Source organism: Scyliorhinus canicula, chromosome 4, assembly GCF_902713615.1.
Source record: "Scyliorhinus canicula chromosome 4, sScyCan1.1, whole genome shotgun sequence".
In the NCBI taxonomy this organism is placed as follows: Eukaryota; Metazoa; Chordata; class Chondrichthyes; order Carcharhiniformes; family Scyliorhinidae; genus Scyliorhinus; species Scyliorhinus canicula.
This window is the reverse complement of record NC_052149.1, coordinates 140,907,248-142,060,680: the sequence shown is the minus strand read 5'-3', so window position 1 is coordinate 142,060,680 and position 1,153,433 is coordinate 140,907,248. Positions and strand designations below refer to the sequence as shown.

Sequence of the window (1,153,433 nt, the reverse complement as noted above, 5' to 3'; positions counted from 1 at the left end):
ATCTTTTAAAGTCCTACCTTATCTCATCCACCATAGAACATAGAACGATACAGCGCAGTACAGGCCCTTCGGCCCTCGATGTTGCACCGACATGGGAAGTCAAAAACTAAAGGCCATCTAACCTACACTATGCCATTATCATCCATATGCTTATCCAATAAACTTTTAAATGCCCTCAATGTTGGCGAGTTCACTACTGTTGCAGGTAGGGAATTCCACGGCCTCACCACTCTTTGCGTAAAAAACCTACCTCTGACCTCTGTCCTATATCTATTACCCCTCAATTTAAGGCTATGTCCCCCTTGTGCTAGCCACCTCCATCTGCGGGAGAAGGCTCTCACTGTCCACCCTATCTAACCCTCTGATCATTTTGTATGCCTCTATTAAGTCACCTCTTAACCTTCTTCTCTCTAACGAAAACAACCTCAAGTCCATCAGCCTTTCCTCATAAGATTTTCCCTCCATACCTGGCAACATCCTGGTAAATCTCCTCTGCACCCGTTCCAAAGCTTCCACGTCCTTCCTATAATGAGGCGACCAGAACTGTACGCAATACTCCAAATGCGGCCGAACCAGAGTTTTGTACAGCTGCAACATGACCTCATGGCTCCGGAACTCAATCCCTCTACCAATAAAGGCCAACACACCATAGGCCTTCTTCACAACCCTATCAACCTGGGTGGCAGCTTTCAGGGATCTATGTACATGGACACCGAGATCCCTCTGCTCATCCACACTGCTAAGAATTTTACCATTAGCCAAATATTCCGCATTCCTGTTATTCTTTCCAAAGTGAATCACCTCACACTTCTCTACATTAAACTCCATTTGCCACCTCTCAGCCCAGCTCTGCAGCTTATCTATGTCCCTCTGTAACCTGCAACATCCTTCCACACTGTCTACAACTCCACCGACTTTAGTGTCGTCTGCAAATTTACTCACCCATCCTTCTGCGCCCTCCTCTAGGTCATTTATAAAATGACAACAGCAACGGCCCCAGAACAGATCCTTGTGGTACGCCACTCGTAACTGAACTCCATTCTGAACATTTCCCATCAACCACCACCCTCTGTCTTCTTTCAACTAGCCAATTTCTGATCCACATCTCTAAATCACCCTCAATCCCCAGCCTCCGTATTTTCTGCAATAGACGACCGTGGGGAACCTTATCAAATGCTTTACTGAAATCCATATACACCACATCAACTGCTCTACCCTCGTCTACCTGTTCAGTCACCTTCTCAAAGAACTCGATAAGGTTTGTGAGGCATGACCTACCCTTCACAAAACCATGCTGACTATCCCTAATCATATTATTTCTATCTAGATGATTATAAATCGTATCTCTTATAATCCTCTACAAGACTTTACCCACAACAGATGTGAGGCTCACCGGCCTATAGTTACCGGGGTTATCTCTACTCCCCTTCTTGAACAAAGGGACCACATTTGCTATCCTCCAGTCCTCTGGCACTATTCCTGTAGCCAACGATGACATAAAAATCAAAGCCAAAGGCTCAGCAATCTCTTCCCTGGCTTCCCAGAGAATCCTAGGATAAATCCCATCAGGTCCCGGGGACTTATCTATTTTCACCTTGTCCAGAATTGCCAACACTTCTTCCCTATGCACCTCAATGCCATCTATTCTAATAGCCTGGGTCTCAGCATTCTCCTCCACAACATTATCTTTTTCCTGAGTGAATACTGACGAAAAGTATTCATTTAGTATCTCGCTTATCTCCTCAGCCTCCACACACAACTTCCCACCACTGTCCTTGACTGGCCCTACTCATACCCTAGTCATTCTTTTATTCCTGACATACCTATAGAAAGCTTTTGGGTTTTCCTTGATCCTACCTGCCAAAGACTTCTCATGTCCCCTCCTTGCTCGTCTTAGCTCTCTCTTTAGATCCTTCCTCGCTTCCTTGTAACTATCAAGCGCCCCAACTGAAACTTCACGCCTCATCTTCACATAGGCCTCCTTCTTCCTCTTAACAAGAGATTCCACTTCTTTGGTAAACCACGGTTCCCTCGCTCGACCCCTTCCTCCCTGCCTGACTGGTACGTACTTATCAAGAACATGCAATAGCTGTTAGGTCTTTGTTAGGTTCCACTTATGTAGCATCATCCACTCTCCCTGGATTCCCAAATACCTAAACCTATCCCTAGCTATCCTGATTGGTAGCCTCCCCTAAGCTGGCTCTCTGACCCAACTCATTCGCCAGGAACGCATCACTTTTCCTATGTTTAATTTATAACCTGAGAAGGCCCCAAACCTTTCGAAAAGGCTCATAATCCTCCCCCGGCTCTCCAGTGGGTCTGACACATGTCGTATCAGGTTGTCTGTGTATAGCAATACCCAGTGCTCCCTACTCCCCCTCCTAACCCCCTGCCATTCTACTGACCCCCTAAAGGCCATCGCCAAGGGCTCTATCATTAGTGCAAACAATAGCAGCGACAGCCGGAACCCCTGCCTCATTCCCCTGTGCAAACTGAAACTCGGTGAGCTCATCCCATTGGTCCATACGCCCGCCATCGAGGCCAAGTACAGCAGGTGCACCCATGCCACTGTCGGCATTCCCTTAAATACCCCGCTCACTATCACATATCTCCCACTCGGGTCCCCCACTTCCTTTGCACTTACAAACCCCATCTTTTTGCTCAGCAGAATGACCACTACCTGTGACTTGGAGTCAAACCCCAAGTGGAATACCTGACCCACCTATCGTTCTCTCAGCCCAACCTGATCCCTCACCCAGAGGTGTGTTTCCTGTGTAAAGACCACCCCCGCGTTCAAGCTTCTTAGGTGCGCAAATACCCGAGCTCTCTTCGCCAGCCCATTGAGCCCCATCACGTTCCACGTTATAAGCCTTAACAGAGGCTTACACCTCCATTCGCCTCTACTGTCACTATCCTCCTCTATCGGCTCCTCCTGTTAATCCCCACCCCTTCCCCCCACCCTCTCCTCTTTGGTCGGTGCAACAAGCTCCTTGTGGACCTCACCTTCCCCTCTGAAAGGAGGACACATCCAATACCACAGGTCGCCTCCTCCAAAAATAAACACCGCCAAAGGCAGAAGGTTTGGGAACAGCTGTCCCCTGACAAACTTATTATCCCTGCAACAAATAGTCAACCCAACAAAAACACTCCACCTAGGAAGAAAAGAACCTTCCTCCCACCCTCCAACCACCACACTACCCGTATCCACCAAACTCCATTATGCCAGCTCCTCCGTCTCCCATTAACGTTCAGTGCTCCCCCAGTTTGTGCCCTTTAATGATCTCATCGATCACCTCTGGGGTTTCAGCGTAATACTCCCGCCCTTGGTAAGTCACCCACAGGTTTGCAGGGTAGAGCACCCTGAACTTAATCTGTCATTGATAAAGCACCGCCTTGACCCTGTTGAATCCAGCACGCCTTTTTGCAAGTCCCACTCCAATGTCCTTGTATATTCGGGCGTTGTTCCCCTCCCATTCACAGTTCCGTTTCTCCCTGGCCCACTGCAAAATTTTTTCTTTTCCAAAAATTTGTGGAGTCTTACGATCACGCCCGTGACTTCTGCCTTCGAGACCATTGCGCTCTATCCCCCTCTGGCCCCTTGTCCAGCACTCCCTCTGCCACCCGCCCTGCCAGCATCCTTGAAACGTATCTCGTGGCATTCGTGTCTTCCACTCTTTCAGGCAGGCTGACGATACGCAGGTTCTGCCTTCTAGACCTGTTCTCCTGCACTTCCACCTTCACTCTTAACGACTTGTAAAAGTCCCCCAGGAGCGCCATCTCCACCTCCAATACCACTATCTGACCACTGTGGTCCGACATCACCCTCTCCATCTCCCGGATCTGCGACCCCTGTGCCTCCAAGCACTTCATAACCCTTTCCATCGAGCCTTTCACAGGTGCCACCACCCTTCGATCACCTTCGATCGGTCCTCCTGCATCTCCTTTCTTTGTTGATGAAATGCTTCCCTAAAAAATGCTATCAATTGCTCCATCTGGGGTTTTGAACCTGCACTGGCCCTTCCCCCTCCGCCATTTTTTCAATAACTGCTGCGCCACAGGTCTCTTCCAGTTCCTTGTCCAGGTCTTTCAACTACTTCTGCTGGGTCTGGTGACATGCTAACATGCCACACCCCAGGGGAACGTCTCCTCCAACCTTCAACTGCACTTTCCTTTCGATATGTCTCTCGCTTTCAGGTAAAAAGAGCTTGGTTCTACTCCTTCGAGCAGGAGCTGCTCTGTATGTGACCACTCACTCCATGGCCGCCACCGGAAGTTCACACTGGCCTTTTCTTGAATATAAATATGACTATGCTCTTTGAAAAATTATTTAAAATTGCTTTCACTGGGGTTACTGTCAAACTGTACTCTTCTGAGAAAAGTTTAGAAAAATTGTTTTTAAGTAATCGATTTATTGATATATGTTATAAAGAATGGCCTTTGTGACATAACGTGTAACTTGGTTCAACTAAATTGGATGCATTCTCAATTTTAAAAATGATTTTGAGGAATAAGAGAGACTGAAAAACATTGAGGAGGAGGATTTGTGAGATATGGGCCGGGATTCTCCCCTACCCGGCGGGGCGGAGGATCCCGGCAGGATGGAGTGGCGTGAACCACTCCAACTTCGGGCCGCCCCAAATGTGCTGATTTCTCCGCACCCTTAGGGGCCAAGCCTAACCTTGAGGGGCTAGGCCCGCACCGGAGTGGTTGGCGCCCCGCCGGCTGGCGGGAAAGGCCTTTGGCACCACGCCAGCCGGGGCCGAAGGGACTTCGCCGGACGGCGGAAGTCCGCACATGCGCCGGAGCGTCAGCGGCTGCTGACGTCATCCCTGCACATGCGCAGGGGGCGGGGGGTCACTTCTGTGTCCGCCATTGTGAAGACTATGATGAACGCAGGAGGAAAAGAGTGGCCCCACGGCACAGGCCCGCCGGCCGATCGGTGGGCCCCGATCGCGGGCCAGGCCACCGTGGGGGCACCCCCCAGGGCCAGATTACCCCGCGCCCCCCCCCCCCCCCCCCAGGACCCCGGAGCCCGCCCGCGCCACCAGTCCCACCAGTAAGGGAGGTGTTTTGATTCACGCCGGAGGGAGAGGCATTACAGCAGCGGGACTTCGGCCAGGGGGGGGCCCGCCGGCAGGCGCGGCGTGATTCCCACCCCCACCAAATCTCTGGTGCCAGAGACTTCGGGAGACAGCGGGGGTGGGATTCACGCCGCCCCCCTGCCGATTCTCCGACCCAGCGAGGGGTCGGAGAATCCAGCCCATGGTGAGAAGGGATTGCAGGATGTGACAAATAATTGAGACAGTGAGAATCATTTGAAAGACAAAGAGAAAAGAGATTGAAGATATGAAAGAAAGGATGAACGATATGGGGGGGGGGGAACGGGGTAAGAAACTGAAGCTGATGGTGAGAAGTGATTGGGATTCATGGGAACAAGAAGCTGAGGAACATGTCGAGAAGGGATTGAAGTATGCGGTCGGAAGGCAGGGTCAATCTATGAAAAGACCTAATGGCTTTTTCCTGTTTCTAAAAATGTTTATATTCTTATGTAGTGATGCCTCAGGCTCCTGACCTGGCTCAGCAAATCCCACTGCATGCCAGCAAGAAAACTGTCTTTACTTTGTTCAAAAACAAAATAAACTCTCCCGATCGCTTGAATGTGGAGCACACTTTTGAATAGCAGAAATCTCTCAGGGTTAGATTTTCAACCTGCCACTTACTATTAAACTGGTGAAGCCGACCAACTCACTGAGGTACAAAACTGCCCGATTTCTATTAAAATTGGTGCAAATGGAAACAAGGCACTCATAAATATGGTCAGTAGTTCCATCCTGCTGGTTTTATTGTTTGAGTAGCAAGTCGAAAATGTATCTTTAAGTTTGGGGTGTCACTTAATCAGCGAGATCTTGATCATTCCTTTTGTTTTGGAGGCAAGGGCAGGTACTCAAATTGATAGCAGTGATAAATCAGGATCCCTTATATATCAGGACAATCTATGCAAATTTATATCTGCAATTAAACATGATCACCAGTGAGTTTGTGTCTCTAATTCTACTCTTGGATTCCACTAACTTGCAATTTCTGACATATATAGTATGAACTGCAATTTTTTTGATCCAACATTAGTTACTTTTCATGTTATTTATTGTAAGCATAGAAACAGAAACGTGCTAAAACAAAATGCAGGGAGAGCATGTAGGTTGAATGATCTGTTCTAATTTTTTTGGAAGTACAGGACTATTTTCTGTTTGATTGTCATAGAAAGCCTTTCATTTAAATGGCAGAGAAGCCGTCTCCCTTTTCTACTCTGGGTCTGGGTATGCTTCTAGTCTTGCACCATGGTTGACTCTCTAAACAGCCGAGTAATCCAGTCAGTGCAACTAGGGATGGGCCACAATGCTGGTGCCCACATCCCGTGGCTTAATAAAATAATGACAAATTCTTCTACCAAAACGATAAAAAACTAAATGGTAAAAGGTCGCAAAGGCAAATTTAGCATCTTGTCACATCTTAATATGCTTTGTACCATGGGCGGCACGGTAACACAGTGGTTAGCACTGTTGCTTCACAGCACCAAGGCCCCAGGTTCGATCCCATCTTGGTTCACTGTTTGTTCAGAGTCTGTACGTTCTCCCCGTGTCTGTGTGGGTTTCCTCCAGGTGCTCCAGTTTCCTCCCACAGTCCAAAGATGTGCAGATTAGGTGGATTGGCCATGATAAATTGCCCTTAGTGACCAAAAAGTGGGATTACTGGATTAGGGGGATAAAGTGGAGGTGTGGGGTTAAGTGGGACACTCTTTCCAAGGGCCGGTGCAGACTCAATGGGCTGAACGGCCTCCTTCTGCACTGTAAATTCTATTAAACAAAAATGGCAAAAGGCCACAAAGGCAAAGATACCATCGAAACACATCGTAATGTCCTTTATAGAAAATTAATAGCAACCTCTTTTGCTTTTGTGGGCAATCAACAACTTGAATTTCTACGTCATCTAAAAAATCCTCCCAGGTCACCTCACAGAGGCGTAATCATAAATAAGTGGAAATGGAATCAAAGACCAAAAGCCAAACCCACCCCCAAAAACAGTAAACATTTTTGCAGAGGAAGGCCTTGCCAACTGCAGTAAGATAAATGATTTTATAAATGGCTTGATAATCTGTTTCTGGTGATGTTGGTTGAAGAGTGAATGCAGGCCAGGGTACCCAGAGAATCCTTTCCAATTTATTTTTGTACAGGGCCTTGGCATCTTTAGTATCCACTGGAGGCAGATGGAGCTGCCTCATCTAAAGAATGCCATCTCTAATAATGAAACACTTCTTCAGTTGTGCCAGCCCAGATTGGAGGTTATTGAAATCTGAAAGCCTTGGGGCGAGATTCTCCGCACTCCCGACGGTGCGGAGAATAGCGTGGCTCGTAAAATTTTACGGCCACGCTGTTCCGACGCCCTCCCGCTATTCTCCCCCCCCCCACGCCCAACTCCCGACACGAATCGCTGCCGCCGTTTTTTTACGGCCGGCAGCGATTCACAGCTGATAGATGGGCCGAGTTCCCAGCCCTTTACGGCTGTTTTTACGAACGGCAAACACATCTGGTCTGGCCGTTCGTAAAAACGGCCGTAAACACTCGCATTTTATAACCATGGCACCGATTGGCACGGCAGTACCACGGCCGTGCCAAGGGTGCCGTGGGCCCGTGATCGGTGGGCACCGATCGCGGGCAGCGGGCCCGATGCCCGCGCACTATTTCTCCTTCCGCCGCCCGCAGTATCCATTCGCGGGGCGGCTGAGGGGCAACCCGGCCCGCACATGCGCGGGTTTCGCGCAAATGCGCGATGACGTCATCCGCGCATGCACGGGTTGGAGTCTTCCAATCCGCGCATGCGCGGCTGACGTCATATGACGCGTCAGCCGGCGCTAACTCTGGCAAGCGGGCTTAATGAAATTCGTTAAGCCCGTGATGCCGGAGCTTACGGCGTCGGGCTGCTAGCCCCGACCGGGGACCAGAATCGGTTCCCGGTCGGGAAGGGGGGGGGGCTGGCGTCAAACCCGCCCGGGTTTGACGCCAGCCTTACGATTTCTCCCCATATGGGAGAATCTCGCCCTTGGTACTTTCATAAAATAATGAAGCTCCAAGGTTCACTATTTAAAACAACAGAATTTTTCTACCAAAAATCAAAAAACATGAATAAGCAAGTAAAAGTAAAATGAAGTCGCCAGATGACCATAGGTAAGGGGAGAGCTGACTGGTGATGATTTTACTTGAGGATCACCACACCCCAGGCACGGGGCAAAGTTGAAAAGGCAGGGGGCGGAATTCTCCGCTCCCGGGAAAAATCGGGAGGGCCGTCGCGAACTCGGCCGAGTTTCACGAGGGCCTCGGAGGCCGCTCCTCGCCCCCTATTCTCCCCTCCCGGCGGGGCTAGGAGCGGCGCTCCGTAAATCTCGGCCGCGGGGGCGTCGCGCCGAGAATGACGCAGCCGGCGTGCCTAATGACGTCAGCCACGCATGCGCAGGTTGGCCGGCTCCAACCTGTGCATGCGCGGCTGACGTCACGACAGCCATCTTTCCCCTCAGCCGCGGCTTGATCTTGCGGGGCGGCGGAGGGGAAATAGTGCGTCCGATTGAGACTCCCGAGCACAGTCGTAGTGCTCTTTCCCCTGTACTCCCCCCCACAAGCCCCAAACGGGCATATCTCACCCGTTTCACGACGGCAGCGACCAGGTGTGGTCGCCGTGAAAAACTATGAGCGGCGATTCTTCCGAGCGGGGGGTGGGGGGGGGGAATCGGGGGGGGGCGCCAGGGGGGCGTGAATTTTGTCAGGGGGCCCTCCCACGATTCTCCCACGCCGCGTGGGGAGCGGAGAATCGCACCCAGGGTCTTCATGAATAACCTCAGCAGGTACAGGAATTGAACCCACGCTGCTGCCCATCATGAACTAGCTGTCCAGCCAACTGAGCTAAAACAGTTCTCAACAGTGAGCAACAACACCGTATCTTAACTAGTCTGATACATGAAAGAAAACAGAAGTACTATGAGTACATTTACTTATCTCAACCAAAGTTAACTGAAATTTCCCTCTGCACCCATTTGGCTTGCATCCTCCGAGAACTCAATTCTGATACTTACCAGAACTTGGAAGATTGATCACTTTGTCTGAGTACTGTTTCAAAGATTTGTATAGAAGGGTTGAGATTTTTGGGACTACTGCTCAATTCTGGCAAGGCTGTCCCTTCAAATCTCCTCCAACCATTCCACATTTGTAGACTTACCATTCGACACTGGCATCACTTGCATCTTAAATGTAGCCACCTAAAGTCAACCTGCCTGGTTGTAACTCTGAAATCTTGCACCGAGGATCTCTCTCTCTCTTACTGAAGTGCAACTCACTGTTTGTTGAAACCTTCAGCTATCAGCCTGCAGGAGTTCAACTGAATTCTGCCTGAAAGAAAAGTTCCCTGCAGCCACTTGTTTGTGAATGAATTGCTTGAAAGACAGATAGATAGAGGCAATCTATTAACCCCTATAATTAACTTCTTGTTTATCCCTTTGCTTGACCATTGTTTACTTTCCAGGCCACTTGATCACATAGGGTTAGCACTGCTGTCTCACAGTTCCAGGGACCCGGGCTCAATTCCGGCCTCAGGTGACTGTGTGGAGTTTGCACTTTCTCTGGGCCTGCGTGGATTTCCTCTGGGTACTCCGGTTTCCTCCCACAGTCCAAAGAAGGGCAGGTTGCGTGGATTGGCCAGGCTAAATTGCCCTCAGTGTCCAAAGGTTAGGTGGGGTTACTGGCTTTCGGGGATAGAGTGGGCTTAAATAGGGTGGGCTGGAGTAGGGTGCTCTTTCCAAGGGCCCGTGCAGACTCGATAGGCCAAATGGTCTCCTTCTGCACTGTAGGGATTCTATGAAATAATCTGTTACTGAAAGCAAACTGCTTCTTTATAAAATATAATCATTCAGTGAAACCTAATTCACAAAGGGACCATCAGCCCCCAAAATAAAATATAGCTTTTGTTCTTGAGAGGACAGGCTGCCCACTCTTAGTCACTATGCAGTGTTCCCAGTTGTAAGTGCATATGCCTGTATATTGGGTGAAGACATGGTGGATTCAGTTACAACAATGTGTACATTCAAAAATAAATAAATAAATTGTAATGCCATTGCACTTCCATGACCCAAAGCTGTCCCAAAGTGTGTGACAGCTGATTAAATCCTTGTTCTCATTGTAATATGGAAAAAGCAACTGTCAATTTGCAGCCAGCGAGGCCCCCACATAACAGTCGGATCTGACCCGATAATCTGCTTTAAATGATAACTGCGGGATCAACATTGGCCAGAAAACAGGAAGAACTCTCTCACTTTTCAAATCGTGCCAAAGAATCATTTACATCCGCAGCAGTGGGCAAACAGGGACTGAGTTTCCCGTCCTTTCTGAAAGATAGCACCTTGGACAATACAGCATTCCCTCAGGACTGCACTTCAATCTATATTATGTGCTCATGGACTGAATAATACAAGGGTGCGCTGGGTGCAGGATGTGGATGGCATGCAGCCCCCTTCCCCGGAAACCATGTCAGCGTACAGCCAGCTCCACGGCCATAAAGTGCTAATGAGGACTAATAAGGGGCTTCCACTCCTCATTGTGGTTGGAGTCCCACTCTCTGAAGCTGCTGGGAAATCCGATTGACTGGCAGCTCCGTCGGTCCCAGTGGCAGCAGAATGGTTACTGTTGGGACTGCTGGTGAAGACAGGCCCTCAGGGCCTTTGATTAAATCCAGGGAGTTTGGCAAGGTTAGGGAGGGGCTAGTGGGTGGGTGAGGAGGAAGGGAGTTATCTAAGGTGTGTTTAAGTGAGGGGCTGGATAAGAAGGAAGAGGGAGTTCAACCAGAGTCAGCTGCCCCCCCCCCGGAGCGGAAAAGGGCAGCTTCCGAAGGACGAAACCCCGTTCTTTCCCACCCTTTAATTACTTTAAGTAGAAGAATGGGCTTCCTGCTCTCACCCTGCTTCCCTCACCAAACATCTTGTGGGGTGGGCAGTGTATCATCAGGGTCAACTGTCTTGATAAAAAGCCAAATTGATCGAGAACTATTCATTTAAATATGGTGGGTGGGCTGCTGATTTCAGAAACTGCCTGCCCCCAGCTCCCCCCCACCCGTATCATGGGGGTGAGCTCGGCTATGGGTGGGAAGGTGATGGGATGGGTTGCACCCCATTTTACCTGCCCATCCCATGTCAGTGGCATGTAAAATTCAACCCTATGACTCTGGAGTGAGAATCGACCTCACCATCTGCTGACTCAGAAACTATCCACTGTGCCAAGCTGGCCTGCATGAGCCTGTCCCCTCAGGTATGACCATGGCTAAGTTGAGCAAACCTGACTTGTCTCTGCAAAGTTGTCGCTGCTTTCAGGAAAGGACAGTAAGAAGTCTTACAACACCAGGTTAAAGTCCAACAGGTTTGTTTCAAACACGAGCTTTCGGAGCACGGCTCCTTCTTCAGATTCACCTGAAGAAGGAGCCGTGCTCCGAAAGCTCGTGTTTGAAACAAACCTGTTGGACTTTAACCTGGTGTTGTAAGACTTCTTACTGTGCTCACCCCAGTCCAACGCCGGCATCTCCACATTCAGGAAAGGAGACATTGCTGAGGGAAGAAAAGGTGTGGAATTTCAAGCCAAACTCCTACCTCGTACAGTTATCTCTGTGTTTATTAACTACATAAATACATACCTTATACTTTGATCATAACCTGAAATCTGGTCGCCGTACTACAGTATAAATGAGACACTGCTACTCGCACCATTTGAAGAACAGACATGCAGCTCCATAGGGGATTTCCAAGGCTGTTCAGGAGGCAACTATGACATGCTGGCAAATGCAAATATAAAATAGCAGCACAAGCCGCTCTCGCAGGCCATTAACAGGTTGAACTCACCGACACAGGCCAACAATGCAGTCTTTCTTGGCTGACTAGCATAGACCTGCTCTCGGCATTAGTAATGAGTAGATGATGTTAGCAATTTCGGTTTTTAAGTAACTGTTTCTGCACAAGCCTGTACGCACTTGATTGTCGCCCTGTTGTCGCCAATGCTGCAGAATGCACCACGCTGATGGCACAGCCACCTCAGTTCATTAACCTAGCGACATGTCATTTGAAATAAGCTAACATTTAAGCTAATGAACTGTGGTGGCCCCTTCTAGCAGCGATGTACACCCTTTGATTTCATGGGTTACATTTAATGGCGGAAATTTGGAAGATCAAAGGCCAAGGGTTAATTCGCCCAGACTAAATAGGATATTCCACATAGATCTGGGATAATGGCCTTGCCTTTCAGTCCTGGAGATATAGTTCAGAGGAAAGTAAATAGAAAGATAATTGAAAAATAAACATTATACAGGACAAGCCAAAACATAAATATATAAAACTCACTTAAACTGGAGCAGTTTCAGCTTTTAGTTGAGATTAAGTTCCGATTTAATTTATTGCATTGGAGAACCAAATTACTTCCTTGTGGTCCCCCAGTTTTGCTTTGTTACATCGGCAGACACCGTTGCTATTAGAAACAAATGGTTTTGTGCTGTTTAGTGAGTTTAAAGGAGCGCAAGTAGGCTTTTTTACACGTAGTGTTCTCCCAGCTGAGAACCATGCTATTAAATTCACAGGGAATTGTTTGAGCTGAGTGTTCAGGTCCCAATGGAAGTGTGTACACTAGAAGCAGGTGGGCACAGAATGTTGCACCGTTGGCCAGCTTACAGATTTTATGTCGTTGTCCTGCCCCAGAGGTGGCACGGTAAGGGCATCAGGGCTATCCTCCAGCGAGCAGCAAGGAACCAATTTATGCACTTTAAAGGCCAAGTAAGGCTAATTGTTAGGTGCCATCCTGAGGCATTGAGGGACAGGCCAGTTGCCTGGAAGTGGATCCCGGTGGGAGACTAGTGGGGACCAGCATTCCAGGCAGAATGTGAGGCCTTCTTACAATGGTGGTGTGGCTGATGAGTCACACGAGCACTTTAGTTTAAGTTTCAACAATTTGCAGAGAGGACACCTCTTTCTTGAGGTGCCCTCTCCCTTATTTGTCCTAAAGGGCAGCCTGCTGCTTCCACAGTGCTGCAAGGCCTCATAGTTTTGAGAGCCCATCCCCCACCCTACCCTCTTTAATTGGCTGGCAAGCCCACCCTCTGGCCACTCATTGGCCATGTTCGCTGCTTGGTGGTGTTTACCCCAGGCTTCTGACCTTCAATTGACCCTGGTGTTGGGATCCTGAAGTCCCCAGGGAAAATTCTATTCATAGGCTCTTGATGTTGAGGTTTGGAGCCATTAATGTAAAACAAAAACCTGATACAATGCCCAATTTAAAATATGCACAAGAGATTCAATCAGCCATCTTGGGAGTTTATCCACAGTGGGTGGCTTCCATGTGAAAATGTAATTGGCATTCAAATGTTACTGAGCAGGGTCCTGCCACTGAACTATCAATCAGGGGTCAGGAAAAGGACATGGGGGTTAGTTTTGGGTGATGACCCCACATGTGGTCCCCAGGTCTGCATGGGATTTTCAAAGCTCCAGACAATCTAGGATAGGGTAGGTGAGCTCCCAATGCAGCAGGACCAATGGGAGGCTCTCCACTGCTCAGAGATCAACGTCCCCATTGGTCGAGTTGGGAACTGCCAATGTGAGGATGCAGCCAGTGAGGGACAGGTATGGTTTATAGTTGCCCCACCGCCTGGCCATGATCTTGAATGGGTGACTCGTCCAAGGATGGCTATTGGTCACAGCTATGGAGGAGGGGGTAGGGCTGCTCCTCCATTGATCCATCATTCCATTCCTCCCACACCATTCCACTCCTCCCCTCCCCCATCTCACACTCTGAGCCCACCATGTTGGGTTGGCTAACATACACTGACTGCATTGCCAACTGGAAATTCCAGCAAGCAGCCCTTTGCAAAATGGCTCGGGGTTGGGATCGTGGTAGAGAATGGGGGCCAAGGCTGGTAGTCCCAAATTATACAGCCACCTGGCCTCCATCCAAGCCAGGGCATGGGGTTGGTGAGAGGTAATTGGCGGTGTAGTTCGGACAAACCATGTAGCAATCTGTCTGTACGGGCCAGTTAACAAGACCTGCAATATCACTCTTCCTTTAACCGTGGGAAACTGGCTCAGAGTGTGACCCACATTGAAAGTGGGGATTGGTTGGGGGAGGGTATGGGGGACAATGTGACAACAGAGCCACTGAGCACCTGATTACTGGCTAACTCATAGAACATAGAACATAGAACATAGAACGATACAGCGCAGTACAGGCCCTTCGGCCCTCGATGTTGCACCGACATGGAAAAAAACCTAAAGGCCATCTAACCTACACTATGCCCTTATCATCCATATGTTTATCCAATAAATTTTTTAATGCCCTCAATGTTGGCGAGTTCACTACTGTTGCAGGTAGGGCATTCCACGGCCTCACCACTCTTTGCGTAAAAAACCCACCTCTGACCTCTGTCCTATATCTATTACCCCTCAATTTAAGGCTATGTCCCCTCGTGCTAGCCACCTCCATCCGCGGGAGAAGGCTCTCGCTGTCCACCCTATCTAACCCTCTGATCATTTTGTATGCCTCTATTAAGTCACCTCTTAACCTTCTTCTCTCTAACGAAAACAACCTCAAGTCCATCAGCCTTTCCTCATAAGATTTTCCCTCCATACCAGGCAACATCCTGGTAAATCTCCTCTGCACCCGTTCCAAAGCTTCCACGTCCTTCCTATAATGAGGCGACCAGAACTGTACGCAATACTCCAAATGCGGCCGTACTAGAGTTTTGTACAACTGCAACATGACCTCATGGCTCCGGAACTCAATCCCTCTACCAATAAAGGCCAACACACCATAGGCCTTCTTCACAACCCTATCAACCTGGGTGGCAACTTTCAGGGATCTATGTACATGGACACCGAGATCCCTCTGCTCATCCACACTACCAAGAATTTTACCATTAGCCAAATATTCCGCATTCCTGTTATTCTTTCCAAAGTGAATCACCTCATACTTCTCCACATTAAACTCCATTTGCCACCTCTCAGCCCAGGTCTGCAGCTTATCTATGTCCCTCTGTAACCTGCAACATCCTTCCGCACTGTCTACAACTCCACCGACTTTAGTGTCGTCTGCAAATTTACTCACCCATCCTTCTGCGCCCTCCTCTAGGTCATTTATAAAAATGACAAACAGCAACGGCCCCAGAACAGATCCTTGTGGTACGCCACTCGTAACTGAACTCCATTCTGAACATTTCCCATCAACTACCACTCTCTGTCTTCTTTCAACTAGCCAATTTCTGATCCACATCTCTAAATCACCCTCAATCCCCAGCCTCCGTATCTTCTGCAATAGCCGACCGTGGGGAACCTTATCAAACGCTTTACTGAAATCCATATACACCACATCAACTGCTCTACCCTCGTCTACCTGTTCAGTCACCTTCTCAAAGAACTCGATAAGGTTTGTGAGGCATGACCTACCCTTCACAAAACCATGCTGACTATCCCTAATTATATTATTCCTATCTAGATGATTATAAATCGTATCTTTTATAATCCTCTCCAAGACTTTACCCACCACAGACGTTAGGCTCACCGGCCTATAGTTACCGGGGTTATCTCTACTCCCCTTCTTGAAAAAAGGGACCACATTTGCTATCCTCCAGTCCTCTGGCACTATTCCTGTAGCCAATGATGACCTAAAAATCAAAGCCAAAGGCTCAGCAATCTCTTCCCTGGCTTCCCAGAGAATCCTAGGATAAATCCCATCCGGCCCCGGGGACTTATCTATTTTCACCTTGTCCAGAATTGCCAACACTTCTTCCCTACGCACCTCAATGCCATCTATTCTAATAGCCTGGGTCTCAGCATTCTCCTCCACAATATTATCTTTTCCTTGAGTGAATACTGACGAAAAGTATTCATTTAGTATCTCGCTTATCTCCTCAGCCTCCACACACAACTTCCCACCACTATCCTTGACTGGCCCTACTCTTACCCTAGTCATTCTTTTATTCCTTACATACCTATAGAAAGCTTTTGGGTTTTCCTTGATCCTACCTGCCAAAGACTTCTCATGTCCCCTCCTTGCTCATCTCAGCTCTCTCTTTAGATCCTTCCTCGCTTCCTTGTAACTATCAAGCGCCCCAACTGAAACTTCAAGCCTCATCTTCACATAGGCCTCCTTCTTCCTCTTAACAAGAGATTCCACTTCTTTGGTAAACCACGGTTCCCTCGCTCGACCCCTTCCTCCCTGCCTGACTGGTACGTACTTATCAAGAACATGCAATAGCTGTTCCTTGAACAAGCTCCACATATCCAGTGTGCCCAACCCTTGCAGCCTACTTCTCCAACCAACACATCCTAAGTCATGTCTAATGGCATCCTAATTGCCCTTCCCCCAGCTATAACTCTTGCCCTGCGGGGTATACTTATCCCTTTCCATCACTAACGTAAAGGTCACCGAATTGTGGTCACTGTTTCCAAAGTGCTCACCTACCTCCAGATCTAACATCTGGCCTGGTTCATTACCCAAAACCAAATCCAATGTGGCCTCGCCTCTTGTTGGCCTGTCAACATATTGTGTCAGGAAACCCTCCTGCACACATTGTACAAAGAACGACCCATCTAATGTACTCGAACTATATCTTTTCCAGTCAATATTTGGAAAGTTAAAGTCTCCCATAACAACTACCCTGTTACTTTCGCTCTTTTCCAGAATCATCTTCGCCATCCTTTCCTCTACATCCCTAGAACTATTAGGTGGCCTATAGAAAACTCCCAACAGGGTGACCTCTCCTTTCCTGTTTCTAACCTCAGCCCATACTACCTCAGAAGAAGAGTCCCCATCTAGCATCCTTTCCGCCACCGTAATACTGTCCTTGACTAGCAGCGCCACACCTCCCCCTCTTTTGCCCCCTTCTCTGAGCTTACTAAAACACCTAAACCCCGGAACCTGCAACAACCATTCCTGTCCCTGCTCTATCCATGTCTCTGAAATGGCCACAACGTCGAAGTCCCAGGTACCAACCCATGCTGCCAGTTCCCCTACCTTATTTCGTATACTCCTGGCATTGAAGTAGACACACTTCAAACCACCTACCTGAACACTGGCACCCTCCTGTGAAGTCAAATCTGTGCTCCTGACCTCTATACTCTCAATCTCCCGTACCCCAAAACTACAATCCAGGTTCCCATGCCCCTGCTGAATTAGTTTAAACCCCCCCAAAAAGCACTAACAAATCTCCCCCCCAGGATATTGGTGCCCCTCAGGTTCAGATGTAGACCATCCTGTCTATAGAGATCCCACCTTCCCCAGAAAGAGCCCCAGTTATCCAGAAATCTGAATCCCTCCCGCCTGCACCATCCCTGTAGCCACGTGTTTAATTGCCATCATGGGTGATGACATTGCATCAAATGTACTCAGGGTGAGGTGAATATTCTCCCCATTTAAAGCTCGCCGACCCAGATCCTCATGCAATGGATATATGTGTGGGATTTTGGATGCACAGTAACGAGCGCTTGATTCATTGCCTCTCCTTCTTACTTAGGCCGGAAAATCATTCGGGCCGGCAAATTCATGAAAGCCAGTCCCACCTTGACTGCAATGACCAATACATAAAATCAGCCCTCCAGTCCCTTAAACCACAAACATCTTAAAGAAAACCACTGTCTATAAGTAGAAGAGATCTAGCATATAATCACAGTTAGTATTAATACTCTTATTATGGTCATGAGTACTTTGCACTGAGTGTGTGTCAGTGTTAAATCACACAGTGTGGTGAGACAATAATGATTAAGTTGGAAGAGTATTCTATAGATTCTCCTCCTTTTTCCCTTTAACAACTCTTTTTCTAAGCAGCCTTCAGAAATGTTTGGCAGTCCTTTTTTTTAATTTATAAACATGTGTATGGTCATTAATAAATACATTCAGGGATTTCAGGAGAAACTCTTTATCCAGAGAGATGTCATATTGTGAAAATTGCTGTCATGTGGAGTAGTGGAAGCAAGTTGTATAGATGGGATTAAGGGGAAGCTAGATAAATGGATTAAGGAGGCAAATGAAAGGGGTAGAATATATGCAGACAGGATTAGAAGAGGTAAAAGAACAAAATGATGTGTGCATGATCTCAGGATGTCCCATAGCACTTTACAGTTAATGATGTAGCATAGGAGGAGGTCCATGTGGCATTGAGCAGTTGGACTACATGGTCTGTTTCTGTGTTGTAAATCCCATGTAAACCAGCAAGGCAGTGATGAGTATCTGTCTGCAAGAAAGGAAGATAAAAGAGAATGACTTGCAGTTGTATCACATTGCTCACGGCCTTAGCACATCCTGAAGTGCTTTACAGCAAATGCAGCACTTTTGAAGTATTGTCACTGTTACAATGTAGGAAATTCAGCAACCAATTTGCAGACAGCAAGATCTGACAAACAAGAGTGATAATCGTAGTATAATCTGTTTCTGTGGCATTGGTCAAAGGATAAATATCGGCCTGACCATTAGTGGGGGAGGGCAGAATTGTCCTGCTCTGCTTTGAATCATGCCTTCTGCATCAACCTGAAAGGGCTGATAAAATTTCACAGTCAGTTTGAGGGTGAGAAATATAGGTCTGAAACTAGTGATCTAAACTCAAATGAAGGTAATTACAAGGGTATAAAGTCAGAGTTGGCTAATGTAGACTCAGAAAGTAGATTAAAAAGATAAGATAGTGAAGTAGTGGCTGATATTTAAGGAGCTATTTCACAACTCTCAGCAAAGATATATTCCATTGTTAAACAAAGCCTCTACAAAAGAGATTTACCATCCATGGCAAACTAAGTAAGTTAAAAATGCCATTAATTATTACCGGGATCCCTGGAGGGGCACCCTATTACAGGGGGTCCTTGGAGCCCACCTATTACAAGGGCCCCTAAGTGGGGTTCCCCTATTACAGGGGTCCCTGGGGGTCTCCTATTACAGCGATCCCTGGAGGGTCACCCTATTACAGGGGGTCCTTGGAGCCCACCTATTACAAGGGCCCCTAAGTGGGGTTCCCCTATTACAGGGGTCCCTGGGGGTCCCCTATTACAAGGGTCCCTCGGGGAGGAGTCCCCCTATTACAGGGGTCCCTGTGGGGATCTCCTGAATGCAGCGGTCCCTGGAGGGGTCCCTCTATTACAGCGGTCCCTGGGGGGTGGGGGCGGGCTGGTAGAGGAGGTGAGGGTAGGCAGTGTATTGTTGGGGGGTTGGCCCTTGGATGGTCCCTACCAGCTTGGCCATGGTGTAGTGACATCGCGGTGGGCCAAATAGGCAACCTTGGCCTCTGCAAGGTCCAACACACCACGGCCACTTTGGTAGAGTCCACAAATGATCCGCGCCCACGTGATTCTCAGCCATGGGGACGAGAGAAGACCAGAGCTAAGGGTGCTGGGTCCGCTAAATGGATGCAAATGGGTCAATAAGATCCATTTGCGTTTTATTATAGGCTGCTGCTGGCCTCGTTTCCACTGCCATTGGGGGTTCAGAGCATCACGATCGGGTCAACCGGCATCGACCCCGATTTTGCCCTAACATCCAATTCTCCGTCCCATCGGGGAACGTGATCCCGAAATCCTGGGATGGAAAATCCTGCCCAGGGTCTTCTTTTTGAGGCAGAGATGAGAAGTTTCTTCTCTCAGAGGGTCATTAGACTTTGGAATTCTCTTCCACGGAGAGCAGTTGAGACTGCAATGTTCAAGGCTGAGTTAGACAGAGTTTTGATCGACAAGGGAGTCAAGGGTTATGGGGGCAGTGAGAAAATTAGTGCAGAAAATTAAATGGAAAATTTATTATCTAAGGTGTGAGGGTAGATGTGGAGAAAGGAGGTTGAATTTTTGTTTTAACAAAATGGAAGATAATTGGGTCAGGTTTCCAACTTCTAAAAAAAATAATGGGAAGAATGCAAATGATGTGGCTGTTCATTTTCTACTGTCTTAATATTTTGGTGACACCAGCTTCACTCAAATGTATTTACTTCATAAATTCAGTGAGAGCACAGTAACATCTAAATGACTAGTTTAAATAATTGATGCAAGTGGTGTAATATCTCCCTCCCCTCTCACAAAATGCACAGATGGCAGCCATAACGAACATGCTGCAATTTGCATTTTGTAAATGAAAATTAGCAGAATAGTGTCGATAAAATATTCATTCTGCTCCTCCCCCTGTATTTTTTTTAGGGAATTTTAGTTCTCCCATGTATCTGATCTCCGAGCCACATTTGCTCCAGCAACCTCTGCTTTGTACCAGCTTTCTCCCTCGTTCCCTACTACCCCTGTCCTGAAAGCATTTACTTATTGTGGCAACCAATGTGCCACACTCAAGTGGTCATTCCACATGAACTGACTTAGGTAAGTATTAGCAGGCATTTGGTAAGCAGCAACATCCCAACTAAGCACAATGCTTTCTTCATTTGATGTCTTCCCTTATTTCCTGTCAAGTATGTGGCTCAGCCACTAGCCCTGGTGCTTCTGAATCAAAGGTTCTGGGTTCAACAACCACTGCAGGACTTGAGTCCAAAACACAAAGCTGATCCTTCAGTGCAGTACATAGAACATAGAACATACAGTGCAGAAGGAGGCCATTCGGCCCATCAAGTCTGCACCGACCCACTTAAGCTCTCACTTCCACCCACACCCATATCCCAATAACCCAATCTAACCAATTTTGGACACGAAGACAATTTTAGCATGTCCAATCCGCCTAACCTGCACGTCTTTGGACTGTGGGAGGAAACCGGAGAACCCGGAAGAAACTCACACACACACGGGGAGATCGTTGAGACTCCACACAGACAGTGACCCAGGGGGAATCGCATCTGAGACCCTGGCGCTGTGATGCCACAGTGCTAGCCACTCGTGCTTCCGTACTGCCCAGTACTAAGAGAGAGCACTGAAAGGTTAAACAAAAGCCCTATATGGCTGTTCAGGTGGATGTAAAAGAGCTCATGGCATTATTTTTAAGAAGGGCAGGTGAGTTATCCCCAGTGTTCTGACCACATTTATCCCTCAATCAACATAACAGAAAACAGATTATCTGGTCATTACCACATTGCTGTTTGTGGGATCTTGCTGTGTGCAAATTGACTGCCATGTTTCCTACATCACAACAGTGGCCACGTTTCAAAAGTACTTCATTGGCTGCAAAGGACATCGAGCCATCTGCTGGTTGTGAAAATTGCTATTGTATTGTGTACTGGACTTTACAAGATTTAAAAATAAATAAATTTAGAGTACCCAATTCATTTTTCCAATTAAGGGTCAATTTATTGTGGCCAATCCACCTACTCTGCACATCTTTGGGTCGTGGGGGCGAAACCCACGCAAACACGGGGAGAATGTGTAAACTCTGCACGGACAGTGACCAAGTGCCAGGATCGAACCTGGGACCTCGGTGACGTGAGGCAGCTGTGCTGACCACTGCGCCACCATGCTGCCCTGCTGGACTTTACAAGATGACGGTGTTTTAAAATGCCGCTTTTAACTGAAGGTAAAATTGGGCATTCCGTAAGCTCCCCAGTTTGGAGACATGACTTTGTGATCTGGTTGACACAGGGTGAAACTCAAATAGAAACATACTGTAATTAAGGGACAGTTTTCACACCTGTACACAGTGACTGAAAGAAAAGGGACTACTTCAATGTGAGACACAGGGAGAAAGAGAAAACATCTGCTGCTGTGTAGAAGGACAAAGCAACCGCTGCCTTGGAGAAGCAGATTGTCATTAAGGTTTCGTTTTCTGTCTTCCGGGGAGTGGTAATGACCTGGAACTCACTGCCCACGAGGGTGGTGATGCAGAGATGATCAATGATTTCAAATGGTAAACTGGGATGGGCATTTGAGGAAATAGCCTTACAGTACTGGGGCAGCAGGGTAGCATGGTGGTTAGCATAAATGCTTCACAGCTCCAGGGTCCCAGGTTCGATTCCCGGCTGGGTCACTGTCTGTGTGGAGTCTGCACGTCCTCCCCCTGTGTGCGTGGGTTTCCTCCGGGTGCTCCGGTTTCCTCCCACAGTCCAAAGATGTGCGGGTTAGGTGGATTGGCCATGCTAAATTGCCCGTAGTGTCCTAATAAATGTAAGGTTAAGGGGGGGGGGGGGTTGTTGGGTTACGGGTATAGGGTGGATACGTGGGTTTGAGTAGGGTGATCATGGCTCGGCACAACATTGAGGGCCGAAGGGCCTGTTCTGTGCTGTACTGTTCTATGTTCTATGTTCTATGTTCTATGTACTACAGGTATAGAGCACGGAAACAGGATTGACTGGATTGCTGCACGGAGAGTTGGAATAGACTTGATGGGTTTAATGGCCTCCTTCTCGGCCTTAAATGACACTATGATGCTGATGCTAATTTCAGCACTTTTTTAAGGAGCTAGCTATGAGCTAGAGCAGGAGATAATGTTCTGAGCCTTAATTTTAACACGGTGCGAATGGTGGGAGGGGGTGACACCCTGTGGGTTGGTATATTTCGAGTTTAACAAGGTTATGTGAGAGCGCGAGTAAAAGAGTGTAGGCTATCAAAGGTAAATGGTTGGATGGAAGAGAATGAAGAAATTGTACTTGTTTTGATCTGTCAACAAAGAACTTCCTTTTGTCGATTCAAAGTATCACTCAAGACAATTCTCTTCCTCCCTCACCATCTTTAAATGAAAAATCAAATTGAAGCCACTCAATCTCTTTCATACACCACCTTTTGGGTTAAATTGCTGCAAGGCATAAATCATGGCGATGTCAAAAGAAAAACAGCAACACACAAGGAATGCAATGTGCCTAAATTACATTACAAAAAAAAAAATTATGTTTCAAGTCCCTCCATAAAGAGAATGATGGATGGGGTGAAATGAATATGGCAGAAGTTCTGTAAAACAAAGAATTAGCTGTGTGGGACCGGAGGTTAAATTAGACGATAAACTGACACTGTGATAAACTGGGACTGTGGAGTGTAAAGCCAAAGTACTCAAAGCGCAGTGCTCAACAAAACTTTACCCAGCGGAGAGAGAGAGAGAAAAAAGTCTTCAGCACTGCTGTAAGAGTCATTCTTCAATAAAGAGCAGCTGGAGTGTGTCTGGGGACTCTTTAAATGTCCATGCTTATTGAGCTTCGGGCCCCAATTATATTGCTTTCTAGGCTCAAACTTTACTTCTGGCATTGGTCATGACCTAATTTGCAGGTGGCACAGGCAGGGTGGAAAGATCATTGCCAGGCACCTGCAACAACTCTTTATTTTTAATGATTTTTCTTTTTAAAAAGAGTGCCTCAGTGCCCAAGGGGGGTTTATTGTGCCAACCAGATTCAGGGTGGCCTGGTAGCATTAACCAGTCTCGTAGAATCGTACAGCCACCAAGGATGCCAGTTGGCCCAGAATGCCCGTACCCACTCCTTGATGGATCAATCTAATTAGTCCCAATGGCCGGCACTTTTCGGGTGGCCTTGCAATGTTCTCCCTTTCAGGTGTTAATCCAGCTCCCTTGGTGAATCTGTTCCTCCACCCTTTCAGCACATTCTGGGTCACAACAATTTGGCGAGTAGAAAAAGAATTCTCCTTTTAGGCTGGATTTTTTATGTTTGAAGCAAACTTAGTGCCACAGTGCAAGCTAAGGTACCGTGTGTTGTACTTCCTCCCCCACTCATGTGAAGTCACATCACATCACAATTGTATTCTTCCTGCAGTAAAATAACTCACAGTCAGACTGAAGACCCCAAAGGGGTAAAAGTTGGAAATGAATTCCATATTGATGTCAAAAAGAAACTTCAAATTTGGAGTATAGAAGGTGAAATTTTCCCTTTATTTTCCCTGTGGCTGTTCCACTCTCCTGTACTATGGAGCAGGTAGGAGGGGAAGATCCATTATTCCAAGAAAGTTACATTTTGTTTACAAATGGCTTGAGCAACACTCCATCCTGCACAGAGCTCTGATGCAAATAAATGGCACAGGCCTCAGTATCACCAGTCTCGATTTCTGCTGTATGCTGAATTGGCTGGTCCCAGCTAGGCCTAAGGCATTAGAAATCAATGCCCCATTGGGTACAGAAGAGGGATGAAAACATCCAGTGCTCGCACTCCCATTGGGCATCCCGTGAAACTTTGAAACTTATTCCCGTGAAATAAAAAGTGCACGTATGGATATCAGGGTCAGGCCTGGGTTTCAATGAGCCCATGGCTAAATAGGGTGAATAGGCTAACACCACACAGATGAGGAATAGGTGGGGTATCAGAAAGATTTTGATTCTCATGAAGCCATGACCTTGAAAGGAGTCAGTGGGCGGGATTCTCTGATCCTGAGGCTAAGTGTTGACGCCGTCGGAAACGCCGTCCCGTTTCTCGACGGTGTCAACACGGCCTCAGGATCAGCAATTCTGGCCCTGCACGGGGGCCAGCATGGCACTGGAGCGGTTCACAGTTCACTGTTCAGCTGCTGATCCCGGTGTGAACTGGGCGCCGTGGGATCCACGCATGCGCAGTGGCACCGGCACCAACGTGCGCATGCGCAGTGGTTCCCTTCTCCGCGCCGGCCCCGACCCAACATGGCGTAGGGCTAAAGGGGCCGGCGCGGCAGAAAGGAGGCCCCCAGCTGGAGAGGCCGGCCCACCGATTGGTGGGCCCCGATCGCGGGCCAGGCCACAAAGGAGGCCCCCCGGGGTCGATCCCCCCCCCCCCCACCCCCCCACAGGCCGCCCCCAGTCCCTTCCACGCTGAGGTCCCGCCGACTGAGAGCAGATTGGAACGGCGCCGGTGGGACTCAGGCTTTTTGTAACGGCTGCTCGACCCCATCCCGGGCGAAGAATCGGCGGGGAGGGGGCGCTGTGTAGAGCAGCCCCTGACTGCTGACCACGCCGACGCCAATGGCGCCGATTCTCCGCTAGAATCGCGTCCCGGCGTCAGATCAGCATGGCGCGATTCGTGCCGGTCTCCATCCCGGCCCCGGGCTGAGAGAATCCCGCCCAGTGTTTTTGCAGAAGAAGAGGGTTTGGGGAATTGGAAAGCAAGAAGCCAGTGGCATTATAACACCCTGAGGCAACACACTCTTCAAATAGCCTGACTTCGAGGTTGGACGAGGAAAAAAAACCGTGGAACCCTCTTTCTTTAGCTTCTGGTTGGTATTGGATAACTTAACTGCCTGCCTCTCATACAGCCATTACAACACAGCAGTAGGCCATTGGGCCCATCGAGTCTATGCCAGTTCTCCTGTGGACCAATCCAATCAGCCCTATTCCCCCAGTGGTTCTGCAGATTTATTTACATGAAGTCTCCTTCCAATTTATTTTTGAAATCATTGATCATCATTTCTTACACTGTCCTCATGGGCAGCAAATCCCAGATTCTTAACACTCGCTGTGTAAAATGTTCTTCCTCGCATTCTCACTGTTTTATTTGCGCAAACCTTTAAATCTGTTTCCAGTAGTCTTTGTCCCAAAAGCTAATGGGAACACCTTTGCTTGGCCTAGTTTATGTAACCTAATACACCTCTATCAAATATTGCCTTCAACTCTTTTGCTGCAAGAAAAATTATTCTAGTTTCTCCACCTAACCTTGTCGCAAAATTCCCTCATCCCGGAATCATTCTGGTAAATCACCTTTGCATCCGCTCCAGGATCTTCCCATCCTTCCTGAAGTGTTGCGACCAAAACTGGGAATAATTGGTGAGATTCTCTGTCCACCATGCGGCGTGCTTCTTGGCGGCACACCCTTACCAATGATGAGATCTTCTGGTCCCGCTGCTGTCAATGGGATTTCCCATTGAATCCACGCCACGCCACTGGGAAACCTACGGCATGGGTGCACCATTGACCGGAGCGGAAGATCCCACCAGTGAACAGCTGGAAGATCTCGCCCAATATTCTAGTTGCAGACTCATCAGAGCTTTATAAAATCCAACATCACCTTCCTGCTTTTGTACTAAATATATCTCTTTATGAAGACCAAGATCGCATATACATTGCTAATTACTCTTTGAATATGCTCTGCCATCTTCATTGACTGACGCACATGAACTCTCAGGCCCCTCTGTCCCCACACACTCTTTAAAACTGTGCTATTAAGTCTGTATTACCCTCCCTATCCCCTCTGCCAAGATACATCATCTTACACTTCTCTGTATTATATTCCATCTGCCACATTTTCCTCCATTCTGGTAGCCTATCTGCATATTGTTGCAGGCAATTAGTATCATTCTCATTGTTTGCCACACCTCCAGGTTTGGTATTATCAGCGAATTTACTTTGCATTCCAATAGCTAAGTCAGTCATTTATATATATCAAATATTGTCCATTCCGGTGGCGGCAGTGTGCTGAGTGGGTGCACATCAGGTGGCGCTCCTCCTAAACGAACCCAAAAGAGGCAATTTCTCGAGACTTTCGGCTTAAAAAGCCCACCGAAACCCAGCCAAAGGCGAAAGACTCATGAAAGGAATATGCCTGGAAATAATAATAAATCGAAAGGGACGGCGGGATGTAAGGAGCAGCAGCGAAGGAAAAGGGCAGGAGCTGCGGGCGCGCAGGCAGACGGCCCCACGAGACGAGGCGGGGTTTCAGGCGAACCAGGAAGGGGAGAAGTTGGCGAACTGAACAGTGGAGCAGGAACAGGATGCGGTGACCAATTCCACCCCCCCCCCCCTCCCCCCATTCTCCCCGCCCTCATAGGGGGAATCATGGAGAAGCGTGCTGAAAAGGGAGCTAAACGTCAGAAAGGAGGCGATCAGGACGAAGTTCCACATGATGATGAAGGAGGTGATGTCGAAGGCGACAAACAAAATGCAGCGAACCATCGAAGGCCTGGCAAAGAAGGTGAAGGCGCAGGAGAAAACAATCCTGGAGTTGGAGAAGGCTGCCTCGGACCAGAGCGACAGGATGGCAGAACAGTAGGTCTGCCAAAGGGGATAGAGGGCAGAGACCCAACGGGCTACATCGCCCAAATGCTGAGCAAGCTAGTGGGGAGGGAGGGCTTTCCAAACCCCCCAGAAATGGACAGGGCGGACAGGTCGCTTCAACCCAGGCCCAAAGCCGGGGAACAGCCCAGAGCGTTTATCGCAAAGCTGCACCGGTTCCAGGATCGGGAAACGATCTTAAGGTGGGCCCGTCAGACGAAATTGTGCACGTGGGAAGGGAATAACATAAGGGTCTACCAGGACATTGGAGCAGATCTGCCAAAAAAGAGGGCCGAGTTCAATAGAGCAAAATCAACACTCTACAAAAGTGGGGTGCGATTTGGGTTGTTATTTCCAGTCAGACTCTGGGTAACATTCAAGGAAAAGGAACTGTATTTTAACACCACAACGGTGGCTGACAAATTTATGAAATCAAAGAAATTGGAGGAGGAACAATCGCAACAACAAGGAAAGCTGCAGGGGCAGAAAAAAAGATTCGGAACAAAGACCGGAGGACAGACTGCAAATATAGACAATAATATCACGAACTGTATGTTTTTGTTTTACGCGAGACTGTGCTGCCTCATTTTTGGGCTTGTCTCTTCTCTCAATGTGATGGGGGGAGCACAGCAAGGGGAGCGAGAGTGAGAAAAGCAGACAGGAGGGCGAGATAAGAGGCGGGATTCTCCGACTCCCCACCGGGTCAGAGATTTGCCGGGGGTCGGCGTGAATCCCGCCCCTGCCAGCTGCCGGATTCTCCGGCCCCCAAAAATTCCCACTGACGTGAATCGCACAGCCCGCCTCGGAGAATGGCGGGGACCGGCACAACGCAAATTCTCTCAGCCGGACGGCCGAAGTCCTGCCAAACGTGACCACGGGTCACGCCGGCGTGAATTAAATGACCTACTTAATGGCGTCAACCAGTTCTGATGGTTGACGCCGGCCAGCGCGGAGATAGGTCTCGGCGAGGGGTGGCCGCAGGAGAAGTGAGGGCGTGGCCGCAATTGGTGGGGAGGGGGTGTGTGTGTGGAGTGGGGGTGTGTGTATGCGGTGTGTCTGTGTGTGGAGTGGGTGTGTGTGTGTGTGTGTGTGTGGAGTGGGGGGGGTGTGTGGAATCGGGGGGGTGTGGAGTGGGGGTGTGTGTGTGTTGAGTGGGGGGGGTGTGTGGAGTGGGGGTGTGTGTGTGTGTTGAGTGGGGGGGTGTGTGTGGAGTGGGGGGTGTGTGTGGAGTGGGGGGTGGTGTGGAGTGGGGGTGTGTGTGGAGTGGGGCGGTGCATGTGTTGAGTGGGGTGGTGTGTGTGTGGAGTGGGGGTGTATGTGTGGAGTGGGGGTGTGTGTGTGGAGTGGGTGTGTGTGTGTGGAGTTGGGGGTGTGTGGAGTGGGGGGGGTGCATGTGTGGAGCGGGGTGGTGTGTGTGTGGAGTGGGGGTGTGTGTGTGGAGTGGGGGTGTGTGTGTGGAATCGGGGGGGTGTGGAGTGGGGGTGTGTGTGTGTTGAGTGGGGGGGGTGTGTGTGGAGTGGGGGTGTGTGTGTGTGTTGAGTGGGGGGGTGTGTGTGGAGTGGGGGGTGTGTGTGGAGTGGGCGGGGGGGTGGTGTGGAGTGGGGGGGTGTGTGGAGTGGGGCGGTGCGTGTGTTGAGTGGGGTGGTGTGTGTGTGGAGTGGGGGTGTGTGTGTGGAGTGGGGGTGTGTGTGTGGAGTGGGGGTGTGTGTGTGGAGTTGGGGGTGTGTGTGGAGTGGGGGGGATGCATGTGTGGAGTGGGGTGGTGTGTGTGTGGAGTGGGGGTGTGTGTGTGGAGTGGGGGTGTGTGTGTGGAGTGAGGGTGTGTGTGTGGAGTCGGCGGGTGGGGTGTGTGGAGTGGGGTGTGTGTCTGGAGTGGGGTGTGTGTGTGTGGAGTGGGAGGGGTGTGTGTGGAGTGGGGGTGTGTGTGTGGAGTGGGGTGTGTGTGTGTGGAGTGGGCGGGGTGTGTGTGGAGTGGGGGGGTGTGTGTGGAGTGGGGTGTGTGTGTGTGGAGTGGGCGGGGTGTGTGTGTGGAGTGGGGGTGTGTGTGTGGAGTGGGGTGTGTGTGTGTGGAGTGGGCGGGGTGTGTGTGTGGAGTGGGGAGGTGTGTGTAGAGTGGGGGATGTGTGGAGTGGGTGTGTGTGTGTGTGGAGTGGGCGGGGAGTGTGTGTGGAGTGGGGGGGGGTGTATAGAGTGGGGGGGTGTGGAGTGGGTGTGTGTGTGTGGAGTGGAGGGGGTGGAGTGCGGGGTTGTGGAGTGGGATGGGTGTGTGTAGAGTGGGGGGTGCGTGTAGAGTGGGGGGTGTGTGTGTGGAGTGGAGGGGGTGGAGTGAGAGGTTGTGGAGTGGGCGTGTGTGTGGAGTGGAGGGGGTGGAGTGCGGGGTTGTGGAGTGCGGGTGTGTGTGTGGAGTGGGGGGTGTGTGGAGAGGGTGTATGTGTGTGGAGTGGGGGGTGTGTGTGGAGTGGGGGGGGTGGAGTGGGGGGTTGTGTGGAGTGGGGTTGTGTGGAGTGGGGGGGGGAGTGGAGGGGTGATGGGGAGGGAGGTGGAGAGGAGAGGGCGAGTGCCAGGGAGAGGGGAGGGTCGTGGGCGAGTGCTGGGGAGGGGATGGACGAGTGCCGGGGAAGGGGAGGGGGCTGGGTGAGTCCAGGGAGGGGGAAGGGGGGTGGGTGAGTGCCGGGGAGGGGGGAGGGCGAGTGCCGGGGAGGGCGAGTGTCGGGGAGGGGTGTGGGCAAGTGCCGCGGAGGGGGGTGGGTGGTGGGCAAGTGCCGGGGAGGGGGGTGGACGAGTGCCAGGGAGGGGGGTGGGCGAATGCCGGGGAGGGGGGTGGGCGAGTGCCAGGGAGGGGGGAGGGCGAGTGCTGGGGAGGGGGGAGGGCGAGTGCCAGGGAGGGGTGTGGGCGAGTGCCGGGGAGGGGTTGGGTGGTGGGCAAGTGCCGGGGAGGGGGTGGGCGAGTGCCGGGGAGGGGGGAGAGCGAGTGCCGGGGAGGGGGGAGGGCGAGTGCCGGGGAGGGGGTTGGGTGGTGGGCAAGTGCCGGGGAGGGGGGTGGGCGAGTGCCGGGGGGGGGTGTGGGCGAGTGCCGGGGAGGGGGTTGGGTGGTGGGCAAGTGCCGGGGAGGGGGGTGGGTGAGTGCTGGGGAGGGGGGAGAGCGAGTGCTGGGGAGGGGTGTGGGCGAGTGCCGGGGAGGGGGATGGGTGGTGGGCAAGTGCCGGTGAGGGGGGTGCGCGAGTGCCGGGGAGGGGGGAGGGCGAGTGCCGGGGAGGGGGGTGGACGAGTGCCAGGGAGGGGGGTGGGCGAATGCCGGGGAGGGGGGGTGGGCAAGTGCCAGGGAGAGGGGAGGGTGAGTGCCAGGGAGGAGGGGGCGTGTGCCGGGGAGAAGGTGGGGGGGGGGGGGGGGGGGTTGAGGAGCTTCCAACAGTCGTGACCATGCAGCCCATGGCACCTGGCTGCAGGGGGGGGCGGGGGGTTGTTCGGGCAATGATGACATGTCGTCGTTCCCACCCCCCCCGCAGGCCGTTATGTTTTCTGATCAGCCAGCGATGTTGGCAACCGTGGCGGCAGCCGCAATTCTACATGTTGCCCTGGGGGAGGAGGAGGAGCGTGCCACGGAGGCGGCGGAGGCTGCCGCAGAGAAGCATGCCGCAGAGGGGCAGGTTGCAGCTGCCCAGGCTGGAGGGCCTTCCATCCTACAGGACGAGGAGAAGGAGGAGGAGGAGGAGGAGGTGGTGCCACGGGGACAGAGACGCCCGAGGAGGCCCCGTGTGTACTGGCCCCGCGCATCGTACCAGGACCTCACGGACCGGACATGCAGGAGGAGACTCCGGATGGGCCAGCAAACCGTCGCTCATATCTGCCAGCTGATGGCACACCTGGCACCGCGTGGCACTGGTTGAGGACAAGGTTACGTCAAGGTTACGGTGGCCCTAAACTTTTATGACACGTGGTCATTCCAGGCGCCGAGTGGGGACCTGTCCAGCATCGCGCAGTGACAGACGCCCTATATGCCATTGCAGACCGCTACATCCAGTTCCCTATGGATCGGGCCAGCCAGGATGCCCGGACAGCGGGCTTCGCTGCTGTGGCCAGGTTTCCCATGGTCCAGGGTGTGATCGATGGGATGTACGTCGCCGTGCGGTGACCTGCCGATAACAGAGCTGTGTTCACCAATAGGAAGGGGACCTATTCCATGAACATTCAGGTGGTCTGTGACCACCCCATGATGGTCTTGTACGTCTGCACCCGGTACCCGGGCAGTGTACATGACTCATTCGTATTGGCGCAATCTTTCATCCCCGGCATGTTCGAGTAATGTCCCCCCAGCTGAGGGGCTGGTTGCTGAGCGACAGGGGTTACTGCTACAACGATGCCCATACAGCGACCAGGGGTGTGATAGAGAGGGTGCCTTGGGCTGCTGAAGATGCGTTTCAGGTGCCTGGATGGCTCTGGAGGGGCACTCCAGTACTCGCCAGATGGTGTCGGCCGCATCGTTGTGGTCTGCTGCGTCCTGCACAACATAGCCCAGGAGAGGGGCGATGTGCTGCAGGCAGAGGAGGGGAAAGGGAGGAGCAGCAAGAAGAAGACCTCCCCAGATGAGGACAATCCAGGGCGGCCACGAGACAGGGAGAGACCTGGCCCCTCCGGCATGCGACACCCCCAGGACGCAAATGGCCCCTAGTCTATTCCGGCCGGAGAATTTGCGCCGTTTTGGGGGGCCCGATGCCGGAGTGATTCACACCGTTTTTGGCGCCGGGTTCCGGCATCGCGCTGATTATCGGAGAATCCTGCCCAAGGAGTGGAAGGAGGAGGGTAAAGTACTGGGAGGGGAGCCACCGTACTAGCGAGGAGGGCCAACACGGAAGAGCTGAAAGGAAGGAGGGCCACGGTACACCTCTCAGGGTAGAGGGAGCGCCTGGTACAAAGGGGGGGGGGGGGAGAACACTGGGGGGAGGGGTACAGAGGGACATGGGCTGGGTCGTAGGGGTCAGGGGGGTAGCGCAGAACAAAAGGGAAGGAACGGGAAGGTTGAGGTAGAGAAACAGAGCGGACACAGGACACAGCGGGCATGAAGCAGGGCAAGGAACCAAGATGGCACCGCAAACAGCCACTTGGGAGGGCATCAGGGTGAATGGAGACTCTGGAGTGCAGGGGCACATCCACATGGCGTACACATAGTTGGGTGCCTCCTGGACAAAGGGAAACCCCAGAGTGCTGGGGCCCAACCTCATGGTGAGAGTGGTGACTGCGGCCATTTTGGACGGACGCTAACAAAGGGAAACCTCGGAGTGCAGGTAAGTATGGCTCATCCTGCAGGACCGGGGGGGTCAGAAAGCCCCCAACAAGATTGTTACCTGGAACGTAAAGGGACTAAATGGCCCAGTGAAAAGATCCAGAGTCTCCGCTCACCTAAGAAGCCTGAAAGCAGACATAATCTATCTACAAGAGACACACCTTAGGACAGGGGTGGGCAAACTACGCCCCACGGGCCGCATGCGGCCCGCCAAAGGTCTTTATGCGGCCCACCAAGGTCAAGTCATTAAAAAAAAAATTAAAAAACTTTTTTTTTTAAATAAGGTTAATTGGGGGGGGGGGGGGGGGGGTGGCGGCTGTTGGGTTACTGGTATAGGGTGGATACGTTGACTTGAGTAGGGTGATCATTGCTCGGCACAACATCGAGGGCCAAAGGGCCTGTTCTATGTTCTATGTTCTATATGAGGCGCCCAGAATCATAACCGGGTGAAGCGCCATTTTTGAAAAGTAGAGAAAAAGAGGGCTAAAGGCAGGATGCCGCCGGGGGAAGCGCTGAGGTATATGCCGCACGCTAATTGGTTACAACCGGGACTATTAATTAATATACTATGATGCCCTTTAAAATTGTGAATTTCTGAATGTGGCCCTTGCACGGAAAAGTTTGCCCACCCCTGCCTTAGGAGAAGGACCGACTGCTGCTAAGGAAGGGCTGGGTAGGACAGACATACCATTCACGTTACGGGGCGAGAGCTAGGGGAGTAGCAATATTAATCAACAAGAGGACGAGGTTTAGAGAAACCAAGACAGTTACGGATCCAGGGGGACGGTACGTCATGGTCAGCGGTGTCCTGGAAGGGGCACCGGTGGTGCTGGTAAACGTGTACACTCCCAACTGGGACGACACAGGATTCATAATGAACACCATGGCGGAAATCCCTGACATTGGCACACACCGGCAGATTAGGGGGTGGGGCGGCGGGGGGTGAGGGGGGGGGGGGGGTGGCGGGGGGGGGGGGGGGCGACTTCAACTGCATACAGGACCCACTGACCGACTGATCAAACCCCAGAACGGGGAAAAAGTCTGGCATGGCCAGGGAACTCGGAGCTTTTATGGAGCAAATGGAAGGGGGTGGACCCATGGAGGTTCCTATACCCAGGAGAAAAGGAATACTTCTCACAAGTGCACGAGGTGTACACCCGCATCAACTTCTTTGCAGTGGGGAAATCGGTGCTTCCAAGGATCACGGGAGCGGAATATTCCGCGATTATTATCTCCGACCACGCTCCACATTACATTGTCATGAGGTTGGAGACAGACCGTGCCCAGCGCCCCACATGGAGGCTGGACACTGAGTTGGCCGACAAGGCCTTCTGCCAAAAAGCATCGGGGGCCATAGGCGATTACGTTAGTAACAACCAAAACAGGGAGATCTCACCCTCCACATTTTGGGAGGCATTGAAGGCCGTGATTAGAGGAGAGGTCATAGCCTACAAGGCAAGCAGAGATAGGGAAGAGAGAGTGGCCAGGCAACAACTGGTGGAGTCCATCCTGGAAGTTGACAGAAAATACTCCGAAGCCCCGACCATAGAGTTGCTGACGGAGAGGAAAAAGCTGCAAATGGGCTTTAACCTGCTATCCGCCAGGAGAGCAGTGTACAAACTCCGCCAAACACAGGGGATCCACTGTGAACACCCAGACAAGGCTGGTCGACTATTGGCTCACCAGCTGAGAAAGCAGGCAGCCACGAGGGAAATAGTGCATGTTAAGGATAGCAAAGGCAGACTGGTAACTGAGGTAAATCGGGCATTCGAGACCTTCTACCGGAAACTGTACACCTCCGAGCCCCCCGACGGGGATGTGGGAATGAAACAGTTCCTAGACAGATTGGAACTACCAGTTGTGGGGGAAGACAGACGGGGGGAGCTGGAAGCACCAATAGATCTGGATGAAATCATGGAGAGCATCAGCTCCATGCAGGCGGGGAAGGCGCCGGGAACCCATCTACACGAAATTTGCACCAGTCCTGGCCCCACACCTAAGGGACATGTTCGCCGTCTCACTGGCAAGGGGCACCCTGCCTCCCACGCTAACACAGGCCACAATTTCACTGATACCCAAAAGAGATAAAGACCCGACAGAATGTGGATCATATAGACCCATTTCACTGCTGAATGTGGATGCAAAAATATTCGCAAAGGTCCTGGCCAAAAGGCTGGAGGGCTGCGTATGGAAGGTGATCGCAGAGGACCAAACAGGCTTTATCAAGGGAAAACAGCTAACAGCGAACATCAGGCGGCTGCTGACCGTAATAATGACCCCGCCCCCCCGGGAGAGAACACAGAGGTGATCGTCTCCCTGGATGCAGAAAAGGCCTTTGACAGAGTCGAATGGAGCTACCTCCTTGAGTTACTGGAACGGTTTGGACTAGGAGTGGGGTTCACCGCCTGGGTGAGGCTCCTGTACAATGTTCCCAAAACGAGCATCCCAACTAACACCACCAGCTCTAAATACATTCAGCCACAAAGAGGAACAAGGCAGGGTTGCCCCTGTCCCCACTGTTATGGGCCAGGATTTAGAGAACCCCAAATTATATCATGGAGTTCACCTGACCCATAACTTTAAATAGATTTTGGTAATGGGGAGCACAAGGACCCACTTTACAGGTGTGGTGCAACAGAGAACAAAAAATGTATTTTTTTTTAACAAAAAACAATGTTTATTCTGTGAATCCCATTAACATTTTTAAACACACACAGTAAACATCTTAGAAACCATCAACTAAAATACTCCCGCCAAAGAATACAATACTCTATGAGTAACCCTTAATCTTTCCTTATAACATCCATAAGACAAATGCCCTCTTCAACACCGAGATCAGATTTAAATTCTCTACTGAGAGCAGTCATCACTTTGAACTCACCCCAATGAACACTCTTGAACTTGTAGAGATATCCATGCACATCTGCTGGCTTTCACTTCAGCTCTTCACTCTCAAAACGGAACCAAGACTCACAGACACACACTAGCTTTTGTTCAAAGTGAAAATAAAAGCCGACAGACAGCCCAGTTCCACCCAAACACTGACATAACTGAAGCTATTTGACTAACACCCATATCTTAAAGGTATACCCACCACATGTATTTCATAAACACCCATTTCTTAAAGGTACTCTCACACGACACCTCCCCCCAAGAAAAAAAATAAACCATCAACTTCAAGATGGTTTCATTTTCCACCTTTTTACTTTCCTTTAAGAAATATTGACAGTGAATATGTTTTTTTAACAAAACAAAACACATTTATAATAACATAGTCCATTTTAGTTCTTCTTCCTCCACCGGACCTGCTTCTTTTCATCACATTCGTGACATAGCATCGGCGATCACGTTTTCTTGTCCTACAACATGTATTATTTTTAAATGAAATGGCTGTAACAATAAACTCCATCAAAACAGTCTTGCATTGACTGCCTGAAAAGTGGGTAGAAGTTCATCACTGTATTGCCGGTAGGGTACAGAAAGGAGGTGTTGGAGCTGTAGAAGGAGGTGTAGAAAGGAGAACTTAGGGGCTGGTTTAGCACAGGGCTAAATTGCTGGTTTTGAAAGCAGGCTAAGGCAGGCCAGCAGCATTGGTCAATTCCGTTACCATCCTCCCTGAACAGGCGCCGGAATGTGGCGACTAGGAGTGTTTCACAGTCACTTCATTTTGAAGCCTATTTGTGACAATAAGCGATTTTCATTTCATTTCATTGTTATCCTGGAATCACTCCAAAAATGTCAATGGATTATGACCAGTGTATATAATTGTGTCAGACGGATTGCTGGTCACATAAATGTGAAAATGTTGCAAAGTCAGCACCAAGCTCAAAGTCTCCTTCGCAATCGTTGAATACTTCTTCTGGTGAGAATTCAACTTCTTTGAAAAATAACCAATAGGCCACTCTAGTCTTTCATCATCATCTTGTAGAAGCGCCGCACCTACGACCAGATCACTCACATCAACAGCCACTTTGAATGGTTTGGTATAATTTGGGATGGTGAACAGAGGAGCAGTGGTTAACACAGCCTTCAGGCAGTCAAATGCCTGTTGACACTCTGCTGTCCACTTAAATTTCCTCCACTTCTTTAGCAAATCCAGCAGTGGAGCAACCACACTGCTAAAGCTCAGCACAAACTTGCAGTAGAATCCACTCATGCCAAGAAATCACATTATTTCCCTTCATGTCGAAGGTATTGGAAACTCCCCAATAACTTTTGTTTTCACATCCCGTAGGACCATTCGACCCTGTCCGATTGTATGGCCAAGGAAAGTCACTTGGGCTTTTCCAAATTAACTTTTGGCTAGGTTTATCACCAAACCCGCCTCCTGAAGTCGATCGAATAACTCCATCAGATGTTTTAAATGTCAATGTGCACCGCACAATTAGGTAATCCTGAAACAACTTTGTTAGTTAACCATTGAAATGTGGCTGGGGCTGATTGTCCCACCTTCGCAATGCAATCCCCTAAACGTGGGATAGGATAAGAGTCCTTTCTTGTAACTGCATTAACCTTTCTATAGTCCACACACAACCGTTGAGTACCGTCCAGTTTTTGTACCATCACTATGGGTGAGCTCCATTGGTTTCAACCCACTTCAATTGTGCCATTTAAAAAAAAGAAAATTTTTATTGGAATTTTTTGAAAAATATATATCAACAAAACAATAATAACAATAATAATAAACACCCCCCGGCACCCGTAACAACGCATATAACAAACCCCCCCACCCCTCCCAACCCCAATGAACAGCAAATTAAATTAACAATAACCAAATTAACTTAAACACTATCCCCCTAAAACCACCCCCCCTTTCCCCCCCTCCCCCCCGGGTTGCTGCTGCTGCGGACCTAGTACCTTATCGTTGAGCCAGAAAGACGAGGAAAGGCTGCCACCTCCTAAAGAACCCTTGTACCGACCCCCTCAGGGCGAACTTGACCCTCTCCAACTTAATGAATCCCGCCATGTCACTAATCCAGGTCTCCACACATGGAGGTCTCGCATCTTTCCACTGCAGCAAGATCCTCCGCCGGGCTACTAGGGACGCAAAGGCCAAGACATCGGCCTCTTTCGCCTCCTGCACTCCCAGCTCCACACCAACCCCAAATATCGCGAGTCCCCAGCCTGGCTTGACCCTGGATCCCACCACCCTCGACACCGTCCCCGCCACCCCTTCCAGAACTCCTCCAGTGCCGGGCATGCCCAGAACATATGGGCATGGTTCGCTGGACTCCCCAAACACCTGACGCACCTAGAACATAGAACATAGAACAGTACAGCACAGAACAGGCCCTTCGGCCCTCGATGTTGTGCCGAGCAATGATCACCCTACTCAAACCCACGTATCCGCCCTATACCCGTAACCCAACAACCCCCCCACTTAACCTTACTTTTAAATTGACACTACGGCAATTTAGCATGGCCAATCCACCTAATCTGCACATCTTTGGACTGTGGGAGGAAACCGGAACGCCCGGAGGAAACCCACGCACACATGGGGAGGACGTGCAGACTCCGCACAGACAGTGATCCAGCCGGGAACCGAACCTGGGACCCTGGAGCTGTGAAGCATTCATGCTAACCACCATGCTACCTGTCTTCGCCCCCAAAGAACCTACTCATCCTAGATCTGGACATGTGGGCCCAGGTGCAGCACCTTGAACTGGATGAGGCTAAGCCTCGCACATGAGGAGGAGGAGTTCACCCTCTCCAGGGCGTCCGCCCATGTCCCCTCCTCAATCTGCTCCCCCAGCTCCACCTCCCACTTAGCCTTCAGCTCCTCTACCGACGCCTCCCCCACCTCCTGGATTACCTGGTAGATGCCAACACCTTCCCATCCCCGACCCACACCCCCAAAAGCACCCTATCTCTCACCCCCCGCGGGGGCAGCAAAGGGAACCCCTCCACCTGTCACCTAGCAAACGCCTTGACCTGAAGGTACCTGAACATATTCCCCGGGGGAGCTCAAACTTCTCCTCCAGTTCACCAAGGCTCGCGAACCTCTCGTCGATAAACAGGTCTCCCAACTTCCTAATGCCCGCCCTGTGCCACCCCAGGAACCCGCCATCCATGTTCCCTGGGACAAACCGGTGGTTCCCCCGCAGCGGGGCCTCCACCGAGCCCCACACTTCCCCCCTGTGTCGCCTCCACTGCCCCCAAAATTGGAGGGTAGCCGCCACCCCAGGCTCATAGTGTACCTCGTTGGAGGGAGCGGCAGCGGCGCCGTTACCAGTGCCTTCAGGCTCGTGCCTCTACAGGACGCCATCTCCATCCGTTTCCATGCTGCCCCCTCCCCATCCATTACCCACTTACGTACCATCGAGACGTTAGCCGCCCAGTAGTACCCAGAGAGGTTGGGCAGCGCCGGCCCCCCCTCTATCCCTGCCCCGCTCCAAAAAGACCCTCCTTACACTCGGAGACCCGTGCGCCCAAACAAATCCCAGAATGCTGCTCTTCACCCTCCTAAAAAAGGCCCTCGGAACGAAAATGGGGAGGCACTGAAACAAAAACAAAAACCTCGGGAGCACCGTCATTTTAACGGACTATACTCTACCCGCCAACGACAACGGCAGCATGTCCCACCTTTTAAACTCCTCCTCCATCTGCTCCACCAACCTAGTAAAATTGAGCTTGTGCAGAGTCCCCCAGCTCCTAGCCACCTGAACCCCCAGGTACCTAAAACTCCTCACTGCCCTCTTTAGCGGGAGCCTACCAATCCCCTCCTCCTGATCTCCCGGGTGTACGACAAACAGCTCACTCTTGCCCAGGTTCAATTTATATCCCGAGAAACTCCCGAACTCAGCAAGAATCTCTATCACCTCCGGCATTCCCCCCATCGGGTCTGCTACATACAACAGCAAGTCGTCCGCATACAGCGACACTCGGTGCTCCTCCCCACCTCGCACCAAACCCCTCCACCTCCTCGACTCCCTGAGAGCCATGGCAAGAGGCTCAATTGCCAGCGCAAGAAGCAAGGGGGACAGGGGGCACCCCTGCCTCGTCCCACGGTGGAGCCTGAAGTACTCGGACCTCCTCCCATTTGTCGCTACACTCGCCATCGGGGCCTCATACAGCAACCTCACCCATTTAATAAACCCCACCCCAAACCCGAACCTCTCCAACACCTCCCACAAGTACCCCCACTCAACCCTGTCAAAGGCCTTCTCTGCATCTAATGCCACCACAATCTCCGCCTCTCCTTCTGCTGCCGGCATCATTATCACATTTAGCAGCCTTCGCACGTTAGTGTTCAGCTGCCTCCCCTTCACAAAATCTGTCTGATCTTCATGTATCACCCCCGGCACACAGTCCTCTATTCTAGTGGCCAAGATCTTCGCCAGCAACTTGGCGTCTACATTCAGCAGTGAAATCGGCCTGTATGATCCGCACTGCAAGGGGTCCTTATCACGCTTCAGGATCAGGGAGATGAGCGCCCGAGACATCGTCGGGGGCAGAACGCCCCCCCCCCCCTCCCATGCCTCGTTGAAGGTCCTAACCAACAGGGGGTCCAGCAGGTCCGCATATTTCTTATAAAATTGAACCGGGAACCCATCCGGTCCCGGCGCCTTCCCCGACTGCATGTGGCCAATCCCACTGACCAGCTCCTCCAGCTCGATCGGCGCCCCCAGTCCCTCCACCTGCTCCTCCTGCACCCTTGGAAATCGGAGTCTGTCCAAAAAACTCTCCATTCCCCCTCCCACCGCTGGTGGCTCTGACCTGTACAGTTCCCTATAGAAGTCTCAAAAGCCTCATTGACCTATGACTCCTCCCGCACCACATTCCCATCTCTATCCTTCACTTCACCAATCTCCCTAGCCGCGTCCCGCTAGAAGCTGGTGCGCCAGCAACCTGCTCGCCTTCTCTCCATACTCATAGACCGCTCCCTGCGCCTTCCTCCACTGTGTCTCCGCCTTTCTGGTGGTCAGTAAATCAAACTTAGCCTGCAGGCTACGCCGCTCCCCCAGCAATCCCTCCTCCGGGACCTCCGCGTACCTCCTATCTACACTCAGCAGCTCCCCCACCAGTCTCTCCCTCTCCCTCCTCTTCCCCCTCTCCCTACGGGCTCGGATGGAAATCAGCTCCCCACTAATCACTGCCTTCAGAGCCTCCCACACCATCCCCACCTGGACCTCCCCAGTATCATTGACCTCGAGGTACCTCTCGATACATCCCCGAACCCTCCTACACACCTCCTCATCAGCCAACAACCCCACGTCCAGACGCCAAAGCGGGCGCTGGTCCCACACCTCCCCCATCTCCAGATCCACCCAATGCGGAGCATGTTCCGAAATCGCAATAGTCGAATACTCGGCCTCCTCCACCCTCGGGACCAGTCCCCTGCTCAGAACAAAGAAACCAATGCAGGAATAAACTCTGTGCACATGGGAGAAAAAAGAGTACTCCCGAGCCCTCGGCCTCCCGAACCTCCAGGGATCCACTCCTCCCATCTGGTCCATAAACCCCCTCAACACCTTGGCCGCCGCCGGCCTCCTGCCTGTCCTTGAACTAGAACGATCCAGTAGGGGATCCAGCACCGTATTGAAGCCCCCTCCCATGATCAAGCCCCCCCACCTCCAGGCCAGGAATGCGGCCCAACATATGCCTCATGAAACCAGCATCATCCCAATTTGGGGTGTACACATTAACCAACACCACCCTCTCCCCCTGCAGCTTAGCGCTCACCATCACATATCTGCCGCCACTATCAGCCACAACCTCAGACGCCTCAAACGCCACCCTCTTCCCCACCAGGATCGCCACCCCCCGGTTCTTCGAGTCAAGCCCTGAGTGGAAAACCTGCCCCACCCACCCCTTCCTCAGACGGACCTGGTCCGCCACCTTTAGGTGGGTCTCCTGGAGCATGGCCACGTCCGCCTTCAACCCCTTCAGATGCGAATACACCCGGGCCCGCTTAACCGGCCCATTCAACCCCCTCACGTTCCACGTAATCAGCCGGATCAGGGGGCACCCCGCCCCCCTCCCCCGTCGACTAGCCATAGCCCATCGACTGCTCGTCCCTGGCCATCACCCATTCGGCCCGTTTCCCATGGCGATAGAACCGCCCCCCCACCCCCCCGACCCGCACCAACTCCTCCCTGGCCAATCCAGCAGCAACCCGGTATTCCCCCCCCCCCCCCCCCCCCCCCCCCCCCAAGGCTAGGACCCCTCCTAGCCGCGACTCTCCCTCCACTGTCCTCCCGTGAGCCAGCTGACTTTTGCTGACCCCGGCAGCTCCTGCTCTAACTCCAACCCCTCCCGATATGAGGTCCCCCCTCCTCCCCTGCATCAGCTCCTGGACATCGCTTCAGCACGGGAAACCCGGTCTAATAACCACGCCCCTCGCCACCAGCTCCACCCCCTCGTCCCGCAGCGCGGGAAACCAGAGAAAAGCCCGCGCTTCCACACTACCCCACCCCACCAACGCAGCTCCCAAACCGCAGTCCCAACCCAACCACCAACTCCGTACAAACAAAGACACAGATCAACCACAAACCCCAGTACCCCCCTTAGAACACAAAACCATAACCCACATTGTCCGAAAGCGGGAGAAAAAACAGAAACAAACAGAATAACCCGTTACAGCATAAACAATGATACATGAATAGAATAGAAGAACTCCCACAGCCCCCAATCTCTAGTTCAAGTCCAGCTTTTCAGCCTGCACAAAGGCCCACACTTCCTCCGGGGACTCAAAGTAGTGATGCCGGTCCTTGTAGGTGACCCGCAACTTCACCTGCTTTCCATGGAGCACCGTCTTCGTCCGGTTAAACCCGGCTCTCCTTTTGGCCACTTCCAGTCCTGGTAGATATAGAACATAGAACATAGAACAGTACAGCACAGAACAGGCCCTTCGGCCCTCGATGTTGTGCCGAGCAATGATCACCCTACTTAAACCCACATACCCGTAACCCAACAATCCCCCATTAACCTTACACTACGGGCAATTTAGCATGGCCAATCCACCTAACCTGCACATCTTTGGACTGTGGGAGGAAACCGGAGCACCCGGAGGAAACCCACGCACACACGGGGAGGACGTGCAGACTCCACACAGACAGTGACCCAGCCGGGAATCGAACCTGGGACCCTGGAGCTGTGAAGCATTGATGCTAACCACCATGCTACCGTGAGGCCCATATGCACTACCGAATTCTCCCACTTACTACTCCTCACCTTCTTGGCCCACCGGAGAACACACTCCCGGTCACTGAACCGATGGAACCGCACCAGCACCGCCCGCGGGGGTTCATTCGCCTTAGGCCGCCTGGCCAGTACTCTGTGGGCCCCTTCCAGCTCCAGGGGCAGATGGAAGGATCCTGCCCCCACCAGCGAGTTCAGCATCACGGCCACATAGGCCGGCAGGCCCGACCCATCCAGCCCTTCCTCGAGGCCCAGGATCCGCAGGTTCTTCCTCCGTGACCGAAGCTCCATCTCCTCGAACCGATCTTGCCACTTTTTATGAAGCGCCTCGTGTATCTCTACCTTCCCCACGAAGGCCGTAACCTCCTCCTCGCGCTCAGAGGCCTGCTGCTGCAACTCGAGTATCGCTGCACCCTGGGTTGTCTGGGTCTCCAGCAGCTTACTCGTCGTCACCTTCAGGGATTCCAACAACTCCCCTTTCAGCTCCGTGAAATAGCGCAGAAGGGCCACCTGCTGCTCCTCAGCCCACTGCCTCCACTCCTCAGGGGCTCCACCGGCCGCCATTTTGTCCACCTTCCCCCGCTTTTCCAGGGGAGCTGCTGCCGTTTTTCTCCTCGCCCCACTTCAAGGCCGTACCATAAATCCCGGGGTGTTTTGCTCCAGACCCCTTTATCCACTGGGAATCGTCGAATCAGCGCCATTTGGGGCCCTTAAAAGAGCCCACAAGTCCTTTTAAAGCAGGAGCTGCCGAACGTGCGACTTAGCTCCGCATAGCTGCAACCGGAAGTCAGCCAATTGTGCCATTTTTAAGCATACTCTCAATTTCTTTGTTAACCTGTGTCAATTTTAAAGGGTTAAGTCTATATGGGTGTTGTTTAATTGGAATAGCATTTCCCACATCTACATCATGTATAGCCATTTTAGTACTTCCCAATTTATCTCCACAAACTTGCCCATGTGATATCAATAACTCTTTCAGGTCAGTCCATTTTTCCTCTGGAAGGTAACTCAACAATTTATCCCATTTTTTAAGAACACCCTGTTTTCCAATTTAATTTGAGGTATGTCAAATTTCAAGTCATCTGGATTTAGTTCATCACTTTGAGTTAGAATCATGAATACCTCCTCCTTTTTCTCTCCTTCCCTTTCAAAGTACCTTTTAAGCATATTCACATGACATACTCGGTGAGTATTCCTTCTATCTGGCATTCTTACCACATAATTCATCTCACTTAATTTCCTCTCAATCTGATAAGGTTCACAAAACCTTGCTTTTAAAGGTTCACCTACCACTGGCAACAATACTAAAATGTTATCTCCACTGGCAAAACTACCCATTTCATCACACTGTGCAACTTTTAAATGTTATCTAGCCAATTCACCTGCTCTATTTAATCATTTCCTAACATTTGACACGTAATCCAATAATGTAAGTTCCGATTTCTCACTCACCAATTTTTCCTTAATCAATTTAAGTGGTCCTCTTACCTCATGACCAAAAATCAGTTCAAAGGGACTGAATTTGGTTGACTCATTAGGTGCATCCCTAATTGCAAACAGTACAAATGGAATTCCTTTATACCAATCTTCTGGATAATCGTGACAATAAACCCTCAACATTGTCTTTAGTTTCTGATGCCACTTTTCCAATGCTCCCTGCGATTCTGGATGGTAAGCAGTTGATTTAAATTGTTTTATTCCTAAGCTATCCATAACTTCTTTGAATAACCTTGAGGTAAAATTTAATCCTTGATCCAATTGTATTATTGTGGGTAGTCAATATCTGTTAAAGAATTTAAGTAACTCCTCCACAATATTTTTAGCTGTGATATTGCATACAGCAATGGTTTCTGGAAACCTAGTAGACACATCCATTATAGTCAAACAATATTGATTCCCACTTTTTGTTTGAGGAAGCGGTCCTACGCAATCAATTAAGACTCTTGTAATAGGTTCCTCAAATGCTGGAATGGGTATTAAGGGCACTGGTTTTATCACTGCTTGAGATCACTTGCCATGTGTGACATGATTGACAAAATTTCACTACATATTTATGTAGTCCAGGACAATAAAAATGTTTTTGTATTTTAGCTTGAATTTTCCTTACTCCCAAATGACCTCCCACTGGTACCTCATGTGCTACTCGCAACATCTTCTTTCTACACCCTACCAGCAATACCACTTGATGAACTTCTACCCACTTTTCATCCGTCTGTATATGTAAAGGTCTCCATTTTCTCATCAAGAAATCATTTTTACAGTAATAACAGATTCTCAGATTCCTCTTCCGTGTATGCTTTCTGATACATCCGTTTTATTTCTGTACCTTTCTGTTGTAACTCCACCAATTTTCCTGAACTAAAAATATCCGCCTCATCCTCCACCTGTTTGTGTTCTTTTTCAATCATCTGATCAAAAATCGTTTCTGATAATTGAACTTCAACTTTATCTTCACTCTTCGATTTCTCTTCTTGTCTTAACCTCTGACTTTGCAACCTTGTTGCTACATAATCCGGAAAAATCCCAGGATATTCAACACTTCAGTTGTCTGATTTTCCACTGGCTTATCAACCACAGTAGGCATAACTCCCACCTGTGATCCAGCTATATCATTATCCAAGATAAACTGTATTCCTGGACAAGATAGTTTCTCTGTTACTCCTACGACCACTTCACCACACTTCACTGGACTTTCCAACCTTACCTTATATAATGGAACACTACTCTTCTCACCCTGAGTTCCACATATTCCCACCTTTTCTGGCAATATTCTTCCCAAACTACATAACTCCTCATCTCTTATCATTAAAGATTGACTAAATCCCGTATCTCTTAAAATTGTGACTTCTTTACCTGCTCCCTTTGATACACGAGTAAACTTTACCCACACAAGTAAATTCTTTAAAGAGATCTGGCACCTTCTTAGCAATCATATCTTGCTCAGGCTGTACAATCTTTTGTTCCTCCTTCGCTTCACTTGGGCTTTCCTTTGTCACTTTACCAACAAACCCCACTGTCTTATCCTGTTTTACCACATTAGCCTTTACAGTGCTTTTCTTCAACCAACAACACTGTGACTTTACATGGACTACTTTATTGCAGTGAAAACATTTGAAACTTTTCATGTCTCTTCCACCCTCCTGGATTTCCTTTTTAATCTGAGGTACACTCTCCTTATTATCTCCCATCAGATCACCTTTACCTTTACCACTTGAGTATTTCTCATGTCCCCAGTTTCTATCCCTCACAGGCTGAAACCAAGCTTTGATTTATGAACTATTTCATAATCATCTGCCATTTCTGCTGCTAATCTCACAGTTTTAACCCTCTGTTCTTCCACATGAGTTCTCACTACATCCGGAATTGAATTTTTAAACTCCTCCAAAAGTATAATTTCTCTGAGAGCTTCATACGTTTGGTCTATTTTCAAAGCCCTTATCCACCCATCAAAATTACTGTTTGATCCTTTCAAAGTCCATGTATGTTTGGCCAGGTTCTTTCCTTAAATTTCTAAACCTTTGTCTGTAGGCTTCAGGCACTAGTTCAAATGCACCTAAGATGGGGTTTTTCACATCCTCATATGTCCCAGATACCTCCTCCGATAGTGATGCAAACACTTCACTAGCCCTACCTACCAGCTTTGTTTGAATCAGTAATACACACATGTCCGGAGGCCATTTCATTTGTTTACCACCTTCTCAGACGAAATGAAAAAGGCTTCTACCTCCTTCTCATCAAAACTTGGCTATGCTTGCACATATTTAAATAGATCCCCACCAAGCCTTTGACCATGACGCTCTTTCTTTTTATCCTCATCACTATCTTCCAACTGTACGTTTCCCTTTCGATCCACCAATATTAACCGACTGTCATGTTTCATGGCCATTTTCTGAAGTTCAAACTCTCCCTCTTTTTCTGTTTCCTCTCTCTTTTTCTTTTTGTTCTGCTGGAGCTATTCTTTCTTTTTTTTTCTTTTTTTTCTCTCCTTTCCTTTTTCCCTGATCTGTATCTCCCTTTCTCTTTCTTTTTCTCTCATTGAGTATTCAAGCTGCTTTAATTCTTTTTCATGTTCAAGTTGCTTGATTTGTAACTGAATTTTTGCTATTTCTAATGAGTCAGACTGTATCTCAGGAAATTTTAAATGCTCAGCTAGCACTGTAAATACCTCTTTTTTTCGCGTTTTGTGAGGGCATGGTTTTTTTTTTCTTTTATTTTAATTTAGAGTACCCAATTCATTTTTTTCCAATTAAGGGGCAATTTAGCATGGCCAATCCACCTAACCTGCAAATCTTTGGGTTGTGGGGGTGAAACCCATGCAGACATGGTGAGAATGTGCAAACTCCACACGGACAGTGACCCAGGGCCGGGATTCGAACCCGGGTCCTCTGCGCCGCAGTCCCAGTGCTATCCACTGTGCCACATGCCGACCTTTGTCAGGTAATGTTAACTGCAATGTTTTTGCCAAATCTAAAAGCCTGTTTTTAGTCTCTGTCCGTAAGGTACTGAGTGTGACCACCTCCACCCCCAGAAACTTCAGAGCCTCTGAAAGAGCCATTGTCCACAACACATTCCCTACTTAAACTGGAATACCATGCCTGAAAAGCAACCACAATATGCTCACTCCTCACTGTCTTTAAGTTCACAAAGCCAACTGAATAGATAGACTTTTATCCCGGACGAGCCCCTATTTGTTTTGGGCCAGGGTTTAGAGAACCTCAAAGTGTATCATGGAGTTCACCTGACCCATAACTTTGAATAGATTTTGGTTATGGGGAGCACAAGGGCCCACTTTACAGGTGTGGTTCAACAGAGAGCTAAAAGTATTTTTTAAACAAAAAACAATGTTTATTCTGTGAATCCCATTAACATTTTTAAACACACACAGTAAACATCTTAGAAACCATCAACTAAAATACTCCCTCCAAAGAATACAATACTCTATAAGTAACCCTTAATCTTTCCTTACAACATCCATAAGACAAATACCCTCTTTAACACCGAGATCAGGTTTAAATTATCGACTGAGAACAGTTATCACTTTGAAATGACCCAAATGAACACTCTTGAACTTGTAGAGATATCCATGCACATCTGCTGGCTTTCACTGCAGCTCTTCACTCTCAAAACCAAACCAAAACTCACACACACCAGCTGTTGTTCAAAGCAAAAGTAAAAGCAGACAGACAGCCCAGCTCCACCCACACTCTGACATCACTGAAGCTATTTGACAAACACTCATTTCTTAAAGGTACACCCACTACAGCTATTTGATAAACACCCATTTCTTAAAGGTACTCTCACATGACACCACTCTAGTTCCCGCTAACAATCGAACCCTTGGCGATAGCCCTGCGAGATGGGAAAAGCTGGAAGGGAGTCCAGAGAGGAGACAGAGAGCACAGAGTTTCACTCGATGCAGTTGATCTGTTCCTCTATGTCTTGAAGCCACAGGAGGGCCTGAAGGCAATACTGCAGACCATGATAGAGTTTGGAAACTTTTTGGGCTACGAACGTAACCTGGGCAAAAGTGAGGCATTCCCAGTGAACCCAAATGGGGGAGGGGCAGAACTGGAGGGGGGCCCATTTAAAATGGCCCAGAACAGATTCCATTACCTGGGGATCCAGATAGCCAGAGACTGAACACTGATCCACAAGTGGAACCTGACCAGCCTGGTGGAGAAAGTAAAAAAGGACCTACAAATGTCGGGCTTGATGTGAAGATAGATGTGTAACCAAAGGGCTGCGCAACCCGGGGCGGGCGGGGAGAGGAAGGAAGATGGAAGGAAATGTGGAAAGACCACAAAAAGAAGAGAAGAGGAGGGAGGGGGTAACCCCCGCCCCTGAAAATAAAAGCAAAGCACATCTGAAGCCAACTGATGGAAGGGGGGGGGAAGGGACAGGGGGAGCATGCAAAGGGGGATGGGAGGACGGGAGGGGGGGGGGGGACCATAGACTGACCCAGAGGGCGGCAAAATGTATATAGGACCAATTAAAAGAAACGCAAAATCAACTTTTTTTTTAATAGAACAGAACAGCACAGAACAGGCCCTTCGGCCCTCGATGTTGTGCCGAGCAATGAGCACCCTACCCAAACCCACGTAACCACCCTATACCCGTAACCCAACAACCCCTTAACCTTACGTTTTAAGACACTATGGCCAATTTAGCATGGCCAATCCACCTAACCCGCACATCTTTGGACTGTGGGAGGAAACCGGAGCACCCGGAGGAAACCCACGCAGACATGGGGAGGACGTGCAGACTCCGCACCGACAGTAACCCAGCCGGGAATCGAACCTGGGACGCTGGAGCTGTGAAGCATTTATGCAAACCACCATGCTACCGTGCTGCCCTACTTCTTCTGTACAATAAAGTAAATTAACGCGGGTCAGAAAAATTTTATGTATTTTTTATAAATATGAAAAATGCCAATAAAAGAGATTTTTTAAAAAATATACATATATATATATATATCAAAAATACAGCGATCCTAGCACTCACTGTTGGGCAACACTGCTGTCTACCATCCTCCTGGCTGAAAAACAACCATTTACTGTGACTCGCTGTTTTTTGTCCTTATTCCAATGTATTATTTGAGCTGACACTGACACTCCTATCCCATGAACCTAAATTTTGTTTACAGGAATGCGGAATATTTGGCTAATGGTAAAATTCTTGGTAGTGTGGATGAGCAGAGGGATCTTGGTGTCCATGTACATAGATCCCTGAAAGTTGCCACCCAGGTTGATAGGGTTGTGAAGAAGGCCTATGGTGTGTTGGCCTTTATTGGTAGAGGGATTGAGTTCCGGAGCCATGAGGTCATGTTGCAGTTGTACAAAACTCTGGTACGGCCGCATTTGGAGTATTGCGTACAGTTCTGGTCGCCTCATTATAGGAAGGACGTGGAAGCTTTGGAACGGGTGCAGAGGAGATTTACCAGGATGTTGCCTGGTATGGAGGGAAAATCTTATGAGGAAAGGCTGATGGACTTGAGGTTGTTTTCGTTAGAAGAAGAAGGTTAAGAGGTGACTTAATACAGGCATACAAAATGATCAGAGGGTTAGATAGGGTGGACAGTGAGAGCCTTCTCCCGCGGATGGAGGTTGCTAGCACGAGGGGACATAGCCTTAAATTGAGGGGTAATAGATATAGGACAGAGGTCAGAGGTAGGGTTTTTACGCGAAGAGTGGTGAGGCCGTGGAATGCCCTACCTGCAACAGTAGTGAACTTGCCAACATTGAGGGCATTTAAAAGTTTATTGGATAAGCATATGGATGATAATGGCATAGTGTAGGTTAGATGGCCTTTAGTTTTTGACTTCCCATGTCGGTGCAACATCGTGGGCCGAAGGGCCTGTACTGCGCTGTATCGTTCTATGTTCTATGTTCTATATGATACTTTGTGCAATGTTTTCTTAAAGCCAACATATAGTCAACATCCACCGCATTCCCTTCATCAACATTCTTTGTTACATCATCAATCAGATTAGTCAAGCATGATCTGCCATTTCCGAATCTGCGCTGGCTCTGCTCAGTTAATTCAATCCTCTCCAAGTGCCTATTGATTTTCTTTCCAAGATCTTTGTTTCTAAAAGCTTACCCACCCCTGATGGTCACCCAATTGGCCTGCAGTGACGCAAAATGTCCTTATGTCCTTACTTAAACAAAGCTTTCCTCACACTGTGTACCCTTTATCTAACAAAACTATAGCTTTATTTATAAACAATGCACTTCTGATCCATTGTACTTGACATTATCTAAATCCAGGACAATAGAAGTGACCAGTTGTATACAGTAATCTGTTGGATTCCTGACAGGATGGAGGTAGAGTGACATTTTTTGACCATTTTAGACAAATGTAAGTAGAAAATATGATTAAGACCATAAGACCATAAGACATAGGAGTGGAAGTAAGGCCATTCGGCCCATCGAGTCCACTCCACCATTCAATCATGGTTGATTTCAACTCCATTTACCCGCTCTCTCCCCATAGCCCTTAATTCCTCGAGAAATCAAGAATTTATCAATTTCTGTCTTAAAGACACTCAATGTCCCGGCCTCCACCGCCCTCTGTGGCAATGAATTCCACAGACCTACCACTCTCTGGCTGAAAAAATTTCTCCTCATCTCTGTTCTAAAGTGACTCCCTTTTATTCTAAGGCTGTGCCCCCGCGTCCTAGTCTCCCCTGCTAATGGAAACAACTTCCCTACGTCCATCCTATCCAAGCCATTCATTATCTTGTATGTTTCTATTAGATCTCCCCTCAACCTCCTAAACTCCAATGAATATAATCCCACGATCCTCAGACGTTCATCGTGGAGTCTGTGTGGGTAGAATTGAGGAACCACAAAGGCAAAAAAACCATAATGGGAGTTATGTACAGACCGCCTAACAGTGGTCAGGACCAGGGGCGCAACATGTACCGGGAAATAGAAAAGGCATGTCAGAAAGGCAAGGTCACAGTGATCATGGGGGACTTCAATATGCAGGTGGATTGGGTAAATAATGTAGCCAGTGGATCCAAAGAAAAGGAATTCATGGAATGCTTACAAGATGGCTTTTTGGAACAGCTTGTCATGGAGCCCACAAGGGAGCAGGCTATTCTGGACCTAGTGCTATGTAATGAACCAGACTTTATTAAAGATCTTAAAGTAAGGGAACACTTAGGAAGCAGCGATCATAATATGGTTGAGTTCAGTCTGCAGTTTGAAAGAGAGAAGGCAAAATCGGATGTAATGGTGTTACAGTTAAATAAAGGTAATTACGAGGGCATGAGAGAGGAACTGGTGAAAATCAACTGGAAGCAGACCCTAGCAGGGAAGACAGTAGAGCAAAAATGGCAGGAGTTTGTATGCATAATTGAGGACACTGTACAGAGGTTCATCCCCAAGAAAGAAAGATTATCCAGGGAGGGATTAGACAGCCATGGCTGACAAAGGAGGTCAGGAAATGTATCAAAGAAAAAGAGAGATCCTATAAAGTGGCCAAAAGCACCGGGAAATCAGAAGATTGGGAAGGCTACAAAAACAAACAGAGGTTAACAAAGAGACAAATAAGGAAGGAGAGGATCAAATATGAAGGCAGGCTAGCCAGTAATATAAGAAATGATAGTAAAAGTTTCTTTCAATACATAAGAAACAAACGTCAGGCCAAAGTAGACATTGGGCCAATTCAAACTGATTCTGGAAGGCTAGTGATGGGAGATGAGGAAATGGCTGGAGAACTTAATAAGTACTTTGCGTCTGTCTTCACAGTGGAAGACGTTAGTAATATCCCAAAATTATAAAGGGTCAGGGGGCTGAGTTGAGTATGGTTGCCATTACAAAAGAGATGGTGCTAAAAAAGCTAAAAGGTCTTAAATTGACAAATCTCCTGGCCCCGATGGGCTACATCCTAGAGTTCTGAGGGAGGTGGCTGAAGAAATAGCGGAAGCGTTGGTTGAGATCTTTCAAAAATCACTGGAGTCAGGGAAAGTCCCGGACGATTGGAAGATCGCTGTTGTAACCCCCTTGTTCAAGAAAGGATCAAGACAAAAGATGGAAAATTATAGGCCAATTAGCCTAACCTCGGTTGTTGGTAAAATTCTAGAATCGATCGTTAAGGATGAGATTTCTAATTTCTTGGAAGAGCAGGGTCGGATTAGAACAAGTCAACATGGATTTAGTAAGGGGAGGTCGTGCCTGACGAACCTGTTAGAATTCTTTGAGGAGGTGACAAGTAGGTTAGACCAGGGAAACCCAGTGGATGTGGTCTATCTGGATTTCCAAAAGGCCTTTGATAAGGTGCCACACAGGAGGTTGCTGAGTAAGGTGAGGGCCCATGGTGTTCAAGGTGAGCTACTGGCATGGGTTGAGGATTGGCTGTCTGACAGAAGGCAGAGAGTTGGGATAAAAGGTTCTTTTTCGGAATGGCAGCCGGTGACCAGCGGTGTCCCACAGGGTTCAGTGTTGGGGCCGCAGCTGTTCACCATATATATTAATGATCTGGATGAAGGGACTGGGGGCATTCTAGCGAAGTTTGCTGATGATACGAAGTTAGGTGGTCAGGCAGGTAGTGCTGAGGAAGTGGGGAGGCTGCAGAAGGATCTAGACAGTTTGGGAGAGTGGTGCAGGAAATGGCTGATGCATTTCAACGTGAGAAAATGTGAAGTCTTGCACTTTGGAAAAAAGAATCCAAGCATAGACTACTTTCTAAACGGTGAGAAAATTCATAATGCCAAAGTACAAAGGGATCTGGGAGTGCTAGTCGAGGATTCCCTAAAGGTAAACATGCAGGTTGAATCCGTGATTAAGAAAGCGAATGCTATGTTGTCATTTATCTCAAGAGGGTTGGAATATAAAAGCAGCGATGTGCTACTGAGCCTTTATAAGGCTCTGGTTAGGCCCCATTTGGAGTACTGTGTCCAGTTTTGGGCCCCACATCTCAGGAAGGACATACTGGCACTGGAGCGTGTCCAGCGGAGATTCACACGGATGATCCCTGGAATGGCGGGTCTAGCATATGAGGAACGGCTGGCGTTCCTGGGATTGTATTCATTGGAGTTCAGAAGGTTAAGGGGAGATCTAATAGAAACTTACAAGATAATACATGGCTTAGAAAGGATGGACGCAAAAGAAACTGTTTCCGTTAGGCGAGGAGTCGAGGACCCGTGGGCACAGCCTTAGAATTAGAGGGGGTAAATTCAAAACAGAAATGCGGAGACATTTCTTCAGCCAGAGAGTGGTGGGCCTGTGGAATTCATTGCCGCAGAGTGCAGTGGAGGCCGGGACGCTAAATGGCTTCAAGGCAGAGATAGATAAATTCTTGATGTCGCGAGGAATTAAGGGCTATGGGGAGAATGCTGGGAGGTGGAGTTGAAATGCCCATCAGCCATGATTGAATGGCGGAGTGGACTCGATGGGCCGAATGGCCTTACTTCCACTCCTATGTCTTATGGTCTTATGGTCTTATGTTAGGCCTACCATTCCTGGGATCATCCGTGTGAATCTCCGCTGGACCCGCTCCAGTGCCAGTATGTCCTTCCTGAGGTATGGGGCCCAAAATTGCTCACAGTATTAATGGCAAGTGAGATTGTGGCCGCGATCTATTGGCTTTGTCATGCCCCATTTGGGTTGCGTCAAGGCCTTTAAATCTGGCGAGAGGCCTCCCACTGGATTTAATGGCCTCATTATGCCTTGCGAGGTCTAACGAGATCTCGCTAGGCGTCGCAATCAGGATCCCACCCATTGTGGGCAGGATCCAGTTTTGCATATTCAAGTGTGCTCTCAGGCTCACTTGAATATCTTCGCATTGGATTTACCCAAGGTGCGAGGTCTGACGCCAGCACTGCGGAGACCCCAAGTGAATGTCATTTAGCACTGGTCGACACCAATGTGGACCAGGCGCACCAACACTCGGGAGAGAGGGGGCGTCTCTCAGGTGATCGAAGGCCCCTGGTTGGTCGGACTCTGGGTAGGGTGGTAACCTGGCACCCTATGTCACCTGAGAACCCTGGCAGTGCCAACCGGATGCCACCCTCATTGCCAGAGTACTCAGGTGGCACTGCCTACCTAACAGATGCAGGTGGCATCTTGCCCAGGGCAGGGATCGGGCCCGGGGTATCCTGTCCTTATGAGGTGAGGTACGGGGGAGGGGGGGGTGGGGCTCGATGACCTTCTTATGGGTGATTGGGGCATTGGGGGGGCCCTGATGCTGCGTGAGGGGTCTGGAGATTGGGGTGTCATTTAAAAATGGCACCCTGATCTCTTCTTGCACTGGCTAGCGGGCTTTGTTCGTGCAGGAAATGGGACTGAGAGCCACCTTGGCGGAGTGTTCCTCACCGAGGCAGAGACATGAAGCAGAGTCCTGTTTAACTAATAACTGAAAATGGTCAGATAAATGTACAACCAAATGTAACTTTCAGTGTAACTCCCGGGATTTCTATTTCCAGTGTCCAAGAGATGAATCTCTAATTCCTGGAGACTCCAGGGCAACTCTGGAGGGTTGAAGTGGGCCAAGGGCTGTTCAGAAATGAGTGAAGGATGCTCATTATAATAAACAAATTCAAGACAGTGCTTGGCAAATGATGTGTGGCGAGTGCTGAAAGCATGAGGCACTGAAGGGTGATTTATAGCCAGATCGGAGCTGGATATTAAACTGTTAGCTCTGAATCAAGGATTCTGCATAACAGGAGCAAATTAGATGGATTTTAGTACAATCAAATTTCCTGCTGAGATTAGCCCTGTGACTAGATCAGGTCTGTATTTACCTGAAGTCAACTAAACATATTTCTAACATGAAGTTAGGTCAGTCTCGGGAGGTTCCAGTTTTAAAACAAACAATCTGAGCCCTTCGCTTACACCAGGCATTGGGAGAATGCTGCTTGTAGTACATAATGGTGGGCTTATTTCACAAAGAGCTGTCAGTTCGGAGATCAGCACTTGATGTAATCTGTCTTAACCCAACAACTCAGTGCAAATGTGACACCCAATTGTGAATAATTAACCTCAGTTCAATGCAATGGTAATGGCAGCACTTGAATAAACAAACACTGTAAGAGTCTGCAGGCTGGCAAGACATGATGCCTTGACACTGATTTGATGTGCTCGATTTTCTTAAAAGCCTCCCCGATTGCTATGTTTGTCAGTTAGTTGCGTTTCCAATCCCAGTGCACTCTTCCCAGAGACTGGATGTTACCTCCATACCCCCCACTCCCCAAACTCTATTTTCTGAGCTTGTGTTTCTTCTACTGTGATAATATCAGTAAATAGCCCTTTGTCAAAATGCACCAAGAAAACTACTAAAGGCAGTGAAATTATTGCAGCATTCTGTTGAATGGCAAAGAGAATCCATGTAACTCCATTTGTTTCTGGATAGGATGGGTATAAAGGGATACAGCACTTTGGTGGTATGGCTAGCAGATCTTGCAGCACCTTAAGAGGTGTGCTACTATTGGGGCAGAGGACTCGCTGCCCATTGGCTCTGGCTGGTCATGTGCCTCTCTGCCAATTGGCTGACGAGAGGCTGGTGGCTCCTCCCACGGGGAGGGGTATAAGTACCATCGCACCTGACAGTCGGCCATTCTGTGTAAGTCGACTGCAGGGTTAACATCTAGCTCATTAAAGCCAAAGTTTTGGACTCACTCTACAGCTTGTGTCTGAATTGATGGTATATCAGGCACTATGAAGTGCTGAGGGTATTGGCTAAGGGTGGTATCATGACCGGTACAGGCTTGGAGGGACAAAGGGCCTGTTCCGGTGCTGTATTGTTCTTTGCTTGTTTCAAACACATTTTCTGATATTTGCCCCCCAATCCCTTGCCAAATTTGTCCAGTTGACTCTTCCATGTTCATATGAAAACTGTGCTCATGCTATAAATGTCCAAGAACCAAGCTTCATGTGTTTGCACAGCTCAATTGACCCACTGAGCAGTCACATAATTGGCAAGTCCAATTTTTTAACAAGAAAGTGAGGCAGGAATGGAAAATTACTTTTGAATTTCTGCATGTCTACGCACATTTTTAAATACTGCCTTCAACTGTAGCATTGCGTCTCAATGCCTCTCCGTTGAAACCAGTATTAAATGAATTGGTGCTCCCGAAGTAGGACTTCACACAATGTGAATACATCCAGGCAGCTTGAGGACAAAGGCAAGTATTCCCTGTGGAATTTTTTTCACAGTAAAAGTGACCTCCCTTGCCCAAATTCCCAATATGCATTGCTGATGTGCAAAACCCTGTCTTAATGTGTCAATTTATAATGTGCCCCAGCTATTATCTATTGAAATTAGTCAGTGAGTCACAGCATTTCATTCTGAAAGTAAGGAAAAAGCCTCGGGGTCTCTTTCAATTTTAAGTGTCCATATTCACACAGCAGCTGCCACGCCTGAAGGTGGTACAGTGATAGGGCATTTACCACGGTCACGTAAGACTAAGCCACAAAAAGCAATCGCAGACACTGTACATGGATATTGGGAGGGAACATACCTGCAGGATGAGCTCCACAAAATGAGGACCACAATTGCATAAAAACCTTTTAAAGGCAAATTTTATGAATAATATAACCATCTCTTTGCAATACGAGTTGTATACTGGATGCTCATGAGTACATCGTTGGGCAGCACGGTGGCACAGTGGATTAGCCCTGTTGCCTCACGCCGCCGAGGTCCCAGGTTCGATCCTGGCTCTGGGTCACTGTCCGTGTGGAGTTTGCACATTCTCCCCGTGTTTGCGTGGGTTTCGCCCCCACAAACCAAAAGATGTGCACAGTAGGTGGATTGACCACGCTAAATTGCCCCTCAATTAAAAAAAAATGAATTGGGTACTCTAAATTTATTTTTTAAAATATGAGTACATCGTGATGACGTGTACGGAGGAAATGACGTTTTGGTAGCGCAAGAGTTCTCCCAAGCATGTGCAGACATGTAGGGCGCGATTTAACCAGAAAGAAATCCATGTCTGGTAGTGAGTGTGTTTAGTGGGGTGTTTTCCGGTGGTCGCAGTGTTGAGAAACGTCCCACTATTTTTTTGACCTTGTGGAGTTTCTCTCCGCCAAGGCCATACTTAGAGTCATTTCCTGCTGGCAAGCCCAGCCGGAAAGGCTCCTCGCAGATCAGGTGCTCTTCCCCTCTGTGTTTGTTTGTCTTATGTGAGTGTGTGGGTATAGAGGATGGGGGAAAGTTAAAGTGGGGGGGGGGAGGGGGGATTTGGAATTAGATGATAGTTAACCAATTGTATTTGCTGCATATTTCATTATAGTTCTTGTTACAAATAAAAAGATGTTTTGTTTAAATTTACAAATCTGGTGACTGTGATGATTGGGCAGCCAAGGGCCAAAAACTTTGGGTATTTTTCTAAGAATTATTGGTTAATTCACGGTAGCATGGTGGTTAGCATCAATGCTTCACAGCTCCAGGGTCCCAGGTTCGATTCCCGGCTGGGTCACTGTCTGTGTGGAGTCTGCACGTCCTCCCCGTGTGTGCGTGGGTTTCCTCCGGGTGCTCCGGTTTCCTCCCACAGTCCAAAGATGTGCGGGTTAGGTGGATTGGCCATGCTAAATTGCCCGTAGTGTAAGGTTAATGGGGGGATTGTTGGGTTACGGGGTTACGTGGGTTTAAGTGGGGTGATCATGGCTCGGCACAACATTGAGGGCTGAAGGGCCTGTTCTGTGCTGTACTGTTCTATGTTCTATGTTCTAATTGTGTTGCGATTCTGGGTCAAGGGTGAGCTGGAATTGACCACACCCTAGCCCAAGGTGTCGTAAGATAATTTGGGGGCTCTGGCTTCTTAGGAATGGTGGACAGCGCAGTTTAGGTTACAGTATAAATTAAAAAGAGACACCAGGTTTGTAGCAATATAACAGGATGCCCTGGAAGCTGCTGAGATTTTTCTTCGGATGACGACTTGTCTTTGGTTTATTTTAAAGGGCTTCGCAAAGACAAGCTAGTCTTGATGAATTAAAAATAGAGATACCAACTCTTTTGTTACCTTACTGTAGTGTGTTTGGTAGCACTATTGTATGTAACATGCTTTACTCAGTCCAGTTGCTGCAGAAGCTTTCTGCAGCTTGATGCAGGCTCAAAGTCGTCCAGAGGTATTGAAAGGTTTATTGAGCAACAGAATTTAACAACTGCGTGAGTTCTTACTTTAAGATCGATACCAGTAGAAAGGTTACAACGTTTATATACAGTAGCTATGTCTGACCACACTAGTAGCCCTGAGCTAGATCTATGCTCCTGCTCTCGTCACAGTCTAATCACCAAGAGAGGCAGAGAGCCGCTTGCGTCTGGCTTTTATACCCACCAGTGCTGCCCCCTGATGATCTTTCAATTTCCCATTAACCCCTTATGTACATACCCATGTAAAGATCACTACACCAACTAAAGCTAAGAAGGCAGTGATAACTGAAGAGATTGCTCAATATTTAAATCTGAAAGTGATGATAGAAACACAACCTGGGTCATGGCAACCATCAGTAGAATTAACTAGAATCCAGTTACAAATGGGGGTACGGTGGCACAGTGGTTAGCACAGTTGCTTCACAGCTTCAGGGTCTCAGGTTCAATTCCCGGCTTGGGTCATTGTCTGTGTGGAGTTTGTACTTTCTCCCCGTGTCTGTGTGTGTTTCCTCCCACAGTCCAAAGGTGCACAAGTTAGGTGGATTTGCTATGCTAAATTGCCCTTAGTGTCCAAAAAAAAGGTTGCGTGGGTTGCTGGGTTGGGGGAATGGGGTGGAGGTGTGGGCTTAGGTGGTGTTGAAATCTACCATGCGGTTTAAGTGTAGTTTTGTATACAATTTTAACTCAGTAGAAATTTAAGCTACATTTCTCGGCTGCGAAATGAAATCTTTTATTGTGTCTATTGATTACTATTGAGTGTTTGAAATCTTCTTGTGGTTACAAATCAAATATTCTCAGTGAAGCCCCTGCCAGCAGAAGACTTTAAGAGATATAATTAACTTAGTGGTTTACAAACATATTGAATTTTCAAAATACAGTGACAGTTTCTTGCTCAAAACAAAACACCTTGCGCAGACTTTAAGAGTTAGAGTGGAAATATGAAAATATACGAATTAAGGATAACGAGTAGTTAGGTAAAAGGTATTTCCTAGATGGAAAATGGCTGCCCAGACCTCTATCTTTAAGGAAAATGTTATCAGTCCGACTCCATCTGTCCCTACCCTTGTACTGTGCTGATTGGCTTGGATGAGTCTCAAATCTATTTGATTGGATGGTTAGTTGTCAATCATCAATGTGCAACATAGCTATGAATATGTTGCATCTTTGAATGTTTATTGTGCGTTGGAATGTGATTTACACTTTTAATCAGCTCTGGTTTCTACTGTTTTTTTGCTGACTGCTATACTTTTTCAAGTATGGCAGATTCATTTTATTCTGTTAACTTATTGTGGCCTTCATTCAATTGTTTCATTCACTTCGAGTTAGACCATAGATGTTTCAAATGTTTCTTTCATTACTGCAAGCTGTCCAATTTATAATCTGAAATTATGTTTGCAGTCTTATGATGGAGTTCATTTTAAAAAGTGAATTTTGACATGGGATTTTGTATTTACATTAAAATGGCTAAATCAATGACCCTTTTACCGATCAGAAATAGCTGGTTCCCTTCAGGTGGGGTACTCTTTTCAGGGGCCGGTGCAGACTTGACTGGCCAAATGACCTCCTTCTGCACTGTAAATTCTATGATGCTATGAAATGAAACAATTAGAAATGCAGCAAAAAGGAAAATAAAGGAAGACGAAAATGAAGAGGTTGGAATTAGAGAAAGAGGAAAAAGCAAAACAATAATAATAATCACTTATTGTCACGAGTAGGCTTCAACGAAGTTACTGTGAAAAGCCACTAGTCGCCTTATTCCGGCACCTGTTCAGGGAGGCTGGTACGGGAATTGAACCGGTGCTGCTGCCTCGTTCTGCATTACAGCCAGCTATTTAGCCCAGTGTGCAAAACTAGCCAATAAAGAGAGAAAGGAAAAAGCATTAGAGAGAGAGTTCCAGTTTAAGGCACTGAAAATTAAAAGGCAGCTGCCTGGAATGAGAGGGGAGCTTAATCCTAGACTAGAATTCAGTGGTGAAATGTTTAAATTTACACAGGTCCTCCCAAAATTTGAAGAGAAAGATGTAGAAACTTTTTTAGCGCATTTGAGAAAATAGCAACCCTAAATAGCAATTTTGTTGGATGCCAACAAAAAAGTGGACATGCCCCATGCAGAGTAAATTGACAGGGCGGGCACAGGTGGTTTATGCTCTCCTGTCAGAGGGCTTATCTAGGGGGCTGGTTTAGCTCACTCAGCTAAATCGCTGGCTTTTAAAGCTGACCAAGCAGGCCAGCAGCACGGTTCGATTCCCGTACCAGCCGCGCCGGAATGGGGAATGGCTTGCCTGTTTTGCTGCTGGCCATGCTGGGAGCTGCCGCTGCTTTACCCAAGAAAGTACATCGCTCTTTACCAGGCCAGTAGCCTCCTTGGTACTGGAAGGGGCCATGATGGAGAAATGGAGGTCCAGCTCTCACAAAGGTACAAGCCCATTCTGGAAAACACGGGTGAAAAGCGAGGCAACTGGTCTATTATTGACCCCCAATATCTGTGTACCAATGTCCACGACAATTAAAAGATTAAAAATTCCATCCTGCTCCCAACGGGCCCCTTGGAAGCTTAAACATCTGTTCAGTGATGGCAAGCGGGTTTCCTATTCCCGAACTCCTTTCAAAATTACAACAATTTCTGGGGGTGGCAAGATCCAGTCCTGCCCTTCGGGAACGCAATCTTCAAATTGCGCCTGTACCCATTCCCACCCCCACCAGCAATTGAAAATCCAGCCTTGGGTAGCTGCCTTCTATGTAAGGGAAGGCAGTGGCCTAGTGGTATTGTCACTGGATGAGTAATCCAGAGATCCAGGTTAATGTTCTGGGAACCCTGGTTCGAATGCCACAACAGCAGGTCATGACATTTGTATTCAATACAAAATCTGGATGACCATGAAACCATTGTCAATTGTCATAAAAACCCATCTGGTTCACTCATGTTCTTTGGTGAAGGAAATCTGTTTTCCTTACCTGGTATGGCCTACATGTGATTCCAGACTGGGGCGGCAGGGTGGCACAGTGGTTATCACTGCTACCTCACAGCGCCAGGGACCCAGTTTTGATTCTCAACATGCGTCACTGTGCGGAGTCTGCACGTTCTCTTCATGTCTGTGTGGATTTTCTCCGGGTGCTCCGGTTTCGTCCCAAAAGTCCCAAACGACGTGCGGTTAGGTGAATTGGACATTCTGAATTCACGCTCCGTGTACCCGAACAGGTGCCTGAGTGTGGCGACTAGGGGATTTTTACACTAACTTAATTGCAGTGTTAATGTAAGCGGGCTGGTTTAGCTCACAGGGCTAAATCGCGCTTTTAAAGCAGACCAAGCAGGCCAGCAGCACGGTTCGATTCCCGTACCAGCCTCCCCGGACAGGCGCCGGAATGTGGCGACTAGGGGCTTTTCACAGTAACTTCATTGAAGCCTACTCGTGACAATAAGCGATTTTCAATTTTCAATTTCATCTAAGAATTATGAAGAGGTAAAAAAAGGGTTATTCGAGGTGCATATGAATTAGTTCCCAGAGCATATAGGCAAAAGTTTTGGAATTTAAGGAGATAGCTGGGACAGATAATTCGAAAAGGTTAAGCAGCACAATTTGAAATGAAATGAAAATGAAAATTGCTTATTGTCACGAGTAGGCTTCAATGAAGTTACTGTGAAAAGCCCCTAGTCGCCACATTCCAGCGCCTGTCCGGGGAGGCTGGTACGGGAATCGAACCGTGCTGCTGGCCTGCTTGGTCTGCTTTAAAACCCAGCGATTTAGCCCAGTGAGCTAAACCAGCCCCTGGTTATAATAGATGGGTGCGAGCATTAGAAGTTGCAACTACCTATGAGGCTCTGAGAGAGGTCATTCTCTTAGAAGAATTTAGGAATTCCCTACCTTCTGTGATAAGAACCCATGTTGAAGGCAAAAGGGGCGCAATTCTCCGCACTTACGACGGTGCAGAGAATAGCGGGGGTCGTAAATTTTTACGGCCACGCTAGTCCGATGCCCTCCCGCTATTCTCCCCCCCCCCCCCACGCCCAACTCCCGACATGAATCGCTGCCGCCGTTTTTTTACGGCGAGCAGCGATTCACAGCTGGCCAATGGGCCGAATTCCAAGCCCTTTACGGCCGTTTTTACGAACGGCAAACACACCTGGTCTGGTCGTTCGTAAAAACGGCCGTAAAGTCCCAATCTTGGCAACCATGGCACCGATTGGCACTGCAGTACCACGGCCGTGCCAAGGGTGCCATGGGCCCGCGGGTCCGATTCCCGCGCACTCTTTGTCCTTCCGCCGCCCCGCTGTATCAATTCGCAGGGCGGCTGAGGGGCATCCCGGCCCGCGCATGCGCGGGTTTCGCGCAAATGCGCGATGACGTCATCCGCGCATGCGCGGGTTGGAGTCTTCCAATCCGCGCATGCGCGGCTGACGTCATGCGACGCGTCAGCCGTCGCAAGCTCTGGCAAGCGGGCTTAACGAAATTCGTTAAGCCCGCGATGCCGGAGTTCACGGCCGCGGCATACTAGCCCCGACCGGGGACCAGAATCGGTTCCCGGTCGGGGAGGGGGAGGCTGGCGTCAAACCCGCCCGGTTTTGACGCCGGCCTTACGATTTCTCCCTGTCTGGGAGAATCGCGCCCAAGGTTTTTGACTGCTGGGCAAGCTGCAATAATGGTGGAGATTATGAGCTGATCTATAAATTTAAACCTTTGTTCCATTACCCCCATAATGTTGAAAGGATAGGAACTGTGAGAGTGTTGCAACTTCACGAGGACCAAGGGGAAACCATAATTAATCTTTGATCTCCCCGTGGGACTCGTGTAGTACGAGATTCCGAGATAGGGGACGGAGACCAACCCACCTGGGGCTCGTTATGAACAAAGATAAAAGCTGGCCCAAAGCAGGGCCTGGTGTGGTTCATTCTCTTGGCAAGGACTGTACTGGGAGTAATATGCTGCCTTGGTTAGAACTAAGTAAATAGTTAAAAAAAGCTATGTTCATTCACCGCCAGCTTCCTCGGAGTTACTAAACTGACGAGTATTAAAGGAAACCGTAAACTTGCGCGTGCCTCCGTCTAATCGTTGGACGTTTGCTGTGCGGAAAGAAACATCGGATCAATTTAAGATGCTGTTATTCGGAAAGTTGAGAGCCATTGATGCAGGTCTGGAAGACAGGAACATTTATGGGAAGTGCATGAGGTATTTGTTCCAGGCCAATGCAATTTTGAGGGAAGACCAACAAAAAGTCCTCATCCTGACTGCATGCGGGGCCCAGACGTTTGGGACCATAAAGAGTCCGACGTACCCAGCTGCACGGACTTCATCGTGCCAGGGTCCCGGGTTCGATTCCAAGCTTGGGTCATTATCTGTACGGAGTCTGCACGTTCTCCCTGTGTCTGTGTGGGTTTCCTCTGGGTACTCAGGTTTCCTCCCACAAGTTCATAAAGTCTTGCTGTTAGGTAATTTGGACATTCTAATGCTCCCTCCATGTACTCAAACAGGCGCCGGAATGTGGCGACTAGGGGCTTTCACAATCACTTTATTGCAGTGTTAATGTAAGCCTACTTGTGACAATAAAGATTATTATTATTATAAATGGATTTGCTTTTCCCTCTAGAGAGTTCAATGAAAGCTAAGGTATTAGTGAATGGGATAAGTGGCAATTATATCACAGTTTCATTGTATAAAGTACAATTGAAATGTGATTTAGCATCATGTCCAGTAGTTGTTGGGGTGGTTAGGAAAATTCCTGTGGATGGATTAGACTTACTTTTGGGCAATGATTTGGCAGGAATGAAGGTTGTAGCTTCACCCATAATTAAATAGAGTCTGAGGGAAGTATGGGAGATCAATGGCAGGGCATGTGGGAACTAAGGATACTCATTGGGCACCAAATGACACAAAGAAAGAAATGTTGAAAGACATTAATCACATATTAAATTACATTGGTAGCGAATCTGATTCTGCTGATACTGATTAAATTATCTCTACGAAAATGATTCCTCACAGAAGTTTGTCAAAGATAAAATCTAGTAGAGAACCAGATTCTGAGAACTCCAAGACTGACGATGATCCCCTAAGAAAGAGGAATCTGAATCTAATGGTAACGGTGATGAAGATTCAGAAGAAAGTTCTAAATCCAATTTGGGTTTTGATTATGAAGAAATGATAAACAGCTGCTACCAGATAGACCTGTCACCAAATGATCTTGAGCAGATGGCAAATAATTCTTCCAAAGCTAGGGCAGCATGGTGGCCTAGTGGTTAGCACAACCGCCTCACGGCGCTGAGGTCCCAGGTTCGATCCCGGCTCTGGGTCACTGTCCGTGTGGAGTTTGCATATTCTCCCCGTGTCTGCGTGGGTTTCGCCCCCACAACCCAAAAATGTGCAGAGTAGGTGGATTGGCCACGCTAAATTGCCCCTTAATTGGAAAAAATAATTGGGTAATCTAAATTTATTAAAAAATTTAAAAAAATTTCTTCCAAAGCTAGGAAAGAAGACAGCAAATCGGAAGAAGAAACCAAATTGGCTTTTCTAAAAGTAATTTGTTCCAGCTTCTTGCAGGAAATCCATTGCCATTCACTTCAGGTGCAAATATTTTCCAGAATATGCCTATTTTGAAGGAAAATATACACAGTAGCATGGGATTCAGGATGAGGACAGCAATGGCTTTGAAATAACACCCAGCCATCGGTGATTAACCCACATACTTTTAAAGGTTCACAGTGCCTCTTCAAGGTTAAAGAAGCAAATCGCAAAGTCAATGAAATAATTAGTGGATCAATTCATTTTGAAAATGGAGAGGGGATGGTGAAGTGATTCTGCAATCACATCGGTTGTTGAAAAACAGAAAGTTCACGGAACTAATAAGGTGCATGATTCTGATAATGATGTGAAAAATAGTTGCAGGCAACCACCAATTAAAGGAACAATGTCTGTTCAATTCGACACACCCACAATGGACACTCATAGCTACACGCTTCACCTTTGTATATCTGAAAGTAAAGAAGGAAAATCAAAATCTGGAAAGCACAAATTGTATATAAGTCCATATTAGTAAATGGAGATAAAAGCTGTGACTACAAAGACTTTGAAGGAGAAGTAAAAGCTGTAAAACAAAGAATGGTGCCAACTGACTCTGTGAAGATTGAACCCTGAGCTTCACTTGTCGCTGAAAGTAACTGCAGAGGAAAAGAGAGAATGTAAAACTATTGTTTATTGATGTTGTTTTATGACTGTATCAAGGTACAGTGAAAATTATTATTCTGGAGGCATTGAAGAGTGTTTATTGATTAAAAATGAACCAAATATTTTCCTCAGTATTGACAATACTTGCTGGTAGTTTGGCTACAGAAGATCCTGGAAATGTTCATAAACATCCATTGGACAATCAGGAAAGACTGTTTGCATTACACGGAAATAGAAAGAGGCAGAAACACGGAAGGAACTGATTCAGGGGGTCCTCTCCAATTTGGATAGTCAGAAACCTGACAAAGGGAAACGCGTTCCCTTTCACTTTGAAGAGAGTGAAAACAAGGCATTGTTTGAAGATATCAGAGGGAGTTCTAATACCAAAGATGCAAACCTATCAGCAGAAGAACAGAGAGAAGATTAATTGAAGATATTGAAAGACTATAGACAGAGTTGTAGGGAAACACGAGGCGGTAACTACTCATGATGTAGGCATTAGAAAGTCTGAACCAATAAAGCCACGCCGTCACGACTAAAACCACAGAGACTGGCTCAGTTAGGGACTGAAATACTGTTCATGTTGGAGGTGTTGCAGAAACAAGCGAAAACACTGTCGTCCACCGAACACCAAGGTGAGTTTAGGAGATTGAAGGCCATGTTAGTGGGCTAACCAGTACTGGCCGCCCCGGACTTGCCCAGATCATTAAAATGGCCACAGATGCCAGTGACCTGGGAGTAGGGGCAGTGCTATTACCCTTCAGCATATATCTGACATGATAATAAACAAAGTTTAGTTTATACAGACCATAATCCGCTTGCGTTTACAGAGAGGTTTAAACCCGAAACACAAGATTATTCCGTTAGAGTATTATTACAACAGTTTGATGTTAAAATTATACACATTCCCGGAAAGGATAATGTGATTGCAGATCCTTTGTCACAGGTTTAAGAGTTGACTTGTTACCAATGTAGAGGCAGGAAAGAGAACTTATATAATGGGGATGAATGGATGGACATGCGTTTGTGATTTGTGTCTTGCATACCTCATAATGAAATGTCCGGGCCCTGATATTTTATTCCTTTTAGGGGGGAGGTATGTAAGGGTCCTTCCTGTCGATCCCCTTATTTCCCCTTTATTTTTGTTGTTATAATTTTTGATCCATGGATGCTTAATGTACATGTACCTTTAAGTTGAGCAGGGGAAGAAGGGAATTCAAAAGTTAGAACATAGTACACTCTGCTAGCTTTGGATAGCAGAACTCGAACTCTGTGGCATCGAAGAGATGGGTTAGGACTCAGTTCGATTGGTTAGCTGGTGGCCATTGAATTGGCGGATAACACAAAGCTGGGAAGTATTGTAAACTGTGAAGAGGACAGTGCAGCTCTTCAAATGGACATAGACAAGTTGGTGGAGTGGGCAGATAGGTGGCAGATGGAGTTCAGTGCAGAGAAATGTGAGGTGATGCATTCTGCTAGGAAGAAAATGGAGAGACAATATAAAATAAAAGGGTAAAATTCTTAAAGTGGTGCAGGAGCAGAAGATGTACTTGTACATTGATCATTAAAGTTAACAGGACAGGTGGAGATGGCAGTTAATAAAGCATATAGTATTCTGGGCTTTATTAATAGGGGTGAAGAGTACAAGAGCAAGAGGTTATGCTGAACTGATACAAGACATTAGTTAGATCGCAATTGGAGTATTGTATACAGTTTTGGATGCCACACTATAGGAAGGATGTGAAAGCATTGGAATGAATGCAGAAGAGGTTTACAAGAATGGTTCCAGGGATGAGAACCTTCAATTATGAGGATAGATTGGAGAGGTTAGGACTGTCCTCCTTGGAGAGAAGGAGGCGAAGAAGCGATTTGGTAGAGATGTTCAAAATCATGAGGGGGCTGGACCGAGGATCAAGAACGAGAGGGCACAGAGTTAAAGTGATTTTTATAAAAGCAAATGAGATGTGAGAATTGTTTTTCACACAGCAAGTGGTTAGGGTCTAGAATCCACTCTCTGGATGTGCAGTGGAGGCAAGTTCAATGGAGGCATTCAAGAGGGCATTAGATGATTATCTGCATAGAAACAATACGCAGGGATCCAGGGAAAAGTCAGGACAGTGGCACAAAGTCATGATGCTCATGTGGAAAGCTGGTGCAGGCATAATGGGCTGAATGGCGTCCTTCTGCACCGTATCAACTTGGTGATTCGGAGAACTTAGTTGTTTCAACAATGATAGACCTCCCAACAGTTTACTGTGGTCCACCCCTTCCTAAGATGTGTGACCTGTAGAATCAAAACCTGAGTCTAAGAACTTGTGGAACGGATGAACTAATAACAACAATGTTGTTCACATTTGCTGAGTTATTAACAAACTTTCCTGTTGCTGCTGCTCTCCCTCACCACCACCCACAGCCCCCTTCTCCGTCCCCTACATTTCCTGCCATTCCACCCCAGAGACAAACCCCGTTGGCTGACTTCCCCTTTCTGGTTCATTTTCAAGGCATCCTGTCTTCTCTCTTTCACCCAGAACCTTGGGAACCCCCAGCTTAATTATAACCCATGTCTCCTACAACCAGCAAAGTACATACACCCATTCTCCCTTTCCCTCCCCGCTCCCAACAAAAAGAGTTTTAAAGCTCTCCTGCACCCTTCCAGAAGCCTCAAGCATTTCCAACCTGATTATTCCCCAGTGCCGCAGACAACCCCAATCCCCTTCCTCCATGGAAGATCACTATTTGGTCAGCCAAACCAACCTCCCGTTCCTTCACACTCCCAAATACACACTGAATATTTTCAGCCCAGCCTACCTCACCTCAAAGATTTTCTGTGCCTATAACACCTTCCCATTCCTAGTTTAGAAAGTTACTTGCCGGGTGGATGAGTGGCAGACCCGGAAGCCCGTGAAATTGCGAGAAAAGGCTTGTGCAATATTTTGTTGGAATGAATTGGATAAGCGCCACCGACAATTAGGAAACTTACTTAGGGGATTAAAGGTGTTATTGGCCGGAATTTTCTGTTGCCCAGGTGATGTTGTGCAGACGAGCAAGCTGTTTTTACCGTTTTGCCATCCAAGGGCAGGATAAAAGGTGGCTGGAGCAGACTGGGTTGTTAGGAGGTTCTGGGAGTTTGGTGAGCAGCCAAATTGGCCGCTTGGCAGTAATTAACACTTATCACCCCTTTAAAAATTCCTGACGTTCCTGAACTGTTTATTGAACAATGAGATAGTAAGTACCTGAACTTCACATTCTGCATGTATTCTGTATGTCTGTTATCTGTAAGAAAACTATTCACAGCACCCTATGCTGCTCTTGTTTGGCCCTTGTTCTGCACAGTAACCAATCTCTATTTGTTGATCTACCACTGTCAATGTACTCTGTCGATTATTCTTTTGTCTACTATGTACATACTGTGTACGTTCCCTTGGCCGCAGAAAAATACTTTTCACTGTACTTCGGTACATGTGACAATAAATATCAATCAATCAATCAATTCATACTGAGACCAGTGGTGAACTACTGCAGTAGTGAATTTTGTGAAGGAGCAGGGCAAACTGAACAACAGCTTCTAGGTTTCTGCATTTAACAATGATGTGGAATTGCAAGCAGTTGATGTCTTACTTAATATATAATAATATTGGGATAATATAATAATAATATAGCTTCATTGTTGTTCTTCCTTTCAATGTTATAGAGTTTGGGGGGGGTGCGGCATTATCGGGAATGCAAATTAAACAATGTTTGATTGTGATGCTTCTGTCACTTTCCTCCACAATTCGGGCTGACCCCCGGACTCTTTGCCTGTCTCCAGGTAACCCCCCCTCCCAGTTGCACCCACTCATCCTCAGGCCGTGGCCATGTCCTGGGAGCTGTTTCCCATCCCCTGGGTGTTCGGATGTTGGCTGCTGTGTTTGTGGTGTTGACTTCGACACAGTGTCCAGGCATTAAGGTGCGATCGGAATGCTTGGCAGTGATTCCCACATGCCACATGGCCCGTCTTCCCATGGCACCCACTTGGCATGTGTCAAGTGCTCACTTAACCACGATTGCCAATTCCCTATTAGCGATTGCCTTCAGCCGCACAGCCACAGGCCTCAGTAGATGTTTGGAGTTATGGGTAATCAGTGGGGCAGATAGGCAGGGACAAGGATTGCCCCCGGAATGGCATTGGGATCCAGTGTATGGCATGGTGGTTCTGTAAATGTTTACCCTCCCAGTTGCTCCCGCAGCGCCTCCCCCCCACACCCTCCTATGGCACCCACCCCTACGGAGGGTCTATACCCCGCGCCATGCCCTGGGGTGGCAAGGCCAGCGCCCCCGGTCTCTTTGCCTGTGAGCAATGATTGCTGCTTCCCTCCTCGGCTCCCCACAGAAGCCCTTCCGTCAGGTTCATATTTTTAAAAAGGAGTACTTATCGGCGCCCGTGTGAGCACTTGCTGGGGAGGCCGGGAATGACAGGAGACCGTTGGATGATGTGTGGCTCTCATTAATTGTATGAAAATGGGTTAAGTGGTGATAATTGGTTTCTCGCCATGCTACGGTGAGATTCACCTATGGGAGCGGGCAGTTGCATCACAAACTGTTTGGCACCTGGCACGGCTCCTGTTTTTGGCCTCTTATGCTATTCACCGGCCTCGTTATGCTTGAGCGCGAGTGTCACGAGGCAGGAAGATCATGCCCAGCGTTAACGTTTTGGGTCTGCATTACTCTTCTGCAGAATTGAAGAGAGGTAAAAATGTGATGTGTTATATAGTTGGTGGAGGTGGAGAAGAATAGAAAGTCAGAGATAGGCTGGAGCTAAGGAGAGATTGACAAAGATATCATGGACACAAGGCAAAGGGAGTGTTAGTAGAGGAACCTCCTACATCTATTCCCAATACTCCCAAAAGTTCTGTTTCAATCTTTTCAAACACCTTTGACAACATTGAAATTGTACTAATCAACTGCACAATGACGTTTGCTGTTACTGTTAAAATGATACAGTCTCCATACTTGTCCTTCTCAACCTTTCTGCGTCCTTCAACGTGGTCAATCACACACCCTGCTCCAATACAGCTCCTTGTTGTCCAACTTGGTCGAAATACCTTGGCTCGGTTCCATCCCTACTATCAGACCGCAACCAGAACATCGTTCTCTACCCCTGCACTGTCAGTTTGATTCCATCCTTGCTGCTTATCCTTCTGCTTAGCTGCCTTTTCGTGGCATCATCTGCGGTCATGAGATTAACTTTCACAGATATACTGATGATCCAAGTCTGCAGCACCACACACCCCACAGCACGTCTTTTACTTCTGAGCTGGTTGTTTGGTTGTCTGACATCCAGTCCTGGATGACCTATGATTTCCTAATGGGGAAACCAAAGCCATTCCACAGAGTTACTGCCGCTCTCATCCACCAGAACGATGCCGGAAGCGCAGGAAGACATTTCTGGGTCATTGTCATTACTTTAGTTTTCTTTTGTTGCTGTGTGGAATTGTTGGTCAATTGTATGTCAGCGTGAATGAGCTGCCATTCTGTATGACATTTAAAAGTCACCTGTTAACTTGTAATCAAATGCAGTTTGATAAATTAATGCAGGCCGTCACCCTTGTTGTGCTTTGCGTGCGTCTATGTGGAAATGAAAGGCAACGTTCTGTGTCCCCATTCCTTTCGCCCAAACACAAACCATGCACGAAGCATCCCGAAGGGAATTGTGAAGAGATCATAAATTATGCAGACTTATCGCTACGTGACCATTTTTGCAGCTGAAACATTCAAGCTGTCCTTTGGCAATCCTGTTGTCCCCTTGGGGGGGGGGTCCAGTCCTTCAGGATTTGCCCTGGAGTCCCCATGAATTAAAGATTGGTCTCTAGGACAGTGCTGGGAATCATAGAAGCAAATCAGAGGGGCAATAAAAAAGTTATGACAGAATCGTCACAGTGCAAAAGGAGACCATCTGGCCCTTCGAGTCTGCACTGGCTCGAATATATAAATTATAAGTTGTGTTATTGAAAAACGTTTGTTAATTAGTTTTTAAAATCAGACATGGGGAAGAAAAGATTGATGAACAGCCACCCAATCAGGTAATGAAGGGTTTATTCATTCCCTCATTGGTTGGATGGATATGTCGGATGGCTAATGGCAGAAGCAGAGGGGTGTGGCTGTAGAAGCAGGAGGTCATGAGGTCATGTGATTAAACTTAATTCCAGAAATGGCAACTATGATCCACCACTTCTGCCCTTAAACATTGGTTTGGACACTATTTCCTGTGGGTGTGGAGTTCCCACATCTGCTTCCCAGCATCAGTCCTGTTTCCCAAGGTCTCCCCCCTCCAACTCGGTTTGCCATTCACATTTGGAGCCTGTGCAGTTTCCTTCGACTCAGGCCATGCAACGTTCATCTGGGGCATTTAGATTATCATTTTTATTATTCACAGGAGACAATTCCCATCTTCCTCATTGACATTTGACAAGGTGCCGCATAAGAGGCAGGTGCATAAAATAAAAGCCCATGGAATTGGAGGAAGTGTGTTAGCATGGATTGAAAACTGGCTGTCACATAGAAAACAGTGAGTTGGAATAAGTGGGTCCTTTTCAATGTGGAAAGATGTAACTGTGGAGTACCGCAGGGATCAGTTATTGGCCTCCAATTGTTCACTATTTACATTAATGACCTGGAGGAAGGGACAGAATGTAAGGATTCCAGTTTTGCCGGTGATACAAAAAGGTGGGAGGGCATGCTGTGATGAGGATATTGTGATTCTACAATGGGACATAGATAGATTGGGAGACTGGGTGAAAACCTGGCAAATGGAGTTAAATTTGGGAAACTGTCAGGTCAAGCATTTCAATAGGAGTAATCAAAAGGCAGATTATTATCTAAATGGAGAGAGACTGCAGGTGAGTGAAGTACAGAGGGATCTGGGTGTACGAGTGCATGAATCACAAAAAGCTAGCAGGCAGGTCCAACAAATAGTTAAGAAGGCAAACGGCATTTTGGCCTTTGTTGCAAAGGGGTTGGAGTTTATAAGTAGGGACGTTTTGTTGTAATTGGTCAGGGTGTTGGTGAGGCGTTACCTGGAATACTGTGTACAGTTTTGTTCCCTTACTTAAAAAAAGGATATAGTAACATTGGAGGCAGTCCAAAAGAGATTCACCAGGCTAATTCCTGGGGTGAGAGGGTTGTCCTGTGAAGAGAGACTAAATAGACTGGGTTTGTGTTCCTTGGCATTTAGAATAGTGAGAGGTGATCTTATTCAAACATACAAGATCCTGAGGGGGCTTGACAGGGTAGATGGTGAGATGTTTTCGCTTGTGGGAGAGTCTCAAACAAGGGGACATGGCTACAAGATAAAGGGTCGGTCATTTAAAACTAAGGTGCTGAGAAATTTCTTCTCGCAGAGGGTGGTGAATCTCTGGAACTCTGCCCCAGAGTGTGGTGAAGGCTGGATCATTGGAAGTATTTAAAGTGGAGGTAGATAAATATTTATAATATAATCTTTATTAATGTCGCAAGTAGGCTTACATTAACACTGCAATAAAGTTACTGTGAAAATCCCCTAATCCTCACACTCCGACACCTGTTTGGGTACACTGAGGGAGAATTCAGTGTCCAATTCACCTAACAAGCACATCTTTTGGGACTTGATGGATCGAGGAACAGAGGGCTATGGGGAAATGGCACAGAAAAGGAGTTGAGTCTGGCACAGATCAGCCATGATGGTATTGAATGGCGGGTCAGGCTCGAAGCGTTTAGTGGCCTACTCCTACTTCTTGTGTTCTGTGTTCAAGTATGCCAGTTGACTCTCCAGGGATCGATTTTCATCTTGTTACCACATCTGTAAACAGACTAAAGGCTGCAACAAGGAAACGCTGACTTATTGCTGGAGATCCATTTTCCAGATGGACTTCGATTCAGTACACCAGCCAGAAACAGGTGGGGTCCTAATAAACAAATATAGAAAATGCTGGATAATCTCAGCAGGTCTGTCAGTATCTGTGGAGAGAGAACGGAGCTAACAACTGGATGAGTTGTTGAGTTGTTGTCAAAGCTAGACGGCAATGGAAATAGGATTAGATGTATACTATTGTGTGTGTGTGTGTGTGGGGGGGGGGGGGGGGGGGGGGAGAGCAGTGGGACTGGATAAAGGGCCAGCAATAGGTGGAGGTTGACCAACATGTTGTAGGCAAAAAGACAAAGGAAATGTAAATGGTGGTGAAAATGACTGAGGAGGGTGCTGATACAGTACTAACACATTGAGAGATCAGAATGTGTTAATCGCAGAACAGGGTTAAGTAGTGTGTCAAAGGATGACTTGGAACAGGGAATAGATGACCCTAGTGGGGTGGGGTGGGGAGAGGGGAGACAACGGTGAGGGGAAAATGGATTGATGGAAGAAATTTAAATAAATTGATAGAAATAAAAATGGGGTGAAGGTGGAGGAGAGAGTTCACAGTCTGGTCATTGAACTCAATGCTGAGTCCAGAAGGCTATAACATGCTCAACTGGAAGACAAGGAGCTGTTCCTCCAGTTTGGGTTGGGTTTCACTGGAACATTGCAGCAGGCCAAGGACAGACATGTGAACATGTGAGCAGGACGGTGAGTTGGAATGGTACGTGACAGGAAGGTCTGGGTCCTGCTTGCGGACGGACCAAAAGTGTTCTGTGAAGTGGTCACCCAATCTGCATTTAGTCTTTCCAATGTGGAGTAGAGAGCATTGGAAGCAGTGAACGCAATAGACCAAGTTGAAGGGTGTATACGTGAAGCACTGCCTCACCTGAAATAAGTGTTTAGGCACTCGGATGGTGATCAAGGAGGAGGCAAAGTGGCAGGTGTTGCACCTTCTGCGATTGCATGGGAAGGAGCCATGGGAAGTGGGTGAGGCATCGGGAGTGATGGAGGACTGGACCAGGGTATCCAGAAGGAATGGTCCCCTGTGAAATGCTGATGGGGGGAGTGAGGGGAAGATGTATTTGGTAGTAATATCATACTGGAGTTGACAGAACTGGTGGAGGATGATTCTTTGAATGCGGAGGCTGGTGCAGTGATAAGTGAGGACAAGGGGGACCCTATCCTGATTTTGGGAAGGAGGGGAAGGGATGAAAGCAAATGTGCGGGAGATGGGTCAGACATGGACACGGTCCTAATAAATATGTACAATTAGGGGGTCAACTGATGTCAGGACCCCGCAAATCCATTTTCAACTGCACACATACCACAGGCAATGCAGGGCCATGAGGCAGCTACTTCCAATGGTATTTAAAAGGATACTCACCTGCCCTCAGCTAAACACTGCAGAAGTTTGGAAGACATTCTCCACTTCTAAAATTCCTGTTGTAGCTCTGTAACCTTCTGAACTCTTTGACCTTTGCACACTTTCTGCTGGTCAACAGAGGGCACTGCAGTCTTTGAGTTAATGACTGGTCTATATAAGTCTCTCATTACAGATTGGTCAAATCACCAGGGGCAACTAGATAGATGTCGATAGATGGATAAACAGAAAGGAGCTGTATAAATGAAAATTTAGATGGATTATGAAGTGATTGATTCATGTGCTTAATTTTCACTATCCTTCAAACTTAGCTCTTTGATCGAAATTTTGGTAATTTACTTATGAGTTTCAATGTCAAATTTTGCTTGGTAATGCTCCTTGGGATGTTTCACTATGATGTTGGTGTTATTGCTTCAGCCTGTAATATAAATGCCCCACATTGATTCCATTCTGAATCAATAGTATTGGTGGTTGTGTTTGTATTGTTCTGCCCTCTCAAGCTGCTCATTGCACTTCATACCAAAGGAGAAGTGATTGATCTTTGGGTCATCTGTAGTGTTGAACATTGAGTGCTCATAACAGCAAGAGACAGTTGATAATCAAACTGGACTTTCACCTTAGGCCCAGCCCAGAATGGGGGGATGAAAGTTGCCTCTCTTTGCTGACCGTGAGGTCCTCTACGGCATGGGTTTGGCAGCCTGATCCAGTTATTATACATGGGACAACAGCACAGAGCTGTCCCAGACTCAACCTCAATTGACAATTAATGTTGCCCAGAGAGGCTACATGGAGAATCATACAGGTACAATAAGAGGCATTTTTTCAGAGGTCTGAGGAGGAGGCACATTTTTGGGCCCAAGTATGTTTGCTTAACTTTAGGAGTGCTCAATGCTGACCTGGGCGACTGAAGTGGGAAATACGCTACTCAGCTGCATTAACAAAGTTCACAAAAGAAAAAAAACATTATTGCCAATGAGTCACAAGTAACTAGCTGGCCTGTACTCATTGGAGTTTAGAAAGTGAGAGGCCATCTTATTGAGACACATGGGATTCTCAGGGGGCTTGACAGGGTAGACGCTGAGAGATTGTTTCCCCTTGTGGGAGAGTCCAGGACCAGAGTGCACAATCACAGAGTAAGGGGCCACACACTTAAGGCCAGATGGGGAAGAATTTCTTCTCTCAGAGGTTAGTGAATCTGTGGAATTCTTTACCACAGCCAGCTGCAGAGGGTGGGTGATTAAGTATGTTCAAGTCACCTGCAAAGATGGAACACACTCCCACTCTCTCTCGCGGGGAGAGTCCAGACGATCAAAATGAACGTATTGCCCAGGTTCCTCTTCCTGTTTAGATCCATTCCGATCTACATCCCCAAGGCCTTCTTCAAAGTGCTGGACAAACTTATCATGGCGTTCGTATGGGGGGGGGGGGGGGGGGGGGTAAAAATGCTAGGATCCCAAAGAAGGTCCTACAAAAAACAAAATCCAGGGGGGGGGGGGGGGGGCTAGCTCTCCCGAATCTACAATTCTACCACTGGGCGGCAACAGCCGAGCGAGTAAGGGGATGGATCCAGGAGCCAGAAGCTGAGTGGGTGCGTGCGGAGGAGGCCTCCTGCATGGGAACCTCCCTCCGGGCCCTCGCCACAGCAGCACTCCCATCCCCACCCAAAAAACACTCCAGCAGCCCAGTGGTGACAGCCACCCTCCAATCCTGGAACCAACTGCGGCAGCAATTTGGCCTGACCAAAATGTCGGACAAGGCTCCCATCTGCAACAACCATAGGTTCACACCAGCACTGACTGACGCCACCTTCAAAAGGTGGAGGCAGGACGAGGGGACACTGACAATCAGGGACCTATACACGGACGACAGGATCGCAACACTGGACGAACTGACAGAGAAATTTTGGCTAGCTGGGGGGAACGAGCTGCGGTACCTCCAGCTCAAAAACTTCCTACGAGAGGAGACAAGGACGTACCCACAACCGCCACGACAGACACTACTGGAAGACCTACTGGACGCAAGTATCCTAGAGAAAGGGAACTGTAGCGACTTGTATGACCGACTGGTAGAAAGGGACGACACCGTACTGGACGTAACAAGAAGGAAATGGGAGGACGACCTGGGTATGGAGATAGGGTGGGGACTCTGGAGCGAAGCACTACATAGGGTCAACTCCACCTCCACGTGCGCAAGGCTCAGCCTGACGCAACTAAAAGTGGTACATAGAGCCCACTTAACAAGAAACCGTATGAGCAGGTTCTTCCCGGAGGTGGAGGACAGATGCGAACGGTGCCAAAGAGGCCCGGCCAACCACGCCCACATGTTCTGGTCTTGCCCCAGACTTGTGGAGTACTGGACACCCTTCTTCGAGTCTATGTCCAAAGTGGTGGGGGTGAGGGTGGAGCCATGCCCGATAGTGGCGGTCTTCGGGGTTTCAGACCAGCCAGATCTATTCCTGGGGAGGAGGGCGGACGCCCTTGCCTTTGCCTCCCTGATCGCCCGCCGTAGAATCCTGTTTGGCTGGCGGTCAGCAGCACCACCCAGAGCTGCAGACTGGCTGTCCGACCTCTCGGAATCTCTCCAAATGGAGAAAATCAAATTCGCCATCCGAGGGTCAGACAACGGCTTCCACAGAACGTGGGAGCCATTCATGCAACTGTTCCGGGACCTGTTTGTGGCCAACGAACAAGAGGAAGAATAGTCGGGTGGCCAAGAATCAGGGGTAAATGGATGGGAATCGGGGGAAGGTTGCGGGGGGGGGGGGGGGGGGGGGGGGGCGGAAGGGGAGGGGGGGCTACGGGTTCGTTATGGGGGTTTGACGGCAAGCTAAGGCCCAAAACCAAACTGTAAATAAATGCCAATAAACATGTGCCTCGGCCATATTGGGGAATGTAAAATATGTATGCCGGCTAAAGGGGGGAGGCCACAGTTATTATTACGAAGATGCTTACCTGTAAATATATATGTTAATTTTTGCGTATTCTTTTTTTTTCTCTCTCTCTAACAATTTGTAATTTGTTCAATATAAAACATGAAAACTGAATAAAAAACATTTATTAAAAAAAAGTATGTTCAAGTCTCAGATAGACAGATTTTTAATCAGTAAGGGAATCAAGGGTTATGGGGATAGGATGGGAAAGTGGAGTTGAGAATTATAAAATAAGATTAGTCATGATCTCATAGAATTATAGAATCATAGAATTTACAATGCAGAAGGAGGCCATTTGGCCCATCAAGTCTGCACCGGCTCTTGGAAAGAGCACCCCACCTAACCTAAGGGCAATTAAGCATGTCCAATCCACCTAACGTGCATATCTTTCGACTGTGGGAGGAAACCCTCGCAGAACATGGGGAGAACGTGCAGTCCGCATAGACAGCGACCCAAGCCGGGAATCGAACCTGGGACCCTGGAGCTGTGGAGCAACTGTGCTGTACACTGTGCTACTGTGCTGTTCACTCATTAAATAATGGAACAGACTCGATGGGCCGAATGGCCTACTTCTGCACCTAAATTTTAAGGTCTAGCTTTTTATTCATCTGTCTCTATTTCTTTTCCTGAATATCCACCTATTTTTCTTTCTCTCACACACCCTTCCTTTCTTGCCCAACGTGTCAAAATAAACCGAGTGACAGATTAATCTCAAGAATGTAGGAAGCTGTAATATTTCGGGAGCATTTGGTGAACTATTGCCCTTGAGACTGTAAACAATGTGTACTGTGCCCTGTCCCAGGCTGCTGGTTGGGCGTTGTGAAATAGCCACAACTTTTTACAGAGGCCTGTTGTGGATTTGACTGCCATAGATATCAAGTGCACTCAAATGTTTATGAAGTATTTTCCACACACATTGCCCAGGAGCTTCAATTTAAAAAAAAGCGCCCATGCTAATTATTTCAAATCATAATGTTCATTAATCATTCGCAAGAGAAGTGCTGTGAACTCATTTTGGAGACTATTTCTCCCCCTAATATGACAGTTCCTCTCTTGTACTTTGAACATTACTAATGAAAAAGGGTGCTCGGTGTAATCTATAGTCCATCAACTAGTGAGAAGGATGCAGAAGATCAAATCTGCAGGGAAATTACAGAGAGATGCAAACATTATGGAGCAGTTTTAATGGGAGACTTTAATTACCCAAATGTAGACTGGGACAGTGGTAATGTAAAGTGTGGAGAGAGGATAAAGTTCCTAAATTGTGTTCAGGAAAGTTTTCCACAGCAGTGTGTGTCGAGTTCAACAAAAAGGATGCACTGTTGGACTTGGTTCTTGGGCCAAATAGATCAATTGGCAGTGGGGGAACATTTAGGAGACAGTGATCATTATATCATAACGTTTAAGATGATGATAGAAAAGGAAAACAGGCAATCCAGGGTAAAAAGTAATTAACTGTGGGAGAACCAACTTCAATTGCGCAAGACGAGAGCAAGGCCAGTGAGTCTGGGATGAAAGGTTGGCGGGAAATCTATAGCTGAACAATGGGCAAACTTCAAAAAAGAAATTATTTGAGCACAGTCTCAAACTGGAACTGTAGTGCGAATAAATCCAAAGCTTTCTGGATGAAAAAGGAGATAGAAATTAAGACAAAAAAGAAGTGGTGTGTAACAGGTGTCAGGTGGAAATAGAGTTGGGAACCAAGAGGAATACAGAAGGGTCGGGGGGAGGTGATAAAGCACATTAGAGAAGCAAAGTGGAATTATGAGATAAGACTGGCAGCCAACATAAAGGGGAATCCCAAAGTTTTCCAAAGGTGTATAAATAGTAAAAGGGTATAAAAGGAGGAGTAGGGCTAAAGGAACTTAACCATGGAGGCTGGGGACATGGCTGATGTATTAAATGAATACTTTAAATCTGTCTTTGTAGTCGTGTTACCCAGGGGTTGATATTGGGGGACCCTTGCTTTTCCTGATATATATTAATGATTTAGATCTTGAAGTGCAGGGAACAATTTCAAAGTTTGCGGATAACTGGGAAGTATTATGAACTGTGAAGAGGACAATGGAAACTTCAAAAGTTAGTGGAGTGGGCAGATAGGTGGCAGAAATAATAAATAAATAATAATCACTTATTGTCACAAGTAGGCTTCAATGAAGTTACTGTGAAAAGCCCCTAGTCACCACATTCCTGTTCGGGGAGGCCTGTATGGGAATTGAACTCACTCTGCTGGTCTTGTTCTGCATTACAAGTTAGCTGTTTAGTCCACTGTGCTAAACCAGCCGCTGAAGTGGTAGAATAAGTTCATTGGAGAGAAATGTGAGGTGATGCATTTTTGGCAGGAAGGAATATAAAATATTCCAGGGGCTGGTTTAGCTCACCAGGCTAAATCGCTGGCTTTTAAAGCAGACCAAGCAGGCCAGCAGCACGGTTCGATTCCCGTACCAGCCTCCCTGGACAGGCGCCGGAATGTGGCGACTAGGGGCTTTTCACAGTAACTTCATTGAAGCCTACTCGTGACAATAAGCGATTTTCATTTTCATTTCAAAATAAAGGGTAAAATTCTTAAAGGGGTGCAGGAGCAGAAGGACCTAAGCGTATGTGTGCATAGATCATTGAAGGTGGAATGACAGGTTGGGAGAGCAGTTAATAACGCATACAGTATTCTGGGCTGTATTAATAGGGGCATAGAGTACAAGAACAAGAAGGTTATGCTGTATTTATACAGTATAGTGGTTAGATCTCAACTGGAATACTGTGTGCAATTCCTGGCATTGCACTACAGGAAGGGTGTGAAAGCATTGGAATGAATGCAGAAGAGGTTAACAAGAATGATGCCAGGAATGAGAAACTTCAGTTATGAGGTTGGATTGGAGAGGTACAGCTACCATTGGTACGGAGAAGGAAATGGGACATAGACAGGAGGTCAGAGATTAGGAACACAGATTAATTAACATTGGTAATCCTGAATCAGCTATGTTTGCAGTTCAATACCTGCTTCCTTCCTCAACCCCCCTTTATTCTATGTTCTATAGTGTAGAGGGACTTTAGAGGGGTTTCACAGGGCGGTGCAACATCGTGGGCCGAAGGGCCTGTACTGCGCTGTAATGTTCTATGTTAGTCCAGGGTCACCACCCTTCACCAAGGCGAATACTAAAGTTTTCTGGGCAAGAGGTGGGTCCTGAACTGTGCAGATAATGAAGACTCATTACATGCTGATACATTTTGTAGAGCAAGGTGGGTGCTAATGTTGCTTTGTTTTACTACAAAACTTTATTTTGTCCACCAGCTTTCTCCCCTCCCTTCATCAGTTTAGGAATTCTTAAATGACCTGTGAATCTGATTCTGAAGGTGCCCTCACTTACCCTCTTTTTGTGACTATCCTTAATGTGCAAGTTTAGATAGTGGACATCAGTAGAACATCTATCCATGGGGTGCTCAGCAGGAGAGCCAAATGCTGCCCGAACCTACTACTCACATACCCTTCATTCTGGTGAGGCTTGCTGAATACTCAATCCATGTTGGGGCCCTGGCTGACTTTAATTTTCCTCAATGGATACCTTTCCTCCTTCCTGGTGCCTCACCCAAAGAGCTAGTGCTCCTGAGTCTGCAAATACAAGGGCTAAACCAGAATAATTTAAAATACATTGCGTAACAAATTGGGGGAGGTGTGGTACAAGGGTCTGACACACATAGGATTAACATAGGACTGAGTATAGTATCATCCACACTGCGATGTGGGACCACATGACTCACACCTGGGGTTAGTCCAGTGATGGTCAGAAGTGTTTGCATAAGCAAGCATGGAGTATATACGTTATATACATACGTATATACATAGATCTTGTGGTTAATAAATGCATACAGTAAACCTACTTACGACCAAAGGAACAGTATCTACCACCCCACAACAGTGATTCATTGAATTCGTACAGTGTAGAAGGAGGCCATTCGGCCCATCAACTCTGTACCAACCCTCTGAAAGAGCACCTTACCTCGGCCAACTCCCTTGCCCTATCCCCCTAAGCCCATAGCCCCACCTAACCCACACATCTTTGGACTCTAAAGGACAATTTAGAATGGCCAATACACCTAGGACGTGAATCTCTAAGCCCCGCGCAAGGCCGGAGAATCGCCGCAACTGCGTCACGCCGCACTGGCGCTGGCTTGCGATTCTCTGAGGAGCAGAGAATCAGCGCCACTTGCGCTGCTGCGGCGATGGTCACGGGCCGCTGTCCACGGCCAGGCCGCCGATTCTCCGGCCCAGACGGGCCGAGCAGCCGTGCGGAAACGGCAGAGTCCTGCCGGCACCATTCACCCCTGGTCGCTGCCGGTGGGAACTCTGCACGAAGGGTCGGGGGAGTGGCCTGTGAGGGTTGGGGGGGGGGTTCCGACCCTGGGGGGGGGGGGGGTCCTCCGATGGGGTCTTCCCCGCGATCGGGGCCCACCGATCGGCAGGCCGGCCTCTTCCCCGCCTCCGGGCCTACTTTGTTGCACAGCCGGCCCCTGAACCCCACGCCATGTTGCGTAGGGGCCGGTGCGCCGAAGAAGTCCCCCGCGCATGCGCGGGGTGGCACGTCCCAACTGTGCATCCGCGGGTTGGCACGGTGCCCATGTGGTGCCAGGAAGGGAGGCTGGAGCGGCGTTCACGACGGCACGAACCCTTGGTTTCCATTTTGGAGAATCTCGCCCCTAATCTGCACAACTTTGGACTTTGGGGAGAAAGTGAAACTCCACACAAGCAGTGACCCAAGGTTGGTATTGAACCCAGATACCTAGCACTATAGGCAGCAGTGCTAACGACTGTGCCACTCCAAAGGATTGTAAAGAATCTCATGGCACTTCGCTGAAGAAAAACAGGGAGTTCCCCAGGTGTTAGGATGGCATGCATCCCTCAACCAACAGCACCAAAAATGAGTGAACTGGTCATTCACTTCATTGCTTTTGTGTTACCTTGCTGAGTAGCAATTGTGATAGACACCCTGAGGATTTGGAAGGCACTGTGGAAATGAAATGTCTTTATTTTCTGGTATTATATGAAACTAGCTGACAGAAATTATGTTGTGCATTATAATCATACAGATGCACAACGCATATAGAATTCCGATACTAAAACAGGCCATTCAGCACAACTGGTCTATGCCAGCATTTATGCTTCATTCAAACCTGCTCCCACTCCCTCCATCTAATCCATCCCCATATCCTTCTGTTCCTTTTGGCTTCCCTGTAAATGCATCAATGTTATTTGCTTCAACAACTCCATGTGGAACATTACTTTCATTGCTTTTCCACGTGTCTACTTCAACATTTATTTAAGCTACCAGAGTAATTTTACATAAACTCAAGCATTTGTATGATCATGTCACATGGCATGACTTCTGTGATAATGTATCTGAACGTAGGGAGATCTGAAGGGCTTCTCTACTAATTGTTCTTCATTATTGTAAAACTCGAATGCATTATCTATTCAACTCCATGTGTGTGATTTTAGAGAGGTGATCCATATAGTCTTATAACAATGCCAAGGGAAACTGGCACAAGAGTTTTATGAAAAGAGAACATGTTATTGGAGTTAACCAATTAGTAGAGATAATGATCTGAGTAATGAAGGAACACAATGTAGAAGTTCTCACTTAGGCTGCTTCATTAAGTTCTGTTTGTGGTCTCTATATAATAGGTGACTAACGAGCTTAATTTTATCTGGGAGCGCACTAGTTAATGGTTTCATATAAAATTGCTCAGGGTGCTGCTTCGTGCTCATTGTTAATGCAACTGTTTTAAATGGGTTACCAGTTGGCACCAATGTGTACGAATGCGGGCCGGTTTGGCTCACTTGACTTGACAGATGGTTTGTGATGCAAAGCATAGGCCAGCAGGGTGGGTTCAATTCCCATACTGGCTGAGGTTATTCATGAAGGACCCGCCTTCGACTTCCGGTGGCCGTGATGAAGTAGGAAGCCACACATTTGGGAGCTCCCATTTTAAACGGACTTTTCGGCTCTTTTTAAAGCCCAAAACGGAAATTTTTCGACGTCTTCCGGTGGGGGAAGGTGTGCTGAACGACTTTCCCCGCAGTCCATGACTCGAACTCGGAGTGGAAAGGGGGAAAAAGCAGCAGCAGCTCCCCAAAAAAAACAGGGGAAGGGATCCAAGGTGGCCGCCGGCAGAGCTCCAGAGGAGTGGAAACAGTGGGCCCAGGAGCAACTAGCTGCTCTCCTGCGCTGCTTCACAGACTTCAAGGCTGAGGTACTGAGCTCTCTGCAGGAAACAAACAGAAGGCTGTCGGAGATTCAGACCACCCAGGGTGCTGCCATCAAGGAGTTGCAGACGCAGGCCACTGAACGAGAGGAGGAGGCCGTGGTCCTCGTGAGTAAGGTGGAGGGGCACGAAGCACTCCACAAGAAGTGGCAGGAACGCTTCGAGGAGCTTGATCACCGCATGAGGCGGAAAAACCTGCGGATCTTGGGCCTTGCGGAGGGGCTGGAGGGGTCGGACCTGACAACCTATGTGGCTATAATGCTGAACTCGCTAGTGGGGGCCGGTTCTTTCCATCTGCCCTTGGAGCTGGAGGGAGCACACAGAGTACTGGCCAGGAGGCCTAAGGACAATGAACCCCCGCGTGCGGTGCTGGTGCGGTTCCACCGGTTCAGTGATCGGGAGTGTGTGCTGCGCTGGGCCAAGAAGGTGAAGAGCAGCAAGTGGGAGAATGGGGTAGTACAGATCTACCAGGATTGGAGTGCGGAGGTGGCTAAGCGGCGGTCCGGATTTAATCGGACGAAGGAGGTGCTTTACAGGCAAAAGATAAAGTTCGGAATGTTGCAGCCCGCGCGCCTGTGGGTAACTTATTCGGACCGGCATTATTATTTTGATTCCCCGGAGGAGGCGTGGGCCTTCGTGCAGACGGAGAAACTGGACTTGAACTAGGGGTTTGGGGTTGCGGGGTCGGTTGTAATATTTTAGCGCTGGATTCTGCTGTTGCTATGTTCCTTTTTTTTTTGTACTTTTGCAATTTTGATATGGTTATTTATGGGGGTGTTGTTCTGTTATGTCTTTTGCTGTGGGGCATTGTTTGAGTTGTGTATCTTGCGGGGAGGGTCGGGGGGGTTTGTTGTATTCTATGTCGGGTTGGGGGTATGGAGTGGGGCTGTGTTTTGGGAGCTGCGTCAGAAGGGTGTGGTGGGGCAGTGCAAAAGCGCGGGCTTTCCTCTGGTTTCCCGCGCTACGGGGCTGGGGGGCGGAGACGGTGACGGGGAGGCGGGGCCTTAACTGGTTCTTCCCCGCGCTGGAACGGTGCCTGGAGGAGGGATAGATTGGGGGATGATCCCACTTTGGGAGGGGTCGGGTTATTGGCGGGTGTTTCTGGTGTCAGCAGAAGTTAACTGACCCATGGAAGTACAATGGAGGACGGTTCGCGGCTGGGAATGTTCCTAGCCTGGGGGGGAAGGGAGTGGGGGAAAGGGGAATACCGGGTTGCTGCTGGTAGGGTCAGGAAGCAGCTGGTGGGGGCTGGGGGGGCAGAGGAGAGGTGTTGTTGCTGTGGGGACTGGGTCGGGCAGGGGGTGCTGGCCTGGGGCGGGCAGTCGACGGGTTATGGCTAGCCAACGGGGGAGGGGGGCGGGACGCCCTCTGATCCGGTTGGTCACCTGGAATGCGAGAGGGTTGAATGGGCCGGTGAAGAGGTCGAGGGTACTGGCTCACCTGAAGGGGCTAAAGGCAGATGTGGCAATGCTTCAGGAGACCCACCTGAAGGTGGCGGACCAGGTCCGCCTGAGGAAGGGATGGGTGAGGCAGGTTTTCCACTCTGGGTTGGATGTGAAGAACCGGGGAGTGGCGATTCTGGTGGGGAAAAATGTGTTGTTTGAGGCATCGGAGGTGGTAGCGGATAAGGGGGGTAGGTATGTTATGGTTAGGGGCAGGCTATAAGGAGAGAAGGTGGTACTGGCTAGTGTGTATGGCCCAAATTGGGACGATGCGGGCTTTATGAGGCGTATGTTGGGACGGGTCCCGGATCTGGAGGCGGGAGGTCTGATCATGGGGGGGGACTTTAATACGGTGTTGGATCCTTCACTGGATCGGTCCAGCTCTAGGACGGGTAGGAGGCCGGCGGCGGCCAAGGTACTGAGAGGGTTTATGGACCAGATGGGAGAGGTGGATCCATGGAGGTTTGTGAGGCCGAGGGCACGCGAGTACTCTTTCTTCTCCCACGTACATAGGGTCTACTCTCGGATAGATTTCTTCGTGGTGAGTAGGGAACTGATTCCGAGAGTGGAGGAGGCCGAGTATTCGGCTATTGCAATCTCTGACCATGCTCCGCATTGGATAGAGTTGGAGATGGGAGAGGTGCGGGACCAACGTCCGTTGTGGCGGTTGGATGTGGGGTTGTTGGCGGAGGAGGAGGTGTGTAGGAGGGTCCAGGCAAGTATTGAGGGGTACCTCGAGGTGAATGATATGGGGGAGGTTCAGGTGGGGATGGTCTGGGAAGCCCTGAAGGCAGTGATTCGTGGGGAGCTGATATCCATCCGGGCACACAGGGAGAGGAGCGAGAGGAGTGAGAGGGATAGACTGGTGGGAAAGATGCTGGAGGTGGACAGGAGGTATGCAGAGGCACCAGAGGAGGGACTGTTGGGGGAGAGGTGCAGCCTGCAGGCTAAATTTGATTTGCTGACCACTAGAAAGGCGGAGGCACAGTGGAGGAAGGCACAAGGGGCAGTGTACGAACATGGTGAAAAGGCGAGTAGGATGCTGGCTCATCAGCTCCGCAAGCGGGATGCGGCTAAGGAAATTGCTGGAGTGAGAGACAGGAGTGGGAATGTGGTGCGGAAGGGGGTAGAGGTGAATGAGGTCTTCAAGGACTTTTACGGGGAACTGTACCGGTCGGAGCCAACGGGGGAGAGGAGGAGAATGGAGAGGTTCCTTGACAGGCTTTCTTTCCTGAAGGTGCAGGAGGAGAAGGTGGAGGGGCTGGGTGCGCTGATTGAGCTGGAGGAGCTAGTTAAGGGGATCGGGCAGATGCAGTCAGGGAAGGCACCGGGGCCGGATGGGTTCCCGGTGGAATTTTATAAAAAGTTTGTGGACCTAGTGGGCCCCTTGCTGGTGCGGACACTCAATGAAGCGTGGGAAGGGGGACTTTGCCCCCGACGATGTCGCGGGCGCTGATCTCGTTAATTTTAAAGAGGGACAAGGACCCCCAGCAGTGTGGTTCATACAGGCCCATATCTCTCCTCAATGTAGATGCCAAGGTGCTGGCAAAAATCCTGGCCACCAGGATAGAGGACTGTGTGCCAGGGGTTGTGCACGAGGACCAGACAGGTTTTGTGAAGGGAAGGCAGCTGAACACGAATGTGCGGAGATTGTTGAATGTCATCATGATGCCGGCGATTGAGGGGGAGGCAGAGGTAGTGGTGGCGCTGGATGCGGAGAAGGCATTCGATAGAGTGGAGTGGGGGTACCTATGGGAGGTGTTGGGGAGGTTTGGATTTGGTGAAGGGTTCATTAGATGGGTAAGGCTGCAATATGAGGCCCCAATGGCGTGCGTGGCCACGAATAGGAGGAGGTCGGAGTACTTCCGGCTTTACCGAGGGACCAGGCAGGGTTGCCCCCTGTCCCCCTTGTTGTTTGCATTGGCAATCGAGCCGCTGGTGATGGCGTTGAGGGATTCAGAGAGGTGGAGAGGCTTGGTGCGAGGTGGAGAGGAACATAGGGTGTCGTTGTATGCCGATGACCTGTTACTGTATGTGGCGGACCCGGTGGGAGGGATGCCGGGAGTGATGGAGTTGCTGGCTGAGTTTGGGACCTTTTCAGGTTATAAATTAAATTTAGGCAAGAGCGAGGTGTTTGTGGTGCACCCTGGAGACCAGGAGGAAGGAATTGGTAGGCTCCTGCTGAGGCGGGCAGGGGAGAGCTTTAGGTACCTGGGGGTGCAGGTGGCCAGGGACTGGGGGACTCTTCACAAGCATAACTTCACCAGACTTGTAGATCAGATGGAGGAGGAGTTCAAGAGGTGGGACATGCTGCCATTATCGTTGGCGGGGAGGGTACAGTCCGTCAAAATGACGGTGCTTCCGAGGTTCTTGTTCCTCTTTCAGTGCCTGCCCATCTTTATCCCCAGGGCCTTCTTTAGGAGAGTGACTAGCAGTATTTTGAGCTTTGTGTGGGCACATGGGACTCCGAGAGTGAAGAGGGTTTTCCTGGAGCGAGGGAGGGATAGAGGCGGGTTGGCGCTGCCCAACCTCCTGGGGTACTATTGGGCAGCCAATGTGTCAATGGTGCGTAAATGGGTGATGGAGGGGGGAAGGGCGGCATGGAAAAGAATGGAGATGGCGTCATGTAGAGGTACGAGCCTGGGTGCCATGGTAACGGCACTGTTGCCGCTCTCCCCTAAGAGGTTTACCACTAGCCCGGTGGTGGCGGCGACCCTAAGAATCTGGGGACAGTGGAGACGGCATCGGGAGGAAACAGGGGGCTCGATGGAGGCTCCACTGGGTGGCAACCATCGGTTCATCCCGGGGAACAAGGATGGGGGATTTAGCGGGTGGCAAAGGGCGTGCATCAGCAAATTGAGGGACCTGTTTATTGGCGGGAGGTTTGCGGGCCTGGGGGAACTGGAAGATAAATTTGGCCTTCCCCAAGGGAACATGTTCAGATACTTGCAGGTAAAGGCGTTTGCTAGGCGACAGGTAGAGGGATTCCCTCTGCTGCCGTCGCGGGGGACGATGGACAGAGTGCTTTCGGGGGTGTGGGTCGGAGAGGGGAAGGTGCCTGACATCTATAAGGTAATGCAGGAGGTGGAGGAGTCGTCAGTGGAGGAGCTGAAGGCTAAATGGGAGGAGGAACTTGGGGAGCAGATAGAGGACGGGACTTGGGCGGATGCCTTGGAGAGAGTCAACTCTTCCTCCTCATGTGCGAGGCTTAGTCTCATCCAATTTAAGGTGCTGCACGGGCCCACATGTCCGGGACTAGGATGAGTAGGTTCTTTGGGGGTGAGGACAGGTGCACCAGATGTTCGGGGAGTCCAGCGAACCACGCCCATATGTTCTGGGCATGCCCAGCACTGGAAGAATTCTGGAAGGGGGTGGCGGGGACGGTGTCGAGGGTGGTTGGATCCAGGGTCAAACCAGGGTGGGGACTCGCGATTTTTAGAGTTGCGGTAGAGCCGGGAGTGCAGGAGGCGAAAGAGGCCGGTGTCCTGGCCTTTGCGTCCCTAGTAGCCCGACGAAGGATTCTGCTACAGTGGAAGGATGCAAGGCCCCCAAGTGTGGAGACCTGGATCAGTGACATGGCGGGATTTATAAAATTAGAAAGGGTCAAATTTGCCCTGAGAGGATCAATACAAGGGTTCTATAAACGATGGCAGCCTTTTCTGGACTTCCTGGCTCAAAGATAGGTATCTTGGTCAATAGCAGCAGCAACCCGGGGGTGGGGGGGGGGGGGGGGGGGGGGGGGTATGGGGGGGGTGTTCCTTATTGTAGTGTCTATTCTGTAACTTTATATTGTGTTAATTTGCATTGTTGTTAAAATGCTGTGTTGTTCATGGAGGTGGGGCGAATGTTTATGATTGTTAATATTATTGTTATTTTTGGTATTTTACTATGGTGCGTTATTGTTGTATAAATTCAAAATTTTTCAATAAAAATTATTTAAAAAAAAAAAATGAAGGACCCGCCTTCACAACCTTGCCCATCACTTGAGGTGTGGTGATGCTCAGGTTAAATCACCACCAGTCAACTATCCCCCTCAAAGGGGAAAACATCGTCTGGGACTATGGTTACTTTATGACTTTTTACCAGTGGGCCTTCAAACACGATCAACCCTCAATCCGTCCTGGTATGTGCTTTGAAATGATGACCAAATTTTCTCCTGTCGTGGGAGAAAGATGTAGGGCAGGATTTTGTGCCTGCGCCCGGGGTGGTTGTAGGGGTGCGACACACTAAACATGCCACCTCCAACCTGTGCGCTGTTTTCCCAGCCCTGTCTCACCCTGATCCCAAAAGTGAGATGGGGAATGGGCAGGGTTTCCCGCCTGCACACGACAGGTGGCCAATTCACCTTGTTAAGAACAACCTGAGGCCAACTGAAGGAGGCCTACTGGAAATTTCCCAGGTTTCCAGAGGCAGCAGGAGATAGTTCAGCTGCATGGGGGTAACTCCATGCGGCAGACCTGGGGGAGGTGGCAGACGGAGCTCCAGAGAGGCTCAGAGAGCCACTACCCCACTCTCCCTGCCACCTGCCTGGGTGAAGCAGCTGACGCAGGCACCCCTGTTAAAAGCCCTCCTCCATCACTTTGGAGGCCTGGCTGATAAAGGTAATTTTTTGTTGAACCTTGAAAAAGTTGGAGAAAGGGCACCTCCACTTTGAGGCACCCTCTCCCTCACCTACCTGCCACAGTGCCCTGCTTCTGCTTTCACACTGAAAGGCCTCTGATTGGTCCTCCAGCTCCAAGAGTCTGCCCACCATCCTTAATTGGATAATATGCTCACCAGCTGGCCATCAATTAGCTGCTCCAAGAAAAATCACATTGCAGGGAGGTTTTCTAGTGCTGTTGGGGAGGGTTAAACTAAATTGACAGGGGTCTTGGATCCTGAGAGAGGGTTCAGCAGGGATTGGTGCACAGCCAAAATTCAAAAAGACATCTATGTGAGTCAGGAGGCATAGAATATCTGGACCAGTTAAATCACAAGGGAGTTTGGCAAGGTTGGATGGTAATTATTTTAATGCAAGGAGTCTGACGAATAAGGCAGATGAGTTGAGGGCACAATTTAAAACATGGTGCATGATGTAATTACTGTTACTGAGACATGGTTGAGCGAGGGGCAGTATTTACAGCTCAATATTGCACAATACAGAATCTTCAGGCAATATAGGGAAGGAGGTAAAGGAAGGGGGGGTTGTCAATATTTTGATCAGGGAATCAATTACAGCAGTAAGGAGGCTCAATATCTCAAGACGTCTCTTCAACTGAAGCCATAAGGGTAGAACTTACAAACTGAAAAAAGCAATCACTTTTCTGCAAGTGTTCTATGCCCCCTAACTGTCCGAGAGAAATAGAAGAGCAGATGTTGGAACAATTTACAGGTTGATACTTTAACTGTTTGACCACAGTATGAACAACATCTCTTGACCATCTAGTCCTGGGTGGGACTTGAAGACGGATCTTTCAGCTCACAGGCAGCAACACAACCATTGCCCGACAAGACCTCCTGTAGATTGAAGTAGGAAGTTAAAAATGGACATTATTGACTAAGCTACTGGGCAAACCATGGCAGATGGAACTCAATGCGGAGAAATGACCCTTGGGTCCAAGAGGGGTAATTAACAATGTTTTCTTTAAGAGTTATGGAGGAGCTAAGGATGTCCATGGATTGAAATTATCAAAAGCAAGTAGTCTAAGTTTTGAAAAGACGATTAGAATATTAACAAAAATGAAGATGTAATGCCTTGGGCAGACACCACCTGGAGTACAGGTATTGTGTTCAGTTTGGCACACTGGTCGTCCATGAAAGAAATAGTGGAATGGGTCACCAGGTTCACCAGAATGATATTGACCTCAAAGGGTTACATTTGGAGGGAAGAAGGCTGAGACAGCACGTACCTCCTGGATACAAAGATTAATTGACTTGTGTAAGATTATTAAAGGTTTTGATAGGATCGAGAGAAATAAACAATTTCCTCAGTTTGGGGAGTTCAATGGAGAGTGCGATGGAAATTAAAATTAAAGCAATTCTTCAAAGATATTTGGAACTCTTCTTCCAAAAAACCGCTGCTGCTTGGAGTCAATAGGAAATCTAAATACTGATATTTTTAGCCTTTCGTTAGGCATGAAGGAAAATGGAACCAAGACAGGTAAATAGGCTTGGCGTACAGATGGAAAGGAAATGTGCGAACAGGCTTGTGGGGCTGAATGGCCTCCGCCCATTCCCATGTCCCTATTCCACTGGCAGACTCAGATGCTTGCTGGAGCACTGTGAGAATCAGCTGGCCAACCTGTGTGTGGCCTGGTGGGAAGCAGTGAGTTAGTGGTAGTGCGGGGCTGAGGGCGCTGATTGTGGACTGGCAGCAACCTGCAGTGCCATTGTGGAGACAAGAGGCGCATTACTGCACACCTGGGCCCCACGCTAAGATCAGTGAGAGAAAACAAAACCTGAATCTGTTCTCTGGTGGCTTCCAATTATCTCCAGATCATAAGGTCAAAGTGTACAATGTCAAAGTGATGGAAAACTATCTCTGTTCTACATCACCACTATTCCTGAGCTGAGCGAGCACCACAAGCCAGATGACAATTAAAGACATAGAGCTGACATAAAAAAGTGTACAGGCCAAACTAAATGAACTTGCCTTTTAAACTGATGAATGTTCAACAGTTGGCTTTTCGTTGAGCGTTAGCAGGTGCCTGTGTTGGAATGTGTCGTGTTTCAGTGTCGGTCTTTCCTTGCTCACAGCCAATACTGAACATGCCTCGAATAGAAGCATAATGCACTTTATAGAGGTGTGCTCAGCAGCTGCCATAGAAATCAAGCTTCGTTAATGTTGATACGGTACCACGTCAAACAACTTGCTCGGGAACAAGGCTGTATCTTGCATCTGTTTTATAACTTCGTATAGCTACTCTTACAAAGGGAACATTCATATCACGTACACTGATTAGCACTTTGAGACTCATTTTGCTCTTTTCCAGATTAAAGGAATTAACTGCCTTTACCTTTGTAGAAAATTAACAAATGGAATTCAAATGAACAGCAGGCCACAGTTCAAAATCTGTTTATTTTATGAAATATGAATCAGTTGATGGTTAAGGCAGAGACCCTAAACTCTTTTTAAGAAGTACCTGGATCTGCACCTTAGTGCAGTAAACTGCAGAGCTATGGGCTGTGTGGAGGACGATGAGATTGGTAGCGCACTGCGTATTGTTGGGTCGGCATTGAAAAGATGGGCCAAATGGGGCAGCACAGTAGCATAGTGTTTAGCACAAATGCTTCACAGCTCCAGGGTCCCAGGTTCGATTCCTGGCTTGGGTCACTGTCTGTGCGGAGTTTGCACATCCTCCCCGTGTGTGCGTGGGTTTCCCCCGGGTGCTCCGGTTTCCTCCCACAGTCCAAAGATGTGCAGGTTAGGTGGATTGGCCATGCTAAATTGCCCGTAGTGTCCTTAAAAGTAGGGTTGAAGGTATGGGGGGTTGTTGGGTTACGGGTATAGGGTGGATACGTGGGTTTGAGTAGGGTGATCATTGCTCGGCACAACATCGAGGGCCGAAGGGCATGTTCTGTGCTGTACTGTTCTATTCTAGCTCACAATGTAAAGCCAGTGAATCAGGATGCTGCAGTACTAATGGCTGGTTCACACTTCTTCAACACCTCCAATGCCAGTTAAATTACTTAAGATGCAAGTCAGCAGTTGGAGAATACACAGAACAGTGAGGATTGAGCAAAGAGTTTGCCAATTAGGCCTGATGTTATTGTTATTCAAAAACCTAGACCACTTGTTGTCAGTTCAAATACAACCATGGTATTTGGAATCCAGTTTCAAACACAATTGAAAATAAAGGGTAATATCAGTAAAAAGTGGCACCAATCTGTGTGATTATCGCAGAAATATTTTTAGCAAAGGAAACCTAACTGCTGTTATCCTGTCTGGCCTTTTCACAGTAACTTCATTGCAATGCAAGCCTACTTGTGACAATAAAGATTATTATTATATGTAACTCTGGACCCACATTACTTGGTGTCTATTACCTCAACTGTGTAAAAGGTGAAAAACAATTTTAAAAGTGTCCTCGCAAGTTACTCTCTTCCTTTACTCATTTTTGGCATATGGATGTTGTTATGGGAGGAAGATATTAGAAACTTAGCTCCAGTAATGGGTTTGAAGATGTAGTTGGTAATTTTGGGGTTAAACAGACTGATGGAAAAGCTGCTAGCACAGAGTCAGAGGGATATGCCCACACCTGGCCTCAGTTACATTGTCTCATTCAGACTTAAACTCGTTAGTGAGAATACATAGGATGCCCCTGTTCAGCCAGGGTGATTCACTCAAGAACTATTGTCCTTCGGGACACACTTGTTTGATCAGCCATTAGCCCATTACTGAGTCTGATGGCCTCTTTTGTCCCTAAATGGGAGGTTACATATCAATAGCATGCCTCTGTTCTTTTTGTATAAATGGGAGTGGGAAATCAAACAGCCAAGATAACGATAATGTGTTCAAGTCTGTCCACCCAGGAGAGAACCTTTGTTTGAGGGACTGGGCGAAGCTCAGAGTGAAAGAGAAAGAATACTGAGGCAAAATACTCCGACCCCGGGGGGGGGGGTGCCCCCGCGGTGGCCTGGCCCGCGACCGGGGCCCACCAATCGATGGGCAGGCCAGTGCTGTGGGGGCACTCTTTTTCTTCCGCCGCCGCCACGGCCTCCACCATGGCGGAGGCGGAAGAGAATCCCCCCTTCCGCGCATATGTCAGCGGCTGCTGATGCACCGGCGCTTGCGCAAACTGCCAAAGGCCTTTCGGCCAGCCCCGACGCCGGGCGGCATAGCGCCAAAGACCGTTGGCGCCGGTTTTGGCGCCAGTCGGCGTCGCGCCAACCACTCTGGCGCGGGCCTAGCCCCCAAAGGTGCGGAGAATTCCCCACCTTTCGGATGGCCCGATGCCGGAGTGGTTGGCGCCACTCCGCTAAGCCGGGACCCCCACCCCGCCGGGTAGGGGAAAATCCCGGCCCTGTTTTGAACAGGTGGAAGAGAAGGATTTGAAAAGCCACCAAAAGAGGTCATAAAAGCAGTCCCAGAGACAGACTTTTGAAAAGGGTTCTGAAGGAACTTCACTAACAGCAGGAAAAAAAAAAATGCTCCTTTGCCTACCTGTGTAAGTGGAATGAGAGCTGTATGTTTTTTTGAAGTGCTGTTTAATAAGAACTCATGTGTTAGGGTTAAGAAACTTCATGTAAACTGTTATTTCTCGGGTTGAAGTTTAAAAGTTTAAATATTGATTTTTTTTGTTTTTGTTTTAATAAAGGACGAAGGTGTATCTCCAGGAAGGAGCTACTTCCTACATCTAGATAGACTGGAGGGTTAGAACAAGCAAGAATAGGAATGCCAATATATTGGGTATCCAAGGACTGATGATAGGTTGAGGGGTATCCTGAGGAAGGGGCTACCTCCTAGGTGTGAATAGACTGGTGGGTTAGCACCAGCAAGAACAGGTTGGTGATATGTTGATTGTCTAAGGCCAGATGACAGGACCAGGATGTGTGGTTGGTGAGGGACCACCCCTATTCTATGGAAGGTGGGGTGCTCCCCACGGACGGTGGCGGTGAAGATCGGGCTATGATCGGGAGGAGAGGGGAGAAGATGGTCAGGGAGTGAATATAACAATTGCTCTGACATTGAACAAAACGCGACTCCTGACGTCTTCAGGAGTTCTTCCACAGACCCCAAGAGGCCGACATCAAACCCAATGAGATAACCAATGAACCGGAACAGCAGACCGAGAGATCTGCGGTGCGGCAACCGAAGAGGAAAGATACGAATTGGACCCCTCCGGAAGGCCGCTGCCCTAGACACGAAATGTATGCTCAAGCTGTCAGGAGTCGCGTCAATGCCAGATTCATCAGTCGAATTCACAAGACAGCCCTGAACATCACCCAAGCACAATGCAATGCCATCCATGCACTCAATAGCAACCGCAACATCGTCATCAAACCAGCAGACAAGGGAGGGGCCACTGTCATACTGAACAGAACGGACTACTGCAAAGAAATGTACTAACAACTCAACAGCCAGGAAGACTACAGACAGTTACCCGCACATCCGACCAAGGAACACACCAGCCAACTCAACAGACTGATCAGGACCTTGGATCCAGGCATACAGAGTACCCTACGTGCTCTCATCCTACATACTGCCCACGTTGGAGATCTCTACTGCCTTCCGACAATGCACAAGGCCAACATACCAGGCCGTCCTGTCGTATCAGGCAATGGGACCCTGTGTGTGAACCTCTCTGGCTATAACGAGGGCATCTTGAAACCTATCATACAAGGAACGCCCAGCTTATGTCGCGATACGACGGACCTCTTATAGAAACGCAGTACCCATGGAACATTTGAACATCTTGGCATTCTACACCAGCATCCCCCATGACGACGGCATTGCTGCAACAGCCTCAGTACTCAACACCGAGAACTGCTAATCTCCAGCAGCAATTCAGCAACTCATCCGCTTCATTCTGGATCTTTACCTTCGACAACAAGTTCTTCATTCAGACACACAGAACAAACATCGGGACCAAATTTGCATCTCAATATGCCAACATCTTCATGCAAAGTTTGAACAAGACCTCCTCACCGCAACTGACCTTCAACCGACGTTATACGCCAGATACATCAATGATATTTTATTCCTTTGGACCCACAGTGAAAGAATCACTGAAACGACTGCACAATGACATCGATAATTTCCATCCCACTATCAGACTCACCAAGGACTACTCTTCAGAATCGGTTGTATTCTTGGACACTCATCTCCATCAAAGACGGTCACCTCAGCACTCTGCTTTACTGCAAGCCCGCGGATAACCTCACGATGCTCCACTTCTCCAGCTTCCACCCTGAACACATTAAAGAAGTCATCCCCTATGGACAAGCCCTCCATATACACAGGATCTACTCAGCCAAGAAGGAGCATAACAGACATCTACAGACGCTGAAAGATGCCCTTGTATGAACGGGATATGGCGCTCGAATCATCGATTGACAGTTCCAACGCACCACAGCAAAAAACCGCACCGATCTCCTCAGAAGACAAACACCGGGCACAATTGACAGAGTACCATTCGTCGACCAGTACTTCCCTGGAGCGGAGAAACTACGACATCTTCTTTGCAGCCTTCAATACGTCATTGATAAAGAAGAACATCTTGCCAAGGTCATCCGTACACCCCACTACTTGCCTTCAAACAACATCGCAACCTCAAACAGACCATTATTTGCAACAACCTACCCAGCCTTCAGAACAGCGACCACAACACTACACAACCCTGCCATGGCAATCTCTGCAAGATGTGCCAGATCATCCACATGGGTATCACCATTACACGTGAGAACATCACCCACTAAGTACGTGTTACATACTCGTGCAACTCGGCCAACATTGTCTACCTCCTACATTGCAAGAAAGGGTGTCCCGAAGCGTGGTGCATTGATGAGACCATGTAGACGCTGCAACAACGAATGAACGGACATCGTGCAACAATCGCCAAGCAGAAATGTTCTCTTCCAGTCGGGAACACTTCAGCAGTCAAGGGCATTCAGCCTCTGATCTTCGGGTAAGCGTTCTCCAAGGCGGCCTTCAGGACGCGTGGCAATGCAGAATCGCTGAGCTGAAACTTGTAGTATGAGTACGGCCTCAACCTTGGATTCATGTTGCATTATATTCACCCCCCACCATCTGGCCTGGGCTGGGGAAATCCTACCAACTGTCCTGGCTTGAGACAATTCACACCTCTTTAACCTGGGATTATCCCTCTCTCCAGTCGCTCTGTCTGGACCTGTAAAGACCTAATTACCTGCAAAGACTCGCATTCAAAGTATCGTCTTGCACCTTTGACTTTGTCTATATGTATGTTTCTGGAACCCACCTCTTCATTCACCTGAGGAAGGAGCTGTGTTCCAAAAGCTAGTGATTCGAAACAAACCTGTTGGACTTTAACCTGGTTTTGTAAAACCTCTTACTACACTTGAAAATGTACTTGTTCTGTTGTTTATTGCCGTCAAAAAGGGCCAATTATATTTATGTTCAGGTTCAGGTGAAATGTGTTTGGTGATAACTAATCAGTCCAAATTGAGCCTGAAAATATCTGTTGAATGTTGGACACACTTGTATCATTGCTGCTAAAGTGGTTCCTGCATCACTGGAATTTTGATGCCCTCATTCCTTGTTGTCCAGTGTCCGTGCATCCTATTCATAGGTGGCGACATCTTTACTGATGAGTTTCTGCCATAGAGAGAAATCCTGTGCAAGTTCTCCCACGTCTCAGTTTGATGTTGAAATTCCTCAGTGAGACCCTCAGGACTTTCCCTTTTTAGGAATCTGTGAACATTTCCTTCAATTAGTTCACTGTAGAATAGCTTTTTTGGCAAACGCTCATCCAGCAGACTGTCAACATATGCTGTACATTTACCTGAGCTCTCTCTAGGAGAATGTGGAAGCTACGCCTTCCGATCTGGGACAACACAGTATTCAAAATCATATCTTGCCATCTGATTTTGAGCCATCTCTGCACATGAGCCGTATGAAAGTGATGTAATTTGTTTGTCTGGAGTAAACTGTCCACCTCTCACAAGCACACCAGAGAGTGGGAAGCACCATCACTCTGTATACCTTCACTTTTGTTGAGACACCAATTCCTCTTCACTATCAGGCAGTCTTTTGTAGCTCTCCAAGAACAACACTGGTCTTAGCTATTCTGGCATTGGCCTCATCGTCAGTGTGAACATCTCTGGAGATAGTGCCGCCAAAGTGGGTAACTTTACCAACTGTTTCAAGCCTTTAACCATTGACTGTAATAATCAGTTTTGTGGTGAATGTAACATGATAATTCATGCTGTATCTTTGTAAGTGCAGTAGCGTTATCCGACCACCAGGGGGAGTAACTCTGGGAATGCTCAGGAGTTTGTACAGGGCTCCACCCTTGGCTCCGCCCATGACTCCTCCCCCTTGTGCTGCTGTATAAATACCCTTGTCCAGAGTCAGCCTGCAGTTCACCGAGAGTTCATCAACGGGTAACAGGCTGGCTCTGTAGTAAGTAGATTAAAACCACTGTTCATATCGGAAAGCACGTGTCTGGTGAATTGATGGTTCCATCAAGTTTCACATCCGACTTTTGCAGAGCAGGTAAGCACATGACTCCAGTGTTTTTGGTGGAGGAGCTGAGATCGATGTTATTACCTGCAGATAAGAACCAGTCCATGCTCTGTAACATTTCTTGTTCTGAACAGGCATTTTGAAAGTGTTTAATTGATTGTAAAGTGCTTTGGGAAATTGTGAACGGCACCATACAAATACAAACATATCTTTCTTTAAACATTGCATGAACAGTTCAGGTGATAATTTTCAGACCAAACCATTGACGGTGATTCAGACATCTGCAAATCAAAGATTTGTTGCATCAGCAAGTCCACTTAACCTGACATAATGCTGGTGCTTCATACTTTCTGTTATCAGAAACACAATATTCAGGGAGTAAGTGGGCCAGTGATTCAATCTGCTTTCCACACGGAGCAACAATACAACAATGGTGCTGTGGACACAATGCTGCTGGGCACTCTCACCCACAATGGGCAGCTCGAACACACCCTTGCTGTACGATTTTCTAGCGGTGAGGAAAAGTGCAGCGCAGGGTGAGGCACAAGCCACAGGTCATGAAGGGGGGAGTAGGCCGATATTTTGCCGCTCTCCCCTTCATAATTTGTTGTCTGTTCCAGGCAGGGTACTGTGATGACTTATCCCAAATTTGTGAATGTGTGTTCACAACAGAGAGCCACGTCGGCTGAGCTCATACATGGGAAATGCATGGACATGAGGCTCCCTGTCTTGTAGAACTGGGACTTGTAGAAAAATCTAGTTTCTGTATCTGAATTGTGTGCATAAAAAGGAAGAGCATTTACCGTATTGTACTAAAGTCCGGAAGAAGGACGAAGGCTGATTGCCGCATGTTTATTTAAAACATTCGGTCACTACTTGTTATCCCGCTTTATGTTTAATGTTACCCAATTGGGAACCTTGGAACAGCCACTGTAGGTCAGGAATTCCTCGCTGAAGTGGTAAAGTGATGAGGTACCTCCAAAATGACTGCTCCTCGACTGTCTCTCTCTTTTAAATTCTTTAATGGGATGGATTGCAAGGCCAGCATTTTTTGTCCCGTAACCACTCAGATTTTATTTTGAAAATACGTCCTCAAGATGTATTTAAAAAGTCAACAGGCAGAACTTAATGCCATCACTACCCCCCCCCCCCCCCCCCCCCCCCGGGCCACCCCACCACCACCAGGAGTGTACGAGGTGGAAATCCTATTGCCTTCTTGCCTCCATCTGATTAAGTCCAGGACGGGAAGGTTTGTGGGGAGTCTTTCCACTCAGAGGCCAATCTAGTCATTGAGTGGCCTCTTTTTGCTGCTGCTGGTATTGACTTGCCACCCAGAAACCCCTACCCCTGTCGATTCCTGGGGATTTGGCCTCGTGTTCCCAGACACATAATACCCAATTGAGCGATCTGGCTTTGGGAAAAGTTGGCGTGCACACAAGATGTCAGCCCTCTGCTCTTGCTGTTGACCCCTCTCCCCCACCCCACTCAGGCATGCCAGGCCTCCCCGAGAATCCCATTCTAACCTGTCTCCAGGTGATCCACTGGCAATCCGCTGGGTATGTACTACTGCAATTCCAGTAATGGCCGCTGCTCCCAGTCAAGGTGCTCATACTGCCGAGCTATTGTCCTCTGAAGAGTTTTTTAAACATTCTTTCATGGGATGTTGGCATCACAGGCAATGCCACTATTTGTTGCTGAACCTAAATTGCCCTTGAGCTGCACCATCTTCATATGGGCCCTGGACACAGCAGTACAGCAATTAAATGGCTACAGGGGAGACAGGAACCCTGGTGACAATGTTCCCACTGTCAATGAGGAACTTTATTCCATTGGGGCTCCCAGAGATGGGATTGGTGGAGGTGCCACCAGAGTCTCTACTGCATGACAGGCCACCTATTGCCCACATTAAATTCCACCCAACATCTCAATGAAAATTGCAGCAAAACTATAGAAACCTGAAGACAATAGAGGGGACATTGTTCAAGGCTTGGTTTTTCTAGACAGGTTTGGGTACATTCAGGGAGTCAAATTCCCTAAAGGTGATGCCAGGTTGGAATCCAGACAATATCCTGCCCTCTTCCAGTTTTCAGTAGTGCAGGATCGAGGAGAAGTTGGGAACACCCTATGCAATTGACGGTAAGTAATTAAAATAATGAAATCAGTCACTGAGTCATTCCGCAAATCTTTCATAGCTGGAATTAACCAGGTAAATTTCCTTCATACCCTTTCAAAGATCTTTAAGTGCTTCATAATGTGCAGCAACCAGAACTACTCCAGTTGTGGCCTAACCAGGGCCGGGATTCTCCGCCGGGCTGACTCTCCGTTATGCCAGCGCCATGGGATTTCCCGACGACGTGGGGCTGCCCCACAATGGGACACCCCACTGACCGTCTGGCAGAACGGAGAAACCCGCCGGCCGGTCGGGGCAGGAATGTGGCACGGCGGGGCGAAGAATCCTGCCCCAGATCTTTCACTTTGGAAGTTGTACTTTAAATTGTTTCTTGCTTCATTTCTAATTTAAACCTTATGATACGATGGTCACTTTTTCCTGATTGTTCCTCATCAGCACCCAATCATCTGGCATCTTATTACCCATCACCAGAGTGAGCAATACTTCCTTTTATATTCAACTAGGAAGGTATGATCAAGGAAGTTCTTTTTAACGCATTTCAGAAATGTCTCCCCTTCTTACCCTTTATTCCAACATTATCCCAATCCATATTTATGCATGATGTGGAGATGCCAGCGTTGGACTGGGGTGAGCACAGTAAGAAGTCTTACAACACCAGGTTAGAGCTTCAAACAACAGCGCAACCTCAAACAAACCATTGTTTGCAGCAAACTACCCAGCCTTCAGAACAGCGACCACAACACCACACAATCCTTCCAGGGCAATCTCTGCAAGACGTGCCAGATCATCGACATGGATACCACCATTACACGTGAGAACACCACCCACCAGGTACATGGTACATACTCGTGCGACTCTGCCAATGTTGTCTACCTCATACGCTGCAGGAAAGGATGTCCCGAAGCATGGTAAATTGGCGAGACCATGCAGACATTGCGACAACGAATGAACGGGCATCGCGCGACAATCACCAGGCAGGAATGTTCCCTTCCAGTTGGGGAACACTTCAGCAGTCAAGGGCATTCAGCCTCTGATCTCCGGGTAAGCGTTCTCCAAGGCGACTTTCAGGACACGTGACAATGCAAAATTGCCGAGCAAGCTTATAGCTAAGTTCCGCACGCATGAGTGCAGCCTCAACCGGGATCTTGGATTCATGTCGCATTACATTCACCCCCCACCATCTGGCCTGGACTTGCAAAATCCTCCCAACTGTCCTGGCTTGAGACAATTCACACCTCTTTAACCTGGGATTACCCCTATCTCTGGATCTGTAAGATTTGATTACCCGCAAATGCTCGCATTCCAAGCATTGTCTGGCATCTTTGACTTTGTCTATATATATGTTTCTGGAACCTACCTCTTCATTCACCTGAAGAAGGAGCAGTGCTCCGAAAGCTCATGTTTGAAACAAACCTGTTGGACTTTAATCTGGTGTTGTAAGACTTCTTACCATATTTATGCAATTAGTCCCCAATATCACCACTCCATAGTTTTTACACATCTCCGTGAATTCCCTGCAGAGTTGCTCCTCTATCTCACTCTATCAGTGTTCGGAGGCTGAGAGAAGACTGACATTAGTATGATAATACCTTTCTTGCTTTTCATCTCTGATCAAATGGAGTGGTGATTATCTCCTTCCCTTCTCAAGGACATCCTTTCTTTGCAACACTGCAATGTTTTCCTGAATCAGTAGAGCCATCCCACCTTCCTTCCCCATCTCTTCTGAACACTTTGTATCCTTGAACATTAAGGGCAGGATTCTCCGACCCCCCCTGCTGGGTCGGAGAATTGCCCGGGGGGGGGTGTGAATCATGCCCCCGCCGTCGGCCGAGTTCTCCGGCACCGGAGATTCGGCGGGGGTGGGAATCACGCCGCGCCGGTTGGTGGCCGCTCGCTGTGGCCTCCCCAGCGATTCTCCAGCCCGCGATGGGCCGAAGTCCCGCTGGTTCTTTGCCAGTTCCGCCGGCGTAAATTGGACTAGGTCCCTTACCGGCGAGACCTGGCAGCGTGGGCGGGCTCCGGGGTCCTGGGGGGGGGGGGGGGGCGCAAGGCGATCTGGCCCCGGGGGGTGCCCCCACAGTGGCCTGACCCGCGATAGGGGCCCACCGATCTGCGGGCGGGCCTGTGCCGTGGGGGCACTCTTTTCCTACGTGTCGGCTGTGTCAGCCCCCTCTGCGCATGCGCGGACACGTGGCGGCTGGCTGGCGCGGCGCCAAAGGTCTTCCATGCCAGACGTCGGGGCGCAAACCACTCTGGCGCCGGCCTAGCCCCTGAAGGTGCGGAGGATTCCGCACCTTTGGGGCGGGCCGACGCCGGAGTGCTTCACGCCACTCCGTCCCGCCGGGACCCCCCACCCCGCCGGGTACGGGAGAATCCCGCCCTAAGTGTCCAGTCCTCACCATTTTTAAGCCACATTTCAAATATTGTCCATATTATTTGCACTTGAAGCCTTAATATCATTCCGAACAAGCGAGTCCGTCTATTTCCCTCAGTAATGTAGCAGCACTAGTATCAGTCCGTGATATTTCAGCTTCTGTCCTTGTGGAAACTCTGCACTATTTTATATAAGAATTTTTGCTTTCTAAAAAAATCAATTTCAGACATTTGTCAAGCTCTACCAGGTCAGACACGTAACAGTTCAGTGCAGAGTAAAACGTACTGCTCGCTGTGTGACAGCTCCAAATCTCTACTGGTTAGATGTGATAGTTTTACAATTATCCACATCTAGAAATGTTGTCAGTCAGAATGGACGGAAATCTCTCAGGAACTGCTGTGAAATTGACCAATTTGGGCACAGCAAGCCTCCATGAAAAGAAATGAGATGAAATGATCAAGTTTGTTTTGGTTGAGTGATTAAGTTAGCCAGGGCACGAGGAGAACTTCCTACACTCTTCCTCGAGAATTGACTCCTAATTCCACTTCTGAAAGGTTTGGCTCTAACTTTTAGGTGGCGCTTCCAAGTCCGAGGCCCCCCAGGTAGTTGAAGTGGTTTCTCCCTGTCCATCCTTTAATGCATTGAAACAAGAGATCTTGAGGTGCGGAAGCTCCAGGTTCAAGTCCCGGCCCAGATATGTTGGCCATGGAAGGAGCATTTTGTTAACAGCCCATGATTATAATGTGTGTGAAGATATGCTGAAAGAAAATATTGAAAACTAGATCACATCATCTCTTCATCTCCAAAATTCAAGAAAATACAGCCTTAATTTGTGTAATTTCTCCATGTAGCTTAAGTCTTGGAGACCAAGGCCAGGCTTTTACTGGGTGTTTGTAGCCCCATCCTCCAGCCGGAATGTCGGGGTCAATCCTGCCTTGCCTGGTCATGAAATTCCCAACTCATTTATGTTCCTCATGCGACTAATTGTCGGCAGCTGGGACTTCAATCTTTTTTCTGCATCAGGTCCCACCCCCAGGGCTGCTGACCAGTTTGAAGGCCATCAGTTCTTCATTCCCAGCAGCCCACCAGGAGTGGTGGCCACCGCTAAGACTGCAGCAGGCCCAGACCAGCAATGGAGAGGGCCCTGGAATTGAGGTGAATTTAAATGACTTGCTGAAGCCTGTCAGGCAGGCCCTGGTGAGAAGAGAGGAGGGTGGGGGTCAGTTCTGAGCACATGGAAGGGCCTTTCAGTGAGGGCATCCCCACATGCTAGACAGGGAGGGGAAGGGGGAGAGAGGAGGATGGGGGCCAGATGGTGCCCACTCAGGAGGGACCACCCTGCCCTCCTGAGCTCACAAGGTGGCCACCAGGGTAAAATTGATATTTCTTCACATGGCAAAGTGCCTTACGGCTGCTGGTAAAATACCAGCAATGGAGGGAATGCAATGGGCATGGCAGCCACATTCAAGTTGCCTCGACCCTCCCCCCAGTCTTCCACCTTGCTCCATGAGGCTCTGTAAAATCCTTGCCTAGATATCATTCTAGTAGATTTAGGCTGCACTTTATCCAAGGCTACCAAATACTTCTTAAGGTGCGGTAACCAGAACTACCCCTGGTAACACCAGGTGCAGTTGAGCCAAGGCTTTGTATTGCAGAAGCATGGCTTCTACCTTCTTGTTTTCCCATCCTCCAGATATAAAGAGCAGCATTCCATGAGCCATTTTGATTATTTTCTCTACCTGATAACAACATTTTAATAATCCATGTACCTGCATCATCAAATTTCTTGTGAGCTCCATTGTTCCCAGCCTTTCACTTTTTAGCCTGGACGTTATTCTGTCTAAATTGTAGGTCTAAATTGGATGACCTTACATTTGTCTATATTAACATTCACGTGCTGCCGTTTTGCCCATTCACTTAATCCAACAATGTGGAATGATAGAAAGTTGGCAACACGTACAGAGGCCGTTTGGCCCATCATATCTGCATTGGCTGAAAAATAAGCCACCTAGCCTAATCCAACTTTCCAGCATTTTGTCTGTCTGCCTCTACTACCCTTTCAGATAGCAGGTTTCAGACACCCACAATATTCTGGGTGAAAGATCTTTCCTCACCTCCGCTCTAATTTATTTTCCAATCACTTTACATCTATGCCCTCTGGTCACTGACCTCTCTGCAGGATAAATGGGCTCTTCCCATCCACTATATCAAGGCCTTGTGCAATGTTGTACATCTCAATCCAACCACCCCCTCACAGCCTCCTCTGGTCCAAGGAGAACAAACGCACCCCACCCAATCTTTCCTCAAAGCAGCAATTTTCCAGTCCAAGAAAAAATATCTCCAAATTGTTTACGCTTCCATCTACACTGCGTGCGACGCGGCCTATATTTGTGTCATCAGCTAATTTGGACGTGGACTTTTCTAGTTGAGGCCCTAACACAGACACCACTTAGCTATATCCTATCAATCAGACCTATTTTCTGTCTCCTTGTGATCAGCCAATGTTTGAACCAAGTCAATAATTTGTCTTCAATTCCATGAGTTTCACATTTGGCTAAAAATTTCTGACAAGGAACTTAATAATAATAATTTTTATTATTGTCACAAGTAGACTTACATTAACACTGCAATGAAGTTACTTTGAAAATCAATCAAATGCCTTCTGCAAGTCCATATAAATTACATACATTGACATTGCCCTGCCCACTGCTTTATCACTCCGTGTCACTTCAATTGAGTGATGATGCCTGTTAGCAGCCAAGTATCCATAAATAAATCTTTGTGCCTCAGGATTTGGGATGAGCTATCATGGAACAACTGGATCCTCTTGAATTGTGACCCAGGGAAAAAGAGACACTTCTTGAAGCAGTGTGTGAAAATTGGAATCTTTGTTCCACACAAACTAGCTGATGGATATAGCCGGTGGTCAAGTGTTGCTTTATGATGCAAACGAATGCCAACAGTTGCTTTGGGTTTTCACGGTACAGGGCTAGAAATTGCACAGCAGGCTAGGTGCAAAGCATGATACTGTTTCCCCGTTGCTGCCCATCTGGTTTAGCTCACTGGGCTAAATCACTGGCTTTTAAAGCAGACCAAGCAGGCCAGCAGCTCGGTTCGATTCCCGTACCAGCCTCCCCGGACAGGTGGCGGAATGTGGTGACTAGGGGCTTTTCACAGTAACTTCATTGAAGCCTACTCATGACAATAAGCGATTTTCATTTTCAATTTTTCATTTCATGACATTCTACCACATATGTTACATCAGCTGTGATTTCCAAAGTGGCCATCCTTCTCCTTTATCCTCTATCCCTTTCATCTTCCCATTTCCCTGCCGTCTCTCCACCACCTCCTTCCCCTTCATTCCTTTTCACTGATAGACACCACTATCCCACTTCTATCTTTTCCGTTTCCCACAACTTGAAAGTGGGTTAGCTCCCTCTTCAGCTTTTAATGTCTCCTGGGCCATTGGTCTGATTCTACTAACCTTTTTTTGTTAAAGTGGACAAAATTTGAAATCCCAGCTACTTATACAGAGAATAAAACCACAAGTTTCCACAGTTTTAAACAAATAGAAGATCTTTTTCTACGTAAAAGTCAGCAATGCAACTATCTAATGTCCGGAGTTAACATGAGACAAACTTGAATTAACAGGCAAACTATGGTCGTACACCAGAAACTGCATATTAAATGGCAGACACAACCAAGACAAGTCCCCTGAATTTTTTCAGCAACACACCCAGAGATCAGTCATCATTGTGAGTCACATAAATTCTTTAAAACTTCCTCACAAGGACTTTTAGCTATGTTCCTTCAAACAGCTGATCTGGTCCCCAGCCACCAAACTCTCCTCAAACTGGATTCCACGGGTATAACTTAACCCAAAAGGGTTCGAGTAAAATCAAATTCTATTCAAGGTTTCTCTCCGATCTGCTCCTAGGTGCAGAATTCTTTGCCTTAATTTCCAGTTCAGCTGACCTCCTATAGAGAATGCATTCCCCCCTGTGTTGGTCAGACTATGGTCGCAGCTTCTCAGCCACACTGCACTCACTAACTGCTTCTGAGCATCCTTGAGTCTTAGCTGCCCTGAGCAAATTCTGTTCTTGTGTTTCCCTGAGCCTCAACCCATTGCAGCATGGAGCTACCAATGGCTGAGCCCCAGTTCCTTAAGCAGCAAAGTTAACGGCGGCACTTCAACTGCACACGGTCGATGGTCCTGTTTGTCTGCTCCCTACAGGCTGCTGTTCAGGCTGCTGCCCCTTGAACTCATCAATTTGACCTGTTAATGTTTCCCAACACAGTTCCACCACTGCCCTGAGGTAGAATCGGATGTCTCAACCATTGGTATATACTGTACCTGAAATGTTACAATCAACAGTCAACTAATGGTCACTTACAAAAACACAGACAAAAAAAATCTTTAAAAAATTATTTCCTCATACAGAGCTCCCATGGTGTATCTTTTCTCAAATACCTCAGTGGCTTTTTCCCCTTACTATTTTGTAAGCTCCCACACTCCAAGATATTTGCGTGCCTCCAATTCCGGCCTCTTCTGCATTCCTGTTTTTTTTTGCTTCAACATTGCTGGTGATGTTCTCAGGTGCCTCGGCCCTAATCTCCCATGATGGGTTCTCAGCAGCAGGATGGATGAGCCACGCAAAATGCTGTAGACATCGGCGGGATCAGAATACCCCTCCGGCGGGGCCAACGCAACCGGAAAACTCGCTATGTTGGGGGGGCGGGGGATTCTTTTTCTACTGTTTACAATTAAATTCTCATTTATAGTTGTAATAGAGAGCTGATGTGATCTCTTCCAATTCCTTTGTGCCAATTGAATGGACTATAGTTCTTAACAATAGCGAGATGAGTAGCCGCTAATGTTGCCAACTCTGGTTGGAGGCATCGCGAGATATGACCATGTGACAGTCTGACCACGTGGTATCCAGCTTACAGAGGAATCTGACTTTGTGATTTCTGATCATGTAACATTTGATCCCATGACTTTGACAGCTGTCATTGTATTTATCATATAACAGTTGAGGCCCCGTACTGTGAGTTGTGGTTTGATGCCAGCAGGTGGTCTGCGACAAGTTAAAGAAGAAGGGGGCCTTTTGTGAATCATGGAATCTACAGTGCAGAAGGAAGCCATTCAGTCCATCGAGTTTTCACCGGCCCTTGTTAAGAGCACCCCATCCAAGCCCACACCTCCACCCTATCCCTGTAACCCAGTAACCCCACCCAACCTTTTTGGACACAAAGGGCAATTTAGCATGGCCAATCCACCTAACCGACACATCTTTGGACTGTGGGAGGAAACCGGAGCACCCAGATGAAACCCACGCAGACACGGGGAGAACGTGCAGACTCCGCACAGACAGTGACACCAGCCAAGAATCGAACCTGGGACCCTGGAGCGGTGAAGCAACTGTGCTAACCACTGTGCTACCATGTTGCTCACAGGTAAAGGGAGAAAACCAAGGGCAAGGAGGAAACAAATTCAAAAGGAGGAGGGGAGCTTTTCACAGGGAGAAAACCAGAGGTGGGGAAAATAATAATTCACTGAAAATACTTCGATAACTAAGAGTGACAGTGGTACCCATTCAAATTTTCCTCATGAGCTACAGTAATACAAAAAGTCACTGATATTCAGTGAGCAAGAGTAAGTATAAATCCCCAATACCCTACCTGTCATGAGCCATAATTCCACATGTTTACTCGGGTTCCATTCCAGCACCATACAAGCTCAGGCTGTCTGGGTGATGCCATTTCTAATCAGCCCCGTCTCTCTTGCTATCAAGCTTTCAACATGTCAAGTGAGCTTTGTGCAATGAAAAATGTATTTTCTGGGCCCGGATAGCTCAGTCGGTAGAGCATCAGACTTTTAACCTGCGTTCTAGAGTTCAAGTCCCTATTCAGGTATACATTTAGAAGTGGCTCATTGGCCAAGGGGTACGATTATTACTTTGGGTGCAAGCGATCCCGTGTCCAAATCCCAGTTTTGCCCTACTTTTCCAGCATAATCCAATGCATGCCATCATTTAACGAGGAATAATGTGCTTTCATTAGTTGCGTCTACAGCACATGGAGCACAGAAAGGGGGGCATGCACCAACCGACTTAAAATGCAAGCAAAATGCCACATGCTAGATTTGTCACCATGTGCAGGGCATTTCCAATCTTGGATGTGTTCTGAGGGAGCAGTGGAAGAAACAGAGCTGACTTTTTCCACAATTGAACCTTTTGAGCTGCCAGGCCACTTCTGACGCACTATCCAGCCTAATCAGCAGGTAGTCTGAATGGCTGCCAGTGTAAGAGAGACCAGAAAATAATTCCTCGCACCCTGTAACAGGTTAATGCTCTGTCTCACTCAGATTGCAGTCCCCCCCCCCCCCCCCCCCCCGCCCAACCCACCCCAGTCCCCTCCCCCTTTTTTTCACCAGGCAGCTGCCAGTGAGGGTTTTATAATGCGGCAGCTGTTCTGAATTAATTGAAACTGTGGAGCAGTCTCACACAACCCATTCAAGAGCTCAGTTTTTGCGGGGCTCATTTGTTCAAGTGTTTATTTGATGTTTACCCTCGTGAACTGCGCACTAAATAATCAAACTGCGAAACCGTTTCACAGGGCTGCTACCACAGTGACAGTTTAGAACTTTGCCCATGCACTCTGAAATGCTATCTGGATGCTGTAGCTCCATAATGCTCACATTTCTTTTTTCAATCTCTGTTTTTGGACTTATAAAAGGTAAAGCATGTTGGTGCATAGAAGGGAGTTCTATGCCGAGTTGTGCCTAGTCCCACATCCCCGTTATTAGTCCGTAACCCTATAAGTTTCTCATCTTGCAATACCTGTACACCACCCCGCTTTTTATACTGTCCATGGAATCAGGTTTTTTTAAGGAGGCCAAAAATTGTCCTCATCTCTCCACTAAATCTTTTGGATCCATAATATCTAATTATTAGCCCAGATTGACAGAACCATGTTTCTCCGTCTACCCTCCCCAAGCATCTCATCATCTTGAAATCCTCTATTCGACCGCCTCCATTGTTCCCTCTGAGCCGCATGGTCATGCAAAAGACAAGTCCGTTAATTTGCTGCCCAATTATGCAAAGGAACATAGAAGGCCCACTCATTTATTCAGATCAGTCGTGCAGTACAAATGAAGGTACGTTGATCACCTGTTAACCTCCTCTGTTCCAAGGAGAACAATCCTACCTTTTCCTCATAACTGACGTTTCTGGTGACATCTTGGGACATGACCTCTGCCCCTTTAAATCTTTTGTATCTTTCCTGAAGTGTGGTACCCGCAATGAATCATAGAATTCTTAAAGTGCAGAAGGAAGCCATGCGGTTCATCAAGTCTGCACCAACCCTCCAAAAGAGCACACTACGTAGGCCCATTCCCCCGCCGATCGCATCCAATTCGTTTAACCTAACTGCACATCCCTGGACACAAAGGGGCATTTACGAATGACCAATCCACCTAACCTGCACATCTTTGGACTGTGGGAGGAAACCGGTGAACCCGGAGGAAACCCACGCAGTCACAGGAAGAACATGCAAACTTCACACAGACAAGCCCGAAATCAAACCCGAGTTCCTGGCATTGTGAGGCAGCAATGCCACCCACTGTGTCACCATGCCATTGAGGCTGATTCAGTGTTTTATAATATTTTAGCATGAACTCTTCAGTTTTATATTTGATTTATATTTGTAATAGGGGAGATGGTAGTGTAGTGGTGTTGTCACTGGACTAATAATCCAAGGACACAGGCTAGTGCTCTGGAGCCATGGGTTCAAATCCCACCACGGCAGCTGGTGGAGTTTACAAGTTAATAAAACTGGGTTTGAAAATTAACCTCAGTAATGGTGACCATGAAGCTATTGTTGATCATTGTAAAAACCCATCTAGTTAATGCCCTTGAGTGAAGAAAATGTGCTATCCTTACCTGCTTTGGCCTACACATGACTCTTAGATGGCCAAGTGAGCCATTCAGCTCAACGGCAATTAGGGACAGGTAAGAAATACTGGCCTTGCTGGTCACGCCCACATCCCTTGAATGAATTAAATGTAAGCCTTCTGCCTTTTCAATCCAATTTGCCACCTTTAAGGATGTGTCTATATGGACACCAAAGTCTCTCTGTTCAGCTACACTTTTCAAAATTGTGCCATTTATAATAAATGGCCTTTCCATATTACTCCTTCCAAAGTATAGCGCTTCACACCTGTCGATATTGAACTCCATGCTTCTGCATAATTCACCATCCTATATCATTCTTTATTTAAAAATGGAGGGTGACAGAATGCAGAAAATTACAGACCATTTAGCTTAACATCTGTCACAGGGCAAATGTCGGAAGGTATCATTAAAAATGTTAAGGCAGGGCAGTTACAAGTATTCAAGGCAATCAGGCAGAGTCAACATGGTTTTATGAAAGGGAAATCATGTATATGCAATTTGTTGGAGTTCTTTGTATGTGCTATGGTATAGGGGAACCAGTATCATATTGGCATGGATTGAAAATTCACTAGCTAGCAGGAAACAGAGGGTAGGCATAAATGGGTAATTTTCTGATTAGCAAGATGTAATGAGTGGTGTGCCACAAGGATCAGTACTGGGGCCTCAAATTTTTACATTTTATATAATTGACTTGGATGAAGGGACCAGTGGTTTGGTTGCAAAATTTGCTGCTGATAGAAAGATAGGTAGGAAAGTAAATTATGAAGGGGTATGATGTCACCATAGTCCCATGTGACCATAGACAGCTTTCCCCTTTGAGGGGGAGAGGTGATTTAACCTGAGGATCACTACACCTCAGGCGAGGGACAAGGTTGAGAAGGCGGAACCTTCATGAGTAACCTCAGCCATACATACCGGAAGGGAGCATAAGGCGGCTTCAAAAAGACACAGATAAGTTAAGTGAATGGACAAAGATCTGGAAATTGAATTTTTTTCCCTTTATTCAAGGGGTGTGGGGGTCTCTGGCTGGACCAGCATTTACTGCCTTCCTGAGGGAATTTAAGAGTCAACCACATTGTTATGGGTCCGGAGTCACATGTAGGCCAGACGAGGTAAGGATGACAGATCTCGTTCCCTGAGGGAACCAGATGAATTTTCACAACAATCAGATTTTTTTGATATGAATTCAAATTCCACCATTTGCCCTGGTGGGATTCGAACCCAGGTCCCCAGAGCATTATCCTGTGTCGCTGGATTATTAATCCAGTGACAATACTACTATGCCACTGCCTCGCCTATATTGTGGGCAAGTGTTAAATTGCCCATTTTGCAGGAAGAATAAAAAATAAGCATTTTAACCCGCTTCGGGAAGGTTCAACTAATTCAGCGGGGGGTCGGGAACCTGAATTGTAGCTCCAGGATAAAGGAGGGTGAAAGTAGGGAGGTCACGAGTAAGGTTTCAAGGTTGCAGGAGTGTACCGGCAGGCAGGAAGGTGGTTTAAAGTATGTCTACTTCAACACCAGGAGCATCCAGAATAAGGTGGGTGAACTTGCAGCATGGATTGGTACCTGGGACTTCGATGTTGTGGCCATTTCGGAGACATGGATAGAGCAGGGACAGGAATGGTTGTTGCAGGTTCCGGGGCTTAGATATTTCAGTAAACCCAGGGGAGGTGGTAAAAGTGGGGAAGGGGTGGCATTGTTAGTCAAGGACAGTATTACGGTGGCAGAAAGGACGTTTGATGAGGACTCTTCTACTGAGGTAGTATGGGCTGAGGTTAGAAACGGGAAAGGAGAGGTCAACCTGTTGGGGGTTTTCTATAGGCCTCCGAAAAGTTCCAGAGATGGAGAGGAAAGGATTGCAAAGATGATTCTGCAAAGGAGCGAAAGTAACAGGGTACTTGTTATGGGGGACTTTAACTTTCCAAATATTGACTGTTCAAGTACTTTAGATGGGTCTGTTTTGTCCAACGTGTGCAGGAGGGTTTCCTGACACAGTATGTAGATAGGCCAACAAGAGGTGAGGCCACATGGGTTTGGTACTGGGTAATGAACCAGGCCAGGTGTTAGATTTGGAGGTAGGTGAGCACTTTGGTGATAGTGACCACAATTCAGTTACGTTTACTTTAGTGATGGAAAGGGATAGGTATATACCGCAGGGCAAGAGTTATAGCTGTGGGAAAGGCAATTATGACTTGATGAGGCAAGACTTTGGATGCATAGGATGGGGAAGGAAACAGCAGGGGATGGACACAATTTAAATGTGGAGCTTGTTCAAGGAACAGCTACTGCGTGTCCTTGGTAAGTATGTACCTGTCAGTCAGGGAGGAACTGGTCGAGCGAGGGAACCGTGGTTTACTAAAGTAATTGAATCACTTGTCAAGAGGAGGAAGGAGGCTTATGTAAAGATGAGATGTGAAGGTACAGTTAGGGCGCTCGAGAGTTACAAGTTAGCGCGGAAGGACCTAAAGAGAGAGCTAAGAAGAGCCAGGAGGGGACATGAGAAGTCTTTGGCAGGTAGGCACCCTAAAGCTTTCTATAGGCATGTCAGGAATAAAAGAATGACTGGGTAGGAGTAGGGCCAGTCAAGGACAGTAGTGGGAAGTTGTGCGTGCAGTCCGAGGAGATAGGAGAGGTGCTAAATGAATATTTTCCATCAGTATTCACACAGGAAAAAGGCAATGTTGTCGAGGAGAATACTGAGATACAGGCTATTAGACTAGAAGGGCTTGAGGTTCATAAGGAGAAGGTGTTAGCAATTCTGGAAAGTGTGAAAATAAATAAGTCCCCTGGGCCGGATGGGATTTATCCTAGGATTCTCTGGGAAGCTAGGGAGGAGATTGCTGAGCCTTTGGCTTTGATCTTTATGTCGTCATTGTCTATGGGAATAGTGCCAGAAGACTGGAGGATGAAATGAAAAATGAAATGAAAATCGCTTATTGTCATGAGTAGGCTTCAATGAAGTTACTGTGAAAAGCCCCTAGTCGCCACATTCCGGCGCCTGTCCGGGGAGGCTGGTACGGGAATCAAACCATGCTGCTGGCCTGCTTGGTCTGCTTTAAAAGCCAGCGATTTAGCCTGGTGAGTTAAACCAGCCCCTATAGCAAATGTTGTCCCCTTGTTCAAGAAGGGGACTAGAGACAACCCCGGTAACTATAGACCAGTGAGCCTTACTTCTGTTGTGGGCAAAGTCTTGGAAAGGTTTATAAGAGATAGGATTTCTAATCATCTAGAAAGGAATAATTTAATTAGGGATAGTCAACAAGGTTTTGTGAAGGGTAGGTCGTGCCTCACAAACCTTATTGAGTTCTTTGAGAAGGTGACCAAACAAGTGGACGAGGGTAAAGCAGTTGTTGTGGTGTATATGGATTTCAGTAAAGCGTTTGATAAGGTTCCCCACGGTAGGCTATTGCAGAAAATACGGAGGCATGGGATTCAAGGTGATTTAGCAGTTTGGATCAGAAATTGGCTAGCTGTAAGAAGACAGAGGGTGGTGGTTGTTGGGAAATGTTCAGCCTGGAGTTCAATTACTAGTGGTGTACCACAAGGATCTGTTTTGGGGCCACTGCTGTTTGTCATTTTTATAAATGACCTGGAAGGATGGGTGAGTAAATTTGCAGATGACACTAAAACCGGTGGAGTTGTGGACAGTGCGGAAGGATGTTGCAGGTTACAGAGGGACATAGATAAGCTGCAGAGCTGGGCTGAGAACTGGCAAATGGAGTTTAATACAGAAAAGTGTGAGGTGATTCATTTTGGAAGGAGTAACAGGAATACAGAGTACTGGGCTAATGGTAAGATTCCTGGTAGTGTGGATGAGCAGAGAGATCTCGGTGTCCATGTACATAGATCCCTGAAAGTTGCCACCCAGGTTGATAGGGTTGTTAAGTAGGTCTATGGTGCGTTAGCTTTTATTGGTAGCAGTGGCGTGCAGAGGGGGGGGGGGCCGACGGTGCGCTGGCCCCGGGCATCGATTGGATGGGGGCAGCAGCGTGAAGAGAACGGAGCACGCACCGCGGTTGGCCAGAGCGACCCTGCGCACCGCGGGCTGCCGGAGCGCGCCTGCGCACCGCGGTCGGCCAGAGCGCGCCTGCGCACCGCGGTCGGCCGGAGCGCGCCTGCGCACCGCGGTTGCTGCTGGTGAAGAGGCGGCTTTGCACTCGGTGGCTGGAGCGTGAACAAAAAGAGCGCGAATTCTCCCCAATCGACGGCAATCAATGCCACCATGGGTGAGTTTTATTTATTCTTTATCTTTATCTTTTGATCCATTTTTAAACTCTTCTCTGTACCCTCTCTATAGTTGTCAACTTACTAAACTGTCGTGCCCAGAATTTGACATTTGGGCCAGGGGCACCCATTTGGGACAGAACCAGTATTTTATGAAGATTCATCATGGCCTCTTAACTTTTGCCCTCTTACCCTTTATACTTAAAGCCCAGGGTCCTATAAATGGGAAATTCTCAGAGACAGGGGCAGCACGGTAGCATGGTGGTTAGCATAAATGCTTCACAGCTCCAGGGTCCCAGGTTCGGTTCCCGGCTGGGTCACTGTCTGTGCGGAGTCTGCACGTCCTCCCCGTGTGTGCGTGGGTTTCCTCCGGGTGCTCCGGTTTCCTCCCACAGTCCAAAGATGTGCGGGTTTGGTGGATTGGCCATGCTAAATTGCCCGTAGTGTCCTAAAAAAGTAAGGTATTGGGGGGGGGGGGGGGGGGTTGTTGGGTTACGGGTATAGGGTGGATACGTGGGTTTGAGTAGGGTGATCATTGCTCGGCACAACATCGAGGGCTGAAGGGCCTGTTCTGTGCTGTACTGGTCTATGTTCCATGTTCTACTTGACTGCAAGCTGCTGGAGCTCGGATCTTGAACAGAGCTTTATATCTGGATTTGGGGACCCTTTATGCACTGGCATAATGCACAAACAGGCCCCACATGACCAGGGTTTTGTGAAGAAGAAGGGATCTGGAAATGTGTCGACTGTGAAAATTATATTTGTGGAAATTGGGTGAAGTAATGCCGGTGTTTGATGAGACTTGGTGCTAAAGCTTTAGAGAAATGAAGATGGAATTTGATTTGAAGAAGTTCAACGTTTTGAAGGATATTGTGGCTGAAATGAATGCGATACGCGCTGAATGGGCTGACTGAGAAATGTGTGAGATATGTCTTTAAATCTGCTATGTGTAATTTATCGGTCATATTATTGCAATTTTCCTGTTAATTCATGTTTAATTTACGTTGATTTTGGTGTGATTGCTAATATAAAAGTGAAGTCTTGTATATTGGTCTTAGTTGGGTTGTTTGTAGTTTGTTTCCACAAGGGTCATAACAGTATTTCCATGACGTTGCTGCTCTTATCCTTCTCCATGGGGGTTGCAGAGGAGGGAGGCACAACTTTCGAGACATAACATCTCACCCATTGCTGCAAAGCAAAATGACTGAAGAAGAGAACAATATCCCTAGAATCCCAGCGCTAAGGGGAAATTGACTAACTCTTACAGCGCAATTTAACCTCAGGCAGCCGTCCTATACCTTAGAGATGACCTAGAGGCAGCTTGGGGCCTGTCGTGAAGGTGAGTGAGTGCCTTTAAATTTGCTTACCTTTCACCGGGAGCAGGGTTTGAGGGAATATCAGGTAAGCTCTTTGTTTCTTTTTCTTCTTCTTGTTTTTTTTTTAAATTTAGAGGTGATGTCAGGGAAGGCAGTACAATGCTCCTCCTGCAGAATGTTTGAGGTGAGGGACGCCGTCAGTGTCCCTGCTGATTTCATCTGTGGGAAGTGCACCCAACTCCAGCTCTTCAAAAACCGTGTTAGGGACCTGGAGCTTGAGCTGGATGAACTTCGGATCATTCGGGAGGCAGAGGGGGTCATAGATAGGAGCTTCAGGGAAGTAGTTACACCAAAGACTGGAGATAGATGGGTAACTGTAAGAGGGACTGGGAAGAAGCAGTCAGTGCAGGGACCCCCTGCGGTCGTTCCCCTGAGTAACAAGTATACCGTTTTGGATACTTGTGGGGGGACGACTTACCAGGGGTAAGCCATGGGGTACGGGCCTCTGGCACGGAGTCTGTCCCTGTTGCTCAGAAGGGAAGGGGGGAAAGGAGTAGAACATTAGTAATTGGGGACTCAATAGTCAGGGGCACAAATAGGAGATTTTGTGGGAGCGAGAGAGACTCACGTTTGGTATGTTGCCTCCCAGGTGCAAGGGTACATGATGTCTCGGATCGTGTTTTCCGGGTCCTTAAGGGGGAGGGGTAGCAGCCCCAAGTCGTAGTCCACATTGGCACTAACGACATAGGTAGGAAAGGGGACAAGGATGTCAGGCAGGCCTTTAGGGAGCTAGGATGGAAGCTCAGAGCGAGAACAAACAGAGTTGTTATCTCTGGGTTGTTGCCCGTGCCACGTGATAGTGAGATGAGGAATAGGGAGAGAGAGCAATTAAACACGTGGCTACAGGGATGGTGCAGGTGGGAGGGATTCAGATTTCTGGATAACTGGGGCTCTTTCTGGGGAAGCTGGGACCTCAATAGACAGGATGGTCTACATCTGAACCTGAGGGGCACCAATATCCTGGGGGGGGAGATTTGTTAGCGCTCTTTGGGGGGGTTTAAACTAATTCAGCAGGGGCATGGGAACCTGGATTGTAGTTTTGGGGTACGGGAGATTGAGAGTATAGAGGTCAGGAGCACAGATTTGACTTCGCAGGAGGGTGCCAGTGTTCAGGTAGGTGGTTTGAAGTGTGTCTACTTCAATGCCAGGAGAATACGAAATAAGGTAGGGGAACTGGCAGAATGGGTTGGTACCTGGGACTTCGATGTTGTGGCCATTTCAGAGATATGGATAGAGCAGGGACAGGAATGGTTGTTGCAGGTTCCGGGGTTTAGGTGTTTTAGTAAGGCCAGAGAAGGGGGCAAAAGAGGGGGAGGTGTGGCGCTGCTTGTCAAGGACAGTATTACAGCGGTGGAAAGGATGCTAGATGGGGACTCTTCTTCCGAGGTAGTATGAGCTGAGGTTAGAAACAGGAAAGGAGAGGTCACCCTGTTGGGAGTTTCTATTGGCCACCTAATAGTTCTAGGGATGTAGAGGAAAGGATGGCGAAGATGATTCTGGAAAAGAGTGAAAGTAACAGGGTAGTTGTTATGGGAGACTTTAACTTTCCAAATATTGACTGGAAAAGATATAGTTCGAGTACATTAGATGGGTCGTTCTTTGTACAATGTGTGCAGGAGGGTTTCCTGACACAATATGTTGACAGGCCAACAAGAGGCGAGGCCACATTGGATTTGGTTTTGGGTAATGAACCAGGCCAGGTGTTAGATCTGGAGATAGGTGAGCACTTTGGAAACAGTGACCACAATTCGGTGACCTTTACGTTAGTGATGGAAAGGGATAAGTATACCCCGCAGGGCAAGAGTTATAGCTGGGGGAAGGGCAATTATGATGCCATTAGACATGACTTAGGATGTGTAGGTTGGAGAAGTAGGCTGCAAGGGTTGGGCACACTGGATATGTGGAGCTTGTTCAAGGAACAGCTATTGCATGTTCTTGATAAGTACGTACCAGTCAGGCAGGGAGAAAGGGGTCGAGCGAGGGAACCGTGGTTTACCAAAGAAGTGGAATCTCTTGTTAAGAGGAAGAAGGAGGCCTATGTGAAGATGAGGCATGAAGTTTCAGTTGGGGTGCTTGATAGTTACAAGGAAACGAGGAAGGATCTAAAGAGAGAGCTAAGACGAGCAAGGAGGGGACATGAGAAGTCTTTGGCAGGTAGGATCAAGGAAAACCCAAAAGCTTTCTATAGGTATGTCAGGAATAAAAGAATGACTAGGGTAAGAGTAGGGCCAGTCAAGGACAGTGGTGGGAAGTTGTGTGTGGAGGCTGATGAGATAAGCGAGATACTAAATGAATACTTTTCGTCAGTATTCACTCAAGAAAAAGATAATATTGTGGAGGAGAATGCTGAGACCCAGGCTATTAGAATAGATGGCATTGAGGTGCGTAGGGAAGAAGTGTTGGCAATTCTGGACAAGGTGAAAATAGATAAGTCCCCGGGGCCTGATGGGATTTATCCTAGGATTCTCTGGGAAGCCAGATTGCTGAGCCTTTGGCTTTGATTTTTAGGTCATCATTGGCTACAGGAATAGTGCCAGAGGACTGGAGGATAGCAAATGTGGTCCCTTTGTTCAAGAAGGGGAGTAGAGATAACCCCGGTAACTATAGGCCGGTGAGCCTAACATCTGTGGTGGGTAAAGTCTTGGAGAGGATTATAAAAGATACAATTTATAATCATCTAGATAGGAATAATATGATTAGGGATAGTCAGCATGGTTTTGTGAAGGGTAGGTCATGCCTCACAAACCTTATCGAGTTCTTTGAGAAGGTGACTGAATAGGTAGACGAGGGTAGAGCAGTTGATGTGGTGTATATGGATTTCAGTAAAGCGTTTGATAATGTTCCCCACGGTCGGCTATTGCAGAAAATACGGAGGATGGGGATTGAGGGTGATTTAGAGATGTGGATCAGAAATTGGCTAGTTGAAAGAAGACAGAGAGTGGTAGTTGATGGGAAATGTTCAGAATGGAGTTCAGTTACGAGTGGCGTACCACAAGGATCTGTTCTGGGGCCGTTGCTGTTTGTCATTTTTATAAATGACCTAGAGGAGGGCGCAGAAGGATGGGTGAGTAAATTTGCAGACGACACTAAAGTCGGTGGAGTTGTAGACAGTGCGGAAGGATGTTGCAGGTTACAGAGGGTCATAGATAAGCTGCAGAGCTGGGCTGAGAGGTGGCAAATGGAGTTTACTTTGGAGAAGTGTGAGGTGATTCACTTTGGAAAGAATAACAGGAATGCGGAATATTTGGCTAATGGTAAAATTCTTGGTAGTGTGGATGAGCAGAGGGATCTCGGTGTCCATGTACATAGATCCCTGAAAGTTGCCACCCAGGTTGATAGGGTTGTGAAGAAGGCCTATGGTGTGTTGGCCTTTATTGGTAGAGGGATTGAGTTCCGGAGCCATGAGGTCATGTTGCAGTTGTACAAAACTCTAGTACGGCCGCATTTGGAGTATTGCGCACAGTTCTGGTCGCCTCATTATAGGAAGGACGTGGAAGCTTTGGAATGGGTGCAGAAGAGATTGACCAGGATGTTGCCTGGTATGGAGGGAAAATCTTATAAGGAAAGGCTGATGGACTTGAGGTTGTTTTCGTTAGAGAGAAGAAGGTTAAGAGGTGACTTAATAGAGGCATACAAAATGATCAGAGGGTTAGATAGGGTGGACAGCGAGAGCCTTCTCCCGCGGATGGAGGTGGCTAGCACGAGGGGACATAGCCTTAAATTGAGGGGTAATAGATATAGGACAGAGGTCAGAGGTGGGTTTTTTACGCAAAGAGTGGTGAGGCCGTGGAATGCCCTACCTGCAACAGTAGTGAACTCGCCAACATTGAGGGCATTTAAAAGTTTATTGGATAAGCATATGGATGATAAGGGCATAGTGTAGGTTAGATGGCCTTTAGTTTTTTTCCATGTCGGTGCAACATCGAGGGCCGAAGGGCCTGTACTGCGCTGTATCGTTCTATGTTCTAAAGATAAAGAGGTCAGTGAATAGCTCTAGAACGGGTGCAACTACGTTTTCTATAGGTTTTTTGGTGATATTTAATGAAATATTTACGTGGGGCTTTGGGGCATACAATCAAGATTTGCCCCGGGCATCACCAGACCTCTGCACGCCACTGATTGGTAGAGGGATTGAGTTTCGGAGCCATGAGGTCTTGTTGCAGCTGTACAAAACTCTGGTACGGCCGCATTTGGAGTATTGCGTGCAGTTCTGGTCGCCGCATTATAGGAAGGATGTGGAAGCATTGGAAAGGGTGCAGAGGAGATTTACCAGGATGTTGCCTGGTATGGAGGGAAGATCTTATGAGGAAAGGCTGAGGGACTTAAGGCTGTTTTCGTTAGAGAGAAGAAGGTTGAGAGGTGACTTAATTGAGGCATACAAGATGATCAGAGGATTAGATAGGGTGGACAGTGAGAGCCTTTTTCCTAGGATAGTGATGGCTAGCACGAGGGGACATAGCTTTAAATTGAGGGGAGATAGATATAGGACAGATGTCAGAGGTAGGTTCTTTATTCAGAGAGTCGTAAGGGCGTGGAATGCCCTGCCTGCAACAGTAGTGGACTCGCCAACATTAAGGGCATTTAAATGGTCATTGGATAAACATATGGATGATAAAGGAATAGTGTAGAGGGACTTTAGAGGGGTTTCACAGGTCAGCGCCTGTGCCTGTACTGCGCTGTAATGTTCTATGTTCTATGTAGATTGCAGAGTCTGAGGTACAGAGGGATCTATTTATCATTGGGCATGAGTCAGAAAAGGCTACTGTACATGTACAGCAAGTGATTCAGAAACCTCATAGAATGTTATTGTTTATTGCGAGGGGAATTGATTACAAAGGTCGGGAGATTATACTTCATTTGTACAGGGCATTGGTGAGACCATATCTGGAGTACTGTGTTCAGTATTGGTCTCCTTATTTAAGGAGGGTGTAAATGCGTTAGAAGTAGTTCAAAGAAGGTTTACTGGACTATTTCCTGGAATGGATGGTTTGTACTGTGAGAAAGGCTGGACAGGCTATGCTCAGGGGTATTGACTGGACGGATGTGAAGAGGAGGGAATAACTCAAACTATGGGTCATTGTCAAAAATATGGGGTTGCCCATTTAAGACGGAGATGAGGAGAAATGTATTTTTCCCTCAGAGGGCAGTGAGTCTTTGGAACTCTCTTCTTCAAAAGGTGGTGAAGTAGAATCTTTGAGTCTTTTTAAGGCAGAGGTAGATAGATTCTGATAAACAACAGGGTGAAAAGTTATCAGGGGTAGGTGGAGGTCACAATGAAATCAGCCATGATCTTATTGAATGGCATAGCAGGCTGAATGGTCTATTCCTGCTCCTAATTCATATCCATGTTCATATGTATCCTGCAGCATATAAAAATCTTCACCACGAACCACTATATTGCCAAGTTTCAAATCCTCCACATTTTTTTATATTGCTTCCTTTAACTAAGTCTAGGACCTGGGTTTTGATCACCGAGGCAGGTAGTGGGAGTTGGGAAAATTCCTGGCTCTGCACACCGCCTTGGGAGAAAATGTCCGCAAAGACAGGGGGCTGGATTCTCCGATTCAGCGGCTAAGTGCAGGCTCGAATGGAGAATTCGCGGGCGTTTTATGATGCCAAAATTGTCGCCAAGCACTCACCGATTTCGGGACCGATGAGGGGATGGCAGCAGCACCGGGTGATACTGTCAGCTCCCGTGCCGAAAACGGCTGGAGGATGGCCGGGTCCCTGGCCGCACATACGCACGGCAACGACCTGCAGCTGTTGCTCCATACAACATGGCGTCGGCACGCACGGACCCGACCCTCCATCTGCGACTCCACAGGACACCCCCTGACCACCCCCCACCAGTCCCCGCAGCCCTCGTGGAAGCCCCCCCCCCCCCGGCCAGCGGCACAGATCCCGGCCGCCATTTCGGGTTCCCGACCACTGAGACCGCATGTGTCCCGCGCAGTCGGAAACTTGGCCCATCAGGGGTGGAGCATTGCGGGATTAGCCTTCCGATGATGCGTCAACGTCGTTGCAGTGGCGCACAGTGAGCGACGTGATGACGCCGCTTCAGAGTGGATGGAGATTTGCTGACTGGCATCAAACCAGCGCTGGCCCCGATTTGGGCATCGAAGCATATTCTCTGCCCGATTGTTGATTACGATATCGACATCGGGCAACGGAAAATCCTGCCCAGGATCTTTGGTGCTGGGAATGGGTTGAATTTGGACCTGTCAACCTAGCAAAGATATCAGAGGCAGCTATACGACTGCTGGTTATGAAGGCCGGCTGCTTAAAAGGTCCGCATCTGTGCTGTGGGACTTCATACCAGTTATAATGAAAGAAGGCCATGGAGTCCTCTCGCTCCTTCATCCCTTCACCACACACCCCATCTGCCATACATGCCACCTCATGCCCCAATACCAGGCTATGTCTGCCCCACCCAGTGCCAGGATACTGTCAATAAACCCAATGTATATAACCAGTGAAGCCTATACTGTCATTTCATCCATTATTTTCCACAATGCTTTTAAAAAAGCCCTTTTACCACAGGGCAATAAAAGTGTTAATCATCCAGAACCTTTAAAGTATCGATGATGTGGAGATGCCTGCATTGGATTGGGGTGAGCACAGTAAGACGTCTTACAACACCAGGTTAAAGTCCAACAGGTTTGTTTCAAATCACTAGCTTTCGGAGCACTGCTCCTTCTTCACCTGAGGAAGGAGCAGTGCTCCGAAAGGTAGTGTTTGAAACAAACATGTTGGACTTTAACCTGGTGTTGTAAGACTTCTTACTTTAAAGTATCAATAACAGAAACTGCAAGCACCTGACACCTGTTAACCTTGAGTGAAAATAAAATTGTGCAATTGACATTAGTATTCCAATGAATTTGCAAGAATTCAAGAGATGAGAATACTGAAAGAGGCTTGACTGAGAGCCCAGAAATGTTGGACGGGATTCTCTCAGCCCGGGGCCAGGCCGGAGAATCCCCCCGAACAGCACGACTCGCGACACGCCGCCCCAATGCCAGCATGGTTGGCGCGGTGCCGGTCGGAGGTCGCTCTACACGGCCCCCCCATCGGCTGATTCTCAGCCCGGGATGGCCGAGCGGACGTTGTAAAAAACCCGAGACCCGCCGCCGACGTTCACACCTGTTCTCAGCCGGCAGGAACTCAGCGTGAAAGGGTCGGGGTCAGCCTGTGGGGGGGTGGGGGGAGGTGGGTCCGACCCCGGAGGGGGGGGCCTGGCCCGCGATCAGGGCCCACCAATCGGTGAGCCGGCCGCTCTGACTGGGGGCCTCCTTCCTTCCATGCCGGCCCCTGTAGCCCTGCGCCATGTTGCGTTGGGGGCGGCGTACTGAAGGGAGCCACTGTGCATGCGCGCATTGGCACCGGTGCCACTGCGCTTGTTCACACCAGGATCAGCATCTGGATTGGCGTGGTTCACTCCTGTACCCGTGCTGGTCCCTAGAATTGCTGATTGACGGCGTCAACACTTAGCCTCAGGATCACAGAATCCCGCCCCTATTATTCTGTTGAAACACCTGAGCCTCAGAGAAAACATTGCTTGTTTGACACCTTTGTTTCTCTGACCTCTGCTGTTAATTGCACAATGAAAAGGAGCGGCGATTATCATGTCACATGTTTACGGTAACATAAAACACAACTTTGCAGTTCTCACAATAGTTTCCGCTCCCGATACCAAACCCTCCCGATGCTTACGAGAGAAGAAGATTCCGGACCATATCCCAGGTTACAATAACTATTGATACTTAAAAACAATTTTTCCATTGGTTCTTTTGCTAATCTTAAATCTGTACCATTTGGCTGTCAGCCATGCTGCTGGTGGAAATAGTTACTCAGTTACTCTGTTACATTTTATTCATGGAGAGTTTGATGGTGTAGTGGACCATTAGTCCCTAGACTAATAAACCACAGGCCTAAGCTACTAGTTTTGGGGTACTGTTTCAGATCCCACCATGACGGCTTTAAACTAAAAAAAATTATGAAACTGAACTTGATAGCTAGTCTCCGTAATGGTGCCATGAACCTATCTAATATTGTCAAAAATCATCTGATTTTCTAATGTTGTTTAGGAAGGAAATATGGCCCACATGTGACTTCAGATCTATAACAATGTTGTTGACTTCTAACTGTCCTCTGAAATGGCCGAGCAAGCCATTCAGTTCAAGGGTAATAATAATAATAATAATCACTTATTGTCACAAGTAGGCTTCAATGAAGTTACTGTGAAAGCCGCTCGTCACCACATTCCGGCACCTGTTTGGGGAGGCTGGTTCTGCATTACAAGCCAGCGATTTAGCCCACTGTGCTAACCAGCCCCTAATTAGGGATGATAATTCAGGATGGCAACAAATGATCGCCTCACCAGCGACACTCACATCCCACGCAGGGGTAAAAGAAAATTTTGAACACCCAACCATAAACATCTGGACTCTACCTATGACCTGAAAGCATTGGCTTTCAGGATCTCGCTGTGTGAAGGAATCAGTGAATTAGATGCCCTGCCCCACGTTGTTTTCTAATTCATTGTTTCATGGGATGTAGGCACCACTGGCAAAACCATCCCTAATTGCTCTTGAATTAACAGCACGGTAGCACAGTAGTTAGCACAGTTGCTTCACAGCTCCATGGTCCCAGGTTTGATTCCCGGCTTGGGTCACTGTGCGGCATCTGCACATTCTCCCCGTGTCTGCGGGGTTTCCTCCGGGTGCTCCGGTTTCCTCTCACAGTCCAAAGATATGCTGGTTAGGTGGATTGGCCATGCTAAATTGCCGTTAGTGTCCAAAAAGGTTACATTTGGTTACGGGGATACGATGGAGGTGTGGGCTTGAGTAAGGTGATCTTTCCAAGGGCCGGTGCAGATTCGATGGGTTGAATGGCCTCCTTCTGCACTGTAAATTCGATGATTCTACAAACATCTCTGCTGGGCCATTTCAGAGGGCAGTTCAGAGTCAACCGCACTTCTGTGGGTCTGGAGTCACATGTAGGCCAGGACAGGTTAAAGACGGCAGATCTTCTTCCTTGAAGGCTGGAACAGATGGTAATTAATGGCCTTTCGCTCGCTTTCAATTCCATATTTTATGAATTGAACTTAAATTCCACCAGCTGCCATGGTGGGATTCGAACCTGTTTCCTCAGAGCATTAGCCTGGACCTCTGAATTATGAGTCTACACCACCACCACGACACCACCATCTCACCCTACAGCGTGACAAACGACATAACCGAGCACTGCAGGCCTTCTTTCCATCTGTCATCACTTTTATATTAAGCAGGATATAAACGTGTGCTCAGCTGGTTGGAGAATGAAGGATATAATCAACCCACCAAATAGGTGTGCAAAATCAAGACTGTTTCGGACCATCAATTTTGTAATTGATGCCATATTTTCATTCGAATATTCCAGCAAACCACAGAACAGGAGGGGCAAGTATTATTATGGCTTTCTAATTATAACAAATTAATTTTCTCACCAGGTGTGAAGCTCTTATTTGTTACTTTGATAAAGTTTTGTAAATCTGATTACCAGTGAGCACAGTGAAATTTCTACCCTTTTGCTACATTGGAGTCCCACAGGTCTCGTTTTTATTCCTTCAGAAATAGAGAAACAATTCTGCCACAAGATTATTTCCACAGCAACACGCTTCCTTTTTCTGTACGTTTTCCAAGCGCTATTTTAGACTTCAGTTCAACTCAAAGATGTGCAATACATCTGCCAACTAGCATCGATGCAATTTTACCCAAAGAGGCGCAACATGTAATTTTGGTCTATTTTTCCATGTCAAGTAATTTTAAAATAAAATACGCTGGGTAATCTCAGGCCTTCTTTCCACCATTAACAACATGTTTGTGGCTTACTTACTGCAGCATGGATTGCGGGGGATTGGTGGAGGGTATGCCAAAGACGGCATCAATTTAATATTGCTGTGTATGCAAAGTTTCACCGGAGTTAGTGGACCATGGGGGTAGAGGGGGAGGGGGGGGGGGGGGGGTCAGGAATCTACCTCCCACCGAGCCTCAAACCACATCTCCTTTGTGGGTGGTGTTGTTTTGTTCTTGCCTTCCAACTCAGCTGGAAAAGCCGCAAGCTAAATACCACAAATACCACTAACCTGACTCGTAATCGGGCCTGATATGGATTTGGTGATTAAACCCAAGGTTTGTTTAATAGGTTCCTTGCGTATTTGTCATTTAAAAAAAAAACATATTCTTGCTAGACCTGATCCTGCCAGGAAATAGGACTTGCAAGTATCCAGCCCTACCTCCTACTCTGGAGCATTGACTGCCCTACTTAAACGGTGAAGGTCGGTAGAGCTTATCCACACAGGAGGTGTGGAGGAGGGAATTCTGAGGGGGGGAGGGGGGGGGGTTGTAGGGTGTGGAGAATTACAGTGAAGCTCTGAAGACAATAGCATTCCGAGATTTCAGATCCACTCAGTGATGTGCCGGGCAGTTAGAGTGGTAAAATTGACTGTCGTGTTCACACCCAGTCCTGTTTCTATGTCTGGATTTTGCTTTCATCAAACTTCCACACATGGACAGAGTTTCCAGGGAGGGGGAGGGGTGGGGGGGGAAGCGAATGGCAGATGGAACCCTATCTGGTTCTGCCCTTGCCTAGTCCTGGCTGCTGACTACAAGTGTCCTCACTGTCATTCCAGTTGCCAATTTGTACCTTTGGCACAGCTTGTCCTAGTCTGCAGGCTTGGTAATAAACAAGCCGTCAGAGGAGCACGCACCCAACTGGCGAGGGTTACCCCACTCACAGGGTTGCCAGCTTAACAAGTTTGGTTAACCAATTATATATGCCAATTGGAAAGAAAATTAAATTATTACCCAATTTCGATGACTCTTCCCAGGCAAACCGCTCTTTGTCCTCTGTGTGATTATTTTGTAACTGATAAAACAAAGGGCACAAAATTGTTTTTCAACCCTGTTTTTTTTTAATGTCCGAAGATTTCTCCCCTGGATTGCCCCCAGCAGTGTCTTAAAGGTGGACCTTTTAATCCCTGGAGACTCCAGGGCAATCCTGGAGGGTTGGCAACCCCAGCCATCCCATCTAGTCTGGTCGAAAGGGGATATGACAAATCTGTATTGCAACAGTTAGTAAGGGGATTCCAGTTGGATCAGTGCTCAGTTTACAAGCTGTTAAATCTCTTTTGTTGTGGCAAATCTCTGATCTGTTGACGTCTTTAGAAGTGAATGTCAGACAAACTCAATTCAGTGCTAAATTGTTCAAAGGATTGTAGAGTTGGATTCTAATATTAGTCAGCGGTGTTTGATACCCTTTACAAAACCACAAACTCATCAGTGAAGGGGAGAACCAGTCCCTCTCACATTCTAGCCGGTACAATTAATTGATTGTGCACAGGACTTCAAAAGCAGATCCTTGTTATAATGCAAAGACAGAAAGTGGATTAGCTTTCACCACATAACCTTGTGTCCAGCCCTTAAAAAACAAGGAAGATAATGGAGGTGAATAATAACCATAGATTCAAGATCCAGTCAGTGACAAGCCAGACCGTATATATAACATTTCAAAGCTGGGCAGTTTAACAGTAAAACTGAACACCGAGGGCAGAATTCTCCTCTATGGGTCTGAGTCCCATGGCAGGATACAGAAACACAGAGGGCGAAATTCTCCGCACCCGTGGAAAGTCGCAAAACCGTCGTAAAAATCGGGACCGTTTTACGACGGTCGCGAAGGCTTCATTTCCCGACGGATTCACTTCCTGGAAATGGGCTAGTAGCGCGGCCGCGTCAATTACGTGCGTGATGACGACGGAACGCGACGACGACACGAACACGCCCATGTGACGCCGCCCGACGCCGTAAAAAGGCGCGGGCGACCACAGAATCTGTCGGGCAGGATGTCGGAGCCGAGGAGAGCTGCTCCTCGCTTTGTAGATGCTGACGTCGAGGCGCTGCTCGATGCCGTGGAACAGAGGAGGGGCATCATCCGCCCGCGGAGAGGGCATCGCCAACCTGCCAGCGCGGTACGCCAGGCCTGGCGTGACGTGGCTGCTGCCGTCAGTGCTGTGGGGCAGACCCTTCGCTCAGCAGAGCAATGTAGGAAGAAGCTACACGACCTCACCAGGTCTGCCAGGGTAAGTGCCATGAGGGTGCCCCCTAGTCACAACCATCCCTCCCCCTTAACTTAAGCACCCCCCCCCCCCCCCCCCCGTGCCCGGGGGGGGGGGGGGGGGGGGGGGGGGGAGAGGGATTGGGGCAGAGTTATTTGAGGGTGGTTCACAAAGTTGTCGCAGACCCAGCGCTCTGGCCCCGAGGAGAGATGCAATCGTCTGATGACAACTTGCCCCCCCCAAACTGTGCCAGTATCTGAACGGACTGCTGATACCTACCGTTTTGTAATGATCTACCTATGTTCCCTCCCCCAACAGGCCAAGGCCGCTCATAACCACCGTGAGCGGCACAAGACTGGAGGGGGTTCACCCAACCTGCACCCCCTCAGCACCTTTGAACAGAGGGCACTGGACCTTGTTGGGGGGTCTGCCACCCGCGATATCGCGCAATGCGAGGTTGGCGGAACTGCAGCAAGTGAGACAACCCTCCCTGACAAACACTCACCCCTCCCCCATCCTCTGTCCCTTCACACACCCTGCCCACTGGGACACCTCCCCCATCCTCTGTCCCTTCACAAACCCTGCCCACTGGGACACCTCCCCCATCCTCTGTCCCTTCACACACCCTGCCCACTGGGACCGTCCAGCGGCCTGCCGAGCAAATCGAAATAACCCGTCTCATTCTCTTCCCTAGGACGTGATGCCGAACGACCAGGGCCGTCTGCCTCCAGACGGAGACAGGAATCTGCCGCCACCTCACCCGGGGCCTCACAACAGAGGGTGCCCGATCAGCGGGCAGCCCTATCCGCCCCAACCCAATCTGCGGACCAGGACGCACAGAGGGTTCGAAGTCCACCACCACCACCAGAAATGGCCAGGTTCAACCCTCCTGTCGCTGAGCAGCCCCACACCATGGACGAGGCCCTAAACATTGAGAGCGTCGGGCTTGCGGCACTGCTTTCTCCCACCACATCCATCATCCCAGAGACACACACCCCGGCGGGCCTATTTAGTGATGAGTCTCCTGGGGCATAGTCTGGTTGGCACATCACAGCTGAGCAGGTACAGCAGGTGGAGGTCGGAGCAACAGAGGGCCCGGACTCGCGGAGGCCAGACCAGGCCCAGGATGCAGCTGGCTCCCAGACGTTTTCAGATTTCCTGGAGTTTCTCAACCCACCCGCACAGCCGATGCCTCAGGAAACCTAGGGAAACAATGGCGGGAGGAGGGCAGCCTTCCTGGCTCTGCAGACGCTGTTAGAGGAGTCGAACCGCGTCCAAGAGCAGGGAGTGGTGCCGCTCATGGCAGAGACCCAGTCCGACACCGCACGGGTGGCATCCGCGGTGGAGGCAATGGGTCAGGTTATGCAAGACGTTGGGGTTAATGTGCACGCGTCATCCTCGGCCCTGGACAGGGTTGCCCTCTCACAGGCAGCAATGTGCCAGAGCCAAACCGACATTGCCGGCGCCCTGCGGGCCATGGCACAGTCCCAGCAGTCGATAGCACAGTCGCAGCAGTCGGTCGCGGAGACCATCAACCGCCTGACACATGTGCTGGATGGCGTCGTGCACACACAGGTTGAGATCGCACAGTCCCTGGCGGGAATGTCTAACTCCCTGGACTCCGTCTCTGCAAACCTTCGGATCCTGGTGGATACCGTTGCAGGCCTCCAGGACTGGCAGCGCCAGGTGTCGGTGGTGCGACGGGGAACCTCCCCGCTCGCACCTCTGTCCCAAAGTGAGGCCCGGGGGCCACCGGGCTCCCCGAGGGAGGAGGAGGTTTCGGGGCCCGTCCCATTAACTCCATCACGGGACGTCCCGGAATTCTCGGCCTCCCCCCGTCCCATCCCTGGTGCATCGGGTGGGCAGCAGGCAGAGCAGGGTGGCACAATGTCACCCGAGACGCCCGCAGAGCAGCCTGGCCCATCAAGGCCGGGTCGCCCCAGGAAACGCTTGGCCAAGGAGAAACGAGTCGAGGGGGGCGATTCGCAGCAATCCTCCTCCACTCCTGCTGTATCATCTGGGGATTCACTTAGACGTAGTGGTAGGGCCCGTAAGGCAACTAAGATAGACACTGAGTAAGTTGGCACGGGTGAAGGGCACAGTTTAGTTGTAGGGGCTAGGGCACCTGTAAATAATTGTTAATATTAAACGCACTGTTCCACCTTACTTGTAATACCGTGTGATTGTTCCACAGCCACAGGAATCGTGATGGTGACCGAGTGTCGCTGGGGGTGACGGGTGGTGAAACCTTGGTGCCGGGTGTGCAGTCCCTGCCCCTACCCCCCTCCCACAGCTAGCCCACGTGGGCACGTGATGGAGTGTCAGTGACGAACTCAGCGGCCACCAAGGTGGATGGTTCAGCTATTGCCATGGGTCAGACTCTCTCTAACGATTCTGAGCTCACAGCTCTTCGCAGAGCGGGCTGTCATCATTCCACATGGCACTGATCACACCCGCTGACACAGCCATCAATATTGTGCCATTCCGTCTGTACCCAGTGATAAGCGTCATGTCGAAGTGGAGCAGTGTACACTGAGGGGGGGGGGGGGGGGGTTGTGGTGGTGGCAGTTGTGTGGTGACCCTCTGCATGACTAGCGATGCAGGTGGTGGTTTGATGTTCATCGGGGACGTCACATGCGATGCGTGAACCGTGCTGCCACCAGGGTGTCGCGTGCCCGCCGTCCTTGCCGGGTCCGTCGTGCCGCCTCCTGGACATCACCAGCACCTGGGTCGTGTCTGCGTTCTGCGCCCGCCACTCCGCCAGCCTCCTCCTCCTCCTCCTCCTCCTCCTCCTCCTCCTCCTCCTCCTCTGTGCTGGCACCACTGCCACTAGCTTCTCCCTCCGCCTCCTGCAACAGGTCATCTCCCCTCTGCATCGCGATGTTGTGCAGCGCACAGCAGACCACTACAATGCGAGCGACCCTGTCGGCCTGGTACTGCAGGGCCCCTCCGGAGCGGTCCAGGCACCTGAATCTCATCTTCATGAGGCCAAGGCAGCGCTCCACCACACCCCTGGTTGCTGCATGGGCCTCGTTGTATCGTGTTTCCGCATTGGTCTGAGGCCTCCGTATAGGCGTCATCAACCAAGACCTCAGCGGATAACCCCTGTCACCTAGCAACCAGCCCCTCAGCCGGGGGGGGGACGTCCCTCAAACATCGCAGGGATAAACGACTGCGCTAGTATGTAGGAGTCATGCACACTCCCTGGGAACCTTGCACAGACGTTCATGAACCTCATGTGGGGGTCGCATACCACCTGGACATTAATGGAGTATGTCCCCCTCCTGTTTGTGAACACTTCCTTGTCCACAGCAGGCGGGCGCATGGGGACGTGAACACAGTCGATTGACCCCTGAACCCTCGGTATCCCGGCCACACTGGCAAATCCACGGGCACGTGAGTCTTGACTTGCTTGGTCCTCGGGAAAGGTGATGTAGCGGTCCGCGATGGCATAGAGGGCGTCGGTCACATCCCGGATGCACCTGTGCACCGATGACTGGGAGATCCCAGAGACGTCCCCGCTCGGAGACTGGAAGGAGCCGGTAGCATAGAAGTTCAGAGCGACCGTCACCTTGATGGCTACCGGGATCGCGTGTCCTCCCCCCGTTCCACGTGGGGCGAGGTGCGACAGGAGTTCGCAGATATGTATCACCGTCTGCCTACTCAGCCGGAGTCTTCTCCTGCAGGTGATGTCCGGCATTGTTAGGAAAGAGACCCGGACACGGTACACCCTCGGCTTTGGTCGTCGCCTCTGGTGCCGTGGCTGCACCCTCACTCTCTCCTCTTCCTCTTCCTCCTCCTCCTCCTCCTCCTCCTCCCCCCCCCCATGCTGCTCGACGACTGGCAACTCCTCGGCCCTTCCCTCTGCTGCTGCAGCTGGCCCTGCAGCCACTGCGGGTTGTGGGTGTGGATGCTGCTGCATCTCCAAATCCTGTAGAGCGGCCCCAACCACTGCCCAGAACATAGCCGTTCTGTTCCCATACATCGTGCTTACCTACAGAAGGGTGGTAGGAGGCAGAGAAACGGGACATGTTAGACGGACGTTAGTCGACACCTCGGCAGCCGCCAGCCATGGGATACCAGTGTGTCCCGGTGGCCTGGTCGCGCTGCTGACACGCGGGCAGCCTAACCCCTGGTCACTTTCTGCATCCAACGGCCAGTAAACTATGGCCTCCTCACGGGTGCGTCAGTGGCCTGTGTCCGGAAGCCACAGGGGAACCAGCGGCCGTGTCCTCGTCACCGGCACACCATGGCATGCTGGCAGACATTTTGTTACGGGGTTGGACGGCTCACTCTCTACCTAACCCCCCCCCCCTCCGTCGCCCCCCACTGCCTCCCCTGTAGCCCCCACTACCTCCCCCGTCTCCCCCACTGCCTCCCCCGTCTCCCCCACTGCCTCCCCCGTCTCCCCCACTGCCTCCCCCATCTCCCCCACTGCCTCCCCCGTCTCCCCCACTGCCTCCCCGTCTCCCCCACTGCCTCCCCCGTCTCCCCCACTGCCTCCCCCGTCGCCCCCACTGCCTCCCCCGTCTCCCCCACTGCCTCCCCCGTCGCCCCACACTCCCCCCGCTCTGGACCCCCTCCCGTTCCCAGGGATGCCTTCCCCGTTGTGGCCAGACTCGAGTGGTGCGCTGAGCGGTGCGCTGAGCGGTGCGCAGAGTGGTGCCCTGACCTCCTCCAAGCAGTCGTCAGCCAGGCCGACTGGTTGACGAATTTAAAAAGCAGGTGTGTTTCACGACGTCCAAACAGGGCGCCATGACGTCGGGACTTCGGCCCATCCGGGCCGGTGAATAGCGGGGGGGGGCTATCAGTGGCGATTCTGGTCGTGTCAGGGGCGGGAAGGAGGCGTTTGTCGGGAATCGCGACTCCGACATTTTGCGGGGTTCGGAGAATAGTGGGAGGGCGTCGGAACAGCGTCGCCGTAAAAATTTCCGACGCCCGCTATTCTCCGAACCGTCGTGAGTCCGGAGAATCTCGCCCAGAGTGCTTCCTGTTAAAGAGGCGGGCAGAAAACCACGACATATTTTCTCTCTCAAACCTCATTAATTATGCAACCAGGCGTGTTGCACCAGTGATGGGGTAGGCCTGATGGCGCATAGCCTACTGTTGTATCCAGGCGCCCTATTGTGCAATGTCACTGACCTGGTATTGAAGAAAGAAAATGGATCTTCAGAAAATGAAGATGGATCTCTGGGAACACTCTGAGGCTGGAAGATGGACCTCCTTGATGATACTGAATCTGGAAGGTCCACCTGTGGATACTCCATACACACACTGCTGTGGTGTTCCAGGGTCCAGGGTTGCTGGTGGTCTCCATTCCAACCTCCTGAGGTAGCCCCAAGTATTGTTCAGACAAGTCTCGATGTCTGCAAATCACGTTGTTCCAGACATGTTTGCCACTGGCCTATTTTCCCACGAGTATCACAGCAAATCGGACTGATGCACTATCAATTATGATGAAACAAGAGTAGAGAAATCAAGGCTTTATTGAGCAGAGATGTGTTGCCTCCTACAGCTGCTGCCAAAATGGCTGCAGCTCGGTGAGCACACACATTTATACTCCGCCTACTGGGCGGAGCCAGCAGGCAGGGATCTACCCCCGTACCTGTAGTACAGGAGCCTTCCGTATTACTTCGTAGCATGGTGGTTAGCATCAATGCTTCACAGCTCCAGGGTCCCAGGTTCGATTCCCGGCTGGGTCACTGTCTGTGTGGAGTCTGCACGTCCTCCCTGTGTGTGCGTGGGTTTCCTCCGGGTGCTCCGGTTTCCTCCCACAGTCCAAAGATGTGCGGGTTAGGTGGATTGGCCATGCTAAATTGCCCGTAGTGTAAGGTTAATGGGGGGATTGTTGGGTTACGGGTATACGGGTTACGTGGGTTTAAGTAGGGTGATCATTGCTCGGCACAACATCGAGGGCCGAAGGGCCTGTTCTGTGCTGTACTGTTCTATGTATATATGTGCAATATATACAAAAACTATTTACATGTATGACTGTATGACACATTTTAAAATGTGCATTTCGGGATAAGTTCACAAACTCAGCCGGTCGGGTGCCTTGATCCTCCGTTGCGAGTGCTGCAGTCCTGGTGGTGATGCAGGCGCCGGCTTGGTCGCCGGCTTGGTCGCCGGTGACTCCGGGACCATGTAGACCTCATCTTCATCCCTGGGTGGACTGTCCTAGAGCGGGTCTGTGGTGAGGTGTGCTGGGGGTAGGATGGGTGGTGCCAGGGCAGTTGGGAGGGGGGGGGACCCAGCTGGTGCCAGGTCCCGGAGGGAGACTGTGTCTTGGCGGCCGTTGGGATATGCCACATAGGCGTACTGCAGGTTTGCATGGAGTAGCTGTACCCTGTGCCAGCGGGAGACCGGAAGACTTTTAGACCATAGGGCCAGCAGGACAGCCTTCCAGACCATCCCATTCTCCCTCTCCACCTGCCCGTTTCCCCTGGGGTTGTAGCTGGTCATCCTGCTCGAGGCAATGTCCTTGCTGAGCAGGAATTGACACAGCTCATCACTCATAAAGGAGGATCCCCGGTCGCTGTGGATGTAAGCGGGGAAATCGAACAGAGTGTAGATGCTATTGAGGGCTTTGATGACTGTGACGGACGTCATATCGGGGTATGGAATGGCGAAGGAGAATCAGGAGTATTCATCGACCACGTTCAGGAAATACGTGTTTCGGTCGGAGGAGGGGAGGGACCCTTTGAAGTCCGTGCTGAGGTGTTCAAAGGGACGGGAGGCCTTCACTCGGTGCTCTCGGTCTGGCCGGTAGAAGTGCGGTTTGCACTCCGCGCAGACTTAGCAGTCTTTGGTGACCGCCCTGACCTCCGCAATGGAGTAGGGTAGGTTGCGGGTCTTTATGAAGTGTAAGAACCGCTGACCCCTGGGTCACAGAGACCATCGTGTAGGGCCTGGAGTCGGTCCACTTGTGCACTGGCACATGTACCTCAGGATAGGGCATCGGGGGGGCTCGTTGAGCTTACCGGGGCGATACAAAATCTCATAATTTTAGGTGGAGAGCTCGATCCTCCACCTCAAGATTTTAGAATTTTTGATCTTCCCCCGCTGTGTGTTATTGAACATGAAGGCCACCGACGGTTGGTCAGCGAGGAGAGTGAATCTCCTGCCGGCCAGGTAATGCCTCCAATGCCGCACCGCTTCAACGATGGATTGGGCCTCCTTTTCGACGGCGGAGTGCCGAATTTCGGAGGCATGGAGGGTGCGGGAAAATAATGCCACGGGTCTGCCTGGTTGAGGGTGGCGGCCAGAGCGACGTCTGATGCATTGCTCTTGACTTGAAAGGGGAGGGTCTCGTCAACCGCGTGCATCACAGCCTTGGCGATGTCGGCCTTGATATGGTCGAAGGCTTGGTGAGCCTCGGCCATGAGGGGGAAAACTGTGGAGTGAATGAGTGGGCGGGCCTTGTCCGCATAGTTAGGGACCCACTAGGCATAGTATGAGAAGAACCCCAGGCACCGTTTGAGAGACTTGGGGCAGTGGGGGAGGAGGGGGTTCCATGAGGGGGTGCATGCGTTCGGGTTCGGGCCCTAGAACTCCATTTTCCACAACATAGCCAAGGATGGCTAAGCGGTTGGTGCGGAACACGCACTTCTCCTTGTTATACGTTAGGTTCAGGAGTTTGGCGGTTTGGAGAAATTTGAAAAGGTTAGCGTCGTGGTCCTGCTGGTCGTGGCCGCAGATGGTGATGCCATCCAGGTACAGGAAGGTGTCTCGCAGTCCGTACCAGTCAACCATTCGGTCCATCTCCCGTTGGAAGACCGCGGCCCCGTTAGTGACGCCGAAGGGAACCCTAAGGAAGTGGTAAAGCGGCCGTCTGCTTCGAACGCAGTGTATGGGCGGTCCGCCTTGTGTGGGGGAGCTGGTGGTAGGCAGATTTCAGGTTCACTGTAGAGAAGACCCGGTACTGTGCAATCTGATTGACCATATCAGATATGCGTGGGAGGGGGTGCGCGTCGAGCGCATGTAGCGATTAATGGTCTGACTGTAGTCAATGACCATCCTGTGTTTCTCCCCAGTCTTTACAACTACCACCTGGGCTCTCCAGGGGCTGTTGCTGGCCTCGATGATGCCTTCCCACAGTAACTGCTGGACCTCTGACCTGATGAAGGTCCTGTCCTGGGCACTGAACCGTCTGTTCCTGGTGGCGGTGGGTTTGCAATCCGGGGTGAGGTTTGCAAACAGTGAAGGTGGGTTGACCTTACGGGTCGTGAGGCTGCATACAATAAGGGGTGGTAGGGGTCCGCCGAATTTCAGGGTTAGACTTTGGAGATTGCACTGGAGGTCCAGGCCGAGTAGCAAGGCAGCACAGAGGTTGGGAAGGACGTAGAGCCGGAAGTTGCTGAACTCTACGCCCTGAACGGTGAGGGTGGCGGTGCAGTACCCCTAGGGAGGCTAGGGAGATTCGTTGGGTAATGGGGTGTACCGCGAGGGAGCAGCGCCTTACCGTATCGGGGTGGATGAAGCTCTCCGTGCTCCCGGAGTCGAGAAGGCAAGGTGTCTTGTGGCCATCAAATTTCACCGTCATTGTCGTGGTTGCGAAGTTGTGTGGCCGGGACTGGTCGAGCGTGATGGAGGCGAGCTGCGGCTTGTGTTGGTGGGCCCCGGGCTGGTCGGCGGTGGTTGCGGGCGGTGAGTGGCCCGATGAGGTGCCCGACGAGCAGGGGTACTAAGGCGCCGTCCAAAATGGCCCTGAAGATGGCGGCGCCCAAGGGCCGCACTAGGTCTGATGGGGGGGAAGATGGCGGTACCCACAGGCCACACGTAGGTTGCGGGGGTGAAAATGGTGGCGCCCATGGGTCGTACGTGGGGGGTGCAGGAACAATGGGGCTGGTTACAGCGGCGATCGACCGGGCCTGGCACACTGCAGCAAAATATCCTTTCTTCCCGCAGGCCTTGCAGAGTGCACTCCGCGTCGGGCAGCGCTGCCGGGGGTGTTTTGTCTGCCTGTAGAAATAGCACTAGGGCCCCCTAGGGTTGCTGGCTGCCATGCGGCGCAGGCTTGGGGTTGGCTGGGGGCAGTCACTGGTGGGGTCCACGATGTCCAGGAGAGTGTCGCCGTGTGATCGGTGACGTACAGCCTTTCTGGAGAAAGATGGAGAGGAGAAAATAACAGGTTATTCCCTGGGGCTGACAAGATCAAAACTGAAACCAAACTCAACCATTGGAGTTCTGAAAATCATTCCAGTGGGAACAGATCCAATCACCACCTGTTACCAGGCAGAGCGCATCCTTTTGGGCCAATTAATTGGCCACCAGGCAAATCAATCAAAACGAGTCCCAATCAACCTCTGTCATTGGTGCCAGTCAGTCTACAACTCCAGTTTAAACCAGCACAGACTACACAGACACAGACACAGTGATCTTTCTTGCTCTCCTGCTGCTGAAATCCTCTGCTTGAATTACAGCACAGGCTACTTGCCTTAAAGACACATGTCCATTAATCATCCATGAATCAAAAATATAATGGCAAAAATAAAAGAAAGAGGAAATAAGGGAATAAATGGGATAAACAGGACGGACCTTTGCACAAGTGTCTTCTTGGCTTTATAATTTCTCATCTCTTCATAAACATTTTCTAGATCTTGGATTCCTGAACTAAGGTCATCCTTCTCTATAGTGCTAATACCATCACTAGTTAACACAGCTACCTCTCCACCTTTTAGTCGCTTCCTGTCATTCTTAAATGTCATGTAACTTTCAATATTCAGCTCCCAATCTATGTCATCCTGCAGCCATGTCTTGATAATGGATATCAGATCGTACTTATTTAGTTCTACTCGCACTAGCAGTTCATCTGTTTTGTTTCAAATGCTGCGTGCATTCAGATACAGAGGGCGCGATTCTCCGATACAGCGCGGCATCGGGAAAGCCGTCGTGAACTCGGCCGAGTTTCACAACGGCGTCGGAGGCCGCTCCTCGCCCCCTATTCTCCCCACCCCACCCCCCCCACCCTTCCTCCACCTGAGGAAGGAGCAGTGCTCCAAAAGCTCGTGTTTGAAACAAACATGTTGGACTTTAACCTGGTGTTGTAAGACTTCCTACTGTGCTCACCCCAGTCCAACGCCGGCATCTCCACATCATGTTTACTTCATGGCAGAGTCACATGACTATGGCAAGTTAGGCAGAACATTTAGTCAGATTACATTTCCAAAACCCAAACAGACACAGCTCCTAGTTTGTACCCTTAATCGTATATTTATAAATAGTCCCAAGAGACAAGAAGGACTTAAAGTTAACCTATAAAACTATAAAAACTACTCTAGACTCACAGAACTGTAACTGACATCCTACAACACCAATCAAGTGTGCTCTTTGTCCTGGATGGTGTTGAACATCTGGAGTGTTGTTGGAGCTGCACTCATTCAAGAAGTGGAGCGTATTCCACCACACTCCTGATTGGTTCCTTGTAGATGATGGACAGGCTTTGGGGAGTGAGGAGGTGAGTTAATCGCCTCAGAATTCCCAGCCTCTGACCTGCTGTTGTAGCCTGATTGAAGATTTTTGGATTTGAATAAAGTGGTTGGACTGAGTCAGCAAATTGTCTCGATCCTCAACTGATGTTCGGGCTATGGTAGGAAGTCAACTCCTCCTATTTCAATTCCTTTTGGCTTCTGCATGTCGGAGACAGACTGATCCAGAGGCTTGATTGATTTGGGATTTCTCATGAGCAGACCTTTCTACTGCCATCTTAAAGTTTCTATATTCTAACTTCACAGAAATACATAATAGACTTGGCTTACCGGATTTACACAACCAAACATTGTTTGAAATGGAAGATATCGTCACATATTCAAGAGGCTTACAGTATAACTAATTCATTATTTATAAGTCGAACAGTGATGTGAAGAACAACAATGGAACAATTACTATCAGTACTAGACATAATCACAGTGGTCTGTACAGAAAATCCTTCCTGGTTAATTACCCTCAGAGAAACATCTTTGGATGCAGTGTAGAAGTCTTTGCGGTCACATCAGTTGGCTTTGTCTTTTCGAAAAGATTGTGTATCATGTGTGTCGAATTGCACCAAATAGTCTCATCTCCCCGAGCAAGGTACAAAAGAGAATTTTTTTCATGATTAAAGTCACAATTTTGAAAAATGCAAATATTGTTTCAGAATGCAGCTAGGTGTCACAATTGATATTTCCATCATTTGCTTTGAAGACAACTTTAGACAACAGTTATGTTGACAACATGCATATATTTGCATGCATTTAAAGATTAATACGTTACATTACAGGGAACCGACGGCACAGAAACAGGCCACTTGGCTCAACTGCTTGTGACTATAATCCACGTTCTAGCTAATCCATCTAACCGTATCACTATAATCTTCCATTCCTTGCTCCCAAATATTCTTATCTAGCTGCCCCTTAAAGGCGTCTATAGTATTAGCCTCAACCATTCAATGTGGTAGCTGTATCTCATGCAAAAAGGTCCCTCTGAAATTTGTTATTGCATTTATAGTGATGGTTTTATATTAATATTTCCCTCATTGTTGGTCTCCTGCCCAAATGGAAACATCTTCTTTACATCTATCCTGTCAAACTCTTTCATAATATTGAAGAACACTAGCCAACCACCTTTTGCAGTTATCACTCTCCTCAAGAAAGCAGTCCCTGTTCAGTCAGGCTGTATGTAGATGTGAGTCACACCAGAGACTCAGCCTAAGCCTGTGCACAGAAACACAACCATCAGCAAATTGGCAAGTTAGAAGTAGCATGTACTCCGTGTAAATACTCAAACGTGCCAACGGAGAGGGAGGAAGATAGGAATTCTAAAAGGCAGGTGAGCCAATGAACGCTGAAGAGTAAGGGGTGAAGTCTGGATGGTGCACGCCCAGATAAAGGGAAGAAGGAGGTCAGAAAGCTAAGGTGGGGCAGGGGTAGCAGGGAGTTTGAAAGCTAGCAGAAAGAGTAATTGTATGAATGTGGGTAAATAGTGCTTCAAATCTTTTTTTCTTAAGTTACTCTATTCCAAACACAAGCAATAACATCAATTCTACATCCACTCAAAGCCAAATTTACAGTTTGTACATTTTCTCCCTTTTAATCTCCTCCTCCCCTTACAATGAAATATTGTCAAATATTGTCTGAAAGGCCTCTGCACAACCTCGAAACACTCTTCCTACCCCCTTAAGACAAATTTCATCTTCTCCGAACGGAGAAACATATAGATCCCCCAGACAAGCCGCAATCTCTGGTGGTGTACCGGACCTCCAGTTCAAAAGAATCCGTCGCCGGGCAAACAGAGAGGCAAAGGCCACGACATCGGCCCCATTCCCCTCCAGCAGCCTCGACAGTTCCGAAACCCCAAAGATCACCATAAGGCCAGGCTTCATCTCAACCCCTACAACCCTCGATTGTGTCCCGAAAACCACCCTCCAGTAGCTCTCCAACTCTTCACACCCCCAGAACATATGAGCGTGATTCACATCCATCTGTTTCTCCCGGGAAAAAAACACTCATCCAAGCCCGAGTCATGTGGATCCTGTGCACCACTTTAAATTGTGGCAGACTCATTCTTGTTGCACAGGAGGAGGTTGAATTTACTCGCTGCATCACCTCACACCAGAGTCTCCATCCTATCTCTCGTCACAACCCCTTCTCTGACTTCCGCTTGATCCTTTTCACTAATGCCTTGCCCTGCTCTTCCAACCACCCATATATATCCCAATCCTACCCTCCCCCACCTCATCTGGGAGTAGCATTCCCTCCAGTAGCGTGTACTCCAGTAATTGGGGGAAGGAAAGCAGCTCCTTTCGAGCAAAGTCCTGAACCTGCCAGTACCTGAACTCACTACCCCTTGGTACCTCAAACCTCGCCCAGAGTTCGTCCAGCACCGTAAACCTCCCCTCAGAGAACAAAACCCTGACCCGCTCCAACCCTTACTCCCTCCATCACCTGTACATCCCATCCATCTCCCCCCAGCGCAAACCTACGGTTCCCACGCAGCACCAACATGTGGCCCAATTTAAAGCGCCTCCTCAACTGATTTCAGATCTAAATAGTCGACTCCATCACCGGACTTCCCGTATACTTTCTCGAAGCCAGCGGCAATGGAGCCACCACCAGAGCCCTCAAACTTAAGCCCTTACATGACTCCTCCTCCAGCCTGATCCATTCTGCCTCCTCCCCGCCTCCCCCCCCCAATCACCTCACTTTCTCCACGTTTGCTGCCCAATAATAGTGCATCAGGTTCAGGAACGCCAGCCCCCCTCTTTGCCTCTGCTTTTGCAGCAGAGCCCTCTTCAACTTCGGCACCTTCCCCGCCCACACAAATTCCAAAATTTTGCCTCCGGGAAAAGTCTTTAGGGAGAAAAATCGGGAGGGATTGAAATGCAAACAGAAACCTTGGCAACACGTTCATCTTCACCACCTGCACCCTCACAGCGCCAGGGACCCGTGTTCAATTCCAACCTTGGGTGACTATCTGTGTGGAGATTGCACTTTCTCCCTGTGTCTGCGTGGGTTTCCTCCATAGTCCAAAGATGTGCTGGTTAGGTGTATTGGTCATGCTAAATTGCTCCTTCAGGGTGGGGTTGCATGAGTAGGCTGATAGACTGGGCCTGTGGGGTGGTCTTTCAAAGGGTCGATGCAAACTTGATGGGCCGAATGGCCTCCTTCTGCACTGTAGTATTCTATGATTCCCCGGCAATGTTAAGTGCAATGTATCCCACATTTTAAGATCCCCTTGAGCTCCTCCACCAACCCCGTCAGGTTTCACCGATGCATTGTGGTCCACTCAAGTGATGCCTGGATCCCCAGATTTCGAAACTGCTCCCTTGCCACCTTAAATGGAAGTGTCCCAGGTTCGCCACCCCACCCCGCAGCATTCACCGGGAACACCTCACTTTTCCCCACGTTTAATTTGTAGCCCAAAAAGGCCACAAACCTCGCCAACAAACAACAACAGATTGACCACATACAGCGATACCCGATGCTCCCTGCCCCCTCTCACAATCCCACACCATTCAGCCTAGGCCCAGAGTGCCATCGTCAAGGGCTCAATCAGCAATGCAAGTAACAACAGTGACAGAGGGCGCCCCTGTCTCATCCCCCTATACAACCCGAAATACCCCGAGCTCATCCCGTTCGTTCGTATACTGACCATGGGAAACACTTACAGCAGTCGAACCCACACCACAAATCTCAGCCCAAATCCAAACCTACCCAAAATCGCAAACAGATAAGTCCACTCTACCCATCAAGTGCCGGATCCATAGACACTACCACCTCTGTCTCTCTCCCCCTGACGGCATCATAACTACATTCAGCAGTCTCCCAATAGTACTAGAGAGCTGGCTCCCCTTCAAAAACCCATTTAGTCCTCCGAGACCACTCCCAGCACACACCCCTCCAGTCCACATGCCAACACCTTTGCCAGGACTTTTACGTCCATATTTAGCAGTGAAATGGGCCTGCAGGAGCCACACTCCAATGGGTCCTTCTGCTTTTTCAGGATCAACAAAATCTATGCCTGTGCCAAAGTAGCTGTCAGCTCCCCCTTTTTCCACTGTCTAACTAAACATGCCCAACAGGTCGGGGGCCAGCTCCGTCGCTTGCTGCTTATAAAAATCCACTGGAAACCTTTCCGGACCCGGCGCCTTCCCCACCTGCATCCTACTAATACACGCCATCGCCTCCTTTAACCCCAACGACTCTTCCAGCGCTTGCCTCTTACCCTCCTCCAAGCCCGTCCAGAAACAGCCCCGCATCTGCCTCCTCCCCCACCGGCACGGCCCTGTATAACCCCTCATAAAAAGCCTTAAACACCTCGTTTATCCTCCCCGGTCTGACACCAGATACCCACTCTCCGCCCTAACCTGAAGAATTTCCCTTGACGATGCCTGACACCCCAGCTGATGAGCCAACATACGACTCACCTTCTCCGCATACTCCTATTGGACCCCACTTGACCTCCGCAGCTGACCCACCGCCTTCCTGTCATCGACGGGTCAAACTGCCCCTGCAACTTCTTTCTTTCTGCCAACAGCTCCTTCGTGGGGGCTGCCAAATACTTCCTGCCCACCTCAACTATCTCGTCCAATAACCGTCAGGGCTCCTCCCTCCTCTTCCTATTCCTATGGGCTTTGAATGAAATAATTGCCTCCTGGACTACCGCTTTCAAAGCCTCCCAAAAATTAGCCACTGATACCTCCCCATTCTGGTTAAGCTCAACATAGTTCTTAATCACCACTCTCACAATCCCACAGAACTCCTTATCGGCCAAAAGCCGCGAATCCAACCTAGACCCTAGCCTCTGTACCTGTCCTGAAGTAGGTCTCACATCCAATGTGAGCATGGTTTAAAATCACTATTCCTACATATTCCGGCTCACTCCAAAAAAATTGATCCTGGAATAAACCCTGTATCTGTGAGATGAAGGAATACTCCCTCTCTCCACAGAGCCACCATCCCTATCCTCTCCATAAACCCTCCCAACTCTCGCATTATTCTTGATCCCCCCATCGACTTCGGGCTCAACGTGCCCTGTCCAATCTCGGCTCCATTACGCAATTGAAATCTCCCCCCATGATCAGCTGGTGAGAGTCCAAATTGCCCCGAACAACCTCTTCACAAATCCGGTCTCATCCCAATTGGGCCCGTACACATTCACCAACAGGCGTCCCCACTAGCACCCCGCTCACTATCACATACCTCCCTCCCCCCACCAGGTCCCGCACCTCCCTGGCCCCCCCTAAATCCTGCTTTCTTGTGCAACCCCCTTGACTTTGAATCAAACCCCAAGTGAAACACTTGGCCCACCCATCCCTTCCTCAACCTCATCTGATCTTTCACACGGAGATGCATCTCCTGCAAGTTAATCACCTCCGTTCTCAAACACTTCAGGTGGGCGAACATCCGGGACCTTTTAACTAGCCCATTTCGCCCGTGGCATTCCATGCCATAATGCTCACCAGGGGCTACTGCCTCCCTCCCCCCTAGTGTCCGCCATCATCCCCCCCCAGCCTTCACCCCCCCCCCACATCCCCATTCGGAATCGGGCCCAACCAAGATGGCCCCCCACCCCATCCATGTCCAGCCTCATACTCCGTGGGTGAAATTCTCCGACCCTCCGCGTCAGAATCGTGCCCGACACGGGGGCAGAGAATAGCAGTTCATGCCAGAACTGCGGTGCTTCCACAATTCTCCGTGGACCTGCCAGGCGCGCATTGAAAGCAGCCCCGCGATGATTCTCCACGCTCGACGGGCCAAGTGCCTGCCGAGTCCCGCCGGCGTGGTTCACATGTGATCCCACCCAGCGGGACCTCGGCGTTCTGGCTGCGGGGGGGGGGGGGGGGGGGGGGGGGTCAGACTCCTATGTTCCTCCGCGCCTGGCTCCTGGAGGGCTCCTCCATGTTGCGCGGGGTCGACGTGAAGACGCATGCGCAGCCGCGCGGGAGTAACTGCAGGGCCCCGCCGGCAGCCAAAGCTGCGGGACACACGACGGGGCCCTGCTAGCCCCCTTGAAGATGGAGAATCACCCCGGACCTTCGGGGAAAAAGTCCGGAGTGATTCTCGCCCGTTTTCTGGCAGGCTTGGGGTCTCAGTCCCCAGAAGGGAGAATCCCACCCCCTAGCTGCCATGTAGCCTCCCCTTTCCCTCCCCGAGCCACCCCCCCACCCCTACCCCCCTTCCCCCCAACAGACTGACCACCCACCGCAGCAACCCCCCCAACTTCACTTCCGTTCACTAGCAGCTCCTGCTGGCATGCGACTCCCATCCGAAGGCCCTCTCCAACGACCCACCATCCCCCCTCACAACCTGCGCTGAATTTTTGTACACACTTACAAAAGTGCAACAAGCACAAAACTTCAGGAAAAAAATACCAAAAGTGCCAACACATCCAGAAAAGAATCCCCAAAATACAAAAATTACAAAATAAACAACAATCTCCCAAAAATTGGGGGGTGGAGGGGGGGGGGGGGGGGGGGAGGAACTGCTAATCCCTCCCTTACAACTTTTCAACTTTTCCCAATTGGCAAACAGTAACAAAACCCAAACTTTCATGGAGATAACTCCGCCACCCAAAGTAACCCTTCAACTCTCCCCCCCCCCCCCCCCCCCCCCCCCCCCCGCTTATGCTCCTTGATAAAGTCATTCACCTCCTCAGGTGTCCCAAAATAATATTCCCGGTCCTCATATGTTACCCACAGTCTGGCCAGGTCCAGCATCCCAAACTGGATCTTGGCGCCGATACAGCACTGCCTTGGCCTTGTTTAACCTCACCCATCTCCTGGCCAGCTCGCTCCAATGTCCTAGTAGATCCTAATTCGGTTTCCTTCCCATTCAGACTACTAGCCTACCCTGGCCCACCTCTTTTCCTTGTCTTGGAACTTATGCATTTGCACAATCACTGCCCTTGGCGGCTCCCTTGCTCTCAGCTTCTGCCTCAGGATCCTATGGGCCCGATCTACCTCCAGGGCCTTGTCCAACATCTTCTCCTCCACCAACCTGGCCAACATCCTCATGATGTAGCCCGTTGCACTAAATCCCTCCACACCCTCCGGCAGACCAATAATCAACAGATTTTGCCGCCTGGACTAACTTTCCTTGTCTTTCACCTTCACCTGTAACAACTTGCACAGAATCCCCCAGGATCGCCATCTCTGCCACTAATGACATAAGACTCTGGTCAGACACACCTTCTCCACCTCCTAGGTCATTACACCGTGTCTCGAGGCATTTCCCCACCTGTTCCAGGGTCCCGCGAAGAGGTGCTACTGCCCCCTCAATCACCTTTGACCAGTCATTTTGCATTTCCTTTTGTTGCAGCTTAAATTCCTCCTTGATGAATCTCCTCAATTGCTCCATTTCCAGTTTTCCAACCGTGACGACCCTTCCACCTCCTCATTTTTGTATTTGCTGCTGCGCCACGAGCCAGCTCCAATTCTTTCACCAGACCTTTCACAGTCTTCTGTCGGATTTGGTAGCCTGTAAACATGCCCATCCAGTGGATAACTTCTCCCCTGCACTCTTCGCACCACTTTTCCGCGCAGCTACCCAAAGGGCCAAAACCAATGCCTGCAAGCAGGAGCCGCCCTCTGGACGGCCACTCACTCCATGGTCACCACTGGAAGTCCTAAAGAGTGCTTCAAATCTGCATCATTATTCAGGATGCATTTTTCAAAATTTGTTCATGGGATGTGGACGTCGCTGGCTGGGCCAGCATTTGTTGCCCATCCCGAATTGCTCTTGAACTGCGTAGCTTGCCTGGCCATTTCAGAGGGCAGTTAAGAGAAAACCATATAATAATAATAATAATAAACTTTATTATGAAAATCGCTTATTGTCACGAGTAGGCTTCAATGAAGTTACTGTGAAAAGCCCCTAGTCGCCACATTCCGGCGCCTGTCCGGGGAGGCTGGTACGGGAATCGAACCGTGCTGCTGGCCTGCTTGGTCTGCTTTAAAAGCGCGATTTAGCCCTGTGAGCTAAACCAGCCCGCTTACATTAACACTGCAATTAAGATAGTGTAAAAATCCCCTAGTCGCCACACTCAGGCACATGTTCGGGTACACGGAGCGTGAATTCAGAATGTCCAATTCACCTAACAGCACGTCGTTTGGGACTTTTGGGACGAAACCGGAGCACCCGGAGAAAATCCACACAGACATGAAGAGAACGTGCAGACTCCGCACAGTGACGCATGTTGAGAATCAAAACTGGGTCCCTGGCGCTGTGAGGTAGCAGTGATAACCACTGTGCCACCCTGCCGCCCCAGTCTGGAATCACATGTAGGCCATACCAGGTAAGGACAACAGATTTCCTTCACCAAAGAACATTAGTGAACCAGATGGGTTTTTATGACAATTGACAATGGTTTCATGGTCATCCAGATTTTGTATTGAATACAAATGTCATGACCTGCTGTTGTGGCATTCGAACCAGGGTTCCCAGAACATTAACCTGGATCTCTGGATTACTCATCCAGTGACAATACCACTTAGCCACTGCCTTCCCTTACATAGAAGGCAGCTACCCAAGGCTGGATTTTCAATTGCTGGTGGGGGTGGGAATGGGTACAGGCGCAATTTGAAGATTGCGTTCCCGAAGGGCAGGACTGGATCTTGCCACCCCCAGAAATTGTTGTAATTTTGAAAGGAGTTCGGGAATAGGAAACCCGCTTGCCATCACTGAACAGATGTTTAAGCTTCCAAGGGGCCCGTTGGGAGCAGGATGGAATTTTTAATCTTTTAATTGTCGTGGACATTGGTACACAGATATTGGGGGTCAATAATAGACCAGTTGCCTCGCTTTTCACCCGTGTTTTCCAGAATGGGCTTGTACCTTTGTGAGAGCTGGACCTCCATTTCTCCATCATGGCCCCTTCCAGTACCAAGGAGGCTACTGGCCTGGTAAAGAGCGATGTACTTTCTTGGGTAAAGCAGCGGCAGCTCCCAGCATGGCCAGCAGCAAAACAGGCAAACCATTCCCCACCTCCTGGAGATGTTGCCCATCCCTGACCAATTCGGCCATTTGGATGTAAAAACGAGAGTGTCCCGAGAGTGAAGTGGAGTGAGGCCCTGGAATTCATCCAGGTGGCATGTTTCTGCCCTGCCTTGAAAATGCAGCTTTGTTTGAAATGAGCAGCTTTTTTTCAACTGAAACTTGAATTCCTCTACCAGGCAGAGTGCACATGATCCGATGTTTCCATTTTAAATTATTTAAGAGACATGAGACGGAATTCTCTAATAATGGGGCTATGTTCCCACGCTGGCGTGAAAACCAGCGCCGACGACTCCGGCGTCAACGGCCCCCGAAAGTGAGGAATTCTCACCTTCCTCGGGGGCTAGGTTCGCGGCGGAGTGGTCCCCGCAACTCCAGCCGGCGCGAAACGGCTGCCGAGTTCGCGCATGCGCAGAAGGGCCGGCGTATTTCCACGCATGCGTGGAATGGCCGCCGTATTTTGACGCAGCGCAGAACGGCCGGCGTATTGTCGTGCATGCGCGGGGGTTCCCTACTCCACGCTGGCCCCCGGGCAATATGCCGGAGCCCGACAGGGGCCCGGCGTGGAGTAAAGTAGGCCAACAGGGAACCAGCTCGCCCGCCGATCGGTAGGACCTGATCGCGGGCCAGGCCACCATGCCCCCCCCGGGGTCGGATCCCCCCCCCCCCCCCTTCCAGGACGACCCCCCGCACACTCACCTTCCAGGTCTGCTGTGTGGGAGGTGAGTAATCCTCACCGGCGGGACTCGCCAAACTTGTCGGCCACTCAGTCCATTGGGGCCCGGAGAATCACCGTGGGGCCGCTGTCAATGGCTCCCGACCGGCACGGCGGGAATCCAGTGGGCCCCCGAAAAACGGCGACGGAGAATGGGGCAGCCAGGGTCGGGGCAGCGGGGATTCTCCGACCCGGCGCCATGTCGGAGAATCCTGGCCTGGATGTGAGCATAACCCGCACTGAAAGTATTTAAATTAATTATGGGTTGGTTTGTAACACTTTCTATACATTGCATTATACATGCTACATATACATATGCTACACAGTAAAATGTATCACTTGTTAATAGCTGGGAGTACACTGGAGCTATTTGTGGCAAACTGAGATGATTGGAGGATCTGCCTTCCAGGAAGTCTTCCAGCTGCCAGTTAGGACCCCAACTGCAGATTTGCAGATTGACACCATGACGTAGCACTGGTGCAATGCAGGTTGTCTTAATGTCTCTAGATGTACCCCTCTCAGTCTCTTCCTCAGGCTAAGGAGGCCAATTCAATGACTTCCAGCCACAATTCTTCTCGCTGTCAAAGTGGAGAGACTTTCACAAAAAAATATGGCTTAACATTAAGAAAGAAATTAATGAGCATGTTCACGTGCTCAAGTCTGGGCACTGGATTCGGGGGCAATATATTAGCATCCTTTGATTGCCTTGCCTGATTTATTGGCTTGTGAGTTGACAATTGCATACCGGGAAGCTGTGGGGGTCAGTTAAACATGAGGCATAATATTATAACCACCACTTATTGAAAAGAATGTAGATCCTGATGCGACAGGCATTACATCAGCTTCCATCCCAAGAGCATTATATTCCAAGCTGCAAGGCCTGAAGCCAAATCTCGTGTCAAATCTCAGCTCTGGAGAACCCACTCTATTCGTTTCCATTAGGCTTATCCATGATGATCACCAATAATCTTGTTGATGTGAGTTATTCATGCTCAGAGTGGAATTAGGGAATGACATTATTGGCAGTATTTGGGATTATAGTCCAAAATTGAACTGGTGCCCTCTATCTATAGATGAATTTCTGCTAATGAACACCAACTGCAGCCTCACCCACTATATTAGGCAACCGATCAAGACAGAAGTCCTCGCATTGCTGAAGGACTGTAAAAATATCCATCAGGCTTTACTCAATGGGACTTTTTCCATGGAATTTTAAATTGATTTAATTTGTTGGTTTCTTTTAGAAAGAGAAGTCAGACCCAGCATGCACCTGCCACGGCTGATCTCTAAATTAGCACATTATCTGTCTCAAGTTTATTTTTGGCGGGTTAAAATTAAGTCCGTGCTCTCATTGTAATGGCAGCGATCAGGCTACCCTGGAGAGCGTTGGTCACTATGCCATCGACAGGGTCTTCTAGCCCTCGAGAGGATGCAACGTTGGTAAGTGAAAACAGCGGCCGGGAATTGAATTGCGGGAGAAAGACTGAGGAAATACTCTTGGAGAAGGGAAAATTTCTAGTTGATCCGAAGGAAATTCAGAAAATTAAGCAAGATCTGTCCAGATAAAACAAAATCAAAGTGCAGAAATCAGGAATGAACCAGAACAATTTAATACAGTGGATAAAAGAATGCGGCGAACAAGTGTTCAGGGAACGAAACAGTGGAAATAGTTTGAAAGAACAATTTAAGAAAATAACATGTACTAAAGAACTCTGGTATTAATCATGCCCTCGAAACACTTGCAAATCCTATTACAGGCAACAAATTACTTTTAAAATGTTGTTTCTCACACAAGGGGTGGAATTTAATTCCAACCCCAGGAAAGGTCTGGGAGGTGGGCTTTGTAGAATCGGGAGAGCAGTGGTTGGGGGAGGGGATGGTGGGGGGAAGTGAGGGTGTGGAGTGCCCGTTGTCTTCCTGTTCCCTTGCAATTGATCACGGGCAGAGAAGGTCGAGCGCAGCCATCCTGCCCACAAGTAGCCAACTGATGTTCACGGAAGGACCTTATTTCACTATTGTCCCTATCCCAACCAATCATCAATTCACTAACCCAGTAAAAGCTGGTGGCCCCCTTGAGCTCTGCAGTAGGCTGGGGGTTTGGGGGGTCTCCTAATCAGGCATCCTGTGATCAAATGAGGGCTCCCAAGTGGCATGGTTACCGCCTCATAAAATCTTCTCCATGGCATGAGTGACTGGCCTCAGTCAGCCCCAGATACCTGCCTCCATTCTGGGGCCTCCTCCGTGGTTGCTGGCATTTCTCTGCTGCAATCCCAGCAGTTGTCACAGCTCCCAGTGGCGCTGCTGGGACTAACAAGCAGCCAGACTTCTGAGGTGGGACCTCCATCCTCAAAGGGGAGGAAACTCTGGCAACTGTTAGTTAATTATCTGATGGGCATGCAATTGCAATGGAGCTTTTGAAAACTCCCAAGCCAGGTTACTCCTAACTTTCCGGATGGTGGATGGGGGACACTCTCACCACCATTCAATTCAGCCCAAGATCTTACCAACAAAAATGAGATGCGTGTCCGGTCAATCTACTTTTGGTTGATGACTATTGAGGGATGAATGCCAACCAGAGTTAATGAAGGACCACCATCTTTTTCCCAAGGTAGGTCTACTGAATCCAACAGGTACAGGAAGGGAGGGGGGGGGGGGTGTGGTGGATAAGCAATCATGGAGTGACTGTCCAGGAGTATTCAATGTAAAGGCATGACAGCAATGAGATCTCAGCATGATGCAGTCTGAGTAAAAACGGTACCTCAGTTACCCTGATTCGGAGGGTAAATGTGCCTCTAACGTTCCTGAGTCTCATGCTCGTCAAACTAACTGGCCATCAGAGTTAACCCTTAACAATGTCAGCTGTCCACGTTCTCAAGTCAAGGATATGGGTGAAAACTCATGTTTGAAAATTAAAGGTTGGGTGCAAGGGATGAAGAGGTAATGTGTAAGCATAATTGCTGGACCCCCATTAACCCTCAAGGTATGCTTAGGTGTCCAGTTGACTCTGCCCATAAGGGATGGGTGACCATTGGAAAAAGCCTGTCAGAACACCCAGTGGTGTATGGATTGAGGGAGGGGACAACTAGACGCAAGGTCACAGGTGACTCTGAAGGGTTGAGGACATTGATGGGGCTGGTCAAGCGGTTAAGTGGAAAGGGCAGCAGACATGTGAGTGAGCGTTAGCCATCGGATAAGGTGTAAGAATGGCTGCTTCCCAGACCAGGAGAAGAGGGTGAGGGGAGGATCTGAACAGGCTGGGATACCAAACTGTCTCTCCCTCTCTCTTTCTCACTCTCTCTCACTGTCTCTCATCCCTCGCACCTTTCTGAGAGATGGCAGGATGGAGCCAATGGAGCTGAACATTCTGCTCATAACAGCGCTGGAGGAGCACAGATGCCAGCAGCAACAAGCGGCCGCACGCAGGGAGAACCCAACATCAGGAGACCAGGGGGCTGCAGGGCGGGGTCAAGGGCCAGACGCAGCCAAAGCTGAACAGCAGGCTCAAAGATAAAGAAAGAGACGAGGGTGTCCTTCATGGAGCTGGCGGACAAAATGTGTCGTCAGAGACTCCGCCTCAATCGGGAGATACTGTAGCACGTGTGCGGCATTCTAGCCAACTTGGTGTTACGTGGAGGGGGAGGAGGGCACCCGCTACCTGAGGCTGTGAAGGTGATGGCAGCCCTAACCTCTACACCACGGGATCGTTCCAGAGTTTAACGGGTGACCTGTATAACATTGAGCAGTCATCCGCCCACAAATGCATCAATGAGGCCACAGATACACTTTATGGCAAGGTATCAGACCAGGCACTTCAGGATGAGAGGGCTGGGAAATTCAAGACCAAAGTTGGTCTGCACAGGTGCAGGGGCCATCGATGGCATTCATGTAGCTCTATGTACCCATGGCATCAGGGAGTCTCATTTATTAACAGGAAAGGGTTCTAACTCCCTTAATGTTCAGATGGTCTGTGGCTACCAGATGAAGATTATGCACATGTGTGCACGTTTTCCATGGAGCGTGCATGATAACTTCATCGCTGACAATTCTCAATTCCCCGGGGTATTTGAGGGTCACCCCAGGCTGCAGGAATGGCTTATTGAAGACAAGGAATACCCGCTAATGTCTTGGCTGATGACGCCAGTGCGGGGGGCTGAGACCGATGCAGAGGTCCATTACAACGAGGCTCACAGTTATAATAATCTTTATTGTCACAAGTAGGCTTACATTAACACTGCAATGAAGCCACTGTAAAAAGCCCAAAGTTGCCGTCTTCTGGCGCCTGTTCGGGTACACTGAGGGAGAATTCAAAATGTCCAAACCATCCAACAGCATGTCCTTCGGCATCCGTGGGAGGAAACCGGAGCACCAGGAGGAAACCCATAAGGCCAAGAGAGAACGCACGGACTCCAGACAGACAGTGATCCAAGCCTGGAATTGAACCCGGGACCCTGGAGCTGCGAAGCAACAGCGCCACCCACAATCCCATCTGGTCTGTGATTGAGCAGTGCATCAGGCTGCTTCAGGCTTCCGCATTTGCAAGGTGGGGCCCTGCAGTACAGTCCCAACAGGATCTCCCGTCATGGTCTGCTGTGCACCACATAACTTGATGAAGCAGTAGGGCAACGTCCTTGATGACCAGGAGAGGCGGAATGGCTCCTCTAATGAGGAGGAAGTCCAGGTGGGAATGGAGGGATAGGCCGCAGGATGGAGGCCATGCAGGGGCGAGGGTTCATTTGGGCAGGTGGATCAGGGATGTCCTCAGCACTTCACGCTTCGCACAATAGGACCATCATGTTGTCCGACAGCTCTATAACCGCACCCCCTCCCAAAGTGCCTCGTGACCCCTCCACGACTAAGGGAGGAAATCTGCATGAAAACCAAATCTTCAGGATGCTGGGCGTGGGGAATCCTTGGGCTGGATTCTACAATTCTGGGGCTTTGTCCCCACGCCGGAGTGGGAGCGATGGCATTTTACGCCATAAGAAATGGTGTAAAACAGCCACCGATTCCCCATTTTGCTGGGGGCTAACAGAACGGCAGCATAGAGCACCTGGCTGCCGTTACAGGCTGGAGCATTGCTGGGTTCGTACTGTGGTGGCGCTGGACTGAGTCCGCAGCCGCCACGCCGAGTTCCTGACGGATGAGACTACACGTGTCCCACGCCGTCGGGAACTCGGCCGGTCGGGTTGGAGCATTCGGGGGTGGGCCTCAGGCATGTCCTGAGGCCATCAATACATTGCGTGGCGTACTCTGTGAGTGCACCGCTTTGGAGGGAGCTGAGCATCATGAAAGCGGCGTCGCCCCGATTTGTTTGGAAACTTTGATTGTCTGGCCAATCGCCGAACCCGATTTCGGCGTCGGCGACCAGAGAATTCAGCCCCTTGTGTCTGCTAAGCCTGTCAATCTAGCAGGGTAATGATGACTCGCAGTGAGGGAAGCTCTGATGCTCCTCAGCTTTTGTTTATGTCAGACTCCTGTCTGACTCCCCGCTTCATGTGAAAGTGAGGTTCAGGCCTCAATCCCTCTGTCCTGCAGCATTCAAGGGGAATTGTGGTGAGAGTATAGGATTCACTGATTAATGTCAGAGTCTGCTCAGGCTGTATGTTACTCTTAGTTTGAGTGGGCCTAACCGTTTCCCTTACAGGGAGGGCCTGTGGAAAAAGCTGTGTCCATATGGGGTGTAGATCCAAGTGGGGGGAGGGGCAAAAAGAGTGAGGCGTTAAGGTTGTGAACACGAAGAGGTTTTAATACGGTGACAAATGCAACCCCAACTATCTGTGCCTAACTTCACCCATGTTCACTGATGCGACCATCAATTCACGTGAAACAGAGAGTAGATGTAAACTGTGGCTTTAATCGACGAGAACAGTGCCTGCCTGCGACTGCTCTGCGACTGAGAGCCACCTTCAGGGCTGCTGCCCTTTATACCTCCCCTCAAGGGACGGAGCCAGGGGCGGAGCCCACAAGGGAACCAACATGATATATTCTGTGTAATATCGTACAATGGTCCATAGGTGGAGCCCACATGGGCAACAGCGTGATACAATGAGATACATGGTGAATGGTTAATACACTACGTTCACCACATTCACCCCCTGTTAAAATATTGAAGTCCGGCAGAGGTGAAGTGTTAACAGGTTCAGCCTGTCTGGCACCCTGATCGTGTGCTGTGATCGCCAAAGCTCTGGTATCACAGATGGCCCGCGTGTCAAACTCATCGGTGCGGGTGTGGGTGGTGAACTCGCCAGTACGGGCATGGACGTGGACTCTGGGAGCTTCGTTCCTGTGGGCCGGTGAAGGGGGGGGGGGGGCAGGAGGGGGTGCGGGGGCCATGTAGGCTGGTCGGCCTATGTTGGAGGGGTAAGTTGGGGTAGCGATGGTCGTGGAACCTGCGGGTGCCAAGTCCCAGAGGGAAACCATATCCTGTTGGCCGTTATATGTATGCGTACTGGGGGCTGGTGTGAAGGAGCTGGACCCTCTCGACCAGGGGGTCAGACGTATGGCTCCGGACATGTTTGCGGAGTAGGACGGGCCCCGGTGTCTTCAGCCAGGACGGAAGCGAGACCCCGGAGGTGCATTTCCTGGGGAAACAAACAGGCGGTCATGAGGGGTCTTGTTCGTGGCCGTGCAAAGGAGGGACCTAATGGAGTGGAGCGCGTCGGGGAGGACCTCCTGCCAGTGGGAAACTGGAAAATTCCTAGACTATAGGGCCAGGAGTACGGCCTTCCAGACCATCGCATTCTCCCTCTCCACCTGCCAGTTTCCCCGAGGGTTATAACTTGTAGTCCTGCTCGAGGCGATACCCTTACCGAGCAGGTACTGATGCAGTTCGTCACTCATAAATGATGAGCCAGGTCACTATGGACATAAGTGGGGAAACCGAACAAGGTGAAGACACTATGCAGGGCCTTAATGACGGTGGCCGGGGTCGCGTCGGGGCAAGCGATTGCAAAGGGGAAGTGAGAGAACTCGTCAACGACGTTGAGGAAATACGTGTTGTGGTTGGTAGAAGGGAGTCGATACTGAGGTGCTCCAAGGGCCGGGATGCCTTCACCAGGTGGGCCTTATCCGGTCGTTAGAAGTGCGGCTTACACTCTGCGCAGATTTGGCAATCCCTGGTCATGGCCCTGACCTCCTCAGTGGAGTAGGGCAGGTTGCGGGCCTTGATGTAGTGGAGAAGCCGGGTGACCCCCGGGTGGCAGAGGTCGTTGTGGATGGCCCGGAATCGGTCACCTTGCGCGCTGGCGCACGTGCCCCGGGACAGGGCATCTGGGGGCTCGTTGAGCTTCCCAGGTCGATACACAATATCGTAATTATAGGTGGAGAGTTCGATCCTCCACCTCAAGATCTTATCGTTCTTGATCTTGCCCCGCTGTGTATTATCAAACATGAAGGCTACCGACCATTTGTCGGTGATGAGAGTAAACCTTCTACCAGCGAGGTAGTGCCTCCAGTGCCGCACAGCTTCCATGCTAATAAAAAGACTTTATAAAGTAGCCCAGCTGAGAGATATGTTTCCATCTTGATGGTGATGTACTTTTAATTGAAAGTTTAAAAAAATATTTTTAACTTGTTACTTTCCTACCTCTGAACAGCAAATGAATCCTATGTATTTACCATTTGAAGTGTCTGCATGGAAAAAGCTTCCTTTTTCGACCGAGGAGTGTCGAATTTCAGAGGCGTTGTGGATACGGGAAAAAAATGCTACGGGCCTGGCTGCCTGGTTAAGGGAGGCGACGAGGGCGACTTCTGACGCATCGCTCTCCATCTGGAATGGGACAGACTCGTCCACCGGGCGCATCGCGGCTTTGGCAACATCTGCCTTGATGCAGCTGAAAGCCTGGTGGGCCTCAGCTGCCAGTGGGAAGATGGTGGCCTTGATCAGTGGGCGGGCTTTGTCCGCATATTTCAGGACCCACTGGGCGTAATAGGAAAAGAACCCGAGGCATGTATTCAGGGCCTTGGGGCAGTGGGGGAGGGGGAGTTGCAGGAGGGGGCGCATGTGATCGGGGTGGGGTCCTGGGACTCCGTTTTCCACGACATAGCCAAGGATGGCTAGTCTGGTTGTGTGGAAAACACATTTCTCCTTGTTGCAAGTGAGGTTGAGGGCTTGGGCGGTTTGGAGAAATTTCTAGAGGTCGGCGTCGTGGTCCTGCTGGTCGTGGCCGCAGATGGTGACGTTGTCCAAGTACAGAAATGTGGCCCGCAGCCTCTACTGGTCCACCATTCGGTCCATCATTCTTTGGAAGACCGAGACCCCGTTTGTGACACCGAAGGGGACCCGGAGGAAGTGGAAGAGGCGGCCGTCTGCCTCAAAGGCAGTGTAGTGCCGGTCCTCCAGGCGGATTGGGAGCTGGTGGTATGCGGACTTCAGATCCACCATGGAGAACACCCGGTAGTGTGCGATCTGATTCACCATGTCCGCTATCCGGGGAATGGGGTACGCATCGAGTTGCGTGTACCGGTTTATTGTTTGGCTGTAGTCTACAACCATCCGGTTCTTTCCTCCGGTCCTGATGACCACCACCTGAGCTCTCCAGGGGCTATTGCTGGCCTCAATGATCCCTTCCCGCAAGAGTCACTGGGCTTCGGACCTGATAAAAGTCCTGTCCTGGATACTGTACCGCCTGCTCCTGGTGGTGACTGGCTTACAGTTGCCGATGAGATTTGCAAAGAGCGGGGGAGGATTGACCTTCAGGGTCGCGAGGCTACATACGGTGAGTGGGGGTAGGGGCCCGGCGAACTTCAGGATTATGCTCCTGAGGTTGCACTGGAAATCCAGTCCCAACAGGAGAGGCCAGAGATCGGGGAGTACGGGAGTATAGTTTAAAATCGGCGTACTCGGCGCCCTGTATCGCGAGGTTTCCAACAGTGTACCCCTGGATCTGCACTGAGTGCGATCCGGAAGCGAGGGAGATTGTTTGAAATGCGGGGAAGATTTGGAGCGAGCAGCGCCTTGCCGTGTCTGGGTGAATGAAGCTCTCCGTGCTCCCGGAGTCAAACAGACAAGGCGTTTCGTGTCCATTGACTCGGATGGTCATCATGGATTTCCGGAGGTGTTTTGGTCATGACTGGTCGAGGGTGACCGCACCGAGTTGCGGGTTGCCGGCGTGGTCGGAGGTGATGGGGTGGTCCCAAGATGGCTGCCCCCCGTCGGTCGCACGTGTCGGGCAGCGTTGCAGATGGTGACCAAGATGGCGGCCCCCATCGGCCGCACGTGTCGGGCGGCGACGAAGATAGCATCCAAGATGGCGGCCCCCAAGAGTCACACATGGCTGGCCGCGTGAGAGACGGTGGCCAAGATTGCCTCGGGGTTGGGCGGGCAGCCGCACGGCACAGGCCTGGGGTACTCTCTGGTTGGGGGTCCAGAGGGGGTCACATGATCAGACGGGAACGCGTTGAGGCTTTGGAACGCTACTTCTAGGGAGGTGGCTAGTTTTACCGTCTCTTCCAGGTCGAGGGCACCTTTCTCAAGCAGGCGTAGTTGGACCTGACTCCAGCCACGTAGGCGTCCCGGACGGCGAGTTCCATATGTTGAGAGGCCGTAACGGCCTGGTAGTTGCAGCTTCGCACAAGGACTTTGAGGTCGCGTAGGTACTCCTCCAGCGAATCCCTGGGGCGTTGGCGGCGAGTGGTGAGGAGATGCCTCGTGTACTTTTCGTTCACTGGCCTTACGTATAGGCGCTTCAGCATCGTGAGGGCGTCTGCATATGTGGAGGCTTCCTCGAGTTGTACAGAGATTCGATGGCTCACCCAGGCGTGGGGGAGGCTCAGCTTCTGATCGTCGGAGACAGAAGGCCAGGAGCAGGAGGCGGGCGAGGTAGGCCTCAAAACAGCGGAGCCAGTGCGAAAAAATCCTTTTGGCCTCCGCGGCCTGTGGGTCGAGTTCCAGTTGGTCAGGTTTGAGGACCGATTCCATTGTGGTGTTGTAGTCGATTAAATTGATGCGCCCATCAATTCATGCGAAACAGAGAGTAGATGTAAACTGTGGTTTTAATCGACGAGAACAGTGCCTGCCTGCGACTGCTCTGCTAGTGAGAGCTGCCTACAGGGCTGCTGCTCTTTATACCTCCCCTCAAAGGGCGGAGCCAGAGGTGGAGCCCACAAGGGAACCAACATGATATATTCTATGTAATATCGTACAGTGGTCCATAGGTGGAGCCCACATGGGCAACAACGTGATACAGTGAGATACATGGCGAATGGTTAATACAATACGTTCACCACAGTCCAGATGGGGCGAAGACCTATCCAAGTGGGGGGAGGGTCAAAAAGAGTGAGGCATTAAGGTTGTGACAACAAAGAGGTTTTAATAACGTGACAAAACCCCAATTATCTGTGCCTAACTTCACCCATGTTCACTCTGTGCCGCTACAACTCCTTCCTCTTGCAAACTCTCTCACCCCATCTCAGTGTATCCCAGGATACACTGTGGAAATGGAGGCAGCCTGCTGCTTTCCATGCCAGGCAGGCATCCTCTGGAGGGACAAGACCTGTAGGGCCCGCTCTACTTTTGGGTGGTACTGAATGTACCATGTCATACTGTCTATCCACAGCCCCTGAGTTGCGCTGGTATCAGGAAGGGGGGATTCAGAAGGGCTGGTCACTCCCAGGCTCTTCTGGATGGAAGGCCCCAAGAGGTGTTCCAGCACTTCCTCCTCCCTCCGAGTGCTCATCGAACCCTGGGTTACTCCATGGGATGGAGGGGCAGCTAAAGTGAACTCCAGAAGTCCCAGTGCCATCTGCCACTGCTAGTCCAGCCCCAGATACTGGGGCTGTTTAGCACAGGGCTAAATCGCTGGCTTTGAAAGCAGACCAAGGCATGCCAGCAGCGCGAGTTCAATTCCCGTACCAGCCTCCCTGAACAGGCGCCGGAATGTGGCGACTAGGGGCTTTTTACAGTAACTTCATTTGAAGCCTACTTGTGACAATAAGCGATTTTCATTTTCATTTGATTTCCTGGAGTCTAGCCAGTGTCTGCACCGTGGTGTGGAATCACTCTGCCATGGCGCTTAGGGATGGAGCCAGTGCTGTGGGTCTGGAGTCACACATAGGCCAGAGCAGGTAAGAGTCACTCCTCATGATTCTGAAGCCTTGTTCCAGGCTTTCCATTGCAGACGCTACCCTTGCAGTGTTGGCCTGAGTACCACACATCCCCGCAAAAATCTCCTGCGACAGAAGACATTGGGATTCCGCCATTCAGCCTTGCATTTGCAGGACTGTTGCTGATGCCCCTTCATTGTATTCCCTGCTCTGCCTTTGCATATTCAGCAGCTGAGGATGAACATGTCCAGAGGCACGGCACTTGGCTGGGGCACAGCTGATTTCAGGAGCCAGAAGCCCACTGACTTTCCACGGGATGCTCCTGTCTCCATCTAATGTGCATTAGAAATAGCGTGGTGCTCACCAGAAAGTGGCCCAAAGTTCTGTATGCTAAGTTTGTCCACCGAGGTATGTGTCTCTGCGATGGTGGATGGTGCGGGTGATAGATGTAACGCATCATCCATGTCCTCCTCCTCTGGGGTCCTGACGAGGTTGCCGTGGAGGCACTGCTAATTGATGACCGAGGCTCATCGGATCAGACGCTTTGCACATTAGGCACCTAATTGCAATCCAGTCTACACTGATAGGGCCAGTGGGATTCGTACCAATTTTCCTGCTGAAAATGCAAGGCAAGGGACATGGTTTTAGTACATGGCCTAATGGTTTGGATAATAAAAACCCATGCGACACTGGTTATCTGGATGAAAGTGCAGTCACTCCTCACTTTTCTCTTGTAGGTGAACCTTGGTATCTGTGCAGAGCCGCTCCTGAGCCTTCCCTGTGATTTACATGACCGTCTTCTTCAAGGGAGTTAAGATCCTTAGTTTGGGCATTCCACCACTCATCTCTCTCTTTGCAGTTGTGGACAATTTTCTCCTGCAGGTGCACAAAAGGGGATAATGTAAGCCGGACGCCTGGCAGGTCAGATGTCAGTGAAACCTGGCATTGCACCTAAGCAGAGAGAGGTTCAGATGAGGAGTGTCAGGGAGGGTTTCCGGATGATGATGGGAGGTTAGGTCATGGAAACCTGCAAGGTGGCACCAAGTCGGTTCAAGGTGACATTCCATGAATTCACAGGAGGGTGGAGTGCCAAGGGGAGATAGGGGACACTTGTCCTTGCAGATCGTAGTAGGTCAGTCATCTTTTACCGAAATTGCAGACCCATCCTCTTGGTCAGGCTGCTGCCATTGCTCAGTGCTGCCTTGTCTCCCAGCCAGGATTGGTGATATTGCCGGAGGGCCTCCTGTCAATCTGTGGGTAGGTTGTGCCCCAACTCTCCTGCATCGCATCCAGCCCTCTAGTGAGGGACCACTCCTGAAATCTGGATGCTTGCCTCCAACCTGCCATCCTCCTGGTTTGAATGTGGTCAAGTTCTGTGGAGCAGTTTAAATGCAATGCCCCTTGATTGAAGTGCTCAGATGATCCTGAGGCGGGTGAATCAGACGCTTTGCACATTAGGCACCTAATTGCAATCCAGTCTACACTGATAGGGCCAGTGGGATTCGTACCAATTTTCCTGCTGAAAATGACTGTTTGCCATTTTTTTGGAAAGTTCCGTCCCATATCTACCTGAATGATCCGATATTCTCACCAAATGCCTCTATTCTTTCTTTATCTAATGGTACAAAGGTATGGGCAGCATGGTAGCACAGTGGGTAGCACTGTTGCTTCACAGCTCGAAGGTCCCTGGTTCGATTCCCGGCTTATAGAACATAGAACAGTACAGCAGTACAGTGATTAGGTCATTTGGACATTCAAAATTCACCCTCTGTGCCCCGAACAGGAGTGTGACGACCAGGGGCTTTTCCCAGTGACTTCATTGCGGTATTAATGTAAGCCGACTTGTGACAACAAAGATTATTTATTTTATTTCTTTTTTACATACAAATGTACGCTAAATTCGTCCAGAAGGTTTGTTTCCATATCCTGCATGACAACATCATCCTAAATTCATCCCCTGGATGATGAAGTGCTCAAGTTCCCCCAACATGCTGCTCATATCCTAATTGTGAAACTCGTATTTGAATCAAGCAGCAACTTGCCCAACCCTGTCAATACCATTCATCACTGGGCCAAATGGCCTTGACCATTCCCTCACCAGGCCGATGGACATTATCCAGCTCCTAATGGGTTGCACACAGCTGACGGCGCCCGAGTCTGTGGGAGAAAAGATTCAATCCGAGCCAAATTTACAGCTATCCTAATTATTAAATGTCGTCATCTGACAAGGCATAAATTTTTGAAACCAACAGAAAAATTAAAATTTTCGTCTGGTTTGCAGGGCCAGCTGTTACAGAGCTGAATTAATTACTGAAATGTGTCTTATTCCTATGTTTCAGGCACAGTACATCATAATTATGTGTTTTGATCAGTTCTGGATGAAGTGTTCACTTCACGACATGTAGCCTTAGGAACAGAGTTAAATAAACAGTATGAATCTCTTTTGGAAACAAGAAAAAAATGGAAATGTACATCTGCTGGTGGGCTTCGCTTCAAGGCTCTATGGCTTCTCCTGAGCGGGGTATCCTGGTGTCTTCCTATGAGCTAACTTTGCTGAGAGGTCAGAGGTCAGAGCTACCACACCCCAGTTCTGTGCCGTGTTTGCATTAAAGAACAAGGGGAGCACGGTAGCATGGTGGTTAGCATCAATGCTTCACAGCTCCAGGGTCCCAGGTTCGATTCCCGACTGGGTCACTGTCTGTGCGGAGTCTGCACGTCCTCCCCGTGTGTGCGTGGGTTTCCTCCGGGTGCTCCGGTTTCCTCCCACAGTCCAAAGATGTGCGGGTTAGGTGGATTGGCCAGGCTAAATTGCCCTTAGTGTCCTAAAAAAAATAATGTTAATGGAGGTTGTTGGGTTACTGGTATAGGGTGGATACGTGGGCTTGAGTAGGGTGATCATTGCTCGGCACATTGAGGGCCGAAGGGCCTGTTCTGTGCTGTACTATTCTAATTCTAATTCTAATTCGAACCGTCCTTCGATTCTCATTTCCTCTTCCTGGCAAAACGCTCGGCATTAACTCCGGTGTAGAATCCCGCCCGCACTCTCCAAGTGATCGTGAAAGCAGGTATTGGGATTGTAAAGTCCGCCCAAGTGGCAGTTGGGTTCCTGGCCCACTACATAGCCCCCATTTCACCAAGGACCATTAGTTTAAAATTCCTCACAATATTCCAGTGAGTGAGTGGTCAATCCGAGGAACAAGCTCCCCAGGGAGACAGTTGAAGCTGATGGCCTGAATACATTCCAGTACAAATTAGACAACATTTCCTTCAGAAAAGAACATTTTGGGGTATAGAATATTAATAGGATGAGACATGATGAGGAGTATGGGTCGCATCAGAGGAAAAATATGACTTTATGCCTTTGTTCAAAAAGCTCTCTGCCATTGTTGTTTTCCTCATATCACAGGCTGGTTCTGTTACAGACTGATGGATAGCGATTAATTGCTGTGATTAATCAATGACTCCATTATCATTGTATCCTGTCCCTGTCAGAATGGTAGAAGGTGTTGCTCTATTCTCATCAAACATTCCGACTGATGTACCATCAATAACGACAGAAGATGAGTTGAGAATGAAACTGTGGCTTTAATTAGCTTAAAGATACCTGCTGGCAACCGGCCCCAGACAGAAGGCAGGGCCGGGGGTTGGCCACCTTTATACCTGAGCCCGAGGGGAGGGGCCACAGGCGGGGCCAGCAGGGGCAAGCCCAGGCATGTTACATACAGCAGGTATAATACAATACAGTGGTTTACCACACCTACCTTCCTATGTTCCTACTGCATAACAGAGTCGCACTACATGCCAACATATTATTTACCTTTTCAATGTACAATCACTTTTTCACTATGTTGCAACTGTTTCTTTATTTTGTTTATATTAATTAATGGAGGCCGGTTGTGGGGTAACCCTGTGTGTGGAGTCTGTCTCGTGATGGTAACATGGGACATCAAGGTGATAGAAAAACCCAGGCCGAAGATGTCTAAAGAACTGGAGTGATGGCTCAAAGGCAAAACTTGATGGTCAATTTAGTCAACTTACAAACTTACCAGAAATAGCATAGTTTGCTAAATCTATTTAACTGTGCAGGAGAACTGGCCACGAACTGTGAGGAAGATAAACCCCCTCTGTGTTGTTAGACGCAATAAAGATACCAGCCTGGGGATTGGTAATAGTGTTACGAGATAACAAAGCAAAGTTACGTTGGCTCCACTCCTACAAGCTTGGCCTTGTGAGAGGCCCTAGATGTAAGAACAGGGGAAAGACAATGTCGTATTTGAAGACCAATTGAATGGGCTAAAAACAGGTATTACCTTATATGGCACAGGGTCAGAGGAAAGAAAGATACAAAGAAAGAATTCAAAGAAACATCTTTGCTGTAATGGGTTAGAGTGATTTGGTCAGTCACTCAGAAGTGGTGAATGGAGAGTTCGTCGGAGGATTGACCACAGAGACAGACTTCGGTGTGCAGTGAAGGTAAGCAACCAGTATTATCAAGCGGATGAACGATTGTTTAGTGGTTCAATAGAGGTGTCTCACATTTGCTGGAACCTCATCCAAATTGCTGTGTGTCTTTGATATCCAGATTAGAGGCATAGGAACCTTTATACCGGGGCGTGGGTCTTACAGTACAGAGCAGAAATACCAAGGGTTAATTTGTGATCTGTGATGAATTAACTGATCACAGTCAGGGCTGTAGTTGTAAGTATTGACATGGTATTGGAAAAATATTGAGGCTTTAGAAAAAGTGCAACACAGGCTGACTAGGATTAACACAGACTGACTGATTAATCAGGGGCTGGATTCTCCGACCCCCGCCGGGTCAGAGAATCGCCGGGGACCAGCGTGAATCTCGCCCCCGCTGAATATCCGGTGCCAGAGAATTCGGCGGCCGGCGGGGGCGGGATTCACGCCGGCACCCGGCGATTCTCCGACCCAGCTCGTGGTCAGAGAATCCAGCCCCATATGCAGACTAGACCAGTTAACGACTGAAGATTTCCTTCCCTGAGGAACGTTAGTGAATCAGATGAGTTTTTATAACAATCGCCAATGGTTTCCTGGTCATCACTAAACTTTCAATTCAAGCCCCCCGGCGATTCTCCGGCCCGCGATGGGCCGAAGACCTGCTGCTGTTATGCCGGCCCCGCCGGTGTGAATTCAACAAGGTATTTACCGATGGGACCAGGTGGCGCGGGCGGGCTCCGGGGTCCTGGGGGGGTGGGGGGGGGGCGCGGGGTGATCTGGCCCCGGGGGGTGCCCCCACGATGGCCTGGCCCGCGATCGGGGCCCACTCTTTTCCTTCCGCGTCGGGCATCAGCCTCATGCGCGGACTTCCGCCGGCCAGTGGAGTCTCTTCGGCCCCGGCTGGCATGGCGCCAAAGACCTTTCCCGCCGGCCGGCGGTGCGCCAACCACTCCGATGCAGGCCTAGCCCCTCAAGGTTAGGGCTTGGCCCCTAAGGGTGCGGAGGATTCCATACCTTTGGGGCGGCCCGATGCCGGAGTGGTTCACGCCACTCCAACCCACCGGAACCCCCTGCCCAGCCGGTAGGGGAGAATCCATTCCCAGGTCTTTTCATTGTCCAAATCCTCAGATTGCTGAGCGCTATACATTCATAGAACTATAGTACCATAGAAATGAAATGGCACAGAAGGGGGCCATTCATAGAATCTACAGTACAGAAGGAGGCCATTCGGCCCATCGAGTCTGCACCGGCTCTTGGAAAGAGCACCTTACCCAGGCCCACATCTCCACCCTATCCCCATAACCCAGTAACCCCACCCAACACTAAGGGCAATTTTGGACACTAAGGGCAATTTATCATGGCCAATCCACCTAACCTGCACATCTTTGGACTGTGGGAGGAAACCGGAGCACCCGGAGGAAACCCACGCACACACGGGGAGCATGTGCAAACTCCGCACAGACAGTGACCCAAGCCGGGAATCGAACCTGTGACCCTGGAGCTGTGAAGCATTTGTGCTAAACACTATGCTACCGTGCTGCCCCATTTGGCCCATCTTTTCAATGCCGACCCAACAATACCCAGTGCGTTACCAATCTCATTGTGCTCCACACAGCCCATAGCTCTGCAGTTTACTGCACTAAGGTGCAGATCCAGGTACTTCTTAAAAAGAGTTTAGGGTCTCTGCCTTAGCCGTCAACTCGTGGTGAATTCCAGACACCCAGCACCCTCTGTGTCAAAAAACCTCATGTCCCCTCTAATCCTTTTGCCACTTGGCTTGAATCTATGACCCCCTGGCTTTTGAACTCTCTGCCAAGGGAAACAGGTTCATCTTGTCTACTGTATCTCTACCCCTCACAATTTTGTGGACCTCAATCATGGGGGCAGCACGGTAGCATAGTGGTTAGCACAGTGCTTCACCGATCCAGGGTGCCAGGTTCGATTCCCGGCTTGTGTCACTGTCTGTGCAGACTTTGCACATTCTCCCCGTGTCTGCATGGGTTTCCTCCGGGTGCTCCGGTTTCCTCCCACAGTCCAAAGATGTGCAGGTTAGGTGGATTGGCCATGCTTAAATGCCCTTAGGTGGGGTTACTGGTTTACGAGGATAGCGTGGAGGTGTGGGCTTAAGTGGGGGTGCTCTTTCCAAGAACAGGTGCAGACTCGATGGGCTGCATTGTAAATTCTATGATCTCTGTCACTCCTCATCCTACTCTGTTCCAAGGAAAGCAACACCAACCCCTCCAATCTCTTCTCTAAGCAACAATTCTCCAGCCCAGCCAACATTCTAGTAAATCTTCTCTGTACTCTCTCCAGTGATTAGGGAATACCTGGAGTTGACAACACAAGTCAGATCAACCTCCGTTACAAAAGCCCTTTTCAATGCAAAGATCTTCGGCGGGATTCTCCATTCTTGAGACTAAGTATTGACGCAGGTGCCGCACCTGGACCGATTCAAGTACTGCTCAGGGGCTAGCATGGTGCCACGTGCAACACAATCCATTCCAATGAGAAATGGTACCGGAATTGTCGGTTTTGTGATTGACACTCAGGCGGCTGACAAGCTGCTGTTGCATATACACACTTCACCATCCACCCACTCCATCCCAGCTAACAAAATGGCAGCGGGGAGAGCAACACCCCATTGCATGGAGGCCGAGCTGGAGATCCTCCTGGACGTGGTGGAGGAGAGTCGTGCCCGGGAGCAGGTGGCAGAGATGGTCCACGCCGTGAGTAACACCGTCCTGACTGGCGGGCAGTGCCATATAAAACTGCACAATCTCCTCAGGGTGGCCAGTGTGAGTAGGCAACACATGTGCCCTTGGCACTAACCCACATCTCACACACACATAACTTGACCACCACAGCACCCCACCAGCCATCATGGTCATGTGCCCTGGTCACTGAGGCCACAGCTATCCAACCCCTGGGCTGCATGTGTTTGACTGTCTAACGCTGTCATTTTCTGTTTCCTCCCTCCAGGATCACTGGACGGCAGCACTCAAACCAAGGCTCAGGACACCCCGGAGCTCGGGTGCGATGTTGACACAGATTTCTCATCGCCCACTGTCTCCAACACTCTCCACCATCCCAGAGACTATCACCCCGGTTGGGCACGTTAGTGAAGAGGCTCCTGGGACACTATCTGGTGCGCACCACACAGCTGATCTGGTACGTCAGGTGGAGGTAGGAGCACCTGAGGGGGCGGACGGTCAGAGGGCAGGCCAACCCCAGGAACTAGCTGCCGTCCACACGGGTTTCGGACTTCAGTAATGGACAGTCCCATCAATCATGGAGATGCAGTCGCAGAGCCAGGAACTATGGGTGGGATTCTCCCAACGGGAGGACAAGTGCCGACGCCAGAGTAAAAACCGGAGTGTTTTACTCCGGCGTCGGCACCCGTTCCCAGACCCATATTCTCCCCCCTCCGCGGGGCTAGCAGGGGCGTCGCGTGATTTACGGGGGCGGGGCCTCGGCACGGCGTCAGAGGCCCGGCGCCGCATAAAAGACGCTGGGCCTTGGGTCCCGCGCATGCGCAGTTGTGCCGGCGCCAACTAACGCATGCGCGGTGGGCGTCCTCCACCAGGCTGCCCCGCACAAACATGGCGGATGGATCCAGGCTCGCTGGCGGAAGAAAGGAGGCCCACCGACAGAGAGGCCGGTCCACCGATCGGTTGGTCCTGATCGCGTACCAGGCCACTCCGGAGGCCCTCCCTCGGGAATGGAGCCCCTCCCCCCCCCACAGGCCGCCGCCCCCCCGAAGCCTTCACGACGAGTACCCGCCAGCAGCGACCAGGTATGGACGGCGCCGGCTGGACTAGGCCGTTTACGTGCGGCCGCTTGGCCCAACCGGGTCGGAGAATTGCCGCTCGCCGTTTGTGGCAATTCTCTGAGCTGCCCGGCGCAATTCGCGTGGCGCTGGTTTCGGGGGGGGGTGGGAGAATCACGTGCGGGGGTCGAGGTGGCGTGGCGCGATTCACGCAGCGCCCCAGCGATTCTTCCACCCGGCGGGGGAGGAGAGAATACCGCCCTACATGAGGGGTTGTCGGAGAGCTTCCAGCACCTGCAGGTGCAATTGGAGAAGTCCAACGCATGCAGGAACAGGAAGTGGTGCAGTCCATACGCGCCACCCAGGCCAACATCGCATGGGTGGTGTCATGGTGGAGGCATTGGGGGAGACATTTTTAGCTATGGATCAGCATGTACAAGGCCTGGGGCATTCTGTGCAGGCAGTGACCGAGGCCCAGGACAGGTATGCCATCTCACAGGCAGCCATGAACATCGCAACGGCGCTCCTGAGAGAGGCCTAGTCACAGCAGGCTATAGCTGGGAAAGTCGGCGGCATTGCCTAGGCGCTGGCCGACAAGGCGTAGACACAGAGGGAGGTGGTCCAGTCCCAGCGGGAGATGGCGCAGTCACTGGCTGATGTGACACAAACCCAGAAGGCGGTGGCACAGTCAGTGGATGATGTGGCGCAGTCCCTGTGCTCCCTGTGCTTCATGGCCGTGAGCAGGCAGACACTGGTTGAGACCAGAGTGGACCTCCACAACTGGCAGTGCCAGGTGGAGGGGGAGCCTCGGGATAGCTCAATCCGCACCCCCGGCCCATGTAGAATCCCGGGGACCATCGAGTGATGAGGAGGTGATGGGTCCCGTGCCGGTGGCTCCCACAGGGGAGGTGCAGGAACGCTGCAGCACCTCGGACTGCCCCCCACGCCCCCCTCCTGTTCCTGGTGCATCTGGTGGGCAGCGGTCAGAACAGGGTGGCACCACACCACCTAGGACACACGAGCAGCATCCAGGCCCAGTCACCCCAGAAGACGGCCGCCAACGGGGACCCAGGTCACAAGGTGGGAATCACAGCAGAAAGACCAGTGCTGCCCTTAAAAATGGCCCCGATCCACGAGTAGTCTTCCTGCACTTGCGAGATGAAGCTTGTCAGTGCAGGAAATGACTAAAGTGTAGCCTTGACAGGTAGTTCCTCACTGATGCCAAAAAAAACCCAGCAAAGTGCCACTGAATAGTGAGGGCTTTCTCGGCGCTAGAGGCAATGAGAAACACCCCACTAAACGCCCCCGAAACCGGACGTAGAAACTTTTTGTTGAATCGCACACAACGTTTTGAGTCTGATATGACTCTTCCTCTGAACTTCCTTGAAATTATGTTGTTGGGTTGTGAGTCACTGTAGCCGAGTGAGCACAGGGTAAACGGGGCTTCATGTCATCTAGGATTCAGGACACGGCGCCGAGGTCCCAGGTTCGATCCCGGCTCTGGGTCACTGTTCGTGTGGAATTTGCACATTCTCCCCGTGTTTGCGTGGGTTTCGCCCCCACAACCCAAAGATGTGCAGGATAGGTGGATTGAACACGATAAATTGCCCCTTAATTGGAAAAAAAATTAATTGGGCACACTAAATTTTTTTTTTTTTTAATCTAGGATTCAGGAAGGCAGCAGAGCTTTGGATGACCTCAAGCTTACAATGGGTGAAAAGTGGGAGACTGGCCAGGCAACCATTGGTGTATTCCAATTTAAAACTTAAAGACATGGATAAGTGGTTCAGTTGCAGCCAAGCTGAAGCAGGAGAAAAGACAGGTGATGGTACAATAATGGAAGCGAGTAATAGAGGTTATCTGGGATCAGAAACACAGGCCAGGATCAAATGGGATGTAAATGTCACTACAGTCCCAGAGGCCTATACACTGCTCTTCCCCTTTGGGAGGGAGCTGACTGCTGGTGATTTAACCTAAGGGTCACCACCCCTCAGGTAAGGGGCAAGGTTGAGAAGGTGGAGCCTTCATGAATACCCTCAGCCAGTACGGGAATTGAACCCACGCTGTTGGCGTCACTCCGCATCATGAAACAGCCATCCAGCCAACTGAGCTAACGGACCCTGTGTGAATAGGGATACCATGGTTGCAGAAAGGCTGGTTCAGCCTCATTATAGGGCCAGGGAGAGAGATGGATGGGGAAAGGAGGGCCCACAGCACGGAGGTCTATTATGGTGCCTCTTGTGCTGCATAGATCAGAGGTGGAACCTTGAACTCTGTGACCTGCATGGGTTGGTAGTACACTGCCTACTGGTACGTTTATGCAGCACACACTGACTCTCCTGTGCAATTGGCCAGGTTGAGCAGGGACACCAACCAAGCTGACTTCATATAAATAAGGCCGATATTATGAAATCGGTCGACGGTTCCAGATTTTGTTGCATGCTTTCATGAGATGAATGTAGTCTTGTATATTGAGTATTCAGGATGTATTTGAGCCAGTTCCTAAATGTACTGTAAACTGTTTTTCTTCTGCACTTGTGTTGCATTTGGACAAGCAGCACCGTAGCAAACAGAGATGGTATCCAAACATAACCTGTCTGTGAAGCATTTTTAAACAGCTCATGTGTAGCGTGGCATTTTTGTCCGTAATGGAGAAATTTGGCTCCCGGCAAGTAATGTATACAGTTTGAGCTTCTTCATTACTAAACTCAAAAACCTCTTTCATTAGTATCAACTCTATATATAGTTTTCAGCAATATGATTCCAAGAGTGAGGATTTTTTTTAATACCAGCTTTTACTTTTTCAAAATTTCTTCCTGCATCGCCTGAATGTCTGGCCGAGAGGGTACAAGGTGTAGGGAGAGGGTAGAGGTGTAAAGAGATTGAGGTGGGTGTGGGGGAGACGGTTTCACAAGCACCAATAGGTTAGTACCAGTGAAGAAGGGCCCTTGACATTCAGAATGATCAGGTTGGCCCCCTCGCTATGACTGGTGGAGCGAGCTCAGTGAAATTATAAGCAGAATGTTCCTCAGAGGAGAATGAGTTATGGGATCGAAGAAGGCTTTGGTAAATCTGGTAGGCCCACATTCAGTACAGTGAAAACTCTGAAGCTGTCATATTTCCCTGACCTTTGACATATTGGTCTGCTGCCAGGTCTGTGGGATCTCCAAATTCTGGGAAAATGCTGGGTTAGCGTTGCTACCTCATAGCGCCAGGGACCCAGGTTCAATTCCGGCCTTGGCTGACTATCTATGTGGAGTTTGTACATTCTCCCCTTGTCTGTGTGGGTTTCCTCCGAGTGCTCCAGTTTCCTCTCTCAATCCAAAGATGTGCAGGTTAGGTTACAGGGTTATGGGGATAGGACAGGGTGGATAGGGAAGTAGACCCATGTAGGGTGCTCTATCAGAAGGTCGCTGCAGACTCGATGGGCCGAATGGCCTCCTTCTGCACTGTGGGATTCTATGATTGGCGAGCAGGGCCCAGACAAGTTATCATTTTTGGAGTGGTGTGGACATTTCATGAGATTGGAAGATATAGAGGTCCATAATGGTTCTGCAGGACATTGAGACAAGAAGTGGAAACATAGAAACATAGAAATAGAAGCAGGAGGAGGCCCTTCCAGCCTGCTCCGCCATTCAGTATGATCATGGCTGATCTTCTATTTTAACACCATACTCCTTCACTCTCCCCATATCCCTTGAGAACAGCAATTAACTTCTGTTACAGAGAGGTTTCCAAACCTGCAAGTGTGAGGGGGATAGTGTTGACTTCAAGAGAACATGGAGCTGCTGGTGGAATGAGTGGGCACTTGGTAGATTAAATTTAACTCTGTGTATAAGGATACACTTTCTGGGGATAGGGTACAGTTCTAAAGGTGGTGCAGGAACACAGAGACCTGGAGGTATGTGTGTTCAAATCATTGAAGTGTGCCAGGCCAGCTTGAGAGAGAGGCTAAAGCGACATACTAGATCTCATATTTTATTCATAGACACATCGCATAAAAAAACAAAGAGGTTCTGGTGAATCTTTACTGGACTGGCCTTACTTGGCGTGTTGTGGCCAATTCTGGGAAGTGCATTTCAGGCAGGATGTGAAGACTTTAGAAAGAGTGCAGGAAAGATTCAAGAGAATGGTTCCAGTGATTAGGAACTTCAGTTACATGGACAGATTGGAGAAACTGCAAGTTGGTTTTTCTTAGAGAAAAGTGTCATGACACAGTCCTAGCATGGCGGTATTATTAATATTTAAAGACATGTCCAACCCACCCCACCACAAGATTCATTGTGCTCCCTCACAGATGTATGTGTAATGAGCTGAATGGTGCAAGATCACCCGTGGTCAGCCATTGCCCCACAACCCTCCCACACACCCCGCCCCCAGTAGAAATCATTCTGACTTCCATGATCATCACCAAATGTAGAAACCAGAATGGAAGATTCCCTTCCCTGACACGACATTGATGTGAGGTCACATCATACAGCAGTCATCTTGACTCCCTGCTAACGATATAGCAGAAAATTGTAAGAACCTTTCAAAGACATCCTTCGAGATGCAGACGAATTCCATCGAAGAGAGGGAGCAAAGGGTCCAATAGGCAAAGCCATCAACCACTTCAGCCAGATAAGCAGCTAAGTAACTTCCTACAATATCTTGAAAGAGAAACAAAGGGCGAAATTCTCCGACCCCCACGACGGGTCGGAGAATAGCGGGAGGGCCTTCCCGACATTTTTCCCGCCCTCCCGCTATTCTCCCCCCCCCCCCCCCCCGCCCAACTCCCGACACGAATCGCTGCCGCCGTTTTTTTACGGCCGGCAGCGATTCACAGCTGTTCGATGGGCCGAAGTCCCAGCCCTTTACGCTGTTTTTACGAACGGCAAACAGACCTGGTCTGGCCGTTCATAAAAACGGCGGGAACAACTCGCTTTTTATAACCATGGCACCGATTGGCACGGCAGTACCACGGCCGTGCCAAGGGTGCCATGGGCCCGCGATCGGTGGGCACCGATCGCGGGCAGCGGGCCCGATGCCCGTGCATTATTTGTCCATCCGCCGCCCCGCAGTATCCATTCGCGGGGCGGCTGAGGGGCATCCCGGCCCGCGCAAATACGCGATTACGTCATCCGCGCATGCGCGGGTTGGAGTCTTCCAATCCGCGCATGCGCGGCTGACGTCATATGACGCGTCAGCCGGCGCTAACTCCGGCAAGCGGGCTTAACGAAATTCGTTAAGCCCGTGATGCCGGAGCTTGCGGCGTCGGGCTGCTAGCCCCGACCGGGGACCAGAATCGGTTCCCGGTCAGGAAGGGGCGCGCTGGTGTCAAACCCGCCCGGGTTTGACGCCAGCCTTACGATTTCTCCCGTTTTGGCAGAATCGCGCCCAAAGCCTCTCTCATTTAATATCTCCCATCATCAAGCTTACATGTGGAAACAGCCTCCAAGCAGATCTACTCTGGGAACCATCACAACTTCTGAGAAATCTCTGCATTTCTGAAACGGTCACTTCAGCTAAAGTAGCATCCTGACTATAAAACATCAGGCCTACACTGAAATAGAGACTGAGTTAAATTCCATTTTTATAATTATGGTTTTACCTTCAACCTAGTAACTTCAATCTTTATACTCAACCACAATCTGAATCCACATGGCCTGGCACATGGCCCCCCCAGTGCCATCAAGCCAGAGGATCAATCCTGGTTCAATATAAAGTGCAGGAGGGCATGCCAGGAGCAACACCAGGCATACCTAAAAATAGGTGTCCACCTGGTGAAGCCACAACATAGGACTACTTGTGTACCAAACAGCATAACCTGCAAGTAATAGAAAGCTAAGCGATTCCACACTGAATGCATCATATCTAAGCTCTGCAGTCCTGCCACATCCAGCCGTGAATGGTGGTGGACAATTAAACGACTCACTGGCGGAGGAGAAGTCTCCACAAATATCCCTATCCTCAATGATGGAGGAGCCCAGCACATCATTGCAGAAGACAAGGGTGAAGCATTTGCAGCTATCTTCCAGAAGTGCCGAGTGGATGATCCATCTCGGTCTCTTCCGGAGGTCCCCAGCAACACAGATGTCAGTCTTCAGCCAATACAATTCACTCCATGTGACATCAAGAAACGACTGAAAGCAATAGATACTGTAAGCTATGGGCCTTGAAATATTCCAGCAATAGTATTGAAGATTTGTGCTCCAGAACTTGCCATATCCCTAGCCAAGCTGTTCCAGTACAGCTACAACACTAGCATCTACCCGGCAATGTGGAAAATTGCCCAGGTGTGTCCTGTACACAAGTAATAGGACAAATCCAACCCAGCTAATTACCGCCCTATCAGTCTACTCTCCATCTTCATCAAAGAGATGCAAGGAGTCATCAACAGTTCTATCAAGCGGCACTTACTCAGCAATAACCTGCTCAGGGACATTAAGTTTGGGTTCCACCAGGCTCACTCAGCTCCTGACTTAATTACAGCCTTGGTTTAAACATGAGCAAAAGAGCTGAATGCCAGAGGTGAGAGTGACTGCCCCTGACATCAAGACAGCATTTGACCGAGTGTGACATCATGGAGCCCCAGCTAAACTGGAGTCAATGGGAATTAAGAAGAAATCTCTCCGCTGGTTGGAGTCATACCTGGCACAAAGGAAAATGGTTGTGGTGTTGGTGGTCAATCATCTCAGCTACATGACATCAATACAGGAGTTCCTCTGAGTAGTGTCCTAGGCCCAACCATCTTCAGCTGCTTCAACAATGACCTCCCTTCCATCATAAGGTCAGAAGTGGGAATATTCGCAGGTGACTGCACCATGTTCAGCACCATTTGTCACTCCTCAGATAATGAATCAGGCCATGTCCAAATGCAACAACATCTGGACAATATCCAGGCTTGGGCTGACAAGTGGCACGTTACATTCACACCACAAAAACGCCAGGCAATGATCATCTTCTACACTACAAGAGAGGATCTAATTATCAGCCTTTGACATTCAATGGCATTACCATTGCTGAATCCCCCACAATCAACACCCTGGGGGTCACTATTGATCAGAAACTGAACTGGATGAGCCATGTCAATACTGTGTCTACCAGGGCAGGTCAAAGGCGAGGAATTCTATGGGAAGTAACTCACCTCCTGACCCCCCCCCAAAGCCTGTCCACCATCTACAAGAAACAAGCCCGTAGTGTAAGGGAATACTCTCCACTTGCCTGGATGAGTACAGCTCCAAGAACACTCAAGATTGCTACGCCTTCCGCAAACATTCAATCCCTTCACCACCAATGAATAGTGGCAGCCATGTGCACCATCTACAAGATGTACTGCAATAACTCGCTAAGGTTCCTTAGGCAGCACCTTACAAACCAACAACCACTAGCATCCAGAAGAACAAGAGCAACAGGTACCTGGGAACCCCACCAACTGGAGGTTCCCCATTAAGTCACATACCATCCCGACTTGGAAATATATCGCCACTCCTTCAGATCAGAACTCAGCTCCTCTCTCTCTCACTTTCTCAGAGCTTCTCCAAACTCACTGCCTCTCTGAGCTTCACCCAGCTATGACCTTATCACCCCAAGATTTTTAAAAAATCTCTGCAGGTTGCAAAGCACATGAACTCCCCAGGGACTTCCCCGGGCAAACTACTGTGCATTAACCTAGACTGAAAAACACATTTCCTTATCAATTTCGCCTTCTGTTTCCTAGAAGTAAAACAATATCATTTTTAAAACACACTATACCCCCAGATGTTTAACCCTTAAATTGACCAATACTTAGAATTCAATATTCCTAAAGTCTTCCAGTTGTCACAATACATCCAGATATAGAACATAGAATAGTACAGCACAGAACAGGCCCTTCCGCCCTCGATGTTGTGCCGAGCAATGATCACCCTACTCAAACCCACGTATCCACCCTATACCCGTAACCCAACAACCCCCCCCCCCCGTAACCTTACTTTTCAGGACACTACGGGCAATTTAGCATGGCCAATCCACCTAACCCGCACATCTTTGGACTGTGGGAGGAAACCGGAGCACCCGGAGGAAACCCACGCACACACGGGGAGGACGTGCAGACTCCGCACAGACAGTGACCCAGCCGGGAATCAAACCTGGGGCCTTGATCACAAGCAATAAAAGGTGACACCTTAAAATTGTCTGTGACAGCAGATTGAGAAAGCATTTGCTGAAAGTGCTTAAACCCTGAGTAGTCTGGGCAGGATGGACAGGAAAAAACTTCTCCTGTTGGTGGAATGATCAAGAACTAGAAGACACCAATTTAAGGGTGAGTGTTAAAGTCTGAGAACACGCACTAACTGATTCAAAAGCAGCTTCTTCTCCACTGATACCAGATTCCGAAACAGCCCTCTTATGGTCTGATTTGATCTCTTCACACATCTTCTCTACTAAGTTGTACTACACTCTTGTTTGCTACATCTGATGCCTGTGTCTATGTACATTGTGTATTTATGTTTGCCCTATGTATTTTCTTTTCATGTACGGAATGATCTATCTGAACTGTATGCAGAACAATACTTTTCACTGCACCTCGGTACACGTGACAATGAACAAATTCAAGTAATCAATGGCAACGTAAGGAAAAAGATCTTTAAGTAACAAGTGGTTACTATCTGGAATGCCCTGCCTGAGAGTGAGGTAAAAGCAGATTCAATTGTGCCTTTCAAAAAATTGCTGGCATATGAGGGAGTGGGATGAGCTGAGTTAGTCTTGCTGAGTGTTGGCATAGACATACCAGGTCATAGGGCCACCCCTAACTGTAACTGTTGTATAATTCTATTCTGTAATAAGTCAGGTAGCCAGTAACTACAGCCTCCTGAAAAGCTTGGAAGAAGTGAAGCCTAACAGATGATGTACAAACACCATCTCAGCGAGGCAAATAAAGAACTGTGAATGAAAATAAAGCAGTTAACCAAGGCCATGAATAGATCATGGAAAATTTGCTCCAAAATAAGACAGAACTTATGCAGGAAAGGTGAAAGAGAAAACATTAAAAAGAAATAGAAGACAGGACAAGATGTCTGGTATGGTCCCATCCCCATTCCTTCCTCACTCGCAAAGGAAACTGAAATGGATGTACATATTGTTTGGGCTGGATTTTCATGCCAGATGCTCGGCATATGAGTCGGGCCTTTCCCCAACTTCCAGAATTCACATCCGACTTCTGACTGATTTTGCCTGGGATTTTTGTGCTTTCAGGCAGGGTTCTGTTCGAAGTACAATTTGATTGCTGTAATGCAGTAAGAGAGGAGTGTAAATGTGGAGATAAACTGGTTAGAAGGCCTACGTCAGTTCTCAAAGACAACAACCCACCTCTCAATTTCATTTTTAGACCCCTAAACCTCACCCTCAATGCCTCAACCACCCGCTGCCTCCTCCATGCCCCTTCAGATCCCCGTGCCCCTCAGGTCCCCGGGCCCACTCCATGCTGCCTCAAATCTGCCATGTCCCTTCAGATCCTTCATACCTGCTAAGGTCCTCATGCTCACTCCAAGCCCCTTCAGATCCTTCCATGCCACCTCAGATCCCCCATGTTCTATTTACTTCCCATGCCCATACATGCCAACTCATACAAACCCATATCAGTGGTCCCTTGTACTCTCCATGCAACCTCATGAATCCCACCCACCCCCATGACCCCTTCTCGCCCCATGCCAATTCCATGCCTACTCATGGTGCTCACCTACCACTGTTTGTCCTTAGACCCTCAATGGCAACTCACCCTGTATCCACAATAGGCATACCTCAAGAGCCATGTTGAGATGAAATAAAATTCAAAATAACTATTACAGACTTCATTTACATAGAACATAGAACGATACAGCGCAGTACAGGCCCTTCGGCCCTCGATGTTGCACCGACATGGAAAAAAAATCTAAAGGCCATCTAACCTACACTATGCCCTTATCATCCATATGCTTATCCAATAAATTTTTAAATGCCCTCAATGTTGGCGAGTTCACTACTGTTGCAGGTAGGGCATTCCACGGCCTCACCACTCTTTGCGTAAAAAACCCACCTCTGACCTCTGTCCTATATCTATTACCCCTCAATTTAAGGCTATGTCCCCTCATGCTAGCCACCTCCATCCGCGGGAGAAGGCTCTCGCTGTCCACCCTATCTAACCCTCTGATCATTTTGTATGCCTCTATTAAGTCACCTCTTAACCTTCTTCTCTCTAACGAAAACAACCTCAAGTCCATCAGCCTTTCCTCATACGATTTTCCCTCCATACCAGGCAACATCCTGGTAAATCTCCCCTGCACCCGTTCCAAAGCTTCCACGTCCTTCCTATAATGAGGCGACCAGAACTGTACGCAATACTCCAAATGCGGCCGTACTAGAGTTTTGTACAACTGCAACATGACCTCATGGCTCCGGAACTCAATCCCTCTACCAATAAAGGCCAACACACCATAGGCCTTCTTCACAACCCTATCAACCTGGGTGGCAACTTTCAGGGATCTATGTACATGGACACCGAGATCCCTCTGCTCATCCACACTGCCAAGAATTTTACCATTAGCCAAATATTCCACATTTCTGTTATTCTTTCCAAAGTGAATCACCTCACACTTCTCCACATTAAACTCCATTTGCCACCTCTCAGCCCAGCTCTGCAGCTTATCTATGTCCCTCTGTAACCTGCAACATCCTTCCGCACTGTCTACAACTCCACCGACTTTAGTGTCGTCTGCAAATTTACTCACCCATCCTTCTGCGCCCTCCTCTAGGTCATTTATAAAAATGACAAACAGCAACGGCCCCAGAACAGATCCTTGTGGTACGCCACTCGTAACTGAACTCCATTCTGAACACTCCCATCAACTACCACTCTCTGTCTTCTTTCAACTAGCCAATTTCTGATCCACATCTCTAAATCACCCTCAATCCCCAGCCTTCGTATTTTCTGCAATAGCCGACCGTGGGGAACCTTATCAAACGCTTTACTGAAATCCATATACACCACATCAACTGCTCTACCCTCGTCTACCTGTTCAGTCACCTTCTCAAAGAACTCGATAAGGTTTGTGAGGCATGACCTACCCTTCACAAAACCATGCTGACTGTCCCTAATCATATTATTCCTATCTAGATGATTATAAATCGTATCTTTTATAATCCTCTCCAAGACTTTACCCACCACAGACGTTAGGCTCACCGGCCTATAGTTACCGGGGTTATCTCTACTCCCCTTCTTGAACAAAGGGACCACATTTGCTATCCTCCAGTCCTCTGGCACTATTCCTGTAGCCAATGATGACCTAAAAATCAAAGCCAAAGGCTCAGCAATCTCTTCCCTGGCTTCCCAGAGAATCCTAGGATAAATCCCATCCGGCCCCGGGGACTTATCTATTTTCACCTTGTCCAGAATTGCCAACACTTCTTCCCTACTCACCTCAATGCCATCTATTCTAATAGCCTGGGTCTCAGCATTCTCCTCCACAATATTATCTTTCCCATTCCCATTCCCATTCATACAAATCCATTTAATACATTTAAATTCCCTCAGGTATTTAAGGTGCTTAATTCCTTATGAAACAAGCATTCATAGTCATAACCCCAAATCAAAGGTAGCTAATCCTTTCATTTGTCTTGAGTTGTCAATCAAACCATGAACATACAACCCCACTGTGATGATAGGTTGTGGAATGCAGCCAAACATTAATATTGCTCCAACAATCAACAAATAGCAATTGATACAGATTTTATTCAACTCACAGACACAGGCAGGCAGTTTTCTTTCAATCTTTGGTGCAGTCCATTTAAATAACTTGACAGCTGACACTTCTGCAGACTGTCCGACCCTTCAAGAACTTTAATGGCCTCTCTTACGATTTGCAATTCCCACACTGTGAGATAATGCTCTTCTTGTAGTGCAAATAGGGTGTGTTTGAACACATTGCATCTTTTCCTTGGTGGAGAGACTTGAATGTTCCATTGATCCTGAGAGTAATGCAGTCAGGAATCTTAAGCTCCTGGGAGGATCACCTGTGACAGTAAGGTTGAAGGGGAGGAACCAGATAAATCGCAATCTACAAGTCCTCAACGACGGATCAAGCGGAAAATACTCCTACGGTATCGACAGCTGCAATGGTGGACGAAGGCTGGAGCAGTAGGGAGGCCCCCAGTCATTGACATTTCCTTGCCACTGGTCCTTGTCAAGGACCATGTATCTGCTGATGTGCAATTGCATATCCACATTAAAAGATGTCCTGCACCAGGCATCTACCTAAAGGAAACCAACACCCTCCCCACACAAACAAGCCCTTTGGAAATCGGCAAGAGGTGACAGGAACAGGACCATGAGATCCTGAGCTTTGGACTGGTACATAGGCGGTGAAGTTTAATTCAGTTATCTCGCTCTTGGAATAGGAGCAGGAGAGTGTTTCGACAGCTTTCTTCACGACAGAGGATCCACTCTGTTTACCCCGCCTATGAAAAGGGCTAGAAAAGGTGCCCAAAAACGAGTCTGTTTTGCCCCCAACTTGGCTGGAAAACTGCATCCAGCAGGCTTATCTACCTGCGAACAGAAAATCAAAGTTAAACTCAATCTCGGAATCTGCATTCTATAAACCCTCGTGGACAATGAGCAAAACAACCGACAGGAACGGAGAACTGCCCAGTTGCCTGTGAACTCAGGCACTTCAACATTGATATCGCTGCCCTGCAACAGACCCGAAGAGCAGACAAAGTGCAGCTCAGGGAAGATGGCGGTGGTCACACCTTCTTCTGGAGAGAAAAACCTGAGGATCAGCCCAGGTCGCATGAATTGGTTTTGCGGAGATCCAACATTATATCCAATCTGCGAGGTCCTCCTTCGGACGCCTAAGGACAAGAGTGAATGGACGACTGTGACATTCAATATCCTCATGTATAAGTCAGTCGTCCTCCCAACTCTTTAATACGGCTCAGAAACTTGAACTACATACAGACTCCACCTCATCGCGCTGATGGGTCATCTGGGGCCAAAGGGGGACACCCATACGACCTGTGGCCCTAAGTCCACAGTGGGCAGTCAGCGGCATGTGCAGCTGCATGGCTGCCCTGCCCGTCTACCCCGACCCTTCAGCCCACCTCCTGCCCCCCCCCCCCCCCCCGATACTCCCCCCGGCCCTGGCAAAAGCCCCCTGGCCAACGGCAGGACTGTCAGCAAACAATGGCGATGTTGGACATTTTCCGTAGCCCCTCTCTCTCCCTCAGCAGTCACTGCACCTGTTTCATGATTTTTAAAAGGACAAGTGATCCTCGCTGTCGGGAATTTGCCCCATGGAGGTGGAGAATGGCGGAGGCCCCAGAGAATACTGGATCAGGCCCGCTAATGATATGCCAAGGCTGTTTACTGCATGTGTGGAGTGGCATTGAATGTCTGCATTGACGCCACTGCCGAGGCACCGGAGAATTGCGATTTGGCATGAAACCGGCGGCCACCACGATTTTGGTGCCAAAATTGATTCTCTGCCCTATTGCGTTTCCCAATTCCAGTGTCAGCCGACGGAGAATCCCGCTCAGGATCTATCAGAATTCGGGATGAGACTTCAGGATTTAAAGCTGTCTTGTGGAAATAGTCAGTGTTTTTTTTTATAAATTTAGAGTACCCAATTAATTTTTTCCAATTAAGGGGCAATTTAGCGTGGCCAATCCACCTAGCCTGCACATCTTTTGGGTTGTGGGGGCGAAACCCACGCAAACACGGGGAGAATGTGCAAACTCCACACGGGCAGTGACCCAGAGCCGGGATCGAACCTGGGACCTCGGCGCCGTGAGACAGCAGGGCTAACCCACTGCGCCACCGTGCTGCCCGGAAATACAGTAGTCAGTGTTGATGAGCCTGACATATTTTGAATTTTGAGGTTTACTTAATTATCTTACAGCTCTCTTCAGATCAGGAAATTTTGATCCTATCAATATTGATGCTGGTCCAGGCTAGCCTTTCTGTTGTTGAGGTAATAGATTCCAGTTTGGCGATATCTGGCTGGCTGGCTGAGTTTGCAGTTTATTGGGTACTTCCGTTGACAACACCTCCTGTCTGGGTGTTCCTGACAGGACAGTATTTTTATTAATATTCACATCTCCAAAGTGGCTATCTGAGTGTTTATGTGTGTGGATTAAATATGGATGTCATTTTCTCTCAGTCGTTCTCAACTTTACATTCATCAAGGTGAGGTTTCCAGAACTGGGACATATAAGTAATGTGTCTGAACCACAATTTCAGAACAGCAATCTGCTGATGTGTCCCAATGTCATATCCATTTCCCACACCAACCCATTCATAAGAACATAACATAAGAACTTAAGAAATAGGAGTAGGAGTAGGCCATTCTGCCCCTTGAACCTGCTGAACCATTCAATATGATCATGGTTGATCTCATCTCGGTCTCATTTCCACCTTCCTGCCCACTCCCCATAACCCTTCATATGGCTACTAATGAAAAATCTATTTATCACCTCCTTAAATTTGTTTAGTGTTTCGGCGTTCAGTGCACTCGAGGGTAGAGAATTTCACAGGTGCATGACTCTTTGAGTGAAGTAATTCCTCCTCATTTCTGTTTTAAATCTACCACCCCTCAGCCTAAAACCATATCCTCTCGTTCTAGAATATCCAACAAGGAGAACATCTGCTCTACATCTACCCTGTCAATCCCCTTTAACATCTTACATACCTCAATTAGATCTCCTCTCTTTCTACTAAACTCCAATGAGTATAGGCCTAAACTATTCAATCAATCTTAAGATAAGTCCTTCATCTCTGGAATCAGTGAACCTTCTTTGAACCTTCTCTCATGCACTTCCTCAAGTAAGGGGATCAAAACTGTGCGCAGTACTCCAGATGTGGTCTCACCAATGCCCTATACAGTTGCAGCAGCACTCAGCACTTCCCTACTTTGATACTCCATTCTATTACCAACTTAGTGCCAATCAATACTGAGTTATGGGCCGTTATGTGGCCTGTTTGCCTCCATAAAAAATAAGGTGGGAGTGCGCAAGTGCATTTTGCATATTTTACTATGTCTGTTTTACAGATCGCAACTGGTGGGAGAGAGTTGGAGACTTCCAGCCAACAACTATAGGCTATTTCAACACTTCGGAGAGCTAGGATCTTGGTTTCATTGCTATTTACATTACGGCAACCTGGGCTTCACCTTCATCCAGCTGCAGACAATATTGAATCTGTAAATAGAAAAGGTTCTTGGCTCTGTGGTTGCTATACTGAGTTGTATAGTTTAGGATGTTTCCTGGATTTGATCCTTCTTCTACGCTGGGTTTGGTCATTTAAACCTGTGCCGAAGCTAGGATTCTCCATAGAACCATAGAAATGTTACATTGCAGAAAGAGGCTGGGAGACATCACCATGGCGCCATTTAGTAATAATAATAATCTTTATTATTGTCATTATTCTCTCAAGTAGGCTTACATTAACATTGCAATGAAGTTACTGGGAAAATCCCCTAGTCGTCACATTCCGGCGCCTGTTCGGTACACAGAGGGAGAATTCAGAATGTCCAAATTACCTAACAGCACGCCTTTTGGGACTTGTGGGTTGGAAACCGGAGCACCCGGAGGAATCCCACGCAGACAAGGGAGAACGTGCAGACTCCACAGAGACAGTGACCCATGTCGAGAATCGAACCCAGCGCTCTGGCGCTGTGAAGCAACACTGCTAACCACTATGCTACTGTTGATTTTTGGAAAATCCCATCCAATGTCTTTCGCCAGTGCTTAACCCAACACTCACTTGGCTGGGGATTTAGGTGTTGGAAGCTTCTTTTTTTGTGCACAGTCAGAGCTTGAGGAACGATACTGCTTTGTGAGCCAGTATCTGGGGAAACTGTGGAAAAATACAAATATAGAATAACAGGGTTTTACTGAATAAGTGGAAATCATCTGTTGTTCCTTAGGTCAGCAATGCAAGGGCAGCACGGTGGCGCAGTGGGTTAGCACTGCTGCCTCACGGCGCCGAGGGCCCAGGTTCGATCCTGGCTCTGGGTCACTGTCCGTGTGGAGTTTGCACATTCTCCCTGTGTTTGTGTGGGTTTCGCCCCCACAACCCAAAGATGTGCAGGCTAGGTGGATTGGCCACACTTAATTGCCCCTTAATTGGAAAAATGAATTGGGTATTCAAAATTTATTTTAAAAAAGGTCAGCAATGCAGAAGTCAGGGAATAAATGCACACCTGGTAGAAACCCAACGGATTTGCACAACACATTCCTGATGGCAGTTAATTGGAATGTTCTTTTAACACAGGCCTTTCTTTAATGTGCTGTCTGGCCCGTTCCCAAAAAAATATGGTACAGCGAGGGCCAACTGGTATGTGCTTCTGACATCATCTCCTTAGGGGTGGTAACTATCTTTCTCCAAACAGAGAGCTGCAGCTGAATATTTATGGGCAATGAACTGAAAAAAATATATACACTTTGAGGAAACTGTTGGTACTTTTTGGATAATGATCAGACAGGTACTGGATGTCCTGGAAATCCAAGAAAATCTTAATTGTGAATATTATAAAGAAAATGAGACTAAAGACCACAACATTAACAAGGTTCTTTCAGTCGCATTCTTGGAATAAACATAATATTTCAGGTGTCATTAGCGGGGATTCTTAAGTGGTATAAAATTTTTACATACTATTCGGTAGGTTAATTGCATTCCATTTTCTGATGACAAATTTAAATAAAATGGCATTTTAAAAATATTTTGCATGATATAATTTAACACTTATAAGGCTAGTGGATCCAGGCAATTTCCAGCCTCCAGGGGTCATACATTTTCAGTTGAAGTTCTCAATTCGCACACTGTGATGCTACAACAACACCAAGGCCAGGATTTATTGGAAACACGCTAAGTGCATTAGCGTCTGTCCCACCACCGGTCGCAATGGATGGGTTTTTGTGGCTTGTAGTGCACTTCAGATGGCATTAATCAATCATCCACAGGTACATGCTGTTTTGTTGGTGGGCGGCATCCGATTCGCCCACTCTGCCATGACCTCAGTGCCATAACCCCTCTCCAAGTGGCAAGGCTTCCCAGGGCCTGACCAACCTGGCATCTGGACACCATGGCATTGCAGGCCTGGCACCCTGGTAGTGACACCCAGACACCCTGGCAATGCCAGTGTGGCACTGCCAGGGTGGCTGGGTAGCACTGCCAGGGTGACCCGGTGGCACTTTCAGGGACCAGGTGGCCCTGCCAGGGTTACAGGTTAGCAGTGCCAAGGTTCCCAGGTGCCAGAGGGAGGTGCCAGGGTACTGCCCTGCCCTGTCCCCGACCAGAGACACACACTACAGTGAGACCTCGTTATAGAGCAGTCTCGGGGGTCACAATCTGGTGAGAACAGCGCACCATCTGGTCCACAGCAGGCGGAGGCAGTGGCATCAGAGGTAGCTGGCACTTGGAGAGCTGCTGGAGGTCACAATTCTGAAATTCTGATAACTAGCTTCCGGACTGGATCCTAATCAATTGCTGGAGCTGCAAAGACCAGCACGGGAATGTCAGGAAGGGAGTCAGCTGCACTTCTCAGGCTCCAATGCGCAATTGAGTAGTCCGCCCACCTTCAGTCTGCGTTGATACTGCCGTCATGCCAATGCACCAAGGTCAATACTGGCAGGATGGTAGCTGCCATGGAGACCTTGGTCTTGGACATCGGCCCTGTACTGCTGCAGGAGCTGCACTCCATCGCTGCAGCCATTGGTGAAATCCTTCTATGTCAACACGGGAAAGCTGCAGGGCCATTTGATCTCATTCTAGCTGTCCTTTCTCCTCAAGGAGTCAGCCAGGGGCCCATGGGCCCTCATAGAGAGGAGGACCCGCAGCTCGAAACCCCAGGGCCATCCACCCAGATGAGTCTGAGAGGGTCCGGCTGAAACCCAAATCCCCTACTCTTGTAACCCCATCAGCTCCAGTTCTGCAGGTTGAGGAGGGTGCACCTGCCCCACAGCAGGACACCCAAAGCAGACTGAGGCATTTCAGGTCTTGGCCCTCCAGAGGACGCCTGCTAAGGTTGTTATAGACAACAAGGTGTAGCTGTCAACCAGCTACCTCCAGCTCCACTGTGGGTGTTGGGGGAGAACTAAGATGTGGTGGAAAGGAAGAGCAGCACGGTGGCATTGTGGATAGCGCAATTGCTTCACAGCTCCAGGGTCCCAGGTTCGATTCCCGGCTTGGGTCACTGTCTGTGCAGAGTCTGCACATCCTCCCCGTGTGTGCGTGGGTTTCCTCCGGGTGCTCCGGTTTCCTCCCACAGTCCAAAGATATGCAGGTTCGGTGGATTGGCCATGATAAATTGCCCTTAGTGTCCAAAATTGCCCTTAGTGTTGGGTGGGGTTACTGGGTTATGGGGATAGGGTGGAGGTGTTGACCTCGGGTAGGGTGCTCTTTCCAAGAGCCGGTTCAGACTCGATGGGCCGAGTGGCCTCCTTCTGCATTGTAAATTCCATGATAAATTCCATGAAAAACATATAGTTGTACACCTTGGGCACGGGTGTTAACCACATGTACGTAATTTTAACAAATGGAAATAGACTTGCCATCATTTTACATCTCCTTTTCTCAATGCCTCGTTATGATGAGCTGTGTTATCGTCAATCATGTGCGATACCTTGGTTCTTACCCACTTATAGCAATTGTCTCTATCTTGGGCCTCTCTTCTGTGCACTGTGTCCACCTCACCACAGTGAGTATCCCATTCAAACTTAGTTCTCCAAATCAGTAATGTCTGGACCTTCATGTGTCCTTGTGGAATGGATCACATTATCAAGGCTCAAAGGGCCCCATTATGTGCATCTTTGGCTCTGCACTATTGAGGCAGAGGTGTGACCCTATCTTGTCTATATTCTTGAAAGGCGAAGATGTAGTGTGGAAGGGGAGCATTACTGATGTGTGGAAAGGCTCATGTACCATCCAACTCCATCTGCTCACTGTTTTACGGCAGAGTTTTGATGATATAAGCCTGTATTCAAGCTTATGTGCCAGTTATGGAAACTAACCTCTGAGTCACGAACAAAGTGCAGGTCGCCAGCTGCACATGGTTTAAATACTGTTGAGAGAAACGTTGTTTCAATTGCACGCTGAAGTGAGCTCCTAATCCAGCGTGGAGAGATGATTCCGGCAAGCAGGTCGCTAACGATGTTTGGGGACATTCAGCAGCAGTGAACGCGAGACGACATTGACAACTGAAATGCACCATCGCTTCATCGCTTCACATCATGGTAAAACTGGTTTAGCATACTGGGCTAAATAGCTGGCTTTTAAAGCAGATTACGGCAGGCCAGCAGCACGGGTTCAATTCCTGTGCCAGCCTCCCGGAATGTGGCAACTAGGGGCTTTTCACAGTAACTTCATTTGAAGCCTACTTGTGACAATAAGTTCATTTCATTTCATTTTTATTTTTGCGAGATCTCACTCTTGTGTCCGCCGTGACACCCGTCACAATCAGGAGTGGAAAATCCTGAACCAAGTCTCACTATCACACAACTTTTTAAATACGGGGAATAGCTTTGTGACTGGAATATTAATCCAATAATACCAAAGTATGCCCTTTCAGTGCAACATAAAATACTAAAAGGAGCAGAAATACTTTGATTCTCCCCATTTTTTCTATTACTCAATTCATTTCAATCCTACCTTTATAAAGAGCAGACTTCTTGTAATGCTTGGCAGGGTAGTTTAGGAATGTCATACTGTGCTCTATAATGAGAGGGAAATTGTGTTGATCAGTTAGCTTTTTTCTTTAAAGCATATAATGGGACATCTCTGAGGAATGCTGTCTACAGCCAGAGTGATGCTGTGTTTAAATGGCCTGCCTCTTTAAGGCCACAACTGTGGGTGGAGGCAAAACCTGACCTGTGTAAATATCCTCTCTGAGGAAGTGGTCCAAATAAGCGTCGACTGGGATCAATTAGGGGCTGATTGCTCTTTCTGATGGACATTTGTCTGTTTAAAATACTCCAAAGTATTAATGTCACTGAAGGTTTAACAGTCTCCTGTTGCTGTGGGTCTGCAACTGTTTGTAAATCCTCAAAGTCCTGACAGTTAGGAAAGATCCGATTAGAAAGGTGAGCAAGAAATTAGTTCCTCCCTTCAAATAGAATTTCAAGTGCAGGAACAGGCCATTCGGTCCATCTGGTCTGTGGTGGTTTTAATGCTACACCATTCGAAAATCCTCCTGTCTCTCTTTCTCTCACCCTATGTTGGCTCTTCAGCTGTGATTTTTTTTTTTTGCGAATGATATTTGAGCTAATCACAAACAAAGCAATGTACGCTTTGAATATCTGACACCTTCAGTATAAATGCGATACTTTGAGGTACTACTAAGTATTGTCGCTTCGTATAGTTGACAGTGGGCAGAACCAATGAGGCCGTATTGTCAAGCCAAAAGATGAAGGGTGGAGACCCCTTCACCTTCCTAATTCCCCACAATTAAGTCCAAGTTGGGGAGAGTCAAGGGCAGCCTCCATCCTGAAGGCTAATTGAGGCCTTTAAGTGTCCACTTTAGGGCCTCGTCCCAATGTCATTGATATTCAACCATCAGCAGGCTGGGACTACACCATGTGGGCAACTCTGGTGGGTATCCCTGCAGAGTAGTTAAGGTGGTCTTTCCTTCTCAAGATCCTGTACCAAGAGGGATCCTCCAACGACAAGGAAGATATCCTTAGGAAGTCACGTACCCCTTCCCTTCACAACGGCCTAACCCCCATCCTCAATACTCCTCGCCGAAGCCTCCTTCTCCTAGAAAGCCTATGCCACTCACCTTGGTCGAGGAGGTCCAGTGAAGTTCCTCAGCCTTGGACCTATTGCAGTACCTGCAGTGGCCACCTCCTCCTGGTGTTGCTGCCAGTGCTGGAGAACTTCCAGATTCTGATTGTCCGGCAGCTCTTAAACATGGGAGATTCCCCCCTGCACAAAAAGGTGCAGTGAATAATTGCCTTGGTGGAGCAGGGAACCCGGATAGCAGTCAGTGGGCTGCCTAATTGGGATATAATCCTAATGGAGCTCTTGGAATTGGCCGCAAAGGGGTTGCGCTGGCTCCCCAGACACCCAGGAATTTGAGTTCGTTGAATGCAGAAGAAAGAATTACTGTTAAGGTGCAGCCACTTGTAAGAAAAAGAACACAGCAGAGCCTCACAGGCAACAATGAGATAATAACCAGATAAATATTGGCCCGAGCACAAGGCTCCTTCCCTGTTCTAGAACTAGTGCCAGGTGATCTTTTGCATCAACCACTGAAGAGATAGGGGTTTGCGGTTTCATACTAACTCAAAAGGCAGTGCGGCACTCCCTCATTACTGCATTATCCAACCTACAGTATGCGCTCAAGTCTGTGAAATGGGCTTAACCCCATGATTGTCAAACTTGGGGAAGTGTTTTACCCCTGAGCATGGCGAACATGATTACTGCGAGTGTTAGAGCTGACCCTGGGTTTTGTCAGCTGCGAGAGGAGACCTTCTCTGGGTGCATTGAACGAGGTGGGCGGATAAGGTCCATGGGGCTGATTTAGCTCAGTGGGCTGGACAGCTGATTTGTAATGCAGAACAACGCCAGCAGCATGGGTTCAATTCCCGTACCAGCTGAGAATTCTGCACCTTGTTCCTGGTCTTCCGATGGCTGGAGGTATTAAGAGAGTGCTTTGCATATGTCTATAAATAAAACAGCCCACATCATGGGCGATGTGAATCACGAAGGAACTAACAGTAGTTTGGAGGGGGGGCGAGCTTTCCAACTTCAGAGCCGCTGGCAGTGTGAGTCAAAACCGGCCATCGGGAAGTATCTGTTGCACACGCATACCCTGTGTGTATCCTGGATCCGGGGCTTTTCACAGTAACTTCATTGCAATGTTCATGTAAGCCTACTTGTGACAATAAAGATTATTTATTTATATTAAGGGTTTGGAAACAGAAGTGACTACCTTGCATGAGTGTCGGACCAGGAGGAGGGTTTACAGAATTTGGAATATTGGTGATGTTCCAAGGGTTGGGGAGCACGGGAAGGTGGTGTAAGGGCTTGTGAGGAATACATTCCAGCAGGTAGTCTGGACGTCCAAGAGGACTGAGAAATGTCCCTGATAACGTTGAGGGATCTATGAGAAAATTGCTCTCAAATTCTCCTTTCAGATTATGAAGCATTCCAGGCGAACAGTCTTTTCCCCAGCGCCTCCCTGCCTTCTTTTAGCCTACAAAGCATCCCCATGACTTCTCCTTCATCAGTGAGGTGCTGCTTCTTAAATTCTTGCCTCAAAGCACTAAGTGCTTGTTGACTTGAACACTTAACATAAATTTCCATAAACAAACAAAAATTGCCTCTCAAAAGGATAAAAGGCTCAACATTTGTACAGCTTCCAAATTCGAATACTAAACAAAACTTATCTTTTAACCCTCAAAAATGGTTCACTCAAGAGAGTATTTTATGAATTTGGACAATCGTGAAGTACATGCTTCAAATTTGAAATTCTAAGCTTCCTCTTTCAATCCCTTCACGGTCTTTCCCGTTTCTGTACCCCTCTCCAGTTCTATAATAGCATCAAAATACACCCTCTCCCCCTTAAGGACCCCTCGCTGAAAGATATTTGTTTGACAAACTTTTGGTCACCTGCCCTCGTTACCTCCTCCATTACCTGGGGTGGAATTTTCCATTCTCTCCCCAGCCACTCCCTCCCTGGGCGTGTTTCCCAGCGCTGGAGGCAGCTTATCAAAGGTAGCCAGTGGGATCTTCCAGTCCTGCCGATATCTATGTCTTTTCGTGTGGCTTGCCTGTCCCGCTGCTGGGGAACCCTCCATGTGGTGGGGGGCTACCTTTGGCGGGATCCCAAGATCCCACAGGTGGGAAGGCTGGAAAGTTCTGCCCTTTCATTACAGCTCCATATAGCACCTTGAAACCGTTGCTTTTCAAATGTAAGGTGTCGTTCAGTGGCTTTCCATGATTTACATTAACACGGTCTTCAGCTAGGGCGACTAGGTGGCTAAGTGGTTAGCACTGCTGCCTCACAGTGCTGAGGACCCGATCCGATGCCGGCCCTGGGTCACTGTCCGTGTGGAGTTTGCACATTCTTCCCCTGTCTGCTTGGGTCTCACTCCCACAACCCAAAAAGATGTGCCGGGTGGGTGGATTAGCCACACTAAATGGCCCCTTAATTGGGAAAAAAAAATTGTTTTTTTTTAATAAATTGGATAATTTATAAAAAAAACAGTCTTCAGCTGTCTTGAGCACAAACTATCCGTGTAATTTTCTAGGGGCAGTGCCTGAAACTGTATGAAGTAGTTGACCCATCATTGTAGATGAAGATTTGCCAACTCAAAAAATGCATCTGTCTAAGTAAGCTGTAAGTATATTACTGGCACGGTGGCACAATGGTTAGCACTGCTGCCTCACAGTGCCAGGGAGCTGGGCTCAATTCCAGCCTTGGGTGACTGTCTGTGCGGAGTTTGCATATTCTCCCAATATATGTGTGGGTTTCCTCCGGGTGCTCCGGTTTCCTCCCACAGTCCAAAGATGTGCGGGTTAGATGAGGTTACGGGGATAGTGCCGGGGAGTGGGCCCAGGCAGAGTGGTCTTCTGGTGGGTTGCTGCAGGCTCGATGGGCCAAATAGCCTCCTTCTGCACTGTATGGACTCTGTGGATTCTATGAACTCAGCACTGTTAACCCAAGCAAGCTCTGGCAGAATTCCGCAGCTTGTCTTTTGGGGAAATAAACAAAACAGAATCCTAGAATTGCTGCAGCACAGGAGGCCATTCAACCCATCGTATCTGCACCAGCCCTATGACTGAGCAAAGTGCCGAGTGCCATTCCCCCGCCTTTTACTCATAACCCTCCATATTCTTCCATTTCAGATAATAATGCAATTCCCTCCTGAATGCCTTGATTGAACCAACCTCCGCCACACTCTCAGGCAGCGCATTCCAGACCTCAATGCGTGAAATAGTTTCTCCTCATGTCTCTATTGCTTCTTTTGCCGATTACATCAAATTTTGTCAATTATCTTAAATTACCTTAAAAACAAAATGTGCATCGAAAGAAAAATCAAAAGGATATCATAGTCGATAATGACTTTACTTAGTGAAGCTTTTTTTTGAAAAAAAATGAAGTGAATGCTGGAAATTTAAAAACGGAATAAGACAAATGCTTGGATTACACAATGCATGTTTGTTAGTATCTGAGAGATGTGTTAATGTTTCAGGTGAGAACCTTTATCGGGTCTGGAATAATTAATGGTATAATATAATTTCCAATTCTCGTCCCACACCTAGAGGAGCAGTAAGGCTGGCCTTGGTCTGTGCCATAGATAATATTTATTTTAATTAAAAACAAATTTTAAAAATAAATTTAGAGTACCCAATTATATTTTTCCAATTAAGGGGCAATTTAGTGTAGCCAATCCACCGAACCTGCATATCTTTGGGGTATGATCCATTGTTAATAATTCCTTGAACATGGTCATTTGTTTGTCGCTGGGGGCTTATAGCTGGAGGGGCGCCACTCCACAGCATGCGTGGCTGACCAGGGACGAAACCCTACCCAGCGGGGCGGTGGGGGAGTCCCGGCGTAGCAAAGTGGCGAATACTACTCCCGCGTCGGGCCTCCCCAAAGGTGTGGAATTCTCCGCACCTTTAGGGGCTAGGCCTGCGCCAAGTGGTTCCCGCTCCGCTCACTGCCTTTGGCGCGACGCCGCCCGGCGACGGGGCTGGCCGAAAGGCCTTCGTCAGTCGGCGTGAGTCCGCGCATGCGCCGGAGCATCAGCGGCCGCTGACGTCACCACCGGCGCATGCGCGGTGGAGGGGGTCTCTTCCGCCTCCGCCATGGTGGAGGCCATGGCGGCAGCGGAAGAAAAAGAGTGCCCCCACGGCACAGGCCCACCCGCTGATCGTTGGGCCCCTATCGCGGGCCAGGCCACTGTGGGGGCACCTCCCGGGGTCCGATCACCCTACCCCCTCCCAGGACCCCGGGGGCCCGCTCCCGCCGCCTGCTCCCGCCGGTACAGAGGTGGTTTAAACCACGTCGGCGGGAGAGGCGTGACAGCGGCGGGACTTCGGCCCATCGCGGGCCGGAGAATCGTCGCGGGGGGCCCGCCGTTCAGCGGGGCGCGATTCCCACTCCCGCCGATTCCCGGGTGGCGGAGAATTCCGGCCACGGTGGGGGCGGGATTTACGCCGGCCCCGGGCGATTGCCCGACCCTGCGGGGGGGGGGGGTCAGAGAATTCCGTCCCAGAAGTCTCTCCTGCTCTTACCGCCAGTCACTAGTGCGCTGGAAGGTTTTTGCAGGTTGGCACTCGCCTGTTTGACCATGTTTTAAATGCACTTTCCTTGGTCAACAAGTTCTGGGGTGGGACTCAAACCTGGAGGTTCTGACTCAGCTTAGGGATGCTGCCCACTGTGCCACAAGACCTCCTGATATTAGTTAGAAGGGACAGGTTAATGGAGCAAATAGTTGTGTAGTCCCTGCTCAGTTAGGATGAAGTCTCTCGGGACAATGTCATTGCGTCATTATCATGTCCCTGAGTATCATCACTATGATATCACGACATAATGGGCGGAATTTAATGGTTGCAGTGATGGCCCATTCACTGGTTGGTGACTCAACATGATTTAATCCCAACTGGACAGGATGTCTTTGGGGCTTCCAACAGCTTCTACAGTGGAATGTCTCCTGTCCCATTTCAGAGAGTTGACGTGAAAGGAGAACTGGTCGTTCTCCAGTACCGGCATGTCACTGGGAGCAGTGTCTATTGCAGGCATTGAAGTAGGCCTGAGGCTGAGGATCATCGATGGAGCCCTGGAATGCAAGTGAGTGGGGCAGGATTGCAAGGGCCAGCCAGGGAGGAATGAGAGTCAGGGTAAAGGGCTGAGGTGTGTCTTCCTGGTGGGTCCCTCGGTTGGGCACAGGATGCCCAAGAAGGAGGGGTACACCACCAGGCTGGTGGCATACCTACTAGCTTGTCCCCATGGTGGGGCCTCTGCCTACTGCTGGTTGAATGACCTCTGGATGGAAAGGCTGTACTTAAATTGGAGGCTTGTTTGGGGGGGGGGGGGGGGGGGGGGGTTCGATGGATTAGCCATGCTAAATTGCCCCATGGTGTTTAAAAGGTTAGGTGGGGTTATTGCGTTATGGGAATAGGGTAGGGGCATGGGCCTAGGTAGGGGGTTGATGCAGACACGATGAGTTGCATGGCTTCCTTCTACACTGAAATGAAATGAAATGAAAATCGCATATTGTCACGAGTAGGCTTCAATGAAGTTACTGTGAAAAGCCCTATAGTCGCCACATTCCGGCGCCTGTCCGGGGAGGCTGGTACGGGAATCGAACCGTGCTGCAGGCCTGCTTTGGTCTGCTTTAAAAGCCAGCGATTTAGCCTGATGAACTAAACCAGCTGTAGTGATTCTATGAATCTATGAATCCATTCTGTGGCCCCCTCTCCAGACTGGGGCAAACTTTAGCCCAATTTTATTGTAACCTCACTCAGCATTATCTTTGAGAGCTCTCTTGTTGATCTTGCACTCACCATTACGCCCTGGGACTGCAAATGGAAATGATCCCAAACAGTGCTGCTGGTAGGGAGTGAGTTAAACTATTAATAAATTGCGATGCAAATGCAGCATGATTTCAGCAATCCAACCGAGTCACAACAGCTGCACGGTTGCATTGAATTAAGCACAATGTGAGAAATGCACTTCACCTGTCCACCCAGATCTCCGATCAGTGACTCTACTCCGAGCATTTGTCATCTCAAACAAGCTTTGATGGAGCTTGTTAAGGCTTTGTTAATGATCTTACCGCCCCATATGTCCTGTTGTTACTGACAAACTATGTCCAACTGCAGGAGAGAAATGTGCTAATGAACCTCCAACTCAGCTGGACTTTCAAACATGCAAAAAACGCAACCGAGAGAAAGTCTGCAAACTAAACTTTGTGCGTTATTCCATTCGACCAGATGTCACTATGCTCAGATATGTATCATGCTGAACATCGTGATTTCTACATTTGGAAGGATTCAGTTACAAACCCATGACTCTCTCTACAGATCCTTTTCAAAATGATAAAAGAAACTGCACCAAAGACTTTCCTTTAATGAACTTTTCCAAGAATATTAATACCTTCATTTTTTTTTCTTGAAAACAACTAGATAAAGATACAGGAGAATACAATAAACAGCATTGCAATGGACACAAAAGGGAGACATTCTTCGTCAGAAGTCGTGTGGAAAAGCAAAGTAAAAAAAGCCTCCATTTATTCATAAAGCACTTGAAAAGGAACTCGAGAATCAAAACACCTCTGCCTCATGAATAATACTCCATCTGTATAAAATATGCATGTGTGTGGATTGTGTGGTCCTCTGAGTATTTTTACAGAAACTCTTTTCCTCCCCCGTTTCTCCACTTCTAAAAGGTGTAGAGCGCGATTACAGCAGGAGAGTGATCAGGTGTAGGAATCCGGAAAACCATACCTCCACCCCCTGCCCCGCATCTGCTCCTTGCCTTAACCCAGAGTTGCAAGCGGAGGCCATCTTCACCACCCCAACGGAGTCAAGTTTAGGTCAGCTGGCTCGACACAGACTGGGGTATAAGAACAGTGCAGCTTCCTGTTCAGCCTGGCTTAGGGACATTCTGGACAGTGTCCCACCATTATCATGGACAGAATTGTGTGCACCATTGTGAGGAAGCTTCAAATCTTTGATCGTGAGACATTGCCAAATTCTTAAAATAGAATTGCCTTTGAAACATCAGCTCATTAAAAAAATAAAATAACTGTAATGTATAGTTTGCCTAAATCTCTTTAACTAAAGGTATCTTTTTCAGTGACACTGATTGATGTAAGGAGCCATGAACAATCATTGCAAAATGATCTTTGAATCCATCTAATGTTTATGCATGGTGACAAAAAAAGGCTTTAAGAGTAAATGGCCTGTAATAGCCATTCTGTCACAGCTGCTACCTTTAACAATGACAGGGTCTCGAAGAAGGATAACAGGCAAGCAAATGTTTTCGTCCTTCTAGTACAGAGATCTGCACAATCTGGCTGGGTTTTTTAAAAATGCATTCTTGGACTAGACATCACTGGCGAGGCCAGCATTTATCGCCCATCCCTAATTGCCCTTGAGAAGATGCTGGCGAGCTGCTTTCTCAAACCATGTAGTGCAAGCACACCCACAGTGCTATGCCGGAGGGAGTTCTGGGGTATTGACTGAAGCAAAAGTGAAGGAGGAACGGCGATGTATTTCCAAGTTAGGGTGGCGTGTGACGAAGACGGGTATTTGCGGCTGTTGGTGTTCCTATGCACCTGCTGCCCATGTCCTTCGAGGAGTTCGAAGTCATGAGTTTGGAAGGTGCTGTCAAAGAGGAGTTCCAGGGTTGGCGTAATAAGTATGTGTAAAATGCGTTGCCTGTCATTATTTCAATTCTGTGACTGTGCGGCATTGGCGAGACAGGTGCTTAACGATGTCCCTCCGCTCTGGTTTTAGCTGCAACAATTTACTCTATAAAGAAAGAAGTTGCAATTATATTGTGCCTCAGAATATCTCAAAAAGTTTTCCAACCAAGGAAGCAGTTTGTAAGTGCAGTTATTGTTGTAATGTAGGAATAGGGAGACGTGAGAAAGGCCATTACGATATTTTCCAAATGGAGGTACGGTTATCTTACAACAAGTGACTGGTTTGGGAACTGGGAGGGCAGCAATATCATGGAACTGCCTGATCTTGGAGGCTGCTTTCTCCTCACTGTGCCAGCATTTTAGCCCAGGATCATGGCAGTGCTCATGGTCCGGCCTACCCTTTACCGAATCATGGAATCATCGAATGATTACAGCACAGAAGGAAGCCATTCAACCTCTCAGATCCATGCCTGTACTCTATAAGAGCAACTTAGCTAGTCTCACTCCCTGTCCTTTCCCTGCAGCCCTCTAAATGTTTTCCCTCAGGAGCTTATCTAATTCCCTTTTGAAAACCATGATTGAATCTGCTTCCATTGTGTGTTGTTCTGGTTGCCTCACTATAGGAAGAATGTGATTGCATTGGAGAGGGGCAGAGGAGATTCACGAGGATGTTGCCTGGGATGGAGCATTTAGATTATGAAGGGGAGGCAGTGTGCAATGGTATTGTCACTGGACTAGTAATCCAGAGACCCAGGGCAAGATCTGGGAGCCCCGGGTTCGATTTCCACCGGCAGATGGTGAAATTTGAATTCAATAAAATATCTGGAATTAAAAGCAACTAATGATAAAACCATGAAACCATTGTTGATTGTTGGAAAAATCCAAATCTATCTGTTTCACTAATGTCTTTAGGGAAGGAAATCTGCCATTCTTACCAGGTCTAGCCTGCATTTGACCCCAGATCCACAACAATGTGGTTGACTCTCAAATGGCTTCTGAAACACGAGGCAATTAGGGAGAGGTTATAAATGCTAGCCCAGCCAGCGCCGGCATGTCCTGTAAAATGAAAAAAAAAGGCTGTGGAGGGAGGTTGGATAGGCTCGGGTTGTTTTCTTTAGAGCAGAGGAGGCTGAGGGTGTATAAGATTATGAGGGATATAGACAGGTTAGATAGGAAGCAATTGTTCCTATTAGTTGGAGGGTCAATAACAAGGGGGTGTAATTTTAAGGTGAGGGGCAGGAGGTTTAGAGGAGATCTGATGCAAACAATTTTCACCCAGAGGGTGGTGGGAGTCTGGAGTGCACTACCTGGGAGGGTAAGGAGAGGAGGGAAACCCCACAACCTTTAAAAAGTACATGGGTGAGCATTTGAAATGTCATAACATTCAAGGCTATGGACCAAGTGCTGGAAAGTGGGATTAGTAGATTTAGAGGGGTTTTATCGGTGCAGACTCGATGGGCCGATGGGCCTCTTCTGTACTGGATGACTCTACGACACCACCCTGACATTCATTGCATTCCAAATCTTAACACTTCCTGCATATAAAAGATTTTCTTCATGTTGCCTTGACTGTTGTTAATCACTTTAAATCAGTATTGTCTGGTTTTTCATTCTTCTGCCAAGGGGAACAGTTTTCCCCACTTACTCTGCCCAGACCCCTCATGATTTTGAACACCACTATCAAATGTTTTCTCCACGATGTTGGGTTGTAGCAATATCACAGGCTACTATATTTTTGAATATACATCTTACCCTCAATGATTCACTGCATTCTGTGTTTGAGAGGTCTGATGACCCCAATGGACTAGGTGATGCTGTCTAGGCCATCATTTATTACCCATCCCTAGTTGCCCTTGAGAAGATGCTGGGGAGCTGCTTTCTTGACCATGTGGTGTAGAAACACCCACAATTCTGTTAGGGAGGGAGATCCCGGATTGTGACCCATGTGAAAGATAATTAAGTATAGCCCAAGGAACAGACGAGGATGTCAGTGTTTAAACATTTGAGAGAAACAGCATTAATCACATGACGACAGTGAGTTGCGGTCTGAACATCGACCTGAAACCTTAACTTTCTTTCCACAAATGTTGCTGCCCTGCTGCATATTTGAGGCTCCTTCATTACATGTTTTTAAGGTAAAGATAGATAGTTTTTTGAAGAATAAAGGGATTAAGGGTTATGGTGTTCGGGCCGGAAAGTGGAGCTGAGTCCACAAAAGATCAGCCATGATCTAATTGAATGGCGGAGCAGGCTCAAGGGGCCTACTCCTGCTCCTAGTTCTTATGTTCTTATTTCCCGCATTTGCTGTTCTGTCAAAGATTTCTAACATTCTCGGTGTGTTGCGTCTATACTGACGGCAGTGGGACTTGTAGCTTACCATCGTGTTGGATGGTGCTGAGTAAGTCGTTATTTATAACTGTGGATTTTCATTGTTTGGAATTTGGGAGCCAGAAATACCCGGTAACAATGTGCTCTTGTTTCTGAACAGGAAAGGGTGCGCCATCATTAACCGCCTGCCTGAACAGAAAGTATACACATCACCTAGGAAACTTGATTTAACTCCACCAATAGGCTGAGAGCTGCCCTCAGCTCTACCATGGCATAGTGTTGAGAACGGATGCTCACGTCCTTGTATTTATTGCACATGGGAGAGATGGTTCTGCACCTTGTAGAGATTGATTAAGTGATTCGAGGGCAGTCTGGGGATCAACTCTGGATATAAAGTCTTTAGTTATAACAAGAGGCCTTTGACCCAGCCACTGCTCTCCAGCCCCGACAGCATGGCTGGTGTGAAAGGTACAGGACATTTCTTAATGTGGACAGTAGAGGGCTCTAGTCTGGAGGAACTCAGACTGTTTTTCTTCGAGGCGAGAAGGCTGAGAGGAGATTCACAGCAGCGTTCAAAATCATGAAGGTTCCAGTCAGAGTTAGTTGAAAGAAATGGTTCTGACCGGTCAGAAACTAGAGGACAGCAATTTAAGGAGAATTGGCAAAAGAATCAACAGCGACACGAGGAAAAAGGTTTGTACGCAAAGGGTTGTCAGGCTCTGGAATGAACTGCCCGAAAACGTGGCGGAAGCATAATTCAATTGTGTCTTACAAAAGCACCCAAAGAGGACAAAGCTTGCAGAGTTACGTGGAAAAGGCAAGAGAACGTTACTAGCTAATCTGGTTTTGCAGAGAGCCAGCATGGACTTGATGGGCCAAATGGTCATCTTCTGTGCTCTAACCATTCTGCAAATCCAGATTTGAAAGGAATACCTCGGATGGTTGCAGCAGCTGGCCAATTTACTGTGCGAATGGTGTTAGCTGTGGCCTCCTGGTAGCACTAAACCAGAAGGTTGTGGGTTGATTCCTCAATCCCAAAATGTGAGCACATAATCTTGGATAACATTTTAGTGCAGTACTGAGTGAGTGCTGCACTGTCAGAGGTGTGGACATTCAGAGGAACTATTAAACTCAGTCCCCATCTTCACTCTCTACGACATGAAAGGCTCTATTTGAAAACTGGCAGGGTATTATCATGTCCAACAAAAAATCCATTAACAAAAATGACAAAAAAATAGTTCACTTTGTTATTTATCCCATTGCTATGCATATGTTGGGTTCCATGTTTTCCACAATATGACAATGACCACATTTCACACAATAAAACAAAGCATTCATCATTGGCTGTGTTTATTTGTGCCACAACAGCAGGGGCATCACGGGATCAGTGATAGCTGGCAGCATTAAAACAAACAAGTTGGCTTGACACAGACTAACAATATTGTTCAATAAGAAGTCTTACAACAACAGGTTTATTTGGAATCACGAGCTTTCGGAGCTCATCAGGTGAGTGCATATAGTTTAAGTTACCCAGTTTTAGGCCTGTGCAGTCCTTAACAAAGTTTTTGAATATTCTGCCTATCATTTAGCTTCTGTTCCCTCTTTCAAACATGCTTCTGCCTATTCAGTAAATGACAAAATTACATAATCAGGACATTTCAGTAAATGAGATTCTCATCTCCCGCCAACCACAAAGATGCCAGAAGCAGTTGCTCATGGGCTGGCAGCTGCAGTGTGGGCCGAGTGTCCAGGTGTGACAGTTCCTAATGCCTTTGCAATCAGAGGCAGGAGTCACGTGGCTATGGCTCCTTTGTGCTTTTTAAATGTTACTTTCAAAAATGTTAGTAAGCCCCAATCAATAGAAATAAGAACAGAAAATGTTGGAAATTGTCGGCAGATCATTCAGCATCAGTGAAGAGTTAATGGGCGTAATTTTCCTTTTTTTCTTCTCAGTGCTGGACCAGGCGAGAAACCCAGCGTACAGCTTGCCAGCTGCACAGCCTTTCTCACCATATTGTCCAGCACTTAGAGGAAATAATCCTGGAGGCATAACCACACCATCCTGCTGGCAGGGCCTGACAAAGCCATCAACATCAGGGTCGGAATTCTCCAACCCCCCGCAGGGTCAGGGAATCGCCCGGGGCCACTTGGGATTCGGAGGGAGCGGGAATCGCGCCCGCCGATCAGCGTGCCCCCCCCCGTGCCGATCGCGGGCCCCCCGCGGCGATTCTCCGGCCCGTGATGGGCCGAAGTCCCGCCGCTGTCAGGCCTCTCCCGCCGGCGTGGTTTAAACCCCCTCTGTGCCGGCGGGATTGGTGGCGCGAGCGGGCCCCCGGGGCCCTGGGGGGGGGCGCGGGGCGATCGGACCCCGGGGAGTGCCCCCATGGTGACCTGGCCCGCGATCGGGGCGCACCGATCAGCGGGCGGGCCAGTGCCGTGGGGGCACTCTTTTTCTTCCGCGCCCGCCATGGCCTCCACCATGGCGGAGGCGGAAGAGACCCCCTCCACCACGCATGCGCCGGTGGTGACGTCAGCGGCCGCTGACGCTCCGGCTCATGCACGGACTCACGCCAACCGGCGAGGGCCTTTCGGCCAGCCCCGGCGCCAGCCGGCGTGGCGCCAAAGGCCGTTGGCGCCAGTTGGTGGAGCGGGAGCCATTCCGGCGTGGGCCGAGCCCCTAAAAGTGCGGACAATTCCGCACCTTTGGGGAGGCACGACGCCGGAGTGGTTCTTGCCATTCCGCTAAGCCGGGACCCCCCGCCCCGCCGGGGAGGGGAGAATTTCGCCCCAGGTTTCAGAATGCAGGGGCGGAATTCTCCGTAGTTTCGGAAATCGCATTTGGCAATTGGGAGGAGAATGATCCCCATGAGGAAATCGGGGCCGGTGCAGGTTTGATGCCCATTCCAAAATGCCGTAATTCTGACGCGAGCCGTGCGCCATTTCAGCGCGGTTGGCGCGTCACCAGCTGCCCCCCACCCCCAATGGGGCGAGTTCCCGACAGCATGGGTTACGTGTGGTCTCAGGAGGCGTGCCGGCTGCTGACTGTGTCCAGCCTACCACACTCGGCCAGGGGGGGCTTTCGCCAGGGCTGGGGGGACTGGTGGGGGTGGCCTCGCGCTGGCCAGGTGGTGGGCTGTGGGGTGGCGGTTGGCAGGTTAGGTTTCGCGCACGGCCGGCGCCATGTTGTGCGGCGTGACCGGAGCAAGTCATCAGCCGTGTGCAAGCGCAGCCCGAGACCCAGCTATTCTCCGGCCGTTTTCAGCGCTATCCGCGGCACTTGGCGCTGTTGCTAGTTCCTCACTGGTACTGGAATCGGTGAGGGGTCGGCACCACATTTCCTGTCGTGAAAGGCCACACATACTACACTGGAATCAGCACTTAGTCTCCAGAACGGAGAATCCAGCCCCAGAGATTTTGAGCCCACAGTGAACACGAGTGCCTAATCCCGGCCAATATTTCAGCTCGATGATCATTCATCAGGGCAGCACGGTAGCATTGTGGATAGCACAATCGCTTCACAGCTCCAGGGTCCCAGGTTCGATTCCGTCTTGGGTCACTGCCTGTGCGGAGTCTGCACATCCTCCCCGTGTGTGTGTGGGTTTCCTCCGGGTGTTCCGGTTTCCTCCCACAGTCCAAAGATGTGCAGGTTAGGTAGATTGGCCATGATAAATTGCCCTTAGTGTCCAAATTTGCCCTTAGTGTTGGGTGGGGTTACTGGGTTATGGGAATAGGGTGGAGGTGTTGACCTTGGGTAGGGTGCTCTTTCCAAGAGCCAGTGCAGACTCGATGGGCCGAATGGCCTCCTTCTGCACTGTAAATTCTATGATCTATGATCAGAACACAAGATGCTGCTAAAGATATCAGGGGAAAGAGTATATGAACCGTATTCCAAGTTTATACTTGATGAGTTACCTTCTGTACGGGGCAAGGCACTGAGGGAACCAAAGTAACATTTCCTTCGATGTCAATGGAAAACAGGTAGCTGACAGCATAGACTTCTGGTGAACTATGTTGCTCTCACAGGATGTAAGGTTGACCTTGGCTAGTTTCCTGATATGAGTTTAACCTGTTGTCTAAGGAATTCGATTCGGATTTATTTTTTGTTTACAATATGGTGGGTACAAGGCACACGTGGCCTGACAGACAATTTGCTTTGTGTCTTTGTTGCTGTAGCAACTGAAAGGAAGAACAACTGCATCCTCCTCTCATCGGGAAAGGGTTCTCTATAATAACATCCATCTACAGATTCGTTGTTGTTAAGAAACAATGGGAATGTGAGAGTCCAGGAAGACTGCATGCTGCCCCAGACAGGATGACTTGCACATGTGCACTCGTGCTTCTATTGTCTGCAATAGGAGAGGAAAATTCTGGAACAAGCCCTCTGGCCATTTCCCCCTCCACACCACCATCCCCGCCCCTGCCACTCCATTGAAGATCAATTCTTAAGTTCCTTATGTTCGGTCTTTGAATATACTTCCTCCTCAGCGTAGATTTGTCACTGAGATCTGCCCATTTTAATTTCCTTTCCTTCAGTTTTTGTTCCAGAATTTACTGTCTCATGCCAGGCGTGGATATGGTATCCATATGGGTTTCGATGCCGTGTCCCAGTGGCACACTTCCTGTGCCAGTCTATGAGTGAGCAGGATTATCCGTCAAGTAAAAGAGAGAAAATTAAGAGCTCTGTTAATGCCATCAGGAAACGAGCAATTATCCCTTTTGACTTTTTGGCAAAGGCTGATATGAATTGTGAATGCCGAAGTGCTCATCTTCCCGTGCTTGCTGTCTCTTGCCAGTGTGTCAGAGCGCTCATTGTTTCTTTGTTCCTGAGGATGCAGGGATGCCAGTGTCTATAATTATTGCATATCCACTTGTCCAGTGACGGAAATTTATATTGGACGCCATGTCCCGGTATTTTTACAGAGTGTCCGTTTCAGTGATAAAACTGGCATGTAGCTCTCCAGATTCTCCGTGTACAGTGTTTTATGGGGCATGATTTTTGCTGTCATTCTGGCGGAGCCTGATAGAGCCACAACGCCGGCTTCACAGAGAAGATGGTGCCCCCATCTGCGTCTGAAACAAACTCCCCTCCCTCCCCACTCCCCCACAGGCACGGGGAACAATCACACCCTCACACGTATCGAGGTAACCCTCTCCCCCCACCGCGAGTATTCTCAGGTTGGCACTTCCAGGTTGGCACTGCCAGGTTGACAGTGTGAGGGCACTGCCTGGGCATTTCCTCTCTCCTTCCCCCTCCCTCTGCACCAGGGGCTATAGTTACCTTTGCGCTCCCAGCGGCTTCCCCTCGATTGCTTCAGGCTTTTAAAAACCTGTGTAAACCTCGCCAACGTGACGTCACATTGGCGAGGTATGAATATTCAGTAAGTAGGGAGCACATTATGGAGAAGCCCTGCAATGATATTTAAATATATTGAAATGAAGTTCCTGCCCAGAACGTTGCATCACAGGCGAGGGGCGCGTAAAAACGGGAAACAAGATCTCGCCAACGAGAATCTCGTTTCCCAACTCCCGTGAGATTTTAGGCCCGCGTTGATGTTTACGCTGACAGTTAATGTGAACTCAAAATGCCACCCAGTATTACAGCAGCTTTCTTAGTCACATGGCTTTACAGCCAATGAAGTACTTTTGAAGTGTGGTGATTGATGTTATCATGTAGGAAATATGACAATCAATTCACACACAGCCAGCTCCCACAAACAGCAATGTGATAATGGCCAGCTACTATTTTTGTCAATGGTGTTAGGTGAGGGGTAAATATCGGCCAGGGCACCAGGAAGAATGCCCTTGCTCTTCTTCAGAATCGTGCCATGCGATCAAGCCAGGCCTCAGTTTCACGTTCTGTCCAAAAGATGGCACCCCCAGCACCACACTCAGTACTGGACGGGAAGGTCAGCTCAAATCAAGTCTCTGAACCGCTGGCCTTCATATTCAGATGGAAGATTGCTAACCAAGACTGGCACTTAACATCAAATCAGGTGATGCGTAGTTAAAGCTTTCACTGTCCAGCCACTTTGCGGCTGCTAACTGTCATCAGGTGAATATGCAGCTCTTTAAAAGGCTGCTGCCGCCCTTCTTTCCTTTGGCCTCAGCATTCGACCCCCATGTTAATGGTCTGGTCCATTCATGGGCCAATGTGCAGAAGGGAGTTCACACAGAGCAGAACAAAATCCACGAACAAGTCCAGAATAGCTGGGGGGGGGGGGGGGGGTGATGTGCCATCAATTGGACTCGAGTCGTGAAGAAGTTCCATATATCAGGCTTTAATCAACTAGTTGTGTGCCCGACAGTCGACTTACAGAGAAAGGCCGACTGCCGGGTCCTACGGGTTCTTATACCCCGCCTCGTAGGCGGGACTACTTGCCTCTCGGCCAATGGGTGAGCAGTCACATGACTAGCCTCAACCAATCAGCAGAGAGACACATGACCTGAGCCAATGGGCAGCGAATGCTCTGCACCAATGGCAGATAGGTACCGTAAACCTCCAAGTCATACCACCACATTACCCCTTGTGGAGAAAGAAGCCGGGGGGGGGGCTGTTGGACTGGTGGTATGACTAGAGAGAATGAGGTGTACCAAGGTAAATGGTGGCTGCCCACTGGCTTGCGACGACTGTGCGGATACAATGAACAGCAATGAACAGTACACAAATAGAAAAAAAACAAACAAATGTGCAACTTGTACATTGGAACTCTGAATGACACGAGGAGTCCGATAAAAGTCCAGTGGAACATCAGATTGACGCAATCAGTCTGTCGGGCACCCTCGATGTTCTGCTGGACCATCGCAGCGGTGCCGGTGACGTCGGGCCGGTGGCCGTCCTTGATTCCGGAAGCGGCGGTTGTGATCCTGTGTCCGTACCCCTGGTTGGTGCTAGCGAAGCTCTGGCCGGGGGAGGGGGTTCCTGTGCACTGGGTGCGGGGGCGCCAGGGGGGGGTGATACTGGGCGGAGGGTGTTGATGTGGGGGGTTGGGGCCGCACGCCGGCGGGTGCCAGGTCTCGAAGGGAGACCGTGTCCTGCCGACCGTCGGGATACTCCACGTACGCCTACTGCGGGTTAGCGTGGAGTAACTGGACTCGTTCCACCAACGGGTCGGACTTGTGCACCCGCACGTGCTTCCGGAGCAAGATGGGCCCGGGTGTGGCCAGCTAGGTCAGGAGTGGGGATCCTGCGGACGACTTCCTATGGAAAACAAGAAGACGTTCATGAGGCGTTTGGTTTGTGGTAGTGCAGAGGAGAGACCAAATTGAATGGAGGGCGTCGGGGTTGACCTCTTGCCAGTGGGAGATAGGGAGATCTCTGGACCGTAGGGCCAGTAGGACAGTCTTCCAGACTGTGCCATTCTCCCGCTCGACCTGCCCGTTACCCCGAGGGTTATAACTGGTCGTCCTGCTAGAGGCAATGCCCCTGCTGAGCAGGAATTGACGCAGTTCATCGCTCATGAAGGAGGACCCCCGGTCGCTGTGGATGTACATGGGGTAACCAAACAGGGAGAAAATGGAGAGGAGGGCCTTGATGACGGTTGCCGTGGTCATGTCGGGGCAGGGGATGGCGAAAGGGAAGCGGGAGTACTCGTCAATCACACTTAAGAAGTAGGCGTTGCGGTTGTTGGAGGGGAGGGGACCCTTGAAGTCCATACTAAGACGTTCAAAAGGGTGGGACGCCTTTACCAGATGCGCTTTCTCTGGGCGGTAGAAGTGCGGTTTGCACTCTGCGCAAATGTGGCAATCCCTGGTCATGGTCCTGACCTCCTCGATGGAGTAGGGCAGGTTGCGGGTCTTGATAAGGTGATAGAAGCGGGTTACCCCTGGATGGCAGAGGTCCGCGTGGAGGGTGCGGAGGCGGTCAATCTGCGCACTGGTGCAGGTACAGCGGGACAGGGCATCAGGAGGCTCGTTGAGCTTCCCAGGACAATACAAGATATCGTAGTTGTACGTGGACAACTTGATCCGCCATCGCAAGATCTTGTCGTTCTTGATCTTGCCCCTCTGTGCATTGTCAAACATGAAGGCCACTGACCGCTGGTCTGTGAGGAGAGTGAACCTCCTGCCAGCCAGATAGTGCCTCCAGTATCGCACAGCTTCAACTATGGCCTGTGCCTCCTTTTCCACCGAGGAATGGCGGAGTTCGAAAGCGTGGAGGGTCCGGGAGAAGAAGGCCACGGGTCTGTCCGCTTGGTTGAGGGTGGCCACCAGAACTACATCGGACGCGTCGCTCTCGACCTGGAATGGGAGGGACACGTCGATAGCATGCATCGTGGCCTTTGCGATATCCACTTTGATGTGGCTAAAGGCCTGGCGGGCCTCCATCGACAGTGGAAAAGTGTTGGATTGGATGAAGGGGCGGGCTTTGTCTGCGTAGTTCAGTACCCACTGGGCGTAATAAGAGAAGAAGCCCAGACAGCGTTTAAGGGATTTCAGGGAGTTGGGGAGAGGGAGTTCCATCAGGGGGTGCATGCGTTCGGGATCGGGGCCTATCACTCCGTTACGCACTACGTAGCCAAGGATGGCTAGACGGTCGGTGCTAAACACGCACTTATCCTTATTATATGTAAGGTTAAGGAGTTTTGCGGTACAGAGGAATTTTTGGAGGTTGATGTCATGGTCCTGCTGGTCGTGGCCGCAGATGGTGATGTTATCAAGATACGGGAAGGTCGCCCGTAAACCGTATTGGTCAACCATTCAGTCCATCTCCCTTTGGAAGACCGAGACCCCATTTATGACACCGAATGGAACCCTTAGAAAGTGATAGAGGCGCCCATCTGCCTCGAATGCGGTGTACTTGCGGTCACCCACGCGGATGGGAAGCTGGTGATAGGCGGACTTAAGATCCACCGTGGAGAAGACTTAGTACTTCGCGATCCTGTTAACCAGGTCGGAAATACGAGGGATAGAGTACGCGTCCAGCTGCGTAAACCTGTTGATGGTCTGACTGTAGTCAATGACCATTCGGTTTTTCTCCCCAGTCCGAACTACCAGCACTTGGGCTCGCCAGGGACTGTTGCTGGCCTCGATGACTCCTTCCTTCAATAGCCTCTGGACCTCGGACCTGATGAATGTCCGGTCCTGGGCACTGTATCGTCTGCTCCTGGTGGCGACTGGTTTGCAATCCGGGGTGAGGTTCGCAAATAAGGAAGGGGGGGGGGGTCCACTTTGAGGGACGCGAGGCTGCAGACAGTAAGGGAAGGAATAGGGCCGCCGAATTTGAAAGTCAAGCTCTGCAGGTTGTACTGGAAATCCAGTCCTAAGAGTGCCGGTGCGCAGAGGCGGGGGAGGACGAGGAGTTTGTAATTTTAAAAACCCTCCCCTGGACCGTGAGATCCGCTATGCAGCACCCGGTGATGTGGACAGAGTGCGAACCTGAGGCTAGGGCTATCTTATGCTTGACCGGGTGAACGGGGAGCGCGCAGCGTCTTACCGTATCGGGGTGGACAAAACTCTCTGTGCTCCCGGAGTCTAGTAGGCAGTTTGTTTCGTGTCCATTGAGAAGGATCTGTGTCGTCGCTGTGGAGAGCGTGCGTGGTCGCGACTGGTCGAGAGTCACTACAGCGAGTCGTGGCAGGAGGTCTGGGTCATCTTCATTTGCAGAGTAGTCACCGGTGGGGTCTTCTGTATTGGTCCTAAACGGCAGCGCCCGTTGGCCACACGTGGAGTCGGGGCCCCAAGATGGCGGCGCCCAAGACCCACACTTGGAGTCGGGGCCCCAAGATGGCTGCGCCCGGGACCCACGCATGTCATCCGTGACCCAACATGGCGGCGCCCGTGGGTCACTCCTGGTGGCTAGAGGCAGGGGCAAAGAGGTCCGTGGGTCGCTCGTGGTGGCCGGGAGTGGGGGCAGAGAGGCCTGTGTGCCACGCGGGGCCCTGGAGGAGCGCAGGGGGGGCTGTTCCGCGCAGCGACCGACTTTGATTAACAGGCCACTGAATAGTGACCTTTCTTACCGCAGCTCTTACGTACCACGGAGCGGGCCGGACAGCGCGGGCGGGGGTGCTTGGCCAGGCCACAGAAGTAACAGCGGGGCCCCGTGAGCTTATCGGGGCGCCCCGCAGCGCAGGCCTGGGGGGGGTCGGTGTCGGCGGGGGACAGGGGGGTTGCGTGCCGCGTTGCCCAAGGGGCTGCCACGCGGCAGGGGGCATATGCGCGGGTGTTTCGGTCGGCAACCTCCAGAGAGGATGCGAGGGTCCGTGCCTCAGCAAGGCTTAAAGTGTCCTTTTCTAATAGTCGCTGGCGTATTGCAGAAGGTTGCATGCCTGCAACAAAGGCATCCCGAATTAACAGTTCCGTATGTTCTGCCACAGTAACTTGCGGGCAGGCGCAGTTTCTCTCCAAGACAAAGAAGGCCCGATAAAATTCATCAAGGGACTCACCGGGGAACTGCTGCCTTGTAGCCAGGAGATGCCGTGCGTAGACCTGGTGAACAGGCCTGAGAAAATGTCCTTTCAGAAGGTCCATGGCCGCGTCATAGTCTTGTTCATCCTAAATCATCGAGTAGACGGCGGTGCCCACGCATGAGTGGAGGATGTGGAGTTTCTGCTCCTTGGTGGGCTGGCTGTCTGTGGTGGAGAGGTAGCTGTTGAAGCACACCAGCCAATGTTTAAAAGTTGCTGACGCGTTTGTAGCGTGCGGGCTGATGCGGAGGCAGTCTGGTTTGATCCGAAGCTCCATTTCAAACTTCTAGTTGATTAAATTGATGTCCCATCAATTGGACTCGAGTCGTGAAGAAGTTCCACATATCAGGCTTTTATCAACTAGTTGTGTGCCCGGCAGTCAACTTACAGAGAAAGGTCGACTGCCGGGTCCTACGGGTTCTTATACCCCGCCTCGTAGGCAGGACTACTTGCCTCTCGGCCAATGGGTGAGCAGTCACATGACTAGTCAGCAGAGAGGCACATGACCAACCTGAGCCAATGGGCAGCGAGTGCTCTGCACCAATGGCAGATAGGTACCGTAAACCTCCTAGTCATACCACCACAGGGGGGAAATGGCCATGTAATTGTGGAGGGGGTGGGGGGGGGGGAATGGCCATGCAATAGTTGGGGGGGGGGGGGAAATGGCCATGCAATTGTGGAATCATCCTCAAAGCAATATTCCTCTCTGCTCCCTTCCCTTCCTAATTGCATGTTATAATATTAATTCCCCTGCTGATATGATTAACGGGGACTTGGCAGCCAGCCTTTCATAGAATCTTAGAATTTACACTGACGAAGGAGGCCATTCAGCCCATCAAGTCTGCACCAGCCCTTGCAAAGAGCACCCCACTTAAGCCCATGCCTCCAACCTATCCCTGTAACGCAGTACACCTAACCTTTTTGGATACTAACGGCAATTTAGCATGGCCAATCCACCTCACCTGCACAACTTGGGACTGTTGGAGGAAACCGGAGCACCCGGAGGAAACACACGTGAACATGGGGAGAACGTGCAGACTCCTCACAGACAGTGACCCGAGCCAGGAATCGAACCTGGGACCGTGGAGCTGTGAAGCAACTGTGCTAACCACTGTACTACCGTGCTGCCCCTGCTACTGTGCTGCCCCTTATTACTCTCACATGTCTTATTACTCTCATATGACCTTTGACTGAATCCGCACTTTACGTTCCACCATGAAGATGATTCAAGCTATCTGGTACATGGTGTGGAGTTTGCCAGTCATTCTCTTCTACTCCATGTTTCTCAAATGTCAGTGGTTTCTTGTGCTCTGTGCTTCCTGCGATCAATAGCCATTGGGCGGCATGGTAGCAAAGCGATTCGCACTGTTGCTTCACAGTGACAGGGTCCCAGGTTTGATTCCTGGCTTAGGTCACTGTCTGCATGTTCTCCCTGTGTCTGTGTGGGTTTCCTCCGGGTGCTTCAGTTTCCTCCCACAAGTCCTGAAAGACGTGCTGTTAGGTGAATTGGACATACTGAATTCTCCTTCAATGTACCTGAACAAGCGCTGGAGTGTGGCGACTGGGGAATTTTCACAGTAACTTCATTGCAGTGTTAATGTAAGCCTACTTGTGACAATAATAACGATTATATTGGAATATATGATCACGATATCTGAAAGCAGTCACTTGGGCAGTACAAAACTTGAATATTGCTGAGAAGAGAAACAAGTTGTTGAAGCTTTTTGTCGTCTTCTCATCAGGGCAAACACAAGAATGCCAAGTTTCAAACGATCACGCCCAATTTATACTCGAGGAGAAAAGGCTGCTGATCGGCTTGCAAGTTGACTTTGGTTGGCCCACATATTGCGATGGAGAAAGAAATGGAATTAGACTCCCCAAACTCCTGAGTAATTCAGAAACGTTGCAAGGCTTGAACATATTCCTTTCATTTGCAGAGACATGTGTATGAAGGGAGCTACATTATGAGCGTGAATAATTATCTTAAATTGGTTAGTGTAGCAATGAACACACTCAGGATTGTTCAACAGGTGCAGCCCAATTGTGGAATCACATCTAACAGCAGACGAGATGAGAGCAAGAAGAACAGGCCTCTCTTTTCAGCAATATTCAATTTCTGAAAGCATCAGTCAGACCTTAAAATGGCACTATGCAATGGTATAATTATTGGGTTAAAAGCTCCAGTAAATTAATAGGAAAAAGGAATTTCACACAACTACATTAAGCATTTGGACACTAATATTTGTCCCGTGGGATTTTGCGGCAAAGTGAGCATAAAGAGTAGATTCACCAAGATGATACCAGGGATAGGCAACTATAGTTATGAGGTGCGTCTTCAGATCCTGGATTGCAATAGAAAAGCTTGAGAGGAGATTTTAAAGTACAAAGCACAGGATTAGGCCCTTCAGCCATCCAAGCCTGTACCGGTCATGATACCAACCTTTGCCAAACCTCTCTGCACTTCCTAGTGCCGTATCCCTCTGTACCCATCCTATCCATGCGTTTGTCAAGATACCTTTTGAACGCCGTTAATGTATCTGCTTCCACAACCTCCCCTGGCAACGTGTTCCAGGCACTCACCACCCTCGGCGTAAAAAAACTGCCTCGCACATCTCCTCTAAACTTTGCCCCACGGACCTTAAACTTATGCTTCCTGGTGACTGACCCATCCACCTGGGAAAGATGCCTGCCCATGCACTCTATCCATGCCCCTCATAAAGCCCCTTCATAGAGTTATTTTTACAATTATGGAGGATTTTGAGAGAGTGAACAGGGAAAGAATTGGTGATGGGGGGTGGAGGGGGTCATTAATCAAGCCAGAGAGAGATTATGAGCAAGAGTGTTGGTGGTTTGTGAAATCTTTGCACCAAGAAATGCTTGATACAGAGAGACACAGACATTTGAAATGAGCTCTGCACAGAGTGATTAAGTTTGGATATTGCTCCAAGCAGGGGGAAAATGGCCTTGATCTGAATCCTTCCATGGTTGTATGATAAGCTTGTTTAAAATAAGAGCTCTTGCCAACTTGATGACACCATGATGTGCCGCTTAAATAGCGATTGCTGCCTTCTAAACAGACTGGATAACATCAACTGGAGTTAGCTGAGTTCAGCCCAGTGCAGGAGTCTTCAATGGCAGCAACATGGAGTCAGACAGCAAAGCAGCAAACGGCTAGGGTCAGGCTACAATGTTGCTAGTTCTGACAAAGGCACTGCCGAGGAAGTGTGAGCCTGTTTACTCTTCGCAGACACTGACAGACATGCACAGTCCCATCGGTTTTTATTTCAGATTTTCTAACTTTAATTATGCTCATCAATTGGTCCCTTTAGTGCATGGGCCACAGTGAAGGCATTTTGTTTCAGAGGATAACAGAGCCCTTTTAAGCCCTGGACATACTTAATTTGTAAACAGATGCAAAAATAGACTCAGACCTATTTAAGTAACAGTAGAAACATTTTGATTTTTGCTGATTTACATCTGTATTTTAAGCCGGTCGCGATTTGCAAGCTAATTGCTTTGATGCATAACCTATATTGGGATTTTCCTTTTAATTAGGACGCAAATGGATTTTTATTTATTCATGCACATTTTTACAGACAGTTCAGGAATTCTTGTCAATGCAGAAATTTATATTTATCTCAAAAAATTATCGCTGTCAGGATTCTAAATCCAGGGTTATATGTAAAGGATTTTTCAACAGCGTTGAACTGGAATTTTAAATTGGTGAAAGAATATTAATTGTCTGCACTTTGGGCAGAGTGGGGAATATTCTATCTGGAACTTTCTAAGACAGATTTTTTTTACAAAAAATGCATTTTAGCCGTTGACATAATGTTCAAATCAGGAACAATTTGCTCTTTTGTCAAAAGAATAACGCAAGGTGATATGCTGAGCTTGAAAAAAAAATGTTGTTGCCTGCAACTTTTCACTGCAAGGTCACCGAGACTGTCCTACTTTCACAATCAGTGTTTTTGCCAAAAATGAAAAGTTGCTATGTAGAGAAATGTGTGATGGAAAAAAGAGAGAACTATTTGACAATTCAATCAGCTGCATGCAGTTCCTCGTCATTTAGCCACAATTAGAAGTGGAGGGGGAACGAAGGCTGCTTTGCCTTTCAGGCCATGTGCCTCTTTTGAAAGTAATCCTTTCCCTTCAGGGACTTTACTTTTATTTTTATTTTGGTACCCGTCTTTCAACTTGAGCTGTTTACTTTTAGAGGCTGACCAGCGTTGATCCATGCCGGGCACAGCCAGTTGGCTGTGATTTTTGTTTCCCTCTTCGTTGGCATATATCCTCCTTGCGATGCAGTGACCACGAGTATTCGGAATATCATTTCAGCTGACAGATTCGAGGAGGACAAGGTGAAGCATACAGAATAATGTCTTACTGTGTCCATTGCATGCAACGGAGCAATCGGCGTATTTTATTTTGATAGAGTTACCACATCCGCCCATAGCTGGGACTTTAGAAAGCCATTTCATAGATTCTGAAATTCACCACTTCTGTTTCACCAATTTCTCTGACAACTGACTTCCTGCTCCAATTCTTTGATTCAATTCTAGGACTTCTCATTTTCGTTTGGGTTTTGAAATGTCCGATTGGCACCTCAGGCTCTCTGTAGTGATGTGACCATGTCTCGGAGGCAGACATCTTAGGATCAGCTCAATAAAGCCTCTCACAAAAAGACACATTAACTGCTGTCCTTATACCTGCAGCAATTTTGGTTTTATGCAGATTCAGTGGTTCTGTTCCTTGCACTCCCTGTTTATTGAAGGATCATCACTGCTCAGTGCTTCCCTAACCTTTACCCATTGTGATCACATTTTGAGTCTTCAAAATTGTTGCGATCCCAGGGCTTGAGCCAGATAAGAGAGGGGGTGAAGGTCGGGGGAGTGGGGGGAGGTTGTGAGTGTAGGAGGCTGTTTAAACTGGCTTTTTGGAACATAAACATAGAAAATAGGAGCACAAGGAGGCCATGCTTCAAGCCTGCTCCACCATTCATTATGATCATGGCTGATCATCCAACTCAATAGTCTGATCTCGTCCTATCCCCATATCCTTTGTTCTCTGATGGACCATCAATTCCCAGGAGTCGAGTTGTAGAAGAGAACAGTGGTTTTAATAAGCTAAGAAGTATGCCAGCCTGCTGCTGCTCCCGCACTGAGAGCTGGCCACAGATCTGCCAGTTATATACAACCCCCAAGGGGCGGAGCCACAGGCAGAACCAACAGAAGCATCAACATAACAACAGTAAGTAACAGTGAATAAGAACAACAGTGAACATATATCCCTAGTGGATAACAGTAGGATGAATAACGAATAACGGTAAATATATATATAGTAGCAATACGTGGTTCACCACAAACTCCTTCTCCCCAAGTGCGATGTCCAACTGCTTCTCGAAAATGGTGTTTGGGACATTATCCAGGATAGTAGGGGCCGAGGTCAGGCCAAACCCCAGGCTGCCGATCTTTGGAGTCTTGGAGGAGCTGGGGCTGCTGGAGGGAAAGGGGGCCGATATGATGACCTCTCTGATTGCCTGGTGAAGGATCCTTTTGAATTGGAGGTCGGATACACCACTGGAGGTCTAGGGCTTGTCTGGGGACGTTGTACGACTTTATCCAGTTGGAGAAGATTAAGTTTGTTCTAAGGGGATCAAAAGAGGGCTTCAAAGTGCGTTGTAGGCCTTTCATGACTTTATTTGAGGAACTCTTTGTTACGGAGAGGGGGGAGGGATTAAAAGAGAAAGCAATGTACAAACTGTTAATGTTTTGGTGGACTGTTTTCTGTTGATACTGTGTATGTTTGGAATAAAATATTTTATTTTAAAATAGAGCTGCTCAAAACAATGCTGGTCTTGACAGAGTAAATAAAAAGAGACTGCGCTGGATTCTCCGCAGCCCCTCACCAAAATTGCGTTTGGCGCGTGGCGGAGAATCAACTTTCCCGACAAAAACGGGCCCGACGCCGGTCCGGCAATTTTCCGCCCCCGAATATCCGCGCATTTGCAAATGACTCTGCCCAGCTGGGGGGCCATTGCCAGAGGCCCGGCCAGCGATACGCCACTCCCGACCGGCCGAGTTCCTGACGGCGTGGAACTAGCATGGTATGTCTGGTCAGGATGCTCGCGTGGCGGCTGCAGACTCAGGCAACAGGGGGGGGGGGGGGGGCCTTATGAGCAACCGGGGGAGAGATCGGGCAGGACGGATCCTCAGGTGAGCTGCCGATCAGGGGGGGCCTACATCTTTCAGATGCCTTCGTGGTCCGAATCCGCCGCCACCTCCACTGGAGGCCGCAACAGTGCGCATGCGCGGATCCGAAACCAGAAGTGCCGGGGCCCGTATCCGCAGCCAAAGCTGCATGAAGCACTCCGGGTCCCTGCTAGCCCCCTGTAAGTAAGTGAATCGGATTGTATATTTTTCAGGAAACTCGGGAGTGCAACGCCTGCATTTTTACGCCGGCGTGGAGACATAGCCCCATTTTGGGGGAATCCTGCCCACTATTTCCACTAGCAGGAGCAAGATAATTAGCAGGAGGAGATAAAGATTTTTGTCAAATGCATTAATTTGGAATCAGTGCCTGAAGAGGTGGTGGAAGCAGATTCAATAGTCATTTTCAAAATTACTTGAAAAGGAGACATTTACAGGACCTGAAGGAGCAAAGAAATGGGACTATTTGGACAGCTCTTTCCAAGAGCAGGCAGAGGGATGATGGGCAGAATGGCTACACCTTCATCTTTCTAATTCTATGAAAACTGCTGTTACACTTTGAGAGACTCACGCACCTGTATCTATTCCCATGCTTTTTGTGAGTCTTCCTAAATTGTACATTTGGCTTACAATTCAGTTTCTGATTTTAGAAACCAACCATTTTGGTCTTGTGCTGCAGGAGGTTAACCACAAGAAGTAATGAGGTTATGTTTTCAATAGTCTGTGAGGGCAGGTTTGGGTGCAAGCGAGGATAGCATTCCTGGCTGGCATCATTGGACTTCCGATGCTTCTGGAATGCGGTGCGATTTTCAATAGGGGGGGGGGGGGGGGGGGGGGGGTGGAGCTGTCAACCCACGCGCCTCCAATTAGCTGTTTGTTGCATTTGTTGTCGAGCTCATTAACAAGGTTTTGAACAGCAGTTTTGGATTTTCCATCAGGAGGCAGGGGGAAAAGGCAATATCTGGGACATGTCAGCGTATAGCTGTCATGAACACAGTTGGGAGATGTGAATGCCAACAAATGCATTGGGTCAAGATATTTGAGAAACCAAGATTTATATTCTGCTGTTCGACCAGTGTCTCAGAATTACTATGGCTATAGCTGAGAGGCTTGCATGTTGGAACATCAAGAGGGATGTGGGGCGTTTGGCATCATTTGGGCATCAGGATTTGGCATTGGAAACCCTGGTGAAAACCAATGAATGGTGGGTGAGGGAGTGGAAATGGGAGCAGGCAGTTGTGACATTGAACGGAATCATGAGGAGGACCTTCAGTAGAGGCATCGTCCTGGTCAGGAGGAGGCTGGGGAAGCACTGCAAGTGGCCTCAAAGGGAAGGAGACTACCAAGACATTACCATCCAAGAGTTAGCAAGAGATAGGGTGCCGGTGCTGTGGGACACTGCTTCTATCCTGATGAATAGTCACGGATGTGTGTCATCTGGTCCACAACAACCTGATGCTGTGAACCCATCTTTGAATGTCCAGCAGCTCTGTAACCCAGAGAAAGGTGCCTTGCCAGCTTGAACTGTCAAGGTGCCTTTAGTCATGAAGACTCATAGACGCTATGTCTCTTCAGGCCAGCATTCAGACTTTGTGGATGGTTACTGGGTGAAATTAGGATTATCTTGCGATCAGGTGACTCCTGATGTTTGCTACCCAGTCACAGGTACACTAAAGCACTACAAATAGAGCCATCCATAAACGTGAACCTGCCACCTCTTGAAACAAATCATTGCCATGTTGAAGATGCGCTTCCATTGCCTTGACCAATCAGAGAGTGCAATCCAGTGAAGGCTAGCCAGGGTGTCTAGTATTGGCGACACCTGCAGCGAACTGCTCAAAATGACCAGATGAAAAGGTCTGGAGCTGGAGGGGTAGAGCTGGAACACCACTCTTTTCCTCTTCCTCGGAGAAAGAGCTGGAGGTCCGGGAGCACCTGGAATGCTACTCTTTCTTGGAGGGAAAAAGAAGAAGAGGAAATGGAAGGCAAATGCAATGCCCCAAAGCTGCCCGGTGCCCAGGTATTGGAAGAAAACAGTGTTTATGATGACCGACAGCCTAGCATGACTGCCAAGATCACTCTAATTCAGTCATGCTTCACTTGAGTGGCACCTGGCTTTTATGACAGACCATTCTGTAACTCACCTTCCACCAGAGAGAGAAATCATTTAGCAAGAACATGCTTCCATCACCACCTAAATAGATTGAGAATGAGGTCACCATCACTAACAGTGTCCCACAATGCAGACCATGGAACCACTGAGCCCCCATCAGCCCCTGCTGCACCACTACCACCACCATTACACTCCCCCCACCCTAAATCCTAAGCTCGTCTCTTTTCATATCATGTTCTGCTTGTAGGCATAATGAACAATGCAATAAGTCAACATTTAATAGACATAAAAGCTCAGAAAACATGCTCTAAGTGATGTATCCATATGGTACATTGAACAATGTGGCATCTTTGCTCTCCTGTCCACTTCTACACTTGTTGCTGAGGAGCAACCTGATCCCTTGTCTCTGCCCATCATTGAGATGCCAGTAGACGCAGATCAAAGTAAGCAGACTCCACAGAATCTATTAGAAGCTGAGCTGTAAGTATGGGGCTAACGTTCCAAGTCTGCATGACTCTTTGTCAAAGCTCTGACATTCTCTCTCAACACATGCTGTCAGACCTGCTGAGATGGTCCAGCATTTTCTGTTTTTGTTTCAGATTCCAGCATCTGCAGTAATTTGCTTTTATCTGTAATGGGGCCGGATTCTCCAGTATGGAGAGGTGCTGTCGCCGGTGGAGAATCGTAGGAACTGCACGCTCCCACGAAGTGCGGCGGCCAGAAGAAAATTCATGTGATGGAAATGGGCCAACCATCTCTACATGCCTGTCTACCTGCAGCCCACCAGATTCCCAGCCCTACAGCCGCCTGATTCTCTGGGCTTGGGATTCAGAGCCTGACAAACTGGAGCAGCTTTTAAGCGCTCCACTCACCACAGACTGTCATTCCAGCCAAGACCAGCTAAAAGACCAGCTCCAAGGCCATACTGAACAAGGCCTGGAATGAGGTGGCAAAGGCGGTGAGTGCTGCCAGTCTCATCAAAAGGACTGACACACAATGCCAGAAAATGAGTGACCTTCTCAGAACAGCTTGGGTGTTCTTCCAGCTCTGTATAGCTGGCATCACTCCCATCCCTCACTTCTCACATCCTCCCCAATCCAGAGGCCAACAACACACACCTGCCTGCATCTCCCTTACAACCCACCTTCCACGAATCCAATACACATGTATAGCCCTCTTTGGCCAGGAACCTTGCACATACATGGCACCAGCTATAAACCCCGCCAAAAAACCTGTGTCCCAGTGTCTCACTCTGTCCTTCCTGTGTCCCCAATGATAAAGTGGCCCATTATCAACAGAAGTACCAGAGGATGGGAAGGGGCATCCCAGATATTTGGGTCCACACTCCTTCTGAGGCAAGGGCCTGGCAACTCGCAGGGTAGGCTAAGGAGAGGACAATGGCTACAATATAGTTCGGCATGCAGCAAACAAGTGAAAGTCCAATGCAACGCAGTTGTCCCTGTAGCAAATGAGTCACCCTAAATAGGGCAGCATGGTAGCATAGTGGTTAGCACAATTGCTTCACAGCTCCAGGGTCCCAGGTTCGATTCCTGGCTTGGGTCACTGTCTGTGTGGAGTCTGCACGTTCTCCCCATGTCTGCGTGGATTTCCTCCACGTGCTCCGGTTTCCTTCCACAGCCCAAAGATGTGCAGGTTAGGTGGATTGGCCAAGCTAAATTGTCCTTAGTGTCCAAAATTGCCCTTAGTGTTGGGTGGGGTGACTGGGTTATGGGGTAGGGTGTTGGGTAGGGTGCTCTTTCCAAGAGCCGGTGCAGACTCGATGGGTCGAATGGCCTCTTTCTGCACTGTAAATTCAATGATTCTATAATTCTACCCCTCTCTCGCAGGCCAGCCCTTGCCAAGATCTCACTTTCAGCTTGCAGGATCACCATCAGATGAGGCTGGGCTGTCTGGGGTCACTGCCCCCCCCCCCCCCCCCACCCCCCCTCACCCCCACCATCCAGGCCCTCAGAATACCCCAGAACATGACTCCGAGAAGACAATGACGTCTTGCCACCTGAACCATCCACCATCACGGAGACCATCACTTTGGTGGCTAATGACAATGCCATATGATGGTGCTGCCTCCAGGCTCACTCCGGCTCACCTCTGTACCATGGAGTAGCCCGGGGGCCAGCGAGCATCCCGAGGGAGGAGGAAATGATGGGGCTCATGCCGATGGTACAATTCAGCCCTTCCAAATCCCCCCCCCCCCGCCTTCTGACACTGGTGCACCTCATGGGAAGTGGGCAGAACAGGCTGACAGTTGACCACCTGTGACACTGGAAAGTCGGTTGGGTCCAACAAGGCCCAGGCCCTCCAGTGTACATTCGCCAAGGTCATCACAGAGCAAGATAAGCAACAGGTGCCATCACTCTGATATGCTATTCTGGATAATACTAGAAGAAGCAGTCGGCCAAAAAAGAGTAGAAAGATAGATGACACTTAAGAGGGGGAATGGCAATAATATTGTAAATCTTACCATTAAACAGGTCCAGGTATGCGCTCCCCAGAAAGCCGCAATAGTTTCAAATGTTTGCTGACCTCTTTGCTCCCTATCAATTGCCATGGTGCTTGAGATACTTACACTAAATACTTACATCAATTAATTCCCATGTGATTACTGGCTGAGAGACCAGGAGCATTGTGGAGGTGTGTGGAATCGGGCTTCTAGCTGTTACTGATATCAAATCCCTGTGAAATGTTGTTTTACATGACGCCGCTGGCAGAGGACATGTAGCTCATTACCGATAGGGGACCGGAGCATCAGGATAAGATTGGCGTCTTGCGGTGATCCCATTTTTCTGGCCACACTCTATTCTCCGCCGGATCGGAAATCCCGGACGGGATTCTCTCAGCAGGGCTGGAGAATTGCCGCGACTGGCGCGAATCGCTCTGTCCGGAACGCGATTCCCCACAGAGCGGAGAATTGGCGCTATTGGGGCCAGCGTGGTCAGTGCACTGCCGTTCGGGGGCTGCTCCACGCGCCCCTCCCCCCCGCCGATTCTTGGCCCGGCCGTAACCAAAATCCCGAGTCCCGCCGGCGCTCTTCTAACCTGCTCCTAGCCGGCGGGACCACGGCGTGGGAGGATCCGGGGGCGCATGTTGAGGGAGGAGGGGGTTACGACCCCAGGGAGGGCCTCCGTTGTGGCCTGGTCCGCGATCGAGGCCCACGATTGGCGGGCCGGCCTCTCGGGCTGGGGGCCTCCTTTCTTCCGCGGAGGCCCCTGTAGCCCTACGCCATGTTGCGTCGGAGCTGGCGCGGAGAAGGGAGCCACTGCGCATGCGCGCTTTGGCGCCAGTGCAACTGCACATGCGCGGATCCTGTGGTGCCCAGTTGACACCGGGATCAGCAGCTAGAGTGGCGAGGGTCGTTCCAGTGCCATGTTGGCCCCCTGTAGGGGCCAGAATTTCTGATCCTGAGGCCATGTTGATGCCGTCGGGAAACGCGATGGCGTTTTCGACTGCGTCAACACTTAGCCTCAGGATCAGAGAATCCCTCCCTCCACTACTGGCATCGGGCAGCGGAGAATCCAACCAATGAGTGCATACATTTTGGCTAGAGTTCTACTGTTTTTGCGATTCACTTTTCCCGCCGTCAGTGCATTTCCCAGTGGGGTGGAGTGGTTACAATGGAAAATCAGATTGACTGGCGGCGGGAAGGTGGAATCCCCCTGCCAGCGAACTGCATGCCCCCAAGAAATAAGTGGGGCTAGATTCTCCAATTCTGGTGCTATGTCCCCACGCCGGCGTGGGAACCGTAGCGTTTTACGCCAGAAACGGCCACCGATTACCCATTTTGCCGGGGGCAAGCAGCAAGGCAGCATAGAGCACCCGGCTGTACCTGCCGACATGCCCCGGAGAATTGCCAGGTCTTTGGCCGCACCGTGCCACATGGCGCAGGCCTCTAGCGGCCCCGGCCTGCTAAATAGTGTCCCCCCTTGGGCTGGCTCCCGCACCCCAGATCACTCACCATCGTACCCCCAGCCCCAAATAAAGTCCCACCCTGCCCGTGGATCGGCTCTTCCCCTACTGTGGCGGCGCTGGACTGAGTCTACCAAATTCTCGGTGGATGGGACCAGGAGAGACGCACGCCGCCGGGAACTTGGTCGGTTGGGGGTGGAGCATCGGGGGTGGGGGGAGGGGGGGGGGACTCGTTTGTAATTGCACGGATAGTTTTAAACTCTTGCACCATAATGGGTCGAATGCTCCCAACCCACCAGCGAAGAATCTGGTGAGAGCCAAGTAGTAGGAAACCTGCCAGCATAAAGTTACGTTGCAATTCTCGCCATGGCGGGGTTATCTTTCCACAAGAGACTTCGAGGTCAGTCCAGCAAAGCCTTTCTGCCACAGTGCTGCACTGCTCCTAATGCACTGCTCACCACTCTGCTGGGGTAGACGGGTTCCTGCCCACCATCTTCATGCTCACCTGGCCTTCATGGACAGCATCTGGAGCCATGGAACCTCCTGTGTCACCATCTCAGTTCAGTTACTGCACCTGGAGTTGCGGAGTACAGGAGTCAACAATTTTGAGATCTGGAGAAATGTTTTCACTTAATGGGCTGTGAACCTTTGGAGTTCACTACCCAAGGCCATTGCGAATGCTCAGCCATTGAGTACTTGCAAGTTAGAGACTGACAGCTTTCTGGATATGAGATGAATCAGAGGATTTGGGGATATTGGAGAAAGGAGCAGTCGATCATCCGTTATGTTACAGGATGATTGAGCAGGATGGAGTGACTGAATGGCCTACTCTTGCTCCTATTTGGTGGCACAGTGGTTAGCACTGCTGCCTCACAGCGATCTGATCACGGGTTCAATTCCGTCTTTGGGTAACTGTGTGGAGTTTGCACGTTCTCCCTGTGTCTGCGTGGGTTTCTTCCTCCCAAAGTCCAGCGATGTGCAGGATAGGTGGATTAGCCATGCTAAACTGCCTATTTGTGTCCAAGCATGTGCAGGTTATGTGGGGTTATGGGGTTGCAGAGGAGTGGACCGAGTAGAGTACTTTTTCAGAGAGTTGGTGCAGATTCGATGGGCCAGATGGCCTTTGTAATATATTACACGGGACCTACAGGGCTGAGAATGATTATCCTCCCCGTGGTTTTCACAGAGTACGAGCTCCCCTGCTGTGGTGAGGGGAACTCTATTTAGCATAGTACTAAAGATCGGTCAGTGAAGCACTGACCATGAAGAGAGTCGGTAGGGATCTATCATATTTGTAAATAAATCAAAGTTCTTTATTTTATTTGGTGTGGACTTCCCGTGTCCTTATTGAAGTCTCCATCTGCACTGTCGGGATTCTATGTTCTATGATTATGTTCTTATTAGTCTTAAAACATCAACCTATATCAATAAAACTTATTTGTCACAGCAAAATATCTCAAGATGCTTCATGGGAATGTTATCAAACAAAATTTGACATAGGTTTAAGTGAGCACCTTCGTGAAGATGCAGTCTTAAAAGGCAAATAGGATTTAGAAAGGAATTCAAGGATGCATGACCAACGCATAGAACAAAGAACATACAGTGCAGAAGGAGGCCATTCGGCCCATCGAGTCTGCACCGACCCATTTAAGACCTCACTACCACCCTATCTCCGTAACCCAATAACCCCTCCTAACATTTTTGGTCACTAAGGGCAATTTATCATGGCCAATCCACCTAACCTGCACGTCTTTGGACTGTGGGAGGAAACGGGGGCACCCGGAGGAAACCCACGCAGACACGAGGAGAACGTGCAGACTCCGAACAGACAGTGATCCAGCGAAGAATCGAACCTGGGACCCTGGCGCTGTGAAGCCACAGTGCTATCCACTTGTGCTACCGTGCTGCCCTAGGCAGTGATGACGTAACCATAAACAATGCTACACTGACCATCAGCGGTGCGCCAGAGACCAGAATTGGAGGAGCACAGGGATATCAGACATCTGGGGGAGGCTAAAAAGATAGAGGTGGGACAAGTCCGAATGGCCTCCTTCTGCACAGTAGGGATTCTATGTTCTGTGAATCTGCAGGAAGAAAAGGCACAGTTGAACATGAGGCGAGCTGAGGCAGTGGTGGAGATGGGGGGGGGGGCAGGGGAGAAGCTGAGGGGCAACATTACCGAGGTGGAAGGTAGGTGGTGAGAGAAATGGATACACATAACATGCCAACTTTACCCCCACAGGCTATTTATTATCAGCTCTGACTCACAGTCATTGTTGGATTTTGGATACGCATCCTTCTTGTTGGCTTTGTTGATGCTTCAAACAGGACTTGAATGGACACCAAAGGGATATAAATCAACAGCCACAGCTGTAGCCTGTAGGCGGGAATCGTGGAAAGTGGGTGGAGAGCAAAGATAATAAAAGAGAACAGTTTTGTATTTCATCAATAGTCATCAGAGTATACAGTTTAAAGTGGAAAGCCTGTGCCCCGAAGCAGTGTGTTAGAACCTGATGCAGGCAGAGGAGACTGGGGAGGCCTCTGACTATCAAATAGCACGCGGCAATGTTGATGACTAAGTGGCCTGCCAAGATTTTTAAACAAACTGAGTCAGAGGAGAGGATGTGAAGATTGTCTGTATCCACTCAGTGGCCTGAGACATGGGGTCAGGATGTCTGACATGAGAAAGTCGACAATATGAGAGACAAGGGTGCAACTAGTTTGGCACTCCATAAACAGGGAGACAGCAACGAGCCTGAATGAGATACCGGAATGAGGTAGGTTGGCAGTTAAAGGGTATGGATTACACTTTTGTTGGACCTTAGATTTGAAGTACACAGTGAAATAACACTGCTGGATCACTGAGGATTCACACCGAGCAAATATAAGAGTTGTGCGTTAATGTGAAGCTGATGTCTCATGGGGGAAGAAGTACAGATACAGATCTTTCTCTCCGGTGTCAGAATTTTCAATTCCTCTTCATAATAAGGTTGATAGTGGAACGTGCGGGGTTAGATTCTCCGCTGTCGGGATTCTTCGTGCGCCGGCAGCGCACCCACACCTGGGGATTTCACGACGGCGTGGGTTTGCCCACAATGGGAAATCCCATTGGCCAGCTGGCAGGATGGGGAATCCCGCTGCCAGCCAGGGCAGGCCGCACCAAAAAGCTGGTGGGGTGGGACGGCAAACCCCGCCCATGGCCTTCTACAGATCTCTGAAGAGTCATATGGACTCGAAACGTTAACTACGTTTCTCTCTCCACAGATGCTGCCAAACCAGTTTTCCCAGCACTTTTTGTTTCTATTTCAGATTTCCGGCATCCACGGTATTTTGTTTTTATTTTTATTTATTGATTTTTTTTTTTTAATTTGGCTCGAGGGATGACTTTCAATAGATCGCAGCGAGATAGTTGCTTTGCTACGTACGAAACCCTGAGCCAGAATCAGGTCGTCTCCGAATATTTTAGCACCAGATTCCTCACGAACATGTTGTGCATTTAGAGGAAAGAGGCGGTGCCCATCCGGCCGCGCTCCTGCCCTGAATTGAGTGGCACTCCGCACCGACCGGAATCGGCTATCCCAGGCCAACCAGTCATCCGCAGCGCTCGGGTATCGTTACATTTTGGCGGGATTCTGACTAAGAGGCGTTCAGTCAGAATCCCACAGATGGTAGCTTCGCACCATTGGCTCCTCAGCCAAGCACATACACCAAATGTCTGAACCTGCGGTTCCTCTCGTACTGAACAGGATTACTATTGCAACAACACATTTTCATCATCAGCAGGGTTAAATTAACCTGTCTCACGATGGTCTAAACCCAGCTCACGTTCCCTATTAGTGGGTGAACAATCCAACACTTGTGAATTCTGCTTCACAATGATAGGAAGAGCCGACATCGAAGGATCAAAGAGTGACGTCGGTATGAACGCTTGGCCGCCACAAGCCAGTGTATGTTGTTTTTATTTGAGTCTCTGCTGGCTCTCTGGGAACAGTCCAGTCAGTCCCATTCCTCCTGCCCAATCCTCGTAGCCCTGCAAGTTTATTGACTCAGCTTGCATCACCCCCATAGGCGGCGCGTTCCAGGTCATTAACACTTGCTGCGTAAAATGTTTCTTCCTCACATCCTTCTGCATCTCTTGCCCAAAATCTTGAACCTGTGCCCCTTAGTCCTTATACCATTAGCAAATGGGAGCAGCTTTACCCCTGTCTATCTTGTTCCTTTCTAGCAAATCTCCCCTCAGTCCCCTTTGCTCCATGAGAACAATCCCAGTTTTTCCAACCTAACCTTGGAACTGAACCTCTGCCCCCTCCCATCACCTTCCCAGGAATCATTCAGGTAAATCTCCACTGCACCCCACCAATGACCCTCACATCTTTCCTGAAGTGCGAAGGTCAGAACTGGACCCAAACGCTAGTCGGGGCCAGACCAGAGCTTTATAAAGGTTCATCATCAGCCCCCTGCTTTTTTACTCAATGGCTCTATTCATGAAGCCCAAAATCCTGCACGCTTTGCTAACCGCTCCCTCAATTTGCCCTGCCACCTTCAAAGATCGATGCACAAGCACCAACAAGTCTCCCTGTTCCTCCACACTCTTTAGAACTGCGTCCTTTTGCCCATTGATTCGGGACAGGACGTGAACGGTAGATCCCGGGAGAGGCCGCTCCCTGGATTCTTGACAGTCATGATGCGCCGTGAGATCTAACGAGATCTCGTGAGACATCACGATCTGGAACCAGTCTACAATGGGCGAGACCCGGCCCTGCAGAGTTAAGTGAGCTTAAGAGCTGACTTAGCTATGCCGCCGCTGGATCTAACCGGCACCCAGCATTTATCAGCATCACCGAGGAGGCCCCAGCCGGCGCTGGTTAACACTGGTTCCCGCAAATGGGGACCAGGCGAAACGGCACTAGCAGGGGGTCTCGCAGGCGATTGGACGCCCCCGGGTGGTTGGCCTCTGGACAGGCTGGCACTCGGGCATTTCTGGGTGCCACCTGAGCACCTCGGCACTGCCAACCCAGCACCCTGGCAATGTCACCTGTGCACCCTGGCAGTGCCACTTGGGTGCCACCCTTACACTTCCACGGTGCCCAGGTGGCACAACCAGGCTGGCAGGGGCACTGCCAGGATGCCTGGCTGGCAATGCCAAGATGCTAAGCCGGAATTTTTCCCATGCCAGAGATCTGGCATGGGAGTGCCCTGCCGGTATGTGGTGGGGGTGGTGGAAGGGGTACTCAAGAAACCCCCAACAGGTGAGTTGGGGCATTGCAGCGATCTGGGGGTCATGTCGGGGAAATCAGGGTCTCTTCCTGCACTGAGGTGCTCTGCCCGCTGGAGTTCCTCAATACAGGAAATAACGCTCCTCAGTACAGGAAATTATGCTGAAACAGGCATTTTCAAACCCAGGGTGGCGACTCGCAGATGGATCGAGGGCAAGTGTCGGGGCCATACGTTGTGGTGCTCCCAATCGCAAGGCTATGCTTTGCAGCATTCCTGATCGCAGGAAGTAGTGCCCAAAGGCGTGACCGGCTTTTTAAAATGCCGGCTGCAACCGGATTTCAGAATGCCGGCTGTTCCATACATGTGTGCCCACTCAGCAGTGCATAGGCCCGGAGCCCAGTTGGGTAGACCGCCTCCTCCTGACATCAGCGGCAGGAGAAGATTTTTTTTTTAATGGCTGGAGTCTTCCTGCCTGGTGCGGCTGCAGAGAGGTCACGTGATCCGTACACTGGCATCACGTGCTCTGGGAGCGAGAGGGATTCCTCCATTTTACAGTGGCCAGCAGTGCTGGTGTGAACTCCATGGCTACTGGTGAACAACCCATGAAGATGAAGCTGAAAACAGGAACAAAGCAGCATAAAGATGATTTCTTCAGGTTTGGGTTTATTAATTATGCCACTGCAAATCAGGATGCAAACTTCATGTGTGTTATCTGCAGGGAAGCACTGGCAAATGAGAGATTAAAACCTTCAAAACTTCAAAAACATTTGAAGACCAAACATGGCCAGTTTGAGGACAAGCCTCTTGATTTTGTTAAATGGCTGCAGCGTGATCTTAAATCATCAGCTGAAGTCATTATCATAAATGTCACATTGAATAACAAAGCAAGTGAGATCATGAGGACCAAGCAGGCCCACCTGTCACAGGCTGGTTTAGCTCACTCGGCTAAATCGCTGGCTGTTAAAGCAGGCCAGCAGCACGGTTCGATTCCCGTACCAGCCTCCCCGGACAGGCGCCGGAATGTGGCGACTAGGGGCTTTTCACAGTAACTTCATTGAAGCCTACTCGTGACAATAAGCGATTTTCATTTTAAAGGTAAGTGAAAATGGTGGGTCGTGAAGTTCAGGCGGCGTAGGTCATGAAGATCGTCCGGTGTGGGACATAAAGGTCGGCCGGCGTGGGTCCCAAAGGATGGCTGGTTGGTAAAAATGGGTCCCAGGCAAAGAAGTTTGAAAAACACTGCGCTAAAGTGTGGTCTCAGGGGGCAAGCATCGGGAATGACCCCGCTAACCCTACCCAGGAGGGCACTGTTTTATTTTAGTTAAATTGCATCTTAAACTGCAGCTCTTTATTCCATCTGCCGAGGGGGATTGAATTCAGGTATCTGCAGTTTAGGGACTTTGCGCGAAAGGTCTGGAGGGGGTTCCCTAGTTTGCCGGGATACACCCAGCCTGAGCTAAGCCTGTACAGAGGTACCTAAACCACTCACCCTGGTCACAAAGGTCAGCAGCTGCCCACCCCCTGTGCCGCACGCAGCCAACTGCATAACACTTTGCACATTCTGTGCCCCCCCACCCCCTCCCTCCCCCAGGAGACGGCGACGCACAATTGTGGAGAGGGAGAGAAGACCAGAGGGGATTGCCGGACCTGCGGCTCCTCTACGTTGCAGAGCAACGGGCACTGAAACTGGTCGGTGGGCTCGGCAAGAGGGCAGTCGCCGAGGCGGAGGTCAGCATCGGGCAAGCAAGTGAGCCCATGCTGAGTTACCTTGTCACAATGGCGCTCTTAGCATAACCCCCACCACGTCCACACACCTCAATACCACCACAATATCCCATCACCCCCACACCATATCACAACCCCCATACCATCCCCACACCACACCATTACCCCACACCACCTCAATACCACCCCGCTATCCCATCACCCCCACACATCACAACCCCCACACCACCCCCACGCCACACCATTACCCCACACCACCTCAATACCACCCCACTATCCCATCACTCCCACACCACATCACAACCCCCACACCATCCCCACACCACACCATTGCCCTACACCACCTCAATACCACCCCGCTATCCCATCACCCCCACACAACATCACAACCCCCACACCACCCCCACACCACACCATTACCCCACACCACCTCAATACCACCCCACTATCCCATCACTCCCACACCACATCACAACCCCCACACCATCCCCACACCACACCATTACCCCACACCACCTCAATACCACCCCACTATCCCATCACCCCCACACCACATCACAACCCCACACCACCCTCCACCCTACCCCATTACCCCACAACACCTCAATACCACCCCACTATCCCAGCACCCCCACACCACATCACAACCCCCACACCACCCAATTTCCCCCACACCACCTCAACATCACCCAACTATCCCACCACCCCACACTACCCCATTTACCCCCGCACCCCCCACATCATTCCACCATCCTCACATACCTACTGCACCCACATCACCCCCACACCACACCACTATCCCACCACCCCCACATCCCCACCCCACCACCCTCCCACACCCACCACTCCCCCACCACCCCACGTGAGTCATGTGTGATTTTTTAGGGTTACCTGGTGACGAGGTGGGCCTTTCCCGTCCCCAACCATAATCCAAAGAACATACCAGCGAAGAGGCGGCAATCACAGCAACACAAGACCCCAGACGCCAATCCGCAACCCGGGGAAGAAACCGACTTTCCATTACAGCCGTCTCCAATACCCTCCACCATCGCAGAGACGCACACCTCAGTTGGGCACTTTAGTGAAGAGTCTCCTGGGGCACTCTCTGATGCACACCACACACGTGCAGTTGTATGCCAGGTGGACGTAAGAACTCCCGAGAGAGCGGATGGTCTGAGGGCAGCCCAACCCCTGGGACTAGCTGCTGTCCAGACGGGTCTTGGGCTTCTCAAAGGGGCGGTTCCATTGATGATGGAGATGCAGTCACAGAGTTGGGGACTACATGAGGGGTTGTCAGCAAACATCCAGTTCCTGCAGGTGCAGTTGGAGGAGTTCAACTGCCTGCAGGGGCAGGAGGCGGTGCCGACCATGCTTGCCACCCAGGCCAACACTGCACGGGTGGTAGCCTTGGGGATGATGTTATCGGCCATGGGTCATGATGTCCAAGGCCTGGGGCACTCTTTGCGGGCGGTGGTCGAGGCATACGGCAGGGCTGGCCTGTCATAGGCATCTATGCACCAGAGCCACTGGGACATTGCAGCAGCGCTCCAGAGCTTAGACCAATCACAACGAGGTACAGCTGCAGTTGCCGAGGGCATTCGGCAGGCGCTGGCTGACCTGAGTCAGTCCCAGAGGGACCTGGCACAGTCCCGAAGAGACCTGGCACAGTCCCAGAGGGAGGTGGCACAGTCCCAGAGGGAGGTGGCCCAGTTCCTGTGCTCAATGGCCATGAACATGGAGATCCTGGTCAAGATGAGAGCGGGCCTCCAGGACTGGCAGCGCCAGGTGGCAGGGCAGACCCCAGAGCTTGCTCTGGCCGCACCTCCATCTCAAGGAGTAACCCGGGGGCCATTGGGCACCCTGAGGGAGGAGGAGGAGGTGATGGGGCCATGACAATGACCCCCACAGAGGAGCTGCCAGAACTCCACAGCGCCTTGGACTCACCCCCTCCGGTCCCTGGCACATCCGATGTCCAGTGGGAAGGATAGGCTGGTACCAGTGCACCTGGGACACCAGGTAAGGCCAGAATGTTAGATGCCAATTAAGTTGGCTTGGGCGCAGCACACAGGGTAGTGTTACCGGCTAGGGCAGAGATTGTACAAAAATGTTCACCTTTACACAATAAGCACCTTTGCACAAACGTTTTAAGCTGCCTTCGTGTTCTGTCTGAAGGATGTGGGCGATGGGATGGGCTGGGGGTGGGAGCAAGATGGGCAGCCATTGGAGGTGGGCACGGGCTGGAGCTCCGAATTCAGCCATCGCTCACTGCTTTGGTACCCGGTCCCAAGCCCTCTCCACCCCAACCTCCCTGCTGCAACGCGGCACCCACTCTGCCACCTCAAGTGTTCAGTGGGAGCATCTGATGGAATGGTCAGCCCGCTTGCAGGGATCACCCCAGGTGGAAGGTGGACTATCGTGGGCAGGAGTCAGACATTGTCGAATGATGCTGAGCACCAGAGCTCATCGCAGAGTGGGTTGTCATCATCCTCCATCCCATGGACCAGACCTGCTTTTACTGCCAATCCAGAGCCCTCACCTCATAGTGAGGCAGGTAGGAATCATGGAGGGGGTTTCCGAACGGTTGGTGGTGCATGGAGGATGATCATGAGAGGAGTGGTCGGCTGGGGGAAGGGGGGTTGTGGGGGTGGGACGGGATGTTCGTGCCACAGGCCAGGCACCCTAGTCGGCGACCTGGAGGTAATTAGAAGTCCTCTGTGCGCCGGTCCTGGCACACATATTTTGCGGCCTCCTGTGCCTGCCCAGGCCCCATTCTCTGCCCATCCTGATGCTCACCCGCATCCTCCTCGTCGAATGAGGCCTAGCATTCTTCCTCCTCCAGCATGTCGACCCTCTGCTGCGTGATGTTGTGGAGGACGCAGCAGGCCACCACGATGTGGGAGACTCTCCTAGCGCGATACTGGAGGGCTCCCCCAGAGCAGTACCATTCGATCACGGCCCTGGTCATGCACGCTGCCTGGGTATAAGGCACAGATGTGCATGATGTACATCTCATGGTTGCACACCAGCTATACGTTCATCAAGCGGGACCCCTTTTCAATTTGTGAAGACCCGCCACTCATGCGCCGGTGATTGTAGGGATACATGCAACCCGTCAATCATCCCTGGATCTGTGTCATCCCGGCGATGGCAGAGAACCCCACTGTCTGGCCATCCTGGCATAGCACAGCATGGATGCACCTGTCCACCGAGGTCTGCGAGATCCCTGACAGGTTTCCACTTGGCTCCTGGTAGGAACACGTGGCAAAAATGTTCAGGGCAACTGTCACCTTGACGGCCACCAAGAGTGGCTGTGTTCCCCTATATCCCTGTAGTTCCAGGTGTAACATGATTCGGCAGATATGCCATATGGTCCCACTGCTCATCCGGAGTCTATGATGACATGTCCAGTCCAGCAGATCCTCGGATGACAGGCGCTGCCGGTAGACAGGAGGCATGACACAGCGCCACCTTCCCACCTCCTCCTCGGTCTGTTGAGCAGCTGGCTCTCCATCCTCACCGGCTGGCTCCTGTTCCTCTGGGGCAGGCTCCACTGCTACAGGGTCCTCCCCAAGCAGCTCCTGCTCATACAGCCTCAGTGCATCCCCCAGGGCCGCCGCGGCCAGGATGATGGCAACCATTCCTGGTTGAATTCTGAAGTACATTGTCTGCAGAGGGTGAAAGGCAGACATGTGAGTATGGTGTGTGTCCCCCCGTGTTCAGCCAGGTCCAACAAGCTATACAGTGGCCCCGGCAATGCAGGCCCTGCCCCCACATGTCCCTCTGCCCAACTCCCACCTCTCCCATCCCTGCACCCACCATTGCCCGTTCCCCCGGCACTCTGCACTCCGCATCCCTGGCCCCTTTGGTGCCCAGCTCGGGGCCCTCAGGCCCCAGCACCTGTCCCTGCCGTCAGAGGATTCTGGTGACTGGAGATACCCATGTCCCCGTCCGGTGGCCTTCTGTCGGGGCTACCGTGGGTGCTCCCCTTGGCTGGGCTACATGAAGCCCCACTGGCGGAAGACGTCCAATCGTGTGTGGGTGGAGGGAGAGATTGGAGGTGCGAGGGGTGGGTGCATCCATATCATCTGCGCTACCGCGGACTACGGTGGGCGGGCAGTGGGGTGCGCAGCAAGATGGATGCCTTGCAGGCTGCGGCAATGGCGGTCCGTGCCTGGATACCACCCCGGTTCAGGTGGTCACCCCCAGACTCAACCCCTGGTCATCTCATCACCCTCCACTACACCCTCCCCCAGCCTTAGCAGATGCCCCACCCCCACCCCCTAGTTCGCCATGCCAGCGGCAGGACCAGCAGACCACGATCACGCCTCTGGGAACATGTCCCACCTCCTCTCTCACTCAGCAGTTCTTCCCGCTTTTTAAAACCACAAGGGAAACCTGTCACCGGTAATCCCTCCTGGCGGAGGCGGAGCATCGCAGAAGCCCTGAGGAATACTGTACCGGGTCAGGCCCATGAAGGAAATGAAATGGAGTTTCCTGTACGTGGGGAGAAAAATGCATTGACGCTGCTGTCGAGACACCGGAGCATGGAATTCTGCCGGGCTCCCGGCACCGGCCCCGATTTGTGGCTTGCACGCGATTCTCCGCTGAATCACGCTTCGCGATTCCGGCGTCACTGGACAGCGAATCCCGACGAACATTTCAAATGTATACCTTCTACAGAATTACCAATTTGTGGCATATGGCCTCTTCTCAGTGGAAAAGGGGGGAATTTGGGAATGTGAAAGGGGCACTTGGGAACAGGGAGTTGCAACTTTGCTCACTTTTCCAAAATGAGGGCATTTCAGGTTATACACTAGTGCTTAATCACTGACTGACTGAGTCTGCAGTAGATGAACCTTGACTAAAGTTAATTTTTTTTCCATTTACAAGATGTGGACGTCACTCGTTAGGCCACCATTTATTGCCCATCCCTAGTTGCCCTTCAGAAGGTGGTGGTGAGTTGCCTTCTTGAACCGCTGTAGTCCATGTGGTGTAGGCACACCAGCAGTGCTGTTACGGAAGTTATTCCAGGGTTTTGAGCCAGCGACAATGAAGGGAACGGCGATATATTTTCAAGCCAGGATGGTGAGTGAGTGAGCTGGAGGGGAATCCCCAGGTGGTGGTGTTCCGAGGTATCTGCTCGATGGTAATGTGGGTTTGGAAGGTACTTTCCTAAGGAGTCTTGGTGAGTTACTGCAGTGCGTCCTGTCGATGGTACACATGGCTGCCACTGTTCGTTCGTGATGGAGAGAGTGAATGTTTGTTGAAGGAGGAGCAATCAAGCGTTGCTTTGTCCTGCATGGTGTTGAGCTTCTTGGGTGTTTGTTGGAGCTGTACTCATCTCGGCAAGTGGAGATTATCCCATCACACTCCTGACTTGTGCCTTGTAGATAATGGACAGGTTTTGGGGAGTCAGGAGGTGAGTTACTCGCCACATGATTCCTAGCCTCTGACCTGCTCTGATAACAACAGTGTTTATATGGTTAGTCCAGTTCAGTTTCTGGCCATTGGTAACCCCCAGGATGTTGATGATGGGGGGAGGGCAGGATTCAGCAATGGTAATGCTACAGGCCAATGAGGGAAAATAACTTTCCAGAACTCAAGCTGGAAGTATGGCTTTAGGAACATACAAGGAACTACAAATCCATAGTTTCAGAAGTACTTCTTTCTAAATATTCTTAAGTATTTTTACCTGCACTCAGCATTTGACACATTTATTCAGCATCCAAGGTCAATACTTGGAGAATGTTTCAGAGTGAGGTTCCACATATTACAGGGCTTGTGCCTATGGGACAGCTAGTTAGGGGGGGAGGGGCGGGGGGGGGGGGGGGGGGTCAAGCCATTCTCTAAGACTTAACCCAACACTGCAGTGCAGTAACAAGAGTGTATTTCAGGTCATGAACAGCTGGCATTAAATTAAGGTCCTGCCTATTTGTGATGCTAGACAAAAATGATTCAGAAGAATGGGGATCTTTCCTCGTGTTTTACATTCATCCCTCACCCAAAAACAGAAAGATTGTTCGCCTCTGCAGTTGTGGCACTTGGCAGTGTCCAAAATGGCTGCTGAATTTTGCATGGAAATTGTCATTATTTATTCACTTTGAGACAAAGTGCTTTATAAACGCAAACTTTCCTTTCAGCTCTGCAATCCAAAATAGCAATAGCAGAGGGATGAATAACCTGTTTAGTCATAGAATCTACAGTGCAGAAGGAGGCCATTCGGCCCATCGAGTCTGCACCGGCTCTTGGAAAGAGCACCCTACCCAAGATTAACACCTCCACCCTATCCCCATAACCCAGTAACCCCACCCAACACTAAGGGCAATTTTGGACACTAAGGGCAATTTATCATGGCCAATCCACCTAACCTGCACATCTTTGGACTGTGGGAGGAAACCGGAGCACCCGGAGGAAACCCACGCACACACGGGGAGGATGTGCAGACTCCGCACAGACAGTGACCCAAGCCGGAATCGAACCTGGGACCCTGGAGCTGTGAAGCATTTGTGCTATCCACAATGCTACCGTATGACATTTCTCTGGCCTTTCCTTCAGCAGAGCCATTTAACGTAAAATGCCTCCCGTGGAATAACAGCCAGTGAGTATTGTCTGAGGATTTTGTCTAGTAGTATCTCGCATACACTCTCGGAAAGTTAGAGGTTAAACATTAATATACAAGGCATTTCCTTCGGATATTTTTGGAAACAAAAGTAGCCACAAAGAAAGAAATGCTCAGTGTAATTATTGCTGCTGCCAAAGATCGAGAACATTAAGTTCAGGGAAGGGAGGAAGTCATGATGGCAGAACACTCCTTTTGTTAAACAGTTACGGCTAAAATTACAGGAGTGCTCCATTTTATATATCAAGGAGTTAAAAGCTGTACATTGTCAGAGCTGTCAGTGAATTGACTCTTTGATGTACTCAGAATGGCAGAACATTTACAGATAAAAGACTGGCAGGAATCACCCTTTAGCCACAGTCAGTAATACAAGACTACAGAAGCAACTCAGCACTTCCAGCCTCTCATTTCAAGCTGAGGATTTTTTTCTTTCACCTCCCCCCTCCCTGTTTGTTTTAAGTAAAAGACCACAAATGGTGTCAAAAATATAGGTATTGAAGAAGGACCTCAAGTTTGTTGCCCCTAGTAACAGAGCGAGACATCACTGTCTATAGCTACACTTGTCATTGAGTGTATAAAACAATGAAGATGAAACCAATGGCTCTGCGGTGCTATAGATACCAATTTGAGAGTTAGTTGCTGAGATCAATTCTGGATTATACTGTTTGCTCTGTGCTGCTCTTTAGCCAGGCCAAGTAGGGACTTGTGCAAATGCTAATTCGGTTTGACGTTGCAGAACACCTAATTGGTCAATCAACATATGAAGGCTTCAAGATACCAGTCATATCATCATGGAACCATAGAATCCCTACAATACAGAGGAGGCCATTCGGCCCATTGAATCTTAACTGACCCTCCAAAAGAACACTGCCCTTAGATCCACTCCCCCACCCTATCCCCGAAACCCCATTACTGAATCTGCAGATTCCTGGATGCTAAAGAGCAATTCACCTAATCTGCATATTTTTGGATTGTGGGAGGAAACCTGAGCACCGGGAGGAAACCCACGCAGTCATGGGGAGAACATGCAAAAGGCTGGAATTGAAACCGGGTCCCTGGTGCTGCGTGGCAGCAGTGCTAATCACTGTGCCCCCATGCCGCCCAGTCAATAGCCAGTGTTCCAGTAGATAACATCAAAATCAACTGCTACTCACTAACTCACATATTTATAGCTCAGCTGAATGGATGGTAATGTGGAGTTAGCAGTAAAACTCTGTACTGTTCTAATTTGCCCTGAGTAGCACATGCTAGTTTAATATTGACAAATCTCCAACTGTCCCGGAGTCTCTTCACTAATATTAAAAATTGCAATTGGTGTTTGACTACTAGAGAGCAGAGCACACCTGTGTAAAGTTCAATTTTGCCTGCCCATGCAGCAACATGAAGACAGCAAAAAAAACTCAAAAAAATAACTTGAAAAACTCAGCAGGCCTAGCAGTATCTGTGAAGAGCGAAACAGAGGTTTTGAGTCAGTTTGACACTTCTTCAGAAGAGGGGTAGAAATGTGATGGATTTTATACTGTTGGCGAAGAGGTGGAGCAAAGTGGAAGGTCAAGGATAGGTGAGAGCTCAGGAAAGATTTGTCAAAGACGTCATGGGAACAAGACAACAGGGGTGTTAATGGTAGCGTTAAAGACTAAAGCAGGTATTAATACTGGCACAAAGGTGTGGTAAACCACTGTTGCACCTATATTCGGTGATGTATGGTAGGACCTGTACTGCAGGTACGTCGGTAGTCCCTGCCTGCTGGCTCCGCCCAGTAGACGGAGTATAAATGTGTGTGTCCTCCATGCTGCAGCCATTTCGCCAGCTGCTGTGGGGGGCCACACATCTTAGTGCAATAAAGCCTCAGTTGTATCCAACTCTCGTCTTTGTGCAATATATGGTGCATCAAAAGGTAAAATAGCAGAATGTGTTCATAGCAGGATAAAGGTCAGCACTATGAAAGCAAAACATAATAACAAGATTGCCGAGTGGGGGAGGGAGGGAAGCAAGACTTTAAAGAAGATCAAAATGGAGGACGTAGTTCATGTTCTGAAGTTACTTGATGACATGGGTAAGAAACCAGTATATGGCATTGTAACTTATGATTGGAAATTGATTGGAATTATTTATCAGAAATAGACTTCAAAGAGGAAAGTAGATTTGATATGTCTTCACATCGTCAAAGTGTTCAGTATGGTGAATATGGAGGAACTCGTTTCACTTGTAGAGGTGAGCCCAGAGCAAAGGACAATAAATATAAAATAATCACCAAATGATAAATAAGAAATTTAGGAGGAATTTCTTTCCACAGAATGGTGAGAATGTACTGACAGCGTGGGATTTGCAGCTCCCTCTGTGGCATGTTTCTTGGCGGTGGGAGGCAGCCCACCATTAGCCGGTGGTGGGATTTTCCAGTCCTGCGCTATCAAGGGGATTTCCCATAGAATCCACCTCACACCGCCGGGAAACCCATGGCTGGGGTGCGCCATCAGTGGGACCGCATGTTCCCGCCGGCATGAACAGCTGGAAGATCTCCCATGTAGTGGGCGGCACAGTGGTTAGCACTGCTGCCTCACAGCGCCAGGACCCAAGTTCAATTCCGGCCCTGGGTGACTATCTGTGTGGAGTTTGCACATTTTCCTGCGTCTATGTGGGTTTCCTCCGGGTGCTCCATTTTTATCCCACATTACAAAGAACTGCAGGTTAGGAGGATTGGCCGTGCTAAATTGCCCCTTAGTGTCCAGGGATGTGCAGGTTTGGTAGGGTTATGGGGTTTCAGGAATAGGGCAGGGGAGTGGGCCTAGGTAAGGTGCTCTTTCATAGGGTCTGTGCAGACCCGGTGAGCCAAATAGCCTCCTACTGCAGTGTAGGAATTCTCTGTTCTATAATAAAAATAGATGCATTTAAGCTGAGGCTTGATACGTATACAAGGGAGAGAGGAACATTGGGATATAAGGGGCAGGGTAGGAAGAGGAAATTGGATTGGGAGTTGGCTCTTGCGGAGTGTAAACCTTGATTTAGGCCAGTTGGGCTAAAAGGCCTATTTTTGCACTTTAGATTCTATTCAATGTGAAATATTTTGAGTCTCATAAAAAGTAGCACCATCATCAAAAAGTCTTAAATAAAGAGTAAATGGTAGCACCGTAGCAAAAATTATCAGGCAGTAAACCACAATGAGATTATAGAACATTGTGTGCTCATTGATGGCCACAGGAAGATGCCTGCACTGCCAGGAATGTTGAGTATTAGGAGGGGATGGCTGCCAGTGACTTGAAGTCAATGTTATCCCTGGAGTGGAAGAGTAAAAGTTTCTTCTAAGGACACACCTCAGCACTGCTTCAAGGGGAGGCAGCAAGTCTGAGAGAAAATAACCTTAGTCTGTATGTACTCAGTACGACTGAAAAGACAACTATGGTTTTACTATCTCTTAGGTGTTAGGCACTGGCATCTAAATTTCAAACAACTTGCATTGCAGTTTGGCCTTATAATCTGTGCCCACACTCTCTCTTTTATGACTGATGCAACTTGCTTCAGATTGAGGTAACTGTCACTTTAAGAAACCTCTGCATCTATTCCAAGGTTACAGATAGTGAATGGTGTCTTCTTCACAGATGTGATCCCTCAACTGCCAGAACTCTGTGGCTCCTCCGCACCAGACCAGCCCAGCCAAATAACATGCAGCTGGAATTCCAATCCAGTCCGCTCCACGGCAAGGTCAGGTCCCAGCCTGTGGTTGTCAGACGAGAGCTTCCCTGGGGAAAATGCCGAGATATCGATGCCAGTGCGGAAGGATGTCGAGGATAATGTCTTGGAACACTGCAGTGAGGACAATGGTGATTCCCATGACCGTTCTGCCAGCACTTTTATCTGGTGTAGCATTGATTGGCTGGAGTATATCCAGTTGTGTAAGGGCTGTAAGTAGGCTGTATAGAACATTCGCCCCACCCCTGACATTTGTAATCCCAAAGAAATGTTCGCCATTGTCTGGACTAAAAGCGACAGACGGCCTCTCCATTTTATCCAGCTGTGGTTTCCTCTTTCAAATATAGAAAAGGCTCTTGAAAGTGAGCACGAGAGTGTCAGAGCAGAGTGCAAAACCCAGAGCGCACACAAAAAAGGTTGGGCCATTGGACCACTGTCAGCACCTTCAGTAGAGGAGATGTAAAGGAAAGAACTAAACATCTACAATGGAGCCAAAGGCTAAATTGGGGGTGGCTAGGCTGGGAAGTGGGATTAAGGTCACAGTCAGATCAGTCCGGGAGTTATCCGGAAAACAGTAAGCAGAAATCAGAGGGGTGAGTCAGCTGAAGTGCGGAGGCAAAATTGGCACGGCCCTTGTGAGAGCTTGGATTCATTTAAAATTGAGGCTGAAACTCTAGTGCTGCTCTGTGTGAGTGCTGGGCTATCGGAGGTGCAAACCATCAGATGAAATGAAATAAAATTCGCTTATTGTCACAGGTAGGCTTCAAATGAAGTTACTGTGAAAGGCCCCTAGTCGCCACATTGTGGCGCCTGTTCGGGGAGGCTGGTACGGGAATTGAACTGTGCTGCTGGCTGGCCTGCCTTGGTCTGCTTTCAAAGCAAGCGATTTAACCCTGTGCCAAATGTTGTACCAAGGCCATGCCTGTTTTCTCAGAGAAGATGAAAGAAAATCTATCATGCCGTTCTCCCTGGTATCATAGTCGATAGTTATCGCTCAAAACATCACAGAATAAAAGATTATCCTTCCATTATTAATTTGCTGCTTTGGAGCTGACTGTGAGCAAATGGGCTGCCCCATTTCCTACATTATAAAGGAGAGGTACAAGGCAGCTCATATTTCTACATGTTCGATCAAAGAGCAGACCATAGGACTTTTAAAGACCACTCAGGTGGATCTCTGCAGAACACACGGAAAGGGCTTTCCTCCTGAACACAATTTGCTGTACTCTTCACAATCTGGCTATGCAAAGAGGTGAACCCACCCCATAAGGACCAGGGGATTTAGTGTCAGCATCATGACCGATAGGATGGTGGTAACATGAAATTGTCCATGAGTGAATATGTGTCCCCCGAAACGGAAGCCTGATATCACGAAGAGAGTCGCTGTTCAAGGACATGATGCCTTGATGAGAGTTTGATAGTGGAGGGAGCTGGAAGAGGATGCACCCTGGCAGGGCAGATGAAATTATTCATCTGGTTCCTGCACTGCATTGCACTTTGCGGGCAGTTGCCAGTCACGCTAACCTCCTGGGCGATGGTCTCCCAGGCCAGAAAGGTGAGGTTGGTGTGATTACTTGAGCCATCCCTTAGGTAGAAGACATGCCTCTGCACCGAGACAACTCGAATCAAGGTCTCAAGGGCATGATGTTTGAATTGGGGTGCAGACTTCATGAGGCTCCTCGTCTTTTGCCTCCAGGTTGCGAACATCCTCTGTGTAAACAGATGGATTCTGCCATTCTTGCCCTGTCTGGCCTACATGCGACTCCAGACCCACAATGCGGTTGACTCTGAACTACCTCTCGAGGGCAATTAGGGATGGGCAATAAATACTGGCACAGCATGTGATGCCCATGTCCCATGAACTACTAAATTTTAAAAATGTTTTTCAAAACACACACACATAGATGGACACACACACACACACACACACACACATATATACATATACACACATGCACACACTCAGAGACACACATGCACGCATGCACAGACAGACACAAGTACACACTTACACACAGGTACGTACACATACAGACACAAAGACACACATGGACGCAGACACATGTACAGGTGTGCACACATACACCGACACACACACATAGAGACACATGCATGCACACACAGGCATACACACAGGTTCACACATAAACTGACAAATGCATACACACATATGAGGACACACAGGCACACACACATCCAGACACGCACACACAGAAACACAAATAGCCACACACATACACAGACACACACAGGTGCACACACTTGCAAACACACACAGCCACACATAAACACGCACATAGTCACATATAGATATATACAGCTAAGCATATGATACACACAGATATGCAAACACACACAAACATACATACCTCATCCTCCATTTCACTGGCCCTACACTCATCCCTAGAGCATCTCAACAACAAGGACTCCTACATCAGACTCCTATTTATTGACTACAGCTCCGCCTTCAACACCATAATCCCAGCCAAGCTCATATCAAAGCCTCAAAACCTATGGCGTGGTTCCTTACTTTGCAACTGGATACTCGGCTTTCTGCCCCACAGACCACAATCAGTAAGAATGAACCACACCTCCTCCACAATAGTCCTCAATACCGGGGCCCCGTAAGGCTGCGTACTTAGCCCCATACTATACTCCCTGTACACACACGACTGCGTGGCAAAATTTGGTTCCAACTCCATCTACAAGTTTGCTGACGAAAGGACCATAGTGGGCCGGATCTCGAATAACGACGAGTCAGAATACAGGAGGGAGATAGAGAACCTAGTGGAGTGGTGCAGCGACAACAATCTCTCCCTCAATGCCAGCAAAACTAAAGAGCTGGTCATCGACTTCAGAAAGCGAAGTACTGTACACACCCCTGTCAGCATCAACAGGGCCGAGGTGGAGATGGTTAGTAGTTTCAAATTCCTAGGGGTGCACGTCACCAAAAATCTGTCCTGGTCCACTCACGTCGATGCTATCACCAAGAAAGCACAACAGCGCCTATATTTCATCAGGAAACTAAGGAAATTCAGCAGGTCCACATTAAATCTTATCAACTTTTACAGATGCACCATAGAAAGCATCCTATCTGGCTGCATCACAGCCTGGTATGGCAACTGTTCGGCCCAGGACCGCAAGAAACTTCAGAGAGTCGTGAACGCAGCCCAGTCCATCACATGAACCTTCTTCCCATCCATTGACTCCATCTATACCTCACGTTGCCTGGGGAAAGCGGGCAGCATAATCAAAGACCCCTCCCACCCAGCTGACTCACTCTTCCAACTTCTTCCATTGAGCAGGAGATACACCCCTGTATGCTTCACCCGACGCCGGTATTATGTAGTTACATTGTGTACCTTGTGTTGCCCTATTATGTATATTCTTTTATTTTATTTTATTTTCATTTACTTAATGATCGGTTGAGCTGCTCGCAGAAAAATAGTTTTCACTGTACCTCGGTACACATGTCAATAAAGAAATCCAGAAATCCTCACACGCTCACAGAATACACTCTCCCCCCACACACAGTAACTTCATTGCAGTGTTAATGTAAGCTTACTTGTGACAATAAAGATTATTATTATTACATATGCACACACTCACACTAACCATCTCCCTCTCTCTCTCGCACACACACAGACACATACATCCACAGACACGTTTACACACAGATACACACTGCCCGGCGACCGGAGAATCCCGCCCAACATCAGTGGACTTCTCCATTGTCCGCATTGCGCCTTGGCCTTCTAGCGACGGGCAGGATGGAAGAATCCAGCCCATAGACACAAACACAGAGACACACAGAGAGACACACACAATACAAACATACATCTCTCAGTACTGGAAGGAGGGTGATATATGAAGGGGCAGGAGAAAGACTGATGGCTGTTAAAGAAATAAAACAAACCTAAACATTTGTCAGAACTTTAAATCAACACACACATCAAACCAACACAAGAGAAAACCCACTCATGCAATCTCATTCTAATAATCTCTGTATATTGTAAGCACTTCCTTTTTTAAATCAATTTGCATAACTGAATGACCCCCCCTTCCGCCCTGTTCAAAGGTGCCTCCGAGACAAATCTCTTCATGGTTCAATAGCTTGGAGTGTTACACACCCAAGCACAATTTCCTGTTTACGGTTGGAACTCAGAGCCTGACACACCCTCAGATAATTTACTTTGTTCCGTTTTATTATATTAAGTATAAATGCATCTAAAATCAGATTTAAAAGCGTATTAAGGGGATGGGGATGACAGAGTGTAGTGTGGTTTAGAAAGTCCCGGCTTCTGAACTTAGCTGAGGTCAACCAGGAGAGGTGGTTGTGGCACATGCATTTTGGAGTAATCGATCATTCATGCTTCATTGCAATTGAGTGATTCCCATCAAAACTGCCCCGGGGCACTCTCAGATGTTGGGTGAGGATGGGATCAGCCTCAGCTGCGATTGTCCTAATGGTCGACTTAACTGGTGCCTAACTTTCTAACCTTGGGCGGCATTCTCCCCTACCCGGCGGGGCGGGGGGTACCGGCGTAGCGGAGTGGCGCCAATCACTCCAGCGTCGGGCTTCCCCAAAGGTGCGAAATTCTCCGCACCTTTGGCGGCTAGGCCCGTGCCGGAGCAGTTGGCACCACGCCGACTGGCGCCAAAACCGGCACCAGCGGCTTTTCAGGCCCGCCGCCCGGCGCCGGGGCTGGCCGAAAGGCCTTCGCCGGTTCGAGCATGCGCCGGTGGTAACGTCAGCGGCGCACTGGGGGATTCTCTTCTAACTCCGCCATGGCGGAGGCCGTGGCGGCGGCGGAGGAGAAAGAGTGCCCCCACAGCACTGGTCCGCCCGGCGATCGGTGGGCCCCGATCGCGGGCCTGGCCACCGTGGGGGCGCCCCCCGGGGTCCGATCGCCCTGCGCCCCCTCACCAGGACTCTGGGGGCCCGCTCGCACCACCGATCCAGCCGCCACCAGAGGTGGTTTAAACCTCGGCGGCGGGAGAGGCCTCCCAGCGGCGGGACTTCGGCCCATCGCGGGCTGGAGAATCGCCGCAGGGGCCTCGCCGATCGGCGCGGACATCACGCCGATCGGCGTGGAATGATTCCCGACCCCGCTAATTCCCGGGTGGCGGGGAATTTCTGCCACGGTGGGGGCGGGATTTCCGGCGGCCCTGGGCGATTATCCGACCCTGCTGGGGGTCGGAGAATTTCGCCCCTCATGTGCCTTCTAGGTGGTTTCCCAGGCGGTACATCGAATGTGGAGGCGGCCTGCTGTGCATCTGGCCCTGTGACCTGGGTCCACTTTGGCGGCCATGCTCTGGAGCGACCGAGCTCAGATGGGCCAAGCAGTCTTCCGGGTGTCACAGGTGGCATGGTGCCACAATGTTCTACCCGCTGCCCATCGGATGTGCCAGGGACAGGTGGGGGGGGATTCGGAGGCACTGCATGTTCCAACAGCCTCGCTGTGGGAGTCACCGGCACAGGCCCGATCACCCCCTCATCCCTCGGGGTACCCGATGACCCCGGGCTACTCCTTGGGACGGTGGTGCGGCTGGAGCGAGCTCCGGCCTCTCCGCCGTCACCTAGTGCTGCCAGTCCTGGAGGTCCACTCTTAGCTCAACCAAAGTCTCCATGCTCACGGCCGTGGAGCACAGGGACCTTGCCACATCCCTCCAACACTGTGCCACATTCCCCTGGGACCGGGACACATCACTCAGGTTCCGTAGCAGGTTTCACTCTGTCTGGCTTAGATCATCCAGTGCCAGGCCAATGCTCTCGATGACCATAGCCATGGCCCGTTGTGACTGGGACTTCTCCATGGCATCCAGCAGTATCTTGAGCTCTGCATCTGTGTATCTCGGGGCAGCTCTCCAGGGTGGCCTCTTCTTGGCTGGAATGAGAGTGTGGAGTATGCAGCTCCAGCCTGTAAGGTTCTCCAGTGCCAATCCGGACACCTGCGAATCCGACGGCGGTGTCTGTTGCAGTTGCACTAGTTCCACTGCTGCGAGTGCTGGCCCATTACCTTGTCCTCACAACTCTGGCAGTCGCACCCCCACCGCGATCGTGGAACAACCGCCATTCAGCACCTGCGTCAGTGCTTAGTCTCTGAAATGGAGTATCCTGCCCCATGACCTCTGCCATCTAGAAAGACAAGGGCACAAGGCACATGGGAACACCACTGCCTGCATGTTCCCCTCCAAGCTCCTCATCATCCTCATTTGCGACTCTGCCACTGTTCATTCACTGTCGCTGGGGCAAAATCCTGGAACTCCCTCCCTAACAGGACTGTGGGATTACCTGCACCATATCAACTGCAGCTCTTCAAGAAGGTGGTGGTGACAAGGGCAATTAAGGATGGGTAATAAATGCCAGCAATGCCCACTTCCGGTGATTGAATAAAGTAAAAACCCGGCTCAGAAACCAGAACATTACCCACAGTGCCACAGCTGACAGAGAGCGAAAGGCAGAACATCAGAAAAGAAATAGATTTCACCTGGCTATTGCTCACTAGAGGACAGCCTTGATGCCTCATTGAGCTGATGGTTATTCAGTTGAGCATTTCGTGGGAGGAAACCGGAGCACCCGGAGGAAACACACGCAGACACGGGAGAACGTGCAGACCTCGCACAGACAACGACCCAAGCCGGGAATCGAACCTAGGACCCTGGAGCTGTGAAGCTACAGCACTAACCATCACCGTGCCACCATCACCCCACCCAGAATAGAACCACACTCAGAATAGAACCTCACCCAGAGTAGAACCTCACCCAGAATAGAACCTCACCCAGAATAGCACCTCACCCAGAATAGCACCTCACCCAGAATAGAACCACACTCAGAATAGAACCTCACCCAGAATAGAACCACACTCAGAATAGAACCTCACCCAGAGTAGAACCACACCCAGAACAGAACCACACTCAGACTAGAACCTCACCCAGAATAGAACCTCACCCAGAATAGAAACCCATCCAATGTAAAACCCCATTGTAGAACCCAAGCCAGTGTAGAACTCCACCCAGTGTAGAACCTCACCCAGAATAGAACCTCACCCAGCGTGGAACCCCACCCAGTGTAGAACCCCAACCTGTGTAAAAATATACCCAGTGTAGAACTCACCCATTGTAGAACCTCACCCAGAGTAGAACCCTACTAGTGTAGAACCTCACCCAGAGTAGATCCCTACCCAGTGTAGAACCCTATCCAGTGTAGAACCTCAGCCAGAGTAGAACCTCACCAATTGTAGAACCTCAGCCAGAATAGACCCTCACCCAGAGTAGATCCTAACCCAGTGTAGAGCCCCACCCAGAGTAGAACCTCAGCCAGAATAGATCCCCACCCATTGTAGAACCCCACCCAGAGTAGAACCTCAGCCAGAATAGACCCTCACCCAGAGTAGATCCTAACCCAGTGTAGAGCCCCACCCAGAGTAGAACCTCAGCCAGAATAGATCCCCACCCATTGTAGAACCCCACCCAGAGTAGAACCTCAGCCAGAATAGATCCCTACCCAGTGTAGAACCTCACCCAGAGTAGAACCTCACCCAGAGTAGAACCTCACCCAGAGAGCCATGCCACTTGTTAGAAACCTTGGTTGTTAGAAACCTACATTCTTGAACCTCAATCAGCATACAACTCTAGGATTTCTGTGCTGCATATTTAAGGTAACAATGGTAAAGATGAAAAATAGCCTCATTAATTCAATGATCACAAGTTTTGTTGATTTGGATGCCTTTCAATCTTCCAGATACCATCTCACTATTACAACATTGTGTTCTTCCTTCAGTGAATCCAATGCAGTTGCCTGGCTTCAATCCATTTCAATTAAATCCAGCCTTGGATGAGATACATCTGTTCTGAACCTATGTTGTATTATCCCGCTGCCACAAACTATCTCAGAATGTTATGTCGGGTTTACTTCCTCAGTTTCATCAATTAGCTCAGTAGTGGCGATGTGTTACGTTTCATTCAGGAAGTCTTTGTTGCTGTGTAACATGCACTTTTACATGCATGTCGTAATCTGGAGCTATGGATAGTGATGGTAGAGGCTCCAACATTCTTTCCATCACATGCCAAATCAGGAATCTCTCCCATTCTTCCACCTGCCATTGGTATATCTTGAAAGAATTTATAGTTTGCTACTGTTTGGCCGCATTATGAATGGATCTCCCCTGGCCATTGTTTCATCAGTGTCTGTCTCTGTGAGAGGCTTTATTAACTGAATGGAAATGGCAGCATACAGTGCTTGCCTCATGGTCGTGTCACATGACTATGGCAAGCTAGGTAGCACAGTTGGTAAGGTTGTATTTTCAGGACCCAAACCAGCTATCAAGTTGTGGAGTGGCACTCGAACCCAGAGCTTCTGACCCAGAGGTAGAGATGATACCCACTGCAGCAAAGGCCAATTACTTTGGTGGCAAACACATACATTTTCATGTATGTTTTTTTCATACATAAGTTCCAACAAGGATAGTTATTTTGAACTCACCGGGCATGTGTGAAACTGGTGTAGCCACCTGGGGTGGCCACGTCCCGTTTACAAAATGGATACTTGCAGAGAGTAAAGGGAAAATTGGACAATGCTAAGAAAACAAGCAGGTGCAAGGTTTGTCTTTGGATTGGAGTTTGCAGCTCCCAGACAAAACCGATACTACAAGCTATTAGCATAGTAATGAACTATCTCCGGGGACAAAAGAGAAACATTTAAGCAAAAGGTAGCAGAGCAGACTCCCGAGCGCCAGTGGAGACTAAAACAAAGGCAGGTCAACGGTCACCTAGGGCCCGCCCAGCGATCAAGCAACCACCCCTTTATTGGAGAAAATCAATACAGATAATTAGGACATGGTCCAATTAATTGGAGCCAAGTTCAAGGACCGCCCAAAAGGGCGCGAAGCCCCTTTGGGGTATAAAAAGGAGCCCCCAAGACAGATCGCCCTCGTCTTAGAACATAGAACAGTACAGCACAGAACAGGCCCTACGTCCCTCAATGTTGTGCCGAGCCATGATCACCCTACTCAAACCCACGCATCCACCCTATACCCGTAACCCAACAACCCCCCCCTTAACCTTACTTTTATTAGGACACTACGGGCAATTTAGCATGGCCAATCCACCTAACCCGCACATCTTTGGACTGTGGGAGGAAACCGGAGCACCCGGAGGAAACCCACGCACACAGGGGGAGGACGTGCACACTCCACACAGACAGTGACCCAGCCGGGAATCGAACCTGGGACCCTGGAGCTGTGAAGCATTTATGCTAACCACCATGCTACCCTGCTGCCCCTCATGAAGATGAGTCTTCTTCATCTTCATCTTGGCCAAGCACCAGACAAGTAAGTCTGAAGTCAACGCACGCTACGAGATAGGCGTTCCTAGCTACTATTCTATACCAGTTCGATGCCAGCAGCCTCAGAATCGGACAATGGCCATTGTTCCTCTGACTGAGTGGGCACCCGAAGCTAAGTATAGGCTTTTAGTAGTAGTTGTAGTTTAGTGAGTAGAGTTTGTGCCTGAGTATAATTGACTGTGTGTGTAAATAAATGCGCATTGATTTCAAACTTACTAACTGATGTATCGAGTCTTTGATCAGTATTCGGTTTTGAACCTTGTGGCGGTATCGGAAAGATACCTGGCGACTCTTGAGCAAGCATAATTAAAACAGAGCAAATTAAGGAGAGAGCATAACAAGCAACACTGGCTTTGCAGCTTATTACTTTTCCATTTGTCCAATCTGCAATGTTGGGTTTGCACTCTAGTAATAAGTTGAATGTGACTCCCACTTCCCTATTCCAGTTTGAACATTCCCAGTTCCACCACAACAAAAGGCACACTGTCTATCCTTCACTGGGTCGAGGAAGAAGCTGATTTCAACCCAATGAGGGATGAGCAGGAGCGGAATAGCTCGCGCATGTGGGTGTAGGATTTTCACTTTGTGCTTTGAAAGGCCAAGCGGAACATTCAGAAATGTACCAACAAGGCAGAGGGAGGAAATAAGACAAGGAATGTCTTGGATCGAAGGCTGGAGGTGAGAGGCGAGAAGCTGCCTCTTGAATCCTGTCCAGACCTGTGAGACAGATGTGGAAGTAATTCAAATGCTGTTGTTTGTTGGGGCGGGGGGGGGGGGGGGGGGGGGGAAGAACTTAAAAAATTTACGATCGGCAGTCTGGTTGGAGGAGATTTACAAAAAAAAAACATTTGCAGCAGCAGAATCTTATTATAGGATCACCTTCCACCTCATTGCTCCCTCCCTCTGTTCCCAAGCTTGGCACAACACTTCACCAGATGACAGTATCCCTGTAACGACACTCAGAGAGCAGTAAATAATACATATCAGGCTCGTTACACAACAGGAAGCAGCTAAATGGATGCATGCACCACTCCGCAAAACTGGCAGTTAATGAAGAGAGAACAAAATCGAGTTATCCGCAATTCTCCAGCGCCCTGTTTAAAATTTTATATCTTTTAAATTGAGAAAGCAAGTGAAAGGCCGAAGTCGGCAGTTCAGGATGCCCTTAAAGCTGCAGGGAAGACAAGCTGATGTTGCGATTTAAAGTGCTTGCCCCCATTATTTTTTATTCTAAGCGACTTTTGTTTTCAAAGAAAACTTCGGCCTGAAGAGAAGTTGAGCTGCAGATGCATTTTTTGTTTTCAAGGAGCCTGTCGGAGACTTTCCCAGCCAAGGTCTGAGCACTGAATGTTCAGGGGTTATGTGTTGACCTCATATCTTCACCCCTCTTTCCTGGGTCTATGATTGGCAGGAACTAGGGTCAAAGGGAAGAGGTCAAGGCTGTAAGTGTAGTATCCACGTATTTCCAGGGCATTTGTTTCTGATCCCTGTCAGAAACAGGCCAACCATCTTGAAAAGTAATCAAGCCAGAGGTGGGGGGGGGGGGGGAGACATTTTTTTTTTGCATAAGGAAGGATGTTCTGTTTCCCCTTCAGTCTCCAAGGGGCAGGCTAAAATGTACTGTTTTACTAGCACCAGTGGAACCTAGCTACCTCATCCAAATTAATGTTCTGAATGTGCTCGCCTTTATGAGGAGCAGATTGGTTATCACAGCCAAATCCCGTTCACTCTCGACTGATATCCACACTCTCAGAGCTTCCAGCAGGTGTTCACTGAATAAGACTCAAGAATGGGATCTACAATAGAATCTTTCAGAATCCCTGCCCCCGCCTCCGTAGCCCATAGATATTGAGGTGGGTTGCAGTGCCATAACCAGCACCACCCTGGCTGGGGTCAAGGGACTAGGCCCAGACCGAACCATATGCTGAACTTGCATTTTCCTAGTCTGTATATGTCTTAATACCATTCTAGGCTGTGTGGTTACTCACAATACCACTCGGGGGGAGACTGAGGCTGCTCATTTACTGAAAGTGCTGTCGCTTCACAATGGTTCAGACAGCGCTTGCTTCTGTAATGAAAGCAAAATACTGCGGATGGTGGAAATCTGAAATGAAAACAGAAAATGCTGGAAAAAGATCAGCAAGCCTGGCAGCGTCTGTGGAGAAAGAAGCAGAGTTATCGCTTTTTGTCCAATATAAATGACTCTTCTTTGGAACTGTTCCCCAGAAGGGTCATTTTGGTCTTGAAACATTTAAATCTGTTTTTCTCTCCACAGATGTTGGCAGGCCGACAGAATTTTCCCCAGCACTTTCTGTTTCTAACCACCTGCTTGTTTCCAGTGTATAATTAATATACATTGATATACATCACATTTAACCACCACATCATTTAATTATGATGTATTTACAACTACAATTCCATTACCTTCCATGCTTGACAAATATACCTGTTTACCAAATATTGTAACTTGCAACTATTGCACCATTCGAATGATAGTTCAGGGTGCAGGAGTGACACTAGTGCCTTTGTATTACATGCTCACAGCATGTTTCCTGCTCGCAATGAATTTCAAAAACCCATGGTGGTATAAAATACTTCCTGCCGTTGTAGGAGTGCGTTTTTTTTTTGGCCTCCTTTTTTTGAGTTCTGACCTGGTTTTCATTCTAAGTGGGCCGCAGTCATCCTTCACGTGTGAGTCTAAACAAGGAGGCTCGGCCAGCTATTCAGCTGTAGGGGGTGGAGAGAGGGTTGCACAGAAGCAGGATGCAACCCTTCCTTTGCCCACTGTTTAAATGCTCACCTCTAGCAGGTGTCACTGAATTATGGAGGGAAACATAGTTTCATACTCAGTCTGGCAGTCTCACATTAGATGTGATAGCCCTACATACAACCCCCTCCCCTCACCACCAGCTCAAATTGGTTAACTTGGCAGGAGCTTGGCATTCAAATGGAACCTCTGGTCTCAGTGGCTCAGCCAAATGTTACATTTACCTGTTGACCTCCGGGGAAGTGAGATATTGAAGGTGGTTTTGAAACACTTAACAACTTTGAAGATTCCTTCTTCATACAACTGTGACACCATTATCAATGTCCCTTCAAGCCAAACCTTCAGGAAGACCTGTGGCGCCTGATTACACAAAGTGCGCTTGGTTCACTAAGACAGGGCCCAATGCTTCATTCAGTTTGAAATGATAGCGGAAATATAAACTGGGTGTTTGAGATGTTTTATGAGAGATTGCTTAGCTCAGAGCCACCTGGGGAGGATCGGGAGATGCAGGAATTCCTGGATGGTTTGGAATACCCGAGGTCGGGGGTGTCATAATATCCACTCATGTATATAATGAGATGCAGACAGGCAGTGATTGACACACAGGATGACCAATAAACACACAACACAGAACAACCAATCACCAGACAGGACACCACCACTATAAAGCCCAAGGGGCATGAAGACTCTCCCTCTCTCAGGACCCAGATACTGAGACAGTCAGAGTGCACAAGCTAGAGAGCACTATTACCATGTGGTAGCTAGTAAGTCTGGTCAAGCCAGTAAGAGGTCATCAGTTAGATTAATAGAGTGTCAACCCACAGCTGAACACGTACAGCAGTCCACTAGTTAAATAAAACGGTGTTGAATCATCTCCTGTGTCAGACGTCTGTTTCAAGCTTCACTGCATCCAGTTGCAGTCAGCGTCGAACCAACCTGCCTAACACATCATGGTACCAGAGTGCTATTAATCCTAACGAACCTCCCTTGAGTGAATCTGCAACGACCAGCAAGCAGCCATCCAGCGAAATGGAAAACATCCAGCCTCCCCTGCATCTCCGGCAACCTCGCCGCCAATTGGAAAATGTTCAAGCAAAATTTCCTCCTGTTTATCGAGACCTTGAGGCAGCATCGGATGCCAGGAAGATCGCGCTATTCCTGTCGACTGCGGGGGATCACGCCATCCATATCTACAACTCGCTTACGTTTGCCGATGGCGAAGACAAGACAAAGTTCAAGACAGTCCTGCTAAAATTCGACAGCCACTGCGACATTGAGGTGAATGAGAGCTTTGAACGGTACATCTTCCAACAGAGGCTTCAGGGTAAGGATGAACCTTTTCAGTCCTTCCTGACCCATCTCCGCATCCTAGCGCAGTCATGTAATTATGACTCGATGGCTGATTCCATGATCTGGGATCAGATCATTTTCGGGGTCCACTCCAACTCCCTGCGGCAGCAGCTCCTCAAAATCAAACAGTTGACACTCTCTGTCGCTATTGAGACGTGCGTTGTCCATGAGCATGCCAAGAATCGTTACTCCCACATCAGGGCAGCAGAAACTGCAAAACTGGTCTCCCACGAGGCAGAGAGGGTGCAGGCCATTGCAAAATTGTAAGGCCTGAGCATCGAGGAGAGTGGCCATTTCCCGCGCTTTTCCCAGGTCCCTACACATGCGCACCACAGGTTGTGGGAGACTTCCTGCCACGACCGGGTGGACGACGAGGCCGAAAACCCTAATGCACAGGTGCGTACGTCGGCCTACCGCACTGCGCATGCACGATGGCGCACGGAACGCGCTGACGTCAGCGTCATGACGTGTCCGAATTGTGGCTCCGCCCATTTAAAGTGGCAATGTCCAGGAAAAGGACGGCGATGTCTACAGTGTGGAAGCCTGGCCATTATGCGGCCTGCTGCAGGTCCGCTCCAGCAATCCCAGACACGGCGCAGAAGTGTCCGCTCGGTACAACAAGGCATGCAGTATTCTGATCCCGACAGCCCAACAGACCCCGATGCTGACTGCCTTGAGTCTCCATATCAGGTGGGCATCGTAACCACACGCGAGCTGGTCTCCACCGCACCTGCAAACCGCCTTTCGATCCTCAGTGTGGATCCCGACGACGAGTGGTGTGCTGTCCTCACAGTCAACCAGGCTCACATCCAATTTAAACTGGACACCGGCGCATCTGCGAACCTCATATCACAGTCAGACCTCAACAGCATCCGTGCCCAACCAGGCATTCTTCCACCAGCCTGCCAGCTCCTTGACTACAATGGCAATGCCATAGCTGCCAGTGGATCGTGTCAGCTAGGCGTCTCACAAGGCAATCAAGGCAACATTACAATTCGAGATCGTCCAGCCTGACAGGGCGTCCCTGCTCAGTGCTCGCGCCTGCAAGCTCCTGAATCTGGTCCAGCGCGTCCATGCCATGTCCTCGACACCGGCGACTGCCTCGCCCGATGTGAATCTCCAGGCCGCGATAGACGACATTCTCACGCAATACCACAACGTGTTTGATGGAATGGCACACTCCCATATCGCTACAAGATATTGCTCAAGCCGAACGACACCCCAGTGATCCATGCACCACGCCGGGTGCTGGCTCCTCTCAAGGATTGTCTGAAAAAGCAGCTACAAGACCTCCAAGACCAGGGCATCATCTCAAAGGTCACGGAACCAACAGACTGGGTCAGCTCCATGGTCTGCATAAAAAAAACCTCTGGTGAACTCCGCATTTGCATTGATCCCAAAGACCTGAACCGCAACATCATGCGAGAGCACTACCGGATCCCGAAGCGTGAAGAGTTAACCAGTGAGATGGCTCATGCCAAATTCTTTACCAAGCTGGATCCTCCCGTGGTTTCTGGCAAATACAGCTGGATGCGTCCAGTCAGAAGCTGTGCATTTTCAACACTCCATTCGGCCACTATTGCTACAACCGCATGCCTTTCGGTATCATATCAGCTTCCGAAGTATTTCATCGCATTATGGAGCAAATGATGGAGGGCATCGAGGGGGTGCGAGTCTATGTGGACGACGTGATTATCTGGTCCACAATGCCCGAGGATCACATTGCTCGCCTCTGTAGTCACCTGAGTTAGCCACTTCCCCACACAAAATGGAGAAACACAAAGACAGCAGGTAAAATTGGACAATACTAGTGAAACAAGCAGTTTTGCAGAGTTCCTGTGTATTCTGCCTGCAAAGAAAGCAGACAGCACCGAAACCAGCAGTTTGCATATTAATGAGCGATCCCGGGAACAATGGATACAACGATTAGCTACATTTGGGACATTCTATAGCAGGTCAGACTTCTCGGCGCCAACGGGAGTCTGAAACAAAGGAGACAAACAAGCCAGGGAGAACCGCCCAGTGATCGAGAAACGGCCCCAGTATTGGGGAATTCAAACCAATCGATTGGTATGGGATCCAATCGATTGAAAGTACGCTCGGGGTCCGCCCAAAAGGCCCTGGGACCTATAAAAGGCAGGTCCCAAGTTCAGTTCACTCTCTTAGCCGGCCCTCCCAGCAGAACACCTTAGCAGCTCTCGAAGAACTTGACCGTAAGAAGGAGAGGCCTGGCCAATTGCTGCACCACCAAGTAAGTGTCATACAATGCACGCTACGAGATAGACACTCCTGACCCCTTAGTCCATACCAGCTGGAAGCCTGCAGATCCAGTACAGAGCAAGAGGCCATTGTTCCCTGATCCAGCGGGTTCCTTATCCAGATAAGTATTGGCCTATTAGTGGTAGGAATAGTTTAGTCTTTTAGTATTATATGCATGAGTTGCGAATAACTGTGTATTAATAAACGTGTCTTGTTTTGAACCTTACTAATTGATGTATTGAATCATTGATCTGAACTTGAACTTGAACCTCGTGGTGGTATCATAAGGATACCTGGCGACTCTAGAGCTAAGTAATAAAACAGCCAATTGCATGCAAAGCGCACTCACCAGAACGAGCAACACCTCAAACAGGTCTTCCAACGGATTCATGAAAACGGCCTCCAGCTCAACAGGGCCAAATGCTCAATTGGTCGGTCCGCTATCAAGTTTCTGGGTGACCACATTTCACAGCAGGGTGTGCAACCTGACGCCAACAAGTTGCTGGTGATCAGCGCCATGAGGAGGACAAGAAGGCGGTCCTCCGCTTCCTCGGGATGGTAAATTTTCTCAGGAAATTCATTCGCAATATGGCATCCCACACCACGGCCCTCCGGCATCTCGTAAAGAAGTCAACAGTGTTCCAGTGGCTGCCCGCATATGAAAAGGAGTGGCTTGAGCTGAAGGCGAAGCTCCCCACAGCCCCAGTACTGGCATTCTTTGACCCAACCAAGGACACCAAGATATCTACTGACGCAAGCCAGGACGGCATTGGGGCGGTGCTCCTCCAGCGGGATGACTCCTCGTCCTGGGCTCCAGTGGCATACGCCTCCAGGGCCATGACACCGACTGAGCAACGGCATGCCCAGATCGAAACGGAGTGCTTGGGTCTCCTGTCAGGAATAGTCAAGTTTCATGACTACGTATACGGCCTGCCGAAGTTCACGGTGGAAACAGACCACAGGCCTTTAGTCCACATAATCCAGAAGGATTTAAATGACATGACACCTCGGCTACAGCGAATTTTTCTTCGTCTCCGCCGATATGACTTCGAACTCGTCTACACACCGGGTAAGGAGCTGATCATCGCGGAATCCCTATCCCGATCCATCACCACGCCGTGTGAACAGGGCGACTTCATCAGCCACATAGAGGCACAGGTGTAGTTGTGTGCCAGCAACCTCCCAGCCACTGATGGACGAGTGGTCCAAATACGTGAAGAAACTGCCAAAGATCCTCTGCTGCAGCGCGTGATGCAACACATCGCCCATGGCTGGCAAAAGGGGCAATGTCCCCAGCTCTTTAACGTTAAGGACAAGTTAACGGTTGTTGAGGGAATCTTTCTTAAACTAGATAGGATTGTCATTCCTCAAAGCATGCAAGCTATGGTGCTTGGACAGATCCATGAGGGTCACCTTGGGGTCGCAAAATGTCGACGCAGAGCTCAGGAGGTGGTTTATTAGCTGGGCATCAACCAGGACATTGCCGACACTGTCCTCAACTGCACAACCTGCCAGATGCTTCAACCGGCTCAGCCCAAGGAAGTGGTGAAACTGTCGGACCTCACGTCCAAGTCAGTCATCAAAGCCTGCAAAGAGACATTTGCCAGGCACGGGGTACCACTCACAGTAATGAGTGACAACGGTCCATGTTTTTGCAGCCAGGAGTGGTCCGACTTTGCACGATCCTACAACTTCAGTCACATCACCTACAGTCCCCATTACCTGCAATCAAACAAGAAGGCTGAAAAAGGGGTCCATATTGTCAAGCGGTTGTTGTGCAAGGCTGCAGATTCAGCCTCCGATTTCAACTTGGCGCTGCTGGCATACAGGGCAACCCCTCTGTCGATTAGTTTGTCTCCGGCACAGCTGCTCATGAACCACAACCTGAGGACGACTGTTCCAGCAATCCATATTCCAGACCTTGACCACCTCACGGTGCTGCAAAAAGTGGAGCGATCCAGGGACCACCAGAAGATCACGTATGATGCCCATACCACGGACCTGCCTGCGCTGGCTCCAGCAGATGTTGTTTGCGTCCAGTTGCCTGAGGGAGGTTGGTCAGCCCCAGCTGTTGTTGGCAGGAAGGCCGCCCCAAGGTCTTTCATTGTTCAAATGGCTGACGGCTCTATTCTCCAGCGCAACAGGAGGGCGCTGCGAAGAGTTCCCCGCCCACCACCTGACCGCATTGTTCCGCCGATTATCATGCTTCCTCCGGAGGTCTCCTGGCACGAGGCCACCGATCTGCCAGCGATCCCGCCTGTCCATGAGACCACCGCAATGGCAGCCATCCCGCCTGTCCATGAGACCACCGCAATGACAGCCATCCCGCCTGTCAATGAGGCCCACCGCAATGGCAGCCATCCCGCCTGTCCATGAGACCCACCGCAATGGCAGCCATCCCGCCTGTCCATGAGACCCACCGCAATGGCAGCCATCCCGCCTGTCCATGAGACCACCGCAATGGCAGCCATCCCGCCTGTCCATGAGACCACCGCAATGGCAGCCATCCCGCCTGTCCATGAGACCCACCGCAATGGCAGCCATCCCGCCTGTCCATGAGACCCACCGCAATGGCAGCCATCCCGCCTGTCCATGAGACCACCGCAATGGCAGCCATCCCGCCTGTCCATGAGACCACCGCAATGGCAGCCATCCCGCCTGTCCATGAGGCCACCGCAATGGCAGCCATCCCGCCTGTCCATGAGACCACCGCAATGGCAGCCATCCCGCCTGTCCAAGTGCCGCCGTCTCCTGCTCCACCTCTGCGGCGATCGACAAGAATTCGTCGCCCTCCTCAACAACTGAATCTGTCGACTTTACTCTTGTAAATTTTGTTGTTTGCTCTGTATCTGCACGATAGACACCTTCCCATGTACATATGTTCATTAACTCACCACTTGTACATAGTCAGGCATGTATATACCTCCACTTTGCAAAATTTATTTTATAAAAGGGGAGAGGTCATAATGTCCACTTGTATATATAATGAGATGCAGACAGGCAGTGATTGACACACAGGATGACCAATGAACACACAACACAAAACCACCAATCACCAGACAGGACACCACCACTATAAAGCCCACAGAGCATTAAGACTCTCTCTCTCTCAGGACCCAGCTACTGAGACAGTCAGAGTGCACAAGCTAGTGAGCACTATCACCATGCGATAGCTAGTAAGTCTGGTCAAGCCAGTAAGAGGTCATCAGTTGGATTAGTAGAGTGTCAACCCACAGCTGAACATGTACAGCAGTCCACTAGTTAAATAAAACGGTGTTGAATCATCTCCTGTGTCAGACGTCTGTTTCAAGCTTCACTGCATCCAGTTGCAGTCAGCGTTGAACCAACCTGCCTAACACATCATGGTACCAGAGTGCTATTAATCCTCACAAACCTCCCTTGAGTGAATCTGCAGTCCACTAGTTAAATAAAGCAGTGTTGGATCACCTCCTGTGTCAGACATCTCCTGTTTGTTTCTAGCTTCACTGCATCCAGTTGCAGTCAACGTCGAATCAACCTGCCTAACACATCAGGGGGAGGAGGATAGGGCCATATTAGATGGGGCGATAGCAGAGCAGGAGATAAAAATGCGATTGGGAGGATGCAGTCAGGGAAGATATCAGGGCCAGATGGGTTTCCGGTGGAATATTACAAGAAATTTGAGGATAAGTTGGTGCCGCTGATGGTGGAGATATTTGAGTAGGCGATAGGGAAGGGGGTGTTACCACAGACTTTGGGGCAGGCATCGATCTCCCTGTTGCTCAAGAAGGATAAGGACCCGACAGAATGTTGGTCACATGGGCCCATATCACTTTGAATGTGGACGCAAATGTACTGTCGGGTAGGTTGGAGGAGTGCCTCCCGAAGGTGATGGGAGAAGGTCAGACGGGGTTTGTGAAGGGGAGACAGCTCTTTGCAAACATTAGGAGGGTATTGAATGTGGTTATGGTGCCGGCGGGGGGGGAGAGGGAGACAGAGTTGGTTGTGGCATTGGACACCGAGAAGGCGCCAATGCCTTTGACCGAGTAGAGTGGGGGTATTAGTTGGCGGTTCTGGAGCGGTTTGGGATTTGTGGGATTTGGCCACGCTTTGTAGATCGGGTGAGGCAGGGCAGCACGATGGCACAGTGGTTAGCATTGCTGCCTCACAGCGCCGAGGTCCCAGTTTTGTTCCCGGTTCTGGGTCACCGTCTGTGTGGAGTTCGCACATTCTCCCTGTCTTTGCATGGGTTTCGCCCCCACAAACCAAAGATGTGCAGGGTAGGTGGATTGGCCACACTAAATTGCCCCTTAATTGGAAAAAATGAATTGGGTACTCTAAATTTCTTTAAAAACAGATTGGGTAAGGCTGATGGTGAGGGAGCTGAGGGTGAGCATCCGCACAAATAATACAAATTCAGGATATTTTGCTCTGCACCGAGGGACCAGGCAGGGATGTCCTGTCTCCCCTGTTGTTCGCGCTTGCGATTGAACTGTTGACCATCGCGTTGAGGAGTTCAGAGGTGTGGAAAGGGATAGCGCGGGGCTTATAGAGCATGGGGTAACTTTGTATGCGGATGACTTGCTGTTGTATGTATCAAACCAAGTGTGTCGATGGGGGGAATATTGGAGCTGCTTCGAGTGTTTGGGTCTTTTTCGGGATATAAACTAAACTTAGATAAAAGTGAATATGTTGAGACCACTCCGTAGGGTAGGGACTCAATTTAGATATCTGGGGGTGCAGGTGACACGGGATTGTGGGGGAGGCTCCATAGGTATAACAACTAGTCTGGTGGGGCGGGTGAAAGCTGATCTGACAAGGTGGAATGGTCTCCCTCTGTCGCTGACAGGTCAGGTACAGGCAATTAAAATGAATGTGTTGCCACGATTATTGTTTATTTTTCAGTGCCTGCCGATCTTCCTGCCAAAGGCATTTTTCAAGGAGATTGAAAAGATGTTTACATTGTTTATATTGAGGGGGGAAGGTGGCCAGGATTAGGGAGTTCCTGTTGCAGAGAGGATGGCAGTCAGGGGGGTTGGGTCTCCCGAATTTACTGTATTATTACTGGGCGGCGAAGGCAGAGAAGTTAAGGAGCTGGGTTGGAGGCAGGGGGTGGGGGGTGGGGGGGGGGGGGGGGACTCCCAGTTGGTTAGAATGGAGAGGAGTCTGTGTAAGGGGTCAGGGCTGAGGGTGTTGGCAACAGCGCCACTCCCGATGGCCCTGGGGAAATACTCAGGGAGTCCGGTAGTAGCAGTGACTTTGAAAATCTGGAGGCAGTTGCGCCAACATTTTAGGTTGGAGGCGGGGTCAAGGGAAATGCCAATTTGGGGGAGTCACAGATTTGAGCCAGGGAAGTGGGATGGGAGTTTTCGGAGATGGGAGGAGAAGGGAGTCAAGGCATTAAAGGATTTGTTTCTAGGGGGCCAGCTTGCGGCATTGAAGGAGCTGGGGCCGAAATAAGGATTGTGGAAGGGGGAAATGTTTCGGCATATGCAGGTCCGAGATTTCGCTGAGAAAGAGAATCAGAGTTTTCAGATGGCACGGCCTCCACACTGGTGGAGGAGGTGCTGTCGGGCATGGGAAATGGAGAAGGGGATGGTGTCGCCGATTTATGGGCCGATTCTGGGAGAAGAGGATATGTTATGGTTCGTGGGAAGTTGGAGGGGATAAAGACAAAATGGGAGGAAGAGTTAGGAGAGGGCATGGAGGAGGGGTTGTGGTGTGAGGTGCTCCGGAGGATAAATGCCTCAACTTCATGTGCAAGATTGGGGCTAATCCAGCTGAAGGTGGTGTTTTGGGCGCACTTCACAAAGGCGAGGGTGAGCCAACTCTTTCAGGGGTTAGAGGATGTTTGTGAATGTTGTGGGGGGTGGGGCGCAAACCACATTCATAGGTTTTGGTCCTATCCAGAGCTGGAGGGATTGCAGCACAGTGGCGCAGTGGTTAGCACTGCTGTCTCACGGCGCCAAGGTCCCAAGGTTCGATCCTGGCTCTTGAAGGTGTGATGAGCATGCCAGGATGAAAACATTGTGCACACTGCCTGGATACCAGGCGCAGACATGCATCATGTGCATCTGGTGGTCACACACCATCGAGTGGAAACCCTTCCAGTTGATGAATGGCATCCCCTCATGCACCGGTGCCTGTAGGGGGACATGTGTGGTGTCGATCACCCCCTGGAGCATGCCTGCAATGGTGGCAAACCCTGCTGTCTGGGCAACCTGGCAGGTTCGGTCCACACTGAAGTTGATATATTGTGCCACCCAGGCATATAAGGAGGCATTAGTGACGGCGTGGATTCACCTGTGAATGGGCGTTTGCGAGATCCCAGACAGGTCCCCACTCGCCGCCTGGAAGGACCCTGTGGCATAAAGGTTCAGAGTGACCATCACCTTGATGACCAATGAGAGTGGGTGTCCTCTCCCATACCCCTGTGGTTCCAGGTGGACCACCATCCAGCAGAGAAGTCGCATGGTCTTCATGCTCAACCGTAGTCATCGGCAAAGAACCCAGTCTGGCAGGTCCTCAAAGGACAGGCACTGCCGATACACTCTGGCCTACAGCGGCATCTCCTTCCCAACTCCTCCTCGGTGTGTTTAATGGTCAGCTCAGCCTCACCAGTTGGCTCCTGCTCCTCTAGGACAGGCTCTTCTTCTGCAAGGTCCTCCCCGAGCAGTTGTGCTCGTACAGCATCTTGCGTCCGTCAGGGCTGCTGTGATGAGGCAGATGTCAGCCATTCCTGTCTGGACTATGAAATCCATTGTCTGCAGGGGGTAAAGCACAGACATGTTAGCATGGTGAGTACTCCCATGCCCATCCAGGTCCAACGAGCTACACGCTGGCCCTGGCCTGCACGGCAGCCTCTGCCCCTGCAAATCCGCCTCCCCCCTCACACCCCCGGCAGTACCCCCCGACACTCTACCTTCCGCAACCTGGAGGGGGGTGGGGGGGGGCTCTGCACTCCCCCTGCTCCCCCTGCAGTGGGTCAGCACCTCGGATGGGTGCACTGAGGACTGCCAACACCTGGTGGGCCTCTGGTTGGGCTGGACCATGCCCATCCCGTTGATGGGTCGGCTAAGGTCTGGGGGGGGGGGGGGGGGGGGGGGGGGGGGGCTGGGAAGGCACCCATATGGCTGATGGCGCTCTGCACATTTACATGACACAGTGGGCAGTCGGTGGGCAGTCGCTCGCACACCTCCTCCTGTGCTAACAGCCCACATCCAACCTCCATTGCAGTTGGGGGCGTGGTCTGACACCTCAATTGCTGAATATTCAGCATCCACCACCTCAGCCAGCAGCATTTTGTCCAACACAAAGAAGTCTACCCGGGAATAGACCTTTTGGACATGGGAGTAGATCGAAAACTCCTTACTCCTCAGACTCCCAAATCACTGATCCACCCCCCTTCCCCCCCACCCCCCCCCCCCCCCCCCTCCCTCCCATTCCCATGGCCATTCCCTCTAACTTCCCACGAACCATAACATATCTAACCCCCGCCCCGGGTCCGCCTCTATCTTCCCCACCTCGAATGCCACCTGTTTAGACCAGGATTGCCACCCCCCTCGGTTTAAAGTCTCATCCCAAATGAAACACCTGCCCAACCCATCCGTCCCTTCCTCAACCTAATCTGATTCCCCACCTTCAAATATGTCTCCTATAACATGTCCACGTCCGCTTTCAGTTGCCTGGTCAGGAGCCCCCCCCCCCATCAATCATACCCTCTCCTAGGCCAGTCTTCGGCCCATGTCCCACACCTCCCTTGGCCCGCCCTCGAGCAGCCATGGTCAACAACATTCCTTCTGTTCCAACTTGAAAGTCCCCTCCCCATCAGCAATCTAGTCCCCTCCCCTCCCCCTCCTACTTCCCTCCCCCACTTCGGTCTTCAGCTCACACCCTACTTTGCTTCCGTGAACCAGCCCTCCCAGCTAGGCTGGCAGCTCCCGCCCATGGCGCCTCACATCTTACTCCCCACTGCATTGATGCCATTGTCGAAGCAACGGTGAACTGCGATTTGGCAGGAAATCAGCGCTCGCCGCGATTTCGGCGTTGGAACCGATTCTCCGCCCAATTGCCTATCCCGATTCCGGTGTCGTCGACGGAGAATCCCGCCCAGTAGCATTTAAATTGGCACAAGATAAAACAACAGGCGTAAGTTAACAACAAAAGCTTTTTTCAAGATAAGTGGTACACTTTCGACACATAAAAAGCCATCACTTAAAAACATGCCTTCCACCGACTGGTGAGGTCATAGTTAATGCGTATTAATCATGTATGCATAAAGCTAGAAGACTTTAACGAGACAATAACCACTCTTTTTACGACATCTCAGATCTGAATCTCAGATTTAAATATAATGATCGATCTAACATTGATATTGATATTGATTTAGAGGGCAGCACGTTGACGCAGTGGTTAGCACTGGGATTACGGGCACTGAGGACCCGGGTTCAAACCCTGGCCCTGGGTTAGTGGCCATGTGGAATTTGCACATTCTCCCTGTGTCTGAGTGGGTTTCACCCCCACAACCCAAAAGATGTGCAGGGTTGGTGGATTGGCCATGCTAAATTGCCCCTTAATTGAAAAAAAATAATTGGGTACTCTAAATTTACTTAAAAAAAGATATTGATCGAGCATCAATTGCTATTTACACAAGAGACATTCAAACCTCTGCTGCCTTTTGTGTGAAGAATTGTTTCCGAATGTTATTCCTCAAAGATGGATTCTCCGATCCTGTGGCTATATCCGCAGGATCCGTCTGGTCTTACGACCAGAAAGTCGGCGCCGGCCCCGCACCGATCCTCCGTCTGGTGGGGTGCTCGTAGCCACGCAGCGTAAAGCCCAGCTTTACATCCGGATACGGCCGGAGAATGGCCGGATCCGTGGCTGCGTATGCGCACGGCACACGGCCTGCGGCGGTCGCGCCGTGCAACATTGCGTCAGCCGCACGAGGACCCGGCCTGCCAAAAACTGTCCCCCCTGTGACTAGCCTCGTCACCCCCGGACCACCCCCCACCAGTGCCCCAGCCCCGCCTCAGCCCTCTCTGCCAGCGGAACACTTCCCTCCACCGACTGGTGGCGCTGGACTCAGTCCGCAGCAGCCAAGCAAGGTCCCACGCCATTGGAGACTCGGCCTATTGGGGGCGGTGCATCGGGAGAGGGCCTCAGGACGATTCCGGCATAAACAGGGATTCTCCAGCCGATCGCCGAATGCAATGTCAGCGATCGGAGAATCCAGTCCCTGGTTCTAACTTTTAAATTATATTCCCTAATCTTCGACTCCCCAAAATTAATTAATCATTTACCTGATAACATTTTTCAAAAAATATTTTGTGGGGCATGGGCATCACTGGTTAGGCCAACATTTATTGCCCATTCCTAATTGCCCTTGAGAAGGTTGTGATGAGTTGCCTTCTTAAAACGCTGCTGTCCCTGAGGTGTAGGTACACCCAAAGTGCTGTTAGGGAGAGGGTCCCAGGATTTTGCCCCAGTGACAAACCCATAACTGACTACACTTCCAAAGTATTTCATTGACGGCAAAGCACTTTGCATTGTCCTAATGTCATAAAATGCTGGTCATTAATTTACTGTTTGGGATCTATCATATGCAGAAATGTTTCATGTTTGTCTCCAACACAAGATTGCATCTCAAGTAATTCACAGTATGTGAAATGCTTTGAGCTTTGATAATGCAAGTCTTTCTTATGAAACAGAAGATTTGACTATTGAACTATCCAATTAACTGTGTTCATTAAAGTAATAACTACTAGATATTTTTTCCCATATCTCAAGTTCAGTAGCTTCTGGAGATCAAATTCCACATTCATTTGCAAATAATTTATTACCTCAGTGACTTCAGGTTTTCCTGGCTCCCAGTTAACCAACTCCTTTACTGACAGGTCTAAAGCTGTTATCTCACCCTTGCAATCTGTCTCCTCCTTGCAGCCTCACCCCTCTCCAGAGCAGACTCTCTCTCCCCTCTGCATCCCCTCTCCCTCACAATCCTTCTCCTTTGCAGTTCCTTTCCCCTGTAGCTGTTGCGTTCTGTGGTCTTGCCATTGCAGTGATGCGCACAGAACAGCTAGTTGTTGAACTCGAACGTTGATTTATTGATGAACACGTGGAAAGTTAACAAACAGATAACTATACAGATAAAGTGACTAAATGAGTTCAGTGAACCCTACTGGAGCTGCTCCATGTGTGGCTGTCATGTTGTACATCTTACTACCAACAGGCAAGCCTTTCACGTCACGTGAACGATGTCTATCAGCTGGTTGGAGGTTGCATTACTAGCAAAGTGCAAAACTATTCACAGCCATATCACCACATCCCCCTCCCTTTGGAGATGTTAACATTTCTTTGCAAAAAATATAATTTGATTTATCCTTCACATATGTCATAAATGTGTATGCAGATTCATCTGTGTTTCATTTAACATGGTATGTCTGATGAATGTGTCCCTGGCGCACATCTCATTAGTGTATTTTCAACAGGAATACCCCGTTGATCATCAGGGTTCTTATCAGCTTCCCTTTGTCCCTTTTGTTTCTGAAAGATCGGTTTCCGTGCCGATCTTTTTTGCCTTAACCTTTTGATGCACTGCGTCTTGAAGACCAGTATTCTTACAGGCCATCAATGACTTCAGATTACTGAAATTGCAGGACTGGGCCTTCAGCCTCAAGTCGGTTACAAAGCTAGCAAAAGATTTGCCTGGCTTCTGGGTAGGCGCACGAAATATGTATCTTTCAAATGTCTCATTTGTTTTCGGAGAGCAATGCCGATCGAAGTACTTCATCACCTCAGCATAGCTCTTGCTTTCCTCTTCGCTATCAAAAGCGAAGGTATTGTCGATTTTGATTGCTTGAGGACATGCTACCGTGAGCAGCAACACAATGCTCCTCTCCTCAGGCTGTGCCAGCAGGCCAAAGATGGAAACATAGAGTTTAAAAAGGCGCCAGTTTCATCTAGGTTACCCGAGAGTTGAAGCTGGTAGGATGCCTTTAAACCTTCCATCTCGTATTTCACCGTTGTTTGTTGCGTTGAGTTGCAAATAGCCATAGTTCACCAGGTCAGCGTAAGAATCTCTCTTTTTCATTCTTCGGCCTACTTTGCCTTGTCGCTTCTGTTGCTATCTTTAAATGCTGTCACTCCTGGTACCATGTTGTGTTCTGTGGATTGCCGTTGCAATGATCCGCACAGAGCAGCGAGTTGTTTAACGAGAACGATGATTTTTTTGATGAACACGTGGAAAGTTAACAAAAAGATAACTATGCAGACAAAATGTCTAAATGAGTTCAGTGAACTCTCCTGGAGCTACTCTATGTGCGACTGTCCTGTTGTACACCTTACTACCAACTGGCGAGTCTTTCACATCACGTGATTTCAGCTGGTTGGATGTTACATTACTAACTATGTACAAAACTAATCACAAGCATATCACCACAGCAGCCTCTCCCGATCATCATCTCTCCCCTCTTCCCCCCCCCTCCCCCTGCTCACAGCCTACCCCCTCGTCATTGTAGATCTCTCACCTCCACTGCTCAGTCTGATACGGTGGCACTCACCTTCCCAATGTTCGCGGCCCCACCAATCGTAGGCTCAGTCGTATCTCACTAGTGAGCCTATCAGTGCCAAACGTGGGAGAGAACCAGCCTGTAATTGGAGGAACATCTCACAGATTGTGTCATTTCCAAATGCGGGGGTGACTCACCTCTCAATGGCAGTCCCAGTCATGGAGATTTTGGAAGAATTTCACAGGACACATTCACCTGTCACTCCCATGTATTTTGAACCCTGATCCTCACACGTCCAAAATAATTAGAATCATGGCATCATACAGCAGAGCTGGAGGACATTCAGCCCATCATCCCTGTGTCCTTCTTTGAAAGAGCTATTCAATTAATTCCTGTCTGTTGCTCTTTCCCTGTCGTCCTGCACATTTTAATTTCAATCACTTATCCAAATCTTTTGTTTTTTTATAATTTTAGAGTACCCAATTCATTTTTTCGAATTAAGGGGCAGTTTAGCGTGGCCAATCCACCTACCTTGCACATCTTTGGGTTGTGGGGGCGAAACCCACGCAAATACGGGGAGAATGTGCAAACTCCATACGGACAGTGACCCAGAGCCGGGATCGAACCTGGGACCTCAGCGCCGTGAGGCAGCAGTGCTAATCATTGCACCACTGTGCTGCCCTTCCAAATCCTTTGTGAAGGTTGCAACTGAATCTGTTTCCACCACCCTTTCAAGTGTTGCATTCCATATTATAATGATTCTACCTTTCCTCCCTGTCTTGCCTTAAATCCATGTTTTCTGGTTACTGTCCCTCCCGCCAGTGGAAAGAGTTTTGCCTATTTACTGTGTCAAAATGCTTCATAATTTTCAATACCACTATTAAATCTCCCTGCAATGTCAGAACAACATACTGCAGATGCTGGAAATCTGAAATAAAAACAGAAAATGCCGGGAATACTCAGCAGGTCTGGCAACATCAGTGGAGAAAGGTTTCAGGCCGATGGCCCTTCATCAGAATTGGTGAACTGGGGTCTGACGAAGGGTTATCGATCTGAAAAATTAACTGTTTCTTTCTCTACTAGGTCCTGTCAGACCTGTTGATTACTTGCAGAATTTCCTGTTGGGCGAATAATCCCAGTTTCTCTGGTCACATCGCATCACTCAAATTCTTCATGCCTGCAGTCATACCAGTAAATGTGCCCTGTACCCTCTCCGAGGCCCTGACACTGTTCCTAAAATCTGACAATCAGAATAGTTTACTTGAGGCCAAATCAGTGTTTTACAAATGGTCAAAGGTCTTTATGGGCTGAGTCGTGTAGAAGCATCGGTGATCTTGTTGGCAGCCTCCTATCCGGAAGATCCACTGAACTGTAAAACAGTCAGGCAGTGGGGAGTCTAGAGGTGGGCCTTCCCCCGGACTCGCCAACTGAGAGCCTTGGCCAATCGGAGGCTCGAGGAACACCACAGGCCACAGGGAAGTGATATGGCTGGGTGTGGGGGGAGGGGGGGCGGGGGGGGGGGGGGGCAGGTGTGTTGTGAAGATTAAAGTGACAGAGGTTTCATATGTTTCAGGTGTGAAATGCTTTACTGGTGGACATTTTAAAGGACCTGCCTGAGATGGGGCCAGTCCAGCCAGAGTCCCCTGCCCCCAGCCAGTGCCAGAGCCGGTGCCCCCCCCCCCCCCTCCCGCACCGACGTGGAGAGCAGCCCGAACACCAGCCCTTCGTCCGAGACGCAGGACACCCCAGAGCTCGGGTCGGAGGAGGACACGGACTTTCCGTCACCGGTGTCTCCAACACCCTCCACCATCCCAGAGACTATCACCTCGGTTAGGCACATAAGTAAAGAGGCTCCTGGGGTACTCTCTGGAGCGCACCACACAGTTGGTCCGGTACAGCAGGTGGAGGGAGGTAGGAGCAGCCGAGGAGCCGGACGGTTAGAGGGCAGGAACCAGCTGCCGTTCAGACGGGACCCGGGCTCCTGGAACATTCAGTCCCAGCCACAGTGCTGGTGCATCCCCAGGGACCACAAGTGGGGATGTCGGCAGGCATCCAGCACTGCGGGCTCATCCGCGTGCAGGAGCAGGGATGGTGCCGGTCATACGTGCCACCCAGGCCGACACCGCACGGATGGCGTCCATGGTGGAGGCATTGGAGGCGATAGTTTCAGCTATGGATCAGCGGGTCGAAGGCCTGGGGCATTCTGTGCGGCGGTGGCTGAGGCCCAGGCTAGGGCTGCCCTTTCATAGGCAACCATGTGGCAATGCCACCTGGAGAAGGGTTGGAGCTGGAACAGCGCAGCACCTCGGACCCTCCCCCCCCCCCCCGCCCTCCCCCCCTCCTGTCCCTGGTTCATCTGGTGGGCAGCGGGCAGAATAGGGGCCACCACGCCACCCGGCTGGGCCCATCTAGGCCAGATCGCCCCAGGAGACGTGCGCCAATGGGGACCCTCGTCACAGGGCAGGAGTCACAGCAGCAGCGCTCCTCAACAAGGCCCAGTCACAGCAGGCCATGGCTGGGAACGTTGGCGACAATGCCCAGGCGCTGTGTGTGGCACAGACACTGGGCGAGGTGACCCGGACCCAGACCCAGATGGAGGTGGCCCAAACCCAGATGGAGGTGGCCCAGTCCCTGGCTGATGTGGCACAGACCCACAGAGTGGTGGCACAGTCACAGTGTGATGCGGCGCAGTCCCAGATGGAGATGGTCCATTACCTGTGCTCCATGGCCGCAAAGGTGCAGTCCCTGGTCGAGACCAGAGTGGGGCTCCAGGACTGTCAGTGCCAGGTATTGGGGAGCCTTAGGGGTGGCTCTGCTTGCACCCCTGACCCATGGAGTAGCCCGGGGGCCATCGGGCACCCCAAGGGAGGAGAAGGTGTTGGGGCCCGTCTCGCAGGGTTGGTGTCGGAACGGCGCAGCACCTCAGACTCCCCCCCCCCCCCCCCCCCGTCCCTGGTGCATTTGGTGGGCAGTGGGCAGAACGGGGGGGCACCACGCTACCCGGGCCACCCCAGTAGCAGTTGGGTCCATCTAGGTTGGGTCGCCCCAGGAGCCACGCACCAATGGGGATCCTCGCCGCAGGGCAGGAGTCACAGCAGGCCGACTCCACTCCTGCTGTACCGTCTGGGAAATCACCTAGGCATCGTGTTAAAGCCTGTACGGCTAGAAAGTTAGGTTGGCACGGGCGCCGGGCATAGTTCAGTCATAGGGGTTAGGGCTCAGACTGTATATATATTCCCCACAATAAACACCTGTTAACACTGTTGAAACCTGCCTCGGTGCTCTGTCTGATGGGTGTGGGTGTGAGCTGGTCCGGGCTGGCTGGGGGGGCGGAGGGTGGGGTGGCGGGGACCAGGGAAGGCCCTGTGGGGGGACCATGCTTTCCCCCCCACCCTCCACCATTCCCCGACCCCTCCACCATTCCCCGACCGTCCCCAGCACCATCACCCCTGGATTCAATGGGACTGTGTGATGGACTGGCCAGCTCGCATGCAGGGATCACCCAGGTGGAAGTTGCTACTGTAGGCATGTGTCAGATTTTGTCATACGATGTGGCACACCAGAGCTCATCGCAGAGAGGGTTGTCATCATCCTCCATCCCATGGAGCAGACCCGCTATTACTGTCAACCCAGGGCCAACACCCGTCGCGCGCAGGTATGTATAACGGAGGGGGTGCGCAAGCGGGCGTTTTGCCGGCGTGTGAGGTGAGGGGGCGTGGGTCTGGGATGTGCTGTCCATGCCCCTGGCTAGCCCCCAGCCCCTCTCCAACCCCTCCCTCCTAGTTGGTGAACCTGGAGGCGATCAGAGCGTCCCGTGCACATTGGCCCTGGCGACAACGTCATGCGGCCTCCCGTGCCTGCTTGGGCCCCATGTCCTGCTCATTGTCCCCCTCCCCCACATCCTCCTCATCGGACGAAGCCTGCCCTTCCTCCTCATCCTCCTTTTCAGCACATCGCCCCTCTGCTGCGCGATGTAGTGGAGGATGCAGCAGGCCACCACGATGCGTGTGCCAGTCTCAGTATCATACTGGAGGGCCCCCCCAAAGCGGTCCAGGTATCGGAAGTACATATTCAGGATGCCGAACTTGATCACAATTCTGGTCGCTGAATGGGCGTCATTGTAGTGGGTCTCCGCAGCGGGCTGTGGCTTCTGGATGGGTATCATCAGCCACGGCCGCAGCGAGTAACCCCTGCCATCCAGGAGCCAACCCCTCAGCTGAAGGGAGGTGCCCCTCGAACATGTCAGGAATCACCGAGTGTGCCAGGATGAAGGAGTCGTGTACTCTGCCCGGGTTTCGGGCGTCGAGGTGCACGATGTGTAGCTGATGGTCACAGACCAGCTGGATGTTCATTGAGTGGAACTTCTTTAGATTTAGTTTAGAGCGGCCTGTTATCCGCAGGTGCCTGTAGGGCGATATGCATCCTTTCTATCGCCACCTGAACCCAGAACATCCCGGCGATTCCGGCGAACTTCACTGCCCAGGCAGCCTGGTGGGCTGGGTCCACATGGAACTGGGTGTATCGAGGCGCCTGGGCATATGGGGTGTCCGTGATGGTGCAGATGCACCTGTGTGCCAAGGCCTGTGAGATCTCGGACAGGTCCCCACTCGGCAACTGGAAGGATCCCGTGGCATATACATTCAGGGAGACCGTCACCTTGGCGTTCACCGTGAGTGGGTGTCCTGCTGGCAGATGTGCCTCACTGTCTCTCTGCTCAGCCGGAGTCTCCGACGGCATGCCTGGTCCGGCAGGTCCTCGAATGACAGGCGGTGCCGGTACACACGAGGCCTCATGCGGCACCGCTTTGGCACCTCCTCCTCCTCGGCCTGTTGGATGGCCAGCCCTCCAGCCTGTGTGGCCGCCACGTGCCCCTCTGCAGCCTGCTCCTCTGCAGCCTGTTCCTCTGCAGCCCGGCCCTCTGCAGCCTGCTCCTCTGCAGCCCGGCCCTCTGCAGCCCGGCCCTCTGCAGCCCGGCCCTTCTGCAGCCCGGCCCTCTGCAGCCTGCTCCTCTGCAGCCCGGCCCTCTGCAGCCCGGTCCTCTGCAGCCCGGTCCTCTGCAGCCCGGCCCTCTGCAGCCCGGCCCTCTGCAGCCCGGCCCTCTGCAGCCCGGCCCTTCTGCAGCCCGGCCTTCTGCAGCCTGCTCCTCTGCAGCCCGGCCCTCTGCAGCCCGGTCCTCTGCAGCCCGGTCCTCTGCAGCCCGGTCTTCTGCAGCCCGGCCCTCTGCAGCCCGGCCCTCTGCAGCCCGGCCCTCTGCAGCCCGGTCCTCCGCAGCCCGGTCCTCCGCAGCCCGGCCCTCCGCTGCCCGGCCCTCCGCAGCCCGGCCCTCCGCAGCCCGGTCCTCTGCAGCCCGGCCCTCTGCAGCCCGGTCCTCTGCAGCCCGGCCCTCTGCAGCCCGGCCCTCTGCAGCCTGCTCCTCTGCAGCCCGATCCTCTGCAGCCCGATCCTCTGCAGCCCGGTCCTCTGCAGCCCGGTCCTCCGCAGCCCGGTCCTCCGCAGCCCGGCCCTCCGCAGCCCGGCCCTCTGCAGCCCGGTCCTCTGCAGCCCGGCCCTCTGCAGCCCGGCCCTCTGCAGCCCGGCCCTCTGCAGCCCGGCCCTTCTGCAGCCCGGCCCTCTGCAGCCTGCTCCTCTGCAGCCCGGCCCTCTGCAGCCCGGTCCTCTGCAGCCCGGTCCTCTGCAGCCCGGTCCTCTGCAGCCCGGCCCTCTGCAGCCCGGCCCTCTGCAGCCCGGCCCTCTGCAGCCCGGTCCTCCGCAGCCCGGTCCTCCGCAGCCCGGCCCTCCGCTGCCCGGCCCTCCGCAGCCCGGCCCTCCGCAGCCCGGTCCTCTGCAGCCCGGCCCTCTGCAGCCCGGTCCTCTGCAGCCCGGCCCTCTGCAGCCCGGCCCTCTGCAGCCTGCTCCTCTGCAGCCCGATCCTCTGCAGCCCGATCCTCTGCAGCCCGGTCCTCTGCAGCCCGGTCCTCCGCAGCCCGGTCCTCCGCAGCCCGGCCCTCCGCAGCCCGGCCCTCTGCAGCCCGGTCCTCTGCAGCCCGGCCCTCTGCAGCCCGGCCCTCTGCAGCCCGGTCCTCTGCAGCCCGGTCCTCTGCAGCCTGTTCCTCTGCAGCCCGACCCTCTGCAGCCCGGCCCTCTGCAGCCCGGTCCTCTGCAGCCTGTTCCTCTGCAGCCCGCCCCTCTGCAGCCCGGTCCTCTGCAACCCCGTCCTCTGCAGCCCTGCCCTCTGCAGCCTGCTCCTCTGCAGCCCGGCCCTCTGCAGCCCGGCCCTCTGCAGCCCGGCCCTCTGCAGCCCGGCCCTCTGCAACCCGGCCCTCTGCAGCCCGGTCCTCTGCAGCCCGGTCCTCTGCAGCCCCGTCCTCTGCAGCCTGCTCCTCTGCAGCCCGGCCCTCTGCAGCCCGGCCCTCTGCAGCCCGGCCCTCTGCAGCCCGGCCCTCTGCAACCCGGCCCTCTGCAGCCCGGTCCTCTGCAGCCCCGTCCTCTGCAGCCTGCTCCTCTGCAGCCCGGCCCTCTGCAACCCGGCCCTCTGCAGCCCGGTCCTCTGCAGCCCCGTCCTCTGCAGCCCGGCCCTCGGCAGCCCGGCCCTCTGCAGCCCGGCCCTCTGCAACCCGGCCCTCTGCAGCCCGGTCCTCTGCAGCCCGGCCCTCTGCAGCCCGGTCCTCTGCAGCCCGGCCCTCTGCAGCCCGGCCCTCTGCAACCCGGCCCTCTGCAGCCCGGTCCTCTGCAGCCCGGCCCTCTGCAGCCCGGTCCTCTGCAGCCCGGCCCTCTGCAGCCCGGCCCTCTGCTGGCCGTTCCTCTGCTGCAACATCCCCTCCTCTCCGAGTGGCCCCCGCTCACGCAACCACAGGGCACCTCGCAGAGCTGCGACCATCGCCACGGCAGCCAGCATTGCTGGGTGAATGCCAAATGCAGGGGGTGAAAGGCCAATATGTTAGCATGGCGCATACTCCCGTGCCCAACCAGGTTCCATGGGCTACACGGTGGCCCCGGTTGGCATTGCGGGCCCTGCCCACTCATGTCCCTCCAGCACCTCTGCCCCATCGGTGTCCAGCACCGTGGGGACTCCCGGTCCTGGTGCCCATCCCTGCTGCCAGGGGCACCGTTGGCTGGCACTGCCCTCATTGGGGGCTGCGTTGGTTGTTGCCCTGGGTGGTCCGCCGGTGGGTGGCGGCTGGTTGGGCATTTGTAGGTGGGAGGGGCACGTTTTGGTGGGGAGGGGGGTGGAGTGAGGGGATGGGCGCATCCATACGGCCAGTGTCACTGTCTAGAACCAGGGGCCAAGGTGGGTGAGCAGAGAGATGGCTGCCATGATGGCGGTCAGTGCCTGGGCACCACCCCAGTCCTGTGTCGGGGGGGGGACCCCGGCTGTCCGGCCTGTTCCTCCCCCTCCCACTCCCCTCCCCCGGCCCTGGCCAGCAGCCCGCAGTCATTCCACGCCATTTCCTACCTCCTCTCTCTCGCTCAGCAGCCACAACGCCAGGTTCATGACTTTTGAGATCACAAGTGAATGACGCCGCTGGGAACTCGACCCATCGGAGGCAGTGAATCCAGGAGGCCCCGGAGAATAGGGTGTCAGATCCCTTAATGATATGCCTACTGTACTTTTACCCCGCGTGGCGAGCAATGCATTTACACCATTTTGGGGATGCCAGAGCATCTCGATTTGACATCAAACCGGCGCCTATCGCGATTCCGGCGCTGGAAGCTATTCTGCGTCCAATCGCGGTTTGCGATTTCGCCGTCGGCAAACGGAGAATCCCACCCATTGTTCCTCAGTCTCCAAATCTAGAGCTGTTCGTTGTTTCAAAATTTGTTGAAGTAGGATACAAGGGATTCAGATTTGTAAAATGTTAATCTGCTATTGCTGCACTTCGAATGAGTTAGCTGACAGAGAGACCTGTGTAGGAAATCTCAATGTGCTTGGTCCCTCTATAAGAACATTTCACAAGCCATTGTCTACACTTAGTTCTATCCTAAAGGGCTAATAGGTGAGTACTTATCCCTACATTAAAGGGTTGAGGTATGAATACACCCCACCAATCCATTGTACTTACCTTTAGACTCACTTTGCCCTCAGACCCTTTGTTCATCTCCCTTGTTTTGTCAATTTTGCTGCAGGCGTGGGCATCTATCTCTGGAATCCAAGTCACCTCTGTTGTTAAAAGCCTACTAAATCGTGATATTCTGTGTACTCCTGGAACACGACGGTGTTGATTACTTGCTTGCTGTCTCTTTCATGCTGCAATAAAAAATATGACAATAGGGGGGCGGCTCAATAATAAATAAGAGATATTATGAGATCAGCTGTAATTGGGCCTCTATCAAAAATAAGTGGAGCACTCAGGAAAATATGACATGGGCATAAAGTAACAACAAAGGAAGGAACAGCGTGACATGGTAGTGTAAAGACAGGCTACCTATCCAGGGGCCGTAGACACAGTGATGATGGGCAGAAACCCTAATTATCAAAAATCACAGAGATTTGTGCCTGTATTTCAAATGTATGAAAATGGACAGTCAATCTGTTACACAAACAATTCTCTGGGAGAGCCATGCCAATTTAAATATATTAGAGGCAATTTTTCTTTGGCTGCAAAGTTGAAGCACACTGGACAAGTTTTCCGAAGAGATCGATGTTCCATGTCCATAAATTGATGCCACGTACAACAAATACTCGTGTGCATTGAACATTAAAGTACACTTGGCCCAACTATCTTCAGCTGCTTTATTAATGATCTTCCCTCCAGTGTAAAGCCAGAAGTTGATGCTGTTACAGTGTTCAGCTTAATTTGTAACTCCTTAGATAATGAAGGAATCCAGGTAGCAAGACATGGGCAACACCCGAACTTGGGTGATGAAGGATAATGAGCATTCATAAGACAATATGACATAGAAGCAGAATTAGACCATTTGGCCCTTCGAGTCTGCTCCGCCATTCAATCACGGCTGATACGTTTCTCATCCCCATCCTCCTGCTTTCTCCCCATAACCCCTGATCCCCTTATTAGTCAAGAACCTATCTATCTTTGTCTTAAAGACACTCAGTGACTTGGCCTCCAAGCATTCTGCGGTAAAGAGTTCCACAGATTTGCCACCCTTTGTCTGAAGAAATTCCTCCTCATCTCTGTTTTAGAGGATTGTCCCTTCAGTCTCGAGTTCTAGTTTCTCCTACTAGTGGAAACATCCTCTCCACATTCACTCTATTCAGGCCTCACAGAATCCTATAAGTTTCAAAGAGATCCTTACAAACTCCATCGAGTACAGACCCAGTGTCCTCAACCACTCCTCAAAGACCTTTAATCTGGGGATCATTCTTGTGGACCCTCTCCAAGGGCAGCACATGCTTCCTTAGATACGGGGCCCAAAACTGCTTATAATATTCCAAACGGGGTCTGACCAGAACCTTATACAGCCTCAGCAGTATGTCCCTGGTCTTGTTTCTAGTCCTCATGACATGAATGCTAACATTGCATTTGTCTTCCTAACTGCCAACTGAACCTGCATGTTAACCTTAAGAAACTCTTGAACTAGGACTCCTAAGTCCCTCTGTGCTTTTGATTTCCAAAGCCTTTTTCCATTTAGAAAATATTCTATGCCTCTATTCTTCCTACAAAAAACCTCACACTTTTCTGCATTATATTCCATCTGCCACTTCTTTGCCCACTCTCCTAGCCTGTCCAAGTCCTTCTGCGGCCTCTCTGCTTCCTCAACACAACCTGTCCCTCGACATAGGCTGGACTCTCCACTGGCAGGATTTCCTGACCGTGTGGGGTTGCTGACAATAGGAAATCCCCATTAGCCGGCTGGTGGGATGGAGAATCCCACCCCATATCTTGTATCATCTGCAAACTTTGCAACAATGCCCTCAGTTTCTTATTCCAGATCATTAATGTATATTGTGAATAGCTGTGGTCCCAACACTGACCCCTGCGGGACACCACTAGTCACCGCTGCCGCCTGAAAAGGACACCTTTAACCCCACTCTCTACCTTCTGCCAGTCAACCAATCCTTAATTTGCCAGTAGCTTGCCGCTAATGCCATGGGCTCTTATCTTATAGAGCCTTATTAATGCCATATAAGCATCCGACAATGACCCTCTCCAGAAAGAAAGAGCCAACTCCCCTTGACATCTAGTGGCATTACAATCATTGCTGTTTGACCGTGACAGAAAATGCTGTCCTTGTCCTGCTTGGAGGCTGCCTTTCTTGCTGAAGCCATGAACAAATTTCAGTCACAAAGCAAAAGAACACCTTGAGCCTCCCTGAAGTTGAGGTAACAGCATCGTTCACAGAAGGGGCTGGTTTAGCGCAGGGCTAAATCGCTGGCTTTTAAAGCAGACCAAGGCAGGCCAGCAGCACGGTTCAATTCCCACACCAGCCTCCCCGAACAGGTGCCGGAATGTGGCGACTAGGGGCTTTTCACAGTAACTTCATTTGAATCCTACTTGCGACAATAAGCAATTTTCATTTCATTTTCATTTTTTTCATTTCAAGAGTCTCAGTGGATGTAGCCTCCTGCTGAGAGCTTTTCTCCATTTCCTTCTCCTTCATCGAACAGCTTATTGAGCGCTGGTCTCTGTTGACCTCTCTCACCAGTCATATTCAATTCCAGGTCACCCGTGCCCGGGAGCAAGTTTTCCTCCAAACAGAGGGTATTGCAGTTGGAGTCCGTGACGGTCGTGGGTTTATCTGCCGTTTTTATATGTGGAAAATTCTTATTCTGTCCCACTCAGGTTTCCATCCTTACTTTATTTTCTGATATATGAATAACTGTCTTCGTGCCATTTTCTGCTTTTGCCTTGAAGTGGAAAATTTTAATCAACTTTGCTTCCAATTTTAACATCTTACCTTCACATGTTCCATCTCGAACTCTTCCTTAACTTCTCTGTCTTCATTGCTTGGCACGGTAGCACAATGGTTAGCACTGTTGCTTCACAGTGCCAGGAACCTGGGTTCGATTCCCGGCTATCTGTGCGGAGTCTGCACGTTCTCCCCTTGTCTGCGTGGGTTCCCTCTGGGTGCTCCAGTTTCCTCCCACAAGTCCCGAAAACTTACTTGGTAGGTGAATTTGACATTCTGAATTCACCCTCAATGTACCCGAACAGGTGCCGGAGTGTGGCGACTAGGGGATTTTATATAGAACAGTACAGCACAGAACAGGCCCTTCAGCCCTCGATGTTGTGCCGAGCAATGATCACCCTACTCAAACCCACGTATCCAACCTATACCAGTAACCCAACAACCCCCCCCCCCCTTAACCTTACCTTTTAGGACACTACGGGCAATTTAGCATGGCCAATCCACCTAACCCGCACATCTTTGGACTGTGGGAGGAAACCGGAGCACCCGGAGGAAACCCACGCACACACGGGGAGGACATGCAGACTCCGCACAGACAGTGACCCAGCCGGGAATCGAACCTGGGACCCTGGAGCTGTGATGCATTTATGCTAACCACCATGCTACCGTGCTGCCCCTATTTTCACAATAACTTCATTGTAGTGTTAATGTCAGCCTACTTGTCACACTAATAAAGGTTATCATTATTATTCCTCAGGATAGACTATCTGCAAATAGCACGGTGGAACACTTGTTAGCACTGTTGCTTCACAGCAGCAGGGATCCGGGTTCAATTCCCGGCTTGGGTCACTGCCTGTGTGGAGTTTTCACGTTCTCCCAGTGTTTGCATGAGTTTCCTCCGGGTGCTCCAGTTTCCTCCCACAGTCCAAAGATGTACAGGTTAGGTTGATTGGCCATGATAAAATTGCCTCTTAATGTCCAACAACGTGCAGGTTAGATGGGTTACAAGGATAGGGTGGGGAAATGGGCCTAGATGGAGTGCCCGTTCGGAGGGTCTATGCAGACTCGATGGGTCGAATGGCTTCCTCCTGCACTGTGGAAATTCTATGGATTCTATGAAACCCATTGGCTCTCAGAGCTAACTTGATTATACTTCGTCATACCCCTCACATCTCATTGGAACATACAAGAGTCTGAAGGGGCTTGACAGGGTAGATACAGATGTTGTTTTCCCTTGAACAGCAAATCTAAAACATGAGGGGCACAGTCTGAGAATAAGGGGTTGATCATTTAAGGATTAAGATGAGAAGAAATTTCTTCTCTCAAAGGGTTGTGAATCTTTGGAATTCTCAAGCCCAGAGGGTTGCGGATGCGCCATCGTTGTGTAGGCATACCTCTGGGATAGACATATTATACCAATCTGAGGGTATCAAGGGATTCGGAAGTGGATGGGCAAGTGGAGGCAAAAGGTCATATTGAATGGTGGAGCAGACTTGCGGATTCTATGTTCTACTCCTTTTTTCTTATGTTCTCCTGCTCCCTGTCTCTGTGCTTCAATGGTGGAGGGTGTTGGAGACAGCTGTGACGGAAAGTCAGTGTCATCCTCCGAGCCGAGCTCTGGGGTGTCCTGGATCTCGGGCGGAGGGCTGGTGTCTGAGCTGCTCTCCCCGCCAGTGCTTGGCTGTCTGGGGGGCACCCGCTCTGGCACGCCAGGAATAACTTGTCTTTCAGCCAGGTCCCGGTCTCCTGGAACATCCTGTCCCAGGCACAGTGCAGGTCAGAGAGCCAGGGACTACAAGAGAGGATGACGGCGAGCATTCAGCACCTGCAGGCGCAGGTAGAGGAGTCCATCCGCATGCAGGAGCAGAGGGTGGTGGAAGTTAGGCGTGCCACCCAGGCCAACACCGCTCGGGGGGGCGTCCGCGATGGAGGCATTGGGGGCGACGGTTTTGGCCAAGGATCAGCGTGTCTAAGGCCTGTGGTATTCTGTGCAGGCAGTGGCCGAGGCCCAAACCAGGGCTGCCTTGTCACAGGCAACCATGTGCCAGAGCCACCTGGACATTGTAGCGGCACTGCTCAGCATAGCCGAGTCACAGCAGGCCATGGCTGGGAACATCGGCAGCATTCCCCAGGCGCAGGCCACCATTGCGCAGACACTGGGTGAGGTGCCCAGTCCCAGAGGGAGGTGGCCCAGTCCCATAGGGTGATGGCCCAGTCCCAGAGGGAGATAGCCCAGTCTCAGAGGGAGGTAGCCCTGTCCCAGAGGGAGGTGGCCCAGTCCCAGAGGGTGATGGCCCAGTCCCCGAGGGCGGTGGCCCTGTCCCAGAGGGAGGTGGCCCAGTCCCAGAGGGAGGTGGCCCAGTCCCAGAGGGAGATGGCCCAGTCCCAGAGGGAGATGGCCCAGTCCCAGAGGGTGATGTCCCAGTCCCAGAGGGAGGTGGCCAAGTCCCAGAGGGAGGTGGCCCAGTCCCAGAGGGAGGAGGCCCAGTCCCAGAGGGAGGTGGCCCAGTCCCAGAGGGTGATGGCCCAGTCCCAGAGGTAGGTGGCCCAGTCCCAGAGGGATGTGGCCCAGTCCCAGAGGGAGGTGGCTCAGTCCCAGAGGGTGATGGCCCAGTCCCAGAGGGAGATAGCCCAGTCCCAGAGGGAGGTAGCCCAGTCCCAGAGGGAGGTGGCCCAGTCCCAGAGGGAGATGGCCCAGTCCCAGAGGGTGATGTCCCAGTCCCAGAGGGAGGGGGCCCAGTCCCAGAGGGTGATGGCCCAGTCAGAGGGAGATGGCCCAGTCCCAGAGGATGATGGCCCAGTCCCAGAGGGAGGTGGCCCAGTCCCAGAGGAAGGTGGCCCAGTCCCAGAGGGAGATGGCCCAGTCCCAGAGGGAGGTGGCCCAGTCCCAGCGGGAGATGGCCCAGTCCCAGAGGGTGATGGCCCAATCCCAGAGGGAGGTGGCCCAGTCCCAGAGGGAGATGGCCCAGTCCCAGAGGGAGATGGCCCAGTCCCCGAGGGTGATGGCCCAGTCCCAGAGGGAGGTGGCCCAGTCCCAGAGGGAGGTGGCCCAGTCAGAGAGCGAGGTGGCCGAATCCCAGAGGGAGGTGGCCCAGTCCCAGAGGGAGGTGGCCCACACCCAGAGGAAGGTGGCCCTGTCCCAGAGGGAGGTGGCCCAGTCCCAGAGGAGGTGGCCCAGTCCCAGAGGGAGATGGCCCAGTCCCAGAGGGAGGTGGCTCAGTCCCAGAGGGAGATGGCCCAGTCCCAGGGGGTGATGTCCCAGTCCCAGAGGGAGGTGGCCCAGTCCCAGAGGGAGGTGGCCCAGTCCCAGAGGGAGGAGACCCAGTCCCAAAGGGAGGTGGCCCAGTCCCAGAGGGTGATGGCCCAGTCCCAGAGGGAGATAGCCCAGTCCCAGAGGGAGGTGGCCCAGTCCCAGAGGGAGGTGGCCCAGTCCCAGAGGGAGGAGGCCCAGTCCCAAAGGGAGGTGGCCCAGTCCCAGAGGGTGATGGCCCAGTCCCAGAGGGAGATAGCCTAGTCCCAGAGGGAGGTGGCCCAGTCCCAGAGGGAGGTGGCCCAGTCCCAGAGGGAGGTGGCCCAATCCCAGAGGGAGATGGCCCAGTCCCAGAGGGAGGTGGCCCAGTCCCAGAGGGTGATGTCCCAGTCCCAGAGGGAGGTGGCCCAGTCCCAGAGGGTGATGGCCCAGTCCCAGAGGGAGATAGCCCAATCAGTCCCAAAGGGAGGTAGCCCAGTCCCAGAGGGAGGTGGCCCAGTCCCAGAGGGAGATGGCCCAGTCCCAGAGGGTGATGGCCCAGTCCCAGAGGGAGATAGCCCAATCAGTCCCAAAGGGAGGTAGCCCAGTCCCAGAGGGAGGTGGCCCAGTCCCAGAGGGAGATGGCCCAGTCCCAGAGGGAGGTGGTCCAGATCCAGAGGGAGATGGCCCAGTCACAGAGGGAGGTGGCCCAGTCCCAAAGGGAGGTGGCCCAGTCCCAGAGGGAGGTGGCCAGTCCCAGTGGGAGGTGGCCCAGTCCCAGAGGGTGATGGCCCAGTCCCAGTGGGAGATGGCCCAGTCCCAGAGGGAGATGGCCCAGTCCCAGAGGGAGGTGGCCCAGTCCGAGAGGGAGATGGCCCAGTCCCAGAGGGAGGTATTCCAGTCACTGGCTGATGGGGCACAGGCCTCCAGGGTGGTGGCACAGTCACAGCCTGATGTGGCGCAGTCCCAGGTGGAGATGGTCCACTCTCTGTGCTCCATGGCCGTGAGCAGGCAGACCCTGGTCGAGACCAGACCTGAGTGAGCTCCAGGTGGCGGGGAAGCCTCAGGGTATGGTCGCAGCCCCATCCCATGGAGTAGCTGGGGGGGCCATCAGGCATCCTGAGGGAGGAGGAGGTGATGGGACCCGTGCCGGTGACTCCCGCAGAGGAGGTGCCAGAACACGGCAGTACCTCGGACTCCTCCTCTCCCTTCCCTGGTTTATGTGGTGGGTAGCGGGCAGAACAAGGTCGGGCCCATCCAGACTGAGTCGCCCCAGGAGAGGCGCACCAATGGGGACCCTTGTCGCAGGGCAGGAGTCACAGCAGGCCACCTCTACTTCTGCTGTGCTATCTGGGGAACCACCTCGGCGTAGTTTTTGGGCCCTTAAGGCCAGAAAGATAGACACCAGTTAGGTTGTCATGGGTGCAGGGGCTAAGTTAAAGTGGCTAAGACACAGACTGTATTTGTTCAAACTCAACAGCTGTTCCCACTGTTACAACCTGCCTCGGTATCTGTCTGAGGGGTGTGTGGGGTGGGCTGATCAGGGCTAGCGGGAGGAGGGGGTCCAGTACCTGCACTTTGGGAAGACCATGCTCCCCACCCTCCCACCCCCACGGGCCCCGACCGACCCCAGCACCCCCACCCCAGGGATTTGACAGGACCGTGGAATGGACTGGCTAGCTATCATGTAGGGATCACCCAAGTGCTACCGTGGACATGAGTCAGATTTTTTCATACAATGTGGAGCAGCAGAGCTCATCGCAGAGCGGGTTGTCATCATCCTCCATCCCATGGACCCGTATCGCTGTTAGTGCCAACCCAGGACCACAAACTCCTGGCGCCGCATGTATGTATAACGGAGGGGGGTGCAAGCCGACGGTTTGGTGGGGTGGGAAGTGAGGGGGTGTGGGTCCGGGATGTGGTGGCCGTGCCTCTGGCCAGAAGCCCCCCTTCACCCCTTCCCTCCTAGTCGGTGTACCTGGAGGCGATCAGAGTGTCCCTCTCCTGCATCCTCCTCATTGGGCGAGGCCTGCCCTTCCTCCTCATCCTCTTTCTCACATCGCCCCGCTGCTGCGCGATGTTGTGAAGGATTAAGCAGACCATGACGATGCGGGCAACCCTCTCAGCTTCGTACTCGGAGCTCCTCCAGAGCGGTCCAGGCATCTGAAGTGCATCTTCAGGAGACCGAAACACCATTCGATCACAATCCTGGTCACTGCATGGGCGTTGTTGTAGCGGGTGTCCACGTCGGTCTGTGACCTCCGGATAGGTGTCATCAGCCACAACCACAGCGGGTAACCCCTGTCACCCAGGAGCCAACCCCTCGAACATGTCAGGGACCGTTAAGTGCGCCTGGATGAAGGAATCATGCACACTGTCTGGGTATCGGGTGCAGAGGTGTACGATGCGCAGCTGATGGTCACAGACCACCTGGTCGTTCATTGAGTGGTACCCCTTCTAGTTTGTGTACATCGGCCTGTTATCCTCCCGTGTCCGGAGGGCAACATACATCCGGTCTATCACCCCCTGGACCCGGGCATTCCAGCTATGGCGATGAACCCCGCTCCCTGGGCACCCTGATATGGGTTCAGTCCACAGGGAAATAGATGTGCTGATCCACCTGGGTATATAGGGCCTCCATGATGGCAGAGATGCACCTGTGCACTGAGGTCTGTGAGATCCCGGACAGGTCCCCACTCGGCGACTGGGAGGACCCTGTCGCTCAGACGTTCATGGCGACCATTACCTTAACGCTCACCGGGAGCGGGTGTCCTCCCCATATCCCCGCGGTGCCAGGTGTGCCATCATCTGGCAGATGTGTTGCACTGTCGCTCTGCGCATCTGGAGTCTTCGATGGCATCTCCAAGCCGACAGGTCCTCAAATGACAGGCGGCGCCGGTACACACGAGGCCTCATGCGGCGTCTCCTTAGCACCTCCTCCTCCTCGGCCTGTTGGCTGGCTGGCCCTCCAACCTGTGCAGCCGCCACCTGCCCCTCTGCAGTCCTTCCTCTGCAGCTCGCTCCTCTGCTGGCCGCTTTGTTGCTGCCCGCTCCGCAGCTTCAGCTTCCCCTCTCCTCTCCGGGCGACTCCTGCGCACGCAGCCGCAGGGTATCCCGCAGATCTGCAACCATCACCAGGGCAGACAGCATTGCTCGTTAAACGCCAAACGCTATCGTCTACAGGGGGGGTGAAACAAGTTAGCATGGTACATACTCCCGTGCCCAACCATGTTCCATGGGCTACACGGTGGTACAGGTTGGCAGTGTGGGCTCTGCCCCCTCATGTCCCTCCCCCACCCACTCCCCCCTGTCTTGTTGGTGTCCGGCACCATCGGTGCCCCCGGTCCTAGCGCCCGTCCCTGCTGTCGGGATACCGTTGGCTGGCATTGCCCTCGTTGGTGGCTGCCGTGGGTGTGGACCTGGGTGGTCCCCCGGTGAGTGCCGGCTGGTTGGGTGGGGTCTTTCGGGGCTGCGGAAGGGTGGGGGGGGGGGCGATGACACTGTGGCGGGGTGGTGGGCAGGTGGTGGCGGTAGGTGCACCCATACGGCCGGTATCATCGTGTAACCAGGGGCCGGTGTGGGTGGTCAGTGGATGGGCAGCAAGATGGTCGCCATAATGGGGACCCTTCCCTGTGGCGGAATCCTACCAAATCCCCTCCGTGTGAGAGGAACACTCCTAAAACAGAAATGAGGAGTAAGGGATCAGTTGGAGCTGCTTTCAGGCTTCCGAACATGAACGCTGCGAATGCCTGGGATCTGGCAACAGAAATCCCATGTTGTCTTTTTTTTTGACAGCACTTCATCTCAAGGCTGCAGGCAACAAAAAAAAACGGAATGCATTTACTAAGCTGGTGGAATCATGGTGATGATACTTACACCATTTGCTGATAATGATGTGCATGGCTGTTTCAGCTGTCTAGATCTGCATTTTAATGTTTTTTTATGACAGTTCCTCACAGTGAGCTAAAAAGGGCCATTTAGACCTGTCAGCTGCTGACGAGCATTACCTTTTAACATTTACATCCCTGTTAGCAGGCTATGTCAGGGAGTTAGCCTGGGGACTCCACTGACAAATCAGCCCTCAGCGCACCCCAAGGTTTCCCAAAGACTCTTTCATGCAAACCGTAAGAGGATTCAAAACACTGAGATTATTTTTGTGTTGTCTTCCCTTGAATTAAAACATGACTTCAAGTGGGGATCGTGCCCTTACCCAGCCTTCCAGACATTCCCCTGTTTCCCAAAACTGACGACCTGCCTTATTCTGGAGTTGACGTCTGCATTTGAATTTTGCTTTGCCAAAGGTGCCTTTTCATTCACTGCTGGAGGTTCAAGCTGAGATATCCAGAGGGATTTTTTTACAGAAAGTGGGCTGGCAGACAGGGGCCAACCCTACATATGAACATAGGAACTAAGAGCAGGAGTAGGCCACTCGGCCCCTCCAGCCTGCTCTGCCATTCAATATGATCATGGCTGATCTGATTGTAACTTCAACTCCACATTCCCACTTACACCTGGTAACCTTTCACCCCATGCTACCTCAGTCTTAAAAATATTCAGAGAATCTGCTTCCACTTCCTTTTGAGGGTGCACATTCCCTCTGAACAAAAAGAGTTCCTCCTCATCTCTGTCTTAATTTGGCGACCCTTTCGTTTTAAGTGGTGATCCCGAATTCTGGATTCTCCCAGAAGAGGAAACATCCTCTCCACATCCACCCTGTCGAGACCCTTCAGGATCTTATATGTTTCACTTAAGTTGTCTCTTAACCTTCTAAACTCGAGCAGATACAAGCTTAGCCTGTCCAACCTTGCACTTCAGGAACCTCATCTAGCGTTCCTCACTGATTTGTCCTGCAGTCTCCAGGAATTATAGAGTCACCTCAATAAGTGGTCAACACTGTGAGGGAAAATCTAAGAATGAGCCGAGCCCACAGCGTTTTCTCACATCCCAATCAAAGACAGAAAACATGGACTAGCGTGACTTTTTCGGAGAGAAGCTGGTCTGCAGCAGTTGCTCGAGACAGGTTCGCGAGCACATCAGTCAATTTTCCAATGGAAAAGAAACACACCCTGATTTCTAATAGACTTGTGAGCTTTTTGCATGATGCTGGCATAGACTATTTTCCCCTCCCAGGGGACCATACACCAAGGGAGCTGACGTTAAATTAACTGCATGGTGATGAGGGAGATGGTGAGGTAGGGTGGGTGAGGGTGTAGAGATACAAGAAGGGGAGCGAGTGGAATGAAGGACTCCCATGTGGAGGACTGCGAACCTAAAGTAATTGTGCAAGCAACTAGAAGTTAGGCTCATCATGCCATCGACATCAATGTGAGTATTATGTTACTATAGCAGTCGTTAAGAAAGAAATTAAGCAAGTGTGTAATTATTCAGCATCTCTAGGACATCTTAAACTGCTGCACAACCAACAAATTGCTTTTCGAATGTTGCAAATGTGAATAGCAAGGTCTCACAAACAGCAGTAAGAGCCATGACTGTTGTTGGTGGTGTTAGCTAATTAACCACCAATCACAGCTATAAATTATCTAGTCATTTGCACTGAATAAGGGAATGCATAAATTCACTGACAACAGTGTCACAAAGGCTGGCAGAAGTGGAAGCTAATAGCTGGCCAGTGTAATAGATGATGCAGCTGGTCATCGCCCTCATTGGAAACTACTTTTAGGACAAATGTTGGCGCAACTGAAATCACTTCATAACAAGTGACTTACAGACATGTTGTCTGGAGACAGTAGGAATAGTGAACTGAAGGAAATTGACAGTGCTTGATATATCATCGCCTGCCTCCCTCCCAAGCAGGTTAGATTTGTTAGTACTGCATATTTCCCATATAGCCGGGTGTTTGACGATAAATGAGAAATCCATTACCATCTTTAAGAGGCTCAGAATTGAGTTATCTGACCCAGACCTTCTCAAAGGGTTTCTGTCTGTCCAATATATAGCTCTCATGCTCTTCCTGAAGGGGAACATCCCACTGACCTAAGGCTAGAGATAACCAATCAGGAAGTCACAACCTAGCGGGTCTTTACCTTGAGGTAGGGGAGAGATAATCCCTTAGTGTCTGTTTATGTGTCTGTATCTGTATGTGTTCACCTGAATGTAGGTGTGTGTCTGTATGTGTGTGTTTGCATGTGTGTGTCTCTATGTGTTGTTTTGTGAGCTTGTATGTCTGTATTTATGCGTGTGTCTGTATGTGTGTGTGTGTTTGTATGTGTGTGTGTGACTGTCTGTGTGTATCTGTATGTGTTCACCTGAATGTAGGTGTGTGTCTGTATGTGTGTGTTTGTATGTGTGTGTCTCTATGTGTTGTTTTGTGTGCTTGTATGTCTGTGTTTATGCGTGTGTCTGTATGCGTGTATGTGTGTGTGTCTGTATGCGTCTGGAGGTGTGTGTAAAATGTGTGTGTCTCCGTATGTGTGTGTGTTTATGTGCATCCATGTGTGTTTGTGTGTGGCTGCATGTGTGTGTGTCTGTATGTGTGTGTCTGTATGTGTGAGTGTGTGTGTCAGTATGCGTGTCTGTATGTGTGTTTGTCTGTAGGTGTGTGTCTGCCCGTGTCTGTAGGTGTGTGGATGTGTTTGTGTGTCTGTCTGTCTGTATGGGTGCAATCTAACAGCCACGTTGGGCCCGGCATGCATCATTGCGAGCCGGTTAGATTGTGGGAGAGGCCGGAATCAGGATCAATCCTGGGCGCCGATCCGGTTTTCAATCTAACCAGCCTGCTCCTGTTGCCAGGTTCCGAATCCTGACAAGGTGTGGCGAGGTTCCAATTAACACTAAGTGAGGGCAATCTCCATATCATTAACAGGGCGGACGCCTATCTAATGGCCTCCCAAGATCTAACTGACTCCCCAGTGGGGGTCATGCGGATACTCATTAGCACACCTATTTAAAAACTGGAGCTGGCAAAATATCTGTCATGGGGATCGGAGGAGGTGAGGAGCCATCTTCGAAGTCGGGCATATACCTGTAAAACTGTAGAACTGGTGTCCCAGTGCTTGGAGAGGGGGAATTGTGGGGGAGGCTCATGGCCTGCAGATCCCACAGGCCACCTCCCAGATTGTGTATACCCATAACAGAGGCAACCTCAGCAATCCCAGGGCAGAGCCCTAACCGTGGTAATATGGTGAAGGTCACTTTAACTCCCTCTGACTATGAGCAGCCTCTGGCCGCACTGCTGAAGGCTATTGCCAGTAGGGAATTGGCATTGTTAGTTATATGAGCACTTCCCAGCTCTTGAGTGGAACCCCGTGGGTACACGTGCCATGTCGCAGGCGAATGCTAGTGCCTTGCGCCACAATCAAACTGTGGGCCTGGACACTTTGCCTGAACACTGGACGCATCAACACCACAGAGGCAGCAGCTAACAATCAAACGCCCAAGAGCTGGGCTTCAGCACTGGGGATATCCCCACGGGCAGAGGCTGAGTATGTACGGATCGGGGAGGGAATCTGAGCGCAGTCCAAGTAATGTTCCCGGCAGAGGTCTGAGGTTCAGGGTCTGGGGTCAAGTGCATGGGGCCCCTACTGTGGCCGGGGGTGGGTGTGCAGGGCAGGGTGCCCCAGCACAACCAGCTCCTTGGATAACACCCTGAGAGAAGGCGGGGAACGTATGGGTTGCGGAAGACTGGAGGAATTTGAGGGTCCCTGGGTGGAAACCACAACTGATTGTCGGTCTCTCATCCTCTCCAATCCTCACAGATATCACATTATGGATGGTATTGTGGATCCCGCAGCAGCTTTCCTCCCGGTGCTGGTGGTAGTCCAGGCAGCCATGTACCGGAGAAGGCGGCGGCAGCAGCATCAATGTAGGCTCGAAGCGGCAGCCCATGTGAATGAACCCTCCCCACACCCTGAGGACCCAGCCACCCATCAGGCCGGGGAGGGACCGAGAGGGGGAGGCCAATGACGGCCCATGGTGTACAGGCATCTTGGTCATTTGAGGAGATATCGGACAGCATGTGTCGCAGGAGGCTCCGTCTCAAGGGGACGGTGCAGCATCTGTGCCGTGTCCTTGCGCACTTGGCATCACATGGAGCAAGTGGATTCCAATGCCCTATGGCCTATGATGCCCTTGGTAGGCATTCTCTGAAATGCCTGGGGCTGGTAGGCCACGGCTGCCTTACCGGTGGCACATGGTGCGCCATGCCACTCATTTCCCCCCACTGACCCCGAGGCCCACCGTTGTCATGAGTGGGGAGAGACACGGCAGAGCTGGAGACTGCATTACCTCCTTGTTGGGAGGCCCGAGGCCGACCTCTGGTGCTCCCTCCTCCTGAATGGTGGCAGTAGGGCACTTGGGGCCACTTTGGGATGGAGAGGGGCAGCTGGAGTGAGCTGCAGAGGCCCATGCATCATCTGGCTCTGCCAGTCCTGGTGGCTCCCCATTGTCTGCACCATGGTGTTGACGCCCTCAGCAATGCCCCTCTGTGACCAGGCCAAGCACTGCAGTGCCTCAGCAATCTCCATCTCCATCTGGGGCACGTTCCTCAGTGACCAGGCCAAGCACTGCAGTGCCTCGGTAATGTCCACCTGCACCTGGGACATGCTCCGCAGCACCTCGGCAAGGTCCACATGCTTCTGGGACACGCCGCCCAGTGACTGGGGCATGATGTCGAGGCACTCAGCCCAGGCCATCACTGACTGAGCCACACCTTGGACACCACCACTCATGATGTTGACATCGTGCTGAAGGCCCTCCACTGCGGTCGCCAACCGAGCTGGCACCTTCTCCTGCGCCCGCCGACTTTGGGGCTACTCCAATTGGCTATGGACCCGCTGGAGTGTTGTTGACATCCCCTCCTGAATATCACAGCCGCACCCTAGCATCTGCATCAGCTCCGGGATAACCTTTTCCAGAGGTCCGGTACCTGACTGGGAGCCAACTGCGATCCGACTGTGCTGTCTTCCCTTGATATTCCTGCCTTCACCTGATGTGCATTGGCTTCAGTGCGGTGCCTCCCAAAGTGAGCCCCAGATGTCTGTCCACTGATCAGGTGTGTGTCACTGCGCTGATTGGAGGTGGGGTGACATCAGTGTTGCCTGACAGTGGCAAACGTGGAGCTCTCCTCCGAGGTGTTCTCTTTGAAGGCTGGGGTGGGGGTGTGGGGGTGTGGGGGGTTGGGGAGGGGGGGGGGGGGTGAACCCCAGATGGGCTAGCACCATCCGATAGAGATCCTGCAGAAGAATGGACATGTGGTCAGTAGTGAGGGGGGAGGATCATTATGTTTGACATGAACAACTCACTTGTGGCAGGTCATCTGGGTGAAGGGGCGGTGGATCCTCACCTTTGCAGCAGAGGCCCACCCTGTTATTGGTGACTTCTCTATCCTCGGTCACCCCTGTGACCTCTAGGGCCTGTTTCTCACAGGGGGTGGGACCTTTCCCACCTGTTATAAGCCAGCTTCCCCTGAAGGGACAGAGAGAGGGTATTGTGAGCCACACACTTCATGCATCGATGGGGTGGGGGGCTGGGGGTCTATGGTGGGAGACAGGACAGGGCACCACTGCTGAGCATGGGTGGGTCGTGCTGGTGCGTGCCAGAATGTGCCAGGGCACAGGGGCGGTGTTATGCTGCGGCGGGGGGGAGGGGGAGGGATGCTGTACATCGCTAGCCACCGGTTCGTTGTGGGGGGTGTGGAAGCATGTCCGGGGCGTGGCACTCAGGGTGTCAATGCCAACTCACCCGTGTGGCCCGGTGGAGGCTGTTGAACTATTTAAGTCACTGGATCCCTCGTACCACACCCGAGATCACGGCCGCTGCCACTACGATCCAAGCAAATTAGCTGGTGGGGCAGCCGTTGCTGCCGTGAAACCTGTGGGGGACTATTACCTGCTCTAATTGATGTTAGATACCGGTTGTGGTCTCGCTGGGTCAGCCGTGAGGAAGCACCCAGCAAGTCACGCTTGCTACCGCATTTAGTTACATCGTGCCCTATGTGTCTGTGTCTACCTGTGTGCCTGTCTGTGTATGTTTGTGTGTGACTGTATGAGTGTGTGTGTGTATCTGTGTGTATATGTCTATATATTTGTGTGTATGTCACTCTATGTGTGTGTGTGTTTTTATGCACATGTGTGCGTTTGCGCATCTGTCAGTATGTGTGTGCATGTCTGTGTGTGTGCCTTTGTGTGTGTCTATATGTATGTATTTGCTTCCCCATCACCACCAGGAAACCCTCCCAACCGCAAACCTCCCCAATGCAATCCCTGTCCATGCAGTGCCCCATGGCAGGAGGGTGATACCTGAATTCACTGCTAAGTGAATGCTAATGTATGCTAATTGGGTTCCAAACCTTTCATGGTGGGAACCCCATTAGGTCATTGCTGGGGGGGGGGGGGGGGGGGGGACAATCTCAATGGGAAATCCCACCGGCGTAGAAGCCATTTTGGGACTTCTGTAGGATTCTCCGTCCCCTCCGATCTACCCATTCACAGAAAACAGAGGTTGAAAAACCCCCATCATCTCCAAATTGGTCCTATTCTTTCCCAGAATCGCAAAACAACCTGGAACGTCTTCCAACTCATTTCCCGCTCATACAGACTTTCAAAATAATGTTGAAGTTATCAAATCACTAAGTAATGAGAGAACCTCTCATAATTTCTCCAATTCTTGGCAGGCCTCTCGTACAAGGGCCTTTGCCCTCTGGGGGCACAGTCCTAATTTACTTCTGCCACCTTTCTCCAACAGAAACATGGGGCTGAATTTTGCCAGTGAGGATCAAACTCTACTGCGATGGTCAAAACCAGAAGCCAACCCCACTCCAGTGGATGGTGGGACCTTGCATGACATTTTTCCAATTAACTTGTCGCCATCTTCCAATCCCCTCTCTCCCGCAAGAGCTGCCCAGCTCAATCAGAGAGCCAACAACTTCAGCAGTGCCACCATAGCAGTGTTCAGTGCTGAGGCCGCAGCAGTTGACGTTACCTCAATCACAGGGTTCCTTCGATGGACCCATGGCCAGACAAGCCCTGTGATTGGGAGATGGGTGAATGGGCTTATTCTAGCTGAGGTGACTTAGCCACGGACACATTCATTGATTCCCTCGGTGGGCTTTTGAGTACCCAACAAGGAGGCCCTCCCCACTTCCTGGGAATCCTCTGTAAAGCTTTCAGAGTTTACCTGGCCATGTCAGCACATGGCAACGGGCCTTCCTGATGTTGGCTAAATGTCCATGAGAAGGGGGGCAGCAGGCAGCTTTTAATTGGGCACTTAAGTGGCTACATTTATGGCTCGTTAGGCAGCCATTCCACTGAGGTACCCCGCTGGCAATATGCCATGGCAGCATAAAGACATCGGGCTCCCCTACTGGTACTTTCCTCCACCATATTGCCAGCCATCCCCTCCTAGCCCATCGCCAAAGGGCTGAAGAAATGGATCCTCTGCTATTTTTGTGCACTGTTGAAACCTGCAGGATATTTGGATCACGCTAATCCAATGCAGGTGACGCATTTCGCATTTTCCTTCAACCCAAAGCAAGAGAAGGAAATCCGATAGCCAATGATGGCGAGGGAGTCACCATCTTTCCCCAGCTGCTGCCATTGTGCAGTACTTGACCAAGCAAATTCAGCAGAACAATTATAAATGAGCCACTTGCAAATGATTTATGGTAATGAGACTTGTGTGCAATTTATCTTACAAGTCTCTTCAGCAGCATCTTTGAAATGTGCTTCGTCTGATTTCATCATTGACGTGATGCTTGTTGAGGTGTCCCATGTTGTTGCGTGTAATGATGCACTGGTATTTTCTGCAGCATGGGAAGCTAACATGCATTGTCTTATCGAAGTAAGAAGGTATGGCATGCCAAGAATTGCAGCTGAATGGCCCAAGGCTACTGGTGAGCCCTGGACACAGATATTCTATTCAGTGACTGGGCTCTTAATTCGGTAAATTGCTGGTGACACAAAGATACCTGGACGAATCGAATCAAAGTCATTATGAAAGAAACAAAAGGCTGGATTTCAAGAGCACCTTTCACAACCTCAGGGCGTCCTAAAGTGCCCTATAGCCAATGAAGTGCCTATGTAGTCACTGCCATCATGCAGGAGCCAATTCATACCTAGCAAGCTCCCACAACCACCAATGTGATAATGACCTGCTTTTTGTGATGGCGACTGAGAGATACATTTAAGACAGATCTGATGAAGGGTCAACATGCTGAATGAGATGAGACAGTCCAAAGAATGCAGATTAGGTGGATTGGCCACGATCGATGCACGGGGTTATAGGGATAAGGCAGAGGAGTGGGTCCAGGTGGAGTGCTCTTTCAAAGTGTTGGTGCAGGTGATAGGCCAAATGGCCTCCTTCTGCATGGTAAGAATTCTATGGATTCTATGGATAAGAGTCAAAATTATAACCTGGGTGATATCTTGGACGAGTGTCAGGTAAATACAGGAATAATCCTTTCCCATTATCTAAAGGTCACTGAAGATCTCAATGCCATTATATTGCTTGGAGCAGTGAGTAGCACTCTCATTTCTGTGCCAGAAGGTCATGGCTTCAATCTCGTTCCAGAGGCTTGAAACACATTTCCAATGCAGTCCTCTGGGCAAGCTGCAGTCCAAGCCTTTCTGATGAGATATTAAAGTCATGCCCTGTCTATCCTCTCAGATGGATGCCAAAGATTCTGTGGCACTGTTCGAAGAAGATCAGGGGAGCTCTGCCTGTGTCCTGTTGAATACTGACCCCTTACTTAAATATATGCAAAAATAAGTTAACTTACAAATATTGTAAATCATGGTGTGTAAATTAATCTGGCATATAAGGCAATCTCGTTTTTCCATCTCCATACTCGGCATATAAATTGACCCCCCCACCCCCCCCTTTTCAGCCACAGCATGCTACGCTCGCACTGATAGACAGCCTCAGTTGTTCACCCCAAAGATCCATGAGTTACTGTCCAATACCTCCAAACTGGGTATAAGGGATCAAGCAGGTGATATGGGCCGATGTGCATTCCAATTACACCATCGAAGAACAGCCATGGAAGTACGCTTAAGTTAGCACCCTCGGGAGAGGTGGCGAGAGAATTGGAATAAAGAAATGGCGAGGGGAATGGGGAAACCTTAGATCAGCTGAGGGCATCAGACACAGGACGATATCTGTGTTGTGTAGATGCACAGAATTTTAAGGCACACACATTCTCAGGTGACATTTTAAAATGGTGACCACCCACATCCACAATGGTTCACTCAGCGTATAGGTCAACCCCCCACCCCCGACTTTTAGGAGGGATTTCTGTGAGGCTTCAAACCTCAACTTAAAGACTGACAGCTACGGTAATTAACTTGCTTATTGTGGGATCTTGCTGTGTGCAAATTGATTTCTACGAACCTCAGAAATAACTGACATGTTGTAGCGTGCTGTGGAATGTTCTGAGGGCCTGAAAGATGTTATATAAGTGGAGGTTTTTCCTTTTTATGCTTGTTTTCATTGTTCCAGGCATTCGATTCCATTATAAAGAATTCTGCTAAGCCTTTTCCCAACGCTCGATATTACTCAGTGCACACATTCTATTCAATATAGAGTTTCCCACTTCAGATTGAAGTTCTCAGCATTTTGTTCATCAACTGAACAACTAGTCAACGGATGCAGAATTTTAACAGCCGACGTGCATTCTAATTATGCCATGGAAGAGCAGTCACGGAATTACGCTCAAGTTAGCAGCCTCGGGAGAGGTGGCGAGAGAATTGGAATAAAGAAATGGCGAGGGGAATGGGGAAACCTTAGATCAGCTGAGGGCATCAGACACAGGACGATTGGGTGAGAAGGGACTGTGCTTCTAACAGACACCTCACCTCATTTCAACAGAAGGAAACAAACAAGTCAAAATGTTCAAATCCCAGTGAAAGTCAGTAATACTGGCACCAGTGTATACCGGGGTTCCATTTTAAGGCATGCAAGACCAGTCCGGGCGGGTCCACTGGTGTCCTTCATTTCCTGGTTTCTCCCTGCACCTTCAGTACTATCCAATAAATCCAGTATGCTCCCTGTTGGTCATGTGATACTTCCCCTCCAGGTTCTCGTTTCATTCCCAGGTCCCGGGCCCAGGCACTGAGAAATCTGCACCTTCACCTTGTCTAGTTTTTTTCGCTCTAATGTAAAAAACGAGATAGAGGCAACTAGAAAAGGCGTAAAAATGATTTGCTTGAGCAAGAATTTACCTATCAGGGAATATTAAACTGGAAACGATGAGTCTATGAATGACCTGATGAGAAATCTTTTAAGATTATTTTGTTGGGATACATGTAGATAAAATGTTTCCGCGTGTGAGAGCAGTCCAGGACCAGGGACAAAGGCATACGATTGCATTGTGGCATTGACACTGGACTAATAACCCAGGGACCCAGGGCAATGCTCTGGGGACATGCGACCAAATCCCACCATGGCAGATGGTAAAATTTGAATTCAATAAAAATCTGGAATTTAGAAAAGTTGAAAGATGACCATTGCTGTAAAAAGCCATCTGGTTCACTCAATCCTGTTAGAAAGGAAATCAGCCATCCTTACCTGGCCTGGCCTACATGTGACTCCAAATACCCTCTGAAATGACTAAGTGACCCATTTAGTTCAAGGGCAATTAGGGATGGGCAACAAACTCTGGGCCCAGTCAGCGGCACCCATATCCCATGACTGAATAAAATAAATAAATGTGAGGTAGTCGCTAATAAATGCAATAGGGAATTGAGGTGAAACTTCCGTATCCAGAATGTATTTAGAATGAGGAATTCAATTTGCCGACAAGTAGTTGGGATAAATAGTATAGATACTTTTAAGAGGAAGCTAGTTAAATACACCTATTCAGAAACCTTGATGCAAAGCAAATTTCTTTGCAAAGCAGGCAGATATTCATCAGCACTCCACTTTCCCAACCTTGCATATATTAGACAAAATCATCCCTGTCACTGTGGATTATATGTTTAAAACGGCAGTAACTCAAGGCTTGCAGCAGAGGAAGCTATTGTTGAAATAAACACAATATCAATACTGTTCTTTCCCTGGCCACCCCCTCTATTTACTGTAGTGAAGTAAATTTGTTTAAGATTGTTTTCAAAGATAATCTCTCCCCATCTCCTCCTGTAAATTTTTGCCTGCTGAATCCCATCCTGACCTGCAGTATCCTGCCCAAGTGACCATGCTCCAGGTGAGCATTCATTAGCTATTTGACTTTGGGTGGCATCACTGCAGCAGCCCCATTTTGTCCTAATGCTTTGGTGGGAGTGCAATGTTATTGACAAACGATCAGCCAGAGTTGGAGCTCTGGCAGATTTTCCCACCACCCTCCCTAATCTAAGGGTGAGGCCAATTATAACATTCCAGTCTCGAGCCTCTCACTCACCCTCCACCTCCCCACTGCTCCCCTCACTCCCTGTCTGCGATCAGTAATCTTGTTCTCTGGTTGAACAGCTCAGAGACACACACGAAAAAGCTGACCTGTCCGGGGTACTAAAGGTGGCAGAGCAAGGTGGTGGGATGGTGTGTGTCAAGGGCCTTCCTTTGGCCTTGAATGCTATTGCCTCATTTGGAGACAAAATTTAAATGGAACAAACCTAGCCAAAGCCGATAATCCTCACCAAAAAATAGCAGGAATTACGACATGCTTCACCGGCTTAATTGATGCTCCCCAGTGAGGAGTAGGATTTTTTTTGTGTGTGTGTCACATTAACTCTTTGCTTTGTACTGTCACACAATGGTCAGTCCACTGATGGGCCTCTCACTGCAGATGGTTAGCCCCAGCAATCTGCCATACCTGGGGTGTTGTGGCAGCGCGCTGGACCCTGCTGTGAAGGACCCTTGTCTGCTTCTGTAGCAGCAGCTGTTCTGTGATAACAATATTATTCTCCTGATCCATTGGGAGCACCTTGAGCATCGTTAATCAAAGTGCCACGCTGTTTACTACCACTGATGCATTCATGCTGCATCATCAATCATACAAACAGCATTGTGTGCACTTGAGGACCAGGGAAGAAATTGAGACACAACAGAATTTTTTTTTGTTGAAAAAACACAGGACCATTGCAATTATAGAAGGGTCTTTGACCCCATCATTCAAAAAGTTGGTCACATACTGGTACTTTATGTTAACGATTCTACCACTATTCTTCTCTTTATTGTGGATTTTTCTGTTCATCAAGGTGAGGGATATGAATGCCGGGGAACCAAACTCTTCGGGGTTTGTTTTGGGCACACAGCGTCAGCATGAAGCAGGTAAAGCCTGGTTTTGCAGGCTGTGATTCCTCCACTCCCTTCGGCACCTAGCAAGGTACATGAACACAGAGGGCAGTGGTGCAGCCCGTACTTCTGCGCTGCAACATCTTCTCTGTAATTTCAACCAACAAAGTGAATTCACGTAGCGCCTTTAACGTAGTGGAAGCATCCCAACCTGCTACACGGGGGGGGGGGGGGGGGGGGGGGGGGGGGGAGTGATCAGGCACAATAGGTAAACCAAGCCCGATAAAAGGGTATTTAGACTTAAATGAAAGGGAAAATGCTGGAAAATCTCAGCAGGTCTGGCAGCATCTGTAGGGAGAGAAAAGAGCTAACGTTTCGAGTCCGATGACTCTTTGTCAAAGCTAACAGACAGAGAATGGGAAATATTTATACTGTGGAGTGAGAATGAAAGATGAGTCATAGCCACAGAAACCCAGGGAAACTGGGTGCTAATAGCCACAGAAACCAAGGGGAAAGAGTGCCAATGGCAGTCCCCAGAGAGGACAAAAGATGTGAAAGGTCAAACAGCAGGGAAACTAACATCAGAGGATGAACTGTAGGCGTGGGGGAAGGGGAAGGGTCTTCTGCTCCCATGCCCACATGTCTGTTCTTGGCCTGCTGCAATGTTCCAGTGAAGCGCAACGCAAACTGGAGGAACAACATCTCATCTTCCGGTTAGGCACGCTACAGCCTTCTGGCCTGAACATCGAATTCAACAACTTCAGATGATCAGCCCCACCTTGACCCATTTGTTTTCATTTCATTTTAACTGTCTTTTACCATTTCTTTCCTTCTTAATATACGTTTAATTTCCCCTCCCCCCAATCTTATCCACCTTTCCTGCACCTTTCTCCTCTTTGCTTCCCCCTTCCCCCACACCTACAGTTCATCCTCTGATGTTAGTTTCCCTGCTGTTTGACCTTTCACATCTTTTGTTCTCTCTGGGGACTGCCATTGGCACTCTTTCCCCTTGGTTTCTGTGGCCATTAGCACCCAGTTTCCCTGGGTTTTTGTGGCTATGACTCATCTTTCATTCTCACTCCACAGTTTCAATATTTCCCACTCTCTCTGTCTGTTAGCTTTGACAAAGAGTCATCGGACTCGAAACATTAGCTCTTTTCTCCCCCTACAGATGCTGCCAGACTTGCTGAGATTTTCCAGCATTTTCCCTTTCCTTTCAGATTCCAGCATCCGCAGTAATTTTCTTTTATTTAGACTTAAAGCTTGCCCAAAGAAACAGGCTTTAAAGAACACATTAGAGAAGGAGAGAAAGAGCTGGAGAGGTTTAAGAAAGGAATTAGAGAGCTTGAGGCACAGCTACTCATGGCAGTCTCAGCAATGGTCATCCTGTGGCACATCTTGAATAGACGTAGGAGCCGTTTGATACAACTGAGTGGTTTGCTAGGCCATTTCAGAGAACAGTTTAGAGTCAACCACATTGCTGTGGGCCTGGAGTCACGTGTAGGCCAGGCCAAGGATGGCAGATTGCCTTCCCTGAAGGACATTAGTGAACCATCCTGAATAATAATATTGCCACTTTAATGCCGAACTCAAGAAATCTTACACAACTAAATGAGCCCACTGAGAACTATCATATCAACTGTGTGCCAATGAGGCTTTAATTCAATGGGTCTAGTCTTGGTTTTGAAGAAGATGCCATCTAATATACATGACCTGACTCCAAGGGCTGCATGGTAGTACAGTGGTTAGCTCTGTTGCTTCACAGCACCAGGGGCCTGGGTTTCATTCCTGGCTTGGGTCACTATCTGTGCGGAGTCTGCACGTTCTCCCCGTGTCTGTGTGGGTTTCCTCCGGGTGCTCCGGTTTCCTCCCACAAGTCTCGAAAGATATGTTTGTTAGGTGAATTGGACGTTCTGAATTCTCCCTCAGTGTACCCGAACAGGCGCCGGCGTGTGGCGACTAGGGGATTTTTACAGTAACTTCATTGCAATGTTAATGGAAGCCCATTTGTGACACTAATAAAGATTAAAAAGATGAAAAAGTGTCTCAGTTCATTATTATTAAATAAGGAATAATGACACATTGTTCAAAGGTGGTACCTCACAATCATGTGGGTCACATGAAACCATCTTCTGCTCCATGTACATTTATTTCTCAATGTAAGTCCCACATTCTTCTTCTTCAGTAGCATGTCCTCAGGGGACATTGATGAGTTTTTTTGGCTCAGCGTTATTTTTGGTATGATACTATGGTGGGTTTGCCGATGCTTTCTGCAGACTCAAGGCTAACCAGGAATTTCTTCTGTTCTTGCCACCTCCCACTGGTGGGTGTTGGAAGGATTCACAAGTTTATACTCAAACTTTTTGTCCACATTATGAACACATTGACCGTCGCCATCAAGTCCTGGAGTGGGATTTGAACTGGGAACTTCTGCTGCCGCAGAGGCAGTGATGCTTACCCACTGTGCCACAAGGTTGTCTCCACTTCACATTAAAGATTGAATTAAAAGGATGAACTTGGATTGAGTTAGATTAGGGAGTAAAACAGATTGACAAGGAAGTCAAGAGTTATGGTGGGCAGACAGGAAAGAGGAGTTGAGACCACAACCAAATCAGGCATTACCCTTTTGAATGGTAGAGCAGGCTCGAAGGGCCAAATGGCCTACTCCTGATCCTAAGTCCTGTGTCCTTATGGATAGACAAGCTCTGTCACGAAACAGCACCTCCCCATCATTTCAGATGCGACCCAATCTCTGTGAAGAATGGGATGTGCGTGGACAACACACGCTTGTCTTCTAATGAGAATGCTGGGCTTGCAAGAGTGCATTTATATGGCAAGGTTAGGCCAGGTGCACAACATCTTCCCCCTCATACCGACCTGAAAATTGTCTGAAAATTCGCAGTGTAGAATTTACGTTGCGTGATATCAAAATGCTGGTATTGTGCACCTGAGATTTAAATAAATTCAAGTTTATGGTAAAATGGGAGACAAAAGAATTCACTGGGCGCCTTGCAAACTGTCTGTACATCGATATTGCATGGTGTAATTTCAAGAGCATTCACTCATTTTACTCACCATATCCATTGCCTAATCTACAGGTTGAACTGAAAATAATTTGCATAATATACCAGTTTAAGGTACTTGCCACTGGAATAGTCCTGTCACTAAGCCTTCAGAGCAGTGAATAGAGCATTAATATCAAACACTTCTTTACAGACTGTGTCAACACTGCAGTTCACTCCCCCAACCCACACAATGCAGTTCCTGACCTACTAAAATTAAACTATGTAAAAAAAAAAATTGGTTAATGGGCCTTTAAGGGAGATGAATCTTTATGAGGGAAGTGTTTGACAAGCCTTTGTGCTGTTTGGAAAGGCGGGAGAGAAGAGCTTTGCGTAATTCTTTTCTTCGCACCCTCCGCCAGCCCCTTTCTCTCTCTCTCTCTCTCTCTCTGTCACTTGCTGAGGCTGTGAAGTTTGTGTTTGTTTACCAGTCCGTGGGCAGCAGAACATTAGAAGCTTTTCCTCATGTGTGAACTTACAATGTCAGCTTACATTCATGCAGTACCATTAACATAGTAAGATCCAACATCTGCAGGAGTGTGTGTAACCAGGCGAAGAATGACACAGAGCCGAGAAAGGAAACATTAGGTCAGGCGACCAAAGGCTTGGTGAGAGGTTGGTTTTTAACGAGGATTTTAAGGGAGAAGCGAAGGAGAGATGAAAGACCTTGGGCCTAGACAGTTGAAGGCAGGGCTAGCGCTATGCAGATGAGGGATAGAAAAGGCTGGGGCAATTGTGGGATTCAAACATTAGAATAAACCTTGATCATTTGTTGGCCAATTTAACTGTAAGCTTGGAGATCAGCTCAGAGCTGAACCTGATTCTATCCTCACTAGATACCGACAAGAATCAGCAACCATAACGAACCACTGAGCACTGAGCTTTGATATTTTAGTCGACCACGAAGGGAATCCAAACTGAGTTGTGGAAAGAAATAAAGTTTTATTACAATAACAATTATTTACATGGCATGAATGATCCCAGCCGGGTCTCTCGTCTATGTCGGTATCCAAACTAGCCGACTTTATACAAAAGTTTAGCTCCATGTGGTTTAGGGTTCCACGCCCCCTCTAACAGGGAAACTCGTATTCAGTGAGACTCATGGGGAGTTTAATCATTGCCACTTTGTAAGTCCCATGCAGGTTAAGACAGATCTCCTATTAACACATTCTGCTATTTTACCTACTATCAGCACCTTCTTTCTTCCATAATCCTGCCATTAACACTCCCTTTGTCTTGCGCCCATGACATCTTTGTCAATCTCTCCTTAACTTTGACCTATAACTGACCTTGCATTTTGCCCATCTCCTTCATCCCCATTCCAACAATAAAATTCATGACATTTATATCCCTCTTAAACTCTGAAGAAGAGTCATATGGACTCGAAACGTTAAATATGTTTCTCTCTCCACAGATGCTGCCGGACCTACTGGTTTTTTCCAGGACTTTCTGGTTTTTTAGCCATAGCTAACCATTCCCTTCTCTGGCTTTTGGACACTAAGGCCAAGAACAGCAACCTAATTTTCCTCCTGACTGAAATCAGCAAGCTCAGCACGGAGCTGGACTGGGTGAATCTGGGGACTGCCTGCTTTGTATGTGACTTAAGAATAAAGAAGGAAAGAACTTTCATTATTGATGCATCACCCTTTTATTACCTCAGGACATCCCAAAATGCTTTACAGCCCAAGAAGCGCTTCGGAAGCATAGTAAGTGCTGCAATGTAGGAAATATGACAATCACTGGGTACTCCCGCAAACACAAAGGCGATCATGACCAGGTCGCCTGTTTCCCGATTGGTTGAAAACTCCCTTCCTCGTCTTCGAAATAGTGCTGTTTGAAAAAGCAGGGAATATATAATAAATGATAGAAGCTCACGCATTAGAAACGTTGGGCAGAATTTACCAGCCGTTCACGCCGACGGGATATTCTGCTGCCACCGATGGCACATGGGTTTCCCGTCAAAGAGGGGTGCAGTCAACGGGAAATCCCATTGACAATGGCGGGACCAGAAAACCCTGCTGGCGGGCTGCCTCCATGTCCAAACAACACGCAGCGGTTGCTCGGTAAATCCCGCCCATTAACTGTGTTTCTCCCTCCGCAGATGCTTCCAGACATGCTGAGTGTTTACACCATTGTCTCTCTTTATTTGCCTTGATTTTTACATCTCACCCGAAAGACAGTGACCTCTGACAGTGCGGCACTGCCTCAGTGCCGCTTTGGAGCATTGGCCTCAATTAGAGTCACAGAGATTTTACAGCACGGAAAGAGGCCCTTCTGCCCAAAATGTCCGCACTGGCCATCAAGTACCTACCTACTCAAATCCAATTTTCCAGCCTTGTATGCTCTGGCATTTCAAGTACTCATCGAAACATTTCTTAAATGTTGTAAGGGTTCCCACCTCTACCACCCTTTTCAGGCAGCGAGTTCCAGATTTCCACCACCCTCAGGGTGAAAAAGCTTTTCCTCACATATCCTCTAAACCCCCTGCCCCTTACCTTAATTCTATGTCCCCTGGTTATTGGCCGTTCCACTAAGGGGAAGAGTCCCTTCCTGTCCACCCTATCTATGCCCCTCATAATTTTATACACCTCCATTAGGCCCCTCTTTCACCTTCTCTGCTCGAAGGAAAACATCCCCAGCCTATCCAGCCTCCCTTCATAGCTGAAACATTCCAGCCCAAGCAGCATCCTGGTGAATCTCCTCTCCACCCTCTCTAGTGCAATCGCATCCTTCCTACAGTGTGGCGATCAGAATGGCACACAGCACTCCAGCTGTACCCTAATGAGCGTTTTATACAGTTCCATCATAACCTCCCTGCTTTTATTTTCTATGCCTCAGCTAATAAAGGCAAGTATCCCATATCTCTTCTTCACCACCTTATCTACACGTCCTGCTATCTCATCCTGGATTATGTGCTCAAGTCTCCAGAGTGCCGCTTGAACCTGTGAACCTTTTTCTGAGAAGTTAAAGCACAACCAGTGAGCCAAGGCGGACAAGTTGATGCACTGATACACTCCTGTGAGTCGGTATAATTGATGCATTTCTATCATCACATTTGTGGGTTCAGGAATGTTATGGACCAGGATTTAGAGAAGCCCAAAGTGTATCATGGAGTTCATCTGACCCACAACTTTTAATAGATTGTGGTATGGGGAGCACACGGCCCACTCTACAGGTGTGGTACAGCAGAAATCGAAAAGTACTTTTTAAAGCAAAACAATGTTTATTCAATGAACTCAAGTTAACCTTTTTAAAACATGTAGTGAACATCTTAGCAACCATCAATTCAAATACATCCCCCATAGAATACAACACTAAGTAATCCTTAATAAATCCCCAAACAATATCCAGAAGACAAAAGAAACACCTTTTAACAGAAGCATATCAGGTTTAAATTCACTACTGAAATAAATTCTAAATCTGAATTCACCAAATGATCAAGAGATAGTCTTTTGATGGCAGAGAGATCAACAGTACACCTGCTTTGTCTGGCTGCAGCTCCAATACTAAAACGAAACCGAAAAAACAGATACACCCAAGTTTTTCTCAAAGTGAAAATAAAAAGCGGAGTCTGAGCTCAGCTCCACCCACACTCTGACATCACTGCAGTAACATGAACAGCCAAACATTTCTTAAAGTGACATTTTCATGACAAGGAATAACATGGGGAAATGTTCGTCAAAAGCTTTTCCACTAGGTATTGTCCCTTTAATTGCTTGCATGTTTTTTTTGTTCGTTCATTTTATACATTTAGAGTACCCAATACATGTTTTCCAATTAAGGGGCAATTTAGAGTGGCCAAACCACCTACCCTGTACATCTTTGGGTTGTGGGGGTGAAACCCATGCAAACACGGGGAGAATGTGCAAACTCCACACGGACAGTGACCCAGAGCCGGGATCGAACCTGGGACCTCAGCGCTGCTAGGCAGCAGTGCTAACCACTGCACCACCGTGCTGCCCACTAATTGCTTGCATGGTTAAAGGCTTAAAAACTTTTCTTTAAAGTTGGAGCACCTTTGTCCATACTTTGCTGGATCTGGGCATTTTTTATGCACCCTGTTAGAAATATTTCCTCACCCATCAGCTTAAAAAGTTTTTGCACTGAAAACTTTGAAGGATTTGAGCTGATAATAGTGTGACAATGTCAATGAGTCATCTGGGAATTAGTGAGGGATGTGGCCAACAATCTATCTCCTTAACCAATCAGACTTCAGGAATGAAGAAAAAACAGAGGAACGACAAAGAAAACTATAGTGAATTAGAGTCAAATTGGATGCAGATAAACAAATAATGGGAGGAAAAAAAGGTTGAATTAAAAGAGACAGAAATTTAAAGTAATTTTAAAAATTTAAAGTTTTAAAATCCCTAACAAGAATTTATACCTGAAGTAATGATAATCCACAATTTCAACTGTTCCCTTTCTGGGCCAGAAAGATTGAATGGCATTGTCGAAACAACTTGACCTTCAAGATGTCCTTACACTGTTAAGTGGCAGTTATTCCTGGCTGGGTCACTGTCTGTGTGGAGTCCGCACATTCTCCCTGTGTCTGCGTAGGTTTCCTCCGGGTGCTCCAATTTCCACCCACTAGTCCTAGATTCTCTAATCCCGCGGCAGAGTGTCCACGCCATCGTAAACGCCGTCACATTTTACAATGGCGTGAACGGGCCGACCCCACGACTAATTCTGGCCCGCAAAAGGGGCCAGCACGGCACTGGACCAGTTCACGCCGCTACAGCTGCCGATCCCGGTGCCAATTGTGCGCCGCGGGATCCATGCATTTGCAGTGGCGCCGGCGCCAACGCGTGCATGCGCAGTGCCTTCCTTCAACGCGCCGGCCCCGACGTAACATGGCTCAGGACTGCAGGGGCCTGCGTGGAAGAAACGAGGCCCACAGCCAGAGAGGCCGGCCCGCCGATCGGTGGGCCCCGATCGCAGGCCAGGCCACATCGGAGGCCTCCCCCGGGGTCGGACCTCCCTCCTCCAAACAGGCCGCCCCCCGACCCTTCCACGCCGAGTTCCCGCCGGCTGAGAGCAGGTGCGGACGGCGCCAGCGGGTCTCAGCGTTTTCACGATGGCCGTTCGGCCCATTACGGGCCGAGAATCGGCAGGCCGGCTGCATAGTGCGACCCCCGACCGGCGCCGCACCAACCACGCCGCGCCAATAGCTCCGATTCTCCACCCGGGACAGCTTGCCGCGATTCGCACCGGTCGCGGTTATTCTCCGGCCCGGCCCCAGGCTGAGAGAATCCCGCCCTTGCTGTTAGGTGGACATTCTGAATTCTCCCTCTGTTTACCCGAACAGGCGTCGGAATGTGGCGAATAGGGACTTTTCACGGTAACGTCTTTGCAGTAAGCCTACTTGTAACAATAAAGATTATTATTATTATGGTCCTTGCAATGAGTTAAATTCATATTTACTGTGTAACTCAACCGGGAGGGTAACCATGAGGCAGCAGTTCCATGAGGCTAACATTAAAGTAACGCAAAGTAGTCTGCAACCTGCGTAAATTCATACCTCACAGCATATCTCTTTCTCACGCCGAAGTGCTAGGTTACTTGCACATTAAGAATGATATGCATATTTCACTCACTGCTACTTTGCCAGGAACTTCTGGTCTAAAGTTTGTTCACCTTTTGTCTGTTTATTTCTTTTTTACAAAAATGAGCCTCCTCCCAATTTGGTCTTATAACAGAAATTCTATCAGGTGTGGGTTTCTTATCTTCCGACATGAGTTGAGACGATGATTGACAGATCAGAATGTGAACAGATCAAGGGAGTGAAGAGAGGTTGCTTTAAATGGAGCTGAGCAGACTGTTAATTTCAAATTCTCCCAATGCTAAATGGATCTAAATGACAATTGTTTACTGCAGTCACTCATTCAGGTGAGTGTCACAGTGTCAGGAGCAGTGCTGGTGGGAGAACACACCTTTATTGTAAGTGTATCTCACTCTTCAATGCTCATTACAGGATCAGACTTTAACCGATAACACAACTCACATTCCTGACTGAATAATTTAGAACATAGAACATAGAACAGTACAGCACAGAACAGGCCCTTCGGCCCTCAATGTTGTGCCGAGCAATGATCACCCCACTTAAACCCACGTAACCCGTATACCCGTAACCCAACAATCCCCCCATTAACCTTACACTACGGGCAATTTAGCATGGCCAATCCACCTAACCCGCACATCTTTGGACTGTGGATTTTGATTCTGGACATTTCTTTTCCGACCTTTTAGAATGTACTTTCTCCCCACATAAATCAATGTATCGGTGCAGCATTCAGAGTCAAGTTGCCTCGGAAATTCAGCGCATGGACAGGGCTGTGCTTAGTTGGCTGACCTCACTGGGATGAGTGTGACTAATTTCAGTAATCTCTGGGCTGGAGATGCTGAGGGGATTTTTATGGCCTTTCATGGAATATGGGCATTGCTAGGAAGGCTGGCATTTATTGTCAATCGTTATTTTACCTTGAAATGGTGATGGTGAACCACTCTCTTGAACCGCTAGAGTCCCTGTGGTGTAGATACACCCACGGCGCTGGGGGTGGGGGGCACGAGTTCTAGGAGTTTGAGCCAGTGACAGTGAAGGAATGGTGATATAACTCCAAATCAGGATGGTGAGTGGCTTGCAGGGAAACTTGCTGGTCGTGGTGTCTGCTGCCCTGGTCCTTCTACAGTAGATGTCATGGATTTGGAAGGTGCTGTCTCAGGAGCCTTGGTGAGTTCTTGCAGTACCTTCTGTAGATGGGATACACTGCTGCTACTGTGTGTCAGTGGTGGAGAGAGTGAATGCTTATGGTTAGGGTGCCGATCAAATGACCGGTGTTGTCCTGGATGGTGTTGAGCTTCTTGAGTGTTGTTGGAGCTGCACTCATTCAGGCAAGTGGAGAGTACTCCATTACACTCCTGACTTGTGCCTCGTAGATGGTGGACAGGCTTTGGGGATTCAGGATGTTGAAAGTGGGGTATTCGGTGATGGTAATGCTATTAAATGTCAAGGGGCAATGGGTGGATTCTCTCTTGTTGGAGATGGCCATTGCCTGATACTTGTGCAGCGAGAATGTTACTTGTCATTTGTCAGTACAAGCTGTATGTTGTCCCACATTTGATGTGGACTTCTTTAGTAAATGAGGATTTGGGAATTATGCAGAACATTTTGCAATCGTCAACGAACATGCCACCTCTAACCTTATGGTGGAGGGTGGAGATTGAGTCAGACTCTCTGCTCCTGATCACTGGTGTTTGCCTGGTGGGAAATGTGTGCTCATGGCCTTGGTGAGGAGAGACTTGAGGAATGAAAAAAGCATCAGGTGATCTAATCGCCATCTGATGCTCAGTGTCTAGTCCGAATGACAAAGAGCAATGTGCTTTACAGACTGGAAGCCAAATTCACTGGAACCCGGAATGGACTGTAACACAGTATGGGCTGAAAGACGGAATGGACTGTGAGCCAGGTAGCAGTGGCTCAGCCATTTATCAGCACCATAGGGATAGACTATGTGTGAACTGAAGGGAAATGACAGAATGAGCACAGTTCTGGGAACTGAAACATTTTTAACTTGCACTCACCCTGCGCAGGCCCCCCCCCCCTCCCCCCCACATCTACCCCCACCCACACATACAGAGTTCTTGTGGCAATCCCTGACAGGTCAGGTACAGGTCTGAATATGGACTGTGATCCCATTGCATGAGCCTCCGTGTTATAAAATGGACAGATCTGATGAATGGCCTGTTCAGTATCCCCCTGCTCCATCATTTCTTTTCAATGCCTTTATTACTCAGCAGCAAGTTGAAGTGCTCAAAATTGTGCCAACAGTTGAATAAGCTGTCAAGTCATTGCTAAGCAGCAGAAAGCTGACCAGTGCAGGTAAAATACACCTTTGATGTTGGTGAGAACCTTGTACGCAGGAGTGGGGAAGTGTCCCTAAGCCTGAGTGCTCAACAGCCATACGTTTCCCAGGCTTAGGCACGTCCGGTGTATCTCTGATAGAGACAGTATGTGCATGCCATCTCACGCCAACACTTACTGCCCATTAGACTGGGTTAAAGGCTTTTTATTTGGTGATGAACATCTATGTATATCCGGGGCGAAACCGACCCCCGAGAATCGCCTGGGACCGCTGAAAATCCGGCTCCCGCCGTGGCATAGATGCTCCGCCACCCGGGAAGTGGCAGGGGCGGGAATCACGCCACTCCGATCGGCGAGGCCCCTGCGGCGATTCTCCGGCCCGCGATGGGCCGAAGTCCTGCTGCTGGGAGGCCTCTCCCGCCGCCGAGGTTTGAACCACCTCTGGTGGCGATGGGTTCGGTGGCGCAAGCGGGCCCCCGGGGTCCTGGGGGGGGCGGGGGCGATCGGACCCCGGGGGGTGCCCCCACGGTGGCCAGGCCCGCGATCGGGGCCCCCCACTCAGACTCCGGGCCAGTGCCCTGGGTGCACTCTTTCTCTTCCGCGGCCGCCACGGCCTCCGCCATGGCGGAAGCGGAAGAGAAACCCACATCGCGCATGCACCGGTGGTGACGTCAGCGGCAGCTGGCCGCTGACGTCACCGCCGGCGCATGCGCCGACCGGCGAAAGCCTTTCGGCCAGCCCCGCTGCCGGGGGCGCCGGTTTTTTGCGCCAGTCTTCTGGTGCCAACCGCTCCTGCGCGGAGCTAGCCCCCAAAGGTGCAGAGAATTCCCCACCTTTGGGGAGGCCCGACCCCAGAGTGGTTGGCGCCACTCCCCTATGCCCGTACCCCCCGTCACGCCGGGTAGGGGAGAATCCCGCCCCAGGACACTCAAAATAAATAGAGACAAATTTGTATTCCAGCCTCAACTCCCAATCCGATACAGGGAGGGGAGAAACACCAAAGAGAGACGGACTGTGGCCTTCCAGAAACTGATTAGAATGATACTGAGGTTGAATGGGTTAAACTTATAGAACCCTACAGTGCAGAAGGAGGCCATTCGGTGCATCGATACTACACCGACCCACCAAAAGAACACTCTACCTAGGCCCACTCCCCACCCTATCCCCGTAACCCTGAAGTGAGTCACAGCCGTAATTTATCATTGGCCAATCCACCGAACCTGCGCATCTTTGGACTGTCGGAGGAAAACAGAGCACCCGGAGAAAATCCACGACGACATGTGCATACTCCACACAACCTATCAACCAAGACCAGAATTGAACACAGGTCCCTGGTGCTGTGAGGCAGCAGTGCTAACCACTGTGCCACCGTTTTGCCCCCTGTGAATATAGGTTGCACAGACCGGGATTGTCTTCCCTTTGGAATGTAAGATTGAGGTGTTTATGATTAAAAGATATGGGGCAGGATTCTCGAATAATGGGGCTATGTCCCCCGCTGGCGTTAAAAGCGGCACCAACCACTCCGGCGTCAATGGTCTCTGATAATGGGGAATGCTCCCCTTCCTATGGGACTAGTTTAGCGCCGGAGTGGTCCCTCAGCTCCAGCCGGCGCGGAACGGCCCGTGTGATTTTGCGCATGCGTGGAACGGCCGGTGTGATTCTGCGCATGCACGGAATGGCTGGCGTATTTGTGCGCATGCGCACTATGGCCGGCATATTTCCGCGGATGCACGAGGGGTTCCTTTCTCCACACCGGCCCCCGGGCAATATGGCGGAGCCCTACAGGGGCCCAGCATGGAGTAAAGTAGGCCCCCACGGAACCAACCTGCCCACCAATCAGTGGGTCCCGATCGCAGGCCAGGCCATCGTGACCCCGTCCTCCCCTCCCCACCCCACCCCCGGATCAGATCCCCCCGCCACCCCGTCCAGGATGGCCCCCGCAGACTCACCTTCCAGGTTCCGCCATTTGGCCCATCGAGTCTGCACCGGCCCCTACAAAGAGCACCCCACTGAAGCCCACGTATCTATCCTACCCCCGTAACCCAGTAACCCCACTTAACATTTTTTGTACACTCAGGGCAATTTAGCATTGTCAACCCACCTAACCAGCACATCTTTGGGCTGTGGGAGGAAACTGGAGCGCCCGGCGGAAACACATGCAGACACGGGGAGAATGTGCAGACAGTGATCCAGCCGGGAATCGAACCTGGGATCCTGGAACTGTGAAGCAATTGTGCTAACCACTATGCTAACGTGCTGCCCCTTTTAATTTAAAATTTAACCAGCCTTTCTTGAGTTAAACAATGAGGGAGTTTATTAGTAAACAAAATATAAGTAGAAAATAATAAAACACAGCACACATAATAATTTATATAATAATCTTTATTATTGCCGCAATTAGGCTTGCATTAACACTGTAATGAAGTGACTGAAAATCCCGTGGTCGCCACATTCCGACGTCTGTTTGGGTACACAGAGGGAGAATACAGAATGTCCAAATTACATAACAACACGTCTTTCTGGACTTGTGGGATGAAACCGGAGCACCTGGAGGAAACCCACGCGGGCACAGTGCAGACTCCGCACAGACAGTGACCCAAGTCAGGAATCAAAGCTGACCCTGGCACTGTGAGGCAACAATGCTAACCACTGTGCTACCGTGCCGCCCATACACACAGATTAGAAATGAGAAGTGAGTCTAAAAATAAAAGTTAAAAAGATATATGAATCAGTCTTTGGCTTGTCTGTGAGGAGTAATTGGTGAAACATTACAATGGTGAAGTTGGCCGATTCCAGTCGTGGCAGTTGAGCAGTTGGTTTAGAGATTCTTGGTTCTACAGGTTCGCTGAGAAGAATTGTCATTTTTCCATTTCAACTCTGGCTTTGCTGACTTACGACTTGCTTCCAGAAATCAGAGAGAGAGGAAGTATTTTTACCTGCAAGCATTGGTCAATGTTTTTCACTGTAACCCTCACAGCAGACACTAACACAGTATGGCTTCTATGTTCTATGTTCTCAAGCTGGAACATAAGACTAACACAGAGAGAACAGGTTTGCTGTTGTCCTGTGTGTTCCTGGATGAGGAAAAACACAGACATGTCTGGGCTATAACTTACGAGAGGTGGTCTCTGCTGAGATGGCAATCAGCTTCCATTATCTCCACAGGAGATTACAGTCCATTTTTTTTTTGCATTGCATCTCTTTCTTTGAGATGTCTCTGAAAAAGCAAGCGTCATTCTGTTGTCACTCTCAGGACTGGATATAATCCACATAGGATTTCCAGCAAGTGGTTACTTTGCAATCTCAGCCAGTTTTTGCTTGAATGTACTTTTTTAAAAAAACACGTCTTACTGAAAAGTTCAATATATCTGTACGTATGGTACCTATGAACTGTTGTCATGACAATAGCTGTGATGTCGGAACAGGCTGGAGGGGCTGAATAGTCTGTTCCTCTGTTATGTTCTATCAGAGAAGACACTGACAGCAGTTAGGGGGCAACTCCTGGGATAACAGAAGAGAGGACAAGTAGATCAATTGGATGGACAGAAACTGTATGGGTGCCCCCACCCCATCATCCCCCACAACTCAGCCTCCACCACACCAATACCGCAACCCGCGTGCCGCCATAACACCCCCCTCCCCACCAGGCCGCCATCCCCCGGTGAGGCATCACGCGTCCAACCCAAGGGCAATGCCCACAACAGCCCCTAAAGGGGGCACCGGGCGGGGGCCGCTGAGAGTACCACTGGCATTGGCAGCACCAGCCGATGGTACTCCTGGCAGCAGGGGTGGGTGCCATGGCCAGAGGCCCCCACGATGCCGGGCACCGACAGGGCCAGGGGTATGAAGATGGGGAAGAGTGGGGAGCTGTGGGGGCATGCAAGGGCAGGGTCCGCTGTGCCAAGCGGGGCCACTATGTAGCCCATTGGACCTGGTTGGGCACAGGGGTTCACACCATGCTAACATGTCAGCCTTTCACCCCCTGCAGGCAATGGATGTTGGAATTGTGGGGAGCGGGGAAGAGGGATTGTGGTGGAAAGGGGGTATGGAGGTACTGTGGTGGAGGCCGAGGTGCCAAGGAGACGCCACATGACGCCTCGTGCGTACCGGCAGCGCCTGTCATTCGAAGACCTGTGTACAAGGCATGCCATCGCAGACTCCGGCTGAGCAAGGGGGCAGTGTGACATATCTACTGGATCATGGTGCACCTGGCACCATGGGAGTATGGGGGACAACCTCTCCCAGTGACCGTCAAGGTGGCAGTCATTCTAAACTTCTACGCCACAGGGTCTTTCTCGGAGCCGAGTGGGGACCTGTCCCTGATCTCAGAGTGCTCGGTGCACAGGTGCATCCGCGCTGCCATGGAGGCCCTATAAGCTTAGTCAGCACAATACATTGATCGTAATGAGGACCGAGCCCACCATGATGCCTGGGCAGCGGGTTTTGCCACCATCGCCGAGATGCCCCGGGTCCAGGGAGTGATCGCACGATGCTTGTGGCCTCACGAGGACCTGCAGATGACCGGCCAGTCGACACAAACCGAAAGTGGTTCCACTCGATGAACCTGCAGCTGGGTTGTGACCATCAGATGCTCATCATGCACGTCTGCACCTGATACCCTTGCGGTGTGCACAATGCCTTCATCCTGGCACACGCGACGGGTCCTGGCCTCTTTGAAGTGCCCCCCCAGCTAAGGAGTTGGCTCCTGGGTGACAGGGTCATGACTGTTGATGCCTATCCGGTGGCCACAGAGGCGGAGACCCACTACAACGATACTCATGCAGTGACCAGGGGCATGATCAAGCAGCGTTTCGGCATCCTGAAGATGTGGTACAGGCACCTGGTCTGCTTTGGAGGCTCCCTCCAGTATAACGCTGGGAGGGGCTCCCACATCATGGCAGCCTGCTGCATCCTCCTCAACATCGCGCAGCAGAGGGATGATGTGCTGGAGGAGGAGGAGGATGAACGCCAGTCCCTGTCCAAGGCAGAGGTTGCGAGGGAAGGTGAGGATGGGCAGATCATGGGGACCGGGCAGGCATGGGAGGCCACACAATGTGCGCCAGGGCCAATGTGCACGAGACTCTCTGATCGCCTCCAGGTTCACCAACTAGGGGGACTAGCCAGGGGCACAGACATCGCATCCCATCCTCACACCACCCCCAACCCCCCCCAAGGCCATGCTCTCCTATGAACACCCTCCCTGTGCAACCCCCTCCCTTTGCAACCTTTGCCATGATTCCTACCTGCCTCACTACGGGGCCGGGGCCGGGGCCTGGGTTGGCAGTAACAGTGGGTCTGACCCATGGGATGGAGGGTGATGACAACACTCTCTGCAATGAGCTCTGGTGCTCCGCATCATTCGGCAATGTCTGACTATGGGAGCACGTTCCCCCATCCGCCTGGGTTATCCCTGCACGCAAGCTGACCATTCCATCAGACGGTCCCATCGAATCCCTGGCGTGGCAGAGGTGGGGGGGGGGGTGCGCGAGGGGGGGGGGGGCCTTATGTTGGTGCCCTAGCCCCTAATGCACCTGTATACAGTGCCTTGCACCCGTGCCAGCTTAAATGGTGTCTCCTTTTCTGGCCTTTACGGGCCCTAAAGCTACGCCTAGGTGGATCCCCATGTGGTACATCAGGAGTGGAGGCTGCCTACTGCGATTCTCACCCTGTGACCTGGGTCCCATTGTGGGGCGACAGGGCCTGGATGGGCCCAGCTTCTGCCCAGGTGTGTCAGGTGGCGTGGTGCTCCCCTGATGTGCCCACTGCCCATGCAATGCGCCAGGGACAGAAGCGGGAAGGGGTCCGAGATGCTGCGTTGTTCCGGCACCTCCCATGCAGGAGTCACCAGCACAGGCCCCATGACCTCCTCCTCCCACGGGCTGCCCATGGCTCCCGGGATACTACATGGGACAGGGGTGTGAGCGGAATGAACCCCGAGGCTCCCCACCACCTGACGCTGCCAGTCCTGGAGGCCCGCTCTCGCCTCGACTGGGGTCTGCATGCTCGCAGCCGTGGAGCACAGGGAGTGGATCACCTCTGTCTGGGACTGCGCCACATCACCCACCTTCTGGGCCTGTGCCATATCGGCCAGTGACTGCGCCATCTCCCTCTGGGACTCGGCCACCACCCTCTGTGTCTGTGCCACGTCAACCAGCGCCTGCGCAATTCGGCGACATGCTCAGTCATGGTCTGCTGTGACTGTGCCATGCTCTGGACCGCCACTGCAATGTGATAGCCCTGGTACATGGCTGCCTGTGATAGGGCAGCCCTGTCCTGGGCCTTGACCACTGCATGCACAGATTGCCCCAGGTCTTGAATATCTTGACCCATGGCCGAGACTTTCACCCCCAAGGCCTCCAACGCGGACGCCACCTGTGTGGTGTTGCCTGGGTGGCACGCATGGTTGGCTCCTCCTCCTGCTCCTGTAAACGGTTGGACTCCTCTAACTGCGCCTGCAGGTGCTGGATGCACGCCGACAGCCCCTCATGTAGTCCCTGGCTCTGCAGCTGCTTCTCCACAATTGATGGGACTGTCCATTCCCGAAGGCCGAAACCTGTCCAGACAGCAGCTCGTCCCTGGGGTCGGCTGGCCTTCCGACTGTCCTCCCATGGGGGTTCCTACTTCCACCTGCTGTACCATTGCACGTGTGTGGTGTGCACCAAATGGTGCCCCAGGAACCTCTTCACTGAAGTGCCCAGCCGAGGCGAGTGTCTCTCGGACGGTGGAGTGTGTTTGAGACAGCTGTGATGGAAAGCCGGTGTCTTCCCCAGACTCGAGCTCCAGGATACCATGGGATGCGGATCAATGGCTCCCATCCGTGTCGGTCTTGCTGCTTGCCACCTGGGGATGTGGCCGTGGGTGGGGTCACCAGAAGGGCCCGCACCGTCACCAGCAGCTCCTGCAAGACACAAGACACGATGCATGATTACATCGTGGGCCCAGGGGAGAGTGGGGGTGTTGGGTGTGTGTGGGGATGGGGGATGGGGGGGAGGGGGGGGTTTGTGGGAAGGGGGAAGAGGTGTTGTGGTGGAAAGGGGCTATGGCGGTGGTTGTGATGGAGGGCAGGTGGGTGGGGAGGGGTGTTGATGGTGGAACAGGAGTTTGGATTGTGGTGGGTGTGGGGGCACTGGGGGGGAGGGGGGGGGGTGATCCACCTGCCAAGGGGGCCCACAACTCAGCAGGGTCTCACTTCCTCAACTTGTGCTGACTGCCGCCCTGGCGGCTGCTCTTTCTTCGGGCCCTCTGACCACGTCCAGTACCCTCTGTTCTGCTGCGATGAGGTGTTGCAGGTCTGGAGGTCCCCCTCCAGTCTTCTCCCTCACTCAGTGGTTGTGTGCGGCCTTCTCCTGGGGTGGGGAGGAACAAACAGAAAATGCACAGTATTAGATAGTCGTACGCATGCAGCCCAAGGGATGGGTGGCTTCAATGGCCAGGGCACCCAGAAATGGTGGCTGATATGGGTGCAGGCATGTGATGCAGGTGAGGGTTTCGGCCTGCCTCAAGGTGCGGGGGGGGCAGGGGGGGGGGACCAGGCCAGTTCTCGTGGTGTTGCCCATGGAGGATGAGGAGGAGCCGACCATGTATGCCAATCAGGCCAATACCGCACGGGTGGCGCCCACGGCACTGATGACCTCAATCACCTGTATCCAGGCCCGAAGAACGGCAGCGGCTGGCAGCCTTCTTCCCATCCTGGCTACAGGTCTCCTGCCTCTACTCCACACCGTCCACCAAGGTCTCCAGTTCAGCATCTGTAAATAGAACATAGAACAGTACAGCACAGAACAGGCCCTTCGGCCCTCGATGTTGTGCCGTGCAATGATCACCCTACTCAAGCCCACGTATCCACCCTATACCCGTAACCCAACAATCCCCCCATTAACCTTACACTACAGGCAATTTAGCATGGCCAATCCACCTAACCCGCACATCTTTGGACTGTGGGAGGAAACCGGAGCACCCGGAGGAAACCCACGCACACACGGGGAGGACGTGCAGACTCCACACACTCTCGTCTTGCTGCCATCTTGTTGTCTGGGATGGTGTGTGTGGGGAGTGAAGTGTGTATACGTGGCTGCAATTGTCAGCCTCCTTGAGTGCCAATCCTGTAACTGACGAATCAGACACCGTTTCTCACTAGAATCGATCAAGTTCCACGTGGTGCTGGTGCCAGCTCCTTAATGGTCGTTGAATCGGTCCAGGTGCGGTGCCGGTTTTGCTGTCCTATAAGTCCTCGAATCCTGCCCCGGCGGCAACACTTAATCTGTGGAACAGAGAATCCAGGGCAGCATGGTGGCGCAGTGATTAGAACTACCGCCTCATGGTGCGACGTCCCGGGTTCGAATCCCGGCCCCGGGTCACTTTGTGGAGTTTGCACATTCTCCCCGTGCCTGCGTGGGTCTCACCTCTACAACCCAAAGACGTCCAGGGTAGGTTAATTGGCCACGCTAAAATTGCCCCTAAGTTGGAAAAAAATAATTGGATACTCTAAAATTATAAAAAAGGAACGGAGAATCCGGCCCCTTGAGTTTCCGGTTATTGTAAAAAGCGGAGATGGGCAGTTTTGATTTTTTTTTTAAGCTGCGTGTTATTTAGGTGTAGAATGTTCACTGTGGGATTTTAAAAAGGCAGGAGATAGGGGTGAGATTCTCCGGTCCCTCAGCCGCATGTTTCTCAACGGCACGCTGTTCGTTGAAGACAGGATTCTCTTTTTCCGCCACTTGTCAATGGTGATTCCCATTGAAGCCACCCCATGTCACGGGCGGGGTTCTAATGCCGGCGGGAATAGAGAATTGAAGCGGGTGTGAAATCAGAGCAGAATTCCATAGATAGCTTTTTCATTGAGTCAACACAGATACAATGGGCCAAATGATAGCGTTCCATGCGGTATCATATCTATCATTCAAAAACCCCATTAAGTAGTGGTGGCTATTGGGTTTAGTACTTGTAACATTCTATTAATTGTATTGCATGTCTAATGTAGGATATTGTTGTAAAGTTATGATTTATATTGAAAACTACTTATTTATCTATTGGGCTGAAATCACTTGTTGGGTTTAAAAAGACTTGCACAGCAGTTTTTAATTTGCTTAAACTTTTGCATAACTGTACCCGACAGAACAACCCATCAGGCACAATCACCTTTGAGTAATGTCCATCTCTAGACTCATTCATAAAACATCCATGATGTGCAGATGCCGGCATTGGACTGGGGTGAGCACGGTTGTTATGGGCCAGGGTTTAGAGAACCCCAAAGTGTATCATGGAGTTCACCTGACCCACAACTTTTACTAGATTGTGGTTATGGGGAGCACACGGGCCTACCTTACAGGTGTGATGCACCAGAGATCCACAGTTCTTTTAAATTAAAACAATGTTTATTTATGAAACCAGTTAACAATTTATAAACCCACAGTAAACATCTTAATAACTATCAACACCAATCCTTGAAGGCCGCCTTGGAGAACACTTACCCGAAGATCAGAGGCTGAACGCCCTTGACTGCTGAAGTGTTCCCCGACTGGAAGGGAACATTCCTGCCTGGCGATTGTCTCGCGATGCCCGTTCTTCCATTGTCAAAGCATCTGTATGGTTTTGCCAATGTACCATGCTTCTGGACATCCTTTCCTGCAGCGTATGAGGTCGACAATGTTGGCCGAGTTGCACGAGTATGTACCATGTACCTGGTGGGTGGTGTTCTCACGTGTAATGGTGGTACATCGACATAGGTGCCACCATTACACGTGTGAACACCACCCACCAGGTACATGGTACTTACTCAAGCGACTCGGCCAACATTGTCTACCTCATACGCTGCAGGAAAGGATTTCAGAAGTGTGGTATATTGGCGAGACCATGCAGACCCTGCGACAACAGATGAACGAACATCACGCGGCAATCGCCAGGCAGGAATGTTCCCTTCCAGTCGGGGAACACTTCAGCAGTCACGGGCATTCAGCTTTTGATCTTCAGGTAAACGTTCTCCAAGGCGGCTTTCAGGGCACACGACAACGCGGAATCGCCGAGAAGAAACTTGTAGCCAAGTTGCGCACACATGAGTACGGCCTCAACTGGGACCCTGGATTCATGTCGCATTACATTCACCCCCCCCCCCACCCCCCCCCCCCCCCCCCCCCCACCCCCCCCCCCACCATCTGGCCTGGACTGGGGAAATCCTACCAACTGTCCTGGCTTGAGACAATTCACAGCTCCTTAACTGGGATTATCCCTCTCTCCAGCTGCTCCATCTGGACCTGTAAAGACTTAATTATCTGCAAAGACTCACATTCAAATCATCATCTTGCATCATTGACTTTGTCTATATATGTTTCTGGAACCCACCTCTTCATTCACCTGAGGAAGGAGCTGTGCTCTGAAAGCTAGTGATTCGAAACAAACCTCTTGGACTTTAACCTGGTATTGTAAAACATTCAGACAGCGCTTGTGTATTCAGCTGGGTGGGTGTGGGACAAGGAATTAGACATTGAGCACTTTGGGCAATGGACCATGGCTGAGCAGGGAACTATTCTAGCCACAATCAAATTATTTTGAAACCATGGACCTGGAATCAACTTGCTGTGAACATATTTGGGTAACTGGTCAGTTGATGAGAAGTGATCATGTGAAGAGCAAACTAACGTTCTATGTTTCTCAGAAACCATTCTCCAGGCAAGTCAGACCAGAAGAGCCCTCTCTCTCTCTAGCTCTCTCTGCCCATCCACCTTGAAAACTTGAACCCTGCTTGATGTTTAAACAGCTGTATGTCACAGTCAGCACTGAGAAGCCAACGCAGCCGCTCCAGGAAAACAAATAGAACATCCATAAATCGTCCCACTGCAGAGTTTGGAAAGAATACTGAACACAGTCTGAATCCATCCAAGGTACCAATCTACCAAATCTGTACATAATCGGCTTTTTTGGAATTTTATGCCACTTAATCTAATCCCCCAGGCGTGTGTGTTTACAACTCTTAAATGCACACATGTGAGAGAGTCAGAGAGTATTTCTTTCATGTAGATTAGGTATTAAGTACGATAAATACTACTCTTTTTATTTTAAAAGCTTCCATGAACATCAGTCTGTATGTGTCTTTTGAAGTCACCGCATTTAAACAGTTAAACATCCCCTAAATTGGCAAGTGTATTCTGCTGCAGTCAGTTAAGGAGTGGAAATTGTGGGGAGGCGTTCTACCACTTCTGACCCGATGGTAAAAATATCTACAAATGATTCGTGCCCTTTCTGTGATCAAAGATTTCACATAACATTAAAGTGTTGGACATTAATCATCTGGGAAGTATTCTAGGTTTACAGGGCAGTGTAGGTAGCCATGGAGACCAAGTCAGAAATTATTCCTGGTAACAAAACTGACTGAATTGGTTCAACAAACTAGCCATGGAAACATATTTATTTCAATATAGATTATACAAATTGTAATATAATTTACCACATAGATTCCGACTAGAAGGGAAAACACCCAACACCATTCCAATGGCACAGGGGGAACAGTCTGAGCACATCATTTAAATATACATTTGGTTCGCAAAATATGCAAAGACCTTGTGACATAATGGATAGGTAGTACCTCTGCCTCTGAGCCAGTCGTCTGGGTTTAAGGCCCACCCATCAAGGACTAGATGGCCAAGAAAGGAATGTTCATAACTTGGCCAAAATGTTGACCATCAACCTGTAAATCCTCCCAACACACATCATTGGCATGAGAGACTCCTGGTCAGCCATGCGATAGAAAGTGCTATATCTCTGAGTTTGCTGTAAAGAGTACGGCGGTGCCACACACTTGGATTCTTTTTGACACAATGAGAGGTTTTTTTCAGAGATGTTGCTCATGCAATCTAAGATGGAGAACTGAAGCCACTTTCTCCTGACGTCATTACATGTCACGTGATGCTTCACAGCAGGGATGTATTCTTTGTTACATCACACCCCTCCCCTTTATTTCTTTAATACAACAACAACTGCTTTCCATTTTTACAAGAGACCCACTTCTGCGTTATCTCTATACATATATATAAAACTCAATAAGACAGTCTCTCAGGCAGACGTCCATTCCTTTTGGGTTGTATTCAATGTTCAGGAAACTGGTTACTTGAGACCTTGGAAGTTTCTTCAGTAAATGGTACTTCCTGGCAAGTTACTCCAGTATCTGTCACTGTAGGTATTGGAAATGCCTCAGAAACAGGATTTTTTTTCTTTATAAATTCAGAGTCTCCAATTCATTTTTTCCAATTAAGGGACACTTTTGCATGGCCAATCCACCTACCCTGCACACCTTTGGGTTGTGGGGGTGAAACCCACGCAGACACGGGGAGAATGTGCAAACTCCACACGGACAGTGACCCAGAGCCGGGATCGAACCTGGGACCTCGGCGCTGTCAGGCAGCAGTGCTATCCACTGCGCCACCGTGCAGCCCCCTCAGAAGCAGGATTTGAATGTTTCTGTATGCTTGGTCTCTGTTCTGAAGTATGGCTGTCTAGATTTTCCACAGAAATCCTCCTTGAGAAGTTTTAATGATCCTGCTTCATGAAGCTAGTAGCTGGTCAGTATGACGTCGCCAAACGCCTTCATCATTCGGCTGTACAGTGTATGACTTTGGACTTGTCTTTGCTAGGATAACAGCAGGTACCCATGTCTGGTCGGTGGTGTAGCATCTTCCGGCTAGCACAACCTCTCCTTGAGTGAATAATCGCTTTTTAGAGTTTTGTTCCCTCCTAGCTATCTGTGCTTCTTGTTGTCATTTGACAATCTCTGAGGTATCAAAAAATCAAACTGTGTTCTCAGTTTCCTTTTGAACAACAGAATTGCTGATAAACTCTGTGTTGTTGCGTGTGCGGTGTTCCACTAAGACATTAGGAATTTGTTCGCTGAGGTCTGTATTTGACGATGAATGTCTGACAGCGTTCCTTTTTGGACCATGTCCATCACCTTCACCGTCACTGGATCAGTTCTTGCTTGACTTGTAACGGCGATTTCGACAAAGCATCAGCATTTACATATTTCTCCAATTTATGAGATTGGATATGTGTGCGCCGATAATATCAAGGGCCACCTTTGTAACCACAAGCTGCTCAAGAAGGATTACCTTTAAACGGCCCAAAGATTGTTATCAGTAGTTGCTGATTCGTCGAAAAAGTGAAATGACATCCATAAAGGGAGCGGTTGAACCTTCTTACCCCGAAAATAATTCACAAAGCCTCTTTTTCTCGCTAAACATGATTTGTTTCTGCGTCTCTGCAGCAGTAAGATTTTGTGAAGGAAACGTTATCAGTCATTCTTCTCCTGAAGGCATGATGTGCAGCAACCCCATAGAATGACGCATTGCAAGCAAGTTTTAATTCCTGCTTGGGATTGTAGTGAACCAACAGCTATGATTTCTTGAAGGCATTGTTTAACTTGTTGTATGCATGTCCACATTCTTCTGACCAATGTCATACCTGTTTGGCACATAACAATGTGTGCAAAGGCTTCAATGGTGCTGCTAAATTTACCATAATAATTGATTAATCCAGAAATTACCTCAATTGTTTCTTTTAATTCATTCCTGGATGTGGCTACCATCATCTGGCCCAGCATTTATTGTCCATCCCTAATTGTCCTTGAAGGGGCAGTTAAGAGTCAACCACCATTGTTGTGGATCTGGAACACATGTAGGCCAGACCAGGTAAGGGTGGCAGATTTCCTTCCCAAAGGATATCAGGGAACCAAATGGGTTTTTATGACAATCAACAATGGTTTAATGATCATCATTAGACCTTTAATTCCAGATTGCTTTTTGACTGAATTCAAATTTCATCATTTGTCGTGATGGGATTGAAACCTGGGTCCACAGAGATTTACCCATGGTCTCTGGTTTACTAGTCCAGTGACAATACCATTCCGCCACTGCCTCCCCTGTTGTGTCGTATTTTGAGGAAGTAATGCTTCTAAGATTCTAAGATTGCTATCATCTTCTTTGGTTCCTTGTGTAAGTCATCTTCATCGATGATGCACCCCAAGTAATTTATGGATATCTTGAAAATGTCACAGTTTTCCTTTTTAACTCTGGTTATGGTTTTGTAGACATTTTGTAGACAAAGATGACTGACATATCGTTTTTGACTTATAGCACATTTAACCAGAAAGGTGGATAATGGGGAACCTGTGGATATGGTATATCCAGACTTCCAGAAGGCGTTTGATATAGTGCCGGATAAAAGACTGATCCTGAAGGTGACATTGCAGTGGGTAGAGTACTAGACTAAACTGAGGATTGGCTGACTGACAGAAAGCAGAGGTTCGGGATAAATGGGTCCTTCTCTGGTTGGAGAACTGTAACTAGTGGGGTGCCACAGTGGTCAGTCCTCCTCATCTGTTCACAATCTACATAAATGATCCGCAAGTAAGGACAGATTGTATTACAGCAGAATTTATGGATTATACCAAAATAGGTGGGAAAGCATGCAGTGAAGAGGAATAAAGATTTTACAGACGGATATAGATAGGCTGGGAGATTGGGCCAAAATTTGGCAGATGGAGTTTAATATGATAAGTGAGAGGTTATCCATTTTGGCTGGAAAAAATAGAAAGACAAATTATTATCTAAATGGAAAGCAGATTCAAGAAGCATCTGGGCAGAGGAATCTGGGTGCCTTTGTTCATGAATCGCAAAAAGTCGGTATGCAGGTTTAGCATGTAATTAAAAAGGCAAATGGAATGTTCGTGTTTATTGCAAAAGGACTGGAGTATAAAAGTAGAGAAGTGTTGTTGCAATTGTATAGGGTGTTGGTGAGACCACATCTGGAGTATTGTGTGCAGTTTTTATCTCCTTATTTGAGGAAGGATGTGGTGGCATTGGAGGCAGTTCAGAGGAGGTTCACCAGATTGATTCCGGGGATGAAAGGATTGATATAAGAGGAGAGATTAAATAGTTTGGGCTTATACTCGCTGGAGTTTAGAAGGATGAAAACGGATCTGATTGAGGTGTACAAAGTGCTAAAAGGGATTGATAAAGTAAAGTAGATCAAATGTTCCCCCTTTGTGGGGAAACCCAAAACGAGAGGTCACAGAGATAGGTTGAGAGGCGGTAGATTTAGAACTGAGATGAGGAGGAACTACTTCTCGCAGAGGGTGGTGAATTTGTGCAAATCGCTGCCCCATAATCCGGTGCAATCTGAGTCATTAAATGGTTTCAAAATAGGGCTGGATTCTCCACCCCGCCGTGCCACATTTCGCCCCTGACCCGCCGGTGGGATTCACCATTACCCCAGCTGGTTAATGGGGTTTTCCATTGTGGGGCAGCCCCACCCTGTCGGGAAACCCCCGGGCGCCGGCAAAACGATGAATCCTGCCGGCGGAGAATCCTGCCCATATTTTTGATAAATAATAGGTTAAAGGGATATGAGCAACAGGTGGGGAAGCGAATATGAGACCAGGAAGAGATCAGCCATAATCTGATTGAATGGTGGAACGGGCTTGAAGAGCTAAATTGTCTACTTCTGCTCCTAGTTCCTATGTTCCTATGTAAGAGAATAATTAGTCAATGGAGTTGACATTAGGACAAGTGGACTAAATGCTTGGACAAAGGGATTTATTTGGAGGAATCTCTTAATGCTGAAGAGAGAGGCAGGATGGTTTCGGTAGGACAGAGCTGAAGATCTAGGCTGCTGAAAACCCGGCCACCAATGGTGGGGGGAAGGAAGGGGAGGTGGAATGAACAATAAACCAATGTGCAGAACAAAGGCTTCAGCTGCAGCTGGCCTTTTCCCAAAGTGGCCTCAATCTTTTCCTCTTCAGTAGGTCTTCCGATCACTTGGAATGAGGCTAGCAAGTCTACTCTGCTGATTCCCTGTAAATCCAGTCATGATATCAGCTTCATTCCTGTATGGAAAACATCAGTGGTGGTTCAGCATTTGTTCCAAGTAAGCGGACTAATGCCCAGGGCATTCCACATGGAATGACAAATAGTTTTAACTTCATTGTCTTAACCACTTTGGACCGAGGGTCGCAGACTATCCTGACCTGGAAAAGATTTTAAACAGAAAACATTCTTAGACAAGATGCAGAATGTTCATCTCTGTGCCTCTACTGCTTTCTTTCAGACCCATGGCAGCTTCTCTGATCCATGACTCATCTTCCACTTCCCTTTATTTCTCAGCAAATAATGACAAGCCCTATTGTATTTATCCTATACACCTCACAATTACAAAATTAGAGTTTCTCGGCCTAGTCAACCCTTTGAGTCACATAACATCCCCCAGCAACCGCAGCCCCCCCCCCCCCCACCCCCCCCCCCCCAACCCCGGCGCCTCTGTTCAGTCTCCCACACATATTGGCGTTATTTTTCTTACATCCTTCTTCACCATCTGCATGTTCTTGGCAGCCTTTTATCTTCTTTGGCCAGCATTCTAATTCTAGATGAGAGAGCCTGCAAATTCCACTCATTTTTCAACAATTTCAATCTCACATTTCGTTCAACTTCCTATGATCAAAATTCAAAGCTGTTACAGCAGCTATGGGAACCAACCGTACATCAGGGCCGGGATTCTCCGAGCCCGCGCCGGGTCAGAGAATCACCGGGGGCGCGGAAAATTCCCACCACGCCGCTTCGGCGCCAATCGCGCCCGCACGGTTGTCATGGCGCTGGTCGGGGGCTGTTGGAATAGGCCCCTGTGGTGATTCTCCGCGCTCGACCGGCCGAACTCCCGCCGGCATGGTTTACATCTGGTACCATCCGTTGGGAGCTCGGACCTGCGGATGGGGGCGGGGAAAATCTGACTCCAGGGGGGGCCTCAGTGGTGGCCAGGCCCGCAATCGGGGGCCATCGATCGGCGGGCCATCGTGATGTGGGGCGGACCTACCTTACTCCGCGTGGGCCCGTCGTGTCGGCACCACCCATGCCAAAGTGGGCCGCCGCGCGCAAGCGCGGACCCGCATGCAGCCACTGCACGTATGTGTGACCGCGCGGTCTGGAAAGCAGGGCCCCGCCAGCAGCCAGAGCTGCGGGACGCATGCCGGGGTCCTGCTAGCCCCCTGGAAAATGGGGAATCACTCCTGATGTTCAAGAAAAAAGTCCAGCGTGATTCTCACCCGTTTTCCGGCGGACTTGGGGACTTAATCCCCCAAAGGGAGAATCCCGCCCCAGATCTATCAGGAAATTTACCGAGTTTAATGTTTATAGTTCAAGCAGGTCTGCGCTTGCTACTCTTACCAAAGACAAATCGTAGATTGGCTAAGTTTGTCGTACTCAATGTTACGTGTTCAAATCCTGTTTCAGGGCATGAACGTGTAACTTCATTGGACATTTCAAGCAATGTTGAGGGAATGTTGCGTTGCTGGATTAAATGTTGAAGCATTGTCCCATCTGCCCATCGAGAGGGAGGTGACAGATCAAAGATTTCCTTTGAGAAAAGGCAGAAGTTTCGCCTGAGAAGTCTTTTGTCAACATTCCACCCTCAGCATACACTATCAAAACCAGATCAAATGATGACTTATCTCCTTTGCTGTTTATGGGATCTTACTGTGCACTTTTTACTGCCTTGTCAGCTTATACAAGCTGAGTGGTTGTGAAGTGGTTTTGAGACATCCTGATGAATGCAGGTCCAATCCATCAATTTAAAACTCATGAGCAGTCATATCAAAGTCCTTGCAAATGTGCCCGAAATTGGACTGGTCTGAGGGGTATCCTGCTGACGATACTTGACCATTTTCACACTACATAGCTACCCAAATTGTTCTTCAGCTTGGAATGGTCAACTGTTGTGGTAGTATTCCATAATGTACGCCGCCCGGAGATTTTCCAATAGCACTTTGTGCTGTGCAGTCGTCCTCCATTAGGGATGGGTTTCTCCATTGCCCCAGCTGAATGTTCCTCAGCAGTGTGCCGTTTGCTGGTGGTGGCATTCTCTGTTCCCGCTGCTTGTCAATGTGACTTCCCATTGAAGACACCCCACGCCGTTGGGAAAGCCGCAGGCAGGGGTGCGCTGCCGGTGGGAACAGAGGGTGGGATTCTCTGACCCCGGGACAGGGTCGGAGAATCGCCGCGTTCGATGCGAATCGTGCCACGCTGCCCCGACGCCGGGATGCGATTCTCTGCAGAGCAGAGCATTGGCGCCATTGGCGCTGGCACGGTTGGCACGGCGCCGGCCGGTGGCCATTCTCGCAATTCTCCACCCGGGATGGGCCGAGCAGCCATTGCGAAAAACTCGAGTCCCGTTGGTGGCATTCTAACCTGGTCTTACCCTGCGGGACCAGGACCTCGGCGTGGAAGGGATGGGGGTGGCCTGTGGGGGGGGGGAGGCGAGGTCTGAAACCAGGGGGGGCCTCTGGTGTGGCCTGGCCCGCGATCGGGCCCACCAATCGGCGGGCCGGCCTTTTGGGCTGGGGGCCTGATTTGTTCCATGCCGGCCCCTGTAGCCCTACGCAATGTTGCATCGGGGCCAGCGCGGAGAAGGGAGAAACCGCTCATGTGCGGAAATCGCGCCGGTCCCACCGTGCATGCGCGGTCCGGCGGCGCTCATCTGCCAGTGTCACTGGGATCGGCAGCTGGAGTGGCGTGGGTCACTCCAGTGCTGTGCTGGCCCCCTGTAGGGGTCAGAATTGCTGATCCTGAGGCCATGTTGATGCCGTCGAGAAACGCGACGGCGTTTACGACGGCGTCAAATCTTAGCCTCAGGGTCAGAGAATTCCGCCCCCAGAATACCAGATTGGGACATTCCAGCCTTGATTGGTCAGATTGTGGGCCTTCCAGTTGCAGGCATTAGGATTCCTCATTCTGTGAGACCACGCTGCATCGGCATGTTGTCAAAGGTTTTTGGGGTTAAAATGTCTATCATACAGCTAAATTGTGAACAGTAATGGCCCACTCCAGACCATATGGGTTGTTGGACTTTTGGGAATGATGCTAAATCCAAATTTGTAAGTGTTATTGACATAATTTTTAAAAATACAATGTTACGATCTCCATATCTGGACTTTGTCTTTATTGAGATAGTCCATTTAGGGAAAATGTCCAGAGACTCTACTGAACATTCAGATGAGCAAAGCACCAGTTGGAGGTAACTTCCTGAGGTTTGTAAGAGAACACAGAAACAAGAATACTTTACATAGGTAAAAGCAAAATACCACGGATGCCGGGAATCTGCAATAAAAACAAAATATTCTGGAATAACTCAGCAGGTTGGGCAGCATCTGCAAAGAGAAAAACAGAGTTAACATTTTGAGTCCATATGACTCTTCTTCAGAGCTGAAGAGAGGGAGAAATGTGATGGGTTTTGATGGATATTTTGGGTCACGCCCATGTTGGCTGAGTGGATTGCCGTACAACATGTTTTGACAGGTCAGATAGTTCTGGGTTGGATTACTGGCCCGCTGATGTCAACTGGGTCCTGGGCTAGGGTGGTTCTGTTGGCCTCAGTACCCTAGACTAGGCAGGGACAAAAAGCAAACCAGCCAGTTCTTGATAACTGTCCAGTGATCACAACTGGGAAATGGGTGTTTGTATGCTAAGGAAGGGCAAGAGGGGAGAATTTCTATTTAAAGTTCTTTTATTTTCTTGTTACCTTCCACAATTATATTAAATTCTAAATAGAAAATGCCAATCTGATTGTTAGGCGAGCTATTCTTGCTGTTTCTATACATGCGGCTTAATTGCATGCCAGTAGGTTACACAGCATGGAGTTCAAGAGCAGTCTAAATTAAACTAAAAATGTTATCATACATTTACATATGTTTGGACACTATTGAGATTTCATCTGTGCAGCAAGTCAAAACAAATTGAAACATTAAGGTCTCTCAGTGTAATTTGCTTAGCAACATGTAACAGTCCATAATGAACAATAGGTAAGTTGCATGCATTATCATATTGATGATAAATGTGTTTTAAAACATTTTGTGCCTGTGATTGTAGAGGATACAACACAGGCCTCTGATTGGTTTAGGAAGATAGGTCAAAGGTGATTGAGTATGGCAGCAAGAACCAGAACCAAACTGAAGTCACTGGGTGTCAAAGGGAGAGATTCCAGTGACTGGTGCCGTACCTGATTCAACGGAAGATCCTTGTGGGTGTTTGAAGCTAATCATCACAGCTCAAGGAAATAACAGCAACAAATCCATAGTGAATTGTCCTCAACTGAACTATTTTTACCGTATTTAATTATGACCTCCTCGTCGTTGTAAATAGAGTCCCCAGATTTTATCTCCTGGGTTGAGTGTGTGGAGAGGAGAATTTCCAACTCTGCAAACCCGACCTTTAGAAATAGCCGCCCAAAGATGGGATTTTTGTCTTGGGGGTTGGTGGGCTGGATAGGGTTTCGGGAATGCTACCCAAGAACCTATACGGAGGTTGCTGGATGCAGAAGACATGCTTTTGTGCCCTGGCACTGTGCTGAAATGTTTTAAAAGAATAAAATGAAAAGCATCCTGCCAGTCTTCACCCTTCGCCACCACCCACACACTTTCCAAGCTCTACCCGTGCCAACCTTCACCATCGTATGCTGCCACCCACCCCCATTGCACCTCATAACCATTATTCCTACCCATACCACTCTACTCACCTCCATGGCCCTTCATACCCCCATATCCCCACATCCCCATGGTCCTTTATAGCCCCTATGTCAACTCATGCCAACCCATGCCCAACCCACCACCCTTTGTCCTTAATTCCTCAATGCCAACTCACTTAATATCCTTTGGCAGCTCACTGACAGCTTTGATAATTTTGACAGCTCATTGATACCTTGTCAGTTCTTTGACAGCCTGACTGTTCCTTGACAATTTGACAGTTCCAATGAATTTATGTGTGAAAAGTAAATAATCATGTTTCACTTTTAACAGTCCCAAAGGGTGCCTTACCTCTCCTAAAGGGTCCAGTGACTCTATCCAAATGGGCACTTACCTCTCCAAAGGGGTACCCTGGCAATCAATAGGAATCCACCAAGCTCAGACTCTTCTTACCTGGTCTAACTGGAACGTTTTGCACTTCATACACCTGGCTTACCAAAATCCCACTTCAGTGGAGGTATCTGGTTACTCAAGTGGCCAGCTGCTACCCTAAACTACACATATGCAAACACCGGCCCAACTCCACTCCTGCCCCATGAAAATGGAACATGCTGGCCGGGATTCTCCAATCCCGCGGCCAAGTTCTGACACTGACGTGAAAAGGAAAGTCCAGAGTGATTCGCGCCCGTTTTCCCGCGGGCGAAGGGACATAGCCCCATTTTCAGAGAATTCCGTCCATAATTTCTCCATGGATTTGACAGGAGTCAGATCTTGCCTTTAAAGCAGTATCAAGAGATCTCTCTTTCTCAAAGAACAGCTCTACAAAGCAAGTATTTCTATGTGCCATTGGTAGTTACAGTTGATTGAGAGCTGAGATGGTGTCTTCCCTTGTTGTTTAAGTGGGAATAAAAATAGCAATTAAGGGGCATTGTATTTAGTTTGTTGAGTAGTCTTGTTTGCGGGGTAATTGTAAGTTATTTTTGAGTGCGATATTAAAGATTTTAATACTGTTTTTGTAATACGTTTGAGGAGCTAGGCACTAGATTAAACAATAGAACCTCCAAGGTTGTACTCTGTAGATTATATCTGTGCAAATTGGCGTAGCGTGCACACAATTACAGATTACGTGACTGAAAGAGTGGTGTGGGGAAAATGTATTTCAGTTCGTGGCACACTGGCATCAGTACTGTGGAAAATGGGGGCTATATTATTGGGACCGCGTATATCTGAACCATGCTGGGACCAGTGTTCTTGCAAATCGCATACATAGGGAAGTAGAGAGGGCTTTAAACTAGATGGGACGTGTTCTGTAGAGGGGATATGGAGGCTGACAAAGCAAAAGGATGTGACAGCATTACAAGGCAGCTATTTAAATAATGATACCTAGAGTGTGACAGGAAGGGACAGAGTATACAAACATAAAAAAACAGCAACAAGTAGGGTCAAAAAAGGAAAAAATGGCAACAAGGCAAAATTAATTGATCTTTACTTATATGCTCAGAGCATTCAGCACAAAATAAATCAATTAACAACACAAATGGAGGTTAATGGGTATTATCTTATAGCCATTTCAGAGACAAGGTTACAAGGAGATCAAAACTGGGAACTAGGGGCGGGATTCTCCCTTCTGATGTCAGAGTGTTGACTCCGTCCTAAAAACGGGAGAATTTGACAATGCCATCATCGGACCGCTAAGTGTAACGATCCTCTGCCCGACAGGAGCCCAGCATGGCACTGGAAGAACTCACGCTGCTCCAGCTGCCGATACCGGTGTCAAACAGGCGCCGAGGGATTGCGCATGCACGGTAGCTTCCTTCTCCGTGCCGGCCCCGACACAATATGGCGTAGGGCTGCAGGGGCCGGAACGCAGTAAAAGACTCCCCCACCAGGTGAAGCCGACCCGTCGATTGGTAGGCCTCGATCACGGGCCAGGCCATGGTGGAGGCCCACCCCGGTGTTGGATCCCCCCTCCCACCCCACTCCACCACGCTGCTCCCCGCAGGATGGACACCGAGGTCCCGCCGGGTAAGACCACATGTGAACGGCGCCAACGGGATTCGGGCTTTCTTGGTGGCCACTCGGCCCATCCCAGGGCGGAGAATCGCCAGGGGGACCGCTAGAGCGGCCCCTGACCGGCGTTGCGCCGGCGCCAATGGCGCCAATTCTCCAGTCACCGGAGAATCGGCGGACTGCCGTCGGGGCGGCATCACGCCCGGCCCCGCAATTCTTCGACCCGGCCCCGTGGTGAGAGAATCCTGCCCTAAACATTCCGGAGTGTATGACTTTTCATAAAGACAGACAGGAAGGAAAGGACAGGTGGGGTAGTTTTGTTAGTGTGAGATGGAATAAGTACAATGGAAAGAAATGACCTTAGGTGGAAGATATACAATGTTTCGTGGTTAGAAATAACAAGGAGAAAAAGACACTGATGGGAGTAGTCTATTAGTCCCCAAACAAAAGCTATACTGCAGGATCAGGAGATAATGAAGGCATGCAAAAAAGGCCGTCCTTTAATCATAGATTACTTTAATCTTCATGTGGACTTGGGAGATTCAAATTGGAAGAGGTAGCCATGAGGAAGAATTCATGGAGTGTATTAGGGACAGTTTTCGAGAACAATGTTGTTGATCTAACCAGGGATCAGGCTATTTTGGGATTTGGTAATGTGTAATGAGGCAGATTTAATAACAAATCTCAGTGTAAAAGATCCTTAGGGTGCAGTGACCATAACATTGCATTCAACCTGAGAGGGAGAAACTTGGCTCAGAAACAACTGTGCTGCAATTAAATAAGGATAATTACAAAGGAATGAGGACAGAGTTGGCTGGAGTGGACTGGGAAAGGGGTTTAGCAGGAAAGATGGTTGATCATCAATGGCAGGTGTTTCTAAAAATAGTTCATGACCCACAACAAAAATATATCCCAATGAGGAAGAAGGATTCTAGGAAGGGGATAACTCAACTGTCGTTCACAAAGGAACTGAAGGATAGCATTAAACAGAAAGTAAAAAATGATAATGTGGCAAAGATTAATGGTAAGACAGTGGATTGGGAAAGTTTTAAAAACCAACAAAAGATGACCAGAAAATAATAACGAGGGGGAAGTTAAACGATGGGGGTAAACAAGCAAGTAATATAAAAATGGACAGGAAGAGTTTCTTAAATATATAAAAAGGAAGAGAGATGCCAAAGTGAACATTTGCCCCTAGAGAATGAGACTGAGGAAATAATAATAGGGAACCAGGAATTGGGAGAGAAGTTACTTTGCATCAGTCTTCATGATGGAAGACACTAACAACATTCCAAAAATAAATAATATACGACAGAAGATGGGCAGGAAATAAATACAATAACAATCTCTAGGGGAAAAATACTATGGAAATGAATGGGGCTCAAGGCCGATAGGTCCCCTGGACCTGATAGATTGTACACAGGATTTTAAAGGAAGTAGCTACAGCGATAGTGTATACACTGGTAGTAAATTTCTAAGAATCCTTAACTTCTGGACAAGTCCCAGAGGATTGGGAAACTGCTAAAGTTGCACCTTTATTCAAAAAAGGAGAGAGACAAAAAACAAGTACCCATCGGTCAATTAGCTTAACATCTGTCATTGGGAAAATGTTAGAATTCATTATAATGGATGCAATCGAAGAGCATTTAGAAATGCATAATAATACTAAGCAGTGTTAACATGGCTTCATGAAGAGAAAACCATGCACACAACTTTATTAGGATTCTTTGAGGTGGTAATGAATGGGGAAGATGAAGGGGAAACAGTCGTTGCAATATACCTGAATTTCCAAAAGTATTTAATAATGTATCACACAAAAGGCTACTTAATAAGATAAGAGCTCATGGTGTTGGGGTAGTATATAAGCATGGGTAGACCATTGGCTAACTGATAGAAGACAGAGTTGGGCTAAGAGGAGCATTTTCAGGATGTCAACCTGTACTTAGTGGGGTGCAACAGAGATCTGCGTTGGGGCCGCAATCATTTACAATATGTATTAATAACCTTGAACAATGTTCTATTGCCAAATTTGCGGAAGACACAAAAATAGGTGTGAAGACAAGTGGCGAGGATGACACAGAGTGTATAGAGGGAAATAAACTGGTTAAGTGAGTGGGTAAAAACATAGCAGATGGAATGTAATGTAGGATATGTAGTTGTGCACTTTGGTAGGGAGAATAAAGGAGCTGAATATTATTATTGAAATAGAGAAAGACTGCAGAAAGCTGCAGAACAGAGGGATTAGGGGGTCCTTCTGCCTAAATCACAGGGGGTGGTTTAGCACAGGGCTAAAGAGCTGGCTTTCAAAGCAGACCAAGGCAGACCAGCAGAACGGTTCAATTCCCGTACCAGCCTCCCCGAACAGGCACCAGAATGTGGCGACTAGGGGCTTTTCACAGTAACTTCACATGAAGCCTACTTGTGACAATAAGCGATTTTCATTTCATTTCAAATCACAAAAAGCTAGCATGCACTTTCAGTCGGTAATTGGGAAGGCAAATGGAATGTTGGCCTTTATTTCAAAGAGAATGGAGTATAAAAATAGGAAAGTCCAGCTAAAACTATACAAGTCACTAATACGACCACATCTGGATTACTGTGAACAGCTTTAGTCCCCACATCTGAGGAAATATATATTGGCATTAGGGGCAGTCAATAGAAGGTTCACTAGTTTAATCCTGGGTATTTATTTATGAGGAGAGCCATGATTGGAGATGCCGGCATTGGACTGGAGTGGGTACAATAAGAAGTCTTACAGCACCAGATTAAAGTCCAACAGGTTTGTTTCAAATCACTAGCTTTCAGAGCGCAGCTCCTTCCTCAGATGAATGTCGAGGTGGGTTCCAGAAACACATATGTGGACAAAGTCAAAGATGAAACTTGATGTCAGTGTCTAATGCGCGATCTTCTCAGAGATCCTCTCCTGTTTGTATTGTAACAAATTTAAATAAACGGAAAAAAGAGAATATTTGTGCATCAACAAATTCAGTTATTGTTTGGCTGTGGGATGCAATGGCATACCCGTGGGAAATAAGGATTTGGGATTCACTGCTGTCTCTCTGTGAAATAGTGCCTTCCCTCCCATCGTCCCGCAACACAACAAAAAAGAAAGAACGATGAAGTCAGAGGTTTGTTGCAAACCACAGGAGCTGGCGGTAACCCCTCAACACAAAGAGGAAGACATGGGGAACCTACATGATCCCATTTTAGTTGCCAGTCTTCCCTTCCAAGGAAAGAGAGTTTTAGTGATCCTGTTGGGATTCAACTTGAACCTAGGGCCAAAGGAAGGATCTAATCCAGATTGAATTAATAAAATCTCCCATTGTTTTGACGATACTGTAGCTATTTTGCACAAACATTTTGGCATCTTTGCTGCGGAATTTAACTTCTTTCAGGTTTATTTTGAAAAATTTGAAATGAAATTTCTGGAACTTCCTGTAAAATCTGACATATATTTGGAGCGCTCTTGTGTGGGCGTAATGATGAAGGATCTGAAACACATTCTTTGTGGATCCAACGAAAGCAGAGATCATCGCCCATTATCCTCTAATTACCTCACAAAAATGTTCATGTGCATTCCTGTATATTTTCTCCTTAAACTGTGAGGATTGCTTACACTTTTGGAGAAGTTTGCTTTGCAGAATGAGCCATAGAATCATCAAATACAACAGTGCAGAAGGAGGCCATTTGGCCCATCGAGTCTGCACTGATCCTCTGAAAGATCACCCTACCTCGACCCCTATCCTCATAACGCAATCGCCCCACCTAACCTTTTGGAAACAAAAGGCCAATTTAGCATGACCAATTCACCTAACCTGCGCATCTTTGGACTCTGGGAGGAAACCGGAGAACCCAGAGGAAAACCAACCGGATACGGGGAGAACATACAAACACCATAAAGACAGTGACCCATGGCTGGAATTGAACCTTGGTCCCGGGTGCTGTGATGTGACAGTGCTAACCACTCTGCCACCTTGTACCACCGACACAATCTAACTGTGTGAGTGAACTGAATTATCACCAGGACATATAGGTTAACTTTCTGCTTTAGTGCGGGTTGGGGGAGCGTATGATATGGCAAACTGACAGGAGCAAGAAGTGTCGATTTAAGTTTCTACGATGGTTGCCATTCCTGGAAGGGAAATATCTCTTTAAATTTTTCAGACTATTAGTATTCCCAGTATGAAGGATATTGCAAAGACAGCATTTAAAAGGACAATTCAAAAACTATTTGTTTATTGGTTGGGGCTAGTTGTTGGGGGGGGGGGGGGGGGGGGGGGGGGAGTGGGGGGGAGTGGCGGGAGAGAAATTGGTCAGATTGTAAACAGATGTGAACATCAAACATGACTTTACCACAGACGGAATTCTAAGTTGTAAAAAACAGATTTTCCAACTAGTGGGATCGCATAGAAGTCAACAACATTCAGTAAACAATTTCTTCTTTAAATGGCAGCTCAACCAAAATTATAAGGACTGCGCCGTTCAAAAGTGAAATTTCGCCAACCACTTTGGTACATTGCCGGTGTTTCTGTGATTCATCGCAAACACAAGGGGCGGGATTCTCTGTCCAGCGACACTGGAATCGTGAATACGATTGGGCGGAGAATTCGGCGTTAGCCAAAAATCAAGACTAGCCCCGGGTGCCATGTTAACACCCCTCGTCGTGAATGTGTTCTACACCACACATCAGTGTGGGCATGCAAATGGTACAGTAAACGTCATTGGCACATCATTAACGGGCCCAACCCAGCATTATCCGGGCCTTCCACGACACTCCGTGTCTGCCAGGGGGAATTACAGATGGTTTACTTGTGGTATTTCAAATCCGGGCACACAGTTGCTGAGGGAGAGAGAGGGGGCATGAAAAGTGCCCAATATTACTTTAGTATGCTGACAGTTGTGCTCTGCCAGGGCCGGGGAGTGTAGTGGGGGTCGCCCAGGAGTTGGGGCATAGGATCAGGCTGCATGGGCACGGACCGCCATTGCCGCAGCTTGCATTAACCAAACCTGAATAGCTCCAGGACTGGCACCGCTTTCGTCCATTTCACTCTTGACTCAGTTTCGGAATCAGCACTTAGTTTCCCACCCGGAGAACTCCATCCAAGATTCTGGAACAATGCGGCTGCTATTGGAATTTGTTGATGGAATGAGATTTGGCGATGCCACCGAGGACCGGCCGTTCTTGTTTGGAAGATGTGCTTTGCTGGAAGGTGGCAAGGCCTATGAGGAGTTGGTCTGTTTGAATTACACTTTCTTGGGGGCCGACAAAGATTCAATGGGTCCACAGGAAATGCTTGTGAAGGAACTTTGTGTTCTGGATGATATCATCGGTGGCAAAAGCGGCCCCAAACTTTCAGCCCAGTGAGACATAATCTGAGTTTGTGGTAATGGTACAGCTGAAGCACAAATTGCGTTGATGACTGATGAGCCGTTATGGACTGCATGGCCTCAAAGTTTGCCCCCTGGTCTGGTTCAGGACAGCCAGCAGTTTGTTGCTGTAACATTGTCCTTGTTTTCTCTGGGCAAGTGAAGGGAAGATGGGATGAACCTGGAAATTAGCCAGCTTTTTGGTCCCTGGTCACCCATCCAATGACTAACTTCCAGAAGCAATGATTTTAACCTGATACGCTAAAAGCGAGCAGCTTTTGCAGAAACTGAGATGGTTAACCTGCAGCGATTTTGCAGACTGATGAAGTAGATGCCAAAAGCAGGCTTCGACCTGGTATTTCCATGCAAGCCAGATTACCATTATATCTATAGGGCACTACTGGCACTGTGACCAGTGCCTGAGCAGGGAAGCTACTGCAGTGATGCAGATCGGAAGCTCTCCAGGAAATGGAAAAGGCCCTTTAGAAGTGCAAAAACCTTTCTTCATTCTGACTGGATTTGCAGGTATATTCCTCCTGGACCTCCACAAGGAATAGTAGCACTGTGGTGATGTCACTGGACAAGTTACCCAAGGGTCTGGACTAATGCTCTGGAAAGATGGCAGCCGATGGTATTTAAATTCCATTAATTAAAAGATCACCGGCAACTCGGCTCAGTAACACTGATCATGAAACTAACGAATAATTGCAAAATGCCATCTGGTTCAGTAATGTCCTTTCGGGAGGAAATCGATGCCTTTATTTGGTCTGGATGACATGTGACTCCAGGAGTTGGTTCTCTGATCCCCGAGCCTCGTGTTTCTCAGTGGTGCGCTGTTTGCTGGTGGTGGGATTCTCTACTCCCGGCGCTTGTCAATGGGGTATCACATTGAAGCCACCCCATGCCGCTGGGAAACCTATGGGCAGGGGTGCTCTGCCAGTGGAGACAGAGAATCCCGATGGCTGGAGAAATCCGGTACAGATCCACAGCTGTGTAAATACACCATGAAATGGCCAAGAAAGTCATTCAGTTGTATCAGGGCACTGCAGAAAAATTGCAACGACGGGTCTACCTACACTGCATGGACCATTGCAGTTCAAGAAGACAATTCGTCTCCGCCCTCTTAAGAACAATAGGGATGGAGGAAGAATTCTATACTCGAGCACTGATGCTTTGGGAGAAAATGCAGGTCAGTGAGAAAAAGGATGATGGGACAATGGTGGCTTGACGCAAGTTAAGATTTTTTCTTTAAATTCCAATTAAGGGCAATTTAGCGTGGCCAAACCACCTACCCTGAACAACCCACGCAGACATGGGGAGAATGTGCAAACTCCACACAGACAGTGACCCCGGGCTGGGATCGCGCCGGGATTCGTGGTGCCATGAAGCAGTAGAGCTAACCACTGCATCACCATGCTACCCTGATGCAAGTTTAGATATGTGTTGCAGAGTTTTTGATGACCTCAAGTTGACAGAGCATCCATGGTCGAATAGTTTGCTGACACTTCACACACGGTTCCTGAAGCTCTCCACTGTTGGGGCCTTTTCAAGAATCACGTCTGGACCTGTTGCCATACCGGACAGGGATTGATTGTCACAATTAATCAACATTTCCATCATTATTGCGGCACTTGGCATTGAAATAAGGTCGAACTGTCAAACCTGCCAATGCCTTCCAATTCCTGGGAGGCAGAAAGTGAACTAGATGAACTGGGATCCTTTTTTATCCATTCCTGTGAAGTCATATGGACACTAAATAGTTTCTCTCTCCACAGATGCTGCCAGAACTGATGGGTTTTTCTACAATTTGTTGCTTTTATTCTTATGAAGAATGTCCAATTTGGAAGATAGTGTGAATTATGAATCAGCACCTTCAGCAGCGAAGGAGAGACAAGACCTTTCACGTTACACTATTAATGCCCCAACAGCATTGCTCAACAGAAGTCATTGGTTTGGTCCAATGTCCAGAATCATGAAAAGATACCCTTAAAATCTGTGGGCAGCATGGTAGCACAGTGGTTAGCACAGTTGCTTCACAGCTCCAGGGTCCCAGGTTTGATTCCCAGCTGGGTCACTGTCTGTGCAGAGTCTGCACATTCTCCCCATGTCTGTGTGGGTTGCCACTGGGTGCTCCGGTTTCCTCCCACAGTCCAAAGATGTGCAGGTTAGGTGGATTGGCCATGCTAAATTGCCCTTAGTGCACAAAAAATGTTAAGTTAATGTTACTGGGTTATGGGGATAGGGTAGATAATTGGGGTTCAGTAGGGTGCTCTTTGTAAGGGCTGGTGCAGACTCGATGGGTCGAATGGCCTCCTTCTGCACTGTAAATTCTATGATTCTATGATTTTAAAAGCCTTTCTGGCGATCATCTAAGAGATTGCATTCAGACTTGGCGGGTTGAAAGATATTTTGTCAGGATTTCAATTGATGGGAGATGTTGTCAATTTGCACTGGAGACACCAATAATGTTGCTCTTTTTAACTGGATACTGATATGACATTTATTAATGATGATATTGCTTTTCACAGTCGCCAGGTATCGAATGATATCACCACAAGGTTTAGCTGGATATCGATCAAAGACCCAACAATCAGTTAGTTTGTTCAAGATCAATGATGATTTATTTACACACAAGAATTACTTTGACATGCAACATAAACACTACAAGCTAAATTACACCTAACACTACAACAACCTGTACTTAACTTCAGGCACCCGGCTTTATGCCGAGGAAGGTCTTTGTCCGGATCTTGCATGGCTGGCTCTGGAGAAGTGACTTTGTTTCTCTTGGGCTCATCCGTCTGGTAGCGATCGTTGGTCTCGAACTTGCTTCTGGTCATGGTGCTGCAATTGGTTTTGGGCACAAGCTGGGGCCAAGAGACTGCCGGTGCGCCGGGGCCAAAAGAGACCAAACACATGGCAGTGTCTCTTTTTAACCTGCGGGGGTTTCGCGCTCTTTTGGGCGGTCCTTAGCTTTGGACCCAATAATTCGGCAGGCTTCGATTACTGCCTTTGATTTTAGCCAATAAAGGGGCGGGTGCCTTAATGGCTGGGTGTGTCCTGAGCGGTCATTGACCTTGACTGTTTGGGCTTCCTGGGTGAAGGGAGTGGCGCTGATAAGTCTGGATCTGTATCTGATTCCTAAGTATAAGTCTTTTGTTCTGGGGAAATGGGCCATTAGAATGCAAATCGGCTGGGGGTTTCCATAGTGTCTGGTTATCTAGTGGCCAATATACACTTAAGCTCTGAGTTCATCTGGATCCTGCATTGGCCATATTTCCCGTGATTCTTTGCAAATGGCCATGTTTCCCTTTGTAAGTGGCCATTCCAGATGGCGACAGAGATTTTTCAGAATTCTGCAAGCATGCAAACTTTAACATGGGATTAGTGATGTGGTTAACCAAAGACTTGCTTTTAAAACTGTATTGAAGCATTACCACACGGAAATGCAGATGCTGTTTCAGAGATCTGATGGCTGAATAAGTCTGAGGCTAATTCTACAAGTTCAGGGTTGCTGTTTTCCTCTGATCCTTCATCAAAAGGTGAGTTAACAATTTCTGTTTATCGGACATTTTAATATTGTACAGATAGATTCAGTTTTAGCTTCACAGGCCTTGAGAGGAGAAGAATATAGATAGATATTTTTAAAATAGGCTTTTTCAATGAATGTATGAACCAGTAATAAATAATGGACTCAAAAATCCATGCGTTCATGTTGTAAATACATCTGTTATCAGCCATGACTCACTGATTGAAGTCTCACCTCTGATTCTCAAGGTCGTGGTTCAAGTCCCACGGCAGTGCGATGAGGGGAAAAAAAATCTCAAGCACAATATTGAAACAAAGCTACCCACAGTTGCCCAGTGGGTAACTGTTGGAGGGGCTGTCTTTAGGCATCCCTCCTCTCCCCTTTCAGATGGGAGTGAAAGATTCTCCCGATACTCTTTCAAAAAAGAGCAGGGGTTCCTCTCCACGATCTTGGCTAATATTTATCCCTCTGTTGATGTCACTCAAATGGATTATTTTGTTTCTGTTTGCAGAGCCTGGCTGTGCACAAATTAACACCAACATTTCTGAAACAGGGGTGACTGCATTTCAGAAAGTATTTAATTGATTGTAAAAGAAGCGATGACATATTTCGGGTGGTGAGAGGTGATATATAGAACATAGAACATAGAACAGTACAGCACAGAACAGGCCCTTCGGCCCTCGATGTTGTGCCGAGCAATGATCACCCTACTTGAACCCACGTAACCCGTATACCCGTAACCCAACAATTCCCCCATTAACCTTACACTACGGGCAATTTAGCATGGCCAATCCACCTAACCCGCACATCTTTGGACTGTGGGATATATGCAAGTTGTTTCTTTCAACCCTTTGTGTTCTTCAGGAGAGGAGAAGCTGGAGAGATGTCAGATTGTCCATGACTGCTCCTGCAAACATTACCACGATTATGAATATTCCCATGCGGGTTGAGATGGCCATCAGCAGAGGATAGAAATCAGTATCAGCCAAATCAAAGAAGGGGAGACAGAGGCCTGAATCCTCACTCCTGAGTCAGAAACGCCTAGTTTCTGGCTCCAAAAGCCTGACCCAGGACATTTTTTCCAGGGGGTCATGTTCTCTGGAATCTGTGATGGATGACCCTGGAAACAGGGACTGCCGGGTGCAAATGGGGATTGGGAAGGCCTGCCTCAGTGCTCCGACACCGGGGGGTGGGGGGGGGGGGGGGGTGGCAGGAGTCCCTGGTTCCACAGCCACGTGTTTCTCGGCTGCATGCCATTGGCTACATTCGATCTTCTTGGCTGGATTCTATCTTCCCACCGTTTGTCATTGGGACTTCCCGTTGAAACCATTCCACGACACCGGGAAACCCATGGGCTGGGTTGCCCTGCCGACAGGAAAAGTGAATCACAGCGGCTGAAGAATCCAGGCCTACGTCGAAGATTTTTGAAAAAGAATACAACAAACATCTCAAACATCTCTCCAGCCCTCACACAGCCTCACTCACTCCCCTATGTCCCATCCATACCAATCCATGTCACCGCATGACCTCTGTCCACCCCCACAGTATTTAGAGCCCCTATGCCAACCTTTGCCCCTTTACCTACACCCCAGGGCTTTTTATTGCCCTATGCTAACCTAATGCCAATTCATGCCAACCTGCGCCCTCCACTCGTCACTAGGGTGACCAACCTGTGTAACCCTCGAGAACATTCACTGGGACAGTGAAAGAGATTTTTCTTTAATTTTCTTTGAAAATTTCTCTTCACCAGACCTAAAAATTCTGAAAATGGGGGAAAGGCTGCCTGGCTGATAGCCAGCTATCATTCAATTGGGTAATGAGTTGTTTCGCTTTACAATTGGCCGAGGAAGGCAGTGCGTCACAAGGATGGATATGTTGGCCGACAAATGGTTGCAACGTGGGGCAGGTCATGTGACGAAACCTCCAGGAATTCATTGAGTCACAGTTGGCAACACTACTCATCACCCTTTGCTCCTCAGCCTATCATGCCAACTCACCAAGTATTCACCATGGGAAGATCTCAGGACCAATGCTGAGATTTAAGACGTTCTTAAGTGTCTATTGAAGAATTCACTATTTCACAAAGAAATACACTAATTGATTAAAGCAAAACATTCACTACATTTAACTTCCTTCAATTCCTTACATAATAAGCACTGGAATTCATAATCCCATAGAGTTGATGGACACTTGAAGCTCTCAATCAAACTGTGAACTGAGGGACACCCCACTGTGCTAATGGAATGTTGTAAAATCAGTTGTGCAGCCCTAAACCAGTAATATCCCACAGGCTTATGTCAAAAGACAGAGTGAAATTTCAAGAAATGATATTCATTTTTAAAAAGCTTTTTCAGATATATAAATGACAGGAGTTTTATATTCTGTTGCTTCTGACGGCTCCTTTTAAGTTATTTTTGACAGTTCCAATGAGATTATGCACTCTTCATGAACATTCATGTCAACTTTTTAACAATACCAAGGGGCACTTCCTCTCTCCCAAAGGCCACATGACTTCCTCCAAAGATGTCCCTGGGCAATATCCATATCCCTATCTCTCCAAAGGTGTACCCCATGTCAATTCAATGTCAATTCATGCCAGCTCATACCAACATGCCAATAACCGTGACCCCTTATAGACCCCAAGCCAGTACCCGCAAGGGCAGACCTCAGGAGCCATACCGAGATGAAAAACAATAATGATTTTTAACATTTATTACTGTATTCATGAAACCTTTTAAATCCCCTCAAATATTTGGCCTCATGTAAAAACAAGCAGACTTGTATTCATTACCCCACATCAAAGACAACTAATCCTCTTTGAGCTACCAATCAAAATGTGAACTTCCTCTGCTGAGATAATAACAGGATGTGGAAAGCAACCAAGCTTAAACACTAACATAATGATAGACCTTAGAGTATTGTCAAGAATGACCTATAAGGGCCCTTCCTGTTGATTCCTTTTTCCCCCTTTCTTTATTTTGCTGTTATCATTTTCCATAGATGCTTAATACACATATCTTTAAGTTGAGCAGGGGAAATGTGGAACTTGAAAGTTACAACAGAATACGCTGTGGAGACAAAAACCTTTTGGCACCCGAGAGATCAGTGGGACGCGGTTCAATTGGTTGTCTGATGGCCAATGAATTGATCAAAAGGCCATATTCTGCCCAGTAACAGGCGGTGATTGGGTCCTGCCTGGGTACGATGATTTTCAGAGAGCCAGGGAAAAGGCAGTTGAGTCCTGCACACTCAGAGAAAAGGAGCTGTGCGAGTCACGCTCTCTCCCCCTTGTGTTTTCTCCAGTAAAGCTGTATAACTGCTCTATTTCTGAAACTGCAGAGACATGAATGAATCTACAGTGAAAACCATTACAGACTAGAAATCCTAGGTTGAAGGAAGAAAAACTGCATAGCTGTACACAGAATCTGCATGAATTTACAGTGAAAACCTTGAACTGAAAGCTAGATTCTAGAGAGGAAAGGTGTGCTCTTAAAGAACCATCTGAAACAAAGATTTTTGTCCCTTCTACTTATTATTTTACCTTCCTCTTCTCCCCTCTGTGTTTGTCTGTCTTGTGTATGTGTGTGTGTGTGTAGAGGGCTGGAAAAGTTTAAGTGTGTGTGGAGGGGGAGGTGTTAGGTGTTAACCTGTTGCATTTGCTGCATATTTAATTAGAATTATTGTTATCAATAAACGTAATTGTGTTTAAATTTACAAACCTCGTGACTGTAGTTACTGAGCAGCTAAAGACCAAACACAGGTGTTTTTCTAAGCAATATTTATTCATTTCGATTGTGTTGCAACTCTGGGTCAGGTGAGGCTGGAATTCACCGCTCACTAGCCCAGGGCATTGTAATAATAATGATTAGAATATGTTATTTTATTTTTTTCACTGACACCGGCAGGCATTTTTCTATTCCACAAAGGGCTCAGGAGTTGCGGTTTCCCATGGCACATGTGCCACCTGACCCCCACCTCCACCACGACATCACCCTCACACCCACCACCACCCGCGCACTACCCTCACCCCCACATGGCCCCACACCCCTGCTCCACCAACACCACCACCCACACACCCCCTCTCCCTCCCCAACACACCCCCTCCTCCCCACTCCCCAAAACACCGCCACAGCCCCAAGTACTCCACGTCTCGCGATGCAATCATGCGTCTTGTCTTGTGTGTCTTGCAGGAGCTGCTGGTGATGGGGTGGACCCTTCTGATGTGCCCCGACCCCCCCAACCCCCACCCCAGCCGTAGCCAGAGCCCCTGGTGCCGAGCAGCGATGTTACACCGACACGGACGGGAGGCATCGACACATATTGGAGGACACCCTGGAGCTTAGGTCTGGGGATGACACTGATTTCCCGTCACAGGTGTCTCCAATATCCTCCAACATCCCAGAGACATTAATCTCGGTTGGGTACTTTAGTGAAGAGGCTCCTGGGACAGTATCTTGTGAGCACCACACGCATTCGCTGGTGCAGCAGATGGAGGTAGGTGGCTGGATTCACCATTCCTGAGACTGAGCGTTGGATTCGCCGATTGCCAACGCCAAGATCGCATTTGGTGATTGGCCGGAGGATCCGTTTTTATGCCGAAATCGGGAAAACGCCGTTTTTTGAATGCTCCGCCCCCTCAAAAATAGCATTATCACTGAGTACGGCGCAAACATTGCAGGTTGCCATCATGCGCATGCGCGGCCATGGACCCACCAATTCTCTGTCTGTATCTGCAGATAAAGGGCTTTACGTGGCACGGCTGCCACCTTCTCCGGCATCTGGCCACCTGTCCTGCCAGCAGCACTGCGAGGCTAGCTTCTGCAAGGCCCACAATATTATCCATGATGTGATATCTGTAAGGAATTGGAGAGGGGCAGACAATCAGCTATGGCTTCCACCCTGGACCCATGGGTCCTCCAGGCCTCCCCACTCTCACATCCCCTGCCATCCCTCAGGGTGCTATCCAACATGCCCTACGGACGCACCCCTGGCCGCAGCAGTGGCACGTTGGCACCAGACACCAGACACCAGACCCCATACACCTGCTGGAAACGTTACCTGGACCAGGTGGCGGTTCCCTCCCCGATTCACCCCTCTGGTCGCAGGTATGTCCCCAGTACTGTAGCCTGGCTGTTGGGTGTTATAATGTTGGCTGCTGCCTCTGTAGTGTTGTTGCCTCCAGAGTTCAGGAAGAGTTTCTCGCAGTCTGATTGGGATGCTAGGCAGTAACAGCTGCCTGCTGCATGGCACATGTACCCATGGGGATCCACGTGGGAGCTGTGAAGTTCTCACATTACTAGAATTGGCAATTCACCATCAGCAATAGCCTCCACCTGTGTACCTGCGGCCACCAGTCAGTTGGAGGTAAAGTGACCTTCACCATATTACCACGGACGGGGCTCTGTCACGGGGGTGTTTGGTGGGACAGACAGGCAGCAGTTGGAGTTCCTCTCGTTATGGGTATGCACGATCCGGTGAGTGGCATGGCGGATCCACATCCACTGATGGCAGCCCACGCCTGACTGAGCACTTTCCCCCCACGCACCCGTGCAGCGGGGAAGTGGCCCCAGTGTCCCGGGGCTCACTGCCCGATTTCCAAGATAGCTACTCACCTCCTCGGATCCCCACAATAGCCATTCTGCAGGCTTCACGATTCTAAAAGGTGGACTAAACGGTTCCTGCGTGATTGCTCGCTGGGGAGATGGTTAGATCATGGGTGGCCATTCAATAAGAGGTCCTTCCCGTTAATGGTATGGAGTTTGGGCTTAATTGGTGATCATTGGTTTCTCGCCAACCCTCTGTCACATATTGTAGTACTCTGTTTATACAGCAACCAGAACAAGACTTAGGCCTTTGGACAAACCAGGGACTCAGCTTTTGTGCAGGGCTGAGGAAAATGTATATCTCCTGAGGCCTATTCAACGTCCAAAGAAAAAATACACCAAAAAACACAACAGACCATGAATTTGTAATGATAACGGTCAGAATAAGGGAGTCGAATGGAATGTTTAATCGTACAGATTCAGAGATCTTGCTCAGTGCAAAGACTCATTTCTGGAGCGGCAGACAATGGAATACTGGTAAATGTTGACTTATGAAGTACTCGGACTATGGAAATCTCCTGCCGGGCAAGGTCATCCAATTCAAGGGAATAACATTAGCCAGGTATTCTGCAGTTTTGCTCTGTTTCATTTGGGTGGGGAGGAAAATTGTTGAATTGGCCTTCTGGCAGATTAAATGGATCAGATCTGAGTGGAGGACATTAAAGTCACTGCTCATACATTGAGGAAAGGGCAAGTGTGGAACCAGTCTTTTCCTGAACAAACCGGTTCTTATATCCTTAAGAACAATTCCCTTATCTTTCCCCAATGAATGACAACTGCTTTAAGCTCAACGCAAACTGGAGGAACATCTCATCTTCATGTTAGGCACACTACAGCCTTCTGGTCTCAACATCGAATTCAACAACTTCAGATGATTAGCTCTACCCCACCTCGACCCATTTGTTTTCATCCCATTTCATTTTAACTGTCTTTCACGATTTCTTTCTTTCTTGTCTTTCTTAATATATATTTACCGTCCCTCCCCCCATCTTATCCACCTTTCCTTACTCTTTCTCCTCTTTGCTTCCCCTTCCCCTGTCCCCGCATCTACACTTCATTAGGGCAGCACGGTAACATTGTGGATAGCACAATCGCTTCACAGCTCCAGGGTCCCAGGTTCGATTCCGGCTTGGGTCATTGTCTGTGCGGAGTCTGCACATCCTCCCCGTGTGTGCGTGGGCTTCCTCCGGGTACTCCGGTTTCCTCCCACAGTCCAAAGATGTGCAGGTTAGATGGATTGGCCATGATAAATTGCCCTTAGTGTCCAAAATTGCCCTTAGTGTTGGGTGGGGTTACTGGGTTATGGGGATAGGGTGGAGGTGTTGACCTTGGGTCGGGTGCTCTTTCCAAGAGCTGGTGCAGACTCGATGGGCTGAATGGCCTCCTTCTGCACTGTAAATTCTATGAAATATCCTCTGATGTTAGTTTCCCTGCTGTTTGACCTTTCACATCTTTTGTCCTCTCTGGGGACTGCCATTAACACTCTTTCCCCTTTGTTTCTGTGGCCATTAGCACCCAGTTTCCCTGGGTTTCTGTGGCTATGACTCATCTTTCATTCTCACTCCACAGTATAAATATTTCCCACTTTCTCTGTCTGTTAGCTTTGACAAAGAGTCATCAGACTCAAAACATTAGCTCTTTTCTCTCCCTACAGATGCTGCCAGACCTGCTGAGATTGTCCAGCATTTTCTCTTTCAAGTGACAACTGCTTTCACTAACAAAGTAAACACCACACTTAACTATAGCAGGATGACAACATGAAAACAAGACACAGCTTGTTGTTCACAAGAAACCACAAGCCTTTTCTCATTGCATCACACATGGCATGAGGAGGCCATTTGGCCCATTGTGCCCATTCTTTGAAAGAACTATCCAATCAGTCCCACATTTCTGCTCATCCTCATAACACTGCTTTTTTTTATTTTCAAGCCTATATCCAAAACTCATTTAAGAGTTACTATTGAATCTGCTTCCATTGCCTTTTCAGGCACGGCGTCCCAGATCAATTCTCTCCGTTCTTTTTGCCAATTATGTTAAATCATTCGGCCCGTTCTTACAGCAAAGACTTTGTGAAACTCCAGGACGTAGTGGAGGAAATGCTGGTACAGATTCCTACACAGAGCCTAGAGGGATCTAGAATGTGAGAACTGACTATCATCCTTGCTTGTTCTAAACTTTGGACTTTTATTCCAAATTAAATTTTTTTTTAAAAATAGTGACATGTCAAATGATAGAAGGAAAGGAACAAACTTAAATAATGTTGTGCCTCAAAATCTGTGGAATGTCCCTCAGCGCTTTTGCAGTCAATGAATCACTATTTGAATACCAATCACAGTTATTATGTAAGACAGTAAATATGGGTGGCAATTTTCATTCAGAAAGTTCTGTCATGGGAATTAAGAGGAATGGAATTAAGGGGAGGATAGCAAACTGGATCGGGGGGGAGGGGACAGGGATTGGGAGCTAAAGACAGATTTTCAAGTGTGATTAGAGGTGGAATTGGCTTCTGCTCTCTGTGGATATCAACGATGCGGATACTGGCCCAGAGAGCGAGGTGTCAAAATTTGCATTTGAACCAAAATAGGAGGTATGGGCAATTCTTTCAAAGACATTGAAAAATGGAGTAATGGGCGAAAAAGCAATGAATGGGCATCCATTTAAATTTGAGGTAACACATCGAGTAATTTTGAGGTGACACGTTGAGGGGCTGTTTAGCTCACAGGGCTAATTGCTGGCTTTGAAAGCAGACCAAAGCAAGCCAGTTGCACGGTTCGATTCCCATACCAGCCTCCCCGAACAGGTGCCAGAATGTGGCGACTATGGGCTTTTCACAGTAACTTAATTTGAAGCCTACTCGTGACAATAAGCGATTTTCATTTTTTCACATATTGGTGAAAAAGTGCCTGCAGAGGAGTGACTGTACTCTGAATGGTAGTAAGCGCTAGGCTGTGGAAGAATAAAGCCATTTGGAGCTTCCAGGACATTAAAGAAACTGCCTCAGGTTGACTTAAAAGAAAGTGGAAGCAATTCCAGTTTTTATTAAAAGATGCACAGAATTTAAAATCCACAAGTTAATGCTGATTTTTATAAAACCTTAAAAGGACCATGGGTGGAATTCTCCATTTGGAGACCGGGGGGGCGGGATCCTCCGTCAGCCGACGACGAAATCGGTCGGAGAATAGACTCCGACACCAAAATTGCGGCAGGCGGAAGTTTGACGTCAAATCGTGATCCTCGGCACTGCAAAAATGGTGTGAATGCGCCACGCAGCGTTTAAACTGCAATTGCATATCAATAGTGGACTCACCCGCGATTCACTGCATCCAATGTGCAAAGTTCTTGATGGCGCATTCCACGTCTGCTCTCAAAACCTATGACCCTGGCTGAGAGAGACAGAGATGAAGACATGGAGGCAAGCGACAGTGGGCTGCCGGCCCGGATATTGGCCGTGCTGCTGTGGCTGATGCCACCTATCTGGAGGCCACAGACCGACGCAGAGACCCGCCATAATGCCGGCTAGCTCCGCCCACAGGGAGCAGTATAAATATTCATAAGTTTCCCTGAGATGCCATTCTACAGCTGCAGCCGAAGGAAAAGCATCTCACTGTAATAAAGCCTCTCTTGTACCGAATCGAGTCTTTGTGTGCAATTGTTAGCGCCACAGCCTGTTCCGGTGATGCCTGCAGAGGAGGTGCCGGAACATGCAGCACCTTGGATTCCACCCTCCTGTACCATCTGGGGAACCACCTAGGTGTAGCGTTAGGGCCCATAAGGTCAGAAAGTTCGACACCAGTTAAGTTGGCATGGGTGCAGGTAACAGTGTAGTCTTCGGGGCTAGGACACAGATTTGTCCATATTTGTTCACCATAAACACCTGTTACCACCGTTACAACCTGCCTCGGTGCTCTGTTGGATGGGTGTGAGGGGGGACTGGTCAAGGGCACGGACACCGCATCCCAACCGCACAACCCTTCACTTCCCACCCTGTGAAACCCCTCGCTTGCTGTTATACATACCTGCAGCGCTACGAGGTTTGGGACCCTGGGTTGGCAGTAGCAGCGGGCCTGATGACAACTGCTCTGCTGTGAGAACTGGTGCTCAACATCGTATGACAACATCTGACCCCTGTCCACTGTTGCACCCTCCACCTGGATGACCCTGCATGCGGGCTGGTCATTCCATCGCAAGGTCGCACCAAATCCCTGGGGTGGGGGAGGTTTGGGGGCGGGGGGTAGGATGATGGGGAGCACGGTCCACCCAGAGTGCCTGCACCATTCCCCCGCTCCCCCCACCCCGGCCAGCCTAGAGCAGCCCACCCTCCTGCTGGAGGTGATACCCTTGCTGAGCAGGAACTGACACAGCTCATCACTCATGAATGAGGATCCCCTGTCACTGTGGATATAGTCGGGGAAACCGAACAGAGCGAATATGGAATCAAGGGCCTTGAAGACGGTGGCAGGCGTCATATCCGGGCACGGGATGGCGAAGGGGAATTCATCGACCATACTAAGGATGTAGGTGTTGCGGTCGGTGGAGGGGAGGGGACTTTGAAATCCCCGCTGAGGCGTTCAAAGGGGCGGGACGCTTTCACAAGGCGCGCGCGGTCAGGCCGGTAGAAGAGCGGCTTCCACTCCGCACAGACCGGGCAGTCTCTGGTGACTGTCCGTACTTCCTTGACGGAGTAGGGCAGATTGCGGGGTTTTACCAGATGGTACAACCGAGTGACCCCCGGATGGCAAAGGCTCTCGTGCAAGGCAAGGATCTGGTTCACTTGTGCGCTGGCACATGTACCTCAGGAGAGGGCGTCTGGGAGTTCGTTGAGCTTGCCGGGGCGATACAAGATCTCGTAATTATAGGTGGAGAGCTCGATTCTCCACCGCAAGAATTTGTCGATTTTGATCTTGCCCCACTGCGTGTTGTTAAACATGAAGGCTACCGACCGTTGGTCAGTGAGGAGAGTGAACCTCCTGCCGGCCAGGTAATGCCTCCAGTGCCACACCGCTTCAACGATTGCCTGGGCCCCCTTCTCAACAGAGGATGTTGGATTTCGGAGGCATGGAGGGTGCGGGAAAAGAATGCCACGGGTCTGCCTGCCTGGTTTAGGGTGGCGGCAAGGGCGACATCTGAAGCGTCGCTCTCTACTTGGAAGGGAAGTATCTCGTCTGCTGTCTGCTGCGTGCATCCCGGCCTTGGCTATGTCTGAGCGAATACGGACGAAGGCCTGTTGTGTCTCGGCCGTGAGGGGAAATTGTGTGGACTGGATCAGTGGGTGGGCCTTGTCCGCGTATTGTGGGACCCACTGGGCGCAGTAAGAAAAGAACCCCAGGCATCGTTTGAGAGCCTTGGGGCAGTGGGGAAGGGGAAGCTCCATGAAGGGGCGAATGCGGTCGGGATCGGGCCCCAGTAGTCCGTTTTGGACTATGTAGCCGAGGATGGCTAAGCAGTCTGTGCTGAACACGAACTTCTCCTTGTTATAAGTGAGGTTGAGGAGAGATGCGGTGTGGGTTGGCGTCATGGTCCTGCTGGTCGTGGCCGCAGATGGTGACATTGTCTAAGTACGGAAACGTGGCCCGCAGTCCGTACCGGTCAACCATTCGGTCCATTTCTCGCTGAAGTACCGAGACCCCGTTCGTGACGCCAAAGGAAACCCGAAGAAATTGATACAGTCGACCGTCCGCCTCGAAGGCAGTGTAGGGACGGTCCGATTTACGGATGGGGAGCTGGTGGTAGGCGGATTTCAGGTCAATTGTTGAGAAGACCCGGTACTGTGCAAGCTGATTGACCATATCAGATATGCGAGGGAGGGAGTACGCGTCTAGCTGCGTGTACCGGTTGATGGTCTGGCTGTAGTCCACGACCATCCTGTGTTTCTCCCCAGTTTTAACCACCACCACTTGGGCTCTCCAGGGGCTGTTGCTGGTCTCGATAATACCCTCCTGAAGCAGCCGCTGGACCTCGGACCTGATGAAGGTCTTGTCCTGGGTGCTGTACCGTCTGCTCCGGGTGGCGACGGGCTTGCAATCTGCAGTCAAATTGGCAAAGAGGGAGGGAGGGTCAACCTTGAGGGTCGTGAGGCCGCAAACGGTGAGGGGAGGTCAGGGTCCACCGAATTTGAGGGTGAGGCTCTGGAGGTTACATTGGAAGTCCAGGCCAGGGAGATCCGATGGTTGGCGGGATGGACCACGTGGGAGCAGCGCCTTACCGTGTCCGGATGGATGAAACTGTCCGTGCTCCCGGAGTCGATGAGACAGGAGGTTGCATGGCCGTTGACAAGCACCGTCGTAGAAGCGGTGGCCAGGTTGCGAGGGCGGGATTGGTCGAGCGTCATGGAGGCGAGTAGCGGGCGATCGACCAAAGAGTCCGACGAGTCCGATGAGTAGCGGCAGCGACCCGGGTCCCATGGTCCCGTTCCGAGGGAAGAACAAAATGGCGGCGTCTGGAGTACCTATGGGGAAGAAGATGGTGGCGCCCTTGCAGCGCACGTTGCGGGGGCGGGGAAAGATGGTGTCGACAATGGAATGCACATGGAGTTGGAGGATGACGATGGCGGCGCCCATGGTGCGCACATGGCGGGGGCGGCGAAAGATGGAGGCGCCCACTGATCGCACGTGGAGTCGGGGAAGGAAGATGGCAGCGACCACTGATCGCATGTGGCCCCGGGGGCAGCGGACAGGAGGGCCCATTGCGCGATCGGCTGAGGTAAGGGGGGGGGTTTGGGCGCGATAGCGGCAACTGCACGGGACTGACACACCGCTGCAAAGTGGCCTTTCTTGCCACAGGATTTACAGGTCGCGGTGCGGGCCGGGCAGCGCTGGTGGGGGTGCTTCTGCTGACCGCAGAAGTAGCAGCGGGGACCCCCAGGGAGCGCGGTGCGGCGAGCAGCACAGGCATACTGCGCGGGAGCGGCCCCAGTCGGGGGGGTCGGTTGCGGGGTCCACGAGGGGTAGGATGGGTGGGCCGCCCGGCTGGCGGGGTAGGATTGCACATTACAGGAAGCGGCCATCATTGAGGGCGCTAAGATCTTTGTTGGCCCAAGATCGAGAGCGGCCCCTTTCAGCAGTCGTTGCCGGATGGGGTACGATGCAATACCCATTACAAATGCATCCCGCATGAGTAGATTTGACTGTTCCGTGGCCGGGACGGCCTGGCAGTCGCAGTCCCGTACTAGAGGGATAAGGGCCCGCCAGAAGTCCTCAATCGACTCACCCGGTTGCTGAACGCGAGTGGAGAGTACATGTCTCACATGTCGACTGAGCGTAATTCTCTTTGAGCAGTTCCATGGCCCGGTAGGTAGGTGCATCCTTAATCAGCGGGAACAGGCTGGAGCTCAACCTTGAGTATAGGAGTTGTACCTTCTGAGCCTCCGATGGTGCAGGGTCCGCTGAGGTGATGTAGGCCTCGAAAACAGCCAGCCAGTGGTTAAAGTATTTCCTGGCATGTGGCGATTGCAGATCCAGCTGCAGGCGATCAGGCTTAATTCTGATGTCCAAGATGTTGGAAAATCTCACTAATAAATTGTGGTGCTAACAATTGCACACAAAGACTCGATTCGGTACAAGAGAGGCTTTATTACAGTGAGATGCTATTCCTTCGGCTGCAGCTGTAGAATGGCATCTCAGGGAAACTTATGAATATTTATACTGCTCCCTGTGGGCGGAGACATCCCCTAATGCAAACACACACATATATACAGTGGTAGATCACCATACAGGCCCCATCACCTCCTCCTCCCTCAGGGTGCCCGATAGCCCGGGGCTACTCCATGGGATGGGGGTGCAAGAGGAGCCATCCCCTAAGGCTCCCCCTCCACCTGGCACTTCCAGTCCTGGAGGTCCACTCTGGTCTCAGCCAGGGTCCGCACGCTCATGGCTATGGAGAACAGGGAGTTGACCATCATCGTTAGGGATTGAGCCACATCACCCTGTAACTGTGCCATCTCCCTCTGGGACTGGGCCACCTCCCTTTGTGTCTGCACCGTGTCAGCCAGTGCCTGGGCAATGCCGCTGACGTTCCTAGCCATAGCCCACTGTGACTGGGCCATGCTGAGGAGCGCCACTGCAATGTCCAGGTGGCTCTGGCACATGGCTGCCTGTGAGAGGGCAGCCTTGTCCTGGGCCTCAGCCAGTGCCTACATAGAATTCCCCAGGGCGTGGACACGATCCAAAGCTGAAAACATCGCCCCAATGCTTCCACCACGGACGCCACCCATGTGGCGTTGGCCTGGGTGGCAGGTATGGTCGACATCACCTCCTCCTCCTGCAGGCAGTTGGACTCCTCCACCTGTGCCCGCAGGTGCTGGATGCTCGCCAACATCAGCTGTGTGGTGCACACCAGATAGTGTCCCAAGAGCCTCTTCACTACAGTGCCCAACCGAGGTGAATGTCTCTGGGATGGTGGAGGGTGTTGGACACAGTTTTGACCTAAAATCAGTGCCACCCTTCTACCCGAGCTCTGGGGTGCCGTGAATCTCAGGTGGAGGGCTGGTGTCCGGGCTGCTCTCCCCGTCGTTGCTCGGCAGTCCGGGGGGCACCAGCTCTGGCACGAGCTGGGGGTGGGGCCACCATCTGGGCCCGCCCCATCTCCAGCAGGACCTGCAAGACACAAGACGACATGTATGGTCAGACAGCGGGCCGGGGGTGAGTGGGGATAGTGTGTGTGGGGTGGGGGGGGGGGGGGGGGGGGGGGAGTTGGTGGTGTAGGGTGAGAGTGTTGAGGGGGTGAGAGTGGTGAGGGGGTGAGTGTGGAGTGGGGGTGAGGGCTGTGGGGGTGATGGAATGGTCTCGACACGGGAACCGCCACTCAGCAGGGTTTCACTTCCTCACTCGTGACCGCACTCCACCCCTTTCCTCTCAGCCGCCTCCATGTTCAGGTTTGCTGGTTCCTCTCCGGTCTTCTCCTGCTCCCAGCGGTTGAGCACAGGCTTCTGCTGGGGAGAGGGGGGGAAACACATACAACAAAACTTTTAAACGGTCCAACACATGCAGCCCAGTGGGTGGGTAGTTGGTGGCTTCACATGGGTGCTGGCATGTGGGGCAGGGTGAGGATCTGGCCATCCCCCGGGGGGAGGAGGGGGTGGGGTATGGGTATGTGGAGGGGGGGGAGGGGCGAGGTTAGTGCCAGGGGCACAGTGTTGGCAACTCACCCTGGCCGCCCTGAGGAGGTCATGCAAATTTTCCTGCACTGGATGCCGGTCCGGAAGACGTCCATGGTGCTGACTGACTCTGCCACCTGTGCCCAGGCACGGTGCCTGGTGGCCTTCCTCCCGGGCGGGGGGTAAAGGGTCATCCACCACTCCTCCACCCTGTTCAGGAGGGCCTCCAGTTCCGCGTCAGTGAACCGTGGTGCTGCTCTCCTTACAGCCATCTTGTTGGTTGGAATGGTGTGTGTGTGTGTGTGTGTGGGGGGAGAGTCGTTTATGTGCGGCTGCGGCTTGTCAGACTCCTGGGTGTCAATCGCGGACCCGGCAACTCTGTCACCGTTTTTAGTGGAATGGAATGTATTCCACGTGGCGCTGGTGGGCGCCCATTAGTGGTACTGGAACCTGTGCAGGTGTGGCACTGGTTTCTCTGTCATGAAAGTCCACATGTCCTCCGCTGCTGTCAACACTGTCTCAGAAATGGAGAATCCAGCCCTCTGTTCTCCCCTCTGAGTGCTAATCAGGATGCGATTGCTAATCCTTATGCATGCAAATTTATGCATGACGAGGACCGCAAGGGATTCCCGAGGGAATCCTGCTATCGGGCCGCCATTTTGTGTGGGCGGACCAATAGTGAGGTCCCGCAGCTGGCCACCCCCCTCCCATATCATAATTCAGCCCCCCACCCCTCAGTAGAGTAATTCAGCCCCCTACCCCAGGATTTTGGGTCCTTCCCTACCCCCCTCCCCCGGTACGGGGCTGACCCAACTCACCCCCATTGCCACAGGTACACCCAAAATAAAGAGACCCCCACAGAGACTCCTTAAGAAAAAGACCCTCCACAAGCAGCTCCTAATCAAGGAGACCCCACCCCACTGACTCCCCCAGAAAAGTGACCCCTGTCAGGAAGCCCCCCTTCCCCCCAGAAGAGAGAGCCCTGTCAGGAAGCCCCAAAGAAGGCAGACCCTGTCAGGAAGTCCCCCTAGAAGAGGACCCCAGTCTGGAATTGCTGCTTTAACACTCACCTGGGCAATACACCTGCTGGGTCAGGCACAGGAAGTAGCACCTGTCAATTCCTGGAAAGAGAAATACTGTCATCGCCCTTTACAGTTGAATAACTCTCAAGTGGTCTAATGACAATGTTTATAAACATGATTGACAGCTCCTGGACCATTTCAAACAGTGTTAAGTGCTGTCAGTTTCTAGGTGACCACTTCAAAATCACTCAACCATGAAGGGAGACGTTTTCCACAATGCTAACAGCTGGGGTATGTGGAAGCTGCCAATCACAGCCCAGTAAAATCAATTTCAAAGAGAAATGAATGAATGTCTTGCAGCCCAAAGATCTGAGGGTGTTTAAACCCAGCTGAATGTTTGTTTATTTCCAGGAATTGACAAGAGCTGCTTCTTGTGGCTGAGCCCGCAGGTGTATTGCCCAGGTGAGTGTTGGAGCAGTGATTTCTTTCACTGCCTTTGTCTGGACTGCCCTCTAGTTTCCAAACAGGGATCCCTCTTCTGGGGGGGCCTCCTGACAGGGGTCTCTTTTCTCAGGGGCTTCCTGGCAGGGTTCTCTTTTCTGGGAGGTCTGTGGTCTCCTTATTTAGGGATTTCTGTGGGGGGGGTCTCTTTATTCATCGGGGTCTCTGTGGAGGTGGTATCTTTATTTATTCCCTTTAAGAGTTATCATCCTGGTCCACCAAGATGTCCACTGTGTCAGGGCCACATTTGTCAGGACCAGTAGTAATTCTCGGCGATTCTAGCCCAGAGATTCAGAGAATGATGCAAGACCAGAGAGTTAGGTTTCCGGCCTGCTACATGGATGCAAACCTCGATCTTGATGTCAATGAGGGCCAGAGCATTGAAAATGAATTGCGTTTTCTTCACCATAAGACCATAAGACATAGGAGCAGAATTAGGCCACTCAGCCCATCGAATCTGCTCTGCCATTCAATCATGGCTGATATTTTCTCATCCCCATTCTCCTGCCTTCTCCCCATAAACCCTGGTCCCCTTATTAATCATGAACCTATCTATCTCTGTCTTAAAGACACTCAGTGAATTGGCCTCCACAGCCTTCTGCGGCAAAGAGTTCCACAGATTCACCACCCTCTAGCTGAAGAAATTCTTCCTCATCTCTGTTTTAAAGGATCGTCCCTTTAGTCTGAGATGGTGTCCCAAGGTTCTAGTTTTTCCTACAAGTGGAAACATCCTCTCCACATCCACTGTATCCAGGCCTCGCAGTATCTTGTATGTTTCAATAAGATCCCCTCTCATCCGTCTGAACTCCAACATGTACAGACCCAGAGTCCTCAAACGACAAGTACTTAATTCCAGGGATCATTCTTGTGAACCTCCTATGGACCCTTTCAAGGCCAGCACATCGTTCCTTAGATACGGGGCCCAAAACTGCACACAATACTCCAAATGGGGTCTGACCAGAGCCTTATACAGCCTCAGAAGCACATCCCTGGTCTTGTACTCTCGCCCTCTTGACATGAATGCTAACATTGCATTTGCCATCTGAACTGCCGACTGAACCTGCACATTAACCTTAAGAGAATCGTGAACAAGGACTCCCAAGTCCCTTTGTGCTTCTGATTTCCAAGGCATTTCCCCATTTAGAAAATAGTTTATGCCTAAATTCCTCCTTCCAAAGTGCATAACCTCACACTTTTCCACAGTGTAATTCATTTGCCACTTCATTGCCCTCTCACCTAGATTGTCCAAGTCCTTCTGCGGTCCCCTTGCTTCCTCAATACTACCTGTCCCTCTACAGATCTTTGTATCATCTGCAAACTTAGCAACAGTGCCTTCAGTCCTTCTTCCAGATCATTAATGTGTATTGTGAAAAGTTGTGGTCCCAGCACCGACCCCTGAGGCACACCATTAGTCACCGGCTGCCATCCTGAAAAAGACCCCTTTATCCCCACTCTCTGCCTTCTGCCAGTCAGCCAATCCTCTATCCATGCCAGGATCTTACCCTTAACACCATGGGCCTTTAACTTATTTAACAGTCTCCTATGCGGCACCTTGTCAAAGGCCTTCTGGAAATCTAAATAAATCATGTCCACTAGTTCTCCTTTGTCTAACGTCCTTGTTACCTCCTCAAAGAACTCCAACAGATTTGCTAGACATGACCTCCCTTTGACAAAGCCGTGCTGACTCAGTCCTATTTTACCATGCACTTCCAAGTACTTTGCAATCTCATCTTTAATAACAGACTCGAAAATCTTACCAATGACCGAAGTCAGGTTAATTGGCTTATAATTTCCCGTCTTCTGCCTCCCTCCCTTCTTTCCCTTCAGTTGTTCAGCGGTAGCAACAAGAGGAGTAACCAGGGGGCTGTCAGGAAGGTAAGTGTCCCGCTTTAAAAACTTACCTTTCAGGAGAAGCGGCCTTCAGTTTTTCAGCGAGAGCAGTAACCAGGGGGCTGTCGGGAAGGTAAGTTTCACGTTTTAAAAACTTACCTTTCAGGAGAAGCGCCCTTCAGTTTTTCAGCGAGAGCAGTAACAGGGGGCTGTCGGGAAGGTAAGTTTCATGTTTTAAAAACTTACCTTACAGGAGAAGCGGCCTTTGCTTTTTTTAATTAACTGTTTTTTCGGACTTTTTTTTGTTTCAGAGCAGCAGGAAACCGGAAGTCGGCCGTGGGGATTTCTGGGAAGGTGTGTACTACCTGTATATAAGTTGGGCGGTTGCTAAACCCGAGACACGACACTTGTAGTGTCCCCCACCCTTCCACCTCCTCTAACCTAAGGGGTTGAGTGACTATCAGGTAAGATCTTCCTTTCTTTTTCCTGTTTTATCTGGAGGGGAAGGCAGGGAAGGCAGTGCAATGTTCCTCCTGCAGAATGTTTGAGGTGAGGGACACCATCAATGTCCCTGCTGATTTCACCTGTGGGAAGTGCACCCATCTCCAGCTCCTCAGAAACTGTGTTAGGGAACAGGAGCTGGAGTTGCATTGCTGCCTCACGGCGCTGAGGTCCCAGGTTCGATCCTGGCTCTGGGTCACTGTCCGTGTGGAGTTTGCACTCCCTGTGTCTGCCTGGGTTTCGCCCCCACAACCCAAAGATGTGCAAGGTAGGTGGATTGGCAACGCTAAATTGCCCCTTAATTGGATAAACTTAATTGGGTACTCTAAATTAATTTTTTTAAAAGGGAGACTTATTCTTAATCTGTGTCTGCTAGTTCTTGTCTCCCTCATGAGTGGACACACCCTCCCATCAATTCCCCTCGGATCTAATATGTTTCAATAAGATGACCTCTCATTCATCTGAATTCAATGGGCCTAACCTGTTCAACCATTCTTCATAAGATAGGCCCATCATCCCAGGATTGAGCCAAGTGAACTCATTAGAAATGAACCCAAATGAAGTTGTTAGAAAATTTCAGACTACGGAGTGGCATGTGAGAATTGTTTAAAATTTTAAAACTATGAGAGAGGTAGTTCGAAGCACATTAATTCCAGTACTTGACAGGCCAAGAACAAAGGGTCATGGGGATGGAGTTTCTGGCTCCACCCACTGCCAGGATCATCCAGTCCCTCTGCTGTGGCGCTGTAAATAAAGTTAGTTCAATCATGGCTGCGGTTGAGCTTGTTTTAGTCCTACTCAGTGTAATGGTGATGAAAATAAGTTGGAATTTTTTTCTTCCATGTATTTGAGAAATTAAGGACTGAAGGACATTGAGCCACATTTTTTTGGAACTTCTGAAGTTAGTTAAAGTTTGAGTGTGTTGAAAGATTGCTCCATTCCATCAGGTGAGTCAGCACAGTGCATGGCACTGACGGCATATTTGGGGACAATGGGGGACTTCAGCCCCAATAAAGAGGACCGGTGTTATCATGAATGAAGATTACACGTTTGGCTGAAAGTGAAGGGGCCAGATGCGTTTGAGGTTGTGACCAACCAATGTTGCCCACGAGACCCAGTACTATGGATTATCCTGAAATTAATGAGATTCTGGACTCGTGTTACCACACAACCAAGAATAAGAGTTGCATTCCATGAAAAGAAGCAGTTGCCAAATGAGACCGTTGCAGATTACATTCTCGAATTAAGGAAACTCTCAATGCTGTCGATTTGGCGCAAACATGGAAATGAAACTTCGAGGCACATTTGTAGGAGGCCTAAGGAACAATAGAATCCAGCCCAACTTGAACCTAATTTACCTTCAATTAAGTGTTTACTGTACACACTATTGAGCGAAATGAAATGTCTTGGAGCAGCAGTTTCTAATTTTCAGTTGGGACGCCTTCCGAAAACGGATACCTCACATGTCAGGATCCAACTGTCATGAACACAGTGGGAGCCATGAATGCTAATGGATGCAATGGTCAACATATTTAGGAAACTGAATATTCTGTCTCGTGGCTCAGCCTTTAGTACAGGGTTGTAATCTCAGATGCAGATTATATTTGTGATCAGAAGAACCAAAGAGGAACCTGAGTGTTGTAAACTCGTGGACAGCAGAGGTTGGTCGAAGGAGCCCTTGTAAATAAACAGCGGCAATCGAAAGAGTGGAAACAGAAGCTGGCTACTCTAACAGTCGACAGAGTAGTGAGAAGGGGCCTCAGCAGATGCATCCTCCTGGTCAGGAGAAGGTCAGAGGAGGACAGTGAAGGGCCTGAAGAGGAAGAAGGTGCTCGTCATTGGTTGTACTGCCCAAGAGTCAGTTGCAAGTGACAGAGTCAATGCCTGCCTAGCCGGCTGGTCTCAGCCAGTTTCTCTCGTCCACAACTGATGTCACAAGTTCCCATGGCAATCCCCTACCTGTAGTTGTCATGGTCACATTTGGGTAATTCCAGCAGTAAATCACTGACCTGAGTGGTATCTGGCACTTGACAGTTCATCATGCCATCAGGCAGGTCATGGATGCCCTATTCTGGCAGGTGGGGGACTATAACCCTTTTGGGGCAGATGGACCAGCGGTGACCATAAGGTTTTGGTCTTTGTCACTGCCCATGGATGTCCTTAGGTTCTGGAGGCCATTGATTATTCCTAAATAAACATTCAGGCGTGCCAGACCGCCCAATCAGATTCCTAAACAGAAAATACTACCACTCGGTGAATGTCTAGCTGGTCAGTGACCACAGATAATGAACCCAGCTGGTCTTTTTTTGGCTCTTAAGTATCTGTAATGATTCCTTTGTTCTTTGAGAATCCTCTAGTGTTGCAGTTCATCAAGCCAACTTCCAGACTCCATGGATGACAGCTGGGGGATAAGGGTTCTCCTCTGTCGAGAAAGTTCCTGACACGTGTCTGGCATCCAATGCTACAACCAAAGTCATCAACTAACATGAAACCACATCACACAGACTATTGGCTTCTTGAAGATACACTTCCATTGCCTTCACCAGTCAGTTTGTGATGTTGTACGAAGTAAATAATGGGATGATGGGAAAACTGGTCAACTACTGGGTACAATGTAAGAAAAGCTGACTTTGCATGACCTAAAGCCTGAATAAGATCAGAGAAGGTCAAGCTGATCCGAAATGCCTGGGCTCCGCAAATTCTTATAAGATTAACTCGTCATAACCCAAAGCAGTCTAAATAGAATAAGATAGGGTCAGAACAAGTCTTCTCCGATTCTTAAACATTCCATCCAAGGACAAAATAATGATCTGAGTGACGGGACAGAGTCCTGAAAGGTCAGCAAGGTGACGCCTGTTTTATGATATTGCTTATGTTTGTACTTCTGATCGAATTCCTGACCAAGCTGTAGTCACGTAATCCTGATTCTGATAATGTATAAATGCTGAGCTGATTCTCTGTGAAAGCGCGGACTTGAGTAGGAATCTGCAGAGACACTCCGTGCTCTTCGACCTCAACTTTCAGCCATAAACTGCAGTCTGTTTGTAAATAAAGTCTTGTTTAGTTTTCTTAACGAGCGTTGTTGAATCTTTCTACCACAGTCCAGAAGCGGGAAAAATATTGACTTCTACAAGTTAGTATCTTCCAGTTTGAGCTAGCCAGGATGTCTTGTATTGTGGTTGTTTGCTGCGCACACAAATCATACTTATAAAAAGAAAACTGGAGCTCAATGAAGAGCTTACCGGAATACCATTCTTCCTTGGAGGAGGATGGAGAGGAAGAAGAGTGAAGGAAGAGGGGTGAGAAGGAAAAGGTCCAGAATGCCCGGTACTCAGTATTGGAGAAAGGCTACCTAGCCCATTCCAGGGCTCACAGAGGCAACTGCCAGACTGGCATGGTGGCAAGAACCACACTAATTCAGTAACGCTTCTCTTAAACACTTCTTAAGCTCTTATGACAGACCATGCAAAACTCACTTTCCTCCAGAGAGAGAAATTATCCAGTGAGCACACAGCTGAATAATCCCATCACCATCTAAACAGATTGACAATAGGGTCTCCACCAATGCTGACCCACATTACTGAGCATGGCATCACATCAAATCAACACCCCCTTCCCCAGCATTACCTCTAAATCCCTTTTAACACCAAGCAATAATAATACACTATTCTGACCAAACGCAGGAGCAATTATTAATAAAGGAAAACAATAATGAACAAAAATCCAAGTGCCTTTTGGCTCCTGCACGGGGTCTGCACTTGCATCATTGCAGGGCCAGCTCTGCACAGGGATATGCTTCATGGATGATGCCTCGGTTGTGGGGCCAAGGAGGTGAAAGATTATGGGCGGGATTCTCCGTTCCCCGATGCCGATTCTGTAATCGGTGATCAGGTGGAGAATCCCTTTTTACGACTGAATCGGGGGACTATGCCGCATGCCATTGGAACGTTAGCTAAAGGCCCTCCCCAATGCTCCGCCCTGGATAGGCCGGGTTCACAACGGCACGGGGCATGTGTACGCTCAGTTTTTGGAAACCGGGCGTGGCGGCTGCGGACTGTGTCCAGCGTCGTCACAGTTGCGGGGGGGGGGGGGGGGGGGGAATCGTGCCGCTGGCTAGGAGTGGCTTTGGGGAGGGCTGGGGGACTGGTGGGGGGTGGTCCAGGGGTGGCGAAGGGGGTGTCCTTGGGGGCATTATCTGGCAGAACGGGTCCACGTGTGGCTGGCGCCATGTTGTACGGCACGACCACTATAGGTCGGCGTCGTGCGCGTGGGCGGGCAAGGACCCGGCAATTCTCCAGCCATTTATTTTGTTAGGCCATGTGTTTTACATGGTGCAACTGCTAGCCCCTCATCGGTCGGAGGGCTGGTGCTGGAGCCTTGCCGATTTTTTCATCGTAGAACTAGACACTTTCTCCGGACATAGCCTCAAAATCGGAGAATCCAGTTGTGGTGAATTATAAACCTAGTAATTCACACTGTGTTCCATTATATGTATTGTGTCCTTGTGGGCTCTGTATACGAGCCTTTGCGCAGCTCTGCCCATAGGGGGAGATGAGGAGTTTGTACTGGGCTCCACCCTTGGCTCCGCCCATGGCTCCGCCAATGGCTCCTCCCACTAACCGGAAGTATAAAGCTCTGCAGTCGCGAGCCTGCTGCCAGTTCATCTCGTCGCAGGCAGGCTCTGTTGTAAGATTATTAAAACCTCTGTTCACTTCCAATCACATGTCTTGTGAATTGATGGTCGCATCACCAGCCCAGTGTCTGTGCCCCCTGGGGGATGACACCTCATCAGTCTCTTAGTCTGCCACAGCCCTTTCATGATGCCCTTATGTGCCAGGTGGGGTCACCAATTGGGATGCAGTTGGTACCCAAGCATCTCTGCGCCATCAGCAGTACTGAGCGGCCAATGCTACAGAGAGTCTCACTATTTCTGTGCATGCCCGCACTCTGTTCTTGCACCCACTCAGAGTGATGCTGCATATGGCCCTCCAACAGGTTGGTTATTCTCTCAATGGAGGGACTCCTGTTCAAAAATCATCAAGTAGTAGAAGCGCTGCATGGACTGCTCCATTGTCTGCCCATGGCTCCACAATGCCCCAGGGATCTTTAACATTCGGGAACTCATCTGCCTCTGACGCTGCAGGAAGACCCTCCTTGCGTGTGCTACCTGACATCCAGCATCTTCTCTCTCCGAGGGGACTGTCCACAGCTGACTCTCCCTCACCCTCCTCCTCCTGGTCACTCATAACGTACGGTTCATCAAGTGCTTCCTGTCCTAATCTTGATGGAGTCCCAGGCAAGGTGCGTGTCTCTTCACTGGTGACAGGTGCGGAGCAATGAAGTGATGGTGCTGCCTCAGCAACACTTCTTTCCACTGAAGGATGGGTAGTGTTGGAGCAAGAATGTTGCTCCTCCTCCATGAGTGGCCCTTTGGGAAAGACAAGACGACGGTGATGAGAACATGCTATACTGTGCAGCTGCCTGAGAATACCCAACCCAATACATGACAGCAGTTGTATCATCCCAAGGTGCATTGGCAAGAGTCACCTCCATGACCTTCACCGGTAGATTGACCCTGCCCTTCACAAACTCGTGTCTCTCCATCATCCATGGCAACGCATAGGTGGCACCTTCACGATCTCCATCAGGGTCAGCATGTGGAGCTGTGGCACACCGCCTCCAGTCCGACGTATCTCTCTGGAATTATGTGCTCTCTTATCCTGAAGGATGAGCAGAGGGTAATGCATGAGAAGGCTGCTCTCCCTCACCTATTCCAGCAAAACATTCACATGAGATGGTTCATTCCTCAGTGATGCTCCCTATTCAACTGGGCTCCATGTGTGAGGGTTGCTGACGTCTCAGTGATGCAACTGGCCAGTTAATCTGACAATGTTAAGGGGGAACTATGGACATTCAGTTTCCTCAGCTTGTGTGCAGCTGGTTTATTCGGACCTCGAGGCCTATCACCCAGATGTCACTTGTCAGATCACTGAATCTTTTTCCACATTGGATCCATGTCATTCAGGTCACTTTTCTGCTGTCACCACCTCTATCCTGGCTCTCTTGGTGTCTCCGAGTTCATTTCTTCTTCCAGATAAAGGTCTTTATGGTGTCTGCCACTACATCCATGAGACCCTCACGGGAAGCATCCCGAAAACTTTGGTGCCATCCATGGATGCATTGCCCATGTCAGCACTGGCATTTGAGATGCCTGCTGTGCACATCTGCCTAACACCCATCATTTTTACTGCTTGCCTTTTCCAAAGGCTGTCTGGATTGATGCCCCAACACCAACCTGCCCCAGTGCTGTTGATAGAGCATTGGGCTTGTCCCAGGGCCAGACAGGCCCTTAGTTTATGAAAACCACATTGTTTCTCTGAAGCTGGTACAACGCAGTCAGAACCCAGAAATAATCAGGGTGTTAGGTTCCCCTGAAGACACACAGCCTACCCCAAACCCCCCCGCCCCCCCCTCCCCCCCCCCCCCCCCGTGCCCCCCCCCCCCCCCCCTCACCAGCTCCTTGCCTCTGCCTGGTCCTGCTGCACTACATAAAGACCAACCCCTTCTTTCACCCCCTGTCGCAAGATTCATTGTGGGTCCTACAATGTCTGATCCTCTCGGTCTGTACCCATCCTTCACTTTTGCTCTCAATCCAGTATTTGCCCTTCTCCTTGTTGAAAAAGTTAAATTCTTTTTGCTGTGAGTCTATTCCATTCTGCAGCTCGCACTATTTCCCTATTATAGTGAAGGAGTTACAGCATCAAATATCCCCAGGTCAGGTGCAGGACATTCAGCTGTTTTTGCAAAATATGCTCTGCTCCCAAAAGTGTGCTTGAGCCACAAACACACCGGCTTTCAATGTTTGTAAAGCTTAATAACACAAACCAGCAATCCTTATGAGCGCTCATAGTGAAACTGCTGCTTACCACATCGCGTAAGCCCATGTCCCCTAAGAGCTGGAGCTAGGCTGAGTAAACTCATTCTGTATAGGGACCCTACAGTATAGGGTTGAGGACCTTTCATCCATTATGTTGGAGCAGATTCAGCCTGGTGGCAAAGGTGAAAGGTCACTGGACGAGGCTCACCTCCAGTGGTTGCATTGTTTCAGATTATTGATGATGTTTTGCTGTTCTTTTCTGACCTTGATCCAAGCTGCACGATTAATCAGCCCATCAGCTTTTGCAATATGACCAGTTGCAGGATGTGGAAGTGATTTTAAAGGGTGAAGTGCTCACACTGTAGCTCTCGCATTGAATGGTGTGACTAATAGGCCCCACTTGGCTTCACGGTTCTATTTCAGATCCTTGGACGGAAACCAGGGTGTCAATAAAAGATTTAAAAGTATGTATGAGAAACTGAGCAAGGCAAGCAGTCAGAAGTGGAAGAATATATGGAAAAGGAATCACAAAATGTGCAGATTGATCCAATTTAAGATTCTTCATAGTGCGTGTTGGACGCCAGCCAAGTTATGTTACTTGGACTCGGGGGGGAAATGAGTGCTGCGATAGCATAAATCAATTGATTCAAGTAATTCACATCTTATGGAATTGGAATATGGAATACATTTCATTTTTTTTCTGGTGGAGAGTCTAGAAGGGGAAAAAGGTGGTAATTAAGGATCTTGCTGCTGCTCAAAATCTCCATTACAAACACACAGAGCGAAAGAAAGCCTAGCAATTGTATTACGTGTGAGTATGTCTCCCAGAAACCCATGAAACACTTCATACATAATCAATTCCTTTGAAGTAACAACTGTTATGTAGGTAATTGTGACAGCCATTTTGCACATATGGGGGGCGATTCTCCGATATTGAGGCCAAATGTTTGCGCCGTCGTGAACGCTGTCACGTTTCACGTTAGCACGAACAGGGCACGACCTACTCTGGCCCCCACAGGAGGCCAGCATGGCGCTGGAGAGGTTCACGCCGCTCCAGCCTCCTTACGCAGTGCCGAAGAGGTGGCCCGCCAACCCGCGCATGCGCAGTTGGGGCAGTTCAATCCTGCACATGCGCAGTTGGGCTGCGCCATCCTGCGCATGTACGGGGAACTTCTTACTAGGGCTGGCCCCGACCGAACATGGGGTCGGTGTTCAGGGGCCAGCCGTACCAGGAAGTAGGCACGGGGGGGAGGGGGAGAGGCCGGCCCGCCGATCGGTGGGCCCCGATCGCTGGCCAGACCCCATCGGAGGCCCCCCCTGGAGAAGGGGCCCCCCCCCCCCCCCTCACAGGCTCCCCTTCCCCCCCCCCCCCCCCGAGCATTCCTGCAGAGTTCCCGCTGGCAGCAACCATGGGTGAACAGCGCCGGCGGGACTCTGTCGTGTTGGAGTGGCCGCTCGGCCCATCCGGGCCTGAATCGGTGGCCACGTCATTGGCCAAGCCAGCAGTATATTGTCCATCCCTCATTACTCCTGAGATAGTCGCGATGGGCCGCCTTACTTGAACTGCTGGTAAAAATCCCACGGTTCATTAGCTAGGAAGTCCCAGGTTTCAACTCGGTGACGGTGAAGGAACAGCGCAAATTTCCAAGTCAGGATGGTGTCCAACTCTGAGGCCAGCTTGGAGGCAGTAGTGCTCCCATGCATCTGCAGCCCTTGTCTTTCCAGGTGGTAGAGGTCAATGGTTTAGCAGGTGCTTCCTGAACGATCCTTGCTGAGTTGCTGCAGTAGATGGTAAGCACGGCTGCCACGCTATGCCAATGGTGGAGGGAATGAATGTTTTAGGTGGTAGATAAGGTTTCAATCAAGTGGGCGGCTTTGTCCTGGCTGCTTGCAAAATGAAGAGGTGAACCTATCAGGATGATTGAGTGAGCCAGGAAAAGAGAAGGCAGAGTGGAAACCCCATAGAGGTCTTCAAAATTGTTCAGATGTTCGAGAGGGAGAATGTGATGAAACTGTTTCCACTTGTGGGTCAGTACGGAACAATGGGAATATGGGAATATAGCTACAAGATAGCCACTAGCAGGTCAAATAAGGAATCTTGGATGAATTTCTTTGTACATAGTAATGGTACTCTGGAACTGACTGCCATATCGGGTGTTTATGGGAGTTAACATTGATTCATTTCAGGAAAGGTTTAAAGTACATGAGGGGGAAAAGGCCTTCGATGAATTTGGTAGCAGGGGAGTATGGGAAGGGAAATTAGAGTTGGAGGAAGCTTACAAACATGCATCCAAACAAGAAACAGTAGACCATTCAGCCTCTCGAGCCTGTTCCGCCATTTAATAAGATCATGGCTTGGCTGCCACTTGAGAACGAGCATGACCAACTGGGCCGAATGTATCTGTGCTGTTCTTATCCAATTCCATGAATGACCACATGCTGTATTACATGATAATAGCTTTGGCTAAAATAAAGTAAGAACACCACTTGGAGATAGCAAAAGGAATGATCCCGAGCAGCAAAACAATATGACTTCATAGTTCATGCAGGAATCGGCAATGGTCAGCAATTTAAAGAGTTCTTGTGAATAAAAATTCAGACAAAGAAAAAATTGCAAGCATGAATTTAAAAAGGGGTGATTTTCAACTAAAATCTAAAGTGCGAAGCTGGAATTATGGACAGTCCGACCATTATAGAAGCTGCGTGATTTTCTTCCCCACTGAGGAGAAAGGGACAGTTTTTATAACAGCCAACCCGCAAGGTTGGCTTTATAACTGGACATCACATTGGAAATCTGCACTTGCTGTATTTCCATCACTTCTTACATTTATAATATTTATTATTTTAACTCGGGCTGTGCAGAGGAGATGGAAACACTGCGCAGTACTGGAAGAGGACCGAGGGATGTGGTCAAAGCCGGATCTAGGAAACCTTTGGAAGACTGAAAAGAGAATGAACAAGAAGGAAAGGGTTCAGGACGGGCAAGATTGTTTCCTGGGACTTGGAAAAACCGAAAGGCAAAGTGAGCAGCAAGGTAAAGCGAGGCTGTTTACTTGCTCTGGGCATACAGAATTGATTGACACAAGGAGGACGTTAATCATAGAATCATCGAATTTACAGTGCAGAAGGAGGCCATTCGGCCCATCGAGTCTGCACCGGCCCTTGGAAAGGGCACCCTACCTAAGCCCATGCCTCCGCTCTATCCCTGTAACCCAGTAATCAAGCTCAGGCTAAGCTAGAACTCAGAGAGATGGGCTTGCTATCTTTTCCCCTGCCTCCCCTTTAGGCAGCGATGAATGTGTGAGACAGTCCACCCTCCATGCCCTATTGTGGAAAGCATTTAAAGCTGTGTTAGGTTAATAATACCGAATTAACATTCAGGTTAAGCGATGTCAAAACAGAAATTACAATAATGTGCTTGTGCTCATAAATGGTTTAACACCTGCATTAAAATAGTGCAGAGAGGAATGCGTGATGGGCACGTTAAGAGAATGGACAATAATTTTCAACCTTATTACTGCATCCTGTCAGTTGCCTCTGGTGCCAGCTGTGTTTCAGCAGTAAGCACACTTGCGTTCCTGGCAGAAGGTTAGGTGTAGGTTCAAGTCATCCTGTCGTGCGTTATGCAGAATATTCTAGTCTGAGTGCGATACTGAGGAAGTGCTGCTGAGTGAAGATGGCTCCTCTCAGATGAGAAGTCAAAGCTAACAAGACAGGTTGTGTATGAAAGACCTCAAGGCAATAATTGGAAGAGTAGCAGTGCTCTGACTAATATTTACCCCTCCGTCAACACCGGGTGTGAAAGCAAAGGCATGCTCCTGTTTTGTGTCCCTCTATAGATTGCCAAAGGGTGAAGTCCAACTTCCAGTTGAACATTTACATTTTGGTACGGCTGTAATTTGTCTCCATCTAAAAGATAGCGGCTTGTTAAATGGATCTTTAAGCAAAGACAAAGGTTACGCCATACTTTGGGAGCTTGAACAAGTTTGACCGAGTTTCCGTCACTCTGACAATGTTACCTGGATAGCCAAAGTGAAAGCAATTTAATGACACGATCACTCATGCATTTTAATTTCCCCAAATTGAAAACAGAATCTAAATGTAATGCAGGCCCTATTACATGAGATTGTAAGCAATCATTTCCAGATGTGGCGAACTGTGAGTTACTAATCTTTTTGTGTGTAGCTATTTCCTGTGGATTTTTCCCAACAGCTTGGATTCCGTTCAGCTGGAGGAATATTAGAAAAAAAAGTTTTGGTTGAGGAGGGAAAAAGTGCAATGTTTGGTGGGGTGAGACAGAAAGAGGCCCTTCGGCCTATCGTGTCTGCGCCGGCCATCAAGCACCGATCTATTCAAATCCCATTTTCCAGTACCTGGTCCATAGCCTTGTATGCTATGGCGTTTCAAATGCTCATCTAAATGCTTCTTCAATGTTCCAAGTGCTCCCCGCCTCTACCTCCCCTTCAGGCAGTGACTTCCAGAATCTCACAACCCTCTGGTTATTGACCCCTCAACTAGGGGAAAAGTTTCTTCCTATCTATGCTCTTCAGAATTTTTCACACCTTAATCAGGTCCCTCTCAGCCTTCTCTGCTCGCAGGGAAACAACCTCAGCCTCACCAGCCACTCTTCATAGCTGAAACTCTCCAGCCCAGGTAACATCCTGGTCAATCTCCATCTGCACCCTCACTAATGCAATCACATCCTTCCTATAGTGTGGTGACCAGAACTGTACATAGTACAGCTGTGGCCTAACAAGCATTTTATACAGGTCCACCATAACCTCTTTTCTCTTATATTCTATGCCTCAGCTAATAAAGGCAAGTATCCCACATGCTTTCCTAACCACTTTACCTCCCAGTCCTGCTTCCTTCAGGGTCCTATGGACATGCACTCCAAGATCCCTCTGGTCCTCTGTTCTTCCTAATGTCCTATAATTCATTGTGTATCCCCTTTCCCTGTGAGTCCTCCCAAAATGCATCAGATCACACTTTTCAGGGTTAAATTCCATTCCCCATTGTCCTTTTCCCACTGTCCTGCCCATCTGACCAACCCACCTGTAACATTGTGTAATCTAAGGCTTTCCTCCTCGCTATTTACCACACCACTCATTTTTCTGTCATCTGTGAACTTAAGGATCATACCTCCTACATTCACGTCGAGTTCATTAACGTACACTACAAACAGCAAGGCACCCAGCACTGATCCCTGTGGTACACCACTGGGCACAGGCTTCCAATCACTAAGTCAATTTTGGATCCCATTTGCCAAATTTCTTTGGATCCCATGAGTTTTTACCTTCTTGATCAGTCTCCCACACAGTACCGTATCAAAAGCCTTGAGACTCAATCTCTTACAACACTGTTGCAAAGAAAGGCTTAGCAACAAATTCCTGTTTACCCCCCACACCGCCATGCACAAATTGCTCCCATGCCCCATTTTATAATGCAGGGCTGAATTTGTCTCATTTACATCATTTACAAGAAGAGGGTGAAATTTGAGTGGAAAGTAAAATTGACAGCCGACACTCCATTGCCCAAATTTGTACTTGAGGCCAATTCTGCTCCTCTCTGAAAGTCCGCAATCTGCCTATAGCCGTATACCCTCTTTTTTTGATACTGGTGTTTTCTGTTAGTACACGGCAAAATAAACCATCAGCTAAGAACCGCACTTAATCTCTCACATGGCACGGCCTTTAGGCAAGTGCTTGTGAAATTAATGGGGTAATAGGCCAAAGCCATGAAACACACAACACATGGGGCTGGTATTATACTAATTTGAATCAGAGCCCACAAAACAATTCTACCTCCTTCCTTGCCCTTATTCTCCTCTGTGCAGGTTGGTCAGTATTTAGATACCTCTCTGAGACGGGGTCTGCTTCACAGGGAATGAGGGAAAAGATTGATCTGGACGGTGCAGGCGCGATGAGCCAAAGGACTTCTGCACAATAACAATTCTGTGGACGGGATTCAATTTGCTATATAGATGCTGGAGAAGGTGTGGATGGCTGCACAGGTAATAGGCATGATTTATTTGTAAATGTTTTCATCAACTGCTCTCTGTTAAACAATCCCTTCTCTCTTTGTTGACCAGGTGCCACACTGCAGTTGTATGAGAGCGGGTTTGAACTTGAGCTTGCAGCATCGTAGACTAGAGTCATACCACAGTCTGTGCACCGCTCAAATGAACTGAGCTCTTTTCACATCCACCTCTTCTGTCACCAGCGTCCCAGACACCAGTTAAATAAGCACCGAGTGCTCAATCACCAAATGTGAAAGCTGCTGGATTGGCATGGAATCTCCAATGAGTTCACTAACATCTGCAGCTTCTGTCCTGGTCTCAATCCGGCCTACTTTTGACTCCAGCTCTACACCAACATGGTTGATTCTTAATGCCCTCAGAACAGCTCGGGATGGATAGACATTGCAGCCTTGCCAGCATTTTCCCACAACCCAAGAGCAAATGTGCATTAAAGAAAAAACAAAGGGAATATTCATCAGCCAGCCAATGATTTGAAGTTAAAGCGGGACTTACTTTAGGATTCACAGCAAACAGTAAACTTGCTCTGGAAACTCAGTCTCTTAAAAAGAGCCTCCAAGAACTACAACAAACTGAACTCATGACAAAACCTCCAGAAAACTCTCCTGATTAAAGGTGGGGTATTCCTCCAGTAAAATGCAGCAAGTGGAGGATAATTACACAAACAAAATTATGGATGTAACCATCAATCGCAGTCACTAGGCCGGATTGGCGGGATTGGTGGAGAAAGTATCCAGTCATCTCCATTCTGCCCAAAAAACGCATGTTAAAGAGATGAAAAAAGAAGCCATCGAAAGGACACCAGTAGATGCCAAAAGGTCATCTGGACTCAAAACGTTAGCTCTTTTCTCTCCCTACAGATGCTGCCAGACCTGCTGAGATTTCCCAGCATTTTCTCTTTGGTTTCAGATTCCAGCATCCACAGGAATTTGCTTTCAGCCCTTATTTTGAAACATTTGTGACTATATCACCCCTTGCCTGTACCCTCCATCCCACACTGACCTCACATTGTAATCTTACACTTACCACCTCGATTGAATTTAGGTTACTTAACCTGAAAAAAACCTATGAATAGTGCGTGGTAACAAAACAAAAATGAAAGCATTTTTTTTCCATACTGTCGTGGTTTTGGCACCAGGCTAGGAAAACAAAGGTCATGAGTTCAGCTTCATGAGTTAGAACGTAGTCGTGGTTATGTTACTGAATTATTAATCAAGGGGACATTGTGTAAAATCCCACCATTCTGGAAATAAAAATCTGGGATCAGTAAAAGTGACCGTGGAGCTGTTGGATTGTCGCGAAAACCGAACAACACTTTCAGGAAGAAAACTGGCTGTCCTGTCGTGTGCTCTATATGTAACTCTGTCTGCACACTGAGGTGATTAACTCTGAACTGGCTTCCAAGGGGGCTGGTTTAGCTCAGTGGGTTAGACTGCTGGTTTGTGATGCAGAATAAGGCCAGCAGCGCGGGTTCAATTCCCGTGTCAGCTGAGAATTCTGAATTCTCCCTCAGTGTACCCGAACAGGCGCCGCAATGTGGTGACTAGGGGCTTTTCACAGTAACTTTATTGCAGTGTTAATCTAAGCCTACTTGTGACATAAAGATTATTTATGTGACTCAGCAAAACACTCAGTTATAGGCAATAAGGAATGGGCAATAAATGCCAACCATTCCCACAACCTGTGAATGAAGATTAAAGCAGTCCAATGTGCCCCACTCAAGTGTTCATAGGGGCTGGTTTAGCACAGGGCTAAAGAGCGGCTTTTAAAGCCGATCAAGGCAGGCCAGCAGCACGGTTCAATTCCCGTACCAGCCTCCCCATAATGGCGCCTGAATATGGTGACGAGGGGCTTTTCACAGTAACTTCATTTGAAGCCTAGTTGTGACAATAAGCGATTTTCATTTCATTTCATTTTTTCATTTCAAAACCCCACTGATGCTAATTTAATTCAAAAGCTCAGGGGATTCTCCAGTCCCCCAGCTGTGTGTTTCTCGGAGCTGCACTATTTGCTGTCGGTGGGATTCTCTCATCCCGCTAAATTTCAATGGGATTTTCCTTTCAAGCCACCGCACGTCATCGGGAAACCCGCTGGCGGGGTTGCGCTGCCAATGGGAAAAGAGAATCCCAATGACAGGAGAATTCCAGCCCAGGTTATTCGTGGGCTGGCATCAGAAAAGCTGAGCGTTGCAACTGCTCAATTACTGTAAAAAAAACCCATCCAGCTGGTTCCCTAATACCTTCCCATGGTTGCAACACGGAAGGAAACCTTTCGGCCCATTATGTCTCCTCCCACTCTCTGAAGGAGCAATTCACCGAGTGCCATTCCCTCGCCTTCCCCTCATAACCCTACACATTCTTCTTTGTCATCTAATAATCTAATCCCCTCGCTAATGCCTTGATTGAATCTGCCTCCACCAGACTCTCAGGAAGTTAAGGGCGGCACGGGAGCACTGTGGTTAGCACTGTTGCTTCACAGCTCCAGCTTCCCAGGTTCGATTCCCGGCTTGGGTCACTGTCTGTGCAGGGTCTGCGCGTTCTCCCCGTGTCTGCGTGGGTTTCCTCCGGATGCTCCGGTTTCCTTCCATATGTCCCGAAAGACGTGCTGTTAGGTGAATTAGGCATTCTGAATTCTCCCTCTGTGTAAGCGAACAGGTGCCGGAATGTGGCGACTCGGGGCTTTCCACAGTAACTTCATTGCAGTGTTAATGAAAGCCTACTTGTGACAATAAAGATTATTAAATTTAAAAGAAAATGGATTCCCCAGCCACTCTCTGCATGAAAATATTTCTCCTCATGTCACCATTGCTTCTTTTCCAATGACCTTAAATCTGTGTCCTCTTGTTTGCGACCTTTCTGCCGTTGGGGGCAATTTTTCCCTCTACTTTATCCAGACACCACATGATTTTGTATACCTCTGCCAAATCTCCCCCGACCCAGTCAAATCTGATTAGGACAGTCCTACAAGGCCAATGGTCTCTCTCTGCTGCCTTCTCGGGGATCTGCTGGGAGGAGCAATAAATGTATTGTTGACCATATCCTGGATACTGAATTCAAATACCTATAGGGGCAACAAATGATGCATCATTTCTTGCTGTATCTCTTTAGCTTATCACCCTCTCCCTTGATTCTGACATGAATATATTATGCCCCCCCCCCCCCCCCCCCCCCCCCGCGCCATCTGCCCCTCACCCTCCACCCTCAGCCCCAATGGCGATTTTGAATTATTTTTCTTTTCCTTCCTTTTTACAACCTTTCTGTTATTTCTCTGTATTGATTAAGTTATGTTTATTTTCAATGCTGGAGAAAGGTTGAAAAGGGCCAGCAATCAGCTACAAACAGTGTGAATAACACCGGCCCAAAGAAGCCTCCCGTGAATATGATTAAGGTAATTGGAATGCATAGAAATAAAATAACTGCCTGGTTTGATTCAACAAGACACCACAATTAATTCTGCTTAAGTCAAGCAAGGTTTAGTAAATTCAATATTACAATTTCCTGTCACAATCCCTATAGCTTTGTAAATTGCATGTATAAAGCACAGAGAGACTCTTACACAGGGAGTGCATACGCCTTCCATCTCTTGCACTGCAGTAATGATTATCAATCCATGTGGTCAAATGATTTGGCCTGGAATCAATGAATTAATTCGAGGCCAGTAATTTATCAAACTGTGGCCACTTGTTCAATTAAAGGTTTGTTGACACTGAGGAGGAGGGGAATGGGAGGGTGGCCCTGTAATAGAAAGAGAACATTTTCTCTTGTGTTTATGTACTCAGTGCCCTGCTGTCAAAATGATAGCAACCCGCATCGTTGAAATTCATGATTTCGGAAAATTTGATTGTTAGGTAAAGGCAGATGTTGATCGACATTCTGCTCCTCCAAACCCTTCCACCTTGAGAGGGTCAGTTGTTGTTGAAATGGTTTGACGAGTTGCAAAACCAAAAGCTCAGAATGTGCACAAAACCCAGTGACAGGCCTGGCTAAGCTGGTCAGGGGCAGTGTGGTACTGAGTCATGCAAGGACTGGTTTTATACCCCGGGATGTGTTGAATTAGTCAATTTTAACTGAGGGAGAAGCAGCAGGCGCTATATTGGTATCAGGGCAGCGCAGTAGCACAGTGGTTAGCACTGTTGCTTCACAGCGCCAGTGTCTCAGGTTTGATTCTCGGCTTGGGTCACTGTCTGTGCAGAGTCTGCATGTTTTCCTTGTGTCTACATAGGTTTCCTCCGGGCGCTCCGGTTTCCTCCCACATGTCCTGAAAGACGTGCTGTTAGGTAATTTGGACATTCTGAATTCTCCCTCTGTGACCCGAATAGGCACCAGAATGGGACAACTAGGGGCTTTTCACAGTAACTTCATTGCAGTGTTAATGTAAGCCTACTTGTGACAATAAAGATCACTATTATTATTATAAATACCACCCACTTAGGGGGTGTGGAAGAATGAGCTAGGGTTGATCATCATGTAAGTGGTGCAGGCTAAAAGAAAAAATGGTGCAGGAAGGGATGTGGGAGATATGAAAGGGCATGGAGGGAGCATGGAGGGGGCAAAGTGGATGGATGAGAGGTGAGGCCTAGAGAGCCTAACAACCATGATTAAAACTGGGCCCATTTCCCAGTAAATGGAGGTAGGCCTTCTGACCTGCTGACCTCGCCATCTTTGCACCCATTCTCATCACAGGCCTGCCTCGAAAGGCAGCAAAGTCTTGACTCCATCCCATGCATACCTCCCGAAATGAGAATAGGTGGGTGGGCTCCTCCAGACCTGATCACAGGATCAGGACATTTCTAGACTCCCAATCCCGTGTCCTTGACAAAGATTCTGCTCAATATGTTACAATATATTACAGCACGGTAGCATGGTGGTTAGCATAAATGCTTCACAGCTCCAGGGTCCCAGGTTCAGTTCCCGGCTGGGTCACTGTCTGTGCGGAGTCTGCACGTCCTCCCCGTGTGTGCGTGGGTTTCCTCCGGGTGCTCCGGTTTCCTCCCACAGTCCAAAGATGTGCGGGTGAGGTAGATTGGCCATGCTAAATTGCCCGTAGTGTCCTAAAAAGTAAGGTTAAGGGGGGGTGGGGTTGTTGGGTTACGGGTATAGGGTGGTTACGTGGGTTTGAGTAGGGTGATCATTGCTCGGCACAACATCGAGGGCCGAAGGGCCTGTTCTGTGCTGCACTGTTCTATGTTCTAAGTTCTATGCTACTTCACCGAAAGTGGTGCAAGGGAGATAGGGGAAGAGGTGGCGTTGAAGAAGGCCAGAGTCTGAAGGAAGGATGTGGAGCAGAATAAAGTGAAAGAGAGTTTCAGAAATATGGAGGCTGAGCTGTAGAGGGGTTTATAGGATTTTAAATGCAATCGCCTCCTGGAGCTACAATCATACTAACTCTTACATCTAAATGCCTGCAGGAGCAGTGGCCATTTGTGGTACTGCAGCGAGGCAAAAGGAGGTGGCATTGAACAATGTACCGCAACATTCAGGCAAGTCCAGGATCTGCCTGAAAGACCCTGAAAAGAAGGAAGGATATATGGTGGACATGCTGGACGGGTTAGGGTGGGGGAAGGTGGACTTATCATAGAATTTACAGTACAGAAGGAGGCCATTCGGCCCATCGAGTCTGCATCAGCTCTTGGAAAGAGCACCCGATCCAAGGTCAACACCTCCACCTTATCCCCATAACCCAGTAACCCCACCCAACACTAAGGGCAATTTTGGACACTAAGGACAATTTATCATGGCCAATCCACCTAACCTGCACATCTTTGGACTGTGGGAGGAAACCGGGGCACCCGGAGGAAACCCACGCACACACGGGGAGGATGTGCAGACTCCACACAGACAGTGATCCAAACCGGAATCGAACCTGGGACCCTGGAGCTGTGAAGCAATTGTGCTATCCACAAGGCTACCGTGCATGGGGAGGCACAACTGCGGAGAGAGATCTTTGATTGACACTGGGACTGGCAACAGGGACCAACCTCCCCTTTAACCAACCAACAGCCCGGAGGGTTACACTTGCCAGGCTGCAGGTTGGGTGCTGGTCTCTCCTGCCATCAGAGTGGTGCGGAGAGGCCCTTGATTGGACAATAATTGTCCACTTAAGCCTTTCAATTGGGCAACAGTCAAATAGCCCATCCGATACCTCCCCATCACTCATAAAATCGTGATGGGAACTGGTCACCCAACAGGGCATGCCACCAATGGTGCCTCGAGTCCACCCGTCTGCCTGACCAAAAAATTCTGCCCTTTATCACTGAACAGGGCAGCACAGTGGCTCAGTGGTTAGCACTGCTTCCTCACAGCTCAGGTTCAATTCCAGCCTTGGGTGACTGTGTAAAGTTTTCACTTTTTCCCTGTGTATGCGTGGGTTTCCTTCGGGTGCTCTGGTTTCCTCCCACAGTCCAAAGACGTGCAGATTAGGTGGATTGGCCATGATAAATTAGATAGGATTATTGGGTTACAAGGATAAAGTGGAAGTGTAGTCTTAAGTAGGCAGCTCTTCAAAGGGCTGGTGTAGACTCGATGGGCCGATAGGCCTCCTACTGCACTGTAAATTTTATGATTCAATGATAATTATATGATATTTGATTGGAAGTCCAACAAACCTTTTGCCACGTCTGACATTTCTAGAAATACTGAACAAAAATGTCCAGAAAAAGAAGCAAAGACAATTTCCACCCTAAATCTCAATTTTTATTTAAGTATGAATTGTAACAGTTTGCAAAATCTGAAGATTCGTGACAGAAATTCATCCGAGGAATCGTAATCTAAGCCAAAAGTTCACAGACAGACACCAAATAAAAACAGGACAAATTATAATTCAAATTCAGGATTGCTTGCCTTTAACATACACATTGAATAACAAAGCCTTGATCACACTGTGAATGCCAGAAACAAGTACTGCTCTTCCATTCTATTTTCGCAGGTTGTTAACTCACATAAACTAAATGGTTTAGCTAAATGATCCATTTCCCTGTGAGGACAAAGGGTGCATGAAGCTATCGTGCACAAGTATACACACAGCAGTCAGATGAAGCTCTGATGCTCATTGTGTTGCGCTGTGCAATTGGCCCTACCCTTGCTATAATGGCAATGCACGACAGGAAACAGGTTAAAGTCATCTTTTTTGATTAGTCGACAACACAAAAAAAATCTCCTTTTGAAATCTCAAGCAATTTTTGTGTTGTAATCACCTTGTTTTGTGAAATGTGCTGTGGTTGGGGCCTGGTAAACTGCACAAAGCCTGCAAAACAGGAAGTACCCGGGCCGATTGTTTCGACCTCATAGAAGAAAGTATGCAGGGTCAGAGTAAGCTAAAGTGTTCAGAAAGCTGTGTGATCGGGAGTAGACAGGCTATTTTGTAGTCATTCAATGAATTGTTAGCACATGTTGATTTGACAGGGGCGTCTAGAGTTGACATCTCTGGATGGATGTATTCCTGGAGGTGACATCACATGACACCCTACCATTAGTCACCCAATGTGTCCCTCCTGGTGACATCCTACCTTCCCACATATGGCCAGTCAGAAAGCAAATATACTCTTTATTACCTGTATAGTATGTGTATACAGGCACTTGCTTGAGTAAAGAAAAGTTCAGTAGTTAAATGGAGTTTTCCCCCATGTCAAATAGTGCTATTACTAATAACCAAAGCTTTCAATTACTTTATTTTGAAAAGACACAATTTTTATCAACCCCTATGAAATTTCTCCTGGGATTTCTCTCCACGCTGTCCTGGAGATTAGACCCCAACTCCTGGAGACTCCAGGGCAAGGTTGAAGTGGTGGCAACTGCAGCTGCCACTGCTATTCGTAAACTGGGTTATTGAGAGATGTTCCCACTTTAGTGAAAAAGTCTCACTACATTCAAGCAGAGTAACCCTAGAGTCTTAGTCTGTAGCATTAATTTGCCACTGCTTCCATTGGTTTGTGTCGAGTAAGAGAATCTCACCCAGGGCACCAGGGACAGAGTTTATGCAGTGGGGAGAGGTCGGGGGTGGGGAAGGGGAGGGGTTACAATTAACTTCAACATTCCCAAGGTGGACAAAAGCAATTTGGCTCCTTGCTCCTCATCACAATAGTAACCATTGCAAAAAAGTATGCACATGGTGCTGAACTGGGTGACAATTAGGTCAGCTGTGATGCCCACTGTGGTCAAATAGCCTACCAATTCCTATTGCTGAGACTCAGATATGAACTGTGACCATTTGGCTGGAGGGCAACAGGTCAATGTTTTTAGAACAGGAGTGGGAACCGAAGTGTGGAAAAGAGTAACAAACACATATAACTCACAACCTTTAAGGCCCTCCAATTCATCCCCACCACTCCCCGCCAATGGACGCCCACCCAGCCACCACCACCAATCTGATTAAGTTGTAATCCTCTCCTGAATGTATCTGGGTCAGTTCCTCTAAATCAGAACTTTCTGGCTGACAAAAAGAAAAATATCAAAATGTAAATGTTTTATTCCTCTGTGTCAGCAGAGTTTTAACATAAGTGTGGAACGGTGCATATGACTCTGCTTTGCCCCATCTCCAACACAATCCATCACATGGACACTGCACAATTGTAAATTATACTAAATCCATTTAAAATGAGCCGGAATAGCCTTCATTTCTCACAGAAACTTTCAAAAGTGGTTACTTGTGCCCTCCACACGGGTTGTGCTGCATTATAGCCTGTATAATGTGTCACATTCTATTTCAAATTCTTTTTGTGAAGGTTAACTTTTCAAAATGGCGTTTGTGTCACATGACGTTGTCATGGAATTATCGTCCGTGCAATCTCCCTTTATTGAGCTGATACCTTAAAACATTGGATCAGAACTCTTTTTTTCTGCTTTCTCAAATTCCATCCTAATTCTATATGGCATAAGCAAATGGTGCAGAACTTGCACCTTTCCCAACATTGAATCAGGAAGATTTCCGGAACAGCATACATGTACATTGTGCCAGATTGGGTCAGGTCACAGAGCAAGGGAGCCCAGAGAGAGGCATACTGTTTGGAAAAAAGCTTTTTCCTCACAGAGAACTTTCTGCGTAATTAGAAATATCGCCTTTTCCTGGCATATTCATCAATGGGTTATATTTGTATTTGTTATGGAAAAGAAATACCTGAAATGCTGTTTGCCCTTACGTAAATCTGCAATGTCACTCAAAGCCTGTGTGACCTGACATTAAAAGCTTTGCCTGAAAGTCCTTTTTTGCTGTTTCGTCGCATCTTGCGAAGTGATTTAATTTGTGCTGGCTTTAATTTGTGTCAAGTAATTGTCAACTGGAAAAGGTAGTAATTGGAGGTATTGAACTGCTCGGACATTTGCTGCAAAGATGTCCAGCGGTTTTAAAATTAAAAGTGAACTGCAGTGCTGGAAACCTGAAGTGCAAATGTTGGAAGTCTACCCCTTCAGATTTAGCATGTTCCTTCGATATGCCCTCCGTGGAATGTGAATCCTATTTTTCCAGTCCCTGACTGACTTGGTTGACCCTGTGAGATCGCTGCGTTCCTCAAATTCTGGTCTCTTGTGTGTCTCTAATTTCCATTACTGGGGACTATGCCTTCAGCTGCCAAATGCCCAGAATTCTGAAATTCTCGCCCTAAACCCCTCTGACTCCTTCCCGCTCTCTTCTGGTGCAGACTCGATGGGCTGAATGGCCTCCTTCTGCACTGTAGGGACTCTATGAAGTGATATTAGTGCTCCTGTGCAGCCCTTGGGATGTTTTATTCCATTAAAGGTGCTATATAAATGCTATTTGTTGCTTTTATTGTCACACTGTATTTTGAGCATTCAAAACCACATCCTCAGTTAAATAAAATGCTTTGTGGTGTTTTTCAAGAGGATGAAAGGGCTAAATTGTGAGAACAGATTGCATAGGATACATTTGTATTGGCTCTAGAATAGAGGATTAAGGGGGCGATCTGATTAAATTGTTTCTGGCGATTAAATTAGTTGATAGGACAGATAGAGATAAACTATTCCCCCTGGTGGGGGGGAGGGGGGCCCAGAAAAGGGTTCATAACCTTGAAATTAGGGGTGGCGTCAGGAAATATTTTTTCACACAAAGCATAGTGGAAATCTGGAGCTCTGCCTTCCAAAAGGTTGCGAAGCTCAGGATCAATTGGAAATTTTGACACTGAGCTTGGTGGGTTGTTGCTCGACGTGGGTATTGTGGATTACGGAAGCAAGTCTAGTAAATGGAGTTAAAAGACGGATCGGTTATAATTTGACCAAATGGCAGAATAAGCTAAAGTGGGCAAACAGCCTCCTTCTGTATTTATGTTTCTTTCTCAGAGGGGTTGTTGGCTGCAGTTCAAAGGTCAATCCCGAAGTCAGGGATAAACTAGACGGTAATGACCCCATTGACATGTTCAGGTTACTTCATAAACAGAGAGAGAAACTCCAATCCGGAGGTTGGATTATACCATCCTAATCACCTCCATCGTTTCACCAATTGTGCAATAAGCAAAATTACTTGGAAGCGCCAGTTTGCTGGTCTTTCCTTTTGCAAACTTGTTGTGCAGACACTGATGACTGTTATGTGCCTCATAATTAGCATCTGCTGACATCGTTGAAGAGTTAACAATTGTGATGTAAGCATTGAAAGCTTATAGTGAGCTGCCTTCGGGAATAAAGGAGAAAATAGTCTTTAGATGAAGTAACTATTTTTTTGGTAAACTGAATTTAGAATTTAAATTCTTATGAAAATGATGGGCATGAAAATGCAACTGCTCCGTCAAACCTCTTGACATTCCTGAGGGCCGCAACTACTAATTGAAACAGGATCCTGAGGTGGTTTAATAGGGTAGCTGCTGAGATGATGTCAGAGGGGCATTAATCTTTGGAATTCACTTCCACAGAGAGCAGTGAAGACTGGGTCATTAAATATATTCACGGCTGAAATAGACAGATTTTTGGTTGGCTAGGGAGTTAAGGGGTAATGGTGACATGTAAAAAAGTTATTTAGACCACAATCAGGTCAGCCATTATCTTATTGATTGGCAGAACAGGCAGGAGAGCTGGGCTGAATGGCCTACTTCTGGCGTAGGGGAGTGGCGCCAACCACTCCCGGGTCGGGCCTCCCCAAAGGTGGGGATATCTCCCCACCTTTGGGGACTAGCCCTGCGCTGGAGCGGCAAAAAACCGGCGCCAGCGGCCTTTCAGGCCCGCCGCCCGGCAGCGGGGCTGGCCGAAAGGCTTTCGCCGGTCGGCGCATGCGCCGGCAGTGACGTCAGTGGCCAGCTGCCGCTGACGTCACCACCGGTGCATGCGCGATGTGGGTTTCTCTTCCGCTTCCGCCATGGCGGAAGCCGTGGCGGCGGCGGAGGAGAAAGAGTGCACCCAGGGCACTGGCCCGGAGTCTGAGCGGGGGGCCCCAATCGGGGGCCTGGCCACCATGGGGGCACCCCCCGGGGTCCGATCGCCCCGCGCCCCCCCCCCAGGACCCCGGGGGCCCGGTCGCGGCGCTGATCCCGCCGCCACCAGAGGTGGTTCAAACCTTGGCGGCGGGAGAGGCCTCCCAGCGGCGGGACTTCGGCCCATTCGGGCCGGAGAATCGGCGCAGGGGCCTCGCCGATCGGAGTGGCGTGATTCCCGCCCCCGCCAATTCCCGGGTGGCGGAGAATTTCTGCCACGGCGGGGGCAGGATTTTCGACGGCCCCAGGCAATTCTCCAACCCTGCTGGGGGTCCGGGAATTTCGCCCCTTATTTCTTAGATCTTGGGAGGGATTCTCCCATTCATGGCAGTGGGATTTTCCCGTCTCGTTGCAGTGAATGGGAGGTTTGGCTGAGGGCCGTATTCTCTGTCCTCGCTAGCAGTGGTAGCAGGCCGTCCTGCAGTGGAAAATCTTAGCCCTTATGACTAAACAGTTTCTTTCCCTCTCCACCTTACACACTGCCATGTAATCCCCTTGGAAAGCAGAACAAATTGTGAAAAGCTCCAGGCCAAGAAGCAACAAGGTGCTGTGGAAATTTCTTCTTTGCCCTCCCAGATGATTGAATCCAGTCCAGGAGATTACATGGACCATACCTATATTTGTTGTTAATTCAAGTACCTACTATAAAACGTGATATCTGCTCCAGCCATGAACCAGCCCAGTTCCCTCAAGAAGGCAAATCTACCACACCTGTCGGCAATGTGTTCCAGAGGTTCTCTGGGGAAAGTAGAACCACTTAACCTCTAATCTATTCATTGTGCAAATGCATGTCCCACCTTATTCTGTCAAGCTCAAATAATCGATCAATAGACAATCAGGCCTTTGCAATATTTTATAAAACTCTATCAGATTGCCACTAAATCAACACTGCTCAATAATAAATAGCTGAGTAACTAAGGTAAGAACAACAGGATGATAAAATTGGCATGTCTTAGAATATTTACAATTGTGTACTTTTGAATTTCCATTGTGTACTGCTATGGGCCAGGGTTTAAAGAACTCTAAAGTATATCATGGAGATCACCTGACCCACGGCTTTTACTAGATTGTGGTATGGGGAGCACACAGCCCACTCTACAGGTGTGGTGCAGCAGAAAACTAAAAGTATTTTTTAAAGCAAAACAATGTTTATTCTATGAACTCAGTTAACCTTTTTAAAACACACAGTGAACATCTTAACAGCCATCAATTCAAATACAACCCCCCAAAGAATACAACATTCTAAGTAATCCTTAAACTTTCCTTTTAACATCCATAAGACAAAAACCCTTTTTACAGAAGCATATCAGGTTTAAATTCTCTACTGAGAGCAGTTATCACTCTGAATTCACCAAATGACCTAGAAATTGTCTTTAGATGACAGAGAGATCAAAATTACACCTTATTCGGCTGGCTGCAGCTCCAACACTAAAACAAAACTAAAAAACACAGACACACCCAAAGGTTTTCCTCAAAGTGAAACTAAAAAGCAGAGCCAGAGCTCAGCTCCACCCACACTCTGACATCACTGCAGCCACTTGAGCAGACAAACATTTCTTAAAGTGACATTCCCATGACAGTGCTAATTAAAAAATCTCATCTGGGCTGCATAGTCTTGTAAAATGAAAGCAAAGACACTACCACAATTTGATCTAAACTCTCACCCCTGAGTCAGAAGGACATGGATTTGAGCCCTGCTCCTGGCATTGGGCCCACAATCTGGGGTGAAATTTCAATTTAACACTGAGTAAATGCTGCATTTTGGGGGCTAAGATGTCAAACCGAGGTCTCATCCCGCCACTTTAGCGGGGGATATGAAAGGTATAAAGGCGCTATTGGAAGAACAGAGCAGTTAATCCCCAGTTTCTTGGTCAATATTTACTCTTCAATCAACATCACGAAAGACAGATTCTTCCTTCAGGTTCCATAGCACTAAGAGAGCATTGGCGACAATGAGCTTCCACTTGGTCGGTCCATGATTATGCTTGGCAAAGTCCTGCAATGTTTTTCCAATGCCTTCTGCAGTCTGGTTGATCAGGAAACTCTCCCCCTCTTACTGCCTGTCTTCAGGTGTATTGGAAAGATTTATAGGCTCATAGTTAACCTGTTCGGCCACGTTATGAATGCACTGAAATGGAACTTGAACATGGAGCTTCTGGCCCAGAGGTAGGAACAGTACCTGATAGGCTGCAGGGTCTCCTGCTGTGCAGTAAAACTCTTTGACTCTACTCACTGTGCCATAAGACCTCCAAAAGATAGATGATTTGGTTTGTTATCTCATTGTTGTTTATGGGATCTGACTTTGCACAAGTTAGCTAACACATGTTATGTGTACACAGAACACTTCACAAATAATTCACTAACTGGAATGTCCGGCAATGAAAGGTGCTCCATCAATGCACGTTCTTTCTTATAAAAAAGATCCTAAAATTAAAATGGCTTCTCAGGCCAAAGCAATATGGATTGTTAATTCATGGTTGATTTACCATGGCCTGTACACACATAAATATACATAAATATTTAAAGCTAACAAGACAAGTTTAATTATACAATATATATTGAACATCAGGAATCATTTTCAGACTTCTGCTCCCACTGGGGTGCCTCATTCACTGTCAAAATCTATTGGAATTTCAACAGCTCACGGCACAGGATTTCCGGACCATTCAGACGATCTTACGAATTGCGCACTCCAAAGTGCAATATGTGATAAGAGTGTGCAAAGTTCTCTCATGCCAATGAATCTTCGGAAAACTATTCCTTGGATATGTCTTTGTGGGGAAAAAAAAAGCAAATCTCAGGGAAGATCAGTAAAATCAGTCAACCAGCCTCAGGTTAGGTCTCTTGGTCAGGTTGACCCAAGCCAATCCCCAAGCCCTTTGACCTTGACCTCAGTCCTGAACCATTGCAATCGCTGAGCCAGATCGTCTGGTGGGTGAGGGGTGTTGACCTCTGTTGAGCCTCGGACATCTTTGTGAAGCTAACCATTAAAAACAGAGCCTTTGTGAACAATTTAGCAAGAGATTACAAAATAGAATATCACCTTGAAATATCCTGTGCAGACAGCATTTTGGGCTTGCAACCTCCACTCGGCCATAGTTCATGACTGAACAAGAATTGTGAAGTGGAATTGTACATTCTTAAAAAAATCTTCTTAAAAATTCTCTCTTTCTGACACTTCGGGAAACTCCCAAGCTTCCCAGCCAGAAGAAATAATCTTTCCTGTTTCACCTTTATCGAAATACCAATAATTTAAAAACTTTTATTTAACCTCTGCTTTCTCTGCTCGAGGGCACATGATCCCAGCATCTCGGGTTTCTCCTTGTACGTACCATAATTTCTAAGCACCGTGCTCTTAACCATGTCCAGCATGACTGACTGGCTGAGAATTTCCTCAGAGCTGTGGGGCTGTTCTGTCAACCGCTACTTCACTGGAAGTGCAACAGGCAAACCCCCCCATGTTCAGGGGACATGGACTTTGCAAGCTGGGCCATTATTTGTACCCATCACTAATTGCCCCTGAACTGAGTGGCTTGTTGGGCCATTTCAGACGGCATTTAAGAGTCAACCAGATTGCCGTGGGTGACAACGACAGATTTACTTCTGTAAAGGTGCATTAGTAAACCAGATGGGTTTACGCCAATTGGTACGGTCATCAGTAGACTTATTTCCAGTTTCTTTTTATTGAATTCAAATTTCACCATTTGCCGTAGTGGGATTCAAACCCAGGTCCTCAGAGCATTGCCTTCGGTCTTTGGATTACTCGTGTGGTGACGATACCACTGTGCCACCATCTCCCCTCCCCAGCTGAAGGCGACATTGGATAACTTCTCCACTCTTTTTCACAGTGTTAGAGATACAACTCTTATCAGGAGGTGGAGCTATCCCAAAACCTCAAGGAAGCAAAACACATGCTTGGAAACTACCCCATTGTGTCATGGTGGGAGTCAGGAGATGTCCATGTGGCGAATATTCAGATGAAGTCCAGCTTCCCCGTCTCTCCATCTGTCAGTCTATTGGGATTATTCCTCCCCCCAAGCCCCACCCCCCACCAAGCAAACAATCTCTTGAGATGATTACGCGGCGGAGCGGAGGACAAGACCCGAGTAGTTATACCACCCTAGAATATCAACTCCCTGCATCAACATCTATTTTGAGCGACCAAGATATTTTTCAACCCTCACTGTCAAACATTTCAATTGTTGTGCTTTCGAAACATGCTTTAACAATTAAACTGGAACAAAAAAGCCACACAATGTACAGAACTAATGGTATTAATTGATAGAAATATGCTCAGTCAAAGACATATGCTTTAAGTTCTCCATGCCAAAACAAACATGTTAGATTGTGCCGGCGATAATGCATATTGGCCTTTGGTGACTAGAATCAATGCAGGTTTTGTTTCTGGAGAGGGTGGGGGAAGGGGGATTGGGCTGAGGGTGGAGATTATTCCCAACAGGCAGGGGCCCCCGACACAACAGAATACTTGTCCCCAAGCTCCAACTGAAGATAAGCGGTGGAATTCTCCGTTTCAGAAGCTAAGTGCTAGATTGTCCGAGTGCCGACGCCGAAGTCGCATTCGTTGATTCGACGGAGAATCCGTTTCGACTCCGAAACCAGGGGCGGTGCTGGTTTTTTTAGATGCTCCGTCCCTCCAAAACAGCGTCATCGGTGAGTACGCTACACGCCTTTAGGACGGCCTCATGATGTCACCTGAGGCCCTCCCTCAATTCTCCGCCCCCAATAGGCCGACTTCCCGATGGCGTGGGACACATGTACTCACAGTTTTCGGGGACCTTGCGTGGCGGCTGCGGACTGCTCCCAGCGCCACCAGAGTCGGGGGCGGGGGAGCTTTACGTGGCGCGGCTGCTAGTCTCCCACCGGGCGGAGCATTGGTCAGGGGGCGGCGCCAACTTTTTGAACGTAAGACTAGACACTTGCTCCGGACATAGCCTCAAAATCGGAGAATCCAGCCCTACGTGCAGACGCCTGGACTGGATCAGTGGACGTTTCCGAAAATTAAATTGGTGCCGGTCCTGGTGCAATTCAGAATCCATTATTGGGCTATTACCGGCGCCACATGGAACTTGATTGATTCCAATGAAAAATGGAGTCCAATTCACCAGGGTTGGGTTTGCCACTGGAGAGGCTGACATGCTGCAGCCACATTAGCTCTCCACTCTCCACACACACTCACCCAGCCAACAAGATGTCAGTTTGGAGAGTGGCACCCCCGTTTGCAGACGTCGAGCTGGAGACCCTGCTGGACGACGTGGAGGAGAGACGGGCCATTCTGTTACCTGGTGGGGGAAGGAGGCTACAACGCACTGAAAACACCGGGTCTGGGTGCAGGTGGCAGAGGCCGTGAGTGCCATGGGCCTCACTGCCCGGACCAGCTAGCAGTGCCAGAAAAAACCGAACAACCTCCTCAGTGCGGCCAGGGTAAGTAGGCAGCACAGTGTCCCTGGCACCAACCCCCGTTCCAAACCCACCCCCACCCACCCAGAGTGCAGCCCAACCCGGGCCACCACAGGTATGCTTACTCCCCACCCTGCACCACATGCCAGCACACATACCAGCCGCCATGGCCAAGTGCCCTGGCCATGAAGGCCATCAGCATCCCACCTGCTGCGCTGCCAGCATCTGTGACTCCCAAACTGTGTATTGCCTGCCCCCCCCCCCCCCCCCTCCTCCTCCCACCATCCCCCCCACCCCACCCCAGTCACTGGACCTGGATCTCAGAGAGGGCAGATGCCGAGGTAGAAGTCGGCATCGGTCAACCAAGGGAGACCCTGCTTCGGTGTGGTTTCCCATACCAAGTAAGGCACAACCCCCAACTCCCCACATCACACCCCCCCACCCCTCACCACCTCACCACCACACCCTCACCACCCCCTCACCACCCCCTCACCATCCCTACACCACCCCTTTACCAACCCCACACCACCCCCACACCACTCCCTCACCACTCCCTCACCATCCCTACACCACCCCATCATCACCCCCTCACCACGTCCTCACCACCTCCTCACCACCCCCTCAACACCCCCTCACCACCCCTTCATCATCCCTCACCACCCCCTCACCACCCCCTCACCAACCCCACACCACCTCCTCACTACCCCCACACCACCTCCACACCACCCCCTCACCACCCCCTCATCACCCCCCTCACCTCACCACCCCCACACCACCCCCTCACCACCCCCACACCACCCCCTCACGACCATCCTCGCACCACGCCCACAGCACCACTCACCACCCGCTCACCAACCCCTCGCCAACCCCTCAACACCCCCAGACCACCCCCTCATCACCCACTCAACAGACCCTTACCACCCACTCACCACCCCATGCCACCCCCTTACCGCCCCCTCACCACCTCCTACCATGCCTGAACACTCTCCCACCAACCCCAACACCACCCCCTTACCATCTTCACACCACACCTTCAGTATCCCCACTCCAATCCCTCACCACCCCCTTACCACCCCACCACCCATTCACCACTCTCACGCCACCCCTTTACCGCCCCCTCACCAACTCCTACCACCCCCTCACCACCCCCCTCACCACTCCCTCAAAACCCCACAACACCCCTTCACCACCCGCATGCCACCCCTTTACCACCCCCTCACCACCTTCTACCACACCCCCACCACCCCCTCACCAGTCCCCCTCACCACCCCCTCATCACCCCCTCACCAGACCCTTACTATCCCCTCACCACTCGCACACCATCACCTCACCATCCCCACATAACCCCCTCAGCATGCCTCATTACCACCCACCACCCAACCCGCGATCCAGCTTTGCAGCATGTCTTGTGTCTTGCAGGATCACCCAACGATGATGCGACCCTACTGGTGTCCCTGTCCCCGACAATCCCAAGCAGATTCCAATGAAGAGGAGCTGATGGATACCGAAGAGACCCCCCAAACGCCATCCCAAGACACCATGGAGCACCGGTCTGGGGACAGCTTACTGTCACAGCTGTCTCCAATACACTCCACCATCCGAGAGACACTCACCTCAGTTGGACATGTTAGTGAAGAGGCTCCTGGAGCACCATCTGGTGCACACCATATATGTGGGCGGTCAGAGGTTGGCCCGAACCCAGGGATTAGCTGCCGTCCAGACGGGTTTCAGTTTCTGGAAAATGTGGTCCCATCGATAATGGAGATGCAGACAAAGAGCCAGGGGCTACATGAGGGGATGTCAGCAACCATCCGGCGCCTGCATGTGCATTTGGGGGAGTCCAACCGTCTGCCAGGGCAGAAGACAGAACCGACAATGTGTGCCACCCAAGCCAACACAGAATGGGTGGCGCATACATGGAGGCCTTGGGCGTGATGGTATCGGCCATAGGTTAGGATGTCCAAGGCCTGGGACACTCTGTGCGGGCAATGGCCAAGCACAGAAAGGGCTGTTCTGTCCCAGGATGCTATGTCCTAGGGCCACCTTGAATTTTCATCAGCACTCCAGTGTCCAATCAAAACGGGTTACGGCTGAGAGCGTCGTTGGCATTGCCTGGGCGCTGGCTGATATACTCCATTCACGGAAGTGGGTGGTACATTCACTGAGTGATGTGGTACCGTCCGAGAGGCAGGTGGTTCAGTCCCTGTGCTCCCTGGTTGCCAGCATGGAGTCCCATGTTGAGACAAGAGTGGGCCTCCAGGACTGGCAGCACCAGGTGGCGGAGGAGCCCCAGGAGTTCACTCCGGTTGCACCTCCATCCCACACCATTTGGCACCCCGAGGGCAGTGGATGTAATGGGGCATGTGTCGGTAATTCCCGCAGGGGACTTGCTGGAATACACAGCGCCTCGGACTGCCCCCTCCTGCCCTCTTTGTGTCCCTGGTGCATCCGAGTGGACTGAGGACAGAACAAGCAGGCACCATGCCGGGCCCATCCAGGCCGGGTCGCTCCAGAGGGCGGCAGCCAAAGGGGACACAAGTCACAGGGCGGGATTCGCAGCAGGCCACCTCCACTCCTAATGTACAGCCTGGGGATTCACCTAGACGTAGCATTCGGGCCTGTAGGGATAGAAAGGTAGAAACCAGTTAAGATGACACACCTGCAGCACATAGGATAGCCTTGGGTGGTCGGGCACACACCGTTATAGAGATGTTCACATATTCTTTGTAAAATAAACACCTGTGCACAAAAGTTCCAACCTGCCTCAGAGCTCTGTGAACAGGGTGTGAGGGCTGGGCTGGGCTGGCTGCAGAGGGGGCGTTGGGGAGGGTGGTGTGGAAAGGTGGGCGGTCCATGGTGGTGGTCACGGTGTGGGGCCCCCACATTGGGCCCTCCACATCACTCTGGTACCCCGCCCCTCTTCCTCTCCTTTGTCCAACCACCCCCCCCCCCGACATCCCATCCCCGCACCCCCCCCGCACCGGAGTGCACCTCAAAAGTGTCAGGAACCACCGAGTGTGCCAGGATGTAGACATCATGCACACTGCCCGGGTATCGGCCGCAGACGTGCATGATGTGCAGCTCATGGTCACACACCAGCTGCACATTCATCGAGTGGAACCCTTTTCGTTTATGAAGACCAGCCTGTCATGAACCGGTGCTCATAGGGGGACATTCATCCCGTCGATAACCCCCTGGACCCGGGGAATCCTGCCGTTGGTGGTGAACCCAGTTGCCTGGGCATCCTGGTGGGCTCGGTCCACATTGCATTTTACGTATTGTGCCAACTGGGCATATAGGGGCTTCGTGACAGTGTGGTTGCACCTGTGCATCGAGTTCGGTTAGATCCCAGACCAGTCTCCACTTGGCGCCTGGATACACCCCATGGTGTAAACGTTCAGGGAGATGGTCACTGTGACGGCCACCTAGAGCGGATGTCCTCTCCCACATCCACTCCCACCTCCCACACCCACTCACACTGTGCCAGGTGTGACATGATCCGGAAAATATGTTGCACTGCCGCCCCTGCTCACCCAGAGTATTCAAAGGCATGCCCAGACCAGCAGATCTTCGAATGATAAGCCTACTGGTACACACGAGGCCTCATGCGGCGCCTCCTTCCCAACTCCTCCTCGACCTCTTGGGTGGCCGGCTTTGCAACCCCACTGGCTGGCTCCTGTTCCTTAGAGTCAGGCTCCACTGCTTCAGGGTCCGCCCCAAGCAGCTCCAGCTTGTACAGCCTCAGTGCATCCCTCAGGGCTGTGGTGGCAAAAATGAAGACCACCCATTCTGGTTGGATTCCAAAATCCATTGTCGGTAAGTAGTGAAAGGCAGACATGTTAGCATGGTGCGTACTCCATGCTCAACCAGGTCCACCGAGCTGCACTGCAGCCCCAGGCCCCTGCATGTTCCCCTATTTCCCACTCATACCCCATCCTCACACCCACCCCCAGCCGTTCCCCCTCCCGTTCTGCCCTGCGCACTGCCCCCCGGCCTCATCGATGCCTGGCACCTTGGGGGCCTCTAACCCCGACATCCATCCGTGTTGGCAGTGGTACTAGTGGCTGTTGCTACCCATGCCAGTGGTACACTCTGCGGCCCCTGTCTGCCCCCCTCTTTTAGGGGTTACCATGTTGCCCTTGTGTGGGCTGCATGATGTGCTCAGCGGGGTGTGCAGCAAGATGGCTGCCTTGCAGGCTACACCAGTGTCAGTCCGTGCCTGGACACGGCGGTCCCTTGAGGTCACACCGACCACATGTCCCATCCCCGATTCTTCCCCCGGCCCAGGCAGATGCCCCCCCACACCAGCCAGCCATGTCAGCGGCAGGACCAACAGCCCACGTTCGCGCCTCTGGGAACATGTTTTACCTCTTCTCTCTCTCTCCCTCAGCAGCCACGGAGTCTGATTCCCAATTTTTAAACCCACAAGTAAAATCCACCATCAGCAATTTCTCCTGGTGGAGGAGGGAGCGTCCCGGGAGCCAAGAGAATACTGGGTCGGGCCTGAGAATGATATGCCAACTTTGTTTCCTGTACTTGCAGAGTAAAATGCACTCACGCAGCTATTGAGGCACCAGAGCATGGCATGCTGTCCGGCCACGATTTCCGCCACACACGTGATTCTCTGTCCAATCGTGTTTCGCAATACCGGCATCTCTGGGCAGAGGGTCCCGCCCTGATCTCTACATTTGCTCTTATGCTGCATGTACAGTCCAAAGATTAAAGCAGAGTGCAGGGAAATCTCAGCAGGTCTGGTAGTCTCTGTGGGGAGAGAAACTGGATTAACGTTTTGAGTCCAATAAGAGTGACTCGTCTTCGGAGCTCAGAGTCCAGAGGCTTGTCCCATTGGGTGCTGAGTTGGGTCAATGTAGCAGGGCCATTGGTGGAGATATTGCAGTTGGTCTCAGTGCCTCTGAGCTGGGGGGGTTTGTAGAGTGAGAATCAGTCTCAGCTACATCAGTAATCTCGCTATCACTCCAGCTGAATGTGAGGGCAAAGCAGTCTGGAGCTGCAATGGGAGCCCCAGTGCTCCCTTTTTAACAGCTAGGCCCCCTTCCAAAAGGTGTCTGAGGGGGGCTCACCCTCAAATGAACACCCAGACACAGCTCACTGGGTTTCGGTTGCAACAAAAAAGGTAGCCCAAGGTAAGTCCGCATGGATTGGGGTGGGCAGAGACGGGGAACTGTGGGTAAGGCTTAAGAGAGATGGGAAAGTGGGCTGAGCCTGTGGCTGAGTAGGATCAATCTATTGTAGCAGGGTCCAGAATAACATTCCCACATCACCCGATCCCTGGGGTGGCCTTCTTTTCTCAACTGTTTGAAACCTACACAGAGTGTGATGAGTGTCAGGAACGAGCTGCCAGAGGCAGTAGTAGAGGCAGGTTCAATTTTGTCTTTTAAAAAGCATTTAGACAGTTATATGGGTAAGATGGGTGTGGGCCAAATGCGGGCAATTGGGACTAGCTTAGTGGTAAAAACTGGGCAGCATGGACAAGTTGGGCCGAACGGCCTGTCTTCACTCTGTAAACCTCTATGACTCTGTGACTGACTGTTATTGTCAGAGTCCCTACCCAACAATTCAATGAGTGCGTTACCACACAACAAACAGACACAAGACAATCAGGAGACAAATAGCTGAATGGACATCACATTCACTAACTAATATAGAAAGCAGAGAAGAGAGGTAAAGGATAGTTATTCAGATTGGATTTGGTAAAGTCACAGAGTCCATTTACAACACAGAAGGAAGCCATGGAGAGTTGTGTCCCACTAGGATCACTGTGTCCACTGTTAGTCATAATTTATATTCATGATCTGGACTTGGGAATAAGTTAATTAACATCACATTGTGCAGATAATAGCAAACTGGGGGTAGTGAGATACAGTTTAACACAAAGGTAGAATACTGGATAATACAAAAAGGCATGAGAAAACCCACGGACTGGACAGTTACATAGCAAATTAACCTTACCATTGATAAACGTGAGGGTATGCACTTTGGTAGGAAAAACATGAACATTCCTTACATCTTAGAAAATGAGAGACTGAATGAAATAGAAGAGTAAAGGTATCCTAGGGATTTAGCTGAACATATTATTATAAGCAGCACTGCAGGTGAGCAAAGTAATTAAATATGTTAACAAAACAGGAGCTAAGCGGCCTTTACTATGGGGTTGGAAGCTCATCCCGGGGATCAAATTATGCATCAGGTCAGGTTCATTCTCAGTTGCCAGGGAAGGGGAATGGCAGATATTTGGGGTGATCGGGCTAAGACATGAAAGAAACTTGAGCACATCTAAAGCTCTGCGGCCATTGTCCTAACTTGGGCCAAGTCCTGTTCCTCTCTCACCCCTGTGCTGGCTGTCCCACACTAAATCCCAGTCAAGCAATAGCCTGATTTCAAAATTCTCATCCTTGTTTTCAAATCTCTTCATGGGCTTGCCCCTCCCTATCTCTATAATCTCCTCCAACACTCCCACCCTCTGAGGGACCCGCACTCCTTCAATTCTGGCCTCTTGTACATTCCTTATTATGAATTGCTCCACCATTGGTGGCTGTGCCTTCCGTTGCCTAGGCCCCAAGCTCTGGGATTCCCTTCTTCACAACCCCATCTCTCTCATTTGCTCTCCTCCATTTAAAAAAAAATATTTTTATTCTCCTTTTTCACATTTTCGTTGCTATCCTCCTTTAAGACACCTCTTCGAACTTGCTTCCTCAACCAAGTTTTCAGCCATCAGACCTAATGATGAGCCATCAATTGCACATGAGACGAGTTGCTGTACAAAAGTTAGGCTTTAATAAGCTTGAACTTAGCCCTGCGGTTGACTACAATAAAATGGACGACCGCCGGGCGTTCCGACTATTTATACCTCGGTATGGAGGCGTGGTTAACTCGGCCTCTCGACCAATCGGAGAGCTGTCACATGACTGGTCTCAACCAATCGGTCGAGAGGCACATGACCGACCAGGGCCAATGGTAAGCCGGTGTTCTGCACCAATGGCAGACAGCTATGCAAATCATATCACCACACCTAATATCCCCTTATGTGGTAATCGTGCGTTATTTTACATTGCCTCTGTCAAGCATCCTGGGATGCTGCCATTACATTAAAGATGCTATCTGAATGTGAGTTGTTGTTGTTATACAGATCCATTTACATCTGAGGATATTCCCTCAGGTATTCCTCTGCCCACACAGCAGGGTGTGTTTTCCCGGAAGATGTCAATTAGACAACTAAGGCAGAATTCAGAAAGAGGTTGAGACATTAGTCTCTGCTGCTCGACAATGGATAAGCAAGAAGCTGGAAATCGCCGCGATTCCTGTCTACCATTTTCGGCCCAGAATAGTACCTGTTTTTAATTCTTAGAATGGGAAAGGACAATTTGATTATATCACTAAAATTCCAATTGCACTCAAGCTTTCTTCTTCATTGGAAACCTACTGTGTGCAAAATGAACTGCATTTGTTCTTTCAATAGGATCTGGCATCACTTAAGGCCAACATTTATTGCTCATCCCATGAACTTAGCTTAGCTAACAGAACATCTACACCTGAAGTGTTAACCCATCTCTTCACTTTTCAGATATTGTGATATTTCAAACCTTTTCTGTTCTTATTTCCGACACTTCCAAGATATGGGGACAGTGGGAAAAGGGGTTGGTGCAAATCACTCTTACTAGTGCCCTGATTTTACACTTGGCTCAATTTTACCCACAGCCTGGATTTGTGTTCAGTTGTGTGCATTCCCCTACCAAATCAACTCCTTGGTTTTCTGTTAAACTTTCTGTTATCAGAATATTCATCAGCTCCACCTCTGAAAAGGTGAGAAAAGTGAGTTGCGACATGAGTGAGTTTGAATGTCCAGTTAGCGTATCAAGGGAAAAGGTGGGAGAATGTTAAATCCCCAGGTCACTGGAGGCCATATGGTATTGCATAGCACCCATGCCCATAAACCAGAAGCTCCTGGTTCAAGTCGCAATCCAGGACTTGACGGTCAAGGAAGACGTGTTCATAATCCGTAGAATCCCGACAGTGCAGAAGGAGGCCATTTTGCCCATTGAGTCAAAACCAACCCTCTGAAAGAGAGTCCTAATTAGGCCCAATATTCTGCCCTAACCACCGCCTATCCCCATAACCCCACCTAACCTTTGGACACTAAGGGCCAATTTATCATGCCCAATCCACCTAACCTGCACATCTTTGAACTATGGGAGGAAATCAGAGTGCCCAGAGGAAACCCACGCAGACATGGGGAGAGGGTGCAAACTCCATGCCGTTACCTGAGGTCAGAATTGAACCCGTGTCCCTGGCACTGTGAGGCAGCAGTGTTAAGCCCTGTGCAACCCTGCCTCCCCGTGTGCTCAATAGGTGGAAAATCAACCTGCAACTCCTTCCACAAATGGCAATGAAATTAAATGAAAATGGCTTATTGTCACGAGTAGGCTTTAATGAAGTTACTGTGAAAACCCCCTAGTGGCCACATTCCGGTGCCTGTCCGGGGAGGCTGGTACAGGAATCGAACAGTGCTGCTGGCCTGCTTGGTCTGCTTTAAAAGCCAGCGATTTAGCCCAGTGAGCTAAACCAGCCCGGGTGACGGGTGAGCGAGATTCCTGGGAAGCCATGTGATGGAAAGAACATTGGAGCCTTTACGGTCACGATCCACACCTCCAGGCTGCAACATTCATGTTAAAGGTACATATTGTCGTGGCAACCTGGACTCCTGCATGAACTGTAACACACCCTAACCACACTATCATATACCCTGATATTGAGTGGGTACTGCCAAATTTTGGGTTTGTGAGAACTCCACGAAACGCAAAGGTGAGCCTGAACATAAGGATCCACCCAGAGGGGAGCTGGTGCCATTAATCCAAGGAGTTGGGAGGGGACAGTGGTCTTGTGGTAATGTCATTGGATGAGTAACCCTGAAACCCAGGATAATGCTCTGGGAACACAGGTTCACACCAACCATCTGGTGGAATTTAAATTCAATTAATGAAATCTGGAATAGAAAAGTCTTAATCATGGGGACTGTGAAACTACTGTGAAATGTTGTAAAAACCCATCTGGTTTGCTAATGTCCTTCAGGGAAGGAAATCTGCTGTCCTTTACCTGGTCTGGCTTCCAAGTGACTCCAGACCCACAGCAATGTGGTTAACTCTTAAATGCCCTCTGAAATGGTTTGGATGGGGGCAATTAGGGATTGCCAGCAATGCCATATCCCAACAATTAATACATTTTTAAAAACGGGATCTCCATAGCAAACATGGAGGGTGAGATTTTCTGGACATTCACGCCGACCACTCCGAGTGGTGGAGGATGCGAACAATGGGAAACCCAGCCGGCAACCAACATCAGGCTGCCTCCACCATCGCAAATCACGCCGCAGTGGAGGGACGGGGGAGGAGGGTGCGTAAAATCCCGCCTCACATTTCAACAGAGGGCAGGTCTTAACTCATCCTACAGTTTCCATGATCTTTTGCGACGAGGAAAGCTTCTATTTTATTATGGTGGATAGCGGAGGTTAACTGTGGTCGGTTCGTCATCATTTCATTCAATGTGCTTGGCAGTTTCATATAGCGAGTGACTGGTAAAAGGAACACCACCTTCATGGACTAACTGCTTGCCAAACATTTTCTCAGATGTTTACAAATGTATGACAGACAACAACATAAATCAAACTGTATCATTGCAACACTTTCTGTCCTTCTGATACAAAATAAAATTGGTTTTTGGCCCAACATTTGTTTGCAAAACCAACAGCCCTTTAAGCTAAAGCCTGAACATACTGCTGGATTGTTTTTTTTTAAGACTGCTGGTATTTTTAGCAGCAATTCATATTCAAGTTCGAAGAAAGTGCCTTTGACACTTTGCCAATGGAGTAAGACATGGAACGTTCCACATTTGTCAAACTAGTTGAGGTTGAGTTACTTTTAGGCTTTGGCAAACAAAGTGGCTCAGCAGAACATGAGTGAACTCCTTGCTCTGACTCCGATTCAGCACTACTTCATGGGATCCATGGCTGGTCCAACAAAAGCGACACATTCTGCGGAACTGAAAAGAACCAGGACCCTGACTATGGGAATCCTTCCAGCTCTAGCACTTGGCTTAATCCCTTCTGTTCATGAGGATCCTGTTGGGAAAAACTAGTCTGGTCTCAACTGGAGTCTCGCTCTCAGGTACCGTGCCCTGAGGTGGAATTGGCGACCATGGATTTCCATGTGTTGGATCTGGAGTCACATTTAGGCCTGGCCGGATTTCCTGCCTTCTCTTAAGGACATGAGTGAACCAGATGGGTTTTTGCAACCACTGATGATAGTTTCATGGTCACCGTCACTGAGACTATCTTTATATTCCAGATATTATCAATTGAATTTAAATGCCATCAGCTGCCATGGCAGGATTTGCTTGGTAAGGTCGTGCATTTGCTTGGCATTGCCACCTGCAGGTTCTGGTTGACCAGGAACTTTCCCACTCTTATAACCTGCTTGGCCACCTAATGAACATACCATCCTTGACCATTAAGTGCTGGAGTGGGTCATGAACCCAGAGCTTCTGACCACAAGGCAGAGACGCTACCCACTGCAGGACAAGACCCTCAACTAGAATGGCAATATCAATTCTGGCCAACACTTTTAAGGAGGGTTGTGAAGGCTTTAGCAAGTGTGTAGACAAGTTCCACAAGGATGATTCCACGGATGAGGAACTTCAGCTATATGAATAGAAATCTGTTCTGCTTGGTCAAGAGAAGATTTGTAGAGGCATCGCTGTCTATGCCAGGGTTTATTGCCCATCTGCGAGAAGATGGTGGCGAGCTGCCTTCTTGCACCATTGCAGTTCATTGCAGTGCAAGAACACCTGCAGTGCTGTTAGGGTGGGGAAGGTGGGAGGGGCGTGCCAAGATTTTCCCCCAGCGACAGTGAAGGAAGAAGGAATGGCAGCATAGTTTTTAGGTGCTCAAAATGAAGGGGGGTTTGGACATAGATGGCCTCCAATGATGGAAGTGCTGAGAGCCATAGGTCATTTTTTAAAGGTGATTGGCAAAAGAACTAAAGGTAATAGGACTTGTTTTATGCCGTCAGTGGCTAGCATCTGCAATTCACTGCCTGAGAGTGTGGCGGAGGCAGATTGAATCATGGCTTTCAAAAGGGATTTGGATAATTACCTCAAGAGAAAGATTTGCAGGGTTGTTGAGAAAAGGTGGATGGGGGAGGTGGGAGGGGTGGTGTAGGATGGTGCTAACCAAGATGATGTTGCAGACAGCAAGCAGGGGCATGGTGGGTCAAATGGCCTCCTTCTGTGATGTAGCCATCCCATGATTCTTTCCATTCTTCAAGGCCACACAACAAAAGTGACTCTGAGACCACCATTAATTGCAGAAACATTGGCAGTATACTTCAGTGAGGACGTCCTGGTGTAAGGAATTCTCATTGTGTCATGTGGGGATTGGTGGAAAGTGGGCGGGGGCAATGCTGGTTTGAGGTGAGATATAGGGTTGGTTTAGATTGGGGTTTGGGTTGGCTGAGCTTAATATTTGTTGAAGCTGTGATGTGTTGACAAGTGTGACAGTCAAGGAGTGAACCAGGACAACCTCCCCAAACATTTCCTCTGGCTTTGTGTTGAAAAAAACTCTACGATGGATCAAGCTTAATCGGCCACATATCAGCAACAAACAAACAGCAAGTGAAAAATTGTCCTCTTATGATTAACAAAAGCTGACAGAAAATGCAATGATAGCAGGCAGCCCCTGAGTAATTTAGGATGCCCTCTAATTATATTCTGGATAAAGATACAAGCTGCTCCTAAACAGTGGTATTGACAATACACTGTGGTATTGTCGTGAAAAAGCAGAATGTTAAAAGAAGGACTGTTTGAATTCACACACTGACTGTGGCCCATGGTGGTGATGGTCAAGTTGGCTCCTGCAGATTGTTGCTCTTGTGTTCCACATCTTTTAAGGCTAAATTTCCATTGAGATCTGTCCAAACCCCTGGGAAATGGATTTAATTCTCTGGCCGCCACTTTGCAGATTTTCAGAGAATGCCTGTGGAAATCCAACTCCGTTACTCACATGAGGAACGTTGTTCATTCAAAACTTGCACTCCTGATACTCTGCACACTCTCAGTGCAACTGGTTTTAACCTCTTCTCACCATCTTATGTGGTTTTTAAAAAAATATTGTTTATTCCCCTCCTTTTTCACATTTTCTCCCAAATTTACACCCACCAACAATAAACAATAATCAGTAACAAATATGTCAATCCCCATATCAATAACAACAATCCCACCCTCCCACCAAACCCCAAACATTAGCCCGCATGTTCACACAAACAAATGACAAAAAGGAATTAGGGATCACCCATAGCCACCATTAACATACACAGCCCCCCTCCCCCCAACCCTCCCACCCACCCACCCCAACTAATGTACGATGTTATCCAGTTCTTGAAAGTGCATAATGAATAATGCCCATGAATTGTAGAACCCCTCCATCCTTCCCCTCAGTTCAAACTTAACCTTCTCAAGAGTCAAGAATTCCAACAGGTTCCCCCCGCCACGCCAGGGCACAGGGTGGAGAGGCTGCTCTCCAACCTATCAGGATCTGCCTTCGGGCGATCAACGAGGCGAAGGTACCCATTTCCAACCCCGGCTGGTCCGACACCCCGAATATGGCCTCCCGGGGGATCCGGGTCCAGTTTCACGTGCACCACCTTGGAAATTACCCTAAAAACCTCCTTCCAGTAATCCTCTAGCTTTGGACAGGGCCAAAACATATGAACGTGATTAGCGCTCCCCACCACCCCCCCCCCCCCCCTCCCCCCCCCGGCAATGTTCACACGCATCTTCTACACCTTCAAAGAATCGGCTCATCCTCGCCCTTGTGAGGTGTACTCTATATACCACCTTCAGCTGTATCAGCCCCAACCTTGCACACAAGGTGGAGACGTTCACTCTCCGAAGCACCTCACACCAGAACCCCGCTTCCATATCCTCTCCCAACTCTTCCTCCCACTTTCCTTTAATCCCTTCCAGTGGTGCCTTCTCCTCCTCCAAAATAGCTCCGTAAACCGCCAACACTACCCCCTTCTCCAGTCCCCCTGTCGTCAGCACCTCCACCAGCAATGTGGAGGCCGGCTCCACCGGAAACCTCTGTATACACCATGTTATACGTTGTTATGTTATTTGAATGCGATGTAGGAGCGACATTGTCATGGATAGGTGTGACAATGTACATCCCGAATGCCACAGCACTCACCACTGCACTCCAATCTGTGTACCAAAGCGACAATGTATTGTTCTGCAGCACATGGTGAGATCTGAGAACTACATTCCACATCAGCTGTGTAAAATGGCACAATTATTCCGAACTTCTGAGAATTATTGTGATATGAGGCACATGTACCCTCAAGGAAGCATGTCTTCCACAACTGTCAAGCACTGCTGTCTCAACCGAATATGATAATTTGTCTCATAACTTGTGGTAAATCTACAAGCAGCCGATGTTAAGAATCAGACTTGTATACCAAGGCCGGATTCTCCGTTGCGAGTCCATCCCTCTCCTGCTGCTAGCGAGGAGGGAGCATTTGACCACAGAATCCTGCTGCGCTGAACGGACGGAGAATCCCCTCCTTAGCCTCCGAGTTAACATGATCTGTAGATATTCTTATCTTCAAGTCAGGAATCCACATTGTTGTATTACCAATCCTTATATGATTGGTACACTGAAGAGAAGAACATAGCAAGAATCATAAGATGCAAGTTTCGATGCCGATGATCTATATCACACCCTGAATGGAGGAAATGATCCCACCGCAATATGAAAGGAATTGTAGCGATATACTGCGTTGTGCAGTATATTTCTACAATTAACACAGGCACTAACTCAGCAACAGGCATGGCACCATGTGTGTGGAGACAGTAACATAATCTTATTTTATTTGATTCACAAGGAGGCTTACATTAACACTGCAATGATGTTACTGTGAAAATCCACTAGTCGCCACTCTCTGACACCTGTTCGGGTACACAGAGGGAGAATTCAGAATGTCCAATTCACCTAACAAGCACATCTTTGGACTTGGTGAGGGGAAACCGGAGCACCCTAAGGAAACCCACGCAGACACGGGGAGAACGTGCAGACTCCGCCCAGACAGTGACCCAAGCCAGGAATACAACCCGGGGTCCTGGCTCTTGTCATTATACGCAAACATGCAACCAATGAACGCACAGAATAGGACACAACCAATGGGCAGTCAGGACACTCAGAGGTTGCATCACCACAAGGGGGTATGACATAAACACTATATGAGGCACTCACACCCTGCCTCTTTCCACAGACAGACATCTAGAGAGTTAGGCAGGGTTGATCAGCAGCATCACACCCCAGCATGTGGCTTACAATTAGACTGAATTACTACAGTTAGATTAGCAGAGAGTCAAACTCATTTGAGAACTGTGTTAATAGTTCAATAAACACGTTGAACTCTTTTCACAGTCTAGGAGCATCTTTTAGTTAAGACTGCATCAAGTAGCAGCCTGTGTTATCCGAAGCAGCATAACATAACATGATAGCAGGAGTGACTGTTCAATCTATTTAGTTCAACTCAGCAAGATCCATACCAACCAGCTACTGAATACAGGCACAATGGACAAGATTCAGGCTCCTCATCAGCTCAGGACCACCGGCAATCTTAGTGCCAACTGGCCATCATTTACATAGAATTTACAGTGCAGAAGGAGGCCATTCGGCCCATCGGGTCTGCACCGGCTCTTGGAAAGGGCACCCTACCCAAGATCAACACCTCCACCCTATCCCCATAACCCAGTAACCCCACCCAACACTAAGGGCAATTTTGGACACTAAGGGCAATTTATCATGGCCAATCCACCTAACCCGCACATCTTTGGACTGTGGGAGGAAACCGGAGCACCCGGCGGAAACCCACGCACACACGGGGAGGATGTGCAGACTCCGAACAGACAGTGACCCAAGCCGGAATCGAACCTGGGACCCTGGCGCTGTGAAGCATTTGTGCTATCCACAATGCTACCGTGCTGCCCATGATTTCATGCAAGCAGAAATTTCAACTACACGTGGAAGCATCCGACCTCAATGGTGCGACCGATGCTCGGAAGATAGTTCTTCTACTCACCACTGCGGATGACCATGCAATAGAGATCTTCAACTCCTTTCACTTTTCCGAAGGGCAGGACAAAACGAAGTACCAAACCATCCTGGAAAAATTTGACAGCCACAGCAAGGTGGACACCAACAAAATCTTCAGGCAAAGGATGCAAGGTAAAGACGAATCCTTCAACTCCTATCTAACTAACCTTAGGCTGCTAGCGCAATCCTGCAACTTTGGTGATATCACTGATTCCATGAACAGAGACCAAATCGTTTTTGGAGTCCACTCTGATCCTCTGCGAGAGCAATTGTTGAAAATCAAGCACATGACCCTGCCAGTCGTGACTGAAACGTGTACTGTGCATGAGCACTCTAAAAATCGCTATTCACAGTACAAAACGGCAGAAAGTGAAAAACAAGCCTCCACGAGGTGTAGAGTGTTCAGGCCATCTCCCGGATGCAGCGCCTCCACATAGGCTAAAGCGGCCAATTCGCGCACTCTTCCCGGGGCCCGACACATGCGCAATGTGATCGGGAACAGGAAGCGGCCGAAAAGCGGACTGCGCAGGTGCAGACGTCCGAGAATCGCACTGCGCATGCGCAACGATGCACTGAACGTCATGATGCCGACGTCATGACGTGTGCGAACTGCGGCCCCAAACATTTTTTAAAAACTGCCCTGCAAGAGGCAAATGTTGTTTCAACTGTGGGAAACCAAACCACTATGCAGCCCTGTGCAGATCTGCGCCACCAGTCAGGAGCCAGCGCTCCCAATTCCGACAGCGGCGCATCAGAAGTGTGCAGCACCGAATGCATGACTCTGATCCAGGCAGCGCGATGGATCCAGATGATGAATACCTGGACAACACTTACCAAGTGGGCATTATTTTTTTTTAATTTTACAGTACCCAATTATTTTTTTTTCCAATTAAGGGACAATTTAGCGTGGCCAATCCACCTAACCTGCACATCTTTGGGTTGTGGGGGCGAAACCCACGCAAACACAGGGAGAATGTGCAAACTCCACACGGACAGTGACCCAGAGCCGGGATCGAACCTGGGACCTCGGCTCCATGAGGCAGCAGGGCTAACCCACTGCACCACCATGCTGCCTCCGAGTGGGCATTATTACAAAGTGCGAATACACCACATCAGGCACATCGCGAGTCCAATCAATCCTGGCCGTGGATTCCGAGTACGAATAGCATGCAGTGATGAAGGTCAACCACAGCCCCATCCAGTTCAAACTGGACACAGGTGCCTCCGCCAACCTGATTTCGCAGGTGGAGTTCAAGAGAATCAGGAAGGCCCCCCACAATCATTCCAGCTGCCTGCAAACTCCTGGACTACAATGGAAACACAGTCAAGGCACTGGGGTCCTGCCATCTGCAGGTGTCCAGCCAACACATACAAGCAACTTTACTCTTCAAGATTGTTAAACCAGACAGGGCGGCCCTGCTAGGTGCGCACGTCTGCAAGCAACTGAACCTCATTCAAAGGGTCGACACCACAAAGCTGTCCCATTCGGATTTTCAGGCCAGCATCGATGACATCCTAACCCAGTACCCAGATGTATTTAGCGGGACGGGCACAAGAGTCTACTGCGGCCTGATGCCAAGCCAGTGGTCCACGCACCGCGATGAGTCCCTGCTCCACTGAGAGAGAACCTGAAGGCAGAGCTCACGAGTCTACAACAAAAAGGCATCATCTCCAAGGTCACTGAACCAACCGACTGGGTCAGCTCGATGGTGAGCGTAAAGAAGCCTTTGGGGGACCTACGCATCTGCATTGACCCCAAGGATCTAAACAAAAACATTCGGGAACTTTACCCCATCCCGAAGAGGGAAGAAATCACGAGTGAGATGGCACACGTGCGCTTCTTCACAAAATTGGATGCATCCCAAGGATTTTGGCAAATCCAACTTGAAGAATCCAGCAGAAGGCTCTGCACCTTCAACACGCCTTTTGGCAGATTCTGCTACAATCGAATGCCATTTGGCATCATCTCGGCATCAGAGATTTTCCATCGCATCATGGAACAGATGATGGAGGGAATAGAAGGGGTTCGTGTTTACGTTGACGATATCATAATCTGGTCCACAACCCCAGAGGAACATGTGTCGCGACTCAAAAAAGTATTCCGATGCATACATAAACATGGCCTCAAGCTAAACAGGTCGAAGTGCTGTTTCGGGACATCCATGCTGAAGTTCCTGGGCGATCAGATTCGCAACACGGTGTGCGCCCGGACACAGACAAAATTAAAGCCATCGAGGCAATGAATGTCCCCGAGGACAAGGTGGCAGTACTGCGCATCCTGGAAATGGTCAATTTCCTTGGCAGGTTCATCCCAAATTTTGCTGCACACACCACGGCCCTACGCAGCCTGATGAAAAACTCAACCGCCTTTGAGTGGAAGGCGGAGCACCGAACAGAGTGGCTGGAGTTGAAAGCCAAGCTCATCAGTGCACCCGTCCTTGCATTCTTTGACCCAGACCGAGACACCAAGATATTCACAGATGCGAGTAAGGGTGGCATTGGGGTGATGCTGCTTCAAAGGGATGACACATAATCCTGGGTACCAGTAGCATACACGTCACGGGCAATGACACCCACTGAGACCAGATAAGCGCATATTGTGAAGGAGTGTTTAGGTCTTCTCACTGGCATCCTCAAATTTCATGATTATGTCCACGGCTTGCCAACATTTACTGTTGAGACGGATCATAGGCCTCTGGTCCACATCATCCGAAAGGACCTGAACGACATTGAGCCTCGTTTGCAGAGAATTCTGCTCACACTCCGGAGGTATGGGGCGGAATTCTCCGCAAGGCCCGATGCCATCGTGAAACCCGGAGAGGTTCACGACAGTGTCGGAGGCCGCTCCTGGCCCCCTATTCTCCACCACCTCCCCCCCCGGGGGGCTAGGAGGGCCGTGCCGTAAATCTTGGCCGCGGACCTTGTCGCTGGCGTCAAGGCCCGGCGCGCCAAGAATGACACGGCCGGCGCGCCTAGTGATGTCAGCCGCGCATGCGCAGGTTGGCCGGCTCCAGCCCGCGCATGCGCGGCTGACGTCACGACGGCTCAAACCCACGCATGCGCAGTTGCCGTCTTCCCCTCCGCTGCCCCGCAAGACGTGGCGGCTTGATCTTGCGGGGCAGCGGAGGGGAAAGAGTGCGTTCCATTGAGGCGCCAGTCTGCCGATTGGTGGGCACCAATCGCGGGCCAGTCCCCTCCCGAGCACGGTCGTGGTGCTCACTCCCCTCTCCGTTCCCCACAAGCCACAAAACAGCTGCTGGCGCCATGTTCATGCCGGCAGCGACCAGGTGTGGTTGCCGCCGGCGTGAACCGGTTGGGAACGGCCGGCCGCTCGGCCCATCCGGGTCGGAGAATTGCGGTTCGCCGTGAAAAACGGCAGCCCGCGATTCTCCAAGCGGCGTGTCGCAAAATGCGACACGCCATTTTGGGGGGATGGGAGAATCGCGGGGGGTGCAAGAGCGACCCTCCCACGATTCTCTCACCCGGCGTGGGAGCGGAGAATCGCGCCCATGATTTCAATTTGGTGTACACACCTGGCAAGGAGCTCATCATCGCCGATGCATTGTCTCGCTCCGTCAACTCACCCAGTGAACCACTGAGATCATCCAGCACATTGGATTGCAGGTACAACTGTGTGCAAGCACTCTCCCGGCAACAGATGGGAAGATTGTTCTCATCCGAGAAGTAACGTCCAAAGACCCCCTATTGTAGCGAGTCATCCACAACCTCAGCAATGGCTGGCAGAAAGGGCAATGCCCGCAATTCTACAACGTCAAGGACGACCTGACGCTGATCGACGGCATCCTGCTCAAGCTGGACAGGGTAGTCAACTCGCTACGTCTCCGGAGCATGGTGCTGCGGCAGATTCATGAGGGACACCTGGGCGTAGAAAAGTGCAGACGCACGTGCCCGGCCAACTGTCAACTGGCCCGGCATCAACCAGGACATCACGGACATGGTCCTGAACTGCGAAACCTGTCAGAGGTTCCAACCAGCACAGAGCAAGGAGACGCTCCAACCATATGACCTGGAGACCTCTCCATGGTCCAAGGTTGGCATTGACCTATTCCACGCAAATGGCCGCGACTATATCTTAATAATCGATTACTTTTCGAACTATCCTGAGGTGCTGAAGCTGCCAGACCTCACCTCATGGACTGTCATCAAAGCGAGTAACGAGACATTCTCATGGCATGGCATCCCGAACACTGTCATGAGCGACAATGGCCCGTGCTTCCACAGTCGAGAATGGTCCACATTTGGCAAGAGCTGCAATTTCAGGCATGTCACCTCCAGTTCGCACTATCCGCAGTCCAATGGCACAGTCGAAAAAGGGATGCACATCGTTAAGCAGCTCGTCCACAAGGCCTCGGAATCCACTTCCAACATACACCTTGCACTACTTGCGTACCCGGTGACTCCTTGTTCACTGGCATGTCGCCATCTCAATAGCTGATGAACAGGGACCTGCAGACGACGCTGATGTGTTGGGTAAGCTGGGTCTACGAGGACTGTGTTTACTGCAGTAATGAAAGAGACAGACTTCCAACACTTGAAGAAATGCAACTCGATTTTATTGAACACTTAACTATAATACATGCTTTAACTGTGGGTTGACACTATGCTGACTTGACTGGAGACCTGAGGCTAACCTGACCAGACTAACTGACTACCACATGGTGTTTGTTCTAGTTGCTGCTCACGAGCTCTGACTGTCTCAGAGGCTGGATCCCGAGAGTGTGGGAAAACTAGTGCCCTCTGGCTTTATAGTGGTAGTGTCCTGTCTGGTGATTGGCTGCTGTGTTCTGTGTGCTCACTGGTCATCCTGTGTGTCAATCACTGCCTGTCTGCACACCATCATATACCTGGATGTGTATTATGACAGATGCTTCCAACCATACACCTGCCCAACCTTGATCACCTCCCTGTGCTGCAGAAGATGCAGCAGCTTCACAACAGCCAGAAGCAGGGCTATGACGCACATGCCACCGATCTGGATGTGCTATCCCTGGCAGACACGGTCAGAATCAAGATACCGGATGGTGGGTGGTCTGCTCCGGCTGTTGTTGTTCGACAGGCCGCGCCCAGATCCTATATCATACGTATGGCTGATGGCTCCATTGTGTGAAGGAATCGAAGGGCACTGCGAAAAGTTGCTTGCCCACAACCACTTTCCCCTCCATTTCCACATGTCGAATTGCCACCACCAGACACCTCGAACCACGAGGCATGAGTCATGCCTCCCACTCGCCTGTCAAGACACCGTCATCCCCTCCACCACCTCTCCTGCGGTCGACGAGGATCAGACGCAAGCCTCAGAGACTGGACTTATGAGCATTTGTTTTGTTTGTTCTGTATTCCTCAGTCAGTCACATTAGACAGACACATTCACATGTATATACAGCTTTAAAAAAAGGGGGGTGATGTCATGATATGCAAACATGCAACCAATGAATAGGACACAACCAATGGGCAGTCAGGACACTCAGAGGTGGCATCACCACGAGGGGGCATGGCATAAACACTATAAAGGAACGAGGCACTCACACCCTGCCTCTTTCCACAGACAGACATCTAGAGAGTTAGGCAGGGTTGATCAGCAGCATCACACCCCAGCACGTGGCTTAGAGCAAGCTGGTACAGTTAGACTGAGTTACTACAGTTAGATTAGCAGAGTGTCAAACTCATTTGAGAACTGTGTCAATAGTTCAATAAACACATTGAATTCATTTCAGAGTCTGGAGCATCCTTTAGTTAAGACTGCATCAAGTAGCAGCCTGTGTTATCTGAAGCAGCATAACACAACAGTGCTATGAAGCAGAAGTGATAACCATTGTGCTACCGTGCCGCCCCATTGACTGCAGACTGGCATCAGTGGAAATCCAAGAGCAGGGCATAGTCTACCATGATGATTGACTGGCATGGACTGGACAGGAAGGAGGGTAGGACGCAGAGGGTCACACACTGGCACTGTCGGAGCAGTGCATTCTGCTGAGAATCATTTAGTCCTTTTTGCCTCTCATTAAAACATCCTGGGCTGTAGTATTTTCTTTAACCATTCTATCGCATGCCGAATTGTCCCTCGAGATATTCGGCTAGGTAGATTGCATGTATCCCTTGATAAATAAGCATCAGGCATTTGAGGATGATTCAATAGATGGGGTTGGTGGGGGGGAGAAGGGGGCCTTGTGATACCTGGGGTCCACACGCTGAAATGCAGCAAGTAAAAGAATCAGTTGTCAGGGTAATAAACGGAAAAGAAAAGAAGCTATATTTCAGAAACACTGTTTAATATTTACCAGATGAGATTTATGTGTAATGTTACAGGAATGTGAGACACAGTTTCTAGCTCCATAAATCCCCAGGAATACGTATCCCGTATTTGCACTTCCTCCTAATCAATCCTGGGGGATACAAAATGGTGTGTGTTGACAGGAGGTGCCAGTTAGGTCAAATGTTAACCGAGAGGCAGGGGGACTTACATAATTAGCAGTGTGAAGAGCAATAAACAGTGCCGGTAATAAGAATGCTTTCTTCAGAATTCTCGACGTCGTTGGTATTTGGAATTTCCTTCAGCATTATTCTGTGGAATTCTGAGCAAAGGGAAATATTTGGTTATTATTAATGTAACCTTTGGAGGTTAATTTATCCAATCTGTTCAGTTAATTTTAGTTCCAATCTTTATGAACTTTCTAGAATATTCCTCATTAGTCTCTGGATTCGCATTCAAGTGAGTGAAAGCCTAAAATGTCACAAATGTACTTAGTTTTATGAAAACTATTTTCAGGATTTTTTTATCCAGAGAGCCCCAGAGTTTGATGGGGATCTGCACTGAATTAGCTGATGCCCGTCTGTGGATGAATAGGGGCTACAGTCAGCCCCAGTGTCCTGGGATAGGGTGGAGGTAAACAGCGGGAGTGTCTGGTAGGGTCAGCCCTCCTGTATTTCAGCCAACTGGGTATTTTTCTGAATTGAGCACCAATTCTTCCCATGGAAGGAGCCACAGCCAAGACTGGTCATGGCCTTACCCACGGGACCCGGCCTGGTGTCACTTTGTTCTTCCAGCACCAGGGAGCCCTGACAACAGACGTAACAATAGGGCGGCACCGTAGCACAGTGGTAGCACTGTCGCTTCACAGCGCCAGGGTCCCAGGTTCGATTCCCGACTTGGGTCACTGTCTGTGCGGAGTCTGCACGTTCTCCTCGTGTCTCCATGGGTTTCCTCCGGGAGCTCCGGTTTCCTCCCAGTCCAAAGATGTGCAGGTTAGGTGGATTGGCCATCATAAATTGCCCTTAGTGTCCAAAAGGGTTGCGGGAGTGGGGCGGAGGAATGGGCTTAACTGGGGTGCTCTTTCCAAGGGCCCATGCAGACTTGATGGGCTGAATGGCCTCCATCAGCACTGTAAATTCTAAGTCTATGCTTATGTCTAACTGCCTCCCTTACTGTGTCCCTAAGCACAGGCTGGAAGCCAAAGCAGAGACTTTCTAGGGACGTGGTGGCTCAGTTTACTACACCATGCAGGCAGCACCCTTTTCCCACCTGAAGACCACAAAATCATCTCTGCACCATCATTGCAGAAAATGTCTAATACACAGGCACATCAGCGCACACAGATGCCCATAAAGCTGTACATCCAAATACGTGGGCATTCCTACACATTTCCATACACGTATAGGGGGCTGGATTCTCCGATTCTGGGGCTATGCCCCCATGCCGGCATGCCACATGGCGGAGGCCGCTCATGGACCCAGTCCACAAAATAGTGCCCCCCCCCCTTTGTCCTCCTCGCGAGCCCCGGACCACCCCTCACAGTGCCCGCAGCCCCGAATAATGTCCCCCTCGCCCGCGGATCGGCCTTCCCCTGACTCTGGCGGCGATGGACTGAGTCTGCAGCCGCCACACCAAGTTCCTGATGGATGAGACCACGAGAGACCCACACCGTTAGGAACTTGGCCAGTCGGGGGCGGAGCATCGGGGGGGGGCGGGCCTCAGGCAATGTCCTGAGGCTGTTGATACGAGGCGTGGCGCACTCCCAGAGCGCACCGGCTTGGTGGGGGCACAGCATCGCCAAAGCAGAGCCGCCCCCGATTTGGTCAGAAACTTGGATTCTCAGGCCATTTGCCGAACGCGATTTTTGCGTTGGCGACCAGAGAATCCAGCCCACGTTCTCTCATACAAACACATACAAATGTAAACATAGCATAAACACACATATGTGCACATACATACACAGGCATGCACACACACAGATACATAGACCATATATTTACATATACCTTCCCATGGACATATGTATATCGATGTTGGAGACAGGAGGAGGTCACTTTTTCATTGTACCTGCGCTAATACCAGTTTCCCTATCTATATTAATCACCCTTCTCTGCTCTTTACCCTACTTTTCAAGATTGTTCTTCTGGCGTATATTTAATTACTTCTTAGCTGATTAATTCCGTTTCTGTGGCGTCTCCTGGTATAGCTCCCAGCTTTCTGATAACCCTTTGTGAGGGTTTGAGTCATTGTTCCACCAACTCAAGCAGCGATGTGTCCATTTAATGTCTGACAGTGTGTGGATTGTGTTAGTCCATGTAGATGTCCCTGATATTCATGCACGTCTGCACTGCCTTGAACATAGACTACAGCAGACTCACATGAATCGATTTTTAGCAATCGCTCCAGCAGAGCAACTATAAAAAAATCCCTTTCACTAGCTGTTAAACACGCTACGACATCCTCAGATCGTAAAGTTACTATAGAACAGCAAGTTATTCATTGTTTATAGTTTGGATATCTGTTATCATTGTTGTGGGTCACGGATGGGATTGATCACGGTCTTGATTTATAAATACTGCTGGAAACAAGGCTGTTGGTAAACACAATATTTTATTGACCATTATACAATGTCAAATACAGACTTAGCTTGAGGCTCTACATAGAACAATCTCCCTCCATGCTCTGTTGTCATGTGATCTTATGTCACTGATGATATATTTAATACATAATATTAGCCCTTTATCCTACAGGATGATGCAAGCCAAGAGTGTGCCTCAGGACCCTCTCTCAGAAAGGCCCAGTTCACTGGCCACCATTTAATGAGCCAACATTGAACAATTTACGTATCAGCATATTTATCAATAATCCCTTTATATGGTCAATTGAAATCCTTTCAAGCTGTGTCCTCCATCTTGAAACCTTATCCTATCGTAAGGTCATCAGCAACTTTGACAAATCACAATTGCATTTAATATCCAGATCATGAGTGTGGAATCTGAGCCGAAGCCACTGGGTCCCGTGAAACTTTGTTCAATGCTTTCTCTCCCATTCCACACACTCCACTATCTCACCTCACGGCCTTTATGCAAGACCCTTTGCTATTTTGCTGACCAACTATTTTGTGATCAAGTCCTTTGCTCACCCTGTATAGCTTTTGACTTATAACAAGAACCTTCCATGTGGGACTATATGGAAGAAATTATATGAGAGATTCATTACATGGAAGAAATTATGTAAAAGAATTTATGTAAGAGATCCTTTATCCATTTGACCTGTTACAGGGCCTGGGAGAGGGTGCAGGTGCAACTGGTACAAAACGCTGGGGCACTGGGACTGACAGTGAGAACCAGGCTTGTTGCTGTAAACATAGTTCTTGGCGCACAGACTGAGCAGCCAGAGCTTCAAACAAGCTTCCAAAAAAATCAGAACTAACAGTCCTGATTTATTTAAGCCATTCAACCATGAAGCTGCCTGAAGGCCTCTTCTTTATAAAAAAAAAGCCTGTCAGTTGCTGAGAGCGATAACTGTCTTCAGGACGATGATTGGAGGAAAAGCAGGCATGGAAAAGACAAAGCTGGTCCTCCAATCTTAGCTCTTGCATCTCCCACTCGTGTATTGGCCTCCAACATTCTTCTGATAGCCTTCACTGAATATAGGTCACTTATATTTTGAAATCAATTGCTGCAAGATTTATGCATTTGATTTCTAGAAAAATAAAAGGAAATAGGTTATCAGAGAAAGAAAGATGTGCTTTTAGAGATGGGAAGGGGAGAGGGGGTGGTGGGGGTCGAGAGAGAAAGAGCCAAAGCGAGGATTGGAAATAAAGCCTCAGTCTAATATCACATTGACCATGGTGAGCTAGAGGTGGAGGGAGATTAATACAGAAATGTATCAAGGGATGGGCGGCAAAGCAGCAAAGATTTCTTGTGCCCTCAGATTGTGTGGGTGTCCTTTGGAGAGAGGATGGGTTAAAACAGCTGGAATGAAAAATAGTCTTAAAGAACAAAGAGCAAAGAGCAGTACAGCACAGGAACAGGCCCTTCGGCCCTCCAAGCCTGTACCAGTCATGAAACCAGCCTTGGCCAAAACCCTCAGCACTTCCTTAAAGAACAAAGAACAATACAGCACAAACAAAAAACAATACAGCACAAAGTCTGTTTACGTTTTCAATGTAGACATGAAATGGGGTAAATAATCACATTTGTGAACTTAAAAATACATTTTAATAAAACTAATATTCTTGAAAGACCAAGACCAGGGAAATCCACAGAACAGCAGTTCTGTTGGTGTAAGTAATTATTTGTACACCTGTTATAAATCATTAGGGTTTTCAGCAGCATCAAGCGCACAGACCTAAAAGGTTTTACTCTGCTCTTTTTAGCGAGGATTCATGTAACAAAACATGGGCACTGTCCATCTGCCCACAATTGATACATTAAATAAAACAACTGTGCGTCATTCCTAATAGTCTCTTTTTTTAAGTTGCAGAATTTTTACCTGGACATTTTTTTACATTTTGGATTGGATTGGATTGGATTTGTTTATTGTCACGTGTACCGAGGTACAGTGAAAAGTATTTTTCTGCAAGGGATCCTTGATTATGCTGCCCGCTTTCCCCCGGCAGCGGGAGGTGTAGATGGAGTCCATGGATGGGAGGCAGGTTTGTGTGATGGACTGGGCGGTATTCACGACTCTCTGAAGTTCCTTGCGGTCCTGGGCCGAGCAGTTGCCATACCAGGCTGTGATGCAGCCCGATAGGATGCTTTCTATAGTACATCTGTAAAAGTTGGTAAGGGTTAATGTGGACATGCCGAATTTCCTTAGTTTCCTGAGGAGGTATAGGCGCTGTTGTGCTTTCTTGGTGGTAGCGTCGACATGAGAGGACCAGAACAGATTTTTGGTGACGTGCACCCCTAGGAATTTGAAACTGCTAACCATCTCAACCTCGGCCCCGTTGATGCTGACAGGGGTGTGTACAGTACTTTGCTTCCTGAAGTCGATGACCAGCTCTTTAGTTTTGCTGGCATTGAGGGAGAGATTGTTGTCATTACATCACTCCACTAGGTTCTCTATCTCCCTCCTGTATTCGGACTCGTCGTTATTCGAGATCCGGCTCACTATGGTCGTATCGTCAGCAAATTTGTAGATGGAGATTTTATATCCTAACACATTAGAAAAGCTTCTGCTCTACAATATTAATTTGTTTGGCAAAGTTAAAATGATGCACTCCCCAATAGCAAGACAACATTTGCGACAGGCGCTGGAATGTGGCGACTAGGGGCTTTTCACAGTAACTTCATTGAAGCCTACTCGTGACAATAAGCGATTTTCATTTCATTTTCATTTTTCATAATGGCATTCCTTAGAAAGAAAGGGCAGCACAGTAGCATAGTGGTTAGCACAGGTGCTTCACAGCTCCAGGATCCCAGGTTCAATCCCTGGCTTGGGTCACTAACTGTGCGGAATCTGCACGTTCTCCCCGTGTGTGCGTGGGTTTCCTCCGGGTGCTCCAGTTTCCTCCCACAGTCCAAAGATGTGCAGGTTAGGTGGATTGGCCATGTTAAATTGCCCCTTAGTGTCCGAAATTGTCCTTAGTGTTGGGTGGGGTTACTGGGTTATGGGGATAGGGTGGAGGTGTGGGCTTGGGTAGGGTGCTCTTTCCAAGAGCCAGTGCAGACTCGCTGGGCCGAATGGCCTCCTTCTGCATAGTAAATTCTATGATTCTAACCTCGGCTTTTAATTGTTGAATTTTTTAACCTTAGTTCCTTTTGCCTTTTCTGATGAACTATTTCTAACAGTATTGAGCAAGGAATATAGTTGTTCCTTCAAACTTTGAGTCTGTTCAAAACCCACATATCCTGACTGCTCTTTACATTTCAATCCAATCACCATCCCGCAGTAAAAATACTGACAGAATGCTTTCTTTTAGTGCATTTCTTTCTGAGGAGACCAATCTATCAGTGAAGCAGACCCCACAACACATTCAGGATATCTTACAGAACGCTGGTTACTGGGACCTACTTAATCTGAGCAGCAGATTTCTTCACCTTTATCAAAACTGCATCCCAGCCCAGCAAAGCTCACCTTGGACACACATAAGGGTGAGAGTGGGACTTGGTCAGAGCCATAACTGCCCCCTCATGGGCAATTAGGAAAGGGTAATAAATGCTGGCCCAGCCAGCGACGCCCATGTCCCATGAACAAGTAATTGGGCAGCAGGGTAGCACAAGTGGATAGCACTGTGGCTTCACAGCGCCAGGTTCCCAGGTTCGATTCCCCGCTGGGTCACTGTCTGTGCGGAGTCTGCACGTTCTCCCCGTGTCTGCGTGGGTTTCCTCCGGGTGTTCCGGTTTCCTCCCACAGTCCAAAGACGTGCAGGTTAGGTGGATTGGCCATGATAAATTGCCCTTAAGTGTCCAAAAGGGTTGGGAGGGGTTATTGGGTTACGGGGAAAGGGTGGAATTGAGGTCTTAAGTGGGTCGGTGCGGACTCGATGAGCCGAATGGCCTCCTTCTGCACTGTATGTTCTATGCATAACACAGGAGGAATTATTTTAGCTTCCCATTGTACCACACACTCATATTAACTTCTACTGAATAGGAAGCGGAAGGTATAACGGGGGACTCGCAGCACAACTGTCTCCAAATGCTGCACACTCTTCCCTGAACCTTTACACTGAGTGCAGTCCCTACACCAGGGACCCTGCGGGAGCCATCTCTCAGAAAAGAACAACACTGTCAAGTATTGCAATTACAAAACTCAAAGGCCAAATAGGTACGTTTTCAATAGAGTTGTGCTGGGATGATTACTGTGATTATTTGTTTCATCATTAGTTAAATTGTCGCTGTCGGTGGAAAGGAATGAATTTCAAGGATTGCACCCCGTTACTGCCTTTCAGTTGAGATGCTGGTGTGTTCATATTGAACAAAACTCTCACCACATAAGGGATCACTGTTGTAATAGTGAGCCCTAAGGAAGTGTGATTATACCCAGAGTAAATCATGGAAATATTCTTTGGCGATCACTCACTAACAAGCATGATTGTCCACCTAAGAAACTCCGTGCTACTGGTCATGGGCTGTGTGGGTCCTTGCGTGGCTGATGAGCCCCATCTTAGAGATGCACACGTGGCAGTTGTTTCCGGGAAGTAGGATTGGTCCTTGGACTCTAAATCGCCCTCTCAGGCTCCTTTTCTGGGCCTCCTCTTGCCATCTGGTTCCCAGAACGAATTGTGCCCCTTCAATCAGGAGGTTCCCCCAAGTAGGTTTCTTTTGAGCAGGGGTCCTCCAGGCTTTGACGTCTATGTTGCATTTATTGTGATAAGCCTTCAGGGTGTCTTTGAAGCGCTTTCTTTGTCCTCTTGTTCGACCTGGGAAGTCTTCTTTGACCTGGGCAAAGAAGATTTGCTTTGGCAGTCGGGGCTCTGACCTCCTAAGCATATGGCCAGCCCAGCGGAGTTGGTTTCGGATGATCACGGCCTCGATGCTGGTGCTCTTGGCTCCTTCGAGGATATTGATGATAGTGCCCATGTCTCTCAGCTGATGAGGAGAATTTGTCTCAAACAGCATTGATTGTACCTCTCCAGGGCCTTCAGGTGGCGTCTGTTGTTGTCCAGATTTCTGAGCCATATAGAAGAGTTGGGAGGATAACTGCCTAGTGCATGAAGATCTTGGTATCAGCATGGATGTTGCGGTTGTCAAAGACTCTTAGATGTCTGAAGGAGGTGCTCGTAGATTGGATGCGATGTTGGATCTCCGCATCGATGTCAGCCTTAAAGGATATGGCACCCCAGATATGGGAAATGTTCCAAGTTTTGTAGGATTTCTCCATTGATTTTGATAGAGGGAGAGACCGGATCTTGTCCTGTGGTGCGGACATGTCAACCACAGATTGGAGATTCTCCTCTGAGCGAGTGGGGATGACGTCATTTGCATACTGAAGTTGTCAGTGTCATTTGCTTCTTGGATTTCAGCCAGTTGAGGGTGAAAAGTTTTCCGTCCATCCTGGAGATGATGTCCACTCCACTGGGAGGTTTGTTCTTGACAAAGTGAAGAATTGTGGCGATGAAGATGGAGAAAAGGGCCAGTGTGGCGAGGACACATCCCTGCTTGACTCCAGTTTTGACCTTGAAGGTTTCTGTGTTAGTTCTGTCAGTGAGGACTGTCACCGACATCTTGTCGTGGAGGAGTCGGAAGATGTTGATGAATTTCTCTGGGCAGTCAGCCTTTGACAGCATTTCCCAATTGACTGAGTCAAAAGCCTTGGTCAGATCGATGAAGGCCATGTAGAGTGATTGATGTTTCTCCTGGCATTTCTCTCGAAGTTGTCGAGCAGTGAAAATAATGTCCGCTGTTTGACGATTTGGTGGGAAGCCACACTGGCCTTCTGGAAGGATTTCTTCAGAGACTGGGAGAAGGCAGCTAGCAAGAATTCAGGCGATGGTCTTTTCAGCAATGGAGAGTAAGGACATTCCTCGCTAATTCCCACAGTCTGCTTTGTCTCCTTTCTTGAAAATGATGGTGATGACTGCATTCCTGAGGACAGCAGGAATTTCTTTTTTGTCCCAGAGAAATCATGGAAATTGTTGTGTACTGTCAAAAAATACGTCCATCTGGTCCATTAATGCAATCCCCACTGCTTTCATCCAGTGAAGGCTGTCTGACATAATCTGTTGAATATATTCAAGTTCTTCCTTTCATGATTTGATTCTTGTGATTTGCTTGCTGAGCTGATTTTCCAATCTGTCTGTTCCTCTATCCCTCACACTGATTGATTTACAAAAATGGTCTCGTGTTCCACTTCATTTTATGTATGAAAAACAAGTGAACAGGTTATAATGCACAAACAGATATGCAAATGTGATTAACATGCCGAGGGTTTTCTTTCGTAGCTCGAATGCTATCTTCCTTCGAAGTTGGTCATTCCTGTTGTATCCAATCCACTGGGACAGTTATTGAGTCAAAGACAAGACTGCGCATTCAGTGCTCAAGTTAGTTGTTGCTCCAGCTCCTCCAAGCACACGTTCCGCCTCTCCCAATCTTGCCGCTCCACCAGAGACAGAATCTATGATTGGAGGAGCAGCAAAGGCAGGGAAACCTCTTACAGGAGGAACTGGAGCAGTTATTCTGGCCATTCCCATGAGTTACCATGTTAGAGGCTTTCAGCCTCTCTGACAATTTGGGTTTTTAAAAAATAATTATTATTGAAAATTTTTTTATTTATATAACAACAACGAACCGCAATAAAATACCAACAATTACAATAATGATAGCAGTCATAAACATTCGCCCATCCTCAATGAACAACAAAACATATTAACAACAACTTAAATTAGCACAATGTTAAGTTAAGTAACCATAGAAAAAATAGAAACAATAACAATAAAGAACCCCCCCCACCCCCCGGGTTGCTGCTGCTTTTGACCAAGATACCTATCTCTGAGCCAGAAAGTCCAGAAAAGGCTGCCACCATTTATAGAACCCTTGTATTGATCCTCTCAGGGCAAATTTGACCCTTTCCAATTTTATAAATCCCGCCATGTTACTGATCCAGGTCTCCACACTTGGGGGCCTCACATCTTTCCACTGCATCAGGATCCTCCGCCGGGCTACTAGGAACGCAAAGGCCAGGACACCGGCCTCTTTCGCCTCCTGCACTCCCGGCTCCGCCGCAACTCCAAAAATCGCAAGTCCCCACCCTGGTTTGACCCTGGATCCAACCACCCTTGACACCGTCCCCGCCACCCCCTTCCAGAATTCTTCCAGTGCCGGGCATACCCAGAACATATGGGCATGATTCGCTGGACTCCCCGAACACCTGGTGCACCTGTCCTCACCCCCAAAGAACCTACTCATCCTAGTCCCGGACATGTGGGCCCGGTGCAGCACCTTGAATTGGATGAGACTAAGCCTCGCACATGAAAAGGAAGAGTTGACTCTCTCCAAGGCATCCGCCCAAGTTCCGTCCTCTATCTGCTCCCCTAGTTCCCCCTCCCATTTTGCCTTCAGCTCCTCCACTGACAACTCCTCCACCTCCTGCATTACCTTATAAATGTCAGACACCTTCCCCTCTCCGACCCACACCCCCGAAAGCACCCTGTCCATCGCCCCCCGCGAGGACAGCAAAGGGAATTCCTCTACCTGTCGCCTAGCAAACGCCTTTACCTGCAAGTATCTGAACATGTTCCCTTGGGGGAGCCCAAATTTATCTTCCAGTTCCCCCAGGCCCGCAAACCTCCCACCAATAAACAGGACCCTCAGTTTACTGATGCCCACCCTATGCCACCCCCTAAATCCCCCATCAGTGTTCCCTGGGATGAACCGATGATTTCCACCTAATGGAGCCTCCATCAAGCCCCCTGTTTCCCCCCTATGCCGTCTCCACTGTCCCCAGATTCTTAGGGTTGCCGCCACCACCGGGCTTGTGGTATACCTCTTGGGAGAGAGCGGCAACGGCGCCGTTACCAAGGCACCCAGGCTCGTACCTCTGCAAGACGCCATCTCCATTCTTTTCCACGCCGCCAACCCCCCCCGCCCCTCCATCACCCATTTACGCACCATTGACATATTGGTCGCCCGAAAGTACCCCAAACGGTTGGGCAGCGCCAGCCCGCCTCTATCCCTCCCTCGCTCCAGGAAAACCCTCTTCACTCTCGGAATCCCATGTGCCCACACAAAGCTCAAAATACTGCTAGTCACCCTCCTAAAGAAGGCCCTGGAGATGAAGATGGGCAGGCACTGAAAGAGGAACAAGAACCTCGGAAGCACCGTCATTTTGACGGACTGCACCCTCCCCGCCAACGACAATGGCAGTATGTCCCACTTCTTGAACTCCTCCTCCATCTGATCCAAAAGCCTGGTGAAATTATGCTTGTGAAGAGTCCCCCAGTCCCTGGCCACCTGCACCCCCAGGTACCTAAAACTCTCCCCTGCCCTCCTAAGCGGGAGCCTACCAATTCCCTCCTCCTGGTCCCTAGGGTGCACCACAAACACCTCGCTCTTGCCTAGATTTAGTTTATAGCCTGAAAAGGTCCCAAACTCAGCTAGCAGCTCCATCACCCCCGGCATCCCTCCCACTGGGTCCGCCACATACAGTAGCAGGTCATCGGCATACAACGACACCCTATGTTCCTCCCCACCCCACACCAAACCCCTCCACCTCCCTGAATCCCTCAACGCCATCGCCAGCGGTTCGATTGCCAATGCAAACAACAAGGGGGACAGGCGGCAACCCTGCCTGGTCCCACGGTAAAGCCGGAAGTACTCCGATCTCCTCCCATTCGTGGCCACGCACGCCATCGGGCCTCATATAGCAGCCTCACCCATCTAATAAACCCTTCACCAAATCCAAACCTCCCCAACACCTCCCATAAGTACCCCCACTCCACTCTATCGAAGGCCTTCTCCGCATCCAGCGCCACCACTATCTCAGCCTCCCCCTCAATCGCCGGCATCATGATGACATTCAACAACCTCCGCACATTCGTGTTCAGCTGCCTTACCTTAACAAAACCTGTCTGGTCCTCGTGTACAACCCCTGGCACACAGTCCTCTATCCTGGTGCTCTCTGACAATTTGTGACAGCAACTTCTGGAAGAAGAAGAAGCAGAAAGTTAATGAACAGGGGGAGGCCTCTGCCAGTGACAGGGCGAGAGCAGGCCCCGGTGGAAGCAGGGCCCAAGGAGAGCATACACCAGGGGGGAGAAGGTCCTAGGGGGAAGCAGGCCACGGGAGGGCGGCACGGTAGTGCACTGGTTAGCACAGTTGCTTCACAGTTCCAGGATCCCAGGTTCGATTCCCAGCTTGGGTCACTGTCTTTGCAGAATCTGCATGTTCCCCCCGTGTCTGTGTGGGTTTCCTCCGGGTGTTCAGTTTTCTTCCCACAGTCCAGTGGTGCACAGGCTAGGTGGATTGGCCATGCTAAATTGCCCTTAGTGTCCAAAAAAGGTTAGGTGGGGTTATTGGGTTACGGGGATAGGGTAGAGGTGTGGGCTTGGGTAGGTCCTCTTTCCAAGGGCCGGTGCAGACTTGATGGGCCAAATGGCCTCCTTCTGCACTGTAAATTCTATGATTCTATGAGGGGGCAGGCCTCGGGAAAGCAGACTCCGGGAGGAGCAAGCTCCATGGAGAGCAAAGTCAGGACGATCAGTCCAAGGGTGGAGAAAGGCCGGGGGGAGCAGGTCCCGGGGGGGGGGGGGGGGGGTGTAATGGGGAGCACGCCCCATGGCAAGAAGCCCCGGGGGGAGCAGGCCACGGAGGCAGCAGGCCCAAGGGGACCGATGGGGAGCAGGCCCCTTGTGGAGGAGGCCCCGGGAAGTGCAGGCCCCAGTGGGGGGAGAAGGCCCCAGGGAAGCAGGCCCAGGGGCAGCTGTAACTTCGCCTCGTGTCAGGCCAGACCTGGGTGTTGTCCACTTCCGCAGCACGAGCCGCTCCCAAAGAACCGGAACTTCACTTCTGGTGATTCTGAGTTACCTTGTGCAAAGTGAGTGAGTGTATTAGTGTGTCCAGGGAGGGCAGAGGGCGCTGAGGCTGCGGCAAGTGAATGAGACTATCGCCTTTTCTCCTTGCCTCACTTTCTCCCTCCGTCCCTCCCCCCGACAACTCTCGTTCAATGGAATAATGTGAACTGTTGCATGGAGACAGGTCTTTGTTTTCTATGCAGGGCAGGTAATCGAAATAGAACAAAACCGGAAATGTTTTCTTGCAATCCGGGATGAAAGTATTAAATCTTTACCCAGAATTTAAATTTGCAGTCACCGTGTACATGTGGCGCAATGTGCATAATATGTTAATGAGGCAGTCACTAAAATCAGTCTTATTATCTGCAGTGTAATAATAATTCATGGAATGTTTTCCTGTCACATTAACAATATTGCACAATGCTGATAAACTAAAACCCTCTGATTTGTTTAAATGTCATGGTGGGATCACCTATCGGACACGCACAAACTAACACATTCCATCTTTGCTGGTCTTAGCATTAAGGATCCATGCTGCATATATATCACAATATTTGTAAGCAGATGCCACCAATGAGGGCTACCATTTTACTGGGAACTTTCTGTGATTGCCTGGTTGGTGAATCATGAAAGGGGAAATGATAGTATGCATGATTGTGGGGGAGAGTTAAAGGTCAGGGAGAGGAGAAGGTACCCGGAAACAGGAATCCCACCAGGGCCCATTATTTCTCACCCTCTGCCCTGATCAATAACATGCTGAAAGAAGACAGGGAATATTTTCTACAAAGGCCTGTTCATTAGGGCTGTTTCTATTCATTTCTTGCTGCATAAATACTCTGACTGCCTGCTGTCGGCTCTATGCACCATTATTTTATCCGTCTTTGGTGCAGGTTGTAGTTTCTGCCGTACAAGGTTCATTTGCTATTGCCCTTGTTAAATACAAGCATTTGAGGAAACACTTTCTATTCACATTCCACAGCTGTAGGAGACCTCAGGGAGCTTCATAGCCAAGGACCTGCTTTTGAGGTGAAATCACTGACGTAATGCAGGTGATGCGGTAATAAATTTGTGCACAGCGAGATCCCACAGAAAACGATCGTTGATCTGTCCATCGTCCCAGTGCCCCTCCAAGTGGTGTCTGTGACCATAGTCTTCCAAATCTCCAAATCATCGTAACACAGCTGATCATTAGAAATGTGGTTGTCAACTGTTCAAAGTGAGCGAGTGTGTTAGTGTTTCCAGTGAAGGAAGAGGGAGCCGAAGCTCAGGGCCGGCTCAAGGCACCGGCAACTCGGGCTGTTGCCCGGGGCGCCATGTGCTCAGGGACGCCAGAGACTCGGGTCCCGCGCATGCGCAGTTGGGCCGGTGCCAACCAGCGCATGCGCGGTGGCCGCCCGCCCCCAGGGCGGCCCCCCGGCTCGGTCCGCCCCCCCGCTCGGTCCCACCTGCCCCGCCCTCGGGTCCGCCCCCCCGCCCCGCCCTCGGGTCCGCCCCCCCCGCCCTCGGGTCCGCCCCCCGCCCCCCCGCGTGTCCGCCCCCCTCGGGTCCGCCCCTCCTCGGCACCGCCCCCCCCTCGGGTCCGCCCCTCCTCGCCCCCGCCCCTCCTCGCCCCCACCCCCCCGCCCCCCCCTCGGCCCCCCCGCCCCCCCTCGGCCCCCACTCGCCCCCCCCCGGCCCCGCCCCCCCGCCCCCCGGGCCCCCCGACCCCGCCCTGGCCCTGCCCCCCCGGCCCCGCCTCCCCCCCCCCGGCCCCGGCCCCCGCCCCCCCCCGGCCCCCCCCCCCCCCCCCCGGCCCCTCCCCCCCCCCCCCAAGGGCGCCGAAGTTCAGCTTGCCCGGGGCGCCAGCAACCCTAGAGCCGGCGCTGCCGAAGCTGCAGCAAGTGAATAAGACTATCACTTCTCCTCCTCCCCTCACTCTCTCCCTCCCTCCCACTGACAACTCTCCAATAATAGGCTCCACCGACAGTTCATGGATGTTTGTACTGAATGAGATGTTGACCCGTGAACCCCATTCATGCTGTTCATAGAGTTCTGGAATCATAGAATCCCTGCAGAGCAGAAGGAACCCACTCAGTCCATCGCGTCTGCACATATCCTCTGAAAGAGAACAATACCTAGGCCCATGCCCCCAACCTATCCCGATGACCCAGTAACCTCACCTAACCTTTAGACACTAAGGGGCAATTTAGCAGGACCAATGCACTTAACATGTGTGGTAAACCACTGAACATACATTACATGTATTATGGTACACTGCCATTGTACGACAGTTATTACGGTAAATCCCAGCCTGCTGGCTCCACCCAGCAGGCTCTGTATTAAAGTGTACGCTCTCCTGCACTGCCCTCATTCTTGGGTCCAGCTACAGCAGGCTTTACATCTAGCACAATAAAGCCACAATAGTTCACCATTCGTCTCGTGGTCATTGATGGTATATCAATTTATTGTGCTAGAATTTTGAAGAAGAACATCTTACTCAAGCCGGGTCGCCTGGAGCTGAATCCACACACAGCCGACGCCACAGCGACTTTCGAGCACTGGCTAGCCTGCTTTGAAGGCTATCTCGGAGCATCCACTAAAGTCATATCAGACCCATAGAAGCTCCAAATACTCTACGCACGGGTGAGCCCACAAGTCTTCCTCCTCATTCAGGACGCTCCCATCTACACGGAGGCAATAGAACAACTGAAAGGACAGTATATCAGGACTGTAAATCAGGTGTTCGCCACGAGACGGCAACTCCTGGGGCAGTCTCAGGAAGATTTCCTGCACGCTTTGCAGATACTTGGCAGAAACTGTAATTGCCAGGCGGTATCGGCAGTCCAACACACGGAGCTGCTGATCAGGGACGCCTATGTCACAGGCATTAAGTCCAACTACATCTGCCAGCGATTATTAGAAGGGGGTACACTCGGCCTCACAGAGACTGTACAGCTCACTAACTCCTTAGAAGTGGCCTCCCACAACCTGGAGTCCTACACCCCCAACCGCGCGGCACTCCCGTGGGCGTCGTGGGCCCCGCCATCATCCGACCCGGGTGCACCGCCCGCCTGCGCCGCGTGGCAGCCAGCTAACTCCGGAGGACCCAAATGCTACTTTTGCAGCCAGAACAAACACCCCAGACAACGCTACCCAGCACAGAGCACGACCTGCAACGGGTGTGGCAAGAAGGGCCACTTCGTCACCATTTTCCAGGCCGGATTGGTCGCTGCCGTTTCTAGGCCCAACATCGGTACCGCAACATCCCCCATGTGCGATCCAGGGGTGCCACCATCATCTCCGCTGCCCGCCACATGCGGCCCGTGGGCACCGCCATCTTGGATGTCGCTCGCCATGTGCGCCCCGTGGGCACTGCCATCTTCAGCGCCATCTTGGAACGCACCCCAGGACCACTGCTTGCCTGGCTGTAGGCTGGCTGCCAATACCTCCACCACCGCCGACAAGCCCTTCCACCACCTTCCGCAGTTCGCCTCCATAACCCTCGACCAGTCTCGGCCCTGCAACCTCGCAAACGCTACAACAGATCAATGGGCATGAGACGACCTGCCTCTTTGATTCAGGGAGCACAGAGAGTTTCATCTATGGTACAGTAGGACGCTGCTCCCTCCCGGTTCTCCCTGTGACCCAGAAAATCTCCCTGGCCTCCGGATCCCATTCCGTACAGATCCGGGGGTACTGCGTCGCGACCCTCTCGGTACAGGGCGTAGAGTACAGTAACTTCAGACTCTACGTCCTCCCCCATCTCTGCGCTGCTCTGCTACTAGGTCTTGATTTCCAGTGCCACCTCCAGAGCCTCACCCTAAAGTTCGGCGGACTCCTGCCCCCCCTCACTGTCTGTGGCCTCACGACCCTTAAGGTCGATCCACCCTCACTCTTCGCGAACCTCACCCTGGACTGTAAGCCAGTCGCCACGAGGAGCAGACGGTACAGTGCCCAGGACAGGACCTTTATCAGGTCGGAGGTCCAACGTCTTCTGCGGGAGGGGGTCATTGAGGCCAGTAACAACCCCTGGAGAGCTCAAGTGTCCCTTAAACCGGGGACAAGCACCGGATGGTCATCGACAACAGTCAGACGATCAACCGGAACACGCTGCTCAATGCGTACCCCATTCCCCGCATTTCTGACATGGTCAACCAGATGGCGCAGTATCGAGTCTTCACCACCGTTGACTTAAAATCCGCGTACCACCAGTTCCCCATCCGCCCGGAGGACCGCCAATATACTGCATTCGAAGCAGATGGCTGCCTCTACCATTTCCTTAGGGTTCCCTTCGGTGTCACCAATGGGGTCTCGGTCTTCCAGCGAGTGATGGACCGAATGGTTGACCAGTACGGGCTTCGGGCCACATTCCCGTATCTGGATAATGTCACCATCTGCGGCCACAACCAGCAGGACCACGACGCGAATCTCCAGAAATTCCTCCACACCGTTAAACTCCTTAACCGTACCTATAATAAGGAGAAATGCGTTTTCCGCACAACCCCCCTAGCCATCCTTGGCTACCTTGTGGAAATTGGAGTTCTAGGGCCTGACCCCGACCGCATGCGTCCCCTCCTGGAAATCCCCCTCCCTCACTGTCCCAAGGCCCTGAAGTGATGCCTGGGATTCTTCTGATATTACGCCCAGTGGGTCCCTAATTATGCGGATAAGGCCCGCCCACTCATCAAGTCTACCATTTTCCCCCTGACGGCTGAGGCCCACCGGGGCTTCAACCACATCAAGGTGGACATTGCCAAAGCCACGATGCACACAGTCGACGAGTCCCTCCAATTTCAGGTGGAGAGCGATGCATCGCACATGGCTCTGGCCGCCACCCTCAACCAGGCGGGCAGACCCATGGGTTTCTTCTCCCGTACCCTCCATGCCTCCGAAATTCGGCACTCCTCTGTCGAAAAGGAAGCCCAAGCCATTGTGGAAGCGGTGCGACATTGGAGGCATTACCTGGTGATGTGACCATCAATTCACTCGAGACAAGAGTAGAAGTAAACCGTGGCTCTAATCAACTTAGAACAGTGCCTGCCTGCGACTGATCCAATACTGAGAACCGCCTACAGGTCTTTATACCTCCCTTCAAGAGGAGGAGCCATGGGCGGAGCCCATACATGCCCCAACATGTTCTCCTGTGGATAATGCCATACAATGGCCCATAGGAGGAGCCCACAAGGGCAACAGCATAGCACAGATACAAATACAAGGGCAACAGCACAGATACAAATACAATAGTGGATTATTGGCATAATACATTCACCACACCTGGCCAGCAGGCGATTCACTCTCCTCACTGACCAACGGTCGATTGCCTTCATGTTTAGTAACACACAGCGGGGCAAGATTAAGAACAACAAGATCTTGAGGTGGAGGATCGAACTCTCCACCTATAATTACGAGATCTTGTATCGTCCTGGGAAGCTCAATGAGCCCCCAGATGCCCTGTCCTGTGGTACATGTGCCAGTGCACAAGTAGACTGACTTCGGGGCCTCCACAATGACCTCAGTCACCCGGGGGTCACCCGGCTCTTCCACTTTATCAAGGCCCACAACCTGCCTTACTCCATTGAGGAGGTCAGGACCGTGACCAGGGACTGCCAGGTCTGCACGGAGTGCAAACCGCACTTCTACCGGCCAGACAGAGCGCACCTGCTGAAGGCTTCCCGCCCCTTTGAGCACCTCAGCATCGATTTCAAAAGGCCCCTCCCCTCCACTGACCGCAACGTGTACTTCCTCGACATCATCGATGAGTACTCCCGTTTCCCTTTCGCTATCCCATGCCCTGACATGACTTCTGCCACTGTCATCAAGGCCCTACACAGTCTCTTCACCTTGTTCAGTTTCCCCGCCTACATCCATAGCGATCGGGGTTCCTCCTTCATGAGCGATGAGCTGCGTCAGTTCCTGCTCAGCAAAGGCATCACCTCGAGCAGAACGACCAGCTACAACCCCCGGGGAAGCGGGACGGTGGAGAGGCAGAACGCGACGGTCTGGAAGGCCGTCTTGCTGGCCCTTCGGTCTAGGAGTCTCCCAGTCTCCCACTGGCAGGAGGCCCTCCCCAATTCGCTCCACTCCATCCGGTCGCTCCTGTGCACTGCTATCAATGAGACCCCTCATGAACGTGTGTTTGCCTTCCCAGGGAGTCCACCTCCGGGGTCTCGCTCCCAACCTGGCTGACAGTTCCTGGGCCCATCCTCCTCCGGAAGCATGCGAGGACCCATAAATCAGACCCTCTTGTCGAAAAAGTCCTCCTCCTCCATGCAAACTTACAGTACGCCTATGTGCACACCATGACGGGCGACAGGACACTGTCTCCTTCCGGGACCTGGCATCCTCTGGTTCCCCATCCACTATCACTATCGCCCCCGACCTGGTACCGTCTCCCCCCACTCCGCTGGCGACCACCGCCACCCACGCCACAGCGGCGCCCGTTCCCCCACCGGCTCATCTACTGGGTGAAGAAGAAGAGGACAACACGCTTCCGGAGTCACAGGTACTCACATCGGCGCCCACACCACAGCCAGGGCTGAGGTGATCGAGGCGGAAGGCCAAAGCCCCCGACAGACTCGACCTGTAACTTTGCTGCACCCCCGCTGGACTCTTTTTTAAACAGGGGGTGAATGTGGTAAACCACTGAACATACATCACATGTATTATGGTACACTGCCATTGTACTCCAGTTATTACGGTAAATCCCAGCCTGCTGGCTCCACCCAACAGGCTCTGTATAAAAGTGTACGCTTTCCTGCACAGCCCCCATTCTTGGGTCCAGCTACTGGAGGCTTTACATCTTGCACAATAAAGCCTCAATAGTTCACCATTCGTCTCGTAGTCATTGATGGTATATCAACCTGCACACTTTGGAATGTGGGAGGAAACCCACGCAGACACGGGGAGAAAATGCAAACATGTTTTACTGATAAGAGTTTTGTGCGCTGACCAAATTTGACTATGTAAAAGAGAAGTATGAGGTGCTTTCCCATTGCTCTCCTCCTGTGTGTTAGAAGGCAACACAAAACCTTCTTCTCAGAAGAACCTTTAGTTGGCAGCAGTCAGTTCCTCCGAGAACCTCCCCCTTCATCACATTAAAACCTGTTGGATCGACTGTCATCCAGCACTCGTAACCCTAAGCACAAAACCCTTTCAGGGGCTACTAGCCAAGCAGCCAGGCTTGGGTTCGCAAAAGCACAGGGTCCAGCACAACCTGGGGTCATTCAGCTACCCCTACTACCCCAAGCATTGAGCTAAATGGCCAGATAAGCTATTTTGGTGATCTTGGTGGAGGGGTAAATGTTGACCTGGACATCAGGGAACTCACTGGCTCTTCTTTGAAAAGTATCATGGAAAAATGTACATCCACCTGGGAGGATAGAATCCACAGAATAGAAAACTAGAATATTGCAAAACAGAAAGAGACCATTCGAGCATTATGCCTGCACTGACCCTTTGAAAGACCAATCCAATTAGCCCTGTTCCTCCTCCATGGCCCGATAGGTTTTTCCTTTTCAAATATATCCCTAATTTTCCTACCTGGGATGAGGTGGCGGCAGCTGTCAGTTTCGGCATTGTGACCAGGAGGACTGGCCTTGAGTACTGGAAAAAGGTCAACGATCTACAGCGGGCAGGACGAGTGAGTGGACACCAACGCCTCCTCCCGCCCCCAAGGGAACATCCACCCCCCCCGAACCCACCAGATGACCCCAGCCCTCCCCCCTCAGCCCCACCCAACTCCCCTTCACACGCCTTCTCCCACCACCGTGAACCACGCGTGTGGCTAACGATGCCCTCTCTGTGTCCCGGCAGGAAAAGCTATCCCACAATTGGCGGGAGAGGGCCTAGAGTGATGGTGGGATGCTGGACACCACCTTTGAGGAGCGGGTCCTGGAGGTGACTGGTGTGGCCGATGGCTCCCCCTGGAGGACCTGTCAAACATGAGTATTGATTGCCTTACTGACTGACCCATCCTTCCAACTGACCACATGTCCACTCTCCTGCAGGTCCTCCAGACAACAGTGCCGGCCCATCCCGGCGGCCTCCTCACCTGACCCGAGGAGAACACCTCGGAGGAGAGCTCCGAGGATGCAGCTATTATGGCCGCGGCACAGTTGTCATCCCCACCCTCCACCAATGCAGATACACACACCTCGGTGGGAAATGTTAGTGGTCAGGCTTCCGGGACACAATCTGGTGAGCACCACACTGCTGCTGATGTACATCAGGTGGAGGCAGGAACCCCCGGGCCAGATAGCAGTCGGAGGTCTGCTGGATCCCAGGATCCAGCTGGGTCCCAGCCTAATGCTGAGCCTCTGGAACAGGATTACCTGGAGCTGAGGGAGACGATAGGGAATGGCTGGGACGTTCAGAGGGAGATGTCAGCATTGCTTCAGCAGATCCATAGCCACTTGGAGAAGTCCCAGAGGCTACAGGTGCAGGAAATGGCGCCGGCAATGAGTTCCACTGAGGGCAACACTTTTAGGGTGGCGACTGCACTGGAAAGCCTGGTGCACAACACCGGCACCATGAGTGAGGGTATCCAAGGCATTGCGCAGTCGGTGATGGCCATGGCTGCGAGCCTTGGCAGAATAACTGCCTCACTGCGGCTGTCACCCAGTGCAAGGCGGACCTTGATGATGTTTTGCAGGATATATCCTGCCCTCAGTTGGGCATGGCTGGGGCACTATGGAGTGTTTCCCAGTCACTGAGGAGCATTGCTGAGGGCGTCGACACGATGGTGCAGACCATGGGGAACCGCCAGGGCTGGCAGAGCCAGATGGTCCAGGGACAGCTGGGGCTTGAACTAGCTGCCCGTCCCTCCCAAGGTTCTCCACAGGGCACTAAGGGCACCAATCGGGAGGAGGGGGGGCATCGAAGGCCGCAGGACAAGGTAGGCAGCTGGCAGCCACCACCTTAGCCGTGCATCCTGGGGAAACAGCTGGATGTAGTGGTAGAGCAAGGAGAGCCAGGCACGTTGAGGATCACTGAGGGTGCCGGGGTAGGTAGGGGGTGGGTTGGGGAGGAATTGGGGAGTGGGGGGGAGGCACCTTAAACATCTTTCTGCACAATCATTATAACGCTTCTGTCACTTTCTTCCGCATCGCGGACGGATCTCCAGACCCTTTGCCCATCTCTCCAAGCATCCCCACCACCTCCCCGAGATGCTCACCCACCCTCCGGCCATGGACATGACCCCGTAGCTGTGTTCCACCCTCTGGGTATTCGGATGTCGTAGCAGTGGTGTTATCTCCCGCAGTGTTCAAGCACAGTGTCCAGGTGTGATTGGGATGCTAGGCAATGACCCCTGCATGCTACATGGCCCGCCCACCCACAGGAAAATACTTGGTATCTGAAGTGCTCACTTAACCACGATTGCCAATTCCCTATTCAGCCTTCAACTGCGCAGCCAGAGGCCTCATCAGTCGTTGGGGTTATGGACGACCGGTGGGGAAGATGGGCAGGGACAAGGGTTGTCGCCAGAACGGGTAAACACAATCCCAGGGTTGGCATGGTGGTGCCACGAGCAGTTGGTCCCCCGGTTGTCCCCCCAGCGCCACCCCCCATGGTGCCCCACCTCTGCGGAGGGTCTCCCACCCTCACCGAGCACTGGGGGGCAAGCCCAGTATCCCCGGTCTCTTTGTCTGTGAGCAAAGATGGCTACTCCCCTCCTCAGCTCCCCACAGAAGCTCTTCCGCTAGGTCACGTTTTTCAAAAGGAGTACCGATCGGTGCCAGCGTGAGCATCTGTTGAGAGGCCGCTGATATGGGATCGCTCTCGTTAATTGTATGGACATGGGGCTTAAGTGGTGATAATTGGTTTCTCGCCACTCTAAGGCGAGATCCCAATTTCACCTATGAGAGCAGACCAGTTGCATCGCAAACGGTTTGATGCCTGGCTCGGATCCTGGATTCTCCGCCATCGGGATGCTCCATTTTGCTGGCAGCCCGGGGGTTTCCCGACAGCGTGGGGCTGCCTCACAATGGGAAACCCCATTGACCAGCCAGTGTAATGGAGAATCTCGACGGCGTGCCGCACCAGAAATCAGGCGCGGCGGGACGGAGAATCCAGCCCCTTGTTTTTGGTTTCTCCTGTTATTCACCGGCATCAATATGCTTGAACGAGAGCGCAACGAGGCCAGAGAATAGCGTCCGGTTTCTCCCTATATATCAAAGGGTGGTGTTGTGAGGCAGCTGGGCTAACTAGGGAGTCGGGTGCGATTCCAGCCTTGGGTCACTGTCTGTGTGGAGTTTGTACGTTTCTCCCCCATGTTTGCATGGGTTTCCTCCGGGTGCTCCGGTTTCCTCCCAAAGTCTAAATATGTAAAGGTTAGGTAGGGTTATGGGGACAGGGTAGGGAATGTGACTGGGTAAGGTGCTCTTTCAGAGGGTCAGTGCAGACTTGATGGACTGAATGGCCTTCTTCATCACTGTAGGGATTCTATGGATTTCTGTTAAATCTATCATGTTCAAACTCTTATTCAAAAGAGCAGACCTCTGACAGTACAGTGCTCCCTCGAAATGTTTTGACTTTCTCAAAGGCCCTGGAGTAGGGGTTGAACCCACAACCTTCTGGTTCAGAGGCAAGAGTCCTGCCGCTGAACTAGGATTGTCACTGCCAGGCCTGTAGATTCTTATTACTTTGGTGGGAGCCAGTGCCTTTCTTATTTTCCCCTCCCTCCTTCAGATGTCTCCTCTCCAGCCAGGGATTCTATAACTTCACGAAACATCACAGAGAGCGAAAGTCATCAGTAATTAAGATCCTGACAAACCAGCGAACAAGACAAGGACACAAAACTGAGATTGGTTCCTTTGTCACTCGGTAAAGGGATCACGGGAGTGGGGAGATAGAACAGGGTTCCCCAGCCCAGAGCAGCAACGGACCATCTGCTCTGTGTCATTGAATTAAATCAGCTCAAGGCTTTGCTGGAAACACAAAGTTAAAGGAACAGGAGCAGTCTCTGAGGAAAGCTACATAAAAGGTTAGTATGCAGGTACGGCAAGTAATTAGGAAAGCTAATAGAATGTTGTTATTTATTGTGAGGGGAATTGATTGTGGTTATGCTTGAGTTACACAGAGCACTGGTGAGTCCATATCTGGAGTACTGTGCACAGTATTGGTCTCTTTAGTTAAAGAAAGATGTGACTGCATTGGAAGCTGTTCAGAGAAGGTTTAGTAGACTAATACCAGGAATGGGTGGGTTGCCTTATGAGGAAAGGTTGGAGAGGTTAGGCTTGTATATGCTGGAGTTTAGAAGAGTCAGAGGTGACTTGATTGAAACATTTAAGATCCTGAGGGGTATTGAGAGGGTGGAGAGGATATTTCCCCTTGTGGGAGAACCTTGAACTAGGGGTCACTGTCTAAAAATAAGGAGTCGCCCATTTATACAGAAATGAGGAGGATATTTTTCTTTCAGAGAGTATTTGAAACTCACTTCGTCAAAAAGCAGTGGAAGCAGTCTTTGAATATTTTTAAGGCAGAGGCAGGTAAATTCTTGATTAACAAAGGGGTGAAAGGTTATCGGGGGTAGGCAGGAGGTTACAATCAAATCAGCCATGAACTTATTAAACGGAGGAGCAGGCTCTAGGGGCCGAGTGGCCTACTCCTGCTCCTAATTCTTATGTTCATATGTAAAGCGTAAAGGATCGTGGTGTGAATTGAGAGGTATTGAATTGCAGCCTAAATCAACAATCCTGTTTACCAACCAGTAACAAGGCACTGTTTTATATTTAGAGTAACAGTGACAGTTTCAAAGCTTAACAGATTGGGATATTTATACTGGCTGCACTTTGCAAGATAGCTAAATGATTAGCAGATTAATATTTGGAATGAGAAGAATGAGGTTGTGGTGGGTCTAACATTACATTTAACTCAGAAATCTATCTCGACTAACCCATGCAACAGAAAAAAAAGGTCTTGAACAGAAATGGACAAGAAACATTTTTGGCAGTGTTTATATTGAGGTCGGAATATCCATCTTTGGAGATTTATCTAGCATGGGTCTCTGACTGCATGGATTTCATACGTTTTTGTGGGGTGGGGTGAGCTGTTGATGTGTTATTAACTTTGTGCTTGTCAAGGCGAGGGGCATTATTGGTCAGACGTTCCCAGGGTGGGAGTTTGCAGTCCCGATTCAGGATCTGACAAGAGTCGGACGGGAGAAAACAATGGCAGCTGAAGTGCAGATCTGGAAGATCCACTCTCATTTCCACCTCCAGCTAGATTCAGCAGTGGGGGAGACGGGTGGGGGGGGGGGGGTGTCTGCCACTCCGCATGCTGCTGGGGTGAAGGGACAGAAAGGGGGTGACTGAGGATGAGTGGGTGAAGGGTGTAAGTGGGTGCAAAGAGGGAGTAAGGGGATGAGGGGATGAAGAGGGGATGAGGGGGGTGAAGAGGGGATGAGGGGAGTGAAGAAGAGATGAGGGAGGGTGACCGGACGAGAAGAGGGTTTGAAGTGGTGAGTGGAGATGTAAAAGAGTGAAGAGGAGGTCAGGGGTGCAGAGATGATGTGGGAAGGTGAGGGGTGAAAGAGGTGATGAGCAGTGAGGGGATAACGGTGGTGAAATGGGAGTGAGGAGGCAAAGAGGTTAGGGGAGTGAAGATATATTAGGATGAGGTGGGTGTAAGGAGTGAAGAGAGTGAGGGTTATAAGGAAGGGTGAAGGGGTAAGGGGATGAGAATAGTGAGGGTGGTGAGGAGGTTAGTGATGTAATGTTAGTGATGTAGTGATGTGTGCATGTTTGTGTGTATGGGGGGTGGGGTGGTTACAGGGACACAGAGGGGGATATTGAAGTGCATTTCAGGAACTGCAGGATTTCCTGTCTTATTTAAGCTCACAGAGTTAATCTCCTGATACCCTTCCTCAACAAAATATATAAGCCCAAACTTTTCACAATGCTTCCTGTTTCCCTTCTCGGCTAAAGGCCGTCAGTCCCAGTGATTGGCATCAGACTTTTGTAATAAGAGAGAGTATAGGATATACTCAACCAGCTTGAGTTTGCAAAACTTAAAACAAAATGACTACTGTTCGATGTAATTTCCCAACTGGGCAGCACTTTCTGAACAATCCCGAGTGCGCCAACAGCTATACTAAACCAATTTAATCGGTCAAGCTTGTAATGTGGCTCATTTATACTTGCTAGAAGCAACACACATTCATACTCATGGACCCATTCTCTGCAAACAAAAGAAACATGTTCAAGCCTTGCATCTTTTTTGAATTACCTGTGAATTTGGGGAGCCTCTAGGTGACGGTGCCTTCTCAATGACAATGCCTTGGCCAGCCAGAGACAACTTCCAACCAATCAGCACAGTATAAATTATGGGGATCATTTTAAATTTGGCAGTCTTGTGTTTGTCCTGATTAATGCATAATGAAAAGCTTTGTCAAATGCCTCTCTTATTGCAATATGTTTTTGTATAATGTCATGGTGCCCTTCGCTAGTGCATTGTGTATCGATATTTGGAATTGGAATTAAGTTATCTGAAGTTCCGTTACTGTTTGGTCTGACTTGCTGAAGATCTGTATGGCTTGACAGCTGCATGCCGTGTGCTAAAATGGCTCATGAATACAAACCACATGTTTTGAAGTCCTGCTGTCTTTTCTGCTTTGTTACCAACATAACAAAAACAAAACTGCTTCATCAGGGAAATATTTAATTCATTCAAGTGGAAGCTGGATAAATACATGAGGGAGTAAACAATTGAAGTTTATGTTGATGGAATTACATGAAGAGCGGTGAGAGGAGCACGAACCAGCACAGACCAGTCGGGCCAAATGGCCAGTCTTTGTACTTTCAGTTCTATGTAATTCTATGTCAATCAATAGGATATGCGTCAGTTTGCAGTGCAATAACTTCATATTTTGCATACGTACAAGTGCATTGTTTTGCGGAATATTTCTTTGCCATTGCTGTTAGATTTTAAATAGAAGATTCTATGGGCGGAATATTCTGCCCCCCCCCCCCCCTCCAACACGCCCCGCCCATGCGACGTGTTTTGCAGCGTCAGAGGTGGCCCGTCATTGGCCAGTGGCAGGATCTCCTCTGCCGCTGTCGGTGGGATTTCCCGTTATTCGCACCCACTGCCACCAGAGAACATGCATCAGGGAGTCACTGTCGGCAGGACTGGATGATCCCACAAAACAGCTGGAATATCCCGCCCGTTTCTATCACCTTGGGTTAAAATCCAATTTTCCTGCTCTAACTTCTAACCTCCTCCTCCTCTTGACACCCTCATTATTTATTTTCTGTGGTAATCTGTAAAATTTAAAGCCCCAGCTTCACGTCACTTCATTACTGCGCAAGTCTGGAGAGGTCAGGGGAATGGTGCAGGGAGAGAAGTTGGTCTTGCCCCACACGGTCAATTGTGAAATCTCAGGAATTGTCCTACCGACCCGTAACCATGGAATCTCCAGGGTATCACCCAGCAGGAAAGAGGAAATGCCTGTGCTCAAATTTAGGAAACAGCTTTGGGGAAATTCCTCTCTAACCCGTGACAACAATCCAGCCTCCAAGAGGTGGTCGCCCTCACGAATCCACATGATCACAGTTGAGTTGCTCTTCGCTCCCATGACTGGTGTCATGGTTTCTCGAGTTTCCTTCAGAAGGATTCCAATGAACACCACATGTTTCGGGAGTTTATGATCTATCTCAGATTATCTCCTATTATTTTCAAGCCCTGCTTAAGTCCTTAGCTATTCCCTTGGGCTTCTCAATTGAAAAGAAACAGAATGGACAAGCTCCTTCTGATTTGTGACGCTTGTAAATGGAGTTTTAACTGCTCAAATTGCTCATTTAACACCTAGGGAATTCCTATTGACCTTGAAGGACAGAAGGAATCTCCTAATAATCTGTTGAGTACAAGAGTAGTGCTTGGCTATACAGAAGTTGATAGGGCCTGGTACATCCCAGGTTTGCTGATCTTGACTCTACAATGGGGTTCTTGACTCTACAATGGGGATCAATAAAAGAACAACTGGAAAAGGATTCTCACTCCTGATCAACCTGCTGTGATCCCTGGACACGGCAATTTGCACATGTACGGATACAAGTCAAGTAGAGGAATATGATCAGGGTCAGTTAGGATGCATCTCCGAGGAGCATAAACCACTGACACTTGTAGAGACTAGCCTCTTGGGTGAAGTATTCAGTGGGTGATGGCGGTAGAACACTCGCCCTCTAACAAGTTAGAGAGGGAGGGAGAAACAGCCAAAGCTCATGTCCCCTGGATGGCTGAGTTCCAGATTCTACTACGCAGTTGAACTCGAACGGAAACTATGAATCCCATGGACAGTTTCTGAACCAACCAACATGCTATTTTCAGTAGCTGCACTTTCCCTGGCTTCATACGGATTCTGGCAGGCCAACAAAGGAGGATGTCTCTCTTGCAAGTTCAGTACACTCTCACATTAGCTCCATCAACCTGCCCAGGATATCGCTATTTCAGATTTGGATGCAGTTCAAACACTGAGAATTAACTCACGGGCTTAAACTGAGCAGAGCCCTGACTTACCTTTTGACAGAGAAGGACTGGGGAGAGAGAAGCTTCTTCTGTCAGAGCCAATGTTGCTTCATACCGTCATCTGTTAAATTTTGTGTGTGTAAGTTTTTTTTCACCTGAGGAACTACTTCATGATCGACTGCCAAATATCAGAAAATGTTGTTAGAGTGGAAACATCGATTGAAAGAAGCTCAGCACTGGTGAAAAAAAAGTGGAACTAGTCAACCGATCAGTATTTTGACCCCAGCTGCTTGTAGCAGTAACTCAGTGCTGATGGTAAAGCGATGTGAGCTATAATGACACAAACTAAGCTGAGTGACAGAACAAATAGACGATGACCTCTTTGGCTCTTGGGGCAAGATGGTGCAGAGATTCAATAAGGTGCATGCCACATTACAGAGAGATGCTGTAGATCTTTCTTGTAAGATGAGAGTCTTTGGGCTGGATTTTCCACACACCCTCACAGCACGTTTACCGGCGGGGGAGGCAGCTCGCCATTGGCCACTGGCAGGACCTCCCGGTCCCGCCAAAGTCTGCAACATTTTGCGTGGCTCCCCCATCCCACCGCCCACCACAGGGGAGTGGGTGGTGGCTTTTAGCGGAACTTCCCGCTGGCGTGAAGGGCTGGAACATTCCGCACTTTATATTCCAGTGAAAGGATTCATTAAAAGTAAAGGCACTAAAATATCAGGCTGAATTCCGTGTCTGCATGGGTCTCGCCCCCACAACCCAAAGAGGTGCAGGGCAGGTGGATTGGCCACGCTAAATTGCCCTGCGTAATTGAAATTTGTTTAAAAAGTAACAGGCTGAATTAGAACATAGAACATAGAACACTACAGCGCAGTACGGGCCCTTCGGCCCTCGATGTTGCACCGACCTGTGAAACTGTGAATTAAAGGAGCAATATATATCAAGCAGAGGACATCAAAATGGCGGGGGCAAGATTATGCAGAAAATGAGCCTACTTCAAGTCACTGACAGGTAGACTCTTGGAGGGTGACAGGGGTGACTGTGCCCCGAAGTAAACGTTAGGATGGATCTTTCCTCAGGTTCATTGTTGACTGCTGGTCACTTCCTGCAAAGTTTTGAAATAAATATGTGTTTCCGTTTTAAAAGCTGAAGGAAACATGGAACGAGAAAAGGCGCTTGAATCCAAGAAAGCTCATCCTGTGAACCCAATATGAACATTCGGCCCTATCTAGAGTTCCACCTCTTTCATGTACTCTGGTCCCTGAAGGCCCCTTCTGGACATGAAGCAAACATTTCCAACTCCATAGTAGGCACCCTCCCTAGTAAACACAGCAACCCAGTGTGCGGAAACTTCTGTCCCCTCCAACACTGGCAGCATGGTTGAGAATCCTCCTGTCCCCCCTGAGATGATGCCCGTTAGTGTCGGGGGACAGTAGATCCCGCTCAACATCTCAACAACCAGGCTTCAATCTCCCCAGGGAACAGGTGGACAATGCAGAATGGTCGAGGTGGTCACCTGATGTACCAGTGGCGCCTCACAATCTCGCCTGGCTGTGGTTGTGGAAACCCTGACCATACCATGAGGCACACAATGACGTCTTACCCCCAACTCAAGTTTGAGGGCAACATCTTATCGTTACATTTGGTCTCCAGCAGGGCACTTGGCTGGTTACGGAACTTGACATTAAAACTATGATGAAATCTTCTGCTCCTAAAAACAAATGAAAGAAGAAGAACCAAAAGTACTCAAGTAAACTGCAGAATACTTCATGCCTGTATTATTCAATCGCTATTGGCTGCCCTCCATAGCTGTTGGCCCCTATCCTATCATTCTGGTGGTGATGGCAACTTCTAAAATAAAGGGGTGACTATGTGCACACTAGATTCAGATATCACTGTAAATAGACTAAAAAGACAAAAGACCAATATAAAGCCAGCAATAGTTAGGAGGAGGAAGCATCACTTAATCTCACGCTCGCTATCACCAGCTCAGATACTTGCACTGTGAAAACTTTAGAGAATAGGGATCAGCATGTGTTGAATCACTGGGCATGAGTGGGCTGCAGCTGGGCCAGGAGGGAAAGGGTGGCTCGTCTGCCAGTGCACCAGAGGGAAAAGTTGCTCACAGGCTCTGCAGGGATATCGGATGAAGAGTGCGATGGAGCAGCAAATGATGATGCACAGTGCAATGGATCGGATTGGATTGGATTTGTTTATTGTCACGTGTACCAAGGTACAGTGAAAATAATTTTTCTGCGAGCAGCTCAAACAGATCATTAAGTACATGAAAAGAAAAGGAAATAAAAGAAAGTACATAATAGGGCAACACAAGGTACACAATGTGACAACATAAGCACCGGCATCGGGTGAAGCATGAAGCATGTGAATCAGATCAGTCCAAAAGAGGGTCGTTTTGGAGTGTGGTAACAGAGAGGAAGGAGCCGTTTTTGAGTCTGTTCGTGCGTGTTCTCAGACTTCTGCATCCCCTGCCCGATGCAAGAAGTTGGAAGAGTGAGTAAGCCAGGTGGGAGGGGTCTTTGACTATGCTGCCCGCTTTCCCCAGGCAGCGGGAGGTGTAGATGGAGTCAATGGATGGGAGGCAGGTTCATGTGATGGACTGGGCTATGTTCACAACTCTCTGAAGTTTCTTGCAGTCTTGGGCCGAGCAGTTGCCATACCAGGCTGTGATGCAGCCAGATAGGATGCTTTCTATGGTGCATCTGTAAAAGTTGGTCAGAGTTAATGTGGACATGCCGAATTTCCTTAGTTTCCTGAGGAAGTAAAGGTGCTGTTGTGCTTTCTTGGTGGTAGTGTCGACGTGGGTGGACCAGTACAGATTTTTAGAGTTGTGTACCCCAGGGAATTTGAAACTGCGAACCATCTCCACTGCCTTGCAGTAGCAGTACTGCAAGGCAGTGTCTCTTCACTGCCATGGAGCATGGAGGAGTCTGGCTCCAGCATAACATGTACAGGGCACCAGGCAGAGCACTGAGCCCATCCTTTCCACCATGGGCACTGCTCTGGCAGCACTGCCAAACAAACCCATGATGGAGTGTCGTCTAGTTGCTGTCTCTGCTTGCACTACAGCTCAGTCTGGAGCCTCCCAATGTCTCAGTGCTGCCCATGGAAACTCAGGCACAGGTCTTGAGATCATTGGTTGTTGCCATGCAGGCTCAGGCTGCTGAAATCATATCTGTGGATGTTCAAAATAACACTCCGACTCTCGGGACAGCCCAGAATGTGTGTTCTAATGGATTTACTAGGATTTCTAAGATGGCAGTGACACTTTTAAAAAATTAACGTTTATGGATTTGGGCTTCGCTGCTGGGCGATCATTTATTGCCCACCCCTAATTACCCATGAGAATGTAGTGGTGAGCTGCCTTCAAGAACCACTGCAGTCCATGTACTGTAGGCACATCCACTGTGCTATTAGGAGGGAGTTTCAGGATTTTGACCCAGCGAAGGAGCGGCGATATATTTCCAAGTCAGGATGGTGAGTGACTTGGGAGAGGAATTTCCAGGTGGTGGGGTTCCCAGATATCTGCTGCTCCTGTGATTCTAGATGGTAGTGGTCGAGGATTTAAAAGGTGCTGCCTAAGGAGCCTGAACATGTTCCTGCAGTACATTATGTCAATGGTACACACTGCTGCTCCTGTGCATCAGAGGTGAAGGGAATGAATATTTGTGGATGGGGTGCCAATCAAGTGGGGCTGCCTTGCTCTGGATGGTGTTGAGCTTCTTGAGTGTTGTTGGAGCTGTACTCATCCAGATAAGTGGAGAGTATTCCATCACATTCCTGACTTGTGCCTTGAAGATGGTGGACAGGCTTTGGGCAGTCAGGAACTGAGTTACTTGCCACAGAATCCCTCGTCTTTGACCTGCTCTTGTAGCCCCAGGAATGATATGGCTAGTCCAGTTCAGTTTTTGGTCAATGGTAACCCCCAGGATGTTGATAGTGGGGGATTCAGTGATGCCAATGACATTGAATGTCAAGGAGCAATGGTTAGATTCTGTCTCCTTGGAGATTGTGGAGCACGAACGTGCTGTCTTCTTTCATGCTTCCATCACTGCCACCCTGTCAGTGCTCTTGTGGGTGCCGCTCAGCCAGTCAACCCAGACTGTCTCTGTCAAGATGGTGTAGTCTGAAGATAGTCCCTCAAGGCTCAGAGTTGCTTGAGGGTGTCCTGCAAGGCCATCTGCGGCCTCCCCTAGTGACAGTCAGCAGCCTTCCAACATGCCCAAGGGTTGGACTGTTTGGGAGCATTAGGCCTGGAAAAGACAGAAACTGAGGGAATGCATTATTATCCATTATCATTTGTGTCTTTGGATGTGTCATTGAATAATATTCTTTTTTTAAGGTTTCTATCTGTAATTTTCTTTGCTGGATGTTGCCTAAGGGATCATTGTGATGGGTAGTGGTGCGACAGTGGGGAATAGTGGGTCCATATTGAGATGGAGAAGTTGGTTTCATGGCAGTGAAGCTTCACAATCCTCTGTCTCATACTGTGTCCGGTTACGTAGGGTTCTTGATAGTTCTTCCCTGCCTGCTGCTGCTCCCCCCCCCCCCCCCCCCCCCCCCCCCCGCCCCCCGCCGCCCCCCACCTATTCTTCTTCCCATTGTTCCTTCTCCCCCATTCTTCCTCATCCTCTTCCACTCCTTCTCCCCCTCTCCTCCCTCTCTTTCTCTTCTCAAAGTGGTATTCAGACCTCTTGAGGAATGGTTATTTACTCAGGATCAATGTGGGGGTGGCAAGCTTGTGCGATGCGTTGGGCTGAGTTCACCACACTCTGCAGTTTCTTCCAATCTTGAGGCGAGCAATTGCCATCCCAGGCTGTGATGCAGCCGGACAGGATGCTCTCCATGGCACATCTGTATAAGTTTGTGAGAGTCAATGTGGACATGCCGAATTTCTTTAGCTTCCGTAGGAAGTAGAGACGTAATATCCTCAGGATAGGAGCCATCCAGCCTCTTTGCACTTATTATTCAGAGTGACACGCAAATCTGATGTCTGGACATGCGTCGCTCAAATTGGGAACTTCCAATCTACCCCACATGATTCCAACATGCTGCATAGGCACTATTTCAGGCAAGCCTCATCATGCAAGCCACGTTGAAAGCCACTGGCAGCAGAACACAAGGAAACTACCTTCAAAACCTTTTCATTTAAATTTTATCATTATTGGCTTGGCCGCTGCTAATGGCAACAACAATGGCTCAAGTCCTGGAGAAGTTGCAGGCCTGGGCTTTGAACTTTGTGCTGCCTCAGTCAGGCTGTAGCACTCAAAGAGTTACGGCAGATCCTAGCACATATTACTGCAAAGTAGTTAGGATCCCGTAGAAATCACACACAGTTTTGCGGGCTGATTTACAACACCGACCAGCTGAAATCACTGGAATCTACTTTTCCTAGGCTGACAACAACCCCCGTGATCTGAAATCTTACATGACAGTGAACAAATGAAAAAAAAAACTAATTTTGTTTTAGTTCAGTACTGAAAGGTAAGAACCTCGTACATTAGACCATGAAATGGCCAGCACAAGTTTGTATATTATTCGAAGTGCGGCTGCAAAAATGGCTGGGTTCTTGAAAATGTGTTTGCCGTCGGCATAGTCAGAATCACCGCACAGAAGGATGCCATTCGACCCATCTTCTTGTGCTAGCTCCTCAACTGAAACCCTCTTCTTAAATTTGTCATGTTTTTAATTCTTACTTTGCAATAATATGTATTTATAAATCTCCTTTAATCCAGCAATATGTCTCAAACAATCACAGGAACATAGAACAGAGAACAGTACAGCACAGTACAGGCCCTTCGGCCCACAATGTTGTGCCGATCACATATCCTAATCTAAGATCAACCTAACCTACACCCCTTCAATTTACTGCTGTCTATGTGCCTGTCCAAGAGTCGCTTTAATGTCCCCAATGACTCTGATTCCACCACCTCTGCTGGCAGAACATTCCACACACCCACCACTCTCTGTGTAAAGAACCAACCTCTGACATCTCCCCAATCACATTCCTCCAATCACCTTAAAATGATGTCCCCTCGTGACAGCCATTTCCACCCTGGGGAAAAGTCTCTGGCTATCCACTCTATCCATGCCTCTCATCACCTTGTACACATCTATCAAGTCACCTCTCTACCTTCTTTGCTTCAGTGAAAAAAGCCCTAGCTCCCTCAACCTTTCTTCAAGACATGCCCTCCAGTCCAGGCAGCATCCTGGTAAATCTCCGCTGTACCCTCTCCAAAGCATCCACATCCTTCCTATAATGAGGCGACCAGAACAGGACACAATATTCCAAGTGTGGTCTAACTAGAGTTTTATAAAGCTGCAGCAAAACCTCGCAGCTCTTAAACTCAATCCCCCTGTTAATGAAAGCCAACACACCATATGCCTTCTTAACAACCCTATCAACCTGGCTGGCAACTTTGAGAGATCTATGTATGTGGACCCCAAGATCCCTCTGTTCCTCCACACTTCCAAGAATCCTGCCTTTAACCCTGTATTCAGCATTCAAATTTGACCTTCCAAAATGAATCACTTCACATTTATCAAGGTTGAATTCCATCTGCCACTTCTCAGCCCAGCTCTGCATCCTGTCAATGTCCTGTTGTAACCGGCAACAGCCCTCGATACCATCTACAACTCCACCAACCTTCGTGTCATCGACAAACTTACTAACCCACCCTTCCACTTCCTCATCCAAGTCATTAATAAAAACCACAAAGAGCAGAGGTCCCAGAACAGACCCTTGCGAGACACCACTGGTCACCGACCTCCAGGCGGAATACTTTCCATCCACTACCATTCGCTGTCTTCTTTCGGCCAGCCAATTCTCTATCCAGACAGCCAAATTTCCCTGTATCCCATGCCCCCTAACTTTCTGAATGAGCCTCCCATGGGAAACCTTATCAAATGCCTTACTGAAATCCATATACACCACATCCACTGCCCGACCTTCATCAATGTGTCTCGTCACATCCTCAAAGAATTCAATGAAGTTTGTGAGGCATAACCTACCCCTCACAAAGCCATGCTGACTATCTTTAATCAAACTATGTTTTTCTAAATAATCATAAATCCTATCTCTCAGAATATTTTCCAATATTTTGCTCACCACAGACGTAAGACTGATGGGTCTGTAATTCCCAGGGATTTCCCTATTCCCTTTCTTGAATAGGGGAACAACATTCGCCTCCCTCTAATCATCCGGTACTACTCCAGTGGAGAGTAAGGACACAAAGATCATCGCCAATGGCACAGCAATCTCCTCCCTCTCACTTCCCGTAGTAACCTTGGGTATATCCCGTCAGGCCCAGGGGACTTATCTATCCTGATGCTTTTCAAAATTTCCAGCACATCCTCCTTCTTAGTTTCAACCTGTTCAAGTCTATTAACCTGGTTCACACTGTTCTCATGAGCAACAAGGTCCCTCTATCTTGTGAATACAGAAGCAAAGTGTTCATTTAGGGCGTCCCCCAACTCTTCAGACTCTAGGCACAAGTTCCCTCCACTATCCCTGATCAGCTCTATTCTCAGTCTGATCATCCTCTTATTTCTCACATAAGTGTAGAACGCCTTGGGGTTTTCACTTATCCTTCCCAGCAGCACTTTTTCATGGCCCTTCTAGCTCTCCTCAGTCCATTTTTGAGTTCCTTCCTGGCTACCTTGTAACCCTTTAGAGCCAAGACAAATCCTTGCTTTCTCAACCTTACGTAAGCTTCCTTCTTCCTCTTGACTAGAAGCTCCACTTCTCTTGTCATCCAAGGCTCCTTCACCTTACCATTCCTTCCTCGTCTCAGTGGGACAAAACAATTCAGTACCACTCGCAGCAAGTGCTTCTTAAACAATCCCCACATTACTGTTGTGCATTTCCCCAAGAACAATTGTTCCCACTTTATGCTCCTCAGCACCTGTCTAATAGCAGTAAAATTTCTCCGCCCCCAATTAAATACCTTCCAATACCGAGTGTTCCTATCCCTCTCCATGCCAATCGTAAAGATCAAGGAGTTGTGGTCACTGTCACCGAAATGATCTCCCACCGAGGCATCTGACACCTGGCCTGGTTCGTTGCCGAGCACCAAGTCCAATATGGCCTCCCCCTAGTCCGCCTATCTACTTATTGAGTCAGGAATCCTTCCTGTACGCACCTGACAAAATCTGCTCCATCCAAACCATTTGCACTAAGGAGGTTCCAGTCAATATTAGGGAAGTTGAAGTCACCCATGACAACAACTCTGTTCTGCACTTTTCCAAGATCTGCCGCCCAATCTGTTCCTCTGTCTCTCTGCTGCTATGCGGGGGGGGGGGGGGGGGGGGGGGTCTATAGAAAACTTCCAATAAAGTGACTGCTCCTTTCTTGTTTCAGACTTCCACCCATACTGAACGTTCTCAGACACTGTGCCAAAGGAAACATTGACGAAATGCTTGCTCGAAGGGGCTATGTGGAAAGAGCGGGAGGCGTGGGACTGATTGGGTAGCCCTTTCAAAGAGCAAGCAGAGACACGACAAGCTAAACGGCCTTCTTCTGTACGGTATGACTCCATGAACAAATTTGTTAACATGCTGTTAGCAAATCCTTTACAAACACAAGAAGCTGTACAACAAATTCTAACATTTCATGTTTAGAAAGTTACTTCCTTAAATTTCCAGTCAATTTTTAAAAAACATTGTGACTTTAAGCAAACATACAGCCTGCAAAAAAAAACATGTTCACTTTATTAAAAACAGTCAGAAGGATGAATGCATCTGACTGTTGTCACTTTGAAGTTTTGTCTCCCAAGAAGGGCTCTGGTGTTTATTTAAACTGTACGACTGGAATATCAGTGTGGAAATCTAATTATCTCGAATCTGAACATAAACTTGAATGATTCTTTGTAAGATATATGCTGTAGCACCAGCTTGGGGGAAAATTCCTCAGCGACGTTGCAGCACGGGTCTTGGCTCTGATGTCCCACTCCAGCTCGCGGAAGATGATATGGGAAGATGCAGGTTGTCTGCTCTCCCAGCGACTCGGTCAGCTCGATGCCATGGAGTGGGGACCGAGTCTGATTTACCAGGGCAGTCTCAGGTCCAAAGCGGATTGCTCATGCCCAGCTAGCTGTGTTGGCAGCGGTGCTGCCCGGGCTTGCTTGGGCACAGAGAGGGCAGGGTAGACTGTGATGCCTACAATGGGCAAAGGGGCAGGCTATGTCTCACTGTTTGATCTAAAGTGTGGGCTTTTTTTGGTTGAGTTGGCAGAGGGCTGTTGGCACCTTTGCGAACGGGCCTGGCAAGATTCAGCAGCTCAGGAAAGAAGAAAATTAAGAGAGTGAGGAAATCTCAAGTACATCTAACCGGGGCAGCTACAGTATCAAAGCATTTGCTTGATGAGTAGATGAGGCATATTTATTGAATGATTCACACTCCTGATTTGCTGTACACAGCTGCTGGATCCCTTATACCCTTCTATTTTCTGATCTCGAAGCAGACCCAGCTGTTTTTATATGTATATATATAGTTTTTTTAAAGTACTTTGTTGTTTCATTTATTTGTAAATCTTCTGTTCATAATTTTGGATACACAACATTACATTACCAATTAGCTTTTGCTGTGAATTGAAATGTCTTTCATTAAATTTCAATAATATCTAATGGTGCATTGTAAATTTAATTAATAGAAATAAATATATGATTGATTCTAGAGACATGAGCATCAATCAGTTTGTCCAAGTGATGAATAAATAAATTAGAAACTGCTGCTATCGAACAAAAGAGTAAGACGCTGCTCTCCGTCCTTCTTTAACTACTTGAACGCCAGCTTTGCCAACTTCGGAAATAGAAGCAAAAAAAGGTACGAGAAAAGACTTCTGCACGCAGCAAGTGGTTAAGGTCTGAATTCACTGCGGAGAGTGTGGTGGAGGTGGGTTCAATTGAAGCATTGGAAAGGGAATTGGCCCATGGCCTGCAGATAGGAAGAATGGGTTACGGGGAGAAAGGGGGAGAGAGTGCTGAATTTTCTAACCCCCCCATGATGGGTTCCCCCAGCTGTGGAGGTGAACAGCGCAAGACGCCACCAGCGAAACCAGAAGTTCCCATTGGCGGGTAGGGTCGGAAAATTCAGCCCAGTGGCATTCATGATTTGCTTATTCGGAGAACTGGTGCAGACACAACGGGCTGTGCGGCTTCCTTCTGCGCTGTAGCAATTTGATGATTTCCTGTCATTTGTTTAAAGCTATTGCTGTAGTGCTTCAGTAGGCCTCAGCATTGCTGGAACTGAGACGGTGAAATGCAGCCAATGTTCCCGTTCCCGGTAGATAGATGTCCATAGCCTCCTGACTGGAAAGTGTATGACTGGGATTCATCGATGAGGATTAGACTTGTCTGCAAACTCTTTCACAGTCGAAGAGCCTGCCTCCACTGTCACTTACTGGCCCAGTAGGTGAGGAACTGGAGCGGTGCTGCCATCCTTGCAGCTTCACCCCACTAACATCAGGGTAGGAGGTGGCTGAAGACTGAGGGAGAGCAAGTCTCAGAATCAATAGATGCATTCATGAAAATCCAAAATAAGCACACAAGGGTGGAAGAAGTATTAGGTTCGGCTGACAAGATTAGAGAAAGTTGGATGGGAGAAAGTTCATATGGAGCATATCCACCCAGATAGAAGCGTCGGGTTGCATAGCCAATTTGTTTGCTGAAAATTCTACTTATCACCTCATGTAATATATATAAATGACTTTGTAATATATATCAATGACTTGGAAGAAAACGTAGCGGGTCTGATTAGCAAGTTTGCGGATGATACTAAGATTGCAGGAGTTGCAGATCGTGATGAAGATTGTCAGAGAATATGACAGGATATAGATAGGCTGCAAAATTGGGCAGAGGAGCATAGAGACACAGAGGGATCTGGGCGTGCTGGTCCACAGGTGGCAAAAGTGGCAGCACAGGTGAAAATGGTGGTAAAGAAAGCATATGGCATGCTTGCCTTAATTGGACGGGGTATCGAGTATAAAAGCTCGAAAATTATGTTACAATTATATAGAACGTTGGTTAGGCCACATTTGGAATATGTGGCGGGATTCTCTCAGCCCGACGCCGAGCCGAAGAATCCCTGCGACCGACGCAAAGAGCGCCACGTCTGCGGCGAATCACCGCAATTTGCACTGGCTTGGTCCTTTCTGGTGAAGCGCCAGTCGGGGGCCACTCTGCGTGCCCCCCCGCTGATTCTCAGCCTGTGTTGGGCAGAGCGGCTGTTACAAAAAACCCGAGTCCGGCCGGCGCTGTTCTAAACTGCTCTCAGCCTGCGGGATCTCGCCGTGGATTGGTCCGGGGGCGGCCTGTGGGGGGTTGGGGGGGGGGGGGGGGGGGAAGGGGGGGATCAACCTGGGGGGGGGGGGGCCTCCGTTGTGGCCTGGTCTGCAATCGGGGCCTACCAACCGGCAGGCCAGCCTCTCAGGCTGGGGGCCTCCTTTCTTCCGCGCCGGCCCCGACGCAACATGGCGTAAGGCTAAAGGGGCCGGGGTGGAAGAAAGGAGGGAGCCACCGCGCATGCGCGCGTTGGCGCCGGTGCCATTGGGCATGCGTGGACCCCACGGCGCCCAATTGATGCCGGGATCAGCAGCTGGAGCGGCATGGGTCGCTCCAGTGCCGTGCTGGTCCCCTGTAGGGGCCAGAATTGCTGATCCTGAGGCCATATTGACACCGTCGAGAAACGCGACGGTGTCAACACTTAGCCTCAGGATCAGAGAATCCCACCACGGTGTCCAATTCTGGTTACCGCACTATCAGAAGGGCATGGAGGTTTAGGGGCGAGTACAGAAAAGGTTTATCAGGATGTTGCCTGGGATAGAGGGTATTAGCTTTGAGGAGAAATGCAATGAACTGGGATTGTTCTCCCTAGAGAGATGGAGGCTGAGAGGCAACCTGATAGATGTTTATAAAATTATTAGGGGTATAGATAGGGTGAACAGTTGGAGGCTTTTTCCCAGGGCGGAAATGGCAATTACAAGGGGGCACAAGTTCAAGGAGAGGGGGACAGGTTCAGTGGAGATGCGTGGAGGAAGTTTTTACACAGAGGGTGGTGGTGGCTTGGAATGCACTGCCGAATGAGGTGGTTGAGGCAGATACATTAACGACCTTTAAGACTTATCTGGATAGGCACATGAACAGATGGGGTATAGCAGGATACAGGCAGTTGGTCCAGATAGGACACATAATCAGTGCAGGCTTGGAGGGCCAAAAGACCTGTTCCTGTACTGTATTGTTCTTTGGTCTTTATTCATGCATCTACTATGAGTCTCTGTCATGTGCCGGGAGTGTTTGAGTTCTAAAGAAGGTAGAGTGGTGTAGATTCTACGTCAGTCAGAAAAAAATGAATAATGTAGTCAAATGGAAGTTAAGATTCAAGCTGAGAATGAAACACAAACTTGATTTTGTTCTGGTTACTCGATGGATGCGCACAATCTCCAGACGAGCACTTGAAGGCTTGGGAAATTATTCTGTTTTTACTGAGAGAGTAATGCTGGGAAAGTTAAAACTCAATAAAGCAACTGACCGTGTGGATTTGTACCTAGATGTGAAGGTAATGGCTGGAACTCTCCGACAGTTGGGATTGGCTGTTCCTGCCAGCAGTGCAACCCTGCCGTGGGTTTCCCGGCATCAATGAGAAATCCCATTGGCAAGCGGCGGGAGCAGAGTATCCCGCCTTCAGTGAATGATGCGTTGCCGAGAAACACGGGGAATTCCCTCCCATGTGTTCAAAGATCAGCAGAATTGGGCTCAACACTCAATTCTTCAACTGTTTGTGAGTTAGCTGGGCTGGTATACCCCCAATATCTTGCATTCCAAATGCAAATTTCCCTCAGGGTTCAGAACAAATAGCCCATTGGCTCTGAACATTGGAAATTATGATTCACTTCGGCATATACAATTCAAACTCATTTCTTCCAAGAACTCTATCACTTCTGAACTCCTCACATCACCCGGCTTTTCTTCTAGTATTGGCTGTGACTCAATCCTCTGATTCAGGAGGTTGTCGGCTCCTAGCCCACTCCAGGCATTTGAGCACAAAGTTTAGGCAAAAAGTCCAATGCAGAACTGAGGGAACTCTGCATTATACACAGATTCACAGAATTTACAGTGCAGAAGGAGGCTATTCGGCCCATTGAGTCTGCACCAGCCCTTGGAAAGAGCACCCTACCTAAGCCCACGTCTCCACCCTATCCTCACACTTCCACCCTATCTCTGTAACCCCACCTTACCTTCCCTTTTTTGGACACTAAGGGCAATTTAGCATAGCCAATCCACCTACCCCTGCACACCTTTGGACTGTGGGAGGAAACCGGAGTACCCAGAGGAAATCCACGCAGACACGGGGAGAAAATGCAGACTCCGCACAGACAGTGACCCAAGCCAGGAATCGAACCTGGGACCCTGGTGCTGTGAAGCCATTGTGCTAACCACTATACTACCATGCTGCTTAGGTTGACTGCTCAGATTGACTGCTCAGGTGAGATGTTAAACCAAGGTCCAGTCCGCCTCTCTGGTGGACATAACAGACCCCAGGTTGCTATATTGAAGAAGAGCAGGGGGGGATCCTCCTAGGTCAACATGTATGTCCAAACAATATTGCTAACAGCAGTCAATCTGATCCTTAACACAATCCTTAACACACTGTATGTAGAATATCTCTGTAAAATGGAGCAAGTTAGTCACTTGTAATATGGAGGTGAAAAAACACCATGAGGACATTAATAGTACAGCACAGAAAGAGGCCATTCGGCCCATCAGTCTGTTGCTGTTTCGAAGAGCAATCCAGTCAGACTCCCTCTCCCCGTATCCCTCCATTCTTTTCTCTTTCAATTAGTTATCCAGACCACTTTGAAAGTTGGTATTGAACCTGCTTCTTCTTGTGAACACTTCACACCAGATGTATTCAAAAATATCCTTGTGGTTGGCATGCTGTGTCCAGTTCTCCAAGTGAGGCACTCGAGATTTTAAACATATTTTAAAAAGATACCAGGACTGATATCTCTTCTGAAAGACAAAGAGCAAGCACATTATTCTCTGGAGAGAGAATGAGGGGTGTTCTGATAATGAGGGATTGATATGGTAGGGGTCAAGAAAGTATTTTTGTTTGCTGGAGACCTAACTAGAGTCATAGACATAAGGGGACCAGATTTTCCGGTCCCCCAGCCACGTGTTTTTCAACCATGCTCCATTTGTTGGCAATAAGATTCTATCCTCCCACCGCTTATCAATGGGATTTCCCATTGAAACTACCCCATGCCACCGTGAAACCCGCTGAGGGGGCTGCACTGCCAGCAGGAAAAATCAATCCTGATGACCGAAGAATTCTGGCCCAAGATATTTACTATTAGATCCAATAATAGAGCTCTGGGCCGGGATTCTCCCCTACCCAGCGGAGCGGGGGGTCCCGGCGTAGCGGAATGGCGCCAACCACTCCGGCATCGGGCCTCCCCAAAGGTGCGGAATTCTAGGGGCTAGGCCGCGCCGGAGCGCTTGGCGCCACGCCGACTGGCGGCAAAACCGGTGCCAAAGGACTTTGACACCCGCCGCCCGGTGTCGGGGCTGGCCGAAAGGCCTTCGCCGGTTCGCGCATGCGCTGGTGCGTCAGACGTCACCACCGGCGCATGCACGGTAGGGGGTTTTCTTCCGCCTCTGCCATGGTGGAGGCCATGGCAGCAGTGAAAGAAAAAGAGTGCCCCCACAGCACTGGCCCGCCCGCCGAACGGTGGGCCCCGATCGCGGGCCAGGCCACCGTGGGGGCACCCCCCGGGTCCGATCGCCCCCCGCGCCCCCCCAGGACCCCGGGGGTCCGCTCGCGCCAGCAATCCCGCCGCCACCAGAGGTGGTTGCAACCACGTCGGTGGGATTGGCCTGTCAGCGGCGGGACTTCGGCCCATCGTGGGCCGGAGAATCGCCGCGGGGGGCACGCCAATCGGCGGGGCGCGATTCCCGCTCCCGCCAATTCTCGGGTGGCGGGGAATTCCGGCCACGGCAGGGGCAGAGGGATCTGGTGTCCTGGTGCATTAATGACAAAAGGCTAGTATAGAGGTAGAGCAAGTAATTAGGAAAGCTAATAAAATGTCATCATTTGTTGCAAGGGGTATTGATTTTAAAAAATAGATTTAGAGTACCCAATTTTTTTCTTTTTCAATTAAGGGGCAATTTAAGCATGACCCCAATCTATCTATCCTGCACATCTTTGATTCATGGGAGTGAGACGCATGCAGACACGGGAAAATGTGCAAGCTCCACATGGACAGTGATCCGGGGGCCGGGATCAAACCCGGGTCGTCGGCGCCGTGCGGCATCTGTGCTAACCACTGTGCCACCATGCCGCCCTAAGGGGAATTGTATATAAAGGTAGAGAGGTTATGCTTCAATTATACAGGACATGGGTGAGACCATGGGCTGGATTCTTCGGCCGTGCCCACCTCCATGGATGGTTAACCCTAACCCTAGGGTGGGAATTTCCACTCGCCGGGCATTTGCGGCCGAAGAATCCACATCTGGAGTATTGTGTGCAGTATTTACCATCTTATTTTGTGAAAGATGTAAATGTGTTGGAAGCAGTTCAGAGAAGGTTTATGTAACTAATACAAGGAATGGGAGAGTTGTCTTATGAGGAAAGACTGGACAGGTTAGGCTTGTATTCACTGAGGTTTAGAGGAGTAGGAGGCTGGGACAGCACGTGGCACAGAACTACGGCACTGAGGACCCGGGTTCGAATTCCGGCCCTGGGTCACTTTCCATGTGGCGTTTGCACACTCTCCACGTGTCTGTGTGGGTTTCACCCCCACAACCCAAAGATTTGCAGGTTAGGTGGATTGACCACGCTACATTACCCCTTAATTGGAAAAGAATATAATCGGGTACTCTAAATTTTAAAAAAAGGAAGAGTAGGAGACTACTTGATTGAAACCTTTAAGATATACAGTAGAGGGGTGTTGACAGGGTGGATGTGGAGAGGATGTTTCCTCTTGTGGAAGAATATAGAGCTAGGAATCACTGTTAGGGGCCACCCATTTAAGACAGATGAGAAGAATCATTTTCTGTCAGACGGTCTTTGAAATACTCATCCTAAAAACGCAGTGGCAGCAATGAGCAGAACTCTCTAGCCACGCCCACACGGTGACCAGAAATTCCCGCCCGTGCCAATGGACCTTTACATGGTCTGCGTCCCGCCCATGGTGCATTTGTGGTAGTCGGGGTGGAAGAATCTGGCCCATAAACATTTTTAGGATTTAGAATTTTGAGACAGATGCAAGTAGATTCTTGATAAGCAATGAGGTGAAAGGTTATTGGAAAAGGCAGGAGGTTACAATCACATCAGCCATGATCTTATTCAATGGCAGAGCAGGCTCAAGGGGCTGAATGGCCTACTCCTGCTCTTAATTGAAATGTTCATATAAAGAATTCAGGAGAAAGCTATTTACCCAGAGCATGGTTAGAATGTGGAACTCGCTACCAAAAGAAGTCTAGGCAACAGCAGAGACCTATTTGTGAGGAAGTTAGATAAACACATATGAGAGGACGGAATAGACGGCTATGCTGAGAGCATTTGATCCTGGGTGGCACAGTACCACAGTAGTTAGCACTATTGCTTCACAGCACCAGGGTCCCAGGTTTGATTCCTGCTTGGGTCACTGTCTGTGCGGAGTCTGCAGGTTCTCCCCGTGTCTGCGTGGGTTTCCTCCGGGTGCTCCTGACACTAATAAAGATTATTATTAAGAAGAGAGAGTGGAGGAGGCGCGTATGGTGCAGAAACACTGACATGGGCCCATTCGTCTACAATGGCCTGTTTCGATCCTGTACATTCTGTGAGTAATATGTCATGTGATTCACAATGCTGTATTCTGCTGCTGATGTGCATCTGCATTTACAATTAAGGTCACAGTTCTTGTAAACTTGACCTCACTGCTCAAGCTTATTTGTTGTGTGATCATTGGCACCTCACGAATTGAAGCATGCCTGTTAGATTGTTGTTTCAATGTAGAGCAGAGACTAATTTTACATCTGGAACTGGGCGTTTTACAGCTGGGTGTGGGTGCAAAATAAAGTTCTGAGCTGGTCACCTAACTCCCTGTTGTGTGGCTCACAGGTAGGTGTGTGAAGCATGTGTAGCTGCTAATTCACCATATCTTAACACCACTTCACAGGCCCAAGTTGTCCACACCATTGCCTCAGGGAAATATTTAGAAGTAAATTGATTGTTGCTGTTGGGGGAGATGCCGGCTCATTTGAAGGTGAGGACAGCAGCAGGAAAAGGCTAATTTTCTCCCTGGATTTGCATATTTGCTGTGATTTGCTGGTGTTTTTCACAAGTGTGATATTTGAATTGTAATAAACGCATTTTTAGGGAGAGAGAGAGAGAAAAAATAACAGATATGAGACAATGGATTTAAGACTGTGGGTTCTTAGTCTGTCTTCTAATCTTGAGTTCAGAGGACATTTTCATACAGCTTAAACTTCATGTCCATTTACAAAACACACGCAATGATATTTGATCTCCCCATTAAATTACAGACTTGTGACTCAGTTTCAGGTATCCATTATTCAACATATATTTAATTGAAATTTAACGTTTTAGAATTCCTGTATTTCCATACCTTGTAATACCTTAATCTGTGCGAAAGTCACACTCAAATTCTCTACAGTTAGGTGAATGCTCCAGAAAGTATACAGATCTCTTTCATTACCAATATTTTATTACTCTCTTGCTTCTGGCAGAGGCCATCACTAAATATAATCCTGTGCTTGTTGACTCAGGGTCGATACAGTCTGAAGATTGCTGCCAATGTGCTATTTTGCAAGATTACGAGCAAGTATCAAACCGTTATTGTTACAGAGGCACGAACAGCCCGTTTACAATGAATGGGGAATACTGTCTGTTAAATAGCTGAGGAAGAAATTTAATATGAGCCCGTTAAATGTTTGTTTTGATATTGCACGCAGAAATTATTAGACTGTGCTTATGATCTACACATCTAGTATTCAGGCTCAAGCACTTAACAAATAGTCACATCATCAATTATATGGAATCCCACCTTGCATTTTTCGTGATTCAAATGGACCAAATCAAATGCCCAATGGATGATTTCATTTCCTGATTTTTTTTATTCCAGTTAAAGTTCCATTTTATGGAATTCTAATGGAGCAAATCACTCCTCATGTTATGTATATGAAAGGACTAAGCACTTCCAATTGTATAAAATTAGAATTTCACATAGTATGAAGTTCCAACCTGCAATCCCGCATTGGACTTTTCCCACTGGAGCTTGGGATGTTTAATAGGGATGTTGAGAGTTTTGATAGAGTGAGTGGGGGAATACCATTTCCTCATGTTGGAGAGGCAGTGATGAGAGGATACCTGTTTGTATTTCTTACGAATATGATGCAGGGAGAGGTCAGGAGAAGAGTTTTTTATTCTGAACATTGTTGGAGAATAGAACGTTTTGCCTAAGGGAATAGTTGAGACTGACACCATTGGATCTTTTAAGGAAGATTGCCTAAACGTGTGAAGCTGAGGGAGCTATAGGGTCACATGGAGCGGGCAGTGCAATTGGGATTAGACTTGGATTGCTGTTGCCTGATGCAAACACCTTTTATGCTGCATTCCCATTGTCTAGAATTACAATACAAGACAAAATTGGTCCAAAATATGAACCTTTCACAGTATCCTACGCTTCTAGCTGATGTACAACATTGAAATGTGTAGTCAGTGGCGAAACATAGATGTTCAATGTGTTGAGTGCTTATTTATGAAAACTCCAAGCCCTCAGTTCAGCATGTCTGTTGCCTTTTATAAATTAAAGCCGTCAAATACGATATAAGAGATAGTGAAAACAAAGTAGTTGAATGTCCATCATATCCTTTAAGTGTATTGGAAGCAATTCGGAGAAGGTTTACCAGACTAATATCTGGATTTGTGAAGTGTCTTATGAGGAATGGTTGGACAGGTGAGGCTTGTATCCGCTGGAGTTCAGAAGAATCAGAGATTACTTGGTTGAAACCTGTAAGATCCTGAGGGGTTTTGACAAGGGGGACATGGAGAGGATGTTTCCTGTTTCCTCTTGTGGGAGTATCGAGAACTAGTGGTCGCTGTTTAAAACTAAGAAGTCGCCCATTTAAGACTGAGATGAGGAGAAATATTTCTCTTCAAGGGTCGTGCGCTTTTTAAACTCTCTTCCTCAAAGGACGGTGGAAGCAGAATCTCTGGGCGGAATTTTCTGGCCCTTCCTGCAAGTGGGATCTTCCAGCCGAAAGCAACTCCCCATGGTTGGTTACCCAGCAACAGGATGGGCAAGCCACGCAAAAGACCATGGACATTGGTGGGACGAGAAGATCCTGCCAGCGGCCGATGGCGCTTTGACTATTTTTAAGGCAGAGGTAGATAGCTTCTTGATAAGCAAAAGGGTGAAAGGTTATCGGAGGTAGGCAGGAATGTGGAATTGAGGTTACAATCAGATCAGCCATGATCTTATTGAATGGTGGAGCAGGCTCAAGGGGCTGAATGGCCTACTCCTGCTCCTAATTCAGATGTTCATATACAAATGAGGAACAACTCAAAACTGATGAGTTACAACGTCCCCATTGACTGATTATTCAACACTTTTCCACTACAAACTTCAGTTCATGCCACAGGGAATTATATACTTTTAAAAACATTGATTCAGTTTGCAACATCTTGACTGTGAGCCAGGAACTTGTAAGTTCAAGACCCAGGACTTGGCCGCATAACCTAAGCTGACATTGGGGTCGTGCTGAAAGAGCGCAGCATTTCCACTGGTCCTAGCTTTCAGAGGGAGATCAAGCTGACTTCTGGCGGTTCAGGTAGTTAATCAGGAAGAGCACAATGTTCAGCTAGCTTTTCTTCCTGATGGAACATCATTAAGAACAGATTAACTGGTCATAAATCTCATTGCATTTTGGGAGAACAGGCTGTGCCTATACAACAGCAGTGGCTAGATTTCAAAGTCATTTATGTTTATGACATGCTTGCAATTGTTTCTGAGAGATATAAAGAGGTTCCACAGAAAGACAAACCTCTCCTATTTTCTATGTTTCTGCTCAAGACTTGTTATTTTGCATTTATGGGATTTTGGCATCGCTGGCAAGGTCGTCATTTATTGTCTATCCCTCACTGGCCTTGAACTGAGTGGTTTGCTAGGCCATTTCAGAGGGGCAGTCTGGAATCACATGTCGGCCAGACCAGGTAAGGATGGTTATGTCCTTGCCTCGTGGGCTGGTGCTAAATCGCTGGCTTTGAAAGCAGGCCAGCAGCACGGTTCGATTCCCGTACCAGCCTCGCCGGAATGTGGCGACTAGGGGCTTTTCACAGTAACTTCATTGAAGCCTACTCGTGACAATAAGTGATTTTCATTTCATTAGTGAACCAGATGGATTTTTATGACAATTGATGATAATTTTGTGGTCGCCATTATAAGAAATAGGTTTCACTTGCCATGGTGGCATTTGAACCCAAATCCCCAGAGCATTAGCCTGGGCTTCCGAATTACTAATCCAGTGACATTGTCACAACACCACCATCTCCCCCTTTGTGAGTGCATTGTTATACTCAGCAAGCCCTAATCTGTCCTCCTTTCTTGGGCTCATTGTGTTCCTGTGAAGTGCTTCTAAAGGTACTACACAAATGCAAGTTGTTGTTGTACATGTCTGGGATATCTCATACTTTAATAATAATCTTTATTAGTGTCACAAGTAGGCTTACATTAACACTGCAATGACGTTACTGTGAAAATCCCCTAGTCGCCACACTCCGGTGCCTGTTCATGTACACTGAGGGAGAATTCAGAATGTCCAATTTACCGAACAAGCACATCTTTTGGGACCCAGGATTTGGTGCCCAGGAACTCTTTCGATTTCCGGCTTGGGTCACTGTCTGTGCTATCGTGCTGCCCGACACCTGCCAGAAAGTGCCATGTGCAAGTTATTTTTATGGAATAAACTAAACTTCAAAACCTTCCATGGTGTAACTGGCAATTGATATTTGGCATGAAAAATGTTGCACAAGAAATCCTAACCACAATTGGGGCTAATTTGTGTCATTGTATTTTGCTTTATGTCCTTTCCATTCCATTCTGGCACGAGCAACAAATGGGTAATTTCACAAGTTAGAGTGACATAGAATGTACAGCACAGAAACAGAATACTCGGTGCAAGGGGGGCAGCCAAATGTCGCCAAAGGTACTAAATAATCAAGGGGCAAAAGGGGGGAAGGAAACAAATACAATAACAATCACGAGAGAAAAGGTATGAGGGAAACTAATGGAGCCGTAGGCCTATATGTCCCCTGGACCTGATGGGTTGCATCCATGGAGGTGCTGGAGGTATTAGAGCAGATCAAGATAGATAAATTCCCAGGACCTGATGGAATGTATCCCAGGATGTTGTGGGAGGCTAGGGAGGAAATTACCGGCACCCCAGTTGAGATATTTGAATCATCAACAGCCACAGAAGAGTTGCCTGTAGATTGGTGGGTAGCAAATGTTGTGCCCTTGTTTAAGAAGGGCTGTAGGGATAGGCCTGGGTACTACAGACCAGTGAGCCTGACCCACTACTTCTGTAGTGGGTAAGTTGTGAGAAGATATTCTGAGGGACAGGATCTACAGGCATTTAGACAGGCAAGGGCTAATTAGGGAAAGTCAGCATGGCTTTGTAAAGGGAAAGTTATGTCTCATAAATTTGATTGAGTTTTTTGAAGGGGTAACCAAGAAGGTAGATGAGGGTAGTGCAGTCGACATTGTCTGCATGGACTTTAACAAGGCCTTTGACAAGGTATCACATGGTAGGTTGTTGCAAAAGGTTAAATCTCATGGAATCCAGGATGAGGTATCCAATTGGATACAAAATTGGCTTGGCGACCAAAGCCAAAGGGTGGTTACGTAGGGTTGTTTTACAAACTAGAGGCCTGTGACCAGCGGTGTGCCTCAGGGATCGATGCTGGGTCCCCTGTTATTTGTTGTATATATAATGATTTGGATGAGAGTGTAGGAAGCATGGTTATTAAGTTTGCAGATGACACCAGGATCGATGGCATAGTGGGCACTGAAGAAGGTTATATAAGATTGCAACAGGAACTTGACCAATTGGGCCAGTGGGCTGATGAGTGGCAGATGGGGTTTAATTTGGATAAATGTGAGGTGACGCATTTTGGTAGATCAAATCAGGGCAGGACCTACTGGGTTAATGACAGGGATTTGGGGACAGTTACAGAACAAAGAGATCTAGGGGTACAGGTTTATTCCTCCTTGAAGGTGGAGTCACAGGTGGACAGGGTGGTGAAGAAGGCATTCAGCATACTAAGTTTTATTGGTCAGAATATTGAATATAGGAATTGGGATGTCTTGTTGAAGTTGTACAAGACATTGGTAAGATCACACATGGAATACTGTGTTCAATTCTGGTTACCCTATTGTAGGACGGATAAGGGGGCAGCATGGTGGCAGAATTGGTAGCACTGCAGCCTCATGCCGCCGAGGTCCCAGGTTCAATCCCGGCTCTGGGTCACTGTCCATGTGGAATTTGGACATTCTCCCCATGTTTGCATGGGTTTCACCCCCACAACCCAAAGATGAGAGTAGTGAGGTACTGAGGAGGGTATCAAGGTCGCAGGAGTGTACCGGCAGACAGGAAGGTGGGTTGAAGTGTGTCTACTTCAATGCAAGCAGCATTGGTAGGTGTAATAAGGTATAATGTAAGGTGAATAAGGTAGGTGAACTTGGAGCGTGGATTGGTACTTGGGACTACGATGTTGTGGCCATTACGGAGACATGGTTAGAACAGGGACAGGAATGGTTGTTGGTAGTTCCGGGGTATAGATGTTTCAGTAAGTGTAGGGAAGGTGGTAAAAGAGGTGGAAGAGTAGCATTGCTAATCAAGGACAGTTTAACGGCTGCAGAAAGGCAGTTTGAAGGGGATCTGCCTACTGAGGTAATATAGGCTGAAGTTAGAAATAGGAAAGGAGTGGTCACATTGTTAGGAGTTTTCTATAGGCCCCCAAATAATAACAGAGATCTGGAAGACGAAATTGCAAAACAGATTATGGATAGATGAGGAGGTCTCAGGGTAGTTGTCATGGGTGACCTTAACTTTCCAAATATTGATTGGAACCTCTATAGGTCAAACAGTTTGGATGGGGCAGTTTTTGTACAGTGTGTGCAGGAAGTTTTCCTGACACAATATGTGAATAGGCCGACAAGAGGTGGGGCCACATTGGATTTGGTACTGGGTAATGAACCGGGCCAAGTGTTAGATTTGTTTGTGGGAGAGTACTTTGGAGCTAGTGACCACAATTCATTGTCTTTCACTATTGCAATGGAGAGGGATAGGGCCAAACGGCAGGGCAAGGTTTATGATTGGGGGAGGGGTAATTATGATGCGATTAGGCAAGAATTAGGGAGCATAAGATGGGAACAGAAACTGTCAGGGAAAGGCACAAATGAAAAGTGGAGCTTGTTTAAGGAACAAATACTGCATGTCCTTAATAGGTATGTCCCTGTCAGACAGGGAGGAAATAGCTGTGTGAGGGAACCATGGTTCACAAAAGAGGTTGAATGTCTTGTCAAGAGGAAAAAGGAAGAGTATGTAAGGAAGAGAAAACAAGGTTCAGTTGGGTCACTTGAGGGTTACAAGGTAGCAAGAAATGAGCTAAAAAAAAGGGCTTAGGAGATCTAGGAGGGGGCATGAGAAGTCCTTGGCAGGTCGGATCAAGGAAAACCCCAAGGCTTTTTACTCTTATGTGAGAAATAAAAGAATGACCAGGGTGAGGTTAGGGCCGATCAAGGACAATAGCAGGAACTTGTGCATGGAGTCAGAAGAGATAGGAGAGGCATTGAATGAGTACTTTTCTTCAGTGTTCACCAAGGAGAGGGGCCATGTTTTTGAGGATGAGAGTGTGATACAGGCGGGTAGGCTGGAGGAGGTAGATGTTCTGAGGGAGGATGTATTAGCAATTTTGAAAAACCTTAGGGTTGACAAGTCCCCTGGGTCGGATGCGATATATCCTAGGATTCTTTGGGAGGCAAGGGATGAGATTGCAGGGCCTTTGGCTTTGATCTTTGGGTCCTCACTGTCCACGGGGATAGTGCCAGAGGATTGGAGCGCGGCGAATGTTGTTCCTCTGTTCAAGGGGGGGGACAATTACCCTGTTCAATTACCCTGGTAATTATAGGCCAGTTAGTCTTTCTTCAGTGGTCGGTAAGTTAATGGAAAAGGTCCTGAAGGATAGGATTTATGACAATTTGGAAAGATGCAGCTTAATCCGGGATAGTCAACATGGATTTGTGAAGGGTAAATCTTACCTCACAAATTTGATTGAATTCTTTGAAGAGGTAACTAAGTGTGTCGATGAAGGTAGAGCAGTTGATGCCGTACACATGGATTTTAGTAAGGAGTTTGATAAGGGTCCCCATGGTCGGCTCATGAAGAAAGTAAGGAGGTGTGGGATAGAGGGAAATTTAGCCAATTGGATAAGTAACTGGCTATCACATAGAAGACAGAGGGTGGTGGTGGATGGTAAATTTTTAGACTGGAGACCAGTTACCAGCGGTGTACCACAGGGATCAGTGTTGGGTCCTCTGCTATTTGTGATTTTTATCAATGACTTGGAGGAGGGGGCTGTAGGGTGGGTCAGTAAATTTGCTGATGACACCAAGATTGGTGGAGTAGTGGATGTGTAGGCCGTTGTTGAGACATTGATAGGATGCAGAGCTGGGCCGAAAAATGGCAGATGGAGTTTAACCCTGATAAGTGCGAGGTGATTCATTTTGGTAGGAAAAATTTGAATGCGGATTACAGGGTCAATGGCAGGGTTATGAGAAATGTGGAGGAACAGAGAGATCTTGGGGTTCATGTCCACAGATCTCTGAAGGTTGCCACTCAAGTGGATAGAGCCATGAAGAAGGCCTATAGTGTGTTAGCATTTATTAACAGGGGGCTTGAGTTTAAGAGCCACGGGGTTATGCTGCAACAATACATGACCCTGGTGAGACCACATTTGGAATATTGTGTGCAGTTCTGGTCATCCTATTATAGGAAAGATGTGGAAGCATTGGAAAGGGTGCAAACGAGATTTACCCAGGATGCTGCCTGGTTTGGAGGGTAGGTCTTATGAGGAAAGACAGAGAACTAGGGATTTTCTCTTTGGAGCGGAGGGGGACTTAGTAGAGGTTTATAAGATGATGAGGGCAATAGATAGAGTGGACGTTCAGAGACTATTTCCTCGGGGTGGATGTAGCTGTTACAGGGGGCATAACTATAAGGTTCGGGGTGGGAGATATAGGAGGAATATCCGAGGTAGGTTCTTTACTAAGAGAGTGGTTAGGGTGTGGAATGGACTGCCTTCTGTGATAGTGGAGTCGGACACTTTAGGAACTTTCAAGCGGTTATTGGATAGGCACATGGAGCACACCACAATGACAGGGAGTGGAATAGCTTGATCTTGGTTTCGGACAAAGCTCGGCACAACATTGAGGGCCGAAGGGCCTGTTTTGTGCTGTACTGTCCTATGTTCTATGTTCTAGAACATAGGGTAGGTGGATTGGCCGTGCTAAATTGCCCCTTAATTGGAAAAATGAATTGGGTACTCTAAAATTTAAAAAACAAATTATCAGAAGGATATTGTTAAACTGGAAAGAGTGCAGAGGAGATTTATGAGGTTTCTACCAGAACTTGATGGTTTGAGTTTTAAGGAGAGGCTGATAGGCTGGGACTTTTTTCCCTGGAACGTAGGAGGCTTAGGAGTGATCTTATGGTGGTCTATAAAATAATGAGGAGCATAGATAAGGTAGATAGTCAACATCTTTTCCCTAAGATAGAGGAGTCTAGAACTAGACGGCATAGGTTTAAGGGGAGAGGGGAGAGATACAAAAGAGACCAGAAGGGACATTTTTCACACAGAGGGTGGTGAGCATCTGGAATGGGCTACCAGAGGCAGTGATAGAGGCAGGTCCAATTTTATCTTTTAAACAGCAGTTGGACAGTTACATCGGCAAGGTGGGTATAGAGGGATATGAGCTAAATGCGGGCAAGTGGGACTATCTTAGTCGTAGAAACTGGGCAGCATGGACAAGCTGGGCCGAAGAGAGTGTTTCCAAGCTCTAAACATCTATGACTATGACTCTAACTAGCTACAGAGATGGATGCACAGTTAGCAACCTTCCAAGAATCCTTAAGTTCTGGAAAAGTCTCAGAGGATAGGAAACGTGTCAATGCAACACCCTTATTCAAAAGGAAAGGAGAAAAAGAACAGGTAACTAAAGGACTGTCAGTTTAACATTATCATTGGCAAATAATAGAATCCATCATAAAGGATGTGATAGGGGACGGCATGTGGCGCAGTGGTTAGCACTGAGACTGCGGCACTGAGGACCCGGGTTCGAAACACGGGCCTGGGTCACTGTCCGTGTGGAGTTTGCACATACTCCCCATGTCTGCGTAGGTTTCACCCCTCAACCCAAAGATGTGCAGGTTAGATGGATTGGTCACGCTAAATTGCTCCTTAATTGGAAAAAAATTATTGGGTACTCTGAATTTATTTTTTTTTAAATAAAGGATGTAATAGCAAAAAATTTAGAAATGCGTAATACAATCAAGCAGAGTCAAACATGGCTTCATGAAAGGGAAATCATGGGCGAAAATCTCCGCGGACCGGCGTGACGCCCATTTCCGGCGGGAAAAAGCGGTGTGCATGACTCCGGCGTCCGGGCCTTCTTTTCAGCCGGCAATCTCCGTTCCCGGAAGGGCCAGCAGCGGACTGACGCGATAGGCGTCAGTTTCTCCAGCTGCGGAAGTGGCGAGTCCCGGCGTTTGTGTGGTGGGGAGAGAGAGAGACCCAGTGGGGTGGGGGGAGAAGAGCGACCCGGCATGATTGTGGGGGGGGGGAGGAGAAGAGCGACCCGGCATGGGGGGGGGGGGAGAAGAGCGACCCGGCATGGGGGGGGGGAGGAGAAGAGCGACCCGGCATGGGGGGGGGGGGGAAGAAGAGCGACCCGGCATGGGAGGGGGGGGAGAAGAGCGACCCGGCATGGGGGGGGGGGAGGAGAAGAGCGACCCGGCATGGGGGGGGGGGGGGGGAGAAGAGCGACCCGGCATGGGGGGGGGGGGGAAGAAGAGCGACCCGGCATGGGAGGGGGGGGAGAAGAGCGACCCGGCATGGGGGGGGGGGGGAGAAGAGCGACCCGGCATGGGGGGGGGGGGGTTTGGGGGCAGCGGTGTGCAGAGAGGGGGGGCGACGGATGCCCGGGGCCAACGCACCGTCGCCCCCACTCTGCACGCCGCTGCCCCTACCCCAACCCCCTCCCCTCACCACCCCTACCCCCTTCACCACCCCTACCCCACTCCAACGCCGCACCCCCCCCACTAACGCCGCACCCCCCCCCCACTAACGCCGCACCCCCCCCCCACTAACGGAGGAAGGAAGGGGGGGAGGAGGAAGGAAGGGGGGAGGAGGAAGGAGGGGGGGGAGGAAGGAAGGGGGGGAGGAGGAGAGAGGGGGGGGTGTGTGGGGTACCGGCGTTGAGGGGGGGGACCCGGCGATGAGGGGGGGTTGCGGCGTTGAGGGTGGGGGGTTGCGGCATTGCGAGAGATGGGGGGGCGGCGTTGGAGGGGGGTAGGGGTGGTGGGGAGGGGGGTAGGGGTGGTGGGGAGGGGGGTAGGGGCGTTGGAGGGAGGTAGGGGTGGTGAGGGGAGGTGGTTGGGGTAGGGGGTAGCGGCGTACAGAGGGGGGGGGCGACGGTGCGTTGGCCCCGGGCATCCGTCGCCCCCCCTCTGCACGCCGCTGCCCCCAAACCCCCCCCGATGCCGCAACCCACCCCCCCCGATGCCACAACCCCCCCGATGCCGCAACCCCCCCCCCCGATGCCACAACCCACCCCCCCGATGCCGCAACCCACCCCCCCCGATGCCGCAAACCCCCCCCCGATGCCGCAACCCACCCCCCCCCCCCCCTATGCCGCAACCCACCCCCCCCGACACTGAACGGCGTCAACCATCATCAATGGTTGACGACATTTTAAAGCAACTGTGATTTTCGCCGACGTGACCCGTGGCCACGTCGGCGGGACTTCGGCCCATCCGGGCCGGAGATTTGTGGACACTAAAAAAAAAATGAAATCCCGCCGGCGCCAGCTGTTTTCAGAGGCTGCCGGCGGGATTTGCACAACGCCGGTTTTTGGCCGGTGGGAGATTTAAAAACCCTGCGGGAGCGGAAATAACGCCGCTGCCCGCCGATTCTCCGACCCTGCGTGGGGTCGGAGAATCCCGCCCCATGTCTGACAAATTCACTGAAGTTCCAGGGGATATTCACAGTGACTTCACTGCAATGTTAATGTACTTCTTGTGACAATAAAATATTATTACTATTCTTTGAGGTGGTAATAAGCAGGATAGATAAAGGGAAACCAGTAGATATACTATACTTGGATTTTTAAAAGCTTTCAATAAGGTTTCATAGAAAAGGCTACTTAAGAAGATATGAGCCCATGGTGTTGGGGGTAGTATATTAACATGGATCGAGGATTGGCTAACTGATAGAAGACAGAAGGTTGAGCAAAGAGGGGCATTCTCCTCTTTGCCCCTCGTGAACATGGCGCGGCAGGTAAGTGTGTGGCCTAGGGGGGTGGATCAGGGATCGAGCACCATGACCGTGCTCGGGAGGGGACTGGCCCGCGATCGGTGCCCACCGATCGTCGGGCCCGCGTATCAAGGGGACGCACTCTATCCCCTCCGCCGCCCCGCAAGATCAAGCCGCCACGTCTTGCGGGGCGGCTGAGGGGAAAGACGGCAACCATGCATGCACGGGTTTGAGCTGTCCAACCCGCGCATGCACGGCTGACGTTATTAGGCGCCGCCGCCGCGTCATTCTTGGCGCGCCGGGCCTTGAAGCCAGGGACAAGGCCCGGACGCCGAGTTTCCCGGTACGGCCCGCCTATCCCCCCGGGTAGGGGAGAATAGGGGGCCGGGAGAGGCTTCCGACGCCATCGTGAACCTCTCCAGGTTTCACCATGGCGTCTGGCCTTGCGGAGAATTCCGCCCCCAAAATCTTCAGTGTCTTGACAGGGTAAATGCTGAGAGGATGTTTTCCTTGTGGGAGAGTCTAGAGCATAATCTCAGAATAAGGAGTCACAAATTTAAGACAGAGATGAGGAGGGATTTCTTCTCTCAGAGAGTAGTGAATCAGTAGAATTCTTTATCACAGAGAGCTGTAAAGGCTGGATTGTTAAGTATATTCAAGGCTGAGATAGACAGATTTTTAATTAGTAAGAGAATCAAGGGGTATGGGAATAGGGCGGGAAGGTTAAATTGAGGATTATACCAGATCAGACCATGTAATCTTATTGAATGGTGGAGCAACCTTGATGGGCCAAATTAGCTACTTCTGCTCTTATGTCTTGTGGTCCCCACAAGACTTGTCCTGCTCCTTTTCAACAAACTCCACAGACAGAAACAATTTCTTTCTCCCTCATGTGTTTACCTAGCTTCCCCTTAGCCATATATTTGCCATTTTCTTCCATACTTCCTCAGCACAGTGCATTCCACAGTCTGACCAATCTCTGGTGAAAGAGATTTCTCCTTCTTTCCTGACTGAATGTATTGTCGACCATGTTACATTCAGGGGCCCTAGTTTTGGACCCCCACCATCGCCCACCCACAAACTGATCACAAAAGGGTAATCTGTCATCAGAAGCGTGCAGATGCTTTGATCCAAACATAACAGAAGTCGTGAAACCCGTAGGCTTTCAAGAAGAACTTTAGACAGCTGCATTGGTTATTTAAGGCATCTCAAATTCTTTCATACAGTTCTGTTTGTGTAAATGGTATCTTGTGGGTTTGGCCTGTCAGAGAACAATATCAAATAGGGTTGTTTATGTGATTGAACGTTAGAGCAAAGGGAGAAAAGAAAAGGGAGTAATCCAACAAACAGTTTACACTTTTATTGAAATGTTGCATTATTCAGTTGGATAAAAGTCTCAAAATAAAAAAAAAACTTACTCTGTTTATTAGTTCGGAGCTTGGCATAGAAGGTGGTATAAATAGCACAAATGAACATGCACAGATTATGCACACGGGTATATTTATACAGTAACCTTGAATCCTGACTCACAAGTGCTATTACGCTAAAGTTAAGGTCACCCACTCTTATTCAATGCTCCAGAGCAAAGGGTTGGGTAGAATACACAAGGGGGTACAAACCAGCAAAAACACCCCTAATGTCATATTGTAATTACCATGCAGCGCACATCGAGCTTTCGAAAGTTTGCTTTCATCCTCCACTTCTTCATTGGCATCTCCCTCACCTCCACCATGGCCACCCCCCCTCCCCCTCACCCCAATACACAGCACATCATTAATAGTTGATACTCCTTCCCACATTCTTTGAATTGTCACAACTTCAGCGTCCCACTGTGCTATCAGGCGCAGCACTGCAGGTATATCACTCAAAGTAAACATCTGGGATTTAAAAGGTTTAGCAAACTTCAGCAGACACTCTTGGTTAATCTATTTTTCAGAGCAGCATGGAAAAATACTCTGCAGCAGGAGTCGTATTTACAATGGTGCCATTTCCATTTCAGTGAAGCGGGAAGCAATCACTAAAGCTAACAGGTTCCTCGCTACATCAGGCTGTGACCCATCCTTTTGCCCATTACTCCCTGCATACGTGAATCCCAACTTACAACTGCTTCTCCTCTTCAATGGAGCTGGCGATGGTAGAGCCTTCAGAAAGGAAGGTGAAAACAATGATTTTTTTAATAAAATAAAGCAGAGCTCCAGTGTTTACAAATTAACAATAAATTAGCTAAAGTCGGGATAGGTCAGATTATGAATTTGGTTCCAAGGTTGCTTGTTAAGTTTACCTCGCATTTCAAGTGGCGTCGTCTGAGCAAGAATATACAGGCAAGGACAACTCCCATGGAAATGTGACTAGCTGATAATTTACTCTCATCAGAATCATTGCAATGTCCTATGAAATAGCTGGCACTGCAATAAAATAAAGGAATATTCGGAAAAGCAGATTGAGTCTCTCCTTCCTTCGGCACAATGTCATTTTACGCAGAGTTGAAAACACAAAAGGAAAGATCCTTCCCCCTCAGCTTCTGAAAAATAGACATTGTGCTGGATTCTCCACACCCCAACACCAAAATCAAGTCCGGCGTCGGGGCAGAGAATCCAGTTTCATGCATGGAATCGGGACCGGCGCCTGTTCCTCGATTCTTTGGCGTATCCCCCACCTTGAGGCATTACTTGAGGCCCGCCCCGCTATTCTCCGTCCCGGATCGGCCGAAGCCCTGACAGCGTATTTCTTTTTTTTTAATAAATGTTTTTTATTCAGTTTTCATGTTTTATATTGAACAAATTACAAATTGTTAGAGAGAGAAAAAAAAACACGCAAAAATTAACATATATATTTACAGGTGAGCATCTTCGTAGTAATAACTGTGGCCTCCCCCTCTTTGCCGGCATACATATTTTACATTCCCCAACATGTTTATTGGCATTTATTTAGTTTGGTTTTGGGCCTTAGCTAGCCATCAAACCCCCGTAACGAGCCCGTAGCCCCCCCCCCCCTCCCCGCCGGCTACCTTCCCCCGACTATTCTTCCTCTTGTACGTTGGCCACAAACAGGTCCCGGAACAATTGCATGAATGGCTCCCACGTTCTGTGGAAGCCGTCGTCCGACCCTCGGATGGCGAATTTGATTTTCTCCATTTGGAGAGAATCCGAGAGGTCGGACAGCCAGTCTGCAGCTCTGGGCGGTGCTGCTGACCGCCAGCCAAACAGGATTCTACGGCGGGCGATCAGGGAGGCAAAGGCAAGGGCGTCCGCCCTCCTCCCCAGGAATAGATCTGGCTGGTCTGAAACCCCGAAGACCGCCACTATCGGGCATGGCTCCACCCTCACCCCCACCACTTTGGACATAGCCTCGAAGAAGGCTGTCCAGTACTCCACAAGTCTGGGGCAAGACCAGAACATGTGGGCGTGGTTGGCCGGGCCTCTTTGGCACCGCTCACATCTGTCCTCCACCTCCGGGAAGAACCTACTCATACGGTTTCTCGTTAAGTGGGCTCTATGTACCACTTTTAGTTGCGTCAGGCTGAGCCTTGCGCACGTGGAGGTGGAGTTGACCCTATGCAGTGCTTCGCTCCAGAGTCCCCACTCTATCTCCATCCCCAGGTCGTCCTCCCATTTCCTTCTTGTTGCATCCAGTACGGTGTCGTCCCTATCTACCAGTCGGCCATACATGTCACTACAGTTCCCTTTCTCTAGGATACTTGCGTCCAGTAGGTCTTCCAGTAGTGTCTGTCGTGGCGGTTGTGGGTACGTCCTTGTCTCCTTTCGTAGGAAGTTTTTAAGCTGCAGGTACCGTAGCTCGTTCCCCCCAGCTAGCTGAAATTTCTCTGTCAGTTCGTCCAGTGTTGCGATCCTGTCGTCCGTGTATAGGTCCCTGACTGTCAGTGTCCCCCCGTCCTGTCTCCACCTTTTGAAGGTGGCGTCAGTCAGTGCTGGTTTGAACCTATGGTTGTTGCAGATGGGAGCCTTGTCCGACATTTTGTTCAGGCCAAATTGCTGCCGCAGTTGGTTCCAGGATTGGAGGGTGGCTGTCACCACTGGGCTGCTGGAGTGTTTTTTGGGTGGGGATGGGAGTGCTGCCGTGGCGAGGGCCCGGAGGGAGGTCCCCATGCAGGAGGCCTCCTCCGCACGCACCCACTCGACTTCTGGCTCCTGGATCCATCCCCTTACTCGCTCGGCTGTTGCCGCCCAGTGGTAGAATTGTAGATTCGGGAGGGCTAGCCCCCCGCTGGATTTTGTTTTCTGTAGGGCCTTCTTTGGGATCCTAGCATTTTTACCCCCCCATACGAACGCCATGATAAGTTTGTCCAGCGCTATGAAGAAGGCCTTGGGGATGTAGATCGGAATGGATCTAAACAGGAAGAGGAACCTGGGCAATACGTTCATTTTGATCGTCTGGACTCTTCCTGCGAGGGAGAGTGGGAGTGTGTTCCATCTTTGCAGGTCCTTTTTTACTTCCTCCGCCAGGCTGGTGAGGTTCCATTTGTGGATCCCTTTCCAGTCATGGGCTATTTGGATCCCCAGGTAGCGGAATTTATGTCGGGCTTGTTTGAACGGCAGCCCCTTTAGTGCTGCCCCCCCCCCCCCCCACCTTGCTGGTGTACTGGGAAGATCTCGCTTTTGCTCATGTTGAGTTTGTAGCCCGAGAAGGCTCCAAACTCTTTCAGGAGCGCGATGATTCCGTCCATGCTACTTTGTGGGTCCGAGATGTAGAGGAGCAGATCGTCTGCATAGAGTGAGACTCTGTGCTCTCTGCCTCCCCTTCGGATCCCCCTCCAATTTTTTGCTGCCCTGAGCGCAATTGCTAGCGGTTCGATTGCTAGAGCGAACAGCAGTGGGGACAGTGGGCATCCTTGTCTGGTGCCCCTGTGCAGCTGGAAGTATTGGGTGTTGGTATTGTTGGTCCGTACACTCGCCATGGGGGCGTTGTATAGGAGTTTTACCCACGCGGTGAACCCTGTTCCAAGCCCGAACCGCTCCAGTACCTCTATGAGGTATTTCCATTCGACTCTGTCGAATGCCTTTTCTGCGTCCAGGGAGACGATCAACAGCGTATTTCTAATATGGTCCCAGCCATTCGGGAAAGACGTGCTTGTTAGGTCAGGGCTGTGCCAATTGAAGGGCAGGGGGGGCCTCATACGGGACCGGGGTATTTTTGAGCGGGAGCTCAGGGTCGGGCGCATGGCCAATCGGAGGCACTATTTCCGCGGTCCCGCTGGAGGCCGCCTCCATGTGCATGCGCGGCCTCTGACCCGGAAATGCAGGGGGCCGTATCTGCAGCTGGAGCTGCGAGCTTCACGACGGGTCCCTGCTAGCCCCCTGTAGGGCTGTGAATATGTGGCCTTTTGACGCCAGTTTTTCTGGCGTAAAAGACCACAGTTTTCACGACGGCATGGGGACATAGTCCCTGAAACGGAGAATCCTGCCCATTGTCCGACATTCAGGTGTGGGTGCTGCATCAGAATTAGAAGGCGTGACATTTGTATCCCTTGATTCAAACATCGGCCACCACCTGTATACTGATTATATTAGTAAGTGTGGACAATTCTTCATGCTCACAGAGGAGGCAAGATTGTGGAGGCTGAACACAAGGAATCGGGCAATCAAAGCAGGAATTTCCAAATCCTACAGAAGACCTTGTAGAATAAGAAACTAGAAATGTGTTCTTGGCACCAATCAAAACTTTTGAGGCTAAAGGAGATGCAAAAGATTGTAGAATACAAAAATCAATGTGATCCACAGCTGAAGATTATAGAGATAAATATGGGCCCAATTGATCGAATACTCCATGTGGCATGGTGCATGTCCTTGTCATGGAGCTACGGCAAGCCAACAACCAAGGTTAAATCGTTAAAATTATGAAAATGTGCAAGTATAATTGAGTTTCCTCCATTACCTTAGAAGCACTTTTAGGTTGTCCTCACAGAATCACAGAATTGTTCAGTTGTAGAGGAGGCCATTCGGCCCATTGTGTCAGCACTGGCTCTCCAGATGAGCAGCATGGCTCAGTGCCATCCCACGCCATTTCCCCATACTCCTGTTTATTGTAATCATCAAATGCCCTCTTGAACGTCTCAATTAAGCCTGCTTCCACCACACCTCCAGGCAGTACATTCCAGACCTGAGCCACTCGCTGTGCGAAAATGTTTTTCTTCACATCACATTGGCTTCTTTTGCAAATCGTTTTAAATTTCTGCCCTCTTGTTCTTGATCTTTTTACGAGCGGTACAGTTTCTCCCTGTGTACTGTGTCCAGCCCCCTCATGATTTTGAACATCTCTATCAAATCTCCTCTTAGCCTCTTTCTCTCCAAGGAAAACAGTCCCAAGAGAATGAGGAGGTCGATACGGAACTCAGGGAGAGACTGTGAGGTTCCTGAGAAAACTGTCAAAGGGAGTGGCAAGATATTGGAGATGTTGGCAGGCTTAAAAGTGGAAAAACCTCCAGGTCCAGATGAATTTCTCCCAGGGTCATTTAGGAGGCGAAGGAGGAGATTGCAGGGGCTCTGATCCAACTTTCTTATTCCTCTCTGGCCATGGGGGATGTGCGAGAGGACTGAAGAACAGCTAATGTGGTCCCACTGTTTAAGAAAGGTTGTAGAGATAAGCCAGTGAACTAAGGACCAGTGAATCTTATGTCAGTGGTAGGAAAACTATTAGAGAAAATTCTGATGGAGAGAATCTATCGCCACTTGGAGAGGCAAGGTTTGATCAGTTATACTCAGCATGGCTTTGTCAGAAGGAGGTCATGCTAAACAAATTTGATTGAATTTTTTGAACATGTCACCAGGTATGTAGATGAGGATAGTGCACTTGATGTAGTTTACATGGATTTCAGCAATGCCTTTGACAAAGTCCCACATGGGAGACTTATAAAGAAGGCAAATGGGATACATGATAACTTGACAAGGTGGATTAAAAATTAGCTGTAGGAGACAGAGGATGATGACAGACGGCTGCTTTAGTGGCTGGAAATCAGTGTCCAGTGGTGTATCACATGAATCTGTGCTGGGTCTTCTTCCCCACAGCTACTAGACTCCTCAATTACTCCCCCTTGGACTGATCTGTTCCTTGTAAGAACACTATTCACAATGCCCTATGCTGCTCTTGCTCATGTATTTGCTTTGTTTGGCCCCTTGTTCTGCAATGTAACCAATCACTGTTTGCCGATGTGCAATTTGTCAATGTTCCCTGTTGATTATTCATTTTGTCTACTATATACGTACTGTGTACGTTCCCTCGGCCGCAGAAAAATACTTTTCACTGTACTTCGGTACATGTGACAATAAATCAAATCAAATCAAATCCCCTATTGTTTATCATTTAAATAAATGACATAGGTGACTATGTGGGTGGTAGGATCCGTACATTTGCAGATGACACAGAGATTAGCTGGTTGGTTAACAGTGAGATTGAGTGTCTTAGGTTACAGGAAGATATAGACGGGATGGTCAAATGGGCAGAAAAGTGGCAGATCGAATTTAACCCTGAAAAATGTGAGGTGATACATTTTGGAAGGAGTATGTGACAAATATTCAATGAATCACCTGACACTGAGAAGTTCCAAGGAACAAAGGGGCCTTGGAGTGTTTGTCCATAGATCTCTGAAGGCAGAAGAGCAGGTTAAGAGGGTGGTGAAAATGGCATATGGGACACTGGCCTTTATTAAGCAACGCATCAATCAAGGGCAGCACGATAGGTAGCACAGTGGTTAACACTGTTGCTTCACAGCGCCCGGGTCCCAGATTCAATTCCCGATTTGGGTCACTGTCTGTGCGGAGTCTGCACGTTGTCCCCGAGTCTGCGTGGGCTTCTTCCTGCCGCTCCGGTTTCCTCCCACAAGTCCCGAAAGGTGTGCTTGTTAGGTGAATTGGACATTCTGAATTCTCCCTCAGTCTACCTGAACAGGTGCTGGAGTGTGGTGACTAGGGGATTTTCACAGTAACTTCATTGCAGTGTTAATGTGAAAAATGAAATGAAAATGAAATGAAAATCGCTTATTGTCACGAGTAGGCTTCAATGAAGTTACTGTGAAAAGCCCCTAGTCGTCACATTCCGGCGCCTGTCCGGGGAGGCTGGTACGGGAATCGAACCGTGCTGCTGGCCTGCTTGGTCTGCTTTAAAAGCCAGCGATTTAGCCCAGTGAGCTAAACCAGCCCCTAATGTAAGCCTAGTTGTAACACTAATAAAGATTATTATTATCATTATTATTATCATAGATTACAAAAGCAAGGAAGTCATGTTGGGGTTAGATAGAACATTGGTGAGGCCACAGCTGGAATACTGTGTGCAGTTCTGGTCGCCACATTATTGGAAGTGATTGCACTGGAGCAGGTGCTGAGGAGATTCACCAGGATGTGGCCTGGGATGGAACATTTAAGTTATGAAAAGAGGTTGGACAGACTTGGGGTGTTTTTGCTGGAGCAGAGAAGACTGAGGGGCGACCTGATCGAGGTGTTCAAGATTATGAGGGCGATGGACAGGGTGGGTAGGGAGCAGCTGTGTACATTAGTTGAAGGGTTAGTTACGAGGGGACACAAGTTCAAGGTGAGGGGCAGGAGGGTTAGGGGGAATTTGAGGGAAAACCTTTTTACCCAGAGGGTGGTGACGATCTGGAATGCACTGGCTGGGAGGGTGGTAGAGGCGGGTTGCCTTACATTCTTTAAAAAGTACCTGGACAAGCACTTGGCGTGTCATAACATTCAAGGCTATGGGCCAAGTGCTGGCAAATGGAATTAGGTAGACAGGTCAGGTGATACTTCATTCGTAAGTGCGGGCTCGATAAGTTGAAGGGCCGCTTCTGCACTGTACTATTCTGTGATTCTGTGATTCTCTCCAATCTATCCTCATAACTTGGACAGCGTGGTAGCACAATGGTTAGCACAGTGGCTTCCCAGCTCCAGGGTCCCAGGTTCAATTCCCAGCTTGGGTCACTGTCTGTGCGGAGTCTGCACGTTCTCCCCACGCCTGCGTGGGTTCTGTCCGGGTGCTCCGGTTTTCTCCCACAGTACAAAGATGTGCAGGTTAGGTGGATTGGCTATGCTAAGTTGCCCTTAGTGTCCAAAAAAGGTGAGGTGGAGTTATGGGGTTACAGTGGAGGTGTGGGGATGGGGGTGGAGGTATGGGCTTAGGTAGGGTGCTCTTTCCGAGGGCCGGTGCAGACTCGATGGGCCGAATGGCCTCCTTCTGCACTGTAAGTTCTATAACTGAAGTTTCTCATTCTTGGATCCATTCTTGTAAACCACTCTATCTAGTGCGTTCATATCCTACCCATAATATGAGGCCCAGAACTGTACACAATACTCCAGCTGAGGTCTAACTAATGACTTGTATAAGTGCAGCATAACCTTCTTGCTCTTGTACACTCCTATTAATGAAGTGCAGAATACAATGTGCTTTACTAACTGCTCTCTCCAGCCGTCCTGTGAACTTAGTTTGATTACAAGTGAAATGTAATTTCTTCCCTAATTTGCATAATTGAAAGATAGCTTTATAAAGAAAGATAAATGATCCTTTCGTACCTTTCCATGTCTGGCCCCTTTCCTCTATCTCTGGGAATGTAAAATGACACAGTGAACAAGCTTACCCTCTATAAACAAAGCTTAATTCATTTATTTGAGTTGTGTATCCATGTCTCCATGACGCTATACTCCAGAACAATATGACAAGAATAACTGTTGGCTAACCAATCTATTTAGTCATACAGCAACTGATTATAACTCAGGGTAGTCAGTCACATAATAACCTTCAAAACTGGCTTTTCTGATCACCCTTCACGCAGTGATCTGAAAGCTGAATTCCAATTTGTGTTTTCCACTTTGGATCTTCTCCACAGCCTCTACTCATGCTTATCGCACAGACGAGATTTTGGCCGACATGCCATTCTACACACGGGGCACTCAAACAATGAGGTCTGTCCACAGACAATGAGCACAGTAAGAAGTCTTACAACACCAGGTTAAAGTCCAACATGTCTGTTTCAAACACTAGCTTTCGGAGCACTGCTCCTTCATCAGACAATGAGATTGGATTAGGGTAGAAAACAAGCATGGGCATTACGATGCACGCTTAACCCAAGCCCATTCGTATTGAAGCACCAAATACTTTGTGCTGACTTTATAATCTGCCTGCTAATTCGAATGACAGAGGCGTGCAACCGAGCACTGAGTTCACTGCTGAGTGACTGCATCAAGCTGGCCTGCACTTGCTTACAACCAGCTTAAAAGGGAAGATGCCTTCTGGCTGCAGTAGATGTTGGAACTCGTAATAGGACATGACCTGCGCAGAAATAAGGGCAGAAATAGTTCAACAAACCAAAGAATGTGCTTCAAGGTTCTTCAGTGCAGCACTAGATGCTTTTGGGTAGAAGATGGACTGGAGGAGATAGATCTTCCTCTTTCAGGATGTCCTCTGCCCCTTTGCCTCAGGAGGCCAGGTGGCCCTCTTCCCTCAGGGGGCCCTCTTGCCTCAGGAGGTCAGGAGGCCATCTTGCCTCAAGAGACCCTCTTTCTTCAGGAGGCTCACTTCCCTCAGGAGGCCAAGAGGCCCTCTTCCATTAGGAGTATAGGACTTCCTCTTCGCTCAGAAGGCCAGGAGGCCCTCTTGCCTCAGGAGGCCAGGAAGCCATCTTCCCTCAGGAGGCCCTTTTCCCTCAGAAGGCCGAGGCCCTCTTCCCTCAGGAGGCCAGGAGGCCCTCTTGCCTCAGGAGGCCAGGAAGCCATCTTCCCTCAGGAGGCCCTTTTCCCTCAGAAGGCCGAGGCCCTCTTCCCTCAGGAGGCCAGGAGGCCCTCTTGCCTCAGGAGGCCAGGAAGCCATCTTCCCTCAGGAGGCCCTTTTCCCTCAGAAGGCCAAGGCCCTCTTCCCTCAGGAGGCCAGGACTCCCTCTTCCCTCAGAAGGCCAGGAGGCCCTCTTCCCTGAGGAGGAGCTCTTCCCACAGGAAGCCAGAAGGTTCACTTCCCTCAGGAGGCCAGAATGATATCCTCCCTCAGGAAGCAGGAGGAACTCTTCCCCCAGGAGGCAGGAGGTCTTCTTACCTCAGGAGGCTCCCTTCCCTCGAAAAACCAGGTGGTCCTCCAGGTAGACACTATAAAGGCAGTGGGAAGCAGGTTGTCAATGCCAGAATTCTGAACTCAAGGAAGTGGATGCAGTGCCGCACAAAGTTCAATGAGCTCAGATGAATGGTAAAGATCAAAGGCGGCATCTGCAAATACAACACATGATGTTCTGTTCTTTGTGGATGAGGATGGCTTCAAAATGCAATGTCTCTCAAAGAACATCAAGCTATGATTTAAACAGAGCTTACTTTATTAACACTAATCCTAACTAGGTTCAAACCAATGTTCTGAGACACAAATATTGCAAAATACACTAAGACTATTATTCTATCTGCACAGCTTCTGAAAACACGGCTTCTCTCTATTCCGCCTAATCACCTACACCCAGCATCAAGGTATCACGTGATTCACGTGGCTGCTCTTGATCTCCGTCTAGTGGTTGGAAGCATTCACATCAAATTGTTAACCCATACAATATACATATTGGCACATCTCCCTTTTTTGAAGTTGTTTGGAGACATTTACAAATGTATTTACATGACTAGATTGCTGTGTAAACCTTACATTGTTTGAATATTATTGTCTAGAAGTTAACAATTTTTTTAATGTTCACAGATTGCGTCTGCCCGGTTTCTTTCTTGGACGTGTGGACCCTCTGAGTTCTGTTTGTTCCACTGCTGCTGCCATTGTAATCACTGCTGGAACGCCGTCTTGTTTATGTGCTTTTGGTTTGAGTAGCTCTGTGTCTATTGTGATATGTGGAACTGTAGGTAGAGACGACTTCACCTTCAGAAGCGCTCTGCAGTTCCTTCTTAGGATTGAACTCTCTTCTGTTATATGATGTATGAATGTGGAGGTGCCTGGCGAATTACACGTGCCATGCTCCCCGTCTATCGGGAAGTTGTACCCATTGTCATGGAAATGTCACTTTAAGAAATGTTTGTCTTCTCAAGTGGCTGCAGTTATGTCATTGTGTGGGTGGAGCTGGGCTCTGGCTCTGCTTTTTACTTTCGTTTTGAGCTGGAAGCTGTTTTCGGCTCTGAGATTTAGTTTAATTTTCAGTTGGAGAGCTCAATTCAAGCACAGGAAGTGTATTTTGGCCTCTCTCTCTGCATGCTAAAGAATGTCTCCAGATCACTTGATGATTTTAAAGTCATACCTGTTTCTGTAAACCTGCTGGGCGGAATTCTCCGCAAGGCCCGACGCCGTCGTGAAACCTGGAGAGGTTCACGACGGCGTCGGAAGCCTCTCCCGGCCCCCTATTCTCCCCTACCCGGGGGGATAGGCGGGCCGTACTGGGAAACCCGGCGGCCGGGCCTTGTCCCTGGCTTCAAGGCCCGGCATGCCACGAATAACGCGGCGGCGCCGCCTAATGACGTCAGCCGCACATGCGCAGTTGCCGTCTTTCCCCTCAGCCGCCCCGCAAGACGTGGCGGCTTTATCTTGCAGGTCGGCAGAGGGGAAAGAGTGCGACCCCTTGAGACGCCAGCCCGACGATCGGTGGGCACCGATCGCGGGCCAGTCCCCTCCAGAGCACGGTCGCGGTGCTTGATCCCCGATCCGCCCCCCCCCTAGGCCCCACATAGAACAGTACAGCACAGAACAGGCCCTTCGGCCCTCAATGTTGTGCTGAGCCATGATCACCCTACTCAAACCCACGTATCCACCCTATACCCGTAACCCAACAACCCCCCACTTAACCTTACTTTTTATTAGGACACTACGGGCAATTTAGCCGCCGGGTTTCCCGGTACGGCCCGCCTATCCCCCCGGGTAGGGGAGAATAGTGGGCCGGGGGAGGCTTCCGACGCCGTCATGAACCTCTCCAGGTTTCACGACGGCGTCGGGCCTTGCGGAGAATTCCGCCCAGCAGGTTTGCATTCCTTACAGAAACAGGTATGACTTTAAAATCATCAAGTGATCTGGAGACATTCTTTAGCATGCAGAGAGAGAAGCTAAAATACACTTCCTGTGCTTGAATTGAGCTCTCCAACTGAAAATTAAACTTACCTGGTGCGCCATGTTCACGGCGGCAGCGGCCAGGTGTGGTTGCCACCGTCGTGAACAGGTCGGGAACGGCAGGCCGCTCGACCCATCCGGGTCGGAGAATCGCGGGCCCGTGTTTCTCCGAGCGGTGTGTCGGAAAACCGGACACACCATTTTGGGGGGGGTGGGAGAATAATGGGAGGTGCGGGAACGCACCTCCCGCTATTCTCCCACCCATCGTGGTTGTGGAGAATTGCGGTCACTGTCTTTGTTAAAAAGGGTCTTTGACTTATGGATGTTGCTAGGAAAGTTACTAAGTGTTATGTCATGTGAGAGTAGCTTTAAGAAATGGGTGTTTATTACTGCTGTGATGTCAGAGTGTGGGTGGAGCTAGACTGTCTGTCTGCTTTTACTTTTGCTTTGGGCTCGCAGCTAAGGGTGTGTTTAGTTTTGTTTTAGATTTGGAGAAGCTGCAGTCACGGCAAGATGTGTATGAATCTCAACAAGTTAAATAATGTTAATTTGGTGATTTCAAAGTGGTAACTGCTCACAGTAGAGAAGATAAACCTGATGTATTTCTGTAAAAAGGGTTTTTTTGTCTTATGGATGTTGCATGGAAAGATTAAGAGTTACTTAAAGAGTACTGTATTCTTTGGGGAATTTGTTGGTGTTGATCGTTGTTAAGATGTTTAGTGTGGGTTTAGAAAGTGTTAACTGGTTTCATAAATAAACATTGCTTTAATTTAAAAGTACTTTAACACTCTGTTGCACCACACCTGTGAGGTAGTGCTCCCCATAACCACAATCTATTAAAAGTTGTGGGTTAGTTGAACTCCATGATACACTTTGGGGTTCTCTCAGCCCTGGCTCATAACAGTTACCTACAGAGTATTGTATCTATGGGGATTATCAGTGTTGGTAGTTGATAAGATGTTTCTAAAATGTTAACTGGATTCATAGAATAAACATTGTTTTTGTTTCAAAATACTTTAGATCTCTGTTGCATCACACTTGTAAAGTGGGCCCTTGTGCTCCCCACAACCAAAATCTATTAAAAGTTGTGTGTCAGGTGAATTCCATGATATACTTTAGTGTTCTCTAAACCCTGGCCCATAATACCATACAGTATCCCCTTGCTCTAGCTCCGCTAGACTTTTCGCTGATCTGTCAGAATAACATTGCTGTTTTCGTCTATTCTGCTTGATCTTTTGTATTGCATTGTTATTGTCAGGATTCACTGTAGTTTGGCACGGTAATGTGGTGCGCATTTTACGATTCATCAACAGTTGTGCTGGTGAGTGTCCCGTTTCAAGTGGTGTTGCTCTGTAGCTTAAGAAAGCTACGTTTGCATCACTTTTGGAACCCCAAGTTTTTTTTTAAAGTTTCTTGGCTATATATACCCCTTTCCCAACCTTTCCATTGGATTGTGGATGAAGTGGGATGGAGGTGACGTGTTGAAAGTCGTATTGTTTGGAGAGCTCTGTCTATTCGCTGCTGGCAAAACACGGACCACACTGTCACTCATGTCGGTGATTGGGATGCCATACCCCATGAATATTTCCTTAGTAGCCTGGATGACTGCCTTCAAATTGGAGTTGGGTAGCTTGATTACCCCCGGATCGCTCGAAAAATAGTCTATGACTAACAAATATTCATGGCTTCGGAAGAAAAGCATATCAATGCCTACCATGGAATTGTAATAATTTTCATGCTTCGTAAGTGTCTCCTTCTGTTAAAGGGACTGATTCTTCTGACATGTATCGCACTGTGCCACGAGGTTACCAATGTCATCTTTGATTCCTGGCCAATACACGGATTCACAAGCCCTTCTTTTACATTTTTCTATCCCCAGATGGCCTTCATACACTTTGCTGAGGATCATGTTTTTAAAGAAGTCGGAATAACAATACAATTTTGCCTGAGCAAGAATCCATTTACACTGCTGAGTTCCGCTTGTATGCTTCTGTAGTTGGAACACATCCCTTTGGGCCAACCATCCCACATGGACTTCAGCCCACATTGGATTGTTTCATCTTTCAAAGTGTCTTCTTTAATGAGCTTTGACTTTTCATCAGAGGCAGATAGACTTTCTTCAACGAGGGTTGCTTGAGCATCAATGATCTGGATGATGACTGTCGTCGCTGGATTATCAGTTGTATGCGATAGTGCATCAGCTACAACTATCTCTTTTCCTGGCATTTAGACTAGCTCGAAATTGTACCTTTGAAGTTTTATAACCGTTCTTTGTAGTCACGGAGACATGCCATTCAAGTTTCTTTTATAATGGCAATGAGAGGACGATGATCAGTTTCCACTGTGAATGTGGGTAACCCATGCACGTAGTTACGGAATTTGTCCATACCCATGAGTAGATCCAAATACTCCTTTTCAATTTGCGCATAGTGCTGCTCGGTTGGTGTCATCGCTCTCGAAGCATAAGGAACTGGTTGCCATAGCCCTTCACTTGACTGCTGTAACAGCACTGCGCCTATGCCTTTTCTGGCATTTGTTGAAATCTTCAGTTACTTTGGGGATCAAAGAAGGATAGAACAGGTGCTGTGGTGAGTGCTCTCTTCAGGTCAGAACACTCTCTGTTGTGTTCCTCAGGCAAAGTGAAATTCACATTTTTCTGATAATGTTTCTTAGTGCCGTGGTGCGTGATGCCAAATTGGGTATGAACTTGCCCAAAAAGTTGACAACACCCACCGATCATAATACAGCCTTTTTGTATTTTGGACATGACATCCTGGTGATGGCTGCAATCTTTTCAGAGTCTGGCTGGACTCCTTGAGCTGACATTTGATCATGCAAGAAAATTAATATGGAGATGCAAAATTAGCATTTGGTTCTGTTCAGTTTGAGACCAAACTTTTCAATTTGCTTCATGATTTGCAGAAGTCGTGCGATATGTTCCTCTTCATTTGATGACCAAATATGATGTCGTCAATGTACACTCATACGCCTGCAATACCTTCGACGATCTGCTCCAGAGCCTGATGAAACATTTCGGAAGCCGAAATGATCCTTAAAGGCATTCTATTGAAGCAGTACCTCCCGTAAGATGTGTTGAACGTGCAGAGTTTTGTTACTCGCTTCGTCTAGCTTTAGATGCCAAAAACCTCAGGATGCGCCTAGCTTGGTGAAGATCTTGGCATCTGACATCTCACCCGTGATTTCCTCTCTTTTAGGAATCGGGTGGTATTCCTGCTTGATTTAGATCCTTGGGATCTATACAGATTCTCAGGTCACCGTTGCCCTTATTCACTCAGACCAAAGAACTGACCCAGTCAGTTGGTCTTCCATTTTGGTGATTATCCCCAACTGCTGCATGTGCTTAAGTTCTGGTTTTAGATGTTCCCTCAAAGGAGCTGATACCCTCCTAGGTGGATGACTGACTGGTATGGCATTCGCTTTTAGCTGGATTTTATATCCAAATGGTAGTGTTCCCATACCATGAAAGACATGAGGACATTTCTGAATTATGGCCTCAAGCTGATCATTGCAAATGAATGAAATCCTGACCAAGCTGTAAATGGGTTTCACAAGTTGCAGAATCTCACAAGCCTTAACACCCAGTAGCAAAGATCGCTTTGGCTCAACTATTTCAAATTTAATTGGAACCTTTTTCTCTTTGACCTCTACTGTGAGGTAGCAAGTGCCCATTGCGGTAATCACATTCCCATTGTAATCCCGAAGCTGACAGTCATTTTCGTCAATTACTGGTGTAATTACTGGTGTAGTTTCTTATTTGGCTAGGTCTGTCTGATTAATGAGATTACCTTTTGCTCCAGTGTCCAATTTGATTTTAATTGTGGCTCCATTTATTATTAATGGAATCGTCCAATCATCATTATTTTGTACGGCTGATATTTGTTTTAAAATGTCCGAAACGGAAGTTTCCTGTTGCACGTTCTCTACTCTTATGACAAGAATCTTAAAAATCAAATTCATCTTCCATTGAGTCAAGATCAATTGTTAGATTAACATGTTTGTTAATGTTTATTTCTTGTGCAGCTCTTCCCTTGTTCATTGTATTGAGCTTCTTCAACAGTTGCAAATTTATTCCTGATCTACACTGAGATGCATAGTGATTCCATTTATGGCACTTTGGCACAAGTTTTTCCAAACGCAGGGCATTTTTTATATCTGGCGGGCATTGCCACACTGTTTACACATCATGACATTCGTGATGTCATGCACAAAATGGCTGCCGTCTGGAGCACATCTTTTTTTGCACTAATACCTAACTAACAGTCATAGCTTTATCCCCTCCCCCCCCCCCCCTATTGTCCCCCTTTCCTATTTACCCCCTACATTCCCCTTCCCTGACTCTGTGGTTCCCCACCACCGCCAGACACTCTCTCCGCGCTGGGAAATGCGCCAGGCATCCCTTTATTTTCAAACTCCCTGGCGCTTGCTTTCCCCTCTCGTGTGCTGGCCCCCATCCAAGGGTTGATCTTACCCCTTCCTTATACCCGATCGATTGCTGTCCCTTCCTTTTCCTCTTCCCAATTTCCTGCACTCCACTGCCCTTGCCCCTTCCTTCCTCTGAGCTGGTACTGTTGCTTACAGCGAGGCAGTACTGACCCACGTAAACATTACTTTTCTTTCTCCTTTCTCTCTCTTTATCTTCATCATCGCTGCCTTGTCTGCTTTTTGTCATTCATCTGCGCGAACTCATCCGCCTCCACCGGGGTGTTAAATTAATGTTCCTTGTTTTGGAATGTCACCCAGAGCCTGGCTGGGAATGGCATCCCAAATTTTATTCCGCTTTTGTACATGGCCGATTTCTCTTGGTGGAACTCAACCCTGCGCTTTGCCAGGTCGACCCCAATTTCTTAGTACACCTGTATTCTGTGTCCCAACTGTTCGCCTTTGTTTGCCAAGACCAACGCAGGATTGGCTTCCGATGCCGGTATCTGTGTAGTTTGCCGATTATCTCTGTTTACTGCTCCCCGGCCTTGGGCTTCCTCCGGAGTGACCTGTGTGCCCTGTCGCTATCAGGCAGCTTGGAGAAGCTGTCCCTTCCGACTAAATTGCCCAGCATCTGGGCTAGATAGTCTATCGGGTCCCTGCCCTCGATCCTCTCTGGCAGGCCCACAATTTGTATGTTTTGGAGCCGAGATCAGTTTTCCTCATCCTCGACTTTGCCCTTCAGACTCCTCTGAGTTGCCACCAACCTTTATTTCGGCCTCCAGAGCAGCAATCCTTATTTTTTTTAATTTAGAGGACCCAATTTTTTTTTTTTTCCAATTAAGGGGCAATTTAGCGTGGCCAATCAACCTAACCTGCACATCTTTGAATTGTGGGGGCGAAACCCATGCAGACACGGGGAGAATGTGCAAACTTCACGGGGACAGTGACCCAGGGCCGGGATTCAAACCCAGGTCCTCAGCGCCGTAGTCCCAGTGCTAACTTCTGCACCACAGCCGCCCCTAGAACAACAATCCTGTCGCTCTGGCCAGTTGACGCCTTTTCAAGTTCCTGGATTGTCTTCCCCATAGCTGCCGGCTTTTCCCACTCCATCAATTGCCGTCTGCATGGCAACCAGCGCCTCCGTCACCACCACCTTAACCGTCACCGGGACCTCCACTTTGATTGTCTCGCTCATCGCTGCCAATTCCTTAGAAGGGAATACCTTCCATCCATCTCCAGTTACGGGGGGGGGGGGGGGGGGGGGGGGGGGGGGGGCTGCATTGTCTGGGTCGTCGGTCTCCCTCTCTCAGGGGTGGCCGGGGACCCCTCGCGTTATGGGTCGGTTGGCTCGATCGTTCACTGTTTCTGCCTTTCTCCCCCACTTTTTTCTTCACTGCGGCCCCTTGTGCTCCAACCTGCTGGCATATTGCACCTTTCCTCTTCTTCCTTTCCTGTTACGTGCAGAATGAGTCTGAATTTTCGGGCTTTGTTTGTCCAAAAGTGCCTATTTTATTGTATTCTGCAGGAGAGGCCATCTGATGTGCGACTGCTCAGGCAGCATCCCCGTCACCGCAAGTCATGTGGTTGATTCTCAACTTCCCTCTGAAAAAGCCCAGCAAGCCACTCGGATCAAGGGCAATTAGGGATGATCAACAAACGTTAGCCTTGCCAGCAATGCCCACATCCCATGAAAGAATTAGGAAATGCACAACGATGTTTAGTTGACTTTTGAATTAAATTAATTTGGAGCATGAAGTTAGATTCGAATAGTCCTCCCCTGGTGACATTTATTTCCCTCTTGTGACTAACAGTGACTAAGGGGTGGAAAGGTGTGGGACTGCTGTCCAACAAGGATTTGGGTTTTTTCTCGGTGGAACTATAATCGAGTTAAAGAACTGACAAAACAGAAAGATGTGCTAGCTGCGTCCCCCTTTCCAGCTCCTCTTGACCCTTCCTCTGCTCTTCCTCCCAAGCTGCTCCCCTATCCTTGAGGACGATGACTACACTATCATGATGCTAAGGTTGTAAAGGAAATAGGAATACCACCACGATTTGGCACAGATGATTACTGGAAGATTCCGCCACAGCAGTCCAGGCAACAGAAACATCAGCCGGAATTATCCAGTTATTGTGGTTCACTTTTCCCTCTGGCAGCATATCCCCGCCAGTGGGTTTCGCAGGAGTGTGGGGTAGTTACAATGGGAAATCCCATTGACGAGAGGTGGGAAGATAAAATCCCGCCACCAGCGAATGGTGCGCGGCCGAGAAACACAGCTGGTGGACTGAACACTCCCACCCATTACCACAGCGCCAGAATTAACCATGTAGCATGGCTACCATCATACGCTAGCTGGCCACATGTGGTTGTATTGTAGAGCAGAGTCATGAGCCCGGTGTAGAGTGGATACCCTTACCATCCAGGAGCCAACCTTTGCCTTAACGTTGGAACGGTGAACTGGCACAGAATCGAGGCTTCACCGCAGCTACCAGAATCGCTGGCATTCACCAGATGTGCTGAGAATGGCCATACACCAACAGCATATTCAGAGTGTGAAACCTTGTCTGGCTGCTCTACATCTCCGTATTTAGACACGGTTCCCACCAAACTATGTTCAGTTAATGGCATCTGCAGCATGGGGAAGGCCAAATTCCAGGCAGATGCACAGTTTGCCCTGCTTCTGACAGGCCCAAGAGAATGCATACATTTCTGTCTCTGGGGGAAATGCCATCTGTCCCCTCTTTTACTCAGCAGTGGACAGCAAACTGGGAGATATTAGATGTGCTATCTGCTCCAACCTGGAAGGATTCTGATGTGAAGAAATCATGATCCCAGACACAGTCACTGGCAGTGCTGTCCTTGCCCTGCTTTGAGCCTCCAAGTCATATCCAAGAGGTGACAGAACTCTGTGACCACCTGATTTGTGAAATACAGAAAACTTGCAGAGGTAAGAAAAGTTCACCTGGAAACCCAAGGAGGATAAGGCCTCCTGTTGAGAGTCCTCCTCTGTCTCACTCTCTTCTGTGCTGCCTCAGCTCCATCTCCCTCTCATGCTACAGGCCATGGGAGATGGTAACAAAAGCCCACAGCCAGGAACATGTGTCCTGACCAGAACCCTTGCAGCCAGAACTAAGGCCTTTTCCATGGGCAGCACCACTCCCACGTCACCAACTTTAACCACTCTCCAAACCACCAAGTACTTCCAGAAACTCAAATCAAGCCAATAGAAACCAATCAACAACTAACGAGTAAGAGATTGAATAATAATAATAATCGCTTATTGTCACAAGTAGGCTTCAATGAAGTTACTGTGAAAAGCTAGGGGCAGGGGCTGGTTTAGCACAGTGGGCTTAACAGCTGGTTCGTAATGAAGAGATTGAATATGATCTCAAATTAGTGTTACACGCGCTGACCGACATCACAACCTGACTACTCTGCATACTTGCGATGTATGCTCTTAATGCGTGTGCTAATTACCTCACCAAAATGACATTTGTCACTTAGCGCAGATACCATTTTCGTAACAAACCGGCAACCACAGTACTGAAACAGCAGGCCCAAAGGAGCATAATCTTGTGGCCAATTTGTTCGTAGAGGGCATCGGGTCCAAACCAGCCATTTGCAGTTTCTGGGAGGTTCATATGGATCCCCATCGGAGGAGCCCTAACAGTGTTTCTCCAGTCCAGGAACTTTGAGGTGAATTGGACCCTCCTAATTGGATCCCTATGGGAGATCAACTCTCTGAGGGAAGTTAGAGAGAGGATGTGAGACCTCTTTGGTCTGTATATGTTCAGCATTTCGGGAGACATGCCATACCCCCAATGCTGAGAGAGTTGGAATGTAAACAATATCAAGATACATTGAGACTTAGTTTGGAGTGATCCTTTTAATGATTTCAATGACATTTCAGCTTGGCAATCTAATAATAATGGCTGCCTGGCAGCCACCAGAATACTTGTTCTGACAACACCACAGATAAACAGGAAAGATTGTCGAAGCAGGTTTGCAGAGCTTTACAATTGGCTTAAGCCTTTGACAGACACGCTCACAGGTCAGAGACAGAGAAGGTCAGAGATAGAGTTACAAAATTATTGCTACAATTTTCCCATCCAGGCAGAGAAACATTGAAGAATCACCCTTAATATTACAGTTCTATGCCCTTTCCCTTTTTTATTAATTTGTCAGCTATCGGAACCGGTTCAGAGAAAGATTCGATAAATTATTAAATTTAAAATCACAGCAGGAAGGTTTCCCCCAGTGTCTGTGTTTCACAGAATCATAAACATAGTAAGAAAAGTTTCTCCTGGTGCCTGTGGTTTTCCAAATCTATTCTTTGATGAGATGTGGACATCATTGGCAAGGCCAGCATTTGTTGCCCATCCCTATTTTCCCTTGAACTAAATGAATTGCTAGACCATTACAGGGGGCAGTTAAAAATTAACCACACTGCTGTGGGTCTGGAGTCACAGACAGGCCAGACCAGGCAGGGATGACAGATTTCCTTCCCTAAAGGACACAAGTGAAGCAGGTCGGTTTTTATAACAATTGATGATAGTTGTCGTAACACTAGCTTTATAATTCGAGATTTTGTTATTTGAATGTAAATACCACCAGCTGCCATGGTGGGATTTGAACCCATATCTCAGAGGATGAGCTTGAGCCTCTGGAATGCTAATCCAGTGACATTGCTGCTGCGCCCTCACATCCATCCAAGAAGTTTCAAAGTCCGATGGGCAATTCCCCTGCTTCACAGGACCCTCCGCATGTTTCTGAAACTTCCTGGATGCAGGTGAAGGCACAACATTTAGAAAGGTATGTGGGACTTCTTAAATAGTTACCGAGGAAACGTTAAACTGAAAAATCCTCATCTAACTTCCAGATAACTCCAGAAGTGAACCTCCAAATCACCTCTCTTACTTACCCCTCAAACACCCAAACTACTTCCCCTGACCCTCTGCTATCCATTGAGCCAACACGACGAGCACCTTCTGACCAAACCTGACTGACCCTAAACTGACCCGACTACCACTCCTGAACACAATGGCCGGGATTCTCCAATCCCGCGGCCAAGTTCTGACGCCGGCGTCAAAAGCGGCGCGAGCCACTCCGGCGTCAACGGGCCTCCAGGCCCAGGTATTCACCCCTTCCGAGGGGGCTAGTACGGCGCCGGAGAGGTGTCCGCTGTTCTGGCGCTCGAAAGCCGTTGCATCACGGCCAGCCCGAGTCCACGCATGCGCGTGGGTTCCCGTCTCCGCGCCAGTTCCCGGGCAATATGGCAGAGCCCTACAGGGGGCCCGCGTTGAGGAACATAGGCTCCACAAGGAACTTGCCCGCCTGCCGATTGGTAGGCCCCAATCGTGGGCCAGGCCACTGTGGAAGCTCCTCCCTGGGTCGGATATCCCCGCTCCCCCCACCAGGACGGCCTCCGCAGCTAGAACTCGGAGGTCACGCCGGTTGGGACCATACGTAACCCATGCCGGCAGGACTCCGTCGAACTCGGCGAGCACTCGGCCCGTCGAGGCGCGGAGAATCGCTGGGGGGGGCGCTTTCAACAACCTCCGGCAGAGCGGTGGCGATCCCGCGGGCGCCCGAGAATTGGCGGCGGACAATCAGTGGGCCGGTGTCAGAGCAGCGTGGTGCGATTCGCGCGTCCGCAACGGCGATTTTCCAACCCGGCGGGGGATCAGAGAATCCCGGCCATTAACTCCCAACCATCCGGCCACAAAAACAGATCAATGGATGAAATGGAAATAAATTGGTAGAAATAAAAATGGGGTGAAGGTGGAGGAGAGGGTTCACAGTCTGAAGTTGTTGAATTCAATGTTAAGTCCGGAAGACTTTTAACGTGCCTCATCGGAAGATGAGATGCTGTTCCTCCAGTTAGCATTGGGCTTCACTGGAACATTGTTCCATTTTTATTTCTATCAATCTATTTTAATTTCTTCCATTAATCTGTATTTCATTCACCATTGTTCCCCCTCCGCCCCATTCCGCTTCGGTCAACTGTTCCTAGTATCTCTTTGACACACTGTTCACCTTTGTTCTGCCAGTCATACATTCCAATCTCTTAATGCGCCACTACCAGCACCCTTCTTAGCCTTAATCATCTCATTTACTTTCCTTTTGTCTTCTGTTCTCGACATCTTTGTCACTCTCCACGTTTCGCTGGCCCGCTATCCAGCCCCACCACTCAACGCCCCCCCCCCCCCCCGCAACTACAGTATAAATATGACCCCATTTCCAGTTCTCTCTATCTATGACAGAGTCAACCAGACTCGAAACGTTAGCTCCCTTTTCTCTCCACAGATGCTGTCAGACCTGCTGAGATTGTCCAGTATTTACTGTTTTTGTTTCAGATTCCAGCATCCACTGTAATTTGCTCCTGTCCTGACTACCCCATCACCCAACTAGTACCCAACCTGTCGAACCCCTGGCCCACTAACTAACTGCCCACCTCAACCACCTCATGAAATGAAATGAAAATCGCTTATTGTCCCGAGTAGGCTTCAATGAAGTTACTGTGAAAAGCCCCTAGTCGCCACATTCCAGCGCCTGTTCTGCTTTCAAAGCCAGCGATTTAGCCCAGTGTGCTAAACAGCCCCTAATCATCACTTCACCCTCCTGCACCACATCACCCTACCCTTCTACCATGCTATCCACCTACCATCTCATCCATCTGACTCCCCACCCACTTACCTCAGCCACCTTCCCACCCTATCACCCTACCCGTTTATTCATTCATCCACTAGTAGTGGGGGCATGGAATGCACTGCCTGTGGAAGTAGTTGAGTCGGAAACGTTAGGGAACTTCAAGCGGCTATTGGATAGGTACATGGATTAGGGTAGAATAATGGAGTGTAGATTAATTTCTTCTTAAGGGCAGCACGGTAGCATTGTGGATAGCACAATTGCTTCACAGCTCCAGGGTCCCAAGTTCGATTTCGACTTGGGTCACTGTCTGTGCGGAGTCTGCACATCCTCCCCATGTGTGCGTGGGTTTCCTCCGGACGTTCCGGTTTCCTCCCACAGTCCAAAGATGTGCAGGTTGGGTGGATTGGCCATGATAAATTGCCCTTAGTGTCCAAAATTCTATGATTAACCTAGGATAAAGTTCGGCACAACATCGTGGGCCGAAGGGCCTGTTCTGTGCTGTATTTCTCTCTCTCTCTCACTCACACATTCATTAACATTCAAACTGGACCTTTTACCCACCATAGGACAGCTGGTGCCTTAAAAAGAGGACATGTCCTGTCTTCTCCCTAACACAACAGCGCTGTGATGGATGCTGCGACCCACACTTCTGGAGAAACTGGGCTCAGAAGATCCAGCAAGAAATGCGGAGCAGCATCGGAACGGGCAAAAGTTCCAGCAGAGTGGCAATCCACCGATGATTACTGCTCCGTTGGGGATCTGGGCCTATATGTTGCTCCTCCTCTGTCCATTCCCAATGTGTCAAAACCAAGCTTTCCTTGATCCAGAGAATAACTGGAAAAAGATATTTCACAGGCACTAGTCGCAGCAATTAGCAAGGATAATGTGTGCGTTTGCAATCAGACCCTGCCAGATCTCAACAGTCAGTATGTAACTGTGTGACCCTCGGAACACCACCTTTCTGATCTTAGCATGTGTTATGAATCCTCCAGCAATTAAGTATATCCAGAAAATGCTGGAAAAACAGCATCTGTGAAGCAAGAAATAGAGTCCATATGGCCCTAGGGCTCGGAAGCAGAGTCACATGGACAGGAACATAGAGTGTTTCACACTGCGGAGGAAACCACATCTTCCATCTCTGATCTCATAAATTATGAACCAGAGGATTTGATGCCATATCCCGTGCCAGGGCGGACATGATGGCTTGGGTCCTGCCATCACATCTGGGTGCCACATTGAAAAAACACCCAACGTTGAAGGACCTCCTGAAAAAGAAGATGGATCTCCTGAGCACTCTGAGTCTGGGAGGTGGAACTCCTCGATAACACCGAATCTGGAAGATAGGCCTGTAGGCGCTCCCCCCTCCCCCCCCCCCCCCCCCCCCCCCCCCCCCCCCCCCCCCCCCCCCCCCCCCCCCCCCCCCCCCCCCCCCCCCCCCCCCCACCCACAGGGTTCCAGGGCCTAGGGTTGCTGGCAGCCTCCGCCCCGAACTCCAGTGGCAGCCCCAAACAGGAGATTTACCAGGATGTTCCCTGAATGGAGAGTAGGTCATACGAGGAAAGGTTGAGGGTGCTAGGCCTTTTCTCATTAGAACGGAGAAGGATGAGGGGCGACTTGATAGAGGTTTATAAGATGATTAGGGGAATAGATAGAGTAGACAGTCAGAGACTTTTTCCCTGGGTGGAACACACCATTACAAGGGGACATAAATTTAAGATAAATGGTGGAAGATATAGAGTGGATGTCAGAGGTAGGTTCTTTACCCAGAGAGTAGTGGGGGCATGGAATGCACTGCCTGTGGAAGTAGTTGAGTCGGAAAAGTTAGGGACCTTCAAGCGGCTATTGGATAGGTACATGGATTAGGGTAGAATAATGGAGTGTAGATTAATTTCTTCTTAAGGGCAGCACGGTAGCATTGTGGATAGCACAATTGCGTCACAGCTCCAGGGTCCCAAGTTCGATTTCGACTTGGGTCGCTGTCTGTGTGGAGTCTGCACATCCTCCCCGTGACTGCGTGGATTTCCTCCGGGTACTCCGGTTTCCTCCCACAGTCCAAAGATGTGCAGGTTGGGTGGATTGGCCATGAAAAATTGTCCAAAATTCTATGATTAACCTAGGACAAAAGTTCGGCGCAACATCTATCTCTAAGTAAGTCCCAACTTCTGCATGCCATGTTATTCCAGATGTGTTCTGGACCAGTGTGTTTTCCTGCCGGTGCCACGGAGGATCGGGCGTGGGCAGTAGGCTCTGGCAGGGCCTTCATCAGCATCCCATTAGCAGGCTGCAAATCAGTGTCACACTGGCCTCCAGTGCATTTCCTGATCTGCCATGGAGGGCACCAGTGGAAGATACCACAGGAAATTCACGTTGGCATGATACCGATATTTGAATTCCTGCCAAATTCTCCCCCCTCGCCTTTGCCCACTATTGAACCCGTCAGCAAGGCCATGGGCGAATTCTGTCCATTAACTCAGTTTCTGTCTCCACAGACACTGCAAGATCTGTTGAGTCTCTATGAGCCCTCCTTCCCTCCCAACCTCCCTTCCTCCCTTTCTCCCTTACTTCTCCAGGTGGATTCTTGCATTTAAAAGCTGCCAGAGGGCAGCACGGTGGCCTAGTGGTTAGCACAACCGCCTCACGGCGCTGAGGTCCCAGGTTCGATCCCGGCTCTGGGTCACTGTCCGTGTGGAGTTTACACATTCTCCCCGTGTCTGCGTGGGTTTCGCCCCCACAACCCAAAAATGTGCAGAGTAGGCCACGCTAAATTGCCCCTTAATTGGAAAAAATAATTGGGTAATCTAAATTTATTTAAAAAAAAATAAAAGCTGCCAGGTAGATTAAACTTCTTGGATAAAAACACTGTGGATGCTGAAATCTGGAACAAAAACTTCTTCCAATTACCATGACCAATAACTGGCTGCAGCTGGTCCCAGGTCATAGCCCCCATTCACTCAATGCGGGCCTATCCACATTACAGAGACAATTTGTGTAGGGGATGGCAGATCAGGAACCCAGCAACAAACTGTTGGCGCAGCAGGAGGGGAGTCTCACACATTGGACTGCACTGGGTGTAAACCCTCCGGCCGGGAGTGAAAGGAAAGTACACTGCACGTTCTAACCACGTAACATTGCACTTGTTGAAGCAGAATTGGAGACAATGGTACCTCTGATGCATTGCAAATCTGGTGAAAGTGGCTTTTAAAGATACAAGTCAAAACTTCAAAACAGGCAGATCGAGGTTTAGGAGGCAAATCCGGGCTTGAATTGCTTAAGGACCGGAATGCATTGCTGCATTCTAGTTTACTTAAACTGTGGAATATAAATTGGCATTAGTCTGTACTGAGGTTCAATCCTTGGCACATCTGTTGTTGTCTGCACCTATCCACACCTTCATTTAATTTGTGATCCGTGGCAATACACTTGATGAGCCATCTGTTCCCACATCCATTCACTTTCTGTTTCTTTTTTATTACACAATCCCAGTTGTTTATTAGAGTGTTTCATACAATATTTATCACACAGTGACTGCAGTTAGCACTCTTTAGTTATGTTTAAACAATAGAAAGCAATATTCCAATCTGCTGGAATTAAGGCATTACTGCAGTAAATGCTTTCACTTACTACCCTGAAGGGAATGCTGGAAGCTCCAAACTATGGCTCCTGGTTGCAATAAGTAAGGCAATCAGTACAGTTTAATACTCAGGGTCAGCGTAAGAGTATTACACTAGATGAACCTTCAACCTTATTCATCCACCCCCCACAATTAACTTTTGTGAGTGAATATCGTGCATTGGTATGAATAAAAGTTCTGCATTTATAATTCCAGACTTATTTTACATGAGAAAGCAGAATATAGGATACTGTTTGTCTGTTCTCATTGTTCTACACTTTTCACAGGCTATTTACTCAAAGAAATGCACATTATGATGTGTATTATTGCACACATAGTGTAATACAGTGTGTTTCTGCAATTTGCACCATCAATAATCATCACGATAGAGTGAAATCAATTAAATTATTTGATATTATTTACTGCTTCGCAGTTTTGGAATAGTCATTAAGATGCACAAATTGACTTCCGGTTGCGGCTATGACCAGCTAAGTCGCACGTTTGGTGGCTCCTGCTACAAAGGTGTTTTCGGGCCGATTGGAGGGCCCCAACGGCGCTGTAAGGACAAATCCCGGTGGGGGAAGGCTCCCTGAGGAGAACCAGACCAACTTTATGGTCGGTACCCGGAGTGGGGTGGTAAAGAAAGCAACAGCAGCTCCCCAAAAAAAGCGGGGGAAGAAGACCAAAATGGCGGCCGGTGGCGCACCCGAGGAATGGAGGAAATGGGCGGAGGAGCAGCAGGCCGCTCTCCTGCGCTTCTTTACGGAGCTGAAAATGGAGCTCTTGGAGTCAATGAATGCGACGACCACCAGGCTGATGGGAGCCCAGGCGACCCAAGAGGCGTCGATTCGGGAGCTGCAGCAGGAGATGACTGTGAGGGAGGAGGAGGCCACGGTCCTCGTGGGAAAGGTAGAGGTGCACGAGGCACTCCACCTGAAATGGCAGAGCCGTTTTGAGGAGCTGGATACCCGAATGAGGCGGAAGAACCTGAGGATCTTGGGTCTGGCAGAAGGCCTGGAGGGATCAGACCTCCCGGGATACGTAGCAGAAATGCTGAGCTCCCTGATGGGGGCAGGGGCCGTCCCTTCGCCCCTGGAGCTGGAAGAAGCCTACAGGGTCATGGCTAGGAAGCCAAGAGCAAATGAGCCCCCGAGGGCGGTGCTGGTGCGGTTCCAGCGACTCAGCGATCGTGAGAGAGTGCTGGAGTGGGCCAAGAGGGAAAGGAGCAGCAAGTGGGAGAATTCGACGGTGAGGGTCTACCAGGACTGGAGTGCGGAGGTGGCTAAGCGGCGGGCCCGGTACAACCGGACGAAGGCGGTGCTACATGCAAAACGGATCAGGTTCGGAATGCTGCAGCCAGCGCGCTTGTGGGTCACCTACAGGAACCAACACCACTATTTTGAGTCCCCAGAGGAGGCGTGGGCCTTTGTACAGGAAGAGAAACTGGACTCGAATTAGACCCAGGGGATACTTGGCGGCCGTAGCCGCTCGGGTACTTTCAGCTGAACAAGCGGTTTTTTTTATCGGCTGGGTCGGAACTGTGCAACTCTTATTGGAACGGTTTCCTTTTTTTTCTTCTTTCTTTGTTTGGATCTTGAACTCTTGCTTTGGGTTTTTCTTCTGATGTTTTTTCCCCCCTTTGCCAACTTCCCTTAGTTATTGTTATTGTGGTTATTCATGGTTATTGATGGTTATTTATGCTGTTTGGTAGAGGGCGACTGTTAAGTACATTGTTATTTGTTATCTATCTGTTATTTATAATGTTAAGTTGGGGAGGCAGGACGGGGGGGAGAGCAGATCGGGGATATGGGCTCCTAGGGGGGGTTCTTTACAGGCATGGACGGGGACGGGGGTGGAACTGAAGACGGCAGGGTGGGGTGTGGCAGGGCGAAAGCGCGGGCTTTCCTCTGTTTTCCCGCGCGCGGGGCAGAGGAGGGGGGAGGGGAGGAGTGCGGGGCGTGGCTAGCAATGGCGACCTTTCCCGCGTTGGAGCGGGGCCATGGAGACGGGGCAAGGGGGGGGAGGCCCCCCCCCCCCCCCCCCCCCCCCCCCCCGAGCCGGGGGGAGTCGGAGTGTGGCAGGAGCAGCCGGGTCAGCGTGAACCAGCTGACTTACGGGAGTACGATGGAGGGTACATCGCGGCTAGGAGGGGTCCTAGCCTGGGGGGGGGGGGGGGGGGGAGGGGGGTTAGGGAGGGACACCGGGTTGCTGCTGGAAAGACCAGAAACGAGAAGTGGAGGACTGGAGAGGTGGGGGGAGGGGGCCATCGCCATGGGGAGCGGGTCAGAAGGGGAGGGTCGACCCGGGGCGAGCAGGGAACAGGACATGGCTAATCGGCAGGGGAAGGGGGCGGGTCGTCCCGCGACCCGGCTGATCACTTGGAACGTGAGGGGGCTGAATGGGCCGGTCAAGAGATCAAGGGTATTCTCACACCTGAAGGGACTGAAGGCTGATGTAGCAATGTTACAGGAGACCCATTTGAAGGTAGTGGACCAGGTTCGCCTGAGAAGGGGGTGGGTGGGACAGGTGTTCCACTCTGGATTGGACGCAAAGAACCGGGGGGTGGCGATTCTGGTGGGAAAGAGGGTGTCGTTCGTGGCGGAGGAGGTGGTGGCGGATAAGGAGGGTAGGTATGTGATGGTGAAGGGTAAGCTGCAGGGGGAGAAAGTGGTGATGGTCAACGTATATGCCCCGAACTGGGATGACGCGGGTTTTATGAGGCGCCTATTGGGCCTCATTCCGGGACTGGAGGCAGGGGGCTTGATCATGGGGGGGGGACTTTAACACAGTGCTGGACCCCGGGCTAGACAGATCGAGCTCAAGGACCAATAGGAGGCCGGCAGCGGCAGAAGTGCTGAGGGGGTACATGGAGCAGATGGGAGGAGTAGACCCATGGAGGTTTGGTAGGCCGAGGGTGAGGGAGTATTCCTTTTTCTCCCACGTCCATAGAGTGTACTCCAGAATCGATTTCTTCGTGTTGAGCAGGGGGCTGATCCCGAGGGTACGGGAAGCTGAGTACTCGGCCATTGCGATCTCTGATCATGCACCACATTGGGTGGATGTGGAAATGGGGGAGGCGCGGGACCAGCGCCCGCTGTGGCGGCTGGATGTGGGGCTGTTAGCGGACGACGAGGTGTGTAAAAGGGTCCGGAAGAGCATTGAGAGCTATCTGGACTTGAATGACACGGGTGAGGTGCAGGTGGGGATGGTCTGGGAGGCCCTGAAGGCAGTGATCAGGGGAGAGCTGATCTCCATAAGGGCACACAGAGAAAGAAAGGAGAGGCAGGAGAGGGAGAGGCTGGTGGGGGAGCTATTGGAAGTGGATAGGAGATATGCGGAGGCACCAGAGGAGGGGCTGCTGGGAGAACTGCGCAGCCTGCAGGTCAAGTTCGACCTGCTGACCACCAGGAAGGCAGAGACGCAGTGGAGAAGGGCACAGGGCGCGGTCTATGAGTATGGGGAAAAGGCGAGCAGGATGCTGGCACACCAGCTTCGCAAACGAGATGCGGCTAGGGAGATTGGGGGAGTGAAGGAGAGGGGCGGGAAGGTAGTGCAGAAGGGGCAAGAAGTGAATGGGGTCTTTAGGGATTTTTACAAGGAGTTGTATCGGTCTGAGCCGCCGACGAGGAGAGGGGGAATGGAGGACTTCCTAAACAAATTGAGGTTCCCAAGGGTCCAGGAGGGGCTGGTAGAAGGGCTGGGGGCGCCAATAGGGCTAGAGGAGCTAGTCAAGGGAATAGGTCAGATGCAAGCGGGGAAGGCGCCGGGGCCAGATGGGTTCCCGGTGGAATTCTATAAGAAAAATGTGGACTTGGTGGGACCGGTACTGGTACGAGCCTTTAATGAGGCCCGAGAGGGGGGGGTTCTGCCCCCGACAATGTCGCAGGCTCTGATCTCCCTGATATTGAAGCGGGATAAAGACCCCGTGCAGTGCGGGTCCTACAGGCCTATCTCGCTTCTGAACATGGATGCCAAGCTGCTGGCAAAGATCCTGGCAGCTAGAATAGAGGATTGTGTGCCAGGGGTAATCCATGAGGACCAGACGGGGTTCGTGAAGGGGCGGCAGCTCAACACGAACGTGCGGAGATTGCTGAATGTAATTATGATGCCGGCAGTGGAGGGGGAGGCTGAGATAGTGGTAGCGCTGGACGCGGAGAAGGCATTCGATAGGGTGGAGTGGGAGTACCTGTGGGAGACGTTGGAACGGTTTGGGTTTGGGGAAGGGTTTATTAAGTGGGTGAAGTTGCTCTACTCGGCCCCGACGGCGAGTGTAGTGACAAACGGGAGGAGGTCGGAGTATTTCGGGCTCCACCGAGGGACCAGGCAGGGATGTCCCCTATCCCCCCTACTTTTCGCACTGGCGATTGAACCGTTGGCGATGGCACTGAGGGGTTCAGGGGGGTGGAGAGGACTGACTAGGGGAGGGGAGGAACATCGAGTATCGCTGTATGCGGATGATCTACTGCTGTACGTGGCAGACCCAGAAGGGGGAATGCCGGAGATAATGGAAGTATTAGCAGAGTTTGGGGACTTTTCGGGGTACAAACTAAATTTGGGCAAAAGCGAGGTTTTTGTGATACACCCGGGGGACCAGGGAGAGGGTATTGGGAGACTCCCCTTCAAGCGAGCAGGAAAGAGCTTTAGGTACTTAGGGGTGCAGGTGGCAAGGAACTGGGGGACCCTCCACAAGTTGAACTTTTCCAGGCTGGTGGAACAGATGGAGGAGGAATTTAAGAGGTGGGACATGGTACCGTTGTCGCTGGCGGGGAGGGTGCAGTCAATCAAAATGACGGTCCTCCCAAGGTTCTTGTTTTTATTTCAGTGCTTACCCATCTTCCTCCCTAGGGCCTTCTTCAAAAAGGTGACGAGTAGCGTCATGAGCTACGTGTGGGCGCATGGCACCCCAAGGGTGAGGAGGGTCTTTTTGGAGCGGAGTAGGGACAGTGGAGGGCTGGCACTACCCAATCTCTCGGGGTACTACTGGGCGGCAAATGTGTCAATGGTGCGCAAGTGGATGATGGAAGGGGAGGGGGCAGCTTGGAAACGAATGGAGAGGGCGTCCTGTGGCAACACAAGCCTGGGGGCCCTAGTAACGGCACCATGGCCGCTCCCCCCCATGAGGTACACCACGAGCCCGGTGGTGGCGGCCACCCTCAAGATATGGGGGCAGTGGAGGCGACACAGGGGGGAAATGGGAGGTCTGTTGGCGGCGCCAATAAGAGGGAACCATAGATTTATCCCGGGGAACATCGACGGGGGATTTCAGAGCTGGTACAGGGTGGGCATACGGCAGCTGAAGGACCTGTTTATAGATGGGAGGTTTGCGAGCCTGGGAGGGCTGGAGGAGAAGTTTGAGCTCCCCCCGGGAAACATGTTCAGATATTTACAAGTGAAGGCATTTGCTAGGCGGCAGGTGGAGGGGTTTCCCCTGCTCCCCAGTAAGGGGGCGAGTGATAGGGTGCTCTCGGGGGTCTGGGTCGGAGGGGGGAAGATATCAGACATCTACAAGATAATGCAGGAGGCGGAAGAAGCATCAGGGGAGGAGCTGAAAGCCAAGTGGGAAGGGGAGCTGGGAGAGCAGATAGAAGACGGGACGTGGGCGGATGCACTGGAGAAGGTCAATTCTTCCTCCTCGTGTGCGAGGCTGAGCCTCATTCAATTTAAGGTGCTGCATAGAGCTCACATGACGGGGACAAGGATGAGCCGGTTCTTTGGGGGTGAGGACAGGTGTGTCAGATGTCTGGGAAGCCCAGCGAACCATGTGCATATGTTCTGGGCATGTCCGGTGCTGGAAGGGTTCTGGAAGGGGGTGGCAAGGACGGTGTCGAAGGTGGTGGGGTCCAGGGTCAAACCAGGATGGGGGTTTGCGATCTTTGGGGTCGGGGTAGAACCGGGGGTACAGGAGGCTAGGGAGGCCGGAATACTGGCCTTTGCGTCCCTAGTGGCTCGACGAAGGATATTGATTCAATGGAAGGACGCGAGGCCTCCAAGCATTGAAACTTGGATTAACGATATGGCTAGCTATATTCAGCTAGAAAGGATCAAATTTGCCCTGAGAGGGTCGGTACAGGGATTCTCCAGGCGGTGGCAACCTTTCCTTGACTTTTTAGATCAGAGATAGACGTTCGGGGTCGTGGCAGCAGCAACCCGGGGGGGGGGGGGAGGGGAGGGAGGGGGGGGGGGAGGGGAGGGAGGGGGGGGGGGAGGGGAGGGAGGGGGGGGGAGGGAGGGGGGGGGGCAGCAAGGGTCGTGGGGGGACATGCACGACTGTAACGCGGGCAAGTCTGCTCGCTGCTCATGTCTGAAACTGTAGGCTGCCTTGTTTGTTAAGTTGTTGCCGGGGGGGGGCGGGGGGGGGGGGGGGAGGGGGAGGACTGGTGCGCGCGAGAGGGCGGGCGAGGGAGGGATATTTGCCTAGAGGGATTGTGTTGTAAATAATTTAAAAATTAGTAGGGGTAAATGTTTGTATGGAAAAACTCTTTCAATAAAAATTATTTTAAAAAAAGATGCACAAATTAGTAAAACTTGTTTAAACAGAATGAGGACTATAACAATTTGCGAAAGACTGTAATGTGGAAGTCTATATGTCTGTTGGTGTATCTGAAAGTGATCAAAACCTTTCATTGCCACTGGTGAAGTCTGCTTTGTTTACTAATGTAGTTTCATGAATAGTTCTTTCTGTCTTCCCACAGTCCGAATATGTGCAGGTTAGGTGGATTGGCCATGCTAAATTGCCCCTTCGTGTCCGATAATTAGCTGGAGTTACGGGGATAGGGTGAGGGAGTGGGCCTAGGTAGGGTGCTCTTTCGGACGGTCAGTGCAGACATGATGGGCCAAATGGCCTCCTTCTGCACTGTAAGGAGTCTATGATGTTATTTTAAGGGTGAAATAGGATAAACCAAGGCCCTTCCTGCCCTTGGAGGTGAATGTGAAAGATTGCATGACACTAATTCACAGAGCAGAGGAGTTGCTGGCTATCCGGCCCAAAATTTCTCTCTCAATCAACCCTTAAAACAAATGAACTGTCCATTACAATGATGCAATTTAGGGGATCCTTCTCTGTGTTTCAAAAGCACTCAGTTGCCTTTCAGGTGATTTGGGACATTGTGAAAGGTGATTTAAGTCATTCCTTCTCTGATGGAGAATGACCAGCCACATAGGAACACAAGCAAGAGCTGAGGAGGAAACGGGGCCTAGTTAGGGAAGAGGCTGTTGTTTAGCAGCTAGGCATTTCTGAACAAGCCTCAAACCCTAGAGTCAAAGACACAGGAAGACGGATACCTGGCAGTTGAAGAAAATCTGGCAATTCAGGCACGAGGGTGTGAGGCAATTGGTGAAGTGTGTGAAGAAAACAACCATGGAGAAGATTACGTACATAGCCCAATCAGGAGAACTACTGGAAAAAGTCCCCTGGCAGCTGTAGAGATTGACAGATGTTGCAGAGAGTAGGCCCCAGCTGTTCTGCATTAACTATGGAAGCAATCATGGGAGCTGATGTCGGGTATTTTGCTGTTATGTGGAGGATCTTCTCTTCAGTTTGTCATACCTTTAGGAAAGTCTTACTTAATGGGCGGCTTGGCATCGTGAATCGAACAGGATGGCATCACTGTTGCTGAATTCATGCCTTATGTCATGCAATAATTGTCGAAAGATAGGTGTGTACCTAACAGCTGATGCTGTCACAGAAATACAGTGATGTAGTGCTAATGTATACAATTCTCTCTACCAATTAACCAGCACCATCTGGAACTGAGGGGCACACAGCGACGATACACCGGCAACCACTGCCAGCGAAAGCAAGAAGCACAACTGTCCGGGGACCCAGCATTAACATCCGAGAAACCTTCAGCTACTCAAGGTTGCATGTCAACAACACCCGAGGAGGTCGATTTTGGACAAGGCCACCATCATTCTGAGGCCCTCGGACGTCCTTTGAATCTGGCGGGGGAGCTGCAGGTGTAGAAAGTTTGCCTGCTTGCCTGCTCTTGAGCCTCAGAAGCCAGCTGGGAAGCTGGTAGAGGGTCAGAGGTGGGTCAGTAGGGGTAGCACGGTGGCGCAGTGGTTAGCATTGTTGCCTACGGCGCTGAGGACCCGGGTTCGAATCCCGGCCCTGGGTCACTGTCCGTGTGGAGTTTGCACATTCTCCCCGTGTCTGCGTGGGTTTCGCCCCCACAACCCAAAAATGTGCAGGATAGGCAGATTGGCCACTCTAAATTGCCCCTTAATTGGAAAAAATAATTGGGTACTCTAAATTTAAAAAAACAAAAAAAAAAAAAAAAAAAAGAGGTGGGTCAGTAAGGTGGCGGCGTAGGGGTGATTGATTTGCCGTACCGAGGCAGGGTGAGAGTGGTTAAGAGTATTTTTGTGAAGTCAGGAGTGGGAACACGGTTGATCCTTGGTGTTCTACTTCAAAAAAATATGATCTTATAAATGTTTCTAGCTCTTGTAACCTGAACAGGGTTTAGACCATTAGGTTCCCCATGGCCTCACCATAATACCGATGAGGGGGCAGGGCTTAACCCTTAACTGGAGGCTCGGCGGACATAAAAACCCGACCCAAGTCGGGCGCGGGAAATCGTTCGGGGAGTGGTGAATTTAAGTAGCCAATGTATATTAAACCTTTTGTTCGACATCCAATATCGCTCCCTTGTGGTCGCTTGCCTGGATCCTTACACAGGCGACGAGGATCAAGTGGAGCTGCAGGGGTCACCATTTCCTCCAAACTCAGCCCACTTTGCAAAGGCCTAGGGAGTCCTCCAGCCAGGCAACAGGTATGCTGCACACAGTGAAGATGGAGGTGTTTGACCCGGATATGGGTGATTGGAACGAGTACATCAAACGGATGCAGTATTTTTTTCATTTAAATGCAATCATTGGGATCAAAAGGCAGAAGGTTACCTTCCTCATGGTTTGCAGGGCCGCCACACAATGCATCATAAAGAGCTTAACCTACCGAGATGCATCTAATGCATTGTCCTTCATGGAACTGGTCACATTGGTGGGCGAGGATTTTAATCTAAAACCGCCCATTATAGTAAGTCGTTTTTGATTCCACACCACCACCCAACACCAAGAGGAATCGGTGTCCAAATTCCTGGCCCACTTGCCAAATTCTGTAACTTTGGTGCGGCGCTATCCGAAACACTAAAGGACCGGTTGGTCTGTGGTATCCGGGACGCAGCCACCCAGAACAGGTTGTTTGCCGAGACCCACTTAGATTTACAGGAGGCTGCCGAAATAGCTTTATCAAGGGAAAGTGCAGAGCAAGGGGTGCAATAATTACTGCAGATGGTGGTGAACAATGAATTAAAAAGAAACTGAAATTGGGACCAAAGCAGAATAAAGATGATTTCTTGAGGTTTGGAATTGTTAATTTTGCCAATACAAGTCAGGATGATTTGAGTCATTCTTTGAGTCATCCGCAGTACTTCCATCGGACTCTCTGTAATCATGGGTGAAGCTACAACCTTCACTCCTGCCAGATCATGGCCCAAAAGTAAATCTACTCCATTCACTGGGAATTCCTGAACCACTCCGATAACCACTGGACCTGATAATAAATTACATCCAATTGTATTTTATACAATGGAACTGGGATACAATCTCCACCTATCCCATTCACTAATACCTCAGTTTCCATGGAGCTTCTGGAGGGAAAACCAAATCTTTCTCCAGTAAGAGAATTTGAGTAGGTTTTGTGTCCCTTAAGATAGTCATGGATTTGGCTACATCAGTTGAGAAAAATGGGTGATCTTCCCCTTAGACAAAAACTCAGCATATCTCTCATCTATTTCATTCCTCACACCTTCTTCAAGGCAGTGTTTACCTCAAGTCTCCTAAGTCCAGTTAAAGCTATAGTCTGCCCGGTAGTATTCTGCACTCGTGTCTGACAAATCTGGAGGTCGTGTCTGACAAATCTGTTACAGTTCTTTGAGGAGGTTACAAGGAAGTTAGACAAAGGAGAACCAGTGGACGTGATTTATTTAGATTTCCAGAAGGCCTTTGACAAGGTGCCGCATAGGAGACTTTTAAATACGTTAAAAGCCCATGGTGTTAAGGGTAAGAGCCTGGCATGGATAGAGGACTGGCTGACTGGCAGAAGGCAGAGAGTGGGGATAAAGGGGTCTTTTTCAAGATGGCAGCCGGTGACTACTGGTGTGCCTCAGGGGTCTGTGCTGGGACGACTACTTTTCACAATATACATTAATGACCTGGAAGAAGGAACTGAAGGCACTGTTGCTAAGTTTGCAGATAATATAAAGATCTGTAGAGGGACAGGTAGTATTGAGGATGCAGACAAGCTAGGAGAGTGGGCAATGAAGTGGCAAATGAATGGGCTGGTTTAGCACACTGGGTTAAATTGTTGGCTTTGAAAGCAGACCAAGGCAGGTCAGCTGCATGGTTCAATTCCCGTACCAGCCTCCCCGAACAGGCGCCGGAATGTGGTGACAAGGGGCTTTTCACAGTAACTTCATTGAAGCCTACTCGTGACAATAAGCGATTTTCATTTTTCATTTCAAATGAAATACAATGTGGAAAAGTGTGAGGTTATGCACTTTGGAAGGAGGAATTTTGGCATAGATTATTTTCTAAAGGGGGAAATGCTTCGCAAAGCAGAAGCACAAAGGGACTTGAGAGTCCTTGTTCACGATTCTCTTAAGGTTAATGTGCAGTTTCAGTCGGCAGTTAAGAAGGCAAATGCAATGTTAGCATTCATGTCAAGAGGAGTAGAATACAAGACCAGGGATGTACTTCTGAGGCTGTATAAGGCTCTGGTCAGACCCCATTTGGAGTATTGTGAGCAGTTTTGGGCCCAGTATCTAAGGAAGGATGTGCTGCCCTTGGAAAGGGTCCAGAGGAGGTTCAAAAGAATGCTCCCTGGAATGAAAAACTTGTCGTATGAGGAACGTTTGAGGATTCTGGGTCTGTACTCATTGGAGTTTAGAAGGATGAGAGGGGATCTTATTGAAACTTACAAGATACTGCGAGGCCTGGATAGATTGAATGTGGAGAGGATGTTTCCACTTGTAGGAAAAACTAGAACCAGAGGGCACCATCTCAGGCTAAAGGGACGATCCTTTAAAACAGAGATGAGGAGGAATTTCTTCAGCCAGAGGGTGGTGAATCTTGGCACTCTTCACCGCAGAAGGCTGTGGAGGCCAATTCACTGAATGTCTTGAAGACAGATAGGTTCATGATTAATAAGGGTTCAGGGGTTATGGGAGAAGGGAGGAGAATGAGGATGAGAAAATATCAGCCATGATTGAATGGCGGAGCAGACTCGATGGGCCGAATGGCCTAATTCTTCTCCTATGTCTTATGGTCTTATAAGTGAATTAACCAATAATTCTTATAAAAATACCTGAAGTCTTTGGCTCTTGGCTGCCCACTAATTACAGTCACCAGATTTGTAAATGTAAACACAATTACTGTTTATTTATAACAGGAATTACATTGAAATATGCAGCAAATACAACTGGTTAACTATTAGCTAATACCTAATTTCCACTTTGACTTGCCCCCACCCTCCACACACACAAAAAAAAGACAAACACAGAGGGGTGGAAAGGGATAAAAATCATAAGTGAAAGAAAGAAAGAGTCTTTGTTCTTAGCAGATCTTTCTTCACAGCAAGCTTACAGATTAAAGTCTTTGGTTTACAGTCTGCAATGATCTTCATTTTATATTCATTCATTCAGGTTCTCTGTAGTTTAGAAATAAATTACTCACGGCTTTTTCTGGAGAGACACATTATTTATTTTTCAACTTTGCTTTAAGTTCGAGGTTTGCATTCACACTTCTGTAGTTTCAGTAAAACAGCACTCTTTAGGCCTCTATTGAAATATAGCAACCGCAGCAGGCCTTCTGGACTTTGCTTGACTGCCGTGCTGGTTCTCCTGTCAATAGATTCACCCAGATTCTCTGTCAGTTCAGGAACTCAGCCTTTCTGGAGAAACGTGGAGAGGCTATTTGCCTTTCTGCTGTCAGGAGTCAAACTGTAACCTTGAAATACTCTGCATAGCATACCACTGGGATCAGATGCAGTCACCACCTGTTATAGGGCAGAGCACAGCCTTTTGGGCAAAATCATTGGCCACCAGCCAAATAATCAAACCGATTCCCAACCCACCTCTCTCTTTTGTGCCGTCAAGTTTGCAGCTTCTATTCAAACCAGCACAGCCTGGATTCTTCTGTTTGATTCAAAGATACAGGCTGCTTACCTTAAAGTGACATGTCCATCAATCGTCCGTGGATCAAAAATGTGATAACAAAAATAAAAGGGAAAGTAAGGGAATAAACAGGGAATAAAGCGGAAGGACCCTGACAAGTTGGAAAGAGTTGTGGGGGGGGGGGGGCATGTGATAGGCCAACTAGCTCTCTGGGTGTTTAAGAAGCTGTTTTCTTTACGACCAAAATCAGAAAATGAATCAGAAAGATGCCAAAGTGGCAAGATCCCTGTGTGGGTTTCGTTCTCTCTCTCCACCATCTTGCAAGCCCAAACCCTGTCAGTTGTTTGATTATCCATGTGTCGCAGGCAGAGATTTTAAAGAACACAACCCAGTAGCTGCTGTCTCCAGAAGAACAGATAAATCATCTGCTGCATCTATGAACTACCTGGACATCAAAACCAGAAAGACCCCCGAGCCCAGCCTGCAAATACCCAAGTCACCAACCTGCAAGAACCATATCACTTAACTCTATACTGGACTTTAAAATGATCCATTAATCTTTCTTCACACTCTGTAATCTAGTTTTGTACGTGTGGACATGTGTGTATGTGAGTGCGCGCGCATGTGTGCGTGCATGTGTGCATGCTACGCGCGCATACATGTGTGTGCGTGTGCATGTGTGCATGTGTTTGTGAGTGCATGTGTGCTAGCATTTATACATTGGCCGGAATTCTCTGGCTGTTATGATTCACTTTTCCCACCAGCAGCGGACCACCTTCCGCAGGTTTCCTAGTATCATGGGGTAGCTTCAATGAGAAATCCCATTGATAATCAGCGGGAGTATGGAATCCCACCGCCAGTGAATGGCACGGCCGAGAAACACACGGCTGGGGGACCGGAGAATCCAGCCCAAATTATTTTTAATTACAATATAGTAAATACAATAAATATGACCTTTTTCTTCTTACAAACTCAAGGAAATGTCTACAGTCATGGAATAGTAAACAACTAACGCATTCACTGAATTTGCAAGCATATTGGGCGGGATTCACCGATCCTGGGACTAAGTGTTGACTCTGTATGGCCCCCTAGGATTAGTGATCCTGTGCTGCACAGGGGGCCAGCATGGCACTGGAGAGCCTCACGCTGCTCCAGCTGCCAATACAGGTGTGAGCACGGCCGGCGCGAGTTCGTGCATGCGCGTAGGTTGCCGGTCCCTTCGCAACATGGCGGAGATCTACAGGGGCCCGGCGCAGAGGAACAGAGGCCCCCAATGGGATAAGCCCGCCCGCCAATTGAACCCGGCAGGAACCCGGCCCAATGCGTGGGGAGAATCGGCAGGGGTCCGTTACCTGCGCCGCGCCAATGGCGCCGGCTCCATTGGCGCCAATTCCCCAGTCATCCAGTATCGGAGCGGTGTCGCATCAATCGCGCCCCCCACCTCCCTCCCCAGCGATTCTCCGACCCGGCGTGGGGTCGGACAATCCCGGCCATTGTTTTTTTTTAGACTGAAGTTGCAGTCAAGCGAGGAATGGGAAAAGCGTGGCTATTCCTCACCTGATTGTAACATACAAAAAGGGGCAACATATTTGACTTTAAAACAACTCCCATTTCTTCCATTGTTAAAGTGCTCGTGCATCAACTGCGTTGATCCAAAATTTCTCCCCCAAATCCACTGAGACCACTACACAACCTCTCGATATCCTGTGAATTCTGAAGCTTTGAAGAAATGTGAGATAGTTTGCAGGATTACATTACCTGGGACAACTGCATCTGCAGGATCTACTGACTATTCTTTATTGTGGAGGGCATGATGGCCTAGTCCGCCTCTGACCTTATGAGGCGCAACCACATACAACGTATTTGGGGATGTGGAAAGTAATTTGGCTAAGCTTGGTGCAGGCTCCCAGGATGATGCTACAGTCCCCCCATTGGCATTACAATGGCCAATTTTCTCTTAAATTATTTTGCTATTTTTGGCTACATGCCTCTCTCTCTGCAAATCCAGTCCCTGGGATTTATTCCTCTTTGTTTGAAGACTAATACCAATCTGAAATTGGCGTCTTTTTTTCCGAATCTCACATTGCAACTTCAGGTAAAATTGCAGGGAGATAATGGGAATCAAGATGCCTGGGTAATGGAAATTTGAGAATTTGAATACAGGCTTTCTTTAAATTCTGGAAATCAAAAACTGCCTTTGGTTAAAATGATCAAATGTCCTTCAGGATGGAGAAGGATGTTCATTGCCGGCCTAACTGTGACTCAAGTCCCATAGTGATTTAAGACAAAGGTTCACCTCTACCTTTTCAGGGCAACTAGAGATTTGCAAAAATATTGGCCTTGATAGGCATGCCCTCATGTTAAGAAAATCACCTTTACCTGTGACTAAATTATAGCCACTGAATAATCCATACCATTACTTATCCATACCCTTAATTCTTCATATCATCTTCATCCATACCTTAACTATCCATACCCTAAAATATCCATATTCCTAACCACCCACACCCTTAACTACAAATGCCATTACATATTCATATCCATGGCAGTCCTGTATATTTTGATAGGATCATCTCTAAAGATGCATCCTTTCTAGGTGCATGAGTCCTGAAACTTGTGAGATCTTGCTCTGCCAACACAAGTGTATTTTATGAAGAACTCTGAGGGAAATTTTAACTTGACAGAATGTGTAGGCTGGGTAGGGGCAGTCAGGAACCCAGCTGGAACCTACTAATTTCTGCTTTTTAGCTGCCACGCATTCAGCTGTCTGTGAGAAACCCCCTTGGAAGAGTTGGGTTGCCAATTTAAATATGTCAAAGGTTCATGTGAGCTGGGGTTTTCAACATGAACTGCGGGTGCATGGGTTTCCCAGGCTTCCTGGAACTTGCCAGTGAAAGGGAAGCGGAAGCACAACACCACTTGAGAGGGCGGTACAAATGTCAGACAATATAAAATCCCCTGAAAGTACTCAAATCTATCTGTGTCCTTGCCTACGTGTTTGCTTACAAGACTTCTGCTTTCACTACTTTGGAGGTCATTTCTACTACTTTGTAATGCAGTATGTATTGCCTCCTGCAAGCTGCACTGTTGCGTTCATCCCCTCCCGCTTGTGAATCTACTGTTTAGTGATGACATGGCAGTGGTTGCTGCCATTCCTGTTACTATTGTTCTTGCTCCTCATCTTGTTCCTCACCTGAGATCCGCGGTAAAGCTGTATAAATGGCACCCAAGCTGAATTGATGCTTGACAGATCAGCTATCCAAACGGCGAAAGGGCTCCTTTTGAGGGATCCGGAGGCGATTTCTTTTCAGAATTTCAGAATCAGCTAGCCCACCAATGCATCGCTCAGGTGGCATGTTTGCCAGGTTGGCATTTTAATACACTGCCACCAATGAGGCCAATCTGAATGAGCGGGCACTCACGCTTGCAGCTTTGTCTGGTCTCCCATGGATCCAGGGAGTGATTGCTTGCGCACATGCGGCTGCAGATCATCCTGAAGTCTTCATCAACTATAAACGGCTTCCACTCCATCAATATATACCACATGTACAATCACAGAAAGATTATCATCTTGTGCTTATGGGATTTCCAGACAGCTTCCATGATGCTTTCATCCTGCACCAGTCTACCCTCCCTGAGCCCATTGGGATCTCCAAACAGTGGCTACTTGAAGACACCCCGCTGAATTCATGGCTGATCACACCTGTCAGGACCCCAGAGGCCCAGGCGTGATACAACCAAAGTCACATGCCCATGAAAAATGACACCGAGCAAACAATTAGAATGTTGAAAATGTGCTTCAGATCCCTGGACAGATCCGGGGCACGCTTCTCTATGCACCAGTCTTCATATCAAGATTGAAAGAGGTGAGCTGCACTCTCCAGTGAGGCTTAGAGCAGCCAGAGTAAATGTATGATGAGTTTGGAGGAGGTGGAACAGTTGAATGCAGGAGGAGGAGCTGGAATGTGGTATGACAGGGGGCTAGCTGATCGACATTGCTGATCGAGATGGCCTTGTTTTGTCCATTTGGTTAAATTGAACCAGTGCACTCATCTGACATCCATGTTTTGAACTCACTTGCCACCCACCCTCCCCTGCAAAGCAGTCCCACAGTCAACAAAGCACCCTTGTCCCAGACACCCATTTCTCACCTTGACGTCTTATCTTATCATTCATCACAAAGTGGGAAGGTCACTTGTGAGGTGACAGGATGAAATGGGAGATACGGAAGATGATACGAACAAATCATTTGCACACGAATGCCAAACATGAACAGGAAGGTAACAATCTGACATTGTGTAATACACCCATGAGTGTTCTCTTGTGCAACTACGAACCTTTACCCTTCCTTGATCTATTCGTTTTTCATGGCATTTTTCATGGTGTAATCCCTGCGGTTTCAGTATCGGGAGAGAAGGCTGCTCACACCCTTGCTTTGAGATGTTCTTACCCGACATCCTCTGGGTCTTGGGAGTCGATAAGGAGCAGCCCCACCTGCACCAATGCAGGAGATGGTGCAGCGTGTGGGACACTGCCTGTGCTGGGACGTTGCAATGGCTGACAGGTGGAGGCTCCTTGAACAGAGTCCCCGACTTCCAGCTTTATCATTCGTCACTCACCCTGGTAACAACACTCTGAAGAGCACTTTGCTGCACATCAGTGGGACAATGAAGGGCCATGGTAACCTTTTCAGCAATCCTGTTTGAGATAGCATTCAAGTGTGTGAGCCATTGGTGAGGGCCAGTATGCGTTCATTTCCTTATCACATATCGTACCCCTTGCACTTTCCGTAGGTTAATGTATCATTGCATTGGCCTGTGATATGATATTTTGCATGCCTGAGTAGAGCTCGGAGAGTGTGTGTCCCCATCCCAGCCATGACTCTCCACTGTTATCTCCCCCTCGCTTGTGCTATATGAGACACTGTGTGGAAATTCAACTGCCTGTTTTGCCAATACCTCCAAGGTGCGTATATGCCTGAGCTGATGCACGGTCTGCATAAGTGCAATGGGCAGAACAGGGTGTCATGGCAATGCCTGCGTCACTGGTAAGTTGACAAGGGGCAGCAGGGTAGCATGGTGGTTAGCATAAATGCTTCACAGCTCCAGGGTCCCAGGTTTGATTCCCGGCTGGGTCACTATCTGTGTGGAGTCTGCACATCCTCCCCCTGTGTGCGTGGGTTTCCTCCGGGTGCTCCGGTTTCCTCCCACAGTCCAAAGATGTGCGGGTTAGGTGGATTGGCCATGCTAAATTGCCCGTAGTGTCCTAATAAAAGTAAGGTTAAGGGGAGGGTTGTTGGGTTACGGGTATAGGGTGGATACGTGGGTTTGAGTAGGGTGATCATGGCTCGGCACAACATTGAGGGCCGAAGGGCCTGTTCTGTGCTGTACTGTTCTATGTTCTATGTTCTATGTTCTATTCCAGCTCCAGGCCCTCCAGAGGACATCCGTCAAGGGCATCAAAGGCCACAAGGCACGGAAGGCAGCAGGATGCCTCCATCTATGATATGCATCCTGGGGCACGACCAGACCATGAATGATCAAGAGGAGGAGCACTGAGTGGGCACTGGGGTGGCGGGGAGCATTGGGGTCATTATCTGTAGCTGGGGGAATGTAAATCTGCCACATTAAAACTATCCATTCAAACAACTCACACCTGATACATGTGAAGCCTCTGTCACGTTAATCTTCTCAGTGGGCCTGCCCACACCCAGGCACACAGCCGTTCCCACCCCCCACCCACAGTGGGCCAATATCAAAAGCCTCCGATGCAGACTCCGTCATAAGTATGGATGTGAGCCGGCTTTCAGCAGAAAAACAGGAGTCTGACAGAACCAGAACCTGAAGAGCATCAGAGCTTTCCTCACAGCGAATGGCCATCACTCTCCTTGCCTTGTATGGTGATCTGCTGACAGTGTCAACACAGCCCCATCATTATAGAGAACATAGAACATAGAACATTACAGCGCAGTACGGGCCCTTCGGCCCTCGATGTTGCGCCGACCTGTGAAACCATCTGAAGCCTATCTGACCTACACTATTCCATTTTCATCCATGTGTCTATCCAGTGACCACTTAAATGCCCTTAAAGTTGGCGAGTCTACTGCTGTTGCAGGCAGGGCGTTCCACACCCCTACTACTCTCTGCGTAAAGAAACTGCCTCTGACATCTGTCCTATATCTACCACCCCTCAATTTAAAGCTATGTCCCATCGTGTTGGTCATCTCCATCCGAGGAAAAAGACTCTCACTGTCCACCCTATCTAACCCTCTGACTATGTTATATGTCTCTATTAAGTCACCTCTCAGCCTTCTCCTCTCTAACGAAAACAACCTCAAGTCCCTGAGCCTTTCCTCGTAAGACCTTCCCTCCATACCAGGCAACATCCTAGTAAATCTCCTCTGAACCCTTTCCAAAGCTTCCACATCCTTCCTATAATGTGGTGACCAGAACTGCACGCAGTACTCCAGGAGCGGCCGCACCAGAGTTATGTACAGCTGCAGCATGACCTTGTGGCTCCGAAACTCAATCCCCCTACTGATAAAGGCTAGCACACCATATGCTTTCTTAACAGCCCTATTAACCTGGGTGGCAACTTTCAGGGATTTATGTACCTGGATGCCGAGATCTCTCTGTTCATCTACACTACCAAGAATCTTGCCATTAGCCCAGTACTCTGCATTCCTGTTACTCCTTCCAAAGTGAACCACCTCATACTTTTCCGCATTAAACTCCATCTGCCACCTCTCAGCCCAGCTCTGCAGCTTATCTATGTCCCTCTGTATCCTATAACATCCTTCAGCACTATCCACAACTCCACCGACCTTCGTGTCATCTGCAAATTTACTAACCCATCCATCTACACCCTCTTCCAGGTCATTTATAAAAATGACAAACAGCAGTGGCCCCAAAACAGATCCTTGCGGTACACCACTAGTAACTAAACTCCAGGATGAACATTTGCCATCAACCACCACTCTCTGTCTTCTTTCAGCTAGCCAATTACTGATCCAAATCGCTAAATCACCTTCAATCCCATACTTCCTTATTTTCTGCAATAGCCTACCGTGGGGAACCTTATCAAACGCCTTACTGAAATCCATATACACCACATCAACCGCTTTACCCTCATCCACCTGTTTGGTCACCTTCTCAAAAAACTCAATAAGGTTTGTGAGGCATGACCTACCCTTCACAAAACCGTGTTGACTATCGCTAATCAACTTGTTCTTTTCAAGATGATTATAAACCCTATCTCTTATAACCTTTTCCAACATTTTACCCACAACGCCCTGGAGTGATGTTAGATAGACCCTTAGATGGTCGAACAAGGTGGTTAGGAAAGGGGTAGTGTGATGTGGGGGTGGGGAGGAACGGGTGCCTCCCTGGTCCTCCTTGCATGTCAGATCCTTGCGCCACCTGTCCTCCACCCTTGGGCTCATCCTCAAGCTTGTCCTTCAAGCCTTCCTGGTCCTCCTTCTCTTCAAATGAGGCTGTATGTTCCTCCTTCTGCTTGTCCAGCATGTTGTCCCACTGCTGTACCAGAATGTGGAGGGCACAGCAAACCACCACAAAGCGGGAGACCCTCTGGGGGGGGGGAGGGGGGGGTGCGTGCACTGCAGGGTAGCACCAGAGAGTCAAGGCATGGGAACCACATCTTAAGCAGCCCATTGTTCAACGATAGCACGGGTGACAGCATGGGCCTCATTATATTGGGTCTCTGCCTCGGTCTCAGGCCTCCACACTGGAGCATAAGCCATGACCTCAGCGGGTATCCCTTGTCCCCCACGAATCAACACGTCATTCTAAGGTAGTCTTTGAAGATACCAGGGATCTCCGAGTGCCTCAGGATGTAGCTGTCATGCACATTCCCAGGACAACAGGTACTCATGATCCTGAGGCGGTAGTAGCACACGATCTGAACATTCAGGGAATGGAACCCCTTATTATAGGACACTCCCTGACGCCCTGGTGCTTGCAGGGTGGCATGCGTGCTATCGATGGTCACGTGAACCTGGGGAATCCAACGATGGCAGTGAATCCTGCAGCCCGGGCTGGTGTCTGGTCCAGGTCGAAGGTGATATAGTCAAATACCCGGGCAGAAAGAGCATCTGTCACCCTCCCCGGATGCACCTGGGGAGGGAAGATAGGGATATGCCACACAGGTCTCCGTTCGAACCCTGTAATGACATGGTGGTGTAGAAATTTAGAAATGCAGTGGCCTTCATGGCCACCAGGCACGGGTATCCTCTTTGTCAATGGGGTACCATGTCCATGAGAGTATTACACAGGTGCGCACTGTCTCTCTGTTGAGACACAGTCTTCTGTGACATATGCTGTTCATTAGCTCATTGAAGGACCAACGACTCCTGGATACCTTGGCATTTCGGTGGACTCCCCTTCTGGCCTCCTCCTTAGCCTGATGGCAGCTGGGTCTTGAGGGTGTGTCATACCCCCCTGCACATGTGGGCGCCTCCAGCCTGCATTGGTCTTGCTGTCTTTGGCATCTGCCCACCTCGGCCGCAACAAGCACAAGGCCAGCCTCCGCAGAATCAACACCGACTATCTGGAAGGAACTGGAGAAGGAGAGAGACTGACAATCAGTTAAGTCTTTCATCCCAGGACACTAGTATTTCCCAAGCTTCCCCACCCTTACCATGATAGTCCTGCCTTCTCTCAGAGTGCCATCCAGTGAGCCAGTTGAGCTGGCAAACTTCGCTCTGCACACTCATTCCCATCCAGATCAGGAGTCCCGAGATACCAGATCGCTGCCGGGAACATTAGGGAGGATGTGCTCAGCTGTCCTCCGCTCAACCAGACACTTACCTTTGGCCAAGGGAGGATCCTCAGTGGTAAAGCCCTGCTCTTTAGTATTTGATTGTTAACAGCAGACTCTATGGTGCTGACACTCCGAGAGTACAGGCACACTGTTCAGGCATCAAAGTTTGCTGGACATGCTGTGCACTAATCATCCTCTGAGACATGGCACTTGTTCCTTTGAGGAGGCACTTGAGAGTTGAGGAGCATGAAGTGCTATTATGGCCAACAAGGCTAATCTCTCTTTTGAAATAGCCTTCTGCTCGGTACAGCAGCACAGTGGTTAGCACCGTTACTTCACAGCTCCAAGTTCCCAGGTTCGATTCCCGGCTTGGGTCACTGTCTGAGCGGAGTCTGCATGTTCTCTGTGTTTGCGTGGGTTTCTTCCGGGTGCTCCGGTTTCCTCCCGCAGGCGAAAGATATGCAGGTTAGGTGGATTGGCTATGCTAAATTGCCCTTAGTGTCCAAAAAGGTTGGGTGGGGTTACTGGGTAACAGGGATAGGGTGGAGGAGTGGTCTTAAGTGGAGTGCTCTTTCCAAGGGTTGGTGCGGACTCGATGGGCTGAACGGCCTCCTTCTGCACTGTAAATTCTATGATATGGATGATATCTATGCTGTGACGCTGGAGGCTGTTCTCAGTCAAAGGGAGTGAAATTAACTTTCATGAGAGAAGCTACAGCAGGCCTCTGTCCTGGAAGGGTTGGTGGGACAGACAGGCTGACGCTGTGGTTACCCCTGTTATGGGTCTCCACAAAATTTAAAAATGGCTTGAAGACCCCATCGATGCAAAACCCTTTCCCCTACTGGCCCAGAGGTGACCAGTGACCTGACTCCTCCCGCCCCCCCCGAACAACCCCAACCCCCGAAGGCCCCCACCCACCTCCCGAGCTCTGATGCACTTGAGCTCCATACCAGTAAATGGAAAGGGCGACACACCTCCTCACTTCCCCTTGATCACCATTGCGCCAGCGTCCCGTTTTCACCGTGAGTACAAAACAACAGCTGCATGACTTTCCTGGGGAGTCGGGTGACTCCCAGGAGCCACTTCATTCGACTTCAGTCTCATTAATGAGATTGAAATGATAGCAAATTAGGCTTAATGATCTTCTTGCCATGTTTGGGCAGGATCCAGAACTCACCATCGGGAGTGGGCTGGGTGAATTCCAAAATGTTTTGTGCCCGGCGAAATCTCAATTTTGGCTTCTGCCGCTATTCTCCCCCGTGCAATGGATCGGTGCCGGGCGCAATGGGGTAGGGAAATCATGCCCCAACTCAGCAAGAGTAAGTGATCTACACTATGAAGTTGTGTGATATTTAATTCTTTTTTTAAAATAAATTTAGAGTGCCCAATTATTTATTTCCAATTAAGAGGCAATTTAGCATGGCCAATCCACCTACCCTGCACATCATTGGGTTGTGGGGGTGAAACCCACGCAGACATGGGGAGAATGTGCAAACTCCACACGGACAGTGACCCCTTGAAATTGCGCCCCAATAAAAGCTATTTGATGAATGCCCTGATTTTGAGACGAACAATGGCTAGGTTACCAAAAAGAACTCCCTGACCTCGATCAAATAGGACCACTGGATTTCCAACAGCCATCTGAACCACTAAAGAGGGCAGGAGAGGCCTCATCTCAACTGAAGGAAAGTAACTTTGACACTGCAAACTTCACTGTACTGGAATTTGTGTCTGATTGCTGAAAATAAGGAAATTCCTGGAGACAAAATTCATTGGACTGCATATAGGATTACCGTGAAGTCAAAAAGGAACTATTCTCTGGTAATGGGACTCCAATGATTTTGGGAAGGAGGTTAACATCATGTTTAAATGCCAATAAGACACAAAAGCTCCTCCAACGCAGTGTGAAGCAACCGTTCTAAGGTCCCATTCAAAAATAAAGAATGTAAATTTTACAGGAAATAACAGATGTCAAGGAATGAGTTAAAGGCTGTAATCTAACCATAGAGTTCAAATGACATTTATTAATGACTCAAGCTTTCCTCCCACAGCTCATGACATCATCCAAACCCTGATTTGATTTCAGAATTCCAGCTCACTGCCAAGTTAGCCATTATTTCATATTTATTCAAGGAGCACACTTCATGAAGAAGCATTATTTGTTGTTATGGTACTATTTATGAGTATCGTTGAGTGTTGAAGTACTGACCTGGGGTGGGAGAGCGAAGGTTACATTCCCAACTCCCATCAGTGCATGGTTAGAGCCAAGCTGAGTGAGGAAACACTGATCAGAGGCTACAGTAGTTCCCAGCAAAGGAACGAGAAATTCCAGAGGATTGGAAATAAAGTTGATTCATCCCATTTCTGTTTGCTGGATCTTGCAATTTAAAAAAAAAAAATTCTTCTGTTTGTCGGATGGTTACATATATTGCCCACCCAATTTGAGGGCATCTCATGGCTTCCTCCCAATTATTTGTACAATGCCATCTCATAACGCATTAAAAAGGCAACCATGCAATGTGAGAATGGAGTCACTGAGACGCCAGAATGGGTTGTTTATAGAGTCATAGAGCCATAGATGTTTCCAGCATGGAAACAGGCCCTTCAGCCCAGCTTGTCCATGCCGCCCAGTTTCTATCACTAAGCTAGTCCCACTTGCCCGCATTTGGCCCATATCCCTCTGCACTGAGTGCTGAGCTTGTGGCATTTGAGTGCTACAGTGAGAGTTTGGTGACTGAGGGAGTATAAGGGTTCATTTTTATTTAAAGTCTAGTATTTCTTTTATTTAGTTAATTAACTTAAAAGTTGCTGTTTGGTCTATAAGAGGGTGAATTTTGAATCATCTTTAAACAAGGTTCTACTTGGACTTACTTGCAGCTGGAGCTTGTTAATTAGTTAATTGCATTAGGCCAGTTTTCAGAAGCTAGAGTCACAGTATAAATAGGAGCTAGTTACAGTGCAGACTTTGTTTGCACTGAGTGCTGAGCTTGTGGCACTTGAGTGCTACAGTGAGAGTTTGGTGACTGAGGGAGTGCTGAGCTTGTGGCATTTGAGTGCTACAGTGAGAGTTTGGTGACTGAGGGAGTGCTGAGCTTGTGGCATTTGAATGCTACAGTGAGAGTTTGGTGACTGAGGGAGTGCTGAGCTTGTGGCATTTGAGTGCTACAGTGAGAGTTTGGTGACTGAGGGAGTTAGGTGAGGAGGGAGTACGGTGTTCCTTACATTTCATTTCCTATATTTATCAAAGAGCGTGAAGGGAGCCAGGAGTTTAGAGTACAGCTGACTGGAAGTAGAGTCGGAGGGCGGAGGTCCAGTTGGTCCGCGGGGCAGTTAATTTTGTAAAGTAAGAGGGGATGGAGGCTAGGGCAGTTGCATGCTCCTCCTGTAGGATGTGGGTGGTGAGGGATACCACTGGTGTCCCCGCTGACTATACCTGCGGGAAGTGCACCCAACTCCAGCTCCTCAGAGACCGTGTTAAGGTACTGGAGCTGGAGCTGGATGAACTTCGGATCATCCGGGAGGCAGAGGGGGTTATAGAGAAGAGTTACAGGGAGGTAGCCACACCAAAGGTACTGGACAAGAGTAGCTGGGTTACAGTCAGGGGAAAGAAAACTAACAGGCAGACAGTGCAGGGATCCCTCGTGGCCGTTCCCCTTCAAAACAAGTATACCGTTTTGGATGCTGTTGGGGGGGATGACCTTCCGGGGGAAGGCCCCAGCGGCCAGGTCTCTGGCACTGAGTCTGGCTCTGGGGCTCAGAAGGGAAGGGGGGAGCATAGAAAAGCAATAGTAATAGGAGATTCAATGGTTAGGGGAATAGATAGGAGATTCTGTGGTCGCGAGCGAGACTCCCGAAAGGTATGTTGCCTCCCGGGTGCCAGGGCCAGGGATGTCTCTGATCGTGTCTTCAGGATCCTGAAGGGGGAGGGTGAGCAGCCAGAAGTCGTGGTGCACATTGGTACCAACGATGTAGGTAGGAAAAAGGGTGTGGAGGTAATAAACAAGTTTAGGGAGTTAGGCTGGAAGTTAAAGGCCAGGACAGACAGAGTTGTCATCTCTGGTTTGTTGCCGGTGCCACGTGATAGCGAGGCTAGGAATAGGGAGAGAGTGCAGTTGAACACGTGGCTGCAGGAATGGTGTAGGAGGGAGGGCTTCAGGTATTTGGATAATTGGAGCGCATTCTGGGGAAGGTGGGACCTGTACAAGCAGGACGGGTTGCATCTGAACCAGAGGGGCACCAATATCCTGGGGGGGAGGTTTTCTAGTACTCTTCGGGAGGGTTTAAACTAATTTGGCAGGGGAATGGGAACCGGATCTGTAGTCCAGCAACTAAGGTAGACGATAGTCAGGACGCCAAAGCACATAGTGATGCAGTGGGGAAGGTAACAATGACAAAGGAGAGTACTTGCAGGCAAGGAGATGGGTTGAAGTGTGTATACTTTAATGCAAGAAGCATCAGGAATAAGGTGGGTGAACTTAAGGCATGGATCTGTACTTGGGACTACGATGTGGTGGCCATCACAGAAACTTGGATAGAAGAGGGGCAGAAATGGTTGTTGGAGGTCCCTGGTTATAGATGTTTCAACAAGATTAGGGAGGATGGTAAAAGAGGTGGGGGGGTGGCATTGTTAATTAGAGATAGTATAACAGCTGCAGAAAGGCAGTTTGAGGGGGATGTGCCTACTGAGGTAATATGGGTTGAAGTTAGAAATAGGAAAGGAGCAGTCACCTTGTTGGGAGTTTTCTATAGGCCCCCCAATAGCAGCAGAGATGTGGAGGAACAGATTGGGAAACAGATTTTGGAAAGGTGCAGAAGTCACAGGGTAGTAGTCATGGGCGACTTCAACTTCCCAAACATTGAGTGGAAACTCTTTAGATCAAATAGTTTGGATGGGGTAGTGTTTGTGCAGTGTGTCCAGGAAGCTTTTCTAACACAGTATGTAGATTGTCCGGCCAGCGGGGAGGCCATATTGGATTTAGTACTTGGTAATGAACCAGGGCAGGTGATAGATTTGTTAGTGGGGGAGCATTTTGGAGGTAGTGACCACAATTCTGTGACTTTCACTTTAGTAACGGAGAGGGATAGGTGCGAGCAACAGGGCAAGGTTTATAATTGGGGGAAGGGTAAATACAATGCTGTCAGACAAGAATTGAAGTGCAGAAGTTGGGAACATAGGCTGTCAGGGAAGGACACAAGTGAAATGTGGAACTTGTTCAAGGAACAGGTACTGCGTGTCTTTGATATGTATGTCCCTGTCAGGCAGGGAAGAGATGGTCGAGTGAGGAAACCATGGTTGACAAGAGAGGTTGAATGTCTTGTTAAGAGGAAGAAGGAGACTTATGTAAGGCTGAAGAAACAAGGTTCAGACAGGGCGCTGGAGGGATACAAGATAGCCAGGAGGGAACTGAAGAAAGGGATTAGGAGAGCTAAGAGAGGGCATGAAAAATCTTTGGCGGGTAGGATCAAGGAAAACCCCAAGGCCTTTTACACATATGTGAGAAATATGAGAATTACTAGAGCGAGGGTAGGTCCGATTAAGGACAGTAGCGGGAGATTGTGTATTGAGTCTGAAGAGATAGGAGAGGTCTTGAACAAGTATTTTTCTTCAGTATTTACAAACGAGAGGGGCCATATTGTTGGAGAGGACAGCGTGAAGCAGACTGATAAGCTTGAGGAGATACTTGTCAGGAAGGAAGATGTGTTGCGCGTTTTGAAAAACTTGAGGATAGACAAGTCCCCCGGGCCTGACGGGATATATCCAAGGATTCTATGGGAAGCAAGAAATGAAATTGCAGAGCCGTTGGCAATGATCTTTTCGTCCTCGCTGTCAACAGGGGTGGTACCAGAGGATTGGAGAGTGGCGAATGTTGTGCCCCTGTTCAAAAAAGGGAATAGGGATAACCCTGGGAATTACAGGCCAGTTAGTCTTACTTCGGTGGTAGGCAAAGTAATGGAAAGGGTACTGAGGGATAGGATTTCTGAGCATCTGGAAAGGCATTGCTTGATTAGGGATAGTCAGCACGGATTTGTGAGGAGTAGGTCTTGCCTTACAAGTCTTATTGAATTCTTTGAGGAGGTGACCAAGCATGTGGATGAAGGTAAAGCAGTGGATGTAGTGTACATGGATTTTAGTAAGGCATTTGATAAGGTTCCCCATGGTAGGCTTATGCAGAAAGTAAGGAGGCATGGGATAGTGGGAAATTTGGCCAGTTGGATAACAAACTGGCTAACCGATAGAAGACAGAGAGTTGTGGTGGATGGCAAATATTCAGCCTGGAGCCCAGTTATCAGTGGCGTACCGCAGGGATCAGTTCTGGGTCCTCTGCTGTTTGTGATTTTCATTAACGACTTGGATGAGGGAGTTGAAGGGTGGGTCAGTAAATTTGCAGATGATACGAAGATTGGTGGAGTTGTGGATAGTGAGGAGGGCTGTTGTCGGCTTCAAAGAGACATAGATAGAATGCAGAGCTGGGCTGAGAAGTGGCAGATGGAGTTTAACCCTGACAAGTGTGAGGTTGTCCATTTTGGAAGGACACATCTGAATGCGGAATACAGGGTTAATGGTAGGGTTCTTGGCAATGTGGAGGAGCAGAGAGATCTTGGGGTCTATGTTCATAGTTCTTTGAAAGTTGCCACTCAAGTGGATAGAGCTGTGAAGAAGGCATATGGTGTGCTAGCGTTCATTAGCAGAGGGATTGAATTTAAGAGCCGTGAGGTGATGATGCAGCTGTACAAAACCTTGGTAAGGCCACATTTGGAGTACTGTGTGCAGTTCTGGTCACCTCATTTTAGGAAGGATGTGGAAGCTTTGGAAAAGGTGCAAAGGAGATTTACCAGGATGTTGCCTGGAATGGAGAGTAGGTCATACGAGGAAAGGTTGAGGGTGCTAGGCCTTTTCTCATTAGAACGGAGAAGGATGAGGGGCGACTTGATAGAGGTTTATAAGATGATCAGGGGAATAGATAGAGTAGACAGTCAGAGACTTTTTTCCCGGGTGGAACACACCATTACAAGGGGACATAAATTTAAGATAAATGGTGGAAGATATAGAGGGGATGTCAGAGGTAGGTTCTTTACCCAGAGAGTAGTGGGGGCATGGAATGCACTGCCTGTGGTAGTAGTTGAGTCGGAAAATTTATGGACCTTCAAGTGGCTATTGGATAGGTACTTGGATTAGGGTAGAATAAGGGAGTGTAGGTTAACTTCTTAAGGGCAGCACGGTAGCATTGTGGATAGCATAATTGCTTCACAGCTCCAGGGTCCCAAGTTCGATTTCGACTTGGGTCACTGTCTGTGTGGAGTCTGCACATCCTCCCCGTGACTGCGTGGGTTTCCTCCGGGTACTCCGGTTTCCTCCCACAGTCCAAAGATGTGCAGGTTGGGTGGATTGGCCATGAAAAATTGTCCAAAATTCTATGATTAACCTAGGACAAAAGTTCGGCGCAACGTCGTGGGCCGAAGGGCCTGTTCTGTGCTGCATTTCTCTATATCTCTATACCCACCCTGTCCATGTAACTGTCTAACTGCATTTTAAAAGAAAAATCGTACCCGCCTCTACCACTGCCTCTGGCAGCCCGTTCCAGATACTCACCGCCTTCTGTGTGAAGACATTTCCCTTCTGCACTCTTTGTATCTCTCCCCTCTCACCTTAAACCTATGCCCTCTAACTCTAGACTCCTCAACTTTGGGGAAAAGATGACGACTATCTACCTATCTATGCTCCTTATTATTTTATAAACCTCTATAAGATCACCCCTAAGTCTCCTACGCTTCAGAGAAAAATATCCCAGCCTCTCCTTATAACTCAGACCATCAGGTCCTGGTAGCATCCTCGTAAATCTCTTCTGCACTCTTTCTAGTTTAACAATATCCTTCCTATAATAGGGTGACCAAAATGGAACACAGTATTCCATGTGTGGTCTTACCAATGTCTTGTACAATTTTAAGAAGACGTCCCAATCCCTGTATTCAATATACTGACCAATAAAACCTGGCATGCTGAATGCCTTCTTCACCACGACTCCACCTTCAAGGAGCTATGAACCTGTACTCCTAGATCTCTTTGTTCTGTAACTCTCCCCAACTCCCTACCATTAACTGAGTAGGTCCTGCCCTGATTTGATCTGCCAAAATGCATCACTTCACATTTATCCAAATACCCAAAGGATGTTATGTGGTGAATTATAAACACTAATAATCCACACTGTATTGTACAACATGTGTTGAGCCTGTACCTTGTACTAGATCATGTGTAGTTGCGCGGCTCTACCCATAGGGGGAGATGAGGAGCTTGTACTTGGCTCCGCCCATGGCTCCGCCCATGGCTCCTCCCCCTAGTGGACAGCCTTGGGCTTATTGAAGCCCCACCTTTGAACAATTAAATGCCTCATCCTCACCCACCACTACTTTACTACTTTACCCATGGTGGGGACACATATGACAGGTAGATAGCTCAGCAACTTGTAATGGACAAGCCAGTGTTGGATCAGGAAGGATCTCCTTTGGGGGTCCCCTGTAATCCCCAAGGTCATTCCCCACTTTGACCCTCCCCTACGGCCTCCCTTTCCCCTCACCCTCATTTAGCCCAACCTCCAGAACCTCCTCTTTTGCTGGGACAACCTTTTTAGTTGATATATTTCTTCACACCAATTGGGCATCTCTGGCAAGGCCAGCATTTGTTGCCCATCCCTAATTGCTCTTGTGGCAAATGGAGTATTTTAGGAAAATCGGATTATAAATGTATTGGGCAATTTAAGGGTTAAAAGCCTGGGATTAGAGTGTTATTGACTGCAAAGGTCCTGTTAGAAAAAAATTGTTCTGTTTTGCAGGTCCTGGGAGCTTTTAGCAGCCAGAAGGTGAAATTGACACAGGAATGTGTTTTCCAGTCTGGACTAATGGACTGTGGTTTGACAATCCTGGCGAGTTAAGTCAGTTTGTTGTTCAGCTTGGGGAGATGATGTCAGTGCTGGACGGATCTGAGATAGAGGGAGATATTTTGAGCAAGCTTTTGAAGAGATCTGGGCAGGATTCTCCATTGCCCGATGCCGAAATCGGAAATTGCGATTGGGCGGTGAATGGCTCCCGATGGCGAAATCGCGGCTGGCGCCGGTTTAATGCCAGGTCGCAATGCTCCGCCCCCCTCCAAATCATCAATATCGAGATGAGCGCCGCGCGCAGTCGCAATCCCATTTGAATATCATTATCAGGCCTACCCATGATGCTCCGCCTCCGATGGGCCAAGTTCCTGACGCCGCGGGCCACATGTGTTCTCAGTAGTCCTGAGCCTGGTGTGGTGGCTGCAGAGAGAGGGAGAGGGTGTGCAGACAGTGTCCAGCACCGCTGTACTCCACTGAGAGCCGTGCCGCTGGCTGGGGGGCTTCTGCCAGAGCTGGCGGCAGTAGTGGGGGGTGGCCAGGAGGTGGGCTGTGGGGCTGGGGTGGATGAGTACGCAGTCCAGCACAACTGGATATTCAATCAGAGTCTGAAGGGGTTCTAACAAAAGCCAGAATCTGTCATGTAAAGCAAGTATAACCTCATACCCTGCTGCTTTTAAGCTGGATTGAAAGCTGAATGTTTATTTTCTTGTTTTTTAAAGAGGAATTGAATAGTAGTGTTAAGGAATAATTGTAAACTGTTCTTTTCAGGTGTGAAGTTAAAAAGATTAATATTAATAAAGTTTTGCTTTAAAATACAAAATCCCTGTTTTTTTTCATGCTATCAGTCCGGGAGCGAATCATTCTTTCCACACAATCTTTCAAATAGACTAAAATATTGGAGTTTCGATCCAGTATCCTAGTCACTGTAGGGATCTGGGATCATAATACCCCTAAACTGAGTGACTTGCTCAGCCATTTCAGAGGGCAATTAAGAGGATAAGAGTCAGCCATGCTGCTGTGGATCTGTGGGGATTTGAGGAAGTGAGAGAGGCATTGTGGCATTGGTTAGCACTGCTGCCTCAAAGCACTCGAGACCCAGGTTCAATTCCAACCTTGGGTGACTGGTGTGGAGTTTGCATATTCTCCCCATGTCTGTGTGGATTTGCTCCGGGCGCTCTAGTTTCCTCTCAGAGTCCAAAGATGTGGTGGCTCGGTGGATCGGCCACGCTAAATTGTCCCTTACTGTGCAGGTGAACTGACGTTACAGGGATAGTACGTTGGAATGGGCCTGGCTGGGGATCTCTTTCAGAGAGTTGATGCAGACTCAATGGACCAAATGGCCTCCTTCTGCATTGTAGGGATTCTGTGAGGTGAATCAGTAGAATTCCAGGTGTGGGCTGGTGCGAGGAGTGTCGTGCAGGAAAAAGCTAGGGCAGTCAGAGAATGGCGGAAATGGCAGGCCATTCATCTCTTCTCGGCAAATGAGGACATTAAACCTCTGTCACCACTGTATTCAGATCCTGGGTTTCACATTCTTACTGCTGAAAGCCTTGGATTCCATCAGCCGCCCCTCTCTCATCAATGGTTAGCCTCTTCCAGGAGACAGCAAGTTTCCTGAGCATCAGGAAGATTCAGAGAATCGGGACAGAGCTGGAGATGGGGGGTGGACGCGGGTTGGTGGTGGGAGTAGGGGTGCGGGGGGGGGGGGGGGGGCAGCCATGCCACGTCTTCCTTGCACTTGTTTACTTGTACATGCTACGGCAGCAAAGTTTGGATGCAATCATTCCGACCCCTGCCTGTGATGCCTTCATATCGGAACCCTTCCATTTCCAGGGGCAGATTGGCATTGCAACTACAGTCTGTGATTGGTCAGGAAACCTGGAAACAGGATATTAATACCATGGTTCAATTAACGTGCCACAGCAAAGTCGGGTTGGTTAAGAAATGGATTCCAGCCTCGCTGTCAGCACCCATCCCCTTCCCCACCCCTCCTGTTGCGACAGGGTCTATTTCCATAAATCCCTGTCCAAATCTCTGCGTTCAATTTGTTTCTGAAGAATAATTTAATCAGATGCAGTATTGAGGAGAGGTTTGCGTTGTATAGTATTACAGTATTGTTGCTCTTCTGGTCACCTGGTTTAATTATGTCTCCTTTTTTGGCTCCATGACATTTTGTTCTTGCTTGATATTGTAGGTGTGACTACTTTGAGACATCCAGTCATCATGAAAGGTGCTATATAAATGTAATACTTTCTTTCTCTTTATAATGCTCCTGCAAACCGCCTTGGGACATTTTACTGCATAAAAGATGGAATATAATTGTGGGTTATTGCTGCTGCTGCTTTGACACTGAAGATAATCAGACCAAGAGTACCCAGTCTCACCAACGCCAGAACAATCCTCAAGAAAACTCAAGGGGCTGGATTCTCCAATGCTGCGGCTATGTCCGCAGGATCCGTCTGCTTACGACCAGAAAGTCGGCGTTGCCCCCGCACTGATCCTCCGCCCGTTGGGGGGCAAGCAGCCATGCAGCATAAAGCCCCAGCGGATAAGGCCACAGAAGGGGCGGGTCCATGGCCGCGCATGCGCACGACAGTCACCTGCGGCAGCCGCGCTGAACAGCCCCCCTGTAAACCCCCTCGCCACCCCCGGACCATCCCCCCACCACTCCCCCCAGCCCCCCCCCCCCCTCCCCCCAGCCAGCGGAACGGCTGCCCCCTACTGTGGCAGCTGCCACGCGAGGTCCCCAAAATTTATGAGCGCACGTGTCCCACGCCGTCGGGGACTCGGCCCATCGGGGGAGGGCCTCAGGTGATGTCCTTAGGCCTTCCCCACATCGTGCGGCGTACTCCTCGAGTATGCCATTTTTGAGGGGGCGGTGCATTGTAAAAATGGTGCCGCCCCCGTTTTCACCAGAAAAGTGGATTCTCCGGCCGATAGCTGAACGCGATTTCGGCGTCGGCGATCGGAGAATCCAGTTCAAGAAGTTTGAGTCCATCCAGGACAAAGCAGCCCGTTTTATTGGCACCCATCGATCACCTTCAACTTTCACTCTCTCCACCACTGGCATACAGTGGCAGCAGTGTGTTCCATTGACAAGATGCAGTGCAAAAATGTATAAAATATCCTTTGTCAGCAAATCCGGGACATCTACCACCTAGAAGGTCAAGGGCAGCAGAAGCATGGGTTTATCTGCACCACAGGGACCACAACAGTTCCAGAGGTGGCCTGAATTCTCACTGCAGTAGAGCTGAGAATATGAATGAGGCATCCTGAAATATGTGCTACTGTTTAGTCACTGTCTCAGTCACAAAGTGCTTGCTTGATGTACAAGGCAAGAGAAACAAAGTAGCGACATGGGCTATAAATCCCCATTGGCATTAAAGGTAATGGCCATAGAAAATTATGTTTAAGAGAGTTCAAAACTAAGTAGAAATTGGCAATTATGGATGGGAAACACTTGCTGACCTAGCCAGTGACATGACATTCACATTCATGAACAAACAAGAAGTAAGCACCAATTTGTTACAGCCAGATGTTTGACACTGGTGCTTCCCAGCAGCCAGTGTTCAACAAATCTGCCATGTTTACTCTGGCATTGCCTTCCGCTGCATGGAGCCAGCCAACTTGCAACCCGCCAAACTCAATGGAAAAGCAGCTTCCATTCACTCCAGACACCAACAACCCCAGTTTTAGGTGACCCTTGTCCAGGAGTATAACTAGCACAACCTGAAAGCGATTTTAGGCATCACCTTTTGGGTGGCAAATTGGTAGAGCAGATTCTAGAATGGGCGCTGAACTGGTGGATGAACAGCTTTGGTTGCTTACTATCTTAATTGGAGACAGAAATTGCCGAACCTGCCCTTTCCCCTCCCCAATAAGACCAGCAAATGTATGGGAGATTGTCCAAACATGGAAAGAGAGCTTCTCTGACACTGAAGAGTTAAACTTTTTGCCATTGACATACTTTAAAAGTTTTCTTTTTGTACTATTGGCCGCCAAGCAAACTGGAGCAGGTCGGGAGCCAAGCAGGTACTCGTTCTGGCTTCGGAATTAACTGTGCAGCTATTTTGGAGCCAACCACAATAACAGGTTGGCTCTGACACATTTTTCGATGGGTGGCCTGAATTCTCACTGCAGTAGAGCTGAGAATATGAATGAGGCATCCTGAAATATGTGCTACTGTTTAGTCACTGTCTCAGTCACAAAGTGCTTGCTTGATGTACAAGGCAAGAGAAACAAAGTAGCGACATGGGCTATAAATCCCCATTGGCATTAAAGGTAATGGCCATAGAAAATTATGTTTAAGAGAGTTCAAAACTGAGTAGAAATTGGCGATGTTGGTGATCACCACTGCTCTTAGCTTTCCATCCATCCTATAATATTAACACTAATAAAACTTCCAAGTTTAGGACTTGTTATCAACCAAGCCTGAGAAAAAAACTATAGTTTCCTGAAGGAGGAAATGACAATGACTGGGAGTGTTCTTACTCACATGCACATTGGGGCTAGGACAGAACTGCAATATCTATAAATGTACAAGCAACACAGGTAGAAGTTATCCATCAAACTCAGAGAATGAGTGTAAGGGCAATGTCTTGATTTGTCATATGATTTAGGTTTCGAGTTATTGTCACATCTACCTAGGTATAGGAAAAAGTATCGTTGTTCGTAGCCCAGACAGATCATTACATACATGAAAAACATAGGATATGCGATAGATACACGATGTAAATACATAGACATAGACATTGGGTGAAGCATTCAGAATATATAATAATAATAATTCCTTATTGTCACAAGTAGGCTTCAATGAAGTTACTGTGAAAAGCCCCTAGTCACCACATTCCAGCGCCTGTTCGGGGAGGCCGGTATGGGAACTGAACCATGCTACTGGCATTGTTCTGCATTACAAGCCAGCTGTTTAGCCCACTGTGCTAAACCAGCCCCTATATTATAACCCCAATGGAGATCAACAATCTAAAAAACCAAATTTGCTGAGTGACACCCCCAACGAGAAAAAAAGGACAACATTTTGCTTTTAATAACTTTTATTTAGTAATAATAATAATAATCTTTATTGTCAAAAGTAGGCTTACGTTAATACTGCAATGAAGTTACTGTGAAAAGCCCCGAGTCGCCTCATTCGGGCGCCTGTTCGGATACATGGAGAGAGAATTCAGAATGCCCAAATTACCTAATAGCACGTCTTTCAGGGCTTGTGGGAGGAAATTGGAGCACCCGAAGGAAACCCACACAGACATGGGGAGAGCGTGCAGACTCCACATTGTGAGAACGACTTCAACAATTGAACCCAGATCAATATCAATCAAACATGAATTGGCAGGCAAGGTGTGGTCTATATGTTATAAATTACATGTTAAGTAGCACTTTCAACAAAGGCAGACCTTGTGGATTAACTAAACAGCCCACTCAGCATGTGTGGCACCAATTTCAACCTGGCTGACTCTGATATACCCCCAGAATTCCAATTGCTTTTCTTCGAAAGTTTAGCCGTCGATCTTCATCGGATTGCAGCTCCCAAACAACCTGACTTCAACGGTTACAATCATCAACAAAAGGGTGGACTTTGTCAGAATCGTCTCAGCTCTGCTCATGCTTTTGATGCCATTGATCCACCAGTGTTACTTTTATCTAAACCATCAGTGACTATCCTGTGCTCCCTATGGCTGGGTTTGGGTCATTAAGTTGCTTTAAGTAGGACAGCACAGTGGCACAGTGGTTAGCACTGCTGCCTCATGGCACCGAGGTCCCAGGTTCGATCCCGGCTCTGGGACACTGTCCGTGTGGAGTTTGCACATTCTCCCCGTGTTTGCGTGCGTTTTCACCCCACAACCCAAAGATGTGCAGGATAGGTGGATTGGCCACGCTAAATTGTCCATTAATTGGAAAAAATTAATTGGACACTAAAAATTTTTTTTTTAATTACTTTGAGTAACAGAAGCAGCTACAGCAACCTTGTATTTGCGTTTTGCCGACTCCTGGATCCAGCCATCATTTTCTTCAGCATGCTTGTTGGGTGATATGAGTTCAGATTTCTGTGCCTTTTACATGGGTTCAACCAGTTTCAGTTTCCCCAGAAACCTGAAGTTTCAATTTCAGTTTCTTTGAAATCTGAAGTTTCAGTTTCCATTTCAGTTAAGATCTGACTCAAAAAATATAAGCTTTGAAACCAGTATACAGCGCATCCAACAGAGCATTTACCAAGTCATCTATTCATCCAATATCTTGCACATAGACCCCCATTTAATGAAAGCAAGGGGAATCCGATGAGTAAACAAAAGGAGACGTTTATTTGGAGGAACAACTATTTATACGAGGCACGGTTATACCTCACCGGGTCCACTCTCTGTGTTGATCAGTTCCTGACTGGAGACATTTTATATAACATTTGTTATCAGCCCCATAGATAGCAGTGTGTTCCATGAGGGTTATTACACCCCTCCACCCAAAGTCCAAAGACCCCAAAGGGCAACGATGTGGACGATGAAGACGAGGAGCAGAAGAAGATGTCCAAAACACTGACGATGAGGAAGGAGCAGGAGAAACCGACGCATTCCCGGGAGGCAGCGGCTGACCCAGATGCTTTGACTTAGGCACATCGCTGCCAGATGGTGGGACCGAGCCGACTGGCATATACCTAGCCAAAGAACACCACTTGCGGCTGGAACATCTGGGCAGACAACCATCCAAAGGAGGCTGAACTACGACACATGAGTCAGAGAACCCAGAGGTATATGTCTCCAAATTGAAATCAAGTGACCAGACATCAGGATTTCTGTATCACCAGGTATAAAAGACGAGGGGCTGCATTCTCCGCAGCCCGACGTCAAAATCAAGTTCGCCGATCGGGCGGAGAATGGATTTTTGCACGGAAATCGAGGCCGCCGCCACTTTGATGCCAGTCCACCATAAACCGCCACCCCTCCCCCAAACTGGCATCACCGTGACACGTGCCATGTGCCATGTGCCATTTCAATGATGTTGACGCATCATGGCCAGCTCACGCGATGCTCCATTCCCTATGGGCCGAGTTCCCGACGACGCGGGACGCGTGTGGTCCCAACCGCGTGGGGACCAGCGTGACGATTGCGGACTGTGTCCAGCGCCACGACACTCGGCTGGGATTCATGCTACGTGCCGGGGGGGGGGGACTTCTGGAAATGCTGGGGGCACTGGTGGAGTGTGGGCAGGGGGTAGGCTGTGGGGCCGCGGTTGGTGGGTTGGGGTCATGCACGGTCGGCGCCAAGTTGTATGGCACGACCTGTGCAGGTGACAGCCGTGCGCATGCCTTGCCAGAGACCTGACCATTCTCTGGATGTTTCCGGCGCAGGCAGTGGAGGTTTCAGTCGGTGCTGGTTCTAGAATCGGTGAAGGTTGCATGCCGATATTCAGGTCATAAAAGGCCACACATGCTCCACTGGCGCCAGCACTTAGCCGCTGAAACGTAGACTCCAGCCCGACGTAATCGGATGCACAGGCCGCAAACCCGGAAAAACTGGCAGGACCGGAGTGGAGAGCCCCCCCTCCCCCAGATGATCCTCCCGAGTGGCATCCTCCGGGCATGGAGGTGATCCAGGTGACGCTTCATGAGCTGACCTCGAACATGAACCCGGTATGAAATGGGACTGGATTGATGGACGACTAACCCCGGGAGAAACAAGGGTCACCAAAGTTACAAGCGTAAACCACTTAGTCAGGTGCGAGATGTCGAAGAAGGCGACGCCTCATTGGGCAACGCCCTTGTAAATCTTGTGTATGGTGCACCTTTGCACCAATGTCGGGGAGCAATAAGCTCAACCGAGTCCGGAGTTGGCAACCCATCAACATGTTGGACGGGGCCACCCCAGTGACAGCTTAAGGCGTAGTTCTATACGAGAACAGGAAATGTGCCAGCCTGGTTTCCATCAAACCTGTGGTTTGTTTCTTAAGGCCTTGCTTCACCGTCTGCATGCGCACTCCGCCAGTCTATTTGGCGTCGGGTGATAAGGAGCAGTGCGGACATGGCAAATGCCATTTGCTTTCATGGAATCATAGAATCATAGAATTTACAGTGTAGAAGGAGGCCATTCGGCCTATCGAGTCTGCACCAGCCCTTGGAAAAAGCACCCTACCTAAGCCCACGCCTCCACCCTATCCCAGTAACGCCGTAACCCCACCTAACCTTTTTTGGACACTTAAGGACAATTTATCATGGCCAATCCACCTAACCTGCACATCTTTGGACTGTGGGAGGAAACCAGAGCACCCAGAGGAAACCCACGCAGACACGGGGGGAATATGCAGACTCCGCACAGACCCAGGCAGGAATCGAACCTGAGACCCTGGAGCTGTGACACAAATGTGCAAACCACTGTGTTATCATGCTGCCCATGAATGCAGCGGACTCCTCACTTGTTAACGAGGCTCCGTTGGTGGTAACGAGTACCTCCGATATGCCGTGGGCTGAAAAAGAGATGCGCAAACGCTCGATGATTGCGCGGGAGGTGATGAACGTCATTTTGTGGACCTCCAGCCACTTCGATTGCACATCCAGCGAGGTGAGAAACATGGATCTTAAAAACGGGCCAGCGAAATCGGCATGAATGCGAACACTGATACGTCCTGGCCACTCCCACAGGTGCAGGTGCACCGCTGCCAGAAGCTTCTAATATTCCTGACAAACGTTGGGCCGGCACCTCAAGGTCCACGTCAAGGCCCGGCCACCAAACGTACCCCTGCCCAGCATTTTCATCTCGAAGATACCCGGATGTCCCGCGTTCAGGTCCTTCAGAACCACAGGTTGCCCTTTTGCAGGGACGACGACACTCGTGCCTCACAGGAGGATACCTTTCTCGATGGTCTCTCCCCGATATCTTGATGGAAAAGGCCTTTACTTCTACTGGAAGCTGTCCACCGTAAAACACCAAATGTCGCACCTTAACCAGCATCAGGTCGGTCTGCGTCCACTTGCGAATTCAGGCAGCCGTCAAGGGCAGAGTGTCATGAAATTTAGGAACGTAACAATCTCATTAGCTATGAGCAGATTCACTGAAGCCCCCAGCAGTGGAACACGACTAAACATGTCTGCTTTTGATATCAGCACTCGGAACACTGCTCCTTCCTCAGGTGAGCTGCTCACCCCAGTCCAACGCCGCATCTCCACATTAGCACTCAGAAGTATACTGCTACGCAGTCAAAAGCAGAGCCCACCTCTAGATACAGGCAGACACGATCGGTGGCACTGTCTTATCTTCGCAAAACAGGCCAAGCAGTGCCTTATGATTAATAATTATGAATAAATGGTGGCCGTAAATATACTGATGAAAATGTTTGACTCCAGGGTGGCACGGTGTTGCAGTGGTTAGCACTGCTGCTCACGGCGCTGAGGACCCGGGTTCGATCCCGGTCCAGGGTCATGTCCATGTGGAGTTTGCACATTCTCCCCATGTCTACATGGGTCTCACCCCCACAACCAAAAGATGTGCAGGTTAGGTGGATTGGCCACACTAAATTGCCCCTTAATTGGAAAAATAATTGGTTATCCAAATTTACAAAATAAAATTTGACTCCGAACACGACCGCCAGGCCTTCTTACTCTATGTGTGCCTAGTTACGCTCCACAGCCGCCAACGTCCTGAAGTCAAAAGCTATTGGACGGTCACGGCTATTACCCATCCAATGGGAGAGGACGGCACCAATGCACTATGGCGATACATCCCACATCAGATACAAGGGCCGAGTTGCGTTGAAATGGGTCAGCACCCTCGACAAAACCAACTGTTGCTTCACCAATCAGAAACCAGCAGCCCATTCTTCGCCCCAAACTCAGGGTTAGCGGTTCTCTAGAAGAAAATGAGGGGAGATCAGGAACATTGCCAAGTTCGGAATAAAATAGCTGTAATAATTGATCAGCCCTTAAGAAAGAGTGGCATTCAGTACCGGCACGTGACACGGGTGCCATCTTGATCATCTGTACTTTGTCAGTGACTGGGTGCAGGTCATCCTGGTCGACACGGTCACCTACATACACCACCTCCTTAGCATTGAAGGCACATTTTGCCTTATGCAGACAGACACCATACTCCAAAAATCTCTGTAACACCGCTTCAAGGATTCTCATCATGCTGCCAGTGGCTTTGTTGAGCCCAAGTCCACACTTCTCACAAGGGGCGGAGTGGGAAACTTCTGAATCCGGAGAGGGTGTGCAACGTGGCTCAGGGTCTCAAGGCCTCGGGCCCGTAACATCTCGGTTGTCCTTTATAGCTGCAGGAGGGCGCGGACCCGGACAACATTCACCCCCATTCCCTAGAGTTCCTGTACACCCCGAATGGCACTCTCCTCCGAAAGAGAAATTTGCAGACCCTTTTGGAATGTTACGGAACTCTCAACTCGAAGCTTCTTTTGGGTTTCAAGGTTTTCAATACTGCAAACCAAGCGGTCGCTGAGCATACCTGCCAATACAGTGCCGTACTCGCATTATTCGGCGATTTTTCACAAATGCTAAACATACTTGGTAATGGACTCCCCGTCTGACTTTTCCGCCATATTGAACATGTATCTTTGCACAATGATGGTCAGAGTTGGGTTAAAATGGTTTCCCACGGGGCAGCACGGTGGCCTAGTGGTTAGCACAACCGCCTCACGGCGCTGAGGTCCCAGGTTCGATCCCGGCTCTGGGTCACTGTCCGTGTGGAGTTTGCACATTCTCCCCGTGTCTGCGTGGGTTTCGCCCCCACAACCCAAAAATGTGCAGAGTAGGTGGATTGGCCACGCTAAATTGCCCCTTAATTGGAAAAAATAATTGGGTAATCTAAATTTATTTTTTTTTAAAAATGGTTTCCCACCAATGCGATTGCTGGTCAAATGCGAGTATATCGGGTGCAACTGGAAACCTATGCCGCCTAATTACTCCGAACGTGTGCGCCCCTCAGGTCATCAATGGAATCACTGTCTGTCATTCACTTTTGGTAATGTTTGCTATGAAAAGTAATGTAGGCGTACCAATCCCAGGATTCTATAGCAGGGTCAAAAGCATCCAATTGATCAAAGACGTAGTGAAGCACTTAATGCCATACTCACAGGGAGGCGTCTCAGTCGGCTGAGTTTCACATCGACAATTCCAGTTTAACCCTTGTCGCCAGTTTAAGAAAGGTGAGGGGAGTCCGACAAGTAATGTTTATTGATAAGAACTATTTCCATGAGGCCCGGTTATACCTCAGCGGCTTCTCTCTCTGTGTTGATTGGTTCATGACTGGCAGGCCTTTTATACAACATAGTTATCAGCCCTGTAGTTAATGGGGGAGTTCATACTCTTTGAGCCACACCGGGAAAACAATCAAACCCGCCCCATGTGTTTCCATGCAGGTTATTACACCCATAAACAATGGATATAATAGAACCAAAGGAAGGAAAATAACTTGCATTTATGCAGCATCTATCACTTGCACAGGATGTCCCCAGATGTTTTTCAGGCCGCGAACTACTCTAGGCACCGAGGTTGTTTCCACGGGCTGGAGAATCTAGAACACAGGGTGGCACAGTTTCACGATAAAAGACTGATTAGAGGTTTGTAAATCTCTAGAATTATTTACCCCAAATTAAGTTGAGCTGCAGGATCAGCCATGATTGTATTGAATGGTGGAGTCAGCTCAGTGGGCTGAATGGTCTACTTCTACTCTTATTTCTTATGCTGAAGTTTTGTAATCTTGAAAACACAGCAGTCAATTTCTCCTCAGCAAGGTTCCTTTTTTCCCTTTCTTCTTCACAGCAGGGTCCCACAAACAACAATGAAATAAATGGTCAAATCATCTGGTTTTAGGGATGTTGGTTGAGGGAGAAATATTGTGCAGGAGGCCAGTAACCACAAGAACATCCGACCCAATACCGTAGGCTAACATAATAAAATCTTACCACTCCCAGAACAGACTACGTTAGGATGCAGCTATAGCAGAACTGTACTTTCTGACTGGAGTTCACAAAGCAGCAGTGCTTAATGAGGTTTCATTCGGCCAAAAAAGGTCTTGGGTGGCTCATGAAGGCTCAAGAACATATGAAATAGGACAGGAATTGGCCTATGACCCTTCATGCTTGCTTTGCCATTCAATGAGATCGCACTGATCTTCAATCTCAAATCCACTTGCCTGCCTTTTTTCTTCTCGATTTCTTCCAAGTCCCAAATCAATCTCAGCCTTGGAAATCCCAACAACTTGGCATCAATCGCCCTCTGGGATTAAAAAAAATCCCAAGACTCAGGACCCTCTGTGTGAAGAAATTACTCCTCAGTCACCTACTCAAAGTCTGTAACCCCTAGTTCTAGACTCTACAGCCAGAGGAAACAGCCTTTGAGAATCTACCCTGTCATCCCTCTAAACCCCAACATTTCATAGTTTCTCCACTGTAGTAGAATGGGTTAATTCTAACTGTTTAATATGCATAGACTGTGCGTATTACCACAGGAAGTTATGTGATAGCACATGATTTTCTCTCTCTTGTGCAGTCTTGTGGGAAGATGTAGCCAGAACAATAAGATGGGTTTCAATAAAGCTTGTGTTTGATTTACCTCTGCCGACTCATATATATAATATCAAGAATATTAAATGGTGGCAGCGAGTGAAAGAACAGCCATGGCTTAGCTTTTCCCAATATTGCAAAGCTTCAAGAAAGTTGCGGGCCCCGTCCAAGCAGATGTATAGCTGAAATATTGGATATTTGTTCGGTATCAAACCATGTCGGGCCTTGCTGCAGACGTGAGAACTGAGCAGGTCAGCACGTTGTTATATGCAATGGGTGACTGTGCAAGCGATATCATTGTCAGACAAGAGCAAGCCAGGAGTTTCCACCCCCTCCCAACTTGACTGACCTCCAGTGATTCATGGGCATGGCAAACCAAGTTGGAAGGTTTCTGCCCAACCTGGCTGTCAGCAGAAACCTACCACTTCAGCTGACAATACTTAATGCTGAGTGGAAGTGAAACAGGGGTCTTTTGAGAGAATTAAATCTATGCTGATATCACCTGACATTGTAGCTCACTACACCCTAGAGGTTTGCACTATCCTTGCTGCAGATGCACCTTATACAGATTGGGAGCTGTACTCTTTCAGAAACAGACTGATGGAAAGCAGAGACCAGTTTACAATGCATTCTGTTCACTGACAGATACTGAATAGATATGGAATGATAAAGAAAGAACGGGCTTGTGAAAAGTCCAAGATAGAACCCAACCAGAAGTTAGTGACACTCTTAAGTTCTGAGTTACCAAAAGCGCCTCCATGTGTACAATGATTTAAACCAAAGGTGATGAGTTTTGATGTAAAGGCAGAGTATGTTCCGGGAACGCAGCATACCATGACAGATGCTTTGTATCCCAATGGCAAGGCCTGAACAAGATTATGTAGCCCTTATTGAAGAGGTAGAAACCTTTGCACCACCAATAACCACAACTCTACCAGCAATAACTCTGCGACTGAATGAAATCAGAGCAGAAATCTAATGAAGAATATGCGGAGGTCAAAGAACACTGCATCCAAGATGGCCAGCACAAGCCCATTCTCAGACAATACTACCAACAGAGAGAACACCCGAGTGTAATTGACCATCTACTCATCTATGATTAGAGGGCTCATTTTGAGAGTTCTGGGATCCGGCATACGACAACAATTACAGCAAGGGCATTTGACCATCACAAAATGTTAACCAGAGCAAGATACTCTGTTTGGTGGCCAGGTCTCTCGATATCATTGGAGACAGTAATATCAAGCTGTATTACTTGTGTTAGTCATCATCAGGAGATAAGAGAACCATTGCTGTCACCTTCTTTTCCATCAAAGCCATGGGAACATCTTAGGATGGACTTCTCCGAACATAGAGATAAAATGTCCTTGACTTTAGTAAACTACGCAAGTTGGATAGAAGTCACCAACTGCAGTGTTACACTTCTAAAGCAGAGATTACATCACTGGAAGAGAATTTTGCATTGAATCCTAGACCTTGCAATCTCAGACAATGAACTACCGTACACCAATTAATAATTCATTGTTTTTTATTTGGATTTCCACACTGGCTCCTGTTCTGCTATAGGTATCTGCTATACCTTCTGGCCCATTGGCACAACCCATCTATATCCCTTTGCAGGCTTTCAGAGTTAAGTGAGCTTAAAACTTGACTCTGCCGTCGCTAGATCTAATTGGCCTCGCAGAGGAAGCCCGAGCTGGGCGCCGTTCAGCACTGGTTCCCACACACAGAGACCAGGCAGAACGGCATTTGAGGGTGTCTCCCAGGCAATCAGAGACCCCCGGGTGGCTGGTGGCTGGATAGGGTGGCATCCTGGCACTGCTGATGTCACCTGGGCACCTTTGCATTCATACGTTGGCAGTGCCACCTTGGCACACTGGCAGTGCAACCCGGGTGCCAGCCTGGAATTGCCAGGGTGCTCGGGTGGCACTGTCAGGATGGCAGAGGCTGGTAATGCCAAGGTGCCAGGGTGGCATTTTGCCTGTGCCAGGGAATGGGCCAAGGAATGCCCTGCCTCTAGTTTTAAATGGCGCCCCGATCCTTTCCTGCACTGAGGAGTGGGGTGTTGCCCGCTGATCCTTCCAAAAAAGAGTGCCGTTAGATAGCGGGGTATCGCTGGAAAAGATCCCGCTAATACCGCCCAGAACTGACTCTGTTTGGTTAGATCGCACTTGCAGATAGTAAATTGCTCAGGCCCCAGCACTCATTTTTGCAGCATTCCACTAATTATTGCCTGTCAACCTGAAAATTACAGGTGCGATTCCCCCTCAGCTGACACCGAAATTGGGAATCACCATTGGGCGAAGAATTGGTTCCAACGGCGAAATTTAGGCGGCCCCCAATTTGACTGCAAAACGCAATACTCGTCGCCTCGACAGCGGCGTCAATGTGGTCCGAACGCAAGAACAGGAAACACCGTTTGCATATTATTAGTGTGCCTGACCCAGATTTCTCCGAGGCTTCCGTGATTCTCCACCTCCAAGGTGACCAAGGTGACCTCCAACGGAACTGCATCAGGGACTGACGCCAGGGCTGGGCACCAACGGGGCCAGGGGTGCAGAGATGGGGGGCAGATCCCACAGTGCCAACCGGGGCCACCATGTACCCCGGTGGATCTGGTTGGGCATGAGGGTACGCACCATGCTGACATGTCGGCCTTTCACAAGCTGCAGACAATGGATATTGGAATTCAACCAGCAATGGTGGACTTCCTCCTAGTCGCCGCAGCCCGGGGGAATGCCCTCTGGCTCTATGAGCTGCCGCTGCTCGAGGAGGAGATGCTGCAACAGTGAAGCATGCAACGGAGCCTGCCCCAGAGGAACAGGAGCCAGCCGTCCTGGAAGGAGAGCCGACTGCCCAACAAGCCGAGGAGCAGGAGCTGCAAAGGAGGTGCCGCAAGAGGCCTCGTGTGTACCGGCAAGCGCCTGTCATTCGAGGACCTGCCGGACCGGCCATGCCTTTCAAGACTCCAGCTGAGCAGAGAGACAGTGCGATATAACTGCCAGATCCTGGCGCACCTGGCACCGGGGAGAATGGGGGAGGACACCCACTCCCAGTGACCGTCAAGGTGACCTTTTACACCATGGGGTCCTTCCAGGTGCTGAGTGGGGACCTGTCCCGGATCTCACAGACCTCAGTGAACAGGTGCATCTGCGTCGACATGGAGGCCCTATATGCCCAGTCGGCAAAATACATCCATTCCAATCTGGACCAAGCCCACCAGGATGCCCGGCAGCAGGGTCCAACGTCATCGACGGGATGCCCCAGGTCCAGGGGGTGATCGATGGGATGCATGTCCTCCCTACGGGCTCCTGTAGATGACAGGCTGCTCTACACAAAGTGACAGAGATTCCACTCGATGAACGTGCAGCTGATATCAGGTGCGCAACCCCTCCCCCCTCCCTCCCCCCCCCCCCACGCGGGTGTTGGTTCCTGGGTGACAGGGGTTATCCGTTGCAGTCGTGGCTGTTGATGCCTATCCAGAGGCTGCAGACCAATGCCAAGACCCAGTACAACGACGCTCATGCACAACCAGAAGAGTGATTGAGCAGTGCTTCGGCCTCCTGATGATGCAATTCAGGTGCCTGGACCGGTGCCCTCCAGTGTGACGCTGAGAGGGTCATCCACATTGTGGTGACCTGTTGCGTCCTCCACAACATTGCGCAGCAGAGGGGTGACGTGCTGGAGGAGAAGGATGAATGGCAGTCCTCCTCTAACTAGGAGGATGCGGGGGATGGGCGAGGTTGGACAGGATACGTGGTCCAGGCCGGCTCGGGAGGCCTCACGATGTGTGCACCGAGGCCAACGCGCACAGGACGCTCTGATCGCCTTCAGATTCATCAACTGTGGAGGAGGGGGGCCTAAACTAGCCAGGGGCATCTCATCCCCTCCCATCCCCCCCCATCCACTCCCTCCCCCGGCCACCACTTTGCATGATACATACCTGCCACACTATGGGGTGTGGGCCCTGGGTTGGCAGTAACACCAGGTCTGGTCCATGGGATGGAGGATGACGGCAACCCGCTCTGCGATGGGCTCTGGTACTCCGTATCATTTGATAACGTCTGACTCCTGCCCATGGTAACACTTTCCACTGTCTACCTGGGTGATTCCTGCATGCGAGCTGGCCATTCCATCACACAGTCCAATTGGATCCATGGGGTGACGGTGGTGAGGACGGTCGGTTGTGGGGGTGGGGGAAAGCCCAGCTCACACACAACTTCTGAACTTCTGCCAACACCCCCCCCCCCCCCCCCCCCCCCCCGCACCGCATCTTGGCCAGCCTAGAACAGCCCACCCCTCACATGCATCTGCATCTGACAGAGCACCGAGGCAGGTTGTAACAGTGCTAACGGGTTTTTAATGTGCCCAATTATTTACAGATACATGTCCTAGCCCCTATAACTAAACTGTGCCCTGCACCCATGCCAACTTAACTACTGTCTAACACTCTGGCCTTACGGGCCCTAACACCCTAACACTACATCTAGATGAATCCCCAGACGGTACATCAGGAGTGGAGGCAGCCTGCTGTGATTCCCACCCTGCTACCTGGGTCCCTATTGGCAGGAATATTCTGGGGCAACCCGTCCTGCTCAGTGTCCCAGGTGGCTTGGTGCCACCCTGTTCTGCCCGCTGCCCACCAGATGCGCCAGGGACAGAAGTTGGAGGGTGTCCAAGGTGCTGCGGTGTTCCGGCACCTCCCCTGCGGGTGTCACCGGCAAGGGCTCCATCACCTTCGCCTCTCTCAGGGTGCCTGATGGCCCCGGGCTACTCCATGGGATGGAGGTGCGAGCGGAGTTATCCCCCGAGGCTCCCCTGCCACCTGGCACTGCCAGTCCTGGGGACCCGCTCTGGTCTCATCCAGAGTCTGCATGCTTGGGGCCATGGAGCAGAGGAAGTGGACCATCGCCGTCTCGGACTGCGCCACATCACCCATTGACTGTGCCACCACCTTCTGGGTCTGTGTCACACCAGCCAGTGACTGTGCCATCTATCTCTGGGACTGGACCACCTCCCTCTGTGTCGGCGCCACATCGGCCAGGGCCTAGGCAATGCCACCGACATTCCCATCCATGGCCTCCTGTGGCTGGGCCATTCTCAGGATCGTCACTGCAATTCCCAGGTGGCTCTCGCACATGGCTGCCTGTGAGGTGGCAACCTGTCCTCGGCATTGGACAGCGCCTGCACAGAGCGCCCCGGGCCTTGGACATGCTGATCCATAGCCAAAACCCTAATCCCCAATGTCCCCACCATGTACATTACCCGTGCGGTGTTGGCCTGGGTGACACGCATGGACAGCACCACCTCCTGGTCCTGCAGGAGGTGCGGTTGGTCTCCTCCACCTGCACCTGCAGGCACTGGATGCTCACCTGACAACCCATCATGTCATCCCTGGTTCTGCAACTGTAATCAATGGGACAGTCCGTTCCAGAATCCCAAAACCGATCTGGACAGCAGCTAGTTCCTGGGGTCAGCTTGCCCTCCCGCCGCCCACCCACCTGCTCGGGAGTTCCTACTTCCACCTGCTGTACCGGAGCAGCTATGTGGTGCGCAGATAGTGCCCAAGGAGCCTCTTCACTAAAGTGCCCAACCGAGGTGAGTGTCTCTGGGATGGTGGAGGGTGTTGGACACAGCTGTGACAGAAAATCCGTATCATCCCTGGACTTGAGCTCCCGGGTGTCTTGGGTCTCAGGTCCATGGCACGTGTCCAAGCTGCTCTCCTCATCACTGCTTGGCACCCGGCGCTCCATCTGTGGCACTCGCTGGAGGTGGGGGACACCAGATCGACCCACCCCATCACCAGCAGGTACTGCAGGACACAAGACAAGATGCATGAGTAGACCGTGGGCCGGGAGGGATTGGGGATGGTGCGGGTGAGGATGAGTCTGGGGGTGAGGGTGAGGGTGAACATAGGGCTGGGAACGATGGTGATGGTCATGTGAGGGTGAGAATGATGGTAGGGGTGATAGTGGTGTGGGGGTGATGTTGGTGGGGGGAGGGGGTTGAGACACGTGACAAGGGGAATCACAACTCAGCGGGGACTCACTTCCTCACCTATGGCCAATCTCTGCCCAAGCAACCCCCTTTCTTCAAGGCCGTCAACCACGTCCAGGGCCTTCTGCTCAGCCATGGTGAGGGGCCGCAGGTCCAGTGGTCCCCATCTAGTTTGGGGGGGGATACCTGTGTGTGGGATGGGGTGAGTGCCCGGGACACAGTGTTGCCTACTCACCCTGGTCGTCCTGAGGAAATCGTGCAGTCGCTTCCCGGACTGCTGGCTCGTCCTGACAATGTTGCCAGTGGCGCTCACTGCCTCTGCCACCTGCGCCCAGGCATGGTGAATGCTGGCGGGTGGCAGCCTCCTTCCCAGACAGAGTCATTGGCCTCTCCTCCAACGCGTCGAGGAGGGTCTCCAGCTCGGGGTCTGTAAATCATGGAGCTCCTCTCCTCGCTGCCACCTTGTTGGCTGAGGCAGTGTGTGCGGGGAGTGAAGTGCGTATATGCGGCTGCAGCATGTTAGCCTCCTAAGTGTCAATCACAAATCCAGCGAATGTCGCACCGTTTCTCATTAGAATAGATTGTGTTCCACATGGCGCCGGTGCTGGCTCCTTAACAGTCGCTGAATCGGTCCAGGTGCCGTGCCTGGTTTGCTATCGTGGAACTCCACGAATCCTGCGCCGGCTTAGTCTCAGGAATGGAGAATCCAGACCTACATAATTGTTCCTGCGATATTTTACATGCCCTCTGACCAATTCTCTGTCCACGCTGATATACCAACCTCAACCCCATGAGCCCTTCTTTTGTGCAACAATTTTTTGTGTGGCACCTTATCAAATGCCTTCGGATAGTCTAAATGTACTGGTTCCCTATATCTGCTAGTTCCATCCTCAAAAAGCTGTATAGATTTTTCAGTCTTGATTTCGTTTCTATGTAATGGTTTTCTAAGCATCTAAGATCCATTTCCTTAAAAATAGATTCCAGCATTTTTCCAACAACTGATGTTATGCCTGTGGTTCTGGTTTTTTTCCCACCACTTCCTTTCTTGAATGTTACAATCGTGACCTTCCAATCCACAGGGGCCCTTTGTGAATCTAGGGAACTTTAGTCAATCTTAACGAGTGCAGCCATCTCTTTTAGAACCCTAAAAAGAAATCCTCCAGAGGATTTGCTGATTTTCAATTCTATTAATTTCTCTAATACATTTTCTTTATTCATATTAATTACTTTAAGGCCCGCTGTCTGGTATTTCTGATATGTCTTTTGTGCCTACTGTGTGAAAACAAGTACAAAACTTTGTTTAACATCTCTGCCATTTTCTTATTCCCCATTATAATTTGTCCTGTCTCATCCTCTAAAGGGCTCACACTCACTTTCACAACTCTCCTCTGATTACATACTTGTAGAAACTCTTATATTCTGTTTTCATTTTTCTTGCTAATTTGCTCTCATTCTGTTTTCCCATTTGTTATCCATTTTTTGGTCATCCTTTGCTAAAATCTAAAATGTTTACAACTCTTTTTCGTCATATTATAAGCCTCTTCTTTCAATATGATATTATCCTTAACCTATTTAGCTATCCATGATGGATCACTTTACCCATGGTGTTACTACTTCTCAATAAGATGTGTATTTGTTAAGAATTATGTCATATTTATTTAACAATTTTCCATTGCCTTTCTGTCTTCATACCTCTTAATCTAATTTCCAGATCTGCATTTGTCAGCTTGCATCTCATGGGTGGAATTCTCCATTTCTGCGGCCAAGTGCCGTTGCCGGCATGGGACCCGGGATGTTTCATGACCGGCAAATCGGTGCAAACCATTCATCGATTCCGGTGCCGGTGCAGGACTAGCCATATGAAACCCCTGCGGATCGCGCATAAAATGGCCGGAGAATAGAACAGTACAGCACAGAACAGGCCCTATGGCCAGGTTCCGGGCAGTGCATGCGCATTGCTGACGACGTGCAGCGATCGTGCCATGCAACATGGCGCCGGCCATGTGCGGACCCAACCTGCAAACTGCAGCCACACAGCCCACCTCCTGGCCACCCCCAGGCCATCCCCCACCTGGCCCCCCAGCCCTTGCTGTAGCCCACCCCCAGGCCAGCGGCACGGATCTCGGCCTAGTGTGGAGGCCCTGGGCACAGTCCAGAGCCGCCATGCCGGGCTCACAATTTTTGTGAAGACACATGTCTGCGCCATTGGGACCTCGGCCTATGGGGGACGGAGCATCACGAGTAGGCCTGCCGATGAGGTGCCAATGGCATTGTGACTGTGCGCAGCACGCAACACTATGATGCCGGTTCGGAGAGAGCGGAGACTCGCAAGCCAGCATCAAACCAGCGCCAGTCCCGATTCTGGTGTCAGGAGGGATTCTCCGCCTGATCGCCGATTACCGTATCGGCGTCGGGCAACGTAAAATCCTGCCCCATACATTTCTAATTAAAACTGAAGTCTAAAAACATGGCCGGGATTCTCCCCTACCCGGCGGGGCAGGGGGTCCCGGCATGATGGAGTGGCGTGAACCACTCCAGCGTTGGGCCGCCCCAAAGGTGCGGACAATCACATTGAAGGGCTAGGCCCGTGCCGGAGCGGTTGGCGCTCCGCCAGCCGAGGCCGAAGGGACTTTGCCGGTCGGCGGAAGTCCGCGCATGCGCCAGAGCGTCAGCGGCAGCTGACATCGGGCGGAATTCTACAACCCCCCGCAGGGTCGGGGAATCGCCCAGTGCCGGCGTAAATCCCGCCCCTGCCGTGGCCGGAATTCTCCACCACCCGGGAATCGGCGGGAGCGGGAATCGTGCCGCGCCAATCAGCGGGCCCCCGACGCCGATCGGCGTGCCCCCCGCAGCGATTCTCGGGCCCGCGATGGGCCAAAGTCCCGCCGCTGACAGGCTTCTCCCGCCGGCGGGAATTGGAGCACCTCTGGTGCCTGCGGGATTGGCGGCACGAGCGGGCCCCCGGGGTCCTGGAAGGGCGGGGCGATCGGACCCCGGGGGGTGCCCCCACGGTGGCCTGGCCCGCGATTGGGGCCCACCGATCGGCGGGCGGACCAGTGCCATGGGGGCACTCTTTTACTTCCGCTGCCGCGACGGACTCCACTGTGGCGGAGGCGGAAGAGAACCCCCCTAGCCCGCATGAGCCGGTGGTGACGTCAGCGACCGCAGACGCACCGGTGCATGCGCGAACCAGCAAAGGCCTTTCGGCCAGCCACGACGGCGGGCAGCGGGGGTCAAAGGCCGTTGGTGCCGGAGAATTCCGCACCTTTGGGGAGGCCCGACGCCAGAGTGGTTGGCGCCACTACGCTACGCTGGGACCCCCTGCCCCGCCGGGTAGAGGATAATCCCAGCCATCATCCCCGCGCATGCACAGGGGATGGGGTCACTTCCACCTCTGCCATGGTGAAGACCATGGGGAAGGCGGAAGGAAAAGAGTGCCCCCACGGCACAGGCCCGCCCATCGATCGGTGGGTGCCGATCGCAGGCCAGGCCACCGTGGGGGCACTCCCCGGGACCAGATCATCCCCCCCCCCCCCCAGGACCCTGGAGCCCGCCCGCGCCGCCTGCTCCCGCCGGTAAGGTAGGTGGTTTGATCCACGCCGGCGGGAGAGGGTTGACAGCGGCAGAACTTTGGCGCATCGCGGGACGGAGAATCACCGGAGGGGGGCCCACCAACCGGCGCGGCGCGATTCCCGCCCCCACCAAATCTCTGGTGGCGGAGAATTCGTGACACGGCGGGGGCGGGATTGACGATGGCCCCCGACGATTCTTTTTTCTGTTTGATAGCTTCATTTAAGTTTAATACTCTAGTTTAGGGCTGCACATTGCTCGTGAATGCACTGTGAAATTCAATCATATTATGATCATTCTTTCCCATACAATCACTTATTGTGAGTTTAACCCAATCTTATTAAACAAGGCAAGATCTAAAATAGTTTCATCCCTGATTATTTCCATTACACATTGTTCCAGGAAACTGTCTAGAATGTGTTCTAAAGGCTTGATTTTACAGAATTCTTTCTAAAATCCTTACAGTTCATAAGTAAACCATTTGGCACATCGAGTCTGCACAGGCCTCTGAAAAAGTACCCCACCAAACCTGCACATCTTTAGACAGTGGGAGGAAGCCAGAGCACCCAGAGGAAAGCCACGTGGACCACGGGGAAAAGTGCAAACTCAACACAGGCAGTTACATAAGGCCAGAATTGAACCTGGGACCCTGGCACTGTGAAGCAGCAGTGCTCACCACTGTGTCATTGTGCCACTGTGCTGCCCATTTACCCTTCAATCTGCTTTTGTCAATTTTCTTTAATAGCCTTTATTGTCACAAATAGGCTTACATTAACACTGCAATAAAGTTACTGTGACAATCCCCTAGTCGGCACATTCCACCGCCTGTTTGGGTACACAGAGGGAGAATTCGGAATGATCAAATTACCTAACAGCACATCTTTTGGGACTTGAAGGAGGAAACCGGAGCACCCAGAGGAAACCCACGCAGACACAGGGAGAACATGCAGACTCCGCAGAGGTGGTGATCCAAGCAGGAATCGAACCTGGGACCCTGGCACTGTGAAGCAATAGTGTTAGCCACTGTACTACCGTGCTACCTACTGTACTACCGTGCTACCCACTGTTTGTGAGATCCAGGTGAAGATTAAATTCTCCTATATTTATTGATTTGCGTTTTAAATGTTTCTCTTGTTTCTCGATTAATACTCTGTCGAGCAATATTACTCGGGGGCCTATAACCTTCACCCACCACTGATTTATTCCTCTTCCTATGTCTTATCTTCACCATACTGTTTCTACTTCCTACGCATCTGGCCAAGATCCTTACTCACTGCAGTCATGCATTATTATCATGCTATTTCCCCATCCTTTTCACTGTTTCAGTGTTGTATAGCCAATGTAACGTTTTATAATATAATTTTGTTTGTCTTTTCGAATCGTCAGCTACCCCAGAATATTTTGTTCCCTGGAAGGTCAATCGAAGCTGAACAATATTGGGCGCTGGGCTGGACACATGTTAAAGTCACTATTGCATTAATACTTTATTGTGTAGGTCCCTTACAGGGAGAAACAGGTTGAGTAACAATCAGCAAATCCTGCCAACGTAGACCAATGACTGAGAGAAATTGCTCATCCAACCATGTGTTCGAAAGAAAATTGAAGTTGCCACCTTCACTGTTCAGAGCTCCAGACTCCAACATGCATATAAAAGTGTATTTTTCCACAGCAACTCAGATTCTGGTGGGGGGGGGGGGGGGGGGGGGGGGGGGGGGGGGCAGTAGTGGGCAGCCAGTGTGGATCAGGTTAGTTTCAACAGCTTGGGTTTTGATGCCGATTCTGGCCGGGATGGATTTCGGGATTCGCCCCAATGCCCTACCCTTGGTGGAGACCAAGGCGTTCTGAGTCAGACCTGCTTTCAGGCCGGGAATTCAAGGAGAAGGAGGTGGTCTTACGGATTATATCACAGACGTTAGCTATCTAGAGTTTAATTGAGAAGACAACTGAAGCCCAGCAATGGCAAATTTTATGTGCTCTCTGCCAGTAAATTTTGCAAAGTTCTGTGCTGCTTACATTCTGAAACAATATATTACACTGACCACTGAAAGTGAAGAATGAGTCCTTTGCCATTGCATCAGGGTTTGGGGATGATCCTTTAGCAATATGTATGGGTCTTTGGAAATGGGAGCCATGTTCTCCTCGGCAAAATCTGGTACATCGGAAATGGGGGGGGGGGTACACACGTCAACTACACAATTACTCTTGACTTGTTGAAGATGTCACTGCACTAATTGGTAACATATTTCCCTTTGCAGTCATTTATAGGAGGAGCGGAGCAAGATTGCCAAAATAAACAAGCCAAAGATTCTTTCATTAATCTGCTGAAACTTTATGCACAGTCAGTATTTGCATACAGAAGCCAAATCACAAATATGCAAGTATAGACTAAGCAAAAAATGGAAAATAAAAGCGCTGTTACAACAACAGACATTAAAAGCAGATGAAAAACACGCCCTGTTTGAGATTAAGCATGGAACCGTCTCAGGTTTACAAGACTGTTTTTCAATTAAACATGAATAGGATACTTTTGAATCTCAGAGTATTGTCGAGGTAAACTAAACGATTGACCAAATTATTCCAACAAACGGTTATGTTACAAGAAAATAGATTGGAAGAATTGATGACCTAGCACGCCAAATAAAAGAGGCAGGCTCGGGGCATGAAATAAGAACAGGCAACACTATAGATACAGATCAGCATCTCAACAGAAAAAAGATGGGCTCGGTTTTGGCTAAAGATTCTTCATCGGAACAACTTTTTAGTTCTGACAAAGGCTGGTCCACCCAATATAGTAACGTATTTTCTCTCTGTTCAAATGCTGATGGATTGTTCTGCACTTCGAGTCTTTGCTAACCTTATTTAGCTTTTAAAAGGGCAAAATTCAATAACACCTGAAAACAGGGGAGAGATCGCAATTCATGATTAACTAGTATCCATTGTTACCTGTTCAGGCAAAAGGCAAACTTTGCACTCATTTAGAACATAGAACAGTACAGCACAGAACAGGCCCTTCGGCCCTCGATGTTGTGCCGAGCAATGATCACCCTACTCAAACCCACGTATCCACTCTATACCTGTAACCCAACAACCCCCCCCCCCCCCCCCCCCCCTTAACCTTACTTTTTAGGACACTACGGGCAATTTAGCATGGCCAATCCACCTAACCCGCACATCTTTGGACTGCGGGAGGAAACTGGAGCACCCGGAGGAAACCCACGCACACACGGGGAGGACGTGCAGACTCCACACAGACAGTGACCCAGCCGGGAATCGAACCTAGGACCCTGGAGCTGTGAAGCATTTATGCTAACCACCATGCTACCGTGCTGCCTTTTTGAATGATTGCATCCAGTGTACATCCAGTGCTTGCCGTATACCTGACTGCACGCTGAGCAGGGGTCACGGCATCGTGAGAGGTGGCAGGAGTTCAAGCTAAGCGTTGCTACTTAAAACCAGCCACAACCTCCTAAAGGCGGGCTGCATTTTGTTTGCATCGTAAGACATAGGAGGATAAGCAGGCTATTCGGCCCATCGAGTCTGCTCCGCCATTCAATGAGATCATGACTGACCTGATATGATAATCCACAATTCCACTCTCCCACCTTATCCACATGCCCTTTGATTCCCTTACTGATTAAAAATCTGTCCATCTCAGCCTTGAACATACTCAATGATCCCGGCTCTACCACCCTTTGTGGTAAAGAATTCCACACATTCACTATCCTTTGAAAGAAGAAATTCCTCCTCATTTTTGTCTTAAATGGACAACCCCTTACTCTGTGATTTTGCCCTCTGGTCCTAGACTCTCCCACAAGGGGAAACAACCTCTCAGCATCTACCCTGTCATAGAGTTAGAGAGGGATCGCGGTTTGCAGCGCAGAAAAGGCCCTTTGTTCCATTGCATCTGCACCCGTCAAAAACAACCTATCCTAGTCCTATTTTCCAGCACTTAAGCCATAGCTTTGTATACCTTGGCACGTAACCTGTCAGGCCTCCTAAGAATCCTATATAAGAACATAAGAACTAGGAGCAGGAGTAGGCCATCTGGCCCCTCGAGCCTGCTCCGCCATTCAATTAGATCATGGCTGATCTTTTGTGGACTCAGCTCCACTTTCCGGCCCGAACACCATAACCCTTAATCCCTTTATTCTTCAAAAAACTATCTATCTTTACCTTAAAAACATAATGTCTCAATAAGATTGCCTCTCATTCGTCAAAACTTCAGCGGGTGCCAGAAGTTATTTCTGTTTGATCTGGGAACAAACAAGAAAGGGAATAACATGGCAGGAGCAAGGCCAATGTTTTCTGCCACCGCACTGCAACCCTTGGTGGAGGAGGTGGACAGGAGTAAAGAGGCCCATTATACACTTGGGGTAAGACTCCGGTCAATCTCCAAGAAAGTTGTGCAAATGGATAGTTGTGCGGGTCAAGGTAGCCCTGAGACATTTGACAAAGTGCCATGTAATAGGCTTGCCAACAAAGGTGAAGGCCATAGAAAGAAATGGACAAGAAGCTTGCTGAGTGACAGGAAGCAGTGCAGGGGTGAGTGGTTGTTTTACAGACTGGAGGATAGTGGTGTCCCCCAGGAGTTGGTCCTCGGACCACTGCTTTTCTTGATATAGTAAGAAGTCTTACAACACCAGGTTAAAGTCCAACAGGTTTGTTTCAAACACGAGCTTTCGGAGCACTGCTCCTTCCTCAGGTGAATGAAAAGGTATACCTCTTCATTCACCTGCGGAAGGAGCAGTGCTCCGAAAGTTCGTGTTTGAAACCAACCTGTTGGACTTTAACCTGGTGTTGTAAGACTTCTTACTGTGCCCACCCCAGTCCAACGCCGGCATCTCCACATCATTTCTTGATGTATGCAAATGAAATTGTTATGGGTGTATAAGGCACAATTTCAAAATTTGCAAATGACACAAAATTTGGAATGTTTGTGAACTGTGAAGAGAATAGTGATAGACTTCAAGAGGACAGAGGCTTGTGAAATGGGTGGATAGATGCCAGATGAAATTTAATACAGAGAAGTATGAAGTGGTATATTTTGGTAGGAAGACAGAAGAGGCAATGAGACAATATGGACTAAAGGGTGCAATTCTCAAGGGGGTGCAGGAACAGAAAGACCTTGGGCAGCACCGTGGCATAGTGGTTAGCACTGCTTCCTCAAAGCACCAGGGACCCAGGTTTGATTCCGGCCTCAGGTGACTGTGTGGAGTTTGCACTTTCTCCCGTGTCTGCGTGGGTTTCTTCTGAGTGCCTGACTTCCTCCCACAGTCCAAAATGTGCAGGTTAGGTGGATTGGCCATGCTAAATTGCCCCTTAGTGTCCGGGGATGTACAGGTTAGGTGGGGTTACGGGGTTAAGGTGGGGGAGTGGGCCTCTTTCTTTCAGTGGGTCGGTGCAGACCCGATGGGCCAAATAGTCTCCTTCTGCACTATTGAGATTCTGGGCGGGATTCTCTCAGCCCCTCGACGCCGGTGCCAGGTGGCGGTCGGGGGCCGCTCTACACGGCTGGCCCGCTGATTCTCAGCCCGCAATGGGCCGAGCGGCCAACGTGAAAATGCTGAGTCCCGTCGACGCCGTCCACACCTCCTCTCAGCCGGCGGGACCTCGGTGTGGAAGGGTCGGGAAGACAGCCTGTGGGGGGGGGGGGGGGGGTCCGACCCCGGGGGGGCTTCCGATGTGGCCTGGCCCGCGATCCGGGCCCACCGATCTGCAGGCTGGCCTCCCTGGCTGGGGGCCTCGTTTCTTCTGCGTTGTCCCCTTTAACCCTACGCCATGTTGCGTCAGGGCCGGCACGTTGAAGGAATCCACTGTGCATGCCCGCATTGGCGCCGGCTCCACTGCGCATGTGCAGATCCCACAGCGCCCAGTTCACGCTGGGATCAGCAGCTGGAGCGGTGTGAACTGCTCCAGTGCCATGCTGGCCCCTTTTGCGGGCCAGAATTAGTGTCGGGTCGGCCCGTTCACGCCATCATGAAACGCGATGGCGTGGATACTCTGCCGCGGGATTATAGAATCCTGCCCCCTATGATTCCATATGTGCACAAGTTGTAGAAAGTGATAGGACATGGTCAGGAAGTAGTTCTAAAGGTATGTAGGATCTTGGGCTTTATAAATAATAACCTTTTTATATTGCCACAAGTGTAAAGTTACTGTGAAAAGCCCCTAGTCGCCACATTCCGTCGCCTGTTCTGGTAAACTGGTACAGGAACTGAACCCGCGTTGCTGGCCTTGTTCTGCATTATAAAGCAGCTATCTAGCCCACTGAGCTAAATCAGCATTGACAAATCTTGATAAAACATTGGTTCAGCCTCACCTGGAATATTGTGCCCTACTCTGGACACTGCATTTCAGGAAGGATGTGAAGGCATCAGCGAGGGAGCAGGAAAAAAGAGTTACAAAAATGGTTTCAGGGTAGAAAGACTTATTTATGTGAATGTATTGGAGAAGCTGATGATGTTCTCCTTGGAGAAGGGAAGGTTGAGAGAAGATCTGATAAAGGTGTTCAAAATTCTGAGGGGCCGACAGTAGATAGAGGGATATTGTCCACTTCAATGGAAGAGTCAAGAACCAGGGAACACAGGTTGACAAAAGAAGTAATAGCAACAGGAGGAATTGTTGTATCATGCAGGAGGTGGTTATTATCTGGAATCTCCATTCCAGTTTTTTCAAATTTCTTTAGTGGGCATCGCTGGTTGAGTCAGCATTTGTTGCCCATCCCGAATTTCCCTTGAACCGAGTGGCTGGCTAGGTCATTTCGGAGGGCATTTAAGAGCCAACCACATTGCTGTGGGTCTGGAGTCACATGTAGGCCAGACCAGGTAAGGATGGCAGATTTCCTTCCCTAAAGGACATTAGTGAACTAGATGGGTTTTTACAATAATGTATGATAGTTTTCATGGTCACTATTATTGAGGGTAGCTTTATATTCCGGATTTTATTTATGGAATTTAAATCCCACCGGCTGCCATGCTGAGATTTGAACCTATGACCCCAGAGACAGTGCTCTCCATCATTGGAGCAGCCATGACCGAGGCCATGGCCTACAGTAGGGCTGAAAGGGTGACAATGGGTGAGATTTACCAGGCAACCCGCCACGTGCTTCGTGGTGGGCGGGAGGTGGTTCACGATAGCCGGAGGTGGAATTTTCTGATCCCACCGTTGTCAATGGGGTTTCTCATTGAATACACCCCTTGCCACTGTGAAACCCGTGGCAGGGTTGTGGCATAGGTGGGACCGGAAGATCCCGCCAGCGAGAACGGCCGGAAAGTTCCGGACAAATACTTCCCACCTAATCTTCCTTCTCACTTCCCACTTCACCCCTCATCCCACATTCTCGTCTGATCCTTTCAGATACCCCAGAGCTGCCACCTGGCCAGGAGCATGACGTACAAGAGGATGGGAACAGAGTGAATAAGGAAGAAACACTGTCGCTCAACCTCATGCTTATGCACACTGGCACGCTTTACCCTTCAAAGCATAGCTTAGAGACGGGATCTGCACATGGTGAGTCACCGGCGTGAGTGACCTGTAATCATGGCGGGGGGGAAGCTTGCGGCCAGTGTCGTATGGGGGAATCCAGCCCCAACCTTGCCCACGGCTTTGCATGCGGCTTGCAGTCCATCCTTTCCAGAGCAAATGTGGTGGGCAACTCCATTAATACACCTGTGTATCCAACAATGATGTAACATCTGATGGCCAATGTTTCAGCTTCCAATGTGGAAACCACAGAAGACGACCAAAGTCTGAATGCTGGAGCGGAAGCTCAGACTATGAAATGCCAGGTTTATACTGCTGCCACCTTGGCTGGGGATCACAGTGCTCAAAGGGGCACGCAGGGAAGCCATAGCAGTTCAGCAATCTATATCCCAGGGGTTTACTTCCATTCTTGACGTGCTGCCCCATGGGAGCAACAGTGCCTTCGTGGAGCATGAACCCTTTCATATTGATAGCATTCATGCTTCACCAATGCTCCTCTCTATCAGTCCCTTTGTTCTTGCCTGTCCGCCAAGCAGCCTAGATTGCTTCACCCCATGCTGAGATGGTGCTGCAGTCTCCCCTAGTATAAATCAACAGCCTTCCACCAGCCATACCGCAGTTACTGGGGCTGTGCCACATAGGAGCATTTCACCAGCCAAAGGCACGTGGAGGGCAGGAATGAGGAGATCATACAAGAGGGATTGGTTGACTTTTGTTTGGAATATTGGCGGGTCTGTTTGATAAAATTGGTTTTGGGGTGTTTTTTTACTTCAGCAGTCTGGCCAAAGGAACACTATGATGGTCAGTAACACAAAGATAAAGTTTGGAAACCTAACATTTCCTGCATTCTATAGTTACTTAGTAAGTATTAATTGGTGTTCCACAGCCACTAAATTATTTTGAATTATAGTTACCACCTCAGGAAGCACATCTAATCAATGAACTATTTTCGCACTGGATAAAGGCTGGCCAGGATATTTGCAAGAACTCCCCTATTCTTCTTTGAAGTAGTGTCCTGGGATCTTTAATGATCCCCTGAGAGGGCAGGAGGGGCTTCAGTTTAACATCCTATTTGAAAGACAGCACCTTCGACGGTGCAGCACTCCACCTGTACTCTGCTGGTGTGTCCGCCTGGATATGCTCAAGTCCCAAGAGGGGGGTTTGAACTGCCAACATTTGGATTGAAAAGCCACTGTGTGATAGGTATGACATCTTGGCTTCCTTAGTGGAGAGTACAGTGTGCTAACTCGCTGCATCATCCAATCCCACTACCCCAGTATCATTACTTCTGACGAGCTGATGCTTTCTTGAACGGATTCACTGGGGACATTGTACAGATTGCTCATCTCACTGAAATACTTTGCTTTTTCATCCACTAATAATGTTAGCATAAGTGGTCAAAAAAGCTTTGAATTTAGGAAATTGCTTTTATAGAGCGGATTGCTGTGATAAGTGCTTGGCTATTTACCTCGTGCCCAGATGGTTATGAGTTCAAGTCTCTCACCCTCCCTACGGCAGGTTACATGGGAGTAAGGATAAGTGTATTTGATTTACATTTTTCGCTCTGGGTTGGAACAGCTGAGCTCCAGGGTTCCCCAACCACAATGATGAGATTATTACAGTTCTTTTGCTGCTGAAAATAGAGACATGTCAAAGCTTTCAAGCTTGCACTCATCAGGGCTCCTTACAAGAATACCAGTAGAGGGGGGAAATAACAATTTATACCGTATGAGACAAGAGTGCTTATTGCTTGGCAAGTAGACTCTAACTTTCACATGCAACTTACTTGTGCCGTACAGCATCCTTATGTCCTACCCAGACATGCGCAGCAGTAAGCGTGACAAAGGGATGGGAATAGTCTTCCCTGCTGAAGATGACAATATCAACAAAATGCACGCCATTCTTCATGATGGATCCAAATTCGTACCAATTGGATATACCGCTCGAAATGACTGAGCAGCCTTGCTCAAAAGAAAGCTGAAAGATTGCTTGGTGGGCATGTGTAAGGGCGATGAGCTGCCATGTGACATATATAACAGGATTCGTGCTCATAGCTCGCTGCATCAGCATATGTATGGGATGCCCAAGACACGCAAAAGTGATGTCTCTTTAAACCCTATCTTATTTATCACTGGTTATGCAGAGCATGCATTGGCCAAATGAATGGGGAAATTGGTCCAACCAGCTTTGAGTAAGTTTTCTCGGTAGATAGTGAAGGATTCCTTCACATTTGGGAAGACCATACAGGACTTGCACATCGATACTAATTTCCAATACGTGAATGATGCATTTGTTATATTTAAATCTACAGCTGCATGTAAGAATTTCCTTACATGTTATATGAGGCCCCGATGGCGAGCATGGCCACAAATAGGAGGAGGTCGGAGTATTTTTGGTTATACCGAGGGACGAGGCAAGGGTGTCCCTTGTACCCCCTGCTTTTTGCGCTGGCAATTGAACTCCTGGCCATGGCGCTGAGGGAGTCGAGGAACTGGAGGGGGCTGGTGCGGGGTGGGGAGGAGCACTGTGTGTCGCTCTATGCGGATGACCTATTGTTGTATGAGGCGTACCCGGTGGGGGGAATGCCGGAGGTGATGAGGATTCTCCGGGAATTTGGGGATTTCTCGGGGTACAAGCTCAACTTGGGGAAGAGCGAGCTGTTCGTTGTACACCCGGGGGACCAGGAGGGGGGGATTGGTAGGCTCCCACTAAAAAGGGCGGAGAGGAGCTTCAGGTACTTGGGGGTCCAGGTGGCCAGGAGCTGGGGGGCCTTGCATAAGCTTAACCTCACAAGGCTGGTGGAGCAAATGGAGGAGGAGTTCAAGAGATGGGACATGTTGCCGCTGTCTCTGGCGGGTAGGGTGCAATCAGTCAAGATGACGGTGCTCCCAAGGTTTCTGTTCCTGTTCCAGTACCTCCCCATCCTTATCCCGAAGGCCTTCAGGCGGGTCAACAGCAGCATTACGGGGTTTGTGTGGGCGCACGGAACCCCGAGGGTGAGAAGGGTGTTCCTGGAGCGGGGCAGGGATAGGGGTGGGCTGGCGCTACCCAACCTCTGTGGGTATTATTGGGCTGCCAACGCAGCGATGGTGCATAAGTGGGTAATGGACGGGAAAGGGGCAGCATGGAAGAGGATGGAGATGGCGGCTTGTGTGGACACGAGCCTGGAGGCGCTGGTAACGGCGCCGCTGCTGCTCCCTCCAACGAGGTATACCCCGAGCCCAGTGGTGGCGGCTACCCTCAAAATTTGGGGGCAATGGAGATGGCACGGGGGGAGGTGGGGGCCTCGATGGGGTCCCCGATACAGGGGAACCACCGGTTTGTCCCGGGGAGAATTGATGGCGGATTCCTGAGTTGGCACAGGGCAGGCGTTAGGAGGTTGAGGGACCTGTTTGTAGACAGGAAGTTTGCGAGCCTGGGTGAGCTGGAAGGGAAGTTCGGGCTCCCCCGGGGAACACCTTTAGGTACATGCAGGTAAGGGCATTTGTCAGGCGGCAGGTGGTGGAGTTCCCTCTGTTGCCGCCGTGGGGGGGTCCAGGACAGGGTGCTCTCGGGGGTGTGGGTTGGAGAGGGGAGGATCTCGGCAACGTACCAAGTGATGCAGGAGGTAGACGAGGCCTCGGTGGGGGAGCTGAAGGGTAAATGGGAGGAGGAGCTAGGTGAGGAGATTGAGGAGGGGATGTGAGCGGACGTCCTAGGAAGGGTGAACTCCTCCTCTTCTTGTGCGAGGCTTAGCCTCATACAGTTTAAGGTGCTGCATAGGGCTCACATGACCGGGACAAGGATGAGCCGGTTCTTTGGGAGCGAGGACAGGTGTATTTGGTGCTCAGGGAGCCCAGTAAACCATGCCCTTATGTTCTGGGCATGCCCAGCGCTGGGGGAATTTTGGAAGGGCGTAGTAAGGACGGTGTCAAGGGTGGTAGGATCCAGGGTCAAACCGGGCTGGGGGCTCGCAATATTTGGGGTTGCAGAGGAGCCGGGAGTGCAGGAGGCGAAAGAGGCCGGCATTCTGGCGGAGGATTCTTCTTCAGTGGAAGGATGCGAGGCCCCCAAGCATGGAGGCCTGGATTAATGATATGGCGGGGTTTATTAAATTGGAGAGGGTGAAATTTTCCCTAAGGGGATCAGTGCAGGGGTTCTTCAGGAGGTGGCAACCATTCCTAGATCTCCTGGCAGAATGGTAGAAAAAGGCCAGCAGCAGCAGCAACCCGGGGGGCAGGGGTCTCTTTGTTTTGGGCTGAAGGGACGTGTATATACTATATATGTTCTTTGCTAATGACGGGCGTTAATTTATTTCTTCTTTTTTGTATACATGGGGAGGGGGGGGGGGGGTCTGTTCTTCCTGTTCTTAGTATTTTCTGTTGTTGATATTTTGTGAAAAACTGAATAAAAATTATTTTTTAAAAAAATAATTTCCTTACACACCTTAAAGGTCTCCATCTTGCGTTAAAATTTACCTTTGAAATGGAGCACTGAAATTAGCTCCCTTCCCTTGACGTCTAGTTGGGAAATCTGCCAGTGAGTTCACTACTACCGTCTCCTGCAAGCCCACCTTCACTGGTCAGTAGATGTGTTCAAATTCCTCCTGTTCCACGCTATAATGTTGACCTCATTGGCAACCTCCATTGAGGCCCAAACCATTTGCTCACTATGCAAGCTTGATGCTGAAATAGATATATCTCAGCCAGCCTGCAGGATAATGGCTACCCTGATCAGATCATTCCCAGCTGTATGTCACACAGACTCGTGAATGAGCCTATGGCCACCACTCTCAGTCCTGAACTTTGACCTGCCAACCTCAAACTACCCTGGGAGGGTAAGGAATCTCAAAAATCTATGCAACAGGTGAAGCTAGCTGTTTCACAGTGTTGCTATGCGGTAGCAACACGAGTGGTATTTGCCACTAACAGGATGCTGCCATCAAGCCAAAATGACATTGTGCCTATTACACAAATGAGTAATGTGGTATATGCATTTCAGTGCCGATGTGATACCAGATATATAGTCCCAAAGACTGGTAGCTGTACCAAACAGCATGTTGTTTCTGCAGTCAGCCGGGTAAGGTACAAACCGTATCCAAACAGCCCTTGCTTGCAAAACTCAAAACAGAGTGTCCAACATTAGATGTGATTCCGCGATTGGACAACATTTGCTAAATAATCTTCAGTAAACTAAAAATTACACTGAAAATCAATTTAAGGTTGTCAGTCAAGCTCACAGTTCTCGAAGCTACATATATTAATGCACAGGGCACTGCTCTTTGCAGACAGGAAGAACATGCGCACACATTGTGCCTGTTTCAGAAAAACAGAATAAGTGACAGCCATTCGCTGATTCATTCCTCAGAGCAATGTCTTGACCAATCAGGGTCAAACTGCCTGGTTTAAATTTCAAACAGCAGTCAACTGTCAGTCACATGATGCATGGCAACATCACTACCAGTCAGAGTCTACTTGCCAACCAATCAGCACTCCCATTTCATACAGTAGAAATTGTTTTTCCCTTATACTGGTATTCTTGAAGAGTGTGCTGATGAGTTCAAAACGAAAAGCTTCAACATGTATCTATTTTGAACAGTACATAAGTTATGGGCTATTAAATGACTACTTCTTTTATTCTTATAAATAAAATGTATCTTAAAGCACAAGGACTTTCCAGCAGCTAACATGTGGGAAGCCTACAATGTGACACTAGATTGTATTGCATTTGGTGCAGAGTGATAACAGTTCCAGTCATGGGAGAACCAAAGTGACATTGAGGTGCCCTGCCTTGGTGCCTGAGCATAATGGTGTTCATGTCCGGCTTTTCTTAAAGGGACAAACCAGCAGCGCTTCAACACACGTTAGGTAGATGAACTTCCTATCGTTCTGAAGTGATGGAGATTAACCCATTTTGGACTTGTGTCTCTCATCCCTGGTTTGACTCATCCCCAGTTTTGCCAATTCTTGGGTTTGCCACTAGATGGAGCACCATCTTAAAAAGGCGATTTCCACTTTCAGTACAAAGGCAAAACATTGCGAATGTTAGAAATTGGAAACAAAAACAAAAATAAAAGTGCTGGAAAGACTCAGCAAGGTCAGGCAGCATCTGTAAAGAGAGAAACTACCCAAATTCAGGGTCTGAGCCTGTTCTCAAATATAACCAAACGTCTGCTCCCCGATAACTGTAACCGATGTCCCGGTAACGGCCTTGATCTTCAAAGGTTTCCCGTTCATAGAACAGTACAGCACAGAACAGGCCCTTCATGTTGTGCCGAGCCATGATTACCCTACTCAAACCCACCCTATACCCGTAACCCAACAACCCCCCCCCTCCCCCCCCCTCCCCCCCCCCCCCCCCCCCCCTCCCCCCCCCCCCCCCCCCCCCCCCCCCCCCCCCCCCCCCCCGCTCCTCCTCAGAGTTCTTTTCCACTTGGTTCCTTGGGGTTGGGTATTGCTGCTACTGATTTCTTTTGGCATTGGTGGACTTTGCCTCGAGTGGCAATAGGCCTGGATGTGGCCTCTTCGGTTCCAATGAAAACAGACAAATTCATGACAGCAGCAAGCTTCCTGGGAGTGATCCCCGTCACATCAAAAGCAATCCACCTCTGTCTTGGGCTGACAACCCATTCTTTTCCCAGGTCTCTGACTTCAATCCGGTCCTGAGGACCGTGTCTGGTTCTCTACTGAGGGGCTGGTTTAGCATAGTGGGCTAAACAGCTGACTTGTAATGCAGAACAATTCCAGCAGCGTGGGTTCAATTCCTGTACCGGCCTCCCTGAACAGGTGCCGGAATGTGGGAGCAAGGGCTTTTCACCTCATTGAAGCCTACTTGTGACAATAAGCGATTATTATTATTACTACGCCTGCTAATCTCACCGCACACCTCATGGTCGTACCACCCCTCAACTGATTCACTTCCCCTTCCAGCTAACGTGGGAGCTCAGATGCGCCTTTCTCAGAGCACTCCGCCACCTGGGCTATCTCGTTCGCGTTGTCTAACGTGATTTTAGTTTCAGCCAGGAGTTTTTCTCTAAATGCTGAGGCAGTTAAGTCAGCAAACCATACATTCGGGCAGCGAACTCACAATGTTCGGCCATTTGGCGGAGTCTGGTTACGAACGCAGAGATTTTTTTTTTTTATAAATGTTTTTATTCAGTTTTCATATTTTATATTGAACAAATTACAAATTGTTAGGAGAGAAAAAAAAAAACAAACACGCAAAAATTAACATACATATTTACAGGTAAGCATCTTCGTAGTAGTAACTGCGCCCCCCCCCCCCCCCCCCCCCCCCCCCCCCTCAACATGTTTATTTAGTTTGGTTTTGGGCCTTAGCTAGCCATCGAACCCCCGTAACAAACCTGTAGCCCCCCCCCCCCCCCCCCCTCCCGCTACCTTCCCCCGACTATTCTTCCTCTTGTACATTGGCCACAAATAGGTCCCGGAACAGTTGCATGAATGGCTCCCACGTTCTGTGGAAGCCGTCGTCCGACCCTCGGATGGCAAATTTGATTTTCTCCATTTGGAGAGATTCCGAGAGGTCGGACAGCCAGTCCGCAGCTCTGGGCGGTGCTGCTGACCGCCAGCCAAACAGGATTCTACGGCGGGCGATCAGGGAGGCAAAGGCAAGGGCGTCCGCCCTCCTCCCCAGGAATAGATCTGGCTGTTCTGAAACCCCGAAGACCGCCACTATCGGGCATGGCTCCACCCTCACTCCCACCACTTTGGACATAACCTCGAAGAAGGCTGTCCAGTACTCCACGAGTCTGGGGCAAGACCAGAACATGTGGGCGTGGTTGGCCGGGCCTCTTTGGCACCGTTCACATCTGTCTTCCACCTCCGGGAAGAACCTACTCATACGGGTTCTTGTTAAGTGGGCTCTATGTACCACTTTTAGTTGCGTCAGGCTGAGCCTTGCGCATGTGGAGGTGGAGTTGACCCTAGGCAGTGCTTCGCTCCAGAGTCCCCACCCTATCTCCATCCCCAGGTCGTCCTCCCATTTCCTCCTTGTTGCGTCCAGTACGGTGTCGTCCCTATCTACCAGTCGGTCATACATGTCACTACAGTTCCCTTTCTCTAGGATACTTGCGTCCAGTAGGTCTTCCAGTAGTGTCCGTCGTGGCGGTTGTGGGTACGTCCTCGTCTCCTTTCGTAGGAAGTTTTTGAGCTGCAGGTACCGTAGCTCGTTCCCCCCAGCTAGCTGAAATTTCTCTGTCAGTTCGTCCAGTGTTGCGATCCTGTCGTCCGTGTATAGGTCCCTGACTGTCAGTGTCCCCCCGTCCTGCCTCCACCTTTTGAAGGTGGCGTCAGTCAGTGCTGGTGTTAACCTATGGTTGTTGCAGATGGGAGCCCTGTTCGACATTTTGGTCAGGCCAAGTTGCTGCCGCAGTTGGTTCCAGGATTGGAGGGTGGCTGTCACCACTGGGCTGCTGGAGTGTTTTTTGGGTGGGGATGGGAGTGCTGCCGTGGCGAGGGCCCGGAGGGAGGTTCCCATGCAGGAGGCCTCCTCCGCACGCACCCACTCAGCTTCTGGCTCCTGGATCCATCCCCTTACTCGCTCGGCTGTTGCTGCCCAGTGGTAGAATTGTAGATTCGGGAGGGCTAACCCTCCCCTGGTTTTTGTTTTTTGTAAGACCTTCTTTGGGATCCTAGCATTTTTACCCCCCCATATGAACGCCATGATGAGTTTGTCCAGCGCTTTGAAAAAGGCCTTGGGGATGTAGATCGGAATGGATCTAAACAGGAAGAGGAACCTGGGCAGTACGTTCATTTTGATCGTCTGAACTCTCCCCGCGAGGGAGAGCGGGAGTGTGTTCCATCTTTGCAGGTCCTTTTTAACTTCCTCCGTCAGGCTGGTGAGGTTCCATTTGTGGATCCCTTTCCAGTCATGGGCTATTTGGATCCCCAGGTAGCGGAATTTATGTCGGGCTTGTTTGAACGGCAGCCCCTTTAGTGCTGCCCCCCCCCCCCCCCTTGCGGGTGTACTGGGAAGATCTCACTTTTGCTCATGTTGAGTTTGTAGCCCGAGAAGGCTCCAAACTCTTTCAGGAGCGCGATGATTCCGTCCATGCTGCTTTGTGGGTCCGAGATATAGAGGAGCAGATCATCCGCATAGAGTGAGACTCTGTGCTCTCTACCTCCCCTTCGGATCCCCCTCCAATTTTTTGCTGCCCTGAGCGCGATTGCTAGCGGTTCAATTGCTAGTGCGAACAGCAGCGGGGACAGTGGGCATCCTTGTCTGGTGCCCCTGTGCAGCTGGAAGTATTGGGAGTTGGTATTGTTGGTCTGTACACTCGCCATGGGAGCGTTGTACAGGAGCTTTACCCAAGCGGTGAACCCTGTTCCAAGCCCGAACCGCTCCAGTACCTCTATGAGGTATTTCCACTCGACTCTGTCGAAGGCCTTTTCTGCGTCCAGGGAGACGATCACCTCTTGTGTTCTCTCCCCGGAGGGGGTCATTATCACGTTCAGCAGGCGCCTGATGTTCGCGGTCAGCTGTCTACCTTTGACAAAGCCCGTCTGGTCCTCTGTGACCACCTCAGGTACACAGTCTTCTAGCCTTTTGGCTAGGATTTTGGCCAGTATTTGGCGTCTGCATTCAGCAGAGATATGGGTCTGTATGACCCACATTCCGTTGGGTCTTTGTCTTTCTTAGGTATCAGCGAGATTGAGGCCTGTGCTAACGTGGGTGGCAACGTGCCCCTAGCTAGCGAGTCTGTGAACATCTCCCGCAGGTGCGGGGCCAGCGCTGTCGCAAATTTTTTGTAGAAGTCCGCCGGGAATCCGTCCGGTCCCGGCGCCTTCCCCGCCTGCATGGAGCTAATGCTCTCCATGATCTCTCCCAGTGCTAGTGGTGCTTCCAGATCCCGTTTTCTGCCCTCTCCCACAACTGGTATGTCCAGTCCGTCAAGAAACCAGTTCATCCCAGCCTTCCCCGTTGGGGGCTCTGAGGTGTACAGCTCTTGGTAGAAGGCCTTGAAGGTTTTGTTAATCCTCTCTGGTTCTGTTTCCAACGTGCCTCTGGTATCTCTGATTTGCGCAATTTCTCTGCTGGCTGCCTGCTTTCTCAGCTGGTGGGCCAACAGGCGGCTGGCTTTGTCTCCGTGTTCGTATAGGGCCCCGCGTGCCTGGCGGAGTTGGTGTACTGCTTTCCTGGTGGAGAGCAGGTCAAAGTTCCTTTGTAATTCTTTTCTCTCCGCCAGGAGTTCTACAGTCGGGGCCTCGGAGTATTTATGGTCTACCTCCAGTATGGAGTCGACCAGCTTCTGCCTAGCCACCCTTTCCTCCCTATCTCTTTGCGCTTTGTAGGCTATGATTTCCCCTCTTAGTACGGCCTTAAGCGCTTCCCAGAACGTGGAGGGTGAGACCTCCCCGTTTTGGTTGATCTCCGTGTACTCCGCTATGGCCTGCGCTATCCTTTCGCTGAAGGCCTTGTCAGCTAGTAAGGCACCGTCCAACCTCCATTTGGGGCGCTGGGCCCTCGAACGCAGAGATGGACTCTTCTGGGTCCCTAACAGCAGAGTTGAATTTGTACCACTGCAGGATGATCGAGGGCCCGAGGTTAAAATGTTCCTTGACCAATGTGACTAACTGGTCGAAGGTTTTTGAGAGTAATGTTCCGAGTGGGCAGCCTCAGACAGCCCATTCTTTTCCCAGTTCTCTGACTTCTCTGTCAAAGGTAGACAGCTAACATCGAATATCAGGCGCCTGCTGGACGTAATAATGAGCCCATCCAGGGAGAGAACACCGGGGGGGGGGGGGGGGGGGGGTAATGAGCTAAGGTACATGCAGGTCAAAACCTCTCACGTAGGGAAACAAGAACGTACCCACGACCTCCGCAACAATCGCTGCAAGAAGACTTCCTCGACATGGATAGACTAGGGAGAGGGAACTGTGGCGACCTGTATGGACGACTACTGGGAAGGGCAGGCACACCATTGAGCGAGACAAGGGAAAAGTAGGAGGAAGACCTAGGGTTTGAAATAGGGTGGAGCTCTAGAGCGAAGCACTGTGCAGGGTCAACTCCACCTCCAAATGCTCAAGGCTAAACCTAATGCAGCTAAAAGTGGTATACAGAGCACATTTAACCAGAATCCGAATAAGCAGGTTCTTCCCAGAGGTGGAGGACAAATGCGAATGGTGCCAAGGAGACTTGGCCCACATGTTCTAGGCCTGCCCCAGACTTGCTGGGTTCTGGACAGCCTTCTTCAAGGCTATGTCCAAGTTGGTGGGGATGAAGGTGGAGCCATGACAGAAAGTGGCAGTCTTCAGGGTATGAGAGCAGCCAGATCTCTTCACGAGGAGGAGGGCCGACGCCCTTGCCTTTGCCTCCCTAATCGCTCGGCTTGCGATCAGCAGCACCACCCAGAGCTTCAGACTGACTGCCGACCTACCGTAATTTCTCACGGTGGAGAAAACTAAATTCGCCATCCGGGGGTTAGAAGAGGGCTTCCAGTTGTTCCAAGACTGTTCCAAGAGGGAGGGAGAGGGAAGCCACAACACAACCACAAATGCATATGAAAGGGATGGGGAGGGGAGGGGTGGGAATAAAATGGCATGGAGACCAATCATGCCCAACAAACAACATAATACACGGCGTCATGCCAATCAGACAGAAGCAGGGCATAAACACTGATGCATTGATACACACACATTGACTACTTTGTCGTGGGGAAATCGGTGCTGCCAGAAATAGAGCAGAATACTCCGGGATAGTCATCTCTGACCACGCTGCACACTACCTGGGTGTGAGTTGGAGATGGGCCGTTCCCACGCCCTACATGGAGATGGGACATGGACCGCTTGGCCGGCAAGGTCTTCCGCCAGAAAACATCACAGATGATAGGTGAGTACATTACTAACAAACAGAACGGGGAAGTCTCACCTTCACATTCTGGGAGGCACTGAAGGCGGTGATTAGGGGGGAGATTAAAGCCTACAAGGCTAGTAGAGATAGGGTAGAGAGGGTGGCTGGGTAGCAACTCCATCCTGGAGGTCGTCAGAAGATACTCTGAGGTCCAGACCGTAGAGCATCTGACGGAGAGGAAGAAGCTACAAGTGGACTTTAACTGTTATTCACCAGGAAAGCAGTGCACCAACTCCGCCAGACAACAGGGGAGCTTCTATAATCACAGAGAGAAGGCTAGCTATCTGCTGGCCCACCAGCTGAGAAAGCAGGCAGCTACGAGGGAAATAGCCCAGGTAAAGGACAGCAGAGGCGGACTGGTAGCCAAACCAAAAAATGTCAATTCCATGCAGGCAAAAAGGCGGCAGGATCCAATGGGTTCCCGGCGACCTTCAATAAAAGATTTACACCGGCTCTGGCCTCTCACCTTTGGGAGATACTCACAGACTTTCTAACAAGGGGCACCCTGCCTCCGACACTATAGTCCACCAGTCCACTATATCGCTGATACCCAAGAAAGACAAAGACCCACGGAATGCGGATCTTACAGACCCATTTCACTGCTGAACATGGATGCGAAAATACTCGCAAAGGTCCTGGCCAAGAGACTGGAGAACTGTGTACTAGAGGTGGTCTCAGAGGACCAGACGGGCCTTATCAAGGGTAGCCAGCTAACTGCGAACATCGGACGGCTGCTGAATGTGATACTGATCCCATCCAGGGAGAGAACATCAGAGGTGATGGTCTCCCCTGATGCAGAAAAAGGCCTTTGACTGAGTTGAATGGAAGTACCTCCTCGAGGTACTGGAGTAGTTTGGGCTAGGGACAAGGTTCACCTCATGGGTGAAACTCCTGTACAATGCCCCCTGAAGTGCTATCAATTGCACGTAAAGACTCGAATAGGTACAAGAGAGGCTTTATTACCGTGAGATGTTTATCCTTTGACTGCACCTGGTAGACTGGCAGCTCAGGAGATTTCAGACATATTTATACTGCTCCTTGTGGGTGGAGCTAGCCGGCAGGGGCTACCGACAAACCTGTAATACAGATACTGCTGTACATCCCCTAATACAGGCACACACATATACACAGTGGTGGATCACCACATTCACCCCCTGTTAAAAATGAGTCCGGCGGGGGTGACGTGGAACTATATACATAATCTGTGAATTATTTACAGAGGGGAGGGGAAAAAAATTAAGCGTCCATCTTGCAACCCGGTGCCCATCAGAGGTTAAGTCTGTCCGGTGATCTGACGGCTCGTTGGGAGCGACGCAACAGTGGTGGCGACGTCTGTACAGGCGGTGTCGGCGTTATCGGTGCTGGCGGTGTTGGTGCTGGCCAATGGCTGGATGATTCCGGGAGCGTGCCGAAATCTTCCATGTCCTCAAGTGTGGGCAGGTGAATGAGGGATGGACCTGGTGGGGCTGATGCTGGGAGCGCCGGGGGAGGGGAGGGTGGCGCGTGGGTGGGGAGGTGTGTGGGAGTGGGATCGGCACCCGAGGGAGCCAGGTCCCTGAGCGAGACTGTATCCTGGCAGCCGTCGGGGAACTCCACGTAGGCATACTGGGGGTTTGCGTGGAGCAGGCGTACCCTGTCCACCAGTGGGTCCGCCTTGTGGAGTCTGACATGCCTACGCAGTAGGACTGGCCCTGGAGCTGCGAGCCAAGTCGGGAGCGACACCCCAGATGTAGACTTCCTAGAGAAGGTAAAAACACGTTCATGGGGTGTGTTATTAGTAGCGATGCACAGCAATGACCGAATTGGGTGGAGTGCATCCGGGAGGACCTGCTGCCAGCGAGTGGCTGGGAGGTTTCTGGACCATAGGGCCAGCTGGACGGCCCTCCAAACCGTCCCGTTCTCCCTCTTTACCTGCCCGTTTCCCCGGGGGTTGTAGCTGGTCGTCCTGCTGGAGGCGATACCCCTGCTGAGCAGGAACTGACACAGCTCATCGCTCATGAATGAGGATCCCTTGTCACTGTGGATATAGTCGGGGAAACCGAACAGAGCGAATATGGAATCGAGGGCCTTAATGACGGTGGCAGACGTCATATCCGGGCATGGGATGGCAAAGGGGAACCTGGAGAATTCATCGACCACACTAAGGATGTAGGTGTTGCGGTCGGTGGAGGGGCGGGGCCCTTTGAAATCCACGCTGAGGCGTTCAAAGGGGCGGGACGCTTTCACCAGGCGCACGCGGTCTGGCCGGTAGAAGTGTGGCTTGCACTCCGCACAGGCCTGGCAGTCTCTGGTGACTGTCCATACTTCCTCGACGGAGTAGGGCATATTGCGGGCTTTGACGAGGTGGTACAACCAAGTGACCCCCAGATGGCAAAGGCTATCGTGCAGGGCACGGAGCTGGTTCACTTGTGTGCTGGCACATGTACCTCGGGAGAGGGCATCTGGGGGCTCGTTGAGCTTGCCGGGGCGATACAAGATCTCGTAATTATAGGTGGAGAGCTCGATTCTCCACCGCAAGATTTTATCGTTTTTAATCTTGCCCCGCTGCGTGTTCTTAAACATGAAGGCTACCGACCGTTGGTCAGTGAGGAGAGTGAATCTCCTGCCGGCTAGGTAATGCCTCCAGTGCCGCACCATCTCAACGATAGCCTGGGCCTCCTTTTCAACAGAGGAATGTCGAATTTCGGAGGCATGGAGGGTGCGGGAAAAGAATGCCACGGGTCTGCCTGCCTGGTTTAGAGTGGCGGCAAGGGCGACATCTGAAGCGTCGCTCTCTACTTGGAAGGGCAGTGTCTCATCTACTGAGTTCATCCCGGCCTTGGCTATGTCTGAGCGAATACGGGCGAAGGCATGAGGGGTTTGCGTGGACTGGATCAGTGGGCGGGCCTTGTCCGCGTATTGTGGGACCCACTGGGCGTAGTAAGAAAAAAACTCCAGGCATCGTTTGAGAGCCTTGGGGCAGTGGGGGAGGGGGAGCTCCCTGAGGGGGTGCATGCGGTCGGGATCAGGCCCTAGGAGTCCATTTTGGACTACGTAGCCGAGGATGGCTAAGCGGTCTGTGCTGAATACGCAATTCCCCTTGTTATAAGTGAGGTTGAGGAGAGATGCGGTGTGCAGAAATTTGGCACGGTTGACGTCGTGGTCCTGCTGGTCGTGGCCGAAAATGGTGACAGTGTCTAAGTACGGAAACGTGGTGCGCAGTCCGTACCGGTCAACCATTCGGTCCATTTCTCTTTGAAATACCGAGACCCCGTTAGTGACGCCGAAGGGAACCTGAAGAAATTGATAGAGGTGACTGTCTGCTTCGAAGGCAGTGTATGGACTGTCCGATTTACGGATGGGGAGCTGGTGGTAGATGGATTTCAGGTCAATCGTTGAGAAGACCCGGCGAGCAGCGGGCGATCGTCCGAGGAGTCTGACGAGGAGCGGCAGCGACCCGGGACCCGGGTCCCGTGGTCCAGTCCCGAGGGGATTACAAAATGGCGGCGTCCGGAGTACCTGTGGGGGAGAAGATGGCGGCGTCCATGCAGCGCACGTTGCGGGGGCGGGGCAAGATGGTGGCGACCATGGAGCGCACGTTGTGGGGGCGGGGCAAGATGGCGGCGCCCACTGGCCGCACGTGGACCTGGGGGGAAGATGGCGGCGCCCATGGTGCGCACATTGCGGGGGCGGCGCAAGATGGTAGCACCCACGAGCCGCACGTGGCCCCGGGAGCAGAGGACGGCAGCCCCCATTGCGTGATCGGCTGAGGAAAGGGGTAGAGGTCAGGGCCTGCGCGGGCCTGACACACCGCTGTGAAATGGCCTTTCTTGCCACAGGATTTACAGGTCGTGGCGCGGGCCGGGCAGCGCTGGTGGGGGTGCTTCTGTTGGCCGCAGAAGTAGCAGCGGGGACCCCCAGAGTGTGGTGTGGCGAGCAGCGCAGGCATGTTCCGCGGAAGCAGCCCCAGTCGGGGGGGGGGGGGGTCTGTTGCGGAGTCCACGGGTGTAGGACAGGTGGGCCGCGTGATGGGCGGGTCAGGACTGCACGTTACGGGAGGCAACCATCATGGACAGCGCTAAAGTCTTTGTTGCCGCTAGATCGAGCGCAGCCCCTTCCAGCAGTCGTTGCCGGATGGGGTCCGATGCAATCCCCGTCACAAATGCATCCCGCATGAGGAGATTGGAATGTTCCACGGCCGTGATGGCCTGGCACTCGCAGTCCCGTACTAGAGGGATAAGGGCCCGCCAGAAGTCCTCAATCGACTCACCCGGCAGTTAGATGCGAGTAGCGAGTACATGCCTCGCAAACAGAGTGTTCGTCGACTGGACGTAATTTCTTTGAGAAGTTCCATGGCGCGTGCGTAGTTCGGCGCGTCCTGTATCAGCGGGAACACGCTGGGGCTCAACTTTGAGTAGAGGAGTTGAATTTTCTGAGCCTCCGACGGTGCAGGGTCCGCTGAGGTGATGTAGGCCTCGAAGCAAGCCAGCCAGTGGTTAAAGTCTTTTCTGGCGTTTGGTGATTGCGGATCCAGCTGCAAGCGATTGGGTTTTATTCTGATGTCCATGATGCGGAAAATCTTACGGTAATAAATTGATGCACTATCAATTGCACGTAAAGACTCGAATTGGTACAAGAGAGGCTTTATTGCCGTGAGATGTTCATCCTTCGACTGCAGCTGGTAGAATGGCAGCTCACGAGATCTCATACATATTTATACGGCTCCCTGTGGGCAGAGCTAGCCGAGAGGGGCTACCGACAAACCTGTAATACAGGTACTGCTGTACATCCCCTAATACAGGCACACACAAATACATAGTGGTGTATCACCACACCCCTAATTCGAGCGTTTGGACCAACACCACCAGTTCTGAATCCTTCCACCTGCACAGAGGCACAAGGCAGAGATGCCGGCTGACCCCACTCCTGTTCGCCCTGCCAATTGAACCCTTGGCGATCGCCCTGGAGACGCGAGAGGCTGGAAGGGGATTCGAAGAGGAGGCAGAGAGCCCAGAGTTACACTCTGTGTGGATGACCTGTTCCTCTATATTTCAGACCCGCAGGCCGGCATGACAGAAATCCTGGAAGAGTTTGGGGTCTTCTCGGGCTACAAACTCAAACTGAGCAAAAGTGAGGTTTTCCCAGGGAACCTGAACGGGGGAGGGGCAGAGCTGGAAGATCTCACATTTAAAATAGCCTGAAACAAATTCCGCTAGCTGGGGATGCAGATAGTCCACGATTGGACATAGTTCCACAAGTGGAATCTGCCCTGTCTGGCGCTGGAAGTTAAAATGGACCTGCAGAGATGGGATGCTCTCCGTGTTCCCTGGTGGGGAGGGTGCAGACGATCAAGATGAATGTACTGCCAAGGTTCCTCTTCCTGTTTAGATCCACACCGAACTTCATCCCCAAGGCCTTTTTCCAAAGAATAGATAAAATGACAATTATGTTTGTATGGGAGGGGGGAAGAATCCAAGATTCCCTCAGTCAACACTGCAGATGAGAAGAAATATGGGAGCTTTGGCCCCCCCGAACTTCCAATACTATCACCGAGTAGCCACAGCTGAGAGAGTGAGGGGATGGGTAAGGGAACCTAACATGGAATGGTTGAGGCTGGAGAAGTCTTCCTGCACGGGAACGATCCTCTGAGCCCTTGCCACAACCGCACTCCCATCCCCGCAATACAAATCCAGTCCAGTAGTAGTAGCAACACTAAGAACCTGGAACAGATGAGACAACACTTCTGTCTAACCGAGGTATCCACCATGAACCCATCTCCAGCAACCACAGGTTTCCACCAGCCGTACTAGACGTCACCTTTAAGAGATGAAGTCAGGACGGGTGGATGTTAGCGATTAGGGAACATATACATGGGAGGATAGACTCGTAACCTTAGCAGGAACTACCGAATGGACCGGAACTCCGACATTTACAAGTCAAATCTTTCTCCGCAAGGAGATGACAACATTCCCTAGATCCCGAGAGACGAGAGACACAATGTTGGAGGAGCTACTGGATACAGACAGTCTGAGAAAAGGGAAGTGCGGGGACATATACGGACAACTTTTAGAAAGTGCGAGATCACCACTGGACGGCAGAAGTGGGAGGAAGAACTAGGGACGGAGATAGGATGGGGACTCTGGGGCGAAGCATTACGTAGGGCCAACTCCACCTCCTCCATGCAATGCTAAGCCTCATGCAATTTAAAGTGGCGCATAGAACACACCTGACCAGAACCCAAATGATCAGGTTCTTCCCAGAGGTGGAGGACAATGTGAATGGTGCCAGGGAGGCCCGGCCAACGGAGCCCACATGTTCTGGGCCTCCTCCAGACTTGTCAAGTTCTGGGCAGCCTTCTTCAAGGTGATGTCCAAGGTTGTGCGGTGCGGGTGGAGCTGTGCCCGAGAGTGGCGGTCTTTGGGGTATCGGACCAGCCAGAACCTCATATGGGGAAGAGTGCTGTCACCTTTGCCTTTGCTTCCCTAATCGCTCGCCAGAAAACCCTGCTCAGCTGGTGATCAGCAACACCACCCATGGCTGCAGACTGGCTGGGTGACCAATCGGAATTTCTCCATCTGGAGAAGATCAAGTACACTTGATCTTGGGGCAGCACGGTAGCACAGTGGATAGCGTTGCGGCTTCACAGCGCCAGGGTCCCAGGTTCGATTCCCCACTGGGTCACTGTTCTCTCCGTGTCTGCGTGGGTTTCCTCCGGGTGTTCCACTTTCCTCCCACAGTCCAAAGATGCGCAGATTAGGTGGATTGGCCATGCTAAATTACCCCTTAGTGTCCAAAAGGGGCTTTTCACAGTAACTTCATTGAAGCCTACTCGTGACAATAAGCGATTTTCATTTTCATTTCAAAAGATTAAGAGGGGTTATTGGATTACGGGGATAGGCTTGAGTGGGTCGGTGCAGACTCGATGGGCCAAATGGCCTCCTTCTGCACTGTATGTTCTATGTTGCTCGCCATCTGAGGGTCAGACAATGGTTTCCACAAAGCGTGGGCCCATTCATCAGCCTGTTCCAGGACCTGTTTGAAGCCAACAATGGATAGAACGAGGGGAGGGAGGACACATGGAAACCACCACGGCCACAGAAAGCAGACAGGAACAAAGGAGGTGGGGGAAATGGGGCAGAGACCCAAGGAAATTCCAGGAGTAAATCCAGTGAGAGGCCGGCACGGGGGCCAGAGGGCCCCCCCCACAAAGCTAGAAGAGCAAAACGAGCGGCAAATAAACCATCTCCAGCGGAGGAAAGGGCCTAAGATAGGGCCCAAAACTAATAGAAAATGGGAGGGGGGTAGCAGGGGTGGGGGGAAGCAAAGGTGGTGGGGAATAGGGGGTGCCAAAAAGGAACAGCATGTAAATTGTAAATAATTACCGTTTCAGTCATCTCCTGTACAGTGTTAAAATGGAAATATCAATAAAAACATTTATTTAAAAAAAACTGTGGAATTCCCTCAGTGTCTCTTTCCTCCTTTAAGATGCTTCTGCCTCCCAGCTTCTGGTCACTTGTCTGTGTCAGTATCAATATTTGCCTGTTAGTGCACGGTGAAGTGCCTTGGGAGAATGTCCTAGACCAGAGGCATTGTAAATACAAGTTGTTTTTGCTACAACAGGACCAAGAAGCACATTAAACATGTTTCCGTTATTATCACAAATACTACTTTTCAGCTAATAATAAAATATATTATTTACGCTCTTCATCTTCCCTTTCTTTTGCAGTCCACATGCCTTTAAAGTGTAAACATTTAACATCCGATTCGTATTTTCTGATCGTTTATCGGTGGTTCCATCCTTGGCTCTTCATCTAGGCTTCTCTAAGGTGACTCTCTGATATTCAACCTTGACTTGTTCCCCCAGCCAATGTTGCCCACAAGGCTTTTAGGCAGCTCAATAGTGGACACCGACGGGCACCATCGAATAGAGATTGCAGCACTTCAGTAAATGAGGCCTACTTTTCCCTGAACGGTTTCCTCTCCCTATCCTGGACATAATGATTCCTATTGCGTGACAGCCCTTTGGGTGTCGGGACTCCTCTACTACTTGGCATGCCAAGTAAAGGGTGTTGTATTTTTATGATATAAAGCACTCCTAAGGGATTGTGCAAACATGTTATGGGTCCACTTATTTGTTGAGACAAGGCACATGGAAACATTTGTACAGAAGTGTAACACTTGATGAGACCAGAGCTGCAGAGCTGTGCGCATGTACTCTGCTGAAAGCAAAAGTCAAACTAAAACTGGATCACATGACACACTTCCTTTCTAGTGATGTCATACTGCAATCCCTGAAAGAAATATTCAAACAAAGGGGAGGACCAATATGGCCCTGCTATTCAAAACAAGTGTTCAGTAGACATTGATCAGGAATAGGGATCGTGCCTAAACTTTCCCCTTCCTACCCCTGAGGCTTCAGAGCAAATTGAGGCCCGACTGTTATCCGAGTGAAGATCACTTAATTCAACAAGCCTCGGGTGGAGGAGACCCCCGGCACCCTCTGGTCTGTACGGCTCAATTCATTTACAACAAAATCATTGGGGGAACATGGGGTTGCTTGCACTGAGGCCTTTAACACTTCAGTCAAAATCGGACGGAGTGACCCGTGCCGTGTTTGCATTTGTGCCTGCCAGAAGCAAAATCCAGAACCCAAAGGGTTAATGGGATGGAGCCTGGATTTAGCCAAGCAGCCTGTGCCTTTCAGAAGGAGAAAGGAAACAGAGAGAAGGGGGGAAAAAACCTTTTGTGCCACCCATGTTTCTTTCGTCTAGCCCACCAGGAGGCTTTTATGTTCACTGGCTCCGATTCTGGGAAATTACTGCCTCACTCACTTTGATGGTATCAATAACAATTTGCAAACACTGACTAAAGTAGTTGGTAATTTATTTGTAGAACACTAAGACCTCAGGTTTTGTTGTTGCTGAAAGCATTCCACCTTGATTTCTGTTGTTTGTTAACAGGCTGATTTCCCTCCGGGCTGCTTCCATCTGTGTTCGTCTTGTTCTCTACCCAGCGTCTCTTTCTTCCTCACTTTATTTTTACCGTGGCCTCCCTCCCCTGACTCTCGGGGGTTTCCATCAGCTCCTGCTTTCTACTGGCTATAAGGAGTACGCCACTGCCATCAATCACTCAGCAGTGTTAGAACCCCTCAGTGTTTGATCCATCCCCCTTGGGAGCACCCACCTCCCCTCAAAAAAATATATTTACAGGGCAGTTTGTAAAAGATGTTTTTTTTTATCTCTTTCTCTCTCTAAAGTAAGTCCTCTGGCACATCATCTTCAGATTTCCCCTAAGACTGTCCAAACAACATGAAACACAGGCCAAAGACGCAAATGAACTGCTTCTGAATATTGTACACCTCAGAATCAAACTAAAGAAGTTTATACCTTTATAGAACAGACTTTTGTCGGATAGACACAGATCAAATATCTCCTCTAAGCTCTGTGGGGAAATAAAGAAGCAATAGGGCCTGATAGAATTGCATTTTGTATTTCCCTAGCTGTTGGTAGTTTTCATTCTCCTCAGTTTTTGCAAATCTGGTGGAAGCGTGACGATTGGCATCCCAGATGCTGGAGGGGATGGGGAGAGTGACGGGGGGTTGACTCATTGTGGGGGCAAGAATTTAAGCTGGAACCCGACTGCCGTTTGCTGGAGGGAGACCGCAGGGTGCATCCTATACACCCACCTTCACCCCTCCCACCAAAAACCCCCTTCTCCCATATCAATTAGCTATCCTGGGTGCTCGCCCCTTTACACCATCTGGAATACCTTTAGCTGGGGGAATAAATAATCAACTTCTTTGTTATCTTTTGCTTTCATTTGCCATTGTCGGTTGTGAGTCTTACGGTTCTACTTGTGTTTGGCTGCAGTCGCAAATCTCCTAATGGCCGCTAAATCCCACAAGAGGTCAAAAATGGGATTTGCACCGGCGAGATTTCAGAATGAGGTTTCCCCCTCCCCCCCGGCCACCACCGCCGCTAACATAATCAGGTTCATGCCCAAAAAGGGCGTGAGCCTGATTTGCATAAATTAACGTAACCTTAGCGGACTTGACACCATGACTTCTGCCCCATCATAGCTACCCACTCAGCCAGAAAAATGTCATGCCAGTGTGAATCACTACTGGTTTCAAACATGACCACCACATCCCACTCCCTGGCCTATACACACCCACACCCTCCCTCCAACTCACTCCCTCCCTCCCACTCACTCCCTCCATCTCACTCCCTCACTCCAACTCACACCCCCACCCACTCACTCCCTCCCTCCCACTTCCTCCCTCCCTCCCACTCACTCCCTCCCTCCCACTCCCTCCCTCCCTCCCGCTCCCTCCCTCCCACTCACTCCCTCCCTCCCACTCCCTCCCTCCCACTCACTCCCTCCCTCCCACCCGCTCCCTCCCTCCCACTCACTTCCTCCCTCCCACTCACTCCCGCCCTCCCTCCCACCCACTCCCTCCCTCCCTCCCACCCACTCCCTCCTTCCCATTTACTCCCTCCTTTCCACTTACTCCCTCTCACCCACTCACTCCCTCCCTCCACTCCCTCCCTCCCTCCCACTCCCTCCCTCCCTCCCACTCACTCACTCCCACCCTCCCACTCACTCCCTCCCATTCACTCCCTCCCTCCCACTCACTTCCTCCCTCCCACTCACTTCCTCCCTCCCACTCCCTCCCTCCCTCCCAATCCCTCCCTCCCACTCCCTCACTCCCTCCCACTTACACCCTCCCACTCACTCCCTCCCTCCCACTCACTCCCTCCTGCCCTCCCGCTCCCTCCCTCCCACTCACTTCCTCCCTCCCACTCACTCCCGCCCTCCCTCCCACTCACTCACTCCTTCCCATTTACTCCCTCCTTCCCACTTACTCCCTCTCACCCACTCACTCCCTCCCTCCCACTCCCTCCCTCCCTCCCACTCACTCCCTCCCTCCCTCCCACTCACTTCCTCCCTCCCACTCACTTCCTCCCTCCCACTCCCACCCTCCCTCCCAATCCCTCCCTCACACTCCCTCCCACTTACTCCCTCCCACTCACTCCCTGCCTCCCACTCCCTCACTCCCACCCCTTACACCCTCCCACTCACTCCCTCCCTCCCACTCCCTCCCTCCGACTCACTCCCTCTCTCCTACTCACTCCCTCCCTCCCACTCACTCCTTCCCTCCCACTCACTCCCTCCCACTCACTGCCTCCCAGTCCCTCCCTCCCACTCACTCCCTCCCAGTTCCTCCTTCCCACTCACTGTCTCCCTCCCACTCCCTCCCTCCCACTGATTCCCTCCCACGGACTCCCTCCCTCCCTCCCATTCCCTCCCTCCCACTGATTCCCTCCCTCCCACACTCCCTCCCACTCACTCCCTCCCTCCCACTCCCTCCCTCCCACTCCCTCCCTCCCACCCACTCACTCCCTCCCACCGACTCCCTCCCACCCTCCCACCCACTCCCTCCCTCCCTCCCACCCACTCACTCCCTCCCTCCGAATCCCTCCCTCCCACTCCCTCTCTCCCTCCCACCCACTCCCCCCTCCCTCCCACCCACTCACTCCCTCCCTCCCTCCCACCCACTCACTCCCTCCCTCCCACTCCCTCTCTCCCTCCCACCCACTCCCTCCCTCCCTCCCTCCCTCCCACCCACTCCCTCCCTCCCACCCACTCCCTCCCTCCCTCCGACTCCCTCCCTCCCACTCCCTCTCTCCCTCCCACCCACTCCCTCCCTCCCACTCCCTGCCTCCCTCCCACTCACTCCCTCCCTCCCACTCACTCCCTCTCTCCCACCCTCCCACTCCCTGCCTCCCTCCCACTCACTCCCTCCCTCCCACTCACTCCCTCCCTCCCCTCCCTCCCTCCTTCCCACCCACTCACTCCCTCACTCCCACTCCCTCCCTCCCACTCCCTCCCTCCCTTCCACCCATTCACTCCCTCCCTCCCTCCCACCCATTCACTCCCTCCCTCCGACTCCCTCCCTCCCATCCCTCCCTCACTCCCTCCCACTCACTCCCTCCTACTCACTCCCTCCCTCCCACTCCCTGCCTCCCTCCCACTCACTCCCTCCCTCCCACTCACTCCCTCTCTCCCACTCACTCCCTCCCTCCCACTCACTCCTACTCACTCCCTCCCACTCACTCCTACTCACTCCCTCCCTCCCACTCCCTGCCTCCCTCCCACTCACTCCCTCCCTCCCCTCACTCCCTCCTTCCCACTCCCTGCCTCCCTCCCACTCACTCCCTCCCTCCACTCACTCCCTCTCTCCCACTCACTCCCTCCCTCCCCACTCACTCCCTCCCTCCCACTCACTCCCTCCCTCCCACTCACTCCCTCTCTCCCACTCACTCCCTCCGACTCACTCCCTCCCTCCCGCTCTCTGGCCTACACACACTCACTTCCTCCCATCTAATCTCTGGCCTGCACAGACTCGGCCTCTGGCCAGACGCCTACCTCCCATTCCCTGCCCTGTACATTTCCACATTTTCTGCATTGTGTGGATGGCCTTGTTTGTCCCATTCTCTGGATGATCGGTTGAAACATTGAGCTCCCTGAACTGTACAGTTTCCCTCCCTCCCTCTCTCCGGCCTCTGCAGACTCACACCCTCCCTCCCACTGCCTGTGCTGTACTGACGCCCTCCCTCCCTACCCTGGACAGACTCCCTCCTTCCCTTCAGTCTCTGGACTGTACAGACTCCCTCTAACCAACTCGCTGTTGTGTACAGACTCACTCCCACAATCCCACTCCCTGACCTGTACACACTTACTCCCTCCCTCCCACTCGCTGGCCTGTCAAGACTCACTCCCTTGCTTCCACTCCCTGGCATGTACAGACTCACTCAAACAATCCCAGCCTATTCCAGGGTCACAGCCTCCCTCCAACTGGTTTTCAAACATGAAAACCTGTCGGAATGACCACACTGGAAACACACATAGCTCCCGGGTGATGAGGGACATGCCCAGGCTGGGGAGCTCCATTGCGGGGATACCCCCTTACCAATTATCCACCAGGGTGGGTTATCCTTCTGCATGTGGCGTGGGAGAGGGAGAGTCCCTTTGTCCGTGAGGGGTGGGATGTTGTCCGTGGGGGATCTCAGCGTCCATGAGGGGGTGGGGAAGGGCTGCCTTTTATTTAAATTAGGGATTGGGGCACCCTTTGAACAGGGCATCCCGACCTGGGGATCCGTGGCGTTGGCGGCTTTCTGAGGCTGTGCCCCTCCAGCTGACCTTTGAAATTGCACAGAGTGGGCCTCCGGTGACGGGGATGTGCTGAGTGGTCACACATCAGCTGGTCCTCCTTCGTAAAACAGAATAATAGGCACCTTTATCCGAATTTAGCCCCAGAAATTGGACTAAAGCATCCCCTCACCCTAAACAACAAGATATATAGCAGGGACACCAAACACTGCAGCAAAGGACGAGAACGGCGAGCCAGCGAATCAGCAGATCTGAAAGTGAGCCCCCCCCCCCACACACACACACACATGATGGATGGAAGACGTTCCTCATCAGGGAACTGAAGGAGATGAGAGCGATATTAAGGCCAAAATAAAGGCAGCAGACAAGGTGGCTTCGGCGCTGGCCACCATGCAGGTGGCAATCGACAAGATGGGAAAGAGATTGAATGCCCAGGGGAGCACAATAAAGGAGCTGGAGAAAGCCTTGATGGACCAGAGTCACCGAATTGTCACCCTGGAGGCCGAAATTAAGAGGTTGGTGGCGACCCAGGAAAGCCTGAAAGGAAAGAAAAACGGCCGAGGCAGCCGATCAGAATAGTGGGCCTACCAGAGGGAATCAAGGGCAGGGATCCGACTGGGATCCGACTGACGATGTGGCCCAAATGCTGAGCAACGCAGTGGGGAGAGATAGCCTCTTCAAGCCGTCGGAGATTTCCAGGGCTCAAAGGTCTCTCCGACCAAAACCCAAGGCGGGGGAGCAGCCAAGAGTGGTCATAGCTAAACTACAAAGTACAAATACCAGGACTGGGAAAGGATCCTTCACTGGGCCAGACAAATGAAGGCTTAGAATTGGGAAGGACACAGAATCAGAGGGGCAAACCTGGCAAAGCGCAGGGCAGAACTTAATTAGGCAAAATTGGCCTTGTACAAAAACAAAAGTAAATTTGGGCGATGTACCCAGCCAGGCTCTGGGTAACATACCAGGACAGGGAACATTACTGCCCCTGCAGAAACGGATGAGTTTGTCCAAAAGACAATCTAGACAGACAGCAATGGAGTCAGCGATAAGGAAGGCACAGAGAAGGCAGAGAAAAACCAACGGCCAATTTTGCGCAGGACTGCATTGTCTCCTTATGACACAAGGGAACCACTTTGTAGAATAGAGGGGGTGAGTGCAGTAGAGCGCAGGAGAGGGTGAGGAGGAGGTAGAGGGGACACCAGCAAAGCAGGCATAGAAGGGGGTCACTTCACTAGCGGGAAAGCCAGCGCCAGGAGGTATGAGTGAGGGTGGGGTCCGCGCGCATCTCCCACCAAGGAGAGAGTGTTTGGCAGAGGAGGGATGGGAGGGACACTACACCAAGGGGGGGGGGGGGGGAAACAGAAGGGGGGGGGCAAGGTGGTAGCAAGAGGGGGGAGGGAAACAAATCTGCAGGGGGAATCAAATAACAGAGGGGAGGGGTAAGGGCTCTAGACTGGCTTCAGCAGGTCACTCTCGGAAACGTGGAACAAGACGGCACCACAAGTAGCCACTTTGGAGGGTCCTTGTTCAAAGGGAAATCACAGAGTGCAGAGGCACACCTACATGGCGTTCACGCAGTTGGCGGCCATGTTGGGTGGCCCCTGGACAAAGGGAGACCCTTGGGCGCAGAGGCCCGGCCTCATAATGGGCCATTTCGGATAGCCTCCCAGGAACTTCAGAGAGTCGTGAATACCGCCCAGTCCATCACACAAACCTGCCTCCCATCCACTGACTCAATTTAAACCTCCCGCTGCCTGGGGAAAGCAGGCAGCATAATCAAAGACCCCTCCCACCCGGCTTACTCACTCTTCCAACTTCTTCCATCGGGCAGGAGATACAGAAGTCTGAAATGCTTCACAGCTCCAGGGTCCCAGGTTCGGTTCCCGGCTGGGTCACTGTCTGTGCGGAGTCTGCACGTCCTCCCCGTGTGTGCGTGGGTTTCCTCCGGGTGCTCCGGTTTCCTCCCACAGTCCAAAGATGTGCGGGTTAGGTGGATTGGCCATGCTAAATTGCCCGTAGTGTCCTAAAAAGTAAGGTTGGGGGGGGGGGGTTGTTGGGTTACGGGTATAGGGTAAATATGTGGGTTTGAGTAGGGTGATCACTGCTCGGCACAACATTGAGGGCCGAAGGGCCTGTTCTGTGCTGTCCTGTTCTATGTTCTACGTTCTATGTTAACACGCACGAACAGACTCAAAAACAGCTTCTTCCCCGCTGTTACCAGACTCCTAAATGACCCTCTTATGGACTGACCTTATTAACAGGCGTCGGAATGTGGCAACTAGGGGCTTTTCACAGTAACTTCATTTGAAGCGTACTTGTGGCAATAAGCAATTTTCATTTCATTTCATTTAAACACTACACTCCTGTCTGCTTCAACCGATGTTGGTGCTTATATAGTTACATTGAATACCTTGTGTTGCCCTATCATGTATTTTCGTTTATTCCCTTTTCTTCCCATGTACTTAATGATCTGTTGAGCTGCTCACAGAAAAATACTTTTCACTGTACCTCGGTACACGCGACAATAAAAAAATCCAATCCAATCCAAGAGAGGCACAATAGGTAGAAGGACCGACTGTGGGTAAGAAAGGGATGGTGAGACAGATGTACCATTCATGTTACGGGACAAGATACCAAGGGAAATGTCTTTACTATTGTACCCGATGCACGTAATCATGTTTATTGTACAGTGTATAAAATTAAAAACTTCAGTAAAAACATTTTTTTTTTTAATTAAATTGCAGTGTTGTCCAATACGACGAGAGAAGCTGTGCTGACTATGAGATACACGTTGGTTTTCTCGCATGAGCCAACACTACGTGCATTTAAAGGACTAGCCTAGTCGCCACACTCAGTCACCTGTTTGGGTACACTGAGGCAGAATTCAGAATGTCCAATTCACCTAACAAGCAAGTCTTTTGTGACTTGTGGGAGGAAACCGATCCTCCCTCTTCTTCCCACCCCTCCTCTGCCACAGTGACCTGTGGGTAGCATGGTGGTTAGCATAAATGCTTCACAGCTCCAGGGTCCCAGGTTCGATTCCCGGCTGGGTCACTGTCTGTGCGGAGTCTGCACGTCCTCCCCGTGTGTGTGTGGGTTTCCTCCGGGTGCTCCGGTTTCCTCCCACAGTCCAAAGATGTGCGGGTTAGGTGGATTGGCCATGCTAAATTGCCCGTAGTGTCCTAAAAAGTAAGGTTAAGGGGGGGTTTGTTGGGTTACGGGTGGATACGTGGGTTTGAGTAGGGTGATCATGGCTCGGCACAACATTGAGGGCCGAAGGGCCTGTTCTGTGCTGTACTGTTCTATTCTATCTATCTATCTAACCGGAGCACCTGGAGGAAACTCACACAGACACGGGGAGAATGTGCAGACTCTGCACAGACAGTGACCCGAGCCGGGAATCGAACCCAGGTACCTGGAGCTGTGAAGCAACAGTGCTAACCACTGTGCTACCGTGCCGTCCATTTACCCGACAATTTGTTTCTTAATTCTAAAAGTCTTCTGCTTAAACTACTAAATTCCAAGTTTTATCCTGCTCATAATTTAACGTTTGGTGTCCTGGGAACTTTCTGGTAAATATATACTGCTCACCTTCAAAGGCCAATGTATCTTTCCAAAGATGTGGGGTGGGATTCTCCCACCCCCTGCCGGGTCGGAGAATCGCCGGCGGGGAGTGGCGTGAATCCCGCTCCCGCCCCTGCCGGCTGCCGAATTCTCCGGCGCCGGCGGGGGCGGGAATCGTGCCGTTCTTTTCGGAGATGCTGGCAGCGGACCCCCGGCAATTCTCTGGCCCGCGATGGGCCGGGTGGCCGCCCATTTTAGGCTGGTCCCGCCGGTGTATGTTACGACAGGTACTTTCCGGCTGGACCTGGCTCCGCGGACGGTCTCCAGGGTCCTTGGGGGGATACAGGGGGATCTGGTCCCAGGGGGGTTGCCTCCACGGTGGCCTGGCCCGCAATCGGCGCCCACCATTCTGCAGGCAGGCCTGTGCTGTGGGAGCACTCTATTCTTCATGATGGGTGGCACGGAGATGAACCCCTCCTGCGCATGCGCTGGGATGACGCCAGCACACGCTGGTGCTCCCGTGCATGTGCCAACTTGCGTCGGCCGGCAGAGGCCCTCCGGCTCCGGTTGCCGTAGGGCCAAGCCCCTTCCGTGCCGGCCCCTGAAGGTTCACGCCACTCCTTTGCGCCGGAGTTGCCCGCCCCGCCAGTTTCCGAAGAATCCCGCCCATGGACTGGGATTCTCCGAACCTCCGTGCCGCAATCGCGATTCTCCGACGACGCGGCACCGGTTGGGGGCCACTGAAAGAGGCCCCCGCGGCGATTCTCCGCCGGCAACTTGCCGAGTTCCCGTCGGTGTGGTTCACTCAAGGCTCCACCCGGCGGGAGCTTCGAGTGGCGGCTGCAGACTCAGTCCGCGGCTGCCCTGGTGGGGGGGGGCGGGGGGGATCCGTCACCGGGTGGGGCCTCCAGGATGGCCAGGGTCGCGATCTGGGGCCACCGATCCGCAGGTGTGCAAAATCTGGGAGGGGGGGCTATATTGTAGGGGCCGGTCCGCGATGTGAGTTCGCCATGTTGCGCAGGGCCACCACAGGCCGCCGCTGCACACATGCGCAGACCCCGGCCGGATATGCAGGGTCCCGTACCAGCAGTCAGAGCTGTGAGGACTACTCTGGGGCCTTGCTAGCCCCCTCTAGATGAGGGAAACACAGTTGATGCCATTTAAATGGACTTCCAAAAGACATCTGATAAAGTGTCACATAATAGACTTGGCAGTAAAGATGAAGTCCATGGAATAAAAGACAAAGTGGTAGCATGGATGAGATAGAAAGGAATTATGTCTATTGGCGGAAGGGACAAGAACCTGAGGATGCCAATTTGAAATGTTTGGCAAAAGAATCAAAGGCAAAATAATGTCAAAGGTTTTAAATCAGCAAGTAGTTCCAATACGGAAGGGGCCACCTGAAATGGTAGTGGACAAAGATTCAGTTATGGGGAAAGGATGGGGAGTGGGGCTAACTCTCTGACAGAGAGCTATAAGGAGCTCAACAGGCTGAATGGCCTCCTTCTGTGCTGTAACCATTTTATGGTTCGATATTAGGGCCTCCACTGGTACTAGCTGTTTGACTTTCGAAAAGCAGGTCTATCTTTTTTAAGGTCCAAAATAGAGGAGCTGAAAGTTAAATGGGTTGAAATCCATTCGGCACAGCTTTGCTTAATCCATCAACAGGGCCTGATTAACTGGCAGTGTGTGCTACAGGAACTTTAGATCCTCAGATTATTCTGTGGAGTGGGTGAAGGGGGGGGGGGGGGTAATCAATGCTGCAGGGATCATGTAGGTTTGTGCACTGTCTTTCAACTTCTGGGACCTGCATTGAAATATAGAGCAGGCTGACGGAACAGATGCTTCTTATCTCCATTGGCTTTTGAAGGTCAGAAGTGCCAAGAGCTTGGACAGTCTCAGATTAGTTCCTGGTAGGTGGCGGAGAGAGGGGGGACACATCACAGAAATTGAGACACGGTTTGACTCGGAGAGTTTATACGGATACACAGTGAAAAGTAAATAAACACTGCAGAAAGAGTCTGCATTTCTGTGCTGGCTATCACAAAACACTTCAGAGAGTCATTTCTGCACAGAGAAGGCCATTACGGCCATTTAGGCCATGATCTGTAGAGTAACCCAGTCTGCCCTATTCCCCTATTCTATCATGGTAGCCCTGTTAAGTTTATTTCCTTCAACTTCCTGTCCAGAGGGCAGCACGGTGGCCTAGTGGTTAGCACAACCGCCTCACGGCGCTGAGGTCCCAGGTTCGATCCCGGCTCTGGGTCACTGTCCGTGTGGAGTTTGCACATTCTCCCCGTGTCTGCGTGGGTTTCGCCCCCACAACCCAAAAATGTGAAGAGTAGGTGGATTGGCCATGCTAAATTGCCCCTTAATAGAAAAAAATAATTGGGTAATCTAAATTTTAAAAAAATAAAAAAAAAATAAAAATAAAAAATAAAAAAAAAAACTTCCTGTCCAGTAGGCTTTTGAGATCATTATCTGTTGATTGCTAATTCAAAGCCACTGAGGTATATTCGAAGTGTAGTTGCTGTTTCAGTGTAAGAAACGCAGCATCCAAAATGCGCAGAGCAAGATCCAACAAACAGCAAGATGATAGCGACCAGGTGACATGTTTTAGCCATGTTACTCGAGGGATAAATATTGGCCAGGACATTGGGATAGTTTCCCCTGCTTTTCCTTAGGTCGTCTTTTACATCTCCCAAGATTTGGTTTCAGACAAAACCTCTGACAGTGCAGAACTCCCTCTGCAGTGGGACTGTCAGCATGGATCCTGTGCTCAAGTTACAAGGATTTGAAATGTTTGATTCAGAAGTTGCTGTGTTACCAATTGACTCATCAATTAAAAATTACTCAAAGCTAAATCCATCCAAACTTCTGAGGACTTATCTGTGGACTAGAATACAATCTGACAGGATTTCCAGTAGCGACCATGGATTGAGCGGTCACACATTTGGCGGCTCCTGCTTGTGGCGGTTTTTTCGGTCCTTTTCCCCGTTTGCTGAGCAAATGTTTTGGTGGACAAGTGTGTCGAAAAGTGTGGTTGAGGAAAGTTAAACTCCACTAGTGGTGTTGGTGTATGGATCCAAGGACCAGAAGTGGGTCGAGAAGGAAGGAGCTTTTGGAGCAAGAAATTCTTTGTGCGTCACAGGTGAAGATGGCGGCGGGTAAAGGTCAGCCCCAGCAGCCCAATGGTCGATGGAGCAGTTGGTGGACTTCAGCCAGCAGAGGAGGTAAGCCCAGGAGGACCTGGCCAAGGCGGTGGAACCACTGAAAGCAGGAATCGATCCGGTGGAGCAGAAGCTGGAGACTCAGGGCCAGGCGATTCAGAAAGTGGAGGAGGCAGTGGGGGAGAATGAGGAACAGCTTACCTCATTTGCGGCCAAGATAAGGATGATGCGAGAGACACAGAAGCGGCTAAAGGAGAAAGTGGAGGATCTGGAGAAACGTTCCCGGAGACAAAACTTAAGAATCGTGGGGAAGCCCGAGGACATTGAGGGAACGGATGCTGGCTCATATGTGGTCAAGATGTTGGAGTAGTTGATGGGGGAGGGGGCTTCCAACCGGATCCTGGAGGTTGACCGGGCGCATAGGGTGCTGATGAGGAAGCCACAGGCGAACGAGCTGCCGAGGGCGATGGTGGTGCGGCTCCACCGATTCCTCGACAAAGAAAAGATTTTGCAGTGGGCCAGGCAGACGAGTAGGTGTACCTGGGAAGGCAATAAGCTCCGGGTAGACCAGGACTTGGGCACGGAACTGATGAAGAGGAGAGCCGGGTTTAATTGAGTGAAGGCTGCCTTCTTTAAGAAAGGGGTGAAATTTGGGATGCTATACACGGCCCGCATCTGGGTGACTTACAACGGTCAAGAGCATTATTTTGAGACACCAGAGTAGGCAATGGAGTCTCTAAGAAACAATGGACTGGCAGGAGGGAGGACATTGAACTGTGGAGGAAATGTGAGAAGATGTTGGTTCTCTCTGCCTTTTCACTTTAATGCTTTTGGTATGTTGGTTAGCGGAGAACCTCTCTTCTTTGAGATAGACGTAGGACATACAGTGCAGAAGGAGGCCATTCAGAGATGTTTTGTTTGTTTCTCTGGCGGGATGATTGGGGAACATGGAGGGTGAGTGCACCTTTTTCCTATTCCATTCTTGTTTGCACTATGGAGGTGGAAGCGAGCGGGAAAGGGGATTCAGTGAGAGGGGGTAGGAGGTTTGGCACCATGGGCGGGGGTTTCCAGGCTAGCAGGGTGGGCTAGTTAACAGGAGCACAGTGGGGGGTGTTCAGGTGGTTAGTGTGACATACGGGGAGGGAGTGTTTAGCGAGGGAGGGGGAGCTGCTGACAAAGGTGTGGCGACAGTGGCGTAGAAAGAAAGGAGGTGGTGGCGGTGGACATCCGAGGGTGGGCCTGGAAGGTCATGTGACAAAGGCCTGGGACTGGTCCAATAAGGGGTATGGTTGATAGGCAGTGGAGGGGGAATGAGGTGCCCCCCAATCAGATTGGTCACATTGAACATGAGAGGACTGAATGGGTCAGTCAAACAGTCATGCGTGTTCGTGCATCTGAGGGGCTTGAAGGCGGTCATGGCCTTCTTGCAAGAAATGCACTTGAAGGTTATCATAATATCCACTCGTGTGTATCATGAGATGCAGACAGGCAGTGATTGACACACAAGATAACCAATGAACACACACAACACAGAACAACCAATCACCAGACATGCCCACAGGCAATAAGGCTCTCCTCTCTCACAGGACACGGCTAGGGAGCTAGTCGCAGTGCACAGGCCAATGAACATCAGCACCATGTGATAGAGAGCTAGTCTGGTCAAGCCAGTAGGAGGTTATCAGGTTAATAGAGTAAGAACCCACAGCAGATTATGTACAGCAATCAACAGGTTCAATAAAACAGTGTCGGAGCCTGTTTCTCGTTTTACTGCATCCAGTTGCAGTCAATGTTAGACCAACACAGATAACACATCATGGTACCAGAGAGCTATTAACTCTAACAAACCTACCTCGAGTGAATGAGCAACGAGCAGCACACAGCCATCCAGCGGCATGGAAAAGATCCAACCTCCTCCGCAACTCCGGATCTCCGGCAACCTCGGCGCCAACTGGAAAGTCTTCAAACAGAAGTTCCTCCTTTATATCGAGGCCTCCGACCTCGAGGCAGCATTGAATTCCCGAAAGATCGCTCTATTCCTGTCGACTGCGGGGGACCACGCCATCCACATCTATAACTCGCTCACGGGAGCAGCTCCTCAAAATCAAACAGTTGACCATGTCTGTCGCCATCGAAACGTGCGTTGTCCATGAGCATGCCAGGAATCGTTACTCCCGCATCGGGGCGGCAGAAAATGCAAAACTAGTCACCCACGAGGCAGAGAGGGTACAGGCCATCGCAAAAATGCAAGGCCTGAGCATCGAGGAGAGTGGCCGTTTCGCGCGCTTTTCCCGGGTCTCTACGCATGCGCGCCACGACCGGGTGGACGACGAGGCCAACAACCCCGACGCACATGTGCGAATGTCGGCCAACCGCACTGCGCTTTCGCAATGGCGCACGGAACGCGTTGACGTCAGCGTCATGATGTGTCCAAATTATGGCTCCGCCCATTTAAAGTAGCAATGGCCAACCAAAGGAAGGCGATGTCTACAGTGTGGAAAGCCTGGGCATTACGCAGACTTATGCAGGTCCGCTCCACCGACCAACGGCCAGCGATCCCAGCTGCAGCGCAGTCGTGTCCGCTGCGTATAACAAAGCATGCAGGATTCGGATCCCGACAGCCCAACGGACCCCAACGTCTCCATTAGTCTCCATACCGGGTGGGCATAATCGCCACGTGCGAGCTGGCCTCCACCGTGCCTGCAAACCGCCTTTCAATCCTCACTGTGGATCCTGATGACGAGTGCTGTGCTGTCGTCACGGTTAACCAGTCTCGCAGCCGATTGAAATTGGACACTGGCGCATCTGCAAACCTCATATCACAGTCGGACCTCGACAGCAGCCGAGACCAACCTAGCATTATTCCACCAGCCTGCCAGCTCCTTGACTACAATGCACTTGAAGGTTGTCATAATTGCCACTCATGTATATCATGAGATGCAGACAGGCAGTGATTGGCACACAGGATAACCAATGAACACACACAACACAGAACAACCAATCACCAGACAGGACGCCATCACTATACAGCCCACAGGCATCAAGGCTCTCCCTCTCTCACAGGACGCGGCTAGGGAGATAGTCGCAGTGCACAGGCCAATGAACATCATCACCATGTGATAGAGAGCTAGTCTGGTCAAGCCAGTAGGAGGTTATCAGTTAGGTTAATAGAGTGTCAACACACAGCAGATTATGTACAGCAATCAACAGGTTCAATAAAATAGTGTTGGACCATCTCCTGTGTCAGAACCCTGTTTCTCGCTTTACTGCATCTAGTTGCAGTCGATGTTAGACCAACACAGATAACACATCAAAGGTTAGGGATCAAACTAGTCAAAGAAAAGGGTGGGTAGGGCAGGATTAGATATGAAGTTGTGGGGTGGCGTTGCTGATAAACAAACGTGGCATTTGAGGTGGAGAATATTGTGGCAGATTGAGAGCGAGGTTCGTGATGGTGATAGGGAAGCTGGAGAGGATGCCAGTAGTATTGGTGAATGCCTATGCCCCAAACTGGGATGATGTTGATTCATACAGGTGCTGGGGAAGATCCCGGATCTGGACTTGCACTGGTTGATCATGGGAGGGAGGGCGGCATTTAACACGGTCACTAAACCAGGTTTGGACCGGTTGAGCCCCCGGTCAGGGCGGTTGCGAAGGACCTGAAGGGGTTCATGGGGCGTTTGGGGGTGGCGGATCCCTGGCAGTTTGGGAGGCCGAGGGCGAAGGAATTTTCGTACTTCTCCCATGTGCACAGGGTGTACTCGCGGATCAATTACTTTGTGTTGGACAAGATGCTGCTGGCGGGGGTGGTCGACTCGGGGTGCTCGCCGCACTGGGTGGACTTGCAAGTGGACGGGGGGGGGGGGGGGGGGACCACCGCCTGCAGTGGAGGCTGGATGTAGAGTTGCTCGCGGACGGAGGAGGTGTGCGAGCGGGTGGGGGACACCATCCGGGGGTATGTGGAACTTAACGTTACATGTGATGTGGGAGGCGCTTAAGGCAGTGGTCAGAGGGGAGTTTATATCAATAGGGAGAAGGAAGGACAAGCAGAGATGGTAAGACACTGGTGGGCAAGATCCTGTGGGTAGATAGGAGGTACTTGAAGGTCCCGGATGCAGTGTTGTTGAAGGAGTGACAAAAGCTTCAGATGGAGTTCAGGTTGGTGTCCACGGGGAAGGCACTGGGGCAGTTACAGAGGGCCAGAGGGGCAGTGTATGAATATGGGGAGAAGGCGAGTAGGATGCTGGCCCACCAACTTAGGAAGCAGGAGGCAGAGAGGGAGATCGGAAGGGTGAAGGACAGGAGACGAAGAGTGGTACTGGACCATGTGGGTGTGAATGGGATATTTGAGGAGTTTCCTAAGAGGCTTTATGAAGCAGAGCCGCCGACCGGGGGGAGGGAATGCAGTGATTCCTGAAAGGGTTGGAGTTTCCCAATGTGGAGGAGGACCTGGTGGAGGGGCTGGGGACCTCCACCAGACTGGTGGAGGTGATAGAGGATATGGGGGTGTGGGGGTATGGGGGTGATGCAGGTAGGGAAGGCCCCGAGCCCGGATGGATTCCCTGTAGAATTTTATAAGAATTTTTCTGGGGATTTGGGCCCTCTGCTGGTAAGGGTACATAACGAGGCAAGGGATAAGGGGGAACTCCCCCCTACGTTATCACAGGCTTCTATATCCTTAATATTAAAGAGGGATAAAGTTCCGGAGCAGCCCAATATCATTGCTAAATGTGGACGCCAAACTACTGGCAAAGGTCGTGGCCTCATGGATTGAGGACTGTGTGATGGGGATGGTAGGGGAAGACGAGACAAGGTTTATAAAGGGGAGACATCTGTGGGTGAATGTCAGGAGATTAATGAATATGATAATAATGTCCCTGGAGGGACAGGATGTGGAAATGGCAGTTGCAATGGATGCAGAGAAGGCATTCGATCGGATGGGAAATGTTGGGACGGTTTGGGTTCAGGCAGGGGTTTGTGGACTGGGTCCGTCAGTTCTATAGAGCGGCGATGGCGAGTGTATGGACAAATCGGATGAGTTTGTGGTACTTCGAGCTAATGGGGCAAGACATGGGTGCCCACTCTCCCCATTGCTTTTTGCCTTGGCAATAGAGCCATTGGCAAAGGCACTTAGAGCGTCAAGGATTTGGAAAGGGATAGTGTGGGGGGCAGGGGCGGTGTGGAAGCTGCACGGGCTCTCTGTTGCTTTATATCTAAGACCCACTGAGAGGCATCGGGGGAATTATGAATATCCTAGAGGAGTTTGGCCGGTTTTCCATAAACATGGAGAAGAGTGAGATCTTCCCGATCGAGGCCACGGGGCAGGAGAGGAGGTTGGACAAGCTGCCGTTTAGGGTGGTGGGCGTGGAGCTTTAGATATTTGGGATTCCAGGTGGTGCCCCCAGTATGAGAACAACTGCATAAGTTGAATCTGGCGCGGGTGGTGGAACAGATGAGGGGGATTTCAGGATGTGTGATGTGCTCCCGCTATCACTGACGGGCCGGGTGCAGACAGTGAAAATGACAGTGCTCCCGAGGTTCTTATTTATTTTCCAGAACCTCCCGATCGTCATCCCAAAATCATTTTTCAGGAAAGTTAATGCTTTGATCTTGGGGTTTGTATGGGCGGGCAAATCCCCACGGGTAAAGAAGGTGCTGTTGGAACGGGGGCATGGGTGATGGTGGGCTGGCATTGCCAAACATAATGAAGTATTACCGGGTAACGAATATAGCCATGGTTAGGAAGTGGGTAGTGGGGAGGGGTTGGCGTGGGAGCAGATGGAGGCGGCCTCTTGGAGGTGTACAACTTTAGGGGCATTGTTGACGGCGCCTCTGCCATTCTCACCGACCAGGTACTCCACCAGCTCGGTGGTGGTGGCTGCCCTGTGGGTGTGGGGACAGTGGCGGCAGCATTTGAGGCTGGAAGGTGCCTTGGTGTGGGCACCGATTTGCGGTAATCAAAGATTTGCACCGGAGGTAGGGTGGTGTTTAGATGTGGGGTTTCGGGGGTGGGGACAGGCAAGAATCGAGCCACCGAAGCCAGGGGTGTGGGTGAGCGACCTGGTGGAGTTCCTAAGACTGGAAAAATTAAGTTCGCCTTAAGACCGTTGGTTGATGGATTTGCCCTGAGATGGAAGCCGTTCATCGATTTCTTCTTTTTTTTATAAATATTTTTAATTGGGTTTTGTACATGTTATAAATACAGATCATACACCTTGCAAAGCAAAACACATAGGGCGGAATTCTCCGCAAGGCCCGACGCCATGGTGAAACCTGGAGAGGTTCACGACGGCGTCAGAAGCCTCTCCCGGTCCCCTGTTCTCCCCTACACGGGGGGGGGGGGGGGGGGGGGGGGGGGGGGGGGGGGGGGGGGGGGGGATAGGCGGGCTGTACTGGGAAACTCGGCGGCTGGGCCTTGTCCCTGGCTTCAAGGCCCGGCGCGCCAAGAATGACGCCGCGGCGGCGCCTAATGACGTCAGCCGCGCATGCGCGGGTTGGACAGCTCAAACCTGCGCATGCGCGGTTGCCATCTTTCCCCTCAGCCACCCCGCAAGCCGTGGCGGCTTGATCTTGCTGGGCAGCGGAGGGGAAAGAGTGCGTCCCCTTGAGACGTCGGCCCAACGATCGGTGGGCACCGATCGTGGGCCAGTCCCCTCCCGAGCACGGTCGTGGTGCTCGATCCCCGATCCGCCCCCCCCAGGCCTCACACTTACCTGGCGCGCCATGTTCACGATGGCAGTGACCAGGTGTGGTTGCCGCCATCGTGAACAGGTCGGGAACGGCAGGCCGCTCAACCCATCTAGGTCGGAGAATCGCGGGCCGCTGTTTTTCACGAGCGTCGTGTCGGAAAACCGGACACGCCATTTTGTGGGGGGTGGGAAAATAGCGGGAGGTGCAGGAGCGGACCTCCCACTATTCTTCCACCCATCATAGTTGCGGAGAATCGCGGCCATAGGCTCTAGGAAATATAACCGGACGGGAGGGTCTTTCCTCCCCTCTCTTCTATTCTCTACTTTTTATAGTGTGGTAGTCACCACCGATGTATATATTGTATATAGAGGATGTTGTTATAGGTGCTTTACGCCATCTTGCCTTCCTCACGACACGTGCAGCCCCAGGGCGCCGCCACCTTGCCTTCCCCACGACACGTGCGGCTCGTGGGCGCTTCCATCTTGCCCAACTCGGGACCCCTGCCCGTCGGGCACCTCATCAGGCCGCTCATCACCTGCAACCACCGACCACCAGCCGTGTCTCGCCTCGGTCACGATTGACCAGTCTCGACCACACAACCTCGCGACTGCTTCAACTAAAGTGAAGGTCAACGGACATGAGATCTCCTGCCTGCTGCACTCCGGGAGCACTGAAAGCTTCATTCACCCTGATACGGTAAGGCACTGCTCCCTCGCGGTACACCTTGCCAATCAGAGAATCCCCCATGGCCTCCGAATCCCACTCCGTGGCAATTGGGGTACTGCATCGCCACTCTCACTGTCCAGGGCATGGAGTTCAGTGGCTTCCGCCTCTGCGTCCTCCCCAACCTCTGCGCTGCGTTGCTACTCGGCCTGGACTTCCAGAGCAACCTCCAAAGCCTAACCCTGAAATTGGGTGGGCCCCTACCACCCCTTACTGTGTGCGGCCTCGCGACCCTCAAGGTCGACCCACCTTCCCTTTTTGCAAACCTAACCCCGGATTGCAAACCCGTCGCCACCAGGAGCAGACGGTACAGCGCCCAGGGTAGGACCTTCATCAGGTCTGAAGTCCAGCGGCTGCTTCGGGAAGGTATTATCGAGGCCAGCAACAGTCCCTGGAGAGCCCAAGTGGTAGTAGTCAAAACTGGGGAGAGAAATAGGATGGTCGTTGACTACAGTCAGACCATCAATTGGTACACGCAGCTCGACGTGTACCCCCTCCCATGCATATCTGATATGGTCAATCAGATTGCACAGTACCGGGTCTTCTCGACAGTGGACCTGAAATCTGCCTACCACCAGCTCCCCATCCGTAAGGCGGACCGCCCGTACACTGCATTCGATGCAGACGGCCGCCGTTACCACTTTCTTAGGGTCCCCTTCGGTGTCACCAACGGGGTCTCGGTCTTCCAATGGGAGATGGACCGAATGGTTGACCGTTACAGACTGCGGGCCACCTGCCCGTACCTGGACAATGTCACCATTTGCGGCCACAATCAGCAGGACCATGATGCCAACCTTGCCAAACTTCTCTCCTCAACCTCACGTATAACAAGGAGAAGGGCATGTTCAGCACGGACCGCTTAGCCATCCTCGGCTCTGTGGTCCAGAACGGAGTTCTGGGCCCGACCCCGATCACATGTGCCCCCTCATGGAACACCCCATCCCCCACTGCCCCAAGGCCCTCAAACGGTGCCTGGGGTTCTTTTCATATTACACCCAGTGGGTCCCAAACTATGCGGGCAAGGCCCGCCCACTCATCCAATCCTCCGTTTTCCCACAAACGGCTGAGGCTCATCGGGCCTTCAATCGTATCAAGGCCGACATTGCCAAGGCCGCGATGCACGCGGTCGACGAGACATTACCATTCAAAGTGGAGAACGATGCATCAGACGTCGCTCTGGCCGCCACCCTCAACCAGGCAGGCAGGCCCGTGGCATTCTTTTCCCACACCCTCCATGGCTCCGAAATTTGGCACTCCTCCATCGAAAAAGAGGTCCAAGCCATCGTTAAAACTGTGCGGCATTGGAGGCATTACCTAGCCGGCAGGAGAGTCATTCTCCTCGCTGACCAACGGTCGGTTGCCTTCATGTTTAACAACACACAGCTGGGCAAGATCAAAAACGATAAAATCTTGAGGTGGAGGATCGAGCTCTCCACCTACAACTACGAGATTTTGTATCGCCCCGGTAAGCTCAACGAGCCCCCCGATGCCCCATCCCGAGGTACATGTGCTAGCGCACAAATGGACCGACTCTGGACCCTGCACGACAACCTCTGTCACCCAGGAGTCACCCGTTTTTACCATTTAATCAAGACCCGCAATCTGCCCTACTCCATCGAGGAAGCCAAGGCGATCACCAGAGACTGCCAGGTCTGCGTGGAGTGTAAACCGCACTTCTACCGGCCAGACCGTGCGTGCCTGGTGAAGGCCTCCCGCCCCTTTGAACGCTCAGCGTGGACTCAGCCCCTCCCCTCCACCGACCACAACACGTACTTTCTCAGTGTGGTCGATGAATACTCCCGATTCCCCTTTGCCATCCCATGCCCTGACACGACGTCTGCCACCGTCATTAAAGCCCTCAACATCATTTTCTCTCTGTTTGGTTTCCCCGCCTACCTCCACAGTGACCGGGGATCCTCATTCATGAACGATGAGCTGCGCCAGTACCTGCTCAACAGGGGCATTGCCTCGAGTAGGACGACCAGCTACAACCCCCGGGGAAACGGGCAGGTGGAGCGGGAGAATGGGACAGTCTGGAGGGCCGTCAGCTGGCCCTACGGTCCAGAAATCTCCCAGCCTCCCGCTGGCAGAAGGTCCTCCCCGATGCACTCCACTCCATTCGGTCGCTCCTGTGCACCGCGACTAATGAAACCCCCCATGAACGTCTCTTTGCCTTCCCCAGGAAGTCCACCTCTGGGGTATCGCTCCCAACGTGGCTGGCAGCTCCAGGGCCCATTCTCCTCTGTAGACACGTTCGACTCCACAAGGCGGACCCGTTGGTTGAGAGGCTACAGCTACTCCACGCCAACCCGCAGTAGGCTTACGTAGCATACCGCTATGGCCGCCAAGACACAGTCTCCCTCAGGAACCTGGCACCAGCTGGTTCCCCACACACCACCCCCTCCAACCCGGTGCCACCCTCCGTTCCCTTGGTGCACCCCACCGCTCTGGGACACTCCGCCTTCCCTTTGCCTACACCCGGGGATGAAGCCGGAGTCGCCACCAACACAACGGCGCTCTCTACGACAGATTAAGGCACTGGAACGCCTGAATTTATAATTTTTTTAAAAAATGTATTTATTCAAAGTTTTCAATAAGCTTTCAAAACCCTCCAAAAAGGAAAATAAATCCCCCCCCCCCCCCCCCCCCCCCCCCCCCCCCCCCCCCCCCGGTTGCTGCTGCTGTTTTTTTTATTAAGGTGTTGCTAAATTTTCTATATTAAAGAGTAATAATCTTAACACAGCAACTTAGTGAACATTAATCTAATGCATAAAGAGAATATACATCAGCAATCCACAAGACGTTACCCCACGCGCCTCAATCCTCCCACCCCCTCCCATCGGGGCACTCACCCCCCCCCCCCCCCCCCCCCCCACCCATGGGTCGCTGCTGCTGCTGAAGTGGTGAATTTATAATTTTAACTGTACTTTTAAAACACAATTTCCTGTGTATAGTTCTCCACCACCCCTGCCGGACCCATTTTTAACAGGGGGTGAATGTGGTAGTCATCACTGATGTATATATTGTATATAGACATTGTTATTATAGGTGCTTTCCGGTAAGGCCCTTGTGCTACATGTGCGGGGGTAGATCCCTGCCTGCTGGCTCCACCCAGTAGGCGGAGAATAAATATGTGTGCTCCCCGTACAGCAGCCATTCTGTCAGCTGCTGTAGGAGGCCACACATCTCAGTGTAATAAAGCCTCGATTACATCCTACAGATCATCTAACTGGGGTGGAGGGGGCTCCTGGGTTTCGGCCATTGCTCATTTTGGCCATTGCTCGTTTCCCCTTCCCGTTTTTCTATGCGTTGTCTCGCCATGCTTTGGTTGCTGACACTTTTGTCTTCCTGATGCACTATCAATTACCACAAAGACGAGAGTAGTGGAATAATCGAGGCTTTATTGAGCAAAGGTGTTGTGCCTCCTGTACCTGGAACCAGAATGGGAGCAGCTTTGGTGAGCACACACATTTATACGCAGCCCACTGGGCGGAGCCAGCAGGCAGGGATTTACCCATGTACCTCTATTATATGAGCCTTACCGTAATACATATGAAATGAAAATGAAATGAAAATCGCTTATTGTCACGAGTAGGCTTCAATAAAGTTATTGTGAAAAGCCCCTAGTCGCCACATTCCGGCGCCTGTTTGGGGAGGCTAGTGGTGACTACCACGTTCACCCCGTGTTAAAAAAAGAGTCCGGCGAGGGTGATGGAAAACATTACAAGTTCAGTCTGTCGGGTGCCTTGACCCTCCTCTGCGATTGCCTCAGCCCTGGTGGTGATGTGGGCGCCGACTTGGTCACCTGTGACTCCGGGAGCATGTTGTCCTCGTCTTCGTCACCACTGAACCAGACGACGGATTCTACTGGGGCGGGGGCAGCGGTGAGGTTCGCTGGAGGGAGGGTGAGTGGCACAGGGGTGAATGAGGCAGCCGGGGGGTGGAGGCGTCAGGTCGGGGGTCTTGGGTGGGGATTCAGTGGGTGCCAGGTCCCGGAGGGAGACTGTCTCCTGGCGCCCGTCGGGGTGCGCCACATAGGCGTACTGCGGGTTCGGGTGTAGGAGGTGGACTCTTTCAACCAAGGGGTCCAACTTATGGGTCCGCACATACTTCCAAAGCAGGGGTCCAGGAACTGTCAGCCATGTTGGGAGCGAGACCCCGGAGATGGACTTCCTGGGAAAGGCAAACACACATTCGTGAGGGGTCTCATTAGTCGTGGTGCAAAGGAGCGATCAGATGGAGGGAGCGCGTCGGGGAGGACCCCCTGCCAGCGGAAGACTGGGAGATTTTTAGACCACAGGGCCAGCAGGACAGCCTTCCAGACCGTCCCGTTCTCCATCTCCACCTGCCCATTTCCCAGCGGGTTGTAGCTGGTTGTCCTGCTCGAGGCAATGCCAAGAGGATTTCCGATCGCTGTGGATATAGGTGGGGAAACCGAACAGAGTAAGGATACTGTGGAGGGCTTTAATGACCGTGGCAGAAGTCATATGTGGGCTTCTTCAAGGAAAATTGAGGTGTCAGCAGAGGGGATGGGGGGAGATAAAGGGGTTAAAATGGGGAAGGCAGGTTGGGTTGAAGATAACAGCAGGGAGGTTGGGGAGTACGGGTAGTTATTCATTTGTTATGAGTTTTCTGTTTGTTCTTACTCTTGTGTTGGTTGTGTTTAATGTATATACAAATGCCTTCATAAAAATATTTTTTAAAAATAGAATACAATCTGACGGAGAGATTGTGATTAGTCGATATTTTCCATTCGTGTATCTCTGTTTCAGATCCAAATTGACGACCACTTTCGGCAAGGCTTGCAAGGTGTTTTCCATCACTCGTCGAAAATTGCGGGGCCGATGAAACTCCAAATGGAAGGCGGGCTTATTCAAATAGGTATTGATGGTATAATATCTTCTGGATTCCTGGTCGAGCTCCATCTGAAAGTATGGGTGGCTCATGTCCAGCTTTGAGAATGAATAGCATCATGGCGGCACGGTGGCGCAATGGTTAGCACTGCTGCCTCATGGCACGAGGACCCGGGTTCGATCCTGGCCCTGGGTCACTGTCCGTGGGGAGTTTGCACATTCTCCCCGTGTCTGTGTGGGTCTCACCCCGACAACCCAAAGATGTACGGGGTAGGTGGATTGGCCATGCTGAATTGCCCCTTAATTGGGAAAAAAAATAATTGGATGCTCGAAATTTATTTTTTAAAGAGAGAATGAACAGCCTCCAGCCAACTGGGGCATCAGGTACTGGTCCAGCCACAAGGCTCTGTTGATGGTGAGCGTAAAATCCCAGCACCGCTAGACAGTTTTATCAGGCTTCATCACTGGCACCACAGGTGTGGCCCATTCTGTGAACTGAACAGGGTGGATAACTCCAAATCCTGCAGGCGGCATAGGTCTGCATCGACCATCGGGAGCAGTGTGTATGGAACAGGCCTGGTGCTGAAATACCGGGGTGGAGTAGCAGGATCCACGAGGATATGGGCTCTGGAACACCTCAAGGTATTTACCCAATATGCCGTAGAGATTCCCAGTGCCTATCTGAAAGGCCTTTTTGCCAGTCGAATCTGAGGACTCTCAGCCAGTGCCTACCTAACAAGTCGGAATCTGGTCCCTGCACCACCACCAAAGGAACATCAATCAACAGCTGCTTATGCATCATCGGCATCAAGGTGGTCCCCACAATCTTCAATGGTTCCCCCGTGTAGGGAGACAACCTTGCTCTGATATTTCACAATTGCAGCGGCATAATCCCCGTGCGAAGTCGCCAAAACGTGCAGTGATCTTGATTGGTGACGGCAGCTCTAGTGCCCATTTCCATTGGAACCTCGTGCCCATTTACCTGCAAAGTGATCCAGATTGGAGCAACTCTCTGAACCGAGACACAGATCACTTGCATCAAATATTCATCCTCCTCCGGGGTATCCACATGCAAGGCCCTGGTCCAGGATGGCCTTGGCATTGTCGCAGACTGTGTGCCCTGCGTTACACTGGATGACCCTGGCCCTCTTGAGTTCTGTGACCACAATGTCGGCAAGGCGGTGTGCACTCACCCTCGGGCGAAGTAGCCCATTGGGCAGTGGCAGCGGCCGAGACCTGAACTCTGCCTCGGGGGTTGCTGTTTCAGAGAACGTTTGGCTGGCCTCTCACCGTTCTGTGACCAATAGGGAGTCCAAAAACCCAATTACACACCTTACTCTGTGTGTTCACGAGAGAGGCAAATCTCAAAGGCCCACACAAAATCTAATGTAGTTTCCCCAACAGCTTTCTCTGTGTGGCCGCATTGTTAATACTACACATGAGCCAGTCCCTCAACATCTCCGAGAGCGACCGCCCAAGTTTGTGCTGTTCAACCAGGTGTCGCAGAACGACCAAAGCATCCGTGAATGATTCGCCAGGAGAGCGCATCGCTGTGTTAAACCGATATCTAAGCATAATTCCGGAAGGCTTGGGATCATAGCTACCAATTTATCAAAAGATCTGAATCCATTGCAGCTGGGTAGGTCAAACTCTTTGTGATCCCAAACGTCTAGGTCCTGCAGACAGTCAGGAGAACTTTCTGTCGGTCTTTCCCCAACATTCCATTTGCCTGGAAGAAGTATTGCATGCATTCTGCATATTGATTGCAGTCCTCCAGACCTGAATCGAAGGTCTCCAGTTTCCTGAATAATGGAATTGCTATCAATATGGTGTGACGTTCCCCAAAGCGAACTTCCTGCAGCTAGGCAAACCGTTGGTGAATCTGCAGTTTCCGTTAATCTTCGTCTCCAATATAATGACACAATGAAGACACTGGGTAAATGTAATATAGATTTATTAACAAGTATTTACAAGGGTCTGCATAATGCAGCATTGCACTCCCAGTGCATTCCTAGCTGGGAAGACTTATCTAACCAGGCCTGCTTTTATCCTTTGCCCATAATGAGCCGCAGGGTGAGGCCTCCGCCCCCTACCTGGGGAGCTCGTACTCCACGAGTCCCATGGGGAGATCAATGAAGGCTTCCACGTGATCCTTGTGATCCTTTCATAATAATGAAACTGTGTCCACAACAGCAAATTCCAGCTTTCTTTCTGCCCAGAAACCTCTGCATGTCGGTGCAGGAAGCCACTGCTGCGTGATGGGACCAGCCAACCCCTAATCCCCTCCCAACCAGATCCAAGGCCATGGATACTCACCCTAGTGGCAGTCAGAGCAAGAATCTTGACCAGTCATAAACTCACACAGACCTTAATCCCAGCAGCAAGAAAATGCACCTCACTACTCATACTATCAGACCCCACCATAATAACTATGTTCTAAGCATATCTGAGTCCTTACCTCATGCAGGGAGGTTTGGTCCACAACGGGGAGAATGTTATTCTTTCGTAGCACAGAGCCTTTATAAGGTCCCATCTGGAGATCTATGGGCCATCCACACCTTGAAAACGATGGGTAGAATCTTGTCATCCTAGCCCCTGTTATACTGGCCAAACCATATTTAGGTCGCGACCCTGATCTCCTGATTGTTAGCCTCCCAGTTGCCAGTTGTTATGTGCAGTATGTTCTGTCTGGCTTGCTGTACTTAGCATTGTGGGATCATAGGATCCATGTTTTCTCATTAGTTCGACTGAGACAGCAGTAAAGGAAAGTTGCAATTTCAAACATCTCCTGTGCCTATTTATGTACTGATTGATCTTGAAAGGTACAGAACCAAAAACGTAACACTTGTTACCAGAGCAAACTAAACAAGAGCCTACCTCCACGCTCCCCAGCCAATTAGGGAGGGTGGGTGGAATGGTGCAGCCATTTTGTCAGAAGGATACCTGTTTAGATGGTGGAAGCATCTTTATTCCCCTTTCCTGCACAATGCCCATCCTGTTACCGACGGTTACCGTTGCTACCTGCTCTTGTGTGCCACATTATCATGTAAGAGGGAGGGATGTATATCAGTGCGTTTGGTGCATTGCATTTTGTTGATGTCATTGTCATGGCTGAATAGCTGACAGTGAGGCATGGGGGTGAGGTTTGCAGCTTTGCTAAGAATGCGAGAGTGAGATGAAGCTATGAATTAGAGGTGTGAGCCATGCTTGATAGAGGTTGTTGTTCGTGGAGTGAAGGAGGAGTGATGATTGAGCAGTGGCTAGCTCTTATGATTTAGTTCTATGGATGTGATACTTGCAGATAAATTCACTGACCTTGACCGGTTATTTGCGATCATTAAACTTCTGGCAGCCCTGCATCCTCCTCTTCGGGACAGCATTGTGGGCATTGACGTCCATCACTATTCGCTCCCATTCCCTTCTGAGCTCTTGTTTGGAGAGCCTCCTGACTCCCTGTGAGGAGATGTTCTCTCTCCTTCTCTGTATCTCCTGAACCAGGGCTTCGACTGCAGCATCAGACAATCTGGAGCCCACTCTCTGCCATGTTGCACCATCTTTATGCGTCTGTAGGTCAGGCACTCTTCAATGATTTCTGGTGCCTGCAATAACCAAAATAGACCTCAACTCTTAGAAAGTGCAGGCTGGCTTTAAGTGATATAGGCTAGCTTTCTGTGGTGCTAGCCTTGTGGAACCTTTCCCATATGTGAAGGCATTCAACAATATGTTTAGCATCAGACTGTATAGGCCACTATCATTTTTATTGTATTTATTTTATGGGATGTGGGCATCGCTGGTTGGGCCAGCATTTCTTGCCCATCCTTAGTTGCCCTTGTGAAGGTGGTGGTGAGCTGCCTTCTTGGACCGCTGCAGTCCATGTGCTGTCGGTACACCCACAGCGCTGTTAGGGAGGGAATTCCAGGATTTTGACAAGTGACAGTGCAGAAACGCCGATATATTTCCAAGTTATGTTGGTGAATGGCTTGGAAATGAACCTCCCAATGATGGTATTCCCAAGTATCTGTTGCCCTTGTCCTTCTAGATGCTAGTGGTTGTGGATTTGAAAGGTGCTGCCTAAGGATCTTTTGCGAGTTACTGCAGTGCATCTTCTAGATGGCACACACCACTGCCCCTGTGCGTCAGTGATGGAGGGATCAAATGTTTGTGGATAGAGTATCAATCAAGCGTAGCTGCTTTGTCCTGGATGGTCTCAAGCTTCTTGAGTGTTGTTGGAGCTACACTTATCCAGGCAAGTGGAGAGTATTCCATTACACTCCTGACTTGTACCTTGTAGATGGTGGACAGGATTTGAGGAGTCAGGAGGTGAGCTATACAGAATTCCCAGCTTCTGACCAGCCCTCCTAGCCACAGTATTTACATGGCTGGTCCAATTCAGTTTCTGGTCAATAACAGCCACCAGGATTTGATAGCGGGGGATTTAGCATGGGTAATGCCATTGAATGTCATGGGGCGATGGTTAGATGGGGAGATGGTCATTGCCTGACACTTGGGCAGTGTGAATGTTGTTGATACTTATCAACCCAAGCCTGGATAGTGTTTAGGTCTTGCTGCAATTGGACATGGACTGTTTGAACGTCAGAACAGTCGCGCATTGTGTTGAACATTATGCAATCATCTGTTCCTGAGGAATCAGGTGAGGACTTCAATGGGATTGCCTGTAGGATAAAGACTGTTGGCATTCCTAATGAAACGCTTGGCTCTTTGGCAGGCCTGGTTGAAAGCTTGATGCCCCCATTATGTAGCATAGGGTAGGCCAGCTCCAGTTTAGCAAAGGGCATTGTGCAGAGCTTGGAGCCTATCCTCGCCAGAATCAAAGTGGTGGCACACTCCATTAGAACATTTGAAAACTCAACCATGCTGTAGTGTTTGCTAGCTTTAATCTCCAGCACATGACGAGGATGGCTGAAACACTGCCCCAGGGGAGTGGCTGTGACTTCACGGAGCACAAACCTGCTGTCCTCTCCCAGGATGATGGCATGAGGCCACCATTGCCACTCTGCCAGTGCCTGTCTGTCAGCCAGCCAACCCAGACAGCTGCTGCTTCTGCCAAAACATTGCAGGCCTTCTCGGCTCAGAGTTTTCATAGAATTTACAGTGCAGAAGGAGGCCATTCGGCCCATCGAGTCTGCACTGGCTCTTGGAAAGAGCACCCTACCCAAGCCCATACCTCCACCCTATCCCTATAACCCAGTAACCCCACCTAACACTAAGGGCAATTTGGACCCTGAGGGCAATTTAGCCTGGCCAATTCACCTAACCTGCACATCTTTGGACTGTGGGAGGAAACCGGAGCACCCTGAGGAAACCCACGCACACACGGGGAGAACGTGCAGACTCCACACAGACAGTGACCCAGCCGGGATTCGAACCTGGGACCCTGGAGCTGTGAAGCATTTGTGCTAACCACTATGCTACCGTGCTGCCCTTGTCTTAGTTGTCTTAGTTCATCATCCAAGGACATCTGCAATCTCTCTGACAATGGATGTTAGCAGCCTTTCACTGACCATGCTGCAGCTCCTGGGTAGCACAAAGTAGCAGCACAATCAAAGGCCCATGGAAGGAACTCAATAAGAGTGATTGGTTGAGCATTCTATAAAACTCTGGATGTTTTGTTAGATAAGTTGTTATGGAATGATTGTTTAGTGCTGGGAGAGCACTGTGAAGGTCTGCAACAGAGAGAATGGTTACGGGGTAGGACCTGGTACAAGAGGGGCAGCACAGTTTCTCAGTGGTTAGCACTGCTTCCTACGGTTCGAACCCAGCCCCGGGTCACTGGCCGTGTGGAGTTTGCGCATTCTCCCCATGTCTGCTGCGTTGCAAGGGGCAGAGAGATGGTAAGGGGTTGGGAGTGTGGCGCAAGGGGCAGGGGAACAATTGTGGTACAAAGGGCAGAGAGATGGTAGGGTTAGGACAGTGGTACAAGGAGCAGGGGGATGGTAACAGGTATGATTGTGGTAGAAGGGGCAGAGGGATGGTGAGCAGTTAGGACTGTGGTGCAAGGGGCAGAGGATGGGAGAGGGTGAGACTGTGATATAAGGGGCAGAGGGTGGGAGGGGGTGAGACTGTGGTATTAGGGGCAGAGGGCTGGTTGGGTGTTGGGGCTGTGGTACAATGGGGAGAGAGATGGTCAGGTGTAAGACTGTTGTTCAAGGGGCAAAGGGGTGATAAAGGATTAGGAGGCTGTAGGTATACTCGCCTTCATTGCAAGAAGATTTGAATACAGGATTAATGAAGTCTTGCTTCAATTGTATAGAATCTCGCTTATATTGCATCTGGAGTGTTGTGAGCAGTTTTGATCCCCTTTCCTTAGAAATAATATTCTTACCATTCCGGGAGTGCAATGAAGGTTTACCAGACATGTTTCTGGGGTGTCATGACTGTCCTACAAAGAGAGATTGAGGAAATTGGGCCTGTATTCTCTAGAGTTTTGAAGAATAAGAGGCGATCTTATTGAAACTTACTAAATAGGTAAAGGAATTGACAGGGTAGATGCAGGTCAGATGCTTCCCTTGGTTGGGGAGTCTAGAACCAGGGGCACAATTTCAGAATAATGGGAAAGCCACTTAGGATTGAGATGAGGAGAAATATTTTGGATACCTTTGGAATTCTCTACCCCAGAGGGCAGTGGAAGCTCAGTTATTGAGTACATTTAAAGCAATGATTGAGATTTCTAACACCAATGACATAAAGAGATAGGGGGTAGTGTGGGGAAAAAGACATTGAAGTTGATAATCAGCAATGATCATATTGAATGGCAGAGCAGGCTCAATGGGCTGAACGCCTTATTCCTGTCCCTGTGTCCCTATGTTTCTATGTTTACCATACATCTCACCATTGAACTGCGGTGCTCGAAAAGCCACCTCTGTGCAATTGGTGGAATGGGGGTTGCCCACTCTCCTGGCAAAGCCGTATGCACATTTCTCTTACTGCTCTCCATACAGAAAGAACACAGTGAAAGTTACTCTGGCATAAGCAGCCTCTGCCACCCCTCTGTACATGGTGGACACTGAACCTGGAATGGGGACACAAAGAAATTAATGGCCAGGATCCTCTTCACTGCTGCTGGCAATGCCAGCCGTGCCCCGCTCTGAAGCTGAAACTCCAGTTCCAACAGATGGCAATCGATGTGCACTGCTCCTGGCTTAGATGCAGATAAAATAATTTATCTTCAAAAACCCGAGGTGGATAAGTTCTCCTGCTGAGATCCCTTCTCTTCCTCCTCCTCTTGCCTCTGCAAGGATCTTGCCCTTTTGATTACTTTCTCTGCTCCATTTCCCTCGCTGCAAGAGGAATTTATAGCACCCATGACCAATAACAAGTGGTCTGACCAAACCTTTGCAGTCACAGCTAATCTTCCCTCTAATGTCCCTTTGCTTGACTCAACGTCTGATGCACAGTAAGATTGTTGCATGTCTACATATTCATGCTTCTTAAAGGGACCGTTGCTTGTATTTCCGATTGATGCAGTGTTGAGCAACTGCACAGCTTTTAGAGGGAATGCTGGTCTTTCCCCGGATGCAGCCCCACTCCCTGCATACTCCACCAATTGTAACCAACCCGTCCAAGCACCCAGTGTTTCCATAAACTCAAAGAGAATCAGTAACCAACAATGAATCTGTAAGTTGTTGATGATCCCTTTGATGTATCACTGGTGGGGGAGGGTGGTCTGGGTATGCTCTTCCTAAATGCATATTCAGCTCTGCAAATTTAAGACGGGGCACAATAGCAGAAAGTGCATTATTGGACATGTCTGTGATTTTCCACCAGTGCAATTTGTTCACTGATCCTGTGAACCTTCTGTTCTACCAACTTAAAAATGGCAGCATGTATCCCGCCTTAAGAAGATTTGTTTCTTTGAAGTCAATGTATTGAAAATTCGGAGCCATCAACTATATGGTCAATTTTTGTCTCAAAATACTCCAGCAAAATGCCTTGGGACATTTTACAAAGCGAAGCGCATTGCATTAACATGTAGCCCCAAAGACAGAAGGCTTGAATTGTAAGGATCCTCAGAGTATTTATATTGTACAGATTGTGGACAGTTTTATATGAAATTCTGTTTGTTATTTATTCAGTGTTGATGGCACATAGCTCTGTGATTCAGAAAGCCTTAAAGGCTTTTAGTGAGACACAAATAAGGCATTGGTCAGTGGCATTAAACCAGCAGATTGTACTCTGTGGATCTGCCTGGCAATGCCAGTCACCATTGTGTCAGATGGCAACGTAACCAATTTCATTCATGATTGAACTATCACTGAATAGAAGATGAGTTGGTTTCTATTTTGAAGACCTCAGCCAAGAAATATAGATTGTTGCCTTTATTGTTGGTCACCCTGCAGTCTGCTCTGCACAAGGCTAGTGACTAAGTTCATAAGTCTGCTGAGATATTATTTAGATGATTTAAAGTGAATGAAATTTAGTTAAAATGTTTATACGGTTAATAATTATTTAAGTTTCATTCCCTCCCCAATGTTGTATTTTCATAATGATATAAAGGCACCAATCACTCACAAGGGATTGTGTAAACATGTTGTGTGTTCATTTATTTAGACTAGGCACACAAGAACATATATACATAGACAAAAAGCTTGGAGACATCAGCAGCAGGGTTGTGTGTGCTGTGTTCTGCTCACAGGCCAAAGTGAAACTAAGGCTGGATCACATGACACACTTCCCTTCTCATGATGTCATGATACTCCCTTGAAGGCATATTGCAACACCTACGCTTTTCTGGGCATGTAGCTGTGGGCCAGTGGTAAGATCACCATAACACTACCAATGATTTAGTACTTTCGTGAACCATTGTCAAGGAATTATTTGAGAATACTTTGATGATTCACTGTCTGATTTTCCACCTACTTGTGGGAAAAGAACTGAGTCTAACTTGGATTAATCCCCAATAAAACACAGTTGAGATGAGAAACTGGGCGGATTTGTGGTTCAAACCTCCCACTGTGGTAATCAATGGAGCACCAAGTCACAGATAACGTGCTGTATGCTGGTGAGTAAGTTTCCAAATTAATAGGGCAGCATGGTGGAGCAGTGGTTAGCACTGCTTCCGCACGGCGCCGAGGTCTCAGGTTTGATCCTGGCTCTGGGTCACTGTCCATGTGGAGTTTATACATTCTCCCCGTGTTTGCGTGGGTTTCGCCCCCACAACCCAAAAATGTGCAGGGAGGTGGATTGGCCACGCTAAATTGCCCCTTAATTGGGAAAAATAAATTGGGTACTCTAAATTTATATATATAAAAAAAGTTTTCAGATTAATGTTCTCGAACATCGCCATTCCCAAAAAGGAAGTAGCACTGAGTACAGGTATTATCTGCCTCCTGACGCCATCAATTTATTTGCTGATGCTAGAAAGTTTGTTTAAAAACAAAATGAGGATCAGCACTGAATTGCATCTCAGTCACTATCCTGCTGATGAGCTGACTGAAAATAAGGTCCCAGAGGCAATCTGCTGAGGACCACCAATGTCATGGAGGCAAGGCGTTGCATACTTCTATATATTTGCAAACTGAAAATCCAATGGCTGTGCCTCTCATTTATAATTAGCAGAAACCTGTCCACCTTCCTTCCCACAGCCGTTTTACCTGTGGCTGGCATGGTTATATCATTTGCTGCTATATACTTACTGAAGAAAAGTTTTTTTGTTAATCTTTTATCAAATCCTGATGTCTTTGGCTGGATTCTCTGTTCCTTCTGTTGGCACCCGCAAATGCTTCATGGAGTTCTTCGACAGCCAAACTGATGCTGCGCCTGGTCCAATTCACCAACCGTTAAGGGGCTAGCACTGGCGCCATGTGGAACACGAACAATTCCAATGGAAAACGGTATCGGCTTTGGAGGGTCAGGATTGGCACTCGAGCGGCTGGCAAACTGGAGCCTCATAATAGCACTCCACCCCCCATACACATTCATCCCAGCCAACAAGAGGGCGCTGGAGTGCGCCCATCCCATTAATGGGTTGGCTGGAGCCAGAGGGTACCTTGGAGGGGGAGGGGCACCCATACAACCCATTGAGCCGGGTTCACAGTGGGCAGTCAGTGGCGTGCGCAGTCGGCCTGCCCATCCCGACCCTCAGCCCAACTCCTGGCCACCCCCATTACTCCCCTCGGCCTTGGCAGAAGCTCCCCAGCCAGTGGCACAACTGTCAGCACACTATAGCAATGTTGGACATTTTCCATATCCCGTCTCTCCCTCATCAGCCATGGTGCCTGTTTCAGGATTTTTGAAAGCACAAGTGAACCTCGCCGTTGGGAATTCCCCTCGGTGTCGGCAGAGAATCGCAGAGGCCCCGGAAAATACCGGGTCAGGCCCGCAAATGATATGCCAACGTAGTGGAACGCATTGACGCCGCTTTCAAGGCACCGGAGAATTGCAATTTGGCGTGAACCCAGCGCCTGCCATGATTTTGGGGTCAAAACCATTCGGGTTTCGGGATTTCGGCGTCGGCCAACAGAGAACCCCGCCCCTTGCTCTTCACTCTGCATTGCTACTCCAGGTAGCTATGTGGTCACCTGCGTCAATTTAATATTTCCCAATTATCTCTGCAGATAATCGTTGGGATTGGAAAATTGGTCTTGGGATAAGGTAGATGAATTTGAGCATCTGGATTGCGATTTGGATTGTTCTTAAAATGAGATGAAATATGTTCTGGGAGGGAAACATTTTAATTGAAAAGCATTTATTTTGATGGAGAAATCTCTGTGCTCAGTACTGGGCAACAGGAGGCACTGTATTTGGGTGGTTCTGAGAGAGTGAGGTCAATGACAAGTAGATTGGTGGGGGTTTACCATAACAAATTTCATTTTAATCACTGTTGTTATCTATTTCCTTTGTTTGCATTATTTTGTTCTTGGTGACTTTTTCTGAAGAAAACTCAAATTTAAGACCAGAGAGTTAATTGGTGCTGTGCAGTTGAGGTGGAGGATGGCAGTGTTGGCAGCAAAGCAGTGCATACTCCTGATGCCGGTGCTAATGCCCTTACCAAGATGATATCAAGGCAAACACACCAGAGGTACGTATGTGCAGCACAAACACCATTTTGCTAACAGAGACAGGGGTTCTTTGAACTTGAAGGAGGTGATCAGAGGCCCTATTGAAGTGAACAAGAATGCCATGTTGAGGTGTGGAACACAGATGAATAAAGGTATTAAGCAGATATCAGGAAACTCTCCATGAAAACGGCGACCGACATTCAGAATAGTCTCATTATCAACATAATTGAGAGGAGTTTAAACTTTCTACATTTCAATTGGGTGAATTAAAAGGGGCCAAATTCTCTCACCTCTACAAGCCCCATCTGCCCAATAATATCATTCACTGGCCAGTGACTCTCAGCAGCTTATTTGGGCCTCGCAATTATGTCCATCACCCAATGTTGACATGAATCGGAGTTGCCTGTGCTTATGAGCAGGAATTCTGGTTACTTTCTTTCCTCACTGGAACCCGCACCCCACTCCCTCCCCACATTTCTTAACATATAGAATTGAGGGGCTGGATAAAGTTCACTGGCCTATCGAGCCAGATCACGTCCCATGATGGCAACAGCATCGTGAGCATGAACAGTTCTTTCAGATTTCCCCCGCACCTCACTCCTCTCTCTACCCCCATCCCACAACCAGAATTTCCCAGGAAAGGCAAAAAGCAGGAAAGGATCCCAGGTCTCAAAGAGAAAAAAAATGCTCTGTGAGATTCCTCTCTAAGCGATCAAAATCAGTGCAGATCACATGAACCAACTATTATGTTTTAATATTCTTGCCTTCCATATGATGCAGAACAGAGAGAAAGGACCCACCACACAAGTTGACACCAGGGGCTCGTTGTCCTCTGGTAACCCAAGGATATACATTCTAACTATAGAATCTCCATTGCTAATCCGTCTGAGACAGGCTGACTCAATCCTCGACTTGCTAATTTTGGTTGGACATATTCCTTTCATCTTGAATCCCTCTCCACCACTCTTTCTTATTATTTCCAATATAACTTAATGAAATTCTTTAAAGAAAATGGGAAAAAATCCCTGAGATTGTCCACCGAGGGTAGAGTGTCCAGAATATGAATTGTTCATTCCTGGAAGGTTGATTAATGCTATTCAGTCCCATTGCTGGCCAGAGAGAGCCTAGAATCTCCACACCATCACGGCCCTACCCTGGTCCCACACTTTTGGGGTCTCCGTGATATGGTTTTGCGTTTATCAACTGTAATCAGAAACCCAAAGCAGTAACGATAACTGGGTTAACGTAATTTGAAAACCAGGTTTCATTGGGAATCCAGTGTATGTGTACATCAACTTGAAATAATATGTCTTTAACTTAGAAATGCTCCAAGGCATTTCATTAAAGAAGTAGAATCAGACTATATTTGACATTGAACCAATTTTTAAAAATTATATTAAGGCAGGTAAAATGACCAGAAGTAGACGTGCATGCCAAGTTTAAACGTCAAACTGTGCCTGTGGTGACATCTTTTAGGAAATGGTTAATGCACAAAATGCAAAAGTGCAAATTCAGTTTCCGTTTGTGGTGCTGGTGCTTCTGCCGTCGCAGCGACATCAAGAAGCTATCTGGGAGCAGTCTATCTGTTCCCTGCTCATTAACCCTCCGTAGCCCCCTCATCAACCCAGGGCTGACAGAGTAAGAGACACAATTGCGCAGGTCAGTCCGTCAGACTCAACATTTGACAGCGGCAGGTGCTAAGTGTGTAACTAGTTTCTGAGAAACATGATTTAGTGTGGTAGATCCATTTAGTCACCTGCTCATCGTTAGATCACAGCCTGCCAGTTCAGTTGACTCCCTTGGGTGGATGCCATTGGTTTCACCTTCAGTTGAAAGGCAATGTGGGACCCTGTGTTCCCTTAATATTCCATTAGCTAATTGCAGCCTTAAATTCCCACCGCTTTCCTGTTTGCTTTGTTTGAGGCCACCAGATGCAGCTGCCTCGTAACTAGATCTTGCTGGTGATGGCCGGAATAAAATTGAAAGCTTAATGGTTTTGAGCAGCACCATATTGTCTCCGAATTGATTCCCAGCCCAGGGACGAGGTGATGGAGATACATTCACACTGACTCCTAGAAGGCAATTGAGTGTCCTACTCAGAGATTCGGGGTGTGCTCAATCAAGTTTATATCAGGGGTAAAAGACTGAGTGCCCACTGGGCCCAAGTATATCTGGCAGACTTCTTAATTGCTAATGTTGTTGAATGTACCTAAAGGAACCCCTCTGATATCGCCAATCTTCACTAAATGGGATTGTTCTTTTTTCATTCATTGGATGTGAGCATTACTTGCCCACCCTTAATCACCTTAATGTGGCATTTCAGATGGCATTTAAGTGTCAACCCCTTAGTGCTATGTTACTGTATCCCTGATGGCAATCTTATGTACAAAAAGAAGGCATGCTGGAAATTCAAGTCTGTCGTCAAAACTGGAAAAAAGGTCCCAGGTTTGATCCTGGCCCTGGGTCACTGTCCATGTGGAGTTTGCACATTCTCCCTGTGTTTGCGAGCGTTTGGCCCCCACAATCTAAAGATGTGCAGAGTAGGTGGATTTGGCACGGTAAATTGTCCCTTAATTGAAAAAAGTTATTGGGTACTCTAAATTTATTTTAAAAATGGAAAAGGTTAAGAATTTAACAGGTCTTAAGATAGTGCAGGGGTGTGTGGGGGTGGGGGGGGGGGGGGGGGGGGGGGGGGGGGGTGGACACAGGCAAGAGCAAGTGAGAAGCTCCATGTTAGAGTGGAAAACCAAACCGATTAAATGACAAAAGGGACAATGATACCAGGTAAAGAGGGATGGTATTAGGACAAGTAAAGACACCAAATATGGGTCTCGGCGACCTTATGGGTGTAAATGGCAACAGCAGAATCATTAACCAATACAGTCCCAATAAAATGTGGGCAGAAGTTATGATCTGAAATAGTTCAACTCAGCGTTAAGTTAGGAAGACTATAAAGTGTCTAATTGAAAGATGAGATGCGGTTCCTCGGGTTTACATTATGTTCCATACATTTTACTGACACATTCTTGGTGGAAGTAATGACCTGAATCACAGTTAGCTGTCTTAAGAGGATGAAATGAAATGAAAATCGCTTATTGTCACGAGTAGGCTTCAATGAAGTTACTGTGAAAAGCCCCTAGTCGCCACATTCCGGCGCCTGTCCAGGGAGGCTGTTATGGGAATCGAACCGTGCTGCTGGCCTGCTTGGTCTGCTTTCAAAGCCAGCGATTTAGCCCTGTGCTAAACAGCCCCCAATCCACACATTTGGTACTCACCAGTTGATTGGGAAAAGATTGTTAATGGTATTACCATTGCAATTACTTTTTCACAAACTCTAGTCCATTTCCTATTTTAGCACATCTCAACATTCCGATGCAATATCCCCATTACATTTCCCCATTACAGCAGAAACACAGAGAATTTATTGCAAAATTCAGCTTTGTGCGGCTATTAAAAAGAATGAGATACTGAGTGAGATCTTTTTCAAAAGTAGGTGTCTTCTCTCGCTACAAATGCTTAATTTGGGAGAGAGACCCTCCCCCAAACCCAGGGGGGTGCCCCCCCCCCACCCCCCCAAACCCGGGACGGTGCCCCCCACCCCCCAAACCCGGGACGGTGCCCCCCACCCCAACCCGGGAGAGCTCCCCCTCCCCCCCCAACCCGGGCGAGCCCCTCTCCAGCCCGGGTAAGCTCCCCCCCCCCCCCGTCCGGGAGATCGCCCGCCCCCCCCCCCCCCAGCCTGGGTGAGCCTCCCCCCCCCTCCAGCCCGGGTGAACCCCCCCTTCAGCCCGGGTGAGCCCCCCCCCCCCTCCCTCCAGCTCCCCCCTCCCTCCAGCCCGGCTGAGCCCCCCCTCTCCCGCTGAGTGACAGTTGTTGTAATTGTTGTTGTATTAAACATCCAGGTTTAAAGCTTCCCCTCTCTTTACTGAAGACGGCGCAAAATCATCCGATGCTTGTGGAGTTGAAGAATGGAGAAACCTACAATGGTCACCTGGTCAGCTGTGACAACTGGATGAATATTAACCTGCGAGAGGTCATTTGTATGTCCAGGGATGGGGACAAGTTCTGGAAGATGCCGGAATGTTACATTCGTGGCAGCACCATCAAATATCTGCGCATCCCTGATGAAATCATTGATATGGTGAAAGAAGAGGTGGTGTCAAAGGGCAGAGGTCGTGGCCTCCAGCAACAGAAGCAGCAGCAACAACAGAAAGGGCGAGGAGCTGGTGGGGGTGCTGGCAGAGGTGTGTTTGGTGGGCGGGGCCGTGGAGTGGCCGGAGCAAACCGAGACACGAGAAGAAGCTGGGAAAGTCATCGGGAGTAAAGAAACCGTGAAAAGAATCGTGTCTGTGTGTGTTTGTGTGTGTGATTGAGTCAGATTCTGAAAATCTTTCTTTTGTGTAAAGGAGTCACATTTGGGTTTAGTTACAGAGATTCTGTCATTTATAAATAAATATTGTCAGAAGAAAAAAAATCATTTCAATAAAAAAAAACAAATGCTTAATTTGCGGAACAGATTTGAGGGGCTGAATGGCCTACTCCTGTCCTTGCGTGCCTATATGTACTGGCATTTTGGCTGGACTAGCAATCCAGAAACCCAGGGTAATGCTCTGGGGACCCAAGTTTGAATCCCACCATAGCAGATGATGAAATTTGAATGGTAAATTCTGGAATTGAAAGTCTAATGAAGACCATGGAACCATTGTTGTATATACCCATCTAGTTTACTAATGTCTTTTAGGAATGAAAATCTGCCATCCTTACTCTGGTCTGGCCTACCTATGATTCCAGATCCACAGCAATATGGTTAACTCTTAAATACCCTTTGAAATGTCCAAGCAAGCCACTCAGTTCAGAGACAATTAGGGATGGGCAATAAATGCTGTCCCAGCCAGTGAGGCCCACGTCCCACGAATGAATAAATAAAAAATAATTCTTCATTGACCACCAGGCCCTGATCATTCAAAAGGAAGTACTGAACACCCATTTGATGAACAATTTGGGTTAATAATTACAACTTCAACCAGAGTTATTAGAATGCAGTCATGTAGATTTGGAGATATGAAAGGTGCAACGCTTTTTGGTTCAGATCTATTGCATAGCGGAACATTATAAACTTGGCATTATTAATAGAGATCTCAGTTTAGCGGGCTCCATAGAAACACCGAGGGTACATTTGCCTTCCTGGTTGGTCTCTCATTGACAGAGATGTAGATGCGCCATAAACAACAGAGGCTACAGATTCAGACCAGCCTGAGAGCTGGCAGAGTCTGTGGGGCATGAATGTAACAGGCCAGTTTCCTGGGAAGCCTTCAGCTCCATAGGAGCTCTGCAATCAGTCTAAAGTCACAACCTGACTTTACTTACAATAGTGGCGCTCTAGTCTGCACTGTCGACTGACAGCTCAGAAAATCAACTCTGGAGTTTCCACGTGGGTGATTAATTAGATATTTGCCTCCATGGATGTTGTCAGTAACTTTTCAGTATAAAAAGGGGACTACGCTGAACACAAAAGTCCCTTTCCCCTCAGGAAGTACTACTCGTTCAGGCATTATTCATCAGCTCCTTCAGAATGTAGCTGAATTTATTCAGATAGGTGAGTGAATGTTAGAAACAGAACCAAAAAGGATCCAGTGATTTGAGGCATATTCTGGGTCTCTCAGCTATTAGGATCACATACGCAGCAACAAAGGATTGGAATCAGCGAGAGGTGCATAGGCTGGGGGATTTCATTCAAGTTTTGCTTAATAATTATTAGTTTGCACATTCCCCGTAGGTCTCACCTCCACGACCCAAAGATGTGCAGGGTAGGTGAATTGGCCACGCTGTATTGCCCCTTAATTGGAAGAAAAGGGTACTCTAAATTTATATTTCAAAAATTATTATAGGTCAGAGAGAAGTTTGATAGAGCTTTATAATCTTGGAGACATGGTGGCACAGGGGTTAGCACTGCTACCTCACAGCGCTAGGGACCCAGCTTCAATTCCGGCCTTGGGTCACTGTCTGTATGCCGTTTGTATGTTCTCCCCGTGTCGTCATGGGTTTCCACCAGTGTTCGGTTTCCTCCCACAGTCCAAACAGTGCAGGTCAGTTGGATTGGCCATGATCAATGCGCAGGGTTACAGGGATAGGGTGGGGAAGTGGGCCTAGGTAGCGTGCTCTTTCGGAGGGTCGGTGTAGACTCAATGGGCCGAATGGTCTCCTTCTGCACTGTAGGCATTCTACGGATTCTAAGGATTTTGACCAGCTACTGATAACCCTCTTCAAGGGACCAAATAGAGAATGAGATGATGGAGACACAATGAGAGGACAGATTGCACGTGGGTTCATAGAATTTACAGTGCAGAAGGAGGCTATTCAGCCCATCGAGTCTGCACCGGCTCTTTGAAAGAGCACCCTACTCAAGGTCAACACCTCCCCCTATCCCCATAACCCAATAACCACACCCAACACTAAGGGCAATTTTGGACGCTAAGGGCAATTTAGCATGGCCAATCCACCTAACCTGCACATCTTTGGACTGTGGGAGGAAACTGGAGCACCCGGAGGAAACCCACGCACACACGGGGAGGATGTGCAGACTGCACACAGACAGTGACCCAAGCCGGAATCGAACCTGGGACCCTGGAGCTGTGAAGCAATTGCGCTATCCACAATGCTACCGTGCTGCCCCCATAACATGATCTGAAGATGATAATTGACTGGCCTTTATTCACTCCATGCTTCATCATGTCCCCTCTGCATTCTCAGGGAAATGCAAAAGATCCCATTGCGCTATTTCAAAGAAGGGCAGATGAGTTGTGAGTTCTGAAGTGGAACTGTCCCTAGAGTCTGAGCCGACCAACACCACAAAACAGATTATCAAGTCTTTAACTCATTACCCTTTGAGGAGACTTGCTATGCACAGGTTTCCTGCTGTGTTTCCTACATTGCAACTGTGGCTACAATTGTCTGGGAAATCATGAGGCTGTGAAAAGCTCCATTTAATTGGAGGCAATTCTTTCCATATATTCTTACATGTTTTTAGTGGGTTGATTTAAGCAGTAAAATACACAAGCTTTCAATATTGTACTTATTGCCAATCATTTATACTGACACATTTATAATACGTGCATCGCAAATATATCACAAAGGAATTCTATGCCATTTACACAGGAGGCATTCATCATTAGTAGTAATTAATAAGTTATATATTTAACTAATTATCACATAGCAAAACTCCATTGAGACCTTTTGCTTTGACCTCAATAATGCAAAGTGGAGCAAACCCATTCTAAGAATAGGATTTCAGGCTAATGTTCGCACCAGTTTCTGTATTCATATATATTAAAGATACAGTAAAACTATGCATTTGATTGATCACATACAAATGAAGTGTTACTGCAGGCACTTTTGCCTTCTGATTCATTCTTAGTTTCAAAACTGTTCTACTTGACTACCACTCTGCAGCCACTTTGCTTAGAATATAACGTTGTCACACTCCTTGTGGGGTCGTGAACTTGGTGCCAGTGTTTCTGGGCTAGAAAGTGACCTTGTTCCTCATCACTGTCTACGGACTATCCCTATGGTGGCCATTTTAACATTCCCTTCCAATGGAACCATTGGAAAGAGGAAATAGCAGCAGTTTGGGGGACGCATGGTGAGTGATGGTGGCAGGGGTAGTAGAAGGGCAGCCAGTTGGATGGTGACCATTTTCTGGCAGCACTGGACAAAGTTAAAATGAACACCTTCCCTGACGTGTCAGTATTTTTGTCTGCTGTCATTCAAGAAACATTTTCTTCATATTAATGGGCAGATATTCCTCATGTTATGTATTTCCTTTGCAAAACAGAACCTTGACTATCAACCATAATGGATGAAGCTCTTTGACTGATGGTGAAATGGTGAAATAATAGAAATGGTGAGGCTCTAAATTGTGCTTTTACGGTTATGGCATAGTAATGCTGTCAGTACAGGGATTGAAAATATAATGTCTATTTATTCAAGGCAGCGTTAGTCAGATTGTTGTCAGATACAGGGAGTCAAGGATGGAGTTGAGACCACAACCAGATCAGCCATGATCTTATTGAATGGCGGAGCAGGCTCGAAGAATAGGTCGGCAGGGTGGCACGGAGGTTAGCACAGTGCCAGGGACCCGGGTTCGATTCCAGCCTCCGGTAACTGACTGTGTGGAGTTTGCATTGTTATGGGCCAGGGTTTTAAAAACTCCAAAGTATATCATGGAGTTCACCTGACCTACAACTGTTTATCGATTTTGGTTATGGTGAGCACAAGGGCCTACCTTTCAGGTGTTATTCAACAGAGGCCTTAAGCACTTTTAATCAAAAATTAGCTTTATTCTACGAATTTAGTTAACATTTTTATAAACACACACAGTAAGCATTTTTATCAACTACAAACATAAATACCCCACACAACTACAGTAATCTATGTATAACCCTTAATAAAATCCCCCTTTAACTGTTCCAATTTAATAACAAGATCTCATAAAGCAGAACACTCTTTTCAAAGGGGTGGCCCAGCACACAACACTCAAAACATGGTATGGATGCTCTTGTTTCCTTTCCAAAAGAGCAGATTCAAATCCAGAAAAAAATTATTTATTTTAAGTTATCAAGTAATCTGGAAACAGTTTTTAAACTGAAGATAGAGAGACAGGCCAAGACTTCTCTTTCTGAGTACAACAGCCAAATGTGAAAACGAAAGCCAAAAAAAACTCAGAGCCACAAACTGAAGCAAAAGTAAAACCAACTCCCAGCAGCACAGCCCAACTCCACCCACACAATGACATCACTGAATCGATGTGATAAGACAAAAACATTTCTTAAAGGAACACTCCCATGATAACATGTTCTCCCTGTGTCTGAGTGGGTTACCTCCGGATGCTCCAGTTTCCTCCCACGGTCCAAAGATGTACAGGTTAAGTGGGGTTACATGTTTACAGGAATGGGTTGGGGGAATGGGACTAGGTAGGGTGCTCTTTTAGAGGGTCAGTGCAGACTCAAAGGGCCAATTGGCCTCCTAGCACTGTAGGGATTCCATGGTGATTCTGTGGTTAATTAAATGACCCTAAATCCTGTGTCCTATATCCCCATGTCAACACAAAGAGACATAGAATGTACAAAGGTGAAATACTGCAGATGCCGGAAACCTAGATTAAAAACAGAAAATGTTGGAAAGACACAGCAGGTCAGGCAGCATCTGTGGAGAGAGACAGTGTTAACATTCAGGTCAAGATGACCAAAGCAATTCTGAACCCGATATGTCGGCTCTGTTTCTCTCCAGAGATGCTGCCCAACCTACTGCGATATATAACGGAGTTTTATTCACCGAGAAAAGGTGATGAACTGCAAACTAAAGAAGCTATAATGAGCCAACAGTGCACGGCTCTGTCCTGTGGAACACTGGGGAGAAATGTTGAGAACCAGAAGGCACCAATTCAAGATGATTAGCAAAAGGATCTGAGAGGAATCAAAAGGAAGTGTATTTTGTGCATTTCCTGAAAGGGGGAAGGAAGCACATTCAACGGTAACTTGCAGAAATGGAATTGGATGTACGGCAAGTTTTGCAGGACTGTGGGGAAATAACAGGGGAGCTCTTTTAAAGAGCTGACACAACTATGATTATCAGTCTTGAATTTATAATTCCAGTAACATTCCGGATGATAATGGAGGTAATAGAAGTTCAACTGTATTGTCATTTTAGTCCATATCTCCCAGTCTATCTACCATAAAAATGATCTAGGATCAGTTGAGTTCATTGAAAAAATACCGATGTTTCACATTATAATTTGAATAAGTTCACACAGAGACAGAAGTAAACATTTAAATAAGAATCCAAATTAACATGGGGAAACAGGGGCAGATGATATCTACAAGTGTTGCAATAATAATAATTTTCAGTTGATTTGCTCTCTTATATGAAAAGTAAATGTAGGTATTCTAATAGAATCTTTTTATTTTAACCAGATAAATTTTCACATGCAACACTGAACTGAAAGGGAGAGGAAGCTAAATTATTCTTGGCAGCAATTGAATCTTTTAATTCTCTGAGTTGGACAACAATTTTCCCTGGTTAATTTGTCACCGTTGCTCCTCACTGCTCCCTGAGCCTACATTGAGAAGTTTTGGTCTTTAGCACTGCACTCAACATGTTGATCAGCAGTGTTGGCATCTTCCGCTTCAAAACCAAATCACTGGGTGTGAGATTTGAAGACGGAACTGCAGTGGCTGAAATCAACTTCATCATTAGTGTTTGAATTTCTCTCCCCCCCCCCCCCCCCCCCCCCCCCCCCCCCCGAGTATCAGAGATTGCAGCTCATTGAATATACTGAATTGGAAGATTGTTGAACCACAAGGGAGTCAAGCATTCTGGGTGGAGGGAGGGTGGCAGACAGGAGAGTGGAGTTGGCATCACAATCTGATCAGACATACACTTACTGAATGACGTAGCAGGCTCGAGGGGCTAAGTGGCCTACTCCTGTTCCTATTTTTCACATGACCTTATGTTCTTATCTTATTTTTACACATCCTCCCAGAATCAATGGCAGAAGAGCAATTCATAAAAGCTCTGGAAGGCAAATAAATATTTGAAAATGAAACATTTTAAAAGGATCTGAGAAAGAAATAAGCAGGGTAGGGAAGGAAAAATTCCCTGTCCCCCCCCCCCCCCCCCCCCCCCCCCCGCCCCACCCCCACTCAGCCCCCCTCAACCTGTCCTAATGATCTGACCAGACCCAGCGGGTGGCGATTGCACATTCTCCCCGTGTCTGCGTGGGTCTCACCCCCACAACCCAAAGATGTGCAGGGTGGGTGAATTGGTCATGCTTATTAAAGGAGAGGCTAGAATTGGAGGAGCCCAGAGATCTCGGAGATTTGGAGGAGGTTACAGAGATGGGGGCTGGGGGGGGGGGGGGGGGGGGGGGGGATCCATCCCAAAGATGAAAATTCAGGCATTGACAGCCCGGACGCTGTCAGCTTATTGCCCAAGAAACATTTGATGGCCTTCCTTGATATTTAAATCCATGTAGGTCTAGGTTATTATGCAGAAGCAGTTTGCGATGGAAGCTGATGACTGATGATATTGTCAAACGTAACCTGAGAGATGGAGTTTAACTAGAATTGGATCATCTCAGTGGTATTTAGACTGTCCCATTTTTTACTTTCTATCCAACGACAACCATTATGATGCCTCAGTTAGTGCTGAAGTGGATTGTGTGTTATGCAGCTTGGTAAGTGGTAAATGGCTGAAGCTGGCTTGTCCAAGCTCCCTGTATTTAGACTTACTTGGCCAGAGCTTTCACTTTGGGCACAATCGAGAAGTTTCAATGATAAAGCACTCAGAATGACTCTGGTCCTTTCGCAGTTCAAACTTCCCACAAGATAAAACGTATCAGTAATATCACAAATGTAAAATCCTCAATGAACCAGCACCATCAAGCAGATTAATAGAACTTCATTGTTTTTTTCTTTGACCTCTTTCCATTAAAAAGGATTCTTCAGAACCTGGTGTGATTTTATTAATGCAGCGGAAAATGGCTTTACTGCCAAAAATTAGCTTCTTCAGTAAGATGGTTCAGGAACCTGATTTAAGATCAATGAAAATGATTTTAAAATCATGTAATAGTTTAATCAATGTACATGAACCAGTTTCGTAGTAAATTAAATATGTTTTGATGCGAAAAATGTTAATAGCTTGCCAACTCAGGTGACTGTGCCTTGGGGAATGAGCACCAGTGGCATATCACTATGTTAATCGAACACTCAAACTGCCTGCTTAAACTCATTCCAAGTTAAAATCAAACCCGTTATCTTAATAGCCCAGGAGCACAGGGAGTAAGTCATTTATTCCCTTGTACCTAGCTCTGCCATTCAATCAGGTCATGGCTGTTTTGCAACTCAGTCCCGTTTTCCTGCTTCTGCTTTGATACTCTGACCCAACAAAATATCATGAAGGCTCTGATTGTCCCATCCTCCTAGTATGACACCAGTGAGCGAGCGAAGGCGCACGTACATGGTAATAACCATGGTGTGCATGTTTGAGGATGCACCTGTATAAGGAGCAATTATTTCTATAATTAAATCACACCACACTCACTTATCAATGAATTCCTTCATGAAATTGGGGCTTTCCTCACAGAGCAAATAAAATCAAATGAACCTACGATGGGCTTCAACTTGCAATTTGAAATTGGGGATGTTATTGCCCTGCCCACAATCCTGACCCAATGAGATATGGAGCATTGGGCTAAGTATTTGCCTGTGCCACAATGCCTGGAATCTGCCGATTACAGATCCTGGTTGATTTGCCATCCGTTATCTTCTAAACTGGTGATCACAAGGTCTCAACGAGATAAGTTTCAACTCAGCCAACCCCTCTCTCAATTAAAATAGCCCCCACCTTTCTCAATCCCACCTCTCACAACCCTGCCCCTCTCAAACCTACCCCCCTCACATTTGTCAAACCCCACCGCCCTGCACTAAGAGTCACCAACACCCCAACCCAACCTAATCGCATTGTCAAAATGTTTGTTTAGTTCAGAAGAGTTGATAACCCAGAGCTGGTAAATTTAACCAAGCTAAGTGTACACAACTGGACCCAGCTTGATGACTCAAGTGGAAATAATCCAACTGGGAGCAACTCAATTGGTCAGCTAGGAGTTAGTCAACTGGTTGACTGGGAGCTGGTCAGCTGTTGACTGGGAGCTGGTCAGCTGTTGACTGGGAGCTGGTCAGCTGTTGACTGGGAGCTGGTCAGCTGTTGACTGGGAGCTGGTCAGCTGTTGACTGGGAGCTGGTCAGCTGTTGACTGGGAGCTGGTCAGCTGACTGATTGGGAGCTGGTCAGCTGTTGACTGGGAGCTGGTCAGCTGACTGATTGGGAGCTGGTCAGCTGTTGACTGGGAGCTGGTCAGCTGACTGATTGGGAGTAGCTCAACTGGATCACTTCCAATATCCAAAAATAGACCCGTTGATAACTGGGGCAGGATTCTCCATCCTCCCAGCCACGTGTTTCTCAGGAAGGAGCTGCACCACTTGCTGGCAGTGAGATTCTCTGCTCCTACTGCTATCAAAGAGAATTCCCACTGAAGCTCACCTCACGCTGCTGGGAATGCCAAGGTGGGGGTGGGAGGAGCCAGCGAACAGATGGAGAATTCTGGCCCTAATCTTTCCTCCTAGGGAATGGGCACCCCTCCACCACATCACACCTCATTCAGCAAAGACCCAAATGTCTATATGCTTCTCCAGGCACCATGCCCTAAGAGGGCATCAGTGGCCATGGACTTCCTTTGCATTGATATGGTTGGCAAAGTACTGTAGTGGTTTGCCATTGCCTTCTGCAGTATGGTTAACCAGGAAGCTCTTTCTATCTTACCACCTGCCACCTGGTGTATGTACTGGAAGGATTTCCAGGTTGATAAGCAAACTGTTTGGCCACAATGTGAACCCAGCACCCATGACTATCAAGCCTTGAAGTAGGACAACACCAACACCAAACCCATTCAAGTATTGCCCACTGTAATTGTTTCTCCAGCACCCAAATGTATATTTACCTCCCCAGTCGCCACCCCCCCCCCCCCCCCCCCCCACAAACATTCGCCTCCTTATGTGTTGTAAATAATTTTGCCAGTTGTACAGAGTTGCTGCTGTTGATCTGGTGCACAATACCCCATCAGTTATTCTATTTTATTTTTTATTTTATTTTTTATTATTACCTTTGTTTTTTGGTATGTTTGGGTGTGCCCTGCTCTTCTATATATATGTGTATATATAGATATTTCTTATTCTGTGTACATAACGGTAAATATACTTGGTTCAAAAACCCAATAATGAAACATTTATTTTTAAAAAGTCTTGAAGTGGGACTTGAATCCAGAGTTTCTGACCCAAAGATAGGGACATTACCACTGTGCCGAAATAACTTTCACTGTCTTTATAACATATACAAAAGAGAATCTTATTTCGATAGTACTTTCAAGACTGAAAGATGCCCAGAGTGCTTCACAGCCAATTATATATATTTTGGATTGTAGCCAGTGTTGTAATGTAGGAAATGCTGCTGCCAAATTGCCCACAGCAAAGACCCCCACAAATAAAGATAATGACCAGAGATAATAGCCAGAATATTCTGTCCGCTCATGCCAGCAGGATGTTCCAGTTCTGCCAACGGCGCACCCCTGCCCTTGGTATCCCGGTAGTGAGGGATGCATTCAACCTGAAAGCCCGTTGACAAGAAGATCCAGCCACCAGACAATGGTGACCCACAAAACACGCAGTGGGTTGCTTGCTAAATCTTGCCAATAGGATTTTTTAGTTTTTTTATAATATTTTTATTTTTTATTTTATTTTAATTTTATAAATTTAAAGTACCCAATCATATTTTTTCCAATTAAGGAGGAAATTCAGCGTGGCCAGTCCACCTACCTACTCTGCACATCTTTGGGCTGTGGGAGTGAGACCCATGCAGACATGGAGATAATGTGCAAACGGACAGTGACCCAGAGCCGGGATCGAACCTGGTTCTCGTGCCATGTGGTAGCAGTGCTAACAACTGCGCCACCGTGCCACCCCCCAATTTGATTTTTTAGTTATTGGTTGGCAATAAATATTGCCAAGACACCGGCGAGAATAAACCCCCTGCTCTTCTTCAAAGATTATCCACCCTGACAGGGAAGGCAGGACCTTTGCTTCATCTCTCATCGAAGATTCGGTGCCTCTGGATGTGCAGCACTCCCTCAGTACTGCACTGAAGCGTTCCACCTAGGTTATATGGGGTCAAAAATTGTGGAATAAGATTTGAAACAAAAACCTTCTCATTCGGAGTCACCACTGAAACATGGCAAGGGCGTAACTTGTGAACAAAAACGACATGAATGAAATAGAAATTTCATGAACTGAGGTTTTACATCCATTCAGAAAACCCAGAGTGAGCCAAGGCTGCTGAGCCCAGAACGCTCCCACCGCCCCCACCCAGACTTCATTATACGTCTGTTCCATTGAGAACTCCCCACCTGTTGACCCTCACTTCAAAGAAATGCTAAATTCCTTCCATCGGTGACCTCAACCATCAAGCAGAATCTCCGCGACCTTCATTCTACCTTCAGGTTGCATTGAGGAAGTATGTGTTATTTAAATAAAACATCTTGAAGCTTCATAATTGTGTGGGTTCATAAGTTGCAGCTGTGATTTCAACAGGTTGCATGCTACATTAGTGCAGGGGATTATCCCTCTTACATTGAGCTGGTTAATAACCACAGACGTTTTTTAACATTAATATCGTAATCACGAAACCCCTTTGAAGCTACACAGGTTGTAGCGAAGGAATTCTCAAAGCATCCCGACTTCCTCAGAAAAATAACCTTTGCATTAATTTCATCCAAGTTTATTTTTCATTTCTTAGAAGGATTGCTCATGCCAGAGGAGGCAGGTTGCCAGTTAAACCCTGTAGGGTACTGAGTCATGAATGAACTCCAAGCCCATTGAAGGTGAATGAGGTGTTTACCTCCCACATTGAATCGAGCTCGCATAACTGTAATAATAAAATGAGGAAAAAATTCCACTCAATGTGGGCGTATAGACGCACAGGCGCTGTCAAGGTCCAAATGTTGGCAAGGATTTAGCACGATATTTGCAGAAAGCATTTGGGAAATTTTGTGGCTAGGAATTAAGTGCGGTTCGTGAAAAATAGCTATTCCGTGCAAAACGGGGAGAATTCTGCCTACATTGTGTTTGATTACCCATGGGGATGTGGAGAACCTGGCTACAGTCATCTTACTGAATGCTGAGAAAGCATATTCAGTGGGAGAGTGGAACTATTTGCTCCCCATACTGAAAAAAGTCAGATGCCGACAATATTTTAATATAATCATCCAACACAGAGGGAGGTCATCATGAGTGTACTGGCTCTCTGGAAGAGCTATTAATTAGGCCCACTCTTTCCCCACAATCCTGCAAGTATGTTTCTTCTCCTTTTATAAAGAAGAGATCCAGTTTCCTTTTAAAGGTTGTGACAGAATCTGCTTCCGCCATCCTATCGGGCAATGTTGATCCCAGGCCATGGTACGATAACAAAGAAACATGGCTGACTGGCATCTTTGCTCATGTCCACTCTTGTGTCCAATCCACTCCATTTAGCATGAATGATAAAACAAACTGTCCATTGGACGGAATATAAAAAAGTACAGGGGGAAAATGATAAAGGAAACAAGAGGGGCAAAGCAACAATGCGAGAATACATTGATGGTTAAAGTAAAAATAAATCCAAATTAACCCCCTCTGCAGGTATAGTAACAGTAGAAAGGTTTTCAGAGGTATGGTGGGGCCAACTAGAGACCAAAATGGAGGTCACTGGTGGAGGCAGAAGTCATGACTGAGGTACTCGCTGAATACTCTGCCAAGGCAGAAGGCCGCAGCAAAGCGCTGGTGAATGAACGGGTTACCAGGAGCTAAGATAGATAACGTAGAGGTGTAAGAAAGTTGAGAAGTTGTGAAAGTAGCTGTCATAATATACACCAGTATATCATGGTGCAGACACACACACTGATGGACATACAGTAGGACCAATCAACATGCATAACACCACAGCCAATCACCAGTTAGAGCACACTCACTATAAAGACAGAGGGCATCAGTTTTCCCGCTCATTCGGGATGCAGCCTTTCAGAAGTACAGAGCTTATAGTTTACAGCACAGATTCTCACCATGTGCTGAGTGATCAGACTGGTTAGGACAGGCACAGGTCTTTAGTTAATCTAACATCGTGTTAACCCACAGTGAGAGTATGTTCAACAGTTTATAGTTTAATAAAATAGTGTTGTACTATTTTAAGTGTTGGTGGCGTGTATGTGTTCCACGGATCCAGAGCACCCAACACATCAGTAGCTAAGTCACTGGGTCTGGATGGAATACAGCCTCAGTTGCTGAGGTATGGGCAGAAATCGCAGAGGTCATAGAACATAGAACAGTACAGCACAGAACAGGCCCTTCGGCCCTCAATGTTGTGCCGAGCCATGATCACCCTACTCAATCCCACGTATCCACCCTATACCCGTAACCCAACAACCCCCCCCCCCCCCTTAACCTTACTTTTATTAGGACACTACGGGCAATTTAGCATGGCCAATCCACCTAACCCGCACATCTTTGGACTGTGGGAGGAAACCGGAGCACCCGGAGGAAACCCACGCACACAGGGGGAGGACGTGCAGACTCCACACAGACAGTGACCCAGCCGGGAATCGAACCTGGGACCCTGGAGCTGTGAAGCATTTATGCTAACCACCATGCTACCCTGCTGCCCTCAACCCTAACCCTAACCCTAACCCTAACCCTAACCCTAACCCTAACAAGGTCGCAACCTTCAATTTTTCCATTTATCCATAGTTACAGGAGGCATGCCAAATGATTGGAGGATTGGAAAAGTTATAACCATGTTCCAAAATGGGTGAAGAATGAACCTGACGGGGCAGCACGGTGGCACAGTGGTTAGCATTGCTGCCTACGGCGCTGAAGACCTGGGTTCGAATCCTGGCCCTGGGTCACTGACCATGTGGAGTTTGCACATTCTCCCCATGTCTGCGTGGGTTTAACCCCCACTACCCAAAGATGTGCAGGTTAGGTGGATTGGACATGCTAAATTGCCCCTTAATTGGAAAAAATTATTGGGTACTCTAAAATTTATAAAATTAAAAAAAAGAATGAACCTGACAATGGCTGGCCAATTAGTTTAATACAGAGGCCTGAATTCTCTGTCCAGTCACTGGCGGCAGGATTCTCTGGTCCTGCCGGCAGCGTACCCCCGACCACAGGTTTCCAGGTGACGTGGGGTGGATTCAATGGGAAATCCCATTGCCAGCAGCCAGAACAGAGAATCCTGCCTCCAGAAAACGGCATGCCAACTCCTGCCGCCAAGAAACATGCAACTGGGGGACCAGATAATCCAGCCCAGATGGTGGGGAAGCTTTTGGAAACAATAAGCTAGGAGAAAATGAACAGCATTTTGGATTTGTTCAGGTCAAACCATAACTGAGTTTTGGATGAGGTAACATGAGGTGGATGAGGGCAGCCCAGTTGATGTTGTGTATATGAACCTTCACAGGGCATTTGTTAAAATACAACATATTGGGCTTTGTTCGTTAAAATTTAAGCCCATGGGATGAACTGGACAGTAATGGCATGGATACAGCACTGGTTTAGGATAAAACAGAGTTGGGGTGAAAGGCTGTTTTTCAAACCAGAGCAGAGTTCCCGACAAGGTTCACGACAAGGACCATTGGTATTTTAGATATACATTAATCGATTGGACTAGGGAATCCAGAGCAGAATTTCAAAACTTGCGATGATGCTCAATCTGGAAGTATAGAAAACTCTGAAACTAGTAACTGTCTTCAAGACGACATTGACTGTAGAAATGGGAAGCTACATGGCAGATTAAATTAATGCAAATAAGTGTGAAGTGATACATTGTGGTAGGAAGTATGAGACAACATGCATGCAAAATTTAACAATGTTAATTTTAAATGTAATTAATTAAATATTAAAGGGGTGCAAGAACAGAGAAACATGGGAGTGTTTGTATGTGCACTTTCAAGTGGTGTGACAGATTAATAGAGCAGTTAATAATGTAGACACAATCTTGGGCTGGAGAAATAGGGACAAAGCTCAGGCAGTTTTGATACAATAAATAAAACACCAGGTCGATCCGGGCTGGAGGTTGCTGCTGGATGAGATAAAATAGTTAAAGTAGAGATGCCAAGAAAGTTGGAAGTTTTTAATAGTGGTTAATTCACCCAATATGGATGAGATTCATCCTGTGTTGCTGAGATAAGTTAAGGGCAGAAACTGCAGAGGCACAGACCACGACCTTCAAATCATCTAATTCTCCTTAGGCACTCCTTAGAAAGGATAGGAAGGTGTTGGAGTGTAGCCACCTAAGATGGACACTGGGCTACCAAAATGGAGAACTGCTAAGGCTGCAGGGAGAAAACAGCCTTAGCAAGGACAAGCAGTTTGCAGAAGGCTAATTAGCATTCTGCACGTACAGAACCAGTTTATGGCCAGGTGCAGGATCTCAGCTTAAGGTGTAAATGGCAACAACGATTTGCATAGTAATGAGGTGATCCAGATCTGGGCCCACACAATAGAAACATTTGAGTTTGAATGGATACTTTGAGTGGACGCCCAGACGAAACGGCACCAGAAGTATCCATCACAAAGGACCCTAGAGACCGCCCCACCCATCGAGAAGAAACCCTCAGATTGGGGGGTTTGGAAAATATCGATTGGGAAAAGACCCAATCGATACATGGCAGGTAAAGGCCCGCCCCGAAGAGGCATGGACTTTGGGGGACCTATAAAGGTAGACACATGGTTCTGTCTGTTGACTCCGGCCCAGATCTGCTGTTGCTTCCAGACTCCGGCCTAGGCTGTTGCATCCTGACACCGACCCCAGCCTCCAGATCCTGTCTTTCATCACCGGCCGTTGAGCACCAGCCATCGTTCAGTAAGTGCCAAAACAACGCTCGCTACGTGAACCCGGCATTGCTTATACTCTAGCCGACTATTAGTGAACAGAAGGTGCAGTCCAGAAAGGAACAAAGGCCTTGTCCCCTGACCTTGCTGGTTCCTACTTAGATAAGTATTTAGTCGTTTAATAGTAGAAATAAGTAATAGTCTTTAGCGTATGCATGCGTATTTATTATATTGGTTATAATAAATATTAATCGTTTGAACTTACTAATCGGTGTACAGTTTTATTACTTTGAACCTGACCTTGATATACTTGTGAGGTGTCTAAATACGGCACCTGGCGACTCCGAGCAGAAATTACATACACAGAGCTGTAGTAGTGTTAAGCACACGGTCTTTAAACGGAGGCGTGTTAATACACTCCAATAAACGCGTAATACACTCAAGTAAAACGTGCAACAGGAGATGGCCCAGAAGAGATTTGCCAGAGTAGTTCCAGTGATGAGGTTTAGGATTAAGTCAGTGAACTGAAGAGCAGAGAAGGTTGAGAGGAGATTTGACAGAGGTGCTTCACATCATGAATGGTTTTGTTAGAGTAAGTAAGGGGAAATTGTTTCCACTCGCACAATGGAATCAACTCCCAGAATGTCTTGATTGACTGCAATGCGCATGCCACCACAACAGGTTCACAGCAGACTCTATCTCCCTGGCCCTACAATCATCCCTGGAGTATCCCGACAACAAGGGCTCCTACTTCAGACTCCTATTCACTGACTACATCTCCACCTTCAACACCATAATCTCAGCCAAGCTCAAATCAAAACTCCAAAACCTAGGACTTGATTCCTCCCTCTATAACTGGATCCTTGACTTTCTGACCATAGACCACAATCAGTAAGGATAAACAACAACACGTGGGAGGCACGGTAGGACAGTGGTTAACACTGTTGCTCCACAGGGCAGCACAGTGGATCAGTGGTTAGCATTGCTGTCTCACGGCGCCGAGGTCCCAGGTTCGATCCGGGCTCTGGGTCACTGTCCGTGTGGAGTTTACACATCCTCTTGTTTGCGTGGGTTTCACCCCCACAACCCAAAGATGTGCAGGGTAGGTAGATTGGCCACCCTAAATTGCCCCTTAATTGGAAAAAATGAATTGGGTACTCTAAATTTATTTTAAAAGACACTGTTGCTTCTCAGCCCCAAGGTCCCAGATTCAATTCCCGGCTTGGGACACTGTCTGTTTGGGGTGTGCATGTTCTCCTCGAAATTGCGTTCGGCAAACGGCCGGAAAATCCAAATTCCCGAATTCCCGACAGAATCGGGGGCGGCGCCACTTTCACGATGCTCCGCACCCTCCAAAGTGGCGTACTCTCTGAGTACACCGCGCCACGTATCTACGGCCTCAGCCCATTGCCTGAGGTCCACCCCCGACCGGCCGAGTTCTTGATGCGTGGGTCGCATGCAGTCTTACCCGTCAGGAACTCAGCGTGGCGGCTGAGGATTCAGTCCAACGGCGCCACATTCGGGGGAGGGCCAATCCGCCGGTAGGGGGGACATTATTTCGGGCTGGGGACACTGTGGTGGGGCGTCCAGGGTGCACTGGCCGGCCGAAGGGGGAGACTATTTCGCGACCTGGACCGCGAGCGGCATTCGCCATGAAACACGGCGCGTCTTCTGCAGGCCGCTGCCAAACGCATGCGCGGCCACGGACTCGGCAATTCTCCAGGCCGTATTGGCAGCTAGAGTCAGGTGCCCTTTGCTGTCTTCCTGCTATCCCCCAGCAAAACGAGGAATTGGTGGCTATTTTGTGCCTGTCTTCCTGGCGTACAACACCACCATTCACACACCGGCGTGGGTACGTCGGGCGTGCTTCTCCAAAATGGAGACTAAGTGTTCGCACCGTCGTGAACGCCGTCTCGTTTCACGATGGCACGAAACGGGCGCAGGGACAACTGATTCTGGCTCCCACAGGGGACCAGCACAGCGCTGGAGCGGTTCACGCCACTCCAGCCTCCCTTTCCAGCGCCAAATGAGCGCCGCACCAACCCGCACATGCGCGGGGGACTTCTTCAGCATGCCAGCCCCAATGCAACATGGCATGGGGGTTCAGGGGCCGGCCGCGCAACAAAGTAGGCCCGGGGGGGAGAGGCCGGCCCGCCGATCGGTAGGCCCCGATCGCTGGCCAGACCCCATCGGAGGAATCCCCCTGGGGACAGAGCTCCCCCCCACACACAGGCCGCCCTCGACCCTTCGCACAGAGTAGCCGCCAGCAGCGACCAGGGGTGAACAGCGCCAGCGGAACTCTGCCGTTTCCACGTGGCTGCTCTGCCCATCCGGGCCAGAGAATCGGCGGCCTGGCCGCGAACAGCGGCCCGCGACTGGCGCCATGCCAAACGTGCCAACGCAAATGGTGACAATTCTTCGCACCTCGGAGAATCGCACGCCGGCGTCGGGGTGGCGTGGCGCGGTTGCGGCGATTCTCCGGCCCGGCGCGGGGCTGGGAGAACCGCATCCATAGTCTCCAAATCAGAGAATCCAGCCCTAGAAATTTTAAAGTATTGAATAAAGCTCCTACACATATTATATATATAATCTGGAGTGAATCATTTCTGCATTTCCCCAAAGCATAAAATACATCACAAAAGAAGAGTGGGATGGTCTCGCCCAACTCCAGGCCTGGACAGCTTGTCAGTTCCTGAACCGTCCAGTCCAGGGCCGGTTTTAAGCCTATTTGACCAATTTTATCAAATTGGGCCCCGCACCTTAAGGGGCCCCCGCGCCAGCAGCGACAGAGTTACCGTTTGAAGCCTTTTCTGTATTCTAACAGTCGCATCAGGTGAAAGAAGTTTTTCAAAACTAAAACTGATTAAAAAAATAAAACTTTCATATTATCTTTCAAAATTTTAGTATATCAAGCATTTAATGTTTTTTTTTGGTTAAAGACGAGCATACTACACGAAATATAAACATACATAAATTTTTACTTTTGTAGAGTAGGGGCCCCGCCATCACTTTTCTAATTGGGCCCGCAATTCCTAGCACCGGCCGTGGTCCAGTCAACGAGATTGAAAGTGATTCATTGAAGAAGGAGCGACTACCGGTGTCTACACTCAAATTGATGAACTAGAGTTAGTTATTGAACAAATATAGCAGGTCACATGAATGACGAATGAAACTTTTCACTTTGAAATCCTTAAATCTTTTAAGTGAGCACACCAGCTGCAATTGTTCTACTCACGGTTCTGTCGGAAAGAACTCAAAAACAACCAGAAAAAAAAGCAATGATTAATAGAAGTAGCAGAAATTCCGGAAGGACTGTTAATTATTCAACAGTGGAGTCTGATTCTGAATAAATGCCTTGAATTTGAACATGCTTATTTAAGTGGAACTGTTTAATAACATGGGGAATGATGGCCCCAGTCAGGCATTCCTCTGCTTGCCCAGAGGAACCTATAGTGTATAGGTAGAAATATGTATTTTTTTAAAAAGGGATATTTGTGAAAAGAGGTATTTGGCCTTTGCTATACCAACCCATACTTTACATGAGAAAGAAATGCAGGGATTATTCTCCTTCGACTAGCAAAGGCTCAGAGGTAATTTATCAGGCACGATTACGTGGGGTTAAGAGTGACTGAGGTACTGGGCATGTCCGGCTCTTAAGGGATTCTGGCAGGGTTTTGTGAAGGCATTGTCCAAGATCTTGGACACGCGGGTGGTGCCGAGTCCAAAGATAGGGATCTTTGGTGTGTCAGACAATCGGGGAGTTCAGGAAGCAAAAGTGGCCGACGTACTGGCCTTTGCCTCCTTGGTAGCCCAGAGACGGATTCTTTTTATGTGGAGGGACTCGAAGCTCCCGAGTGTAGAGACCTGGGTTAGTCACATGGCTAGGTTTCTCAGTCTGGAGAAAATAAAGTTTGCCTTGAGAGGGTCCATGGCGGGGTTCTCTCGGAGGTGGCAGCCGTTCCTCGACTTTCTAGGGGAGCAGTAAAGGTCAGCAGCAGCAGCATCTGGGGAGGAGGGGAGTCGTTACATTGTATTGTTCTTTTCTCTGTATATATGGTTAACTTTTATTTTATTTTGTTATGTTTTTTTTAAAATTTAGAGTACCCAATTATTTTTTCCAATTAAGGGGCAATTTAGCGTGGCCAATCCACCTACCCTGCACATCTTTGGGTTGTGGGGGTGAAACCTACGCAGACATGGGGAGAAAGTGCAAACTCCTCACGGACAGTGACCCAGGGCCGGGATTCGAACCCGGGTCCTCAGCGCCATAGGCAGCAATGCTAACCACTGTGCCACCGTGCCGCCTTATTTTGTTATGTTAATGGTTGTGCACGGTTGTGCAAAAATTATGTTTTTGACAAAAAATATGACTAAAAATAATTTTTTTAAAAGAGTGACTGAGGCGAAACTGTTTCCACTGGCAGGCGGGTTGGGAATCAGAGAAAAATCACAGATTTAATATAAGCGGCAAAACAGCCAGAGGGGAAATGAGAAGGCAAAAGAGGCAGTAGAGGCATGATGGGCTGAATGGCCTCCTCTGTGCTGCACTGTTCCCCAAAACAGTGTGGAGCTGATCTCCCGTATGACATGCAGAGATGTAAATGTATTTATCTACCTCCCTGCAATAGGCCATGTAAATGTAAGTTGCTTACCTTGAACTAGCCAAAGTGTTTAGTTTGTTAACTCTGTGGAGGTGTCTTATAAGCTTCTTTCTAAATGCTATGTCCCTTCCCAAATATGAAATGTCAAACATTGCCATAAATGAAATAAGGAGGATGTGCTAATATAAAATATTTTCTTAATATCACCTATTCTGTGAACAACCGTGTGAATGTTTATTTCTCTTTCTTAAAGATTGTGATGAAATTGTAATGCCCATCATCGGAAGATAAATGTAAAGTGTAGAAGAATCCATGATATAAGGTAGTGACAGATTTGGTACAGACTGATTAGGTGTCGAGGGAAACTCTGCCTCTGCTTGAAACTCCAAGCTCACACCAAGTTCTGTTCCCTCATCATTCTTGTGCTTGCTGACCTACACTGTGTCCCAGTCCAGCAACATCTCAACTTTAAAATTCTCACACTTGTTTCCAAATTGCCTCATGTCCCTTTCTCTGAACCCTACTCCAGCCCTATAGCCATTAAGATCTCGATGCCCCTCCAGTTCCGGCTCTTGGCATTCTAATGAAACATCTTGGGATGTTTTGCCGTGTTGGAAGTGCTACATAATTGCTAGGTTGTTGTTACCGCAGCTTCAAAGCTCACCCCTATATAATAATAATAATAATCGCTTATTGTCACAACTAGGCTTCAGTGAAGTTACTGTGAAAAGCCCCTAGTCGCCACATTCCGCACATGTTCGGGGAGGCCGGTACGGGAATGACACCTTGGTTTTATACATCCCTTCGCTGCATTTGTTTTTAGTGAGGGGGCACAGAAACGTACGTCGAGAGGCTAACCCACGATATTCCCGCCCACCCCCCGCACTGTTCTCCAAAATACAGTAGGTGGATGAACACCAGAATCAGCAGCCCACGCACCACATGTAAATAAATCATTTGTGGTCAGTTCAGCCTGTTAAAAAACTAAGGCTGGCATGTACGGATGGGCAGAAGTGGTTTTTTAAGGCCCAGATAGAAAAAGGCAAGAAGGATGGAGTGAGGGGGTGGTTGGCGCACCTCATTCAAGGTGTGCTTTGCACTCATTGGGGGTACTCTTTCCCAAGATTTAACCCCCCCCCCTTCCTTTTACATTGCCTGCTCTCCAAATATTAGCCCCCATAATTTGCTGTCTGGGCTCTCTGATCCCTCTGTGCCCTAAAATCCTGGGACTTGCCTTTCTGGGCTATTATGATCCAGGACCGGACCCCAGCAGTCGCTAGGATTCTGGACAGAATCCCTAATATTTTATTTAATTTGTAAGACTGTGAGGGATGGAGACTTTGTTCCAGAAGTGATTACATGCACAAAGAAGGATATGGTATATTAAAACAAACGTTATTACTGACACAGAATTAAAATAACATTAACCTCATACAAGAAAATAGCTTACAATTACCCATTAAACAATTCTTAGCAATGAAAATAAACACTAACTGTTGTCTTTTGTCTCTCCTCAACAAAATGAAGTTGCAGAAGTGGTGCCTTCCTTTCCAACATTAGCCCTCAATGTGCTGATTGACACCAAATTGTCTACACTCCTAGGTCTGTGGCACACATTTAATTCTTACACTGAAACTAGCTCAATGCATAGCCTTCACTGAGTTAAATTACTCAAAGTGAAGGGAGGGCTGAGGGTGCTAAACAAGGCCAAGGAGATAGTCTTCCTATCTTTGATCCCTCTCCAGCAATTCTTTGCTGAAGATACACATCTATATGCATACACATTCGATGATCTATGTGCCTGCATATATGGGGGGACTGACCTGTCTACCACGAACTGGCCACCAGCAGAAAAAAAAACGGTGCTTTAATATAGCACGTCTCTTGGGATGTCCCTAAATGCTTCTAGTTAATTACTCTGAAGTGCTCTGTAGTAATTAAGTCGTATCCCAGCAAGAGACTGGATTATTCCTATAATTTGGATCATTCTCCTTTCAATATCAAGTCAGATGTTAGTAAGAAATTAGGTTCAGGAGAGTGGCACGGTGGTGTAGTGGTTAGCACTGTTGCCTCATGGCGCCGAGGACCCGAGTTTGGTCCAAGCCCCGGGTCACTGTCCGTGTGGGGTTTCCACATTCTCCCCATTTCTCATGGGTCTTGCCCCACAACCCAAAGATGTGCAGGGTCGGTGGATTGGCCACGCTAAATTGCCCTTTGTTTGAAAAAAAAAGAGAAATTAGGTTTAGAACCTTGACCTGTACCAGTTTGAATTCCTCAGTAGTCAATAGCTCCCTCTATTTTCGGACTTTTGGGCTCTTTTGAGGGCCCGTACCGGCGCTGGTCGGATGTTTCCTGGTGTGGGAAGACATCAGCTGTGCCTCTCTGCCGGTGGATGGACTGGACCAGGAGCGGGGCGGTCAAAAAATCGACTTTGGAGCAGAGAAAGGTGCGAGGGAGGAAGACCAAGATGGCGGCAGGTGGGGAATCGGCAGCATGGCAGCAGTGGGTGTAGGAGCTGCTCCATCGCTGCTTCAGGGAGCTAAAAGCTGAGCTGCTGGAACCGCTAAAGGCCTCACCTGATAAGCTTACGGCGACTCAGACGGCCCAGGGGGCAGAGATCCGCGAGGTCCGGCAAAAGGTCTCGGAGAATGAGGACGAAATCCTAGGCCTGGCAGTGAAGGTGGAGTCGCACGAGGCGCTCCACAAGAAATGGCAGGCGAGGATGGAGGAAATGGAGAACCGCTCGCGGCGGAAGAATTTGCGGATCCTGGGCCTCCCGGTGGAGCTGGAGGGATCGGATTTGGGGGCCTACGTGGTCATGATGCTGAACTCGCTAATGGGAGCGGGGTCCTTCCAAGGGCCCTTGGAGCTGGAGGGGGCCCATCGAGTGTTGGTGAGGAGGCCTAAGCCGAACGAGCCGCCAAGGGCGGTGCTAGTGCGGTTTCACCGGTTTGTCGACCGAGAATGTGTGCTGAGGTGGGCCAAGAAGGAGAGGGGCAACAGGTGGGAGAATGCAGAGGTCCGAATTTACCAGGACTGGAGTGCGGAGGTGGCGAAAAAGAGGGCTGGTTATAACCAGTCGAAGGCAATGCTGCACAAGAGAGGGGTGAAGTTTGGCCTGTTACAGCCGGCGCGCCTCTGGGTCACTTATCAAGACCGCCAGTATTACTATGACTCCCCGGAAGAGGCCTGGGCCTTTGTCCAGGCAGAGAAGCTCGACTCGGACTGAGGATTAAGGGGGGGGGGGTTGGGGACTGATGTATAGTGTTCAGATGCTCTGTTCTCCCTTGCTCTTTTCTGTTGGATTTTGTTTTTCTTTCTTGTGGGAAAGCTTGGGGGATGTTTTGTAGGCCCGTTGTGGCGCGGGCCTTCTCTTCCCGCGTTTTGGGTCGAGGGGCGGGGTTTGAGCTGGAGGCGCAGGCTTTTTCCCGCGCTGGAGTTGGAATGGGAGGGGACTGTGCCAATCGGGGGGAATGGTGGTTGTGTTACACCGGGGAGGGGGGGGGGGGGGGGGGGGGGGGGGTCGTTGGGTGGTGGGAGCAGCCGGGGTCAGCAGGAGTCGGCTGACTTACGGAAGTACAACGAGAGGGGCAACGCAGCTAGGGGAGGCCCTAGCTGGGGGGGTAGGGTAGGGCGGGGGGGGGGGGTTCTATCGGGTTGCTGCTGGAAGGGCCGAAGGGGAACTGATGGTATTAGGAGGGGTCGGTATGAGGATCTGCCACTGTGGGGAACGGGCTGTGCGGGGACTGCGGGCACGTGGTTGGCCGAGGAAGAGTTATGGCTGACCGGCGGAGAGGGAGGGTGAATAGTCCCCCGATTCGACTGGTCTCATGGGAAGTAATGGGGCTGAATGGGCCGGTCAAGCGGGCCCGGGTGGTTGCACATTTGAAGGGGCTGGGGACGGATGTGACTATGCTCAAGGAGACGCACCTTAAGGTGGTGGATCAGGTAAGGTTGAGAAAGGGGTGGGTTGGGCAAGTGTTCCATTCGGGGTTGGATGCGAGGAACCGGGGGTGGCGATTTTGGTGGGGAAGAGAGTGTCGTTTGTGGCGTCGAGTGTGGTGCCGGATAGTTGTGGCAGATATGTGATGGTAAGCTCCAGGGCGAGCGGGTGGTGCTGGTTAATGTGTACGCACCAAATTGGGACGATGCAGGCTTTATGCGGCGTATGCTGGGCCGGATTCCAGACCTTGAGACAGGGGGCTTGATAATGGGAGGAGATTTCAATACAGTACTGGACCCAGCACTGGATCGTTCCAGGTCCAGGACGGGTAAGAGGCCGGCGGCGGCCACAGTTCATGGACCAGATGGGAGGGGTGGACCCTTGGAGGTTTATGAGGCCGTGGGGTAGGGAATTCTCGTTCTTCTCCCATGTCCACAAGGCTTACTCCCGGATTGACTTTTTTGTCTTTAGCAGGGCGTTGATTCCGAGGGTGGTAGGGGCGGAATATTCGGCGATAGCCATTTCAGATCACGTCCCGCATTGGGTGGATCTAGAGCTGGGGGAGGGGAGGGACCAATGCCTGCTGTGGAGGTTAGAGGTGGGGCTGCTGTCAGACGAGGGGGTATGCGGGCGGGTCCGGAGGTGCATAGAGAGGTATTTAGAAACAAATGATAATGGGGAGGTGCAAGTAGGGGTGGTCCGGGAGGCGCTGAAGGTGGTGGTTAGGGGGGAGCTGATTTCCATCAGGGCACATAGGGAGAGGGGTGAGAAAAGGGAGAGGGAGAGGTTGGTGGAAGAGATGGTGAGGGTGGACAGGAGGTACGCAGAGGTCCCGGAAGAAGGGCTATTGATGGAGCGTCGTAGTCTCCAAGCAGAGTTTGATATATTGACCACCAGGAAAGCGGAGGTGCCGTGGAGGACGGCGCAAGGGGCGGTATACGAATACGGGGAGAAGGCGAGTCGGATGCTGGCGCACCAGCTCCGGAAGCGGGAGGCGGCAGGGGAGATAGGGGGAGTTAGGGATGGAGGAGGGAGTCTGGTGCGGTGCGCGAGAGGCATTAATGGAGTGTTTAGGACCTTCTATGAGGAGTTATACCTGTCAGTGCCCCCTGAGGAGGAGGGAGGAATGGACCGCTTTTTTGGCAAGCTGGAGTTCCCGAGAGTGGGGAGGAGCAGGTGGAGGGTCTGGGGGCGCCAGTGGAGCTGGAGGAGCTGGTCAATGCGATGGGGAGTATGCAGTCAGGGAAGGCACCAGGACCCGATGGGTTCCCGGTGGAATTTTATAAGAAGTTCTCAGACCTGCTGGGCCTGCTGCTAGTGAAGACCTTGAATGAGGCAAGGGAGGGGGGGCTTTGCCCCCGACGATGTCCAGGGCGTTAATTTAATTGATTCTGAAGGGAGATAAGGACCCCCTCCAGTATGGTTCATACAGGCCGATTTTGCTCCTCAATGTGGATGCGAAACTGCTGGCCAAGATATTGGCCAGGAGGGTGGAGGATGTGGTGCAGCAGATTATTCACGAGGATCAAACGGGTTATGTGAAGGGGAGGCAGTTGAACGTTAATGTGCGGCGGCTTCTCAATGGCTTAATGATGCCAGCGGTGTACGGGGAGGCGGAGATAGTGGCGTCGATGGATGCAGAGAAGGCCTTTGACAGAGTGGAGTGGAGATACCTTTGGGAGGTTTTGAGGAGGTTCGGGTTTGGTGAGGGATTTATTAGGTGGGTGAGGCTGTTGTATGAGGCCCCGGTGGCGAGTGTGGTGACAAATGGGAGGAGGTCGGAGAACTTTCGGTTGTAACGGGGGACGAGGCAGGGGTGCCCCCATGTCCCCTGCTGTTTGCATTGGCGATCGAACCCCTGGCCATGGTGCTGAGGGAATCGAGGAACTGGAGGGGGATAGTGCGGGGGGGGGGGGGAGGAGCATCGGCTGTTGTTGTACGCGGACGATTTATTGCTGTACATTGCAGATCCGGCGGAGGGGGATGCCGGAGGTGATGAGGATTCTTGGGGAGTTCGGGGACTTCTCGCGGTATAATCTCAACGTGGGGAAGAGTGAGCTGGTCGTGGTGCATTTGGGGGACCAGGAGAGAGAGACAGGGGCGCTTCTGCTGAAAAGGACAGAGAGGAGCTTCAGATACCTGGGGGCCAAGATAGCCAGGAGCTGGGGGGCCCTGCATAGGCTAAACTTTACGAAGCTGGTGGAGCAGATGGAGGAGCAGTTTTGAAGGTGGGATGTGTTGCCACTCTCCCTAGCGGGCAGGGTCCAGTCGGTCAAAATGACAGTGCTCCCGAGGTTTCTGTTCCTCTTCCAGTGTCTACCCATCATGATCCCGAAGGCTTTTTCAGGAGGGTCAGTAGGAGTATTACGGGGTTTGTGTGGGTGCAGAAGACCCCGAGGGTGAGGAGGGTATTCTTGGAGCGGGGCAGGGAAATGGGCGGGTTGGCGCTGCCCAACCTGTGTTGGGCTGCGAATGTGGCAATGATACGTAGGTGGGTGATGGAGGGGGATGGGGCGGCATGGAAGAGGTTGGAGGCGGCGTCCTGTGTGGGCACGAGCTTAGAGGCGCTGGTGACGGCGCAGTTGCCGCTCCCCCCAGCAAGGTATTCTACAAGTCCGGTAGTGGTGGCTATCCTCAAAATCTGGGGGCAGTGGAGGTGGCATAGGGGGGAGGTGAAGGCTTCAGTCTGGTCCCCGATACGGGGGAACCACCGGTTTGTACCAGGGAGGATGGACGGAGGGTTTTTGAGCTGGCACAGGGCAGGTATCAGGCGGATGGGGGACCTCTTTCTCGATGGGAAGTTTGCGACCTTAGAGGAGTTGGAGGGAAGGTGGGGTCACCCCCAGGGAATATCTTCAGGTATATGCAGATTAGGGCGTTTGTTAGGCGGCAGGTGGCGGAGTTTCCACTGTTGCCGACAAGGGGGGTTCAGGACAGGGTGCTCTCGGGGACGTGGGTCGGTGAGGGGAGGATCTCGGCAATCTACCAAGTGATGCAGGAGGGAGAGGAGGCCTCGGTGGAAGAGCTGAAAGCGAAGTGGGAGGAGGAGCTGGGAGAGGTGATCGATGAGGGGACATGGGCGGATGCCCTGGGGAGGGTGAATTCCTCCTCCTCTTGTGCGCGGCTTAGTTTAATCCAACTAAAGGTGCTGCATAGGGCGCATATGACTGGGACCAGGCTGAGCCGGTTCTTTGGGGGAGAGGACAGGTGTGGCAGGTGTTCGGGGAGCCCAGCAAATCACACCCACATGTTCTGGGTGTGCCCTGCATTGGAGGGCTTTTGGAGGGGTGTTGCTGGGACCATGTCAGGGGTGGTTGGTTCCAGGGTGGAGTCGGGCTGGGGGCTCGCAATTTTCGGGGTAGCATCGGAGCCGGGAATGCAGGAGGCGAAAGCGGCCGGTATTCTGGCCTTTGCGTCCCTGGTAGCCCGGCGCAGGATTCCTTTACAGTGGAGGGATGCGAAGCCCCCGAGCGCGGAATCCTGGATCAACGACATGGCTGGGTTCATTAAACTGGAGAGGGTCAAGTTTGCCCTAAGGGGGTCGGTGCAAAGGTTCTGCCGGCGGTGACAGCCGTTTCTAGACTTCCTGGCGGAGCATTAGGGGGCGGTCAACTTCAGCAGCAACCCGGGGGGCGGGGGGGGGGGGGTGGATGGGAGGTGGGGGGGGAGCTACTTGTTTGCTATGGGGGTGTGGTTTCATAGTTTTATGCTCATTCTTTTTGTTAATTTATTGCTTTTGTATTTGGGGGGGGGGGGTTACTGTTTTTCTGGTTTTATTGCTTAAAATTTGTTGAAAATTTGAATAACCTGTTATTTCCTTTTGTTCCTTTTCCATTTCTTTTATTTTATTATTTTTGGTCCTTGGACACATAATCGGAATGTGCCTTTAAGCAGAAGGCTCAAGCTGAAGCAGCCTGTTTGTCAGGACATTGTATTCCCAGGTTTTATGTTTGGAGAGGAGAGGTCAGACTCGGCAACGCGAGTGAATCTTAGGATCCAATTTGGAGGAAGTCGGTTCGTTTGATTAACTGGCAACTGATGGGTTGGCTGGAGACAGTTTTCTGCCTGACAACAGTCAGTGATTGGTTCCTGTGTGATGCTTTATGAGAGAGCCTGGCAGAAGTGTCTTTGGAAGGAGTAGGAACGCTATCTTTGTCTCTCTTGCTGAAAGAACTGCTCTATTGCTCAAAAACCAGTGAGTGCCTGGCACATCTTTGCTGCAAATTTGAAATGATCCTGAATCTACAGAAAAGTAGGCAACCTTGCCAGAGAAAATCAGCAAGAAGCCTCTAGTCCTGCAAAGGAGGAAGAGCTGTGTTTTCTCCCTCTCTCTGCTGCTGGTTCCTTGCTGTCTCCGTGAGTCTGCAGTGAAAATCATTACAAGCTAAAGGCAAAGAAAGTACCCAACTGAAGGCCTAACATTGAGAAAGAAACTAACTGGAAGTTATCCATCTCAATCAAAGATCCTTTCTCCTTTTATTTTATTATTTTTTATTTATCTCTCAGCCACCGTTTCCCTTCTGTGTAGTGCGTGTTTGCAGAGGGTGGGGTGTGTTAGAAAGGGTGGTGTTGGGAATCAGATCGTGGTCAGCCAGTATTTTCCCCCTATTTAAACGCAATTACTGTTAATAAATGATTACTTTTTGTTTAAATTTACAAACCTGGTTGCTATAGTCAACTTAACCAAAGCCACGCGTATTAATACAAAATCTAATTTCACCGGTGTTACAACTCCGGGTCAAGTGGGGCTGGAATTGGCTGAGCACTAGCCTAGGGTTGTGTAACAAGAAGTGTGCAGAGTAGGCAGATTGCGATGCTGATTTGCTGACAATGCTGCCATCTTGGAGCCCGTCACTCCAATAAACACCCGCCTCTATGAAACACATCTAGCTAGATGAACAGCAAGAAGACCCCCCCCCCCCCCCCCCCCCCCCCCCCCCCCCCGCCAATGGGGCTTCCAATAGGACCTACTACTGGGAGCTGTACACCTCCAAGCCCCAGTGGGGGACTCGAAGATGAATAGGTTTCTCGATGGGCTGGACATAGCAGCTGTGGGGGAGGAATAGAGGCAGGGCCTGTAAGCACCACTAAAACTGTGAAAGTCATGGAGAGCATCAACTTCATGCAGCCGGGGAAGGCACCAGGTCCAGACTTATTCCCGGTGGACTTCTATAAAAAATTTGCAGCAGCTATGGCCCACACCTGCAGGAGATAGTCATTGACTGGGTGCCAAGACCTGCAGTTCACACTGGCACACAGCTCGATATCGCTGATCCCTCAAATAGACAAAGATCCTACTGAGTGCATGTCATACAGACCCATCTCACTCCTGAACACTGATGCCAATGTCCTGGTGAAAACCCTGGCAGGGCGACTGGAGAACTACATGCCAGAGGCAGTCGCGGAAGATCAGACAGGCTTTGTCAAGGCTAAACAAGTAATGATGAATACCAGATGCCTGCTGAACCTGATTATAACCCCACCAGGGAAGGGGACACCAGAAGTGATCACCTCCCTAGATGCAGAGAAGGTCTTAGCCAGAGTGGAATAGAGGTACGTTATGGAGATACTGGAACAATTTTGGTTTGGGCAAAGGGTCACCTCATGGTGAAGCCACTGTACAGCACTCCCATGGCAAGTATACAGGCAAACACCACCATCTCTGAATACCTCGGAATCACGGAGCATAGTGACTTACTCCGTGTGGATGATCTTCTCCTCTACGTCTCAAACCCCATGGCCAGCATGGGAGGAATAATGGAACTTCGAAGGGAGTTTGGAGCCTTCTCAGATCACAAACTTAACCTGAGCAAGAGCGAAACCTTCCCTGTGAACCCGCGGGGGGTTGAGGATCAGAGCTGGGGAAGCTGTTGCTCAGGTTGGCCCAAACCAAATACCGATACCTGGGGATCCAGATAGCCCAGGACTGGACAAGGATCCATAAATGGAATCTATCGAGTCTGATGGAAGAGGTAAAGAGAGACCTGCGGAGGTGGGACCCGCTCTCCTGGGGGGGGAATGCAATCAAAATGAATGTGCTGCCAAGAGTCCTCTTGCTGTTCAGATCCCAATTGATCTTCATCCCCAAGGACTTCTTCACCAAAGTAGACAAATTAATCATGGTTTTTGGGGTGGGGGGGGGGGGGGGGGGGGGGGGGGGGTGGTCCTGGCTCTTCCGAACCTTTTATTCTACCACTGTGCGGTTAACTCAGAAACGATACAGGTGTGAATCAAAGAGCCGGAGGCAGAATGGGTGAGAATGGAGGAGACCTCCTCCATGAGGTCATCCCTCCAAGCACTGGCCATGGCCCCACTCCCATTTCCAACAGCCAAGAACTCAAGGAGCCCGTGGTGGTGGCTCAGGCACCATTTCAATCTGGGTGCAAAGTCCACTAAAGCCCTCATCTGCAAAAACCATAAATTCACCCCTGCAACAATGGACACATCCTTTAAAAGGTGGAGACATGAAGAAGGGGCCCTGAAGGTAGGGAACCTATACTAGATGGCAGAGTTGGGGCCCTGGAGGAACCAACGGACAAGTTCCATCTCAGGGAACAAGCTCCAGTACATGCAACTAAGGAACTTCCTCCACAAGGAGACTACACGTTCCCCCGGCGACCCAGACACATCCTACTGGACAGAAGTCTAACATCGGACGAACTAGGGGACGGTAACTGCACTGACATGTATGGATGACCGTTAGCGGAGGTAAGGGCCCCGCTCGATGAGATACGGGAAAAGTGGGAGAAGGAGCTGGGCATGGAGGTAGGGGGAGGACTATGGATCGAAGCACTGCATAGGGTGAACACCACCTCCTCATGCATAGGGCTGAGCCGAATGCAGCTAAAGGTAGTGCACAGGGTGTACTGGACCAGAACACGCATGAGTGGGTTCTTCTCAGAGGTGGAAGCAAATATGAACAGTATCAGCGAGGCCCGGCCCACCACACCCACATGTTCTGGTCCTGTCCCAGGCTTGCCGGGTACTGGACCATCTTCTTTGAGGCCATGGGGGTGAGGGTGGAACTATGCCCACTTATGGCGGTCTTCTGGGTATCGGAACATCCTGAGCTCTTCACGGGGAGAGGGGCAGATGCCCTAACCTTTCCTTCCCTGATAGCCTGCCTGAGAGATGCACGATCAATTACACAAAGACGAGAGTTGGATGCAGTCGAGGCTTTATTACACTAAGATGTAGGGCCTCCTACAGCAGCTGGCGAAGTGGCTGCTGTACTGGGAGCACACATATTTATACTCCACCTATTGGGTGGAGCCAGCAGGCAGGGAACTACCCCAGTACCTGTAGTATAGGGCCTTACCACAAAACACCTACACCGACATCCTCTATATACAATATATATCAGTGGTGACTACCACACTGAGACTCCTGCTCAGCTGGAGATCACCAGCAGCACCCAAGGCTGCAGACTGGCTGTCCGACTGAGCAGAATTCCTTAAATTGGAAAAGATAAAAGTCGCCATTAGAGGATCGGAGGAAAGCCCTCGCAACAATAGGAAATAATTTACCAGCCTGTTCGAGGACCTGTTTGTGACCAACAATCAATAAGGAAGGGGATGGGGAGCAGGGAGGGGTGATTGGGGACCGAAACAGACAATAGAAGAAAAAAATAGAGGGGATAGGAAAAGGGGGGGGGGAGGCACCATCCAGAGTTCAGGGGAAGTAGGGCAGAGGAACCATAGGGTAGCAAGGGAAAGAAAATATATGATACGGCCATGGCAAACATCAACAGTGGTACACCTTGGTGGCTGCAAACATGCCCCTGGTATGTTTTACTACCATGGTGCAACATGGTAACCAACTACTGGGAGCCCAATGTTAATATGCCTCATATCTGTATATATATGTTTCCTATGTATTCATACATGTTCATTTTTTTCCCTTTTTTCCTTTCAATGTTGTTACAAATAAATGCAAAAACCAATAAAAATTTTGTTTTAATAAGCGAATATGGGGCAGCACGGTGGCACAGTGGGTTAGCCCTGCTGCCTCACGGCGCCGAGGTCCCAGGTTCAATCCCGGCTCTGGGTCACTGTCCGTGTGGAGTTTGCACATTCTCCCCGTGTTTGCGTGGGTTTCGCCCCCACAACCCAAAGATGTGAAGGGTAGGTGGATTGGTCATGTTAAATTGCCCCTTAATTGGAAAAAATGAATTTTATGCAAATATAATTGACATTAACCAATAAATCTTGACAATGTAATTGACAAGATATTTGCGCAGGTTTTTGTATCACTAAGTATTATAGCTATACCCATTGTTGAACTCCGCCAGTTCCACGCTTGCCAACCGGCTCTCGTGAGTGCAGGAGCTGTAAACTCCAGCCCCCCATCCCGGCTGGCCAGCCCCCTTGAGTTCTCAACATCTCAACTGCAGAGAGAAGAAATACAGACAAATGTTCCAAATAAAGGCTCTTCATTAAAACTCTTTTCTCCCTACAGATGCTTTGCATCACTGGGGGCTTTCCCCCAAATCATGTCTGGCTCTTTGGCAGACAAATTGATAGAGATTGATTTTTTTGAATCAGTGTCCTGCATCAAGATGGTCGAAGGTGAACTAGATGAACCTTGCTCTTTCTTTATCTAACAATTCCTGCATTCCTGACCTGCTATGTGTTTCCAGTATTTTCTCTTTTTATTTCACGTTTTCAACACTTACAGTTTGGTTTCTCTTCCCGTCAGAGGATAATTCGACTGGATTAATAGGTTTGATCTTTAATCGTGCCCTTCAAATGCCCAGCTGATCCCCCACCATGTGAAAGACACTACACACATGTGTCCCTTATTATTTAATTTTGAATGCACTACAATTGATTATTTATTTTTGATTTACATTGATGGATAAAGCTAGATTCATCTTGGCATGCAAACTGAGAGCCTCATTAAGTTAATGTGGCTGACTGAGCCTGGGCTATGATGCGAGCTATGGCTCCAACCTCCCTCTGGGATCATTGCTTTCTGTGCACCATGCCAGGAGACACAGACCAAGAGAGATGAAGGCCACAGCTTGCCTGCTGCTTTACATTTGTATCTCTGCATCTCGCCGCTCACCACACAAGCACAGCAACTAACAAAGTGCAAAATCAAATATTTCTGCCATTGAAAGTCTGGTTTCGCAGTCGGGGCCTTCTCAGGTCCTGAATGTGGTGACTCCTGCTGGGGTAGAGTTTAAAAGGCTTTGGCTACCCCTCCCTACCCCTCAAGCAAGTATCCATCCTTCATCGATCTCTCTGGACTGGGAGATGGGGCCGTGAATGTTTTGGACAGGGTGCAACATCAACTTCTGCATTGTGATTTGTATGTGGAAGCCAGTCACTGGGTGATAATCAGCAGCGAGTCATAAACCCTGGCCCAATGAACTCTGTGCTTGCCAGGAATCAAATATGGGGCCTGCTGATCTCCAGGACTCAGGGGTTGATACAGCTGGCAGCCAGCAACCAAACACAGCACACTATCTAGAACTGTCAAACACAGCAGTAGCATGATGATGGGGAGCATTGGAAGTGGGAAGGTTACACTAGTGTGTAACAAATCAAGTTTTGCTCAAATTGGGAGCTCTGCACTCCATCTGGCCTATTGGATACCTGGAGCGTTTCATGCTGACTCCAGGCACAAAAGTAGGTTTCGTAACATGGTGGTTATTTCACCAATGATGTCGACAATGTAAGTTTATAATCCTGCCACTGCAGCTTTGTGAATTGTAATTTACTTTTTTTTAATCGAACCTAGAAGTTAAAAATTGGCATCAATCAAAATGACCCTGATGTTGTTGGATTGCCACAGAAATCCAGCTGGGTTAATAATGTCCTTTTGGTAGGTAAAGCTGCCGTCCTTCCTTAGTCTACACATTGAGTGACTCCAGTCCCGCACCAATGTCACCAATTGCCTCAGCAGTGGCCCAGCAAGGGGCTCAAGTTGCTTGAGGGATAAACAAGGGTCAATTGTTGCAGCAATGTACTACATACAAAATACATCTTTCTTAAGCGTGATAAAGTGCTGCATTCCCAATTATTGCTATCCATCATCCCCAGATAAACATCGAGATTCCTGAAACATTTAAAAAAGAAAACAAACAATGATCTTCATGAATTGATTGCATGTGGAGTTGCTGTGCGAATAGTTTATATTACATGAACGGTTTATATATATAATTTAAATATACTGTACAATGTTTGAAGCAGGGATTAACACAGCATGTTATAGCCGTGAATCAGGAACTGTGTGGACACAGTTAGCTTTAGAAAAGTTGGGTTCTGATTGCCCAAGGATTACCTGCCTGCCTCAGCTGCACTAAACAATTTCTGGCCATTTCTCAATCAGGATAATTGAACAGGTTCACGCTCGTAATCGGGCCAAGTAATGAAGAGATAAAGGCTCGATGGATATGTGGTCTACTCCTGCTCCTATTAATTGTGTTCTTCTTGTGAGTAGAACAATATTTTGCAACATTGAAAGGTCATGAAGCCTAAAAGGCCTCTTCCTTTCCGTTGGGCCAATCCCACATTCTCATCCACCACCATATTCATTGACCTGTAAACCTTTTTCACAGGTCTTGTTTCTTTGATCCATTTACATAAGAACATAAGAACATAAGAACTAGGAGCAGGAGTAGGCCATCTGGCCCCTTGAGCCTGCTCCGCCATTCAATGAGATCATGGCTGATCTTTTGTCGACTCAGCTCCACTTTCCGGCCCGAACACCATAACCCTTAATCCCTTTATTCTTCAAAAAACTATCTATCTTTACCTTAAAAACTTGTAATGAAGGAGCCTACACTGCTTCACTGGGCAAGGAATTCCATAGATTCACAACCCTTTGGGTGAAGAAGTTCCTCCAAAACTCAGCCCTAAATCTACTTCCCCCTATTTTGAGGCTATGTCCCCTAGTTCTGCTTTCACCCGCCCGTGGAAACAACCTGCCCGCATCTATCCTATCTATTCCCTTCATAATTTTAAATGTTTCTATAAGATCCCCCCTCATCCTTCTAAATTCCAACGAGTACAGTCCCAGTCTACTCAACCTCTCCTCATAATCCAACCCCTTCAGCTCTGGGATTAACCTAATGAATCTCCTCTGCACACCCTCCAGTGCCAGTATGTCCATTCTCAAGTAAGGAGACCAAAACTGAACACAATACTCCAGGTGTGGCCTCACTAACACCTTATACAATTGCAACATAACCTCCCTAGTCTTAAACTCCATCCCTCTAGCAATGAAGGACTAAATTCCATTTGCCTTCTTAATCACCTGTTGCACCTGTAAACCAACTTTCTGTGACTCATGCACTAGCACACCCAAGTCTCTCTGCACAGCAGCATGCTTTAATATTTTATCATTTAAATAATAATCCCGTTTGCTGTTATTCCTACCAAAATGGATAACCTCACATTTGTCAACATTGCATTCCTTCTGCCAGACCCTAGCCCATTCACTTAACCTATCCAAATCCCTCTGCAGACTTCCAGTATCCTCTGCATTTTTCGCTTTACCACTCATCTTAGTGTCATCTGCAAACTTGGACACATTGCCCTTGGTCCCCAACTCCAAATCATCTATGTAAATTGTGAACAATTGTGGGCCCAACACGGATCCCTGAGGGACACCACTAGCTACTGATTGCCAACCAGAGAAACACCCATTAATCCCCACTCTTTGCTTTCTATTATTTAATCAATCCTCTATCCATGCTACTACGTTACCCTTAATACCATGCATCTTTATCTTATGCAGCAACCTTTTGTGTGGCACCTTGTCAAAGGCTTTCTGGAAGCCCACTTATGGTCCTAACTGGTGTAGAGTACAAGAGCAAGAAGGTTATGCTGAACTAAAAAAAGACACTACGTTCTCCCCGTGTCAACGTGGGTTTCCTCCGGGTGCTCCGGTTTCCTCCCAAATGTCCTGAAAGACGTGCTGTTAGATAATTTGGACATTCTGAGTTCTCCCTGTGTACCTGAACAGGCGACTTGGGGCTTTTCACAATAACTTAATTGCAGTGTTAATGTAAGCCTATTGTGGCAATTAAGATTATTATTATTAGTTAAACCTCAGTTGGAGTACTGTGTACGCTGTGGGTCCCAAACGAAAGGAAGGATCTGAACACATTGGAGAGAGTGCAAAAGAGGTTTACAAGAATAGTTCCAGGGATGAGAAACTTCACTTATGAAACATTGGAGAGGTTGGGACTGTTTTCCTTGGAGAGAAGAAGGCTAAGAGGAAGTTTCATAGAGATGTTCAAAATCCTGAGTGGGCTGGACGGAGAAGATAGGGAGAAACTGATCCCGCTTGTAAAAGGATTAAGAATGAGAGGGCACAGATTTAAAGTGATTTTCAAAAGAAACAAATGTAATGTGAGAAAAAACTTCAGACAGCAAGTGGTTGGGGTCTGGAATGCACGGCCTGGAAGAGTGATGGAGGCAGGTTCAATCGAGACACTCAGGAGGGCAATAGATGATTATTTGATTCGAAGCAATGGGCAGGAGTACAGGGAAAAGGACGGGAATGTCACTAAGTCATGATGCTTGTTTGGAGAGCTGGGGCAGACATGATAGGCCAAATGGCCTCCTTCTGCGCCATAACAATTCTGTGTTTCTGCGAACTTACACGAAAACATCTTTGTATTTGCTTAACTAAGTGTCCTTGAGAAAAAGAGTTGTTTAAAGAAGCGCATCTCAGATAATTCTATAAAGTAAGAAACTAAGCTAAGGTGAGAACTCCAAATAGGCTGTGGGGTATGCGGCTATGAAGTGGAATTATCCTGCCCCAGTACCTGCCGAAAGATAGAACTGCTCCCACTCTTCTCTGCATAGTAAGATCCCGATCTGATTCGGGGCATCACAGAAACATGGGCTGATTCTCCACCCCCCCCCCCCCCCCACCACGCCCACCACCCCCTGTTTTCAGCAGGCGAGAAAGCCGGTGGGGCAGAGAATCCAATGGGAGTTCATAAACGGCTTTACGCTGGCGGGATTTCCCAGCCCAATTGTCCCTGCCCCGCCAAATGACATGATGGGGTTTTCGCCACAAATGTATAGGAAACCCCATTCCTATACATTTACATCTAATTTGCAGACTTCCCTGCAGTGCATTAAGATTTCCTTGTCACGTCGGCAGGGTTAACAGCAGGTCCTGACGAACGGGGACCTGGCGAAGAAACCCTGCCAGGAGCACACAGGTAAGTGCAGACTCAGGGCAGAGAGAGTCATGGCCCGGCCGTACCCTTGGCACTGCATCTTGGCACTGGCCTGAGGGGGCAGTACTCCGGGGCACTGTCGGGGGTGGCGTTGGGAGCTTCCGTTGAAGATGTCTGTACGGCAGCCACGGGGATCCTTGCTGGACCCGAACCAGATTAACATATACAAAATAACATTTAAATATTCAAATGATCCCAGGCTCTGCAATTCTCCAACCTGCCGGCGCAACATGAAGCTGGCGAGAATCACTAGCGGTCTCAACAAACAGAGAAATGTGATGACCACATCAGGGAATGGGCTCAGAGGCCATGGGTGGTCGGGACACGGAAAGGAAGTGCCCTGGCACTGCGTCCTGGCACTCTGGCAGTGCCAACCTGATTTTGCCCACACATCTGCTCTTTCTAGGAAGCTCTTGGGACAGCCTGATTAAAGAAAACAGGGGCGAAATTCTCCGGTGACTGTCGCGATGCCCGGGACCCGGCGCCAAAAACGGCTCTGATGACTCCTGCGTCGGGCCCCGCGAAACATCGTGTATTCTCCGGGCCCGAATGGGCCAGCAGCGGCGTTACGCCATTCACGTCGGCGTCACCCGCTGATGTCGGGCGACGTAATCAACGCCTCCCAGCGTGACTACACAAAAGAGCCCCCCCCCCAACCCACCGGCACCCGCACTCTATGATCCCTCCCCCCTCCCAACCCACCGGCACTCGCACTCTGTGATTTCTCTCCCCCCCCCGGCCTGTCACCCACCTCCACAATGAACGGCGTCAACCATCAGCACTGGTTGACGCCGTTAAATACCTGTTGTGATTAACGCCGACGTGACCCATGGCCACGTCAGCGGGACTTCGGCCCATCTGGGCTGGAGAATAACGGCAGCACAGAAACCCGTAGCCTCCCGCCGGCCCACGCCATTCTCCGAGGCGGGCGGCGGGATTGGCGGCACGCCGACTTTTTTGCGGGTGGGAGAATTCTGGACATGGCGGGGGCGGGATTTTCGGCAGCCCCGGGCGATTCTCCAACCTTTCACCACAGATCAGAAGACCATCTGTTCCTCTGAGTTAATGAATCCCTGCAGAGCTATATAAATAACCAACCTTCATCCTACCCTTTGAAAACTCATTGACCTGTCAATCAAAAGATTTTTTGGAGGCAATGGTGTGTGAAATTGAATGTAAACAATGTGGTTGAAACTTCTAGCCTTCCAGGCATGCACACAGACTTCAATGCTTAAAGGTTAATGACAAGTGCTAAAACCACTTCAAAGATTTCAACAGCATGGAAGCGACTACTTTTACCTTCATCTCACAGATCCTTGAACTTTGCATGTTGACTGTTTAAAAGGTTTAGGGCTACAAATGGGTAGCTTTTCACTTTATTGTCAGGAAACTTTATTTTAAGATATTGGGGGAGCACGGTGTTGCAATGGTTAGCACTGCTGACTCTCGGCGCCGAGGTCCCAGGTTCAATCCCGGCCCTGGGTCACTATCCGTGTGCAGTTTGCACATTCTCCCCGTGTTTGCGTGAGTTTCACCCCCCACAACCCAAAGATGTGCAGGGTGGGTAGATTGGCCACACTAAATTGCCCCTTAATTGGGAAAAATGAATTGGGTACTCTAAATTGTTTTTAAATTTCAAGATACTGAATGACATTTTAAAGGATTTAAAGGCTACATGTGGGAAGGGCAGTCAAGCGACCCCCATCCTGATGGGAGCTCGGTGGTGAGGGCAGCATGGTGGCGCAGTGGTTACCACTGCAGTCTCACGGTGCCGAGGTTCCAGGTTCGATCCCGGCTCTGGGTCACTGTCCGTGTGGAGTTTGCACATTCTCCCCGTGTCTGCGTGGGTTTCATCCCCGCAACCCAAAAGATGTGCGGGCTAGGTGGATTGGCGACGCTAAATTGTCCCTTAATTGGAAAAATGAATTGGGTACTCTAAAAAAAGATTTTAAAAACATAAACAAAATTTTTAAAAAGTGACCCCCATCCTGAGAAAAACCCCGACCTGAGTCTCTCCAGCCCAGCATAAGCACTCCTCAACCCTACCTCCAAAAGGACCCCTCTTGGCACCCTGGAGACATATATAGGGAGGGTAATCACCAGCTTGTCACCACTCAGAATGCAAGTCGCCAGGAACACGTTTTTAAATACTTGCACCAAATCGCGGCCACGTAACTCCCATTTGGGGGGACGGGAGCAACATAGGCAGCACTTGAGCCGGACTGCACCCGTGTCAACTTAACTGGTGTCTAATTTTCTGGCCTTATGGGCCCTAACGCTCCCATCTTGGTGATTCCTCAGGCGGTACATTCAGGGGTGGAGGCAGCCTTCTGCAATTCCCACCTTGTGACCTGGGTTCCCTTTGGCAGCCGTTCTCTGGGTCGACCGGACACGCCCGGCAGTTTCTCAGGTTTCCAGATGGCTTGGTGCCACCCTTGGTTCTGCTCGCTGTCCATCGGATGCACCAGGAATCTTGAATTGCTCCAGGACCAGCACCAGTTTTGTTGTTGTGTCAGTCCAGTGATTCCGTCCCGGCATCAACACTTAGGGCAGAATTCTCAGTGCCAAACACTAAGTGTTGACGCCAGGACTGAATCGATGGTGTTCTAGGACACCAAAATTGGCGTTGTTCCCAGACCAATGCACCATTAATAAGTTAGCACCAGTGCCACATGGAACACAACCAATTTCAATGAAAAACAGTTTCTGATTCGCCAGAATCGGGATTGACACTCGAGAGGCTGACAAGCTGCAGCCAGATATAAGCACTCCACACCCCACACTCAACCCAGCCAACAAGATGGCAGGAAGGAGAGCGGCACCCCGATTCACGGACGCTGAGCTGGAGACCCTACTCGGCACAGTGGAGGGGAGGCGGGCCACCTGTACCCCAGGTTTGGGAGGCAGTTGCCACCTGCTACCGTGCACCGAGCCTGGCCGCAAATGGGAGAGGTCACGAGCTCCGTGGGACACACTGCCAGGACTTACCAACAATGCACAACCTCCTCACGGCAGCCAGGGTGAGCAGGCAGTACTGTGCCCCTGACACTAACACCCCCTGTGCCACAGACCTTTAACCACACCCTTCCCCCCCCTACCCCGGGGGATGACTGAACCCCCACCCTGCACCACCTACCAGCACACATACCGACCGCAAAGGCCAACTGCCCTGGCCACGAAGGCCACCAGCTACCCACCACCTGGGCTCCATGCATCCGACTGTCTAAAACTGTGCATTTCCTGTCTCCCCCCATATGGCCGGTGGCACAATCAGAGGCCACACTGGGCAGCCAGTCGGGTGCGCAGCAAGGTGGCTGCCTTGCAGGTCACGGAAATAGCGGTCCATGGCTGGATGCCCTGGTCTCATTGGAGGTCACCCGACCCCATGGCCCATCCCTGCCCACCGCCGTCACCTCCGCTGCCCCCCCCCCCTCAGGCCTAGCGAGCCACCCCCCCCCAGACAGCCCAGCCAGCAGCATGACCGGCAGCCCACGGTCGTGCCTCTGGATGTCCTAACTCCGCCCTCTCCTTCATCAGCCACGACACATGTTTTCCGATTTTGTTTTTGCTGTTTTTTTTTTAAATTTAGAGTACCCAATTATTTTTTCCAATTAAGGGGCAATTTAGCGTGGCCAATCCACCTATCCTGCACATCTTTGGGTTGTGGGGGCGAAACCCACGCAAAGACTGGGAGAATGTGCAAACTCCACACAGACAGTGATCCAGGGCCGGGATTCGAACCCGGGTCCTCAGCGCCATAGGCAGCAATGCTAACCACTGTGCCACCGTGCTGCCCATGTTTTCCGATTTTTAAAACAATAAGTGAAATTTGCCTTCAGTAATTCCCTCCGGCAGAGGCAGAGCATCGCCGGGAATACAAGGACGGGCCTGTCAATGGTATGCAAACGGCCGTGACTGGACGTGCAGAGTACAATGCATTGACACCACTATTGACGCACCAGTGCATGGCAATCTTGCATGCTCCCGCCACAATTTTGTCTTCATGACCGATTCTCCGCCTCGATTTTCGGCTGACGCTATTCTCCGGCCGATCGCATTTGCCGATTCCAGGGTAGCTGGACAGAGAATCCAGCCTATATTCGAGAGACTACGTGGTGGATTTTCCGCCTCCCCAGCCACGGGTGTCTTGGCGGCAAGCCACCACTGGCAGCAGGATTCTCCTTTCCAGGGACTGGCCAATGGGATTTCCCATTGCAGCCACCCGACCCGATGGAAAATTCAAATCTAAGTGCTGCACCCCCCCCCCCCCCCCCCCCCCACCCCACCACTGAGTTGCAGATGAGGAGCTTGACCGAATGTTGGGTATAGTGAAGGAGAGGCGGATACCCTCTTCCCCAGGGTGGGCAGGAGGCCACCGCGCCCACGAGCATCTACGGGGCCTGAGCGGAGGTGGCAGAGTTGTCAGTGCCACAAGCCTCACCATGCGGAGTGCACACAGTGCCGCAAGAAGATGGACAACTTCCTTCGGGCAGCTCAGATGAGTCGCCACCTCTGTGCCCCTGGAGTCACTCATATCCCTCACTCCTGTCCCTCACTCCTCACATCACCCCTCCATTCCCCTAGAGGCCACTCAAAACCCAACTGCAGCATCTCCCTCACATTCCACCCTATGCCAAACCCCAACATCAGTATTGTGCTCTTTGACTAGTTGCCTTGCACACACATGCCACCAGCTGCAGACCCCCACCGCCGTGTAACATGCCTCCATGTGTCTCACCATGTCCTTAATGTGTCCCCGAGGAGGGGCGGCCTGTGACGCAGTGATCAGCACTGGGACTGCGGCGCAGAGGACCCGGGTTCAAATCCCGGCTCTGGATCACTGTCCGTGTGGAGTTTGCACATTCTCCCCATGACTGCGTGGGTTTCAACCCGCAACCCAAAGATGTGCAGGTTCGGTGGATTGGCCGCGCTAAATTGCCGCTAAAAATTGGAAAAAATATAATTGGGTACTCTAAATTAATTTCAAAAAAATGTGCTCCCTCGGAAAAGACAGCCCTTAACAACAGGGAGTGGAAGAAAACTCTGGAGGGCTTCTCGGACCTCCGGTCCCTCACTCCCCGCTGAGCAAATGGCATTATCCGGGGAGCTGCAGGAGAGGACTATCTCTGAGGCGGGGGTCAGCATATGACAATCAAATGAACCAAAACTGCAACCGGCACCGAGGGGCGGAGAATTTAGCCCCATGCTGAATCTGCTTGATGGAATTATGGGAAGGCTATGGGTGGGATTCTCTGTTTCAGAAATGAAGGCCAGCCACGGTTTCCTGAACGACATGCCCCCGCCGGCAACGGGATTCTCCATTTGTGCCGCCTGCCAATGGGATTTCCCATTGTGGCCATACGACGCCACCAGGAAACCAGCGGGCGTGGATAACTGCCGGCACAATGGGGAATCCCGCCGGTGGATGCCGGTACTGAATCGGTGGAATTTTATGACCACTGAATTGGCACCCATCCCAGAGCAATTCATGATCCGTTAATGGGCTAGAACCGGTGCCACGTGGAACTCGATCGATTCCAATGAAAAACAGTGTCCAATTCACCGGGGTTGGGATTGCAACTCGAGAGGTTGATAGCGATATAAGCATTCCACTCCACACACGCTCAACCCAGCCAACAAGAATGGCAGCATGGAGAGCGGCAGCATGGAGAGCGGCAGCGTGGAGAGCGGCAGCATGGAGAGCGGCAGCATGGAGAGCGGCAGCAGAGCTCAAGACCCTGCTGGATGCCATAGAGGATAGGTGGGATACCCTGTTCCCCCGGGGACGGAAGGAGGCTGCCACCTGCCACCGTACACTAGGCTTGGGCGCAGGTGGCAGAAGCCGTGGGTGCCATGGGCCTCACCACCAGGACCGGAGAGCAGTGCAGAAAGAAGCTGCACAACCTCCTCGGGGAAGCCAGGGTGAGTAGGCAGTACTGTCCCACCCAGAGGGTGATTGAACCCCACCCACCGGCAGTGTGTGCGCTCCCCCCTGCACCATATTTCAACACCCATAATGATAATCTTTATTGTTTTTTTTTAAATTTAGATTACCCAATTATTTTTTCCAATTAAGGGGCAATTTAGCGTGGCCAATCCACCTACTCTGCACATTTTTGGGTTGTGGGGGCGAAACCCACGCAGACACGGGGAGAATGTGCAAACTCCACACGGACAGTGACCCAGAGTCGGGATCGAACCTGGGACCTCAGCGCCGTGAGGTGGTTGTGCTAACCACTAGGCCACCATGCTGCCCTTTAATCTTTATTGTTACAAGTAGGCTTACATTAACACTGCAATGAAATTACTGTGAAAAGCCCCTAGTCACCACACTTCGGCCCCTGTTCGGGTACACAGAGGGAGAATTCAGAATGTCCAAATTACCTAACTGCACGTCTTTCGGGACTTGTAGGAGGAAACCGGAGCACCCGGAGGAAACCCACACAGACACGTTCTCCCCGTGTCTGCGTGCGTTTCCTCCGGGTGCTCCGGTTTCCTCCCACAGTCCAATGATGTGCAGAGGTAGGTGGATTGGCCATGATAAATTGCCCTGAGTGTCCAAAAAAAATAAGGTAAGGTGGGGTTACGGGGATAGGAGGAAGTGTGGGAATAGGGTGGGGGTGTGGGCTTGGGTAGGGTGCTCTTTCCAAGGGCCGGTGCAGACTCAATGGGCCAAATGGCCTCCTTCTGCACTGTAAATTCTGTGATTCGAGCATAAATTGTTTGAAATTTGGCATTCTAGTGTTTATCCTGATGAGTGCTCGATGAAAAGATTTGATGAGGAAAAGATTTGACACAGGGAGAACGTGCAGACTCTGCACAGACAGTGACCCAACCCGTTAATTGAACACTGTGAAGCAACAGTGCGAAACACTGTGCTACCGTGCCGCCATACCACCCACCATGGCCTGTTCACAAAGGCCACCAGCTGCTCAACCCCTGTGTTGCATGCGTCCACCAGCCCAACACTGCTGTTTCTGACTCCCCCCACCTCCTCCTACCCATGCCAGAGATATGCTCTGTGGCCCCCATCTATCTGGCGCCCTCCTGAAGGGGCTTCTGTGGGTGTCCTTTGGGTGGACCACATAATGCCCCACCAGTTGGGGCACCAATACAACCGGTGTCACTCTGCGCAACCATGAGCCACGGTGGGCAGTCAGTGGAGTGCGCAGCAAGATGGCTGCCTTGTAGGCCGCGGCAATCGTGGCCCATGCCAGGACACCCCGGTCCTGAGGGTGTCACCCAGAACACACAGCCCATCCCCTGGTCACTCTACGCTACTGCCCCACCCTCCCAGGCAGCCCTGCTAGCGGTTCGACCGGCAGCCCACAGTCATATCTCTGGGAACATGACCTGCTTCCTCTCTTTCCCTCAACAGCCACAGTGCCTCTTTCCCGATTTTTAAAACCACAAGTGAACCTCGCTGTCGGTAATTCCTCCTGGCGGAGGCGGAACATCGTAGGAGCCCTGGAGAATACCAGGTTGGGCCCGTTAATGACATGTCAACGGTGTTTACTGTACGTGCGGAGTATAATGCATTCAGTGAGGCACCGGAGCATGGCATTCCGACTCGCACTATTCACCGCCCAATCGCGTTTCCCGATTCCAGGATCGCTAGACGGATAATCCCACCCTATGTTGTCCCGCCGGACCTGAAATGCACCTGATTTGCGCAGATCAGTATTAATCAGGAAGCGATTCCCAATCCTTTGCCATGCAAATTTATGCATGGCTAGTGTAACACGCATGGGGCCTGCAGGGTGAGAATGATTATCTTCCCCCAAGTTCTTGTGGAATATGAGCTCCCCCGTTAGGGGCGGGGTCCACTATTAACCTCTGTATAAAAGATGGGCCAATAAGGCACCGACCAGAACAGGAACCTGGTAGGGATCTACCAGGCAGGGTACATTGTGTGTTCTAAATAAAATTACATTCTTTACTTTACTCGGTGTGGACTCCCCGTGCCCTTATTAAAGTGAAGATTGCAATGGATTCCTGAGGGGGTAACCCAACCCGCTCCCCCATAGAGACCCCCTAGATAAGGAGACTCCCCCCAGATACTCACTAAATAAGAGCACCCAGAGGCTCTCTAAATGAGTCCCCTCAGAAACCCTGAAATAAAGAGATCTCCCAGAGACTCCCAAAATAAAGATAACCTTACAAACACCCAGAAAAGACTCCCCTGTCAGGCAGCTGGCCAGAAAAAAGACCCCTGTAAGTTCTATGAAAGACCTTCACTAGCTAACTCCTGCATGCACTCTTTCCCTAAGGTCTACCATCACTGCCATATATAGTTGTAACTGTAGCGCCCTCTAGTGGCTACTCTCAATACTACATTAACCCTTGCAATGCTGATAATTATGATAATACCACACACATGTCATTTCCTGAAAAGAGCAACCAGTCAGCTGTGTTTAAACCACTCAAATACTTAAGCTGCAAGTCATTCATTAATTTCTGTTACTCGGCTGTGATTGACATCTTCCACACACACACACACACAGCTGTCAGCCAAGCTTCATTCACTTTCCTTAAACTCTAATTGCAATAACCACAATGTATACAAACATCAACACATTCCAATCACCCCCTTCACACTTAGGGCATGATTCTCCCAAAACATTTCGAAGTTTGGTCGCAAGCGGGAATTGCCGCAGGCTTCCCGGCGCTCGGCCGAGCGAGATCGGCAACACTATTTGATGTTAATTAGTCCATTTAATAAGACCTTATGAGCATCTCGCCGCAAATAAGGCTCACCAGCTGATTCGTCGGGACCGCTCGTCAGCCCCTTGTTGCACTTGCTCAGCCAACCCCAGCCAGCTCGCAATAATGGCACAGAGGAGACCATCCCCAAGATTCAGGGACGCTGATCTGCGGAGGCTGCTAGAAGCAGTGGAGGCCAGGAGGGATTTCCTGTTCCTCCGAGGGTCCAGGAAGGTGAGCCATAGGGCAGCCAGTGCTGCCTGGCACGAGGTGGTGGCGGCTGTCAGCTTCGTGAGTGTGGCCAGGAGGACTGGCCTCCAGTGCCAAAAAAAGGCAACGGCCGACAACAGGCAGCACGAGTGAGTAGACACCAACACCCCGCATCGCCCCCAAGAGAGCATCCACCCCCCCAATTCTCCATGCTACCCTCAACCCTCCCTCCATCCCTGTTCCCCTTCAACTCCCACAACCCTCCCTTCACACCCCCTTCCCACCACTGTGAACTACACGTGTGGCTAACGATGCTCCTGTGTCTCCTCAGGAAAAGCTGCCCCATAATCGCCGGGAGAGGGCCCAGACTGGCGGTGGGGTACTGGACTTAGGAATCCTGATCTCCATCGAGCAGCTTGCCCTGGATGTGACTGGGGTGGCCAAGGACAGATCAGTCAGCCACGAGGAGGTTGGTGGATGCCGCAGAGCTGAGGAACCACCGGGCTCCACCTGGAGGACCTGTCAACGTGAGTAGTGATTGCCATACTGACTGACCCATCCCTCTCACTGACCTGGGGCAGGATTCTCCCCCACCCGGCGGGAACCACTCCGGCATCGGGCCACCACAAAGGTGCGGAATCCTCCACACCTTTCGGCCCACCCCGGAGTGGTTTGTGCCCCCCCTTGGCTGGTGGAGAAGGGGTTTGGCGCGACGCCAACCGGCGCCGAAGGGCATCCGCCGGCCGGCGTGAGTTGCCCAATGCGCGGGAGGCGTCATCCCGGTGCATGTGCGGGAGGGTTCGTCTCCACATCGGCCATCGCGGAGGACCACGGCGGCCGAGGCAGAGGAATAGAGTGCCCCCACGGCACAGGCCCACCCGCGGATCAGCGGGTGCCAATCGCGGGCTAGGCCATCGTGGGGGCACCTCCTGGGGCCAGATCCCCCCGCGCCCCCCCAAGAACCCCAGAGGCCACCCACGGAGCTGGGTCCTGCCGGTAGGGACCAACCTTGATTTAAGCCGGCAGGACCCTCATTAAACAGATAGGACTTCGGCCCATCGCGGCCCATTTGGGTGGCCCCGGGGCCCATTGAAGCACGCCAGACCCCGGCATTCTCCGAGGCGGGTGGCGCGATTCACGCCGGGGCGATTTTTGGGGAGCCGGAGAATTCGGAGGACGGCAGGGGCGGGATTCAGGCTGACCCCTGTCGATTCTCTGACCCGGCAGGGGGTGGGAGAATCCCGCCCCTGATGTCCATTCTCTCGCTAGTCCTCCAGCCGACGGCGCCGGCCTATCCTGGACGTCCCCCTCTCCTGCCTCCCAGGAGACCACCTCGGAGGAGAATGTTACAGTCACAGCACAGCTGTCAGCCCCACTTTCAACCAGCTCAGATGCACACACCTCGGTGGGACATGTTAGTGGACAGGCTTCTGGAGCGCAATCTTGATCACCACATAGCAGCTGATGTACATCAGGTGAAGGCAGGAACTCCCAGGCGAGACAGCAGTTGGAGGGCTGCTGGATCCCAGGACCCAGCTGGGTCCTAGCCTGATGCTGAGGCTGTGGAACAGGGTTACCCGGAGCTGATGGAGACGGTAGGGAGCAACCGGGACATTCAGAGGGAGATTTCAGCATCACTCCAGCAGATCCATGGCTGCTTGGAGGAGTCCCAGAGGCTACCGGCACAGGAGATGTCGCCAGCAATGAGTGGCACAGAGGTCAACACTGCTAGGGTGGTGACTGCAGTGGAGAGCCTGGTGCACAAGATGGCACCATTAGTGAAGGTGTCCAAGGCATCACGCAGTTGGTGACGGCCATGGCTGAGGGTCTCGGCGGTATGTCCGCTTCGCCGGGGGATGTCACCCAATACCAGGCTGGCCATGTCCCGCTCTCAGTTGGGCATGGCCGAGGTGCAGTGGAGCTTGTCGCAGTCGCAGGTGGGCATTGCTGAGGCACTGCAGAGCAGTCACTGAGAAGCATCGCTGAGGGAGTTTACACAATGGTGGGCTGGCAGAGCCAGATGGTGCAGGGGCAGCTGTGGCTCAAACCTGCTGCCCATGGGCACCAACCAGGAGAAGGGGGTGCTGAGTGCCAACCTGGACCCATGGTGTGCAGATGGTAGCCACGAGCTCCCCCGGCTTCCACCCCACCATCGGGAGAATGGGACACATTGAACAGTCTTCGGCACAACCAGTATGATGCCTCTGTCACTTTCTTCCACCATGCGGGCCAACCTACGAACCCTTGTCTCATCTCTCCAGGCATTTTCCCCTCCCCGTGGCACCCACCCACCCTCCAGCTGGGTACATGTCCCTGGAGCTGTGTCCCATCCCCTGGGTGTTCGTATATTGGCTGCTGCATGTGTGGTGTTGCCTCCTGCAGTGTTAAGCCACAGTGTCCAGGCGCGATTGGGATGCTAGGCAATGACTCCCACATGTTACATGGCCCACCCACCCCCAGGAATACACTTGGGTTGTGTGAAGTGCTCACCTTTGTTTAAAAATTTAGAGTAGCCAACTCATTTTTTCTAATTAAGGGGCAATTTAGCATGACCAATCGACCTACCCTGCACATCTTTGGGTTCTGGGGGAAAAACTCACGCAAACACAGGGAGAATGTGCAAACTCCACACAGATCGTGACCCAGAACCAGGGTCAAACCTGGCACATCGGCGCCGTGAGGCAGCAGTGCTAACTACTGTACCACCGTGCTGCCCCGAAGTACTCACTTAACCATGATTCCCAATTCCCTATTAGCAATAGTCTTCAGAAGAAGCACGGCCTGAGGCCTCCACAGTCAATGGGGGTTATGGGTGGGCAGTGGGGCAGAGGGGCAAGTGTTGCCCCCAGAACAGGTAAACACGATCCAGGGGCTGGCATGATGGTGCTTCAAGCACCCCCCCCCCTCCCCCAGCATCTCCCCCTCTCCTTCCCATGGTGGCCCAACCCCCCCCCCCACCCCCCCCCCCCCCCCCCCTCCGCCACCCACCCCTCACCGAGCACAGGAGCGGCAATCCCAGTGCCCTCAGACTCTTTGTCTGCGAGCAAAGATGGCTACTCACCTCCTCAGCTCCCCACAGAAGCCCTTCCGCCAGATTCACGTTTTTCAAAAGGAGTATCAATTGGTGCCAGCGTGACCACTTGCTGGCGAGGCTGTTGAATATGGCGTGGCTCCCGTTAATTGTATGGAATTAGGGTGTAAGTGGTGATAATTGGTTTCTCACTACGCTACAGCGAGACCCGATTACACCTAAGGGAGCGGCCAGTTACATCGCAGACTGTTGGCACCTGGCGCAGTTCTCGTTTTTGGCCTCTCCTGCTTTTCACCAGCCTCATTTCGCTTGAGCGAGAGTGTAACGAGGCTGGAGAATTGCGCCCAAAGTATTGAGCTGGAAATTGACAGCACCTCACTCTCTTAGAACTGCTTGATGTTTATAAAAATTGCAGTTACAGCACTTCAGAATCACTCAACCATGAAGGAAACCTGTGTTTGTGGAAGTTGTTAATCACAGTGCACTAGGAGAAATGAATGAATGGCTAGTAACTAAAGGATCGGAGGGGTATAAACACAGGTCAATGCTTTCTTTTTCCCGGAATGGACAGACGGGGCTTCCTCTGTCTGAGTCAGCAGCTGCATGTCCAGGTGAGCATTACAACGGTTATTTTTTTCACTACCCCTGTCTGCATTGCTGTCTAGCTTCCAAACAGGGCTTTCTTTTCTGGGGGGTTTGTGGGGCGGGGATTCCTTTAGTTAGGGGATCTCTGGGGGGCCCCTTTAGTTATGGGGTCTCTGGTGGGTCTCTTTAGTTTAGGGGTCTCTGTGGAGGGTTCCCCCTATTTAGGAGGTCTCGGTGGGCCGGGGGGGGGGGGGGGGGGGGGGGGGGGGGTCCGATTGGCTTGGGTGTCGGCGGGGGGGGGGCCTGGAATGGGAGGGTGGCTTTCTGATTGACTTTGGGGGAAAATGCCTTAAAGAGTTACCCCTTGGTCCAGCGCGTCTGAACTTATCAATAGCAGTAGTAATTCTCGCCCACATGATTGCCGGCCCAGAGAACCAGAAATTCACACGCGCTTGGAGAATATGGTTTCTGGCCCACTAAGTGGAGGCAAATGGGCACCAATGGGCATGGAGCGTGATCTTCGACCCCAACGCCAACCAGGGGCCAGATCATCAGAAACGGATCACCACCCAGCACCGATCCAGTTTTCGTCGTTACCTCAGGATTTTCTGTCTCACCAGGAACTCCGCTACCAGCGTCGCAAGGTGAAGACTTTCGACCACTGTCTCAACAGATCATTAAAGTGCTTTTATAGATCTATCTAGCTATGTTAATGACTTGAACATAAGCCTTTTCCTGTAGAACAAATTGCATCATTCTACGTCTTTGAAACTCTTAAAAATGTTATTTTAAATGTTATTTTTATATTAGCACCTGGGTAGGAACATAGGTACAGGCGTAAGCCATTTGGCTCCCGCTTTTTAAGTAGATCATTGCTGGTCCTGTATCCCAGTGCCATCATCCTGCACAATATCTGTATAGCAGATTGATCGGTCTTATGAATGCCAAGGCAACAGTGTGATTCACATCCATGTGTTTAAACACCTTAATGGCCTTGTCTCCTCCCTATTCATGAAGTTTCACCCCATGAGCTCTCCCTTCCTCTGACCTCTTGCGCATTCTCCTCGTCCTTTGTTCTCCACCGGTGGCAGCCGTGCCTTCAGCCCTTTTAGCAGCACAAAAGTAAACCATTCAGCCCTTTGAGCCATTCTATTAGATCATGGCTAATCTGGATTTCAATTCCATACACGTGCTTTGTTTCCATAGCCCCCCTCCCCCATTCTTTGGCTGACAGAAATGTATCAATCCTGATTTAAAGGCGCTGTACAGGAATATGTTAAGAATTGAACACACAAGTCCAGATTCACAGACAAGAAGTAACTTTAATTAAATATTGTGTAAGTTGAAAAGTTTTTTACAGCTCAAATTTCTGCAAAAAATTTATAACAATCTCTACAGTAGTTTGTTTGTCTAACCATTTATCTGTACAGTGTGTCCAACAGTTCACATAAAGGAAGTGGAAGGCAATCAGTTTAAATGAGACTACGGCTGATATTGGCAACTGGGAGGCATTGCTTCACGTTTTCCATCACCAAGGTTTCTTCTCGTTTCTGTGTTCAAGTCTGAAGTGTGCGGTTGACTCCTTTATATATTTAGTCCATCGCCAGTGCTTATACAATAGCTGACACCGAGCATGTATGCACTAGTTCAGCCGCAGAGACCGAAAAGAGGTTTGGACAAGGACAGTATATCACTTGCTCAAAAAAAATGACAAATCTTTTCCATTTCCCAAGCATCAGCGTTTGCTTGTTCCTCATTCATCCCCTTAGAAAAATCCTCAAATTTCTTTTTTTTTTGTTTTGTTTTTTTTCACATCGCAAGTGAGACTCAAAGATGTCCTTGTAAAGCCACTGGAATATCAGACTGGGAGCTTTGCGTGACTGCAGCACTGTCACACCCTTGTGGGTTATATGGCAACAAAAGAGGTACATTTTTCAGGGTGACAAAACAGTTAAAATTGTGCTTTTTTTGAAAAAAAAAACAACAAACCAAAAAATAATTCCTCATTTTAACAATATTTAAGTGTACGATTTCCCATTCTTATTCTTTCCTTGAAAAATTCAGGTTCAGGGTATAATGTTTTACTGAAAATGAATAAGCTTTGCATTGTTAAGGCATCAGAACTGCTGGTTCATAGAATTTTGAGTAATGTCGAATAGAAAGAGGAAGCGAGGAGAGAGAGAGCGAGGGAGGGAGAAATACAGGCAGGTGGAAATTTTATTTTAAATGATTTCTTTTTCTTCACTGTATTAATGCAGGAAAGAAGAGGCCATTGCCCAGTGTGGAGAGGATACCCCATGCATATCACTATATTTAAAACAGCGCTACCCTTCATAAGCTGCAGGAGAACAAAACTCACCATCTACAGAAGTAAATGCGAATGAATAAGATGCTGCTTTTCTTTGAAACACAATTTTTTAAAAAAACTTGATGATTCAATTCAACTTACAAAAAAATATAAAAATAGACGATGGCTTTTTTGACATGACTTTTTGTTTTTAAAAAAAAAGGGAAGAATGCTCCAAATCAATACTTAGCACAATATCGACTCGATTGGAAAAAATGTAATATGATATATTTATATATATATTTATATATATATAACGCAACAAAAACTTTAAAATCACATTTAAACAATTTCTTACTCAGGTACAATTGTAAATGGCTTACTCTGTTGACACCTCTCATGTATTACCGTACTTACATATTAAAATTAACCCAACGAATAAACAAATGAGGAAAAGAACACAATCCAAACAAAGCAATGTACAAATTTCCAAAGATAAATACATTATTTATAAGCTTATTTTACAAAAAAAAACACAAATCTTGTTTTAAAACCGATACATGTTTAATTACGCAAGGATGTGCAAGCAAAAGAAAATGAATGGTAGTGAACTCCTTGCAGTAATGAAAAATGGGACGCAAAAAGATACGCTTATGCAATAAAATTCCTTGTTAATATTGGAAATTGTATTTAAGACATTGAAATGTATAAATATTTAAACAACAACTTTGGCAAAAGAAAAAATTCACAAAAAATCTACAATATTTATAACTACATACAAACACAATATAGCGGAAAATTATTGGATAATGCATCATCAGACCTCTGATGGATCCTCGATAAAGTACATTAAGAGCATTCTCAATACAGTGCTAATAAAATAGCAATTTTCAACAAAAAAAAACTCCCCCTTCATGTTTGTCCCCACACAGCACTGGTACTTTTGATTCCGTCTACCTTTCAACCCCTGTAAATACAGCAGCTAAATCTATATTGCGTTTTCCAAAGTCCTTCACAATGTACAAACCCTTGTTAATGAAGTGCTGGTTGTGATATCTGTAAGTCGCATTTCCTATTCCTGATTTTTCTTTTTGTATAATGAAACAAGACAATCGGATCCGACTGAAGCTAAGGAATGGGCAATGGGTTGGGCACAGGGCAGTAATTGGCTGGCATTGGTATCGGCAACACAATGAAGAAAGCACAAAGAAAAGTCCAAAATACCAGCGGGTGCCATTCCTTCAAGCCTCCCCCTTCCCCACCCCTTAAGAGAAGGAAACGAGTGGCCGAAGCCATTCGGTCAGAGTCAGCTCGATCTTTTGGAAAAAACCCACAGTTCCAAGTCCTCATGTCGCAGCATCTAACTGCTTCTTAAATGACTCATGGGTTTTTACCTTCCCTGCTTTAGTTCATTACCAAAGTGGCACGATGTCGACCATCGTCATTAAAACTTGTTGGGTCATTGAACGTTAATCCTATGTCTTGTTTTGGGTTTTTTTGTTTCATATCTACAGTTCAATCGGCTTACAAGCAGAGAAAAGTTTCCTCTGAAACAGCATTCACACTGTAACAGCTGATGCTGAATTTGGACACAGCAATATCTAGACTCTGCATCTTTCGATCCATTTACAGTTAAAAACCGCACTGGCAATTCTACAGGTTGTAACCAACTATCACACTCTAAATGCTCTACATTTTTCCACCTATTAATTATCACTACTCGGCTCATCCACCTTCAAACACTTTTAGTTTCTCTCGGTCAAATCTTTATAAATTAAGCATCACATTCTGTTACAGTGTTCTCTCCAGAACTTTCTGACTCTAAAAGGCATTTATTGTTTTTTTTGTTAAAATGAATAAATTGGGTTTAAGCATTTTGGAAAAAGTGAACATTCGTCAACATAGAACAAACAATTTATTTTAGTTTTTCCCCACTCAAATATATGGGACCTAACGTGTAAATTGCCACCATGCATTCAATTCATCAGAATTGGCAAGGCTGAAGGTTTTAAAAAGTGTTACTGTGATTGTTTAACTCTACACAATCCTTCTGCGAAAGGCCTGAGTTAAAAGTTCCATTCGTCTGTGGGACTTGCATCTCATCTCCTCATGGAGCACAAAATTCATCGCAATTGTCAGCATATAGATGCAGTCTTCAAGGCATGGGATCTATCTACATTGGAGGAACTATCATGCCGGATATAGCTGCAAAATATAAATGGGGAGAAGAAAAGTTTATTGAAATGGAAAACATACAGGCTGGAACAGAAGACAACAAACGCAGAAAGACCCGCTTGAAAGTGTAAACCCCATTTGCTCATTTATTTTTGGTCTCTCTCTCCCTCTTGCATGTTCTGAGGGTGCTGAATTGTGACTATTCCCCAGAAGCCAGGCACCATCTCACAAGTGGCTGTTCATAGTGCACCAGTCTAAATAGTGAACATCGGCAGCCTATTCAATGTGCCTCAGCCTGTCAGTGTCTAATCGCACTATATAAAAACGTTCTAATTTGTACTTCTGGAGCACAGTGACTGGTGTTATGTCGGAAAGAATGTTAGCTACTTATCCCCAGCAACAATGACCTGTGAATTTATGGTTTTTGTGGCATGGTTGTATTTGACCGACGGGTGAATGTTGGCCAGGCCACCAGGAGAACTCCATAGTCTTCTTAGTTTTGCAGCTGAACCACTGGAAGAGTGGGAGGGTCTGAGTTTAAATTCTCATCTGAAGGACAGCAGAAACCCCTCAGATCCCGTTTGGAAGAACAACTTCGATTGAGTGCTCAAACTGGCATCCACACCTCTCCATTCAATCACAGTTGGCGTACCAGATGATGAAAATGAAATGAAAATTGCTTATTGTCACAAGTAGGCTTCTAATTAAGTTACTGTGAAAAGCCCCTAGTCGCCACATTCCGGCGCCTGTTCGGGGAGGCTGGTACGGGAATTGAACCGTGCTGCTGGCCTGCCTTGGTCTGCTTTAAAAACCAGCGATTTAGCCCTGTGCTAAACCAGCCCCTGATGTATACCCCATGGGTGCTGAAGCAAATTGTGTTGGATGTTTTTTGTCGTAATGTGCAAATTATATAATGGCCTTTCTTTTTAAAAATTTTAAAATGAATTTAGAGTAATTTTTCCAATTAAGGGGCAATTTGGCGTGGCCAATCCACCTACCCTGCACATCTTTTTGTGTTGTGGGAGTGAAACCCACGCAAACGCGGGGAGAATGTGCAAACTCCACACGGGCAGTGACCCAGAGTCGGGATCGAACCTTGGACCTCGACGCCATGAGGCAGAGTGCTAACCACTGCGCCACTGTGCTGCCCTAATGACCTTTCTTTACCTCACTGCTACATGTGTATGAATGAAATGAAAAATAAATTGGACAAAATTTGTTTTCTATGAGTGAAATGATTGCGATTGGAATTGGAAAATCAAAAGACTGTAAAGGAGCCAGAAGCCACCTTCCGCTGCTATTGTGTCAAGTTACTTGATTGGTCATTTTGAGAGAGAGGGCAATTAATAAAAATAAAAACAAAAAATCAGCAAATTTGCTTAACCTAATTACTATTGCTGGATAAGAGGCAGCATGTCTAAAAAAGGTTCTCTGATGCATTCGAGCAAAAAGTGCAAGTTTGCTAGTTGGTCTGTGTTGAGTCACTTGATCTCAGTCAGGGGCTAGTAATTGGATTATCTCAATGAGCATCAGACTAACAAGGGGAAGAATCAGCCCTTGTTTCTTCATAAAAGTTGGGGGGGTTGGGGGTTAGTCACAGTTCCCTCTGCAATCTATTCAGAGTCCAGCCCAAGTAAGGGCTCGAATCGACTATTCTGATCCACTGTGAATCCTTTGAAAGATTTCCTCTCCTGCTGAAAAGGAGAGGGACCCTTTTCCATTCTATTTTGCTGTAACAATGACCAGGATGCATCGTGAGTACAAGCGTCGATAGAAACTCAATCCAATAACAAGCTCCAGTCCAGACTCCTGAGGGAGCTGACCCCAATGACAGCTGAGAAACAGAGTGGTCCAACTCAGGGCCGAGAGAGGGTTGGAAAATTCAACAAGCAGCATCCAACAGCCTTCTCTCCTTTGCTGTACAGCTGTGGCTCTGTTCCCTCCTCCCCTCCCCACCCCCACCCCGCAGCTCTTCTCCCCACCCCCTACCACCGCCACCACCACCACTCCCATCCCCTCTTTTTTTTGGCAGCTGATCTTTGTTTATCGTCTCAGCACTATCAGATTCTCCAATCTCACAGCACTGGTGGCCCTCAGACGTCAAAGAACAGGAAGGTGTTTTTTTTTCTTTCCCCCGCCCCCTCTTGTTTAGTGAAATAGAGGCTAGAAATGGCAGCTAGAATGATCTATGGGACGGTGGCAGAGGAGTTTTAAAAATACTACACATTGCTTCTGTATTTCTCGAGTGTAATTAATAACAATCGAGGGAGAGAAAATAGCAACAACCCAGCTTATTGATGGCCAAATTTTGTTATGCGCCTCTACCCTTGTTTTGCTTTGCAATGAACCAATTATTTCTGAAGAGTTCCAGCACTTTGATAACTGAGTTTTGCTGTCTTCTCCCAATTACCATTCTTGCCCTTTCAATTGTCCCCATTACTGCACTCACGTCCTGTGCTAGGTAAGCCAACAAACAATGCTGGAAGCATGCTTTGAAGTCTGCTGTCATTTGGAAGCTTGCTTTTGCCAATCCAGGGGAGGAACAAAAATTAACTCCCTTGATTTTCCCCACTGAGGTTGTTCCCTTTGTGGGAGAGTCCAGGATCAGAGGGCATACACACAGAGTAAGGGGTGGTCCACTTAAGACAGAGATGAGGAGGAATTTCTTCTCTCAGACGATAGTGAATCTGTGGAATTCTTTACCGCAGAGGGCTGTAGAGACTGGGTCATTAAGAATGATCAAGGCTGAGATAGACAGACTTTTAATGAGTAAAGGGAATCAAGGGTTATGGGGATAAGGCAGGAAAGTGTAGATGAGGAATATCATGTCAGTTCAGTCATGATCTTATTAAATGGCGGAGCAGATTCAATGGGCCGAATGGCCAACTTTTGCTCCTGCATCTGATGGTCTTATCATCTAAGATGCAGCTGTGGTGTCCAGGCATGGCCTACCACAGCAACTGGCCGAGGCACTCCAAGGTCAGGGCAAGGGGTGTCATTGAGAGATTGACATGGCAGCATGGTAGCACAAGTGGATAGCACTGTGGCTTCACAGCGCCAGGGTCCCAGGTTCGATTCCCCGCTGGGTCACTGTCTGTGCGGAGTCTGCACATTTTCCCCGTGTCAGCGTGGGTTTCCTCCGGGTGCTCCGGTTTCCTCCCACAGTTCACAGGTTAGGTGAATTGGCCATGATAAAATTGCCCTTACTGACCAAAAAGGTTAGCTGGGGTTATTGGGTTACAGGGGTAGGGTGGAAGTGAGGGCTTAAGTGGGTCGGTGCAGACTCGATGGGCCGAATGGCCTCCTTCAGCACTTTATATTCTATGTAAATTCTATCAGGTAAACCAACATTTAGCCTTTGAAGCAATTATCAACCATCGAGTCAACAGAAACAAAAGTGTGCAGCCGCTCCCACCTTGCGGTTAGCCTGGATTAAAGGATGTTTTCTCTTTTTTCCTCTCTGTCATTGCTTTGGATCTGCCTATAAAAGGATAATGGCACTGCTGTACAGCGGAGAAGATCCCATCATCATCCCTAAGCTATGGTTGAGCCAACAGATCTCAGAGAGGGACTGGCATGGAAATTTCAGAAACTGAAGATTTCATGACACTGATGCTAGGAATCCTGGGGAAAAGCCAACTGGGAATTAATTTAAAAAATGGTTTATCCATTTTCTTTGAACACTTCTGTTCCTGAGTTCTAAAAATATTGGACTTTGCGACAAAAAGGCCGTTCGAGAGTGAAGAATTGTCCAGCTTGGGAATAAAGACTTTCCAAATGGCCGGAGGAAAGTGGTACTCTGTGAGGCCGGACATCTTGGGTGATCAATGGCAGTAAGGAGGGGCTGGGGGTTTGGAGGCATAGAGTCATGTGACGAAACCTTCAGGAATATGCCCTCCCAGAGTTGGGTGGTGGTCAAAGTGCTATAATTTTATTATTTGTTCATGGGATGTGGACAAGACTAACATTTATTACCAATCCGTAATTGCCCTTGAGAAAATGGTCGTGAACTTCCTTCTTGAACTGCTGCAGCCCGTATGGTGTAGGTACACCCACTCTGCTGTTATGGATGGAGTTCCTGGATTTTGGCCCAGCAACAGTGACAGAACGGAGATACATTCCCCAAGTCAGAATGGAATGTGGATTGGAGGGGAACATGAAGGTTGCCGTGTTCCCATACGTCAGCTGGCCTTGTCTTTCTAGGTGGGATTATTTTTGATATCTGTCTAAATTAGGGAGGGGGAGGAATGTCCGCGATGCCAGTGCTGGAATATTGTGTGGCTGTCAGGTGAGATCAGGATTAGATTTGGTTATGATGCACCCGAAGGTTCAGAAAGGTACCGACTGAAATGTGTTCCTCCTCCAGGCCCAGGCTGACTGGCTTTTTCCATCCTCGGCATTAAAATGGCTGAGGGGTGGACAGAGATGAGTGAGGGCAAAAGTGGTAGCAAGTTTGAAAGACTCCTGGGGAGTGGGACCCTCTGGCTTCTGATAGAGACCAGCAGTGATTCATTTCCGCTAGGCAGTCTCAAATGGAGAGGGGCTGGTGGATCCCTTTGCAGTTGATACAGGCTGGTGGGGTGGACAGAAATACATTATCAGTATGTGTATCTGATGACCCTGTGAGGGATTTCCCAGTAAGTGGGGGGGATAATAAAATGCAAATTGAAGATGTGAAGTTCCTATCTAATGCTGAAAGACATAGAGATTGGAAGGCAGACTGCACACATGTTTCCACCCAGTTTTGGCCACACGCAGTTCAGGTGCCTGCACCTCATGGACAGGTCATGCAGTAAAGTGGTTTATTCTGATGGGCAGGCCCAGTGATGTACCACAGGCAGACAGTGTAAAGGGCTATCACTTTTTAAAGGAACAATATTCTAACCTCCGGCTCCTTCTCACTGCCTTGATTCCACCCACCCACTGTGCTTTTTCTGTTCTGCGTGCTATCTTTGATCTGAGACAATTAGAAGTAAAATCTGCCAGATTTTTATCAGAAAATTCCCGTGGGCTTTCATTTTTGTTTCCCGTTCGAGAGGAAAACAATTTAAAATTCCAGGATGACCTTCTTAGCAGCCCACACGCAAAGATGGCCTGTTTAACTGAGCCAACCTTTTGTGCGCACTTGCTTTGCCTTCATGCTGGCAACATGCATATCAATGGATATAATTTTGGTCAGTGCTTGTTAAAGCGGCAAAGGACTTTGCAAGATTCCAGGAACATGAGCCCCACCACTCCTCCTCCTCCACAAATCCCAAACCCCACCCTCCACCCACCTCCCTTCGAGTTGTTGATTCCTTCTTGGCCTGGACACTGACAGCCCATGAGTGCCGTGTCTAAGTGATCAGTCCCTCACATAGGAGTTCACACGGTGCCACTGTCTTCCTTGAGTGCTGGGGAGACAGTGGCGTCCCTAATCTCATCCAGTGTCGGTACATGCACTTTCGTAATATGCCTTAGCTACACCTATCACAATGGCTGCCATAGTTGCTTTTGATTTTCCCCCTTTCCTAACCCGTGGAGTTTGAAGGCAATTGCACCAAGGGAGGGCTGCACGAGAGGAGATGCTATCTTTCCGGACAGATGTGGTAATGTCCACCACTCAGGCTGCTGGAACGCATCCCATGGTGCTATCTGCGGACAAGCAGGGAAGTCATCCCTGGTGTCCCAATGAGATTTATCCCTCCAGCAACATCTAGTGAGGATTTTTCTGATGTTATTAGTAGGAGCTTACTGAACACAAAACGGCTGCAACATGTTTTACATGACGACAGTTGCTACACTTAAAATGCTTCACTGGCTATACAGCGTTTTGGGATGAGCTGAAATAATGAAAGGCGCTATATAAATGCATGTTATGTTCTCTTCCATTGAGGTTAGCGAAGAGCATAGGCAAGTCTGGGTTGGCTCAGGGTGGTACTTGCCGATCCATTTCACAACTGAGCCAGATCCTAGCCAAATGGTGAATATATTAGGAGTAAGCAACATTTTGAGATTTCCTGTTGAAAGCCTAGCTGCATTGGCCAGGGGATATAATGTGGACACAAACAGTTAATGAACCAGTTCAGCAGATAAGATTCAAGCAGATAAGACCCTCTTTCACTGTAACTCACAGTGAGTCAGAAACCAAGAAAAACTGCTGTAACTTAGTTTTGTGTACAATAGGAGTGGTATTCCACAATTCATATGACTGTCAGATGGATGCTATCATTTTAATTATGGCTGTGTACATTATTAATGATAATGTTACACCAGCATACAATAGTCAAACCTCAATACTACAAATTCATGGAGATTCGCTTTCCCCTTGCATAACAATGAGGTGGTACACACACTGGCACCCTCTAGTTCCTCACTGCTGTAGCGATCCACCATGCCTTAGACTGTCTATTCAACCATGAAGTGAATTGCATCCAAGCCCTCACTCTATGTTTACACACCTACAATCTCCAGAGTAGTGCCAGTGGCTCAGTGGAAAGCAATCCAGAACAGAAATCTGATTTCCCACTGCAAGTCTTCCTGCGCCATCTTTCCTCCATCTTCCATTTCACTAGAGGCTGAACATGAATCTTACTTGCTGACTATATATTGTGCTGAACTTTTTTGAATCAGAATTAGCTGAATGATGCTGTTTGGTAGGCACCGTGCATCCATGCCTTTTATCAATGTCCCACCTATCCCATCACATGACAATAATAATAATAATAATAATAATAATAATCACTTATTGTCAGAAGTAGGCTTCAATGAAGTTACTGTGAAAAGCCCCCAGTCGGCACATTCCGCCACCTGTTTGGGGAGGCTGGTACGGGAGGCCTGCCGGTAACAAAATCAATGATTTAATTTTTCTTCACAGAGAAAGGCCCTCCCCACTCCTCCACCGACGGTGTACTTTTAAAACCGTGTCCCTGTGTCGCATACTATCTTGCTGTGTTGGTTTGAGAAATTGGCAGTGATATGCCCTCCAAGACACCTACAAGCATGGAACAGTAACGGTCCACCCAACATTTCAATAGCCAATTCAGCCAAATGTCTGAATTGACCCCAACTTCCACCGAGCCAGACCCAGGTGCAAAAGTATAGCCCTGTTGAATTGGCCTTTCTCTGTGAAGAAAATTAAATCATTGCCTTTGTTACCGGCTGGCCTCCCGTACAGCCTCCCCAAACAGGTGCCGGAATGTGCCGCCTGGGGGCTTTTCACAGTAACTACATTGAAGCCTACTTCTGACAATAAGTGATTATTATTATTATTGTCATGTGACGGGATAGGTGGGACATTGATAAAAGGCATGGATGCACGATGCCTACCAAACAGCATCATTCAGCTAATTCTGATTCAAAAAAGTTCAGCACAATATATAGTCAGCAAGTAAGATTCCTGTTCAGCCTCTAGTGAAATGGAAGATGGAGGAAAGATGGCGCAAACAAAAATTAGAGGATCATAGAATTTACAGTGCAGAAGGAGGCCATTCAGCCCATCGAGTCTGCACCGGCTCTTGGAAAGAGCACCCTACCCAAGGTCCACACCTCCACCCTATCCCCATAACCCAGTAACCCCACCCCAACACTAAGGGCAATTTTGGACACTAAGGGCAATTTATCATGGCCAATCCAACTAACCTGCACATCTTTGGACTGTGGGAGGAAACCGGAGCACCCGGAGGAAACCCACGCACACACGGGGAGGATGTGCAGACTCCGCACAGACAGTGACCCAAGCCAGAATTGAACCTGGGATCCTGGAGCTGTGAAGCAATTGTGCTATCCACAATGCTACCGTGCTGCCCAAAGGGGGAGTAGTCGGCCATTCAGCCCCTTGAAACTGCTGCGCCATTTGACACGATCATGGGTGATCTGATTGTGGCCTCATTCCACCTTCCGCAAAGGGCAATTTATCACGGCCAATCCACCTAACCTGCACGTCTTTGGACTGTTGGAGGAAACAGGAGCACGCGGAGGAGACTCCGCACAGACAGTCTGCACACCCACCCCCGGACACCACCACCTCCCGCACTCCATAACCCTCGACTTCCCGTTGCTGATCAAAAATCTAACTCAGCCTTGAACATTCGCAGTGACGCAGCCTCCCAAGCTATCTGGGGAAAGTGAATTCGACAGGCTGAAATATACCCCCCTGACAGGGAATCGAACTCAGGTCACAGTGTGAATGCGCTGAATGCTAACCGGTAGATAGGCTAAGGAACAATGTTAATTCAGGAGAAGGCCAGCCCTTGGGGTGACCCTGCAGTGGAGTACTTACTAGAGTCCACAAAAGATTGGTCAAACAGTGGGGAGAGCGTGGAAGGAGAGGGTGGAGGACGGGTAGGGGTAGGGAGAGAAAAGGAAATGGCGTTAGTGATTTCCAATGAAAAGGGAAAGCAGTCTAGCCATTCATTCATTTTAAAACATATAACGTAACAGAGAATGGACAACACACTGACAAAGACTATGGCTTTTGGGCTTTACTGCACTGCGTTCAGCCTCACAATCAGGATCTGCTTTACCTCCTCATTTAGAAACGCCCCTTAAAATACCCTGCTTGAAAAGTGTCTTTGGAAGCAATGGCGTTGGTATGGAAACCATAGGAGTTATATTGCAAAAGATGGCACCTGGACCAAGTCCACTGCCATTCTGTTGTTATTATCAACCCTCACAGATGTGAATGGTGACTTTGATTTATGTGCATGAGGGTCTATATTTAACTCTTCCTCTGCTAAACCCATACAGCTGCCAATACGAAAGCAATGACAGATCTTTCAGGGTTAGCACAATAATTGCTGCAAACCTGATGTGCCTGTGTCTTAATCATTGCTCATCTGGTCTGTTTCCTTGTGACAAAACCCTCACAGGATGGCTCTGCAAAAACATTTTTTTTCTCTCAGAAAAGAGGAGTCTTGGTGGCCTTGTGTAGTTACAAAGAGGGTCGTGAGCTGATAAGACATTCTAATGTCATTTTAACAGAAAGGTTGCAAAAAAAAAATGCATTGCGCATTTGGGTTGTGTTACAATACTGCAGAGTTGACAAACCAATGAGAAATCTCTAATATCATACGCTCAGGGCAGGGGAGTGGAGGAGGGTGGCCATCACAAAAGCAATTTATACATGCATCCCGACTTTCAAGAGAGTTTAATGTGTCCGGAATGTTTTATTTATTATTCCTATTAAGAGTGTAGAGTTTCCAGCCTAACCACACGGAATGAAACCAGCCTATGCCTGTGGTGTGTGTGAGCTCACCTTGGAGACTGTTAGCGTTGGCGCTGGTGCAGGTCGGGGGAGGGGAGGTCTGTGGCCTCACCACCGGAGCGAAGGCGCTTTTTTGTTTCACTGCAGAGACCATATTGGCTGGCGAGAAGGAGAAAATGCCAGAGGTACTGCTACAATTTGAAGGAAGGCTGGTGGAGGAGGCCATGGTAGGACTGGACGGCACTACTGCAACAAGAAAGGAGGAAATATGTCAACCATTTGGGTGCCATATATATATTTTTTCATATATATATATATACAAATATAAATATATATATGAATTTGTACAATTCATCGACCATTTTCAGGATAGTTAGTCAATGATGGTGCAAGACAATTTGAGTCATTTTAAGACGTTGAGAGAAAAAAAATAATCGTGTGACCACAGCTGAGTGGAACGACTTGTCGTAACTCACTGGGTCACTTACCTGGCAACATTAGTGACTTAACCCTTTCAAACCCCCCCGAGTTTGTTGGTTAACATCAGTTTATATTTTAAAAGGTACGGTAGTTTGAGGAAGTTAAAAGGTTGGGGGTTCGGGCCTTTTTGAGTTGGTGTTTACCTTTGGCAAGAAACAGAAGAACAATGACGAAACGTGGAAGGCGAGGGTGTGGGCGGGCAGGGCTGGTCAATGCAAAAGTGCCACAGTCAAATAGCGTCCAAATCACACCATGGTGTAGTTACCTCAACAGGCACAGCCCCTTGGTCTGCTTTTTTTGCCAAATTACAAGTCCCACCTTTTCCTCTTGGGCAACCAAGGAATTACTTTGGTATGCCAATAGCTTGTCTGCAGCGCGTGTTCGGTTTAGTCATTCCCCCATCATCTTGCTCTTACTGCTTTCATGGCCCTTACTTGGGCCTGCATGGTTGTCATCAGCGAGTGTTTTTTAATCAGACAACACACCCGTGGGTACACGAGAAAAGGTAATCAATTGATGAAAATTAGAGCTACGCAAACAGCAGCCATAGATAGAAAAATGTCTTTAGCTAAGGTCATCTCAGCTCCTTGTAATGCGAGCAAAGTGCTGGTTGTTTAATCATTACTCATGCAATTAGTTTATTGATTTAATTAAGAATGACGCCTTTTAATTAGAGAGCCTGACCGAGACATTGTCTGATGGGACAGGTCAGGTATGAGTGGCACAGAACAATCGAAAACTTCCCTTTTTTGTTAAAGAGACAGCGTCCCCTTCTAGGCAGCCTTTGAGGGGAGGTTTTTGAACTTCCAGCATCCAACCTCAAATCCTGGTGCAAAGTTCAATTTAACCCATGAGTAAGTATAGAAGTGAGATTTGTGTGGATAACCTCAGCAGCTCTCTCTATGATTAGACACTGAATGATACAGAAGACTCAAGCTACACTGAATAGGCTCAGCGAAACGTTACAAATATCAGATCACTATCATTGTTCAGCTATAATACAGCTAGGCTTCCCATTTTTACTTGTGAATGAAGAAGAAGAAAAGAAAATTGCTTGTTGTCACAAGTAGGTTTCAAATGAAGTTACTGTTAAAAGCCCCTAGTCGCCACATTCCGGCGCCTGTTTGGGGAGGCTGGTACGGGAATTGAACCGTGCTGCTGGACTGCATTGGTCTGCTTTAAAAGCCAGCGATTTAGCCCAGTGTGCTAAACCAGCCCCAGCTGGTGATTAATTGTGATGCAAAGGTGTTCGGAATTGAGCGTAATCTTTGATTTAGAGATTTGAAGGAATATTGATGCAAGCACCCACGTAAGTGTATTCATGAGGGGACCTAAATTGCTTACTTAGATTTCCCAATAATTTTACCACAGTGGTAACCCATTTATTTTAAGTGGTTGCTAAATCTAGGATGCTGTGCGTGAGGATTTGAAGCTTTAACAAACACCTACCCACAGTGCAGTATGCTGGAAGACAATACACAAAATAGGAAAACAGCAAACGGGACAACAACAGTGCAATGAAGATGGTTTCTATGGATTGGTTTAACAATGAACCACATTTCAGTAAAAGTCGAGAAATCCCATCCTTCTTTCGAATGTCATTGCACAATTTGACAAGATCCCTGATGCAACAACCTCAAGCCACAGACTCCTCTGGAATCTTCCAGAAAACCAGTCCCAGTTTAAAGAAAGGCCTGAACATCTGCACAGCCATTGGCGATAAACCAATAATTTGATCTCTCCCACGAGGTTACATGGGCTGTTGGGTGGTGAGAGTGTAGGAAGTACTAGTCACAATGCTCTCCGATGATTGTGAGTGTGAGGCCAGCTTGGTGAGTTAAATAGTTTTTTCCTGACTGATACTTTCTAATTTTTCTATGTATGATGGTGCTATCACTTGTTGGTATGCCTGCATCTGCTGTATTTCTGCCTCTTTTCCCCTTTCTTGACGATATTAGGGTATAGTTCTCCAGTTATCCATCCAACATTTACACACCCGCGCACTCACAAACACACACCAGAGAATAGAATTCCTACAATGCGGAAGGAGGCCATTCGGCCCAACAAGTCTGCACCAACCCTCTGAAAGAGCACCCTACCTAGACCCACTCCCTCCACCCTATCCCCTTAATCCCACCTAACCTACACATCCTTGGACATGAATGTGCAATTTAACATGGCCAACCCACCTAACCAGCACATCTTTGGACTGGGGGAGTAAAATAGAGCACCCAGAGGAAACCCATGCAGACACAGCGAGAAAGTGCAAACTCCACACAGACAGCCACCCAAGGCTGGAATTAAACCCGGGTCTCTGGTGCTGTGAGGCAGCAGTGCTAACTGCTGTGCCACCCCCACACAACACACACACATACACACACAGACACACACTTTCAGCTGGGAGCAGGAAACATATTCCATTTTCCCTCACTGGAGAAACTACAACCCACCTATTACTTTGGTTGAGATGAGCAAGTTCAGCACAGAAGGGATGTGAATAGCATATAAAAACAGAGAATGCTGGATAAACTCAGCATCTGTGGATAGGGAAACAGAGTTAATGTTTCGAGTCCATATAATTCCTCTACAGAAGAGTTATATATGGACTTGAACTGGTAACTCTCCCTCTCTCCACAGAAGTTGTAAGACCTGCTCAGATTATCTAGCATGTTCTTTTATTTGAGATCTCCAGCGTCCGCAGTCATTTGCTTTTAATGGAATAGCATGTTTGGTTTTTGCCCTTCCCATCTTCACAGATTCCAATTTTATCCCTTGGCCTTGTTAGCTCTGAGTTCAGAACGAGGCCAATTTCATTTTAAATTAATCTCGGTTTTAGATATAACCAAGCGAGGGGAAATATTTCACAGGAAATATTCCATTGTACCAACACAAATTGCATGCAGCTCAATGATGAGTTCTTGCAGGCCTCACTACAAAGAGCACAATTGTTGACTAACAGGTTAACAATGTGTGCTATCAGTGAGAAGGCTCACCCATTAGCCAACCATAAATGGAAATAGCTCCTTCCAAGATTTTCCGTTCATGACATTAATGACTGGATGTTCTCTGGCGGCAAGCCCACAGTTTCCAGGCAGGCAAGGCTTCCTCCCGGTAAACTATCTGTAAAATCTGGCCACACGCTGTTTATTTTCAAGAGTACAGCTTCTGTGAAACCAGGTTACTGCTCTCTCTCTCTTGGAAAACTGAGTCTCGAAGTGTGGAGAAATCCATGCTCCCCATCTAGCTTCTGTTGTTCAATAATTCGATGCTAAGGATGTAAGCTAACAAACCAGGGTTCACACCAGTCTCTCTCTCCTGCTCTAAATGGCAAATTCCAAACTGAGAAATTTACCAAATGAGGCTTTGCCGAGTTTGGAGTTGGGGGAGATTCATTCAGTGATAGTTAAAGGTTTTAATCTGACTAAATTTCAGTTCCCTATCCTGAATGGTGTTAACGCCCTTTCATTCTGGGGAAGTTGGGTGAATGGTAAGTCCCTTAAAGTGTGGTGCCTTTTCTTATTAACTAAATTGTTTCCAACTCTGAAGAGTCAATAGATTATTGCAAGAAATAAACACTGGCTTTACAGAAATTCTAGAATTGGGTGCACAGTTTTAAATCCTCTATAAGCCTCCACACTCTCCTGAAATGTTAACTCTGTTTTCCCCTCTCCACTGATGCTGCCCGACCTACTGAGCATTTCCAGCACTTCCGGCTTTTATTTCAGATTTCCAGCATCTGCAGCGTTTTGCTTTTCTGTTCCTCGCATCCACTTTTTATTGGCTCAACAATTGCTTTGTCTCAATAGGGTTGAGTCCGGGTTGAAAAGGTCAGGGGTCGGATTGACTTTGGCCACTCTCCAAATTTTCATGTCCCGCCTGTGACGATGCCTGCCCCTGGCGGGACCGGAAAACCCTAGTCAAAGGGCAGGATTCTCCGGTCTCATCCGTTGTGGGACCTGTTGCTCGTGAGAACAGAAAAATTGCCATTCCAGCCAAAACTCCAGTCACTTTCAGTGGCACCTGAAAAATCCTAGCTGCCAGCGAGGATGGACAATTGCGCGCAAAGTCTTGAGGAGGCCAAAGTCTCTGCATAACTGTGTGAGAGACAAGGTGGCAAACAGAATCACAAATTCTCGATTAGACTCAATGGAAAATCAAAGATCAGTTTTAATCCTTATTGAATGAAACTGCACGTGAAGTTGCGAACTCTCTCTTTATTCTGTTATTGACCAACGTGTGCATTTGGCAGGAATTTCCTCAGGGTTTCTGTAGGTCTTCCAATCCCAAAGGAAATTCCCCAGGATTGTCCCTGGCAGACGACTTTTCCAAGAGCAGTCTGCATGCAACAACTACTCGGGAAGTTTAAATGTTGATCCGGTCCTGAAATCAATTGGTGCTCAACTGTCTCCTCTCTGGAATCGAAGAACAGGAAAAGGCCGACTCTTTTTCTCTCTATTTTGGCTTTGCATCTGTAATGAGTTGTGACGTTTGGAATGCAACAGACCCGGCGGACTTTGTGCTGGATAATCTTTTAATTGTAAACTTGGCTCCCATCAAAGACCGATAAGGAAGGTTTTTCCTTCCCAAGCTGTGAAAATGGTTCTGCTAGCTATCACTGTTCTAATTTTAAAACATTGCTGAAGCGACTGCGCATTGGCAGTCCTGAGATAGCAAACAATGCTAAATAAATGCAAGTCCTTCTTTATAGACAATGAATCCTTTTGAAGCATGATTCATTGTTACTAAGTAAAATAATACCTTTGTTTGAAACAGAATAGAAACTTTTCTTCAACACTAGTACAAAATAATCATGCAATAGCCAAATATATCACTGATTGAAAAGTACAGAAAGACGTGGGGTGGGTCCTTATGTATCGCTCATAATGTTAATGCTGCTAAGATGTTAGTGAGTCCTCAATAAGACATGACATTGGACAAACAGATGAGGCCAATTTTAATGAGGGTAGGATCTGGTGTGCGTCTGTTTTTACTTACTGGCATATGGCGAATTGGCAGCAGAACCATTGAGAAAACCAGGAGAGCCTCCCAGGTTGGACATCCCAGCGTTTCCATATCCATTCATACTCGTTGTCACAGAATTGTAGTTCGTCTGCTGTGGAGTAGAGCTCGGCACATATCCATGAGGAGACACACTGCTTGTGTTGCGAGTGAAACCTTTATTGAAGAAGGGATATATACGCACACATCATTACTATCTCTCTCACAGTCATCTAAACATCATCCTGTAATAGAGGATGTTATATCAAAGGCCTGGGAGCTAAAACACGAAAGACTTGATAAAATTGACTGGGCACCATGGCTTGAAATCAACTCTTTGTTAATGTTTGTGCTGAGCATCTGATAAAGGGCAAGGGTTGGAAGAAAAACTGTCCAGTGTGATAACAGAACCCCCATCTTTGCATAGATTGATTGATTAACCTAGGAGAGGCCATGCTGGAAGATATTAATCTGCTGAATTGTCCTAGCCCTTTGACGGAGTTGGTGTGTATGCCAGTGCGTAACAAAAGGGGATGAAAATTTCCTCAAAAGGTTCCTTAAAAGTAAAAAAAGGCACAGTGGTGCAGTGAGTTAGCTCTGCTGCCTCACGGCGCCGAGGTCCCTGGTTCGATCTTGGCTCTGGGTCGCTGTCCGTGTGGAGTTTGCACATTCTCCCCGCGTTTGCGTGGGTTTCGCCCCCACAACCCAAAGACGTGCAGGTTAGGTGGATTGGCCACGCTAAATTGCCCCTTAATTGGAAAGAATTAATTGGGTACTCTAAATTTATAAAAAATAATAAAAATTAAAAATAAGGTTGTATTCCCTGTGTTGCTCCAGATATTGAAATGCCAACCGACTGAGATTCGAAACTTAAATGCATTGACCTTTTTCTACGTATCTTGACCTTGTTACACCGCACAAGCTTTTAATCCAGATTCAGAGCAGATAACAGCAACTGTGCACAAATAGCTACAGGAATGTCATAATATTGAGATGTTCTGATAACCAATCCATCGAAAGACCACAATGATCCACTGGCCATAGAGACTGATACATGAATCTGATAACTGGGGGAAGGTTCTGGGGGACACTTGTTATGTGTGTACTACCTCCCAGCAAGATTCAACTGGCAGGACTTTCAGCACAACCCGCCAAATGTTTCACAGCAGTGGAGGCGGCCCGTCATTGGCAAGCGGCGGTTTCTTCTGGTTCCGCCAATGTCAATGGGGTTTCCCATTGAATGCATGCCCAGAAAAACCTGCGGCTGGGGTGTGCCGCCGGTGGGACTGGAAGAGCCCGTTGGGGTGACAACCGTAAAATTCCGGCCAATGTTTTACTTGGGAAGAAGGACCATAGAATCCCTACAGTGCAGGAGGAGGCCATTTGGCCCTTCAAATCTGCAATGACCCTCTGAAAGAGCACTCTACTTAGGCCCACTCCTCTGCCCCATCCCCACAACCCCACCTAACTTGCACATCTTTGGATACTTAGGGGCAATTTAGCCTGGCTGATCTACCTAACCTGCACATCTTTGGACTATGGGGGGAAACCAGAGCAGGTTAGGTGGATTGGTCACTCTAAAATTGGCCACTCTAAAATTGCCCCTTAGTGTCCAGGATTTGCAGGTTAGATGGGATTTACAGGGATAGAGTGGGGGAGTGGGCCTAGATAGGGTGCACTTTCTGAGGGCCAGTGCAGACACAAAGGGCCAAATGGCATCCTTCAGCACTACAGGAATTTTCTGAGGAAAAAGGAGTAAAATTCAGAGCAACACCCTCTTTTTAACATATGACTTATTGTCCCATTTCCGCCTGCACTAAATTATTCCTGTTTGAAGGGTGGCATGGTGGGACAGTGGTTAGCACCGCTGCCTATGGCGCCAAGGACCCGGGTTTGAATCCCGGCCCCGGGTCACTGTCCGTGTAAAGTTTGCGCATTGTCCCTGTGTCTGCTTGGGTTTCACTACCACAAACCAAATGATGTGCAGAGTACATAAGAACATAAGAACTAGGAGCAGGAGTAGGCCATCTGGCCCCTCAAGCCTGCTCCGCCATTCAATTAGATCATGGCTGATCTTTTGTGGACTCAGCTCCACTTTCCGGCCCGAACACCATAACCCTTAATCCCTTTATTCTTCAAAAAACTATCTATCTTTACCTTAAAAACATGTAATGAAGGAGCCTCAACTGCTTCACTGGGCAAGGAATTCCATAGATTCACAACCCTTTGGGTGAAGAAGTTCCTCCTAAACTCAGTCCTAAATCTACTTCCCCTTATTTTGAGGCTATGTCCCCTAGTTCTGCTGTCACCCGCCAGCGGAAACAACCTGCCCGCATCTATCCTATCTATTCCCTTCATAATTTTAAATTTTTCTATAAGATCCCCCCTCATCCTTCTAAATTCCAACGAGTACAGTCCCAGTCTACTCAACCTCTCCTCATAATCCAACCCCTTCAGCTCTGGGATTAACCTAGTGAATCTCCTCTGCACACCCTCCAGCGCCAGTACGTCCTTTCTCAAGTAAGGAGACCAAAACTGAACACAATACTCCAGGTGTGGCCTCACTAACACCTTATACAGTTGCAACATAACCTCCCTAGTCTTAAACTCCATCCCTCTAGCAATGAAGGACAAAATTCCATTTGCCTTCTTAATCACCTGTTGCACTTGTAAACCAACCTTCTGTGACTCATGCACTAGCACACCCAAGTCTCTCTGAACAGCAGCATGCTTTAATATTTTATCGTTTAAATAATAATCCCGTTTGCTGTTATTCCTACCAAAATGGATAACCTCACATTTGTCAACATTGTATTCCATCTGCCAGACCCGAGCCCATTCACTTAACCTATCCAAATCCCTCTGCAGACTTCCAGTATCCTCTGCACTTTTCGCTTTACCACTCATCTTAGTGTCATCTGCAAACTTGGACACATTGCCCTTGGTCCCCAAATCCAAATCATCTATGTAAATTGTGAACAATTGTGGGCCCAACACGGATCCCTGAGGGACACCACTAGCTACTGATTGCCAACCAGAGAAACACCCATTTATCCCAACTCTTTGCTTTCTATTAATTAACCAATCCTCTATCCATGCTACTACTTTACCCTTAATGCCATGCATCTTTATCTTATGCAGCAACCTTTTGTGTGGCACCTTGTCAAAGGCTTTCTGGAAATCCAGATATACCACATCCATCGGCTCCCCGTTATCTACTGCACTGGTAATGTCCTCAAAAAATTCCACTAAATTAGTTAGGCATGACCTGCCCTTTACGAACCCATGCTGCGTCTGCCCAATGGGACAATTTCTATCCGGATGCCTCGCAATTTTTTCCTTGATGATAGATTCCAGCATCTTCCCTACTACCGAAGTTAAGCTCACTGGCCTATAATTTCCTGCTTTCTGCCTACCTCCTTTTTTAAACAGTGGCGTCACGTTTGCTAATTTCCAATCCACCGGGACCACCCCAGAGTCTAGTGAATTTCGGTAAATTATCACTAGTGCATCTGCAATTTCCCTAGCCATCTCTTTTAGCACTCTGGGATGCATTTCATCAGGGCCAGGAGACTTGTCTACCTTTAGCCCCATTACTTGCCCATCACTCCCTCCTTAGTGATAACAATCAAGTAGATGAATTGGCCACGCTAAATTGACCCTTAATTGGGAAAAAAAAGAATTGGGCACTCTAAACTTATAAAAAAATGTTTTTTTTAATTAATCCTATGCAACAAACAGCATTAAAATATCAAGTCATTACTGTGCTCAAACTCCAGATACAGCAACAACATTTATTTATATAGCGCCTTTAACCTAATGAAACATCCCAAGGCGGTTCACAGGAGCATTCTAAAACAAAGAATGACATCAAGTCGGACCAGGAGATATTAGGCCAGATGGCTAAAAGATTGAGCAAAGAGATGACTCTTTAAGGAGGAAAGTGAGGTGGTGAGGCAGAAAGGTGTAAAGCTTGGGACCAAGGCAACTGAAGACATGGCTACCAATGGTGGAGGATTTAAAATCAGAGATGTTAAAGAGGCCAGAATTAGATGAGCGCAGTTATTTCAGAGGGTTTTGGAATGAACAAGCTTACAGAGGTAGAAGGTGGCAAGGTCATGGAGGGATTTGAAAACAAGGATGAGAGTTGCTTCAACAGGAGCCAGTGCAGGTCAGTGAGCAGAGGGGGGGGATAGGAACCTGCTGTGAGTTGTCCTCAAGTTTATGGAAGGTAGAATGTGGGAGGCCATTCAGGACTGCAATGAAATAGTCAAGTCTGGAGGTGATGGAGGCATGAATGAGGGTTTCAGCATCAGTTGAGCTAAAATAGGGGCAAAGTCAGGAAGTGGCAATAGGTAGTCTTTGTGATGGTTCAAATATGAAGCCAGAAGCTCAGCTCAGGATCACAGGTGTCACCAAGGTTGCAAACAGACCAGCTTAATCTCAGACGATTGGGATGGAGTCATTGCTGAGGGAAAGGCATTCAGAGTGGTGGATCAAAAATAATGACTTCAGTTTTCCCAATATTTAATTGAAGAAAATTTCTACTCGTTCATTACTGGATGTCAGATATGGGGGAATTGGGAGAGATGGTGGTGAAGTGGGGTGGATGTCACCTGTGTACGTGTAAAAGCTAAAGTTGTGCATTCAGATGATGTCGTCAAGGAGCACCATGAGAAACAGGGATGGGTCAGGATTCTCTGGCTATGGAACCAGGTGAGAGAAGTCCGATCCAGCTAAGCAACAAGAGAGAGGACATTGGAAGAGGATGATGTGGTCAACTCTGTCAAGGCCGCAGGCAGGTCGAGTAGGATGAGGAGGAAATGTTTGCCTTTGACTCAGTCCCATAGGATGTCAGTTGTGACGTTTATGAGAGGAAATAATGAACGGTAACCCCACAGAAGATGAGGAATCTGAACATCCCCCACCCGCACCCCCAGAGGTGCAAGAACTGGGAGTGAACATCACGTCCAGCTGGTGCAGGACAGAAGTAAGTACGAGGGGCTTGAAGTGCATTTAGTTGCAGTGGCCTCTTCCTATCTTAGGGCCTGTGCTGTTTGCTTGACACCTGTCATTAACTGAATCACCTCACCAAAAATGACAAGAGTGGCAGAGTTAGGAGGGAGACCAATCAAAGTAAAACACAGTGTAGTCACATGGTGTCATTACAGAGAAATAGCAATACTGCAGCTACAAGGACAGAGTAATTTCTCACTGCCTAGATACCGCAGACTTGTGAAGTAGCATCTAATATATTACGTTAGATACTGATCAATCCTTCTCTTTGGAGTTTAGTGAATCCTGACTTTTCCCCTGTCTTCCATATAAACATTGCAAGTGTTCAAAAATTTGTTTGAGAGGTTGCTGCCTAGGGTTGATGTTGCTGGCTCTCTGATACCAGAACCTTCACTATATTTATTGCCGTTCGTTAATGTGGGGTTATCTAGGTAGAAGGAACAGTTTACAGGACAGAAAATTAGGAATTGCAGTGTGCAATTTCTGGACAGCAAAGAAAATTTCCCACATGAAAAGTGAGGAAGAAATCTTTTCAGACAAAACCATTGCAAGGGACAGGATGATGCAGTTGGTTTAGGCAGTATCATTTTAGCTCTGGGTGTGATCTCAAATGTGCCCCAGACTGATGTGATGGAAGTCCTAAGCCCCTCCTCTCTCTTCGCTGGTTTTAAGGGCCTCAGGCAAAATGAAGTTTAACAGTTCTCAAGCCAAGGGCCAGATTTGCCCCCTCCCCCGTGCGGCCTGTTTTCCGGCAGCTGAGTCGGCTCACCATTGGCTCCCGGCGGGATCTTCTGGTCCCGCCAAAGTCTACCCTGTTTTACGTGCCTTGCCCGTCCCACCACCGGAAATCCTGCCGTGGGGATTCATCATCGGCGAAGATCCCACCGACAGGAAAGCCTGGAAAATTACGCTCCAAATCTTTCCCATTGTGCCTCCCCACCACACACACCCCCACAACAGGAATTTGACACTAATTGACCATCTCATCCTAAGAGGGGATGAGTTCAGTTGATATCAAAAATGGGAAAGAAAATCCACACTGGCGCAGCGTGATTGTGTCGATAGCGGCTGCAAATGAGGCACATTATTGCATCACACTATTTGGGATATGACTCTGTACTTGAGAGCTGCCTGGGCTTTACCACACTAGCTGAGACAGCATTCACTTTCATGGACACAATAATCCACCAAAGGAAACCTATCACTTGTGTCAAACTGACATCAAAAAAAGGAGAATGCAACTGCAGACATAACGCAATAATAATAATAATCTGTGTATCCATTAAAATGAATGGGTGGAAAAATCGTGTGAGATGGGCATTTAAATTTCTGATGTGCACCAATAGAAAAAGTGCAACTTCAGAAAACCAAGCCTGTACGGCGAGAGAAATCCTGACTGTTTTATGGGTCAGCTCACCATTTTCTCTTTCCAAAGCAATGGAGCAAGTGTTATTTTCCGAATGTTTTACTAGGATCACAAATCTGATGGTAAGGAACATTCGCAGAGATGCTCCAAAATGCTCCAAAAGTCAGCCCTTTTTCACACGTGACACTTTGGGCAGTTGTCAAGAAGGAGCTGACATTCCCTCCAGGAAGCAGGAAAGAATCGGCAGGATCATTAAACTAGCTTTTATTCACAGTCTGAATACCGGATGCCTTCTTTACTCTGACTGCACTGCAGGAAAATAACTCTCAGGCTGAATCCTTCCTCTGGGAATATCCCCTAGCTGGACTAGGCATGGATGGAGGCCCGCGGCTTTGCGAGGACCCACAGGGGCACTCGGTAGTGGGCCTGCATACATGCCTGTGCCTTAACCAGATGCATCACCAACACAGAGATTGAGTAAGGATCTTTAGTCTACTTTAATGCCAATCTAAAAGCTTGTCTATTTTTTTGTGGAGAGTTGATGTGAGGCAGTCTTCTGGATTTTATTTTTAGCATTGAAAACAATCGGGGTAGCGACGGGAATTAGAGTAGGTAAATTTAGGGGGAAAACAAATCACTAAAAAAAAATCAGCATTTATTTTGAGCATCTGTAAACCTCAAGATAACAAATAAGAGACTAAAAGGCAGTTAAGCAAAATGACAACCCGCAATTATTTACACGATTCAGTTACCACTATTAAGTTCCAAAAGTAATGTTATATTTTCACCAAATCCTGTCAAGCTATTTTAGTAGAAAAGTCTATTTATAGCATTTGTCAACAGGCAGCGATTACAGAATGTTCACTGCTAAGATTAAACCTCAAAGCAGTACAGCACCATAGTGTCATCAAGTACCCATCTTTTTAAGCCCACATTATGAATAACCAATGCCAAAATTGAGTGTGTACTACGAGTGGTGTGTTATGATCACTGTCGGCAGTGTATCATAGAATCACTACTGCGCAGAAGGAGGTCATTCTGCCATTGTGCCCATTGAGTCTGCACTGACCTTCTGAAAGTTTATTTTTAAATATTTTTATTGAAGCATTTGCAAAATTTTTATAACAATAACAAAACAATAATAACATAAACATCAACATGGTAAACTAGCCACCTCTGGGAGAACCCCAGCATTGATCACCTCAAGGCAAACTTTATTTTCTCCAGCTTGAGAAACCCAGCCATGTCACTAACGCAGGTCTCCACACTCGGGGGCTTCGAGTACCTCCACATTAACAGGATCCGATGCCGGGCTACCTGGGAGGCAAAGGCCAGAACGTCGGCCTCTTTCACTCCCTGAACTCCCGGGTCTTCTGACACTCCAAAGATCGCTATCTCTGGGCTCAGCACCACCCGCGTACCAAGCATCTTGGACATTGCCTTGGCAAACCCCTGCCAGAATCCACCAAGCTTCGGGCATGCCCAAAACATATGATGTGGAGATGCCGGCGTTGGGCTGGGGTGAGCACAGTCAGAAGTCTTACAACACCAGGTTAAAGTCCAACAGGTTTGTTTCAAATACGAGCTTTTGGAGCACTGCTCCTTCCTCAGGTGAATGGAGAGGTATGTTCCAGAAACATTTATATAGACAAAGTCAGAGATGTCAGACAATGCTTGGAATGCGAGCATTTGCGGGTAATCAATTCATTACAGATCCAGAGATAGGGGTAATCCCAGGTTAAAGAGGTGTGAATTGTCTCAAACCAGGACAGTTGGTAGGATTTTGCAAGTCCAGGCCAGATGGTGGGGGGTGGATGTAATGCGACATGAATCCAAGATCCCGGTTGAGGCCGCACTCATGCGTGCGGAATTTAGCTATAAGTTTTTGCTTGGCAATTCTGCGTTGTCGTGTGTCCTGAAGACCGCCTTGGAGAACGCTTACCCGGAGATCAGAGGCTAAATGCCCTTGACTGCTGAAGTGTTCCCCGACTGGAAGGGAGCATTCCTGCCTGGTGATTGTCACATGATGCCCGTTCATTCATTGTCACAGTGTCTGCATGGTCTCGCCAATGTACCACGCTTCGGGACATCCTTTCCTGCAGCGTATGAGGTAGACTACATTGGTCGAGTCGCACGAGTATGTGCCGCGTACCTGGTGGGTGGTGTTTCCACGTGTAATGGTGGTATCCATGTTGATGATCTGGCACGTCTTGCAGAGATTGCCCTGGCAGGATTGTGTGGTGCCGTGGTCGCTGTTCTGAAGGCTGGGTAATTTGCTGCAAACAATGGTTTGTTTGAGGTTGCGCGGTTGTTTGAAGGCCAGTAGTGGGGGTGTGGCAAGATGTTCATCTTCATTGGTGATGTGTTGAAGGCTGCGAAGAAGATGCCGTAGTTTCTCCGCCCCAGGAAAGTACTGGACGACGAAGGGTACTCTGTCAGTTGTGTCCCGTGTTTGTCTTCTGATGAGGCCGGAACATATGGACATGGTTTGCTGGGCTTCCCGCACATCTCGCACATCTATCTTCTACCACGAAAATTTTGCTCATCCTCGCCGCCGTCATGTGTGCCCGGTGTACCACCTTAAACTGTATTAGACTGAGCCTGGCACATGATGAGGAGGAATTAACCCTGCTTAGGGCTTCCGCCCACAGACCCGCCTCTAACTCCCCACCTAACTCCTCCTCCTACTTGCCCTTCAGTTCCTCCACCAGGGTCTCCTCCGCCTCCAACAACTCCTAATAGATATCCGACACTTTTCCCTCCCCCACCCAGGTACCGGACACTACTCTGTCCTGTATCCCCCGTGGCGGGATCAGTGGGAAAGCCAACACCTGTTTCCTCAGAAAGTCCCGGACTTGTAAATATCTGGAACCATTCTCGGCGGCAGCTTGAACTTGTCCTCCAGCGCCTTCAGACTGGGAAAGCTCCCGTCTATGAATAGATCTCCCATCCGTCTAATTCCTGCTCTCTGCCAACTTCGGAACCTGCCATTCCATCCTGCCCAGCGCGAACCTGTGGTTATTGCAAATCGGGGTCCAGACTGACGCACCCTCCACCTTCTTATACCACCTCCATTGCCCCAGATCCTCAATGCTGCCACCACCACCTGGCTAGTGGAGTAACAGGCCGGCGAGGACGGCAGAGGTGCCTTTACCAGTGCTCCCAAACCAGTGTCTTTGCATGACGCCACCTCCATCCGCTCCTATGCCGACCCCTCCCCCATTACCCACTTCCTAATCATCGCTATATTCGCCGCCCAGTAGTAGTTGCAGAAGTTCGGCAGCGCCAACCCACCCTCCCCCCAACTGCGCTCCAACAACATTTTCTTCACCTGCGGGGTTTTATTCGCCCACACAAAGCCCAAATTAATCTTGTTTACCCGCTTGAAAAAGGCCTTAGGGATGAAGATGGGGAGGCACTGTAAGACAAACAAAAATCTGGGGAGCACCGTCATTTTCACGAGACCCCACATCCAGTCTCCAGAGCGGGCGCTGCCCTCTCTCCTCACTCAACCGCAAACCCACCCAATGCGGGGCATGATCAGAGACTGCAATCGCCGAATATTCCGTGACCACCTTCGGAATTAGCGCCCTGCTTCGGACAAAAAAATCAACGCGAGAGTAAACTTTATGGACATGAGAAAAAAATGAAAACTCCTTCGCCCTCAGCCGTTCGAATCTCCATGCCCCCCCCCCCCCCCCCCCCCCATCTGCTCCATGAAACCCCTCAACTCCTTCTCCGCGGCAGGCCTCCTTCCAGTCCTGGATTCTGACCGGTCCAGATTGGGATCAATGACCGTGTTAAAGTCCCCCCCCATGATCAAGCCATGAGACTCTAGGTTCGGGATCTTGCCGAACACCCGTCTCATAAATCCCACATTGTCCCAGTTCGGAGCATATACGTTTACAAGCACCACCCGTACACCCTCCAACTTCCCACTAAGCATAATATATCTACCCCCCTTATCTGCCATTATTCTTCCAGCCTCAAACGCCACCCGCTCGCTGATCAATATTGCTACCCCCCCCCCGGTCTTTGAGTCCAGCCCAGAGTGAAACACCTGACCAACCCACATTTCTCAATCTCGTCTGATCAGTAATCTTTTGATGTATCTCCTGAAGCATTGCCACGTCTGCCCTCAGCCCCTTTAAATGCGCGAAAACACGAGCCTTTTTGACCGGGCCATTCAAACCTCTCACATTCCACGTAATCAGCCTGGACGGGGGTCAGTCTGCTCCCCCCCTCCCCCGAGGACTAGCCATAACCTTTTCTTGGCCAGCCGAGAGCCCACGCCCCCGCTTCCCCGAGCTCCCCCACAAGTAGCAACCGCCCCCGACCTCCCTTTTGTTTCCCGATAATAGTTGTTCGCCTATCAGCAAAGCAGCCTCCCCCTTCCCTCCCTCCCGCGCCCCAACAGCAGCCCCCGAAACCTAATCCCCCAGGTCAAGCACCATCTTAGCATATGGGCACCCCCCACCACCATTCCGAGAGTCAGATGACCCCGACAGCCCCTGCCCTTGGTGCCAAGCAGTCTGGCCCCCTATTGTTCGAACCACTCCCGACATGCATAAATCATTTTAAAATATCGCAGTCCCTAGTATGTAAACAACCTCAAGTAAAAGAAATTAACAGAAACCAATGCAGAAACAATCGCTTGAAACAAGACCCAACCTCCCACAGAATAGGGGGCCCCCTCCCCCCTCCGCATCCAATCCCTGCAATGCAAAGCACCCTCAGACCACCACCCCAGCCCAATACTTAACCCAGAACCCCATACAGTCTTATTTGAACCGGTACAAGAATTACAAAAATTACAAACCGCCGCCACATAACTCCTTCAAGACTTAAGTATCCTTTAAGAAGCTTCTAACTTCTTTTCCTTGATAAAAGACCATACATCGTCTGGTGCCTCAAAGTAAAAGTGCCGGTCTTCGTGCGTAACCCACAACCGCGCTGGATATAGCATCCCAAATTTCACCCCCTTCTTGAAGAGGATCGCCTTCGCCCGGTTAAACTCAGCACGTCTCTTGGCCATCTCCGCTCCCAGGTCCTGATAGATGTTGCTGTTCTCCCATCTGCTGCTCTGCTCCTTCTTGGCCCACCGCAAGACAAGTTCTTTGTTCGGAAAATGGTGGAAACGCACCACCATGGCCCTCGGCGGGTCATTCGCCTTAGGCTTCGTTGCGAGGGCTCAATGCGCTTTGTCCACTTCCAGGGGCTGAGAAAACGCCCCGGGCCCCATTAGCGTCTCCAGCATACTCGCCACATATGCTCCTGCATTCGACCCCTCAATTCCTTCGGGGAGGCCAACGATCCTTAAGTTCTGCCTCCTGGACCTATTCTCCAGGTCCTCCAACTTCTCCTGCGTTCTCTTGTGTCGCTCTTCCAACACCTCCACCTTATGTTCCAGCACGGTTAGATAGTCCTCCTGACTGGACAACTTCAGCTTAATTTCTTGCATCGCTTTCCCTTGGGCCGCCTGGTTCAAAACCACTTGATTGTTCGCAGCCTTGATCGGGTCCAGCGTTTCCTTTTTCAGCTCAGCGAAACAGTCCTTAAAGAACTTCATCTGTTGCTCCTTAGATCACTGACCCTCCGCCATGCTGCGCCGCAATACCAGCTCCGACTGCTTCACTCTATCAGGACTGAGTCTTTTCACACGCCCACTTCTAGTCCAATTTGCCATACATCGGTGAGGGAATCCTTCTTAATATTGTCCACTTCATCGATCTATCCCATGAACTCCGAGAAAAGTCGGGAAAAAAGGTCCGAAAGTTATTTTCAAGCGGGAGCTATCGAATGTGGGACCTACTCCTCCATGGTCGCCACCGGAAGTCCCGACCTTCTGAATGTTAACCCTAGGCTCAATCTCGCACCCCATAGCCACATCCTAGTAACCCCACCTAATCTTTTGAACATTAAGGGGCAATTAGCCTGGCCAATCCATCTAACCTTTGGACTGTGGGAAAGGAATGTTGACAGGGGAGGGGAGAAGAAGATGTGTTGGCTGGTGGCCTCATGCTGGAGTGGCAGAAATAGAATCCCTACAGTGCCATTCGACCCATCAAGTCAGCAGTAACCCTCTGAAAGCGCACCCTACCCAGGCCCCCACACTATCCCTTGCAACCCCATAACCACAACTAACCCACACACCCCTGGTTTCTAAGGGAAGTAAGCATTGCCAATCTACCCAACATGCATATCTTTGGACTGTGGGAGGAAACCGGAGCAGCCAGAGGAAGCCCATGCAGACAAAGCTGGAATTGAACCCGGGTCCTTGGCACTGTGAGGCAGCAGTGCTAACACTGTACCACAGTACCACCCTTTCATTGTTTACAATGTATAATGTGTGCAATGGTTGGTATATTATGATTACGGCATGCAGTGTTATTCATTGTTCAAAGTATGCTACAATTGGTATATTTTCATTACTGTGTGCAGTGTATCCATATACACTGCATAGTTATCTATTCATTATTAACACCTTTAATTTTATTAAATAAATTTAGAGTACCCAATTATTATTTTTTTTTCCCAATTAAGGAGCAATTTAGCTTGGCCAATCCATTTCACCTGCACATCTTTGGGTTGTGGGGGTGAAACACACGCAGACATAGGGAGAATGTGCAAACTCCACACGCACAGTGACCCAGGGCTGAGTAATAGCTTTAACAATTACATTAAGGGACACAGGGATAGTCTGGGAAGATCTCGTTGAGGTAGAAGATCAGCCATGATTGCGCTAAATGGCAGAGCAGACTCAAGGGGCCAAATGATCGACTTCTGTTCCTTTGTTCCTAATAGAGCTCTTCAACCTGTATCCAACATCAGGGATGCAAGCTCCAGATTTGAGGCGCAAGTTACCAGCCGCATCCTGCCAGAATCGGGACGGGACGAGGCCAGCAAATAATAATAATAATCTTTATTATTGTCACAAGTAGGCTCACATTAACACTGCAATGAAGTTACTGTGAAAATCCCCAAGTCGCCACACTACAACACCTGTTCAGGTACACGGATGGAGAATTCGGAATATCCAATTCACCAAACAAGCACGTCTTTCATGACTTGTGGGAGGAAACCGAAGAACCCAGAGGAAACTCACACAGACACAGGGAGGACGTGCAGATTCCACACAGACAGTGACCCAAGCTGGGAATCCAAACCGGGTCCCTGGCGCTGTGAACCACTATGCTACCGTGCGATCCCGGGAAGTGCCACAATGGGCAGGTTCCCAGACTCGCATAGCTGAAAGAGCTTAAAAGCTCACTTAACTATACTGCTGCTGGCTCGAATGGGCACCCGGCATCTATCAGCCAGGCACTGCTTCATACTGGCCCCCCACAAACGGGGACCAGCCGGAATGGCACGGGGGAGGGTCTCCCAGGTGATTGGAGGCCCCCAGGTGTTCGGCCGCTGGGCAGGCTGGCAGCCTGACACTGCTGCTGCCATATTGGCAGGCCAATATTGCCAGCCCGGCACCCTGGCACTGGCACCTGGGTGCCACCTGTGCATGATTTAACTAAACATTTTACAGTTGTTTTCCGGTTCAGATTTAAGAGGAAATCCAATTAGGAACAAGAGGAATTATGGCAGAGAAGGAAACTATTTTGTCCATCATGTCCATGCGAGCCAAAAAGGAACTATCCAGCCTATCTCACTTCTTTTCTCCAGAGCCCTGTGGGTTACAGCACCTTGAAGATATATCCAAGTGTCTTTAAATGCAGTAAGGGTTTCTGCCTCCATAGTCCTTGCAGGCCATGAGTTCCTGACCTCTGGCACGCTGAGTGAAAAATCTCATTAATTCGCTTCTAATCCTTCTGCCAATTACTTTAAATCTATGTGCCCTAGTTTTTGACTTCTCTGCCAACAGAAATAGGTATTTCCTATCCATTCTGTACAGATCCCTCATAACTTTATACAACTCAATTAAATCTCCTTTCAGTCTCCTCTGTTCCAAGAGAAACAAATCCAGCCTCGTCAAACTTTCCCATAGCTAAAAGTCCTGTTATTATATTCTAGGCCTTGACCAATAAAGAAAGCATTCCTCCCATATGCATTCTTGACCACCTTATCTACCTGACCTGCTACCTTTCGGGATCTGTAAACAGACACCCCATGGCTCCTCTGTTCTCAGAATAAGAGTTAAGTCATTGAAGACTGAGATGAGATGGAATTTCTTCACTCAAGAGGGTGGTGGGTCTTAGGCCAGATGGGCCGAATGGCATCCTCCTCCTCCAATGTTCCTCTGCAGGCTTCAAAGTCCTTGCATTTGCTGTGTAGTCTTTGTCTTGCTTGTCCTTACCTCATGCTTCTCTGGGCTGAATTCTATTTGCCATCTTCTGTCCACCTGACCAGTCCATTGATATCTTCCTGCAGTCTACAGCTTTCTTCATCACTCTCGACCATATGGTCAATTTTCAAATCACCTTACTATCATGCCGCCTACATTTAAGTCTAAATTATTGATATATACCAGGGACAGCAAGGGACCCAGTCGTGTGTTCTGCTTGTGTTTATTCATTCAGACTCCCACCTTCCCACGCCACCAAAAGGTATTTATTCGGGAAAATCAGTTACAAAAATGATTTCTAAAGTCTCTAAGAATGGGTGAACTGTAAATTCTCAATGGAAGTCTATGAAATTAATTCCTTCAGTCTTCACTACCTTACTCGCCTAATGGCAAGAGTGGACAAGGTTGGGGTGGTGCAGCATGAGAAACCTGTTCAGTAACAAAGACAACCCCATTCAAGGTGCCAAAGCCTTACCTTGATTGGCAGCCTGAGAGGTTTCAGACACATTGACCGCCAGCTGACCACTGAAGGAGTTGACTCCCATCATCCCTGCGTGGACGGATGTGTTACTGAGAGTCGGAATCTGGTTGTGGTTCCGAGGGACGCTGTAGAGGGCCTCTGCGATGTCAGCTGCTCGCTTCAGGATAATTTCCTACCAGGCATTTTGAAGCAGAAATAAGTTGTTAAATCCAATAGAAACAAACTGACTGCCAGATCTCAGAGTGTTTAACAGGGTAATACGTCAGTGCATGTAAGGATTCTGCAGTTACATTCTTAACCTCCTAACCTTTTTGCCTTCCCTCTCCATGCTTTGAGGTGTCCAAGTTCTCAGTATCCCAGCTCTCGGTGTCCCTCGCTCCTCAATGTGATAGCCTTCGATGTCTCTTCCTCAATTCACCCGCTCTCAATGTCCATCAGTCCTCAGTGTAATGGCCCACAGTGTCCCTCCATCAGTTCCTCCTCTCTCAATGTCCCTCAGTCCTTGATGTACTGGATCTCAGTGACCCAGCCCTTGTTGTCCCTCTCTCAGTTCCCCAACCCTTGGTTCCTTGGCTGTCCAAATACTGGTTCATGGTTCCACAGGCCTCAGAATCTTGGCCCTCAATGCCCTTGCCCTCAGAGACCCTCAATCACTGGTCCTCAAGTCACCCAGCCCTTGCTGCCAGAGTGTTATCAGTATACAATGATACATTGAACTAGCCATTACCTGGTTATTATGTGGCATGCCATAAAGTGCCTCCACTAAGTCAGCCGCCCTCTTCAGTATAACTTCCTGTGGAAGAAAAGGACAAAGATTTTCTTCTTAGATTTCCAACGTACTGTTTTAATTCAGGATCATTCAGATACACTGGACCTGATTTTAACCTAGGTCTCACAGTGGGAATGGGATGGATCTGGCTGTAGGTCTGGATCCAGGACTGGCATTCATTTTGCACCCCATGCCAATTTTATGCTCCACTGATTTCAATGGGCATCCCACACAAACCCAATTCTTTACAGCCAGGCAGTTTAGGGTTCGAGTCACAGTACAACCTCATCCTGCCCTCAACTCTTCAACACCCACAAACATATTCTGGCATGAGCCACACGCAGGGGAATCCAGACTACTGGATCATTTTCCCCTTATCTCGCCTTGAGTTGTCAAAATGATAATGCTGCTCTCGTTGCAGGTCAGCTACCTTGGCACAGATCTGGACCTAGAAATGTCCTGGTCCGTTTGGCTCACTCACACCCTACCTTTACACACTGACAAGCTAAACACAATCTTAATCTGTGTGAACGTGCGCTATCTGTAAATAAAGCAATCAAGTCTTTTTATCACGGAGTAGTAGCAATTGCCTGATGACTCCTTTTTTATCAATGGAATAGTTTACTGTGGTTTGAATTAGTGTGCTGCTTGGAATTAAATGGCCACTGGGGATAGAATGAGTTTTGAGAAATAAATTTAGAGTACCCAATTCAGTTTTTCCAATTAAGGGACAATTTAGCGTGTCCAATCCACCTACCCAGTCCATCTTTGTGTTGTGGGGGCGGAAGCTATGCAAACACGGGATGAATGTGCAAACTCCACACGGTCAGTGACCCAGAGCCGGGATCGAACCTGGGAGCTCGGCGGCGTGAGACAGCAGTGCTAACCACTGCGCAACCGAGCTGCCTGTGCCACCATGCTGCCAGGGGATAGAATGAGTTTTCTAAGAGATTATTAATAAACGTACCTAAATATTGGTATATGTTTCACAGTTGTTTTATTTTATTATTTTTATAAATTTAGTGTACCCAATTATTTTTTTCCAATTAAGGGGCAATTTAGCGAGTTCAATCGACCTACCTTGCACATCTTTGGGTTGTGGGGGCGAAACCCACGCAAACATGGGGAGAATGTGCAAACTCCACACGAACAGTGACCCAGAGCCGGGATCGAACCTGGGACCTCGGCGCCGTGAGGCAACAGGGTTAACCCACTGAGCCACCGTGCTGCCCCGTGTTTCACAGTTATTGATATATTCACTCACATACTCGCAAACACATATATACCCGAATATTTCTATTTAATGTGTAATCTATTTTGTAACTTTTGTGACCACCTTTAGACAATTTTCTTGCCCCTTCATGGGCCACATGTCTTTTATCTCCAGTGAATTACTTTGGAAATGCAGTCACGATTCTTGTGTCGTCAAACATAGCAAGGCAGCCACAATAAGATCCCGCAAACAGCGAATGAGATGATGATCGTGCTTAAGGAGCAGTAATCCCAGCCCTCATGGACACCAGGAGCACTCCCTGGTCTTTGAGTGCTGACACAAGCATTTTAAGTGCAAGTGCCAGACAGAGTCTTAGTTTTACACCTCATCCAAATTTCAGGACCCTCTGGCAATGCAGCACTCCTGCAGTATCACACTGAAATGTTGGACTAGGTTGTGTGCTCCAGTGAGTGTAAAGGGTGAACCCTCTAACTCTGAAAAGAGAGAATGCCGCAAACTGAGCCAAGCCAGCACAGTTGAATCTGTTCATTCCTATTTGCATTATTCCTCAATCCTTTCTTTCCAATTTCACTCCTATTCCATTGCATTCTGCAAAACTAGAATTAGAATTAGAATTAGAACAGTACAGAACAGGCCCTTCGGCCTTCGATGTTGTGCCGAGCAATGATCACCCTACTCAAGCCGACATATACCTATACCAGTAACCCAACAACCCCCATTAACCTTATTTTTCAGGACACTAAGGGCAATTTAGCCTGGCCAATCCACCTAACCCGCACATCTTTGGACTGTGGGAGGAAACCGGAGCACCCGGAGGAAACCCACGCACACACGGGGAGGATGTGCAGACTCCGCACAGACAGTGACCCAGCCGGGAATCGAACCTGGGACCCTGGAGCTGTGAAGCATTTATGCTAACCACCATGCTACCGTGCTGCCCCTGAACTACACTGCATATTTACAAAAGAATCGCCACAAAACGGTTCCTTCTAAGTTGCATTTTAATATTGGTTTCTGCACACATATCACCCATTTATAATGGCCGGGGTAATAGAAGAATTCAGTAGCATCTTCTTTAAGGCCTGGCAAGATTTTCTGATTCAGAGAAAAAAGCATTATCCTAAATGGTTCATGTTATGATTTCTCCTTCCTGCTTTTAACAACTTCCTGATCCAAATTGTTACATGCTGCGATGGTAAATTGCTTTTAGCCACTTAAAGGGACAGTATCTGTTACTAAACAGCTTTCGGACTGCCTTAGTCCCAAGAGTACCATGAAAACTCTGCTAAACCTCCACCATGTTGGATGCTGAAACAGTGCTGGGGTAGCTCTGTCCTTTTGTCTACTAGGCCACTGCTGCAATCATTGTACGTAAACCATATTAAAGCAAGGGCAGCACGGTGGCCTAGTGGTTAGCACAACCGCCTCACGGCGCTGAGGTCCCAGGTTCGATCCCGGCTCTGGGTCACTGTCCGTGTGGAGTTTGCATATTCTCCCCGTGTCTGCGTGGGTTTCGCCCCCACAACCCAAAAATGTGCAGAGTAGGTGGATTGGCCACACTAAATTGCCCCTTAATTGGAAAAAATAATTGGGTAATCTAAATTTTTTTTTAAAACCATATTAAAGCACAGGCAGCACGGTGGTACAGTGGGTAGCATTGCTGCCTATGGCACTGTGGACCTGGGTTCGAATCCCGGCCCTGGGTCATCGCCCGTGTGGAGTTTGCACATTCCCTCTGTGTCTGCGTGGGTTTCACCCCCACAACCCAAAAAATGTGCAGGATAGGTGGATTGGCCACTCTAAATTAAGAAGGTTCCACAAATCACATTATGTGTGCAGCACTGATGAGGAGATGCTCCTTATTTTTTGCAAAGATACCAACTGATTGCTGTAGTATACAGAGCCCTGAGGAGCAGGGTTTCATTGACACTGATTTCACAAAGCACATGTTGAGAAAGCAACATCAGAGGACAGAGGCAGCTGACAGTTTTGACAAGTCAGTGGGTACAATGCTGGGCAGCAAGCTGAGGGAGTCGGTGCAGCAGGGCCATTGGCATTTTAGGAAGCTTTTTGTTATTTAATGGGGTATTAATCAAACTACTGTTCAAGAAGAAAAGGTCATCTCCAAGCATTAGATTTTAGTGGAGCTGAAAACCAGCGATTGTTTAAAAATGAGACTGCTTGCCCTGCACTCTATCCCTAAAAAAAAACATCAGGAGACGAATCCCAGATTCAAAGCTGCTTTCAGTTGGAAATTCTCTGCAGCGAGCCATATCTCATCAGAAAACTAAAATATTTCCTACTTAAAAGCTGATTGCTGCTGTGTGCCCTGGGAAAACTCACAATTCCTCAAATTACTCTCTTGAAGGTGCCCGTCGCTTGTTGGGTTAAGGTTATGGAGACAGTCTGGCCTCACCCAAGTGAACCTTCACGAAATGAGAGCCTGGACACTGTGGGTTGGCATATTATTGACATCTGGAGTGTAAAACAGTCCAGCTTGACACACATACACACACACACACACACATACATACACACAGACAAACATACCACCACCTTCTCAAGGGAAATTAGGGGTGGGCAATGAATGTTGGCCGAACCAACGAAGCCCACATCTCATGAATGAATAAAATAAAAAGTCACGAGCGTCATGCTTTGTATTTAATTTCAACAATTCCTTCTTTGTGGCATTAACCATGACGCTTTCTTCTCTCCCATTCTGCAGACGCTGCTGCACAAACAGAAAGTCCCAAAGGAAGTGAGACCCTGCACCTTTAAGAGAGGCGGTGTGCAAGAGAAGCCTGTTTGAATCTGAGTAAGTCTGGGCCGCCAGGCACTGTGAATGTTACAAATAACACTTTTCACAGTCTGTGTGTAAGCAATGCATCAAAGCATGAAGATAGCAGTAAAAGACTTATAGGATTTATTCTATATTCTAACAACAAGAACATTAATTATAGCTAAAATTCACCTCATATAAAATAATGTAGTCACTATAGGCAACTTAGTAGTTATGACCAATTTCCAGGCACTATTTAAGTGTTTGTATATATAAAGGCCCCTAGAAAGAAGGTAAAACACTTTAGTAACATAATTACATTCATTTAGCTGTCAACGTCAACATTTTCAAAAATCTTTCCGTCTATTTTCTGATGACAAGCTACTGGATTTTTAAATCCTGCACAGTACACAGTAAAATTGTTTGCATTTCCACTAACAGCCACTTACAATTCAAATAGTTCTTTATGCATATTGAATGGCTGCTGCTTTGGGCCTCTCTTTTCTTCTATTTGGCAAAATATTTCTGTGATTGGAGGTGTCATTCTCTCCCACTAGCCCTCACCACCCTTTTCGTCCTAATAACCTCACTCATCTTCTCACACCAATGGCCTCTAGCTGGGAAGGGTGATGAAGCCCTAACTGCTTGTGGTTCCTCACCCTGGTGCCCACTCTTGATCTGCGACTGCAGGTAATGTGTATATGGTGGTGAATGTGCGCAGAGCAGCAGGGAATAGGACGGCTCACTTGATTGTCCCCAGGTTCAAGAAGCTTGCACTGCATGTTACTTGGACTGACCAGAACACGCTACCTGCTGCCAACAGGGGGACGCTACCTGCTCCCAACAGGGGGACGCTACCTGCTGCCAACAGGGGGACACTACCTGCTGCCTACAGGGGGGCGCTACCTGCTGCCAACAGGGGGACGCTACCTGCTGCCAACAGGGGGACGCTACCTGCTGCCAACAGGGGGACGCTACCTGCTGCCAACAGGGGGTCGCTACCTGCTGCCAACAGGGGGACGCTACCTGCTCCCAACAGGGGAACGCTACCTGCTCCCAACAGGGGGACGCTACCTGCTGCCAACAGGGGGGCGCTACCTGCTGCCAACAGGGGGACGCTACCTGCTGCCAACAAGAGGACGCTACCTGCTGCCAACAGGGCGAAGCTACCTGCTGCCAACAGGGGGACGCTACCTGCTGCCAACAGGGGGACGCTACCTGCTGCCAACAGGGGGATGCTACCTGCTGCCAACAGGGGGACGCTACCTGCTGCCACCAGGGGGGCGCTACCTGCTGCCAACAGGGGGACATGGCTCGGTACCCAACCGGGACACACAACCTATACCCAACCGGGACAAGCTACCCGCTTCCCAACCTGGACACGTTACCTGCTTCCCAACTGAGACACGCTACCTGCTTCCCAACTGGGACACAGAACCTGGACCCAACCAGGACACACTACCTGCTTCCCAACCGAGACACGCTACCTGCTGCCAACAGGGAAGCCATTTTCCAATGTTGAAATAAGATGTGAGCAGATTGAGTTACTTTGATGGAATTGACTGGGGACATGGGCACATTCTTCCAATTAATGGAAATCACCATGTTTGAAAAGGATGTAAACTACACTTGCTGAGAGGGTACCGAAGGGCTTCTGGCACCGTGTGGAAATAGCTCCTGCTTGGTACCCAACCGGGATACAGAAACTGACCAAAACACACTACCTAGTTCCCAACCGAGACACGCTACCTGGTTCCCAACCGAGACACGCTACCTGGTTCCCAACCTGGCCAAGCTACCTGCTTCCCAACCGAGACACGCTACCTGCTTTCCAACCGGGACACGCTACCTGGTTCCCAACCTGGCCAAGCTACCTGCTTCCCAACCGAGACACGCTACCTGCTTCCCAACCGGGACACGCTACCTGCTTTCCAACCGGGACACGCTACCTGCTTTCCAACCGGGACACGCTACCTGCTTCCCAATCGGGACACGCTACCTGCTTCCCAACCGGGACACGCTACCTGCTTTCCAACTGAGACACGCTACCTGCTTCCCAACCGGGCCAAGCTACCTGCTTTCCAACTGAGACACGCTACCTGCTTCCCAACCGAGACACGCTACCTGCTTCCCAACCGAGACACGCTACCTGCTTCCCAACCGAGACACGCTACCTGCTTCCCAACCGAGACACGCTACCTGCTTCCCAACCGAGACACGCTACATGTTTCCCAACCGAGACACGCTACCTGCTTCCAACCGAGACACGCTACCTGCTTCCCAACCGAGACATGCTACCTGCTTCCCAACCGAGACACGCTACCTGCTTCCCAACTGGGACACGCTACCTGCTTCCCAACCGAGACACGCTACCTGCTTCCCAACCGAGACACGCTACCTGCTTCCCAACCGAGACACGCTACCTGCTTCCCAACCGGGACACGCTACCTGCTTCCCAACCGGGCCAAGCTACCTGCTTCCCAACCGAGACACGTTACCTGCTTCCCAACCGAGACACGCTACCTGCTTCCCAACCGAGACACGCTACCTGCTTTCCAACCGGGACACGCTACCTGCTTCCCAACCGAGACACGCTACCTGCTTTCCAACCGGGACACGCTACCTGCTTCCCAACCGAGACACGCTACCTGCTTCCCAACCGAGACACGCTACCTGCTTCCCAACCGAGACACGCTACCTGCTTCCCAACCGAGACACGCTACCTGCTTCCCAACCAAGACACGCTACCTGCTTCCCAACCGAGACACGCTACCTGCTTTCCAACCGAGACACGCTACCTGCTTCCCAACCGAGACACGCTACCTGCTTTCCAACCGGGACACGCTACCTGCTTTCCAACGGGACACGCTACCTGCTTCCCAACCAACACACGCTACCTAGTTCCCAACTGGGACACGCTACCTGCTTCCCAACCGGGCTAAGCTACCCGCTTCCCAACCGAGACACGCTACCTGCTTCCCAACCGGGCCAAGCTACCTGCTTCCCAACCGAGACACACTACCTGCTTCCCAACCGAGACACGCTACCTGCTTTCCAACCGGGCCAAGCTACCTGCTTCCCAACCGGGACACGCTACCTGCTTCCCAACCGGGACACGCTACCTGCTTCCCAACCGGGACACGCTACCTGGTTCCCAACCGAGACACGCTACCTGGTTCCCAACCGAGACACGCTACCTGGTTCCCAACCGAGACATACTACCTGGTTCCCAACCGGGACAAGCTACCTGCTTCCCAACCGAGGCACGTTACCTGCTGACCAACCGAGACGTGCTACCTGCTGACCAACCGAGACACGCTACCTGATGTCTAACCGACACACGTTACCTGATGACCAACCGAGACACGCTACCTGCTGTCTAACCGGGACACGTTACCTGATGACCAACCGAGACACGCTACCTGCTGTCTAACCGAGACACGCTACCTGCTGTCTAACCGAGACACGTTACCTGCTGTCTAACCGAGACACGTTACCTGATGACCAACCGAGACACGTTACCTGATGACCAACCGAGACACGTTACCTGCTGACCAACCGAGACACGTTACCTGATGACCAACCGAGACACGCTACCTGCTGTCTAACCGAGACACGTTACCTGCTGACCAACCGAGACATGCTACCTGCTGTCTAACCGAGACACGTTACCTGCTGACCAACCAAGACATGCTACCTGCTAACCAACTGAAACACGCTACCTGGTGTCTAACTGAGACACGCTATCTGTTGCTCAATGGGAATGCGTTATCAAAGACCAATACTTGCTGTACACACAAATTAGTTTTCATGTCTGCTGCGACTTTGCCCATTCTTCTGCTTTGGCAGAAAGAGGGCTGATATTCCCCATAATTAACTTTTAAACTGTTGGGAAACTATCTTGTGTGTTTGAAAATGCAAGTGTTGTATTGCAGATGGCCGGAAAACTATTCTTCCAAATTCTTGCAACAAACGTATGGGGATGGGGAACGTTCAGGGTTTATAGGGACCTGTGGTCCACCTGTATGTTCATTGGTCAACAAACTGTCCCTCAGTTACATAGAGGCAAGTACATGAGGCAGAATGTGATGGGTAACCCAAGGCAGCAATCATGAGGTACAATTAAGTCACCAAAGTGTTTAATCTGCTCGTTTATCCTTCCAGACCTCTGTACTAATCACTAAGGAGAGTTCACACCCAAATCGCCTCACAGATGGATTCGGCTGAGGGGCTTGTTTTTCGGCCGGCAAAGACAAGATGGGACAAGTGGTATTTTTCTGTGCCGTAAACGTTCTATAATTCTATTGGAAATCTACATGAGCATTGTTATATCCTCTTCTGATCCATTCTTGTGCCCACTGGATAATAAATAGGAAATGTATTTCTGGGTGATTCTTTCCCACTTCCAAAGCCAAGTATCCCAAGGGTGATTAGAGAACCCACCTATCCACAGGAGCTATTTCCACACGGTGCCAGAAGCCCTTCGGTACCCTCTCAGCAAGTGTAGTTTACATCCTTTTCAAACATGGTGATTTCCATTAATTGGAAGAATGTGCCCATGTCCCCAGTCAATTCCATCAAAGTAACTCAATCTTCTCACATCTTATTTCAACATTGGAAAATGGCTGGCTAATGTGCTGAGCTCCAGGGCATGTCTTCTGATTCATGAGTGGGTGAATCAATGTGGAGAGCAGCCCAGACCATACCAATCCTCCATGCAGATTGCTCTAGAGGAAGACGGTGGAATAGTGGTCATGTCACTGCACTAATAATCCAAAGGGTCAGGCAAAAGCTCTCGAGTACTGGGTTCAAATCCCATCATGCCAGCTGGTGGAATCTAAATTCAATTCATAAATCTGGAATTATAAAGTTAGTCTCAGTAATGGTGATCCATGATAACTATCAACTGATTGTCACAAAAACCCATCTGGTTCACTAATGTCCTTTAGGGAAGGAAATCTACTGACTCGACCCAGTCTCGCCTACGTGCAACTCCAGACCCATAGTAATATGGTTGTGTCCTCTGCAATGTTAGGTTCAAGGGAGGGGCAACAAATGCTGGCTTTGCCATTGATGCCCACATCCCAATCACGAATAAAACCTGGGGTAGCAGGGTGGCGCAGTGGTTAGCACTGCTGCCTCATGGCGCCGAGGTCCCAGGTTCGATCTGGGTCACTGTCCGTGTGGAGTTTGCACATTCCCCCCGTGTTTGCGTGGGTTTCGCCCCCACAACTCAAAGAAGTGCAGGGTAGGTGGATTGGCCACGCTAAATTGCCCCTTAATTGGAAAAAATGAATTGGGTACTGTAATTTAAAAAAAAGAATAAAACCTTTTTGCTAAGAAATGCTGATGGAGTAAAAGGCTCCCTCCTCTCTTTTTCTCTCTCCTTGCTTCTCTCTTCCCCCTCTTTGATTCTTCATTCCACAGGTTTCGCTGTTGTGTCAATGGAAATACACATTCACTACTTTATGTAGGTATGGCATATTTAAATAATAATTGGAGGAGTCAAAATGTTTAGTTTAGTATTACTGACTGTAATATACTCGGAAGCTGAGAGATATCTAAGTTTTGTTTATTTTTTCAATGGTGTGGGTGTCGCTGGCTAGGCCATCATTATTTCTCATCCCTAATTGAGTGAGCACGTGGGTGGTGAGTCGCCTTTTTGAACCGCTGCAGACCATATGGTGTAGGTACACCCACAATGCTGTTGACTTCCAGGAATTCTGACCCAGTGACAGTGAAGGAACGGCGATATATTTCCAAGTCAGGATGGTGAGTGGCTTAGAGAGAAACCTGTAGGTGGTAGTTGTCTCCATGGATCTGCTGCCCTTATCGATAACATTTAGGCCAAGATGCATTGCGAAGCTGGAGTCTGTTCGAGCTCAGTTGTTAACACTCTTGCATGTGGTTCAATCCAAGTTCCCTCTCCAGGGGCTTGACCAGATAAGTTTGGTTGACTCTCCAGTACCGGAATGAGGGAACATTGCCCAAATAGATGTGTCACCTTTCAGATGACAAGTTAATTCTCCTGTGACTACTATTCCAGGAAAAGCAAGAAAGTTCTTCTGATGTCTTGACATTAACCAACACTTTTTAAAAACATATTATTTCACCCAGGGGGTGGTGGGAGTCTGGAATGCACTGCCTGGGAGGGTAGTCGAGGCAGGAAACCTCACAACCTTTAAAAGGTATGTGGATGAGCACTTGTAATGTCATAACATTCAAGGTTCTGGAAAGTGGAATTAGTGCAGATTTAGTGTAGTTTGGTTGGTGCAGGCTCGATGGCCGAAGGGCCTCTCGGTACTGAATGACTCTATGATTCTGTGACTCTAAACGATTATATGGTAGTTTACCTTATTGTTCTTTTGACTGTGCTTTGTACAAATCGACTGTCGTATTAGGATATCCTGAGAAGGTGAAAGGCCTGATATAAATACCTTTTGTTTAAATAACCAGGGATCCGGGTTCAATTCCAGCTTCGCGCTACTGTCTGTGCGGAGTTTGCACATTCTCCCGTGTATGTGTGGGTTCCCTCTGGGTGCGCCGGTTTCCTCCCACAGTCCAAAGACGTGCAGGTTAGTGCATTGGTCGTGCAAAATTGCTCCTTGGTGTTCAAAGATTAGGTAGGGTTAACAGGGGTAGGGCGGGGGATTGGGCCGAGGTAAGGTGCTCTTTCAGAGAGTCAGTGCAGACTCGATGGGTCAAATGGCCTCTTGCACTGTAGGGATTCTATGATTCTATAACCAATATTAGAGTTTTCCTTTAATTGGATGAGAATACGCACGCTCATATCCTCTCAGCACTCATTCTAATGCTCAAGCTGATTTGCTGAAATTCTGAACTTCGTCATGGGTCTATTTATCATGTTATAATCATGTGGCATTGAACAGAATTTAAACGCAGCTTTTGGGCACTGGCAGGGGCAGTCGTACCAAGTTAGAACGCAGTTTTTGCTAAATAGCTTGCATGAAAATCTCAATTTGGAAATACAAAGATGCCTAAAGTTGTATTGTTGTCTTTGTGACATCATTAGTGAGCAATCATGAGTGTTTGTAAAATCTGAGTCACATGACTCATACCCTGAGCCCATTATTTGCACATCTGAAAGTGGTTTGACATGGTGAAAATTCCCTCTCGTCACTTCCAAGTAATTGCCGCAACAAGCTCAAAAATATACTGTTCTCTCTTGCGGAACTAATGAGTTCAAATCTCCCTCCCTTTAAAACAGTGGTTAAATGACAATAAATGTGCTGGTCCCATCTGGGAAAGTCGGGCAAAGTCGACCCAGCATTTGTGTCCTTTAGCTGCCTTGCTAAAACCTCAACAATGCGCACTGGCTTGTCAAGCTGGGTGAAAACTATCTCGGTGGCAATTTTTAATCGTCTAGAAGGGAATTACGAGATGGGTTACATGAAATATCTTTCCACAAAGAATTGTTAAAGCTTGAAATGCTTTTGCCACAGAAAGCAGCTGAGGTGGAGACATATCTCAAAGGAGTTAATAGATATTTGAGGTAGGGGGAGGTACAGAGATATGAGGAAATATTGGGGTAGTGAGATTCATTTTGGATTACTCTAGCAAAAAGCCAGTGCTTAAATTATGAGCCAAAAAGCCTCCATTCCTGCTCTATTGATGGTTCTATAGACCTATCGAGGCCCGCTGCCTGACTCATAGATTATATAGTTTGTAACATCATTTGAAGCAAAGGATGTGGATTGGTCAATTTATAAAGGGATACATTTTTCTTCCTGTGATGGTTATAAGTTCGCAATGTGGACTTGTTTTCCAAAATGCTGGAAGAAAATCACATTTAAGCGAATAAGCTTTAAAGTTGCACTAATTGTCCTCTTGTATGATCACTTTAGACTGTCCCAATACTGTCGTCACCAGTGACAAAGCTAGCTTCACCTTTGAGTCAGTTTGTAGCTTTGAGGCTCCTATCAAGGTTTTAGAACTGCTCCAGGCTGTAACCTCAGCACGGTATTGAGGGAGTGTTGCTTTGTCACTCTCCCTCTTCTGGTGGTTTAAGTGAACACTGAAGATCCTGAGGCAGCAATGGAAGAAGAGGAGAGAATTGTAGAGACTTGACCAACATCCCCTGTGCAATAACTTGGCTCCACCAGTTACGAACGAACTATAAATGTTAATTAACACAACCATTTACAGGGTAGGGTGTTGAAGATTCAGTGCTTCCAGTCATACCTCTAGGATCTAACTGTTCTGCTCAGGTGATTCCGTGCGCTAGTTACCGATTGGACGAGCCTGTCACATGACCCTTCAGAAGATTGCCCTATAAAGGGGCTAGCTACCACATCCTTTGTCAACATCAAACCACTGCTGTTTATTGAGAGGTTTCTGGTGCAGAAAAGCTGCTAACTCCATAAAAGGAGCAGTCATTGCACTCAATGTGATTTACAATGCGATAGATACACTGTGAACTATTATTCAGAGCCGGCATACAAATGCAAGTATTGCTCAAACTGTAACTATCAGCATGTCATCCGAGTGTTATACAGCTCCCTCCAGGCATGGCCCCAGCTTAGAAGGACTGAATCCAGGATGGTACTGTCACAGTTTATGTTGGGTGGCTGGGAGAAGTTCACCTTTTCTGAAATGCTCGTGGCAATACGGCTTATTGCAAAGCTCCGAGGCCCATTACACAGAAGAGACAGTGAGAAGGCAGTGAGAGAAAGCTGTTCCTATTATGTGTTGTGTTGCAAACGCAAGCCCTGGGCCTCCTTATAGCCATAATATTATGTGACCTGGAATAGCAGAGATAGACTTCAGCCAGTGGAATTGGCAGCAAAGTCGGGTGGGGGGGGGGGGGGGGGGGGGGGGGGGGGGGTGGGGGGGGGGGGGGGGGGGGGGGGGGGGGGGAGGGGGGGGAATCTTCCCTGTACAGTAACAGCCATTTGGGTGACATCACTGGGTCAATGGCAAACACAATTACAGCTGGGCACAGTGCACTTAATTTGGGTCAGAGAAATTTATCATCTATTTTAAATATGGATTTCAGATAATCACAGCACTTAAGCCAAAAGAATATTCTGTGCATTATTTATTACCGAATTTTAAACTAGAGCTGAAAGGGTAATTTTCCATAAATTTATAACACCAGGTTGACATTTAAATACGTTTTCATAACTTTTCAAATGTATTTTAAAGACCAGTTATATTTAGATGACAAGGTAATACAGGGACAGATGATAGTGCTTTATTGCTTGACTTTAATGAGCATGTGAAGCCTGTCACTGTCCTTGGCAATGCAGCCCTCACATAGTCAAGTTAGTATGTTAAGTTCCAGCCATATTCTGCCTAATACAGGACTTATATTAGCAATCCTTCAAGAGCGAGATGCACAGTCAACTACAAATCAAGTAAGCAAAGCACGACAATCCTTTGCAGCCCTACCACCCGCCCTACTATTCTCCTCTTCTCTCCTGTTTATACTTTATTATACTGGGACTTCATTTCTGCAGGTATGAAAAGCAACCATGCATCGTACTTAAGCAGCCATTCTCCAGCTATAAGTCAACACAGTTACTTTTAGCATCTTATGTGCAAAGCATTAAGAGTTGAGCCAGATTTTCTGCTCAATGTCCACTCACACAAACATACATGCACACACGTGCACACACACTTCCAACAGCCAATGATTAGTTCTGCTATCTTATTCTGGAAATGGCTCTTTAATATTTCGGCCCGAGTGAGGTGATTTTCCTCTTGGGTGATCTGCACATCGATAATAATACACAGGCCATCAAAAAAAAACCTTTGAAAAGCAAAAGAATAAATGTTTTATAATTGGGTAGTTAAAACCATTGTGAAAAACACAATTGCAAAGTAACTACAAACCTTTTAGGGAACATTTCGACTAAGCTTTCTTCAGACTCTTAAGCTTCTGGCTAATACCCGATTATCTGACTACATCATTCTACATAGCTCTTGTTAAGTGAATAAAATACTTTGTCTGTTTTATTACCATCTATACGATGGGATATTACAATTATCAGCAATCATTCTCTTTTACATATCCAAGACTTGTCATCTTTTCAGAATATTTTAAGTAAATTTAGTCAAGGCGGATGACAGTAGTTCTGTGCAAATCAACTGCCATTTATTCATTTATGAGCTCTTAAAAATTACACTGTGGTACTCAAGGCAGAACTACTTGGAACTTATTCAGCAGGGGAGAGGATTCTTAAATAAGGAAGGCAGTTGAGACAACTGACAGTTTGAAGCTGTAGCCAAGTTGAGCCAAAGCTAAAGAATGGGCGGCAATGTGAGTGGTTCAACGCTCATTGCTTTTGTAGGGCATCCCATTGCCTTCTACTTGGGCTGAGACTTGAACCCGACTTAAAGAAATGGGTTCACACATCTGCTGAGGGGCATATGAGAGCATTGCCTGCTTGTGTGATAATCTCACCAAGAGCCACTTCCAACTGGCATAATTTTAGCATCATTTTAACCAGACATCCCCCGAATAAGAACCAGGTTGCAATGACCTTGTTTTTGCCTTATTCTTGTGAAGCAAAGCTTGGTTTGTTATGTACAACGCCACTGGGGGATGAAAAGAAACAGAGAGGTGAAGCCGGCAACACGGACATTTATTTTAGCCGGTTTGGAAACTGTGACAAAATAAATTATTGTATGTTATGTTGGAAGCCTCAGCCACGGCCGATACTGACTGCCCTTGGTCACAGCAATGAAACAGTGAGAATGCAGGAAGGAGGGGAGCAAAGTTGTGGAATATTAGTTGGTGGAATCAGATTCAATAACTTTCAAAGGAGGATCAGATCTCCATTTAAAAAGGAAAAATATGCAGAGTACTGAGCAAAGAGCAGGGGAGTGGGGCTAACTGGATAGCCCCTCTGAAGAATTAGCTCATGCCAGTGGGCCTCGTTTTGTGCTGTTTGATTCGGTAATAGAGGGGGGAAAAGGTCAAGGAATGTTGACTGAAGAGCTTTTGGATAAAATAAAGTTTGGGCAGGTCATAATATAGAGAGAAGAGAGAGAGAGAGAGGGAGAAGTGGAATGTAAAAGTGAGGAAACATCACCTATCAGATGTTGAGCTTTGCATTATATCCTGTCTGGCAATGCGATGGAAACTTTTGGCAAGTTTACTAATAAACAGAAGCATTATTCAAACTATCTTATGTGCAGGCCTTTAAAGGTACATTTAGGACATTAGGCCTATAGTTCATGGAAGTTATAACTATAGCACTCCAAAGCAGTAAAAGATTTATTTTTCTTTTAGATTTGCGACATTTGAAGAACTTGTTAAAAATAAACTTCTTCCAAATAGAGTTGACGCAGAGCAGAATGAGACCCGCTTGTTGAAAATTTGACCGGTAGCCATGATATCGTGGCATGCCAAAACCTGCCCTTTAATTAGTACCCACCCCTTAATTTTGTGAAGGGGCAATAACCAGGATGAGCTAGTGTAATGGTGGTGGTGAGGCCTAGCTGCTCAAAGACTGTCAGACCTAAGATTCATTCATTGTGGCAATGTGACACACAACAGATGCCACGGTTACTGCATCGGGCTTTAGGAAGCAAAAGAAACAGATTCACTCAGGGCGAGGCTGTGCTCCTTTAAGTGGAAGTGAACTGTACACAGATCCACACCACCTCGAAGATAATCTGTTCCAAGCCTTCACACGAGCCAATCTATAATGACCTCATTCTGTGACAGGCTGCAGGCAGCGCAGGCAGCCAGCTTCTTAATAGACGTTCAAGCCAGAATCGTTAATGTGTCATTAGGTACCAGCATTGGATTGGTCATCATAGCATAGGTGACCTGCATTATAGATCCCTTGGTTGTGCCTCGCACCAGTGAAATGGGCTAAGTAACACCACGCGGGTTTTTATTTTTCCTAAAGGAAACACTGAAGGAAAAGCTGAGGGACAGGGGGGGGGGGGAAGGAGGAAGAGGATACAGTCTCTATAATGGGGAAGGTATACTGCCAGACTGCTGACATATGGAGGAGGAAAGATTGCAGGATGCATGCATTGCAAGGGAGAGCCGCTTGTAAAAGATGATGAATTTTTTGTGCGGCCTGTGTTCATTAGCAGTTTTATCATCATATAATGTTCTGTTTAAGCTCTAACTCGAGAGCAATGAGACAGCCTTTTGTCTTGTGTGACAGGAGAGGATCGTAAATGATGTCATGTTTCCTGTACAGCCTAGCCTGTCCCAGCAACTGAATTAACTTAGGGGAGTTTTTGTTTTGTTGATGGGAGTTAGGCTGTAGTTTTTACTCTCAATTAGGGCGTTAATGGGTTTGAGCCGCACTGTCGAACTTTAGTGTGTGCCCAAGGCTGATGGAGGGAATGATGTGTTTCGACATGTTCTTTGGGTACTGGTTTTAAAGCAAGGCCTGGTTCAATGGTTTAGATGCTTGTTACAGGTCCAATGCCACAATTGGTAGAGTGAAAAGGAGGCCTCCTGCCGATGTTTCTCCTCCAGCAATAACTACTACAAACAGGTCAGCTGCTCTTTTATGTCATTACGGCTTGCGCACAAAATGGCTGCTACGGACATCTCCATGACAATGGCCACTGTACTTTCATTCACGTGAGGCGCTTTGCAATTCTTGTGAGCGGTGTGATAAAGCAGTGTGTAAACCCGAGCCCTTCCTTTTTCCTTCCATTTTAAAGGTTAATTGACACGCCCTTTTCTCTCCAACATATTTTCTTCTCTTTTCAAATTAAGGGGAATGATGTGTGGAATTTAATCCATGAGGTGTGTTTGGTATCAGCGTGCACAGAATTTAGAGACAATTTTAAAGGATAGGTGGTGGTCAGGTGGGACACAAGCGACCTTGCAGGGGGTGGGGTAGGCAGGAAGTGGTCAAACCCGCTGTCAGATGATTGCAGTGCAGTTCCAGGCAGGCTACGCCCCCCCCCCCCCCCCCCCCCCCCCCCAGAACAAGCAGACAGGCTCTGCAGGCAGGGAGCAGGTCAGTTGGGGCACAGAATTTGCAGCTTTGGGAGGCTGTGATCTGGAAGCCATTACTCACCACCCTTCGCCCCCACACACACTTTGCCCTTGTTGCTACTGACAGTCCAGATCCCTGAACATTTCCATGCTCCCCTCTCCTTTTCCTCAGTGTTCAACGAAGACAACCGCTCAACCATGATCCAAATGGACCACCTCACCTGGTGCCCACCACCTTTAGCTAGCCCAAATCAGGTGGCTCGAGTCTCCCGATCACCAATGACTCAATCTTGAAGAACTGACTTAATTTGGAGAAGTTGGGGCAGCACTTGGCACAGTGGTTAGCACTGCTCCCTACGGCGCTGAGGACTCGGGTTCGAATCCAGGCCCTGGGTCACTGTCCGTGTGGAGTTTGCACATTCTTCCTGAGTCTGTGTGAGTTTCGCCCCCACAACCCAAAGATGTGCAGGTTAGGTGGATTGGCCGCGCTGGATTGCCCCTTAATTGGAAAAAAATAAATAATTGGGTACTCTTAAATGTATGTGTTTTAAATTAAAGAAGTTGTGATTTAATAAATATTCATGACATGCAAACATAGGGAAAAGAGGTTCACTCCAGCAGACGCTGTTGAATACACACTCACCGCTGAAACACTGACGACCTAATTCAATCCACATCAGGAAGCCGAGATTTTGGATCTCACCTGAATAAGTCACCTGGCCGCCAAATATTCCCGCTCCTGATGCCCCATTAAACACTGCTCGAAGAGTGTAAAGTAAATACTAGGTTAACTAACACAACGCAAGATGCGGGATACTCCAGTGTTCCAGTACCACACTGGCTGCTTCACCTGCTCAGCCACAATTACTGATTGGCCTGACATGAAATGAAGTCTGGTATGCCTCTTTAAGTGTGGGGGCAGGTATTTGTAATGATAGATATGCACGATTGGGCAGTGCGCAGCTCAGCATACTGATTAACATGGAGCTATGGTGCAGGCGAGAACAGATCTGTCAGGGGAACAGCTGTGGAGCCTGAATGACATCATTAGAGGCCATGATGACAATGACATCATTCACAGCCCCGACAACTCCCCATCATTTTCTCAATTGCCGGAGTGACCCGAATCTTCCTGCAACACAGTGAGCCAGGCCAGATAACTTTGCCCATCTATTCTTTCATTGAAAACGCAGGGATCTGCTTGCCAGCTGGCTGCACAGACACTGCCTTTAACCCTTCAGGTTCCACACTGCATGCAATAAAACTCTCAAACTCCAAACAGTAAACAGGACGCCAAGGTGTCTTTTCCTTTCTCCTTTATAATTGTTATTTCAAAAAATGTGTTGTGCCCTCCTGCCAGCTAGATCGGGGGGGAGAGGGCGGTGCAGGGGGGGGGGGGGGGGGGGGGGGGGGGGGGGGGGGGGTACAGCTAAGTTTGAGGAGTCCAGGTGGTTTCCAATAGCGATGGCGTTGTGAGACGCTATCCTTTCTTTTTTTTAAATAAATTTAGAGTACCCAATTTGTTTTTCAAAATTAAGGGCAATTTAGCGTGGCCAATCCACCCAGTCTACATCTTTTTGGGTTGTGGGGGTGAGATCCACGCAGACAAGGGGAGAATGTGCAAACTCCACACAGGCAGTGACCCAGGGATGGGATCGAACCCAAGTCCTCCGCACCTGAGGAAGCAGTGCTCACCACTGCGCCACCATGCCGCCCTGACGCTAACCTTTTAGCTAGTAGGTCAAACAGATAAAGTTGGAAGTGGGCAGTGCACACTCGTCACTCTATTCTTTACCAATAGGTGAAAGCTTTGAAATGGCATAGAGGGCTCCCACAGTTTAACAATGACGACACAGGGCAAATGATACTATCGCTGAGTTTATCAAGATCTGGCTGCTTCTGACCAAGTTGCAACAGTGCAAGCATAAGTGGCAGCCATCTTGACAACGCTGATGATTGCTGTCACTGTCATCATGAAAGATTGATTATTGCCAATTTATTCCCTTGGCTGTAAATATGAGGAGCATTAGGGGTCGAATGCTTTAAGAAGTGAGTTCGACTTGTCTGCTTTGTCAGATATTTGTCTTGAGCCCAGAGGCAGCTGCTCCCACCATCTCAGTTCTGCAACTATTCCCCCTGCGGACTACCCAGTTAATCTGCTCACCGAGTACAGGAAAATCCCTGTAATCCGGGACGCTCCAGGAATGGGAGGTGTTGGTTCATCAAGTATGACGGTTAACCGAGATGTTAGGTGACTTCCCCGTTTTCATCCAATGACAGAGCATCAGGAACATCACGCAGGTATTGAGGTCTCAGGAGAATGCGGGAGCATGCGAATCGAGTAAGGGAACACTGAGGGGATATGGTCCTTTAGAGCTGTGGGAAGCTTGGAGTGAAGATAGGTCTCCCATTGCAACTACCAGTGAGTTTGATATCTCCGGACAGCATGGTGGTGTAATGGCTAGCACTGCTGCCTACGGCACTGAGGACCCAGGTTCGATCCTGGCCCCGGGTCACTGTCCTCCCACGGACAGTGTTTGCACATTCTCCCCGTGTCTAGAACATAGAACATAGAACATAGAACAGTACAGCACAGAACAGGCCCTTCGGCCCTCAATGTTGTGCCGAGCCATGATCACCCTACTCAAACCCACGTATCCACCCTATACCCGTAACCCAACAACCTCCCCCTTAACCCTACTTTTATTAGGACACTACGGGCAATTTAGCATGGCCAATCCACCTAACCCGCACATCTTTGGACTGTGGGAGGAAACCGGAGCACCCGGAGGAAACCCACGCACACAGGGGGAGGACGTGCAGACTCCACACAGACAGTGACCCAGCCGGGAATCAAACCTGGGACCCTGGAGCTGTGAAGCATTTATGCTAACCACCATGCTACCCTGCTGCCCCTGTCTGTGTGGGTCTCACCCCCCACAACCCAAAGATGTGCAGTTTAGGTGGATTGGACACGCTAAATTGTCCCTTAATTGAAAAAAAATAATTGGTGTCTCTAAATTTATATTAAAAAAAGAGCTTGACATCTCCATTTAAAACAACTAACCCAACCCCAGAATTCCAATGAACAGGCAACTCCAGTTAAAGTATCGGATAACCGAAATCTCACTGTAACTGGTTTTTATTAACTTAAGATTCAGTCAATTTGTAAATTATAAGGGAGCAAAGTGGTTTGTACAGGCTGGGCAAACATGGTCTCTTCATCTTGATGGAGGCGACTGTGAAGTATCCTTGCAGAGGTGTGGAAGCTGCTTCATGGCACAGAACAGGTTAGTTGTCAACCCAATCTCAAGCAAAACCTTGAAGAAATAACAAAGTCAAGAATTCTCAATCCAAGCAGTAGTTTTGCTGAACTATTAGAGACAAGATGCTGAATTGTGTGTGCCCCCAGCAGGCATTAAACTCAGAGGCATGAATGATGAACCAACAAAGGATTCCTGTCTGTGCTAATTTAGCACAGGTTCCATCCATCCATTATGTTCTGCCCTGGGGCAGCCGTGTAAAACCAGGTGTGAACGGCGCCGGTGGGACTCGGGTGTTTTTGTACGGTCACTCGGTCCATCCCGGGGCAAGAATTGCCGCCGGGGGGTGGGGGGGGCGTAGAACGGCCTCCGACCGGCACCGTGCCGACCGTGCCAGCACCAATGCCGTCGATTCTCCGCTCTCCAGAGGATCGGCGGACTGGCGTTGGGGCGGTGTCCTGCAGTTCATGCCCGTCCCGGCGATTCTCCGGCCTGGCCCGAGAGAATCCCGCCCGAGATTCTTGAGCCGCTTACTAGGGAACGATAGCAAAAGGTAGTTTCAGTTTGTCTTGCTCATTGATTTTATCTTTCCAGCTTCTTCTCCGGGGGCTCAACCAAGCCCAAAGAGCCTTTTTGCTTTCGATCCGAGATGTCTGATTGCGCCTCTGATCTTCCCTCACTCGGGCTGTCTGGAGTGATGTGCAAACACAACCCTCTGATTTAGAGGCAGGGATTCCAAGCGGTGATCATTCATCCAGGTATTTAGAGGCTATTGTAGTCTCCACTCATTGGGGCCTTCTGGAGTGGGGTTCGAACCCTCCACCTTCCTGTTCAGAGATGCGAATGCTCAGGCAGTGCCTCAACTCTGACCATGGTTTAGAGAGAGCAGAAAGTGTCAATGGTCACCATTCCCCAGTGATCCGCAGCTGGAAAAGGAAAATTCCCGAAGATCAGATGCGGACGGGAGCAGGGGAGATATGAATGAACGGGAGAAAAATTAAAAGTTTGAGAAAGTGAGGAATTCACTTTCATTGAATTTATAGCATCTTATTCCATCTTCTGGACATCTGAAACTGCCTGATAACCAGTGAAAAAGTGCAGTCCCTGTCGTGGTACATCTACAGGTTGAACAGAGTGAGTTACTGATCTTTATTGCAGTGTCAGTATCTGGGCCTTACTGCGAGGCCTGCTTAAAGGCTGTATGCGGCACAAAAACAAACCAACAGAGAGACAAAATAATGAAGAGAAACACTTGTTTCTTTTATTGATGCAGATGAACTAACACAAAAGGGGCCAGTCCCCTACACCGCCTCCATAAATTGAGTACTTCCAGAGAACCACAGCTCATAAACCTGCTTACCTCATTGCACCACATGGATTGTCAATTTAAATATTAATAACCATCTGATATATAATCCAGATAAATTATTGCTCGCTAATGGCTTGCTGGGATGTACTTGCAGCGGACTTCATCAGTAATTATTTAACAGGATCCTCCATTACGTAGCCATGAGTGACCCGGTCCTTCTTTCAATTAAATACTCTGATTACTAGCAAACAGCCAGAAGGCAAGCTAGCTGACTGCAGGTCAAGAACACTCAGTTTCCTTGTGCATTCTCAATGATGTCCCATCACTGCATAATTCATAACTAATCTATCTGCCTCAAAGGTAACTCTCCTTAAGTCAATATCTCCCATTGCAAATAACAATGTACAAAACTCTGTAAATAGCTTGGCCAAGTAACATTTATATGATTCAAACAACCGATGAGTCAGTGGCTTCATGTTGAAAAACATGTTTTGTTGAGGCTTCATTCTCTTTCAATATTACCTTTTATGTGGCAGGATTGTCTTTGATCTTTGTATTTGCTTGTTGCAATTTTAACTCACCTTTTACTAGTTTGTCCGAATATTGGGAGGTATTTTTCCCCAAAATGGCAAAGGGGCCAATCTTCCGGCAACGCTGCACTGGAAAAGCAGCTCACCGTGGCTCACCCGCGGTGAAAGCCGGGAGACCCCGCTCCTGGGATCTACTCGCAACACCTCACGAGATTCAACGCAATCTCGCGAGACATTGCAAGAGGAATCCCGCCCACAATAGGACCTTTTGGCAAATCTGCATATTAGAGTGAGGCAGGAAGCCTTACTCTAATGTACATGTCACAAGGGACCCAAGGCTTTGGGATTCAATCGCTTCGCCTTGGGGACCTCAGGCGAACGCCGTTTGGTACTGGTCACCACAAACGGGAACCAGATTTCGGAGGGGATCAGAGGCCCCCAGCTGCATTTAGGCAGGGTGGTGCCCTGTCACTGCCGGTGTCACCTGGGTGCCAGCCTGGCACTGCCTATTGGCAGGGGCAGTGCCAAGCTGGCGTTTTGTGCCATGATCATGCCAGGGTTGCCCGATATGTTCAAGCTGGGGGGAGGTTGGGGATTTTTCTTGTGGGCCTAGGAGATCGGGACACCATTTAAAAATGGTGGCCCGATCTCTCGCTACAACGAGGAGTTCCAGCGAGTGGAGATCACCATTGTAAAAAAGAGAACGGGGCTATGAGCGGCCTTAGCCGCGCGTTTCCTGTTTGGGTCCCATATTCAAAGAGAGTCATGTTGAATAGCCATGTGTTTCTCACTACTGCGAATGCCGGTAAACACGAGGCTAAATACACTCGCTCAGGAACATTGTTCCCTTTTGGGAAGATCGCGTTGAATGTGTAAGGTTCAGTCAGAAAACTGGTGTGTATTTTCCAAAAGATGCAGGCAGGTTTCCCAGCGAGATTGCCCCACATGGCCTTTTATTTTGAAAAGGGGCATGTTTGCACCATCATTATGAAGGGTGGGGCCTAAAGACGCCGTCAAGCCCAAACTCAAAGTGAAATTAAAGGCCCCCCCCTCCAAACAGACATCGGAACACCCTCTCATTGATGCCATGTCTCCCCCCCTCCCCCGACAAACATAGATCGCCAGCATCAGGGCCCTCCCAATGGGTCGCCCTATATAGAAGAGCCAGGTTGGCACTGCCAGAATTCCAGGAGGCAGTGTCCTGCCATGCCATGTCCTGGCAGCACGGCAGCATTGTGGATAGCACAATCGCTTCACAGCTCCAGGGTCCCAGGTTCGATTCCGGCTTGGGTCACTGTCTGTGCGGAGTCTGCACATCCTCCCCATGTGTGCGTGGGTTTCCTCCGGGTGCTCCGGTTTCCTCCCACAGTCCAAAGATGTGCAGGTTAGGTGGATTGGCCATGATAAATTGCCCTTAGTGTGTTGAGTGGGGTCACTGGGTTATGGGGATAGGGTGTAGGTGTTGACCTTGGGTAGGGTGCTCTTTCCAAGAGCCGGTGCAGACTCGATGGGCTGAATGGCCTCCTTCTGCACTGTAAATTCTATGTAATATATGTAATGCCCGACCCCTCAGGATCTGCAATAGCCTCCGAGCCCCACGACTGGTCATCATGTCTGGTCTCCAGTAGTGATTCCCCCAAGTGTCACATCACACCAGCGGGTGGGAACATAGCATGTTCCTGGCAGATTCGGCATTAAGCCGATTTTGAATATTAATATATCTTTGAATGAATGGCAATCAGATTCATGCTCTCACTGGGAGGACCTGGGAACATCGTAAACTGTTTGGCGCCCAGAACAACTCCCGTTTCCGGGCTATTCCGGAATTTTCCTGAAATAATGGGACTCACGCAGGGCGCAACGTGGTCAGAAAATCTCCCCCATTCTCTCAGCGAGGGTCAAATGAAACAGCCTTCGAAATATCATTTGTTATCATTTGTTCCCATTTATAGTCTCGAACCAAATGATCTTTAAAGAATGCAAAATGCAAAAATAGAAAAGCTATATCCATGTGTTTTTCTTTTTGCTTAATTATAAATACATTTTTGTTCGATTCCTGTCAGGCTGACATTCTCAGGGCGTCCTGCAATGTTCAAAAGAGATGTTAAACTGAGGCCCTATCTGCTTGAGACATGCCAGCCTCCTGTTCCCCCTTCCACAGCTGATTCAAAACTCTGCTACTTGTATTTCGTCCCCCACCCTAGGACCCACTGACTCATCATTGCAGACCTGCTTTAGTCCCCAGTGGTACACATGTAAACTTCTCTTCCTTGCCCTCTCCAATCTTTTGATTTCTGTACCTTCCTTCAGTCTGAGAACCTCCCCAACCACCCATCTCCACAGGCCCCAACCCCCAACTATTTCTCAAAGAGTAGACCCGCCTGTATTTGTTGCTGGTTCTTTAACCTGCCACCTCCTGCTCACCCACGTTTAATCAATACTCTCTCAATAATATTAAGTGCTGCAATGTCGACACTCAAAGTCCTTCAAGGCATGATTTGTTAAATATAGGTCAGAGGGTGCTTTACTTTCTGGCCATTGATTTTCTCTAGAACTCCCACAATTGTATTTAATAAAACTAAACACAAAACATATTTTCCTGCCGGAAAGTACAACACATTAATGAAGCTAAAAGCTAAAATACTGCCGATGCTGGAAATCTGAAGGAATAACAAAAAGTGCTGGGAATAGTCAGCATTACATACATACATACATAGAACGTACAGTGCAGAAGGAGGCCATTCGGCCCATCGGGTCTGCATCGACCCACTTAAGCCCTCACTTCTACCCTATCCTCCTAACCTTTTTGGTCACTGAGGGCAATTTATCATGGCCAATCCACCTAACAGCACGTCTTTGGACTGTGGGAGGAAACCGGTAGTGGAGGCCGCATTGTGAGCAGCGAATAGAGTGAGCTAAATTGAAAGAAGTGCACGTAAATTGCTGCTTCACCTGGAAGGAATGTTTGGGGCCCTGGATGATGAGGAGAGAGTGGTTTAAAGGGCAGAATGATGCTGATGATGCAACTTTCCACAACAGCATTTTGGATATGTTTGTGTTTTTCCTCAATCAATGGTCTCCCGCACACCACACTATGGCCCCCCCCCCCCCCACCCCCCCCCCCCAACCCCACCCTCCCCCACCACTGCCGCCGCCACCCATGATTGACAGGAATCTCAACCATGTTCAAGCCGTTTCGACACTCCTCCTCTCACCCATTCCCATTCCTTCCAGAACCCCAATAACGTTCCCCTCTGTCCCCCGCCTCAAAAATCAAAGGATCATCATCCTATAAGACCATAAGACATAGAAGCAGAATTAGGCCATTCGGCCCATCGAGTCTGCTCCACCATTCAATCATGGCGGATATTTTTCTCATCCCCATTCTCCTCCAGGACAGCATGATGACACAGTGGGTTAGCACTGCAGCCTCACAGCACCTGGGACCCAGGTTCAATTCCGATCCTGGGTGACTGTCTGCGTGGAACTTGCAAGTTCTCCCCGTGTTCTGCCTGGGTTTCCTCCGGGTGCTCTGGGTTCCTGCCATAGTCCCAAGCTGTGCAGGTTAGATGGATCGGCCATGCTAAATTTCCCATTAGTGTCCAGGCGTTGGGGTTATGAGGTTGCAAGGGATAGGTGGGGGCTTGGGTAGTGCACTCTTTCAGAGGGTCAGTGCTGACTTGATGGGCCGAATGGCTTCCTTCTGCACTGTGGGGATTCTATGATTTCTGCCCACCTTCAGCATGAGACCACTACCCAATATATCTTGCCCTCCCCTCCCCTGTCAACATTTTGAAGGGACCCTCAGAGCCTGATTCACTCCTCAATCCCTTTGCGTGTGTGTGCGTGCAGCATTCATGCATGTCCAGTACGACGTTGGCAAAAACTACCCACACCTATTCCATCCCATTTATTTTTGAGGAAACAACTCGCATTAGTAGCAAAGATTCATTTCATTTCATTCACTTTTTAAATTTTTTGCTTTAAGTGGATACAGATTTCTCCTGCTGCCCCACTTTATTGAACTGCTGTTATTTCTCGCACATCCATTACTTCCCCCTGAGCAATAACAACAGTGTATGTTCCAGGGATTCAATAGGAGGACCTCAGCCAGCCAGTCTTGGACAGCTACCGCTGCTGTGATGGATCATCAGCCTGGCGTCAGGCTCATCGCACTTCAAGTGGGGATCCACACGGGCTAGTCCTGCCTTGAGCAATGGGGAGATTTGGACTTCAAGCTGCAACAGGCAGCTCTCAATAGGCCACAAGCTGGAGCCTCTGTGCGCTGCAATTGTGTAGCACTTTGCAGTAGTTTTTGAGAGGAATAGTGCAATTTGCTACTGATTGGTTGGGTTGAGTTGAGTTGAATGGGGTCAAACCCTCACTTTGCCAAGATGGTAAGAAAAGTGTTCCATTTTTAACTGGTCTCTTCTATATCGTGTGGACTACTGTCCCTGGGTTAAAATGTTGCTAAGCTGGGGCAGCACGGTGGCACAGTGGGTTAGCCCTGTTGCCTCACGGCGCCGAGGTCCCAGGTTCGATCCCGGCTCTGGGTCACTGTCCCTGTGGAGTTTGCACTTTCTCCCCGTGCCTGCGTGGGTTTCACCCCCACAACCCAAAAATGTGCAAGGTAGATGGATTGAACATTCTAAATTGTCCCTTAATTGGAAAAAAAATTGAATTGGGTGCACTAAATTTATTAAAAAAAAAAAAAAATGTTGCTAAGCTTATGTGGAGCATAAATGCCAACAAAAACCAAATGGGCCGAAGCCCAGCTGTGCTGCAGGGTCCATATAACCCTATGATGTGGTCCAGTATGGAAGCTTTTGGGGCTCTGACCTGCTCTCAAAAGGCTGCTCAAATAACCCACGATGGGTGGAATCGTATTGATGCACTGGGGGTCTTGGATGCCGCTGGAGAGCCAACGAGTAGCCAATGCTGTCTCTTTTTGGGAAGGCTTGCCAAACCACAGACCAATCAGGCAGTGATAAGACCACCGGCAGGCCTTCCCGTGGAATCAAGACCCCCGACAGAAATCTTGCCGACTGAGAGCCGCCAGACAATCAGAGATCAGCAGCTCTTGTGCTCTACAGTGTTACCAGGGAGGCCATTGCTGCTACAGGACAAAACACCTACTGGTGTCCCAGGGTTGGCAAGTGACCCAGGCCAATAGTGTGGAGGCTAGGAGTTTACAGAGCGGGGGCCGCAGGGAATGAGATGCAGGGGGCTGGCTCTCAGCAGCGCCTCCTAATCCCCCAAACCCCTTCCCAATGTCCAGTCCCTTTATCAGGCACTGAGTACCTTTGATCAAGGAACTATCCCCAGGAGGTGACAATGGCTGCACTGTTTTAGTTATCAGGTGAAAGTAAAATGCCGACAAGCACACTCGCCATTGCGTAAATACCAGTGGTGGCAGGATGAGGCTCTTAAATGGTCATTAATTGACCACGTAAGGGCCACAATAGGTGATATGATGGGAAGGTTGACTATGGTTTTCCTGTCCAGAATTTAATTCAGATGAAGGCAAATCCTGGTACCAAGGTGCAAACCTTTGCCGCCTCTAAACTTGCCATTAGCAAGAGCACAAGATTCCACCCAATGTTAGCAATTGAACAATGGAACTAAACTTAGGCTGCATAGTCAATCGATCAACAACTCTTTCTCCAACAAACTGATCTCAATGCTCCACCAAGACAAGCTTTGCCTTCTCTTCCATCCATCCCAACACTAGGACAATGTCCTTTAAAACGCTAGAGATTTTAAACTGAGGTCCTAATTTGTCCTCTAAAGTGGGGGTAAAAGATCCCACGAAGAGCAACAAAGTTATCCCAAAAATCTGGACAACATATCGCTCAAGCGGTGATCAGGTCATAAGCTCATCGCTGTTTGTGGAAGCTTGCTGTGCACGAGTCAGCTGCTATGCTGCCATTATTACAACAGTGGACAATATCAAAAACATCTGATTGGCTGTAGAGCACTTGGAACATCCTGAGGCTGAAAGATGTTCTCGAAATTCACTTTTCCTCTTCCCATTTCAGTGTAAGTCTGGAGATCTGAATCTCTTTATCTCCAGTGGAAAAAACTTTTACTCAGGCTTTACTTCTTAAATGTAACCCACTTATCCCTGGTAAAATCAGGATATGTTTACCTTTTTCATTGATTTTAAATAACACTGTCAACATGGGGTTCAATAACTCTACAGAATGGTCTAAGCAGTGCTGAAGTCTTGCACAATTTTAACGGCACCTTGCCTTTGTTCTATGTCTTTCGTTACAAGCCAAGGATTCTGTTATGACCTTTTTATAACTTTATTAACACGCTGACCTGTACGTTTACAAACTATGGGCGGGATTTCCCAGCCGGTCCCGCCGGTGGGATCTTCCGGTCCCACCAACAGAGACCCCTCCCGCTGCAGATGCGATCAACGAGATGCGAACACAGAACACACAGAACACAGAACAGTACAGCACAGAACAGGCCCTTCGGCCCTCGATGTTGTGCCGAGCAATGATCACCCTACTCAAACCCACGTATCCACCCCATACCCGTAACCCAACAACCCCCTCTTAACCTTACATTTTAGGACACTAAGGGGCAATTTATCATGGCCAATCCACCTAACCCGCACATCTTTGGACTGTGGGAGGAAACCGGAGCACCCGGAGGAAACCCACGCACACACGGGGAGGACGTCCAGACTCCGCACAGACAGTGACCCAGCCGAGAATCGAACCTGGGACCCTGGAGCTGTGAAGCATTTATGCTAACCACCATGCTACCGTACTGCCCCTTATCAAACAGTTGATGATCCCACCACCGTGTAATGGCGGGGGCCGCCTCTGCTGCCACAAGCAGTGCCGGCTCAAGGCACCGGCAACTCGGGCAGTCGCCCGGGGCGCCATGTGCTGGGGGGCGCCAGAGACTCGGGTCCCGCGCATGCGCAGTTGGGCCGGTGCCAACCAGCGCATGAGCGGTGGCCGCCCTCCCCCAAGGCGCCCCCCCCCCGGTCCGCCCCCCCGCTCGGTCCGCTCCCCCCCGCCCCCCCCCTCGGGTCCGCCCCCCCCCCGCCCCCCCCCTCGGGTCCGCCCCCCCCTCGGGTCTGCCCCCCGCCCCCCCCTCGGGTCCGCCCCCGCCCCCCCCTCGGGTCCGCCCCCCCCCCCCCCCCCGGGTCCGCCCCCCCCCCCCGCCCCCCCTCGGGTCCGCCCCCGCCCCCCCCCCTCGGGTCAAATGGGGCGGGAACTGACCGCACTAGCCCAGGGAATCGTAACACTCTATATTGAACTGCATCTGCCAACTGCTGGCCCATCCGAACAATCTACCTAGTTGAACCTGGACTTATTGTTGTAACTTCCTCAACTCCCTCGAAATTAGGTCCATCGGCAAATTTCAGTTGTCAATCGTAGAAATCACAGACGTTACAGGTCTGATTATTTACTGGAGAATCCAAAGGTTGAAGCCCAAGTGGAACAAACAGCAGCACACTGAGTATGAGTGAGGTGACCCTCAGACAAGCGCATGCCCAACCAGGGTGATTCAACACACTTGGTGCCGACTCTGTAATGTAGAAGCTGTCTCCATGCCAAGCTGCCTGTCAAGGAATGGGTGCAGGAAATTTCTTTTAATATGGTCGGTTACAAAACCTCATAAACCAAAGCGAGAGAGAGAAAATGTGGCAAAGTAGGTTAGCTGGAGTTTGTAACATTTTGAAAAGTACAAAATGTGCCCAGTTACCTCGGCATGTATTAAACCATTGATTAATGCACTTCATATCCAACAAAAAACACAGATTTTCCACCACATGATTAAACTCTTTCTAAAAATACATTTCAAATTATATTCACGAATGTTAGAAAGGGCAGTGAGGAACCAAGAAGCAAAGGTGTGTCTAGATTAACCCATGCCTCTCCAGGCAGGTGCCAAGGATATTGGGCGCGATTCTCCGCCCCCCACGACGGGTCGGAGAATAGCGGGAGGGCCTTCCCGACAGTTTTCCCGCCCTCCCGCTATTCTTCTCCCCCCCCCCCGCCCAACTCCCGACCCGAATCGCTGCCGCCGTTTTTTTACGGCCGGCAGCAATTCTCAGCTGATAGATGGGCCGAAGTCCCAGCCCTTTACGCTGTTTTTACGAACGGCAAACAGACCTGGTCTGGCCGTTCGTAAAAACGGGCGTAAACATTTGCATTTCATAACCATGGCACCGATTGGCATGGCAGTACCACGGCCGTGCCAAGGGTGCCATGGGCCCGCGATCGGTGCCCACCGATCGCGGACAGCGGGCCCGATGCCCACGCACTATTTCTCCTTCCGCCGCCCCGCAGTATCCATTCGCGGGGCGGCTGAGGGGCATCCCGGCCCGCGCATGCGCGGGTTTCGCGCAAATACGCGATGACGTCATCCGCGCATGCGCGGGTTGGAGTCTTCCAATCCGCGCATGCGCGGCTGACGTCATATGACGCGTCAGCCGGCGCAAACTCAGGCAAGCGGGCTTAACGAAATTCGTTAAGCCCGTGATGCCGGAGCTTACGGCGTCGGGCTGCTAGCCCCGACCGGGGACCAGAATCGGTTCCCGGTCGGGAAGGGGGGCGCTGGCGTCAAACCCGCCCGGGTTTGACGCCAGCCTTACGATTTCTCCCGTTTTGGGAGAATCGCGCCCAGTGTTTTAATCTGCAATTCTGCTCGCCCTCTCCCACTGGGAAGCAGGTCCTGCAGCCTTGCTGCATTTTGGTTCAATGGCTCTCCTTCGTCTGAGTCTGGGCAACAACTTATATTTATATAGCACCTTTAATGTAATAAGATACCCCAAGATGTTTCACAGAAGCATTATAAAACAATGCATGACCCCCCCCCCCCCCAACCCCGCCCCCCCCACACAAAGCCACATCGGAGATATTAGGTCAGATGGCCAAATGCTTGGTGAAAGTGATATATTTATAGGCGTGTCTTAAAGGTGAAAAATAAGGTACAGAGGCAGAAAGGTGCGGCTAGGGAGTAGCAGAGCTTTGGGCCCAGGCAACTGAAGGCACAGCCACCAATAGTGGAGCGATTCGATTTGAGAATGCACCCGAGCCCAGAATTAGAGAAAGCATCGATCTCTCAGAAGATTGTGAGGCTGGAGGAGGAAGCGGAGATAGGGAAGGGTGAAACCACAGAGGGGTTGGAAAATGCAGATGAGAATTTTTAAGTCAAGATAATGCTTGACTGGATGCAAATGTAAGTCAACGGTCATAGGGCTGATAGGGGAAGCTGAATTAAGACATGGACAATAGAGTGTGGATGACCACAAGCTTCTAGAGAATAGAATGTGGGAAAGCAGCCAGCAGTAGGTCAGAATAGTCATGTCTAGAGGTAAATCAAAAGGTAAGACTGGGGGTTTCAGCAGTAGATAAGGTGAAAAAGGGACAATGTTGTGTATTGTTACAGAGGTGGTGGAATTAGGGACAGTGGGCGCGATTCTTCCAAAAGGAAACAAAGTCCGTTTCCGAGTGCTGTTCTGTCTTGTCCCCGTTTGTGGGGGCCAGTGCTAAACGGCGCTCGCCCGAGGTCTCTGAGGTGAAGGGGTTGGATCCCAAAGCCTCAGGTACCTCAGAGTAAGGTTTATTGCCTCGCTCTAATATGCAGATTTGCTAAAAGGTGCGTTGAATCTCGCGAGGCGTTGCAAGCCAGGTAGATCCTGGGAGCAGGGTCCCCCGGCTTTCAGTGGCCATGCTTCATCACCGCGAGCTGCTTTTCGGGCACAGCGAAGCCATTGGATCGCGCTCAGTGAATGTGAAGAAATTCCTGGCTGATTCAAGCCTGAGCCTGGGACATCCTGTAAAAGAGCCAGGGGGACAAGGCAGAAGGGTGGTTAGTAGAGCACAATGGTTTTAACTCCATTACTGCCCCTTTTCTATTAGGTGGCGCAAGTTAAAATCATCCGTTTCATTTCCAGAACAGGGCAGCCCAGATTATGTGTGTTGTACAAACTCTGGGTTGACTTGGCTGCAAGTTAGATTTTTATTTCAGTAATTTAGGCACCTTCATCAGCTGTTATGTTTTAATGAGTGGGGTCAGGGGAGGTGCAACAGGGGCATATAGCTGTCATAATATCCACTCATGTATATGATGAGGTGCAGACAGGCAGTGATTGACACACAGGATGACCAGTAAGCACACAACACAGTGCAGCCAATCACTAGACCGGACACTACCACTATAAAGCCAGAGGGCACTAGGTTTCCCGCTCTCTCTGGACCCAGCTACTGAGACAGTCAGAGTCCACGAGCTAACAAGTGCAAACACCATGCGGTAGCTAGTAAGTCTGGTCAGGCTAGTACAAGGTCACCAGTCAGATCAGTATAGTGTCGACCCACAGCTGAATATGTATAGCAGTTCTATAGTTGAATAAAACAGTGTTGGATCTTCTCCAGTGTTAGATGTCTGTTTCTAGCTTCCCTGCATCGAGTGCAGTCCACATCGAGCCAACCTGCCTAACACATCAATAGCCACATAATTTCTGACATTATAATAGAGATCTACTTCATTGCAAGGGTAATGGAATGTTAGCCTTTATCACAAGAGGACTTGAGCACAAGATGGGTGAGGTCCTGCTTTAATTGTATAAGAGCTTTGGTTAGACCACACCTAGAGTACTGTGTGCAGTTTTGGTCCCCTTACCTCAGAAAGGATATTATTGCCACAGAGGGAGTGCAACACACGTTCATCAGACTTGTTCCGGGGGGGGGGGGGGGGGGGAGACTGTATTCTCTAGAGTTTCGGAGACTGAGAGGTGATCTCATTGAAACCTATAATATACTTATAGGAATACATAAGGTAGATATAGGTAAGATGTTTCCCTTGATTGGGAGTCTATAACCAGGGGGCACTATTTCAAAATATGGTGGATGCCACCAAGGACCAATATTTTTTTTTTTCTTTTTTTTTTATAAATTTAGATTAGCCAATTATTTTTTTCCAATTAAGGGGCAATTTAGCGTGGCCAATCCACCTACTCTGCACATTTTTGGGTTGTGGGGGCGAAACCCACGCAGACACGGGGAGAATGTGCAAACTCCACACGGACAGTGACCCAGAGCCGGGATCGAACCTGGGACCTCAGCGCCGTGAGGCGGTTGTGCTAACCACTAGGCCACCGTGCTGCCCTCACCAAGGACCAATATGAGAAATTTCTTTACACAGAGGCTTGGAATTCTCTACCCCAGAGGGCTGTGGAAGCTCAGTCATTGTGCATGTTTAAAGTAGAGGTTCATAGATATCTGATTAACAATAATGGAATATGAGGTTATCCACTTTGGGAGCAAAAATAGGAAGGCAGATTATTATCTGAATGGGTGTAAATTGAGAGAGGTGCATACTCAGCGACGAGACCTTGGTGTCCTTCTACATCAGTCGCTGAAAGTAAGCGCGCAGGTACAGCAGGCAGCAAATAAAGCAAATGCTATTTTGGCCTGCATAGCGAGAGGATTTGAGCATCGGAATAGGGATGTTTTGGGTTAGCTGCTGCCTCACGGCGCCGAGGTCCCAGGTTCGATCCCGGCCCTGGGTCACTGTCCATGTAGAGTTGGCACATTCTCCCCGTGTCTGTGTGGGTCTCACCCCCACAACCCAAAGATGTGCAGGCTAGGTGGATTGGCCACACTAAATTGCCCCTTAATTGGAAAATAAAAATCGGGTACTCCAAATTAAAAAACAATTTTTACTACAATTGTATAGGGCCATACCTGGAGTTTTCTGTCCAGTTTCAGTGTCCTTATCTGAGGAAGGATGTTCTTGCTATGGAGGGAGTGCAGCAAAGTTTTACCAGGATGATTCCTGAGTTGGCCGGACTGTCATATGAGGAGAGGCTAAATCAGTTAGGATTATATTAATTGGAGTTGAGTGAGGGGGGATGGTCTCAAAGAAATTTATCAAATTATAACAGGATTAGACAGGGTAGATTCAGAAAGAATGTTCTTGATGGTGGAAGAGTCCAGAACTAGGGGTCATAGTTTGAGGATAAGGGGTAAACGTTAGGACTGAGGTGAGGAGAAATTTCTTCACCCAGAGAGTGGTGAATCTGTAGAATTCACGACCACAAAGAGTAGCTGAGACAAAAATGTTGCGTAATTTCAAGAAGGAATAGCTCTTGGGGCTAAAGGGATCAAGGGATATGGAGGGAAGGCAGGATCAGGGTATTGAACTCGATGATAAACCATAATCATAATGAATGGCGGAGCAGGCTCGAAGGGTCAAATGGTCTCCTCCTGCTTCTATTTTCTATGTCTGTGTCTATGTGAAGGATTATGGGAATAATGGGTGTAATGGGTGTAAAAGGTGTTGATCGTATTGAATGGCTGAGCAGGCTCAATGGGCTGAATGACCTATTTCTGTTCCTACTGGCTGTTAAGCATGTTTGGGATATCCTGAGGTGTCAAATGTTGCTACATAAATAAAAGGCTGTCTTTCTTTCACTTATTTTGCAGCATTCACGTTACAGTCTCTGGTCTTGGGGAGTTGGCCATTGTGCAGAGTTGTTGCAGAGACTTTCAGGCAGTTACCCAGTGCTCTAGATTTGGAAAAACCTCAGGGAAAGACTTCCGGACACGAGCCATACATACCCAAAGAGCAATTTAAATTAATGAGCCTGAGAAACTACTGTGTCTTCCAGTCTCTTTTGCAGTTTTGTATTCCTTTGTTACTCTTCATGGGCCAAATGAGTTTGCAAATATTCTCAGCTGCTGGGCTGGTTAGCTAACATGAATTCAGGGATAATCAACATGTTTAAGAGTCTCTCGTGATTGTTGCCAAATGTTAAAGAAACCTGGCCCAGGCATGACGGGATGAATGGCCTGATTCTGCGTCATATCGGGGCATGGGGGCCATTTAATAGGGGCTGCTCATGTGGCATCACCCAATAGCACACATACTCTTATGTAGCTTGTCTTGGGACTGAACCACTGTGCTGTCTTATCAGCCCCTGACAATCCGAGTCAGCAAGTGGACCGCTGTCCTTGCACACCAGAGATAAGACTTAAACCGCCATAGCTTTAACACAGAGCCACCAAATCACCCCAGCTTAATTTACTGACATCTACAGCTTTTACTCTGGGCAAAAATCACTATATAACTAGAGATCAAGAGAGCCTCTGTCACTCAAATTGAAGAAAGTGGAACATCAGTTCTTGATAAGTTTGCATTAAGGACTGAATGGAAAGGTCACGGGGTCGATACCCTGCCTCCACTGTCAGCTGATCCCAGCCAAGGGAAATGCTGGGGGGGGGGGGGGGGGGGGGTTGGAAGAGAGTACATTCCAATTGGCTTTGGAGCTCATTGGCTACAGAAAGTAAATAAGGAATAACAGCCCTGGTAGCTTGCTATCTAATGAGAAGCACACACCCTAAAACAGGGCTTTCCAAACTGTGGACGGGGGTCACGAGACAAGATTTTGGGGTCGCAAGCTCTGAGGTAGCAATGGCTGCCATTGAGCTGGGACTGAATGCTAATGAGATGCCCCTTTAAATCCACTTTTTAAAAATCTAATAGTAGGCACATCCTAACAGGCAGAGAGGCCTGGGATGCTGTGGCAAAAGAAAACTGTGAAAAGATCAATGTCTTATTTTTTAACATCCCCCTGCAGTTTAAACACTTCCCATGATATGCTCAACTTCATTCCCCCATCCACCCCGCTCTCCCTCAGGGGTCGCGTCAACTTTTGAGCTACAAAATGGGGTCACAGGAGGGATAGGTTTTGAGAAATACTGGGCGTTGGGGAGAGGGTGTGCTTGAGCCCAGCTATGGTGGCCCCTGCTCGGGGGAATAGGTCACTAGTGCTTAATGAGAATGACCATCAACAGGAGCTTGTACCACCAAGAGCCACACATTAAGTTCAGAGAGAGAGGTGGGGAGAGTGGAGTCAACATAAAACAGAGGGAGGGAAAGAGCAAGAAAGAGGGAGAGACGGAAAGGTTTGCTTTTCAGCAAAGAAGCTGCCAAATGTGAATCCACTGATATACATGTTACACGTGCTTCTGTTAATGAGCTTTGACTGGTGCCCAGCTCCTCACAGTCTTGCTGGTAATGTTCCTCTAATTTGCCTCCATAACATTTTCCCCACTTACAAATAATTAGTAATGAGCAGCCAAGCATTATATTGGAATATCTTCCTTTTTATTTCCTCGTTCTTCTTTCCTTTAGTAGAGTACTGGGGTAATAATAAAGCGACAATGGAAACTAACACATAGCCATCAATTTCAATTTGGCAAAATGCTTGGCAATTGCGCTAAGTGAATAGGTGCGATTCACACCCTCAACAACAGTCACACGAGACAATAAAAGCAGCCTGGAGGATGAAAAGGTTACCCTGATCTATGTTTTAAGAGTAATTACGCATTGGGCCCTTGCTGCTCCAATTACAGACACTGTCACTGTTGATATTCATGACGTGTTTGAATCATTATCATTGTAAAATATTCCAAAAACAGAAGCTAAAAGTGATCTTCTGGAGTGAGACAGCAAACAATCACTTTAGCTAAAGCTGGAGGGAGGTTTAATTGCATGAGACCTCCTCACTTATGGAGCCACACAATGCTGGTGTAGTTCCTGTCACGTTGATGTTTAAATGTGGTTGACACAGAAATTAGGAAGGTTGGAATATGTTACGGGAGCACAGTTGCCATAACTACACGGTGCCGGCAGCTGACACTCCCAAATTAAGCTTTAGGAGAGAAGTAAGCCTCTCGTCTGTCCATCAAAATGGATACAGGTCACGTCTCCGAGTCTCCATATGGAGTCTCAGCATATTTTATTTGGTGCCATATGGTGAGGGGTGTGAAATAGAGAGAGAGAGAGAGAGACAGGGGAGTGATTCAATTACAGGATGGGGCATAGCCGTTCAATTATGAGCAATCTTGTGAGGCAGCACAGAGTTACTTGGAAGTTTAATCTTCACAAGCAAACTTAATGTTTGGCAAGATGTAAAAGCATACTATTACTCCCCCAAGTTCACCAAGAAAAACTCTCTTTGTGTCACAGTAACGTATTAGAAAGCTGACTTTGAACGGTTTGGTTTTTTTATAGAATATTTTATCTATATTTTATTAAAAAAACCAAACCGTTCAAAGTCAGCTTTTTAATACTTTACTCTGACACAAAGAGATTGAACTGAAGACCTTGGTAAGGTAACATAAAACTATATTAATTAACCGTAACTTCATCTTATACACGGGCTTTTGACAAGATCCCAAATGGGGGAATGATAGCGAACTTAAGATCCAAGGAAATATGGCAAATTGGAACTAGAATTGGTTGAGTGGCAAGAAGCAGAAGGTAATGGTTGGGGGTATTTTTCTAACTGCAAGCCTGTGTTCAGTGGGGTCCCGCACGGATCTGTGTTGGGGCCCTTGCTGTCTGTGGTTTATATAATGATTTAGACATGAATGTAGGAAGGTTGGTCAGTAAATTCCCAGATGATACAAAAATTGGTGGGGTGGTAAATAGTGAGGAGGATAGCCTTAGATTACAGGAGCATGTAGATGGGCTGGTCAGATGGGCTGATCAGTGACAAATGGCATTCAATTCAGATAAGTGTGAGGTTGTTCACTTGGCAAGGCAAACAAGGCAAGGAAATACATGATAAATGGCAGGGCCCTGGGAAGCACCAAGGATCAGAGGGACCTTGGTGCGCATGTATACTGGCCCCTTGAGGTAGCAGGGCAGATAGATACTGTGGTTAAGAAGGCATATGGTCCACATCTTTATTAGCCGAGGCATAGAGTTTAAGCGCAGGCAGGTTATGCTGGAACTGTATAAAACGTTAAAACCTCATAAGGGCAGGGCACCTGGGCCCAATCCCTGGCATGAGCATGATGCCACCAGGGGTCCCCAATCTTGGGCCCATCTGCCCGTGATATCATGGGATCGCCCTTTCATTTCTTTCAGCTATGTGGTGAACAATACGGCAGGGAAATCTGTCTTTGGGACTGGCGGCTTCACTGCCCTTTTTCCCGCCCACTGCGCCATTCTGCCATTTTTGAGAAATTTCCGCCCCAACTTCTGTTGATCCCAGTAAACTAGACTTGGCAAATAAAATGCAAAACTCCCTTGAGAGATTCCCAAATCTCCTTGTGCATTTGATTAGTTTTCTTAGCAAGTTAATAATTTAAATACCTTGTACAATGTATAAGTTCTGAATGGCTGAACCCGTAATGCATAACAAACTCCAGACTATGTTATTATATGTGTGTGTGTTGTGTGTTCGTATATGTGTGTGTATATATAATGTTCTATATTATATATAAGTCACTAAGATTACAATTCCACCAAATTATTAATGGTTGTCATTTCAATAATTACAGCAATAAGTTCTAGAAAGTGATCTTGCTAAACAATAATTCAATAGCCCAAATCAGCTCAAAATAAGTAGTGGAAGTGGGAAAAAATTACATTTGGAAATCCTTATGATGAAGCATCATTGAGAGTCTGGCATTCAGACAGTGTGCCTCCATTCCTAATGTCCCATAATGATATCATCTGTGCACGTAATGCAAAGATATCACTATCAGGACGGCTTTCAAAAGTCTCTTAGAAAGTAATTCCGATTGATGCTAACATGCTCTTTACTGTAGCTGTTTCTCTGTTTTATTCAGCAATATATTTTGTTTAATCAGTTGGTGCTAATGACATCAGGGGAATTAGCTTGGAGATTTGCCCAGCAGTGACAGGGAGGGAATTGGATTAATATGCACAGTCAAAGTGATGTGAATGCTCAAAGTTCTTGCAGTAATGATTGTGACTCTGCTTATGTCAGTTGAACGCCCTTGCATTGTTTGGCTCAGTAACTCACATCCAGCTCGACTGACAGACACATTATGACGCACTGTTTCAACATAAATGTTTCCTTGAAGCAAAATCAAAATAATTAAGGATATATTAATTACAGAAAATGCTGGAAATGCTCAGCGGGTCAGACAGCATCTGTGGAGAGAGAAACCGAGTTAACATTTCAGTTTGATGACCGATCAATATAATTGGTTCTGATGAAAGGTCATTGACTCCTAACATATGTCACCTGGCCCGGTGAGTGTTTCCAGCAATTCTCTTACTACGTATTTCCATTTAGGTTTAAGTGTATATATAAAATGAAATATATTTCTATATAAATATAAAAATAAAAGGAAAATGCACTGGCTGTAGTTTATACATGTTGTGACATTTAGATTAGGCTACAAACTACAATAATTAACGTCATTTCCACATCAAGCCATTACCATTTCTACAATGTTTGTATCCCTCCTCTTCCCCTGGGTAAATAGTGGAGAGTGTTTATCATTTTGGTGCATTAATACCTAGATGCAGGAATGAAGACAAGAACAATGCAAATGACAAATAATGCATTAATTTACTTTATTGGCCAAGATAAGATGACACAGTGCAGGTAACAGGAGAGCTGTACAATGGGGTGGCGCTTTGCAAAAGATTTTGTTGAGCGAGACTTCTTGTGGATAATTAGGCTCACAAAAATAAGAGCACAGCTCCAATATTTTTTACATTTTAATTTCTCTCATGTGTTTGGTTATGATGGCAGACAGCAGGTTAGCACTGCTGCCTCACAGCGTCGAGGACCCGGGTTTCATACCAGCCTCGGGTCACTGTCCATGTGGAGTTTGCACATTCTCCCCGTGTCTGCATGGGTCTCACCCCCACAATCCAAAAAGATGTTGCGGGGAAGGTGGAATGGCCATGCAAAATTGCCCCTTAATTGGAAAAAAATAATTGGGTACTCTAAATGTTAGGAAAGAAAATTGATGGCAGACAGCGATGGCCGATTGGCAGCCCTGCTTACGAACCAATCACACAATAAGACTGGGGATAACAGCAGAAAATCAGCATCCTGACAATTAGCAGCAAAAGCCAGAGCTTCTTAGTAATTATATAGTGACCATCATTGGTTGATAATCACTTTGGGAGGTCCTACGAAAGTAAAAAGGGCTATAAGAATGTATGTTCTTTCTTTCACCCACATAGCTCAGTTCCACCATTCGACCTCAACCATCAGGACCTCTGCCAATTTTTCCAGAAAGTCCTCTGAGTCATCATTGCCATCAGTAATTCACATGAGCAACAATCCGAAGCAAAATTAAGTGATACATTTTAACCTGAATTGTTGGGCACTATCATTTGGGATGCATGAAATCAGAGATGAGGTAGAAAATAAACTTTTGTACAAACCTCACCCCGATCCCACCGGTTTGGTAGTTTAAAACTCAGGGTTACAATGCTTAAGTAATAGTTTCAACTGTATGCGTCTCTTAATGCAGGCACACTATACATGGGGCACAGGCTTTTGAGAATTCAGATATTTTCAGCTAATTCTCCAGTTTGAATTTGATTTAACAGAGCCAGGCTCCATTATGGAGCATATGAAAGGAAATGGAGAGTGACAGGCAAGAGGAGGGCTAAGCTATTGGAAAATTATCTACCTTAGTCTCATGGGTCTATTGCTCTAACGGGAGAGGTAGGTGTCTCCTTGGGATTGAATTGGCTGCAAGATGACATGCTAGGCATTGGAAGATTGGAATCATGTCAACGCTCCCTGGCAAATTCAGGTATCTGTACCTGAGCCATGCAGTCGCAGAGTTCTCCAGGGAACTCTTGATGCTTGACAAATCAGTCACCAATAAAACCAGGAGAGGTCTGAAATCAAATTTAGGCCAGCTAGGTAGCGCTTCTTCACAAAAAAAAAGTGAACTATCTTCCTCAATAAGCCTTTGAGGCTGGGGGATCAAATTGTATTAGATAGATATAGGTTAATCACTAATAAATTCAGCAGAGAATTCAGGAGAAACTTCTTTACCGAGAGGATGGTTAAAATATGGAATTCGCTGACACGTGGAATGATTGAGGCAAAATGTAGCTACATTGACAGGGAAGCTAGATAAACACATGAAGGTATAAAAGGTTACGTTGGGCAGCACGGTGGCCTAGTGGTTAGCAAAGCTGCCTCATGGCGCTGAGGTCCCAGGTTCAATCCTGGCTCTGGGTCACTGTCCGTGTGGAGTTTGCACATTCTCCCCGTGTCTGCGTGGGTTTCGCCCCCACAACCCAAAAATGTGCAGAGTAGGTGGATTGGCCACACTAAATTGCCCCTTAATTGGAAAAAATAATTGGGTAACCTAAATTTTTTTTTTTAAAGGTTATGTTGATAAGGTTGGATGAAAGTTAGGGGGATTATTTGGAGCAGAAACAGAGGTCTAAACCTGCTACACCAAGTGCACTACTTCTGTGCTATTCGCCAAGACAATTTTTTTAATATCAGGTGACTTTATTCAGAAATATGGAATAAAGGCCAGTCAATTGAAGTTGAGGTCCAAGGCAGCCATGATCTAATTGAGTGGTGGAACAGGGTTGAATAACCTACTCCCTGTTCCAAAGTTCGTAATCAGCTTAGCAAAGCTGAAGTGGCATCAGGTGCGAAAATTAACCTATCAATAATTTGGTGTGCTCCAAGGGTTTAGTTGGTTAAACCCAGCAGTAGGTCTCGACACACTTGGAAGATCCCTGAATTTCAACCCCCTCAAAGTTTTATCTAATTCTTTGGACTGCATTCTAAATCGGATGTGTTCTGACATTGTGAGACCAAGGGCTCCACTTAGACAAACAAAACTTTTTTTTTTAAATTTAGATTACCCAATTATGTTTTTTCCCCAATTAAGGGACAATTTAGTGTGGCCAATCCACCTACTCTGCACATTTTTGTGTTGTGGGGGCGAAACCCACGCAGACACGGGGAGAATGTGCAAACTCCATGTGGACAGTGACCCAGAGTCGGGATCGAACTAGACAAACAAAACTGTCCCATCTCTCTCGCCTGGCCAATATTTCCCATCACCATCCCACCTCTCTGCCATCTTGGACCTTCACAAACTGACGTGATTCGATGGCTCCCATTTAGCGGTGTGTGAATCTTTAATGGGGTTTTTCTTTACAACACCGGTGTAAAATTCTTTGACAGGTGACATTAAGAAAAGGTCACGTATCACTATACACTACACAGGCTATGCAAATTGAATCAAAAATGTAGCAGCCAGATTAGCTGAGGTAAAAAGTATAAGGTCAAACCAAGTCAGTCAAGCTGGAAGTGCTGAAAAGATGCTTGTAATTACTCTTTTTAGTCTATTAACTATTGTTGTTCTATCAGGACTCAGGGGTATATGAAAGCCATGGACATGAAGTACAAGATAAAGTAATGTGTATTTACTACTCCCAGAGGATCAATTTGCTTGGTATTTTGCAGCTTGGAGGAGCAAAACACACAAACGCTGTTCGCCTTTCTCTCCACTGAATTTTGTCTTTTATCAAAGATTGCTCAGAAGGCAGTCACGACACTGGGTGCAATCTATCCACTCTGAACAGATTTGCTCTGTGATACCCCTGCCATGTAAACGATCAAATAGGTGCTCTCTGACACAGCGTAGACGAGCCCCCTGTCTCCTCCTGATAAAACCCAGGAACACGCTGGGATCAAAGGCTTGGCTGCCAGCTGATTTTTTTTTCAAGAAGGCAGTCGCGATGCAAATTTGTCGATGGGATCTGAGGAAAATCTATCCAGCCCTGCGCACGGTACAGTCACTCCATGCACCACTTGACAAGTAAAATATGTCTGTCAGCTTGATATGAACTGACCCCTTTTCTCTCTATCTATTCATTGCATTTGCTTCCTGTCAAATGAATACTGCTAACTTTAGCTAAGGCCATAATTCACTCGCAATTCATCCTGGGCACACCAGGGACTGGGTTTCTGGACAGAAGTGCAGCTCAGTCTTACAACAGACCCTGATGTGTTTAAGCCCAGATACTCAGAGGTCTCCCAGTTCATTGCTGGCAATTGGGTTAGCTTGTTTTTAAATTAAAACATTTAAATGCTTATTTCCCCTGTGGCCCCTCTCGCACACAGCAATGTAAGGGTTTGATGCCAGTTATATTATGCCATGTAATAAATTATTTATTTTCTTAGCCATTTTCTGCTCTGGTCTGTGCATGCCTGATGGCAGTGGGAGCTTCAGAATCACCTTCCATATATTTCACTGCGGCACCGAGGGAGAGCTGCACAGTCAGAGTTGCCGCTTTCAGATGAAACATTAAACCACCTTCCGTCTGAAGATAGATGTATAATTCCCAAGGAGTTATTTTTAAAAGGAGCAGGGAATTTCTGCCCATGTTCTGCACAATATTTAGCCCCCCCCCCCCCCCCCCCCCCCCCACTTCATAAATGTGACTATACTTCAAAAGTATTTTGTTATCTGTAAAACACTTTGGAACATCCTGGGGTCATATAGGATGCTACATATATGCTAGTGTTTTGTTTTCTCCCTTTCAGTGCAAGACAGACCCGAAGGTTGATAACCTGACAGGGTCACTTTATTGCAAAGCAGTGCCTCGCTGTGACTGGGCAGCTGGCATCAGGCACAGCTGTTTCGACCCAATGGGAGCACCATGCCTGGTTGTTACTGTGGTTGATCAGATTGTCCCTTCATTGGAGAGCACTCCCAATTTTTTTTGGATTGTTCAGCTAATGGGTTCTGCCCAATTACTATCCAGGTGAGAAAGGGGAAAGAAACAAAGGGGCAGCTTTCGTGTTTCTCTGCGGCGCGCCGTTCACTGGCAACGAGATTCTTTTCCCGCTGCTTATAATAGGATTTTCCATTGAAGCCACCCCACGTTGCCAGGAAACCTGCGGGCGGGGGTACACTGCCAGTGGGAAAAGAGAATCCCAACGGTTGGGGAAATCTGGCCAAAGTCCCAGTTGCTGTTTAGTTAGAACCATACATTTCCTACAATGAGTAGGAGGCCATTCAGCCCATCAAGTCTGCACCGACCTTCTGAAGGAGCACCCTACGTGGGCCCACTACCCCACACTATCCCCTAACTCCTTAACCCCACGTAATCTGCACATCTTGGACTTATTGATTTCCTATAGCTAGGTCTAACCATGGCACTATCAGCAGATATTCAGCACCGGCCGATATTAATCTCTCGGCGAACATCACTAAAACAGGTGAACTGATCATTATCATATTGTGGCCCAGAAGAGAAAAAACAGTTCAAAACAGTATTCTTATTTCTCCGTTTTACTGGTGTTCTGTCTTAAAGGGTGGCACGATAGCACAGTGGTTAGCACTTTTGCTGCACAGCTCCAGGGGCCCAGTTTCGATTCCCAGCTTGGATCAATGTCTGTGCGGCGTCTGCACATTCCCCCCATGCCTGCGTGGATTTCCTCCGGGTGCTCTGGTTTCCTTCCACAAGTCCCAAAAGACGTGCTGTTAGGTAATTTGGACATTCTGAATTCTCCCTCAGTGTGCCTGAACAAGTGCCGGAATGTGGTGACTAGGGGCTTTTCACAGTAACTTCATTGCAGTGTTAATGTAAGCCTTGTTATTAAGTATACAAGACCTTTTCGGACAAGTGTTCTTATTTCTCCATTTTACTGTTTTTTCCCCTTTTGAGGGGATGGGGGGGGGGGGGGGGGGGGGTTTGCTTACTGTGCACAAATTTGCTACCCTATTTACACACCAAACTAATTGACTGGCTGCAAGGCACTTTGGAGTACCCGCAGCATGTGAAGGGTACTACAGAAATGCAAGTCATTTATTTCCACTATACTCAGCAGAGCGGGTCAGGATGCCCAATCGGATGATGAGGCACCAATTTGAAAAAGGGTGGGTGGAGTACTGACAACCCGCTAAGAGGGGTCACTAATGTGTTCAACACTGCATCGCGTTCACCAATTACACTGAAGACATTGGCGGTCAACTTTACCAAGTCCCTGGGCAGCACGGTGGCCTAGTGGTTAGCACAACCGCCTCACAGCGCTGAGGTCCCAGGTTCGATCCCGGCTCTGGGTCACTGTCCGTGTGGAGTTTGTACATTCTCCCCGTGTCTGCGTGGGTTTCGCCCCCACAACCCAAAAATGTGCAGAGTAGGTGGATTGGCCACGCTAAATTGCCCCTTAATTGGAAAAAATAATTGGGTAATCTAAATTTATTAAAAAAAATTTTTTAAAAAACTTTACCAAGTCCAGTTTGAAGCAACTGCCTCTGAGATCCAACAATGAAACATAAGGGGCGGGATTCTCTCATCGGGCAGCTAAGTGTCGAAGCCGGCGTAAAAACGGGAGTGGTTTACTCTGGCGTCGGCGCCCGTTCCAAGACCCAATTCTCTGGGCCACAGTGGGTTTGCACACCGCTAGTGCAGCCCATGCTGCTCTAGCTGCCGATCCCTGTGTAAACTCAGCACCGCGGGGTCCGCGCATGCGCAGTTGAGCCGGCGCCAACTAGCGCATGCGCAGTGTCCTTCTTCCCCGCGCTGTCCCCGATGCCAAATGGCGCAGGGCTACAGGAGCCGGTGCGGAGGAAAGGAGTCCCCCCCCCCGAACAGAAGGGTTGCTCGCCGATAGTTGGGCCCTGATTGCAGGCCAGGCCACTACGGAGCCCCCCCCCCCCCCCCCCCCCGGGTCGGACGCCCCTTCCCCCCCATAGGCTGCCCCTGGACCCTTCAACACCAATGTTAGAAAGGCGGCGGCGGGACTCAGCTTTTTGTTGACGGCCGCTCAGCCCATCTGGGCCGGAGAATCCCCCACCCACATGCCCACCCCCAATCCCCCCCCCGGCCCATGGTCCATCCCAGGGACCAGCCGCCGTCCAGAAAGGTCTCAAGATTCTGGAACAAACAGTCCCATCGATTGTGGAGATGCAGTCACAGAGCCAGGGACTGCATGAGGGGTTGTCAGCGAGCATCCAGCACCTGTAGGTGCAATTGGAGAAGTCCAACCGCTTGCAGCAGCAGGGAGGTGGTGCCGACAATGCATGCCACGCAGGCCAACACCGCATAGGTGTCTAAATATACTCAATGAATTTGTTTATACATCAGTGATATGCCTGAAATGCTCACCCATCTTTCCTTTTCACAGATACTGACTGTCCTGCCGATCAGCTTCTTTTTCACTTGACAATGCAGCTGTGTTTTATCGCTATTGGTTACCCTTGGGGGACGCACAATGAGCAAATGAACAATACCGATTTTTTATTTGGTCAGTGAAGGTAACCTCATAATTAAATCAATATTCTCGAATTTTTCCATACTCTCAGAAAAATCTCAGCACAACTTCTCTTGGGTGATTAAATGGGCATGTGGTGCACATTCTGTTTGTTTAATGTCCTTAACTTATTTCCACCCTTTCTTCTTCCTCCATTTTAGCACTGCTCCTCTCATGCTGACACATGACTCTGCTGGTCTTAACAAGTCGCTGGTATCTCATGCGTGAGTGTATACCCAGGCTATATTCATCATGAGGGGATGAGCGTCTGACATTTTGTAAGCCAATGCAAAAGCCTCAGTAGAGCCTCAGCATCATTACAACACAGAAAGAGGTCATTTGACCCAGTGAGTCAAGAAAGGCTCTTTCCAGAGTAATCCAATCAGTTACATCCGTCAATCCCAGAGCACCACAAATTTATTTCCTTCAAATGCCCATGTTTTCAATAAAAGGATTTTAATAAAAGCATTTACAAAAGTACACATAAACACAATCAAAACCAAAATAAGAGAACAAACAGGAAGTCTCATAACAAATAAATGACATCCTGCCTCCCCCGTTTTTACCCCCTATAACCTCCCCCCCAACTGTTGATATCTTAACTATCCTTTGCTCCGACCCAACTTCTCCGACCTAACATTGTAGTTAAAGTCCCTCATCCCTGGAACTGCTGGGGTAAATCTTCTCTGCATCCTTTCAAGGACCCTAACATTCTTCCTAAAGTTCGTACAGGAAACCTGCCTGTTCGCAAGCAGCTCCACAGTGTGTCAAAGCCTCCACTCCAGACTGCTATCCAGCAAGCTCTTGCTTGACAGCCTGCACATGTTGACTGAATGTGTGAGGCTCACACGTGAAGAATGATCATGGAAGCGTTGGGCGGTTTGCTGCTGAAGCCCCCATTGCTGACTACTCACCACTTGCGCTCACATCCGAAGCCTGGCCCCTCACAGGAAGGTGCCACAGGGTGATTGATACCTGTAGCACTGTCCTTCGGGGTCTATGTTGGTAATCAAGGCCCTCCTGCCCTCTCTCAGGTGGGCATAAACGATCCAGTGGCTTTATTTCGACAAAGAGTACAGGGGTCCTCCTCAGTGAACTGTTCAACATTAACCCCTCAACCAACACCAATGAGATAGATTGTGTGTGGTTATTTGTGGGGTCAAATTGACTGGCCACATTTATTGCATTACAACTGAACTTCGAAATATACTTAGTTGTGGATTCTTTTCAAACATCCTGAGCTTGTGAATGACAGGAGAGAAGGAGGGGAGGGAAATGTTGACTGTGTGTTAGCATACATCATGTGAAGAGAAGAATATATCTGATCTTCAACACAGATACAACACAAAAACAGAGAGGAACATTACCTGTCACATTTTGGATTGACAATATCATTTGTAACTGCTGCGGTAATCCTGCTCATTCAAAGTAATGTGCCAAAACAGGCCAATGCCAGAGTATTTAGAAATAGTTCAATAGCAAAGTCTAAGTGTATAACTGACCTTTGGCAATCGTTCGGGGTCACCCGGATGTCTGGGGATAACCTTCTGCAACCGCTGGAAGCCATAATCAATGGTGGGTTCATTCAAAGCTGCAATGAGGAAGAAGAAATGGGTTCAGTTAAGTGTAGAGAACACCATGGCAGCACCAGGGTGTCAGATATGAGGGTTAAAACTGAGGCAACAAATAAAGAGAGACACAAAGAGCCACGGTTCCTGTCCCTGACGCCTGCCAAGCCTCTCTGACACACCCCGAGGCCAAATAGCCCTGGGATGTCCCTCACCGTTCAAGCTCACACATGCAGAATGGTCACAGGATAGAGGTGCATGGAGAGGGTGATACCCATCGGGGAGAAAATGGTGTGGCTAGTTGGAGCTGCCTCGCTCGTTGCCATGGACAATGAATAGTGAACAGCTGATTGCTGTTCAGATGCTTGCATTTCCCTCCCTGACCCAGGGGGCTAGATGATTGTGGTGCTACTCAGATGGGAAATTTAACCTGGGTCTTCCTATGCTCAGTACCACACCATACAATCCATTACACTGCAAAGGTACACTTAGTCATGTTTTACTGCTAAATAAGAAATGACGCAAGCAAGTTCAGAAGATGAAAGTAATCACAAAATCAGTATCTTATACCTCAGTTATGAAACTAAACACCAGATTTCAAAACATTATGAAGTTTCCTCTCCTCAAAGTTGCACAATCAACTTCTGATAATTCAGAGTTGTCTCTCTTGTCTAACAAACGGGAATTATCCAATACTTTGAATTAAGTGGCATAAATAACACACAGCAAGATGTGTGTTTAAAAAAAAAATCAGAAAAGCTGAATGAAGCAATCATGAATAGAACCACGAGGATCTGTTCAAACCTGTACATACGGTTTGGTGCTGTACCCAGCATCAAATCAAACAGGAATCACAGGTTTGATTCATAGTCAGTGCTGACTTAACTGCAGCAGAGGTTTGAGAGCTATCTTTATGGAGGACTACAGCCAGCTCTTGATCCCCGTTGTGCCAATGTGAACGTGCACAGGTCTCAGATGAGGATCGAACTAGGCCGAACCCTGTCAGCCCCTTTTAACAGCACAATATCCCGCTGACCCTAACTGCTCGTGCCCACACATGGTGCAACACCCAGAGAACTGGACTTTAGTATCGATGCTCTCAGTGGAATAAGAGGATTAAACAGGGGATGAGGAAGGGAGATACATAAAGCATAATAAATTACACAAAGAATTTACAATTGTCATGAGAAAATATCCACTTTCTTTTCTCAAATTGCAAATCAAACAAAAAGTGCATATTAAATTATGTATGTATGAATATTAAGATGCTCCTCCATTCACAAATAAGTTAGCAATTTTTAAAATATATTAAAAATCTTCAGAAAACAAAACGACTTGACAATTGCGTTACATTTCCAGCATTCATCAAGAGGCTGCCAGCAACCCCACCAGCTTCCACCCCCACTCTCCCACCGCCTGCACCCCTCCCCCGGAAAAGCGAAGCGGGTCTGCGGCTCGAAGCAAAGGAAACTGAATAAAAGAGCTGTAATAAGTCTGGGATGACAGAGTGGTTAGAGGACATTTACATCTGAGCACCTTGAATTTAGTGCATAATTGCACCACTAAACCCCTTAACTTGTCATCCGCCAAAAATAAAATCCCAAATCGTTGTCAGTCATCCTCCGTACGGCACTCATCCTGGAAAACTCCTGAGTGACAGGGCTTCAGCTGTGAGCACTGCAAGTGACGCCTTATCAGAACACTTTATTCAAGAGCAGTAAGTGGCCGTAAACCCACTCAAATCAGCTTAATGATTAAGGTTTTGTTCAATGTCAGGAAAAAACAGCAATTTGAATATAAACATGTCTTCATGACATGTAAATCATCGAAGTTGAATATATAGAAAAAGAAAAGCAACATCCGATGCCCTCAGCCTCTTTAATCTTATTTTGATTTATTTTAATCTCGCTGCTGTGGTGAGCTATCGGGCGAGCTGGCAGAAGGCAGTTTCTAAAGGAAAACAGAAATGAAGGCTTTATTGACCGTTGCCTTCAGGGTTGGCTCATGGATTGGTCAAAGCCAATGGACAAGGTGGAGGCCTGCAATATGTTTTTCAACATATGTACAGCAGGCTATTGAACAAAACTCCATTTCTTTCTCTCCCTGCTTGCTCCTGGTGAAATCTAGCTCAGATTTTCAACAAGCGAAGCAAGCAGGCAATGCTAGAAATACACAGCAGCCCCTTCACTCTTCATGTAAAGAACAGATCAGCTTTAGCGAGATGGGAATCCCCAGCCAGAGGTTGCCCTGTCTTTTATAGATCTGAGGATGCTGTCCCTGATCTTGGGACGAGGCTTTCATTCACTGCCCTGTGTGCCAAATCTTGATGGCAAACAGATTAAAGACAGTGACAAGGATTTAAAATCCTGGCTGGTAATGTCTGAGGAATCTTCTCTCCCTATCCAACCTCCTTCACAATAGTTGACCTAGAGGTTAAGGAGGGGTAGATTTTCATTCCAGCTCTATCCTTCGGGATACTATTTGAAGAGGAGAAGGGGAGTTTCCTCGTATGGTCCAGGACGATATTAATCCATCAACCAACACTACCTGGAAAGAGATTATCTGATCCTGACCTCTGATTGTGGGGCTTGCTATGCGCAAATTGGTTAACACATTTACTACATTACAATAGTGTCTGCACTTTTAAAGTATTTCATTGGCTGTGAAGCGTTTGAGATGCCTCGAGGTTGTGAGGCACACTGCATAAAAATGCAAGTCTTCTTCATTTCTAGCCCTTGCTGTTATTCTGGGGTTTCTTCATTTGTGGGCTTTCTTTCTTTGCCAGAATAAGACTGCAGCACCCAAATCTGCTGATCACAATGGAACTGCAAGAAAATGGCAAAGGAAGCATGACTGGCGGTTTGGGGAAACTTTCAGCCGACCACGGAGCAAATTCAATAATGGAAGCCAGGAGGGTGAAGTGCGAAGTTAGGATGGGGGTCATTCCTACTTCTCAAGCAGTGAGTGAGGATTGCAATCTTCCCAAAGCCCTTAAAGCACAAACAGGAGGTTTCTGCCAACCTTTGCCTTAGCGGGAGTCTTACGGACAGTGCCAGTCCAGTGTTTTTTTTTTATAAATTTAGAGTACCCAATTAATTGTTTTTCCAATTAAGGGGCAATTTAGCGTGTTTAATCTACCTAGCCTGCACATCTTTGGGTTGTGGAGGTGAAACCCACGCAAACACGGGGAGAATGTGCAAACTCCACACGGACAGTGACCCAGAGCCGGGATCGAACCTGGGACCTCAGCGCCGTGAGACTGCAGTGCTAACCCACTGAGCCACCGTGCTGCCCAGCCAGTCCAGTTAAAACCATACTGGATTTGCTGAGGTTGCGTGCGGCATACCTTCTAGTACATAAGACCCAGTAAGCACGTGTTTTGAGTGTGTGTGTGTGTGTGTGTGTGTGTCAGTTGCATAATAATATTGACTCTTTTTAAGGGGCATCATGCGGCACAGTGGTTAGCACTGGAACTGCGGCACTGAGGACCTGGGTTCGAATCCCAGCCCTGGTCACTGTCCATGTGGAGTTTGCACATTCTCCCCATGTCTGTGTGGGTTTCACACCCACAGCCTAAAAATGTGCTAGTTGGGTGGATTGGCCATGCAAAATTGCCCCTTAATTGGAAAAAGAAAAATAATTGTCTACTCTAAATTTTTTTTAAATATTGACTCTTTTCCTGCTAAATCTAAGTTGTGCTAAATTGAAATCTTTTGAATGTTAGTCCCAGGTTGAAATAAAGTGAGAACTTGGATAGCAAAATGAGCCAAAGCCGGGCAGCACGGTGGCACAGTGGGTTAGCACTGCAGCCTCATGGCGCTGAGGTCCCAGGTTCGATCCCGGCTCTGGGTCACAGTCTGTGTGGAGTTTGTACATTCTCCCCGTGTTTGCGTGGGCGTCGCCCCACAACCCAAAGATGTGCAGAATTGGCCACGCTAAATTGCCCTTTAATTGGAAAAAATTAATTGGGTACTCTAAATTTATAAAAATTTTAAAAAATGAACCAAAGCCATTTTAAAAATGGCTTCCACTCCTCCCATGCTGCTAAAGGGGTTGCTTACTGGGCAGTCGAGCTACCAGCTTTCTACTGACTTGGCAGATCTCTGCCAGGCATTTGCAGGGTACTGTGCTCTCAGATCCAGGAGCAGAAAAGAAGCAGACAGTGTTTCCTGTACCCAATCAACATTCCCTTGACGCTACACAGATCTGCATAAATCAACCCTTTTACGTTAGCGCACAGGTGCAAAAGCATTACTAAAAAATCATGCATGGGGACACAACTACCTGTTCTCCTCCAAGTCACACACCATCCTGACTTGGAAATATATGCCCACTATTGCTGGATCAATATCCTGGATCTCCCTTCCTAACAGCACGGTGGGTGTACACTACAAGGACTGCAGCGGTTCAAGAAGATAGATATTCACATGCGCTACCATAACCTCCAGGCCTAAGGGTCAAGTGCGAGAAAATGGGATGCGTGTAGTCAGATCTTTGTAGACTGGCGAGGACACAATAGGCCGAATGGCCTCCTTCTGTGCAGTAAACACCTATGAATCTATAAGATGGGTCACTGCCATTTTCTCAAGGACAGGGGCGGCATGGTGGCACAGTGGCTAGCATTGCTGCCTCAAGGCGCCGAAGACCTGAGTCACTGTCCGTGTGGAGTTTGCACATTCTCCCTGTGTCTGCGTGGGTCTCACCCCCACAAGATGTGCAGTGTAGGTGGATTGACCACACTAAATTGCCCCTTAATTGGAAAAAAAAAGAATTGGGCACTTCAAAAAAATTTTAACTGAAAAAAAGGTACACTGTCTCAAGGACAGTTAGGATAAAGCAATGAATGTTGGCCGAGCTAGTGACTCCCACATCCAGTGAAAGAATACATTTTTAAAAAATTATTTTGTTGTCACTCTTTCTGTCCTGATGATGATGATTTAAGCTTTGCAGTTGCCCACCCAAATAGTCATTCTGTGGGTATTAGCTTTCACACTGAGTGCTGGCAGAGTATTTGACCTGAGCACAGTGAGCAGGCCATGTATCTATCAGCCTTGGCTCAGTAACAATGCTCTCTCCTTGTGAGTTGTGGGTGCAAGTCCCATTTCAGGATTTGAACTTGTAATCTAGGCTGACACTCCTTCAGTACTGAACAGTTAGGAGTGCTTCTTTCAGACGAGGTGTTAATCGGAGGCCTGTCTGCCCTCTGGGGTGGATGTAGAAGATCCCATGGCACCATTTCAGAGAATAGCAGGGGACCTCTCCTGGTCAATATTAATCTATCAAACAACATGACTGAAAACAGATAACCTGCTCGTCACCTCATTGCAGTTGTACAAACTGGCTGCATCAAGACCAGTGATGATACTTCAAAACAAGCTGTAAAGCACTTTGGGACATCTTGAGGTTTTCAAAGTTGCTACATAAGTGCAAGTCCTTCCGAATCTTTACTTTGAGTGCAATGTTTTATCCCCTTGAAGAAGCAAAGCGATGTACTTCGCCCCAGCAGCTCTGTGCTACTTGGGCCTCTGAATGAACCAATTTTTTATAATTCCGCAATAATGAATCCTAAACGTGTCAACAGTGCTTCAGTTGTTAATCAAAAGATTGTCTGATTTGAATTGGAGAGGAATTTGTTTTCTTGAGTTGTGCTGCCAGGAGTGGCAGAATGATCGACACTTCATATAAGCAATTAAAATAACTTGTTTAATAACTCCACTGATCTGGTAGCCCAGGGGCGTTAAACAGTACACAGCGCTGCATTGCAAGATGTAATAAAGGGCTGCACACATGGAGCCTTTATCCTGTGACACATATTAATGTCATTCTGAAGGAAAACAAACATGTGCCGAGGAGGGTCACCGAGCAATGGAATTGCTCGAGTATTTTCTCTTCAATGCGTAGCTGGGTTGGTTCGACCTGAAGAAATGCCCAGCAAAAATCCTAACCGTGCTTGTGGCAATGAGGCATCTTGGTTTTGATAAACGCACTACGTACAAAGGCGGTGGCAGCTGGGGGGTTTAACCACGTGCCATTCCAGCAACCACAAAATTCCTCTGATATGCAATCGCCAAAGGGGCTGGGCACCTCATGAATCTCCCGACTACCTTTCGGCTGGGCGGGGCAGAGCGTTCCAACTCACATCGGACGTACTCCTGGTTTTTTGGTCACTGCCATTCTATGGGCAGTGAGGGGAGATAGGTTACTGAACCTGACTTAGTTGCTGCTAACACCACCCCAAGCTGACCAAGATATCTGGGAGGATACTCTTAGTCAGGTTTTCCTGCTCCTCACACAGGATATAGGAATTACTAAATGGAAATAACACCAAGGGCCAAACAGTCTGCCATCTACCAACCGAGTGGTCACGTGAGAAGATGGAAGCCACAGCCTGAGCAATTAACAGCCAACGAGCTGTAATATCAGGTCCTGGTTTCCTGGTTGTGCGAAGGCAGGGCTCACCTCCTACACATTCAGCCGATGAGAGCTCCAGCCTCTGAAAAATTTTGGCTGTCATTTCTGCTATCAAGTGGACCCTATTGGCTAGTGCGTGCTGTGGACAACAGGTGAGAGCAGGCTGGAGCTCAGGCAATGATGCCCCCCATAGTTGAATGGCTTGCTGATTGTGCATACAACAGTCACTTGAGTAAGATGCCAGACCGAGGGCCCCATAGAACCGTAAACCAACTTTCAGCTCAAGTGGGCATCTGGACCTCCCATCTGCAAAGGACTGTGGCTGCTGGGGCAATTGGAGGTTCAGGACTGACTGCGGGAGGTATTTGGACAAGGGCATCAAGCGATATAGAGCTAAGCCAGGTAACTGCGGTTGATCAACCATGATTTAATTGAATGGCAGGCTAAGTCCAAGGGGTTGAATGGGCCTACTCCTAAATTTCTAAGTTTAAGTTACTTGTAGTCAAAACAATTTTTTTTGAAAAGCGATCTGGGTATATATTGTGTGATGTTGTCAATGTTGAAATATAACTTGTGTTGGCTGATGAGGGAGAATTTTCGTTTGACAGGGTGCAATAATTTTTCATCCTTGATAGCTATACCATATCCTGAACACAATATAAACCCACTAACAATTTGGCAGGGCCAATGGCAAAGTCTGTCTCAGGATACAATAGTGACTTGTTAGCCTGACATTTGTTAATTCAATACATGTGATAATCTGGCACATTCTCTTAACATCTGCATTATTTCCAAACTAGAAAGGAACAGAATGCCTTTCTCTACCCCTCCATCCCCCTTAGATTTTTGGCTGCTCCACTTCAAAACTGCCAAAGTAACACAATTTTTCTAAACATTCGACATTATTAAGAGGTCCTGCTGTGTCAGAGGGGAATTTTTTTTAAAAACTGGAAACCAGAGGTATAGCACAGTTTTCTATTGAGAGGTGCATTACAGAAGCAGGATCTGATTTACGCCACTTGGCTGCCTCATGGTGTAAATCATTCTACATGAGGACTTTGATTGCATAAAAGTTTGGTTTGATATTGTCCCAGGGCCAGGATTGTATTAAGGTTTCCACGTCTGGTGAACATATTCAAGGTGTCGTTGTCACATGGGGCTGGGTGATATGGCCGCAAATGGAGCAGGCCGAACATAAATGCAGGGTGATGGTCATCGAGTCAGCAAAATCACATTATCAGGCTAGACCCAGATATTCCACAAGCTGAGCTGCTGGGCGGCATGGTGGCACAGTGGTTAGCACTGCTGCCTACAGCGCTGAGGACCCGGGTTCGAATCCCGGCCCTGGGTCACTGTCCAAGTGCAGTTTGCACATTCACCCTGTGTCTGCGAGGCTTTCGCCCCCACAACCCAAAGATGTGTAGGGTAGGTGGATTGGCCACGCTAAAATGCCCCTTAATTGGAAAAAAGTAATTGGGTACTCTAAATTTATATTAAAAAGAATATTTTTTTTTTAAATCAGCAGCCCTCCTGCCATTTCTAAACCACCAATTAACAATCTTGTTAAGGAACCAAGTGGATGGAATATTGCATTCCGTGCTGATTTCTTCTGGTATTGGGTGGGTAAATGTTTGGGAGAGGGGGCTGCACGGCACGGTGGAGCAGTGGTTAGCACTGCTGCCGACGGCACTGAGGACCCGGGTTCGATCCCGGCCATGGGTCACTGTCTGTGTGGAGTTTGTACATTCTCCCCGTGTCTGCGTGAGTTTTACCCCCACAACCCAAAGATGTGCAGGTTAGGTGGATTGGCCACGCTAAATTGCCCCTTAATTGGAAAACATTAATTGGGTCCTCTAAATTTATTTTAAAAAAATATTTGGGAGGATGACGAAATGGTACAAAGGAGGAAGACCTGCCACAAGGACCCTGGTTACATATAGCAGCAGATCCTGCTGGGGAAGATGGCACAGTCTGCATGTCTTTGACATAATTTATTCACTTTTTAAAGCCTGTAATAAATACACAGATTCTGAGAGCAGAAGCTCTTAACATTTGTCGCCATGATCGATCTCCTGTGCATGCTCAAGGTGTCTGATTGAACACGGAGCCCCCTCCCCCTGCCACCACTATTTGGCCACCTAATAATTCAAGGGATGTGGGCACCGCTGGGTAGGCCAGCATTTATTGCCCATCCCAAATTGCTTTTGAGAAGGTGCTGGTGAGCTGCCTTCTTTAGCTGCTGCAGTCCATGTGGTGTAGGTACACCCACAAGTGCTGTTAGGGAGGGAGTTCCAGGAGTTTGACCCAGCAACAATAAAGGATGGTAGGTGGTTTGGAGAGGAACTTGCAGGTGGTGCTGTTCCCATGTATCTACTATTCATGTCCTTCTAGATGGCAGCAGTTGTAGCTTTGGAAGGTACTATCGAAGGAACCTTGATGAGTTCCTGCAGTGCATCTTGTAGATGGTTCACATGGCTGCCACTGTGCGTTTATGGCAAAGTGAATGACTGTTTGTGGATAGGGGGCCAATTAAGTGGGGCTCATTGACCTAACGCAATGCTTGATTCAACAATCTTTAGAACAGTACAGCACAGAACAGGCCCTTCGGCCCTCAATGTTGTGCCGAGCAATGATCACCCTACTCAAGCCCACGTCCAGATTACTCATCTGACATGGTGGGGGCAGCAGTGAGCAGATCACTTGCCTTCCATTCCATCCCATTCCTTCACCCCACTGAAAAGTGTACAATCAGTCCATGATCTGCCATAACCAGCCCACCCCTCACCATCCTGCTGTTGGTTGTACGATTCATCCATTATCACGGCACACCATTTCTTATCTCAATGGCAAAGCAAACAAACACATTGGTATCCGATCAGTTGATTCTTGGATGTCAGTCAAGCTGCATTTCCTCCCCTCAGCTAATATTTTTATAATTAATTAACAAAAGTGTTCCCAAGAAAAATTACAATGCTTGTAATGAGGAAATGAAAATGTAAAGACTTGATGAAATTCAAATCTCTTATTATACAGAAGGTTGTGAGGCTGTGACATTACCAAGTTTGAGACTGAAATTGAGATCCTATTAACTTTTAAGAGTACGTTAAGTTGGTGGTTGAAAAATAGAAGGGATAAAGAGACATGGGAACAAGGATTATTTTAATGTATTTTCTTCCAAATTACTCATATCAATGCTTCAGAGATTAATCTTGAATTTCTAGATGCTGTAGGACAATGCTGGAGGGTTGGTGGCTGTAGAATGTATTGTTGCAATTGGCCTGTTGTTGGCCTTCAGTGAACTGAGTTGTCAATTTCAAAGAAGAGAAAGGTGGTACAGTGGTGCAGTGGTTAGCACTGCTGCCTCACGGCGCTGAGGACCCTGGTCCGATCATGGCCCTGGGTCAATGTGTCATTGTGCGAAGTTTGCACATTCTCCCCGTGTCTGCGTGGGTCTCACCCCCACAACCCAAAGATATGCAGGGTAGGTGGATTGGCCATGCTAAATTGCCCCTTAATTGAAAAAAAAGAATTGTGTACTTCAAATTTTTTTTTAAATTCAAAGAAGAGGGACCATCAAAAACCTCAGGCTCAATTGACTCCAACCCTATGCCTATCCCAAAAGTTACCAATAATTTTACCTGTTTCAAAACCAAATTTAAGACACTGTTGCTGGATCCATCTGGATTCACATCATTCTTCATGGAACCATAATGTGATTCCTCGCTTCCCCTCACCGCCAACACCCACAACTCCTTTTACTCACCCGCCATGTCAATGGACCAACTGTCCTCTTGTTCATGTTCTCTGCCAAAACGCCATTCTTACTCAAGAAGATGTAAGAATGGAATCTCAGTTGACATGCCTCCCCTACCCAACAAGTGGCTGAGGTTAGAAGTTCATCAGTCACATTGAATTATATAAAAATTACAACAAACAGGTTGTTCAGTCCAACCAATCCACGTTAGAGTTTATTCTTCATATGAGCAGTGATCCTAGTCTCATGTGACATCCTTGTTCCCATATTCCTTTAGCCTTTCTATCTTCCATCAACTTCACCTATTTCTAAATGTGTAAAATGATTTTTGCTTCAATCACTAACTTGGTAGCGACTGCCACAGCCTCACCACCCTCTGTGTAATCAGACTCTTGATTAAATGATCAAATTCTGCCAAATACTAATAATCTATCGACCTCTGTCTTAAAATATTCATTTACCCTGCTTCCCCTGCTCTCCCAAAGAGGGAGGAATGAAGGAATGGCTTGGTGGCTGGGTGTCAAATTTTATCTGCTTACGCACCTTGGAGGACCTCTACATTAAAGGCACTGCATAAGTGCAAGTTGTTATCATAGTGCGCAGCAGGCAGCATGGTGGCACAGTGGTTAGCACTGCTGCCTCACGGAGCCAAGGACTCGGGATCGATCCCAGCCCCAGGTCACTGTCCATGTGGACTTTGTATGTTCTCCCAGTGTCTACGTGGGTCTCACCCCCACAAGCCAAATATGTGCAGGGTAGGTGGATTGGCCTCTTAATTGGAAAAAAATAATTGGGTACTTCAAATTAAAAAAAAATTACAGTACACAACCTGAAAACTGCACTCGCTACACCAGTTGGGGTCTGAACAGGTTTTGCAATTATGGGCAGGATTTTCCGCCCTCCCAGCGTATGTTTCTTGGCAGTGGGAGGGGTAGTGACGTTCACTGGCAGTGGGATTCTCTGCTCATGCCACCGTCTATGGGATTTCCCATTGAAGCCACCCCACGCTGCTGGGAAACTTGTGGGCAGGAGTGCGCTATCGGCAGGACCAGAGAATCTTGCCGCCAGCGAATGGCCTGACAATTCTGGCCCAAATCTCAGTTTACATACTCAAAATCCCTTGCCTTAAAACCCAAATTTCATTCAATGTTTTCTGGTCTTACCCATTTCACTTGTTACTTTTAATGTCTGGTCATTCCTTCAGCACTTCTATGCCTTCCAGTTTCTACCCATTCAACTTATCATTATCACTACTTTTTTAACAAAAATATGCCACCTCACCCTTAAAATGTGTTGAAAATTGTGTCGAGGAATTGGACCTCAAAATCACTAAACCAAGGTTATGCAGTCACTTCAAGGTTTCGCTTGCTGTTTAATGCTCAATTCAGGCACAGTGGCTTGCATACAATAATAATGAGTAGACATCAGGTTATATTCCAGCTCTCCCACATGTTTGCATGTCCTGCATGTGGCAGGGATTTATTAACAGTAGTGCTCATGATATCAACAGGAGTGGGGCGGCACAGTGGTTAGCATTGCTGCCTCGCAGCGCCAAGGTCCCAGGTTCGATTCCCCGCCTGGTCACTATCTGTGCGGAGTCTGCACATTCTCCCCGTGTCTGCGTGGGGTTCCTCTGGGTACTCCTGTTTCCTCCCACAGTCCAAAGGCATGCAGGTTAGGTGGATTGGCCATGATAAATTGCTCTTAGTGGCCAAAAGGATTAGGAGGGGTTATTGGGTTACAGGGATAGGGTGGAAGTGAGGGCTAAAGTGGGTCGGTGCTGACTTGATGGGCCGAATTTCCTTCTTCTGCACTGCATGTTCTATGCATCTATGTATGTATGTCCCAGGTTCAATCCCGGCTCTGGGACACTGTCCGTGTGGAGTTTGCAAATTAACCCCATGTTTGCGTGGGTTTTGCCCCCACAACCCAAAGATGTGCAGGTTAGGTGGATTGGCTAAATTGCCCCTTAACTGGGATAAAAATAATTGGGTACTCTAAATTTATTTTTAAAATGATATCAACGGGAGTAGGGAGTGAAGAGGTGACAATTTAGGATGCTGCAGCCCCCATGGCTGGAGGATGCTTGTGGGGTCAGCTAGTCTTTTCCTGTCCATTTATTTTGTACGTTTGTGTCACAATCTAGTCACTTGCAGCTATCTGCCCCTTGACCCTCATAGAGCCGCTTTCTGATCCTCACTTCGTAGCTTGTCCAGCTATGAGAGTTGGTCAGAGCAGGGTTTCAACACTGCAGCCTCTTCTATTCTCTGTCCAATGCAAGTCAGAAAAGGACTAACTCTTAAAAGACAAGTCAGAGAGCAAAAGAAAGGGTTCTGGGTTCTCAGTCCCTGCTCTGTTTCACCTAAATGCAGTAAGTCACTCACAGGGCTGTGCTTCTCCCCTTCCCTCTTGGGTGGATGTAAAAGATCCAATGGCATTATTTGGAAGAAGAGTAGGAACGTTTGCCCCAGACTCTTCGTCCATATATACCCCTCGACCAACATCATGAATTCAGGTTATCGGGGCAGCACGGTGGCACAGTGGTTAGCACTGCTGCCTCACGGCGCCGAGGTCCCAGGTTCGGTCCCGGCTCTGGGTCACTGTCCGTGTGGAGTTTGCATATTCTCCAGGTGTTTGTGTGGGTTTCGCCCCCACAACCCAAAGATGTGCATCTAAACTCGAAATTTATATTTTAAAAAATGAATTCAGGTTATCATTGGCACCTTCCTGTTTGAAGGGGCTTGCTCTGTGTAAAACTGGCAATACATTACAACACTGAGCAGTTTTTCAAAATGTATTCATGTGATGAGGGCAGTGTTTGCTAGGTCAGCGTTTATTGCCATACCTAGTTGCCCTTGGGAAGGTGGTGGTGAACTGCCTTCTTGAACCATTGCAGTCCCTGTGGTGTAGGTACACCCACGGTCCTGTTAGGGAGGGAATTCCAGGATTTTGACCCAAAGTTTGTTTTTAAATTTAGGGTAACCAATTACTTTTTTTTCCCAATTAAAGGGCACCTTAGTGTGGCCAATCCACCTACCCTGCACATCTTTGAGTTGTGGGGGTGAAACCCACGCAGACACGGGGAGAATGTGCAAACTCCATACGGACAGTGACCCAGGGCCGGGATTCAAACCCGGTTCTTCAGTGCCTTAGTGCTAACCACTGTGCCACGTGCCACCCATTTTGACCCAAAGTTAGTAAAGGACGGCGATATATTTCCAAGTCAGGATGGTGAGTGACTTGGAGGGTAACCTCCAAGTGGTGGTGTTCCCATGTATCTTCTGCCCTTGTCCTTCCAAATGGTTCTGGTCGTGGGTTTGGAAGGTGCTGTCTAAGGAGCCTTGGTGAGTTACTGCAGTGCATCTTGTAGATGGTACACATGGCAGCTACTGTGCGTTGGTGGTGGAGGGAGTGAATGTTTGTGAATGGAGTGCCAATCAAGTGGGCTGCTTTGTCCTGGATGGTGTCGAGCTTCTTGGCTGTTGATGAAGTTGCACTCATTGAGGCAAGTGGAGAGTATCCATTACACTCCTGACTTGTATCTTGTCGGTGGTGAACAGGCTCTGGGGGGTCAGGAGGTGGGTTACTCGCCGCAGGACTCCTAGACTCTAACCTACTCTTGTAGCCACAACGTTTATCTGACTTTAAAAATTACTCAATTGACATAAAGCACTTTTGGATGTCCTGAAGTCACGATAGGCGCCATACAAATGCAGGTATTTCTTCTTAGTATATTAATATGAATAAAGAGGAGGTGTTGGGCAACTTAAAAAGCACTAAAGTAGACAAGTTCCCAGGGCCTGATGGGATCTACCCCAGAATATTGAGGGAGGCATGGGAGAAAATTGCTGGGGCCTTGACAGTAATCTTTGTATCCTCATTAGCTGCAGGTGAAGTTCCAGAGGACTGGAGAGTAGCCAATGTTGTTCCATCGTTTAAGAGGGCAGCAGGGATAATCCAGGAATTTATAGGCTGGTGAGCCTTATGTCAGTGGTAGGGAAATTATTGGAAAAGTGTTTTAGAGATAGGATTTACTCACATTTGGAAACAATGAACTTAATAGTGATGGACAGCATGGTTTTGTGAAAGGAAGGTTGTGCCTCACTAATTTGATCAAATTTTTCGAGGAAGTGACAAAGATGATAGATGAGGGAAAGGCAGTAGATGTTGTATACATGGACTGCTTTAAAGCCTTTGACAAGGTACCTCAAGGTAGACTGGTACCAAAGGTGAAGTCACATGGGATCAGAGGAGAGCTGGCAAGTTGGATACAGAACTGGCTTGGGAACAGAAGACAGAGGGAAGCAGTAGAAGGGTGCTTTTCTGAATGGAAGGCTGTGACTAGTGGCGTTCTGGAGCCTTTGTTGTTCATGGCGTATATAAATGATTTGGAAGAAAATGTAGCTGGTCTGATTAGTAAGTTCGCAGACAACACAAAAATTGGTGGAAATGCGGATAGTGAAGAGGATTGTCAGAGGATACAGCAGGATATAAACTGGTTGGAATCTTGGTGGGAGAAATGGCAGATGGAGTTTAATCTGGACAAGTGTGAAATAATGCACTTTGGAAGGTTCAATGCATCTTGAAATTACACAATAAATGGTAGAACTATTGCGAGTACTGACAGGTAGAGAGATCTGGGCATGCATGTCCACGATCACTGAAAGTGGCAATGCATGTGGATAAGGTGGTCAAGAAGGCATACGGCATGCTGGCCTTCATTGGTTGGGCATTGAATATAAAAATTGGCAAGTCATATTGCAGCTGTACAGGACCTTACTTAGGCCTCATTTGGAATATTGTGTACAATACTGGTCGCCACACTACCAGAAGGATGTGGATGCTTTGGAGAAGGTACAGAAGCAGTTTCGTAGGATGTTGTCTGGTATGAAAGGCATTAGCAAAGAGAAGAGGTTAGATAAACTCGATCTGTTCTCACTGGAACGACGGAGGTTGAGAGGCGACCTGAAAGAGGTCTACACGATTATAAGTGGCATGGACAGAGTGGATAGTCAGATGCTTTTTTGAGGGTAGGAGAGTCAAGTACTAGGGGTCATAGGTTTAAAGTGCGTGGGGAAAAGTTTTGAACTGATGTGCGAGGCAAGTTTTTTACCCAGAGGGTGGTAAATATATGGACCGCGCTGCCTGGGGAGGTGGTGGGAGCAGGTACCGTAGTGGCATTTAAGGGGCATCGAGACAAATATATGAGCAGGGTGGGAATGGAAGGATATGGACTCCGTAAGTGTGTACGGTTTTAGTTTAGGCAGGTACCATGGTCGGCGCAGGCTTGGAGGGCCGAAGGGTCTGTTCCTGTGCTGTATTGTTATTATTATTAAATAGGCATCACCAACACTTTGAGATTTGATATTGGACATCATCAGGCTATTCTACTGTGGGAGGCATCGCAGCTGAGTCCAAACCTGCACTTGTTCCAGCGGCTACATGGACATTTCAATAAACATCCCAATGGGAAGCAGGAAGCCTGGCTTATTTTTTCTTTTGCCTTCTCTAACATACAGTTAATTGCCACAACTGTTGCTCTGACTGAGATGAAGTGGCATAAAATGGGTGTCGAATCTAGTGTCACCCTCATCCTTATAGCTCATGAGTGGAGACTTCATCTCTGAGCCATTGCGACAGCTGGTACACGACCAGCCCTTCAGCTCTCTCTCCCATTTTAGCTGAGGAAAATGTTGAATATGCCAAGACCCAAACTGGCACCAGAGGCCCTCACCATTTGAAAACTGTGGCTGCAAATGCACATTCCATCACTCCCCGGTACTGTGTCCCTAAGCGGTCCCTCAAGCAAACTCATTGCTTGGGAATGTGGCACACAGTAAATAATATGTTCGTCAGAAAGAGTGTTTCATGGTAAATGCCAAGTTAAGAGCGTGCCATATGACATCAGTGAATACCCTAAATTGCTGAGTACCCACAGTGAGAAATAAGAATATAATTTTCTGTGGGCAAAAGTGCTGATGTTCAGAAGCACTTCTTAGTTAAAAGGGAAATATGTTGTGGCAATTGGTTAAGTTTGAAAAAAGACTTTCATCTACTGGCATGATGACATCATGCGCTGTGACTCCAGTCCCTTGGAGGTTCTAATGTTAGGCCACTGGCTGAATGTTTGTGGATACTTGACAGCTTGACTCCACATTTCCCAATTAACTTTCCTCAAAATATTTCTGCTCATACTTGGCACAAGGGGAAAGAGAGGGTGCAGGCCGATTAAGGGAACATGAAGTATTTAATGAGCAGGAAAAATGCACAGTTCTTGAAATAAAAAGTTTATTGTTCTGTGGGAAAGAAGTTGATTTTTTGTTATTTTTACTACAAAAGAATCAGTTCTTTCCGATCAAAGGATAATAATGCTAACTAAATAGGGTAAAACAATCCAATTTGAAATGTTGTCTTTTGGTTTGTTTCTTTGATTTAATTAGTGGTGTTGCTCTTTTGATCTAAAAACGAGTTGGTTTGTTCTATTGTGAAAGCTGGTATGTTCAGTGCGAACATGCAAAATGTTCATATCTCCCACCAGATGGCCTGGATAGTCATCATTGTCCTTGTGACATCTGTTTTCTATTGTCACTTGGAAATGTGTATGAAGAAAATTGTTCAGTTTGTCTGGGAACCTATACATCAAGGACAGAAGTGATGGTTCTGACATGTAAAATGTGCAAACAAAGAGCTTCACACAGTCCAGAGCTGCTTTTGAACATGGTTATTGAGACAAGAAAGTACAGCCTGAGGATGAACAATGGTTTGAGTGGGACAGAATATAAAAGAAGAGATTGAATTCACCATTCTAAAACAATAACTTGGCTATGTAAGTGACTGTGAATTCAATCGGGAGAGGTTCTTGCAAAGGGTGACTAAACATCACAGTCGATCCCCACTGTATCTGTGTTTGCATAAGTATTGTGTGATTCATAATGGCTCCGTTTTTTGTTTCATTGAATTATTTACTTGTAAATAAATTGATTAATTGTCTAAAGGTGTGCTGCCCCGTAGGTTGTATGACCAAGCCTTGCCCACCAGGAGGCTGGCATGTTCGAGACCTGGGATGAGAAGGAAAGAAATTCAGAGAAGGGTTGTAATTCCTTATCACTGTCGAGAAAGTGTTCGGGCAAGGTCACTGTTGGGTGAGGTCACGATTAAGCCTAGCGATGATATCACTCATGGTCTGATTACTGTGCATTTTTTAAATTGCTTTGTACTTTTTCTTTCTTCTTTCATGGGATGTGGATGTCATTGGCTGGGCCAGCATTTGTTACCCATCCCTAATTGTCCTTGAGTGACTTGCTCGGCCATTTCAGAGGGCAGTTAAGAGTGAACCACATTGTTGTGGGTCTGGAGCCATGTATAGGCCTGTCCATTCCTTTCATGAAGGGCATTAGTGGACCAGATGGTTTTTCACAACAATCGATATTTTTTTTTAAATTTAGATGGCCCAATTATTTTTTTTCCAATTAAGGGGCAACTTAGCGTGGACAATCCACCTACCCTACACATCTTTGGATTGTGCGGGTGAGACCCACACAGACACGGGGAGAATGTGTAAATTCTACACGGACAGTGACCCAGGGCCGGGATCGAACACGGGTCCTCGGCGCCGTGAGGAAGCAGTGCTAACCACTGCGTCACCGTGCCGCCCTCACAATCGATGATGGTCACCATTACGGAGACTTGTTTTAAATTCCAGATTTATTAATTGAATCTCAATTCCACCAGCTGCCAATTTGAACCCATGTTCGAGTTAGGGTTAGCCTGGTCCTCTGGATTCCTAGTCAAGTGACAATACCGCTATGCCGTCTCCCCACTTTACATTGTTCTGAGACCATGCCAACTATCTACCATTCCAGATGACATGCTCCCAGCACACTGCCAATGTTTCCCTACATCGCAAATGGATGAGAATGCTAAACCAAACAGAGGGGTAAGCCCAAGGTTCAATTCCCAGCTGTACTGTTGGCTGACCTCACTGAAATTGAAGCAGTTGGTGTGCGACCGTTGTCCAAAACACAGTAAATGATGGACTAGATTGCTCCCTCTTTGCAGTCACGTCTGCACAAAGTGGACCCTGAGTGTGAAAAGGATTTGACTCCAGTGCCCTTAATGTAATAACCTGCATTAATTGTCAATGTTGACAGGAAGTTAGGATGAAACTTTGTAAAACACTGGCTTAATGGCAACTGGAGTATTCCGTCCAGTTCTGGGCAACGTGCTTTTGGAAAAGATGTGAAGGTTTTAGAGAGGATTTACCCAAATGTTGTTCCAGTAATGAGGGACTTCAGTGATGCAGATAGATTGGAGAAGCTGTGATGGTTCTCCTAAGGGAAGGAAGTTTTGAGAGGGGATGTGATCGAGGTGTTCAAAATCACAAGACAGAATAGTTTGGGTAGTGGAAAGGTTGAAAACCAGCGGCAACAGATTTGATGCAATTGACAAAAGAACCAAAGAAAAACTGAGGAAATCTTTGTTTTTACGCAGAAAGTGTTATGATCTTGAATGTACTGCCTGAGAGTGTAGTGGATGCAGATTAAATTGTGGCCTTCAAAAGGGAATTCACCTTAAAAAAAAACTTGATGGGAAAAAAAATTGCAAGGCTATGAGAAAAAGGACATAGGATTAGCCGAGCTGCTCTTGCAGAGAGCTGCCAAGGACCCGATGGGTTGAATGGTCTCCTTCTGCACTGTCACCCATAATACTATGGCAGAATAAAGAATGGAAAGCTGAGTGAGGTGCCAGTGGAATTCTGACACCACGGAGATTTACTCCAGTGGGAGTCAATGACAGTTCTGGAGACAGGTAAAAATGGAAAACCACAAAAGATTCATGGGAACGTCTGGAAGACTTGGCTTCACCCTTGATCTGTGGGCTGAAAGTTGGTGTCTTGAGGTTAGAAGATAGTAATTATGGGATGTTGGGGGCTTTTGGAGCCTGAATCATTGCTTGCCAACATGCCGATTCTCCATGACATATCGCAAGCAGAATTACACTTGGATACTGTTAGAGTCAATCTGGTGCAAAATTGCTACTGTCTCTTTAAATTTAACATGCTTCACTTGGGAGTGTGCACCTCAGACTTCCTCCGGCACAATCTCACTTCAGCAGTTGTTGAATCACCGGTCTCAACGAACCCAGCAGCCCCCTTTCACCACCCCATCTCCCCTCTCCCCCGTCTCCCAAAACAGCCCCCCCCCCCCCCCCCCCCCTCCCCACCCCACCCTGCTCCAGTCCATCCTCCACAGTCAGGACTGCCTGCTCCGCTCCCTTACCCCTAAGGCACAAGCAGATTCATAGTCATTTACTTCTCAGTGGCCATGTACTCGGTAAATAAAAAAAGAGTGTGTTTCAGGATGAATGTGGTCTCTCTCTCTCTGTCTCTGTCTCCCCCCCTGTGCATTTAGGTAGAACAGAGGCCCCAGAAGCTTAAGATTTGTGCAAAAAAAAATCCCAAGCCAAATCAGTATCAAACTGAACCAATTTGGAAAAAATATAATAAACGATTCTGATTCAGTTTAGCTGCGTGTTCAAGGGGAAGAGGCACGCTTTGGTAGAGCATCATTAGAGAGGTCGATCAGGGGTCAAAGCATCCTCCTGTGCTGCCAAGAGCAGGGGCGAAGAAGCACTTTATTACTTTTCAAATGAAAACATGCCCTGCGCCACTATTTAACACGATCATTGTCTGCACTCTATTCAGCGGTGACACTACCTGTAATAACTTCATCAAAAATTAGATATAAAAGCAGAGCACAAGAACATGTGCTCCCAGTGCTCTCACAGCCCACTGAACATTGCGACAATATACTTATATCAGCTACCTCTCCTCTAAGTGAGCCCAGCATTGGCTTTGCTGGGGCAAGACAGAAGATAAATGGCATTGATTTAAAGCATCTTGTTCCCCGCATGCTTGGATTTTCAAAGCACGCATTTTCCCTGTACCCTGCCTTGTAGCTCACTCGATTACATTCGAGGAACTGATCTCTCTTTTTTCAGTGGAAAATGAAAAGGTCACACAATAAGACATGGTTTACTGGAACTCTCACACTGCAGAGAAGCAGATCAGATAAACGCTGTCAGACATAATGGGTCTGAAATTTCTACAACCAACTGCTGTACAATAATGCAAATTGAGGTGAGACTATTATTCCATGATCGAGCCCTCATTACTAAACCTGTGAACAACACGCAGCAATTCCACCAAGAGCACTGCCTACCCCACCTACCCCCCCCCCCCCCCCCCCCCCCAATATGAACACAAGAAAAAGTATGAATGAAATGTATAGAACATATAATTAGAGACAAGCTTGGAGCCGACGGATCTGACTAGGTTTATGACTTCTGCACCTTATATTAATACAATCAGGCATCAGAGCTGTCAGGTAAACATTAAATGAAAAAACTTGAATTTATAACACTGCCTTTCATGACCTCATGACATCCCAAAGCGTTTTGCAGCCAATTAAATACCTTTGAAGTGTAAACACTGTGTTAATATGGGAAACACAGTACAGCAGTTCTTCGTTCCAGGAAGGAAAGTGGCAGGCGGAGGGATTTGGGGAGCAGGAGGTTTGGCAGGAGGGTGAGTCGGGAGTGGCAGATGCCACAAGTCAAAATGGTTGACCAGAGGAAGGGGACACAATGACTAGGGGGATCAGAGAAGGGGAATGTGGAGCGAGTGGGAAGTTCAGGACATAGATTCAGCAGCGAGCAGAATGTACAAGTTAGAAGAAAGTTGCTTTTTAAAAATATGTTTACATTTATTTATTTATTTGTTTGTTTTTTATAATTTTAGAGTACCCAATTCATTTTTTCCAATTAAGAAGCAATTTAATGTGGCCAATCCACCTACCCTGCACATCTTTGGGTTGTGGGGGAAAACATGGGCAGAATGTGCAAACTCCACATGGACAGTGACCCAGAACCGGGATCGAACCTGGGACCTCAGCGCCTTGAGGCTGCAATGCTAACCACTGTTATATGAGCAATATATGAGGGAAGTGTCAGGGCTTCGCGATAGCCCAGTGACACACCATGGAACATCGAAACAGGAGAAAGCCATTCGGCCCCTCAAGCCTGGTCTGCAATTCAGTTTTTAAAAATAAATTTAGAGTACCCAATTAATTTTTTCCAATTAAGGGGCAATTTAGTGTGGCCAATCCACCAAGCCTGCACATCTTTGGGTTGTGGTGGCAAAACCCACGCAAACATGGGAAGAATGTGCAAACTCCGCACGGCCAGTGATCGAGAGCCGGGATCGAACCCGGGACCTCGGCATCATGAGGCAGCAGAGCTAACCCACTGCGCCACCGTGCTGCCCTGCAATTCAGTTTAACCATGGCTAATCACCGACCTCGATGTCACCTTCCCACACTGTCCCCAGATTCCTTGTGTCATTGATATCCAGAGATCTTTCCATCTCTATCTTTAAAATGCTCAATGATTGAGCTTCCACAGCCCTCCTGGGTAGAGAATTCCAAAGATTCACCATCTTCTGAGTGAAGAAATTGCTTCATCTCAGTTTTAAATGCGTATCCCTTATCCTGAGATTATGTTCCTGGTTTTAGACTCACCAGCCGAGGGCAACATCTTGGCCAAGATTCTCCGAGCCTGAGAATCGCCTGCGGGTCGCTGATTCTCCGGCGACCAGAGAATCGGCACCAATCGCGCCCGCATGGTCGCCGCGGCGCCGGTCGGGGGCCGTTGAAAGCGGACCCCGCGGCGATTCTCCGCGCTCGACAGGCCGAGTGCCCGCCGAGTCCCACCAGCGTGGTTTACATATGGTCCCACCCGGCAGGTCCTCGCCGTTCCGGCTGCGTTGGCCGTCCTGGGGGGGGCGGCGGGGGGATCCAACTCAGTGGGGGGGCCTCCATAGTGGCCAGGCCCACGATCGGGGGCTACCCATCGGCGGGCGCGTTCATTCCAGGCGTGGAGGGGCCTATGTTCCTCCACGCTGGGCCCCTGTACGGCTGCGCCATGTTGCACGAGGGTAGGCATGGAGACGCTACCACGTGCATGCACGGGTTCGGAGAAGGCCGTGGCGGCATGCGCGGACCCGCGCCGGCTCTGTAGGGCCAGCTTTCGGCACCGGAGCAGCACCATTCTAGCCCCCGAAAAAGAGGAGAAAAACTGGGCCTGGAGGTTTTGATGCCGGCGTCAACACTTGCTCGCAATATCGGTGAATCCCAGCCTTTAAGATGCGAGAGGGTGGATGTAGATAATAATAATTATTAATATTATTATTATTATCTGCATCCACCCTGTCACACTTGTAAGAATTTTGTAGTTTCAATGACGTCACCCCTCAATCTTTGAAATTCTGGGGAATGTAGGCCCAATCTCCTCAATCTATTTTCATCCTAGTAAGAAGTCTTACAACACTAGGTTAAAGTCCAACAGGTTTGTTTCAAATCACCAGCTTTCAGAGCACTGCTCCTTCCTTCACTGCTCCGAAAGCTAGTGATTTGAAACAAACCTGTTGGACTTCAACCTGGTGTTGCAAGACTTCTTACTGTACTCACCCCTGTCCAGCATCTCCACATCATATTTTCATCCTGCCAACCCAGGGATTAATCTGGTAAACCTCCATTGCACTCCCTCCGTGGCATGTATATCCTTTCTTAGATAAGGGGACAAAATCTGTCCACAATACTCCAGGTGAGGACTCACAAAGGCCCCTTGTAATAAAGGTTAACATTTCATTTGCCTTCCTAATTGCTTGCTGCACCAGTATGCTAGCTTTTCGTCACTCATGAACACCTGTAGTTCCCAACAATTTAAGAAATGCACTGCCTTCTTGTTTTTTCTACCAAAGCGAATAGCTTCACACTGATTTGCATTATATTCCAGCTTTCTTGTTCTAGCCTATTCACGTAGCCTGTCAAAACGCTCTTGAAGTCTCCTTGCATCCTCTTCACAACTTACATTCTCCTCCAGTTTTGTTCACCAGTAAATCTTACAATTGGTCCCCACATCCAAATCATTTCTATAGATTATGAGCAGCTGTGGCCCCAGTACTGATCCATGCAATACCCGGCTAGTCCTGAGCATGACCTGTTTATTCCTACTGTTATCTGCCTAACAATCAATTCTCAATCCATACTAGTATATTTATCGCCAATCCCATGTACTCCAATTGTATTCACTCAGCTCCTGTGTGGGACCTGATCAAAAACCTTCTGAACATCTAAATGCACCACATCCACTGGTTCTCTTTTATCTATGCTGTAGGTGACATCTTCAAAAAAATCCAGCAGGTTTGACAAACATGTTTTCCCTTTCATAAACCCATGTTGACTTGGCCCAATTTTATCATTCTTTTCTAAATGCCCAGTTATCACACCCTTAAGAATAGAATCTAACATTTTCCCTGCTTCGGCGTCAAACTAACAGTTCTTAGTCCTCCATTTTCTCTCTATCTCCCTTCTTAAATTGTAGGGTTATGTTTGCTACTTTGCAATCTGTAGGAATCTTTCCAGAATCAATAAAATTCGGAAAGATAACAACTAATGCATCCACTATCTCTATAGCCACCTCCTTCATCACCCGGGGTGAAGCTCATCTGGTCCAGGGGATTGATCTATCAACCTTCAATCCAGTTAACGTTTCAAGAGTTACCTGTTTGCTACAATACAAGTTCCTTGATTTCCTAGTGTTTCTGGGAGATTTTTCTGTACTTTCTTCCGTAAAGAAAGGCACAATGTAACTTTAGTTTCTCTGCCACTCTAAATTCTCCTTTCCCCACCTGTGATGGGCCCACATTTGCCTGAGCAAATCTTTTACACTACTTTTACAGGCCACCTTTTTTCTCGCTAGTTTGCATTCACATTCTCTTTTTCATTTATTGAAAATAAATATGGAGTACCCAATTTTTTTTTCCAATTAAGGGGGAATTTAGCATGGCCAATTCACCTACCCTGCACATCTTTGGGTTGTGGGGGTGAGACCCACGTAGACACGGGGAGAATGTGCACAGTGACCCAGGGTCGGTATTGAACCTGGGACCTCAGTGCCATGAGGCAGCAATGCTGACCACTGCACTACTGTACTGCCCTTCTTTTTCCTTTCTTAATCAGTTTCTTGGACCTCTATTGCTGGGTTCGAAATTGCTCCCAATCCTCAGGCTTGTATTTTCTGGCATTCTTATAAGACACTTCCTTTAGTCTAATGTAATCCTTAACTTCTTTTGGTAACCGCGGTTGATTTACATTTTTACTTTGGCTTTCGGTGGCTTAAAAGAATATATATCTGTTGTAGACCTTGTGGTTTTTCGCTAAATAGTAGCCATTGCCTATCTCAGGGGAAAGCACAAAGTCATATAGAGCAGAATGTTCCAGGTTCGATCCTCAGTTTGAACTGAGTTAGCTTATTGCAGCTGTGCTGTCACGACTGGCCTCTGTGTTCCTGGATTGGCAGTGAAGAATATGAAACCAATCTGGTGTCCTCTGTCAGAATGGGTACATTCACAATAATTGGGTGAGGGTTCGACTGCCCTCAGCTCCCTCGGCCCTCTGCTCCCCTCCCTCCCTCCCGCCAAGGTCGTCAACACCCCTCCTTTACACTCATTGATGAAGAATTGCCACTTTGGGCCACAACACCTTTGATCAACACTTTCAGAGAGGAGGGAGTGGGGGCCAGGGGAACAGCATTAGATATAAAAGCTAAACTGAAATATGGAGACCCCGCACTAGTGGCCCAATACAATGCACACAGTTAACACCAGAATCTAGGTCACAGCCACCTGGCACATTGAAGGGTTGCTCAGAAATGATGTGGTTTGGTATTTGCATGTTGTTCCTCAATTTTCTCCTGCTGCTCCCCTCTTCCCTCCCCCCCTTCACCATTATCTCATATACTTGCAGCCTGTTGGTGAGACGGTCGAGCAAACGTCAACACTGTGAATGTGACTGTTTTCAGCTTTTGACAGAGGGAAGGGACAGCAACCACATTAATGACAGAGCCAAGATAAGTGCAGACACAGTTTAAATGCATTGTTCGATGCTGCATTGATTTGCATTAACCATCGTTTTGTTCAGTCTTGTTAACCAGAAATCTAAACTGATCCAGGGACACAATAATGTGACCGGCATGTTAGTGAACTAGTAATTCTAGTAGCCTGGACTAATGATCCACAGATCACAACCTCAAATCCCACCACAGTAGTTTGAACATTTCAAAGCAATTTTTCAAAACTGGAACTAAGAAGCTGAGTAAAAAGCTGGCAACTGTAAAAGTTATGGTAAAGCTGTTGGGTTTTCAAAATAACTGATCCACTAATGTCCTATAGGGAATGTGCTGTCCTAACCAAGTCCAGTCTGCATGTGACTTTGCCCATTTTCAGTTTGGATGATTATTAACAGCTCTCCGAAGTGGCCAAGCTATGTCAAATAGTTCAAGAAGGAGGTCCACCATTACCATCGCAGGGCAACTGGGGTCAGGCAATAAATGTCAGCCTTGCTCACATCTTGAAAATCATTTTTTAATTTGATTCCACTTCTCACAACTGGCAGGCAGCGGCTGTAGTCGAGGTCACAATGAGTCTAATTATGTTTCCAACCAACTTCAAACTGAAGCTGCCAAATAAAGATCTGGAGCAGGAGCACTGGATAGAGATAAGGAGCAGGAATCACTGGATAGTCACTGGACAGTGATTAGAAGCAGGGGTCTCTGGATGGTGATAAGGAGTCACTGGATGGTCACTGCACAGTGATTCGGAGCAGGGATCACTGGATAGTCACTGGACAGTGATTGGAGCAGGGGTCACTGGATGGTGATCAGGAGTCACTGGATGATCACTGCACAGTGATTATGAGCAGGGATCACTGGATAGTCACTGGACAGTGATTGGAGCAGGGATCACTGGATGGTGATCAGGAATCACTGGATGGTCACTGCACAGTGATTATGAGCAGGGATCACTGGGTAGTCACTGGTCAGTGATTAGGAGCAGGGGTCACTGGATAGTGATTAGCAGTCACTGGACAGTCATTGGATAGTCATCAGGAGTCACTGGATAGTGATCAGTAGTCATCGGAAAGTGATCAAGAGCAAGGATTGTGACCAGGAGCAGGATTCAATGGATAGTGATCAGGACCGAGAGTCCCTTGTTGATAAAAACGAAATACTGCAGATGCTGGAAATCTGAAATAAGCTGGAAAAACTCAGAAGGTCTGACAGCATCTGTGGAGATGTGTTAACTTTGAAGTTAATGTTTCGAGTCCATTGACCTTTCTACAGAATTTCTACAGAACACTTTTGTCTCTAGCCTGGGCTTCTGACAGCAATGACAGTGCCCCTATTGTTCAGCCAGCCACGATCAACTTAACTCAGCAGAGGCCAGCACGCAAGCCTTGATCTCCCTCCGGCTTTTCAATGAAATGAGTGTTTTAGTTAGTGGACAGTGATATAATTTAGTAAGATTTATTGACCTGCCCTCTGATTGCCAGCCACGGGGTATTTTATAGATGTGGAGGGAGTCTATGCAGCAGTGTATATTTCAGAGACATCTCCAGATTACTGTGACAGCCTGAGCTTTAAAGTTTCACTCATTCTGAAGGAATGCACATGACTGCAGTCCCCAGTCACCAACACTTCACTGAATACCTGAGAAATGGTTGTTTCTGTTAAGTGAGCACAAATGGAAAATGAGAATCCATTTCCTATCTGCAACCCTTCACGTATTAATATAACTATGCATCCCTGTTAAAGATATATTCATCTCTTGAACCATTTATACAAGTCACCTTCTATGTAACGTGTTTTGTGTAATTCAGTTATTTTAGGAATCTCCCCACTTTACAGTCTTACTGAGCATTGTTAAATGCTTCATAGGTTACCTGTGGTATTACAGTATTAACCTTCCATATATATTTTAGGAGTTGGGTGGCTGGGCTCAGAGGCGATTTGATCAAGTTTAATAAAACAGTGAAGGGACTGGATTGCGTTTATGTGCAACAATTATTTCAACTGGATAGGACAGGGAAGACACTTACAAATTATATGAGGGCAAATTTGCTGAATTTCTTCACGCAAGAATTGGATCTACTTTGCTCAAAATCTTGGCCCACGCAACAGGGTTGGAACTGTAGCCTAGCAGTGGCCAGCACCCGTGACCTACAGGAGGGGAGTATAATGGGAGAAACAACATGGCAATATGGTTCATGCTAATATAAACTGACTGGACACCAGGCAAAAATAAAGAAAACAGAATCGCAGTTGGGAAAATTGCAGCAAAAAAAGTCTTTGTAGGCTCCCACTGAAATCCTTGCGAGTCCTCCTCACTGCAAGTAATGTGGGACACTCATCGTTCAATAAGAACTTTCCTGTCCAGTAACAGGGGCGATTACAAGACAAGTGGCTGGGCAGCCGAGACAGTCACTGTGCTGTTCCCAGCTTATATTAAGATGGATAAGGTTGGCTTTAGGTAAACATGTGCTGCAGTTTGTGCTGTCACTGTCTGTTTGCTCAGTTTATTGCTATTGATTTCCAGCTTCTTTGCAATTTGGTCACTAGCCAAGCAGATAATTAAAAAAAAGGACCAGTGCTAAAGAACTTGTAATGTGAATTTGATCAGATTTCAGATTTCTAACAAAAAGAAATGTTGATATCACACCGGTCCGGTTAAAATTAAACAAAGTTGATGTAAATATCACAGGATTCACCCAGCCCCCAAATGTTTCTCCACTCCAGCCTTGGGGACACACCAAAGTACAGCTCTGCAGGAAATCCTTGTGCGCTTGGCCAAGACCCTATTCATTGTGCTTGAGCCCAAATAGTGAGAATCGGGAGGCTCTTTGAACATGGAAGCCATCACAGCTATGCCGCATTCAGGCTTCACCCAGCACTTAACATTCCCGCCTCCCCCTGGCCAGGTAAGATGGCCGGGAATGACTATGGGAGATGAACACTGGCTACCCAACCCCAAAACGAATGATATGGGACAAAACCTGCAGTCGCTTTACTCGCTCAGCCCTGTATCTTGTGTGATTAACAGAACAAAATGTGTTGGAGGCTCCCCATCATGAGAGTCAAGCATCAGCTATGGTTCAGCAATCCAACTGTGCCACTAAGTCAGGAAGTTGCTGATTCAAGCTCTGTTCTAGGAATGAAAACACATAATCTAGGCTGGTGCTCAGCGCTGAGGAGTGCTGCACTGTCAAAGATTTTTTTTAAATGTAAATTTAGAGTACCCAATTATTTTTTCCAATTAAGGGGCAATTTAGCATGGCCAATCCACCTAACCTGCATATCTTTGTGTTGTGGGGGTGAAACCCACGCAGACAGGGGGAGAATGTGCAAACTCCTCACAGACAGTGACCCAGGGCCGGGATTCGAACCCATCACCTCAGCACCGTTAGCAATGCTAACCACTGTGTCGCCCTTGCACTGTCAAAGATGCCGTCTTTTAGATGAGATATTAATTAAAATCCCATGTGCCCTTTCAGGTAAAGATAAACAATCCCATGACAGCAGCAGAATAGGTCTGTCCACTGTTGCTTGCAATATTTATCCCTCAGCCAAGAGTATTTGGTGATTTATCATATTGTTATTTATGGAACCTTCCTATGCACAAATTGGCAGCTATGTTTCCAACATTACAACACCGACTACGGGTCAAACATATTTCATTGGCTGTGCAGCATGTTGGGATATCTTGAGGATGAGAAAGTTGCTCCAGAAATGCAGATTCCCTCTTTAATACTGGGCTAATTAATACCACTAAGAAACAGGTAAATACATACGTTGTTAAAAACAGGAAAGAATTCAATTTACTTGATTTTTAAAAAATAATTTTAGAGTAGACAATTATTTTTTATTTCCAACGAAGGGGCAATTTGGCGTGGCCAATCCACCTAACCAGCACATCTTTGGGTAGTGGGGGTGAAACCCACGCAAACATGGGGAGAATGTGCAAACTCCACACGGACAGTGACCCGGGGCCGGGATTCAAACCCGAGTCCTCAGCGCCGCAGTGCCAATGCCAACCACTGCGCCACATGCCGCCCCCAATTTACATTGATAAGCACTTAATCATTTCTCTCAGAAAACTTCCTAAGATATATATGCAATGGATTAGAGTCACTGATGACACAGACGAACACTAATCTATTTATTTTTTGGTGGCATTAGTTGAGGTATAAGCAATTATAGTTCCCCAGCTTTCCCTTCCCCCTTCCAGCTAACAGCAGTTATGTCAGTCTGGGAGATTCCTTGCAGAATGGTTCAACACGTAGGGAAGTAAATGTATTCATTGAGCGATGTGGTGGATTCCATAGTTTTTCTTTAAATTTAGAGTACCCAATTAATTTCTTCCAATTAAAGGGCAATTTAGCGTGGCCAATCCACCTAGCCTGCACATCTTTGGGTTGTGGGGGCGAAACCCACGCAAAGATGGGGAGAATGTGCAAACTCCACATGAACAGTGACCCAGAGCCAGGATCGAACCTGGGACCTCGGCGCCGTGAGACAGCAGTGCTAACCACTGCGCTACCGTGCTGCCCCTCGTGGATTCCATAGTTAACACAATCTTAACACAAAAAGGCATTTGGTAAGGTCCCCCATGGTAGGCTGATGGAGAAAGTGAAGTCTCATGGGGTCCAGGGTGTACTAGCTAGATGGATAAAGATCTGGCTGGGCAACAGGAGACAGAGAGTAGTAGTGGAAGGGAGTTTCTCAAAATGGAGAACTGTGACCAGTGGTGTTCCACAGGGATCCGTGCTGGGACCACTGTTGTTTGTGATATACATAAATGATCTGAGGAATGTATAGGTGGTCTGATTAGCAAGTTTGCAGATGACACTAAGATTGGTGGAGTAGCAGATAGTGAAGGGGACTGTCAGAGAATACAGCAGAATATAGATAGATTGGAGAGTTGGGCAGAGAAATGGCAGATGGAGTTCAATCCGGGCAAATGCGAGGTGATGCATTTTGGAAGATCCAATTCAAGAGCGAACTATACGGTACATGAAAAAACCCTGGGGAAAATTGATGTACAATTGAGATCTGTGTGTTCAGGTCCATTGTACTCTGAAGGTGGCTGCGCAGGTTGATAGAGTGGTCAAGAAGGCATACGGCATGCTTTCCTTCATCAGAAGGGGTATTGAGTACAAGAGTGGGCATGTCATGTTACAGTTGTATAAAACTTTGGTTCGGCCACATTTGGAATACTGCGTTCAGTTCTGGTCGCCACATTATCAAAAGGATGTGGATGCTTTGGAGAAGGTGCAGAGGAGGTTCACCAGGATGTTGCCTGGAATGAAGGGCGCTAGCTATGAAGAAAGGTTGAGTAGATTAGGATCATTTTCATTAGAAAGACGGAGGTTGAGGGGGGACCTCATTGAGGTCTACAAAATCATGAGAGGGATAGACAGGGTGGATAGCAAGAAGCTTTTTCCCCAGAGTGGGGGACTCAATTGCAAGGGGTCACGAGTTCAAGGTGAGAGGGGGAAAGTTTAAGGGAGATATGCGTGGAAAGTTCTTTACGCAGAGGGTGGTGGGTGCCTGGAACGCATTGCCGGCGGAGGTGGTAGAGGCGGGTACGATAGCGTCATTTAAGATTTATCTGGACAGATACATGAATGGGCAGGGAGCAGAGGGATACAGATCCTCAGAAAATAGGCGACAGTTTTAGATAGAGGATCTGGATCGGCGCAGGCTTGGAGGGCCGAAGGGCCTGTTCCTGTGCTGTAATTTTTCTTTGTTCTTTGTTCTTTCTTTGTTCTTTATAAGTCTGCAGCTTCGAGGGATAGCTTTGTGCTAGCTGCAGACAGCACTGCAATTTGGGCCATTCACAAACCATGAACTAACCATGAGTTTCCATTCATAAAACTGCAGACAAGCACTTTCGCTTCCCTGCCAAGGCCACCATTCCTCCCAGTCTAGGGTGAGAGATGAAAATAATGTTGTGATATTAATAACTTTCGTGTCACTTTGAGCAATATCCTGTAATGATATTTAGAATTTCTAACTTTGGATACTTCAAAGATCTCAAAGCAGTGGCCAAAGGAGTGGTGAATGTCTGAGATATGACATCCTGTTACTTTTTAATGGAACACCCTCAGACGTGGGGCAATCAGAAAGCCTGCGTTTATATGGGATTTTCCACCTCTACTCATAGACTCCTAGAATTTACAGTGCAGAAGGAGGCTATTCGACCCATCTAGTCTGCACCGGCCCTTGGAAAGAGCACCCTACCTAAGCCCACCGTAGCCCCGTAACCCAGTAACCCCACCTAACCTTTTTGAACACTAAGGGCAATTTAGCATGGCCAATCCACCTAACCTGCACATCTTTAGACTGTGGGAGGAAACCGGAGCACCCGGAGGAAACCCACGCACACACAGGGAGGACGTGCAGACTCCGCACAGACAGTGGCCCAAGCCGGGAATCGAACCTGGGACCCTGGAGCTGTGAAGCAACTGTGCTAACCACTGTGCTACCGTGCCCCCCCCCCATTACTGCCGCATGTATCACAGTGACTGCTTGCCATTGGCCCGGTGGCAGGATCTACTGGTCCCGGCGCTGTCAACAAGGTTTCCTGTTTAATGCAACCCCTCCCCACTGCCGGGAAATATCCCACCGGGGGCAGCACGGTGGCGCAGTGGGTTAGCCCAAAACACTTCACATCAAATGAAGTACCTTTGAAGCATTAGAATGAAGAGAACATTGCAGCCAACCTGAACACAGAAAGATCCCACAACAAGACAATGACCAAATAATAATTTTTTTTAAATGTTGTTGGTTGAGGGACAGATATTGGCCAGGAGATTGGGGGTAAACTCTTTCTTCTTTGACATAGCAAATGCAATGGGACCTTTTACATCCAACTGGGACAAGATGGTTCAACATCTCAACCAAAAGATGGCGCACCTCTTTTTAAAAATAAATTTAGACTCCTCAATTTTTTTTCCGTTTAACGGGCAAGTTCTCATGGCCTACCTTTCACATCTTTTGGGTTGTGGGGGTGAGACCCACGCAGACATGTGAAGAATGTGCAAACTCCACACTGACAGTGACCCGGGGTCAAATTGAACCTGAGACTTCGGCGCTGTGAGGCAACAGTGCTACTAAATGCACCACCATGCTCCCCCTAGATGGTGCACCTCTGACAATGCAAAACTGCCTTGGCATCGCACTGACGTGACCGCTCAGATGACAAGCTCAAGTATGTGGTGTGGGTCTTGAACCCACAACCTTCTGATTGAGAAGGAACAGTGCTGCCACTGAGCCAAAACTGGCACTTCTGAAGAGAGAATGAAAGAAAAGGGGGATTGAAAACATGGCATAATCCCTCCTGAAGCGACTGCAGGGCAGTAAGGAGGTAGCTTTGATCTCCAATTTGTGCAGAGATAACTGTTCCTACTCCAGATGGTTACAGGGATAGCCACAGTTAGCAAGAGCTAATATCCAAGTTCCCAATCGAAGCACAGCCACTTGAGTGAGGTACCAGGGGCACATGTGGCAATGCACCCCAGTGAGACAGGAGAGAACTGAGAGACAGATTGGAGAGAGAAATGGCGAGGAATAGCGAGAAACGGAGAGAGAGAGAGAGGAGGGCAAGGAACCACGTTTCAAACTTGCAATTATAGGACTGTTATCAGAAGCAGCTATCAACGCACTGAATGGACTCACAGATGGAGGTTGGGATTCTCCCGCAACTGGCCGGATGGCCCGCGCTGGCGCCAAGAACGGCGCAAACCACTCCGGCGTCGGACCGCCCGGAAGTTGCGGAATCGTTTGCACTTCCGGAGCTAGGCAGGCGCCGTGCCAACTGGCGCCGAAAGGCCGCCGCGAGTTGGCGCATGCGCAGAACTGCTGGCGTGTTCTGGCATATGCGCAGGAAAGCCTGCGTGTTTCCCGTGTATGCGCAGGGGGTTTCTTTTCCGCGCCGGCCATGGCGGAGCCTTACAGAGGCCGGCGCGGAGAGAAAGGGTGCCCCCATGGTACAGGCCCACTCGCAGATCGGTGGGCCCCGATCGCGGGCCAGGCCACCTTGAGGGCACCCCGAGCGGGATCCCCGCGTGCCCCCAAGGACTCCGCTAGCCGCCCTCGAAGCCAGGTCCCACTGGGATGGACCATATCTATTTCACGCCGACTGGACTGGCTAAAAAACGGGTGGCCGCTCGGCCCATTGGGACCCGGAGAATTGCCGGGGGGGACCGCTGCCAACGGCCCCCGACCGGCACGGCGTGATCCCCGTCCGTGCCCGAAAACCGGGGCCAGAGAATTCGGCAGCCGTCGTCGGAGCGGCGGGACGTGGTCCACGCCACCCCCCCCCCCCCCCCGACAATTCTCCGGCGGAGGGGTCAGAGAATCCCGCCCGGATTCTTTGTTGCTGGGTCAAATCCTGGAACTCCCTCCCTAACATCACAGTAGGTGTAACTGCACCACATGGACTGCAGCAGTTCAAGAAGTCCAAAGATGTGCGGGTTAGGTGGATTGGCCATGCTAAATTGCCCGTAGTGTAAGGTTAATGGGGGGATTGTTGGGTTACGGGTATACGGGTTACGTGGGTTTAAGTAGGGTGATCATTGCTCGGCACAACATCGAGGGCCGAAGGGCCTGTTCTGTGCTGTACTGTTCTATGTTCTATGTTCTAAGGCAGCTCACGACCACCTTCTCAAGGGCAATTAGGGATGGACAATGAATCCTGGCCTAGCCAGCATCCCATGAATGAATAATAAAAAAAGACAACAACCTGGGAATCATTTAAAGACAAAGATGATGCTGCAATAAATGGACTGCAGAGTCATTGTGTGCGGATGAGCTAAGACACTTAGCCATAATGAGGAATGCACAACTGTAGTGGGTGGCACGGTAGCACAGCGCCAGGATCCCAGCTTCGATTCCCAGCTTGGGCCACTGTCTGTGGGGAGTCTGCACGTTCTCCCTGGGTCTGCGTGGGTTTCCTCCGGGTACTCCGTTTTCCTCCCACAAGTCCCGAAAGATGTGATGTTAGGTGAATTGAACATTTTGAATTCTCCCTCCATGTACCCGAACAGGCGATGGAATGTGGCAACTAGGGGCTTTTCACAGTAACTTCATTGCAGTGTTAGCGTAAGCCTATTTGTGACAATAAAGATTATTATTATTATGAACACTGCCATTTGCAACCTAAGCTCTACAGAGCTTAAGGAAAGATGCTGGTCACCACTTGACTGTCAATGAGAGGTCAGGCTTTTTTTTAGCTCAGCAATCTGTGTAATGTACCTTCCGGGCGCAGCTCACCTTCTGCAAAGGATGGGGTTTTGTTTTGCCCCTGTTTCCACCACCGGCGAACTTTCTGGCTCTATTAATTTAAAGAGGAAGTGAAATTCACACTGGCCACTTAAATTGAAAGATTTTCAGTGCTGAGCTCTTCAAATGTGGAACTGTTGAAACCGCACACATATTTATAGCTGGCCAGATTTGTTATTTCAACTGTTTTTTTTATTGCTGCCCCTTCCCTCATAAATTAAAATTTCGGAAAGTGAAGTGCCAAGTGCGGTTTCAAAGCTTTTGCCTGGTCTTACGTTGTTATTTTTGCTATCTCCGCTAGAATTAAAATTAGCGGGGCAGCACGGTGGCACAGAGGTTAGCATTGCTGCCTACGGCGGTGAGGACCCAGTTTCGAATCCTGGCCCTGGTCACTGTCCGTGTGGAGTCTGTACGTTCTCCCCGTGTCTGCGTGGGTTTCACCCCCACAACCCAAAAGATGTGCCGATAGGTGGATTGGCCACGCTAAATTGACCCTCAATTGGAAAAAATAATTAGCTACTCTAAATTTTAAAAAAAGAATTAAAATTAGCTGGAGCTTTTTAAAAATGATTGGTGTAGTTCAAAGAATAAATCAGGCACACAGCTTTGTGTCACCTGGAGTTGGCAAAGGGAATTCTGTCTCTTTGCTTTGGTCCCTCCATAACTTAATGGGAATGTCAACTCTGGTCGGAGGTACTCATAGAGGGGTCTGATCACACTGTTTCCAGTCACCCCACCCTGGTCACACAATCTCGCTTTCTTGATCGTGTTCAAAAAAATTGGGACAAAAAAAAATGCTGTCATTATTTCTTACTGCTGCCATTGTTACTCCCCCAGGGATTGTCTGAAAGATTAATCATTAATACCTGAATACTCAAGAACAATCCTTGGGGGTTTGCAACCCTGTCTCCCGATGTTGCTGGTTCATTCTGGGGTGAGGGTACATTAAGAAACAAAGAGTAGGAATAAACGGGTCTTTTTCTGAATGGCAGACAGTGACTAGTGGGGTACTGCAGAGATAAATGTTAAGACCCCAGCTATTAATGATTTAGATGAGAGAACTAAATGTAATACCTCCAAATTTGCAGATGGCACAAAGCTGGTTGGGAGGGTGAGCTCGAAGAGGATGCAGAGATGCTTCATTGTGATTTGGACAATTTGGGTGAGTGGGTATATGCATGGAAGTTGCAGTATAATGCAGATAAATGTGAAGTTATCCCCTTTGGTAGCAGATTATTATCCGCATGGCTATAAATTAAGAGACGGGAATGTGCAATGAGGCCTTGGTGTCTACCAACACCAGTTGCTGAAGGTGCAGCAGGCAGCAAGGAAGGCAAGTAGTATGTTGGCCTTCATAGCGAGAGGATTCGAGTACAAGAACAGGGATATCTTGCTGCAATTACACACAGCATTGATGAGGCCACACCTGGAATATAGTGTGTAGTTTTGGTCTCCTTGCCTGGGTCGATAGGCCGAATGGCCTCCTTCTGCACTGTAGGGATTCTATGATCAAAGCCACGGTTTGTTAACCAGAAAAAAGGAAGACGCTTTCCTGAGCACCTCTGATGGATCAGATGGGAAAAGCAGTAAGCAGCTGAATGTCCTGACCTGGGGCTGGCTTAGCTCACAAGGCTAAATCGCTGGCTTTTAAAGCAGACCAAGCAGGCCAGCAGCACGGTTCGATTCCCGTACCAGCCTCCCCGGACAGGCGCCGGAATGTGGCGACTAGGGGCTTTTCACAGTAACTTCATTGAAGGATACTCGTGACAATAAGCGATTTTCATTTTCATTTTCATTTTCAGAAGGTTCATGGTTCAATCCATCAGCTGTGCTGGGTCAGCTAATCTTGGCTTACTTGAATGCTAAAGTGTCAAAACTGGCCTTATCACTGGCTGCAAGAGACAAATCTGCCAAATTTCCATGAGACGAGGGCAATGTTTAGTCAAATAGTCTGACAGGCTCACCCAAATGAAAGATGGCCAATTGGAAAGGTTCGCAAGGGTTGCTGGTGGCTGTTCACCAGAGTCAGGAGAAGACGAGAGGAGAAAACAGGTAGAAAGTGGCAAGAGAAATAAATATTATTTAAAGGCTCATTGTTTTTGCCTTGCATAAATGAGTTAAAGAAGGAGCGCTTTAAACCTGGTGTACTGGGCCACTGGCTGTAGTTTATATAACTGTCAGAGACCAGTGGAGCACTGCACTGTCGGCCTGGTAGAACACGTAAATGGGACGTAAACTGAGGTGTTGCCCAGCAATAGAAAGAAAGATTTTACAACCATTTTGATGTGTGGTCGTTGTTGTAATGCAGGAGCAGCCAACTTCAGCACAGTAAAGTTCAACAAACAACAATGTGAAAATGACCAGATAATCTGGTTTTGGTTAATAACGTTGGTTGAGGCACGAATTTAACACAAACAAAAACAGTTCACCGGGAGATGAAGAGCCACTAAGGTAAGAAACAGGATGTTCACTGAATGTTGGTGCCATTAATATTGTGCATTTTTCTCAAAATTATTACGTTGAGATTATGACCATGGGCCTGCAAGTTGAACTATTTGCTCTTAGCTCTTCAGCTGAAGCTCACTATCTGTTTTTGCAACAGGCTCCTTTTGGATGTAATTAAATCCTGGAGTCCATGCTTCCAGTGCGAGAGGCTGACTACAAGTGCCATGTCCCAAATCCGGCCATCCAAAAACCTGGAGTTGTCCCAAAACTGCACATTGTTCTAGGCTGCCATGCATCAATATTAATTGTTATTATTTAAGTAAGTAAAATATACCATCTGAACAAATTTGGCTGCATGGGGGAGTGTCAAATTAGTTATGGGCTTCGGACACCAAACTTTTCCTTCTCAGAGTAGTCTGAACGATCCTTTACCCCATCTGATTCAAGCCTTTGCTATTCATATTCTTTTTCAAATGTTATTCCTTCACTTTTAAGTATTCCTTTTACCCCAAAGAAACCTACTCACCTGATTTCATAGAATCATAGAATTTACAGTGCAGAAGGGGGCTATTCGGCCCATTGAGTCTGCACCAGCCCTTAGAAAGAGCACCCTACTTAAGTCCACGCTTCCACCCCATTCCTGCAACCCAGTAACCCCACCTAACCTTTTTTGGACACTAAGGGCAATTTAGCATGGCCAATCCACCTAACCTGCACATCTTTGGATTATAGGAGGAAACCGGAGCACCCAGAGGAAACCCAAAGACATGGATCAAATACCTGTGGTTCTGCCATCAGGGCAACTCGCTTTCCCTGATAATAGGATAGACCAGAAACATCTCTTATTTTTGACTCTATCTCATGGATGGCCCTTCATATGCTTCAAATTTGCTTTTTGTTTCAACTTTGAATTACTGTCAAAGCAATGCCGCTGCCCAGTGCTGATCCCTGTTGTCATCGGACCCTGAACATACTCGCACTTAATGACTTACGATACAAGTGTAGGCTCTGTTGCACAGCAAGAAATGCACCACCCAATTTGCACAAAGCCCCACGAACAATAATGTGATATGACCAGATAATCTGATTTAGTCATGTAGGTGGAGGGATGAATATTGGGAGAATCACAGAATTGCAGCATGGTGACAGCACAACAGTAGACCATCAGGCCCATCATATGTGCCCTGACCCTCCAAAGGCACAATTTACCAAGCCCCACTCCTTGGCCTTTTTCCCCAAGCCCTGCACCTTCTACCTTCTCAGACAATAATCCAATTCCCTCCTAAATTCTCGATTGAATCTGCCTTCACCACACCCATGAGCAGTGCATCCTAGATTCTCACTCCTCACTGCATGAAAAGGTTTTTGATCAGGTTGCCATTGCTTCTTTTGTCAATCCCCTTAAATCTGTGTCCTCTGGTTCTCGATCCTTCCATCAATGATAACAGATTGTCCCTGTCTACTCTGTCCAGATCCCTTATGATTTTATATACTTCGATCAAAACACTTCTCAATCTTTGCTTCCCCAAGTAAAACAATCCCAAAATCAACCGAACTGAAGTTCTTCATCGCTGGAACAATACTTGTGAATCCTTTCCGCACTCTCTTGAATGCCTTTGCATCTTTCCTAAAGTGTGATGCCCAGAACAGGACACAGTACTCCAGTTTAACACGCCTTTTCTGTTTCAAATAGTGCCATGTTATCTTTTACCCCCATCTGAGGGAGCAGACAGCAACTCAGTTTAACATCTCATGATTCTATGATGTTTTCTATGATTCTAACTGGAGGGACAAATGCAGGCAAATGGGATTAGCTTAGATGGGTTTTTTGGTTGGCTTGGACCAGATTATGCCGAAGGGCCTGTCATAGAATCATAGAATTTTAAAAATAAATTTAGAGTACCCAATTCATTTTTTCCAATTAAGGGGCAATTTAGCGTGTTCAATCCACCTACCTTGCACATCTTTGGGTTGTGGGAGCGAAACCCACGCAAACATGGGGAGAATGTGCAAACTTCACACGGACAGTGTCCCAGAGCCGGGATCGAACCTGGGACCTCGGCGCCGTGTGGCAGGAGGGCTAACCCATTGTGCCACCATGCTGCCCTTTAGAATCATAGAATTTACAGTGCCATTCAGCACATCAAGTCTGCACCTTGGCACGAGCACCCTACTTAAGCCCACACCTTCATCCTATCCCCGTAACCCAGTAACCCCACCTAACCTTTTTGAACACTATAGGCAATTTAGCATGGCCAATCCACCTAACCTGCACATTTTTGGACTGTGGGAGGAAACCGGAGCACCCGGAGGAAACCCACACAGACATGGGGAGAATGTGCAGACTCCGCACAGGCAGTGACCCAAGCCGGGAATCGAACCTGGGACCCCGGAGCTGTGAAGCAACAGTGCTAACCACCTGTTCTACCATGTCTCAGTGCTGTAAATTCTATGATCCAAACGATGGTATCCCTGACAATGCAAAGCTCATTCTGCACTGCTCTGAAATATCAGCATAGATTCTGGGTTCAAGTCTAGCATGGGGCTTAAGACCATAAGACCATAAGACATAGGAGCGGAAGTAAGGCCATTCGGCCCATCGAGTCCACTCCACCATTCAATCATGGTTGATTTCAACTCCATTTACCCGCTCTCTCCACATAGCCCTTAATTCCTCGAGAAATCAAGAATTTATCAATTTCTGTCTTAAAGACACTCAATGTCCCGGCTTGAACCCACAACTTTCTGTCAGAGGTGAGTGTACTACCCACTCAGACGAGGTTAGTACCAGAACATCAGAAAAGTGAAGGATGAGAACAGGCCATTAAGGACTTGCAGTTGAAAGGGCTGAAAATAAACAATCTCCAGGGTAAAATGGTCATTAAGGCAGAGTGCTGCTAAGCTGAGCCAGGGGATTGGTGCAGCACTGACCATCATTATGGGGGAGTCAGTGGGCACTAGAGAAGTGACAACAGAAATGAATTAAACTACCTTTGTGTCCATGTTTAAAAAGGGTGAGCATAAGAAATAAGTACGGGGCAGGCCATTCAACCTCTCAAAACTACCCGACCATTTAATAAGATACGTGTTGATCCGATTGTGGCCTGAACTCCACTCTCCTACCTCCTGTCATAACCCTCAACTCCCTTGCATATCAAAAATCTGTCCAATTCAGCCTTGAATATATTTGATGACCCAGGCTCCGCTGCTTCCTGGAGTAGAGAACTCCAGAGATTAGCCACCACGAGAGAAGAAATTCCACCTCATCCCCATCTTATTTTGAAACTGTGTCTCCTCGTTCTAGATTCCCTTTGAGGGGAAACATCCTCTCCGCATCCAACCTGCCAAATCCCCTCAGTATCTGAAATGTTTCAATAAGATCGACTCCCATTTTGCTAAACCTCAATAAGTGTGAGCTCAACATTTTCTCATAAGGCAACCTCCTCATCCCGGACATAACCTTGGGAAACCTCTCTGCCTCCAATGCAAATGTATCTTCCCTTACACAAGGAGACCAACAACTGTACACATTACTTTAAATGTGGTCTCACCAATGCCCTGTGCAGTTGTAACAAGTCTCCCGATAGGTTTATATTCCATCCTCCTTTGCAATCATGTAACCAAAGACTTAATGTAATTTCTGTGCAAAATAATTAAAATAGAATAGAATTACTCATCAGGAATAAACCTGAGGATTTTCTGCACAGCTATAAACCAGTAAACGGCAGTCAATGTGCCTTTAAAGAGGAAGACACTTCCTGACCAGCCTCCTTGATTTTGTTGAGGAAGTGACTGCTGCAAACCACACAATGTTGTGTATTCAGCCTCCCAAAAGGCATGCGTTAAAAGGTCAACATGAAAGATTTCTAATTAAGCTCAAACCAACAGGGATTCCAAGCAAATTTTGGGCATGCTAAAGAAAGCGGCTGTCAGAGTGGGGGGAATACACAGCAGGATGTCCCAGGGCTCAGTTCTAGATTTGGTCCAAATGTACACCAATGACTCTGATACCAAAACTCAATACAAATTTATTACATTTACAGACAGTACCGAACTTGGTGGGACCTTCTTGTTTCTCCCCTCCGCACTCCTCGCCACCACTTGCACATGTGTACAGTCATGTGGCCAAAGTGAGGTTTGTTTGGTGTTTTCACACAGTTTTGGTTGTCCATTGTTCTGCTTAATTAACCGCATTGTTTTGACATTGTTAGAGATAAGCCCGCTCTAAATATCAGGGTCCTTTCGGAGTCACCTACATCAATTCTACTCTCTTCATTTAGTCTTTATGTCACAGCTTCCTTCATTCAATAATGTCTTTCATTTGGCAGTATTCAAATTAGCCTGCAGCCTGCCCCCATTTATGTAATTAATCCACGTCTCTGTGTAAATCCTTAGCGGGATCTTGGTTCTTCCTTTTACTACAGTGCCAATCTGAATTTGGTTGCAGAGGTCTTCAATGTGTAATTTTGACCAATACTCCTTGGGGTTACTTTCAATTGTTTTCAAATCCTGCATTATCGCCACCCCCTCCCAATTGCGGTAACCTCCTACAGTCCTTCAATCCGCTGAGATCTCTGAACTCCTCAAATTCTGCTCTCTTGTGTGTCCCCAGTTTTAATCACTTTGCACCGTTGGGAGTCTTTCCTTTAGCCAGCTAGGTCAGAAAGTCCAGAATATAATCCCTAAACTTCTCCATCTTCCTTTATTCCCTCGAGACACTTCTTAAAGCATGCTTCTCATTACTCCAAATAGCTAATTGCTTGACTCCTGTCAAGTTTTGTCCCTTAATCGTTTCATAGAATTTACAGTGCAGAAGGAGGCCATTCGGCCCATCGAGTCTACACTGGCTCTTGGAAAGAACATCCTACCCAAGGTCAACACCTCCACCCTATCCCCATAACCCAGTAACCCCACCCAACACTAAGGACAATTTTTGACGCTAAGGGCAATTTATCATGGCCAATCCACCTAACCTGCACATCTTTGGACTGTGGGAGGAAACCGGAGCACCCGGAGGAAACCCACTCACACACGGGGAGGATGTGCAGACTCCACACAGACAGTGACCCAAGCCAGAAACGAACCTGGGACCCTGGAGCTGTGAAGCAATGGTGCTATCCACAATGCTACCATGCTGCCCTAAAGATAGAACATACAGTGCAGGAGGCACCAACCCACTTAAGCCCTCACTTCCACCCTATCCCTGTCACCCAATAACCCCATCTAACCTTTTTTTGGTCACTAAGGGCAATTTAGCATGGCCAATCCCCCTAACCACCATGGGCGAGATTCTCCGCAAATGCAGAGAATCGTAAAGGCTGCCGTGGGACAGGCCATGACCTTGCGACACTTCCGGGGCTGATTCGCCCCCCCGGGCGGAGCTAGGAGCGCGGCCCCGTGCGTCACGGCGGCGTGGCCTTGACGACGGTCGTCAAGGCCGCACGTCAAGCGTCACGGCGGCTGACATGGCCGATGACGTTAGCCGCGCATGCGCAGGTTGCACAACGCCAACCCGCGCATGCGCAGTTGGTGTCCTTCTCCTCAGCCGCCCAGCAAGATGTGGCCGCTTGATCATGCCGGGTGGCGGAGGGGAAAGAGTGCGTCTGTTTTGGACGCTGGCTCGACGATCGGTGGGCACTGATCGCGGGCCTGTCTCCTCCCGAGCACAGTCGTGGTGCTCCGTGCCAATCGGGCCTCTAGATACCCCAAACGGGCATCTGTCGCCCGTTTCACGACGGCAGCGCGCAGGTGTGTTTGCTGCCGTTGTGAAACGGGCGTGAAGGCTCAGCCGCTCAACCCATTGGCCTCGGAGAAACGCCGCTCACCGTAAAAAACGGCGAGCGGCAATTCGTGGCGTGGGTCGGGCGTGGGTGGGGGAGAGAATAGCGGGAGGGCGTGAAAAATGTCGGGAGGCCCTCCCGCTATTCTCCCACCCGGCGTGGGGGGCGGAGAATCGCGCTCCACGTCTTTGGACTGTGGGAGGAAACCGGAGCACCTGGAGGAAACCCACACAGACACGGGGAGAGTGTGCAGACTCCGCACAGACAGTGATGCAGCAGGGAATCGAACCTGGGACCCTGGTCCCTGGAGCTGTGAAGCCACAGTGCTATCCACTTGTGCTACCGTGCTGCCCGTGAGACTGTGAGACACCTTGTGATGTTTTACCTTGAGGCACTATCTAAATACAAGTTGTTGTTGCTGCTGAGCATCCCGTCGAGGCAAGGTCCCAGGTGGGTGGGGGAGAGAATAGCGGGAGGGCGTGAAAAATGTCGGGAGGCCCTCCCGCTATTCTCCCACCCGGCGTGGGGGGCGGAGAATCGCGCTCCACGTCTTTGGACTGTGGGAGGAAACCGGAGCACCTGGAGGAAACCCACACAGACACGGGGAGAGTGTGCAGACTCCGCACAGACAGTGATGCAGCAGGGAATCGAACCTGGGACCCTGGTCCCTGGAGCTGTGAAGCCACAGTGCTATTCACTTGTGCTACCGTGCTGCCCGTGAGACTGTGAGACACCTTGTGATGTTTTACCTTGAGGCACTATCTAAATACAAGTTGTTGTTGCTGCTGAGCATCCCGTCGAGGCAAGGTCCCAGGTTTTGGCCATTGAAGCACCAGTAATGGGTGGGTTATCAAAACCAATTGCAGGTAAAACCATTCCTTGGGGGGAGGGGGGGGGTAGTCTTTTTACCATATAGGGTGCAACCGTTCAAGCTCCCACTATATTGGGTAAACTGAGTGATGACAAATTGTCGGAAGTGAGCTAGCAACAAGATTTTTTTTCATCACAACTAGCGGGCCTTCAATTTTAGGTTTTAGGATTATTGGAGGAAGGGAAGATCAAGGGGGTTGAAGTCCATGGGAATCCAACACACTTGAAAAGATTCAGCACTGTCCAGATTGAGTTTAATAATAACAATAATCTTTATTATTGTCACAAGTAGACTTACATTAACACTGCAATGAAGTTACTGTGAAAATCTAAACTAACCCGCCACAGTTCTTACTGGTTTGAATAGACCACCTTTAAAGGGGACAAGCTATTCAGCAGCTGAACCATCAGAGGGAGGTGCCTGTCTGTTTCTTTAACCAACACAGCATTAGACGTTAGTTTGCAAACCATTAATTGGACACCAGCATATAGGAGGACTCACTGGCAATGAAGTGGGTGCCCAGCGCAAGCTGTATATTGACCGTGATCGACAATTGACCATATTTTTATCAGCAAGATGTGGGGAGGCAAGGGCGAAGGGGTGGGGGGGGGGGGGGGGGGGGGGGGGGGGTTCAGTCAAACTTTAGAGAAATTACAATCTCAAGGATCCGTGGAAGGGCAACGCAATCACACGGATCAATGCTCATAGAAATTTCATGAACACTGATCCACTAAGAACACTGTCAGCTACCTCCAGCTCATATTTCAAGGTAATGACCAGCAAGAAGCAACATCAGCCTCGGGGCAGCTCCAGAAGAGAGTCCCCCCCCCGCCCCCCCCCCCCCCCCCCCCCCTCCGCCCGCCCTCCCCCTCACAGGCGCACACATTCGCCTCGACTCGCTGAGGATTTGAATCTTTTTATTATTATTTATCGTTCGAATACGATTGGAGACAGTGAGCATCACAAACGGCACACAGACTGGATTGGCTCACTTTTAGTCTTTGCAATGGGCGCTGCTGGAATCTGGAAGTACAAAGAGGCTCCATAGTAGTCGGCTGTTTTGCTCGGCTCCAATCTCGGGTACGATCTCATACACTAAAGCGCTGGATCGATACACAAAGAGGCAAGCCTGATCGATAAGGCTTGAATTATTGCTTCATTTTTCTTCTTATTATAGATGAGTTGTGTTATTTTCCCCTGATCAATATTTTACAACCTTTTTTTATCAATTTCTCCATAAATTTTGTGATTAGTTTTAACTGTGAATTCCGACAGGACAAATAAGGCCGAGCTGGAATTTTTTTCCACCCTCTTTTAAGACGTCAGGATGGCTTTTACGAGTCCACTGAAACTCAGGTTGTTTTAGTCACTTGCTGCACATCTATCACTGCAAACCTGCTGATATTAAAGATTGACCCATGAGCCTAATGGCCCCCCTGGTAAACGTTCAATACAATTAAGGCACCTCAAACAAGCTTGGCTCCATAACAAACAATTGGTTTGAAATCTGCCTGACTTTAATATCGAGGCCTGCCTCTCAAGTGCCATACAATTATCATAGAATCACAGAATTTACAGTGCAGAAGGAGGCCATTCAGCCCATCGAGTCTGCACCAGCCCTTGGAAAGCCCACGCCTCCACCCTATCCCCGTAACCCAGTAACCCCACCTAATTCATGAAGCCTTCCATATTCCTCAGGGGTATTTTGCTTAACTTTTCCCTCCCCCTTTAAAAATGTCCCCTCCCTGCCTCCCCTGCCCATATGCCAGGATGCAACTTTCTAAAGTCTGGCAATGCGACAGGAGCTTTCCTCCGATTTGCCCTTCCTCATGTCTGAGCTTAGGCAGGGAGTATCTGCTTGATATTCAACCATGTGTGGGACCACACAGAGCCTGTTCCTTTCCTCACCTGGCAGCCACCTCCCATCCACCCGCCCTCACGTGGCTTCCCAGCAAGGGATAGCGAACAGTAGTCAGTCGGACCCTATCTGAAGTTTCCCCTCCTCTCACTCGTGCTGCAGTAGTCAATTCCAGTGCTCCAACCACTGCCTCCAGTAACCTCACCTGGCTCATTACTGCATTAACAGTGTAGACTGGTCAATCCTGCCAAAAGTTGAATCCTGAGCACTGTTCCTTTTTGTGGTTCCAGCCACCATTTAGCTGTGAATTTCAGGGGGAACAATAACAGATGTTGTATGTATATTGTATGTATGAACAATTTTTGATATTAGTTTGTGGTTGCTTCGATCTATTTCAAATTGAGCACGGGCTATCAGCACTGAACAGCCCCTAATGTCTGGTTTGGGCAGCACGGTAACACAGTGGGTAGCACTGTTGCTTCACAGTTCCAGGGTCCCAGATTCGATTCCCGGCTTGGGCACTGTCGGTGTGGAATCTGCACGTTATCCCCGTGTCTGCATGGGTTTCCTCCGGGTGCTTCGGTTTCCTCCCACAAGTCCTGAAAGACGTGCTGTTAGGTAATTTGGACATTATGAATTCTCCCTCTGTGACCCGAACAGGCGCCAGAATATGGCAACTAGGAGCTTTTCACAATAACTTCATTGCAGTGTTAATGTGAGCCTACTTGTGACAATAAAGATTATTATTGCCACTGCCAGTTAGGGAAGCCAGAGTGACTGGAGTGGAAAATGGGGGGCGGGGCAAAATCTTGGGGGTGGAATTCTCCCCCCCCCCCCACGTCGGGTGGGAGAATCGCCGGGGCGCCGCACGAGTCCCGCCACGCCGCCCCGACACCCACACGCGATTCTCCCACCACCCTCAAACCAGCGCGGTGAGAATCACGGCTGGCCGCTCGGAGAATCACCGCTCGCCGTTTGCAAAAGGCGGCGAGAACTGCACGGCAACGCTGGGGGGGGCGGCCTGTGGGGGGGGGGGGAGGGGGGTTCCTGCACCTGGGGGTCCTCCGATGGGGTCTGGTCCGCGATCGGGGCCCACCAATCGGTGGGCCGACCTCTCTAAAGGAGGACCTCCTTACCTCCGCCGCCCCGCAAGATCCATCCGCCATCTTCCTGCGGGGCGGCCTCGGGGACAACGGCAACCGCGCATGCACGGGTGACTTCATTTAGGCGACGCCGGCTGCGTAATTTACGCGGCGCCGCTTTTTACGCGCCGCCAAGGCCCAGCGCGTGTAAAATACGTGGCACCGCTCCTAGCCACCTGGGGGCGGGAGAATAGGGGGCTGGGAGCAGGCTTCGACGCCGGAGTGAAACACTCCGGTTTTCACTCCAGCGTCGGGACTTTGTCTCCATTTCGGAGAATCGCACCCTGGGTCTTTCACCGGAGTGAGACGGTGCGGGACGGAGATTACTTTATTTATTTTTTAAATTTAAAGTACCCAATTATTTTTTTCCAATTAATCCATCTAACCTGCACATTTTTGAGTTGTGGGGACGAAACCCAGGCAGACACTGCGAGAATGTGCAAACTCCACATGGACAGTGACCCAGAGCCGGGATCGAACCCGGGTCCTGAGGCCGTAGGCAGCAGTGCTAACCACTGCGCCACCGTACAGCACTGGGATGGAAATTACAGCAGTGGTTGGTTAGTCTCAGGCAGACAGGCAAAAGACGTGGATAATTAGAGAAAAAAAGTACACTCAAAGAAGCCGTTGCAGAATGTTCTTCAAAATTATAGAAAACCAAAACCCAGAGGACTAAATTTGGACTGATTTGGTTAAAATCAGGTTGCAAGATTTAACAGCAGCCCATCTCATACATTGGTATGCTGTATGCAGAGTTTAAAATTCATCTTCTCTTCATTCCCCTCCTCACCCAGTGATGGTCTATTGACTGGAATCTGTTGAGCTGGGTAATCTTTTTGTGTGCGTGAATATGGAAGAACTTGATTACTTGCCAGTCAGTTCCTTGCGGCCTTTCATCTATTAATGATGAATAGGATGCAAGAAAAAGTACATGAATTGGTCTGTCTGATCCAGCCTGCACATCCTAGTGGTTTGACTTCATTTATGTCAGCCTAATATACCTTCTGAACGTGGGATTAAAAATCTACATGCACAAGCTCAGCCGTGGCTTCAGCAGAAAAAAAAAGTAATTTGGGCGTTGGAACGGGACCAATAAATCAGAAACCCTTAGCAGTCAGTGGTTTGGAAACATCTATTCGACACAGGTCTGACAAAAAGCAATGAACAATCTTTTACTATCTCTATCTTCTCTCACCAATGTTTCCCCTTTCCTTTGCAGGCAATCATCCCTGGGGTAGGATGGCAGTTCCTCGGGTGACAGGCATCCTCCAATAACTCAGGTAAGTGACCATTGGCTGCAACACATCAGTCACAATCATGTACCCATCCCTGCAGAAGCCAGATATACCTACTCCGGCATGTACAGTGCACTGGACGCTGGTCAGCAGTGGGAAGCTCAGTCAGTTTTCTATCCCCTACACCCCCCCCCCCCCCCCCCCCCCCCAGCCCCCACCCCCCTCACTCCCCCAACCCCCAGAAGCTCTGAGGTAAATTGTACCACTTTCACCATCATTCGGATTGAGGCCGGTTAACTCAGTGCCTCATGAGAGTCGAAGCCCTCAATGGCATGCAGCCATCCCCTGGGTAAAGCTTCTGAGCCAATAGACAATTAAACCTAGGCTCTATATGGATCAGTTCCCTCCCTGGGCAAACGCACTGACCTATTGGTGATGCAGTGTAAAGCAGGCCATTCTTATGGCTACATGATGAATTGAGGTGTTGTCGCTGGCTGTTATCTGCTTGGCTGCGGTCAATATGTTCTCCTTGACAAGGATTTGAATGATTGATTTCCTGGCTGTGCTTTGCTTTATTAACTCTCTGACTGGTGAGGAAAAACGGGTGGGCACACACACACACACACGGGGGGGGGGGGGGGGGGACTCCAAGCCTTTCCCAGGTCACTCTTCCCTCAGGACAAGAAACTGACTAATGTCTGACTAATGGCAATCAGCTACACGCAAACCCAACGCTTGCTAAATACTCAAGACAATTACTAATTGGAAGGCTGGAGGACTGGCAAGCTGATAAATAAAGCACTCCACTACCTTGATACAGGCCCTTGAAAAATGTAAACTGCTCGAGCTTATGATTTTTCTCCTTGTTACTTTTCCCATAATGGCATGTATCATTCCATGCAGCTGTCCCTAATTCTCTCGCTAATAGTACAGATACCTCCAAAGTAAACACAGTGCTGATCCAAGGATAACTCTGACTCCAGATGGAGAATTTTAACCTTGTGACTCTCACCACCTTCACAGCACTATATTCCTAACCTATCAGTCACACAGACTGCTGATTCAGACAAATGCCTTTCCCCCATTACTCACTGTTTCAGCGCTAAAGACGTTGGATGTTATCAAGTCACTTCATTTTCCCCTCCATATTTCTTTCCTGCTCTCCTCAGGTTGCTAACTAGTGCTGGGATACAGCTCCGAAGGGAGGGGGAAGGACCCAGTTCTCTAAAACCCCTTTGGTATCTCAGCCAAGCGACCATACTCCATATGTTCATCTCAAGATGTGGGGGGGTGGAGAGAAATAGAGAATGGCATGGTGGTAATGTCACTGGACTAGTAATCCAGAGGCCTGGGCTAATGCTGGGGGGACAAGGGATCAAATCCCGCCACGGTGGTTGGTGAAATTTAAATATAATGAACAAATCTGCATTTGGAAGTTAGTCTCAGTAATGGTGATCGTGAAACTATCATTGATTGTCATAGAAAACCCATCTGATTCACCAATGTTGCTTTAGGGAATGAAATCCACTGTCATTGCCTGGTCTGGCCTACACGTGACTCCAGGCCTGCAGCAATGTGGCTGACTTTTAGCTACCCTAAATGGCCAAACAAGCCACTCAGCTCAAGGGCAACAACTGTTGACCCAGGCAGGGATGCCTCTGAAAGAATCTACCTGCTTTCTACATGGAGCGGCAGTCAGGAGTGGGAAGCCTGGCCAAACTTCCTGCCATACGAGTCCGGGAAGGCGGAAACCAACTCCCTTTGACTGCTGCTCTGGCTGACACCTAAGGGGCATTGCAGCTTTATTACTTTAAGATAACTAGTTGTAGAAATAGAGTGACTCCTTTTGCCTAAAGCCTACCATTTAAGATTCACAAAATGGGGCAGCACGGTGGCGCAGTGGTTAGCATTGCTACCTAAGGCGCTGAGGACCCGGGTTTGAATCCTGGCCCTGGATCACTGTCCGTATGGAGTTTGCACATTCTCCCTGTGTCTGCGTGGGTTTCGCCCCCACAACCCAAAGATGTGCAGGATAGGTAGGTTGGCCACTCTAAATTGCCCCTTAATTGGAAAAAATAATTGGGTACTTTAAATTTATTTTAAAAAAGATTCACAAAATGGCACAGGCTGAAGTGTTAGCTTGTGTAGACTTGAGAGATGAACAGACACTTCCAACACTGATGAAGGTTCAACTCATTTTATTAACTACTTCTAACTAACTAACACATGATGACTGTGGGTCTAAATGGTGCTAACTTAAACTAGAGACCGTGTCCGAACCAGTTGATTCTGTGGTGTGAGTCTGCGCTCGACTGGATGAGTTCTTGTCACACTGAGAGGCAGCATCCAGAATGAGCGGGAACCGTGGTGCCCTCTGCCTTTATAGTGTGTGTATTCTAACTGGTGATCGGCTGCGGTGTTTGTACATGTTGATTGGTCCCTGTGTGTGTCCATCAGTGTGTCTACACCATGATATACTGGTGTATATTATGACACAGGCCACCCCATGGTGGTGAATACAGTGTCCAGCATTGCACTGAATCATAGAGACGAAGGAGCGCCCAGGTACCAGTATCTTATGATACCTCCCAAATTGTTCCTAAATCACTGATTTCTCATAGGCAAGCCTGAAGAGTGAGCATCAGTCAGCCAATTGATTGTGAGAACAAACCCAATCCTCCTGTTATCCTTTGTGTACAAGCAGTATTTTATCATCCCTATTTTCGGAGTGGCAATCAGAATCAGGACCTGGCTAATTCTGCCCACTTGTTAACGCGGCACAGCCTATTGGACCAGTTCTACAGTTGCTCCTGGCTGTGTTCAGTTGATACAGCACACATTGATGGTCAAAGTGAAAACCTTTGTCATCTGCAGGGATCAGTGACTCGCTGCTTTAACCATTTATGCCCTGAATGTGCCATGAGCACGTGGTAGTATATCACAAAGTATTGTGCAACACTGGCAGCCTCAGTTCATCGTACAGCCTTCAATAGCTTCACATCCCCTCCCTGAACCACTATTTCTTTTGCCAGGCCTCCTGTTATAACTAAACTAATGGCGAACGTTTCCCCAAGGTCCAGAATGCTTTATTCTTCCTCAAGGCTAAAATTCACCCAGGGTTTTCTCTGAATATTAATCCTCAGAAGTGACACACTCAGGGTATGGAGCTAATCAAGGGTCAGTAAGTCGAGTCATTGATTCAGTGACACTCGTCCTGAAATAAATATCTTGAAAAGGCAGCAATAAATAAAGGATAAAGGAGAGGCCATTCTGTCCATCCAGTTCATTCCCCTATTCCCAACGCCTGAAATTATCTTAGTTGACACCTCAGAACTGACTAGAAATGTGACCAGGGGCTGCGTTCTTCAAAGGGGATCACAAATGTGATGCATTGAGGTAGTACTTATCACAGATTCACCGAATTATACAATGATACAAGACAGGAGGAAGCTATTCAGCCCATTGTGCCTCTGCTGGCTCTTTGTTGGAGCTATCCAATTAGCCCCACTCCCCTGCTTTTCATCCCATTACTCAGCAAACTGTTCCCCTTCAAGTATTTATCCAATTCCCTTATCAAAGTTACTGCTGAATATTTAAACATGTGTATTCATCATCTTAACAAGAAAGAACAGTGGGTGGGAAAATGTCAATGGCACATTTCTCAATGTCAACATTTGTTTTTGTAGATAGAGATGGGTACAGGAATTCCCTAGAAATACTGTCACACACTCAGGGCTTCCCTATAAATACAGCCAAACACTCAGGGCTTCCCTATAAATACAGCCAAACACTCAGGGATCCCCTATAAATACTGTCACACACTCAGGGATTCCCTATAAATACAGCCAAACACTCTGGGATTCCCTATAAATACTGTCACACACAGGGATTCCCTATAAATACAGCCAAACACTCAGGGATCCCCTATAAATACAGCCAAACAATCTGGGATTCTCTATAAATACTGTCACACACTCAGGGATTCCCTATAAATACAGCCAAACACTCTGGGATTCCCTATAAATACTGTCACACACTCAGGGATTCCCTATAAATACAGTCAAACACTCTGGGATTCCCTGTAAATACTGTCACACATTCAGGGATTCCCTATTAATACAAATACAGGCAAACACTCAGGGGTTCCCTATTAATACTGTCACACACTCAGGGATTCCCTATAAATACTGCCACACGGGCAGCACGGCGGCGCAGTGGTTACCATTGCTGCCTCACGGCGCCAAGGTCCCAGGTTCGATTGCAGATCTCGGTCACTGTCCATGTGGAGTTTGCACATTCTCCCCGTGTTTACGTGGGTTTCGCCCCCACAACCCAAAGATGTGCAGGGTAGGTGGATTGACCAGGCTAAATTGCCCCTTAATTGGAAAAAATGAATTGGGGTACATTAAATTTATAAAAGAAAATACTGCCACACATTCAGGGATTCCCTAAAATACTGTACTGTCACACACTCAGGGATTCCCTATAAATACTGTCCCACACTCAGTGATTCCCAATAAATACTGTCCCACACTCAGGGATTCCCTATAAATACTGTCCCACACTCAGGGATTCCCTATAAATACTGTCCCACACTCAGTGATTCCCAATAAATACTGTCCCACACTCAGGGATTCCCCATAAATACTGTCCCACACTCAGGGATTCCCTATAAATACTGTCCCACACTCAGGGATTCCCTATAAATACTGTCCCACACTCAGGGATTCCCAATAAAAACTGGCACACACTCAGGGATTCCCTATAAATACTGTCCCACACTCAGGGATTCCCTATAAATACTGTCCCACACTCAGGGATTCCCAATAAAAACTGGCAAACACTCAGGGATTCCTTATAAATACTGTCCCACACTCAGGGATTCCCTATAAATACTGTCCCACACTCAGGGATTCCCAATAAAAACTGGCACACACTCAGGGATTCCTTATAAATACTGTCCCACACTCAGGGATTCCCTATAAACACTGTCACACACTCAGGGATTCCCTATAAATACTGTCACATACCCAGACATTCCCAATAAATACCGTCACACCCTCAGTGAATCCTGATAAATACTGTCACAAACTCAGGGATTCTGTAAAAATACAGACATACTCCCGGGCTGTCACACACTCGGGGATTCCCTGTAAATACTGTCACAAATTCAGGGATTCCCTATAAATACTGTCACAGGCTCAGGGATTTCCTATAAATACTGTCACACACTCAGGAATTCCGTATAAATACTGTCACACACTCAGGGATTCCCGATAAATACTGTCACACACTCAGTGATTCCCAATAAATACTGTCACACACTCAGGGATTCCCTATAAATACTGTCACATACTCAGGGATTCCCTATAAATACCGTCACACACTCAGGGATTCCCTATAAATACTGTCACACACAGGGATTTCCTATAAATACTGTCACACAATCAGGGATCCCCTATAAATAATGTCACACACTCAGAGATAACCTATAAATACTGTCACACAGTCAGGGATTCCCTATAAATATTGTCACAACTCAGGGCTTCCCTATAAATACTGTGACATACCCAGGGCTTCCCTATAAATACTGTGACATACCCAGGGATTCCCTATAAATACTGTCACACACTCAGGGATTCCGTATAAATACTGTCACACACTCAGGGATTCCCTATAAATACTGTCACACACTCAGAGATTCCCTATAAATACTGTCACATACCCAGGGATTCCTGCAAATGCTGCTGCACTGCCGGAGGCACCCTGGAAATATTGGCACAATCTCAGATACCCAATGTAAATATTGACACAATTCCAGGCAATCGCTCTGTAAATGATTGTACACTTCCAGAAGTATCCATAGAACAAGCAGAAGGAGACCATTCAATCCATCGAGTCTGCACCGTCCCTCCAAATGGCACTACCTAGATCCACCCACTGCCGATTTCTGTAACCTCGTGAGTTGATCATGACCAATCCAGCTAAGCCACACATCTTTGAACAGTAAGGGGCACATTAGCGTAGCCAGTACCCCAAACCTGCACATCTTTGGACTGTGAGAGGAAACTCTGACACCCGGAAGAAACCAACGCAGACACGGGGAGAGCGTGCAAACTTCACACAGACACCCAAGGCTGAATGAAACCCCGGTCCCCTGGCGCCCTGAGGCAGTAGTGCTAACCACTGTGCCACCATGCCTGTGGATATTAACACAATCCCGTGGATCATCTGTATATATTGTCACACTTTCAGGAAAACCATTTTCCTATTGTTATTGTGCAACACCAGTAGATTGAATGTGCTGATAATTTACCCAATACAGAGACCTGGGGCGGGATTCTTCGACCCCCCCCCCGCCGGGTCGGAGAATCGCCGGGGGCCGGCGTCAATACCACCCCCGCCATCTCCCGAAGTCTCCGGCACCAGAGATTCGGCGGGGGTGGGAATCGCGCCGCGCCTGTCAGCGCCCCCCCCCCCCCCCCCGACGATTCTCCGGCCCGCAATGGGCCGAAGTCCCGCCGCTGTCATGCCGGTCCCGCCGGCGTAAATCAAACCACCTACCTTACCGGCGAGACCAGGCGGCACGGGCGGGATCCGGGGTCCTGGGGGGGGCGCGGGGCGATCTGGCCCCGGGGGCTTCCCCCACGGTGGCCTGGCCCGTGATCGGGGCCCACCAATTGGTGGGCAGACCTGTGCCGTGGGGGCACTCTTTTCCTTCCGCCTTCTCCATGGTCTTCACGCATGTGCGGGGATGATGTCAGCAGGTGCTGACGCTCCGGCGCATGCGCAGACTTCTGCTGGTCGGCGGGGCGCCAACCATTCCGGCGCGGGCCTAGCCCCTCAATGTTAGGACTTGGCCCCTAAAGGTGCGGAGACTTCCGCACCTTTGGGGCGGCCCGACGCCGAAGTGGTTCACGCCACTCCATCTCGCCAGGACCCCCCCCCCGCCCCGCCGGGTAGGGGAGAATCCCGCCCCTGGTGACAGATGGATAGAAATTTATGGACTTGTGGATCATCTAGGATCTCCTCACAGACCTCCACGACACCAGGAGCTTGTGTTTAAAAACATGTAATAGAAACGTCAACTGTGGGGCAGCACGGTGCGCCGTGATTAGTACTGCTTCCAACGCCGCTGAGGACCCGGGCACGATCCCGGCCCTGGGTCACTGTCTGTGCGGAGTGTGTACATTCTCCCCGTGTCTGTGTGAGATTCACCCCCACAACCCAAAGGTGTGCAGGTTAGGTGGATTGGCCACACTAAATTGCCCCTTAATTGGAACAAAAATTGGGTACCCTAAAAAAATTTTTTTTTTAAAGTCTATAATGTAAGCATTTTTTTTAAATATAAATTTAGATTACCCAATTATTTTTTCCAATTAAGGGGCAATTTAGCATAGCCAATCCACCTACTCTGCACATTTTTGGGTTGTGGGGGGAAACCCACGCAGACACGGGGAGAATGTGCAAACTCCACACGGACAGTGACCCAGAGCCGGGATCGAACCTGGGACCTCAGCGCCGTGAGGCGGTTGTGCTAACCACTAGGCCACCGTGCTGCCCGCTATGTAAGCATTTTGACAATTAACAATGAGCAAATGAATGAAATCTGATTAAGTAGTATATAGGGGAGACAGGCCATAAATGATTTCACATCCTGCTGAGGTTATCTTAAATGATAGTCCAAGTTATGCTTATTTTCTGTTATCGTGTGCATGCAGGTGGAAACATTTTAGTGTAAGAAGTCAGTTTTAGTCTCTAGATGGTCAGACACCTCCCATGGGGTTAAAGGCACATACTCCGGCAGGTCATACACCCTGGCTCTCGAATTCCTATCGGGAATCCAACAACCACTCTCACCATACAGAATCTATTTACCAGTTGCTTTCCCTTACCTATTCACCTTCATTTGCATGTTTTCAACTCCTCCCATTAAAATTGCCATTTTTAAACAGGCCAGCACTCCCATGTTCTGCTGGGCTTGCTGTAGACGGCCACGGAATTATTGGGGAACTCTTGCACCATTCAAAGAACATGCTGGGTCTTTTTAATACATAATTACAGTAGATACGGCTTTTAAAATTTGAGAAGAAAGAGTTTGAGTATTTTTAGATACTTAAAAATTGCAGTAAAGGGGGCTCCCCCACTTGGGGCCTTGGGTTCACCGGAGTAGAATGTCCCAGGGCAGCATGGTGGCCTAGTGGTTAGCACTGTGGCCTCTCGGCGCTGAGGTCCCAGGTTTGATCCCGGCTCTGGGTCACTGTCCGTGTGGAGTTTGCACGTTCTCCCTATGTTTGCGTGGGTTTCGCCCCACCACCCAAAGATGTGCAAGGTAGGTGGATTGGCCACGCTAAATTGCCCCTTAATTGGAAAAAAATGAATTGGGCAACCTAAATTTATTTTTTACAAAAGGAAGGTCCCAGTTTCATCCCTGATTACACAGCACTGACTAATACCACCCAGTCTGATGGTCAGTGCATTTTAATTGGCTTGACTGTTTCCATAACAAGGGGACAGACATAACCTTAAAATAAAAGCTCAGGAGTGAAGACAGGAGGCATTTCTTCAAAAGCTCTTCTCTCCCCCAACAATGTGTTAAAGCTTGAGGATCAACTGAAAATTCCAAAACTGAAATGGGAACTTGTGCATGGAATCAGAAGAAATAGGAGAGGCGTTGAATGAATACTTTTCTTCAGTGTTCACCAAGGAGAGGGGCCATGTTTTTTGAGAATGAGAGTGTGATACAGGCGGGTAGGCTGGAGGAGGTAGATGTTCTGAGGAAGGGTGTATTAGCAATTTTGAAAAACCTTAGGGTCAACAAGTCCCCTGGGCCAGATGGGATATATCCAAGGATTCTTTGGGAGGCAAGGAATGAAATTGCAGAGCCTTTGGCTTTCATCTTTGGGTCCTCACTGTCCACGGGGATAGTGCCAGAGGACTGGAGAGTGGCGAATGTTGTTCCTCTGTTCAAGAAAGGGAATAGGAATGACCCTGGTAATTATAGGCCGGTTAATCTTATTTCGGTGGTCGGCAAGTTAATGGAAAAGGTCCTGAAGGATAGGATTTATGACCATTTGGAAAGATGCAGCTTAATCCAGGATAGTCAACACGGATTCGTGAAGGGTAAGTCTTGCTTCACAAATTCGATTGAATTCTTTGAGGAGGTAACTAAGTGTGTAGGTGGAGGTAGAGCAGTTGATGTTCGTATATATGGATTTTAGTAAGGCGTTTGATAAGGTTTCCCATGATCGGCTTATGAAGAAAGTAAGGAGGTGTGGGATAGAGGGAAATTTGGCCAATTGGATAATTAACTGGCTATTACATAGAAGACAGAGGGTGGTGGTGGATGGAAAATTTTCAGACTGAAGACCAGTTACCAGCGGTGTACCACAGGGATCAGTTCTGGGTTCTCTGCTATTTGTGATTTTTATCAATGACTTGGAGGAGGGAGCTGAAGGGTGGGTCAGTAAATTTGCTGATGACACCAAGATTGGTGGAGTAGTGGATGAGGTGGAGGGCTGTTGTAGGCTGCAAAGAGACATTGATAGGATGCAGAGCTGGGCCGGAAAATGGCAGATGGAGTTTAACTTTGATAAGTGTGAGGTGATTCATTTTGGTAGAAAATATTTGAATGCGGATTACAGGGTCAACGGCAGGGTTCTGAGGAATGTGGAGGAACAGAGAGATCTTGGGGTTCATGTCCACAGATCTCTGAAGGTTGCCACTCAAGTGGATAGAGCTGTGAAGAAGGCCTATAGTGTGTTCGCGTTTATTGATAGGGGGCTTGAGTTTCAGAGCCTCGGGGTTATGCTGCAACTGTATATGACCCTGGTGAGACCACATCTGGAGTATTGTGTGCAGTTCCGGTCACCACACTATAGGAAGGATGTGGAAGCTTTGGAAAGGGTGCAAAGGAGATTTACCAGGATGCTGCCTGGTTTGCAGGATTGGTTTTACGAGGAAAGGTTGAGGGAGCTAGGGCTTTTCTCTTTGGAGCGGAGGAGGGTGAGAGGCAACTTAGTAGAGGTTTATAAGATGATGAGGGGGATAGATCGAGTGGACGTTCAGAGACTATTTCCTCAGGTGGATGTAGCTGTTACAAGGGGGCATAACTATACGGTTCAGGGTGGGAGATATAGGAGGGATGTCCGAGGTAAGTTCCTTACTCAGGGAGTGGTTAGGGTGTGGAATGGACTGCCTGCTGTGGATAGTGGAGTCGGACACTTTAAGAACTTTCAAGCGGTTATTGGATAGGCACATGAGGCACACCAGAATGACAGGGAGTGGGATAGCTTGATCTTGGTTTCGGACAATGCTCGGCACAACATCGAGGGCTGAAGGGCCTGTTCTGTGGTGTACTGTTCGATGTTCTATGAAATTGACAGATTTGATGATGGGTTAAAAAAACAAACACTTGCATTTATATGCCACTTGTCACAACCTCAGTATGTATTTTACAACCAGTGGATACTTTTGAGGTATAGTCACTGTTGTAATGTAGGAAACACAACAGTAAACTTTTAACACATAATTTCACTGAATGTGGGTGTTACTGGCTAAGCCAACATTTGTTGCCCATGTCTAATTTTTCTTGAGAAGTTGCAGGTGAACTGCCTTTTTGGACCGCTGCAGTCCATGTGGGGGCCTCACGGTAGCATGGTGGTTAGCATCAATGTTTCACAGCTCCAGGGTCCCAGGTTCGATTCCCGGCTGGGTCACTGTCTGTGTGGAGTCTGCACGTCCTCCCCGTGTGTGCGTGGGTTTCCTCCGGGTGCTCCGGTTTCCTCCCACAGTCCAAAGATGTGCGGGTTAGGTGGATTGGCCATGCTAAATTGCCCGTAGTGTAAGGTTAATGGGGGGATTGTTGGGTTACGGGTATACGGGTTACGTGGGTTTAAGTAGGGTGACCATTGCTCGGCACAACATCGAGGGCCGAAGGGCCTGTTCTGTGCTGTACTGTTCTTCTAATGTGGTGTAGGTAGGACCACAGTGCTGTTTATGAGGGATTTGCAGGGTTTTGACCCAGGGACAGGGAAGGAACGGCAGTATATTTCGAAGTCAGGATGGTTAGTGACTTGGAGGGGAACTTGCATGTTGTGGTGCTCTGGTGTGTCTGGTGCCCTTGTCCTTCTTTATGGTAGAGGTCATCGGTTTGGAAGGTGCTGTCAATGGAGCCTTGGTGAGTTGCTGCGGTGCATCTTGTAGATGGTAAAAACTGCTGCAACTGTGTGTCAGTTGTGGAGGGGGTGGATGCTGAAGGTGGTGGATGGGGTGCCGATCAAAGCTGTTTGTCTTGGATAGTGTCGAGCTTCTTCAGGGTTGTCGGCGTTGCACTCAACCAGGCAAGTGGAGAATATTCCATCGCACTCCTGACTTGTGTTTTACAGGTGGTGGACAGGCTTTGTGGAGTCAGGAGGGAGATACACCCAGTAGAAATCCTAGCCTCTGACCTGCTCTGGTAGCCACGGTATTTATATTGCTAGTCCAGTTGTTTCTAATCAATGATAACCCCAGTGATGGTAATGCCATTGAACGTCAAGGGAGGGTGGCTTAATTCCCTCTTGTTCGAGATGGTCATTACCTGGCACTTGTGTGGTGCAAATATTCCTTGTCACTTATCAGTCCAAGCCTGAATGTTGTCCAGGTCTTGCTGCATATGAGCACAGACTGCTTCAGTATCTGAGGAGTCACAAATGATGGGCGGGATTCTCCCGTACCCGGCGGGGCAGGGGGTCCTGCGGGACGGAGTGGCGCCAAAGGCCTTCCACGCCAGTCAGCGAGAGTCCGCGCATGCATCAGCGGCTGGCATGGAGGCTGACACAGCCGACGCATAGAAAAAGAGTGCTCCCATGGCACAGGCCCGCCCGCGGGCCAGGCCACCGTGGGGGCACCCCCCCGGGGCCAGGTCACCCCGTGGCCTCCCTAGGGTCCCGCAGCCCGCCCACGTCGCCAGGTCCCGCCAGTAAGGGACCTAGTCTGATCCACGCCGGTGGGACTGGCAAAGAACCAGCGAGACTTCGGCCGATCACGGGCTGGAGAATCGCCGGGGGGGGGGCCGCTGCAAGAGGCCGCTGACCTGCGCGGCGCAATTCCCACCACCCCCCGAATCTCCGGTGCCGGAGAATTCAGCGGACAGCGGGGGTGGGATTCACGCAGCCCCCTCGGCGATTCTCCGTCCCCACCCGATGTTGAACATTTTGCAATCATCAACAAAATTTCCTAATTATGACTTTATGATGGAAGGAAGGTAATTGATGAAGCAGCTAAAGATGGCACAAATGTTACTTGTCAATTGTCAGCCCAAGACTGGATATTGTCCAGGTCTTGCTACATTTGGACATGGACTGCTTCAGTACCTGAGGAATCGCGAATGGTGCTGGACATGGTGCAGTCATCACTGAACATCCCCACTTACGACCTGATAATGGAGGGAAGGTCATTGATGAAGCAACTGAAGATGGTTAGACCTCGGACACTCCCCTGAGGAACTCCTACAGTCATGTTGTGGAACTAAGATGATTGACTTCCAACAACCACAGCCATCTTCCTTTGTGTCAGGTATGACTCCAACCAGCGGAGTTTTCCCCCTCATTCCCATTGACTCCAGTTTTGCCAGGACTCCTTGATGCTAGAATTGGTCAAATGCTGCCTTGAGGGGCAGCACAGTGGCACAGTGGGTTAGCCCTGCTGCCTCATGGCACCGAGATCCCAGGTTCAATCCTTCTCTGGGTCACTGTCCGTGTGGAGTTTGCACATTCTCCCCGTGTCTGCGTGGGTTTCGCCCCCACAACCCAAAGATGTGCAGGGTAGGTGGATTGGCCACGCTAAATTGCCCCTTAATTGGAAAAAATGAATTGGGTGCTCTAAATTTAAAAAACAATGCTGCCTTGAACTCGAGAGGCCACTCTCACCTCACCTCTGAGGTTCAACTCTTTCGTCCATGTTTGGACTAAGGCTATAATGAGGTCAGGAGCTGACTGACCCTGGCGGAACCCAAACTGAGCGTTAGTGAGCAGGTTATTGTTGAGTTAGCACCGTTTGCCGACAACATTTTCCATAATTTTGCTGAAACCTGCACACGGGAAGCTCTCACAAACAACAATTTGATACCGATTAGATATTCTGGATTTCATGATGTTGTTTGAAGGATAAATATTGACCAAGTAAGGATATTAAGAGACATGGAACCAATGTGGGCAATGCAGCTGTGACACAGATCAAGCATAATGCCAAAGCGTCCGAGGAGTGACAATTATATTCAGATTGCCACTCCGCTCCTTATTATTTCCCCTAGTCGGGAGCTACGCATTTCTAACCCGGATATCCGACTCAGGTGAGAGGTGTACAGCGTACCAGCTCCGGAGACACCTCAGTGCAGGGCAGCAGTGTCAGCGGAAGTGACACTTTGGCCCTTTTTAACAGCACTGGCCGCCATAAAGCAGGTGAGTTTAAAGGTCCCAACCATCTTGAGAAGCCAGAAAGAAGGCAAGAGTCTAAGATGAGCAGATGAGGAATTAGGGTGGTCGTGGTAGGGGAAGGATGGGTTGGGTGGAAAATTGGGGGGTGGTAGTCAAGGGCTGAGGATGTACTCAGGGGAGGGTCAGGAGAAAAGCTGGGATTCGGGAGGGTAGTCAAGTGATGGGGAGGGGTAGTCAGAGGTCTGGAGAGGTCATTGCGGGGTTGAAGGGTCGTCGGGAGGTGGGCGGATAGTCAAGGGATCGAATAGGCGGCATAATTATCCAGCAATTAGAAGTGTTTTTAATCTTTCCAACTTTTCCTGGGTAGGTATTCTGCTCAGTGAGTCAGAACCATCGGAAGACCCTGACTTGAATCGGAGTATTGGATGATTCCCAGCGTAAGGCAATTGCCATCAAAAGTTTAAACATCCTGGGCAATTCCTGCATTCCTTGTGTGGAGACTTCCAAGGGCCCCCCCCCCAGCTATCTTCTGGAGTACAAATGCTCCTGGGGAATGGAAATGCTGGGCATAACTGAACGGAGGCACAATTTCAAATGACTGAATGGCCTACTCTTCTAGTGACTGCTGCCACCAATCAGCACTCAGAATGTGTGCCAGAATGCGTGCGAGTTAAGTAAGGACAGGTCGGTTTGTGATGTTCATCTGCGCTGGAATATCCTGAGAACATTTACAGGCAAGATTCATATGTGAATGGTCCCTTGAGTAAGATACCAGTGGGTATGGAACCACACTTTCGGAAGGAGTCAATGCCTCAGCCTCAAGGCTGCTGGCTCGGATCCGGTTTTCAACACTGTAATACATAAGTGTATTGTCCAGCAGGATTCACTGCACGAGGAAGCCAAGTTTATCCAGCTCCCCTCACTTCACTCCGCTTAAAATTCCCTCTGCACTTGTACCACAAATGCTGCCAATCTATTTCTAAACGAGCGGCCTTCTACTTTTGAATGAGTCCTGAAACTTCTGCCATGCATCAGTTTACCACCAGTAAGATATCCAAGGCGATGCCCACAGTCAGTTGATTAATATCAGGAATTAATTTAACGTACATGATGCAAGATGGGAGTAAGTTTTCTGAGTGACAGAGAACATTGTAGAATGTTAACAACACAAAAATGAGGCCATTCAGCCCATCATGTCTTTCTCAGCTCTGACTCTGCAGGAGCAACTCACCTACTCCCTTTTCCCTATCTTTCTTAAAATATATTCTTTCATGGGTATTACTGACTCGAATCATCGAATCCCTACAGCGCAGAAGGAGGCCATTTGGCCCATCAGGTCCCCACTGACCTTCTGAAGGAATACCCTACCTAAGCCCACGCCCCCACCCTAGCCCCGTAACCCTGTAACCCCACCTAACCTTTTGGACACGAAGGGGCAATTTAACACGGCCCATCCACCTAACCTGCACATCTTTGGACTGTGGGAGGAAACCGGAGCACCCGGAGGAAACCCACACAGTCACCCAAGGCGGGAATCAAACCCGGGTCCCTGGCGCTGTGAGGTAGCAGTGCTAACCACTGTGTCACCGTACCACCATAGGCCAGCATTTCTTGCTCACCCCTAATTACCCTTGAGGAGGTGGTAGTGAGCCGCCTTCTTGAACTGTTGCCGTTTCCCTGATAGCTCCGCACACAATTTCTCTTCAATCCTCCAGTTCTCTTTTGAATCTGCATCCACCGCATTTGGCGGCACCTTCCACATCCTAACCATTTGCTGCAACAAAACAAATTTCCTCAACTCGCCATCGCTTCTTATGCCACGTTTCATGCCATCAGTGAGGAATGGATTCTCTCCCAGGTACCAGAGGTGAAAGGACAGGGTAATAAACCACCATACCACTTAATCCCTCAAGGGAAACATCTCAATAGCCACAATAATGGCACAGATTAGAACATTGTAACAAGCATATGCGTACAATGATTTATATTTTAAATGCTGCTTCACATTTACTATAATAACACAGGAAATGTTAGGAATGTTTTTAACGAGCCATTTGTATTCCACTAACTTAGGAAAACACTGTTTAGCATTTACAACAATAGCCGTGTTTAGGGACCCCTCTAACAAGCACATGCAGGCAATTTGCCGTAGAGACTGCAGTATAGTCTATGAATAATGAGGTTCTAACCTGACCTGCAGATGCGGACAATAACAGGTGAGAACTGGCCCATTAATCTGCTGCTTAATTGTGCATGGAAAAAAAGTACACTTAAAACGAGCATTGCCCTTATCATTACACATTTAACAGAAGTCTCTCCCACAGGAATCTATGAGATAAATTTTGTTTATATTAAAATAAATGACTCTGAAAGGGGATATAGAGTTAAAGGGGCACCAATTGTTAAAATGCCTTCGTAAAAAATTATTTTCACTTCAATTCTCTTTTCTTCCTAGGTACTGACCCCTGCTGGGATACAGTTCTGCAACTCTTCACCCAATCATATTCTTCACATGTGAGCCTCAATTATATCGGTCTGCTGATCATGGTGGTGTGTGTGTGGAGGGGTGGGGGCGTGCCATCGTTCAGGTGAGATGTTAAATCGAGGCCCCGTCTGCACTTTCAGATGCATGTCAAAGATCCCGCAGCATTATTTTGAAGAAGAGCAGAAGGCTCCTCTGTAATGTCCTGGCCAATAGCTATCTCTCAATAACCAACATCACAGAAGAAGACATTATCCTGTCATTATCACATTGCTGAGCACAGATTGGCTGTTGCATTTCCTACTTTATACCAGTGACTACACTTTGAAAGTACTTCATTAGCTGTCAAGCGCTTTGAGATATCTGTGAAAGGCACTATAAAAATAGAAGCCTTTCATTAATATTTCTCTTTCTGAAACAACAATCTAATTCCCTTTTTACTTATTGAGCTGCTATATTATCAGCAGGGTTTGGCAACTCATATCAGACTGGTTGTGCTCTTCTCTGAAAATTGGAGTCAAAGAGCAACCTAGTCACAAAAGAGTACATTACATGCGTGTGACTGCAGTGAAAGTATAACATTATGAATCAGCACCTCATCATAATGAAATTACATCCACAGATTCCACCTGTTCTTTCTCTACTGCCACCAAAACAGTGACTTTCTGTGAAAGTTACGGTTCAGGTCTCATTGTAGGATTCAAGAGTTAACCTAGCCTGGCTCTTCAGCGGGCGGGTGAGAGAGGGCTGCTTTTCAAAAAACTCAGCTGTTGAAGGGATTTTAATAATTCCAACCAAGGAACCACTCAAAGAAGAGGAGCAAAGTTATTCCAGGTGTACTGGGAAACATTCTGTCCTTCCTCACCAAGCGCCACTAAAGTTAGAGATCTGAAATAAAAAGTGAAAATGCTGGGGATGCTCAGCAGGTCTGGCAGCCTCTGTGGGGAGGGAAACAGAGATAACAGCCTTGATTTGCTGGCCCTGTGCATCATGGGAATCATCGCGGGTCAGACGGATAATTAAACAAACCTCCAAAAGCTCCGTTGACTTCAGATGGGAATTTCTGGTCCTGCGGTGGGAGACACCAGAAAATCCCACCTTTCGTTTTGGGTCTATGACAGTTACTCAGAACTGGAAAATTATATGGATGCTGAAAATCTCCAACTTTTCCCAGTTCTGTTGAAAGGACATTAACCAGCACTGTCACCTGTTTTTCTCTTTACAAATGCTGCCAAATCTGACGAGTATTTCCAATAATTTCCGCTTTTCACCAGCAAAATAGACCGTTTAGTCATTTGCCTCAGGCCTGTTTCTGACACCACAACAACAGCTCCAGAGTCAAATGGCTGGATTCTCTGGTTCGCGTGTTCCTCGGCAGTGCACCCTTCCCTGGTGGATGAAGTCTCTACTTCCGTCGCTTGTCAATGTGGTTTCCCATTGAAGCCACCCCATGCTGCCAGGAAACCTGTGGGTGCAGGTGAGATGCCCGTGGGAACAAAGAATCCCAACAGCTGGAAAATTCCTGCCATAGAGTTTTACAGCACAGAAAGATGCCCTTTCGCCTATTGTGCCTGCGCAAGCCATCAAGCACCCGTCTATTCCGAAAAGTGATAATGCTGCAATGGTGTAATCTCTTTCTTTGGCTTCAAATAAAACATGACCCAACTCCCTCGAGAATGGCAACTCCTTGAATGGAATTTTCCCCATAGGTTTCTGAACCCCACTGTAAGGCACTTGAATCCTGCTGTCAGGCCCAAATGTGGATCAGAAGCCCACACTGTGGGAAACAGTCACTAATTGTGATTTTCCCTGGGGCAACTAATTATTGGCCAGAGGATAGGCTTGCCATCCAATTAAAGACAGTGGGCAGGCTCTTGAAGCCGAAGGGTCAATCAAAGGCCTTCCAGTTTGTTAAAAGGCAGCAAGATGTCATGGCAGGTAATGGAGAGAGTGGTGTGTACTGCAGCACATGCAAGAGCATGCACAGATAAGAGTGCCAGGGCTAACCACACAAACATGATGGTGTCCTTTTCTGTATTTAAAACAAGAAATGGCCAGGCCACTTCTGTGAGGGGAGGGGTGAATTGGTGCAGTGTGAGGTGGAGGGGAGAAAACCCACCTACAAGACAGCCTGTGGCTGCTCCTAGACCCAGGAGGCAGAGAGGGTCGAGGCTGACAGGAGTGCTGCCTCCCGCCACCCCACTCCCTACCAAGCACCTGCTATTGTGAACTCACCTCCAGATAGCTAAACTAGCACCTGCCAACTGCTGGGAGATCAAAGTCAACCTTTCAGTGGCCCGTAAACAAGCTGGATCAACTACCTTCCATATGGGGATGGGTCGCTCTCCTGCTCCAAGCAATTCCCCTGCCCACCCTCCCCCAGCCATCCTGTCTCCCGGGAAAATGGTCTGAGGGATGGGATGGAAATGGAAGGCTGGGAAACCAGCTGGCAGGCCTATTTTTCAGGCCTGACCAGCTCTGATCCCAGTGCCCAGCAGCGGCTCAAAATCAAGCCCCTTTTTCCCCTTCAGTTTTCCCATTTTTGTTACAGTCTTCAATGTTTTGAAAACTAAAGTGTGGTGTAATTTAACTGGTAATTCTCGATTGAACCCATTTGCCTTCCTTCTTCTTGCCTGTGAAGGGCACCTGAACTTATCCTGATGCCAAGGATCATCCATTGAAAATAAACAGTTCCCAACCTTGTGGTCGGTTAGAAAGAATGAATCTGCAATGTGCAGAGGGGCAGCATTTTCTGCTCCCTGCATTTTTTAAAAAATCAATCCGATGAAGAATGAAGTGGAAGAGGCTGAGCTACAACAGTAGCGGAAACACCAAAGAGTAAAGCATAATAGTTGCAGCTAGAATAGAGCCTTTCAAGATCAGCTATTTTTACAATTACTTCTTACCTAACTAAAAGTAGCAACAATCAGAAGGAAACTTGCACTATAGGAAGCCACAAGACTATCATTACGCTGCCTGGTGTTGCATGATGCAGAAGATGCAAGGGCATATACAGATAACAGAGCGTCGGGGCTAACCACACAGACATCTGTAATGGACTTTTTCAAAAACATTTCTCCACTGCATGTGTGAGCTGCCCCCCCTCCCCCAGGCACGTGCAACAGCCTTTACGACAAGTACGTTAACATGCTGCCCTCCCGTACTCAATGGATCGTGAGCTCTAACAGTCCTGCAGAGGGAGATCAGGGAGTGTTGGTGGTGGGGGGAGTGAGGGGATGGCAGGTGCAGTGCGGGAGTGATGCCGTGGGAGGGAAAGTGGTGGTGGTTGGGTGGGGGGGGGGGGGGGGGGGGGGGGGGGAGAGAGAGAGAGAGTTTAGCTCAGTTGGCTGGACGGCTGTTTTTTTATGTGAGCCATGGCAAGAGTGAGGGTTCAATTCCCGTCCCGGCTGAGGTTATCCATGAAGGCACTGCCTTCTCAATCTTGCCCCTTGCCTGAGGTGTGGCGACCCTCGGGCTAAATCACCACTCGTCAGCTCTCAAAGGGGAAAGCAACCTATGGTCCTCTGGGACTGTGGCGACTTTCACTTCATTTCACTAGTCTATGATAAATGGCTGCAATGGCATTCAGCTTTTTTTCTTTCCACTTCCCCTCTCCTCTGCACTCTCCTGAAGGTTCTTGACTCAATCTGGGATGCAATCCGAATGCCAGCAATCCTCCGGCATCTCTCCTGGCTCTTCTGCCACTGCAGCACGGTAGCACAGTGTTAACACAATCGCTTCACAGCTCCAGGGTCCCAGGTTCAATTCCCGGTTTGGGTCATTGTCTGTGCGGAGTCGGCACGTTCTCCCCGTGTGTGCATGGGTTTCCTCCAGGTGCTCCGGTTTCCTCCCACAGTCCAAAGATGTGCAGGTTAGGTGGATTGGCCATGATAAATTACCCTTAGTGTCCAAAAACAAAAAGGATTGATGGGGTTGCTGGGTTATGGGGACAGGGTGGAGGCATGGGTTTAAGTGGGGTGCTCGTTCCTAAGGGCCAGTGCAGACTCAAAAGGTCAAATGGCCTCCTTCTGCACTGTAAAATCTTGGCCTCATCTTATGTCCTCACCTTCCAGCAGGAGTCAGCGGCTGGAATAAGGAGTGGGATCAGCAGATTCTTCTCTCTGCATGCAGAGGGAACTCAAAGGCTCATCACAACATTGCTACCAGTACCCACGGTGAGATCAGCTAATGTGACATATCAGTCAAACAAGTATCTTCCTGGTCACTATGACTGGGTAGCATAATCAAGAACCGAGCCAGTTGGGAGAGCTTACGTTACTCCACCCTTTTGCCTATCAGCACAAGCCAATATTACAGCCCTCTCGTGTTATATTGTATTATTTCTCATTGAAACCCTCTTCCAAAGTGACTTGGTGTGCCCAATGCCTTCGTACAATCAAAGACCTCTTACCCAGTAATTTCACTACCTGTGGCTTCATTTCTTTCAACTCTTCTCCCGGGTCCCTTGGTTCCCGTTCAGTGTCCCCAGCCATTGCTGAAAACTCTGACATTTTCTACGGGTTAAGCTCTTTAAATGCAAGTACCCATAGAATCATGGAAAGATTACGGCACAGAAAGATCCACTTGGCCCATCGTGTCTGCGTCGGCCGGAAAACGAGCCACCCAGCCGAATCCCACTTTTCAGCACTTAGTCCATAGCCCCACAGGTGACGGTACTCAAAGTGCTGACTGGCTGAAGAAATCCGAGGGGTGAAGGTTGAACATAGAACATACAGTGCAGAAAGAGGTCATTCGGCCCATCGAGTCTGCACCAACCCACTTAAACCCTCACTTCCACCCTATCCTCGTAACCCAATAACCGCTCCAAAACTTTTTGGTAGCTAAGGGCAATTTATCATGGCCAATTCACCTAACCTGCCCGTCTTTGGACTGTGGGAGGAAACCGGAGCACCCGGAGGAAGCCCACACAGACACGGGAGAACGTGCAGACTACATACAGACAGTGACCCAGCAGGAAATTGAACCTTGGACTCTGGCGCTGTGAAGCCACAGTGCTATCCACTTGTGCTACCGTGCTGCCCATGAATTCAATTTAATGGAAGCATTCAACATTCTGAGGGGTTTTGATCGAGTAGATAGGGAGAAACTGTTTCCCCAGGCAGGAGATGCGGTAACCAGAGGACACAGATTTGTTTTTTTAATTTAGATTACCCAATTCAATTTTTCCAATTAAGGGGCAATTTAGCATGGCCAGTCCACCTACTCTGCACATCTTTGGGTTGTGTGGGCGAAACCCACACAGACACGGGGAGAATGTGCAAACTCCACATGGTTAGTGACCCAGAGGCGGGATCAAACCTGAGACATCGGCACCGTGAGGTAGCACTGCGAACTATTACACCACCATGCTCCCCCCCAGAGGACGCAGATTTAAGGTAATTGGGAAAAGAACCAAAGTGATGAGGGGAGTTCTGTGTAATGCTTGAAAGACAGGTTCAACAGTAACTTTCAAAAGGGGATTGGACATACACATGACAAGGGAACATTTCCAGGATTATGAGGCGAGTGGGTTAAATGGATAAAACCTTTGACGAGCCAGTACAGACGCAATGGGACAATTGGCCTCCTTCGGTGCCACACGATTCCATGACTCTGTTCTTTTGGCAGCTTTAATTGATAGGAAAGTTAAATAATTGCATTTGGAGAGTCAGGGGCAGGGCAGAGGAGTGAGCCCTACAGTTGCTAGTGAAGGTACTGACAAGAAATTGTCAGGAGTGGCCAAAGATAATGGAGGGACCGCAGGAGAAACTCCACAGGTACCCATTACAGGCTGTAGTACACTGGGATGCATGCATTAATGCGGAGTGCTCAGGCCTATTAGTCAATGCAAAGTGATATTGCTGGTAATCTGTGACCACCCTGGGCCAACGAATATGATGGCTGCTTTTTTTTTGCTGGGATTTGCGTCCCAGTGACCCTATTCATTCCCGAGTTAAAATTTTCCCAAATGTGAAAATTCTGGCTCACATTTCCATAGGCTCAAGAGCAACAGCACAAAGTAAAAATTGACACGCCTCCCAAATGTTTTATATGTATACATTAATTCTGCCTTTATATGTGAAATCTGAGCTTTCTGTTCCTGATCTCTGTGGAGGTAGCTAACCTCTACTGAAGCAGCGAGAGCAGAAGAGTGACTTACCATGACAAACCTGACACAGTAGAGGGAAGGACGAATATTGGGCTTGGGATTGGAAATCAAACAGGGATCCTGATCGCTATCCAGTTACCACTTCTGGAAAATGTCAGACAAGGGGTGGATTGGGATCAGCAGTGAAGTCTTGTTGAACAGTCTCATTTATGAATGGACACCTGGACAAGGTCATGTGGGGATCATGTGACTACCCAGGGAGCATGATACCCGACAGGAAAAGAACACAGTATATTGAAAGATATGGGGGGGGGGGGGGGGGGAGGGGGTGATTCTCCAAAATGGAGACTAAGTGCTCGCGCCGCCGTGAGCGCCGGTGCAAAACGGGCTCGGAGACGACCGATTCTGTCCCCCACAGGGGGCCAGCACGGTGCTGGAGCGGTTCATGCCACTCCAGCCTCCCTTCCCGGCACCAAATGGGCGCCTCGCCAACCCGCGCATGCGCAGTTGGGCCGCGCCAACCCACGCATGCACGGGGGACTTCTTCAGCGCGCAGGCCCCTACGCAACATGGCATGGGGGTTCAGGGGCCGGCCGCACAACAAAGTAGGGGAGGGAGAGGCCGGCCCGCCGATCGGTAGGCCCCGGTTGTGGGCCAGACCCCATCGGAGGCCCCCCTCCCGGTGAAAGAGCGCTTTTCCCTGTCCCACAGGCTGCCCTCCGACCCTTCGCGCAGAGTTATTTCTGCGCGGCCACCTCGGATAATCGTGCACCGGCGTCGGGGCGTCGTGGCACAGTTGCAGCAATTCTCCGGCCCGGAGTGGGGCTCAGAGAATTGCGCCCATGAGGCTGGATTCTCCGACACCCTGCCGGGTCAGAGAATCGCTCGGAGGCAGCGTGAATCCCGCCCCTGTCGGCTGCCGAATTCTCCGGTGCCAGGATTTCGACGGGGGCAGGAATTGCGGCGCGCCGGTCGGCGGCTGCTGGCAGCGGCACCGCCCCTGGCGATTCCCGCCGGTATAAATCACAACAGGTCCTTACCGGCAGGACCTGGCTCCACGGGCGGCCTGCAGAGTCCTCGGGTGGGCGCGGGGGGGATCTGGCCCTGGGGGGGTGTCCCCACGGTGGCCTGGCCCGCGATCGGGCCCACCGATCCGCGTCCGGGCCTGTGCTGTGGGGGCACTTATTCCCTCTGCACCCACCGCTGTCAACCTCCGCCATGGCCGGTGCGGAGAAGAACCCGCCTGCGTATGCGCTGGGATGATGCCAGCACACGCTGGCGCTCCCGCGCATGTGCCAACTCGCGCCTGCCAGTGATGGCCCTTCGGCACTGGTTGGCATGGCGCCAAGTCCTTCTGCGCTGCCTGGCATGGCGCCAAACACTCTGGCGCTGATCTAGCCCCTGAAGATGTGGAGGATTCCGCACCTTAGGGGCGGCCCGACGCCAGAGTGGTTCAAGCCAGTCCTCGGCGCCGGAATGGCCCGCCCTGCCAGTGGTGGGATTCTTCAACCCCCCCCCCCCCCCCCCCGCCAGGTCAGAGAATCGACCCCTCTGCAGAGCGGAGAATCGGTGCCACTGGTGCTGGCGTGGTCGGCGTGGTGCCGGTTGGGGGCGGGACCTCGGCCTTGAAGGGTCCGGGAGCGGCCTCCGTAGTGGCCTGGTCCACGATTGGGGCCCACCGATCGGCGGGCCAGCCTCTCTGTTCCCCAGCCTCCTTTCATCCGCGCCAGCTCCTGTAGCCTACGCCATTTGGTGTCAGGGCCGGCGCGGGGAAGAAGGCCACTGCGCTGGCCCAACTGTGCATGCGCGGACCCCGTGCCACCGGGTTCAGACCGGGATCAGCAGCTAGAGCATCGTAGGCCGCTCCAGCGCCGTGCTAACCCCTGTGGGCCACAGAATGGGGTCCAGAACGGGAGCCGACGCCGGAGTAAAACACTCCCAATTTTACGCCGGTGCCGGCACTTCGCCGCCCGATGGGAGAATCCCACCCATAGTTCTGGGACCTATCATGGGAGATTCGGCATGGCCCAGCCAAAATTCTGTTGACTTTCAGTGGAACTGGACAATCCTGTCAGGGCTGGAAAATACAACTAAAATGCATAGCACAGAAAAGGTAATTTCACCCAACAATGTGTTTATAATCCACACGGGTCTTCTCCCATTCTAACTACCTCTACCCACCTGGACCCCTCTTCCCTAACCTTTGGACTGCTTCTCCCTTGTGTCCGTCCCTGTTCGGTAAATGTTGGTTTTGCCAGTGATTCCCACATCCCGTGGATCCCAAAGAATCAGGCAAAGCTCCGATCTGATGATTTCAGTGGAGACAGATGGTTTCAAGGTCTACCTTAGTCCTCTGGCTCAGGCTGCCAAACTTCCAGGATCTCCCCGGAGCCTTCAGGAATTAACAATTAATCTCCGTGACACTACTTCGAGCAACTGCAACTCATTGACACATTTCTGTTCCAAGTCAATGGAGCAAAATCAATGCCCTGTAAAATTCTACAGTGACAATGGGTGGTACCAGAATGGGGGTTGGGTCGTGGGGTGAGGGGGTGGGTTGGCTACCACAGCCTCACTGACGTGCTATACGGCATTGCAATAGGCCTATCAACTGGGTCACTACCCCCGCCATCCACTGAGATACTCCTACCAATCTCATGTTTATCTATGGCTGGCATGGCAGACAGGGGCGGCATGGTGGCACGGCTGCCTCACAGCACCAGGGACCCAGTTTCAATTCTGGCTTTAGGCAACTGACTATGTGCACTTTGCACTTTCTCCCTGTGTCTGCGTGGGTTTCCTCTGAGCACTCCGGTTTCCTCCCACAGTCCAAAGATGAGCAGGTTAGTTGGACTGGCCATACTAAATTGCCCATTCGTGTCCAAAAATGTGTAGGTTAGGTGGGTTTATGGGGATAGAACGGGGGAGTGGGCTGAGGTAAGGTGCCCTTCCAGAGGTTTGGCTCCGACTCAATGGGCTAAATGGCTTCCTTCTGCCCTGTAGGAATTCTATTCTATGAACTCTAACTGCCCAAGGGACACTGCTAGGGCGTGCAACCTTGTCTGCAGCACGCTCCCTATTTGAGATCAGCTCATGCATTTCACGTGTGCATTTTAAAAAACTAAATACATTCAGAGGAATGTGATTCAGGTCAGTCTGAGTGGCAGCTCACAGGTAGATGGATGGTTACAGGGCAAATTTTGGCTCATCAATTAAATATAATTTCTGCTAAATGAGACCCAACCACAAGCATTCAACCATGAGGAGCGGAGGACTGGTTGTACAAGAGAGGAAAGCACGGCTGATTGTGTACTGAACCACCCTCTAGCCAATATAAAAAAGGTTGCAGTTCAGTTTGCTTGTTTCCCCCCCCCCCCCCCAACCCCCTGCACACACCACATCCCTATTCTTCCCACCCACCCAGCCCTTCTCCGCTTGCTCTCCCCCTCATCCAAATGAGGTCAATCGAACAAGCAATGCTTAAGTATTTTAGCTGAAGGACTGAAGTCAATTCCCTCTGAGAAAACACATGGCCACTGTGGTTTTATAATATGTTCCAGAACACAATGTTCGCTGTGGAACATTGCAGAGTCAAAGAAAAAAAAACTCCAGGTTTTTGGAATGTTTCATGGAATGTGTTAGGATCAGAACTTCCAATTGGTCTATTTCCTGTAGGACTATAATGAGGCTTGTTAAAAAAAAGCAGTACAAAGTATGTGGGAGTTAAAACAAGTTCACATGGGAAATATGAATGGCTTACACACAAACCTTGGATAGCTTTGCTAAACAGCTAGTTGGGTTGTTATTCAAAACCTACAAGGGACCAATAAAGTCAATTAAAAAACAGCAGTCTGCTGGGTGGAGAATACGACAGGATTTATGCTTCATGTCCTTCAGAGGCTAAAGATTTTACTATTAAACTGCATTATTTCCCCTGCAGAGCAGAGACAGAGTATGCGTTTCTCAATTTTCCTTCTTGCAAAAATGCTGACTGTCTTCATTAAGTGGAGCAAAAATTGTTTGGGGATTTCTTGAACTCAGTGTGAAACCCTGGCTAAATGGCTTGTAACCATTTTCTTTAATTTGATGTTAGAATGATTGTACGACAAACAAATTTTTCTTCCACAGTCATGCTTATGGTTTTCAATTAGGTGCAACAACAGTGTAGACACACGGCAGTCTGCCAATATCCACCCAGCCTGTTGTAGCAGGGAGAAAATGACCCACTGGAATGCCCATTTCATAACATTGTGCAACCCACCCACCCACTCCTCTCCCAAACCCACCCTTAAAATAACCCGCAACCACCATCAACCAAGGCAAATCACATTGACAATTTGCTCACTGTCTTCCTTCAGGATTGTGAAATGAAACCACACTCAAGCAGATTAGTCTTGGGCGGCACGGTGGCGCAGTGGTTAGCACTGCTGCCTCACGGTGCTGAGGACCCAGGTTCGATTCTGGCCCCGGGTTACTGTCCGTGTGGAGTTTGCACATTCTCCTCGTGTCTGTGTGGGTCTCATCCCCATAACCCAACAATGGGCAGGCTAGGTGGATTGGCCACGCTAAATTGCCCCTTAATTGGGGAAAAAAGAACGGCATCTTGTTCCCACCGGGTATATTGTTCCCATTAATTTCAATTGTTTGGACATTCTGCTGAGGGGGATGATGAGTTCATAGTTTCCTCGTTTGGCCAGTCAAGATTAAACTGCTTGTTTCAGTTCATAGAATCCCTGCAGTGCAGAAGGAGGCCATTCGGCCCATTGTGTCTGCACTGATCCTCCAAAGAAGCACCCCACGTTGGTCCACACACCCGTCCTATCCCCATAATCTCACCTTAGTGTCTTTGGATACGAAGGGCCAATTTATCATAGCCAATCCATCTAACCTACACATCTTTAGACTGTGGGAGGCAACAGAGCACTCAGAGGAAACCCATGCAGACAGGGGGAGAACATGCCAACACCACACAGACAATCACCCAAGGCTGGAATTGAACCGGGGTCCCTGGTGCTGTGAGGCAGAAGTGCTAGCCACTGTGATGCCCAAGGCAGCGGTGCTAATTATTGTGCCACCATGTAGCCCAAGGCAGTAGTGTTTTTTTAAAAAGTTTTTCTTTAAATTTAGAGTACCCAATTATTTTTAACCAATTAATGGACAATTTAGCGTGACCAATCCACCTAACCTGCACTTCTTTTGGGGTTGTGGGGGTGAAACCCACACAGACACGGGGAGAATGTGCAAACTCCACACAGACTGTGACACAGAGCCAGGATCAAACCTGGGGCCTCGGCGCCGTGAGGCATCAGGGCTAACCCACTGCGCCACCGTGCTGCCATCCAAGGCAGTAGTGTTAACCACAGTGCCACCGGGCTACTATATTTAAGCTTTTCCACTCACAGTTTGCGACCCTCCATTCCAAAGGGGCATTATCTTCCCGGCAGCCTCTAGTGTTTTGCCAGGTGGCGGTTCACTCTGCATCAGCTGAGTTCATTTTGGTGATCTATCGCACCACAGCAGGAATCACAGCTAGTCTTTACCACGCCCAATTTCCAAACCAACTGGATGAACTAGCAAAGAGAGGCCTGTATCATGAGCAGTAATCCTTAACCTTGACTTAGACCCCTTCCTCGCCACCCCTCCCTAACTCAAGAATGCTGAGTCAGAGGCTCTTTCACACCCACTCCCAGTGGTTCAGTTCGTAGCACTAATACTTCTGAGTCAGTGACGGTTAAGAGTTCAAATCTCTTGATCTGTGCTGAAGCAGCAGATGAGATGTGGTAATTTCTTCATTTGATAAATTTTATTATTTTGATTTATAGTTATTGTCTGCTCATTCAGGTGGAGTTCTCTAGGTTGACGAACCGTGATTATCCAGGACTGTACCATAATTCGGCCTTTGTCTCTTATCGCGGGTCATGCCTTCCCAGGACATGTTTTGTCCCAGAATCTGTCTGCTTTGGCCAGTCTTTGTGCCTGAGCATGCATCGCCCACTATTCTTTTCCACATGCTTCGGCTTTGGAAGTGATTTGTGTTCGGGGGTATCAGTGCGTTTACGAACCGAGACAGACTCGTTAATTTGCTTCCTGAATCGTTCCCGGCTCTGGGTCACTGTCCATGTGGAGTTTGCACATTCCCCCCTTGTTTGCTTGGGTTTCGTCCCCAAAACCAAAGATGTGCAGGCTAGGCGGATTGGCCACACTAAATTGCCCCTTAATTAGAAAAAATGAATTGGGTACTCTAAATTTTAAGAAAAAACATTTAAAAATTTGCTCCCAGAAAGTTGCTGACCCTCGGGTTCTCTGTTATTTGTTCCTCTATGTTTATCCCTCGATCAAAAACAGATTATCCAGTCATTATCACATTGTTTTTTCATTTTTTAATAAATTTAGAGTACCCAATTATTGTTTTCCAATTAAGGGGCAATTTAACGTGGCCAATCCACCTAACCTGCACATCTTTGGGTTGTGGGGGTGAAACCCACGCAGACACGGGGAGAATGTGCAAACTCCACACGGACAGTGACCAGGGCTGGGATTCGAACCCGGGTCCTCAGCACCGCAGTCCCAGCGCTATCCACTGCACCACATGCCACCCTCATTATCACATTGTTGTTGTGGGAGCTTACTGTGCACAAATTGGTTGCTGTGCTTCTTACATTACAACACTTCCAAAGTACTTCTTTGGTTGTAAAGTATTTTGGGATTTCCTGTGATTACAAAAGGTGCTACATAAATGCAATTCCTTTTTTTCATTACCATTGCATCATAGACAGGGACTGGGGCCTCCCTGACCTGGATAGTTCTGTTCCAAGCCAGGTAATGTAATTCCTGGTCCACCACTAGGGGGAGCAGGTTGACAGTCCTTTAGACCAGAATGGAAAGTGGTGGTGTATCTGTGAAACCGAATTCGGTTTCTCATTAACTATATCAGAGAGGTGCGAATTGTAACCCTGACATCCATTCAAGAGCCAGCCTGACTTGCCTGAAGTTCTGATGTGCCATGCTGGGGATTTGAAAATGCAGCTGCATGTGGCAAGTTCTCCAATTCAACATGTCCACTCAGCAATAGCTACTTGCCTCACAATGGAAGACCGTGAGTAATGTTCCACCCCCAGGTCCTCTGCCCAGATACACCAAGTGGAGGTTTTAAGAGTACAGACCACAGTGGCAGCCGATTGAATCCATTTCCTTGCAAACTGGAAAGGGTTCAGGCCTCACATAGAAATGCAGAGAGAGCGAGAGTGAAAAGGAAAACAGCATATAGCTCAAAGGGAGAAATCCCCCCAAAAAGCCTATCCGTTGTACTGACACTTCCACATCATGGCTTTGGGCAGGCATTGCAATGAGCAACTGGCAGTATAACTCAAGAGTGGGATGTCCATTTGGTACACTGAGTGGAGGAATCAATCCTTGGAGGAATACCCGCGCACCATTTTGACGTGTACAACATCACAGTGTAGAAATACATTTTAAAAGCCACTCGGGTGGGAGCTCTTAATAAGTAGGGAGGGAATGAACACTTCCACCCACTCTCACTACATGGTCATGGCCTGGGTCTTCTTTGTGCCTGCCTGTACTACTCGCAATAAAACTCAGGTCTTCTAACATGTGCATCATGGCTCCATTTGCCTCAGACTACAATCAATGAACAAACTGTGCTCCCTCCTCCATTGCCTGTTTGAATGACTTCTGATGTAGTTTGACGTTGTGATATTTGCAAATTAGGAAATTGTAATCTCTATTTGTTTTAAAAGCGATGGCAAAACCTGGCTTCTGTTTCTCGTAAATAAAAATAATGGTTTTATATTTATGCCAGTGTTTAAATTGTACTGTCGGCAGGCCTAATTCTATCTGCAATACAATTAAAGGAACTATTAGTCAAAAACTTTCATTACATCCCCATAATTGGCTTTTTATTTGTGTAATCATGTATGAGAGATTCTAGCACTATTAAACTTAAAATTCAGAGTGATGGTTTTATGTTCCATTGAATTAACTCTTCAATTGCTTGTTTCTATCCATCACAAGGGGTCTTTACAAATATGATCACCACAAGGGCAGTCTCATGAGAATCAGAGTTTTAAATATTCATTCAGGCCCTTGGGGAAAAATGAAACTGTAATTCACACTAATGTGTTTGCCTATCCAGAATGTGTGCCCATATGTACATGTTTTCCACATGTGAGAGCAATGTGCGCATGCCAGTGTGTGTTGTTGTGTCTCTTGTGTGTATACACATATATGTGTAACCATACGTATGGATGCATGTGCATGTGTGTCCATGTGTTTTAAGTCTCCGAATGTATGTATTTGTATCATTAAATCTTCTATGTACTTGTACTGTTGTTCAACTAAGGTCTTGGCAGAAGCATACTCAAGTACCCAACAGGCTGTGTGCTTAGAAGGCCATTGGGGGGACAGGGTTGATGGGTTGATGTAACAGCCAAAAGTGGGTCTTCACTGCCAAAAAGCAGTGAGCATATATTTGGCCCTGGCATTGACTACAAGTGCCAAACTCATAAAACAGGAGTTAGTGTTTGAATCATAGAATCTTACAGCACAGATAAAGACAATTCGGCCCACCACATCTGTGCCAGCTCTTTGGAAGAGCTATTTACTTTGGTGCGACTTGGTACCACGATGCTGGTAAAAACACCTTGAAGGGGGAAGAGAGTCAGGTTATAAAGTAATCGTCACCAGATCTAATCCAGCCCAGGCTACTGATGAAGGGAACTGTTAACCTGTCTGTTAAGTTAGCTGATCTCAGCTGGAGAGGTGCCCATGGCAGTAAACATGCCAGTGTCTCTTGCATGAGGGAGGTTTAGCAATCCCTTTTTAAAATCTAAATTTAGAGTACCCAATTATTTTTTTCCAATTAAGGGGCAATTTAGCGTGACCAATCCACCTAACAAGCACATCTTTTTTGGGTTGTGGGGGCGAAACCCACGCAAACACGGTGAGAATGTGCAAACTCCACACGGACAATGACCTAGGGCTGGGATTCGAACCCAGGTCTTCAGCGCCGTAGGCAGCTGTGCTAACCACTGTGCCACCTTGCAGCCCTGATTTACCAATCCCGATCACTAGCCACAGCCCCTGCTTGTTGAGGCCAGGATAACCTTGACAATGATGTCTCTTCACAAGTAAATAACTGATTGAGTCTGAACTCCCGGGCGCGAATCTCACAGCCCTGCGCCGGGCCGGAGAAGCGGCGCAACCGTGCCACGCCGCCAGCGCGCGATTCTCCGAGGTGCGGAGATTCGGCGCCATTTCCGTCGGCGCGTTTGGCGCAGCGTGAGTCGCGGACCGCTGTACAAGGCCGGGCTGCCGGTTCTCCGGCCCAGATGGGCTGAGCGGCCACGCAGAAAAAGCAGAGTCCCGCCGGCGCCGTCCACACCTGGTCGCCGCCGGCGGGAATTCAGCACGAAGGTGGGGGGGTGACCTGTCTGGGGGTAGGGGAGCTCCGTCCCCGGGGGGTGGGCTCTGTCCCCGGGGGGGGGGCTTCCAATGGGGTCTGGCCTGCGATCGGGGCCCTCCAATCGGCGGGCCGGCCTCTCCCCCCCTTTGTTGCGCGTCCGGCCCCAGAATCCATGCGCCATGGTGTGTCGGGGCCGGCGCGTTCCGTAATGCCACCGCGCATGCGCGGGTTGGCGCATCGCCACTGCACATGCGCAGGTTGGCGCCGCCCCCAGTGCGCGGCAGGAAGTGAGGCTGGAGCGGCATGAACCGCTCCAGCGCCGTGCTGGCCCCCTGTGGGAGACAGAATCGCTAGTGCCCACGCCAGTTTTGCGCCGTCGTGAAATTTGACAGCGTTCACGATGGCGCGGACACTCCGTCCCGCAATCAGAGAATCGTGCCTCCCAGGTCTGGTTCAGGACGTTTTCTTAGTTGAGGCAGCTACTGATCTCCTGTTTATACCTGTGATTCCCAATGGGAGCCATGATGGTAAGGAATTGCTGCTCATCCCTAACCCAGGTGCACCCAGGGCAACTGTGGTACCTTCACTGCCAACAGCATACAAAGGGCATACTGGGAGTCTAGCTGAGTACCAACCTAATCGGCATGGTTCGGATTCACATGACATGGCAGTCTGACCCACGGAGTCAATGGGGGGAACCTATGGGCTGCCCAGTAACAATTCAGCTAGGTTTTTAGGAGGCTTAATGTCCTCAATGACCTTCAGAGAGTTACATTCAATCGTATGCTTCTGAGGACTAGGGGTGGTCTCTTGAATATACGCACAAAGAATTCTGCAGGATCCCAGGAACATAATTATTTCCATGTGGAGTTTGGAGTGAAGATGTGGGCAAATGTCTGCACGGCTGCATCCAGACACTGGCATAGTTCACACAAGTCATTGTATTGTTGAAATGGGCAAGCCTGCACACCACGGAGAAACCAACCCACACTGTGTCAATGCTGCAACTTCCCTTTATTTTCAGCTGGTCCCCACAACCTCCTAACTCTGCTAACGCACGGCTAACTCTAAGTACTTCCTTCTCCTTCACTCCTGTATTCCCAGCACCTCTCCACAAGCAGACATGATCCCAGATAATGAGTCTTGGCAGGCTATTTTTGATCATGGGGGCATCAATGCAATCAAGCCTAATTCCATCTCTGTCTATTTTCGACACACACGTACATGTATTCCTGCAGTAGTGATCCAGGATGAGAGGGGGAAGGACAGAGGTGCAGAATGCAAGACGTCACAGGAAGGAAACACATCTGTGACTCGGACTGACATAGAGTGCAGATCAATTGGGGATTAAACCAAGGACCCCCGAGAGCTCCGCAACCCTCCGTTCCACAGCAGCCAGTGCATTTACCAACAGAGCCACTGGCAGAACAATCAAATGGAACGTTCAATGTGACAGCGAACTCTGAGCAGGTGCATTGGGAAGAACCAACCAAGCAACAGTGGTTACAAATACTACAAAGGAGCAAAGAGTAAAGGACCACCAGCCACTCCACACCACCAATAAACTCCCAAAAAACAAAACCCCATGGTTATGGGCTGGCTTACCTGTGTAGATGAATCGACCGGGAGTCCCTTTACAAAACTGTTTCGACTTGTAGGACAGTGTGACTTCCACCACGCCAGGAATGTGCCGGGGAGGGGTCTGCACCCTAATTGCATGTGGGGTGATTAGCTGCAATAAAGCACAGTAAAAATGCCATCAGCTATCAGGTGATATTCTTCAGCAGCACTTCATTGCCAACTTTCAGTAAACAGGGCTTTCTCAAACTCGCAATAAACGTGTCACTGCCCTAATACTCTGTTGATAGAATGCACATTAAAATGTACTGACAAGAGTATTAAAAGTGTTTTACAATGCAGTTGTAAAGCAATTAACTCTGTATTCTCCTGGTCTGATGTGGCTTGGCTGACTTCCTGCCCTGAACACAATGTGCAATAGACGTAGATTCATAAAAGTGTTTTATCGAAACAGGTTACTTTATTTTTGAATACATTCTTTAGAGAATAAGCGGGAGGAGATGATGAGGGCGATCTGGAGATATTTCCTTTCTGTAAATTAACAGGTATCTCCCTCATTTCACACATTTGTCTCTGACAGCAAGTATTAGCTCTGCGTGGGCATTAGATGCTCTTGGATCAGTGCCAATAAACCTCAGGTGCTAGTGACAGTTGGGCCAGGTATGATTACTTGGTCCTGCATGGGCCTGGACCCTGGGCCTCGTGATAGGGTGACCAACTCTGGCTGGACATATTCCAGGAAACCTCAGCGGACGTTATGTCACAGAAAGCCAGCAGTGTAGCGAGAGCAGGTCTGGGAGCGTTTGAAAACATCAACTGATTGCCAACGGATCATCTCTGTCTGAAGCATCTCCCTGCCTAAAGAAGGTAAGATGAGACGTGCACGATATTCTGGCAATTGGCTCCCACCCTAAAGGAGGGCTTAAGAAGAATTCTTAAATTCCCAGCTCCAGCTCTGACGACCCCTGGATCATTTAAAGGTTCAGGTCAGAGCTGTTGTAACCAATCAGAGCCGCAGTAGGACAAAGTTGCACTTTCCAGCGAAGCGGCTGCGTCTAATCAGCAGGCAGCTGGATTGGGCATGCTTTTAAAATTAGGGGTCGCCCTTATAGGACAGAATTGAAGAGAAATATTTTTCTCAGAGGGTTATGGGACTTTGGAACTCTGCCTCAGAAGGTCTTGGAAGTGGTGCCACTGAATATTTCTTTTTAATAAATTTAGAGTACCCAATTCATTTTTTTCAAAATAAGAAGCATGGCCAATCCACCTACCCCGCACATCTTTGGGTTGTGGGGGCGAAACCCACGCAGACACAGGGAGAATGTGCAAACTCCACACGGACGGTGACCCAGAGTCGGGATTCGAACCTGGGACCTCGGCGCCTTGAGGCAGCAGTGCTAACCACTGCGCCACCGTGCTGCCCTGTCACTGAATATTTTTAAGGCGAAAGTGGATAGTTTCCTGTTAGGCAAGGGAACCAAAGTTTATCAGGGGTGTACGCGAATGTGGAATGCGAAACACAGTCAGAGCAGCCATGATCTTACCAAATGGTGGGGCAGGTTCGAGGGGCCGAATGGCCTACTTCTGCTCCTATTTCATATGCTTGTATGTCTAAATGTCCAGCAAGCACTGACGATGCAGTCAACAACACCAAAAAGGCACACCGACGTTAAAGGTGGCCCAGATCAAACAAACACAGACGAGAGAAGAAAACTCAACCTTGACAGTGCCTTCTCCCTTTGCCACTGATGTGGTTTAAAAATCTCCTGGAAGGTTTTCTTTGGCCAATGGAAAATTAATACCGATTCCAGGATATTCCCGGCTATTCATGGAAGGTTAACAACCCTACCGCGAGAGGATTTGGCCTGCCTGTATATCCTTTACTTGCTGCCTTCCAGGACCTTTAGGACCACCAGTTAATCAAGATCACAAACCTCTGAACAATTGTGCTTCAGCAAGCCTTGCACATGCCCAGTTATTAACGTCTACTCTGATTCTGGTTTGCTGTTTAAATTGGAAGAATTTGACAGTGAGGAGACCTAATAACCTTTGAATAATAGGGACTCCGTTACCTGGCTGGGTGACAGATGCACACGCTTACCCGTCTAGCTAGAGATTGGGGAGATTTTTAAAATATTGGATAAGAACACAAAATTAAAAATTAATATGAAAACATTCAAGAATCAGTAAAGTTTACTCCTGAAGTATCCTAACTAACTTAGCCTAACAACTAGCTGCATTTTGAATGCTCCTTGACTCAATTAATCATTCTGGCAGATTATTCCAAATATCTAGCCCCGATTTTAACATAACCCATCCAGTTGGACTGACGTAGGAAGGACACGAAAGGACTTCCGGTGACGGCGGGCAGGAGGCAGCCGCACATTCGAGGGCTCCCGCTCAGGAATAGGAATTTCAGAGTTTTAACGGCCGGTCCAGGGGGCAACAGAGGCTGAAAAGGCTGTAAGAAGGCACAGGAGGAGAAATGTCCAGGTTTGGGAGAAAAACGGCCATGAAAAAGGGGGTTAACGGAAGTCCGCCGTGGAGTGAAAAAGTCAGCGCAGGAAAGCAGAGGCTGGAGCACCAGGGGACGCCGCATCGCTCACAGCAGAAGAAATGACCCAGGTGATGGAGGTGGAACTTGAAAAAACAGTTCACAAAACACATGGAAGCGATGAAGAAGGAGATGGGGTGGTATTGAAAGTGCTGGTGGAGGAGGCAATTGCCCCGGTGAGGTCGGTGGTATTGAGCGCAGTAGCGGAGGTATGGGAGCAAGGTGAGGTGCTGAAGGAAGTGGAAGAGGCATTATCGCAGCACAGCGATCGACTTACCTCGATGAGGAAGGAGTTGCGGAGGGTGATGGAGACCAACAAGGGTCTGTGAGCCAAAATGGAAGACCTGGAAAACAGATCCAGGTGACAGAATCTGAGGATTGTGGGTCTGCCCGAAGGGGTGGAAGGCCCGAGGCAGACGGAGTATTTTGCCACGATGTTGGCGAAGCTATTGGGGGAGGGGGACAATCCTTCCCAATATGAACTGGATCGGGCTCATCGATCATGGAGGCCTATACCAAAGGCGAGTGAGCCGCCAAGTGTAGTAACTCTGTGTTTCCGTAGGTATAGCGTGAAGGAGAAAGTCTTGTGCTGGGCAAAGCAGAAACGGGTGGTGCAGTGGGCTGGAGCTGGTATACGCATATATCAGGACTTTACGGTGGAGCTGACGAGGAGGTGGGCAGCCTTCAGCCAGGTGAAGAAGGCACTGTACATCAGTAAGGTGCAGTACGGCATAGTATATGCAGCTAAGTTGAAGATGACCTACAAATCCAAGGACTTTTATTTTGGGACGGCGGAAGCAACGGGGGAGTTTGCGAAGGCAGAAGGACTGTGGCTGAATGTGAAATGGTCGTGTACCGATGTAGCCTCATGTAATTTTATTTTTTTCACTACGTGTTGGTGTCTGTGCTAAATGAGTCGACGCTGTATATATTTGGACAAGGGAGGCAGCACGTTGGCGCAGTGGTAGCACTGCAGTCTCACGGCGCCGAGGTCCCAGGTTCGATCCCGGCTCTGGGTCACTGTCCGTGTGGAGTTTATACATTCTCCCCGTGTTTGCGTGGGTTTCGCCCCCACAACCCAAAGATGTGCAGTGTAGGTGGATTGGCCATGCTAAATTGCCCCTTAATTGGAAAAATGAATTGGGTACTCTAAATTTTTTTTTTTTTAAATATTTGGACAAGGGAAGAGATGGGACTTTCATTTGCAATGATGGTTCTTTGGGGCTTGGGTGTGAATGCGGGGTTATGTGCTAAAGGGGATTTTTTGGTTTTCCTAGGACCGGGCAAGGGGGAAGGAGACCCAGGCGGGGGTCTCCACGCTGGCCGGTTTAAGCCAGCTAATGAACGGGAGTGAGTGGGGGGAGGGGCTGCGGCCATTGGAGCCTGGTAGAACAGGTTTCGGTGAGTCTAACCAGGGTGAAAAGTTGGGGGAAGGAACCGAGGTTGGGGGGAGGAGTTTACAAGAGGACTTGGAAGGGAGGAGTCTGAGAGGGGGTGTGGGGGGTGTGTACAATTCATGGGTGTCATTCACGGTACTCTTTCGGGGATTGGATGGCATTGAAAGATAATACATGGCTTAGAAAGGGTGGACGCAAAGAAACTGTTTCCGTTAGGCGAGGAGACGAGGACCCGTGGGCACAGCCTTAGAATTAGAGGGGGTAAATTCAGAACAGAAATGCGGAGACATTTCTTCAGCCAGAGAGTGGTGGGCCTGTGGAATTCATTGCCGCGGAGTGCAGTGGAGGCCGGGACGCTAAATGGCTTCAAGGCAGAGATAGATAAATTCTTGATGTCGCGAGGAATTAAGGGCTACGGGGAGAATGCTGGTAGGTGGAGTTGAAATGCCCATCAGCCATGATTGAATGGCGGAGTGGACTCGATGGGCCGAATGGCCTTACTTCCACTCCTATGTCTTATGGTCTTATAATATTAGGAGGGGGAGATTGGGGGGTGGACTGTATATGTCAATGGTGACCATAAGCGATTCCTGATTCCCTTTTCTTTTTTTCTCCTTGGGAGGTTTTGTTTTATTTGATGCTTATATTGTCATGCGGGCCGTTGTTTGGGGGATGGTGGGAGGATGGGATCGTTGTTGTTAAGGGGATTGACATTGTATTCGTTACCGTTTACTGTTTATTGGTGGGGTGTAAATTCTGAAGAAAATGTGAAAATGGAGAATAAAAATATTTATAAAACAAAAGGTGTGGGAGGGACACACACCTGATTCACACCCTGCTTGTTGAAATCAGTGGCGTGTAAGCTCACGACCCAAATGATTTCCACTTGTGTTGGGAGAGGGTTAGGTTAATATCGGGGCAAAACACTGAGTGAAATCATTTATCCTAATTATTAGTTCTATATTTACTTTTCACAAATTTAAATTTATGTTCTCTGGCCATACTGGGCTAATTTTAATAAAATAATTAGGACTAATAATATTCCTGGTTTAATATGTACCAACGTGCTGTGGGTCTCCTATGATATTGTTCATTTTGAATCAGAGATTTGCTGCTTTCTAACAGTAATGTTGTGAATACCCAGCGGGAGATAACAGCAGGTCCACAGATTTAGAAATTTCATCTATATTAAATGCTGATCTTCATTTTTACCGGTGCTTTGGGGATTGAATGCTAAAGTATCTGTCCTTTATTCCATGAAACATGTCAATGAGTAGCCTTTATGTTATAAATATATTCTTTTATTCTTCTGCTTCTTTTTATTCTTTATTCTTTTATATTCCTTTTCGTATTTAATTCTTACCTTAAAGCTGAGAATACACAGAAAAATCTCATGCAAAATGTATCAATTGGACGTTGATGGTAAACGGCATTGGCTTGGGCGAGATATCTTTACACAAAGTGCTAACTATAAGCTGAAGGCATATCCTACAACTGCAATGATTACACGACTGTAGAAACTTTAGAAGGCGTTAAAATAACATGCTCGAAAGCTTCCCAAAGCACACTAAGCTGATCCTCATCCTAATTTTGTCTTTTAAAAGCATCAGTTGAGTTTTGAAAGGGACCAGGCAGTCTGTAATTATCACTTGGCTTTCGTGGATAGCTGGAATTGTAGATATTCCAATTACCGAGACCAGTACAATAGGGCACGGAGATAGAAGGAGATATATGCAGGCAGCAAAAGGTATGTACTTAAAGCACCTTTCCTCCAAATTTCACATGTATACGAGTTAAACTCTTAGTTAAACCTAGCAGAGTAGGGCATTATATGCAAACATATTTTACAGTTAAGTATTTGTTTGCTCTTTATAAGTATGTGAAAATCTAACAATAGATCGCATGTTTCTTTCACTCTTTTCTAATTTAGGAAACATTCACCAATTGTTGTAAATGTATAGAATTATCATCACTTAGTAATACAGAACATTTAAAAAAATTTAGAGTACCCAATTAATTTTTTCCAATTACAGGGCAATTTAGCGTGGCCAATCCACCTAGCCTGCACATCTTTGGGTTGTGGGGGCGAAACCCACGCAAACACGGGGAGAATGTATAAACTCCACATGGACAGTGACCCAGAGCCAGGATCGAACCTGGGACATCAATGCCGTGAGGCAGCAGTGCTAACCACTGCGCCACCGTGCTGCCCACAGTAATACAGAACATGAGTATTGCTGTAAAAAGAGACATGTTGTCAAAGCATTTCATCTTGCATTCATCAGGATAGACACAAGAATAACAAATGTATTTGTCCTATGAAGAGAGATTGAGCAGTTTAGAAGAATGGGAGGGGATCTAATTGAGATATATACAATGCTAAAGGGGATTGACTGGGTAGATATGGAGTGGATGTTTCCCCTTGTTGGACATTCTAGAACAAGAGTCCATAGATTTAGACTAAGGAGTGGCAGATTTAAAACAGAAATGAGGAGGAATAGCTTTACTCAAAGGATCGTGAATCTGTGGAATTGTCCACCCAAAGTGCAGTGGATGCCAGAAGACTAAACAAATTGAAGGAGGAGATAGGTAGGTTTCGAATTAGTAGCGGGATGAAGGGTAATGGAGAGCAAGATGAAATCAGCCATGATTGTATTTAACTGCGGGTTCGAGTGACTGAATTGCTGTCTCCTGCTCCAGCTTTTTATGTTCTTATGTAAATGTTCACAGTAAGAAGTCTTACAACACCAGGTTAAAGTCCAACATGTTTGTTTCAAACACTAGCTTTCGGAGCGCAGCTCCTTCCTCAGGTGAATGCAATGCTCCGAAAGCTAGTGGTTGAAACAAACCTGTTGGACTTTAACCTGGTGTTGTAAGACTTCATACTGTGCTCACCCCAGTCCAACGCCGGCATCTCCACATTATGTAAATGTTAAATAGGAGTAATTATTTATGAGAAAGGATGCTGATTGGTTGGTCAGGTGACTCTGATTGGTCGAAGCATTGCCATGGATAATGCATCAGGGAACTACTGACCCCAGGCTTCTGCCTAATTCAGAAAAGCGCAATGCCTGGGACATGCCTGTGCCAATCAACACTGATTTTCTCTTGCACTATAAATTGTTGTTCCCTTTGAAATTTGGCATCCTTACATCTGTCATGATGAGTGCAAAATAAAAAGCTTCAATAGCATGTCTTTTTTTCAAGCAATACACAGAATTGCACTTCATGCATAAGGCACCAACAGTCACTGGGTTTCTCCTTTGCCTCCTCACTCAGTTGTCCATCATTTTACTGGGTGCCAAGGTAATGAGCTATATATAGTAAGTATACAAGCTTGGATACTACAGAGGTTGCTGGATAATAGAGTGAAAGTGTAAATTATCTTTCCCTTATCTGTTTCTGAGATCATCTACGATAGCCAGAATTGCCAAGACTAAATCATGAAACAGTAACCAAGGAGGATTGAACCAACCCTCACTCACTTCCACCTCCATAACATCACTCATCTCAGCCCCTGCTTTAGCCCATTAGCTACTATGGCGGCATGGTAGCACAGTAGTTAGCACTGTTGCTTCACAGATCCAGAGTTCCAGATTTGATTCCCGGCTTGGGTAACTGTCTGTGCAGAGTCTGCACTTTTTCCCTGTGTCTGTGTGGGTTTCCTCCGGGTGCTCCGGTGTCCTCTCACAAGTCCCGAAAGACGTGCTTGTTAGGTGAATTGGACATTCTAAATTCTCCCTCCGTGTACCCGAGCAGGCACTGGAATGTGGCGGCTAGGGGTTTTTCACAGTAACTTCATTGCTGTATTAATGTAAGCCTACTTGTGACAATAAAGATTATTATATCATACAACACTTATTCCTGGCTTTATTACTTCCAGACTCACAATTTCCATTGTTCTCCAGTCCGGCTTCTCAGTTTCCATTTTACAAAAACTTGAGCCCATCCAAAACTCTATTTTAACTGGCACCAAATCCCATTCACCCATCATCCCAGTGCTCACCGACATTCATTGGCTCCAGGTACACTAACTCCATGATGATAAAATACTAATCCTCATATTCCTAACACACATAACGCCATCTGTAACCTCCTCAGCCCCTCAACCTTCTGAGAACGCTGCATTCCTCCAAAAGGCTAACCATTGGCACTTGTGCCATCTGCTGCCCAACTCTGGAATTCCCCACCTAATCCTCTCCATCTTTCATGTCCTCCTTTCAAATGCTCCTTAAATCTTACCTCTGTCCAAGAATTCCTCACATCTCCTTCCTTGACTCAGTGTTAGATTTTGTCTAATATGAAGTGCCTTGGGACATTTTACTACATTACTCCATGGAGGCGTTGAGACACTGGTATTGTCATCTGACTGGTAATCCAGAGACCCGGGCTAATGTTCTGGGGACGTGGGTTCAAATCCCACCATAGCTGCTGGTGGAATTTAAAAATGAAACTAGTTTCAGTAATGGCAACCACAAAACTATCATCGATTGTGGTAAAAACCCATCTAGCTTACGAATGCCCTTTGTGGAAAGAAATCTGTCTGTCCTTACCCTGTCTGGCCTACATGTGACTCCAGACCCACAGTAGTGTGGTTGCTTCATAACTGACCTCTGAAATGACCTAGCGAGTCACTCGGTTTAAGGGCAAGAACGGGCAACAAACGCTGGCCTTAGCAGCGATGTCGACATCCCATTCAGGCCCCTTATTCAAAGCGTGTCACTGCGAGTGCTGGGAGACACATGACTATACACGCTCACTAGGGGACTTTCTTCCCTTTTGGGAATATCATGCCCATGTCGTAATTGTTAAAATAACTGTGATGATGTCCCCTTGATCAATAGAAACGCAGGAGGTCATTTTCCAGCAACAGGGAACCCCAGCCATTGCTAGTGCACATCTGAAAGCATGGGTATCAGACAGCGTACAGCGCATGCCCCTGATCCAGACAGCCTGCTACATTTTAACTGACCTGTGTGATGAGAGAATTGATGAGATGAGATGGGGAGGGGGCGCGTTTTCCACCCTGCCCCATTTTACCCTCCCATCTATGTTGGGGCGTGTCGGATTAAAATGATCCCCCCCCCCAAAAAAACAGTGGAGATAGAGAAAACAAGGCTGTTTAACTGGCAGCGAATCCAAATTGGGCAACGTAGAATCTGTGGGCTTTCCAATTGACGTGGTCAGAAAATGCGACAAAGGGATGGACATGTCCAAGAACTAAACCTGGGAGCCTGGGGAAGGTGGTGCGGATCCTTACAGCAATATAATTGACCTTTTGTTGCTGTGAACTTGCAAAACTGGCCGGAGACAGAGCTGGAATGAGAAATCAAGCCCCTACCCTCTGCTTGCTTCAGTGACAGAGGTCGGAGGAATCATCACCTCAAGTCAAAATGGCTGCTGATGTTGCTATGGATACCAGCCCACAATATAAAACAGTGTCTCTGCTATATAAATAGACAACATAATGGATGGATTCCTCAACAGACTCATCATGTTGGCAAATTAAAAACTTGTTTAACATTCACACATATTTGCATAATATGTATTACAGATATCCCACTTCCGCCACCCCACGCCCATCCACCACATCATCTGGTCCCTACACTTCCTCTACTTTCAGAGGACAAGACAAGGCAGTGCAGCCTGTGTGTCTCAGCATTAACTGGCAGTACCGCACTGTGGTTGTCTAATTGTGCCTTGTGAGGCCTGTTCCTGCTCCTGCCAGGACTATCTCCTACACTGAGTTGGGGCATTTGATGTACACTGCAGAACTCGCCCACATTCAGAGCAGTGAATGGAAAAAGGCCCATTACGAGGGAAGGACGATCTGGTCAGGAGATCAGCCTGAAAGAATTCTGCCTCACAGAATGAGCCTGAATGCGCAAACATGCAGATAATGAGCAAACAGAACAAGTGAGACTGATGGGAAACTGTTAACTTCTACCTTTCCTCTCATTTTCTTCCTCCCCCATCCTCTTTAAAAAAAAATTAAATTTAGAATATCCAAATCATTTTTTCCGATTAAGGTGCAATTTCGCATGGCCAACCCACCTGCCCTGCACATCTTTGGGTTGTGGGGGCAAAACCCACACAAACACAGGGAGAATGTGCAAACTCCACAAGGACAGTGACCCAGAGCCAGGATCGAACCTGGGACCTCGGCGCCGTGAGGCAACAGGACTAACCCACTGAGCCAGTGTGCTGCCCTGTCTTCTCTTGTTAGGATCAGCTTACTCAACTCAAACTGGGATTTAAAACTGAGTCTGTTGCTTTGCATGCCTCAAAATTGCAGCAAAGTATGTCTTTAACCACTGTGCTATTGAAATGGCCATATCTTATTCTTTAAGAGGGAAGACTTGTGATGCCAGGGTTAGAGTAGGGATAACACAGAAATCAGGATACCAACTGTGTGGAACCTCCCACCTTAACACTCAGGCTATCTGATTCAGAAACAAACAAGGTGCATTCTTATCAACTGGAAGCAATTCCTTCAACCATAAAAGCCCATGGCTTGGGCTGAACAGAAAAGAACGAGTTATGGGCTTATTTCCAGAGACGCTGAGGAGGGATGCATGTTTCGGTAAAATAGAACGAAAATACTCCATCAACAGCTCAGTTGATCAGTGCACAGCACACTTAGGAATGGAGCCCCAAGCTTAGTTCCCTGTACCAGTGCCAGACCTGTTATCCACTAGTTTCAGACCTACGTCATCCGAATCAGAACTGTTACCATCATTGTCAGACCCGCGCCCACTAATGTCCAACCTGTACCAATCAGTGCCAAACCCGCACCCACTGGTGCCAGACCTCTACCCACTAATGTCCAACCCACATCAATATGTGCCGGACTTGTACCCACTAGCACCAGACTTGTACCCACCAGTACCAGACCTGTATCCACCAATGCCAGACCTGCACCTATCAGAGTACGACCTATACCCATTAGTGCCAGGCCTGTACCCATCAGGGTAAAACCTATACCCACTAGTACCAGACTTGTACCCATCAGGGTAAAACCTATACCCACTAGTGCCAGACCTGTACTTGTACTTCACATGGTTCATGCGCTCAGCTTAGAAATGCAGCAGTCGTTACTGTACTGCTGGGCATTTTCACAGCTCAAGTGTGGAGAGTATCAAATGTTGCACTCCCACCATGGCACATGGCTGAAATCCCAGTGAAAACACCGCAAAAATATTTTCTACAGAGAGAAAAATATGAGAAATTGAACTGATAAAAGAGCCCTTCCTGAATTTAATTTGCAAATCCACTTGAGATAGTCTGTCACAGTTACGGACGAGTCCCTTCAGGGTGCTATGATCAACATGTGTGTAGCACTTAATTTAACAGCCTGATCAGTATCAGGGGACCCCATGATCGATATCAGCCAGGCTAAGATAGTCCTTATCAGTCTTTATACAGCTTGTGCTGTCAGATACACAAGATCTTATCAGGTACAAATTTAAGCATAATTAAATTTAAATTGAAAACCTGCTTGCTGTTCAACCTTTCCAATTTCCCCTCTGGCCAAGTGTAATTCTGCAGGGGCCAGTGGTGGGGGACGACGACAACATGATGTTTGCTTGTTCTCCCAATCTCCCCATGCTACATCCTGGAGCTGCTGTGGGGTAGACTCCCACCACAGCCAGCAGCCCTCTCCTGTCTCTCCCAACTTACCTAACTTATAGGCACCAGTTTGGGCAGTAAGCATCAGCAGCCTCTATTCAACCATGGTAAGTATTACTCACAAAGCTCTGCATGCCCTTATCCTGCACCAGTTCAGCAGAATAACATTGGGGGCGGGGGGGGGGGGGGGGGGGGGGGGGAGAGTGGTATGGGCTGTGGCGGATTTTGTTTTCCTCCCTCACCTTAGGGTCTGAGGCTAATTTTGAGGCAACAAACTCACCAGCTGAGACTTTTCTCAATGCCTTGTTAAGCACTGCAGTTATGCAACAGGCCACTGGGGGAGCTAGCAGGACACTTCTTTCCAAGTTCTACGCCACAGGCACACAATGAACCTCCCAACCCAAAGTCTCCAGCGGCTGGATGGAATAGTGACCGACCCCTTTATATCATGGTGCAGCTGGTGATGCCAGCGCCTATCTTCAGCAGCAGCCCTGCAATGTGAAAGAAGCAGTGCTCGGGCCTCCAAACGAGACAATTGGGGGAGGCACCTAAATTTGTCAAGCTCTGCTTGGCCAGGTTCCGGGGGTCCCATCACATGACCTTTCGCCTCCAATTGCCCCACCTCCATATTCCTGTCCATTGGTTACCCAACATGTCCACCTTTCTAAGCCTGTTGGAATACAAACTTACTCTTTTATTACCTGATTCTTGACTGTCAAACGAACCCTTCTCCAAATTTCTATAACCAACAATGAAAAATGGCCCAAGCAAATGAGGACAAACAAAGCTAAACTTTCCCAATACCGTTATAATTTTACAAATATCAGTGACATGGAGATTAATCCTCAACTTCAGGGTAAGCAACCTTAATATCAGCACAAGCTTGTATACACACACACACACGACACACACCAGAATGCATATATTTTTCTTTATTCATTCATGGAACATAAGCACTCTAATTGCCTCTAACTGAGTTAACAGTTAACCACATTGCTGTGAATCAGGAGTCGGCCAGACCACGTAAGGATGACAGATTCCCTTCCCTAAAGGGCATTAGTGAACCAGATGGGGTTTTATACAACAATCGACAATGGTCATCATTAGGCTTTGACTTTTTTTATTCAATTCGAATTCTACCATCTGCTGTGGTGGGAGTCACACCAAGGTCCCCAGAGCATTACGCTGGGTCTCTAGATTACTAATCTAATGACAATACCACTACACCACCTCCTCCAACGTTCACAAACTTGGCTCTTAGGGGAAGACGGGGGGTGCAGTGGCAATGTGACTGGACCAGTAATCCAGAGGCCCAGGCTAATCCTCTGGGGAAATGGGTTCAAATCCCACCATGGCAGCTGGTGGAATCAAATCCAGTTGGGGAAAAACAAGGATCTGGAATATCCTTTCAGTAATGATGACCACAAAACTATCATTGATTGTCGTAAAACCAACCGAGCTCTCCAATGTCTTTTAGGATAGGAAATCTGCCATTCCTACCTGGTCTGGCCTACATCTGACTCCAGATCCACAGCAATCTGGTTGACTCTTAACTGTCCTCTGAAATGACTGATCAAGCCGCTTATTTCAAGGGCAATTAGGGCTGAGCCAACTGGCCTTGCCAACGATGCCTACGTTCCATGGAAAAAAATAAGAAAAACTATGAATGATGGTTGGAACATTACGATTAGACATAACTCCCCACCCCCCCCCCCCTCCCCCCACTCCCCTCCGCCCCCAGCAGCCCTGGGAGTGTAGGTACACTGTACGTCTCTCTGTCTTTTTCTGTGTAACCATGGCGAAGAGCTGAATATCATTTTCCTAACGAGTGAAGCTGTGATCTGCTTCCACGCAGTTTTACAGCATCATGCTGAGCACTTCTGAACAGAACACAAATGGCAAACATTTTTGCTCATGAAGGTGTTGCTCTTTTAAAAGTCGTAAGGGAATTATGTCTCAGGGTGAATTATACATGATTTATTCTGTCATTTTGGAATGAATCCTACAATCAAAGACATTTACCGCACAGAAGAAAACCATTCGGCCCATCATGCTGAAAATTATCTTCCCAGTTTAACCCCACTTTCCAGCTCTTGATCTGTAATTTATTAGTTTACGGCGCTTCAAGTATATGAACATACACATTATGAGCAGGAGTAGACCATTTGGCCCCGTGGGCCTGCTCCACCATTTGAAAGGATCATGACTGATTTTAGCTTCCACTCCACTTTCCTGCCTACCCCCGATAACCTTTCACCACCCCACCCTGCCCCCTGTTGGTCAAGAATCTAACTACCTTGGCCTTAAAAATATTCATTGGCCCTGCCTCCACCGCTCTGCGTTGAAGAGAGTTCCACATACTGATGGCCCTCTGAGAAAAAATAATTCTTCTCATCTCCATCTCAAATGGGAGACCCGTCATTTTTAAACTGTGTCCCCTAGTTCTAGTCTCTCTCACAGGGAAAACATCCTGCCCACATCCACCCTGTTGAGGCGCCTCAGGATCTTATATGTTCAACAAGATCACCTCTCATTCTTCTCATCTCCATTGGGTACAGGCACAACCTGCCCAACCTTTCCTCGCTAGATACCATTCCCTCCACTCAAACCCCGAAACCAGTCAAGAAAACATTCTCTGAACTGCTTCTCATATAATTATATCCTTTCTTAACTAAGGAAGCCAAAACTGTACATATTATTCCAGTTGTGGTCTCACTACTATCCTATATAACTGTAGCAAATTATCCCTATTTTTACATTCTATTCCTCTTGTAATAAACAACAACTTTCCCTTTGCCCTCCTAATCACTTACTGTACCTGCATCCTAACCTTTTGTGATTATGTACCATGTTCAGCCGAATTCTGCAATCTCGCTCCATTTAGCAAATATGCTGCTTCGCCATTCCTGCTGCTAAAGTGAACACGTTCACATTTTCCCACGTCATTTCGTATCCAACTACATTTTAAATGCAATGATGTTTCCTACCCCTACTGCCCTTCTAGACTGTGAGTTCCAGCTCCCCAACACTCTCTAGGGCAGGGGTGGGCAAACTTTTCCGTGCAAGGGCCACATTCAGAAATTCACAATTTTAAAGGGCCGCATAGTATATTAAGTAAAATAATTAATATTTAAAATAGCCGAAATAAAAGATTTTTAAAGAAAAAAAAAGCAATTAATTTTTATTAATTAATATTTAGTAGAAACTCTACATGAAACACATTTATTTGAAAAACAAAGTAACTCAGTTTAAAGAAAAAAAAGCAATTCATTTTTATTAATTAATATTTTAAAGTAGAAACTTCACATGAAACACATGTTGTGCCGAGCAATGATCACCCTACTCAAGTCAACGTATCCACCCTATACCAGTAACCCAACAGCACCCCACCCCACCCCCCCCCCATTAACCTTATTTAAAAAAAAAAAAAATTTTTAATGTATTTTTATTTTTTTATGACTTGATCTTGGTGGGCTGCATAAAGACCTTTGGCGGGCCGCATGCTGTAGTTTGCCCACCCCTGCTCTAGGGTGAAAAAATTACTCCTCAATTCCCTACTTTTGCTAATTACTTTAACTCTATGACCCCTGGTAACTGACCTCTCTGCTAAGGGAAATCGGGCCTTATCAACGCTAAACCTCTCATCACTTTATACACCTCAATTAAAGCCGCCCCTTGTTCCAAAGTAAACAATCCGACTTGCTCAATATTTTCCCAGAACTAAAATTCTTCAGTCCAGGCAACACCCTCGTAAATCTGCTCTGTGCCCTCTCCAGTGCAAGCACATCCTTCCTACAATGCGGTGACCAGAACTGTACTCAGTCAGTGATATAACTAGTGTTTTATTCAGTTCGAGCAGAACCTCCGTGCTCTTAAATTCTGTGGATCCTGTGGTCAAAGCGACCCAGTAAGAAACTGACAACACAAATCCTGCAGAATTAAACTGCCGTTCCAGCTGGGTGCTCAGTCTACCCTCACAGATGACACTGAGCACATAGGGGAAAGTCCCAAAAGATAAAACTAATTTTAAAAAGTAGAAATCGCAGCGGCAACTTTCAAACGACGACGCAAGATTTTGACTTTGGGGAACCTTACCCTGAAAGTATAAAAGCAAATTGTGCTGGACCAGGGTCCCCAGGGAAACATCAGGGAAAGTTCTGTAATATGAACTTAATTATTAGTTGCCATGTACTTTGAGGAATGGAAAAGCCTGAGAACCATCTAGAAATCAGTGTTATATTGACTGTAAAATGATTTCATTTTTCTGTCATGTGCGTGTGTAAAAAAAATGTACTTGAAATGATAATTGTTTACTGGCTGAACAATGCTTATTAACAGGGGAATGTGTAAATAATCAGCACTTCTGCCCAATTTAATGAAAAACGAGCTGTACCTTGCATAAATCTCATTTCTGACAAAGCCAATAAAAGCTTGAGAGCGTTTGGAGGCTTGGGTTCCATAGTGTTATAATCTGAAACCCTTCCAGGATCCACAGGGTTAAAGAGGTCACCTTTAATATAAATAATACAAAATCACATCTAACCCTTGCTGCTTATGCTGGGATATTGAGCCATTCAAGTCTCCTTTTGTTAACATATGGCACTGGGTGGGCCCCAGGCTTAAGAACGAGAGGTGAATTTCGCCAGTCTGAGGTTTACAGGAACGGCCAGAGGGTGTCATTCAAATGGAAATTGCTGCCATATGTCTGCCTCCATCAGCCTAGGGGGTGGCCAGCAAGGCTGAGAGAGAGAGATGAACAGAAATACAGGGAGAGCAAAGGGACAGAAACATTATAGAGAAGGATTGAAAGAAAAGATGAGGGAGAAAATTAGGAATTACATAGTGAGAAATAGAGAGGAATGGGGACAGAGAGAGAAATAGAGTGAGAGAAAAGGGGATTTAAGAGTAAATGGTGGTTGAATGGGAAAGCTCTCCTTGCCTCAGGCTGGGCTCAAATACTGGGATTCGGGTTGTTAGAATAGGGGTAGGTTCCCACTGGCAGTCATGGGGTGCTTTGTCTGCTTTCTCACAGTGGTATGAGTCAATACTGTCTGCCGAAAGTTGTGAGACTGGCATAAGTGTCCATAGGAGCTGTGCACTCATTGATGTATTTAAATATGTTTGACAGGGGGCAGCATGGTGCAGCAGTGGTTAGCACTGGGACTACGGCGCTGAGGACCTGGGTTCGAATCCTGGCCATGGGTCACTGTCCGTGTGGAGTTTGCACATTCTCCCCGTGTTTGCGTGGGTTTCGCCCACAACCCATGCTGCCCTACCATTCGCAAGATATTGAAACAATTGCCATTGCCTGCATGACATATCTATATGAAGGTGAGAGTAATTCTGTAAATAGTGCCTCCAATAAATATGTGCCTTGCATGCCTAAGTCTGCTGCTAATGTGACAGTGCACATTATAAAGTGAAATCCAACTAAAGCTCTGAGTGTTCCTTATTAGTGCTATTCCAGTAATTGTTCCTGAATGCGGTTCCAGCATTTAGGTTTTAAGTTAAGCTCTCGTGAAGGCTCACTTTGAAACTGCACTGCCCAGTTTATTGTTCTACAGTGGTAGAGATGCTAAAATTAACTTCAGTGCCTCTGGGCTAGCATGGGTTGAGGAGGGGACTATAAAACCTGCCAGGGCTCTTGCATCTGACTGTTCCACGTTGATTCCTCTGGATGGCAGACAAAGCGAGGGTCGGGTTGAGCTGCGATGCCTACTGCAGTTGCATGGCCTATTGATACTCAAATCTGGGCACCATGGTACAAGAAGAACAGATAGTTTTGGTGAAGGGCATGAAGTTGGCACACACGCAGAACCGTATGTCAGCAGATATCAGCAATTTCAAAAGAGTGGAGAACTTTGGGGATGTTGAATGAAGGAGCTAAATGTTATCTACTTACAGCAACCATGTGTACTTCCTCCACCCACCCTCCCAAAACAAAAATTACATCAGGTAAAACAAGGGCATGGAACTAATTGGACAACTCTTCCAGAGAGTCAGCACAGGCCGAATGGGCTGAATAATAATAATAATCTCAATTAGTGTCACAAGTAGGCTTACATTAACATTGCAATGAAGTTGCTGTGAAAATCCCCTAGTCGCCACACTGCAATGCCTGCTCGGGTACATTGAGGGAGAATTCAGAATGTCCAATTCATCCAAGTCATTCGGGACTTGTGGGAGGAAACTGGAGCACCTGGAGGAAACCCATGTAGACACGGGGAGAACACGCAGACTCAGCACAGACAGTGACCCAAACCGGGATTTGAACCTGGGTCCCTGGCACGGTGAAGCAACAGTGCCAACCACTGTGCTACCGTGCCACCCCTTCTGTGCCATATCATTCTATGATCTCAAAATAATTCCATGGAATAACTGTCGAAAGAATGGGATGGAATAATGCACACCTCGATGTGCATAACCCTTTTCAACATTAGTGGCACACAGTCCGCTCAGCCCATCTCTTTTCTCCTGTGCTAGGTTCCGTGTTGAATTTTCTGTGGAATTGCAGAAGACATTCGCTAAACATAGAACATAGAATATAGAACGATACAGCGCAGTACAGGCCCTTCGGCCCACGATGTTGCACCGACATGGGAAGTCAAAAACTAAAGGCCATCTAATCTACACTATGCCATTATCATCCATATGCTTATCCAATAAACTTTTAAATGCCCTCAATGTTGGCGAGTTCACTACTGTTGCAGGTAGGCATTCCACGGCCTCACCACTCTTTGTGTAAAAAACCTACCTCTGACCTCTGTCCTATATCTATTACCCCTCAATTTAAGCGATGATGTTAATGAGAAACAGAGTGTGAGAAAGAAAAAACGAGAAGAGAAAGAAAGAGAGAGCTACTTATGGCAGAGCAGTTTGCAAGCGAGCCTTCGGGAGAGCTCAACTTATAATGTAGATCCTGACACAGCATTCGGAGACAATCAGCTGAATGGCAGTAATAGGAAACACTTGGAGCTTTAGTTGGATTTAACTTTATAAAGCTGACTGTCACATTAGCAGCAGACTGAGGCGTACAAGACACGTACTTATTGGAGGCACCTTTTTGCAGAACAACTCTCTCCTTCATGTGAAGAATCCCAGATTGTGCAGGTTTCAGAGACCAATGCCTTGCTGTTAAATTACCAGAATGTACATTTCCTTCACGTACCTCACTCCACACCAGCATGGTGCCGAATATGACTTGTAATCCATCAAAGAAATTATCGCCGATGATGATGACAGTGGCTCCTCCGGTAGTCCAGCCCTCGCTGGGACTGATGGCTTTGATGCAGGGGGTGGCTGTTGAGAAAGGGAGATAAAATCAAGTTTAAAAAAAAATGTCCGGGTGCTTTTCACCAATTCCTAAGTCAACAGGCAGGAGCAAGAGAAGTAAAGCACGGTAATGATGTAAGAGATCTTAGCAGGGTTTAGTTCTGAGGCTTTGGTGATTCTCTGTGTCAGAGGTAATGGGTTTAAATGCTTAACTCTTGTCCAAACAAAAGTCAGGAATTAACATTAATTCCACGTGCAGTGGAATTTCCATCGGAAAGCCAAGATGAACTGATGCCCTCTGCAGAAAACCTAATAAATGATAAATATTGTATTACTGTGAATATGTAATTGCAACCCCGAGGACATGGTCATTATAGGGTTCAGAACCAATTCGATTCTGGACTCAAAGGAACGCCATTATTTTTAAATGGGCTACAACATCAAGGCTGCTAGAATCAAACACAGGGGTGATGGTGTGGGGGGGAGGGGAGGTGGGGCGGGCACAGAAAGAGAAGTTATAAATGCCTGGGAAAGAGAGATTGAAAAGAGTGGGTAAAGTTTGGTTGGTCATTGTTTGTGTAACATATGGTCTTGGGTTATCTATACAAAACTGGGTGGTCTCAGTGCTTGCACATCAGGGATCCCATGAATGAAGGCCTACATTGCCCTCTCCCTGGTCACCATGAGCTAAACCCTTAATGGAGAGTGTGCATGTGGCCACTCGTTGTCTGCGGGTTTGGATTCGGCTTTCATGCTCTCCAGTTGGATTGTCTGCTGGAGTTTATTGAGCCACCATTATGTTGGGCAAAGGAATGAGAAGACAGGCTATGCCTTTGGAACAGTTACCTTGCCATGAGCTGCCAACCCCAAGATTGATGGGGAGAAGAAGAGGCACAGGAAAGTTTATAATGTAAATTTGAGAATTTCAGAATGGAAGTAAGTTGTGAAGCCAGCTTTCTGTTGGCAATTATATTCCATCCAGCTGTAAGAGCGCAATGTGTCCACTCTGCTCGCTCACTCAGGTTTGCAAGACTCGGTCACAGTAAACATGCTCTTTATATGAAATTCTCACTGCGCTCAAACATGCGGGACCATCTCTTCGTTTTTACACGAAAGCAGCTTCCTTGTAGACCCACCCACGTTCCAGTGGGTTGACAATTCCCTCCGTTCCTAAGAACCAGTTTACATTGTCGAAGTGCAGTCAATGCAGTGAGCGTGATTTTCTAGTCCCGCCCACCCCAGGACTGGAAAATCCCGCACAAGGTCAACCGACCTTCCACTGGTCCATCAAATTATCCATCCCGCGGAAACGATTCCCACAGCGGGTGGGACCAGAAATTTAGGCCAGAGTGTCCACATTCAGGTGTGATTTTCATCGAGTTACCAGTTAGTGAGGGAATAGCTGTCTTATGTTATACCAGACCCTGCTCCCAAATGGAGTGGCTGGGAGGAACTCGCAGGTATGGAGAAAGGGATTTTATCCCAAACTGCCTGGTGATCAAATCAGATCGGGTGTCCACTTTCGACACCAGCCTGATTTTCACCTCCAGCATACCAAGGGGCAGTAAAATTGGGCAGTGTGCCAAGCTAGCAGCCAATTTTAACACACAATATAATAATAATATAATAATCGCTTATTGTCACAAGTATGCTTCAATGAAGTTACTGTGAAAAGCCCCTAGTCGCCACATTTGGGGAGGCCAGTACGGGAATTGAACCCGCGTTGCTGGCCTTGTTCTGCATTACAAGCCAGCTCTTTAGCCCACTGTGCTAAACCAGCCCCTTCAATATTCCACCAGATGGATGAGCCCCTGTCAGCTCTTCCCGCCCACTGAGTTTCAACAACCCTGCCATGTGCACTTTGTCATGAGCCTCAACCATTAGGATCCAATGGTTCGAAGCACAGTGCAGGATATTACAACATTAACATTCATGCAGCATTTCACTTATTTATTTACTTTTTATAAATTTAGAGTACCCAATGATTTTTGTCCAATTAAGGGGCAATTTAGCGTGGCCAATCCACCTCCCTGCACATCTTTGGGATATGGGGGCGAAACCCAAGCAACACAGGGAGAATGTGCAAACTCCACAAGGACAGTGACCCAGAGCCGGGATCGAACCTGGGACCTCGACACCGTGAGGCAGCAGTGCTATCCACTGCGCCACCGTGCTGCCCCTTTCTACGTTATTTATATCACCATGCTGTGCTCTTGTATCCACACAGGAAAGGATTTGGCAAACACCTTTTCACAAAGGCAGTATCCTTTTAAATTGGTAACTGAATGCAGGCTTGGTCAGGTTCATTAACTCAAAGAACAAATGCTGCCAGGAAACAGGAACAAAGTGGGCAACTGAAGTTGCTTTTATGCTGCTTGAGGGCCACGCTGATGCTGCAAACTCCTCGCACATGGGTCACACATATCAAAATAAGTCTAACAGACTTAGTCAGGGCATTGGGTGGGCTTTTCTGTCCCCCTCCATGGCCTGTTTCCCAGCAGCAGAAGTGGCTTGCCATGGCCACCGATGGGGAACCTCCTCAATGTGGGGGGGGGGGCCTTTGGCGAGTAAGAAAATCCCACCCATTGTTTCCATCTTTCCGTCTATCCTGCTTAAGAAGAAAGAAGCGAGAGAACTACAGGCCAGCTAGATTGACATTAGTTATCAGGAAAGTGCTGGAATTTATTATTAAATATTTCACTTAGAAAGTCATAATACAGTATTCTCAGACAAAGTCAACATGGTTTTGTGACAGGGAAATCCTGTGTGGCATCTTTATTACAGTTTTTTGAGGATGTAAGTAGTGTGGTAGATAAAGAGGGACCAGTAGATGTAGTATACTTGAATTAAAATAAGGCGCCACACAAAAGCAAGCTAAGGTTCGTGAAGTTGGTTGGGAGGGTGGTGGTTATATATTAGCATGGATTGGTTAACAGGCACAAAGCAGAGTAGTAGTAAATAAGGCACTTTCAAGCTGGCCAGCTGTAAATAGTGGAGTCCCACAAGGATCAGTCCTGGAGCCTCAGCTATTTACAATCTATATTCATGATTCGGTGCAATCCAATGGCGACTGTAAAGCAGTTCGCTGCAGCACAACATGGCCAATAAAAGCCAGGAGACCCCCTCTCCCGTGATGTACCCGGCTCGCAATGCCTCGCGAGAGAGCCGTTTTGATGTAAATCCCGCTCATTAGGGGTGGGATTATTTTTCACCAAACCTGCATATTAAAGCGAGAAAGCTAGTCTCACTTTAAGGTGCAGATTCCTGAGTTACCCAAGGTGTGGGATCTATACCCTTTGCCTCGGATGAGCACTGTTCAGTACTGTTTTTTTAAAAAAAGGTCTCCACAAAAAAGGGGACCCGATAGAACAGCATTTGTGGGGGTCTCCCAGGGGATTCGAAGCCCCCAGCTGCATGCCCTTTAGGAAAGGTGGTACCCTAGCACTGCTGGTGCCACCTGAGCACCCTGACACTGCCAGGTGGGCACCATTTAGCACTGACAATGTGCAACTCTGGCATTTTTGAGCTGGTGGTGCCCTATGTGGGTGTTGGGGGGTTGGGGACCCTCCCATGGTGTGTTGGGGCTTGGAGAGGTCACGTTGATGGTTGTGTCCGGCAAGCAGAGCTCCTCTGTGTGTAAAACAAGGCTATGCTTCGACCCCTCATCTAATCCGGGTGAAGTTTTATAGCCATGTGGTTTTCTCGGCATAAATGGGATTTTCTTTTCCCTTTCGGTAGGATCGTGCTCTCAGACATAGGATGAGAGGGTTGTCCTATGATGAGAGGCTGAGTAAAGTGGGTCTATATTCTCTGGAGTTCATAAGAATGAGAGGTGATCTCATTGAAACATGCAAGGTTCTGAAGAGCCAGGACATGGTAGACATTGAAAGGTCATTTTCCTTGGCTGCGGAAACTAAATAACAGAGACACTGGGCTGGATTCTCAATTTCTAAGGCTATGTCCCCACGCAGGGGTGGGAACGGTGGCGTTTTACGCCTGAAAAAATGGGGCAAAACGGCCACTGATTCCACGTTTTGCTGGGGGCTTGCAGGACGGCAGCGTACAGCACCCGGCTCTAGCTGCCGATCTGGCCTGGAGAATCGCCGGGTCCATGGCCGCGCATGCACATGGCAGAGGCCTGCAGCGACCGTGTCGTGCTGCATGGCGGCGACCGCTCGCGGTCCCAGCCCTCAAAATAGTCCCCCCTTCGACCGGCTCACACGCCCCAGATAACCCCCCACAGTGCCCCCAGCCCCAAATAATGTCCCCCCCGCCGCCCGTAGATCGGCCCTCCCCCGAGTGTGGCGCGCTGGACTGAGTCTGCAGCCGCCACACCGAGTTCCCAACAGGTGAGACCACACATGTCCCACGCCATCAGGAACTCGGCCGGTCGGGGGTGGAGCATCAGGTACCAGGCCCCAGCCCGTCTATACGGTGCAAGCCGTACTCCTAGAGTACACTGCTTTGGAGGGGGTGGAGCTTTGCAAAAGCGGCACCGCCCCCGATTTGGTCGGGGACTCGGATTCTCCGGCCGATCACCGAACGCGAATTCGTCATCGGCGACCAGAGAATCCAGCCCACAGTCTCAGGACCAGTGCCCAATCATTTAGGCCTCTGCGCAAGGTAAACTGTGCTTTGAATCTTTGGAATTCTCTATCCAAGGGCGTTGCGGACAATCTATCATTGTCTACATTTACGGCTGGGATAGATAGATTTTCTCTCAGGGAATCGAGGGCAAGCAGGAAAGTGAAGTTCAGGCTGGAGAGCAACCGTAACTTCCCTGAATGGCGGATCAGGCTTGAGGGGCTGCATGGCCCACTCCTGCTCCTATTTGTTAGGTTCCTATGTTCTTAAATAAGAATGGCACATTTCTATAGCACCTTTCCCAATCTCAAGACATTCTATAGCCAATTAAGTACTTTTGAAATGTGGCCACTGTTATAACCTAAAAAACATGGCAGCCATTTTGTGCACCACAAGCTCCTACTAGCATCTGTGCAATAATGACCAGATGATTTCTTAATGCAGTTGGTTGAGGGTTAAGTATTGACCAGGGCACTAGGGAGTACTCCCCTGCTCTTTTCCGATATAGTGCCTTGGAACCCTTTCCATTCCTCTGAGAGGGCAGACAGGAGAGTGTACATCTGGATTATGTGCTCAAGTCTCTGAAGTGGGACTTGAACGCATAACCTTCTGACTCAGAGGCAGGAGTCTACCAACTGACACACCTCAGCAGGAAGACATAGCGTTCTCACTGGCTGTGCATCAATATTGCCATGGCACCGAGTGCAATACTAGAGCAACTTTACAAGCTGTGAAGTAGAGGCTCTGTGTTTTCATGCTGTGTGTGGTGAGATGGATAGTGGCAAAGAACTAGATTTCACTGTCTAATGCTGAAAATCTCTCAGTACATTTTGCCAAAAGCAACTTTCAACACTATTGATACCAAAAGCTGAAGAAATCATTGAACTATAGCTAATCTCTGCCATGCACCCTATTTACAATGGCTCAGTTTAAAGGATACCCCTCTCATATAAAATAAAATTAAAAACATGCCTGACAAACCTTTTTGTTTTCCACTGCAGCCCCTACTTGATCCTAATACAACAGGAGGGATTTTTATCATCCAATACTCTATCCAGGAAGAGATGGGAGCGCCATTTATGAATGCCACCCTGATCTCTGCATCCCCCTTGGACTCCCCACTGCAGCCTCCAGACCGTCCCACCCTACTTGTTAGGGGGTCCTCGAGCCAACTGCTCCCCTATACCCCACCTCATAAGGGCAAGGCACACCTGGGCCGGATCCCTGTCAGTGCCAACCTGATATCTTGTCGCTGCCAGTCTGGCACCCTGATAGCAGTGCTAAAGTGCCCGGCCTTCTGCAGAGGGAGTGCGAGGGTACCATGCCCAGAGTCCGACCACCTGAGGCCTCAAATGGGCTGAGGGACCCCACACGTTTGCTTGGACCAGTGCTAAAATGCTCCATAGTGAGGTCTCCCAGACACGGGCGTTTGATCTTGGGCCTTGGGAGAATCTGGCACAGACATATTTAAGTGAGGTTCAACTGGTCACTCAAATATGCAAACCCGCCCGGTGAGGGCGAGATCCAGATTGAGGAGTCTCAAGGTGTCCCAAGCACTGCAAATCTCGTGAGAGGCCTCTTGCGGGATTTAACAGCCTTGTCGTGTCCTGAGTCGGGCGCGATAAAGCTATTCAATCGGGGCCTAATGTTTTGAGTCAAATATGACTTTTCTTCTTCCGATCAGTCAAATTCAACTCAAAACAGTCGGCAGGATTCTCCAGTCCCCCAACCGTGTATTTGTCCGTGGTGCGCATTTCGCTGGCGGCAGGATTCTATCTTCCCACCACTTATCAATGGGAATTTCCATTGATGCCGCCGGGAAACCCATTGGTGAGGGTGCACTGCCACAGGAAAGGAAAATCCCAACAGCCAGATAATTCCGGCCAGTATTTCCAGCACTTTCAGTTTTTATTACCGGATCCTTCTAATCATTTCCTCATCCGGGAGCACATGCAGAAAAAATACTAGCTGATCCGCTATTCGGTTGTTTATTGTGTTTCGGAGGACATACGTTGTACAATTGAATTGACTTGTGGAAAAGTCTGATGGGAGAGTATGTGGAACTAAATGTGACAATTATGAATGCTTTTGAATGTATTGCTGTTAGATTCTCTATGTGGCCCTGTTCATGGTGAGTCATGACATATGCTTAAGTGCGACACCTGAAGCATGACGGCTTACGTGTGACAGGAAGTGTGTGTCACACCTACAGGAAGTTCATGCAAGACTTTTAATATATTTTTTACCAAATATTTGCATGATTGTGCACCTCATGTACAATGAATTACTTTTGCAGCACAATGATTGTTGATATGTAGGCCGAAACAACAGTGTCATTAACTTCCTGGATGCATCTCAGTCATATTTATTTTTACAAATTTAGAGTACCCAATTCATTTTTTCCAATTAAGGGGCAATTTAGCGTGTTCAATCCACCTACCTTGCACATCTTTGGGTTGTGGGAGCGAAACCCACGCAAACACGGGGAGAATGTGCAAACTCCAAATAAATTTAGAGTACCCAATTCATTTTTTCCAAGTAAGGGGCAATTTAGCGTGGCCAATCCACCTAGCCTGCACACCTTTGGGTTGTGGGGACGAAACCCACGCAAACACAGGGAGAATGTGCAAACTCCACACGGACAGTGACCCAGAGCCGGGATCGAACCTGGGACCTCGGCGCCGTGAGGCAACAGGGCTAACCCACTGCACCACCGTGCTGCAATGCATCTCAATCATCAACACTCTTTGCAGTAAATGGAATTTAAGTATGACAATGATAAGTTATGTGTTGCCATGGAATGGAAATTGATGGAGCACCAGCTTTGTGTAAAGTTATCAAAGTATTAAATCATAATAAAAGTATTAAAAACATAAAAATTATATGTCAATCATCGCAAAGGAATAGTAATTGTCAGCACCCTCTTTGTGCAAAGTTAGTTTGCAAATAATTTTTGGGTAGAGAGAGAGAAGAGCACCAGGACAGCCATCTGAATTGATGCAATGAAGGGCAGCACGGTGGCCCAGTGGGTTAGCCCTGTTGCCTCACGGCGCTGAGGTCCCAGGTTCGATCCCGGCTCTGGGTCACTGTCCGTGTAGAGTTTGCATGTTCTCCCCGTGCTTGCGTGGGTTTCGCCCCCACAACCCAAAAAGATGTGCAGGGTAGGTGGATTGGCCACGCTAAATTGCCCCTCAATTGGAAAAAATGAATTGGGTACTCTAAAATTTATTTTTAAAAAAAGAATTGATGCAATGATGCATTTTAACACAGTTCACATCTTCTTCGCATTACATTTTTTGCGTGAAGAGTGAGACATGAATGAAGTGAAGAGGAAGAGGCAATGTGGTCATGCAGCCACAAGATAAGTGGGATCGCCATGCCATTTCGTAGGCTGGGCACACACGGAACACTCAAGACGCTGAAGGGTTAATCCACAGACTGTCAGTTAGATAATCTCCCCTATTGGAAGGATATGGCCTCAACAGTACATGGCTCCATAAAATCCTGCGCTCTCAGAGGTATTACATGGCATAAAATGCTAATTCAGGTTATTATAGACAGGCTTTTATTAAATATAACTATGCCCCAGTTGTTTAAAAGCTTTGCAAATTTGATTGTTTTATGAGTGCGGTGTAAATGTCATCTCAAGCTTTGAAGCACTAGGCAGACAATCAGGACTCTTGCAAGACTGATCTGAGTCAATCAAAGGCCAAGCGCTGAGGGAATTGCTGGGAAAACATGGAGGAGCGATAAAAATCTAACAGATTAATTGGTTTAAATTTCATTTCGGGATGTTGAACTTTGACTCTCGAGATCCTAATGCCGTTTCTGTAAGTCAGGGTCTAATTACTAGAATTCCAATTTTCCTGCACACAAAATGGAGGGGGGGGAGGCGGGGGGGGGGGGGGGGGGGGGGGGCGGGCTGGGGAGACGTGAAGACCCAAGGGGTGAGCAGCCACAGCCCAGAGAGTACATTTTACATCCAATATCATCTGTCGACATGATGACACCGAGGATTTTTTTTTAACCCTGCCTTCTGCATTTGCATCGGTTATTAGCTGGGAGTGACTGCACCACTGAGTGGGCCAGCTGCCAATGGGGCTAAGACAGGCCTGGCAAAACATTGTCAGTATCCAGGCAAAGGCAAGAAAATCAATTTGGTGGCTTCGCTCTCAAATGTCTCTTTGAATCAGTGAAGCGAGCATTCCTTCCTGAGAAATGTATATGAATTGGATTAGTTTTGACTTTCATGGGGCTTTTTATTTAGTTGCCCTGGACCTGATACACCCCGCGGTGGCACATCTCGCCCAGTCTCCAGTCCTCGCCCAAGTGCCAACACTTCGAGGGAGAGCTCTGACAGCGAATACCGCAGCATGCCATTCCATCAATGGTCAAGGAGAGAAGAGAGACTGCACCCAAATGCCAAGTGTTCATACAGGAACACTTGTCGGTGAGGGTACAGAGTAGATTGACCAGAATGGTGCCAGGGTGAGAAGGTTCAGTAGAGAGACGAGAGAAGCTGGCACTGTTTTCCTTAGAGCAGAGGCAGGAGATTTAATAGAGGTATTCAAATTGTGAAAGGCAAATAGGGAGGAACTGTTTCCATTGGCCGGGGGGTCAGTAAATAGAGGACATAGAATTAACATCAACGGCAAAGAAAAGACGGAGGGGAGATGAGAGGATTTTTAAGTCATATTTTATGATATTGGCATTCACTAACAGAAATTATGCTGGAAACAGATTTACTAGTAATCCTCAACAGGGAATTGCATAAATACTACGAAAAGTAGGAAAGTTCCAGTTTATTGGTAACTTGAGGCGTGACATATGCGGCAAGCAATGTACTCTCTAAGATTGCTTTGGAAGTGTGTGGGTGATTTACTTAATTGTGTGAGGAGTTTTGGCTTAGAATAGAATAGAATCCATAGAATCTCTACAGTGTAGAAGGAGGCCATTCGGCCCATCGAGTCTGCACCGACCCTGGAAAGAGCACTGATGCGACCATCAATTCACACGAGACGGAGAGTTGAAGTGAACAGTGGCTTTAACCAGTTAGAACTGTGCCTGCCTGCGACTGCACTGCACTGAGAGCCGCCTGCAGGGAAGCAGCTCTATATACCTCCCTCAAAGGGGCGGAGCCAGGGGCGGAGCTCACAAGGGCACCAACATGATACAATGCGGTGTAATACAATACAATGGTCCATAGGTGGAGCCCACAAAGACAACAACATAGTACAATGCAATACAGTGGTGAACGGCTGCCATAATACATTCACCACATTCACCCCGTTAAAAAGTTGAAGTCCAGCGGGGGTGAAGTGGTTCACAGGTTGAGTCTGTCCGGTGCCCTGACCGTGCGCTGTGATCGCCTGAGCTCTGGTTTCGCTGCGGGCACGGGTGTTGAACTCGTCGACGCGGGCACGGGTGTGGACTCCGGGAGCATGTCTTCTCCAGCTTCATCCCTGCAGGTCGGCGATGGGGGGAGGGGGTGCAGGGTGTGCAGGAGGGGGGGTGGAGGTCATATAGGAGCGGGGGCGCTGTTTGGTGTAGGTTGGGGGGGTTAGGTGGTGGTCACAGGGGATCCTGCGGGTGCCAGGTCCCGGAGGGAGACTGTATATTGTCGGCCGTCGTGGTGTGCCACGTAGACATACTGGGGGTTGGCGTGAAGGAGCTGGACCCTCTTGATCAGGGGGTCGGACTTATGGCTCTTCACGTGTTTTCGGAGTACGGGCCCCGATGTTGTCAACCAGGCTGTAAGCGAGACCCCGGAGGTGGATTTCCGAGGGAAAACAAATAGGCGGTCATGAGGGGTCTCGTTCGTGGCTGTGCAAAGAAGTGACCTAATGGAGTGAAGCGCGTCGGGGAGGACGGCCTGACATTGCGAAGCTGGACGACTCCTAGACTGTAGGGCCAGGAGGCCAACCTTCCATACCGTTGTGTTCTCCCTCCCCACTGGTAACTGGTAGTCCTGCTCGAGGCGATGCCTTACCGAGCAGGTACCGACGCAGTTCGCTCATAAATGAGGAGCCCCGGTCACTGTGGACGTAAGTGGGGAAACCGAACAAGGTGAAGATACTATGCAGGGCCTTAATGACGGTGGCCGCGGTCATGTCAGGGCAAGGGATTGCAAAGGGGAAACGGGAGTACTCGTCAACGACATTGAGAAAATACACGTTGCGGTTGGTAGAGGGGAGGGGCCCTTTGAAGTTGATACTGAGGCGCTCGAAGGGCCAGGCCGCCTTCACCAGGTGGGCCTTATCCAGTCGATAGAAGTGCGGCTTACAATCCGCGCAGATTTGGCTGTCCCTGGTCATGGCCCTGACCTTCTCGGTAGAGTAGGGCAGGTTGCGGGCCTTGATGTAGTGGAGAAGCCGGATGACCGCTGGGTGTCATTATGGATGGCCTGGAGTCGGTCATCTTGCACGCTGGACAGGGTGCCGCGGGACAGGGCATCTGGGGCTCATTGAGCTTCCCAGGACAATAGACGATATCGTAATTATAGGTGGAGAGTTCGATCCTTCACCTCAAGATTTTATCATTCTTGATCTTGCCCCGCTGTGTGTTGTCGAACATGAAGGCTACCAACCGTTGGTCGGTGACGAGGGTGAACCTCCTACCAACGAGGTAGTGCCTCCAATGCTGTACAGCTTCCATAATGCCTTGAGCTTCTTTTTCGACTGAGGAGTGTCGAATCTCGGAGGCGTTGAGGGTACGAGAGAAAAAGGCTACGGGCCTGCATGCCTGATTAAGGGTAGCGGCGAGGGCGACCTCTGACGCGTCGCTCTCCACCTGGAAGGGGATGGAGTCGTCCACCACACGCATCGCGATTTGGCAATATCTACCTTGATGCGGCTGAAGGCCTATCGGGCCTCAGCCAGTGGGAAGGTTGATCAGTGGGCGGGCTTTGTCCGCATAGTTGGGGACCCACTGGGCATAATAGGAAAAGAACCCGAGGCATCTTTTCAGGGCCTTGGGGCAGTGGAGGAGGGGGAGTTGTAGGAGGGGGCGCATACGGTCAGGGTCAGGCCCGAGGACTCCATTTTCCATGACATAGCCGAGGATGGTTAGTCGGGTTGTGCGGAAAACGCATTTCTCCTTGTTATAGGTGAGGTTGAGGGCTTGGTCGGTTTGGAGAAACCTCTGAAGGTTGGCGTTGTGGCCTTGCTGGTCATGGCCGCAGATGGTGACATTGTCCAAGTACGGAAATGTGGCCCGCTGCCCGCACTGGTCCACCATTCGGTCCATCATTCTTTGGAAGACCAAGACCCCAGGCGGCGTTGAAGATGGTGGCCCCCGTCGGTCGCACGGGTCGAGCGGCGAAGAAGATGGCGGCCAAGATGGCAGCCCCCGTGAGTCGCACATGGCGGGCCGCATGGGGGCCGGCAGCCAAAATGGCGGCCCCTGCGAGTCACACGTATTGTGTAGAGTCAAAGATGGCTGCCCCCACGGACAACACGAGGTGGATGACGCGTCCGAAAGGGGCGGAGCTGGCAGGCACGCTGCGGGGTCTGCGGGCCTGTGAGTCTGAGAGGTGGGCCTGTGATTTGGAGGACTTGGACCTGGCCAGGCAAACTTTGGCAAAGTGTCCTTTCTTGCCACAGTCGCTACAGGTCGCATTCCGAGCCATGCAACGCTGCCTGGGGTGCTGGTGCTGGCCGCAGAAATAGCAGGGTAGTCCCCCCAAGGTTGGGCGGGCAGCCGCGCGGCACAGGCCTGGGGTACTCTCTGGTCGGGGGTCCACGAGGGGGTCGCGTGGTCGGAGGGGAAAGCGTTGAGGCTCTGAAACGCTACTTCTAGGGAGGTGGCTAGTTTTACCATCTCTTCTAGGTTGAGGGCACCCATCTCGAGCAGACGCTGTCTGACGTAGTTGGACCGGACCCCAGCCACATAGGCATCCCGGATGGCGAGTTACATGTGTTGTGAGGCTGTGATGGCCTTGTTGTTGCAGCTTTGCGCAAGTACTTTCAGGTTGCGTAGGTAACCCGTAGGCAATTCCCCAGGGTGCTGGCGGTGAGTGGTGAGGAGATGCCGCGCGAACACTTCGTTCATCGGCCTCACATATTGCCGCTTCAGGATTGCGACCGCGCCTGCGTATGTGGTCACTTCCTCGATTTGCATGGAGATTCGATGGCTCACCCAGGCGTGGAGGAGGCTCAGCTTCTGTTCGTCGGTGACGGAGGGCGAGGAGGAGGCGGCGAGGTAGGCCTCAAAACAGCAGAGCCAGTGCGAAAAAATTCCTTTGGGTTCAGCGGCCTGTGGGTCGAGTTCCAGTCGGTCAGGTTTGAGGGCTGCTTCCATCACGATGTTCCAGCTGACTAAATTGATGCGACCATCAATTCACGCGAGACAGAGAGTTGAAGTGAACAGTGGCTTTAATCAGCTAGAACAGTGGCTGCCTGCGACTGATCTGCTAGTGAGAGCCGCCTACAGGGCAGCTGCTCTTTATACCTCACCAAAGGGGGCGGAGCCAGGGGAGGAGCTCACAAGGGCACCAACATGATACAATGCGGTGTAAAACAATACAATGGTCCATAGGTGGAGCCCACAAGGGCAACAACATAGTACAATGCAATACAGTGGTGAACGGCTGCCATAATACATTCACCACAAGCACTCTACCTAGGCCCACAGCCCCCACCCTTTCCCCATAACCCTACATAACCTGCACATATTTGGACACTAAGGGGCAATTTAGCATGGCCAATCCACCTAAGCTGCACATTTTTGGAAGAAACCTGAGCTCCCAGAGGAAACCCACGCAGACATGGGGAGAACGTGCAAACGCCACACAGTCACCCAAGACCGGAATTGAATCCGGGTCCTTGGCGCTGTGAGGCAGCAGTGCTACCGCTGTGCCACCATGCCGTATGAGAAGCTTACAGGGAACATCGGTGGTTAAGTGTAATTTTCGTGGGAAGGACAGATAACACTGAATTCTTGGTTTCCAAAGTTTTCTGTTTGCTGGATGGCAGCTGCTATGAATACCCATTATCATTGTATCATCTCACCACCAGGGTGGTAGAAGGGGAATTAAATGCACCTTGCTTTTTTTAAATCCCTTGTAACTGCTAGTGGGTTTGTACCCACTATGCTTCATGCGTTCTATCCTAGGACTACAATAAGGTGGAAATGCCTGGCTGTTATACTGTCGCATCACAGGATGAACTGTAAATTCCTCATGATTTACAGGCTATAAAATAAAGAGCAAGGGATTTGCTTTCTCAATGAGGAATTCGAAGCCAGTTATAAGGCTCGGTAAAACCATAGGCAGCAGCTGAATGTAAACAATTCCAGCTGCAGATCTCTACTTCGTCCCTCTTTTTACTTTGTCATGGGTCACATTTGCAGAATCGTTGCTTAGCGAAAGCAATTCCTGGACACAGGACGAGCAACCGACAAGCAAAGTTCACGAATCATCTGTCCAGCAAATCCTAATTTTAATGGTCACTGAGTCGCAATGGCTTTTCAAAGGTGCATCTAGTCCTCCGTCAATACTCAAGCTGCAATGTACAACTCAGTCCTGGTAGTCTCACTTTTATTACTGCATGCTGAATATGGGAGCAATCCATCATTACCAGTGGTAGTGCTGCTCAACCTAAGTGCTTCAATGTGTTCATGTAAAAGGTTTTGGCAAAACACTAGCTTCTTTTACATGCTTCCCCACATTCTCCTACCTCAAGTTTTCTTCTGTTTCAATGGTTTTGGTTCCAGTTCTCATCTACCCGCTAGTATCTCATATGTTAAGTCTAAGTAATGAGTATTGGGCCATTCAACTTTGGGATCCATCAAGGTGAATGACGGGGACACGATGACATAGTGGTAATGTCACTAGACCAGTGATCCAGAGGCACAGGCGATTCCGCTGCGAGAATGGGCTCAAGTTCCACCAAGGCAGTGTGCTGTTCTTTGATTTCTTTTTTTTAAATTTAGAGCACCCAATTCATTTTTTTTCCCACGCAATTTAGCGTGACCAATCCACCTCCTCTGCACATCTTTGAGTTGTGGAGGTGAAACCCATGCAAACACGGGGAGAATGTGCAAACTCCACACGGACAGTGACCCAGACCCTGGATCGAACCTGGGACCTCGGCGTCGTGAGGCAGCAGGGCTAACCCACTGCGCCACCGTGCTTCCCGCTCTTTTATTTCTTAATGAGGATGGCTTCAAAGTGTAGTGTCTCACAAAGAACATCAAGCTATATTTTGAACAAAGCTAATTTATTTACACTACAAAATAACTAGATTTGGTTTGCTTGCTAAGATATAAATTATTACAGATTGACTAAAACTATGTTACTAACTACAGAGCATCTGGTAACACGACTAGTGTATTCACTATCTCGCCAAACAACCTACCACCAAATCAAGAGTATCACGTGATCCACGTGTATGCGCTTGATCACCATCTAGTGATTGGATGTAGGTACAGTAAATTGTTAACCCTTCATTATGCTTGCAATACACATATCGTCACAAGCAGCTGGTGGAATTTAAATTCAATTCCTTGAAAAGTCTGGAACTATAGGGCAGCATGGTGGTGCAGTGGTTAGCACTGCTGTCTCACGGCACCGAGGTCTCAGGTTCGATCCCGGTTCTGGGTCACTGTCCGTGTGGAGTTTGCACATTCTCCCCGTGTTTGCATGGGTTTTGCCCCCACAACCCAAAGATGTGCAGGCTAAGTGGATTGGCCACACTAAATTGCACCTTAATTGGAAAAAAACTGAATTGGGTGCTCTAAATTTATTCAAAAAACGTTTAAATTTTAAAGAGCCTGGAACTGTAAAGCCAGTCTTCACCATTGACTGTCATGAAAAACTCCATCTGGTTCTCGATTGTCCTTTATGGAAGGAAATCTGCCATCCTTACAGGTCTGGCCTACATGTGACTCCAGGCCCACAGCCAGGGCAGTGACCCCTGGCAGTGCCTCGTGGTGGGGCATATGGGTGCATGAATGGGGGTTGCATTTGTCGACCGCATTGTGGGGTGTCGCTCACCTGGAGTGGGGTGGGGAGGGGAGGGGGGGAGCTGGAACCGCCGATTAATGCTGGAGGCCTGAAAGAATACCCATTGGGAGGGCTTATCCGACTCTTAACTGTCCTCTCTCAAATGGCTGAGCAAGCCACTAATTTCAAGGGCAATTAGGGATGGGCAATAATTGCTGGCTCAGCCAGTGATGCCCACATTTCATGAAGGGATAAATGTTAAAAATTCTATCCTCACCCTACATCCAAATGCACATCTTCAAGCAGAGGTGGGGAGGGCGGGGTGTCTCTCGATGGCAATCAACAGTGGAATAGGATGGCTCTTCTGAGGAGAGGATGGAGTGCAACTGAGCAGAACGAGACAGGATAAGATAATGTATCATGGCATGGTGGGACAGGAAGGGGATGGGATCTGGGGTAAGCTCGAATGGGATGGCATAGAGTGATGTGGGATAGAATTAAAAAGGTAGAACACGCTGCCATGGTATAATGTGGGATGATGTGGGCATGGTGGTTTGGAATGGGATAGGATGGTATGGGGCAGAGTTGGATGGGTGAGATTGTATGGGATGGGATGGGGGGGATGGACAACTCATCAGGGACAAAGTGTGATAGCTGCAGCTCCTCAAACTACATCTGGTCCTAATCGGGAAGGATCAGCTGTGTAAATATTCACCATTTTTGGTTTAATAAGGTGGGGGATCTATTCTTTTAAACAAATCAATGTAAAGATGATGGTTAAACTTGATATTAATGGTTTTGGGCCTATTCACATCATACAACAGTGCTTTAATTATTCAATAGGATCGAGGAAATCAGCACCTGGACCAAATTACACTGACTACGCAATATGAGGTAAGGGTCCCTGGAGGGCCAGCAATATTCATAGCCTAGGCAGATTCATCATTCTCTCCCAATGTTATCATCCCTCTAATACTCGATGTGGTACAAATCTAGCTCTGGTGTCTCACTCTGTGAACATTTTTCACTGATGAACATAGAGATCAAATATGAAAAGATTTTCAATCATGGGGGCATCAGAGCAAAGCGCAATTCTGTTTTTACCAGACCTCCAGACATGGAAGGGTTAATGGATAGCTGCTTAAAAACACTGGCTGCAATTCTCCAAAAACATTTCGAAAGTGTGGTCTGAGGCGGGAAACGAGGCCCGATCCCGTTTGGGTGGGTTGGCGCGATCCAGATCACGAGGGAGGGTGGGTTTTGCACTGGCACTGAGAGGGGTGGGGCCTAAACACACCGGCAAGCCTGGCTTCACAGAGACTGCGGTGTCATTTTTAAAGCATGCACTGATCTCAAAGGAGCCCCTCCCCCACCATTCCCGACATCGGGGCTTAAGTGACCCTCCCCCCTCATCTCCCCCCCCCCCCCCCCCCCCCCCCCCCGTCCTCGCCGGCATTAACCCTCTGTCCCCGCCATCCGAAGGGTTGGTTGCATCAGAGCCCTCCCAATGATTCTTCTTTCTGGCCTCCAGCATCAATTGCCGGTTCCAGTGCCCCCGTCCTACTCCACTCCAGGTGATTTCAGGTGGATGGGTGCCTGATACGGGTGATATGGGTGCCTGTGAGTCACTCCAGTGACTGTTATGCAGTCGCCAAATGCCACCCCCATTCTTGCACCCATATGGCCCACCCCTTTCAGACCCCACCCCTGGGCACTGCCAGGATGCCAGGGGTCACTGCCTGGATAGGAATACTATGAGCCAGGACAATTTGGCTTCAAACAGTCCTAGCATATTTAAACAATGATTTAGATATGTTAATCCGGTTCACATCCAACGAGGGCGTGAACCAGATTGGATTAGCTGCAGCAGGCTGTCAGCATCGCGCACTGGTCGGCACCCGGTGCAAATTGCGTTTAGGGGCTCCCTCGCTATTCTCCCGACATAGACAGATTTGCACAGGGCGCAGCACGTCCGGAGAATCACCCACACTATCTCTGGCTGAGATCAGTGAAGTCATCACACATTAAAGATGGAGACTTGGACCTTGTGATCTTCGCACTGGGCAGTGTACTGATGAATATCCGTCATTTAGCAGAACCTTCAAACTAAGCTAGGCTTTACTGGTTGAGTGTGATTTCAAGATATGGGTGCCTGTGTGGCACTTTCGGCCCTGGATATGCGAGACTCTAATCCTCTATTAACTAAAAGCTTTATGCTACTGATAGACACTTACTCCAACACACTGCATCATGCTGACTTCATTCAGAGTTTCAATACTCCAGCAAACAGTCCTGAGGCACCTTTAACACATTTTATGTCGATTTATGAGGCTTAGATGATGGCTCAGCTGTTACAACCAAACTTACAATACAAATGCCCATTAGAAATAAAACACAGCGGAGTTATATGTGAATCTGTTACCATTGACATTGACCCTGTTACCGTAGCAACAGAGTTTCAGCTGGACAGTATCTGTTACCATAGTAATTGCCCTTCAATGGGGCGATCTGAAGGGGTATTTTCCTTGAACCGGGGGGAAGTGATGATGATATAAAAGTGAGGAGCTGCACATTTCTACAATTGGCCCCACGTTTTCACAGTAAGCTCACCTTGCAAGCAAAGTGCAACATCCGAAGGGCAACTTTAATCGGCATGGGGGTTCGGGGATGGGGAGTACTGGGTTTCACTCTCCTCAGGTCAAAATATTAAGGTCTGATTACGATAGTAGGAGGGCTGTAAATTTACATTTCTAAAGCATGCTACTTGTAATAACTAATCCACAACTTGTCCAGTTTAAAGCGAGCGTATCTTGAAGAAATCGTAAACCAGCTGAAATTGTGTGGCGAGGACAGAGTTGGAGTGGACGGAGATACTTTCCCTGTTTCAACAGCTTGCCAAAACTCAATGGCCAAGACCACGCGGCGGAGAGTTGCCACCTGGGTGAGGCACTTGTGGGAAGCATACCTCACCAAGACTTAGTGCAACCCCTCCCCTCCTCCCTGCCTCTGTCCGCAGAGTTGGGGAAAAAAGAGAATCTCTGTTTAATCCCAAGGAAATGGTAAAACAGCAACTGAGTAACCTAATCACAATCCCCTCAAGAATATTACAGTCCACTCTTTGTAAGACACAAACTTGACAACATGGCAATTTTATCAAAACCATTTATCATTTTTTTCCACTTTTCACTCAAATAAGTAACTCTATTTCTTAATACCAATTTGTGAGGGGGATATTCTGACCGGATGAAACATAAGGCTGAAAGATGCAACAAAAAGAAAAAGTGGTCAGAGATTTCCAAATGCTAATCTTTGCCTAAGTAGAATCTTTTAACAAGGCTTGAAATTGTGCACGGATTATCCAGATGGTGGGAAGAGACTCCATCTGATAGGATTAGACCTTTGTGGCTCCCTCTGTTCCATCTGCTCTTCCCCGAAGCCTGCATACACCACAACTCAACAACCACAAACACAGCTTCTGTCCTCACCAACCGCACATCATTACAGGCAAGGCTTTATTTTAGCATTTTTGACTTTTTTATTGAAAAAAAAAGGCTTTGTACCTTACGATCCCGATATGCAATTGTGCTCTTTTGATCTCTTGAGTTTCTAACAGGGGATTTAAATATGTTGTATCTCTCACGGAGTGTAACTCCGTAATCAGGGGAGAGTCATTGTTGTATTTTATATGTTTGGGAATAAAGTTAAGGTTGCCCTGTGTATTAATAGAACTGGATGTCGCTTCCAAAAGAAATATGGGATTTGCATTCCGAACAACTCAATTGCAAATCATCCGCTGAATCTGTGGGATTATTCCCTCAATTTTCCTCAACTGTCTCGCCACCTATTTAACACAACCTGTGACTTACATCCCCCCCCCCCCCCCCCCCCCCACCCCCCAACCCCAAACATGTACAGGGCCAGAAATACGAAACACACAATGCAGCAGCCCTGTACAAAAGGAAAGTCATCCTTCATTGGGGTGGAAGGCCAAATGCATCTAGAAAGCCTCAAAATAATAGGTTGCGGGGGGCCGGAGATGGATCGGGGACAAATTGGGAAGTGGCAAAAATGGGGCACTCAGTCTGGCTTTTCAAATCCAAAAGGTTGGGAGGAAGGGAAGACGAGAGGGGAAAGAATGAGACGAGAGATGGTGTGAACGGTCTTGATTTCAAGGTACGGGTGGTGGAGGAAGTGGCACAGCTTTAGGATGGGAAAATAAGAAGTTCCTCCACCAACTCAAGATGATCCTGAGAAAGTATTTAGATAAAGAGAATGGGCTCTCTCTTGGTGCATCTGTTCGCACAGTGCCTCACAGTTCCATGTCTCATAACTGTTGGGACTTGAGATAGAGGTTTCTGCGGTTCCTGCACACAGACTGTGCACAGAATAATATTATGCTCCATCGGGAGAAAGCTAGATGTGGTAAAGAAAATGAATCCCACAGTAACCTTCTTTGCTGCTTTTCAGAGAGGTTGTGCCAAAACTAATAAAACTAAAATCTCTATAACGTCCTGTTTAACATACTTACAGCTACTTTCCAATTTTCAGCCTGTATATATTATTACTACACTAACACTGAGGCCACATTATGTGTTTTTTTTATAGATGTTAACTCTTCCTCAGCTGCACCGCTGTTGGTTTTTGAGACCTGCCTTCCTCTTTGCTTCCCTTCCTCTCTTGAAGCTGCTGACTCAGGCTGGGGGTATAGTTCTGTGGGCACCCTGCGCTACCTGCTCTTCATGTGTGAGCCCAGGCTGTCAGCTTTCCTGATCCACCCTTCGCTCTGCAATGGGCCTTCTGAGCATCCCACCCGTCATCCCAAGTTGGAAATATATCGACGTTCCTTTCCTGTCGCTGGGGGTCAAAGTCCTGGAACTACCTTCGTAACAGCACTTTGGGTGTACCTACACCACGTGGACTGCGGCAGTTCGAGAAGGCAGCTCACCACCACCTTCCCAAGGGCAATTCAAGATGGACAATCAATATTGGCCGAGCCAGCAGTGGCCACATCCCAGGAATGAATTTTTAAAACTCCACGTCACCATGGTAATGGGCGCTCAGGAATCAGAAACACCAGTGAGATAGCATTTTACACCGTGCAATGGAACCAACTGAACATACGGAACTGTGTCAGAGAGGTGAACTATGGTCATTATTGGCACATTGAGAGAACATTGGCACAAAGCAGTGAATGTCAAGAGTGTCTGGGCATGTAGTACAAACCAACAGCCTAATGCAGTATTGATAGCTGACTCATTCATTCAGTTCAAATAAATACTTCAGGAATTTATAGTAGGGTGAAATTTGTTTTTACCCCTCGTTTCCCTCCTTTTGGACTAACAGTATTTTTGCTACCAACTACCCACTGTACACGAGGAGTTTGGACTCCTCCACTGTGCGACTCCTGAGAGTGTTTCACACTGCAAGCTGATCTTTCAAATACGTTAATTTGGGCTTCCCGGTCATTTTTCTTTTTTTGTTCTGGCAGCTGATAATGCCATTGGCTCTGGCAGGAATTGTTTCAGCATCAGTAAGTTCCCACAACAGCTTTGTGAGCTCTTGCACCACTTAAGGTGCTGCCTGATGAGCCACACAAGACAAGGTCCCCCCACACCCCCGTCTTGACTCCTGGGTTTGTTGCTGAATAGCGACATCAATTGACCTCGGTGTTCCTGGGTAGCAAGTGGAAATAAATCAGCCAGAGTAACTCATTACTACCTATTGACTCCTGCTGGAAGGGATTTGGGAGTTTGGGAATTGGCTTTAGCTGTAATGACCTCGTAGGCCAACCTAGAAAGAGACTAGCAAAAGCTAATCTACATCATAAAGAAAACCAATGCAATCATCAGAAAGGCTCAAAAAAAATTTAGATTACCCAATTATTTTTTCCAATTAAGGGGCAATTTAGTGTGGCCAATCCATCTACTCTGCATATTTTTGGGTTGTGGGGGCAAAACCCACGCAGATACAGGGAGAACGTGCAGACTCCACACGGACAGTTACCCAGGGCCGGGATCGAACCTGGGACCTCAGCGCCGTGAGGCAGCTGTGCTAACCACTAGGCCACCGTGCTGCCCTACTCCTCCAATTCTGACCTCCTGCACATCCCTGAATTTTATCACAACACCATAGGCCAAGTGTGCCTTCAGCTGCTAAAGCTCTAAACTCCAGGACTCCTTCCATAACCTCTCTAACTCTCCTTTCTTCCAAAAGGACAAAAATAGTAAAATGGGAAATAAGAATACCAGTCCGAACTGTTTTTTCCTTAATTAAGATGCTCCCAAACAACCCACCTCTTTGACCAAGCCTTTGGCCATCTGGCCCTTAGTTTGTTGATAATGCCGCCATGGGGCACCTTGGGGGACATTATTTTACATTAAAAGTATTGCATAAGTGCAAATCATTCTTGTTGTTAAACTGCAAGGTGAAAAAGAATGAACACATAGGAACGTATGAAAAAGAGTAGACCATTTGGCCCATCGAACCTGTCCTGCCATTCAATCAAATCATGGCCGAGTCTGGGAAGGCCTGAAGGGAGAATCCAAATGGCGAATTATTGCTTCATTCCTGGGGGACTTGAGGAGCATGCTTTCCCAGAACAATGTTGAATTTTTGCATTATAAATTATGCATGTGGGTTTATTACTGTAACTATTCTATGATTATAAGCACTTACATACTTTACATTTAATAGATCTTTAATCTAAAGAAAGGAAGTGACATTTGGATTTCCAATCAGCCAAGCAGCCTTTCAATTACTAGCTACCACAACAGTTACTTTTGGTCATTCACCCTTCCACTGTCACTATTCTCAATTAGCCACACGACCTGGGACAGGCCAGGGGTTGGTTGAGAGCAGACACAGTGCCTGGTTTCACTAACCTATTAGGAAATGTAGAATCATATCTCACAGAGGGAGGCCATTCAACCCACATTGTACTAGCACTTTAAAAGAGTTGTCCCATTAATCCCACTCTCTCGGCTCGGAGGTCTTGTGGCACAGTGGATAGCGCCCTGCTGCTGGATCAGAAACTCCGACTTCAAGTTCAATGCCAGGTCTAGTTGGCTGCAGAAGGAGCATTCGTAACATGTTGAATGGGCTGATAATCAGATTGGGAATCCCTCCAACACTATTCCCCAGAGGGGGAAAAAGTGTAAAGAGACCCGGAAAAGAAACTCCTGCGGGTCTTTCCCAGCGCCTTTCTGCTGTCCAGGATGGTAACGTAAAAAGATAGCAGCAGTAGTCCATTGTACATCCCACCCAATATTCAGTCTGACTGGTGGCCACTGTGACATTGTCTGTTTTGTGTTAACACCCAAGCTTAATTTTTATCCCCTTGTGCGAGTCTCCACAGGGACAATTGGGCAGCACGGTAGCATAGTGGATAACACAATTGCTTCACAGCTCCAGGGTTCCAGGTTCGATTCCCGGCTTGGGTCACTGTCTGTGCGGAGTCTGCACGTCCTCCCCCTGTGTGCGTGGGTTTCCTCCGGGTGCTCCGGTTTCCTCCCACAGTCCAAAGATGAGCAGGTTAGGTAGATTGGCCATGATAAATTGCCCTTAGTGTCCAAAATTGCCCTGAGTGTTGGGTGGGGTTACTGGGTTATGGGGATAGGGTGAGCGTGTGGGCTTGGGTAGGGTGCTCTTTTCAAGAGCCGGTGCAGACCCAATGGGCCGAATGGCCTCCTTCTGCACTGTAAATTCTATGAAATTCTCACATGTATGAGGTCTCTCTGTGGCTTCATTTTCTGCTGGCGCTTAATGTCGATGCTTGCCTGTGACGAGCTGCTGCTGGAGAGTTCCTGGTTGCCTATGAATCCGTACCCTGGTAAGAGGCAGTGGTTTCAAGGAGATGAGGCCAGTAAAGGGAAGTCTATTGACAGCAGGGGGGGGGAAAAATGTCCTGGTATCTGGCGAGGGCAAAGAGTTCACAAGGAATAACCGCCTCCTAACAAATCATATGGCAGCATGACTTCCCTGACTCCAGGAGATACAAGGCAACACACACATCACTGCCATATCAACTAAATACAAACACACTCCTAATTATTTATTTTTCATCACCAGCAGCCAAACTGTCTGCTCCAATGTAAAGCTCACACTGTTGCATGAATTATTGCACATTATAAATAAAATCTGTCCAAATCCAGTTGTGACATGGCGTTGTGTGCAGCCTGTGTTGATGGGAATATTAGCCCTCACGGGTTTACCTGAGCTTCTGGGTTCTTCACTCAACCTGGATTAGGCTGGAATAATCCAGTTTGACTCACCGGTGAGGCTGATGTTTGAGGGCAGTACAGGCGACCATTTCCCCAGGGCTATTCGCCATAGTAAATATGCAGAACCCCATTTGCAGCGAGAAATGGGGGTTGCAGCCAAGATGACAGTGACAGGGTGGAATAAACCCAGGAAAATTCAGCCCCGAGGCTTCACTGGAACCTCCTGGGTCTGAGTGACTAAACACTTGCTGAATGCTGCCCTGCGCAACAGAGTAAGGAGATGAAGGATTAACCCCATACTGTGCTAAATCAGTTGCTCTGATTACAATGAGATGCTACAGTTTGTCACCAACTCCCAAGCTTCAAGTATCATTGTTCATTCGGCGGTGATAGGAGCACAAGCAAGCTAACATCCTGGTGAAGCACAAGGAGGTTTAACGAAAGGACTGCATCCTATTGACAAATGCTGTCAAAATCTTCAGCTGCTGTGAGGCAACCAGGTCACCTGGATATTTCATTCAGATTAATATTTTTGACAGCTCTTAATGAGCCACCTTGCGGAGGCAGTGGCATAGTGATATTGTCACTGGACTAGAGATCCAGAGTAATATTCTGGGGACCAAGGTTCAAATCCCACCCCTGCAAAAGGTGAAATTTGAATTCAATAACAATCTGGAGTTAAAAGTCTAATGATGACCATGAAACAATGGCCGATTGTCGTAAAAACCCATATGGTTCACTAATGTCCTTCCCTGGTCTGGCCTACATGTGACTAGAGACCCACAGCAATGTGGTTGACTCTTAACTGCCTCCAACAAGGGCAATGCGATCCACACGTCCCATGAACAAATAAAAAAAAATTACTTTTACAATGTAACAACAACAAATCTGTACTTGTATAGCACATTTAACGCAGTAAAATGTTCTGAGGCATTCCACAGGAGCATTATCAAATTAAACTTGCCAATGAAGCGTATTTGGAGATATTAGGCTAAGTGACTAATAGTTTAGTCAAAGAGATTAAAGAAATATCTTCTTTTAAAAATATATTTAGAGTACCCAATTATTATTTTTTGTTTCCAATTAAAGGGCAATTTGGCGTGGCCAATTCACCTAACCTGCACATCTTTGGGTTGTGGGGGTGAAACCCACGCAGACACGGGGAGAATGTGCAAACTCGACATGGACAGTGACCCAGAGCTGGGATTCGAACCCGGGTCCTCAGCGCTGTAGTCCCAATGCTAACCACTGTGCCACTGCGCTGCCCTAGATTAAAGAAATATCTTAAAGGAGGAAAGAGAAACAGAGAGGTTTGGAAGAGGATTCCAGAGCGTAGGGCCCAGCCAGTTGAAGGCACAGCCGCCAATGGAATACAGGAGCAGGAGTAGGCCATTTGGCCCATCAAACCTGCTACATCATTCAATTCGATCATGGCCGATCTTCTACTTCAGTGCCCCCATATCTCCTAATCTCAATAGTATTCAGAAATCTTGCGATTGCTGTCTTGAACATACTCATTGAGTTAACCTCCAAAGCCTTCTGGGGCAGAGAATTCCAAACATTCACCACCCTCTGAGTTAAGAAATTCCTCCTCATCTCAGTCTTAAATGGTCTGCGCCAGTCCTGAGACTGTGTCTCCTGGCTCTAGGCTCCCCGAGCCAGCGCAAACATTCTTCCTCCATCTATCCTTTTGAGCCATGTAAGAAATTTCTAACTGCTGGATTTTCCTCCCCTTCTTGCTTGCTGGCGATGGAATCTTCCAGTCCTGCCGAAGACGACCCCCCCTCCCCTTGCGATGGGTTCCCCTGCAGTGGGGCAGGCAAGCCATACAAAAACACCACAGACCTTGGCGGGACCAGAAGTTCCGGAAAATTTGATATAGCTCTCGGGGCTAAAGGGATCAAGGGATGTGGAGGGAAGGCAGGATCAGGGTATTGAACTCGATGATCAGCCATGATCATAATGAATGGCTGAGCAGACTCGAAGGGCCGAATGGCCTTCTCCTGCTTCTATTTTCTATGTATCCCACTGGCAGCCAATGGCGAGTTGTCTCCACTGCCAGAAACTCCTGCCCTAAGTTTCAATGAGAGATTAAAACTGGGGTCACTAAACAGGCCAGAATTTGAGGAATGTAAATTATATACAGATACATAGATAATTAAAGCTGCATGTTATAGATACAGAAACAGATTATATGGATTCCCATTCCTATTATAAAGCTTTGTTCACCAGGAGTATATATCAGGAATGTAGGAACAGAGGTCATTGTGCTCCACAAAGATTACTCATCCATTCATCAAAATTTGCAACATCTATCCAACGTAGCTTCCCCAGATTGACATAAAAAGCACACAGTTCTCCTCAACCCTCCGCTGCACAGTCCTGTGTTATCGAGCAAGGCATTTGCATATGGCTTGCAGTGAATTCCTTGTCACTTGTAGCAGTAATGATACGTACACTGATGGAGTTGTTTCTCGCAGGCTGCCTGTCAGAGCGATGCCCTGGCCTTGCCTGGATGTGTATCAGATCATTAGATAATAAAGTGTTAGATCAGGCCAGGCTGACAGGGTGTGTAACTATCATTTCCTGACGGGCAGAGTTTTTTTGTCACACGGGAAAAAAACCCAGAAGACAATGCTTATTCTGATCCCGACTTTAAACAGACGCTAGCATACTTGCCACTTTACATTGTTTTTTATTCTGATTAGGAGCCCACATCTTGTAGGAAACTGTCAGTGGGTGTGCTGACAGCAATTGCAGGATCAGGACCTGAAAATCCTACCAACCAGCGTTTATTTTTAAATACTGCACCCTATGGGAAGAGTTTGATGCTCTCCCCAGTGGCTGGTTTGGTGGCCCATGGAATGTATACCTTCCCATCCGCCAATTAAAGCCCTAAAATCACCAATTAATGCCCTACTCATCCCACCGCCACTGGTATTTAACCAAGCAGTGGGCAAGGAACTCAGCAGGCAGAAATCTTGTGAAGCAAACCCTGTCACCATTTGCTTTCTGGCTTCCAGGGAGTGGACTCCTTGTTCAAAGGCACTCAGGGCCTGGTTCAGGGACTTGGCATCAGGAAGGGTGCCCACTGAGAGCCAGTCCCTGCCTTTGCTGCCAACACCTCCCCCCCACCCCCAGCAAATGGAACCCACAATCCATCAATCACATGTGACCCAAGTCCTTTGGCCACTCTGGGCTTCGAGAGGATGCATTACCAGCAGCAACCAATGTCTGCACAGTGGCACTGCTGAGCAATGAAGAGCTGCAACACGTGCCAATTCTGGCAAGGTGGGTCTTCTCTGACCCGCAAACACTGGGGTTAATCATGGGGGCCCTTATTAGTGTATCTGACAACAGCTCATTTAGCTCTTCTGGACTCTAAGGTGCAATCTCACACTAAGCAGTATGTTTACTATCTAAAGCCTTGGAGAATCTAAAGGAAGGTTGTGAAATTCCTCAGCTAAGGTGAAGCAATTGCGACTTTAAAGAAAAAAATGTATGTTAGATTTAAATTATTCTGCAGCATTTTCCGGCAAACCTTCAAATAGTTATAGAGAAATAATGGTGAAAATCAGTTCTCTAATTGAGGGTTACAGGCAGGAGAGAAATGCAAGGATACATCACACTAATTGGCTTCACTAATGAATAAATCTATAAGACAAAGAAATATTGCTTCCCCAATTGTTAAAAAGTGATATATATACATATGTAGTTCAATAGGGATGAATTTGGAGGCATGCATTAACTTGTAATAAATACTGCGAGTTATCAGGCTGTGCAGCAGAAAGATTGACTATCTTGACTGCCCCTCCGTCCTGACCTTCCCTCCCCCCTGACCGTCCCTCCCTCCTGACCCTCCCTCCTGACCGTCCCTCCCTCCTGACCCTCCCTTCTGACCGTCCTTCCCACCTGACTGTCCTTCCCTCCTGACTGTCCTTCCCTCCTGACCGTCCCTCACTCCTGACCGTCCCTCCTGACCGTCCCTCCCTCCTGACTGTCCTTCCCTCCTGACCGTCCCTCCCTCCTGACTGTCCTTCCCTCGCGACCGTCCCTCCTGACCCTCCCTCCTGACTGTCCTTCCCTCCCGACCGTCCCTCCTGACCGTCCCTCCCTCCTGACTGTCCTTCCCTCCTGACCGTCCCTCCCTCCTGACCGTCCCTCCTGATCGTCCCTCCCTCCTGACTGTCCTTCCCTCCTGACCGTCCCTCCCTCCTGACCATCCCTCCTGATCGTCCCTCCCTCCTGACTGTCCTTCCCTCCTGACCGTCCCTCCCTCCTGACCATCCCTCCTGATCGCCCTTCCCTCCTGACCGTCCCTCCTGACCTTCCCTCCCTCCTGACCGTCCCTCCCTCCTTACCATCCCTCCCTCCTGACTGTCCCTCCCTCCTGACTGTCCCTCCCTCCTGATCGTCCCTCCCTCCTGACCGTCCCTCCCTCCTGACCGTCCCTCCCTCCTGACTGTCCCTCCCTCCTGACCGTCCCTCCCTCCTGACCGTCCCTCCCTCCTGACCCTCCCTTCTGACCGTCCTTCCTCCTGACTGTCCCTCCCTCCTGACTGTCCCTCCCTCCTGACCGTCCTTCCCACCTGACCGTCCCTCCCTCCTGACTGTCCCTCCCTCCTGACCGTCCCTCCCTCCTGACTGTCCCTCCCTCCTGACCGTCCCTCCCTCCTGACTGTCCCTCCCTCCTGACCGTCCCTCCCTCCTGACCGTCCCTCCCTCCTGACCCTCCCTTCTGACCGTCCTTCCTCCTGACTGTCCCTCCCTCCTGACTGTCCCTCCCTCCTGACCGTCCTTCCCACCTGACCGTCCTTCCCACCTGAACGTCCCTCCCTCCTGACTGTCCCTCCCTCCTGACTGTCCTTCCCTCCTGACTGTCCCTCCTTCCTGACCGTCCCTCCCACCTGACCGGCCCTCCCTCCTGACCGTCCCTCCCTCCTGACCGTCCCTCCTGACCGTCCCTCCCTCCTGACTGTCCTTCCCACCTGACTGTCCTGCCTTCCTGACCGTCCTTCCCTCCTGACCATCCCTCCCTCCTGACCGTCCCTCCCTCCTGACCGTCCCTCCCTCCTGACCGTCCCTCCTGACCGTCCCTCCCTCCTGACCGTCCCTCCCTCCTGACTGTCCTTCCCTCCTGACCGTCACTCCCTCCTGACTGTCCTTCCCTCCTGACCGTCCCTCCCTCCTGACCGTCCCTCCCTACTGACCGTCCCTCCCTCCTGACCGTCCTTCCCTCCTGACCGTCCCTCCCTCCTGACCGTCCTACACTCCTGACCGTCCCTCCCTCCTGACCGTCCCTCCCTCCTGACTGTCCTTCCCTCCTGACCGTCACTCCCTCCTGACTGTCCTTCCCTCCTGATCGGCCCTCCCTCCTGACCGTCCCTCCCTCCTGACCGTCCTTCCCTCCTGCCTGTCCCTCCCTCCTGACCGTCCCTCCCTCCTGACTGTCCTTCCCTCCTGACTGTCCCTCCTTCCTGACCGTCCCTCCCTCCTGACCGTCCCTCCCTCCTGACCGTCCCTCCTGACCGTCCCTCCCTCCTGGCTGTCCTTCCCACCTGACTGTCCTGCCTTCCTGACCGTCCCTCCCTCCTGACCGTCCCTCCCTCCTGACCGTCCCTCCCTCCTGACCGTCCCTCCTGACCGTCCCTCCCTCCTGACCGTCCCTCCCTCCTGACTGTCCTTCCCTCCTGACCGTCACTCCCTCCTGACTGTCCTTCCCTCCTGACCGTCCCTCCAACCTGGCCGTCCCTCCCTACTGACCGTCCCTCCCTCCTGACCGTCCTTCCCTCCTGACCGTCCCTCCCTCCTGACCGTCCTTCCCTCCTGACCGTCCCTCCCTCCTGACCGTCCCTCCCTCCTGACTGTCCTTCCCTCCTGACCGTCACTCCCTCCTGACTGTCCTTCCCTCCTGACCGTCCCTCCCTCCTGACCGTCCCTCCCTACTGACCGTCCCTCCCTCCTGACCGTCCTTCCCTCCTGACCGTCCCTCCCTCCTGACCGTCCTTCCCTCCTGACCGTCCCTCCCTCCTGACTGTCCCTCCCTCCTGACCGTCCCTCCTGACTGTCCCTCCCTCCTGACCGTCCCTCCCTCCTGACCGTCCCTCCCTCCTGACCGTCCTTCCTACCTGACTGTCCCTCCCTCCTGACCGTCCCTCCCTCCTGACCGTCCTTCCTACCTGACTGTCCCTCCCTCCTGACTGTCCCTCCCTCCCTCCTTACCCTCCCTCCTGACCATCCCTCCTGACCGTCCCTCCCTCCTGACCGTCCTTCCTACCTGACTGTCCCGCCTTCCTGACCGTCCCTCCCTCCTGACTGTCCCTCCCTCCTGACCGTCCCTCCTGACCGTCCCTCCCTCCTGACCGTCCCTCCCTCCTGACTGTCCCTCCCTCCTGACCGTCCCTCCCTCCTGACCGTCCCTCCTGACCGTCCCTCCCTCCTGACTGTCCTTCCCTCCTGACTGTCCCTCCTTCCTGACCGTCCCTCCCTCCTGACCGTCCCTCCCTCCTGACTGTCCCTCCCTCCTGACCGTCCCTCCCTCCTGACTGTCCTTCCCTCCTGACTGTCCCTCCTTCCTGACCGTCCCTCCCTCCTGACTGTCCTTCCCTCCTGACTGTCCCTCCTTCCTGACCATCCCTCCCTCCTGACCGTCCCTCCCTCCTGACTGTCCCTCCCTCCTGACCGTCCCTCCCTCCTGACCGTCCCTCCCTCCTGACTGTCCTTCCCTCCTGACTGTCCCTCCCTCCTGACTGTCCCTCCTGACCGCCGCTCCTCCTGACTGTCCCTCCCTCCTGAATGTCCCTCCCTCCTGTTCGTCCCTCCCTCCTGACTGTCCCTCCCTCCTGTTCGTCCCTCCCTCCTGACCATCCCTCCTGATCGCCACTGTCTGTGTGGAGTTTTCATTTCATCACACCCTTTTTTTTAATACATTTAGAATACCCAATTAATTTTTTCCAATTAAGGGGCAATTTAGCGTGTTCAATCCACCTACCTTGCACATCTTTGGGTTGTGGGGGCGAAACCCACGCAAACACGGGGAGAATGTGCAAACTCCACACGGACAGTGACCCAGAGCCGGGATCGAACCTGGGACCTCAGCGCCATGAGACTGCAGTGCTAACCCACTGAGCCACCGTGCTGCCCTATCACACCCTTTACCAACAAAGTTTGACGTTGAGCAATATAAAGGCACATTAGTGCAGGTGACCAAAAGGTTGACGAAAGAAGTAGGTCTTAAGGACTGTCTGAAAACAGGATAGTGAGGTTGAGAGGCAGCAGGGTGAAGGGAGGATATCCTAGAGCATGGGGCCTTGACAGCTGAAGGTAAAAGTGCCAGTTAAAATCTCTGATGCTTCAGGGGCCAAAATTGGAGCAGCGCAGATATTTCAGAGGGGTGTAGGACCAGAGGGGATTGCAGAACTCGAGAGGAGTGAGGACATGGGAGGGATTTGTAAACAAGGATATTCATTTTAAAATCAAGCTGTTGCTTAACCGGGAGCCAAGTCGAGGGGCGATGGGTGAACGGCAGACACTTTGAGCTAACAGCCGTAACAGCGTTTTGCATGCCACCAAGCTTATGGGAGTTTGCATGTATGAGGCCAGCCCCCAGTGCATTGGAAGTCAAACCTATAGGGAGAAAGGCATGGACCAGGGTTTCCGCAACAGGTGAGATGGGCAGGGGGGCAGTCTGATGACATTATATTGCTGGAAATAAGTGGCCTAGTGATGGATTGGGTATATGGTTAGACATTCATCTTGGGGCTAAATATGACACCAAGGTTGCAAATGGCCTGGGTTCAGGCACTATCTAAGTGCAAGTTGCTGCTGTTGCTGAATGATGTAGTACCCAGATGTTAGCTTGCCATTTTTTGTTTCTCTCTCTTTCCAGATGCTGACAGACTCCCTGCTTTTCCTTTCAGCTTTTCTGCTTTATCTCCATAATCAAGCTGCATCAGACGTGATGTGGGAATGGCATGTTTTCAACTGATGGTGAGGATAGAAATCTTGCTTAAATGTGAACAAAACAAGGTTTGAGTACACATTGTAGTCTGGGGAGATGGTGAGGCATACCTGATGGCTAGAGTAACTTTACATTGGCAGCAACATATAAATGCACAGGTGTTTATGTCGACTGACCTTGGAATGGAGAAGTAGGCGCATTAATTTGTTAGTAGAGATTTTGTTACAACAACAGCAACAACAAAACCTTGCATTTATATAAGGTGCTTCACGGGGGCATGAAAAACAGACAGTAGGACAGCATGGTGGCACAGTGGTTAGCACTGCTGCTTCACGGCCCGAGGTCCCAGGTTCGATCCTGGCTCTGGGTCACTGTCCGTGTGGAGTTTGCACATTCTCCCCGTGTTTGCGTGGGTTTCGCCCCCACAACCCAAAGATGTGCAAAGTAGGTGGATTGGCCACAATAAATTGCCCTTAATTGGAAAAAATTAATTGGGTACTCTAAATTAAAAAAAGAAAACAGTGTGCTAACTGGTTTTAAACTTTCCTGTTATGAAAACTGGCTTTGTAGTTTTTTTTTCTCTAAAAATAACTTGTGACAATTTCAAGGTTAAAGGCAACGCAATGCATTCAGGAAGACATTGGGCATAATTTCAGTTGGTTCACATCCACAGTTCATACCTAGTTATTTTTTTGTCATTTCCAGGGCACTGTGTGTAGTGTATGAGCTAGTGTGGGGAGGTGGGGGATGCAAGTAGCTGCAAAGAAGGTGCCAGTTTATGAGGTCAAAACAGAGTAAGAACAAGTAGTGAGGAATGTGACTGTCCAGGCACTGTTCCTGTTATTCTGTGAGAATGATAAACAGCAATCATCCACTTCAGAAACTTGAACTTGAAGAACAGAAAAAAAGGTAACTGTGCATAAATGTATATGTGTGCATGTGTGCCTGTGTGTATGTGCACGAGTGTACCAACATGTGTGTGTATACATTTGTGCATGTGTGTATGCATTTGTGTGTATATTCATAAGTGTGTGTGCATCTGTGTGTATGTGTATGTTTTTGTGTGTGTGTCTGTGCTGTGTATATGTTTGTGTGTGTGTGTACATGCTTGTGCTGTGTATATGTTTGTGTGTGTGTGTACATGCTTGTGCTGTGTATATGTTTGTGTGTGTGTGTACATGCTTGTGCTGTGTGCATATGTGCATGCATATGCATGTGTTGTGTATGAGTATGCATATGTGCATGCATGTGTATGTGCATCTGCATGTACGTATATGCCATGTGCGTCTGTGCTACGGGTGTGTATGTACCATGTGTGTGCATATGCCATTTGTGTGCATGTGCTGTGTCCATGTGTGTGTGTGTGTATGTACATATGACTCAAGATGTGTGTCAGGCCCCGTGTAAATAGGTCCTAATGCACTACCCTTCGTGGGAATGTCCTGGGAAGTTTCCGATAGGAAATTCCCCTGCTCCTGCGTCTCTCTGCGAAGAGATTTGGGGCAGTTCCATAGGACGTAACAAAATCATTACCCAGGAAATGTTAGACAGATTAAAACCGAGTCTAACACCAGAATAACTCCAGAGCTGACTCCCCCAATCACTCACACTGCACCCAGCAGCCCCCTCTCGACCCCCCTGACTCCCCTCCAACCCAACTATCCTCCCAATCACCCAACTACACCTCTGACCCTCCCCGACTATCCCCCAGCACCCAGTCTACGCCCCACATAGTGATGCGACTACTCCTGACCCACCTCCCACTCACCCACCCACTACCTTACCCACCTGCCACCCTATTTAGCTGCCACCTCACGCACCCTACCCTTCACTAACATTGATGTGGAGATGCCGGCGTTGGACTGGGGTGAGCACAGTAAGAAGTCTTACAACACCAGGTTAAAGTCCAACAGGTTTGTTTCCATCACTAGCTTTCGGAGCACTGCTCCTTCCTCAGGTGAATCCACATGTTGAGATTTGACTTCAACAGTAGCACAAACAAGTCAGAAATATATTTTACAGCACACCTGATTTATATAAATAAAAGGGCAGCACGGTAGCATTGTGGATAACACAATTGCTTCACAGCTCCAGGGTCTCAGGTTCGATTCCGGCTTGGGTCACTGTCTGTGCGGAGTTTGCATAGCCTCCCCGTGTGTGCGTGGGTTTCCTCCGAGTGCGCCGGTTTCCTCCCACAGTCCAAAGATGTGCAGGTTAGGTGGATTGGCCATGATAAATTGCCCTTAGTGTCCAAAATTGCCCTTAGTGTTGGGTGGGGTTACTGAGTTATGGGGATAGGGTGGAGGTGTTGACCTTGGGTAGGGTGCTCTTTCCAAGAGCCGGTGCAGACTCGATGGGCCGAATGGCCTCCTTCTGCACTGTAAATTCTATGATAATTGACTGTGGCCTCGACGAGAGCTATTTTTAGCTTTAGTTGAATTCAAGACACTGGTAGGGTGAATTAAGTGATGCAGTCCCGTATTGACTAACACTCACGTTGAACCTCAAAACCTACTATATGGAAGCTAGTGCCGTAAAAAGAGGGTGAGTCCCGCCTTCCCCACATCTATACAGTGCTGCAACTGGGTGACCTGATGGAGGCCGCACACGGCATTTCTGGTAAAGCCAGGTTCAAAAGACCCGGCAAGAAATCCAGCGCAGGATCGGAGGGGGACAAAGTCCAAACGGAGGAGCAATCCTCCTCCGAAGATCCGGAACAATGAATCCATGCAACGATAATCTAACTTTTAATAGGAGATGGGGCTTGTAAAAAAGCCAACCAGGAAATGATAGTAATTTCAGAAAGGGAGACAGAAGACAGCATTAATTAATGAAATAGGGTCTTTTCAGACATGCTTGTGGCATGCCAAGACCGTAAGCCTTTCAAGGTGTTCGAATATTAGCCCTGAGATATCTAACACCCCACAAGCTTTTTACTTCATTTCCACATGTTGAGATTTGACTTCAACAGTAGCACAAACAAGTCAGCAATATATTTTACAGTCCACCTGATTTATATAAATAAAAGGGTCTGCCAATTGACTGTTGCCTCGTCGAGAGCTATTTTTAGCTTTAGTTGAATGCGAGACACTGGTGGGGTGAATTAAGTGATGCAGTCCCGTATTCAGCATTGCAGGTTACACAGCAATGCAGTGCAGTAGCAGCAGTGTGTACCATTGACAAGATGCACTGCAGGAACTCATCAAGGCTCCTCAGGCAGCACCTCACAAACCCCCGACTGCTACCATCTAGAAGGATGAGGGCAGCAGACACATGGGAATAACACCACCTGGAAGTTCCCCTCCAAGCCACACACCATCCTAAATGGGAAATATATCGCTGTTCCTTCACTGTTACTGGGTCAAAATCCTGGAACTCCCTCCCTAACAGCACTCTGTGTGTACCTACACGACATGAGCTGCAGCAGTTCAAGATGAAGGCTCACCACCACCTTTTCAAGGGCAAATAAGGATAGCGACACCCATATCCCATGAAAGATTTTTCTAAAGAACAGGCAATATTCTAGATCTTTAGTGACTTGGACTGTGCAAAGGACCTCCTCCTGCATTGAGATTGTTGATTCTTCTGATGTACTGTTCCACAGGCATCTCACATGTGAGGCTAGGCAATGAATTTCTATAGGCTTTTCGATTGCAAAGGTTTAACCCCTCCTGCTCATGCCCCACTGCCAAACCCGTGCACTTCCCAGCAGAGGTTGGGCACAGGCAATCAGACTGATTTAGCATCTCCCTACCCTCAGGGGCACCAGCATAAAGGTAGCGCCACTACCATTAAGGTTGACTAATAAAGGAGCCACATTATATAGTGCTTCTGCTCGAGATCATTGGGTAGCACCATAGAGAGTAGGGTGAGACAGCGGGTGAGCAGCAAGGCAGAAATGAAGAGCTCTGGGCAGCACGGTGGGGCAGTGGTTCGCATTGCTGCCTCACGGCGCCGAGGTCCCAGGTTGGAACTCGGCTCTGGGTCACTATCCGTGTGGAGTTTGCACATTTTCCCTGTGTTTGCGTGGGTTTCGCCCCCATAACCCAAAGATGTGCAGGGTAGGTGGATTGGCCACGCTAAATTGCCCCTTAATTGGAAAAAATGAATTGGGTACTCTAAATTTATTTTGTTTTAAATAAATGAAGAGCTCTATTGAGTTTAGCATTTTCAATTCCGAATTCCAAATACCAGGAATTCTCAAAACAGTTAGCACATTCATACATGACTGACACCTAAACTGTTGTCTGTAATTGGGGAAACATGAAAAAATCCCAACAGATGTAATGGACACAGTTTAGACCAGTGGTGATTTTGAGACATAAAACTGATGGCGAATTCCCCAAACCATGTACTTATCCCCCTTCAACAACCTAAACAATAGGAGACTGCAGTTGAGATCTATATCAGGGACCCCTTCAGCACTCTCAAACTTTGTCGCAGTTTTGTGCATAGCCCATCATCTGAAATTTCTAACTCTTATGAAACTAGGAGGGTATAATTGTTTGGCTAATTGGGATAACAGATCAGCACATTCTGCTAATTCAATCTCATTTGCTTATGCCAATTAAGTTAATTAGAAAATAGACTTCCCTCCATAATGGCAAATCCTTAAGAACAATCTTTATAAAACTTAAGAGAGTATAATTGTTATGCCATTATGGATAACTTATGAAGAAATTATGCTAATTGTATCTAATTTACATATGAAATTGAACCAATTAGAACATAATTTTCCCTCACAACTCAATTTGAGAGTACAGGTGATGCCACTAATACTCCCCTAACTTTTGCAATGTTATGGTGAAGCTTTATGAAGTAGCTGATTAAATTAAATCCACATTTTTCATATTTCTTACAAAGAATCCAGTTTGACTGCTTGGTACACACATTGGCCTTTATACAATTGAATAGTATAAAAAAAAGTAAGGTTCCCATAGTCCCAGATGACCAAAGGCTGCTTTCCCTTTTGAGGGGGAGAGCTAACTGTGATGATTTAACCTGAGGATCACCACACCTCAAGCGAGGGGCAAGGTTGAGATGGTGGGGCCTTCATGAATAACCTCAGCACTGTTGGCCTCACTCTGCATCACAAACCAGCTGTCCAGCCAACTGAGCTAAACCGGTTACCACATGCATGACCCAATAGCAAATTAGGTGCATGTTCATACAGTGCATTGGATTGGACGTCTGATTCCAAAGGCCATAGTTTGAAGGCCCATTCCAGAAATTTGAGAGCATCGTTTAGGACGACACTTCCGTGCAGTTCTGTCACTGTACTTTGGTGAATGCCATCTTTCAGGTGAGACATCGGACCAGGACCAAGTCTTCCCTCTGAGATGGGGAACTATTCTGAGGCACTCTGTCAAGGAGAGGAGCTAAGTTTTCCCAAGTGTCCGAACCAATATTTATCCCTCAACTCACAGAATTAATCGTCACTTTCGCAATTGTAATAAAATAATTAATAAAGGATTAATCAAGCAAAGCCAACACATATTTGTTAAGGGCAAATTATGTGCAGCTAACTTGATCGTGCTTCATGGATGAGGCAACGGAGATGTTGGATGAGGGTAATGCTGTTGATGTGGGTTACATAGACTTCCAAAAGGCAATTGTTAAAGTGCTGCAGAACAGACTTATGAGCAATGTCAGAGCTCAAAAATCAAATGGACAGTAACAACATGGATTTGGCAGCATGGTGGCGGCGTGGTTAGCATTGCTGCCTCACGGCGCCGAAGACCCAGGTTCGATCCTGACCCCGGCTCACTGTCTGTGTGGAGTTTGCATATTCTCCCCGTGCCTGCATACGATCACCCCCACAACCCAAAAAGATGTGCAGGGTAGGTGAATTGGCCATGCTAAATTGCCCCTTAATTGGAAGAAAAGAATTGGATACTCTAAATTTATTTTAAGGGCAGCACAGTGGTGCAGTGGTTGGCATTGCTGCCTCACGGCGCTGAGGTCCCAAGTTCGATCCCGGCTCTGGGTCACTGTCTGTGTGGAGTTTGCACATTCTCCCCGTGTTTGCATGGGTTTCGCCCCCACAACCCAAAGATGTGCAGGATAGGTGGATTGGCCACGCTAAATTGCCCATTAATTGGAAAAAATGAATTGGGTACTCTAAATTAATATATTTTTTTTTAATTATTTTTAAAAAGTAACAACATGGATATTAAATTGTAACAGAGAATAGTGATGAATGGCGGTTTTTCAGACTAGAGGAAGGTTTATAATGGCGTTCCCCAGGGGCCAGTTTTAGGAACCCTGGTCTTCCTGATATATATTAATGACTCAGACCTTGGTATGAATTTCAACATTTGCAGATGACACAATATGTGGAAATATTGTGAACTGTAATGACGGTAGTGATAGACCTCAACAGGACACAGACAGGTTGGTAGAAGGGGTAGATAACCAGCAGATGAGACTTAATACCGAGAGGTGTGAGGTGATTCATTTTGGTAGGAAGAACATGGCAAGACAATAAAAAAAGAAAGGGTACAATTCTAAAAGGGGTGCAGGAGCAGAGGCATCTAGGATATAAATGCACAAATTATTGAAGGTGGCATGGTAGGTTGAGACAGTGGTGAAAAAAGGATGCGAGATACTGAGGCAGAAAGTACAAAAGGGGCATTGAATACAAAAGCAAGGAAGTTATAATGAACTGCATGAAACACTGGTTCAGCTCCAACTGAACCAGTTCTGGGCACTAGACTTTAGGAAGGATGTGAAAGCACTAGAGAGTGTGCAGAAAAGATTCACAAGAATGGTTCCAGGGATGAGGAACTTCAGTAACGTGGGTGCATTGGAGAAGCTGGGTCTGTTCTCTTTGGAGAAGAGAAGGATGAGAGAAGATTTGATAGATGTTCAAAATCATGAGGTGTCCAGAGAAAAACTGTTCCCTCTGGAAGGTTGGCAACAATAGGGCACTAATTTAAGCTGATTGACAAAAGATGCAAAGGCAACACGAGGAAGAGCTTTTTTTACGCAGCACGCGGTGAGGCTCTGGAATACACCGCCTGAGAGTGTGGTGGAGGCAGATTCAATTGTGGCTTTCGGACGAGAATTGGATTGTTAGCAGAATTTCTTTTTAAATTGCAGGGTTTTAGTGGAAAACGGGTGCGACAAGTGAATTGCTCTTGTAGCAGGCTGGCACAGACATGATGGGCTGAATGGCCTCCTCTTGCACTATAACCATTCCAAAGCCCTATGATTTTATGACTAACTATTATCATGTACATCAAAGCTATTTGTGAGATCTTGCTGTGCATAAACTGGCTACAATGTTTCTCTACATTATAATGGGATTTAATTGGCCATAAAGTACTTTAGTACTGTGGTCTGGAAAGGTAATATAGATATGCAAGTTGTTTCTTTTGATAATATATTGGATGCTTGGTCCTGTATTGGTTCATTGGGTCTACATTGTATTGTATTAGGGGCTGGTTTAGCACAGTGGGCTAAACAGCTGGCTTGTAATGCAGAACAATGCCAGCAGCGCGGGTTCAATTCCCGTACTGGCCTCCCCGAACAGGCGCCGGGATGTGGCAAATAGGGGCTTTTCACAGTAACTTCATTGAAGCCTACTTGTGACAATAAGTGATTATTATTATTGGACGATTGGGTCTATAATAGTTCAAATGGTTGGTTTACAGTACTTTGGACACTTGACTCTATCATAAAAGGAGATGATTAACCCTTGCATGTTGCTTTGACATCTAAGTTGGCAATGGCAGGGCGTAATGTAAAGAAGCTTCCATGGTTCAGTTCCTGATCCGTGTTGTGTTAGTCTATCCCTGTATAGTCGCAATGCTATTACACTTGGCCTTGGGGACTTTAGGCTTGAGAGGAGAAAATGCCTCAGTGCCTGCCTTTGTTGAAAATATAAATTCAGTGTGGAGTCTAGGCAATCCCTGGGAAGAAGAGTGAGGAGTTCAATGAAAGAAGAAACCCTGGCGAGAGAGGCCATCAAATTTGTCAAGAGGTAAATCAGGAACCAAAGTGAGGTGAGGAGTTTCCCTGCTTTGAGACTGTGGAAAATGTGGTGAAGAAGATTTTGCACTGTTACTGCAGCATAGATGCTATTGCACTTTAGTGCGTGAGAGGAAACATTAATAAATAGTCGCTCCAGGGTCCAAAACAGTCAGGAGGCTTAATGATGAGGACAGGTGCCTTGGATGGGAGCGCATTCCTTCATCAAATCCCACAGTTGTGCACTTAGCTCCTATAACATGGTCTGCAGCGTAAGTGAAACAATTTTGCACAAATGGGATATGAAGCGAGACTACCAACTTCTAAGCTGACCTGAGCATTGGCAAATCACTTATGACTGAGCAAAGTCATTTCAAATCATCAGTCTTTGGTTTGTTGTGTACTTGTAATCAATTAACATAATTTTGAGGATTATACTATAAATGAGAGATTACATTTATCAGTAAAGCTTGAACAGACTGGAGCGCCTTCCTCTGTTTCAGGGAATAACCGGATTAGAGTGCTTTTGAAAGGGTTTGATAACGTAGGCTCAGGGCAATGAGGGAGTTCCCAAATGAGAGGCCTTCAATATAAGAGTCAGAAACCAAATAGGGAAAGTCAGGAGAACTATCCCTGCCCAAAATGTGGAGCTCGCTATCTCAAGTAGGCTGAGGCAATTAACATTAATGCGTTTAAGGGAATGTTTATCAGTATGTTGGGGGTGGGGGTTGGCTAGATGGTTAGACTGAGGATCAGATTAATGGCAACATCAAGCAGTTTGAACTCCATTCCGGCTGAGATAGTCTTGGGGCCTGCCTCATCACCCTATCCGCAACAAAGGAAAATCACAGCGCATTGTCTGCGGATTGATGGATAATCGCCAATGATCTGCCTTTGGGCAGAGAACTGAAGGAGAGGTAGAATGAGGACGAAAGGAACACAAGGATATGTTAATCAGGTTATATGAAGTTGGGAGGAAAACGATATGTGTGGAACATAAGCATGGTTATAGACGATTTGGAACAAATGGGCTGTATCTGTGTTTTAGAGTTCATGTAAATTCTACTGAAATGCTGCCTATTTGTTCCAGCGACTGCTGTCACTTTAACTGCATATCCGAGGAAACAGAAAGTGCCAGAGATGTTGCAGCCGGAACACTCAAACACAGAACTTCACAAGCATTTACAAGTTAGGTGCTGGGGATGGGAGGGGGAGTTTTAACGTTAACCAATGAAAATGATATGCCTACCATGTTCCAGATAAGAGGGCGTACCTTCAGAGGGATCGAGCCTTCGAGCCCTCCGACCGTGTTTAGAGTTGTTGTGGACGAACATGTTGTCGGAAATGGCCAGCACATGGCCATCCACGTTCACCGTTGTGGCGACAACGACCTGTGGAGGGAGAAATTGAAAGGACGTTAGAGAGATGATGCATCATTCCAGAGACTAACCCGCAATGATGGGTGTTCCAGAGCCAACCCTACCCTGCTCAATCATATTGTTCCGGAGAAGGGAAAAATAAACAATCAAATTCAGAAGTAAAAGTGAATTAAGAAAACAATGCCAGGTTCCTGGAGCAGGGAGAAGGAAATGGAAGTAGGATACCTTATCGGGACAGAGAGAGTAAACCTGGGCAGTACTTTCAGAGACACTAGGGCAAAGGTATAGGTTCATGAGGGGAAGTTTTGGACAAATATGGAAAGATTTCTTCACACAGAGGGTGATCAGTCGGGAGAAGAAGTTTCCAGAAAGGGTAGTTGAAGCCTGGACATTCCAATAGTTCAAGAAGCAACTCAATGGGAAGGTCATAGGGTCAGTAGTCAGAAAGGATAAGGTGAAAAGATCTTCTTCATCATAACCTATCTTGTGAGCACTTGCTCCAATTCTGGTCTACCCATTTCTGGTGTACATTAAATACTGTCACATCTCATTAAGCTGTTTGCTAAATTTGCTGATGACACAAGGATAGGTAGAAAAGTAGAATGTAAGTAGGCTCCAAAAAAATATAGATAGGTTAAGTGAGTGGGCACATATTTGGCAAATGTAGGAAGATGTGAAATTGCCCATTTTGGCAGGAAGAATAAAAAAGAAGCTTATTATCTAAATGGCAAAAAATTGCAAAGCTCAGAGGTGTAGAGCGATCTGGGTATCCTCAGTGCACAAATCACAAAAGGCTAATATATAGAAAGCAATTAGGAAAGCTAACAGTGTGTTATCATTTATTGTGAGGGGAATTAAATACAAAAGTAGAAGGATTATCCTCCAGTTGTACAGGATACTAGTGAGGCTACATCTGGAGAACTGTGTGTAGCATTGGTCACCTTATTTTAGGATATAAATGTTTTGGAAGCCGTTCAGAGAGGGTTTACCAGAATAATACCTGGAATGGGTAAAGTTGTCGAATGAGGAGAGGCTGGGCAGGCTAGGCTTACATCCGCTGGAGTTTAGAAGAGTAAGAGGCAACTTGATTGTAACATACAAGATCCTGAGGGATTCTGACTGGTTGGATCTGGAGAGGATGTTTCTCCTTGTGGGAGAACTTAGAATTAGGGATCGCTGTTTAAAAGTAAGGGGTTGTTCATTTAAAATGGAGATGAGGTGAATTTCTTTCTCTCAGAGGGTTGTGAATCTTTGGAACTCTCTTCCTCAAAAGGCAGTGGAAGCAGAGTCTTTGAATATTTTTAAGGCAAAGGTGGATAAATTCTTGATAAACAAGGGGATGATCGGTTATTGGGGGTAGGCAAGATGCAGATTTCAGGTTACCATCAGATCTTATTAAATGGCACAACAGGCTCGAAGGACTGAATGGCCTTCTCCTGCTCTTTGTTCGTATATCCGTATGGACAAAAGGCCCAGGATCCCTCTTGGGTCAGGGCTGAGTTATCCAATCTCTTCCGGATTTTGATTGTAGCCTTTGCTGAGGCAGGATATGGACAGTTGACTCCTGAACAATGCGTAAAATTCCCTTTGTTGAATGTGTACAGATGTGGATGTTGAGTAAGGATAGGATCCATAGTCGCCTGGCCTCCTCACGTCAACTCTGCTGACTCTTTGTGAATAAGTGTGACTCACACAAGACAATGGAAGTTGCAGGAATCTTGGGACCTTGTCTCAAAAACAAAACAAAGTGTCTCCAAGTGAGAAGGGAAAAAGAAAGCTGGTAGAATTTTCTTAGCTTACAACTGCTGTCAACCTGAGTTCATTCAAAACTCTGATGCTAACACCCCTGTTCTCACTGAGCTACATTGGCTCCTAGTTTGGCAACATCCTTGTGACATCAGACAGATGGGCGACTACCAGATGGACTAACAAATGAATGATTGATTACAATAAGAAACTATTCATGGAGAGTGAGATAAAAGCCACCATCTTCCAAGACTCCAAATTCCAACTGTATGGGAATCTGTGCTCCGCCCACAGGTTTCGCACGCCCAGATCCCATTCACAAATTGGGTCACATGACCCTCTGGAGACACCTCACACCCCTCCCCCTTGAAGGGGCATGCTACCACAATCCTGATCATCCATCTGTTCAGATCCCTCCATGGCCTTACCACACCTAGCTCTGTTATCAACACCAGCCCCTCAAATCACAGAGGTATCTGTACTCCTCTAAATCTAGTTTCTTGAGCATCTGCATTTTTATCTGTTGTAGTGTTGTCTTTATGCCAGGGTCCTGAATTTTTGAACTCCCTCCTCAAAATATCTCTGCCTCCCTGCCTCTCTTTCTTACTTCAAAATGCTCCTTAAAGTCTACCTCTTTGAGAAAGTATTTTGTCCCCTGCTTTAAAATTTCCTAATGGAGCTGTTGAATTCATGGGAAAGACTTTTGAGGTGTTTTCTTATGTTAAAGTTGCTATATTAATACATTGTTTTTTTATTAAAAGGCAGTATTCCATGGGACCTTAATAATCTGGGCCAATGGGCAGCACGGTGGCCTAGTGGTTAGCACAACCGCCTCACGGCGCTGAGGTCCCAGGTTCGATCCCGGCTCTGGGTCACTGTCCGTGTGGAGTTTGCACATTCTCCCCGTGTCTGCGTGGGTTTCGCCCCCACAACCCAAAGATGTGCAGGGTAGGTGGATTGGCCACGCTAAATTGCCCCTTAATTGGAAAAAATAATTGGGTAATCTAAATTTTAAAATAAATAAATAAATAATCTGGGCCAATACAATTTACAAGTTTGGAGAGAGAATATCAGCAGGTCGATAGTCAAAGAGGGTACAGCAGCCAGTCCAAACACCATTTCAGTATCTCATATGCGCCATCCTGGCTGGGGTTGCAAGGTAGTTGACATTTCCACTCTTCCTTCATGTTGCAAAATGCCATTTGGGCCAGTTGTGAAAAGGATGAACTTGCAATTCAATAGCGCCTTTTTGTAACCTCAGGATCTACAAAAACCCTTGAAGACATCTGTAGTACTGTGTACAACATTGGTCTTCTTATTTAAGGAAAGAAGGCTCAGAAGACTGATAGCAGGAATGGGCGGGTTGTCCTATGGGGAAAGACTGGAGGGGTTTGGTCTGTATCCACTGGAGTTCAGCAGAGAAAGAGGTGACTTGATCGAAACCGTTAAGGCCCTGAGGGGAGTTGGCATGGTGGATATGGAGAGGATGTTTCCTAATGTCGAATAATCTAGAACTAGGGGTCATTGTTTAAAAATAAGGGATCACTGTTTTAGGGAGATGAGGAGAGATCTTGGGCGTGATTTAACGGCCTTGTCGTACCTGGCGAGAATCCATGTGTGCCGGTTCGATCGCGGAAGCAGCCTAAATCAGGAACCTTGCCAAACGCCAAGCAGTTTGCAATCGAACCGGCTTGCTCCCATTGGAGGATTCCGGAATTCGCCAAGGCGTGGCGAGAAAACAATAATCACCAATTATGGCCAATGCCCATCTCATAAATGAGATGGTCGCCTAATCCAACGATCTCCTGAGATTAAACGGACTCGCCAGCGAGAGATTGCATGAGCGACGATTAGTACTGGTCCACACAAACGAGGACCAGGCAGAACGGCACCTGGAGGGTCTTCCAGGCCATTGGAGGCCAGTGGGTGGTCAGGGCAGGGTGGTATCCTGGCTCCCCCCTGGCACCCGGGCACCTTGGCACCACCACACTGGCGCTGCCAAGGTGCCAGGGTGGCGCTGCCAAGGTGCCAGGGTGGCACTGCCAGGCTGGCAAGAACATTGACAGGGTGCAACTGTGTCAGTGCCAGGATGCCCAGGTGCTGGGTGGCACTGCCAAAGGTTTAGGCCTGAGGGGATCAATGCCCATGAGAGGAGAGATGAGGGTGACTATGGAGGGTGGGGGTTGAAGGGCGAGCATGGGTGGCCTCCGCAATGTTGGGAGGATGCAGGATGGGGGTTCCAGAAAGGGGGAGGCCGAAAGGGGGTGCACGACAGGCTGAAAGGGGTGTTCCCATGGGGGGGTGGGGCAACACCCATGTGTGCGGGATGTGACACTGCCCGTGGGTGGGGGGATGGGAGAACCCGAGCTCATTTAGAAATCGGGGGCATCCTTCCAAACTGGTGGCCCGATCTGAAGAGCCGGTCTGGCCAGCAAGCCCAGCTCCGCAGTACTCAAAATAATCTAAGTGTGGGCTAGACTGGGGAGAAACTCACTACAGCCTGACATGGCCATCGAGGAGCTCATGGGAAACCCGTTAAACTGCGCCCCATTTCTCAGAGGTGTGAATCTCTGGAACACTCTTTCTCAAAAGGCAGTGGAAGCAGAATCTTTTAATATTTTTATATTAATTTAAAAAAATGTAATTTCTATCAATTTAGAATACCCAATTCTTTTTCAAATTAAGGGGCAATTCAATGTGGCCAATTCATCTACCCTGCACATCTTTGGGTCGTGGGGATGAGACACACGCAAACACGGAGAGTGACCCGGGGCCTGGATCGAACCCGGGTCCTCAGCGCCGTGAATCTTTGAATATTTTGAAGGCAGAGCGGGATAGATTCTTGATTAACAAGGGGGGGGGGGTGAAAGGTTATCGGGGGTAGCACGGTAGCATGGTGGTTAGCATAAATGCTTCACAGCTCCAGGGTCCCAGGTTCAATTCCCGGCTGGGTCACTGTCTGTGCGGAGTCTGCACGTCCTCCCCGTGTGTGCGTGGGTTTCCTCCGGGTGCTCCGGTTTCCTCCCACAGTCCAAAGATGTGCGGGTTAGGTGGATTGGCCATGCTAAATTGCCCGTAGTGTCCTAAAAAGTAAGGTTAAGGGGGGGTTGTTGGGTTACGGGTATAGGGTGGATACGTGGGTTTGAGTAGGGTGATCATTGCTCGGCACAACATCGAGGGCCGAAGGGCCTGTTCTGTGCTGTACTGTTCTATGTTCTATGTTCTAAAGGAATGTGGGGTTGAGGTTACAATCAGATCAGCCATATGTTATTGAATGGGGAGCAGGCTTGAGGGGTTTCTCCTGATTTGTATGCACAAACAATGAAGTAGTTTTTTGAAGAGGAGTCACTGTTGCAATGTCGGAGCCAATTTACACACAGTCGGCTCGCACAAACAGCAATGTGATGGTGACCGCATAATTTGTTTATGTTGCTACATGGCCTCCTTCTGTTCTTCTGTGAGAGGGATTTCCATTTGGATATTGAGGTTGAGCCAAATCAAGGGGAGGAAAGATAGTTTCACGTGCTTGCTTGGCATATCTTAAAGCACAGTCAGCTTCAAGTGGCTTCAGGATGCAACACCATTAGAGATTTTCAAGGACAGTTAGAATCCCTGAAGGAACACGTGGCCCAATGAAATTGGTGTGAACTTCAATGAGGCAGAACAGGATGTAACTACACAGGGCATGCACTGCAGTTAAAGCTGCACAACCCTGTGTGCATTTTTAGCAATCCTCACAATTTATTTGCAAACAGATATGTGTTTCGTACGTGACTTGGATGATAAAACCTTGAGTTCCGGTTCATTGCTGTGGAGGTCAAAGTACATCAGGCACATAGTTAAGAAAACTGATTGAAAAGAGGCTGTTTGCTGAAAGGGACAATCGTCACACTTAAACTCTCTGTGATCCTCAATCAGTGATACATCTATTAATCCTAGCATAAAGTAGGACTTCCCTCTTCAGCGGAATGGAGATGATCCATCAAAATATCAGCAGAACACAATTCGAAGGTAATCCCAAACTATCCTCTCGTAAACAAGGAGCTGCGCCGCACATTACATTTGTGAGTGCACCAAGCTGCTTGTTTTCCACAAAGCAAATTTTAAAAAAACAATTTAGAGTACCCAATTCATTTTTTCCAATTAAGGGGCAATTTAGCATGGCCAATCCACCTAGTCTGCACATCTTTGGATTGTGGGGGTGAAACCCACGCAAACACGAGATTGTGCAAACTCCACACGGTAGTGACCCAGAGCCGGGATTCAAACCTAGGTCCTCGGCGCTGTGAGGCGATAGGGCTAACCCACTTTGCCACCGTGCCGCCCCTGTTAGCTATTTATGATACGTTAAAGTAAATCCTGTTAAAAAAAAACTTTAGAGTGCCTAATTCATTTTTTCCAATTAAGGGGTAATTTAGCGTGGCCAATCCACCTATACTGCATGGGCGCGATTCTCCGCCTCCCCACGACGGGTCGGAGAATAGCGGGAGGGCCTTCCCGACATTTTTCCCGACCTCCCGCTATTCTCCCCCCCTCCACGGCCGCCCCGCGACACGAATCGCTGCTCGCCATTTTTGTACGGCGAACAGCGATTCTCCCCTATCCGATGGGCCACGTTCCCAGGCCTTTACGGCCGTTTTCACAAACGCAAACACACCTGCTCTCACCGTTCATGAAACGGCCGCAAAGTGCCGTTCTGGAGAACCATGGCACCGATTGGCACGGCCGCACCACGGCCGTGCCAAGGGTGGCATGGGCCCGCGATCGGTGGGCACCGATCGCGGGCAGCGGGTCCGAACCCCGCGCACTCTTTGTTCCTCCGCCGCCCCGCTGGATCAGTCCGCGGGGCGGCTGAGGGGCATGAAGGCCCGCGTATGCGCGGGTTTCACGCATATGCGTGATGACGTCATCCGCGCATGCGCGGGTTGGAGCCGTCCAATCCGCGCATGCGCGGCTGACGTCATTGTGCGCGTCAGCCGCCGTTAACCTTGGCGCGCGGGCTTAGCGAAGTTCGCTAAGCCTGCGATGCCGTGGTTCACGGGGCCCCGCTGCTAGCCCCGACCGGGGAGCAGAATCGGGTCCCGGGAGGGGGCGCGGAGGCTGCCGTGAAACACGGCCAGTTTCACGGCACCCTTCACGACTCTCCGCATTTGCGGAGAATCGCGCCCATATCTTTGGGTTGTGGGGGCAAAACCCACGCAAACACGGGGAGAATGTGCAAACTCCGCACGGACAGTGACCCAGGGCTGGGATCAAACCTGGGACCTCGGTGCCGTGAGGCAGCAGTGCTAACCACTGACGTTAAAGTAAATCTTGACGCTGAGTTTGCGCTTTTTAAAAGGAACTGCTAATGATTCTCAATTTAAAATACATGCTGCTCGTGATTCTCAATTTAAAATACATCCTGCCGGTATTTCTCAGTTTAAAGTACGTCCTGCTGGTAATTTTCTCTTTAAATTACATCTTGTTGGTGATTCTCAGTTTAAGATACGTCCTGCTGGTGAGTCTTCCTTTAAAAGACATCATGCTGCTGACTCTCTCTTTGCCATATGGATTGATGATATGTGTTCCTTTTTCCAGAGCATGAATTTATGATTTCCAATAAGAACACTCTATTCTCCCAGCATAAAGGTGATTCGTGTTATGAGATCATTTTCGTTCCAAACAGTCCTGATAGTGTAACTGCCTCTCACTGATTCCTTTCTGTCGGGATTTGCATTGAAAAACTCATTGTTGATGATCTGCACCATGCTTTCATATGAATTCTGACAATCATTTTCCTTCTTTTGAACTTCCTAAATGATTCCTCTCCCTCGTATAAGGAGCACTGCTGTTGAGATGCTGGCCTAGATTTTCTGTTGGAGTAGTGCTCGGGAGTTAGGATGTGGCATAATATTCCTCAGGAGCTTTTCTTGCAGCTTATCACTGGTTTTTCATATTTGTTGAAACTTTTGCCAGAGAGAATTTGGACAGGTGCATTCAAATGCTTTGCAAAATGACAGAGAAACATTGGAGCGATTCTCTAGCCATATTGTGCCTGGCACAAATCACACTACGTTGGAGAATAGCGGAAGAGCCCTGAAACAGGATTCACACCGGGCACCAAACAGAACGCGATGGTCCCGGCCTACTGCAGCTGACGTCAACTGGTTCACGCCCAGATTAGCATATTTAAATTGCTCCCAGTATGCAAACCCCCCCCCCCCCCCCCCCCCCCCCCCACCACGGCACTGTGTGAAGCCGACAAGAATCACTACTGGTTTCCACCGCTGGACGCCTGATGTGATGACCTCACACCCAAGGGCCTGAAGAGGCGTGGCCTGTGGGGTGGTCCAAAAGGGTGTGGCATGTTAAGGAGGGCATGAAGAGGCATCAGGGAGGCCCGGCCAACCATACCCACATGTTCTGGTCTTACCCCAGACTTGTCCGGTAGTGGATGTCCTTCTTTGAGGTAACGGTGGTGGGGGTTGGAGCCTTGGCCATTAGAGGGGGTCTTTGGGATATCAGAACAGCCAGAGTTCTTCAAGGGGAGTGGGGCGGATGCCCTAGCCTTTGCCTCCCTGATTGCCCGCCAGAGACTCCTGCCAGCCATTGGCAGCACCATTCAAAGCTGCAGACAGGCTGTCGACCTGGCTGAATTTCTGAAACTCGAGAAAATAACATACGCCATCAGAGAATCGGAGGAAGTCTTCCACAGCACATGGAGGCTGTTCACCAACGTTCCAAGACCTGTTCCTAGCCAGCAACCAATACGTTAAAAGGTGGGGGGTGGGGGGCACGCCAGATCAGAACATGAATTTAGGGGCAGCAGGGTAGCATGGTGGTTAGCATAAATGCTTCACAGCTCCAGGGTCCCAGGTTCGATTCCCGGCTGGGTCACTGTCTGTGTGGAGTCTGCACGTCCTCCCCCTGTGTGCGTGGGTTTCCTCTGGGTGCTCCGGTTTTCTCCCACAGTCCAAAGATGTGCGGGTTAGGTGGATTGGCCATGCTAAATTGCCCATAGTGTCCTAATAAAAGTAAGGTTAAGGGGGGGGGGGGGGGGGGGGGGGGGGTTGTTGGGTTACGGGTATAGGGTGGATACGTGGGTTTGAGTAGGGTGATCATGGTTCGGCACAACATTGAGGGCCGAAGGGCCTGTTCTGTGCTGTACTGTTCTATGTTCTATGTAAACAAAGAGAGGAAAGGGAGGGGGGAGGGGTGGATGGGAGGGAATAGGGAGGGACACACCACCAAGAGAAAGGCAGAGAACCGAAAGGGGCAAAGGACAGTAAACGAAAGCATGTTTTTTTCCTCTTGTACCTGTTTTCGACATTTTTTTGGTGTTAACAAGCGCACCTTGTAATATAAGTTTTATATGTCAAGACTGTATACTCTGGGTGGAATTTACCAGCTCTTCATGCTGGCGGGCTATTCAGGTCCACCCGACGGCCCAATGGGTTTGTGGGTTTCCAGGCAACAGGGCGGGGGGGGGGGGGTGCAGTCAACGGGAAATCCCGTTGGCAAGGCAGAAAATCCCACCAGTGGGCTGCTTCCACCGTTGAAAAACACACAGCGGGCCGCTCGGTAAAACCCGCCCTATGATAATTCAAACTACTGATGGTGTCGCTATGCCTTGATGCATTCGTTCATTTTGTCTTTGTCCTGTTCTGTAACAGTTGATCTAAAATGACAAAAGTTCAATATATTGTCTTTTTAAATGAAGGGGGGGGGGGGCAATGGCAACCTCACAGTGGAGTGTCTTTCACCTTGGGCGGGGGGCGGGGGGGGGGGGGGGTTGGAGTGCCTGATGTCGGCGAGAAGGGGGGGCCTGATGCAAGAGCCATTGGGAGGGTCCTGATGCCAGTGGCCATTGGGAAAATGTGGTTGGAAGGGGGGGGGGGGGGGGGGGGGGGAGAGGCTGAAATTGCTGAGGATGGGGGAGGGCGAGATGCTGGTGATGTTGGGTGCGGGGTGCCCGGACTGTCATTTTGGCAACCTAATCTCTGTGAAGCCAGGCTTGCCAACGTTTTTGGGGCAGTACGGTGGCACAGTGGTTAGCATTGCTGCCTACAGCGCTGAGGACCAGGGTTCGAATCCCAGCCCTGGGTCACTGTCCGTGTGGAGTTTGCACATTCTCCCCATGTGGATCCCACCCCCACAACCCAAAAATGTGCAGGATAGGTGGATTGGCCTTGCTAAATTGCCCCTTAATTGGAAAAAATAATTGGGTGCTCTAATTTATTGAAAAAACGGCTTGCCAATGATTTTACTGCCGGTTCAAATTACGCCCTCCTAAAAACAAATGACTAATTGTGGGATGATCACGTTGGGAATTGTACCAGAACAGCTGGTGAGATTCGCACCAATTCTGTGCCCGAAATGACACTTGATAATTTTTCTGGAAGATTCTGCCCATCATGTACCCTCATTTGTGTTACTTTGTCCTGAGCACAAGAGGGATTCCTGTTTCGCCCTAATGTCGAGCATTGGTATGGTAAAAGGCGCAAGTGTTTTAACTTTTCTTATTTCAGCCATGTCAGCAGGCTGCTTTCGGGTGAGACTTTGAACTGAACCTCTCCCCCCCCCCCCCCCCCCAGTCCCTGAGGTAGGCAGAAGGAAGTTCATAATGCCATCCAAAGAAACAATCCAGCCCATCCCCTCCACCCCCAGCTACCTGGCCAATATCATCTAGTTGTCAGTGGGAGCTTACTCTTCGCAAATTGGCTGCTCTTTCTCCCACAATGCAACAAAGTGAGCAATCTCCTATTGTTCTCTTAAAAGCAGGATGCGCGGGGTGACACAGAAATGGTTAAACATGGGCGAGGGAGGGCTCAGAACCCGGCGCTCCCAAAGTCAACAGAAACTACAGAAGGAGGCCTTTTGGCCCAACAATAGGTGCTAGCTCTTTTGAACGTTCTCTCAATTAGTTCCACCCTTTCCCCATCGGTTGCATTCCTTTTCTCCTCTCAAGCACATATTGCACCCCCCCCAATTGCAAGTTACAATCAAATCTGTTTCCGCCTGTCTTTCAGGCGCATTCCAGGTCATAGCAACTGCTCGCACTTAACTTGCATGCTGCCTTCCTTGCGCTGGGAAGCTTTGGATGGCCCTCCGGATGCACTAGCTAAAAGAGAATCTTGCTTCTAATGTGGCCTTGCTTCCTCTTTACAGTGGCAGGGTCATTCAGGATTTAACGCTGATGCCCAAATTAATATTCCCCTATAAACAGAAGCGTTCCCAGTGACTTTTTTTTAATGCACAGTGACAGCATTAGAGACGAAATCCTCAGATGCGTGTTCCTGTGTGCAACCTCCCCATAAACAAATATCATAACAGCCAAGTTAATTGCTGGCAAATCTCCCAACTCAGGGGCTGACATCTGAAAGTGCAATAAACTAGGTGCTGTTTAATCCACCCATTATGCAGGCTAATTGACTCGATTCACAAGTATATTCCTTTTTTCATTATCAGACCCTGTCAGCCCTTTACTGCCTGTCGCTGAAAGGGGCCTCGGCACTAGTGATTGATCATTGATAGATTGACAGTCAGATTAATTTAATTAAAATCGCTTCACTTGAGAAATGAAAGACAAAAAAAGCAAAGTGCTAATAGATTTGCTCTCACAATAAATGACTCACCGGGGCCATTTACAGAGCTTTGCCCAACTTATTTTGTCTGAAATTCCCAAGTCACTTGCAGAGGCCCTTGTTTTAATTGCGTCGCGCTCTGCAAAGGCTTTTAGTCACACGAGGAGCAGGGACGGCATGACAACGATCAGCAAAGCACTCTCCCAATGTCTCAGTGGAGACAAGCTGCTCCGCGAGATTGGCTGAGTGAGGACACTTCAACATTTGTGTCAGTGAACTGCAGCCTTCTCTCAATGTTAGCGGGAGTGCCCGCCCGGGTGCAGGGGCCAGTGGGCTCCATCTCAATAAGCAGCGTTGAGAACTTGTGACTGTGTGCCACAACTCACCGTTTTCTTCCAAGTGAGGTTGGGGGAACTGAGGCAAAAAGAGGAAGGCGAAATTAGGTACCTACATCAGTGGACAGGCAAACGGTGCTTAAGGTTCAACCTGACATGGTACCACCCTTTACTGCTACTCCGGAGCCCTGTTACTGAGCTGGATTGGTTTTCACTCAGGAATAAAGGTGCATTAGCTCAGGTGATTGAGGGAGGGCGTTGCTGAGCTTTTCACACTGGGAGGCTTGTCTTCTCTCAGAGGTTAGTGAATCTGTAGAATTCTTTACCGCAGAGAGCTGTGGAGGCTGGGTCATTAAGTATGTTCAAGACTGAGATAGACAGATTTTTAATCAGTAAGGGAATCAAGGGGCTGGATTCTCCAGATCGGCCGGAGAATCACCGTTCCCGACCAAATTGAAACGCGCTGCTTTCGCGATGCTCCACCTCCTCCAAAGTGGTGTAATCTCCCAGTACGCCACGCCACGCAATGATGGCCTCAGGACATTGCCTGAGGCCCCCCCCCATTCTCCGCCCCCGACTGGCCGAGTTCCTGACGGCGTCGGTCGTGTGTTGTCTCATCCGTCGGGATCTCGGTGTGACGGCTGCGGACTCAGTCCAGCGCCGCCACAGTCAGGGAAGGGTCGATCCGCGGGCGGGGGGGAGGGGATGGGGACTTTATTAGGGGCTGGCGGCACTGAGGGAAGGTGGTCTGGGTCATGCGAGCCAGCCAAAAGGAAGGGGCACTATTTAGTGAGCCGGGTCTGCGAGTGGCCTCCGACATGTAGCAGGGCGTGGCTGCTACAGGCCACCACCGTGCGCATTGGCGGCTACAGACCCGGCAATTCTCCGGGCCGTATCAGCAGCTAGAGCGGGTTCTCTATGCTGCCGGCATGCTAGCCCCCAGCAAAACGGGGAATCGGTGCCCGTTTTACGCCATCTTTTCTGGCCACCGTTCCTACGCCGACGTGGGGACATAGCCCCAGAATTGGAGAGTCCAGTCCAAGGGTTATTGAGATATGGCGGGAAAGTAGAGTTGAGGATTTTTAGATCAAACAAGATCTCATTGAATGGCTGAGCAGACTGGATGGACCGAGTGACCTACTTCTGCTCCTATGACTTATGGTCTCCAAGCTTTGCTACTGGGGATGTGACCATCTGTCTTGCATCCCTGAGTGAGGGAAATGAAGATTGAGGGCTGATCCAATGGGAATGGGCAAGACAATTAAAATGTGGGAGGGTAAATAGAGATACATCGTGGCTGGGATCTTCTGATCCTCGAATTGCGTTTCTTGGGTGGAGTGCCATTCTCTGTGGCAAGCTTCCCTACTCCTGCCGCTTGTCAATGGGATTTCCCATTGACGATAACCCATGTCGCCAGGAAACCCACGGGCAGGGGTGCGCTGCCAGTGAGAACAGAGAATCCCACGTATCTCTGGTGGGGGTGGGGGAAGAGTCCAGAACAAGGATTCTTAGTCGGAACATTAGAGCAAAGTCACTTAGGAGTGATATCAGGGAAGTCTCCTTCATATAAAGGGGAGTGAAAAATCTCCCCAATAATCACTCCTGAGGATGTGGGTGGGGGTCAATTAAAAATGTCCGAACTGAGACGGATAGATTTTTGTGAAGTGCGGTTATTAAGAGTTACAGAAACAAGATGACGATGAGGTGCGATAAACCACCATTTAAAATTGGAGAGCAGAGCAGACTTCAAGGGTTGAATTACTATGTTCGTAAGCTGGCCCGGGATTCCCACCCTGACCATTAGTGACAGAAAGTGGGGGTGCGATTCAACTAAAAGGGAACAAAGTCCCATAGCGAGTGTGTTTAGCCGTGTGTTTCCTGGTGCTTGCAGCGTCGAGAAACATCACCAGCGTTAGATAAAGGGCCTAGGTGGGCAACGCAAGGCCGAGGCGGCATATAGCCCCAATTTGTGCACTGAGGAGCTACACTCACCTGAACTTCTCAGTGCAGCGAGAGATAAGGACCCCATTTTTAATTTCCCAATCTCCCAAGACCCCCGACACGACTCCCAACCCCTGAAAGCCCTAACACACTGTGGGAGGGTCCCTGGCATCTCCCCCAACACGCGCGCAAGGCACCTCTGGAAGCACCATTGGAACTGGGGGAAGTCATGGAAAGTATCAGCTCCATGCAGGCGGGGAAGGCACCAGGGCCAGATAGATTCCTGGGGGACATATACAAAATATTTGCACCAGCACTGGTCCCGCACTTGCTCTGGCAAACAAGCTACTGTACTCGCCATCAGAAGGGCAAAAGGCTAGAAAGATATCCAGAGGAGCAGCAGAGAGCATAGATTCTCACTCTATACAGATGACCTGCTCCTCTACATCTCGGACCCCCAGGCCCGCATGGAAGGGATCATGAAGGTTTTAAAGGCGGTTGGAGCCTTTTTAGGATACAAACTCAAACTGAGCAAGAGTGAAGTCTTCCCAGTGAACCTGCAAGGGAGAGGGACAGAGCTGGAGGGACCACTATTCAAAAAGCCCAAAACAAATTCCGCTACCTTGGATCCAAATAGCCCATGACTGGAAGCGGATCCACAAATAGAACCTGCCAAGCCTGGTGGAGAAGTTAAAAGTGACCTGCAGAGGTGGGGCCCAATCCCATTCTCGCTGGCAGGGTTCTTCTTCCTCTTCCTGTTCAGATCCCACCCAATCTACATCTCCAAGGCATTCTTCAACGCGGTAAATAAACTAATAATGGCGTTGTGTGTGGTGAATGGCCTCGCCTTCACAAACCTACAGTTCTATCACTCGGCAGCCACACCAGGAAGAGTGAGGGGATGGATGAAGGAACCAATAGCGCAATTGGTGCAGATGGAGGAGTGTTCCTGCATAGGGACGTCCTTCCGAGCCCTAGTCACGACCGCAGTCCATGCTCCCCCACCCCCTCCGACCAAACACTGAAGGGGCCCAGCGATAGTAGCCATGATCCGAACGTGGTATCAAATGAGACAGCACTTCAGCCTAACCAAAATGTCCACTATGGTCCCCATCTGTAACAACCACAGGTTCACACCGAGTACACTGTATACCACCTTCAAAAGGTGGAGACAGGATGAGGGTAAGTAGCATCTACACACATGATAGATTAGTGACCCTGAAAGAACTTACTGAGAGGTTCCAACTACCTAAAAGGAATGAAATGTGATATATACAGATCAAGAACTTCCTCCGTAGGGAAAAAACAACATACCTCCAGATACCAGGACACTCGCTACTTGAGGAACTGCTGGACGCGGGCTCCCTAGGGAAGGGGAACTGTGGGGACCTGTACAGATGACTGTTGGAAGAGGTACGCTCCCCTCTGGACGAGACAAGGGAAAAATGGGAGGAACACTGGGCACAGAAGTAGTGGGTGACTCTGGATCGAAATACTGCACAGGGTGAACTCCATCTCCACATGCGCAGGGCTGAGCCTAATGCAGCTAAAGGTTGCGCACAGAGCGCACCTAACCAGAGCAATTTCTTCCCGGAGGTGGCGGACAAGTGCAAAGGGTGCCAGGGAGGCCAGACCAACCACAGCCAAATATTTTGGGCCTGCCCCAGACTTCTTGGGGTCTGGGGGACCTTCTTTTGAAGCAATGTCAAGGTTGTGGGGTGAGGGTGGAGCCATGCTCAAAAGTAGCGGTCTTCAAGGTTTCAGATCCAGAACTCTTTATGGGGCGTCGACTGACACATTAGCCTTTGCCTCCCATATCACCCACTGGAGAATCCTGCTCAGCTGGCGATCAGCAACACCACCAAATGCTGAAGACAGGCTGTCCAACCTGTTGGAATTCCTGCAACTGGAAAAGATAGAATTTGCCAGCCGTGGGTCGGAAGAGGACTTCCACAGGATGTGGGAGCCTTTCACTAACATGTTCCAAGACCAGTTTGTATCCAGAAACCAGTAGAACGAAGGGGGAGTGGGGAAGCAGGGGAGGGGGGGGGGGGGGGCACAGACGAGTCACAGATCATAAAGGAAAGGGGGGGGGAGGAGGGGGGAAGGGAAGGGTCGGGGGGAGGAGGGAGGCAAAATCCCATTAAAAAGACTGCAGGACACAAGAGGCATAGCCGCAGGGGACAGGCCCAAGGGCAAGTGGAAAATCAGAGGGAGTAGCAAATACGCTGGGTCATACTCGCTCAGGCCAACACTGGACAATGCAACTGAGGCAGGTCGGGGCCCATAGCCACAGAGTTGGGGAAAACATGTAGATGTAAATATTTACAGTGATCCTTGTTTGTTTGTGTTTTGTTTTTCTCATTCTTTGGCCTATCTCTCTTTTGTAATTTTAATTTATCCTTCGTTGCTTTTGTTTGACATTCTGCACAGTTACAACACTTGTAATTTAACATACGAACTGAAATGTGTAACATAAAAATGTGATAACCAATAAAAACATTTAGAAAAAAGAGATCCATTTTAGTTTCATTTTTGCTCTTTGGAGAGGGAGGGGTAAACACATTATGGGTTCATTTATTGAGGCTAGACACATGGGCATACAAACACATGAAATAGGCCATTCGGCCCCTCAAGCCTACTCCACCGTTCAGTAAGATCATGGCTGATCTTTTGTGTTTCAATTCCACATTCCCATCTACCCCGATAACTAATGCTCTTGTCTAACAGAATCTATCTACCTCTGCCATGGAAATATTCAGTGGCCCTGCTTCCACCAAGGGCAGAGAGTTCCAAATGTCGCATTGCTCTCAGAGAAAATATTCTCCTCATCTCTGTCGATGTGGAAAGGATGTTTCCTCTTGTGGGAGAATGAAGAACTAGGGGCCATTATTGAAAAATAAAGGGTTGCCCATTTAAGACAGATATGAGGAAATATGTTTCTCTTTTGGGGGGCTGAGACTCTCTCGAACTCTCTTCCTCAAAAGGCAGTGGCAGCAGAATCTTTGAATATTTTTAAGGTAGATAGATTCTTGATAAACAGAAGGGTGAAAGGTTAGAGGGGGTAGGCAGGAAAATGGGGTTGAGGTTACAATCAGAATAGCCGTGATCATATTGAATGGCGGAGCAGGCTCGAGGGGCCGAATGGCCTTTTTTCCTGTTCCCAGTTTGTATGTGTGCAGGTTTGTATGTATATTCAGCCAGTAAAATCTCAGAGACAATGACAGATCTTCCTTTCAATAACCATCAAATGCAGTTCACAAAGAATGAAAAGAGCTCGCACACATCCTGTGTTAGTGGTCTACTTGTTCCCCAATAGTAGATGCTTAAGAGGCACATTAACTGAGACAACTAAACATCTGTTTGTTTGACAGCTTGCATGTGTTATGTTACTGAGATCTGACAGCATATTATTAATGTTTTTAAGTTTTTCGAAGCTGACGGACCTCTCCAATTTGGAAACTTTATCTAAACACTTCAATACAGTCCGAGTATATTTTTTTCTTTGCTTTTACCCTTGTATAAGCTAGTCCTTGCTAGTCCTTTTTTTGCCAAATGCAAAGGTCACACTAATTGACACAGCACAAGTAATTAAGCAGTCGCTGTTCACATACTTGAAGGCTCAGCTACCATGGGCTCGTGCCAATTTAACAGTAACAATTCTAAGAGTCAACAGATCAGCAACCTTTCCTGGATTCAACCAATCACACATGAGAAGTGCTGACTGCAGAAGCAAGATAACGTGTAGAGTGATTACCATATGAAAATTAGCCTGAATGATGGGAGTGCTTATTAGGTGAATCATCATACAGATCGTCCAGTGGACTGTCTGGTGGACCCTTACCATGTCTGCTTGGCAGAGTACTTGACAAGACAAGGACCTCTTCTTTCTAAGATAACTCCACAGCGACAAAGGACCTACTGTGTCTTATAAGTGACTTTCCTTTCCTAATTACTTGAGTAGAGTCACTGATTTGCCAAGTTTCACTTTGAGTGAAGTTCACTCGGTGTGTTTTGAACTCTCGTTTCTTTCCCCCTGCAATGCTGATTAATGCTAGTTCTACATCCCACTAAGAACTCGACGTTTCTTCTACTCGCTCTTGTTCTTGTGTTCAAATCCCTCAGTCGCCTTATCCCTCCAGCCTCTGTAACCTTCTCCAGTCCTACAAGCCTTCACCAACTCTGTGTTCCTTCTACTCTGGCTGCTTGTCCATATCCCACTTCCTTTGCTCTGACTAATGAGGCAAGGGAATACACAATGAAAGGTAAGACACTGGGAAGTGCAGAGGATCAGATGGACTCACTTATGATGTGGGGTGCGGGGACAACGGGATTACCCATTTATTGGTGAGTTCGGGCCTTGGGTGGTCCAGAGGTCCATTGGGAGAATCTGCCAGTTCTGGGAACACTCAGCTAAATGTGCTCGACACCAGACTCTGTTTCATTTTGGTTAAATCGTGCCCCTCTTTACTAAGCTTTAGATTACCTGCCTGAATGTCTCCTTTGGCTCAGTGCTACTTTTTGTCTGATCACACTCCTGTGAGGAAATTTGGGACATTTTACCACATGAAAGACGCTCACATGAATGTAAGTTGGTATTTATTGTTGGGATAAGGAGTCCCAACTGCCAGGCACACTTCTCTGATTCTTCATCTGGGAGCCTAGTCAGTGTCTGTGAACACGAAACTCCACGTTGGAGAAAGGAGGAAGAAGGAATCACAACCAAATTTAATCTTTGTACTCACTCAATGTGAGGTTGTGGTCCCCGGCAGGAGTCAACAAATAGCAATCAGAAGACCAATTCCTAGTTTGAGACCCAAAGATAGCAGCACAGAGGGAAGCAGTCTTTATTTAATTGGGTCATGTGTCATGGCTTTCCATCAATTTCGCTATTGTTTCTTTGTCTCTTGTTACAGCAACCTTATTTCCGCCTAGTCTGAGACCAGCCAACTCAGCACAAATTAGTGCTCTCAACCTTCGAGCCTGCCTGCACTTCATTTCTTAGGAGGCATTCATCCACTGACCCGTCAGAGGAATCAGAAATTCTGCTTCAGGATACCAAATATTATGGGTCCAATAAGGAACCTTCTGCTATTGATTGAAGCAGGACTGGAGAAGGTTTCGTATTGATCCGATTGCCAATATGGGAAATATGAGTAGTTAGTTACTAAGGGAAAGGGCTGATCAGGATTCACACGCCTGACGTTAGCTGTCCAATATCATGGAACAGCAGTTTCAATGATTCAGTGTCTCTTGCAAGGGTCAGTTCTCCAGTTCCTGCTCCATAACTGTGGCTTGAGGCACTATCAGGAATTGCTCAACATTGCACAAGCGCTGCTGCGTTAAGCCGGGGGCGGGAAAAAGCTCAATCCATCTGGACAGTCTCCACTTGAGACTCGTCTGCACAGACACACTGCAAATTTGTGAGGCGGGTTAAGAGTTGCAAGGGCAGATTTATTAACCCTTGCATGCAGCAGGTCTGCAGGGAGGCTGGTAGCTGGCAAAAATGCTGGCTCACCTGATGAAGGAGTTGCGTTCTGAAAGCTTGTGATTCCAAATAAATCTGTTGGACTTTAACCTGGTGTTGTAAAACTTCTTACTGTGCCCACCCCAGTCCAACGCCGGCATCTCCATATCATGAGTTTGGATATGAATGGGTCTGAACAGCATCCATTAGAAGTGCCCCATATCGCGAATGAGCCTTTTAACACAAATCATTTGCAAGGATTGATACTGGAACTGAGGGGGGAAACTGACCAATTTGGGAAAAGTGAAAGGTGATCTGAGGGAATTCTTTAAAGCTCCAAAGGGGTTCAATAGAGTAGCTATGGAAAAGATGCTTCCACTTGGGAGGGGGTCGAAAACAGGGCCCATAAACTGGTTGTTGTGTTCGGCTGTGGGGGTTGAGGGGGGAGTTCAGTGATGAGTGAGCACTCAGATTGTGAAGAAAAAAAAGATGGGACAATCTCTTCCAGCAGAAGGTCAAGGAGGAGCTTTGCCACAGCATTCTGTTTGAGGTGGAGAACATTACGGGCTGGATTCTCCATCGGTGAGATCCTCTGCTTTGCCGGCAATGGGGGTAGCCACAATGGAAAACCCCATTGGCCGGCTGCCGGGAGGGGGGTCCCGCTGCCGGTGGGGGCTCACCGCCCCAGAAAGCGGGTGCGGCGGGAGGGAGAATTCCCTCCGACATCTTTAAACAGAAAAGTGGAACGTATGTTTGAAGTCGAAGAATATGGGGAGAAAGCAGGGCAGCGGGATTAATTTTGGATAGCTCTAGCAAGGATGGCAGCAAGGCCTCCTTCTGTATTTTGAAAATGTAGAGTATTCAATATTCTTTCCAATTAAGGGACAATTTAACGTAGCCAATCCACCTACCCTGCACATCTTTGGGTTGCGGGGGTGAAACCCACGCAGACACAGGGAGAATGTGCAAACTCCACACGGACAGTGACCCAGGGCCAGGATCAAACCCGGGTCCTCAGTGCTGTAAGGCATCAGTGCTAACCACTGTGCCACCATGCTGCCCTGACCACCCCATTTTGGTTGTCTTCCCAGCCCCTCAAATCTGACCAGATATCCAATCGCACCTTGGAACATCTTACACACTAAAGTTATTGTTAAGAACCTCTTTTGTCTTCCCTCTTTCAGGTCTCAGACTCAGCGTAAGGTGGTTAACCCCACACAACACAACGGATCTTACTGCAACGCTTCTGCACCTATCACAAGTGCAGTGGAACTGGAGAAAGTTGACATGAAGCATCTTAAATGCTCGCTCAGTGTACCAGAAACATGGGGACACTGGCTGGTAGCTGGAGATGGCTGACAAACATTACCTCATTAAATGCTACAGCCTCATCAATGAGTGTGTATTAGCCCGTACTTGAACTTGGCTGTGTACACTTCCATAGGTCCATTGCTCCAACAAAGGCCTCTCGTTAGACATCAAGTCAAACAGTTAGAAGCTTTCACTTTTTAGAAGGGATATTAAACACTACAGACGTTTTTTTATTTCTTTCTTCTCCCCTGTGAAAAATGAGTCAAGTGAAGATAGATTTTTTAAAAAACATTCTAAGCCATCGGATATATCTCTGTCCCTTGCCATTACCACTTAGAGTTAAGTCTTCACAAATGAATCATTATTTGTTCACAAATTAGCTTTCAGAGGAGTTGGCTGCAGAGATAAAAACCATACTCACCTGGAACCTCCGCATGTCCCTTGGGTTTCCTGCATTCTTCAGGCAGTTCTGATTGCATTTCAGAAAGAATTTCAAGAAAAACCTAAAGCGGGAAAGTGAGAGAGGGAAAAAACAGAATTTGATTAAAACTCTTTTACTAAATTAAAGGAAATGTCCACTTTGTGAGAGAATTTAAACAATTCCATTTCCATTGATTTGAGTGCAGTGCACAACACATCGGGATCATTGCAATATCTGTTCCTTGTACTTCTAGCACATGTGTCAACCTTTTTTACCTTCTGCTGTCTTTTACCTTATTTGCTTTCTTCAATAATTTCACTAATCAGCAACAGGAGGGACAGGGTCGATGCAAACAAAAATAAATCTTCATTTAAGGATGTGTGGACTTGGTCTCTAATCTGTAGGGTAGAGTCACACAGACCAGATGACCCTGGCTCATTCCTGGTCTGTACCAAGATAGCTGTGTGCATGTTTGTATTTGTACATATCTGTGTTCGTATGCATTTTTTGTCTGATATGGTTCTTGTGAGCTATCTTGGGAATTTATTTTATTATGTTAAATGCATTATATAAATGCAAACTGTTGTTCTTGTGTTAATATCTGTTTGTAAACATTTGTATGTCTCTGTAGGTATGGATGCAACTTTGTGTGTGTTCTATATATATATATATATAGGTGTGTACATTTCTGTACATGGGTGTGTACTTGTGTTTGTTTATTTGTATGTATGAGTGTGTATTTATGTGTGCATGTATGTGTTTCTGTGTACACATAGATGTGTGTGATTCTGTGAATACATAGATGTGTGTGTTTCTGTATATACATATGTGTGTTTCTGTGTATATATAGGTGTGTGTTTTTGTGTATATATAGATGTGTGTGATTCTGTGTATGTATAAATGTGTGTGTTTCTCTCTGCATATAAATGTGTGTGTTTCTGTGTATAGATAAATGTGTGTGTGTTTCTCTCTGCACATAAATGTGTCTGTTTCTGTGTATTTATAAATGTGTGTTTCTGTGTATATATAAATGTGTGTTTCTGTCTATTTATAGATGTGTGTGTTTCTGTGTAAATGTAGGTGTGCATTTGTGTGTTCAGGTATGTGTTTCTGTGTATATGTAGATGAATTAAATGAATGAAAATCGCTTATTGTCACGAGTAGGCTTCAATTAAGTTACTGTGAAAAGCTCCTAGTCGCCACATTCCGGCGCCTGTTCGGCGAGGCTGGTACGGGAATTGAACCGTGCTGCTGGCCTGCCTTGGTCTGCTTTCAAAGCCAGCGATTTAGCCCAGTGTGCTAAACCAGGTTTACATTTGTGTGTGCATGTGTGTAATTATGGGTGTATATTTGTGTGCGCGTGTGTATTTCTGTGTATACATAGGTGTATGTGTTTCTGTATGTATGCATGGGTGTGTATAGGTGTGTGTTTCTGTGTGTATATCAGTGTGTATTTGTATGTGCACATATGTGTCCGTATGGGTGTGTGTTCCTGTGTTTTTGTGAAAGGGAAGATGCAACCTGGACATGAGAAACTGTGCCTCACGGTTTCCTCTGATAACCCAGTGAATCAAAGCACTGTCTGGTGTCGTACTGACCATAAAGTTAGCAAGTCTCAGCTGGGCAGCACTCGGTGGGAGGAGGGGGGGGGGGGGGGGGGGGGGGCTATGAAAAGGCCTGACTGCAGTTCAGTACACCTTCCGTGTTAGGAGCAGTGTGGGCATTGGACAGGATTAAGCTTGGTTACGATGCACCCTCAGGTCGAAGAGCTGTTTAGCATTCACAATCTCCGCTCAGGCAGGAAGATCAGTCACAACCTGAGGGCTGCTGATGTCTGTGGAACTGTATAACCAGACTGCACTGACTGTGCACATTTTGTTCATAACACTGCACTCCACCACTGCTCCCCCCAAAAAACACCGTCCATCCCCCAGCACAAATAACAACAGCAGATTTGACAAACACACAGGAGGTCTGACAGCCTTTATACAGAGAAGAGATGGGGGTCATGTTGCCGGTTGATGGACTGTACCAGAGCGGTTAGCGTGTCTCCTGCCTTCACAAAGCTTATTGGTCTTTGTGTTTATATCCAGCATTTATCTATCTTCATTTTCGGATTCCCGTTCCCAGATCCTTCTTTTATATTACGAAGAAAGGAGGGGGCCTCCATTAAAGGCTTGTTGCTGTTTGATTCCTGTTTCTTATGTTGTGCTCTCCCTTTTCACTCCCCCCATTGTCAAACTTTTACATCCAACTGTGCCAGCCTGCTCAGGACACACAGCACAGGCTGTCAGCATAAACACTGGCGTCTGAAGGAGAGACAAATGTGTGCCCTGGGGGAGGGGCTTGTCCCAGTGCCAAGAAAGCCCATGAAAGACGAGCAAAGTGCTGAATGCGACAAGAGTGGTGCCAGGACAAAATGAAACACGGACACACACTCCACGCTCTTGACATGCCAACGCCTTCTCTCTTTACTCTCCCTCTCGCTGCCTGTCGCTTGGGCATGTCAACAGCTCGTCAGTTAGTACCCAGAGCTATGAAGGGCACAGACACCAGATCCCTGATCCTGACCTGCTGCTGCCGTCAGGAATGTTGGCAGGGCCTGCGGGCCTGGTCCACTGTGGCCTCCCTGCGATGAGTGTGTTGTCGAAATAAAGAGACGTACCATCTGTCGGGAGGCAAAGACAGCCCCTGTCAACCGGTGCACGGAGCCTCAAACAGGCCCTTATGTGGCGATTTCTCTCAGAAAGTGCCGATTCAGAGGGGAGCTACTGAGGGCCCCGGAGACCAGCCCGCCGAGCGTCTCTGAAAATGCGCAGGCCTTTGCAGCTGCCCACTTTGGCCATGATAGCCCAACAAAATACTTTCAAACTGATGTAGATGAAAACGGTTAAAAATACCCGCGTGCACGCAAACCCCCCACCCCACCGCCCAAACAAAGTAATGGTGTGTGAGATACAGAGTATGGATTTTTTTTCTGGAAAACATTTGCCCGGAATTTATAAACAGGAGGGGTGACCCCTGTGGTGACTTGCTGCCGGGTTGGTTTTTCCCAAATATAGGGAAACAATCCTGTTTAGAAGGAATGTCAGCTGTACTATCCCTTTTCTCACCTCGGTGTCAGTTTCACATATTCAGCACCGACCAGGTCAGTTCATTTCCTCACCCTTTCTTTCCTCTCTCTGTGGTTTGGGTGATTTCGATGCCAGAGTATAAGAAACAAGAGAATAAAAAGCCGAGGTAGCATTCAGGGCAAAAAGGGCAGATTGGCACTCAGTGCAAAGTGCCGCGGATTTGTTGGGCTACAAAATGCACGGTGGGAGGTTAAATTAAGTCACAGTTACTGCTTTACTTTACCTGCGGGGCCACATCTGACGGTGGTATGGCTCTAATTACATCCAGTGTGAAAGAATCCCTTTACCTTCGATTAAGAAGGCTTGTTGCCTCAAGTCCCATACCTCCCCTCACATTTCATTAGATTATCAATAGGGACTTGCAAAAAATTACGCCTGGTATTTAGCGATCAGCCCTGTTACATGTGTAGCCCTGTTCAACATCGTAACTGGAAACCTGCCTCATGATTTGTCCATATTCTTTCTGACCCCGGTTTGTGCTTGCAATTATCATGAGATCCAAAGAGTATGTGTACTGGAAGTAAAATAAGCGTGTGTACAATGCTCGTCATTTTGTTACTGGAAATAAGTGAGTTACATCCCAGGCCTGGTGAAACTAAGACAAGCCTGGCATTGGCGGGGGCACTGTATATAACTCACAATGTTATTACCCCATTTCTCAAAACCATTTGACCTGTGTAATTACCTCTGCTGTGCTTTGAAAGGTGCTGTCTTCATAAAATAATATTTCATAAGGACTTTTATAAATGTCCTGGTAGATAAAGGCTTCATCCTTGGTAGTAACCACGCAGATGAGAATGCCCGTAGATTCAATCCTTGGTCTGTGAGAATCCATCGGCCAGTTAAAGTCCCAATTAAGGTATTATAATTGCCCTCAGTGCCCCTGGGCTGGTGGAGAAAGGGTGAGGTTTGAAATTCAAATGCTCATTGCTGTTCACTTGCCTGATTCTTGGTGTAGGGGTCGGGGTAGGCATTCTAAGCACAGCTGTGACGCTCTCTCTATAATGATAACTGTCTACACAAATTTTTTAAAATACTTTCTTTTTCCAATTAAGGGGCAATTTAGCGTGGCCAATCCACCTAACCAGCACATGTTTGTTTTGTGGGGGTGAAACCCACACCGACACGAGGGGAATGTGCAAACTCCACACGGACAGTGACCCGGGGCTGGGATCGAACCCAGTTCCTCGGCATCATGAGGCAGCAGTGCTAACCACTGTTTCATCGTGCCGCACCCAACTGTCTGCACTTATTGTTCATTCCTAGCGTTCACCCCAAATCCCTGCTGCCCACATCCTAACTCGCATCAAGTCCCGTTGACCCATCACCCCTCTGCTGTGTAATCAACATTGGCTCCTAGTCTATCAATGCCTCCAATTTCAAATTCTCATTCTTTTGATCAAATCTCTCTGTGGCCTCACCCCACCCTATTTCTCTAACCTCCTCCAGACCGACAACCTTCTGTGCTACTCCAATTTGGGCCTCTCATTAACCAGTGATCTTCTTGGTGTTCCTCCAATTTGGGCATCTGTGTAGCCTTTTTTAATTTTTTAAAATTTATTTTTTATTTAGAGTACCCAATTCTTTTTTTTTTCAATTAAGGGGCAATTTAGCGTGGCCAATCCACCTGACCTGCACATTGTTTGGTTGTGGGGGTGAAACCTACGCAGACATGAGGAGAATGTGCAAACTCCACACGGACAGTGACCCGGGGGCGGGATCGAACCCGGGTCCTCGGCGTCATGAGGGTGCAGTGCTAACCACTGCATCACCGTGCTGCCCTATGCATCCCTGATTTTAATCACGCCACCATTGGTGACCTTGCTTTCAGCTGCCTTGGGCATAAACTCTGGAATTTTATCTCTAAATTCCACCCACCCCCCCTGCAACTCACCATTCACATCTTTATGACACTCCTTGAAATTTGCCTCTTGACCTTCTCTGACATGTCCACTTGCGGATGGGAGAGGAAGCAAATACACCCCGAGCCAGCACTTACATGTGGAAGGCGGGTAAGAAAGGTAAAAGTTGTCCTATTCACTGATATCCATGACGAACAAGGAGCTATCGCAGAAAAGGACGACGTTGGATGTTCAAAATCTATTCAGAACATTAGCTACCAGCTCAGCATAAAATATGTCAACGTTAATTAATTAAATAACCACAATAAATGACATGAATATTCAATATTACATATTACGAACATATTCTTTGTGGCCACTAGAGTGTGATTTTCTAAGTCCTGTGCAACACAACTCTAATTATCAAATTACTGATTTTCTTCCACTTGACATTCACGGACTGATTTAGCTCTTTGCTCTGATCAAGCAGTTTCTCCCTTCTGCCTACGAAGCAATAATGTTGTAAGGAGTTAAAGGTCAAGTTTGGAGTTAGGCCTGTGACAGGCCTTGTTAGAATGCTCTCAATGCAGTGACTTTGAGATAGAATAAAGAATCTGGTAATTAATCTGACTCATCTTCAGTTGCTTCCCGAAAAGTCCTAAGATCACCCAATCAACCACTTTATAATTATTTCTCTTTCTGCAATGTTGCCTCCATCTAATCTTCAGCCATTTTCAATTCCTTCCCTCTCCTTTCAGATACCCTCCCTTCCATTCCTGATTCCACTGACTCTTGCTTGGGTACAGCTCCTTAGGCAAAAGGATGCCTGCAGGGGCTGCAAGATAGTCAATCTCACTGTAACTCCACATTACAGAAAGGACGTAATTGCTCTGGAGTGAGTACAGAAGAGTTTTACAAGAATGTTACTCGGGCTCGAAAATTGCAGCTATGAGGCAATGTTGGGTAGCTAGGATTGTTTTCCTTGATTGGGGTCTACAGAATAATGAAGTGCCTAGACAGGGTAGACAGGAACAGCTTGTTTCCCCTAGCAGAGAGGCCAGCTTCCAGGGGGTGCCGATTTGAAGGCTACTTGGATCCGCACATGGAAGTGCTGTAATCTACAGGGCTACGGACCAGGTACTGAAAGGGTCTAGAATGGGTGGCTAGTTTCCCTGCCAGTGCAGACACGATGGGCTGAATGGCCTCTTTCTATGCCATAGCTTTTCTTGATTCTATAATAATGCTGAATGCAAAGTGACAAATTGACAGGGAAAAGCCTTTCTTTCAGTTGGCTTCAGCCCTGTCCCCAATTTATATCCATACATGGTCCTTTCCAGCAGGGGTCACTGACTTATGCCAGGAATGACGAAAGCATTTGTAGACACCCTGACAGCTGTGGATTATCCATCGATCCAACCAAAATTTTGTTTTAGCTCAGGAGAGTTCAACGAATCCTGAGATCTCAAACTGTGCCACACTGAGAGAGGTGTTGGGCGCGATCGAACGGTCTCATCGCGCCCGATTCGGTGATGCACAAGACCATTAAATCTCATGAGAGGCCTCTTGTGAGATTTGTGATGTTCAGAACACCTCATCAGATCTAATAGGATCTCATAAGACATCGCAATCTGGATTTTGTCCTCACTGGCAAGTTGGGGGAATCCGGAGGCCGCGCTGGGGTGACTGATGAGCCTGTGCCCAAAATGGGAATCGTTAAATCGTGCCCATTGTCTTTCAGATGAGATGTTAAACGAAGGTCTCCATTCTCAGGTGGGTGTAAAAGATTTTTCAAATTACTTCAGCACTTTTGGAGAAGAGCAGGTCAGTTCATCTGGTATCCAAGCCAACATTCATCCCTCAGTCAATTTCACTAAAAACAGTTGATCTGGTCATTATCACATTGCTGTTTGTGGCAGCTTGCTGTGATTACATTGGACAAGATTCTCCGAGCCTCCGCACCAAAATCAGGCTCGGCGCCAGGGCAGAGAATGGGGCGTCAGACCTGCGATCGGGTCTGACGCTGGACGCCGGCGACCAGAGAATCGGCGCCAGTCGCGCTCGTGCGTTTGTCGCGGCGCCGGTCGGGGGCCGATGAAAGAGACCCCCACAGTGATTCTCCGCACTCGACCGGCCGAGTCCCCACCGGCGTGGTTCACGTATGGTTCCACCCGGCGGGAGCTCGGCATTGCGGCTGCGGTGGCCATCCTGGTAGAGGTTGGGTGGTATCAGTCTCCGGGGCTGGCCTCCACGACAGACAGGCCCACGATCAGAGGCCACCAATCGGCGGGCACGCGCCTTCTTCCGCGCCGGCCCACTGTGTGGGTCTGCCATGTTGCGCGGGGCCGGCACGAAAGCAGGCGTTGCGTGCATGCGCCGACCTGCGGCTGGCAGAGCAGGGCCGTGTATCGGCAGCCGGAGCTGTGTGGGGCACTCCGGCGGCATGCTGGCCCCCTGCGGGCCACGGAATCACTGGGCCAAGAGGCCCGTTGATGCCGGCGTGAAACACACCGGTGTTTACACCGGCGTCAACACTTACCCGCTGTTTTGAAGAATCCCTGCCATTGGCTGCCACATTTCCTACATGACAACAGTAACTAGAATGTAAAAGTACTTAATTGGCTGTAAAATGCTTTTGGGTCTTCTGAGGTCGTGAAAGGCACAATATAAATATCGATTTTTAAACTTTTTTTTTGCCTTTTAAAATTTCTTTCCCATTGTCTTCCTTGAGCTAAGAATTTGTGCTCACCATTTGAAAGGCCTGCCCTTGCCCAAAGAATGTCAAATTAGCTACTTTGCTCCCACAAAAATCACTGGTTCCTCATGCCGCTTTGATAATCTGCGATGCCACTTAAATCTTCATTTCATGATAACTAACAAGATATTGCAAGAATCCGTCACTCAGCCTGGCAAGGCTGTCGAACTGCTCGAAGTGAGTCTACATGCTTACCTTTTTTGCAAACAAATGTTTGAAATGGTAGGGGTTAATTTCATGCTCCCGCGATAAACCCAAAACAATCAGTTTCGAAGGGATTTGCAGATAACATAGCTGCTAATGAGCCTCTCCCTCAATTCAGCAGCTGTAATTGTCGCAAGAAACCTTTTACACAGTGAAATTTTGAGCACAAAACCTGCTCTCGGTTCATAGAGGAGTTTATCCCACATTTAACAGCAGATAAAGATGATGTGGCCTGGTCACACAAATCATTACACATTAGGGCGTCAGTATGAGCTGACAAGTCAGGTAGCATCATCCAAAAATGCAGTGTCCTAGCTGTGCTTGCCTTCCCTAATTACAAGTCCACAACAGAAAATGTGTAAACTAACAATGAGCCCAGGCACTAATGTGGCACCACACTTATCCAAGTGAGGCATAGTTACAGCTGAATGTAATGCTTACAGATTGTGGAATCATTCCACTGGTTTAAATATAGCATTACACCAGTACGTGTCCAGTATCCGCTATTTCCAACCAGGAAACTCCGAACACAATTACTTTATTAACACGCGTTGGTTTATATAGCATTCCCAGCACATTGTCTTGCTTGATGGGAGGGTGGGCTGGATGGATGAGGTTAATACATCAGCCATGGCTCAGTGAGGACTCTTGCCTCCAAGTCAAAAGGCCTTGCGTCCAAGTTCAACTCCAGGGACTTGAGCACAAAATCTAAACTGACACTCTATGCAGCACCGACAGAGAGCTGTGCTGTCAAAGGGATTTGGGATGAGATTCCAAGTCAAAGTTCTATCTTTTCCCATGATCCCACAAGACTATTTCAAAGAGCAGAAGGGGATTTTCCCCCCCGACTCTTCTTGTCAATATTTCACTGCGAACCGATAAAGGTAAAGCAGATTTTCACGTCATCATTTTGCATTGCTGTATGTGGGGGCTTGCTGTGAGTAAATTGGGTGTTACATTTCCTGTATCACAACAGTGACTACCCTTCAAAGGTGTTTAACAGGCTGTGAAATGCTTTGGGCCACCCTAAGGCTATATAAATGCAATGTTTTATTTTGAAACTGCCATATTTATCCCTATCTCAGTTCACCCCATGCCAGGAGTGAAGGGTCACTTTATTTTTGTTTTTCTGCTCAGCAAGGGGGGGACACTTACACTCCCCATCAATGGGACACCCCAAAGGGCTTTAAAGCCAATGAGTTAGCTTTCAGCTACAGTCACTATTGTTTGACAGGCAAATGTGGGAGAAAAGAAAATTCTCCAAAGCAGCAAGGAGATAAGTGACCAGTTTATCTGTTTCGAGACGGGTTGGTTGGTGAGATCACTATTGACCAGGGTGCTGGGGAGAATTTCCCTTTCTCTTTCAGCCAGCAGCAGAGCATCTTCTACATCCACTCGTGTAAACTGTCAGAGGCCTCAGTTTAATGCATCGTCAAAAAGATGCCTCCTCTGACAATGGACAGTCCTACACTGGGGCATCAGCCTAGATTATGGGCTCAGATTCTGAATATCTTAATCAGAGTTAAGAGTAATATCATTGGCACAGTTCTCCCGAAGCTTCTGGGTTAGTATTGATCCGGCAGAGCAGCAAGGTCGGAGATTCAATCGCCAAGCCTGTACTGAGCTCGCTGGTAGCATCCTGAGTCACAACGTTTGGCCCTTAACATACGAAAAGTACCATAGCATTCTTCCCTCCGTGGTTACACAGTGACTCCGGTATAAAAAACACCTTGTGTGGTTACAGGACAGGACAAATGTGTCTTGGCATGGTCACATGTCCCCTAGCCAAGTAGCCAGCCAACGCATTGAAAGACAGACTAAATTGATCAATGAGTGAGGCACGGGAAGACTGGTGCAGCACGGTTCACTGCCAAATGCCAGGCACATACTTTGCTGTAAGGTGCCATGCTTCATGTGCCAGCTTGGACGGTGACGGTCAGTGAGCTATTCTACCACTGTGTGCAGTGCGACAAACCTCAATCTTGTCCATGAATGAGAGTTAAAATCCAGGATAGTTCTCACCTTTTGGACTGCAGACATGCTGAGTGAGATTAACATGGCCCAGCCTTAACTGAGATCAGCAATCACAGCACAGAACTGGGATGTGGACAGAGCACCTTCCCTATTTCAATGCCAACAAACAAATTCAAACAAGTATTTCAGCTTGAAGTGAAAACTTCAAACTAGGTTAAATCAACTTCAACGCGTCACCACAATGATTTTTTTTCATTTCCACTGGAACTGGTACATTTGCCTAAGGCGCTTGGCGGTGTTGTCTCTCTTCCAAATGCAGGATTTCTCTATTTACACAGACTAGCAGTACAAGATCAGTGGATCTCAGCTGCCGCAGGGTATCAGTAACACAGGGAATGTGAGAGATTCCGTCAGCCACGAGGCTTAACCTTTGTGCTGACACCCAGTTTTGCTTTCAGTCATGCTAAATCCCCCGTAAATACTCAACAGCTCCACTTGATTTATAACTTATACGGCAATACTGATCTGTGGACAGTTTTAGGGAAAGCCATTGGCTGCCGATTTCTGCTGTCAACATATCTAATGAAAGAATTGCATCCTGTCCATGATCAGCTGTGTGGAATGACAAGGCAGTGATGAAGAAGAGTAAAAAAAAGAATTACTTTTATTTAATGCCTTTCAGTATCAACAGCTAATTAAAAGTGTAGTCACTGTCTTAGGAAATATGGCAGCCAATTTACACAGTAAGCTCCCACTAATAGCATTGTGATAAGGGCAGCATGGTAGCACAGTGGCTGCCCAGTAGCACCAGGGTCCCAGGTTCGATTCCTGGTTTGGGTCACTGTGAATGGAGTCTACACAACTTCCCCGTGTCTCTGTGGGTTTCATCCGGGTGCTCCGGTTTCCTCCCACATGTCCCGAAAGACATGCTTGTTAGGTGAATTGGACATTCTGAATTCGTTTTTTTATAAGTTAAGAGTGCCCAATTCATTTTTTCCAATTAAGGGGCAATTTAGCCAATCCACTTACCCTGCACATCTTTGGATTGTGGGGTGAAACCCACGCAAACTCGGGGAGAACGTGCAAACTCCACACAGACAGTGACCCAGAGCCGGGATTGAACCTCAGCGCTGGGAGGCAGCAGTGCTAACCACTGCACCGCCGTGCTGCCCAGACATTCTGAATTCTCCCTCGGTGTACCCAAACAGGTGCTGGAGTGTGGCGACCAGGGGATTTTCACAGTAACGTAATTGCAGTGTTAATGTAAGCCTACTTGTGACACTAATAAAGATTAAAGATTAAAAATTAAAGATAATCTGTTTTCAATAGTGTGGGTTAAAGGATAAATATTGCCTCTCCCCCACCACCTCACTTTTGAAATATTGGCATTGGATCTTTTACATCCAAACGATAAGGGTCCCAATTCCCGATTAAACATCACATCCGAAAGATGGAACTACCAACAAGCAGCTCTTCTTCAACACCATATTGGATCGCCAGCATAGATTCTGTTTCAGTGGCACTTGAACTGACTCGAGGTTGACATGTGTGCCTCAAATTTCCCAACAATAAATAACACACTTCAAAACATTAGACATTAACTGTGAATAGCTGACAAGTAATTGTTCCCTTACTGAACTTATATTCTTCAAACGTTTAAATTCAGCTTCAAAAATCACTGCCAAATTTATATTGCCGTCCTCCATTCTCAGTGTGTCTTGGGGGTAATTGATTCAACCTTAGATCCTAACATTTCACCTTCTCAAACATTCAATAGAAGTATCATCAAAACTGTGGTTTGGCCAAAAAAGTATACGTTTCTTCTTCCTCCACTGACCTCTCCAAATGTCTCCCATCCTCTCTCATAAGTGTTGACTCTTCTTGCCATTATGTCCCATGTGTACTGGACAGTCTCTCCAGTAGATCATTCAAGAGGCCACTCGTGTGTGGGCCTCATCAATGAGTCCAGGAGTCACTAATAGTAGCACAGCCAGTGCAGTGGGTTAGCCCTGCAGCCTCGTGGTGCCGAGGTCCCAGGTTCGATCCCGGCTCTAAGTCACTGTCCGTGTGGAGTTTGCACATTCTCCCCGTGTTTGTGTGGGTTTCGCCGCCACAACCCAAAGATGTGCAGGTTAGGTGGATTGGCCACGCTAAATTACCCCTTAATTGGAAAAAATTAATTGGGTACTCTAAAGAACAAAGAAACCCATTTGAGGGTCAGTTTTGTGAGGACCACCAAGATTCCAGCACAAGTTTATAGAGTCAAACAAAAGTAACTTTATTCACAACAATATGTACATAGTGCCAGGAGTTCACAACTGGTTCCCTCTCTCTAGCCAATACCACTGGCCAGGTTTATTTATACTGCTGCACTGCTAACGATTGTCATGCCCCCCTCATTGGGGGAGCTCATATTCCCCAAGGAGCATGAGGTAACCAATTGTCCCCAGCAAATTGGATCCAGGCAGGTTATAATAATCAGCAAACATCCTAGGGTATTAGCCATTAAAGCCGTCAATAATACGGGGGGGGGGGGGGCAATTACTCCCCCAGCAACAGATACAAGTGAGGGAGACTATAATTACTCCCCCAGCAACAGATACAAGTGAGGGAGACTATAATTACTCCCCCAGCAACAGATACAAGTGAGGGAGACTATAATTACTCCCCCAGCAACAGATACAAGTGAGGGAGACTATAATTACTCCCCCAGCAACAGATACAAGTGAGGGAGACTATAATTACTCCCCTAGCAACAGGTACTGGTGAGGGAGACATCTGGTCTCCCTCCCTCACTCGCTCTTCCATGGAGAGCAACATCTAACCAGCATTGAATGATTCCAGAACTTTTCCACCACTACCATCTCCCACTGCAGGTCTCCATCACAATGTTTTGTCCGAAGTTGCCCTTGTTTGCCCCTTACCTAGAGTGACTACATTTCAAAAGTACTTCAATGGCTGTAAAACTGGACGTCCTGAGGTGGTGCTAGATGCTATGTCAATGCAATTGGATTTTCTGTTCCCAAGTTGTCCCTTTATGCCATAGTCATGGTTTCATTTAAAAGCAGCGCTTGGGATTAACCGTTACCATTCTATCCAGTATCTTCCACACCTCAATTCGATCTTCTCCCATTCACTCCATCTCAGAGCTGAAGAGTCTGCGCTGTTCTAACCTTTTGCCAGAAGTCTGGTCCCAAAAGAATGTGGAACTGCAGAACGAAACCTACCGCCAACCCCCACCTAATAAAATAATAGTCGGCAGCTTATAGTAAACGTTTTGAGCAACAGGATTTATTTAAAGTATGCTCTCTCGCGCATTGCCTATCGATTGCTAGCTGATCTGGTCAAACTCGCGCTTGTCTGATGTGTTTTATTAAATTCGCGAAACAATCAGGGCCAATTCCAATACACGAGTTCCTGAACAACCTGCTGACATCCAGGCAAAGTGCTCTCAGTGGTACACAGGTCAATATGTATTGGATTTCTGAGGGAGGAAAGAAAGAGCCAGCCTGCTGATACTGCACAAGGTTCAAGCCCTTTTCCTCGTCATTAAGCTTTGATGCAGTGAGCTCACATCCTCAGTACAGAAGCTGGGAGAAGCTCCATCAGATTAGACTGATTTATTTCAGCAATAAGGCCTGACACTTCTTCTTTGTGCGGCCTTATCTGATTGCCACTGCCTTTCAAGCCCATTCTTCTGTAGTGCTGAGGGCTGATTTCCAGCACCTCGTAATTGCATTAGCCAGGGTCGGATGCCTTTTTATGTTGCGGGCAGCCCGGCTGCTCGGTTTTATCTTCAAACAGCTGTATCTGGTGATTTGCTTGAAGGTGAGATCTGTATTCCAATCACTGCCAGGGAAGCGCAAGAAAAAAATATTGGCTTCATCTAATAATTATCGCAATGGTTAAGTTTTACTGGATAAATAGTCTCCGGCAGAGATTGCAGAGCACTTCTCATCTGCCTTACAGGTACATTCCTACTTGCACAATGCCCCAGCTCTTGAGCCTCAAGGCAACCTATTGGCAGTTGGCATTTTTGGGTGGCATTCCTTGGCCAGTTCAATTATTAAGAATCTCTTGATTGAATTTATGTAATACTGGACAGGAGAATTAGCACCTGGGTGGGTTAATATGCATCACTATATTCACTATTGTCATCAGTTGATCCCGTTGTCACATACCTCCACTCTGAAATTTCAACGAAGATCCCAACAATTAACAAAATCTTTCTGAGGAACTATTAAACCCAGGCCCAGTGTGCCCAATCAAGTGGATGTGAAAAAGGGTTCCAGTACCTCACTTCCAAGAGCAAGGTAATTCACCCCAGTGCCCTGGCCAATGTTTATCCCTCATCCAACATTACTTCAATATTTGTTGCAGAGTTCTCTAGATTACAACATCCGAACATACCAATTAGAAGCAGGAGCAAGCCATTTGGCCCCTCGACCCTGCTCCATCATTCAATAAGATCATGGGCTGTATTTTACGTTTTGGCAGGAGGCAACACATAACCAAGCCGGAATCGGCAGCTCACCTGCTATATTTAAATAATCCAGGGTCAATGAATCTTGTTATTGAGCCACTGAACCTTGTTAACATGCTGCCGACCCCATAAAACATTTGGGCCTGTGGGCTGCCAGGAGGGAATGGGCAGCCTAAGTTTTTTTTAAAGTTCTTTAAAGTAGGTTCAGGAAAGCGGGAGGTGGTTTGTTCATCAGGGAGCTGCCCTTTGCCAACTGTGGGATCATAAAATGGAAACCTCCCCTTCTTTATAACTGTAAGAAGTCTTACAACACCAGGTTAAAGTCCAACAGGTTTGTTTCAAACATGAGCTTTCGGAGCACTGCTCCTTCCTCAGGTGAATGGAGAGGTATCTTTATACCTGCCCGCAGCTTTAACCCATCCCCATTGCCCCTCTCCCTGACTTATCCAAATCCTCCATGCCTAAGACCCCAGACTTGTCTACTCCAGGGATCGATAAGTCTCCATCCTCCTTTGCCCGTGATCCCAAACACAGACACTCTATTGGCGTGGCCAGGATTGAAGGGTCGGATTGGCCGGCAGCTCCAGAGGGAAGGACTTTCTCCCCAATGAGGGGCGGAAATCTCCCTTGGTCTTTGTTTAGCCGCCGTGCAGCATGTTATGTCTGTGTGGCAGGGCAGTGTAGGACATGTAGGCTGTATGCCGACTTTGGTTCAGGGAGTAGAGGGATTATCCACCAACACTCCCCCCCCCCCCCCCCCCCCCCACCAACCATAATATTCAGCCTCATGGTTGATCTGATTGTGGCCTCAACTCCACACTCCACCTACTCTGAGAACCTTTGACTGCCTTGTTAGTCAACAATCTATCTCTGCCTTAAAAATATTTAATGACTCTGCCCCACCAGGCTCTGGGGAAGAGAATTCCAAACACTCACGGCCCTCAGAGACACATAAATTATTCTTATCTCAGTCTTAAGTGGAAGTCCCCTTATATTTAAACTGTGGCCCCCGAGCTCTAGTCTCTCCCACATGGGGAAATATATTTTCAGCATTCACCCTGTTAAGCCCCCTCAGGGTCTTGTATGTTTCAATAAGATCACCTCTCAATCTTCTAAACTCGTATGGACACAGACCCAGCCTATCCAACCTTTCCTCATAAGATAACACCCCCCATCCCAGAAATCAGTCAAATGAACTCCCTCTCAACCACCTTTAACACATTTATATCCTTTCTTAAATAAGGAGACAATAATACTCTTGGTGTGGTCTCACCAATGCCCTGCACAACTGCAACTGTAGTAAAACATCCCTACTTTTATATTCTATTACCCTTGCAATATAAGATGTAGGGTGCAATCTACTGGCCATACCACGCCTGAACAGGAGCACAAAGCAGCCGGTAGATCCCGGGAGAGGCTCCTGAGGGCATCCCGGCAGCTAGTATGCCTTGTGAGATCTATCCAGATTTTGCAAGGTGTCACAATCAGGATCCCGTCTGAGGTAAGGGAGGTAAGTGCATTACACGCACTAAGTGCATTCCAATCACTCAAGCATGCAATTGGAATGCAGTTACCTCTCTTTGATGTGGTCAACGTTTGTAAAAATTGGGTTTTCACCACTTAGAGTCACTGATCCATGAAGGGGGACGAATGAATTAAGGCTGCAGCTGGTTTGTAGAAGCTGTCAATCACAGCCCACTACTAGAAAGGTATGAGTGGCTTGCAGCTAATGGATCAGTGGGATTGAAACACAGGTCACAGCTGCACTCTGCGGAATGGACACGTGGACCTCCTGGTCAGTGTTTAGCTGTCATTTTTTTCACTTCCCCTGTCTGGACTGCTCTCTTTCCTGCAAGGTGGGTGGGGGGGGGGGGGGGAGAGCTGCTATGGGGCTGTCCAGTTAGACAGGGGGTTCCTTTAGTCAGGGGTTTCCTGGGGGTCCCTTTATTTGGGGGTCTCTGTGGGGTTCCCTCTAGTCAGGAGGACCCTGTGGGGGTTCCTTCAGTTAAGGGGTCCAGTGGGGAAGGTCACCCAATTCATAGAGTCCTCTTCCTATTCATTGGGTCTCTGGGGAGTATCTCTCTCTATTCATGGGGTCCCGGAGGGGGGGTCTCCCTATTCATGGGGTCACTTGGGGGTGTGGCTATGGAAGGGTCCAGTGGAGGAGGGGTGGGCAGGTTGTGGGAAGGGGGGGGAACTCCCCTAAGGAGTTACCCCCCAGGCTCACTGTGAGGTCCACCACGTCATGACCATGTTGGTAAATACCAGAAGTGACCTATCTGATTCCCAGCCCAGGAGACCAGGGAATCTCGGCGGCGGGGACTCTGACACCAGGCCCGCTAAATGGATGCTGATTTGCATTCATTTACACCATCCCGCTGGCGTGCGGTCGTGAACCTCAATCCCAATGCCAGCGGGGAGTCAGGGCATCGTGTTCAGATAGGCAGTGAGCGCCAATTCCGAATTTCCCCCGACTCTGTCCGATTGGGAAATGCACTTTGGGTGTCGCAAGAGGGAGGATCCAGCCTTTATGTCCTCTTCATAACTTAATTTTCCACTAGCTTTGTGTCAGCAGTAAATTTGTCAGCAATACATTTGGTTCCTTCATCCAAGTCAGCACGATAGCATGGTGGTTAGCATGAATGCTTCACAGCTCCAGGGTCCCAGGTTCGGTTCCCGGCTGGGTCACTGTCTGTGCGGAGTCTGCACGTCCTCCCCGTGTGTGCGTGGGTTTCCTCCGGGTGCTCCGGTTTCCTCCCACAGTCCAAAGATGTGCGGGTTAGGTGGATTGGCCATGCTAAATTGCCCGTAGTGTCCTAGGAAGTAAGGTTAAGGGGGGGGGGGGGGGTTGTTGGGTTACGGGTATAGGGTGGCTACGTGGGTTTGAGTAGGGTGATCATTGCTCGGCACAACATCGAGGGCCGAAGGGCCTGTTCTGTGCTGTACTGTTCTATCTATGTAAAGTCATCCATATCGAGGGTAAGTTGTTGAGGCCACAGCACCGATCCATGTGGCACTCCATCGTCACATCTTACCATCCGAGTATGAGCCATTTATCCCTACTTTCTGTTTTTGTTAAATAAATTTAGAGTACCAAATTAATTTTTCCAATTAAGGAGCAATTTTGTGTGGCCAATCCACCGAGCCTGCACATCTTTGGGTTGTGGGGGCAAAACCCACGCAAACACGGAGAGAATGTGCAAACTCCACGCGGACAGTGACCCAGAGCTGGGATTAAACCTGGGACCTCGGCACCGTGAGGCAGAGTGCTAACCACTGCGCCACCGTGCTGCCCCTTACTCTCTGTTTTTTGTCAGCAAACTAATCCTCTATCCATGCTGATACGTTACCCGTGACACCATGAGATCTTACTTTGTGCAGTGACTACATTTCCAAAGTATTTTGTTGGCCGTAAAATTCTTTACTACATCCTGAGTTTGAGAAAGGCGCTGGATAAATGTAAGTTATACAAAAGTCAGCATGCACTTCTAATCAGCCTTTTCCAAGGCAATTCCTACATCCACATTTATCATGAAACTAACCTCCGTAAATGTGCCTCACTTTAATTGCACCCTGCCATTCACTCCACACCACCAAGGATATAATTACAATGTAACAAGTTTACACTGAAAGTTTCCATTCTGAGAACTTATTACAGAAAAAGTTGACAGGCAGTATATGTACACATGTTTTTTTAATATATTATAAATTAATAACATCAAATCATATCACTTAGAAAGATAGAAAGTATCACTTCAAAATGGGCACTGAATTACTTTTGTGCATCCTGGTCCCATTATCAGCACCCTCTAACGTGACTTCACCTGAAGTTATACTTGGGTCTTTTCTCTCCCCATGTGTGATGACCCGGGAGATCGACTGATATTTAATAGTTTTCCCAATTACTGCAATAATTTTGTCATCTTCTGTGCATGAAGACAGAGTCTGTGCCCTACCATTAAGCCAAGGATTCAAATTTCCAACTTTTGTAGAGATTCAGATGTCTACTTGTTGCCGACTGAAACCTTGCCATGAATCTGAGCATTTCGTACTTCTCTTCAACTCTGACTCCCATTGCCCCAACAGTGAGTGAGTGTCACTCTTCCAGATTTTCACAGTACAGCAATATTTTTCCCCCTTTTTGACAATTTTTCTCCTTTCTTTTCCCAAATTTACTGACATTGGACATGGTTCCACCAGATGGACCAGATGAACCCACCTTCTGCCAAGTGGTACCATTGGTTGTTCTTCATGTGTAAGCTGGGCAATGAATATTGATGGGCTATTTGGCTATGGGGGAGGGGGGGGGGGGGGGGCCTCTGACAAACAAGCTAATGTGTGTCATCATCTGATTTCCGCTCGCCAGTATTGGTGGCAATCCTGGCTAATTGCACGTCTCTTTCAGTTCAGCTATGCCCAGACACAGATTTAACACAAAATCAGAATTAAATCTCACCCCTGAGGTATATACCAGAACTGGTACAATGTCTTTCCTCACTTTGAACAGTGACATTTCAGGAGTCACACAGCTGCAAATCTTTGTACATTACATATTTTTAAAATAAATTTAGAGTACCCAATTCATTTTTCTAATTAAGGGGCAATTTAGCGTAGCCAATCCACCTACCCTGCACATTTTTGGGTTGTGGGGGCGAGACCCAGGCAAACACGGGGAGAATGTACAAACTCCACACAGTCAGTGACCCAGAGCCGGGATCGAACCTGGGACTTCGGTGCTGTGAGGCAGCAGTGCTAACCACTGCACCACCGTGCTGCCCCTTTGTAGGTTACATGATCATTGGTTCAGTGGGTAGCACTCTCGCCTCTGAGTCAGATGCTTGTGGGCTCTAGACCCATTCCAGAGATGTAAGCACACAATCAAGACTGACACTCCAGCACTGCCATGTCAGAGGTGTCAACATTTAAAACAGGGCCCCCATCTGTAACATTCCAGTGGGTGTAAAAGATCCCATGGCATTATTCAAAGAAGAGAACTGGAGATTTTCCAGCATCATGGCCACCATTTTTCCCTGAAACAACATCAATAAAAATAGATGATTTCATTGTTTACTGGACCATTCTGTTAGCAATTTTACTGATGTGTCTGCCAGAGTATTCCACACCAACTACACTTCAAACTTCATTGGTTTTAGGCACTTTGTAATGTCATAAGGACATATACTATATAAATGCAAATCCTTTCTTTTAAAAATATCTCCATTTTCACAGTAGTATACGAAGATATTCTCTGATTATTACGTGCATTGTCCTCACCACGTCCTGTTACATTCAGTGTCAGTGTTGACGAATATAAGTCATTTACGAAATACACTGAGAAAAATATTTTTGTCTCAAATGCAGGAGAGGTCATCCAGTCCTCACAAGGTCAATTATACCTGACATCGTATTGATTCTGTCACTATGTTTTGTTACCCCTTGCCATTTTTTGACAGCCACAATCATATGAGATTCTGTCAGATGCGCAGCTATGAGGTGTCAGGACAGATCTCCAAGCGCACTGCTCCCTGGAAGCAAGTTGTCGGCAGAGAGTGACAGGGAACTCAAATTCCACATATCTTCTGTAATCAAAATTTCCCCCACCCTGCCACCCCAACCCACCTCTGACCCCCTCTGGAGCTCCAGTTCTACAACAGCCCTCCACATCCACCACCCCAGTGAGATTCTCTAAGCACGGGCCGAGGACAACAATTGCTGGCAGACTTTGAAGAGGGCAATTTTGCCAAGCCCCATTCTGGCCTGATCCCATACCAGCCTGGGTGCATCTGACAGCCACTGACTAGCAATCAAAGTGGTCGAATAACTTTAAATTCCGGAGGCCAATAGTAGCACCATCGCCACTGTCCAGTCTGATACCAGAACAGATTAATTTAGAAACTTCCTACACTAGGCAGCTTGGTAATACCACCCCTCAGGGCGAATGTGCCCCTCCAGGTTATCTCACCTTTTTGTGCAGTTAAAAAAAATGCCTGATGGGCAGCACGGTGCGCAGTGGTTAGCACTGCTGCCTCACTGCGCCGTGGTCCCAGGTTCGATCCTGGCTCTGGGTCACTGTCCTTATGGAGTTTGCACATTCTCACCGTGTTTGCGTGGGTTTCACCCCCACAACCCAAAACTGTGCTCGGTAGGTTACACTAAATTACGCCTTAATTGGAAAAAAAAAATTGGGTACTCTTAAAAAAAATTTTTTAAATGCCTGATTGTTGTCACTAATGCCAGTTTTAATCTTTCTGTGTTTCCTAAATGATATCCAAAGCTGCGATTTGTGCTTTTAAAATTGTGTGAACTGCGAGCATTCAAAAGCATCAGACAGACACAGTACAGAGTCCTTTCAACTCTCAATCAGGTCCTGCAGCCCAAAGATGCCAGAAACATCCAAGAGAACTCAGGACATACAGACTCCCTGCCTCTGGCAGAGTGAGAACACCTTTTGTGCCTTCAATCTCTTTTCCATTAAGTCCAGATTTTTATTTAATTTGCTCCTAGTGTTTCAGTGAAGCTCTTTGGAATATCTCTACATTAAAGATGTAAATGTAAGTTCTTTTATTTATCCACCATCCAATCTATTTATCGATCCCTCTATCTCTCTCTCCATCATTCTTTCCACTCATCTCTAACCAAAATGTCAGTGTCACACTTCAGAAAATCAGCATCAAAGTACTACACAGAGAAAAGAAAATCTCCCCGGAGCTAGGCATTTTCCAGGCCCATCAAATTAATCTTAAGATTTATAGACAATTAGACACAATGTTCTTAAACTGACAGGCCAGCTCCAACTTTACAGCAAAATAATACATGGTGAGTTTTTAAAATGTCTTCGTTCAAGGGATGTGGATGTCGCTGGCTAGGCCAGCATTTATTGCCCATCTCTAATTGCTCTCGAGAACATGGTGGTGAGCCGCCTTCTTGTACTGCTGCAGTCCATGTGGTGTAGGTACGCCCACAGCGCTGTTAGGGAGGGAGTTCCAGGATTTTGACACAGCGACAGTGAAGGAAGTTCAATAGATTTCCAAGTCAGGATAGTATGTGGCCTAGAGGGGAGTCTGAAGGTGATGGTGTTCCCATGCATCTGCTGCCCTGGCCTTCCGCAATGATAGGACGGTTTGGAAGGAGTCGTTTTACAAAAGGACAGTGGGATTTTTTATTTTGTAAATCCTGCCCAGTCGAGGTATTGTAAAACAACCTTTGGGCTTTGGGACCCACATAAATGGCATCATATAGCCAAAGCCAGTGATTTCTCGTTCAACATATTGGTGAAAATTCCAAAATCCGCATGCTAGTAAATTAAAAACGGCACTGCACTCATTCAGTTGCTGTGAACCAGCAGCGCTGTGATAAAAACTAAAAACCTCAGGACTGCTGCCTTTGTTTTTCCACACGGGGCAGAGACAGGACTCTATTGAAAGAACGGTTGTCAGAATTGTGCATATGGGCAGCACGGTGGCGCAGTGGGTTAGCCCAGCTGCCTCACGGCGCCGAGGTCCCAGGTTCGATCCCGGCTCTGGGTCACTGTCTGTGTGGAGTTTGAACATTCTCCCCATGTTTGCGTGGGTCTCGCCCCCACAACCCAAAGATGTGCAGGGAGGTGAATTGGCCATGCTAAATTGCCCCTTAATTAGAAAAATGAATTGGGTACTCTAAATTTATATTTTAAAAAGAGAACTGTGCGTATTAAGAACATTCCCTTAACAACATCAGAATTTTGTTTTAATTTCACACCAAAGTCAATTTGAACAGCTCGTTGTATGTAAACTTTCAACAATAAAGTGAATAACTATCCCTTGGGATCTTGTCTGCAGATGACAGAATTAACTTTTTAAACTGTGACTCCCTAAGGATGTCGGTATTGTTGAATCAGGGGGTGCAGTCACTGAGATGGTTCAGGTCCCCAACGCACTGAGATTAAAGTCCCCATTGACTGTAATTTGCACAGACTGCAGACGTTTGACAGCATAGATCAGGTGCTGACCGAACATTTATTAAAACATTATGAATGATTAATACAGGCAATTATTACTATTAATGCATCTAATACTGAGTAATGAGAGAATGAGACATGTGCTCGGATTCCACAATCCATAACTCTGACCTGTCAACAAATCAAACTCAAAAGCAGGAAGAAAAAAGCGAATCATTCTTCACTGCAGCCAGCACGCTGTGTTAGATTTTACTTGTCGCTTTTAATAAGTCACTCAGCAGCTATAAATTAATGCAACATGTCATAGTTTATGAGGGTGGCTTTGTCACTGTTAACAAATAAACTGACCTCATCCCTCCAGTCTGCCCTGGCCAGAGGGAGCGACGCACACAATCAATGGGAAATGGTTTTCACTGTAAATTGAAGTACGGCCAAAGGGGAAGATATAGATTTCTTTTTTAAGCAGGCGCTTGTTTTTTTGGTCAATGGCCAAAGGTTTCAATGGCACTCTGATCACTCTCAAATGTTTCTGCGCCGTTCATGAAGGTGCTGTATTTCCTTTATAAAAATTGAGACGTGCCATTTTAATTGTGGTGCTTCCCCCATTTCAGCCAACTGGCCTTCTGCCTCACACGGCAATTTGATGTGGCATTATCAACTTCTTTAAACTGCTGGGCAGGTATCTGGAGTTAAAATTTTCTCAAGTTTGATTAATAGTAGTTGTGCGCCTTTCGCGCCACTACAGCCAGCCTCTGGCACCTATTTTAAAAGGATAAATGGTTGTGTTGCTTGCCTTGCAATGAGTGAGGTCATCAGGTGGCGACAGAATTGGCCTTGCCTACGATGCCCTTGGTAGTTGAATAGCATGGTGACACTCCTGGCCTTGGCTTACACATGGGCAATTTGATGGAAGTATCAGGGGGCTGGCTGTGCCTATACTCCAGCAAAGATCACCTCCTTCAGGACAGAACTGAAGACTGGCAGGGGAACAAATAAGCAAAACATATCGCAAATCCTTTTGGCCTGTGGGAATTAGTTGGGTTATTTCTGGCACAGTTCAGTCCACTAAATGGTTTCTTCTCCCATTACTGGCTGCTTGTCATCATATTTCCCAAAGGACAAGGGCTGAAAATCATTCCAATATTGATTCCAAATAACTGTCCGGAGGACCCATTGGTGCAAGGAACACTCGGATCATTTCCTCTCCATTTCCTTAACCCTCCCCACCTCATTGTCTGAATGAAGAGGTTTCAGAACTTACTCAAGTAGACAGAGAGCTCAGATTAGTGACTGTTTTGCCTTGGTAATCTGCAGCAGGACAACAAGTCTTGCCCCTGCCATCGACGGCACAATGAGATGCAAACAACCACTGATGGTCTGAGACAACTTGAAACACGGTCCTCATTCCCTATCTTGCCACCATGGGTGTTATATCACTGGCTCAAATGGGACTATTAGCACATATTGGTCATGGTGTTTGAGCCTGGCCAACCAACACTACCAAATAACTGAATGCTGTTTGTGTGCAAAATGGCAACTCAGCTCATGAGCATTTATAGGTCTGGCCATTTGAGCCCGGTCTACTCGACACTCAAGAAAAACGTATTGACTAATAGACATGTCTGAACTTCTGAACTCTCGTTTAAATGTTTTCCCTTAAATATCTCGACATCGGGCAGCACGGTGGCCTAGTGGTTAGCACTGCTGCCTCACCGCGCCGAGGTCCCAGGTTCGATCCCGGCTCTGGGTCACTGTCCGTGTGGAGTTTGTACATTCTCCGCGTGTTTGCGTGGGTTTCGCCCCCACAACCCAAAGATGTACAGGATAGGTGGATGGGCCACGCTAAATTACCCCTTAATTGGAAAAAATGAATTGGTACTCTATCTCGACATCTTTTTCCCCTTTAAAAACTGCAGCCAAAGGGCGGCCTGTGGCGCAGTGCTTAGCACTGGAACTACGATGCTGAGGACCCGGGTTCGAATCCCAGCCCTGGGTAACTGTCCATGTGGAGTTTGCAAATTCTCCCCTTGTCTGCATGGGTTTCACCTCCTAAATTGCCCCTTAATTGGAAAACAAATAATTGGGTACTCTAAATTTTTTTTTTAAACTGCAGCCAATAATTATTTCTTGATTCATTCATGGAATATGGGTAGTGCTCGCAAGGCCACCATCTATTGACTATCCCTAACTGAAGGTACTGGTGAGTGGCCTGCTTGAACCACTGCTGCTCAAGTGGTGTAGGTACATGCATAGTGCTGTTAGGGAGGGATAAATATATAAATGTTTGGTAACAGCAACGTCTGGAAGACTTTCGATCACTCAATTCCATCTCCTGGAAATCTCCGGCACTCTGAGAGTCCCATTTCTGTGGGAACCCTGGCTGACTTCTTTTCCTCACTAATCCAGGCCTGCCAGAGCACCTGAAAGAGTTGGGCCAACCCAACACAGACCAAGAGTGGAACCTTCCTTGTCATTATGGGTAGTTTCTGCCTTTAAGAATACAAGTCGGGCTTCTTATTGCATTGAATCCTGCGTGCCACTTTTAAACCTGGCCCTAGTTTTTACAAAATATTGAACCATACAAAATTGAGTTAAGCAATAGAATAACGAGGAGTTGATTTATTGCTTTATCCTTTGGAGGAAGTAATGAAATTAAGGCCTGTTCACCTGCTCTGGTATTACAGACACTAATCAAAGTACACCAGCAAGCTCTCACAGTATCCTGGCGAACATGACTCATGCAATCCCCAATAAGAAGCAGAGAGTGGGAATAAACGGGTTCTTTTCAGAGTTGCAGGCAGTGACTAGTGTAGTACCGCAGGGTTCAGTGCTGGGACCCCAGCTGTTCACAATATACATTAATGATTTGGACAAAGGAATTGCATGTAATATCTCCAAATTTGCAAACAACACTAAGCTGGGTGGCAGTGTATGGTGTGAGGAGGATGCAAAGAGGCTGCAGGGTGACTTGGGCAGGCTGGCTGAGTGGGCAAATACAAGGCAATATAATGTGGGTAAATGTGAGGTTCTCCACTTTGGTGGCAAAAACAGGAAAGCAGATTATTATCTGAATGGTGGCAATTTAGGAAAAGGGGAAGTGTAACAAGACCTGGGTGTCATGGTGGAACAGTTGAAGGTTGGCATGCATGTGCAGCAGGCGGTGAGGTAAGCTAATGACATGCTGGCCTTCACAACAAGAGGATTTGAGTATAGGAGTAGTGATGTCTTGCTGCAGTTATACAGGGCCTTGTTGAGGCCACACCTTGAGTATTGTATGTAGTTATGGTCTCCTAGCTTGAGGAAGGATATTCTTGCTATTGAGGGTGTCGAGCGAAGTTTCACCAGACTAATTCCTGGGATGGCAGGACTGACATATGAAGAAAGACTGGATCGACTGGGCTTACTCACTGGAGTTTAGAATAATGAGACGGGATCTCATAGGAACATATAAAATCCTGACGGGACTGGACAGGCTAGATGTGGGTAGAATTTCCCAATGTTGGGGACGTCCAGAACTAGGGGTCACAGCCTAAGAATAAATGGTAAGCCATTCAGGACAGAGATGAGGAAGAACGTCTTCTCTCAGAGAGTTGTGAACTTGTGGAATTCTCGACCACAGAAAGCTGTTGGGGCCAGTTTATTGGATATATTCAAGAGGGAGCTGGACATGGCCCCTGCAGCTAAAAGGATCAAGAGATATGGAGAGAAAGCGGGAGTGGGATACTGAACTTGCACGATCAGCCATGATCATATTGAATGGTGGTGCAGGCTCGAAAGCTACATGGCCTACTCCTGCGCCTATTTTCTATGTTTCTAGAACAGATTAACTGGTCATTCATCACACTGCTGTTTCTTTGCTTAATTGGCTGCCAAATCCATCAGAAGGGCGTCTACGCTTCACAGCATTTCATGGGCATTTCTGAGACACTTGATAAATAGGGATAATTCAATCCATCTTTCTTTACAAAAAAATACCAAGGATCCCATCTGTTTTTATTTCAAAGTCAAGACAAAAAAAATCCCCCTGTCCTTTAGCCTTTTACATATTACCCTGTTCTCGGAAAGTGTGATTCAATTGCAATTGAAATTAGGCACAAAAAATGCAGCTCCAATAAATGAGTCAATCTTTCTGAAAATTCCAGTTGGTCCATGGCCTGACATTTTTCCTTACCATTCCACCTCCCCTGAATAATGCTTATTACTTGTCCACTGATTTGGTAATCGGATTCTACAGCATAGAACATAGAACAGTACAGCACAGAACAAGCCCTTCGGCCCTCGATGTTGTGCCGAGCAATGATCACCCTACTCAAACCCATGTATCCACCCTATACCCGTAACCCAACAACCCCCCCCCTTAACCTTACTTTTTAGGACACTACGGGCAATTTAGCATGGCCAATCCACCTAACCCGCACATCTTTGAACTGTGGGAGGAAACCGGAGCACCCGGAGGAAACCCACGCACACACGGGGAGGACGTGCAGACTCCGCACAGACAGTGACCCAGCCGGGAATCGAACCTGGGACCCTGGAGCTGTGAAGCATTTATGCTAACCACCATGCTACCGTGCTGCCCCTAAAAGGGATGAACTAAAGCTGTAAGACAACATGCAAGAATCTCCAAAGGTCCAATCCTCACACCCACACATACTTTTCTTCTTAGTAGGTTTACTGCTTGTTATTTAGCCTCCTGCACACCCATACCCTTCCTCACCACCTCGCATCCCTATTCTGGCAGATCCTGTCTATGAGCCACAGGTACATGTTCCACCGAGTTCATACCATGGACGTATCACCAATGGAAACAACATGGTAAGATTGTGGGTGAAAGGGGGATGGGAGAATGATTGTGGTGGGATGGTGGTGTGCATACCAGAGGCACCACTCTATTCACAGAGGCGCACTGGGGTGGGGTAATCTGTCCTTGTCTTTTTTTAAATTTAGAGTACCCAATTCATTTTTCCAATTAAGGGACAATTTAGTGTGACCAATCCACCCAGCCTGCACATCTTTGGCTGTGGAGGCAAAACCCATACAATCACGGGGAGAATGTGAAAACTCAACACAGACAGTGACCCAGAGCCGGGATCGAACTTGGGACCTCGGCGCCGTGAGGCAGCAGTGCTAACCACTGTGACACCGTGCTGCCGTATCTGTCCTTGTCTTGACATCTTCCTATTAATAGGACAACCAAAGCACTTGCTCCACGTGGGTTAGTGGCGTTCTGGTCGCATCAGGCTGGGTGGTGGCAGGGTGTAGCAGAAGGATTTTAAAAATGATTTGTTCTTTTGCGTTACGTGGGTGTCACTTGCAAGGGAGCACTTGTTGCCCATCTCAAATTTCCCTCAAGCTGAGTAGTTTGCTCGGCCTTTGCTAGGCCATTTCAGAGGGCAGTTAAGAGTCAACCATATTACACTGGGTCTGGAGTCACATGCAGGTCAGACCAGGGTAGAGACGTCGGATTTCTTTCTCTACAGGACACTAGTGAACCAGGTGGGTTTTTATGACGATCTGTGACAAGCTTTTAATTCTGCAATTTTTTTTTGAGTGGAATTCAAGTTCCATTGTGATGGGATTTGAACCTGCACTCCCAGAGAATTAGCATGGCATTCTGGATTAACAGTCCAGTCACATTACCACTACTCCACCATCTCCCCATAGATGCATAGCCCAGCTCTACCACTTTGAATGTCATAGCCCCTGCTGTGTGTTTACTGCCAATATAAAATGGTCTCTCTGTGGCTGACTGCCATTTGAGGATTGCATTCTGGGCCCTTGCAGAATGGCGAGTGCACCTAGCAGCAAGAAGACTCAATCATAGCTGGCTACACATTGGTCAGGTATCGCTGGGTACACCCAAGCATTCAGCTGGTCCCCCATACAAAAATCACGTCCCAGTCGAGGAGAGGAGAGGCAGAAACTCCCCGTCTCCCCCCAACTCCACCCATCCCATGGCCACTCACCTTCCAAGTCAACAATTGTATCAAAGAAACCCAATGGAAACAGGCTGTGCGCCCACCAGATTCCTCCTGACCCAGGCTACTCAGTTCATGCTAATTCTGCATTGACACCAGCCTAGAACCAGTGACACTGATAATAGAGGAAAACATGAGCAATGAAACCATGTGCAAGCTCTAAGCAACACAGTGCAACCTTCCTTCCTGAAGAACTCTGCTTTGTATTTTAAATGACTTCAACATCATTTCCAAATGCATGTCCACTTCCATTTGGAACATATCCCCTCAGTTTCCGGCATGGCTCTCAAAGTATGTGGCACAGTACAGCAACTGATATAGAGCAGGAACAAACAGACAGATACCATCGTATTGTACTGCTGAAATGAAAGATCCAAATGTCTCAAATCAATTTATCATACATATGTTTAGCTGATGAATCATTTACACACGCTAGATATTTGCACCTCCAACTAAAACCTGACTCAAAGAGGCATTTCCTGCAGACACAGTTCACATCCAGGCAACATTTACAAGCTCAAATGCGGTCAGCCCTTCCCCCGGAGATGTTTCATCAATTAAACAGAAACTCTAACATCCCCCCCCCCCCACCACCAAGCCTGGCCATACAAAACAGGAGTGCTGCCGGTTCAATCCTCCATCTGCACTGTGCAATTCTCTCTTGAGATACCAACCCAGATATATGGCAGTTCCTCACACTCCATTTTGAGCTTTAACAATGGGCATTGAGTAGACTATTTTGACCTGCCCAGGGAAGGGGGCGGTAGATGGGGGCAGTCGCACCAGTTGAATCCAATCCTATCCACGTATGTATATGTCATGAGCTGTTGTCTCAGAGTAGTGATCAGGCGCAGGAAATTGGATGTAATTTTTATTTTAATTTAGAGTACCCAATTAATTTTGTCCAATTAAGTGGCAATTTAGTGTTGTCAATCCACCTAACCTGCACATCTTTGGGTTGTGGGGGCTAAACCCATGCAAACACAGGGAGAATGTGCAAACTCCACACGGACAGTGACCCAGAGCTGGGATCGAACCTGGGACCTCGGCGCCGTGAGGCAGCAGTGCTACCACTGTGCCACCGTGCTGCCCGAAATTGGATGTAATGAGCACAGCAGACAGCGAAGCCAAGTTCTATACCACTGCTACCTGCAGAACGGCTCTCCAACAATAATTCACTTTATGAAGCACTTTGAGCTGTTTCCACACAGTGATAAATAAAGCATTTCTCTTCTTTCTTTTACTGGCAGCTCCGAGGTCATGGAACTGAGAGCAGGGATCAACCCTGATACCTTCCTTCATTGTTTAGCTCATTAGCCCATACAGCAGCCCATGGAACCATCAGGGTATCAAATATCCCAGGCTATACTCTTGCACTCCCCAGACTCCAGATTACTGCCTGCCTCTTGCTCCATCTGCCTCATGACTGTAGACCAGACCCTACAGACGTTATACTGCTTATGACCTTCTCCCTACCTTCAATAACCTCTTATAACCTGATCTTCCCTTAACAAGCCAGCCCCCACCCCCCTCCCCCCAATCCCCACAACAAATCTTTGCCGTCAGTCGTTGGCAACATCTCATTGTAAAACATTCCATCGTCTGTTTGTGGTTAAGAGGAAGGGGATATTAATACTCTGTGGCAAAATTCTCATATTTTAGAAGAAGCAGCCCCTGAATGTAATGAGGATGGTCAGTCCAATAATCTATAATATCACCGAGATGTCGTCCCATTTTTATAAATATCTGGAGACAGTGAATATTTGTCTACATTCACCGGTTATATCAAGATTTCTACCCAGGCTGCCTGCTACTGAATGCTAGGCTGGAAAGAGAAGCGGAGTGAGTCATATGCATATCATAAATAGGGAAATTATATCAGTTCCAGGGTGTGTAAAATGCACAGAGGCCAAAGCCTCACACCTTGGGTAATAGAATCCTGCTATTTAATGCAAAGTAACCGCATTACAGTGTTTGGGATCCACTTGTTCAGTGTTATCCTAGGTATCAGCAAATGAGCCTATCTGAGTGGCCCACCCTATAAATAATTCAAGGCTAGAGATGGCAATTATGGAGCCCGTCCACAACCAGAATGAATATTTTATGAGGGCTAAAGCAGCCCTCAGAATGAATCACCAATATCTGAGCGCATACAGGCCTCAGCTGCTTCTCACTGCCTCTGTGTCTTGCCAGTACTTTTTCTTTTCCCTTTCTCAGTTTCTCAAATACCCTCCTCCCACTGCTGAACTTGACTTGAAATTCATGTTGTTAACATCTGTCGAGATTGTGTTCCCTCAGTTCAGGAGTTTACACAGACTTTCGGCCTATGTTTTTGTTGCTCCCACACCCATCATCCTGTATTGTTCGGTTACAGAGTCCCAAAGGGAGAATTGACATCTCTCCCTCTGTCTCTCTGACTGGTGTCCCGCCTGAATAGTCATTCTTCATGCAGGAGGTGGGAGTGGTGAATACAACCCAGCTGTTTGACCACGAGCGGCATCACTGCCAAACCTAGACGCACCCTTGGTTAACATCACCAAACCTACTTCCCAACAGGAATCAGCAATGTAACTGAGAAAAGGAATCCTGGTTTTGATTTTTGTTCTCTCCCGGTCAACATTTTGCTCGGATATTGTTTTCTGGCAGGCTGATAGCAGAGGGGTTGAATAGGGGCTGGTTTAGCACAGTGGACTAAACAGCTGGCTTGCAATGCAGAACAAGGCCAGCGGTGCGGGATCAATTCCCGTACCGGCCTCCCTGAACAGGTGCCAGAATGTAGCAACCAGGGGCTTTTCACAGTAACTTCATTGAAGCCTATTTGTGACAATAAGCGATTATTTTTATCATTATTATTCTACGCCGGTGGGATTTTCCGTTCCCCTGGCAGCGCAGGCAACCCGGTGGCCTGGGGTGACTACAATGGGAAGTTCCATTGGCTGTGGCAGGAGCGGAGAATCCCGTTCCCCGTGTTGGTGTGCCTCCGAGAAACACGCAGCTGGGGAGGCGGAAAATTCAGCCTGAGGTCCCTTTTCAACTCGTAGTCTGGGCAAATCCGGTCCGGTATTCAGAGAATTATTTTGTTCCCAGCGCACTTTGATGTTGCAATGCAGTTGACACCACCTCTACCTGTTACTACTCCGCCCATTCTGCTCACCAGTTGCTCAACTCCTTCCCTTTCCTCTCTCAGCCCTCACCCCCAGCCCCTTCACAATGGTGCCAAACAACAATCAGGAGTTCCATCACATGACGTTGTGCCTGTTTCCTATTATGGGAGTGTTGAGTTGCTTTAAGGTGGGAACAGTGGGGCGGCACAATGGCCGAGTGCTTAGCACTGCTGCCTCACAGTGCTGCGGATCCGGGTTTCATTCCGGCCCCGGGGCACTGTCCGTGTGGAGTTTGCACATTCTCCCCGTGTCTGTGTGGGTCTCACCCCCACAACCCAAAACGATGTGCAGGGTAGGTGGATTGGCCACACTAAATTGCCCCTTAATTGGACAAAAAAAGAATTGAGTCCTCTAAATTCATTTAAAAAAAGATGCCAGCACTGGTCTCTGGTGTGTGGACATAGCCCAGCCTCCCAGTGACCACTGGGAACATGATAAGCCAAAGTTCACAAAAGCATGTACCAACCACAACCCCTCCTCCTTATCCAAAGAAAAGTGGCTCTCCAACACCGTCAGTCCAAAATAATTTGGAGCTGTGACACTGCCCAGTGGCAGCTAAGGTAGGAGGCCAGCACAAATGCCATCAGCTGCGGATCTATAAGCACAATGTCATCTGATGAGGAGTAAAACCTAAAAGATCCAAACCTAACACAGCCTCGGATTTTGCAGCGGAGATTGAAAGTTCACTAAGTGTGAAATCACACTCTTGCACCTGTATTTCTATTAATCATGAATAAAAAAATACATGTGAGCAGTGAAGAGATTAACCACCTCATCCTAAAGGCAACCATCACTGTCTGGAGCAGAAGCTTCTTTAACTCCCATAGATTTGAGCAGCTCTACCCAGCAGGAAACATCATGTAGATTCTGCCAACTGAGAACTCCCAACTACAACAACTCATGCCTGCTTACTGTACTGGCACGGAGCAATATGTAATAAAAAGAAACATGCTTGGTGAAATATATATTAGTCTGAGTAGAATATTTTGAGATTGTAAGTGTGGATCCACAGCCTCACACCATAATGGAGACTTTTGGGTTGTCTCTGCTCTGCTAGCTGTGTTTCCTGGGGTCCAATGACCCGGGAGCCTTGTGGTAAACCACTGTTAGTGTATTATATGTATTGTGGTAAACTGTTACTGTACTACATGTATTGTGGTAAACCACTGCCTGATGGCTCCGTCTGTGGCTCCTCCCCTCGGGCTCGGTATAAAGGTGGCTGACCTCCAGCCCTGCCCCAGTTCGGGATCAGTGGCCAGGAGGCATCCTATTTAGCCTATTAAATTGATGTGCCATCATTAAGACAAGACGAGTAGTGAACGAAACTGTGGCTTTAATAAGCTAAACGCAGTGGCGCAGTGGTTAGCATTGCTGCATCACGGCGCCGAGGTCCCAGGTTCGATCCCAGCCCCGGATCACTGTCCATGTGGACTTTGCGCATTCTCCCCGTGTCTGTGTGGGTCTCACCTCCACAACCCAAAGATGTGCAGGTTAGATTGATTGGTCTCGTTAAATTGCCCTTTAATTGGAAAAAAATAATTGGGTACTCTAAATTTAAAAAGGTAAAAAAATATATTCGGGCAATGTGCACAGTAATATTCAGGTTCTGTACTACCAAGTGACATTTCATAGACACTTTGTTATCCACTTGGATTAATATTGATTATTAGTGCAACAGCCTCTTTTACCCACCTCCACTCTCTCTGTAACAAATCCGTAATCGTGCCAAAGAAAATTAACAAAAGAAAACCCACAATTTTGTTTTGATGTTACTATGATTCTGCCGGCAAGTCTTCTTTAATTCCCGGAGACTCCAGGGCAACCCTGAAGGGTTGGCAGATCCACAGAGAGTCCCGGGTTGCGGGTCTCTGTGTCGGGAATAAATGGTGTTGCACAAAACTGACAAACTAAACAGTCGTCCCAGAAGGAAGTTATCTTCGCCAGCCAGGAAAGAAACAATTTATTTACACAGGTGGTTGGTGGGGCATGGAATACTTTGCCACAGTGAATAGGTAAAGCAGAGGTAGAGCTTCGTCGGAGGAGCAATCAGATAAATATGCAAAGTGAAGAAAGGGATGAGTTTTGGATGGCTCAAGCAAAGAGCAAGTACAGGCACAATAGACCAAGGGGCCATCAATAGTTTCATACCAAGAAATACTCCGCTTTTCTGTCCTTACGATTGGCCTCAGCCCTGCCTGAGAAGAGCTCTGTCCCATTTTGCACAGGACCCTTACAGACAATGAGAAAGGACCCACTACACTATCCAGGCCACCCTTTTACCCCCAAGGGATCAGAAAGCTGAAGACATTATTCAATATGGTTGCGTCGTAGAAGCTGGTTATGGACTAGCGTATGAACGCAGTTCAGATCTTTAATGGAATCTTATTTTATTAAATATTGTTTTTAAATGCATGATATCATTTGATTTCACAATACCAAACACATTAACAGACATCATAATGCTGCCAAACATATACTGCATGATTCAGGCTATAAAGTGACCCTGTTGATGAGCATTTCCACACATGATCAGCTGGTTGATGTCTCTTTCCCACAAAGCTAGTCAGTGTTAAATCATCCATTGCTGGAGGTCACCAGTCAACCACTCCTTCATTTCTGCACAAACCGTCCGCCTTTTCCACTCTTGAGGTTTTTGCCAAATGCAATGCTACAAGCTCACGTTCCATTCCTAAGCAGGCTGCCTGTTTATTGGTTATGTTAAAAAGCTTGTGATCTCAGTTAGTGTGCCATTCGCAAGCCACAGCCTCAGACGACAGTGGATTCAAGCCCCATGTTAAAAAAATCAAGTGCAAAATCTGGGCTGGCACTCCAGTGCAGTACTGAGAGATGCAGCACTGGTGGAGGTATCACCTTTTGGATGAAACATTAAACTCAAGACATTAAACTGAGGCCCTGTCTGCCCTCTCAGCTGGATGTAAGAGGATTCCTGGCACCATGGCCAATATTTATTCTTGATATAACACCACTAAAATAAATGACGTGATCATTGGCACATTGCTGTTTGTGGGAGCTTGCTGTGCATAGATTGGCTGTCCTGAGGTCGTGAAAAGCACTATAGGAATTCATGTTCTACCCATTTACAATGGACCAAAGTTTTCTTTCAATGATTGGAAGAGCATGAAGAAAAGTCAACTGTCTAGTAATTCCTGTCAGTAAACTCACGAGTGAGCAGGAGGTGTTCGTGTTGGCTTCTATACTCCCTTTTGAACATCAACCAGCCAAAATTGACTTGCAAATCAAGACAGGTTACTTTACTGAGCAAGCAAAAATTGCCAGTACCGATGGAGCCATGTCCTAGCAACGTGTGCTGCGTTCAACAACAATAACTTATGTGTGCGGTTTAACAGGGAAAGAAAGGTTTTCTTCTGGCCTCGGTGAAGCCACACTTACCTTAATTTCCTGCACTGACGAGCTCTAGTGGCACTACCAGGGTGTCCAGGTGACATTGCCAGGGTGCCTGGGTGGCAGTGCCATAATGCCAGGCTGACAGTACCAAGGTGCCCAGGTGGCAGCGGGAGTGTCAAGGTACCATCCTTTTTTTATATAAATTTAGAGTACCCAATTCATTTTTTCCAATTAAGGGGCAATTTGGCGTGGCCAATCCACCTACCCTGCACATCTTTGGGTTGTGGGGGCGAAACCCAAGGAAACACAGGGAGAATGTGCAAAATCCACACGGACAGTGACCCAGAGCCGGGATCGACCTTGGGACGTGCTATCCCAGGGTACCATCCTGCCCAGAGCCTGACAATCTGGGGGCCTCCGATGGCCTGGGAGACGCCCCCAGGTATCTTTACACCAACGTTAAATGGCGCCGCCACGGCGAGGTCTCCCAGGCACAAGTGTTTGATCCCAGGCCCTTGGAGACTCCAGCACAGACATATTTAAGAGAGCCTAACTGCTCACTTAAATATGCAAATCTGGATCCTGCCCATTGAGGGCGAGATCTAGACGGCGGTGTCTTGTGAGATCTCAGCCGATCTCGAAAGGCATCCCGAGCGTCGCAAATCTTGCGAGGTAACAGCCTTGTCGCATCGCGAGGCGGGCATGGTGAGGCTGTACGTTTGTGCCCTATGTCTATATAGAGCACCTTCAATGCACTGAAACGTCCCGGGGCACCTCACAGGAGGGATATGCAACAAAATTTGACACGGATCCACATATTGGGACAAGGAGCAATAGCTTAGTCAAGGAGGCACATTTGAAGGAGTGGATCCTAAAGGAGGATTTAGGCAGCGAGGTTTAGAGAGGCAATTCCACAGCTTGGTGCCTCGGCAGCTTAAAGCCAATGCTGGAGTGACTAAAATTGGGATTGAAGGGGAGATTGTGGGTCAAAATTGCTGAGAGATGAGAGGTCGCGACAAGCTGTTTCCACCTCAATTCTGAAACAATTAAAACAAAGGAAGGAGATTGTGCATGGCAGATGAAACTAAGCCTAGACGCTCATGAAGACTACACAGCATTTAATGGAAAGGCCCTGGCCTGAAACTTTTAAACTGGGCTTTTCTCTTCTTGGCTCAGGTGCCACGGGAGCCGTCTAGTGTTTCCTGTCTCTATTTGCGGGGTTGAGTTAAGACGCGCTGAGCTCACAAGTCAATTAGAGTACTGGGTTGTTACCTAATACAGAGGCACAATCTGATTAGCCCTCCATATTTATGACAATCTGCCATCAAGTCGTTAGCTAGAAATGCACCGGCAGAAGATCCTGGTGCTGCTGCCTTACTTGTGTGCTATGTGGGTGAGGCAGGGGTGGGCAAGAGTGTTGGAGTGAGATTTGACTCCCCCTCCACCTCACTCCACCCCACAGCAAGCCCTTATCAATTCAGTGAGAGCAGCTGAACGAAAGCATTGCACCAAGTCTTCCGCTATCGCCGTCTATGAAGAGCACAGGAATCTGGGCTAGTTTCTCTGCACACAAAATGAAACACAAAGCTTCATTCCTGGCCCCGGGGCTAGGGCCAGAGGTCAGCATTATTTTACATTACTGACACTTCATGTTGCAAATTGTAACTGATAGGCACCAGAATGAGAGGGAAATGGCGCAGCATTCGGCAAGCCAAAGCTGCCAATCATCCCCATTCCCTGACTGAATGTCAGACTGTTTCCCACTCACATTATGCTGATACACACAGGCAGTCCGAAATCACCCTATTTGTCAAGTTTATGACTATACCCTGATCTGTCAGAAAGAAACCTCTTCCTTTTTTTTATATTCCCGAACTCTCGATGCCTCTACGACTGCGAAGATTAATAGTTAATAACTCGCGAACCCTTAACTTCCTAATTAGTTCTGAGATTATTGAAGTAACGCTTTCATTGACCGAGTCCATTAATCAAAAGCTGCATTAAATTTCAGTCAGGAAGCACTTTCCTCAAGGTTCTGATAGCTGCTGGCAGTCCCAGGGTTAAACATGTGCTTTCTGGATGTGTGGGGGGTGGTGGCTCTAACCAGTTGCCAGCATGCAGGGACCCAAACCAGCAATAGTCAAGCATTAAATAGCAGTTCTTCACTGTAATACTCTCTTTTGGGAGCTGTAGGAATTCCCCATTACACTGAAAGCTACATTATAATGAGGGTCTTTTGTACACTTTATTACTGTGGGAGCCATAAACAATGCATGTTATGTACAAGAGGGCATGAGGTATCAGAGCGTTGCAAAATGAGGGGCTTATTACTGAACTCGAACGTGCACTGACTTTTTTTTCTCTCTCAGCGAGTCAGCAATTAAAGATACAACATCCTTCTGCTTTATGCCCCCCTCGTTCCCTCATCAGCCCTCTGCTCCATGACCCATGTCGGCCCCCGGTCCAGCAGCACCTCGATTTTAAAATCCTCGTCCTGTTGTTCAAATCCCTCCATGTTCGCGCTGCTCCATATCTCTGTAACCCCCTCCAAGATCTCCACACTTCTCCAACACTGGCCTCTTGCATATCCTCAATTTTCATTGCTGCACTGCCGTGTGTACCCTAAGCTCTGGAATTCGCTTCCTAAACCTTTCCCCCTCTCCAGCTCTCTTTCCTGCTTTAAGATGCTACTTGAGTGCTATCTCTGACCAAGCATTTTGTCATCTCTCGCACTATTTCCTCAAGTGACTCAGTATCAAATTTTCCCTAATTATGCCATTGTTGAGCGCCTCAAGAGGTTTGACTATGTGAAGGATGCTATATAAATGCAAGTTGTATTATAACAAGAAGAATTCAAACCCATATTGTCTCTGTATGGATTATATTACAAAGAAAAAATGTTGTTTGAACCCAAAGGTACCTAAACATTTCCTGAAGCGTTCTTTGGTTTGACCATACTAAATACATGTGGTGAACGAAGGTGCCAATTGTTAAACACTTGACTCCTGGTTCAAATTTTAGACCTGCTTGGCTTATTTCCTCATTTTCTTCCCTTCCGGGGCTAGTGTCGCAGGCTCTGGCTGCCCTCCATTACCACACAATCAGTTTCCATGCACCCATCTCGACAGCTAGTGATGGCGGGCTGTTCAACCAGGTTATTCCTGCAGAACAACAGTGACTGCCCTTCAAAAGTACTTAATTGGCTGTGAAGTGCTTTGGGGTATTCTGAGCTCAGGAAGTATGCTATATAAATGTAAGTCTTTCTTGTGTGGAGGGTAATGTAATAGAAGCTATCCTGGCCGGACCTCAAACGCAAATTCATTCTTAATGAGCAGGAAGCACTGAATGGTCAAAAGAAATCAGGCGCTGTTTTTTTCACTCTCCCTCTCTGTGAAGTATCTGAGCCAAATGAACTTGCCGTTACTGCCGGGAACAGAGCTAAATAAGCACAGACTAGGAAATGGGGAGGCTTCCTTGCCTCATTTAACCAGAACACTGGGGAAAAAGAGAGCACCTCGGGTTAGTCAAATCTGTCTTCCTCCTCGGACCAGTTAGACTGTTTGTTGAAGACATTAGCCTACATTCTAGAATATGCTGAGCTTGACGAACCTTCTTCCGCCCGGTGATAGCTCATACCTCTGGCGCTGGCAGAGTGGCATGCCTGGTAATTTGCAAAGAAGACCTTTATGTGCCTTCTGCACAACTACAGATGACTACCCAGTAACCTATCATCCATCGGCAACTTGCAACATCAATGTTAGGTCAGGATCGGAATAGGATTGTCAACCATCCATCTGGATTAGATTACGTTAGATTTAGATTTATTGTCACATGTACCGAGGTACAGTGAAAAGTATTATTCTGCATACAGTCCAGGCAGATCGCTCCTTACATGAAAAAATATAATAAATATATGAGGATACACAATGAAAATACATAGACATCGACAGCAGATGAAGTATATGGTGCTACAACTGTAGAAAAGATGCGCCGAAAGATTCGTTCAGTCCATAAGAGGGTCATTCAGGATTGCCCTGGAGTCTCCTGGAATTGAGGGCTAATCTCCAGAAAACTGGATGAGCATGCATGGGAGAAATATTATCCAGGCACTGCAAGAAACTGTCCTTAAAAAAAAACTAGTTTGATTATCGGCAATAAAAATATCTGAGCTAGGATAAAAAGCTTTGGCAAACAGTCATCCAGACTCGAAACATCAGCTCTGCTCTCAATCCATAAAATACTGGGCGTGATTTAATGGTCACGCTATGCACAAAAAGCAGCTCACCACAGTGCAATGTGGCCGATAAAAGCCGAGATTTACATGGTTCGCTGCGCCTCGCGAGAGATGTTGCGATATGAATCCCGTCCTGTGTGGGTGGGATTACTTTTTATCAAATCTGCATATTAAAGAGAGACAGCTAGTCTCACTTTAATGTGCAGATTCCCGAGTTATCTGAAGTGGGGGATCAATCTCCATTGCCTCGGAGACCTTGGGCAAGTGCCGTTCAGTACTGGTCTCCAGAAACAGAGACCAGATGGAACTGGACTCGTGGGGTCTCTCCCAGGGGATCTGAGGCTCCCAGCTACAAGCCTTTTGGGCAAGGAGGCACCCTGGCACTGCTGGTGCCACCCAACACGCTGACACTGCCAGCCTGGTACCAGTGTCATGATATGCACTCATGCACATAATGAGATACAGACAGGCAATGACAGACACCCAGTACAGCCATTCAACACACAGGACAGAACACAACCAATCACCAGGCAGAACACTAGACGGTGGTCTCCCACTATAAAACAAATGAGGCATCAGCACTCTGCCTCTTTCCACTGGTGACAATTGTAGTGACAGTCAGGGTGTATATATCAGTTAGCACCTTCTACACGTGGCTCAGAGCTCTTCTGGTCTAGTTAGTTATAACAAGCACGCTTAGATTAGTAGAGTGTCAAACCCACAGCGAACTGTGTGCACTGCTTAACAAGTTCAATAAAGCGTATTGAACTAACATCAAAGTTTGGAGTCTACTTTCAAGTACAACTGCATCCAGCTGCAGTCCGTGTTACCCCAGGGTGAATAACACAACAGGCAGTGCTACCTGGGTGCCTGCCTGGCACTGCCAAGGTGTCCAGGTGGCACTGCCAGCTAGAATGGGCACTGTCAGGGTGCCAGGTTGGAGGTGCCAGGCTGGCGATGTTTAGACGATGTTGCCTAGTTCTAGAATCTGCAACCAGTTTAACTTTATCTACCCTGACCTTTCCTTCTACTATCTTGAAGACTTTGATCAGATTACCCCTTAACCTTCTAAATTATGGAGAGAACAGGCCTAATTTGTATAATCTCTCCTCATAACTTAACCCCTGAAGTCCAGGTATCATTCTTGTAAACCTACGTTGCACTCCCTCCAAGGCAAAATATAATTTCTCAGGTGTGGTGCCCAGTTCTGATCATCGTATTCCAGGTGGGGTATTCCATCCTGTTCAGAAGAAGGGAGGAAATGAGGGAGGAGGAAAATCGATGACCGTGGAACGCTGAAGAAAGACAAGACCTAAACATTTCCCCCTTTTCCCCCAACCCTCCCAATTCCTGACAGGAAAACAAAATCTGATGGGAAAGCAGAGTTTCAGCGGGAGAAAACGGATGTGGAAAAAACAAGTAATCTGAGAAATTTGGGAAACAGTGAAGATAATGTTATGTAGGATTAATTTTTGATAAGTATCAAGTTTTGCTTATGTAGGTCATTCACTGGAATGGCTTCAAAGTACATCCGCTCAAGTGACTGAATTTTAACAGCAAGGAAATTTAAAGGTAGCAGACATAAAACAAACGCAGGAACAAATACAAGGATTTAACAATTTTTCAATAAACCAAGCATTTTAAAGCATTTCACAATTACCTTTTACACACAAAAATAACTTTGCAGTCTTTTTTATTTATTTATACACTGTGTGCGCTCACTGAGACAAAATAAAATTCCCAGCAATGTTCCCTGTATATTTTAGAAGGCCCAAGCCAAATATCTGAATAATTCATGAGGAAATGATTGATTTTTTTAGGGGGAGTTGGAAGGCCCAGGTTCCTGTGTTATGTTCCAGCAGGAGGAATCATTAGTGCTGGGATGTTGTGTACATGGTCTGCCGAACGAGCCTTAGTTATTCAAATACAATTTGTGCAAGTCGATTGCTCAGCTAACACACTGTACCCCTGCTGGGTCAGAAGCAGAGGGGGTGGGGGGGGGGGGAGAGCATGGAGGGACACAGAGGGGGGTTACTCCCTGCGATGACTGCGCTTTCCGGTTTAATACCAGTGGGTGGGTGACGGCTGAATGGAGACAGCGTGGCTTTGCAACCAGGAGCCTTGGAAATTATTCATTTGAGGGAGGGAAGAGGGGAGAGAACCTGCCAAAGCTGACCAGCATTAGCATGTGCATTTTCTCACCCATCCCGGCAGCTAGTCCTGGAACGCTCAACCAATTTCTCATTCAACCATTCATTTGTGAAGAGCTGGTTGTAAAGTAGCAATTCAAGAAATACACAGAGTGCACCTATTGATAAATTTATGATATACCCAGCTCTAGCCTTGACTTTCAGAATCGTGCTACAATATAACTGATGCAGAGTCAGGCCCTCCGGCAGTGCAGCATCTCAGCAGGCAATTTCTTCCCTGCAATATTGTGATGCAATGCCACCTCTGTTCACGAATGAACCAGGCACCACTTTGAACTATTTGTCCATGTGTCCATTCTTCCAGCATGTCAATGTTTTATATGCAACAAGATTTCCCAACTCCTGTACTCAATGCCCTGGCTGATGAAGGGAAGCATGCCATATGCCTTCTTAATCACAGGTGGCATTGCGTACAGGAGTTGGAAAATCATGTTGCAGCTATATAAAACCTTGGTTAGGCCTCATTTGGAGTATTGCATGCAGTTCTGGTCACCACATTATCAGAAGGACGTGGAAGCTTTGGAGAGAGTGCAAGGAAGGTCCACCAGGATGTTGCCTGGTCTCAAGGGTGTTGGCTATGAGGAGAGGTTGAATAAACTAGGATTGTTTTCATTGGAAAGCTGGAGGCTGAGGGGAGACCTGATAGAGGTCTACAGAATTATGAGAGGCATAGACAGGGTGGATAGTCAGATGCTTTTTCCAAGGGTGGAAGTGTCAATTACAAGGGGGCACAGGTTCAACGTGAGAGGAGCAAAGAATACGGCAGATGTGCGGGGTAGGTTTTCACACAGAGAGTGGTGGGTGCCTGGAACGTGCTGCCGAAGGATGTGGTGGAATCAGGCACATTAGCAACATTTAAGAGGCATGTTGATGGGTACATGAATAGGGAGGAAATCGAGGGATGCGGACAGAGTAAGGGCAGAATTTTGTTCTTAGTCAGGGCATTATGATCAGCACAGGCATGGAGGGCTGACGGGTCTGTTCCTGTGCTGTACTTTTCTTTGTTTTTTGTTGTTTGTCACTGGAGCAGCAAGCACCATTTAACTACATGGGCCTCGCTGCTTGAGCCCAACCTGTCCTCACCCTGACCGTCACATGTGACTCCTTTGCTTGTTAATTTCTTGTCAAGTTACATTGTTAAGGTTTGTTAATTACATTGATAAGTTTAAGGGAAACAGGCGATGGGTATTAATTCCCGTTGAGCACGTGGAAATAGGGGATAGTTGGGACACTGGGTTGAATGGGAGGAGAGCTGTGAGACTGAACAATAAAGGGAGGTTCTGTGCCTTGGTTTCTACTTCACCTACAGGCTTGAATCTTATTCACATCACTGGGGGTCACCCTGGAGTGGGATTCCCCATAACTCTCCCGGCAGACTTTTCAAACTTCAGTGGGATGTTTTAAGGAGGGCCAGGCAGCATTTAACGGGGCAGTATAGGTATAACTACAAAAATCCTGGAAAAACATTGCAGTCGGAATTGAAAAGTAGGAAAGTTACGCTAAACGTGTATTGAACCTTGGTAAGACCACACTTAAGAATAGTTCTGGTCATTATATTGACGGAGATTGACACCCTGGAGAGTGTGCAGGGAAGATTTACAAGCAAGATACCAAAAATGGGTGGATATACACATAAGGAAAGGATTGACAGACTGGGTCACATATCTCTGTTGAAAAATGAAGGTTGAGGGGTGACCCTAATAGATGTTTTTAAAATGTTTAAAGGTTTTGGATACAGAGAGAATGGGTGGGATTCTCTGGCCTCCCCATTGCGTGTTTCTTGGCAGCGGGAAGCAGCACGCCGTTTGCTGGCCATGGATTCTCTGCTCCCGCCGCTGTCAATGGGAATTAGGCCACCCCACGCGGGGTGAGCTGAGTAAATCGTACCAGCCGCATCACGTCCCAAGTTGAGCGGAATGCGCTGTTAGATCTGTTTTTCCAATTAAGGGGCAATTTAGCGTGGCCAATCCACCTACCCTGCACATCTTTTGAGTTGTGGGGGCGAAACCCACGCAAACACAGGGAGAATATGCAAACTCCACACGGGCAGTGACCCAGAGCCAAGATCGAACCTGGGACCTCGGCGCCGTGAGGCAGCAATGCTAACCACTGCGCCACCGTGCTGCCCAGGATCTGTGTAATCTTAAGAATTCTGCACCAGATATGTTTTGGAGTGGCAAGGGAAAGCTGCCTCTGCAGTGATATTCCCTAACGTGGAGGAAGTTTTGATCAAGCTGTTTCAATTTCCATTGGTGATAGTGGGAGAGTCATTCTTTACAGCAATGAGGCTCACCTAAAGACCCCCTTCGCAGTGTGAAGGGATGGTGTTTAAATAGGTGAGCGTGCAGTGTTATTGGTCCTTTCCATGTCATTCTAAAGAGTAACCACTAGAGGATGCTCCAAAATGCTTTGCGAGGATCAGGATAGGTAACCGTACTGTTGCCAGGTGACATGCAGAGAGAGAGAGAGCTTGATGTGGGAGACTGAAAATTGTCCACCTTTTGTGGGGCTGCTTATTTCTTAAAGGCACTTTTCGAGCGTGGAACTGAAACTCTTGCTGAACTCGCTTCACACTGCACCCCGCTGAATTTAAACTAGAGAGGAAAAGGAGAGAGATCCTAGTTCCATGCAATTTTTAAAAAGGTACAGAGGAATAGGGCAAATATTTCATGCCACACCAGATTGCATACAGCACCGTACCAGCATACAGGGGATATCCCAATCCATTGGGCCGGGCAGAGGATGGGGGTTGGGGGGGGGGGGGGGGGGGGGGGGTTCTGCCGAGTGGAGAAAATGTTTTGCTGCAAGTTGTAAATCAGTACCGAGCCACAGCTTTAGACAGGGGTCCAAAAAGAACTAGAGGGTTTCTGGAGAAGAGAGGAGAGAGTTTGCTGAGAATGTGGGTTGGTGCGACTGAATGAGGAATAATGGACAGGCTCTAACAGCTTCATCCCCATCCTGACAAGTCTTCTGATGTTTAGTTTCTATACTTGTTGGTTTGCACTGGATCTCCTGAATATTCCGTGCTATCGTGACAAGGTCCTTTTTACAGATTTAGGAAGTGGTTTGCGTTCCAATTTGTTACGAACATCAAGCTTTCCTTAAGGCGCTATATCAGTTTGCGATGGGAAAGCCTGCACACTGTTTCAACAAGTATTGAAGGTGGAAGAAAAAGTGTTTGCCCAGCCTTTTGGTCCTTCTCCTTCTCCTTTGTTCTTTAACCCCATCCTCCCACAGCCCCTGCCTCTCACTTACTTTCAGTTGCTCAGAACCTAATGCATTTCTAACCTTTCAGATGAAAGGTCACAGACCAGAAATGTTAACTCTGCTTCATTCTCCACAGATGCTATCTCACTTGCTGAGTAGATCCAGCATTTTTTTTTTGCTTTTATTTCAGAATTCCAATGTCCGCAGTGCTATGGGTTCCTTTACATCTATCTAAGCAGGCTACTATGGGGGCCTTCCTTGAACATATCGGCCTCCCCGAACAAGCGCCGCAATGTGGCGACTAGGGGCTTTTCACAGTAACTTCATTGAAGCCTATTTGTGACAATAAGCGAATATTATTATTATTTCGCTGCTCTCTCTGAGTACTGCACTGGAACAGTAGTTTACTTTGGTTCTTTACTTGTCTCCACTTGTTTACAAGTGGATGGGATGGCCTAATGCCTGTCAACATGAACTATTGCCTCACTTGCACTCAGACTGAAAATGAAGATCAGCCTGAATTCATCTTCGACAAAGAGAAGAATTCAAAGGGCCCATCGGACTTTGTTTCCTGCGATCAAGCAGCTTTAAATCGGCGATACTAAACTTCTGACTGAATGGTTCAATGTTAAAGTGTTAATTGTTAGGGCGGCATGTGGCACAGGGGTTAGCACTGGGACTTCTTGACTTCCATGGAGCTGTACCTCAGCAGGAAATAGCCTCTTTCGGGGGGGGGCGGGGGGGGGGGGGGGTGGCACTGTGGTGCAGTGGTTAGCACTGGGACTACACACTGAAGACCCAGGTTCCAATCCCAACCCTGGGTCACTGTCCATGTGGAGTTTGCACATTCTCCCCATGTCTGCGTGGGTTTCACCCCCACAACCCAAAGACGTACAGGTTAGGTGGATTGGCCACGCTAAATTTTTTTTAAAATAAATAAATTTAGAGTACCCAATTATTTTTTCCAATTAAGGGGCAATTTAGCATGGCCAATCCACCTAACCTGCACATCTTTGGGTTTTGGGGGCGAAACCCACGCAGACACGGGGAGAATGTGCAAACTCCACACGGACAGTGACCCAGGGCCGGGATTCGAACCCGGGTCCTCAGCGCCGTAGGCAGCAATGCTAACCACTGTGCCATCATGCTGCCCCTTGGCCACGCTAAATTGCCCCTTAATTGGAAAAAAAAAATAATTGGGTGCTCTACATTTCGGGGGAAAAAAGTGTTAATTGCTGTTGTTAACAAACACTGACTCCTTTCAGCATTTTCATTTGTTTTTTTACTTTTAACTCCTCTATTTGCAGTGAAAACCCCAAAGTTGCAGGTGGACAATTGCAGGTTGTTGGGTTTATCTACAAATTCCTTACAGCACAGAAGGCCATTTGTCCTATCAAGTCTACACTGACCTTCCAAAAGAGCACCCTACCTAGATACACCCTCCCGCCCTACCCCGAAACCTTGTAACCCCACCAAACCTGCATATCATTGAATACTAAGTGGCAATTTAGCATGACCAATCCACTCCAGTCACCCAAGGCCATAATCAAACCTGGGTCACTGGCGCTGTGAGGTAACCGTGCTAAGCACTGTCACACCGCTCATGGATGAGGAGGAGCTTCCACCCTCATTGCGGCTGAAGGCACGGCCACCAATGATGGAGCATTAAATAATGCATCCGCGAGATCCGGGATTAGAGGAGCGCAGAGACCTCGAAGGAATGTGATGCTTGTTTACATACAACAAGTAAGCAACAGAAGAAAAAGGGTTAAATTTGTGGTAGCAGTCTTCTGTCAGGTGTTGGTTTGTGCCACGGTGGTCAACCCTGTGTTAAACATCTCCTGGTGTGACTCAGGAGCCCCACTCTGGGATGGGAGTCTGTGCTGCATTGGCAACAGAGGAAGATGGCTGGCTGAAAATGCATATGATTCGCTGGCCTCTGTACTCACTGGGTTCTCTTCTTGGCCAGCTGAGATTTTCGTTTCTGCTCATCTCTTCCACACAGTAAGCCTGCAGAGGTCAGGGTTCAGTCAGCAACTGTCTCCAAGTCAACGTCCGCCATCTTCATATCTTGCTCGCAGATGTCCTTGTCACAGAGTTATGAACACCCAGGAGGTCATGGTCTAGTGGCAGGGTTCATCATACATATGGCCTTTGGATAAATGGGTGTCATTTACCCAATCAGCGTGACCATTCTAGTGCAGACTTCATTGGCTTAGCAATGAGTGTATCAAGGGGGAAACACTCAGGCTGGGTAATGTTGTGTATTTATAATTAAAGAAACCGGTGAAGTAATGCACCAGAAAGCATCCTCAGTTATTACCTGTGCACTCTGAAGCTGTGGAACTCAAGTCGAGAGAGAGAGGAGCTGGCGAGTGGTTTCCAGTTTTGGCAGCCGAAAGGCTTGTCAAAAGCCAAAACACAAACCCTCCATTCCTTTTCCTCGCTTGTAAAATGGCTTTGGGTTTATTGCCAGCAGAATCTGTTCACGTAAACCCCTGTCCAGATCAGGGCCAACTTTCTTAGCAATAAAATACATTGCAAATAAAATACGAGGTGGAGAGGCTCCAAATACCTTGTAGGACATGCAAGGTACAAGTGAAAAAATGCATTTTTAAGTGAGATCCATACAGAGTGGCAGACTGGAGCATGTTCCCAGATGTGTGCGACTAAATTACTGAGCACGACATCCAAACAATCTATCTTTTGCTGTTCCCTCGGACAGCTTGTCTAGGGCGGGCAGGCTAGGTAGAGGCTAAAAAGGCCTTCAGGGACTAAATTACCATTTCTAAATTGTTCCTGAGCTCCTGTGATGCAACAGCGTTATCACTCAAGAAGTGAAGGAGATTATTTACTGGCTGGAGTCAGGAAGAAAATAAAACTTCTCAAAACAGCAAGACACGTGCAGCGTCGTGAAAAATCACCACCTGCGATGACACATTCTGAGCTGAATTCCTCCTGCTGCTGTCATTAAATCATTCAGAGATTCTAAGTATTAATTAATTTAAACTTCATGAAATTAAGTCTTGTGAGCATGTGCGTGCATAAACTGGGTGGGATTCCGCAGCCTCCCCACCCCATGTTTCTCGGTAGTGGGAAGCGGCGTGTCGTTCGCTGCTGGCGGGATCCTCTTCTCCCATCGCTGTGAATAGGATTTCCCATTGAAGCCATCCCACGCCGCCGGGAAACCCGCAGGCGGGGGTGTACTGGCGGCGGGAACAGAGAATCCCATTGCCAGCGAGTGGCCAGACAATTCCAGCCCGTGTCACAGATCTGGCTCTCTAAAATCTGGAAATGTCAGGAAAGAGGTGTAGGTTAGATGGATTGGCTGGGCTAAATTGCCCCTTAGTGTCCAAAGATGTGTAGGTTAAGTGGAGTTGGGGCGGCACATGGTGCAGTGGTTAGCACTGGGACTACGGCGCTGAGGGCCTGGGTTTGAATCCTGGCTCTGGGACACTGTCTGTGTAGAATTTGCACATTCTCCCCGTGTCTGCGAGGGTTTCACCCCCGCAACCCAAAGATGTGCAGGTTAGGTGGATTGGCCACACTAAATTGCCCCTTCAATTGGAAAAATAAAAAATTGGATACTCTAAATTTGAAAGAAAAGGTTAGGTGGGGTTACGGTGTTACAAGGCTAGGGTGGGGAAGTGGGGTAGGGTTCTCTTTCAGAGGGTTAGTGCAGATTTGATGGGCCGAATGACCTCCTTCTGCACTATAGAGATTCTATGGTTCTAAAACCGGACGTTTTTATAATCTGCCATACATGAATTGTAATTCTGATTGAACATGTAACTTGCTTGGCTGGGTGCTGCATTGGGGTTCTGGCGCATCAAACTGGGTAACGAATTTACACGCTGGCCTCTTCTAACACTTAGAACGACCCTTGACCCCGACCTGATGCGCCCGAACTGACCCGACCCACCTCGAACTGACCTGCCAGAAAACTGGCGAAGCCTATAACCTGACACGCATTCAGTCCCAAGGTTGCCGGTTTTGAAGACACAATAGCTGTACAAGTCTAGATTCTAACAAAGAGATATGAATCCTATAACATGTTTCTGTTGTTTTCTTGTGTATGATCGCATGTAATAGTCATTATATAATTTCCTTATAACAGGTCCAAATGTGCTCCTCTCTCTGATTGAGGTGTCCAGTGAGTGCCAGCAGGCTATTCCACTGTGAGGAGTATCACAGACGAGCCCAGCCTCACTCTTCCATGCCACTGTCTTGGTTTCACCTAACTTGCTGGGGAGTGCCGCACCCTTTGGCCTGCGTGACCTTTGAGCTATCAGAGAGCTTGAAAGGAAAAACCAGGAGAAGTTGCCAGGGATCAGGTTGAGCAGAGGTGAGACCCACTGGCTCATCTTACGCATATAACTATTAGGTATTTTAGAAATGTAGTCACTATCTTAATGGAGGAAAGGCAGCCACAAATGTTCACACAGCAAGCTCCCATGAACAACAATGTTGGTTGAGGGATAAATATTAGCCAGAACACCAGGTAGAACTTTCCTTCTTTGGAGCAATGCCATGGAATCTTTTACAACCACCTTAAATGGCAGATAGGTCTTAGTTTAATGTCACATTCAAAAGACAACTTCCCCAAAGTGCAGTGTTCCTGAATGTCATCCCAGACCTCTTGTTTTAATACAGCCTTAGTTATATGCTTAAGATGAGCCAGTAGGTCTCACCTCTGCTCAACCTGATCCCTGGCAACTTCTCCTGGTTTTTCCTTTCAAGCTCTCTGATAGCTCAAAGGTCACGCAGGTCAAAGGGTGCGGCACTCCCCAGCAAGTTAGGCGAAACCAAGACAGTGGCATGGAAGAGTGAGACTGGGCTCGTCTGTGATACTCCTCACAGTGGAATAGCCTGCTGGCACTCACTGGACACCTCAATCAGAGAGAGGAGATTGTCGTAATAAAGGCGATTTCTAAAATCTAAGATTCTACACAGACTCCGCATCAGTCTCCACCAATGATTTTTGGACATTGCTGTCGCTTAGAAATAAAACAGCACGGTATTATATGGAATATATACTTAAAACATTTTTTTTAAATTTTAGAGTACCCAATTCTTTATTTTCCAATTAAGGGGCAATTTAGCATGGCCAATCCACCTACCCTACACATCTTTATGTTGTGGGGGTGAGACCCACGCAGACAAAGGGAGAATGTGCAAACTCCACACGGGCAGTGACCCAGGCTGGGATTGAACCCAGGTCCTCGGCTCCGTGAGGCAGCAGTACTAACCACTTGAATATATATAAAATATACACACAATACAAAAGGTGCTATATTTTGTATTAACTATTGCACTTTACTGAACCCAGGGTTGCCTTTTATTCAGGTATAAATGGGGAGAATTATCCAGGCAGTTTGTTACACAATTTGGTCAGTGACTGCTCGACGCACTGTATAAATGGGGAAGATTAAGCCATTTCTCACCTGCCTTGGCAGAAGCTTTTATTATTTACAATATTTACTTCGGGGGAGTTGTGACTTATGTCATATTTATCTTGGTGAAAAACGAGCTCATAAATGAACATCACCTTCTGAACAAAGCAATGTATTGTGATACTAATTTGGTTCATGAAGTGTGTAATTCAGTCACAGCGCTGGGGTAACATTCGTCTCCTGCTTTATCAAACTAATATAAAACAATTTTTCTTCCCTGTTACTGAACCATGCCGGCACTGCGATTCCAGGGAGAACATGGTCCTGTCAGAGTGGTGCAAACTGGTCTGCATGAATTACGCACTGCCATGGTGGAGCTGAACGCCTGCAAGAGCCCACATTTCATCCTGTTTGCACCGGGTTTACAAGCTACTCTGAATAAATCCTGTGCATTACGCACCGCGTTAATGACCACTGAAATATGGAAAGGGTTTTTCTCTGAAGAAAATTCTGGGATGCTGATTGTCGATATCTTATCGTAAATCAGAACTGTGCGCTCAGGATAGTGTTGCTGAAGCAGGGGAGGGGGGGGGTCAAAGGTCTGCAGTTGCTCTTGTCTGATTGACAGCTCATATTGACGGGAGATTCTGCTAGTTAGCAAGGCAGCTTGTGAGGAAGTACCAAGTGTTCCTGAGATCTCCAACAATTTGGATCTCAGGCTGCATAACACCACTGAGTCTCAATAACCCTTTGCTGATCAACAGGTTCAGAAGGTTATATTTTAACTGGACATTGAGTCCATGATTTGCACAAAGGTGAGCTGATCTAAGCCGATTGGATTATTGAACGAGTACGGCTGATCTCAGTGTCCCTGGGCTGGAGAGATGTAAGGGAAAAATAAAGTAAGCTCAGTGGTGGTATTTCTAAAACACCACATGGATGAATGCTGCTTTCCCTAGCCTCCCTCTACTCTCCTGACTAACCGTCCCTTGTGCTAGAGTAATGCTAGTGCTGACCATCTTCCCATTGTTGTTCAGTGATACTGCTGGAGAGGGTAGGATTAGCCTTGTGCCCATGTTTGCAATACACACACACATAAAACACTTAGTACATACATACCACACTCAAAGCACACAACATGCAACACATACACACACAGCACATATACACAATCGATACAGAATATGCAGCACAAACAATAGCGCACATGCACAACAGTGTACACACGTGTTCACAGCACATCACAACACACACAGCATACACACCACATTGACAACATATACTGCAATACACAAAACACATCCACAAGGTATACATTCACAGCACCACATACACACAGCAAACAGCACATACACAGTGCACACACACTACATTGACAACAAATACAGCATACACAACACACAAAGCACATACAAAATTTGTAGCACAATGGTTGGCACTATTGCTTCACAGTGCCAGGGACCTGGGCTCGATTCCCGGCTTGGGTCACTGTCCGTGAGGAGTCTGCACGTTCTCCTCGTGTCTGCGTGGGTTTCCTCCGGGTGCTCCGGTTTCCTCCCACAAGTCCCGAAAGATGTGCTTGTTAGGTGAATTGGACATTCTGAATTCTCCCTCAATGTACCCGAACAGAGGCCGGAATGAGTGATTTTCACAGTAACTTCAATCAAGTGTGAAGTCTACTTGACATTAATAAAGATTATCACAAAACACACAGCACATTGACAATATACACACATGCACAACACACACAGTATGCTTGAAAACACAGGGAATTTTACCCCAGAGGTTTGGGACTGTGGGACTGTACCCCAGCAGGGTCGGGACTGTGGGACTGTACCCCAGCAGGTCCTGGACTCTGGGACTGTGCCCCAACAGGGTGGGACTGTGGGACTGTACCCCAGCAGGCCCTGGACTCTGGGACTGTACCCCAACAGGTTTGGGACTGTGGGACTGTACCCCAGCAGGTCTGGGACTCTGGGACTGTACCCCAACAGGTCTGGGACTGTGGGACTGTAACCCAACAGGTTTGGGACTGTGGGACTGTACCCCAGCAGGGTCAGGACTATGGGGCTGTACCCCAGCAGGTCCTGGACTGTGGGACTGTACCCCAGCAGGTTTGGGACTGTGGGACTGTACCCCAGCAGGTTTGGGACTGTAGGACTGTTCCCCAACAGGTTTGGGACTGTGGGACTGTACCCCAACAGGTTTGGGACTGTGGGACTGTACCCCAACAAGTTCAGGACTGTGGAACTGTACCCCAGCAGGTCTGGGACTCTGGGACTGTACCCCAACAGGTCTGGGACTGTGGGACTGTAACCCAACAGGTTTGGGACTGTGGGACTGTACCCCAGCAGGGTCAGGACTATGGGGCTGTACCCCAGCAGGTCCTGGACTGTGGGACTGTACCCCAGCAGGTTTGGGACTGTAGGACTGTTCCCCAACAGGTTTGGGACTGTGGGACTGTACCCCAACAGGTTTGGGACTGTGGGACTGTACCCCAGCAGGGTCGGGACTGTGGGACTGTACCCCAACAAGTTCAGGACTGTGGAACTGTACCCCAACAAGTTCTGGACTGTGGGACTGTACCCCAGCAGGGTCGGGACTGTGGGACTGTACCCCAACAGGTTTGGGACTGTGGGACTGTACCCCAACAGGTTTGGGACCGTGGGACTGTACCCCAGCAGGTCCTGGACAATGGGACTGTACCCAGCAGGGCCGAGACTGTGGGACTGTACCCAGCAGGGTCGGGACTGTGGGACTGTACCCCAACAGGTTTGGGACTGTGGGACTGTACCCCAACAGGTTTGGGACCGTGGGACTGTACCCCAACAGGTTTGGGACTGTGGGACTGTACCCCAACCGGTTTGGGACTGTGGGACTGTACCACAGCAGGGTCGGGACTGTGGGACTGTACCCCAACAGGGTCGGGACTGTGGGACTGTACCCCAACAGGTTTGCGACTCTGGAACTGTACCCCAGTAGGTCCTGGACTGTGCGACTGTACCCCAACAGGTTCTGGACTATGGGACTGTACCCCAGCAGGGTCGGGACTGTGGGACTGTACCCCAGCAGGGTCGGGACTGTGGGACTCTACCCGATTACGTGCTGGACTGTGGGATTGTACCCCAACAGGTTCAGGACTGTGGGACTGTACCCCAACACGTTCTGGACTGTGGGACTGTACCCCAGCAGGGTCGGGACTGTGGGACTGTACCCCAGCAGGGTCGGGACTGTGGGACTCTACCCGATTAGGTTCTGGACTGTGGGACTCTACCCGATTAGGTTCTGGACTGTGGGATTGTACCCCAACAGGTTCGGGACTGTGGGACTGTACCCCAACAGGGTCGGGACTGTGGGACTGTACCCCAACAGGTTTGCGACTCTGGAACTGTACCCCAGTAGGTCCTGGACTGTGGGACTGTACCCCAACAGGTTCTGGACTATGGGACTGTACCCCAGCAGGGTCGGGACTGTGGGACTGTACCCCAGCAGGGTCGGGACTGTGGAACTCTACCCGATTACGTGCTGGACTGTGGGATTGTACCCCAACAGGTTCCGGACTGTGGGACTGTACCCCAACACATTCTGGACTGTGGGACTGTACCCCAGCAGGGTCGGGACTGTGGGACTGTACCCCAGCAGGGTCGGGACTGTGGGACTCTACCCGATTAGGTTCTGGACTGTGGGACTCTACCCGATTAGGTTCTGGACTGTGGGATTGTACCCCAACAGGTTCGGGACTGTGGGACTGTACCCCAACAGGTTCAGGACAGAACGAAGCAAAATAATTCCCCAGGCATTATATGAAATTGTTGCTGACATCTCCTTGTTCTAAATCAGGGGTTTCCTAAAACACCATCTGGTTTTACAATGCTGCTACCCTCCTCCTAACATCCCTATCTTTTGCTAGAGTACTCATTCTGTCGGCATTGACCATCTTCCACTTTTTTGAAACAAATACCTCAGACATTGAGATACCAAAATGTCTCATATATTCCAGACATTGGATGTCAGTTAGCTGTTTGTCCTGTAAAAGCATCACAGGTGATCTCAATCAATCCTGTTTTCCACCAATGTCTGGTCATTCTTCACCAGATAATGGGGTGGGTGGGACTGGGGCATCAACAGGAAATGTAACCAATTTTTCTTCACTCTAGCCAATGGGTTGCTCTGACAACTGTACTACTCCTATAAACATCCCACTGTGATCCTGCGCTTACAACAGTGGGGATCAGGGAAATGATGGTAAAACTTTCCTGGTCTTTCTGGTTGCATCCGACAGAGAGCAATATATTTACAAAGTGCAGGTTCTGTATGTCTAATAAACAAAGGGCATAGCTGCACGTAATACTTACCACCAACCTAGCGTTGTGAGACTAGGCTCCAAATACTGGACACACCCTTATAGTGAGAGAGAATCCTGTCACCATAAATCCTCCAGGGGTTCAATCTGCACTGAGGCTATCTCTTTGCCTTCAATAGTACATCAAGATGTACTGCAGTACCAAGTCAACATGAGGAGAGAGGAACTGTCATATCCTATGTAACAAAGATAATCATAGTCGCACCACAGCAATTGAACAGTGCCTGGCAGTTCACATTGAGGAGTCAAAGAGGCGTAGACGATCCTTGTCAGCTCACACACCTCTTCCAAATCCCCACCTACTTCCTGCCTCACATCTGCTTCTTCCAGTTCCCACCTATTTTAAATCCAACCAACCCACCCCTCAGTTCCTTTCAACCGCACCCTCCCCCAAACAAAACACACAACCCAGCACATAGGATCTTGGCAAGTAGCTTGAATTTGATTAGTACTGTTAGATTTATCAACTCTCCCCTCCGCCCTTGCTCCCCATTCCCACCCCCCCACCCCCCAGCCCGTACAAAAAGGCTATCAGTACTTGCTCCCACCCCTATTACAGGTCCACATGATTAAACATCAGTCTGCACACTCTGTTCAGGGATCAGGCATGGGCGCTGAGATTCTGGGAGCGACACAAGAGGGCAACTGATGTCTTGAGTGAAGCACTGGTGTGGGAGAGGATGGAGGGAAATGAGGGAGAACTTTGGCACCGTGGCTGCAGTATGTGAGGACACTGGCACTGTGGCTGCAGTATGTGAGGACACTGGCACTGTGGCTGCAGTATGTCAGGAACACTGGCACTGTGGCTGTAGTATGTCAGGAACACTGGTACTGTGGCTGCAGAATGTGAGGAACACTGGTACTGTGGCTGCAGAATGTGAGGAACACTGGTACTGTGGCTGCAGTATGTCAGGAACACTGGCACTGTGGCTGTAGTATGTCAGGAACACTGGTACTGTGGCTGCAGTATGTCAGGAACACTGGCACTGTGGCTGTAGTATGTCAGGAACACTGGCACTGTGGCTGCAGTATGTCAGGAACACTGGCACTGTGGCTGCAGTATGTCAGGAACACTGGCACTGTGGCTGCTGTATGTGAGGACACTGGCACTGTGGCTGCAGTATGTCAGGAACACTGGCACTGTGGCTGCTGTATGTCAGAAACACTGGCACCGTGGCTGCAGTATGTCAGGAACACTGGCACCATGGCTGCAGTATGTCAGGAACACTGGCACCGTGGCTGCAGTATGTCAGGAACACTGGCACTGTGGCTGCAGTATGTGAGGAACACTGGCACCGTGGCTGCAGTATGTCAGGAACACTGGCACCGTGGCTGCAGAATGTGAGGAACACTGGCACTGTGGCTGCAGTATGTCAGGAACACTGGCACCGTGGCTGCAGTATGTCAGGAACACTGGCACCGTGACTGCAGTATGTCAGGAACACTGGCACTGTGGCTGCAGTATGTCAGGAACACTGGCACTGTGGCTGCAGTATGTCAGGAACACTGGCACTGTGGCTGCAGTATGTCAGGAACACTGGCACTGTGGCTGCAGTATGTCAGGAACACTGGCACTGTGGCTGCAGTATGTCAGGAACACTGGCACCGTGGCTGCAGTATGTCAGGAACACTGGCACCGTGGCTGCAGTATGTCAGGAACACTGGCACCGTGACTGCAGTATGTGAGGAACACTGGCACAGTGGCTGCAGTATGTCAGGAACACTGGCACCGTGGCTGCAGTATGTGAGGACACTGGCACCGTGACTGCAGTATGTCAGGAACACTGGCACTGTGGCTGCAGTATGTGAGGAACACTGGCACTGTGGCTGCAGTATGTCAGGAACACTGGCACTGTGGCTGCAGTATGTCAGGAACACTGGCACCGTGGCTGCAGTATGTCAGGAACACTGGCACTGTGGCTGCAGTATGTCAGGAACACTGGCACCGTGGCTGCAGTATGTCAGGAACACTGGCACCATGGCTGCAGTATGTCAGGAACACTGGCACCGTGACTGCAGTATGTGAGGAACACTGGCACTGTGGCTGCAGTATGTGAGGACACTGGCACTGTGGCTGCAGTATGTGAGGAACACTGGCACTGTGGCTGCAGTATGTCAGGAACACTGGCACTGTGGCTGCAGTATGTCAGGAACACTGGCACAGTGGCTGCAGAATGTCAGGAACACTGGCACCGTGGCTGCAGTATGTCAGGAACACTGGCACCGTGGCTGCAGTATGTCAGGAACACTGGCACCGTGACTGCAGTATGTGAGGAACACTGGCACAGTGGCTGCAGTATGTCAGGAACACTGGCACCGTGGCTGCAGTATGTGAGGACACTGGCACCGTGACTGCAGTATGTCAGGAACACTGGCACTGTGGCTGCAGTATGTGAGGAACACTGGCACTGTGGCTGCAGTATGTCAGGAACACTGGCACTGTGGCTGCAGTATGTCAGGAACACTGGCACCGTGGCTGCAGTATGTCAGGAACACTGGCACAGTGGCTGCAGTATGTCAGGAACACTGGCACCGTGGCTGCAGTATGTCAGGAACACTGGCACCGTGGCTGCAGTATGTCAGGAACACTGGCACAGTGGCTGCAGTATGTCAGGAACACTGGCACTGTGGCTGCAGTATGTCAGGAACACTGGCACCGTGGCTGCAGTATGTCAGGAACACTGGCACCGTGGCTGCAGTATGTCAGGAACACTGGCACAGTGGCTGCAGTATGTCAGGAACACTGGCACTGTGGCTGCAGTATGTCAGGAACACTGGCACCGTGGCTGCAGTATGTGAGGAATATTGGCACCGTGGCTGCAGTGCGGAGGGTGGGGAATGTGTCGCGGATTAGCTTCAATGGGAAATCCCATTGAGAAGTGGCAGGAAGAAAGAATCCCACCACCAGCAAACGTAGTGCCGTCGAGAAACACGTAGATGCAGGACAGGAGAATCCAGCCCTGGGAGTAAGAAGTGTTTTGTCTCCTTTTGGGGAAGAGGGCAAACCTCTCGCTTAACACTGACCAATCGGTGCTTCCTAACGTAACATTTACTTTGTTTGTGTCAGGAGCCGACATATCATGATCTGGTTTCTGAATGAGCAAATCATACCTAGTTATACAGGAGCAGTAGGCGGTAGGCCGTATCAGTAACGCCTGCAGATTAGAGCACTCGCAGATACCTTCCTGCTTACCTAGGCTGCTCCTTTTGCTAAGTATCAACTCCACCTCAGGCAGAGTGACTGTGTGCTTCCACTGTGACCCTGACAGCCTGCAGTATTATTTAAGGAGATTTATGGTCACATGTCTTGCATTGAAGAACACAGGCTCTGACCCTGAGATAGGGCACCGAAAGAGATTAATATTACAGCACAACAGAAAGAAGGACCTCAAAGGTGGAGCAAACAAGTGCTTCTCTCTCCATCCAAAAAATACCACAGTAATAAAACTATTGAGCTGTGAGGAGTATTCAGCAATATTCTTACAGTGTAATCATTAAATCAAACAAGCAATGGTACTCACTCTCTAACTTTCTGCCCTGCTCACCTCCTCTGAAGTTGGTAACTCGTTTATTTACAAGAATACCCCGATCAGGAGTGGCAACCATGGCCAATTTTGCCAACCCATGAAATAACCCAGTAGATGCCAGGGCCAAAGTGGGGACTGGGCCAGAACTTGCTGCCGCAATAGGAACACGTTTAATGTGTACGTTATCATTACTGGGTAAATAACCCAACACTTGGTGCATGAATGGTGAATGGCCACCAATTACTGGATGATGTATGCCCCTCTGCTGTTAACCGCGCCCTCAACCTCCCCACAGGGTTGCCCATTAACTGGCAACTAAATTTGCCACAGAAAGTTGGGGCTGGTATTTCACAAGGTGAGAATCCCTTCAATAAGAGATTCTATGTTCCTGCAGTAAATAGTAATATAGTAAAGTCGCCCTAGTCCCAGATGACGATAAACTGCTTTCCCCTGTGAGGGGGAGAGCTAACTGGTGGTGATTTAACCTGAGGATCACCAAACCGCAGTCGTGGGGCAAGGTTGAGAAGGCAGGGCCTTTAGGATGAACCTCGGCCGGTACAGGAATTGAACCTGCACTGCTGGCCTCGCTCTGCATCACGAACCAGTCAAATGAGCAAAGCAGGCTCGCTCTCCCTGCAGTGGCCACTCAACCTCTCATACTCAGAGAGAGCAAAACTCGAACTACAAAGCATATTCCTGCAGGAATTCAATTTCTCAATCTCTTTAATCTGACTTGAATTCACCTCTTTTCTTTCTCCATCATTTACTGTTTGTTTCTCACTCCTCCACTCTCACTGGTTAAGGAGATAGACTTTTGGATCCCACCCCAGTCTCCATCGCACATTCACCAAGATATTGACCTCGCCGCATCTCAAACTCCCAACAATTTGCAGCTAAAAATGAATCTCGCTGAAGGGTGGGAAATTACAACTCGCAGTGCTTACCACGAGATAGCAGTTTCCTGCAAATCCTGACCCAATGCCTCAGGGCCAGTGCACTCACCCACCATCCCATCATAGCAGCCCATTATTGATACAGGGCATTATTACACAGAACCAATACTATTACAAATCCCAGTCTGTGCTGAGTTCAATTACCGAGTAGGCTACGGTCACAGGTATAACAGAACTACAGCAGGAATGAACCCATTCAGGAGAAAAGTGGAGGGGGGAGGAAGAAAAGATCAGTCAACTGTAAGTCAAGACACAAGTCATGCTCCTCAACCAAGCAGCTGAAATTGCTGTCCCTCAAAGTGCACACGAGCAAGTTTCCTTTCTGATCACAGCCTGTTAAGCCTCCAATGGTGCACACGCTAATTGAATAATGTAAGTGCTTAATGCTTTTTCGTGATATCTAATACATACCGATAATGCACAGCTCCTTATTTAACTGCATTAGGCGAAAGAGCCCTTGATTGTGCCAAATGCATCTTAATATATGGTCAGTTCAACATCCAGACAGATAGGCACTGGGGTAGATAAAGGGCAACCTGTGAGTGTTCAGTGTGAAATCTCCCAGCTTCCACCAAATAATCCTTCACTGGATCAGCTGTAACTGAGCCAGACAGGCAACAAGGTACTGCTACTCATCAGCCTTTGTGAAAAGAGGACGAGATCTAGAAGCAATGGATTCTTTTTAATGAATTGATATCTTGATTGCATCAGACAATTGTCCACACCACTTCCTTCAGAAATAGGTGGGGTCCAGTGATTTATATATGTACACCAAAACATCTTAAAGTGACACCCAGGACAGCAAGTCCCTCAAAGGAATATTCCACACACGTTCTTGTGAAGATACATAGCAATATATAGTCTCTCGTTTGGTTTATTTTGTTGACAGAAAGAGAATATAAAAAGCAATCAGTCTTTAAAAAAGTTTCTTGTCTAAAGATGGGCCTCCCAAGGAAAGGTCCCAAGGATCCAGGAGAAATGGGGTATAAGTCTTAATGTTTAGTCAAGGACATCCGGGACCCTCCGACTTCTTAGTCCATTCAGCAAAAATGTATCTCTGCTACTGGGAGACACTGGTATGCTGACATATTTTGAAATTTCTATTAAGTAACATAGTAGCAAGACAAGCATTTCATCTGCAATGGCTGTTTTGAAAAGCAGCTGTCTGAATTCTAGCTGCTGAGAATGAGTCTGATTGTCAGGATGGACAGTAATGGACTTTGAATCTGCTCACTGACCCCTTCCATTTTGATGTTAGCCTTTGAAAGAATTAACTCACATTGCCTGTTCAACAATTATAATAAGATATAGAATAATATTAGGTAATATCTCCTCCCCTTCCTCCTGGTACCGTGCCCTGAGAGGGCATTGGTGACCATGGACTTCCATTGGATTGGTCCATGCTTGTGCTTGGCAATGTATTGCAATGCTTTACCCTTGCCTCCTGCAGAATGGCTGATCAGGAAACTCTCTCGCTCTTACCACTTGTCATCAGGCATATTGGAAGCAGTTACAGGTTGATAATTAACCTGTTCGGCCACGTTATGAACGCACTTTCCATGGCCATCATGCCCTGAAATGAGACCTGAGCTAGGGGCCTCTGGCCCAGAGATGTTACCCACAGCACCACAAGACCTCAGGAAATATCTACTGGAACTAAACCAGTTCTTTAAAGAGCTAAAAAAAAAAAGGAAACATCTCTTCATACACAAAGGGTGGGACTTTCCTGCTGACAGGATCTTCCTAAAGCGACCCACCACCGCAGGTTCCCCGGCAGCAGAGGGTGCGAAAAGGGAGAAATACACAATAACTGCGGCGGGACCCTGGCCAATGGTGGGCTACCTCCACAAAACACACCACAGGGTGTGGAAAATCCAGTCAACAGGGTGTAGGAGTATGAATCGCTTCCGTAAGAAGCGTGAGATTCATTCGCTAAAAACTGTTGGGTTTCTGCTCCCCAAGGATACGGAGCTAACGTGAGTGGAGACCAGCCCTGGTCCCAATGAATGGTGTAACTAGTTCGAGCAGCTGAATGACCTGCCCTTGAGATGGGGGATGGGTGTACAAGCTTTGACTAGAATAGTCAATGGTCAAACTTTCAAACTTGTTCACTAAAGATTATTTTCAAATCAGTGACTACAGGATTTAATTTTCACATCGTAGCTGACTTACAAATGTAGGGGCCTCTAACATCCCTCTAAATGTGTTTTGATTAATTTCCTACTTGTTTAAAACAATTCTTTAATGTGCGCATCTTCACACAGCCAGTGTTGGTACAGGCAATCCCACTTGTTTCAATTCAAAATGCGTTATTCTGCTTCACATATCTGCTTCAGGAAGACTGGGTAAATTTGCTGCCCATGCTTTTATTCAGCCAGATTTGTTACTCTTGAGGGGGAAAGTCAATCAGGAACAAGATATCTGAACTTCTGGGTGTATGGTTAGTTCCTGGTCACTCTTGAGCGATAATAATGACACTCTAATGCATCTGTCAACTGAACTGGGAAGCATATCAACCTGAATCAAAGTCAGAGCTTCATTGCTTTCCCTTGATACGTGTTTTTCAGTGGAAGCTATTTAACTGGGGTATCTCCCCAGAAGATAATTCTTCGCAATTGCTAACAAGAGTTAGGGCTGACTGTTCCAATTTTAAAAAGAAGTCTTGGAATGTGCACGTCACTGGCAAGGCTGGCATTTATTGCACATCCCTAATTGCTCTTCAGAAGACCTTCTTCTTGACCCACTAAAACCCCATGTGGGGAAGCTGCTCCCATGGAGCTGTTAAGGAGGGAGTTCCGAGTCCTCAATCCAGTTTGGGATGATGATGTATTTCCAAGTTGGGATGGTGTATGAGTTGAAAGGGAACTTGGGAGGCGATGATTTTGCCCTGCTGTCCTTACTCTTCCAGGACTGATTTGAGACACTTGATTTTACTGGCATTTTGGGAAACTATCAGACAAGAATCTGGGCAGTGTTCAAACGACATGTGGGCACCAGTTACATCCAGCTGTTCCACCAGTGGGAAGAAAGAGCTGAGACCCTCTGCTGGTGACTGCACGTTTCCCCCTCTCTGTGATCCTTGCAACATTCCAGTCAGACTTAACAACACTTGACCCATGTTACCAGCAATAGGAGATTTCACTTGTGCCAAATCAGGGATTAACGAGGGATATGTCGAGAGCATTCCCATAAAATGGATATCCTGCTTATCCATGCTCCACTTGCTTGGATGCCTGCTAGTGCATTAATCCTTGGTCCGTGTAATATATTATAATCCAATATTGTCTACAAAGTTTGGTACATTACAGAACCACGGCTGCTTGAAACCATCTACAATCTGATGCCACTTCAACCGAATTAAAGAATGTGAAAGAAAGAAAACAGAAAAAAGGAAAAAGATGGAGAGCCAGAATTTATTATCATATCTCTCACGATATCTTAAAACAGTTTCCTCTGGTTTTCCTGTTATTGCTTGAGGGAGGAATATTGGCCAAGGCACTCGAAGACTTCCTTACTCTTCTTTGCATACTCCCACAGGATCAGTTAAACCTGTCTCTTGAAGGATGATATCTTTGACAATGCAGCACACTCTCAATACTTGAAGGGAGATTTATTCTGCGTAGTCAGTGTCTGGAGTAGGCCTGAACCTACAGTCTCTGGCTCTCATACCAGTCGAGTATGGTAACACACAACCAAGATTGCCTTTTACTGGCTGGGAACAGTCTAAACAGGCCTTTTGAAGTGCAATATCGTCCTGGAGGAATCCTAAGAGCACCCACTCCCTTGCAGACGCTGTCCTCTCAACTGCAAGTGGAATATGGCCTGAGGAGACCAGAGAGTGAAATAGACAACGAACACAGTTCCAAACACAATAGTCATCTGAAATATTGGGGGGGAGGAAGCGTTTAGCGGCCACATATTTACAGGTGTGAGGCCTCGTAATATAGGATGAGTGCCTAGCGCACCACCTTTCTGCCCAACACCAAGCTGTTCCCCCATAATACAGTGAGCAGGCAGATCAGGCATCCCCCCAGCCTGCTCAGCCTTAGACTTACTTGGGGTTGTCATGACACCTTGGGTTAGTGCGTGATCAATTCTAGCCTTACTTGACCCAGAGTTCCAACACAGGTGAAATTAGATTTTACTTGAAATACCCGAGGTCCTTGGTTGAGCCCAATAAACTACAGTCACCAGATTTGTAGTTTTAAAACACAAGTAATCTTTTATTATGTACAGCATTACAATTAAACAGTCATAAAATATAACTGACTATCTAATACCCTTTCCCAACCCACTCTATTCTCTACACACAGACAGGCAAACAATACGCAGAAAATGTGAGGTAAAAGGAAAGAAAATATTAATTAAATATAATAGGGTGAGGATTTTTGATGCGCTGGGATGACTTCTACTCAATGTCTTTTTGAAGTTCAGGCTTTCGTTTAAGTACTTTTTCCTTTTAGGCTTGAGACCGTTTTCTCTGGCAAGGTTGTCTACTTTCTCTGAAGACTCAGCAGCATTTTAGGTATAGCAGAGAATGTGCCAGACACTCACTGCTTTCAGAATATAGAGCAGCTCTTTCACCTCAGCCAGCTTGGGCCAAAGGGAGAGTGCGTTTTTTTCACTTCACGGTTTAAACACTTCTGATAAGTTTTCTCAGAAAAACATCACACAGGAACCAATCACTGACTGTTGCCAGACAGAACACTATTCCTGGCCACCCCACCCCACTGGTTGCCAATTAACTAATTGAACCGAATCCCTCCGAAGTTGGTTCCTAAGATCTACTCTAGTGCCGAGGAATCTGACTTCTTTCCAAAATACAAAACCTGGGAACGCAGTGTCCTGGCAAGCGTGCTGTTTTAACTTCATCTTCTGCTTAAAGGCACTCCCCGATTATGGGACCACGGACCAAAATAATAAAATAAAATAAAAGAAATGGGAACAAAGGAAATGCATAGGAAGGATTCTTTAGACTTGTCAATTAATGGCCAGCTAAGGGCCTGTTTCTTTCCTCCACCACAACAATGAAGTGGGCAGAGGAAGAAAAAACAAAGGAGGCCAGCCCGAAAGGCAGGAAGGAAGTGGGGGTCACTCCTTCAGGGGATGCCCGCTGCCTATCCATGCAACCCGCAAGATGTTACCCCCACCGTCCCCCAGCCTCAAGAACCAAACTCCCCAGCCCCACCCCCCTTGGGTCCCTGGTCCCAGCCGTCCAAAAAACCCAGACTCACTTTCGTCTGGTATTCATGTTATCTTCCTTCTCAGAACTGCTTGTAGTTCCAGCAGCGGCCACTATTGATTTCTGGCACTGTGGCCAGTAGGCTTTGAAGGAGGAGCCTCCTTGTCCTGAGGGGGCGGAGGCCACATAATGTCCTTGTTAAGGCCATCCAACATATTAACTCTGCAGGACACCCTTCTTTAAAGGCTTGTGGGTGGGGCGGGGTGGAGGGGCAAGCAATACCTCCCCAACTCTTCTTACTGGAAGATTCAGCCCCTTGACTCTTTCTCTTTCCACAGATGCTGTCGACCTCCTGAGTAGTTCCAACATTTTCCACTTTATTTCAGATTTCTCACATCTCTGGTTATTTGCTCTTGTTACAAGAATCAGTCTACTTGACTTAGGATTAGGCAATGCCCATTCATCTGAGGCCACCTTGATCATTCGGTACATTCATGTCAACATATTCCTAACTAATGCACCAAATCAGTGAACAGGCTTGATGAAGCTGCAACAGACTAAAAGGGATGTCAGGTGCATTCCCCTGTGTAATTGCAGTTTTGCGTGTCTCCATTTTGCAAACCAAATCTAAATTGGGAACAGATCTCTAATTTCATCTGTAACTTCTTGAACAGGGCCAAGATAAACACACATTATTACATTAACTTTGTTTCTCTCCACAGATGCTGCCTGACCTGCTGAGTGTTTCCAGCGTTTTTGCTTTTATTTCAGATTTGTAGCATCTGCAGTGTTTTGCTTTTGTTTTATTGCTTCTAAATTTACCAGAGTGATGGGCACAGGAGACCCAATAGAGGAGAATGCGTCATTCTTGTTGACAGCTCCCTGTCTCCCAGGAGAATCCCGTCTTAGATGAAACCAACACAGATTGAAAACACAATTACCGTAAGATCCTGTTACAGCCCTGAACCACCCCCCCCCCCCCCATCTCTGCAAGAACTCGACCCCCACCAACAGTGTGAATAACCTGCGTTTATATAGAGCCTTTTAATGTCGAGAAATATCCCAATCGGCTTCACAGAGGGGATGTTTGAAACAAAAACAATAATACAATGGAGGTCGAGCCAAGGAGGGAGAATTTGATGGCTGAAAACTTGTTCTTGACAAAGTTCATAAATGTAGGAACAGAAGTAGAGAGGGCAGAGAGGATGAGTGAAGGGGCTAGTGCAGGGATTCCTGAGAATAGGAATGAAATAATTGTAGATTCGGCCACCATCAGCGACAATATGGAGAAAGGGATGAGAAGGACCATGTTGCAGAGGCAGTCAGGTGTAAACGAGAAGTTCGGCTGGCGTTGATTTTTAAATGATCATGAGATGTATATGTGACTGGCTAGGCCAGTATTTATTGCCAACCCCTAATTACCCTTGAGAAGGTGGTGGTGAGCCACATGTAGTGTAGATACACCCACAGTGCTGTTAGGGAGTTCCAGGAATTTGACCCAGTGACAGTGATGGACCAGCCAATATATTTCCAAGTTAAGATGGTAAGCAGCTTGGAGGACACACTTTCACAGGCCTCCATTAATGAACACAAAATATATTTCTTAATAAGAATTGTACAACAGTCTCTTGGCTCCAGCTAGCTCCCAAAATGTATTTTTTCCGAGGAGCCTCACCACGGGGTGATTCCACACTCTGAGTCATGGTGTCTGAGGCACAGGCCATATGACCCTTACTCTGCTGTGATGCCCTTAAAGGAATAATCACCACTGAGGGGAGCTTGCAGTTGCTGGTTTCCAAGTGTCTGCAGCCTTTGTCCTTATAGAAGGTAGAGTCACAGGTTTGGAAGAAGCTGTCAAAGGAGATTTGGCGAGTTGCTGCAATGCCTTTTGTAGATGGTACACACTTCTGCTACTATGCGTCGGTGGGTGAAATATTTGTGGAAGGTGTTTAGATTCTTGAGTGTCATTGGAGCTGCACTCTGGGGAAGTGGAGAGTTCCATTGCACTCCTGACTTGTGGGTTGTAGATGGTGGACAGGGTTTGGGTGGACAGGGGCAGAGTCAGGGGGTGAGTTACTCCCGCAGAATTCCTAGCTTTTGCCTGGGTGAGATCTGGCGAGGTGAGGCCAACGAGAGATTTAACGATGAGGGATCGGATTTTAAATTCAGTGAGTTGGGGTAAAGGAAGTGCTTTCTGGCACTGAGTGCAGAATTGGTTTGTGAGTGAAAGGACAGTTTATTTTGCCAAATATGATGTGAAGGCCCAGTTACTGATTTGATGAGTTATTAAAACTTTCAGCATATTGTTTTGACACATTCTGCTTTACTGTTATTATGTTAGTTTAGTCATATCAGAGGGAGAAGTCTTTTGACAAGTGTTAAACCCAAACAGTACTGATTACAATACCATGGACTCATGTCATTACTGACAAGCAGAAGGCTTTCTATCTTTTTCGCCAATTCCTGACTGGTGTTTTCTTCCTTCTCTTCCTATGAGGCTGGGATGTATTTTGGACGCCAGTGGCCTCCCTCCAATTTCTTCCCCGACTGGAAAATGTTTTCCGCAAGTGGGCTTAAATGACAAGGTTCAGAATTCCGTCCCTCCTGATGCAACTTAGATATAGAATAGAATTCCTACAGTGCACAAGGAGGCCATTCGGCCCTTCGAGTCTGCACCGACCCTCTGAAATAGCACTCTACCAAGGCCCACTTCCCCACCCTAACCCCGTAACCTCACCGAGCCTGCACATTAAGGGGAAATTTAGCATAGAAAATCCACCTAACTTCCACATCTCTAGACAGTGGGAGGAAACCGGAGCACCTGGAGGAAGTGCACGCAGACACAGGGAGAATGTGCACACTCCACACAGTCACCCAAGGCCAGAATTGAACCTGGGTCTCTGGCGCTGTGAGGCAGCAGTGCTAACCACAGTGCCACAGTGCCGCCCTTACGCTGAGGGTTAGTGGAAAATTTACCCCATTAATCATCCAACTCAGGAGAGCACCGAGGCACCAAGCCACCTTTACCTGAGGGCAGCACAGTAGCACAAAGGGCAGCACGATAGTACAGTGGTTAGCACAGTTGCTTCACAGCTCCAGGGTCGCAGGTTCAATTCCCGGCTGTGTCACTGTCTGTGCGGAGTCTGCACGTTCTCCCCGTGTTTGCGTGGGTTTCCTCCAGTTGCCCCAGTTTCCTCCCACAGTCCAAAGGTGTGCAGGTTAGGTGGATTGGCCATGATAAATTGCCCTTAGTGTCCGGGGTGGGGTGGGGGGGGGGGGGGGGGGTATCAGGGGTAGACATCCTGACTGATCCTCATCCCCTGCGGGGACCAGAGCTGAAGGTAAATGTAATTAGTCAACTGCAACCCGGACTGGTTTCAGCTAAGTCAACATAGGAGGAGGATTCAAGATCAGAACCTTTTGATTGGTACAGCTCAGTTGCCCAGTCCCGGCATCAACTGAGCCTTTTCCAGATCTTTTCTATGTTTACATGTTAATAATATTTATAAATGACAAAAAAGACGAGGTCTGAAATGGATGAATTAAATCTCTGCAGCTGCAATCACTGTTAGTTGTTTTGAAGGTGTCACCCCTAGTTTATATCTTATCCAGTGCCAGTATGCAGACAGAACACTTACACTCCACCTGCTGTGTTTGGACCATTAAAGAATATTAAAAAACAAGAAACCTATTACAAAACATACAATTTGAGCTGTAAAATCACTGATTTAGTAGCTCTACACTGACAGTTATATTTGAAGCAACAGAGAGCTTTTGGATAACATATATGTATATTTTTAATAGAGGTTAGTTAGGCCTGTGAAATAGACTCGGCATTGTACAGAAATGCCTACTCCAGCCTCCTGATGGACATGCATGGGTGTTTGATAAGGTGAATCTCTGGCACCCCACACGAGGCTCTGCAGCCAATGGTGCAAGCCCTGCCGATTCAGCACCATCACCACCCTGCCAGCACCCCCCCCCCCCCCCCCCTTTACTGGGCAAGGTGGCACTGCCAAAGGGCCCCACTGGCGACCTTAATGGGCGCTTCAGCAAAGCGGATGAAATGAGAGTGCGGTAATAAATCGGAATCATCTCACCCAGCTGTGCTGCGCGTCAAAACTGGCTCGGCTGAAATGTAATTCAACGCGTGTTTTCTCAGCTGGCTTGGGGGCTTGGGGGAGGAGGGAGGGAGAGAAGGAGGGTGGTTGCGGTTATGGTGGCAAGGGGTGGCGGGGTGGTTGGTGAAAGCGTGTGTGGGAAGGGGGAGACAGATGGAGCAGGCTTGACTCATACAGGAAGGGCTAAGCTAGGAAGGGCAGCGGCAGTCAATGCCAAAGGACGGGCTCCAGCCCCTGTGTTTGTCGAGCAAATTAAACACGTTCGGGCTTTTCACCTGCTGAAACAGCAGCGGTGCATATGGCCTAGAAGTTAAAAATAAGGAAATATGCATATATTATCATACTTAATGTACGACCCTCTCCATTTAATATGCAAATTTCTTGAAATATTACTGAATGCCGTCTGTTCTAAATGAATAAATTTGAATTGCAATTAGAATAATCCTTTATAATTAATGAAAACTGTCAATTTCGGTTCATAAGTAATTTGATTAACAGGATGATGGGACACTTATCAAGTTCACTGGACTGGTAGGTTACAGAGAGCTGACAGTGAATGTGGGCAGCCCTGTTGTTCAGTAGCACGAAGGAAAAGGCACCTAAATTATTGATAACAGACGCTGATGAACCTTTGCAGGCATGCACTAATCTCCTATACTTTGTCACTAACAAATGCACACAAGAAAGCATGACCTTTCAGGGGAGGTGGGTTAATTTGAAACAGGGCAGGGAGGGCAGAGCACAATGCTCCCTGTCACTGATTTCTTGGGAGATTTTGCATCACAGGCTTGCAGAAAAGCAACTGGCTCCATTGGCAACACCAGCAACGAGCACACAGCCCGTGTCGCTCTCTTAAGCTCTACTGGACTCTGCTGTTGGTGGACTAATTCCAGCTGTAAGCTGCTGAGACCAAATCCAGAAGTGGATCAGAGACCCACAACCAGCATCACACCTTGCCTGCCTCCTGCTGGATCAACCAGAGAACTGGGGGCATTATTACTCAGCACAATATGAAATAGTGAGAGTCAATCTGTTTATATTGTACAGTGTGAGAGTCAGTGTTTTTATTGTACAGTGTGAGAATCAGACTGTTTATACTGTACAGTGTGAGAGTCAGTCTGCTAATATTGTACAGTGTGAGAATCAGACTATTTATATTGTACAGTGTGTCAGTCTGTTTATACTGTACAGTGAGAGAGTCTGTTAATATTGTAGTGTGAGAGTCAGTCTGTTTATACTGTACAGTGTGAGAGTCAGTCTGCTAATATTGCACAGTGTGAGAATCAGACTGTTTATACTATACAGTGTGAGAGTCAGTCTGCTAATATTGCACAGTGTGAGAATCAGACTGTTTATACTATACAGTGTGAGAGTCAGTCTGCTAATATTGCACAGTGTGAGAATCAGACTGTTTATACTATACAGTGTGAGAGTCAGTCTGTTTATACTATACAGTGTGAGAGTCAGACTGTTTATACTATACAGTGTGAGAGTCAGTCTGCTAATATTGCACAGTGTGAGAATCAGACTGTTTATACTATACAGTGTGAGAGTCAGTCTGTTTATACTATACAGTGTGAGAGTCAGTCTGCTAATATTGCACAGTGTGAGAATCAGACTGTTTATACTATACAGTGTGAGAGTCAGTCTGTTTATACTGTACAGTGTGAGAGTCAGTCTGCTAATATTGCACAGCGTGAGAATCCGACTATTTATATTGTACAGTGTGTCAGTCTGTTTATACTGTACAGTGAGAGAGTCTGTTAATATTTTACAGTGTGAGAGTCAGTCTGCTAATATTGCACAGTGTGAGAATCCGACTATTTATATTGTACAGTGTGTCAGTCTGTTTATACTGTACAATGTGAGAGTCAGTCTGTTTATACTGTACAGTGTGAGAGTCAGTCTGTTAATATTGTAGTGTGAGAGTCAGTCTGTTTATACTGTACAATGTGAGAGTCAGTCTGTTTATATTGTACAATGTGAGAGTCAGTCTGTTTATACTGTACAATGTGAGAGTCAGTCTGTTTATACTGTTTATACTGTACAATGTGAGAGTCAGTCTGTTTATATTGTACAATGTGAGAGTCAGTCTGTTAATATTGTAGTGTGAGAGTCAGTCTGTTTATACTGTACAGGGTGAGAGTCAGTCTGTTTATATTGTACAATGTGAGAGTCAGTCTGTTTATACTGTTTATACTGTACAATGTTAGAGTCAGTGTTTATATTGTACAATGAGAGTCAGTCTGCTTATATTGTACAGTGTGAGAGTCAGTTTGCTTACTTGGTACAGTGTGAGAGTCAGCCAGTTAATATTGTACAATGAGAGGGTCAGACTGTTTATATTGTACAGTGTGAGAGTCAGACTTTATATTGTGCAGTGTGAGAGTCAGACTGTTTATATTGTACAGTATGAGAGTCAGTTTGTTATATTGCACAGTGTAAGGTCAGTCTGTTTATATTGTAGTGTGAGAGTCAGTCAGGACCAATTTGTTACCAACCGGCCATCCTTCGGGACCCACATTGGCCAACCTTTGCGAACCACCATTTTCATTTACCTCTAATGTGACAGGTGAGCCTGCGTGGTCCTCATGATCTCACTTGCTTTGTTATTCAATGTTACATTTCTGATAATGACTTAATTTGACGATTTAAGATCTAACTGCATCGTTGAAAAGAATAAAGAGGTTTATCCTCGAACTCGCCATGTTTAGTCTTCAAATATCTTTGCCAGTGCTTCCCTGCATATAACACACATGAACTTTGCATCCTGATTTGCAGTGGCATAATTAATAAACCCATATCTCAAGAAATCATCTTCATGCTGCTTTGTTCCTGTTTTCAGCTTCTTTTTCATGAGTTGTTCACACCAGCACTGTTAGCAGCTGCAAAATGGAACCTCTCTTGAACCGAAAACACATGGGCTGGCTTTCTCCGACCCAGCACAAGAATCGAGCCCCACCGCCGACGGCACCATTCTCCGGCGCCGTTTTTCGGGCACCGGTGGGATTGCCGCCATGCCGGTCTGGGCCATTGACAGCGCCCCCCCCCCCCCTCCCCCCCCCCCCCCCCCCCCGGCGATTCTCCGGGCCCTGATGAGTCGAGTGGCCGACGAGTTTGGCCCAGTCCAGCCGGCTTGGATTACTCACCTCCCACACGGCGGAACCTGGAAGATAAGTGTGCGGGGGCCAACCTGTAGGGTTCTGCCATATTGCCCGGGGGCTGGCGCAGAGAAGGGAACCCCTGCGCATGCGCGGAAATATGCCGGCCGTTCCGCCTATGTGCGGGAATACGCCGGCCATTCCGCACATGCGCGGATCCACGCGGACCGTTCCCGGCCAGCTGGAGCTGCAGGGACAACTCCGGCGGCAACCTTGTCCCCTAGAAAGGTGAGAATTCCTCACTTTCATGGCCATTGACACCGGAGTCGTTGGCGCCGGGTTTCACGCCAGTGTGGGGACATAGCCCCATTTTTAGAGAATCCACCCATGATGTCAGCATACAGATCGAGTGACCTGCTGTATGCTGCTATTTCTGGTGGGAGGTCTCCGACATCAGGAGGAGGCGGACCACCCTGCTGGGCTCCGGGTCTGCGCACTGCTTGATCTGGCATGCAGGTGCAGAATGACCAGCAATCATAAAAGTCCATCACATCCTGCATTTTTAAAAGCCAGTTGCATTCCTCCCGTGATCAGGAATGCTGCAACTGATCGCACTGCGACCCTCCCGAAACATGCCCAGAACCCACCCATGGGTCACGACTCTGAGTTTGAAAACCTCTGTTCCACAGTGTGTGTGTGTGTCAGTCTGCTCATATTGTACAGTGAGATTCAGGCTGTTGATATTGTAGTGTGAGAGTGAATCTGTTTATATTGAACAGTGTAAGTCATACTGTTAATATTGCACAGTGTGAAAATCAGATTGTTTATATTGTACAGTCAATCTGTTTATATTGTTCAGTGAGTCATACTGTTTAGATTGTACAGTGTGAGAGTCAGTCTGTTTATATTGTACAGTGTGAGAATCAGACTGTTTACATTGTACAGCATGAGATTCAGCCGGTTAATATTGTACCGTGTGAGGGTCAGTCTGTTTATATTGTACCGTGTGAGGGTCAGTCTGTTTATATTGTACAGTGTGAGGGTCAGTCTGTTTAATTTATACAGTGTGAGATTCAGGTTGATTATATTGTGCAGTGTGAACATTGATTGGTTATCTTGTTCAGTGAGTCAGTCTGTTTATATTGTACAATGTGAGTCACACTGTTAATATTGTACAGTGCGATAGTCAGTCTGTTTATATTGTACAGTGTGATAGTCAGTCTGTTTGTAGTGGACAGTGTGACAGACTGTTCATATTGTACTGTTTTCTTTTATAAATTTAGAGTACCCAATTCATTTTTTCCATTTAAGAGGCAATTTACCGTGGCCAATCCACCTACCCTGCACATCTTTGGGTTGTGGGGACGAAACCCAAACACGGGGAGAATGTGCAAACTCCACACGGACAGTGACCCAGAGCCGAGATCGGACCTGGGACCTCGGCAGTGCTAACCACTGAGCCACCGTGCTGCCCTATATTGTATAGTTTCTTCATCAGTCTGTTTATATTGTATAGTGTGATCGTCTCTTTATATGATACAGTTTGTTCGTCAGTTTGTTTATATTGTACAGTATGACAGTCAGTCTGTTTATTTTGTACAGTTTGTACATCAATCTGTTTATATTCTACTCGTGGCTTATCCTCCTCAAATCTGGTTGCCCTCAGAAATTGTCACCAGCCTCCACCCAGTCCATGATGAGATACCGGTTGTGATCCTCAGCAACAGAACTACCACAGACCCGAGCTTAGTGAAGACTGGGATCAAACAAGGCTGTGTCATTGCACCGACCATCATCTTCAATTTCCTCATTGCAATTCTGCACCTTATCTCCAGCAAATTACCCACAGGTCTGGAAATAATCTGAAGAACAGATGGGAAACTGTTTAATCTGTGCTGCTTTCGATCTAAAACCACAATCATTCCAACCTGAGTCAGTGAGCTTCAGCGTGTACATGACACTTGTGTGTGTACATACACTCAGAAATTGAGTCGTGTTCCTATCGACTCCTTCCCCAAAGCATACAGTAAAATAGGCCTTTCATTAAACACGCAACAAACTACGGTCCTCTTCCAACTAGCTCCCACAGCACACCACTAATGATTAAGTTCAATGGAGAGTCCTGGAAAATGCAGATTATTTTCTATATCTTGGGAGCCTACTCTTTTGAAGGCAACATAGGTGACAAAATTAATAATAATAATAGGCATTATGAGTGTCACAAGTAGGCTTACATTTACTGTGAAAATCTCCAAGTCGCCACACTCGTTCGGGTACACAGACAGAGAATTCAGAATGTCCAATTCACCTAACAAGCACATCTTTGGACTGTGGGAGGAAACCGGAGCACCCGGAGGAAACCCACGCAGACACGGGAGAATGTGCAGACTCAGCTAGGAATCGAATCCCTGGAGCTGAGAAGCAACAGTACTAACCACTGTGCTACCCATCACCTCCAACGTGCCTGCTCAGCCTTCGGCCGACTGAGGAGAAGCGTACTTCAGGATCTGCGCAGCAGGTTTACTGGACAGCAGTGATCCTGGTGCTCCTATATGCTTCAGATGCTTGGGGCACAGCAGACACCTCAAAGCACTGGAGAAGTACCAGCAGCAGTGCCTTCACAGGATCCTCCAAATCTGCTGGCAAGGGAGATGGTCTGACAGTGGTGTCCTCTCCTGAGCTAATACAAGACATAAGACATAGGAGCAGAATTAGGCCACTTGGCCCATCGAGTCTGCTCCGCCATTCAATCATGCTGATATTTTTCTCATCCCCATTCTCCTGCCTTCTCCCCTTAACCCCTGATCCCCATATTAATCAAGATGCCCAGCATCTGGGTGCTAATCATTGAAAACCAGCTCTGCTGGGCCGGACATGTCATTCGTCGCCTGACACCTGACTCGCAAAGCAACTGTTCTACTTGGAACTCGGTCTCAGCGGCAGACCTCCAGGAAGACAACAGAAACATTTTTCAGGAATACTTTTAGGACAAGCCTGGAGGTCAAACATGCCTAGAGGTCAAACAGACCCGTGAGGGATCCTGGCTTGTGAGTAATCAAAATGGAGAAGGCTCATTGGGGAAGGCACTGAAAACATCGCGAGACATTTGGGATGTGCAGAGGCGAAGGTGAGGTGTCGGAGGGAGCGCACAAACGTCCAAACTACCCATCTACCCAAGCCCTTCAAGCACCACCTTCCCGACATGAAGCAGGGCCTACAGTCATGTATTGGACATATCAGCCATCTCAGAAGCCATTGAACCAGAGTGGAGGCAATTCATCCTCAATGCCAAGCAACTGCCTAAGGAGGAGGATTATACAATGTCAGTCTCTGTTTATAGATACAAAATTCAACACCTTCAGGAAAGGATAGAATGTGACTAAGTGGGAAAGTGGAGCAACTTTTAACCTTATGAATTACTAACATGATCGATTTCTAACATTATTACTCACATTTCTTACATTATCAGTTTCTAACATTGTGAATGGAGTTTTGATCCATTCTCAGCTCACACCTGGTCCTGTTGAAGCAAGAAAAACACAACTTTCACACTACTTCCTTGTTTGAAGTAAGGTTCACCTGAGCATGTGCCACACTACAGGCTGGCTAAACACTGAATGGCGGGGCCTGGTGGTATTTGTGGCTATGGCCTGCTCCAGCTATCCTGCAACTCTTCAAGGGCAGATACATTCATGACAAGGAAGCTGCCACTTGTAACACAAGTGGACTTTAGGAGAAGCACAGCAGTGGAGCAACAGCCAAGACAGAGGGCACCTAGATTCTCAGATGGAGCAATGAACCCATCTTAGACCCTTTCTCAGCTCCCACCTTGCCCTCATCCTGGTGTCTGGAAGGCCTGAGAACTGCAGTGATCATCGACCTTTTCCAGCCCCTCACTTCCCTCACCCTACCCCTTCTGATTTTCTACTTTCAGAGTAGCAGTTTGATGTAGGTGAGCAAGGTATGTAACCGCGGATGGGCTTAGAGCTTGGGGCTGCTTTGCAATAGGAGTTAGTTGATAGCATTCAAGTACTGAAATCCCAGATTAATTCTTTCCCATCCTTGGCCCAAGGGGACTGAGGTCAACTACAGGGGACAGGAAAAAGAAGTTAACATCAGCAGCACTTCCTGGAGGAGAGTGTGCAAGTCTGGTTGGCGGCAATGTTCGCCAATCCTGGTTGGATCTCGCCCAGATTTCATCACATGACCTCAAATTGCCCCAAACCCGATTCGCACTGCTGAGGACCCAGGTTCGATCCCGGCCCCGGGTCACTGTCCGTGTGGAGTTTGCACGTTCTCCCTATGTCTGCATGGTTCTCACCCCCAACAACCCAAAGATGTGCAGGTTAGGTGGATTGGCCACACGATTGTCCCTTAATTGGAAAGAAAATAATTGGATACTCTGAATTTATTTTTAAAAATAAACACAATTTATTTAATGCCCCCAGTGATTTTACTCCTGGGTTGCCTGTGACAGTATCCTGCAGGTAAATGGGACCATAAGACATATGAGCAGAAGTAGGCCATTTGGCCCATCAAGTCTGTTCTGCCATTCAATGAGATCATGACTGATCTGAAATGAGAATCCTCAACTCCACTCTCCCACCTTATCCCCATAACCCTTGATTTTCTTACTGATTAAAAATCTGTCCATCTCAGCCTTGAACTGAATATACTCAATGATCCCGGCTCTACAGCCTTCTGTGGTAAAGAATTCCACACATTCACTACAGTCTGGGACAAACCTTCAGTTGTTGGTGGCTCCAGATTAATTCTGGATGGTCGGCAGCCCTAATGTTAGGCGTGGACAGTATGGGGTCTGTCTTTGTGGCACCCACAAACAGATTGCCCAACGACACAATTTAAGTTCATAAGTAGAGTGGGAAGGTGACAGAGGGTAATTGGCAGCTCTGCCGCGGTGCCTCGCAGCAAAGATCAGTAGCTTCAGAAGAGGGAAGAGAAAAGAGATATGCATTCCATTTGATTGCCCAACCCTATCTGGTGCAAACTTCTCAAAATGATTGAAGGAGATGAAATGAAATGAAAATTGCTTATTGTCACGAGTAGGCTTCAATGAAGTTACTGTGAAAAGCCCCTGGTCGCCACATTCCGGCGCCTGTTCGGGGAGGTTGTTACGGGAATCGAACCGTGCTACTGGCCTGCCTTGGTCTGCTTTCAAAGCCAGTGATTTAGCCCAGTGTGCTAAACAGCGTTGGTTTTCGAACATTTTCTTCACATTGTTTTTTTTTTAAATTTAGTGTACCCAATTCATTTTTTTCCAATTAAGGAGCAATTTTAGCGTGTTCAATCCACCTACCTTGCACATCTTTGGGTTGTGGGGGCGAAACCCACGCAAACACGGGGAGAATGTGCAAACTCCACACGGACAGTGGCCCAGAGCCGGGATCGAACCTGGGACCTCGGTGCCATGAGGCAACAGGGCTAACCCACTATTCCACCGTGCTGCCCCTTCTTCACATTGGTGAGTGAAATGGATAACTACTTTGGTTAAAAATAGCAGATGGAAGAATGCGATGTAAATGGGTCACATAAGAAAACCCTCCTCATTTATAGACTTGTGTATGGGCCCAATTTTATCTCCCTCAAAGTAAATGGGTTTGATTGAGTGAAATCTTGTCCATACTGTACAGAACATGGCCATTTGGCCCATTTTGTCTGTGCTAGCTCTTAGCTATTGAATTAGTCCCACTCCTTCCTCCTTTCGCCCAACCCTGCAAACAATTTATTTTCAAATGAATATCAATTGTTGATTGAAAGATATTATTGAATCTGCTTCTAGCATGCATCCATGCAATTCATTCCAGAGACAACTCGCTGCATAAAATAATTTCTCCGAGCATTTGTCACCATCAATTCAAGCCTTTTTTTTGCTTCCTCAACTTATTTTAATTGAAGGGGACTGTGAAACTCCTTTGTATTGTCCTACGTGCATGGTTGACTCTACTGGACTTTAAAGCCCTGCATTCTCCTGGATGCACTGCGGCAGAAGGAAAGAGAATTAGGTGCTGAGTCAGATATATCAGCTTCCATCCCATGCAAAGTAAGTAAAGTCAAGGGCGACACAGTGGCGCTGTGGTTAGCACTGCTGCCTCAAGGCACTGAGGACCCGGGTTCGATCCCAGCCATGGGTCACTGTCCGTGCGGAATTTGCACATTCTCCACGTGTCTGCGTGGGTTTCACCCCCACAACCCAAAAAGATGTGCAGAGTAGGTGAATTGGCCACGCTAAATTTCCCCTTAATTGGAAAAGAAAAGCATTGGATACTCTAAATTTAAAACAAAGCAAAGTAAATTTGCCATGGTCCCAGATGACCTGAAGCTGCTTTTGCCTTTGAGGAGGAAAGCTGACTGGTGATGATTTAACCTGATGTTCACCATACCTTAGGCGAGGGGCAAGGTTGAGAAGTTGTGTCCTTCATGAATAACCCCAGCCAGTATAGGAATTGAACGTGCACTATTGGCATCACTCCACATCACGAACCATCCATCCAGCCAATTGAACTAAGCTGACATGTAACAAGCTTGCAGGGTGGAGTGAAACCTCTGCCCACCCAAAACCTAGTCCTTATTATCAGGGGAAGTGTTGCTGGTGGAAGAAATCCCAGGAGTGCAGCAGTGGTAGTGCAGTGGTTAGCATTGCTGCCTCATGGTGCCGAGGACACAGGTTCGATCCTGGCTCTGGGTCACTGTCCGTGACGAGTTTGCACATTCTCCCTGTGTTTGACTGGGTTTCACCTCCACAACCCAAAGATGTGTAAGTTAGATGGATTGGCCACACTAACTTGCCCCTTAGTTGGAAAAAATGAATTGGGTACTCTAAATTTTAAAAAAAACGGAATCCCCAGGTGACTGCTTTCGGAACTAAGAGAGGTGATGATCTTCAGCTCAGAGTAAGTGGACTCCACCTTCTGGAGCCTGCCTATTATAAGTTTTAACGTGGGCTGTGGCTGCCGTAGATAAACCAATGTGCCAATTTGTCTGACCACACCCAGCACCATTACCAACACGAAAGTTGAGATCGATAGCCTTTATTTCAACTTTGCAGCCCACATTCTGGATACTGCGCAGACTTAATTATGATGGACTTTCTCATTTCAGTTTTATCTTTTGTACCAGTCTTGAGAAAGGGCTGACTCCATGTCGCTCACTTCCTCTGCCTTCCCCATTGTTGTCAGCTTCACTGGACTGACGTCAATGGGGAGAAATATTCAGGTAAGGTGTAAAAGTCAGCCTTGCTCACCCGCTTCTCCATGGCCAGTTGAGATTCCCCCCCATTGTGAATCCACTCCCTAAGATCCCAACTTAAAAAGGCATGGGTGTAAAAATGGCCTTTAGGTGCCATCAGCATGGCTCTCAAAACTGGTCTGTCCTCCTCAAAGCAACTGTGATCAAAACACGGGAGATGAAGGTATTGCCATGCCAAGCAAACACTCCCAGCCAGTACAGAGATAGCATTAATGAGTCAGCCTGGCTGGCAGTATCTAGTATTGTTTATGTCCTTAATGTTTAACACTGTCTATTACCTATTTAATGCTCGTGTGCTGTACCTCTTGGCTTTTGCAACAACAGCTGACATGGGTCGAGTTGTGTATTTGTGTATGGGGGGGTAAATACACCCAGAATAGTACCAGGAGGAGGTAGTGCTCGAAGGCTTTTCCGTCAAGAAAAACACATTGTGTGCTTTTGGGAAAAAACAGACTGCTCCTTGCCAGTTTGCAGGCTGTGCTTTCCACAGTGACCCCTCCCACTGTCTCCCCACCATACACCATTTGGTCCTGGTGATGATTAGCCGGTGCTGCAAATAATATTAATTTGCCTTCGCCGCTCACAGCTGTTCTCAGGCTGACCAGCGAGACCTTGACTGGGTTTTAAATTGGTCCATTTAGAGGATATCAAGACACCAGCAAGGTGACATGCCCTTTCTTTATTATTGTGGGCTGGCTCCGGGAAAGAAACTTGTCGGCTTTGGAACACGGCTGTGAAACCCTTGGATACAGAACTGGGAGACCTAATTCCAAAACAAGGTTTTCCCTTGCTTGTCTGCAAATTGCACGGCAGACGTGCTGTAGTACATTAATTAGAGCTGGCTTTAACACATTGGGATCCTCATTAATATCCACAGTGCCTGGTTAGAGACATGGTTGGGGGTAGTGGTTGGGGGGTAGTGGGTGGGGGGAGGCGGCGAGGAGGTGGTCAGATTGCATCTTTCTTTATTGCCTATCATGGAGAGCTCATCGATTTCCTTTTGCAAAGGATGGGAGAGAGGATATGAACACTGCCTGCTTGTCCATCTGCGAGGCTGACACTTATTGATCTGTGCTAGTTTCCCATCTGTCCCCAGCAGTGCTTTGGGGCACTGGGGTCAGAAAGCAGCTTGCTTCTTTGCTGGGTCTCGGGGACCCCCTCAACAACACTCCCTCCCCTCCCCCACCCTTCACCCCCACCACCACTTTGCCCGCTGCCCTGTCTCCCTCCCATGCACAATCTCACCTGTAACCTACTGATGCCATCCCTCTTGTTTTATCTGGAGATAAATGGTGATGGCTTTCTTTTTTAAAGCATTTCTTGGTTTGCATGACGATTTGTGTGTGGAACATGCGATCAAACAAGAGAAAACATTGATGGACACTTCTCCAATTCATTTGTCTGCGGATATCTTTCCAAATTACACCCTTTTTCATGTTGACACAGCGTTATTTCATAGAATTTACAGTGCAGAAGGAGGCCATTCAGCCCATCGTGTCTGCACCGGCTCTTGGAAAGAGCACCCTACCCAACCCCATACCTCCACCCTATCCCCATAACTCAGTAACCCCACCCAACACTAAGGGCAATTTTGGACACTAAGGACAATTTAGCATGGCCAATCCACCTAACCCGCACATCTTTGGACTGTGGGAGGCAACCGGAGCACCCAGAGGAAACCCACACAGACACGGGGAGAGGATGCAGACTCCGCACAGACAGTGACCCAAGCCGGGAATCGAACCTGGGACCCTGGAGCTGTGAAGCAATTGTGCTAACCACTGTGCAATTCTCAAATCTCTGAATCCTGTGCCATTACCTTTCAGTCACAGTTTTACATTGTTTTGTTTTTTCTTTATGCAAGCAGCATTGTCAGATCGCTTGACAGGTCAAGGAGTATTACTTCGATACCTATCCAAACATGAAATTCAAGACATGCCCTCCCAAGCCCAAGGTATGCTGCAGTGTCGGAGATTCATTGAATCGAGTCATCCATCTGTCTATTCCAGGGTTTTGGGTAAGCACTAAAGCTCCCTTGGCACAACTGAAAGGAGAGCAGAGAACTCGCCTGTTGCCTTAGTCAACCTTCCTCCCTCAACCAAACTCCCAAATCAAGTCCAACTGCCCTAAATGTGCATCAATTGTGGGATCTTGCTGTGAATAGATTGGAAATTGTGGTCAATTACATAGTTATAATCATAGCAGTTCAAAGCAATTACTTGTATGGAAAGGCCTTTGGGTTCTATTGGACTGAGATGATGAGATGTTACATATAGACAAGCTGTCCCTATGAGGAGGCAAGCAGGAAAGTGGAATTAAGGCCAAGATCTTATAGGAAGAGGGAGCAGACCAAATCATAGAATCCCTCCAGTGCAGAAGGAGGCCATTCAGCCCATCGAGTAAACACTGACCATCCGAAAGAGCATCCTATCCAGGCCAATTCCCCATCCAATCCTGTAACCCTGCAACCCCACCTAACCTTTGGATGCTAAGGGACAATCTAGCATGACCAATCCACCTAACCTGGACATCTTTGGACTGTGGGAGGAAACCGGAGCACCCGAAGGGAACCCATGCAGGCACAGGGAGAATGTGCAAACTCCACACTGTCACCCAAGGTCGGAATCGAACACAGGTCCCTAGCGCTGTGAGGCAGCAGTGCTAACCATTGTACCATCCTGCTGCCCATGATATAATAATGTAAAGGATTTCCTGAACTGCACATTGCACTTTATCACAAAATGGGACTTAAGTCACAGCCAGTAATAAACTGAGAGGGAGAGATATTCAGGAGGGAGGGACGGTGAGGAGGGAGGGACGGTGAAAAGGGAGGGACAGTGAGGATGAGGGACAATCAGGAGGGGGGTGATGGTCAGGAGGGAGGAACGGAATGAAACCCGGGTCCCCGGCACTGTGAAGCAACAGTGCTAACCACTGTGCCGCCTTGCTACCCATAATAGCCTAAACGTACATCTGCCCCAATTTCTTATGTTCAATATCCTCAAGCTCTTTACTTCTCTCCCATTGTCTCTCGGCACTCTATACCAACAGCAGTTTATATTGATTGAGTTTGTATTGTGTGGGAAACCATAGGAAAATGTAGCAGAGAAGTTAAAGGTTTTTGAAAGAAAGAAGGGTGGGGGATAGGAGAAAAGGTTGAAGAGGAGAATCCTAGTGCGCCAAAGGATTGCCGTGTGCAAAGGGGATGCACAATGAACAACAGTCCTTGGCAATTTGTTTGCAGCAATCGGAAGACAGAAAAACTAACAATTCTGTAGAGCCATATGATGTTCCAAAGTATTTTACAGCCAATAAAATATTTTTGAAATCTAGTCACGGTTGGAATGTAGAAACTGATATAAGAGCATAATATTTTACTCTTGAGCAGCCAGCTCCATTTTTAAGATTACTTCTCTTGTTCTGGAATTACCCATACCCCTGTCCCCTTGCTCAACAAACTTCACCAACACCAAAGGAACTGAAAACTGAGTGGGGATTCTGTGATAACTGACCAATTCGCTCACTCATTCACTCACTGGCCAATCCCTCAATTATTCCCCCCTCCCTGGTACAACATGCACATGTACACATAGCCCTCTTCACCCACCCACCCTCCCTCAATTATTATCCCTTGTCTGATCTGGAAGAAACTATTATGAATGGGCCTTCGCACTCAACAATATTATGCATCTATATAACACCTTTAAAACATAAAATGTTCCAAGGTTGTGACATCAGACAAATATTTGACACCAAAGTACAAAAGGAAATGTTAGGAAAGATGCTGAAACACTTGGTGATGGAGATGGCTTAAAGGAGAATGTCGAGGGAGAGGTGGAGAGATTTAGGGTGGGAATTCCAGAGTTTATAATCTTGGCAGCCAAAGGTATAAACGCAAACAGAGAAAATCAGCGCTGGGCAAGAGGCCAGATTTGGAGGAACGCAGAGATCTCGGATGGTTATAGGTCTGGGGAAGTTTATGGATGATGGTGGATGGGAAATTAAAATTTCCGAGCTGTTAAAAGGCACTCCAGGAAAAGTGACACGACATAGGAAACCCAATATGACTGCCCTTGAAACATCCGAACCTGGATGACAAAATGTGTTTCTAATGCAAAATATAATTTTTGCTGGATTTTACTCAGCTACAATTACATCAAAGTCACATTGATTGAGCCATAACGCTGTCAGTCACAACAGCAGAAAGGCGGTTTGCACAGAAGTTGAAGAAGGTTTCATTAATTGCAATCCCTCACAGCATAGCAATGAGAACAGCCTGTACGTTTTCCAATATGATTTACTATTATGCATCCCTTTTAAATGGGGATTTTTGCACTAAGGTTTTCTTTAAGTGACTGCAACACTGGACTATGGCTCATTTACTCCTGGATTAAGTATACATTCCTTTTCTCCTCTTTCTTGGAAAAGACGATTTGTACAGCCCTCTTGGTGCTTTCACTAAGGCCTATGGAGCAGGGGCTGGTGCTCGTTCAGTCTAAAGCCCTGCCTGTAGTGGGCTGGCCTCCCTCAGTCAGGTGTGCGTAAGGCTAATGGATTTAATCTCAGTATCCTTGGGCTAACCATAGGGTTCAAATAGAAATCAGCTTCAACATGATTAACGGGCACACTTTTTCCAGGGTGTCATTTACACCCTGGAACAGGAGAGAACATGATGTCAGGCCCATGCTTCCTTCAAACCAACTTCTAATTGTAAGGCAGGGTAGGGGGCCAGCTTTGGCCTTCTTGACTGAACCTTTCACCACACCCATGAGGACTTGGATAATAGGACAGTAGACAGGACCACCCTGTGGTTTTGGGGAATAAGTGTGACTGGTTAAGGAACAGAGAAAATTTTGAGAGAAGTTTTTGTTTGAATAAAACAAAACAAGCCCCTTGTTGCCCTCCCTTACCAGATCAGAAAGGAAAATGAACACACAAAGAAAAAAAATTCCATCGTCTCGGTTACAAATATTTTTTGACACAAGTTCAAGATTATTATTTTTCTGTCGCAATATCAGAAGAGAAAGAGGGGGCAATTAACCGTTTGCAGAGAAATCACAACGCAGAACCCCATAATGGTGTCATTTGCACTCCAGTCACAAGTGCCTAACGCTCAGTCCTCCCCATAATTAGGGAGATACACTGTACTGGCTCAGTAACTAATTAGCAAATTATGTTGAAAATAGCATCCTCCTAATTAACCGTTATTATGGCATTTTCTGAAGTTGTGGCTTTAATTAGCGAGAACCTGATGCATGCGCTTTCAAAATTGCGTTAAAAACATGATCAATAAGCACTAGAGATTATTATGAAGCGAAAAGCACAGGCAGCTGATTAATTTGCTTTATGCAAAGTTGCTGTGTATTTAATAATATTTTATCTGAGTTGCAAGAAGCAGGTATAATTCGGTTCCATTAGAAATCGCTGCTATTCATTAGCGCAACTAGCTTTGTGTCGGTCCAATCAGAATTCTATTTTTTGGGCTGCAACGGCATCAAAGTCAAGTACTGAAAGTTTTAATTAACTGACACTAATGAGGTCATTGAAACTGATATATCAGCAATTCAGTACACCGTTAAATGTGTTTATCCAGGGACTTGTCAAAAACATTTCTTTACCACAAATATTGTCCATTAAAAGTTTGCCTCTTGTTTCTCCAGCAATAGTCGTGGTGCCAAACAGCTTTATGGTGTCACATCTTCACTTATCGGGCATTTTTTTTCTCTTCATCATTTCTCCTCCATTCCACAAGGGCGTTGCTTCTGTCACCGGCTCAAATCCCTGACACCTTCCCGATCCTTTGCAATATCCTTTAGCTCTACAACCCTCTGAGATCTCTGCCCTCCTCTAATTCTGGCCTCTTGTTCATCCCTAAATTTCACTGTTCCCCCCTCATAAGGGACTGTGCCTTCAACTGCCTGGGGTCTACGCCTCTTGAATTCCCTTTGTTAACCTCTCTGCTTTTAAGATGATCCTTAAAACTAACCTAATATCTCCTGAAGCGACCTTGTGTCAAATTTTATTTTATAACTCTCCTATGATGCCCTTCAAGATGTTTCACTACTGTAAAGGCGCTATGTAAATGCAACTTGCTGATTCCTCAGCCAAACAGCTATTCCTGGGCCGGGATTCTCCCCTACCCAGCGGGGCAGGGGGTCCCGGCAGGATGGAGTGGCGTGAACCACTCCAGCGTCGGGCCGCCCCACTTCTCCGCACCTTTAGGGGCAGCACGGTAGCATTGTGGATAGCGCAACTGCTTCACAGCTCCAGGGTCCCTGGTTCGATTCCGACTTGGGTCTCTGTCTGTGCGGAGTCTGCACATCCTCCCCGTGTCTGCGTGGGTTTCCTCCGGGTGTTCGGGTTTCCTCCCACAGTCCAAAGATGTGCAGGTTAGGTGGATTGGCTATGATGAATTGCCCTTAGTGTCCAAAACTTGCTCTTAGTGTTGGGTGGGGTTACTGGGTTATGGGGATAGGGTGGAGGCGTTGACCTTGAGTAGGGTGCTCTTTCCAAGAGCCGGTGCAGACTCGATGGGCCGAATGGCCTCCTTCTGCACTGTAAATTCTATGATCTATGATCTATGAACCTTGAGGGGCTAGGCCCACGCTGGAGTGGTTGGCACCCCGCCGGTCAGCGGGAAAGGCCTTTGGCGCCACGCCAGCCGGCATATTTCTGTAAAGGTGCACTGTGCTCACTGATTTTATTATTTTATTAGAGTTATTTTGTCAAATTGAATTGATTTCTCATCAGCAGGGTAATGTACATGCCGCCAGAGGATGCAGCACCATACCCGACCAGGTTACACTAAGCGAGGAGGGACAAAGGAGAAAACTGTAGCAAACAACAAAGCCACCTTTCGTAGAAAGTTATTCTGTAAAGCCTCCAGTTTCCAAATTCAGCCAGTGCTTAATTTGTTCTCCTTTTAATATAAATTTAGAGAACCCAATTCACTTTTTTTCCCCAATTAAGGGGCACTTTAGCGTGACCAATCCACCAACCTTGCACATCTTTGGGTTGTGGGGTGAGACCTAGGCAGACACAGGGAGAATGTGCAAACTCCACACAGACAGTGACCCGGGGCCAGGATTGAACCCGGGTCCTCAGTACCATGAAAGGCAGTGCTAACCACTGCGCCACTGTGCCGCCCTCGTGTTTAATTAGCTGAAGGGATGAAGGAGAATTAATCTGACTGCAATCCAGAAATCTCTGCTGGATGATATGGGCTTGGAGCATCAATAGGCAAATGGCTAAACAAGCAGAACTGCCTAGTCTCATGCTCAGAAAATGGTCAAGTTACTTTTTTTTAAATTTAGAGTACCCAATTATTTTTTTTCCAATTATGGGCCAATTTAACATGGCCAATCCACCTAACCTGTACATCTTTGGGTTGTGGGGGTGAAACCCACGCAGACACAGGGAGATTGCGCAAACACCATACAGACAGTGACACACGGCCGGGATTCGAACTCGGGCCCTCAGCGCCGTAGTCCCAGTTCTTTGTTTTATAATTTTAGAGTACCCAATTATTTTTTTCCAACTAAGGGGCAATTTAGCGTGGCTAATCCTTCTAGCATGCACATCTTTGGGTCGTGGAGGTGAAACCCACACAAACACAAGGAGAATATACAAACTCCACATGGACAGTGACCCAGGGCTGGGATCGAACCCGGGTCCTCAGCGCCGTAGGCAGCAGTGTTCATTACTGTGCTGCCCGGTAGTCCCAGTTCTAACCACTGTGCCACCTTGCCCCCTTGTCGAGTTACTTTTAAGAGTGTCTGCAAAACCACACCTCAAGATATCAAGATACAAATTAGGAGCAGGAGTAGGCCATTCGGCCCCTCGAGCCTGCTCCACTATTCAATATGATCAGGGCTGATCTGATCGTAACCTCAACGTATTCTGTCTATCCCTGATAATCACTGAAGTGAGAGTAAAATACTGCAAATGCTGGAATCTCCTCAGATGCTGCCAGGGCTGCTGGGCTTTTGCAGCATTTTCAACTTTTGTACCCCTGATGACCTCTGACTCTCCTGCTAGTCAAGAATCTATCCACCTCTGCTTTAAAAATATTCAACGATATTGCCTCCACTCCTCTCCAGGGAAGGTTCGGCACTCCCTGAGAGAAATCATTCCTTCTAATCTCCGTCTTAAATGGGAGACTCCTTACTTTTAAAGTTTTGTCCCCTAGTTTGAGTCTCTTCCCCACGCGGGGAAACACCAATTCAGTATCCTGCCCATCAAATCCCCTCCAGATCTTATATATTTCAATAAGATCTTCTCTCAATCTTCGGAACTCCAATGGATACAGGCCCAACCTTTCCTTATACGGTAACCCAACTCCCCCCCCCCAGCCCCAACCCACCCATGCCAGGAATCAGTGAAACATCAGGACAAAAAGGGAAAAAAGTGTGTGTGCGTGCCGGGCGGGGCGGGGGGGGGGGGGGGGGGGGGCGTAAATGCATGCTTGCACAAACTAATTTTGCCGTCGAACACTGTCCTATTCTGCTATTTTTACCGATTTGTTTGGATGGTTGGATACTCCAGATCTATTACCTACTTTCCGAAGTATTGCCCAAGCATCTTGTTAGGGGAGTAGGGCTGACGATAATTTATTGCCCACACATGACCTAATTGGTAACAGCCTGCGGAGTGCCTTCAATAAGAGAGTGCTCATAATTTAGTGTTTGAGCGTAAAATGGACAGGGTCGATCTTTTCTATGTGGGCTGAGCGGGGGACAGGAGGCTGGGTGGCAAACATGTGCCAACCTTCAAAGCGGACAGCAGGGAGGTGTCTGGGTCTCTGGACCTTTGACCTTTGATTTGTTTTCCCACAACGCCTTATACTATCTCCCCCGCCCCACCCAGCAAGCTGTGAGGTTTTTTTTTTGTTGCTGTCTGAATTAGTTGCATAAATGAATAAGCCCCATAAGTGTTTCCAAAAGGCAATTGAGAGGTTGGGTCATTTAGTCTCAAATGTAGCCCCGCTGGTTTAAAATTAAAACATACACCCAGTTAAACCTTCCCTTGTGCCTGATGACCCATGGGATAAGCCTTGAATTCACATGAAAATAGATCCTAGCCTCTGGCATTCACCTAAGAAAATCCTTTTCTAATTGTTTCTTTCCCCCTTCAGCAGCGGTACCCCACTGACTGAGATGTCACAAATCTTTTGAACACTGGATTCTTTCACTTTGCACTGAGGGAACATCCTTTCCTACCACACAGTGACTCCGGAGAAGTAGGGAATTCCTGACGTTAGACACTTCGGGTCAAGGGGTCTTGGTGGCTTATAAGCCCTCCTCGAACACGGAACAAAACATTCTGTTGCCAATAAAATGCTTTTCAAGATTTTCCTGTGTTTTGCTGTGTCCTCACAATTGAAGCTATTCACCATTGCGTTCGCTGTCAACCCCAAGGTGGACTCACTAAGTCTGACTCTGTTAACTTATCAAACATGCTGCTGAAAAATGATCAAAGCATTGATAGCTGGAAGGAGTTTATGATGCAAAAACTGACTGGTTATCCTTTGGTGCATCAGCGCACATAATGGGTGGAATTTTCTGATACTTTTTTAAAGTGTCAGTCCCAGTGAGCAAACTGGGCAGAATCATCTGGAAAACCCGCCGTATATTCAGCCTCTTTAACAATGTTTTTTTTATCCATGGGATTCACTCCGTGCTCTTGGCAGCTTGTCTCTTCAGATTCAATCTGGTAAAACTTGATCTCTGCAATCAGTGGGGCGCTTCTTTTAAACCCCTCCCCAGCACTTGTTCCAATTCCAGTCGGGGGATGGCTGCCAGGAAAACAGCACCACATTTCACGAAGGGAGCCCATACCAAACTTCTGGACGGTGTCGCGCAGAGGCGTGATATCCTATACCCACGATTGGCCACATTTCCATCAAGCAAGGCCATCAAGCCTGCCTGGGAGACAGTGGCCACAATAGGGAGTGCCAGTTCGCTGCATAAGAAGATGGGGCTACACTGCTGGAAGAAGATGAATGACCTTCTTTGTGCAGCCAGGGTAAGTCTGTTGACTCACATCGCCCGCTGCAACCCTTGACAGACCAATCACGCCTCCACGGTGATCTTTATCCCAGCCACCTCACAGGTTCCCAACACTTGTCATGCCAGCCTCCCCACCAGCCCCCCCACTTCCTATGATCCCACCAGTAGATAATGTGCTCCTCACACCTCCGCTCTCACTCCCCTCCCTTGCATGCCAAAGTTCATCATCACCTGACCTGGCAGGATTCTCACTACACTCGCCCCTTCTGTCTGATTGTAGGATGAACCGAACACAACTGGCGTGAGCCTGCCAGTCATGTCCGAGCTGAGAACCCTAACGCCCTATGAAGAGAGAGCCCTTGAGATGGCCAGCGAGGAGCAGGAATACACCTGTGAAGAGGGTGAGGTGGAGGCAAGAGGCACTATTGAGAACTCCCAACACATGCAGCCATAGCGCAAGCCTCCCTTGAGTAAATGTTCTCTCATCAGTCTGCCCCTGTGATGCACAAATGACATCCCGCTTCCCTTGCGGGTCAATCAGTCGATCAGCCTGGGCATTCCTCGCATCCTCTGATCACCATAGACCCGAACAGCTTCAAGGGCGACATCTTGGAGACAAGCATCGAAGAGGTGTCACAGCTGTCACCCCCATCCTCCACCAGCACAGATACTCACACCTCAGGGGATTAACTAGCAGGCAGGCCACTGGGTCAGTCACTGGTGAGCATCCCACAGCTGAAGAAGCAAAGCAAACAGAGGACGGAATGACCCAAGGGTCTGGCATTTGGAGGGATGCTGGAGCCCAGGACTCTGCAAAACCCCAGACCAGTGGCACATCCCTGGGTCCAGTCATTCCAGAGCTTCTAGAGATACAAAGGCAGAGTCGCGAGTATTCGGACAGGGTGTCAGCATCCCTCCTGGGACTTCAAGCTGACTGGAGGAGTCCCATCACCTTCTGTCCAAGGAGATGGTGTCTTCACTCCAATGTAACAATGCCAACATTGCATGGTTCAATTCATTACCTCCACGGCTGAGGGCATGAGCTCCATGGTGCAGGGCATCAACTGCATGGTTCAGGCATGAGTAAGAATCCACGAGTGTCAGCACCACAGGACAGTGGGGCTTCTAGATATCACTCCAGCTGCCTTCTATCCCCTGGAGGAGCCCCTGGGCACCCGAAAGGAAGAGGATCAGCAGATACACAACCTAGGACCTTCCACCCAGGTGATTCTGGGGGTATCCAGCCTATCTGACAACCTCTCCCTGTGAGTGACATGCCTCAAGCCCTGCACACCAAGGCGGCAGCACTGCAACACCCATGCAGCTTGAAAGTAGGCCCAGACTCTCAGAGTCCAAACCCCGATGTGACGCCCACCAAGAGCATCTCAGGGAACATCTCAGAGAGAGCATGGAAGTCAGCAGCCACCTCAACCTCAGCTGTGGATCCTGGAGATGCACCTAGAAGTTGAGGGAGGATTGAAAAGAGTAAGAAACCTAGAAGACATGGGCGAACCTAGGCACTAGTAGAGAGAAGTCACCATTTAAATAGCACACTTGTAATAAAAATCAGTGTCTTCACCCATACGCATCCTCCACGATGTCACATTATGGTGTCGTGCTCTGCAAACTACCACGCACACTCAGTGTTCATCCCTGTGCAGTGAGAGAATGGCAGCACTACGTCGCTCCCATCTCCCACGGCGACAACGCAGTAAAGCCACGCCGCTCCTAACATCCGCCCATTCACATCCCCCAATGTGAGAGCCTTTCCAATGAGCCGAACTCTCTCTCGTGTCACCCAATAACCACTTCCCCACAGTTGCCCCTCTCAACTCCACCTGAATGAAGTGCTTCGATGCTTGAGGGCCTTGACGGTCACCTGCCCACTCCACCAAGGAGTTAGAGCAGTTGAATGCAGTCAATGGACCTGCGTTCTAACCTCATGGGCTCAAGAAATGCTACCACCTGCAATCTCCTGAATGGTGTGACTGATGAGCGCCTTCGCCATAAAGTCTTGCATTGGGGGCCAAACCTGTGTTACCTCTGTCATGTGAGTTTTAGCTTTGGAGTTCAATGCTTGGGGCTATGCTTCCAACTAAAGGAATAATTGGGCTCAATCCAGGGCACACTCATGCATTGCTATGCAGACTAAATTTTCACAATTGTCATGTCATGGAAGGGTCAGGGAGCTGATTAGGTAACTGGCTTCCCCTTATGGCAGGCAGGGCACACCTGGTGCATGTGAAGATTGCCATTTGCAGTCAACTTCATCCTTATAGGGAACCCTCAGCCCCCCATCCCTCACGGGCTGCTGATTAAACAAGCCTTCCAACTTGAATAGCCAGCCAGACAAGCACTAATCCCTGACAGACTGGCCACTATAACCAGTGGCTTGACTTTCCCGACAGCTCATGCCCTCTGGCTTTGAAGTTCAGCCGGAGTATGGGGGTTCATTCTGACTGCACTTATCCTTCCCCCCATGTGAGGGTCTTGTCAGAGTCCCCACTCTGCCCATGCAGCCCGGAGTCTCAGGGGACACCACCCAGGGACCTCACAGTCACCCTCCCTATTCTGATCCTGTGGATTCACCTACCCTCACCCACTTTCCAGTTGCCACCCTGGAAGGGCAATCCCTCAGATGTTATATTGCCATACGCCCAGTAAGAGGATACCCGAAGTGTTGCCTGAACACTGGCCCTGGGTCACTGTTCATGTGGAGTTTGTACATTCTCCCCATGTCTGCGTGGGTTTCACCTCCACAACTCAAAGATGTGCAGGTTAGGTGGATTGGCCACGCTAAATTGCCCCTTAATTGGAAAAAAAATTAATTTTGTACTCTAAATTTATATGATGTGCTTGTCAGGCTCAGTGCAGGGGAAGAAGCAAGCAAGTGAGCTTGGAGGATATAATATTTATGGAGGATTCAGGTAGAAGGTAGTCTTGAGAAGATGAAAGCATACTTTCGGGATTGGGTGGCAGTGAAAGTATATCTTGGCTCACACTCCCCTGCTGTATTCAGGGAGTGCTGCAACGTTGAGGTGCTTTCTTTTGGATACCAAGGCTCAGTCATCCCGCTCAGCTGGGTATTGAAGACCCAATGCCACTGCCTCAAATAGTGCAGGGGAGGTCTCCCCAGTGTCTTGGTCAATATTTATTCTTTAAGCAACATTATCTGGTTGCCATTGCATTTGTGAGTGTGGGAGCTTGCTGTGTAGAAATTGGCTGCAGGGTTTCTCATATTGCAATGGTGACTCCACTTCATAAGTATTTAGTTGGTTGTAAATTGCTTTGGGCCATTTCAAGGTCGGGAAAGGCACTGCAGAAATGCCAGTCCTTCTTCCTATTAACAGATTGGAACCTCACCTGCTGCCTTCTTGGGAAAGCATCTCTGCAGCTTATTCTCACTACTATTGTGTCCTCCAACTGTTAATGTGAGGACTGACTGAAACTTCTCCAAATGGATGGCTGATATCAGTTGTGAGGCTTATAATTGCTCATTGAAATCATTATGTGAAAAAATTTAGTTGATTAAAAAGAGCACCCTGTCATAACCTTTGACTGGTGTAGCAATCAGAGGGTTAACAACAGACCATTAATATTTCACTGTCAGTTTACTTATGAAGCTTGACAATTAAATGGCAATCACTTGCCTTAAACAAATAACTCTCACGTATATGTGTGTGTATGTATGTTTGTGGTCTGAGAGTGTGTGCTCTGTGTATTTGTGTGTCGGAATGGGAGTGTGTGTGTTTGGAGGCTGTGGTGTGTTGCTTCTGTATGTGTGGGGTGTATGATATGTGTGTTTTGTGCGTGTGTGTCAGTATTTGGCGTGTATATATGTCAGTGTTGTGTGCCAGTGTGTGGTGTTGGTGCTTTGTGTGTGTGTCAGTGTGTGTGTGTGTCAGGTGTGTCAGTATTTTGTGTTTATGTATGTCAGTGTTATTTTTTTGTTTGTTTTTTTAAAATAAATTCAGAAAACACAATTTTTATTTTCCCAAAGGGGCAATTTAGCGTTCTCAATCCACCTACACTGCACATCTTTTGGTTGTGGGGGCGAACCCACACAAATATGGGGAGAATGCGCAAACTCCACACGGACAGTGACCCAGAGCCGGAATCGAACCTGGAACCTCGGCGCTGTGAGGCACCAAGTATGTCAGTGTTGGGTGTGTCAGTGTGTGTTGGTGCTTTGTGTGTGCCAGTGTTGTGTGTGTGCCAGTGTTGTGTGTGTGTCAGTGTTTTGTTTGGGTGTATATCCGTGTTATGTGTCAGTGTGTGTCAGCGTGTGTATGTCAGTGTTGTGTGTATGTCAGTGTTGTGTGTATGTCAGTGTTGTGTGTCAGCATTTTGTGTGTGTGTGTCAGTGTTGTGTGTACGTCAGTGTTGTGTGTATGTCAGTGTTGTGTGTATGTCAGTGTTGTGTGTCAGCATTTTGTGTGTGTGTCAGTGTTGTGTGTGTGTGTGTGTATCAGTGTGTGTGAAGGTGGTATGTGCGTATCTGTGTGTGTATATGTCAATGTTGTGTGTGTGTCAGTGTTTTGTATGTGTGTCAGTATTGTGTGTCCAAGTGTTGTGCGAAGGTGATTTTTGAGTATGTCAGTGTGTGTATGCAAGAGTGTGTCAGTGTTGTGTGTATGTCAATGTTGTGTGTGTATGTGTGTGTGTGTCACTGTTATGTATATGTGTCAGTATTGTGTGTGTGACAGTGTTGTGTGTCAGAGTTGTGTGTGTGTATGTGTGAGAGAGTATGTGTGTCAGTGTTGTGTGTCATGATGTGGAGATGCCCGCGTTGGACTGGGGTAAGCACAGTAAGAAGTCTCACAACACCAGGTTAAAGTCCAACAGGTTTGTTTCAAACACGAGCTTTCGGAGCGCTGCTCCTTCCTCAGGTGAATGGAGAGGTATACCATTCACCTGAGGAAGGAGCAGCGCTCCGAAAGCTCGTGTTTGAAAAAAACCTGTTGGACTTTAACCTGGTGTTGCAAGACTTCTTACAGTATTGTGTGTGTGTATGTGAGAGTGTGTCGGTGTTGTGTGTCAGTGATCTGTGTGTGTATGTGAGTGTGTGTTGGTATGTGAGTGTGTGTCAGTGTGTGTATGAGTGTGTCAGTGTTGTGTGTCAGTGTTGTGTGAGTGTGTGTTGGTGTGTGTGTCAGTGTATCAGTGTTGTGTGTCAGTGTTGTGTGTATGTTAGAGTGTGTGTCAGTGTTGTGTGTGTATGTATGTGAGAGTGTGTCAGTGTCAATGTTGTGTGTCAATGTTTGTGTGTATGAGAGCGTGTGTGCGTCAGTGTGCGTATGTGTGAAGGTGGTGCTTGTATGTGTTAAATTATATACCCAATGGTACTATTTTTAAATGTGACTCAAAATGAAACTAGTTCTACTACGAAGAGGGCAGCTATGGGTCGTGTTCTGCATAAGGGGTGGGAAGTGGAACTTTCTTTTACTAAAACAAAAATTGCCGTGGGTATACAGAGCTGACTCATGTTCTCTGCCGCTCTATCCTGCCACATCTAAAGAGCTGCACTTTGTAGGATTGCTTCTCAAAGGCTGCCTTGAGTGCTTCTCCGTGCCTTTAGTGGTTTACACCTTAATCTCGTTTGTTTGATCCGCCAGAATTGGGTTACCCCTCGAGTGATTGATATCCAGCAAGCGAGAGGCTGCTCGCTGTCATAATTATACGGCAGGAGTACACACAACAAAGCCACATGCTCTACAGTAACAGAAAATGCCACAGAATGATGAAAAATGCAAACAGGTTTGACAGCTCGAGATGTTAAGGAAGCATGATATCAAGAACCCCAGGCAGGAGAAATGAATTATAGAAAACTTAGGCGGCTTTGTTTATTGTTCTGCCTTTTTATTTTTTTTATTTTTAGTGTTCCTTAGGGAGGAAGGAGCTGCAGGCTCCTTTATATATATATATATATAAAAAGGGACCGAGGTGTGTGGAGAGGAACGGATGGTGGGTGCAGAGGGTTTTGAAGGGGGTGGAGTACTTTTCAGTGTATCGGATGCTTTCAGCTATTCAGCCTGTGGGAAGTGAGTGAGAAGGACAAGAAATGGCATAGGAACAAACAATCCAAATGGCTTTTATTCTATTCTTGATCTGCCATCAGCCTCTACCCGAGCCCCGGTATTCTCTGTCGCTCTGACTGACAGCTGACATTCTCCACTTCATGGATGGAAACTCAGAGCAGTGGATGGTTATCGATGCAGACAAGTGTAGGAAAATGTCAAGCCTGGAATATTTCTACAGCCTCTCTCTCTCTCTCTGTCACCCCATCACCCCCCCCATCCTTTTATATTCGAGCGTATTCCAAGTTTATATATGTGTGTTCTTTTTTCAAAGGAAAGGCAAGTTGTTTGCGTGACGCCAAAAATGGTAATACGGTACTCAACCCCTTACATTGTCAAGTCAAAACCAATGTAATGGGAAGGAAGCTTACTTGATATATTTTTTAAAATTAAACAATTAGCAAGCAAGTAGGTTCTCTGAGGCCAGGGAACACTATGAAGAGGTACAGTCCTACCCACCAAATGTACTGGATTTTCATATGAAAGGGAGTCTAAAGGTCATATCGCCTCATTCTGTAAGGTTCCCAGCAACATGAGATACCTATTGAAGGCCCTTGCATGCATAAATCGTCATACAGGAGGTGTTGCCGATTAAACTATCGTATTTCAAAGGCCCTTACAGTCAGTCAGAAAGGAAGAAAAGAGGCCTGTGTCTTTTGTTAGTCAAAGAGCTACAGTAGGTGATAATTAACCCAGTTTTTTTTGTTGCGAAATCCCATGGACTAAAGTCAGAGGATTACCACCCAATCTATTGTTGCTTCAAGATAAGGATGTTTTATCCCACTGTACAATAGGCCCAGTCAGCCCTGTGGAGATGGCAATTAGAAAGCAAACTGCTACTTTTTAAGACATCACATAGTATTAATAATATTATTTCAAATGTAGTCCTTTTATTTAAATATAATTAAAAGGATCGTACTGTACAAATGCAAGCTTCTTCTCGAGAGCATTGGTGGTCTTATTAACAGCAGCGTTGCCTGACTAAAAGACATTTTCCTGATTTACTGCTCTGTGTTTGGCTAAAATATTTATTGGGAAAGACGCAATTATTATTTCATTAATTAGTGTTTAATTAATGCAAAAGTAGGGCATGAGTTATGAGTTTGCTCAATTTGCTGGATTGCTATTCTTTGTGTAAAAAGAACATTTGAAAAGATGTTTTAACTGAAAAAATCATTTATATCTGAATCTCTGTGCTGCTGTTATAGTTTGATCTCCACACATCAGAAAATTAGTAAACATTAATTTGGAACTGGCCTTTATAATATTTAAATATGCAGTAACATCAAGACTAGGAGATTTTCACAGTAACTGTGTTGCAGTGTTAATGTAAGCCTACTTGTGACACTAATAAAGATTATTATTATTATGTATCTTTTTTTTTCAGCCCTTAGTTTTAACTTTTCCACTCACCCCCTGAAAGGGGCTATTTCCCACTGAGGTGCAGCTCCATGGAAGTCAGGTACCTCACCAAAGTGGACCTTCATCACTCGGAAGCCCGGAAGGCTAATCATCCATGGGGGCATCCACAGCAACAACTTCTTGCATTTACACAGTGCCTTTAATGTATAAACTGTCCCAAGGTAATTCAACAGGCGCATCCAAAATTTGACACCATGGCACACAAGGAGATAACAGGAATGATTACCAAAAGATTGGTAGGTTTTAAGGGTTGTTCTCAAGCAAGAAAGAGAGGTGAAGATGTTTAGAGTGGGAGCTCTCGGGCTCAGGGCCTCAGCAGCTGAAGGGACGGCTGCTTATTAAGGGACACTTAACACAGTGGTTGTGCAAGAGGGAAGAATTGGAAGAACGGAGGAATGTCAAGGATGTTAGCTGAACTCAACATAAAATAATAAATAATGTTTATTGTCACAAGTAGGCTTACATTAACACTGCAATGAAGCTACTGTGAAAAACCCCTAGTTGCCACATTCTGGCATTTGTTTGGGTACACAAAGGGAGAATTCAGAATCTCAGCTGATACGGGAATTGAACCCATGCTGCTGGCTTTGTTCTGCATCACAAACCAGCTGTCTAGCTCACTGAGCTAAACTAGCCCTGCTGGTTTCAGCGGACATCTACATTCACAATTTCCTCTTTACAGCAGCGGTGGCGTCACATAGTGAACACTCACTATCCCAGAGAAACCTGACCAATTTCTTTACAGGCAGGCTGCCAAGAACATTTGATTTAACTAGGTTATTCAGCCTTAGTGAACCTGGCATAGATGCTGGCAACGCAAAACCAGTGCTCTGGGAACTGAAATAAAAAAACAAATGAAATGAAAATCGCTTATTGTCACAAGTAGGCTTCAAATGAATTTACTGTGAAAAGCCCCTAGTCGCCACATTCCGGTGCCTGTTCGGGGAGGCTGGTACGGGAATTGAACCATGCTGCTGGCAAGCATTGGTCTGCTTTAAAAGCCAGCTCTCAAGCTCTGTGCTAAACCAGACCCTGGTATTATGCGATTAGTTCTTGAAGGGAATAAATGCGAGGTACGCGTTGGGACTTTGTAGGACAACAAAGCCAAGTCCAGTTCTGCCCTCAAAAGACATTCCACAAGCACTCAATGAGTCAACATGTCAAGGAAGCATTCTCTACTCAAGGGTTATTGATGCTAATTTTCATACCCTGCTACTGCCCCTGCTGATGCAGCTCAGATCGGGCATCAAAGTTGGTACTTTCTGCTATGTATGACTAAGTAGTCCATCATATGGTGAACTCTCCTCTAACATACCTTCCCATACTCTGCCAAGTATCCTTGGCCCAGAGAGGGAGGAGGAAGCAAAAACACACTCATCTGCTCGTTTGCTTCTATTCTGTGTTTCCTATGGCACCCTCTATCATGGGTCTCTACAGTGGGCATTTGTACCCAAACCATACACAATTTCTTAGCCTTGGTTGTCCCCAGCCCCATGCCCTGCTTAGATTCAAAAGCAACTTCAGATTCAAAAACAGCTTCTTCCCCGCTGTTACCAGACTCCTAAACAACCCTCTTATGGACTGAACTGATTAATACTACACTCCTGTATGCTTCACCCGATGCCGGTGTCTATGTATTTACATTGTGTACCTTGTGTTGCCCTATTATGTATTTTATTTTTATTTTATTTTATTTTCATGTACTAAATGACCTGTTTGAGCTGCTCGCAGAAAAATACTTTTCACTGCACCTCAGTACACGTGGCAATAAACAAATCCAAATAAACAAATCCAAATATGTGTACATCACCACTCTGCGCACTTTCCAAAATTGTCACGGCCATGTTAGCACTCAAGTTGGATCAGGACCCCCGCCCATAGCACGGCCGGGTTTTAGGGCAGTAAGCTGTAAACTATCTGGCAGGCTGGGAGAATTAGGTGGCTCTCCCAGGATGCAAGCTGTTACAAATTAGCAGCGGTGGGATATCCTTACGTAGGCAAAGTACTATAGGGCTCCCCTTCACCTATGAAATTGTAGCCTAACAAGAATTGAATCTAATTCTCAAAAAAGCTGGGAATTCTGAAATAATAAAATCAACTGTCTTATCTGTTACAGTGGCTCTTGCCAGCCTGTTTGGGTAAAAGCCATTCTGATTAAATCCATCAATTATTAAGGTGCATCGCAGCACACATTATTGAAAACTAAGCTCTTATAAGTGTTAAACAGCAGTAAATTGCTGATGCTCATGGTGGCGTCTAATAAAAAGACCTTTTTTTGCTGACTGTAATTTAGTAAAATGTCCATTGGTCTAATTCTCAGTGTTCAAAGTCCCATCATCTAACATAAGTTGGTGGTCCTTTACTCTCTCTTCTCTTTGACTTCCAGTCTCGTGTAATGACAGGTCCCTTTAGGAGCAAATGAAGCTCGTTTTCCTCCCTTCAGAATTTTCTCGCTTTCTTTTTGCAGTCAGAGTCACAGCTCTCATCAAAGCCCAGCGGGACTCCTCCAGGCCGCTGCTGGGCACTGACTGGGCCTCCCTCACAAACCTGCTTAATCCACACAAATCAGATTAGGCTAATTTTCCTGGCACAAGAGCCAGCAAACTACACCTCTCACTTGCCAAGAGCTTGGCAGCAAAATGAAGCCTGTAACACAGACACACACACACAAATGCTCCCATAGCTCCACCTTCGCAAGATAAAACAACATTTGGATTGTATACCCTCAGTAACTCAACTCTACCTAACCCTTTAACCAATTTATCACAGAAGCTCTACAGTGACGAAGGAAGCCATTCAGCCCACTGATTCTGCACCAACCCTCTGAAAGAGCACCCTACCTAGGCCCATGCCCCCACCCTATCCCCGTAACCCAGTAACTCCAGCTAACCTTTTGGACACTAAGGGGAAATTCAGTATGGCCAATCCACCTAACCTGCACATCTTTGGACTGTGTGAGGAAACCGGAGCACCCAGAGGAAACCCAGGTAGACATGGGAAGAACGTGCAAGCTCTACACAGACAGTCACCCAAGGTCAGAATCAAACCCAGGTCCCTGGCACTGTGATGCAGCAGTGCAAACCACTGTGCCACCGTGCTGCTCCCAAATCAATATAGTTCAGTTTAGAACCTTTCTATTGACCAATCCTTGTTCAGGACCAGAATTTTACATTATCCTTTATGTTAAGATGTGTTTCCTGACATCGCCCTTGAACTGGATGGTTCAAACTCAGGACCCTCAAGTCACCACTAAATGCAACAGGGAATTCAGGAGAAACTCTTGCTCTTGAGAGTGGTTAGAATGTGGAACAAACTATCACAAGGAGGAGTTGAGGGGAATAACATGAGTGCCTTTTTAAAGGGAAAGCTACATAAACACATGAGGGAGAAAGGAATGGATGGATATACTGATAGTTTTAGCAGATGAGATAGGAGGAAACCTGTGGAGCATAAACTTTTGTGTGAACATGATGGGCCAATTGGCCACCTTCTGCACTGTAAATTTAATATGATATAATTTGCTCCGGACATCCCCCATCTCTTACCCACCTGCCAACAGTTTCCCTCCAGTAACTACCAACTTCTTTAATCTTCAACACCTCAATCAACACCTCAATGTTACACATTCGGGTTCTATTGCCAGGCACTAAAGATTAATTTCCCAAACACTGCTGTAAATAACCCAAGAGAAAGACTATGGCCAGAATTATCTGTCCGTTCACGCTGGTGGGATTCTCCAATCCCGCTGCAGTTAATGAAGTTTTGGCTAAGAGCCCAATTCTCCGTTCTCACTGGTAGGGGTGGCTGGGCAAATTCGGATCGGAGAATCTCAGCCGTAATAAGGGTATTAACCATGAGATTTTTTTTTACACCTTTGTTTCTGAATTATAAACACATTGGAGATGATGGGGAGAAAAAGATAGTTAGGGCCAGTGGGATGGTTGGAGGCCATGTGATGGAGCCTCCAGGATTACATCCAAACAGAGTTAGCAGTCCTATGTATACTCACTTTCAACAAGGTTCCAAGTCAAATTGTTTCAACTTCTCTGTCTAATAAAGGCACCTTCTTAAGTGATGAGCAGCAAATGGGATGCCCATGTCAGATAAACAATTTTTAAAAAAAAACAATTTGTTAAAAGGCTCCTTCCCAAAATGAGCATCACTGCAAGCCTAAGACTGCTCTTACCTCGGTACACATGTCCTTAATATGCAATCGGGGCAGTGGATAAGGATGAAAATGAAACCTCGAGTTGATTTTGCTTCTTAGTCCATTCACATCCGCTCACATCCAGCTCCCCCAGGATCAGCTATCGCGATACAGAGCAGAACTCAAACAAAGAATGGTCCAGTTTGGTAAGTCCTTCCGTTGGACCACATTGTTCATTTACATATTGAGCCACTAGGGAATATCACAAGTACAGTTTTCAGTGTAAAATGGCTCATGCATATGTACACAGTCTGGTCTCATCAATCCATCGTTGGTGGCTGTGACTTGGCCTGAATCTCTGAAATTCCCTCCCTAAATCTCTCCACATCTCCACCTCTCCTCTTTTAAGATATTCCATGAAGCTTCTTGATGAAGCTGTTGTTGATCTCTCCAACTACTTCCTTGTGTGGCTCAGTGTCAGGCCTTCTCTAATAATGCTCCTGTGAAGCATCTGGGGAGATTTTATTGCATTTAAGATGCTCTATAAATGCAAGTTGTTGTTGTGTAAAGCCATCTGGCATTTTACCTGGCCCCTATTTATTATGCACAGGAAATATCTTTTTTGAAACATGGATTAATCTTGTTGCTGCCAATCTTGTTTTAACATCTCTAAATAGCACAGTCCCTCAAACTGCCATTTTATAAAACTCCCATATTACCATCAACATTGATACAAATCTCTCACATCTGGGAGAATGTACAGTATTTATGAAGGGATTGCCAACAACACTCGGGAAACAAGCATCAACACAACAGCCCCAAGACCTTATTTACAGCTGTTTTAACACTGTGCTGGCCTGGACAGCTCATGAAGCCTCTGACTCACACAAACCAACTGCCAGCCAAACATAAAACATGGTTGTAAATTGTTAAGCTTGGTGACTTTCTCCCTGAAATCCCAAGGGTGAGAGCAGGGCTGCAAGTCATAGCTTCAAACAAAATGATCTGGAAAGGAGAGGAAAGACCTGCCTATTGCCTACAAGTCCTGGCCTATCTGAAATTCTGGATTTTCTGCCCCTGAAAGGTTTGGGATAGGAATCTTTACAAGGGAAGCTGGAGGGGTTTTACGGGTCTGTGGCTGCTGGGATTTGGGGACTAAACACCAAGAGGATTACCTTCACCTCTGTACCAGTTTCTGTAATTGGTTGCACATTATAAACCGCTCTTCGAACCTGGAATCTCCTACCAGGGTCCCGAAAAGGCCTCCCTGGTAGGCTCTTTCAGTTATTCTTTGGCTTTCCTGTCCCTCATCTCCCACTCTGTGCCCTTCATCATGTGCCAATCCTCCTCAGACAAGCTTGCTCCCTGTTTACCAGTCACTGAATCTCATGGCTGGCCATGGTGCGATGGCACCCCAACTCAAGTCACCAACTTCCGTATTAATTCTCAATGGTGAGGGAAATTCAGCACCTTTTGCATCCCCATCGGTAAACCCGGTAAGTTCACATTAATGTTACAAGGATTGTCTCTCTTGCATCTACCTTCCCCATAGTAGCTGACAGAGCTAGCCGATATAGCGCTGAGGGAACAGTTTCATCAGCCCTGGTGAAGCAACTCCTGTTTAGATGGCATTTCGGAGGTGTTGCTTTTTTTTCCCCTATGATTATTTTCCCTTCTGCCTGAGCTGGTGCGTGGGATTGAATTTTATTTTCAAAGGCTACGCTCTCGGAGTAATATTGGTTGTAGCCAATGCTGGACATTCGGGGGAAAGAGAGAATAACAGATGCTGGGGGCAGTGGGTGAACTGGGCATGCAATTTCGATAGAAAATTCCTTCAGTAGATAATAAGGCACATTATATCCCTTCATTCATTACTTTCAGCAGGAATGATTACTTTCTCCCTTCATCAAGACGGCAGATATTGGAAGGGGAGTTTTAGGTATATTTATACTGCAAATGGAGGAGTAGTCTGAATTACTTTTTAACTTTTGTTCCATGCCTTCCTCTCCCTCAAGTGCTGAGTTTCTGACCAAGGGTGCTATTGTCACAGGCAGGAGTCATCCGTTAGTACCTCACTGTCAAATGAGAGGAATGCATAGTGCCCCCAAGAGGCCAGATGGGGCCTTGGTTTATTGTAAAAACAAAACACTGCGGATGCTGGAAATCTGAAATTAAAACAGGAATTGTTGTATAAACTCAGCAGGCCTGTGGACAGAGAGATAGAGTTAATATTTTGAGTCTGTATTGATTCTTCAGAGCGAGAAATATTAACTCTGTTTCTTTCTCCATGGATGCTGCCAGACCTGCTGAGTTTTTCCAGCTTTTCCTGCTGTTATCCTCAGTTTATTGGCTAGTTTGACAGACAGCAACTTCGACAACTCAGCACTGCAGTGGACTATCAGCTGAGGTGTGCGCTAAAGTGTCTCGAGTGGGGCTTGAAGCCAGAACATTCTAACTCAGAGGTGAGAGTGCTGCCTTCGGAAGTGTCAACCTTGATGATGTGCTCAAGTGGTTGAAATGTATCAGGAATCATTTCCTTCAGTTGAAGAAATCTGTGTAGTTTGACACTTGCAGTGTGGACTCACTGATAAAGCTCAGCTATTTGGGTACCAGAGGGGTGCCAACACTCAGAAAGGAGCTGGCAAATTTGGAGACAATAGGAAGGAAGATAAGAAAGGAAATAATGAAATAAGAAAAAAAATCATCATTATTCACCATGTCAGACTGAATAAAAAAGTTTGAAATAAAACAAAATGGCACAAAAGCAGGACGCTGTTTTTTATAATGTTCCTATTAGCTAGTGATTAAAATACATCACAAGTGCTTCAGTAATGATGTGAATTATTTTACCAATTAATGGACATTTTCCTTCTCATTATCGCTAAATTAAAACACACTGCGGTCCTGACTCACAGAGATTTGCTGATGCGCTATTTTCTGACATTCCTCGAACAGTGGTCGCTTTTCTCCCCTCCCCACGTGGATTTTCACAAATGACAAATTTGCAGAAATATTGCTGAATATTTGCAGGAAAAGAGCCTTTTTGTTCGCACATCAGCAAATTCTCGTGCTTCGAATCCGATTGAGGCAACCTGTCGTTAGGTCCACGTCTTTTATATTAAGAACACACTGCAGCTGAAAAGGCAGAATGTTCACTGCTGGGAATTAGACTGGCAACTCTATCCCCCCACTCCTCCAACCACCTCAATATTCTCCCCCTTCCGACACCTTGTACCCGAATCCACAGGGGGTTGACTGATGCTGGGGTACAGATTTGCCCTTTCCACTACTCTTTCAACATAATCATTGGTCCAGATGAGACTGAACAGTGGCCAGGATGTTTGTCTGTGGCGGACACTATTGGTGAGACAGAGGGCAGCAGGGTGGCATAGTGGCTAGTGCTGCTGCCTCATGGCGCCAACGTCCCAGGTTCAATCCCAGTTCTGGGTCACTGTCCATGTGGAGTTTGCACATTCTCCCAGTGTTTGCGTGGGTTTCACCCCCACAACCCAAAGTTGTGCAGGGTAGGTGAATTGGCCATGCTAAATTGTCCCTTAATTGGAAAAAATGAATTGGATACTCTAAAAAAAATTTTTTTAAATATTGCTTAGACTAACTTTGTGTTCCAGATTTATTGAATCACTGTGACAGTGATTTCCCCTCAACTCACCTGATGCCAGAGCGGGACTTAAAAAATATGATTTTTCTTCTCATGTTTTCTTATCAATATGAAATCAATCCCAGTTAAACACGCTACAAGCATGCTTTACATTTAATACCTATTCCGGGCACATTCACAAACTTACGGCTGCTTTAAGCAGCAGTTGCTTAATGTGGTGTGCTGCTGGAACTCTCCTGATTGGGACTGCCACACCACTTCTTTGGGCTCAGTGACTCCCTTAAGAGTCTGGTTGCCTCCTTTATCTATTGTTCTTTTCACAAACTATGACTCCCCACTGCCCTGCATCTGAAGCAAGGCAGCAGGAGTGTCACGCTGAAGGCTGCATTGTGACCTGGACCGTATCTCTGTCTTAAGCACGTGCGGTCCTTTCATCTCTCCGTGGGTGCACTGAGTTAACACTTGGCAAAGCATTGTCTAGTTCATGGCCTAAGCTGATTTATTCTGTGGTAGACAAGATGCACAGGAGACTGAATATGCTGAGAAGCACATGGCTCAGCTTCTGGTTGTGTACCACTACAGTTTAAAGATGATCTGCGCATTTGGCTCACTTGAGCGATTGACGCTTGAAATAGAAAGACTGATTCGCTGAATTATGGTCAGTTTTACAAGTCTCAATAACAGAAAAGTAATCGCACACCTTTTGCTACCATGTTTTCTGTGCTAACTCTGGAAGGCCCCCCAACGAGGAGGCAATCTCAAAACCTCTTTTTTTCTTCTTTCATCGGATGTGGATAGCCAACATTTGTTATTCATCCCTAATTGCCGATAGGCCATTTCAGAGGGCAGTTCAGAGTCAACCATATTGCTGTGGGTCGGGGATCACATCTAGGCCAGACCAGGTAAAGATGGCAGATTTCCTTCCCTAAAGGACATGAGTGAACCAGGTGAGTTTTTACAACCATCAATGATAGTTGTCATGGTCACATTTACTGAAATTAGCTTTTTAATTCAAGATTTATTAACGGAATATAAATTCCACCAGCTATCGTGGCAGGATTTGGACCAATGTCCCCAGGGCACTTACCTGGGCCTCTGGATTACTAGTCCAGTGACATGACCACACCACCATCACCACCCCTAAATTAATCATTGATCCATCCTCAATGGGAATCAATTCATACTGGTGCCCCAAATCTGTAGTCAGTCTTTGAGCACTGGGCAGGTCCACGGTTTGTTCATGATTCCTTGCTCTTAATATTAGCACAATGGCATCACAAGACTACCCAACATTGTACTAGGCAGCAGATCTGCAGGAGGATGGACATATCCTGACAATATTTTGAGAGTGTCTGGTGAAAAACCCCTGGCTGCTGTAAATTTCAGTCTCAATTTGGAGTCAAGTGTCAAAATTTCCCACCCTCGCTCAGGGTTGGGATTTTCCGGTGCCTCTGAAAGTGAATGCAGTTTTGGCTGGAACACCAAATTTTCCATTCTCGGTCACAGCAGGTCCCACCACAGAAAAGGCCAGAGAAGCCTGCCCAAAATTAGGTAAGAACAACTTGCATTCACATAGCACCTCTAACTTATTAAAATGTCCCAAGTTGCTTCATTGGAATGTTAGCAAAAAATGAATCAGTACTGAACTACACAAGGAGATGTTAGAAGAGATGATCAAAAGCTTGGCCTAAGAGGAGTATCTTAAAGGAAAAGAGGGAAGTGGAGAGATTTAGGGAGGGACTTCCAGAGTACAGAGCCAACGCAGCAAGAAGACAGAGCAATGAATATTCTGGTTGTACCAGAAGCCAGAATTGAAGGAACGTGGGGATCTCAGGGTTGGGAATGTTACAGAGATAGGGGGGGGACTGAAGTTGTGAAGGGATATGTGAACAAAGAGGAGAAGTTTTAAAATAATTTAATTCTCTTACTTCAGCATTCCTACCTCACTTTAACACTTAAGGTTGAATGTATAAATGCAAGGCCCGATTTCTGAGCCCAGGTTTGATCCTGGGTTTGTGTGAACTTAACTGATACTTCAGCACTAACAAAGGGACAACACTGGCTAAAATAAAAATGCTTTTTTATACCTAGCTTAGCTGGTTGGCACAAGCACAAAATTGAACATTTCCAGCTTTCGCTCAGTCCCGGCCAGCCAATTCTGTTTATAAAAATGTGGATCTTCCCAGTGACTGGTCCTGGTTATATTAGGGTTGCTGCTGGGTATGAGATCCCAGAAGCAAGTGCAAACACCTTTAAGCAGCTTGAATGGTAGAAAGCTACTCTCCTACCTCCCTACCTAAATTATGTCAAATATTTCAAAATATATTGACAGTGTGTTTTATTAGTTCAAAGCTGCATGAATAATGAAACAACCCCCTCTGCTCTCTATATTATATGTTCCCTATGTTGGTTTCCATCTGGGTTCAAAAGGGGACACTGTAAGTAGTACAGAGAGAGAGTCTTCTTGTACCAATTATATTGGCCCAAGGGCAGTATGCTAATGAGGAAATAAATCGTACAAAACACTAAACTCACTGTCATCACTGGGTTTTAATATGGTAATTTGCGCTATAATGGAGTTCAAACACTCTAACTCACAGCAAATGGGGTAAATAAAATTCATATTGGTCTCTTTTCTTTTGGAAGGCAGGACAGCTTGACAGCTGAGACACGTGGGAAATGAGACAAGGTGGCAGCTTATACACCAAGAGTCCTTTTGCTGCCTCACAGTTCAGCTTTAATAATTACTTAGTAGGACAGAGAAATCCCGCCGGTCCCTGAAGAATGTTCTGCTTTCTGCGACTTTGACAACAAAACTTTCACATCTCTCTTGGCAGGTGGGACATCCATTAGAGTCACCTTAAATAAAAGAGCAACAGGTCCTTGCTTTAACCCTTCACTCCCACCAAGGGACAGAGACAAAAAATTATTTAAAATGCTGTCTTTGCAGCACAAGTTCAGACCTACAGTCTGCAAACAAGAACATGGTCCACCTCCCGGTCATTCTCCAGCAGATATTTATTCTTTGTTACTGCGCCATTTCCCCTTCTGTTTGTCACTCCCTCACCTCCCCGCTCCTTAAGGTATGCAATGTTCAATTGGCATTGTTAGCTCTTCAGCACCCCTCCTCTGTGGTCCATTCTTCCATTATCTGTTCGTCTTTATCTGTTGGACGCTGCGACAACGGATGAACAGACATCACGCGACAATCGCCAGGCAGAAATGTCCCCTCCCAGTCAGGGAACACTTCAGCAGTCAAGGGCATTCAGCCTCTGATCTTTAGGTAAGCGTTCTCCCAGGCGGCCTTCAGGACATGCAACAACACAGAATCGCCAAGCAGAAACTTATAGACAAGTTCCGCACACATTAGTAGGGCCTCAACCGGGACCTTGGACTCATGTCTCATTACATTCACCCCCCACCATCTGGCCTGGGCTTGTGTAATCCTACCAACTGTCCTGGCTTGAGACAATTAACATTTCTTTAACCTGTGATTATCCCTCGCTCCAGTCGCACCGTCTGGACCTGTAAAGACCTAATTACCTGCTAAAACTCGCATTCAATGTATCATCTTGCATCATTGACTTTGTCTATATATGAGTTTGTGGAACCCACCTCTTCACTCACCTGATGAAGGAGCTGCGCTCCGAAAGCTAGTGATTCAAAACAAACCTGTGGGCTTTAACCTGGTGTTGTAAGACTTCTTACTGTTAGCCTGGACATTGACTCATGAAAGGCTAGTTGGACACAGGGAGAAAATCACTGTATGGTTTGCTCTTGACTGATCTCTATTATGTGTGAACTTTGCAGCAGGAGTCACTGAGTAGCAAGCAAGGAACGCTGGCTGTTGTCAACAATCCTGCCATAGGACTGAGCTTGAACCCAAAGATCTTCTGAATTGTCGATGTGTTAACCACTTAAGATCCCTCCTGTGTAGATTATTATAATACAGAAGGAGACCATTAGGCCCATCAAGCCTGTGTCGCCTCTTTGAAAGAACCATGTAATTAGTGCCACTGGTCCTGCGCTTTGAGTACAGCCTCAGTAGACTTTCCCTCTTCACATATTTAACCAATGCTCTTTGTGAATGTTTACCAGTGCTTCTGTTGCCTGGATCCCAGGGTAGTGACGCTCACACAATGATTTGCGCTGGTATAATTGGCTCCTTTATCTAAATGGCTAAATTTGCAGTCATGGAAAGTGATGAATGGGAGAATTACCAGGAATGGTAGATCCATAGTCTGTGGCTCTTTCAGCAAATAAGAAAGCTCAGATTTCCATTGGGCAGGATTATGATTTCAAGCGCAGCAGAACAGTAATAATACCAGACTTGTATAGAAACTCATCCATATTTTCAAAAAGTAGTGTGTAAAATAAATAATCTCACCCATTCAAGGAAACAAGAATTCAATATTCTGCTTGAAATGAAAAAAATGGAAGATGGAGCCAACAGTCCAAGTGGCCAGATCCTATGCAAATACTGTTCCATAAATGTCTGGGAACCTCACAAAATTGAATGCACTTGCTCAGTCTCCCACAATAGAGCTGCAGTCTCCTGGTATTTACTTCTATTAATATTCACAGTTTGGCAGCTAAATGCTGCTGGGAATATAGCAAGGATCGGGGCAACCTACGGCTCAGGCAACAAAAAACAGGAAACTCTGCAATCCGCACTGCGCAAGCAAGTTGTGGCATGTTCACAAGATGGATACCGGTCCTCGAGTCTGATTAATGGTTCCACCAACAAAAGACGCTCCCTTTATATTGGATATAAATCTGCAAGTGCTAGGGTTACCTGGCAGACAGCTAATCGTGTCACTATCGATGGGCCCTTGCCCCGGACAGTAAAGGAGTTTAAAGTCAATCATTAACCCACCCATTGGTTCCCTAGGGGGGAGCCAATTTCCTTACTCATTGGGTACCACCCCTAGGGCACTAAGTTCCCATGGGTCACAGTTTGCCTTTCAATAAAATGCAGGAGAGTCAGCAATTATTTATGCCATAATCAGTGACTGGCTAGCAAAATCCCTCTCTCAGAAACTCTACGCTCCCACAATTTCAACAGCAGGTTGATTGGACATGTACGAACAGACATACGAATAAGGAGCAGGGATAGGTCACTCGGTCCTCCAAGCCTGCTCCACTATTCAATAAGATCGTGGCTGATCTGATTTTACCCTCAAGTGCACATTCCCGCCTACTGCCAATAAGCTTTCACCCCCTTGCTTATCAAGAATCTATCAACCTCTACCTTAAAAATATTCAAATATTCCCTGATCGCAATTTGAGGAAGAGAGTTCCAAAGACTCACGACACTCTGAAGAGAAGCAGTTTCTTCTCAATCAGAGGAGGGACACATTTTCTCCATACTTTGGTAAAAGAAGGATTTCAGCCACTTTTCATTGGGATAACTGGGTAGTGATGAGGAGCAAGAACATTGGTCGAGGCTGACCAACTCATAACAGAGCACCGACTGAATCTTAAACTCCGTGGGCGGCATAGCTCAGCAGCACACTACATGGTGGATTTGTCCACTCAGCATTTTAGGGTTCCGACATAGAAAGGTTTTTTTCCCCCTCTTTGAAAGAATCAGCCTTTGACAGAAAATAGCTCTAGTGATTGCGTGTTGGAGTCTTGGAACCACTAATCAGACTCGAGGACTGCACAGGCTTGAGGCCTGAGAAGAGCCAACAGAGAAATAGATGTTGGTTAGAGCGAAAAACTAGGCCGTCCCGATACCACACCAGCTAGCCAGAGAAGGTCAGTCAACAAGAGGCCAAATTGACAAATGTATAAACGCTCACAAAATCAAATCAATAGCAAGTTTAGATTCTTAATTTTAAAAAATGACGGGAGATAGAAGGATGAGGCCAAGACATCTAAGCAGTAATGCATGACACATAGACTCAATAATTCTATCACAAAAGAACCCTTCACTAGCTTTGATTGATGAAGGGAGCCACTGTTATTCAGTGGTCTCCATTTACGGCTGGATTTGGTTTTGCAAATTCGGCATTGACTTTTTTTCATCCCTGTAGGCCTCTGGCCAATTTTGTCATACAAATTGACTGGGAAATCCTGCAGTTCCTTTCTTCCGACGATTGGTCATTTTCACAGCAGCAAGGGCTGTCATCGAAGGGGATTTGAGGAGTTTCAAGTATAGGCTGTGTGTGGTATTAGAGGCCAGGAAAACAATTTATCTATTGATTGAAGGAGAGATATGGTGGGGAAAAAAACAGCAGAAGGCCAAAATCGACGAAATGAAATGAAATTAAAATGAAATGAAAATCGCTTATTGTCACGAGTAGGCTTCAATGAAGTTACTGTGAAAAGCCCCTAGTCGCCACATTCCGGCGCCTGTCCGGGGAGGCTGGTACGGGAATCAAACCGTGCTGCTGGCCTGCTTGGTCTGCTTTAAAAGCCAGCGATTTAAAACAGAAAGCAAAATGGATGGAGAGAGAAAACAGGAGAATAGAGAAAGAGAGGCTGAGGAAAAGGAAAGACTAAAAGGGGAGACAGGAAATAGAGAGAATGTAAGAGAGGAGAAAATAGAGGGAAAAGAGGCAGAAAGAAAAGAGACAGAATTGCAACAGGGGAGTGAAATAAAGAAATAGAGAGTCAAACAAAGACAGGGGAGAAATAGAGGGAATGAGGGAGAGAGAAAACATAAATGAAAAGACTGACAAAGAGAGAGGAAAGAGGGGCAGCACAGTGGCGCAGTGGTTAGCATTGCTGCCTCACGGTGCCAAAGTCCCAGGTGCAATCCCGGCTCTGGGTCACTGTCCGTGTGGAGTTTGCACATTCTCCCCGTGTTTGCGTGTGTTTGGTCACCACAATCCAAAGATGTGCAGGTTAGGTGGATTGGCCACGCTAAATTGCCCCTTAATTGGAAAAAATGAATTAGGTGCTCTAAACGTATCAATAATAGAGAGCTAAATAAAAACAAATGCTTAACATGGTCAAATCAAATCTCCCTGTCTACTATTTGTAACTCATTTGAATAAATGGGTTAAAATTTTCATCTTAAATAGCAGAAAGAGGAATTTCCTGAATGTTAGCCATTAACACAGCACAGAGTAATATCTAGCCCAGATGGAGAGAAACAAACAATGAGGAAAAGTCAAGCAGAAAATGAGGGAAAGGTGAAGAGTGCAGAGAAATAAAGAATTTTGTTTAAAGTTTGAAGATGTAGACATATCTAGATTTAGACACATCCGAAAGCAACTAGACATTTATGTTTGCACACACTCACACACACAATATTATTCTGTCTGCTGTGTCTCCTTGATTCAGGCAATCCCTGCTTTCTGCTGCCAAATCCTGATCTCGACGTAATGGGGAGCAAGCTCACTGCTCGTCTCGAGCTATCGATTAGCTGCTACTCTCTTGAAGGATGCTACACTTTCTCCTGCCGTCTAGTTCACAACGGGTAAAAATTGTCCAAACTAATTAATGTCATGAAATGTCAGTTTGACATGGCGTGACAGGCTGCCTTTCAGACTCAGCTGCTCTCTGCTATTAAATGATATGAGCATCAGACAACTTTATTCCTTTGTTCTCCTCTCTATCCCTGCATTTACTAAAGAGCATTTTCTAGTTAACAAACACATTCAGAAATCACATTGGGTATATATATATTTTTTTCACTTTACAGAGCATCTGGTCCCTTAATGTCAGATCAGCACAGACAGGTCGACAATATTGTGAAATGTCAAATCCATATAACTCTTTTCTTCCCGCTCTAGTTACTTCTTTCCTCTCTTGAAAGCACCAGCTCCTGAGTGCAAGGCCCTGCGGCACTTCCCAGGACCCCCTGTGGGCTGGACGTGCGAGCAAGGTGGATGAGGGCAGGGTCAGTCCGCCGTGTGGTGCTTTCCGGGCTTCACTTGCCTGCTGCCACTCATGACAGCAGTCACATGAGTAAAGGACACCCCGACGAGCTACTGGAGGTTGCATAGCATGCCATGGAGCCAGTCGTGTCAGTCTACCATCAGACCCTCCAGCAAAGGAAGTGGAATGATGGGTAGGGTGAAGATATCTTTTAGCATCACTTGGATTAATGCTGCTGGTTTATGGATTCCAGCTGGTCTGACTGTCCCCACTCCAGATCATGAGCTTGAAGCCATCACATCCAATAACCTTTCCACCAATGGGGCGGCACGATAGTGCAGTGGTTAGCACTGCTACCTATGGCGCTTACGACCCAGGTTTGATCCCGGCCTGGACCACTGTCTGTTTGCAATTTACACATTCTCCCCATGTCTGCGTGGGTTTCACATCCACAACCCAAAGATGTGCAGGTTAGGTGGATTGGCAATGCTAAATTGGCCCTTAATTAGAAACAAATTATTGGGTACACTAAATTAATTTTTTCACCAGGAGATTAAGGACAGATGTGTGCCACTTTCCACATCTTTGAAGAATCCATATGGCCATCTTACTATACAGCACTGGATCATAAAGATCGCCACAAATGAGTAGATCTCACCAACAAAGAGGAGATTTTGCAACAAACCAGTTAACCTATCACAAACCAACCCAGCTGCCTGGTGGAACACGCTTTCAAAAGCCCTCAGTACAATCCATTTATGAGTTTCTGTTTTTTTAAAATCAGCCTTATATAATTGATCACGTTACTCCTTAAGACAGGTCAAGTTTTTTTTTATTGTAATATGAATTGGAATCCATTTAAAATGAATGGAGTTATCTTTTCCTGAAAACAAAAGAAAAACACAGCTGAAGCCAAAGGAGCGGGCGGGGGGGGAGGGGGGGGGGGGGCGACGATAGACCGATCCAGAGGGCAGCGAAATGTACATACGGTCAGTTAAATGGAGGACAAAATAAACCGCTCTGTACAATAAAGTAAATTAGCACAGGCAAGAAAAATGTAATGTATATATACAACTGTTTATCAACATGAGAAATGCCAATAAAAAGATTTTTAAAAAAGTGAATGAGTTATCTTGGGATAATGATCGAAAAATCTGGGGCATTGACCCTTGTTGGGATATAGTTCCATGGTGGCTGGTGGCCTTTGCAATAGTATGTCCAAGTGTAAACCTAAGCTGTGCATTTGATAGTAGACAACACTCAACCTCCATGCGTACGCATGGCACAGCATAGTGATCAGGAGTGAGAACCTTGCGGCTACTCATTCCCTTTCTATGGCTCAGTGAGATATAGAGGCCAACTGCTCAGCATCAATCCCCAACTAAAACAGACAACCTCTAAACAAATGACAAGCAGGGAATGAGCTTGGGACCTTTGCATTTAATATGGCTCAGATCCATTCTGTATGGCGCATTTACACACCTGCAATAGAACTCCACCAAACACTGGCCTTTATAAGTGACCCTTAGTGTAATCTGAGCAGTTAGTTACAATTCTAGAATTAGATGTTCTAAACCACATCACAAAATTACAGGGTCTGTACATCAAAATAAATTTACTGGTACAAAGTGATTAAGAGCATACAAAAGACACGGTAAGACACAATGTAAATGTGTGTGTCTGTTCTTCTTTACAAGTGTCTCATGTGAGAAAGAGCCTGCGCCTTCAAGACTATTGTATAATCCAACGTTTTGCAATTTTACTTATTTTTGGAGATCCCACTGCTTGCTGACCGATATCTGGGTGGTCAACAGGCCATACGTTCCTCTCTGTAAGGTTGCTGTGACTTTACTGGATATGAGTTATGATGAGGAAACATGTTTGAAGTCTGTGCTGAGGAGGTCTTGTGCAGGTCAGTGTGAACCGCTCGCAGCTGTTCGGACAAGTTAGCTGGCTTCAAGCTGCAAACCAACTGCATGAGCACCATTTAACTAATGGGAAAACGCAGTAACGTTCATTCGCAGTTCTTCCTCCTTGGTCGGCCGCAATCCGGTAATAAGGTGACCAGTACGAGTGGTGTGCAGTTAGTTTCGCCAGGATCATACCACCACCAGCCACTCTCTATAGCCACTATCACTGCCACTTCCTGGTCAGTTGCTAAGCAATGATGTTACATTACCAGTGGAAGCCAATACAGTCTTCTCTTTTTGTAGCTAAACAATTGACCATTGCCAAGTCAGCTGATATTAGCCAGATGGGCAGAGACGAGACTGATATAGTTGATATCATTGCAAATTGGCTAGGCTGAAAATATAACCCTTTGGAAGTGTGGTCCTTGCTTGCGATCCAGTGACCTCCATTGGAAAGGGCATGGTCATAGAGCTTGCCTGCGATGCCCCATGGTCAATTAGCTTAAGAACATTCACGTGCAAAAGAGTGGCCAGTTCAGCAAGATTCCCTGGGCTACCAATGTGTATGGAGCTGTACCCCAGCATGAATGAGCAACTCCTGAAGAGGAGGCAAGAGAAAGCAAGAGAAATTGGGTTTAAAGAAAAGAACTGGTTTGAATTTAAGGAAGAAATCAATGAGCCTGCCTTCCTTGCACAACACGATCATGTACCAGAGAAATAGATCTGTTGGTTAGGATTCCTTGCCCAATTTTTATCTGATTAAATCCCATCACTGGAAAATCGGGAATGCCATTAACCCCCATGTCTGATTCCCCAATCCATGCTCTCCTTGAGCAAGGCTGCAAATTGGAAAGGAAATCTCTCTGAACGAACCATCCAATATCTCGTCATTATGATGTCCCAATAGCTGTCAGTCATGACTCAGTCGATATAATAATCTTGCCTCTGAGTCAGAAACTTATGGGTTTAAGGCCCACACTAGAGGTTTGAACACCAAGTGTACGCGGACACTCCAATTGAGGGAGTTCTGCACTGGCGGATGAGATATTAAACCAAAGGCCTGCCTGCCCTCTCGGGCTGATGTAAGATGTCCCATTACATTGTTTTGAAGAAAACAGCCAAGTTATACCCAGCAAACAGGAAGACTTGCATTTAAATAGTGCCTTTCATGATCTCGGACTATCTCAAAGAACTTTGCGGTCAATAAATAATTTAAAGTATGGTCATTGTTGTAATGTGAAAAAGCCAATTTGCTCACAGCCGGCTCCCAGAAAGGGCACTGTGTCAATGACCAGGTCGTCTGTTTCGGTGATGTTGACTGAAAGATAAATATTGACCAAGAGATCAGGGATATCTCCCCTTCTCTTCAAAACTGTGCCACGCGATAGTTTACCTGACAAGGCCTCAGTTCAATATCTCACCTGAAAGATGCACCTCCTAACAGCACTGCACTCCTTCAGTGCTGCAATGGATTGTCATGCAGCCCTGATTTTGTGCTCAAGTCCTAGACCGACACACAAACTTTCGGACTCATGAGGTGCTGGCATCCTTACCCGGTCTGGCCTACATGTGACTCCAGACCCACAGCAATGCGGTTGGATCTTAAATGCACTCAGGGAGGCCAATAAATGCTGGCCCAGCTAACGATGCCTACATCCCATAAAGAAAAAATTAAATATGTGAAAAGAAACTCATAAAACAGAGGGAAACATGAGAAAGCAAAGAGAAGCAAACTCAGAAGTTCACAGGAACAAGGATCTCTGATGGAAAACTGACAGCGACTAGCAATGGTGACAAACAGAAAGACACAAACAGGACAGGAAATGAGACTAGTGAAGATAAATAAAGAGAGATCCAGCTGTGGGTAAAGAGGTTGTTTAGGTAAATAAGGAAAAACAGTTCACACCACAGAATAAATCAATGTCGCTCAGCTTAAATACTGGCATGTAATGTTGAAATAACCTGAGGAATATAAAACTCTCTGAAGGCACAGGAATCAACAGATGTATCTACCATGAAGCTATTTCAATAAGCTTTGTATTTAACACATTCTTTGTGAATTTCCTCTCCTATCCTCTGCTCTCTTCAAGGCATGAACTTCTGGCATACGATTCCTGATTGATGAAATCCCTTCAATATCTCACCCAAGGGGTCACTAGTCTTTGTCATTCTCGATTTTGGGCAGACTGTTCGACCACATCCTGCTAGACCTGCCATTAACTACTGGAGGTATTAGAACATAGGACATACAGTGCAGTAGGAGGCCATTCAGCCCATCGAGTCTGCACCCACCCACTTAAACCCTCACTTCCACCCTATCCCCGTAACCCAATAACCCCTCCTAACCTTTTTGGTCACTAAGGGCAATTTATCATGGCCAATCCACCAAACCTGCAGGTCTTTGGACTGTGGGAGGAAACTGGAGCACCCGGAGGAAACCCACGCAGACACGGGAAGAACGTGCAGACTCCGCACAGACAGTCACACAGCGGGTAATCGAACCTGGGACCCTGGCGCTGTGAAGCCACAGTGCTATCCACTTGGGCTACCGTGCTCCCTGTATGTGCACATTACCAGCGGCAGTCAGTGCTTGGTGATTAGACATTTGGAAGGTTGATGGTGTTTTTTTCCCCCTCCCTATCGTAGTAATGACAATGAAGTTATATAATAATAATAATAATCTTTATTGTCACAAGTATTGTCACTGAGGGAGAATTCAGACTGCCCAAATTACCTAACAGTTCGTCTTTCGGGACTTGTGGGAGGAAACCGGAGCACCCGGACGGAACCCACGTAGACACGGGGAGAACGTGTGGACTCCACACAGACAGTGACCCAAGCCTGGAATTGAGCCCGGGACCCTGGTGCTGCGAAGCAACAACTTTTATTCACACCTTAGCTGGGATTGGCTAACTCTGCAAAGAAACGTAACAAACAAATTTATTTTGAAGCAGTTTTACCAAGTTTGTTTGTTACGTTTCTTTGCAGAGTTTCTTCTCCAGAGAAGGGAGCCAGTTTTATCAAAGCAAAGGTAATGTGAAGAGTCCTACGAGCTGAACTAAATGTTTGGGGCCATATTTTAACCCGTGTTACACCTGTACGAAGCAGAGACCGGTCAGGAGTATGGCCTGGACTGACTAATACAGGTGCATAGCTGTCAAGTGTTAACTGGGATGTAGTGCCTTACTTCCGCAAATGACCTGCTGGTATGTACACAGCAAGTATCACCACTTACTTGATGGAAGTAGCAGGAAGAAACCAGTGGCCAAGGGAGTGCAACCAAGTGAAAGATTTAATATGTTCAGGAGGGAAGGGAACGATTGTGGAAGGGAAATGAATGAGTTGTCCACTTAGAAGCATGCTGGGAAATGCTTGACGATAGTTTAACACTGCTTTTGAACAAAAATAAGTACGTAAGGTAACGTAACCAAAATACTGCTTAATATTTTGGACTCGGCCTTATTATGATAAGAAGTTGTTCTTCTGAAGGATAACAAAATGCGTACTCAAGAATTGTTTTTAAACCAAGGGCAAAACATTCATATTTCTGCTCGCGTTTGTTCCCAAGGTTTATCTCTTCAAAGATTTTATTTCACACCCTAAATATAATGGTTTTCAAGTGTATAACTCAGAGTGCTGCAGAATGGCTATGCAGCCAGACCACTGCCCTCTCTGCAAATATTTGTGTAAAATAAATTTCCTTCAATCGAACCTCGAGGAATTTGTCTATATTATAATTTCCACGACAACGATAAACGAGGTTTTAGAAAGTAAAAGTCAACTGCTTCCCCTCCAAACCAGAGGAATGAATGTAATACAATTCTCCATTGCAGCTCATGACTCCTATTCTCTTCCACACAATGTGCGGTGAACCCCCAAGTAGACACCTCCTGGATTGAATGTGAGGATGGAAAAATTTGAGGAAGTGGGATTCAGCCTGTGAGGAGATAATGCAAATGGAGGCGCTGTGCATAATCATGTAAATATAATCAAGTCACAGGACTGTGGCTGGTATTTTTCCGTCATAATAAGTTGTTTCCAAACTGCTTTCTCCCAGTTGTCATAATCTGTAGATCATCGTATGACTGCATAAAAGGCTGGCAGCCAATAAAAAATGTTTCTAATCAATTAAGTCATTCACTAATGTGCGATAGCTGTGATTGACAGCAGTTTCTGATTGCACACAGGTTTTTCATTGTAGTGACGGGCCAACATTCAAGGTTGGGCAGAGGAATCGTGCCAGGTGCCATTGCTAGACTAGACTAGGTTCCCTGCTCCCACCCTATACCCCGCTTCGCTTGGCCGGATCTGCGCAGAGAAGTCAACAGTCAAAATGATGCCACGTCAGAAGTAAAGGGCAGTACGGGTGGCACGTGGTGCAGTGGTAGCACTGGGACTACGGGGCTGAGTACCCGGGTTTGAATCCCAGCCCTGGATCACTGTCCATGGGGAGTTTGCGCATTCTCCCCGTGTCTGCTTGGGTTTCACCCCCACAATCCAAAGATGTGCAGGTTAGGTGGATTGGCCATGCTAAATGCCCCTTAATTGGGAAAAAAAAATAATTGGGTACTCTAAATTTATTTTAAAAAAGTAATGGGCAGTAAAAGAGGCAAGAAAAGGGGCAGCACGGTGGCCTAGTGGTTAGCACAACCGCCTCACGGCGCTGAGGTCCCAGGTTCGATCCCGGCTCTGGGTCACTGTCCGTGTGGAGTTTGCACATTCTCCCCGTGTCTGCGTGGGTTTCGCCCCCACAACCCAAAAATGTGCAGAGTAGGTGGATTGGCCACGCTAAATTGCCCCTTAATTGGAAAAAATAATTGGCTAATCTAAATTTAAAAAAAAATATATAAAAAAAGAGGCAAGAAAAGTGTAGTGATAGCATCAATATTGTTATTTTTAATTGCACACCTTTTTCTTCAAAAGCGAACTCAGGTTGTGGCATGTTTCTACAGGTACCAGCACATGCTAACTTGCTCAAGAGCTAAAACAGTCAGAATCAACAGACTGTTTGACTGCAGTGGGCATCACAGCTGAGTCCAAGGCTGCTCACACCCGATCCACAGCCAACAGGAATCACAAGGATGGGGAATAGGCACAGGAGAGACTTTGATTGAATTCTCTTTAGCTACCTAACTAAAGTTGCCAAAACAGGTTAACTGCTCATTAGCTCATAGAATAGAATCACCACAGTGCAGAAGGAAGCCATTTGGTCCATCAAGTCTGCACGGCCCTCCAAAAGAACATTCTACTCGGGTCCACTCCCTCACCCATCCCACCCTATCCCCTAACCCCGTAACCTAACCTGCACATCCCTGAACACTACGGGGCAATTTAACATGTCCAATCCACCTAACCCGCACATCTTTGGACTGTGGGATGAAACCGGAGCACCCGGAGGAAACCCACGCAGACACGGGGAGAATGTGCAAACTCCACACAAACAGTCACCCAAGGCCAGAATCGAACCTGGCTTCCTGGCGCTGTGAGGCAGCAGTGCTAACCACTGTGCCACCATGCCGTACAGTTTGTGGGGCCTTGCTAGTCACAAATTAGTTATCACGTTGCCTAAACAGCAACGGTGACTACACTTCAGTAATGATCCATTGGCTGTGAAGTACTTTGGCATGTCTCAAGGATGTGAAAAGTACTAGCCTTTTCTTATCCTTCCCGGTCTTGGTGCATACTTGCATTAGTCCTTCACTTTTTGAAAAAAAAAGTATTTTTATTGATTGGTATTTATAATAATATTGCAACGAACATTACACAGTCGTACAGAGATAGCTACAGAGTGGAAATATATATATACATATTTACAATAGAGGGTAGCACGGTGGTGCAGTGGTTAACACGTGGATTGGCTATTATAAATTTCCCCTTAATTGAAAATAAAATAATTGGGTACTCCAATGGCAAAGACAGGGGGAAAAAAAGCAAAGAAAAGCACCACTGTAGAAACAGACATAGGTATGTATATGAGAGTATGTGTGCACAGATAGATACGGGGACCCTGGCTTCCGGCCCCCCAAAAACTGGCTTCCCCATCCGTGTCGTACCTACTTTGTATATATCTCCTCCTGGTACTAAAACATACCAGGGGTGTGTAAGGCATCACCTGGGTGCACATTTGATGTGGTCGCACCCACTTGCTTGCCCTGCATCTTGGTTGGTGTCTCTGCCCTCCTCCCCTTCTCCTGTGCCCCATCGCTCCCCCCACCCCCCACTCCTTTACCGCCCTCGCCCCCACTTCCCAGTCCTTCACTTTTAAAAGAAAATGTGATCTGTCTGTTGTTTTTTCCCCCCAGTGCTCGATGGAACATGATCTCCCAGGTGAGCACAAATGTAAAAATAACCAATGTGGCGGGGGAGGGAGGTGGGTGAGGGTGGGAAAGAATCCAATCAAAGTATGGGAAATACTTTGCAGTAATTTTCTTTAATGCAAACAGCAACTGTGTGACCTACCAAAACATATTATACACCCTTCAAAATATTCTTTCCAAATGTCATGGTCCAATAAGCAATATTGCAAAGCTCTGCTTATTTTCCATGAACTGCTGGTTTCCTAGGAATTAATTAGCATCACCTGTGTTAATTATACCAGCAAACCAATCAGTGAGTCTTTTGCTAATTAGGTTTCCTTCATTAAGGCCGGAAATTGCCATGGTGACACTAGTCACCTGGGGAAAATTATGAGGTAACAGATACTTGTGCCAATTTAATAAAAAATATTTTCAAATTTTTTTTTGAAGGAGCGATGCAGCTTGTTTATCTCTGAAGGGAAAAGGAACAAAATATCTAATTAGTTTTTTTTTAGGACCCTGGGGTTTCCAAACACACTGGACTCTTCTGGCAATTACTCATTTTAATTTTTAAAAAACTTTTGGTAATTTGGTTTGTCACCGGGTGTTTACAATGCAGCAAAATTATTTGTTCTATACTTAACAACCATGGTTCCAAATAGATGAACAATATCTTCCCCATTATCTAACCCTAGTTTTACGCAATGGACTCTTTTGTCATCTCAACAGCTGAGTGTTCAGCAAAAAAGGCATTGCTGATGAGGGCGTTTCTCTAAATGTGTTTTCAGGATATCCATTATTCGTATGTTTCGTAAGCATGTTTATTTATATAGCTAAATTTTTAATATATATATATATATATTAAAAACTTACCTAATTTCCCATTAAATGGGGATGACCTATGTAAACCTATAACGCTGTAATTACATTGCCCTCCTATTGGAGGCACTGCTGTGCTACCACTGGCATATTTGCATAACCAGTTTGTATTTGGTGGCAAAAGTTGAAATTTGGACAGAATGCTCAACCTTAAAACGACAGTGAACTAAAATATGCAAGACCTGTTGCAAATCGCTGACCTTACTTAGCCAAAGACAGATTCACTGTGCAAAGTGACATGATGTTTGTTCATTGTGATACAATGTGCTTTTTTCCCCCCAATTCATTCTCAGGGAAAAGGCATCAACAGCAAGGTTGGCATTTATTGCTCACCCCCAGATGCCTTTGAGAAGGTGGCATGAGCCCTCTTCTTCAAGTGCAACAGTCGTGTGATGCAGGTTCGCACACTGCTGTCGAGGTAATAAAAGAACGGGACTTGGAGGGAGCCAGGTATTTGATCTCATTATTCATTTAAAGCACTGAAATTCTTTTTTTTTAATTCAAAGTGCCCAATTTTTTTCCCATTTGAGGAGCAATTTGGCAAGGCCAATTCACCTACCCTGCACATCTTTGAGTTGTGGGGGTGAGACCAACGCAGACATAATGAAAACAGAAGGGGCAAGAATTCAGCTTCAGCCGGGACAGAAAGCAGACAGTAAAGATTAACCATTCACAGAGGTGTCATGTGGCACAATGGTTAGCACTGCTGCCTACGGCGCTGAGGACCCAGGTTCGAATCCCAGCCCTGGGTCACTGTCCATGTGGAGTTTGCACATTCTCCCTGTGCCTGCTTGGGTTTCACCCCCACAACCCACAGATGTGCAGGTTAGGTGGATTGGCCATGCTAAATTGCACCTTAATTGGAAAATAAATAATTGGGTACTCTAAATTTATTTTTAAAAGAGATTAACCATTCACCATCGACCTTTGCAGAAAGTAAACCTGGGCAGAGTACACATTGGAAAGCAATCTGCTATTTCACTCCTCGAAACTAAGAAAGGCTTTGGATGTGATGGATCAAATGGCCTGATTTCAGTGTCGATTCTGACTCTGGAAAGGCAATCAGAGGGTGACAGCAGTGAGCCGTCACATGTTCCAGAGCCTTTATGCTGCATCTCCTCACACCTTAAGACCCAATCTTGATTTCCAAGAAACAACCACACCCGGAAAACAGCCCAAATGCTTTTGTATATCTTTCCTTCTTATTTTGACAGGAAAGTCTAAACATATTTGCAAACGCTATGCCCATGGAGACATCAGAATGATTCCCAATGTGATCATGTGTGTTTTGTGCGAATATCTCTGGCAGCCAGTTCCCTGGGTTAAAAGATCTTCCAGCGGACAGCATAATAATTTAGTCATGATGAACAGAAAGCAAGTGTGTTACAAAATAATTATGGCTTTATTCACTTTAAGTTCTGTCACCCAACCCCCTGTCCTGTTTTATTGCGATGGTTTCTACTTGAGGTTTTTCCCCTCACCTCCTGACAGCTAGTGCAGTCTTCCAACATAGCAGTCCCACAGGTACAGACCAGTCCGTACTCCTGAATCACGCAAAGGGGACCTGCTTCACATGTGAGACCTGGTGGTGAGTACGGGTGGGTATCAATTACTGGCGGCAGAAATTGCACCAGTTGACCATATCCGATGTCCATACAAGTACACACTCCAGCAGAGGTGAATTAACTCCCACCTGGACAGGCATACTGGCCAACGTTTCTCCCCCTCACTAAACACCAGGAAGCTGAGGAACAATTGGAGGGTGCGCCTATTACCCAGCTTGGAACAGCATAGAGCTTGAATCAAATTTGGAACGTGCCATGCCCACAGGGCATGGCGCCACGATGAATCGCTAACCTTACAATCCATTGTAGTGGGGAGACCTTAATTATTTTTCCTGTGTAACAACATCAACTTGCATTTAAATAGAATGGGGAATTTCTCGGAAAAAGTAAGGTTTTGTGATGCCCACTGTCTAGTCTCACACGTGGAAGAGTGGCTAGTTTCTGTGCCGCTGCATCCCAGTGAGTTTTGATATCTTCAGGGAGAGGAATGAGGGTAGATAATTGAGGAAGAATGGAAATCTCAGGATGGGGGATAAAAATTGTCTTGTGAGTTCATGAATTGGGTGAATCAGTAATACATTCTACACTCTAACCGATGATCTTTTCAGTTGTTGGAAAAGTTTCACTACTGCCCCTTTAACATTCCAACTGCCCCCCCCCCCCAATGCAATTCACCCCACTAGAGTCTCACAATTCACCCCACTAGAGTCTTTGAATGTACCTTTTTCATTCAGTCCCAGAATACACATGCAGATCTAGTTCTATTCCAGTTTTTACAGCACAAGGCATCATGCTCTAGCCATCAGGCATTTACTAATGGGAAAATTAACAGCATTAAAAAAATACATGAGCTTCAAATTATTCAACTCATTAAAAACTGCAGATAACAAATTGTTCTCTTTGTCCCTCTCTCCTCCCAATTGATAATGCTGAGACTTGAAAAAAACTATGTCACTTTTGGAGATATTAATTAATTGGGATTGTATCATTTTGTTTTGCAGCATGTAAAAGACCTGCACTGTATCTTACTAGGCTTAACGGTGCACTCAGAATCAAATGCTGGATCCACTTGTAAACACACGCTGAACTAAAAACTTGATTATCACCATCAGCAATTCAGTTCCAAAACATTGTTCACTCTAAACAACTATTTGTGTTTTTGCCACTTGTTATATAATTCCTAATGTTTATAAGAGAGCAGTGATTGAGAGGAGTTCCCGACTCCGATAGTGTGAGGCAGCTGGATTCACTTCAGTCGATATGCAGTCAGTAACTCAGGGGTGCTGGTTGGGTGGGGATCACTCACTGAGTGGGAGTGTGAGGGAGCTGGATTTGAACCAGGTGAGGTACAGTCAGTAACACAGGATCCTGGATATTGAGGTTACTGAGAGAGATTGTGGGGGAGCTGGATTCATATCAGTGGAGAGACATTCGGTCACACAGGGTCCTGGATATCGAGGTTGTTCTGTTATGTACTCTGGGAGAACACAGGCTGCAACTTGATGCAGCTTTGACCGAAGCATATCACCACAGAGGCTACTGAGTGAGAGCGTGAGGGAGCTGGATTTGTATCAGTTGAGGTACAGTCAGTAGCACAGGGTCTTGTATAGAGGGGTATGAGGTGAAAGCTGGATTATAAGTATCGAAACAAATCTCGTAATTACTGTTTGCAGTGTACCAACTTCCTGTGATAATGACTCTATCTCTGTTGATGTTAATGAAGTTCCCTCACACTGCCAGGCTCAGGAACTCCTCACAGCCAAGTCCCCCAATAACATAATTAACACTAACTGTTTAAATGAAAACATTCAAAAGGGAATAATTGGGAATCTAAAAAGCATGTTAAAAGTTAATCGCACATTGCAAACTGTTTTTATAAATGTGACATTTTTGTGATACCCGCCATCTAGCTGGCCTTATTAACGATGGGGGCGGGTGGGGGGGGGGGGGGGGGGGGGGGGGGGGGATCATTCCTGCTTTATGTCTGTCCTCTCCAATTAGTGTCTTTACTTAAACTCTTTCTGAAATGCTGAACTTCAGCTTATTTGTACATTGCTGCTTGTGCGAGCAAACAAGACTGTACATATTCTGTCATATTCACTGAGTGGGCACAGAAATATTAGCAAGGAGAGGCTTTGGTGGGTTAAGTGGCTTTTGAAAGCTTTTTCGCCAAGCCTGACTTGACAGTTCTCCGGCTCTGAGTGTTCGGCCTTGTTCAGACAGCCCTGATGGACCCCCGTCATACAGAGAAACCGTTCTGACGCTTCCCACTTATGACATGATTGATTTTCCTTCAGCGGCCCTTCACTCAGGTCCTGGCGGTACCTGCCTGACTGAACCCCTGGCTCATTCTGACCTCGACATATGGCCGACTGTGCTGCTCAGAACTGATGACGGCAGAGTACTAAGAAAATCAATAGCACCTGTCAGTCAGCATCGAAACAAACAGCTTTAAAAAAACAATCACGACACAGGCTGTCGCACAGCACTTCCTAGCTCTACACTTGAGAAATCAACAAATTCCCTTATTTCATTCCCACTGTTCCCATTCTCTAAGTTACTGTAGTAGCCATATAATTCAAGAAGACTGTTATTTTACTGTATTCGATCGCGTATTTTTATTTTTGCTCTAGTTTCTGCCTCTCTTCCAAGTCAATCAACCATCAAAATCTTCTCACACTTTCAGCCAAAACCCTATACAGATTGATCAATTTCTAACCTACTCTCGAGATGATTTTAAGATGGATCTGTTTAAAGTGCATAATGTTCTTGCATCAAGTGAGTGCAGGCGTGGCCACTAGAAAGACAATACTGGTCAAGTACATTTCCACACTTCCATTTTTTTTTTTAATTATTCTTTTATGGGATGATAGAATGGTTGTAACATAGAAAGAGGCCATTCAGCCCATTTTGTCTTTGTCAACTCTCTGCATAGGCCACCAACCTAGTCCCACTCCCCTGCCTTTTTGCCCTTAACTCTGCAATTGGCGGGCAGCACGGTGGCCTAGTGGTTAGCACAACCGCCTCACGGCGCTGAGGTCCCAGGTTCGATCCTGGCTCTGGGTCACTGTCCGTGTGGAGTTTGCACATTCTCCCCGTGTCCGCGTGGGTTTCGCCCCCACAACCCAAAGATGTGCAGAGTAGGTGGATTGGCCATGCTAAATTGCCCCTTAATTGGAAAAAATAATTGGCTAATCTAAATTTATTAAAAAAAAACTCTGCAATTGGCAGCACGGTGGCGCAGTGGGTTAGCTCTGCTGTCTCACGGCACCGAGGTCCCAGGTTCGATCCCGGCTCTGGGTCACTGTCCGTGTGGAGTTTGCACATTCTTCCCGTGTTTGCGTGGGTTTCGCCCCCACAACCCAAAGATGTGCAGGATAAGTGGATTGGCCACACTAAATTGCACCTTAATTGGAAAAAATGAATTGGGTACTCTAAATTTATTTTTTTTTAAACTCTGCAATTGATTTTTCTTCATTTAGTTATCCAATGTCCTTTTGAAAAATCACTGATTCCACCATATGGTCAGGTAATGCATTCCAGATCCTAGCCACTCGCCGCGTGAAAACGTTTTTCTGCATGTCGCCATTGCTGCTTTTACCTCTTGCCTTAAACCTGTGCTTCTCTTTGTCAATCACTCCAACAATAGGTCCCTGTCTAGTCTGTTCAGCCCCCTCATCATTTTGAACAATTCTATCAAATCTCCTCTCGAACTTCCCGCCGAAGAGAATAGTCCCACGTCTCCGATTTATCCATAGAACTGTAGTTTCTCATCCCTGAAGCAATTCCCATTAATCTTTTCTGCACTCTCTTTAATGTAGTCACATCATTCTTAAAGCGTGGTGCTCAGAACTGGGCGCAATCCTCCAGTTGAAGACAAACCAGTGTTTTCTAACAGGTTCATGATAATTTTTATATCACTATTTCTAAAATCCAGAATTCCCTTTGTTTATCTTTGTAAAGACCTGTGTACATTTTGATTCAATGGTTCAAATGTTCTGTGTTTGATTACGTGAGTCTGTTTACTGTTGATGCTCAGTGTGCTTGATTTGTTAAGCCTGGGTGTAGACTCAGGAAATGTAAACAAATCTTTTTTTAAAAATAAATTTAGTGTACCCAATTGATCTTTTTCCAAATCAGGGACAATTTAGCGTGGCCAATCCACCTAACATGCACATCTTTGGGTTGTGGGGGGTGAAACCCACGCAAACACGGGGAGAATGTTCAAACTCCACACTGACAGTGACCCAGAGCCGGGATCGAACCTGGGACCTCGGCGCCGTAAGGCTGCAGGGCTAACCCACTGTGCCACCGTGCTACACAAAAGGTAAACAAATCTGAAGAAAGAACTGGAAGACAGAGCTAGAAGCATGGAGCAGACATTTTAAAACATTGTGTAAAACTCTTGCAAATAAAGTTCCTGCACACAAAAAAACTAGTGCTATCACTGAATAACTCTGAGATATAAAGTGCATAATGTTCTTGCATCAATTGAGTGACCTCAGCATTCCGACTCAAATCATCATGGCCACGATATTTATATACTTTCTCATTGTGTAGCACCCTTCCAGAATAAGTGCCGGGTTTACAATTAGCAGCGGGGAACCTTGGATGATTTTTCCTTTCCCTAACTGCTTAGGCCGATTGTCATGTCATAGTGAAAGATTAATTTATTCCCTGGTAGACTATGTAACTTAAACAAATAGGACCAACATGTTATGGAAACTAACTGTGGTCTGATAACCAAAGATCTCACTGAGAAGGAACCGTGGGCGGGATTCTCCATCCCCCCGCCGGGGGAGGCGGGGGAGGGGGGGGATGCGGTGTGAATCCCGCCCCGCCAGCCCAATGTCGGCTGCTAAATTTTCCGGCGCTGGTTTTTTGGCGGGGGCGGGAATCGCTTTGCGCCGGTTTGGGGCCGTTGGCAGCGGCACCCCCCGGCGATTCTCCGCTCCACGATGGGCCAAGTGACTGCCCATTTTCGGCCTGTCCTGCCGGCGTAAATTACACAAGGTTCTTACCGGCGAGACCTGGCTCTGTGGGCGGCCTGCAGAGTTCCCGGCGGGGCGCGGGGGGTTCTGGATCCCGGGGGGGGAGGCCTCACGGTGGCCTGGCCCGTGATCAGGGCCCACCGATCTGTGGGCGGGCCTGTGCCGTGGAGGCACTCTTTCCCTCCGCACCAGCCTCCACAAAGCTCCGCCATGGCCGGCATGGAGTGGAAACCCACTGCACATGTGCAGGAAACATGGCAGCGGTTCTGGGAGCACGCTGGTGCTCCTGCGCATGCGCCAACTCGCGATGGCCGGAAGATTCCGCACCTTCTAGGCGGCCCGACACCGGCGTGGTTCACACCACTCTTTGGCTCCGGTCCGGCCCGCCGGCCGGATACCGGAGAATCTCGCCCCGTGTCTATCTGAGCCCTCAAATAGGCAATCTCCAAAGCTGACTAGATTATCTACCACAATATAAAAAACGTAGCAACCTAAAATCTCAGGGTGGGATTTTCCAGTTCTGGCCGCTCCAGGGTTGGAAATTCTCACCTAATGTCAACAGACTTTTTAATGGTCCATCAAATTGTCTGTCCCACATGTGATGATTTCCGTGGCAAGTGGGAGCAGGAAATTTACACCAGTGATTTACCTCGCAAGTCTAGATAGCCCAAATTCAATCTCTCACAATCAAGCTAACAGGAGCAATCACTGCACTTGGAGTGATGAAAGAAAAATATAAATCAGGGTTTCAATCCCTTGGATACTGGAAGGGGTTATGTGGGTAGGCATTAGACAAGGATATGACTGGGCATGGGTTTTGATCCTTCAACACACCCCCTACCTTCTATAGTCAAATATCCTGCCAAAAGCCAACAATTAAGATGTGTTACGAGGTGTTCATGGAAACGGGCCTTCCATGGATGGAAAATAAAGCACAATCTGTTTCATGAAGAGAAAGTCTTGCACCTTTCACAATCACCAGACATCCCAAAGAAAACTACAGCCAAGTGAGCACTTTTTGAAGCATTGTACTGTTGGAAAAATGGCTGTAAATTCTCCCACAGCATGCTCCCACCAACAGCAATGTGATAAATGACGAGGTAATCCATTTCAAGTGTTGGTTGAGGATGAATATTGGCCACATTATGGGCAGCATGGTGGTACAGTGGTTATCACTGTGGCCTCACAGTGCCACGGGTTCGATTCCGACCTTGGGTGACTGTCTGAGTGGTGTTTGTACATTAAACCTGTGTCTGCATGAATTTCCTCTGGATGCTCCGATTTCCTCCCACAGTGGTGGATTGGCCATTCTAAATTGCCCCCCCCCCCCGAGTGTCAAAAGGATAGGTAGGGCTAGGGCAGGGTGCTCATAATATGAAGGTCGGTGCAGACTCGATGTTATGAATGGCCTCCATCTGCACTGTAGGGAATCTATGATTCTAGGACACTGGGGAGAACTACCACCCCCTCTGCAATCTTCCCCCAATGTTGCCAGGGTATGTTTTACACCCACCACGAGAAGGTAGACAGTGCTTCAGTTGAACATCTCATGTGAAAGCTGGCACCTCTGACAGCACAGCACTCCCTCAGCACTGCACCCAAATGGCAGTCTGGATTAGTTGTAAATCCACCTGCAGGAAATAAAATCCTTTTCAGAATACAGCCATTCTCCCTCTACAAGCTTGCCTTTAAACTTGCAAACGAACAGAAGGCAACAGAACAAAATCTTTGTCTTGAACTCAAATGTTTGCAAAGCATCCCACTCAACATAACTCACAAAGAGCATCATAGCCTCCTCCCACAATTAACCTTTGACACAGGAGCCCCTACAAAGCCTCTGGGCAGCCTCTGATTCATGTCATTCCCATTAAGCAACATCCATCAATAGTAATTTATGTACACCACAAATTATTTACTGCCTGAAATGAAGTCCCCGGTAAAAGAAAGTTTTCTTCCCTTTCTTTCCACGCCCACCCCCACCCAAACACTCATGAGCCACCCCCATTAAGTGATTTTATCTGTGTTGAATTTATCTCACTCTGTCGGACTCACAAGCTTTCTTATTCTAAAGCAGGCACTTTAACTGCAGGAGAGGAAATTGGAAAGAGGAACAGAAAATCAGATCAGTAACTGTGGACGAGCTCACATATCAGATGTAGAGCCTTTGACAGAACACTCAATATATTAACCCAGATTTTCTGATTCAGACATTGGCAATCCTGTTGTGGATTTCCGGTATTTCATGTTTATTTTCCCTTTTTGGAAAAAGGAATGTTCTATCTGCAGCACTTTAATACCAACTCTCCACACTGCAGACCCCCCATCTCCCCCTCTCAGTAGGGCTAATTGGTCCAGGCTATGTGTGTTCTGACATCTCTCTCGAACCACGGCCATTGACCATATGTAGATCCAGAGAAAGAGCTGGGGTGGGGGCGGGGGGGGGGGGGGGGGGGGGGGGGCATGACTGCTGACCTGGAATCTGACTGCCTGCTTCCATTGGCAGGTAACCAATCCACTCTCAGCCAGCCTTGCAAAGTATTCCCGGTGACCGAAATGCTTTGGGAGCCATCCTGTTCAGGATCCCCGCTATTGTACTCCATGAACTTCCAGCCTGGCTACACCAGGCGGCTTGTCTGTTCTACCGACTGATGCTGGTTGACCTGCTGAGTGCTTTGAGCATTTTCTGTCTTACCTTTTGAAGTTCCTGGCATAAGCACTACTTCTGAATCAGAGGGTTGTGAGTTGAAGTCCTACTGCAGAGGCCTGGTAGCAATCTGGACTGATACTCCAATGGAGTGCTACATTGTTGGAGGCATTCTAAATCTGAATCTGTGTCAGCCCTATCAGGGAGAAGGAAAGCATCCCACGGCACTATAATCGAAGAAGCGCAGGAAAGCTGTTGGAAATGTCCCTCAGCGGACAACGCGATAAACAGTTGATCAGCTGACTGTTCAGCTTTGTTTTTGGTACCTTTATGTGGGCAAATTGACACATTTCCTGCATTACAACTGTGACCACATTTCAAAAGTACTTCACTGGAAGACGTTTTGAAAGGCATTGGGTTTCAATGGTTGGTTTTTATGGTTCTATACCTTTCATTCTGTTCATAAATGGTATTTATTAAACAGCACTATTACAAAAAGCACTGCTTTTGCAACAGAATATGCTTTACATAAAGTCCTGTTAAATGACTGCCCCTTATAATTGCACATGTAACTGTCAGCTACACTCTTTAGGAACAATATTCTCTACATCAATAATCGTGTTACATCACTGACACATTAATAGTACTGTTCTTTCTTTCCACCGAAAACAAAGATTTTTCTCTCCAAGCAGGAATGCTTTATCATTGTCTTCATAAAACCCATTTTGTGGTGATTCATCGCAGCTATCACACAGTTATCATAGTTGCAATTATTAGGATAGCGAACAAAACAGATGGTGCAATTGTCAGGGCTTTATTCAATGAGATATATTGGTTGAACATATATATAACATTAAGACATCCCCAATATTAATAGCAACAAATAATTCAAAGCAAATTTATAACTCACTATTGCATTTGCCCATCTCTTACTGCCTGGCAGAGTCACATTAATTTGACTGGCACCTTATCCTGTTTACCAGCCAATGTTTGTGTGAAGGTGGTAAATCATCAGTGGTGTCCCTTTCATGCATGTCACAATGGGCCCATTTGAAGCTGGGAGGCCCAGAGCCAGTGACTGGAATGGTTCGCTCTGCCCATTTCATGATGTGCCGGCAAAATTTGCTGCAGCCAGTGTCTGTCAGGAAATCCAGAAAAGACAAGTGACTCTGCAACGTTCCAGCACCTGGCGTAGTGATGGATCCAGAAAGGCTGAGAACAGTGTCTAACACAGATAATGTATGCCAATGCGAGAAGTGATTAGCATGCACGATAGCTTCATACTATGTGTGATGAAACAACCATTTACCATTAATAATCTGATTAAGTAGATTTTGACTATTTTTCATATCCCTTTGATTCCTGCAGGTGCTGAAAAAAGAGTCCTACAGCTGCCCTCCCCTACCTCCCGCATACAGTCTGTGTGAGATTAAATAGTAAAGGATCGCTAACAATTCTATCATGAATGGCGTTGCATCCAAACTCAATTCAACCTCAACCTAATGTTCACATAAAGGCAGGAGTGGGAGCGTTGGCTGATTTTAACTATCCAAGGGACACCAAGATTAACATTGATCTCCCAATACCATAAGCTGAGATCAATAAGCACAACATGGTCAAGTCGTGACCTTCCTGATCTGTCCGATTCATTTCTATGATGGACTCAGCCACTAAACCATCAGGATAGCCCGATACAATTAACTTCTTCAGTAGCTTTCAGAATATGCCAGCAAAATAAGCGCATTGGTCAATATTCCCAATCAAATAGTGAGCAACAACTCTCCTATCACCATGTCAATCACCAGTCAGAGGTTTAAGGAAAAATTTGCCTTTATGCAGCATCTTTCATAAACTCAGGGCTTCATAAAGTGCTTCACAGTCAGCAAGGTCCCAAAAGGCAGCAACTGGATGAATGATTACTTGAGAGATAGGGTCGCCAACTCCGATTGGAAGTATTTCTAGAGGATTTCATCACATGATCTCCCAGCTCCCCACCTCCAATTGATCCATCTTCTTTCCAAAACTGATATTTTCCTAACTAATAAAGAAAATTGCTCACACAAAATGAAAAATCATCATTTTCTTTCTTATTGCCCTGCAATTTTTCTCTGGGTGTTGCTCGCAGCAGTGTCCCGAGATTAATCTTTTTTAAAAAAAAATAAAAATTTAGAGTACCCAATTAATTTTTTCCCAATTAAGGGGCAATTTAGCATGGCCATTCCACCTAACCTGCACATCTTTGGGTTGTTGGGGTGAAACCCACACAGACATGGGGAAAATGTGCAAACTCCACACAGACAGTGACGCAGGGCCGGGATTCGAACCCGGGTCCTCAGCGCCGCAGTCCCAGTGCTAACCACTGCACCACATGCCACCCTACCTGCACGTCCTTGGGTTGTGGGGGCGAAACCCACGCAAACATGGGAAGAATTTGCAAACTCCACACGGACAGTAACCCAGAATTGTGTTCAAACCTGGGAGCTCGGCGCCATGAGGCAGCAACGCTAACCACTGCACCACCGTGCTGCCCTGAGATTAATCTTTAATACTAAAAGGCTCCCCATGAAGGTTCTGAAAGATTGGTAAAGTACTGAGAGCTTCAATTTAACATCATCATCTGAAAGACTGCACCTCCAACAGTGAAGCACCCCTTTCAATTCTGTAGTTATTTAATAGATAGTAGATAGAACAGTACAGCACAGAACAGGCCCTTCGGCCCTCGATGTTGTGCCGAGCAATGATCACCCTACTCAAACCCACACATCCAACCTATACCCGTAACCCAACAACCCCCCCCCTCCTTAACCTTACTTTTTTAGGTGCAATTTATCATGGCCAATCCACCTAACCCGCACATCTTTGGAATGTGGGAGGAAACCGGAGCACCCGGAGGAAACCCACGCACACACGGGGAGGACGTGCAGACTCCGCACAGACAGTGACCCAGCCGGGAATCGAACCTGGGACCCTGGAGCTGTGAAGCATTTATGGTAACCACTATGCTACCGTGCTGCCCAAATTGTCAGAGACGATTTTGTGCTCAGGTCTCGGGAATGTGGCTTGATCTCTCAACCTTCTAACTCGTACCCCTCAGCCAAGGTGGATACATTCAATATAAAAACATATCTCATATTCAGTTTCAAAGTTGCAATTTTAAGATGCTAATGCATTTAAAATAAACAGGCAACTCACTGCCTCTATTAAAGAAGCAAAATTAGGATTTAATATAGAGGTATTTATGCATTTGGACTTAAAGTGTTTTTTTCCTCAGAGCAAATTCAGGGGCTGAAACAAATATGCAGTGAATTGTTGCAAGAAAAAGGTCTAACAGGGGACAATAGAAATGTTCACATACAGACCTATTAATCTCCCATTTCCCCAAAAGCAAGTGCTATTCCTCTAATTTCTGATCTAAGTAGATGCTCTTACTGTGTGATGTAAAAACAACTGTTGTCAGGGGCGGCACGGTGGTGTAGTGGTTAGTACTGTACTGTACCTCATGGTGCCAAAGATCCGGGTTCAATCCTGGCCCCGGGTCACTGTCTGTCTGCAGTTTGCACATTCAGTGTCTGCTTGGGCCTCGCACCCACAGCCCAAAGATTCTTTTTTTTTCTTTTTTTGTAATAGGTTTAGAGTACCCAATTCATTTTTTCCAATTAAGGGGCAATTTAGCGTGGCCAATCAACCTACACTGCACATCTTTGGGTTGTGGGAGCAAAACTCATGCAAACACGGGGAGAATGTGCAAATTCCACACGGACAGTGACCCAGAGCCGGGATTGAACTTGGGACCTCGGCGCCGTGAGGCAGCCGTGCTAACCACTGCGCCACTGTGCTGCCCTCCCACACTCCAAAGATGTGCGGGGTAGGTGAATTGGCCACGCTAAATTGCCCGTTAATTGGGGAAAAAAATTGGATACTCTAAATAAAATTAAAAGTTAAAAAATTAAAAATGAATGAATTGCCCCTTAATTGGAAAACAATAATTGGGTACTCTAAATTTACAAAAAAATAAACAACTGTTGTCAAGCTGTTAGACAAATGGCGGGTAGGGCTGGATAGTGAAAGAAAGTGTCACAGTGGAATCCTATGTTGCATACAATGTCCACATAGGTATATTGTCCAGCATGGCTGGCTATTCATTTCCCCAGTCTAAGAGTGCTGATATCTATTGTGGCACTGATAAATGATACCCTGGATGAGAGCATTTAATACAGCAAAGACAAAGGTTCAAATCCTGGGGCCTTCTGTTCTGTGTTACTTGCTGTTACATCTGTTATGTAATAAGTGCAGTGTCAAGAGAAAATCCAGCCACATTCTGCCGGAACCAGGGCGTTACATGGCCGGCAGATCATGGGTGAGACTTCTCCCAGGATTCCTGATGGCCATTACACCTCACGAGACCTAACCAGATCTCGCGTGATGTCCACAATGAGTGGGAACCAGTCTCGCACGGCTAAGTGAGTTTAAGAACGCACTTAGCCATGCTCACATCGGGTCACATCGGCCTCGCTGAGGAGACCCCAACTGGGAGCAGTTCAATATAGGTCAGCAAGACCGGCACCAGGTGGAATGGTACTTGATGGGCCTCCCAGGCGACCCGAGGGCCATGGATGGTCAGCTTCCAGGTAGGGTGGTACTCTGGCACCACTGGTGCCACCCAAGCACTTTGGCACTGCTAGCCTGGCACCCTGGCACTTTGGCAAAGCCATCTTGGAAGCATAACCTGCCAGTGTGCCATGCTGGCAATGCCAAATGTGCCAGGCTGGTATTTTGCTTGTGCCAGGGATCGAGCCCAGAGTGCCCTGTCCGTGTGCGATGGGGAGCGGGGTTCAGAGGATCCCCATTTTAAAATGATTTCACAATCTCTTCCTGTTCGTCGGCTTCGGGGGGCTTGGGGGGGGGGGGGGGGGGGGGATGGGTTGGGGGGGCCACCAGGTCACCAAAAAAAACAGAGTGCCATTAGATAGCAAGGCCATTCACGGGAACAACCCGCTAATCTCACCCATACCGGACTCTATACTGTTAACATCAGATTGCCCCCTAGATGTTGGAAAGCCAACATAAAAGTAGAAAATAGAAATACTCAACAGGTCTGGCAGCATCTGTGGAAAGAGAAACAGAGTTAGCATTTCAGCTTGATGATCCTTCATCAGAGCTGTCATTGGCCTGAAATGTTGGCAGGATTTTGGGCTGGGGTCCCAATGTCGGGATCAAATGGGAATCCCATCCCACATGGTTTGGGAAACAATTAGCCAACAATTATTTTCCCCCAGCTGGCTAATCAATGGCTGGAGGGCAGGGTCACCATCCAATGAAGGAGGGTGGGTTGGCTCTTGAAGCTGGATGACCAATAGGAGACCTTCTACTCTATCGTGGAAGGGTCTGCGGCTTGCTATTGCTGGTAAGGAATAGAGGGGGTGCTTCCCTGACCGTGAAGAAATGGCCATAGCAGCTGGGCTACTGTCATGTTGGGAAATTACTCTACAGGGAAGCCGATGGTCACAGCTGTAGCAGTGGGTGGGAGGGTCCATGAAGGGCCTGCACTTGCTCCTCCAACCCAATCTGCCACCAGGAGGCCTCCAAAGCCACGAGGGGGTTCACACACTGAGTGGAATTTGCCACAGTTTCTGTAAATGGCCAATTCAGGTCAAATATCGGGCAGCACGGTGGCACAGTGGGTTAGCCCTGTTGCCTCACGGCACTGAGGTCCTTGGTTCGATCCAGGCTCTGGGTCACTGTCTGTGTGGAGTTTGCGCAGTCTCCCCGTGTTTGTGTGGGTTCCGCCCCCACAACCCAAAGATGTGCAGGCTAGGTGGATTGGCCACGCTAAATTGCCCCTTAATTGGAAAAAATGAATTGGGTACACTAAATATATTTAAAAAAAATTAAGGTCAAATATCTTCCCTCAATTGGCTACCTGACTTCTGTGGGGGCAGGGGGGCTCCCCAGGCATTGGTAAATGGCTCTTGGGGGATGCTAAAGGGTGCCAGCAAACTGTCATGCCAACATTGATTTTCATGCATTCCAATCTTCATACTTCACCCTCAAATGGGGCAAAACATTCTGCCCATTAAATCTGTTTCTCTCCATCAATTCTGCCTGGCCTGCTGAGCATTTCTAGCATTTTCAGATTGTATTTATTGGTTATGCTTTTAAATAAGTAAATTGAACAGTAATATATACGTTTAATTTGTATAAACTTTATTTTCAAAACAAAGAAACACGGGGGCTTTTTTAATTGTTAGTTAACCCATTAAGGTGAACAAATCAGTCCCTTGTCACTATTTTGAATTAAATAATTGCTCTTCAGATTACACAGTTCCAAGTATGATGTGAATCTGAATACGAAGAGACTACACAGAAAAAATAAATTATTTTAGCAAAGATCGTCAAGAATTCACCTGACTTGCCATTAATAATGCATTTGAACCAAAGGAGCAGCCTTTGAAAAGCACTAAACTGGACCCAATTAATGCCTACTTCGTTACCAAGGCTCAAGATGTAAAGGCAAGTCTAGCTTAAATTTTTTCCCCTGTTGCAGTCTGTCTTAATGTAATATTAATGAGGCTGGATAGAGGGGCCATAAAAACTGATAGGTTTGCGATTGTAAATTATAAATCGCTATTGATTTTTCCCGGCACTAACACAGTTGGCTTATTGTAAGGTACTACAGGCACAGTGCACTTTATCAGATTAGGCTGGAACCTGGTATCAAATATACATGAGAAGGATGCATTCCTGACACAGTTGATTCTGAGAAACAACAATACACAGATGCACACTTGTGCACGCACACGCAGCCACACACACACACATACTCATTTACTCACACACTAACATACTGGCACACACCCATACAAGAAATATTCCCATAAGAAAACAAACACTCAACAGATTCAACACATTTTGCCAAAATTGTTAGAAATCAGTTCAGAAGGTGATCTGCAATAAAATCACTTAATTCTTGGTGAATACAAAATAGGTACTTCCATTTTATTTTACTCCTTTTCGGAAAGGTATTTTGAGTCAAATGAATAGTGTATTCTGGAAATCAGATTAATTCAATTTTTTTTTTCTTTCTCACTCTCCCTGTTTTCCTTCTCATTCCGCATTACTATTCCGGAGATGTCCTGCCACTTCACCCACTCTTCCTTTCCCTGTGAAACTAGGTGGTGATTTCCGGTGAAGCCATGGACTACATCATAGCCCATTCTCCCATCCACATAAGCACTGTCCAGTAGGTATCCCAAAGACAAGTCCAGACTGGTAGTCCATTCAGCCCACTAGCTTGTACTTGGATTGAAACCTATGCCCTGGCATTCAAGAACTCAATCGATTCTTGAATGATCCGGAGTTATTGTCTTCACTATTCTACCTTGAGGATCATTCCAGGTGCTGATCACAAAGGTATGCCACTAATACAATGATTGTATTTCCTCTCCCAAGCTTATGGGCACTAGAGACAATTGTCACACCCTTATTCCTGCTTCTAGCTAATGCCAGCCGATCCACAACATTATCTTACACTTCTATAATGCTTGTTACATACAAAAAGGCATCCTAGAGTGCGGTACAAGGCAAGTAAATAGCAAGTGGAGCAGAGAATAAAGGAAAACGGCTCAAGAAAGAGCAATGGTACTCATGCAGAAGAGGACTTGAAGGAGGTTTAATGATAATAATAATCGCTTATTGTCACAAGTAGGCTTCAATGAAGTTACTGTGAAAAGCCCCTAGTCGCCACATTCCGACGCCTGTTCGGGGAGGCTGGAACGGGAATTGAACCCACGCTGCTGGTCTTGTTCTGCATTACAAGCCAGCTATCTTAGCCCACTGTGCTAAACCAGCCCCTAGCCCCTTTTGGAAGCACAGACGTAGACAGCAAAGCAGCAATGCCAAGGAAGGCTGTTGCAGAGGGGAAAAGGGCTGAGGAAGTAGGTAGTAATGCAGCAGATGGTGCAAGGGACAAGAAGTAAGCCTGTATTGAAGAACCAGACCGTGCATAGAGGACACAGATCACTGCGGTCAAGGAAGATTCTGAAGGCAAGGACAAGAATACTAAAGTCAATTCTCTGGGACCCAGGATGTTAGTGGAACTTGGTGAAGATCGAGTCAACAGGGATGGGAGTGTGAGTAAGGACATGGCCCAAGGTGTTCTGGATGACTTGAGGTTTATGCATGGGAGAAGCAATGAGGCCATCCAGGGAACTGTTGCAAAAAGGCAACCACTTAACACAGCAAAGTGTTAAGAGTGTGGATGCTGTTTTCAGGAGCAAAGGAAGAGAATTGAGGGGCACAATCAGGCAATCTTCTGAAATGAAAACCAGGAACAGCATGAACAGACTTTTCAGAAACCAAGGAATGTGAAGATATGATGATTGTAATAATTCATAGGGCAAGGCGGCACGGTGGCGCAGTGGTTAGCATTGCTGCCTCACAGCGCCGAGGACCCGGGTTCGATCCCGGCCCTGGGTCACTGTCCTTGTGGCATTTGTACATTCCTCCCGTGTCTGCGTGGGTTTCACTCCCACAACGCAAAGATATGTAGGGTAGGTAGATTGGCCACACTAAATTGCCCCTTAATTGGAAAAGAAAAGAATTGGGTACTCTAAATTTATTTTTTAAAATAATAATAATTCACAGGGCAGTACATCATCTTACTGTGCCATTCTATCATTGAAAACACCTGCAAAGTATGGCATTAGAAGCAACTTATAGTTATAATTTAATGCAAACTTCCAATCTTGAAATATAGGACATTGAAATGTTCTTTGTTGTGTTGCTCTTTGAAGAGTTAATCAATAAAAATATTTACATTACTTTTTGTGAAGAGACAACTTATTTCTGGATAATGATCAACACAAGACAACAGTAAATTTGCTTTTTGGGACTGTTTGTTTTGCATGCATTTTGAATAGTAATTTTCTCAGTCTGACAGACCTACTTATCTATGTATACTAACTAAGCAACGTATGTCAAGTTAGGATATTTTCAAAGTGGTTGCAACTTGTAAATTGGAAACAATGACACCCAAAGATTTTTTTTAAATTTGCCTTTCTCTGCTAAAGGTTCATACATCATAGTAAATGCTCTACGCACTTTGGCGCCACCATCCAGGTGTCCAATGTGCATGCATGAGCCGAGATGGGTGTTGACAGGCTGTTTAGCTGCATGATGCATCACAGATACGAAATGCACGTGTGCATTTTCCAAAGTAATCACTTCTCGGGTGGGAGTGAGGATACTGACTCATTTTCTTTCTCCCTCTCTCCCTTCCCCAGTCAAAAAGGCCAACTGCAACATCACGACTGCCCCATATGTTGAGAGGAGCAAAGTCTGCTGTTCGGGAAGATCCATAGGCCTTGTGCAGGGTATCACTAGTGGTTTTCTCAGGACTCACACCATGGTGTGAGGTGAGCTGCCTGTTCATGTTTTCTCAACACCAATGTCATCGTTATTGTAACGAGTGACAGTAAACTTTTTCAAGTAAGATCATCTTGGATAAACTGCATGCATCAAAGCCAAGACTGTAGTTGAGGAGATATAGCAGTATTTGCTGTCAAATTCTACAAATGTTTATAAAAAGTTTTAAATAAATTTACATGGGTTACTTTTAAAATATTCCAGCATGTATGCCAAGTCCATTCAATGGCTAGTAACTAACATTTTGAACTGTCTCCTGTGACAATCTGCAAACAACACAATTCCTTCAGTCTTTACCTCTTGAAATGTCACTTTTAGAAGGAATGTACCAATTGAGGCACAGTCACCAAACTCTCACTGTCTCGTCGAACTGCAATTGCATCCGAATCTTAGAACTAAGGTGATGCCAAATGGCATTTTCAGTTGAAAGAGGCACTATCTTGATCCCTTGAGAGATTTTCATCCATTGCCCCATTGAGAGTCGTGAAAGTTACCCAGTCAAAGCAAATTAGTTCAAGGAAGGGGCAAAGTTCAACGAAGTCAGGCTACCAAAATATTGGCTGGGCTACTAAATTTCAGACAGTTAGTTCATTTTGTTATGGTTGCTGGCTGTAACAAATGTGACTTTGCATCTGTGACGGGTCTGGATTATAAATGGATTCACTGGATCACTTCAGGTCTTGCTTGGCTAATCCAATGCTTTTTATAGCACTGTTTTTGATTTCAAAGCTTTGTAGTTTCCAGTATTCCTGCCGATCATTAATTAAAATACATTTAAATCATTCATACATTGTTCTTGGTCAGATTAACACCGCTATTAAAATAGACAGAAGATTTTGATTTGTGTGTGTTAGCCCATGTGTCACAACACCATTGACAATAGTTTCCAGTATATGTAGATCAGGGAACAGAAAGTCTCAAGGTATTAGTCAACACACATTGCCACAAAGTGCTCAGGCAAAAATTAGGCTTTGCTTTCAAAAAAAGGCAAAGTACAAAAAGTAGAGATAGATAAAGATTGGCAGCATAAGTCAACTCAAGTGATGTTCGTGCACCAGATGCCCAGGTGGGGAGTGACAAAATTTTTCATAAACCAGTCCCCTACCAGCCTTCCCATCCGTGGGAGCAGGACAGAGGGTGAACAACGCTTAGCAGAAATTTTTCCCACCAAGAGTGGGAAAAATCTCAGAGAGAAAGAGTATTCAGTAACAAGCATCTTCCCTTTGGAAACGGTGAAATATCAAACAGTACAATTAGGTACAGTCCTGATTTACAGCTTTCGTGAGTGTCAATCAATCACTATTAGTTGACTCAATTACTACTAGTTGAGTAAAAAAAGAGATACTTAAAAGCAAGTGGCTTTATTCCAACTAGCAATCCTTTGTGCGGGCTGCCTGCCTTTGGAAAGTGAACCAGCATGCATGTTTAGAAGCATTCCTCCTCACATGCTAATGACTATTGGCACTCCTTATGTAAACATTTTAACACTTCACAGTCTCTCCGAGCTTGTCGCGACGTGTTGCCACCAGGCCAGCCACATTCTTTTGTCAAGTGCCACTTGAGACTGAGAACTGGCAATGGGGGCTTCCCATCTTATAAAAGAACAACTCTTGTGTCTCAGCTGGCGTGAAGAGAGACACGATGCGCCAGAACCTGGCAAATTCCTCCCGCTGCCATTTGTTTATTGGCAGGTAATTAACAAACAAAATAATTAGCATAAAAAGTGCTGGCTTCGGTTCACTCGTGCTAGCGTAGTGTGTCTGTAGAAGGTTATTAGGAGTTGAGGGGTTGCAAAGGGAAGCAGCCAAACAGCAACAATCTCACCAGACTGCAATGTAAAAATCCCACTTTCTATAAACATCAAAGTGCTGAAGAATAACATCATTAAGTGCTTAGATCACAGTCAGATGGGACATTTCTCTCCACAGGGGCCTCCCTCAATTAGAAACTGCTGACTGTTTTTTGACTGTCACAATTGTATCACACTTTGGGGCAATTTTGTCCCTTTTCTTCCTATTCTCCTGAATGCTTCAACCACTGGATGGTCAATTTCACAGATATCCTCCAAAACAAAATGAGAACTGTTTTGTTTTTGGTCCGGGACAGTCAATGTCAGCAAACTATTTAAACTTTGGGGCATCATTACCAAATACAGTCATGACCCAACCATACTTGTGCCACACTTAGAAGCAAAAGTGCTAGCTGCTATTTTTTTTACTGTCGCTCTAGTGGTGCTGAAATCAAATCGAGCACCTGACATGAGCACTCTGCTCAAACTTTATTTAGAGTACCCAATTCATTTTTTCCAATTAAGGGGCAATTTAGTGTGGCCAATCCACCTAGCCTGCACACCTTTGGGTTGTGGGGGCGAAACCCACGCAAACATGGGGAGAATGTGCAAACTCCACACGGACAGTGACCCAGAGCCGGGATCAAACATGGGACCTCGGTGCTGTGAGGCAGCAATGCTAACCACTGCGCCACTGTGCTGCCTATCTCTGCCCAAACTTGAGAGATCAGCTGGCCCAGTGAAGATTTGGGATATCTTGGTCTCTATTACTCTGAGTGCTTTATTCACAGTGGGGTGGGGGATTTTTTTTTCTGACCATTTGCCTGCAATACAAATTCACATCCTTTTGATTGTTATATGGTTAGAAGATAAAATGAGGTTTGCAATATAGATTGGCATCATGATATCCCAATAGCAGAGTTTTTTCAAAAATAAATTTAGAGTACCCAATTCATTTTTCTAATTAAGGGGCAATTTGCGTGGCCAATCCACCTAGCCTGCACGTCTTTGGGTTGTGGGGGCGAAACCCACGCAAACACGGAGAGAAATTGCAAACTCCACACGGACTGTGACCCAGAGCCGGGGGACATCGGCGCCGTGACAAGACACAATTTATAGAGACACACACATGATTTTCAAAGATGCTGGGCAATTTAATGTGACCAATTCACCTATCCCGCGCATCTCTTTGGGTTATGGGGGCGAGACCCACGCAGACAAAGGGAGAATGTATAAACTCCGCACAGACAATGACCTGGGTCCGGGATCAAATCTGGGTAATCGACGCCGTGAAGCAGCAGTGCTAACCACTGTGCCACTGTGCTGCCCTGGATTAACTCTTTAAAGATAAAACTTGGACATATTAAGCAAGCCTTGAGATACCCCACAACCTCTGATATAGAATACCAGACTAATATTGCCCTCCTGTAAGACAGAAACAATATAGTAAACCTTCTTTATAATACATCCCTCTCCATAGCACTCTCGGATACTACCAAGATCAAATGTATATGCTTTTCCCCTTCTGTTAGAAAGACCACATGAGATGCTCTCTTTATCATGAGCATTTTGCAACTAAAATTGAGTTTCAGGGCAGATTTGAATACATTTACTCTCTCTTCTATCATAGAATACAGAGGAAAATTACATCATTTAGCCAGTGAAGGGAGTAAGAGTTAGAGATAGGACTATGAGACTGCAGTTCCAATCCTCCAATAGTGTTTTTTATCCCCAAATCTCAAAGGAGGTGCAGAATCATTCAGTTTATCACAGTCTGATAAATAAATACATAGCAGCCATTAATAGGGAGCTATGATTAAGTCCATTGTTAAGGTGTATTTCACAAGTTGCTAGGTTCTAGGAGGACCATGCTACACCAACTTCCCAGCACTACTCGCCCCATGTTTATTTCATCGCACTCCGTGTTTGCTTTTGATGAAAATCACTTATTGTCACGAATAGGCTTCAAATGAAGTTACTGTGAAAAGCCCCAAGTCACCACATTCCGGCGCCTGTTCGGGGAGGCTGGTATGGGAATTGAACCGTGCTGCTGGCCTGCCTTCATCTGCTTTCAATACACCAGCTGACTGGAAAACGGTGGGAGATCCATTCCCTGAGCATCTTTGGTGTTACAACCGTCAGACATCAAACCGCTTTCGTGTACTTAGCAGAATCATCGCACTCGATCGACAACAAACAAGCCACAATTCATAGGTGGGAGAACCGCCTGTTTTCTGCTGACTACAGCCCATTCACATTAAACCTCCTTCAGGACTGGCTGGCCAACCCCTTTTAAGAACCCTTATAATGCCAAAGTAAAAAAACCAATGTGCTTTTTTTTGGAAGAGAGACTTTATCAAGGATTAATGCTCCACTCAGCAACCAAATAAAACACAATGATTTGTACAGTGTAGGCATCAATAAAATATACAGTAAAATTCCATAGACGCCTCTATTTTCCACATCTATCAGGCTTATGCATTAAAATGCTTTGCAGGCTACTGCATTTAAGCAGATTTCCACAGTTACAATTTACTACTGAATCACTTTCCACCTAATAAACCAACTACACTCAAAGAAATAAACTTCAATTAAAACCACTCATTATATTTCCTACCCTGACAAGATTAATGGCCAGAGTTTTATATGACTGTTGATACATTTATTGGAACTATTTTTCTAAGCTTAAAGACTGTCCGGATTCCACCTCAAGGCAGTCAGATCTGTTTCCATTATCAGTTGAGGGTTCTCCAGAGTGCTATTGATTGGGCTGTGATGGGACACTTCGAGGACAAGGCAAAACTAATTAAGCAGTGAGCACAAAGAATTGTACCTTCAATACTGTTTGAAGCTGCATTTAATTACTGCGTGGATAAAACAACATAGACCCCAGCATGCATTTGTTACGGTATAAATGTACTACTCTGCAATATTGACTGGAAACCTGCTGTTTGATCTAACACTGGGGACTGCTACCCTGGAGGTGTCTGGAAAAAAAAGGAATGAAGTCGGCAAGGATGAGCTGTGTGATGTTTCTGTGTGTATATGCACATCGGATATTCAACAAAACACATTAAACACAACTCCAGACTTGGATCCCCGAGTGGAGGAATAAAGCAGGGCCACCAGTGCCACACACCAGCCGAGATCGCACTGAATTCAGATGTCCGCACAGAAGATGTTGTTGCTTTGTTTGGGATTCAGCAGGGGGTGGCTGTCCTGTGAGACTCACTCTCAGCAGCAATGCTCCATGGGGGGAGCCAGGGCAGCGGTTGTCAACGGTGAATCAATCGAGGTAGTCATGCAGCAGATAGGGGCCCCGACTTCACCTCTCACTGTGAACCTGGTGTGGCTAAGGACAATTGTGACATTCCTGATGGCTAGGTAATATTATGTGAAACACCAAGCCACTGCAACACTCCCACTCCCACCACCCAGCACTGTGATGAAATCACTGGGGTAACTGCAGGATCAACATTCTGTTAAACATTGCCATTCTTGCAGAAACAGCAATGTTCATCAAAAATGAATGATGCTTCATTCCCCTTACCTCAAAGTAAAACTCTGCCGTTTAACAGCAACCAGCAACTAGCTCACATTATGATTCAGTGAGGGGTATCAGTGATTCAGTGAGGGGTATCAGTGATTCAGTGAGGGGTATCAGTGATTCAGTGAGGGGTATCTGTGATTCAGTGAGTGGTATCAGTGATTCAGTGAGGGGTATCTGGGATTCAGTGCGGGGCATCAATGATTCAGTGAGGGATATCAGTGATTCAGTGAGGGGTATCAGTGATTCAGTGAGGCCTATTTGTGATTCAGTGAGGGGTATCTGTGATTCAGTGAGGGGTATCAGTGATTCAGTGAGGGGTATCTGTGATTCAGTGAGGGGTATCAGTGATTCAGTGAGGGGTATCTGGGATTCAGTGAGGGGCATCAGTGATTCAGTGAGGGGTATCAGTGATTCAGTGAGGGGTATCAGTGATTCAGTGAGGCCTATTTGTGATTCAGTGAGGGGTATCAGTGATTCAGTGCGGGGTATCAGTGATTCAGTGCGGGGTATCAGAGATTCAGTGAGGGGTATCAGTGATTCCGTGAGGGGTATCAGTGATTCAGTGAGGGGTATCAGTGATTCAGTGAGGGGTATTTGTGATTCAGTGAGGGGTATCAGTGATTCAGTGAGAGGTATCAGTGATTCAGTGAGGGGTATTTGTGATTCAGTGAGGGGTATCAGTGATTCAGTGAGGGGTATCGTGGATTCAGTGAGGGGTATCGGGGACTCAGTGAGGGGTATCAGTGATTCAGTGAGGGGTATCAGTGATTCAGTGAGGGGTATCGGAGATTCAGTGAGGGGTATTTGTGATTCAGTGAGGGGTATTTGTGATTCAGTGAGGGGTATCGGGGATTCAGTGGGGGGTATCTGTGATTCAGTGAAGGGTATCTGTGATTCAGTGAGGGGTATCAGTGATTCAGTGAGGGGTATCTGGGATTCAGTGAGGGGTATCAGTGATTCAGTGAGCGGTATCGGGGATTCAGCGAAGGGTATCAGTGATTCAGTGAGGGGTATTTGTGATTCAGTGAGGCCTATTTGTAATTCAGTGAGAGGTATCTGTGATTCAGTGAGGGGTATCTGTGATTCAGCGAAGGGTATCAGTGATTCAGTGAGGGGTATTTGTGATTCAGTGAGGCCTATTTGTGATTCAGTGAGAGGTATCTGTGATTCAGTGAGGGGTATGTGTGATTCAGCGAAGGGTATCAGTGATTCAGTGAGGGGTATTTGTGATTAAGTGAGGGGCATCTGTCATTCAGTGAGGGATATCAGTGATTTAGTGAGGGATATCAGTGATTCACTGAAGGGTATCAGTAATTCAGTGAGGGGTATCAGTGATTCATGAGGGATATCGGGGATTCAGTGAAGGGTATCAGTGATTCGGTGAGGGGTATCGGGGATTCAGTGAGCGATATTAGTGATTCATGTGAGGTATCGGAGATTCAGTGAGGGGTATCAGTGATTCAGTGAGGGGTATCGGGGATTCAGTGAGGGGTATCAGTGATTCAGTGAGGGGTATCGGGGATTCAGTGAGGGGTATTTGTGATTCAGTGAGGGGTATCGGGGATTCAGTGAGGGGTATCGGGTATTCAGTGAGGGGTATCAGTGATTCAGTGAGGGGTATCGGGTATTCAGTGAGGGGTATCAGTGATTCATGAGGGATACCAGGGATTCAGTGAGGGGTATCGAGGATTCATTGAAGGGTATTTGTGATTCAGCGATTATCATTAAAGATCGTCGTGTTTTTAAATGAAAGCAATGTCCACTTTTAAGTAAATAACTGGATTTGGTTTGTCAGCAGTTTCCGATTTCCTAAGATTTTGATTTACACACTGCAAGAGAAAGCTAGTGCCAGCGTTCTTTAGTAACAGCAGGTAATAACATCAAGCTGGTGTTAATGTTGTAAACCAGCCTTGTAAGCAAACTGGAACTTCATGAGGTTGCGAATGAGAAGTGACAGGCAGCAATCAAAACTGCTTTTACACTTCAGGAATGCAGCCAGCTGCAGACCCTGTGCACCTCCGCCAGAGCCTGAGCTTCTGTAGCCGGGTTTGTGTGAGGGAGCAAATCCAGGAGGCAGTTCTCAGCTTGTCAAAGGTACCAGCCACTCCCTAAACCAGGCATAACAGCAGGAGAACGGCACAGGGAAGTCACACCAGACCCGGACTGAATGCAATGTTAGGGCAAGTAGCAAAGCGGACATGTACCATGAGGCATCGTTGAGGCAAATAATTAACCATAAAATAATCAACAAATCATTTAATACTTAATAAATAATTAAGCAATTCATAATAGAGATTTCAGGGCAAACTTTTTATCCAAAGAGTGGTGAGAATGTGGCACTCGCTACCCAACATAGGGCGGAATGCTCCGATCCCCCCCCCCCCCCCCCCCAAGGTCGGGGCATCGCCAGGGGCCTTTGTAAATCCCACCCCCGCCGTGGCCGGAATTCTCTGCCACCCGGGAATCGGCGGGGGCGGGAATCGCGCCCCGCCTATCGGCGGGCCCCCGCGGCGATTCTCCGGCCTGTGATGGGCTGAAGTCCTGCCGCTGTCAGGCCTCTCACGCTGACGTGGTTTAAACCACCTCTGTGCCGGCGAGAGCAGGCGGCGCGAGCGGGCCCCGGGGTCCTGGGGGCGATCGGACCCCGGGGGGTGCCCCCACGGTGGTGTGGCCCGCGATCTGGGCCCACCGATCGGCGGGCGGGCCTGTGCCGTGGGGGCACTCTTTTTCTTCCACCGCCGCCATGGCCTCCACCATGGCGGAGGCGGAAGAGACCCCCTCCACCCGTATGCGCCGGTGGTGACGTCAGCGGCCGCTGACGCTCCAGCGCATGCGCGGACTCACGCCGACCAGCGAAGGTCTTTCGGCCAGCCTCGACTCCAGTCGGCATGGCACCAAAGGCCGTTGGCGCCAGTCGGTGGAGCGGGAGCCACTCTGGCGCGGGCCTAGCCCCCAAAGGTGCGGAGAATTCCGCACCTTTGGGAAGGCCCGACGCCGGAGTGGTTGGCGCCACTCCGCTACACCGGGACCCCCCGCCCCACCGGGTCGGGGAGAATACCGCCCATAGTATTTGACGTGAATACCATAGCTGCATTTAAGGGGAATGCATGAACGATAACAGAATAGAAGGCTGTGTTGAAAGGGGAGGGGAATAATGTGGGAGGAGGCTCGAATGGGGCATAACCAGCTGGGCTGAACGGTCAATTCCTGTGCTGTAGATGTATGCAATAGGGTGCAGACAGAATGGAATTCTGTGTAAGCATAGTCCCACAAATATCCCGCAGGCAAATTTACCAAATTGTGGCTAAAAGGAAAGGTTTCTGCGGCTCAGAGAATAACCAACCTGCACAGACTAAACAAAGTCCCAGGTCAAATCCTGATCTATTCTTTCACCTCGGGAGAGCTGCAGTAGGAATGGTACCTACCATTCAACCCAGTGACCATGCTTTAGGAAGCCAACCATAGTGGTAGGCAGTTCCTATTCCTAACTTCACTCAGTATTAGGGCTCACATGCAGGAAGTGACCAGTTAGCTCAGTCACAGAAGGTGAGGACCAAGGTTCGATCCCGGCCCCGGGTCACTGCCAATGTAGAGTTTGCACATTCTCCCACGTCTGCGTGGGTCTCACCCCCACAATCCAAAGATGTGCAGGGTTGGCGGATTGGCCACGCTAAATTGCCCCTTAATTGAAAAAAAAAGAGAATTAAGGAGTCTAAGTTTACAAAAAAAACCTCAGTCCTCAAGCATGACACCAACATTCCTGTTGCTGTCATTTTACCTCAGTACCTTGCTCTTATGCCCACATGTCCATCCTTGGCCTGCTGCAATGCTCCAGTGAAGCCTGGCGCAAACTGAAGGAGCAGCATCCCATCTTCCGGTTGGGCACATTGCAGCTCTCAGGACTCAATATTGAGTTCAGCAACTTTAGATTTTGACCTTTCTCCTCCACCTTAAACTCCCTTTTAAAAACATATCCCATACATGTATTGCCTCAATACAAACCTCTCTCCCCCTCTCACACCAGGCCACCCATCGTTTGTTCTTAAAATTGCTACTTTTTGTTGCAATCTCTTACAGTTCTAACACATTCCCCCACCCTTCAGTTCTGACAAAGAGCCAGAGGACTCGAAACGTTAACTCTGCCAACTCTCCTAATAGATGCCGCCAGATCCTGTTGAGCTTTTCTGTCTCAGTACCTGTTTACACCCGGTGTATGGCACTTTCAACTTCTTTGTAGTCACCCTATCTTTGCACCATTCACACTTCTCGCAAGGACTTGCTTATGATTACCATTAGGTTGACCAGAGAAAAGGCAGCATGGTGGCGAAGTGGATAGCACTGGGACTGCGGCGCTGAGGACCTAGGTTCGAATGCCGGCCCTGGGTCACTGTCCATGTGGAGTTTGCAAATTCTCCCCGTGTCTGCGTGGGTTTCGCCCCCACAACCCAAAGATGTGCAGGTTAGGTGGATTGGCCATGCTAAATTGCCCCTTAATTGGAAAAAAAAATAATAATTGGGTACTCTAAATTTAAAAAAAAAGAAAAAAGGTTGACCAGAGGACACTATTTAAGATGTGCTGATGAACACACTACAGGTGAAACATTTCCAAGAACATCAAACTGCTCAGTAAGGGTGAAGAAATCGCAAGAAGGCAGCAACTGAAGCAGTTATCCCTTATTCTCCAGCCACCGCACCCCCTCCCCCCAACTCCCGAATGCACTCCCCATGGTAAATCATGAAATGGTCACCGATACAATAGGCTTGTGTGATTCATTTGCTTGAAACAACTTTTTTTCCCCCTGTGTAACTTCGGTGAGTTAGTGATCTGTTCTTGTTGACATGCCTCATGAAATCAGTCAATCACAAGTTACTGCTAATCGAAACCACATGGCGTCTAGCAGGAATTGTATAATCACATTGCTAAGCTTCAAGGTACAGCCAGCACCCTGAAACCAATTATATTTTATATATTTGTGCAAAATAAAATGGTGAGACTGGATGTGAAAAAGTACATTCTTCAGGGCTGACGGTGAGTAAGTATAAACTTTAATAAAATATTTGATTTCTGATTAAGTTCCTCCAACTGAAGAGTTGTGTGTTTATTTTGCACCCAATTTCTTTAGTTTTGGCGTTTTAATTATCTTGATGCATGCTGGCTTGGTGTCAGCCAATGTACCTCACCTTTTACGTACCCCAACTACCCCCCAGCCTGCTTCCAGTTTCTAAGTTCCCATCCCCCGCCGTTAAGCCTTTTATTGGTTTCCTGCTACGATAACATACAAGTGCTTTGCCGGAGTCCTCTCTTCGCACTGAGTGCTGTTGATTCATATTGAATGTGAAGAAACAGTCAATTTGGATTTAAAGCAATAATGGATGTGATTGTAGGCTGCTTGGGCGAAGACGAAGTGACTGATGGACAAGGCCAAAGGCCAAATCCACCAATCATCCTCCCAACCCTCAAGTTCTGCAAAGCAGTTTCGCATAAGGTTCATTTTCACTGTTCGATCACACTTTCAGCTTTTCCCTCAAGTTTTGTTTCCAAAAATGAACTTTGTGGCAGTGTTTTGATCGCCCTTCACCTAATTCCTATTAGTTTGATTCAGTACTGTATTCCCCAGAAAAACAACAGGCCCTAGCTAGAAAAGTTACTTCCTTCTTTATTTTTCTCTGCTCTTTACATTCTTTATTATATCATTCTCAAGTTATACAAGCTATTGATTTATTTCAGATTAGTTTTCAAATAGTTGACTGGGGAATTTATGGAGATCTCTTTATGAATCTTTCCTATTGACCAAATCTAAGTTTTTTTTCTATTTCACACTGGGCAGATTTGTCTTAATATGTACACGGTTTTAATGGCGCCCTTTCAGATCTGCAATGTCCGAGATCTGAGATCTTACATCTGAGATGTAATTCCAGTCCTTTTTCCCTCACATTGTAAGAGCTGAGATTTAATGACACAGTTCATAGGGGCTGGAGACTGCACCTCTGAAATGGGAAGAGCTAGAAGACCTGGCAGCAATCACCGCCCAACATTATGAATGGAGAATGCCTTCTTGCATTACCTACCCAAGGGTTACATACCCATAGCAATGTATCCTAGGTACATGCATTCAATGGCACCAAATGCAAAACAAAAAGCAAAGGAAGTGTATTATGTTGTACCATAGGTGGGATTCTCTGGTCCCCCAGCAGCGTGTTTCTCAGTGGCGGGCCATTCGCTGGCAACCAAATTATCTCTTCCTGCTGCTTATCAATGTGATTTTCCATTGAAGCCACCCCACTTTGCTGGGGAATACATGGCTGGGGTCTGCTGCCAGTGGGAAAGGAGAATCCCAATGGTCGGAGAATTCCGCCCATGTCTAATTCCAGGAGTAAAGATATATCCCTCAGCTGTGGCAAGAGCAGTGCTCTGAAATATTGGGAAGGATGCAAGGAATAGGTCAGGAAATGCCTTACTATAACATGTTGCCAGCACTAAAATATGATCTTTTTAAAGCACACGGACACAAACTGGAAACTATTCAAGAATCGGAGTTGGAAACCATTGGCTGTCTAGCATTGCGCTGAATTAGGAAGACAACCACTATAACTATTCTGCAATCGTAAACCAATTTACATCTGATCACATCTCCCAGAAACACAAAGCTCTACTTTGAGGTTGTTGCGACACCCTGGGTAGCGCACGGTGAATTCCAGCCCAGCAGACCCCGGAGTCCCAACATCAATGAATTGACCAATAATTCATATGTTTTCCTGAGATCTTTGACGCTCAACTGCTCCAATGGCTTATAGACACCAGATTTGCAAGTAACACTTCTTAAAAATGGTTTATTTATAACAAGAGCAGAGAAAAACATGTAATGGATTTAATAAAACAATGGTCTACTAATTGGATTATTCCCCAAACCCTGCCCCACTTTCCACCCAGATGCACATGAGACAGACACATGATGAAGAGGGTAGGAAAGGTTCAAAATAACAGGGATTAAACTCGATGAGAGATGAGACTCTTCGCTGCTGAGGTAGCTGTCTTTGCAATCCGCAATGCTCCAAGGATATGAGGTGTTAAAATCTCGGTTGGTATGGATCATCTTATATTTGTCTCCAAATAGAATTTTTAGGCTGCAAGGCTTCCTCTGAGAAGTTACCTTCCCCTCCACTGATTTGGGCTTTCACAGAAAAATTTCCCTCCGTTCTGTGTAATTCTGCCTCGCGCCCACCATATGTACCATCAGCCTCACAGAGTCAAACTGAAGTTCTCACCATGAGAATTTACAAGAGGGTTTTCCATCCACTCTGCATCAGGAATTTTTGGCTGCTCTCTCTGCAGATCAAGATTAACTGTAGTGAAGAGAAAGTAAAAGGCCCCTTCTCACGGGAGAGCTATCAGCACTGTGCCTTCCCCAGCCTTCCAATCAGAGGTTAGGCAGTCACAGATCTACCTGGAGCCTGCTTGTACCCTTTTGATCAGAGATTTAACGTTGACAGGACTGATAAGAGTGTCCAGGCCTGCTCACTCCAGCTGAGATATCAGAGAGAGAAGGAGTTCTAGCCTTTCTGGGAGAGATATTTGGCACTCTTCTGCCCAGCTCCTTCTCAGAATGAAACAGAAAGCAAAAATGGAACCTGCCTTTTGCTCCAGAATCTTCTGAAAGCCACTACCAATCCCAAACAGAACATTTCCCAGAAGTGCAGAAGAGGGGATTGGCTGCGAGCCAAGTCCATAAAAATGACATCATGAGCTATGTCGCAGAGCCCACTGCATCAAGGGGTGTGCCTGGGCCAGTTCAAATTGCAGCATGCGCGGGGGGGGGGGGGGGGGGGGGGGGGGGGAGAATGGGAGGAGGCTTCTGTTCAAAACCAAAGGCCTGTAGTTTTAAAAATGACCAGCAGTACAGGCATTAAAATGGAACCAGGATCAGACAAGGATTTTAAAAAGGTTCCTTACAAGGTGCTGTTATGAAGGCAACCACTGCACACAGTAATGAGGTAGGAGGTAAGTTTTTGTTGGCTGGGCCAACACTTATTGCCTGTCCCTAACTGCCCTGATTTATAGATGGCATTTAAGAGTCAGCCAGATTGCTATGGGTCCGGAGCCAGGTGTAAGCCAGACCATGTAAATACAGCAGATTTCCTTCCCTAAACTATATTAGTGAACCAGATGGGCTTTTATGACAATGGTTTCATGGTTTGAGATTATTATTTAATTCATGTTTTACCATTTTCCATGTTGGAATTTGAACCCAGGACCCAAGAACATTGCTCTGGTTCTCTAGATTGCTAGACCAGTGATAATAACACTACACCATAGCCTCCTAAGAGGCCACCACGCGGGCCCCTTGGTCTTTTTTGAACAGTACCACATGAATTGTGAATGCCAAGCTAAACGAAAGTCACAAAGGGAGGAAAGCAACATCACAGCTTCCAAAAGAAAATTGTGATTATTATTAGCAGCAGCTGCTGAACTGGGGTGATGGAGGATGGGGAGGAGGGTGGGGAATAAAGAACATTTCTGCCTACTTAGCACCATGTGATGGATTTTTAAAAAACATTCTAGCAAAGCTCAAAACTGAAAGAGAATTATCTGGTCCGTGTTTGGACCATTTTACTGAACTCAACTTATTTACAATCAAATTTCAACCATGATGAGCAGGCCCACACGCCTAACTCTAGCTGCCATATTTATACGAGCTGAAGAAGAAAGGTTTGACACAAAAGGATTCAATGTTTGTGTAGGGTATTGATTTGTAGGTATTTTTTTATATTCTTAAATGTACCCAAGGGAGACTAACAAAAAAGAGATATCCCACCCTTTTTAGAAAAAAAGAAAGTTCACTGTTCCTAATAGTCTCAATCTGTAAAGTGCTAACAATTTAAGTGAAATATAATTGTGTCTAACAACAGCCTTTAACATTGCTGAAACTTTTTAACAATGAAAATGACGTTAATGTATGTGCTTTTTATATAAATTATTACCATAATAGAAAGAAGCTGGAGCGCGCTCTCAACTATAGAACAAATCACTTAACAGTAATTTACGCCCAGGCAACAATTTGGATATCAGATCTCAAACAGACAAAAGTCCTCATAATACCAATTTTGGGTTAAGAGCAAGTTGATTTTCTTCCCTACAATGCCCTAATTGCTTCAAAAACAAATTGGTTAAATACTGGTTTGCTCATACTCTCTGGTCAAGGCTCTGCACCTCAGCTGACCTACGCCTCATTCTGAATATGAAATTGTGTTTCTCCATTCTCCCATCTTCGATTTTCCTCTCAATTCCTCCTGAAGGTGCTGCCTCCATTCTAGCAGACAGTCATCAGTGTGCAGCCTGTCCTTCAGATGAGCGCACTGGACAGTAAGCGCCAGCTCTATATTTTCCAGCGTGAGCATCATAACTGAACCCAATTCTGATTTCTGGTGCCGATCTGGAATGGGAGCGCTAGCAGGGTAGAGGACACTGAAGTCAGGCCCAGTCTTCCTGACACTATCCAACCTGATTTCAGCAAACCAACCATGGTGCAGGGAGGGCGACTGGAATCAATGGGGCCTACAATAGCACAGCTCCTCACTGCCTTCACCAGCAGAACGTAGCCCTGCACTTCGAGCACATTACGTTGCATTTGCAAATCAAATTCTTTATTATTTCTAACTATAGCCATTTGTTATAAAAACAAAAGGTCAGCTTTTACAAAGAGGTGGCGATCTTCAATGAGCTAAGTTACAAATTCAAAATTAAATCAACAGTTCTTGCAACTCTCAGTCATTTGAACTGCTCAATAAGTGAGTAAATGCACTGCATAGGGTGATATTACAACTGTTCTGTACTGCACATAGGAATATAAAAACACAGGGATATTTAACATACCAAGCCTGTTCTGTCAGGCAATGAGATCATGGCTGATCTGCGACCTCACTGCATATATATCTGCCTTTGTCCCTCATTACTTAATCCTTTTGATCAACAAAAATCTATCAATCTCAAATCTAAAACTTAACATTGATCAAGCAGCGACTGTCGTTTAGAAGGTGTATTTACTAATTTTATTTGAGAAATGTCTCGCTCTAATATAGCCCCTTGCCCTAGACATCCCCAACTGGCGGAAATAGTTCCCCTTGTTCTTCCCTGTTTATTTGCCTTGCTTAGCTTGTTTGTTGAATAGTCTGACAGTGCCCACTGTCTAGATTTGTGGAAGTGAAGAACGGCCACTTTGGTGAGGAGGGAGTGTGAAACCCCCCTCCCCCCCCGCCCCAACTTCAGCAGTACCTTCAAGAGGAGAGAGGTGGAAACCTTCTGGGCTCAACCAGTCAACAGCAGTCTCTTACTGTTCCCTGAACGATAGATTAAGCCAGAATGCCAAAGATTGCGGCTGACAGCAGAGTTGAGTATTATACAAACTGCCCTAGAGAATACTGCCATTCTGTAAGAGTGCATTGAAGCTGGCAGGGTAAGAATTGTGACCAGTTACAGGTTCCAGTGAATGCATGGAGAATTATTAATAAAACAGAGGGGAAAAAAAGTTAACAATTACATTTGCCCCTTCCTGTCTTGTTCTGACAAACCCCAGAGGAATCCCTATCTACCCAGACACTCGGGTTTCACAATAGCAACATGGTCTCACACACACACACAGCTTCACTCATGGGTGCACCTCTCTGCATACGCTTGATTACAAGTGTGTTTCAATCAGAAATACATATTTAAATCGACTCAATGTGCAGAAGGGTGGGGGACTCTGTGTTTCTTTTTATACTTCTGTCAGGAAAAGCTGACAATTGTCTGACTTTAAATCAACGACACCATTAATCACAGAGATGACAATGAGCGGAAAAAGCATGGTATGTTCAGAATTTTGGCCATCCCCAGCTAGTCTCAGTTTGTACTGGGCTGGTTTTGGCACTACAATGTGTGAAGCAGGGCCAAGAGAGGTAAATGGCAGGAAAGAGAACTGTCACACCGCCTTAACATTATGCTGGCTTTAACGTTACATTGTCACTCCCTTTGTAAAGAGCTTCAACAGTGAGAAATGTTGTCACGTTCGAACTTTCAACCTATGATGAAGCAGATGGCAAGAGAACCCATAAACCACGACCTAAAGAGGTTTTTATGTCAGCTCTCTCGTAAAGACACTTTGCTGGGAACACCAGAATCCCAGCAATCTCTCCAGAAGACCTCAATTTTCATGTAATGAATGTAGACTTTTGGGCAGCACGGTGGCACAGTGGTTAGCATTGCTGCCTACGGCGCTGAGGACCCGGGTTTGAATCCCGGCCCTGGGTCACTGTCTGTGTGGAGTTTGCACATTCCCACAACCCAAAAAGATGTGCAGGATAGGTGGATTGGCCACGCTAAATTGCCCCTTAATTGGAAAAAATAATTGGGTACTCTAAATTTTTTTTAAAAAATGAATGTAGACTTTGAATGCCATCAGGTTATTCAATAATCAATGGCAATGTAGCTGGCCCTGTTATTTTTTAAAAATAAATTTAGAGTATCTAATTTTTTTCCCAATTAAGGGGCAATTTAGCGTGGTCAATTCACCTATCCTGCACATCTTGGGTTGTGGGGGTGAGACCAACACAGACACGGGGAGAATGTGCAAACCCTACACGGACAGTGACCTGGGATTGGGGTTGAACCCTGGTCCTCGGCGTCATGAGACAGCAGTGCTAACCACTGCACCACTGTGCTGCCCCGTTGGCCCTGTTATTAACTTTAAAGTCCATCTCGGGTATTCCAAACAAGGTTCTCTGGTGGGCTAACCCAACGAAGCATCGCACCACGCTGACCAGAGGATTTGGCTGTATAAGGCTCTGGTCAGACCCTATTTGGAGTATTGTGAGCAGTTTTGGGCCCTGTATGTAAGGAAGGATGAGCTGGCCTTAGAAAGGGTCCGGAGGACGGTCACAAGTATGATTCCTGGAATGAAGAGCTTGTTTTTTGTTGTCTGTTGTATGGATGGTTGAGAACTCTGGGTCTGTATTCGTTGGAGTTTGGAAGGATGAAAGGGGGATCTTATTGAAACTTACAGGACACTGAGAGGCCTGGATAGAGTGGATGTGGATGGGACGTTTCCACTTGTAGGAAAAACTAGAACCCGAGGACATAATCTCAGACTAAAGGAATGATCCTTTTAAACAGAGATGAGGAGGATTTTCTTCAGCCAGAGGGTGGTGAATCTGTGGTGGTGAACTCTTTGCTGCAGAAGACTGTGGAGGCCAAATCTCTGAGTGTCTTTAAGACTGAGATAGATAGGTTCTTGAGTAATAAGGGGATCAGGGGTTATTGGGAGAAGGCAGGAGAATGGGGATGAGAAAAATATCAGCTACAATTGAATGGTGGAGCAGACTCAATGGGTGGAGTGGCCTAAATGTGCTCCTATGTCTTATGGTCCAGTAAGCCACATGGAAGGAAGACCAATGGTCAGCAAATTATTAAATGAGATGCTATGGAAGAATGCCTTGATGGAGCAGCAATACATACTGATTCAATTCTCAACCAGCATCACACATGTTGGTATGAATGGAGGAATATAACATAGGCTGACTTTTCCCCTTGCTTCCTAATCCAGGGATAGTGAAGTCAGCCATAGTGGCCGACTGCTGTTCTAGAGATCAGCATGTTCTGGAGATGGATCCTACAACCCATCCACACTTCATGGCTCAGCTTCACACTAGTCTACTGACCAAATGAGCATCAGAGATGCTGAGTGCATTTTGATTGAAACAGAAGCTCCATCTTTCAACCGTTTCTTATTGGAACATCATGTCAGGGGCCGAGGACACTCTTGCAGGCAAGACGATAATGAGAGAGTGTGGTGAGGAAACCTTTTGTTTCACCTTATCCTGAGGTAATACCACCAAATCCAAGTCTCCCCTTCTGTCAATCCTTCAGCAAAGCCTCATTCCACTCTTCATTCACTGCATAATCCGTTTCCAAACAAAAATCAATTTCCCTCTCCAGCCCACAAAGAAAATAACCTCAGGAGGTGTGAGGGGAGTGCTGACAAGCAGCATCACCAGGCAGCTCAGCAAGGTCCTTCTAACAGCCCGAGGTTTCCAGACATTTTCCTGCAGGCCGTCTTGGTTTCATGGCCTGCCCTGCGTTATTTATGAGATACCTTTCCCTCTCTGCAAAGGAAAATCTAATACAGCAGATTGTGCACAGTAGGTTCCAAATGTACAGGAACGGAAGGAATGAAGAAAAGTTGGACTTCTGCCATCTACTTTAAAGATGCAATATGATCGTAATGGAAGGTGATTATTGACGGCTTACAGACAGTTGATGGATGTTTTCCTGTGTGAATGACACTGCTGTTGTATATCAGGATTCATTATGTGGTTCAAAAAAAAACCCTGTGCAATGTTTTTCTTCCCAGTGATGGAAAAAGATCTTTTAACTGCTTGAGACCCTCTTCAGCCCTGCGTTTGCATTGGGGGAGTAGCCGTTGTTTCGCTTCAGACTGAGATTCTTGTTTGCAAATCCTACATGAAACCTAATGTATTGACACAAAACAGGAGCACTCAACCATTTGCTACTCCAGCACAGGGCCTTGCTGGGCTGGAGACCCAGAGGCAGCAGCGGCTCTCCAGCACCTCACGCTGGTGGCTGTTATTTACACGTGAGCACTGGGTTGCTTGAATGGGCAGGATATTCTAAATTGCAGTCGAAATATGACCCCATCCTCAACCAATACCCGTGCTGGCTCACATTTCTCCTCTTCACTCCCAAAGCTATCAACTCTCTTATTGGGAGGGCAGCACGGTGGCCTAGTGGTTAGCACATCCGCCTCACGGCGCTGAGGTCCCAGGTTCGATCCCGGCTCTGGGTCACTGTCCGTGTGGAGTTTGCACATTCTCCCCATGTCTGCGTGGGTTTCGCCCCCACAACCCAAAAATGTGCAGAGTAGGTGGATTGGTCACGCTAAATTGCCCCTTAATAGAAAAAAATAATTGGGTAATCTAAATTTATAAAAAAAATTAAAAAAAACTCTCTTATTGGGGTTTCCATAGGTGCAGGGTGCCCTACTGAACATCAACGACACAACTATTATTCAGGAACAAAGTGTCTAGACAGTGAATGAGAGCAACGTATGCAGTTATCCAATGCCCCCACAAGTGGACTGCCAGCTGGGGCCATTCGGTGAATTTATTTCTAACCCATTTCATGACTTCTGAGGGCACTGATGCCAATTGTGGTAATCCTTCCACCAGAATAACAATTCAGAGACTCCTGCAAGCTGGGTCAATATGCCTACTTCAGCTGAAGGCAGAATCTCAGCATCAGTGGCACTGACTTACTCTGGGCACTCATTGTCTGGGCTCACTACCTGCTCAATGTATAGTTGGACTGTCAGTGGAGCTACGTCTCTGCAAAAGACATCACCTTTAAAAGAGGAAGGGAGAAAACTGGGAGGGAAGGAACAAGCCAATTTATCTCTGCAAAAGTAATTTGACAAGTTACTACTTAAAAGCCTTTAGCGGTTTCCTGATATAAATTGTTCTGCAAGGGTAAAGCACTACAGCTCACTGCATGATGGGGACAATGTAAAACAGTCAGCAAGCAAAGCAAAAATGACTTCAAGAAAAGCAGACTCACGGCTAGAAAAAGTGTGACCCAACAAACGCCAGACCCATTCTGTCACAGAGGCCTGCTGTCCCTTACAGTGCAGCACCTCTTGAAGTAGTTCACTGCAAATGAGCAAGAATTTCCAGCCTCCTGCGTTCTGTCAGCCTCTGACATCTCGCCAGAATCCTCCAACAAAAGGAAGTAATCCAAAAAGATTGGGGAATTCATTAGTCAAATCCCATAAGTGTCTGTATCTGATACAGTAACAATCTCCTCACCTCAGCATTTTCACACAAAAAAAACTATTTAGTCTACTGGAACGCTGCACATGTACAGCTGAAGGGTTTTGTCAAACGCAGGGCTGCAGCCGTCTGCATTCTACTGCGTATTTGCCCTCGGCTCACCCACATGCCATGTCAGGATTGACTCGGAGCTACTCAATGAAGGGATAAGAGATTGTAAGTGGGGGCTTAAGGTGAAAGATAACTACCGCAGACAGGAAATTTATTTTGTCACCATGTGGGTTTCAATGGAACTCGAGCTGTCAGATCTATCTTCATGTGTTGTGATCTCTAATGCTCAATTACTATCGTTCCCTCCCACTCCAACTCTCTCTTGTCCTCAATATGTTTCTACTTCTACTCAATTGCTCCATGCCATATTACCCAGACCCCTCACAAAATCACTCAGCAACTCTTCCTGCTTCTTTATTATATCAGTGTTCCAGCACTTTATTTTAAGACCCCAGCTACTGGTTTAATCCAAAATGATGTATTAAAGCAACTGCCGCAGCAGTTTACTGAATCATTTGTGCTGGTGTGGCATTCAGGCCTCCACTTGGTGTGATACTGAACCTGATGGCCTGGTGTGATACTGAGGCCTACAACCTGGTATGGTACTGAACCCGATGGCCTGGTGTCATACTGAAGCCTACAACTTAATGTGGCACTGAGCCTGATGGCCTGGTGTGATGCTGAGGCCTACAACCTGGTGTGGTATTGAGCCTGATGGCCTAATGTGATACTGAGGCCGACAACCAGGTGTGAGACTGAGCCCGTTGACCTGGTGTGACATTGAGGCCTACAATCTGGTGTGGTACTGAGCCTGATGTGATACTGAGGCCTACAACCTGGTGTGTACTTCGCCCGATGGCCTAGTGTTATATTGAGGCCGACAACCAGGAGTTGTACTGAGCATTATGACCTGATGTGATACTGAGGCCTGCAACTTAGTGTGGTATCGAGTCCAATGGCCTGGTGTGATAATGAGATCTACAACCTGGTGTGGTATTGAGTCCGATGGACAAGCGTAGTACGCAAGCCAAAGCCTGGTATGGCTTGTGTGCTGTTAAGGCCTACAATCTAATATAGAACTCAGCCCAATGACTTGGTCTAGCATGGAGCCCAATGGTCCAGTGTGGTACTGAGGCCTACAGTCAGGTGTGGTATTGAGGGAAGCATGGAGACGCAGTGGTTACCACTGCTGCCTCATGGCGCAGAGGTCCCAGGTTCCATCCCGGCTCTGGGTCACTGTCCGTGTGGAGTTTGCACATTCTCCACATATTTGTGTGGGTTTCACACTCACAACCCAAAGATGTGCAGGGTAGGTGGATTGGTCAGGCTTAATTGTCCCACAATTGGAAAAAATGGATTGGGTACTCAAAAATTTATTTTTAAAAAGGTGTGTTATTGAGCCCAATACCTGTTCTGGTACTGAGCTCAATGGCCTGGTCTGGTATTGCATTCAGTAGCCTGATGTGGTATTCATTCTTTGCCTCTGTTCACCCAGCTGCATGGTTTCTGTGTCTCCTTCCAAGGCAAAGAATAGTAGTGATACAGTAGAATATATGGCACTGATTTAACTTGATGTCCCACAATCAGATTGAACACTTTTTTAAAATTTTGAGTCCCCAATTTGTTTTCCCCAATTAAGGGGCAATTTAGCGTCGCCAATCCAAGTCTGCATCATGAGTCTGAAATCCTGAAGAAACTTTGATTTAAAAGGTTTTAGCAGGAGTTTTCTCTTTGAACAGGTTCTCAATGACTTCCACTCATGCTGAGAAATAGAGAAGGAAAACTGTTATTTATGTGACTAAAATGGATTGTGAAATTCAAACAAACAAGGAAACTGTATTGCCCATTTCAAAAGCTCCACTGAGAGGTTTCCGATCCTTAGGGGAGCTCTGAATAGGACAGCAGCAACATGCAAGTGAGACAGTACACAGCTCTACCATACGTGGGAGACCAATGTCACAGCATTAATAAGCATTGGCTCAGATTGACTTGTGTTTCTTCAAAATAATGTCAATTTATGTAAAATTAAAGTTTTACTCCCCTTCAAGTAAAAGTAGGAAGTGTTTGGAATCTCACCGAAAAATATGAGGCAAAGGGCAATAGAGGGAAAAGCACTAATCTGGTGTGATCCAACCAATACGCACGCGCCATACAGGCCAGCAGGTTTGAAATTCAGTCTGCAGATTAGACAGAAATATCCCTATTTTAAACAAACCTCCTCTATCTCTTTACTTTAAGCAATCTTGTCTGACAACAGAGCACGGAGAAAGGTCAACTATTAGCAAGGGGGGCAGCACGGTGGCCTAGTGGTTAGCACAACCGCCTCACGGCGCTGAGGTCCCAGGTTCGATCCCGGCTCTGGGTCACTGTCTGTGTGGAGTTTGCACATTCTCCCCGTGTCTGCGTGGGTTTCGCCCCCACAACCCAAAAATGTGCAGAGTAGGTGGATTGGCCACGCTAAATTGCCCCTTAATTGGAAAAAATAATTGGGTAATCTAAATTTATAAAAAAAAAAAAAAAAACTATTAGCAAGGGGTGCTGTTTGTTGGCTAGTCAGGACATGTGAGATCGTGAGTCTGTGGTGACTTTTCCAGTTGTTCTTTCTTCATCATCTCCAAGGCAATACATTTATGACTTCCCCAAACCGTCCCGTGCATTCAAGATTGGGGGAATGTTGAATTTTAGTGCAGTGTTGTTAAGTACAGTATTGCCCCATGTGTGGTCCAGTACATTCAAGACTGTGGAAATGTTGAATTTTAGTGCAATGTTATTAAGTACAGTATCACCCCACGTGTGGTCCAGTATATTTAAGATTTGGGGAATGCGGAATCAGTATTGTTAAGTGCAGTATAGAGGGCAGCACGGTGGCCTAGTGGTAGCACAACCGCCTCACGGCGCTGAGGTCCCAGGTTCGATCCCGGCTCTGGGTCACCGTCCGTGTGGAGTTTGCACGTTCTCCCCGTGTCTGCGTGGGTTTCACCCCCACAAGCCAAAAATGTGCAGAGTAGGTGGATTGGCCACGCTAAATTGCCCCTTAATTGGAAAAAATAATTGGCTAATCTAAAATTTTAACAAAAAAAAAAAAAAGTGCAGTATAGTAATAACCTTTATTATTGTCACAAGTAGGGCAGCACGGTGGCCTAGTGGTTAGCACAACTGCCTCACGGCGCTGAGGTCCCAGGTTCGATCCCGGCTCTGGGTCACTGTCCGTGTGGAGTTTGCACATTCTCCCCGTGTGTGCGTCGGTTTCGCCCCCACAACCCAAAAATGTGCAGAGTAGGTGGATTGGACACGCTAAATTGCCCGTTAATTGGAAAAAATAATTGGGTAATCTAAATTTTTTTAAAAACAATTGTAAATTATTGTCACAAATAGGCTTACATTAATACTGCAATGAAGTTACTGTGAAAAGCACCTAGTCAACACAATCCGGTGCCTGGGTACACAGAGGGAGAATTCAGAATGTCCAAATTACCTAACAGCACGTCTATCGGGACTTGTGGGAGGAAACTGGAGCATCCAGAGGAAACCCACGCAGACTCGGGGAAAATGTGAAGACTCTGCACAGACAGTGACCCAAGCTCGAACCTGGGACCCTGGCGCTGTGGAGCAACAGTGATAACCACTGTGCTACCATGCTCGACCCATGTGTGGTCCAGTACATTCAAGATTGGGGGAATGTTGAATCTTAGTGCAGTATTGTTAAGTACAGTATCGTCCACGTGTGGAACTGAGTGATCATGCTTGGCTTTGGTGCCCCCCCTCCCCTCCTTCCCCCCCCCTAACAGCTGAAAGGTGGTCATATTGATGTTGGACTTGGCTTCAGCTTGGAAATGTCTCATTGTTGAATAGCCATAAATAAAATGGTGATTATACATTTAAAAAAGTATTGTATTAGCTATGGAGTACTTTGAGTTGTCCTGAGATTGTGAAATGTGCTATATAAATACACATTTTTCTTTAATACTTAGGTGAAGAAAGGACATTGGTATAGGCATCATAGGGGTAATTAGCCTTGCAGCAGCAAGGAGTTCTAAACTTTGATGGTGGAGCTGTGTAGTGGTGAGGAATTTGCCATTCCAACTGATTGGAGGTCCCTCCATGCAAACAATTGGAAGCAGAGGCAATTCCAACAAAAACAAATTCGGAAATGCTGTTGCTGATCCATTTTGCAGTTTGGCAAAGGAGCACATTACAGGCTGGAACTGAGCACAAATATTTACTTCCAGCACGCACAAACCACCTCCCCCACCCACCCCGCCACTGCAGTGTGCACCCAACATACAGGCTGAGACAACGAGAGATACTCAGGGAAAGCTTTCCTTTGCTTGGGAGACACAATGTGAGGGACAACAGCCAAAGCCCGTGCCAAAGTCCTGTTTTAGAAATTTCAGTGATACAATATAATACATGTTGTTGTAAGGAAGAAGGCAACTAGAGGCCTTTCCTGCTACTTTTATGGATCACCCTGCAGCCTCCGTTTTTAGAACATCTCGACAATAATTACTGGAACCTGACCAGATGCAGGGTGCAACTCAAAAACGGAAGAGAAGGTCCAAAGTCTACTGCTGTGACAGCCTTGCTGCTCACTAGCCTACATCCTCTAATTGTATATTTTCTTTAGTTAGCTGCCCGGAAGCTCTGCACTGCTCAATTTGTTTTTGATCCTGTGAAGACCTTCCTGAGGCTGATGACAGCAGGGCTTCAAAGCTGTGGATTGTGTTGGCGGGGAGAGGGGGGGGGGGGGGGGGGGGGGGGGGCAGGGGGTGGGGGGAGAGAATGGAGGAGAGGGAAGGATCCTCTCTTGAAAATATATTGCAGAGTTGAGCTTTCAGTCGATGCAGAAAAACAGATGAATCTGAGTGTGCGCAATGCTTTTGCAACTCCTTCTTTACAAATGATTTATATGGAACTCTCTTTCATTAATAAACTTAACACCTTCAGTGCTCTGCCAAGTTGGCCTTTATCCGTATTGTAAATCTCGAATGTCGTAAAACTGTTCAGATTATATCAAAAATCCTTTCCAAGGCATTTCAGAATCTTTGGCACCAATTAGTGTAAGTCAGACTGCCATTAAATGAAGACTTGTTAACCTAGACGTTTACCCAAAGAAAAACAAACAAACTATCAACAGGTAACAGAGTAAACTGTTTTAACCATAAAAGCTGCATTAACATCGAGGAGACTGCGGCCAATCAGAGTATGAGGCAATGATAAAAAATACTCCAACTTTTATTCCAGAATTTAGATTTTAAAATCCAGGCTGACGCTCCCCCGCAGTACTGAGAGAGCACTCCATTGGTGGATATGTTATCTTTCATATGACATAATAAACAAAGCTCCTTCTGGGTGAGGTTATTGGGTTTCGGGAAAAGGGTGAAGGTATGGGCTCAAGTACGGTGCTCTTTCCAAGAGCCGGTGCAGACTCAATGGGCTGAATGGCCTCCTTTTGCACTGAAAATTCTATGATTCTATGTTGGCTGGAAGAATTCCAGGTTATCATTTGAAGAGAAGCAAATAGTTGGGCTGCTGCTCTGGCCATCTAAGCCCACACCTTGACAAACCTGTCATCCATCTTACTGCTGCTTGTGGGACCTTCCTATCTACAAAATGGCTGCCCATTCGCCCGCATGGCAAGCACAACTGCACTTCAAATTAATCACGTACGTATTTTGCATGTTTCTAAGAGAAGCACATATAAATGCAAATCTGTTTCCTCCTGGTTCAGGCCGGGACTGTAGTTTCATGCTGATCAGCACTGTTCTAGCATCTCACCCATGTGATCTTCTTTCATTTGTGAGCTAGAGATCTGGAGGCTATCCAACCTGAGAGCATCTCAATCAAGTCTGATCCTGTATTCAGCCAATACTTGTACATGAGGAATTCCACTTCCCAGCTGCACAACAATCAGTAGTGGAAACCCTGACTAAACTTTATGACCATAGCCCTTGGACACTGAGGCTAATTCTATCTGACTCAAGTGAGATCAGCGAGCAGTACAGACCAGGGTTTGAACCTAGAATCCGCTGGTCTGTGTAACTCTCTTCCACACTGAGTAGTGCAGTTAGGCAGCTGCAATAATAATGCTCTGGCATTTCACACATTGTGAATGTTGCAATTTTCCATGGAAAATCAAAGTCCCGGGGGTGGTTCCAAGTGCATTTTTGCCCAGATTTGAAAGCAGTACCTCAGTATCCCTCAAAGTTAAACATGGCAAAAATAAATCCCTATTCTTCAGATCTCCCTATTCTTCAGATCTTCCATGTCCAAAAATTGCTGCACCTCCCTCTAGTTTTATTTGACAGTCTTCCTTTTTTGTACCAAAACGTTCCACATTTCTATTTCATTTCAAAGGATTGTTTGAAATATTGCTTTTCATTATGAGCAGCAGATATTATAGGAGGAGCTAAACTTATCTCCCTTGGGCACCAGAATCAAACAAAGGTGTCAAGTAAAAGTTACACAGAGGCGGGATGATCCTTTTAATGGGGTTTAATGGGGTTAATGGGGCTGGTTTAGCTCACAAGGCTAAATCGCTGGCTTACCAAGCAGGCCAGCACCACGGTTCGATTCCCGTACCAGCCTCCCCGGACAGGCGCCGGAATGTGGCGACTAGGGGCTTTTCACAGTAACTTCATTGAAGCCTACTCGTGACAATAAGCGATTTTCATTTCATTATAGACGTGGGTGTGCTACCGAGAAGATTCTGTGATGACGACTCTAAGCCAATCCAATGTCAACCCCAACAATAGTCGTCATGATTAACGGAATACGGGTCCCTTCCTTTCATTCTTTCATGGAATGTGGGCGTCCCTGGCTAAACCAGCATTAATGTCACTTCATAAAGCAGTTTAGCAGGACCATCATCTGAAGCGCCTTCGGAGTCCACTGAGCCACACTACAATCTCTGGTTTGCAGTTCAAGTCCAATAGCCCAAAGGTTTTGGTGCCGTTCGGACGCTCAATAGAGGCCAATCTCTCAGACTGGGCCCACAAAACCTGTGGGGGTGAGGGGTTGTTTACGTGTCAAGTACATACTTCAGCTGGATTTTATTGCATTATTTGGCAATACTGTATCTTTCTCTTTTATCAGATTGTCTGAAGCTTTCATAAGCAATAAGACGTGTAGTATACAAATGTACTCCGGATCTTTTAATAACATTTTTAACACACCAACTACAATTTCAAGTGACATTGCATGCTGCTGTGCTCAGGTGTCAGCCATGTTTCACTGAGTAACACTCTCATATCTTTTAAGTCAGGAGGTTGGAGGTTCAAGTCCCACTCCAGAAACCTGAGTACATAATCTAGACTGGCACTCCAGAGCAATACTGAGGGAGTGCAACACTGTTGCAGGTGTTGTCCTTTGGACGAGATGTTAAACAGAGATGCTGTCTGCCATCTCCAGAGGATGTAAAAGACCCCCGCAGCATTGCGTGAAGAGCAGGTGCATTATCCTGTTTCCTAAACCTGTGCAAATTGGCTGCTGTGTTTGATACATTACAACAGGGATGAAGGGAGAATGCTTGGTGGGGGCGAGGGTGGGGGGGGGGGGGAAGAGAGGGGTGGGGGAGGTGGCTTGGCGGTGGAGTCATTGTGTAGTCTTGCTGGCATGATGCCACTGGGGGAGTGGCCCACCACCACAATTGGGCCTGCAGCACCAAGAGCCTGACAGCTTTCTTTAATTGGACAATGAAGGTAGGCAGCCAATGAGGAAAATTGAGCTGACCAACACACTTCTGGCAATTGTGGCCGATCAGGACCCCCCATTTAGCCCTGCCGATGGGTTCCTGAAGCCCCAGGAAAAGTCCTGTACTATAGATTGTGGAACACCTTTCAAAGAACAGCAAGTTTTCCTTATGTCTCAGATCTGCAGTCTTCTTCCAACCTACACTAAACGAGATTAACTGGTTATTCATCTCATTGCCTTCGGTGGGACCTTGCTGCCCGATAAACTGTTACCTTAGTTGTTTACCTAAATAACAGTATTGAACTAATTCATTGTTTGGAATGCTTTTAAGAAATAGGGTAAGTATCTGTATCAAGGCACATCCTTCCTTCTTCCTTTCATTATGAAACATGCACAGCCTGGACATTGTTTTTGGCAGTATCGACTTCCAGATGTAAGTGTTTATTCACTAACATTTCTTACAGTATATCCCAGGCTATATTGAACTGAGTAATAAGTGCATGGGATGAACACTGTGGTCTGTAAAACTGAATGTTAATGGGGTTAAACTATAAGGTGGTGAAAAAAGGCATCACCAATTTAGAAATGATGGTTTTTTTTAAAATAATGCATTGTTGAAGCACATCACCATCCTCCACTCTGATGCCCAAAAGGAATCAGTTTCTGCCTTAGCTCTGTGATGTGAATGACCAGCTGGTCCCTGTATTTCAACACCAGACATATGGAGATGAGACAGGCCTGGTGGCAAAACACAAGCCTGACCGAGTAATCAATTACATGTAATAACCATGCAACCTCACGGCAACCATCCATTTCCACACAACATTACAGCAGCCCACCACAATAACACACTGGACTCAAAGGTAGTATACACCTGACTCTCCGCTTTTACACAGAAATCCATATTTATTAGCCCCAAGTTTTAAACCAACCTTCCGTTGCTATGGATACTCCCAGCACTGTCTGTTTAACCTTATTAACCCTTGCCAGCGTTTGACATCTCGACAACCTCCATTACCTTCCAATATTGAACAGTATGCTTGAAATAAAAATAATGGCCTCCTTTTTACTTCACTCTTTTAAACTGGTAATCTTTGCGGTCAATCTGAGATGGCCTGAAATGCACTCCAGGATCAATAAGCTCTCATTGCATGAAGGGGTGAAAGTAGGCCAGCACTGTTTAATCTTGGAGGCCAGCCTAATAGAGGGGCATGGTAAGGCATTTATCACCAAGCCGACCATAAACTTCAATGTTTTCTTGTGCTTTCTCCTTTCTAAATGGGCTGGGTACATACATGGCTCACGTCCCATTTTGCACCCCTGCCAAATTAGATTTTCACCCTCAATGTCTCATCAATCCAGTTCCTTTCTATGAATTTGTCAGGTGATGAAGTTGCTCCTGAACAAAGTGGAAAGATTCATTTCAACTTCAAATACTATTGTGCTGATGTTTCGAGCTAGCCCATTGTTCTGTACACCGACCCTTCCAAATTAAACCCAACAGTTTCCTTACTTTATTATGGAACTTTACCCATTTTCCTAACCAGAAATCACCCAGTCCTTCAATTGAAAAACTCTGCCATGGGTTTCTGTCGCGCCTCTCCATAATCTATTCTGTTTTCAACTTCCTTCCTACTAATAAAAATGTTGGCTCGTTAGTCTGTTTTCTCTGACACCCTTAATTTTATAATGTGTCCCCAGTCCGTGAATCAAAAGACCAGTGAGCATCCAAAATCTCCAATCAAGTGCCCCCACCCTCACCCTTTTTTGCTACAGTGAGTGAGGTTCCAGGGTATACCAATTTTCCTCATGCTGTCACTTTCAAAGTTTAGGAATCAGCCCATGAGGAATCCCCAATAATTCTGCATCTTCCCTGTAATTGGAAATCACAGTGTCCCAATGATGTCTCACCAAGGACAGGTACAACATCAACATAACCCCCTTAAATACATCCATAGACAGCCAAAGTTTGGGGCGACACAGTGGCGCAGTGGTTAGCACTGCTGCCTAGGGAAGCACGGCGGCACAGTGGTTAGCACTGCAGTCTTGCAGCACTGCGGTCCCAGGTTCGATCCTGGCTTTGGGTACTGTCCGTGTGGAGTTTGCACATTCTCCACATGTCTGCGTAGGTTTCACCCCCACAACCCAAAGATGTGCAGGGTAGTTGGGTTGGCCACATTAAATTGCCCCTTAATTGGAAAAAAATAATTGGGTACTCTAAATTAATTTTAAATAACAGCCAAAGTTATATTGCTTTCATTACTTCCTGCAAATAATAATGCCAAGGGCTTATTCAAACACCTCTGGATTACTGTCCTGCACTGTCACCGTAAGCATGTTGTTAGGTAATCGCCATTCTTGCTTCTATCCAACTTTCCAGTTTGTGTTGAATTCGACCTGCTAGTTGAACTGACCTGTGCAAATCAGACTGAATTGTTGGGTGTCATTGCACCCGAGGCCCTTTGGAGGATAGTCCATTCGCTAAATCAGTTATATTACTTTCTTCTTTCAATAGGATGTGGGTGTTGCTGCCAGGGGCTGGGCCTGGGCCTGCATTTTTGTCCATCCCTAATTGCCCTTGAACTGAGTGGCTTGCTAGGCCAGAGGACAGTTATGAGTCAACCACATTGCTGTGGGCCTGGTGTTTGTTAGGCCAGAACCGACAAGGGTGGCAGATTTCCTTTCCTCAATTACATTCGTGAACCAGATGGGTTTTTAGGACAATCGATATTCTATTATTCCTAGGACTAGCTTTTCAATTCCATATGTTTTTATTTGTTGAATTTAAATTCTACCAGCTAACATCGTGGGATTTGAATGCACGTCCCCAGAGAATTAGCCTGAGCCTCCAGGTTATGAGTCCAGTGTGGTTACTACTATGCCGCCATCTCCCCGATGAGGCTGGTGTTAAGGCCCATATGTTTCTATTGTGAGTTGAGAATAACCAATCAATTACCCATCGAAGTCTGGGCCAATCGCATGACTTCCAGCTCTGCGACAATTTCCACAAAAGATCAATCCATTCCAAGGTCAACCTACCCCAAATTGAAACTGGCCCAAATAATCACAGCAAAACAAATCAACTGATATGCATACCCATTGAGAAACTCTTGATTGAATTACTTTGCACCAGTAATCATTTCAATGAAATCGCACAAAGATTGCATTTTTAAAAAGAAAGCAATTGCAAATTCCTTTCCAATGTTACAGGTTTACTAAAATTAATTTACTGGTCTCCACATAAATTTGCCTGAATAGATTAAATTATTAAAATATTTAGCGAGCAGTATGAAATTAAACTTTTAAACAGGGACTTTAATTAGAGTTGAAGAAAAATGTAATTTTGTCTTCACGATTTCAGACATTCTTTAAGTCTTTAACATTTTTATAAGGGTATATTATATAAAATATTCTTTGCAATGTAGCTGGAAGTTGCTGGCTATAAAACAACCAAGCAATAAATTAAAGAGTAACTGAGAGATTTACTGAATACAAGTCGAGTGCAGCACAAGCCAAAAGGCTTCAGTTATCAAAGGGTTTATACATGTGCGTAACAATGGATTCCAAAACATACCCCAGCATACTTTGTTCCATTTACTGAAATTAATTTTGAGTACCCAACTATTTTTGTTCCAATTAAGGGGTAATTTAGTATGGCCAATCCACCTACCCCACACATCTTTGGGTGGTGAGGGTGAGCTACGCAGACATCAGGAGAATTTACAAGCTCCACACAGACAGTGACCCAGGGCCGGGATTGAACCCAGGTCTCGGGGCCATAAAGTGTGTTAACGCCACATGCCGCCTACTACTTTGTTCCATAAACATGATACAACATGCTCATGTGGGAATTCAGGGTATATTTTCCTCACCAAGTGACCATGCTTGGAGTGTGAACCATGGGACTAGATTTAAACCCTGTGTAAGTGAATGGATTTTGAGTAAGTTAAATGCCTTGCATGTGTCGGTAGGCTATGCAACTAAAAAGCCAGGTCTGACATATCTTATCTAGTGTCCATATGCACTCACTTATGGAGTCATGGGCAGGAACCTGACTGAATATTCTCACTACACAAAGCCCTGAAATCCATCACTCTGTCCCAGAGGAAACATTGCTTGATTGACAGCTCTGATTTTTTTATCTCTACTGCCAACTACACAATAGTTAAAGAGGTATTGAGTGCTTACAGTTTCTGCTATTGACACTTAAAGGGTCTGGATGATTGACATTTTTTATTTCTTGTTTTAAACATAATGGATAACTATGAATGAATGATTTTTTAAAAACTCTTTTTACATATACAATTGTCAGTATAGGGGCTCATTCTATATGGTTCTATATGGTGTTTAGTGGATCATTGGGCATGGAAGGATGACATGAGGGGCTGTGGAGGGATGGGTGGGGGGGGCATGGGAACATTTGGGTTGTTTATGGGGGAATAGCTTGGCATAGGGGGCCTGAAGGGGTACTTTTAAACTTACCATTCCGCAGGTACCCTCATGCAAACTATGTTTCATGACGCACCTTTGAATTGCTGTGAACCATGACTCTGTGCATAGCTGGTCCAATTTCATGAAAACTGTGGAGATCTAGGACATGTCTAACTCCACGATAGGACCAACCAGGTCAGGACAGCAGAGTGCGGAATTGTGACCCAAACTCCCACCCTTTAAAAGGCCCTGAAGAAAGGGCAGCATGGTGGCGCAGTGGTTAGCCCTGCTGCCTATGGCACTGAAGACCCGGGTTCGATCCCGTCCCTGGGTCACTGTCTGTGGAGGTTTCACATTCTCCCCATGTCTGCATGGGTTTGACCCCCCACAACCCAAAGATATGCAGGGGATTGGCCACGCTAAATTGTCCCGTAATTGGAAAAAAATTATAAAAAGAAAAAAAGACCCTGAAGAAAATCAGAAAGCCCATGAATGGGGTCAGGATTCCCAGATTCCCACCCACCATCTTTAAAAGGTTCACCAGTCATCCCAGTCCAATGAAAATTCAGATCCACATCCACTAAATATGAGAAAGGTTTTCATGGACTTGTACAGTTTTGTTACAGTTGCGTCCTATATTAATCTATATGCAGTGCTAATAAAACTACCTTCTTCAGAAGTCAAAGAGTGTTGAACGGCAAACAATTGCCAAAATGTGCGTCTCAGTTTAATGCATGTGTATGTACTTGTCTGTATGTTACAGATCAAAATACTTGCTTGTGTGTTATACATGCGCATGTCCATATCTATGAGTACATATGTATATATTTAAAGGCCCATGTATCTCTGACATGGGCATTCATGTCCGTGTACGAGTGTGTGCCTTGTATGAATGTATGTGGATGAGCATATGCGCCTGTCTGTGTGTGTGTGTGTGCGTGCTTATATCTGCGCACCTAGATATATAAGTGCCAGCAACTCTCATTCCCGCCCCTCATCTCTACCACACATACCAGCCGCCAATCCAGTCCTCTGCAGGAAAATCAATTTCGAATTAATTTAATTGATCCATGGAACAAAAATGCAACATTCACCCAATGTCCACAGACATATACATCCCGGCTCTGGATCACTGTCTATGTGGAGTTTGCACATTCTCCCCGTGTCTGCGTGTGTTTGACCCCCACAATCCAAAGATATGCAGGGTAGGTGGATTGGCCACGCTAAATTGCCCCTTAAGTGGAAAGAAAATGAATTGGGTACTTTATATTAAAAAATAATTTAAAAATTTTAAAAAGACATATACATCCCAGCAGTGGGGAATGAAGAGAAATTAAAATCTTTCACTTTCCTATTTCCATCTAGCTTAAGGATCCAATGACCAATTTTAGCTGTGATCAGCTAATTCATTGAGAATGGGGATGGAGCAAAGGAACTTCTAGTCCACCTGCACATTCAAAAAGTCATTTACTTTTGAAGAAAAGCATAGCATGTTGATTTCTTTGTTCAGTGAAATATTTAGCACTGGACTTGCATTACCTCTGTCACCAAGACTGCAATGTAATAAGGGAGGGTTTGCACAATACCTGTTGTCTTGAAATGCCATCAAGAACACACGAATGAGGAGCAGAAATAGGCCATTCGGCCCCTCGAGCCTGCTGCGCCATTTGCTAAAATCATAGCTGATTTAATTGAGACCTCAACTCCGCTTTGCTGTGTGCCCATCTCCCTCATAACCCTCTACTCCCTTGCTAATCAAAAATCAATCTAACTCAGCCTTGAACATCTTCAAAGACCCAGCCTCCAACGTTCTCTGGAGAAGAGAGTTGCACAGGCTCACGACCCTCTTGAGAGAAACAAATTCTCCTCATAGTTGTCTTTAAATGGGGGGCCCTTTGTTTTATACTGTGTCCCCTGGTCCTACACTGCCTCACAAGGGGAATCGTCTCAGGATGTCTTTATGTTTCCCTGTGCTGCCGGCCCATACAAATTACTGGGTGCAGCAGGCCCCCAGGCGTCATCTGTTAACTCGCTCATTCATATTGAACCACATGCCCCCCCCCCCCCCCCCCCCCCCCCGCCCAATCAAGCAGGCAGGTCCTGCCTTCAGAAAATAAATGTCACATGTCGTTGTTAAAACGTTGAAACTTTAGGTTCACATTCAAGACAATGGGCTCAATTCAACTAAATGTGAACAAAGTCCCATAGTGGGCACGTTTAGACACATGTTTCCCGACGCTTGCGATGCAAAGAAATACTTGGCTATACAATGCAACTCGTGTTAGATAGGGAGCCTCAGCGGGGAGCACAAGGACAAGGCCAGACATAGTCCCATTTTGTTGTACACTGGGGAGTTCCACCCCGAGGCTCCCAAAGCAATGCCCAATGCTCCCCCCCACCCCCCCCCCCCCCCCCCCACCCCAGCCTGAACGCACTATGGGATGTGGAAGGGCCCAACACCCATGCCAGCTGGCAATGCCACCTGGCACCTAGGCTGTGCCAGGCCAGCACCCAGTGGCACTGCCAGGTGCCAGGCTGACACTACCAAGGTGTCTATGTGGCACCAGCAGTGCCAGGGCACCACAATGTCCAAAGGGCATGCAGCTGGGGCCCGCAATCCACTGGGATACCCCACAATTGCCGTTCCCTCTGGTCCATGTTTGCAGGGACCAGTGCTGAACAGCGCTCACCCGAGGTCGCTGAGGCGAAGGGGATGAATCGCAAAGTCTCACCTACCTCGTAAATCTGCACATTAGAGTGATACTAACTATCTCGTTCTAAAATGCAGATTTTCCGGGCAGCACGGTGGCGCAGTGGTAGCACTGCAGTCTCAAGCGCTGAGGTCCCAGGTTCGATCCCGGCTCTGGGTCACTGTCCGTGTGGAGTTTGCACATTCTCCCCGTGTTTGCGTGGGTTTCGCCCCCACAACCCAAAGCATGTGCAAGGTAGGTGGATTGAACATAGTAAATTGCCCGTTAATTGGAAAAAATGAATTGGTACTCTAAATTTAAAAAAGAAATGCAGATTTTCCAAAAAGTGATCCGGACCACAATAGCCAGGATTTACATCGCAATGCCTCGTTAGAATGGCCAACTCACAACGGAGAATTCCGCCCAATACTTGTCCATTGTGCATCTCCTGGCACTAACTCTTCAATCTTTCCCTGCCCTACCCTTTTGTGCCGTTTCCTTTATTCCGTTATATTATGTATTTTCAAGTATTTATCCAAATCCCTGCTCATTAGCATTATATATATCTCATCAGCCACTTGTGGCAAAGCATTCCATGTTATCACAGCTCACTCTTAGAAAAATAGTATTGCGACTCCCTCTTCATTCATCCAGTGATAATCCACAGTCTTCGCCCCCATGCAGTTATCCTTCTGCTGTTTCTGGCTCTCTGGCAACCACAGTGTAACTGTACTGTAACTGGGAGCTGCAATCTGAGGCATCTCTGTCAAATACGCTGATGTTGTCATGTTGTTGACAAGCCACGGGAAGAACAAGTGTCAGGCAGAGACCTATGGCCTACCAGTTCCAGTCTCCCTGCATTTGCTTGCAGTCCGCTGCTGGTGCCCATTAGGTCCATCAGAAGCCTGCATTTGTTGTGCTTCCTGTGGCAGCAGTTCAGATGCCAACTTCTTTGTATGCCGTCAGCAAAAGGATTTTAAAAAAATATTTAAATGCCCAATTATTTTTTTCCAATTAAGGGGCAATTTAGCGTGGCCAATCCACCTACCCTGCACATCGCAGACGAGGAGAACATTCAGTGACCCGGGGCTGGGATCGAACCCGGGTCCTGGATGCCGTGAGGCAGCAGTGCTAACCACTGCACCACCATGCCGCCGCTTCAGCAATAGCTTTTGCCGTGATAATACTTCAGTTCGTGCATTATCACAGGAAAACCACCATAAATTACTGAAGGCCTCAAACCTCAGGTTCTAACAATATTCCCGGAGAGTGGATATAGTTTTCTGTTCTTTATCGGAGTGCTGTGGATCCCGTGTGTTTCCCCTCTTGGCTGTCCAATTATTTAAAGTGCTTAATCTCCTTTGTGAGGTGTTTACATAAATGTAAGTTTTCTCTAATGGATTAGCAGGCATGCTTCAGATGCTGCTCTCCTCGGGATATTCCCCAATTCCCATACGTTTCAGGAGGCCCTTACGTGTAACCAGAGCCTTTGTCTCTCTGTTAATTAGGGACATTAGCCACTGCCTAATAAAGAAGATGTGAACTCCAATTCAGATGGAAAACAAAACTGGGAGGAAGCTTTGATAGGCTTTAACATTCCCCAGGATCTTCTGAACACCACTGGGAATCTTTGGCTGATTGATCTAATGACCACTGTCCAGTAAAATCTGTACTTCATCAATGCCAGAGGGCTCTCCGATGCTACCCTAACAATACACACAAGGCAATAACTTAACCAGCCTTGTGATGATTATGTATATTAAAAACCATGCCAAACCATCTATGATATCACTCCATAAGGCTCTGGACGTCAAACTGGGAGGATTTTATTTCAAACAAGCACAAGTTTACTGCTTGGTCTGTTATATAGGTCTTGAAGACCCGGGTTCGAATCCCGGCCCTGGGTCACTGTCCATGTGGAGTTTACACATTCTCCCCATGTCTGCATGGGTTTCACCCCCAAAGATGTGCAGGTTAGGTGGATTGGCCACGTTAAATTGTCCCTTAATTGGAAAAAAAAATAATTGGGTACTTTAAATTTATAAAAAGAAAAAGATATACATGTCTTGAAAGTACCGAGATTGTTCTTTGCCTGCATGAGTCAATTGATCTCAACCGTTAAAGGGGCTGGAGCCCGGTGGCTGGACTGTGTGTTCCTGCCTTAGGGAGGAGGGGAATGACTTGTGGGGGTGGGGTTGTTGGGCCATAGGGGTAAAAGGGAATGGGAAGTGTACTTGGGGAAGAGATAAAACTGTCAAGCTCTTCAAGGTTTGCCCAGTTTCGACCCATTATTTACCACGGTACAGAGCAGGATTCTCCCATTCGGCAGCAGAGTGCCAACAGCGTCGGAAACGCTGTCGAGTTTCACGACGGCGTGAACGGCGCGCTGGGAGTACCGATTCTGCTCCCTACAGGGGGCCAGCACGGCGCTGGTGCGGTTCACGCTGCTCCAGCCACCCATCCCGGCGAACTGTGCGCCAAGTCCCGCATGGGCAGTGACGCCGGCCTCAGCGAGGACATGTGCAGTGACGCCGGCACCAACCCGCACATGCGCAGTGGCCTCCCTCAACGTGCCGGCCCCGATGCAACATAGCGCGGGAGTTCAGGGGCCGGCGCGTAAGAAAATTAGCCCGGGGAGCGAGAGGCTAGCCCGCCGATCGCTGGGCCCCGATCACAGACCAGGCCCCATCGGAGGCCCCTCCCCCCCCCACACCCCCCACAGGCCGGCCCCGACCTTGCGCGCAGAGTTCCCGCCGGCTGTGACCAGATGTGGACAGCGCCGGCGGGACTCTGCTTTTTCAGAGCGGCCGCTCGGCCCACCCGGGCCAGAGAATCAGCGGCCCGCAACCGGCGCTGCGCCAAACGCGCTGACACCAATGACGCCGATTCTCCACTCCGCGGAGAATCGCGTGCCGGCATCGGGGCAGCGTGGCGCGGTTGCGGGGATTCTCCAGCCCAGCACGGGGCTGGGAGAATCCCACCCACAGTGCTTTCAGGAGAATAGGGGTGGTAAAAGGAACCAGGGAGGGAATTAACAAGGAAGCATCTTTGCAAAGAGTCATCTTTGTCAGGAGGGTGACATCTACTGCATTATTATCATGGAATGTCCCATGCAAATAATCTGCTCTAATGCAAATGACATACTGTGTTATTAAAGAATAGCTACTTCCAATAAGTAAAAAACTTCAAGGAATAGGTCTAATCCTACAGGAGTATCCATTGTTCAGTCATGATACTGCCTCGGCTGCTTGTAAGAACTTTAAAGCAAAGAGGTGCAGATGTCCAGTGATCCCTTTGTCTGTTGTACTCCACAGAGGTAGCTGAGCATCAAGACATAGGACTGTGAATATTCCATTAGATTAAGGCCACTGATTTTAGTAACAGCAGGAAACTGGTCCCATGCCTTTCCACTGTGGGTCTCACTGGCACAATGGACATGGACTCCCCATGTGGATTGTAAAAAGGGAACAGCAAGTCACTTGACTGAATAAAAAAAATTCCTGTAAAGTGTAAAACCACATCTCAGCCCTAACCAAAGGCTTAGTCGTGGTATCAAATCACCAATAACCGTGCCAAGTGCTGTCTCTTCAATGTTGTGACTGCTGGGATTGCGTTGGTGGCTCAGCATCACTAATGCCCCTTTAAATCTCCCGACGAGGGTGGGTTATCACACTCAGAGTACAGAACTTGGCACTGACCACATTACCAATTTAACCTATGTCTACTCTGAGGGAGTGCTGCATGGACAGAGCTCTGTGGGACAAGGTATTAAATAAACGTTGTGTGTGCCCCCTTAGGGTATGTTAGTTCTCCCTCATGTCCCGGTCAATTTTGATCCCTCAACCAGCATTACTCAGACAGACTATCTGGTCATTATCACATTACTGTTCGTTTGACCTCACTGTGCACAAATTGGCTGCAATATTTACCTCAACATCAGTGACCATGCTTTCAAAGTACTTTATTAACTGAGAAGCACTTTGGGGAAGTCTGAGGATGAGAAAGTAGCTCTATAAAAGCACTTTATTTTTTTGATTTAGCATCCCCCCCCCCCCCCTCCATTGCTGCTGAAATAGTTGCCTTCTCAAACCAAGGGGGGTCTCCCTTCTAAAATCATCCCCCCTCATCTCACTCAGCCGTACATATTGAGATACAAATGAATGTTGATCCAACCCATTCCTGCCCTCAATATGTTTGTCAATATTGTGCTCAAATTCTCATTTCCTTCCCAGTGAAGTGACAAACCACATTGTGGTAGGAATCTCCATCTGCCCCACGTTCCAACAGGAAACAGTTTCTCCCAAAGTACAAATATTTGGGTTTTAAAAATAATTCAATATTCAGTGAAAATAAGACAGAAAGGTCAGCTGAAAAAAAGCCTGGAGGCTTTTCACATTCCCCAGGGCTTTAGGACATTGGTCCGTCTGCATGCTAAATTACTTCAGATAAAAGATTAAAGGAGTGGGCAGCACGGTGGCTCAGTGGGTTAGCCCTGCAGCCTCACGGCGCTGAGGTCCCAGGTTCAATCCCAGCTCTGGGTCACTGTCTGTGTGGAGTTTGCACATTCTCTCCGTTTTTGGGTGGGTTTCACCCCCACAACCCAAAGATGTGCAGGCTAGGTGGATTGGTCACGCTAAATTGTGCCTTAATTGGAAAAAAATAATTGGGTACTCTAAATTTAAAGGAAAAGAAGATTAAAGGAGAAGAAAAATTGAGAAGACTTCTTTTACAACTCATCTGGTGCTTCATTACGAAAAATATTATGTTTTAAAACAAGCGATATCTGACCTTCTTAAGGGCAATTAGTGATGGGGAACATCTGCTGGTCTTAGCAGCAATGGCCACTTCCCAGGAAAGAATGAAAAAAGAACTATACAGCTGGTCTCTAATTGGTCACTGCAGCAGAGAGGAGGAGGAGGGAGAGGGGGTGGGGTGGGGGTGCCGGCCTGCATCCCGGGTCAGCTCTATTCAATTAATCACAGGTCTCCCGTTTTCCACTGATCCAGAGGGACAGGACCTGCACTTTGCCATTGATGTGTTTCGCCAGTATTCCAAGACGTTTCCGGTCAGCTCCCACTCTTTTGATGAAAGACTGTTAGGCTGAAATTTCCCCGCATTGGCCTCTGAAGGTTACGAGTAGCTACTGTTACCTGCTTGAATCTTGAGGTAAAACTCCTCTTTGCTCTCCAAACGTATATTATGTAGAACGTGAAGAAACCTTCAACACAATCATTTAAAAGATGTTTTTTGCACTTTAAGAGTGCACAAAAATGTGCCACACTATTTCTGTCCATTGACATCATTTGTTTTTTTGGTGTTCAAGAGGAAGAAACTTGGATTTTTTTTTAAAAGTACAATTCAGAGAAATAACTGGGAAAAGGCCAATCATGTCATTATCACCTTTCCATAGCATTCGTCCAAGCTTCCTTCCTTGTATATTGTACATATTCATGGCAGGCCATATTTTCCTGTATTTTCCTCAGAGAGCACAGGTTTCTCCTGTAGTATTGTCACGTGGCTGCCTTTCAGTGCCCTCTGTCTTGGATACAGGGGCAACATTTGCTATCAACAAACAAGGGACATCACCGCCAAGCACGCAACCCTTTTCCTTTTGGTCTTCTCTACTAAGCTACCAGTAGTTTCCTCTCAAAGACAAAGAGAATCTCCGCATTTGAAGTTCAAATGAAACAATGAGTCTGGGTGACTTTCAATTCCAGGGATGGGTGTGTGGGTTTGGTCACAGGAAAGGCAACTTTGTGTTTCTTTTTTTTTAAATTGGTCAGTATCGTGAATAAGGAAATATTGCAGGAAATGTTTTTTTTCACCTGCCCCTCTGCCAACAGCTCGATGCTCCGCCCTACAGCTTTAAACCAGGTTAGCGAGGATTTTCTGCCATTGAGCATGTGCAAAACGTTGATGCCTCGTTTACAAAGTGAGATTCTTCCTGTTGTCTGCCCTCCACTCCGACACATACTACTCATACCAGGATTTGGTTGTGCAGATGGCAGCAGTCTATTGGTACTTCATACCCAACTCAGGCCTGTGAAGACTTCAGCTCAATGCCAGAAACACAGTGTGAGCATCTTTGCAGGGAAGGAACCCAAGACTCATGATCTCCTCTTCTCATCCCATTTCATTGTTGAGGTGGGCTGCTTACATTCAGGGTGGGATTTGCATGCCCTTCCCCCGCAGTGGGATGTTCAGCTCCCACCAAAGGCAACTCCCTTCCCCCCCCCCCCCGAACCAGGCAAGCCACACAAAGTGGCGGAGACATCGGCGGGACTGGAAGATCCCGCTGCTGGCCAATGGCAAGCTGCCACCGCTGCTGGAAAACACGGCGTGGGAGGAGGGGGAGGGCAACAAAATCCCACCCTTTGACTCTGAAATTGCTGAGTCTGGGCAAGTTTGAAATTCCCTCATTTCAGTGCAGAACCTGTGGGGAGGCAAAGTTGGCACATTTGGAAAGGAGAGGGCTCTGATTACACTGAGATTCTACCCTATATTGCAATTCTTTAGAATCTGGTAGGTGAACAGCAAGATGCCCATCCAGCCTGTCAGTGGGTCCTTCCCGGGTTCAGATATGACACTCCCCTCAGAGCTGCAGCCTCTACACCACTATAGATCTCAGTAGAAGTCAGACCAGCTAGAGATCTGGCAGGAGTCCCACTGGGGGCCTTGACGGACCCAAAATGTTTCCTAGCGAATGGTAATCAATTCCAGAGGGGGCTGTTAGTTCCACTGGGTATAGAAGATCCAAAGACGTGAATTTCCTTAGTGGCTCTCACTGAGATCTCTGTCTAACATCGAAACAACATGGTGCTGCCTAGCCATTCTAACTGGTGGGTGAGGCGGGGGACACTGCTGCTGATGTGCCCTCGCCTCTTAACCACACACACACCCTCTCCCCCGACCCTCAGCCTTTCTAGTTATCCCATCCTTGAGGTTTCAGTTTGGATCTCCAGATATGGGGCTAGCGTGTTCCAGAGGTTCTACTCCTTTTCCACTGCAGCGCATCTTCAGGGTTATCGAGGGCCAACCTCTCCAAACGCAATATCATTTGGGGTGAAACACCAAAGGCTATTTGAACCCAGGAGGGATTGGGAGGCTAAAGAAAAACAAAATGCCCTTTCAGTATTGAAATAAGTTGAGAGCCTCGTTGATTATTTTTAAAAAAACATTGGATTGATTTGTTCATCTGAATGGCTCAACTGTCGATCTTTTGAAACCAAATTATTAACATAACCGGATTGTTTAATCAGATTCCACATGTCAGCCAAACCTGATCATCTCCTTGCAGCCATTCCACACATAATTGAATTAAAATTACCCCCAAAACCTCGATAATTAGTGGATTTATTTAACCACAGAGAGAGATGAGTTCCAAGCACTAACCGAATTAGCTCAGACAAATGCAGAATCAATACCGCACTTGGCAGTAATTTTTGTTTTGTTCTGTTTTTCATAAAAGGGTGCACAATAAGGCATCAGGCAATTATGCAGATTGGACCCAAAAGTGGCGCTCGGTTCTTATCCCACTCGAGAGACTGGCACCACCTTGATGGCTGATCGATTAGTGCTCCGGTGAAGGCAGCCTGAAGACCTTTGACCTCCTTTCCATCTTTCATCTCACAGGGCAAAGGCTGCCTAAAGCTGATTGAATTAACCCACTCCGAGAGCTTCTGTGCAAGATTTTAAGTCACATTTACAAGTGTAGAAGACATGTTTCAGTGTAATGTTTTGCCTTTTTTTGTGAAACGCGCAAATTAATCCCAGTTAGTGCATCCCACATCCACCAAACCATGTACATTAAAACTCAGCGCAGGCTTCCATTTCATACAGTTTTTATGCCTGCTATTTTATTTTCTCATTTAATGGCACCAGCGAAAGATTACTTTGTTTTAGAAGCAACAGACCACAAAACAGAGCAGTCCCTGTTACTCGGGGACAAGGGGGAAAAAATCCCATCTGCTTTGAAAAAAGAATTTGAAAATCTGCCATGCATCCACTAGATTAAGACAACAAGAACTATGGTTAAATAGAGTAGAGATTTGATTTGTTTCCAACCCTCCATTTCCCTAATTTATGTCCTTCTTCTGTTGATGGAGCTGGGAGCCTTGTTGGGCGACAGTTGGATGGTGATCATACGCAGGAACACAGGCCAATTTTAATCATTGTAGCACTATCGTCACTCTCCTAGCAGAGATATACAAACTCAGCACAGGCCAGGGATCAAAGCTGGGATCTTCCCGCCTTCTTATGGCTCAGCTACTCACTCCATAAATGGATAAACACAAGGGAGTTAAAGAATTTATGACAGGAGCTAGGGACGTGGAGCAGCAAAGTAGGGCGGAATCTTGTGCTCTCGCTTGGAGCCGGAAAGGCCACGTTAATAGGCAGGATGGCACCATACCAGAACAGAATTTAGTTCATAGTCGATCTTCCTGGCCTGCCACCTATAGAGGCTCTTTAGCGACCAATTAATGACCACTTAAGGGTCTCGTCCGGCACCATTGGTATTAATCCAGCTGCAGGTTGGCCTGTTGACATGTGGCCTGCATGACGGGTAAAACTGTGCAGCTAACTTGTCACCTCTAGGGTGAGGGTGGGATGGGTTACTTGATCAAAGGCACTCGATGTCTCATCACATAACCCAACATCTGGCATGGGGAGACCCACTGTGAGTCACTCCTCTGCCCTTGCTGCTGTTGCCCCCCTGTACCCTTCTCCCTGTAACCACCATTCTGGAACCCACCCTCGACCCGCCACATAACTTAGCTGTGACTTGGGTTTCCCCGTGATCGTGGGATTCTCGTGCCATTTTTCCCGGCAGCCACCAAGGCCTCCCCAGTGGACCTCCTGAGCACAAGACCTGCCCATTTCTGATTGGCCAGCAGCTCTTGATAGATGAGACCACCACTCTGGGGCCTTGATTCCAGTGGATGCCCCCCACCCCCCACTGCCTGACTGACTTATGGTTTAGTGGGCTATCTAAATGGAGGCAACTTGGATCTCTTGCCGGCTCCCCAGTCAGCAGGCGAAACCCCTAACGCCTCAACAAGATTCTGTACATAGATTCCCAACAGTGGCAATCTGTTATTATGTAATTAATGTCCTTGAAAAAAACAGCACCTTGTGCAAGCCTGGACTAAGGACTGAATCTTCCTCTGTTTCCCTGCCTCAAGGTATCTGGGGTAGAGGTGGGAAAATCCCAATATAATGGAGGGAAGAGGGGCCTTGTACAGGCCTTATTCCCAACCATCCCATCTTCAGCACAGATGAAATCCTGATTCTCTGCTAGAGTCAACTCTCCAGGATTGCTCTGGAGTCTCCAGGACTTGAAGATTAATCTCTTAGACACTGCTGCAGCAAATACAGGGCAAAAATAAATCTGAAAAATATTAAAATGGGCGGGATGTACTGGCTGTTCATGCCAGATGAGCTTAGACAAAGGGTCATCTGGACTCGAAACATTAGCTCTTTTCTCTCCCTGCAGATGCTGCCAGACTTGAGATTTTCCAGCATTTTACCTTTTGATTTCAGATTCCAGCATCCATAGTAATTTGCTTTTATGATGGCCACACAAAATTGCCCCTTAATTGGGAAAAAAAAAGAATTGGATACTCTAAATTTAACAAAAAATAAGGTCACAAGGACAGCCTCTATTAAAATGAGATCGTCACAGAGTTCTTTACAGCCAATGTGATCACAACAAATCCAGCCGCTGATCAAAAACACTCCAGAGATCCACTGTAGGTTTCCACAGAAAACTGCTGACCTCACTGAGAAACCTCAAAATATTATTGGCGGCAGTGGGGTTGAATTCAAATGGAAAATATTTGCGGCACATCGGTTAATGTATTTACATGAAATTTCTGCACTTGGTGTTTTAACTCATTAAAATAAATGGACAGGGCAACTGCTAAAATTGTATCTGTACAAATTTCAAACAAATATATATATTAAAAAAATTTTTTTAAGAGTACCCAATTATTTTTTCCAATTAAGGGGCAATTTAGCACGGCCAATCCACCTACCCTGCGCATCTTTTGGGTTGTGGGGGTGAAACCCATGCAGACATGGGGAGAATGTGCAAACTCCACACGGACAGTGACCCAGGTCCGGGATTCGAACCCGGGTCCTCAGCGCCGTAGGCGACAATGCTAACCACTGTGCCACCGTGCTGCCCCTCAAACAAATATATTAAACCAAAATGTGGGGCATTTTGCACACAATAAACTGTGTGGTTAAAAAAACATTAACTATGTCGTGACTGCGGCAGCACGGTGGCCTAGTGGTTAGCACAACCGCCTCACGGCGCTGAGGTCCCAGGTTCGATCCCGGCTCTGGGTCACTGTCCGTGTGGAGTTTGCACATTCTCCCCGTGTCTGCGTGGGTTTCGCCCCCACAACCCAAAAATGTGCAGAGTAGGTTGATTGGCCACGCTAAATTGCCCCTTAATTGGAAAAAATAATTGGGTAATCTAAATTTATAAAAAAAAAAACTATGTCGTGACTGAAGCACACAGTCCCAATTTAGATTCTGTATCAGTGGGCATGCTCGCTGACCTCAGCCCAGATCGTGGGCCAGACCCCACCGAAGGCCCCCCCCCCTGTGAAGGAGCGCTTCTCCCGCCGCACAGGTCGCCCCCCCGACCCTTCGCGCAGAGTTCTCGCCGGCAGCAACCAGGGGTGAACGGCGCCGGCAGCACTCTGCCATTTCCGCATGGCTGCTCAGCCCATCCAGGCTGGAGAATGGGCGGCCTGGCGCTGGCGCAAATCGCGCCGATTCTCCGCACCTCGGAGAATCAGGCGCCGGCATCAGGGCGATGTGGCGCGGTTGCGGCGATTCTCCGGCCCGGCGCGGGGCTTGGAAAATGACACCACTGGAATCGAAGCAAGTGTATTTTACTATTGTGATGGCTGCTATGCATCATGGCTGCCTATTTGAGGTTATTTCCAATGAGGCTTCCTGCCTGAGTTACCCAAAGGTATAATTTCATATCATTTGCATATAATCCATCAAAAATATATTGTGAGTACATGTGTCATCAAAAGCAGCCTGCCGTAACTCTGTACTGACCAAAATACATTTTAAAATTCACTGGGGCTCACTTCCAATGATATGTATGTAAAGAGAGAGAGCAAGAGAAAGAGATTGGGAGAAAGAGGAGGAGAGAGAGCGGGGGAAGGGGGGCAGGGGATTTTCAGCACCAGCAAGGGGTTAGAATCTCTCAATTTGTTTCTGCATTGCAATAAGGGAGATATCTGCAATTGTAGAGTTACTTTAATAGTGACCATACCTAATAATCGCGGCTTTAACCTAAACTGAAAACATTTTTCATGCACTGCAGGACATTTTATTTGCAACAAAAAATTTAGGCTTCTCAATAATGTGATTGCTGTTAAATTGTAAGTAAGGTCACCATAGTCCCAGATGACCATAGGCTGTTTTCCCCTTTGAGGGAGAGAGCTGACTGGTGGTGGTTTAACCTGAGAATCACCACACCTCAGGCGAGGGGCAAGGTTGAGAATGAGACCTTCATGAATAAACTTCAGCAATTGTACAACTGAGCTGATTAACATGAAAAATCACAGGGATTGAAGGGAGTACTTTTTGAATGCTGCCTAAAATACTGATGTTTTTCTCTCCAGTGTCCCCACGTAGGTTAAAGGGTCTTCAGAGAACAAGTAATTGGTTAAAACATTGCCCTTTCCCCCTCCCCTCCCCCCTTACCTAACTGCATTGTAAATATAAGGAACAAGGGGGGCAGGACAATGAGATGCAGCGGCATCAACTACACGCTGCCCTTTTTGCTGTTGTGTCTGAGCCTAATGTAATTACCATATGATTGTCTTTCTAAGAGTTTGCCTGAAGAGCAGATTGGTGTAATTATAAAGGAGATGCGAGGGCTTTCAAACATTCTCATTATTACTGCTGATTCACTATGTAACTGATATGTCGCTGGTGCTGGAATGATGTCAGCAGCAAGCATACAGAAGAGGAGAACTGGAGCTAGTAAATAATTATCACAAAAGATATAAGATACAAGCTGACCCTTTGATTTGCTGCAACTAAAGACAGAAAATGCTGGAAAACACTCAGCACTTTGGGCAGCATCCACTTGGAGACAAGAACAAGAGTCAGCATTTCACAAAACTGATGAAAGGTCATTGACCTGAAACACTGAGTTTCTCTCTCCAAAGGTGCAGCTGATTGGCTAAATGTTTTCCAGTGTTTTCTGTCTTTAATTCAAGTTTATTAATTTTATCTCCCCCTGCCTCCATTCCTCCACACCAATAACCTCGACCCACACCCACCCTGCATGCCCGCATGACTCAGCACAGTAATAAATTCATTCATTTTAAGGGCTCACTATTAATGTTATAAATGGAAAACTTGGACCAATGTGTTAATGTGATGCTGAGGGAGACAAGCTAGGAGGCTTCAAATGTAAGTCCAGATCAGTGCTGAGTTACCTGATCTTGAGCGTGTGAGTTTATTATCATTCGTCCCAATGGTTCTGGACGATGGGTGACAGAAGGAGTCCATCGATGATATGAAAATAGGTGGACAGGCATGTTGTGATTCTGCAATGGGGCACGCATAGATGGAAAGACCAGGCGAAAACCTGACAAATGGACTTTAATGTGGGGAAGTGTGAGGTCATGCACTTTGGTAGAGGAATCAAAAGGCAGATTATTATCTAAATGGAAATAAAACTGCAGGTGAGTGAAGTACAGAGGGATCTCGGTGTTTATTAGTCCAATGCTTTGCAAACATTTTTCCCCGTGACCCAATTTTGCCAACCGGCCGACCTTCGTGACACACGAAGGTTCGTTTACCTTTAATACGAAAAGGGGAGCCTGCTTTGTCTTCACCATCTCATCTGAATCTGGTTCAAAGGAGCAGAAGGCAATGCGCATATCAGTCAGCCAGTTTCTTTGTGCCGTCTTCATCTTTGTGAAAACGGCAAATCCAACCTTGCACATGTAGGCTGTCCTGTTTTACTCAGCACCGCATAACTACACCAGAATGCTGACTGCCTCATGGGCTTTTGGTGTGTTTTTAATGTGGTATTACAGGTCAGCTACAGCAGCATAGTCTTTTAATTTGGTGTCAGTTCTAAGTTAATAACTGAATCTGGGCTCTCAATCTCAAAATAAATTTTTCCCCGCCACTTCTCTTTCAAAATCTGAAACTTCTCCTCACATAGAACATACAGTGCGGAAGGAGGCCATTCGGCCCATCGAGTCTGCACCGACCCACTTGGGCCCTCACTTCCGCCGTATCCCCGTAACCCAGTGGCCCCTCCTAACTTTTTCTTTGGACACAGAGGGCAGTTTGGCATGGTCAATCCACCTAACCTGCACACCTTTGGACTGTGGGGGGAAGCCGGAGCACCCAGAGGGCGCCCACGCGGACACGGGGGGAGCATGCGGACTCCACACAGACGGTGGCCCAGCAGGGAATCGAGCCTGGGACCCTGGCGCTCTGAAGCCAAGGGGCTAGCCACGTGTGCGACCGTGGGATATGGGCCAAATACAGGCAAGTGGGACTAGCTTAGTGATAGAAACTGGATGGCATGGACAAGTTGGGCCGAAGGGCCTGTTTCCATGTTGTAAACATCGATGGAAGTATTTTGTCCTTTGATGGGATGTGGGTGTCACTGTCAAAGCCAGCATTTGTTGCCCATCCCCAATTCCTCTTGACAGTAGCTTGCTACGCTATTGCAGAGCCCTGAGGGCAGCACGGTGGCCTAGTGGTTAGCACAACCGCCTCACGGCGCTGAGGTCCCAGGTTCGATCCCGGCTCTGGGTCACTGTCCGTGTGGAGTTTGCACATTCTCCCCGTGTCTGCGTGGGTTTCACCCCCACAACCCAAAAATGTGCAGAGTAGGTGGATTGGCCACGCTAAATTGCCCCTTAATTGGAAAAAATAATTGGGTAATCTAAATTTATAAAAAAAAAAATTGCAGAGGGCCATTAAGAGTCACCCATTTTGCTGTGGGCCTGGAGGCCAGATCAGTTAAAGATGATAGATTTCCTTCCCTGAAGGACATTGGTGAAGGACATTAGATGTTTTGTTTTACAATAGTCAATGATATTTTTCATGGTCATCATTATTGAGTCTAGCTTCTCTCATCTAGATTTATTGATTGAATTTAAATTCCACCAACTGCCATGTTGGGGTTTGGACCCATGTCCCAGTGCATTAGCCTGGACCTCTAGATTGCCAGTCAAGTGATATTATCACTACGCCTTCATCTCCCCCAAGTGAGAGGAAGAAAATCAATAGGTCAGATGGGAAGGTGGGAGAACATCCCTACTCCTGATTCAGCCATCTCCCACTGGAAAGTGCATGTGTGTGAATGCCAAAGGAGGGGGCAGACATCTATGGGCTGGATAGTGATGGCCTTCCTACATTTAAATGACATGCACTTTGTAGGCCCACCATAAAATAACAGCCATGAGGAAAGTGGGCAGAGTCCCATGGACAACCATTGAACTTTAAGCCAGCAGGAGCCCTTCTTAAGAATGCCAATTGAGTACATGATACTTGACCTCCCCCTCCAGCTTTTCCCTCCCCTCTTGAAGACATTCCTTCTTCTTAGATTTGTTTTAAACAAGAGATGGGGATGTAACCTCAGTGTACTGGCCAGTAATTATCCCTCAGTCAGCATTACTTCTTTTAAAATAAATTTAGATTACCCAATTATTTTTTCCAATTAAGGGGCAATTTAGCATAGCCAATCCACCTACTCTGCACATTTTTTTGGGTCGTGAGGCCGAAACCCACGCAGACACGGGGAGAATGTGCAAACTCCACACGGACAGTGACCCAGAGCCGGGATTCGAAACTGGGACCTCAGCGCCGTGAGGCAGCTGTGCTAACCACTAGGCCACCGTGCGGCCCTAAAACGAATAAATTATTAACCTGTTCAACGAAAATGAAAACAAAATACTATCTTTTAATGCTATTGTTTCCCTCCTAGTGTGCCTGTCGCAAGCGATGATTCTTTAATTCCAGAAGATTCTAGAACAGTCCTGGTGGTACTAGATCCCCAAGGTGAACACTGTCAGAACACGCGCTGGCAATCATTTCCAGATTCCCACAGCATGACTGACCACTTGGATGAAGTGCCAAGGAAGGGGGGGGGGGGGTGTGGAGGGCTGAGCTTTTGGAACGCGCGAGAAATTCTATTCCTACAAGTAATCAGGGGAGCTGGGCGGGACGAAAGCCAACGCTCTGAACCTAAGAAAAGAAAGGGTTAACTAGCCTGGGAATTAAAGTTGAATGGTTCTTGAAGTGAGTCTTTAGTTTCAAACTAGGACGTCCGCAGTCATCTGTTAAATCTGACAAGGTCTGCATTTTATTTGGAAACTGTTATTAATAATACAGTGATCTATGAGTGCTGCATCCTTTTCCTCTCTAATAATAATATTTATGGTACATTTCCAAAAGGTATTATGCGGTGCCCACCATGTTAAAAAAATTCAGCACTCCGAGCTACCGGTGTGTCTGTGCAGCAGTCCTGTCACAACATTGACTTTGGATCAAAGTGCAACAAGGGAGATGCAGGGTGCCACATTAAAATGCAGAAAAATATAATGCCAATTCAGTTTATCACACAGTTCCTGAACAGTTCACTACATTCCTGTATCATAGTCATCGACTTGAAGGTGCCTGTTCTCATTTCCTTTCCACCTCTCCCTCGGTATCTTCTCCCTCTCCTGTTCCACCTCGATATTACACTCCTCGGCTCCTGCGTAAACTTCACAGGCTGCAGTCCCCCTCAGTAAAATGCATTGCTCTTTCCTACCACATGTGCAAGCAATGTTCCTGCTTTCAGTGGCGACACGCTGGAGCCAGAGCCTTCCGTTTGAGAGGTGGAGGGGGGTAGGGAGCTTTGCTACGTGTCGCTAACAACAACACAAACACTGCCTCCCCCCCCCCCCCCCTTCCCCTTCACTCCATGCTCCACTGCCCACACTGAACTCATCAGTGAGCCTGAGATTTATGGCAGCTGATGCCAAACTAAGGCTTAATTCACAGCTACCTACAATGACACCAGTGATAGGAAGCACAACACTAGCTGCTTTCTTATTCTGTTACCTTTTACCCTGCCTGGAACTCTCGACCCTTTCCACAAGCTTATACCCTTTCAGCTCAAGTCAAGACCATAAAAATTTGCTTGCCTAGTATAACATAAAAATAGAGAAAAAAAATCAATTCTCGGATTATAAATACTTTCTCTCTCTTCTGTTTGACATGAAACGAGGACTTCTTAGAAAGCATTGTACAGTATACAGCCAAAGTGTTTGACCTCAGTGAATAAAGCAAACACAGAAATTTGTAATTATACAGCAATTTTCATGTCACAAAACATCTCAAGGTGCTTTACTAGGGGAAGTAGTCCAAGCTGATCTGAACATTGGGGGAGGCAACCTGAAGCGCTCATGGGGAGGTTGAATTTGAGGGAGGACGAGAGGTTTAGGCAGGACTGGAACTTAGTGACTGAAGCTTTGTCACTGAGGGTGGGGAAGGCCAGGTTTGAATATACGGGAGAGTTGAAGTAGAAGAGCAAGAGGCACACGCAAGGCACACAAAACATTCGGTGTTGTGGTCTTCGGCCAGCAGCTTCCACATGAAAGTTTGCCAATTTGGACATGCATCGTTTGAGATTTTCATTTCAATATTTGCTGGCTAGAACTTGGAAATACATATTCCGCTTCTTCACCCATCCGCCTTTCTCATTGATGTAAGACTCCCCAGGTGCTCCTTTATGCAAATGCCAGTCTTCATGGAACTACCTTCTGTCCATGGGGTCTTTGATCGGGGTGGGTGTGGGGGGCGGGATGGCTGAAAGCTGTCCGCATTCCGAGCTGCTGTGCTGTCACCCCTTTCAGAAGGCATGCCAGATATCCAAATATGACAGTAGTCAGGAGTGGAGAGCTTCATCAGTTACCTGTTCCCGGTTCTCGGGCATCAGGACAGGCTGAGGCCCTTTTCTCTTGACAAGACAAGCTTGAGGGGTGACCCCGAGATAGGTCTTTAAGATTGTCAAAAGGTTTGATAGGATCGAATCAGCAAAGATGTTTCCCTTTGTATGGGATGTCAAAGCTGGGAGCCATTAATGTAAGAGCCCCTCGTAAATCCAAGAGGGAATTCAAGAGCAATGTATTTATCCAATGAGTGATAAGAACGTGGAATTCACTTAGACAAAGAGTAGTTGAAGCAAATATGTGTGAAACATGATGAACACAAGAGAGAAGAGAATAGAGGGTTGTGCTGATACAGTTGGGACGAGGAAAGGTAGCAGGAGTCGCAGGAGTCTCATTCAGAGCATAAACACTAGCAGAGATCAGATGTACCGAATGACCTTGTTTCTGGGCTCTGTATTCTATGTAATTCTATGTAGTTGTTTGTTGACTTGAGGTAAGTGAAGTGCACTTTAAAAGGATGAAGAAAGGCGGCACAATGGCCCAGTGGTTAGCACTGCTGCCTCATGGCACTGAGGACCCGGGTTCGATCCCAGCCCCGGGTCACTGTCCATGTGGAACATAGAACATAGAACAGTACAGCACAGAACAGGCCCTTCGCCCCCCCCCCCCCCCAACCAACCTTACTTTTAGGACACTACAGGCAATTTAGAATAGCCAATCCACCTAACCCGCACATCTTTGGACTGTGGGAGGAAACCGGAGCACCCAGAGGAAACCCACGCACACACGGGGAGGACGTGCAGACTCCGCACAGACAGTGACCCAGCTGGGAACCGAACCTGGGACCCTGGAGCTGTGAAGCATTTATGCTAACCACCATGCTACCGTGCTACCCTGCACATTCTCCCTGTGTCTGTGTGGATCTCACCTCCACGACCCAAAGACGTGCAGGAGAGGTGGATTGGCCACGCTAAATTGTCCCTCAATTGGAAAAAAAATTGGGTACTCTAAATTGGGGGGTGGGTGCTGCATTTAGAACAGTCACTCCACCTTGAAAGTGATTCATTAACTTTAACAACTTCCATTTATATGGCACCTTCAACTCAATAAAACATCCCAAAGTGCTTCACCGGATTGTCAAAATTCAAAATCAGTCACCAAGTTACAAATTGAGATGTTAGGACAAGTGACCTGTTCTTTTACAGAATGTGGGCATCACCTGCAAAGGCCCAGCATCTGTTGCCCACCCCTAATAGCCCATGAACTGAGTGGCTAGATCAGTCATTCAGAGGCCAGTTAAGAGTCAACCACATTACTGTGGGTATGGTGTCACATGTAGGCCAGACCAGGTAAGGACAGCAGATTTTCTTCCCAAAAGGACATTAGCGAGCTGGATAGGTTATTATGACAATCGATGATAGCTGTCCATTAACGAGACTAACCTTCAATGCCCGATTTTATTAATTGAATTTAAGTTCTACCAGTTACCTTAGTGGGATTTGAATCTATACCCCCAGGACATTAGCCTGGGCCTCTGGATTATTAGTCCAGTGACATCATCTACCCTCCAAATGCTTGGTCAAGTAGGTAAGTGTTAAGAAGCGTCTTAAAGAAGGAAAGGGAGATGAAAAGATGAAAAGATTTAGGGCAGGAATTCCAGAAATTAGGGCCTCGGCAGCTGAAGACAAGGCTGTCAATGGTGGAGCAATTGAAATCAGGCATGCCCTAAAGGTCGGTATTGGAGGAGTGCAAGAGTTTGATGGTTTCCAGCTACATGGTTACGGAAGTACATGAGGCAATTTGGGGCATTTCTGCGGTGCTGTAGAAATGTAGGTGCTGTACAGGGGCTGGTTTAGCTCACTCAGCTAAATCGCTGGCTTTTAAAGCAGACCAAGCAGGCCAGCAGCACGGTTCGATTCCCGTAGCAGCCTCCCCGGACAGGCGCCGGAATGTGGCGACTAGGGGCTTTTCACAGTAACTTCATTGAAGCCTACTCGTGACAATAAGCGATTTTCATTTTCATTTCATTTCAAATACAAGACCACGAGGCCCCTGCCAAAAAGTGCGAACATCTGAAGGACAGGGGCGCTATGGAGCAGTGGATTGAGCTGCAAAGCTTTCCTCAATTGTCAATGAATCTCTGGCACGCACCCACTGTGCAGACTCACACACAAAGGGGGCTGGGCTGGGATTATGGGTGTTTGGGCAACTCTGGCAAGAGTCAGGTCATTCAGCTAAGGAGGTAAGAACACGGAAGGAAGACAGAACGGCCTACGACATCTGGGTCTTAAACAGTGAAGCATGAGGTTCATTGGAGTGGTGATCTTGGTGAGGTCACGCAGCCGAGATTAATGTATTAGCCCAAATTAGCATGAAGATAAATATTCCCTTATAGAATCAAGAGGCTTTTACACAGCAGTTTCTGAGCAGAGAAAGAAAAGGTACCCCAGAACAACTCGTTACATTTCCCTCCCCACACACATATTTGGTGATTTAAATTGAAGTTTGAATAAAATAGTGCACAACCTGTTAACTAAATTTGAGGACTCAGTCTGGCAGCACTGAGACCCTGTGCCTTTAAGAGTGTGTGGAACCTTTAAGAGGTGAGATATTTGTGCAGTGAGAATATCACTTAAACCTGGATCTTATTCCAGCATTGTGGGAAAGGAGGGGAGCAGGGAATTGTTGGGATCTTGTCAAATTGAAGTTAAACTTTTTTGCGCATTTCACTTCCCGACATTGAAGCTGTCAATCAATGTCTCCCAGCTCCCCTGAGCTGCCTCTCCCAGGCTGGTTAGTGGGTAAAAAACACCCACAGAAGGCTAGTTCCTGTATTTGGGCCCTTCAATAACAGATGCTCTGACTTTCTACCTGACAATCCAGTGACAGGAAAGGGTTCTCTGCAGCTACTGCCTCTGCCCATTTCTGCACTTACTGTCAAAATATTTTTTATAAAGCAGGCATTTGTCAAAATACATGTTTTCTTTTTTTTAAAAAGAGAACTGGCAATATGTGTGTTGCTGGCTAAGAAAGAAAACAACTTTGAAAAATCTGGTTGTATTGTGCCACCCTTAGCCCACATCTTGCTACAACAGAACATATGTATGTATAGAGGGAGAGTGAGAATAAGCGAGAGTGAGTAAGGATGAGAGGGAATGATTGAGAATGAGAGTGTGGGGGTGGCACGGTGGCGCAGTGGTTAGCACTGCTGCCTCACAGCGCGGAGGACCCGGGTTCGATCCCAGCCCTGGGTCACTGTCCGTGTGGAGTTTGCACATTCTCCTCGTGTTTGCGTGGGTCTCACCCACCCAACCCAAAGATGTGTAGGGTAGATGGACTGGCCACGCTAAATTGCCCCCTAATTAAAAATAAGAGAACGAAAGTGTGAATGAGAATACGAGTGTGAGTGAGTGAGAATGAGAGAGTGAGAGAGAGAGAGAGTGAGAATGAGTGAATGAGAGTGTGTATGTGAGGTCCTTTCCCTGGTTGTGCCGATCCTCTTTCCTCGGATATAAAGCATAGAATAACATTGGCACTGAGGTACATAGGCCAGGAACATTCAAAAGATCCAGTCTGATCATTGGCCTGCCTGAAGCTGCACTGCAATGACCTGACAACAGGGTCAACCACTTCCTGCCTGCTCCCTAGCACCTGATCACTCGTACTCGACACACTACCACCCAACCTTTAAAATTAACATGTGCTTTAAGAAGACACAGGAAGTTCACACCGGGTTGAACAAAAGAAACAAAGGTTTATTCACAAGGTTTAAAATACACTGCTCCCGTTGGTACCCAATCGGGTCATACACAGCTGGTCCCGAACTGGCCGACCTTATATACAATGGCAACTAAGCTTCCCGTCCTCTGAGCGGGGAAGCTCATATTCCATAAAGGACGCAGGAAATACAATCGTCACCACCCCGTAAGTCCCGTGCGGATACAGGTTATGACAATGTGCATGTGTCACCCAACACAAGCGGAATTAGCAACCACTTCCATTTCATTCATCAGGACCCATGCCTCACGGATTAAATTCTGGCCAATATCATCACTAACCCTTCCTATGCTACGCATGAACTGGCAGGCTTTTCAGTAGGAAGCATTGAATAGCAAACAGGAGCAGAAATCTTGGCTCAATTATTTTCTTCTTTGAGCCCACGGGGCAGGCTGGCTAGTTGTGTAGCAGGATGGAGGACTAGCGCTATGGCAAGTGAACACCTGAAGGATGGAAAGTAGAGTGAAGCAAAAATAATCCCAGGCCATTGTCAGTCGACTCCAAGGGATGAGCTTCGCAGCACCATTTGGTGAGTCCTAGAAACAGGTTAGTCAGGGGAAAGACCCACAATGGCAGGAGGAGGGGGCCTGAAAACTTAACTCTCCCTCCAAAAAAAGGGCACTTAATATTTATAAAGCTACTTAAGTCGTCACAATATTCTTAACTAATTGCATTCTAAATGAACTTAGTGACAAAAATATACAACATGATCATTTCTTTTATTATTTTTGTGATGCTGTTCATTTGCACCATTTAAGTGGGAATTTTAGTCTGAAGCAAACTACAATGTTACTTACACAGCTGTTGTTTCTTAGGGTTATCGCTGAAGCCCAAAATGTGAAATCTGAACTATTACAAGAAGTTCTTCTTCATTTTGAAATGTTTATTTAGCAAATAAACCTTTTTTTTAAATTTCAAAACCCAATTACTTTCAGTGATTGCCTTAAAGTTATATTGTGTTTATACTGTTTAAGGCCTGGTTCATAATACCTTCTAACTACGTAAACTCCTCCTCAGCTAATAAAAAACCAAGTGCGCAAAGCCTTTAAAATCAGATTCATAACTGCTTTCATTTCCACAAGGATTTTATCCCCGGACAGTTTCTTCAACTCATCTCCTTGAGGTGAAGACATGGGCTACAGTTCCACCAATACCGCCAGACCTTTGGTACCTTATGCAAGCATATGATTGGACAATGCGTGTTGGGAGCCCAATCAACCGTGAGGAGCTGCACAGCTAATGCCAATTCTGTAACACAAACACACGCTAACTCACACAGAGACACATACACAAACACAATCACACACATAATCATAAACATACACTCACACAGAGACTGCACACACACACATATTCATAGAATCTTGTACACACTAACTTTCACACACAGTCCCCCTCACAAAACAGAAACAATTACACAAATAATCACATATATTCTCATAAATGCACGCACGTACAAACTATCTCTGACACACACACAATCACACAGATATACATATGCACATGCATACACTCACAGGCACACACATGTACACACACACCGACATGCACACATGCAAGCACAGACAGACACTATATACACACATGCGCACACACACAGATATACATTTACATGTGGGTAGTGATTAGAAACAGGGACGTTGGTTGATTTTCTTCCTCTACCCTGACCAGGGGCATAAAGATCTGTTTTAATGTCCTGGCTGGCTGAGGCTGAGATCAACTAATTCAGCACAGACTAGGGATCAAGTCTGTGTTCTACATGTTCTCTAGGGCTCAGTTTGAAGCATCTCCCCATTGATTTCATTTCATACCGTGGTGGAGTACAGTTCATTGCATTCTTGAATGTAATGACCTGAAGGAACTAGAGGGGATGGTTAACACGAAGAATAGCAGGCCTTTTGGTCACTTTCTGAAGGAGGCCATTGGCGGGCCAGCTCTTCCGAATAATCTGAAATTCAACTGATTGAACAAGCCCAGATGTGATGCAGTTGGTTTTAACACCCTGCGTTAATGAACTCTTTTGTTTTACAGGATAGATATTACAATTATTGCAAACAGCCAATTCAGTTTAACTAAAATCCTGCATAAGTAGCTCATCTACATTGTCCCCAGGTTTCACAGGAAGGCTGCAAATGTGTCTTTTGATCGTGAAACAACTGCAATTTTGGTCAATGGTGTGGGGATGGAGAGGATAGGATGCAGTGTCTCCCTGATTGGTCAGTTGGTGTGGGGGAGAGGGTGAGACAGCTGTGTTTTCCTGATTGGCAGGTGGTGTGGAGGCGAGGGGAGGGATTGGAGGGCAGAGTCTTCCTGATTGGTAGGTGGTATGGAGGTGAGGGGAGGGATGGGAGGGCACAGTCTTCCTGATTGGTGGGTGGTGTGGAGGTGAGGGGAGGGATAGTAAGAGGTAAGATGGCAGTGTCTCCCTGATAGGCACTCAGTCAAAATTGTTAACTATATCCTCTGTAGCTGTATCAGTCCTATCTGTCCTCCATCACCTTTCTGCAGTTTGTTTGTAAGGACCACACAAATTTGCATATATTGCATTTTTCACGTGGTAAAACATCTCAATTGCTTTACTCTCCTCTTGCATGGTTCTCCTCCTGCCTCTCTCAACACATTCACCTCCAGAATTCCCAAGGATTTATCTCCTCTTCCTCATTTATATGGAGTTTCTCAGTGATGTTATCCGGAAAAGGGAGCTCGGTCCCTGTCTGTGTGCTTCCCAACATCTTGCTCAATCTCATCATCCCTCCCCTTGTTCTCACAATAAACCATGTTGTCCGACCACCTGTTTGGCATACATTGTCAATAAGGCAAAACTTTCAACAGCACCCGATTAAACTCATCTTTTCATTCCAACCCATGAACTCATTTCCTGGCCTTTCCAAATCCTCTGAACACACTCCCACACATGAATCCATAAAATCCATAGAATTCCAACAGTGCTGAAAGACAGTATTGGGCCCATGAAGACTCAAACTTACTGTGTATTACAGGCCAGAATGATGGATGCTGTTCAGCCTTGACCCTATGGTTGTAGCACTCGTGCCTCAGAGGCAAACGTTGGCTGTTCTACTTCGCACACCAGAGTCATAAGCACAGCCATGGTCCTGATGTTTCAACGCAGTACTGAGGGAGTGATATGCTGTTGAAGGTGCCATCTCTTACATGAGATATTCAAAGGCCTGTTTGCCCTCCACCTCTATCCCTTATTGACTCTGTCCCCAATCCAATGAACTTTAAATCCCTGGGCTCATTTGAAAATCCCTTTCTGCCTGCACCCAACCCTATGTCTGCCACTCATTCTTATCTCTGCAATCTTCAGCCTTCCATTCTTGTGCACATGTTCCTATCCCCAATCAAGTTGGCACCCTTGGCCCTACGGTCTTCAACTTTCTCCCTGAGCGCTCCATATTTTGTCCTTCTCTCTACACCTCGATTTTCATGCTAAAGAACCGCTTTCTGACCTGGGTTTTGGCCGTCTCTCCTAACTTTCTCAAGGTGGCTCCGTGTCAATGTAAAGTGCCTCAGGACATGGCCTACATTAAAAGAGCAATATAAATGCAAGCTAATTATCAGCAGATTCAGATTCCAGATCCATCCACCACCCACTCTGGGGAAGAGTGCTGACTGATGAAGAGCAGAAAATGTTAATCTGTCGATTTAACTACAAGCCCTTACAAGCAGACCAGCAGCTGGCAAGTTCCTGCAATACGACACTCCCACCCCCTTCATTCCTTCCCCAACCCTCACAATGGTGTCAAGACTTGGGGGGGGGGGGGGGGGGGGGGGGGGGGGGGGGACATCGTGCTTCCAATATGAGCATTTGATTCAGCTGTCAGCCTGGCTGAGATCAAATCGGGATCCTTTCTGGTTTATAGTGCCTACTGCAAATAAAATTAAGAAAAAAAAGATATGCAACAAGTCAATTGAGGAAAAAGAAATGGATTGTTTCATTTAACTGTGCTTCAGTAATGTCTGTGATAATCTTCTCTTGTATAAACACCCTTTCTGAGTGTCTCTTAAAGTGACTGTATAAATATGATAAATGATGCCACCATCAAAATTAATCTCATCCATATTATGTGCCTGAGCAGCTCCATATTCCAATAATAAACTGTATCATTGCAACCGTACAGGCACTAGAACACTGCACTCAATCTGCAATAACTCGAACTTCATTCCCAGTGTTGCAAATGACCACGTTCATCCTGTGTCGTTTTATGCAAACAAGTCTCACTAGCTTTCCCTGTGACATTCATCTTTACCAGTTAATCAAAGGAGAAATAATGCATTGCAATAGCTGTTAGGAACAAGCTCAATCACATTAAAGAGTATTTTTCCAGCATCCCTGGGACAGGTAGGCAGGGAAGAAAGAAATCAATCAACGGTCCAGTTCATGATCCAAACTCTCCACCCCAGGAAATTATAAGGACATTGAGGCCAATTGTAGCACACCTACTGTCAGCTCAGCTAACTCCGCATATATGAGGATTTTCCCCCTTGTTTGTTTGGTTCAGTGCTGCACCACATAGTGCATTTTTCCACGAGAGGAGCATTGCTTTTGGACAACACCACTTGGAACCTGATAACTAAATTTTTAAAAAAATTCAGAGGAGCCAATTATTTTTTTCTTCTCCAATTAAGGGGCAATTTAGCGTGGCCAATCCACCTATCCAGCACATCTTTGGGTTGTGGGGGTGGAACCCACGCAGACATGGGGAGAATGTGCAAATTACACACGGACAGTGACCCAGGGCGGAATTTGAATCCGGGTCCTCAGTGCCGCAGTCCCAGTGCTAACCACTGCACCACATGCCGCCCTGGAACCTGATAACTCTGAAGACTCGTCCGTGTGGAGTTTGCACATTCTCCCTGTGTTTGTGCGGGTTTTGCCCCCACCACCCAAAGATGTGCAGGCGAGGAGAATTGGCCACACTAAATTGCCCCTTAATTGGAAAAATGAATTGGGTACACTAAATTTATTTTTTTTAAACTGAAGACTCAAGGAAACAGGCCTGAATGACGGATACTGCTCAGTCTTAACTCTGTGGGACTCACATTGTTGGGTGTTCTGTATCCCACTCCAGAGCCAAAGATACTCAAATGAGTATTTTTCCACAATCTCCCTCTGCCCTCTGAGGTGGACAAATAAATCTTGTGGCCATTGAACTATTCACAGCGCAGAGGCACTGTTATAAAAATATTTATTCCTCAAAACCAATGATCTGATCATTTTTATCATTGCTGTTTGTTGGACACTGCTCGTTTTCTTACTTTACATCAGTGACTACATTTGAAAACCACTTGAATAGCACTTTGGGATGTCATGAGGTTTGATTTTACACTCCTTCCTGACGTGTTTCATGGTGGCAGAGATGGTCCGCTATTGGCCGGCAGCAGGATCTTCTGGTCCCACCACTGTCAATGGGGTATTGCATTATGAGCACCCCCACTGCCGCCAGAAAACCTGTGATGGGGATTTACCGGCAGTGGAACCGGAAGGTCCCGCCGGCGGGAACGGCCAGAAAATTCTATCTATGTATTTTACCAAGCCTTGCACCAAAATCCTTGAACCACAAGACCCTCGGCAGACATTCACTGTTTAAGGAAGGGGTCCATTTGTTTTCCAAGCTTTGGTTTTTTTTTAGAACAGTACAGCACAGAACAGGCCCTTCGGCCCTCGATGTTATGCCGAGCAATGATCACCCTACTCAAGCCCACGTATACCTATCCCAGTAACCCAACAACCCCCATTAACCTTATTTTTTAGGACACTAAGGGCAATTTAGCCTGGCCAATCCACCTAACCCGCACATCTTTGGACTGTAGGAGGAAACCGGAGCACCCGGAGGAAACCCACGCACACACGGAGAGGATGTGCAGACTCCGCACAGACAGTTTATCGGACAGGTTAAACCAGACAGTGTTGAAGAATGGATCAATGGGGTATAAACAACTTAGCTAAGAAATTACACTCAATATTGTCCAGCACATACAATGTTAACTCCATAAACCATTGCTTCATTAAAAAATGACCTCCACCTTGACAATGATGGTACAAACCGATTTTCATATAATTCCTTTGACCATTTACTTGATGAAATATTTCTTCACTCTGTCCACTAAACACTCGAGAACATATACAGTGCGTAAATTCAGAAACTGCACAGACGGGTCAGTTTCAATTCCCAGGCTCTCTGCAATGACATACGACACAATCCCAATTTTGCAAAAGAAATTGGCTGGGGCTTTTGAAACAGCAAGAATAACCTTCAATCCACTTACAATGTTGATGGGTGCTGCTTTGATGTGGACACTTTGCTTGCAGGGAAGACTACTCGTCCAATTTTCCAATTGGTCTTCAGGGGGTTTAGAGAAGAGCAAATTTCAATATAGATTAAGAGAGGGGTTTAGTGGTGACTCTAAGTATCTGAGCAAAGTAGATTTTTGTGACACAAGGGTTACTGTGCATTGCTGGATTCTTACAATCTCCTAGAATGCTACATTCATTGCGTATTTTACAATCAGGCAACATACAAGTGTAACTTTTTGAGGCTCTTACTGTGGAGTCTTCTCACTAGCCACTTTGCAGGCCACTGATTCTGCCCTTTTTATGATGTGGCCCTATTTCCAATCCATGCTCCCAAGCCTCATTTGGCTCAACACTGGGAGCAGAGCTTTATAAAGTTACCACTGTGATCATCGTAAGACACAAGTAGAGCTGCCTCTAAAAGGTACAAGTGAAGGCTACATATATATGTGAGCTGCCACACACTGGGCCTTTCTGTGACTATCAGCTTGTTTCCAATTAAAGGAAGTCACATCATTTTAACCTGACTATAACAAGGCTGCTGCTGTGTTTGCCATAACATTGCAAATCAGTTCAACACATATGCCAGACAAAGCTTTCAGCCAAAACTACCTGGTACATTTGGTTCATTTTATTTTTAAATATAGGAGGCCACACAGAGTAACACTGTATCTGCCCTTCATCTCATGCACAGAGGTGAAAGTGCTGATGTAAATGTGAACTGCAGGTAACTAAAATGTTATGCTTTCCCTCACTAACAAATAAACAAAACAAAAATTGACCAAATTTGTTGTTTTACTGGGTATTCTGAGAAAGAATGCTGTTCGGAAATGAAATTAAGAGGGAAACCAGTCCGATACTGTAACTAAATTAGCATCAAATGCAAATCACTGGGTACTTAGTGATAGAACAGGTGCAGGGAAGGCCTTTAAATGAGACAAATGAATAAAACATCCCTCTGCACAAATGTGTACGCTGACACAAAGTCAATTGCATGAATAATTCAGCAACCTTGCTGCTGATGCAGGGGTCACCCTGCCTCGACCTTTATGACAGGAAGTGAAATAAAAAATAAGGGGGGGGGGGGGAGTGGGCGGAGAGGAATACACCAGATAAAGCTGCTAACTGAGGAATTGGCTGGAGGTATTGTTTGAGATGCACCCACATGGATAATAGTGCCAAGAGCCTGTAGGCACATTGTGCTGCCATCATTGCCACCATCCCAGCTCAGGACTCTGAGCACCAGGATCCGAGTCTTCATTGATCCCCAGAGTCGTGTCTGCTCCGATATATTCCTAATGGGTTCACCACATGATTTCCCATATCCAACCTCCCAGCCCAATCAAAAAGTATTTTTTCCCTCCAATCATGAATATTTTTACAACTAATAAACAAAATGCATTCAAAGAAACATTTTTTTTTAAACGCACAATTTTTTTTGTGCCCCGATGAATTTTCTCATATGTGTCCAGGGAACTAATCGTCAAATCCTGGAGACTCCAGGGTAATCCTGGAGGTGTTGGCAACACGACTGACAGTGAAGGCATTAAGAGGTCTGGGAGTGTGGGTCACTACACATCCAGCCTCCCAACAAACATAGGTAGCACATGGAAGCGAGTCTCAGGTTACCAGCTGAAGGAACTATTCTCCCAGAATCCTCGCACCAAGATAAACAAAACAAAAACCCCATTAGAGCTTGATGTTCTGACTTTTTAGGAAGTCCAGCACTAGGGCCCATAATTATCAGCTAGTTACTAATAAATCCAATTTTTAAAAAAAATTACAGAAAAATCTATGTCCAGTGAGCTGTTAGAATGTAGAACTCGTTACCTCGTGGAGCACCTCCAGCAAATAGGTCAGTGTTTCCCAAACTGAATTCCATGGAACTCTGCGTTCCGCAGAAGCAATGACTGAGAAGAGCTGTTCTTCCAGCTTGTCCAATCAGAGATTGTTTTATCCCTGCATGTGCTGCTTATAGGCGCACCAATCAGCCTATCAGCAGACTATGCACTGAGAAGCCAGCCTCTGATTGGACAAGCTAGAAAAAGCACCAAGGTGAGCATTAAAAGGCCAAAGTAGGGGTCAGTGTGGTTAAAGCCCAGCGGCAGGGTGAGAACCCAGCGGCAGGGTGAAAGCCCAGCGGCAGAGTGAGGACCCAGCGGCGGGGTGAAGGCCCAGTGGTGGGGTGAAGGCCCAAAGACAAAGTGAAGGCCCAGCGGCGGGTAAAGTTACAGAGACAGAGAGAATGCCCAGCGGGCATCGGGACCAATGGCGAAGCAGGAGACTGAGGGTGGTGTGGGTGATGGATGGCAGAGTACGCCATGGGGAGAGGTCATTAGAAACAGGGCCTTGGGGAGAGGGCTATGGGGAAAGAGGGCCATGGGGAGAGAGGGCCATGGGGAGAGAGGGCCATGGGGAGAGAGGGGCATGGGGAGAGAGAGGGCCATGGAGAGAGAGAAGGCAATGGAGAGAGAGAGGGCCATGGGGAGAGAGGGGCATGGGGAGAGAGAGGGCCATGGAGAGAGAGAGGGCTATGGAGAGAGAGAGGGCCATGGAGATAGAGAGGGCCATGGAGAGAGAGAGGGCCATGGAGAGAGAGAGGGCCATGGAGAGAGAGCCATGGAGAGAGAGAGGGCCATGGAGAGAGAGAGGGCCATGGAGAGAGGGCCATGGAGAGAGAGAGGGCCATGGAGAGAAAGAGGGCCATGGAGAGAGAGAGGGCCATGGAGAGAGGGCCATGGAGAGAGAGGGCCATGGAGAGAGAGAGGGCCATGGAGAGAGAGAGGGCCATGGAGAGAGAGAGGGCTATGGAGAGAGAGGGGGCCATGGGGAGAGAGAGGGCTATGGAGAGAGAGAGGGCCATGGAGAGAGAGAGGGCCATGGAGAGAGAGAGGGCCATGGAGAGAGAGAGGGCCATGGAGAGAGAGAGGGCCATGGAGAGAGAGAGGGCCATGGAGAGAGAGAGGGGCATGGGGAGAGAGGGGCATGGAGAGAGAGGGGCATGGGGAGAGAGGGGCATGGAGAGAGAGAGGGCCATGGAGAGATAGAGGGCCATGGAGAGAGAGAGGGCCATGGAGAGAGAGAGGGCTATGGAGAGAGAGAGGGCCATGGAGAGAGAGGGCTATGGAGAGAGGGCCATGGGGAGAGAGAGGGCTATGGAGAGAGAGAGGGCTATGGAGACAGAGAGGGCCATGGAGAGAGAGAGGGCCATGGAGAGAGAGAGGGCCATTGAGAGAGAGAGGGCCATTGAGAGAGAGAGGGCCATGGAGAGAGAGGGCCATGAAGAGAGAGAGGGCCATGGAGAGAGAGAGGGCCATGGGGAGAGAGAGGGCCATGGAGAGAGAGGGCCATGGAGAGAGAGAGTGCCATGGGGAGAGAGGGCCATGGAGAGAGAGGGCTATGGAGACAGAGAGGGCCATGGAGAGAGAGAGGGCTATGGGGAGAGAGGGCCATGGAGAGAGAGGGGCATGGGGAGAGAGGGCCATGGAAACAGAGAGGGCCATGGAGAGAGAGAGTGCCATGGGGAGAGAGGGGCATGGGGAGAGAGAGGGCTATGGAGAGAGAGAGTGCCATGGGGAGAGAGGGGCATGGGGAGAGAGGGGCATGGGGAGAGAGAGGGCCAAGGAGAGAGAGGGCTATGGAGAGAGAGGGGGCCATGGAGAGAGAGCGGGCCATGGAGAGAGAGAGGGCCATGGAGAGAGAGAGAGTGCCATGGAGAGAGATGGCCATGGAGAGAGAGAGGGCCATGGAGAGAGAGGGCCATGGAGAGAGAGAGGGCCATGGAGAGAGAGGGCCATGGAGAGAGAGGGCCATTGGGAGAGAGGGGCATGGGGAGAGAGAGGGCCATGGAGGGAGAGCGGCATGGAGAGAGAGGGGCATGGAGAGAGAGAGGGCCATGGAGAGAGAGAGGGCCATGGGGAGAGAGGGGCATGGGGAGAGAGAGGGCCATGGGGAAAGAGGGCCATGGGGAAAGAGGGCCATGGGGAGAGAGGGCCATGGGGAGAGAGGGCCATGGGTAGAGAGGGCCATGGAAAGAGAGAGGGCCATGGAGAGAGAGAGGGCCATGGGGAAAGAGGGCCATGGGAAGAGAGGGCCCTGGAGAGAGAGAGTGCCATGGGGAGAGAAGGGCATGGGGAGAGAGGGGCATGGGGAGAGAGAGGGCCATGGAGAGAGAGAGGGCCATGGGGAGAGAGAGGGGCATGGAGAGAGAGAGGGCCATGGGGAGAGAGGGCTATGGAGAGAGAGGGCCATGGGGAGAGAGAGGGCCATGGGGAGAGAGAGGGCCATGGAGAGAGAGAGGGCCATGGGGAGAGAGGGGCATGGGGAGAGAAAGGGCCATGGGGAAAGAGGGCCATGGGGAGAGAGGGCCATGGAGAGAGAGAGGGCCATGGGGAGAGAGAGGGCCATGGAGAGAGAGAGGGCCATGGAGAGAGAGAGGGCCATGGGGAAAGAGGGCCATGGGAAGAGAGGGCCATGGAGAGAGAGAGTGCCATGGGGAGAGAAGGGCATGGGGAGAGAGGGGCATGGGGAGAGAGAGGGCCATGGAGAGAGAGAGGGCCATGGAGAGAGAGAGGGCCATGGAGAGAGAGAGGGCCATGGGGAGAGAGAGGGGCATGGAGAGAGAGAGGGCCATGGGGAGAGAGGGCTATGGAGAGAGAGGGCCATGGGGAGAGAGAGGGCCATGGGGAGAGAGAGGGCCATGGGGAGAGAAAGGGCCATGGGGAAAGAGGGCCATGGGGAGAGAGGGCCATGGAGAGAGAGAGGGCCATGGGGAGAGAGAGGGCCATGGAGAGAGAGGGCTATGGAGAGAGAGAGGGCCATGGGGAGAGAGAGGGCCATGGAGAGAGAGGGCTATGGAGAGAGAGAGGGCCATGGGGAGAGAGAGGGCCATGGGGAGAGAGAGGGCCATGGAGAGAGAGGGCTATGGAGAGAGAGAGGGCCATGGGGAGAGAGAGGGCCATGGAGAGAGAGAGGGCCATAGGGAGAGAGGGGCATGGGGAGAGAAAGGGCCATGGGGAAAGAGGGCCATGGGGAGAGAGGGCCATGGGGAGAGAGGGGCATGGGGAGAGAGAGGGGCATGGGGAGCGAGGGCCATGGGGAGAGAGGGCCATGGGGAGAGAAAGGGCCATGGAGAGAGAGAGGGCCATGGAGAGAGAGAGGGCCATGGAGAGAGAGAGGGCCATGGGGAGAGAGAGGGCCATGGGGAGAGAGAGGGCCATGGGGAGAGAGAGGGCCATGGAGAGAGAGAGGGCCATGGGGAGAGAGAGGGCCATGGAGAGAGAGAGGGCCATGGAGAGAGAGAGGGCCATGGAGAGAGAGAGGGCCATGGATAGAGAGAGGGCCATGGAGAGAGAGAGGGCCATGGAGAGAGAGAGGGCCATGGAGAGAGAGAGGGCTATGGAGAGAGAGAGGGCCATGGAGAGAGAGTCCGATGAGGGGAGGGGAAGAATGGGGCCAGACTTAAGTACTCTGCTGATCAAAATAAAATGTTTTAAAGGATAATAAATGCATACATAAAGACTTCCATATATTTGTTCTCTACATTCGTACCTATTTCACAAAAAATAGGGGTTCACTCAATGCTCTTGGGAGGTCAAAATGGTTCATGTCCAGAAACATTTGGGAAACCCTGCCAAAGGCATTTTCAAGGGAAATTTAGATGCGAGGATGAGGGAAAAAGGAATAGAAGGTTATATAGATAGGGTGAAATGAAGTAGGGTAGAAGTAGGCTTGTGTGGAAGGTAAACACTAGCAACAGACCTGTTTGGCTGAATGACCTAGTTCTTTTTGAAAATGCTGTGTAATTAGACAAGCTTTATTTGTTTATTTATTTATGTACCCTTCAGCATTTTTTCAGTCTTGTGAGATGCAGTAGAGCAAACATTCTCGATCTTGGGCTCAGCGTTAAAAAACAATTTGAGAGCTGGGGGCTTCAACATAAACTTGTACTTTTTTTAAATTCCCCCTGTGGATGCCAAGGGGAGCCCAGATGGTTCCAATTTAAAAACTAACAGTTTCCCTTATCCTCAAGTGCTAAAGAAAATAACCCACTGACGGGACCCTTTCCTGGGAATAGCAATGAGTGTCTGAGTCCTGATACAATTTAAATCATTCATTTTAAGTTTTGGAACAAAAGGGGAAATCTTGTTTTAATTAACCAACATGTAAGCTTTGCTTCCCACTCAGAAACAGTCATTCACATACTACTGCCGAATTAACTTTTCCATACACGCGTTCCACTTTTTCCTTATTACATTGCACAAAAGTAATGCTCTCTGTCCATTCTCTTTGCCTGTCTCCTCAGAGAGGGATTGCATTAACATGTCAACTCTCCAAAGCACCACACTTGAATTAGTTGCTATGAGTTGTTATGTTGATGTTTGTGGCAGCCTTTTTGGCACACATGAAGATCTCACGAACAGCAAAGAGAAGAAAGACCGATTGACCTATTTTTTAAGTGGCATTGGTGGCTGGGGGAATGTTGACCAAGACACTGGAGCACACCTTGTTCTTTTCAAATACTCTCGTGGGATCCTTCATGTCCACCTGAACCAGCAGTCAGGACTTTGTTTTCACATCTCATCCTAAAGATAGACACTGACTTCTTACTATAGTAGGCTGTCCTCCAATATCTCGTCCAAGTGGCCACTGTTTATGAAAGATCCTAAGTAGTAAGTGGCAGTGGAAATTTTCCTATAGTGCACTTCACATCTATGCTGGATCATGTATCCAAACTTACACCAAGCATTGATTATCCATCACCCCAATGCCCGTTGGCATAAATTGGATTTCAGTCCAGCAATGCCCCCATTTTACAATTTTCATCCTTGCTCGCAAATCCTTCAATGGCCTTGCCACTCCTTATCTCAATTACAGCTCCAGCCCTACAGCACTCAAGCAGTCTGCGGTCCTCCAATTTCACCCTGTTACTAATCCCCAATTTCCTTACCTCCACCCAGTCACCTCGGCCCTGAAACTCTAGAATTCCCTCCTTAAATCTCTCCCCCTCGCTATCGCTCCTTCTTTTAAGGTACTCCTTGACCAAGTTTTTAGTCACTTGTCCAAATACCTACTTCTGTGGTGTCATATTTTGCTTTACTACATTAAAAGTGCTATATAAATGCAAGTTCCTGGTGTTATCAATTATTATTCACCCCTGCAAAGAAATCATAACAAAAATCAGGTGAGTAAAGAATTCTAATGCCCCCTGTGGTCGAATAGTATGCTGACATTCACCATCTAGATTCACACGAGCTATAGAGTATTGAGCAAATTAATGAATGAAATAGTTAGCAAACAGCCCAGTAAAATTCAACATTTTCAGAAGAGCAGGGGAGGAAAAGATACGTTTAAAAATACACTCTTAAATATTCATTTTCAGGTAGAGTATATGCAGGAGAATGCTGCACTGAAAGTGCTGGTCATTTTACACATAGCGCATTCAACGGAGCAAAGAGGCTCATGACAGCATAAATATGCATTAAAAATATATAAAAGCTCTGTTTAAAAGCCCCAAACTTGTCTCTCTGAAACTGAGCTCAGTCAGCAAGTTAAGAAATAGCTGAGAGACAGCAGGATCTTGCTGCATCAAAAAAACAAACAGAACTCTCAAAAGTCAGTACTTCATTCCTTAAATGGGCTCACAGACACTAAATACGCCATTATAGCCAGTTGAAAGCAAATCTGTACTATCATTCAGACGTGTTAGATCACTCTAGCAATTGCTACCTCTGCAACAAAATCTGTATCAAAATCAGAAAGCTCCTTTGCGCATTATCAGAAGGCCTACCATTTATTTATTTCTAGTTCTCTCCCCATCTTGCCGAAATGCACTTGGCCAAGTTGGGGGTAGATTCTATTGCTGCCCCCTGGCACCTCACCCAGGTTACTGTTCTCTTGGATGTGCATTTGAACCATAACAGGAAGCTCGTGCAGCATGCTCATGCAATGACAATCGAGATCCAGTCACTCATTGGGACATTGTGCAAGCCTGGGACTAGGCTGTGATGCTTCCCATGACGGAACAACTAAAAGACTCGCTGCCAAATACGCTGAAAGTAGTCCTTTCTCTTTTCCATGTTTCTTAGATGTGAAGAACAGCCACTTTGATTAAGGACTTGGAGGAACACTTCCTCTGTTTTTTACTGAGAGAGTGCACGCATTTCCCCTCACCATTTTGTCCCTTGGCAGAAATTCAGCAATCTCCCTCCAGTCACTATGTTGAAATTTTCCCTTTGATCAAACAAATCAAGCTCAACCTCAGCCCGTCATGAGAACTGTTAGTCCATTAACAAGGTCACAAAACTGCCAGTTCAACTGCAATGAAAACTGAACATTCAGAGCAGAATCATGGCCTTCCTAATCGCCAGGGGTCAGATAATTTACCCCCATACAATGCTGATTCATATTAATTATGCAGCACTATTTTTATTCACAAAGCCATTAAAAGGTTGTGATGTCTTTGATTACTATACACTTTATACAAACTAAAAACATAACTCTGTGACCCGAATAATTCATATTCCTTTAGCAGTGGTTTTCAATCTTTTTTGTGAAGGATATATTGTGAAATTCTGTGGAACCCAGACTCTCCGCCCTCCCCTGCCATATATATATGTTTATATATTTGAAAACAAAAATTAAAACAAAATCAAACACTAATGAATGAATTAATGGTTATTTTTAATTAAATCTGAGAACAATACATCTTGAAAAATTTGGTAAGGATTTTCAAATGAGCTGAAAATTGCATGGAACCCTTGGGTTCTGGAGAACCCTGGTTGTGAACACTGCTTCATAGTCTGTAATTCTCATACTCCACCTACGTTTGCATGTTTATCCACAGTATTGCATAAATTGAAATTGGCATAAACAATTTGTTTACAATTAATAAAGACAGTCAGCGATCCAGGTAAGTGTAACCAATGTTTGATTCCCAGTATGCTCTGATGCCACCCTGGGAGGGGGCATTAGGAAACAGCTGGGAGGCTATTATTCGTTGGAGGATGCTGATTGCTATTCCTAGTTACCACTACTCTCCCCACCGCCCCTAACACCCCAACTGCAAAAGCTCATGCATATTGAGTGAGAAGAAGGTTTGGCCTGGTTGTTCCCCCCATTCAAAGAGCCTGTTAATCAGCCATTGTCCAGGCCAACACATGAAGAGCAAGGTGCTCAGTCCTATCCAGCACATGTTGAGTAGTACCGCAGCAAAAGTCAGGTACCGTCGGGGAGAGAAATCAAACCCAAAGTCTGGAAATTCATCTCCTCCCAGAACTAACAAAAGCAAATGCCGCTTTAAACAAGACTACAGTGAAGTCCAAACATTGCTGGCTATGAACCACTGGGTCACTTAAAATGAGAATTTAAATCAATTAGAAAAAACAGTTTTGCCTTCCCCCAGTCACTCAGCCTGAACAGGAAGGAAAGGTCAGCTCATGACTGCTGCTCAGGGCTCCCAATTAACCTGATTAGTTCAACAAGCAGCTTTTATGGTTGACACTTTATCTAAAATAGAAGGAAAAGCAACTTCCTTCCGACACAAGATACTACTAGCCATCTCCAGTCAGTCGAGGGCAGCTATTGGTCTTCTGGAAGTCATGGAGCAGTAAACAGCTGATTGGGCTTGGGGATGGTCGTCTGATGCACCCAGGTGACCAAACTGGAGAAAAGCAATGGTATTTTTTTTTTAAATTTAGAGTACTCAATTATTATTTTTTCAATTAAGGGACAATTTAGCATGGCCAATCCACCTAATCTGCACATCTTTGGGTTGTGGGGGTGAAACCCACGCAGACATGGGTATTGTGGGCAACTCTGAACGCTTCTTTCAGAACCAGGCAGAATTGCTAAAAGTAGTCTATTCCCACTTCAGGAGAGACAAACGAGTATGTTTGGAAAGATTTAGTTAGCGACAATATTTTGGGGCCTATGCTTTCAGGCTTATCAGGCTGCAAGTCTCTCCTTTTCATATTTCTTGGTGAACGGGTGCCCCGCCCCATCCCTCACTGAATCTGAGAGACGTGTGCTTTGTATCAGAAATAAATAATATGAAGAAGGAAGGAAATAAAGAAGGAAGGCTACACAAAAAAATCTATTAGCTGTCAGTGGCCTACATGTCCATTTGAATGACTTCAGATTAAGGTAATTGAAGTAATCTCATTGAAAAAGTCAAAGGCCCAACAATCCTGCGCAGCGGCATTTGGATAAGACAGCCAACAACATCAATATTAAACAGGTGTCAACTAACAGGCTTATACTTTTATTAAAAATGTAATGCCTCAAACAGTTTTAACCAGATTTTAATCCCTTGAAATTCAAAGTTAATAGCTGCCTTGAAAATACTGAGATAGATACCAAAACAATTTACTGCCTAGCTGTCAGTTCATTTTGCTCTCAATCCTCCCCCAGGAAGGTGTCAGTCTCCAATTCATCTGTTGTGCATCTGTCACTGTTTCTAATTTAATCCGAGTATTAAACGTGTTTTACAATTCATGAAACAAAGATGTTTTGGACCACATACTAACTTTGTTGTCATCCATTACAGATAATCATAAAGTCTGCATGAAAGGGAGCTATAAAGGTCTCGATCAGGCTTCACCTGAGGGAGTGTGTTGAAAAACTCAGAATCTATGGGTAACTTACTGAAGTGAGGAAACTGTGTCGGAACCAACTGTGTTTAACTTAAATAAAGGGAATTACAATGAAATGAGGATAGAGTTAGCTAAAGTGGACTGGACACATAGATTAACAGGAAAGACAGTAAACGAGCAGTGACAGACTTTTAAAGAGGTTAATTCATGACTCTCAGCAAAAATATCACAGGCGGGAGGGAAGATTCAAAGAGAGGGAGAAACCAACCATGGAAGGTAAGGAGATTGTTAAATTGAAAGAAAAAGCATAAAAGGAAGCAAAAGTCAATGATGGTCCAAAGACTGGGATAAATTCATAATCCACCAAAAGAGGACTAAAAATAATAAAGAGAGAGAAAATAAATGACAAAGGCGAACTAGTGAGGAATATAAAAACTAACAACAAGAGCCTCTTTAAATCTAGAAAATGGAAGCGGGAGGTCAAAGTTAACTTAGAAAATGAAGAGGGCAGCACGGTGGCGCAGTGGGTTAGCCCTGATGCCTCACGGCGCCGAGGTCCCAGGTTCGATCCCGGCTCTGGGTCACTGTCCGTGTGGAGTTTGCACATTCTCCCCGTGTTTGCGTGGGTTTCCCCCCCACAACCCAAAGATGTGCAGGCTAGGTGGATTGGCCACGCTAAATTGCCCCTTAATTGGAAAAAAAAATGAATTGGGTACTCTAAACTTATTTTTAAAAACTTAGAAAATGAATCTGAGGAGATGGTTATGGGGAACAAGCAAATGCCAGAGAAGTTAAACAGATATTTTACATCAGTCTTTTCAGTGGAAGATACTTCGAACATCCCATTAATACTAAACAATACAGGGGAGGAATTATATACCATTAAAATCACTACAGAAGTAGTATTTAGACGAACTAAAGACAGATAAGTCCCCTGGCCCTGATGGCGGGTAACTATAGGCCAAATAGCCTAACATGTATTGTTGGAATCAATTAATAAATTGATTATTAAATTGAATAATTAAATTCAGTTCGCCAGTGCAGGAAGGGTATTCACAGATCAGGGCACCTAGCTGATATATACCCCCCCCCCCACCCCTCTCCACCCCCAGCGTGGCCTCCAAAGCCACCCCCCCACCCCGCTCACTTCCCCAACTTAGATCTTAGGGGTCCACAGGCCCGCTCTCACCCCACCTCTTAAGGGCAACCCGGGCCCAATTCCTGGCAGGGGAACCAGACACCCGGACACCTTAGCACTGTCAGCCTGTCACCCAGGCAGTGCTCCTGCCGGTCTGGAAGTGCCACCTGGGCACCCTGGCAGTGCCAGGAATGCACTGTCAGGGTGCCCAGGTGGCAGGAGTATCAGGGTACCACCCTGCCCAAAGCCCAACCAGCTGGGGTCTCCAATAGTGTGGGAGCCCCCCCCTGGTGCCGTTATGTCTGGTCCACGTTTGTGTGGACCAGTGCTAATTGGCACCATGGCGGGGTCTCCCAGGAGAGGCCGTTCGTTCCCAGGCCTCAGGAGAATATGGCACAGACATATTTAAATGAGCCTAATGGCTCACTTAAATATGTTAATCTGGATCATGTCCAGTGAGGGCGAAATTCAGATTGCGACGTTTCATGAGATTTCATTAAACCTTGCGAGGTGTTCCAAGCGTCGTGAATCCCGCGGGTTGTAGACGGTCTTGTCGCATCATCAAGTCGGGTGCGACCAGGCCATTAAATCGCGCTTCTTATTTTATTGGAGGCGGTTCAGAGAAACTACACTAGGATGATCCCAGGAATGAAGGTATTGGGCGCAATCAGACGGCCTCATCGTGCCCAACTCGGTGACGTGACGATGCCATTTAATCTGCTCAGAGGAATTATGAAATTTCCATCCAGAGATGGCAGCCCGTACCGACATACCATGACCAGTTACCCAAGGGCAGTGGGGCTGATGGAAAGATGCCAACCATAAGCCACCATCAGGAAAGGAGAAAATTGACCCCCCACCCTAAAAAAAGCGAGCCTGCTAATTTTCAGATAGGAACTAGGAAAATGAAAATCACAACAGCCTCACCCTCACTGATCGATGGGCATTTTAACTGAGTCACTCCTGTTGTTACCCAACATCATCAATAAATGGATGCTATCCAGCAGTAGGGGTCAATGACTAGTGATTGGTAGCAGCAATCCTTTCTTATTTCAGAGGTATTAAGGGCATTGTGGTAAAGAGAGAATGAAATGGTCCCTCAGCACCTACACAGTGGTTAACACTAAAGAAAAAGGCAACAGTATGGTTGCAGTGTTGAGCTAATGAAAGCATGCATGCCAAGCCTTTGTGTTTGCCAAGTTAAGCAATCTCAACCAAGGTAGCATTGGGGACTCTGGATTTTCCCTAACACTCTGGTTTAGGCAAGGGAGAAAACATTTAGGCCTAGTCAACATGCCAATTCTTTGATGAAAGTGTGCACATGTGGACTCCAGGTGAGGATTGGGTCATAAATTCCTTAATGACCAGCTACCTTGTCGGCATTCACTTGTACATGGAAATGTGGGCTAGGACTTTTCGTATGGTGAGGTTTCCCGTCCTGTCACCTGAAGAGTTGGCAGTGAATGCATCCCTACCAAATTGACTGCCCTGCAACCATTTAATGCTCCAAGGAGCATTAATTGACTGGAGATGGGCTTCCAACCCTCACTCACGAGTAAGTCCTGTCTCAGAGAACTGTTGGCTAATCTGATTGTCTGACAGTTCTCAAGTCCCAGCAGAGCCAGAAACTGCAGTGACAGGGCTCGGACTAAATCTAAGCCCCAGTATAGAGGAGCAGATGAATGTGGGGGTTCCAGGGTGAAGAGGGGAGTTGAGCCCAGAGTGCACGGGCAGAGGTGTGGGGATGTAGGTGGAGAGGACAGTGGGGAGGGAGCGTGGACAAGGGGCACACCATGTGGGGAGGGAAGGGTGTCCGATATTGAAAGGACACCAATGATAGAGGTGCCCCCTCTCCTCCCGGCCATTGCACCTCCCATCCCACCCAAGGCCTGGGAAGTGTAAATCTCCAGGCATCCCCCTCCAGCTGAACTCCTCCCTCCAGTCTCGAGTAATGGCCAATAATGGTTATCAGTTACCCACTTAAGGGCCTCAACGTAGGCAAGGCCTTGGCCTCACACGCCACACTGTAAAATTGCAACAGTCATTGGCAGGCTGAGGGTAGTGGGACAGCCACCTGGGGTATTTTCCACACAACCCCGCCTGTGGGGTAATGTAAAATTCTGCCCTTACTCACTTAGGTGACAGATTTCTGAGGTGACCAGTACTTGCGAAAGTGACAGAAAGGAACGGGGGTGGGGGGTGGGGTGCAAATAGTGGAAAGAAAACACAATGTTGAGCTTAATAATTAAAAATAATCATTTCAATGTGTGTCTGGTTTGGTGATCGGGTTCATTTGTTTAGTGGCTGTCATGGTTCCAGCCACTTCCAGTACATGTAAAGGAAACCTAATTAATAAAAGCTCCTGTCATTAGTTCTCCAGCATAATTAGTACAATATATGCTAATTACCTGTGTTAAAAAATCTAATAAACCCTTTGGAATGGCAAAGCATAAGTAGCTTTTCAGAGTGGTATAGAAGTTATTGGTCTCTTCAAGGTAATAGTAATGCACAGGATTTAGTGCTTTGGGTAGATGGGCTTTTCTCAATAGCCTCTTCACCCATGCTGCATGGCAAAGTCAATCGAACATCTTACTGATTGAGCCTGGGAGACAGGCACCAGTGGAGACTGCCATGAGTGTATATTCCTCTTGTGCATGTATGGGCAAGTTGGCAATCACATATTCAGGCCATGAGGCCTCTTGTGGCCCAATGCCCTGCTGGCCTGTGGCCCTCAAAATGGCTGCTGTTCAATGTATCTTGAGGGACCATTTCCAGTCTGCCGACATGGTCCAGATAGACCAGTCCTCAACAAAGCACTGCTGAGTATTCCTAGTCTGGACTCTAAGGGGGAAATTTCCAAAGGGCTTCTCGTGCTGTGTAACTTGAGAGGAAGAAATGCCAGTATCATAGAAGAAAAAGATGCAAACACCATTGGAGTATTGTATCAACTTCTTGGCACCACACTATAGAAAGAATGTGAGTATTAGAGTGCGTGCATAAAAGATTCACGAGAAGGGTTTGAGGGATGAGGAACTTCAGTTATGTGGATAGATTAGAGAAGCTGCGACTGTTTTCCTTGGAGAAGAGAAGATTATGAGGAGATTTGGCAGAGGTATTCAAAATTATGAAGGGACTGGACAGGATAGAGAAAGAGAAACTGTTCCCATTGGAGGAACCATCGAAAACCAAAGGGCACAAATTGGCAAAAGAAGCAACGGCGACATGGGAACATTTTACACAATGGCCTGGATTTTCCAGTATCCCCCTCCGCTGTGTGTATTCCAGCACCTGAAGGAACTCGCCAGTGGCCTGCGAAGGGATCTTCCATACTCCAGCATTCTCCCCATACCCCTTGACACCCTTAGAGACTAGAAATCTATTCATTTCCTTCTTAAATACATTCAGCGATTTAGCCTCCATAGCCTGAGAGTGTGGTGGAGGGAGATTCCATTGTGGCTTCCAAATGAGAATTGGATCATCATCTAAATAAAGAAAGGGTTATGGGGAAAGAACAGGGGAATACCGCCAAGTGAACTGCTCTTGCAGAGAGCCAATGTGGGCCAAATCGTCTCTCCTGCTGTAATCATTCTAAGATTCCGCATCTGTGCCATTTCTCTAGGGTTTGTGCTGCCATTTACAGCAGACAAGCCAGAGATTCCCTCCCTCAGCTAGCTTGTCAACCCATGGAGTCAGGTATTGCAACAAATACTGATCAAGTCCTTGCCTCACAATCAGTCCCTCATTGAATGCTGGTCTGGAATGGGAACCAGGAAGTATTTTTCTGCTTCCATTGCTGGGTGGGAGGAAGCGTTGCAGTGAAGTGGCACGCCTTGAATGCTGCCTCAAGATCTGGAAATTTCCTAGCCTGAATTGCCAACAAAGTTGCGTAGTTACCCACTGAAACATTAATAATAATAATCTTTATTATTGTCACAGGTAGGCTTACATTAACTCTGCAGTGAAGTTACTGTGAAAATACCCTAGTCGCCACACTCCGACGCCTGTTCGGGTACACCGAGAGAGAATTCAGAATGTCCAATTCACCTAACAGCACGTCTTTCGGGACTTGTGGGAGGTAACCGGAGCACCCGGAGGAAACCAATGCAGACACGGGGCGAACGTGCAGACTCCACACAGTGACCCAAGCCAGGAATCGAACCTGGGACCCTGGTGCTATGAAGCAACAGTGCTAACCACTGTGCTACCATGCCGCCCGTTAGGCATGTCTAGAGTTGCCAACCCTGCAGGATGGTCCTGAAGTCTCCAGGAATTGAAGATTAATCTCTTGGACCCTGCTTTTTTTATTTTTTAGAGTACCCAGTTATTCTTTTCCAATTAAGGGGCAATTTAGCGTGGCTAATCCACCTACTCTGCATATCTTTGGGTTGTGGGGGTGAAACCCACGCAGACCCGGGGAGAATGTGTAAACTCCAAACGGATAGTGACCAGGGCCTGGATTTGAACCCGGGTCCTCAGCGCCGTAGGCATCAGTGCTAACCACTGTACCACCGTGCGGTCCCTTCTCTTGGACACTGCTGCAAGCAACCATGGAGAAAAATCATAGAGATAATTGATTTGAGCACTTTAATTTCTTACCTATGAAAATATTTGAGACAGGGGGAAAAACTGTTTTACTGGATGGTACATTGGCAGGCACGTGATGAAACCTCCAGGAATACATTGAACTAGGGTTGTTACCCGTAAGCAAGGCTTACCATTTGAAAAGAGCAGGATGTAGAATAGCAAATAGTTTCAAAAGCCCATCATCAAATAATCCTTAAAATAGCACCATCTCTTATATAGAATGCACAAGCCACAAGTTAAAAGGAAGCCTTATTGTGTTCAACCTTACAAAATATTGCATCCCTTTGGCACAGCTCACCCAATGCAGACAATGGGAAAATTATTACAAAAAAATAAGTGAGCTCTGCAAGAATTCGGGTTTGTCGTGCTCGAAAAAGCACACAAAAATGGCTCCTTCATTGCCTTCCCCTTGCACTTTCCCTCGCAAAATGGGAAAAAAAATGCCCTAAAGTCCTGGCACGTAGACAAATATTGAAAACTGTTGGCAATGGACAGGTTACTAATGCATCGGGGGTCAGCATTCTGGCAGCTCCTCTGACATTCCTGGCAAAGTAAACAGTGAGCCACAACATCAGCTTTCTTCTGCATGCAATCCCATTTAAATTGGCAGGGTTAGCCAAGGCTTAGGAAGAGTTTAATTATCCTGCTGGGGAAAGGGCTCATCAGGAACAATAGGAGAACCACTAATTCAAAACAGGTAACACAATCCAGATTCACAAAGCGCACACACACACATCACTAATCACTCAAAGTTGTTTTCTCACCATATCATTCACCAGAGTGGTCTGGAGTAGCTAAACTTAAAAATCTGTCTCTCGTTATACCTCAATCTCTGGATTTCATTCATAACTTCTCACAGTCCTACTTTACTAGGATGCATTATAAAAATTATACCCTTTTTGCAACTATCCCATGCAGTTCACATAAAATCCAGTTTGAACGTCACAAGGTTTTTTTTTTAAACAAACAAGTTTTGCTCAGCTAAAGCAGGCAATTTGTGTTAATTGTTTCCATCCCTGCATCACCTCCGTCCAATGTTCATAGGGTCAGTGATTTGAGGGAGATAAGTCAGCAAAGTTTTCTTCTTACACTGTGTATATTGCTGGCGCACTTTTAAGAGGATGCTGTTTGCATGAACTGGAAGTCCTCAGAAAAAGCTTTCCTCGTCTGTCAGCAAAGATCTGAGATGAAAATGATGAAAAATTCCAGCACTTGCATGTGGTCGCATTGCATTAATGATAATATATTGCTCTCCTCTCTCATCTTTCTCTCCCCCCCTCCACTAATTTCTTCTTGCAGAAGAGGACTCTTCAAAATTAGGTTTAAAAATGTTGCATTTAATGTATCTTGGTTAAACTCCCATAATATCCATATGAACGGAGCCTCTCCTGTAGATCAGTGTCTAGCTGCATCAGCTACTGTGACACTGATCAATGTGGAGTTAACTGATCTCATCCAGCACAGCAGCACACTACAGCTGGTTTCAGTGAACCTGGGGGTTCCTTGCACATACATAGTGCCCAGTGATCCCCTGGCTGGTGCACTGACTAAGTGAAGAGAGAGGTGCTGCAGAGCTGCCAAGTGCCTGTGGGATCAAAACCCAAAACAGGCAAAGGCCTTCAGCAGAGAGGGCAAAAAACAAGAGTCTCATGCCAGGTAGGACATATTTTAGTTTATTCCTGTATGGATGATGCCTATAATGTTACTCTGCTTTATTGCATGATTAAACCGTTTGGTACCGCGTACATTATTATTGCCCAATATTCTTTGAAATGAAGTTTTTTTTAAAAAACAGACAATCAAAATAGTTTTCAAATTTCCCTCTGTTCTATGCTGCTGTAGTTTATATTGCAAGGTCAGTGCTGTGAGAAAGTGGCACACAAGTACCAAGTATATGGAGAGATGCCATTGCACACAACTTGGTTTGGGCAGCATGGTAGCATTGTGGATAGCACAACTGCTTCACAGCTCCAGGGTCCCAGGTTTGATTCCCCATAGGGTTACTGTCTGTGCGGAGTCTGCACATCCTCCCCGTGTGTGCGTGGGTTTCCTCCGGGTGCTCCGGTTTCCTCCCACAGTCCAAAGATGTGCAGGTTAGGTGGATTGGCCATGATAAATTGTCCTTAGTGTCCACAATTGCCTTTAGTGTTGGGTGAGGTTACTGGGTTATGGGGATAGCGTGGAGGTGTTGACCTTGGGTAGGGTGCTCTTTCCAGGAGCCGGTGCAGACTCGATGGGCCGAGTGGCCTCCTTCTGCACTGTAAATTCTATGATTCTATGATAAACTGGATGGGATAACAGTGTGACACTGGGTACAAGGGGACATTCGGCAATCCTGTGCTCAAGGGGAGAATGGGGTTCAGACACAGGGTGAAGCACCATAGCCCACATGCTCCAATCGAATGTAAACTGACAGTGAACGTAGCCAGCCATATCATGTTCATTGTTCCCGACTTTAAAAAAAAATTAATTTAGAGTAGCCAATTATTTTTCTTTTCCAATTAAGGGGCAATTTATCATGGCCAATCCACCTAACCAGCACATCTTTGGGTTGTGGGGGTGAAACCCACGCAGACATGGGGAAAACGTGAAAACTCTACACGGACAATGACCCAATGACAAGGGCCGCGATTCGAACCCATCCTCAGCGCCGCAGTCCCAGTGCTAACCACTGCGCCACATGCCGCCCCTTTGTTCCCGATTCTAATTCAGTTCCCTTGGCCAGGAGGAAGCTCTGTTCCTAGCCTGTGAAAATTCAAAATGTGCCAACGCTTGCTGTGAATCAGGTAACATCTAGCCAAATGAGAGGGATGCAAACACTAGCCTAAACATCCATGGAAATACATGTGTGCAGAAACACAGCTCTGTGGATACACCACACAAAGCTTCACAGTAATTCCAAATAAATCCCCAATGTGACATCCATCACAGATCAATGACAAGCATTAACACCCGATGTCCACACTGAGTCAAAATAGAATAAAAACAAAACCCACATTAAAATCGAAACAGTTGCATCATTAATAGACAGCAGCCACAGAGAGACCAGAGCCTGGAATCTCTCTGCAGTGAATGGGGGACAAGAAAGGTGTTAAGGGAGGAGGTTTGGATTACTGATAGTGGCTGCACTCCTCAACCAGATCAGTAACTCCTAATTATCGAGGGATGCCCATATATCCATGTTCTTTGTAGCAGTAATAGATTGGCACTGTCCTTTGTGTCAGTCATTCGGAGATCTACAGCACTCTCAGATGTCACAAGATGTGGTGAAGGCAGACATACATCCCCTCCCAGGAAGCTGCTTGGTGTGGTGACTCCCACTACTTGCAACTGATCTGATGAAAATATAGGTCTACAGATGACCATCATTCTAAGATCATCTGTTTCTATAAGGCAAATGAGGGCAGATGATTCCTTGCCTTGCATCACCCGCCCCCATGCTCCCCATTCACCAAAATCTTGTCCCACCATATTTCCTCTCAACCAGGACCTGCATTATCGAAAACACAACTTGTCAGAATATGCTGAACAGAAGAGAAATGGGGCAGAGATACGGAGGTCACTCCAGCCACCCCCAGACAGGAGCAAATCTTGTTCTAAAACTGCCCGAGCAGCTACCTTGGTCAAATGGTGCCCTGTCTGATCTTATTTTTAATTTAGAGTACCCAATTATTTTTTTTCCAATTAAGGGGCAATTTAGAGTGGCCAATCCACCTAAGCTGCACATCTTTGGGTTGTGGGGGTGAAACCCATGCAGACAGGGGGAGAATGTGTTATGTCCACATGGACAGTGACCCGGGGCCAGGATCAAACCCGGGTCCTCAGCGCTGTGAGGCAGCAGTGCTAACCACTGCGCCAGCTTGTCGCCCCTGTCTGATCATTATGACTGCAAGCTGAGGTGCTCTTGCAGTTGAAAGTGACTTTGATCCATGGCTAAGTTTTCTTTCAATTCTGTCCGTGTCTTTTTTAAGCTTTCCACTAACAGAAGAATGAGCTCCTTTTTGTTAAGAACTAGTTGGTTTATTTTTTTTCTCTCAGCTGCAGTGCACCCCAGTGATCTAAAGCCTAAATTACACTCCCAGAACAACAGATCTACTCAGGATTCGGGTCCATCACTGGCTCAAATGATTAGTGCCAAACTCCGTCTGCATCTGCCAATATATCACCGGCTAACTCACAGTCAAAATTACGCGAGCACTGCGATAACGCCCAGAGATGGGAATTTTACTTTAAATCCCAAACCAAGCAATGCAATAAAGAAGGTTGCATTTGCCATACATATCATAGCAGGTGCCTTCAGCTTCAAAGAATTTAACTTTTCACCCCCACTTTACCTCCAGCCTGTGGCTAATGTAGCACGCTATCTGGCTCAACTCAAGACACCACACATCTCCCTTCTTCCAAGTCCAGATGTTGAGGATACTTAATTCCTCCTTTTCTGCATCCTAGCAATGACATACCCTCATTTCCCACCTGTTCAGTGTACGTTACATAGAATCTGCAACACAGAAGCAGGAAGTACAGAGGACCAGAGGGACCTTGGAGTACATGTCCAAAGATCCCTGACGGCAGCAGGACAGGTCGATAAGATGGTTAAGAAGCAATATAGGTTTCCGCCGGCCAGGTACTCCACCAGCCCTGTAGTGGTGGTGGCTTTGCGGATTTGGGGCCAATGGAGGAAGCATGCGGGGGAAGTGGGAGCGTCGGACTGGTCCCCAATATGTGACAACCACCGATTTGTCCCGGGGAAGATGGATGGCGGGTTTCGAGCGTGGCGGAGTGAGGGGGTGGGAAAGATGGGCGACTTGTTCCTGGAAGGGAGCTTCGCGAACATGAGGGCGCTGGATGAGAAGTTCGGGCTGGTGAGGGGGAATGACTTTCAGTACTTGCAGGTGCGGGATTTCGTACGTAGACACGTCCCGTCCTTTCCACGCCTTCCACCAAGGGGATTCAGGACAGGGTAATTTCCAGGGATGAGGTAGGAGAGGGGAGAGTCTCAGATATTTATAAGGAGCTTATGGGAGCGGAGGACACAGGGACCGAGGAACTGAAACTTAAGTGGGAGGAGGAGCTTGGTGGGGAGTTGGAGGGAGGCGTATGGGCAGACGCTCTGAGGAGGGTAAATGGAATCGCAACATGTGCCAGGCTCGGTCTGATTCAGTTCAAGGTGGTTCACCGGGCCCACATGACGGTGGCGCGGATGAGCAAATTCTTTGGGCTGGAGGACAAGTGTGCTAGATGTGGGGGAGGACCAGCGAACCATGTCCACATGTTCTGGGCGTGTCCAAGACTCAGGGGATACTGGCAGGGATTTGCGGACGTCATATCCCGGGTACTGAAAACAAGGGTGGCGATGAGTCCAGATGTGGCGATTTTTGGGGTGTCGGAAGACCCGGGAGTAAGGAGGGGATAGAGGCGACGTTGTGGCCTTTGCTTCCCTGATAGCCCGGCGATGAATACTGTTGGCCTGGAGGGACTCAAAGCCCCCAAAGACCGAAGTATGGCTGTCGGACATGGCAAGCTTTCTCGTCTTGGAAAAAAATCAAGTTCGCCTTACGAGGATCACTATCGGGGTTCGTCCGGAGGTGGCAACCATTCATCAACTTCTTCACGGGGAACTAATCGTCAGCAGGGGCTTGGGGGGGGGGGGGGAGGGTAGAATAGTGTAGAGTAGGGGGGAAGAATAGGCGGGTCTATTTGCGAGAATGGTACTGTTATTTGCACTATGTTTTTTGTAATTGGTATCTGCACACTAATGCATATTGTTACTGTTTACAAAGCCAAAAATACCTCAATAAAATTGTCTGTTAAAAAAAAAGAAGCAATATAGGGTATTTGCCTTTATTAGCCGAGGCAGAAAATATAAGAGCAGGCAGGTTATGATGGGGCTGTATAAAACGCTGCAGGCCAGTTTAGCTCAGTTGGTGAGAGGTTTGTGATGCAGAGCAAGGCCAGCAGCATGGGTTCAATTCATGTACTGGCTGAGGTTATCCATGAAGGTCCTGCCATCTCGACCTTGCCCCTCGCCTGAGATGTGGTGAACCATAGATTAAACTACAACCAGTCAGCTCTCCCCTTTAAAGGGGAAAGCAGCCCATTGTCATCTGGGCTATGGCGAATTTACCTTTATCAAGCGCTGGGTAGGCCACAGCTGGAGAACTGTGTGCAGTTCTGATCACCACACTATCGGAAGGATGTGATTGCACTAGTGAGTGTGCAGAGGAGATTCACTAGGATATTGCCTAGTGGGCTGGAGCGTTTCAGCTATGAAGAGAGGCTGGTTAGGATGGGGTTGTTTTCGGGAGAGTAGAGAAGGCTGAGGGAGGGCCCTGAATGAGGTGTATAAAATTATGAGGGACAAACATAGGAAGAAACTTTTTCCCTTAGTAGAAGGGTTAATAACCAGGGTGCACAAATTTAAGGTCAGGGGCAGGAGATTTAATGAAGATTTGAGGAAAAACCTTTTCACCCAGAGGGCAGTTGGAACCTGAAACTCACTGCCTGAAAGGGTGGCAGAGGTAGGAACCCTCATAACATTTAAGAAGCATTTAGATGAATGCTTAAACCATCATAGGATACAAGGCTACGGGCCAAGTGCTGGGAAATGGGATTAGAATAAAGATGGTCTTGATGGCCGGCGCAGACACAATGGGCCGAAGGGCCTCTTTCTGTGCTGTAAAACTCTAGCACTATATGACCATTCGGCCAACTGATACGTTCAATGCCACATAATTCTCCTCTGTCTAATTCCTTCATCCAGCTCTGCCATATATCCTTCCATTCTCTTCCATTCTCTTCTCCCTCAGTGTGTCTTTCCAGGGAGGGACAGACCATGTGGGAAATTGAAAGATTTCAGCCCTAGGCAGGGTTCCATATGGTCATATGATAGGAATCTACTTATCTCATGGAAATTCCAAAGAAATCCATGTCCTTTAAAAGAAGTTGGCAGATGGGGAGGGAAGTCAGTACTCACCCTGTATCCTCCCCAGCAAGTGATGGTGAAAACAGAAAAGTGTCATGAATGTGGCACATGTCTGCCTATCCACACAGGAATGTGCCGTATTGTGAAGTGTGAGGAAAGATCTGGTTGAAGTGTAGGGAAAGCTTACAGGAAAACCGAGAGTTTGATGGGTCAACCAACTCCACTATTCAACTGCAAAATGGTTCGCAATGGCACAACAACTGCTTGTGAAAGTTATCAGTCTCCTCATAAAGGAGGGTTAGAATACTTTCCAGTTTGAGTCATTCTGCCTAGTATTTTCCCTAATCCACCTGACTGCAGCTGCTGCCTGAGGTTTGTCATACGTGGACGGGTGGAGGACTCTGGGTCTGTACTCGGAGTTTAGAAGGATGAGGGGGGGGGGTCTTATTGAAACTTACAGGATACTTAGAGACCTGGATAGAGTGGACGTGGAGAGGACGTTTCTACTAGTAGGAGAGACTAGAACCGAAGACCACAGCCTCAGACTGAAGGGATGATCCTTTAAAACTGAGATGAGGAGGAATTTCTTCAGCCAGAGAGTGGTAAATCTGTGGAACTCTTTGCCGCAGAAGGCTGTGGAGGCCAATTACTGAGTGTCTTTAAGACAGAGATAGATAGGTTCATGATTAACAAGGGGATCAGGGGTTATGGGAGGAAGGCAGGAGAATGGGGATGAGAAACATATCAGCCTGATTGAATGGTGGAGTAGACTTGGTGTGCCGAATGGCCTAATTCTGCTCCTATGTCTTATGGTCTCATGGTTTAGATGGAACATGAATGTGATGCTGGTGGTACCTCTGGAGGTACTGAGGCCCACCCCAAGACAGAAAGCAACGGAACCCAGCTGGCAGATATAAACACATTCTCCTCAGGCTGTCATTGCTCCTGAGCACCCATTGACAAGCTGAATACAGAGCCCACTGAATGGGGGGCCAGTAATGCAGTTTCCTGATTGCTTACTGGTTCATCCGGTCTTGTCTATGTAGGGAGCCATCATCCCATCACATTATGCCTTTGTTATTTTTAAAACAAACACTGATTGAAAGAAGTGAAGGCAGCCTGCCTTCGCTTGTAACCAATACAGGTGCACCATCTATTAACGTGTCAGCCTCCACATGCACCCAGAGTGCATACAGACACTTTCAATAACACTCCACTGAAGTGAAACCTGCAATTCTGGCTTTCCCTGTTCCACAGTTCAGTGCATATGATAAAACAACACAGCAAGCACATGGGATCTATCTCTGCCTGCTGCAACAAACAATCCATCCTGCTCTTCAATCTTATAATAATGTCACAATCTGAAAGTGCTGTTTAATCCTTCGAAAGGTTACATTCCTTTTTATTTTTGCCATCCATCCATTTGTTTCCTCCTCCTCTCCAGAAGGTGTGGGCCTGTGTGAAGCACAGTGACTGAGGAGGAGGTGTACTCTACTTTACCATGGCCCAGGTGCCTGCATAGTGTGTGCAAGTGTTGAGGGGCAATTCAACACGGAGGCCATCACAGCACCAGCCTGGTCAGGCTCTCTGCCAGTATCATTCAAGTATAACCTCTGGTATAAATCACTTGATTGGCGATCAGGAGCAAGGATCCTGGCTGATCTTCACTCCTGCATTCACCCCAGGGAACAGAAGCCAACTGCAGCAACCCCCTGTGGTGCAATTCTGGCCGCAGCCATGTTAAGCTGACACAGACTGAGGACTGAATGGCTCAGTCCCACATTTGCAGTTATTTCACTGCTGGAGCCATCTGCGAAACAGGTTCCAACTTTATATAATGCTTCCATTAACAAGGCACAGCACAAAACTGAAAAAAAGCTCATCTGGAAATTCTCAATTCTTCACTTATTGCCTGTCTAACAATCTGCTGATTCCAGCCATTCAGAATCACAAGATAGTGGTTTCATATATATATATATATTACACAAATGGATATATATATATTAATGTGTCTGATGGGATACATATGTTAAATCGCAGGGAGAGAGAGAATCAGTAAGAAACAAATAGAAAGGATGTCTTCCTTATGATGAGTCAACAAGAGCTTTGGCTTCGGAGGGACACAAAACATCGTAAATTTTCCAGCCTTTCACAAGTGAACCACACAATTACAGAACCTTTAGCAGGACGTGAGAGACCGAGAGTTTATACACGTTCAAGATGAAACACACCCACGCGTCCTCACGCAACAACAGTCCAATGTAACATCACCACTTGCGGACAGGCAGGTGCCACACAATAATGAAGAGCAAACAATTATTCATACCTGTCAATTATCACTGGGTCCGATGGCGTCTCATTCCTGTTGCCACAACTTTTCTTGTCACAGCAGCGACTGCGGGAAGGGGAGAAGAGGGAGAGAATTAAAAATCAGTACGGAACAATTGCTGCATATGGCTTAAATTACTGATGCCTTCCCTCTCTGTGCTAAACAAGCAGGGTAGGTACAATTTAACAACCACATAATGGGTAAGTAACTACTCCCAAACCTTTTGCAGTACACAACAACAGGTAGAAATTAGTAGGAGACCATACTTGTCTCTGGTAAATTACTACTTTCCACTTCCCCTAGACAGCTGGTGATAATTAAGAGGCAAAAGGTGCTTTTGTAAAGGTGAGCAGTGAAGCAGGACCCACCTGAGGCAGGTAAGCAGCCCCCTCTCAGAACAATAGATGGGACAAACCTCCTCAGCACTAGGGTGTCGGTCTCATTGGTTCTCATCTTACAAATATCACAGATGGTGAATATATTTCAGTGAAACAGTCACAGGCAGAAATCAGGCCCCCACACAACAGAAAGGCAAAGGCTGGAAGTAAAGGTGCACCGGGTTAAGCAGGATGTGGGGGAGGGGTGGAATCTAAAGAGTTAAAATCTTTGTTTAAATAGAACTGAGGTCATTTATGTCCCATTGCTCTTGTACAAATTTGCTACTTCCCCAAATGCGCAAACACATGCTCCATTGTCTTCATGTAAAATGCATTGCTATTGCTTTTTGTCATGAACAGAGTATATAGCAATTTCTCTTTAATATTTCATTTTTATTGTCAGCTTTCCCAATGGCTCTCAAAAGATACTTTTATCTTTTTCTTTATGGTGGTTGTGGTCACTGCTGGCTTGGCCAGCATTTATTGCCCATTCCTAAATGCCCTTAAGAAGGTGGTGGTTACCTATCTTCTTGAACCGCTGCAGTCTATGTAGTGTAGGTCCACCCTAGAGGCAAGTGGAGGGTATTCCATCACACTCCCGACATGTTCCTTGGAGATGGTAAGACAGGCTTTGGGGAGTCAGTGGGTGAGCTACTCACTCCAGAATTCCCCTGACTTGCTATTGTAGCCACAGTCTTTATGTGACTGGACCAGTTCAGTTTCATGTCAATAGTTATCCCCAGGATGTTGATGGTACAAGGTTCAATGATGGTAATTCCACTGAATGTCAAGAGGAGCCAGTTAGATTCTCTCATGTTGGAGTCACAAATGTTACTTTCCACTTACTAGCCCGTGTCTGAGTGTTGTCCAGGTTTTGTTCATTACAGGCATGACTGCTTCATTATCTGAGAAATTGCAACGGTACTAAACACCATGCAATCATTAGCACACATCTCCATTTCTGACCTTCTGGTGAAGAGAAGGTCATTGGTGAAGCAGCTGAAAATGTTAGGGCCTAGGCCTACCCTAAGGAACTCCCGCTGCAATGTCCTGGGACTGAGATTATTATGATTGTTCGAGCCCAATTATCTTTCTTTGTGCTAAGCATATTAATAACATGGCACTAGATGCAGGAGCATTGTACTTCTGCCACCTAACGACATTGAACAGAATAAAGGAGACAGTTTCCCTTAATAAGAGGAACTATAGCATTGGCCAAAGGCACTGAGAAAGGTGCCACTCCTTCCAACCAACTCACAAAGAGGAGTGCACTCTTTGGAAAATTGAAGTTGGGTGGGGGGTGGGTTGAGCGGGTGATGGGGGGGAAACACTCCCAAAAATCTATCTGCTCACCAGATAGTTAGCATGTGTATTAAAGCCCCCTGCTGTAGCATTACCAAAGGATCTAATGCACATATACACTTTGCATTCAGTTACATTCTAACACAATAGATCATGAGTTAGGAGACTGAGTGTAAAGAATGAGATACTCATTGTAGGCTGATACAATCTCCAAACAGGTACTTTTGTAAATTGTCTAAGCATTTTTTCTTCTCCTCCCAGTGTTTGTGCCATTGAAAATGACAGGGCCACAAATGAATCATTTTATTTCTCACTCATTTTTCTTCAACTGTTCCTTTCTTTCTTCCCGGTGTCACCGGCACTTTTCCAAGGGCAATTAAGGTGGGCAATAAATGTTGGCCAACCAGCGACACCCACATCCGAGCAACCAATAAAAAAATAATTTGTTCCCTTCTGGATTGGATGATCCCACTTGTGTGAATTATATCTACTTGAAAGTTAGTGGGAATGTTGCCATTTTGGATCCTGCAACGACTCCAGTTAACAGTTTTTGATATTTGTACTGTGTTGGGAAAAACATTTTCTTGGCAAAAAGTATTTGTATATTTTGGAAGCTTAATCCAAAATAAAAGCTCCTCCCACCTATTCACTAACTCCTTGCACTATCTCCTAATTCATTTCCAAGATCTCAAACATCACGGAACTCCTTGTACTCCTGTCTTTTCCTTCCTCTCACGACCATTGAGACAAATCTTGACAGCACAAACTCATTTATTTTTATGCAGGCTCTTCTCTTTTCCTTTAAACTTTGGGGGTAGCCAGCTGAAGGCCCTGACCCTTTTCATTCAATGCACTACATTTCATTTTAGCAGAAGACCATTTAGTAGTGTTCTTAAAACGTTTGGGAAGTCTGTGAGACTTTCACTTCACAAGATATAAGCATCATCAGCAGAGAGCAATGATAGCATGATAGCACATATAAAGTTTACATCCTAACGCAATGAATATTTATCGGTGTTAGTGATGGCTTCCACTAACCTGATGTGATTGGTCAGATAGTGCTCATACTATACTGGAAGCGATACATCATTAAAATATAATGTCATGGCCTAGTAAGTACAGGCAGTCAGTACCGAGTGCCCAGTTTGATTCCAAATTTCTGCTAAGTTAGCTGGCTCAATATTTCAGGGATTGCAATTCACCTCAGTCCCTAAAACCTGGAGGATAGAATCCTTTGTCTTTAAAAAGATATTTCATGGGATGTGGGCGTCGTTGGCTGGGCCAATGTTATTGTCCATACTAATTGTCCTTGAATTGAGTAGCTTGCCCGGCCATTTCAGAGGGCGTTTAAGAGTCAATCACATTGCTGTGGGTCTGGAGTCACATGTAGACCGGACCAGGTAAGGACAGCAGATTTCCTTCTGGGCATTAGTGAACCAGATGGGTTTTTATGATAATAGACAATAGTTCTTTGGTCATCATTAGACTTCTAATTCCAGATGTTTATTGAATTTCAATTTCACCATCTGCCATGGTGGGATTTGAAGCAGGGGCCCCAGAGCATTACCCTGGATCTCTGGATAAAAGCAAATTACTGTGGATGCTGGAACCTGAAACCAAAAGATAAAATGCTGGAAAATCTCAGGAGGTTTGGCAGCATCTGTAGGGAGAGAAAAGAGCTAACGTTTCGAGTCCAGATGACCCTTTGTCAAAGCTCCTGGATCTCTGGTCAAGTGAAAATAAAGGCCTTTGAAAATAAAGTCTTGCTTAATTTTGGTTCATTTGTTTAGGGGGTGCCCTATAGCATGGCATTTGACCAGGTTTCTGGCCCAGGTTACATACAGTTACATTTTGAATTATGTCCAATGTGACTGCTGCAGTTATTACTACAGCATCATGTGTAGAATGAGCAGGAAGTGAACTTTCAGATCATGTTAGTAAATAGTTAGATTTTTGGCATCACAGACAATGCCATACACAAAGACACTGGCTCACCACACCTCCCTATGCTAGTGGTGCAATGTCAGAGCTAGATAAAAGTGTCAGTCGGTCAGCACGGTGGCGCAGTGGTAGCACTGCAGTCTCTCGGCGCCGAAGTCCCAGGTTCGATCTCAGCTCTGGGTCACTGTCCGTGTGGAGTTTGCACATTCTCCCCGTGTTTACGTGGGTTTCGCCCCCACAACCCAAAGATGTGCAAGGTAGGTGGATTGAACATGCTATATCGCCCCTTAATTGGAAAAAATGAATTGGGTACTCTAAACTTATTTTTGAAAAAAGAAAAAAATAAGAACGTCAGTCACACTATTGGTGCAATTCACTGCACAATGCATTCAGCCCTTTGTGTATTACAGGTAGAGTGTTAATTGGTAAAATACAGCCACTTCCAGATTTCCTTCCCTCCAACATGAGCCGCTGTGCCTTCAAGTGCCTGGGCCTTAAACTCTGCTGATGCTTTCAAAACCCTCTCTGCACTATTATCTTCCCTCTTTGTAAGACAAACCTCTTTGACCAAGCTTTTGGTTAACTGTCCTAATACCTTCTTACGAGGCTTTTTGTCAAAGTTTATCTGATAACTTTTCTGTGCAATGACCTGGAATTGTTTAGGATGTTCAAGGTACTATATAAATACAAGTTGTTGTTGCCAACTACCCTCTCTCCACCCACCCCCAATATCTCATGTTGGGACTGATTCCAGAGGCACCAATACCTCACAACAGTGGCCACAATTCGTTAGGGAGCTGAGTCAATTGTGAGCACGCAATCCGGGCATGTATGGTGAGGGTCATCCCAATCAGCACATTCATGGTCCTCGCTCAGCAGATGAAGACGGAAGAAGGCTGGATGGATCCTCAACATTTGGGCTGAAAGGGCCGTTTCTGTGCAGTGTTCTATACAACATCAACATCTATGCACCAAGGGTGAATGGAGAAGAATCAGCAGCAGGGACCCAAACTGATTTATTCTCCTCCATTGCCCAGGGGGCCACACTGAGGAGAGTTGGAACACTTCACCAGCATCCCCAGCTGAGATCAACTAATCCAGCTCAGGCTGCTATCGAATGTGGGACATCTGTGATTTTTTTTAATGTCTTGTTTCTATTTTTAAATAAGAGACGGCATTCTGTGCCCGAGTCCCGCTTCTGGACAGCTTTTCAGAAATTTACAAGTGTTTTATCTGGCTTGTAAATCTAACGATCATTTCACTTTGATTGTGTTTAAGGCTAAATATGTCTGAGTCAGTCATTGAAACCATTAAAAAAAACAGCTGAAGAATAAATACCAAGTCAATCCAAGCCACCGACCTGAAATGGATGAGCAACAAGGAAGCTTCTCAACTTGGGGGGGGGGGGGGGGGGGGGAGAAGAGTTCCCAGTACAGTAATGTAGAGAATTGAAAAATCATTGTGCATTCATTATAATCACCAAATGTGCACAGGGATTATGTGGTCTTGCTAACTTTACTTCGAGCATTTGCCGTTCTCTACATGTCATTCTCTGTGATTCATTACAAATAATATTTACCCCGTAATATAACATATGAGTGCCATGAAGTCACATTATTTAGAGAAAAAAGTTACAACAAATAAAGCAGACCTTGACTGAAACTGGGGATGTTTTTTTGTTACCGCAAGACAAGCTGGTTTCACACCATCTGGGTAATGGGAGCGCATAGCAATTAGCTGAGGTGATTAATGGCGAACAGGCTCTCATTTTATGCTTCTAACGGAGGGCACGTTTGCACCCCGGTGCAAATTCAGCATATCCAAAGTTGCACTGACAATAAATGCGGAGTGAAAAAATGGGTTTGCAATGTGGCGACCATGGAGAAGAAGGGGGCATGTCTGCAGCCCATGCTCCGAATGGCATGGAATTTGCAATTCAAAACAGCATTAGTGACACAATGGATGACAGCTCCCATATCAGCCGGGTCACGTCAAGTAATAAACAAACAGCGCCCATATAAAACCCTGTTTCAATGGCCAACAATGAAACCTGTAATCTCCCTCATCAGCTGGCTGACCTTTCGCAACATGCCTTTTTTTTCCACCCCTCTCTCCTTCGTCCTCCACACACTGAAATATATTATCCCGTGTGGTTTTCTATTTCCTATAATCTGGACCATACGGTGGTGGGAATTTTGGGCAGCAACCCTAATCTGACCTGACCCTCACCTACGGAGCACTGCAAATCCACAACACACAAACATATAAACAAGGGGGGCAATTGTCAATATGAGCTCAGCTATTCATCGTGGAAGACCAAATTATCGTTACGGAGCAAGGTTCCCACAAATTAAAAGGCTGAAGAGATGTGAATACCATCGGCGGAGATGTCAGGCGCGCTTGGTCAATGGCTCAACCGATTAACTGGATGAGCCCCACAGCCCAGGATGGGTCCACGTTGTCTAGCCCAGGGCATTGTGCTTGGCCTTATGGCCCCTGCACCAGAGAAGGGAGACCATTATGTCAGAGGTCTTGTCCTGATCACTCACTGGCGACCCCTACTGGAGAGTACACAGGTGAGTAGACAATGGGAGGAGGTAGAATCAGATTCTGCAGTCATGATTCCTCCCACCCCCCGGAATCAAATGGCCTCTCGACACTCCGTGCCTAGCCTGAAGAATGCCCACTTCAGCGAAATACCAGAGGGACTGTTAACACGCAGAGGATCACACCTCAGCCAGGAGTCAAAAGCTCCAGATCGACAGAAGGAAATTATCAACAAGAAAGTGTCAGCACTGTCTGCTTTTCCATGGGTTTGTTAAAAAAAAACTGTTTGTAGACACTACTCCTGTTCAATCGGAGCACCTTAAACAAAAAAAACCATTTTCGGCATTGCTGCACCATTTGTCATTTAACAACGAACTGCACAAAAGAACCAGACTGTGGCAATGTCCCACAAGAATTCAGTTTCTGAAAATGTACACTCGGTTCTCACAGAGTTTATATTTCAAACTCGAGGACAGAACATCCGTAGAGAATAGCCCCTGTTGCAGACACAGACAGACTCAGGCACAGGTATCAACAACACACCACACTTGCTGTATGGCCAGTCCTTGCACAGCCATAGAATCATATCATAGAATAATTCAAACTAATTAAGATTAAAACCACAAGACATATTCATAAGATATATCGAATGATGTTCAGTGCAAAACATCAGATTATTATAAACAAACGTAACGAATTTATTTTTTTAACAAAGTTAACCTGGAAGTTTGACGTTTTGGTCTCAAAATAAAGAAGCTTTAAATTTAGCCAACCACCCCCCCCCCCCCCCCCCCCCCAACACCCCCTTTACAGACACGGACAGCGTTCAATTCTGATTAGGTGGGATGCTTTGTAATGAACAGAAACAAGATTCACAGCAAGCACACAGTTATCAACCTGCCCTCAATATGCTATTTCCAGAACATTAGCTTATCATAGGACCTATTCCCTAAGATCAGCCTTTACACCAACGCTTTGAATAATTTTGGTCCCACTTTGAGAAACACTAAGCACAGAGTTGCCATTTTAAGGTCAAATCGCTTCTGTCTTTCACTCGATGTTTAGTTGTTAGGATCTGTTCTTTTAAAGTCTTCCCTGTAAATGTATTCCTTCCAGTAGCATTGAGCTGAGTTGAGAAAGATGTTCCAGTTGTCACAGTAGCTACCTTTTGAGAAGCAGAAGGGGGGGGGGGGGGGCACCTATTTGTTGAACAACTGCAAATCTAAATAATAATAGCAGCAGCAACACAAAGGTCTTGTTTTCTCTTGTTTCTTTGTTCACTATGTCCCCAGTTTACTCTCCTCCTCTCCTGTAGCCTTACTGAAATTTGGTTCAGTTGGTTCAGACTCTCCATGGAGAGTCAATGCATGAGCCACTTTTAGATTAGATTCCAGAAATTTAGCACCCGCGTGCCAACTCAGTGTTTATGCTGCAAAGTATGCTCAATATCTCAGGGGCAGCATCACACACACACTTTAATGCGAGTTTACAGTTGTCATTGCTCACAGAATCGTACAGGTCCATTTGGAGACCATTTGGCCAATCATGCCTGTGCTTTGTCCTCACAGACCTAAATCTGTTTCTTTTCCAATTATATGTCCAATTCCCTTTCGAGACTTACGACTGCCTCTGCTTCCAACACCCATTCAGATGAGGCATTCCATGAGCATCAGGCAAGCTCCAGAGCCATTGGGACCATCAGTTAAGTTGAATCTGTCCTCAGCCAATGTACACAATTGCGTGCACACTTCCATAGGCACCCTACATCCAGACACTCAATACATGCCACCTACACACACACACATATAGGCACACACATGCAAATACTCCCCCCCCCCCCCCCCACCCACCCCCGCCATACACATTCATTTTCACATGTGTTCTCCATCAGGAGGTCAGTGGGCACCCAGGTTTAAATATTTTGTGCCCCTCTTAGTACAAGGATATTTAGGTTGATAGGAACACACTCAGCTTCTATCCTGCCTTGGGCCAGCTAACTCAGCATGTAGGGTTGTTTGATCACCGTGGCTCAACACCATGGCAGGCAGTGCATTTATCCACTTATTTATGCACTTATTTCCCAATTATTTTTGTTCTTTTATATCCAGTATCCAATTAGAACAAGAGGTCCCATGCAAAAAAAGAGGGACTGCATTACTGTAATAAATGCTTTGAAGCCTACTCCCTGCTATTTTAACTGAGACATTGACCTATTTATTTTAAATGGGTTAACTCCGCTGTTAAAATACTGGACAGAGAATGTCATGTGAAATCTCTCTACAGCGTTATTCCTCTCTAATGCTATGATGGCATCCTCCACCCATTTGGTTCAGCCTGTGCCCCTTGATCCCCCAATATCCGAATCCCCAATTTCCCTCCCATCTCACTGTCAGTGCAAAAGCCTCCATTTTAACAGCCCTGATTTCTGAAGTTTCTCCACCCCACCCCACTTGTCCCATAACTTCTCTTCCTGTTCTTAAAACCTTCCTCAAAACTATATTTGTGTAAAATGCTTCTCTCTCCCCTAACTATTCTTGTCACCCAATTCCACCCTTTGATGAACCTAGGGGTATTTTTTCACATCACAGCTGACCCAACCTGAAACTTCAGTGATGTGCTGAAGGAGTGTCGCAGGATGTGCCTATATTTTAGTAGACTATTAGATCAAGACTACCATCTGTCTGTTATCAAGGGTGCGAAAGATCCCATTGCACTGCTTGATGAGCAACGACTTCTCCAGTACCAATGCTAACAATACACCTGCAAACAACAGTTCCATGTCCATACTAACTGGGCATCTCATCTCATTGAAGTTTGTATGGCTTTACTGTGCGCAAACTGATTCCCTGTCTGTATATGTAACAAGTTACTTCACTTCAGAAGTAATTTGTTGATTGTAAAGAACTGCCTTTTAGAATATAATAACACATTTTATAAAGGCAAGTTATTTTGTTCTCTACTAAGGTACTTTATTGCTGCTGGTCTCCCAATTAGCAATTTTTCCATGATTATAGGTAATTTCCATTATATAAACTTAATAGTGTTTAACTCACTTAATGGAACAATTTGCCCATTTACCAGGTTAGCACTATTGATCCTCATTATTACTCAATATAAAGAACAACTAATCGGTTCAACCCAAAATAGTATAGAGAACAACTAGGTAGTATTAGATTGTTGCATATTAATGAACATTAAGGGAATAAAACAACTTTTCAAATTGATAGACAATAGCTTAGTTTCTGGAGCCAGTACTAGACACCACAACAAGTTGTGATAGTATATATTGATAGCTTTATAGGCTTGGATGCTTGATTGGGTAATTGCATCTGATGCTAGTTATTTATGATGGTGTTGGTTCCTTCCCCAATATTTTGTATTATTGTTATTAAGCTCCTAATTTTAAAAGCTACAGAACTGCTTTTAAAATACTTTTATTAATGACTGTTCCTAATATCAGAACTGTTGTTCAAATTGTTATTTTCTCCAATTTTCCTCTGTTTTCTATCTGATTATAGGCACAGTGGTCTGCATGGAAGACCATTGCAGTGATGGGTCTTTTAGACCTCACAGAAAGCAACTTGGAGATGTACAGTGTACACCAGTGAACGGGAATAAAATGGTTCCCAGAAGCAGTAAATGTGCTTTCGCTCCATTTATGCACTTGTTAATCTAAGGCTGAGTCTATAATGCAGCAATATGCAACTAAAATGTTACAAGTTAAGAGACATTCCCTGTTTGGTTATCAAGAAGCAGTATTATGGGTCCATTTGAGCATTTATTATTCATAAGCACCCATTAATGACTTTAACAAATGGGTCAGTAGGGTTACTCTGTGCCTGTCAAATATAATGATTTAAATTACAATTTTACTACTTGTGTTATGGAAGCAGGTAACTATAAAACAATTGTTAAGCATAACGTCGACTTGCACGTACACACTATATTACTTGAAACTAGTGTCCAAATGAAATGAATTCACCGGATGTTAAGAGGCTTGTGATTTTTACTCCTCCTCTCCTGAAAGTTGCAGGGCTGGAAGGTTCAACTCGACAATTGCTGGCAGCCTTGCAATACCTCCACAGAATACCTATGGGCTATTAGCCTCTGGGCGTCAAGCTGCAATCAAGGCTGAATCAGTCTTCACCCAGCACCCATGTTCACACACTTCTCAGCTAAGAGGGTTGATTACTGGACTGCAATCGGGAGTTAGGAGCATTGTCCAGCTTTCCTGCCCTCGAAACCAGAGGCCAGTTACAGCAGCCCGGAGTGCTGCCGGGGGAGGGGCGCTAGCTCCGGCCTGGACCAGGGATTGAAATGGAGATCTTTCTGTATGTTGAACCATATGGTACCCTTACCCGCTGTGATAAAGGGGTAGGTATTTTCCAAATTAAATTAAATTACATAACATTAGTGGCTGCATTTCAAAAATAAATTCGCCGTGGGAATAACTTTTAAGACATATTCACGCAGCATTGTCAAGTGCAAAACATGTGCTTCTCCTTTAAATGACATAGTTTGGAACTTGGAACAAGGACAATTTCTAGGACAAGCTCCTCGCTGTGTTGTGACTACATCAAGACCATTTTTAGTTAGCGCCGCCAGCTGCTTTCAGCCTCCATAGCCAAATCTTACCATTACAGGTTCTTAATAGCTCTTCCTACAAAATGAACAGGGGTGTGTGGAATTGGGGGGGGGGGGGGGGTGGAGAAAGGTCGTGTTACTGAGATTCTGAGTTGCTTTCTCGACGACATTCCTTCAAAACAGACTGCTGCGGTTTTCCGACACTTACGTCTGTGTTGGAACCACATATGGGAATTTTTTTTTTGACTGTATTGTCCACTTCCTGTGCCTGCTAAAATAATTACAGCTGTGCAGTTGTTGTTAAGGCAGCTGAAAGCTTCGGAGAATGATACTATGGAAGGAGCCTGAAATAAATCACTTGCTCTTGCAGCAAAGTTTGTCTTAACTGGGCTTTGGACACCACAGGCTGTAATGCAGTCCAGCTGGGAGCTTGGGAAACATTTATTATAATGGGAGGTTTTTTAATCCCTGAATTTGTTATAATGAGATAAATGTCATTTAGGCAGTTGGAATAATTTGTCAAATCTCGCAAATCTTCCAAGCCAAACAGTGAAATCAAGACCAGAAGGTCCCCACTCAAACTCCTGGTCTGTTCCCAGTTAGCTAGGGCGACAGGAGAAATTGGCCTCAGTGCCCCGAAGGTTAAGGAGGGGAAATAGTAGCCAGGTTTCCTGGCCCTGACCAATGTTTCGTGACTCCTGCTCGAAAGTGTATGCGTCAGGATAATAGACGAGCTTAGAATCATACTCAGCTCAGCTCGTGTGTGTAATAAATTTATTTAAGTACCCCCCTCCCACAGACACACACTTTCAAATGGCCTGCCCACAATCACTGTCCTGGCTAACACATGGTTGAGAGACAGGGGATCTCGGAGGTTCCGGGAAACTGCGTGGCACAAGGAGGAAATCGGTTGGGACTGGATAGGGAGAAAAATTAGAGATTCCTGTTTTGTACAAATGTATTTCTATGTTCAAAATATGTGACTATGATCTTCCATGTACTGGGATAATTAAAGTGCATGCTTCCTGTACAATACAATACACGTCAATGCGACATACTGGACATAAACCACCGGTCAAACTAACGCATACAATTTTTTAAAAGAAGACCACAAATAGTTTTGAAGCTCATTTCAGATACTGCAATTGTACTTTTGGAAGTCCTTCTTCTAGAAATGGCTTTGGCTACACCGTGGCTTGTCCAGAGTTGAGAACACTTCAAGTTTAATGAGCACAACAGCAAAACCTACGTCTGAGATTATAACTGAAGTTTGTAACCTGGGGGATGGAGTGGGTGGTGGTAACAACAATTAAACTCACTATATTGTTCTTACACAAGCAGGCATGGTCAAATATCATTTGGGACAGCTCTGAACTTCCTTACCTGCACATGATCTCATGCGTGAGAAGGACTCGACACATTTCTGGATTCTTGTCCTGCCCCTCATACACGATAGCCTGGGACAGAAAGAAAACATTTGAACTCTCAAGCCCCGATTCGCCTCCACACTCATTTTCCCAGCAGATTATTTTGTTGTTGTTGTTCTTCAATGTCAGAATTTGAGCATCACTGCTCAAGTTGGCATTTATCTATCTGTCGCTAATTGTCCTCCCAATTTGCGTGGCTTGCTAGGTTGCTTCGGAAAGTATTTAAGAATCAATCACGTTGCTGAGGGATTGGAGTCCCATATCGGCCAGACTGCATAAGGGATTTATAACAGATTTTTTTTAAACAACTGAATTCATGTTGTGATGTTGCCTAGCAGGATTTGAACTCACGTTGTCTGGATTATCAAACTCCTCTATTCAGTAATATAGCTATTATACTGTCATATTGACACACGGATCTTATATATAACCAAGATGTTCAAGTTCCATCGATACCGAAGTACAACGTTTCCCAAATCAAATCGTTGACCGTCAGAGGGAATGTTACAGTATTTTACACTGACTGGTACAAATCCATTGAAGTATAATAATCGCATTGCTCCAAAGGGTGCAGTTTACAAGTACATGCTATCTAAATGGCAGCCCCCCCAAAAAACAGAACAAATTGAACGACTTTGTTAATCTGTAATTCACCTTTCACTGTTCTCGTTCCCCTGGGGTATTTTTTATGCGTTAACGGTCGGTATTACCGTTTGTTGACTCCGTGTTTACCTATAACCTCAGTTCACACCTCCAAATCTGCTTTAGCTGAATTTCAGTCAGAATCATTAAAGCGTGCTGGCAATTTAAAATAAAAACATCATGTGACATTTAAACTCTGGGACTTCCTTAGACCTCAGCATACTCTCTTCACATGGTCACTTCATCAATATTAATCGTGGAAGTATTTTTTCTTCAACGTTTGGATAACAGTTTATTTTTGTTTTGCTGGCAAGAGAAGGTGTTGTGTTTTGTTGGTTGAAACTGAGAGACCACGTGCCAACAGTTATTGGAGGGATGGAGGGGAATGGAGCCCAGATGGGGCCCGGGAGGCGGTGCTGCAAAAGTATACATGTACCTCAATGTCAGTCTTTTCCACTCTCATCGGTATACTTCAGATATGACGATCTTACAGAGCTGGGGGTGGGCGGCGGCGGGGGGGGGGGGGGGGGGGGGTTACATAGTTTTTAAAAAAGTAGGCACTACCTATTTTGTAAAAGTTGGCAGCAACATTGTCATTCTCTTTGGCGCAGCTATGATTATCAATTGCTCCAAAGACTTGGCCAATTATATCGCAACTTCCGAATGGACATATTACTCCTCTGCCTCCGATGCCAATCAAAATGCTCCACTCCCCCCGCTGGTCACTCACTACATAAGGGGGTGCAGCAATTCCACGCTGAAGGAAAACCCTCACTGTCACTTCAACTAGGGTTGTTGCATCGTGAACACGCGTTGTAAAAGGTGAAGGGTGACACACAATAGGGCATAGGTCTGCATTTCTAAAAGCATGAAGAGGGGCAGTTACATAGGTGCCAACAGAGAGAGAGAGATGGAGAGAGAGAGAGAGAGGGATGATCTGACTTCTAGAGGAAACAAAGTGTAAAATAACTTCGACACAAATTGTTATGTCAGGTTAACTGCTACAGTTATCAAATTCTGAATTTAGACACTAGGTGAACTCACTGTAACTCTGGATAATTACTGTATAATTCCTGGTCTTTGCACTCACAATGATCCTGTGACTCTGTGCAACCTGGTACATTTTCGATATTACTTACACCACTATAAATAATGGACCAGAATGGAAATCCAATATACAATGCTCATTACACGGTTGGCTAATTTCATGTTAATTTCCACATTTGAAAAAAAAGATGTCCCTCCACAAGGTATGTCTCACTATTCATTGCCCAGATAAAGGATACAGCGTGTGGCGGTGTGTTTAATGTACCCCCCCCCCCCCCCCCCCATCAGAATGCAGGTTAATATGATGTAAAAATACACAATCGAGAAGGGATAAGTGTGCGGTGGGGGAGGGGGGGGGGGAGAATATCACTGGGATAGCTGGTCATCGCAGTGAGTCGAGGCTGGGGTGAGAGGTGTGGGGTTTGGAGGGTGGGGGGGGGGGGGTTGTGCAGACTGTGGCCCGGAGACAAAGCTGTGCGGAGAAGGAATGGGGCAGCAGATTTGGAGAGATGTTTGCGGACAGATGGTGAGCGCCGTTCAGTATGTCACCCCAACTGCTCCCATGTGTTTATTGTTGTTTCCGCCAGCTCTATTTTCTGTGTGAAAGCTTAACCTCGTTCCCTGGTAGACACACAGGAGAAGCCAACAACAGAGGCGAGAGAGAAAATCAGGAAAACAGAGAACTCATCGGCATTCCTCGTGTTTTTTTTCCACATATATAAAATGAATACACTATAAAAGCAATATATTAATAAATGATTTAACAAAAAAAAGTATTAAATCTAGCAGTAGGAATAAGAATCCCTTGAAAGCGATGTGTTTGATCGAAGTGCTATCTGGGATTTTTAAAACTTCATTCATTTTTAATGCATGCAGATAATTATTCTTCTATTACACATGCGGGGAGAGCATGCGATCAGACATTTAGAATAATATTCCATCTGACTAGATTTATGTAGGTTGTAAGGTACAAACCCCTGCGATGTTTTAGAATTGATGCTGTGTCTGGGTGTTTGAAACAGAGCTAAACATGTAAAAAAAAAATAAACATTATATATGGTCACATTAGAAGTTTGATGGATTCAGATAATCAGATTCAGGAGGTCAAGCACAGCCGCAGGACCCAACCATGTCCTCGGCCCTTCTAGGAAATAAAACGGACTCTCAGGAATCACAGTGATTTTAATGGGGAGCATTTCCCGTTCCTTTCATTCTGGACAAATCCCAGCCATCAAGGGATGTCCTCCAAACAATCCAAATATATATCATCAACCTCAGGGCACCCCGTTTTGTGTGTGTTGGGAGGGCGTTTGGTTTATAAAATCAACGGACTGCATGTAGTCCAGAGGGGAAATAATTGCAAGAACAACAAGCTATTTTGAGAGCGTCGTGGCCACATCGTTAAAAAAAGTTAACTCGAGTTAATTTGGCTTTCCCGCAAAGGTTATAACTATATCTGAGGATATATATTGCACAGATAAACGCACGCCACGGAACTGCTGTTAGCATCGTGATTAATGGCGCATTGATTATGTTAACAAAGGTCTGATGTATATTTTTGAACTTGTTAAAATGCGGGTTTGTTTGAACGTGGATCAACATTGCAGAGCTGAAATTAGGAATTCTCTCTCTGATTCCAGATGCGCCTCTCTCTCTGACCTGGTCTGGCACAACTCAATAGCAGGAAATCGCGTTCAGAAAGAATATCAAAAGAACTGCGGAGATATTTTCAAAACAAGAGTTGCCTGTTGATTTGGCTGGAGCAGGAAGCGGGGTACATTAAGAACCAAACGTGGCCGAGAAGGGAGGGTGAAGATTTTACACAAACACACATATAATGTTTGTGCATTTCAAAATTAATATTTTTCTCGATGTAAAATTATGTCCGTTTGCAGCCGCCTTGAAATTGACTAAAGACTCCAGGAGACCGAAGAAGCGGGAAGAGACTGAAATGAACATGTGGAAATAGACTGCAGGTTCCAGCGCGCGAAGTGGTGAATGTCTGGTGGAGGGAGGGAGAGTGAGTGTGTGCGGGGACATAGTGACAGCCCCTGATCTTAAACCATGAGGACACACAAGAGCATAATTATTTTACCACCAATAAACACGAAATTAAATTTAAATTCAAGGGGTACGTGTGACTCAAATAACGGACAAAATGCTGTGTATTGACTAATATGAATCTAAAGTTGAGCGATTTTGTATTTAGAGTTGCTGCTCGCCTAAAGCTGGACGGAGTCGTGATTTATAACAAACTGGAATATTTAGTCCTGCATGAGAGTTGTTGGCGATGACGAGAGAGCCAGCTAACCTAGCGAAACCTAGCTAACCACGCAAATAAATCTGATCGGAGCCTGGTGTAAAAATGGATAACTTGTCCAGTGTGTTGGCAGAGTCGGCTGTTCACGCTTTGAACCCAATTTCCCGTGAATAAAACAAAAAGTGAAATTAATAAAAGCGGAGTGAATAAAAGTGAAGTGGAATTAGGGGGGGGGGGGTGGATCTGGATAAATACGAAAATAAAAAGCTCTCAGTCTCCCACACTCTGAAATATTGACACGTTTAAATTGTAGCAACTCCCGCCACGACACTTTGGAAATTGTTGGGGCCCCTTCGGAGCGCTCCCTTCATGTCAGATCGATTTCTCTCTCGATCCTAATCCATTGGAGATCTCCCCACCCTCCCTCCCCAGCTAATCATTCACCACACCCCCTCACATCCCACTTTACCCTACTGGGGGGGTTAGAAAACTTTTTATTTTGCATGTGTTGTCTGTTTTGAGTCGGACACATGAGGCAACTTCCCCAAAACCTCTCTCACTGACTTCCCCAAAACACATCAAGTTCTGCTGTTGTCCCTGAGCAGTTGCCTTGACTTTGACCGTGTAAGAGCAAGTCTATCTGTTATGGGGGGGATAAACCCGGCATTTTATTTAGACTGGAGTAACGGTATCGCCACGACCTGTAGCTCAATCTCAACCCTCCGGGCACATTTAAAACCGTTGTCAATTCTTTTTACACGCTTTCCTAAGATTTTAAACAAAATTGTCCTGATAGTCACTGGAATAAAGATCACCTTACCTGTTTCGTCATTGAGTCGATCAGCCGAACGTACAGATCTTGCTCTGTCCTGATCCCTGAATATGACAACATATTAAACGAAGACTGTCAGATTCACTCCAAAAGGCCCTCATCGCTGCTATTTTAGAAATACTGGGAGCAGCAGTCTGATTTTAGTTTATGTTCCCACTTGCTCCCCGCACTCAGAATGGGAACACTGTGAAGCAATCCGCAAGAATAAGGCAAAGCAGTGAATGGAGCTGGAAATGTGCTGGGTTTGCACAGAGAGGGTTGGCGGTGATTGATACAGAGAGGGGCAGTGCTGCTTGAAGACGGGCTCTGTTGCATGGACAATGCAACTGCTGCCGAAACTTGGGGTTAGGGGCACAGGCAAATGAAATGATTCCGGCTTCTTTAGAAATGCTGAAATCAAAAATGCAGCGACAGATGTTGGGGGGGGGGGGGGGGGGGGGGGGGAGACAGCGGTTACACTAGTGCCAGTGTCCTGATGGACGCGCGAGTGAGATGTGTATGAGAGCTTGGCGGGGAGCAAGTGTGGCGTTTTTAAACAGCGCCAAGTTTCCAAAGAAATTATATCTTCTCGCCCGCAAGCGGGTCAATGTACTGGAAGGAAACCGAGGAATAATCGAGTTACTCGGCGGCTGAGCGGGACCTTCGCTGTCCACCCCCCCCCCCCCCCCCCCCCACACCCAACACAAAGATCCCAGAGAGGCAGCTCCAAGTTAGCAGCAATTGTCAAAGGCTAGAACAGGCAACTTACCATTACTGTAGAGCAGCTGTAATCTGTAATGAATCCCGTTATTGGTCTTCTCCCCACCTATTTCCTGAAACAAGTTTTTAAAAAGATGCGCATTTAAAAAAACTTGCCACCTAAAGTCAAATATCAATTAAGATCCATGTTTTGTTTTCAGTTATCGAGCTTCGAACACGCGAGATTCCGGTCTCTGGATCGTTTTATGGATCTATGGGGTCAGGGACCCACTCGCCCAAAACCTGGGAGATTTTACTCTATTTTAAATCTGAAATTTTGGGCAAAATTATTTTACAATGTTGTCCGCCCCCATTTTAATGTGAATAGTTTGTCTCGGTTAAGCATCGTTTATTTAGCATGTCTGTGCATATATCGACACACATAAGCGTTCTTATATCAGAAAATATTCCCAATATGTTAGGATTTCCCTGTTTTGTACCAACCAATGTCTAACTAATAGCTGACATGCAGCCGCCGGTCAAGACACAGTTTATAGGCTCTGCGCTGCTTGAGGCGCTGTCCCCTTCCCATGAATAAACTTTCCGCACACCCCCCCCCCCCCCCCCCCCCCCCAGCCCCCGTCCCTTCAAACTTTTCTATCTGAGAATGGATTCCCAAACTTACTTTCTCTTTCTCCACGAATCCCACGAAGGCTGTCCGCTCGATTTCCACAGGCTGACCTTGGCGATCGTAGAGGGCCAGCACGAAGTGGAAGAAGTTGGATTTGCGCAGGTTGGAGGGCGGCTGTTTCTCGAAATGAGCCCGGGCCAGGCCCACTCCACTGCGGGCAGACAAGAGCAGGGTGAGTCGGGGAACAGGAAAAGCAAACGCGCGTCCAAATATTTTTTTTACAGCAACAGCAACTCTCTCTCCCTGACCGTGCAGAAAACTCGCATTTAATCTCCGAAGTTTAAAAAAAAACTTGCCAATGCCATTGGACAAATGAAAGATCCCAAAGTGAAGGGAAGACTTCAGGACATACTCGGATTGAGTTGTATTGCGGTGTCAACGGTGACCAGATGCTTTGAGTGACCGAGGGAACTTCTGGGGATGTTTTGGAGTAAGTCTGGGGTCTCTCATTGTGAAATGCATCACTTTTAAGTTTGGCGGTTGAAATAAAGTTAGCGCCACAGTTAAAACAGAATAACGGGAAGGGACCAATTGTAAAAAACAAATCAAATCACTGTCTATTCTCAGTATCTCAAATTGTGTCATTTCACCCCATGTGCAGCAAGATTTAAAAACAACATAGAGCAGGGACGGGCAATGATTGTAACATGAAATGGAACGTTTAAAATGTGTCAGGATTTAAAACATACACAGCTTTTGGTTAAGAGTTCCAAATCGACTTTGGTCACTCAGTGTGTACTGTTAACCCATACAGACAATAATGTCTGTGTGAAGGAAAATTCACATAAACCCATTGCCTACCTCTGAGCGGCCGTGTTCGCATCCATAATCCCGGCTCCTTGGATCCAGGAGCGGACAGCATTGATCCCGCTTCCCAGTGGCTCTTCCTTCATGCTGCCCGCGCTGCGCTGTATATTCTCCTGAATCCCAAACATGGAAACACGCTTTCTTTCACCCTCCCTCTGTATGTGTGTGTGTCTCTCTCTCTCTTCTCGCTGCCGTCAAAAAATAGAAGCCACCAGGAACCGGTTGAAGATGTTGAAACGCAGTTTTTTTTCTCGCTCAAGTCAAGTATCCTCCAAGAGAAATGCAAATGCAACGCCTGTGATAATATCTTTAAACTGCGATTCCGCCTGCCTCTCTCTCTCTCTCACACACACACACTCACACGGGGGAAATCACTCAGTTCGTGGGAGGGAGGGGGGGGGGGGGGGAGACAGAGAAAATAAAGGAGAGAGAAAGAGAGAAGTGTACTGGAGATTGGTGATCCCGATAAGTGAAATATTCCCCCCAAAAAAGAATGGGGGGCGGGAGGGGAGTCAGAAGGAAGGGGAGGGGAGTGAGGGGGTGGGGGAGGTGCTGTGGGGAGCAGGTGAGGTCTGAGGCACACACACACACAAGATCAAGTCGAGGTCCCGGGCTTTCCAACACCAAGTGTCATCGTCCAATTAGAAACACTAAGTTTATTCTGTGTGTGTGTGTGTGTCTCTATGTGAGTGTGTGTGTGCCTCTCTGTATGTGTGCGTGTCTCTGTGTGTGTGTGTGTGTGTGTGCATTCACAAACGGCCGTGTCTACCAGTCCCGGCAAATGAATGAGAAATGCTGGCTGGCGAGGTTTCCCTTCTCAATAATGCCGGGGATTTTGTTTTTGGAAGGGAAGGGGTGCCGGGGAGGAGGGGGGAGTGGGCGGGGGAAGGTGTGGGAGTGATGCTAATTCTCTGATCTCTCGGGGTGGGAAGACGAGGGTTGGTCTTGGTGGGGTGGCCGAGGGTGGGAGGGGAGGAGGGGGGAGGGAGTGAGTGATGGGAGCCGGTTGCCCTGTGTGAATTCACCTCCCTCTGTCTTGCCTGCCTGTCTGTCTGCAACCGGGCACTCGGAGCGACCCCACCAACCCCTATCTCATCCCGGGGAGGGGGTGTGGGGGGTAACAAAAGCCATGCCCCCCCCCCCCCTCCAAGAATGGGTCGCGTCTCTGGAAGGGGTGGGAGTGGAATAGGCTGAACGATGACGACCAAATATGGTAAAGCCCGCCCTTCCCCGAAGCCAATGGCTGAGCTGTGTGTGTCTGATCGACAAGCAGTCCTGACAATGGAGTAAAACATGTTTTGTTCTTGTTTTTATATCTGAAATTACAAAATCGGGTAAAGGTACAAGGGATTCGCTGTTTTGAAAAGTATTATCTGCCCTATTGGATTGTTTTAATTGAAAAACATATGAAATATTGACATGTATTTTTTGTGCTGAGGAACACATTCTATAGCTGTCTCCTGCCTGGATAATTTCTGGGAAACAATTCCCACGAGGGTTACTTGGGTCCATTTAACTGTAAGGATATCGCAGAAAGCTAGGTCTCCCTCTTCAAACAGTTCCGCAACTTAATCTGGGAGTCACATCAAATGTCAGGAAATTCACTTTGCCTCCGTGTCAGGGCTGCTATCAACAAAAACTAACCGTTTTCGCCTTTTTAACTTACTTCTTGCATTTAGAAAGTTCTTGGAGGGGCCGATAGCCAATATATTTATTTTCTACGATGGAGTAATGCCTCCTGGGGATCAGTGAGCATTTATTTCAGGGCCTTTGGCATCTCAGGAGTGTTAGGGGGCGGCGGCGGTGACTCCGGTGTCAGAATAGTGACTGTCCAAATAACGTGTCTCGATGTAAAATGTAAATGTCACACGTGGACACATATATATATACACACACACAGATACAAACATATACACGCACAGGGACACATATATATGCACTTAGAGATACAAGCATGCACACACATAAGATATATGCACATAGAGCTACATACATATACACAGAGACATTCAAATACACACACGCATAGGGACGTAGATGTATACACAGATACAAACATACACACACACACAGGAACAGAGATACATGCACGTAGATACAAACACATACACACATAGGGACACAGATATATGCACATAGATAAAAACATACACACATACAGGGACACAGATACGTGCACGCATAGATACAAACATACACGGGTGGGAAAGTGGAGCTGAGTCCACAAAATATCAGCCATGATCTCATTGAATGGCGGAGCAGGCTCGAAGGGCCAGATGGCCTACTCCTGCTCCTAGTTCTTATGTTCTTATACACACACACACAGACACATACATGCACACAGAGATGCAAACATATACACACAGGAACACAAATATATGCACACAGAGATACAAACATACACACACAGACGGACACAGATATACGCACACAGAGATACAAACATATACACACACAGGGACACAGATACATGCATAGATAAATACAAACACACACACACATTCATGAACACAGAGATTATCATAGAATTTACAGTGCAGAAGGAGGCCACTCGGCCCATCGAGTCTGCACCGGCTCTTGGAAAGAACACCCTACCCGAGGTCAGCACCTTCACCCTATCCCCATAACCCCATAACCCAGTAACCCCACTCAACACTGAGGGCAATTTTGGACACTAAGGGCAATTTATCATGGCCAATCTACCTAACCTGCACATCTCTGGACTGTGGGAGGAAACCGGAGCACCCGGAGGAAACCCACGCACACACAGGGAGGATGTGCAGACTCCGAACAGACAGTGACCCAAGCCGGAATCGAACCTGGGATCCTGGAGTGTGAAGCAATTGTGCTATCCACAATGCTACCGTGCTGCAAACATATACACAGAGGAACACAGATATATGCACACGGAGATACAAATATAAACACACACAAGAACACAAATATATGTACACAGAGATGCAAATATTCGTTTTAATAAATTTAGAGTACCCAATTTTTTTTTTCCAATTAAGGGGTAATTTAGTGTGGCCAGTCTACCTAAGCTGCACATCTTTGGGTTGTGGGGGTGAAACCCATGCAGACATGGGGAGAATGTGCAAACTCCACATGGACAGTGACCCAGGGCCGGGATTCGAACCCGGGTCCTCAGCGACGCAGTCTCAATGCTATCCACTGCACCACATGCCGCCCTCAGAGATA

General features: G+C 48.2%; 1 protein-coding gene across 5 annotated transcripts; it reads right to left on the bottom strand.

Moving 5' to 3' along the window:
- Positions 1-661,414: 661,414 nt before the first annotated feature.
- ebf1a (EBF transcription factor 1a) lies at positions 661,415-1,151,271 on the bottom strand. Of its 5 annotated transcripts, none has more exons than XM_038795282.1 (16): positions 1,150,227-1,151,267; positions 1,149,420-1,149,576; positions 1,148,805-1,148,868; positions 1,148,045-1,148,100; positions 1,143,232-1,143,305; positions 1,131,095-1,131,163; positions 904,284-904,365; positions 883,367-883,508; positions 842,338-842,468; positions 823,617-823,743; positions 742,783-742,871; positions 695,120-695,185; positions 694,387-694,564; positions 679,234-679,413; positions 673,810-674,004; positions 661,415-664,604 (listed from the first exon to the last, which is right to left on the bottom strand). In XM_038795282.1, the coding sequence occupies exons 1-16, from the start codon at positions 1,150,358-1,150,360 to the stop codon at positions 664,573-664,575; spliced, it is 1,776 nt and encodes a 591-aa protein (XP_038651210.1). In that variant the 5' UTR covers positions 1,150,361-1,151,267; the 3' UTR covers positions 661,415-664,572. The 5 variants fall into 5 exon arrangements, with proteins under 5 accessions (XP_038651210.1, XP_038651211.1, XP_038651212.1 ...); XM_038795283.1 differs by having other exon boundaries at positions 883,391-883,508; positions 1,150,227-1,151,266; XM_038795286.1 differs by lacking the exon at positions 661,415-664,604 and adding an exon at positions 672,773-672,856 and having other exon boundaries at positions 673,811-674,004; positions 1,150,227-1,151,271.
- Between the last annotated feature and the right edge of the window lie 2,162 nt (positions 1,151,272-1,153,433).

Excerpts from the sequence above, each read along its gene's own strand:
- ebf1a (XM_038795286.1), bottom strand. The coding sequence starts at position 1,150,360 with ATGTTTGGGATTCAGGAGAATATACAGCGCAGCGCGGGCAGCATGAAG. Across the intron at positions 1,148,101-1,148,804 it reads ACAGCTGCTCTACAGTAATG|GGATCAGGACAGAGCAAGAT; the intron begins GTAAGTTGCCTG and ends TGTCATATTCAG. Across the intron at positions 904,366-1,131,094 it reads GACCCAGTGATAATTGACAG|GTTTTTCTTGAAATTCTTTC; the intron begins GTATGAATAATT and ends TTCCCGCTTTAG.